We start from the raw sequence: 974,800 nt of genomic DNA, 5'->3' as shown, positions 1-974,800 counted from the left end.
AAAACACGCTTGACTTTAAAAACGGAGGAAAGGAAAGCGTTTGGCAAGGGACATTTCAGGTTTGGCCAGATCCGGGCCTTTGGAAATATATCTTGAGACATTTCACCAAACTCAGAGCGAAGCCAGCAGGGCCCGGCTCTGGCCATGACAGGTTATTTGCAGCTTGTTTCTTTCCGAAGCAATCTTCTTCTATCTGCGAGCTAAGCTCTTCTGACCCAGCCTGATTTCTGCAGCTGTTACATGCAACGCCTCGCCTTCACGATCTGACAGGCATTTGGAGACAGCTCTGGCAGGCGGCAGGAATGCGAGGGCCTCAGCTCCAGTCTGAGCCCCCAAGGACCCCGGCCGGCTCTCTGCATGTTCCAGAGGCTTCCAGAACAGTGCCAAGGAGCAGCACGCACACAGGATGCGGCAAGTCTGAGCTCTCCCGGGCGGGGCCCAGGCAGGCAGCAAAGTCCTGCCCGTTCGAAGGCAGTGCCGTGTGGGACCCTCGCTCTGACAGGCTCGGGACGGATGACGGGAGCGCAGACACAGGGTAAGAGAAGCGTCAGCTGCAGGCCAAGTGGAGAAGACGTGTGGTCGAGCACTCAACCACACCACCCACTCGTGGGGCCCCTGCATGGGAAGTTCTCTCTGTGTCCGGATCATGGACCTTTGGGCCCTTCTTACACCCTCTCTATCTTTTTTAAGTTTTGCCATCTTCCTACGCCCCCCTCCCTTTTTTTCCACCCTCTGTTAAACCTGCTTCGGGCCTGCTGCTCTCTCGTGCCTCCTGCTCTCTCGTGCCTCCCTCATCCAGGAACCTGCCCATCCAGTAGATAACCCCGCGGCTCGCAGCCACTCAAGGCCATCAGCTTCGCCACACAAGCTGGAGGTCACCTATTGGGGACAAGTTTTCCAGACCCTTCCAAGAGGTCAATTCAACAGGTAAACAAATCCCCGGAGAATGTGTCCTTTGAACCTGCCTTCCCTCCAGGCAATGTGGTTTTAAACGCTCTGTTTTCCACCCTTGATTGGGAAGGAGAGGGGAAGATTTTAGGCCATAAAAAGAGTCCAAAAATCAACATCTTAAGCCACATACTCAAGGACCCTACTCTGCCTTCAGCACCTCCTGCAGAAAATGAGGCTGGGGGGTGTTGAGACCTTTAGGGAAAGTGTTTCTTCCCCCAAGAACATTCACTCACACTTTTCCTATTATTTCTAATTTGTACACCTGTCAACACTTCGCGAGACAACAAACAAAATTCCAAGGAATAAAACAGCCATGTGCTCCCTGCTCATTTATTTCCAGATGCCCTTGTACAATCCTCTGTTCACCAAAGGGACCTTTTCCAGCTGCCCGAATCAGTCTCGGGATGGGGATTTTGAGCCCACTCCTGGGCTGGGGTAATTTGTTCTTCCACAGGCCAACATTAAAGGTTAAGACTCAGAGCAGGCTCTAACAAATTACCCTGACCCACGAAGCTTGTTTTTGTCTGATTTCCTTCCCGTCTCCCAAAGATGGCAAGTCGCAGGTACATCTGTTCTGAATATCGGCCTCTCGCCTTTGATCGTCTGCCCTGTGTCTCTCAGATGTTCAGTCAGAGCCACGGCCCGGGACCGCCACGCCTCAGACAAGGCTTCTGGCTCCTCTTGGTAAAGACCTCGCTATCACTTAATGGACTAAACAGGGAACGATTTCTAGATGATTAATTAATTAGGGTCCTACTAGGAAGGATAATAATATAATAACTTAAATAAGACTGCAAGGCCTAGCGGCCGGTTTATAAAAAGAATCCCCAGAATAGCACGATTACAAAGACATTCAAGAAAAGGGAGCTTGAAGCAGTGAACCCAGCTCTGACTCCTGCCAGGCTTAGTTCAGGGGGGATCAAACTCAGGGTCCAGCGTTCAACCTAAGAGTTGCCTGCCTCCTCTGAGCTGTTTCCTCCGTCAGATGAATGGAAGGATTGAGGTATATTTGTCAGGGCTGTTGCAGAAATCCAATGGATGAATGAAAATTGTTATGAAAATTGCCCAGGATAAAACAGGCTTAAAATACATGGAAAATATCGCTCAGGAAATTCCGGCACAATAGCTAGCTGGTACGAAGGATGGAAATACGTGGAACGAGGTCTGTCAAATATGGTCCTTTCTGCTTTATCAGCAAGCATCTTCTTTTTCATTGCCCTTTTAATCTGCATATTCACCTCTAGGCCTTGGAAAGTAAGTGGATGAAAAGTCCCAACAAGAAGCAGCTTAGTTGGGGGAGCCTGGGTAGCTCAGGGGGGGTAAGCGTCTGACTTCAGCTCAGGTCCTGATCTCGCGGTTCATGAGTTCAAGCCTCGTGTTGGGCTCTGTGCTGACAGCTCAGAGCCTGGAGCCTGCTTTGGATTCTGTCTCTCTCTCTCTCTCTTCCTCCCCTGCTAGCTCTCTCTCTCTTTCTCTCAAAAACAACTAAAGATTTTTTTTTTAATTTTTAAGAAGCATCTTAGTTGATTACAGATGAATAAATACTTGTTACTTACAGTTGAGTAAAGGTTATTCTAGCTAGTAGATTTGGTGGTTAGTATTGCATTTGTGGGCATTAGCATATTACTGAGTGGTCCAGAAACATCTCGGTGCCTCTCTGTGCCTTACCCATGCTGTCCTTTCTGCCCTCCCCCCATCCCCCACACTCTCGGCCATATCACTACTCAAGGTCTCCCACCTTGGGTCCCTTAACTGTCCTGGGGCTGGAGACCCAATCCCTCAAGGTCTTGCTAGATAACTCCTCATCTAAAGACCAGATAGTAAATATTTTCGGCTTTGCAGGCCATATAGTCTGCAAACTCTACCTTTGCAGTGTGAAAGCAGCCATAGACAATATGCCAATGAGTGTGGCTGTGTCCCAATAAAACTTTACTTACAAAAACAGTTGAGGGGCCGAATTTGGCCCAAGAATCTAAAAGTTCTTAGGTGTTTATGGATTATAATGGTTACTATGTTGGATCTAGGGGCTTACTTACTTCCTGGTTGGGGCTTTTCATACTTTAAGTCATGATCAGCGGGAGACATTTTAGACACTGGGAAAGTCCAGTATAAAAGACACCTAAGACATAGGTACCTTTTAGTGCCTTTTAGTAACAGCACATGAGTCTAAAGCCCACCACACCTTGTTGCCTATAACGCTGGCATTTTCAGATTGCAGAAAGATCTCAAGCTTGAGAGTGCATCATAATCACCCAGAGGGCTTTGTTAAAACGCAGATTACTAAGCTCCAGTCCCAGAGTTTCCAATGCAGAAGCTCTGGGGCGGAACCAAAGAATTCACGGGTCTAACAAACCTCCCAAGGCAATGCTGCGCTAGGTGTCAAAATCCTGAAGGTATACTGCCACCTAGTGGATAGTTATTAGAAGTACCCAATGCCATCTCTTCCTTTGATTTTGAAGTGTACTAAAAATTAATCTTTTGTTGTGGAGAAGAGTCAGATTCATAAAGTCAATCTGTCATTTGTATACTGGCATTCCACAGCCATATTCCAAGCTTCTTTAAAGACATAAGGTGTCACATTACTTAAAGCAACATGGCGGCAATTTTAAATCAACTTAAACCAGAAACAGATTATTTTCCACCAGGGAAAAACACTTTAAATATCTAAATAGAATAAAGCCGCCGCTGGCTCTGTTCTCTGGCCACTCTCTCATTTCCAGATGCGCACACTTTTCCTGAAGGGCACAATCCACACCCCAGCCTTCCAATCCGCTATTGATGAACCACCTCGACCCGGTGCAAGTGATACATTTCAGCAGGAGACGGGCCAAAATGAGCCTGTTTCAGACCCTGGACTTTGTGATCTTCGCACGCACAGAACAGTAGCGATGGTAAAGGGCCCTGGTAAGGGACAACTGTGTAGATATTTGCACGCCAACATACCCAAAAGGCAATGACCCGCTCCCACCCAGCCATCCGAGCAAAAGACCTGCGTCTCTAACTCCACCTGGCACAAAATAAAGGGAACTGCGGTCACCAACGGCAGATGACTTGGGATTCCAAGCTTGGCGAGCTGCTGGGGTCTTGTCAGCGTGGAGAAACATATTAGGGCTGTGCTACAAAGCATGGCGTGGCACCAGGAGTACGGAAATGACAGGGACCGGAACGGTTTTTGGTGCCAACAGTTTATATTTGATCTCCAGATGTGATGCAGCTGACAGCTAATTAGTTTGACTTAGATCTACACGGATCTCCCCTTCTCTTTCCACACATGCTGTGGGCATGCGAGTGTGAAAATGTGTCTGCCTGGGGTTGCGCTTTGATTGAGAATTCTCTGGAATGTACACACTTGGAACCCCTGAGAACGCTGGAGCCCCGCACGTGGAGCATCTGGCGAGACAGGCTTTTTCCCTCCCGCCTGGCCGGACAGCAGGTAATGCGGTGGCATTCTTTACTCGAGTGGCTGGTTGCAGCCTCACAAGCTGAAGCAAATTGCTCGGCCTCGTGTTCCTGTGAACGAGGCCACCGTTAACTGCAAGGCTCCGTGGTCAAGAGCTACTGATGTGAATTCCGTGGCTACTAATGAAAAAGCGATTGTGGTACTTGCGCGGGTGAGCTGTTCGGGAAGAATGCGAAAGGCGCCGAGCGAGACGGACGCCCCGGCTGACACAGAGGTAACACACGGACGCAGTCCCTGCCTTCTTTGGGACCAAACTCGAAGGTCGCAGCTGCCGGGGACAGCAGGGGCATCGAGTCCCTCCTCTCCTCTGGCCCCAGAGGACCAGAGCCAACGCTAATGGGGTCCTCCTGGGTGCTAGGCAGCCTTAGAAGCACCTGTAATCAACACAACAACCCAATGAGGCAAGTGCGATTAGGACCCTTATTGTGGGGACCAGGAATCTGAGACAGGAAACTGATTGCCCCGGGGTCAAACAGGAGGGAGACAAGCTGGCATTTGATCCTAGAAGTTCTTCTCCAAAGATCATGCTCTTCACCACTACCCCAGAAGACTTCGTGCATCGGGCTTGCTCGAAGTCACCCGTGGCCATCCACACCCTACTGAGTGGTCTAGGGAAAAACACGTGTGGCCTTCCCTCCCCTGTGGTAGAATTACACCTCAACCCTCACCACGATTCCATAGTGGACTGAGTGTATTTCCCTGCACTCTTTGGGCTTGGCCATGTGACTCGCTTTGACCAATGGGACGTTTCGCCGTGTGATTCAAGCAGGGGCTTGTGATGTGCTTGTGCCGTTGGCATAGTCCCTTGTCCTAATGGGCCCCAGAATGAGGTTCATGGAGCCAGCCCAAAGCCAGACAAAACTGAATCCAGCCTTAATCAGCAAGCTCCTGCCAACCCAGGGTGCCGATACAGATCATGATCGTGCCCTAGTCAACGATACACCGGGAAAGCTTTCCAGAATAAATGAAGCCTCCAGAAAAGAAACATTCTTTGACCTTGCCTCCCTCCCCCTCCCTGGACACTGGAATGGGGACATTGTGCTGGGGACCGTCTGGGGACCACAGGCAACAAGCACAAAGACAAAAGGCCAATATGCTGAGGAGGCCTAAGCAGAAAGAAGGATTAATCCTAGGTCCTTGATGAGCATATCATGCCATTGAGCAATCGCCCACCTCCACATTTTTGTGAGAAAAGCAATCTCCTCTTTGTTCAAGCCAGTATTAGTTGGGATTTCTATTATTCACAGCCAAAGCCACTCCTAAGTCTACTGATTTTCTAAAGTATGGCCAAAAAAGCTCTATCATCTAGGGTACCTGGTGGCTCAGTCAGTGGAGTATCTGATTCTTGATTTTGGCTCAGGTCATGATGCCAGGGTTGTGGGATCGAGCCCCACATCAGGCTCCATGCTAATCATGGAGCCTGCTTGAGATTCTCTCTCCCCACCCCCTGCTCCTCTCCCCCACTCATTCTCAATCTCTCTCTCTCCTTTTCTCTCATTCTAGAAAAGAAAAAAAAGGCTGTATCTTCACATCTCCCTCTTCTTTTTTCTTTAAGTTGGCTGGTCTTTCCAGAATAGTAGGAGGGGAAGCCACAAATCCTTGCTAATATCAGTCAACCAATACCTGTTTCTACTCACCCTGGAGCTATTAGTTTAGCTATCGATTTGAGAAACAAACTTTAGCTTAACTAAAATCAACCCTTGATTTTTGTTCATTGATGTGATCACATTTCCAGAACATTTCCTAGCATATAATAGGTGCTCAATATACCTTGCCTAGTGGACAGTGTGATTGATATTTCTCTCAATGGATAATCACACATGCCTCATGGGAATCTGTTTTGGCTGTTTGTCTTCTCAATGGGGACTCCTAGAAGTCGCACCCAAGTGAAGTTTGTGAAGCCTGCCTCTCAAACAGGTATGGCAGCCTTCTCATGAGATGGTTACAAACAGAAACCGTAAGAGCTTTATTGAGATATAATTCTCATACCACAAAATTCGCTTTTTACACTGCACAGTTCAGTGGTTTTTCGCGTATTCACAGGGTTGGGCAGCCATCACCACAATATAACTTTAGAACATTTTCATCACCCCAGAAGGAAACCTCATACCCATTAAGAGTCATTCTCCATCACTCCCTCCCCCATCCCACTCAGCCCTGACAACCACTAATCCACTTTCTGTCACTATGGATTTGCCTCCTCTGGACATATCATCTAAATGGAATCATACAATGTTGTGGTCTTCCGCATCTAACTTCTGTCACTCAACAAAGTGTTGTCAAGGTTCATCCATATTGTGGCATTCATGTATCCCCTATCCCTTTTTCACTGCTGAGTAATATTCTGTTATATGGATATACCACATTTTATTTATCCATTCATTGTGTCGATGAACACAATGTGTGTTCATTGCTTTGTACACAGAAAGTGTGATTTGCTCCCACTCTCTGGCTCTTACAAAGAACGCTGTTCTGAACATTTTCTTAAAGTTTTTGTGTGGCGATATGCCTTCATTTCTCCTGGGTATATACCCACCAGTGGAATTGCTGGGTCATACGGTAGCTTTTTTTTCTAACGTTTTAAGGAACTGCCAGACTGGTTCCCAACGCCACCGACGGCATCATTTCATATTCTCACCAGCAGAGTGTGAGGGGTTACAATTTCTCCCCATCCTCGCCTACGCTTGTTATTATCTGTCTCTCTGGTTAGAGCTATCCTAGTGGGTGTGAAGTGATATCTCATTATCCTTTTACTTTGCGTTTCCCTGAGGGCTAATGGTCTTAAGCATCTTTTCATGTGCTTTTTGGCTTTTTGTATATCTTCTTTAAAAAATAGAGAGAGACATAGGGGTGTCAGGGTGGCTCAGTCGGTTAAGCATCCAGCTCTTAATTTCAGCTCAGGTCATGATCTTGCGGTTCATGAGTTCGAGCCCCGCACTGAGCTCTGTGCTGGCAATGTGGAACCTGCTTGAAAATTCTCTCTTCCTCTCTCTCTGCCCCTCCCTTGCTCACACTCTCTCTAAAAATAAATAAATAAACATATATATATATGTATATACACACATATATATATGCATATATATATACACATATATATATATGCATATATATATTTATACAAAGAGAGAGAGTCATAAATTTAACCATATTTGTATAGGCTAATTTTTCTGAAAACTTTTGTGAGGCTACATTATGAAACCGAAATTCTTTTTACAAAGGATAATTAAAACCAGATTAACTCACATGCTACTGATTGCCTGTATCCATGATAAGTGAAAAGATGATTCTGTTTTCTCAGCCACTAAGGTTCCATCACTACATATGTCTGGCAGGAAAAAAAAAAAAAATAGGTCTACTTGAGCAAAAGTGCAAATACAATTAATGAAAAGTTTAAATTCTAAATGGCTTTTAGAATCCCTTTTTCGGGGCGCCTGGGTGGCTCAGTCGGTTGAGCGTCCAACTTCAGCTCAGGTCATGATCTCGCAGTTCGTGGGTTCGAGCCCCGCGTCGGGCTCTGTGCTGACTGACAGCTCAGAGCCTGGAGCCTGTTTCGGATTCTGTGTCTCCTTCTCTCTCTGTTTCTCCCCTGCTCACGCTCTGTCTCTTTCTCTCTCAAAAATAAATAAAGATTTAAAAAAATGTTAAAAAAAAAAAGAATCCCTTTTTCATCTAATTACACATAGTACGTAGAACAGCTTACTGCATACTTAAAAATTACAACTCTTCAGAGCATCTGACTGGCTCAGTCAATGGAGCATGTGACTTTTGATCTCAGGGTTGTGAGTTCAAGCCCCACACTGGGTGTAGAGATTACTTAAAAAAAAAAAAATTACAACTTTTTTATGTATCTACTAATGTTAGTTCTCTTGAGTTGCTATGTGCCAAACATTATACTAGGTTAATTCCAACTATGAATTCATTTAAACTTCACAAGAACCCTGTGAGGTATGCAGCATATATTAGTTATCTATGCTGTGTAACAAATCGTCCCAAAATTTAGCGGCTTAAAACAATAACCGTAATTCATTACCCCACATAGCTTCTGTGGGTGAAAAATTTGGGTAAGACACAGGAGGGATGGTTTGACTCTGCTACACAAATTTGGTGCCTCCATGGCAAGACTCAAAGGTGAGGACTGAAATATCAAATATCACTCAAATATCTGGCAGTTGATTCTGGCTAGTGACCGAGACCTTCATATGGCCTATTTCATGTTCTTCACAACATGGCGGCTGGATTCCATACCAAACATCTAAGGAAGAGCCAGCATCACTTTTATCACAGTTACAGAGGCCCACCCAAGTTCAAGGAAAGAAAACATGGGCCCTCCCTGCCATGGATTGCATTATGCACGGGGACGGTTAATTGTATGGTGAATTTGACTGGGCCACAGGAGGCCCAGATCAAACATTACCTCTGGGCGTGTCTGTGAGGGTGTTTCTAGATGAGATTAGCGTTTGGATCAGTGGGCTCAGTGAAGTACATTGCCCGCCCCATTGTGGGAGGCATCTTGCAATCCACTGAGGGCCTGAATAGAACCCAAAGTACAGGAAGGGAGGATTCATCCTCTTCCTCCCTGCCTGTTGAACCTGCACATTAGTCGTCTCCGCCCTTGAACTGGGATTTACACCACGGCTCCCCTAGTTCTCAGGCCTACGGACTCAGACTGAATTACACCACTGGCTGTCCTGTGTCTCCAGCTTGCAAGCAAAAGATTTATATGTAGATCACATACACGCACATATATATGTAGATTATATACACACATACATACATACATACATACATACATAAAGCGTGTATGTTGGTGCCTTTTCTCTAATACGTGTTCATGTGTTGAAGTCCTAACCTCTACACCTCGGACGGGGACCTCATTTGGAAACAGGGCGTTTACAGAGCTAATCAAGTTAAAATGAGGTCATATCCTCATAAAATGGGGAAATTTGGAGACAGAAATGTTAACCAGGAAAACACCATGTGACTAGGAAGGCAGAGATCAGGGTGATGCTTCTACATATGCCAAGAAATGCCAAAGATTTCCAGGAAGGCGCCCAAAGCTAGAGAAGAGGCCTGGAACAGATTCTCCTTCAGATCCTTCGGCAGGAGCCAACCCGGCCGGCCCTTTGATCACAGACATCCAGCCTCCAGAACAGTGAGACGCTAAGTGTTGTTTAAGCCCCTCATTGTGTCTACTTTATTACGGCAGAGGATCGCTTTCGAACTTATTCTCCCCTCATCCCCTCCCTCATAGCATTAGACGATGTTGAAGTTGGAAAGCAAGGTAAAGTTTAAGCTAGGCCCTGCACACAATCTGGAGAGATCTTGCTCTAGACACGATGTTGGCTGAGGAAAATCAGACCTAAAAGAGTAGTTGCTGTATGATGCCATTTATAGGAAGATCCAAAGCTGGAAAACTAATCTGAAGTGAGAGAGTCAGAATAATTGTTACCCTTGGGGGATGTATGATGAATGAAGGACCCCTCTATGGCTCGACATGGTTGGTGGCTGCACAACGTTTGTAAATATAAAAAGCCTCGTCTATATATATGCACTTAAGACTGTGCACTTTGCTGTATGTAAATTATACATCAGTTTTTTAAAAAGAAGTTGAAGATTGTCCTCTGGTTCTCATACTTAGGGATTTAATAAACCAATCAAATCACACACACACACACACACACACACCCCTCAATCAGAAGTAATTTTCTACAGTGACTCAAAATAAATAAATAAACTTTTTAAAAAGTTTTTTTTAATACACAACTGACTCGAAGCTATGCTCCTCAAACCTCACAAGGGGGCGCACTAAACAGCTGCTGTGATCTCAGAGGCTCTGTTTAACTGTCCCTGCTTTCCGTCGCCACCCCCTTTAGACTTTCAGGCTGTCCCTGTGCACACCGGCCTCTAAGCAACCAGAGAGGTCTAGACCAGCCCTTATTCCAGGGCCTCTGTCGTATTAAAAGAATGAGAAATGCCAAGACAGGATTTTGTAAAACTTCCGGTATAGATTACAGGTTTTACATTTAACCATTACACGTATGTGATAAATGATGTATGAAAGATTCCATACATTCCAGACTGTATTTCTGAGATTGTTGGGTATTTGACGCATCTCTCCCCGAGGGGCCACTTCCAGCTGAAGAAACACACACCTGCCCCTCCCAACCTATCACACACACATACACACACACGTGTACACACAGGTTTCAGCCAGGTGAGATGTTGCCAGTATCTCCCAGTTTCTCATGGCTCTGTCTGCTGGCAGAGCATTCCCCAAAGGGGGAGATGTGTCCCACAGGTGAGCACGGGTGACACGGGCCCTTTTCAATCCTTTTGCAACCCGGTGACCATGTCGAGGGGAAAGCCTCAGCACGGTGCTAACATGTCTTTTAGAACGCCTTTCATGTACACTCAGATTTGAACAAAGAGAGACTGAAACTTCAGATCCAGAGTCTTCGTGGGCGGCAGTGTTTCCACCTTTTGGAAACTCCAAATTCCATGTACAGGGCACACAATTCACTGATGCCCTGTTCACGCTTTTTAATGTTTGTTTTTTTTTTTTTTCTTCTGGGAGAACACAATAGGGGAGAGGCAGAGAGAGGGGGACAGAGGATCTGAAGCAGGCTCTGCGCTGACACGTCGATGGCAGTGAGCCCGATGTGGGGCTCGAACTCTTGAACCACGAGATCATGGTCTGAGCCGAAGTCAGATGCTCAACCGTCTGAGCCACGCAGGCGCCCCCTGTTCATGCTTTTTAATACCTTTTCACTCTCTACGTTGCATTTTTGACGGTTCCTGCTGCTTTGTCTTCAAGTTCACAAATCTCTTCTTCTGCGATGTCTGATCTGCGGTAAAACCTGCAGTGTATTTTTCACCTTGGACATGTACTTTTCATCTTTATTCATGTCTCTACTTAATTTTTTTTATCATGTGCGGTAGTAGTTATAATAACCGCTTTGATCTGTGTCCTAATCCAAACGTCTATATCACCTCATTCATTGAGTCCAATTTTCTTTTTAATTTTTTTTTTTAACGTTTATTTATTTTTGAGACAGAGAGAGACACAGCATGAACGGGGGAGGGGCAGAGAGAGAGGGAGACACAGAATCGGAAGCAGGCTCCAGGCTCCGAGCCATCATCCCAGAGCCCGACACAGGGCTCGAACTCGCGAACCGCGAGATCGTGACCTGAGCTGAAGTCGGACGCTTAACCGACTGAGCCACCCAGGCGCCCCCATTGAGTCCAATTTTCTAGTTTCTCTGATTAGATGCTAAACATTGTGAATTTGATATTTTTGGATACTGGGAGTTTCTATGTTTTTTATAACAAGTTATTCTTTTTTAATATTTTTTCATTTTTTATTTATTTTAGAGAGAGAGAGCACAAGCAGGAGAGAGGCAGAGGGAGAAAGAGAATCTTAAGCAGCCTCCACACTCAGCATGGAGCCCATGGGGGGCTCAATCCTGAGCCAAAATCAAGAGTCAGACACTCAACCAACTGAGCCACCCAGGCACCCCTATAACTGGTTGTTCTTGATCCTTGTTCTGAACGCATTTATTTGGAAACCATTTGATTCCTTCATGTCTTGATTTTTAAGGTTGTTTTGTAGACAAGACCCAAGCAGCATTTAGTCTACAGCTAATTATTCTCCGCTATGGACACAAAACCTCCTTAGTCTCCTACTCCCCGAATTATGAAATTTTCCGTTCCAGCTGGTGGGTAAACACTGTTCCTGGCCACACGTGAGTGCCAGTTACCATTCCCACCACTCCTTTCAGGTGGTCTTTTTTCTCCCCCATCATCAGCTCACACACATGCGGATCGTACTCAGCCTCACACTTGAGGGGGCAGAGTTCTGTGTGTGGCTCCCTCCTCTCCCGTACTCGGTACTGTGAGCTCTCGCCACTGAGGTCTCCCCAGACTTCCAGCTCAATCTCCTCAACCAAGGGAGTCTCTGGGCTCCACCGGGGTTCTCCCTTCCCACACCACAGCCTGGAAGTATCTAAAGACAGTAGGGCTGGGGTGATCATAAGGCTACCCTTATTTCCTTCGGGACCACTGGCCTTCCTTGCCTGATTCCCACTACTTTGAAAACTTGTTTCATACCCACTATCCTTTCATTTGTTTCAAGTGGCAAGGTAAATCCGTTTCTTGTCACTCCATCTGGGTTGCAAGTAGAAGTCTCCTGTTCACTCCTTCAATTGGATTTTGTTTTCTTCAGTAGGTCGTGTTCCTTCTCATTAAGTTCCTGTCTGAATATCTAATTTTTATGGTTATTCTATCGCCTCTCATCTCCATCCCTAGGTACTTAAATGTTTATATATGCATATTGACTTTTGTATATGTAATATCCATCAACAGGTGTCCGGAAATTGAACCACGCATCGGTCATCAATTTATTCAGTGGTGAGAAACAGGAAGACGAGATGTAGGCACCTAGGGCTACTCGGCAATGCCACCAGGGACTCAAGCTCTGCTCCACACTCCAGCACTTTTGTGCTCCTGCGGGTTACCTCATGGCACAAGATGGCTGCTACAACTCCAGGCCTCCTGTCTCCGTTCCAAGCAGGAAGAAAGGAGGAGGAAGCAGGGCGTGGCAATTCCCTTACCAAGAAAGCAAAAGGTTTCTCAGAATAAGTTAGATGACGTCTTATTAGCCAGAACTCTAACATTTGACCGTCAGTAGTTCCATCTGGAGAAGCTAACGGTTAGCTAGAAATTTCACCACAAATTCACCAAAAAAATCAGGGTTCTGGTCCGTAACAAAGAACAGGTAATTGATATTGGAAAGGCAACTAATAGGTCTACAAAGCTATTCTTGCATTCTTAGAATAAACTTTGCTGGCTTATAGTGAACTATGCTTTTAAATACATTTGACAATGTTTTGACTTTTTTTTTTTTTTTTTTTTTTTTTTGGCTATTGTAATATTCAGGACCAAAAACTTAAACCAGATAGTTTAAATGGAAGTAGAAACATATTCAATATATTCTCAGAGGCAGTATCAAGGCCCCGTGATCAGACCTGATTAACTGCACAAATGCTAGAAGCAGAAATGAGTACAAAAATAGAATGTGCTACATGATTTTTTTTTTTTAAGAGAGCATATGTGCGCCCCACACGCACAGGGGAGGGCAGAGACTCTTAGGCAGGCTTAGCACAGGGCCTGATGCAGGACTTGATCCCATGACCATGAGATCATAACCTGAGCCAAAATCAAAAGAGTTGAACGCTTAACCAACTGAGCCACCCAGGGATCCCAACGGCTACATACATTTTAGAAGGGAATAATCACCAGTGGTATTAAATTGTCTTTAAAAACAAATGCTGATATATTTATGAAATTTTCTCTTTCAGATTTAGAATGCCCCTCATTAGGTATTCAGCATTTTATTCAACACATAGAAAAAGCCGTACCAATCTGTCTCTCTGGACTTTTCTTAAAACTATTGTTGTGATAACAACAGTCTTTATCTTTCAGGTACTAAAATATTTACAGACAAAATTATACATCTAATATTTGCTTCAAAGTCACATGGGACTCATGGAGGAGAAAGTAGATAGAAGTGAAGAGGAAACAGGCTGGCTAGTTGAGGATTCCTGAAGAGAGACACTGGGTATACGGGATTCATTGTATTATTCTGTCTTCTATTGACTGTCGTGAATTCCCCATAAAGGAAAAATTTTTTAATGTTTATACAGTGAAAGCACAGACTTCAGCATATATATATATATATGTATATGTATATATATGTACACACGAGTATGTATATGTGTGTGTATATATATACATATATATATATATATATATATATATATATATATATATATATACACTTACTTGTTTTAAATGTTTTAGTGTTTAGTAGGGATTCTATTCCATAGGATATTTGCTTTTTATAAAAGGAACTGTATAGGTCAATATTCATAGAAGACAGTTCTGCTGCTTCCTGAACTTGGTCCTAAGCAGCTGTGGGTAGACAGAGCCCTCCAGTAGCCATGGCCACCTTCCTTCCTCCTCACTGTACTTAGCTTCAGAGTCTACAAGCTCAAAAGGTTGCCGAGTCCAGCTCTAGATTTTGTCAAATTCATAACAATATTCAAAGCAACAATGACTGCATTTACGTATGCTGCCGATCATCTGAAGCCCAAACGCTTCAAAGATTAGTCATATACGTTTAAAATACATAGAAAAATAATTAGTATTTATACAAAGTAGATTTTTACAGACCAAGTACACTACATCTTAAAATGCATCTTCTATCCAAGCACAGAAATAGGGGAATATACATGGAAGTATATGTTTAAGAAAAACATTTATTTCCAAATGCTGATGAGGAAGGCATCGTAGAATGACTGCTGGTTTCCTGATAAAACTTTGAAGAGAACTTCAATTTGCCAGCATTGTCAAGCTTTTAAAAGCAGTTCCTAACAGTTCCTGAAGGGATTAGACCGCTGTTCCTCTTTCCAAATTCTGTTTAATTTCAGCCGTATATTTCCCATAGAATCTTTCTGCTTTCTTGTTGAATTTAGCATTCCTTTCATTAATGTAGTCGATGTCTGCATCGTCATTATAAGGACGTCTCCGGCTGTATTTGTCTCGTTTTTCGATTCTGGTGGAAGAAGAAAATTTACAGGATTCAAAATTGCCTTCTTTTTTTATCCTAATAAAACACGGCCAGATAGTTATAAAGAGAATCAGTACACTTAGAATAGCCCGCTTGGGGCTTGGGGTTGGGGGCAGTTTTCGTCAACATCAGGCTGAAGCTGCTAGTTGACAGCGCAGCCCTGGGTATGAACCCTGAAATTCAATAAATACAAACACGTCTTCGGAATTCTTCTAAAAGAGCGGTGATACATTGTCAGCAATGGGACACATGAAATTCTACTTTAAAAAATAATTACAATATTTGTATTAATAATAACGACAGCTAACATGGAGCACAAATGTACCAGATACTATACATATGTACTATGTACTATTCTTTTTAATGTTTATTTTTGCGAGAAAGAGACAGAGACACAGTGTGAGTAGGGGAGAGGCAGAGAGAGAGGGAGACACAGAATTCGAAGCAGGCTCCAGGCTCTGAGCTGTCGGCACAGAGCTTGATGCGGGGCTTGAACTCACTAACTATGAGATCACGACCTGAGCCAAAGCCGTACGCTTAACCAACTGAGCCACCCAGGTGCCCCGAATTTTAATATATATATCACATATGTAACACATGTTACATATATTAACTCCTAGAATATAAATTCATTCTGCTTTGCCTAATATTCACCCATATCAGTATTAAGAAACACAAATATAACAAAGGTACATTTACCAGAACATTTGTACTTCTTCGAATAATGAACTGGTTATGAAGATAAAAGCCCTTAAAGAAGAATAATTTTCTTTGGACCTTTTCCTGCTTTGATTATTAACAACTCAATTTCAGCAACAGTTGGCATCTCCATCCCAAATCGCACGGACTCAACTCACACTTGCTGTCTGTCCCCAAAATCACTACAGATGCTGAGTCAGAACGAGCAAGCACGGTACCCGCCCTTTCAATTCTCTCTCTGCACCCTCTGTCTATTTTGTCATTAAACGTTTAAAACTTCCGGCCGCTTTACTGAGTACTCACTGCTTTTCCAGATCTGTGACCATCCTATCGACCTCCTCTGTGGAAGGCACGTGTGTTCCGTGAAGAAGACTGTTGGATGTTGGGAAAAACTCTTCTCCACTGAAAAGACAGAATAGTTTTAGAGTGACACTACACGGTTCCACATTTTCAAATTTCAAGCTGAACCACCATTCGTGGCGAGCGATAAAATGCATACATATATTTACTGTGGGATCCCAACTTTTTTTTTTTTTTTTTTTTAAAGAAAATTTAGAATTGGAAGGGACCTAAGACATCACCCACCTCCTCCAACACCTTCATTCTACTGATGAAAGAGCCAAGGGCCAGAGGTTAAAGGACTTGCTTCTCGGTTCAGGTTATTTCTCTTCCCACTAATGGGAAGGGCTCAGCAAACTATACCACCTGGTCTGGCACACATTTCACTGGGCCCCAGCCACGCCCACTTGTTCACGACTCCTCCACGGCTGCCTTCACATCACACCAGCGGGGCGGAGTGGTTGTGCCAGAGACCAGAGCGTCCACAAAGCCTAAAGTATCTGCAGAAAAAGCTCACCCAGCCGGGCATTCGGCCTCCTAAAATATCTGAGTAACTATGATAATCTGGTTGTTAAACTCAACGCCCAGCTGGAAAAATAATAAGGTGGTAAGTTTACCTGCTGTGGAGTGAGCAATAAATGTTACTGTGAAGGCCAGAAAGTATTCTGAGGCAGATGTTGATAACCAGTACTCAAACATTCACGTGTGTTTGTCTTTATGCGTCTGTGTATGTATACACAACACACACACACACACACCCACCCCTATGTCCCTTCAGAATGAAAACAGGGCTTGCATCGTTCCTGTCAACTTACTGTTTTTCTCTCAGTCTCTCATACGATTCCATGTCAGGTTTGATCTGTTTGGTCAGCCGATGATATTGACGTAACTGGGCAGCAGCATAATCTAAAGATAAAAGGAGAGTCAGAGAAATATACTTCCCTGTTTCGTCATTACGATCCAGAGAATATCAAAATTATTAGTAATATTTGCACAAGACACTAAGCAGAGCTTCTGTCCTGAAGGTGCTGATAATACAAGCTTTTATTTTACCACAAAGAATAAAAAAAAAAAATCCAGGTGATTAAAGTACAGCCTTTTTTACTTCTGCCCTCATGAGACCTATTTGTATTTTTCTCGGGTTCGAGCCTCTTGGAGAATATTCCGTGAAGGGGCGTATCCTTTCTTAAAACCAGAAACACTAAAGGTAATGCTTACCTAACAGGGCCATTCAAGAAAATAACAGCTTTACCTGAGAATCCCAGGTCAGGGTTTTTCCTCTTCTTTTTCCTCTCCCATCTTTCCGCGTCTTCCGCACTGATCTCCAGCAGCTTCACTTTCTCATAGTCTTCCCCTCTTGCGGCACATTCCTAAAAAGAAAGAAAACATTAATTCCTGCAGTCATGACAAAAGCAATTATTTGATCAATTTTAAATCAACGTGGAAAAAAGATATCAAGCAAAAAATAATGATTAATACTTGAAGCAAATCTGGGCATCTACTATGGTATGTAAGAAGTGAGTGCATCAATTTAAAATACATATTCAACGTTCCTCAGGTGTCAGACCCCCTTTTAAATGTTTTACACGCACTGAATCATTTTTTTTATTTTTATTTTTAATCTTTATTGATTTTTGAGAGAGAGAGAGAGAGAGAGCACGCGCACGCGCGCACATGAGCGGGGGGAGGGGCAGAGAGAGAGGGAGACACAGAATCCGAATCAGGCTCCAGGCTCTGAGCTGTTAGCACAGAGCCCGACGCAGGGCTCGAACTCACAGACCCCGAGATCATGACCTGAGTCAAAGTGGGACACTGAACCGATGGAGCCACCAGGCGCCCCTACTGACTCATTTAATCCGTAATTAACTCAAATAATTATTATAGTCCCCATTTTACAGTTCAGAAAACAGAGGCACAGAGAGGTTCAATAACTCCCCGAAGTGTTGCTACTAGTAAAAAGCAGAACCACCACGTGGACTCCAGCAGGCTGGCTCTTACTGTCTTCATTCAACAGAATAACTGAAGAAACAACTTATGGAGACAGCAGAGTGGATCCTAACCTTCTTCTTTTCTTCTTCCTGCAGTTCCCATTCCAGACGGGCCTTTCTGGCTTCCCAGTTAGCAGGTAACTTGAGTCTTTTATCTTCTTCAACAACTTCTTGGTGGTTCAATTTACGAGCCTCATTCTAAAACCGTGACACAAAAAGTCCGTCAGCTGAGACACAAAAATAAATCCAAACAAAATCTTGCTCACTTTGAGAAGGTCAAGTAAGTCACATTAACAAGGGGACGCCGTGTTATCCTAAAAGCAAGAGACGGCCAAAGGATTTTAAGCGAGGGAACAGCCTAATTAGGTCTGTATGTGCACAGTCAAGAAATGTGTTGGGCTGCACTGGGTTTGCTTTTCGAGAGGCCTGGAGTTTAAGGTCAGCTGTGCCTCCGTTTAGCCAGGTGACCCCTGTGCACTTAGGGTTGGATCGGACAAGGTTCAAAACGTGAAGAAGGCGTACTTAAGGAGACGTTAGATGGCAAGAAATAATATTACATCATATGAGGAGAAAGATATTCTTTCAATTCTCTTTTAATCCTGATTAACTCAAGGAAAAAGCCTCAACTTGGGGCTGAGGGCTTTAGCACCGATCTTAATATCTCTAACCTTTTGCAAGCCCCTCCTCTTTTTTAAATACTTTAACAGTTTCCATTATGGCAAAGGAAAGGTATTTTCCATTTTAATTACTGTATGAAGAGTGTGATTTAAAATGAACTTAACTGGGGTCCCTGGGTAGCTTAGTCAGTTAAGCAGCTGACTCTTAGTTTTGATCTCAAGGTTCGTAGGATCGAGCCCCGCGTGAGGCTCTGCACTGACAGTATGGAGCCTGCTTGGCGTTCCCTCTCTGCCCCTCCCCACCTCGCACATGCGTGTGCGCTCTTAAAAACAGACTTAAAAAAAAAAAAAAAAAGAACCTAACTGCACAAAGCATAATAAGCATATCATCTTAAGGACAACGTAAGCTAGATGTTTCTCAGGTCACAGGTTGGTGGCAGTTAGTCCAGGAAGCCAGGTCTCCTAATTTCCAACCACATATATTTTACAAAGTCCCTCCGAGTAAACACTTCAGTGTGTTTCATCCTTTATTAATGTTCTCTGGACAAAGAGAGGCACTGCTCGGAACTACTATCCCTCTTACATCCTCGTACCCTTGGCTCTGGCAACGCCCTCCGGTTGAAGACACCAAGAGCACACCCTGCACCCAAAGTTGTGTTCGCTGCACTGAAGGAGACGGCAATCCACGGGCGCTGTGGGTATTCCAGTGAAGGGGTGTTAAGAGGGGCTAGCTACAGGATTTAGATTTGTGTCAGGTGACTGGGGCAGGGGCATAAGGCTCAGGAGAGTGTGGTTGTGCTCTGGATTAGACACCGTCAGAAAGGCAGGGCATTCGACCACCAGGTGCCGTACGTTCTTCTACAGGATTAACGGGGGGGTGACTAACGCCGTCACTGGTCCTAACAGTCACTGGTGTGAGCAGAAGAGGGGAATGTGTGGTCATTTCTGTGGCCACCTGTCAGAGTGATGTGGGAGGTTTGTGAGACCACAGCCAAGCTGGCAGTCAGGCTCCCTAAGTTGAAATAGGCTGGAGCTGCTTTTTCCTTCCTCAGCTCCCACTGCAGCCAGTTGTTTGCTGGACTCTTAGCTCCGATATGAATCTCCTTATTTGCATTTGTTCCTCCAGCTTCTTTGTCTGGTAATACCTTACACATCTTTCCAACAGTAGTTTAGGTGTCACCTCCTATGGGAGGCACTCCCAGGGCACTCTGTTCCTCACGTTAGCATGCCCTGGCTATAAAGCTGTCTCCTCTCCTTAAGAGCAAAAGCCGTATCTGAATCATCTAGTTCCCCACCAACTAGGTGAGCCACTGACATTACAGGCTTGCAGAGATTTGCTGATGATCTTTGAAGGAACAGGCAACCAGCTCTCTTACTAACACTGGAGGAGTTTTTCTTCCGGTCCCCAGCTCTACATATCCCCTAGGTAAAACGAATTGTTTGTTACACAGCAGGGAGGCCGTTAGTTAATAGAGACTCCCAAACCCAGCCCAGATTAGTTAAATCAGAAGCGGGTGGGAGGAGGGTTGGGTGTATTTTCAAAAGTGACTTTAATCTGTTGCCAGGGTTGAGAAGCACCGGGATAGATATTTCATTCCACTCAGACGATCTGCCAAGCACGCTTTTGCAGCTTCCCGGTACCTCCACGAACGGGCACGGGGTGACCAGCCTCAGTTGCCTCCCGGGCTACTCACCCGCTTCAGGTGCAGCTCCCGGAATTTGCGAAGCCTCTGTTCGCGCTTCTGCGCGGCCAGCTCCGCTGCCGTCGCCAGGGGCTGCTCCCCCTCCTCCGCGCTGTCCACCGGCACCTGCGGCGAGAAAGACCCGCTGCGGGAGGGGTCGGCTCGGCTTTTCCCGTACTACCCTGGCCGATTCCCCGCCGGTCCCGAGCGGCCGGGCCAGGCCCTCACTCCAACCCCGACCTCGGTGTCTGCGCCTCCCTGGCCCGGCACGCAGACATCTCCTCAGCCTCTGGCCTTTGCCGTCCCCCAGAGGCTCCCCACACAAAAATCCTTGGGCAGAGCCGGCGGAACTTACCTTTTCGGCTAAAATTGCAGCCGCCATCACAAACTTTCCCTCGCCACTTCCGGCAACAACACAGAACACTTCCGTCTGCCTTTGTCCCGCCCCGCCGATACATATTAAAAACATACCATGAGCCCCGCCCCTTCCTGGCCGTCTCTGGAACTTGGGACCAATCCCTGCCCCTTTTAGCAGTAGGAAGCTTTCGATTGGGTAGGGGCTTGCGCAGCCGCAAAAGGCCGCAGAGGCAAGGGCCGGGGGGAGTGAGGCGGGAAGAAGAGGCCCGGAAGCTCTCAGAAGCGAGTGGCTGCGAAGGGTGCCTGGTAGAAGGTCGCCCTGATTGCGTGCCATTCCCTCGAATGAAACGTGTTTCCCATTCGGCGCTTAGCCTCAGTGTCACCTCCTGCGAGGCAGGCGTCCCCTGACTACCTTGGCTCACGTAGGCCCTTGGTACTGTCACGTGGCAGCATTTTAATTCTCTTGGGTAGTGTGAGATATTTTTCTCTTCTGTGCCTTCTCCTTTTCCCCCACTGTAGAATTGTATAATGTTTCTGGACATGAGAGACTCCATTTTGAGAGAAGCTCCATTTTTCTTTATAAAACAAACAGCTAATGAACTCTGGAACTGAGCAGAAAGACCCTTGGACTGGGCCAGAAACAGCAACTGTCTCATGAACAAGTCGTTCCCAAAGTCAATAGGGGTACTGGCGTCTGCCCCATAAAACTGCCAGTGTGGACTCTACGAAGACAGAGTAATTAACGCATACTAGGAGTAGTTTTGTTCATGAACAACAATAAATCAGTCCATCAAAGTGTAAACCAAAAGCCGTTCAGCCTGTTAGTACCAATTGACTTTTTTTTTCTTTTATCCAAGTCATGTGATTGTCCCCCTTCCCCTTTCTCATAAAAATCCCTTGCTTTCCCCACACAAGGGACACATTTTTCTGTGCTGCCTGAATTGCAATTCTGAGACCCCAAATAAAGGCCTTTGTACTTTTTAATTTTGCCTCATTTTCCTCGGTTAACTTCTTTTTTTTTTTTTTTGTATGTAAGGACCGGGGAGGGCAGAGAGGGAGACACAGAATCTGAAGCAGGATCCAGGTCCTGAGCTGTCAGCACAGAGTCTGAACTCAGGAACCGTGATCATGACCTGAGCTGAAGTCAGACACTTAACCCACTGAGCCACCCAGGCGCCCCTCTCAGTTAACATTTCTGGTGTCAGAATGGTGTGGGATGGAAGTAACAAACCACTCTGACTCCTGCACCACCGCCGCAGTTGGATTTCAGGAAGGGTACCCTCCTGAGCAAATTGTGCTCTGCCTTCTCCCCAACCGGCTCTGAGTTCTGGTGGCAAATCTTCTTGGTTCCCAGTCTCCCATTTTTGGTTGAGGTGTCTTTCTGATGCCAGTTTCTATCTCTTTGATTTACAGAGATACGCTCTCTTCTCTGGTGATTCATTACTCAATGGGGTGTTTGGTTTCAAAGATGGCTGCTGGAGAGCAGCCCCTGTCTGGAAGCCCAGCTGTGTTTTTGTTCAAGTCTTGTGGGTCCATTTCTTGTACGTTTCTGGCTCGTTGGCCCAATCTGACTGAAAATGACTTGTTACAATGGTCACTTTGGGCATCTTTGGAGATTCCAAAATTAATGTATTTGCAAGCACAACTGGAAAATGAAAACAAAACCAAGCATCTAGGGTGGGAAGCATTACTTAAATTGGTATTTGGAGTGTCCAAGAATTAAATAATTCTAAACTTGCTTCCTTACAATAACGCTAAACTTTCTAAAGCTAACTGTAACCGCTTCCAGAGAGGATCTAAACTAGGAAAACTTATGGAGTCTTCTGAGCTAACCCTTGTTGCTCGTCTTCAACCTTCTCCCTCCGCTTTCCACCCATATGAAATCCCAGCCTAGCTGAACTCCCATTCTATAATGACAGCCCAGGGGTTCCCCTAGATCCTCCTGTCATCCAAAACTCCTTCTAAAGTTAAACCTAATGAAGGAGGCTCTGAAACGTCATCAGTTAGTTATTCTCCTTGGACTAAGGCAGAATTACAAGCCATTTCCAACGGCTTGCCAATGCCTTTGAAGACCCTCTAGGATTTGCTAAGGAATTCAATTTAGTTATTTAGATCTGTGAACCTGGTTATTCTAACCTTTATTGACTTATCTATATGCTTGTGAATGGTGGCCATGCAAGAGAATGGATGGGAAAACTAGGCTACACATAGTATTTGGATGATTTTTCTAAGTGAAAAGGCTACAGGAAACAAAACAAAACAAAACAAAACAAACAGAAGCTTTTAAGCCAACTGAAGAATTACATAAAACTATTCCTGGGTTTTTCCAAAGACTACAGATTAGAGAAAAATTCAGCAATGTGCTCCACGGCCAGATGAACCTGATTTTGATTGTTATGATAGACAGGAAAAAACTTTTAAACAATACTCTGATATTGACAAGATTAACCATGAAATCTCCTTTTAATTTAACTCCATCATTGCTAACAGGTTAGAAGGTGAACTCAGTACTTTAGTTAAATGACAGCAACTCAGCCGGCCCCTATGGAGCCTCATGATCTGGTTAATTTGGTTGATCAGTTATCTCGCACCACAGAATGAGCAGCGAAAAAGACAGGACACACAAGTCCAAGCTTCTCAGATCATGCGTCTCCAATTACAACAATTAACAATCCCCAGAAATTCCCAAAACCTTCAGGGTCTTTCTCATGTCAAAGGTGTTTGCGATTACTGCAGAAGAACCTGGCCGTTGGAAGAGGCTTGCTGCAAAACGTCAAGACAAAGTCAGTGGCAAGAGCCTCAGAGCACTTTCCCCTCTAAGGATACTAGCAGTGGGGAAGAATGCTCATATGGCAGAACAGGGTGGCTCTGAAGACAGGAGGGGGGTCTTCCCATGACTTCACACTCACACCTTAGGGGAAATACATCTTATTATCGGGAATGAGGTGAAAGGAGCTCTTATGGTCATGAGAGCAACACCATCAGTTTTCCAGCCCACCAGCCTCTCTGTCCTGCTTCCTCGGAGTACAGAAACACTACAAATGGTGGGAGTGGCTAATACCCCAGGACAGTTTTTAAATCCTAACCTATCCCTTTTTCAGCTGGGGCCTTTACAAGGCACTCATGGATTCCTTCTGGTCCCTGAATAGGAATTCACCTGTTAGGCCACAATTTTCTTGAGACTTATCAGGCACACATTTCCTTCTCTCAAAAAGGGTAAATCCTTTTTTTAAAAAAAAAGTTTGGGGAGCCTGGGTGGCCCAGTATGTTGAGCTCCTGACTCTTGATTTCAGCTCAGGTCATGACCTCACCATTTGTGAGAAGGAGCCTTGCATCAGGGCAGAGCCTGCTTGGGATTCTCTTTCTCTCTTTCTCTCTCTCTCTCTCTCTCAAAATAAATAAATACTTTTTTAAAGTGAAATAAATAAATAAATAAATCAAAAGTGGGTGCCTGGTTGGCTTAGTCAGCGGAGCACCCAACTCTTGATCTCAGCGTCATGGGTTCAAGCCCCATGTTGGGTGTAGAGATTTCTTAAAAGTTGGGGAGAGGGGGACAGAGGGTGTTTTTGGAAATAGCAAAACAGCACACAAAAAATTCTACACAAAAGGAGCCTCCATCAATACCTTGCTTTTCTGTAATTCAAAACCTATAGCACACCCCCCCCCCCCCACCGCCCCGGACACTGTCCCTGACACCCTTTGGTCCAAGTCCTGCTGACATCAGACGCATATACACTCTGCCCCTTCCATCCGGATGATCAGATTGATCATTCCAAACCACTCCCTGACATTACACAGTCTGAAGCCTTTGAAGGGATTAAGCCTATAATTGAGGAATATATATATAGGTTTGATTATTCCATGCACGAGTCCTTATAAAATGCCAATTCTTCCCATATCAAAACCTCGTGGTGGAGGATGGAGATTTGTACAGGACCTCGGAGCACTAAATAACATTGTTCACACCACGCACTCGTGCCTCGCCCTCACACTTTACTCTCCGCTATCCCCCCAGACAGCAAATCACAGTAGTGGATTGGTGTAGTGCCCTCTTCAGTACGCCTATGCACGCAGAGAGCCAATTTTTGTTTGCCATCAGCTGGGAAGGAAAAAAAAATATACCTGGACAGTCGGATCTCGAGGTGACACTGAGAGCCCTACTTATTTTCCCCAAATCTTAAAAGCAGATGTCACTGATGTAACCTTGCCGCAAAATTCTACTTATTCTAAGATGTGCACCTCTTCTTTGCTCCCCTCCATAAAGAGTGGGTCCAATTGACAGTATCCACCTGTTAAAATAGCTAAAAAAGGACGAAGGTACCAAAAGAAAAAATTACAAGTTAAAATGCCCTAAATTCCCTCCCCAACTTGCACTCTGTCTCTCTCTCTCTCAAAAATAAAAATTTTAAATGCCCCAAGCCGGCGGATGGGGGTGGAGGTGGAGAAAAAAATAAATTAAAAAAAAAAATAGGGGCACCTGGGTGGCTCAGCCGGTTAAGCATCTGACTTCAACTCAGGTCGTGATCTCACGGTTTGTGAGTTTGAGCCCCGCATCAGGCTCTGGGCTGACAGCTTTGAGCCTGGAGTCTGCTTTGGATGCTGGGTCTCCTTCTCTCTCTGCCCCTCCCCTGCTCATTCTCTCTCTCTCTCTCTCTCTCTCTCTCTCTCTCTCTCTCAAAAAAGAATAAACATTGGGGAAAAAAATGTAAAAATAAATAAATAAAATGCCCCAAGTTAAATATTTGGGATATGTCATTAGCAGACAAGGATTTTCTCTTCAATCCTGAAATAAGAAGCATTGGCTCCTTTCCCCTTCCTCAAACCAAACGACAGTTGTGGGGATTCCTGGGACCAGCTGGATATTGCTAAAGTGGGATTCCTAATTTCTCTGCTATTGCTCAATCTTTAAATGTCTTACTTAAGGCACTCCAACCTAGAGCCCTTCCGCTGCTTTCCTCAAAAACCAACCACAGGCTTTTGAGGAGGTGAAACAGCTCACTCCATCCCTGCTCTGGGGCACCCCAATGATCAACTGTCCTTCTTCTCTTTGTTCACAAACGTGAAGGTAACACTTTAGGAATTTTGACATAGAGACACGAAGACCAACACGGGTCTATACGACAACCGCAGTAGTGTAATAGCTGGGCCAAAGAGTAAATGCCATTGTAATTTGTATAGATATTGCCAAATTGCACTCCCAGGAGTTACCCCAGTCCTACATGACCTCTCCATTTGGCCTGGGCTTCCTCAAAGAATGGTGGCTGGGTTCAAAGAAACAAGCATCTCAGGGCACTTGGCTAGCTCAGTTGGAAGGGCATGCAATTCTTGATCTCAGGATTGTGAGTTTGAGCCCCACGTTGGGTGTAGAGATCACTAAATAAATAAATAGAAACTCAGGGGGAAAAAATGGATCCCAAGAGAACCAGGTGGAATCTGTTTCACCTTTTATGACTTTGCCTCAGAAGTCACATAGTGTCATTTCCTCCATAGTCCCATATTCAAGGATAGGGACATAGATCATACCTTTCCTTGAGGCGTGTCAATGTCACATTGTAAGAATAGCACATAGAGTGGAAGATCTTCTATCATCCTGGAAATTTTCAATTGCCCACACAACTCTTTCTGTTCTTTTTACTAAATCCATGTAAATACAACTTGAACAAAGAATTCTTTAAGACTTCAAAACACTATAGGGGCACCTAGGTGGCTCAGTCAGTTGAGCATCTGACTTCAGTTCAGGTCATGATCTCACAGTTTGTGGGTTCGAGCCCCACATCAACTCTGGGCTGACAGGTCAGAGCCCAGAGCCTGCTTTGGATTCTGTGTCTCCATCTCTCTCTGCCCCTCCCCCGCTCATGCTCTGTCTCTCAAAAATAAGTAAATGTTGGGGCGCCTGGGTGGCGCAGTCGGTTGAGCATCCGACTTCAGCCAGGTCACGATCTCGCGGTCCGTGAGTTCGAGCCCCGCGTCAGGCTCTGGGCTGATGGCTCGGAGCCTGGAGCCTGTTTCCGATTCTGTGCCTCCCTCTCTCTCTGCCCCTCCCCCGTTCATGCTCTGTCTCTCTCTGTCCCAAAAATAAATTTAAAAAGTTGAAAAAAAAAAAATAAGTAAATGTTAAAAAAAAATTTTTTTTTTGAAGACTTCAAAACACAATGAAATTGTTACCATGGCCCATGAAAAGAACTGTACTGGGTATTTTGTTTGCTCCTTTACAACCACCCTCCTCCAGTGTCCACCCACCCATTTGTGGGTGTTCTGCACCCACAAATGCTGGCCCTTATGGACTACATCAATAAGCCCTCTTGTTTATTGCTCTCTTCTCATTGGGTCCTGCCAATGAGTGGCATCTACAGAAGAGAAGTCTGGGAGAAATGAGGTCAGGATACTTATTCCCTGCCTGGATTATGGTTGCATTTCTTTACTCACAGCCTCTGTCTGAAGACCCTCCCCCATCCTGTCCTTCCCTTGCCTCTTTAGGATTAGGGGTAGGAATGGCTTCCCCCTGCTTCTAGCCCTGGAATGCTTCACTTTCTTTTGCTGGTTTCTCTTAACCCAGTCTACAGCTTTGTAAACAGCCCTTTCATTAAACTCTCCTTAAGTACTTGGTTTTGGTTTCTAGGGCTCTGACATAATATTTTGCAAAACCTGTTAATTCTGATGTGATCTTACTGAAAATAATTTTGCCACTGACATTTCAAGCCTAAATAATAGAAATACTTGTAAGACTCCTCTTTCAATTCATTCATGATACAGAAAAAACAAAGGCCTACATTTGCTGCTTTAAAACTGGTTAAGAAACCTGTCTCATTTAAATTAACACCATCAAACAAGTAATTCCACACTTGTTTAATTACACGTAAGTAAACGCAACAAAGCAGAAAGTATGAAGAGCTATAAGAGGGGACACTGACCCTTCAGGGGGTGGTGGTTAGGGCTTTCCTGAAGAAAGACACTTAAGAAAATCTCAGACAGGAGGAGACACATCTAATGCCAACTGATTAAAAATCAGCAGTTCTCATCATTTGCTGCGGGTCAGGTGACTAATCACAGATACTTGATCCATATTATCTAATTTGTCCTCAAGCTGCTATGTTGACATGGGTATTGCTGTATTATTTTTCATAGATGATGAACCAAAGAATAGACTAATTTGTCAATAAATAAGAGCGATTATACAGTTCATTATTGAGTGGATGGACAGATGTACAAAGAATGCTGTTCTGCGCAGAATTTTCCGAAGAAAGTCAAAGCCTCAAATTAATCCAAGAAATCTTACCGCATCATGAAGATGCTCGAGATCCCAACTAACAACCCCCAATCAATTTGTTCCTTCTTTTCGATTCGTTACTGAGAAATCTGAACTACAAGGCTGGTCAGTTGACGGGCACAACCTGTGCTCTGGGTCGCTTTCTCATACATTTGGTGGCTTATTCCCTTTTTTCCCTCTTCCTCCTCTTTACCTCCCCAGCGCCTTTGACGCCCAGTCTCCGGTTTTACCCACGTCGACCTAGTGGCTCCACTCAAGGCGCCTGCGCACAGGCCTGGCCCAATCGGACACCACCCAGGGCTGCGGCGGGCGGGGATTGGTTCCTCATGTCCCAAAGAAGCAGAAAGGGGCGGGGTTTCTCCGGAAACCTGTGGCGCCTGGCCGCCGGAAGTGAGCAAGAGAGTCAGAAAAGTTGTTTGTTGTCGCCGGAAGTGTGGGGGATAAGGCGCTGTCGGGTGATGGCTGCGGAGGCTGAGGATAAGGTGGGTGGCAGGCTTTGTCCAGGGGTCTGGGATAGGAGCGTCTGCGGGTGGAGGTTTGGCCTAGACGTCGAGGCGATGCCAGAGAGGGAGGCGCACACACCGTGGGGCCGGCGGGGGGAATCGGCCTGGGCCGCCCCGGCTCCAGCGGGTCCTCCTCGCCGCAGGTGCCGGTGGACTGCGCGGAAGAAGGGGAGCTGCCCCCAGCTGCGGCCACGGAGCTGGCCGCCCAGAAGCGCGAACAGAGGCTGCGCAAATTCCGGGAGCTGCACCTGAAGCGGGTGAGTGGCCCCGGAGGCATCCGAGACCCGTCACCCAGGCAGGCCTGTGCGCGTTTGCGGAGGGACGGGGAGGCCGCACCGGCGCGCCTGACAGACCCGCAGGGCAGAGGGAGATCTTTCCCGGCGGACCGCAACCCCGGGAGCACACTGGAATCACTTGGAGAACTTTTAAAAAATGTTCATGCTTAGGCCTCACTTCCAGTGTCCTATTTAATCAGTTTCTCGACCCAGACATTGGTATTCTTCTTTTTAATTTTTTTTTAATGTTTATTTACTTTTGACAGAGAGAGAGACAGAGAGACAGAGCATGAGCGAGGGAGGGGCAGAGAGAGAGGGAGACAGAATCTGAAACAGGCTCCAGGCTCTGAGCGGTCAGCACAGAGCCCGACGCGGGGCTCGAACTCACAAACCATGAGATCATGACCTGAGCCGAAGTCAGATGCTCAACTGACTGAGCCACCCAGGTGCCCCTGGTATTCTTTTTAATCGACCTCTCCCTGGACCCTCCTCTCAGCCCGTGATTCTGTCAAACCCTTCTTTTTATGGAGGGGGGATGTCGCGGACCAGAAATGGAAAGGAGTTTGTTTGTTGTCACACAGCAAGTTGGCTACTCATTCATTTGTACAAAAAGTGCCCACCACCCCCACCCCACCGTCCCCCCAGCTTCTAATGTGCCATAGCCAATTAGATAGTGCGGGTACTTTGGCAAATAGGAGAAGTCTTCTGCCTGGTTATGGAGGCAGGTCCGGAACCAATAATGACTCCACGACTTGTAAATGCCATTTTAGAGGGAGGAACAAAGTGTCTCAAATACAGAGAAGGAAAAAAAAAAAACAACTAAAGACTGATGGGACAACTAAGCTGCTTGAAAGATGAGTAGGATATTATCAGACAAGGAGTTGGGAGGGAGAGGTATCGTAGGAACTAGTGGAAAGGCAGAGTCCTCATTAGGGTGGGGGGGGGGGGCCCGCAGGCAGCTGGAGACAGGGTATGTGTGAGGAACGTAGTTACCCGTATTTGTCCAGAAGGACTCCATCTGAAAACTAGTCAAACACACATACTTCATTTGAAACCCTCTGTAGGGAATAGGGTGGATGACGCGTGAAGAATAATATAATTTGAACCTCACCCTTTTGCAGTCTTTCACGAATCACTGGATCTAGGTAATCAGTAACTGCAAACATCACAAAAAGGGAGCAAATCAGAGATTGCTTGTGTCTTGATGGAAGTATAGAACACTAGTTCCATATAACAGAGTTGTTAAAAATAACCTGAATTGAATGAAACCACGAGACCTAAAATTTACAGTAAATACAGGGGTCAACGGAGTACGCGAAAGGACATCATAGGAAGGCAGCTAGCACTTTGAGAAACAGAGGACAGTCAACCTGATCAGTTTCACAGTCCCCAAAAAAGCAGGGGGCAAAAAAAGATGGAGAAGGAAAGTATAGATTAAATAAACGTTAGGAGATGTATTGACTAATCCCAATGTATGAAACTTGTCTGAATTCAAACTGTCAAAATAATGAAGCCTTGAGACCATCAGGGAAATATGAACATTACAGGATATTTGATATTAAGGTATTAATGATTTGGGGAATGTGATGATGGTATTGTTGTTAAAGAGGTATTAAAATACTTATAGGTGGGGGGGAGGGGAAAGCGTCAGAAATCAAAAAATTTGAGTCTTGGCCTAACTCTGCCACTAACTCTGAGCTAAAAACTTTCTCAGCTTCATAAACAATAGGGGAATTAGGTTGGAGTCCTCATATCACCTTCATGGTTTATACATGTGACCACCTGTCTGTTTGTCCAGTGTTTTTCTTTAAATTGCTATTTAAATTTAATATTACTATTTCAATGGTAATTTAAAATTTTTATGTCTTTTTAATCTGTAGGTTTGCTTTTCATCTCTTCTGTTTCTAGGTTTTGTTTTGTCTTTGAGTTTTGTGTTTTGTTTGTTTTGAGTTCTGGGAAGTCATTCTGTTTAATTTGGTTGGTAAAAAGATTGGGTTTTTTGTAGTTTTCCAGTCAAGATTTTGTGGTTGCATTCTGATGGTGTCTCATGCCCCACTTGTTTTTAAAAGGTGTTAAGAAAGGTGTCTTCATGGGGCACCTGGGTGGCTCAGTTGGTTAAACATCTGATTCTTGGTAAAGCTATATATACAGGAGTTTACCTCCTAATCTCCCGCTCACTAAAATTCCCCACCACGGATCCCCGCGTAAAATTCTCTAGTTACTCTCTTCCTTTCAGGATAAAATCCAAAATGTTTGCTTTGGACGCCTGCCATACTAGGAGACAGGTCATGTCTATTCAGATTTGTTTCCATACCTGGGCTGACAAATTTTGTGTCCTGGTGGTAGAATGAAGCTCGAAAGTTAAACCACCAAGAAGTTGTGGAGGAAGACAAAAGACTTAAATTGCCTGCAAATTGGGAAGCTAAAAAAGCTCGTCTCGAATGGGAGTTGCAGGAAGAAGAAAAGAAAAAAGTAAGTACAACCCGATCCTCCACAAGCTGTGGATTCCAGGGCGTGTTGTGTTTTGTCACGACAGCGTAGGGCATGGGACGTAAGCATTCTGGCTCCGGTCTCCTCAGCTGCCCCTTAGACAGCTGTGAGAATAAAATACGTGGAACAAACAAAAGCTCCAACAATAAGAAACTGTAGGGGCGCCTGGGTGGCTCAGTCGGTTGAGCGGCCGACTTCGGCTCAGGTCATGATCTCGAGGTGTGTGAGTTCGAGCCCCGCGTCGGGCTCTGTGCTGACAGCTCGGAGCCTGGAGTCTGTTTCGGATTCTGTGTCTCCCCCTCTCTCTGCCCCTCCCATGCTCATGCTCTGTCTCTCTCTGTCTCTCAATAATAAATAAACGTTAAGAAAAAAAATTTTTTTAGGAAACCGTAAAGCTCATGAGTCTCCCCTGTGTCAGTTCCTGGTTGAGCAGCCCAAGTGACCTGGTCTGATCCAGCTGCAGAGGAGGTTGGGAAATGGGCAGCCCTGAGCCCAGGAAGGAGGGGAGAAAGCATTTCAGTAGACACCTAATGTGTCCACCACAGCTGTTTTTGGTGTCGTTACAGATGTGTTACTTCTTAGAGATCGTAGCAAATTCCACAGTTTTCTTTTCAGGCTAATCGACTTACAGTCTTGATAGCAGTCATGTTTTTGCCCCTTTTTAGGAATGTGCCGCCAGAGGGGAAGACTATGAGAAAGTGAAGCTGCTGGAGATCAGTGCGGAAGATGCGGAAAGATGGGAGAGGAAGAAGAAGAGGAAAAACCCTGACCTGGGATTCTCAGGTAAAGCTGGCTTTTATTTCATTGAATGTGCCTCTTAATAACAGGGCTACTAATGCCCCATCTAAAACAGTCTGGGCTCTCATTTTAGATTATGCTGCTGCCCAGTTACGCCAGTATCATCGGCTGACCAAGCAGATCAAACCTGACATGGAGACATATGAAAGACTGAGAGAAAAACAGTAAGTCAGTGTGACTTAATAGTGTTTTTTTGGGTTTTTTTTTTTAGAAAGAGTGTGAGCAGGGCAGAGAGAGAGAAATTCTCTTAAGTAGTCTCCATGCCCAGCACGGAGCCCAACATGGGGCTCAATCCCATCACCCTGGGATCCCCACGACCCTGAGATCATGACCTGAGCCAAAATCAAGAGCTGGACGCTCAACCGACTGAGTCACCCAAGCACCCCAATAGCGTATTCTTTATATGTTACTGGAAGGGCTTGAATTTAAGAGTGCTGATTCTGGAGCTTTGCTTCCTGGCCTTGAGTTCTGGTTCCACCACTTACTAGACCTGTCATACAGTTTTTCTCCCTGTTTCCTCATCTGTATACAGGAAATAATAGTAGTGTTTATCTCCTAGGATTATTGTGAAGATGAAATGTATTCATACGGCGTACTTAATGTTTGACACATAGTACTGTGTCATCATCCTCATGATTATTATTGTTGCTATTCTGTGTCCCTTACCCGTGCACTTGTGCAGTAAGCATTGCTAAGCTACACTTTCTTTCCCTAAGACAGGAAGTGTGCTTAAGGTCAAGACTGTTTCAGTGTGGAGAGAGCACTGAGTTGGGCAGAGGACACCATGTTTTCATTCAAGCTCTTTCATTTGTATGAACTCGGCCTCCCTTTGTGTCCATTAGCCTCTGGTCCTCAGCTGGCACCTCATTTGGGTACTGGAGTATATAATTTCTTAAATATCTTCTTTTAGGTCTGATTTCTATTTGTTTGAAATCAACTCTGATCACAAAGATTTCCATTTTTGCCCACTAAACATTGTCCAGTTCTGATGGCATAGAATCTCTATGGTGTTACTTACACCCCGCTCTTTCTCAGTGGAGAGGAGTTCTACCCAACATCCAACAGTCTTCTTCACGGAACACACGTGCCTTCCACAGAAGAAATTGATAGGATGGTCATAGACTTGGAAAAGCAGTAAGTACTATAATGCAGCCTTCGGCTTTGTACTGATCTCATGCCTCGTGACAAAAATAACTTCATGGTCTTCAAGTGTAGCAATGGGGTAGAGAGTAAGGAGGACTTGAATTACTAGTTTGAAGAGTGGTCCCATTGACCATCACTTGTGTATTTGTGTTTTGAATAGGATAATTATTAGGCAGAACCAGCAGTATACTATAAACTCTGAAAGTAGTGTAATATATCACTGCCCTTGTATTTCAACATGACCCTGGGTTATTTCCCAATCTGAAGACTAGATCTGAAGTAAAGTACTATTGACTTGTAAATTCAGGAAAGCTCACTGAACCCATTTCTTTATGTAGAATTTCCTAACGATACTGCCTTCCATCTTAACTATGAGAACAAAAAAAGCAGCTTGGAATTTTGTATATTTGTTTCCATTACTGAATTTTATATTCTTAACTATTTGAGCAGGTTTTATTAATATCAAAAAAGAAAGTAATTTTGAATGTTATAAATTTTTCTTCCTCTAGAATTGAAAAACGAGACAAATATAGCCGGAGACGTCCTTATAATGATGATGCAGACATCGACTACATTAATGAAAGGAATGCTAAATTCAACAAGAAAGCAGAAAGATTCTATGGGAAATATACAGCTGAAATTAAACAGAATTTGGAAAGAGGAACAGCAGTCTAATCTCCTTCAGGAACTGTTTTGACTGTCAAATTGTAACAGTAAATCAGGGCTCTATTAGCTCTCTTTTTATAATTTGTAAAGATGTGTGCTATGACTATTCATTTTCACTCATATATATATTTATTATTATTCACTTGTTTCAGAAAAAAAGATGTCTTGTGTTTTCTGTATTCAAAGTGTGTGCTTCGTGTGTGCATCCTGCTGGGCTTTATTCCTAGTTACAAACGTGAATAGAATCATCATCGTCCTTAGATTTGTCTTGTTGGACTTGACCTACAGTTGAACTTGGGAGCTTCAGAGATAGAATGTTACATTGGTACTAACTCTTCTTGTAAGCTATGGTAGGTGGTGAAAGGGACGGGACAGTGGCTCCTGGAAATTCACCTTCAGCCCCCCTACCCAGCAGCAGTCACAATTAACAGGTGCTTGCCTATCCCATGCTCTACCCCATGGCCCACGTACATTTATGGGGCAAGCACAGAAGGTAGGAACCTGATTCTCTAATGACATTTTGTAAATACACCATTTTCAAAAAGCAAATTTCCTTGGAAGAAGGTAAATTAAAACATTTGGTCAAAGTATTAGTAAAACTTACATAATACAATCTTTTTTTAAAGCCTAGTTGAAATGTTAACCTTATTTCAACTGTTAATTAGGACATGTAGTTTCAGTAGTAATTATGGGAAATATGGGACAGAAAACCTGAACGTCTGGAGTATCCCATAAAAGTAGAGATCGTATCAGTTTACGTGACTAAAAAGACTAGGACTGGGATCAGTAAGTTGGGCACACCAGTATTTAGTGAACCAGTATTTATGAACATGAAAAGATGCTCCCATCTAGAGAGGCTTGTACAAGGCAGAGAAAAAAATCCAGCATGTACATACTATTTACACTTGCCTCTGCAGAATGCAAACAGAAACAGTAACTTTGACTTCCTTTTCAAAACAATTCAAGACAAATACTCATGCTGCCCAATCTTCTCAAAAAGGTAATAATCTGCCAGTTGTATGAGGTTCTCCAGTATTTTCAAAGAAAACATATACCATAGCACTAAGGGGAAAAGAGGAAGGAAAGATTAGTCGGGATAGGTTTTAGAGAAAGAAGTCCTAATAACCTGGATTTAAAGGAAAAATGGATTTCTCTAAAGGAGAAAAGCACTCCCAACAGCCACTGCTGCTTCAAGCAAGAGATGTGTGATTTGAGGACTACTCTGAAGGTGACTGGATGTTCAAAGTCACCCATTCTAACAGGCAATAGCAATCATAACAATTAATATACACAGTAATAAGTTCAGAGTAAGAAAAGTTCATCTTGAAGAGCTGATGGGGTAGGCACTGGAGAAGAGCTCAGGAAATTGATCTTTGGTTAGTAGATGGTAGTTAAAGGCAGACAGTGGAGGAAGTTGCCAAGAGAGCCTGTAGAGGGAGAAGCAGGCCAAGGATAAATCCTAACAACGGGCAGGGCGAAGGACAAAGGGCCAGTGTAGAAAATGGAAGAGGTCAAAATAACAAATGCGTGTAAATCCCTGAAGGAAATTTTGAGGACTTTTATAAAGAAAGCATTAAAAGTAAGCACTCTTAAAGATGACATTTTACTAAACTTAATAGAGGTTTACGGCAAACAAGGCGAAAGAACAGCATGCTACTACTGTGAGTTAACACGATTTCTCTAGTTTATGCCTTAAGAAAAAAACAAAGCGTTAACACCTGAACCTATACATAGGGCTGTGCTTTCCAAAATGGTGGTCACCCACCATATGATCATCTACTGATCCCCTGAAAAAGTGGCCAGGACAAATTCAGGTGTGCTTTAAGTCTAAAGTACATGCCGGATCCCAATACTTGGTACAAAAAAAAGCAAAAGAGCACTATTTATTGTAACATTGAAATGCTATCTTAGATACACTGGGGTAAAAAAATTACACTACTTTTTTTTTACCTTTTTTTTAATGTTTATTTTTGAGAGAGAGACAGAGTGTGAGCAGGGGAGGGGCAGAGAGAGAGGGAGACACAGAATCTGAAGCAGGCTCCGGGCTCTGAGATGTCAACACAGAACCTGATGCAGGACTCAAACCCATGAACCTGAGCTGAAGTTGGACATTTAACCAGTTGAGCCACCCAAGCCCCCCTGTTTTACTTTTTGCAATGTGGTTCTTATTTCCCCTGGATAGCACTGATTTTGTCTCTTGGTACAATTTTTCACCATCAGGACCATCTATGCTGCCCACCAGTTATACAGTGATAGGTTATCTATCACACCTGGGCAACTGCATCCCACTAATGATGGCCAGTCTGGGTTTACACACACACACACACACACACACACACACACACACACACACACACACACACATTGTAAGTTATCTTCTGTGTTACAAAGCCCAAAAACTGACACCACCATAGACCTGACCATGCCCAACAGACAAGGTCAATTTAGACAACAGTAATAGTACACCTGACAGGACAATTAGAAAAAAGAAAAAGAAAAAAGGATATAAACTATACTCTCTTCAGGGCATTAGAAATAAAGAGAAAATGAGCCAACAGACTAAGAAATCAAAGAGGAAATAGCAAAGCCATTCAAGCATGCTAACAAGGTTGAAGGAAAAGCTAATGGTTAAAGAGGAAGGATCACTGTAGAAGCAGATGTCAGAAGGTGTAGGTGCAGACCTTTCTTATATGTGAAGGGGTTTGGCTGAAGAATTATAGGACATGTCCAGTGACTTAGCTCATAAGGGCTAGTATATTTGAATACAGGTCATAATCACGGTAAGTGTTGCTACCAGTGAAATGAAGGTAAAAAATGTCATTACCACATCATTCTTTCCCAAAGTCTCCCTCGCAAAGAAATCCTTTTGAGTTCTGCAACTGGGCTAAGGATACCAACTAAATACACTAACCAGGTGATCATGTTAACATTTTCAGTTACAACTCAAATCCTAATGTTTTACTGGACTTTGCTATAACCAGGCCAGTCTACCGATATTCTCTCGAGTTTCCTTAGAATAACAAACCCACCACAAACTCTTACTCCTTTATGAACACAGGTCACCCTCCCAATAACTATGGTTAACTTAGATATAAACTGGACGTGTTCACACACACAGGAGTGCTGCTGGCTTTAAGGATGAGAATGTAACCAAGCCATCATAAATAGGAATTACACGTCTAGGAATGTATCTAGGTCACTGTTTAAATTTTTCGTAAGGTCAGGGGTGCGCCTGGGTGGCTCATATCCAACTCTGGATTTCAGCTCGTCATGAGCTCTCGGTTTGATGGATTGAGCCCTAGTCAGGCTCCACACTGACAGCACAGGGAGCCTGCCTGAGATCTGATCTCTCCCTCTACCTCCCCTGCTGAGTTATTCTCTCAAAATAAACACACTTAAAAAAATTTTAGAGCAGCTCTTTCCTATACAATGTTCTATGATAGAAGCATTCTATCTGTTCTCTCCAATAATACAGCCACTAGCCTTAACTTCAGAAGTGGTTAGTATGACTGAGAAACTAGGGGCAATCGGGTGGCTCAGTCCATTAAGCGTCCGACTTCGGGTCGGGTCATGATCTCATGGTTCATGGGTTTGAACCCCACGTCGGGCTCTGTGCAGACAGCCCAGAGCCTAGAAGCCTGCTTTGGATTCTGTGTCTCCCTCTCTCCCTCTGCCCTCCTCCATTTGTACTCTCTCTCAAAAATAAATAAGACATTAAAAAAAAAAAGAAAAGAAAAAAGAAACTAGATGAGCTGTCAGCACAGAGCCTACTTGTGGGTATTCTCTCTCTCTCTTTGCCCCTCCCCCCTTGCTCTCAAAATAAACGAATACTAAAAAACTTTATTTTTTAACTAGAAAAGCATAATAAACAAAACCTCAGATTTTAGAGCTCAATGAGGCATTTCCACTTCTCCCTCTCCTGCTGAGTTTCCTGCCCTAAAGACTGCATTTTAACTTGTCCAGCACAACACTGTGCCAAAATTCCATAAATATTAGGCCTAACTTCTCAAATTTTAATGAAGACCCATATCAACTGGTAGTATTAAGATTCAGGTTCAAATTCAGGTCTAGGGTGGAGACAGATTCAACATTTCTCACAAACACCAGGTAAGGGTCAGTGAACCCTATGCTGTCAGTCCATGGATTTGGATTTGGGATTAGCAAGGCTTTAAACAAAAGACACGTTACGCTTCTTTAAATAAACACTCATTATGTAATATATACATACAAAACAAAGTGACACAAATAATTAAAAAAACAAAAAATTTATTAACAAATATAAACAGTTCAATTACTGTTTCTCTTATAAATTTCACTTTGACATTACATTGGTATTATACAAAACATTTACAAGTATTATGTACAAAATTCCCACCTGTACGAATCCTCTGGTCCATGTGTGTTATCTCTTATCTACAAGAGAAATCTCAAATGTTAATATTTAAATATTAAGGATTTACATATTACTGTATCACTGTAATTGCAACAACCATAAATGACTCTCAGAGATGGAATAATGCTTGGAAAAAAACTTGCAACAAAGTGCATTTCAGCCAACCTTATAAATCAGTTTTCTTTTCTTAGACAGGTACCCACAGTCCATATGGACTTTTTTTCTCATTTATTTTGGGAGATCCTGTAGAGGTCTCTTCAGTAGCTTTAGCTGATTTCTGAAGCATTGGCTTTGCTACAGAATTCTGGAAGAAAACAAATTCTTAAGTCAGTTATACAAACATATACATTGTATTCAAAAGACTTGCATTTTACAAAACACACTAAATAATTTCATTAAAAATTAAAATGCAAAGCAAAGACCCCATATTCATCACTCAATTCAAACTGTAAAGCCAAGAAAACTACTGGGGAAAATCAGACGTTGATACAAAGTATATTACAAAATAATGTTAAAATAGTTCTTAGTTTTTTTAAGCTCTTAGCTGATTTTTAAAATATTCTGATTACAGGGTTTTCTGAGATTTACTTTTTAAATTGTTCAACAAGTGTAAGAGGAGTATTTGAAAAGTAAATACTGATATCAAAAACGTGAATACGGGGCGCCTGGGTGGCTCAGTCGGTTAAGCGTCCGACTTCAGCTCAGGTCACGATCTCACGGTACGTGAGTTCGAGCCCCGCGTCGGGCTCTGGGCCGATGGCTCAGAGCCTGGAGCCTGCTTCCGATTCTGTGTCTCCCTCTCTCTCTGCCCCTCCCCTGTTCATGCTCTCTCTCTGTCTCAAAAATAAATAAACGTTAAAAAAAAATTTAAAAAAAAAAAAAAAAAAAACACACAAAAAAAAAACGTGAATACTGGGGCACCTGGGTGGCTCAGTTGGTTAAGCATCCAATTCTTAATTTCAGCTCAGGTTGTGATCTCAGTGTGTGGGACTGAGCCCTGCATTGGGCTCTGCATTGACAATGCAAAGGGCCTGCTTGGGATTCTCTCTCTCCCTCTCTGCCCCTCCCTGCCTGCACATAAGCGCACACGCTCTCAAAAAAAATGTGAATATCAGATACAGAAGCAGCCATTATATCAGCCATTTGTAATGGTACAAAAAATTATGAAAAGTTCTATCGAAAATGGCTTAGTAGATCCCAAATTATTACCATGTGGACAAAAACAATGAGCCTTCCAACAAAAATAAAAGCCCATATAATTATATTCTAAATCCAATTTTTGAGGGGTCAATGCTTAGATATACTTACATTAGAGCTAAAAGCTATGCTCTTCTGCTGGCAATACTTTTCATTGAGATTTTTAGTTCCATCTTCTGTTAGCTTTTCCGACAGCTTGACATGTAAGAGAAAGTGTTATTTTTAAAAAACCATACCCTTGGTTTATGATACCACATAAAATGCAGCCCAACTGTATATAAATTTAGTTATAGAGACACACATGGAGCTGGATCTAATCATACAGTTAACAGCAGAAACGACATAGTACTCCAGCTTTCCCCATAACAAAATCAATTAATAATCAGCTTAAGATACTCTTCCCCATAAACCAGGATTATATTTCCCCTAGTGCAAATTCAAGTTAACTCTGCAAGTAAAGTCATACCAGAAAATACCTAGTTTCAAAGAACTAAGGCATTTGCCATTGGTTACCTAATCGTTTGAAAAAGCAACTCACCTAAGATCTTGTTCACTACTAAACACTTAAGCAAACCCACATCTGGGTCTGAATGATAGGTTCACCTAGAGAACATCTTTCCTGTGTTAAATGATTCTATCAAACTCCTAACTACCTTAAACCTCAAAGGCTATGAGTTTTCTACTTTGGATTTCATATCATTAACTTAAGACCACAGTGCAATTTGCCAATGCACATCCTGCACATTTCTGGAGAATTATAATAAACTTATCTGCAAGTGAAGCAGGCCTCTTCTTCTGTAATCTCTCAAAACATCTGGAATATATTGCATATATTATGAAAGGGACAGATGCCCCACCATGACAAAGTGTTTACTTTTAAAAAATTGTCTTCAGTATCTTATCAAAACAGTTACCTGTCCCAAATTCTAGCATGCATAATGGATCTACCAACAAAAACTAAACTTTCAGTCTGTGAACATAAACTTCAAATTAGTTAAACCTCTGATGCTTTTGCCCATGTATCAATTACCAACAGATTTTCTTCATCAATGTCTGGAGACCACATTCATGATTTCTATAAGACAGAAATAAAGCAGATAAACTATACTGTATGTTGAATATAGAATTTGCGGGAACACAGCGCTGCAAATGAAAGAAAGCTACAGATAAAATACTCTGCAAAAGCTGGGTAGAAAAATTTGATAGCTGCATAAAAACTGCCAAAAATACCACCTACAACTATGAAAGTAATTACTGCTGTGTCACATGAAAATAAAGTTCACTAATCTCCCATTTTCATGGGGGTAGAAACCCTCTCTAGAGCTGCTATTATGCTAACAAATTGTATTTAGGCTTTGTGAAGTAAAAAGTAAAAATGGCTCATTAGATCTTTCTAGCAGCAGCTTTCTGAAGATCTTGTTTGGCTAAGCCTAGAATACTTACCTCAGACTTTGCACCACTGTTTGGTACGGCTGTTCTGCGGTTTGTTTCTTTAGGTGCAAGGACAGTTCTGAGACTGGCCGGTAAGTCAAAGTTGACTGTTCCTAAAGCTTTTGCTGCATTGGCTTTTGCTATTTCTAACAGCTCCATGCGATCTACAAAAACAAAACAAGACATTCATTAATCTGTAGTACATTTCCCTGAAGAACTCCGAATCGCAAAATAAAGTTGTGTTTTATTTAGATGAATAGAAAGAGGTTTCAATCTTTTATTTTAGAGCATAAAATACAGCTCTGAGCACTAAAACAAAATTCTCTACCTCATTTTTTGCTGAGAAAAGCAAAAAAGTCCTAAATAATTTCAACAACTACTAAAGGCCTTTATTTCATGGTTGTTTTTGCTTTCTCTTCAACTGTGTACCCTGAACAAGTTCCTTTGTACATTTTACAGATACCACAATTGGGACAGCTAATGAGTCGATACAGATACATTGCTTAAATCCATTTTCAGACTCCTATCTATAAGTTTTTGTTTCTGTCTTTTTCTGTGATCCTATCTAACAGCAAAACAAATAATTTGTTTTAAAATACCGGGACAAAATCCGGTTTTGTTTAAAAAAAAAGTTTTGAACTCTTCTTCCTGCTCAGTAGGTAACAAAAGCTTAAAACGGATAAATTACGGAGTCACCCTTAACATTTAAAAGGCCTCACTAAGGGCCAGCCCCTGGGAAAAAGGATTTCCTCCACCCCGACCCACTGGACCCCACAGCTGACTTCTAATCTCAAGAAGCAAAGAGCGTTCACTTCAAAAGGGGGAGCCTGGGGCGGGCTAGGTGGCTCAGGTCCAGATCAGGATCTCGCTGGATCCTGAGTTCGAGCCCCGCGGCCGGCTCTGTGCTGACAGCTCGGAGCCTGGAGCCTGGAGCCTGGAGCCTGCTTCGGATTCTGTGTGTCTGTCTGTCTCTCTCTCTCGACCCCTCCACCGCTCACGCTCGGTCCCTCTCAAAAATAAACATTAAAAATTGAAAATAAAATCAAACTGGGTGCCAAATAGAGCGGTTTTAACCACTAACCTGCTAAGCTCACTCTTTCCTCCCAAAGCAACTAGGATTACAGCCACCGAAAGCAATAAAAGTACCCAAAGTCCACAGCCACCGCGGCTCTGGGCGCGAGCGGTCGCCAGCCACGTAGACGCGTGCGAAGGCCAAGTTCCCGGCAGATGACTCACCTTTCTCGCTCAGGCGAAAAGGGGTGGGGCTCCGCGACCTGGACCTGGACCTGGACCTGGACCTGGACCAGCCCCTCCGACTGCGGCGATCCTCCGGGTACAAGGTGCGGCCGAAGCCGTAGTAGCGCCGCCCCGGCGCCAGCGCGTAGGCCCGTCGGTAATACGAGCGTCCCCGCGAGCGGGACCGGCTGCGGGAGCGGGGCCGCGACGGCGAGCGGCGGGACCTCCCGGGCGCTCCGTAGCGCCTGTCCCGGTAGCGGCGGCCGCGAGAGCGCGACCGGCTGCGCGAGTAGGAGCGCGAGTAGCGCCTGTACTTCCTCTGGTGGCGCCTCCGGGACCGGGACCTGCTCCTCCGCCGGGGCCGACTCCGCGACGACGCCCGGCTCGAGACGCTGGAGCGGGACTGAGAGCTTCGGGAAGAAGATCGGCTCCTGGACGCCGAAGACAGGCGGCTGGACTGCCCCGACCGGGACGTCGAGGGGGACTCGTCCTGCTGCGAGCCGGGCCACATGGCGTTCACGTAGTGGGACGTGACGACCCAAGACTACAAGTTTCCCCGCCCGGAAACTCGGCTCCTGGAAACTGGGGGGAGGGGAGGGGGACGGAAGTGAGTCGCGCGGGCGGCAAAGCAAAAAACTCCGATTCCAGGCGGTGGCGACCCCAAAGTCTGGCTTGCCCGCCCCACCAGCGGCCCCCACTCTGCGCCCCCGCGCCCCAGGCATCTGAGACCGACCCCCGCCACCAGGAAACTTACCACCACAGGAAGTCGACGCCTCACCGAAGACGAAAGGAAAGGACCAGCGGAAGCCTTCCTTTCGAAGCTGAACACGAAAAGAGGTTTTTCCAAAGCACGCTCGAAAGCCGGACCCAAGACCTCCAACTCTGACCTCCGGACGCGAACTGAGGTGGGTGTCGGCAGACGCAACAGAAGTACCAGAAGCCTACGCGCTGAGCATGCGCAAAGACGTTGGCGCGGTGGGTGTGGCTCCCCTCTGGCCCAACCGCCGCCCTTCCTCCGCTCTTCCCGCGCCCCGCCCACTAGCGCAAAGTCTTAGACGCGCATGCGTTACCGTGGCCAGGGAGGCGGAACTGCTGCATCCGGGTACTCGGGAGCCTATGCTGCGTGGTGAGGAGGCTTATGTTCTCTTCGTTGAAAGCAGTAAGGTGAGGCATCTTCTCGCGGCGGGGCAACTGGCTCGGGCCTCATGCCGGGCCGGTGCAGGCAGGGTCAGGGTCGTTGTCTCCACCCCCTGGGAAGTTGTAGACTCGGGCTGAACCTTCCTGGACCCTTCGCGACTCCTTCCTGACCTGTGTCCAGAGGCTGGAGAGGGCGACCGCGTGGGGTTCCGCCAGCCTTCGGGACAGCGCTCTTCAGCGGACGTCGCGTCATCTCTGTCAATGCAGTATTAACTTAGAAAAGGTTGCTCGCGCCCACGTTTTCCCTACTAGAGTTTAAGAAAGATGGAGACAGACAATGGGAGACACCCACAGTTGACCTAAAATCTGAGAAGTCAGAATGACGTCCGAGAAGTCAGTTCCGAGGCTTGGTGTTGGGGATTAAACAACTGTGACATTTATTTCCAGGATTTGTAAATAGGATACATCCAAACATACTTACGGTTAATAAAGCATGACAATTGCCTTAAAATAACTTTTCATTGAATAAACTAATCACATCTGTAAATAGAGTCATTCTATGAGCTTCTTTGCAAGTCAAAAGAGTGGCAGTTTTACAAAAGTTACTTTCTTTGGAGGGAGATACAAATTCACTTTTCCCTTGTTCATCTTCACCCCACATTCCCAAACAGGCAAAGAAATGGAGGGAATAAAAACCTTATTACAGAATCTGCACCCACCCACGCGATCTGCCTTGGCACTGTCCACAGTATCATAAACATCTCCAAGGCAGCATCACGATGGAAATCATTCTTAAGGAAATGTTTAGAAACATTTTTCTAAATGGCATCACAAGTAAACTGAGAAGACACTGCCCATCTGTCAGGAACTTTTGCTGAAAGTTGTCATGAAGCTGTGTGAGTGGATGGAAAAATTAAATGAGTTTCAGATTTGACAAGTGTAAAAAGGATGTGTTCCGGGAAATAATGTGAAACCTTACATATAAGATGATGGCATCTTAAGCTTTTGGTTATTGAAAAGGACAGGGGTGTAGGAGTCTGTAAATGATTCAAAATATCAGTCAAATGTGTGCCCAAAATAAGGGGACCAGAAAAATCCTAGATGTTAACAGTAAGAATATTGGAAACAATGGAAAGCATTACCTTGCCCTTGAGCATAATGTTGGTATATTTGTATCTAGAATATGTGTAGTCTACCTGAGTTAAAGTCTGCAAAGAATGTCAGTGTTTCTTTATTTTTCTAAGCAATATAGTCTTTTCTGATCATCTATCCCCTCATTTGATTCAAAATCCAGTTTTGGTTATCAGTAAAGCATCTTGCAGAGACTTTGTAGGCTAATGCAGGCAGAAATGACATCTCTTGACAATAGCACATCTTGCCATCCAAGAATGTGACACTTTAATACATTTATTTAAAAATTTTTAGGTCCTTCACTGTGGTAGGCAGATGAACAGCCCCCAAAGATGTCCACACCCTGATTCCCAGAACTTGTGAATTGGTTACCTCACAAAAGGATTTTTGCAGATGTGATTAAAACTAAGGACCTGGTGATGACATTATCCTGAATTACATACAGGGCTGGGCGAAGTCAGCCCAATCCAATCACAGGAAAGATTCAAAGCATGAGGATGCCACACCCTTTTGCTGCATCTGAAATGTTGAGGGCTATCTGCAAGGTCCTGAGAAGCCTCTAGGAGCTAAGGTCAGCTCCTAGCTGACTGTCACCAAGGTAACAGAGGTCTCAGTCCCACAACCTCATGGAATTGAATTCTGCCAACACCTGAATGAGCAGGGTGTTGGAGATTTTCCCCTGGTCTCCAAAAGGAACATAGCCCTGCTGACATCTTGACTTTTGCCGGGTGAGACTTCTCACCTCCAGAACTGTAAGATAATAAACTTGGTTTGATCTAAGCCACTGAGCCTGTGGTTATTTGTTACTGAAACAATAGAAAACTAATACTTCCACTGAAATTTTATAGCTTTTTTCATCCACATCTTGCTCTTGTCTTGCTAGGTGTATTCTGAAATATTTTAATGGTATTGCAGATTGTGAATAGGATCCCTTTTTTACAGGTTCATTTTGTTTCATGTACATAACCCCTAACCAAATTTTTACACCCAATATGAAAGATTTTTTTTCACTTGATAGGTAAATTCAACTCATTTACACTTATTAGAGTAGCTGCAATATGACCTTATCACTTCAGTAGTGTATCTTATTTATTTTACTTTGCTTTTTTTTTTCTCACTTTTTCCCATTTTATTTTGCCAGCCTGATCAAATTTCTTCTTTTTCCTCCCTCCCACTATTCATTTAGAGGTTCTGCAATGCTCTACCATGCCATTACTGGTTTCCTGGCTACCTTTTTTTTTTTTTTTTTTTAAATCTCTACCAAACATTTAAACCTGTTTCCTCCTCCCCTCCTGTCTCCTTCCACAAATATTTATAGAATGTTTATTGTATTAGATGCTATTAGGTTAAGAAAAATTTAGTGGCTCTTTCTCCTACTAAAATTAAATTTTTTTCATTATTTGAAAAAATTTTGTTTTTAATGTGTATTTACTTTTGTGAGAGAGAGATTACCAGCTGGGAGGGGCAGAGAGAGAAGGAGACACAGAATCTGAAGCAGGCTCCAGGCTCTCAGCTGTCAGCACAGACACGACACGGGGCTTGAAGTCACAACGTGAGATCATGACCTGAGCCACAGTCGGACGCTTGACCAAGTGAGCCACCCAGGTGCCCCTTTCATTAATTTTCATGACGGCTAATTTTGTAACAAATGAGAAAATCCAAAGATACACAAAATAAAAGCTAATAATCCATTCCTTGGAGATATGGAATCCTCCAAAAGAGGTCCCCATTATTTTGCCCATAAATTAGAGGTAACCAATGTTAACAGCAAGCACCCTTGTGGATTTTTAGGAGTCTGGGCTCATTCTAAACAAATTTATTTAAAACTTGCTTCTATAACCAATAGTCTTTAAGATAAATCATATAGGTCTAATTTTTTTCTATTTATCAGCTGTATAATATTCCAGAGTCTGGAAATACCAGAAATTAATATTCTATCCCTTATCGCTTATTCACGGACAGTCATGTGGTGTCCAGTTTTTCCACCACTGAAAACTACGCCTTGGAACCAATGTTGGATTCTGAAAACAGCGGTGGTAGCAGAGCTCCTCTGAATGCTCCTACTCCATGCTTTTAAGGTCAACAGAGCTATGTTCAGGATACAGCCTGGAGCAGCTGATTGCAATGAAGACCCCAGCCCTATCCGAGGAGTCACTTCCAAGACACATGACATCGTAGCTCAGGTGTAAACTCCACTCTCTCCGACCAAGAGGATCAGAGGAGCTTTCAACCAAGGAGGCTCATCTAAAGAGTGAGCGGCAAAGAGGAAAAAGTGCAGAGTGATTGTGACACAGAAGAAGACCTATCCATTGACCTTACATCACAGACGAGTTGACATCAGACATCTCTGTTGCTAGAGCTGCTGTAGAATGGTTGCGAATAGTCACCAGTGCAGCATTCAAGGTAAGTAACATGAAGATCAATAAACTCCAGTCCGATGTGACATTCCTGTCTTCTAGTATGTCCCAAGGATCTCCTGCCATTGGTTCAGCCATCACCCATGGGGGCTCATGCCTCCACTGCCTACAATTACTGAGCCGCGCTATGGCTGAGCTGTTACTCCTACAGCTCCTCCTGATGACGTGTCTCAGGTTGGTAGCTCTGGCCTGGAAATATCACACTTATAATGCTATTTAAGAGGCACCCCTCGATATATCCAGCTTATATCTGTTTCCTGCCGTGAAGACTTACCACATGAGGATGTTATCTGTGACATCACCACGGAAGCTTCTGCCTCTGTCCCCATGGCAGCCGCCCTAGAGAGGTGTGAGGGATTCTGTACTGTCATTTGGCTTTGAAGAAGCCAGGAAAGCAAGTGAACAGCACACAGATCCAGATGTGTATCTGCCAATATCATTCCCAATAACCCACAAAGGTGCAATTACTGGTGGTGTTATTACACTATAAGGACTGATGGGTGCCTCTGCCTAGCTAAGGATGTAACATTTGTGTCCCTGCCTAATGGCCGCCTATATCACTCGTTTGAGAGTTACTCCATTCCACACAGCAATATAACTCTTCAGTGCACACCTTGCTCACCAGGGTGCTGCTACTTAATCAGACAAGCTGTCTCAGCCATTCTCCCCTGAATGTCAGAGGAACCATAATTAACCATATGTGGATTATGTTACATGACCTTCACAAGGAATTTGACTTCAATAATGGTACATCATGGGAGGCAAATTAACTAGAGAATGTCAACTGGTCCAGAATGGAAAGAGGCAAAGTACTGCACAAGGCTACCCTATCCATGCTGTAAAAGACTTCCTTTGCAAAGGTTACATATCACGCAATCTACTGTATGCCTGCTCCCCCAAGTCCTTTCACAGCCTTTACGTGACCGTGCTCGATTTTTGCAAACTTGGCTCAACAACCAATCCCAGCTACTGTCTCAGGAGACTCAGCACTTGTCTGGCCCTGTGTAAAGATGAACTATTCTGTCTTCAACCCAACAACAACTGACCTTTACTTCAAGGTACAGTGCAGTGAAGCCATGATGCTTTACCAGTGGAACAGGATCTTTTACAGTGCTTTGCCTTCCAGAGACAAAGGATGACACGTATCAAGCAGTCTGGCCAATAAAACACATGTTCTTGGGATAGTCACCCCAGCCATTGCCCCCGTTTTCAACAACCATTTCATCAAAGCACATTAATGGGTAAGTTTTTACTGGGAGACATCCATCAGGATCTTATGGTAAGGTCTCATGTGCTGGATCCGTTGTATTATGCAATTGGACCTAAAGCCGATTTCTCTGGAATATTCCATGCATCTCGTGATCAGTGCACCCACTTCAATAGTACTTTTTGGCACATTAGATTCCCTTAATTTCCTTTCCTCTGTCCACAAGCCTGGCTTGGGAAATTGACCTCATGGACAGCTTGGCTGGGTAGGATTTTAAACCAAAGTCACATGCCACTTTAAATACTGGCACTTTTACCGTTATATGATAAAATCCCACAAGTGGAATTGCTGACCCTTCAATGTATAGAATTGCTGGGTCATTATATTGTACACCTGAAACGAATATCACACTGTATGTTAATTATACTCGAACAAGCAAAAAGAATGAATTTTGGGGTTAAAGGGTCTATGTGATTTAATATATTGCCATATAATTTCCCAAGAGGTTGTCACAACAACGTAGGAGAGAAAGCCATTCTGACACCCCAGACCAAGTTCATTTTCCCCATTAGAGGTTATCCTATTTTCCTGTGCCTCGTTATTATTAGGATTTATCACAATTGTGATAATTAGTTTTCATTCATTTTGCATCATTTTCCTGCTAGAACATAAATTACATAAGGACAGGCTTGTTTTTATTGAACTCCAGCGTTCCAGACGGTGCACTGCATATAGTAGGCACTCAGTGTTTACTGAATACACAAATGAAACAGAATCTCAAGTAAGTCTTGAAGGATATGCAGAGGGAAAGAAAGGGACTATTCTGGAGAAGAACAAAGGTCTTAGCAAAATCTCGGAAATGGAAATGCCCATTTTATTATTTGGGGACAAAGTAAGTGACCTTGGCTAGAGCACAGAGTTTGTGGTGGGGAGTTTTGAGAAGATAAAACTGGAGAGTAAATAGGTAAATAGCTGTACTTAATTGGATTGGAAAGAAGAAATACTTGCAGGGTTTGAGGAATAAAAATCAAAAGGCTTTTAGTTACATATGCTCTCCTTAAACAAACACTTAAAACAGTCAGCTATACTACAAAAAGCATAATCCCACATCTTATTACGCACTACAGAATACAACGATAAAATACTGTCTCTAATGAACACATTTAGCTTCCTTTCTACAATTTCCAGAATCCTCCGTCATGACAAATTAATTTACTAGAGGAATGTTAAACTCTTTATTTTTCCTTGACATTCCGAAAAGCTCTTGATTAAAACTACATGAGGGGCGCCTGCATGGCTCAGTAGGTTAGGTGTCCAACTCTTGACGTCGACTCAGGTCTTGATCTCGGGGTCATGAGTTCGAGCCCTGCGTTGGGCTCCACGCTGGGTGTGGAGCCTACTTTAAACACACACACACACACACACACACACACACACACACACACACACACTACAGGAAACAACAGGGCATAGAGGACACTGACGATAGTAGTTTCTATGGCATAGTGGTAATGAAAACCAGTAGGCTCAATAAAAAATGCGGGAAAAGAGGCGTCAAGATAGGTTTAGATAAATTAGACAACTCTTGAAATTGAAATGCAATGTACTTACCAGAACACTCATCCTTTTAGTATATCTACAATGTTGTGCAATCATCACCACTAATTCAAGAACTTTTTTGTCACCCCCAAAAGAAATCCCCTACCCATTGGTAATTGTACCTCATCCCCCTCCTTCCCCAGTCCCCTGCAACCACTAATTTACTTTCTTTTTGTATGGATTTACCTGTTACGGACATTTCATATAAAAGGAATCACGTGACGTGGTCTTTTGTGTCTGGCTTCTTTCAGTTTAGCATGTTGTAGCATGTGTCCATACTCCATTCCCTATTATGGCTGACTAATATTCCATTGTAGGGATATACCACATTTGGTGGAAGGTTTTTATTATATTTTTTTCACATTTTCTTTATCCATTCATCAGTTGACGGACATTGGGTTGTTTCTACTTTGGGGCTATTATGAATAAAGCTGCTATGAGCATCCATGTACAAATTTTTGTATGAACATATGTCTACAGTTCTCTTGGGTAAATACCTAGGAGTGGAATTGCTGAGTCACTTGAGAATGCTATGTTTACCTTTTTGTGGGATTGTCAGACTGTTTTCTACAATGGCTGCTCCATTTTACATTCCCACCAGTATTGTATGAGGGTTCCAACTTCTCTACATCCTTACCAACACCTTATATTTTCTCTCTTTTTTAATTACAGGGGGTATGAATTTAGAGGAGTTTTACTGTAAAGAGAAAAAAAGAATTGGGGTGGTGGCTAGGGGAGGTGGTTGAATCAAGCTTTTGTTTGTTTGTTTGTTTGTTTGTTTGTTTGTTTTAAGAGGGACCATATTACAGTGTATTCGTATACTGATGGAAATAATCTAGTAGAAAGGAGAAAATGGATGATGTGGGAGAGAGACTGGACAGTTGTGGGGACCACAGCGTTGAGTAGGAGTGAGGATAGGTCTAGTGAACAAGTAGAGGATCTGGCCTTACATGGGAACACAGACAGTTTATCCAACATAAAAGGTAGTGCTGTGGTCTAAATGTTTGTGCCCTCTCCATTCATGTGTTGAAATCTACCCCCCAAAGTGATTGAATTAGGAGGTGGGGCCTTTGGGAGGCTATTAGGTCATGAGAGTAGAGCCCTCATGATTGGGATTAGTGCCCTTCTAACAGAGACCCCAGAGAGATCCCTCACCCCTCCATCAAGTGAGGACACAGTGAGAAGTCAGCAGTCTATAGCCCATAGGTCTTCACCAGAACCTGACCATATGGGCACATGATCCTGGACTTCCAGCCGTCAGAACAATGGGAAGAAAATTTTTGTTATTGTAAGCCACCCAGTCTGTATGATCTAGGACAGGTGGGAAGGCAGAGCATGACTACAGCTGGAGGTAGGATAGCTCGGTGGTGAACACTTGTGGAAATCCCCTTGAGAATATACCCCCGTAGCTGAGATTGAAGAGAGGCAGGAGATACTAGGGTCTGAAGAGAAAGGAGAAGGACCAGCAGTCATCTAGGATGACACTGACTAGACATAATAGGACAGTGAGGCATCATTCAAACCCACGTGAATTTGTGATCATGAATTTAAAATGAGACCAGTCAGTATTTTCCCCAGCATCTGATCTTCTCTTAACCATATTAGAAGTTTTCAGTATTTAAATGAATGAATAGAGTTAATACTGAGTTTATATTACATGCACAAAATACACTTTTTAATTTGCTACTTCTCTGTTAATCGGAACTGGTTCCTGCTAGATTTTATTAAAATTAACGACTTAAGATAATAGCAAAGAGTAGCACATCCTGGTTCAGTTTTTCTGTTCAAGGTAATTAGAATAAGCAAAGATTTTATTTTCGTGCTGTTATTTCTCTTGAGGGTAATGTTGCTGAATAAAAAAAAAAAATAAGAATGTGAAACTGACTAGTTTTGAATCTTTCCATCTACATATTTTTTTCAGAAAAGGAGAAGAGAAGTAAATGGTAGCTTCTTTAAGGATCTGGGATTCTCTAGAAATTCCTAGAATTCTGAATTATGCTTCATCATCCATTCATTTATTCAGTCAAAAGGCGTTTCTCAGTATTTCCTCTTTTACCAGTTACAAGAAAAATGAAACTAAATTAACTAATTTTTTTAATGTTTATTTTTGAGAGGGAAGGAAGGGTAGAGAGAGGGAGACACAGAATTCAAAGCAGGCTCCAGGCTCTGAGCTGTCAGCACAGCTGACAGGGGGTTTGAACCCATGAACCGTGAGATCATTACCTGAGGTGAAGTCGGATGCTTGACCAACTGAGCCACCCAGGCACCCCAAAAATGAAACTAAATTAAATATGATTCCTGCCGTGAAGTACATCACAGGCATCTGGATATTACACTGTTTTTAGAAAAGGCAGATACACTTTTTTTTTTTAATTTTTTTTTTTAACGTTTTATTATTTATTTTTGAGACAGAGAGAGACAGAGCATGAATGGGGGAGGGTCAGAGAGAGGGAGACACAGAATCCGAAACAGGCTCCAGGCTGTCAGCACAGAGCCCGACGCGGGGCTCGAACTCACGGACCGCGAGATCATGACCTGAGCCGAAGTCGGCCACTCAACCGACTGAGCCACCCAGGTGCCCCAGGCAGATACACTTTTATTTCAACCAATTCTTTTAGAGAACTCGGTTCTATGTAGCATCACAGAAAATTAGCACTGATAAAGAATGTCATGAAATTTATAAAGTAAAAATTTCAAAGACATCAATAAGTTTACTTCCTTTATATTTTAAATCTTTCTGGGAGGATCTCTACTTGTTTAACTGTCAACAGTGTACTCCTAAAGACTGCTTTGTCACAACCACAATCATGTGCTTCATGGAATCTTAATGAGACTATACTATTACAGTCTTAAGATTTTTATACTTTCCTTTTTGAAGAGACTTTCAAAGAATCAACAGTTTTGTGAACCTAGTAGTGTCTGTGTTTCAGACTTTCATGGAGTCCAAGGACAGAAGCCCATAATCATTTGGCCGCAGGACACACAGATGGACGGTGTGTGGCAGTGTTTAAATGCTGATGCCACAGTGCCACACTGCAAATGCATCCCACGATATTTTTCTCTTGCTCTGTCACAGTGTGTTTGCCAAACAGGACATGGAAAATGAATAGGCAGTTTTCTTGCACAATTCTTAATAAACGGTCAAAATGAACTCCATTGCTTAAGAAAAGCATAAACACAATTTAGTCCCTGAACATGCCTGTATATAGGTTGTTACTGTGGGGGAACCCTGGTATTAGTACCCAAGTATTATTTTCATTGAAAATTCTGAAAGATCAAGATTCTTTTTTCCAATAATCCTTAAAAAATAAAAATAAAAATGAACACGCTATCAAATTATCAAGGTTTCACTTTTATAACTAATAATTATAGATTAAAAAATTTGTGAATTTATTTTTCTGGGACTTTTAAATTATGAGCATTATTTGAATGAAAGAGAACCAATTTATTGATTTTTTTTTTTTTTTTTTTTTTTTTTTGTCTTCACGCCCAGTGCAGAGTCCAATGCGGGGTTGAACTCAGGACCCTGAGATCAAGACCTGAACTGAGATGCTGAGATCAAGAGTCAGATGTTCAACTGACTGAGCCACCCAGTCGCCCCTCTATTGTTTAAAACTGAAATACAGTTTTATTTTATAGATTTTTTTCCTCATATAGTACATAAAATAATGAATTTGATGCCACTCCCCAAAACATGGGGGGGGGGGGGCGGTGTACCTTCCTTATTATCCTTCACATTCTAAAGTGATTAATATCTTCACTCATGGTGATTGATTTCAGACTAGGTAGTGTAAACAACAGAAATTTATTTTCTTCCACAGCTTTGGAGGCTGGAAGTTCAAGTGCAAGGTGCTGGCAGGGCTAGTTTCTGGCGAGGCCTCTCTTTCCTAGCTTGCAGATGGTTAGCTTGTCACTGCGTGCTCACGTGGCCTTTTCTGTGAGCATGTGTGCCCCGGGTGTCTCTTCCTCTTCTTATAAGGACACCAAGTCCTATTGGATGGGGGCCCCACACATGTGACCTCATTGAACCTTAATGACTCCTTTAAAGGCCTTATCTTCAAATATTCAGGTTGGGGCTCCAACATATGAATTGGGAGAGGGGGACACAATTTAGTCCATAACGGATTTGGTAGAAAGATAATTTTAATTTGTGTATTGTCTTTGTATATAAACTTTCTCAGTATTTCTCTGCCTTTCAAATACGCTATCATAAAGACTGAGAAAATGTGATTCCTTATTTCCCACATTGCCATTCCATCCCAGTTTATTATAATAAAGGTCTATTCAGTGCTCAGTGTATTCCAGGAACTGCCCCAGATTCTGGGACATATCCATGAAAGAACCAATGCCCCTGTTCTTAGCTCATAATGTGACCAGACCTTTAGAAATTCAGAAAATTGCTACCTTCAAAGACATCTAGCAGTTCAGGAGTCCCAGATTGTGAACTTTTTAAATTAATTTTTTAATGTTTATTTGGCGGGGGGGGGGGGGGGGGTACAAAGAGAGAGGGAGACACAGAATCCAAAGCAGGCTCCAGGCTCTGAGCTGTCAGCACAGAGCGTGACATGGGGCTCGTACTTACAAACAGCAAGATCATGACCTTAGCCAAAGCTGGACGCTTACCCGACTGAGCCACCCAGGCACCCCTGAGCTACCTTATTTAACAACTCAACTTGCTTGTTTAAAAAAAAAAAGTATTTTATTCATTAATTAACTTATTCAGCCAATGTTTATTGAGTGTTAACTTTGAGCCTAAGGTATAGCAATAAACAAATTGGATAAAGTATCTGGTGTGATGAAACTTGTATTTTCATGGAAGAGACAGACAATAAGCAAATAAAGAATATAATGTCAGGTAGTGATAAGTATTTTGAAACAAAGCGAAGGTGAAAAGATGACTTGTGGGGGAGACTGCTCTGCAAGATAGGGTGTGAGGACTGCCTCTCTCAACAGGAAACATCTGAGCAGAGACTTGAAAGGAGTGAAGGAGCTCACTGTGTGTGGGGGATGAACGTTCCCAGTAGAGAGGCCAAGTGCAAAGACTCTAGGGCAGGAGCAGGGGGTATTTCAGGGTCTGCAGCCAGTGCAACTGAGCCAGGGGGTAAAGTAATTAAGTAATGGTACTGCTGAGGTGGCCAGGAGCTAGCGCATGAATGCTCTTGTAGGATTTTATTCTCCAAGACGAGAAGCCATTGAAGCATTGGAGAACAGAAGTCATAGAATCTGACTTATATTTTAAAGCCTCTCTGCCTGCTCTATGGAGAAAAGATGGGGGAGTGGAGGCCTAAGATAAAGCAGGGAGACCACTGAGTGGTTAGAGTGAGAAATGATGGTGGCTTGCACTAAAATGATAGCATGGAGGTGGTATGCGTGTGTGTGCGTGTGCGCATGCGCATTTAAGGTAATCACAGCAGGTGTTACTATAACTGGTAATTTTTTTTAACGTTTATTTATTTTTTGAGAGACAGAGCATGAGCGGGGGATGGGCAGAGAGAAAGGGAGTCACAAATTCCAAAGCAGGCTCCAGGCTCTGAAGTGTCAGCACAGAGCCTGACGCGGGGCTCGAACTCACAGACTGCGAGATCATGACCTGAGGCCAAGTTGGATGCTTAGCCAACTGAGCCACCCAGGCGCCCCCTGATTGGTATTTTTTAATCACAAAATGTTACACATAAGAAATCATCAACACCTACAATATTCATGACCGGTACTCCTCAAACCTGTCCATCAAAAACAAGGGAAGTCTGAGAAGCTGTCACAGCTACTACATATTAACCTTCTTCTTAGGGCATTTTCAACTACAGTAACTCTGTGAAGAGCACTTTAGCTTCCTCTTCTAACCCCAACAAGAGGTAGTGCTACTCAAAGTCAATCTGTTAAAGACTTAGAGACACAGAGATTGAAGAAAACTGAGCTATCGCAGTCATCCTCCCAGGGAACAGTCTCCAAGTTTTTCGTGATTCGCTTTCGGACAGGCTAAAGTTACCAGGAGAACTGGGGCTAACCCACATCTACTTCCATCTCAATTCTCATTCCATTATCCATATGGATTGAACTTTAAAACATTGTAAACTTGAACTTCAGTAAGATATTGAGAATTTTCCAGACAGCATCACTGTAGAAGTTGGCTTTGGTATCTCACGGGCATGGGTGATAACCCATAGTATAAGTTTAACTGCAAAGTTGGACACTTAAACTTTAGCAAGTTATTAGACGTTTCTGGATAGAGGTGCAGGGTTTTGTGGGTTCTGCTGTCCCGTAGGCGCTGGTGCTAACTGGCAGTATTTGGCTAAGTCTTTGTGCATGCGGTTTTCTTCGGGAGTTCTCTGTTGCCTATAAAATAATGTAACATCTAAGATTTGCTTCAAAAGAATCCAGTGAGGAGGGTTGGATACGTGTATAGATGAAACAAGATTGGCCAAGCGTTGATAGTTGTTGAAGCTACATGATGAGCAGATGAGGGTCTATTATCCTGCAATATGCACTTCTGTGTATGTCTGGAGTTTTCTGTGATCAAAAGTTTAAAAAAATATAATTATTATTTACATTATAAAAGACAAGCCTGGTGAGTAATAGGATCTAGCTAGCAATAAAGTAATGAAGGGAAGGGCAGGTGGTACAGCTGGTAGATTGTTCTTTTTTCTACACCGTCTCCTTGTGGGGCAGCATATGCGGACATAGCTCAACTACACGACACTACCCCTGGAAGCTTCAATATCACAACCTCACTTCTGGCTCTAAGGTCTTATACACATCTCCATCCCCAACTATGAGGTTTCTTCATAGGCAAGAACTGGTTTGCAGGGACTAAGGCAATAAGAAGCCTCTGACTTATTCAATCTTCTTTTATAAGGGTGGGACTTTTATGGCCTCGGGTTTTCAGGGGTACTGTGGAAGCGGTTTAGAAGGATCAATCTGAATTTTAATGGGTTTGACACTTCTGATTTTGTCCCCCACATCTGTGAAAAAGGCTCACAGAGTAGCAGGGATTTCAGAGAGATCTATAGCATCTACACTTCCATCAAATTTAATAGTCTCCTCAGGACAATCAATTTGGACTTGGAGAACACATCATGCTTCAGTGTCTGATGAGTCTGGAAACTCTATCTCTCCTGAGGAAAATTTTATGTGGCCTCCTAATACAGAAAGCAGGTCTCTACCTAGGAAATTCACAAGGGCAGTATCACATAATAGAAAGGTATGACTCAGAGAGAGGGCCAAGGGTAACAGCTATGGGTTCCAGTAAGGGAATTCTTTGAACTTGACTAGAAACTCCCACCACAAAGATATTTTTATTACTCCAAGGTGGTTCTTCATGCATAATGGTAGGGTTTAAAGGAAATAGAGTTGCTCCAGTATCTATCAACAAGGTAGAAATTTCTCCATTTAAGTTTAGGTTAATTTTCCCTGATGATTTAAGGAATTATTGAAGTAGCTTACGTACCAGGCAACTTCTCAGAGCTCTATCAGTGTTGACAGTTATCACCAGAATCTGGGAGCTGAGGGCACTCTCTTACAGGGCAACTGGATTGTTTCACAGGCGCTCTATTTAAAAGTGGGCAATTCTTTTTCCAATGTCTCTTTTGATTACAGTATTGACAGGAATCTCTGTCAACTTGAGGCAAGATCCCTTGAAGTTAGGTCAGGGTCCTCATAATTGTTGCAGCTGTAGGACCATGACTTTATTTGTTTGATAACCTTTTTTCTGTTCTATTATTCTATCAAAATATTCCACAAGAGGTTGAAGCTCTGGGAGAGGAGTGATGTCCCATTCGAAATCACGTTCCTTTAGCAGATCATTGAGGTCTGCGTGAAGCCCATTAACAAAATGGGCACACAGGCCAAAACTAGCCCCAGATTCTTTTGTGGCCAGGGTGTTGTCTAAATACTAACTCTAACTAAATTCAGAAGTCTGCCACTGGCTCATCCTTTTTCTGTTTACAGGGTTGTATACGGCCCAGTATGTTCTCATAGGAAAAACTTTGAGAACTGCTTCTTGAAGCAGTTGACTCGTTTTTTTCCTCTTTTTATTTATCTCTGGAAGCATGTTTGGTGGGATCCTCAAACTCTTAGGTAGGGACTTTCCAATATAGTTCTTGAAGCCATTTTTAAGCATCTTTTGGACTCACTATCATGCTAACGAACTAGTAAAAATCAGGTAATCTAGGATCACAGGCACCAAGAAAATGTTTCAATTCTTCTGTCTTTTTAGTTTGGTCCTTTTTAGATTCTGGGAAATCATTTACAATGGCTCAAAGTTTGGTTTGAGAACACAGTTTAACTTCTGCTGAGGCTAAAGATCCCTGGTTCATTAGGAGGTCTTATCTTAGGACGTCTGATATTTAAGGGGCTTGGAGGGAAAGGGTAAAAGATCAAAGTGGTTAGTGGGTTCAGAATAATCAGGTAAAGGAGGATGAAGAGGAGCAGAGGGATTAGCTGGAGGTTGCTCAAGTCTCTCATGTCTGAAGTTTGCCCTTAAGGTTTTCATTGGCTTGTTGTAATGATTCCTCTAGAGTTTATATTTTTAAATTTAATTCTATTCTATTCTATTCTTTTTTATTATTTAAACATTTTTTAGTGTTTATTTATTTTTGAAAGACACAGAGAGACAGAGCACGCTCAGGGGAGGGGCAGAGAGAGAGAGGTAGACACAGAATCTGAAGCAGGCTCTAGGCTCCGAGCTCTCAGCACAGAGCCCAATGTGGGGCTCAGATTCACAAACTGTGAGATCATGACCTGAGCCAAAGTCAGACAATCAACCAACTGAGCTACCCAGGCACCCCTCTATTCTTCTATTCTTTTTTAAGCTCTATGCCCAACATGGGGTTTGAGTGCACAACTCCAAGATCAAGAGTCATATGCTCTATGCACTAAGTAAGCCAGGCCCCCCTAGGGAGTCTATTTTAGAGTCATTTTGTCTTTTGGAGGCCTTCATACCAAACAAGGAATACATTCTATTGTTGTTGCAAGGTTCAGGATCATCTCTTTCAGGAGTATCCCTACTAAGTATCCCTATCCTTAAGATAGGTAGACTATCTTATTTAACTTAAAGGTCCCCCAAAGTGGCCACTGTAACTCCAAGTTATCCTATATAGAACGCACCCATTTTTCCAAAAGGGACAAGATCCTGGTTATTAAGTGAATATACATATAGGAAGTAGGAGTTTTTGAAAGAAGTAGGGAAAGAGTTTTAGACCAATTGGAACAAATCTTTGCCATAGAGTCTCTAAAATGGCTGTATCTATAGGGATCTCAAGAATTTTACTCTTGTCTAGAAACTCAAAGAATCATGGGTTTTCCCCCCTTAAGACAGAAGGGTAACCAAGAAACTGGAACAAAACATAGATATGCACAATAAAGTCAGAGAGCTGAAAACACAAAGAGAATGGAGCTCTGATCCAGGAGAGACTTACCTGGAACTCCGTGGTTGTTGAGAAAGCAGTGAGAACAATGGGCTCGGTAGGTACTGGCACCCGGTTACTTACCACCCTTGGGGCTCTTCATGGGACTAGTTCAGATCCCACTTCTGACACCAGAAACTGTCAAAAATAAAATCAAATTAAAATGTTGAGTTTATCATACATATAAGAAAAAAGTTCACAAAGTGGGAGACTTCAAACAAAAAATGGCAAGAACTTCAAAGGTATGTTATTACATGATGCTATAATATGAGACTGGGGAAGTTGTTTAACTTTGCAATGATGGGTTATTACAATGGGGGTTTCCTGACAGCAGGGGATTGGTTAAGAGTGATTATCTTACACCATTTTAAAGAACAATTTAAGTTTTGTTTATGATTATCAGAGGCATTTACAAGACATAGCCTAAATTAAAATTCACAAGCCTAGTATCCATTTTATTTCAAAAGATCAATTTAGCTACAAGGCCCTTCCTTATCTCCTCAACCAAAAGTAATTATTTGGTGGTTCTCTTTAGCAAAAGATAATTGGTACTGAGGGGGTAAAATCCCAAAGAGAATCCACTTAAAACAAGGACCAAAATTCCATAATTAATAAGGATAAAAGGACTGATTTAGGGATAGCCAATGTTGGACAAAACTAAAACAAACCAAAACAGACACACACACACACACACACATACACACACACACACACACACACCATAATAGAAAATAATTATACACAAGTATTATAACTTTAACATAAAAATATGAAAGACTTGAAAATACATATTCCATTCTTTATCTTTCAGTTACATAAATGCTATTATTTAAATAGGAATAGTTAACAGAGACAATTAATAATAGGACTAATTAAACAAATAACATATGAAAAACATATAACACTATTTTTATTGTCTCCTCCAATACAATAATTAACTTTTTAAAAACAATTTGAATATTTAAATTTTGAAGGTTATATTGATCTTTATTCTTTTTTTAAACATTTTTTTAAGTTTATTTATTTATTTAAAAAAATTTTTTTTAATGTTTATTTATTTTTGAGACAGAGAGACAGAGCATGAATGGGGGAGGGGCAGAGAGAGAGGGAGACACAGAATCGGAAGCAGGCTCCAGGCTCTGAGCCATCAGCCCAGAGCCTGACGCGGGGCTCAAACTCACGAACCGTGAGATCGTGACCTGAGCTGAAGTCGGACGCTCAACCGACTGAGCCACCCAGGCGCCCCTATTTATTTATTTTTAGAGAGAGAGAATCCCAAGCAGGCTCCACACTGTCAGTGTGGAGCCCTATACAGGGTTTGAACTCATGAACCTTCAGATCATGACCTGAGCCAAAATCAAGAGTTGGGATACTTAACTAACAAAGCCACCCAGATGCCCCTAATCTTTATTCTTAAGATGCAAAAATATGTGACTTTTTAAAAGGAGAAACTAAATACAATAGGATTAACTAGACAGACATTGCTATTCTTTTCATTTTTTAATGTTTGTTTGTTTATTTATTTTGAGAGAGAGAGAGAGAGCAAGCATGAGCAGGGAAGGGAAAGAGAGAGAGGTCAAGAGAAAGAATCCTAAGCAGGCTCCACGCTGTTAGTGCAGAGCTCAATGTGGGGCTTGATCTCACGAATAATGAGATCATGACCTGGGGTGAAATCGAGAGTCAGACGCTTAACCAACTGAGCCACCTGGGTGCACCAGACGTTGCTATTTTTATTAAAAAATAAAATGTGCAATGGCATATTTCTTTTTATCTCGTAATTCAGGATATTTTTATTCTTTCAGTTTCCTTTTCCAATAATACTTCTTAAACTGCCTGCAGCCTTTAGAACGTCCTCCTTTTCTTTTCTTTTTTTTTTTTTAAATTTTTTTTTTTCAACGTTTATTTATTTTTGGGACAGAGAGAGACAGAGCATGAACGGGGGAGGGACAGAGAGAGAGGGAGACACAGAATCGGAAACAGGCTCCAGGCTCTGAGCCATCAGCCCAGAGCCTGACGCCGGGCTCGAACTCACGGACCGTGAGATCGTGACCTGGCTGAAGTCGGACGCTTAACCGACTGCGCCACCCAGGCGCCCCCTCCTTTTCTTTTATGTAGTGGTAAAACTGAATACAATGAAATGTAAAATCATCTTGACTTGCAACTGTGCTCTTATCAAACCCACATTACACTGATTCCTGGTGTCAGTCCAATGTGATTGCATCAACTGAAACAGCTTCTCAACAAACATATTTGAGCATGGTACACTTAGGATCTTACTTACTAGCAACAGCAGGTTTTTAGGCTTGTAGGAGTTTGTTTCCAGCTCTCCCAAAATGTCCTTCCATATTTATCTATAGGCTTCTTTTGGTAGACCAGCTATTCGTCAATCAGGTTCTTTGCATCCATAAATTCATCATAGAGGTTATCCATGTCTAAAATGTCTGTCATTTTTTAAAAATGTTAACTTATTCATTTTTGAGAGAGAGAGAGAGAGAGAGCAGGGGAGGGGCAGAGAGAGAGAGAGAGAGAGAGAGAGCGAGCGCGAGCCCAATGTGGGGCTCCATCCCATGAACCGGTTTGTTTTCAAAGACCACCAAGCAGTTGTGGAGTAACAGCATATAAATTTCTGTTGTATTGTAATCCTTTTCTCCATTTTCATCTTCAGTGTGTTTCCCAACTAGAGAAGGGCATTCGTCTTTTCCCACACTTTGAAAATAGGATTTTATGGTAGGCCAACATTTTAACATCTTTTCTAAGCCTGGCAACAATGACAACCATCTTGTAGGCATATGTCTAAGGAGTCTATCTCTTTCCATTTCTACAAAGTCAGAAGTCTCATTAACTGCTCCTCTGAAACTGAAGTGTCACCAAAAACTTTCATTACGTAAGAGTCAATGTCACAAGAAAGTAAATCACATCCCTGTTTAGCAGTCTGTGTACAAGGTGTGCAGGACATTTAACAGGTAAGAGGTTTCCATTTTTTAGACTGAATGGAAGTTGCTGACATTTACATCCGTACTATCTGCTGAATATGCAAATAAGTGAGCCACGTCTAGATTGTATTTGGACAGGATTATCAATGCTCTTTTGTTTAATGTTTCCTGAGGTGTCATTAAAATCTTCACAGAAACCAAGCAGCCTATTTGAAACCCCACTTTTCAAATCAAAGGACCAAAGAGGTAGGGGGAACTCTTTTTTATTGCCATGATACAACACATCACTTGACATACTGCAGAAGGCACGATTATTGGTGAGATCTGACAGAATGGGCTCCATGCTGGAAGGGACCAATACATCCATAATCAAAAGTTCCCCTTTTGTTCGTCCACAGGACATTTTAGTTGCAACCTCTGAATCCGGAAATGTAACTTCACTCAGCTTCATAGAGCAATCAAGGAAGCAATAACGTAACACATGTTCATTTGGGGGGTATGCCCACGCTAATTCAGCGACTGCTATCTTCCATCAAGCACTGGTGTCTTTTTAGGAGAGGAAGACGCTTGTAATTGATTCAAAAGTACTGCTTGTCTCATCCCACACTTGTGGTACTCAGTCTCCGTATGTTTTTTCACACACCCCCTCCACCATACCCAACCCCAAATTCTTTTCTGCAAGTTGTGCAGTACGCTCTGTTTGGATCATTTATCCAAAGCCAGTTGCCTGTGTCCTTCCGCCTGTCATTAAAACGACAGAGACGTTTAGTCTTCTTTTTCGGTATTGGTTGGCTCCTGCTGGCATTGGTATCGTACTCTTGCATTTTCATCATCTCAACGCTTAGAAAACATGGTCACAATATTCACAAAGTTAAAAATTAAACTAGCATTAACTCCACCCAAAGCGCAATGGTTTCGTGGACTATGAAGGCGCATGATTAGAATTTAAGTTGCTCTGAGAAAATGCCACAATAGATACATTATGGTCAACCACAAATCATGGCTGCCAGTGTCAGTGGTCAACATAAGGCAGATAATCACCCTATTCATTTGTCACTAAAAATGATGTTGTCTTCCTTTTTGGGGGGAGGGAACATAATATGGGTTTTGTATCTCTTCCTATCCCCCAATCTCTGGCACTCTTTGCTGAAAACCCGGGCTTGTTACATCCAGGAAGGGTTTCTTGGAACGTGGGATTTTCAAGGACAGTCCCAAACTGGTATGGTTGGTCACCAAATATAAAGTTGATTACTCTCCCAGTTTCATGAGTGAGGGCGTGTCTAGTATTTTCAGATCTGCTATTTTGACATTAGCAAGTTATATTTAGCTAGAGTTTCTGGAAGTGTAGTCTAAGGCAAATCAAATAAAAATGGTTAACCAGATCTTTCAGGCAATAGTTTTTTGGAAAGTTTTGTTTAGGTTAATCTGGTTTGTCTTGAACTTTGCATTATTTGTTACAGCTGCTCCTAAGTTTCTTTCTTTACAGGACCAGTTCTGAGACTGGTTGGCAAGGCCATGTTGGCCATTCCCCAACATCCAGCTGCACTGGCTTTTCCTATTTCTAATAGCTCCATTGTACCTACAAAGGACAAAAACAAGCACTCATTCTACAACGTATCCAAAAAAGGCTAAGAATGACAAATTAAGCATGTGCTTTATTATAAAAGCCATATAAAGATGCTTACTTATGTTTATAAAATATTTGACAATCATGTTAACCCCAGTAAATGTAAAAAAGGGTGGAGAGAGAAAACATCGAGAAAGGAAAAGTTGATTAAAAACCCCCTATGGGGGTGCCAAGGTGGCTCAGTTGGTTAAGCTTCCGACTTCGGCCCAGGTTGTGATCTTGAGGTCTGTGAGTTCCAGCCCCACATGGGTCTTTGCACTGACAGCTCAGAGCCTGGAGCCTGCTTCAGATTCTGCCTCTCCCTCTCCCTCTGCCCCTCGCCTGCTCATGCTCTGTCTCTCTCTCTCTCAAAAATAAATAAACATTACCAAAAAAGTTTCTCTTAAGAACTGCCTGCAGTAGAATCCTCCACTCGGAGCCATTTAACAGTCACAATTAATCTTTAGTCCTAAGGGGTAAGAGCAACGTCCTTTAAAAATACGCTATGGATTGTATTGTACAGTTTTGCCTACTAATCAGCTAATGCCCCCACCCCCACCCCCCGCAAAACACAAAGCTACATTGTATGCATCAAAGGAAATCAAAGAAATTAAAGGACACAACAACCTTGGTTCCCAGCTTCCTCATACACTGTAGCCCCACATGTAAAAAAGGTGAACTTTGCGCCCCTCTTGACGACAAATGACACGCGCAACCTTTCACTTAAGCAAAACGGGGTTCTGCTCCGCGACCTCTTGCTGGATTTCTTCCTCCAACCACTGCGTTCTTTCGGGTACACCCTGGGCTATCGTATTATACCCTAAGCCATAGTACTGTTGCCCCCGAGTGATCCCGTAGTAATACAACCCTCCCGCAGGACCGGACCTGCTGCGGGAACTCTACCCGCTCAGCGAGTAAGACCACGAGTGGCGCCCGTGCTTTTTCTGGTGGCGCCTTCCGGACCTGGACCTGCTCCTCCTCTGGGGCGGCTCCGACTCCGGGAGAACCTCTGGCTAGAGCCGATGGAGCAAGACCAAGAGCTTCTTGGGAGAAGAGCAGGCGAGCCAGGCCACAAGTGGTTCTTGTAATCAAGACTTCATTGCTTCCTGCTTTTGAAAAGGGTCACTTCCCCCAAACCGGTATTAACAGCGGCTCTAGCCTAGATGACTCCCCTTCCCCCAACGGGATATTTGGCAGTCTTGAGACATTTTTGGCTGTCACAACAGCAGGAATAACCCCGGCATCCTGTGGGCAGAGGTCAGGGATGCAGATAAACACCCTACAGTACACAGGACAAGCCCCCATATACAAAATTATCAGGCCCCAAATGTCAGCAGTGGCTTGGCTGAGAAACCCGGCCTTAAAGCAAAGGGTGGGGGCGGGGAGGGGGGGTGGAGGCCAAGCCCCAGAAGAGGGTCAGCACGCGGATTTGGACCGCACAGTACACCACGCCCTCACCTGGGTAGTCCCTGCCTCCTGGGACTGACCCCGCCCCTTCTGGAGGCGGAGCTACGATGAGGGCCGGGTCAGGCACTGAGAAAATAAGACTCAAAAACCTAGAACTCGGGCATTCCTGGGTAAGCTCACTGGGTTGAGCCTCTTCTTGATTTCGTCTCAGGTCTTGATTCTTGGGTTGTGGGTTCAAGTCCCCCATCCGGCTCAGTGCTGAGCATGACACCTGCTTGGGATTCTCTCTCCCCCTCTCTCTCTCTGTTTGCCCCTTCCCCCACTCTCTCTCTAAAATAACCAAATAAAAAGAAAGAAACAAACACCCTCAACAACTTAAAGCTGGGGCGGGGGCTGCAAACCCAGAGCCACTCTTTGCCCCACGCGGACCGGCACTTTTTCCCGCCACCGCAGGCCTGAGATAACTGCAGGGCCCTCCGCAGCCCTCGAAAATTTACCACCTCACACAGGACAGATACAGGGCCCAACAGACGCCTCCCTTTTCGGAAAGCTGAAGACCAAGGGCGACTTTTCACACCTCTGCCGGGAAGGCGTACTCAGGCTAGCCCGCCCATCTTCGAAACGCCACGAGCGCCCGGAGCACCAGCCCCCTTTGGCGCGGGGCACTGGTTCCCGCCGGCCTCCGTCTGCCCTTTCCCCTCCCCCTCCGCGCCGCCCCCTCCGCGCCGCCCCCTCCGCGCCGCCCCCTCCGCGCCGCCCCCTCCGCGCCGCCCCCTCCGCGCCGCCCCCTCCGCGCCGCCCCCTCCGCGCCGCCCCCTCCGCCCCAGTCTCCGCATGCGCGACCGAGGCCCGGGGGGCGGTGCTGCTTCATCCGGGTACCCGGCGGCGGGTGGCTGTTTTGTTTTCTTGGCTGCAAACTAGGGGAAAGTGAGGCGGCCGCGCGCGGCGTGACACCTGGCTCGGGACTCACTGCACTGGCGGGGCTGGCCGTAAGTGCCGGGCGGGAGTGGGGGAGGGGGTCGCCGCCACAGGCCGGAGAGGGCTCGGGCCCGGGGCCGTCTGCCCGGCCGGTGCCGACCGAGTCATCGCCTCCACCCTCTGGGAGGCTGCGGGCTCGGGTTGTGCCTCCCTGGACCCTTCCCGGACGCTTCCTCCGTCCGGCTGCCGGACCGCGCCCCTCCCCGGGACGTCGCGGGGTCCCTGCGGCGTCTCCGTGGTCCCCTCCTTTAGGGTTGGAGAAACAGCCCCCGAAAGGAAGCGTCACCGGCGGGTTCACGCGGCAGGGGGTGGCCGAGCTAGAACGAGTTCCCACATCCTTCCAGCCCGTGTCCGCTGCGGACCGAGAATCCCGAGCCTGGGGGCGGGGTTTGTGCGGCAGTGTGACGGTAATAAACTTGAGAAAAGTGGACTCGGACGGGCTCGGGGCGGGGACATTGAGACGAACCGAAACTAACACAAACTGGATTGCTCTTCCTCCCAGGGAAAAACAAAGGTGAATGGTCAAAACTGGGCTTGTCTTAAAAACATATTAGTATTGGTTACAATCTCAGTTTTTAATATTTAATGCTTAAAAGGGATGTTACGATTGGACTCATTGCTCTTTTTTAGAATGTCATGTTTTTGGACAATCAGGATTGCTGGCTACAAGAGTAGTTGAACAGACGGGTTCAGAGTCGCTGTAGGAGTTTGGGTGTGTCTTGATAATTAGCAAGTTATACGTAATTCAGGCTTTTTCATGCTCTGAAATAGAGATAATCCGGATGGGTTTTAGGCCAGGTCTGCCTAGGTCTGCTCGCAGGAATGGTTTTATGTAATTTGTTAGGTCGGGATTCATCACAGCGGATGTTTTCGTGTCTGAATTAGTATTAACTTCAATTTTGTGCTTTCTTTTGGCTGGAAAACATCTGTTAGAATCAGAAACAGATATTAACATGAAATTGGTGTTCTTTACTGGAAGTGACACTAAAACAAAAGGTTGGAGAAGGAAAAAATAATGAAGTGAAAGGACGGGATGTGAGTAGAAGACCTGTAGGGCAGTGTTTAACTTCTTAATCTGAGTAGAAACACATGTCCTATGATAAAATGTGAAAATTTTACAAGTATTTTTGAAATAATAATTTACAAGTATTATTTGAAATAATACAAGTATTTTTTCATCTAACTGCATGCTTTACCTCAGCCAAAGTCTATCATTGTCTCTCCATTATGTTAGTGCCCCTGGATTGTAAATGTTAAAATCACAACTAACTTAGTTTGGAATTAAAATTAATCATCGTTATAAAATTTTTCAATATTTGGATACCCACCTTTGTTCCTAGTTCTTAAATATACCAAAACCATCTTTTAAATTAAAAAAATAATAAGCTAAATGAATCTAAATTTTGTTTTCCAAAGTTTTGATGTGGAAATTCATCAAAAATTAAATATTCTGAAGAAGCATATGTAGCCAAAATAAAGTCTTTCACTTTGACTCAGTTATCCCTGAACCGTTAATTATCTTCTAGGAACAGAAGTCATGTTTGAAGCAAGTAAATAGAAGTACTTTATTTAATTGATTTTTCTGTTTGTTTTTTTAAGTGACTTGAAAAAAATGTCTGGATTTCTAGAAGGCTTGAGATGCTCAGAATGCATTGACTGGGGGGAAAAGCGCAATACTATTGCTTCCATTGCTGCTGGTGTTCTAGTAAGTGTCATTGGTAATTTGGCCATTCGTTATTTTGTTTGTTTTTGTGTGTTTTGAATTCTGTAGGAGGTTTTTAAATATGTACTATTGATTTTATCTTTGACCACTAAATTTGTTTTAACAAATGTTGATGTTTTGTTTATGCGGGGGTTGAGTTATTCCATTTTAAGAGTTGACCTTATGGTTTGATATTGATTAGTAGAATGGTTGGTTTTCTTTAAATTCATGGTATATAAGACAGTAATGGTTTCTACATTTATTCATTATACGAGTAATGCCTCCTTTTTGTCAGTACATTAAGTAACCAGAAAGTGTTTAAGAAAGAAACAGGTCAAAACCAGTGGAGAGAGATGGTTGCACTTTTTCATAATCCAGAGTTAACTTTCTTCTCAATCTCATTGAAAAACAAAAACCAAACAGGAAACTCATTAAAGTGTATTGCCGAGAAGTAATCTATAGGGTAAAATTTTTATTTACATTGCAAATCCCTCAAGGCATCTGATATTTGTGTTTTATGCTCTTATGTGGTCATGTGCTCTAAATAATGGATTTTAAATAAACAAACAAAAATCTAAGTTTAGGGACTCCTGGCTGGCTCAGTCAGTGGAGCATGTGACTGTTGGTCTCAGGGTTTAAGTTCAGGCCCCACACTGGGTGTTAAGATTACTTAAATATAAATCTTGAAAAAAAGAAAATCCGAGTTCAAATATCTCCTCTTTGCCTAGTCTCTGACATTTATAATTTATGAAAAATGATTACCCTATATTTTTCCAAAGTAACAGTAAAGTATAAAACTACTGTAGAGGGGCACCTGGCTGGCTTAGTCCGTAGAGCATGGGATTCTTGATCTCGGGGTTGTGAGTTCAAGCCCCACATTGGGCATAGAGATTACTTAAAAATAAAATCTTAAAAAAAAAACAAAACAAAACTACTGTAGAAATTCTGCTCTTACAAACATCCAAAAAAAAAAAAAAACTTTACATTTTAGTTTATGAAGAAAATATCTTGAATAAAAGCATTGAGATGAGGATAAAAAAATGAGAGGTACTCGGGCTAGCCAGTAAAAATGTCATTAATAGAGTATGGAGCTGTCTGTAACCTGATAAAAATAATTTGATCAGCCTAAATTAGTTATTTTTAAAGACTTGCCAGAAGACGGCAGTTCCCAGAGCTAACTGGGTCATGACTGGGAATGGGGGTAGGGTACAGTGTTATTTTCAAAACCTTCTCAGTTACTTACCAGAATTTGGTTAATATTTTACTCTTAAGTTTGTGGTTAGCTAATATTTGTGTAGTTTTAATGTTTTTCCTTATGTATTGGCCCTTGATAATATCCAGAACCAAATTCAATTAAGATAAATGATAACTTCGTGTTTAAATTGAATTTAACCTCACACGTAAAAGCATCCATACACCGCACTATAATGCATCAAAAGGAAAAGCGAACTGCTGGCCCTTACCTATCTCATGACACCAAGAGGACAGCTCAAATGCTGCCAACAATCACTATTCCCCATACTGTTTTGAATAATTTTTTTTTGTCTTCAGTGATAACATCTTTCTGGAAGCTTATAACATCAGCAACAAGCTACTCCTTCTGTCGATTGGCACGTGAATCACTTTTTTCCTTTCTCCCGCCATGAGATTATTACAACTTATTTCCAGTTCACACAATAAGATGACAGACTTTATTACAACAATATAAAATAATGACCAAAGTGGGCTTAGAAAAGAAGTTCGTGTTACGTGGTAATTGCTGGCCGACTTAAGGGTATCAAATATTTCCTCAGGGGTTAAGCCACGTGCACATTATATGCGAGAAACTGCTGGAACATTTAAGAAAATCTTGAAATTCATCCGAAGGGGTCTCTTAGATACTTTGCTTTCTTTTTAGCTAGTAAGATAGGAAGTTACTGTAATTTCTCACTAGTGTCACATTTTTTGTGTGTGTGTGCTTTAGTTTTTTACAGGCTGGTGGATTATCATAGATGCAGCTGTCATTTACCCCACCATGGAAGAATTCAACCACTCGTACCACGCCTGTGGTGTCATAGCAACCATAGCCTTCCTCATGTAAGTGTCACTGTCCACACTACTTACGTAGATCGCCACAAAATAAAAATGTCTTGCATGTAGCCGAGTAGAGTTCATATTTTTAAATGTCATCAACGTATTGGACATGGATTAAAAGTCAACTCGCAGAGGAGGACTTACAAAGAAAAGCAACCGTTCTCTTTCCTCTTCTCCCTTCCACCTCTCCTCTTCCACTCCCACCCCCAGCTTCTCTCCTCTCTCCTCTTCCTTCTGTACTGCTGATGTTTGTGACTTTACGTTTAGGTCAGAAACCGTGTCCTTTGTCTAAGCGTTTGTTTATTCACTCAGCCAACAAATATTCTTTAAGCTTTTATGTTCCAGCCTCTGCTCTAGGTATAGGAAATACAGCAGTGAATAAAACAGGAGGAAATCCATGCACTTATGGAATTTATACTCAAATGAGCGAGGCAGAGAGTAACCAAGGAGAAATAAATTGTATATATAGCCTGTGAGATACCAGGAAGTGCTACAGAGAAGGCAGATAGATGTCAGCAAGGGTACAGAAATTTTCAGTAGAGTCAAGGAAGGCCTTATGAAGAAGGCGCGTTCATAGGAAAGACTTGAAGAAATGAAGGAGGTGATTGTGGGGCTATATGAGAGAGGATCATTCCAGTCCTATGGAATAGCAAGGACAGAGGCTCCATGGCAAGGAGACCAGGTTGGCTGGAGTAAAGGGTCAAGGTCATAAAAGCCAGAGAAAACTGAGGAGACTAAAGAGGCATGAGAACAAGATGTGTTTCATGATTCTGCTCTTTTGCTGTTAAGAGCATTATTGGGCCAACTGGGGAACTTGAATGACGTCTGAAGATGAGATGGTGGTAATGCATCATTGTTCGTATCCCAGTTTCGAGGCTTGTATTGTTCTCTGAAACTGTCTTGTTTGTAGGAAACACATACACATTTCTAGGGTGATGGAGCATCAGCTTGGCAACTTTCAAAATTTACTTGAACTGTACTTGACATCTTTTGTGTAAGTTTGAGATTATATGTGAAATTACTAATGCCAGAGAGCAAATGGAGATTGTTCATTTCAGAATGTGCCTGATAGTGGACACTGACATGGCAGGGGCGTGACTGTTTGACAGAGGGCTAGAAAGTTTATTGAGATGGCTCAGCAAGGAGAAAAACAAGAGCAAAGTACCACTAACCCAAGAACATCTGCATTTTTAAAAAACACTAAGCTTGTTTGGGGCACCTGGGTGTCTCAGTAGGTTAAGCGTCCAACTTTGGCTCAGGTCACGATCTCATGGTTGGTAGGTTCGAGCCCCCCATTGGGCTCTGTGCTGACAGCTCAAAGCCTGGAGACTGCTTCAGATTCTCCCTCTCTTTTTCTGTCCCTCACCTGCTTGTGCGCTATCTCTCTCTCTCTCTCTTTTCCTCTCTAAAAAATAAGTAAAACATTTTTAAAAATTTTTATTAAAAAAAATCCTATCCTTGTTTTAAAATGTATTTATTTTGTGTACCAGATAATGTGGTTGATAATAGAGATCACTGAACATAATTATGAGTATTTTGATCATTCTAAAACTTAGATTTGAAAGAATAATTATGACTTCATATTATTATTTAAAAAATTAGGGTTCACATAGTCAACACATTTATTGGGCACCTGCTATGTGCCAAGCCCTGTGCCAGGCACTGAGAATAAAAATGGGAAACAAGGTAGACACAGTCCTTGCCCTCATGAAGCTTACATTCTAGTGGTAGACACACACACACACACACGCACGAGTGGAGAGATATATAGGTATACACACAGATAATAGTGTGTATAAAATTTTATAACTTCTTAACTTGCTATATTGTTAACATTGTCCTGTGATGTTTAAATTTTGAACAATTACTTCTAAAGAAAGCCAGGTTATCTCGATTTAGAGTGGTTCTCTGTGAAAGTTAACGAAAGATTTCCTGTTTGGAACGTGTATCAGGGGCTAAAAAAAACCCCAACATTTTACCACTTGAATCCCTTTGATAATGTCTTCCGAGCAAAAAGCTGTTGTTTTGCTTGAAGTAGAATTATTTCTCCAAACATTGGACCTTAGTACAGAATTACCACCAAAAAAACCCCTGATTCCTAAGCCAATTTTAAGTACTTTGGGGTTGTCTAGGGACCATGCCCTCTCTGTTTTGTCAGCATGCATGTTACAGGTGGCGTTTGCACAAATGGAAAGCTAGATAGAACCAAAGCTAAAGATGGTTCCATGTTAGCAAGATCGTTTTGAGGATTTCACTCTCAAACTTTAACAAATGAGACATAATTTTGAAAATGTCGCTCTCAAATGTTAGTAAGCGTCAGAATCACCTGAAGCACTTGTGAAAACTCAAATTGCTGGGCCCCTTGCCCAGAGTTTCTGCCTCAGTAAGTCTAGGGTGGGGCTGGGGAATTTTCTCTGTAATCAGTTCCCGGGTGATGTTAATTCTGCTGGTCTGGCAGCTGTCACCACTGCTTAGACGGTATCTGCTTCAAGGGACTTGCTTACGTTTACATGAGCCCATTGCTCAAGACTCATGAGGCCTCACCTTGCATTTGAGGCACTCTAGCTTATCGGCTCTGGTGATTTGATGTCGTGGGTAGTTTCCTCTTGGAGTCAAAGACCGTGATATCTTGGCTTTATTTTATTCACACAGGATTAATGCAGTATCAAATGGACAAGTCCGAGGTGATAGTTACAGTGAAGGTTGCCTGGGTCAAACAGGTAAATAGGTGTAAACGACATCTTACCGTATACATCCTTAAAAGTGAGAATTCTACCTGGAAGGACCACTCGTCTAACCCCTTCACCTCAGAAATAGGATGGAGGCCTGTCTAGAACAGAGGCTATAGGTTTCAAGGCATAAGGTACAAGTCACATTTAATCGAAGTCGGCTGTATAGTATAGTGTGCACAGTCTTGAGTATATAACCCCATGCAATAATACGTACCATGGACGGTAAAAGACAATAGCTAATAAAAGAATCCATGTGCAAGATAGAACTTCTGGTACTTTAAGCTATACCATATAAATTATTTTCTTCTCTTTTTTGCCAGCCTTACTTGATTGGATTGGCATTTTTGAAATAGTTGAGAATCATAGTATTTGGGGTGTGTTTCAAAATACACAACATAAAATGTACCATCTTGACCATTTTTAAGTGTACAGTTCAGTAGTCGTGAACGCATTCACATCATTGTGTAACCAACGTCCAGAACTCTTTGCATCTTGCAGAACGGAGTAGAGTAATAGAATTTTGGTGCTTAGGTTCACCCACTCCCTTCCCTCCCCACTGAGACTCCTGGGCCGCACACCCAAGGGAGGCCAAATTCAGCATGTGTGTGGGTCGGCTTCCTCGAGAGTCCAGTATACGCAAAGACATGGGGGGCACATTTAGTAAGCACTTTAAATGGTAAACAAAATATTACATCCATACAAAAAGGAAACCTACAAATAAATACATTTAGGCAAAATTCAGGTGACTTTTTTTCTTTTTCTTTTTTTAATGAAACAGGAGAAGCTGCAGGAGTCAGCTCTGATCTACACTCTCAGACTCTCTGGTTCACTGTCTCTGCAGATGAGCTTAAGTAGCAGAGATACAGGAGCCCTGACCTGCCATAACCGTGAACTGTAAACGAACAGACAGATGTTAGCGGCCAGCGCTGATACTGCTAAGCCAGTGATAGCTAGAGCCAGGACTAGAATGTGGCCCTCGCATCTCTGACTAACGTTGGTTAGCTAGCACAGCTCGGGGGGCCAGGGTCCGTTGTATTTAATACCATATCTAAAACTGTCAGCTTATTATTTTCATAATTCTCTTATGTTTTGGAGATGAAATCAGAAAGTAAATACAGCATTCTATTTGCTTTGCTGTATGGAAGAGGGCAGTGTTTTTATTAAAATGTATTCGTGCCAATTAAAGTCATGTCAGTTCATCTAAGGGCTGTTTATTTTATAGCAAATCTTCATAAATATTATATAAATGTGATTTAAACCTTGTTTGTCCTCCTCTATTAACATAATTTTAATGTAGCTTTCCTAAGCACCAGTCACAGTAAGTTTGAATTTATTTTGCTGCCTGACTTACCTATTCATCTATCACTGAATATGAATTTTTTGCTCAGTATACACATGTTATTGCCTCAAAGTTCTCTTGGAGGAGTCTAAATTTTGGAGTACAATTTCTAAAAATATATGGAGAATGAGCCTGTAAATATGAAACATATTTTGTGAGATTTTTATAGGATGGTTGAGGAGTTTTTCTCAGTATTCATATTTAAGGAGATTAATTATAGGCACTTAGAATACAGACCAGCCAACAGGAAGAAGGCCAACGTCTGCACTGATGCAAGATACTCAGCACATCTTTCATTCTTATTTTAGATTTTAAATGGCAATGATACATTTTTTCTGTTTTGGTTTTTGCTTTCCTTTTGAAAAGTTGATTGAACTGACTGCTGCCACATGAGAAACAATTCTGGTAAAATGTTATTTCTTTTAAGGTGCTCGCATCTGGCTGTTCATTGGTTTCATGCTGGCCTTTGGATCTCTGATTGCATCTATGTGGATTCTCTTTGGAGGTTATGTTGCTAAAGGTAAGAGAAAATAGTTTACATTTTACTTCAGTGGATTACTGAAGTTGTGCATTAAAGTTGGTTATTTTATTTGTTTATTTTGAGAGAGAGTGAGCGTGCACGGGGGAGGGGCAGAGAGCAAGGGAGAGAGAATCTCAAGCAGGCTCTGTGTTGTCAGCTTGGAGCCGGACCCAGGGCTCAGTCTCACAGGCCATGAGATGTAAGATCATGACCTGAGTCGAAACCAAGAGTTGGACGCTTAACCGACTGAGCCACCTAGGTGCCTCAAAAGTTGGTTTTTTTATTTTTATTTTTATTTATTTATTTTTTTGTAAGTTTATTTATTCCGAGAGAGAGACAGACAGAGAGACACAGAACAAGCTGGGGAGGGGCAGAGAGAGAGAAATACAGAGGATCCAGAGCGGGCTCTGTCCTGACAACAGAGAGCCCAATGTGGGGCTCGAACTCATGAACCAGAAGATCATGACCTGGCCGAAGTTGGAGGCTTAACCGACTGAGCCACCTGGACACCCCAGGTTATTTTAGAATAAAGCTTTTTTTTTTTTTTTTTTTAATCTAGATGGGTCAGCTACTAGCATTTATGCCTGGGAACTCCCTTCACCCTATCAGTATTTTGTTCATGTGGTATGTTTTTGGTATTCCTTTCTTCTGGTTTGTTTTTTTTCCTTCGAATAGAGCCTAGAAGTAATGGGACACAGCTCCAAACCTTGCTTCTCGTTGGCTTCCAAAAACCTCAAAAGCAGAATATATATGTTCTCAAGCTATTTGGCAAGTTTTGACTTGATGAATGATACCTATGCAAAGCTCTAACATCCTATAATTAAAATTTATTGAGGTTAGCCTCCCTGGTACTATGACATCATCTCCTTCTAGATAGAAAGTAAATGAGCACTTAATGTGCAAGTATCAGGCCACTTTAAAGCAAGGCCTACAGGAAAAGGCCTGCTCTTAGATCCCTGGTTGAAATTTCACCTTGAGGGACCCCGGAAAAATATGAAAATCCCTTAATGTTCCAGGTAAAATTGACTATGCTTCTCACAGTAAAAATATGGTATTAATGATTTGCAAAAACTGGACCAGCAGAGATCTAAACTAGCCCATATTTTAACCCTTTATTTCTTTGAACAAAATGTAATTCTTGGATGAAAATCGTGGGTTTCCTGAATTTTTAGGAAGATCTTTTAAGTCTTATAGACAGGAATGATAGTCTTTTTTAAATATGTATGTTTTTTGTTGCTCATGTAAGTTATTACTCAAACCATGTTACCAAAAATGTAGAAAAGAAAAAAAACAAGTATAGCAGACTATAATAACGTACTGCTCTGAAATGTTTTGGTGTATTTCCTTTGGTCTCTTCTTTTGTGTTTTTGTGTAGTTATAACCATACTATAAATAAAGTTTCGAACACAGGTTTCTGCATTTTACATGATAACTTAAGTAGTTCTCTTGCTGCTACAAAATCTTTTATCACCATATTTTAAAAACAAAAATGTTACTTTTTTATCTGAATTCCATAATACTTGTTTATTGTAGAATACTGAAAACATAAAAGAGCTCAAAGAAGTAAATAATATTATTTGTAACTCTTCTTTCCTGGATATAGCTGTTATTAATACAGAGCCCCTTTTTGTAGGAAAGTGTTTATCTCCTAGAGTTTTTAGTGATTTTTTTTTCCTAAAGGCTTCTGGAGTCAAGTTATGCTTTGAGAATTATTATCAGGAGATGTGTAATTTTATAAGTTGCCTTTCTGTAGGATCTTTATGAGCCATTGTTACCACTAATATGGAATATTTAATGTGGCCTTGTAGTAGTGAAGGCCTATGCAAACCAGCTGTTACGGTAATCAGATTAAGTTAAAACTATTCTGAGAAAAAGTTGATAATTTATCTATTCATCACACCTTGGCTCCAGTAGTAGAAACTTAGGAGAATTTCAGCTTCAGTCTGGGATAAATTGGAACAAATGTTCCCCTGGCAGTCACTAGTGGCTACTCTGTCCCTCCAAATGTTTAGGCCAAAAACTGGGTGATTAAGGCCTGTCAAAGATGATACCTCTTGTTCTCTCTCACCCCACATCAGTCCATCAGCAAATCCTATTGATTCTGCTGTTAAAATATATCCTGAATCCCACCACTTTATTTTTATGGATTTTATTTTTAAGTAATCTCTACACCCAGTGTAAGGCTTGAACTCACCACCCTGAGAAGAAGAGTTGCACGCTCTACTGACTGAGCCGGCCAGGCGCCCCCTGAATCCCACCACTTTTTACCATCTCCATTACTGCCACCCTCATTCAATCCCTTGTAGTCTCTTGTCCGACTTCCTGAAATAGCTTCCTCTTTGGTCTCTGTTTCTCCCCTTACCCTTTTACTCTCCCATCCCCTCAGCACAGCAGCCAGAGGAATCCTCTTAAAATATGTCAGCTCATGTTACTTTTCTGCTCAGACCCTCCATTGGCTTCTCATCTCCCTCAGAATGAAAACCAGAGCCCTCACCATGACTGCAGAGCTCTATAGGATCTTCACACACACACACACACACACACACACACACACACACACACACACGTGCACGCACGCACACGCATGCCCAGTTCGCCCCTCGTACTTTTCTGATCTGTCTCCCGCTTTTCTCTCTTTTGCACACATGACCATTCCTCTCGTGCCCGTATGTTCCCACCTCCAGGTGTTTGTGCCCTCTGTTCTGCTGCTTCTGCATGGTCCCTACCCTCACATCCCCCCTGACCTTATGCCAGTGTCACCTTCTTGTGAGCTCTTCCTGGCCACCTGTATAAAATACCATCATTCAAGGGGCAGCTGGGGGCACCTGGGTGGCTCAGTTGGTTAAGTGTCTAACTCTTGATTTCGGCTCTACTCCTGATCTCACAGTTTGTGGGATCAAGCCCCACATCGGGCTCTGTGTGGACAGCAGGGAGCCTGCTTGGGATTCTCTCTCTCCCTCTCACTCTGCCCCTCCCCCACTCATGTGCTCTCTCCCTCTCAAAATAAAAAAAATAAACATTTTTTTTAAATGTCATCATTCACTACACTTCTCTTACCTTTTCGCACTTCATTTGTTTCTCCTTATTTTCTACATTGTTTAGCTTCATGAAGATGAAAAATATTTTGCCTGTTTTATTTACTGCCATATTCTCAGCACATAACGGTGCTGAACATAATATGCATTTGCTAAATATTTGTTAATTGAAGGAATCACTTACTAAACCAGTGCTAGACTCTGTCACACGTATTACATCATTTAATAAATATTCAAACCAACCATGGTTACTAGAAAATTTAATTATGTAAGGCAGGAAAACCGCTGTTCACCAGTATATCAGAAACTAAATGTTTGCAACTATTTTTACAGAAAAAGCCATCGTATATCCTGGAATTGCTGTATTTTTCCAAAATGCCTTCATCTTTTTTGGGTAAGTTTCTTTTGCATTCTTCATCCTATTTCCTTAATTCTTTTTTTATAATTGTTTCTTTTAAGTCACTTACTATATTTAGTTGCTTAAATTTACCCTGTCCAGTGCCCCTCCCCCATGCTATGTCATAACATGTAAAGAATGAGGCTGAGAAAGATATTTTAATACGTGAGTTGGTTCGTTGCCAACCTTGGGAACATACACTGGTTTTTTAAACTGCAACCATGTCCCCTTTAATGAAGAACTATGATTTGTGTAGATTTAGTTACATAACACTGACTATTTTCATTTTATTTTATTCTTTATTATTTGCCTATGTTTCTTTTCTTTAAAAAGAGTGTTTACATTCTTTTTTTTCCAATAAAAAAAATACATATCTATAATAGAATTTAGAATAAAATTTAGAATAGAATTTAGAATAGAATTTAGTGATTCATCACTTCCATATAACACCCAGTGCTCATCCTGACAGGTGCCCTCCTTAATAACCCATCACCCATTTAGCCCATCCCCCCACCCAACACCCCTCCAGCAACCCTCAGTTTGTTCTCTGTATTTAAGAGTCTCTTATGGTTTGTCTCCCTCTCTGTTCTTAACATTGTTTTTGCTTCCCTTACCTTATGTTTATCTGTTTTGTATCTTAAAGTCCTCATGTGAGTGAAGTCATGATATTTGTCTTTCTCTGACTCATTTCGCTTAGCATAAAACCCTCCAGTTCCATCCGCGTAGTTGCCAATGGCAAAATTTCATTCTTTGTGATTGCCGAGTAATACTCCATTGTATCTGTATATATACCACATCTTCTTTCTCCATTCATCAGGACAATGTTCATGTTAAATCTGTATCTCTAACAGTTGCTTTCAGTGAAAGCCTGCTTAAAACCCTTTCTCCTTACAATTTTGTTTCCGAGTGCATTTTATAGTTCTTTCTATCCTTGGTGTTACTAGAACTTATGCATGAGATTTGAGGTGTGGAGAAGTCCTAACATTCTTTATCCTTCTGATGCAATGACAAATTAAAAGATTAAAAAATCCCCTAAAAAGGGACACCTGGGTGGCTCAGTCGGTTGAGTGACTGACTTCGGCTCAGGTCATGATCTCACAGCTCGTGAGCTCGAGCCCTGTGTCGGGTTCTGTGCTGACCGCTCAGAGTCTGGAGCCTGCTTCGGATTCTGTGTCTCCCTCTCTCTCTGCCCCTAACCCACTCGCATTCTGTCTCTGTCTCTCTCAAAAATAAATAAACATTTAAAAAAATTTTTAAAAATCCCCTAAAAACCTTAATATGTTTATCAATAATCTTCTTCAATGTTCACTCTTTAGGGAAACTAAGGGTCTGCCCTTTTCCCTGCCCTTAGCCTCCCCAACCCCAGCCCCACCACAGCTTCTCTTTATCTTCTGCATCAGGGATTCTTAACCATCATACCATGAGTAGGGATCTGAAGATGGGGAACCACCAGACATTTGTATATGCAAGACACTGGTGTTTCAGCTTGTTTCTGGGAAGAGATCTGTGGCTTTCACCAGATATTCAAAGAAGTCCCTAATCCAAAAAAGGTTCAAACACTACTGTATGTTGTAGGACAGTCCATGGTCAGACTTTCCTTCTCTGCTCCTTCCTACCCACCCCCCCAAAAGGGGAAATCGAAGCCCCGTATCTACTTGAACCACTCGTGAAATGCTAATTGTTGCCATTCAGTAACATTCAGCAGTGATATTCAGACTTCTTCCTTCACCAGGAATTCTTGGAATTTTATAAAATCAGTTTGGAAATAAGACAAATGTGAACTTAGGGACGCCTGAATGGCTCAGTTCATTGAGAATCAGACTTCAGCTCAGGTCATGATCTCGCAGTTCATGATTGGAGCCCCTCTCTGCTGTCATCATAGAGCCCACTTCGGATCCTCTGTCCCCCTCTCCTTGCCCCTCCCCTGCTGGTTCTCCCTCCTTCCCCCCCCCCCTCAATAAATTAACCTTAAAAAAAAAAAAGTGTGAACTTAGGAGTGGCAAGAGGCACAACATCTTTGGGTCATTCTTATAAAACTAGTGGAGAAAACCCAAAGAATTTAAACAACAATAACAAAAAGTTAAGCCACTGATTTTATGTGGAAAATAATAATGACCAAAGTTCATTGAGCAATTATTATGCATGAGGCACCTTTCTTTTTTTTTTTTAATGTTTATTTCTGAGACAGAGACAGAGCATGAGCGGGGGAGGAAGAAAGAGAGAGAGAGACACACACAGAATCCAAAGCAGGCTCCCGGCTCTGAGCTGTCAGCACAGAGCCCGACGCAGGGCTCAAACTCCCAGACTGTGAGATCATGATCTGAGGCGAAGTCGGTCGCTCAACCGACTGAGCCACCCAGGTGCCCCATGAGGCACCTTTCTTAGTGTTTTACCTGTATGCTCTCAGCCAGTCCCCGGCACAGCTCTGGAGGACACCCCGTCATCCCCATGTTATATGTGAGAACAAGCACAGAGAAGGTAGGCTCCTTGTCTGAGATCGTCCGGCTAGAACTGAGGCTGACTCGAGTTCAGGCTCCAGCTCTACTGGGATGATGACATTTGAAATCTGGGGTGAATTCAGTTGGCGTTTTCTCCTTTTGCTGTCCGCAACGGGTTGTTTAGTGTTAGTTCTGTTTCCCTCCTCCCCCGTCCTTTTTTTAGAGTGTAACACTAGACTTCAAAAACGCAGCATGAGTAAACCTCATTCCTCAACGTATGAAATAAAATTTGAGGACGTTTGTTATTTTGTAGGGTAGTGTAGCATGCTTATGAGAAAGACAGGGTTGATAGGATTTCTTGTCATTTCAAGCTGCGGTGCTGAGGCTTGGGCATCTGTAAGGAAGGACCAAGCACCCTGAGCTCGCTACTCCCGTATGTCCCCAGGGGTAGAGGTGCCCCGAGAACTAAGTACCCCACAACTTCAGCCAAAGGAAGGTAGCGTAAGGGTGCATAAGAAAAGCTTCCTAGGGAGGGGATTTACTGAGAACCAGCCAGGGAGGGGCAAACAGCAGCCTTCTTTATCATTATTTACTCTGGCAGTGATAAAGGATGAAACAGGTTCCACGCTGAGATGCTGCTGGTGGCAGAGAAGTCACTCTGTCACAGCACGGAGGAACAGAGGATTGAGGGGGAAGATTTTCGGGAAATGTGTATCTCTTCCAATGAGAGAAGAAACACTACGTTCATACGGCAGTTTTCATATGTCACAAAACCTCGGAAACCCGTCATCGACTCGTCCCAAATTACGATAAATTCCTTTTATATGCAGCAAGTTTGGTTAGTTTCTCATTTGGTCCTGTTGTCCCTATGAAGTCTGAAAAGGAATTCGGGTTTTTGAAAATACTGTAAGCAAAGTGAAATCAAATTCAGCAAATAGGCACTGCTACTAGGATAGTTGTAGCTGATTGCCTACCATTCTGATTCGTAACAGAACAATACTCAGCAACAGCTGAGAAGTTACGGTTTCAGAAATCAGACACAGATGTCAGTACCAAAGGTGACCATCTGACAGTGTAGGAGGGACTGGCTTTTGCCCAAGAAACTCTTCAGATTACAATTTACATCTGCTGGGTAGTATTCTGAAGTGTGTCGCATTCAGGCTCTCTGGAGGGTGGAGGCCTCCCTCATCCTAACCAGAAGATAGAGACCAGATCGCTTTTTGGAGCATTTAGGAAATCCTTTATAAAGAGAAATTAACATACTTGCGAGAGTGTATAGACCGTTTCCTGGTTGCATTTTTGTTTTCATCAAAAGACGCTCGAGTGTTTATTTTTCTAAGGGTAAACTGATCATTAGGATTGTAGGCTTAACCTTAAGTATACACTGGTAACTGGGAAACAGATGAGAAAACAAAATGAAAACCTCCATATGCCACTGGCGTCTGCTTCCTTCTTCAGTTTCGCCCTCACGCTGGCCCCCCACATCCAAGGCCCAGTGAACCTGCCTCTGAATTGTCTTAAACTTGTTCCCTTGTTGTCAGTTTCTCCTGTTCGGTCACCACCATCCCGTCCTGAGCAGTTCACATCCCTGCTTGGTTCCTCCCTTGAATCCAGTTTTCCTGTGTCACTTTTCCTTCTAAAAACATGGCTCCAATCCTGTCATTTCCCTTGTTAACATTTTTCAAAACTTGGAGCTGTCTCCAGAAGAACTCCACACTAGCGGCCATCCCGCAAGATTCTGTCCACAGTTGTGTCTTGTTTATCCTGTGCGGTATTTTCTGTTTTATTGAGCCGACGGTTCAGAATCAAGAGATTTTTACGTCAAAATCTGAATTTTTGGCTTTTCTTCAAAAACTGGAAGATCTGACGATCCTGAGCCTCGCATGGCAACCATCAGCTGGAGGCGAATAGTTGTTCCTTTCAAGTAGGGGACGCAGCTCAGCATAACCCCATTTCAGAAATCGGCCGAGAGGGGGGTCAGTTGCCCCCTGGAGTAGAGCGCACAGGCTGGCGCTGCCCTCTTGACTCACTTAAGAGTCGGAAAGCCCCTGTGGGCAGTTTGCCACCCTGGTCAATTGGCTTACCAAATCCTGGCCACCTCCATTCCCTCTCTTTCTTACCCCTTAAGCTCTAATCTAGCTGTACTGGACTCTTCCTGTTCTGCACCTCGGACACCTTTATGTGTATCTACAGATCTAGACCTAGACAGGTATCTTCTTATGTGTGTAATTGCCCTCTTGCCCCTCTGAAGTTGAAACCTTGAAGAGAGCTGTAGATCGCTCCCCCCCTAAACCCTGAATTGTACGTTCTGTGTGTGCGTGTTCCTGACGCCACGGTCTCCTGGGCTTTTCCTCCTGGGCTCTTCCCGAGGCCCCGTGGGCTTTTCTTCCTCTTTGCCTTTTGATCTACTGTTTCCTCTCCTGAAACCTCTTCCTTCATCAAACTAGCTTCTGTCCCTGCAAATCTCCCATTCAGACTCCTGCTTGTCCCTCAAAGCCCATCTCAAATATTACCTACTGCCCTTGTGACTCCTTTTCTAACACATTCAGGCTGAATAAATTCTATAGGCTTCTGTGCTCCCTCAACACGTGGTATAAATACCTCCTCCCCCTTCCTCACCTCTCTCGCCATTACCACGCTGTGTCATCAAGAACGTGAACAACTTGGGGGCAGGGACCCTGCATCTTGCTCATCTTTGTAGCCCTAGCGTCTAACACATCTACACCCAAGAAAGGTTTGTGGATTGAATATGATAGTATGGTTACCTACTAAACTCTGGTTAACTTTTTAAGGGTGACCTACGTCTTCAGCCCCTGGAAGCTAAGGCAGTGGTGGAGTTGGTGGGTAACCGCACATGATCAGTGTCTATTCTGATACGTTCCATGGCTTTTTTCATACGACTCGGCAGTTCTTTGTTGCCAGTTTCCCACCATTTTCCAAATCTCACATACTCATTTTAGCCCCAAACTCAACTAGGTGTGATGTTTCTGATTTCATTTGCAGGGGACTGGTTTTTAAGTTTGGCCGCACTGAAGACTTATGGCAGTGAAAACCTCCGATTTACTTCTGCGCAGCAGCCCTGCATGGGTTTTTTACTTCTCACTCCCAGTTTTTTGTAATGCCATTTTCTAAGCTCATTTTTGAGTGTGGTCTCAGCTTCGATTTGTGTAATACTAAAATCATGAGAACTTCCTGTGTAAGCAACAAAAATCGATTGTGGTAAGCATCGGATTTACTTATAAAATGTTGAAAATATGCCACATGAGTAACTTTAATTAAGTCTTATCATGGTATAACTTGTAAAAATCAATTACGGAAGAAATTACGGATACATCTCGTATGAGCATTTGTCATATCTAAGGTCCAAAACTGTGATTCAAGTGCTCTGAAGATTTAATGTGTCTGTGTAAATGTGGCTTCTTCTGTGTCAGATGTTAAATAAGATATAAACATTTTCATGTTTTTAAATCTACACGGTGGCCAGAATTCTTTCTTGCTATGCTTTGTGTTTGGTTTCCAGAGTTTTGCCAAAAATTCTGCAAACATTTCAGCGTCAGTAGCCACTGAGGGTCTCCCAAGGGGGAGTGAACCTGTCGGAAGAGAAGCTCCTGATTTCAGCCACAAGGCTGCTCAGAAGTGTCCCTTCAGTACCACTGATGGGGGAGGCAGGGGTTGGCAGTCAGTCACTCAGCGATGACACATGGTCCTGGCGGGACGCCGACAGTTCGCATCCACCATTGAAGGAAAGAGGAAGAGGATAGAGACTTGACACTAGGCTTTACTCTGGTGACAGGATTTTATGTTGTTGGTTTGACAGTCATTTGGATTCCAAGTTTCATCGTATCTCTGTACTGAACCACCAACCTCAAGATAGACCCAGCAAGGTCAATTATAATTACAAACATTAACTACCGCGAATTCTCGTAGTCTGTTTCTCTTTGGAACCCTATTATCTGTCAGGCTCTTCCTGAATCTTGGCAAAATGGGAATCTTTTTTTAAAGATTTACTATGGGATACATCTAAAGATAACTATGGGATCCGTGCTCTTCAGAACTACAGCTCGAAATGTTTTCTTTCATAAAACTTGCTACAGTTAGTCCTTCGTGAAACACAAAATACCTCTTAGATGATTTAAATTTGTGGTACTCTTTTCCCTACCAGCCACGTGGTCTTCTAGCACATATGGTCTGGAATATTGCCTGGGCATCCACACACACTCAAAGAAATGGCCGTGTTGTTGCCATCCCACAGCCAATCATTCACGGTGGGTTTTTAGAGAACTGGAGGGCACCTTAGAGGTTGAAGGTCCACCTTCTCTTTTTACAGATGGAGGAGCCAGACGGTGGAAACTTAAATTTCTCAAGGTCGTACATAGAACTAGTTTTGAAATCTTGAGTCGGTGTACCTCCGCAATGGACCACGACCTCTTCCCCTGTGCTCGGGGAATAAGAACTACTTTGTGAAACTGCTGGACTAGAAACACAGTGTCCACATTATAGGGCTAAATATAAGTGAATTCTTAATTTTTCCCTGTTTTATATCATCTGCTCTGCCGATGTAGACAAGAGTTCACTGGGTAGCACAACACACTTCGTGGAGCATGAGAAAGAATCTTAAGAATTGTCAATAAAATTGAACCCAATACTGGGACGCCTGGGTGCTTCAGTCAGTTGAGCGTCCGACTCTTGATTTTTGACTTGGGTCATGAGCTCATAGCTCATGAGATAAAGCCCTGTGTCAGGCTCTATGCTGACAGCACAGAGCCTGCTTGCTTGGGATTCTCTTTCCCTCTCACTCTGCCCCTCCCCAGCTCACACATGTGCACATGCTCTCTTTTTCAAAATAAATAAACATTAAAAAATTCAACCAATGAAATAAAGTTAAATGTGTATGTTTAAAACAAAAAGTTGAACCAATATCTTAATTATGTGTCTGCACCCAAGAAAATATTGATAGCATCATCTTTAAGGAAACCAAACATTTAGGGGCGCCTGGGTGGCTCAGTCGGTTGGGCGTCCGACTTCAGCTCAGGTCGTGATCTCGTGGTCCACGAGTTTGAGCCCCGCGTCGGGCTCTGTGCGGACAGCTCGGAGCCTGGAGCCTGCTTCCGATTCTGTGTCTCCCTCTCTCTGGCCCTCCCCCCACTCTCACTCTCTCTCTCAAAAATAAATAAACGTTAAATTTAAAAAAAAAGGAAACCAAACATTTATTTTAAGCTATTATGAAATGACCATTTAAACAAATGTTTAATCTTTTTTTAAATATCGCATTTATCTCTGACCTTGTCTCATTGTATGTAATTAGGGAGACTTCACTGTAAAGAGTGTCTGTTGTACACACAAAAAGGGTGAATAACACTGAAAGGAGGTGGTCTCATTTTCAGACAGGACTTCTGCTTCTTGGATGCTTTTGCTTAAAATCCAACAGCCAAATGAGGAAACTGTAAAAGCAAAGCAAACAGATGAGCCCTTAGACTTTTGAAATGTGGACACATACTGAGTCTGGTCTTTGGAAACTTCTATTTGGACCAAAATGCTGTCTCATCACAAAGATCTTAGAAGGTCTTTCATAAAATCTGAATTGGAAGAGCTCTTCGATAGACCTTCATTCTCAGAGCTCTTTGCACAAGTCGTGGATACACGGTGGTCAGCTTTTTGAATGTCTCCAGTGACGGAGGACACACTACCGTACAAAGTAATTCATTCCGTTTTGCAGACAAGTTCAACTTGTTCGGCATTTACACAGCATTGCCCACTGGGCCTACTTAAATTCTTTGGAGAAGCATAGAAAAACATCGTTTTCTTTTTCTCCATGACAGTCTTTGAAGTATTTGAAGATTGTCTTTAGGTCCCCTTTGGGTGTTCTCTTCTGCAAGCTGAAAATACCAAGTTGTTTGGTTGTGCCGTGTCACGCCCACCAGACATCGCTGCGTGTTGAGTAACCTGGATCACAGAATTCTAGAACTGGAAATCCGAGGAGCTAACATTTATGGGGCGTTTTTTTTTATGGATCCGTGTGCTGTCGTTTCCCACACGGTATCTCCTTTAAATCCTACAACAATCTAGTGAGATACTGCTATCACTCTCTCCATTTCAGAGATGGGGGCACTGAAGCTCGGAGAGACCCCAGGACAAGAGGTGGTGGAACCCAGATCTGCCTCCAGAATGTGGAATTTGAGCCCATTTTACTAACGAAGAAACCGCCCCAGAAAAGGAAAGTGACTTGCCTGAAGGCACTAGCCTGCCACTGAGGGAGCTAGGACTTGAATTCAGATCCACCTTCCAGAACAATGCTCTTTTTCAGGGGCCTCTCCAGGAGAGGAGTCAGTTGGCAGGCTCCTAATCTGTTTTCCTACTTTGCTCTAAAAACCGCCTCTTCTCATTTTTGTTGAACAAGCATTTGTTGGATCCTTACTGTGTGTCTAGAACATTTATTTTAATCGGAAGCTGGGGTGATACCCGTGCGACAAGGCTAGGTTTCGAGAATTTTACAAAACAGCAGGAGGAACTCGTAACACGTTCTGAGGTATTTTCATGCTAAATCAGTGGTGGTGTTTGTATTTCTTGGCAATGAAATCATGTTAAAAATAAGCTGCAAATACTTGTTCAGAAGCCAGTGGGTGATCTTCGGCATACTTGCACTCGTTTCAGAATCCATTCTACAAGCTTAAACCTAACTTTACTCGACTCTCAAACATTATCTGTACCATTTCCCCACTGAAACTTCTGGGAGCTTCCAGCTGCCTGAAGGGTAAGTCAAGTGGCTCTAGCCTACCTTTCATCCTTCCCTTCACCAACTCTCTGCCGAGCCAGATGGCCTCATGCTTCTCCTGTTCCCCTTGCTTGCAGTGTCTTTCACTTCCTGTCACTTACCCAAATCCAACACAACTCCAAGCTCCATTTTCCCTGACCTCCCCAGACTCAGGATCCTACCCTCCTCTCCTTCTTCCAGCAGCTACTGCCAGGATCACGAACTCCGTTCTGAACAGAGCTGTGCACCTAGAAAGATCCAGTCCCTCCAAGGGCTGAAAGCCCTAGTTTCTCTGAGATGCCCTCCTCCCCCACAGTACCCAGAACAGGGGCTTGCCTGCGGCAGACTCACAACAAAGCTATTTTCTGCAGAAAGGTTAACTGTGGGATTAATTTGAATAAGTGGATGTCAGTGAGTCCTTGTGCTTTGGAAAGCACAAAATAAAATCCATGGGTTATTGAAATTAAAAGTTGAAGGAAGGAATTTACTCTCTTAGTGAAGGCACAAGCCAATGAAATCTTGTGTTATGAACTGAATTTTTGTAAATCAGCATCTGAGTTAGGATTATTGTCATCTACAGGAAGACAGGGGATTAGTATATGCAGTTTCTTGAGACCTAGAACTGTATTTTGTTTAGATTCGTCTCCCTGGCTCTCCACCCAAGAGCTCTGTCATAGATCAGGTAATACTTTAAATGGAATTAATTAGTGAATAAATGATCAATTAGTAATAGAACCATCCGAGGATGAGATGGGGGACCTCTGGGGAATAGCGAGTACCCCAACCCCCAAACCTCCAGGCATGGTCTGGGCAACCAGCAGAGGAATGTCCCTTCCAACCCCCAGGAGTCTGGTTCCCTGAAGTGCATTAGGAGATTCAATAATGTTTAAAATCCTTTTTGGATGGTTTACAAACAAACAAACAAAAAAAATCACCCCTGGATTTATCAGCTTTGGAAGTTTGAATTCTTGCCTCTTTAATGGATATTTGGCTTTTCAAATGAAAGCTGTGTTATACCGCTGAGTAAATGGCTCTACTCAGCTGTAAGAAACTAAATCAGAATAGCGGGGCGAGAAGTGACTGTCCTTCAGCAACTGCCCACAACACACACACACACACACACACACACACACACACACAAGTGCTGTGTCTTCGGAGCCAGACACCAGTTCAATTCCTCCTTTTCCATTTACTCACTAGCTCTATCATTTTGGACAAGTTACTCCTCATCTTCGAGACTGGGATCCTTACTCTTGGGCACGGTTATTGCGAGGATAAAAGTCAGATAATGTTGAAAAGCATCTAGCGCAAAATCGGACACCGGAGGCTTACGATAAACGATAAGTATTAGGCTTACACATTCCTTTGTGGTTGGTTAACCCCCCGTTTCACATTCATGTGCTGCTTTGCATTTTACAGAATGTAGTTACGGACATTATGACCTCTCGTTTGGTCTCCCAAACAACCCGGTGAGGTAGAACAAAGATTACCATCCTTATTTTACCAGTAAGAGAGGTTGAGAAACTGGCCTATGTGACACCCTGCAGAACTGGTCTCCATTCATTGTTCCATCTCGCCCACTGCCGCAGTGGCCAGTGTGAGGCGGGGTTCCTCAGATTTCCTCCATTTAGTTAGCAAATGTTGATTGCAACTCAAATAATTGAGCTGGACATTTGTCCTGTTTGTGGCATATCTGGTTAATCAGCAGAATGCTTGGCGTATAGTAGTTGCTCAATAAATACTTGCCCAATGAATGGCTGTATTAAACCAGTTTTCTGAGTAACTCTTTCACTAGATCACCCTGCTGCCGCCAGAGGGGCAGGAACCCTTGCAGGGACTGGGAGAGACCAGCTGGAGGGAAAAGCTGGTACGAGATGAGACGCTTTACAAGCACCCACGTGATGGGTGACTCTCAGAATAATTACGCTGGCGAAAAGATGCCAAAGAATGTTCCGTGTGATTCGTTTTTATAAAACTGTAGAAAATGTAAACCAATCTATTGGACAGAAGGCAGTTAGGTGTTTGCCTGGGGACGGAATGGGGTGGAACGGGGAGGGAGTAGTTTCAAAGAGGCATGAGGAAACATGGTGGTGACGGTTTTATGGGCATATAAATATGTTTAAATGTATCAAATTATATTACTTTAAATATGTGTTTGCTGTCAGTTACACCTCCATAAAGCTGTTTGAAGAGGAAGAGAAGGAAAGAGAAGCGATGAAGAAGGGAGGAAAAGGACAAGAGGCCGGTTCTCCTTTTTGCCTCTACAAATGCTAATGCCAAGGCGCATCCATAATAAGGCTGGTTCTCTGTCCCTTTCGTGATCAGTATCTTGGCATGCCAGGTGGAGAAAGGATCGGCCTGGGACTCAGGAAGCCTGGTTCCTGTCTCTGCCACTCACAATGGTATGATGTTGGGCGTTAGCCTGACCTCTGTCGGCCCCAACCTCCCATTTATAGTTTTGCAAGTTTGCCCACTCAACCTCAGCATCAAATGGAAGTTACCTAAGGTGACACATATCAGAGTTCTTAACCAACCGAGCCACCCAGGCGTCCTACACATATCAGAGTTCTTAGTGAAATGTGAGAGTGTAGGTCAAAGGGAGGATGACAGGAAATGAGCCCTGACCCTCTTCCTAGCCTAGTCATGAGAACAGATGCGACACGGAACACAGAGACCCACAGCAGCGGCTGCATTGTTTGAGCTCTGTTCTTTGGCTGAATGATCCCAGACTCCTATAGTATGTTTTCTTGTGTCCACTGGCTATAATTCATCAAGAGTTGTGTTCTAGATCAAGCTGTGCCACACACTCACTCGAGAACTTGAACAGCCATGGTTCCACTCAGTGTGTCTGTCAAATGAGGGGAAGAGATTTGTTGGCCCCTGCAGGCCTTCTGGCCCTTGCCTTGCAGGATCCTATCACCTTCATGTCAAACTACTTGCCCACTTTGATGACTCCAGATGGGAGAAGGGTGGCCAGCGGCCATTCTCACATCTCTGACCTTCGGTGACCTTGAGGCATCAGGGAAATGGTAACCTTTACCACCTCCCCAGCCCTCACCAACACATGTATACACACACGCACGCACATTTGGTTTTTATTTTGTTCTCCAAACACCGAGTCAACCTATAAACAGATATACCAGGTATCTTTTTGAGTTCATTCACTCAAAATCTATGACATTAGGTTAAAAATCTTACCTCCCAAAAAGCTTGGTCATCAAAATATTTAGATACATGAGGTCCTCTCCATATTTTGAGGTTTAAGACCAAACCTGTTAAAATTCAAAATTACATGTTAAACCTTTAGGGCACAGCATTTGTTATCTCAAAATTAATAAAAATATCCTATGCCAGGTATGGTTATCTCCACAAAAATCCCTTTTTCTTCTACAACCAGGAGACAGACAAATTGGAGTGCTGTCCTTCCTGGACCAGCTTAGTTAATTCTATAAACACCTTTTAAAGGAAACTGGCAAGTGCAATTATATCTCCAAAGGATTAAGATGACAGTGAGAGGTATGCAATAGCCACGGATCTGACATGCTTCCCAAGATGGAATAGAACATGGTGCCCCTACCTAAAAGTGGATCCATTTAGAACACAGGAACTACCATGGACAGCAACTCCAATTAGGTGGCCCTGTAGGTCCTGCGTCACCAGCTCCAATAAACTCTCCATGACCTCAGCTCAAGATTCCACTTGTTAGTGAGGAAAGTAGTTTATACCAACTTGCTTTTGTGCCTGCTCGTCTCTCCGCCCATCCCGCCCCTGCCCAGAGAGCTTGGCCCTGTGCCTTCCTCCAGCTGCACAAAGTTGGCCGAATTTCCCAGGATACATGAAGTGACTGCTCACCTTTTTTCTTTTTTTTTTAATGTTTATTTATTTTTGAGAGACAGACAGAATATGAGCGGGGGAGGGGCAGAGAGAGAGAGGGAGACACAGAACCTGAAGCAGGCTCCAGGCTGTCAGCACAGAGCCTGACACAGGGCTCAAACTCACGAACTGTGAGATCATGACCTGAGCCGAAGTCAGATGCTTAACTGTCTGAGCCACCCAGGCGCCCCTTATCTGTGTATTTTTAATGATGATCGGCCCTCATGCATTAAATATTAAGATTAACAAGAGTAGGCATGTACTTAGTCACATTTTCCTTTTGTAGGGCACACCTTTAACTGATATTGGCATGTAGGAGGCAACCAGCACCCTTCATTTAGCTAGAATTACTCAGAAACGATCTCTAACACCTACATGAACTTTCCAGATAGCTGATGAAAATCCATTCAAAATATGCTATATTTTCGTGTCTTATGAGACAACACTAAACACATTTAGGCTTTTTTTTTAATCAGAAATATTGCTAGGAACATCCATTTATGATATGCACTATATAATGCAGAGAAAGTATATAGCTGTTGGGGTTGTTGGCTTCTTCTCTCAGCAGCCCAAGCTTTACATGTTCTAGTGTCTGGCTTAAAGAATTTCTTTTCTTCTGTTAGGCTGTCTACTTTGACCTCTAACTTCTACCAGTGTGCTTTACTTCGAGAAAACTATCCCACCTCTAACCTGCCATTTCTAATCTGCCTGAATTCAGAAACCCAATAACCATGCTTGATAGGATCGTTTCTTTTTTTTATTATTAAAAAATTTTTTTACTGTTTATTTATTTTTGAGAGAGAGAGAGGGAGACACAGAATCCAAAGCAGGCTCCAGGCTCTGAGCTGTCAGCACAGAGACCAATGCGGGGCTTGAACTCATGAATGGTGAGATCATGGCCTGAGCCGAAGTTGGACGCTTAACCAACTGAGCCACCCAGGTGCCCCCATAGGATTGTTTCTTAAGTAAATGAAGACAGGCCCCAAATCAGGGGCCTCTTGACAAGTAAAATGCTTGGCTTTAGGGAGTCAGGTGCTATCTTGGCTGCTTAGTGGCTTCTTTCCCCTTCCATTGTTCACATTTTTCTTATTCACCAGCTTTCTTATGTTCAAAGCTGCATGAAAAGAGGGATGCTCATTGGTCTTGACTCCTAAAGGAACACTGTGTCTTTTCCTCCATTTTCTTTTTTGACTCCAGTGAAGCATTAAAAAAAGGCCCTCCCAGGGGTTTTACAAGACAGTGCACATCAGTGTCATTTTGTGAATACTAGTGACGATGGTGAATGGTGTCATAGTCCGGGTGAAGGTTGCCAGAAAAAGTAATCTAGGATGCTCAGTTAATTTTGAATTTAAAAAACGGGTGCCTTGTATTTTCACTCGCTAAATCTGGTAACCCTACTCAGGATTGGACTGCCACCACAGATGGAACGCAGACTTACAGAGGGAGGCATTTTTCTCATCTGTATTTAATCTCCTCGACTCTGATGAAAGTTGAGGCCAGTTGGTATATTAAAGTGATTCTAGTCAGTCTTGCTGTCTAAAATCACCCAGGCAATTCCAAAAAGTACCTTCATATTTGTTTTGGAGCATAAAAGAAACCCAATGATTAGCTACCACGGTTCTTTCATTTTACAGAAAAGCCTCCCAAGGCCCAGGCTCAGAGAGAGTAAACCGATATGCCCAAGGCCATACAACTCTTTTACGTCTGTTAATGCTATTTTCTCTCTTATTTGGCATTCATTCCCTGCTTAGGGAAACAATATATGAATGTCCAACCAATAAAGCTGTTTGCTTGTTGAATAAAGGTGAGCAGTTCTGGACAGAAAGCATCTTTTCACCTAGCATATAAACAAGACTGGCAAATTAGTAACTCCCTGAGGTTCTTCGCTATTCTGTCATATTGCAGGAGCAAAAGCATACTTCAATCCTCTGTTTAAAGATTTCTAATGGCTTCCCATCTCAGAATTATCTCGCTCCTTATTACCACTCTGTTCTCAACCCCTGCCACTCTCCCTTTCACTATATCCATATCAGCCACCCCGAGCATTCTTTGCTCCTGCCTCAGGGCCTTTGCACTTGCTATCCCTTTTCATGGAATGCTCTTCTGCCAAATAAACACGTGGGTGGTAGGTCTTGTTCCCTCTCTCTGTTCAGGTTTCTGCTTAAAGGTCAACTTATTAGATAGACCTTTCCTTCCCATGCTTTTTTTTTTTTATGTTTATTTATTTTGAGAAAGAGAGAGAGTGCGAGCAGGAGAGGGGCAGAGAGAGAAAGGGGAAAAGAGGGAATCCCCAAGCGGGCTCCACGTTTAGCACAGAGCCTGACCCAGGGCTGGATCCTACAACCATGAAATCAGGACCTGAGCAGATATCAAGAGTCAGACACTTAACCCACTGAGCCACCCAGGGGCCTCACCCTTCCTCCCCTTCTAAAAGAGTACCCCACCCTCACACTGACTCTGTGCTCCTCTACCCTGAGTCTCCAACATAGCAAATACTCTACGTCTTCGTTTATTTATTGCCACCCCCTCCACTAGAATATCAACCCCATGGGATGAGGGAACTTGTTTTGTTCACTGTTGTGTCCCTAGTGCCTAAGAATAGTGTCTGGCTCATAGTAGATGCCGAATAAATATTTGCTGAACGAAATAATACTTTGAGTATTCTCAGGGAATAAAGGTAAGCTTTTTGGCCTAAGGGTTTCCTTGGCTTTATGCACAAAATTGGGTGAAGCCACCAGCCCTGGGTTCACAAGGTTGCAGTGTCGCCACTCACCCCTACTTACAACCTCAGGAAAGTCTCTTAACTTTCTCTGGCCCTCAGAGTCCACACCTACAGCAAGCGGCCTCTGAGGGCCTTTCCCATGCTGAAATGATGTGATTCTCTTGTTGTTGTTAATCAAGGTCTGAGTGCTTTGCCTCATTTGGCCGGAGCTGAGGGGGTTCACAGAGAAGGGGATGGGTATACGCATCCAGCCATGGGGCAGGTGCACTCTGGCCCTGAGGCCTGTGCCCTGCACCATGGGGAAGCAGGGTGGTCTCATACTTACCTGTCAGAAGACCAATTAGCAGACCCATAGCCATGGCCAAGCTCAGTGCCCCAATGTCCAAGAGCAACTGGTGGTTAATCCTAGAAATGACAAAGCAGAATATAGTCACATTCAGGCATCAGACTGCAGAGATCAAAAAGGACTGTCTGCATCAGTAATGATGCTGTCAGGAAGGGCTACCAGAAGAACAAACGTCCTCTCCCCTGGCAACACATTCCCCTGTCACGTTCCCACAAAGCCACACAGACATGTAAGAAGGGAAGGGGGGAGTCTAAGATCCTCTTTGGCTTACTTCAATTCTCAGAACCCATGGGTGATGAACTTGATCAGGAGGCAGAAAGCCCAGGTTCATGTTCAAGGACTGTCACTAGCTGCATAATCCTAGGCAAGTCACTTAACCTTTCTGAGCCCCAAGTTTCCTCATAGGCAATTAAAGATGAGTTCTCTTTCCATCAGGGCAACGCGGAGCATAGCTTGGCTATAAGGCTCATCTCCCCTGTCCTCCCTCCTTCAAGACAACCCCGAGACCTCGCTTTAAACTACTAAGTGGCCTAGCAGGACATCCATATGACCTTACAACAGAGAAACATTTCTTAAACAGCACATGCAAATGTAAAGGGAACAATAAATTGAACTGTATTAAAATGGAGAACTTCTGTTCATCAAAAGACACCATTAAGAAGGCAAAAGAGGGGCGCCTGGGTGGCTTGGTCGGTTGAGCGTCCGACTTCGGCTCAGGTCATGATCTCACGGTCTGTGAGTTCGAGCCCCGCGTCGGGCTCTGTGCTGACAGCTCGGAGCCTGGAGCCTGTTTCAGATTCTGTGATTCCCTCTCTCTCTGCTCCTCCCCTGTTCATGCTCTGTCTCTCTCTGTCTCAAAAATAAATAAACGTTAAAAAAAAATTAAAAAAAAAAAAAAAAGAAAGCAAAAGATAACCTACAAAATGCGAGAAGATATTCATGACACATGTATGTGACAAAGGCTTCTATAACCAGAATTCCTACAAATCTATAAGAAAAAGACAGAACAACACAACAAAAAAAATGGGCAAAAGAACTAAAGAACTTGGAGAGACATTTCACAAAAAAAGATAATGTCCAAAAAGCATATGAAACGTGCTCTGTTTAATCAGTTATCAGGGAAATTAAAATTAAAATGATAAGTTTGAGTGGGTGGCTCAATTAAGCATCCAACTTCAGCTCAGGTCACGATCTCACGGCTCTTGAGTTCGAGCCCGACATAGGGGTTGTCTGTTGTCAGCACAGAGCCTGCTTTGGATCCTCTGTCTCCTCTCTCTGTCCCTCACCCACTAGTGCTCACACACGTGTGATCTCTCTTTCTGAAAAATAAACGTTAAGAAAATAATAAGAAAATGATAAATTTGATGCCTAGGAGCACCCAGGGGGCTCAGTCGGCTGAGCAGCTGACTTCGGCTCAGGTCATGATCTCACAGTTCATGGGTTCAGGCCCTGCGTCGGGCTCTGTGCTGACAGCTCGGAGCCTGGAGCCTGCTTCCGATTCTGTGTCTCCCTCTCTCTGCCCCTCCCCCACTCACACTCTGTCTCCTTCTCTCAAAAATAAATAAACATTAAAAAGTAATAATAATAGGGGCGCCTGGGTGGCTGTCGGTTGAGCGTCTGACTTCGGCCCAGGTCATGATCTCACACTTCATGGGTTCGAGCCCCGCGTCGGGCTCTGTGCTGACAGCTCGGAGCCTGGAGCCTGCTTCGGATCCTGTGTCTCCCTCTCTCTCTGCCCCTCCCCCGCTCACGCTCTCTGTCTCTCTCTCTCAAAAATTAACATTAAAAAAAAAAGTAATAATAATAAATGGGGTGCCTGGGTGGCTCAGTCTGTTGAGTGCCCAACTTTGGCTCATGTCATGATCTCTTCGTTCATGGGTTCAAGCCCCACATCAGGCTCTGTGCTGACAGCTCAGAGCCTGGAGCCTGCTTCGGATTCTGTGTCTCCCTTTATCTCTGCCCTTCCCCCATGTGTGCTCTGTCTCTCTCTCTCTCTCAAAAATAAATAAACATTTAAAAATTAAAAACATTTTTAAAATAATAATAAAATGAGAAAGTTTGATGCCTAGGAACACCTGGGTGGCTCAGTTGGTTAAGTGTTTGACTCTTGATCTCAGCTCAGGTCTTGATCTCAGGGTTGTGAGCTCAAGCCCTGCGTCGGGCTCCACACCATGTGTGGAGCCTACTTTAAAAGAAAAAAAGATAAGTTTGATGCCTAAATGGAGAAAATTAAAAAGAAGAAAAACATGAGGTGTTAGAGAATATATAGGGTAAGGGGAACTCTCGGGTGCCACAGGTGAAGAAACCGGCACAGACTATGGTGGAAAACTGGAAGTTTCCTCTAAAAGGGATCATGGGAATACTGTGATCCAACAATTCTGCTTCTAGGCATTTGCTCAACAGAAGTGCATTTGTATGTTCTAAAAAAAAAAAAAGAAAGTGCTAGAATGTTCATGGCGGCAACACTAGAATATTCGTAATAGATCCAAACTGGAAAGAACCCAAATGCTCATCAGTAGTGGATACATAAATTGTGCTGCGTTCATACAATAGAACACTGATTTTAACTGTGTTTCTGGGATTCAGTATTTGTCTACTTGGCACTCATTTATCACTGGGCCCAACTAACAGCCGAAATTGTTTACTCCTCTCTCTCCACCAGTCAGCTTTCACGGGAGTGCAAAATTCATATTATAACCCACCCAAGCACAAACTCTAATATATGCTTTCTCTTCCTGCCCAGCCGGAGACCTCCCCCCACTCATTACCCCACCACTACAAACCCAAAGACATAGTCTCAGTTCCAGACCCTCTCTCCCTCTCTCTCTCTCTCTCTGCTGCCCGGTCCCTGCGTGTGATAAGGTTTTGCAGTCAGAGTTGACTCACAGAGGTGTGCTAGAGCCCGCTCACAGGGTGGGTGCACGGGCCATGTTCTCAACCCTTCCTAAGTGTACCCGCTCAGTGACAGCCCCTTGATGGCTTGCAATTGGCCACAGAAGGGAGTATTTGCACCACTGCAGTCAGGGCTTCGTTTGTTAATCCTTTAGCAGCACCCCATTGGTCAACCGGCCTTTGTTTTCCTGTTCTTTGCTATAGGCCAGCGGTCTCCAACTGGTTTATGGGAGAATCACCTAGAGGGCTGGGTGGAAGACAGATTGCCGGGCTCCCATCGCCAGATCTCTTTAAATTTTGCGGGGTGAAGAGAGAGGGGGGCGGGGGAGAGAATCTGAAGCCGGCTCTGTGCTGAGCGGGGAGCCCCACGCCAGGCTGGATCCCATGACCCCAGGATCGTGACCTGAGCCGAAATCAGGAGTTGAGCACTTAAAAGCAACAGCCACCCAGGCGCCTACCTCATCACCAGATTTCTAACCATGCAGGTCTGGGGTAGGGTAGGATTTACTGCTCTAGGAGAGCCACAGAATCACAGACTTAGGAAGCTAGAAGGGCCGGTGGCTCTGAAGTCACAGATTGGCCGCCCCGGAGCAGAATTTGGCCCACACGATGTGTCTTGACGATTTTGAATCTTTTGCCGATGCTTGGGAGTGTAGGTGCATAGCTCTGGAGTTTTGGCTTCTCTTGAAAAGTCACATCTGGGGACACTGAGCCTTGGTCCCCGCGCAGTTATGGTCGCCTGGTGCTGAGGAGCAACTTCCCACTGTTTTCCAGCCTCCCCTCGCTGCTCCCATTTTTTGACCTTACCGGCCTGGCCCCAGCAGGCACCTGAGCTTTACAGAGGGGACTCAGGGGCCCAGAGAGGGGAAAGGATTTGCTGAGTTGCACAGCTGTTAAAACAGTGGCAGACACACCATCGGAGCCCCACTGAGGTGTCTCCCCACCTGGAGATGGGCTCCAGCCAAGTGACTTAGGGCAGATCACTACCCCACACGTATCATTTCTTGGAATATGATTAATACCTCACAGGGTGGTCGTGAGGATTCCATGAGATGACGCATACGATGATTTTCGCGTAGTGAGTGCCTGGCATCTAGAAAGCTGTCAATCAACAGCAGCGATTGTTATCAGTACTATTACTGCGATCACTGTATCAGTTCATCCGGAAAAACCTATCCCCGTATCATGCCCAAGTCACTTTTTCATTTTATGTGCGCCACGCCTGGAAGCTACTCACGCAAGCCCCGGGAGGTGATGGCCAGGGCTCGGGTACGTGAAACCAGTCGCCGCCATCCGTTGTCTGGAGGACATAGGATCTGAGCTGAGTCCGGAGGCCCACGTTCCTGCCTCACAGTGAGACTTTGGCCAAGCTCCTCCTCTCCCCAGGCCTCAGGGAGGGTTGTGCTTAGTGTTTTCTTACATGAAAGTATTACATCCTGGGGCGCCTGGGTGGCTCAGTCGGTCGAGCGTCCGACTTCAGCTCATGATCTCGCGGTTCATGGGTTTGAGCCCCGCGTCGGGCTCTGTGCTCACAGCTCAGAGCCTGGAGTCTGCTTTGGATTCTGTATCTACCCCTCTCTCTGCCCCACCCCCGCTCGTGCGCGTCTCTCTCTCTCTCAAAAATAATCAACATTAAAAAAATGTTTAAGAAAAAAAGTATTAAATCCTTTTAACCACAAGGCGCCTGGCCTCAAGTCGCCTCCAACAACCCTAGGAGGGAATGCGCCATCAGTGTCTGCATTCATAATCGGGCTTAGAGAGATCAGGTAGCGTGCCTGCTGCTACAAGGTCAGAACAAGTCCGACTGCACAACACTCTTCCCCGCGACCCAAACCACCAGCGGCTGTGAAACAGACTCGGCTGGCTTGGCCTGATTGACCTGCTCTGTCAGGTCATCTGCGGGAGCCTCACACCTGTCTGCCTTTGCCCCGCCCCTAAGCTGTCCTTCCTGGAAAGCAGCCGCGGCCTGGAGAGGTAGGGGCTCTGCAGGGTTTACTAATCCATCTGCCGACAAATATTTGCTAAGGCCTGCTGAGTGCCCGGCTCTGAACACGTGTGCCTCAGCGAAGGGCGCTGGCGGGGGGTGCGTTTCACCCCGAGCTGAATGGGGGCGTGAAGGGGACGAGCCGAGTGACTCACATGGCAGTCTTGGTCTGGTCGACTTGATACGTGATCAGCACGATGTGGGCGATCTCTCCGAGGAGCCCCGGCAGGCCGAAGGTGTAGTACACGCCACCGGTGTCGTGGATCCCCAGCACGTGGTTAAAATACATCTAGAACAAGCATCACATAAGCAGAGGTACGTGCAGGACTGGGACTCTCCACCCGGGGTTTTCCGCAGATCCTTGGCCTCCAGGGCCACCCAAAGGGGGTAGGCATTGGGGCTCCCCTACGGAAGCACGTCTCGGACCTGCAGGTGCCCGGGCATCACGCGGGGAGCTTGTTAGACCGCAGAGGTAGATACGGTGAGCCTGGGGCCCGAGATTCTGCATTTCTAACAAAGTTGCGGGTGATGCCAAGGCTACGGGCCCACTGACCAGCCTCTGGGAAGCAAGGGTCTAGCGCAGGCCTGATGACCCTGTGTTGTGAAAAGTCCGTCCTGCGTGTCGTAGCACGTTTAGCAGCATCCCTGGGCTCTCCCTCTAGATGCCAGGAGCATCCCCGCACAGTGTGTCAACCAAAAAATGTCCGCACATACTGTCAAGCGTCCCTGGAGGGGACGATGGTGGGTGACTGAGACCCACTGGTCTAGTCCAAACTTAACTGCCACCCCAAAGACAGCATGGCTAATGAGAAGAAAAGAATGTGACCACCCCTCCAGACTTATCCTCACCGCTCCTTCCCCTCTGCCGCTGAAGCCTTCCAGGGGGCCATGAGCCAACATACGTGGATGCAAATGCAAATTAGACAGGCCAGTTCCCTCCTGAGGATCCCCTTTGCCGTCAGAATAAAAACCCAGACTCCTCAACCTGCCCAGGGGATATACCTGAGTATCTCTCGTCTCTCAAGACTGTGGTGCCACCACACTCCCAGGTGAGCTCAATGCTTTGGTGTCTCTTCTCACCATTGAGCCTTTGAACACACTGTGCCTTCTGTCTGGAATACGTTGCCCCTCGCTTTGCCTGGCTAATATCAGTCATCTGTCAACATGTGGCTGAGACACCCTCTGCTCCAGGAGGCATTTCCTGATCCGTCCCAGGCTGGCTTAGATGGGCTTCGCAGCAGCTGCCACGTGGTTGTGTGTTCATTTGTCCATTTCCCTCACTACCCTACAGCCCGGGAAGCAGGATCAATGTGAAAACATACATGCTGAATGAATGAATGAATGAACAAACAAACGAACGAACGAAGGAGTGAATCATCTCTGAATCATTCCCCCAGTGACAGAGTCAAGGAAACAGGCACAGAGGAAGCAATGGACACCCAGCCTGATGAGAACTCGTTACGCAGTTTTTGGCTGTATGCTCCTCCTCTCAGAATCGGGCCTCAGAGCAGAAGAGCTACAAGACATTTATTCCAGTTCCAAAGGTGAAGAGCAGACTACTCACGGCTGGTCAGATCAAATTGTCGGTACATTTTCCCCTATCTTGGATTGAAACTGCCTCCCGGAATATCCACTGTTCATCCAAGTTCAGCTTCTTAAAAATCTACTCCTTTTTCTCCTCCCAAGCCTTCAAACCCATGAAGGGTTGTTGCTCCTAAATATTTCTCTTAGAAGCGTATTAGAACAAAGTGGCTATTATGGGGTATTCGGGCATTATTAGTAACTGCTGAGTATGGAAGGAAGAAAAGTCCATCTGCTTAGAAGAACTAAACAATCAGAAGTGGACATGGCCTGGATTGGCCCAGCGTCCCTCTTCTGGCTGCTGCCCTCCCCCCCTCATTCATGTGGCTCATGGGCAGCGGCCATGTATGTATGTTATGCTCCAGCCCCCTCTACACCCCAGCCCAAGATAAGCACGCTGTCCAAGCTAAACCAAGGAGTCCCTTCTCCAGAACACTTGGGTATAGGGCTGAGAGATTCTATCTGGCTGCTTTCCTGAAGAGCAAGACTACATTCCACTATGTGGGTAGAAGAAGAGGGGGAAGGAAGTCTACAGAGTGAGGTTAGAGCGGATATTCAGGAGAAGCAAAGAAAGAAGAAGAGCTGGGACTTCTTGGGCTCCTTACAACACTCCTGTCCCTGGTGTCAGCCATTCTTGGGTTCCCAGCAGCATATTCTAATATTCCCCCCCATGCCTGAGCAAACTTGAGTGCATTCTGTTAGTTGCTCCCCAGATCCTAACAAATGTACCATCCCACCTGGGTGGGTATCGCACCCAAGCTTTGAAGCCAGCCTGAGAAGGTGCCAGTGCCTGCCTAATGCAGCCCATGGCACTGCATGGCCCCACCATGCTCCCGGGGCCCTGCTGGCCTAAGGCACATCAGGGTGTTGGTTGCCCAGTTCTTACCGGCAGGCACAGGGCTCCTCCGGTGGAGATCAGTCCAGCCGTAAGGCCCAGCACCATGGCAAGCCAAGGAGAGCTGATCAGATAACACGAGGCACCCACAGCCACACCTCCGGCCAGTACCGCATTGTGGATATGATTCTGCAAAGAAACAGCTCGTGGGCGAGTGAAGCGAGGCACAGAGAGGACAACATCTCGCCCAGGGTTGCTTGGTAAGCTGGTAGCAAGCAACACCGTAATATCTTCCCTGCTTCACACCCCCTCCTCTCCATTGAGAGTCCATGACCTTCAGCAATTGTCTTAATCTTACTCCACTTCTCAGGCTCAGGGGGCAGGCAACCCGACTGGGAGGCACTGAACTTCAAAGCGCATCCCAGTCACCCTCGCGCTTGTTAGTGATGTGTCTCTGGCCACCTAAGCACTCGTGCTTCAGCTTTTCCGCCAGAAGAATGGAGTTTTAGCAGTACCTACTTAATACGGTTACGGTAAGATTAAGTGAGTTACCACATGTACAGCTCTGAGCCCAGGGCCTAGCTAGCAGGGACCGTGAGTAAAGGCTCAAGAAATATAACCCATCATTATTGCTTTTACTATTTTTATCATTATTATTGGCTATTTAGTGATTCTGCCACTCTGTACCACTGGACCTAACGTCAGTAAGCTCGCCCTTGTGGGGCGCCTGGGTGGCTCAGTTAAGCATCCGACTCTCGATTTCGGCTCAGGTCATGACCTTACGGTTCACGAGTACGAATCCCATGTTGGGCTCCACGCTGCTGGTGTGGAGCCTGCTAGGGATTCTCTCTTTCCCTCTCTGTCCCCCACGCACGCACTCTCTCTCTCTCTAAATATATAAATAAATAAAAAAAAATAAGCTAGCCCTTGTTCCTGAGTCACATTTCGGATATGTCCTTTGTTCCTCTAGAACAGGGGGCGGTTCTTGCTACTTCCCTCTGCTCCCCTCCACTCAAACCAGGTCTTGGGAGATCTGGGCCCTGGGACCAACTTCTGGCTTCTCTGACCTTCTGGCCACACTTGCCTCCCTAGATGTCCCCCCCCTTGTCTGAGCCTAGACTCCCTGTCACCATGGGGCTCCCCCAGAAGGACACTCATGCCTCTTAGTGTTTAACCTGTCATGGATGGCCACATTCTGTCCACTCCAGGCCTTGCTGTCTCTCTAGACTTTTTCCCATGTCCCCTGGCTGGTTGGGGACATACCTGATCTTCATGGGAAACCGTGTCTTTAGCTTTGTCTTTAGCTCTACCTTTTCACACGTCTCTTCCCCCCACCCCCCAAACTCACACACACAGACTCCCTGGCCACATTGGTAATAGCCAGTGATGTTTGCCATGGAGCACTTTATGAGCATGTTCTTGTAAGTCCCTCTTCACATATGAGCCAGTGTAGCTCCAAAGGTTTAAGTGGCTTAGCCAAGATCACATGGCTAAAGTAACATACTCCTTTACCTCTGATTCTATTCATTCCATTCTAGAAATTTCTTAGGGGAAGGGGAGAGACTGACTGATTCTATTCTAGCTCTTCTCTGCTGACTCTTCCTCATGGTGGCTGGCTTTAGTAACTAGCAGAAACAGGTTTCAAACTTAGGTCTGTTTGATGTCAACACTGATAGATTTAATCACTCCCTGAAGACAGCCTTTGATCATTTCACGGTCTCTACACTGTAGTTCCCATTTTGATAAGCCAGTGCCCTTCCCCGATGCTCCGATGCTCCGTGACACTGCAGATAAGACTCTGTCACCCAGTGGGGCTAGCTCTGGGACAGGAAGCATGAAGATGTCTTCAGCCTGCAAGACCCAAGTGCTCCCCAAGGGACAGCCCCCTCCTCACCATGTTGATCTTCCCTTGGGGGTGAGCCAAGGACGACACCGAGATGGCTGTCACCGCGCTGACCGCAAGAGCATAGTAGGTGTTGAACATGGCATTCTTCCTTTCGTTTGGAGAGTCCAGCAGCAGAGCAGAGTTGAAACTCGGCCAGAATATCCATAAGAAGAGGGTTCCTGGGGGCCAGAAAGGGTCACTTCCCAGAACCAGCACTCCTACTCCAAAGCCTGAGCCTGCGGGCGCTTCCTGGAGTGGGCAAGTCTCAGCCTGGTCACTTTCTAGCTATGTGACTTTGGGCAAGTCATGTCTCCTCTGAATTCTCAGGTTGATAGGGCTCAACAAACACACTTTACAGGCAAAAAACCTAAGGCCCAGAGAGTTGAGATCACCAACCCCCAGGCCTCCTGAGTGTGACCTGTGACGGCCCAATGCTTATTTTGAGAACGTAATGTGCCAATTTCATTTGGCCTCATAGCTGGCTGTTGGGTCACCTGCTGCGCAGCTCACTGCCTGATTTCCTCCCAGCCTCTCCTGGGAGTCAGGGTTCAGCATTTCCGCTGCAGCTTTGCAGGATACACCAGTATGACCGTCCTCTTCCCCTCCCTGTCCCTCTCTCCACTGCTGGCCTCCGCTTTCTCCACTAATCCACCTCCCTCCCTTAACTTGAGGACAAAAGGATTGGGCAAACTGATTTAAACTCAAGTACATGAGTCTTCCCTCTCCTCTGGATATTAATGAAGGGCGTTGCCCTAGAAGGGATTGTGAACCCATTCAACACCACTCAGGGAAATGAGTCATCATGGAGGGGCTCCGAGGACCCTGAGTGGGTTGGTAAAGGAGAGAGAGATTTTTCCCCAGAGCCATCTGGGAACCTCTGGCTCACTCCAGGGGTGAGACCCCCACCCACCCCCCCACACCCCACCCCACCCCACCTTGTCCTCACCCAGCATGCCAAACAAACTGGAGCTCTTTGCTGTCTGATCTTTCTCCATCACTCTCTCATGCAGAGGCCTCCGGAACCTCCAGGCCACCATCAGCCCAAAATAGGCTGCAAACACGTGGATGTGCATCATGTTGACGTGGTTGTCCTTCTGCAACAAAGGCAGTGAATGCCCACAGCCTCCGCCCATGGGCCCATCCCCGGGAGACGGTTCTGAGCTTCACCTTAGAGGTGTGACTTGGGAGTCATGAGACCAGCGTTTGGCGCTTAGCCAGGCCAGCAGTTCCCCTCTCAGAGGAGACCTGGGAGTAACCATGTACTTATTCCAGGGAAATTGCTGGTTGGCCTCATCAGTAGCTCTTACATGCTTTGGGCTGGGATCCACTTAGGTGAGGCAAAAAGCCACATGGACATGCGCCCCCACTGCTTCCTACTTTGGGCAGAATTGATGGAGAGGTGAGCAATATAAATTTTGCAGCATAAAGCGGCCAGACTTTATAATGCTGAACTAAAAGTCTTTAGTAAATGCTAGACATACGCTAAGTTTGCTTTATGAACATCCAAGTTAGTCATCCTGAATAACTCACTTAGTGCACCACTCGTAAGTCCTGTCAACTGTGCCTTCAAAGAAATATCCAGAACTGGCAGAGTTTTTACCACCATGCCTCACTGGCCCCACCTTGATTTAAGCCCCACCATCACCGCTACCCCAAACTATTGCAATAATCACCGTCCCCCTACTGACTCCTCTCCACATGGCAGCCAGAGCGACCCTGTGAACATCTCAGTCAGTGCATGGCCATCTCTGTTCAGAATCTTCCAACGGTTCCTGTCTCGCTCCATGTCCACGTCCACGTTCTTGCTCTGACCTATAGAACCCTCTGTGACTTGCTCACTCCCTAACCTCCCCGGCTTCACCTCCCGCTCCACTCCTGACACACTCTCACTCTTTCTCAAACCCACAGATATGCTCCCGTGTCAGTCCCACTTCACACTGGCTTTTCCAATGCCTGGAATGGCAGGTGAAAGGAGTGAGCCGCCATGGGGGTGCATTGTCCGCAGACAATTTAAAACAATAATAAAAGCAATTAAAAGCCTGTCTTTTTATTATCACCACGTGCCAACAATTCTAAACAGCGTGGGCAATAAAATACTCCTGGAAGAGGCAGGCCACTCCCACCGCCCTGCCCTTGACCTGCCCTTATACGCAGACACCCACGTGGCTTGTACACTTGCTGCCTTCATGTCTCTACTCAATTTTTTTTTTTTTTTACTCAGGGAAGCTTTCCCTGGCCACCTTGTTAACATTTTATCCCTCTTTCAACTCTTCGTATCTCCTTTCCCATTTTATTTTTTCTCTGTAATACTTAACGCTCTCTAACACGCGATACCGTTTGCCTATTTGATGGTTTATTGGCAGCCTTTCCCTCTGGAATGGAAGGTCCCCAACAGTTGCATTGCCTAAAAGACGCCCGGTACATAATAGACATGGAATACACATGTGAAACGAACGAGTGAACGGGAAGGATACCTTCACACATTTCACTTACACAAGAAAACGAAAGTCTGTGATAGTCCCTTGTAAAAACTGTGTGAGGTCCCCCAGGAATCCAGGAACCACAAGTGGGGATTGTTGGCGTGGAATACTGTACCCATTTCTCGAGTTGCCTCCACTGAAACAGCTCTGGTTGCTGCCTCTGGTTTCCTCCTGAGTCTTTCCACTCAAGAACCCAGGCTGAACTGAAGTTCCGAGGTGAAGCGGCCACCTCTCAAAATCAGTACTAAATCCCCCTGTGCACCATCGCAACTAGCGATTCAAAGCCGCAGAGAAGAGAGGAGAGGAGATGGCTTTGAATAACTGCGGCCTTTTAAAACAATCATCACGAGGACCCTGGCAAAGCAGGCACAGGTTTACAAAGAACGGCACACAACGCGCGTTGCAGCTCTGGGAATTTACCCCTTCTCTTGACTAGCCACGTGTTTACTCTGTGACCGCCTACGCTGGCTGCAGCTGATTGGCCCAGAGTAGACATGTGGCCGCGGGAGCCAATCAGATTCTATCTTACTGGACCATAGACCTGGGACTAGCTGAGAGCAAAGAGAGCTGCTTCCTGTAGGATCTGGGCCTTAGAGGCGCATGAACAAGAGCGGTAGGAGAGGTACGTGGTCTCCACCAAAGAGAAAGCTGATGTGCACAGAAGTTGGATGTACAGGGAGGAACCGAACCCAGAGATGGAGAGCGTGAACTGCCTGGGGTCTTAAAGACTCCTCAGATCCAGTTCCAGTCCTGAGACTGGCTGCCACCCCTTGCCCTTGGTGGTCCTTATGTTAAATTCCCTTCGTTTTGTGTAAAAAAGCTCCAGTGCAATTTTCTTCCTTGAAAGTAAGGGGTGGGAATTAATCCTTGTAGTAAGCAGAGAGAAGCGGCAGAAAATGGAAGTATGCCTGGGTGAATCCCTGAGCCCATAGTGATCTAAATAAATAAACAAACAAGCGAATAAATAAAAGCATGAATGGGGAAGAAGAGAAAGTTCTTTCTTACAGCAGAACAGTAACTAATGAACGTGGAAGGGAAGATGGAATCAGAAAAAACAATATGGGGCGGGGGGGGGGGGGGGGGACGCCTGGCTGGCTCAGTTGGTAGAGTATGTGATTCTTGATCTTGGGGTTATAAGTATGAGCCCCACCTTGGGGTTTAGAGATTAGAGATCTCTAAATAGAGATTATTTAAGTAATACATAATTTAAGTAAACAGATTACTTAAAAATAAAGTCTTTTAAAAAAAAGAAAAAAAATACTGGCAATCATCGTAGTACTGTTTCAGGCAAAAAAAAAAAAAAATCAACATGCTAACATCAATGTGTGAAAAACATGATAAGAAACAGGATATTATCTTCCCACAAGATGTTTATTAATTATAAAGGGGAAAACAGTAACTTTGCAGTGGAAGAGCCCGGCAGACATCATCTTAACAGGTGATCAGAGTTAACATCCTCAGCAATGGGACAAATTGACAGCATGTGTCTCTTGATTCTTTGCACTGAGTAGGACATAACATCACTTCCGTGTAATTTCTGCCAAAAATGCATATTCTTCAACTAATCATGAGGAAACACTACACAAAGCCACATTCGACAAAATAACTGGCTTAGGTGCAGTATTGGTGATATAGTGGTGAACATAGCTGCCTTCCAAAATAAATGGCTTATAACCTCGAAATATGTCCAGTTCTTGAGAGATAAAGACTGAGAAGCTGTTCCAGATCAAAGAAGTTTAAGGAGACATGAGAAATGAATGGAAAGTGTGATCATGGGCCAAAAAGAAAAAAATATAGTATTTATATATTTTAACTTTATGTATATAAACTTTTCAAACTTTATATATAATATTATATATATTTATATATATTTATATATTTATATTTATATAAACTAAACTTTATATATATTTTATATATATGTAAAACTTTATATATATATAAACTAAATATATGTATTTATATTTATATAAACTTTAAACTTTATATATATGTAAACTTTATACATATATATTTATATTTTTTAAACTTTGCTGTAACAGGATGTTATTGGGAAAATTGGTGAAATTTGAATAAGATAATATTGTGTTAATGTAAAGTTCCAAAGTTTGTTAATTGAACAACCGTTATGTAATAGAATGCCCTTATTTATTTATTTATTTATTTATTTATTTATTTTAAATTATTTATTTATTTATTTTTGAGACAGAGAGAGACAGAGCATGAACGGGGGAAGGGCAGAGAGAGAGGAAGACACAGAATCGGAAGCAGGCTCCAGGCTCCGAGCCATCAGCCCAGAGCCCGATGCGGGGCTCTGGGCTCACGGACCGCGAGATCGTGGCCCGAGCTGAAGTTGGACGCTTAACCGACTGAGCCACCCAGGCGCCCCTAGAATGCCCTTATTTATAGGAAATATACACTGAAGTAGGGGTTAAAATGAAGTCCTATAGACAGATGGGGAGAACCAAAAATTAATAAATGGTAAGAACTTCCTATCTAAATTTCCAATCTAAACTGTTCCTTCTCCCTCCCCAAATGTCTCCAGCTCCCTTGAAAAGACCTGCCAGCGGACGCTATGCTCCTTGCTGATTATCTACCTGCCTCTTGGTCGCTGAGGATTTCAGCACCTGCCTTACAGTCTTTCTCTCCATCACTCCCCCAGGTCATCATCTTGGTCCATCCAACTCCCTCTATCTTCCTTGCTCCTTTTTCTTCTAATATCTTTCTCCTGCATTACACTTCCGTCACCCACATCCCCTGTCAAACCTTAGACCTGTCATCACCAGCAACTGTACCACCTCTGGTTAAAGCCATTAGGTTGCTATGTTTAAACGTTTAGCATAGACCACACTTTGGACCCCCGTCTGGGCTTGTACATTTTTTTAATCCCAGAAAACCCACCAAATGGAGGTGGTATTCCGCACCCCCCACACCTCCTGACCCCTCCTCCCCGAAATCCCCTCCTCGCAGCGCTGTTACTCACAAGGAAGTACTTCCTTTGGATCATCCTCATGACATCAAAGGCTGTCACCTCCACCAGTGCCATCAGCACCAGCTGCACCAGGTTGGTCTTGCCTAGAACGGCACCCGCTGAAATGAGCACGGACATGGCGCTCATGGTGGCCAGCTTAATACTGGGGGCGAGAGAGAGAGAGATGACTGAAAAGAATGCTCTCATTCATGCATTCACTTATTCCCTCGTTCAACCAGCCTGGTGCTGTTTAAGAAGCTGAGGACGCAATAGGAGAACAAGAAGACAAGATTCCACCCACACGGGGACTGATGATGCCCCATCTAGGGTCTCCTTGGGCTCCTTCCCCCATCAGGGGGGCATCAATATCTGGGAAATTGATCCACACATACTCATCCCTGCTGAGGACACTCCGATTCACGGTGTAGGAATTTCTTGCAGGAATGTCATCGGGAGTTACAGGGGCTGACTGTTCCCTCAGGGCCCCCTTCTGGGGTCTGACAACTGGGGCGCTGCTCCCCCAGCTTCTCTTCTGCCTTCATCTCGCAAAGATGCTCAATAGAGGGCGCTCTTCACCTGTTGGCCTGCCTGTCATTCAAGCACCCGCCACCCTCTCCTTGGTAGTGGAGCCTGGGTTTAGACGTAGGACAAGCCTGGCTTCCAGTCCCAGCTTTTCCACTTGAGCAGCTCTTTAATCTCACTGAGCCTGTTCCTTCCTCTGTAAAATACGACCGATGATGATATTTATCTCATGGTAGTGCTGTGGGGATTAGAAGGAAAATTTGTGCATGTGTGTCTAGCACCGCGATTGGCACAAAGGACTAACTCGGGAGTAGAAGCCTGCATTGTTGGCACTATTGCTGATTCCTTCCTTGCCCTGACAAATGAGCAAGCTCAGTGTGGGGATTCAAGAGGAGAAAACAACTTGTTTTCAAGGTACTTATGATCCAGCTGAGGACATGGGGCTGACACTGTGAGTCTGTCCACTAAGACTATCCATGATATCATGTGGCTGGGGGGGTGGCTCACTGGAGGGAGAGAGCAGTGTGGACTGGGTTCATCATGGAGGGCTTCCGGGGGGAGGCGGCACTAAGCAAAACAATCCATGGTGGTTAAACCAACCCACCCTCCTCTGGGCACCTTGCTCAGAGACTCCCTCCGCTCCCTAATGCTACCACCAACCACCGTCAGTACAAAAGAACATAATTTGTCAAGCATTATGTATAACAGCCTTGCGACTACACCCCCTCGTTTAAATTTTAATCTTCTGGCGCACCTGGATGGCTCAGTCAGGTAAGCGTCCAATTTTTTATTTCAACTCAGGTCATGATCTGTGCTGGCAGTGCGGAGCCTACTTGGGATTCTCTCTCTCCCTCTCTCTGCCCCTCCCCTACTCGCTCGCTCTCAAATAAACCTTTAAAATAAATAAGTAAATAAGTTTTAATCTTCTAAGTGGCCTTCGGTAAACAATGCTAGGGTACCAGTCAGTACCTTCACATTACAGAACAGGACACTGAGACTAGAAGAGGTGACTCTTTGGGCCACAAAGCTAGTTAACAACAAAAGTTGAGGCTCAAACCCAGCTGGCCTGGATCCAAAGCCTGTGCTCTGAAGTCTGGACGCAGCCTCCTCGGCATTTGCTGCCAACATAGTGTCTTGCTTAAGGCTCAAGGACTTCAGAGGGAAGATCAGGAGAGGACCAAGGGCCTGGGAAGGAGTCTCACAGGGATCGGGAATTATTTAGAACCAGAGTTACTCAAAGTTTCACCACGACTGGCCGTGTCATGTCTTTTGGGTGAGCACTCATTTAACTGGCAAGGGCCTGATTCAAGAGGACATGTGCCAGTGGTGGGATTCCAGACCCCAGGAGCCAGTTGGCACTGGGGAGGTGTCGAGACTGGGAAGTGTAGTGTTTAGGAGTGCTGTCTCCAGTCCAGCCAGCTTAGGTTGGAATCCTGGCTGTGTGACCTTGGGCAAATCACTGAACCACTCTGTGCTTCTGTGTCCTCGCCTATAAGGTGGAGGCAAGGCCTATGAGGCTATGCTAAGGGTAAACTGAGTTGATATATTTCAAGCACAATAAGAGGGTTGGTTATCGCCACTATCTTCTGGGGAGGCCTCCTGAACCTTTCAAAATACAGCATTAAAAATATCACAACTTTCAGGGTTCTTTTTATTTTCATTTTGTTCCGGTAACCATTTACTAAGTCTTCACTACGTGAGGAAAACAAAGGACAAAGCTGAGTGGGACAGGCCCCTGCCCTGAAGGGACTGGTCATCGGTGACTCAAAGCAACTCAGTGCCAAGTCAGGCTGCACAGCGCAGGGGAGGCCGAGGGGGAAGGGGAGGGCGCTGTACCGGAGGCAAGCCTGGCCCCGTCCCCTGCACCAGCCCAGCCCCTGGAAAGGTCGGGAAGAAGCTCTCTGTTCCAATCTGGGAAGCCAGTCTGGGGGGGGGGGGGGCGGGGGGGGGCGTCACAGCTGGGAGGATCCAAGCAGTCAGAGGCGGGGCAGGGGAGTTCACTCAGGCTGCAAAGGGCCTCTTCTTGTCTTCCTGGATTGAGTCAAGAACAAGTTGGTCCCTGTGGGCGGGGGACCTTAGAAGGAGCAGCCCAGAGATGCCTGGACAGTAGGTGCAGGAGGCTGAAGGTTTGTGTGACCTTAAGCCAAGGCAGCAGCAACGCCAGACCAGGGCCACCGCTGTCAGAGCTCCTCAGGAGAGTGCCCTTTGCCTCTTCCCAGGTGTTTCTTGGGGGGATGGGGCGGGGACAGAATGAATCCCCGTGGGGATTAGCCTAAAACTTGTTAGAAGAAAAAAATGTGGAGGTTTTCATCAGGGTCAGTAGAGAACCGACCGGGCTCTGTATGTTTCATGTTCTGACCACCCTGGAGTGTGTGGGAAGGGCTGCATACGGATAAAGGCTAAAGCCATTTTCCACCGCTTAACCGTGTGACCCTTGGTAAGTGCCTTATGCTCTCGGAGCCTGGACACCAGTTAGCCCGCTGCTGGAAGGGTTAAACGAAGCCATGTTTGTGCACTGCCTGGTACAGTGTTTGGCTCACGGGGAGATGTTCAACAGCTCAGAGATGTGCTCAGAGATGCAGGGCTTCAGAGGAGAGGATGGAGTGGTCTGGAGAGCTGACAGGTCCCCCAAGATGGGATTTACCATCATCATCTGGGCAGGACAGAGATTCAGAGGTGGAGAAAACCAAAAACCAATTTTCAAGGTAAATTCTACCTAGTTTCTCCTGTCATGGGCTAACGGCTTTTTTAATTTTAAAAAATTTTTTGTCTTTTTTTTGGCGGGGGGCTCGGCCCCATGCCCAACGTGGACCTTGAACTCATGCCGCCGAGATGAAGGTTTGCATGCTCTACGGACTGCTCCTTCCTATTCAGTAATCATCGCATTCCCCATGTAACCATTATTCTGACTCCTAGCAACATGGGTCATTTTGCTACTTCTAAGAGTTTCATATAAACACAGCCAAATGGATCAACCTGAATTGAAAGGCGTGGCTATTTCTTGCTCACCAACATTTGAGGACTAGCAATACTTTTTTATTTTCAAGAGACTGTGATAGTTCTTTTTTTTTTTTTTTCTGCAATCTCTATTCATTTTTCTTCGAACCCATGCTGCTCGTGTAACTTTACAAAATCACAGTCAATAATAAAGAAAGGACTTGGGGAGGGCTGTAGATCTGAGCCCGGGGTTGTCAGAGAAAATACAGGATTCCCAGTTCAATTTGAATTTTTTTTTTAATTTTTTTTTAACGTTTATTTATTTTTGAGACAGAGAGAGACAGAGCATGAACGGGGGAGGGGCAGAGAGAGAGGGAGACACAGAATCGGAAGCAGGCTCCAGGCTCTGAGCCATCAGCCCAGAGCCCGACGCGGGGCTCGAACTCACGGACCGTGAGATCGTGACCTGAGCCGAAGTCGGACGCTCAACCGATTGAGCCACCCGGGCGCCCCCAATTTGAATTTTAGATAAAGAGTGGATAATTTGTGAGGGTATATCCCAATATCGCATGGCTTCAAGGGGACATCCCAGCTATTCTAGAACCAGCCCTCTTGGGCCCCATACCTCAAGGATCCCCAAAACGATCCAGCCACTGTCTGGTTACCTGGACAGTTTGATGACCACCTTCTTAGGGGAGAGCTGCTCCAGGAACCCATCCAGTAGGACTGCCCACTGCACCACCAGGGCCAGCAAGAAGAGGTTGAAGGCCACGCTGCTCCAGCCGTATCTCCGCAAAGACGAGTTGATGAAGCCAAAGCCAAGGGCCACCATGATGGTAACATCCTGCAGGACTGCCCAGGAGCAGATATGGAGAAGGAGAAAGGGAGGCAGACGAGATGGAAAGTTGTATGAAATTGGAATTTACAGAACTTACAGAATTAGAATGTACCTACATTCCACGTGAATTTGCGGGGTGGCAGCTGGAAGGGATCATTAAGGATCATTGGGCAAGTTGCTTTGCCTCTTTGAGCCTCAGTCTTCTCATCTGAATCATGGGGAAAATACATAGCAGGCAGGGCTGAGGCAAAGATTCGATGAGCTAATGCTGGGTAGGCACAAAGGCAGGGCCTGGCCCATAGTAAGTGCTCAGTAAATGTAGCAATTATTATTACTCAACTCGATGGAATGAACATGTGTAAAACATCTGGATCGATGCTTGGCACACAGTTGACATTCAATGAAGGTAATTACCGCTGCTGTGGAGGATCAGATTCAACCTCCTGATCATGTACGTGAGAAAATAAGGCCACATGGGGCACCTGGGTGGCTCAGTTGGTTAAGCATCTGACTTTGGCTCAGGTCATGATCTCACGGTTCATGGGTTCCAGCCCTGCATTGGGCTCTGACAGCTCATCCGCTGACAGCTCAGAGCCTGGAATCTGCTTCGGATTCTGTGTTTCCCCTTCTCTCTCTGCCGCTCCCCCAGTTGTGCTCTGTGTCTCTTTCTCTCTCTCTCAAAAATAAATAAACATTAAAAAAAATTTTTTTAAAAAGAAAGAAAATAAGGCCACAGAAGTCAGTGACTTGGCCCAGAAAAGAGGGGGCAGAAGCAGGTCCCGAAGTTCTGTTGATAAGAACCAGATTATCCTTGCAGAAAACAGCTCTCTCCCTTTGTCCCTTGCTGGGAGGGACCCAGGGTTCGGGCAGAAAGCACCAGGGCCTTCTGAGAGACCCTCACCTTTTTCCAGCCTTGGACCCTGCTCAAGGGCTGCTGTGGCAGGTGAGCGCCAGAGACTTGCCTAATGGCAGGGAGGGGTCCAGCAAAAGGAAAAGGGTGGACCCTTGTATTTACTTCCAAGCTTGAAAAATGGTTCGCAGCTTGACAAACATGGGTTCAAATCAGGGTTCTAGCAGTTTCCAGCTGTGCGGCTTAAGGTAGTTGTGTGATGTCTCTGAACTTTAGTAGCAGCCTACATGTATTAAGTGTTTCCCATACGGCAACACTCTTTTATTTACTTTATTTTTCTAAGTAATCTCTCTGCCCAACGCGGGGCTCGAACTCATGACCCTGAGATCAAGAATCCCATGCTCTCCGGACTGAGCCAGCCAGGATTTTAATCACCTCACACAGACCATCTCACTTATTTCGTACAGCCACCTTCCTAGGCGGGTGCTGTTCTTATCACCATGTCACAGATGTGAAGGCTGAGCCACAGAGGACTGAAGTAACTCACCCCAGCTGGTACAGCCAGATTTAAACCTAGATGGTCTGCCCCGAAGCCTGTGCCTTCACCCACCACACTATCTGCTCTCAGTTTTCTCACCTGCTCAATGGGAAAAACGATCACACCCTTCGTCGGGTCCCCAGAGTCTGATGCTATAACAGCCCACCATCACTCAGGACAGAGAGACTGATCAACAAACACCGACTATTTCACATGTATAAATACCCAGGGAGAGAACTTGCAAGAATTTTTCCCCCGATGAATATTATCCTCTGGTTTGGGGAGAGTTTTACTTTTCTTTTTTTCCTTTTCTTTTTCTGTGTTTAAATTTTCTACAACCAGCACTTAGCCAGTGAACAAAAGCAAACAAAACAACACGCACACACACACACACGCACCAAAGAAAGCACAGCCTTCAAGTTTAGACACTTCTGTTTGGTCCCAGTTCTGTCATTCCCCATTAGGTTAAACTGTATTAAAATTGCCAACATTTGGCCATTTTTGACCTATAAAAATGGCATTTTATTTATTTATTTTTTTTAATTTTTTTTAACGTTTATTTATTTTTGAGACAGAGAGAGACAGAGCATGAACGGGGGAGGGTCAGAGAGAGGGAGACACAGAATCTGAAACAGGCTCCAGGCTCTGAGCGGTCAGCACAGAGCCCAATGCAGGGCTCGAACTCATGGACCTCAAGATCGTGACCTGAGCCGAAGTCGGCCGCTTAACCGACTGAGCCACCCAGGAGCCCCAAAAAATGGCATTTTATATATGCTTCAACCTCATAGCTGTGTGCCCTCGGAGGTGCCGTACCTTCCTCGTCAGCTAAATAAGGGCAATTATACCCACCCCCGAGGGGACGGGAGAGCTGAAGGAAGTGATATTTTGTTCAAGTGCTTGGCACTCCGTAAGTGGTGACGATTCACCAGCACCGCCGTCATTCTCTTCACCGTCACGGTTACCAGAACCCGCCTGTTCTCCGCGGGCCTCGAGCCTTGGCCATGATGACAACGAGGAGGCATTCGTTTCCAGAACTCTCCAAAGTCTCAGAAAGCCCCTTCGAGTTACATTTAAACCCACTTTCATTGAGAAATGCGTAGACCTAGGGTCGTACGCATCAAACTTGGGTGGGTGTTAACGTGTCCCCAAACAATCTGATCACACCAGGATGTTGGAGACCCCTGGGGACCCCAAAGGGTCTGGGAACTTGGGGAGTAGGTGAGAAAGGGCATTGATTCAACTTTTTGCCCCTTCTCCCCTGACATGGGGGGAGAGAAAGGTGCAGGCAACATTTCAGTCTCCTGTTGACACCCTCTTGGGAATGGAGGTGACAGGGCACATGTTGTACAGGGCGTTCCTCTTGGGAGCGCTCAAATTCCTTCAGGACCCAAGCAGGAAACTGTATGGATGAAAGGGCCTGTGGCCAACTAGAGATCGGACACCCCGCTTTCAGCATTCAAATTCAATCTTGTCTTAAAGACTGCTGTTAAGCCCAACCCGTGTGCCATTTAGCAGCAACTCTAAATGCATAGGGTCCAGACTTACTGAAGATTCCATGAGTCGGGAGACCCTTTCATTTTCCTCCCGTTGTATAGAAGCAGACCAGAGAGAGCCTGTGACCTCCTCAAGGCCACAGAGCATGCTGGCAGCAGAACCGAACTCTGACCCCCAGGTATGGTGCTCTTTAACCGGGCTGGGCTGTTTCTTGCTCTTGTCCGCCCCCACCTCACTAAGGGACCTCAGGCAAGGTCCTTGTCCTCTTTTGGGCCTCAATTTCTCTCTCTGTAAACATGTAGATGTTGGACTTGGTACTCTCTAAGGCCCTTATAACTCTGGCATATTCTTTTTTTTTTTTAATATTTAATGTTTATTTATTTTTGAGAGACAGAGAGAGAGAGAGAGAGAGAGAGAGAGAGAGAGAGAGCATGAGTGGGGGAGGGGCAGAGCGAGAGAGGGACACAAGAACCCGAAGCAAGCTCCAGGCTCTGAGCTGTCAACACAGAGCCCGACGAGGGGCTCGAACCCACGAGCCGTGAGATCACGACCTGAGCCGAAGTCGGACGCTTAACCGACTGAGCCACCCAGGCGCCCCAACTCTGGCATATTCTGAGGAGAGGATCAATGGGTGGGGAGAGGAGGGTGACCGGGATAGGGCAGAGGCAGGGGCCCTAAGGAGGAGGAAGTCAGAGGATCTCGGGTGGGGGGGCTTTATCAGGCACAGCTACCATCCCCACCGCTGCCCGGTGTAGGAGCTCGGGGCCTTCCTCCCCAAGGCCCCACACTGTCCCTAAGGGAGGAGCTGTACTCCACCCAGCGGGATAAAGTTAGGGTGGCAGTTTCTGGGAGCTGTCGACAGAGCCCATTCACCCTAAATGAATCAGTCCATGACGTTAGAATTCAGGCCTTTCCGCTCCCTGCACTCTCCTGCTTCTTCTCCTGGTCTCCCAGGCCCCTCTCTGATTCTTCCTAGGTCTCATTATCCGGACCCCCACTTCAGGGCCAGGTCCCAGCTCAGAGCATCCCCAGTGGTGCCAGCCTCCACCTCTCAGAGCCTGCGCTGCACCCCACGTCGGCTGCTGGGCTGATAGGCTAATGGCCTCTAAGGTGTTCAGGGGTGATAAGGAGTGGATGTGCGACAGGGGCCCCCGTACTGGGCCCCAGAGGGGAATTTTACAGTCTAAGACAGGCCTCCGGAGAATTTTATGAAAGCCCCATGGCTTGCAGAAAGGGTCTAGCCTGAGAGGCCAGTGTTGAGATGAGGCACTTGTTACCAGCATTGTAACAGCAACCACGTATGTGGTGCGCCCCCCTCCCCCAGGCCCCCTTCTAAGTGCCTGACAGCTTTAACCGACAGCAACTTCGCCCAGTACGTCCTATTTGCTACCCACATTTTACATATAGGGAAAGGGAGGCACAGAGAGGTGCTGTAACTAGCCCAGGTCACACAGCTAGCAAACGGTGAGCAATCTGAATCTGGGCCATCTGGGTTTAACCACCACACATCGTGCCTCTCCGTATAGCACACATAGTATAATGGTGAAGAGTATGGACTGAGTCAGGTTGTCAGGGTCCACAGGCTGCCTCTACCTCTGTGTCCCAGCTGCCTAATCTGTAAAATGGGTGTGAAACAATGGTGCCTGCTCAGAGGATTGTCACGAACATTTTCGCCGGTTCGCGCAAATCACGTATCCTGTGCCTACCACTCATTAGCTGTGTGACTTTGGGCAAGACTCTTCCCCCCGCTCCTCTGGCCTGGCTGCCCCTGTGATCCTAGCTCTGTGTTCCCACCCGCCTTTGCTCCTTCCTCTGGCCTGCAGGCACTCCAGCACCAAGAGCTCTGAAGCCAGACCCAGCTTCTGTCCCTTAGGAGGCTCAACTTCCGCACTATTCTCCCCACTGCTGACTGGGAAGATCTCGGCAGCCCCAGACTGGGACCACCCATAGTGCCCCATGCTGATTTCTGCTCCCCAATAGCCTCTACTCCCACCCTACCTTCACCCCTACAGCATTCTGGGAATAGAAAAAGAGATTTCCCAATCAAAGGGGACAGCCAAGGCTAAGATATGGGACGTTCTAGGATTTGGGGGTACCATATTTGTATGTCAGTGGGAAAGCCCCTCATGTCTTTTAGTAGCTCTCCTCCTTTTGGGGAGTAAGGGGGGAGTTGGGTAGTATCCACAGTGCAGGGCCCAGGATGTTCCCCCAGTCTGGCAGTCCTGGAAGAGGCTCTGTGTATAGATCATTACGGTAATGGGTTCCAATGAAGGAATCATGCCTTCCAGTATAGGCCCCTCCCCCCTGGGTTGGGCCTTGTGATTTGCTTCGGCCAATGAGACATGAGTAAACACGATACGAGCAGAGGTTTGAAAAGCACCCACCCATTGGGGCTTACCCTCTTTTGCAGCAGTAACTATTCCGCTACCATGTGAAGAAGTCTGGGCTAGGGTGATGGAGCCACATCACATTCACTACCAGCCAGCATCACCCGCCAAACATGTGAATGAGGCCGTCCCACCCCAGTCAAACCTCCAGGCTGCACATGCACGAGGGAGCCTAGGAAACCGACAGAAGAACCACCCGGCTGGGCCCCACCCGTATCGCTGAACCACTTAATCACAATCGGGAACAAATTGAATGGCCATTAACAAATCAAAATGGCCATTTGAAGTCACTACGTTTGGGGGCGGTCTGTTATGCAGCAATGGATAGCTGATACACTCTGCTTCCCCTAAGCATCTCAGAGGCGCCTCAACCCCAAGCCTAGAGTGAATATATCATTGTTCATTTCAAGAACCTGCTTCTCACCTCAGGAATTGGCACGTCCATATACCCAACCACACGTCTAAAGCCATCCTGAGCTCCTTTCACTTTCACCGGGTACAGCTCATTTGATCTCCTAGCTATCTCTTGAATGTTGGGACTCTTTGCTTCTCCCTCATGGTCCCTGCCCATTTGGTCTCATCGCCGGCCGTGTGGACGGTGGTCGCCAACGTAGGGAACGCACACCTCAGAAGATGCTCCAGAAGATCCACAGGGGCTCCCGGAGGAACATATTAGCCCTTCCAGTTTTGTTTGTTTTTATAAAAGTATAAGGAACTGGGGCGCCTGGGTGGCTCAGTCGGTTAAGTGTCCGACTTCGGCTCAGGTCATGATCTCACAGTTCATGAGTTCGAGCCCCATGTCGGGCTCTGTGCTGACAGCCAGAGCCTGGAGCCTGCTTCGGACTCTGTGTCCCCCTCTCTCTCTGTCCCTCCCCCACTCATGCTTGGTCAATCTCTCTCTCTCTCTCTCTCTCTCTCTCTCTCTCTCTCAAGAATAAGTAAACATTAAAAAATGGTATTTCAAAAATAGAAGAAATTAAGTCTATTAATAATAAAAGCAAATACGTTTAATCAGTCTTTATATGGGAAAGTGCTATTGTCTTGTGATAGCAATGAAGCAGAGAGACGGTGAATAATTTGCCCAAGGTCTCACAGCTAAGGAGAGGCAGAGGCAGGGTTTGAATCTGTCTGGCTCCAACGTTTGTCAAACTTTTCACATGCATAAGAGTCACTTTGAGGGCTTGCTTGGGAAAATTCAGGTTGCTGGGCCCTACCCCGAACATTTCTGATGGATAGGTATGGACTGGGCTTGGGAATCTGCATTTCTAACAAATTCCTGAGGTGCCCGTGGCTGAGGTGGCTGCTCTGGGGACCACACTTTGAGAACCACTGATCTAGGCGCCTCTTCCTCCAAAGGCCCTGGGTGAAGTTTGCATTTCTGAGAGTATTTAAGATCCACGTTACCCCAGGAGCCTCCTCTGCCTGTTCGGGATGTCAGACAGCTTCTAGTCTCCTAGCTTTGGAAGGTGGCCTGAGGGGAGTATTGGGCCACAGGGAAGAGGGGACATCTGTTTCTCTGTATTCATCGTTGCAACGGATGGCAGGATTTTGTTTTGTTTTTGTTTTAAATTTGATTATGGATTATGGAAAAGTTTAAGCATATGCAAGAGCAAAGAGTCACTTGATGAATGTCATGTGCCCATTCCCAGTTTTGATGACTGTCACACGGGGCCAATCTTATTTTATTATCCTTTTCCACTGTTTTCTTTTTCTTTCTTTCTTTTCTTTTTTTTTTTTTTTTTTTTTTTTTTTTTTTTTTTTTTTTTTTTGGCATAAAGCAAGCCCCAGACATTGCCTCATTTCAGTATATCTCTCTAGCAGATAGGGCCTTTAAAAAAAAACCCAGCGTGCTGCTCTCAGACTTAACAAAACTAACAACAATTCCTGGGTATTGTACAGGATTCTTGCTGATTGTCTCAAAAATGTCTTTTTGGAATTGGCAGGTTTGAATAACATTGTTGTTCCCCTGGACTGGATTAGATTAAGTGAGTTGACAGATTAGGTTACCCAGTTCTAGTTCAACTAACCTTCACGGAACGGACACCTGCCTAAAACCACCGAATGAAGGCAAAACCGTAATGGCAGCCAAGTGTATGAAAAAAAAAAGGGCAAAGAGTTGTGCAAACTCTTTACTGGTCACAAAGTTAAAAAGAAGTCAGTCTAATTAGATCTGACAGGAAGTCAACCAAGAGAATTTGAAATTATCAAGAAGACTCTAGGAATGGATTTACATTCTTTCTCGGTAATGGGAACAATGGGCCTTGCCTCGAGATTGACTGGTCCTGGTACCCTCACAACCCGTAATTTGAAAATATTATGTATTTCATTTGACCTCTTTCAAATTTTCTAATTTGTGTGTGTGTATTATTATAATGTATAAAAGATATTAATGTAGCAGTACTTTGCCTGTAACATGTAAATATGGTGCATGTCGCCATAACCTGAACCCAAACTCGTCCTATTAGGTCAGCAGCATGAGGGTCAAACTCCAGACTCAATCCAGTCGGTCTACCATGTCCTACCCCCATCTTGGTGCTCCAATGTTGCAATGTTAAGCCTTCACCTGGTCCACTCCAATGAGTACACACACAATGGCTCTTGCTGTCCTCTCACTCTGGATGATGATCCATTTTCACATGGTTGGCTCCTACTGAGCCTCCAAGCCCTGGCTGGGCAGTCACTTCCTTCCAGAAGCCTTCCCTGACACTGTCCACTCCCTTGCCCAGGTTATGGGCTCTTCTCTGTGCTTCTATGGAAAGTGAGTGTCTGAGGACACTTTATGCTAGCAGCACAGCACGAGGCTGAAGAACATGGACCCTGGAGCCACTCTAGAGAGTTTAAATACTGGCTCCTATACCCAATGGTTATACGACAAGTGACTCAACCTCGTTGTAAAATGGGGCAGTGAAGCCTAATGGTTAAGTGCGTGGAAACTAAAACCAGGCTGTGTAAATTTAAATTTGCTATGCTGTCGCCCCTGAGTGACCTCTCGTCAACATCTATGTGCCTAATTTCCTTGTATGAAAAACAGAGATCATAATCATACCTACCTCATGGGGTTGTTGTGAGGGTTCAACATAAAGCATTTAAATAGTGCCTGGTACATAGTGGGAGTTCAAGAAATATAAGCTCTGATTGGCATGTGTCTAAATCCCACATTTAGGGATATGATAACAGGGTTGAATGAATGAATGCATGCATGCATTGAATTACACTGTATTGGATTGAAAAGAATTAAGGTAAACTGAAATGAATTTAAATTGTGCCTAGGCCTTGCTTGTTAGGTACAACAAGTCTAGGGCCCCTCCCTAGGCAGCCCCTGAAGTGTAGATGCTTCCCTCCCCCCACCTACCTCCCTGCCTGCCCCCTCCTGCCCCCCCCCCCCCCCATCTCTTTGTCCCACTCCTGCTGCTGAGGCCCCGGGATGCCTTACCTTTGCTTTAACTAACTAGCCAGTTCACATCTCTTAGGAAGAAGCAGGCACTCAACCAGACTCCAGGTTCAGCTTTGTCTCAGGGAGGTCACTCAAGGAGGCCCATCCATTATCATAGATAAGATATCGTCCCCCTGAGATCACTTGAAACTCATCTCAATTTTTTTTAAAAAAAGCAAAAAGCCAGGGGGCACCTGGCTGACTCAGTTAAGCGTCTGACTTCGGGTCAGGTCATGATCTCACAGTTTGTGAGTTCGAGCCCCGCATTGGGCTCGCTGCTGTCAGTGCGGAGCCCCTTAGGATCTTCTGCCCCCTCGCTCTCTGCCCCTCCCCTGCTCATGCTCTCTCTCTCAAAAATAAATACAACATTTAAAAAATAATAATAATTTTTAAAAAATTAAAAAAGCAAAAGCGACACCCCCGTCTCGTTGACAGTTGTCCTCGTCACAGTCTGTGACTATTTTTAGCTGCATGTAGAATAACGACCATTCTACACTCCTCTTCAGCCATACCTTATGGCTCTGGGTTTGCAGACAGAATGTAGACTTCCGGCCAATAAGTGAGGAGAAGGCTGGGGGTGGAGGAGGGGCAACAGACCAAAGCCCCGGAAAGGCGGGTGGCACAGAAATGAACAAGAGAGACCCCCAAACAGGAAACAAAAACTAAAAGCCGAACAGCGTGAAATTCCTTGCTGTTAAGGAGACAGGGGAGGAGGGGACAGAGAAGCAGAGACTTACGAAGACCATTTGGCAAAGGGAATTCTGTAAATACAGACTAGGAGACCCCCGGACTGCCCTGACACATCCAGGAAGGCTTCATCAAGAGGGGGTGTCCACGCTGGTCCTAAAGGAGAGCCTACGTTGTTGGCTGGGTCTTTGCACAACCCACGGAAGAAGGTGTGGGAACCTATTTACTCAACGACTTTGTGGAAAGGAACCTCTAGGCCCCCGGAGGATCACGGACCTCCTCTTCCCTTGTCCCTGCTACTTGCCTCTGTGACCACCTCCCCTCTGGACACTCACCTCGATAGGTCTCCATGAGCTTCTTCGGATCCTGTGAGGAAGTGTCATAGGAGGTGAAAAAGAAGAAGATGACAATGAGAGCCACCTCCAGCACGAGGGTCCACAGGGGCAGGAAGCACTGCATGGATGGTGGGTACTTAGAGCCCATTCTGGGTCCGGCACTTACACCAGCTCCAGGCATCAGCCGTCTGCCCTCGTCCCCCCCCAAGGGAGTCATAGGGGAGACACCCGCCAACAGCCTTATCTCAGGCTGCAAGCCTGGCTCTGCTGGCCTGTCTATGGAGTTAACACAGGAGCAGAGGGACTAGGACAGGGAGGGGGAAGAAATGCACTTATTCCAACATGAACTCATTCATTCGCTATTTATTTATTCATTCCACAAGTAGTTGCTGCGCTCCTACTCTACGGCAGGCACTGTGCTCAGTTTAGAAGACGCCATTCATGGGGCGCCTGGGTGGCTCAGTCGGTTGGGCGTCTGACTTCGGCTCAGGTCATGATCTCGCGGTCCGTGAGTTCGAGCCCCGCGTTGGGTTCTGTGCTGACAGCTCAGAGCCGGGAGCCTGCATCGGATTCTGTGTCTGCCCCTCCTCTGCTCCTGCCCCGTCTCTCACAAATAAATAAATGTTAAAAAAAAAAAAAAAAGAGGGCATTCATTCACTCAGCACCCAAACATAAGAACCCTCCTTTGCTCGTTACTTCAGTTTCCCTCACCAGACAGGTAGAGAACGGGTCAACACTCCTCTTTTATAGATGGGGAAACTAAGGCTCAGAGGGGGATTTGGATTCACAAAATTTCTCTTTAATACCTTACCACCTCAGAAAGGGCACCCAGTGAGTGCTTCACAAGGACGTATTGAACAAGAAGGAATGAATGAATGAATGAATGAATGAATGGAAGCAAAGCACAATACTAAGCCCTGAGGACAATACAGACAGGGCCCAAGGGGAACTAACTTCTCAGAGTTACACAGTTGAAATTATTTATATTTGAATCTGTATTTAAATCTACTTGTTTGTAAATCTTTTAAGGGGTAGATGGGGGAATAAAAAGGAGACTTGGGTCCAGCTCTAGTAAAAACCTGGCAGGGTCCTGCCCCAGCCCTAGGCTGTGGTTGTCTCCAGCCCTACTCACCTCCTCACAGAGCAACCCAGGATCCCGCCTGGGGCATGAGTGGTTGTAGCTCATTGGAGGCAGGCCACCAGCCTCAGCACCCCTGTCCCACAGCCTTCGACAGTCCCTTGAAATGGGATTTAGAGCGCCTGGGATCCAGTTCTGACCCTGCAGCTAATTTGGTAGGCTCACATCCCTGTGGCTAGCAGAAGGTCGGACGTATAACAAGCATAAAGAAAGAGAGGGAGGGAGGCAGGGAGGGAGGGAGGGATTGAAGTTTTCTTGCTTTCGACACTGGCCCCAGCCACTGGCCACTGAGTATAGACTGAATTTGTGAGGCCTCAGATAATAAAACTAGACTAGGAGTTGCAGGGAGGCACATTTGGGCCCAACATGAATGGATCCTGTATTGACCATTACAGCTGTCCAGTGAAACAGGCTGCTCATGAGGTAGTAAACACCCTGTCACTAGAGGAATGTAAACAGAAGCTGACGGTTATTTGGCAGTGAGGTCTCAGAAGTGACTCATATGTGATTTGCAGGGGATTTGAATCACCCAGTAGAATCTTGTCATTTTGTTTTTCGATGCATAGACTCACACCCAGAAGGCCATACCCAAGGTCGTACAGGCAGTGGAAATCAGTTCATTCTTGCTCAGTGCGGCTTATTTGTAGAAGAAAAAAATCAAAAATAAGCTGAATGTCTAATAGTAAGGGACAGGTAAATAAACTACGGGCCACACATCTTGCCAGTAAAGCCGTGGTTCTGAACATATGTGGAAACGTCGAGAAGAATTGCTTTTAAGGTGTATCAAAAGTGACACAGAGGATACACTATTTGGTAGAAAAAGGAAGTAATAATACAGTATGTAAGGTATGTTCCCATTTTTGTTAAAAAAAAAAAAACAAACCAATATATTAATGAATTCAGCCTGTAAACCACGGACACTGGTTTCTTTTGCTTTAGCTAAGCCCTCTTCTAATTCTAGAAGTCTAGGAAAGGAGGCTTCCCAGCCCCCTGCCACCTGAACAGTAGCAACAGAGAGAAGGTGCCCTGACCCCTAGAGATCAGGGACAGAAGTCTCCATTCCCTCATGATCATCCCCTGGTTCTGATTTCTGGCCTTCCTTAAGGAGGAACTCCCCCGTGTGGGGGATAAATAAGGCCCTGGCTGGCCTGGGTCCTGTACCAGCAGCTTGTAAACCAGGCAGCTGGACCCACCTGCCCAGGGGCACCAAATGTCAGCCAGATGAACACCAAAGATTTTCAGTCACTGCCAGCCCCTGTGCCTGGAGCCCCCCTGATGGTTGTTTACCGGCTGGCAGACTCAATGTGGGCAGAAGCCGGTTCCACAGCACCTGAAACCCCTGTGGGTCCTGCCCCTGCCCCAGTGAGGGACTGGCTGCTCCACGAGAGGACCAAGCTCCTTGCCAAACAGGCTTTCTTTAATGAAGGGAGGTGTCCCCCACCCTGGACCTCTCCCAGCAGATTTGTCAAAAGCACCATTTTCTTTCTGTCTGCCCCTCTAACGCTTGCAAAAGGTCCCTGTTTTCTGACTACTGTTCCAGACACTCTGTCTCCAAATCACCAAGGCAGTTCACCTGGTACAAGAAAGCACAGGGATTCGAGGGCAGCTATGTCCTAAAACAAATACAGTGGGTGGCTCAGTCGGCTAAGTGTCCGACTCTTGATTTTGGCTCAGGTCATGATCTCACGATCCTGGGTGTGGAGCCTGGTTAAGATTCTCTCTCTCCCTCGCCCTCTGCCCCTCCCCCACTTGCTCATGCAGGCACACGCACTCTCAAAAATAAGTAAATAATAAAACAAAATTTAAAAACCCCAACACAGTTCAATGTTACTTGCCAAATCTAGGCGGGTTGTAAATGGCTTTCCGTCGTAGAACTCTTTCAAACCTTTTTGGCGTACGTTAGAAATTTTCCCTAAGAAAATGTTGGGGAAAAAGCACGGTGCGCACCTGCTGCTCCTCCTGCCTGAAACCCTCTTCCTGCCAGATAACCCCTCCCGCTCTCAGCAGCTCAGATCTGAGCAACGTGAGAACAGGGACTTTTGACTATTGCAGCTCAGCACCTAGTGTCCGGTCCGTAGTAGGTGATCCATAAATATTTGTTGAATAAATAACAGCTGCCATTTCCAGAATGCCAAGCACTGCACCCAGCATTCCGCATACGTCATCTCGTTTTCTTTTCCCCTCAAGCCTCTGAGTACAGGCACCGTCTCTTATGGATGAAGGAACTGTTGCTCAGAAAAGGCTTGGGAGTGCTCAAAGTCACACAGCCAATAAATGGTAGGGTTGGGACTCAACCCACAGCCGTGTGACGCCACGGCTTATGCTGGTGACTCCTCTGCAATTCTGCTTTCCATTTAGTAACCCACTCACAGTCTCAATTTCCTTATGAGTCAAAGAAGACGAGCTGCTCTGCTTTCCTCACGGGGTGATTACAAATGTGAAGCTACGTAAGCGTGAGCGGCAACCGGGTTATTGAAATGAAGGTGGGCAAGGGAGGCCATGCCTGCGGCAATCTGATCCGAGCGACCAGCCTCCCTCTAGGTGCAATGAATCAAGGCAGAGAGACTGCAGAGTTCCCACGTAATCATGCGTTTTCTGAAAAACAGGACTCCGTGGGAAGACTCACCATGCCGTCCTCATCTGAGTGAAGCATTGTAAAGCTCAGTCACCGGCAGTGACCGAGGAAGTAGGTGGGTCCTCCGTTCCCTCTCTGGAAGTTTGTCCACGCCAAGGGTGTGATCCTGCTCTGGCCATGCCTGTTTAAAGGGTGGCTAAGTCCATCATTCATTCATTCCACAAACGTGAGCTCCGGAGTCGGCCAAGCTGGGTTCAAATCCTGGCTCTGCAAATGATCGGCTGTGCGAACTTGGGTAGGATGATGGGTATCTCTGAGTCTGTTTCCTCATCGGTAAAGCAGGGAGAATCAGTGTCAACCTCATAGGGCGGTTGTGAGGATTGAGTGAGTGTAAGTGTCATGTAAGTGACATGTAAGTGAGTGAGTGAAGTTCATGTAAGTGTCAGAAGCATAGAAAATGCTCCATAAATGTTAGTAATTATTATTATTGCATGGGGTGGGCAGATTTACCGTAGAAAACTTTGAAAATTCAGACATGCACAAAGTTTACATAAAGCACCCGCGATTTTTAATATCTCCTAAAACCAGCTCTCCTTCTTTTTGTATATTTGTCTGATTTTTTTTTCTATTCATGTGAACGTATGCCTTGTTTTTTTCCCCTACAAAAGTGGGATTATATAGCACATACTGTGTGCTAACTCGCTCTTTTCACAAAGAGTGTATCATAAGTAATTTCCAAGCCAGGAACATCTTTCTATAACACTAAATCACGGTGGCTAAGAACTCAGGCTCTGATACCAGAATTTCTGAGTTTGAATCCAGGCTCTATCACTTACTGTGTGACCTTAGGCAAAGAACTGAATTGCTCTGTGCCACAGTTTTCTCATTTGTAATATGACTCCAGTAATAATCTCTACTTCATAGGGTTGCTGCAAGGATTAGATCAGAGTGCATACGGTACCCAGTGCATATGTACATGGTAAGTGCTGTGTGTCACCATTCTCCAGGCCACACTGACTTCCATGGTAAGGATGTGTGATCATTTGTTTGGCCAGTCCCATTTGTGGGATTTTCTGGGTTATTCTAAACACCACAATGAATATCCTGCATTAACAGTGTTCTCTGGGGGACACAGATACATGTATAAGAGGTGACGATCCCGGGGCGCCTGGGTGGCTCAGTCAGTTGAGCTACTGACTTCAGCTCAAGTCATAGCTCAAGGTTTGTGGGTTCGAGCCCTGCATCGGACTTTATGCTGACGGCTCAGAGCCTGGAGCCTGCTTCTGATTCTCTGTCTCCCTCTCTCTGCCCCTCCCCTGCTTGTGCTCTCTCTCTCTCTCCCTCTCTCTCTAAGAAACGAATAAACTTCAAAAAAAAAAAAAAAAAAAAAGAGGTGGCCACCCCAACGTCTGGACTTTTCTGTGACTCCTGTGGGACAGGAAAAACATTAAAGGCAGCTGGGCCAGGCCTGCCCAGTGGACTTGAGAAGATCAATGCTGTTGAAAGAGGTGGGAATGTCATTTTCTTATTTGTGAATCAGGGTGTGATGGTTACTCTCCAGGCTATTCTGAGCTACTCTGAGCTCAGGTGAAGCTCAAGTGCAAATCCCAATCCCTTGCCCATCAAGAGTCCCAGGAGAAGAGGAGGGACAGACCTGAATTCTTGTTTGGGCCTTGGTCTTTTGAATGAGACCAAATGTGAGGTGCCTGGGCGGCTCAGTCAGTTAAGCGTCCGTCTCTCGGTTTCGGCTCAGGTCATGATCTTATGGCTTGTGAGTTCAAGCCCCACGTCTGGCTCTGTGCTGACAGTGAGAAGCCTGCTTGGGATTCCCTCTCTCTCTCTCTCTCTCTCACTCTCAATAAACAAACTTTTAATGAGAGCAAATGATTTCCCTTCCCTGTCTTACTCATCTGTAAAATGGCCACTGCTGATGTCCCCTGGTTCCTGACTGGTGGTGGAGGCATGGGGAGCTGGGGGCTCTGTGGTAGGCAGACGGCCTGCCTCATCTCTGCCCAGGTCTGTGCCCTTAGGGTCCCAAAGAGCCATTTGATGGCTCGGAGGGGAAAGGCTGGCACTTGACTAAAGCCCAAAGGGGCTTGGGCTAAGGTGGGCCAGAAAAAGAGATCGTCTGGCTGAGGCAGGAGGAGTAAAAGAGAAGAGAATGGAGAAGGACAGTCTTCTGATGGCCTGTGCTTGGGCTCTTGGCAAGAGGACCATTCCCATCATCCCTCTGCAGGTAATCGCCAGATCAACAACCCTCATCATCAATAACTATCTACAAGCACCAGAGTACGTGCCTCTAGCATCAAAGCTTGCTCTCATTCAGCTGTTCCTTGAGCTAAACTGTTCTACCAAGCCAATTGCATAACTTTATTTTCTCTGAGCCTCAGTTTTCTCATCTGTAAAATGGAGCTAACATGACCTGCCTTTAAACATAGGGCTTGAAGAGTCTCCGGAGGGGATCTTGGCACAGGACGTGCAGGAACTCAACACCAGCGAGTTGAGACTGGAACCCAGACCTCCAGATTGCTTCTTCTCAGACCATCTCCCTGAGATCTCTGTCCTTTTTCTTTCTCCCACGTAGCCCTATGCCCAACAGTAACTTCCAGGCACTCCACACGTTTGCCACAGCATGGAATGCCCTTGTCGGGATGGTAGGCTAGGCAATGAGTTTCAGAACAATGGCACGACTCTCCTAGTGCCTCTGTCATCTTTTCCCTGGATTACTCACCTATTGGTTCCACGGTGTGCCTTGGCACTCTCCTGGATAACAGGGACATAAGGAGGAGTGGAAAAGACCATGGATATGGCCCTGTTATCACCTTCCGAGTGGGTTGTTTGTCTCTGGCCCAGGTAATCTGGAACCTTGAACTCGTGGATCCTGGAACCAGGATCTCACCAAGTAACTGTCCTTCCTAATGCATTCAAGCCTCCAGTGTATTGATTTAGGCCTGCTCGTATCCACTTCCGTGAAACAATTCACCTTGGGAGCCGAGGCCTTTTTCTGCCGCTCCAAACAGAGCATTCCATTCAGACCCTTTCACAATGATGGGCAGCCGTGGTGAAAGTTTGAGCTCACAGAAGTGTGTTATCCTTGGCCACCAGTGCCGCTTTATCAACATGCTGGAGAGAGGTAAGGGATGAAAAACAAGTATACTATTAACAGTAATTGCTTGCTGCTACCTGCTGCATGCCTGGCCCTGAAAGTTCATTATCCTGTAAGCCTTCAAACATACCTGAGTGGAAACAGAGGCTCTAAGATCCTGTAACTTGCCCAAGCTAGTAAGTGGCCAAGCTGGAATTTCAATCCCACTCTGAAAAAGCAGGTACTCCTGCCATTTTTCTAAAAAAAAAAAAAAAAAAAAGCAGCTTTCTGAAGAAGCTTTCATCCTTGGTGGGTGAACAAGCCTCACCCAAGAAACCGTGAAATTAGGAGCAGCACTGCTCGAGATGCTCTGTGAGGGAGCAAAGGCAGGAAGGAGGGAAGAGGAGGTTGCAGTGGGTTGAGGCTTGCTGGCCTGGGCAGGCTTGGAAGAGGAGACTGGGTCCCTGGTGTGACGGCTCTGGATGCCATAATAAAGAGAATGAGTTTTCTTTTTCAGGCATCAGAGGATCTTTTAAAGATTTGTGCGCAGGATAAAGTAACACAGAGCAGATAAGCATGATGAATTTGATATAAATTAAAGTTCCTCCTTGGGGTGGGTGTTGATTAAGGGGGTGATTATATAGAGCAGGAAGAGGTCCACCCAACTCAGGACAAAACCAGAGGCCATCTACTTCCTGGAAGTTTTTGAAATGTGCTGAAGACCACCTCACAGTCCCACTGTTACTGTGTGGTTAAGCTGGTACAGCCCCTTGATAGGAGCTTTGGCAACCATCAAAAATACTTAGGAAGGATGCATAATAACATGGGAAAACAGAATACAAAGCTGAATTATCTAGTATGATCATTACTCTGTTCAATAATAGTAACAGTAATAGTAATAATAATATCAGCCATGGGGGGAAATAGGGCGAAAAAATTTAGAATGCTAACAGTGATCGTGTGAAGGTGATGAGATCCATGCGTATTTCTTCTCCCTCCAGCTACTTTTCGACAGCTTCCCAGTTTTCTTTAGTGACATTCTTTTTCAAAAGAATCTCTGCTGTCATTTCTCATAGTGATTTTGCCCTACCTACGTTGCAAGGGAGTAATGAGTATATGAACAAATCGACGCAAAGCACTCGGCACAAATTTTGTGCCTGGCACAACATCGGGGTTCTAGGAGGGTTGGGTGAGACGGGTCACTGGCCCGGCGTCCCAACCTCTGAGCAGCCTCTCGCCTGGCCCTCAGTCCCCGCGGCCCCGGCCCCTCGCCCGGGCAGACAAGTCCCCGACAGACATGTCGCCGACGCTCCCCCAGTCCAGCAGGCGCGGTGCCCACGGGGCCAGCCGCCCAGCCAACCCTGCGGACGTGGAGAGGGGGTCGCACCGCCTCACACACCCCCGGCAGCCCAGCGCGACGTCGCGCGCACCCACGGCCCCGCCCCCTGTGACGCGCACCCAGGGGGCGGGGCCGCAGCGGCCCCGCCCCACGCCTCCTCCGATTGGCCGCCGCGCTGTCACCACGTCGCGGGGAGCTGGCAGGGTGTGTGTGTGTGTCCGTGTGTGTGGGGTTTGCTTTGTCATTCGTACCCCTGTCGCGCGCTGACGCGGCGGGCCTGGCCGAACGCTCCAGGATCCGCAGAAAGGGCCCCTGGCGCTGACCCCGGAGGCTCCTCGAGGGGGAGGATGCTGCGACCCCCTTACATAATGACGCGACTGACTGGAGCACATGTCAGCGCAGAAACGGCACATGCCGCAAACCCAGGCCTCCCGGTTTCATACGGTGCTAGTGATAGCCCGCAATGAATATAGCACGGTATGCTCTAGCGTGGATTATAATACAATGAAACGCAATCCAACAGTCATGAAGTGTACCTTCGCAATAAGGCAGAATATAGGATGTTATATTTATAGGGCCTATTTATAAGCCTCTATTTAAATCTTTTCTGATAGGCCCAAGCACGGACTCAGACACTATAATGATTGGCGTATTCTTCTGTCCTTCAAAGAGGCGGGTTCTAGAGTCCGTTTTGCCTCAGCGGGCCCTTGGATTGGCCGGCAGAGGTGTACCGGCGCCTTCGATTGGTCCCGAGGGCCGTCCGTCGGAGCCGAGGAGGCGGGGCAGACGGCTGGCTGGTGCTGGGGCGGGCGGGCCCCGGAATTGTCATTTCTTTGTTTCCGAAGGCGGAGGAGGCTCTGAGCCCCCCCCCTCCCCGTCCCACCCCCTCCCCCCGGGTGCTGGCTCCATGTCTGTGTGACCGGCCCCAGGGGTAGAGTCCAGGCCCGACGCGGGGCGGGCCGGCGGCGGCGGCGGCGGCGGCGGCGGCGGCTGAGGTGAGAGACGGCGGCGCAGGCGGCGCGGGCACCCGGCCCCCCAGCGGGAGGATGAAGCGGCGGAACGCCGACTGCAGTAAGCTCCGCCGCCCCCTAAAGCGGAATCGGATCACCGAGGGCATCTACGGCAGGTGAGCGGCGGCGCCCCCGCCTCCGCCCGCGCGGGCCCCGCGGCCCCCAGCCGGCTCCGGAGGGGCCCGGCCCCGTTATGTAACCCCGACTAGGCCGCACGCCCGCGCCGGGGGCTCTTCGGAGGAGCGCGGCCCGGGGGGCTCCGGCCGGCCCGCAGGGGTGCGCCCCGGGGGCGCGGGGCGTGGCGAGGGCCGCCGGCCGGGCGGGGAGGGCGCGGCGGGCGCCGGTCGAGGAAGCCGCCGCGCCGCCGTTGGGAGCGCCCCGGCCCCGCAGGGGGGAGGGGCGGCGAGCCCCCTCCCCTCCTGCGCCCCCAGCCCGCGCCGCGGGGCGCCGGGCGCCGCTCCCGGGGCCGCCGGGCCTCCGCTGGTCCCCCAGTTCCGCTCTGGCCTGGGAGTCGCCGGCCTGAGCCGGGAGACGCGTGGACCATATGCACTAGGGGGAAAGGCTGACAAAGTTGGGAGCAGACGGTGGCCCCACGGTCCCCGGCAGACTGGGCAGGTGGCCACGTTGCCCCTTCTTTCGCCCTCTGCTTCTCTTACGGGATCTCAGACTTGGCACCGAGGGCTGAAGCCGATACCCCCTAATCATGCCTTGTGGCCCCGCTCCAGACTCCGAAGGAGCTGATGGTCATTTTTCCCAGCAAACATTATTTTGATCATTCCAGGCAGATAGTTTTCTTCGAACCTTTCACAGGAGATTTTCTCCAAACTCAGTATTATTTTTCTAGCGAAAAAAAGCAATGTTTCTTTAAATAGAAATTGAATTCACTGTTCTGAGAGGGGGGAAGGACGACAACAGGTTCATGGGGCAACTTAGTGACAATCACAGCTTCCTAGGCAGAACTTGTATATGACTTATTTTCTGGTTCTTCTTAGAATGGTACTGGCCTTGATAAAGCAATGATTTTAGTGGAGAAATAATTAGTTTACAAAGGAGAATGCTCAGCATGTGCATATGGGTTTAATTGAGTCTTTGTGGCATTTTACAATTTAGCTCTCCTAGCTGTGGGACTTAGAGAGAGGTAGCTGATGACACCCAGGTTGTCACCAAGCTAATGACCAAGTGTTAGCATAACTGTACAGCTTGCACATGCTGTTGTTTACATACGTGGAAGATTGCTTTTCACAAGCAGCTGAGTGATGTAAACAGGAGGGGTTTTCTTTATTTCAAGTTTAAAATCATTAAGAAGTCAAAGTATAAAGTTCTTCTGTGTATCTATCCTTACATATAGATATATCCTTATGTAATGAGCTGTAGATCATAGGAATAATTCATTCATTCAGAAAAAAAAAATATATATATATACATATATATATATATATATATATGTATATATATATATATAATATGGCAGGCCCTGTTCTAGCTACGAGAGTACAGCAGTCAGTAAAACCAGCCAAAATTCATGCAGAATCAATCAAACCTGACCATTTAAACTGAAAAAGTAAAAACCATTTTCCTACAAAGTTAATGGGTGGGGGAAATGTCTCTTCAAGTTACACACGCTATGCTTCTTGAATAAAGGATTTTTTTTTCTGCCCATTGAAAAAAGATTTGAACAACTTAATAGTGACACAAGAATAGAAAAAGCGTATTAAACAGAATTGTAGACCAAAGACAAGTGTGGCTTTGAATGGCTGCTATTTACAGTAACATATGAGGAGGTACCTTTATTTATAGAAAGAAGATTGGGGATCCCATATTGTTTACATGTCTTCTGTTGTATTTCACCGTCTCTTTATATTTGGACAAATGATGCCCAATTTAGTACCTACCTGGTAGTAACCACTCAATCAACATGAACAGTGTGAAGTGAATTCATTCTTAATGAAGATCTATTTATTTTAGTGATGATCTCTTGGAATTCGAATGTTCTTACGCTAAAGGTTGATAGTAAATACCCTATGCAAGTTATTCAGAGTTTCGCTATAAAATTTTAAAACCCCGGTAGCTCTCAAATCTGTTTACCTTTCTCTGTTTGGCATTTTTTTTAAGTTAAATGTTAATAAAAGACCTACATATATATTTACTGGTCTTTCCTTTTGGAGCATCATATATCAAATGAATGTTTTCATTCACTTACCTGTTTCTCAGTTTATAATGTGTATTGGCCCGAAGCACAAGATCATAGTTTTGGTTTTTTCCAATTCTGTTTTTTAAAAAAAGTTTAAGAAGTTCTCCTTTATTTCTAAAGCAAACAGAATGAGTGGGCTCGTTATGAATTATGGTGTTTGAGGATTTGTGAGTATCACATTTCTGTGATCATCCAATTTAACTATACTGAACTGTGTTTCCTACCATCTATTTACCCATTTTGTTTCTCAACATGTGGCCAATTTTGGTCTCATTAAACAGAGAAGTTTGGTTTTTTTCTGAGTCTCTGTGGACAGTTTTGATAACCACTATCTACTGTTTCACAGCATAACCTTTCATGAACATTATTTTCACGTTCTCAGTCTGCACAATGTTTTGAACCTGGGACGGCAAGGAGGCAGCTGTGATGAAGAGAGCCCTGGACTGCGGGCATCGGGAGACCTGGGTTTGGACTCCCCATCCCAGCTCTCCCACTTTGAGTCCCAGTTCGCTCATCTGTCAAATGAGTCTTGAGGACCAAAGGAGATCACGTTCAGTTTGTGACACTCTGTAAATTCTAGCACGCAATACAAATATTATTTACCATGTTGTTGTTATCACAGTTTAACATGTTTGGTTTATCCTGTAAGGAGGCAAGAGAGACTAGAAGATTTGGTACAGCTATAAACAGAAGTTGAGTAGTCAAAACAGAGGGTGAGTTGCTTCTTGGTCTTGCTGAAAAAAATCCTGTTGCTGAGACGCTTTTAATCATGGGCTCCAATCCAGCAACTGTGACTGAGGTGATTGTCAAATGATAGGATTATTGTCTGTATAATGGCTGTGGTAGAATTGTTTCAGGGGCAAGGTAGAAGGAAAATGGATTGTAGACCTATCAACATGATCTCCATTTATATATGTGCCCTTTGTTTGAAAATTGAAATGTATAGAAATATGTGATTCTGGTCATATTAACAATCAAGAATAGGAGAAAAGAAACAGAAATGGTGATGGATTTCTTTTATATTACTAAGGGCTAAAATCCAATGTCACTTATAAACAGCCCAAGCCAGCACAGAGCCAGAGTAGGAATTTAGTGCTGGATAAATGTCGAGCGTGTGCATTAATAAATAAATGAATATAAATGAATGTATCCTCCTTGGTTAAGGACCTGCGTTGCTCAGGGAATTGTGAAGGGTGTGGGATAAGGCATAGTTTCTTGTCTTCAGGGAGTTTACAGCAGACCATCACAATGCCCTCTTAAATTTGCCCGGTGGTGTGGGGGTTCCAGAGAACTTCACGTGAAAATACTTTTGTTGCATTACATTTTAACTTGCTATTTTGGTTGTTCACCGGATGCACTAACAGCTTAATTTTGCCCCGTGCTATTTTATGATGAAGTAGACGGTCGCCACTAAGTGAGGGAGTATTTGCTAACTCAGATGAGATAGATGTGAAAGTGCTTTGGAAATTGTGAAGAAAGGTCATTCATAAGAGAAAGTAAAATAAATGAGTCCACTTAACTGCGACATTTCAGAGGTCCTCGGGTTTTACGGCCGGGATCCTCTGCCGGCGTCTGCCTTCACACATGCACCAGACGCTCCCCACGGTAACATCTAATTACGTGCAGTGATTTCTCCAGGCCGGGTGGGGTTGGAGTGCTGTGTAGTTTTGAAAAGCCTTAAGGGGATTCTGTGTGGTTTACCCACCTGTCACTCCGCCACACTCCCCACTTCCTTCCCCCTGAGAATTACTGACTTGATAATAGGAGGGTGAGAGGAGGTGTGCTATGTAGAAGCCAGAGGCAGAAACGCTGAGGTTTAAAGTCTCTGCAGTCAAAATTGTTACTGACCCAAGTAAGCATAATAAGAATTTTAAGTAAGGCACCTGTGTTAAGCTTCGGGAAGCTATTTGAGATCTTCGTTACTGGTGGTTGAAGGAAGTGCCCCATCACTTGTGAATTTATGAATACTTCCTGTCATCGTGTGCTGGGCTCTGCGTAGCACGCTGCCTGAAGCGTGGGCAGCGCAGGACCGTAGCCCGCTCTTAGATTTGTATATCTTAATGCCTTAAAACCAGAACCGAGGACTCAGGACTTCCCTGGCAGATACAATACCTTGTCCCATCTTTATTTCAGACCAGAGTTGCCTGACCTTTGACTTTTTCAAATGATCAACGTTTGCATCCTTCTCAGCTTCCTAATTTCCTCTTTTGGATCCCAGTCCGAATAATCTGATCTCCAGAGATTTCACTTTCCTGCTTTTCCTGCCTCTTTAATTAATGATGTTTCCTAAGTCTAGTTTTAGCCTCCTCTGGGCTATGCTTATTAAAGCCACTAGAGGCTGGTATGACCCTTGGCTGCCTTGATTGTACATGTGTTCTGCAACCGAAACCCCAGATACCAATGTTGCAACCTCACAGCCTAAAAGCATTTTGGTAATCTCGGTAGGCTTTAACGGCAGCAACGCAGGACCTGACGTGAAAGTGATAAATTCGGTATGGTTTTAGAGCGGTGTTGGGGGAGGGGGTGAGGACAATGTAGAAATGGAAATGTTCTAACCTTTCCAGTGACGTGTTTACCTAATCCTTATTTTTGCAGTTTTCATGAAAGACATTTAAACAAATCTGCCATACTGGAGTTTTGTACTTCGTTTTTGCTAGTAGTGTACTACCTTTAAAAAAAAAAGGTACTTTCCTCCAAGTTTCATTTATGATTTTTCTTGCCTGAGTGCTCTTGGCAGTTTAGTTTCATTAGATGCTTTGAAAATCCCTTTAAATTCCTGCTACAAGTTGAGGCAGGGGAAGGAGGGAATGTGATCTATTTCAGATTATTCGCTTTAAAATTTTTTTTAACTTTTTTTATTTTAATTTTTGAGAGACAGAGAGCACAAGCAGGGGAGGGGCAGAGAGAGATGGAGACACAGAATCTGAAGCAGGCTTCAGGCTCTGAGCTGTCAGCACAGAGCCCAACGCCAGGCTCGAACTCATGAACGCGAGATCATGACCTCGGCCGAAGTTGGATGCTCAACCGACTGAGCCACCCAGGCGCCCCTCAGATTATTTGCTTTAAAGCTTCCTGTTTTATTAGTGATATTTTCCTTTTTCTTTGATTTCTCATGGCCTTTCTTGAACCTCACTAGATTTGGAGATTGATTTTAATGGGAGACTTAATAACCTATTATTTTCACTTTCTTGTTAGTTGTTTGCCAAATATCATGGAGCCAATCCTTGTTCTATAAGCACTTATATTTCCAGAGGCTTTTTCTCTGGCCATTTCTCCCAGATCTGCCCATTGATATTAACCCTTTGGGGTTTTGTGTGTGTGTGTGTGTGTGTGTGTGTGTGTGTGTGTGTGTGTGTTTTGTTTGTTTCGTCATTTTCTAGGCCGTGATCCGGGTGATAACTTCAGGAGATATAACAAGATATAACATACCTCATGGAGCCTGGAGAGTCAGATAGAAATTTTATAAACATGGTTAAGACCTCAAAGTGAAATACTATAATTGGCTTACTTTTCTTTCTTCCTTTCTTCCTTTCCTCTTCTCCTCTCTTCTCCTGTCCTCCCTTCCTTTATTTCTTTATTTCTGTCTCTACACCCAATGTGGGGCTCAAAATCACAACCCTGAGATCAAGAATTGCAGGCTCTACCAACTAAGCCAGCCAGGTGCCCCTGGGTTACTTTTCTTGATGAAATTTAGTATGCTCTTCAATATATTACTTTTATTTTCTAGGCTTATAGATTTGGGTGTAATTATCTTACTTGGACCATTTTCAAGAAATAGGTCCAGAAGAAAAAAGTTGTGTGCTCAATCAACAAGCTACTTAAGCATAGTGGCAAATACCAACAGTAGAAACACATCTCCTTTGCTACACATTTTTTTTCCATCATGAATTTCTTCAAGTACCCAAGGAGTGACTGTTTCCTCAAGGTCTCTCACCTTTAGGCACATGGATCCCGGTAATAGAGACTTTAAAAAAAAAACAATGCAATCAACTGTTTGAATGTATTCTTTGAGGCTTTATATCTTTACTCTGACATTTAACTGATGTCAGGTTGGCCTCTGCTCATCAGCCTTCCAAAATGCTTATCATCCAGAGACTTTGAAGCCCCTTCATAACTCTGACCTTCATTCCTTTGTTTCTTCCTGCTTCTTTTAAGGGTGATGGACTCACGTTGAGTCATGGGATTGTGACGTCAGAAATAATTTATCCCTCGTCCATGTCTTCTGTTGCCTTTTCTTTTTTAGAGGCTTTGCATTTAAGTGGATTGAAACAGTGCAGCGAGTCCACCTTAGGTGTACCTGTTAGACATCACTGATTGATTTGCGCTGCTTGAGATCTGTTTCCTTACCTAGTACGGCGGAGGTGGCTGGAAACGGTTTAGCTCTGTTTTCAAATTATATTATTACTTTTTTCATCTTCAAAACACTTCCTCTTTTTTTTTTTTTTTTTTAACGTTTATTTATTTTTGAGACAGAGAGAGACAGAGCATGAACGGGGGAGGGTCAGAGAGAGGGAGACACAGAATCCGAAACAGGCTCCAGGCTCCGAGCTGTCAGCACAGAGCCTGACGCTCGAACTCATGGTCCGCGAGATCGTGACCTGAGCCGAAGTCGGCCGCTCAACCGACTGAGCCACCCAGGCGCCCCTTCAAAACACTTCTAAAAGCCAAATAAGCTACTCAGTACTAAATTCAGTATTTTGCCTATCTTGTAGTGAGGACACTTGAGTTCTAGAGAGGCGAGTGCCACGTTCGGTCAAACAAAAACTCCTGTCTCAGATGAGAGAGATACTAAGGTTGGAGTCTTCTTTCTCAGGGGTAATAAGCATTATTTTCTTATCTTGCTCTAGGCTTGACAAGCTATATACGTCATGGTTCATTGTATTTATGATTTTTTTTTTAAAAATGAGTTGTCTTTTTATTTTTGAATTACATGTTTCCTTATTACAATGACCGTTCTAAGAGTGTGAATTTTGCTGGAAAGCAGTCTTGAGTTGTCCCATCTTTTGTGCCATAGTTATTTCTGTAAAGAACATTTGACTTAATTTTTTTTTCTGCAGAGCTTCATAGTGTGTTTACAAATTAAGTTTATAAATTCATAGTTTACGAATGAGATACTGGGGATGTATTCTTTCCTAAAGTACATCTCATTTTTTAAAAACTTCGTCCTGTTGGAAAAATTAAAGAATTATATAATTTGAATATACACATAGGAAAGGATATAAAGAAGGAAAATGATATTTACTGAATATCTAATGTGAGATGAGAAAGTCCAGTATGAGGGATAATTGTATGGGCTTTAAGTCATATGAACTTGAGTTCAAGGAATGTCCCCGACCCTAGTTATGTGATCTTGAACAAGTCATTTACTTGCTTTCTCTCTCTGTTTTCTCATCTATAAAATGAGAATAGTAAATAAGACCACCTAGTTTACAGGACTGATATAAGGGCAATTGAGATAAGTGACATAAAGAACTTAGCATAATGCCTGACACAGAGAGCTGCTCGCAAAGTTATTTGCTGTTACTATTTTTTTTTCTCTTCATTCTTTTATTTTGTTCCAGTAAGGGTATTAGCTTCAGTTTCATATGTGAGGAAACCAAGTTTGCCCCAAGTTTAGTTCCTTTGATAGAGGCCCATATCTGTCTAACCCCAAAGTCTGTTCTCTTTTTTGTTGCACAGTATGGTACTGCTTCATCACTTCTGAGTGTCATGCATGTGTAATAATTCATACGGAGCTCTCAAGTCTCTACTACGTGTAGGGCAAGTGTCATTGTCCTCATTCTCCAGGTGAAGCAACAGTTACCAGGAGCCTTTTTTAAATGAGAATCTCTGTTAAATTAAAAAAAAAAAAATCAGTATAGATATGACAACAATGCAAAATGTGATTCTGGACCAGGATATGTCGATGGCTCGATCTCTATTTATTCATCTGTTGCTTCAAAGGACATCAGTGAGATAATTACTGAAATTTGAATAAGGTCTCTAGATCAGGTAATAGTAACATATCAATGTTAATTTCCTGACTGATTAAAAAAAATAACCAATATGTATGCATGGTAACAGGGGGAGCATGATAACAGAAACTTGATAACTTATTTTATCATTTATGGAATCTAGGCGAAAGGAGGGAATTCTTTATACAATTCATGCAACTTTTCTGTAAGTCTAAAGTCATTTCAAAATGAAGAGATAAACAAATAAAAGTAGTGAGGGGGTACCTGGGTGGCTCAGCTGGTTAAGCATCCGACTCTTGATCTCAGCTTAGGTCTTGATCTCAGGGCTGTGAGTTCAAGCCCGTGTTGGGCTCTGCACTGGGCATGAAGTCTACTGAAAATAAAATAAATAAAAGTAAAACTTAATATGACAATGTATTAGCACAGTGCAACAGACCTTAGTGCTCCTGCTCTGGGATAATCACTATTACATAGTTTTTAATTATTGTTCTTTCTATATAAGCAAATGGGTATATTTCTTCCTTAACAAAAGTAGGATTCCATTTTACATAAAAGTTTCTTGGCTTTTCTCCTCACTTAATCTCTTCTCCATTTCTTATCATAGAAATGTATTTAGGGACGCCTGGGTGGCTCAGTAGGTTGAGCGTCCGACCTCGGCTCAGGTCATGATCTCACAGCCCATGAGTTCGAGCCCCGCGTCGGGCTCTGTGCTGACAGCTCGGAGCCTGGAGCCTCCTTCAGATTCTGCGTCTCCCTCTCTCTGTGCCCCTCCCCTACTCATGCTCTGTCTCTGTCTCTGTCTCTCTCTCTCTGTCAAAAATAAACATTAACAACTAAAAAAAAAAAAAAAAGAAATGTATTTATTTTTTTTAGCAACAGTACAACATTCCACATAGAACTCACTCTGTTCTCTGTGGTCTCCAAACCCCTATTCCTGTGCTCTTTCAACAGTGCCCTGCAGCCTCTAGGTTCCTGGTTCCTCAGGTTTCTTTCTTATGAAATGGTAATAACTACCCTGCCTATTTCACAGTTGTAAGGCTAAAATGAGATAATTAACATGAAAGCATTTGGAAAAATTACACGTGTGGTGTAAGTGTAAGGTGTGATTAGGTGCGTGATTACTACCGTTGAAGATACGAAGTGTCTTCAACACAAGATACTGTGGCTTGTTCTCTTTCTCCTCATGTGCCTCTGCCCCCTCCCCATCCCAAACCTCATAGAGTCCACACTGTCAGAGGTGTGTGTGTGTGTGTGTGTGTGTGTGTGTGTGTGTGTGTTTTAGATGCAAGTGTTTTTGAAACAGAATTTCTAAAACTCTAAATTCTCCAGCAGCTTTAGGTTCCAGTACCTGTCCTTGATATCTCTGTAGTCCATATAGTCCTTCGTAAAATACTATACCACACAATGCTTAAAAAATTCTTGAAAGCTTTTTTAAGTGATTTCTATCCTAGTTTTTCTTTTTAAATTGGTTGTATTTTACAGTAGATTTGTCACCGCGGTGCCTGTATATGTGTATATATTTATATGTATGAGTGTGTGTGTGCATGTGCGTGTGTGTGTGTGTGTAATTGACTCTCGAAAAGTTCTCTTTGCGGTCTGCAGGAGGACTAGAATAGAAAAGACAAGTAAGGAGCAGCTTAGGTCTTCTCAGACTGTCCCTCCTCTCTGGATTGCACACCGGGATGCAGGTGCAGAACATAGCAGTGGGTCTAGACCATTTGATCTTGATGCTTGCGCACAACTTTCTATAGTCCACCATTTCTCAGTTGTTTTTGTCTCAGGACCTCTCTCCGCTCTTGGTTTGTATGGGTTATAGCTGTCAGTATTTGCTATATTAGAAATTAAGACAGAAACTTTTTTTAAGTTTATTTATTTATTTTGCGAGAGGGACGGCGCAAGTTGGGGAGGGGCAGAGAGAGAGGAGAGGGAGAATCCCAAGCAGGCTCCGTGCTGCCAGCACAGAGCCTGATGCAGGGCTTGAACTCCTGAAACCGTGAGATCATGACCCGAGCCGAAACCAAGAGTCGGAAGCTTAACTGACTAAGCCACCCGGGCTCCCCATGAAAGAAACATTTTAAGAATTACTAGTTCATATAAAAATAGTAATAAACCCATGAGAAGGGTGGTGTGGCTCTACATTTTTGCAGATTTCTGTAATGTTAGGCTTAACAGAAGACACTTTGAGAACTCCCGCTGTAGGCAGAGCCAGTGGCAGGTAGGCCAAATGGAATGATAGTCCGGCACCCAGAGCAAGACTGATTAGTGATTAGATTCGTTTGTTCCTAGTGAAGGAGAAAACAGATTGGGAGCATGTGCATGGTAATCTTTGGAGCAGAAGCTGTGTTTGTTTTGTTGGTCGATGTTGCTTTGTTTAAATACCCTTCCCAGTCATCTGTGCACGATCTCTCCATCTACCTTCATTTTAAGTGTGTGCTTTGGTAAAGGCCTTACTGTCGATTCTGAACACTCTTGTGCATTGTAGGTCATTCATTCGACAAATATTTGTTAAGCTTCTGCAGTGTGCGGGTGCTCTGCCGGGCACTGAGGCTAAAGCAGGGAACAAAGTAGGCAGCTCTTTTGTTCTGGTGGACTTTACTTTTAAACAGTGAATGAAATAAAATACTATTTATTTATAATTGCGAGTAAACGTTCTTAGGGTCCAGGATGCTGTGTGAGCATATCACGGGGCACCAGTCTTCACTTTGGGATCACGGAGACCTTTTTTAAGGAAGTGACGCTCATGCTGTGCACTGAAGGGCGAGAAGTTATTAGAAGCGCGTCATGTGGTTACGTTGTACTTTGGTAGGGATCTTGTCTGTAACTCAGAAAGAAAGGTAAGAAAATGGACGAATTAACCTTAAACAGTGTTCCTCGTTGAGGGAAGGAGAGCTAACGGTTTGGAGAGAAGAACTGATAATCCGAGGAGATGGTTGTTTTCTTTCTGAGACATTGTGGAGTTCGGTGCTGGTACCATAAGAGCGAGAAGTTGATATGACGGGACAGTACTTCTCCAGTTTTAATGTACACACACACGGTCTAGGGACCTGGTGACCACGCACGCTTCGATGAAATGGGTCTGAGGCGGGCCCCGAAATACCGCTCTTCTGAAAACCTCGTCCTTGATGCTGATGCTGCTGGTCCCTGGACCACACTTGGAGTAGCAGGACCGAAATCATACATAATAAGATTTCAGCAGGAATATCAGCTGGACAAGACTGGAGGAATATTCTAGAGGTGATGTCGAGTAGGGAGAGGTATTTGATAACAGACAAGACAGCAGTTTGGTGTAAGAAGTATCATGCTACGTACTGAAAGCTAAAAGCAGTTCACGGTTGCTGTCTGAGAGGACGGGAAAGCTAGGAATTGAGATAGATGGCCACTAGCACAGCCAGTGAAGTGTTCTAGAGAGTCATTTCTGTGGTGAGGACCAAGTGAACTAAATGGCCATTAGTCTGCCGAGGGAAAAGGTCAGGTACTGAGGATTGATGGCCACACTATGGTAATTATGTGGGCTCCAGAAAATGATCCAAGTGACAAGCAGCTAGTGGTAGCAGAGAGCAGGTGCACTTTACTTGGAAAAAGAAAAATGTCCAATACTACTTCTCATTAATCATAAATGATTAATCCATAGGTGGAGAGTATTGCTAAATAGGTTCAGGTAAAAAATGGTTGTAAATGGCAAGGGCAGGAATAGAATGTGTGGGGGGGGGGTCGGGGGGGGGGGGACTTAGAGCTAACAACCCCTTTGAAAGAGTCACCGCCATTAAGCCTGATAATTACACACGTCACTTCTTTATTTCACTGGCATCTAGAACAGAAGCACGTAAGGCCATCAAAAGACACTATTGGTCTGCCTTTGTTTCATTATATTATTATGAAAACTATCTTTTTGTTGCAGTTATGCTTTTTATTTTTGTTCAAGACATTTTATAGTTATTCGTAAATGTATCTGGATCAGAGAAAGTAACATCAGGCTATGAACCATGTTACGAACTGTATGCATAAAAATCTTTTATATTTAATCATATTTTCTTCATGGTTTAAAAGAAATATTGTGGAATGCTATAATGGCTTAAAACCTTATTTTCTGTCCCTTTAGAACGTCATCTCTTTGGATTTGGCAAAATCTTATGACCTTCAAAACATGGAAGGAAAGGAATTAGTTAGGGTGTCTACACGGAGAGTAGTCATTTTTGATTACTCGTCTTTTGGCTTTTTTTTTTTTTTTTTTACAGGTACCTATAGAAGGATAATAAGCATAATTTACTGATAGAAAGAACTAAGTGAATACTGAATCAGGCAATTGTCTTAAACTTTCTAAAACCCCGAAGACGGAAAGGAATCAATTCAGTACTAGTCCTAAAGTAAAATCAACTTCTTTTTAAGACGAGTAAATTATTTATTTACATATATTTAAAAGTGTGGCCAAATACATAATGTAAAATTTGGCATCTTAACCATTTTTAATGTCCAGGTCAGTAACCACATGTATATTCACACGATTGTGCAACTAAACTCTAGAACTCTTCTTGTAAAACTCGTAAAATCTACTTTGTTGATTAGATCGCCTCTTGATTTTTAGAGGCAGGTGCTCCTAAAAGGGGAGCCTGACGAAAGTTGAGGGTACGGCATATGTTTGTGAAAGATCAAGTTTCCTTAGATATCTACACTTCTAAACTGTGACTGAGAACTGGGTGCCAAGGAACACGAAAAGCATGAAAGCAGTTTTTTGAAAAGATACGAAATATATGAAAAGGAACCCTTGTGAAGTCACAGACTTGGAAACGAGTAGTCACTGTTACAAAGATGATAACTTTTGCATTGCCTTAGGTTTAGATGATTAGGTCATGAAAAAGTATTCAACAGGCTGTCAGTCTTTGGATAATGGCTATCTAACTAGTGCAGTAGGATGTTGCTGGCCGGACAGGGGGCCTGCCACGCCTGGGGAGCGTTTGGGGCAGAGAGTGGTACTCACCTTCACCTGGGAGCGGCGTCAACTCCACAAGTTGACGTACTCGCCACATCTCCTTCAGCTGCAGTCTGGAGGCAGCCCCATGGGAAAAAGTGTTCACGGGAGAAGTAAAAAACATCTCCATGCATGCCATTTCTTAAATGCCTTAGAAACATGGCCGAGAGGCTATTATCATACTTCTTTAAAATCTAGAAACAATTCTAGACACAAGGAAAAAACCGTTCCGTTTGAAAGCCAAGCAGCTTGGAAAGCTGGTCTGAAACTAGATTTGTGTTCCCGCATGCCTATTCGGGACTCAGTTGTCTCTTCTAATAAAATATGTCTTGCTCTCCACTGGATCAGTGATAGATTTGTTGAGTGAGAATGGGGCCCCCATCGTCACCCGGCTAATATTGAGTCTAGGGAGATAAACTAAAAGGTGGGACTTAGAATACAAGCCTGTTTTCTGGTTTGCCTTGGGTTCCTTGATTCTATTGCGGACCTCTTGATCGAAACCTATCATCAGAGCCCTAAGAGGTTCTATCAAGAGTTAGTATTAGAGGGGCGCCTGGGTGGCTCAGTCGGTTAAGTGGCCGACTTCGGCTCAGGTCATGATCTCGCAGCCCATGAGTTCGAGCCCCACGTCAGGCTCTGTGCTGACAGGTCAGAGCCTGGAGCCTGTTTCAGATTCTGTGTCCCTCTCTCTGACCCTCCCCCGTTCATGCTCTGTCTCTCTGTCTCAAAAATAAGTAAACGTTAAAAAAAAAAAAAAAAAAGAGTTAGTATTAGAAATTGCCCCTAGTTGCAAATTATGCATCATTTTGCTCCTGTATCATTGAGGGTCATACATGTCTGTTCTTGACATCTTTTTGCCCTTGTGACTTGAGAGGGCACAGAAACAATCCTCAGTGCTGGATCCTGTTTTTGTTGCCCTCCGCCCCCAAGTTTCTAAGTTTTTTTGCAGCTTATTTTAATATATTTCAAAATGATTTATTGAAGTCTTGATTTTGGTGGTGGTGGTATATATTCAAACAGCTAATGTAATCGTATCAATATTGGAATATTTGTAGCACAAAGCAGCACGCAAGTTCTAGCCCAAGTCAAAGTGAGTGTTAGGTATTTTCAATCTATCTTACAAAAACCTTTTTTTTTTTTTTTTTAATTTTTTTAACGTTTTTATTTATTTTTGAGACAGAGAGAGACAGAGCATGAACAGGGGAGGGTCAGAGAGAGAGGGAGACACAGAATCTGAAACAGGCTCCAGGCTCTGAGCCGTCAGCACAAAGCCCGACGCGGGGCTCGAACTCACGGACCGTGAGATCATGACCTGAGCCGAAGTCGGACGCTCAACTGACCGAGCCACCCAGGCACCCCATTTTTTTTTTTTTTTTTTTTTTAATGCCTAGCCTTAGCCTGCTCCAGAATTGACTAGGTTAGGGACATAGAATTAGGCGCTTATTAAATAATAAGGGGCTTATTAATCTGAAGGCTACTCTCATCTACTATACAACTCATGAACTGGAAGAATGGACTTTGAGATTTTAATCCATTTCCTTGTTTTGAGCTACTGGAGTGGTTAAATATGTGTTCTGCCCAGTTTGTCAAAGTGTGTTTCTATTTAACATATATCCAGAGGGAAATGGAAGCACATATTTGTATCTTAGCTAGAGCAAGGCTGAGATGCTTCTGGATTTTTTCTTTAATGTACATTTTTTTAAGTTTATTTATTAATTTTGAGAGAGAGCGAGCGAGCCCAAGCAAGTGGGGGAGGGGCAGGGGAAGAGGAGAGAATCCCAAGCAGGCTCAGCACCATCGGTGCAGAGCCTGACATGGGGCTCGAACCCACGAACCATGAGATCATGACCTGAGCCCGAGTCGGACACATAACCGACTGAGCCATCCAGGCACCTCTCTTTAAAGTACATTTTACATCCTTAGCAGTGATTGGCATCTGCTCCTGAAGTTCATTTCTTTCTGTTTAGGGAAGTCATTTGAGTTTTGTTTGGTTAATGCAGGTGAATAATACATAGAGAGGCAAGAGGAGAAAAGAGGGAAGAAGACAGAACCCTTCAAGCATGTAGGGATGTACATCAAGAATTTCAAAGACTCTTCAAGCAGCTGTAGAGGGGTGGGGAAACAGCAAATTTGAAGCCTTTCAACCGTGACATTTTCTTCTAATGAAGAATAGCCTGAAAGCTGTAATTTTGAGAGTGTTGCAGTATTTTGAAGTCAAATACTTAGCACATTTTTAAATAGTGGTGAGATTAAAAAAATTTTTTTTATCTTAAATGGAATTAAGCATTTTTGGTCATCACCTTTCTTTGAGGGTTGTGGGTATCAGAGTGAACGCCAGAGCTGTTAAATATTAAATGGGTTCCAGCGACAACTCTTTTTTGTCCTTTTTCTCCATTGTTTTCATGGTATGTGAAGATATTTTTTTTGTCTCTTAAAAAAAAAGTGTGTTTTCTTTTTCTGTGCTTCCCAGATGACCTTGAATTAATTCTTTACTTTTATTACTTTGCAGTACATTTTTATACCTGAAATTCCTGGTAGTGTGGGCACTGGTCCTCCTGGCCGATTTTGTCCTGGAGTTCAGATTTGAATACCTGTGGCCATTTTGGCTTTTCATCAGGAGCGTCTATGATTCCTTCAGATACCAGGGGCTGGTATGTTTATTAATACGTGTATTTCAAGTATAAGCGATTTAATTTTCTAAGAAAATCTTCAGTAACTGATGATAAAACTGTCTAAAGTACATTTTATTAGCAGTCCTTAGGTGACTGTACTGAGCTAATAGGACCTACGGACTGAAACTGGCCTCTTAAGGCAATTTTGTCTAAACCCACAGATCAAATCGTCACATTCCCTGCCTCCTCTACCATTCTAGAGACAAGAAGAGAAGGGAAGACCTGGGGAGGGAAACAAAGTAGTGAAGGAAACAATAATTACCTCGTCCTACTCCGAAGTATTTCTGGGGCCCCAATCACTGTGTTAGTGATTGGGTTAGAGTTAGAACAGCGGTTCTCAAACTTTCTGGGGGTCTCAGGGCCCCATTACATTCTTAAATTGCTGAGGATTCCAAGCAACTTTTATTTATGTGGGTTAGATCTGTCCATATTTACTATATTAGAAATTAAAACTTTGAAAGCAAATTTAGATATTTGGTGATTCACTTGAAAATAGTAACAAGCCCATCACATGTTAACGCAAATTACATTTTTTAAATGAAAAATAACTATATTTTCCAAAACAAAAAAAGGCGAAGATTGACTACATTTTTGCAAATCTCTTTAATGTCTGGCTTAATGGAAGACAGCTGCATTTTCATATCTGTTTCTGAACTCACTCGATTGCAATATTACATATCACGTAGCTTCTAGAAAAAAACCTTAGGCCTGAGTGAATGAGCGTGTAACAGGCAGATGACATCTTGGTATTGTCATGAAAATGATACTGACTTGCGAGACCCACTGAAAGGATCCAGGAATCCCCAAACTAGGTTTGTTTTGTTTTGCTTTGTTTTTTTACGTTTATTTATTTTTAGAGAGTGTGCGCACGCGTGCACACACCCTTGAGCTGGATAGAGGCTGAGAGGGAGGGAGGGAGGGAGGGAGAGAGAGAGAGAGAGAGAGAGAGAGAGAGAAAGAGAGAAAGAAAAAATCCCAAGCTCCGTGGAGCCTGATTCGGGGCTTGATATGGGCTCTATTTCAGGAACCATGAGATCATAACCTGAGCCCTTACCAAGTGTCAGACGCTTAACTGATTGGGTCGCCGAGGCATCCTCCCCACACAGCCCCAGGCTGTGGTTTGAAAACTACAGGTTTAGAACGAGGGCAAAGACCTGGGCTTGTTCCCTTGGTTGACCTGCAGTTCTCTTGTGTTCCATGACCACACCTTAAACCTGTAACTCTTCGACTTCGAAATCCAGAGCCTAGAAGAGATGGCTTTGAGCTCATGTCCCGTTGGTAATACATAATAGTGGTGTGTCCAGAGAAAGGTTGCATTATTAAAACCCTGAACATCAGCATAATTCTTACTACTGTGGTTCATTTGTGCTCCAACAGCCTCTTCTTTAAGAATGAGGCTCTTTAGGAATGTTTGATGAGGAGAGGAGCCTTTTCTGTGTTAAAATTCTGACTCTTTTAGGTGACCCACCTGTGGAGTCCAAATGAACTCACTGTGATCCAGCCTCAGTGTGGTCTGGTCTGGTTGTTCTTCATGATTTGAGGCCATAAATAGGATTACTCTTTAATGCTCAATTGACCTCTCCTTTTTATATGGTGGGTTTTCAGTGTTTAAAATGTCCTGTTGTCACTTGCTCTATAGCATGGCAGTTTCAGAGATCTTTGTCCAACATGCTTTTAATAACCTCTGTTTAAAAAAGAAGTTCTAAGACGTGTTTTTAATTTTGTTTTGTTTTGTTTCCTTTAGGCCTTCTCAGTATTTTTTGTTTGTGTAGCATTCACGTCAAATATAATATGTCTGCTGTTCATCCCCATACAATGGCTTTTTTTTGCTGCTAGCACCTATGTGTGGGTTCAGTACGTATGGCACACAGGTAAGTCTTAATGGCTTCTTAACATGGATAGAAATCTTAGATTCAACTTTTTAAATGATTTCTTTGAATACATTACTTAGGGTTGGATTTAATGCAGACATTTTTAAGTGGCTTTTTCCTAATAGATTACATCTTTAAAGTTTATTTCATCTGTTTTTTCATTATTGAATGAAAAGTTTAAGCCTTTATGATTTGACATCTCAGTTGTAGGCATTTCAACGACCAATCCTCATTGTGAAGATATTCTTGTGTGTGTGTGTGTGTGTGTGTGTGTGTGTGTGTGTATGTTGAAGTGATTTCTCTTTAGGTAGACTCGAAGACAGCCACGTTCCACATAGGAAAAAAGTTCCCAGAGTTTCAGCTTTGAAAGGAGTGTCTGAGGTCATTGAGTTGAACCCTTGTTTGGTCTAACAATCCCCATAGCATCACTGACACTTAGTGGTTTAATCGCTGATTGAAAGCCTACAGTGACAAGGAACTCAGCTTTTGGGGCAGCTGTAATAGAAAGTTCTTCCTGATACTGACCCAGAATTTTCCTCCTGATATTTTTGACCCAGCACATCTTGACTGTTTGGGGGCTTGCTTATCTCACAGAGGACATAAAGAGGCTTTCCCCCACAAATAAAGGGAAGTGCACAGAACTTTTTCTTCAGATTCGAGGGGCCTACAGACCATCCCCTTGAGCCCAAGCATTGCGTCCCTACATGAGAGCCACACCGAATGAGTGTGGTCTCCCATCCACAGTTAACATTTCTTCAGAGATTTAACGTCTTCTCTCTCGAGTCTTCTTTTCTGTAGGCAGAACGTCTCTAGTTTCATCAGCTTTCCTTGTATGTTATCTGAACCACTTTCCCCATCCTGACCTTAGCTCTTAGCGGGTCTCTTAACCGAAACGTGCTGTTTCAGGTGTGTTCTGCCTGGAGTGGAGCCACACAGTCACCTCCGTCCTTACAGCTGTACTTCTGTCTCAAACTAAGATGAGGCCAGACATTCTCACATTCTTCCAGGCCACCGTGGCAGCCTGAGTCGGGGGCGTGGGGACGTGAGGACTGGCTCTCAGCGTGCTACGCTTTCAGCAAAGCTGCATGAAGCTTGATTCTTAGGCCCAGCTGCGGAACCTGTTAGGATTTTGATCCTGGAGGGAGTGCCAGCTCCTAAAAGCTCCCTGGAGCGTTGTTCATCCTCTTCTCAGAGGTGCCAAGGGGATGATGTTGGCCCGTGTAGAAGGCACGGGTCAGCTCTGATATTTGAAGTATCCACTGTGAGCACGGTGTTCTCCATCTTTTAGCACTCTCTCATATCTGACTTGATTTATAAGCTAACATGACAGTTCCTTAGTCTGCTTTCCTCTAATTAAAATGATTTTCTTCATACTTTAGTTTTTCCTTGTATTTCCTGGTCCCGGGTCTTGGTTCAAGTGAGTTGCCATTTACACTCGTCATTGTGTCTGGGTTGCAGTTTTTTCTTTGTCATATGAAGGTGAAGTGATCTAGATAATGTCTAGGGGAGCCTTCCAGCTCAATAATCTGTGACTTTGATGAACCGTAGTGATTTTCTAAATTACTTTAATAACGTCTTAGTAGTTGGGGAAAAAACTACCCCTGTAAACAGTTAATAGAACCTATTGGGCACGAGTTTGGTGGGGGACCACAGGGCAGCAGTGAAGCTAGGATCATAAGGGATACTGGCCTCCCTTTGGCCTGAGGCTCAGAAATGCATGTTGGAATAGCTAAGTTGTGAAGTAGGTTTTAATTTGGAATGATCAGTGCTCAAATAAACAAAAAAGCAAACTTTGTATTCTTATTGGGCCAGACAAGTACGAGTACAGTTTTTATAACACGGGATACATTTCTCTTGCCAACTTGTTAAAATTTAAAATTCTTTCTTAACTTTATTAGGAATAGTTGATGAAATTATATATTGCCACAAAAGAATGATAATATTATATCATAAACTTCTTTTCCTTGCTATTAAGAGGGAAAAAAACACCATACAAAACTGTGTGTACAATATGACTCTTTCACTTGTTCAAAAATATTTTCATGATTTTATTATTTGACAAGTATAGAAATATAGATATTTTGTCCAAAATGTTCCATTTTTTTCTGTAATGTGCATATTATATGTATGATAACTTTAGACATTAATATAAGAAATTAAATATAAATTTTTTAAAAAGCTTATTTGTTTTTGAGAGAGTGCAGTGGGGGAGGGGCAGAGAGAGGGGGGACAGAGGGTCAGAAGGGGGCTCTGTGCTGACAGCAGCAAGCCCAACCCAGGGCTCAAACTCACCAACCGTGAGATCACGACCTGAGCCGAAGTCTGACGCTCAACCAACTGAGCCACCCAGGCGTCCCAGGAATATAAATTGTTGAAAATGTATTTTGAAAAGAATTTGTGAAAATGCCCCATCTTTTATAGGTTAAATCTATAAGAATGGTTGAGGCCATTAGCTGCCTTGACAGGACTTTGAGTGTCTCTTGCCTCACACACTAGGTCTAAGGGGATTTAGGTTCTCCTTAGGAACAGACTCCGCATCATCTCGGTGATCTTGGACCCAATTTCTATAAACTCTGGGCCTTACTTTCTTCTTCAGTATAATAAGGAGCTTGGACTAAATGATCTTCTTTGTAGTTTCAAGATGCTATGATTTTTCTTTTATTTCATCCCAAGATCCTTAGTAAGAAGACCTTAGGTTACTGATTTCCCTCCCCCCACCCATTCTGTCTTCTGTCACTCACTTGTCTTATACAGTCTCAAAGGAGCTCTTTTCCATAGTTATTGGACCTCATGCCTGTGTAGTCCATCTTCATTAAAAAAATCCCATTATTAATCATGTCTTCACATAGATAGTCCCAGCTTGCAGATTTTGATTGTAAAAATCAGTGAAAATTACCCCATTATTTGTATCTTACTTACTCTACTGCAAGCTGCTTTTTCCTCCCTTGAAACTTGTTTTTAGTTACAAAAGGAATATAAGCTTATAGTCAAGAAAAACAATTTGTAGAACAGAACTTAAATGTCAGAAACATTTCGTTTAGCTTTTTTTTTTTTTTTAAGTTTATTTATTTTTGAGAGAGAGACAGAGCAAGCGAGGGAGGGGCAGAGAGAGAGGGAGACAGAATCCCAGGCAGGCTCCATACTGTCAGCACAGAGCCAGATGCAGGGCTCAAACCCACAAACCGTGAGATCATGACCCGAGCTGAAATCAAGAGTCAGAGGCTTAACCAACTGAGCCACCTAGGTGCCCCTTAAATGTCAGAAACATTTCTTTATGTTATAACTCATTCTTAAGAATTTATTTTTTACGTATCATTTCATGTTAGTACAGATCTTCATTCTTTTGAAAAGCTGTATCATATACATTATACACATTTATTATAAACAATTCTCTGTTGATAGGCATTTAAATTCTACATTTTTGCTATTGTGAATACGATAGTTTATATTCTTATATATTTATTCCGGGGAGTTTTAAAATATTTCTTTAGGGTAGATTCCCAGAATTGGAATTTCTGGGTCAAAGGTATAATATTTTAAGTTTAATTATACTAACCAAACGGCTTTCTAAGACTTGTTGCCCCAATTTATATTTTTGTCAAGTATGAGAATGAACCCTTTGGCTTACCCTCCCTGTATTATTGCTTGTCTTTAAAATTTTTGCTTATCTAGTAGAGTGAAAAATGGAATCTAATTTTTAAAACATTTGTATCTCCCTAATCAGTAGTAGTGAAGTTGAGCATCTTTTCATATGTTGTTTAGCCATCTATATTTTTCTTTTATAAGTTGCAAATTCTTTTCTTCAGTTGCCTTTTTATTGATTTGTAGGAGCTCTTTGTAAAGTAGGGCTGTGACTCTTTTCGTTTACATATTGTAAATATTTTTTGCCAGAATGTTTGTCTTTTATTTTTGTCTATGATTCCATTGCATCTTTTGTCATATAAAAGCTTTCAGTTTGGGTCAGACTTCTTTTTAATTAGTTCGAAAGTCTTTTTAAAATTTTTTTAATGTTTATTTATTTTTGAAAAAGAGAGAGAGACAAAGTGTGAGCAGGGGAGGGGCAGAGATAGAGGGAGACACAGAATCCGAAGCAGGCTCCAGGCTCTGAGCTGTCAGCACAGAGCCTGACTCAGGGCCTGAACTCAGGAACCACGAGATCATCATCTGAGCGTAAGTCGGGCGCTCAACTGACTGAGCCACCCAGACACCCCTAATTAGTTTGAAAGTTTTAATGAAAGTTACTGTAGTTAAGAGAGCAAAGTGATGGTTGCCGGAGGAAAGGAGCGTAGGGGGATGGGCAAAATGGATGAAGGGAAGTGGAAGGTACAGGGTTACAGTTTTGGAATGAATAAGTCATGGGCATAAAAGGCACAGCATAGGGAATACAGCGAATGACATCATAATAACGTTGTGTGGTGACAAATGGTAGCTACACTTGTGGTAAGCATAACATTACATCTAGAGAAATCGAATCACTATGTCGTACCCATGAAACTAATGTAACGTTGTATGTCAGCTAAACTCAAAAAAGAAAAAAGAAAAAGAAAGTTACTGTAATTGAACTCATGTCCCAAACAACCCATCTGTTATGTTAGTTTAATGTATCGCTGATGCTTGTCTCTCTACTGTTTCCCACAGAAAGGGGAGTGTGTTTGCCCACGGTGTCCCTCTGGATACTCTTTGTTTATATTGAAGCAGCGATTAGATTTAAAGATCTCAAAAATTTTCATGTAGACCTTTGTCGTCCCTTTGCTGCTCATTGGTGAGTATTATGTGTATTTTTAGTCTCTAATTCAGTTCAGTGTTTTCAGTGTAGAATGGTAAGTGCCATTATCAATTTTTTCTTAGAGATTTTACACGAACCCGAAGACAACATAATATGGCAGTAAAGAGCGTGGGCCCTCCTTTCAGGCAGATGAGTATTCGAGCCCCACTTCTTTCCCCTGATAGCATTGTCACCTTGGACATGTCACCGGCTCTAAGCCTTAGCCCTCTCACCTGTATATTGGGGACCTATCTTGTGGAGTCATGGGAAAGATGAAATGAGGGGATATATGTATTTAACTTAATTTCAAGCACATAGGTGTCCGATAAATGTTACCTATTTTTATCTTAATCAGATAGTGATTCCAAAATGTCTTGATGAAAGAGATGGCGCTCTCATGAAATTTAAATGAACTGACTTAATTTTTGCTAGTATTTATGACAAACCAAAATCAACAGGAATCAAGATATCGTTTCCAATATTTTAAAGTCTTTTCACAAGCAAGTGCATTAAATAAACTTGGTCAATAAAACTTGTCACTTTAAATTTGTAGTGAGAGCACATTTAGACTAATTATAATTTATAAGTTTGAATGTTAATGAGACTTAATATGAGTTTTGACAGTGTTTGCAGAAGCTTTGAAATGATATTAGACAGACTGATGAGTCAAATGAAAATATTTCAGCTTTTTATCCCAGAGGTTGTAAGTACAGCTGGTTTAATTTGGTGGTACAAACCAAATGTTGGCACCGATAATATCAATACTTATTTATGTATTTATTTTTTAAGTGTTTATTTATTTATTTTGAGAGGGAGAGAGTGCAGGAGGGGGAGGGGCAGAGAGAGAGGGAGAGAGAGAATCTCAAGCAGGCTCCACGCTGTCAGCACGCAGCCCAGCGCGGGGCTCGATCCCACGAACCGTGGGATCATGACCTGAGCCGAAATCAAGAGTCAGCGCTTAACTGACTGAGCCCCTCACTCAGGCGCCCCCAGGTGCCTAAGTTCTAAAAATGCACAAGGGAGTTCAGTGTTAATCAAAGACATTAGCAACTGTATCCAGCAGTCACTGGGGTAAAGTTCTTGAGTTGGTTTGAAGAATGTCAGAGTCTGGTGAGCAGCCTCTTACGGTGTAGCAGTCCCTCTGTTCCCTGGGGGTTTGCTCCACGTGCCCGCTGCCTGTCACTTCCACAGCAGACATCACATATATTTATGTGTACTAAATGCTCCACTGCCATCATCATCTAGAATGTGTTTCTTAATTTCAGTCGTAGGTGTCCTCGTGTGCTTGATGCGTGTGTGGTTTGTGTTTCACTGGCAATTACTGGCTAGGTTTTCGTCTTTCTAGCATTGGGTACCCCGTGGTGACTTTGGGCTTTGGCTTCAAAAGTTACGTAAGCTACAAAATGCGGTTAAGGAAGCAAAAGGAAGTGCAGAAAGAGAACGAATTTTACATGCAGCTTCTTCAACAAGCCCTCCCCCCGGAGCAACAGATGCTCCAGAAGCAAGAAAAAGAAGCCGAGGAAGGTAGGTCTTTACCCTAAAGCTGTGTTGGCTCAGTAGATTAGTCATTATTTTGTCTATCAGTAGATTTCTTTTTTGGCCCTGGAAAAGTTGGTAGGACTTTGGAAGATTACCAAGGATTTTCCTGTTTTCTGGTGTTCCCCTTCAGGGCCATTGCTTTGTTTGATCATGAAATACAGGGCGTGGATGCTTTCTAGCTAGAAGCTGAAGACCATGTGCTTCAAATATGTTTATTTTATTTTATTATTTTTATAGCGTATTTTCCATTTCAACCTTTTATTTGTTACAAATATTTAAAAATGTTTATTCTCAGTAGCAACATAGCATATATAACTATGTGAGTTTATAATTGAAGCAAGCCAAGAACCAAAGTATAAGCAAGATCGCGATGTGGACATAAATAGTTGTTTTTTAAGTTAAAATTCTTCTGAATAGAGCAAAAGTGGTTCGGCCCCATTCTAAATGGTTCCTATAATGCAGTGCGGCTCTTAAAGTGAGCAGTTGCTAGTAAGACCACTCTAATGAGCACGTATCTAATTCAGTAGATGAATTGACAACAATACTAGTTTTCTTTGAAGGTTGGAAGTTTGGAGTCATGTTTTTAGTTGAAATATACCAATCTCACTCTCTGCAATAGTGCAGAAGGATCTCTTCAAGTAGACTTGGACAGACTGGAATGTGTAGGCCTCATACGGAAAATTCTTTTCGAGTGCCCTACTAAATGTCATAGACTTATCACCTCATTGCTAGAGTCAAGAAAAACATAGATGCCCCATATCCTGACCTCATACCTCTCCTTTTGTTTCATTTAATCACTTTCTTTTCAGTAAAGCTATTAACAGTTTGCTTAGCCTGTTTTAAAAGATGGTCTCTTAAGAGTCTGACCTGCCTGTGTCCTCTCATCCCAGGGACAGACAAGTTTGATTTGATAAATTAAGTATGACTTAACTGTAAAATCCTCATCTTCTTTTCAAGGCCCAAACTAGAATGGCTTGGTGTTTATAAATGATAGTGATTTTCCATAAACGATAGTTTTTTAAGTTTATTTATTTATTTAGAGAGAGAGAGAGAGAGGGAGAGAATCCCAAGCAGGCTCCACGCTGTCAGCACAGAGCCCGACGTGGGGCTCAAACCCATGAACCATGAGATCATGGCCTGAGCTGAAATCAAGAGTTGGATGCTTAACCTTAACCCTAGGCACCCCATGGATTTGCTTGCGCAAGTTAGCATGATGTGGTGTGGCTATTATTGCTTCTAAATGAGTTTGTAAACTGATGGAGTAAGTTTCTAAGCATAGATAATGCAGTTTGTTGACTCTGTCTGTGCTGTGTTTTTGTACAACTAAATGTTCCGGTGTGGGTTTTTTTGTTTGTTGGTTTGTTTTTGGTATTGTAGCAGCCAAAGGATTGCCTGATATGGATTCCTCGATCCTTATACACCACAACGGAGGTATTCCAGCCAACAAAAAACTCTCCACCACTTTGCCAGAGATAGAATACCGAGAAAAAGGGAAAGAAAAGGACAAGGATGCCAAAAAACACAACCTTGGAATAAATAACAACAATATTCTACAACCTGTAGACTCGAAAATACAAGAAATTGAGTATATGGAAAACCATATCAATAGTAAAAGATTAAATAATGATCTTGTGGGAAGTACAGAAAATCTCTTGAAAGAGGACTCATGCACTGCTTCCTCAAAAAATTACAAAAATGCCAGTGGAGTTGTGAACTCCTCACCTCGCAGTCATAGCGCCACAAATGGGAGCATTCCTTCCTCATCTAGTAAAAACGAGAAGAAGCAAAAATGCACTAGCAAGAGCCCAAGTGCTCACAAGGACTTAATGGAAAACTGTATTCCTAATAACCAGCTAAGCAAGCCAGACGCACTGGTGAGGTAAGTGTGCGTGCTGTGTCCTTCGACCACTTTTCCAGGAAACCCAACTTAAGTCTGGAAAAACAGACCCTTCCATACGGGCCTGTGGGAATTGGTGACCAGATACTGTGGCTTTTAACCCGGCGGTATTTGAAGTGTTTATTTCACATGAGTTTGCTGGTCACCTAGTGCCGTTGTCCTGAAGCATTGATTCGGGCCCTTTTGAGTGTTCTGAGTAAGAGGTGACAGTGTTCTCTTTGCACATGTGACCAAATTTACCCGTAACTCGATTCTTGCAGTGGTTTTGAGAGACAGATCTGTGGTCCTGGTCTTGCTCTGTTTGCATATCCAAAGTTCTTGTGGCATAGACACAAGACGAAGAGTTTGTGTCCTGTTCGCACATGTCCCTCTGTCAGACTGGATCCAACAGGCGGGGTGGGGTGGGGTGGGTGCGGAGAAAGTTGACCTTACCACCTTGTGCTTGTTTTTGCTTGTTTTGGTTAATTCCACTTAAAACGTGGATTATGCCCCCAGATAACTCTGGGGAAATCAAGTTTGAAAGGTAATCTCTAAACATCCCACAGGTAAATACAATGTTAAACTTCAATTTTAATCACAAATGTTCCTTTTCCCATCTTTAAGTAAGATAATAACATCGTTGTATTACCTTGACTGTCTCAGCCGTAAGTCTGCTGTGTTTTATATATTTTCTAAAATACACATATGTTCTTTTTACCTCGTATCTTTTCGATTTGGAAACTGGGATCTGAACGGGACCTTTTTTTTAAGATTTTTAAAAAATGTTTATTATTTATATTTGAGAGAGAGAGACAGACAGACTGCAAGCAGAGGGGGGGCAGAGAGAGAGGGAGACACAGAATCCGAAGCAGGCTCCGGGCTCCGAGCTGTCAGCACAGAGCCTGACGCAGAGCTCGAACCCACAAACCGTGAGATCGTGACCTGAGCCGAAGCCGGTCACTCAGCTGACTGAGCCACCCAGGCACTCCTGAACTGGAGCTTTTTTCATGTGTAACTCAAGAGGACGGTTATAACTCCCTGCCTCCACTAAGTCATCTTCCATTCCTCTTCCTTTGGCTTAATTAAGAGCAGACAATTTCTTCTAGGAGGGAAGGTTTCCAGTGTTATAAATTATATAAAATAGATTATTAATTTGTCTTACTTTTCTGACTGGCAGTTAGATTAAGAGAAATATATGTGGGTTCTGCTGCTAAAGGCTCTAGAGGTTTCCTAGCCCCCAGCCACCTTTAGAAGCATACCATGCTGTTGATGATGTCAGGCCAGCATCCACATCTGTTTGTTGCAACATTCTGCCCATGATGCCCTGCAGAGAAAACACTCAGCAGAGAACCCTCTTCCAGGGGCCCATGGGAGAAAGACCAATTAGTTAACCTTCTATTTCAAATCAAATGTCCCACAAATTTATTATATGCTGTAAATGAAATATGTGCCACAAGGTTTTTAACATCCTTTCTCCTATCCACGTAAGGTTGTTTTTGTGTTTTAATGTTTGTTTATTTTTGAGAGCTAGAGAGAGCATAGGTAGGAGAGGGGCAGAGAGAGAGGGAGACACAGAATCCGAAGCAGGCTCCAGGCTCTGAGCTGTCAGCACAGAGCCCGACACGGGGCCCGAGCTCACGAACAATGAGATCATGACACAAGCTGAAGTCAGACTCTTACCGACTGAGCTGCCCAGGTGCCCCTCCTATTCACTTTAAAGAATAGCAGTCAAGTCAAAACAGTTTTCCGCTGTTGGGTATTACAGAAACAGCAGATAAGACTCAGTCTTGTGATACCATCTCACTTGGGCCCCAGCTGTAATGTTGATTGACTCTGCCACCTAATCTGCCTCTAGCAAAGAAGTTCAAGGACTCAGATGGCCAGTCTTCCTTCTGTGGGTCCGGTGCCCCCATGCCTCCTCCTGGGTGGTATGGCTCTTCCTGTGGTCACTAATGTGTACTCTGATGTGCCTTGATCTGAAGGGCCCCAGAATATTATTACCCTGTTTTAGGGAATACCTGCTGTCAAATACATAAATAGGAAATACTATATTTAAAATGTTTTATAAGCTTCTGTAGGATTATTTTCAATGTCTAATGTATTACAAAGAATAAGGACACTTTGTGAATATCAACAGGGGAGAAACCTAAATAAATTATGGTCCATCCATTTGATGGACTTTCTTTTTTTAATGTTTATTTATCTTTGAGAAAGAGAGCAGAGAGAGAGAGGGGAGAGAGAATCCCAAGCCGACTCCACACTGCCAGGGCAGAGCCTGACACGGGGCTCGAACTCATGGACCATGAGATCATGACCTGAGCTGAAACCAAGAGTCAGACTGAGTCACCCTTTCTGATGAATTTTTAATATAGACATTACAAAATCATATTTTTGAGCCATATTAAACAATATAGGGAAGTGCTCCTGACACAATATTTAATGAAGAAAGTAGAAAGCAGTTTTATGAAAAGCATCTTTTTTTCTCATATACACAAAAATGATTCGAAGGGGAAGGAACTAAAATGATAGCAATAATTATTGCCTCATGATAGTATTGGGGCTTTAGTTTTTCTTTTTACTTTCATGCATTTTCAAATTTTCCAAGACGAACAACAATAGAAGTTTATAAACAGAAGCTATCTGAGCACATTACTCAGCTTGGTTGTAGGAGGCCTTATCACATTTCCTCTCGTCCTTCTTGGCCATCTCCCATTTCCTCTTGTTTGACTTCATGTATGCTTTGGTGAATATTAGTAAGACTATAATTGACCCAAACCTGACGTGCTCGAGTTGCTGGCTAGACAGTGGGGTTGTATCTTAAGATGGAGAGGGGCTGGATTCAGGGGCCTGCAAGGCTCCTTCTGATGTAAACGTACTGGGCTGACAGCCTATATGGGAGCCCTGGGCTACAGCAGACAGGCTTCTGGTTGTGCACAAGCCAGGCTGGCTGGAGGGAGAAGACTGATCTCCCGCTTCCTGTTTAAAAAAAAAAATTTTTTTTTAAATCTTTTGGAAAACCAGTACTGTAATACAATGGTAAGTTAATTGCAAAACATTCCACAGCTCGCCTGTCTCAGCATCATGATTGAGAGCTGTTCTATTTGAGGAACCGGTACTGTGACTTGGGGGAAAAATTCATTAGGACACCCCTTTCAAAGAGAATTCTTGTAGGTCCTTGTGGCTGTGAAAAGGGTTGATGGCCACTCCTTGTTGGAAGGAGCAAGTAGTCCTTCAGGTCTTTTCTCTGTCCCTCTCAGCCCCACGCACGCTCCCCCCCTGTGCGCTGTATTCCACAGGTTGGCGAATGACTGCGCCCAGGCCAAATCTGGCCCACTGCCTGTTTTTGTAAAAAATAGTTTTATTGGAACACAGCCATGCCCGCTCATTCATTTACGTAGCGTCTGTGGCTGCTTTTGTGCCACAGTGGCAGTTGAGTAGCTGCGACAGAGAGACAGAGACCGTGTGGCCTACAAAGACAAAGATATTAACGGTCCGGCCCTTTGCAGAAAAAATATGCTGATAGATGGCTACGGTTAGAGAATGTGCGGGAAGGTGGGGACTTGGGAAGAAGTGTTGCCTGTAAGATCCTTCCCAGGAAAAGTTTGGGAACGTGCGAAAGCCAGCCCAAAGTTTCTCTTCTCATTTGAAAAATACATCTTACAAAATGACTTGACTTCTGCCAGCTTGGTTTCTGAATCCTTTACCCAGGATATTTAGAAACAGTCTTATATTGTTGGTAGCCAAAATATTTAAATTCTGACCTGAGAAAAATTCTAGATAAAAACAGAAAATACAAGAAGGAAGATCAGTTATTTGTTTTTCTAATTTTTTAAAATGTTTATTTTTGAGAGAGAGAGAGAGAGAGACAAAGCGTTGGGGGGGGGGGGGGGTTGGGGGGGAGGACAGGGAAAGACAGAGACCCAGAATCCCAAGCAAGCTCTAGGCTCTGAGCTGTTGGTACAGAGCCCGACGCAGTGCTTGAACCCACAAACCGTGAGATCATGACCTGAGCCGAAGTCAGACACTTAACCAACTGAGCCACCCAGGTGCCCCGAAGATCAGTTATTTTAACTAAGAGCTGGGTTAAAAGGAATGATGGAAATTAGAATGAGATCTGCTACATTTCTTCTAAAATCTGGTCAATTTTAAAACATTTTAAATGTGAAAAAATTACAGAAGATTTAGAGAAAAGGGAGAAATAGTCGCACCATGTGACACAAATCACTGTTAAAATTTTGTCGTATATTCTTTTCATCAACTAAACTTACCTAGTTGTGGCCATAGTGTTTGTGTAGTTTTCGTGTCCGGCTTCTTTCTCTTAAATTATATCTAAATCATTTTGCCAGTGCAGCCGAACCCTCTTTTTCCCTTGATGTGGAATATTCCATGGCAGTCTGTGAGATCACTCGGCAGCTGTTCTAAGATGGGGCAGGTCAGGGTGACAGTGGAGTGGCTCTCCTGCAGTTTCAGGGCCTGGGAGCGGGAGAGCCGGCAGCCGTGTGTGCGCTCGACACGAAGCTCCCGCTCAGATACAGCCCCAGACTGGAGGGTTCTTCTTCGCCACTCTCCCTTGTTTCCAGGTCAAGGGAGAGAATGTAAAACTCTGACTACAAAATGTAAAGTGATCGCTGTTCTGTTGAAATGCTGAAACAAAAAAAAGGCTCCTCGGTTCACTTCCAGTCTATTTTTTTTTTCTTTGGTACCCAACACAGAAGATTCATCCCTTCTATTTTTAGTGCTTGTTCTTAATAAGATATCAACTTTGTCTCTAATGTAGTCGAGCCGTATCTGGTACAAAGAGTCACGAAGGAAAAGTCTCCGGGGTTTGCCTCGCAGAGCTGCATTTAACAAAACCGAGTCGGATTTAGAATGGTGTTTATTTGTTGGAGCTGGAAGCGTTCTCAGGGGCGTCTAGACCAGCCTCCCCAACCCTGTCTTTTCGTCTGTGAAGTAGATGAGCCCTGGGAGAGTAGACGGCTAGTCTGAGTGACCAAGCTAGAGTGGCGGTGCCAGGGCCGGAACCCACGCTTCTTGACTTCTGCCTTTTTGGTTCTAACCATGCTGCTTTAAAAAGGTTTATCAGGGGCGCCTGGGTGGCTCAGTCGGTTAAGCGGCCGACTTCGGCTCAGGTCATGATCTCACGGTCTGTGAGTTCGAGCCCCGCGTCGGGCCCTGTGCTGACAGCTCAGAGCCTGGAGCCTGTTTCGGATTCTGTGTCTCCCTCTCTCTCTGACCTTCCCCCGTTCATGCTCTGTCTCTCTCTGTCTCAAAAATGAATAAACGTTAAAAAAAAATTAAAAAAAAAAGGTTTATCAACCTGCTTTATTTTTCTGCTTTATATTTTTCTTTCTGTGCTGTTATTCATTTTAAATATACACGCAAGCAAAGCTGGCTCGGTGACTGGCACCAGACCTAGATTTTAGGCTCTCGTGGCTAAAATCCGTGGAAGAAGTGCTTAGAACTTCAGAATTCATTCTTTATTAATTCATGAGTTATTCAGAATTCATTCATTTCCTTTTTTGTAGAGAGACGCTGTTCTAAGTGTTTTTCAAATTTTTGCTCTTGCCAAAGACACAAGGGTGTACTTAATCTCTGAGTGTAGAGGGGCCAGCCACTCATACCCTTGAAAGCTTACGAGGTCTCTGAGAATTCAACTCTGCTTAGGGCTAGCTTGGTTCAGACAGCCCAGAACCACCCAGCATGGAATTTGCCCTTTTGGGAGGGAGAATTCTGGAGTAGGCTTAACTGGTCACCTGGACAGCCAAGAGCCCTGAACTGGAAGACTTAAGCCCAGGGATGTAACCATTGACTTACCCTGAGGAGAGGCCACTAGCGAGTGACTTCCTGGAAGGCCTGGGATCCTGGGGTTGGGACACTGCCATGATAGTAAGTTCTGGAGAAAGTTTGAAGCCAGGGAGCCGGGGAGAGCCTTCTCTTTAGGGAAAAATGGGATCTGGGGAAAGTTATACTCTATTCAATACTCACTCTTTTATTCCTCTCTAAATTTATTTGGTTACTTTAGGCACACCAAAACGTAGTTACTTATAACTTAATTTGTTCACATAATTCTGCTTGTTAGGAGACTTGAGATCCTGGGGGTGGTGGTAGGGAGGGGAAAACTTTGTCAGGATTTTTCAGATAATCTCTAAGCAAGTGGTGACCCCGCCTCAGAGGGAAAGGAGGGAAGGGGACGGATAGAGAAGTACTTTAAAAAATTAAAAAAAAATTTTTTTTTAATGTATACTTAGTTTTAAGAGGGTGTGAGCGGCTGAAAGAGAGGACCTGAGGATCTGAAGCGGGCTCTGCACTGATAGCAGAGAGCCCAGCGTGGGGCTTGAATCCACAAACCGTGAGATCATGACCTGAGCTGAAGTCAGACGCTCAACCGATGGAGCCACCCGGGCGCCCCCTTTAAGAAACTTTAACTTGTTCACTGGGCCGCCTGGGTAGCTCTGTCGGCTAAGTGTCCGACTTCAGCTCAGATCATGATCTCACAATTTGTGGGTTCAAGCCCCGCATCCGGCTCTGTGCTGACAGTTAGGAGCCTGGAGCCTTCTTCGGCTTCTGTGTCTCCTTCTCTCTCCACCCCTTCCCTGCTTGTGCTCTCTCAAAAATAAATCTTAAAAAAAAATAAAAAAAAAATAAAAAAGAAGAAATTTTAACACGTTGGCTTACACTGAGGAGTATTTAACACTCAGCCCAAGGACTGACTTATATTACCAGATCTGGACCTTAGAGAAATATTTTTGGAACATATAGATTGATGACAACATGTTTTATTAAATAGGCTATATAATGTTCTAGTCTGTCAATGAGTGTATCGATTAGTGTTATGTTTTAGCAGGCTGTGATGTGTTTGTGACTCCTCTCTTTCTGGTTTAAGCTGGGGGGTGGGGGCAGAATGTCATTGTTCTTCATTCCACTTTCTAGCCCCTATAAGCCTTGTGTTTGTATTTATGATTTTAGGTTTCTCTTACAAAGGGGGACGAAGGTGGCCAAAGCTAAAACAGCCAGCTTTCCCCCTTGACCGGACTTGCTGGTGGCACAGATTGCCCAGATGTGACTTGTGACTGGCAGTTTACAATCTGTTGTACTTTAAAACATTTTTTTTTCTTTTTATTTCAGAGAGAGAGTGCGTGGGGCCGGGGGGTGGGGGCAGAGGGAGAGAGAAAGAGAATCCTAAGCAGGTTCCATGCTCAGTGTGGAGCCTGACGTGGGGCTTGATCCCGTGACCCTGGAATCATGACCTGAGCTGAAATCAAGAGTCAGACGCTCAACTGACAGAGCCACCCACGTGCCTCTGTACTTCTGAATTTAATCTTGTCTTCCAAATACCAGCATTTGAGATTGTTGTAGAACCTCTGACTTACATAAGCCTTCTTAGTGTGGTCTTGCTCTGTGGGGAAAAACGACAGGAGACCGGTTTACAGGACTTCCCATTTTTCATTTCCCCGCATTTTGAGATGTCTATGCACAACTAAAAATTACATATCCTTTGAAAAGAAAGGGCCATGTTTTTAGATTCTGGGGGTTCAGTGTGACCTGGTGTGAATAACTGAAAAAGAGCTAAGCGAAGAGAGACTCCAAGAAACTCGTATTTTGTCACCTCAGAGAAGCTTTTCAAAGCAACAAGGAAAGTTAGGGGCAGATGCCATGTCCCAGAAGAACAAAGAGACGCCAGTTCTTCTTACAACTGTCCGCCTTTCCCGTCCCTTGTAGGAAGCTGTCCGGGTGTTTGTCCATCTCAGGGTTAGAAGTGGGTGGGGCTGGCTCCTAGCTCCAGAGGCCAGGAAAGACAAGGAACTTGGTGGGTGGTTCCAAGTTGTAACAGAAAGTGAGGAAGCAGATTCAGTGCATGGAACCCAAGATTGTAGGCACAAAGCCATAATACAGTCCAAAGCTGACACCTGACCGTGGGGAAGAACTAAGAGCAGTGGATTCAGGAGGTAGAGCCTGTGAGCAGCCCCTTGGACAGGTGCCCCAGGGGGGGATGGCACTTGTATGGACTAATCTAGCCCTCCCCCCCAAGGCCTGAAGAGTCCTCAGTGGGGAATCACAGGGGTTTGGGTGAGACAGGTTACAGAGGGTTCTCTTGAGAGGTGGAAACCCATCTTCAAAGCAAGTAATGGAAAGCCTCCAAGATTGACTGTTAAAGGGGAGGAAGTAGCAAAACATTGCATTTATGAGGCCATTATAAAATATGGGTGGATATGGTTCTCAGATACACAGAAAATTACTTGAAATAACACATACCAGATGGTCAATTGTAGTTGATTGTAGGGGATATTTACTTTCTATTTACATTGTCTATTTCTGTGGAGTTTGAATTTTTACACGGGCTTGTTAATACCCAGAATAGAACCTAAGCTCAGTGAGGCCAGGGACCTCCTTTTCTCTTACCTGCCATGGTACACAGAGTAGATACTCAATAAATACCTGTTGAATGAGCATTCCCTTCGTGCAGAGAAAATGCTAGAAAGAGACGGGAGGAAGATGAGCCTCAGTCATCACAGTGAAGTGCAGTTCAAAGTTGAGTGGCAGTGTGGCTCAGAGAGGCTTTTGAAGTTAGAAAAGTTACATATTACATTAGACAGGCCAAGCACTGAACATTCAGTGTCCCACTGTTTGTTGCTCGTGAGTAGGTTGTTAACAAGCTTATTTCTAAAAAATAGAAATACTTTCCACTCTAAGCCCCTTTCCTTGGTATTTCCTAGGAAGTTTTGCAATTTAGTACTCTGTCAGTACTATTTTCTAAGGATATTCAGGGGGTTCAAGAATTTCTGGAAGTTACCAGGGACAAGGGGAGAAAACTCATCCAAGGGACTCCTCTCAAAAAAGCCATTTGCTCTGGCAGTGGGTCGGTTGTGCTTCAGGGCCAGGGAATCTAGGCACAAGCCACGCCTCGGCCAAGAACTTGGAGGAGATCTCAGTTTGCTGCTTATTCATCTCTCCTGGTGAGTCTTGCCCTCTCCCCTGCCAGCCCTGGCCATGCTCTTTGTCTGTGTGGTAGCTGGATAGGGAGCTCAGATCCCACGTTTCTGCTTCAAGGAAATCCCCCAGGTTAGAAAATGTGTTGACTCGAGGCACCTGGGTGGCTCAGTCGGTTAATACGCTTTTGACTCTCGATTTCAGCTCAGGTCATGATCTCACGGTTTGTGCATTTGAGCCCCGTGTTGGGCTTTGCCCTGACAGCTTGGAGCCTGCTTGGAATATTCTCTCTCTCTCTCTGTCTCTCTCTGTCTCTCCTTCTCTCTCTCTCTCTTTCCCCCACCCACAAAATAAATAAACATTAAAAAAGAAAATGTGTTGACTGTTTATATATCATCTCTGGTGCTAGAGGGAGAATGATAACATTTGTTCTCTTTTGCATCTGAATACATTTTGCTGGGTGCCAGAAACAGTTTGCGGAAGAAAATCTGGGGCTTGGGCCCTGGGACTTTACCCCGGCTGCATCCCCTACGGGTGGCCCCTGCACACCGCAGAGCTAACAAACCGTGGCTGCAAAATGACTTGCTTGCTACCCTCCCCAGGGAGTGCTGGCTACCAAAGCAGACCTTTCTGCTTCTATAGGTACACAGAGTAATTTATTTGTAACAGTATTATTTCTAGCCCAGAGGTAGAATTTAGTAAAACTGTGTGAAATTTTAGAATAAAGATGATGCAAACTGGGCAGTTAGAGGTTCCAACTAGATTAAATATGTCGAATTTAGCGGCTGCCGAATTATTTGGAAATGATTAAGTGGAAAAAATAAGTAGTAGAGGCATAGTTCTATTTAGTAAATTTGGTGTGTGTGTTTTCTGTCTCTGTGGGAAAATGTTTTTGATTCATGTTTGTGTAGCATTGCCTCTGAGCAGACATGACTTATTTCCACTTTCTGCCATGCTCATAATATTTACGGTACCTATAGGTTTTATTTGGTTGGCTCTGTTTACATTAATCCACAGTATAGTTTGAGTTGATTTTAAGCACTGCAGTTATTTAAAACTATCATATTCTGAGATATAAATGTGGTAATAGGAGCATGATAATTTTATACTTAAACAGGGCTAGTGTGTGACTTGAAAACCATGTAGCTCGGGAGAAACTAGGCATCAGTGACTTTAAGCCACCAATTTGCCTACTGCCTTCACATCCAGGGAACCAAAGAAGATAATTATGTTGTACAGATAAATAAATTACGAAATGACACCAATTATTTGCTGTAGGGAGTCCACACTGGAAATATTTTTCTGTTGAGTACTAAGAGTTTATTCTAACAAAACCGGGATTTCTAGCTAGACAATTGGAAAGTTTCCCTCCCTAGAATTCAGAAGGAACTACTATAAAACTTTGTGTTAAATTCTGAGTCAGTACCCCTGCTGGCACATAATGAATTGAGATTTCCAGCTAAGGGGATTAGTGGTGGATTCCCTGAAGGGGACATACTCCAAGGAAAAGGAACTATATTCTTTAAATGTTACTCACGCCATCATTTAGAAACTAGCTATTTGAATCCTTTGACAGCCAGTGTGGGCACACTTCAATCTTTGCAAACGTCTGAGACCTTTTTTCCAGCCAGCTGGGCCTCTCGGGGTTAGAATAAGTTTTGGTTTCTCTATTATGGGAAGAATGACAGCTCTTCTCTCTCATAAGGTGCATTTCACAACTCCCTTGGCCCAGTGTTGTTCCAGGCTTGAAAAAGAAACAGAGTAATGGACTGGAAAAGACGGTTGCCCTTCCTCTCCCCCTGGCCCTAGAGCTGGGAGCAGGACAGGGCACAGCACAGGCTGGGGTTGGCACCATTTGCATTCGCTACTGCGCCTGGCCCCTGGGAGTCAGGATGCACGTACCCTTCCTGCGGGACAGCTGATTGTCACCATGGGGGACTGCACGTTCCCTTCCTGCGGGACAGCCGATTGTTGCTGTGGGGGATTGCAGGCCTGGTGTTGCTAAATCTTCTGAGATTTTGAAGAGATGCCAAAGATAGATATCTATGTCAAATCTCCCAGTTTTGAAGTCAGGGAGGGTCAAACAAAACATGTTTATGGGCCAGATTGGCTTACCAGTTTGCAGCCTCTGCACCTGACCCTTCCTGTTATTCTTGTATTTTGTTCCCTCCCACCCCTCTGGCCCTACCAATCAAAACTTGACTCCTATAGGAAGGATTTTTCTGTTACGGAGTATCTGGTAAATCCCGTGAACTCATTTGCCATGTATGAATGGGAACTTTTTGCTTCATCCTCTCCTTCAGTTCTTGGCATTCTTGGAAAACATGCACCTGTTGACAGTGTCTCCCTCCACCCCAAAGACCATCCCCTTTACAGTCACATGCCCACAGCTGACTGTGAGGCTTTCGGAGCACTTAGAAGGAGAAGGGACAGCCGGCCTTGTGATAAGGGTGGTTTGGGTGTCTGGTGTTCCTCCAACCATATGCTACAGAGAGCTGCTTAGCCCTCCTGGGCCTAGAACTGGTGACTTCTCCCACGCCAACATGTTTCTCTCCCGTGTCCTTAGAGCATAAAATACATCAAAATTCGGGACGGGGATGATGGTTATTCAGACTTCACGGGCCAGCTGGTTTAGAATCTGGCCTCCCAGCACCATCCCTTATGACGTGTGTATACTTTGAAGCCTGATGTCAGAACGATGTCTGCTCTTGCCTTTCCAGAGGGAGCCAGACCAGGGCGATAAACTACAGTTCTAGAGTCTAGATTTAGAAAAACTATTGTTTTGATAGCCATTGATGAATGGGAAGTAGTTGATGTCGATTCAGGAAGTGAGGCATTCTCTACTCCAGAAGCTTAAATTCCCCTTTTTTGGGAGTGACCTAAAAAGTTTATAAAGTAAAAGAGTTGGACTTTCCCTAAGGCTTTCAGATTATTCTGAAACTGGCCTGTGACATGGACAAATCTAAGAGTAACAGTGAACACTGAAAAGCCATGGAAAGCAGATTAATAGCCTCCTCTTTTTTTTTGTTTAAGTTTTCATTTAAATTCCATTTAGTTAACATACATCCTAATGTTAGTTTTAGGTATACAGTATAGACTCAACACTTCCGTACAAGACCCAGTGCTCACCATGACTAGTAGACTCCTTAATCCCCATCGCCTGTTCAACCTGTCCCCTGTCCCCCTTCCTTCTTGTAACCATCAGTTTGCTCTGTTATAGTCAAGAGTCTCTTTCCTGGTTTACCTCTCTTTCCCCCGCCCTTTGCCCATTTGTTTCATTTTTTAAATTCCACGTGAGTGAAGTCACACGGTATTTGTCTTTCTCTGACTGGTTTTACTTAGCAGAATACTCTCTCGCTCCATCCATGGCGTTGCACATGGCAAGACGTCAGTCTTTTTTATGGCTGAGTGGTCTGCCACACACACACCACATCTTCTTTACCGATTCATCAATTGACGGACACGTGGACTGTTTCCATAGTGTGGCTGTTGTAGATAATGCTGCTGGAAGCATCAGGGCGCGCGTATCCCTTTGAATTAGTATTTTTGTATCCTTTGGGTAAATACCTAGTAGTACAGTTGCTGGATCGTAGGGGAGTTCTGTCCTTAACTTTGTGAGGAATCCACACTGTTTTCCAGAGCGGCTGCGCTAGTTTGAGTCCCCACCAACAGTGCAAGAGGGTTTCTCCACATCCTCGCCGCCACCTGTTTCCTGTGGTGTTGATTTTAGCCATTCTAAAAGGTGCGAGGCGATAATCTCATCGTAGCCTCCTCTTTTAAAATAAGTTTCTCCCAATCACAAAATAATAATTAAAATGTTAAAAGTAAGTTCTGGGGCCTCCTGGGTGGCTCAGTCAGATGAGTGTCCAACTTCGGCTCAGGTCATGCTCTCCACAGTTCGTGGGTTCGAGCCCCGTGTCAGGCTCTGTGCTGACAGCTCGGAGTCTGGAGCCTGCTTCGGATTCTGGGTCTCCCGCTCTCTCTGCCCCTCCCCCGCTCGCTCCCTCTCTATCTCTCTCTCAAAAATAAATAAACTTAAAATAAAAATAAGGGGGTGCCTGGGTGGCTCAGTCGGTTGAGCGTCCGACTTCAGCTCAGGTCACGATCTCACGGTTCGTGAGTTCGAGCCCCGCGTCGGGCTCTGGGCTGATGGCTCAGAGCCTGGAGCCTGCTTCCGATTCTGTGTCTCCCTCTCTCTCTGCCCCTCCCCCATTCATGCTCTGTCTCTCTCTGTCTCAAAAATAAATAAACATTAAAAAAAAATTAAAAAAAAAATAAGTTCTATATGTTGAGTATATCTAACTTTGAAGATCAAGAAAAGATAGCCACTATCTTAATATAATATCCTGTCAGTCTTTTTTCTCTTGCATGCATATATATTAGTGCATACATACTATTTTTACAAACAGAGCTCATACTATGTATAATAGTTTGTTCTGTTTAATTTTTTTTAATATTTGTTTATTCTTCAGAGAGAGAGACAAAGTGTGAGCAGGGGAGGGGCAGAGAGAGGGAGACATAGAATCCGAAGCAGGCTCCAGGCTCCGAGCTGTCAGCACAGAGCCCGATGCGGGGTTCGAACCCACGAACCGTGAGATCATGACCTGAGCCGAAGTCGGACGCTTAACCGACTGAGCCGCCCAGGTGCCCCTATGTAAAATATTTTGTAACTTGTCTTTTTCACTGACTACATCGTGAGCATTCTCCTGTGTCCTCAAATATTCTTCCTTAACGGTTTCTTACTGGCTGCATGTCAGTCAGACACATGAATATACAATTTATTTAGTCAGTCTTCCGTTGAATATTTAAGTGTTTCTGTTTTTTTTTCTTGTTCGAAGTAATGCTGCAACAAACACACTTTTACGTAAGTCTTTGTGTGGATCTCCAATTCTCCTCTGGATAAATGTCAGGGAATGAGATGAACATTTTAAAGGCTTTTGATACAAACTATCAAATCTGACCACATCCTTTAAGGACCTTATTAAAAATACTCGTTGTAGCACTCACAGCTTTATTCTTGAAGGGTTTCAAGAAGTCAGTTCCCCTATTTCCCTATAGGACCAGTTCCGTGAATGCCTCGAGGATTCCTTTTCTCTCTTTGCATTCTTGAGGACAATGAATGTGTTTACCTTTTGCATTTGACAGATTAGGGAGCAGAGACGTTAAGTACTTTGTAATAACGGTTTTACTTAGTAATCATCAGTCTGTTGCGTGTTTTGGGATATCTGTGCCTGCTAAGCAATTGTAGTAACCACCGTGAGACCCGAGGCAGCTTCAGGTCACTGTATCCAAAGCTGTGATCTATAGGACATGTGGGAGCAACTTCAAGTCAGCATCGTAGGCCTTACTGAAGATGAAGTGCATTCAGGCTTGTGTGTGCCTGTCCCGTGTTGCCCGTCCTGTCAGCGAGAATGACCTGGAAAGGGGGAAGGGAAGGAGATGGTGGAGAGGGTTCTTCTGGAGACAGAGCTTTAACGTATGAGCTCAGTGTTCCTCATAGACAGCTGTGTGGTCCTAAACAAGTCTTGTCTTGTATGACTGATGTGTAACAGGGGATCTCCTAATGGAATTAGGTCCTTAACAAGATGAAGCAGTTGGCCTTCATTTATTCTTTTCATGGTCACCTGCCTTCTTCATAAGCAAACGCCCGTTTACCCCTGTCTCCTTCAGCCACTATTAACCGAAAACTCTGACGGCCTGCTGTAGGTAGAATGTTGCCAGGGCTGACCCTGTTCTAAGCACTGTGAGGGTTAGAGACAGTGGCCTATAAGGACTGGAAGAAACTTTAGAAATACAGTTCCAGGGGTGCCTGGGTGGCTCAGTCGGTTGAGCATCCGTCTGACTTTGGCTCAGGTCATGATCTCACAGTTCGTGAGTTCAAGCCCCACATCGGGCACGCTGCTGCCAGCTCAGAGCCTGGAGCCTGCTTTGAATTCTGTGTCTCCCTCTCTCTGCCCCTCCCCTGCTTACACTGTCTCTCTCCCTCAAAAATAAATAAAGATTAAAAAAAATTAATCAATAAAAAAAAGAACTACAGTTCTGGCTTCTAATTTTATAGCACATTCAGCCCCTGGCTTCAAAGAATATATAGTCTTTGGAGAAAAAGATACATACACAGGAAAATATTAAACACCAGAACAAATTAAAAAACAGCACAGGGCAACAGCTTAGTACCCAACAAGGATCACCCACAGTAAAGGCTTTCACATATCGGGGGGAGAGAGAGGACTTTGGGCCCTGGAGATCTGCACCTTGTGCTGGAGAGCTTGTTTTGTTTTGTCTTTATTTTTTAACTGGGCCTTGAAGAGTGAGATTTGAAAATTGGAGGCCATTCCTCCCCAAGGGCTGGTATAATTAAAGGCAGAAGATGTCTGGAAAGCAGGAGTGGGTAATTTTGGCTGGTGCGATGAGGTTGTTAGAAGCACCTATGTCTCAGCCACTTGGCTGCGTGATTTGGAGACAATCTTCTGAAGCCCCTTTTCTTACAGAGCAAGCCATCTTGTAAGTTGGGGCTTTTTTTGAAGTGTGCTTGACATAATATTGAATCAGAGTCTCAGGTGTACAACGTAAGTGATTCAACAATTATATACATTATGAAATGCTCACCATGATAAGTGTATTATATTATTGACTGTATTCCCTATGCTGTACTTTTTATCCCCGTGACTTACTTATTTCATAACTGGAAGAGTGAACCTCTTCATCCCCTTCACCCATTTCACCTCTCCCTCTTCCCTTTGGCAACCACCAGTCTGTTCTCTGGATTATGAGTCCGTTTCTCTCTTTTTTGTTGTTGTTCATTTGTTTTTTTAGATCCCACATATAAGTGAAATCATATGGTAGTTGTCTTTTTCTGGCTTATTCCATTTAACGTAACTAGGTCCATCCATGTTGCCATGAATGGCAAGATCCCATCTCATTCTTTTTTATGGCTGAGTAATATTCCATTGTGTGTATATACCACATCTTTATCCATTCATCTACGGATGGACATTTAGGTTGCTTTCATGTCTTGGCTATTGTAAATAACACTGCAGGAAACATAGGGTGCATATATCTTTTCAGATTAGCATTTTCGTTTTCTTTGGGTGAATACCCAGAAGTGGAATTACTGGATTGTATGGTACTTTTTTTTTTCCTTAAAAAATTTTTTTTCAATCTTTTATTTATTTTTTTTTTTTTGAGAGAGAAAGACACAGAGCGTGAGCAGGGAAGGGGCAGAGAGAGAGGGGGACAGAATCCGAAGCAGGTTCCCGGCTCTGAGCTGTCAGCACAGAGCCCGACGCGGGGCTCGAACCCACGAACTGTGAGATCGTGACCTGAGCCGAAGTCGGACGCTTAACCAACCGAGCCACCCAGGCACCCTGATTGTATGGCACTTCTATTATTAGTTTTTTGAGGAGGCTCCATACTGCTTTCCAGAGCGGCTGCCCCAATTTACATTCCCAGCACCAGTGCTGGAGGACTCCCTTCTCCCCACATCCCTGTTGACACTTGTTATTTCTAGTTCTGTGTTGTCTTGCAGAGCCTGTAGCCTCTCTGTCCCCAGCCCTTTAGCGTTCAGAGCTAACCAACAGAGCTGAGAGAGCCTCTCACCTTCCTGATGGGCTCTTGGGGTCAAACCAGCAGCCCTGGAAGCATACACTTAGGTAGTTTTCTGGAGTGGGTATAGACTGTGACTCATAGTGGATATAGCTACTCATCCCTGGGTGAAATCCTGGCTGAGAAAAGATCTCCTCCTTTTTTTGCAGGACTTACTTCCTAGGGAAATTTACCGCCCCAAAGCCTTAAGTTTCTCTGAGCTCTCCGTTAGGTCTCATAACGCCTCTGGGTTTATAAAAACCCTGAAGTGCTTGTCGGTACCCACTGGAGACTTTTAAACCTTCAATGAAGTCATAGTACTGTGGGCGGTAATTCAAGTAATTCACAGAAGCTAAGGAGTATACACATTTAGACACAAATATCTCCCTACCTTTTCACATACTTAAACACAAAACTGCTTTCAACTAAAAGCTGACACTTGAATCCCGTACTTTGGTTTACTACCAGATGCACTTCAAGATCCTCAGAGATATTTTTCCTACTTAGCCTGCCTGACAGACTCATGTTTGAGCCCCATTCTTTTGGTCGGCTAGAAGATTACCCCTTATTAAAATGTAAATCTTTCCTCTTAATAACTACCAACCATTTATATTACAGCTTACCTTAGTTGAGTGGGACGAGAGAGAAAATGAGATAGAGTTAGGGTCTGGAGTGGGTAAGAGGGATCCCTACCCGGCAGCTGTGCTTTGAAGGCGGCCTGCCCATCGGAGTGACGTCCTGAAGGAGCGCTGCTCTGGACAACCCCCGCTGTGGCTGGGAGGGAGGTAACTGCCGGAGGTCAGAGGTGGCTTCACAGGTTACAGGTTGGGTGCCATCTTTTAAAATCATCCGTGGGACGCCTGGGTGGCTTAGTCGGTTAAGCGCCCGACCTCGGCTCAGGTCATGATCTCGCGGTCCTTGAGTTCGAGCCCCGCGTCGGGCTCTGTGCTGACCGCTCAGAGCCTGGAGCCTGTTTCAGATTCTGTTGTCTCCCTGTTTCTCTCTCCTCCCCTGCTCATGCTCTGTCTCTCTTTTCTCAAAAATAAATAAACGTTAAAAAAATTTTTTTTTTTTTTTTAATCATCGGTAAAAGTAGCCTGGAAAGGTGTCTGGACCTGATAGGTAACATTTTGAGTTGATTAGAACCCTGGCTTGGCTAATTGGGCACAAGTGGACATAGTTAGGCTCTAGACTCCAGACGCATAGACTCTAGACCTTTGCCATGCTTCAGTCTGTCTCCCACGTGGGGACCTCACTGGGCAGACCTCGCAAGGGTGGCAAGTGGGGCCACAGGAGTTGGGCAAGCAGGAAGTGCATTTATTTCCTGCCTGAGCATTTACCAAAGTTTTGTTAAGATCTGTCTGGCCCAATTTTTTTCTTTTTGGTTTTTTTTTTGGGGGGGGTGAGATTGCAGGTCTAGAGTAAAGTTCCCTTTTATATCTTAATCGTCTGTCGTATAGGGAAGAGAGTAGAATTTAGCTCTGATAAAAGGGCCTGAGTTTATGGATGCATTGTTTCTTTTTCCTCCTTTCTTTCGATCCCTATTTACAGAAATCAGTTTTAAGGGTTACATACTGTTACTTCTGCCTCATTTTCCTCCTGACCACTTGCTTCTAATTCAGGTGGCAGCTATTGACATTTTCGTAAAATCCCATGAATGCATTTGAAGATTTAGCATTAACCTCTAACCCCATTTAATCAGTACCTCTTGGACTTCACACCAATAAATTACATATCTGCATTTTACCCAAGAACTTTTGGCCTTCAGCACCAAAGGGTTAAGTATACCCTTAAGGCAAGTAGCAGGTATTTGTCTGCTAAATGTCCCTGGTGCTTTGACTAGCTTGATTCAGTTCAGTTTACTAGTTCACAGAATTCTTTTAAAACTTGTATACATTTTTCCATCGAGCGTGTCTCAAAAATTGAGATATATCTTAGAAAATAGGAACGTATAGTGCATCCATACAATGGAACATTATGCAGCAGGTAAATTGTTTATGCAAAATTCCTAATGGTGTGGGAAGGCACTTAAGATGCACATACTATGTGTGTGGTACTCTCTCACCAGCATTAAACAATATTAACATGCATGAAGAAAGAGAAAAGAGAAACACAGAACGGAAGTAAACCAAATGTGAACAGTGAATGGTTCCGTCTGGACAAAAGAACTAAGATTATTTACCTTTTTATTCTAGATTTCTGCTTTTCTATTATATGAGGTTCTTACTATTGCCTGGGTGTCACTTTTGCGATAAAAAATAAACCTAATGAGGGATTGTAAATTACCACCTACCTCAGTAAAGATTCAAAATATAGTGAACATTTAGGGGCACCTGGGTGGCTCAGTCGGTTAAGCATCTGACTTTAGCTCAGGTCATGATCTTGCAGTTCACGAGTTTGAGCCCAGCATTGGGCTCTGTGCTGACAGCATGGAACCCGCTTTTGACCCTCTGTCCCCGCCTCTTTCTGCCCCTCCCTCCCCTGCTTGTGCGCGTGTGCATGCTCTCTGTCTCTCAAAAATAAATTAACATTTAAATAAATAAATAAATAAAATATAGTGAATATTTAAAAATAAAATAAAATGTAGTGAACATTTGGGGCACCTGCCTGGCTCCGTAGGTTAAGCATCTGACTCTTGATCACAGCTCAAGTCTTGATCTCTGAGTCATGAGTTCAAGCCCTGCATTGGACTCTGCACTGGGTGTAAAGCCTACCTAAAAAAATACATACACACACACACACACACACACACACACACACACACACATATGTATATATATATATTTTTTTATATTTATATATATTTTATATATACGCATATATGTAATTGTCTCTCAGGAAAAGCATCGGTTTTTTTTTAAGTTTATTTATTTAGTTTGAGAGAGAGATTGCATGAGTGGGGGACATGCAGAGAGAGGGAGGGGGAGAGAATCCCAAGAGGTCTCTGTGCTGCCAGTGCACAGCCCAACATGGGGCTCGAACCCACGAAACCCCAAGATCATGACTTGAGCCGAAACCAAGAGTAGGTCACTTAACCGACTGAGCCACTAAGGCACCCCAAAAAAACATTAATTTAACCTTGAATGTTCACTATATATGTATAACATTCAAGGTTAGATTAACGCTTTCTCTGAGAGACAATGAAAAATTTCCCCTCGTAAGTTTTAAAAATTCCTGAGAGTTTTCCATTTAGCACTTTAAGGTATCTCGCGCATCACGCGGTGTTCGTATAGATCGGCGTTTCTTAAACTGGGAACGCTGGTGTCAGCTCACAGGTTTGCTGTAGCTGTTTGGAGAATAGTAATTCAGAATTTTACAAAATTAAGGGCAGATATGAAAATCCTGAAGCATTTTTTTTTTATTAAAAGAATTTTTTTTAATGTTTATTGATTTTTGAGACAGAGGGAGACAGAGCACGAGTGGGGGAGGGGCAGAGAGAGAGGGAGACACAGAATCTGAAGCAGGCTCCAGGCTCTGAGCCATCAGCCCAGAGCCCGACACGGGGCTCGAACTCACAGACCGCAAGATCATGACCCTGAGTCGAAGTGGGCCGCTTAACCGACTGAGCCACCCAGGAGCCCCCTGAAGCATTTTTTTTAAGTTTATTTATTTATTTTGAGAGAGCACAAGCAGAGGAGGGGCAGAAAGAGAGGGGGAGAGAGAATCCCAAGCAGGCTCTGTGCTGTCAGCAGGGAGTCCAATGTGGGGCTTGAATTCACAAACTGTAAGATCATGACCTGAGCTGAAATCCAGAGTGGAACACTTAACTGACTGAGCCACCTAGGCGCCCTGAAAATCCTGAAGCATTTTAATTTCACTTCTCTGTCTTGTAAGATTAGGTGATTTTATTTTAAAAATAAATAAACTTTATTGAAGTACAACACACATCCGCAAACATGCACGAATCCTAAGTATACAATTTATGAATTTTTCGTAACCCTCGTAACCACGCTCTTCTATTTTTATTGCATTGTCTGACAAAATTTCATAATTATACATAAGAAAATATATTGTTGTTCAGGGTTCTATGGTCTCTGGAAGTTACGCTTAAGATATCTTGCTTTTTTGTTCTCATGATTACATTAACTCTCCGAGTTTTTACATATTTCAAGGAACTCTAAATTTCCATTCAGAATATTGTCGTTATTCTAAGTTCAGGATAGAGAAATTGGCCTTCAGAGATTAAAGATGCAAAAAAGTGAAAACTGCAAAATTACTGACAGCTAGGCTCAGCAGATTTAATTTTTCTTTCATTCCCAACTGCGGCTGGTTGTGTGGAACTTGATTCCTGTGCCTCCGCATATGATACAGCTCAGGTTGCTAATCTGAAGAAGCAGATCAGCAGCCAGCGGTAAGTGTGTCAGGCCTAGAAATCCTAGACCAAGCTGGGAGGGACTTGAGAGGTCATTAGCCCAAGATAGGGAAACTGAGTCCTGGAAGGTTACGTGCCTTGCCCAGGGTTGCGGAGTTGGTACCAGAGCTGAATCTAGAATCCCGATCCTAAACCCCATTAGTAAACCACGCTAAGCCTCTATGCTCCTCTTAAAACTCACCCTTTCTACTAAAAATGCAGTCCTCAGACTTTGAAATCGACTTCTCCGGAAAGATGAATAACCTAGCATGTTTTTCAGCCAAACTTCTTAATGGGGATAACCTGACAGCATTGACCTGCTTTGGGTTGCTTCGGGTGAATGAAGGATGGTGTCGGGTTGATATAAATGCCAGTCTGTAATTGTTTAGAGCAGTTCTGGGAGGACATTCATCTGGAATAACCCTGGCAGTAGGGAAAGTATGGCGTGATGTCGACTTGTGACCCCTTCCCTGGGGAGTGAGCTGCGTCAGGAGACCCAGCAGCGTTCTGGAATACTGGGTCTCAAGTCTCTTCCGGGACACAGGACAGGGGGACAGGCTACTGTTCCTGGGCAGTGACCATCGATGGCTTACGACTTTTTTGCTTTTGAGATTTTGTTTCAGGTGACAAAAGGTAGATCGGTAAATAAACTGCTCTTTGGTTTTCTAAGGGAGGCCAGGCAACATATGTTTAGTACGTGCTGATCACTGTGGCGGGCCCTGGGGACTTAGTGCTTAACAAAACATGGCTGTAAGGACTTAGTCTGTGGGGCCAGCCGTTCTGGGGAGAGATCACCACTGCCATCCAGAAATCTCGGTTCTGTTGGAATATCAGATCAGTGAAATGCACAAGGATCTCATCGTAGCAGACTGACTTTTGCCCGCCTGTTTGTCAGAAAGGATATCCTCTCAGTCCCACTTGGCGGCCAACCTCGGCCTGACCTTCAGTGCCACCCTCCACAGTCCCATCCACCAGACCCTTTCTGCCCTTTCTCACTCTCTTCCCAGAGTCCAGGCTTTCCTCAGAGGCCAGGCTCGTTCCGTCCCCAAACATCTGTGACCGTCCTTACTTTTGAGTATGTTTTCCCCTTGTTTAGAATGCCCCTTCCCCCTCTTCTACTTCTCTGGATCCTGCCCAGCCTTCGAGGCCCAACCTGGTTCTCATCTTCTCTTGTCAGCGCTCCTGTGGCACTTGTACCCATACCACGGGGAGATGACAGAGCCACAGTTCAGCCTGCTGAAGGGGACAATGGGCTCTGGAGCCTGTATAACCGTGGGCTGGAACCTTTCCTGAATCTAGACTTCTTCATCCGTAAAAATGGGAGTCATAATCTACCCTTAGCCCACAGTTGTGTGTACTAAATGAGTTCATAGCATTAAAGCCTGTAGAACAATGCCTGCGCATAAGTTCTCCTTAAATTTTAGTTATCATTCCTTCTCGCATGTATTTAATCACGGCCTTCCTTGCGGTAAGTGTTTAATCACTTTAAGTAGCTGCTTACTGGCCCCTAGTGAAATTATAAAGCCCTCTCATGAAGAAAGAATCCTGATTTTATGCTTTCTGTTGACGCTTTTCAGTCCTACACGTGCATATAAGAGTTCCCCAAGACATAGTGCTTAAAACGAAGCTATTACTGTATTAAAGAAAACAGATGGAGCCAACGCAAGAAACTGAAGAGAGAAGATAGGCTTCAGCTCACAGATGGAGTTTGCTTATGATTCTCAGAGCATGTCATTTGTTCTTTTTTTCATTGTTGTTGAGTCTTGTGAGTCCTGCTGTCATAGTCACCGGAAGTGTGAACACCATTTAGCAAAGATGCTAGTAATTTCAGAGGTTGTCTTAGACACTCCTCTAGGCCCGTGGTGGGAGGGAATCTCAGAAGGTAAATTCTGCTCTGTCAGAATATACCAGGGCAGGTGGGTCATAAGCTGGTCGTTACTAATACATCCCCCTTGCTGCGGGGCAAAGGAAATTCACCAGGGTGTGTGGGTGTTGCAGGGGGAAGGGTTGGTGGGGGGAACCCAAGCCTTCAGGCACCCTCCCTCTGTCTTTCCTTCCTCCTTCCTTAGCAGCTCAGGAACTCACAAGCCCCTCACCTGTCCGTGTTCACAAACATTTGGAGGAAACCCACAGTTACTCTCTGGTGGTGGGAAGAGGCGGGGACCCAGGCAGAAAGAAGCACTCCATAGAAAGCCTGTCGCAGGCAGGCAGGCATCCCGGTGCTGGCAGGAGCCACCGAAGGGAGGGGTCTTCTGCCCTGTGCCCGGCGGTCTGGGACTTGAGCCAGGCTCTCCCGCAGAGGCCCGTGGGTGTCCTTTCCGGGATGAAAATGCCACATTTCTCCCTCTCCTAGGCTGGAACAAGATATTAAAAAGTTAAAGGCTGATCTGCAGGCCAGCAGACAAGTGGAACAGGAGCTCCGCAGCCAGATCAGCTCCCTCTCCAGCACCGAGCGAGGGATCCGCTCAGAGATGGGCCAGCTCCGGCAGGAGAACGAGCTGCTGCAGAACAAGTACGTGCGCCGCGCGGGCCTTCGGTCGGGAGCCAGGCGGCCGCACCGTCTGTGGCTTGGAGCACAGGATTTGTGATGCCGGAGGGACCTGGCAAGGGGGGTTTTCGATGAAATGTTTAAAGTGTTCAATTTAGTATTAGGTAGCCAACATATTATAAAATCTATAAAAACTTACTACATTGCAACCAGTTTATTAATATTAGTATTTTTTGCTCATTTAATAACTTCTTCCCTTAGTTTAAAATAGTTATTGCGCCTTTGTGATAATATAAGTAAAAGTGATGAGAAGTAGTTCCGCTACAATGTGAAAATCTTGCTCCTTTGAATGAAAGTTTCCAGGGGAATAATGCACTCTATTTACCTTCATCTCTGGAACTCAAAAATGACATTGAACTTTGATTTTATTTGAAGAGGCAAGCAAAAGCCAGCTCTTCTGTGTGCATTTGTTTATGCTTCCCGTTGATTCGTCCTGGAATTTCTTCTTGACTCAATACGAATATGTCATTTTTTTTATTTTCTTCAATCTCTGCAGTGTGTGCCTGGGGTAGTGATTACTATTCTAGGCTGTGGGCTTTCCCCATTGAAAGAGAAGTCCTTCAGCATTTTTGAACAGCATAACTCGAGTGTTACAGCTTATTATAAGCAAATAGCTTCTCCATTGCTTCTGGCTCACATGTGGGGGATGGAGAACATCTCACCTTACACTGATACACTGAGATAGACTCACCTTATATCGATAGGTAAAGCTGGGGGTGGTGGGAGGCAGGGAAGGGACTGTGGCTAAAATTTCTGTCTGAAATGAAGCACCGTGTGACTCTAGCTCCAGGATCTATTTTGGGATCCTCAGAAAACATCTCACAGCTGGAAAGGAAAGGCTGTATTCAGGCAAAGAAAAACCTCCCCTTCCCACCCTTGACCTCAGTTTCAGCGGGGCTGGATAAAGTTTCTTCAAAAGGTGCTTTGGGGCACTAGACTCAGTTCTACAGCTATCTTTCCCTCTGATGGAAACTTGTTTTATGCCTCTTTTCTGGATTACCTTCTGTAGATCACTTACCTTAACAGGCTAGGTCTTACTCTGTATCTTGCTAGGCAACCTCTCTGTTGATGTTTTGGGATTGTTAAATAATAACAACATTATGTTTTTCCTGGGATCTCTGGGAGCTGACTCTTAGGATTTGCTGTTCAAAAGAGGAGCCATGTTCCTCCAGGGTTCCGAGTGGGCATTTCTAATTACAAAACTCTATGATAATCATTTCCATATAGATTACATAATGCTGTGCAAATGAAGCAAAAAGACAAGCAGAATATCAGCCAGCTGGAGAAAAAGCTGAAAGCTGAGCAGGAAGCCCGAAGTTTTGTAGAAAAGCAGTTAATGGAGGAGAAAAAAAGGAAGAAGTTAGAAGAAGCCACTGCTGCCCGGGCCGTTGCATTTGCTGCTGCGTCGAGGTATGTCTGCGTCACCCGAGCGCTTCCTCTGAGGTGGGCCTGCCTTGCAGCAAGACAGGCATGGGGATTTGAGGCCTTGGGCAGGATTGGAATAGAGCGATCGTGCAGGGATAGGTGGCCACCGAGCACTGTTGCATGAGCTGGCCAAGCCCCGTCTGTGCAACTCGCACTGTCTTGTAACAGCTTCGTCCTTTGGTGACCTCATCGATGGAGTGGGAGGAGGGACTCACCACGGTTCCCGCACCCGGGAGCAAAGTGCTGCTTGTAAATGGGTTTCCAGTCACTTTGTGTGTGGCCAGTAACTGCTAAACGCTTGGAGAGATTCCAGTCTGGGATTTTATTCCCTTTATAGAGCTGTCGCTACTCTCTACTCTCAGGTGTGTGTGTTTCTGGAGTTTTTGTCTTAAAATAGAAGACAGGGAAAATGTTGCTTGCCCAAGTACTTTGTACTGATCGCTCCTGTCTTTGTTGGCTATCAGCAAACTGTCAAATGAACTGGAAAAGATGAAAGGAAACTTAGGTCACTATTAGATATCATTGAATTTGTGGAGTGAGGAGAACTGGGGACTACTTCTACACCATTGAAAAGGATGTAAGGATTCCAGAAACTGATATGTAATTGCCGCCTGAATTCCAGCAAGGAGAGAAGATCGTTTAGAGAACTCTTGGGCGGGGGGAGAGCGCTGGCAGCGGAGGGGAGGGGGTGCTCTGCTTCACTTTATCACTTTTTCCCTTCTGTGTTTGTTTTGACTAGTGAATTCCATCTGTGTGTAGGGGTCAGTTATGGGTTTACAGTTGCAGGGCGAGGGTAAACTATTATTTATTTCATTTTAAGTCTTGACCCTAATTTGTATCTACGTGATACATCTCTACCGTCGTTCTTCCTTAAGTTTTGCTCTTTGCCTTACGACATGTTAAAAGCCTTCTCTTGGGCTCTGTAGAAAAACTGATGGACCATCGTTTCGCATTTAAGGAAATAATAGCCAGAGAGAACTCGTTCCTCCTGTGTGAGCCCGCCACCCCCGGTAGACTCTCTAGTGCACGTAGCTGAGCTCACTTGGCCCATCAGCGTCTATAAAGACTCACAAGACACTTTACGAGCCTGCCTAGCACGTGGGGGTTTTGTTTGTTCATTTGTTTAAAGATTTGTAAGCACAGACTTCTGAAAAAAGCCCAAGTTTCTGAAGCACTGACACTGGCAGGAGATTTTTCTGAGCAGTCACCTGGTGTGGCTTGTGCTGTCCTTAATTCGTCCAGCACCTACCCTGAAAAAAAGTCCACTGAGGAGGATATGACAGTCCCTTAACCAAGTTGTTCAGTGCCTGATAACTGAGAATCAGGACCTTGGTTTCAGTCTCTTCCCTGACTCCCTTTCGCTTCCAGCCAAGCCTGTTTGTTTTGGTCTTCTCCTTAGATGGCCCTTGTCTGCCAACCCTTCCGTAGAGGCCGTCTGTATTCCCGAGTAAATCTCCAGGTGTAAGTCTCTCGCTGGACCTTCCTTTTTGGTAGGCACAGGACACCTGCTTTCTCCATCTGGCTGTTTCTGTGATGTGAAAGCTTAGTCAGCTTCAGAGTGGCCATTGCCATCACCTTTTTTAGTTTGTCCTTAATACGGCCCTGAGAAGCAGCCTGATGCTGTGGCAACTTCACGATTCAAGGGAAGTGAACTTGCCGATGCATAGACCCTCAAAAGTGAAAACTTTTTAGCTCACTGCCCCCTGCTGGAGACAGCACTTGCCCGGGGCTCTCTTACTCAGCTCCTGGGCACCGCCTCAGGTCACGTGGCCTGGTGGAAGCTGGCTGCATTAGGAAGCTGGAAAACCTCACTTCTTATCCCAGTTCTGAGAGCTACCAGCTAGGTGGTGTTGGACTAGTATTATATCTGTGTGGTCTCAGTTTTCTTATCTGGAAAATGGGACAATATGTCCTGCCCTTGCAAAGAAGGCAGAATGGGTAAAGTACCTCACTTTACGCCTGGCTTGTATTAGATACCCAATTAATGATAATTATTTTAGATCATTGTTGAAACAATCAAGGAACAGAGAATGAGCAGACTGAGCCAAAAACTAAAACCTGACCAACTCCGGAGTAGAAGAGAAATATCAGTCCTGCAGTGTAAGTAAACCATACAGTCTTTTAAATCTCTTTCTTTCCTTCTCTTTTTTTTCAAAAGGGGGGAGTGCACCGAAACCTTACGGAATCGGATCAGAGAATTAGAAGCAGAGGGCAAGAAGCTCACGATGGACATGAAGGTGAAAGAAGACCAGATCAGAGAACTAGAACTGAAAGTTCAGGTACGGGGGGCTCAGAGGACTTTCTCGTACTTGGGTTCCTCTTCTGTGTTAGCTGTGTGCTCACTGCTGCAGTGTGGAGATGGTGCCTTTTGATAAGAGGCCAAATCCCACCACCTCGGAAAATCTCTGAAGGCCAAAAAGAAGCTCTAGCCTCGTGCAGCTCGTTCAAGTCACATTTAATTAGCTGGATTCTAACACAACCAGGAATGCTGATGGTCCTTTGACATGGTTTATACCAGAATTTGACTTCCTGTAGATTCATCTCATTCTTTCAGGTTATAGGCCAGACTAGTATCTTTGGAACGTGTATGCCTCTTCTTAGCCCTAAACCTCTGTCCATTACCAGGGAATTCACCGTTCTGGATGGCTCTGCACCTTGCAGATTGCAGTTCTGAGCAGTGCATGAGAGGAAAAGCTGCCAGTGCTATGGACACGACCAGTTTTCTGACCCATGTGGACTTTAGCCAAGTATTTGGCATTGGTTCTGCAAAGGGACATTTAAAAGTAACGTTAGAGGGTGCCTGGGTGGCTCAGTCGGTTGGGTGTCCGACTTCAGCTCAGGTCATGATCTCGCGGTCTGTGGGTTCGAGCCCCGCGTCGGGCTCTGTGCTGACGGCTCGGAGCCTGGAGCCTGCTTCCCATCCTGTGTCTCCCTCTCTCTCTTCCCCTCCCCCGCTCATGCTGTCTCTCTCTCTCTCTCTCTCTCTCTCTCTCTCTCCCTCTCTTTGTGTCAAAAATGAATATACATTAAAGAAAAAAAAAAGTAATGTTAGGATCCCTGGGTGGCTCAGTCGGTTAGGCATCCGATTCTTGATTTCAGCTCAAGTTGTGATTTCACAGTTTGTGAGATCGAGCCCCACGTCGAGCTCTGCACTGACAGCGAGGAGCCTGCTCGAGATTCTCTCTCTCTCTCTCTCTCTCTCTCTCTCTGCCTCTCCCCTACTTGCACATGCACACACTCTCTCTCTCTCTCAAATAAATAAACTTAAAAAAAAAAAGGGAAGTCGCTAGAGTAGATGACACAACTTGGAGACCAAGCCCAAAGTGTGTAATAAAAGTGGCAGCACAAATGGATGGGACAGTGAGGATCAGTCAGAAAAAGGCTTTGGAACAGTTAAATGACCAGGAAAAAAAGTTAGAAGCTCATCTCCTACCACACAAAAAGAAATTCCAGATGAAGAGTTGAATTCGGGGTGAAAAGAAGCATTTTGTTTTAAACTGGGTGAAAATATACTAGAATTTATTTGATCTTGAAACCGGGAAAAATGTTCTAAACGAAAATAATGGGGAAAAAAATCACAAAACAAACAAACAAAAAAAATCAAAAAAATCCATTGAGGGGGGTACAGGTATTGCAACAAATATAAGGAATTAATACTCTTGATATGTAAGTAGCTCATAAAATTTGTTAAGTGAAGCTCAGTTGGAAAAATAGGCGAAAGATGTGAACAAATAATTCACAGAAGAAAAAGAAATGGCTGAAAAGAATATAAGAATATATCCTCATCAATCACCAAAGACCTATAGATTAAAATTAGATATCATTTCTCTCCTGTAGAAATTTGTTTCTTTTTTTTTTTTTTTTTTAATTTTTTTATGTTTATTTACTTTTGAGAGAGAGAGAGAGACAGAGCATGAGCAGGAGAGGGGTAGAGAGAGAGGGAGACACAGAATCTGAAACAGGCTCCAGGCTCCGAGCCATCAGCACAGAGCCCGACGCGGGGCTCAAACTCACGAACCGCGAGATCATGACCTGAGCCAAAGTCGGACACTTAACCGACAGAGCCACCCGGGTGCCCCTGTTTCTTTTTTTTTTTAATGGCATTATATTTGGCATACAATGTGACTTTAGTTGCAGGTGTACAACGTAGTGATTGCACACAACTCTGTACGTCATGCTGTGTTCAATGCAAGTGTCCCCATACAACACTAGGGTGTAGTTGCAGTACCTCGACTGTATTCCCTTTTCTGTACCTTTTTATCCTTGTGACTTGTTTATTCTGAACTAGAAGCCTATACCTCTCACTTCACCCCGCACCCATTTTGCCCACCTCACAATCCCCTTACCCTCTGGCAACCACCAGTTCTCTGTATCTTTGGGTCTGTTTCTGCTTTCGTTTGTTTCTTTGTTCGTTTGTTTCGTTTTTCAGATTCCTTACATCAGTGCCGTCACATGATACTTGTATCTCTCTGTCTGCCTTATTTCACTTAGCATAGTGTCTTCTAGGTCCATCCGTGTTGTCCCAAATGGCAAGATCTTGTTGTTTTTTATGGCTGAGTGATACTCTTCTCTGTGTGTGTGTGTACAAATACATATCACATTTTATTTATCCACTCAGCTCTTGATGGACCCTTGGGTTGCTTCCATGTCTTTGCTATTGTAAATAATGCTACAAAAAAACATAGGGGTGCATGTTTGGTGTTTTTGTTTTCTGCGGGTAAACACCCAGGTGTGGAATTACTGGATCATATGGCATTTCTACTTTTAATATTTTGCGGAACCTCCATACTGGCTGCACCAGTTTACATTCCCAGCGACAGTGCACGAGGGTTCCTTTTTCTCCACATCCTCACCGACATTTGTTATTTCTGGTCTTTTTGATGCTAGCCTCTCTGACAGGTATAAGGTGATTTTGTTATTTTGCATTTTTCTGATGATTAGGGACGTTGAACATCTTTTCGTAGTATGTCTTCTTTGGAAAAATGTCTACTCAGATCCTCTGCCCATTTTTAATCAGATTGGCTTTTTGTTTTTTGGTTTTGAGTTGTGGAAGTTCTTTATATATTTTGGATATTAACCCCTTACTGAATATCTCTTTTGCACATATCTTCTCCATGTAGTAGGTTGCCTTTTCATTTCGCAAAAGTATTTTGGTGTAGTCTCAATAGCTCATTTTTGCTTTTATTTTCCTTATTTTATTTCCTTATTTTATTTTCCTTATTTTATTTTCCTTATTTTGCTTTTATTTTATTGTCCCCAAGGGGACAGGCAATACCAAGCAGCCATGGAGCGTATCAGGTGCTGATGGATGCAGGGATAAAAATGAGGCAGTATCCAGTATCCAGTATCCCTTGTGAAATTAGCAAAGAATTTTTAAATGATAATATCAGCCTGGGTGAGGATAATAGAAACAGGCCTCATAATTGCTGGCAGAAGTGTAACTTTCTAGAAAAGTTCATATACTTTATTTCCCTTTTCAGAACTCCTGCCTAAGATAAACATTTTAAAATCTCATCATTGATTGATAAACAAAGATGTTCATCATAGTGGTATATAAATGAAAACAAAATCTTAACAAAGGGAGATTCATTTAATAAATTATGGTACATATACAAGAATATTATATAGCCGTTAAAAATTACATTTTCAAAAACCAGTTGATTTAAGAAACTATACAAAACTACATATGGTGTGATCTCATTTATGCTAAAAGATATACATATGCTTCTAAAAGACTAAAAATATATAAAGTTTTTTATGCTGTCAGGAGTTTGAGTAATTTTCATTTTCTCCTTTGAACTTTAATATATTTCTAATTCTCTGTAATAAGTTTGGATTTCTCTAAAATGAAAAAATTAAAATATCTGTATGTGTGTATATATTTATTTAAATATATGTATTTATTGGCGACATTACCAGTTGTTTTAAGTGGGCTTACTCTGCAGTATGTCCTATCAAAAGAATGAACATTTTTTATAACTTTTTAGTGCAAATTGAGAGTAGATTTCTGGCAAATTGATTACAGCATTACAGCAGCATTTGCAACTGGGCAAGGAAAAAGTTCTTTGTACGTTCTGAATTAGGCTTGTAAGAAAGTGTTTTATTTGGAAACAGAGTCCACTGTTACTAGAAACAGCCCAACACCATCAAATTCATCTACTAAAATAGTTTTGTATGTCATATCATCATATAAATACATTTTTCACTCCAAGTGGTAAGATTCTTAACCCATGAAACACCAGGATTCTGTATTCTAGGGGCCAGGTCAGTAATAGTGGGATTTTATTTGTGATTTCAGGCTAATTTGTAGACATCGATGCCAAAACTATCTTGTAACATCTTGCTGCTTTGATGATGTTGATAGGAGCTTCGGAAGTATAAGGAAAATGAGAAGGACACTGAGGTGTTAATGTCAGCGCTCTCGGCCATGCAAGACAAAACACAGCACCTGGAGAACAGTCTGAGCGCAGAGACGAGAATCAAGCTGGACCTGTTCTCTGCACTGGGGGACGCAAAGCGACAGCTCGAGATCGCCCAAGGTAGGAGAGCAGCGGGCCCCAGAGGAGGTGGTGTGACGAACAATGCACAGGAACACAGCACACGTCCCTTAGAGCTCAGAACCAAAGACATTCGGTTTTCTCGGTTTGTAAGTGCCCGACCTTGACATCTAGGAATTATCACATTAATTCATTCCGCGGACGTATTTTGAGGTGAGAGTATGTCAAGTGCAGGGCACACAGAGAAGGGGATGAGTTTCTGTGCCCAAGGAGTTCACGGTGTTGTTGAAGAAAGAGACAACTGCGGAGTCCCCCAAAGGTGGTGGTGTAGGAACATACCGAGGGGCAGGGACTGAGCCAGTCTGGGAGTTAGAGGGCTGTTTCTCAGGGGAGCTGATGTCTGAGTTGGGTTTTGAATGATGAGCAGGGGTTAGCTCAGTGACGAAGCAGTGTAGGAGGGCGAGGGGCAGAGAGGCATCTGAACAGAAGAAACAGCTTGAGGGAGGCCAGGGAAGCTAGGAAGGCCTGACGCGTTCCAGGCCGCCATGGTTACGAATGAGGGAGCACTGGGAGCAGCTTCTGGAGAGTAGGCCGTGCACTCCACAGCTACTTCCCGAGGCCCTACTGTGTGCTGGGCACTGCAAGACGCCCCAAGGGGACAGGCAATACCAAGCAGCCATGGAGCGTATCAGGTGCTGATGGATGCAGGGATAAAAATGAGGCAGTATCCAGGCAAGAAGTGTGAGTGTCTGTGTGGGGCCACTGGTTTGACACGGTGGTCGTGGAAAATCCTTTGAATAGGTAGCATTTGGGCAGAGGCTGAAAGTAAGAGAGTGAGGGAACCACGTAAATCTAAAATCTCCGGGGGAAAAGCACTTCAGGCCTCAGGAGCATAGGCACAGCCTGAGGGGCGGGTATGGTTGCTGGCGTCAGAGTGGCCGGGCCACATTTGTAGCCCTTGGAAAGAACTTGGGACTTTGCTCTGAGTAACACGGGAAGCTTTGGAAGGCTTCTGAACAGAGGCCTGATACAACCTGATGAAAAGAAATTTAGATTTTGTCCCAGAAACTAATTAGCCAGCATAGATTACTGAAAAAAAAAAAAAAAAAATCAAACAGCTAACTTAGTAGGAGAAGGTTATTTCAACAGGCACTTAAAGAACATTCAAAGCATGCGTACGAGAAGCTGAAGGAGAGAGAGGTACAGATAAGACACAGTGTGGTGGGGGATCTACTAGGGTGTTCAAACTTTTTGGTCTTGGGGACCCCTTGACACTCTTAAAATTCTTGAGTAACCCAAGGAGATTTTTTCCAAGTGGGTTATGTCAATCAGTATTTACCTATTAGAAACTGAAACTTGGGGCCACCTGGGTGGCTCAGTCGGTGAAGCATCCGACTTTGGCTTAGGTCATGATCTCGCAGTCTGTGAGCTCGAGCCCCATCTCGGGCCCTGTGCTGACAGCTCAGAGCCTGGAGGCTGCTTCGGACTCTGTGTCTCCCTCTTCTCTGCCCTTCCCCACTCATGCTCTGTCTCTGTCTCTCAAAAATAAATAAACGTTAAAAAAAAATTTGTTTAAAAGAAATTAAAACTTAAAACATGTATTAATTCATTTTCAAATAGCATAATAAACATATAACTTATTTGTATGAGAAAGAACTATATTTGCCCAAAACCCCAGAGAAAATTTAATGAGGAAAAATGGCATTGTTTTACCCTGAGCCAATCTCTTTAGTTTCTGGTTCAATAGAAGATAGTTCGGTTCTCATCCCTGTTTCTACCTTCAGTCTGTTGTAATTTTACTTGCATGTGGTTTCTAGAAGACTCCACTTACCCCCAGGAGGAAATGAATGTGCAGAAGGCCAACGATGTATTAGTATGATCACAAAGATGGCTGGACCCTGTGGGCCCTGTGTACAGCAGAGAGGCCTATTGCCAGTGGGTAGAGGTGGGGGACTTGAAGGGCCAGAGCAGTGATCAGGGGTGGCTTCACGAGGGAGGGGACATTGAGTGGGCTTTGAAGGATGGATTCTGGGGGCAGAGAATGGCAGGGGAAAGACATTGTTACCTGGGGGGTTCGTGCAAGCAAAGGAAAGAAACGTCCGGATGAGCGGTGGCCTCAGGCTGGAGGACTTGGGAGATGAGGGGGACCGTGCATGAAGCCAAACCAGACTGTGTCTTCCCTAGATTTTTCAGGAGGGACGGGGTGACGTGTTCTGGCCATTATTTTGGAAACGTCTTTCCAATAGCAATGTGAAAGATGGATCTGGAAGGTGAGATTGAGGAGAGGCAGGTAGACTCCCTAGGAGGCTGTGACTGTCTTTTGTCTCAGAGGCGGGGAGTGTGGGGGAGGGAGGGTGGTCCAGACAGGGAGGGAAGGAAAGTGGAGGCACCTGGGGGATGTGGGAGGCTAAAGTTGCTGGGAGCAGAGAAGAAGAACAGCACAGAATCAGGGAACGAGAAGAGAGAGTGACTTTGGTTGGAGATGCTCGGAGTTGGAGTCGTTTCCTGGACACCCAGGTGAGAGATCGTCGTCAGTCAGGGGGCATTTGGGGTCTCATCTCCAGCGAGAGGGCCCAAACCCCGGGAGCAGGGGGGAATATACAAGTTGTGAAAAGTTAATGGAGCTGTAGGAGGGGCTTGGGATGGCCCAGATGATAGAGCAAGAAGAATGGCAGGTTGGGAGTCGGGCTTATTAATCTGTGGGCTCAGGGAAAAGCAGTTAAGAAGAAGGTTCCTGGGAATTCTGTTCTAAAGCTGACCTTCTGGGGCGCCTGGCTGGCTCAGTTGGAAGAGCACGCAGCTTTTCATCTCGGGGTCATGGGTTCAAGCCCCACGTTGGGTTGTAGAGATTACTTAAACTTAAAAAAATTTTTTTGGTTCAAATAAATAAAGCGGAACTTCTGGCCACATGCCGGTTCCTGTGCCCTCCTGGCTCAGCTGGCTGCGAAAGGGGCCACCTCATTTCAGCTGCTCTGATTTGCACTGTGGGAGGACAGCCCCCTGGAGTGCGGGAGCACCTGGTCTCTGAGTGGCCAAGGGGAGTTTGGCTTCCCAGCGCAGACTGGGCTTCCGTGTCAGCCCCCGAATTCTTGCAAAGAGACAAAAAAAGCAAAGAGAACTGCCTTTTTGAAAGCTCCGGGAATGTTTGCATGTTACTGATTAAAAACATCAAACTTGCATCTGCGTGGGGAAAAAAAAAAAAGGATACAGTGGCTCACAGATGCCGTTAGGTATTTTATTCATCCGAGGCTTATTTTGTTCAAAGGGAAGGAGGATATTTGATGCGAACTTGAAGCTGAGGGGCCATGAAGGAAGTCAGAGCAGTTCCTTTCTACTGCTCTTTGCTGGGCCTTCCCACTACTTCCCCCCCTTGTCAAGCTGAGAATATTCTAATAAGGATCCAACTTTGTAATTCAAATCAAACCCCTTGTTGCTTTTCTGCTTCCTACTTTCTGTATCATTTGATTCATCCCACTTCCAAAATGACTTTCATCTCTACTACATGCTTGTTAAAGATATGTCACCGCGCCCTCTTGCATTTCAAATATATTACCACCTTCTGCAGGACTCAAACTGAGTGCAGCTCAAATGCAACCTCTTTTTTTTTTTTTTTTGAAAGCATTTAAATTTCTGAAGTTCTGAAGGGCTATTCCTGAGTCCTGAGTGTTCTTCCCGCAGTAGACCAGGGAGCTTCAAAGCGTGATGCAAATTGCGTGGGCTCTGGAACAGTGGTGCCAGGTTTAAATCCCGCTCGACCTCTTAATCACGGAATGACTTTGGGCAGGAGACATAACTTGCAGAGCCTGAGCTTTCTCGGGGGCTGGGCACTAGGGATGTGGCAGCGAACAAGGGGACAAACCCAGCTTCTGCCCTCATGGAGCAGAGGCCACTGGAGATGACGGGCACAGAGCATCACCCAAATGGGTAGTTACAGGAGGTAAAAGAATGTGGTACGTGGGAGTGCAGACTGGAGCTAGACCGCACAGAGCTGAATCCTGGCTCTGTCATTCGGCCTCTCTCTGCCTCAGTTTCCTCATCTATAAAATGGATGATGATGATGATGATGGTAATTCCCACATCCTAGAGTCATTGTGATAAGTGAGTTTGTCTATGTAAGCACTTAGAGCAGTGCCTGGCACTTGTGTGTTAGCCATTGTAATTATTATCCTTACTAGAAGAAAGGGACAAAAAGGAAAGCATGGGATGTGTTGAGAATCTAGGGATTGGGGGGGGTGCGTGCAGGGTCGGGTCCTATTTTAAGGGGAGGCTCAGGGAAAGCCTGGTGAGGAAGTGAAACCTCAGGAGTGAACACAGAGCAGGAGAAGCCCAGAAGAGGAAGCGGCCCAAGGCAGGAGTTGGTTGGGTCAAGAAGCTAAGCATAGCGGGGGGAGGGGGGATGCTGGGCGGCCGAGTCAGGTAACGTGAAAGTGTCCGGCAGGTGCAAAGTGGGCCGACAGGCCGAGCGGCACAGTGCCAAGAGGTGGGGAGGAGCACACTGTGTCACTCTAGACCCCCCCAGTGCAGCCGCTGCCGGGCTTCGTGTGCCTTCTGTAGGGGAACCCGGAGTCCCAGAGTGCGGTGATGGATTCTCGGGCCTCAGGTGTTCTGTATCCCTCGGTCTGACACTCAGATGTCCAGCCTCCCAGAAAAATATTCCCGCTCAAGAGGTGCAGCCGTGGTGCACCCTCTCGGCTGCCGTGGGTGACTGCCGCGCTCCACACGTGGCTCAACGTGTCGCTTGTCACCCCTCCATAAACAGAATCCCTTTTTAAACACCTGTAAAACCACGGCCCACAGGCCCGACTGGCCTGCCACCTGTTCTTGTATTCCCCATGGGCTGAGAATGGTTTTTGCATGTTAGAAAAAGGCGGGGGGAGCGCCTGGGTGACTCAGTTGAGCATCTGACTCTTGACTGCGGCTCAGGTCACGAGATCGAGTCCCGAGTCGGGCTCCACACTGACAGCATGGAGCCTGCTTCGGATTCTCTCTCTCCCTCTCTCTGTCCCTCCCCCACTGTGCTCCCTGTCTCTCTCTCAAAATAAATCAACTTAAAAACAAAAACAAAAACAAAGTGTGTGGCTCGCAATGCCTAAAATATTTACTGTTTGGCCCTTAACAGGAAAAGTTCCTACCCTTAGAAGCCATCAGAGCTGGAGGCGAACTCACTTGGGATTGGGCCTCCGCGAGGGATTGTGTTAGAGGGACCCTCCCTTCTCACTAACGGTGGGTCTTTGCTCTTTCAGGACAAATTCTTCAGAAAGACCAGGAAATCAAGGACCTTAAACAGAAGATAGCCGAAGTCATGGCCGTCATGCCCAGCATAACGTACAGCGCCACGACCAGCCCCCTGAGCCCCGTTTCCCCCCACTACTCTTCCAAATTTGTGGAGACCAGCCCCTCTGGACTTGATCCCAATGCCTCTGTTTACCAGCCCCTGAAGAAATGAAGGCCAGCTGTGGCTTTTGCCCAGCCATTTGGTTACCAGAAGGCATCACAAAGGAGCGTCTCTGGCAGTCAAGATAAAAAAAAAAAAAAAAAAAAAGTTTATATTGTATTTTGTGGGACTGTATATGTTGTCGTTTTTAAAAAGGGGGGAAAGATAACATCCAAGTCTGATTAGAACTGCCCATCAGTTTTTCTTGTAAATTTTTAGAAGACCTCACAGAACTTTGCAGTTTATTTTTCTCGGCCAACACATTAAAACCATTCTTGGATTTCAAGTAGCCAGTTTTGCCTTTTATGTATTCTTACAGTTTCCTCTTGAAGAAAACAGACAGACAAACAAAAGCAGGGTTTTTGCTTCCCAATCCTTTATTTTTGTTCTGTTTTGTTCTTAAATAAGCAAGCAAAACCTGCACGTTGGATTCACGTGGGATGCTAACAGAAGCGTTTCTTTTTTAGAGTGGAAGGGTTAATAACCTCACACAGCTTTGCTCTCATAGCTGCATTACCCAAGATGATTATTGACATGACAGAAAACAAAAGGTGATTACCCCTCCGAGGAGCAGACAGACCCCAGGAGTGTCCCGTAAGCCGAGGGGAGCCAGGTGATGGGACTTGGCTCTCGAGCGTCCCTGGGGTCGAGTCGGAAATGCTCCTGTCCCTCTCGGGTGTGCAGTCCTAGAAAATCGCTAGCAGTGCCTTGGGAAAAGACATTTCAAGAGGAAACTTGATGACTTTAAACTATCTTCCCCCTTCCCCGTCATCTGTCTTCTATCTGTGTCGAGCTCACTGCGGATCCTGCTGTACAGCTGGCGTGTAGCTGGGCTCTTGGACGCCACCCCGGCTGCATCCCGTGTCCTCTCAGAGAAAGCACCCGGGTGTTCTGGACTTCTCGAGGCAAGCACCTGGGGGCGGGGAGCCGGGCCGTGTGTGTGTGCCACAGACCTGCAAAGACAGCCAAGGAAACCGGGTTCGGGTTTGTTGGGTTTCATTTTTTAATCTCCTTTCATTTAACTGTGCTTTTCCTCTCTTCATCATCTTGTGTTGGATGATTTAAAAGAAACTTGACTATTCCTCAGCTCTTGTGCCAAGGAGGGTTTGTTTTTTTTTGTTTTTGTTTTTGTTATTAAGAGTTTTAAACTCAAAACTCTGCACAAAGATTTCGGTTTCAAGTGTATATTAGACACTGGTAGAAAAGTGTTTGCACTGGCCACTTTTGGAAGTGTTTAAGAATCCGGGTGGGGGCGGGGGGAGGGCCGGGGAGAGGGAGGGGCGAGGCAAAATTGTATTGGGAAACTAGGAAAATTAAGGAACCAGATTGGTTTTGCTTCCTTGCCATGGATTCTGGAAGGACACCGTTCTTCCCAAATTTCCCGTCAATTGGCGTGCACGTCATATTTAAAGCAGATTAAGGGGGACGAGCAAGTCAGCAAAATCGAAGTATTAAAAAGAATCATCCTTTTAATCACAGATCTTATTTGGGGGTAAGAAAAAATAAAAAAAACTTCTAGCTTTAGCCAGGTGTGCATGTTGCTGCCATTTTGCATTTTTGAATCATCTTGTGTAATTGTCACCTTGGAAGTGTTAACTCACAACTGTCACAGGTTTTTTTCATCCTTGTGCAAAAACATGGAAAATTGTCACTGACTTTGTGTTGAGGTTTCCCCCACTTTGCTGCCTTTTGGGACACTATTTTCGTTAAACACTTGGTCTTGGCTGCATTCTTTTTTTTTTTTTTTTTTTTTTTTTTTCCTTTCCTGTGGGGTTCAAAAGAATAAAAACATTTTCTTACAGATAAAACTAGTTTTCTGCCTTTTTAAACTTTGCAGGAGGGACCGCAAGGTAGATTGTTCTGAATGGGCCTTCGATGGTCGCCCTTGCTCTCTCCCCATCCCGGGCCCTGTCAGGGGGCAGTGCCCCCCCCCCACCCCTGTGTGGTGGGGCAGAAACAGGATTTGGGATGAATCCATCCAGGGTCTCAAGTTGGTTTTAGTTCTAGTCCAACTTAAGACGTATCCATACTCATTCTCCCTCCCACCCTCCTCCCTCCCTCCCTCCCTCCCTCCCTCCTTCCTGGTCCATCCCTGCCCACTTTCTTTCTCCCTGGCTTCCTAGTAGAACCAAGGCTGACCTGTTTTCTGGTACAACCCTCCTCTCCTGAAAAGGCAGGTCAGGGGTGGGGTTGGAAGGGAGTTGGCAAGGAAATACTGAGAGCAAATTTCCTTCCCGTTTTCCAGAATCTTTGGGGCCGCTTTGTGACCTATAGCCTGTTGGGTTTCCTATCTGCTCTAGATCCTGCGCTGACCTCCAAGGTAGCCACTTCTAAACCCTCCCTTGTTTCTAGAGGCTTTGTCTGTTTTCATCTTCTGACAAGCCAGCCTCCTCTCTTGGTCCCTGCTTTCCTCTCTTGGCCATTGTTGCAACTGATCTTGGCTCCAGTTTTGGAAAATTCTGCTCTTGGCACCTCACCCTCTGTCCCCGTTGCTGCATGGCCTTCCTGAGTCTCAGCCACTTAGGCTCTTACAGATACACCACACTTCATACCGTGAGCAGAGCTCCTCGGGGGAAGCACCTTGGCCTGGCCTTGGCCTTCGCCTTCCCGCAGGAACGTGTCTGCCCACGGCATTCTCACCGGCACGTTCTTTTACACCAAGAAAATCTCCAGTTGTTGTCTTTGTTGTTTTAGGCCCATGACAAAGGGGTTCCGCTCCTTAATACACTAAACATTCGTTACGTGCCATAAAGCCGTGTTTGCCATTCTGGATGGTTAAACATTTACAGAAGGAGCAGGGCCGAGTGTGTTTTGACTGGCCGAATAACCTCTCTTTATTGCCATCCTCCAACCTGACCAGGAAATAGCTGCCGTGTGTCCATTCTCTGTGACATTCTTTCCAGGGGATCCTATAAAGTGAGAAGGAACAGTTCCTCGGGGCTCGGGGCCTGAGGGGAGGGAATCGTCCTTCCTCCTCCCATCCCAGCTCGCCAGCCTCACCTGGCTGTACTCATGGGGCCGTGGCAAAAGCCACCTGGGAGGGCCGAACATGTCTAACAGCTGCTATCGGGCTGCTGCTTGCGAAATTCACAGCACGTTAGAGGGAGCCGAAGAGGTAAACCGGAAGGAAGCCCACCTGGGAGCCGGTCCAGTGAAGGGCATAGTAAACTGTTTTCCAGGCGGGCTGTGGCAGCTAGAAGGACCTCTGAGCCGGTAAGTGCCTGGTCTGGTTGCTCTCTTTGCTGCTGAGCTGGCCTCCTCCCAGGCTTGCTGCACCTGCCCGAGGGCACCGCTCTCTAAAGGCCCCCGTCTGCCCCAGGCCGCGCAAAGCCCGGTGGCGGCTTCGGCAAGCCCTCTAGACTGGGATCCAGTTCTGTGACCTCCCGCAACCTCTCTGGGGTGGGTGCGGTTTCCTCACCTTTAAGGAGGAGTATTGTTCCTGGTCGCCCTGCTGGCCCTGCTGGTTGGAAGGAGTTGCTATGGGAACTGCAGACTACCCAGGGCCTCCCCCTGCAAGTCCAGAACTGCAGCAAGGAGTCGTGGTGGGGCAGGGAGCTGGCAGAATTCCTGTTCCTGGGGCTAGCTGCGTCCCCCACAGCACCCTGGGAGCTCTCCCCAGCCCCCACCCCACCCCACCCAGCCGAATCTGCATTTTAACAAATCTCCAGGTGATTTGGTGGCTTCGCAGTGTTAATTGTTTAGAAGCCTAACCTGAAGACCAAAGCACTGTCTCTCTCTCCTGGTTCAGAAAAAGCCAACTCTCAGGCTTTGAAAATTCAGTTAAGAGCTTAGTAGATGCGGGGGAATGGGGGGGGGGGGTGCGCCTGGGTGGCTCAGGTCATGATCTCGCAGTTCGTGAGTTCGAGCCCCACATTGGGCTTGCTGCCGTCAGCGCCTGCTTCAGATCCTCTGTCCCTCTCTCTCTCTGTCCCTCCCCCTCTTGCGCTATCAAAAATAAACATATATAAAAGAAAAGAGCCTAGTCGATGAGCAAGCTGGAGATGACGGGCCCTGAGCTTTATACATTTTGCTTATTTTGTTTATTATTCCCCTCCCCCATCGGGATGTAAGCTCTGTGCGGGCAACGGTTTTCATCCGTTTATTTACTGCTGTGACCGAGAACAATGACTGCTACATAGTAGGTGCTCAGTAAACGCGTGTTGAATGAATAAGGCTAATCAGCGGATTAGACGTGTTAACCTGAAAAACCGCCTCTTAACAGCGTCTCTGTAACAGTACCGTGAGAATGACAGCATGCACGGAACGGTTTCTAGAAGATGGGACAATTTACCATGACATCTTACATCTGCCTGTGTCTCGTTTCTGCCGAATCCTTGTTTTCTTGTCAGATATTCTCGACAAACGCCTGCTTGACTTCGCCAGGGGCAGGGATTTCCTAAACAGCCGAGTGCGCAGAGGACGCTCACTTCTCCGTCAGGGAAACCTTGCCGCAGGGAACCTGCTGGGCCCATCCATCCGTCCAGCCACCCATCCATCCGTCACCCCAGTTGGAGCCTTAGACCGATTTCCCCCAGTTCTGGCACAGCTGCGTCTTGAGTCAGTGTGGGATTTTCATTTTGGCAGGGATCGGACTATAAAGCGTTTCCTCCAGGAAGGTTAAAAGGACTTTTGAGGGGCTTCTTCGATCTGACTAAGGAGGCCACACTTCGCTGCTGGCCTCCTTTCCTCTCGGGCTCCTTTGTCCCTGCTCTGTTCCTGTCTCAATGCTTGCTTTTCATTCCTCCGCCTTTACCTGAGGGAGCTCTTACGTTCCCTCAGCTTCTGGAATGACCCCTGCCAGTGTACCTCTGAGCTCTGTCCTAAGAATCCCGGGCCTAGTTCCACACAGTGCGTTGTGGCCTTTTAAGCCCCACTGCGGAAGCCTGGACGGGTTTGTTCACTCTGGGAGCCCCGCCTGCCCCCAGGCACCTTAGGATGGAGAGGGAGGCCACGCGGCCTGCGGCCAGGGACCTTTATGAGCTGGTTTGGCCTGGCGCCCGCCCCTGCAGCACCAACACGTCTTTAGCATTGCCCTCCCGCTTGTCCTCACAGGCCGACGCTGTTTGACACGCCCTCCGGTCCCAGGCCTGTACTTCCCTAGAACAGTGGTTCTCAAACTTCAGGGTTCATCAGAACCCCCCGAATGGCCTGTTAAAACCCAAATTGCAGGGTCCCACCCCCAGCGGTTCTGATTCCGGAGGTCCGGGGTAGGGCCTGGAACGGTGTGTTTCTGACAAGGTCCCAAGCGAGGCTGGGTCCTGGAACCCCACTCTGAGAACCACGGACTTGAGAGCAAGGGCTGGCCCTGGGGCCCCGGCCCGGCCTGACGCCATCCCCTCCAGCTGCCACCAGAGGGCACCTGGGAGTCTTTTCACCTCCCCCGGCCGCTCGGTGGGACAGCAGATCGTTTTCCCTGAAGATTTCTTTCTTACTGCAATTTTTGTTATGTATGAGGAAGAAGAAATATTGACCTAAAAGATAAGGTGGGTTCTCAGAGTCTGTCTCTGACAAGTATCAAAGGTCGGATGGATGAGCCTTTTGAAGGTATTGAATATCCCAGGTTTCGGGAAATGGAAGTATGTTCCCAGGAGAGAAGACGACTTCCTGGCCACCCCCCCTTCACACCCCAAAGGACTTTCTTGCAGAACTTTCTTGCAGAACGTCCTGAAGTCATTCCATATTCAGAACCCAAGGGGCAGTTAAGATTATAGATGATTTTCATTTTCTTCTTTCTACTTCATATTCCAAACGTTCTACAATAAACGTAATAATACTTTTATGGTAAAAAACAGTAATTGTTTTAAAAACACAGTTTAAGTGTAATTAAAAGCTAAAAAAACATCAACTCAAAAAACAAAAACAGAACCAAAAAAAAAAGCCAACAACAACCCAAGGGGGAACACAGGGTTGGGGTAAAGAGAACTCCCAGCCGGAACTTGCCTCCCACTCTGCGGCTTGTTGGTTCTGCCCAGGTAGCTACCTGAGGGGGAAACACAGCAGGCCGCATGCTCAGGAAGGCCCAGCGGGGACCGAGGGGTAGATGATGACGTGTGAGGGCTCGGTCACCTCTGTAATTCACCTGTCGCTAGAGCTCGTGGCCTGATGCCCAATCTCAGCACAGCCCTAGGTCACGTCCAGTGCTGCTGATCTCACGCACCAGCGCTTCCTGCCGGCCAAGCAGATGGGAGCAGCCCAGAGCTGTTAACACTTGGTTTATGGCCCAGAGGTTCCGAATCAGTGGCCTACAGACGCATTTTGTCTGACCTGCATAGAGTTGAGTAACTTGGAGCTAACATTTAAAAATGGCGAGGGGCACCTGGGTGGCTCAGTCGGTTAAGCGTCCGACTTCGGCTCAGGTCACGATCTCACGGTTCGTGAGTTCGAGCCCCGCGTCGGGCTCTGTGCTGACAGCTCAGAGCCTGGAGCCTGCTTCCGATTCTGTGTCTCCCTCTCTCTCTGACCCTCCCTTGTTCATGCTCTGTCTCAAAAATAAATAAACATTAAAAAAAATTATTAAAAAAAATAAAAATGGCGAGGTTTCACACTATCCAGATTTTTTTTTCTTTTCTGCGGAAATATCCATAGATCTGAAATCGCAGGGGCTGACATCCCTCTCCAGGCACAATGGAGCTTGAGGGGGGCCTCGGGTCCCCACCCTGGTTGCTCATTAGAGTCACCCGGGATGCTCTTTGCACACCCTGGTCTCCAGGGTCCCCAAAAAAACCTGATTTAATAGGCTGTGGAGGAATCTGGGGAGGAACAACGTTGTTGTCGTTGTTGTTGTTGTTGTTGTTGTTGTTGTTGTTGTTAATTCCCCAGAGATGTCTCCTATGCAGCCAAGGTTGAGAAATGAACTCGAGTATAAGAGGAAGCCTCTGTCCTGGCTGGGGCCTCAGAGGATATGTTCTGGGCATCTGGGGGCCAGGAGTTGGGGCCAGATCTTTGGGTGTTTAGCTGGCCAAGTTGAGATGTGAGGGAAGGGGGTCTGTCTTCCCGCCTTCCCTGTGCAGACTCTTGTCAGCTCCCTCCTTCCTCGTGACCCCTGGGCTTCCCTCCAAGGCCCGTGTCCTGAGTCCCCTTGCCAACCACATTTATCCCACCGATCTTTACCAATTTAAAGTGTTGGCCCTCCGGGTTCCAAAAAGAAACTCTGCTAGCATCATCTCGAATTTGTTGTTATTTTGTGTTCTTATCTGAGGTGTTTTATATCGCAAGCCTTATGAACAGACTGTGGCCAGTGTAAATCCAAGAGGGAACTGAGTGGAAAGGGAGGCGAGCACGTCCAGGAAGCTGAGAAGCCGGCTGGGAGGGACAGGGGTCAGCCAGCTTCGGGTCTGGGAGGCAGAAAACTGCTCTCGGGCCGGGGCCCTGCCCCTGGGGTGAATGAGGCTTGAGCAAGAGTCCGGAGACTGTGGTAGACTTGTATCACTGTTCCCCAATTATCCACTTCAGCCGCATGGAGAGAATTCCACCTCCACCCTCCCCGGTGTCAGAACTGGCTTGTGGAATGTGAGTGGACATCACATGGGCCCAATCTGAGCAGAGATTTTAAATGCACCTGAGTGGTTCAGGTTAGCCTCTTGCTTCCGTCTGCCAGGAGAACAGTATTTCTCATGCCTGGCTGAGAGCTGAGTGGGGTCAAAGTCAACCCTCATGCCCACGAGCCAAAGAGAAAAACAAAAAGCCACTGAGATCTGGGGGCTATTTGTTACTAGAACAAAAGCCGACCAATACAGAGGAAGAGTCCATACCTGGGTCCTAGGCCCTCCCTTTGGCTGATCCCTGGACAGAGAGGAGCCTGGGGAAGGAGGTGCTGGGCCCTCAGCTCCACGTGGGAGATAGAGCTTATGCCCCCAGCACACGTGCGCGTGCACACACACACACACACACACACGTGGTTACAGAAGAGAAACCAAGGTGCTGTGGGGCTGGAGAACAAGAAGCCCACACGTCAATCGTTCTAGTAGCCAGAGCCCAGGGCAGTGGGGTCCTGGCCTTCCCACCGCCCCAGCCCCTTGAAGATCCTCGTCTCCCATGAGCTCCATGTTTTCAGGATTTTGCCAACAAACAGAAGTGACTACACGTAGGAATCCGTTACTGGCAACGTTGTGCGTGTTCAGAATGCGGCCCATAGAAGTTCCGATCGACCGCCGTGGCCAGGGGAGCTGAAAAGCAAGAGAATTCAACGTTTTAAGTCACCCGCGCAGCCTTTCTGAAATACCAGAAACAGCTTTGGGAATGCATGTTGCAGCCTCCAGGCCTCTAGATCTGGGCCCCCAGGTGGGAACGGGCCGCCTAACATGCTCCCTCTCCTGACGGCGTGTCCTTCCAGCCACTACCCCGGGAAGCCACAGACGCGTCCAGCACCACAGCAACCGGCCCAACGGGGGCGTGGGGTGTGTTTTGGGCACAGGGCAGGCTGGCACAGCGGATGCAGACAGGCTTCTCCGGGGAGGCCCTGTGAGTAAGGCTGCTCTCTGCCCACTAAGCAGCCCTGACTGCAAATAAACCAAATCCCTTGTGAGAACAGAGGGGCTTGACGTGACCCGCCCACCCACCCCGGGATGCTTTCTGCCGGAAAGAGATGGGGCCACGTCACCTAAACTCCCTGTGCCTCACTTTCCTCATCTGCCAAATGGGGATGATGAAAACGGTCCCCAGGTCAGAGGGCCCCCAGATTCAGTGGATTTGTCCCTGCCAGACACTGGGCTGGTTAGCCCTTGACCTCACCCCTCCCTTCCCTCCGCCTCACCACCGATTCAGGAGGAAAGTACGAGAAGCGAGCGGGGGAGTTAGTTGCGAGGAGGACAGGGGCTAATGCACAAGAGCCTGCATCACCTCTCCCACTCCCCCGCCACCCCCCACCCCCCGCAGGCAATCTCACCTCCCTGGGTTTTAGAGTTTTAAATTGTTTCTTTGCTGATGACACCCACATTCATAATCTCCAGCTTAGACCTCTCTCCTCAGCTCCAGACTTGTATTTCCAGATGCCTCTTGACATCTCTGACTCAGGACGTTTAAACTGAATTCCTGATTTGACCCAAACCCGTCTTCCCCTATCCCTCCAGTTGCTCAGGCCATCCCTGGGTGAGGAAACTGGGGCGCAGCGAGGCAGGGTCACACAGACAGGAAGCAGAGAAGCATCTGGCTCCCAATTTCCCAGCCTCCCTGAGACCCCCACCTGGGTCCCCAGCTGGGACTCCTCCTTCAGCCATCGGGGCGAGGGGCTTTGTGCCCAGGTGTGCAGAGGGAGTGTGATTCAGCCCCATCAGAACATCACGCACGTGCAAGGAAGGGTCTGGAGGGCGAGGGGCCTTCCTGGGTGGACCGTCACCACAGCTCCGGGCAGGCGAGCCGACGGAGGCCCTGTCTGGGCTCCAGCTCCCAGCCGACAAGAGGACGAGCTGGGCGGCAGGAGTCAGGGAGCTCCCGGACTCGGAGGGCCCAGCGGTTAGTTCCCTAGAGCGAGGCGGGGGGTCAGTGCAAGTTCTCGGCTTCCGGAAACAGGAGTGAGCGGGCAGGTGTGGCCACCTCCAGCATCTACCTGCCTCTTTCCCCCCGGACCCTGCCTTTTGTTCAGGGGACTCGCCTCCCTGCACTCTGGCCGGAATCAACGCCTCCCCGCTTCCGGGGACGGAGCCAGTCTGCCCAGGCGTCCTTCAGGTCACCCTGACTGGTTCAGGGATGGAAACGCAACCCAGCGAGGGCCAAAGGGATTCGAAGAAACGTTGTCCATCTTCTGGGCAAGAGCCTTCCTTTCTCTCACACCCAAACTGCCCCTGGGTGCGAGGGTATGAAGTTCAAGGTGGCAGCAGCCATTTTTGGTCCGCTGTCGCGGGCCGTACGGGAGGCACTGCGGGAAGAGCCCCACGCGAGGGCTGGCCGAGCTGAAGAGGGGACACAGGGCGGTGCTTCCCTGGTGCTCACTGACCACAGGACCAGCACGTGCCAGGGATCCCAGACACACCCGGCATCTGGCTGCGGTAAACTTTTCCCGAATAAATGAATAGATGGACGAAGGATACCTCCTCTCGGCTCCCCGTCCCAAAGGAGCCTTGGTTCCCTAATACATGGGTGTAATACTCGTCTCTACCTGCTGGACTTCTCGTGGGAAGTTAGTGAATTACTACACGCCTGGCACACAGTAGACACACAGCAAATATCATTATAATTATCATCCCCATCCTCCTCATTTCCCTCTGGAGCCTCAGTTCTCTCCTCGGTGAAACGGGAATTCATGTATTCAACAGACTGCTGGCCATCACCTTGTGCCAGGGAGTCTGGTGAGGATCTGAGGCAGGGACGCAGATGGACGGGCTCTGGTCTCTGCCTGGGAGAATCAACCTTCTGGTGTGGCGGGCAGTCAAGAGTTAAAACCCAGCGGGAAGAGATCCCTCGGTATATGGAAAGTCGGCTGTACGGGTGTGGGGTGTCCTGGGGTGTAAACGGCCACCTCCCGAGTTGAGCTAATTGAGGTGAGGGAAAGGAGCTGAGCCCATGTCCTCTGATCTTTCCGGTGCGTTGGCATGAAACCATGAGGGATGGGCTCCAGTTGTCGACCCAGGTCAGACAGGAAAGGGAAGATAAATGACCAGAGAGCCCAGGGCTTAGAGTAGGTAGATACATAAAAGTTGAAGGTCGAGGAGGAAAGAACCAACTTGTATGTCAGGTGTTTTTCTCTTGAAATATTATATTGGTTTTTAAAAGTTATGTGAGGGGTTCCTAGGTGGCTCAATCAGTTAAGCGTCCCGACTTTGGCTTTGTCACGATCTCACAGTTCCTGGGTTCGAGCCCTGTGTCGGGCTCTCTCTGTTGTCAGTGGGGAGCCTGCTTTGGATCCTCTGTCCCCTCTCTCTCTGCCCGTCCCCCACTCACACGCTCTCTCTCTCTCTCTCTCTCTCAAAAATAAACAGTTTTAAATGTTAAAAATTATGTGAAATAATGGCAAATCTAATTCTTTAGACTTTTATCTTTTTTTGAAAAATGAGTGAAATTTTTATTTTAATGGCAGTTAATGTAATGAGCCGCCAAGTGACACCGCCACCTGGTGGCAGCATACTAAAGTCCCAGGTTTGTTTTATTTTGTTTGCGGTAACATAACACTGCGGGCCCGATTTTTGGATGTGACTAGAGATCTCAGAGCCATTCCCCTCTTACCCCTTCTCCCTATCCTTTCGCTGCAACCCGGCTGCCATAGTCGAAGCTCCCAAGTTCTTAGCTTTTTGCCTGAGCCATGCCTGCTCCAGTCTGAGAAGTCAACTTCCTCCTCCTCCTTCGGTGCTGACCTTCCCTAAGCCCGCCACCCTGCCCACCAGGGGGATGTGGGAATAGGGAGAGAACCTACCCCAGTGGTAACAGTGAAAGAGCACAGACGCTACGGACTCCTGTGAGTTCAAATACTGGCTATGGGTCTGTGGACCTCTCTAAGGCCCCTATGAGCCTCAGTTCCCCCACCAGAAATAGGAACTCAAGAGACTTCTTATTCTTTCTACTCCGTGGCTTTCTCTTTATCCAGAGCTGGAGTGAGTGGGGACCAAGAAATGAAGGGGAGGAGTGGGTGGAGTGGAGCAGAGAGGCAGAATGCCCCTGCGTTGCACTTACCCCTCTTGGGGACCCTTTGCAGAAATGCCCAAGGCCGCTTGCTTCCTGGGGCCACCTCCCAGGTTCCCCTTCCCGTCCAGTCCATCCACTTTCTCTTCCAGGCTCTCTCCGAGCCTGGTTGCTGACACCCTGCACCGTCTTATAATCCACTTAGCTCTGAAGGGACAGCGACCGAGCAAAGGGCCATTGGCCCTGCCTTGGGCTCTAGAGACGGCAATGCTTCATGCTTCCCCCCGTCTCAAATGGCTCAAATGCACTTGGGAGGGAAGAGTTTCAGAGCTGGGCTTCCCCAACCTTGGCAGCCACGAACGGTTCGGGAATCCAGCCTTCCAGCCCGAGGCTGCTGCCGCCTGGATCCTGTCGTGTGGCCTTGAACAAGTCACTTCCTCTCTTGAGCTACAAATTCCGTTGGTAAAAGGGAGCTCTCCAGTCTAGGTCTAGTCCGGCTCCCATGACATGGCAGCCAGGGCCGCTGAAGAGGTGGGCAGGGTTGGGGTGTCCTCTCCCCTCCCTGTCTCCCTGGGGAACGCCAGGCCCCTGCTGGGAGGGGGAGACCCTGCTTTCCCCTGGGGAAGTGAGTCCCAGGGCAGCTCCGTGATGCTCCCCACACTCGCTGTGGGCAGCAGAGCTGAGTGCTGTATTAATTATTACCAACTCCCCCTGGGAAGAAAATTCAAAGTCAGGTCACCATGGTAACCTAGACGGTGGCAATGTGACCAAATTTTTTAAGTGCTCAACGTGTTCCAGGCAAATTACCTCTCAGTGGAAGAGAAAAGAATGGGGCCTCAATCCCACACTTCAGTGGCCGGGGGAAGAAAAACGCAGGAACTCCCACGGGGCCCAAGCCTTTCTAAGGGAGAGGGCGAGGTGGGCGCAGGGCTGTTGCAAGGCCAGAGCAGAGCTGCAGATGACATCCAGGCTTCTGAACGAGGGCCCGGCCAGAGAGCCAGACGCCTTGGGGTTCAGTCCCAGCTCCGGTCCCATCGTGTCTGTAGCCCCTCGCTGGTACCTTGACCTCTCTGGGTCCAGTAAACCTTCACCCGGCAGTCTCTCTCAAAGGCCTAATGAGATGAATGAGCCAGTGGGTTGTTGACCTCACTTGGGGCTGGGGGTACAAAGGGGAGGCCCAGGGGGGTTTGCTCATCAGATCTTCGAGGCGGAGAGACTTGGATTCAAATCCCACCTCTGCCACCTAGCAGCTGTGTGACCTTGGGCCAGTGACTTCACCCTTCTGAGCTCTGGCTTCCTTACCTGTAAGAGGAGGCCGAACAATAGTCCCTCTCCCTCGGCGTGACCGTGATTAAGATAATCCATGAACGGGCGTCCGGGTGGCTCAGTCGGTTAAGCGTCCGACTCTTGATCTCGGCTCAGGTCATGATCTCACGGTTCATGAGATTGGGCCCCACGTCGGGCTCTGCACGGACGACCAGAGCGCCTGCTTGGGATTCTCTCTCTCTCTCTCTCTCCCTCTCTCTCTGTCTTTCTGAACAATAGATGAACATTAAAACAAAAAGATAATCCATGTAACGTGCTCAGCACAGCCCCCTGGACACCGTAGGTGCTGATGTCATCATTGTTGCTGCCACTTTAATAAGGGTCCCCTATGCCAGGCTCTGAGTTGAGCAAGTTTTACACAGGACCTATCATCAAATCCTCCCCCATTCCTCTCGCGAGATGGCAGTTACTACTAACCACAGTTCACAAGCGTGGAAACTAAGGTTAGCGAGGCGAGGAGGGGCTCAGACACACCTGACCCGGGTCTGTCTGCCTCCGGACATTCCCTCCGCGGCCTGAAGATGACACGAGCCATGTGTCGAGTGCCCTCACTGGATAGTGAACCAGTGGGCACCCTTGGGCACGTCCAAGTTTCATGTCACGGCCCCTGTATGGCCCCGGACTCCCATCTTCTGGGGTTTGGGATACTGGGATACTGGTGGGCTGAGGCAGTGATGGGGAATTAGAGGCAGGACCCCCCCCCCCAAAAGGCCCCCCCTTCAGGCCACCGCCCCGGGGGGTGCCGGTGGCCATCAGCATTACAATGGCTCTGCCTGTCCTTGGGCCCCTGGCTGTCCTCACACTGTGGGACGCAGATAGCCAGGAGCTGTCTCTGACCTCATCGCGCCCTAGCCACTCTGGCCTTGCATGGCCCTCACCTACCCTTTCCTGCTGGGTCAGCATCCCACCCCCCCCCACCCTTGAAGCTGCCCCCAGGCAAAACTGGCTTTCCCGGGACAGAATGAGGTCAGTCCTGTAGGGTGATGGATGGATTTAATAACAGACCATTCCTACCGCCGGCCCATTTGCCCTTCACAGTCCCGGACCCATGTAACGGCCAGAGTCAGCCCCATCTGTCAGGGGACAGGAGTCAGAGGGGGTAGAGACCATCCTCCCAGCCAGCTCAGGGCCCCCCAGGAGCCCAGAGCAGGTCAAAGTCAAAACCCTGGGATATGGGCACCCTCGTTCTAACCCTTCTCCTTGACGGTGGTACGCCCTTGAGCAAATCACTGCTCTTCTCTGAGCCTCAGTGTCTCCATCTGCAAAATGGAATGGAGAACGCCCCGCTGCTTGCCTCCTGGGGTTTCTGCAGGGACGGAGCCAGCGGCAGATGTGATCTCCATGCACTTACAGAGGTGATCCTGGTCACTGCTCATCTTGGTTGGGTTCCCCCAGAAGCCGACCCTGAGATAAGAATAGAGAAGTTCCTTTGGGCAGTGATCCTATGATAGGGAAAGAGAGGGTAAAACAGGCAGAGAGGGAAAGGTTAGGCCGTGAGATCCCTGGGTGGGGAAAAACACATATTTTGAAACAAGGCTGGGAGCCTCTGACCACAGCAGTCTCCCGGGGGCATAAGGTTCCTCTTAAGAATGTTACAGACACCGCCTGCTCCCCCTCAGGTTCCCCTCAGGAATTTGACCAAAGACCTGACTAAAAATAAGCAGTCGACCATAAAATGTATGACCCACAAGGAACGGTGTGGCCCTAGACCACCCCTCATACGATGGAAACCAGCCAATCAAAAAGGAATGACAAGGCATTTAGAGTTATCACGCCGATAAGGGTAAAACCAGAGAAGAAATGAGTGGGGGTGGAAGGGGGGGGGGGCGACCAAAACCTTATAAAACAAGGACCCTCGCCTGTAGTCGCGGGCATTCACTCCCTTCTCTGGAAAGAGAGCTCTCCTACTATTCTTGCTTTCTGATCTTATACTCTAATAAACTTTTGCCGGCTGCTCATTTTATTCGGTGCCCCCCCCCCCTTTCATTCTTTGCGGCGAGACAACGAATCCTGGGCATCGAGGTTAAAAAAGCATCCTGCAACAATCCCGGGACGCGCCGGTAGGGAAAGGGGGAAACTGAGGCAGGGAAGGAAGAATCCCAGAGTCAGGACGCGCTGGTGAACGAGCCGCAGCGGGGACAGCCGAGGCTCCGCCCCTCTGGAGACTTCCAGGAGATGGGGTAGAATGGGCCTCACGTCTGTCCCAAGAAAGAGGGGAGAATGCTGGGCTATTTCCCCACCCCCACCCCCTCAGCTCCCACCCGCCCTTGGCCGAGGTCTGCTCCCGCAGACATCAAGGTCCCAGCACTCCCCTAGCCTGCCCGTGTGGGTGAGCAGCCCCTCTGGCCAGCGAAAGCCCTCAGAGGCTGTCCTGTGCACGGGAACGATGATCCTGAGGGGACGCAGGCAGGGCTCCACATGCACGATCTCATTTCCTGTTGCCCGCGGTCAGCCTGGCAGAGGAGGCAGGGTGATGCACCCCATTCTGCGGATGAGGAACGTGAGGCTTAAAGGGCTCAGAGGGGGCAGGGTCTTTGGTCCTTGCACGGCCTCTCAGATGGGCAGGGTCCACTTGCTTGTGAGCTGTAAGCAGTAGCATGCTGATAACTGGGTAACAATAGGAGGAAAGAGCCCTGGCTTAGAGGGTTTGCCGGTTGCCATGGCGTAAATACTCCCACCATGGCCGATTTCATGCTACCGCAGTGATGGCTGTCACTGAGCACCAAGTTGGGAAACGATGCTAACCATCGGCTGCCAGGAGCCGGGATGGGCTGGATTCAGCACACCACTGGTTGGAGCCCAGGGCAGCCCTCAGTACCAATCACGCTGACTTTCTCTGCAGGGTGCAAACACATCGTCCTGTTCCGGCTCCCACCCCTTTGCTGCCCCCGTCCCTTCCCTCTGGAACGTCCCTTCCCGCCTGTCCACGTCGCCAAACCTTACTCGCCTTTTCAGAGGCTGCTCTGGTGCCGCTTCCTCCAGGCTGTAGTAGGGGAAGCACCGCCAGCTGCTACGACGAACATGACCCCGTAGCCGCAGTCATTCAACAAACACAATCTAAGTTTACCGCTGCCTGTGGTGGTGGAGTGGGGGCGGTTCTGCTCTCCCTGGAAGGAACGCAGCTTCCTTCCATCATGGATGCCTCATGTCCAAGTTCACCCCAGGACGGGGAGAGAGAGAGCGAGCGAGCACAGGTTCTCACGAGTTTTATGCATATCACTTCTACCCACTTCGATGGCCAGGTCTGCCTCTCCCGACTGCAAGGGGGCCAGGAAGGGTAGTTTCACTGAAAACTGAGGAGAAAACGAAACCGTGAAAACGAACCAAAGCCAGCTTCTGCTTCTATTTCCCCCACACCCCAACTTCCACAGTCCGACCAATTTCCTTCTCTTCTAGATTCTTCCACGACATACCATCCAGAAACGGTTTTTCTTTGGTCTTTGGCTCAGACTGCCCAGCATGGTTCCTGGGGTGGTCTTTTTTGCCTCCATAAACTCACAGAGGCTGAGCTATAGAAGGTTCCTAGAGGCTGGGTTCCCAGTGCTTTCTTTGGGTACGAATCATCTGTGAACTCAGGGTTCACAGATAATGCATATCTGGGGAAGGGCCCATCATTCAGTATCTTTAACCAGCTTAGGTAGTTCAGATGTCCAGCTAACACTGGGACTGCTGATTTAGTTAAAATGTCCCACTTAACGGATGTGAACACTGAGGCCCAGGGGTGGGGGGAGGAATTTGTCCTAAGCCATGGAGTAAGCTAAAACTGGATCTGAAAGTTGAACCCAGGGCTCCTGACTTTTAACTCTGGGCTCTGTCTATATACTATGGTGTTATCTCCCGTAGAAGATCTGATGGTAAATTCCAGCATGAGACACTGGTAGATGCTGAGTTGGTCATGGGTCATCAAGATGACCTTCATAGTCAAAAGATACTGACTTGAATGTGAGCTCTAGAAGAAGGCCGGCCTAGGTTCAAACTCTGCTTTTTGCACCTACTTGTTTTGAGATCTTGGGCAAGACTTCTTACCTCTCTGAGCCTCGGTTTCCTCATCTGGAAAATGGGGGTGATAATAGTACCTATCCCATAGGGTGGTTAGGAGGTTAAAATATAGGAAAAGTGCTCAGTGCTGTATCTGGTAAATTCTCAGTGTGTACTTATTGTTGACTCTGATTATCCGCCAAGGTGAGTGGTTGTTCTCAAGGAGCCTGCGAGGCATCTGGAAACAATCTCAAGGGTGAGCCTTATCCAGGATTGAGAGCCTCATCCGAGTAAAGCTTCATCCACTGTGCAGACAGAATTTTCATGAAAATCAGCTCCCCAAATGTACAGGCTAAGCCTCTGGAAATTCAAGCTGCACTGCTTGACCTCAATTTTTATCCAGTTTGGTGTTTAACTCAGTTTGGAAAATATACCCAAGCTATATGTGTGTGTGTAAGCAAGTCTGAGCAAGCATTGCTTCTGCGCACAGAGGCTGCTCGGGTCCCAGCCCACGGAAACGCCAGGTCAGTCGGGGAGGGCTGGGCTCTGCTGCAGAAACAGATGACCCCCACATCTCAGTGGCTACGGACAACAAAGGTTGCTCTCTCGGTCACTGTCCCCGCCCTTCGTGGCTTGGTTGGAGCTCTGCCCGTGGTAGGCACTCTGGCACATAGGCTGAAGGAGAAACTACCAACTCAATTGTTGCTGTTCCTGTAGCCAAGGAAAAGAAGGCTCTGGAAGAGAGCTCAGGCAATAAAGTGGTATGGCCCGGAAGGGACTCACATCCTCACCAAGTCTCTCTCTTCTCTTAATGTTTATTTATTTTTGAGAGAGACAGAAACAGAGCACGAGCAGGGGAGAGGCAGAGAGAGAGGGAGACACAGAATCGGAAGCAGACTCCAGGCTCCGAGCGGTCAGCACAGAGCCTGATGCGGGGCTTGAACTCATGGACCACGAGATCATGACCTGAGCCGAAGTCGGAAGCTTAACCGACTGAGCCAACCGGGTGCCATTGTCACCAAGTCTGAATGGAGATCCCACAGCACGGAGGCACATCCTGGAGCCCATCTCCTTCCTTGTCTGCATAAAGTGGCGTAGAATAGTACCTACTTCAAAGGACTGGTTCGAGGGGCTACCTGGTATAATGCTGAATAACTCTTGAAATAGCACCTGAGAGGGGCACCTGGGTGGCTCAGTCAGTTAAGCGTCCGACTTCGGCTCAGGTCGTGGTCTCATGGTTCATGAGTTCGAGCCCCGCGTCCGGCTCTGTGCTGACAGCTCGGAGCCCGGAGCCTGCTTCGGATTCTGTGTCTCCCCCTCTCTCTGCCCCTCCCCTGTGCTCTCTCTCTCTCAAAAATAAATAAACATTAAACACATTTTTTTTTAAAGGTGAAATTTGTTATATGAATTCTATCTCAATATTACAAAAAAATTAAGATCTCAGTATTATTAAAAAATTAAAAAGATAATAATGCTGATAAATAATAAACAATGGGGAAATCCCCCTCCCCCTGCAGGGTTGTTCACCTTCACCCCAAAACTGCCAGCTCCCATTATAATCCTCATCTCTGGGCTGTCGTTTCTGTGGGCTGGTGTCGCCCTGGCCGGGGCGCCCTTCAGCGTGTGACCTGTGCTCTCTTTCACTGTCAGCGACAGAACTATGCCCACGCCACGTGCGTGTAGGGGTCACCTCCTGCCCGCGGACGCGCCACCACCATAGGAGGGACACCGGGTGTACCATGGGGCACCTGGGTTTTGGGTCCAGCTCTGCCACCATCTCACTGTGTGACATCAGGCATATCCCTCCCCCCCTCACCCCCGCCCCGCCCCGGACCTGGATTTCCTCATTACTGAATGGAAGGGGCTGGATGGCTGATGGCCAAGGGCTTTTCTATCCCAGGCATCCCATAGGATCCCAGGCAGCAGGAGGGCCTGGGGAGACTGGAGAAGGGTGGTCGTCCTGTGGCAGGGGCTGGGCAACGACTGGGAGACTCTCGGGGCCTCTCTGAGGTCCTCACACCAGACAGGTGCATGAGGACAAGGAGGAGACAGCGGGCTGGCAGGATAGAGGAAAGCTGAAGTCAGACGAGGAGGGTCCCAGCCGCTTGCTACTTCCTGTTTTGCTCACAGCTTTAGTCGTGGGAAACAGTTGTCACCACAAAACTGCAACGCCAAACCCACTAGCTTCCCTTCGTGCATACCCATTCCTCCCACTGGTCTCTGTCTGGGAGCACGTCCCCCCCTCTCTCGCTCCAGGCCCACAGAACCGGGGGCCCCCGCCACTCCCACCCCAACTACGAGAGGTAGCTCTGGCTGTCATATGTTCAGGACTCCCTGGGAACAGTGTTTGAGGAGAAGGGGACACATTCATGAAATGGGGCCGGCGGGCACAGATGCCACATTAAAGGACACAGACTCACAGAGGGTGAAAAGGGTTCCATTTCTGACGTGAAAGTCTCAGTGGATGCTGTCTGTCTTTCCGACCTTTCTGACCTTTGCTAACCTCCCTTCGAATGCAAAGACCGGCCCTCAGATTGAGAACAGCCAGGGCGCTGGGATTTAAGGACACTGCTTGATTACCATTAAACTCACACGACTGCTTCGCTTCTACTTGTGGCAATCACGCAAGTCCTCCGTTTACATAGTTTCCTTTGAAAATAAATTATTTAAGTAAAGACGAGGTGATTTTTCTAGAAACCCTGAGTGGCCATCAGCACAGGCAGAAGGGAAAGTGGTTTGGAATGTCTAGGAGTCTGGGAAGCAGTCGGCGGAGGTTTTCCGCGTCTGGGAGACTGGGCTGACTTAGTCCTGGCTTTCCCCTGCTGGAAGGACCCCGGCCCGGACCTGTCAAAACTGACTCTCGGTGGCCTGAGCCCTTGACTTGCAAAACATCCAGATTCAGGCTCCCTGCCTGCAGAGCAACACCGGGGTGGGCACTGGAGGCCCTGAAGGCGGGCTCCTGGGTGGAGGCCACCCTCCCTCGGAGGCTGCCTCCTCCTGGGTGTGTGAGCTGCCTTGTCACCTGCGGCCCAGGACCCAGAACCATCATCCTCCTCTCTTCCCTACCCCCCCTTCCCCACAGCTTTTCCTACAAACCCCTCAAACCACCAATTACTTGGGCCTCCCTCTCACTCCCTACCGTTGTAGGTAAAGTTGAGGTTCCCTGGCACCCTACTTCCTGGACCGTGGTTCACCTTCCCTGTGCTTCTTCTCCCAGGTGCAGTCCCCTCCCTGTCTCCCCACTGCCCAGGGAAGCTGCCCTCGAGTCTGATGTGGTTTTCTGGCACCTTCCTTTGAAACCCTACCACCACCACCGCCACCACCCAGATCTGTGGGACCCCTGTAGAGCCGGGCCAGGCCTAGGGTGAGGATAGTGAGGTGCCCAGGGTGCAAAATTTATGCAGACGTCCATTCTCAGTGGCCACCCCGACGGGGAGTGTCTCCTTAACTATGTGTCCAAGGTACCTCACTTGCCTCACTCTAGTCCCACACCTGTTGCAGAACACAGGAGAAAGAAAACCTGCTGGTGAAAGGATGTTCCGGGGATTACTGGGGTTCTGAGTAATGTTCATAGCAGTTACCCCTTTGGGATCCTACAACAACATCTCCCAGGAGCAAGGCTGTTGCCTAAACACAGCTGCGTGGGGTGTGCACTGAACAAGGGTGTGACGCCAAGGGGTAAGTGTGGCTGAAATCCACCTGTCTCCACTCTGTGTGTCTGAGCGTGGGGCCTGCGTCACCCTGGAAAAGGGGGTACCTGGTTGTGTTTTATCCGCTGGTGATGGAGGCTTTCAGTACCTCCCACCAGAGTATGGAATGTGCTAGTGATGGCCCTGCAGACAGCATGAAGCAAAGGTGACGTGAGAGGGAAGGCACTTGCCCTGGGACACAACAGCAGGGCACCAGGACCCGAGTTTCTTGAGTCTTCACTTCATCTTCCCTTTACTTTTTACCACTCAAGTACAATATGTTAGATGACTGAGTGCTCTGCACAGGCAGAGCTGAGTCTAAAGCAGATGTCCCTTTTATGCCCTTTCTTGCCTGCCCCTCCCCCGCCTTGCCAAGGCCGAGTTAATTCCCTCCACGTCTTTTCAAGCAGCTTGGGCTCGCCTCTAATCCCACGTCTGTCCTCCCCACTGGACTGCGGATTCCTAGAGGGCAGAGACTGTGTCCCGCGGCCTCAGTCTCAGCACACGGCCTGGTAAATTCTAAGTGCGCTGGGCGTGCATCACCCACATTTCCTGGGAACCCTGGGGACGGGACCCAGGCTCGGTGCCACAAGGCCAGAGCACTTAATAAGACACAGATCATCAAGCAAAAGTAATTTAAAAATAATGCCAACTGTGACTTGTGTCCCTCTAATACCCTTACAATCCTTTTCCCTCCGTGTCCCCGTCCCTTTCTCTCTCTCTTTTCCATTTCAGGCCCTCTCCACCTATTTTCTTGCTTCTGTGATACAAAACCTGGAAACTAGGTTGTCCAAGAGCCGGAGTCACATTCCAGAGGGAGGGCAGGTGTAGCGGACCAGCCGGTTGTCCTCCAACCCTGTCCCCCTCTCCCTCACTGGCACGTGGCTGCTCTGCTAGACGTGATGTTTCCCGGCCTCCCTGGCAGGAGTGGCCACGGGACTAAGTCCCGGCCGTCGGAACGTGAATGCAAGCGAGGGAGGCCACTTTGAGGCCGAGGCCTTAAGTCACCCGGTGCCTTCTTTTTCCTCTCTGCTTGGCTGCAGCCAGCCGTGGCGACAACCCCCAAAGGGGGCGATGAAGCTTATGGGATGGAAGCGTCCCACCGCGGAAGGGTCTCTGAATGGCCAGGGCCTCCTGTATGAGAGACGGTGTCCTCGCACGGGGCCTGCTGTGCGAGAGGCCAGGACACTTCTATATTCCTTACGCTGTTCTGTGTTGGGGTGTCTTTGCCCCAGTGGAGAGCAGTGTAGGCTTACCCGTAAGTAAGAGAGCCAGGAAGGGGAGAGGCTGGCTGAGCAGTTACAACCAGAATCTTCTCCAGGAGAAAGGGCGAGCGGAGTCCGGGCCTCCCACACGACGGGCTCTGTCCCATCACACGCTTGGTGGAATGACGGAACGGCCAGGGGTGCTCCCAGCAGAAACGAATGATGACGGTTTCTTGTGTAACCAAAGGGGAAGGGGAAAGAATGGGGTCACCTGGCATCCGGGTTCAGTGCTGTCAGACCCTCAAAAGCAACAGAAACAACCTCCGTTCTATCTGCCACTGTTCTACAGGACTCTTACTTACCCTGCCGGCCTTCCCTGAGGGGAGGGCAACAGCAAGCCCCCTGCTTTCACAAGGGCCTCCCAGAGGAGAGTGGGAGGCTTGCCCAAGGTCACCCCGGCTGTTAGAGGCGGAAGGGCCATGGAAACCCCAAGAAGGGATTTGGAGCCAAAAAGGATTTGAACCTGGAAGCAGATGGGGAAACCAGCAAGGGAACCCTCCCCAGGTGGAAAGATTAACTCAAGAAGCTGTGGCCAAAGACAATGGATGGAAATGACCTAAGGAATTGCAGGAAGGAGAGAAGCCTGCGGTCCAGGCACCTGGCGGGGTTCCTCACAGCCTGCTGAGTGGCCACCATTCACACTGACGGAGGCAGGCGCTAGGGCTGGAGGAAGACGCCAAGGCTGAAACATTGAGGCCTGAAAAGGAAATGCAGGAACCACAAAGTTCTGTGAATTGTCTGAGCCAAAAGAGACAAAATGGCCTTGGGGAGGGCCTGGAGCCCAGACGGCCAGGGGGAAGGAAAACCTGATGGGCCTCCAATCTTCCCAGGTAACGTCCTTTCTTTTCAACATTCCCTGAACATTTATGGAGCACCTATAGTATACCGTGCACCTCTGTACCCTAGGGATACAGCCATGAACCAAACAGGAAAAAAAACAAACAAAACATCTTTCAGGGGCCCCACCTGCTAGTGGGGGAAGCAGACAGTAAAACACAACCACAAGAAATAAGTCAATTCTGCAGTGTCAAGATGCAGTAAGAACAAAAAACAAAAATAAAAACGAAAAACGATGGGACCAGGAGTGACGGAGATGAGACAGACTGCGTAATTTGCAGAGCCCAGCGCAGAACGAAAACGTGGGGCCCTTGTTCCAAAGGCAGAGAAAAGAGCTGTTAAAGGTACACAGGAAATTTTCCCTTCTTTCTGCAGTCTCCTCTCTCCCTCTCTCTTTCTCTGTCTCTCAACTTGTCACTGTGTTTTTATTTGCTGTTTAATGTCATTCTAAGTAAAGACAAATCTTAAATTACCAGCATGGGTTTTACCACTCATCTTTATATTGTACAATGCCAGCTTTGAAATGAAAATATCAGAGCATTTAACTCGTACGTGGAGTCACAGAAATTACACAATTTGTATTTCATGGCTTGTCCCCAAGGGTGCCCCAAGCCTGCCAGAAGAGGCCAAACAGAAAGAACTGGAGAGAGGAAGAGCTGATCTGCCCAGCTAAAGTTTAAGTGAGCTCTTCTGGGAACAGAGATACCCTTGGGGTAAAAAGTATCCTGGGTACCCGCGGGCCCTGCCACACTATGGTGGAGGCACCCACTCTCCAGAGCCTGACCGTTGCCAAGTTCCCCTTACCAAATTGTCCCTCCCCCCAGATGCAGGACTGATGGGTAGCACCCAGGTGAGGGTGGGGCCTACGGAACTCAAGCCTGGCCTCTCCTTCCCACGGGGCCACTCTTCCAACCCTTGGCAAATGGGTAACCCCCAAAGGTCTTTAAGCTTCCATTCTGGGCTGTGCTCAGGACCTGCATCAGGGTATTGCCCCACTGAGATGTGGCCTTTCTGGCCAGTCACCTACTGGACGCGCCACGATGCTGCCAGTGCAGGGTGGGGATAGCCATGCCCTGTCCCAAGATGCTGTGAGGTGTGTGCACCTGACCTCCCCTCCCCTGTCCCGGGTCTGTGATCGGGGTGCTGCCAGCCACCAAAGACAGCCATAGTCTTCGAGCAGGGCCAGAGAGGGGAGGCGGAACGGGGCCGGAGGTGCTAATGGGCAGGGGGCCAGGTGGCACATGTGAGCTGAGGCCAAGTTCCTGGCGCGTATCCCCTTGTCCCATCAGACTTCACTTACAAAACACAAATTCAAAGATAAAATTATTAAGAATTTCGAGACAGTGATAGTGGAGCATAAAATGCAAAGTGTGGGACCCATCTGAGCATAGGGTACTGAGTCGGGGTGCTGGCTGTGCTCCCAGAAGCCAGCCCTGGAGGGAGGAGAAGTTGTCATTCTGAACAAATGTTCCCAGAAGGCTTTGTTAAAAAGATGATGTCTGAGCAAAGACTTGAAGAATGAGAAGGAATGAACCACTCAGATTTCAGAGGGAAGGGTGTTACAGGCAGAGGGAACAGTATGTACGAAGGCCCTGGTTTGAGAACGTGCCTAATGTATCCAGGGGGCAGCCAAGAGGCCCATGCAGCTGGAGTGGAGGGGTTAGGGGCCAGTCGTGCAAGGCCCTGGGGGACAGTTAAGGGATTGGGGCTTTTGGTCTGAGAGAAAGGGGGAGCCAAGGAAGGGTTTTTTATAGAGGAGTGACACGATCAGATTTAGGTTTCCAAGGGGCTTCTGCTGGGTTAAGCCTAGACTGGAGGAAGCAGGGAAATAAGCCAAGCAGCTACCGCAATAACCCGGGAGAGGGATGACGGTGGCTTGGACCACCAGCCTTTAAGGATGGGTGGTCAGAACCTGGGTATTTAGTAACATTCTAACATATTTATTCAGCCCCCAGTACACCACCTATGGTCAAGGCTCAGGGGGTTAATGAAGCAGGAGACACCAGGTTCCAGCTGTTGTGGAGCTTTCCAGTGAGGTAGAAACAGACGATAAACCAAAACAGAAGGGCCTCTCTGACATGTCATTTCAGCTGAAATCTGAGCGACATAAGGAGCCACCGTGAGATCGGGGAAAATCATTCCAAGTAGAGGACACAGCATGTGCTTTAGTCAGCTCAGGCTGCCATAACAGAATATTGCAGACTGGGTGGCTTAAATGGAAATTTATTATTATTCTTCCCCAGGTTTGAAGGCTGGGAAGTCCAAGATCAAGGTGCCCGCCAATTCAGTTCCTGGTGAGTGCTCTCTTCCTGACTTGTAGACGCCCAACCTTTTTTGCTATGTCTTTGCATAGCCTTTCCACAGCACCTACAAGTGATCTCTCTCTTTCTTTCCTCTTCCTATTTTTAAAAACTGTTTAATTTTTTGAGAGAGAGAGCTAGAGCAGGGGATAGGCAGAGATGGAGGGGACGGAGAATCCAAAGTGGGTTCCACACTGGCAGCAGAGAGCCCGACGTGGGGCTTGAACCCACGAACCTGTGAGATCACGACCTGAGCCGAAATCAAGAGTCAGACACTCAACTGACTGAGCCACCCAGGTGCCCCTCTTTCCTCTTCTTATAAGGCCACCAATCCTATCAGATTAGCTCCCCACACTCTTGACTTCACTTAACCATCCTTGCCCCCTAAAAGCCCTAGGTCCACATACAACCACACTGGGGGGCTTCAATAGGCTCAACTTATGAGTTGAGGTTGGGGAGAGACAGTTCAGTCCAAAGAACCCTGAGTTGGCAAATGAGCTTGGCCAATCCGAGGCAAGGCAAAGAGAAGGCCAGTGGGCACGGGGGGAGAATGTTTCAGACACAGGTGGGCAAGGCGGGCAGCAGGCAGCTCACACAGCCTTACAAACTAGGCCAGGAAATCTGGATTCTACTCTAAGGGCTGACCATTTCTGAGCACTCCCTATGTGCCAGGCACATGCTAACGACCCTACGGGCATCATCTCATTTAACTGTCACAGTCATCCTAAGAGGTAGATGTTCTCTCTGCCAATTTCACAGTAAGGAGACCGAAGCCCGAGCAGCAGTGTTCGCAGGAAGGAGGCGCCCTGTGCTTGCCTGTCGTGGTGCTCAGCCCCGCCAGGGGAGGAGTACAGAGCAGCCCTTAGCTGAGCCCCTGGAATGGGCCCTCCAGACTGGGTGGCCTCAGAAGCAGACGTTGGATTCCATCCAACGGAGGCATATTGAGCATCTGATCCTGGTGAGGGGTTCCTCCGTGTGAATCAGCCACAGTCCGGGCGAGTTAGGACAGGGCTTCTCAAAGTGAGGTTCTCAGTCTTCTATATCCAAATGTCCTGGGGCACAGATTCCTGCCCCACCAGCAGCTAGTGGCTTGGAAAGCTCAGAGGGTGTTGCCAGGAGTTTGCATCTTAAACAGATGTCCCCACGGGAACCTCTGCTGCAGGGGGAGGGGCAGGCAGCTGGGCAAGCAGCTGGCGAAGGGGGCACAGGAGACAGGCATCAGCTGCACCTGCAGAGGGGCCCGAAGCCTTCTGCTGGTGAATGACTTCTTGAAGTAATGTTGCAGCCGGGCGTTGAAGGAGGTGGAAAGTGGGGAGGGCGGGAGAGGGCATTCCAAATGGAGGCACCTGCACAGGCAAAGACTTGGGGGCTGGGCACAACCAGAGGAAAAGGGGAGAGGGGGAGGGTAAGAGGAGGTTTCTTTCCACCAGCTTTCTTCGCTCCCCACTGGGACCAAAGGACAAAGTGACCAAGGTTAGCTTCGTCAGCCTGCAACAGCTGTGGGGACAGCTTTATTGCAGAGGCCCCTGCTGGCTGCACAGGCAGAGCCCCCTTTGCCCAGGCCCCCGGAGAGTTCTTCCTGCTGAGGGAGGAGGTGGATGGGCGGATTTCACAGAGAACAAAGGGGCTGGAGGCTTGGGGGAGGGGATGAATGAGGACCTCCGTGTGGAGCATGGTGACCCATGGCCCTTCCCTGGGTGGCCCTCAATGGGTTGGCTGGGCAGAGGGGACAGGAGGCGGCCTGCTACGGGCCCCAGAGCAGTCACACCCAGAGGGGTGCTGGAGCTAGGTGCTGGAGCTGGCGGGCTCACAAGAGCAGACTGTAAAAATATTCAGGAACTTTGTAAGCCGGTTGTTAAATTTTGGTAACTTGAAATTGGCCTTGATGGGTGTTTACACAGCATGGAAATTGGCAAAAAATCAAGGTTTTTTGTTTTTTTTTTAATTCTTCCACGGAGCTGATTAATCAGCACTTCACTGACAAGGGAGCCACAGCCACTAGCATCATGGGGCGGGCGGTAGCCAGAGACCCTTATCCAAAACACACCCTCCTGTGCAGGGCACAAGAAACAGCCAGGTACATCAGACACACTCAAGTGTCCCTGCTCTCAAGGAGCAACCGGTCTGTAGGGAGACAGCAACAACAACAAAAAAGCCACAACCTGGGATGTTCTCAACCAGGGAAATAATGCTAACAACAGCTGCTATATCTTGAGTCCCTCCCATGGGTCATGCTGCTGGGAACCTCTCCCCCATCACCTCCGCTCCTCACAGCCGATCCCACTACACAGATGGGAAAAACGAAGCTCGACAAAGTCACCTGCCCGGGATCACACGGCTGGCAAAGTCACGTCCAAAAGCCACACCGTTCTCCCTCGAGCTTGTGTGAAGTTCCTTAACCGCTGCAGCGCCCTGCCTCCACACACCATGCTGCATGCCTGGGGCAGGTGCAGGGCTGGCAGTGGGAAAGGCTTCCCAAGAGTGGTGACATTCAGTCTGGGTTTTAAAGGATGAATAAGAATTTGCCGGTTTTAGGGCACCAAGAAAGGCATTCCAGATGGGTGGAGAAGCCCAGGAGAAGGCATGGAGGAGTAAGAGGGCATGGGAAGTTTGGGGGAAGAGAGAACACGGTTGGATTACAAGGTTATATCATGGGGAAGCAGGCAAGATGGGAAGGTAGGTGGGACTTTAGTGAGAGGGGCCTTGAATGCCAGGCTAAGAGATGTGGTCTTTTATCCTAAAGGCTTGGGGGTCACGGAAGTGGAAGGTCCTGGGACCCATATCTGAGAACGATGTAAGTATTTCGGCGAGATTGCTACTATATCCATTTTTACAAGTTGCCCTGGAGCAAATGCTTCTCAAACCATCTGTGGAGAAGGACCATTTTTTAAAAAATTTCTAATCTGTCCCAGACCAATACTTTTGTAAAATACAAGGAAAAAATGAATTACTAGAAAAATAAAATGAAAAAAAAAAACCAGCCATTTGTTTTTATGATGAGATTCAAGACCTACAATTACTCTATCGGATTGTGCTACAAGTTTTCAACCCTTAGTTTCTGCATTCACTTTGATAGAAAAGAGCTGGTCCAGGCAGTCTCTGTTATAGGCACACATCTAGGACAAATAAGGGTTCTCCTCGTGAGAGTCAAGCGCTGCCAAACAAATGCTATTTTGGAGATGAGGAATCTGTCGTCCAGAGAAGGTAAAGTGGCCTGCCCAAGATCACATAGCTGGTGAGAGGCAGGGCTAGGATTTAAACCCAGGGCTGTCTGCCTTATTGAGGCTGTCTGCCTCAATCCACCTGCCAGGTGCAGCCCAGACCCTCTCAGCAGAGCCCTCCGGCCTGGCCCTGTAGCCTTGTCCCTGCTCTTAACACAAGGTCAAGAGCCCTGCAGTGGGGGGAAATGGCACCATTGTAAGAAGGGAACTTCCTTGCCCAGGGTCCCACGCCCGAGGTTGGCGGAAGCAGCCAGCCTCCAGGGCTCCTGACACAAGTCTGTCCTCAGTGTCGCCACTCCGCCTGCTTCTGTGCCTGTGCGCTGACCTCTAGGCCAGACAGTGCCAAGGAGGGCAAGGGAGGGAGGGGCACGAGGAGGAAGGGGACGCACCAATTGCTGGCAATTACACAGTGCTTTGTCATTCTTAATTAGCTCAGCGGCTCCATAGGCAAAGACCTCCCCGTGGAAGCAGAAGACAGTGGCTGGTGCTACCCAGCGGGGGCAGACTGGGTGGGTAGGGGTCCCCCAGGAGCACTTTCCCCAACGCGTTTAGGTGCTGCTGCTTCTTCAACTGCAGAGGGCCACCCACTTGCTGGGCACATGCTGAGCACCAGAAGACAGAACTTAAGTCGAGGCCTTAGATGCGTACTGGCCACCGCCTCAGTGCCAGGCACTGGGCTGCTGCTCCAGGGAACCCTGGGGTGAATGATGATTTCCAGCCCCCAGGCTTGAGACATACCCCGCTGCTGGGGGAAGCAAACAGGTTCAGCCATAAAACATGAATGACGACCGGAGTTACCATTTACTAAGCACCTGCCACATGGCAGGCACTAGGCCAAGCGTTTCCCACATATTATCCAATAGAAGCCTTACAAAGCCCTCTAAAGTGGGTATTATTCCTGCTGTACGGATGAGGAAACTGAAGCCTGTTAGCTAGGATTGCATAGATATAGATATAAATATAGATATAGATATAGATATAGATATAGATATAGATATAGATGGAGAAGTTGGTTTTAAAGTTTTTGTTTGTTTGATAGAGAGAGTGAGTGGGGGAGGGCCAGAGAGTAAGAGGGAGAGAGAGAATCTCCAAGCAAGCTTCTCAATCTTATCGTGGAGCCTGACTCGGGGCTCAAACTCACGAACCATGAGATCATGACCTGAGCTGAAACCAAGAGTCGGGTGCTCAACTGACTGAGCCACCCAGGCGCCCCTGGAGGATTTGGTTCAGAGCCCAAGTATGTAGAACTCCAAGGTCAAACAGTTGACTAGGGGAGAGAGAGAGAGTGAGAGCTTGGGCGCGCGAGAAGAGGAAGCTTGTGAGGGAAGACAAGTGTGTGGGTAGCTACGACTGGGTATTGGGGAGGAGGCCAACTAGACTTTCAGGGCAAAGGTGGGTAGGCTGGGAGAGTTGAGGAGGCAATCTGGCTGGATGTTTCTGGAAGAGGAAGCATCATGAGAAGGGTCTGAGGAGGGAAGGGTTCAGAACAAATTGGTTAGAGTTGCTGGATCAGTGGGACACAGGAGGCAGGTCAGGTGAAAAGTCAGAACCAAGTCTCAGGAGGAATGTGTGGGCTCCTGACTCATCAGTAACCCAAGTTCCCTCCGATTCCCGGGGAGAGGGCTGTCTCAGACCTGGGCCTGAGGTGGAGGGGGAAGTCCTACCTCTCCAGTCGGGAGAGGGGGTGGGGGCTCTGGGGTGAGGCTGGACGACCCGCAGCTCGGACCGGGCCAGGTCCCAAACCCAGGAGGGCTCCCTTCCCTGGGGGCCAGTCAAGAACCATGATAAGAACAGTCATTCCACCTTTACTATCCAGCGAGTCAGGAGAGTGACTCCGATTTTATTAAAATATACAATATACATAGCACTCATTATAGGCCAGGCATAATTCTAAATACGTTCCAAACTTTAACTCTTTTAATCCCTACACTAATCCATGAGGTATAATCCCCCCTTGACAGATGAGGAAACTGAAGTCCGTGGAATTTAAGTGACTTACTTAAGGTCACGAAGTAAAGAGGCAGGGGAGACAGGATCCCGGGCTCCAGTATCCATGTGTTTAACTACTGTGCTCTGCTGGTGGGGGAAAAGAAAATACACTCTGCTGTAAAGACTCCCATTTTACAGATGGAAAAACTAAGGCCAAGCCAGGTAAAGGGACTGGCTCAGGCAAGGAGGGAGGACAGATCACTGGAGGAAATCGGGGCTCCTGACATAGGCTAGGCTTCTGTCTTGGTCCCAGTGCAAATCCGAGTGATAGCTGGAGAGAAGCTGGGAGCCCTCCCTGGCACCCACTATCTCATCTGGGGTCCCAAAAGGGCCCAGGGTGGAGAAAACAGTAAGATTACAATCCTGGCACCCTTTTCCTAAAGACAAAAGCCAGTTATAACCACAGGTAGCTTCTCCCTCCCTTTTATTTATTTTCTTTCTCTCTTTTTTTTAAAGTTTATTTATTTATTTTGAGAGACAGAGAGTGACCAGGGAGGGGCAGAGGGAGATGGAGAGAAAAATCCCAAGCAGGTGCTACACCGTCAGTGAGGAGACCTACTCAGGGCTTGAACCCAGGAATCGGGAGATTGTGACCTGAGCTGAAATCAAGAGTCAGATGCTTAACCGACTGAGCCACCCAGGAGCTTCTATTTTTCTTTCTGATTGCTAAAGGCTATACGACCACTGCAAAAATTTTTACAAAGTTAGATCAGATGAGCAAAAAGAAAAGAATAAAAAAATCGCCTTAAAACCCCTCCTTGAATACCGGTATATTTTCAAGACTTCTCTGCTCCCTCTCGGTTTTTATAAGCATCCAAGCTGTAAAGCAAGAGACTTGGCTTCCGATGCTGGCTTGCTGTGTGTCCTTGGGCAAGTCCCTGCCCTTCCCTAGGCCTCAGGCTCCTTACCTGCGAAATGAGGGTTTGGACACGGTGACCTCAGAGGAGGCCCCTTGCCGCTCTGACCTTCTGTTTCTGCTTCTGTTCCTGGATTGGCAGAAGGGGCACGAGCCGGCTGCCCCTCTGCGGGGGATTCATGGCTGACAGCTCCCAGCAAGCCACCTCCGGGACGATGCGATGGCCCTGGAAACAGCCTTCGCTGCAGTCTCAGCATTCCCAGGCCCGCCTGCTCGCTAGGCCCATATGGTGCCCCCTGCCAGCTGGACACCACCAGCTGCCCTTCACCTGCCAGCCCTGGGTGACTGCTTTTCCTTCAGGCTCCAGAATGCTCTCTCTGCTGCCCCGGAACCTAGCTGGCTCAGGGTAAGAGAGCTGGGGGCCTCTGCCCTGAGGACCTATCTACCCATCGCCACAGCCCTTTGGGGAGAAGACAGCCTCATACGGTAAAAAAGATAGAGGGAGGGAGGGAAGAAGACAGGAAGGAACACTGACTGTAATCCAACTCCATTTGGACCCCTTGCTAGGCATTCAGGAATGAATCCGAAAAACGCACTGCCCTTGAAGGATCCAGAGTCTAGTGGAGGCAACAAGAGTAGAAACAGGCAGCAGAAACACTTGCAATGCTGAGAGCTCAGGCCTGTGAGATCCCAAAGGGAGAAGCCTACTAGATAGCAGTCAGGGAAGGCTTTCTGGAGGAGGCAACTTCATAGGTCAGTTCTCAAGAAAAGGTGTCTGCCTTTCCAACTCAAGTTTTTAATTCTTACCGGCAGCCCTGTGGAATAGGTGTTGTTGTCCCTTTTACAGATGATGCTCGGAAAGGTGAGTTCACAACCACCAAATGAAGAAAAGCCAGGTTCAAATCCCCATGAGCCTGGGACAGAATGAGACAGAATGGCTGAAAAAGCACTTGGTTTATACTCTGAGAGAGGAATGTCAGTGGGGCCTCACTACCCAGCTGGGGATAGCACAGCCCCATTTCCCCCTCAACACAGGAACAGGACTCCTGTCTTCTGTGCGAGGAGCAGTCCTAGAGGCTGAAGTTCACCTTGCTGAAGCATCCCCATCTAGAAGGAGCAAGGCTGTGGCATGAAGACAAGTGCTCTCTTTTGACTCCCTTCCACAAAGCGTAACGGGAAGGCATAGGATCCTAGAGAGAATCCTAAATCCTAGCCTTAGAACATCTGTGCTTGAGGAATTCTAGAATCCACACTCCCCTCAAAATGCCTCCTAGTAACCATGGCAGGGTCTGGGTCAAGGTCATGCGGCACCTGGCCCTTCCAGGTTGGAAGGATGGCTAGAAATAGGATCCCATTTCCTTTGACAGATAAAGATGAAGACATAGTGGGGGGGGGGGGGGGAAGAAATTGCCTAAGGTAACACAGCAAGTCAGTGTCAGAGCATAACACCCAGGTCGTATCACTACCTGGGGGGTGGGGTGGGACAGCCCAGATGCCCAGGTGGTGCCAGAGAGCATCCTGGGTGCTGTTGGAGGAGTAAAATCCCCAACTGGTCTTACTAAGGCAAACTTTTATAGTCCTGCGCAGTACTCAGCAAAGTTCTAATACCCCAACTCTCCTAAGCCTCGGACAAGACTCTTCTTTCCCACCCTAAGTCTACCCATCTGTAAAATGGCCCCCAACTACCTTTCAGCTGGGCTGCTTAGAAATCCTAGGAATAAGGGGATTGGAAGAGGGAAGAAAAGAGGGGGCATCTTGGGCTTTAGGCTCCCTACCTCAATGGCGCCCTTCACCGGGACAGCCTCGGGGAGGAGAGAGCAGGAGCCGGGCCAGGCGTGGCGAGGCAGGGCCGTCGGGGGCGGGCCCAGGGGCGGGGCCTAGCCGACCATCGCCCCGCCCCGTCGGACGCCTGCGCGGCCCTCGCGCCGCGGGGGGAGGAGCGCGAAGCCCGCGCGCCGCGCGGCCCCGGCGGAAAGTTTTCCCTGACGGAGTTTTGGCGGCGGCGGCCGGAGCGGCCATGGACGCGCTCAAGTCCGCGGGGCGGGCGCTGATCCGGAGCCCCAGCCTCGCCAAGCAGAGCTGGGGGGGCGGCGGCCGGCATCGGAGTGAGTGTGTGCGCGTCCGCCGGGCCGGGCGGGGGCCGGGGTTGGGGGGGGGGGGGCTCGGGCCGCGCGGACCGGCCTCCCGCGGGTGCCGGGGACAGAGGCGCTGCCCGCCCGGTGCCCTGCGGCCCTGCCGGGTCCTGCGGGGTGGGGGGGGGGGTCGCCCGGGGTCAAGTTGTGCTCCCACTCCTGTGCCCGCTCTGTGCGGCTGGGGAGGAGGGGCAGAAGCCGGGGGAGAGCGCGGAGCTCGGGATCCCCAGGTGCAAGCGGCAGTCGGAGGGGCCGCAGGTGAGGCGAAGAGACCTGCGCGACCTCCGGCACCTGACCCCCTCGCCGCCCGGGGCAGCTGAGGGGAGACCGGAGCTCAGCGTCGGTGCCTGGGGCAGGAGGAGTGGGCACCGGGGCTTAGGGGAGATGCCCGCACCCTCCGCCCCAGCCGCTGGGTGCGCGGCCGGCGGGCGGCCACGTGCCCCCTCCCCGCAGTCCAGCCCTTGAGGTCGTCTTTAGACGCCCAGAAACCGACTCAGGTGTGAGCGGGGGTTCGCAGGTACCTACTTGAGGTTGGGGGCGAGGCTCAGCCTGGGGTCTCAGGACGTAGCACACACCGAGCCGTCCAGACCCTTGCGTCCCCTCCTCTTCCCACGTCCTGGCTGATTTTGAAACCTGTTTTCTCTCACACTTTCCCTCTCGGGCCTCCGAAGTCCCGCTGCGCCCAGGCGAATGGCAGGCTCGCCGCCACCCTCTCTCGGGGGCGTCTGGGAGGCCGGGAGGCCGTCCCCCACTCCTCTCCTCGTCTCGAATTACTCTCGGGGAACCCGTCACCTGGCACCTTCCCCTGAGGCCTGAGAAACCCAGCCCGAGTCCTTCTTTTCTGTCCAGGAGAAAGAGCGTGGGTTGCCTGGGGTCACACAGGCCTTCCCGGTAGATATGGAGCCAAAGCAGGACTTCCGTACCCTCCCACCCTCCTGTCAAACACCTGGGCTTCTCCCTGCACCTAGAAACCACTGACAGTACAGTTGCACCCCACCCCGCTTCCTTTTCTTTCCAGGGCTCCGCCAGGGGAGCCCGAGTTCCCTCGAACCACGAGTGCCAGCGTGTCTGGGCCTAGAGAACCCGCCCTGCCCCTCCCTCTTGCCCCCACTCTGCGGTTCCAGTTGTGGCCACCCCCTAAACGGAGACTGGCGTTCAGAACATGGGCTGGTGACCGCTGGTAGGGGTAGGGTCAGAGACCCATTAGGGCTGGTCCGGGCCAGGCCAGGGATGCACCCTCTCCCACCCTTATTGGCCTCCCAAACAGCCCCTTTAAATATTTATGGGATTTGACTAGGACTTCTGAGAATAATGGTTTGTTTCAGCGGGGGAACCCTACAGTTTTTTTCCTGGGATGGGAGAGGGACGGGGTGCTGGGTAAGGGAAGAACACTTAGAGGCCTCTTTTATTCTGGGGAAAGGGGAGAGGTAGCCACCTTGGATGGTGGAAGAGAGTTTTTCCTGCTGCTCTGATCTTGGACAAGTCATTTTCCTTTCTGACTCTGTTTCTTCGCCTGCAAAATGGGGATGAAAATTCTAACCTGACAGGGGTGTTGAGAAAGTCACTGATAATGCTTCGTCCTGGCACCTAATTGGTGGTTTCCTTCTGTCCCACACTTGCCTTTCTTGTCATGTGGACCCTCAACAGGACTGTTGCTCTGGTGGAATAAGTTTTGGGGGCTCAGAGCCCATCTACACCTGCAGAGGAAAGGAGAGGAGAACTCCTGTCCCCTGCAGACCCCCAGAGTGCTGTTCTGAGCCTTCTGGACCCAGAATGATCTGGGTGGGATCTTCCCCTGTCCCCCGTTATTAAGTGTCAGTTTCCTTATCTGTAAATTGTCCATAACAGTAGTACCCAGCTGGGGTGTGTGTGTGTGTGTGTGTGTGTGTGTCTTAAATGAAATAGTGCTTGCCTGGAATGGCAAAAGAATTCAATAAAATAACAACAACTGCTTTTGTCACTTTATGTTTTACACAGTGTTTTTGCTTCTGTTATTTCATTCGCTCATGTCAGGTGATAGAGCAGGGATTCTTATCAGACATCCCCTGTCACCCCTGTCAGAGATAAAAAAAAAAAACAAAAAACAAAAAAACAAAAACCTGAGCCTCAGGCTCCAACACAGCTTCCTAGAGGCAGCCCTCCAAATTTCCCAGCCCAGGGGTCTTATCACTGTGCCTCCTGGGGCAGGTGCCACCCCAGGTTGTGCTGACAGTCTCTGAGAACAGTGGTGGCCACAGGGTAGAGAGGGAGGCCGTGGGGTGTGTCTGGGGTGGAGGTGCTGGGGTAGCCTGGCCTGGGGTGGTGTTCCAGACAGGCCCTGGGCCCATCCCTCAAGGCCAGAGCCCTGTGGTTGACTTTTGGGGCCAAACTGAAGCCAGTGGGGTTAAGGATAGACTTGACACCTGCTATCAGCTGTGACTTGCTCCTGCCCTTCAAGATCCTCAGCTGGGATTAGCATGATCATTGTTTATTTGTGGAGAAACTGAAGCCCAAAGAAGGGAGGCAGTTTGCTTGAGGTCCCAGCAAGCTAAAACCCCAGGCTTTTTTTTTTTTTTTTTTTTTTTTTTTTTTTGCTGTGAACCTCATGGCCCTCTGTCTCCCAACTAGTCCTGAGTTTGAAGGAGAACTCTCCTTCTCCCACACATGGCCTTTTTCCCATCTCTTCGGGAGCATTGAATATTTGATCTCAGTCCCTGGCCAGGGATTTTCCTTTCTTCCAGCTGCCTGGAAAGGTGGCTTATCCTGGCCACACAATACCCTTTTTTCCAAGAGAGATCCTCTGACCCTCAGACTTGCTTCTTCATGGGTTGTGCCAGGCTTTCAGAGAACTCCAAACGCGGCACAGTTTCCAGTAAAGCTAGTTTATGGTAGTATGTGGGGGACAGAAGATCTGTTTGTACTTACTTGTAATATTTACAATAAAAGATATTATAAATAACCCCCCTAGTCATATTACTTATTGGTCACAGACTATGTGTCATGCACTGGTAGGTACTGGGGAGTCTGGTGAATAAGCCAGTCTGTTGGCCCATCGTGCTGCCGTCTGTTGGAGGAGGCAGACAGAATGACCAGGGTGCAAACGGAAGGTATGGTCATAAGTAGTGATGGCGCTATGAAGAAAGATCGAGGAACTGCAGAAACGGGGACAGCTTCCGTAGACTGGTATGACCACTCTGCTTCTTCTAGAAAGCAGATGCCGAGAGAAGGATCTGAGTGCGAGCCATCTATCTGGGAAGAGATCTCAAGAAATACCTTTAGGAGAAGTGAGAAGAGAGTCCAAAAAGTGGATAAGTCACCAGCGTGAGTGACTGGAGTGCCATCCTGTGGAGAGCTTTGGGAGGCAGTGGAGAATGTGCTCTTCGGGAACTCCATCCGAGGGGCAGTTCCCAGCAGGGGTGGGCACAGGGTGCTGGGGCTGGAAGCCCTTCATGCCCCAGTCTGCGTGGGCATTGGCACCTCCAGGAGCCAGAGAGAGCCGTAGGCAGAGAGGTGGCATGTCAGGTGACATGTGTGGAAACGGCACCCAGGGAGGGGGTAGAGGGGGGGCCCTGACGGTGTTAGTGCAGACAGGGGTGGCCTCTCCAAGACGGTGACTTGGAGCACACATGAGAATACAGGAGGGAGGAATCTGGGAATAGCATTCCAGCCAGAGGGAACAGCAGGGGCAGGGGACATTTAACTGGAGGCTGGGGCCCTGCTTCTCACAGGTCTGGTGGCCGAGGGAGGGACGTGTGCCTTGCAGGAGTCAGGTCACCCCTGCCCACTGAAGGGCACTCTGTCCAGGCAGCCGTGCAGGACACGATGCCCGCCCCTCTGACCTCTGCGTGGCCCGGGGAGGGAGGGGCTTGGTGGGCTGCAGGAGTGGGTGCACAGCACTGTGGGAGGCCAAGACCAGCTCTGTCAATTATGAGTCATGGCCAGACTCCTCTGAGCTGCTTTACCTGTGAAGTGGGAGTCCTGCATATCCTTGCCTCTCCTGACAAAATACTGCAGGTGGCTACGTGCACATCCAAGCTCTTTGCACTTGACCCGTGGTGATGACAGTAGCTCACACTTCAGTGGCCCTCGGTGTGTACCAAGCACGATTCTAAGCCCACCTGGCATGTGAACTCATTTCATCCTCACAGCAACCCCACAGGGTGGACATGGTTCTTGTCCCAGTTTTTAAGTGAGGAAACTGAGGACCAGGGAGGCGGCGTGACTGAAGCCCACAGCCCATCTCCAGACCGCATGGTTTTAACCTTGACAGCATGCTTGTCTCTTACAGACTAAGGAGGTGCCTAGGAAGTGAGAGCTTGTGCCATTATCATTTAATAATTTTCTTTGGATAATCTTAACAACTTCTGAAATTTGCCTGGCACTTTTCACATGCTGAACCCGTTTCTGAATGATGCTCTTGAGGGACTGAACCCATTTGTCAGACAAGAAGGCTATGGCCTAGAGAAGCAACCGCATTCCAGGTCATGGCAGAACTTGAGTCCCCTTCTGAGATGTCACTCTGTGGCTTCTGAGGCCATCTCCCCACCAGGCTGGAGGAGGCTGGAGGCCAAGGCCCTTCGAGATTTCCCCATGGCCCCTGGGTTTGGCTGTAGCTCTGATGTTCCAGACACCAGCCAGGCTGGGTCTCCTGGGCAGCAAAAGGGGCACAGGGTCCCCTCGCCCAGCTCTGAATCCTGGGCAGGGGACCTTAATGAGGAAAGAGCACACGTTTGCAGCCGCAAGTAAAACTGGGCATATGGTCCATCCCCAGCCAACTCTGACAGCAGGGTCATCTGTAAAATTGCTAAGTTAAAATAGCACAGTCATTACCCACCACAGGGCCAAAAATAACCAGGACCGGAACAGGGCTGTGGACTCAGGCCTGTATTTGCCCAGGGGCCTCTGGGAGTTCTTCCTGAAGTCCCAGGCTCTTCCTAGGGAGGAGCATGTGGCCTCTAGTCTCTGGATGGTGAGCAGGCATGAATTGTGTTTGTTTTATCCAGTGCTCTTACGTGTTGGTTTCTTCAGGGAGGGTGTGGGAGACCTTATATTGAAAAGATGAATCAGGGGCGCCTGGGTGGCTCAGTCGGTTAAGCGTCCGACTTCAGCTCAGGTCACGATCTCGCAGTCCATGAGTTCGAGCCCCGCGTCGGGCTCTGGGCTGATGGCTCAGAGCCTGGAGCCTGCTTCCGATTCTGTGTCTCCCTCTCTCTCTGCCCCTCCCCCGTTCATGCTCTGTCTCTCTCTGTCTCAAAAATAAATAAAACGTTAAAAAAAAATTAAAAAAAAAAAAGAAAAGAAAAGATGAGTCATACCTAGAAGTACAGGAGCCTAGGGGGCGCCTGGGTGGCTCAGTGGGTTGAACGTCAGACTTCAGCTCAGGTCATGATCTCATGGTTCATGAGTTCGAGCCCCGCATCGGGCTCTGTGCTGACAGCTCAGAGCCTGGAGCCTGCTTCTGATTCTGTGTCTCCCTGTCTCACTGCCCCTTCCCCGCTTGTGTTCTGTCTCTCTCTCTCTCTCAAAAATAAGCATTCAAAAAAAAGACGTAGTACAGGAGCCGAAGCAAGGTTCCCTCCTTAGAGGGGAAGGAGGATCTTGCTGGGCCTGGGAGGGCAGCGTAATGGGAACGGGGACAAGGACGAAGGAGAGCAAGCAACATTAGCCAGGAGTTCACCGTTTCCAGCTGCTGAGGGAGACAGACATGACTGGAAGTCTTTCAAGAAGGCAGATGGAAGACAGCTGCTGGCTATGGGTGATGTGGCTGTAGGAGGAGGACAAGGAAGTCCACGCTCGAGAGAGGCACAGGCAACCCACTGACAGGAGGGATGAGGCCCCATCAGGAGGTATGACCATGGGCAGGCCCTCTGCTAAGCGCATTACATTTAATAATTTCATTATTATTTCACCAGAGGGTGGAAACAGCAGCCCTGTGAGCTGGGGACTGTTGTTACCCCCTTTGTATGGATGAGAGAACTGAGGCTCAGGGAAGGGAATTAATTCGTTCAAGATCACTCAATGTCAGAACTGGGATTCTAGGATTAAGGCCTTTGCCCTTAAGGAAGGCTTCCTGGATGAGGGTGGATGCAAGGGGTTTCAATCAAACGAAGGGAAAGGCATTTCTGGTAGAAGGAACTTGAGCAAAGGCGTAGGAGTGGGAAAGTAAATGTTACATCAGGAGGAAGAAGTTCTACATGGTTGGAGCTTCCGTGTGTGTGTTCTGTGTTGGGTGTGCATGTGCCTGTCTGTGCACGCAGGGATATTGTGGGAGAGGAGACTGTGGGAGAGGAGACTGTCATTCCCCAGTAGTCATTGTGAGAATTGCCTGTAGTAGATTAGGAGCTTGGGGTGGGGGTGGGGGTGCAGGGGGAGAAAGCTCTGACTTGCTGTGTGATCTTGCACAAGTCCCATCCCTCTCTGGGCCTCAGCTTCATCATCTGTCATGTGAGGAGTTCTGGCAAAGGGTCTCCATGGCTGATGAGTGGCAACCAGTCTACTGGGGCCCTCCTCATGCAGGAGGCCATAGAATAGGGGAAGGGTCAGGCCAGGGAAGGAAGAATGCAGACTATGACAAACATTTCAGAGGTCAGGGAGGACTGGGGAATATTTTGACAGCAAAAAGGTCATCTGTGACCTTGGCAAGCTTTGACCCTTTGGAATGGAAGGAGCGGAAGTGGCTTTGGAGAGGGGCCAGGAAAGGCTGAGCCTGAGGAAATGGGAGAGTAGGGACATACAAATGGGGGGAGCGAGAATGTTTGCTGTAGAGCAGGGGTGGATAGGCAGATGAACAAGGCCACCCCTGATTGATTAGTGTTGCCTGCCTGGAGCCTTGTATTGAGAAACAGTCCAAAGCCTGTAAATCAGAGGGAACAGAGCTGCAATTGATTGGCAATGTCTGCCAAGGACACTAGTGATAGGCATGGTGACATGTAGTTTGCCGTTCTTGCTTAGATGCATGTTGGGTTGAAAGTGCTGTTCTGAGTACCCACAGAGAGGAAGCCTAAGGAATTAGGAATTGTGGGAGGAAATATCTCTGGCTCTAGGAACTTCCTCCTAACCTTTTGCTAAAATGAAGGTAGTTTGCCTCATGGGAAGTTAGTATCGGCTAATGGTCAGGAGCTTGAACTTGAGAGTCAACCATTGTGACAAATTACTCGTCCTCTGAGCCTCCCTTTCCTCTGTGAAACCGGAATGAAAGAATGCCTGCTTGCAAGGCAGCTGTGAATGTTAGAAGTAATGGTAGGAGCTGCTTTGTTATTATTGTTGCCTGTGTTACTTGATAGTTCTGTTCTGCGCTGACGATGTGGTGGTTTTCTTGGTTTCTTTAAGAACAAGTCTCGGGTCTGAGTTGCTCCAGGGCCCCCGTCACCCAACGCAGGACTGGGACACCTCAGGGACTTTCTGATTCTTTTTTGGAAGATCAAATGAAATAGGCCTCATGGTTGATACAGCAGAGGATAAGGTCACTTTGGGGGCTTCTCAGCAGGGACTGGGCCTCGTGTTGGGGTGGTGGCCCAAGTGCACAGGTTGGAGGGCAGTGGGCCAGGGCCCGGAGCTGAGGGTGGCCCTGCAGGCCTGAAAGAAGACTTGGAGTTGTCCAGGTCATTTCTTTGCTCAGCAAATACGGAGTGCTAGCTGCATGCCAGGCTCTGGATGACCAGTCAGCAAGTCCCTGCTCACCTGGGTCTCAAATAGGGGGACTGGGTATACCTGTACCCTCCCTCAACACACATGGATTCTTTTTCATGAGGAAGCAGTCTCGGAAAGGGACAGTGGCCTGCTCAAATCAAACCCAGAGAGATATGGGTATACAAGGCTCCTTCTGGCTGGTGGAGAAGGAGGCAGAGCCCCTGGAGGACTAGAACTCCAGGACGGTTGTTGTAAGGAGCAGCATGGGCCCAGACAGGGTAGAGGGCCCAGTGCTTCCAGCTGGGCCCATAGCACAGGAACCCCGGAACCTGCTGTGCTTTGTAGGTGGGGCCCACTGCCCTGGCACCAGCGATGCCCAGTCCTGAGCTTTCTTCCTATGGCTCTTCCTTCAGAGCCACTGAGGGCCCCTGGAAGAGCGGGGAGGGCACAGGATTGTCCTAGCTCCTCTCCCAAAAAGTAGTCCAGAGAAGCTGGCCCTGGCCATCTCTGTGGTGGACCCTGGAAACTGATTCCTATCTGGATCCTGCCCTGTCCTAGATTGTGTGTGAGCTGAAGAGCTCACAGTTTTCTCATTTGTAAAATGGGTAAAATCATAATACCTCCTCCATTGCAGCATCAGAGATGCTGACTGACCGGATCGTGGAGTGTTCATTCGTCCTGCTGATTGGGCTTGGAAAGATTCCTAGAAACCTCCTTCCTCTTCTGTCCTCATTACTTCCCTGCTGAGTGATCTCGTGCCTCTGGGCCTGAGCTGCTAAGGAAGAACCCTGGGGATGGTTCCAACCACTCATGAAGACCACACTTGCCCTCCTGTTCCTCTGTCTGACCAGGGTCCTCTCTCACATGAGTAGGGCTATGTAGGGGCTTTTCCAGTTCTCGCTCCCAGTCTGTTCCCCTACCCAGTGAGCTGGCCTCACCCCGGCCTTTTCCAACCTTCCTGACCTCAGTTGTGGGTAGAGTTTTCAGAGGACCCCTCCCATGTGCCCTGCTCTGGACTTGAACCCGGGTTTGCTGATTCAGGCAGCCTTCATACAATGTCATTTGAGAAATCACCCCCTCCCCACCACAACCGCACCTCTCTTCCTCTCTGTGGCTATGCAGAGCGGGCTGGGGCCATGGAACCACCCAGGTTTGAGTTCTGTTCTGACTCCGGCCCTTTACTCACTGTACGTGGACTTTGTCTGATGACTTTGCCTCGCTGAGCCTCAGTTTCCTAATCTGTAAGGTGAGGATAAAATCCATCTCGCAGGATTGTATGAAAGATTCAGGAGGAAAATAGCATAGTTTGCTCTCAGCAAGTTTGTGTTAAAGAGTTTGAACTTGAAAATACAGGTTCCGATTTTGGCTCTTGTACTTGCTGGCTCAGTGGACTCGGTTGGGTGATTTCACCTCCCTGGGCCTCAGTGTCTTTGTAAGTGGGTATGATAAAAGTGTCCTACCTCATAGGTTGTCCTAAGGATTAATGAGAATATTTTACGTAAGACTTCTTGCCACAGTGCTTGGTGGGTTATTCCTTTATTATAGATAAAAAGTAATGATAGATGGACGACCCCAGTGCGCCTTGCTAGGTCTTCCTAGGAAATGCGGGCCGGGAGGACAGGGTCTGAGGCCTGTCCCCGTCCCGCCCAGAGCTGCCAGAGAACTGGACGGACACTCGGGAGACACTGCTCGAGGGGATGCTCTTCAGCCTCAAGTACCTGGGCATGACGCTGGTGGAGCAGCCCAAGGGCGAGGAGCTGTCGGCTGCTGCCGTCAAGAGGATTGTGGCCACGGTGAGCCCCGATCAGGGTGGGGGAGCCGTGAGCCAAGGGCCAGCTTCTTCCTGGGGTGCCACTCATCCCCTGCTCATTCCCCTGATTGGATGCGTCTGAGCTGTTCTTGCCCTGAGTCCCCTTGCATCTGGCCTAGGGACTCTGGTAGACAGGAGCCACTGGGCTTGTGGGGTCAGGGTCAGTGTCCTCCTCTCCCGTTGTTGTGGCCATGGCCCCTCCTAGTCTCCCCTCCCCCCAACTCGGGTCCCCTGCCTGAGGGTTAGTGACTTAGTGCAAGGAGTAGTGGGGAGGTTGCTGTCACCCAACCACTTGCCCTGTGGCCCGAGGGACAGGGTAGCCCACCAGAGACCAGATCTCCCCACTCCCTTACTCCCCCTCCTGAGTAAACGTGGCCTAGAAATGCTCTTCTTGGTGGTCTCAGACCCCTCAGCTCAGACCCTCACAGGTGCAGTGGGTAGAGTGGAGGGTCCCCAGGAGTGATCCTGCTGGGTTGAGATAGCCCACTCAGCACTCAGAGCCTGAAGTCCCTCCTAGCTGTATGTCCTTGGGCAGGTCCCTTGACCTCTCTGAGTTCATTTATTTCCTCCTCGGCGGGGAGCTCTGTTGCCTATAAGATGACTCAGGTTCCAGTGTCTGGCAGACAGTGGGTACTTAATGAACAGCAGTTGTCCCTGTGTTTAGTAGAAGAGAGCATTGTTGACTAATGTCTTCCCCGGTTTGTCTGCTGTCTCTGAGACCTCACACGGGCCTCAGGTCTGGGACTTAGACCAGCTAGGTGTAGCCCATAAGAGCAGCTCCCAAGTGAGGCAGGCAGGCTTCTCTGACCCATGTCTGCCCCAAGGCAAAGGCCAGCGGGAAGAAGCTGCAGAAAGTGACTCTCAAGGTGTCACCACGGGGGATTATCCTGACCGACAACATCACCAACCAGCTCATTGAGAACGTGTCCATTTACAGGTATGCTCAGCATTGGCCACCCTCGCTCTGTGCCTTGGGGCGGTGGGTGGGGTGCCCTTCCTGCATCCATGCACCAGCACTTCCTGTCTGGGTGAACTTGGAGCCTCAGTTTCCTTGTGTGTATGTGGGGGAGGAGCCAGATCCCACCTCCCAGTGCTGTTAGGAAGTGCTGTGTACCCAGCCCCTGGCTCACAGTGGGTGCTCGGTTAAAAGGCAGCTGCTGCTGTCATTATTGCTGGTTGCAGCAGGCAGCTGAGGCCTAGCCAGGGCCAGGACCCTCCTCCCCACTCCCCTTCCGCAAGCATGCTGCTGAGTCAGGCTTGGAGCAGAGGGCTGCGGAGTCGCTGCCCTTCTCCTTCCGCTGTGAATATAGCCGCTCGGCTCTGGACATCTGGCCAGGCATTCAGGGAGGCCTCAAGGCAGAGTCCAAGGCCAGAGTATAAATGGTATGGGGGCAGGGGGGGTGGCCATTCTCAAGGAGACAGAGCCTAGCCCTTGGAACCTCAAGCTCTTCCCACTCCCTCTCTTGGCTGATCAGTTGTAGGATTTCAGCGCTGGAAGAGACAGTCCATTTTATAGATGGAGAAGCTGAGGCCCAGGGAATTGCCCAGGGCCCCACGGTGAGGTAGTAGCTGAGCTGGGAGCATCGAGGCTGGAGCTCTGTCCGGCAGGCACCCAGCTGCCAGGCATTCCTCCATCTTGCTTTGTCTCCAAGCAGGTGGTTCCATCCGCTGGAGCATAAGCAGTGTTGGGGGCGTTGAGGGTGGGGGTGTGTTGGAGGGTGTGGCTTTAGAGTTTCTGGCTGGCGTCTTCCTCTCACCGTTCTGACTCTGCTTGCCTCCTTTAACCAGGGGAGGCCTCAGCCTCTGCCCTCAAGGAGGGAATGGAGGGGAAGAAATAGGAGATTAGAGTGTTTCCCAAGAGGGCAGAGAAGAAGGGGCCTGTCTGAGGAAACCTGGGAAGGCCTCCCAGGGGAGGTGGCAGGAAGCTTGATCCCCTGAGATAAAGAAGAGGGAGCTGCTGGCCTGGGGGTCTTAATGGTGCTGATCCCCATGTCCATGTCTCATTAAAGCTGGGGCCACACTGGGGAAAGAGTCTGCTGAGCTCCTGTCCCACCTCTGGGCTGCCAGTTCCTCTCAGATTGAGATTCTCAAGATGAGCAGCCAGCAGGGAGGCAGCAGACTGGGGGTGGGGGTGGGGGGTGGGGGGAGGGCAGGTTTTCCAAGAGGAGGGAGCTGCTCTGTGTTCCTCCTGGACCCAATGGGGCTCCTGGTCTGGCCGTCTTCACTTACCCTCGTGCTACTCCCAGCTCCTCCGCCTCTGCTCACAGCTCCGGGAGAATTTGCCAGCAGTCTCAGTCACCCTGGGAGAGAGGACCTAGAACTCCTCCGACCTCTGGGCAGGAGAGGAGGCCTGGTGCAGGGCATCAGTGGGCGGGGAAGTGTCCAGCTTCCCCTTCCCTGTCTAGTCAGCCCAAGCCCTGAAGGATTCCAGCCTCTGGAATCCTCAGGTGAATGCACATCTCAGCTCTGCCGCTAGCTTGGTGGTCTGAGACCGTAAGCTTCAGTTTTCTCATCTGAAAAGTGGGAATAATAATGGAGCCCATCTCGGGCAGCTCTGAGAATTAAATGAAGTGATATCTAGAAAGAAGGGCTTAGCTATTACCATTTTGAGGTGTGGCTCAGTGGGGGGCGGCGGGGGGAGGTGCCCTCAGTCTTTCCTTCTGCTCCTTCCTGCCTAGCGTGGGTACCCCCCCCCCCCGCCCCCCGATGCCATCAATGGCCCAGAATGCCAGGCCCAGAGGTCAAGGCCACATCTCCTGAGTTTTACCTTCAGGGAGTGGGATAGCAGGCTCTGGGGGACTCAGGGGAGATGCCCTATGGGGCATCCCGGGTGTGGTCAGGCCCCATGCCGGGATTTGGTGACACTTCCCACTTGCCTTTCAGGATCTCCTACTGCACAGCAGACAAGATGCACGACAAAGTGTTTGCGTACATCGCACAGAGCCAGCACAACGAGAATCTCGAGTGCCATGCCTTCCTCTGCACCAAGCGGAAAATGGTCAGTGCGGAGAGGCCGGGCCTAGGCAGGCTTTAGCTTTGCCTTGGCAGCCCTGCCCTTGGGGGCTCTGTGTGGTAGGGGAGGCAGGACCCAAAGATGGCATCACTTAACAGGAAGTGTGAAATCCCCGGGGACCCCAAGACGATGCTGAGAGCACTGAGTAAGGCCACAGCCCTGTCAGAGCGGGCTGCCCTAGGCGGTCAGCCTGGCCTGTGGGTGGTGACAGGCCCGCGGCCCCAGTGAGTGCCCTGGCGCCTTCCTCTCTATAACATGAGTGATTGGATTTGAGATTTGGGTGGGGGGCGGTCTGTAGTATGGTCTGGGGGTGCAGGGTCTTGTAGGAATGAGTCCTTGGGGAATGGTGATCAGAGGGTCCCGGGAATGGCAAAGGGACCTGGCTTGCTGTAGCCAGAGCGGGGAGGGAAATGGCTATTTTTCGCATCTACGATGTGTCTCTTTCAGTGGTAGGCTTTAAGGGATCTTTTTGTTTAACCCTCTGTGAGGTGGCGGCTGTTACTGTCTTTATGGTTTTTATCTTTAATGAGGAAGCAGACTCACAGAGGTCAGCTGTTGCTGAAGATGACACAACCAGCTGGGCAGAGTGAGGGTTCAAACCCATGTTCTTCCCCTCCCGGCACGACCGTGAGGAGCCACGAGCTCCCTGTCCCAGTTTCCAGGCTACTCCCTGGCCGTGTCCGGCTGAGATGGGTGGGGCCTCAGTGGTCTCTGGGCATTTGTCTTGAACTTTGGGACAAGCAGCCAGGCTGTGTCCACCTTTGGTGTTGGGGCTTTCGTTTTGGAGGCCCCTGAGGTCTGAGCATCTGCTCTGTGAGGAGGTTCCTGACATTTACTCGTTGAGTGTTGGCCTCCGTTGACCTCTGTGTACAGAGTCCAGAGCCCCAGTCCCCATGCCCAGTGGTCCTTGGAGCCAAGGAGACGGGATCCTCTCCCCTACCCCTCTCATCCAGGACTCGTCAAGGACATCACAGTCTTTGAGTGCCCCTCAGGCTTCCTGCTCTGCATCAGGGCCTGCTTGAGATATAGTATTAGTTTCCTATTGCTGTTGTGAGAAATCACAAACTTAGTGGTTTAAAACAACCTGGATAGGGGCGCCTGGGTGGCGCAGTCGGTTAAGCGTCCGACTTCAGCCAGGTCACGACCTCGCGGTCCGTGAGTTCGAGCCCCGCGTCAGGCTCTGGGCTGATGGCTCGGAGCCTGGAGCCTGTTTCCGATTCTGTGTCTCCCTCTCTCTCTGCCCCTCCCCCGTTCATGCTCTGTCTCTCTCTGTCCCAAAAATAAATAAAAAACGTTGAAAAAAAAAAAAAAAAAAAACAACCTGGATTTATTCTGCTACAGTTCTGGAGGTCAGAAGTCTTAAGTGGGTCGGCAGGGTTGTGTTCCTTTTGGAGGCTCTAGGGAGGAACACACTTCCTTGCCTTTTTTAGTCTCTAGAGGCCACCATTCCTTGGTTCCGGGCCCCTTCTCCAACCTGAGAGCCAGCGGTAAAGCCCCTTCCAGTCTCCCTCCTGCATCCATTGTCACATTGCCGTTTCTAGCTCTGGCCCTCCTGCCTCCCTCTTACAAGGCCCCTTGCGATTGGGCCCTCTAGGGAATCCAGGATAATCCCCCTCCATCTCAAAGTCCTCCACTCAGTCACACCTGTAAAGTCCCTTTTGTGGTGCCAGGTAGCACTCAGAGGTTCCAGGGATTAGACATGGACATCTTTTGGGGCTGTGATTCACAGGTCTCGTGTAGGGAGCACTATGGGACAAGACCAATTAGGGGTCTGATCCTGGCTGATGTGCTGTGTGACTGTGGATAAGACCCTGCCCTTCTGTGGGCTGCCCGCCCATCAGCAGAATGAAGAGGTCACCTCAGTGACCTCCAGGATTGTTCTGAAAGGCCCCTTTCTTTTGTGCACCTTGTTTCTTTCCTGCAGACTCAGTGTCGCCAGACACTCACCCGAGGCCTCGTGATGCCCCAGGTCCCTGAGCTACAGTGGCTTCTCCCATGACAGCCTTGTTGTCACAGTGACTCTTGGCTTTGTCTCTTATGAGGCCACACTGACTTAAAAATACAGGCTCATTACGTCTCCATTGTTTGTCTCTTCCTCTCCACTGACCAGAGCAGGCGCTGGGCTGGGGCAGCTGGCCCACGGCCACTGCTGCAGAATGTGGACCCTGGTGCGGAGGGGCTCTGAGCTGCAGAGGCTTCCTCTGGGAAGGGAAGGTCGGAGGCAAAAGAAAGCGGATGCTGGCCCAGCGGCTCAAGGGAGGCCTGCCCTCGGGCCAGAGGACTTTAGACAGGCCTGAACAAAATCACCCTGCCCCAGGCCAAGAGGCCAGTTATTGAGGAAAACAGCCTACCCGCTGCTTGGTGCTGACAACAGCGCCCTGATCCGGCAGAGGGAACGGCTCCTGCGGGCCGCCTGGGCCCAGGCTCTTCACTTTTCCCGGCACGTCGTCCTCTGTGCCAGGGGCTGACTGGCTCGATCACAGCGTACCCATCCTTCCCCAGCTGGCCTTCCCCCTTCAGGGAGCCTCGGGGAAGCCCCTCAGCCCGCCCAGCCCAGGGCAGTGTACGGGCCACCTGATGCAGACGCGGTGTTCTTGTGCCCCTCCTAAGGCCCCAGCCGAGCGCAAGCTGGCAGGAGCCTGGCCACGTTGGAAATGCTGAGATTCTCAGGGCTTAGTGGACACATCTGAGAAGGAGGCAGAGGTGAAACGAGGGCCTCAGGTTCTGCAGCCCACCTGCTGACAAGTGTCACTTGTCACTCCACAGACGGCACTGCTGCCTGGCCCGGGGCTGAGCCCTGTGGTGGGCACTGGGGCCCCAGGGGATCGGCCATGGAGACACCAACAAGATGGTTGTGGGGGAAGAGCCAGGATTCAGTAACTGGGGGGCGTGGCTCTAGGGTGGAGGTTCTTAAGTCTCACTGGAGGTCCCTAAGACTTCCCAGAGCAGGAGACATTTTGAATCGAGCTTTGAGAGCTGAGTAATGAGTGGGAGTTTGCTGGCCAAGAGAAGGGGGGTCAGGGTGGTGAAAGGCCGCGTGCACCCCAGCACAGGAAGCAGCATGTGCAAAGACAGGTGCAGAATTAAATGGTAGGATTGGTGGGTGAGGACTCCCATGTCACTGGAGCTGGGGTGTGGCAAAGCAGAGGCAGCCCGCCAGGGGGAACTTGAATTTGGATGCTGACATAGCCCTCATTGCTTTTGGCCGGCGGCCCACAGTCTCCACCTCCCCACTCTTTCTCGCCTGGCTGCCTGCATGAGTGAGAAGCTGTGGCCACCCGGGGTCGGGGGAAGGGGTTCCTTTCTGGGTCACCCACCGGTTCAGCTTAGCTCGGGCGGCATGCCACCAGGCCTCCCTCTCCCGGTGACTGCTGTTAGGCACGGCCAGGATGAGTTTCTCTACAAGGAAACGTTTCCATCTGCCCATCTGGGAGGCCTCGGCCAGCACTGCAGCCTGCCTCTGGGTTCTGAAGTGAAGGTGGGGTTAGGGCTTCAGTGGGGGACCCAGGAATACAGTGCAGGTGGACTGACAGCAAGCAAGGTGACACCCCCTGATTCTACCCCGAGCAGGCGGGGGGCAGAGCTGCTCTCCCTCACGTGGGCACTGGCATTCCTCGGGTAATCCTTTTGTGCAGGATTTATGCTTCTGGGGCAGCAGGGCCATAAGGGACATGTGGCCCGACTTGGTGGGAGTACCAAGCTAGGATCTGGGATCCTGGGGGGTCCTGAGCTAGATAGACCTGGCCCCTTGAAGGAGCTAACAGCCTGGTTACTGGGAACGAGACAGGGACATGAAACACTGGGTGTTAGAACCCAGTCGTGGTGAGAAGAACGCCACAGGCCAGAGGCATTCTGAGGAGGGCTGGGCTCACAGCCTGTGGAGTGAGGGAAGGCAGGCCTCCCGGGGGTTGGGGGGTGGGCAGGCCCTAGCAGTCCTTTCTTGTAATGCTGCCCCAGAGAGCCGGGCCCACCCCGCTCCCAGTCCCTGCCCAGCCTGGGCTTGCAGCCACCTGCACACATGTGCATCTCGGGTTATATTTGGTTTACTTACAGCTCAGGATTTCGGGGCAAAAGGGCGGGGATGTATGCAAATGAACAAGTTGATTTATGCAAAAACAGTATCAGGTTTGTGCCGGCAGATATCCTGGAGGCAAAAATCGGGGTGTTTCCATCTCCCTGCCACCTTAGGTGACCAGCCCTTTCCTGGGTGTATAGTGATTTGACTCTGGCTGCTAATCAGCCCATATTTTTAGTTCATGGGCAATTCTCAATGGTAACTGGGTCTATTAAACTTGATTCAGACGTGACAGCTTAAATTGTAAACAGCTGTGAAGAGTTTCATACTTAATTACCATATTTAGGTTTTTGCCATAAAGCGCCAGTACTTCCATCAAAAATGTAAATGACGGAGACATTCAAATGAGATTTTATACTTCGTGAAGTTTAATTGGCATGGATCAGTCAGCTTGTTTAAGGATTTTAAATTTAAAAAAAAAAAAGCGTTTTGAAGGCAGTAGCCACAGCTTCATTTCTCAATTAAACCAAGTTGTCTGGTGGATGGTGTGAGAGTGGGTCTGAGACTGGTTAGGCCTGAACTTGTGCACTTGAAAGAATCTGGTGCTTTCTTCCCTAGGCCCAGGCTGTCAGACAGAAACTAGATGCCGCTTCCGGCTACAGCTGAGCTCTGGGGCTCCCGCTCCCAGAAGCCAGACTGTGATTAACCCTGAACTGGAAGCAGAGAGAGGAAGGGGCTGAGATGAATGCGGGCTGGGGCAGGTCCTGGCCAAGCGAGGCCTCAGGAGGCCTGCCCCTTGGGCAGATGGAGTGCAGCCAGCCTGTTGCACCTCTGGAGGGCTTTGGCCTGCTCTGGGGATCAGGGGTGTTTAGACTAGATTCTTGCCCTTGGGCAGCGGCCCAGATAGGGTGACACAGGCATGTGAACTGGTGACACTTCCATATGCATGATGCCAGAGAAAGGTAGGTGGAGCTGTGGGGCACCAGTGCTGGTGACCTGAGAGAGCTGGTGACGTCTGAGTCGGGTTCGAAGGGGTGGATGGGAGTTCCTCAGGGGTGAAAGGCCAAGATGTGGCCCCCTCTTACAGGTATATGGCGCTGAATGGTTTTGGTACCCTGACACAGGTGCACATTGACATTTTGCTCCTGTCAGGCAATGTACAAGCCTCCTCCTCCCTTTTTTGGGATCCAGTTGTAAGTCCCTCCAACCCAGCATAGGGCTAACCAGAGTGTAACCTTTGCTTCTGACTGTGGCTCATTCAGGCAGTGACTGGGCCCTTTCCAGTTCTGGCTTTTCTGTTCTCTAATTTCAAGGACTCAGTTTCCGTGTGAAGTCCTCAGGTAATTAGGGAGGGCTCTTGGAGGAAGTAAGCCTCCTAGTTAATTGAATATAGGGAAGCCCAAAGGGAAGGGGAAAAGGTGGAGGTGAGCAGTCGTTGCAAAGGTTGGGAATGGAATAGAGGTGGGAGCCGTGGCTGGGCTACAGGTGCTGAACCTGGGGCCCCCAGCTGCCTGGAGTGGTTCTGGCCTCATTACACCCCAGGCTGCTTTGGTGACCTGGGCGGGGCCAGGACTCTGCTTTTGCCTGTCTGGAAGTTCAGAGCCTTGAAGGAGCGGAGCCTCAGCCTCCGGGCCTACATTTCTCACTTGCTGTTACCTGCCTGACCTGTACCCCTCCCCCACCCCGCTTCCTGTTTTTCAGGCCCAGGCTGTCACCCTCACAGTAGCCCAGGCCTTCAAAGTTGCCTTTGAGTTTTGGCAGGTGTCCAAGGAAGGTGAGCCTTGTTCAGGGACACTGTGGTGGGTGGGGGTGGAGCTGGGGAAGCTGACAGAGTAGAGAGGAGTTGGCGGGGGGGGGGGGGGGGGGGGGGGGGGGGGGGGAGGGTGGTAAAGTCCCTGGAGTCCAGGCCTGACTCTCCACTTCATCAGCTGCCTGGTTGGTGACTTCGGACAGGTCCCTTCACCTCTGTGAGTCCCTGTTCCCCCTGTGAAGAAATGGGAACAGCTGTCCCCCCCGCCCCCAGGGTGATTGTGAGGATTAAGTCTACAGAGTTTCTCTCCTCTCTGCTGGAGATCTAATGCCTGCCCCCTGAGAGTGGCCGCAGACCTCCCCTGCCCAGCGAGTGCTGGGAGTGGGGCTCCAACGCCCTGTGCCTTGGTCCCACAGAGAAGGAGAAGAGGGAGAAAGCCAGCCAAGAAGGAGGGGACGTCCTGGGTGGGGGCCTCCGTGACAACACCCCATCGTTGAAGAGCTGTGAGTCCTGGGCAGGGGGTGGGGCCAGAATCAACTGCATGTCTCTGGGTCTGCCCTTCATCCTGAGGGCCCCCCTCCCTCCTGGGCTGGGGCAAACCTTGGTTTTTTATTTGTGTTTTATTGTTAAATAAATAATACATGTTCATTATAGATAAATTAGAACATGTTGTTAGAAGGGAAGATTGCTCATTTTGGTGCATGTTCTTGCAAATATGTTCCTGTGCAGCTATATAAATGTATGTATACATCTCTCTGTATACATTTAACATCTTATTATGTGATCGCTTAAAAAAAACTTAACACCTGTTGCGAATGTAAAAGTTTCAACCTAAAATGTTAGTTGGGTAGAGGTTCTCACCGTCCAGCTGCTTCGGGAGGTGCCCAGGTGGGGCTCTGGGTGGTCTGCTTGATAGGCCTGGGAAGGCCATGCCTGAGGAGGGAGTCAAGACCACAACAGCCCAGGAGGCTCCAGGATCGGGCTGGGAGATGGGGCTTGGAAACAGGCGGTTCCTCCCACTGACACACCTGACTGGACCCCTCATAGTGGTTGCCACTGGGAACCTGCTAGACTTGGAAGAGACGGCCAAGGCCCCGCTGTCCACAGTCAGCGCTAATACCACTAACATGGATGAGGCACCGAGGCCTCAAGCCTTGAACAATAGCAGCGTTGTCTGGGTGAGTGGTCATGTGGCCTGGGGACCCCATAGGGATCTCACAGCGAGCCTCAGCCTGATCTTGGTTGAGGCCTAAGGCTGCTCCAGGACCTGGGCCCTGGCACGCATGACTTCAGTCCTCTGGGCGGGCCAGACCCAGCCCAGCAGCGCCCAGGCCCAGGGTGGGGGGCAAACAATGTCCCCTTTGAACTCGGGGCTGCCTCCCCAGCAGGCTTGGCTCCCAGCACAGCTGTCTCCTCACAATGGCCAGCCTCTTGGTCTGAGCGTCCATAGTCGGCCCACCACAGGACCAGCTAAAGGCTCCCTTGTTCTTGGTGTGGGCACAGTTTGCTCCTGACACCCGTCCCCGCCCCACCATCTAAAGGAGGAGTCTGAGGCCTGGCGGTCAGCAGTTGGCCTCTGACTCGCTCTGTGACTCCAGGCAAGCCCCTTGACCTCTCTGTGTCTCAACTTTTTCATCCCTTCAATAAAGATGATGACCCCTGCCTGCAGAGTCTCCCAGAGGAACCTGGGTTGTTTTTTTTTTTTATCAAAAGTGAAAAATTTTTTTCGTCTGAAAATAATTTTAGAACTACAAAAAAGTTGTAAAAATAGTACAAAACATTCCTGTTCACCCTTCATCCAAATTCTCCAAATGTCAGCATCTAACATCACTGCGTTACAGTGATCAAAATCATTAACATCAATCTGATACTGTTACGTAATCTACAGGCCATAGTCACATTTCTCCACGTGTCCCCCCCCCCCCCACCGCCTCCCCGTGTCCTTTTCCTCATCTAGAATCCATTGCAGAATCGTTATTTTGTCATGTCTGTTTAATTTTAAAGAATCTGGAATGTTGGCAGACTTGAAAACTCATATCCTGGTCCCTGTTGGGGGCCACCTGTAGGCACCGCGAACCTGTTCTCTGCTGCCTGGGATCCACCCTTGGCACCCACCCATCCACTCAGGGAGGCTGCAGGGAGCCCTTGCCAGTGTTTTCCCACCTAGGCTCTGGGATTCCTGCCATCATTTAATCCCTCATGAGCTTGGAATTCTGGCATGGCTCTTGGAAGTGGATGAAAGCAAGAACACCGTCTTCCCTACCCTCTTGCTCTTGGAACTTGAAAGCCATAGACCTCATCCAATCCAACCCACTCATTTTACGGAAGGAAAAGCTGAGTCCCAAAGAGGAGCTGCAACTTGCCCAAGGTGTCACTCGACTAGTGGCAGAGCTGGGAATTGTACCCACCCAATTGTGCTCTTTTTCCTGTTCCGCATCCCAGGTTTGAGTCCCTGGGTTGAGATGCACGTGGCAGTCGCCAGGTGGGGGGTCTGCCTGTGCCTCTTTCCCCAGGCACCCGCCAGACCCCTATGCTTGTGTCCAGAGTCCCTGTGGCTTATCCAGGGCTGGGACACCCTGGCTGTGAGCATGTGTTCCCCCACTGAGGGTTCATATCTCCTGCTTTGTTTTCCCCAAGGAGCTGGATGACGGCCTGGATGAAGCATTTTCAAGGTAACGTTAGCTGGGCTCCTCGTGCTGGGGAACGAGGTGTGGGCTGCTCTCCGGGGTCCTTTGCCTGTCTGAGAACATGAACTCTGATCTTCTCCAGAGCAAAAATCTCAACTCGGATACTTCCAGGGATGGGGAACTCACTATCCAGGGTTGCCCGTGTCTGCTAAAAAGCTCCTGCTATTGAATCAAAAGCTATTCCTTGTGGCTTCTCTACCACAGCCTGAGCTGAACTGAACACTCCGCAGCTCAGGCTGATTTCCTCGCCCTGCACCTGGTGTAGCCTTCAGAACCTGGCTTTTTGCAGGCTTTGTTCCCTCCAGAGGTTCTGCAGTTGTGGAAAGGGGCAGGGAGGGGGCAATGCTTAATTAAGCCCGTAGAGCGATACACAGAGGAGGGATGTCAGGCACAGCAAGGAGGTATTTTGGTCTTGCCTGAGGGTGGTGGCATTTCCCCATCTTCCCAGGGGCCCTCCCTGTAGCCATGACTACCTTCAGCTTGGGGACATGGCACTGAGAAGGCTGGGCTGAAGAGAGGCCTGGGCAGCTCAGGGTTCTGAGCACTGGGCCTGGGCAGTCAGGACCCCCTGTCTCCCTGGGGACCCTGGGCAGCCCCCTGCAGCCCTCTGCTTCCTCCCCAGCCCCTTCCTGCTGGAGCCTGGTAGATACCCCTCGGCGCAGCCCAGGGAAGAGTGGGGGGGAGGGTCAGCACGGTTGGCCCTTTCGTGGAGGCAAAGGCATTCTTTTCACTGTCCTCCCTGCTTCACTAACTTCACTAACTGACTGCAACCCCCTCATTTTAAGAAAATCTTCCGTTCGCTTTTTCCAGATTACTTAAGTATCATGTGCCCTTTATTAACAACTTCGAAAATCAGCAGAGCATTAAACAGGAAAGAACACCATCCTATAATCCCACAGCCCAGACTTTTGGGCTTAATTCACGCTAATCCTATACATGTACACTTTTTTTTTCTTTTTCTTTTTTCTTTTTTCTTTTTTTTTTTTTTTTTTGGCATTGATCAGCTCATGGTATTTGCATTTGGGGATCCCGATTTTCACCTAACGTTGACATACCAGGAGTGTTTCCCCAGGCTGTTAACAACTCCTTGTAAACACCTCATTTGTTCACTACTCCCTCATGTGCTTCTAAGGACCTGAGTCGTAATTTACTTAACTCCCCCGTGTTCTTTGGATGTTTGGGTTCTCTTCCTTTTTAAGTCTGTGTTTTGAACAGCACTGTATTGAACACAGTTCTAGCCAGTAGTCTAGTTGAACCGCCTCCGTCCCGCACATGCCCCTCACTGACCTCGCCAGCACGGCCCTTCCCTGCCCTTTCCTGGTGGAGCCGGGGGTGTGGAGCCCCTCTCTCCGTGACAGGAATGCCACTGCCCCCCAGTGTTCTGAGCCGTTAGCCCTCAAGGGTAGACTCTGGTCAGAGGCTCCACCTCTCCTGACATCCTGGGGTTTCCCTTCTGGCCCCGGTGTCCTGGCCTTCTCCCATCCCTGCCCTCTCACTCTGACCCTGGACTGGCTGCTCAGGCCCCTGCCAGCCCCTTCGGGGACCCTCGGCTCACACAGCTCTGCCTTCCAGGCTTGCCCAGTCTCGGACGAACCCTCAGGTCCTGGACACTGGATTGACAGCACAGGACATCCATTACGCCCAGTGCCTCTCACCTGTCGACTGGGACAAGCCTGACAGCAGCGGCGCCGAGCAGGATGACCTCTTCAGCTTCTGAGGTCCCGGGGCTGGCGGGACACGTGACAGACCAAAGCCTCTTGTGGCGGGGGTGGGGGGGGCAGCTCCAGGGCCCCCAACCACCCTCTTCCGGTTGGCAGCACCGTTGGCCTGCAAATCAAAGCTGCGTCCGGTCAAGCAGGGGGAAAGGAAAAGTTGGTTTGTTTTTTTTTTGCCACACTCTTATCCTAAGAACTGAAGGATGTCTTGAATATTTATTCAGCGACTCCTGGTTCACCTCAGAAGCCAGTTTTGCATCAGGCACAAGAGCAGTGTTTTAACCAGCTTTTTGCCCTGTCCTGAGAAAGCTCTGCTCTGCTGTGGGTATCAGGACGGTGACCAAAGCATTTCTTGTCCCTTCTCTTTTTCTAAGGACCCAAATTTCCCTGGAGGCGTCCCCACGCCTTACAGAAAGCTGTCATTTTTGAGCACAGGAGGGCCCTGTGGCTTCAGGGGAGCCCCAAGTCTTGTGCCGGGGCCCCAGCAGGTGTGGGCCTGAGCCCCTGGCCCCCCCGGGCTCTGAGAGACAGAGGGGCAGCCCCTGACCAAAGACAACGCGTAGCTGGCACTTTATAGCACACACGGCAGGTGTGGCCCCTGGGGGCTCCTCGATGGTGCTGTTGGCATAGAGCTTTCTGTCTGGCTGCCCGTAGGTTCCCAGGGTCTGACTGCAACAGTGGAAATCATCTCTGTGTGACTGCCCTGTCGGCGTCCCCCGCCCCGCCCCGCCCCCCGTCGATGAGCGTGTGCCCACTCTCCTGTTTCGTCTGAGCCCCGAGTCCCCATGCTCCCCGGGACAGTGCGTGGAGCCCAACACCTAGACTTGGTCAGGACTATCTGGTCGCCGTTTTACAGGCAAGGAAATGGGCCCCAAACGTGGAAGGGGTGGAGCGCACACTAGAACCAGATCCCATGCCAAAGTTGCCTTCTCACCCTCCCTTCTCCCAGCTTGCACCTCCTTTCTGGTTTTGTTGTCCTCCCAGGAACCAAAAACCCCAGCTATTTTCTGACCAAAATGTGTTTCATAACAAACCATCTGGTGCCTTTCCACACAGAACTGGCTTGAGCCTCCGTGCCCTGCTAGCTGTCTGGCTGCCGACTTCCGTGCTAATGGAAGTACTGATGCTAATTTGGAGGGTGAAACAAAACCAAACTCTGGAAGCGTCACCCTCTTCCTGACTCTCACCCCTGGGTCGGGACATGTCAGCAGCAGTCTGTCCTCAGTCTCCCTTCCTCCCCCCTCCCCCCCCCCCCCCACCACGTCACCCCTCGGGGCGCCCATCAGAGGTGCCTCCCAGGCCTGGCTTTGCTAAGCTCAAGTCGCTGATCACAGTTGGAGCAGGTTTCACCAGCCCAGGAGACACACACACCATTTCTCAGAATCTGCTTGTCCAAGCACTTGAATCAGCACAAAGACAGAAGGGCCTGGGCAAGGAGTGGGGTGGCGTTTGTAGAGTCTATCAGAATATGGGGTCATTTCTTTCCCTGCCCAGCTCTTGCACCTTGCTGCCCACCCCAGACCTCCTTGGTATTGGCCCCTGGATTTGTTACGCGGCAGCACGTGTTGGGCCTGACAAGCTGTCCCTGGCAGGAGGATCTGGGAGCCCCGAGAGGCCATGCTTGTGTGTGTGTGTGTGTGTGTGTATCTGGGAGCCCCAAGAGAGGCCATGCTTGTGTGTGTGTGTGTGTGTGTGTGAGAGAGAGAGAGAGAGAGAGAGAGAGAGACACTTGACCTTCACAGTGGTCTTTGGCTCATAAGCCTTTGGGTATGCTCCAGTGTGTCTGCAGATAAGTCTTATGCTTTACTTTGTGTTGCTGTTAAAGTTGTTCTAATGAGGAAAAGAATAAGTAATAAAGGTTCTCTTTTTGAAAGACAAAGAGTACTTGCAGGGAGCGGCCTGGGGCCCTGTGGGAGCGTGGTTGGTTTGGCAGTTCCTGGTTTTAGTGGTTATAACAGCAGTGACCACAGGCCGAGATGTGGTGGTGGGGAGTGCTCTGTGGTCCCCTGGTGGAAGCCCAGCTGGGAGCCCCTTTTCACCCAGCAGATGTGGGGTGTGGTGAGGTCGTCCCTGGATAGCTCAGAGAGGCCACACCAGTGATCCAGGGCCACAGAGACCTAGGTCAGGGCGTCCTGGTCAGGGGTCTATGAACCAACCCATCGAATGTGCATATGATCACGTGTGTGTCCACATGTGCGCTTTTCTTGGGGAGGATGACCATCGTTTCCGTCTCATTCTCACGTGGGTCCGTGACATTCATTCATTCGATGGACTCTATTGCTAAACACCAACTGGGCTTGGGGCTCCGTGCTGGGGCTGGCAGTCCAGACAGGGTCCAAACGGACTCCAGAGGTGTGGCTTTGGTGTGACTAGGGACCAGGGTGGAGGACAGTGGGAAGTGTCTAGCTCAGGCTGTGACACTGGATCAGTCACTTCTTTCCTGAGCCTCAGTTTCCCTCTTTGGGAAGAGGGTTCAACAAGCTCCATGCCCCCCACCCTCCCTGGGTTTTGTGAGACTCGGGGGGGACCATTATGTCATTGTGGCTACTGAGACGGCTCAAAGCTCATTCAGAGCAAAAGGCATTTGGACCAAATACATTTAAGCAGGCTGCACACCCAGTGTGGAGCTTGACCTGGGGCTTCAGCCCATGACCCAGAGATCAAGACTCGATGCAGGGCTTGAACTTGCAACCCTGAGGTCAAAGCCTGAGCTGACACCAAGAGTCGGAATCTGACTGAGCCACCCAGGTGCCCCTGGGCTAAGTACATTTAAGGAAGTCCAAGTAAAATTGATAGCAAAGGCACCTGCTGTTAACTGAGCTCTTACTATGTGCCTGGTGCTGTGCTAAACTTAATCTCACCTGAGCCCAGGTGCTTTTTAGCTCCTTTGCTGCAGGCACTAAGGCTGGGGAGAAAGTCAGTCATGTGCCCAGTACTTTGCAGAACCATAGGGCAGACTCAGTTTTGTCTGACCCTTGACCCCACCACATCCTGACCTCCCTGGAGCCACACCAGTAGTCCTGTTGCTCCTAGCCTCTTGTGAGCCCCACGGTGTCTGCCACAGAAAGGCCCCTCTCTTCAGGCTCCGGTGGGGGTGTCCAACATTTATCCCTTTGTCCCTTCCAAACAGTGATATTTAAAATGCCTGGAACCCAGAGGTGGTTCACAGGTCCCTGTGATGTCAGCCGGTCAGGCAGACTCACTGTGAATTCTGAGTGGATCGTAGATGACTAAGAAATTCTCTCCTTTCTTCTTCTCCCATAATCTGAAAAGACACCCAACAAGTTCATCTTTCGGTTTAAATTTGGCCAGTGCCTTTAGTCTCCGGATGTCTCAAATTATGAATCCCGAGCACCCGCCATCTGCTCTTTCATGCATAACGGATGAAGCCGGGAAGAACAGAGTCGCCTTTCAGATTTGATGTGACCTTCAGCTTCACCGGGTGGGTATTGAGGTCTCCTCTCCCAGGAGGAGATACCATCCCAGTTAAACCTCTCCAAGGACTTCTCAACAAGCCCAGATAAGGAATTGGGGTGGATTCCGTGCCCTCAGGGCTTGGGGTCGGCCTTCCCCCACTGCCACCGCATGTGTACAGATCACAGCAGTCGGCCCCTTTATCTGTTAGAGGACGTGAACCTTTCTCCAGTGTTGGATACCTGCCAGGCCCTGTTAGGTCCTCTACATCTAACGTTGGTGATACTGGTTGTAACAACCGTGCTAGGAGATGGGTGGTCGCGGTCCCATTTTCAAGATGGGACAAGTTGAGGGTCAGGGAGGATAAATGAGTTGAGCCAAGTCTCAGAGCCAGTAAGGAGCAGACCTGGATTCGCACCCCGGGGGGTGGCCCGACTGCAGTGCTTGTGTACTTACACGGCACTACCCACCCTGTGGAGTGAAGGGCAAGTCCAAGCCGAGCCGCCCGCACCCAGCAATGGGCAGCCTCTCCCAGGGGACAGATGAGAGCTGCCGGCCAGTGGGGGCGTCCACGGGCAGAGTGGCAGGGTCTGGGACAGGGGCCATCTTCCAGACGGGTCCGAACGCGTCCTGCCTGCCTGTAACCAGGCAGCTGCCCTGTGGGGCTGCTTCTCCGGACATGCCCAGTTGAACGCTTGGCAGCCGTGTCTCCTCACGTCAGCGCCAGGTAGTGCCCACCCCACCCCCCAGTGGGCATTGCCCAGCCTGTGGCGGGCAGGGAAGGGGTGGCCAGGGTGAGCTTGGGGGTCTCTGAGAGGAGGAAGGCTTCCTCTGACAGCAGACTGCACGCATTTCTGGTGGCGAAGGGCAGCCGCAGAGGAACCAGGAAGGGGAAAACAGCTCTGGAACACTGGTAGCACCTACACACATCGGCTAGTTGAAGCGGCTGCACAGTGACTGGGCTAGTAGGCATTATACGCCCATTTTAGAGACCATGAAACTGAGGCTCGCTGAGCTTATGTGGCCTGCCAGCCTCCCACACGTGGGAAGAGGCAGGCCTGGGATTCAAAGCCTGTGTGTTCTCCACCGACCTGGAATGGCCCTGCCTCCCTGTGGGTCACTTGGAACGTTTGGACGATACCTTGCTTCCTTAGGAACATTCTGAGCCAGGCGCTCGGCACACAGACGCTGGATCAGGTTGGTGCTCCCAGCCCGGACAGATGTGAGCTGTGTCACAAGTCCTGGTTGCCAAGCAACAATTCTGACTGCACCTGCTGAGCCCCCGCGTGGGGTGGGGCCACCAGGGCCCATCCTGATCTCTTCACAGTCTAGGGGTTGTGGGTCACGATGCCCCAGGGAGCTGGGCATGGGCCAGGTCTGCACCACACCAGGTGGACATTGGAAGTCAGAGCTGAGGAAGCCAGCAAGAACTTCTGGAAGAGGGGAGCGTTCCTGCTGGGTCTTGAAGGGGGGTACAAAGGTTGGAGACTGCCTTCGCTACCCTGAGCTCTGGGCGGCCAGAGCCCGTGTTTGAGACACCTGTGGGCCCAGTGTTCAGCATAGCACCTGGCACAGTGGCTGTCATTCATTGGAGTCAGCTAATCCAAAGGGGGTCAGCCAACCTGGCTTCCTAATGAGGACCCTGAAGGGGGAGGCACCCTGGATCAGCAGGCAAGACCCGCCTCTGGGGCGCCATGGTCCATTTGGCAGGGTATCTGTTCTGGAGACAAACCCATCCCAGGACAGACTTCTCCAGGCGCCCCGGACTGGGTGCTCTTAGTCTCCGCCACGCACAGCCCAGCCTGGTTTGGTAAAACGTGTGTGGTCTGCTTCGCTGCCCTGACCAGACATCTTAGTTTTCCAAATGTCTTCAAAGCGGCATTCTAGAATGTCAGTGCCAGAAGAGCCCCTAATGGTCCTCCAGCCCACCCACTCTGCTTATAGCTGGGAAACTGAGGCCCACGGAGGGACTGGACTTCCCCAAGCTGTGCGGGAAGTTAAGCAGAGCTGATATTCCAGCCATAGTTTTTTTTTTTTTTTCCTGCTCAATCCTCCACCCCAGAGGGAGGAAAGAAGTCCCTTCCCCACATTCGCTGGGAAGGACCATGTGCTCGAGGCCCGGGGGCTTCTGGGAAAGTGGAAAAGATTAGAAGAAGGGCTGGAGAAAGGGCCTGGTGAATTCCCAGGCATGGAGTGCGTGTCAACTCATCACCTCTTCGGCCCCTCCTCGAGCCCCGAGGTCTCTGCAGCTCAAGCTGCCGGCTCACAAGCCCTGAGAGAACCAAGAGCTGTGGTTATGAGCACAGCCTCTAGAGCCAGCCTGGGCCCGAATCTCAGCTTTACCACTTCTTAGCCGCGTAAACGACTTCATAGTCGGGCCTCGGTTTCCTGTCTGGGAAAGTAAGATGGTAACAGTATTGTCCAAGCCAGGGTGTTTTGAGGAATGAATGAGTTAAGGACTAGTTTGTATCATAAGGTGCCGAAAACACCGTCCACTGGCGCTGTCCCTCTGTCCTTGTGAGGGCGGCTCTGGGGGCGGAGTGAGGCAGGGGTGGGGAAGACCAACCTCACTCAGCCCAGGGGAGAGGCTCACCCCACCTTTCCCGGCGGCAAAGTGGAAGAGGAGATGAGTCGTGTCTCCCCACCTTCTACCCTGATGCCACTCGAGTGCACAGTCCGGCTTGTCCCCACCATCGAAGTGTGCCCTCTGGGAAAACTTGAGAAACTTCCTTGTCCTTTCGGGATTCAGTCAAGAAACATTATGCTAGCAGTTTCAAGTAGGAAATACATCTCTTAATAAAGAGACTCCGCTGGCAGGGCCAGGGGCATGAAGGAGGCCCCAGCTAGGGCTCGGGGAGTCGGGGAAGGTTGGGGTCAAGGGAAGTGCTGGCAGGGATCTTGGCGCCCCCTCTCCTGTGGCTCTCATGTGATCCGGTCTCACAGGCGGAAGTTGCTTGGGGTCAGCTCACAAAGGGAGGTGGGAAAGTGGTTTGTAGGCCTCTAGCCCTGAGATCCAACAGGGCACATAGAAGGGAGGTGGTGCTGGGCGCCTGGGGGGGCTCAGTCGGCCGAGCGTCCAGTTTCGGCTCAGGTCAGGATCTCACGGTTTGTGGGTTCGAGCCCCACATTGGGCTCTGGGCCGACAGGGCGGAGCCTGCTTGGGATTCTCTCTCTCCCTCTCATTCTGCCCCTCCCCTGTGCTCTCTCTCTCTCAACATAAATAAACTTACGAAAAAAATTTAGAAGGGAAGTGGTGCCGAACAGCCACCAGACCACCTGGCACGCCTCCTACCCTGCACTCCGGGGGGTGGATAGTCCGGAGAAAACCTACCTGCCACACTGACCCCCCTCAGGTGCCACACCAAGAGTCACACGGGATCGTTAATCCTTGTGACAGCCCTGTGAGAGCCAAGCCTCTGAGAGGCAAAGTGACCTGATAAATGACAGAACGAGGACCGCACCCCAGGGCTGTCTGCACGTGAGCCCGGCCTCTGCCCCTGGATGCTGGCTAGGCTCACCACTGATTGAGTACCCCCGTATGCCGGGCAGGGTTCTAGGTGGTTGGAACATGGCAGGAAATGGGAGTTGACGTTTCACTATGGGGAGGGGACACCGAGCCCCCTCCCCTGCAAATATGAATCAGTCTCTGGTGCTCAGTCCTACGAAGATGCTCGCCTCAGGGCGAGGGGATGGGCGACAGGGTGGGCAGGGGACCTTGAGCAGAGACCTACAGGAAGCAAGGAGCCAAACTTGTGGCCGTATTTGAGGACGGGGCATCGTAGCAAGTGCAAAACCCCTGAGGCGGGCAGAAATGTGGAATGTGCCAGGGACAGAAGAAGGAGCAAGATCCGTGTGGCTGGAGAGGAAAGCTGGGAAGCGAGGTCCGAGAGCAGGTCAGGTGTGTGGGGCCTCCATGGCAGGGGCCTTTGACCGGCTTCTGAGCAAGACAGTCATGAGGAAGTTCTGTGCGGGGAGAGACGAGAGTGCAGACAGGCCACACGCAAAGGTGGTGCAAGGGCCCCAGGGGTACCACGGTCATCCGAGGTCAGGCCCGTGCATACCCGAACATGAGCCTGGGAACACATGAGTCCAGCGGGGAGCGGGCGTGTGTATCCCTTTGTGCATATATGTGGGTCCCTGCTTGTCTCTAGGGGGCAGCAGTAGGGAATGTCTTTGATTTTGGCTCACTCGCTGTCCGGGCCCCCTGCTTGCCTGACATTTCCACAGAGCTCAGCTCTAGTTTTTATAGTGAATCAAAACAGATGACCCGTGGGACCCGGCAGAGCTGGCATGTGCTTCTTGGGGACTTGGGTCGAGGGTCTGCCCCCTGGGGGTCTCAGCTGAAGTAGGGAGCACTCCCAGCCACGTGCTGTAAACCCAGAGACCTCCTCCTCCCCCCGGTGACCAAGTTGGATGAGGGCTCCCTCCACCCAGTCAGGAAGACTGATGTTTGATCCCTGCCAACCTTAAGCAATAGCCAGATTCCTAAACCCGAGGGCCTTCAGGAAAAGCCACGTACGCCTTCAGTACTAACTGTGGAAAGGACACAGAGCTAGGACTCAGAAGGACCTGAGATCAGATCCCATTTCTGCCACCTCCTACCTCATAACGTTGGTCGGATGACTGCTGCGTCCCCATCTGTGGAGTGGGGACCCACCTCAGGGTGTTATTGTGGGGTCTAAGTGAGCACTCCCTGTGTGCTAAGGGCTCTTCGTGAAGCCGCTGCATTTACTCCTCACAATAACCCTCTAAAATGGCTGCTGTCCCCATTTCACAGAAGAGGAAACCGAGGCCTGGGGAGGTGCAGTTACTGACCCCATCACTCTGCTGGGAATGGGCAGAGTCTGGGTTTGGGCCAGGTAGTCCGGCTGTAAAAGCAGCAGCGTGAGACGGGAGAGGAGAAAGCAGGGTGCCTGACTCCTGGTCAGCGTTTGGTCAGTGGTGGTGGTTATTATTGAGGCCGAATCCTATTCAGGATCAAGCTCCTGACCCCAAAGGGTAGCTCGGGGCTCTCTTTTCTCATTTTAAATTTAAAGAAGGTAGTGGAAAAGCACCAGGCGCAGGGGACAGAAGTTCAAACCCGGGCTCTGAGAGTCCTTCGCTGTGTGACCTTGTGAGCCTCCACGTGTTCTCATCTTACATGAGGACACTCACACCGGCCTGCCTGTAAGGATCAAATGTGTACAAAAGGGCTTCGCTTCCTGTCATGAGTCAACTTGTGCCCTCCCAAAAAGATACATGGAAATTCCAACCCCCGGTACTTCAGAATGTGGCCTTAGTTGATGGCTGTTTGTTGGGAGAGAGAGCAAGAGAGAGAGAGAGAGAGCAAGAGAGAGAAACCAGGGGAGAGGCAGAGAGTGAGGGGGAACCGAGGATCCAAAGCAGGCTCCACGCAGAGCGCCTGACATGGGGCTCGATCTCACGAACTGTGAGATCGTGACCTGAGCCGAAGTCAGATGCTCAACCGACTGAGCCACCCAGACGCCCCAGAATGTGGCCTTATTTGGAAATAGGGTCTTTACAGCAGTCACTGAGTTTAAACAAGGTCATTTGGGTGGACCCTCATCCAATGTGACTGATACCCTTACAAAGGGGGAATTTGGACGGGACGGACACACGCAGAGGAAAGACGGAGGAGACACAGGGAGAGCGCCATGTGAAGGCTGGAGCCACGCTGCCGTGAGCCGGGGAACTCTAGGGCAGTCAGAGGCTGGCAGAGGCAAGGCGTGGTCCTTCCCCTGCAGGTGACAGACAGAGCACCGTCTTCTGGCCTCCACAACTGCGAGACGATACGTTTCTGTCGTTCTAAGCAACCCCGTTTGTGGTGCTTTGCCACAGCAGCCCCAGGAAGCTAATACACAGGCTGTGCCAGAACATCCAGAATGCCCTCCGTTTTTTCTGGGGATACAAACACCCCACCCTGCCCACGAACCCTGTGAAGAGACCCAGGCTCACAGAGGCGCCGTCGGTGGCCGCGTCACACATCAAGCGGGTGCAGTGCCAGGACTCGAACCCGGGTCTGCCTGACTCCAAAGTCCGTGTGGCTCTGCCTGGCAGCAGAGGCCGAGGCTGGAGGCCAGACGGCCGGGGGAGCCCGGAGCAGCCCAGGAACCGGGGCGCCGCTCTTCAGCTTTGCTCCGCGGCCTCTCCCCGTCCTCCTCCGCACCCCTGCCTGCCTCCGCGGTCGTTGGGTCTCACGGCCTGGGCCACAGGGCACTTGGAGGGGGAGATGGCGGTTAGTGGCTCACTGGTGTCAGAGCCAGAGCTCCTGGGTTCCAGTCCTGACTCCTGCTGCCCAGTTGTGTGACTTGAGCAAGTCACTGCCCCCTTTCTGAGCCTTGTCTTTGTGAAAAGGGACCAGGAATGGATCTCTGCCTCGCGTGCAGGGAGGTTGTGAGGTCAGGCACAGGAACGAGTTCACAGGATGCTGTAACTGGGGCCGCTGCCCAGGCGGGATATAAAGTCGTGCCTGAGGCCACAAGGGTGCTGTGTCCCACACTAGCTGATTGGTCTGGTCTCACCCGGGGTGGGAAGGCAGGTGGGTCAGATTTAGAAGATTCGGAAAGCTCTGAGATGGATTGGGATATTTCGTGGTCATAATTTATCAAGTGCTTTGTGCCTCATTTTTGTTTTCATGCAGTTTTCACAAGAGCTCTGCAGAGGAGGTGATGTTGGTCCCATTTTATAGATGCGGAAACTGAGGCTCAGAGAGATGAAGTTTGCCTCAGGTCACAGAGGCGGGAAGGGCCAGGACCAGGGTATGAGGCCGGGCCTAACTCAACACACCCGTGCTCTTTCTGCTTCACAGAAGCTCCTTCATGCCAATACCAGCCTGATGGTTGGCGGACACTGGGCTGGGACCCAGAGAAGGGAAGGAACTTGTCAGAGGCCACACTGAAGGGCCGGGGCCAGACTCAGGTCCAGGCTTTTCTTCTTCAGAGAGCAGGGCCGAAGGGCAGCTGCCCATGCACTTAGCAAACCTCGATCGGTCTAGAGCCTTCGGCTGCCCGTCCTGGTATGGAGGAGGCAATGTGGGGCCATCGGGCAGAGGCATCGAGGCTGGCCTGAGACATAGACCAGAAGAGGGCCAGAAGGTGAGGTCCAGGCAGATCTCTGCCTACAACGTTGTGCCCCAAGGTGGCTCTGTTAGGGGAGGCCTCAGCTGGGCTGGGGGTGCCAGGCCAGTGTTTCTGGCCCATGATGATGATGTCCCTGGAGCGTGGTGTCTGTCCCAGCCCCGCTGGGTCTCCTGGGGCAGTAAAGGCCCCATGCCTCTTCACTTGCACTGCCGCAAAGAGAGAGCAGGAGAGAGAATGTCTTGAATGCTGCTTTATTGCAGTAAGTTTGTCGATTCAGCTCATTACATTTCATTAGAATTATTTAATTAGAATCTTAATAAAAGAGTAAAGCAGGAAGGAGGCTGAGGAGCGGAGGTGGGGAAATCCGTGCTGAGCGTGTGAAGTAGACCCAGCTGGGGAAGTGGGGCGGCAGGAGAGGGGACTGGTCCCGCTGAGGACACCGGCCATGTGGAGAGGGGTCGGACCCATTTCCCGCCCTCACGGGAAACAGACAAGACGCCAGACAGTTACAAGGCCCAGCGCTGGGGACTCCAGTGGGGGAAGCAGAGATCACTGTGCCAGCCATAGAGGGGGTGTCTAGCCTGGCGTGGGGTTAGGAAGGCTTCCTACAACGGGTGACACCTGAATGTTGAGTTGGAGGTTGGAGTTTTACGAGGAGGGGAGGGGCTTGAAGCAGGTTTGGAGAGAAGGCAGTGACTTTGAGGCTCCTGGCGGGGTGGGGGGGGGGGCGGGCAGGGCAGAGTGGAGTTCTGGAGCCAGGACCTGGAGCTGGGTAGCTGGGCTGGTTCCCCATCCCAGTGCCACCACTGGGGACTCTGGCAAGTTATGCCACCCCTCTGAGTCTCATTTTCGTCATCTGTGGAGGGGGCAACAGTGGCACCCACCTCGTAAGGGCTGTTCTGTGATTAGATGAGCTGATAGGTGGCCAACGCTGTGTGCATTAGCTGTTAGCGTTATCCTTCTTCTCCCTCCTCCTCCTCCTTCTTTAAATGTTTATTTATTTATCTTTGAGACAGAGAAAGAGAGAGAGAGGGAGCGATGAACAGAGGGAGGGAGAGCGAGAATCCCAAGCAGGCACTGCACTGTCAGCACAGCGGGGCTGGGAGCCCATGAACGCAGAGATCATGACCTGAGCCGACATCAAGAGTCGGATGGTTAACGGACAGAGCCACCCAAGTGCCCCAGGATTATCTTTCTTATTATCCAAGTGGAGATTTCCAGGGCTGGTCAGGTACGCACGTCTGGGCGGGAACTTGTTTCTGGTAGTGAAGCCACGGGTTGTGGGTGGGCACCCTAAGACGGGGTGGCAGGTACAGGTGCCACCCATCATCTCCACTCCCTCTTTCCTCATTCCCTGAAGGCCCCATGTTGTTCAGAGACCCGCCCTCCACACAGCCCGTGCTCTTCAGGGCAGCTGACCTGACTCCAGCTCCAGAGCGGGATCTGGTGAGACTCCGCCAGTCGGGTCATGGCACTCCCCCAGGTTCCGGTGCTCAGCGAGGCTGAAAAGCTGACCTGGTTCCGTGGTCGGGGGAGCGAGATTCTCCCCCTGTCCGTCTTCAGGACACACACCAAGAAGCACGTGCCCCACTGCCACCCCTTAGGGAACCAGGCCTAGCAGGAAGCCGGTCTGTGCTGGTATCCCGCCTTTCCAACTGAAAAAAAAAAAAGGGAGAAAGGCGCCGATTTGTAGCGTTTGCTGATTTCCACGGTGTAAATATCCCCTTCAGGGCCAATTGCAAGCTGCCAACAGGATGTCCCTGAACGCACGGCCGGCCATAGAGCACCTGCAAGCCCGCATAAGCCAGCTCCAGCACCGCTGGATGAAGCTGACCCCAAGGCAGGCAGAACTGAGAGAGAAAAGCAGTGGTGCCCCGAGGGCTCTGGGAGCTGCTGGCGACTGTGCCCTGCCCAGGACCCACCCCCCCTCCCCCCCGACCCTGAGCTTCCTCTTTCCCAGAGTGTTCAGTCACCTGCAGCCAAATGCATCCCGTGTGCTGCAGGGTGCGGATCGAGAAGCAACCGGGGGACCAGCCTTGACCCGTGGGCGTTAATGCGGCAGAGGAAGAGGAGGCTGTGAACCTAGCTGCCACTGTAGTTTGGCAATGCCAAAGGTCACGTTTGCATTCAGGTTTCCTCACACTTAAACTTGCTGCAGTAAAAGATAAGAGAATTTCCTAGCTCAGCTGTAAAAAAAAAAAAAAAAAAAAAAAAGTTCCTAGGCTCCGGTCCACACCCAGAGCCAAGAATTTAGGGATGGAAGCTGTTATTCTTTTAATTGTCCAGTCTCATGGAAGCGGCCGCCCCATCTTTAAGATCTCTGTGCTGTTCATGTGTTCCATGGCAGGAGCAATTCAGGCCCTCCAAGCTATGCCTTCAATGGCACTTTTTTCCAGATGGCCACAGGCCATAATGTAATTCATTAATTTAATTTAATTAGCTGTTTCACCACGACATACCACAGCCTGCTAGATTCTCGTCCCTGGATACTAACTGGATTTTTGCTACCTTCAGCCCCAGCTAGACCAGATAATTATCTTCCCCATTTCCCTGAGGGTGTGTTGTCTGAAACCCACCCCCTCGGACCAATTTCTAAACCAGTCAAGTTTTTTTAGGTGGAAACAACAGAAACTGACGCTCACTGATTTAAGCAGAGCAGGAATTTGCTGGAAGGGCACCAGCCGGGCTCAGGAAAGGGCAGGCGGCGGAGGAGGCTGGCAGCTTAGGACGCGTCAAGGGGCCCCTGGAGATGTCTGGTTCTGATGCTGCTGCTGGGGCCCCCATCGCTGGGTGTCACGGCCTGGGCGCAGCAGCTGTCCCCCACGAATGATCTCCGCTGTCCTCTGCAGCACCGTGGTCATCCCCGAATCCAGGGCGGGCTCCTGACTGACAAGTCAGGTCACATGCCTGCTCCTGGCGGATGGGGCTAGAGGGTCAACCTCGGCATTGGGACGACAGCCGCCTCCCTATAGGGTTCACCCCATGAGGTAGTCCCCCGAACAAGCAAAGGGTTTGGATGCCGAACAGGGAAGAAAGAACCCATAAAACAGCAAATGCTCCCCTGGGCGAGGCACCGTGCTAACATTTTGCCTGCCTTACCTTTACTCTTTCTCAATTCTCTTTTGAAGGGTGTTACTTTTACCAACCTCATCTGACAGCTGGGGAGACAAGCTCTGGGTTTCTTCGGCATTAATAAACCTGGATTTTCAGGGGTGCTGTGAGGGCCAGCCTGGACCATGGATGCTAGACGGCTCAGAGCCAGGTTTCTAGAGCGGTTGTCCGAAATTTAGGCCAGCCTTGGGCTCTGGGCCTTGCACAGGTGGAAAGAGCCTATCCAGTCTGGGCACTTCCTTTTTTTTCTTTTTTTTTTTTTTTTTTTTTGATATTTATTTATTTTTGAGAGAGAGCAAGTGGGGGAGGAGCAGAGAGAGGAGGGGACAGAGGATCCAAGGCGGGCTCTGTGCTGAGGGGCTGACAGCGGTGGCCTCCTGCGGGTGGCCCAGGTCTCCCCCAGCAGACTAGGAGTTCCTGAATCTGAGATGCTCTCCCTCTTAGACCGGGGGGAACCTTCCAGTGACGTGACACCTCTTCCAACAGGTCAGGAGGTTGTGTGCGCCGGGCTGTGTCTCCCCCCTTGGATTGGGGCATCTCAGGGTGGGATGTCTCTTCCCTCAAACCAGGCAGGGCTGAGTGTTCTCAGAGGTCAGTGTCCGCTGAGCCATGCAGATTGGGACTCACGGAACTGGATGGAGCTTGAGTACCTTGAAGGGGAAGTTGAGACCCCGGGAGGGGCAGGGACCTGCTGAGTTCATCCCCCCCTGGGAGCAGCAGACTACTCATCATCTCCAGGAGGATCCCAGGACTCCTGCCTCCCAGCCAGGAGGAATTCGGGTGACAGGGTGAGGTGTGGCCTCCGGAATGAAGCTCCGGGAGCCAGGCAGGAGGAGGCAGCCCTGTGGGGCCCCGGGCTTGGCCCTAAGCTGCCAACCCCGCCCATTGGAAGTGCCTCCTGTTGTTCTGTCCTGTACGTCTGAGTCCTTGGCCGGGCTCCTGGGTGATTGCCTCATCCCACTGAGGCCAACAGATGTGCACAGCTGGAGGAGGGGCTGTGCGTGGAATCCAGCCCTGCCCGTCATGGGCCTGGGCCGCAGGAGATGGAAATCTGGGTTCTGGTCCTGGCCGCCATCTTTCCCTGGTTGTGTGGCCCCGGGCAGGGCCATGGCCTCCCTGGGCTTCAGTTTCTTTTCTGTCTAATGAAGGAGGCTCTTCGTCCGTACGTCAGATGTTGACTGAGGACCCACGATGTGTCGGCTCTGTGCTGGGCCTTGGGCTCGAGCCAGACCCAGTAGTCCCTGCCTTCAAGGAGTCTATGCTCCAGGGGGAGCTGACATTGAGCATCTGTAGTCAGTTTAATGAGCAACCTGATTACAGGGGTTAATATTAACAGCAAACAGTTCCATTTTTCTCCAGTCACTGGCCCCAACTGTTCAGTGGCAGATCCCAGGGTGTTGTGGTCACATTCAGTTATTACACGGCCATCTGTTTGAGATCCTAATCCCAGGGCAATTCAAAGCTTTCCCTTCCTTTGTTTTCAGATAACAGACTTATGGGATATGGAGTGTGTGTGTGTGTGTGTGTGTGTGAGTGTGCACGTGTGTGTGTGCAGCATGGGTGGGGGGGGGCAATGGGTTCTCCAGTACCTTAGAGGATTTGGGAGTACACAGTCTCGTTCTGGGATACTTCCCTCCCCTTCCATTTTTTTTTTTCAAATTTAAAATTAAATTTTTATTTTTAAAAATTGAGGTAAAATATATGTAACATAAAACCTATCATTTTAGCCATCGTTAAGGGGACAGCTCAGTGACATTACGTACATTCACAGTGTTGAGCAGCCATCGCCCCCGTCGATCTCCAGAACTTTTTTGATCACCCCCCCAATAAACCCACCTCCGTTTTGAAATAACAGCCGTATCGAGATACAATCCACACAGCATGCAATCCACCCGTTTAAAGCGTACACGTTAGTGGGTCCATGGTATGGTCACAGCGTTGTGCAGTCAGCATTACAAACCGTTTTCGAGCATTTTCATCGCCCCCCACAAGAAATCCCCTCTCCATCAGAAGCCCCCCACCCATCCGCCACTACGGGTTCCTCACCTTACCCAACAGCCAGTCTACATTCTGCCTACGGTTTGCCTGTTCTGGGCATTTCATAGCTATGGAATCATACGCTATGTGGCCATTTCTGCCCAGCGTGGTGCTTCCAGTGTCTGTCCGTGTTGTAGCACGTGTTGGCATTTCATTCCTCCCTCCCTGTGTTTAAGGCTTAGATGCAGGGACTGAGGGCATCAGGGCTCAAGAGGCAGGATCTCCATGTAATCTGCCATGACTGGGCTCCGCTCTGTGAACCCCTCTGCTGGCTCCCAGTGCCCTCAGTGTGGCAGGTGTCTGAATGCTGGCTCTCCGCTGGGCGTGCACGTGTGCTCTTGGGTCCTAGGGAGTCCCGGCCTCCACAGTCCCCTGATGTGGGTGTCTGGCTCCAGACCTCTCCCCAGCTGCCCCCTGCAGGGATCTGCCCCCGTGGATCCTGTCACGGGGCCCTTGTGTGGTGGGGTGCCTTCTTGGGTTGGTACCGAAGACAGCACAAGCCCGGCTCTCCTCTGTGATGCCTCAGCACATGGCAGGTGTGCAGGCTGCCCCATTTCCGGTCCTTTCCAGCCTGCCATTCCTCTCTGCTTCTCTCCTGCCCCACTCAGGTGGGCCCAGGTCAAGTCTGCCCCACCAGCAAATATTCCCAGGAGGGAGCTGCCACCCTGGCCTCCTAGCAGGGAGTTTCTTTTCTTATTTCCATAATAACGCGTGATGTTCTCGGTGCCTCGCCCACAGGCTTCTTTGGGAGGAGTCCCTGGGTGAAAAGGGGCACCCGGGCAGGGTGTCTGTCCTGTCCCCTGCCCATTCCCTCTCTGGTACTGCCTTTCCCTAGGAACCTGCAGGGGCTGGGACACGAGCAGGGTATTGGTCAGTCTCAGAGACAAAAGAGGCCAGAGAAGGGTTTTGGTGCTGTAGCAAGCCTGGGTCCTGGTCCCCACACTGCCTCACTGGGCTATGTGACCCAGGATCAGTCCCTTCCCTCTTTGATTGTCAGTCTCCTTATTTATCAAATCCTCACCCTTCTTGATTTAATTGATTCCCGGGGCGCTTGGGTGGCTCAGTCGGTTAAGCATCCGACTTCAACTCAGGTCATGATCACGAATTTGGTGAGTCCGAGCTCCGCAGCCCTGCCTCAGATTCTATGTCTCCCCCTCTCTCTCTGCCCCTCCCCTGCTCATGCTCTGTCTCTACTGAGAGCCCAGTATCCAGTCCAGGGCTCTTTATTCTACACCTGGTGATCCTCCTCCCAGGGGTCTAGGCAGGGCCTGTCCTAGGGGACTCCCGGTGGGCAGTTGGCGCAGGGGCCCAGATTTCTGTAGGCTGGTGGCACTGGGCTCTCATGAGAGTCAAGCCGTGGGGAGTGCAGCCAGAGCCCCCTCCTGCTCGCTGCAGCCACCTTTGTGCCTTCCTGGGAGCTAAGTTTGATTTCCCTGGGGCCCCATCTGATCTGTGCAGACCATTCCCTGCAGACAGCAGACCTTAGCAGTGCCACAGCATTCCCAAGGGTCTCATACCTGGATCCGTCCTTCCCACATGTGTGTGTGTGTGTGTGTGTGTGTGTGTGTGTAGCACAACACTGCTGCAGTGCAGGGAGCCTCAGCTGGGCTGACGGCAGGGTGTGTCTGTCCTCACAGAGTATTTCCTGCCTACTCCCACCCTGGGCAGGGCTCAGGCTCCAGACCTGAGGGGCTGGGAAGCCAGAGGCCTGACAGTCTTCAATCCAGTCTCAGACGCAGATTCACATCCCCGAGCCCCAGGCCCAAGGCTTAACCCTGGCTCTGTTTCCAGGCTGAGACCCAAACCTGCCCCTAGACTGAGCCTTGCCCCCACTTCCGTGCTAAGCCCTGATCATAGTCCCAGACTGAGCCCTGCTCCTGGTTCCAGACTGGGCCCCTGGCCTCATTCTAAAACTGAGCCCTGACCTTTTTTCCAGCCTGTTCTTTAACCCCAGTTCCGGGCTGAGCTCTGACCCAATTCCAGACCATTCCCTGACTCTGGTTCCAGGCTGAGTCCTTACTATAAATTAAGCTCTAAACCTGGCCCCCAACTAAATCTTGGGTCTGGCCAGAAATTCAATCATTATTCAGCCCTAATTTCAGTCCTGCCCTCTGCCCTTGGCCAAACCGTGACCGTGGCCACAGACTGATCTCAAATGTCCAAACAACAAATCAACCCTTGACCTAAAACCTAACCCAAGCGGGAGCCAGGATCCCTTCAAATGGCAGAGTCTGCTGGAGCTAGAGGGGACGTCAGTGTCTCGCTGGGCAGAGCTGCAGGGACCAGGCACAAAGGCACAGAGGAGAGAACAGAGAGAGAATGACAGCGGCCATCTCAAAGAAGAGAAGAGTGACAAGGACTGGCATCCACATTGAGAGTGGGGTACAGGAGGGCTCTGGATTCGGAATGCACAGCTCTGGTTCTAATCCAGGCTCTATCGTTTGTTGTAACCTTATTTGGGGTGAGTCCACTGGCCTCAGTGAGGTTGTTTCTTCATCTTCAAAGGGACCCAGCTGCCTTCCTCCTGGGTTATGCAGCTCCTGAGAGCACCGTTTTCCATCTTGCCCTTAGGTTTTTACATACCGCCCCCTCTGCCTGAACCACTGTGCTTTCCTTGCTCATCCCTACATCCCCAAGGCGAAATGCCTGTTCCTCCAGGAAGTCTTCCTGAAGCTCCTTGTGGTGGACATAAGATGCACCCTGCAGATCCCCCTTCAGCCCAAGACTCAGTGCCCTGGGTCTGGAGTGCTGCCCGCAGACAGCCTGCACCCTTCAGCCTGCACTCATTCCGGGCTTCCTGCATCCGGTGACTGAGCGATGACCGAAGGCAGGGAGGAGAATCCGAGAACTCCTTCCAGCCATCCCAGCCAACTCAGGACAACTCTGAAGGGCTCTTCTCACTCCAGTGCTCCCCTTGGGTCAACTGAGGTTCTTGGGCCAGTACTGGGGGTCTCCCCATTCCCCCCACCCGGTTTCCTGCCCCTCCCTTCCACAGGTGTTGATCTCAGAACCCTCCCCGATAAGTACCTACATGCTGACCTCCGGCTGAGCCTCTGCCTCCAGAGAACCCAGCCTGGGACACCCCTAGTCCAAGTCCTAAGTTACTCCCATGGTGCATGGTCATCTCCTTTGTAACACTCATAATAATTTAGGGTACTTGTTTCCTCTCTGCTTCCACTAAAGTTGCCATGCAGGGGGGGCGTGGACACAAAGCCTTAGCACCGCTGGGTGCAGGTAGAGATTTCCTGGGAGGAACAGAGAGGAAGAGAAATGGTGGAGTGTCCACAGCCCCCTGAACTCTGAACTTCCTTGGCATGGGTCCTCAACATGGTCAGTGTTCCAGCAGAGAGAGGCCAGCCGCAGCCAGGGGGGCTGGATGTGCGACCAACTCCAGGAGAAAGGACCAACCCCACGCTGTTGGGCTAAGAGGAAGGAGGGGACACGCAATTTCTCTAAGAAATAAGAAATAACATCAAAGGATGTCTGGACGTGAGCCGCACCCCAAGGACTCTGGGAGAGCCTCGAAGGTCTCGGCACCCAGGAACACTGCTATCTGCTAAAGCTGACGTTCGCTGCTCCTGGTGGGCTTGCCTGGCATCTACCGGGTCCAGCCAAGCCGGCTCTCTGCCAAGATATACGCCTCATGAGGGTAGGAGCTGAGTCTGTCTTGTTCCCTGTTCGATAAATTGTATGCATGCCATATGGATAAATAAATGAGCAGATCAATAAGTAAGGGATGGAAAAGCAATTTACAGACCTGAAAAATTATGCAAGGCAGAGGATCACGGGGGGGAAGAGTGCTTCTTCCAGGAGTTATTCCTTAGGAAGGGGGAAAAAAAAAGTCTATTAATAGACCCGATTAATAAACATTCAGCCAAGGTAAATGTTAACAGGAAGTACCTCTGCAAATGTTGGCGGTCTCCCCAGCAGGGCTCAGGGTAGGCTGGCGGGCAGGCGAAGAAGGCATCCTCCCCTTCTGTTTGCCCAGGGCGGTATCCTTCCTAGGGGAGCCTCCTCCCCGAGTCCCAGAGTGTGGGCCGCAGCCCAGGCTTGCAGCTTCCTGGAAACTTACACGGCTCCAGCTACCCCGGCCCCTTAGATGTTCCCTTGAACACGCCACGCTTGTTTGTACCTCATGGTCTTCCCCCTTGCCACTGTCCCTCTTCCCCTCACTCCCTTCAGGTTTCTGTAGAAATGTCACCTCCTCAGAGAGGAATTTCTTGACCCCAGTCGAAAATAGCAGCCACTGTCCCCATCGCTGTTCCTCTCTCTCTCTCTCTCTCTCTCTCTTTGAAACATTTTTAAAAAGTTTTTATTTATTTTGAGAGAGAGCCAGCCCGAGCCGGGGAGGGGCAGAGAGAGAGAGAGAATCAGAAGCAGGCTCTGCACAGTCAGCGTGGACCCTCTGTGGGGTTCGATCTCACAAACTGCAAGATCACGACCTGAGCTGAAAATCAAGAGTCCGCTCCTTAACCAACTGAGCCGCTAAGGTGCCCCCCTCTTTCTTTTTTAAACGTTTGCTTATTTTGAGAGAGGCAGAGACAGAGACAGAGACAGAGACAGACAGACATTGAGACTCCCAAGCAGGCAGAACCCAACACGGGGCTCGATCCCACCAACCGTGAGATCAAACCAAGAGTCAGACACTTAACCAACTGAGCCACCCAGGTGCCCCCCGGCTCTTTTATCAAAATTCCCTAATTCTGTTTTAATTTATTGCAGGGACTTATGACAACCTGAAGTTGTATACATGATTGATACGGTTTTTAAAAATAATTATTTATATTCGTCCAACTCCCCTCTCTAGAATGAGGGTTAGGGTTAGGGTTAGGGTTTTTCTGTCCCGTTCACTGCTGTATTTGCTTGAGCAGTGCCTGGCCCTTGGGTAAGCGCTCGGTAAAACAAAGGAACAAATAAGTGAGTGGTGACCCGGAGAGTCCCTGTCCTCGGCCAGCTCCCCTTCCAGTAGGCAGCGAGCCAGGCAGTTTCTCCGCTGCAGGCTAGGTGACGTGACGGTTACAGTGGGGACAGCATACAACCCTGCTGGGAGGTTTCCCGCACGAGGCCACATCTGACCAAGACCCGAGAATTCTCCAGGCGAGGGTGAGGAGGAGTGAGTTCCGGGCAGAGGGAAGTAAGGACAGGTTCAAAAGCCTGAAGGCGAGAGAACACCCGGCAAGTTGGGAGAAAGTAAAGAAATTTTGTGGGACTGGACCAGAGTGGGGAAGGGGAAGGGATACCGTAGAGACTGGGGGCTGGGGGGTGGGCCAGGCAGGGGTCCCCTCATGAAGGATCTGGAGCAAACACTAAGCCTGGAACGACATGACCAGCTCATACTTCTGCACACCGCTCACAATTTTCAGGAATTGTGCCACCTCCGGCATCTCTCGTCCCAGGGATCAATACTGTTCGCGTGATATTTTCACTTTGCTCATATACATTCACTTAAAAGGGAAGCCCTTTGTAACACCAACCTAATTTGTACCAAATATACAAAGTGACAGGAAAGTGAAACCTAAGGAAAATGAAATACCGTTCCGTTGCGTCGCCTGCCTGAGGCTCTGATTCCAAAGTCTACCTTCTCTTGTTAAAAAGGGAGATCAAAGTATCAGCAAGGTCCCGAAGACACAGTAGCAACAGGTGGGCCTTTCTCCTTGACGTGATCATCGGAAAGAGGCTGCAAAGGGAATATTTCTCTTGCTTCGTGATTCAGTGTTACTTCAAGCTGTGTCTGGATTTCTTCTGAGATTATTGTATAGCTACATAAAATAATTTTATGCACGACCACTTGTACAATTTCCACACATTGAGAAACTCACCGTAAACCTTTCAGGTGTCTTTGACTCAATGGGAGTAGAGTATGGAAGACGAAATGGGGTAAATGGCCAAGAAAACGGAACAAACCGATCAAATTTTATCCCCCAACTCTTTTTACATTAGAAAACCCACGGGGGCGCCTGGGTGGCTCAGTCGGTTGGGCGTCCGACTTCGGCTCAGGTCGTGATCTCGCGGCTCGTGAGTTCGAGCCCCGCGTCGGGCTCTGTGCTGACGGCTCGGAGCCTGGAGCCTGCTTCGGATTCTGTGTCTCCCTCTCTCTCTGCCCCAACCCACTCACATTCTGTCTCTGTCTCTCTCAAAAATAAATAAACATTAAAAAAAAAAAAAGAAAAGAAAACCCACCCACCCATCCAACTACCCGGGGGTCCACATGCCCGCGCCTATGCCCACCCGCCTTTTTGCATGTCTGCTAGCCCGCTCACAGATCCCATCTCCTCACCTGCCTTCTACCTACCTGAATATATGCACCTGTCTCATCTGCCAAATGTATGCACGCACACCCTCCACCCAAATATTCTCCTGAACATTCCCCACCCATTCCTTTGTCTACCTATCTGTCTACTATCCATCCATCCAACCATCCATCCACCCTCTACCCACCCACCCACCCACCCGCCCAACCTTCCATCTATCTATCATCCCACAAATTACATTTCACACACACTGTCTTAACTCCTGGTTCTGTTCTTCCTGAAATAGAAACTGTGGCCACACCACTTTTACTGAGTTCTGACTCAGGACTCATTACCTCTTACAAACTTCAGTTCTCCCTGAGCTGCCCCTTGGGTTGTCCCTAAATGGAATCCCTGAAAATCACCTTATTTTTGCTGTCCCTGACCTCTTCCCCTTATACACTCCTCCCCACTGTGTGTCTTATTTTCCCATAAGCTTACCAGGTGGTGTTCTGGGTTGTCAAAACTGAAAGGGACTGCAGCGACCACTGAACCCAAAACTTTCAGCTTCTAGATGGGAAGGCCAAGGTCCAGAGTGGGCAAAGTCACAGGGTAAGCCAGTCACAGTATTAGGAAATTTTTCTTTCACAAGATAAATCCTTTGTCCCCACAAACTTCACATGGATTTCCAAAATGGCAGGGCTTGAAGCGTCCTAAGACATCCTAAGAGTGGAAGGCCACTCGAGGACATGGGCTTCACAGAAGTGGGGGTTGTAAGTGGTCTCGTCTCTGAGTCCCTACATCCCTATTCAACCAGAGGACAAGACGATGTAAGATTTTGTTTTTAAAACAAAGGATTTTCCTGCTAAGAAACAAAGTTTAAATCCTTTGTTCTTATCCAATGCCCTCATTTTATGGACAAAGAAATAGGTTCAGAGAGGAGAAGGTTCTTGCCCAAAGTCATAGAGCAGGTAAGAGGCGGAACAGGTTTGCTAACCAAGGTTTCCTGGTCTTGTCTTTTTCCTTCGCTGAGTATCTGCTGACTTTAGAGAGACTTGAGTTGTGGTGGCCTGGGGAAGAGGGAATGGCCATTCTTTTACCCCAAGAATTCCCACACCTAGGGAAGGCAAGCCAGCCCATTTTCTGCTTATGGGCTGAGGACGTATTACATTTAAAAAAAAAAAAAAAAAATCAAGCGTGGTCCTCTGGACTCCTGGGCTCCCTTCACTGGTCCCTGGTAGCCAAGGGGAGGCAGGCAGGGGCACCAATGATACCCTAAGCCCTTCATTTATGATGGTTCTCTCTCCTTAACAGCTGTCTCTTTGCTCTACAAAATTCTCCCTGTTAAAGTTATGAGAACTGAACATACTTTGTTCACTGTGATTGTGGGTTTTGCCACCGAAATTGATAATCCCTCTTGGGAGAGACATGAGATGCTTTCCTCCCTCGATACACACTATGAATTGCTCTGTGCTCTCTGGGTAGCAATGTCAGGGGCCTGTGGACTCCTCTAGCTCAGCTGTATTTGAAACTCAGCCTACTGATGTTCTCTGGGAGCTGGGGCCAAGCTCCACGGCATTCGACCTTGTCCTGAGACCTCCCACCTGCGCTGCCTGTCACTCGCAGTTTTCTGGGCTTGTCAACATTTGCTGAAGCGTCATCCTTGTTTGTCTGTAGCTGGGGGCGGAGGCGGGGGGCGGGCTTTATGCCTTGCCCCTGGCCTTTTAACACAGGTTCACTGGTCTTTGCCTGACATCCTGCAGCTGTTAAGATCAGACTCTGGAGTCAGGCTGCCTGGGCTCAGGCTCCAGCTGCCCTGTTCACGGGCTGTGTATCTTTGGGCAAATTACTTAGCCTCGTTGGGCCTCAGTTTCCTCATCCATAAAACGGAGATCTGGAATAATAGGAAAGTCAGAGAAGATCTGACTGAGATCTGAAGGAAGAGGAGAAGAAGAGGAGAGGAAAGAGAATTGTGGGCAGGAGAGAAGAGCATGTACGAAGACGCTGTGGCAAGAGGAGGCAGAGCGATTACTAGGGACTGAGAGACTCAGGGTGGTAGAGATATTGTAGCTTGGCTTGCTCAGCATCGTTTGTGGTACAGCCTTCCCGTCCTAGAGAGACCAAGGAGCCGGGCTTCTGAAGCCAAGCCCCCCGATGTGATTTAGGTTCTATCACTCAGACATACCGTGGACATTAACGCTGTAAGGCAGGGGCCTGTCTCTGAATCGCAGGCAAGGAGACTTAGGAGGGATTTGTTTTTCTGCGGCAGCCGTTGCAGAGAACTCAGCGTCTAGACCCTCATTTGCGATCGTAGAAGAGCTTAGGGCACCCATTTTCTTGGGGAGGGGATCAGGGCAGAGTTCAGCCCCCGGGGTCAGCAGTGCTGGTGCCAGCCTCCTGATTCCCCAGCTGGTTGATCAGAGCAGAGGCTGCGGTGTCCATCTGGGGATCATTTCTGGAAGCTCAGCCTAGAGCCGGCCTCTCCAGCCCTCCCGACAGCGTTGTCGGCCCCTGCCCCCTGTGTTAAGCTCCTCTTGGCTTAAATGAACCGGAGCGGTTTCTCTGGTCAGAAGCTGAGACTGGCTGTGGTGGATGTGAATGTTTCTGCTTTTTACCTTCTGGAATGCTCACTTTTATTTTATTTATTATTTACTTATTTATGTATTAATTTATTAAATGTTTTTATTTTTATTTTTGAGAGAGAGAGAGACAGAGAGACAGAGTGTGAGCAGGGGAGGAGCAGAAAGAGAGGGAGACACAGAATTGGAAGCAGGCTCCAGGCTCTGAGCTGTCAGCACAGAGCTGGATGCGGGGCTCGAACTCATGAACGGTGAGATCGTGACCTGAGGCGGAGTTGGACGCTTGAACAACCGAGCCACCCGGGTGCCCCTGGAAGGCTCACTTTTGAGACACTCCAGCTGGCATGCTGGGTGAATCCCAGGCCATATGGAGAGGCCACATGTGGCCTCTGGTCCACAGTGCCAGTTGAACTCCCAGGCAACAGCCAGCATCAGTCACCAGATGTGAGCAAGCATCTCAGAGGCCCAGCCCAGTCACACCTCTAGATGATGTCAGTCCCGGAAGAACCACACGGCTGAGCCCAGCCAAGCCCAAGAATCATGAGAGATAATAAACCGTGGTGGTTTTAAGGCCCCACATCTTGGAGCGATTGGTGATGCGGCAACAGATAGGCAAATGCTGACTGATGCAGGCAAAGGGAGTAATAGGAAGTTAGGCAGAAAGGTGACATATTCGCATGTACCTTTCATGTGGATCCCCCTGCCTGCTGTGGGGAGAACAGACCGGAGAGGAGAGCCAGCCTGACCCACCTGTTGTTGGGCTGGGGGAGAGGGGTAGTAATTAAAGGGGAGCAAAGGGGGTGGCTCAGAGATGCTTAGGAGATAACATTGTAATGCTGGGTGATGGCTAGGGGACAGCTGGTCATCTGCGTGGGCTTTACCTGACCAGTTCCTGCTACCTATTCTTGGGGCCCCCTTCCTCATGCCTCGTACCCCTCCAGAGGCATAAAGGGGAAGGAACAAGGGCTTGGGTGTCAGATACATTGGGTGTTCATCCCAGATTCACTGCCTACCTTCTGTGTTACCTTGGGCAAATCAACTAACTGCTCTAGCCTTCACTTTCCCTCTTCAATCAAATGGGAGCAAGAAAAAGATAATCGTAGAATTACATTGGTTTATTGAGCAGTGCCTGGTGCACAGGAGGGGTATGCAAGAAATATTTGTTGAACGAATAATGAATGCAATGGGCTGGAACCAATGGGGTACAAGGAAGAAATGGCCTTAGTTTTCTTCTCCACCTGTAAACTTCCTTTGTCAAAGGCAGTTTGTCCTTCCTTGACTCCTGATGATAGGTAGATCCATGACTTCCTGGTTCCTTTTGGTTAAAATAACAGTTGCATTTGGGGTGCATGGGTGGCTCAGTCGGTTGAGCATCCGACTTCGGCTCACGTCATGACCTCACAGCTTGTGAGTTCGAGCCCCGCGTCAGGCTCCGTGCTGATGGCTCGGAGCCTGGAGCCTGCTTCGGATTCTGTGTCTCCCTCTCTCTCTGCCACTAACCCACTCACATCCTCTCTCTGCCTCTCTCAAAACTAAATAAACATTAAAAAAAAATTTTTTTTTTTAAATAACAGTTGCATTTGGTAACTAAAGCTCACTTCCAGTAATTAGAAAGTCCACTCTGAGTCAGTGAGATATGACATTGTGATTTCCCATCCGTCTCAAAGCTCAAGCAAACCCCTTCTTTACTGAGGACCTACTATGTGCCGGACCCTGTGCTGGGGGCAGGTAGAGTTGCCAGAAAAAATATAGGAAGCCCCATTACATTTGAATTCCACACAAATTAGTGAAGAATCTGTTAGTATATATTGCATGGGCATACTTAGGGTAGAAATTATTTGTTACGGGTGTCTGGCTGGCTCAGCTGGAGGAGTGTGTGGCTCTTGATCTCAGGGGTCATGAGTTCGAGCCCCACGTTGGGTGTAGAGATTACTCAAATAAATAAACTTTGAAAAAAGGCAAGTTATTTGTTGCTTATCTGAAATTCAAATGTCAGGGCGCCTGGGTGGCTGAGTTGGTTAAACACCAACTTCAGCTCAGGTCATGGTCTCCCGGTTCGTGGGTTCGAGCCCCGCATCGGGCTCTGTGCCGCCAGCTCAGAGCCTGGAGCCTGCTGCAGATTCTGTGTCTCCCGCTCTCTCTGCCTTTCTCCTGCTCGTGCTCTGTCTCTCTCTGTGTCTCAAAAATAAATAAACGTTAAACAAAAATTCAAAAGAAAACCCCAAATGTAACTGGCCTTCCTGTGTTTTTATTTGCTGTATCGTAGCCCCCATACGCCTTGCCGCGTCTCGTGGGAGTGGGAGCCTTCTCTGCCTCGGCCAGAGGCATTTGGCTCTAGGTGAGCAGGCAGACAGGTGGGGGAATACCTTTCCCTCTGTATTCCCCATAGCCCATTTGATCATTTGACGTGAGCATGAGCATCTACAGTACAGTTTGACCACTGCTCCTTTGTCTACCCTATCGCCCCCATTGCCTAGGTTTCCACCATTAGAGCTGCAATCCTTTGATCTTTGGGAAGCGTGTTTCTTTTCAGGCGGTTAGAAAGTGCATCTGCCTCTGGGAGGGTTGGAGCCTTATCAGCTAGTGCTTTCTGTGACCTCCGATTGGGAGTAGGAGTTTCTGAGAAAAGCATTCAGTGGTGATTTCCTGGAAGGGGTGGGGGCAGTGCTGCCAGGAGGGTGGGGAGTGACCTGATGGATGGGTGAGAGGGACCCAAATTGGGGATCCTGGGCCCAGCTACTGGCCGGCCGGGATACTTCCTGCACTGATCTGAGCGGCAGGCTGAAGAGAAAGCATCTGGAAAGGGCCTGGAGGAGGCTGCTGTCTGCCCCAGTGAAGGGGAAGCACAGAGAGAGCTGGGGCTGGGGACAGGGACAGGCTTAAGAGTATAGGTTTGGGGCAAAGTCCTTCCTCCTGGGCCTCGGAGCCCCCGCCTTAACGTGGGCAGTTGGGGCAGCCCGCTAGGCCCCCTGTCCCAGTCCTCTTTGCTCTTTATCTCTGACTCACCAGGGAAGGCTGGCCTGTCTGCTTGGTCCCGCAGAGTCTCTCTCCCAGGAGAGAATTTTCTTCATCCTCCTCCGCCACGGGCACCCAGGGCCTGGCACAGAGTGGGCTGCGCGTGCCCATGGGAGCGACAGCCTTTCCCCCCATCTGTCCTTAGGCCCTGAGCCCGGTTTTCTATCCAGAAGCAGTAACTGGTGCAGGGGAAGGCGAGCAAGAGAAGGGACCGCTCTGCTGTCTTTAGCTCCTCCTTACCTTGGCCTCTGTAGGGAACCACTGAGCCTTCTGGGGGGTTCTACAGCATAAGTAGGGCTTCTTCCAGCTTTCCCCATTGGCAGTTTAGGGCGGAGGGTTCTTGGTGCCTCTAGGTTACAACCCACCGATCTGCTTTTCCGCCTTCCAAATTTTGTTAATGTTATCTCTTCTGTGCTAATTATCCTCGTGGTTTTATGCCTTTAAAAAAAAAATCCCTTTGCCTTCATGTTAGTGGAGCATCAGGAGGGAGCAGAGGTGTGTGTGTGTGTGTGTGTGCACGCGCGCGTGTGCTCAATCTGTCTTATTTAACCAGAATTCATAGTCAGCCTAATGTAATCTTGACAACAGTACCAAGAGGCCAGTTATTACCCTGGCTTTCCCAATGAGGGAACTGAGGCTCAGCGATGACGTCCACAGAGCTAGTAAGTGGCAGGACGTGGTACCTCCCACAACCCTCTGTCTCCAACGTTCTTTTCATCTTACACAGCTCTCCCAGCAGTGCCCCGAGAAGGCCCTCCCCACCACCCACAGAAGTCGGCCTGTTCTGTGGTAAAACCCCAGTTTGCCAGAAGGACACCTTGGGGTGACCATGCCTTCCTCTGTCTGCACGTGTCCTCTGCGCCTTCTGCAGGAGCCGAGCCACTATGAGAGCACTAAGCTATTGTCAAATGCAATTAACAATCGGAAATGACCTTAATGTCCAGCGATGGCAGATTGGGTAAATAAATTACAGCATACCCATTTAAAAAATACTATCCGGCTGTCAGAATGATGAGGTAGAAGAATATTTCATTTCACGGAAAAATGCTTTTGACATATTGGTAAATTGAAAAAGCATATTTTCCAGCAACCATAGCACATGCATATAATAACAAATTAATAAAAAGGCAATTAACACCGACCTGCAACCCTTGATCCTGGCGTACAAGTTCCAAGCCAACATCCAAAGTCAAAAGGAAGTCTCCCTACCCCAGGATATGAGATCAAGTTCTGTTGCCTTAGTCCACCCATCTCCCGCCTCTGTCTCCCCTCCCTCACGATCCTGAAGCCTACGGTTCACATACCCTGGAGAAGAAAGTGCCTTGACTGTTCCCCCACCCCCACCTGGGGCTTAGTGAATCTCTACTCCTGGAATACTGTGGGTACTGAGAACATTGTAAATAGTCAAGTTTTCACTTTACCGTCAAGCTGGGCACTTGAAAACAACCCCCCCCCCCTCCTTCTCTCTTTCTTTTTTTCTTCAAGGGAGAGTACAGGCGAGTGAATTAGCTAGAGGGAGGGAAATGGAAGGGAGTCATAATGATGCAGGGAGAACAGCCCCAGTGCACACTAAATGAGGAAAAATGTACCAGAGATCTAGCCACAGCCTATCTTATGAAACACCGAACTTCCTTTTCAAAAGATCCTCTGGACTAGAATCAAGGTTTGTTTATTCAGGATGCCTTAGAATAGCATGCTTCAAAGTGAGGGTCACCAGCCATTAGAGCTGTGCTGTCCGCTCTAGGAGCCACTAGGCACAAGGGGCTTAGGGCACACTGGAAATGTGCTGTAATGTAACACACACCAGCCCATGAAGACTTGCTATATAAAAAAGAATGTAACTTACCACCTAACTTATTAATAACATAAATGATAATATTTTAGATATATTGGATTAAGTGAAATATATTGTTACGGTTAATTTCACCTTAAAACTCTTTTAAAGTTGAAAACCTTTTTTAAAGCCCTGTGGTCTCAGTGGCTCGACAGAACACATATTAATTTGTCATCTAAGTTCCATGCCAGAGCCGCCAGTGCAGATACACAGAAGGTTCTGCTCACCAGAATCTTGCAGGGACTCTGGCTGATGGTGCAGCTGCCATCTCGAGCCTTGTAAGTCACCTTGCTACGGGAAAGCTGTAGCTCTGGAGGATACGGCTCTGGCCATTAAATGCTCTGGCCTGGAAGTGACACCTCCCATTTCTGCTGACAGCTCATTGGCCAGAATTAGTCACGTGGCTCCATTCCACCCAAAGGGGGTGGGACAATCCTACCATGTGCCCCAAAGGCACAGATCGGAAACATTTGGCAAATAGAACACATAACTAACTTGGTTTCTGTCAGCTTTTTAATTTTTTTTTTTTTTTAATACAGATGATAGAATAACAGAAAAAGTAGAACGGAACAGAATAAGAAATAGAGGGAATCGCAAAGCCTTTAAATTATGGTTGAGGTTCAATAAATATTTGTGGAATGATGCAAACTCTTTCTGAAAAGGGACCGTAACCACAAGAAACATGTCTCTTGCTTTCTTACTAACAGAGTGCTTGGCAACTGGTTATCTCACATAGGGTATTATGGGTCCCGTTTATGGGTGAAGAAATTGGTTCAGAGAGGTGAGTAATCTGCTCAGGTCACCTACTCAAAATGGCAGAGCAAGGACTTGGGACAAGTAAGATAACTGGTGGGATTCTGTCTTCAAACCCCAGCCTTCCCTTTCTATCAACCGCGAATCCTAAACTTGCTATTTCCTGTTTCTTTTAATAATACAAACGTTTAACTGGGACTGGGTTTGGCAGTAACATCATAGCTATGTTGCAGCCAAGGATATTGAGGCTGAGCTAGATGAGGTGGCCTGCCCAAGTTACACAGTCATCAAGAGGCAGGACTGGGATTCGAGGAGATTCAAGGCTGTAACCACAATTCTTTTGCCACTCTGGCTTATTGACCTGGTTCTAGAAAAATACTTTGAGATCCTGCCTAGAATCTGGAGCCTCAATAACCCATGGACACTAGGAGACAAACAAACAGACAAACAAACCAACCAACAAAAACTCCCTAATATTGGCAAGTGGAACCAGATGACTACATTATGCCAGGGTTACATTTTAAGGATAATATTTCATTTCTAGCTCTATGGGGCTTGATGTAAGCTTTTGGAAATGTACTTTTATGTGATTCAAAGTTATTTATTTTACATGCTCTTTAAAAAGTGCCAGTACCATAAATAATAACTAACATTTGGTTCCTGCTATATGCCCGGCACACTGCTAAGGCATTAATGTGGATTATTTCATTGAATCCCCACAATGATAATAAGGTAAGTATAACCCTGGATTGCAGGAGTGAGGAGAACCCTGATCACTTACTATGCCTGCCTCAGCTGGTATCTGCCTCCAACTACAAGTTACTTACATGCTCTGATCCTTAGATTCCACATCTGCAACATTCTACCACTGATCTGCTGGATCTAGAGACTCCTAGAGGGGAGGGGCTTCCTGAGTCATGCTCAGCACAACAGAACTTTCATCTTCTGAAATGAAAATCCGTGTCTAATTCAATCTTCACTTGACAAACCAGAATTCTCATAGGGATCAGGGACACAGTGCTGGAAGTTGCTACAGTCCTTGGAAACATTGTTACAAAGTTTCAGTTTGGGTTGCTAGCTGGCTTCGCATCAGGAAATGAGGCATCATGATTCTTTTTGTCTTTTACAGCATGGGTTCACACTGATCAAGTGCTCACTGTGTGCCAGACTCTGTGCTCAGACATTTACAAAGATTAGCTCCTGTAGTCCTCATATCCACCATATGTGGTGGGTACTGTGATCATGTCCATTTCACAGATGAGGAAACCGGGGCTTCAAGAGGTGGGCAATCTGCCCAAGGTCTCAATGCTGGTAGGAGACTGAGTCCAGACTCAACACTGGTACTCTCTGATTCCAGGGTTCTTGTTCTCACCACTCTGCTTTCCCTTCTCCAGCATACTGAGGACTTAGGTTTGGGAGGTAAATCAAGAATAAGTTCAGCTCAGCTCCTGCTCCTTTGGAAGATGAACCCAGCATTTGCTTCTTTATAGTCACCTATCTCATTTAATTCTCACATCATCTTCCTGAGGTATGTATTACTATTGATTGCTCCCCTGCCACCCCTTTGACAGATGGAGAAAGCGAGCCTCAGAGAGATCAGATGGGCTGCCCAAGCTCAAGCGGTCAATGTGTAGCAAAGCCAGGTCTCTCTGACTTCAAAGCCTTGGCATTACAGGGTTTCTCACCCTTGACACTGTTGACATTTGTGGCTGGACAATTCTTTGTGGTAAGGGGCTGCCCTGTGCATTGTAAGATGTTTACTAGCATCCTTGACCTCTACCACTAGATGCCAGTAGCCCTCCTCCCCCAACTGTGACAGCCAAAATTATCTCCAGACTTTGCCAAATATTCCCTGGGAGCAAAATTGCTCCCAGTTGAGAATTCTTGCTCCTGGCTGACCTCTGATGCAGGGCTGGGGGACTCAGGTAAGAAGAGGTGAAAGGAAACCTCCGTGACTTTCTTTTAAGATCCATGAGGGCAGGTGTTCAGGGCTCTGTGACTCTGAAATCAGCCACCACTACACAGCGAAGTATTGACTAAGTCCCATAGCCGGCTGGAGTGAGCCCAGCTGTAGGGCCTTTTATCTCGAGACTGATGGGGTGTGCTCTCACTGGGCAGGCCCCCAGTCATCAGTGTCTCTCCTGCCCAGGGTTCAATTTATCTGGAGGCCATTAAGGAACCTGCCTGATGATTATCTCTTGGCTGCAACGTGGTTTTATCTCTAGGCTTCGATTCTAAATGGGACTAATGACCACTTGAGATTCAGATTCTGCACCACCCGCCCAGCACCTTCTTGATGAACAGAAGGGAAATCCCTCAGAGCTTGGTTCACTGCTCCCATCTCAGCAAGTGCCCCCCCGCCCCCCAACTCCGGGGCAAGTTAGAGACCTGGGAATCAGTGCCGATGTCTCCCTCTGGATCAACGTCCTATTTCAAGTATTCACTGAGTCCTATCAATTTTGGATCCGAAATGTAATTGGGACCCTGCAGTCCTGGTGACTCCCACTTCCCCAGGCTAAGGCACATAGACTATTGCAATATCCTCTGAAAGCTCCCATTTTGTTCGCTCCTGCCTTCCATTCTGTTGCCCACACTGCAGCTAGAGTAGCCTTTTTAAAATGTTAATCTGAATCCACCCACCCACCTACGCCTACACATATTCCCACTCCTGCCCTGAATCATTCAGCGACACTTCCTGTCTTTCCCCATCACTCTCTCTACTTCAGACTTTTTCTGTTCTCAAAAGAACAGACTTTTTCTGTTCCCTCCACCCCAGGGCCTTTGCACATGTCGTCCCCGCAGCCTTGTGTTCTCACTATCCCTTTTGGCTTCGGTAGCGCCATTCGGCCTTGGGGGAAGTCTTCCCTGACCACTTCTCATCCAACCTCAGTCTAGGTCTACATTATTCCACGTTCATACAGCAGCATTTCTCTCTTTTCTCTCTCCCCTCTCAGCCCACATCCGGATTTGGGGATTGCTTGTTTGTTGAAACCCTTCTTCCCTGTGAGACTATAAGCACTACGGGTGGAAACAACGTGTCTATTTTGGCTCACCATTACATCCCTAAAGCTTTGTATATTGCCTGGAACATAGTAGGCACTTTATATGCACATGTTGAATGACTGAGTGAGCTCATACAATCTTCCCAACAAGCCTGTCCTCTGCCCTGACCCCTTACAGCACCTGATCTCATGGCGTTATAAGATAGAAAGCAGTAGACTTTGCAAGACATAAAGGGCTGTGGAGCCTGACTGATTGGACCAAATCCCCCCTTCTGCCACTTGCCAGATGTGGAACATTGGGCACATTCCTTAACATCCGGGTGCTTTCGTTTCCTCTTCTGTAAAATGTCTCATGGGGTGGGTGTAAGGATCAAATAAGTGAGCTTCTATAACATGCTTTTATAAGAGCTTGGCACATAGTGAATGCCCCATTGATCTTAGTTATTATTAATATTATTAACACAAGGAGCATAGATTCTGGGAGCACATGAATCTGGTTTTCTCTTATATTTGCAAATCACTCCCTGTGTGACTCTGGACAAGTTGTGTCGTGAGCCTGAGCCTTGGTTTCTCTATCTGCTAAGCTGGGATCTCAAGGCCTACTTCAGAGAGAGTCATCAAGAGGGCCTGATAGAATGAGATATGAAGCACATAGACCAGTTCCCCGTGGCTCCCTTCCTGACGGGCTGGATTGGTCCCTGTTGCCTTTTAGACAAGAAGCTTCCTGAAGATAGGCTTCACACCTACCTTATTCACGGCTATTTTCTCCAGCCCCTCCGTCCCTGGTAATTGTAGGTGTTCAAGAAATAGTTCTTTACGGAATGACAGGAACCATGCTTTGTTCATCTTCGTGTCCAACCCGAGACTAGTGAAATGCCTAGCATCTAATTTCAATAAATGTTTGTTGTCAGAATGGATTCTTTAAAGGGCTATTTAGCTCTGTTACCAGCCCCATTTGAGTTTCTACATTAAACTGAGAAAGATACTTGTTAACCTATCCAAACTCTCTCTAGCCTTAGTCTTCTTATCTATAAAATGAGGCCAGCAATAAAATGCACCACCTAAGCGTGTTCTGAAAAGCAAGTGAAGTAATATGCATTGAGAACACAGAGAATGTTAGTTCATTATTATTCCCTTCCCCGAGGCTCAGTTTCGTCCTCTGTGGAATGGGCATCCACTCACTCATTTATCCATTGGTTACTCAACAAACACAGCACACACATGCAAGGCATTGTAATTAAGACCTAGGGCAGTTAGAGAGGTGAACAAGCCATGGCCCCTGTCGTGAGGAAGTATCTGCTGTGTGACAGCATATCAATAGCAGAGCCGAGTGACGAAATGACGCAAGAGCCATGATGTGTGTGAGGTCCACGGAGGCTGGGATGGGGACCTGCAGGGTTTCAGTGAGCTCTCTAGGGAGAGTGTAAAAGGTCACCAACTCAGTGTAACCACCAACACGACATCAATCTGAGATGGAGTGGTCCTCTCTGTGCTCTGGGTTTTGTACCCTGGATCTGTGGAATGTGCCGGTTTTGTTGCAGCCCCACTTTCTACCCTGGCCCACCAACATGTGAGAGGCGGAACCAGGTATCGCAATCCCACTGTGTATCCGGTTCAAACAGACATACCCTGCTTCCCCTGACCCCCCGCCCCCCCCCCCCTGCCTTCCCCTGGATTCTACCTCCTCAGGGGACTGAACAGTGATTCCCCTTACACTCTCAACGCTGGGCTCCTGGTTCTCCAAAGACAAGCCCGCTTCTTCCTGAGATGGGACCCAGTGAGGGGATGCTTGGGGCACTGGAAATGGGAACAGGCCAGGCCAGATGTCTGGGCTCCTGCATCTAAGTGGATCACATGTTTGTCTCTGATGTTCACAGCTGGTTCCAGGGAGCTGACTCCTGCCAGTCAAACTCATGAGGGATTGAAACATCCGAATCAGAATTTTACATTTAATCTAGGTATAACTTGTGGGATTTGGGTTGGGGGGACTATTCATCTCCAGTGACCAACATGTATGCACCTGTTACCCAGAGCAGTCTTTTACTTTCAATGGAAAGCAATTTACATGCCGAGGGTATTTAAATATCAGGGGAGGGTCTGCTGTCAGTGGCCTGCCCGAGGTAGAAGGATGTCTGAGCCTCAGTGGCCCATCCTAGCAGGCCTCAGGGAAGAAGCAAGATTTACGAGGTGAGAGCCCGCCTGGGCCGCTTCTTCCATCAGTAAAGGCCTCCCTGCAGTATTTTCTGTCTCGTCAACGCTGCATTTCATTTTAAATTGCAGCTGAAAGCAGATATTTTCCCTCTTGCCTATTACACCTCTTAATTTGTCTCTCCCTCTGCTGTTATTTGTCTCTATAAAGTGTTTTGCATGAAAGACCCACACAGCACAATGTTGCTTTGCCCTGGGTTGGGTTTAACAGGAAGGAAAGCACAGAGAGACTCAAGTCCAAGGAGGAAGGTGTGAGGGCCCTCGGGTCGAGACACACGTGTCTGGGAATATATGCCTGGCAGCGTGTACAAGTGCATGGTTTGGGGCCTGTCTGCTGTGAGTCAGTGGATATGTGTGTGCACACGTCAATATTAGTACTAATATGTATGGATGTCTACCTTTGCTCTGGTATAATCACTTGGTATTCATACCCAAATTAAATGTGTGCTTCTGTGAAAATACTCACAGGCAATCCCTGAGTGCATATGTATTTATGCGTAGGAGCACACATGTGCACATAAACACACGCAGGCATCTAGGTTCGCATGTCACATGATATGTGTGGTCTCTACGCACGACCAGGGTTCTCCTCTGCTCTCCCATCGCATGTCTCCCTCCCCCAGCTAGGGGCCCCGGCTCTTGGGGCTCTGGGAAAAGGAAGGCAGAGCAGTGGTCTGCGGGGGGCCAGTGGAACCGCTGCCTTAGGCTGGCCCCACCGCGGCCACAGCTCCCCGGCTTGGCCCCGGCCACCCCTTCCTCAGAGCCTGCCACAGCAGCACCACCAGGGCTCCTGCGGGAGCTCTGAGGACCCCTGGGCAGGCCCTCAGCTCCCTGTCAATCCTGGACTGGCACCGAGGGGCGAAAGCTGCTACCGAATAACGGCCAGAGCCCTTCAGACTGGCCGGGTCTCCGGCCCCCACCCGCAGACCAACAACAGGAGCGGCGCGGGCGGGGGCGGCAAGGGGGGGGGTCTCGGTCGCCCCCAGTCCAGCGAACGCTGGCCACTAACCAATGGGCGGCTGCAGCCCAGCGGGGATCCCTCCGAGGCAGCCAATGACCTCGCTCCGCTCTCCACCCCCGCCCGCGCCAACTCCGCGCAGCTGGACCATTGGTGCTGGTGGGATGGGGGGAGTGTGCGCGGCGCTGGCCACTTGAGGGAGGGGGCGTGGCCTGGAGTCCCTTCGCCTCTCCCCACCCGCGCTCAGGCCCCGCGCTCCCTACCCCCAGACGCGAGGCCATTGGCCTGGCTGCGGCGCCGCGGCGGAGGTGGACCGCGGGGCGCGCGCAGTGGGCGTGGCCCGAGGGCGTGGCCCGGAGGGAGGCGGGGCCGCGGGCGCTGTCTCAGTGAAAGCCCGAGCTGCGGCGGCGGCGGAGGCGTCCGGGCGGGTGTGCGCGCGTGTGGGGCGCAGGCTCGGCGGCGGCGGCGGCGGCGGCACAGCCTGCGGAGGCAGCGGCCCGTCTGGAGCGGCCGCTGCGAGGACGCCAGCTGCAGCAGGAGAGGTGCAACCGGGACTGCGCGCTCCGCGGGGCTGGCGGGGGCCGGGAACAGGTGATCCCAGCGGGTCGCCGAGCCCCAGCGAGTTGGCGGGGCGGGAGTCCGCACTCCCGGGCGCAGCTGCAGCCGCCCCGCCGCGGCTGGTCGCGGACGGCGGACTGCGCCCGGCGCCGGACCGCGCGGCTCGGGCGTCCCTCTGCTCCCGGGGGCCCAGGAAGCCCCCTGCCCTGGGGGCGCAGAAGTGCCCGCTCCCGCTGCCCGGCGTCCGCTCCGCGGCGGAGCAAAGTTGTGGACGTGTCCCGATAGCCGAGCCGGGAGCTGTCACGACCCGGCCGGGTCGGCGCGCTCTCTCAGCGGCGCTGACACGCCAGCCCCGCCACCGCCTCGCCCCCTGAGCCGGCCCCTTCTGGAAACTGCTTCTGAGGCTGAAACTTTGGGCCGAGGGGCTGCGGGCGGCGCGGCGCGGGGACGAGGCCTGCGGGCGCCCCTCCGTGCGGACAGCCTGGGCGCCGAGGACGGCATGTGACGGCCCCGGCGGCGGCCGCAGCGCGGGAAGGAGCGGGCCCCGCGGGCTCCGGCCGCTGCGAGGAGGGGCTCCGCGGCGGCCGGAGCGAAGGCTGTGGCGCGCGGCCGACCCCTGCGGGCCCGGGCCCCGAGCCGTGCCGCCCGGCGCGCCCGGGCCCCGCCGAGGCCCTTGCGCCCCCGCCTCGGCGCGGGGGGACGCGCCCCCAAACTCCTTGAACTTCAGGGGCGGCCCCCGAAGCGGCGAAACTCTCAGGGACCCCCACCCCGGGCGGCGCCCCTCGACGACCTCCCCGCGCCAAACCCCCTGCCGGCCAGTGCCTGCCCTCCGAGGGCCTCGGGGTGGGGGGGCCCGGCCGGAGCTGACCGGCCCCAGCCCCGCGCCAGGCCACGATGCTCATGAGGAAAGTCCCCGTCTTCGTCCCGGCCTCCCCGTGGGGGCTGCGGCTGCCGCAGAAGTTCCTCTTCCTTCTCTTCCTCTCGGGCCTCGTCACCCTGTGCTTCGGGGCGCTCTTCCTGCTGCCCAACTCCTCTCGCCTCAAGCGCCTCTTCCTGGCCCCCCGGACCCAGCAGCCCGGCCTGGAGGTGGTGGCCGAAGTCGCCGGCCACCCTCTGGCCCGCGAGCAGGAGTCGCCTCCCAACCCGGCCCCCGCCGTGCCAGCCCCGGGTGAGGACGACGCCAGCAGCCAAGCCAATGCCCGGCGCCGGAAAGGGTGGCTGCGGCGCACCCACCCCACCGGGACGCGCGAAATGGCCACGGCGGCCCGGAGCAGCGGCAGCGCGGCCCTCAGACCCCAGGAGCCGAGCATTCCGTTTAGCTTTGACTTCCACGCGTTCCAGAGCCGCCTCCGCCACCCGGTCCTGGGGACTAGGGCGGATGAGAGTAAGGAGCCCCAGAGCCTAGTTCGAGCCCAGCGGGAGAAAATCAAGGAGGTAAGGACTCCCCTTCTTCGGAAAAGGAAGACTCTCTGTGCTTCCATCCGTTTCCCCTGGCCCCAGTCACTTCTGGTCCCTGGACCACTCACTACTTTAGGCCCTCCTGGCACACTGCACCGTCCTCTCTCCTCCCAAACTTTCCACTTTCTCCTTAGTGGGCACTTTCCCACTGCTGGGTTCAGTTCATCATCCCCATCCCTGACAGTAGCTGAACCGCTGGACCGACTCTGCCCTACTCCCGGACTCTGGTCCTTCCGGTCAAGTCCCCAGCCCAGGTGGGCTCTGTCCCTTTGTGGAGTTGCTAGTTAGCTGCTTGCACAGGGCCAAGAGCCACCTTCTTTCTCACTGTGTGTCGGTAAGTCCTGACTTTCCCTAAACCCCTGTAGGATCTGCTACCTGGAAATCCAGGATTTGGGGGTGTATTTGGTGTCCTGAAAGTATTTTGTAATCAAGCCGGAAAGTGTTGTGGATTCTTGCTAACTATTTCTGTTGAGCTTGGGAACAGTTGTACATAATAGCATGTGATGCAGGAAGGAATGATCAATAGGGTGCTGGTAATGTTACAGAAGCTCTGAGGTGATTGGCCTAATGAAGCGGGTCTTGGACTTGTTCCCTGTAGGGATTGTGGGAGGGAGGGGTTTAGAAGGATCACTTTGAGTGTGAGTCTTGGTCTCAGCTTAAGAAACCAAAAGCAAACGGCAGCCTCGCTGTGGCCTGAAGATTGTTGCCAAGCCGCCACTGGTAACTAAATACTCAGCTGTACCACTGTTACAGCTGCCTGCCTGAGGTTTTTGCCCAGCAATGCAGAGGGGGCTGCAGTGACACCCCCAGGCCACGAGGGGGCTATGGGCAAGCAGTGGGCCAGGGTCTCCTCCCTAGAAATGAGAGGATGCTTCCCCCACACCCCCGCCTTGGCCCTCCCCATGCCATGGATGGACCCAGAAGGAAAGGACTGTTTCTGTCTGGACTTTTTGTTTGCTGCAAAGGAGTCAGCAGGTCTGATTTCCAGGGGGAGCCGGCAGCAAGGGTCAGGACCTGCCCTGCCGGGATCTGCTCAGAGCCAGTGGAGAGCTTAGCTGTCCCTTTCTCCGTGTCTGGACTGTCCTCCATCCCAGTGTCCACCTCTCCCACACTTCTTACCTCTGTTGGTACTCAGCCCTTCCAAGATAAGCCCCGTTTGGAGACTATCTTAACTAGCAGTCACAGGACATTTTATGACGTCAAGATAGAAAGCCACAAAGATGAGTCCTTGGTGTATGTGTGTGTGTGTGTGTGTGTGTGTGTGTGTGTGCGCGCGCGCGTGCGCGCGCGTGCGTGCGCGCTCTCAGTTTTCAAATTCTTGTTGAAATCTCAAACGTTAATTGAAGGCTGGAACTTGCAGGAGCTAAGGAAGGGACATCATTTCCCCCTTTTTGGTTAAGAACTGTGCCATTGACTACTTATGTGAACCACCCGCAGCTCCCTTTCTTGAAGCCAGCTCTGAGCACATTAGCCCTTTCTGCCTTTTTACACCTCCCTGGAGAGCAGTAACTCCCAGTGACATTACATATAAACTACACGCGTGCAGTTTTTCGTGGGGGTGTCCCGTGCTGCCATCAGATTTTCAGAAGCCTCCCCCAAAGAATGAAGAACTAACTGCTGTCCTCATCAGAAGAGGTGCATTTGCATCTAGATATGTGACCTATTTCTGAAAGCCTGGGGCCGGGAGCCATGGTAGGAAGGGGGTGCTGGCTAGTGGGGACTTGGTTCTGCCCCTCTACATACAGAGACAGCTTCCCTTGCCGGCAGAGGCTGCAGGCTGCAGCAGCTGGGGGGTGGTGGGAGGTGTGGAGACTCTGCTCTGCAGGTGGGTGTAAAATAACATGACGGGTGAAGGTTTGTGTTGGTTGCCAGATGTCTGGATCGTTCAGACTGGCATCTCTGAGCACCCCTGGTGGCAGCTGGAGGCCCGCTTGCATTACCTGCAGTTGGTGTTCAGTGAGCCCTCTCTTACTCTCCTGAAGACCTTAAGCTCCTCAGAACAGAGGAGGCTGAACCAGATATACTAGAATATGTTGAAGCCTGCTGTCTCTTCAGGCTTCTTGAGTTTGGACCCCCGCCCCTCCCAACAACCTGGAAAATGTGGGGCCGAGTCTTTGGGTTAGCTGTTAACACAGAGCTACCTTCCCCGGTGTCCTGCCTGATAGGGAATGCATAGGACTATGGCTGGAGGTTGTCTTTATTTCCTTCTCATTTAAATTTCTATCTGTGCCGTGCCCAGGGGTAGATCATTTTAGAAAGGTGCCTGTTTTCGTAAGAGGGACTGGTGCTTCCCTCTCTGGCTTGTTTATTTCCAGACATGGATTGATTAGACCCCAGGAGCAGAGGGGGAGCTAGTATCAGATAAAAAGGGCTCTGTTCTTATAAGACGAGGTTTTTAAAGTGAAAGTAAACGTCAAGAGAGACACAGAGAGGGTGATAAATGAGAGTGAATGAAGACTGGACACCCAGGCTCTAGATCAATGAAGTATATTTATAAACTACTGCTTTGAGAGATGAACATGGCCATGGGGTCTGTGCTGATAAGATGGGTTGAAGCCACATGTTCTGGGTGTGTACGTACATCAGGAAACAATCTGTCCATAGAACCAACTATTTTTCTTCACTCTGCAGCCATGGAACCTTGCAGGAGGCAATGTGGTGGAAAGGGGAGACCCAGAGAATGTGAATGACAGTTCAACTGTCAACATCTGACTTTGGGCAAGCTACCTGCTCTCATTCCTGGACCTTATTTTTCCTTCTGTAAAATGGAGTGAGGGAGTGTCGCATACACCCTTGCTTCCAGACGCAGTCCCTAAGTAGACTGCCAGTCTGGTCAGGGACTCCTTAGCAGTTGGGCTTCTCCCAGCTCTGTTTGCAATGTGCTAGTTAGTTCCATGAGGTGACAATGGCGTGCCGTTGTTGACGATTGTGGTGGTATTCACTGTTGCATCCCTGGCACTTAGTCAAGAATAGATAAAGCAAGCTCCATCGCTGGGCTCGATCTCACGACCTATCAGATCGTGACAGCCCAAATCAAGAGTTGGACACCCCAGCGCCCCCAGATGGGACTTTAGAGATGGGATTGAACAGTGACAACTCCTCAGCCTGGGATCATGAAGAGTAAAGGAGTTGGCGAGAAGGTAAAACAGCTTGCTAGCAGCCTTCTCTTCCAGATCTGAAGATGATATAGGAAATTATTGTCATAATCATTAATTATAGGGGAGCTTTGCCATTGGTGGATTCCTTACAGATTCGAGTTCAACAGATTTTCTCACTCATAACAAGCGCTGGGGGGATGTGTAGCTTGTCAGGGTTACATCTCAGTGAAAGGGTTCACACTCTCCTGGGTCCTGCTGCTGATGGTTGGTTGCCAATCTGGGGAACCTCAGTTGTCCCTTCCAGTTTAGGGGGCTTTTGTTAAAGGGAACTGGGAAGTCTGAGACAGTGAGAATGTAGTATTGGAATGGAGCTTCCCCTGGTCCATAGGCAGAACATGGGTTGAATTTCATCCCCATCCCCTCTGTCCAATCCCCTTATGCACCACCGAATGTGGCGGTCCTGCTAAGAATCCAGCCTGGGTTCAAGACCTAGTCATGCCATCAACTCTGACCTCAAAGAAAAACTCATGTCTATCACTGGACCTGTTTTCCTGGTAAAACAAAGGGACTGGCATTTAAGGGACCCTTGTCTTTCCCTCACTCCCGCCTGTTTACTGTTTTGTTTATGGATCTGCCCAAGCACCTAGAATAGGGTCTGACACCTAGTTGGAACTCAGTTACTTAAATGAGTGGCTACAGCAGAGATCTATAAACTAACAGTTAAAGTTGCTGGTGGCAAAAGTTGGGTCTTCTTCCTGAGGGTACCTGCAATTCTAAGAGTGTCAGCGTAGGGGCCATGGCAAGGCTGGGGACTTAGCAGCTCCGTGACCCAAGAGGCCTTTTAGAAGTTGCAGTAATTTTCCAAGTGCATGTAGTCTACCTTGAAGAGAGTGGGGAGGTGGCAGCCACGAATAAAGTCTTTTCATGCCTGGATAGCAGGCATCTGGAGGATGCCCGAGTTGCCCTGGAGTGCCTGAAACTTGGCAGGGAGGGCCCCAGCTCTTGCTTTCTATGCCTGCTGCGTTAAGCCTCCAGGATATCGCTGGTTATGATATGTGACTATGTCTGAATAAGTCATCTTGGCAAATGATCTTTGCTTGCCGTTAATGGGCTGGTTCGTTAGTCATGTGTGGTTTCCCTGTATATCTGATTTATCACCACTAGGGCCGTGGAGGGGTAGGAAAATTAAAGGGCTTTGTGTTCTTTGTAGCATGTGAATCTGAGCCTGTGAGATGTTCAGGGTAATTAATATTGGGAACACTCTTTCCTTGAAGAGCTCTGTTTAAGTTGCAGATTCATTGAAGATCTTTTCTTCTCCCTGTCCTTCAGTTTCACTCTTGTCCTGCTCTATGATACATTTCATGTAGATAGGAAGTCTGGCCCATAGTAACTGGACAGGTCCTTTGGGAGACCCTTACATCCTAAGCCCAGCCGCACCTCATCCTTCTTCCTTGGAATGGAGTACTGTGTGTAAAGCTTAGACCTTGTCCCCACCAGGTGGACAACTTCACACCCACAGGTCGGCTGGATCTCTTATTTTGCATTGCACTATCATTTGGGGGAATGAGGTGCAGACATTTCAGGAGCGGTTGTTTGTTGGGACTCACATCCTTACCTCTGTCGTTAGTGTTAGGTCTAGAAACAATGACTTTTAAAAGTCAGCTGTGTAGTTCACACTGTAGTTAGCAGAGGGGTAAGAATATAGATTCCCCTGCGGTTTTTGGAGTGACTGATTTACATCCAAGCTCAAGAAATGCCTTTTCTCTAGCTTTCCCTGAAGACTGATCCATTACTCTACCAAAAATAAATATTGTGATATATATCAGGCATACTTTGCTCAGAGGGACTTACATCTTTTCTCTTACTGAAGAAAATAAATCAGGCTCACAAATTGGAAAGGAATTCCATTCAGGGAAGCGGTTTCATAATCTCAGTGGGCAACCAGTCTTGTGGGTACCGCCTCTGGCCTTCCTGTATCCGGGGTTGAGTCTGTGTTACACAAAGGGAGGTGGTGGGAGAGCTTTAGGGAATTCTCTCCCTGCCTTGTTTTCATTGGCCAGGTCAGGAAAGCCTTAGCAAGGGAATGATGGACATGATTCAGGAGAGTAGCTGCCTCAGGTGAATTCATGGGTATTTATTACATTACTTTAAAAGAGGAACCGTGCATGGAGCAGGGACGAGTGTCTTTGATCCAAGATGATGATGATGATGATGATGATTCCAGTTCTCTACACCTGTGGTCCAGAAAGACCAGGCTCATTCAGACAGTAAGCCCTGGTTCTTGACTTCCAACTACCCCAGGGCCAGGGCCTCACAGGCAAGTGTTTGCATGATTTGGGGAAACAAAACAAGACTTTCTTAGCTCTGCATCGTCATGGCAGATGATGACAAGACATCAAATTGAAGACTCCTCAAAAGAATTCTGAGGACCCTAGGGCCTAAGTCCCTCTTCTTTACCCCCACTTGGCTCTGGAGGCTAGTGAATAGCCAAAACAGCATAGTTTTGGTTCTCTTATTTATTACACTTTTAAAAAAATATTTATTTATTTTTGAGAGAGAGAGAGAGAGAGAGCATGAGTGGGGAGGAGCAGAGAGAGAGGGAGACACGGAATCTGAAGAAGGAATCTGAAGCTCTGAGCTGTCAGCACAGAGCCCGATGCGGGGCTTGAACTTGTGAACATGAGATCATGACCTGAGCCGAAATTGGAAGCTTAACTGACTGAGCCACCCAAGCACCCCTATTTTTAATTTTTTAAAGTAGGCTCCACACAGAGTGTGGGGCTTGAACTCAGGACTCTGAGATCAAGAATAACATACTCTACCAACTGAGCCAGCCAGGTGCCCCAATTTGGGTTCTTTTATTTAAAAAGAAAATTTTTTTTACATTTATTTATTTTTGATAGGCAGAGAGAGACAGAGCACAAGTGGGGGAGGGGCAGGGAGAGAAGGAGACACAGAATCCGAAGCAGGTTCCAGCTCCGAGCTGTCAGCACAGAGTCCGATGTGGGACCCGAGCTCACAAACTGCGAGATCATGACCTGAGCCGAAGTCGAACGCTCAACCGACCGAGCCACCCAGGCACCCCCAATTTTGGTTCTTTTAAATGCAGAGTCGATGTGGCTGAGATCACTACAAGTCAGACCTCCACCGCCAAAGAGAGCAGAAACCATGGAGACCACAGCTATAGGCTTCAGGCTCAGTATGTGTGGTGGCCCAGGCGTAGGTGTTTTCTTCCCTGAAAAGGCTGTTTTCTAAGATTTGGGTTGAGAGCTCCCCAAACTTGGCAGGCAGGCAGGCAGGCAGAACAGCTCTTACTCACAAGGAGGCCTGAGTATGTCTCTTAACTCCGCCTTTTCATTAATTAAAGGCCAAGACCAGGGCAGTTGTCCATCTGTATTAGTGCAGAACCGCTAGTGGTAACTTTACAGAAGGAACTTTGGCAGACTGATTAGCGTTCTTTTTAATCGATGAGCAATAATTGTGCTTTTATCTGGCATGCTCGGGGTATCGCCTGCTCCACAGGTGAAACTTACAGGCAAACAGTGTTCACTAAATAACAACCATTTTCAGTGGTTGAATAATAGATTTCTCCCCGCTCCTCCACCTCTGTCATGACTTGGTGGTCCAGAAAATCGACTGTGCAATACAGCATGTTCTGTAGGGCCTGCTGAGTTGTATAGGTGTCTTTTGGCCTCTCAGTGCCTCTCCCTGTGTTTTTGTCCCTTTTTTTTTTTAACAACAACCCTGTGATGCAGGTACTACCTATTTATTTAAGTGTAGTTTACATGTAGCAAAATGCACAGATCTTAAATATACAGTTTGCTGAATTTTGACAAATGCAGAAAACTGCATAAAGCACCCATGAAGGTGTGGAACATTCCCATCGCCTCAGAAAGGTCCCTCTGTTCCTTCCCAGGCAATCCCCCATCACCCACCTCCCATCTCCTATTTCAGCGTGTCACAAGAGATTTGCCTGTCCTGGAACTTGAAATAAATGGAGTAATATAACATATGCCCTTTTGTGCAGGGCTTCCTTCACCAAGGATGTTTCTGAAATTCATCCCTGAACATATTCCATACTTCACTCCTTTTTATTGTTGAGATATGTTTTCTCGCATGAATATACTGCAGTTTGTTTATCCATCACCCGTTGTTGGACTTTTTGGTTGTTTCCAGTGTTTGGCTATTATGAATAAAGCTGCTGTGAATATTATATGTACAGACTTTGTATAGGCATCGTTCCATTCCTTTTGTGTCAATACTTGGGAGTAGAATTGCTGGTTCATAGAGTAGACATATGTTTAACTTTATAGGAAAACTGGAGATATTCTCCCTAAGTAGTTAAGGCCATTTTATACTTCTGTCAGCAGTGTGTGAGAATTCTGCATCTTTGTCAACACTTGCTATTGTTCACCTTTTTAAGTTTAGCCATTCTATGTGATGTGTAGTAATATTTCATTGTAGTTTTAATTCTTGATTCCTTGTTAACTATCGGTATTGAACATCTTTTCATGTGTTTACTACTTACGTATCATCCTATAAGTGTCTATTCAAATCTTATGCCCTTTTTTAAATTAAAAAATTGGACTGTTTGTCATCTTATTGGATATAGAAATACTTTATATATTCTGGATATAAGTCCTTTGTCAGATATACATACTGTAAATATTCACTCCCGGTCTATTATAAATATTAGCTCCCAAGGGTGCCTGCATGGCTCAGTCGGTTTAGCATCCGACTTCAGCTCAGGTCATGATGTCATGGCTCGTGGGTTCGAGCCCTGCATCAGGCTCTGTGCTGACAGCTCAGAGCCTGGAGTCTGCTTCAGATTCTGTGTGTGTGTGTGTGTGTCTCTCTCTGCACCTCCCCAGCTCACGCTCTCTCACTCTCAAAAATAACTAAACATACATACATACATATTAGCTCCCAGAATATTTCATTTTCTTAGTGATCAAAGAGAAGTTTTTTTTAATGTTTATTCATTATTTGACACACACACACACTTGCGTGCGCGTGCACACACACACACACACACACACACGCACAGTGCAAGTGGTGGAGGGGCAGAGAGAGAGGGAGACACAGAATCTGAGGCAGGCTCCAGGCTCCGAGCTGTCAGCACAGAGCCCGACGTGGGGCTTGAACTCACAGACCATGAGATCATGACCTGAGCCGAAGTTGGAAGCTCAACTGACTGAGCCACCCAGGTGCTCCAAAGAACAGAAGTTTTAAATTTTGATGAAGTCAGTGTATCAATATTTTCTTTTATGGTTAGTGCTTTCTGTGTCTACTTAGAAAAAAAAACAAAACAAAACCAAAAAGCCTTTCCCTTCCCCATGGTCATGAAAATAGTCTCCTTTTAATTCCAGAAGCGTGATCATTTTAGTTTTTACTTTTAGGTCTCCTGTCTACTTCTAACTAATTTTTGTATGTGTTATGAGGTAGGAGTTGAGAGTCATTATTTTACTTTTAGATGTCCAGTTGTTTACCACTTTTTGTTGAAAAGTCTCTCCTTTCCTCATTGAATTGCTTTGAATCCATGGTAGATAAATCGACCATATATACATGGTTCTGTTTCTGGACTCTTCTGTTCTACTGATTTATGTTTATGCTAATTCATACTATCTTGATGCTGTAGCTTTATAATAAGTCTTAAAAGCAGGCCCTCTATCTTTGAGCTTCCTTTTCAAAATTGCTTTGGTTATTGTAGATCCTTTGCATTTCTGCAAACATTTGAGAATGAGCTTGTCAGTTTCTGTGAAAAGTCCTGCTGGCAGTGTGATTGGGTTTGCTTTGAATCTGTGAGTCAAATTGGGGAGAACCGATATCTTAACAATATTGGGTCTTTGATCCATGAATGTGGTATCTCTCTCTGTTTATTTAGATTTTCTTTCTCTCAACGATGGTTTGTACTTTTTGATGTAGAGGACGTGAACGTCTTTTAGTACAACAGCATTTGCTACTGTAAATAGTAATCTTTAAATTTTTAATTTTAAATTTTTATTGCTAGTACACAGAAATACAATAGATTTTTGTATATTGATTTTGTGTCATGTGACCTTATTGAGTTCATTTATTAAATCTGTTCTTTGTAGATTCTTTAGGATCTGTTAGGTATACAATTATGTTGTCTATGAGTCAAGACGGTTTTACTTCTTCCTTTCCAATGTTTTATGCCTTTTATTTCTTTTTCTTCCTTCATTGCACTGGCTAGGACTTCTGGTTCAATGTGAGATAGAAGTGGTGAGAACTGACCTCTTTGCTTTGCTCTTGATCTCAAGGGAGAAGCATTCAGTCTTTTACATTAAGTATGATGTTAGGTATAGGTGTTGGTAGATGCCTTTTATCAGGTTGAAGTTACCATAACGTTCCTAGTTTGCTGAGAGTTTTTATCAGAAATGGAATTGAATTTTGTCAAATACTTTTTCTGAGTCTCTGGAGATGGTCATATTTTCTCTTTAATTCTGTTAATATGGTAAGTCATATTGATTTTATCCTTTTTAAAAAAAAATTTTTTTTGAGAGAGAGAGTGTGCAAATGGGGGAAGAGCAGGGTGGGGGGGGGGGTGGGCGGGAACAGAGGACCTAAAGTAGGCTTTGCAGGGCTCTGACAGGCAGACAGGCTGACAGCAGCTAGTCTGATGTGGGGCTCAAACTCATGAACTGAGAGATCATGACCTGAGCCGAAGTCTGATGGTCAACCAACTGAGCCACCCAGGTGCCCCCAAATCATATTGATTTTAAAAGAATGGTAAATTTGCATTTGCTTTTCAAGTATTTTGTTAAGAATTTTTGCATCTGTGTTCATGAGGCATATTGCTCTATAGTTTTCCTGTAAGGGCTTTGTCTGGTTTTTGGTACAGCATTATGTTACTTCATAAAATGAGCTGAAAAATGTTATCATATTTTCTGCACAAGTTTGTGGGACACTAATATTAGGTCTTCCTTAAATGTTTGATAGAATTTACCATTTACCACCACCAAAGCCATCCAGGCCTACAGGGGTGTGTGTGTGTGTGTGTGTGTGTGTGTGTGTGTGTGAGAGAGAGAGAGAGAGAGAGAGAGAGAGGTTTTAAATGATCATTTCAATTACTTTAACAGATATAAGGCTATTCAGAATTTGTCTCATCAGTTTTGTCAGTTTTGCTTTCAACAAATTTGTCTATTTCATCCAAATTATAGAATTTATTAGAATAAAGTTGTTCCCAAGATTCTCATTTTCCTTTTAATATTTGTAGGACCTGTAGTGGTGCTCCCTCTTTCATTTTCCATACTGGTAATTGCTTTCTTTGTTGCATTCTTTAAAAATAGTGTAGCTAGGGGGCGCCTGGGTGGCTCAGTCGGTTGAGCGTCTGACTTCAGCTCAGGTCATGATCTCGCAGTCTGTGAGTTCGAGCCCCTCATCAGGCTCTGTGCTGACAGCTCGGAGCCTGGAGCCTGCTTCGGATCTGTGTCTCCCTCTCTCTCTGCCCCTCCCCCGCTCATGTTCTGTCTCTCTCTCTCTCTCTCTCTCAAAAATAAAATAAAAACACTAAAAAAAAATTTGAAAAAATAGTGTAGCTAGTAGTTCATCAATTTTACTGATCTTTGGAACCAACTTTTGATCTTTTTAAAAACATTTTTTTAATGTTTATTTATTTTTAAGAGAGACAGAGCATGAAGGGGGTGCGCAGAGAAAGGGAGAAGCAGAACTTGAAGCAGGCTCCAGGCTCCGAGCACAGAGCCTGACATGGGGCTCAAACTCACAAACCATGAGATCATGACTTGAGCTGAAGTTGGACGCTTAACGGACTGAGCCACCCAGGCGCCCCTGATCTTTTTTTTTTTTAATGTTTATTTATTTTTGAAGGAGAGAGAGACAGAGTGTGAGCAGGTGAGGATCAGAAGAGAGGGAGACACAGAATCTGATGCAGGCTCTAGGCTGTCAGCACAGAGCCTGATGCAGGGCTCGAACTCACGAACTGTGAGATCATGACCTGAGCTGAAGTCAGACGCTTAACTGACTAAGCCACCCAGGTGCCCCAACCCCTGATCTTTTTTTAAAAATATCTATTTTTTTAAAAAAAAATTTAATACTTACATTTGCCTCTGTTTCCTTCCTTCTGCTTATTTTGGGCTTCATTCACTATCTTCTTATCACTTCTTTATCTAGTCTGACAATCTGCTTGTGTTACCCTCTTTTCAGTTTTCATTCTCATGTCATATATTTTGCTTCTACATATATAGTTCATAACACATTAGTAATTTTTTTTGCTTCAAACAGTTTTCTTGAATAAATGAATAAATTGGAGTCTTTTTATTCATCCACATACTTACCATTTATAGTGTCCTTCATTCCTTCTTGCATGTCAGTTCTGGTACCACTTTCCCATCAGCCTGAAAAACAACTCTTAATATTTCTTGTAGTATAGGTTTGCTGGTCACAAATCCTTGTAGCTTATGTTTACCTGAAAATGTCTCTATTTTGCCTTCATTTTAAAAGGCTATTTTTGATGGGTATAAAATTTTATTTTTCTTTAACGAAAGACCCATTGTCTTGTAGCTTTCATTGTTTCTGATGAAAGGTTAGAGTATATTTCCCTGTATATATTTCCCCTCTCTTGGTATGCTACTTTTGCCTTTCATTTTCAGCAATTCAACTGTGATATGCCTAGATGCGGATGTCATTGGTTATTTTCTTGGGGTTTATTAAGTTTCTTATATCTGCAGATTGGTATTTTTTCATCAAGTTTGGAAAAATTTTGGCTAATATTTCTTCAATATTTTTTTTCTGCCCCATTCCATCTCCTATTACTTTTCTTCTTCCTTCCTCCTCCTCCTCCTTTTTTAAAGTTTATTTATTTTGAGAGAGTGTGTGTGCCCAGGGGAGGGGGCGGGAGAGAGAGAGAATCCAAAGGAGGCTCCGCACTGTCAACATGGAGCCTGATGCAGGGCTTGAACCCACGAACTGTGAGCCAAAGTTGAGAATTGGAGGCTTAACTGACTGAGCCATCCAGGCACCCCCATTTAGAACTCCAGTTACATAGAAGTTAGATTGCTTGATACTTTTTTACAGATAACTGAATCTCTTCATTTTCTTTTCAGCCTTTTTGTGTTTTGATGTAGATAATTTATATTAACATATCTTCAAGTTCACTGAACTTTTCCATTGGTTGTTAAGCCCACCCAGCGATTTTTTTATTTCAAGGATTTTTAAATTTTATTTTTTTTACTTCTAGAATTTCCATCTGGACCTTTTCCATGGTTTCTGTTTCTCTGATATTTCCCATCTGTTCATTTATTATTTCCATAGTTTTCTTTAAATTCCAAGGGGTATTTACAATAGTTTTTCAAATGGTGTTTTTTGCTGTTTCCAAAATCTTTGTCATCATTGAGTCTGTACTTACTGACTGTTTTAATCTCCTGGTTATGGGTCACTTTTTTGTACATTTTCATATGTCTACTCATTTTTTAAAAGATTCTGTGCTAAACATTGTGAATCCTACCTTTTAAAGATCCTAGCTTTGGGGCGCCTGGGTGGTTCAGTCGGTTGAGCGCCTGACTTTCACTCAGGTCATGATCTCGCGGTTCATGGGTTCGGGCCCCACGTCGGGCTTTGCGCTGACAGCTCGGAGCCCGGAGCCTGCTTTGAATTGATTCTGTGTCTCCCTTTCTCTCTGTCCCTCCCCTGCTCATTCTCTCTCTCTCTCTCTCTCTCTCTCTCTCTCTCTCGCTCACAAAAATAAACATTTAAAAAAAAAAAAGATCCTAGCTTCATCTGCTTTTATGTGGTTTTTCTCCCCTCTTTCTGTTAAGCTGTCAGCTGTCACTTCTTGTAGTTGTCAGGATACCTGATCTGGCTGCTTTATTTTCTACTTTCCCAATTTTGTGATTTTCTAATCTGTACTTGGCCAAGAAACCATTCAATCTAGATTTGATAATTTAGCATCATATGTAAGTGCAAATGAACACTTTGAGTAGGTTTCTAAACGCTCCTGAATCAATGACATGAACTTTATCAAGTATGTATTTTAGTGTAATTTAGATATTTAAAGATTCTTATTTATTTTTAGAAAATGGTACTGGGTACGTGAAATATAATTTTGTACTGAACCTACATCAAAGGGCTCCTAATTTTTGGTTGATGTGATTTTAAATTATTTGTGTTTTTTTTTTTTTTTTTTTTTTTTTTTGCTCATCTGTTTTTAGATGTTAGAAGAAATATTTGTTGGTATCTGTGATGTTCCAGCAGCCTCCGTTAGTGTCACTTTCTTCCCAGGATTTTTTAACCTGTCAAATAATTTTTCTGGCCTCCTTACCTTAAGTCTATTTACTACTTTTTAAACTTTGGTTTGTAAATTCTTTCATTAAAAAAAAAAAAAAAGATGCTTATGTAGGCCAAATTGCTGAATTACTGATCAGAAGAAAGCTAAATACATGTGGCTCAGAATTTCCAAGGTGCGTTCTGTGAGATCTGATTATTTCCCCTTATTCAAGAAAGCTCAGTGTGGGGCGAAGATAGTATCTTATGGCAAAGGCTCTCTTTAACTTCATTTGTGTCCTTTGGAATGGGTGGGGTGTTGAATAAAAGGTATAAGTCACTTATTTAAGATCCTTCTCCCCCATTTTCACTCCTGGAATGAGCTTTTCAGAGATTAAGGCTAAACTTTGCCAAGTAGATGCTGATCTCCTGGGAAGACATTACAGAACCATTTTTGTTTTTTCTGTGCTTGTGTTCTTGACCTAAATCAGCAAATCTTCCTCCTTTCCAACTCTCCCAGAAGCCGTTCCCCAGGTCTACCGCTTACCTTACAGAACTCTGGAGTAGTCTTGGTTTTTAATTATAAGAATCAATGGGGAAGGAAGACTTTAGTTTCTTGCTTTCAGGACTGGCCTAGAGAGCAGCCTCTAAAGTATGACCAATGTTGTTACTTTAGGGTATAAGGAAACCCTTTACAGAGAAGCCTTAATGCTTAGACAGAAAAATAGCAGCTCAGTCTAGAGACTTCTCTAGCTGTTTCAGATATAGGTCCTTTTGGATGTATAATTATGTAAGGGGCAGAGACTTCACACGGATGTACTTTCAGAGGTAGTATTGTGGAATAGCCTTCTTATAATCATGCTAGGAGGTCCATCTGGTTATTGATCCTTGAGTAGCTAAGAATGGTACCAGAGTAGTGTCAGTCCAGATGGGGCTGAGGGAGACAATGTTAGACATTTCCTGTGATTAGACACTGAATTAGATTAAAGCATAATAAGATTCTCTGTACTCTGAGTAAAGTGCTCTTAAACTTGGCACCAGAATTCCAGATTGTCAGCCCTGGTATTTGAAGTCGTCTTGTATGTTATAAAAAGGGTTTCTGGGGGCGCCTGGGTGGCTCAGTTGGTTAAGCGGCCGACTTCGGCTCAGGTCACGATCTCACAGTTCGCGAGTTCGAGCCCCGCGTCGGGCTCTGTGCTGACGGCTCAGAGCCTGGAGCCTGTTTCAGATTCTGTGTCTTCCTCTCTCTGACCCTCCCCCGTTCATGCTCTGCCTCTCTCTGTCTCAAAAGTAAATAAATGTTAAAAAAAATTAAAAAAAAAAGGGGGGGTTTCTGACTCTCTGGCCTCTGTACCACCCACTGGCATTTAAATCCCCAGGGTGAATCTGCAGGGCATCTGATTTGGAGGGGAGTGGGGGTTGGGCTGGGACAATGCCCACCTCCTCCTGGGGAGCTGAGATAAACACTCCTTGTGTGTGTGGTATTTTTAGTAGAGCCCTAGCATCCCATTAAGAGTTTAGCTGATCCCCACAACAGCCTGTGGCATACATGGATGGCATGGACTATAATCCCACTTTATAGCTGAGAGAATGAAGACACTGAAACGGCAGTGACCACCTCCAGGCCCTGCCAGATTAAACTGTGATACACTGATGTAAACCCACTCTTCTGACGCTTTGGTTGACATTCATTCTATTACCTCATTTAAGGCTCATGGGTAGTAATTTAGAGGAAGAGCTTTCACTTTGGGATGGATTAGCGTAGAAATTGTCAGTCTTGGTAGGTATCAAAAGAACTGGTCTGTTGAATCTTCAGAACAGGGATTCTAGGGGTGCCTGGTTGGCTCAGTTGGTTAAGTGTCCAGCTTCAACTCAGGTCATGATCTCGCGGTTCATGAGCTCAAGCCCCGCGTCGGGCTCTGTGCTGACAGCTCGGAGCCTGGGGCCTGCTTCAGATTCTGTGTCTCCTTCTCCCTCTGCTCCTCCCCTGCTCACACTCTGTCTCTCTCTCCCTCTCTCTCAAGAATAAACATTAAAAAAAAAAGAACAGGGATTCTAACCTTTATTACCCCCTGGAACCCCATGGAGGATTTTCGTCAACACTGACACTTGAGTTTCTCCTCCAGAGAGTTTTGACTTAATTGGGTGCAGCCTGAGCATTGGGATTTTTAAAAACTTCCATGTGGTTCTAACGTGCAGCCATGCTTTAGAACGTACCTATGGCGGTTTTGTCTTCACGTAGGCTGTATCTCCTTCCTGGCTATATTTCCCTTTTACCCACTTATAGAAGAGTTGGGAAATTTTCTGTATTTATTCAGACTGAGACCAGGATCAGATAAGGAAAAAATGAGCTGGAGAAATGACTCGATTAAAACAGAGTTTTCTAGAGTTGAGAGCCTACGGGGCACCTGGGTGGCTCAGTCCGGTTAAGCGGCCGACTTCGGCTCAAGGTCATGATCTCGCAGTCTGTGAGTTCGAGCCCCGCGTCGGGCTCTGTGCTGACAGCTCAGAGCCTGGAGCCTGTTTCAGATTCTGTGTCTTCCTCTCTCTCTGACCCTCCCCCATTCATGCTCTGTCTCTCTCTGTCTCAAAAATAAATAAACGTTAAAAAAAAAAAAAAAAAAAAGAGTTAAGAGCCTGTACTGTTAACGTGATCAAGGGAAGCCACGAATTTATTAAAACTTTTAAGAAAACGTGTTGAAAACACGAACTGTCTCTTGAGCCTCAGTTATGCCCTGAAGGCTATATGAGCTGAAGGAAAGGCAAAGATGAGTCTCTGGCTTTCAGGGATTTTATAGTGTGTTATTATCCTGTGTCTGAGTCACTTCCCACTGCATACAGGTGCATAGAAGGAGGAAAACATTCGTTAGCTGCGTAATATTTGCCTGTCCCACCGAAATCCTTTCTGGAGGAAGCAGGTTAGGACATAAACATCTGGAATGAAAATATTTGCTTGTCCAGAAGATCTCCCAAAAGACCATCGCCCTCCTGCCTATGGCTGCTCCGCCGCTTTCCAGTTAACAGAGCAGCCTTTTCACATTGCTGTTTGGGCCTTAAAATCGAGTACCAGATGCTCAGGAGAAAAGGAGATGCTGAAGAAGTGAAAAGCTGAACCCAGCTCCCAGCGTGTACACAGCAGGCAGCCAGGTCTGCAGTTTCACACGGTCTCTGCCTTGCCAGGTGCTAACTGTGACTTAACCTGAGAATTGCTGTCCTGGGTTATCGGATCAACTCTACCCAGGCCACGTCTGGTGGAAGCTTCAGGAAGTGAGAATAGCTACAGATCAGTGTGAGTGTCGTCCCCATGGCTTAGTGACAAGTCCTCTTGAGAGCTCTGTTTCCATGCAGGAATCTTCAATCTGTCCCAACTATTTCTAGCAAATTCTTTGGCTGCTGTGGCATCTAGAACAAGTCCTATTTGTCCCAAACTTATTTCATTCCGGCTCCAAGGGGTGGACATTTAGCGTAGGAGCGTTAATGGAGACTCAGCCTTCAGAGAAGACATTTCCTTCTGTTGTTAAATCTTATATTAAACCGTGCTTACTCAGAGGCCTCTGGCTGCAGAAAGTGGTGACGAGGATGGAACTTGGCAGATGGCTGTGGCTGCGGCTTCATGGAGGCCTGTGTGGGGACACGATTGTTTGTATATTGGTTTTCATTTATGTATTGGTCTTATTTTCATCTTCCTGAGGTACCCAGATGCTATGGTGATAGATTGGTTGGAAACGACTCATTTGTCAGGGTTCCGTGGGGGACGTAGGTTTCCTTCTCTCGTGCAGTGGAGTCTAAAATGTTTAATTAGATGCTGAGGCATTTCTGCATGGGTCCATCTCTGCCAGGTCTCCTGGGTGAATGCCATTCCTGGCTTGGAGAGGGACTGGGCATTTCTGGGCCCGACCTCCCCTCCCTTCTGGATGCAATTCTCAGCCCTCCCTTTTTATTAGCTGCTGGGCTTCTCCCCCTATCGTTTTTGTTCTAGAAACTGCCTTTATGTGACTGCCGGAATTTGCAGAGCTGATCCATGTTGGAAATCTAGTTGTCAAACAGGTCCAACCCAGACTTTATGAAATAATGTAGTTGCACTGATACGCAGTGAGAAGAATATTAACTACCCGCTGCTGATCTGTTTTGTTCGGTGCAACTTTTTCGGAGAACTAACCTTGTTCTTCCTGCACACCAGGCAGTGCCTGAGATCCTGAGGGTGCAGAGATGAGGCTTCTGCCCACCACGAGTAGAACATCTGGCCAGAGTGCGATAGACGTGTATAAAATTCTAGCACCGCGGAGGTGCCCAAATAAAGGGGTGACCAAAGGACTGGGGAGTCACATCAATTTGCTATGAGCTTGGGGGAAAGGACAGCATTTCAGGCAGATGTGGAGAGAGTACTAGAGGTAGTGGGCTTGCGGGATAGCATTCTGCTCCACGTGCTGGATCTGGGCAGGGGTCCTGGGTGTGCATGTGGGAGCTGAAATGTGGAATGCCCAAGGTTTCTACTGGGGTAGATGGGGACATCGGGGAGTGGGAATAGTGAGAAATCCTGGGAGGGGAGATGAGTTGAACTCTAGGCAGGATAAAGTGACATGCTTGTGAGATCGAAGTGGACACATCCAGTGGGTGGTTGGAAATATGGGTTTGGGACTGGGGGTGATGGCGTGGTAGAAATCACAGTGTGGCGCGACGGGGGTCGAACGCTTGAGTGCAAAGCCATTCAAGGAAAGCTTCGGGAGCACTGGTGTTTAAAGAAGAAACAGATTTGGGGAGAAGGTAGAGTCAGGTGGCAGAGGGACCAAGAGAACCGCCTCCAGCCTCCTTTTCCAGCTGGTTCTGCCACACCTGGCCGCCCAGCTCCCAGACTCAGGCTTGCAGCGCTGTGTCCTCTCCTCTTCACCCCTGCCCTGCTTCGGAGGGCTGTCTGTCCTGGCCGCAGACTCCTCGGCTTGCCTTCCTTGCTGACATCAAGGATTAGAGTCTGTTTCTCCCCTTTGTTTTCTGATGCGGATCAAGACTCACCTTTGGACCTTTGCTAAGAGGAGCGAGTGTCCTGCGTGGTCTGCTTTTTGGCTTCCGATCGAGAGCCCAAGAGCTAACCTGGCAACATGTGACTCTTGTCCTGGCCTGATGCTGAGTGACCCCAGCCCGTGGCTTCTTCCTTGCCCCAGCAGAGCGTGCAGACCTGTGCCTCCACCTTCTTTCTGGAAATAGGATGGTGCGTCTCCAGCCTGGCCACGCTCTAAAGATTCGCAGGCCAGCTCCCTCATCAGTAGGAGGAGGCCACGCGTGGAGGGAGAGGGCATAGGTTAATCTTCATTGCTGTCGAGGAAAGGAGGAAGTGGTGGAGTAGTGAAGATACATTTTGTCTTTCCCCAGTGACCACAGGCAGGCAGTGGCCCCACAGATACCACCACATTCTTAGCTTGTAGCCAGAATCCTCCATCCAGTGAAGAGTTCTCTTAAAACCGAGCTGCCGGCCACCCAGCGGGGAAGGTCACTTGGCAGAGTCCCTAAGGAAACCGCCATGTACAGAACGTCTGTGGGGCATTCTCACCCTGGACACCCTTCCGGATTTCCTCGTGATGTGTGAGCTGCAGAAGCTGGCCTCTGCTTTCTGGCCCCAGCCTGCGACCGGTGTCTGGAAGAAATCCCGCACGCCCCAGTGCCAGAGCTGTCCCTGTGTTGCGGCAACGAGGCAGTCTTGGCCTCTTCTGTCTTGCCCGAATTGCTCTAAGTTTCCCTGTAGTGGTTTGAGCATCTTGAAGTCTGAATATTTAGGTCTGTTTGTCTTCCTGGGAAAACAGGTGAGCTGTGGCCAGTGCTCGTCAATTCCAGTTCATCACATCAGGACTGAAAAGCGGGCGGTGTCTTTCTCCCTTGTGTCACCGTATTTTCAACAACAGCCTGCGCTGGGTTGCTCAGCCTCCTCAAGAGAGGTGACAGAGGCTGAAATGAGCTCCTGTGCTTTCGTCCATGCTTGTCCTTACACAGGGTTTGTCGGTGCTGGTGGAGGACCTTGGAGCAGCCCCACCAGCTAAGTTGAAAAGCGTCCAACTTCCTAAGTCTCTATATCTATGCAGTGCTACTCGCCCCCACCCCCATCCCCTCCCCAGACCTCCCACCACTGGGCCTGGACCTTCTGCCCCAAGCCAGCACCCCACCCCTGCCAGTCCTGGAGCTGGCACCCCCTTCTAGTCCCAGAGCCAGCACCCCACCCCCGCCAATCCCAGAGCCAGCACCCCCTTCCAGTCCTAGAGCAAGCACCCCCACCATCTGGTCCCAGAAACAGCACCACCCTCCCCAGTCCCCTTGTGCGAGTATGCCACATTTTGTTTATCCATTCACCTGTCGATGGATGCTGGGATAGTTCTACCTTTTGGCTATTATGAATAATGCAGCCATGAACATGTGTGTGCATGGTTTTGGGTGGACATGTGTTTTCAGTTCTTTTGGGTGTCTACCTAGGAGTAGAATTACTGGGTCACATGATAATTCCTCCACAAACTTTCACCGCGGCTGTACTGTCTTACATTCTTATTAGCCATGTGAGGGGAGGCAGTGACTTTTGGAGCTCAGTGTGCCAACCCCTGTGGCATAAACCAAAAATGTTATGTGGAGTCAGCCTCAGTGCAGGGCAGCAGGGACTGGTGGCATCAGGAGTGGGCAGAGAGGAGACTCAGGGCCTGGGGAACTTGAACGGAGTTCATAAGCATACTTGGGTAGCCTAGGGTCCAATCTTCAGGGATGGCTGAGCATCTCTAGTTTGGTGGGAGTGTGACAGGAAGTGTAAGGGGCAATGACTTGGGTAGGGAGGGGCCATGTGGTCGTCTCAGGAGGGCTCATCCAGGTGATGTTTGTGGGTACGAGGTGTTAGACCCTGAGCCTGGGATGGTGGCAGAGGATGGCCTCACCCAAGGAAGCCTGGTACAGATCCAAGCCCAGCCCACCGATTAGGCTGATGGGGACGTGGGGGGAAGAAGAGTATGATGAGGGATAGGGGTACTTTACTGGGCTCCAGTATGGAGGGCCGTGTTTTACCCTGAAGCAATGCCCTTTTCCTGAGGCAGAGGCAGCTAGGTGATTACCCTCTACCTGGGGTTAGGATCTGAATCAAGCATGTGAAGTTAAAGTCAAACGTATCCTTGAAAATCTCTCATTGCCAGGACCCTTGCCCTTGGAAGCTCAAAAGCCAAAATTTAGCAGCTTCTTTTGTTTGCTATTCAGTGGTGGCTTCTCTTTTCTTGGGGGCACTGGATGCCAGCGTCTAGTTTGCTTGAGGAAAGAGTAATAGGGAAAATAAAGAGATTAGGGGAGGGGGTGGCAGATAGGTAGAATCGAATATGTGTGAGTTAAGTATATATATGATGCAATGCCCAGACCCTCTGGCTGCTGTACTGAGTGGCTTAGGACCTAGGGTAGGTGTGGGGGGGCCTTGGGAGGACCACAAGAGCCTACATCAGAGCCTCTGGGCTGTGGCTGGTGCTGCAGGACTGTTCTCTCACCGCTTGCTGGCTGTACCGGCTCCTGGAAAGACCGGGGAGTCACCATAAACCCACAGCAGCCCCGACTCAGCACAAGCAGGGTTGGGGTGGCCCCTTCACCATATCCAAGCTCTGGAAGCCCAGCCTGCATCTTGCAGAGGCCTCTTTTGGCATACGTGGGTCAAGTCAGTGCCACCTTATAAACAGTGTTGTGATTTATCAGTGTTACAGTTTGATAGCGATGCTTCTCCATTCACTGCCTCCTTGACGCATCTGGTGATTCAGGAAGCTTATTCCCAGTTAACGGACTGAGGCTCAGGAAAAGAATGGCTTTCCGAGTTCCACGATTGGGAAGGGATGGAACTAGGACACACACCTGGGACTCCTGGCTGTGGATTCAGCATTCTTTTCCTTGTGTTCCCCTTCTTGGGGGAGCTGTCTGATATCAGTGCTACTCTTTCCCAGTGTTCTCTTTGTTGGAACAGATGACAGTCTTGGGGTCACGGGGTGCCAAGAACCTGGGAAAGGATCAGGGTCACGTCCGATTCTTAACACACGTAGCTTTCTTTCTCCCCAGGCTCTGGCCAAACGTGACATAGATCTGCTTCCCTGTCTCTGCCAAGGCCACCTTGGCCCCCTGGTTGCGCCCCCATCTGTCTAAGCCCCTTTCTGGGCAGCAGCCTCCCGAAGAGACAGCCCTCAGCTCAAGTCAGCTGAGATATTTGGGTCGAGCCTCAATTCCGATGAGGCAGAGTTAGCATCTCCCTGCTGCAGCCCCAGCTTTCAGCAAATGGTAAACTCGACTTGAGGGCAACATTCAATTATGAAAATCTATTTCTCTTGCCACATTCAAAAAGTCTCCTAATGTGCCTTTGTGCACATACAAATTTAGTGACACATCACTAAATGTGTATGAGGTTGCCATGGAAATGTCTCTCTTCTAACGTGGCACTCCAAAAGCAAAGAGAAGGGAAGTTTTCTTTGTAAAGAGAAGCAGAGCAGAACTTGGCTAATTGTCATCACATGAATCCCCAAACTGTCATTCTTCCCTGACTACCTGTCTCCTGCTTCCTGTCAACAACATAACGGTGGAAGCCAAATCAGCATGCCACATTTCCTCAGGACTTCCACAGGCATTGTCCTTCACCTCTATGCCAGGCGGGTCCCAGGAAGGATGCCGGGACTCCTGATTTGAGTTGCCACCTAGCCTAGAAAGTGCACCTTCCTGGACCGTCTGGCACTTGCCACTCAGGAACACTGGAGTCCCAGAAGAGCTCTTGGCCCCAGTTTCTTTGTAGAAGTTGCAGGCTGAGTAGGTCTTCTGAGGATGCTCTGCATTTTCCACCAGAGACATGGGGCTTTGGTTGTCTCTGTGACAAATGCATGATATGACAGCATACAGAGCGTGCTGATACTAAGGCACCTTTTGAATGTCAGCAATCCCAAATATTTTCCTAGTAGTGGTGTGAATTCCTGGAGTGTGGGGAAAGACGAAGAAGGACCTCAGAGACTTATGTTTGACTGAATGCCTTCCTTCCTGTCTCTGGCTCACCTTGCCCTGTTTTCACCTCTGTCCGGTTGACTTTCTTCATTGATCTTGTCTGTGAACAAAGAAGTCCGTGTATTTCTGCAACTTCTGAGGTAATCCTTTTCTATATTGGCTAATCCTTTAGTTAGGTCATTGAGTTCATTGGCTTTCCCAGTTTTGGAGCTGGGTAGCCGTCCTTATTGGTTCTCAAGTTGAAGCTGATGGGTCTTTTTGCAACTGTAGTTCACTAGTGGCAAGTTCTGAGGTTGGGGACCTTAGCGTCTTGCCCTGCACACTGCCCTAGGAGCCTGTCTTTTCTATTCTCTGTCGTTCCGGATCTCTCTGCAAGCCCCTTTGGCCTGTGAGGCTTCGCTGTCATTTCACGGGTAAGTGATGGTTTCAGGGCTCAGAGGCCAGTTCATATGCATGTTTCTCTTCCTGGGTTATCCAGCACACATGTGGCTGTTGGGCTGGAGGATCCCAGAATGCTGGGCTCCCTGTCCCCGAGGGGACTTCTTGGTTCCTTGGGTTCTGAGAGCCTGCTCGTTGCTCTTATCCAGCTGCCCTGCATCTGTTGGAAGCATCTGGTTCCTATCTAACATCAGAGGGTGAACTCCAGAGGTTGAGTGTACTCCAGTCTTGTTGCTTTTAATGTTGAAAATCCTAGGATGCCCCACCTTGCCCGTGGCTGCGCTGGCTCCCAAGAGGACCTTCTGCCACTAACCGAGCCAAGTTGCCCAAGCGGTAGGACAGAAACAGCTTCTGATTCGAAAAGCAGAGGATATTGTGCTGTGAGCCCCCGAGTACACAGATCTGCATTCCCGACGGGATCCTACTGGGTCTCCCCTTAACCTTGGCCAGGCAGCAGGTCTTTCCTGCCACGAGACAGATTGTTCTTGCTTTTACAAACCAGGATCTCAGCATTGTTTTCTTACCCAACATTTATTTCTCCTGATGTCAAGGGATAGGTGAGGAGTCCCTTGGCTCATTGCTGACTGTGACCTTGTTGATCATATGTAAGTCTGACCAAGAGCTGAGGGGGATCCCAACCAGAAACCCTGTTGTTACCAAGCCAGTGCCCAGAGCTCACCATGCTGGGGCCTCTAAGAAACCCGTCCGCCTCTGCAGGCAACCCACTGCTCCAGGCTGCCGTGGATGCTTCTGAGTTTGTTATGAGCTTATATTGGGACCTGTGTTGGGAGCTTGTGACCTCCCCCTAGAGACACCAGTCAGACATTGCCTGCTTGGCTCTGTGACCTAACCACATCTCCCCTCCAGCAAGGGGCAGGGATTTTTAATGGTAGAAAACTCTGGGACAATATAGAACTTATCTCTGACATACAAAGTTCTGAATTCTTTTTCTGCCATTTCCGACTCTGGTGAATCTGCCGCACTTGAATGTGTAAATACCTTAGAGGAGAGCCGGCTGCCCTTTTTTGCTCTTGGCTCGTGCCAATAAATACCAGTTTAGTTCTTACAGAAGAAAACCAAAGGAGACTTGGTTGTCTCTCTAATCCACAAACCCTGTAATTCTCACCTGGAATATCTGGCTCTCCTATCTCAAATCAGTTCTAATGGCAAAGGCTAAAGGGAGGCTTTATTGCTCTTATCCAAGCTTATTTCTAAACTTATTTTTCAACTTGTTTGTCTAGTAAATGAGAACCCCTCAAAAGAGAACTGGAGGCGATTGGCGTAGGAGAAAGGGAGAAAGGCACTAATGACCACAGAAAGAGTTAGGGAGGGAAGCTTGCTTCTGGAGAGATTCCTGCCTAGTGGACACTCAGAGTGGAGTCCACCAACTAATAAGCAAACATTCTAGAAATCAATGGATGCCAAGAACCAGGGGGCCGGCTGCTGCTGAGTTTTCTAGAGTGCCAGCTGGAAATCCTCTCCTGTACTTTCTTCTGTCCCAGAGGAAAGTGCAGACTTGCCCTTGCCAGAGACTTCTACTGGGCACTGGGCCAGAAAGACAAACTGCCCAGTGGGAGAGGTGAGAGGGCTCTTGGTTCTTCTAGGCCGACCTTGAGCTTGCTTGGCTTTTCAGCTGTACTTTAAACCTCTCTCCAAGCTCACTGCCTTGCTGGGGCCGGGAGGGTTGCTGTTCATTACCCTACAAGTCGTTTGAGTTGGACAGATCCCTGTTCTGCCCTTGTCATTTGTGAGCAACCTTCCAGCAGCTGGAAAGGGCAGCCCGTGCCCAGCACTGTGGATATAACCCCTGAAGTCAGTGTCCGACCCTTCTGTGTCTGTGGGGCCGTGACGCAAGGCGAAACTCCATGACTTCAAGTAAGATGCTGTCTGCAGGGAGAGACTAATGTGCATTCCTCTGGCTCTCATCACTGAGCAGGTTGCCCAGAATTAACACGCTCACCCTTTAACCACAAGCCGATCCTTCTGGCCTGGTAGAGTGCATTCTAATTCCCATGCCGGCCGGGGCCTGGAGGTCACCTGTCAGAAAAAGAAAGATGTTCCCTACGGGGAAAATCCGTGCATTGGGGGTTATATCAGGTTTATTCCGGGCATTTCCTTAGACTGCTGGATTGTGGGATTTAGAAAAGTGATGAAGTGCCGTTCAATCTGAGGCACGCTAGCCGCACGGTCCCACGTCAGTGCTATGCGTCAGTCCTGGGGGGAGGGAGGACACTGCTGCCTGCCTGCTGTGGCCTGAGACTGGCCTGAGCAGGGATTGCTGAGGAGTTTGGGGCCCCGGAAGACCTGTCCTGCTTCGCAGCATTGCCCACCCAAGGTCAAGTGCTCGATCTTTCTGATTTGCTGCTCCAGCAGCTCTGACTCCTGAGTCCGAGTGGCCGGCCCCAAGGCCTCCGGGCACTTCCCCAGGACGTTGGGAGAGAGCAGCCGGAGCCAAGGAGCCTTTGCCCCGCGTGTCGGGGCTGGAAGGCCGTGTGGCCCCTGGCAAGAGGTTCCGGCAGCACCAGAGACTCCTGCTGCAGGACAGCTGCCTCCTTCCTGGTGGCCGTTGGGAAACAAATGGCTTCTCTAAATGACACCGGGACTCTGGCAAGTACTAGTCGCTGCCAACGAAGTCTGTTCAGCGCGGCGGAGTCGTGCTCTCCTGGGAAGTGAGACTCTGCTAATGTGTTCTCAAGTTCTGTTCCAGCTGGCTCCGGCCCTTCCCCCCCAGCACCCGCTCGGGCGCGGGGCTGACTTGCCCGTGGCACTTGGCGCGTGGCTGCTCGGCAAAGACCGAAGCTGCTGCCGGCCTCGAGCCCCGCCGTCTTTCCCCTGCCTCGGTGGGTCTTGCGATCTGGGGCCAGAGCCTCGTGAGGCGCTGTCGTGAAGCAGAGCTTGGGCGTCCTCTCATGCAGGGCAACGGGCCGCCTCAAGCAAGCCTCAAGCAAGTTATTTAGCTGCTGCCTCAGTTTCCTTTTCTATGCAATGAGCGATGGTGGAACCATCCTCGAGGTAGGGATATGCATAAAGCACTTAGCTGAGTGCCTGGCACATAGTAGGTGTTTAATCAGTATTAAGCTTCTGCTGACACCCCTGAAAATTTCCCAGCACTGCTGGCCATGGCCCAGCTCTTTAAGAGGCCTTTATAGGAAACCATCTTTTCGTGTAGTGATGTGACCACTGTATGCCCTTCCTTCTAATTAGATGTCCTATCACCCTGCCCCGGATACGGTCCTCTGGCTTCTAAGGGGGGAGCTCCACAGATGCCCTGATTTTTGTGAACTCTCTAAGACCCAACAGGTGTCAGTGGCCTGGGCTAGGGGCCATGCTGGAGAGGGTATTGGTGCTAAGCTGCTTTCTCCAGAACGAGGCTGCTGTGGCTGGCCTCAGTTTCCCTCAAGTCTGGCTCCAACAGGAAACTTGCTGAGTGGCCCAGCTCTTACCTGGGGGGTAAGGGATGAGGCATGTTTGGGAGGACAGTGTAGGGACTGCACCCTGAAACTCACTTATCTATTCCAGTGGTTCTCAGCTGGGATGATGTTGTACCATGTGTCCCCTCCCCCCCCCACCACAGGTGACATTCGGCAATGTCTGGAGATACTTTTCATTGTCACAACTGGGGATGCCTTTGCAGTAGGTAGAGGCCAGGAATACTGCTAACCATTGACAAGGCACAGGACAGCCCCCCACAATGAAAAATTATCCAGCCCAAAATGTCAATATTGCCAAGGTTGAGAAACCCTGATCTATTCCCAGCTGGATGGGGTGACAAGTCTGGGAACTCTAAGGATTGTAGGAGCAGCGTCACCCAGAGAGATCAGCCCGAGTCCTTTATCCCTTCCTGTCCCCTAGCCCAAAAACCTAGGATCTCTTATCCCTTTCTGATGTGCTGTGAAACTGTGGGCAAATGAGCCCCTCTGAGCCTCAGTGTTCATTCCTTATACTCAGGGATCCTAGAGATTGCCTTTCCAGCTGAGGACCTATCCAAGGCCTCCAGGTCTCATGCTGAGACCGTTATCCTAGGGGATCCCAGGCTGTTACATTGGTTCATGAGGCACCCTACTCCTTCCAGAGGGTAAGGCTTTGTAAAAAGAAAACAGCTCTGACTTCTATTCTGGGGGGACTGTTGAGCTGGATCTAGACCCTGTGTTAAGGAAGCTCTGTCCCGCAGGGTGGGTCGATACTTACCCCCAAGTCCTCCCAAGTCCCAGGATCTAGCTGCTGCTGAAGCAGCCTTTCCCCGTCTCAAGTAATTGCCATTTCTTTATGCGTAGCGAGCTTTTAATCTGTGTGTGGCCGCGTTGGGAAGCCTGACTTTATGGCAGATGCTGTGGAACGTAATCTGCTCACATTTAGGCTGTAAATTTTCTGTGGTTCCAAAGTGCTGCGGAGTTCACCAGAACACATGCTGTCCTCTGATAATTGAAGTGGCTTAAAACAAAGCAAGGCCTTCTTGGTTTGAAATAAACCATTTTGTGAGCTAGGCCGTTTTAAAACAAAAACAAAACTTGGAGCATGTCTCGGACTGAGGACTCCAGTTTACTTCATCCCCACAGGTCGTGGATTAAGGAATTAATTCACTCTGTGATCTTGGGCAAGTATTTTAACCTCCCTGGTCTGAGATTCCTCTATAAAATGTGGGGCCAAGGCTAGATCCTCATGTCCCCCTCCTGCTGTGGCCTCTTGCCCAGCTCCTGGGTTTGTGGAATTTAGGGAGGGGACCTTATGCTGCTCTTCCAGGGTGAAAATCACCGCTTCTGAAAGGTGTGGGCGAGCTGAAGAAATGACCCTCTCCTCCTCTCCATAATTACGCTTCTCAGATGCTCTCGAAATACCAAATGACTAGTTTAGTTACAAGGAGCTGGCTGACACTTGTAGTTTAAATCTCTTTCCTTGGCTTCAAGGGAGTGAGCGGAGTTTGACAAATACAAATGGAAGACTATTCTCTGGCTGTTTCCTCTGACCCTTGGGAACGGAAGATGATCGATGTGTGGGGCAGAGCATAGCTGGTTGAAAAGGGGGCTCTCCTTCCCACATCCCTCTTCAGCTCCTGGTTTGTCTCCTGGGGTCTATTGTTGGCCTCCTATCAGGGGCACTGACTTCCACATCTATTGGTTGAAATCTTTCCCTTTTTAAAACCCTCTGGAAAATGCCAATTTTCCCTCAGAGACTGGTGCCAGGGGTTAATAGGACAATGGAAAGAAACTCGCTCTTACCCTGGGACCCCCATTTCTCCTGTTGTGGTTTGACTTAAAGAAAAAAAATCTTGTCCTGGAGTCTGACAGTACAGAATAGCTCCCCCGGAGCTGGGGGTTGGAGAGAGAGCCCAGGGCCTGGACTGGGGGTCCTTATGAGCTGCTTCCTCCTCCGGAGGGGAGGAGGTGGTGAGGTGTGTCTCTGAAGGATTTTCTACAAAGCCGATGGAGGTCTTAGGTTGGGATTCACATGTCCTTTTTAAAAAATAAAAAAAAATAAAAAAAAATTTTTGAATGTTTATTTATTTTTTTGAGAGAGACAGAGACAGAATGCGAGTGGGCTAGGGGCAGAGAGAGGGGGAGACACAGAATCTGAAGCAGGCTCCAGGCTGTAAGCGGTCAGCACAGAGCCCGACACGGGGCTCGAACCCACAAGCTGTGAGGTCATGACCTGAGCCGAAGTCGAACACTCCACTGACTGAGCCACCCAGGCGCCCCTCGCATGTCCTTCTAAAAGATATCATTTCATCACACAGAGGTTCCTCGGTTTTATAGGGTCAGCTTCGTATTTGGAATACGTAAACCTGAGCGTTAAATTCCTTCTGGGCCTTTGCCTTCCGCAGGCAATTCCATGTATGTTTCTCTGCTGTATTCAGGCTGTGCTTATGTCCGCTTAACTGCAGTGGGTCACGTGAAGGTGCTGTTAGAAGAACAAACTGAAAGGACAAGACACTGGTTTGGTCTTGCCCACGCCGGCATCTTGCTCTTCAGGTTCATTGATCAGGAAGGAGTCAAAGAGGAGAGACGGGGAGTGGATCGGGAGGCCCACTTGGCTGGTAGCCAAGCAGAGGAACGGTCTTATGCGTGGATCTGGGTGGAAAATGGATCCCAGGGCCTTCAGCCTTCTAAGTGAGAGCCCGACGTGGTCTAGTTTCTCATTACCCAGCCGGACAGTTCTGTGTCCTGAAATCCTTTTCTAGGAGAGAAGGAACATTCAGACTGGGAATGCCACCCTCCACCTGAAGCTTCTTCCAGAGGCTGGGGAGAAGGAGGGGCAACGGTTACAAGGACAGGGGTCAGGATGGGTGGGGAGTGCTTGAAGTAGAGGAACAAAGCAATGAAGCCAAGCCCCGAGGCTTAAAGTGGTGACGCCTGCCATTGGTGGTTGGAGGTGCTTACCTTCTAGTGAATCATCCACACACACAGCCATTTACGGTCTTTATTATTCTTTAGCAAGAAACGATTTCCTACTCCTCTGTCGGTTTAAGACCAAGGGCCTTATACTCCGAGTGCTGAGAATATAGTAGCTCGTTGTGCCTCAGTTCTGTTCATGTCCCATTTGGGACATAAGGGGCTGGCCCTTTGACAAACACAGAAAAGAGATTGATGTAGCCAGAGCCGTAGAAAAACAAGAAGGCGGGACCAGGGAGCTTGGTGACCTCAGGTCAGTCCCTGTTACCCACAGGGGCTTTGGCCTCAGTGAGTGATCACCAGCTACCACTTCGATACGTCATTCTTCCTAGAACAAAAACACCTATGTAACTTGCAGGGCGAATCACCCATCCTGTGGTGTGATCAGGGAAAGGAGCTCCAGGCTGTGGATGACCACACATGGAGCCTGACCCACCACTGGACACCTGCCCACTTTGAGGGCTCACCCACTTATGGAGCATTTACAGCGAGGCCACTGTTGTGTTCTTCACTGTTTTCTGTGCCCACTTCCCTGCACCCCCCCCTCCCGCCCCCCACAACTCCCTAGCCTTGAATGGTCTAAGCAAGACACTCCCCTGCTCTCTAAGAACGCCCGGTCTCCCTCTGGGTGGCCTGGCTGGTGTTAGTTATCCAAAGCCACAACTCGGTGACCACTACTCAGTGACCTTTCCCATAGGTTATTCATTTTCACGGTGGTTCTAGGAGACAGAGAGGATCGTTCTCCTTGTGTCACAGCCGAGGAAGCTGAGGCTCAGAGATGTTAAGCAACATGCCCAGAGTTACACAGCCAGAAAGTGGCAGAGCCAGAGTGGGAATCTAGAGTGGGACCCTTGGTTATCCCTCTTGCCCTTAATCCTAGGACGCACAAACTGTAGGCTATAAGGGCTGTGTGAGTGGGGAGGGGACTGGAGGTTTCGTGGCAGTGAAGGAGGCTGGCCCAGGGGTGGGAGTGAGCCTGGCAAGGAGACAGCCTGCCGTTCCTCCAGACCTTCCTCCTAAAATTCTTTCTCTTCTCTGAGAACCCTCCCATCTACTCAGCCCATTACAGCTTCTGAAACCCCTTCTCTTCCTTTCCTTTGATCTTTGAAATTGTTCTTACAAGCAGCCGTCTTTTCTGGGTGAGGAAATGGCAGCTCACGAGGAGGGCTTGCCTGGGATGGCGTGGTGAACACAAGAGTTAGCCAGACTTTGGGTCCTGAGTTGTGCTCTCTATTTCCTATGCCAGCCCCAGCCCTGCCCTCCCTGCCCCCCCCCACCAGTGTTTCCTAAACCCCAGGTATGACTGTTGCTTGGGAAGGACTCTGGGCCGGACCCTGGGATAACCAAGCTGGCTCACCGCATCCCTGCTTTTCCTCCAGGCCCTCTGAGCCCCTCCCCAGACCCCCCCTACAGCCCCTCTCAGCCACTCATTTCCCTGGTGCATCCCCAGTCTACCTGCTCCATTAGACTGAGTCTCCACAGACCATGAAGAAGCTGAGAGAGCTTGCCCTGTTTCCATGTGTCTCCTGCAGTCTGAATCTTCCAGGCCAGGCCAACAGCATCACCAACAACGCTGGCCCTGCCTGCCTCTCCCCTGCATGCTCTGCGTAGTTTCTGAGCCCACTGCCTCAGGGAGGAAGAGCAGGAAGCCACAGCGGGGCTGAGGGTGCTCGTCCCCAGCCCCTGACAAAGGACATGAGCTGTGAAGTCACCCGCTTGCCTAGATGACCCCTGGTTTCACCACAGCCGCTATCAGCTGGAGCTCAAATGTGACTCAGGAAGTTGGGGTTGAGGACTTTCTTGTTGCCTTAGGCAGCCTTCAAAGTCCGGGCCATTTTGTTCTAGATCCCTTGTCTTCTGGGACCTTTCCCCACCCCCCCACCCCCCATCGAGTCAACAAAGCTCATGGTTCTACTTGTTCAGCACGCCAAGCTCTGTCTTCCCACCACTGCCTCAGACCTAGAATGACCTCTCCTCTGACTGACCTGCCAGGGCCTCCACTTGACCCTCGGGCCACAGTTTCCTATGATACGTGCTTCACTGCCTAAAAAGCACAGTACTGGCTCTGTCTTTTTTGAGCCCTTCAAGAGGCAGCACCCTTCCCTCCGGGGAACAGAGTAAGTGTGGGGTGGGGCTACAGCATAGTTTTTGGAAACCCTAAATCCAGGCAGATTAGCAGGCCCAAAATATAATTCAAAAGAATACCTTCTTTCTCTTTTCTCTTTAATGACAAAACTTACATGTTGTGCACACATGATCACACAGTCCTGGGTGAGTCCATTGAAGCTGGGATCCTGTGGTCCCAAGGCAGGGTTCGGTCTGCCTGTGGGATGCACCCAGTGACGTGCCACAGCGGAATTGGTGAATTTTCAGAAATTTGGGGAGCCAATTGTCAAAAACAGCCATTACTGAAAAATTAATTATGTAAATTTACGATTAAATTATATTAAAAGCAAAGGTAGCCAGTATTTAAACCTTATCACTTCCTAATTAATTTACTGCATTATTATTTATCTCTGCTCTTGAGGTTGGATGCCTCCACTGGTATCTATATATAATGCCGTTCTGCACATCTCTTCCTAACATTATGTCGGTAGCTTGAAATAGGCAGTGGTAGGAATGTTGACACCACAGAAACTAGCAAATGCTATAAATCAGGATTTGATTTATTGTTCTGATGATTATCTAGACTTAGGAAAGTGGTGGAGAAAATGTTAATAACACGGACTAGGCTTAACGCACATCATTGTAAATAGCGCAAAAAATTGAAAATAACATCTTTCCAGTTTTCAAAAACTGCCATCAAATTCAGCAAAGAATCTGCTACTGTCATAGACGAACAAATGGAATTCTGGTATGTTTTTTGTTATTTCATTTTTGCCTTACTTTTCAAGGTAAACGAAAATATCAACCAGAGCTCCCGTGGGAAGGAGACATTTGCCAGCACACCGTTGGTATAGCTTTGCCACATGTCCCGTGTATTTTGCCACCTGCCTATCTTTGACGGGCACGGCCAAGTCCCCTTTCACTCACTGGCTCATTTAGCAAATAAATATTGAGTGTGTACTATGCGCCAGCCGTGAACAAAACAGACAATAACCAAAATAAATGTCCACCCCGTAGTATGCATTTTCAAACTCTTCCCTCCTTTGAGACACAAGCCCCCCTCCTCTGTGTCCTGATCTTCCCTACGGAGGGTGAGCTCTGCGTTTTCAACCTTTGGCTGACGGGAATGAGCCTCAGCTCCAGGACAGAGTCTGAGCAGAGTCATGTGTGAATAGCTTGGAACTTGAATGAAGGCCCAGGTTTGAATATTGAAGTAGCTTTGTGGGAGAAAGCCAGTAAGAGGGAAGCGAAATCCATTTCTTGGGAGTTTGTGAAATGGGATGAATTCTCTGAGTTTGATTTTCTAGTTGTTCTCTGTGCTGTGGGCTTGAAAGAGATCTCAAATGAGACCCATGCACCTGAAAAGGCTGAAAAAAGTGTCATATAAAAAATAGCACAGGATAACCTGCAGATTCACTCATCTATTTGTTCAGCAAATACGTGTGGTACCCAGCGCCAGGTGCTTGCAGGCTCTGTGAGCTGCCAAGCCAAATGATCCGTGGTCTCTCCCCTTGAGGATGTTGAAACTTGTGGGGCAGTTTATAATCCAGCTTGCTGGCCAGTGAGCACAGAAGCCTTGCTTGTCTCTCTGTAGTCAGGCTCCCACAGGCAGCCATTCTCCTCCTTCTCTGCTCTCCCCCTACTTAGCATTGATCTCAGTTTGTAATTATTTATGTCTGTTTGATTGATATCTGTCTTTCTTACAAGAATGTCAGCTCGAGGAGGGCAGGGACCTGTGTCTGTCTTGCTCATAGGGCCCAGCGTAAGTACGCGCTCTGGGAAAAACTTGTTGAGTAAGTGGATGAGGGGAGGAACAAGCGTGGAGGAGGGAGATTGGTGTGGGTGAGGGGCCTAGAGGGCATCTGGAGGAAGAGGCTTGAGCTGGAAGGATGCAGCCTTCATTCTTTGACTCCAGGCAGGCAAAGCCAAACCCTTGCATTGGCCAAGACCTTGCCCAAACATCACCTCCACTGCATAGCCTTTCCTTACCCCTTCTCTGTGGGTGGATGTTGGTGATAGAACACAGCTAAGTGATCGTTAACGTTTCTTGAGTCACAGATCCCTATGTTTATCTGATAAAAAGTATAAACTGTCCTCTCCCAGAATAATGCTCATGGTATAAACCACCCAGTTTTGTGTACAGTTTCATGGGGTTCATAGGTTCCAATCCCATCCATAAACCCCAAATTAAGAACCTGCTTTAAAAAATAATTCCCCACATAGGTGCACATCTTGTTCCTCTGAACCAATATGGTTCAGAGATGGTTCTTGGTGTATAGACAGTATTTGATGTGGAGTATTGGGTGGGTGAATGAGTATGTTAAAAAGTGTCCTGATTTGCCATGACCCGTTTAGAGTCGAGCTAACAATTCCACTGACGTCATCAAGGGGAGAGGGGTCAGTCAGCTTGAGCAGAGAATGGTAGCACTCTTTACACCCCTGGTCCGTCATGGCCCTAGGATTATGGTTCAGCCCACACCCAGAGGCCCACCAATTCCATGAGGCCATTTTCCAAATAAAAACTTAAAACGTGGTGTCTGACACATTGTCTGATAATGGGGCAGAATATTTGAAATTGGGCTTGTCTCAAAGAATCAGAGATTTTGTGATTCTAAAGGAACAGAACCTAATCCTGAGGCTGATTGGGTTGTTCTTGGAGCTGCTTTCACTCTCAGAAAGGGGTGATTAGGGACTGGACTGCACTTCCCATAGAGTCTAAGTTAGTCCTCCGGTTCTGGGTAGAGGGGCCCAGCCTGGCAGGCTATCTATCCTCTATATTCTTCTCCATAGTCACCTGTGCCGAGTAGGTGATTGCTAGGTACCTCTAAAGACAGCCCATCTTCTACTTATTACTGTCTCCCCCCCACCTACTCACCCACCCACCCACACAAAAGGTGATGTGAATCCCTGGCTTTTAAAATATTCAACTCTGGAGGCTTAGTTTTTTTGTTTTTTGTTTTTGTTTTTGTTTTTGTTTTTTGCTTCTGTTTTGATCCCTGTTTTTCACATTAGGGCATTTGACAATGTTGATTTTCAGACACTAGAATATTTCAAAACCATGGGAAAAAAAAACTCGACAGTACTAACATTTGCTTGGAAAACAGTTGTCAAGGAAATAGATTTTGCAAAACACTTCCTCCCAGGAGAGCTCTCTCTTTCCATGTATCTCCACATTGAACATTATTTTCCCGTGCAGTGGTGGTAGGCAAGGTACCATTGGCAGGTAATTTGTCTAGCCAACATCTAATTATGAATTAAAGCCCTTGCTGGCAAGTTCTCAGGTCGGCAGCCGATGGTGGACGAAGTTCAAGTTCAGTTTATAGCGCATCTGAAACGTTCTTGGACTTACAGGAATGACGGAAGATTTCTTGGCTCTGGCTATAGACTGGGGAATAGGATTCTGTAAACTCTATTAGCAGACAATGGAAGCGCCTGATAGATGGAGCTGAAATTGCAAAACGTTGTTCGATTAAAAGAAAAGGTGAAGGCTCTTGGGGCAGGGGCTGTGACTCAAGGCACTCACATAAGGAGATACTTATCTCATGATTAGAGTGCTAGCAGCCCAGGCACCAGCCAGTGATTCTCGGAGAATCCATCACTGTTAGACATGCCAACGTATGTATGTACTGCTCAGTTGTGATCAGACCTCACAAGCAAGGCTGGCGGGTTTAATTATCACTTGTGAGAACTTAGGGAAGAAAGTGCTGGCCCGGTTAGAGTTATGGCCACCGACACTGGCAGATGGTTAATTACAGACTTCGTCCGTCCAGCGTGTAGGGTCCACGTGTAGACAGGAAGATGGTTGCTGACAAAGAGGCAGAGAGATGGCTGTGTCTCCATTATTCCCATTTGTGTTAGACTCCATTGTACTTGCAGTAATCTTTAATTATAAAAACTATTACGATGGGATTGATTGTCAATGTTATTCATTTCTGTCACGTTGCCTGGTAACGTCCCTTTGTGCCCAAGACACACATGTTTCTGTAGTTACAGGTTGAAGAAGTGAAACCTTCCTCTCTCTCGGCCACTTTGCCATCACAATATTATAAAAAGCTATTTTGAGAGACTAGCGGAGCCCAGTCCGCGGCATGAAAAATGGACCTGGTCTGACGACAGCCTGAATCTCCAACAAGACTCCATTTTAACGAGAGCCACCCTTCACGATGCAGCATTCCCCAGTAGCAAGACAGAAAAACATTTCTAAATGGCTGCGTTCTGTTCTCCTCTTCCGGATAATCTTCTGTCCCATTACAGACCAATCTCTACTGCGGGACCCATTTTGCACGTCCCTACAGACTGCGTGAGGCGTGAGAAGTTGTGAGTCTTTAGGTTTTTGACGATTTCCAACCTAAGAAATGATCACTGATGGGGAAAATAGGGCATTAGATATTGCAGGTGGTCCGTTTGCACCTCTGTTCCAAACTCAGGTTATCTCCATCACCCTGCTGGTTTTGAAAATGCCCCATTAGTGGAAGAAATGGCGGCAGAGTTATCACCAGAAGTAGTCAAAATCCTTCTCTTTAAAGGTCACAGTGGTGGAATTTTCAGATAACACTTGGCATTGCTGTATTTTTTTTAAGTGGAAAACAAGCTGCTCGGGGCCCGAGGAGAGGTCATCTGTTGGGTTTCAGATCTCTAGTGAAGGCTGTAACCCCACAAAAGTGGTTATCGCTTAAAGATAATTACATTCCACATTGTTTCTGCTAAACTCTTGAGATGGACTGATTGGCATATTTAAATCTCATCTCCCAGGCATTTGCTAATTATCATAGCCTCATTGGGGGAAAAAAAAAACCTAATCAAATAGCTGTTTAGAGATGCTCTGCATTTTAAAATTTTGCTGGGTTTATCATAAGAAGAGGGGAAATGTGCCTCTGACTTTCCTCTGGTTCTTTCCCTGACCTCAAGAGGGTTTAAACTTCTAATGGCTTAAATAGCCACAGCTAATCACTCAAGAAGCATTTTTGCATTTACATTCTCTGTCTCTTTTGAGTCGTTTCCATCCCTGACCCCCTTTCATCACCCTCGAATGTAGCTTCCTCACTTAGTGACTTCTTATCCAGGAGGGGGCCGCTGGAATCCAAATAATGAGGCTCATCCTTTTTATTCATTTTAAGCGGTACCAGCCAGGCCTGGCTGGAGTCAGATCTGAGAGCGATCGGTTACTCACATCTTTCTCAGGTGCATAAATAGAACACCAAGTCCACAGTGAAAATAAGAGGAATTTCTTCCTCTTGACCAGAAAGAGACACAAAATGAGCAGCTTCTTGGGTCAGCAGGGTGAGTAGAAGCCACCTTAAAGGCACCTAAGACTTGGTGTTACTCTATTAACAGCAGCTGGAAAAGACCCCCCACCCCACCCCCATGCCCCTGCCTGCTGAACTGATCTCATTTTAGGCAACGTTTTTTTGTTTTGTTTTGTTTTTTGTTTTTTCTAGACACTGTGCTCAGAATTGGGAAAACATGATGGTTTTTCCTTTATACAGAATACATGGCTGTCAGTGACAGAAATCTCACCAAGGCTTTTCTTTTGTAGGGAATGTCTGAAAGGGCCTGTCTTTGAGATTTATGAAAGAGCCCCAGTGAGCCACCATCACCCAGAGTTGTACCTCCAAAGCAAATCCAGGGAAGAGGAATTTTGTGAAGGTTCCATCAAATCACCTGTCACGGGCCATCAGTCTGCTTGTCTCCCCCTCCTGTGAAAGGGTCTGTTTTGCCCGCTCGGCGGGAGCTGCCACCTTCCTGCAGCAGGTTTACAGGCCCCAGCAGGAAGCCCAGATCTGGAGGCAGCTTAGGAGAGAGAGAATCCTGGTCCTCTTAGAAGCCAGAGCAGCGGAGTGGGGGCAGGTGCATCCAGTTATCTGGGATGCGTGGATTTGAGGGAGGAGGGGAGGAGAAAGCTACAAATCCAGCCAGCCTGAGGCCTGCTTGAGCTTTGATTCCATCACTCACACAATTCAAGAATCTGAAACTCAACAGATCTGAGTTCTCTCTGTCTCCTAGTCTGTCCCATTAGCTCATCAAGGTTAGCATCTTTTGGTTTTCATAGTTAATTATTCTTTGGTATTCTATTTCAGGGTTTTGAAATCAAATTGCTTGAAATCAAATCACTCCCGTGTGATTAGGTTATCTTTCATAATAGGGCTGCAATAATCCTTTCAAGAACACTGCCTTTTAGATCAGCACTGTCAAGGAAAATGTCCTGTGTCCCATGAAATTCAGTCTTGTAGGAGTGAGAAAACACCACCAGCCCCTTATTATGCATCCAGAAGTGTGCCACCCCACGTGATCCATCATCACAGACCTAGAGAAATAAAAAGAAAACCTGTGTTGAGCTGTCTGATTAATGCAAACTCAAAGAGAGCTTATGGGGTGGCAGATACTTGGCTTGGTAGGGTGACTGAGCTCCAAGACCCGAGTCATTTTATCTGGTGTTCATAAGGCTGAGTGGATCTGTTTACAGCTTTGGAATTCTCTCTCCTGGTGTGAACAGGTAACCTTATCAGTGGGTTTCGCAAGCCTTGCTAGCCAAAAAAAGAAACTATGCACTTTGGAATCTCTGCTGATGGAGACCTGGGAGGAATAAAGAGAAAAGTCAAATGCATTTCTCAGGCTGCACATGGAAAACAGGAGGAGCTTTGTTTTTCAGATACTAATTAAGGTCTCAGCTCAGTTACCATCTTGGGGGCCTTCCTCTGCCATCCCCACCCGCTTAGTCATCCTCTACCCCCTCACCTTGCTCCGTTTTTCTTCATAGTGCTTATCAGCATTCAGAATTACCCTGCCTGCTTGTTTCCCTCTCGTTGTCTGATTCCCCACACGGGTGTATGAGCCATGACAGCAGGAACTTTTGCCTGTCTTGTTTATCGCTGTAGGTACCAGAACTCAGGGTACATAGTAGGGGCTCAGTACAGACTTTCTAAATGGTTGTCAGGGGAGGGGAGGTTGAGGAAAGAACAGGAAGAGGCAAAGGTTGGAATTAGACCTGGGTTTGAATCCAAACCCTCCACTTATTGGTTTTGTACCCTTGGAGTAATTACTGAGCCTCAGTTTCCTTGTCTATAAAATGGATATAATACCTGCTTCCCAGAATAGCAATAGAGGACTAAATAAGATAAAGTATATGATAACATCTGGTGCAGGGGCTGGTACATGGAGGTGGGCAGTAAATACTGGCTCAGTATCCAAGCCTTGATTGAAACCGTTTTCCTGGACATTCACTGCCCGTGCGTGTCCAGTGGTTCTCAGGCCTCCTTCTTGAGTCCAGGACTGGGACCTCCAAGGAGAAGAGTACTGATCCTTTTTGGGCACCAAGGAGAATCACCAGAGAATGCAGAGGGCTCCACATGGTTCTACATGGATGAGTTAAAAAGGGGGCCTGACGGATTCTATACCCAAAGCTCATTCTCAAGAGATGTCATCACCCAACTAGAAGAGAAGACTCCTGTCCCCTGGGAGCTATTGTCACCCTCCTCGGCCAAAGGCCTCCCTGTGAGTCCCGAAGGCCCTGAAACAGGTCACTTAGGCTCCTTGCTGTCACTGAGGTGCCACTAGCAGTCTTTAGGTTATCAAGGACGAACTGCCAGATTTCAGATAGCATCACCTCCCTAGGAGACCCGGATTACTCTTCTCCATGCTCTAGTCAAGATCTGTGCAGTGCTCACTTTGATATTTTCCTTGTTTTCACTTAAATCTGTTTTTATTTTCCTTTAAAAAAACAAAAAAGCTCTAACATTTAGGCAAAAGAAATCGTTCTGCCTGTTTCATGTTTCCAAAGGCTCTAGCCTCTGCTGGGGCAGCTTTAAAGCAGGCCATCCATTCCTTCCAGCAGCCTGAGCCTTCGGGAACTGGGAATGTGGACGTTTCTTGTTTTCAAAGAGAAACAGACCTCAGGATGGGCCATTCGGTGCAGGCAGCAGGCAGTAGGCCGGTCCTCGTTTTGATTCTCTGCATGCCACATGCTGTCCAGAGGTGCTGGGTTGATGTTTTGTTCATTCACTCATCAGACAGTGGAGCAGCCTGGTGGGATGGAAGGGACACACAGCGTTTTGAATCAGCCAGACCCCAGCTTCAAACACCAGCCCTGCCACTCTGCATAGCTCCAAATGTTGGGAAAGGGAGCCGCTGATCTCATCTAGAAGGGTTGTTGGGTGGGAAGCAGTGTGCTGTTGTGATGAAGAGTGCAGGCTTCCAAGTTGTCTTCTTGCATCCTGGCTCTGCCACTGTTCGTTCTGTGTCCGTAAGCGACTTAGCTAACCCTCCAGGACTCGACTGTATCCTCCTGTAAAATAGGGGCAATAATAGTAGCCCACCTTGCAGGGTTGGTGTAGGATGAAATGCTTCTTTTTCTTTTTTTTTTTTTTTTAATCTTTATTTATTTTTGAGAGAGAGACAGAGTGTGAGCAGGGGAGGAACAGAGAGAGAGGGAGACACAGAATCCAAAGCAGGCTCCGGGCCCTGAGCTGTCAGCACAGGGCCCGACCCGGGGCTCGACCTCACAAACCATGAGATCGTGACCTGAGCGACGTCAGACGCTCAACCAACTGAGACACCCAGGCGCCCCTAGGATGAAATGCTTCCTGAGGGCTTAGCCCGGCACTCGGCACACAGTAAGTACTCAGCAGGTGTCTGTTATGGATATCAGAGAGAACGTGTCTAGCCATTGTTATTACTTATGTGCTATATTGACTTCCTCTGCTTGGCCAGCCTCGGTACTAGGGGTTGGGAATGTTTTGATGAATAGGTCACAGAGCTTAAAGACAGGGTAGACAGACTTGAAAGACATTATTGCCCTGCTGAAGTGTCAAGTGTTGTCATTGATGGATGGCAAGGGGCTGCAGGAGAATAGTGAATTCCAGAATGTCGGTACCCATGCTCCAGAATATCAGAATTCCTAATGCAGAAAGAAGGCTGTGGAGGAGTGGGAAGTGCATTGGGAGATTTGGTGGTTTATTGATTCAGTTTTTCATTGGGAAGTGCAAAGATCCTGCGGTAGTGTGCTATTTTCCTATATAGTACCAAACAGTGATTTGAAACAACACAAATTTATTCTCTTACAGTTGTGGAGGTCAGAAGTTCAAAATGTGTCTCACCGGGCTAAAACCAAGGTATTGGTCAGGCTGCATTTCTTTATGGAGGCTGTGGGGGAGGATCCATTCCCTTGCCTTTTCCAGCTTCTGAAGGTGCCTGCCTTCCGTAGCTCATGGCACCTCCCCCATCTTCAAAGCCAGCAAAGGCCAGTGGAGTCTTTTTCACATTTCGCCACCTGGACACTGACCCTCCTGCCTCCCTCCTTTACTTCTCAGGACCCTTGTGAGTACATTGGCCCACCTGGATAATCTAGGATGATCTCCCCCATCTCAAGGTCGGCTGATTAGCAACCTTAATTTCATCTGAAACCTTGATTCGATGTTACCCTACATACTCGCAGGTTCTGGGGATTAGGACATAGGCACCCCTGGGGGCCATTACCTGCCTCCCCCAGACAGGAAGGGGGCTGTATGCATTTGAAGTGTTGTCCAGAGGTCCCTGGCGTGGACCCCCAGAGAGTGAGAAGGGGCTTGGGGACTGCCCAGAGCAGGCCCTTCGGGAATGGAGTCTTGGGAGTCTCTTGGAGGCACTTAACAGAGAAGAATGGCATTTAACGGTTAACATTTGTAACCCTCTGGCAGTTGGAGAAAGGATGGGGGTGAAGTGGGGCAAGAGAGGAGGCGGGGAGACTGGCTGAGGTTCAGAGGCAGTGGCCTGGGAGGGGAGGAGTGACAGCCTTGCTGGAGGGTGGATGTGCCGTGTGGAGGAGACGCCACGGTTTCAGGAGGACGGCGGTCCCGTTTCCTGATGTAGGAAAGTGATGCACGTGGAACCCAAGAAGGGCAGCCACGAGTGCTGGTGCTCACCACGAATCTTCTGTGTGCCTGGCCGTGCGCTGAGGGCCTCGTGTGGTAATTCATCCACTGGCGGCACCCGCTGGAGGCCGTTACGCGGTTGCTCCATTCTGCGAGAGGCGATGGGGCCTCTACAGCCAAGAGCGTAGACTGCCTGGGTTAGAATCCTGGTTCTGCCGCTGACTTGCTGTGACACTTGGGCATGTGCCTCAGTTTCCTTATATGAGAATGGGAGTGATAATATAGTAACAAGGTTAACGTGAAGATCGAATGCATTAATATACATGTAAATCACTGGTGACTTGTGGAAACCCCTGGAGAAGCCTAACAGTATCATTATTTTTAAACAGGTGGATAATTGAGGCACAGAGAGGTTAAGTATCTTGTCTAAGGACACACAGGTGGGGAGAGCTGGGATCCAAAGCCAGGCTCTTAGCTCCTGTGCCTTGCTTCTTCCTTGGAAGTGCCTTTCAGAGCCGTGGTGAAAACTACATGCTAATACATGCAGAAGCCCTTATCATGCTTGGTACATGGTCATGTTCCGTAAACGTACGTATGTCGAAGTGCAGTTTCTTTAAAATGAGGGTGATGACACCCATCCTGCCACACTCACAGGTGACCGTCAGGCTCTGTTGAGAAAGGGAAAGCACTTTGGAAAGGGTAGGGCTACCTGCACATAGGTGCATTTGCACTAAAATCCTTCAGAGGGCCTTGTTGAACAGTTTCCCCTTGGAATTTCACTCACAGATGAGCTGAGGTCTTCCCCCGCTGTCATTTATCTTTGTTCACGCCCCATCTCCCTGTCCTTCCCCCCACACCCAGTCTGTGATAAAGTAGAGGAGTGGGGGGGACCCTTCACTTTGCAGGTGGGGAACCATTCTCGCACTGGTAGAGCTCAGATCTCCTTGTGATCTTCTCCCTCAGTTCCTTTTGTCCGGCTGCAGACTCTGTGTCAAGATCATAAAGGTATCCATAGGAAAGAGTCTCGCTCATTCTTGCTATCCCTTGTGGCCTCCCAGTTGGAGATTTTCTTGTTGGGCCTTTGGTAAATCCTTGCTGAGTCAAAGCCACTGGGCAGTCCTGGCATTGCCCTTACTCTGTGGTCCTCATGACATGTGCCACCCAGGGGGATTCCCCCTGTGTTGTCACCATCCTTAGATGTTGATTTCAGCATGTATTCAGGGAAGGCCTCTGTGTGTTGAGCACTCTGCTAGGGGCTGGGGAGCAATAGTGATCAATGGTGGGGGGAAATAGATACTAATTAATCAATCACACAATTAATATAAAATTCTGACTTTGATGATCTTCTCTAATCGGGGAATTCGACCTGATCCAGGCAGCTAGGCTTCTGTAGGACTGAGGTCTGAGAGATGAGTGGAGTTTGTCAGGCATAAAGAAGAGAGGGGAGTGGTCCAAGGAAAGGTGCTATCATGTGCAAAGGCCCTGTGTCAGGAAGAGGCGTGGTTCTCCAAGGAACTGAAAAGGAAAGCTGATATGGCTAGGGCAGGGATAGGGAAGATAAGCCGATGCTGGAGGCATGAGTGGATGGGACTCTACAGGGCTTGATGGGCAATATTGAGTTTGATCTTTATTCCTGATGGAAGTGTTTTAGTAAGTTTTGAGGGTGGGGTAGGTAGTAGTGTATTTGCATTTTGAATAATCACCCTGGCTACAGTGTGGAGAGCAGTGTAGGAGGTGGGAGAGGACTCCTGAAGGCCAGTTAGGAAGCTGCCACATGAATCCCACGGAGAGGTGGGAGCACCCCGGATCAGAGTCTTGGGGCAGAGAGAAAAGAATGGAAGGATACTTCATGGGTAAATTAGCAGGGCAGCTGTGATCCTGTGGCTGTTCTTTATTGAGCACGTGTTATGTACCAGCTACTGTGCCACACGGTTTACATATGTTATTTACTTTCAGGGTTATTATAAGGATTAAATATTCCTGTCCTTATTTTACTGATGAGGAAACTGAGACTCAGAGAGATTAAGTCACTCACTCCAGGCCACACAGCCAGTTCATGGCAGAGCCCTATAGCAGCTTCTCAAACTTCAGTGTGCATTTGGATCACCTGGGGATCTTGTTAAAATGCTGGGTTTGATTCAGCAGGTCTGGGGTGGGGCCCGGGATGCTGCATTCCTAACCTGTTCCCTGGGTATGCCCAGCTTCTGGTCCCTGGACCGCACTTGAACGGCAGGGTCTGTCTGCCGCCAGGGCTCACATTCTCAACCATGGCGCCTTAGAACAGCTATAGATGAAGTAAGATTTCTTACACTGTCAAATCTGAATCCCCACGGGCACGATGTGGGAGAGCTGTCTGGACCTCAGATAGTAGGGAGTGATAGGACATTTTCATTTCCTACATTTGCCTTTCACTCTCTCAAGCAAACCCCAAACTGAAAAAACGGTTGGAGGCAGCACTTCCCCTTTCTATTCTGCATCCCACCCCTTCACCCCTCAGCACAACCCAATCCCACCTGTATCCAGCTTCTGAACTAGACCAGGGGTTACGTGTAGCCACGGATGTCTCTTCAACAGCCACCAATCAGATGACACTGTGGGGCACTGATAGATGGGGTTAGACTGAGGAATCTCATATGGATGGTTTCTCAGTACCAAGCTGTCGGCTGTTTCCCTGGACCGTACTGAAAGGCAAGGGAAAAAAAAAAAATCAACCCAACATTCCAATCTCTTTAACTGTATGGTCATTAGATCCCAGGATCATTAGAGACCAAATCTCCCGGCTCAGCCCCTGCAGATGGGGCCAGGTGTCACTGCTGGGAGACGCCAATAAGGCTGTGAGTCATGGTGTGTGCACTTGTCTTTAATGACTGGGAAAATCCAGTTCCCTTCTTGGCAGCTTTGAGACGTTGCAACTGTGGTTCTGGGTCACTGCCAGGCCTGATGCTGTCTGTGTGCGGGTTTTCTTTAAAAAGGGGAATGTCTCACCATTTCATTGACCACTCCTTCCTCCCCAGTTGCCCCAGGGAACTTTGCAACACAACCTTTCTCTTAGTTTTCCACTCTAGTGGCAGGCTGCCAGTCATTCCGATGTCCTCCCTTCCTCGAACGCATCCTTTCTCTCTTGGTTCCATTGTTCTGGGGCTCCTGAGCCAGGCCGAGCATCTGTGTCGGGTGACATGGTGGATGCTGGTCGCTTTTCTCAGGAGAGAATTCTAGAGCTCGGAAACAGGTAGAAAGAACATCTTAAACAAAATAATAATGTCTGCATCAGACTATGAAATAGTTTTCATTTTAAGATTTCATGTCATTGCAATTCGTTCAGGTGGACAAGAACGTCTTTTGTTTGACAGAGAACTGAAGGGATGTCAGGATTCAGCTCCCATTGCTCTGCCTGTGTCTCTCTCTCATTGGAGCTGTGTTTTCTGCCTTTGCAGGACTTGGCCAAAGGAAGGCTTTGTGGTCTATTGTTAGGTGTTCTTTGGAATCTATAAATCACAGACTGCTGGGAGGGAGGGGCTTCTCGAGCTCATCCAGAGCTGCCTTCTGTCTCCAGCACGGACGTGCATGGTTGCACACGCAAACGATGACTGCCTGTTGAGTATTTCTGGAACCCAGTGGGGGCAGAGGTATGCTTTCTCTTGGCATTTAGTTCTCATGTCTCTTGATTCTTAATGTCACGTTCTCGAGTCCATCCCAAATTCCTCTTGCTGTGGCTCAGGCTGCCCCTGCCCTAGTCAGCTGCGCTACCGTCCTGGCCCACGTTCTTGGAGATCGTACCATCCCGGTGCAGTTAGGTGTGTGTCCTGTCCACGGCGAGTCACTTCCCTAGTCTGAGCCTCACGTGGTTCTTGTAAAATGTGGCTTTGGGAATAGACTGTGTCTCTGGCACTCAGATTCTGTTTGACTTTGAGATGCAGGCTCTGTGCTTCTGTCGTTTCTCTTGCTGGTTGGCCTTCTCTCTGACACCCAGCTATAAAGGTCTTCTCTTCTGTCAAGCCCGGTGCCACCCTATCCACCCTATGGCCACCCGCCTACCCAAGCACTCCCTCTAGACTTGGGAGTAGCACCATAGCGTTTCTTCCTTATGTGTTTCATCCTAACAACCTTTAGCTTGTATGTTACAAACATTCCTGGATATTCATTGTAGAAAATCCAGAAAGAATAGTTCAATAAGAAGAACAAAACTAACAACCAGTGAACTTCTCACTATCAGACGTAACCGCTGTCGGCACTTCGGTGTATTTTCTTCCTTTTTTTTCCCCCCCTTAAAATACTTACACATGGTCCAGTAAATTTCACATTATATAATTTGATGCCCTGCTTTTTCACTGAATATTCTATAATTAGCGTTTCTGTGTATCACTACGCACACTTAGAAACAATTTTTATTATCTGTTTAATACTTTATATCTCATTCTTTATCGAGCTCTTGCATGATTATATGAATACCTATCCTGTCAAGCCTCTGAACTACCCAGATCAAATGGGATGAAATGTGCAAAGAGCTACACAAATATAAATGATCGTAAGTTTTATGTCCCCAAGTGAACTACATTACTGAATTGTCACAAACTTGTCATATATTTTTCTGTCACCAGGTTTTGCACATCAATGGGCACAACAAGCCGTCTGGATTTGCTCTTTAAAAGGGAACATACATATTAATAAATTCTGATTTTTTTTCCCCCAGCAATTTCTTAGAGCCTCTGGCCTAAGGAGCTCACTCGAAGTGCAGAAAAAGGAAATGTGCACAGAGATGTTCATTAGGGCATTATTTACAATTGCCGCAAAGTAAAAGTCCCTGACACATCTGATTATATGGGAGGAGGGCTGAGTAAATGACGCTGAACTGGCTTGCTAGCCTGTTGTATAGCTGTCGAAAATGATATTTGCAAAGCCGTTGCAATAAAATGGACCTTGTTTCTGCCATCATCCCTGGAAGAAGCAAAGGTGAATGGAAAAGAGAGGAAAGAAAAGTACCCAAGTGGGAATGGTGGTTATAGTATTCAAATAGTGGGTGGTGGTTTTCTTTTGCTTTTCTTTTTTTTTTTTTTTTTTAAATTTTTTTTTTAACGTTTATTTATTTTTGAGACAGAGAGAGACCCAGCATGAACGGGGGAGGGGCAGACAGAATCGGAAGCAAGCTCCAGGCTCTGAGCCATCAGCCCAGAGCCCGACGCGGGGCTCGAACTCGCGGACCGCAAGATCGTGACCTGAGCTGAAGTCGGATGCCCAACCGACTGAGCCACCCAGGCGCCCCTTCTTTTGCTTTTCTACAATGAGCATGTACATGTTGGATACATTAAGAGATGGATGGACGGACGGACGGATGGATGGATGGATGGAAGGAAGGATAGATAGGGTTAGCAACTTTATTCTTTAAAAGTATCATAAAGAATGTGTACAGAAGAGGGAGGTAGGGGGCACAGAGCTGAGCTCAAGTGTGGGGAGCGACCTGGATGTGGAGAACGAGAATGGGGGCTGAAGCCTGGACCGAGCTGAGACTTCTGGAAAATGCTCAGAACCACAAAGGGGACTATTTATTTTTGGAATGGGAAGAACAGAGTACGGATGGGCATCTCATTTGAACATAGTAACATCATTATAAAAGGAAAAACCCAAACTGCTAGTTCCTCATTTGCTCCTACTTTTGACTAGAGCTGGCAGGACAGGCCTTGCAGAGAGTCTGGCAACGGGCGCGTTCTGTCATAGTTTATAAAAGTGGAGGTAAACGGCGGGCACCTGGGTGGCTCAGTTGGTTAACCGCCCGGTTCTTTTTTTTTTTTAAATTTTTTTAAACGTTTATTTATTTTTGAGACAGAGAGAGACAGAGCATGAATGGGGGAGGGTCAGAGAGAGAGAGGGAGACACAGAATCGGAAACGGGCTCCAGGCTCTGAGCTGTCAGCACAGAGCCCGACGCGGAGCTCAAACTCACGAACTGTGAGATCATAACCTGAGCTGAAGTTGGACGCTTAACTGACTGAGCCACCCAGGCACCTCTCTAGCCCCCCTTTTTTAAGTAGGCTCTATGCCCAATATGGGGCTCAAACTCACAACCCTGAGAATAAGCAGTGTATGCTCTACCCACTGAGCCAGTCAGGTGCCCCCCCCCAAATGTTGTTTTTTTTCTAAATAATCTCAGACTTGTAGAAAAGTTGCAAAAATATAAAAAAGATATCACATTTACCCTTCACTCAGATTCCTCAAATATTACCGTTTTCTCTTTTCTCTTGCTACACACACATAACACAGTTTTCTGAACCATTTGAGAGTAAGACGCAAGCATAATGCCCCTAACCCTTAAATACTGCATTGTGTATTTCCAAAACCTTCATGCCACTTTTGTACATAACCACAGTAAAACTGTTAAAATAGGAAATTGAGGGGTGCCTGGGTGGCTCAGTTGGCTAAGCATCTGACTCTTGATTTTGGCTCAGGTCATGATCTTATGGTTCGTGAGACTGAACCCTGTGCCGACAGCATGGGGTTCTCTCTCTGCCCCTCTACTGCTCGCACTCTCTCAAAATAAATTGAAAGGAAGGAAGGAAAAGGGGAAAAGAAAGAAAGAAGGAAAGAAAGAAAGGAAGGAAGAAATTTGACACTGATATGATACTGCCACCTGATTCTTACACCCCATTCAGATTTTGTCAGTTCTGAATGAAAGTTGTCTTTATAGAAATAGTTGTCTTTATAGAAATAATAATAATCGCTGCTCTGGGATTACATTCAAGTTCACATACAGCATTTAGGTCATGTCTCTCTGGTCTCCTTGAGTCTATAACAGTCCCTCAGTCTTTCCTTTTCTTTCATGACCTTAATGTCTTTGAAGAGTGAAGGTCATTTACGTTGTACATTGTCCCCAGATTTCGGTTTGTGTTTTGGGCGGGAATGCCACTGAAATGATGGTGGTGTATCCTCAGTGTGTCCTATCACGTGGTGTATGACATCTAATTGTCCCTACTAATAGTTTTTAAAAATATAAATAACTTGGGGCGCCTGGGTGGCTCAGTCGGTTAAGCGTCTGAATTCAGCTCAGGTCATGGCCTCACAGTTCGCGAGTTTGAGCCCTGCATCAGGCTCTGTGCTGACATCTCAGAGCCTGGAGCCTGCTTGGGATTCTGTGTCCCTCTCTGTCTCTGCCTGTCCCCCACTTGTACTCTGTCTCTCTCTCTATCTCTCAAAGATAAATAAACATTAAAAAAATTTTTAATAAAATAAAAAATATAAATATTGAGATATAATTCACATACCATAAAAATCACCTGTTTGGAAAGTATAAAATTCAGTGGTTTTTAGTAATTCACATAGCTGTACAGTCCTCATCCACCAACTATAGAACATTTTCATCACCCCAAAAAGGCATCATACCCACTAGTCATCATTCTCCATGTCTTCCTTTCCCCAGCCCCTGGTAACCACTAATCTACTTCCCGTCTGCATGGATTGGCCTGTTCTGGACATTTCATAGACATGGAAGCCTACATTCCGTGGCCTTTTGTGTCTGGCTTTCCCTTAGCACAGTGTTTTCAAGGTCCCTCCCTGCTCTGGAGTATATTAGTACTTCCTTTCTGTTTATGGCTAAGTACTACTCCATTCCATATGTATTCTACATTTTGTTGATTCATTCATCAGTCAGTGGACATTTGGGTTGTTTTCACCTTTTCGCTATTAAAAATAGCGCTGCTGTGCACATTTGTATACAAGCTTTTGTGCGGACTCGTGTTTTTTTTATTTTCCAGGGGACGTGTCAGGGGACCCCTCGGTTCAGTGATTCTCCAGGGAGGGCTCACAAGCTTCAGCACTTAGCCCTACTCCCGGCTGAGATTTTTACTGTAGTGACAGGACGCAGAGAGAAATCAGCAGAGGGAAAAAGTGCATGCAGGGAAGCCCAGAGGAAACCAGGCACCGCTTCCAAGAGTCCTGTCCCGGTGGAATCACGCAGGAGATGCTGAGTTCTTCTAGCACGGAATTGTGACAACACGCATGAGGTGTTATTTATCAGGGAAGCTCATTAGAGACTCAGTGCCTGAGGTTTTTACTGGGGTATGGTCACATAGGTACTATTTTATTTTATTTTATTTTATTTTATTTTATTTTATTTTTGATTTTTTTTAACGTTTGTTCATATTTGAGAGAGAGAGAGAGACAGAGTGCAAGTTAGGAAGAGGCAGGACGAGAGGGAGACACAGAATCCGAAGCAGGCTCCAGGCTCGGAACTGTCAGCATGGAGCCCGATGGGGGGCTTGAACCCGTGAACCGTGAGATCATGACCTGAGCCGAAGTCAGACACAACCGACTGAGCCACCCAGGTGCCCCACATAGGTACCATTTTAGCATGTACCAAAACTCTAGACTCCCTGAAGGAAAGCGGGTGTTCAGCATAAGGTCAGGAAACTACCCTCACTATTTAGGATGGTGGGAACATTCGCGAAATCCACGTTCCCACATGCCAGCCAAGGACCAACCTTGCAGGCAGGCCTTTCCAGGGATAGAAGCCTGGGGCCAGCTGTTGGCTCTTTTCTACACAGGTCCACACCTGAAAGTGCAGTTGCTGGGACTATTTAACCAAAATCCTCTCCAACACCAAACTTCTCTCCAATGTGACTACACCATTTTCATTCCCATCAGCAATGCATGAGGGTTCCAATTTCTCCCCGTTGTGGCCAACACTCGCTGTTGTCCGTCTTTTTGATTATAGCCTCCTAAGAGACAGTAATAGGTTTTTAAGTTAGTGATTTGCAAGCATTTAGAACAAAAAATGCTGATTCGGAGGAGCCAAAATGGGTTCTCTAAGAACAAATCGTGCCAGTCTAACCCCTGATTTTCCTTTAAAAAAAAAAAGCAGCAATTTATTTTTTCTGTACAAGCTATGCTAGGGGACTGTTTTGTGTTTCAGCCCTGTCCTTCAAATATCTCCATGTCCAAAAATGGAGACACGGGGCTTGTAGTGATTGGTGGGCTCCTCACTTGCTGACAGATGACACTCAAAAATGCTACATCCAGGAGAAAGGCCCCTGCTGCTGTTCCCCGACGCCGTTCTCAGCCCCCCTGTTTAATGTTTCTGTCCAAAACTCAGGGGGAGACACAGATGGCAGTCCTATCAAGTTTGCAGATTACCCAAAGCAGACAGACACATGCACATTGAATTATAAGATCTGGTTCCAGAAAGATCCTGACAGCACAGAATGGTAGGCAGAGTCCTACAAGATGAAATTATTAGGGACAAGTGGCAAGTCCCCGCCCACAGGATCTGGTCCAGATGAGAGTAGGGAGAGTCTGCACTTTGGTTTTCGGCTCATTCACAAAAGTATAGCCAGCCATAACGAATGGGCCACGAAGTCTCAGGGCATCTTGGAAAAACGTTATGACGTGTGGGTCTGCCGTTTCAGGGGACTCAGGGCTCTGCCGTGAGGGGTGCTGTTGAAGGAGCTGGGCACTCAGTTGGCCAACAGACAGCCTGAGGTGACTGGTGAGTTGACCTACCTGCCGGAAGGTCTCTGCTATGAAGGCAGTATGAACTGTCTTCCCCATGGCCCATAGGGAAAACAGATTTGGACTGATTAAGGAAGAACTTTGTGAAACTACAGTCAAATGGGCTGCCTGATAAGGTGGTGAGCACCCCGTCACTGGGGGTGTTCAAACAGACATGGCATAATCTTTTATTAAAGAACTTGCATGAGGCAAGAGGGAGACTTGATGACCTTTGAGGTCTTAGAATTGCCTAACAGGAAGCCAGGGACTATCTACCTCTCAAGCCCAATCCGAGGGTCACCCAAGGCATGTATCACCAGCTGCAGAGTGAGATTAGCCTTTCTGTGGGTCATCCTCAGCTTGTGCCCCTCACAGTCTGTGTGTCCGTCAGCACACTTGGGGATCCACTTGAGACACACACACTCGCCCTCTTCTGAGTGCCTCTGTTGTGCAGAAGCCCCGCCCCTCTGACCCATTACCTGCCTTGCCCATGATGTGTGTGGTCTGCCAGTCTGCCAACCATGTGTTAAACTCTACAGCCATTTTCTTGTTCTTACAGTCATTCAGCAAATATTTAGTGAGCCACCTATTATGTGCCAGTCCCTGGATGAGTTGCCAGGCATGTGGCAATGAATAGGGGTTTAGGGGACTTACCCCATAATCCAAGTATAAAACTTGACTGCGGGCTGCTGCAGGGCGTGACATCAGGAATGCAGGGGAAGGAGTGGGGGTGGGGGGCAGATCTGACTTAGGCCTCCTGCCCTGCAAATTGCCCTGCACACTATTTCAACTGGGATCTGAAGGAAGATAAGCAGTTGGCAGGAAGTAGAGGGTGGGGCCAGGGAGCATCCCCACAGTGGCTGTGGCCCAAACTGCAGCTGAGCACAGGACAGGACACCTGGTCGGTGCTTGCTTGCGGGGCTTGAGGAAGAGAAGTAAGGACTACCTGGCTGGGGGTCTTTTCCCGTCCCCTGCTCATCCAGTGCCCAGGTTGAGCCACTTGTGACCCGAGATGGGAGACGTCTTGTGTGTGTGTGTGTGTGTGTGTGTGTGTGTGTGTGTGTGTATGAGAGAGAGAGACTGAGAGCCACCCTGGTTGCTTCCTGAATCTAGTCCCAAGTGGCACAGGGATTATTTGTGCCTCCGTTCCCCTCCACTGATGTGGATGACTGAGAACGCGGGCCCCGTTCCAAACGTCTCCACAGTGGCAGCTCCTCTGAGAACACGTAGATACCTACGATTCTCCTAATTATTCTGGTACACCCACTTCTCTCTCTTTCTCTTAAGCAGGGGGGATTGGAGGGGAGGGTGCGGTCCTCCCCCTCCAGACCTCTGCTGCTGCTTCCCTGCTGTCATTTATGTTTTACCAGCCTCCTGCCGCTCTCCCACCCTCCCCTCCCCCCCTCACAATGGCTAAACTGAGGGGGCCTCCAGATAAGAGAGACTGAGGGAGGAGGCCAGTCTCCCTTAAGCACTCATACCCGGCAATTAGTTTCTGTTATTGCCAATTCAGGATAAGTAGAAAATAACAGAGGAATAGAACTAGGACTCAAAGCCTGTGCCAAGTGCTTGGCATGCGTTACCATGACATTTTCATGTATGTCACATGGGAAGCCACATATCAGGCCAGGCATGGGGATGGGCTTGGCCGGTGTGGGAGTCGAAAGAGCTGGATTCCAGCCCTGCTGGCTGTGCTTCCCTGATCACTTCCATCTCGGAGCCTCGGCTTGAACATCTACGAAATGGAGAGGTGCTGCTAGATTATTCTGCCATTTCACAGGGAATGCGGGACCTAGGCTTGTCACGTCTGCCCTCCTGGTCTGTGTGTTTGGGCCACATTGGCAAACACAGCGGAAGTTTTGGTCCAGATGTGTCTGGAAGGGACTGCTTCTAAGCCTTGGTACCCGGAGTGGCAGAACATAGAGGATGAAGGTAGAGACGTCCAGAGAGAGGGAGCTGAGACAGGAAGGTAGGCTGGGAGATAGGGGGAGAAAAGTAGAAGGGTGCCGGACAGCGTCTGGAGGTGAGGTTGGAAATAGAAAGAAACACATCACCAGATCTGTCGTTTTCAGGGGTGGCCCATGGACCAGCAGCATCACTCGGGAACTCAGTAGAAAGGCAAATTCTTGGCCCCACCCCCCCAGACCTGCTGAATCAGAAACTCAAGGATGGAGCTGATAGTCAGATTCAGCAAGCTTTCCAGGTGATTCTAATGCACACAGAGTTTGAGAGCTAAGGGTGACTGGAAGGAGGGTGGTGGCTGAGGCTTGGGGGACGGACCGGATGGGAATTTTAGAGGCTGAGGAGGCTTGTCAATCACGTGCAGGTCGGAAACCAGGCATTTCCAGCTACTTTCTTTCATGCAAACCTTTCAGGATTGGGGATTAAACCTTTCAGCAAAGTAGCCCTTGCTGTTCCCATTTCAAAGAGGTGTCCACTGAGGCTCCGAGACTTGCCAAAGTCAAAGCAGGGGTGAGATGAAAACCCAGGCCACTCTGGCCCTGAAGCCTGAGTTCTTTCCACCACACCAGCTGCCTCCTCACCCACCTGTCCTTCAGCTGTGCCTCTGCCGCCTACCCCTGCTCCCTCCTCTGCTCCGCTGTCACCCAGGCAGCCCACCATGCAGAGGCAAAAAGACAGCATCCTTGAGGCAAATAAGGGGGACCCTGGGGGACGGGGGAGCAGGGCTGAGGGTATATTGTTAGCCTGGCTTCCTCCAGCCTCCAGTGCTAAGTGCGGCTGGAGGACCAAGGTGGTTGCATGATGTTCCTACAGGCCAACATAGTTGCCTTAATGTAGTAAGAACTGCACAGCCTGAGTGCCAAAGTCAATAAATACTCGTTGCTGCCTACATGTACCAAGCCCTGTGCTGGGTGCTGTGGGAGAAACTGAGGCAAGCATAGTTTCTGGCTTCAAGGAGCTTATGGTTCAGAGCCAGGGAAACAAAAACTGACAGTGACTAGCTGGGGTGCTAGGGAGCCTGGGATGGCCAGGGTACGTCAACAGGTGTTGGAAAAGTTCAGAGAGACTCATGTGGTGACTTTAGGGGACAAAAGGACAAGGACTTTGGGGGACAGGCCTATGGCTTTGGGGCCGCAGGGCACCGGTTCCATTCCCAGCACTCTCATTGACTCTGGGTAACCTTGGACAAGTGACCTCATGTCTTTGCCCTGTGTCCTTATCTACGGAATGGAGTCAACAATGCCTCACTAGGGGATTGCTTTATTAGATTACACCTGGCACCACTCAGCGAGTTATTTCCTTCCTTTCAGAGGATCAGTTTAGGCCAGAGCAAAACAGAAAGGCTTCATGGAAGAGGTAGCTTTTCTCTTTGGCACTGAAGGGTGGCTAGAATCTATTTGGTGCTTTCTGTGTCTTCTCTAAGGAATCTGTGGGTAGACTCTGGACTCATGGGGTCGTCTGAGGAGAACGGCCTTTCAGGCAGCTGTGGAGAGGGGCAGAGAGAGAGAGAGAGAGAGAGACAGAATGTGAAGCAGGTTCCAGATTCCCAGCTGTCAGCGCAGAGCCCGATGTGAGGCTCGAACTCACTAACCGCAGGATCATGACCTGAGCCGAAGTCGGACGCTTAACCGACTGAGCCACTCAGGCGCCCCTGGAAGGTTATTTTTTCGATGTGGTTTCGGATCCTATTGCAGAGGGCAAAGCCAGGTGGCCGGTACAGGTTGTTGGGAACAGCCGTGCTCAGGTTCCGTTTCCTGCTTTTTCTTGTAGATGATGCAGTTCGCCTGGCAGAGCTACAAGCGTTACGCGATGGGGAAAAACGAGCTCCGGCCACTCACGAAAGACGGCTACGAGGGCAGCATGTTCGGTGAGTTGGTGTCCGGCAGACCCACCGCCCCCCCGCTGCGGACTGAGTGGGGTGCGGTTTTGACTTTTCACCCCCTGAGTTGTGTTCCTATTTCCCCAGACCTGGGGGATCCCAAGGCTGACTTCCTTCTGGGCTGTTCAGGCTTCTGAGCTTTCTAGATTTGGGGGAAGCCCACACGTTTCCGTCTCACTTTACACTCGTCTCTGTATGTACTTAGTGTGTGTTTTCGAGCAAACACACTCGGACATGTGGCCGGGGACAGTGAGGAATGGAGACCTGCTTCCAAGGAGTAGGTTTGGAGCTCTGAAGGACAGATGCGGAGGGGCTTTAAATCCGCTCCTCCAGGCGTAGCTGTAAAATGATCTCGGGTGATTTCATAGAGAAACAGAAGAGGTTTCTGATGACGTGGACGCGGGCACTGCCTCCAGGGTCCTACAGGTGCGGCTCGCACGCTGACTTGGTGGACGGACAGAACTGTAGCCCGGCAGGGAGCGGCATGGGTGCTACCTTGTGTCACCAGCTCGTGTGTGACCTGCAGCCTCACTTGCCCATGTCTCTTCCTTCTCCAGCCACGGTTCTCCTAACTCGAAAGCCTCTCTCAGCTGGAGAGACTGCAGAGTGCCTTATTGTGGGCATGACCTCACGTTCCAAATTTAACACCCTTCCAAGTCGCCAGCTCTCCTCTCTGTAGGCCTTTCACAAGAAAAGCCTCCCGGCTTGCTTCTTCCTTGAGAGACGGGAGCTGTCTGGGGCTGGAGACAAAAATTCACCTGCTATGTTCCTTACTCCTTAGAGACACAGGCTCCTGAGGTCCAGACCCAAAGAACCAAGTCAGTTGAAAAGTCCCAGGAAAACCTTTTTAATGTTTATGTATTTTGAGAGAGAGAGAGGGCAGGCGAGAGGGGCAGAGGGAGCGCGAGAGAGAGAGAATCCCAGGCATGCTCCATGCTCAGTGTGGAGCCTGACTCAGGGCTTGATCTCACGACCGCAAGATCACGACCTGAGCCGATATCAGGAGTCGGCCACTTAACCAACTGAGCCACCCAGGCTCCCCTCCCAGGAAAACCTTGAAGACAAATTTAAAGGAATGGCCCCTGTGTGTATGGTCTTATTAGAAGCATTTGTGTTGCGGGAAAAGAGACACAGGACCTGCTTTCCTCCCCGTAACCAGTCAGCATCACATCCTTTCTGGACGTTCAGATAATTCACTCAGGGTGCGCGTGCGTGTGTGTGTGTCTCGGGGGTGGGGGGGTGGAAAAGGAAGAGAGAGAGAAAGAAAGAATTTGGGTAGCTGCTTTTATTTTTCTGATTATCACAGGAATGTAGGAGAAAAGAAAAAGTATCGAAAGGTGTAAAACAGAAAACAACTCGTTCTGCCACCCGGATGCAGCCTGTGTTGATATCTTGGTTCACTTCCTTCCAGTCTTCTCTGTACTTTTTTTCGCTCTCTGTATGCAATTCCATGTCCTCTTTCTCTCTCCATCTCTCTCTGTTTTGGCTTAATGTTACATTCATAGGTATTTCCCTAACTTATTCAAATTTTTTTCATAAAGAATGGTTTTAATGGTTGCAATTAATGAACGGATGTGCCGTAGTTCATTGAACTATCCTGCTAACGTTGGACAGAAGCCGTTTCCATTTTTTTGCTATTAAAAACCATTCAGCAGTTGCCATCTTTGTGCATAAAATGTTGTCTTAGCATAGATTGCTACGGAGGACTCTTGAGTCAGAGGAGAGGAAGACAGATGTTTCCTTAACCTCAAATATGAAATGTACAGATTTCTGTTGAGGAGCCTGGTTGTCCTCCCTGCCTTAGAACAGACCTTCCCCAGCATCAGCCCGGGGGAAAGGCGGCTGGCGTGAGTCTCCTCACAGTTGTTGGAGCTTTGGCTCCTGATGTAAATCGGGGCTGGAACCACGGAGGCAGTGTGCGAATTTTCGGAGAATTGGTGGAAGTCGGGGGAGGCTGATTTCTGAAACTGCGCAGCAGGGGCATAGCTGTTGCTCAGACCATCCATGGGGACAGAGGGAGCACCATAGGGAGCACTCCAGGGAGGATCGGGCTAAGCCACCTCCCCTTGTGTAAACATTCCTCAAGGCTGCCATTTGCATCTCAACTCTTCAGCCCCTCTTCAGTCACCAGACCTGATGGGAGAGTGGGCAGCTGGAATGGTGGAAAGAAACTTGGACCTGGGTACAGGTCCTCACTCTGCCCTGTGGTGTATGGCCAGGTCCAAGTCACTTCGCCTCTCTGGGCCCCTGCTCATCCGTCCTTCACACTGGACTTCTGTGTGAGCACGTATGACCACGCAGAGGGCCAAGCGTGTATGAGTGATTTACGATTTACAGCATAACAAATGCAGTCGGCAGTTGCCCAGGTGAGGCCATGGGAGGTCCTGAGGTCCCCCGGGCATCTGTCTCCCAGAGCAGCCTTAGCAGGACCCCCGGTGCCGCATTGTCCAGTGTTTGCAACAGCCCTGGCAGTGACGCAGGGTCTTTCTTCTGCCGCCAGCAGAGAAGTGGCAGTGGGCGGCTGGCTCCTGGGAGAGGAGGGTGGGCAGGGGCCCGGGTACTGGGCAGGGAGAGCTGGTCTCAGTTTACTCTTTCACTCAACAAGTGTTTATTTACCAGCTCCTGGTTGTGTGAGCTTAGGCAAGTCAGCTCTCTACGATTCTGAGTTTTTCTGCACAGCAGAGCTAAAGAAGACCTCAGAGCCCCAGCCCAGGGCCTACCTGACACGGAGAACCTGCCAAATGGGTAGTAGCTATGACCGTGGCGACCGCATGTGTGTCTTATGAGACAGAGGCTTATGGGAATGCAGAGGAGGAAGAGGTTCTGGTTTGGACTGGATCCATGAGGGGCTTTGAAGCCAGATTGTTCCCAAAGACAGAAGGAGGTGAACTGGCCTGAATTCAGCTGCTTGTCACCCTGCCACTTCTTTTTCTGGACTCACGTGGGCCGCTGGGTGGCCTCGTTGCTGGGCTCTGGCCGCTGCCGTCTTCCGTGACTTCGCCGTAAACTGAGCCCCGCCGAGAAGGTCGGGTGGGAGCAGTGCCCACCCTGCCCCACCCAGCCGAGTCGTTTGGACACGGGCTCTTGCAGTCTCCTCTTCCTGGCCTGCAAGGCCAAGAGGGCTGCATGCGGGGAGGAGTGATGGGTTCACACTGGTGCCTGGCTCTGCAGGGAGAACATCAGATGCCGAGCGTGATGTCCTGTGCAGCCCTCCTCCGCATTTCACCACGTTGGTTCCCCTCTCAGCTGCCCGTGCACCCCTCCCTGAATCTGTTCTCACTCTGAGAGCAAGACCACTGAGCGAGGTATCTCTCAAGCCAGTGTTTGTGTCCTAAGCAATTCAGGATCAAAGTGCCTTCCTTTTTACTAACATCCGGCTCAGCAGGCCCTGTCCGAAATTGTTCCCAAGACCCCGGGGCTGTGGGTAAGGACACAGCCTGCTCCTTGCCTTGTGGCCCAGGCCACGGCAGGTATCCGCTTCTTTCCCCGTCCTCTGAGATGTCACCGGAACGTCCCTGTTAGTGTCCAGCCAGATGGTGGAAAGAGCGTGGACTTTGGATCTAAGCCTGCCTGAGCAGGGCCTCTGTGTTGCCACTTGGTAGCTGTGTGGCCTCAGACTGTGGAGTGGGGCAGAGGCCCCTGCCTCCTGGGCCTGTGGTGACAGACTGGAGACAAAGGCCTAGCCCCGAGCCAGACCCAGAGCAGGCACTCGATGGCAGTGCTCTTATCGCTGGTAACCCTCAGAGGCTCGGTGCACAGAGGCCCAGCTTCCTTACCTATGCAAAGAGCTGCTGCTAGGAGTTGGAGGACATCAAATGAGCTAGCTGAGGAGCATGGGACTCAGGGGCCACGCGGCTTGCATTTACATGCTGCTCCACACTGATTAGCTGTGTGATCGTGGGCAAGTTTAACCTTTCTGGGCCTCAGTGTCCCAGCTATAAGTTGGAACAACGGTACTAGCTACTCACAGGATTGGTTTGAGAGCTAAAGGAGCTAAGACACAGAAGCGCTCATATTCATGCCTGGCGTTCTTCAAGTCAGCTGATGTGAGGCTGATGTAAGTCCCTTAGGACAGTATGTGCCCCTCCTGTTTTGACGGGAGCATGCCCAAGACCCCTGGGCTCAGGGGGCCACCTGAGGGCTCCAGGGCTTTCCAAGCCTGCCCTGCTTTCCCAGCCCTTGAGTACCCATGGCAGAGATCATGGGTGGGCAGCCCACTGGTGGACAGCATCCCGTTCGCTCCTTCATTGAAGCAGCTGACAGAGGAATTTTTAACAGGGAAGAGGCAGGGGAAGGTTAAGGTTCAAGGCCACGGAATAAATCAGCCTCCTGCCAGGATAAGAATTTCCGGGCAGGTAGTAAGTGACACCTTGCATCGGTGCCAGCTGCCAGCCTTGAAGCACTTAACGAGCATTAATCCTCCCAAGAAGTCTGAGTGAGCCATGATAACTTCATCTTGCCTTGGCAGAAGGGAAAATCAGCACGAGCACAGAGTCTTGGGAGGGTGCCACCAGTGGGACTCTTTGAAGGCAGGTCCTACTTCTTCATCTGAGTGTGGGGGAAACCAAGCTCAGAGAGGGGAAGGGACTTTCGGGGTGACACAGCCTATTAATTGCAGGACGGAGGCTCAGACTCTCGGCATGAGTCCCAGCCCAGGGCTCTTTGCACCACCCACTCTGAGATTAGCTAAATTGACCAAGGCCGGATGCAGGTCATGGCCAGATCACCACCAGGAGCTAGGAGTTTGTGGAGCTTTAGCAGGAGGACACTGTCAGGGAGTGTATGATTTGGGGGTTCCCTGCACATGCATTCTCTTATGTCTTCCTCATAGCCCTTGGAAGGAATAAACTACCCATTTTATCCCTATTTCACAGATAAGGAAACTGAGACTAGGTGAGTTTTAGGACTTGCTTAGTCACACAGTTATCAAGCAGAGACTTCATCACAAGGCTGTCAAACTCCAAAAACCAACCCATAAACCACCGTGCTGCCCTGTCCCCCAGTGACCACTTACGGTGGCCACAGAGAAGGAAACAGGGCAGAAGAATGGTTTCGGGGCTGGTGGTGCTGTATCTTCTACTCCAGTGTCCTCATGGAAGCTGGAGAAGACATGTACTTCATGGCCAGAGTCTGCTGCAGCCCATCTCCAGGCATCAGTTTCTAGTGGACATCAGCTGAGTATTCAGGGCCTGGAAAAAAGATTCAGATTTTCCTCTGTTCTCCCAGCATAGGAAGATATTTTATCCCTGCCCAATAACCTGAAAACACATGATTGCAAAACCCTCCACTGGCCATCAGCATAATGAGCTAAGAGAGGTATGGATTTGAGAACCTCACCTGCCTGAGTTCGAATCCTGGCTCTGCCACTTACTAGTCATGTGACCATGGGCAAGTTTCTTTCTTTCTTTCTTTTTAAATGTTTATTTATTTTTGAGAGAGAAAACGAGTGAGCAGGGGAGGGGCAGAGAGAGAAGAGGACAGAGGATCTGAAGGGGGCTCTGTGCTGACAGCAGCCAGCCCAGTGTGGGGCTCGAACTCACAAACTGTGAGATCATGACCTGAGCTGAAGTCAGACACTTAACCAACTGAGCCACCCAGGTGCCCCAGGTTTCTTAGTCTCTCTGCACCTCGGTTTCTCCATCTGTACAATGAGGATAATACCTACTTCACCCACCAGCTGTGAAGATCAGATAAAGCCGATGTGTGTGAAACACCTGCCGAGTACACTCATTAACTGTAAGCTGCCTCCACTGTTATTCTATTTGTTAAAAGATAACTGTGAAAATAATTCTATTCCAAGGAAAGAAACAGTGCCTGGCACATCACAGGCAGTAGGCTCTTAATCAATATTTTGGAATGAATGAATCGCCCACCTCAGTCTCTGCCTGCCCTGTTTTCCCCTAGCCCCTCGTCCTGGGTTTGGCTGGGGAAGGGCTGGATCCTGCTGTGCTCTCTGTTCCTCGCACTCTCTCCAGCTGCCTTGACCTCCTCCTTTGTCACAAAGTGCACTTGGAATCCGCAAACTAACCCAGGAGAGCAACGGCCCTGCTTAGTCAGGAGATCTGCCTCTCGGGCGTCTTCTCCGTGGAGCATGGAGGCACTTGTGTGGCCAAAAGCAAGGCTGCCCTGCTCCCAAACGGCTCAGGATGACCGTGAGAGCCCCAAATTGGATTCCTCCTCTGCCCTGTGAATCCCCGATAGAACTGCCAACCAAATCCCCATTTCGAGGGATGATTTATGGCCTTGGGTGAGTTAAGAGGCAAAATGAACACAGCATGATTTTCAGATCACAGGCTGGGAATGTTCGGCCTTGGCAGAGAGAAAAATCATCTTTGCCTTGTAAACGGAGCAAATATGATGTTGAAGAGGGAATAAATCCAGGTCCCAAGATGTCATTTTTACAATTGCTTTCTGGCGTGTGACTCAGTAGTGCCTCCTGCAAAATGCTCACAGTCTGCCCGCCACCACACACACACACACCCCGGTCTTACTGGATCTTTTTGTGGGGGTGAGAGTTACTCTACCAGTATGGCTACCTAGGGAACTGCACACTTTGCCAGAGAGACAGTTTGTGAAAGCCACCTGCTTCTGCGGTTTTCCACAGAACTCCATGTTGTTCCCGCAGATCTCTGAGCTTGTTTCTGGGAGGCAGCCTTTTGACTTTGGAGGTATGCCTGAGTTCACGTCCTCATGAGCGTTTACCAAGCAAATGAAACTGGGCAAGTCATGGAATTCTCTGAAGCTCAGTTTACTCACCTGTGACGGCGATGGGGACAGGCCTAGGTTGTCCCAGTACCCTGCCCGGCGTGCACGCGTCCCCTTCCCAGGCCCTTTCCCTCCCCCCCTGCTATTGGGTAACAGAGCACGTTGACTTCTCTGGCTGAAAACACCCTATCTACTTTGTGGACGGTTTCTTTTTTCTGAAAAACAAAACCAAAACACCAAGGATCCCATAGTTCTTGGGAAAATCAGCGTCGGGCCATGTTGTCACTGATTTTTTAGCAGGCTGTGGTGCACATTCCTGACCCGGGCTTTGAGTTTGTTTTGAGAAAGAGCTGTCATCTTCCTTGGAAGTGGCGATGTTGCAATTGCTTGGATGGAACGGGTCAGGCGTAAGGGCAGCGAGCAAACCTTCCGGGCAGTCACATGTTTGGGGAGCCGTGGCCACTCCATCCGGACGCTGGAGGCTGTCAAAGTGCAGAGGAAATGGATTAGAAATGCTGGTCACTGGCAGATGGGCTTTTAGCACAAGGAGGGTGATGGGATGGAAATATTAACCCCGCACGTGAAGGACGGGCAGAACTGGCCGTTGCTGGTCGGATGCTACGGCCTCATGGGGGCCTCCCTGTGGCCTTGAGTGACACCTCCGTGATTTCCCGGCCACCTCCTGAAGACCAGAAAGCCCCTCGGGTCACACCGGATAATTACCAGAGCAACGCGCTCACCTCTAAATTAGCCTGCTGGGTTCTCACACTCTGATGCTGCTGACCGTTCGTGGCACGGTGCTGTGTACCCGCCTCCCGCGAAGATTTTTTTTTTTTTCCCAAGCGCTTTCTAATTAGGATGCATCTCGGCCGTTTCCTTTTTTCTTTTTGTTTAAAAGGCTTCCCACCAGCACGGAGCATAACTTATTTCTCTAAAAAATATAGTAGCAGGTTGTTGTACAAAGAAAACCCGAGGTCAGGAGCCTTGGGTCCCCGTCCCAGCCCTGGCGCCAGCTGCCATGGGAGCCGGCGGCTTCCTCTGGGCCTCGTCCGGTCTTCTGTACAAAGATGCCCATCCCCTCTGTGATTCCTGGTTGGTTACTAGGCTGATCTCTTTCTTTCTTTTTCTTTCTTTCTCCCCCCCACTCCCCAACCTCTGAGAGGCTATTTGGGCTGTGCTGGTTCTCTTGACATCTGAAATTTTAGTAGCAAGACTTGTTCCTGTCAGGGAGAAGTGAGTCAGGGTATCTATTCCCAGAGCAAGCTGTTGGATGCCTAAGATGATTCATATTGAAAGCGACATTCCCTCCTGGAGGCGGGGTGTTCCCACCCACTTTCCAAAGACCTTGCCTTCCTTGGAAACGAGGCTGAGCCCACGGCAGACAACCAGCCCCCTTTTCTCCACACCACATTGATTCGAGTTTGGCATTTGCCAAATTTCCCAACAAACTCAGGGACAAATAGGTATGTGAATTCGCAGAATCTCAGACTGCCAGTGCCAGCTGGATCCTTTGAAACCATCTGGTCTGATGTCTGGAGGATGGGGAAGGAGGCGCCCAGAGGGAGGGACAGAAACGCTCACAAAGACCTGATAGCCAGGACTTGTGCCCTGGTCTATTCACTTGGGCCTCTCTCTCTCTCTGTCTCTCTCATTTTTTTAATTAGTTTTTAAAAATTGAGATGTAACTTACAGCTTACATGCAGTAAAATGCACACATCTTAAGTGCACATCGTAAGTGCACATCCCAATGAATTTTACGTACAGGTACATCCTGTAACTACCGTGCAGATCGAGGTAGCATTTCCCTTACCCACAGGCCCCACCCAGTCAGTAGCCCCCACGGGTCACCACTATTCTGACTTCTGTCATCTTAGATTAGTGTTGTCTGTTTGCTGCTCTTTACTCATAATTACATCATAAACAGTAGTTCATTCCTTTTCAAGTTTATCCACCCATTCTACTGTTGTTAGACATTTTCGTTTCCAGTTTGTGGCAATTACAAGTAAACCCCATACCCCTCAGCAGTCTCTCCAACCCTCCCTCCCCTGCCAGCCCCAGGCAACCATTAATCTACTTTCTGTCCCTACATAGATTTGCCAGTGCTGAACATGTCATATAAAAGGGGTCATATAATATCTGGTCTCTTGTGAATGGCTTCTTTCAGTGGACCTAATTTTTTGAGGTTCATCTACCCTGTAGCATATACTTCACTTCCCTTATTGCCAAATAATATCCCGTTGTGTGAGTATACCACATTTTGTTTGTCTTTTTAGCAGTGGATGGACATTGGATTGTGCCTACTTTTTAATTCACTTGTCTATTACGAATCCTACTGCTATGAACATTCACATCCAAGTTTTTGGGTGGATGTGGGTCTTCATTTCTCTTGGGTGTTCGTGTAGGAGTGGAGTTGCTGGATCATATGGTAACTCTGTGTAAACTTCTAAGGAGCTGCCAGACTGTTTGCCACGGTGGCCGTACCATTTTACATTCCCGTTGAGGGTTACAAACACTTCTGTACGTGCTTTTTGGTGGAAACAAGCAGCCACTTATGTTGGGATCTGCCCAGGGTTCGAATCGCTGGGTCGTGCCGTGTTCGGATGTTGAACTTTAGTTGGATGCTGCCAGTTTTGCAAAGTAGATAAACTAATCAGTAGTCCCACCAGCCACGTATGCTTGTCAGTGTGCTTAATCGTGGCCTCCTACTGAACCATACTTCCCTCTTAATCAAGACGCCCCCTCCTTTGTTAAAAGCCCAAGCTTGCCAGTTATGTGCTCCCTGGAGCGTAGCTGCCCTGTATTGTGTCTTCAGCCCTGGTCTAGAAGGGTCCCTGTTCTTCCTGCCTTAACCTAGGGAGGAACTGGGGCTCTCAGGCTGGCTGCCTCAAGTGCAAACGGTCAGCAAAGTCTTCCTTCGTTACTCCCTGCCCACGCCGTCTCTCAGTGCCATGGGGTGACCTCTTTACTCCCCAGCCCATCCCAGCTGTGACACACAGGTCCAAAATGGCATGACCTGGACCTTCTTTCGTTCGGTTACCATGTGGGAAGGGGAAGGGTCTTAATAAAGAAAATGTTGATGTTGGGTCAGAAGACTTGGATTCTCCAAATCCTGCCTCTGCCAACTCACTGGGCAGGGGGCATGTTTGTTTTTGAGCCTCAGTTTTCTCTCCTGTGGAATGGGGAGGTTGACACCTTCTCACAGGATTGTCACTGGGATCCCATGAGACCATGTCTTCATCTGTGATTGTTCAGTGCCTGGAATGTGCCAGAAACTCTTCTAGACACGGGGAAGTAGCGGGAGGCAAGAGTGATAGATACCCATGTACACCTCCCAGGCTAGTGGGGAGACAAATACACGAATTTATAGTTTCAGTTAAGGTAGTATGAGTACACCAAGGGCTCTTTGATTCATTCTTGGAGGGATGGGCTTCAAAAAGCCTTCCTGGAGGAGATGGCCTCTACACTGAGACCTGAAGCATGAACAAAGAAGCATAAGAGAGGGGGTCATGGGCACAGAAGGACAAGTGCAACAGCCTGGAGGGGAGATGGAGTGAGACCATGACCCTTGAGGTCTAAAAGATGTTCAGTGTGGCTGGAACAGGTGGGGGTGTGGTAAGAGACCATACTCGAGCCACGCTGAATATAAGTGGGGTCCCACGAATGTAGCCCCCAACGTTTTCTCCCTATCCTGAACCTCAGGAACCAGGAGACCTGGCTTCTAAGCACCAATCTGCCCTGTGACCCAGACAAGGCCCATTCTCTCCGTGAGCTCATTTCTCCATCATACAGTGTGGGCGTCTGGCATATGGACTCTCCTGTTGCTTCCAGGTCCTAAAATAGTAGGTGACTCGGCTACTTTGGGGTGGTTTCACCCTGGCTGATGAAAGCCTGGTGTGGCCGGGTGGGCGGTGAGTTCAGCGGTGGGGGTGGAGGTGCGGCACGGGACGCTGGTCCCGAGTGAGGCCCCGGGACCGGCCACTTCTCTGGGCAGTGGGAGCCAGGACGTCCCTTCCCCCACCCCTGCGCGCCTCTCAGGCAGGCGGATCCATCCGTTCCCTGCTCCACTGGGCTGCCCTCCCCAGGCATGAGAACCAGGCAGGGATCAATAGGAGTTGCTGAGAACTTCTGAAGAGAGCACAGGGGGAGGACAAAGAGACCTGGAAGTGTGTTGTCAGCACAATTTAGGGCTAATACTCAAGTTTGTTTTTCTTCTCATCAAATCTGAAAAGCGGTTTGAAATCCACTGCTCTTGTTTTGTTTTGTTTTTTAATGACTGGATAAAAGCACAATTGCATTTTCTCCCCCAATAACTTTGAATTCTGGGAATAGACCGTGTGGGGACAATTGCCGTTGTCTAATCCTGCCGATGGCCAAGCAAATGATTAGGAAGGGGAGGAAGGGAGCCTCGGTGGCGGAGGCCCTCTGCCTGCTTCTTGTCCAGCCAACAGGGCTCTCAGCTCCCCAAATAACACTGTTCCTGAAACAGCAGTTGCCCAGAAATGCATCTGGATGTTGTTTTGCAACAAGTAACTGACCACACTGGGGGGACATGGAGAGTTCCAGTTATTTAAGTTTTAATTCAACTTTGTATTGAGTGCCTACCGTGTGCCAGGCTCAGAGCTAGGGATGGAGCAGGGAGGGCGCAAAGTGAACAAGATACCATGAGCTTATCGGACAGAAGCATAAAGTTCCCCATATTTCAACAAGAGAGTGCATCTGAGAGGCGTCGTATGGCAGGGGGCAGATATTTGGGTGCCAGAGTTGCTTAGCGGGTAGATTTTGACAGACATCAATGAAATCTCTGTTACAGGTGGGGGAACAGCACAGGCCAAGCCTAGGAGGTCATGCTGGGGAGAGTATTGGTGCTAATACGGAGAAGGATGTGGTTGGGGGGGGGGGGGGGTGGGAGAAGCAGCTTTGGAGGGAGGAGACCTAGTCCTGGCATCCAGCACCCAGCCAGGCACCCAAGATGCCTCTGCACAGGGCTGACTTCTTCATTAGACACAGCGCCCAGGGCTCACAGAAGTATTTTAATTTTACTTTCCTTTAAAATCCGAAGACAAAAATGAATATAATAATGGATCCAGCCTGGATTATATTCATTTTCATACAAATGCAATTGTAAAAGATCATATTTAAGATATGTTTTTAATGGCGGTAGGGGGCCCATGAAAGTTGTAACGCAGCCCCGCTTCTGTGTCTGTGTCTTCCTTGCCAGGTAAGGGTCCTAAAAGCCTGCACCCTCCCTGATTTTGTAGGAGGGATTCCTTCCTTCTCACTGTTGTCGGGAAAGCTGGTGCATAAACCACTCTAGTTCTTTGTCTCCATTAGTGCGGGGAGGGAAGGGTGTATGCCCAGGTGCCCACCTGCTTGCCCAGCTACCTTCTGGTGAGTTTCATTTACTCCCCACGGCCCCTCTTTGAAGTAGGTGTTGTTATGACGAGGAAACCGAGACTCTGAGAGAAGGAACTTGCCCAAGCCTGCAAAGAGGCAGAGCGGCAGTTCAGACCCAGGCTTGTCTACCTCCAAAGCCCGCACGTCCGTCCGGTTTCCTCTGCCTCTGGAACTGGGAACCCCCCCACTGGCCAGGACTTCCCGCATAACCTGCCTGGTGCATCCCTAGGATGGCATCAGGCCCGGATGGTGCTTCTGGGGTACCTAGATGGTGCCTTTGGTGAATGGCAAAGAAGGGTCCGTGGGTGTTCATTGATGAAAAGGAGGCTGTGACATTCTTCTTCTGCCCACACTCCTCAGTCTTTGTCCATTACACCCCTCTTTCCTAATTTAAAAGGAAAGCCAAGGGGGCACCTGGAGGGCTTAGTCAGTTGGGTATCCGACTTCGTCTCAGGTCTTGATCTCATGGTTCATGGGTTTGAGCTTCCCATCAGGCTCTGTGCGGACGGCTCAGAGCTTGGAGCCTGCTTCAGATTCTGTGTCTCCCTCTCTCTCTGCTCTTCCCCTGCTCACTTGCTCTCTCTCTCTCTAAAAAAAAAAAAAAAAGTAAAGCCAAAGATGTTACTTATCTTCCCCCAACTAAGGAGGACAAAATCCCAGACACCCCAGACACCCCATGAGGCTATTACATGACACTCCCCTTCTAAGAGGGTGTCACAAGGGTCTGGCTGGACTGGAAAAAAAATGCCTCTCCTGATATTTCTCACATCCAGCAGTGGGATCATTCTTCCCACGGCCAGCATGGCTTCATCTGAAGGGCCCTGAGCCATGCCCAGGCCAGGGGACACGTGCAAAAGCAGGTCCCTCAGCAAATGAAATGTGCCCTCTGGGCTCCCTCAGCCTCGAGGTCAGGATGCAAAGCTGGGCAGAGACCATTCCCCCAGAATAACATCCCAGAGCCTGCAGCTCAACCCATGGACTGGGGAGGAGGCAAAATCCCTGAGGCAGGGTCCTGGTGATTTGAGAAAGTTTTGCCCTGGATAGGGGCATCGGCTTTGGCTCTATTGCTGTGTGACCTTGGGCAAATGAATTAACCTCTCTGTGCCACAGTTTCCTCTCCTGGAAAAATAGTACCTATTTCATAGACTGGTTGTGAGAATTCAATTAGTTAATACACGTGAGGGTAAATAGTAGCTGCCACCACCACCACCATCATCATCGTCATCACCATTAATATTGTCACAGCTTTCCAGGGAAGCGATGATTGTCTTGTGACCTTGGACAAATATGTTTTTCCCACCCCTCCCTGGGATAGTCTCACCATCAATGGAACGAGCAACTTGGGCCAATTTATGGCTCTTAACCAGGGAAAAACACCAGAACTCCCTACCTGACTTTTGCAAACATGGATTCCCAGGTTCCGTCTCTAAGAAATGCAGGTTCAGTAGAGTCCAGCTGGCACAGGGATCCGTGTTGGTGGATCTGATGCACAGCCTGGGTTAGAAACCACGGGATCCTCTTGGGTCTACAGTCCATCATTCCTGAAGTGATTTCCACCCCCCTCCCCCACAGCCCTGTGAGTCGAGGTAATGCCTTTGGCAAAGGCGAGCCCCCTTGGGTGCTGAGTCTGCCGGTGAGCTCCCACACTATTGGATGTGACAGGCCCCCCGGTCATCAGGAAGGCTGCGGGGGCCTGAGTCACTGTGTGAGTGAGTCCAACATGTCCAGGGGCTTCCATTCAGCAGATATTTGATGAACATGGCATTTGCAAATGGCAGGCAGAACAGTTGTTTAAAGAGGGTACCTTCCATTCATGTGGGAGCTAATCCTACCCTGAGGTAACAGGATATTCTTGGCGTGGCTTTGAGCTGTTTCTGAAGTGTGGTTGAGAAAGGGCTGGGAAGGTGGGTGTGTCAGCCCCAGATTCCTGCGTAGCCAGGGAGAGGATTTTGGATGCTTTCGATTAAAAAAAAAGCCTCAGAGGAGCTTTGTTATCACAAATAGCCCATCTTCTTGGGCACTGGCGGGTCCCAAATTCCCTCCTTCCCCTGCTGGAGGTCACTGTATGGCCCAGCCCACCTGCAGCCCCCACCTGGCACACTGACCTTGCTCCTTACCCTTCAACATATCCCCGCTCCCTTCTCTGGCCAGTAGGATCCGGCCAGGAAAGTAGGAAACCTCGGCCCCTTTCTCTCTCCCACAGCTGAGGGGCAGAACAGACTCTCTATCCATCCCTCCCCTTTATCTTTCTCCCTGCGTCCAATCCCCCACGTTCCCGTTGCGAGGTAAATTGGATTTGTGTTCTTCTCTTTGAAAAACACGCCCTGCGGTAGAAAGTGCTTCCTGAAGGCAGGCATGGCTTCGGACTGACCCTCATATCCAATGTTGGCACTGGCCGCGGCGCCGATGCTGGAAATGGGTGGGCGAATAAATCAATCCGGCTCCTGTCGTGAGACCCCATCCCAGGGCGACGGGGCTGTGCAGCCCTCCGTGTGGGGAGCAGAGGCAGCAGGCCGCCGGACACGAGCTTGCTAAAGCATCTCAGTAGTTATTATAGCTTACGCGTCTAACTACGTCAATTTGGCATGTGTCTTGAGGTGCTGGGTAAGCATCTTGTCAACTTTCAGTACAGCTGACAAAGTTATGACATGAAGAATGTTTAGACTTTGCAGTTTTCCCCGACCTCCAGCTGATCCTGTGAAAGTGTCCCTCCTCCTTCCGGAGAGCTGATTTGTGCTCCACATTTCCTCCTCTCAGCGGGAAGGGTCTCTTGGCAAGGTAAAATAGAAATTTGTTGTCATTCTGATACCCTGATTTCCTGTTCCCCGAGAGGAAGTCATGTTTCACGTCTGATTTGTTGCTGACGGTCAAGGTTGGTGTCCCACGGGATGGAGCGATGGGGAAGGATGGCTGGAGACACTTTAATTTTCAAGCTACTCTTCTTAGACACTAAACCTTGAAACATGGGGTTTTCCCTCTTCTTATGGCTGCCGTTCCTTGTGTCTCTTCTCAGTTGGAGAGTGATGAAAGTTGAACAAATCCTTTTATCCATGCTGGAATTATCTGAGTGTGAAAATCCTTTTCTACCCTTAAAATTACTCTATCTATTCCCCCCCCCTTTTTTTTTTTTTTTGAGAAAATGATAAATGTGATACATGCCCATTGTAGAGAAATGGGAAATTACAAATAAGAACCAGAAAGAAAAGTTCCTGAAGTCTCACCACCCAGAGATGACTCCTAGTCTCGTGGGCATCTCCAGAGAGGTCTCCATGAAAATGAATAGATAGAAGTATTATTATTTTTTTAATGTTTATTTTTGAAAGAGAGAGAGAGAGTACAAGCAGGGGAGGAGCAGAGAGAGGAGACATAGAATCTGAAGCAGGCTCCAGGCTCTGAGTTGTCAGCACAGAGCCTGACGTGGGGCTTGAACTCATGAACCGCAAGATCATGACCTGAGCCGAAGTTGGACACTCAACTGACTGAGCCCCCCCAGGCACCCCGATATAAATATTATTTTTACATAAATAGAATCATACAATTAAATACTGGCCTGTAATCTTCACTCAGTATTTTGTGATTGCCTTTTCAAGCTGTTAAACACTAAACACCTATATTGTCCTATTTCATGGCTATGTGGAATTCTGTTGTATGGTATTCACACACATTGTATATACACACATGCATTGTGCAGAATTTTTTCTTATTCCTCTTATAGGACATTTAGGCGCTTTCTGATTTTTTGCCATTCTAAGCAATAGTAAAATGAATTTCCTAATCCAGCTCACTAATCTTCACATATTTGTCCTACTGTTTTCTTAGGATACGTGTTTAGAACTGGACTGGCTGACATGTTCAAGCATTTGCCACAAGCCGCTCTGCTGAGCACGTTCATCATACTATTTATTGAATCTCACAAATGATTCTGTACGGAAACATCTTCATTTTTACAGATGAGGACACTGAAGCCACGAGAGAGAGGTTCTATACCTTGGTCAGGATCACACGGTGGGCAGACTGCAAAGCCAGGATCGGAACCCAAGCTCCCTGACCCCAGAAGTCGCTGGTACAAAATGTTAGGTCTGCTTGGCTGCCCCCTGTGTGGTGCCCTCCCCCAGCTCTGTGAATGCCTTGCCTGAGGCCCGGCCTCTCGGATGTCCCTCACGCCCACAGTCACACAATGGGAACAGGAAAGGAAGACCTGGAGGAGGTTCACTGTGACCTAGATGTGGCTCTCAGGCCCCGGGAGGTGCCTTCTAGGGAACCATCCAGGCCCGGGCAGTTGAGGTGACTGGAGGCCCGTGTTAGGGGGGCAGGGAGTATCTCTGCACAACTCAGCAGGCTTGGCTGGCCCGCGGGCTGAGCTGAGCTCTTTGTAGAGCAGGTTTCTCGCAGGAGCTGGGCTCTGGCTGGGGGAATCCTCACAGGCCGCTCTGAGGACAGTTGGGCACATGCGAGGCAGCCCGAGCCCTCGGGAGGGAGTTCACCGGGAGAAGAAGGGTGTGAGTAAGGCAGATTCCAGGATGGGGGCCATGGAGGTTCGCTGCTTGACTGGGCAAGTCCAATGCCAGGGCCCAGAAGGTGGGGCCTGTTTTGCAGGACTCACCAGTGAGCACTAGGACAGGTTTATGGCCCTGAGGTGAGAGTGGGGTGCGCTTCTCGTGACCCTCACTCTGCCTGACTCATCCCTTTGGGGATAACCGGATTCTGGCTGCCTCGGACTTCAAAGCTTTGCCCTGGTCGTGGTATGTAGGCAGATCAAGGCAAAGCACCTCCAAGGAGCAGAGACTCAAGGATTGCTGCCCTGGCCTCCTTGCAGAGAAAGCATGTCTTGGCCCAGCAGAAGAGCCAGCTGGGGAGGGCCTGCCCTCCACTCGCCCAGCTAGCTCTTCCTGATTTATCCATAGATTGAGCTTGATGATCCAGACTCCTATTCATTCAAATAATCACATGAGTTATTTCTGCAATTTAGGTCTTCGAATAAGTGTACTTGGTTGCTGAATATGTGATCAGCCACAGATTTCTCATTCTTTAAAACCCAAGGAGCGGAAATGCCAATATAGAAAGCCATCCTACAACAGCAGAGATTTCCAAAGCACTGAAATCAGGCCGCTCTAAGCTCTGGACCCCGAGCCTCCCCTCCCACTGCCACTTGGCCCACCAGTGCTCCTTGCAGAGCCCAGATTGGGGGGCTTTCTCTGTAAAAGCCCTGGGGGGTGGATGACGATCACCGATCACTGGTTGATCTGCTCACATTCTTTTTCCTTAACCAGAGAATTGGTTTGCCTCTGAAGTAACGTGATCTGGAGGAGACAATGCAGTTGAGATCTTCAAAAGGGTGTGGGTCGACTGGGAAAAGCCCCTGCAGGCTTTGAGGTTGAAAAAGGTCAGCGTCTGTTCTCGATGCCCAGAACTTCGCTCTAACCTTGAACAGTTTCACCTCTTCCTCCTTATCGTTGTCATCAGCACGGTCGTCCCCATCAGGGCCCCTGGAGCAGGGAAGCAGTCACTGGACAGGACTCCTCATTCATTCACGCTTTCACTTGCGGATTGCCCGAGCCGTTGTTGAAGTCCTGCAGAGTTCCCACTATTGGATTAGACACGGAGATTTCAGAGAGAAAGCAGACCTGGGCCCCGACCTTCCTCTCACGGGGAAGGCAGCTGCAAACAGTTCAGATGCGGGTGTGGGGAACCGGGGGCCTGCGGGGTCTCTCCCCATTGTAGGCACTGGCGTCTGCTTCCCGCTGGCAGGTGATTGGGATAGACTGCGTCAGCAGTCTCGAACCGGCTACTGAGAGGAGGCTGTTCTGTTCGTTTCTCTGTGAGCCGCTCAGAAGCTGTAACCTGCAGTGGCCAGAGCTTGGTTGGTGGAAAAGGTGTCCCAGGAACGGGTGACAGCTACAGCGTGTACCTCAGTTGAGTTCTTCCAGTCTCCCTGGGGCCAGTAATACTAACTCGTACCCCAAAGCACAGAGGGGGTGAAATTCTCCAGCCAAAATAAGTATTTGGGGGCAGAACCCAAAAGTGTGGCCTGGGACAGTAAGACATACTAGAGCCTTCCTTCCAGGACAGACTTGCATCCTTCTAGAACAATAGTCTCATCTTATTTGACCTCAAAATTTATGTGGTTAAAAACAAGAATCGGACCAAAACCCACTGGAAGAACATAAATGGCCCTCTTTCACGGTGGCTCTTGTGAGAAGCTAGCTCACGCTCCCGAAGCTGCCCGGCCTCAGGCAGCTCTAGCCTCCCGTGCGACAGTGGCTTTCTGGAGTCAGTGCCGCAACCATGCGTTATTATGTCCTACTGATTTGTTGTCATTCACCAGACTGGGACCCCAGTAAACTCTGATTTTAGGAAGTAGGTCTCTGTCTGCTGCTGTGGAGATTCAAAACACGGGTTTGAATTTTGCTTCGCCATTTGTTATTATCGTTACACGGGCATTTTACTCGGCTTCCCTGGATTTGTTTCCTCATCTGTAAAATGGGTACAGCGCTGTCTCACCTGGTTGTGGGCACACAAAAGCTCCCACGACCCCTTATTTATGAGAGGATTTGAGGTATATAGTAGAAAGAGCACTGGATCGAGTCAGGCAGGAGGCCTATGTGAGCCTAGGCCAGGAATTCACCTCTCAGACCTCAGTTTCCTCATCTGGAAGATGGGCAGACTGTTTCCTAAGTCTGGCTAGCCTCAAAGGATTAGAGTTAGAAGGATTAAATAAACAGAATCACATGGCAGTATTTTTTACTTTTAAGTAGGCTCTGCGTCCATCGCAGGGCTTGAACTCAAAACCCTGAGATCAAGAGTTGTATGCTCCACTGACTGAGCCAGCCAGGCACCCCTAACAGTATTTTTTAAATATAAAACGTTGGACAACTGCTGACATGATCTTAGAACCTGAGACTGTGGGAGTTCAGTCTCAAGTCAGTACCAAAGGGCCACGGTCTTGGAAAGGATCTGAGAAAGTCGCAGGTGGATTTCATGTTCGGCTCCCACTGGGGCTTGGGCTCGTGCATTTTCCTGAGCCCAGGGGAGCGGGAATCCATAGATCTGCCCAGCTGAAACACAGCCAGTGTCCAACGGACTGAGTCACCCCAGGTCACTAAGCAAGGGAGGGCTGGACCAGATGGAAGATCATCTTGCCCCCACCAAATAGCACCCCTCTGGGGCTCTGCTGTAACAAAACTACCAGAGGGACTGGCTGAAAGAACAAACATTTATTTCTCACCGTTCTGGAGGCCGAGAAGTCTAAGGTGAAGGCACTAGCGGATTAGTTGCTCAATGGTTGGCTTCCCGGTTCATAACCATCTGTTTTCTGTCTGTCCTCACATGGTAGAAGGGGCGAGAGAGCTCTCTGGGGTCACTTTTATTAAGGCCCCAAGCCCGCTCATGATGGCTCTAAGACCTCACGATCTAATCACCTCCAAAAGGCCTCACCTCTTAACACCATCACATTGGGGGTTAGGATTTCAACAGATGAAACGGGGGGGGGGGGGGTTGGGGGGGGGGGGTTGGGGGCGGGGCACATTCAGTCCATTGATGTACCTTTCAATCGGGAAAATCCCTAGGCTTCCATGTTCCAGGGAGGGAACAGCCTTTCCCGCTTGAGAAACAAAAGTCAGTGTTTCTGGCAGTGCCTGGGGCTTTGATTATTCCGAGATGGTGAGGCTTGGCTGGGAAGTGCCGTTTCCTGCTCTCAAAGAGAGGGGACACTTGGGGACCTGGTGAAGCCTACAGGAGAAGTGACCAAAGACCAGGCAGGCCGGTTGAGTTTCGAAAAATCCATTTGGGCCACCCACTTATCTTGCAGTCATAACCGCGACAGCACTGGAGTGTCAATGCCAGCATCGAGTAAGGGGCTCCGTGAGGTCTGTAGAAACAGTCAGTGAGTCCTCCAGAAAGTATCAGTGCCGGATCACCTTAGTGTTCTAGAGTGTTCACCAGTATTTCTTGTTCATGCCGCCTCTAAAATCCATGCTTACTACCACAGCTCTGTAAGGCCTCTTCAGTTGTGTTCATCAATCAGGCACGGTTGCTGCCCTGCCCTCTTGGTCACAGCAAACGTCCTTTCAAGCATAAGAGCCTGGGATCTGGTGGTGGTGGGGGGGGGGGGTGGCGGTTGGGGGAGACGGTGCGCGAGAGTTCCAGTTACTCCACATCCTTACTAACGCTGAATATTTTCGGTCTTTTAAATGTCAGCCCTTCTGACAGGGATGGTAGGGGAGCGAAGAAACTCGATACTCTTTGAACCTCTTGGAATTTAAGTGTTTATTAATTCTGCGGTTTTGTTCAATCCCCACTCTAGGCTAAGCACTAGAGAGAACAGAGATGAGCAATCGTGGTCTGTGCTCCCACAGGCTTGCGGCAGACAGCTGGGGTGTGACCCCTCCCCCACCACTTCTCAACTTTACTAACCTTGGGCAAGTTCATCCCACTAAGCGTCAGTTTCCTCATCTGTAAGATGGGGTCGGTACCTCAAAGAAACGTTGTGAAGATTAACCACAGCGATGTATGTAAAAGGCCAGGCCTCCACAGGCACTCAGTAAATGTTAGTGCTGCCTGCTGGTTGACAAATGACAGGCACCAAAGGGTCCGAAAGATTTGTAAGAAGTGAACTTAATAATAACAGCGCACACTTATTGAACATTTACGGTGTGTCAAATGCTGTCCTAAGTGCCTTTTAGAGATTACTTTTAATATTTAAAATCCTACTGATTTCGGGGCTCCTGGGTGGCTCAGTCGGTTAAGCGTCCGACTTCAGCTCAGGTCACGATCTCACGGTCTGTGAGTTCGAGCCTCGTGTCGGGCTCTGTGCTGACGGCTCAGGGCCTGGAGCCTGCTTCGGATTCTGTGTCTCCCTCTCTCTCTGCCCCTCCCCTGCTCATACTCTCTGTCTCAAAAATTAATAAAAACATTTAAAAAAATAAATAAAATAAAATTCTACTGATTTCTACACTTTTTTGCAGATTGAGAAAAGAGCCTTGTGGTTTGATTTTCATGGCAGAACACATGGTTACAACGTGTGGGAACCCAGTGGCTTTTGGGGTGGATGATTCTAGAACCTCAGAGGTAGCAAGCTAGGAGCTAACGACATCTACTTTGTATGGCTGGTGATGACTTTCATGTGGCTCCTCCTGCCCTTTGTTCAGATCCTGAGGGTTAATGACTTAGATGAAATAAATGGGTACTTGAAGAAAGATCAGTGTTCGGTACAGTCGAAAGGCCCTGGGTGAGTGGTTCCCATACCTGGATTCTTGTCACTGGCAGATGTGGTTTTAGGAAAGCTTCCTCCCTTCTCTGGCCCTCAGGGTACCCACCTGTTTGGAATGTTGAACTCAGGGTATCAGTTAGCTATGGCTGTATAATGAGCCATCGCACAAAACATTTATTATTTATGTTTACTCACTTTTGTCGCATTGTGTTGGTCAAGCAAGTTAGAAGTCCAGCCTAGATACGGGGGGGGGGCAGGAAATAGACTCCCATCTCTTGATGGGAGCAGCTGTTAGGTCACGTGGCCGAAGGCATGGATCCGGGGAAGGTTGGAGAATCAGGAACGCTTTTGCAACCCACCACGCTTGGATTCCTTCCTACTCTGACACCTCTAAAGTCAAACAGCTCCTGGATCACTGTGGGAGAAAAACGTAGGATTCCTGTCACCTCAGGCCCAGGCTGGATGTGCCTTTCCTGTATTGGGGATAAATTGACCAGGCACCCAGGCACTGTTGGTGCGGAGCTCAGAGCCAAACGGACAGAATTAAAGACGTGTGTTTACTCAGCAACCCATTCTGCATGTACTGAGTACCACTTGTGAGTACTGAGTACTGAGTGCCAGCTACTCAGCTAAGCCCCAAAGAGAGAGACTAGCCCTGCTCTCAAGACACCCTCAGGCCTTTAGCATAGCAAACACATAAGGCATTATAATGTAGCGGCCCCAGGTGTTTATGGAGGCACAGAGAAGGCACCCCTGGACTTGGCTTAACACAGCACCAGAGAGCTCTCTACACTTCCGGCTTCCTTCGGCCCAGTTCTGAGGCAGATTCATAGGCCTCCTTTTAGACCACATACAAGTCAGGGAGCCTTAGGGCCCGACAGTTCCATTTAAACTCCGTGGCTCTGGACTTAGCCCCATCCAAACCCCTCCGGTCGTGGGCAGCCAGGAAATGGAAAAATAATAGAACGAGGTGTCCAGAGCCAGTGTGTGAATTTGATTAGTCTCCTCCTGTGCTCTAGGACTGTCTCTGTCTGCTATTTGCAGCCGCGAACCAAGGCTACAGGTTACTCAGTGCTTGCAAGCAACTGGGCTTCAGAGGCAGTTATATAAACCTTTGCGTTTCCTGAAGCCCCTCCTCAAATATATACCCAGCTGGCATTTCTCCTTAAATATCACTCGTTTTTTAAAATGGGAAAAAATGTTGATGGCACTGAAATAGATCGCACTTTAAAATGCAGAGTAGAAGAGAGTCCGTTCAAATTATTCTCTTAATAGAGTTCTTCAGAGGGAGGAAGTGATGGGGGAACATAATCACTTCTTTTGTCGTTGGAGCAAAATCTAAGGACTGCAATCCATTTGTCTGCAAATGTGTCTCTTCAGTACAAATTGCAGCAAGCAATCCATTCCCAGGGTAAATGGTCTTTAATTAAAGTCAGTCAGTTGTCTCGGGTGGTTGGGGGGAAAGAGGGTTGTTTGAAACCCAAACCGATATAAATCTCCTTCCCTTTAAAAATACAAAAGAATATATATTTTTTAAATTACATTTCCCCCCTGATTTGATAATTAGGGAGAAGCTTTGTTTATAAGTACAACTATTCTGGCTCTATTCATGAATAAAAATTTTGATAATAAGGCCTCAGAAAAGCTGTAGAAGAATTTTTGTATCAATCCTGGTAGAAACACATCCTCAAGCATTGATTTTTGTAGCCGAAGTGCATTATGTGTTTTGCATGAGCTTTTGAAAGCTTAGATAAATGAGGTGGCTCAGAAAGCAGATAAAAAAAATGGGAGGAAATTATACTGATCCAAAAGAAGATAAATGTCCACTAATTCCCAGATTAACATTTCAGACTCCTGTGTTTTTAGAGGGGAATTTTTGCAGTGCTGATAATGTGAGATTGGTTTACAATGTCACATACCAGGTAGAATCAACAAGACCTCGCTTGAGTTCTCAGAGTCAGCTACACTCAGAAGGAAGTAGAGTTCATGCAATGACCTGGTGGTGCCCTGGTACCAGTTTTAGATGGCAACACTATCCCCAAATGATGTATTTTAGGGGTGACCTTGACCCTGAAGGTCAACTGTGTTCGTGTGTACTCTCTGAGTTGCCAAAAAACAAAGACTCAAGCCCATTTGGTTTAAGCCCAGAGGAATTTACTAGACCATTTGATTGAAATCACTAGGACTGGACTTCAGGCACAGCTTGATCCAGGCATCAGATGAAGTCACTAAGACTTGGTTTCTCTTTCTCTCTCTCGGTCATCATCTACTTTCTCTGAGTTGCCTTCATGCTCAGACTGGCTCTTCTTTGATAATAACAATTTGGCTACAGCTACTTTAGCTTCCTGTGTGGTATAAAAGTGCCATTTTCTTAATTGTTTCAGTAAAATCCCAAGATTAGCTCTGATAAGCTTTAATTGGACCCATGGCTCTGTCTGTCCCTATTCCTTATTTCCAGAGAAATGAAAGGTATGGATTGGCTGAGTCTGGATCACGTGATCATCATTGCTTAGGGTCTGGACAATCCCACCCCAAGAAGGACATGGACTGGGAGTGAGGGAGGAGAGGCAGTACCCAGAAGGCATCTTGAAGAAGGATGTTTAGATGGGCTGTGACCTTCGAAACCTCAGACTTCTGCTGCATCAGCTTTTCGTTCTTCCCTGCAACAAACACCTGAGATCCCACAGCACATCTGGAGCTAGGTACAAGGTTTACGGTGGCGAACAGGGGGATCCAGGCCCCTGCTCGCAGAGCGCAAGCTCAATGTGTCTTGTGCATGTTAGTTAATTCGGGCTGCTGTAACAGCATACGACGGGTGGCTTAAACGGGAGAAATGTATTTTTCACAGTTCTGGAGGCTAGAAGTCCAAGATCAAGGTGCCAGCAACATGAGCTTCATTCTGACACCTCTTCTCTTGGCTTGTAGGCAGCTGCCATCACACTGTGCTCTCACATCTCACACAACTTCTTTGTGTACATGTCGGGAAGGAGAGAGAGAGACAGAAGGACCGCGTGCTTTCTGGCGTCCCTTCTTATAGGGACACTAATCCCATCAGAGGGCCCACCTTCATGGCCTGTCTAACCCTAGTTATCTCCCAAGGGCCTCATCTCCGAATGCCATCCCTTTAAGGGTTAGGGTTTCAACACATGAATTTTAGGGAGACACATTCAGTCTATAACATCATGCTTGAACTTGAATCATGGTCTTCCAGCCAACTCGATGTTTTCCCCGCACACCTGCCGTGTGCCAGCCCTGGAAACAGAAATAAGAGGGACCCCAGGGCCCTGCCCCCAAGCAGTGTAGTCACAGCCTGCCGGTGGGTGTCTGGGAGAGCCTACAGCACTGGGAGAAGAGCACTTCTCTGTTATGCCTTTGCTCATTTCATTACTTGGGATGGGATTCTACTGGAACTAAAAACCCAAAACAGCAGTGGCTTCAACAGAATAGAAGTTTCTTTCTCTCTTACAAGTCCAGGTAGTCAGTCTAGGACTGGTATGATAGCTCCATTCTCAACAGGAACCCAGGTTTGTCCATTCATCCTTAGTGGTGCCTTCTACCTTGTGATCCAAAGTGGCTGCTCCAGCCCTCGTCATCACATCCACATCCCAGCCAGCAGGAAGGGAAAACAAGGGAGACAATAATATTGCTGCCCTTCAAACACACTCTCCAGAGGCCGCACCCACCACTGCCACTTATATCCCATTGACCAAAACTTGCCTGCACCTGGCCGCAAGGGAGGCTGAAGATACACCCTTTATTCTCATGGCCATGTGCTCAGCCAAAGCTTTGGCTTCTGTTTCTCTGGAAATCAAGGGAGAGTGCATATTAGGGAGCAACTAACAGACTCGACCACACTTGTTTTTGCTGCTTGACAGGCCCCTTGCCCTTTCTTCTGTAGGTCTCTCAAATTCATTTTTATTTCACTTTATTTTATTTTATTTTTTAAGTAGGCCCCACGCTGGGCGTGGAACCCAACGTGGGACCTGAACTCACAACCCTGAGATCAAGACCTGAGCTGAGATCAAGAGTCGGACACTCAACTGTGACTGAGCCACCCAGGCGCCCCTCAAATTCATTTTTAAAAATCAAGCTTACACACCACCTCCTCCATGATGTCTCTTTGGTTTTAACCCCAATTAAATAGCTCTATCCTTTTTTTTTTTCGCTTACTAATCAATTACATTGAGGTATAATTTCATATAGTAAAATGTACCCATTTTAAGTGCACAGTTCAGTGCATTTTGACAGATGGTTTTAACTACCCCCCAAAATCAAGATACAGAACATTCTTATCTTGGAAAGTTCCCTCATGGTCCCTTGTGGTTCATATTTTCCTTAACTTCTGGCTTGGGCCATCACTAATCTGCTTCCTGTCAACCTAGATTACTTTGAACCTTCTAGAGCTTCTTCTAAAAAACCATAATATAATAATAAGTGTAGTAAAATCAGCGTGTACTCTTGTGTCTTGCTTTTTCATTTAACGTAATGTTTTTGAGGTCCATCCACATCGTTGTACGTATCAATAGTTTGCTCCTTTTTATTGCTGAGTAGTGTTCCATTGTGTGGAGGTGCCAGTTTGTTTCTTCTATTCACCACCTGTTGGACGTGTGGGTTGTTTCCACGTTGGGGTTATTATAAATAATGCTGCTTCGCCTCTTCGCATACGAGTTTTTGTGCAGATGTGTATTTTCATTTCTCTCGTGTCTATACCCAGCAGCGGGATTGTTGGGTCATATATTAAGTGCATGTTTAACTTTGTAAGAAACTGCCAAACCATCTTTTTCAAAGTAGCTGCACCATTTTCCATCCTTACCAGTTCCAATTCCAGTTCACCAACCTTTGGTGTTATCAGCCTTTTTTCGATTTCATTTTGGCTATTCTAGCAGATATGTATTGCTATCTCATTGTAGCTTTATTTGCTTGATGCACACATCTCTCTCCCTCTCCCTCTCTTTATCTCCTTGTCTCTGTCTCTCTCCCTCTCTCTCTCTCACACATACACTTCCCATTCTCTATTCCTTCTGTTACAAAATATTTTTTTAAGTTTATTTATTTTGAGAGAGAGAGAGAGAGAGAAAGCGCACAAGTTGGGGAGGGGCAGAGAGAGGGAGAGACAAAATCCCAAGAAGGCTCTGCACCATCAGTGCAGAGCCCCATGCGGGGCTGGAACTCACAGACTGTGAGATTGTGAGATCATGACCTGAACTGAGCTCAAGAGTCGGACACTTAACTGGCTGTGCCACCCAGGCGCTTCCCTTCTATCACAAAATATTAACAAAATATTGATTATCCAGTGTTTAACATCATCATGGCAGCTCTTCATGACTGATGCTGGTAGAGTATGACTTCCTCCTCTTTCCTCCCTAGCTGTTTTCCCTGCAGTTTGTAAATGTCCCACATTTGCTACTTAGTTTGTTACATTTATCACCCCTGTCTTTACTTACATTCGCCCTGCAGTGTAAATTCCTCTCCGTGTGTTCAAGTGCATTAGGCGTGGTATCGATTTCATCCTCTTGAAAAGGTCTCTCCTTGAGCCTCTGACCTGCTCCATTCTGGAGACTTGACCTCTAGACCTGCTGCACAGCTGCTCTCTCTGGGGATCTTTGCACCTTTCTTATTTTTATTTTTTAATAGTTAATGTGGACCTATGAGTTATATGCCGTAAAACTCACCCATTTTTAAGTGTGCAATTCAGTGAATTTTAGTATGTATACAGAGCTGTATAAACAGCACCACAATCTAATTTTACAGTATTTTTATCGCCTAAAAAGAAACCTTGTGCCCATTCCCACCCCCGGCCATAGACAACTACCAGTTTATCCTCAGTCTCTGAACATTTGCCTTTTTTGGACATTTCATAAAAATGGAACCATACAGTCTGTGGACTTCTGTGCCTGGCTGCCTTCACTGAGCATCATGTTTTCAAGGTTCATCCATACCGGAGCATGCATCACTTTATTTCTATTTATTGCTGAATGATATTTCATTGCAGACATACTGCACTTTATGCATCCATTCATCAGTTGATGGACATTTGAGTCGTTTCCACCATAGTTGTTTCCACTGCTATGAATAACGCTGCTGTGAACATTCATGTACAGTTTTGTGTCAACGAATGTCTTTATGTCTTTCGGGCGTGTATGCCTAGGAGTGGACCTGCTGGGTCACGTGAGACCTCTATGTTGAACTTTTTGAGAAACGACCAAATTGTTTTCTAAAGAAGCTGGGCCATTTTACATTCCCACTAGCAGCTTACAAAGGTTCCGTTTTCTCCACGTCCTGGCCAGCACCTGTTATAGTCATCCTTTTCATTATAGTCATCCCAGGTATGAAGTAATCTCATAATGGTTTTGTTTTGTTTTGTTTTGTTAACGTGTATTTATTTTTGAGAGAGAGAGACAGAGACCAAGTAGAGCAGGGGAGGGTCAGAGAGAGAGGAAGACGCAGAATGTGAAGCAGGCTCCAGGCTCCGAGCTGTAAGCACAGAGCCCGACACGGGGCTGGAATCCACGAACTGTGAGATCACGACCTGAGCCGAAGTTGGACTCTTAACCGACTAAGCCGCCCAGCCGCCCCATTGGTTTACATTCCCCTAACAACTAATGATGTCAAGCATCTTTTTTTGTGTGCTTATTGACCATTTGTATATCTTCTTTGGAGAGATGTATATTCCAATCCTTTGCCCATATTTTAATTGGGTAATTTATCTTTTTTTTTACTGTTGAGTTGTAAGAGTTCTTTCTGTATTCCAGATACTAGTCCCTTTTGGACACGTAATTAGCAAATGTTTCCTTCCATTTTGTGGGTTGTCTTTCACTTTCTTGATGGTATAGTTTTCAATAAAAGTTTTTAATTTGATGTAGTCCAATTATCTGTTTTTTCCTTTGGTTACTTGTACTTTTGAGGTGTCGTATCTAAGAAACCATTGCCTAACCCAGTGTCATGAAACTCCTATGTTTTCTTCTAAAAGTGTTTTAGTTTTAGCCCTTACATTTAGAACTGTGATCTATTTTGAGTTGCCTTTTGTGTGTGGTGTGAGATAGGAGTCCAACTTCATTCTTTTACACGTGGATGTCCAGTTGTCCCAGCACTATTTTTTGAAAAGACTATTCTTTCCCCATGGGGTGGTCTTAGCATCCTTGTTGAAAGTCAACTGACTTTGTGGAAGATTTTATTTCTGGACTGTCAGTTCTGTTGTACTGATCTCCAGGCCTGTCCTTATGCCGGTATCGCACTGTCTTGATTATTCTAGCTTTGTAGTTTTTAAAACAGGAAATGTGAGTCTTCCAACTTTGTTTTTCTTATTCAAGATTGTTCTGGCTAATGTTTGGCTATTCCTTGTATGAGCGCCTGTACTTCCATATGAGTTTCAAGATCAGCTTGTCAACTTATGCAAGACAAACCAAAACAAAACAAACAAAAAAAAACACTGGGATTTTGATAGGAGTTACATTGAATTAATTTGGGGAGCATTGCCATCTTGACATGATTAAAGTCTTCTAATTCACAAATACGGAACATCTTTCCATTTATTTAGGTCTTCTTTCATTTCTTGCAAAAATGTTTTCTAGTCTTCAGTGTACAGGTCTTGAAATTCTTTCATTAAACATATACGTAGGGGGGCGCCTGGGTGGCTCAGTCGGTTGAGCATCCGACTTTGGCTCAGGTCATGATCCCACGGTCTGTGAGTTCGAGCCCTGCGTCGGGCTCTGTGCCGACAGCTCAGAGCCTGGAGCTGTTTCGGATTCTGTGTCTCCCTCTCTCTGACCCTCCCCCATTCATGCTCTGTTTCTCTCTGTCTCAAAAAAATAAAGGTTTAAAAAAATTAAAAATATATATATACCTAGGTATTTTATTCTTTTTGGTAGAATTGTAAATGGAATTATTTTCTTAATTTCATTTTTTGGATGTTCATTGCTAGTTTATAAAAAATAGTTGATCTTTGTGTATTAATGTATCCTACAACCTTGCTGAACTGGTTTATTAACTCTAATAGTGATTTAGGATCTTTTAATTTTTAGGATTTTAAAATTCCTTAGGGATTTTTATGTGTAAGATGATGCTCCCTGTAAACAGATAGGTTTTGTGTGTGTGTGTGTGTGTGTGTGTGTGTGTGTGTGTGTGTGTTTAAGTAGGCTTCGTGCCCAGCATGGAGCCCAATATGGGGCTTGAACTCACAACCCTGAGATCAAGACCTGAGCTGAGATCAAGAGTCAGATGCTCAACTGCCTGAGCCAGCCAGGTGCCCCTGTAAACAGATAGTTTTACTCCTTCTTTTCCAGTGTGGATGCCTTTTGTTTCTCTCTCTTGCCTAACTGCCCTGTCTGGAATCTTCAGTACAGTGTTAAGCACAGCAGACATCCTTATTTGTTCCTGATCCTAAGGAACAGGATCTCCTCCTAGGGGAGGAGACTTTCAGCCTTTCACTGTTAAGTATGATGTTAGCTGTGAGTCCCTCTTGTTTTATTTATTTATTTTTTTTTAATTTTTTTTTTTCTTAACGTTTATTTATTATTGAGAGACAGAGAGAGACTAAGCATGAGCAGGGGAGGAGCAGAGAGAGAGGGAGACACAGAATCTGAAGCAGGGTCCAGGCTCTGAGCTGTCAGCACAGAGCCCAATGCGGGGCTCGAACTCAAAGACCGCGAGATCATGACCTGAGCCGAAGTCAGACGCTCAACCGACTGAGCCGCCCAGGCGCCCCGAGTCCCTCTTGTTTTAAAGCCTAACTTTTCTGAATCCCATGTCTTTCTCAGTTTACCCTATCCAGTAGTTTCCGGGAAAAGAGTACACTGGGAAGAATTGAGGGGGTAAAATATTTGAAACTTTTAAAATCAGAAAATCTCTCTATTCCCATCTCACTCTTAATTGCTAATGGGCTAAATAAAGAACTTTAAGATGACAGTCATTTTTACTCAGAATTTTGAAATTGGTTCATTGTTTCTAGCTTCTGGCATTCCTCATGAGAAGCCTGATGCCATTCTGATACCTAATCATTTCTACGTGACCTGTGTCTTTTCTCTGGAAGCTTATAGGATCTAATCTTTGTTGTCGATGTTCTGAAATTTCATGATGATGTGTCTTAGAGTGAATCTCTTTGTAGCCATTGCGCTGGGAAATCAGGGGACCTTCTCAGTATGCAAATGTATGTCCTTCAGTTCTGGGAAGTTTTCTTGAATTATTTCTTTGATTAGTTTCTTCCCTTCATTTTCTCCATTTCTGAAATTCGTACAGTTTGAATGTTAGACTTCCTGAGCCTGGTCCTCTAAATCTCTTATTCTTCTATTTTCTCTCTTCCTCCCTCCTGCTTAAAACAATATATTTTTTGGTTCTGCTCTGAGAAATTTCCTCAAGTTTATATTCCAGCTCTTCAGTTGAGGTTTTTTTTTATTTCAATTATCAAACTGTGTATTAATTCCCAAGAGTTCTGTTTTATTTTGTGAATGTTCTATTTTGAGCATCCCTTTCTTATCTCAGGGATGCAACATGTCTCTTTGAGGATATGATCCTGTGTAGTTTCCTTCCCCCTGCAGAGCCTCTGTGTCCTCTAAATTTACTTTCCCTGTTTATTTGTGTGTATGTATGTCTAATTCATGTGTTAGTTTTTCCACAAATGTTTAGGGATCCTTGATTGTGTGCTCATGTTAAATATGGGGCAGAAAACAAGATGGATGGGGCTCCAGTGTGGTGACTGGGCTTTGTTGGCTGATGCCTCACTGTCGGGTGACCTGGCAGGGGACTTGTTGTTACAGGTTTTTACTTCCTAGGACTGGTCAGATTCTATAGAGAGGGTGTTTCCATTCTTCGACCTAGAGGGCGGACTCCTGGCTCCAGCCTGAGAACCAGGTGGGTAGGAGGGCTAGGGGAGCAAGTGGGATATCCCAGAAACCTTTGCCCAGCCCTCATGCTGTCGGGATGGTGCTCTGTGCCTCTCCCAGGAATCCCACAGTCCAGAGGACCTCTGTCTTACTCCCTTCCATGATTCAAGCTCTACTTATCTGCTGGAGTGGGAAAGGGACGTGTTCTTAGCTGAGTAGGGGTAGGGAGGAGATCCAGGGGTCTTACTACCTTTAAGCTGACTTGGAACAAATCCTTTTGTTGTTCCACTTCCAGAGATGCCTGGTATTCTCACCAATTCCAGAGCCATTGGAGTCGTGGATGGAGACCTGGTGTTGGTTTGCTTTTGGCATCATGGCTTGGATTCTGCTTTCTCGGCTTTGCTAAGTCAGTGTTACACATCTGCCTCCTTGCCAGCTGCCAGAACTTTGTTGCTGTTGTCTTTTCCTCTGTGTGCTTTGTCCTTGTGGATTAGTGCCTTTTAGAAAAATTCTCACGCCGTTGCTTTCGTGGAGTTTCAGGGGAGAAATAGAGGTTAACGCATTTACCCAACCTGCTCTCTTGAACCACAATCTCTTGCACTTACAATCAGTCGTTGGGTTCCCTGAGCCTCAACATCATCAACCATATCAGTGACGTATTGCCACAGTGATGCTGCCTAACAAACGCCCACAAACCTCACTGGCCTGGAACAAAAAGTGTTTACGGAGCATGGGGGTCTTCACGGTTCAGCCTCTCCTGGCTGGGTCAGCTAAGTGACTCTGCTGATCTTGAATGGGCTCACCCTCCCGTCTGGGGGCAGCCGAGGGTGGGCCGATCTAGGAGACCCTGGGCCGGGACAACTGGGCAACTCCACTCTGCTCCACGTGTCTTCCATTGTCAGCAGGCCAGTCCAGGAATGTTCTCGTGGCAAAGGGGCAAGAGAGCAAGGGGAAACACGCAGTGCTTTGCTGTCATTGGTTAAAGTTAGCCACACGGCTGAGCCCAGAGTAAGAGGACAGAGCCAGACACCCCACTTGGAGTGGCAAAAGGCGTGGGTGCAGGGAGGGGTGAGTTGCTGGGGCCACCGATGGAGCCTCTCTACCACGGATGCCCAGGCTTGGCTCTGGAGCGGAGTATCCCTCCCCACCGTCGAGTTTTCTTCTACTAAACCAGGAACCTGGGGTCCTGCCACCCTGATCTATATTCAGTTGACAGAGTCACTCCTTTGCTTACTGCTTGGAGCTGTCCGTCTCTAAAACAATCAGCAATGATCTCTCTGATAGAGAAATGTACTCCCCAAGCACAGGCTGGGGCTGTAGATCACAGGCAACCGATTTCATCTGCTTAATTATTTGATTCAATCAGAAGTTGGCTTAATTATTTTCTTGCTTCTCACCTCTTTTTAATCCATTCTGGAAACTGATTATGTCTTTAACACCAACCCAGAGATAAGCGTTTTCAATTGGGAAATGTAATTAGCCAAGGAAAATGAACGGTGGGCACTGCCTTTTGTTAAAGCACCATTAAAACCTAAGTCTGGTCAATACCCATGTGGTGTGAAGACGAGATGCGCCACTTGTGCCTGGAGAGGGGAGGCCCACAGGTGAGGAATTAGGCCACTTGGCATCGTAGCAAAACAGGCTCATTCATTAATTCATCCATGAGGCATTTCTAGGCCAGTTCCGGGCCCGCTGCTAGAGGTGCAGGGGTAAACTGGCCATGTCCGGCGCCCCCAGAGTGTCTGGGGGGAAGGATCTACACATAATCATGATGTACAAAGTGTGGGGCACACAAAGGAAGGAGCCCCTGATTCTACCTCTGGAGCTGCACAGAGCCGGTAACATCGAGCTGGGCCTTGAGGGATGAGCTAGGGCATCCCCGGCAGAGAAGAGTAAAATGGCATTCTGGGTCGAAGGCACAGCATGTGCAAGGGTGTGGCGGTGAGACAGCTCAAGAGCAGGTGCAGAGGCAGACTAGAGCAAGGCCGCCGTGCTAGGGCCTCCGAGAGCACAGATGCGCACTGTGTCCTTGGGCCATCTCACTTTTCAGTTCCTCTCTCCCCCTGCTAAGAGTACCAGGATTCTCCTAAAGTGTGTTGGTAGAAGTTTAAGATATATGACTTTTGAGGGAGACTGAATAATCTTAAACCTGACAGATGGATTCAGGGCAATTGAGAACCACAGATGTGCATTCTAGAGCTTAAGAATCGGAGGGCAGATGTTAAAAAACTAAAAAAAAAAAAAAAAGTTGGGGGTGGGGGGGAGCGCCTGGGTGGCCCGGTCACTTTTAAGCGTCCAACTTTAGCTCGGGTCATGATCTCATGGTTCATGAGTTTGAGCCCCACGTCAGGCTCTGTGCTGACAGCTCGGAGCCTGGAGCCTGCTTCAGATTGTGCATTTCCTTCTCTCTGTCTACCCCTACCCTACCCCGCTCGTGCTCTGTCTCTATTTCAAAAAATAAACATTAAAAAATTTAAAAAAAAAAAAAAAAAAAAAAAGAGGAAGAAGAAGAATAGGAAGGCAGGGGAAGGGAAGGCATTCTGGGCAGAAGGTACAGCCTGAGCAAAGCCTTGGTGATACGGCACACTGAACTGAGTATGACTGCAGCGTGGAATGAAACGTGGGAGATGAGCCACCCAGGTGGGCAGGACCGGGTCCACGAAGGGTCCTTTAGAGAGCAATTGGAGGCCAGCTCCTTGGTCTCAGCATCTACGATGGGGGGACTGCAGACATGGGGGCCTCCCTAACGCTGCTGGGGCGATAGCTGCCGCCTCAGGCCCCCTCCTGTGAGTCTTGACTTTCTCAAAAGCTCTAAGTGCTCGTCGCTGATCAGATTCGCTTGGATCTCTGCCCAAGACTGAAGCTTGTCTGGAATGTGGTGAGGTGGAGAGGTTACCTGGCCAGGTGGCTCCTGCACCTGGAGAAAGAGAAGGAAGGCCCCCTGCCACCAGGGCCACCACACCTGCGCCTACCTGGTTCCTATTTACCTTAACCTTCAGCCATCCTTCCAGAGGAAAATTCAGCCAAGGGAGACCGTGAGCTAACGGAAGTTGCCAGGCCTCGCCTCACTCAGAGGCACACACCCACTGTCTACCGGATCCCACCCCATCGGATCCGTGCCCACTCAGGTGTTGAATGCAATGGTGACCAACACGCGGATAAAAGCAATTTTATATCCTGCTTCGTTGCTTGATAGGCTCTTGCAGCCTCTTTCCCTGCCTTCCCCAGGTGGGACCCTTCTCACTGGGGAGACAACTGGCATAGGGAGAGCACGCCCACCCCGCAGGCATGAAGGCCGTGGTTCCCGCTTACTTGCCATGTGACCTTGGACAAATTGCTTAACCTCACTGAGCCTCGGTTTTGTCATCTGGCGACGGAGATAACGTAACCACCTGTGCTGTAGAGTTCAAAGGCATGTAGGATGTCCTGAGCAGGGGACTGTGGCTGTTGTGGGGCCTGTAGGACCCAGCTCAGATTACTGCCCAGGGGACTAGCAGGGTGACCTTGGGCGCCAGCTGTTTTATCTCTGTGAGCCTCAGTTTCCTCCTCGATGACGTAGTGGTGATGGCACCCTCCGGGTGTACGGATCAAACAGGTACATTACCGTGTGTGAAAAGACTTTGGAAATGGATGCTTTTTGTCTTTGTTGTTTCTTCTCTGTCTTTCCATAGAGCCTAGTCCGGGGCGCGGATGGTTTTCACTCTGTCAGGTGATTTGAGAGCTCCTCAGAGTCCCCAGCCAAAGCCAGGGAGCAGGCAGGGGGAGAAGGTCAAGAGTCTGTACCCGCTAGCCTGAGAGCCAGGCAGCAGGTCCCCTGACTCCAGGCCCCTGTGGTTGGGGGACAGACACTCTCCACCCCCGCCCCCAGGCTACAGGGGAAGAAACCCCCTCGGCAAAAGGACATGTAATAACCAGGGTCCCGTTAAAGTCACTGACGGCCAGGTCCAGCTCATCACATCACACGCCGCTCAGGCCTTTGTCCTGTCTTCCTGTAAGTCTCGGCATCAGTCCTGGGCTGGGAGTGTGGGACTGCTCAGGAACAGGGTGCGGGGGGAGCCTCAGCCACTGATGGGGGCTCCTGAGCCCTGGCTCCCAGCCAGACTGGTTGGCGGAACACAGCCACACCAGGTTCTCGGATCTTCAAAGGCAGCAAGCGTGTGGCCTGAGCACAGAGACTGGCGGGAGGACACCAGAGCCGGAGAAGGGGGTGGGGGTGGGGGCTGTGCGGAGACATGACAGGGTTTTGATAACAGTGTCTACCTGGCATGTCTGAAAACTCAGGCGTGCATCTTCCTGGCAGGGCATGCAACTTCCTGCTAATGAGTCTTGAGAGGCTGAAGTCATCAGAAGGCTGGGCTGACTCCTTCCCAGGGGAGCTGCAGGGGATGGAAGCCAGGCGCCAGCCCCCTCCCCCAGGGGGCTCAGCTATTTGGGGGAGCATCTCTGTTGAGGGACAGAACTAAAACCTGGAGTGAGGTCAGGATCTGCGGGTGGACCCTAGCCCTTGCCCAGAGCTTCTCCAAGGCCCTGGCTGCAGTGCTCCCTCCTCGGCAGGGTCTGTGCAGAGCCCCCTCTCCTTCAGGACTTGGAGAGACGGAAGCCAATGACACCAGCAACGGATGCCACCTCTGTAGTACTTCCTGCTTGCAAAGCAGCCCTCACGTTTGCCGTCTTATTGGGCCTTCGTAACAGTCTGCATGAGAGAAACTGAGGCTCAGAGAGGCAAAATAACATGCCCAAGGTCGTTCCATTTAGTGGGTGCATTTACGTAAGGTAACGCTAGCTGCTGTAACAGGTAAACCCAGAGAGCTCAGTGGATGGGGACAGCAGACATTTATTTCTTGCTCATATAAAGTCAAACTGACGGGAGGAGGAAGGGGCTCTGTTCCTCACGATCACTTAGGCACCCGGGGTGCTGGAGGCTTTATCATCTTCAGATTGTGTCACCCAAGGTCACCTTGGCCTTGGAGCATCCCACAGGTGGATCTGGCCTCAAAGTGGTGTGTGTAACTCATGCCCACACGCCATTGGCCAGAACTTGGTCATATGGCCCCACCTAAATGCAAAGGGGGTGGGACATGAAGTTCCGGACTGGGCAGCAGTTTCCCCACAATGGCTCTGCCCCAGCCACGGGGAGTGTGTGAGATTTGCTGGGCATAGGACACAATGTTTTCCTGGAACAGAGACTGGGGACACTGGATCAGAGTTTGATGGGGGGGCGGGGGGGTCACTTAGAAGTCAACAAGTGCCCAATGTGGACTGAGACCTAGAAGAAGACACAGGATGTTCCTGACCCTGTGAGGAGCCTGGATTACACGTTGCCCCAGCCTTTTCCACGGCCTCCCTGTGGCCCCTTCAGTTAGCTTTGAATCTGCACCTCCGTGGTTCCCCACAGCCCTCCTGACAGAGTCCAAACCCTTAGCCTGGTATTCACAGACCTTCCCGGGAGGACTCCAAGTTAGCTTGTAGCACAACTCCCTTTATCCCCCCTCCCCACATATGCTCTGCTCCTCCCTGATCAGCCTCTCACCACGTGGGGCTTTTGCCCATGCTGTGCCCTCTGCCTGGAAAGTCTTTCTTCCAGTTCTTCACCTTGCAGACTTCTGCTCGTCCTTCCTGATCTAAGTCAAAAGCCATCTATGAGCCTCCCTTCAGCAGAGTTAGCTGCTTAGCCGGCTCTGAGACTGAGAGTTTACTGTATACCAGGCACTGCTTGAAAGGCTTTATAGGGATTAACTCTTTCACAGCCTTCCAAGCCTAGAAGATGGGGAGCCACGCCTCTGAGAGAGACGGGAACTTGGGTGAGGTCACTCAGCTAGCGAGCGGCAGACGAGTCCAAGCCCAGGTATGCATGCTCACAGCTGAGACCTACCACTGCCTAAACTCCTGTCTTTTATTAGCCCCTGTCACAATACATCATAATTACTCATGTACTTAATAGTTTGCCATCGAACTTGCCGTCTTTCTGAGACAGCAGCTGCAGACTTCCTGCGGGCAGAAGTCATCGCCCATCCATCCTGGAGTCTCCCTCACCGCTGTCCCCACCACCATCAGGCCAAGGTCTGGGTGGAGATTTTCTCTCAAATAAATCCCTCGCCTGCCGAGAACCAGAACCAGAAATTCCTCAAGTTATCGTCTGTCATAATCCCTTCCCTGCTTGCCTGTCAGTTTTTGAAAGTTAACCTGAAACCATTTGAAAATGATCTGAGAGGCATAGACAAGCCTTCTCTTTGCATGATTAAGTACGATGGCTTTTTAATGATTCGAGCTGTGCCTTCTGTGGTTTGACAAAAATGGATTACCATATATTTCTGAAAACCGTGCCTCTGAAATCAGATTTTTTCCATTTTCTCGGCCATCCTCACAAACCTTTGCTGAGAATGACAAATACACTGGGCTTTAATTGTTCAGCTGCACGACGGCGGCACCTCCCAAGTTCCAAGAACTGCTCTCTTCGGGGAAAGCCTTGAAAGGCTCCTGGGGTTCGATCTTTAGGAAATTGAACTGTGTGTTTTCTCTGAAGCAGGGAGAGCTGTCTTCTGGGCTTGGCATATTTGCTGCATTTGTGAATTGCTTTGGCCCTGAGATCCAAAACAGAAGCAGGTTCCCCCCCACCCCCCAGGAAGCACACTCAGGGTTGTCACACCAGGCATGTGGCGTGGGTGGGCATGGGCAAGTGGGGTAAGGGGCCTCTCCCTGGGCAGCCCAGGCACAGACCTTCCTGCTCCCCCTTTCTACCTAACTCTACCTTATCCAAGATGCCCACACCTTCAGAGGGGGTATTATCAGTCCGTTTGGACAGATACAGACTCGTGGCTCAGAGAGGTTAAGTAACTTGGTTAGGGCCACAGAGCTGGTAATATACAGAGCCAAGTCTCAAACATTTTGACCAGAAGCCTAGGCTTTTTCCACTATCACTACTGCCTCTAAAAAAACCCACAAATTAAATCAAATGAAAGGTGACTCACAGGCACCCCCTGCAGTCCTTTTACATTTAAAGAAAAAAACCTCACTCTACACCGACTAGCGCCAGTCTCTCTAGTAATATGCATTATCTGACATGATCCCCATTTCACAGATGGGGATGTTGAGGCTCACGTGGGTGAAGTAGCTAATGAGAGGTCACACAGCTAGGAATAGCCAAGGTCAGATTTGATTCTCTGCCTACCTTACTCCAAAATAGCTTCCTCTCCCCATCCTTTGTAGGAAAAATCTGTCCCCCTCACCTCAGTCAGGTGGTTAACATAGATCAGTCTGGCAACGAGAAGGCTGCATGACTTTCGGTGTGAAATGTGTGCAAGTATCTTTTCAGCTAAGGAGGGGTGTGTGTGTGTGTGTGTGTGTGTGTGTGTGTGTGTCCTGTTAGATTCTAGAAGGGGCCTAAGGACTGAAGAAAGGGAAGGTCCCTGGTCAATAGAGTGGGGTGAGTCAGTCCTCTCATCTTCACTGGATGCTGGGAGTGCAGCAGGGGGCCCATCAAGGGCTCAATGGCCATCTGGTCATGCCTGCTCTGGCCCCTGCTCAGCTCTGAAGGTGAATTCAGCACATATTTACTCAGAAAGTCCTGAGTGCCCAGCATTCTACTGGGCTCTTTGCTGACTCCACAGACGAAGATGACCAGCCTCTCTGCCTTCTGGAGCTTCGGCCTGTCAGAGAGACAGACCCACACAGAGCCTCCTGTGAGTCAGCCTGGGCCAGGTGACTAGCATGACCAGCCCGCGTCCCCCATCAGGGGATCCGAGGAGGCTTCGTGGAAGCAGGGGTGCCAGGCTGGTCTGTGTCACAGTGGGGCTCCTGCGGGGAGAGGCGCCCAGCTCTTCTCACGCAGGCAACGTCTACACCGGAGGGCCGTTGCCCCAGCCCGCAGGCAAGGGGGTGGTCTGGAGGTCGTGTGGCTGTGGGCACCTGCCTGGGACCCTCTCGGACCCTCTGAGCTAGCCAGGGTGGCAAGGAAATGCAGACAGCTGAGTTGAATCCTGATTCCACCCTTCGTCCACCTCGGGAGATTTTCATGGCCACTCGAAGTGCCAGAATCCCCATCCGTGGAATGGGGACACGAAATGTGCCCTCCTCATGGGGCTGTTGGAGGCTCGAGAGAGGCACTGCCCACAGGTGCTCAGCAGCAGGGTATCCGCCTCCACAACGGCTGGCGGCTGTTGCCCTGTCTCTGCCGAGGCCCGTGTGAGCGGCTGTGCATCCAGCCTTTTACATGCGCGGTGTGATCCCTCGCCCTCGAGACGGTTCTGCAAGGTGGAGTTATTGTTGGTGCGGTTGTACAGATGAGGAAACGGAGGCAGCTAGTGAGTGTGGCTCCCAGCTCAACCCTTCTAGCCCCTTCCCGGCAGCTCGGCCATCCCAGCACCTGGAAGGACCCTCCCCTGGGCCCAGCTCCGTACCAGGCTGTCTCCGCATTCAGTCTGCCATGTGTCTGTTTCTTGGGAGTGAATAGGGCCTCTTTGATTGCCTTTCTTTTCCCCTTTCCAAAAATCATCATCTTGTTATCAGAGGCACACATCTGCGTCTCTTGGCTCTGACCCACAGGCTGTGTTTGCCGCGATCAATGCGTAGCTCTGTGTGGCCGTGATGTATATCCAAGATGGCACTGTGACCCTGAACCTGTGGGCCAGGGAGGGCAGCGCGAGGCCCCCCTGATGGGGCTGAGGCGAGGCAGCTGGCTGACACTGCCCTGCGCTCAGGGCTAATCCTTCTTGTTCCGGGACTGGGGAACAGCTGCCCCCCAGCTTGGGGGCATCCCTAGCTGCCTCAGAGCCTGGGCCCAGGTACTCCCTGCCACTCTCCCGGTGGGCACTCGCCGACCAAGATGGATGGCTCCCTGAATTACTCCACGAGGGGTCCCCGCTGGGTCCTCTCCCAGCCACTCTCCACACCACAGCCAGAGGAGCAGCCGGAAGCCATCCATTTCTCTCCCTGAGTCCTGTAGCCTGGCCCCACCCCCTCACCCCGGCCACTGTCCTCCTCCCTCACTGTGTGTAGTGACCTCCTCTCTGCTCCACAGATATGTCAAGACTCCCCTCAACTTGGTCTGTTGTCTTTGCTGTGCATTCTGCCTGGCCCGTACCCACCCCTTCTTCTGTCCTCCTTTCCTTCAGACCTCGGCTCAAATGCCACCCCTCTCCTGGCCTCAGGCCCTGCTCTCCCCTCCTTTACGACAGGCGTTACTTTGTAACTGGATGTCGTCTGTGTGACGCCTGGTTGCCGTCAATCTTCCCCACCAGACCTGCAGCTTTTGGAGGGTGGAGATCAGGACCGTCCGCTCCCCTCTGTGTTTCCTGAGCACTCAGAAATGTGCTTTTGGGCGAATAAATCAGTCTCGAGCAAGCGACTTAATTCCTTGAAGCTTCAATCTTCATCTGTAAAAGAGGGACAATAATAGAATTGTCACAAGGTTTAAAAAAGATGTGTGTGAAACATATGGCCCAACGCCTGGCACAAAGCAAGTGCTGGGTCAGTGCTGAGTGTGGTTATTTTTACTAACCCCTGGCGAGGAAGGGGTTGGTGGTTGGCGTCGAGGAGAACTCCACACTCCACAGGCAAACCTTTGTGGGGTGCTGGCCCTTGGCAAAGATCTCGGGGTGTCATGGGATTGGTCTCTGCCCCCCCACCCCCACCCCCAGCACCTCACACCACACATCAGCCGCCTCTGGCAAGGGGCGCTTTGTCAGGGAAGCTATTCTCATCTGGGAATGAGGCTGTGGGAGGAGGGCATCCGATCCTTCAATCAGCAAGTCCCAGCGACGCCTTGACTTGGCTTCGATTAACCAGGCTGAGATTCAGCCCCGAAGACACTCACTGCCCAGGATGGACTGGAAAAAGGGACACAGGTGACACGGATTGCCATAATGACAGTTGAAAGAAGTTCTTTTGATGAAAGTGTTCAGAGGAAGAAGACCCCAGATCCAGGTGGAGTAATCAAGGATATCTTCATGGAAGCAGCAGCATTTTCTCTAGGACTTAAAGTAGACATTGGACTGGGGAGTGTGCAGAGACATTTGGGGTGAGAGGAGGGCATTCCAAGCAGAGGTAGAGCTTGAGTAAAGGGCTGGGAGCCTAGAAAGAGGGGACCACACAGTGTAGCTGCAGTATGGAAAGACTATTAAGAAATAAGGCTGGGGGCACCTGGGTGGCTCAGTCGGTTAAGCGTCTGGCTCAGGTTATGATCTCACAGTTTCGTGAGTTCAAGCCCCACATCGGGCTCTGCACTGGCATCTTGCTTGAGATTCTCTCTGTCTCTCTGCCCCTCCCCTACTTGCACTGTCTCTGTCTGTCTCAAATAAACTGAAAGAAAGAGAGAAGAAAGAAAGAGGGTACTGTATCAGTCAGTCTCTTCCAAAATAATGCTGGGGAACAATTATTCTACAACGAGTGGCAGACAAGGAGTGTTTTTTTTTTTTTTAAGGTTTATTCATTTTTTCAGAGACAGAGACAGAGCGTGAGGAGGGAGGGGCAGAGAGAGAAGGAGATACAGAAACCGAAGCAGGCTCCAGGCTCTGAGCTGTCAGCACAGAGCCTGATGCAGGGCTCAAACTCACAAACCGTGAGATCATGACCTGAGCTGAAGTTGGACGCTTGACCAACAGAGCCACTCAGGCGCCCCTAGGAAGTGTTTATTTCTTATTCATATAGTTGCAGATAGGCTATCTAGGCTGTGCTCAGCTGGGTCCAGTCTGCTCCATCTGTCTCTCACCCTTCTTGGACCAGTGGCTGTTTGAGATTTGTTCTTCTCACTGTGGAAGGTAGGAGTGCAAGAGGGCAGGCCCAACCATGCAAGCTTATTTCAAACTTCTATTCAAGTCATGTTCACTAATCCCATTGACAAGTCTCACAGCCGAGCCTAAAGTCAAGGGCACAGTTTAATTCCCCACTCACCGTGACGCCAAAGCAAATTACATGGGCAAGACCAAGGTTGATGGGCCGGGGATGTTTGCTTCTCCCATGGAGGTGAAGGGAGGGTACAGAGCAATCTTCTAACTTAACAGGTGAAAGCCAGGTAGAAGCCAGTGTGTATGGAGGGACTCAGCAGCTGCCCAGAGCTGCGGCTGGACTTTAATGTCTCTCGGGGTGAGCAGCAGAAGTCTCCGTCTTTTCCTTTCCCGCCAGTGAGCATTAAGTGTGTTGAAAATGCCGCAGTGCCTGCCCAGCTCCTATCCTGCCTTCCTGAGGGCTCATGCCTCCTCCCTGCCTGGCATGAAAGCCATGCTAGTCTTTCCTGCTGGGCCAAGGAGGTCAAGGATCTGCAAGGGATCCTAGCTTTGCCAGCCCCGAGATGGCTTCCTCTGCTGGAACTGAGCCTTACGATAGCAGGCCCACGCACTGAGCGCCTAGGTGTGGTGCGCTGGGTATATAAAATTCTCTTGGATTGAATGCCTGCTGAATGCTCTTTGTGTGCATTTCTCTGAACTGGCCACACCCTTCTAAGAAGGAGACCTTATTCCCATTTTCCTGAGGTCAAGTTAGTTGCCCAGGATCCCACAGCTGGGAAGGAACTAAGCTAGGATTCGAACAGAGCCTACAAGGGTGTATGGTCTGGAAGGTGGTACCTGGTCACAGCTCTGCCCTGAGCTACTGAGCCACTGTGTGACTTTGGAGACACCACTGTAGCATCCTGGGCTCCAATTCCTCTGTCTGCCTTTTCTTCTCTTCGAGATGTCCTGAGATAAAAGCAGCTCCAAACTCGACCCTCAGCACTGTCAGAGGGAGTTTTAAAAGACAAGTTTCCCGATCGGGCAGCACCCTCAGCTCTTACTTAAAAACAAACTAATACGACACTAACGTCTTTAAAACAAACCCTGTTTTCCAGTGAGGAGCCCTGTCCAGTAGACTAGTTCAGTGAACCATGTCTGGTCATCCGTCACACTGACCCTCATTCAGCAGTCGGCCACAGCAAACGTCTTCCGGCCTGTTACGGCAGCAAAGCGTGACGTCTGTTTGGGAAGGCTGGAGGAAGCCATTAGTTCCACCAGGGCCGTGATGTCTGCATGTCCCCATTTTGTCCCTGCGACAGTGTTTTCCTTGAATAGCTGGCCACTGCTGTGTATGGTGTGTTTTCTCCGAGGCCAAGAGCCCTTTTAAAGTGTCTGAGGATCTCCAGGAAGGCGCTGTCAGTGTTTCCACTAGCCGTGCATTCATTCAACAGCCGTCTGCTCTCGCCTTCTCTGCGCCTGGCCTGGGGATGGATGCCCGGGCCACTGGGAAGAGTCAGATCCAGCCAGTGCCCCCTGGGATTCACAGGCACGTACGATGTGGTGCGAGCAGTGCCGTGACCAAGGGGCCTGCGGCAAAGTGGGGCAGGCTTGCACAGGAGGGAGTGGGCAGGTCTGCTTGGTGGCTCAGGAATTCCTGAGAGAAGACTCCACGCTCCAGCCAAGGCCAGGACAGAGAGGAGGTGTTCACCAGGCCAACTCGGAAAAGGAAGGTATCCCGGGCATAGGGACCCATGTCAGCAGAAACCCCGTGGCCTTCGGGGAGCTCCTGATGACATCATGTGGGTAGAGCATCACGTGCCCAGAGAGCAGCAGAGAGGCTGGTGAGGCTGCCAAGGCCTGGACCACAAGCACCCAGTGCACTGTGCCCAGGGACTTTGAATGTGATTAGGGCATCGAGGGCCTAAGAAAGGCAGTGGCATCATCAGATCTGATCATCTTTTATTGATTCACTCCTAGCAAGAGCATCCTGTTGAGTGCCAGGAATAGTTCCTAAAAAATATCTTTAGTCCTTCCAGAGGCTCCAAGGAAACCTCTGCCTGGAAACACACATCCTCTGAACACAATTTTATGTGATCCAGGAAATAGCCATCATGGGAAGATTCAAGAAAAGTATTATTCCTGAAGGAAAAAGAACCCTCCCAGACCTGACAGAAATGCAGAGGTCCTAATCCCTAAAAGGATTTCATGCAGCCAGAAGACGTCACCATCCAAGATGCTGTGATTTTAAACCATGCACTTTGGGGTAGCGGGGATATCATTTCCATCATCCCCGACACCCACAAAGCAGAACGTTCCAGTCGCTACTGCTGTATAACAAATTACTCCAAAATTTGGTGGCTTAAGACAATTCTTTTATTATGCTCACAGATTCAGTGGGTCAGGAATTCATAAAGGGCACAGTGGGTACAGGTTATCTCTTTACCACTGTGTATGCGCCCTCAGCTGGAAAGGCTTGAAGGGTAACTTGACAGGTGGAGCCCACGCGTGTGGGATTGGTGCTGGCAGTTCAGAAGGGGCTGTCACTCAGAAAGCATACACATGGCCTCCCCGTGCGTTCTCTCCTTGTGGGCTCCATTGTCCTTCCTCACAGTATGGTGGCTTGTTCTAAGCACCAGCGTTCCAGGAGACGGGAAGTGGAAACTGCCAGTTTCTTAAGGTCTGGGCCTAGAAACTAGCACATCGCCCCTTCTGCTTTATTCTTTTGCTCCCGGTAGTCACAGAGGTCGACCCAGATTCAAGGGGAGGATCCTTGGGAGGAGTCCTTCTCATGGGGTGGGGTGCACTGAGGCAGCCGTGTTTGGGAAATACAACCTGCCGGACAGCCACACTGAGAAACTGAGAAAGCTTGGAAGCTGAGAGAGAAACACTTGTGTTGTTTCTTTACAGATTAAGAAAAGTCTCTGTGGATTATGTCATCAAATTAAATGCAACCATTAGAGTATGGCTCTGGGGATAGTGCAGTAATGGGCTATGCTTTGGGTGATTTTTTTTCCTTCTGAGTGTTCTTCCTGGAGCTTATGTTGCCCGGCCTGACCCATTTCTCTTTGCTAATACAACATCGCATAAAAACCTCGTGGTCATTAAGACAGCAGAGTCAGGAGAGGGGATACAAACCCTGTCTAGCAGCCCAGGGTTCCTGCCCAGGCAGCCCTGGGGGGTGGGGGAGGGAGGAGGTGACAGGAGCCGGGGGCAGTCCCTTACAGAAACTGACCCACGCACAACAAATAGCTTTGCACAGGACAATGGTGTGGACACACACAGCCACCCTGGCTGATCTGGCCACAGGCTGGTGGTGGGGTCTCCTCTGTCTCTTGGCACCCGCCCCTGGAATAGATAGCTAACCTGCCCCGGGCGTGGTCACCACAGACACCTGCATGGTGGGCTCAGTCTGTTCAACCCAACACATTTACCTTTACCTCTGGGTGCCAGACCAGAGCCAGGCACTGCAAAATGTGAATGAGCCACAGCCCCTGCAGACCCTCCCCACCCAGAGTGATGGGCCTTTTATTCTCAAATACTTAGCAGGCACCTGTGATGGGATGGAAAGTGTCCTGGGCAGTGGAGGACAGCAGTGAACAGAACAGGGCTCTCCCCTCCTATGTTCCCTTACGAGAAGATAGTAAATGGGGAAGCAGATCCACACATGACGTCTCTGGGATAAAGGTGCTGAGGAAGAATAGAGAGGCAAGGGAAAAGCGACAGAGGTGTTGTTGTTGTGGCAGTGTGATGGAAACTGCCAAGGCCTAACAGGGAGCAGGCTCGGAGGGCTGCAAGAACAACATGCGATAAGGGTGGAGTGAGAGAAATAGGGAGGGGGAGTGGGCGATGAGGCCGAGAGGAAGCCAGGGCCAGATCACAGGGCCTCAGAGTCCAATGGGAGCCATGGGAGGGTTGTGAGCAGAAGAGTAGCACAGAAGGACTGGCATTTTCAAAGGATCTTTCTGGCCGCCACGTTGAGGATAGATGGGTGGAGGTGTGGGGGTGGAGGACGCAAGGGTAGAAGCCCAGGGGCCAGTTAGAAGGCTCTTGGAATAAATCCAAGAGAGAGAAGAAGGTGGCTGGACCCAGGGGGCAGCACAGAGGAGGTGAGAAGTAGGTGGAGTCTGGAAATGGTGCAGAGAGCCACCAGGATTTGCTGCGGGATAGGGTGGAGAGAAGAGAGATGCAGAATCAAGGGCTGGGGCACTGCTCTTGGGAGGAGGGGCTTGGCGTTAACCACTGTGGTTGAGGAGTAGGTTAAAGATGAGACGCCTATGGTCTCCCGGGGGTGAGGACAAGGTCCTGGCTGGGAGTTGACATTGGGGAGTCCTCAGCATGTAGGTGGTTATTGAACTAAGGGAATGAGGGAGGGCAGAGAAGAGAAAAGGCCCAGTGATGACGGAGCCCATCCATAGTGGTCTGGCGAAGAGGAGGAACCAGCAGAGGAGACTGGGAAAGTGCAGATACAGGGTTAGAAAAAGAGTGGCGTCCCGAAGGCCACGGTCTGCTCAGAGCAAGCACGATGCCAGGGAGAATAAGTGCATCCGTCAGAGATGGACCATCCTGGCTCGCTGCCTTTCCCACTTCCACTGGGAAGCTATTTCTTGAGCCGGAGATGAGTCTTCTGCACCCCGGAGCCCTGCTCTTCCGGAAGGGCAGAGACACATAGCTTAGCAATTCTTTGTGGTGCACCGAGAGTGGGGCAGCTCTTGTGGTGGAGATGGGGGTGCACAGAATGGGGGCAGACAGTGTGGGCCTGGAGGAGCTGCTGAAGGTTTTCTCAGGGGAGGAGGGTCCAGGGAGGGCAGGACCTCACGTAGACCATGGAATGACGTTCACAGTGGCTTCCTGAGGGTGGGCTCTGGATCTCTCCAGGCGAAGGTGGGGTGGGGAGGCCGTTCCTAGCAGTCTGCGGAAGAGTCACAGAGGTAGGGACATCTAAAGAGGCCACAGGGAATGGTGGGAGGCCTGCTTGGGTTGGGGACTCTGACCTTTGGGGCCGCTTGGAGACAAGGTGCAGAGTTGGTGCAGAGAGGCAGCGGGAACCCTTGACCCCAAGGAGCTCGCAGTCAGTTAGAAGGTGAGCAGAGCCCCAAGGTTCAGCACAAGGGTGGTAGACACACGAGTGGAAGCTGTCTCCGCAGGAGGAGCCTGGCTGGATGGAATCAGGGAAGGCTGCCAGTGGGAGGTAGAGCTTGGAGAGCGTGTGGGCTTTGAGTGTGGCCAGATGCACAGAACGGCTTCCTGGCAGAGAAGAGCACGCGTGCCAAGGTATGGAGGCAGGAGTGTGCAGCACGTGTCCAGGAAGCAGCGCTTGATGGGAGAGGAGATGAGCCGGATCCTTTGGAGTCAGACCCAAAAGGTTTCGACCCCCCCCCCCCCCGCACCCCAACCTTATTGCACGGGCACTGGGAAGCCGTTGCAGCTTCCTGAGCTGAGGAGGGACACAGCTGGGTCTCGTTTTAGGAAGACAGGTCAGGCAACAATGTACAAGGTGAATTTGAGGGGAAGGGGAGGGGTCCTGGAGGTAGGAAGACCCTTTCAGAGGCAGGTGCCCACCCGGATGGGGATGTTAACGCCCCAGCAGCAGACACAGGTAGGACCGATGTGACACTTTTCCTTTAAGTTGGGCCAAAGGTTTTGTAAGCTGCAGCCTCATGCCGCACTGCCCTGTGGGGCAGGGAGGGGCTGGTAACGCAGGAGCACCACAAGGCCTCGGTGACCCCAGAAGACTGTGGAGGGGCTGCCCAGGGCCAGTTGAGGGCAAGGAGGGCCACGCTTCTGTGTGTTGGGTGAAGCTCACATGTACCTAACACTGTGCCAGCACCTTTCCATCCACTGCCCCGTTTAGCCCTCCCGGCATCCTTAGGAAGTAGGTCCTACTGTCGTCCCCATTTTGAAGATGAAGGACACAAGACTCAGAAAGGTACAGTGACTTGCCTTGGCACACAGATAGTATGTGATGGAACCAGGATTTGAACCCACATCTCCCTGACCAGGCCAGTGTTTCAGGATGAGCTACGGGACCCAGGAAATAAGAACAATGAACTAATTTGTCAAGCACTTAACTCTGTCCCAGGCATACACAGGTGTCTTTATGAGAAAGGCCAGGCACTTATATGATGCATTTATCTCAGCTCAGGAACCTGCAGTGGCTCCCCAGTATCTAGCCCAGTGGCCTTACCTCACTTTACAGAGGAGGACTTTGATATTTGGAACAGATGTGTGGCTGGCCCCAAGCTGGGGTTTGAACCCAAGGGCTGTGTTCTTTTAACACACCTCACTGCCTCCTGCCTGGCGGGTGGGGGGGGGGGGGGGGGAGGGGGAGGTGTCCTTTGTGCACAATGAGCATTCAGAGCTAGAAGTGGGAGAGTGAGCCAACCTGGAACCTGCCTCAGGGCCAAGGCCAGTGGAACTTTCAAGCTGGCTGCCTGCCTTTTTGTCCCCCTTCGGCTCTGTGCGTCTAAATCGAGTGCCTATTCTCTGAGTAGGGTTGTGTGTTTCCCCCTGGGGAGCTGCCCCAGGCCGGCTGCAGGTACAGATAGAGTTGAATTCGGGATTGGGCCTTCTCTCTGGCCCAGCCTGGCCGCTGGGTAACCTCTGGCCAGGAATGAAAGGCTTTCCAATAAGTGCCTTGCTGGCCCGCAGCCCGGCTGTGTGGTAGGTGGGGGCCCGGGTGAGAGGTCAACCAAGGAAGGATACAGGAACCTGAGAGCCGGGCAGAACTTTGCCAAAAGCTCCCTTAGTGAGCTACCTTCTCAGCTGGGGCCTCCGGAGCATTTGGGAAGGAGAGCTGGTCACGAGGAGCCCTGGCTGCCCTTCTGGCCCAGCCTAGACCCTTGGGCTACTGAGCTCAGGCTCAGCCCAGGGAAGGAAGGCCCCTGGGGTAAAAACACTGGGCAGCTCAGGGCAGGATTCAGAAATCAGACACCCTGGGTCTCGTCCCCTTGGCCTTGGGCTTCTCTTCAAGCCCTCCCTGGTCAGAGCGGCCTCCTGTCCCTTGGAGGGATAGGGCAGGGTTATCAATCAGATCCAACTGTTTTCACAAGGAATTGAGAGAAGTTGGGTTCCGCTCTGCCTTTGATCTAATCCTGGGTATGTCCCAACCCCTCTCTGGGGGCCATGAAATTTAGGGGCGGGGCAGTGGGATCTTAAAAACCCCTTCTGGCCCTTAAAAAATCCGGTGTGAGGCCCTGTGGTGTAACAGGAGGGGGCCGTAGCTTCAGAGCCAAGAGGATGGACACCAGCTGGTGCTCCGTGGCCGGGCGCGTCTCAGCATCTGTGCATCTGGGGCCCGTGGGCGTTCCCATGCCCCACTGCCTCTTCATCTGACGGTAAAGCGTCCCTGTGAACCGGGTTTGGCCATTGACAACCACAAGGGAAGTAGCCAGCATAAACCAGGAAAGATCAACTTTGTTTGGCTTGGATATTTCCTACCAATCCTTCAGTGTAGGAGGAGTTGACGTTCTAGAAATTCACTTCATCCCCAATACCAAAACCGTCTTGGGATGCCTGACTCTGGATTGGGGAGCCCTTGCTTCTGGAAGCAGATTCTAAAGCCTCCAGCTTTACCCTTCTCCCAGTTTCTCCTGATCTCCCTCTCATCCTTTTCCAGGCCTAGGAAGGTGGTGGTTTGAGTTTCAGGAGTCTCTGCCTGCAAAATCAACACAAGTGAGTAGTTAGAGAAGCGCTAATTAAGGAGATTAGAGGCTGACTCTGAATGCAGGTGTGCCCGCAAAGCCCGAGCTCGTGCTTCAGACTCAAGTGGGGCTCAGCCCTGTGCGCTCCAAAGCTCCTCCAGGGGGGAGGTGGAACCTGCGGTCCTCACTGAGCCTCTTCAAGGCGGAACTGTCAGTCCTCCTGAGCTACATGCCAGTCTCTAAAGGATTTGCTGCTACTTTAGTTTAAAGGAGGCAGCTGTCTCTTACAGGAAGCCCTCCAGATGGCCCCAGGCACATCGCTTTCTCCCTCCTTTCTTCCTTCATGGGACTCTACACTCAGGCTCTGGTTGTGCCACATGGGGAGGCCTTCCACATCACTCTCCTGCCCAGCCCGTGGTCTGGAGAGCTGCGATATTTTGCACCATTATCTCAGCCCTTACTCCCCAGGATAAGAATCTAAGGCCCAGTAGCAGGGGCCAGGCCTCAGAACTTGCGCTTTCCGGACTGACCATCCTAGAGTGGCCACAGAACCTTTGGTTTGTGCATTTGTTTGGTTTCTTTGCCCAAACATCCCCTCCCCTTTTTTTTCCCAAATGGAAGTAGGTTTCTGGTTATAAAAATAATCCATGAGCCGAAGAAGTCAAAAGGCACCTGTAATCCCAGCACTCGGGAGGTAACTGTTGAATCACATCTTGCCAGACTTAGTTCTGTGTAAGCTCATCCACATTTGGCATACAATAAAGAAATTATATTGTGTTTGGTTTTTTGGTTTTTTTTTTTTTTGCAACCTACATTTTTTAACTTAACAGATCCCATGGACATCTCCCCAATAAACACAGGCCTACCTCACCTGCATGGATGGCTCCATAGTTCTATTTTATGTTTGAGCCACAATTTATATAACTAATCCCCTATTGTTGGATTTGGAGTTTTTTCCCAACTTTTCCCCATTGTATATGGTACTGCAACAATAAATACCTTCCCAGATAAATATCTGTGAACACTTTTTTTTCTTTCCTTAGAATAAAACAAGGAATAGAATTGAAAAGTCAAAGGACTGGCATATTAAGGTTTTGTAAATGAAATGCCAGTTCACCGTCTCCCCAGTGTCACAGAAAAGTGGTGGGTGCCTGACTGGCACTGATGGTGGGCTTGCTGGCGGATATGGGTGGATTGAGGTCTGGGAAGTGGTTCGGCCTGTGAACTTGGTGTCCCAGGCGGCTGGCCCCCGGCCACTGCCCCGAGGAGGAAGCAGGCTGGGGTGGGCAGAGGGGGGACGCTTGCTCCTGGACTCCCCTTCAAAGGCTGGTGGTATTGGAGCCTCCCTGGATCGTGCCTGGGCCAGCCTTGGCCTCGGAACCTGCCTAGGCATTTAGAGGGGGCGTGGAGAATGGTAGCTTGTGCGGCTGGGGATGGAAAGGACAGGAATGAGCCTGGGTCATGCCTCCGATCTCTGTGCCTACAGGAGGCCTCAGCGGGGCAACCATCATTGACTCCCTAGACACCCTCTACCTCATGGAGCTGCAGGACGAGTTCCAGGAGGCCAAGGCTTGGGTTGAAGAGAACTTCCACCTGAACGTGGTGAGTCGGACACCCTTGGGGTGTTGGAGCCAAAAGGGGTCCGGAAGGGCAGTGGCCAGCTCCACCCGGTCACTTCTGAGACCCAGAGACTCTGGCCCCAAGCTGCACAGCAGAGCAGTCCTGGAACTGGGGCTCTGCCCTCTCTGCTGAGCCCCCTCTCCTAAGACCAGCCTCAAGGTGGCGTTGAGCTCTGGCCAACCCAGGAGTATTTACCAGCCTGTTGTCCCCTGGGAGGGAAGACAGCCAACGACCCTTCCTTCCCCTCCGTGGGAGGTGGCAGGCACCCAGGAAGTCCCTTCTAGGGTTGAATCTGTCACACAGAAGAGTAGCAACAGGAGGGGAGAAGTGGTGTATCTGCTCTGAGCCGCTCTACCCTGGAGCCCCCAGCTCACTCCATGCCGCCCTCTAGAGGTAGGTGAGAGGCTGAGGAGCCATCCAGATGATGGTAACAATGACAATGACTAGTTCACGGGCTTGTTGTGAGAGTTAACTACCATGGAGGGTTACAACAAGCATTATAACACGGTCAAGTCTGATATGGATGTGAGGGGGTGTCCTCCTCCTTCTCGTCATCATCAAGGTTATTTTGAGGCATGTTATGCCTTCTGGTAGTCTGCGTGAGAAGGTCAGAATCCTCCCATTTCCCACTGTATGGAATGGGAGAAGGTGGGAGAAGGAAGGGGTATCTTCATAGGCCCACCTTGTCCCTGTGCAGATAGTGGATAGAGAATGGGCATCAGGCAGCTGCCTATGGTGCCAGGTGCTGGCAGGTTCGGGGAGCCTGGGGACATTCAAACAGGCGGGGGCAGGTTAAGGAGGGTCCTTGGAAGAAAGCAAGATGGGGTCACATCCCCTCTCTGAGCCTTGGCTTTCTCACCTGGAAAACGGGAACCGAAACCTCGCGGAGCCCTGTAAGGCTGAAAAGAGAGAAGAGCTTTTCAGGTGCTGTGTCAGTGGAAAAGCTCTCCCAGATAAAGGGACAGTCATCGTTGTTGTCGGCAGTAAAGGACAGTGATGTGGGGAGCGCTGGGGGGGCAGGGATGGTAATAGCAGACCCCTTTAGGGAGCCACGCCAGGCACCGCGTGTGCGCCGGGCGGACGTCTCACCTGTACCACTCAGCGCCCCGTTGCCACCTGCTCGGGATGAAGAGCCTCGGGCAGAGAAAAGCTAAATATCTTGCCTGAAGTCCCAAAGCCAAGTAAGAGGCCGAGGTGGGATTTTAACCTAGATCTGGTTCTTGGCATGGTGCCCCAACACCCCTGATTCGCAATCCAGACCCAAGAAAGAAAACAATGATTGAGGCAAGTGTGGACATGCCCTGAGGGCTACAGAGCTGAGGCTGAGGATTGCTGATTACCTACAAGTACCTTTCTGGCACCCCTCCCTCTCAGCCTCGGCTTTGTCCCATTTGCCCCAAAACCTCCTGGGAGAACCTTCCCCTCCCCTGCCTTCCTGCCGCCCCAAGGAATGGCCGCCCTACCGTCCAGCTAGGCCAGGAGTTCCCTCAAGAAGGGGCGGTGGCTGGACTAGAGAATCTGCCTCCCCTCAGGCTAATCTTCAGCCCACAGCTCCCCACCAAGTTCTCCAGCTCCTTGGAGAACAGCCAGGCAGAACTTTGCTCTGATGGCCTCCGGCAAGGGCTGGGGAAGAAAGCCAAACCTGGTGTTTATTTGCAATGCTGTCAACGAGCTGTGGTAGCCTGCCAAGCAGGTGTCGATGCCTCTCAACTTTTGCTCCGAAAACCACCACCCAGCGAGGCCCCGGAGCCCAGCACAAGTATGGCCAAATCAACGGGGGGTGGGGGGCTGCGGCCAGAGTGACCTGTCTCGAGGACCTGGCTGTCCCTGGGAGCCCTGCAGGCACCTCACAAGTGTCCCCCGCCCCTGCCCTCCCCTTTCCCGCTGCCCTGCAGAGTGGAGAAGCATCCTTGTTTGAGGTGAACATCCGGTACATCGGGGGACTCCTCTCAGCCTTCTACCTGACGGGAGAAGAGGTAAGTTGGCCCTTGGAGGACCCTGGACCATTCAGGTGGGAAAAGGCTTCAGAGAACATCCAGTCCCGCTCCCTCATGTCACGAGTGAGGAAGCAGGGATTCAGGGGGATTTGCCTGGGGCTGCCCATGTCCGCCCAGCCTCCACGGTGCCACCTGCAGGCTCTCTCTCTCTCATGTTTCATCTGATGTTTCCCTTCTCTTGCCCAGGTGAGCCCCGCTGGCTCCCACAGTTGCTAGTAAATTCTCCAAGGACAATGACTAGTCTACTCACACCAGCCCTGTAGCTCCTAGCACAGCACCCAGCAGTCTGAGCTGCTGTACTGGTTTTTGCAGGTGCTAGTTTTCAGCATCGAGAAAGCTAAGACCGTTGTTTCGCCATTTCCACCCCCGGGGCCCCTCAGCCTCGTCCTGCTCCACAGCCACTCCTCCGCTCCCCCTCCCCTTCCGGGTGCCAGCCACGGGCCAGAGGTCAGCTGCAGGTCTCAAGGGGCAACAGGGAGATGGGGCAGCCACTGGGGCTGGTCTCATGTCCGAAGTGCAAGGCCTCAGCCCCAGGCAAGCTGCGTTGGCTTCCAGAGGGTGGACTGTGCCGTGTGGGGAGAAGACAGAGCCCTGAGCAGGGAGGGAGTCAGAAAACCTGGGTCTCATCCCCACACCACCCCTGCCTGTGATCTTGAGCAAGTCCTCCCCCACCCCTGGGCCTCGCTTCCTTCCCCACCATGGGGATGGACTCACAGAGCTCTTGTGAGATGGATCGGGAGGGATAGGAGTTGACCCTGAGCCGACCAGCTCCAAAGCCCATATTCTCCGTGCTACAAGAGAATTTTGAAAACCACAGAGCTCTGTAGAAATAGGAGGCTCTTCCTCCCTTCGAGAAGTCCCATGAAAGTGCAGCCCACGTATCGGGGGGTGAGGCTGGCCAAGTCCCCAGCCATGGGTCATCATCGATCAGTTGTGTTCCCTGTTACCCAGAGGGGTCACGCTGCTCAGCACAACCGCTGCTCTGGGGTTAGTTAGATGCCTTGGCCTTGGCCCTTTCCCTTCCCTGCCCTTCTTCCTGCTCTGTCCACCCTGAGACAATATCATCCCTGCCCCTGCCGCGGGGAGAGCCGCCAAAAAATCCCTGCTAACCTCCAGTGGTGGTGTCTGAGGAAGTCAGCTGCAACCAAGGGTTCAGAGGCAACAGGTACCCTCTACTTCCCGTCACCTCGGGCCTCTCCATCAAGCCTGATCTCCTCAGCAGAGATTACCACTTGTACCAATTTGTCTCCAAACCAGTGTGGTTGGGATCCCTTGGCTTTGAGCCACACGAAACCTGAATCGTATTTGAAAACCCTAGGATAGGAAAATGACATGGAACAGAAAAGGCACCCTGTTCTTCCAGGCACTTGCCCAGCCTCCCTGCCACTCATGGCTGTGGAAGGTGGCCATAGCGTATAGATAGGGACAGGGGAGGGAGCCATGCAGCTCAGGGCTCTCAGGGGTCAGTTTGAGGGGCCAGCGATTGAGGGAGGAGCTGGTGCCCCTCAGTCCTGATGCTTGACCCACCCTCCACCCTCCTCATGGGGTATCCTGATTCTGAAAACCTATCTGAGGCCTTGGCTCCCTAGTGATGTAGTCTGGCTGGGTCTGAGGACCCAGAGGAGGGGAGGTGCCCCAGGACCAGCCAAGAGGGTCCTTGGCTTCATGCAGGGTAGAAATCAAACACAAGCCAAGAGGAAGTGAGAGCAGAAGACTGAGGGCGAGTATAGGTACAGACAGAGCATCTGGGAGACTTGGGAAGGAAAAGGAGTCTTGTCTTTGCTTGGGGTCTGGGGTTTTTACTGAGGATTGTGGTCTGATGTACATGCCCTCTCAGATACCCAGGAACTGGTCAGAGCAAGGACAAGGAGCCAGGTGTCCTCCATAAGTCATTTACTCCTTGGAGTCGGGGGTCTTGGCATCGAGATGTCTAGCATCAGTGTCTGGAATATGCACAGGACAGCCTCACCCGGTCATTCTTACCTGGTCATTCCCTCGATGCTATCTGTCATGCTGGAAGACTTCAAAGAAATCGTTAACTCCTTGACCCTTGCAAAGAGGGCTACATTATTTGTACTATGAGGCATGTGTAAGGCAGGTGCAGGTCCTGGCAAGAATAGAAGCAGGAAAAGGAGCATAAAAAGCAGTCCCCCCCTTCGTGGCGTTGCCTCAGTTTCCCCATCTCACTTTAAGGATCATCAGTCTGACTCTCCAGGATGCAGACTGGACAGTGGGGTGTGGACAGGAGTTCCTGTGACTTAGAAATATTTCCCAAAGCCCAGGGAGCCCCATGTGGCTCAGAATCCCTGAATAGACAGGCTCCTGAGGTTATGGGCACAGCCCCTGTCCTCTGCTGATCCCTCTCTGTTCCCAGAGACTGTGCCACATGAGCCCAGTCTCACTGGTCCCCAAATACCCCATGAGGTGGGGGTCTTCGTCTATTTACAGATGTAGGAACTGAGACTTAGAAGGAATGTGCTCAGGTTGCAGTCCCTGAGGGCTGTGCTGGGTCAGCTCGTGACCCCGTGGCCTTTCCACCACAGGCCTGAGTTGTAGCCCCCACGCAGCCTGGCCCAGTGTCACTCCTTGTGACCAGGGCTCAGCCGCACCGGACTGGGGCCTCCCTCCTCTCTGTCCTTGGTCTCACACGTAGTGGGTGCCTGTGAAGTGGGGCTTTCCATTCTTCAAATATCCCAGGAGTATTTGTGGAATGGTGCCAGAGACCGCAGCCCCTTCCTGAGCTGAGGCCTTTCCTTGCTGCAGAGGAAACCTGGGGGAGGAGAGTCCCCTTCTGGGTAACCAGCCCCGCAAGACCCACAGGAGAATAGCAAGCCTGCTGACAGCCACTCCAGGTGATGTTTGCACGGCTCTTCAAGTTCACATGGCACATTCACTTACATACATCCTCTGGTTTGAGTTCCGGAGGAACCCTGTGGAACAGCCGGGGCACATGTACAGTTAGTTCCGTTGCACACAGTTATAGTGCTCAGAGATAGTAAGTGGCTCACCTAAGGTCACAAAGCTGCTAAGTGGGAAGATCCAAACCTGGGCTCTCACTCCCAGCCCAAACACCTTTCCACTCTACAGAATGTAATTCTTGCTGGCCTCTCTCACCTCTGTTCTGGAACCTCTGGGCCCTGCCTGTTGCTTACCATGGCTGTCTGCAGCCGTATAGCTCTGTGTTCTCTCTCTGTGTTGGAAAGGCAGCTTGGTATCAGTAGCTCCACAACCTTGGGCAAATTGCTTCTCTGAGACTCAGTTTTGTCATCCTCAAAGTGGTCAACATCTTCCCCACAAGGCGGTTGCAAGGATTAAAGGTCATGTAGAGACACTGGCACATCGATGTATTGTGCTTTATAATAAGTAATATACATTTTTGGTCTGCATCCTGCTTCTGGCAGAGCTCCTAACACCGTTGGAATTTCCTAAGTGATGAGAGCAATAAATATGTCTTTTGTTGTGTTAATTGGGTGACTTTTGGACCCCACCAAAGGATAGAGGCTGGTTGCTAGGAAAACCTTGTACTTAGAGGGTAGTTATTTTCAGTCCCACCACCTTGACTTCCGGGGACAGGAGAGGGGCTGGATGCTGAATCGGTAGCCAGTTGGCAGTGGTTTAATTGGCCCTGCCCATGTGATGAAACCTCCATAAAAACCCAAAAGGACTGGGTCACAGAGCTTCTGGTTGGCTGAGCACCAGATTTGGGGAGAGCGCCACACCTGGAGAAAGCATGGAAACTCCATGCCCTTTTGCCCATACCTTAACCCTCTGCATCACTTTCATCTGACTCTTCCTGACTTCTGTTCTTTTATAATAAACCAGTAATCCAGTGAGTAAAATGTTTCCTGAGTTCCGTGAACCACTCTAGCAAATTAATCAAGCCCACAGAGGGGTTTGTGATAACGTGCTCCTAAGAGCACTTAAGAAGAAATCTTCTAGGAGTCCTCAGGGCAGAAGACAGCCAGTCGGCTGCCTGGAGCCTCAGCCTCGGGTTCAGGTTCTGGAGGGTTCCTTTGTGCCTCAGTGCTCAGCCTCCCAGGGGTCAAGTGATGATGTCAGGAGCCTCGAAGGAGAGCCCTTTGTTGTTGCTGAACCGGTGGCTTCTGGGGCAGAGGGCTTTGGAATCTGGGTTCTAGACAAGCTCCTCGGGGATTGTGGTGTGGCTGGCCCCTGTGCCCACTTCTGGGACCCTCTGTCTGGCACTGGACACTATCCTCTTCTGTCCCCATCACTGCCAGGCCCCACATGTGACTCTTCCCTTCCCACCCCTCCTCTCCCCAGCAACAACCACACCTGCCCTCCGAGGCCTCTCTGCCGCATCCCAGCCGGATCCGGCAAACTGCCCCGCAGCCATCCCTCCACAGCTGCCTCAGCCCATATATTGTGCATATTGGGGTTGGGAACTCAAGATGACTTTGTTTTGCAACACTCAGGAGGTCCAGCTCCGGAAATGAAAGGAAACGTGTGTTGTTCCACCCGGAATAGTCACGTTTTAAAAAATAAATACTACTTACTGTGGGCTTGTTTTTATTATGAAAAAAGCACAGAAATAGAGATACGCCAAATGAAGAAAGCAAAATTCCTCCACGAGCCTACCCCCTACCCCTAGGAGACCATTGTTAATATTTTAGTGTATTTCCTTCCCAACCTTTTCTCACGCATCCGTGTGCATGTAATTTTTACTAACTTTGAATTACACTGTTTCAAAGTGTATTTTTCTTTTAATGAACTGGAACCCCTTTCTTTGCTATTAAATAATCTGCATCATGCCAGTGGCTGCACGGTATTCTATTGCCTGGACAAGCCATAATTTAACCACTTCCCTATTGTTTGATATTTAGAATATTCTCATGTTTCCCATGTTTCCCTTGAAATAAAGTTAAATCTTTACAACATCCTTCATTACTTATTTACTTAGAATAAATTCCTAAGAAGGAAACTGTGGCGTCAGAAAGTCACAGGTGCTTTTGAATTAGAACAGTTTGAAGGGGTCAGAGCCTCCCGCAGGGCCCTGAGGCCTGGGACCCGCATTCACCTTTTCCGTTCATTCCCATCTAAAAAATGGGAACCGTGGGCAGATTCAGAATGTCAAGGGGGAAAGGCCCCACCCCCCACCCCTGGTGTTACACGTGGGATGGCAGTGCTTTGCTGGGAAGCACACAGCAGCCAAATTGGGAGGAAGGGATTGAACCTGGGGCGGGGCAGGACTCCTAATCCAGTGCTCTTCACACCCTGTCCAAACGTACTTCCCCCGCACCCAGCCCTTGGCGTCCTGGTCCATTGGTGACGGCGGCCCTGGCTACTTCATCCTCCCAGCGGCCACCCGGAGCACAGCTGGAGTCACTGAGCCTTCAGAGTCCCGACGCTGCTGTGAGGACTTTACAGCCATTACCTAATCTTCATTCCTCCCAACAGCCTCTGAGGAAGGCGGTAGTGGCCTTGTGTTATGAGTGAGAAAAGGAAACCGAGGCTCGGAGAGAGGTGCCTCGACTAAGGCCACGTCACCAGGAATTCGAGGAGCCGGGTTCATAGCCAAGGCTGTCTGACTCCAGAGCCCAACACAGCGTCACCTCCCACTCCGGACCAGCAGCTCCTGGGTTCATCCGCCGGCGGGAGCAGCTTCTCGAAGTGATGGCGCCCACCCAGCCCCGTTCACGATCCCCCATGCTTCTTCCTTTACAGGTGTTCCGAATCAAGGCCATCAAGCTGGGAGAGAAACTCCTGCCCGCCTTCAACACCCCCACGGGAATCCCAAAAGGTGTTGTGAACTTCAAAAGGTAGGACATCTGCTGGTTTCCCACTTCTGGCTTTGGCTGCTTCGGTGTGGAAACTGAGGCACAGGGAGAGGACAGTACCCGCCTTGGGAATCACAGTGAGCCAGTGGCACAGTGGAGGTTAGCCTCAGCCAAGGACTCTCCAGGGCCGGTGTTTGTCTCCACACCTGGGGCTTAGGTTTCATAAGACCTGATCTTCCTGAGGTGTGGAGGGGCAGCTGTTCTGTGATCGTCCCCCAACACTGCCTTGACTCACCGCCCTATGGGTGTGCCCCATTCACCTCCCTCCCCAGCTAGGGTCAGCAGCCAATAGGCACATCACACCCTCCTGCCATGAGGAGGTGCCCCAAACTGCTAGGGAGTCGAGACTCTGAGCAGAGGGACCCCTGGTCTGCCGACTGCCACCCTTGGCCCCAGCAGGGCTGGGTCTCAGGAACCCAGTGTCAGAACCCAGAAGGGCTTCTGGGGGGCATCAAGGTCACAGAAGCTCAGACTCCAAGGATTGAAGGCCCTGGCCAAGGTCACATAAGCCAGTAACCGACTGACCATTCCAGGACACAAACCCAGGACTTCCAACTCCATTTTTGATCATTCTTATTGGAATTTCCCCCTCTTTAGAAATAATAACTTCTCATTGCAGATAATGTGGATTACACCAAAGGTGTTAGATAAGAGCAGAAAACTCCCATGTGGTTCCACTAGTCACAGAAAGCACCGGTAATGCTTCTGTTCTACTGGCTCGGTATTAAAACGTTGATTCTTGTTGGCTGCTTCCATGATTTTGCTTCCTGATCTGTTGCTTAATTCAGTGTGTGAACCTGAGACTTTCTGGGTAGTCACTAAGTCACAGAATGCCCGAGTGGAGGGGACCTTGGGTGGTCCAGTTAGAGAAGAGCAGAGCAGGGTCTGCAGCTGGGTCCAGCTCCAGAGCCCGTGGGGTGCCTACCTGCCCCCCTCCGCGCTGCTACCCTTCCCTCTCGTGGGGACGGGAGCGTGTTTATATCCACTCACTTTCCAGGTGTGGCGACTGAGACCCAAAGAGGGGAAAGGACAGGGTCAGAGTCCAGAGGACTAATGGCGAGCCAGCTTCATGATGTGGGAATCTTCACGAGCATGAGTCTGGCTCCTGGGGACCCCCGTGTGCCCCGTTGTCTTGCCTTTGCTCACTCTGTTCCTCCACCGGTTGCCCTCCTCTCCCAGCTTCCCTGGCCAGCAAAGCCTGGCTCACATGCCACCTGTGCCATTAAGCCAGGAGCGTTTCAGCCTCTCCTGGCCTCCAGGCACTTCGTTTGCTTCCTTATGGCCTCGTCGCATGCCTCTTCCTGTTCCCTGCTGGCCTGGGAGCTTCTTGAAGGCAGGATCTTGAGGCAGATATTTATCTTGAGGGCAGATATTTATATGACCCCATTATTCACACAGAGTCTCAGAGAGGAAAAGTAACTTGCCCAAAGTCTTAACAGCTAATAGGTAACTGGGGCTAAGATTCCAACCCATTTTGTTACAGACTGAAAGCTCTGCTCTGAACACCTGCCTGGCCCTCCCTCAGACAGGACCCATGCTGCCCACCCCGCGCTGCAGGAGCAGACCCCTGGGAGATGTTGTAGGAGGCACCCAGGAGCTCCCTGGGGCCGTTCGTGAGGTTCTCCGAGAACCCCGAGTCCACCTCACCAGACTTCCTGTTCCCTCTCCTGAAGTGATGTCTTTTTTTTTAACTGAAAGATTTTTTTTTTTAAGTGTATTTATTTTGAGAGAGAGAGAGAGAGCAGGGGAGGGACAGAGAGAGAGGGAAAGAGAGAGACTCCCAAGCAGGCTCTGCACCATCAGCACAGAGCCTGATGTGGGGCTCGAACTCATGAACCCTGAGATCATGACCTGAGCCAAAACCAAGAGCTGGGCAGTTAACTGACTGAGCCACCCAGGTGCCCCCCTGAAGTGACGTCTTACCTCAGGACTCTCAATCAAGCAGTGGCTCCAGCCAGCTGCCCGGGAGGGAAGGAGGGCACCTCACCGGAGGCAGGGGCTCTGGGCTCTGGTCGCATGTCGGCTTCCTCTCTGTCCCGGGGAGGTCCCACTCTTCTGGTCCGCCTGCCTGGGGCCTCACAAAAGAGAGGGGACACATGCACTGCTTTGCCACTTCACTTAACTGTCTGATCGGAAAACATTCCTGGGGTGTGACATCACATAAATCCCAGCAGAGGCCACAGAGGGGCCCTCAGGGCCAACCAAATCCCGTCCTCAGTGCCGGGGCTGATGTCTCAGAGCCAGGCCCTTGGAGCTCTGCTCAGATCCCTTTCCCACAAACACCAATCCTGGAGAAACGCAGCCAGCCGTCAGGGAGGAGACACAAACACAGTATCTTTGCCGCTCTCTCTCCCAGGGCTAGCTCCCCGGCCTCGCTGCCTGAGTCTGGGATAGGACCTTAGCTTCGCCGTCCTTCCCTCCTCTGTGCGTGGCACTGCGCGCCCCCAAGCCCTGCAACCACAGCCCTGCAGGGCTGTCTGCCTTACCCCTATCCCTCAGAGCCGGGACCGGATGCGCGACACAGATCCTGACATTTCTGATTAAGAAAATGCATTTAGTTTTAGGCTATTTGCATGCTGTCAGTGCTGTATACATATGTATGTATATGCATATTTCCTGGCAACTCCTCCCTTTCATTTTCTGGGTAAGAGAGTCTGTTGCTAAAAATGCATCCCTGTTCCACCCCGGGGGAATGTCAGGGATGACTACGGCCCCGGCCCGCGTGGCGCTGAGTTTGCGCTTTGGAGAGGGCCAGCTGGTGGGAGCTGGGGCACACGCTGCTGTCCCTGCCCCGGGCAGGGCTCGCTGTGGGCAGCTCTATGAGGAAGGGCCAGACGGGGTCCCAGCAGGAGGGGTGCGTAACTAGGCCCTGCCCGAAGTGAGCGTGACTGCTCCTCCTGCCTGGGAGGCAGAGGCAGGGACAGCTGTGACCTGTGGGCACCACTGAACCCTCTGAGTGGCAGTGGCCAGTCCAGGGACTAATCTCTCTGCCACACTCGACTTCCGCCCCCCCCCAAATCATACAGGCGGAGATACGCAACCTCGCCTGTCACCCTCTCTAGCTTCCCTACACTCACACACAAACACTTCCATTCGCACACCCCTGCCACACACACACATACACACCTTAATAAGTGCTAGTGTTTAGTGAGCATGTCACTGTGTGCTACACGCGGTGTGAACACGTGATATGCATTCTCTCTTTTCAACCTCACGGACCCCATTTCACCAGTGGAGCAAACCGAGGCTGAGAGAGGTGAGGTCACTTACCCAAGGTCACACAGCAGTAGAGTGAACTTGGAATCCGGGTCTGTCTGGCTCCAAAGTGAACAATTATACCAGACCCATGAGCGCGCACACAGACACGCACAGACACGCGGGAGTTTCTGCCATGCTGGGGAGGGGCATCGATGAGCAACCCTTCCCCCAGGGGGGAGAACACGGGCTGCACACGCACCTGCACGCTTCAGAGACCGGGACGGGGCAGAGGGCAGACCTTCCGTGAGCCCGTGGCCTCGCAGGGCTGATCCACATGCCTTCTGGTCTCTGGATGCTGCCCAGAATACATGCAGCTGGGGCACACGGTAGCTAGGATTTGGATTTGGGTTCGGATTCAACGCTACCATTTCTGTCACTTACTCTGTGACCTTGGAGAAGTGTCTCCCCCTCTCTGAGTCTGAAATAAGAACCGCAGGATCTACCTCTGAGGTTGGCTCTGAAGATAAGATAAGGTGCTAGAGCTGCCTGGCACCCATCAGGAACTCAATCGCTCAAACGAGCAATAATTTTAATAAACTACAAACACATAATTTATATGTGCATAATTGCATAATGTTAAAAATGATGCCAATTACATGCCTAATTTATAACTCACAATAACTCTCTGAGGTGTGGGTACTGTCATTTAACAGATGAGGAAACTGAGGTCTAGAGAGATCAACCGACCAGCCCGAAGTCGCTGGCCGGGTGCTGAGGGATCCGGCATTGAAGGCAGGCAGGGGAGAGGGAAGGCGACCGCCCACTGCCCGCCTCTGCCCGGCACTTGTGTGCCTGTCTGCCAGGCTGGTTCCGCTGCAGGAAGCCCACTGGGGAGGGTAATTGTTGGGAGGGAGGGGAGAGGAAGGAGAGGCTCATGTGAAGGCAAATGAGAACAAAAGACAGGGGGGGGTGACTGGAGGCTTTTTTGACCTTGAATTTCTCTGCGAGGGCAGGAAACATCCATTATTCAAGAATCCCTCTGTGGGTACCCACGGCTCCCACTAAGAAAGCTGGAAAGAGAAGTCTCACTTAGCCTGAAGGAAAAGGGACAGAAAAGGGACACTTTCCTCTTCCCTCTGGGTCGATGTGGGGTCATCTGGGTGGGAGACCATTAGGGGATGTGCAGAGCCCAGTCTGAATCCCGCCTCCACCACCTCCCGGCTCCAACCTTCCAGTAACTTACTTCCCTCTCTGAGCCTCAGTTTCCTCTTTGCATATTGGGAATAATGGTATTTTACCTTGTGGGGTTTAAATGAAGTCAAGATGCAAACAACCTGACCCAGGGCCCGGTATCTTTAGTGGTTCAATAAACAGAAGCTGTTTTATTTATTATCCGAGAGTGAGTCTCCCCTCTCTATGCAACCCATCCCTCCCGATCTGCCTCCTGCCTCCAAATCAGGGAAATACCAAGGAGGTGGAGACAGGAAAAAGGGACCAGTGGTCATCTCTTTATGGAGGCCACTGGAGTCCTCCATTTGTTTCTGGGAGTTGAGACTGATGAATTTGACTTCAGAAACTATATCCAGGCTGGATAATGGAGTTTAGAGAGGAGAGGGGCTGCCTCAGAAAAGCCCCAGCCCACCCCAGGAAAAAGAGTGTCCCTCAGATGGCAAACCATGATCTCCTAAACCCATCTTCTCCCACGCCTGCCTCCCTAGGTCCTGTCCTGGGGAGACAGAGAGACAGCCCAGTTCTTGGGGAGGCACAGCTATCCCAGCAAGGAAGTAGAGGAGCTTCCGGAGGCCAGGGCAGAGCCAGCCCCCCTCAGCCTGTACCTTGTAGCCCCTACAAATAGGGGGCACTCACTCCACGCTGCTCTGTCCCACAGGAAAGATCATCATGATACATTATGAGGAAACTGAGGCACAGGGAGAAGCAGCAGCTTGCCCAAGGCCACTCCCACCCTACACTTTTCTCCTCCCTCTTCACCCCACAAAAGACCTAGGAACAGAGACCGGGACCAATTACTCTTGCCCAGCTTGATGATACAGGAACTAAGGTGCATAAGGAGGGGATGATTTGCCCAAAGCCGCTCAGCTAACAAACTTGACCCTGGCCCCCTGGCTATAGGCGCCAGGGAGATTTAAGTGAAAGCACCTGGAAAGGCAGCAGCCTTACTTATTATCATATAATTTAAAGAGAGGCAGCCCACACGATGGTTAGGACAAGCTCTGTCGTCAGGCCAGCCTTGGGCCCCGGGTGCTGCACCTAACTGTGATCGAGAATGGGTGACATCACCATCCCAGGCCTTGTTGTCCTCATCTGTGAAAGGGGCAGATGGGAGGGTTACCTGAGACTCTGCACGGTTCCTCCTTAGCAGCACCCAGGTCCTGGAAACGGTTAGTCGACAGCCTTCTCCAGCAAGGTCACAGGGCCAGGCTAGGATCTCTCTAAGATGTTTGTGAGACATGCCTGATCAACAGCCGAGGAAACCTTTGCTCCGAGAGCCCCTGTTTCTTTTGTTCCTAACCTCGGGATCCAGCAGCTCGAGGCCTGTGGGCACGCCAGAGACACCTGCCTGATGGGCATGGGTTCCACAGAATTCCAGGCAGGAGCCATTGTGTGCCCTTGGGCAGCACTGACAGTGTGGGGAGAGAGGGGGAAAGGGCCAGGAGGGGCTCCTGCTTTTCATCTGCCCCCATTGTGACCCAGTCACAGCCATGTACTCTCCACAGGCAGCCCCACTGACTGTGAAGCGGTTGGCTTGCCTTCAGAGGACAGAACGTGTTCTGTGGGGTCTTTGTGATCGATCTCACCTGTAAATTGGGCATGACTTGGGGGCCAGGTCTCGGCCACCGAGACAGCTCTGCTGCCGTCTTTGGGCCCAGAGGCCTCACAGGGGCTGCTTGACGATGGAAACAGAGAGTCGTGCAGGCAGACGGGTCTGGCTTCAAATCACCTGCAGCAAGTCAGTTCGCTGGCCTCAGTGTCCTCATCCACAAAATGGGGCCAATGGCAATACTGACCCCCGGGGAGGAGCATCCGAGAGCAGATGGCCTGACGCTAGTGGGTGATCGATGGATCCCCCACTAAGCAATCCCTGTCACTCCCAGCATGGGAGCCAGCCTCACAGACAGTGGGGTGACAGGTGCTTCTGTCTTTTCACAGCAGCTCCAACAGGAGCTGGGGCTGGGCCATGGCAGGGAGCAGCAGCATCCTGGCGGAGTTCGGGTCCTTGCACTTGGAGTTCTTACACCTCACCGAGCTCTCTGGCAACCAGGTGTTCGCAGAAAAGGCAAGTCTTCTCCCAGCTCCTCCCTGTTCTCCATACCGGGAGCGCCACAGGAAAGTGGGTCAGCGATGAGCAGGGTGGCCGGTGGGGACCTGGAAGGCGTCCAGCCACCGCCGAGACGGCCCGTGGCTGCTCGTGGAAGCCGTGCGTGTGCCCAAAGCCAGGTGGCACGGAAGGTGAGCACAGGGAGTAATCAGGGCCCTGCCAGGGCAGGGAAGAGGTGAGGCTGCCGGAAGGTTTTCACTGGTGCCGTCGGACCCAGAGAAAGTTCGGCAACGGAAATCCAGGCACCAGCTTGCCTTGGCAGGAATTGGCCACCGGCTGCGAAAGTCCCCTTTCCAGAGACAGTTAACTTTTTCGTGTGAGATCTGCCTGCCTTTCCCTTCCAGATGCCCGCCTAGCTCGTGCTGTCAGCAGGCTGGCAAAGCGGTCTCACTCCGCAGCTGAGGCACACGTCTGTTCTCCCTCGCTGGTGCCAGGCTGGCTGAGGCCACGGGGGTGCTGAGAGCTATAGCATCCAGGCTGTCATCCAGTCTGACAGCTGTCCGCTCCTGCCCCTCCGCGAAGCCCTCCGGAAGACGCAGTTCCTCCACCTTACAGCCCGTGGCAGTCCCACCACCTGCAGGTGTCTCGCCGGGTCTGACCCCAAACCGGAGGAGGGCAAGTGTATACATACCACCCTCAGGTGGCGGTCGGGCCCCAGGGCAATTGTCCCTTCCTGAGTCCCGCCCAGGGAGATGAGGCCCCGCCTCCAAGGAGAACCCTTTGGAGGCCCCCACCCCCAAGGCCTTCCCTGCTCTGAATATCAGCCTCTTGGAGTTCTAGGAGCACGGGGAGAGCAAAGATTCACGCCCCCACCCGGTGGCTCCCAGTCTCGAGTCCACCATCCAGCCTCAGAGCATCACCCTGCACTCCTGTGAGGAAACACATCTCTGGGATTCCCCCCAGGCCCGGGAATCTGCATTTTCCACAAGCACCCATGTGTCTTTTGATGCCAGGTGTAGGAGAAGCCCTTATTCAGTGTGGGAATCCCTCTGAGCATTCTCGGGGAGCTCAAGAGCTTTTCAGCCCCTTGATCACTTCCTCTGTGTTGGGGCTCACTACCCGCCCCCCTTAAATGGCCTGTCATGTCAGACCTGCACTTCAGAAGCTTTTCCCTTGTATTGGGAGGACTCTGCCACCCTGGGACCCCACCTTGAAAGTTCATGGAGTAAGTTGAATCCCACTTCCTGATCAGTCTTATTTTCCTATCCTTTTTTCCCTACCTCCAAGCCCTGCCTCCCCCAGCCTCCGTGTTTCCTTTGCCATGGAGCCAAATTCCTCCGGGAAGGTTGTGACTGGCTTACTATGGAGAGGGACAGGGAGCTCACTCTAGTCCCTGGCTAGTCTGGACACACTAGCTACCACTGCCTGAGCACCTACTATGTGCTGGGTGCCTTATAGTATCCCTAATCACCCCTCCAAACCCTGAGGTGAGTCCCCTTGTTGTCCCCTTTTTATAGAGGAGGAAACTGAGACTCAGAGGTTAAGTCACTTGTCCTGGGTCATCCAGCTGGTAAGTGAGAAAGCCAGGATTCAAGCCCAGGACTTCCTGACTCTGAAGCCCACGTTCTTTCAAGACCAGATTAGTATAGCAGGCTTCAGGCTTTCCCCCCTCAAGTCCATCTGCTTGTCTCTCTGTCTCTCTCTACATTTACATTCTCTGGCTATTTTCATCCCCCAATCATGCCTCCCACAGAGGCGATTATTGGCAGTCAACAAATTGGTCCAAATTCTAGAAGCACCCGCACCCTCCAGGGGAGCTAATTTAGCCTGCTTCACTGCTCACCACCAGGACAGTCGAGAATAACTCAGGTACAAGCACATCCCTGTCCCCCATAATGGACTCCGCTAACATAAATGGATATGAAATCTCATGTGGTAGAGCAAAGTGCTGTCCCCTGGAAAGAAAGGTCTGACAGCTAAAAGGCTGCTGCTCTCCCCGCTCCTCGTCTTGTAGATAAATCTGTGAGCATGATATAGTACCGTCCCTGAGGGCCTTTCTGTTCTGCTGGATTCTGTGCTGGAAGGATTTCCTGTGCTGCCAGAGAGCAGACCCCAAGGGATGGATGAAGCCTTCCTGCTTCTCGCCCTTTGTAGCCCCGAAGGTGGCAAATCGCGCCTCTTCTCACTCCAGCTGGGGCAGCTTCTGCTACACGCGCTGCACGGTCCCTGCCCTGATCCGTGTTGGACACAGGGGCGACTCTGTGTGGTCAGCCAAGACGTGACTCGTGTCCCGGCTCTGCCACTTGATGAGCTGAGTGGCCACGGGCAAGTCGCCGAAACTCTGAGGCCCAGGTTTGTCATCTGTTAAACAGAGATAATACCACAAAGGTTATTCTCAGGGTTGGAGGTAATGTGTTTATAATGGGCCTGGCTCAGAAGGACTGAGAAATGTTACCAGCTGTTGCAGTGTTGTTGTGAAAACCCTGAGATGCCTCTTAGGGCAGGGGGGTGTTGAGGGGCCCAGGCCCTTCCTCTGGAATGGTTCCTGTGGTGTCAGAGAAAATAACATATTCCTAGGCTGAACCATATGAAAGAGCCAGTGTCTGACCATTTCTGACCCACGAAAAAAGGCAGTTTTACCTACTAGCAGTTACACATGAGCTGCTATCACTTATAGGAACCACCCCCCCCTTCAGAAAAGGCCCATCCCCCGGAGTGGTGCACAGTGAGGAAGGGGAGAAGTGAGGGGGGCGTGGGGGCCTAGCAGGGCCCCAGGCAGTGTGGTCCGTGCAGAGGTAGCGGCCAGGCCCCACAGTGGCCGTCTCCTGCCGTGCCCCGTCTTGCCACCTCCGGGCCGCTGCCTGCTGTTGATTACGAAGCTTTCCCTCCTCCTCCTCGGAGTGGTTTCCTCTGTGGATCCAAACAAGCTGTCTCCGTCCTCATCGGCTGAAAGTCACTGTCTCCTTCCAGAAAGTGAAGGGGCGTCTGGCGTTTGTATCTTGGCAGGTCAGGAACATCCGGAAGGTCCTCAGGAAGATTGACAAGCCCTTTGGCCTCTACCCCAACTTCCTCAGCCCAGTGAGCGGAAACTGGATGCAACGTGAGTACAGAGAGGCCACTACCCGCCCCCCGCCCCCCCCCACCCCGACGCACACGCCGCCTTCAACTGATTGCCGCCAGCATCCGGTGCAAGGCACCTGGGCCGAGTGATGAGGGACACATTCATCAGAGCCGAATGCCAGCGAGGCTTTTGCTCTGTGCTCCCAGACACGACCTGTCCTGCCAGGCACTGTGGGGAGGCTTCACTGTTGTCATTGCTCTTGTGAGGGGTGTGATGGCCGCCATGTAGTGAGGCCTGCCCTGTGCGTCCCCCACAAGCTCGCTGTCTCCAGCCTTCCATCTCTCAGGATGCTGCTGAAGCCTCCCCCGTCATCCCCCAAACTTGTGGGAGTGTTCCACGTAGACCCATCTACTCCAGAAGTGGCCCCAAGAAAGACCATACATCCTCTCCCAGCCCCTTTGATCTGGTGCCCCACCTCCAACTCTAATCTTTTTTTTTTTTTTTTTTTAATTCTTAAGTGGACTAACTATACAGCAGTACAAAGATCATGAATTCACCTCTGTATCTTACACCTACAAGAATTGGTCCTGGGATTTCCTGCTGTTCTCTACTCAGAGGCTTATTCCTCAACCAGACACGTGTGGGTCGCCCACGGAGCCTCATTTTCAACCCCCAGCTCCACCCACTGAAACGGAATGGGGTTGTGGAGGGGGGGGGATGTGCGGGCTGGAGAGTGTTGAAAAGTCTCCCAGGACCCTGGGATTGTTCCCTTGTCAAGAGGCCTTGATTCAAGATGTCAAGAGGTCATAGCACGAATTGGTGGCGGCAGGTTCCTTGGGCCCTGCTTCTAGGGGCTTCCCAGAGCACCCCGACCCTCACCTCCACCATTTCTGCTCAAAGACCCGTTTCCCTTTCCCTGCCTCCAGCTCCAGTTGTTATGACATCAGCAAGGGCTCAGGGGCAAAGTAGATATGAGTCTAATTACTGCACGGCTGTGGGGAATTCACTTTATCTCTCTGAGCCTTGGTTTCCTCTCCTACACATGGGAGGAGACCTAGAGTTATGTTCTTTGTGCACCATGGAGGGGTGTGGGAGTAACGGTCAGAAGGGGCAGGAAACAGATTTCAGTTCATCTTCCAAAGATGATATGTGCTGTTCTAAAAGATGATGAATACCCATCAGTAAAAGTATACAGTCAGGGCCCGGAGGGCTGGCCAGCCGGCGGGGACACCACGGAAAAGCTGCAGAGGCATCGTTCTTCCACCCCTGAGTCTCTGTGATTACAGGTCCAGAAGGCCCAGAAAATTTGACCCAGGAATTTTCCCTGATGATGACCTCACTCCCAAGTGGCCTCCTGCAAAAACCACTTACAGAAATGCAAAGTATTTTTAACCAAAACACACCGCCAAATCCAAAAGTGCAGGGAGAAAATGAAGGTTTGAATTACAGATTATGGCCACGGGAAGAGACAGTTCAATAACTGTTACTGCTTTTAATTGCAAGGCCCGACTGGGTAAAGAGATAAACTGCCCCCCTGCTGGCCTTAGCCGCTCCAGCAAAAGCCATAAAGAGAGGGAGAGGGGCGTGGCTTCCCAGTCCCAACAGCTACCTTGGCAAATTACAGGGAGCCCCCCACCCACCCCGCTGAGAAACATAACTTTCTTTTCAGGCTGCGCCAGGGGTCACAAGACTGAGCAAAGTCGGTCACATACGGAAAATGGTTTCATATTAATAAAATATGAATCAGGGGCGCCTGGGTGGCTCAGTCGGTTAAGCGTCCGACTTTGGCTCAGGTCATGATCTTGCAGTTCATGAGTTCGAGCCCCGCGTCAGGCTCTGTGCCGACAGCTCAGAGCCTGGAGCCTGCTTCAGATTCTGTCTCCCTCTCTCTCTGCCCCTCCCCTGCTCATGCTCCGTCTCTCAAAAATAAATAAACATGAAAAAAATTAATAGAATAAAGTATGAATCTGAGGCCTGCTAGAGAACAGAGGGAAGGCTATCAAGCCCTGCTCACCCGGGGGCCTGCCTTCCTCCTCCCATGGGCTTGGCACCTGGACTCATCTCAGGTTTTCTGTGGTTTTTGCTGAGACTTTTTGGTAATTGTGTATTTTCCCAACAGATGGGAACATTCCCAACTTGCATAAGCTAAGTGTGTTCGCATTCTTTTCCTTCCTTGAATCCTCTGGATCCAAAGCGTGTTTGCAACCACAGCAATTGCAGCTTGGAGAGAAGGAGTTAGGTCTGCGTCCGGGTCCCAGGCCCCCGCTGCTCCCGCTGGAAACTGAGCTGCAGGGTAACAGGGGAGGCCAAGACCCTCCTGCCACTGGGACTTCACAGCCAAGACAAGTTCACCAGCCTCCTGCTGGTACCAAGCACAGATGAGACCAAGCCTCACAGAGCCACTCAGAGCTCAGAGAGCTGCCCGCCCTTCAGCTTGGCCCCCGGAGTGGCTTGTCTGGTCCACTGCCTAAATCCCACACCTTCCTCGATGAGAAGGTGTGGCAAATCTAGATTCTCCCCAGTGGGTGCGTAGTGTGAGCTGCCCACTGGCCCCAGTTTGGCAGCCTCCCCCAGGTTCACGGTACTTTCCTGAGAGCCAGTGTAGGGTGGCGGCCTCCCGCTGCCAAGTGTGATGACACGATCAGGAAGCAGCAAAGCCCATCTCTCTTCAGGCTCATGCACACCAACTCATGCTCCTGTTCTGTATTTTATTGATCAAAAGATTGAGGCCCAGAGGGGAAGATGGCTTGCCCTGAGCTAATGGCAGATCTTTGCCTTCTGATTCCCACCCCTGGGCTCTCTGTGTGCCAAATGACAATTGTTCACGTTGATAGAGGCCCCTGAGAAGCTCTGCGCGTGTCCCCAAGAGGGTGTCCTGTCCCAAACTCCCATGGCACTCCTGGCGGCCTGGCTCCCGTCTCCTGCACGTACCTGCCAGAAGACGCCCTCGACCGCCTCATACACACACTGCAATCGCATGATGAAGTCCAAACTCTTTGGCTTGGCGTTCGAAGCCCTTCCCAACACAGCTCAAACCTACCTTATTTTCTTTCGTTCAGGACTTCCTGGACATCCACTGGGTGCCATACAGGCGCTGGGCGTAAAATGAGAATCATATGCGGTTCCTCCCCATAAAGAGCCCACAGCCTGGTGGGGGAGGTGGACCCATAAGCAGATACTTACACCACAGCTTTGGGGGCAGCCAGCGGCAAGGACACCCCCAGTAAGAGCAGGACCTGCTACCACTGAGTGCTTGCCACGTGAGGGCCGGATTTGCATGTGGGTTATCTCACTTCTCATGGTCACCCTGCAGGGAAGGACTGTGAGCAGGTTTATGAGGACACAGAAAAGCCTTTCTGAGGAGGGGATGCCCGAGCTGGGGTGTAGCAGGGAGGAAGTGTTAGCCGGGCAAGGGGTAGGGGGGAAGGGTGTTCCTGGCAGAGGGGTCACCACAGGTGAGAGGGAGCATGGGGAGGCAAGGGGCTAGGAGTGTCTGGGGCGGTGGAGAAAACGGTGACAGGAAGCAGGCCCAGGTGAGCCTGGCGGTGACAGTGCCCTCGGCTGTGTGCCCGTGTGCCTCTTCTGTGGGCTGTGAGCTGTGGGAGGGCCCTGAGTGGAGGCTGACCCGATTTAACTTCCGGCCTTCCTCAGCCCCCTGCTCGGCACGGACCTGCTCCAGCCATGGACACGCCATGGACATGCCGGGCCTGGCATGCCCCACGCCTCCCTTTGTGCTGCGTCCCGAGCCGTGTCCTCCATGTAGCAGTGGGGGATGGGGGGTGTGCTGCTGAGTCCCCCGTCACAGAGCAAGGTTCAGCCCACACTCACCCCTCCCGAGGCTCCCCAAGGCACAGGATTTCTCTGATCCGGTCCAGTTTTTGCTGAGCCCCTGCTGGGCCATGATTTGTTTATGGGGCCGGAAGGAGCCAGAAGGGCTGGTTCGCTGTGGGTTCGCCTCTCAGCCCACTTGCCTGGTCCCCACCTGTCTACCCTCTGACTTTTGGTCCCTCTCTCTCCACGCTGACCTTTCTGACTCCAGGCACCTTTATTTTCATCCTCTGGTTGACTGTCAGGCTGCAGAAAGTGAGGGCTCTGCCACCTTGGTGGCCTTGGAGTCACTATGTAGGCCCACTCACAGTTTTCCCATCTGGGAAAGGGGTTGACAACGCTTACCTACAGGCTTCTTGGGAGGTTGTTACAGACAATACAGTAAAGTTCCTGGCCCCCAGTAGACCCTGGAGAAATGGTAGCTTTTGACAGATTTTCTGTTTCCTTTTCTCTCCCCGCCCCCCACTTCCCCTCCCTTCTGTCTTCCTATCCCTGCTTTGTCCAGAGGAGCTGGAAATAACTTCCCCATCGCCCCTTTGCTGCCTGAATCTGTCCCCCCTATTTTCCTTCCTCCCTTTTTCTGCTTAAATGAATCTTAACAGGGAACTGAAGTTTCCTCTTTGTTTCTCTATTAAATGCCTTTCTGTTTCCCTGTTGTTAATTTTTAAAGCATGGGAGCGAAGTGATTTCCGTGTCTTGCCGCTCGGGTTAAGCGCTCACGGTTGACCCGTCTTTCTCCCGGGACAGCCCTGAGCGGAGTCACCTCCTCATTCAGCCACAGCCTCACGGTCCTGCTCTGTGGCCAACTCCAGGCTGATGCCACCCAGGGCAAAGAGGGGCTCTTCAAAACCCAATTCTTCCCTCCCCCTGCTCCTTGGAAACTCCATTTATCCTAACCTGCTCCATTTAAGCTTGGTTTTTCCAAGTGGTTCTGTACTGTGACTAAATTAAGGCTCCCGTTCCTCCTTTCCATGGCCTTTTATGAACCTGCCCGGCATTAATTACCATGTTTGTCACCGGGTAATAAAAATCTCTGAACTCCCTGCCACCAGATTATCTTTTTAAAGAAATGCAACTCATTTACAGTTAATAACCAGAGGCCCTGCCATCCTCGGTCTGCTAAAGCGACATGATTTATATACCCGGGTGAGCCTGTGCACTTGCATGCCGCATGATCGTGTTCAAGGTGGCCCCGGTTCCTCGAGTCACAGTCTGTGCCTTCCTTTCTGCCCCTGTTCTCTCAGGGCTCAGAGGCTGCTGATCAAACACTTGCTCCCCATCGGCACCCAGCACTGGGGGGGACCACAGAGGCCAGCGCATGAGACTCGCCACCCAATGAGTCCCTCGGTGAGACCTGCCTGGTGGCCTCAGCAGTTAAAAATAATGTTCCCTCGGGCGCCTGGGTGGCTCAGTCGGTTGAGCGTCCGGTCCTGACCTGAGCGTCCGGCTCAGGTCATAATCTCACGGTCCGTGAGTTCGAGCCCCGCTCCGGGCTCTGTGCCGACGGCTCAGAGCCTGGAGCCTGCTTCAGTTCTGTGTCTCCCTCTCTCTCTGCCCCTCCCCTGCTCGTGCTGTCTCTCTCTCTCTCTCTCTCAAAAATAATAAACATCAAAAAAAAATTTTTTTAATACTTTAAAAATAATGTTCCTGTCCTCTTTCCCCTCACAGACCACGTCTCGGTTGGAGGACTCGGGGACAGTTTTTATGAATATTTGATCAAATCCTGGTTGATGTCGGCCAAGACAGATGTGGAGGCTAAAGATATGTACTATGAAGCCTTAGAGGTAAGACAAGTGCCAGATTCTTCACCGGTGGTCGGTCCTTCACCACCGGTTCTGGCACAGGCCCCTAAGTGCAGGGGGCCCGCTCACTGCCACCACCCCCACCGTGGCGTGCTAGCCAGAAGAACAAGACAGTCTCCTCCCCAGCCAGTTGCTTTGCACACCCAGTTTGTGACTCTTCTCGAACACCTTGAAATTAGGGCCATGTTAGCATCCTCATGTTACAGATGCAAAACCCAGGCTCCAGGAGGGAAAGTCATTTGTCCAAGGCCTCACAGGAAGTGGCAGTCAGTCTGCTTCAGAAACCGTGGTGTGTGGGCTTCAGTCAATGTGTCAGAGCCCACAGCATAGTCAGATGGTGGCCTGGGAGCCCCCAAAAGAGGCTGCCAAAGCAAGAGCCTCAGCTCTCTTCCTGGTGGAGCAGAGATGATGTAATTAGCGTGTCCAAATGGGGAGGGGGCCTCCCTCAGTGGAGCATCCAGTTCTGCTCCTTCTCTCTATGTGGATGGAAATCAAGGCCCAGAGAGGGGAAGGCACTGCTCAAAGGCACACGGCACAGCGCTGGCCGAGCCGGAGCTAAAGCCAGATCTTCTCAGCCAGCCCCAGTGTTTCCCCCATGGCCCCTCACCACCGCTGGTCTGGCTGTAGGGTGTGAACTGAACAAGAGATGGTAGGCTGGGGTGGTGACTGCCAGGAGGGGGACACCTCAGGATGGAAGAGGGAGTTGGTTAACCTGCGCTATTAGAAAGGAGGTTATAGACTCCCGTTGGCCCATCAATAGGTGCTTCTGAGCCCAAGTAAGGAAAAGGCCCTGGGTAGACTCCAGGCCTCGGTTTCCTCATAAAGTGAGTTGAGCAAGTCAGATTTACTCTGCTGCCGTGTTGGTCTGAGGTCCTATGTCTCCTCAACTAGATTTCTTGCTCTTCTGCCCTTCTAAGTCGGCTCTCCACACAGCAGCCAGGAGAACTGGCTCCTTCACATTTGGAATAAACTAGACTCCTCACCTTTGCCCACCTGATTTAGACCTACCAGTCACCTTGAACTCCTTCCCCTTTGCTGTCAGGTGTGGTCCCCAGCCTCCTGCAGACACACCAGACTCAATCTCACCTTGGGGCTTCTGTATTTGCTGTTGTCTCTATGTGGAATATCATTCAAGTGGCTGTGGCCCATTTATTGGTCAACTCAAATACCACTAGGAATTGGCCTTTTGCCACCTCTCTCTGTCACAAACCCCAGACTTACTCTCTTCTTTGCTTTCATGGGCACTGAAAATTATCATGTGCCCATATTTGTTTACTCATTCATTGTCTTCCCCAAATAGAATGTGAGCTATCAAGGAGCCAAGATCTTGTCTAGTCATTCACTGTGTCTGCCTCACTCCTAAAACAGTGCCCGGTACATAGCAAGCACACAAAAACTGTTTTGTGAACAAATGAACATATGATTGCTGAAGGGATGGATGGATGGATGGATGGATGGATGGATGGACAGACAGACGAGTGAATGGGTGGGTCAGTGGGTGGGTGGAAGGATGGGTGGATGGATGGAGGGAGTTATGGGTGGATGTGTGGGTGGAAGGATGGATAGGTGGGTGAATGGGTAGATAGGCAGGTGGAAGGATGGATGGGTGAGTGGATATAGTGGATGAATGGGTATGAACAGTTGGACAGATGGATGAGTGATCTCTAACTACCCTCTGATTGCATGAGTCTGACCAGAAACAGTAGTGCGTAAAGGAAGTGCATTGAAACAGGCCTCCACAGCCATGGACCTTTTAATTTTTTTTTTTTTTTAACGTTTATTTATTTTTGAGACAGAGAGAGACAGAGCATGAATAGGGGAGGGTCAGAGAGAGGGAGACACAGAATTGAAACAGGCTCCGGGCTCTGAGCTGTCAGCACAGGGGCCCGATGCGGGGCTCGAACTCACGGACCGTGAGATCGTGACCTGAGCCGAAGTCGGCGCTCAACCGACTGAGCCACCCAGGCGCCTCAGCCATGGACCTTTTAAACTGTGGGCTCGGTGATGAGTTTTCCCCGCCCAGCTCCCCAGCACCAAGACCTTGGTCATGAAGCAGCTACTGGGACTGCAGTCCCATCTCAGTCTGAGTCTCAGCCCCAGATTCAGCTCCAGCTGAGCTTAGACCACAGCCAGTGTCTCCTGTCTGAGGATCTGTGTTCAGCCTGCACAGGAGATGCTGCCTGGAAAGGCCTTTCTACATTTCTGTCATTCCTTGCAGGGTAAACATGAAGTTAGTGAACAGCCTGGTTCCCTGCCCTCAGGGCACACTGTAGTTGAGGCTTCAAGGGAAGAAATGGTCATGAATTATTTAAGCAAACGGGAGCTTTATGGAAAGCACTTGATTGAACAGGAGAGAACTTGGCTTTGCTCCCTGAATTTGATATCGCTAGTGAAGAGCCTGGAGTATCTCTGACCCTGGGTAAAGACTGGGCCTCTGGCAAGTTTGGGGCTTTGAAGAATATTCTGGTAGTTCTCAACCTTGTCCACACGTTAAAAATCACCAGGGGAGCTATAAAATCCCATTGCTCAGGCTGCACCCTGGCAAGGTACATCAGAACCTCTGGGCTGAGGCCCAGGAAACAGCCTTGAAAGCTGCCTGGGGCAGGGGGCGGGGCGGGGTGGGGGGGGGGGGTGGGTTTCCAGTGTATAAGTTAGAACAATGTCCGGCACAGGCGGGTGTGGACGATTCAGACACGCAGACTGGGCACACCCCTGGAGGGTCCCAGGAGGAGAGGAGGAGCGAAAAGAAGGACAGGGAGAGTATCTGTCACTGCGGCCTCCTCCAGGCAGGTGCATTGACTGCCTTGTCTTATTTAACCCCATTTTACAGACGAGAAACTGAGGCTCAGAGAGGCCCGAGGTCACACAGCAGCCAGTGTCAAAGCCAGGGTGCAAACACTGACTCCAGATAGAGTGCTCCTGCCAACCACAAAGGAGCCTGGCTTGCCTGAAGTCCCTCTCGGGAATGTCCCTTCCAGGAGGGCCAAAGGAAGCAGAGGCTTTGCATAACCTCACAGCCATCCCAGGAATTCTTCCCAGTTTACCAATGAGAAGGAGTCTTCAGAAAAGTGAAATAAATTTGCCCAGAATCACCCAATTCTCAAATTGCAGAGCTGGGATTCCAACCCAGGCCTCTGTATCCCGCTCGGCTCTGCTCTGTCTCCTGCTATGATTGAAGCCTAACCAGTCAGTTGGCAGCCTGTGTTGTCTCGTATTTGGCTTAGGGTTTTAGAAAGCCTTGATTTTTAATCTCTGCACCTATCTGCTTGTCTCAGTAGTGTCCTCACAGAGAGACTGGTCTGTCATTTCGTCTTTACCACAATTACTTAGCCTGGCATTAACCCAGAATGGAAATAACCCACGGGAGTCAGTCTGGAAGGGGCAGTTTTTGCACTGCGGTTGAGGCTTCATGGGATCGCCCCCAGATGTCTGTGTTCTCCCCCAAGTGTCGACAGTGGGTAACTGAACCAGATTTCTACAGCCTGGGTTAGCCTGCCACCCCTCCACACCCGCGTGGACCCAGCTCTACCCAGGAGCCAGGGCCCAGCCCAGAGCAGACCCAACCCAGTAGTGAGCGGCTCCCCAGGCGCCCCCCTCAGTGCTCCTCCCCACGTGGCACAGGTGCCCTGGGCACGTCACGTCATCAGAGCCTCCCCATCTGCTATTCAGTGAGGGTCCTGCAGCCAGCCCCCCAGCCGGGACCTTGCAGGAGCAGGAAAAGAAACAAACCGATCCAAGAGCCAAGGTGTTGGAGTGCCTTCTGTATGTCAGCCCCTGGCCGGAGGTTGGTGGTGGCGGCTTCTGCTCTCACTCAGCCCTCAGAGTCCCGGGAGAGAGACAGACGTGCCACAGACACACACACACACAGATACGGACGCACAAAGTGGGGGACGGCACCACGTAGAAAGGCGACAGGGGAAGAGCGGACCAGGGCAGCCGGGGTTTGGGCCAGGGCGCCGTCTCCAGGGAAGCGCATCGTGGAGGATGCCCAGAGACAAGCCGGAGTGGCGCAGTTGGGGTGGAGCATGTTTCTTGTAAAATGCCGACCACAAATCCTAATTTGTGCCTGTATTTGATTTTGTGGGGACGTCTCTGACTAGCAGGTGAGCCCCGCCCCCAGGCAGGGCCCAGGCTGCGTGTCTTCAGGGGCTATATACCCTGCCCGAACCGCTGCTGGCCCCAAGGAGGTGCTCACGGAATACACTCGAATACTGGATGGGAGGAGAGGGTGGGAATGAAAAGAGGCTGGGGGGGGGGGGGGGGCAGGCTGGAGAGGAGCTGGAACAGCCCACGGGCACTGAGGACTCTCACTGCACCAGGAAGTATGCTGAGGGCTGCACACACATGTCACCCGGTCCTCACAACCCTATAAGGTGGTTTATGGTCATCTCCCCATTTCATACACTCGGAGATCGAGGCAGTAGGAGAGCACATAGAACCTGCCCAGTGTCACACAGCTTGGAACTGACGGAGGTCAGTCCCAGCGTGGCTGGGACCTGGGACAAGCCACTCAACCCCTTTGTCTGTAGAGGGCACTGCAGCCATGTGCCTGGCTCGTCGTGGGCATTAAATGAGAAGGTGCGTGATAAGGGCTTGTAGAGAGAAGTTCTTAACTTTCTGTGGGTCCTTTTTAAGACTCAGATAAAATATCTAGACCCTCTTCCCATGAAAATGCACGTACACAAAAGTGTCATACACAATTTGACGGGCCTTCTGGACCCCCTGGAGCCCACCTACAGGCCAGCTGGGCTTTAGGTTAAGACTCCCTAAGAGAGAATACAGTGGAGGATGGATAAGAATTTTTTTTTTTAATATTTTTTTATTTATTTTTGAAGGAGAGAGAGACCGAGTGTGAGCAGGGGAGGAGCAGAGAGAGAGGGAGACATAGAATTTGAAGCAGGCTCCAGGCTCCGAGCCATCAGCCCAGAGCCGGACGCGGGGCTCGAACTCACGAACTGGGAGATCATGACCTGAGCCGAAGTTGGACGCCTAGCCGACTGAGCCACCCAGGCGCCCCAAGAATTTTTAAAGATTTTTTAAAAGATCTTTGTGCACAGAAGATTTAAAAGTCTACATAAGAGGGGCACCTGGCTGGCTCAGTCGGTAGAACATGCAACTCTTGATCTCGGGGTCATGAGTTCAAGCCCCACGTTGGATGCAGAGATCACCTAAAAGTAATTTTTTTTTTTAAGTCTAAATGAGAGACTCACCCTAGGGAGCTGCCTCGTGTGCAAGCCCCCCGCAGGCACCAGGCTTCAGCCAGGCGAGTGGCAGAAGGTGCCACTGGCCCCATCAGAGACCACCACCAGCCAAGGTCAAGGGCCTCCTTTGCCCGGGATGGAGGGCCCAGCAGAGCTGCGTTCACTGCTGTCTGCAAAATGTTCATTTTCCGTCCTCTCCCCCTCCCTTCTCTGTCCCGCCCCCCATGCCCCTTCCCCCTGCCCAACTCCCACCTTGCTCCCAGGCAATAGAGACCCACCTGCTGAATGTCTCTCCTGGGGGGCTGACCTACATTGCCGAGTGGCGAGGGGGGATTCTGGACCACAAGATGGGGCACCTGGCCTGTTTCTCCGGGGGCATGATCGCCCTCGGCGCTGAGGATGCCAAGGAAGAAAAGAGGGCCCGCTACCGAGAGCTCGCAGCCCAGATCACCAAGACGTGCCACGAATCGTACGCCCGCTCAGGTAACCGTGCGAGGGGAAGGGCAGCAGGAGAGACTGAGGCTAGACACGAGGAAGAACTAGACAAGCCAGCGGAGCGACAGTGAGTGAAGGGAACACAGTTTCCCCTTGGAAGTTACATAGAATTTGTACGAGGGACGTGCTGTCTGTGCACTGAGATTGTACCCGAACTTCAAAGGAAAATAGGGGTGATGTATTGAGCACCTGGCCAAGGATTGTTCCACATCATGGCCAAACCTCACAACACAGATATGCTGAGGCCCAGAGAAGACTTGGCCCAGGGGCACAGAGCGGAAAGTCCTCCAGGCTCCCTGAGCCTAGAGAAGTCCTTCTCCCTGAACCCTTACCCCTGAATGTACCTCTCTTTTTCCTCCCCACCACCCCTCCATTTAGGGGATCTTACCGCCCCTGGCACCACCCTGTTTATCACCCTCTTTGTTCCCAGATCACCGGAAAGCTTGAGAGCTCCTTGACCATCCCCAACACTCCACGCAGAATTATCAAATGCTAGAATCAGAAGTCACTTTAGAGAACATGAACCCAACTCCCTGTTTTACACATGGGGAAACTGAGTCAGCCCAAAGTGGGGAAGTGACTTCACCAAAGTCACCCTGCGTGTGGGTAGCTAAGCCGGGGCTAGAACCCAGGTCTTCTGATGCCCAGCTCCTTCTTATGTGCTGCCTCTCTAGTGCCCCTCAGAAAAATCCCTCCTCCAGGGCCCTGAGAGGTGCCCACTGCTCTGAACTTAATCCCAGGCTTGGTTGGAGGAGAGGACCTAAGATTTGCCCTGAATATTCGTGGCTCAAGTGCTGCTCTGCCACTCACCAGCTGGGTGGCCTCTATTTTCCTACCTGCTCAATGGAAACAGTAACACAGGTCTCCCAGGGTGAGATAGAGGGTCCCATAGAGCACATTGCCAGCCGCCTTCAGCCACAGCACGGAGGAGTTTATTAGCCTGACATGTGTCCTTGACCCCTCCAGTTGAGTCCAGATCTCCGGGAGCTGTTTTCATGAAGCCAGTGATTTGCAGTGGGTCCTTACAACAGGTCTGCAATTTCATTCAGAGAGCCAGGACCATAAACAAACGGGAAATCTCAGGAATAATAAAAAGCTCGCTGTTTGTCTGGGACAATCAGCCCAGACCATAAAAGACACGCACTTAATAGAGCATGCTGTTCCAGCCAGCCCGCTTGTCCACGGACGACCACGGCGGTCGCTCCTGCCCTCACCCCATTAGCCGCTTGGCAGAATGACTGTTTGCTGATGGTCAAGAGCAGCTGTAGCATTTGAGCAATCGAAGGGGCCAGGGTCTGGGGGGTCCCGTTTCCGTGAAGCCTTCCATGGGAGTAGGATGTCCTGCAAAGCTCCAGTCGTCTCTTGAGGAAAAACAACCCAGGGCCTCTCAGGGTCCTGACCCAATGGGAAGAAGGAAGGGGACACCTGAGGACCAGAGCTGGGCACTCCGCTGACCCAGATGTGATGTACAGGTGTTAAAGGAAGGAGGCCTAGAGTCTCAGACCCAGGAGGAAAAGAGAGAGAGCACAGTCCAGGGAAAGGGCATCAGACAGATCGAGGGTCACATCCCAGCTCAGTCACAGCTCGCTGTGTTACCTTGGACAAATTACTTAGCCTCTCTGACCCTCAGTTTCCATGTGCCTGGGAGAGGGACAATAACATCTACCTTAGCAAAGAAAACCATGTTTTAAGGATTGAAATAATGTATGGAAAGCACCCAGCACAGCCCTTGAAATCATAGGTGGTGACTGTAGTTGTGGTTATAATTATGGTCCTCCAGAAAACAGGGACAGCACCAAATTGTCCAAAAACAAACAAGCCAAACAATGATAACAAAATGAAACTCAGAACTCATCAGGCCCTCTTTATCTAGCTGCCTCTGCCTGAGTATGTGCCTCTGGGCAGTACCCCCCCCCCGCCCCCCCCCCCCATCTCCACCTCGACATTATCCCAGCCTGTCGGCTCTGGAAGCTTCTGGGAGGTGTGAAATAGAGGTGCCCTAAGAAAGGGGTGTGTGGAGAAGCATCACTGCATATCAGCATGTTAAAGGATCTGATAAGTCCTGCAGACGGGAGACTCTTTCACTTTATCTGACCCACTGTTCCTTAAATGTATTTAAACCTGAAATCCTTTCTTGGCTGAGCTCCGGTTCACATCTTGCAGAGCTAACATCTCAAAACACACAGCTGGGGAACATCGCCCAAACCTTTGTCCCCCCCGACTGCTGGATAGTTCATTTGGACTCTCAGATTCTAAAACTGCAAAATGTTCGAGGCCTCAAGGGTCTTGCTGTGGCCAACCTAGGCCAAGAGGGAAGCTGTGCGTTTGCCAGGCTCTGCTCTGGCTGGCGGTATAGGCAGGGCCCAGCCGGTATCAGTCCATCGCCAGCCCTCCCCCTGCCACTGCTTCCAGGCCACTGAGCTCTCTCCTGGGGCAGCCAGGTCCTGAAAAGTAGGAGGTGGGAGGTCTGACCTAGACCCTCTGGTTGGTCATCCCCACAGATACCAAACTGGGGCCCGAGGCCTTCTGGTTTAACTCCGGCAGAGAGGCAGTGGCCACACAGCTGAGCGAGAGCTACTATATCCTGCGGCCTGAGGTGGTGGAGAGTTACATGTACCTGTGGCGACAGACCCACGACCCCATCTACAGGGAGTGGGGCTGGGAAGTGGTGACGGTGAGTGGGCTGGTTGGGGGGAGGGGGGACTGGGTGACAGGTGCCCTGAGAATTCAACCAGGGTCCAAAACACCCTAGCACAGGCTTTGAGAAGAGGGTCAGACCAGGCTGACATCCGGCCGAGGTTCAGAATGCAAAGGGTCAAGGTGAGGTTGCACAGCTAAGTGTCCCCAGCTGGGCAGAAGCAGGCCGAGAAACGAGCGCCCACAGCCTTTGGGGCCTGGACTCTAGGACCAGCAAACTGAAGAGGGCCAAAGGCAGGGCAGCAGCCAGAGGGGCCCAGAGCGCATGGGGTCACTGCTCTCCGACCTTGAAGCCTGAGCAGATGGCTTTAGATTTCTCCTGTCAAGCAGGAATCGGCTACCAAGCCAGCAGATCACCTCCCTGCTCTGCCCAGAGCCAGCCCAGCCCCGGGCAGCCCCTACCTTCCTCTGGGCTCTGCTCCCCACCGCCCATGTCTCCTCCACCCGCCCTCTTGTCCCCAACTACCTGGCAGGAAACCTCATGCCCTTCTCTGGGGTAGAGCCAAAGGCAGGTATGGGGAGTCCAGAAGGATGTCTCTTGATGGATGCTAAGCCTTCTCTGTGCCCCCCTCTTCCCAACTTCTCCTAGGGCCACGGCTCTGAGGCACAGGCTATCCTAGGGAGAGCCACACCCAGAGCTTAGAATTGGGCAGGGCACAAGGGCACACTCAGGTTCACTGACATGGTTCATTGGTCAGAAACCCCCTGTTTCCCTGAAGGCCCTGGTTCTTCACCAGTAAAAGTCAAGTGTTTTGTGCTCCTGAGCCCAGCCCACAGACCCCTCTGTGGGTAAAAATTGCATTTATTAAAAAAAAAAAAAAAAAAGCCGTCAGCCCATGGCCCACCCACCGGTAGAACAGGGACCACATCTGCACAGGGAGTTCCCTGGGGTGTGCCGAGTCCCGTCCCCACATCCCGGCCCTCCACTGCCTTCCTCTGTGGGTGAGTCTGTTGGACCAGCCTATCCCCCGGAGGGCCAAGAGAACATCCCCCGAGTTCAGACCCAGAGCAAAGCTCGAGCAAGCAGTCTGTTGGGACAAAGTGCTCAGCGGTGGGCCCAGGGTGTGTGTCCCTACCAGCCTGGCAGCAGGTCAGCTGAGCCCTGAACAAACCATTTGGCCTTCTGCTTCTGCAAATGCCAGCAGCCCCTAGCCAAGTGGTCAGGGGCCTGCCCATCCATGAGCTGGGCAGGCACGAGAACTGGGCAGGGGCCTCTCCTCTCCCCTCCCCCCGCCCCCAAAGCTGCCTCCCTTCTCCTCAGGCCCTGGAGAAATACTGTCGAACAGAAGCCGGTTTCTCCGGGATCCAAGACGTGTACAGTAGCATTCCCAACCACGACAACAAACAGCAGACCTTCTTTCTAGCGGAGACACTAAAGTGAGTTGGGGCCCGGCCGGTGTTCTTGCCAGAGGAAACTGGGCTTTCCTAGGGATGAAGGGCGGGGGTGGGCGAGGGATGGGGTCAGCAGTTCCTCCCTTCACCAACAGGTTCTGCCATCACAGGGGGGCCCAAGAGGGGCCGGAGGGGCGGGGAAAGGGGGCGCTGGGCTCTCCGGGTCACACCCCCAGGGTACGCCTCTGGCCAGGCCCGGGCTGGACTCCACCCCCTAAGTGTTAGCCGTGTGGTAAGTTAACTCCTTTAGTCTCCTTGGGTTACTTAGTTCTCTGAAACTACGTCCTCTTCTGTAAAATGGGGAGAATGACAGTGATGGGGGTCACTGCTGCGAACCTTCCCTGTGCAGTTTTGCTGCTGCCCCGGCCCCTCGCTTTCTTGGGGTGGAAGTCCTCGATGTTCCCCAAAGCATCCCCCTTGTGCTCAACGCTCTGAAATGGATTAGAATGGTCTGTTCTGCCACCAGAACGGCACATCAGGGAGCAGCCTAAGAGTTTGGACTGGTGCAGTCCTCAGGCCACCGTGAAACGAAAGAAGACTCTAGACCTTAAGCTGTCCTAGCAGGCTTCTCACATAGGGTCCTCATACAAGCGGGGAAGAACCTGGGTGAAGCCGGATGGGTATGAGTTAAACAGAGTGAGGGCACGGGCAAGCCAGCATTCAACCAGGTGGGACCGCCCCAAGTCTCAGTGCCCTCCTTGGCATCCACAGCTCCTTCCCTGGGACCAGCCCTCCTAGTGGATTTGGGATCTCAGACCTCCCTGCACCCTTAGCCACAGGCCTGTGGTCGCAGTGGCCTCTGAGATTTGTTCCCAGCGGGGGGGCCTGTTCCCCAAAGTGCTGACGGGCTGTGTTTTGCTTCCCTCCCGGCCCCCGGGGCACAGGTATCTCTATCTTCTGTTCTCTGAAGACGATGTGCTCTCCCTGGAAGACTGGGTGTTCAACACGGAGGCCCACCCCCTCCCCGTGAACCACTCGGACAGCCCCGGCAGGGGCGGGGGCCAACTCTGACCCCACCTCCCTGCCGCTCCCGGGGGCCCGGAGGGTCGCCTTGCCTTTTCAGGACTTGGGACTGTTCTCAAAGGGATTGGGAACGTAGGCCCCATTCTGGGCAGACCCAGGGCACAGGTGTCGGACCAGCAACTTCCTTTCCTCTGTGAGGAGACAGGACTTGGAGACGCAGCAAATGTCGCACCAGGCCCAGACTTTCCTTCCTATGGAGAATTTCTATGAAACCCACTCACTTGCCATCCCAGGGCCCAATGACTGGAGGTCTGCCTATTGTCGCCATGTATTTGGGTCACTTCCGTTCATGTGGGGAGGGTTTTTTTTTAATTTGTTTTGCTTGATTTTGCCTTTTCTCTGCAGTTGTGTTTTATCACAGATTATATGCTTTCAAAATCATGTGCTTTCACACGCAGTATCGTCTTGATGAACTAAACCTTAAAGTGTTTGCAGACACAAACCTTGACCCTGTTTTCTATATTTTAAATGCCTTTTGCCCAACATGTACTATACGTTCAACTATGTGGCATTTACCTTATAATTTGAGGAGGCGCTGCCTTTTGATTTGGGCCTAAATGTTAACGAATCACTAGTGCTATTTTCATTATTGTAATGGAAAAATCCGTAAACTTACAATAAAAGAGTTTATTGAATAAGAAATACGATTGGGTTCATTGCACATCAGTGACTCTTGGGAAGACCATTGCAGTGCTATCAGAAAAAATAACCAGCAGTTGATTTAACGTGCAATTTAGTAAAGACTTCTATTGCCTTTCCTTAACTCGGTCTTAAAAATTCAGGAAGGGTGAAGCCAATCCTTTAAATGGAATTGGATGTTTATACTTAGGTCAAAGCTTGGAAGAGGCCCAGAGAGGGCCAGCAACTTGCCTGAAGTCATACAGCCAGTAGAGACAGAGGGGTGAGCCCAGCCCCTCTTACTCACACGCCCCTCCCACCCCCAGTTACGAGTTCATCTGCTCTCGTTCAGCAGATACATGGTGAGTGCCCGTAGGGGACCAGACACTGGGCTGGACACCAGGGACACAGCCATAAGTGAAACAGTCCTAAGTTCTGTCCTCAGGGAGCGAACGGTCAAGGAGGGGGAAAGACAGACCGGGAAGTAAACTGACAGGTAAGTAACATGACTGCAAGTTGTATAAAATGCTACAAAGGAGTCATGTGGGGCCGGGGTACTAATGGCCAGGACCGATCTGCGGGCATGACTTTCAAGGCCTAGAAGATAAGGAGCAGCCAGACGGGCATCCCACGATCCCACTCTCCCCAGTGACGTCACCTGCCTCCCCCGCGGGGAGGCCTAGAACCTTGAGGCATTATGCAGAGCAAGGCGTCCAGGCAGGGGTGAAGGGAGAGCTCTCCCTCTGCTTGGCAGCTTGTCCACACAGCTGACCTCACAGGATAATTCTAAGCCCTGCCACACGCTCAGTCACTTCATTCTGGCTACTTGAGTAGCCCCAGGACGCCTGGCTGGCTCCGTCAGAAGAGCATGTGGTCTTGATCTCAGGGTCGTGAGTTCAAGCCCCATGTTGGGTGCGGAGATTAATAAACTTGAGTAGCCCCTGGGGTGTTGGAGCCCTGGGCCAAGTCACCCGCCTTTAAGTCCCCACTATGAGAGCCTGGGCAGGTCACCTCACCTCTCCGGTCCCTCTTCCGTCAAACAGGGAGGAACCTCTATCTCCCAAGGTCGCTGTGACAATGAGTGGGATCCACAGGTGCCCTGGCAAAGTGGGCAGGGCTTTTCTTTGTCCTGGGGACACAGATGCCTCCTGCATCTTCGTAAGCAGTAGTCAGAGCTCTGGGTGAACAGTCCCCATGGCAGGGACCCTGGAGTTTTGTGACTAAGTCCCTCCCTGAACCCAGGAAATCACTTCACTTTAGACAGGCATCAAGAAAGTGTGACTCTGGCGACCCGCCTGTGTCCACTTTTTTTAAAAACCAAAACAGGGGCGCCTGGGTGGCCCATTCGGTTAAGTGTCTGACTCTTGATTTCGGCTCAGGTCACGATCTCACAGTTCGTGGGATTGAGCCCTGCGTCGAGCTCTCTGCTGACAGCGCAGAGCCTGTTTGAGGTTGTCTCTCTCCCTCTCTCTCTCTCTCTCTGCCTCCCCTCTGCTGGCATGCTCGCTCTCTTCCTCTCAAAAATAAACATTTCATAAACTTGAAAAAATAAAGAAGGCAAAACAGAAAAACCCACTCCACAAGCATTGTGGAAAGGTTAGGAGTATCTTTATGCTGAGCAGAAAGAAAAGCCACATACAAACCATCCTACCCTTTGGAATGAAGACCATTATATTTTCTTCTAGATCTTTTTTCTGTGAACGTACAGAATATATTTTGCAAACATAGTATCACACTGTGTTTACTGTTTTACTATAATCTGCTTTTGCCCTTAACTATATACTGTGAAGTTCTTTCCATGTCAACAAATACACACTTACTACCGCACCTAGTTGTAGAATGTTCCATTGTGTACTCTATCGTGCTTTCTGGATCCAAGCCTCTGTGGCTGGGCATTTGGGTTTGTGACAGTTCGGGCCCTCAATTACAAATAATAGAAACCAACTCTGTCTCACTTAAGCAAACAAAACAAAGCGAACAAACAAAAAAAAAAAAAGAAAAAGAAAAAAACACGTATTGAAATGCCCTAGGGTGACTCATGGGCTTTCAAGAGAGGCAACAGTCAGACCACAAGAAGGACTAGGAAGAGGAAGTGGCCAGGGACGGGATCTAGGCTGCAAGAACCAAGGGGGTAGTCTCCCCAGCACCTCCGTCAGGCCGGGTGACTCCAAATGGGTCCGGATCCTACCGGCTCCCCTCAAGGAAGTAGGCTTCCAATTGGCCTAACCTGGGTCATGTGCTCCCCAGCCAGGTGCATCTTGAGTGACAGGCAAGCACCCCATGCGATAGGGGATGGGCTGGTCCCTGGAGAAAAAAATGAGGTTTGCTACCAAAATAACGAAGCCACCTGCTCGTGGGGCAGAAACCGCAGGACTGTTCACAGGTTTTGCTTTGATTTTTTTCAGTATTAGAAAGAGAGTTAGGAAAGCCTACTTGGCTATTCTTCTTCTTTCCTCTCCTCCGGCCCCTTAGAGCCAACTCCTGGAATGTCTCTCCCTGGCAAAGTCACTTGGCGGTTCCCCAAGGCCCCATTCCCTCCCCACCCCCCGTTGGGCCCATGTTGCTGTCCCTGTCTCCCTGCCACCTGCATTCTTGTCTTCTGCATTATGGCTGGGAGCAAGCTGTAAAAATGAGCATTTTAAAATTCATCCTCCAGGAGGGCCCTTGCAGGTGGAGAAATATCACCCGTTTGGCAACTTAACGCCATTCCGGGGATAAAAATAAGTAAGACCCAAGGTAGGCTGCGAGGAGAGAGACACTAAGGGATGAGTCATCTTCATCGAAGGAGGAGCCACAGAAGCCCAGTTCTGGAACCACTCCCGGGGGCAGACCCTCCTTTCGTGGCAAGGGTCAGCATGCTGCCGGCCTCTTTTGCAGCCTCGTCTGATGGAACCACCTTTTGCACCTGTTTTCTTCACAGATGGGCTTGATGCTGGTTCCTGCCCGGAAAGCTTCATTAGCACCTGGCTCCAGGCACCGAGGTCTGCAGAGCACCGCACTGCTGAGAAGCGGGACATTTCCTCCTCCAGATGCTTCCTTTTAGATGACTGCATCTGTTTAGACGCTTTGTGCATCCCGTTGTGTCTTTGGCGATTTGCAAAGTTCAAAAACCAAATGCACTGGAAAGAAAAGCAAAAACAGAAAATCCAATTTAAAGGCGGCAAAGCAAAAAGAGAAAATCCGATTTAAAGGCGGTATCCTTGAGACCCACAATGTGAATCTCAGCTCTGTCCCCTCTGCTTTGGGGAGGGGACCGAAGGGGAGATGGGGAAGAGCCAGCTCCTCCCTGCTACCCCACTGGGGCTCTGTCCTTGGAAATATGTTCGTTGATTATGTAGCACAGAGACGCTCAGCCCTCTGTGACTAAAGCTTAATCACATGGTAATGCTGTGGGGGGGGGGGGGGGTTGCTGCTGATGCTGGTTTTTTGTATCTAAAAATATCTGGTTGGTTCCCTATACTTGGAACAATATTTTGATCCTGCTCCTCCTGTCTCTTAAGACAGAGCTTTTTAAACTTGAATGTGCACCTGAATCACCTGGGGATCTTGTTAAAATGCAGATTCATATTCAGCGGCTCAGGCGCGGAGCCCAAGATACTGCGCTTCTAACAAGGCCCCAGGAGATGCAGTCCTGAGACCACACCGAGTAGCAAGGTCTCCCCTAATGGCCGCTCTTTTGGTTTCTGCCCTTTATCTGCATCCATGGAGTTGTCACCTCTCCAGAGTAGAGGGGCTCAGGTGTTGGGATGGCTTCGAGAGGTACCTTGGCTACAGAGGAAGCTATCACCTGCATCAGTGGCTCCCCGCCCCCTCCAGGATGGTCTGGACAACACCAGAGCCGGCTTGCTTGTGGCTTAGGACAATGCCGTCCAGTAGAACTTGCTACGATGTTGGAAATCTTCCAGATCTGTGCTGTCCAACAGGGTGGCCACAGGTGGGTATTGAGCACTTAAAATGGGCCAAGTGCAACCGAGGAGCTGAGATTTTCAATTGTATTTCATTTTATTTTATTTTTTAATGTTTATTTCTTTTTGAGAGAGAGAGAGACAGAGTGTGAGCAGGGGAGGGGCAGAGAGAGAGGGAGACAGAAGATCCAAAACAGGCCCTGTGCCGACAGCAGACAGCCCGACGAGGGGCTCGAAATCACGAACCGTGAGATCAAGACCTGAGCTGAGGTCACTTCACCGACTGAGCCACCCAGGTGCCTCCAATTTTTATTTCATTTTAACTAAAGTTAAGTAGCCATTTGTAGTACTGAGCGCCATTTTGAACAGTGCAGTCCTAGAACTTAGAAAGCCAGTCCTCTGTTCACTGACTCCCTGCCCCCCTGGACCCTCCGCCACCTGCATCATTACAAAAATAGTCTTAGCACAAAAGATATTGTTTGGGGAGTCGAGGGTTCCCTTGGACATACTTGGTTATTTTTATATTCATTCCAGCCTCTGTTTTCTACAAGAGCCTCTGTTTCTCGTTTTGTTCTGTTTTGTTCTCACCCACTGGTGTATCTGCAGATCCGTGTACATTAGATCAAGTTGAAGATACGCAAGGCAGAACGGGAGAGGGCGAGCAGAGACGGAAACAGAGGACCTGGGTTCAGCTGTACCCTGCCCTTTCCCTGGGCTGTATGACCTTGGGTAAGCCCCTTAACTCTCTGAGCCTCCGCCTGCCTCTATGGAAAGGGAGGGTGATTTCGAGGGTTAATCGAGCTCCCCAGTGTAGTAACTCAATACATAGAGTGATGATCGTTGCTGCTATTATGTGAAGGCTCTCTGTAAACTAGAAAACGCTGCTGTCAAAAATTCTCCTTTTTAAACAAAATGCTCTGAAACTTGGAGGGAACTGCATCAACCAGGCCCAGGAGACAAACCAAAATCTCAAAGCAATAAATCTGAACATTTTCCACTTTCGCATTGAGCAAGCATTTTGCCGTTAGCCCTGAAGTACGAAATGAGGAAACTGAGAGAAAGATCCAAGGGCTTCCAGGAGCCGGCCTGATGGTGGGGGTGCTCAGGCAGGGGCAGAGGGCTGAGGGAAGATGCTGGGAGCTTGCCCAGAATCTGGCAGAGGCCCTCGGCTTCGGAGGCGAGGGTGGGATCCTGTTCGCCTTTCCTCTTCAGGACACCCCTGACCAATCCTTCCTGCCACATGGGGAGGGGGGCACAGCAGGCAGAGACCCACAGAGCGGGAGCCTGAGGTGCGGGGAGGCCTGCTTGGGTCCCACAGCTGTCCCTGGCCTCTGGGCACCCCTACAGACACCCACAGTGCTCTCCCTGCCACGCCCACCCCCTGCGTCTCCCTTCCTCTCTCAAATGACCCCAAATCTAGGGTGGCCCTCGCCCTGCTCTTGCAATTTGCTCATGACAGTTTAGCTTCCAAACCTGTTGTTCCAGCACATTCATTCCCAATGCCCCCTTTGCTCTCAAAAGTGTCCCAATTTGAACAACCAATGATGTGCCTTCCCTGGTATAAGTGAAAAGAATGGTGACTGAGATCTGTCTCCCGGAAGCCTTTGGTGCTTCAGGGAATGGTAAAACCCAACCCGGAAAAGCATGCAAGTAGCCCAGAGATTCTTTCCTTTGGAAACCGATCTGGAACTGCGCATGATCTCACAGCCTCCATACGTTTCCATCCCTGTGCCTCTCGCCCGGATTGTCCTCCACCCCCCCAGGTATGCCTACTAAACTCTTCATTCCTCAAGGCTGCCCTTGAGGCCATCTCCTCCAGGAAGCCTTCCTGGACCCCTTCCTGCCCTTCCCTTGAAACAGGCTTAAAACCTCCTTGTCCTGGGCCCCCACCATACTTGGGGCAGACCAGGTTTGCATGAGCCTCTCCCCGATAGATCCCAGGGAACTTCTCCTCATCTTTGAAACCCCAACACGCTGTAGGCAGCAACAAATGTTTGTGTTGATGGTTTAGGGATTAATCACCCACCTGCCTCCCACAAGTTCCAGCTGACTGAGAATGGGGTGGGGGGTGATGATGAGTTTCATTACAAGGCCTCTGGGAGCTGTCTGGGCTGTGGGCTGACTGTAGATTCCAGAAAGTGTGTGGGAAGGGAGAACGGGGCTCTTCCCACCATGGGACAGGAAAGTCCCAGAAAGGTGGAGTATGAGCTCATAGGCCCAGTGGCCCTCTGGGCAGTGCGGTGACCCCTTCCCCTAGGTAAAGTGATGAGACTGCCGGGGTTCACCCAGTTCACCCCTCATCCCATGGAGACAGAGGGGAGTCAGGCCATTCTCCAAGTGGGGACATCCCCAGTCTAGGGGCTGAGTAGACAAAAGGCTTCTCACACACATGCGTAGGCACGTGCACATACCTCAACTTCCCTCTCCCAAGGCTTTGGATTTATTGGCCAGCCTGTAGTCTCCCTGTGGGGAGACCCCTGGACCCTCCTGCCCTGACCCGCAGGAGTCCCTCGCCCCAGTCACCAGTCCCTCGGGAGTTCTCCTGCCACCTAGGGTGGGAGGCTCTGCTCCGGCCCACAGAATGATCCAGCACTGGCCAATCAGGAGATCAGTGGTTCCCAGAGTATGGAAGCCAGGTCTGAGGCACGAGCAGCACCTGGGAGCTTGTTAGGAATGCAGGTTCTCAGGCCCCACCCCCAGACCTTCATAGGTTATGGGGTTCATGGCTGCCGCCCAGGCCACCGTTCCAGAACCCTCCAGGCTTCGTAATTCCACAAGTGACTATTAACCTTCTCTGCCGGGTGATGGGTAAGGTTCTGTAACTACAGCTGTAACACGACAGACAAGGTTTCTGCCCCCGTGGGGCTCCCAGGCCAGTGGCGGGGTAGGGCCGGGACGGATGTGTAAACACGTCACTGAAGCGGCTGCAGACGGAGATAAATGCTTGGGAGGCCACAGGCAGGGCACATATGAGAGTGACAGAGGGACACTGGAGATGGGGAGGTCAGGGATGTCCCCGGGGAACGGACCTGTGTGACAGACCATTCCAGGCAGCGGAACAGAGAACGCAAGAGCTCAGAGGTAGGAGGTAGTGACACATCTGAGGAGGGGGAAGGCCACAGGTGAACGAGGGGCACCGTCCGTGAGTCAGAGGAAGTCGCAGGGACAGGGCTCCATCCTGTAGGGCCTCCAGGGCCGGGGCAGAGGCTGATTTGAATCCGAGCAGCAAGAAGCCGGGAAGAGGTTAAAGCAGGGCCATGAGATGACCTACTTTGTATTTTGAAAGTTTCCTCTGACTTCTGAGGGGAGAGGCCTCGGGAGGCCTCGGGATTCATCTTGCCCTTACGTCTGTCTCAGTGGAAACTATTCTCGGGTTCCTGAGCAGAAGCTTCTGAAGCCGGTGCCCCCAGGAGCACGGAGAGAAGCAGGGGCCTCCCGCCAAGGGGCAGCCTCTGCTGGGCCCCGGGCCCCGGGGCCCCCGCCCCTCTGGAGCGCACAGCAGGCTTCAAGGCACTGGGGCTCCTCCTCTGACCTTTGTTCCTGCAGCCTCCACTCCCCTCCGTCCCCCACTCCTGTCCAGCTGTGCTTCTGGATATTTAAGCCGCTTCCTAAGATGGCCCTTGTCCTTTGCTAGCATGTGTGGATCCAAGGCCGTTTTCCAGCTCCGGGGGCCTTCTCTTTTCTCTTCGGAATCTGCTGGTTCTGTGACAGGTAGGATGCCTGGGAGTTCTGGGTCCCGAACATCATTTCCTGTCCACCTTCACCCCTACCCCATGGGTAATTCACACCAGGAGACGGCCTCCCACGCAGCGTCCTGCACAGGCCTGGATCTACCCGTGTCTCCTGGTTGCACGCCCCACCCTTTGCCATTGTCACCTTCCCAGCCCTCGCCATAGGGCGCTGACTCCACACATTCCCCCGGCATGAGGTTCCCCACCTACAGTCACCATGGGACCTCTACGCTTTGCCTGCCCAAGGCTCACCCGATCCCCAAGGAGGCCACCCTGACTGCTGGCACCCACTGTGGCTTTAGGGGCCCTCCCGGTGGGGCCCGAGGTTCCTGCTCCTTGGGGAAACCATCTGACCTGCGCTCTGAGGTCCTGCCTCTGCCTCTCTGTCCCCTTTCCTTTTCTTTTTTTAAAGAACTCTTTGAGCCATAGGGTAGACAGTCACATGTATAAACGTCATTAATCTTAAGCGTAAAGCTCCGGGAACGTTCACCTGTGTACACGGTCATGTAGCCTTCCCGCCATCAAGATAGAGAACATTCCAGCCCTCAGAGAGCCCCACTCCCACCCTTCCACCCCCCGCTGCTATCAATATTTGCCATCCTTAGAGCAAACTCGGCTGGTCTCTTCCACCACTGGCCGATTTCAGGCACACATAGCCTTTGAATTCCCTCTGTCTTTTTTTTTTTTTTAAATGTTTATTTGTTTTTGAGAGAGAGAGAGAGAGAGAGAGAAAGTGTGGGGGAGGGACAGAGTGAGGGAGACAGAGAATCTGAAGCAGGCTCTGTGCTGTCAGCACAGAGCCAGATGCAGGGCTCGAACCCACGAACCGGGAGATCATGACCTGAGCCAAAGTCGGATGCTTAACCAACCGAGCCACCCTGTGCCCCTGAGGAAGGGTGTTTTTATAAAACGGAACAATTCTTCTGGATTTGGCATTCACTGCTCAGCTCTCCAAAACTCCCGCCCAGGAAAACTCGGCTAGCACCGGCCCCAGCCCAGGGATACTCAACCCTGACGGTGCGTCAGAACCACCGGGCTGACAAGCCACTCTAGTGGCAGCCAGGCTAGACGACTCGGTCCCCAGGCCCATGGTGCTGAGAATAAAGCTGTCCGTGTGTACAGAGCCCTGGGGGCCTTTCTTGACCCCAGGAAATCAATCTCCCTGCTTGGACCGGACGAGAGCCTGGCCCAAGCCTAGCCAAAGGCTGTTGTGAGCCTCCCCCCGCCACCAATTAATCTATTTTCTGGCTAATTCCCGTCCTGTGCCTGTGGATCCGGCCAAAGCCACGCAGCACTCCAAGGCACGGCCGCATCTGTGGCCACACACCCAGCCGTTCAGGCCGTGCAAACCAAAGGCCTCTCTCTTCTCTCTCCTCAATGATCTCATCGAGTTCTGTGATTTTAGTGTCATCTGTAGGCTGGCGACTTGCGAGGCTTTGGTCCTATAAACTGCACTCACTGCCTCTCTGACACCTCCCCGTGGCACTCCACGTGGCGGCTCAGGGTCACGTCCACACGGCAGCCGGGGCCTCTCAGGCTTTCTCACCTCGGGAATGACACCACCATCCACCTGACACGGGCTGCGTGGCCCGCCCGGCCCAGGACCCCAACGTCTTTGGGCTGGGAGACCGAACCCGCCTCCTCACTCCCTCAGTCTATTCTCTACCCAGAATCCAGAAAGGTCTTAAAAAAGCAAAAACCCAAAAGACTCCAGCTTTATTGGGATATGATTTATATGCCATAAAATTCGCACACTTAAAGTGTACAATTTGTGTTTTTGTAAATAGGGTTGCACAACCATCACTGTAATCTAATGGCAGAAGCTTTATACTCCAGGGCGCCCGGGGGCTCAGTCGATTGAGTATCTGACTTTGGCTCAGGTCATGATCTCGGAGTTCGTGAGTTCGAGCCCTGCATCGGGCTCTGTGCTGACAGCTCAGGGTCCGGAGCCTGCTTCGGATTCTGTGTCTCCCTCTCTCTCCGCCCCTCCCCGGCTCGTGCTCTGTCTTTCTCTCTCTCTCAGAAATAAACATTAAAAAAATAAAATAAAATAAAAAAGAACATTTATGCTCCAGGGTGCTCAGGGGGCTCAGTCAGCTAAATGTCCAACTCTTGATTTCAGCTCAGGTCGTGATCTCATGGTTCATGGGATCGAGCCCCACATCGGGCTCTGTGCAGAGCCTGCTTGGGATTCTCTCTCTCCCTCTTGCTGCCCCTCTCCCGTTTGCTTGCACTCTCTCTCTCAAATACATAAGCATTAAAAAAAAACCCCAAGAAACCCCGCAAAGAACATTTCTACTCCAAAAAGAAGCCTTGTGCCCATTAGCAGACACTCACTACCCTCACTCCATTCCCAGGCACGTGCCAACCTCCCTTCTGTGTCTGTGGATTGGCCTTTCCGGACATCGCACGTAAATGGAATCCTACCGTGTGTGCAATCTTTGTGTCTGGCTTCTTTCTGTTAGCATAATGTTCTCGAGGTTTATCTGTGTTGTAGCACATATCAGTACTCCGTTCCGCTTTATTGCCCCAAAATATCCATTGATGTGGGTCTGCCACGTCTTGGGCATCCATTCATCAGTGGAAACTTGAGTTGTTTCTCCTTTCTGGCTGTTAGAAAGGTCTTCTTTTTTTTTTTTTAATTTTTTTAAACGTTTATTTATTTTTGAGAGAGACAGAGAGAGAGTGAGTGGAGGAGGGGCAGAGAGAGAGAGAGGGAGACACCGAATAGGAAGCAGGTTCCAGGCTCTGAACTGTCAGCACAGAGCCCGACGTGGGGCTCGAACTCACAAACGGCAAGATCATGACCTAAAGTCGGGTGCTTAATCGACGGGGCCACCCAGATGCCCCTAGAAAGTCTTTTTAAAGACAAATCAGGTAACTGTACAGGAATTAAAATAAAAAGCTTAATAAGACAAAGAAAAAGAAAAGGGACTCACATGTCACCCACACCCCTCCCCTGTTTAAAACCCTGCGATGGTTTCCCATCATATCTAAATGCAGCTTGTTACTTCGGCCTGCAAGGTTCTCAGACACTCGGCCCCGCTTCTGTCCCCAGCCCTTCCTGCCCTTACTCCACTGGGCCTGTTCTGCCTTCTCCAGGTTTCCTGAACACGCCGAGTTTGTTTCCCACGCAGGGGCCTCCGCGCTTGCACCCCCGCCCGGGATGCCCTTCCTTCGTGCTCCGGGAGCCGGCCTCTTTCCACTCGGGCTGCCGTGTAAATGCCACCTCCCGGGGAAGCTGCCTGACCCCTGCACGTGCCACCCTGTCTTACCCCTTCCTGGTTACCATTGTCCAAAATTATCTCCTCTGTGTGTTTATCGCCTCTCTCCTCCTGCTAGAATATTTAGCTCCAAGAGAGGAAGTACCTCATCTGTCTTCACTTCCGTGCTCCAGGAGGCTAGAACAGTTCCTGACACATAGTAGGCCCTTAGTTTGTTGAGAGGCCCACGGGGTCCAGGCAGGCAAAGCTACTGCTACGCTGGCACCAGAAGCCTCCGTTTCCTCAAGTGACAACCCCAGTTTGATCTCCTGGAGGGAGAGAGGCTCCTCCCCGGAGAGTCTGCCCCAGTGAAACGCAAGCAGAAGAGAAGTGTGTGTGTGTGTGTGTGTGTGTGTGCGTGTGTGTATGTGCGGGAGGGGGGAGCAGGGCAGGGTGTGAGGCAGTGACTCCGCTCTCCTGCCCTGCCTCCCCTGCCAATGGGGGGGATGGATGGACGGGGGGGGGGGGGGGGGGGGGGAGGCACCCTCCCTCAGTAGCCTGAAGGTGCCTCCATGGCCGAATGTGCTGCTCCTCCCATCACTGGTGTCTCTTGAGGATAAAGTCCAAGCTCGGAGCCCCAGCCTGTCTTTCCTGCCTCCTCTCCCTTCACACTCCCTCGTGTCCCCCTGATCAAACCCACTGGACTGTGTCCTCATAATGCCGTAGACAGGCCGTTGATTTTCATGCCACCAGGCCTTTCTTTTGTCTCTGCTGTTTCTGCCCCTGGAATGATCTTCCCCTGGTGCTCTGACTGGAGACCTCCTGAACTCGGGCCTGGCAGGACTTCCACTCTGTGAAGCCTCTCCTGGCCCCTCTTGATAGTCACGGTTACCATTGTCCTCTTCATACATCCCTCTCGCAGATCATTCACCTCTGAGGAAGGGGGGGTGGGGTGGTCATTGTATCCAGTGGCTTGTCTAGAAGAGCAGGGACTCGGCTTTTCTTCTCTGATGGATCCCCAATGCCCAGAACCAAGCATCGAAGACCCTCGATAAATATTTGTTGAATAGGTGTGATTTCCCTGCTAGCCTGGGAACGACTTATTTTGATGCACTTTCCTCTGCTGCTACAACCAAATACCACCCTGGCCCACTCATGGCCCAGAAACAAGGCGCCAAAAAAGCCCCTGCAGCACCGCCCCTGACCAGAACCACCCTGCCGGCCCAGACTCTCCAGGCCTTGCCTTGCCCGGGTCCTTGGTTTAGAGACAAGCCTCCTGGGAAGGGTGCCACCAGCAGGATGCCCAGTCCTGCTCCGTTGCCAAGGCCCAGAGCCTTCTTCCCAGAGCTGGGGCCCAAGATCGGTCCTTTTCCCAGAGGCTCACTGACCTAAGTCAAGTCTCCCACACCCACCCCTCACCCCAGCGCCCTCCCAACCCCAGCAGCTCATCTCCCCAGCCCTGGGCCGCAGAGACCAGTGGGATGTCTGTGTCTTTAACAAAAAGCAAGTGTAATAAATAAAAGTCATCTGGCAAAGAAAACTTCTCTCATTTATTTTCCAGGGGCCTTGGCTCATCAATCTTCCCTTCCTAACCTGCTTTGTGCTCTGTTAGTTTTGCTTCCTCATAGAGCAGAATTTGGTTTTCTAATAGCTTCTGTCGTATGCAGGGTGTCCCCAAACATTAGCGGTAATGAGCTGGAAGAGGCACATTTGAAAGCCTTCAGAAGCCAACGGCAGATGTCAGGCTCTCGGTGGGTTCCCCCGGGCTCTGGGGCCAGAGTACTGGGCAAAAGCTAAGTCCACGGCCTACAAGTCTCGGTCCCTGCGAGTCATTCATGCAAAAGACATTGGGGTGCCAGCACGTGTCAGGTCCTGTGGGGGCTCCGGGAAGATGAGCCCCGCCCTCAGGGCACTGTCATAGCTGGTTACCCACGAAGGGCGGACGTGGCGGCGGTAGAAGAAAGTCCTCGTCCCCAGTCTGCTGGGCCGTCCCCTGCAAGGCAACCGGATAGGAGATCTGGACTCAGATAGACCTGGGTGCCTGAGCTCAGCCTCCTTAATTTAAAAATGAGGCAAACAATCCTCACCTCACTGGGTTGCCTGAGAACACCTAAGCATCAAACACCCAGCACCAAGTCCCGCACAGCGGTGCTCGGTACCTGGTAGATCCCTCCAACATCTCAGACCTGACAGGTGCGTGTGCACTGGGGCTGGCAGTGATCTTCCAGGGCGGTGCTGCTGTTCTCCGCAGCCAGGGTTCTTGTCTGGAGGCTTCGGCAGTTTCTGCCCTGTCCTGGGAAAGAGACAGCCATCCTGGGGCTCCTGGAGACCTTGAAATGATGGAAGAGGGCCCCAGGGGAAAGAGGCTCCTGGAGACAGGAACCAAAAGCATTGACGGATCCAAAAGTGTTTTCTTCAAACTCCATCCGCCTCCATTCCCAGGGTCCTCCTCCAAGCATGCCAAGAGTTGTTCCCTAGAAAAATCACTCCTGTGGCCATGCAACCGTCCAGCAGAGGAGAGAGTAGCTGGCAAGTCACAGTCCGGCCTTGCCGGCGCCAAGAGGCCGCCAGCCCTACCAGCCCAGGTATTTCTTCCGCACCACAACCTGCAGGGAGGGTCTCTTCTGACTCGTCCTGACAAGTGAGCACATTCTAGCCCCAGCAGGTGAGGGTCTCAGGGCAGCAGCGCCTGTGTGTGGCCTGGAAGAAGTAGAGCCCCCTCCCCCCACCCCCCGCAAATGTGCAGCGATGGCCTTCCAGCTGGACCATGAAGGGGACGGAATACGGCCTGGACTTCGTAGTGTTTTATTCTTTTCCGTGACTGAGGACGTTTTGGAAAGCAGGTGGGATAAAGGGGTATCCTCCTCCGGCGGACAGAAGGGGACGCGAGGCCTGGCGGCCCACGAGTGCCCTCCCCGGCGACCCCCCGCCCCGCCCCGCCGCCTCCCTGGCCTCCGCCGGGCGGGACGCCGAGGCCGCTTTCTCTGCGGGAGCCCAAGCGCAGGGAGGAGGCTCGGCGACGGCGGGGCCGGGCTGGCAGGCGGGTGGCGGGGAGTCCCGGCGCCCCTCCACTGACTCGCTCGGCTCGCGAGGAAGCTGCAGAGCCGGCACCCGGCGCGGGGCCCGCGCCCGCCCCCCACGGCCCCGCCCCTCCCCTCCCCTCCCCGCCCCTCCCCGCCCCGCCGCTGCCGCCCAGCCGCCGCCGCCGACGCCGTCGCGAGTCCGCCAGCCCCGCCGCCGCCATGGGCCGGGTCCGGCCGGGCGAGCGCGGGCCTCCCGGCCCCGGCCCCGGCCCCGCCGCTCCACCGCCCGCGCCCCGCCGCGCCCGCGCCCTGGCGCTGCTCGGGGCCCTGGTCGCCGCCGCCGCCGCCGTTGCCGCCGCCCGGGCCTATGCCCGCCACGCCGAGGCCCAGGCGGCCGCGCGGCAGGTCTGGCCCGCGGGGAAGGGCGCGCGCCGGGCTCACCGAAGGCCTGGGCTCGGGGGTCCGGGGGAGGGGGGCTCGGAGGGCGGGGGGAGCCTCGGAGGAGGCGAGGGGAGGGGCTCGGAGGGCGGGGCTCGGAGCGGGCTGCGGCGGCAGGGGGGTGGTGTCCGGGGTGCAGAGGGAGGTTTGGAGTGGGCGGGGGAGGGGATGGGGAGGCACGGGTTGGGGTTGGGGCAGGGTGAAAGGTCAGGACCGGTGGGCCGGGGACGGTGGCCTGAAAGGGAGGGAAAAGGGGTGGGGAGGGTGGGGTCGGGCAGACTTGGGAAGACTGCTGCGGGGAGGCGGGAGCATCGGCCCAGTGTGCGGCAGAGCCTGGGACAGACTGGAGGGGCTGTCCAGAGAGGTGACCTGGACAGAGGGAGCGAAGCTGTGACCTGGAGAGCCTGGTGGGGACCTGGGGAGTGCCGGGACAGTGCTGGGGGACAGGAGAGGACACTGGCGAAAAAGTGTGAAATGGAGACGGGGCCAGATGGAAGACTAGGGCAACCTTGGCGGGTAGTGGATGTGCATGAAGGAGCAGAGTGAAGCAGGGACCCGGCAGGGGACTGGGGCTCTGGGGTGGTGCAGAGGTGACATCTGAATGGGTGGACTGGAAGCGTCCTCAGAACTCGGGAAGGAGGTGGTGGGAGCTGCCCCCTCTGCCGCTTTGGGACCCCAGCTGGGTATTCACGTGGTGCTCAGCGGAGCCCCTTCCTCCCAAGCAGGAGTCAGCACTGAAGTCCCTGGGGACAGAAGGCCTCTTTCTCTTTTCCTCCTTGGACACAGACCGGGATTTGTACATCAGCCCGGAGGAGTTCAAGCCCATTGCTGAGAAGCTGACAGGTACCAGGAGAGGCTGGGGACTGGGGTGGGGAGCACCGAGGCATGGCCCTCAGCTTCTTGGCCACTGTGTTTGCTCTGAGCAGGAAGGCCACCTGGAGAGGGAGATGGTGGGTCCTGACGGCCCTGGGATTCTCCCTGCCCTGACACTTTCTAGTCGGCGGTTTGGGCGAGCTCTTCTGGCACCGCCTGAGCCTGTTCTCAAGTGCAAATACCATTTAAGGTTGCCTGACCCCTTCCAGACATGACTTGAAGCGCTTCCTCTGCATTCTCTCTTTAATTTGCGCGGTGTCCCGTGAGGTAGCCGCTGTCCTAATTCTCGCGTTTATAGTTGGGGAGACTGAGGCGCAGAGCCAGGATCAGAACCGGGGCCATCTGGCTCCAGGTCCCGCACCTGTTCACAGGTTTGAGGGTTAGAGACAGTACCTGCAGAGTATCCAGTAGCTAGCTTTCAATAGGAGTTCTCACTAGTATTAACTAGTATTACTCAGTATTAAACTCTGCTTAGGTGCCGTCAGATTCCTCGCCCGTTCTAGCAATCCATTTTTATCTAATTGTAATCAGTTATTTTTTTTTTATAAAGATGAGGGCCTGAAATATTCTAATGAATTGTTAAATGCCTCTCATTGTCTTACCCTTGCCCCAACCGCTGTGTCCATTTCTCTCCCATTTCTTGAACTTGGGATCTTGTTATCCAAATTGGTGGGTGTAAGTAGGTCAGTAGATGGCAAAGGCAAGGGAGAGATGCCGGCCGCTCTCGGGCAGGTAAGCACCAAGCACGTGATGGGCTTTCCGTGTCTCAGGCTGGGTCAGGGAGGTTGGCCACTTGCCGGCCCGGTGACCACAGTCCCCGCCAGAGGAGGAGGGTCAGTTGAAAAGTGTGAATTTGCTGGAGTAGACGTGCGTCAGTGTCTCTCAGTGACGTTCAGCTCTGTCGTGAAAGCAGATGGGCAGGTAAACGGGTCAGCCTCGTGCGGATTTGCTTTGACCTTTTCTATCTGCAGACACTTCCCTGAGCATCCACACAGCCTCCTCCTTGTCCTTTTTTACGGACAGCGAGAGTGGGTTCCCTCATAATGACAAGCTCCCTGGGCTAGAGGGCACTTTTAATTTTTTTCGCATTTATTTATTTTTGAGAGACAGAGACAGCGTGAGCAGGGGAGGGGTGGAGAGAGAAGGAGACGGAATCCAAAGCAGGCTCCAGGCTCTGAGCAGGCTGTCAGCATAGAACCCGACACGGGGCTTGAACCCATGAACCAAGAGACCATGACCTAAGCTGAAGTCGGATGCTCAACTGACTGAGCCACCCAGGAGCCCCCCCCCCCCCCCCGCTTTTTTTTTTCACATAAATCTTTTTCTCCATCAGGGGAAAATAATCCCTCTCTCCATTACCTCGTAGGCCACTACAAGGGCAAAACTGAACCAAGTTTCAGGAAAACAAAAACTAAAATAATTCAAAGCCAAAAATATCAAATCTATGCAGGAAACAGAAGCAGGCTGTCTAGTTGGTACGGTTATGAGTGTGTTTAATTTTCTTTATATCTTAAAGGTTTTACGAATTGTCTGTATTGAGTCACTTGTAAGGAAATAAAACTTTTTATGAAAAAAAGCAGAAGGCCATAAGATACTGGACACTGTTATTAATAATTATCTCTGATAACAGTAAAAGAATTGAAAAAACCAGGCAGGCCTAATAAGCTTACACATTCCTATTGTTCCCTTCCTCCAAGGTTTCCTGATTGCTCTTTGGAAAGTTTTGCTGCATTGGCTTACAAATGCAGAAATAACAATGGTTCTTTAGAACAGGGGTTTGCATCAGGAGCTGCTGGGGAGTGCTGATTAAAAGGGCAGCTTCCTAGGGGCGCCTGGGTGGCTCAGTAGGTTAAGCGTCTGACTTCGGCTCAGGCCATGATCTCGTGGTTCGTGAATTCGAGCCCCGCATCGGGCTCTGTGCTGACGGCTCGGAGCCTGGAGCCTGCTTCGGATTCTGTGTCTCTGCCCCTCCCATGCTCATGCTCTGTCCCTCTCTGTCTCTGGATAATAAATAAATGTTTAAAAAATTTAAAAAAAAAGGGGGGGGCAGCTTCCTCATTCTAGCCCCTTAGGATTCTGGCTCAGTAGGTTTGAGGAGGCTACGGGGCATCTGTAGTTTAAAAAGGCATCCTGAGTGATTCTGATGATTCCTGGTTAAGAACTGCTCTGCATGCACCCAGTTGGTCTGTCAGTAGGTTCATCAGCAGATGCCAGGCATCATCTCTGTACCACGAACCTGCCCGGGGACAGCAGCCATGACAAGACCTTCCACTCACTGTCTTATTCCTTAGAGGTGTCCAGGGCCCCTCCCTCCTGTTAGTCACCCCTTCTGAAATAGGCTTCATTTCTCCCTAAACCTTCATCATGACTCTGTCCACACTTGAAGGGCTTGGACTTGGCATGCCTCGGGCAGGAAAAGATCTAAGAAATCAAGTTCAGCCACTTGCCACTGCAGCCCCTCCTTTTACGGACGGGGAAACAAGGCCACCCAGAAAACCGGGGAGAAGCAAGCGTCCTCTCTTCCAAACTGGCATTCTTGAGGATGTTGTAGCCGCAGAGCTTATGACACCAAAGACCGTGTCAAAGGTGGTTTGTTTCTCACTTTCGTTCCTTGTTCTGATCGAGTCTCTGACAAGCGTTCGTTTCCTCACGAGGCCCCCATGACAGGGACATGCAGGGCAGCACGGTCTCGATTCCCCATGTGGGAAAACCAGAGGGGCCGAGGGATTTGCCCCAGATCACCCAGGAGATGGAACCGACCTCAGCCTAGAGCCCGCGTGCTCTCTTCTCCAAGCCCCAGACAGTAGCTTCTCTTTGGTGCTAGGATCCCGGCCGCCGGGAGAGGCAGCTGCCTGCCCAGATGTTGCCTTTGGTGGGCCCAACACCAAGTTCATCTCGGACTCAGTTTGCAGAACAAGGGAGGGGGGACGAGAGTGGCCTTTCTGCAGCCAGCTTGGCCTGGTAGAGCACGGGATGGAGTCAGAAGAATTTGGTTTGAGCCCTAGCTCCGTAGCAACCCGACCCTGAAGCCTCTGGTAGGAGTAATGTAGGTCAAGTTTATTATGGGTTCACTCTGTACCAAACCTGGTGCTACCGCCACATGAATTCTCTCATCCCGTCCTCATAACAAGCCACTGGCCAGACATCATACGGCTGCTAAGGGGCAGGATTTGAACCCACCTCACCTGGTGCCTGAGCCTTTAAGGAAACTGAGTCTTTGAGATCACAATGCCCTCAGAAGAGGGTCATGGTTGATTGTGGGTTTAGAGTAAAACAAGCCTGGGTTTGAATCCTGACTCCCCCCACTACCGAGCTGTGTGACCTTTGGGAAGTGACTTCACCTCTCTGAACCTGTGCTTTCTCATGGGTGAGATAGTTGGCAATGATGGTATTCTCTGCTTCTCAGAGCTCCAGGGAAACAAAAATGTGATACTTACTCGTCGTTACTTCGGTTCGTTAACTGTTACTCCAGCTCCAAGCCTGGCTCTCTCACCCACCTGCTACTCACCTGTCTCTTCTCAGGGCTTCCCCTTCCCGAGAAGAGAGGCCCTGAAGCCTGAGAGCAGGGCCCCTCTCCGGGGACCTCACTGACCGTGTCTCATAGGCTCAGCTCCTGCTGCCAGCTATGAGGAGGAGCTGCCCCTTGACCCCAGCGAGGAGACGCTCACCATAGAAGCCCGATTCCAGCCTCTGATCCCGGAGTCCATGACCAAGAGCAAAGATGGGTTCCTGGGGGTGAGTTTGAGGCGGGGGGCAGTGGAGGCTGCTCACCGGTGGGACCACAGATACAGAATCATCTGTGCACACGTACCCTCACCTCCTGAGAATCGGTCTGTGCCCTGCTTTTCTTTCCTTCTTTCCTTTCCTTTTTCTTTTTTAAACTTATCTTTATTTTTTAGAGAGAGAGAGAGCACGCAAGTGGGGGAGAGGAGCAGAGGGAGAGAGAGAGAGAGAGAATCTTGAGCAGACTCCACACTCAGTGCAGAGCCCCATACCGGGCTCGATCTCACCACCCTGGGATCATGACCGGAGTTGAAACCAAGAGTTGGACGCTCAACCGGCTGAGCCACCCGGGCACCCCCTTTCCTTCCTTCCTTTATTAACTGCCCTCTGTGCCCCCCAGTGTGCCAGGCCCTGGGGGGTCCACAAGTGGGTGTGGTGCTGACCCTGTTGTCTAGGACACAGTCTGGTGCAGGAGGGATAAGCATGAGCCCCTAACCCAGATGGGATCTGGGCTGGCTTCCTGGAGGAAGAATCTGATAGAGACTGCAGGAGAAGGGGGCTCAGCCAGGGGAGGCAGGGGGAGAAGGGCCTGGGCAGAGGAAGCAGCGAGCGCACTGGAGAGTGGAGGCCGGCGCCTCACGAAGGCTCGTTACTTTCTGTAACTCGGTCTTTCCCGAGGCTGTGAGTTTCTCAAGGGCAAGGGCTGTGACCTGAACCTGTATGCATCCTCAGGCCCCTAGCCCCATGCCTGGCACCTGACAGCCGCTCTACTGAACTCTGTTGAACCAGACCTGAGGTTCTGTCCCTGGCAGGGGGGTCATAGGGTGGGGAGGGCACCTGACAAATGCTCTCCTGAGCAGCCCCGCCCCGACCTGAGGCCTCACGGCCAAGGTCTCAAGCCCACCATGGCACCGGGGCATCCCCACACCCTGCCGGCCTTCCCAGACCTCCCCCCACCGGCTTGCTCTGCTCCAGCCGCTCCAGATGTCGAGGCTTTGTTCCAGCTGTGAGCCTTCTCGTATGCTGTTCCCTCTGCCAGGAGAGGCTTTTCCTCTTTGCCCAGCCCACACCTACTCAGCCTTTCTCCTGAAATGCCACTTCAGCACGAACAAAGGTCTGAAGGCAGAAAGTGCCGGGCCAGTCACCTGAGGACAGGGAGCTGGTGCGGCTGGACCCAGAGCACAGGAGACACATGCAAGGGCGTCCTGGTCAGTGGGGCTAGAAAAGAAGTCACCAGACTACGGAGGGCCTTGGTTGCCTGACTTTGGCCTTCATTCTGTAGCAGCAGGTTACCACAGCAGACTTGGAAATGGGAAGGTTCCCTCATCAGATGCTCGGCAGGCCGGCAGCTGGGGAAAAATGGGAGACGAGAAGACCAGTTCTCGGGAAGGAAGAGGAGGTGGGGGTGGGGAAGCAGTGATGATCGAGAGGAAGGAAAGTGGGGGTTGGGGCTGGAGGGGTGGCTCAGGCTTCTGGCTGGTGACCAAGTGCAGGGTGGGCCCTTGGCCCCATGGGACCCAGAGCAGGGAGTGGGTCTGGTGGGGAGGGCATGAGGTCAGTCTGGACGCACTGAAGTCATGGTGCCTGGGGACATCCAGGGGAGCAGTCCAGTAAGTGGTTGGAAACACAGGTTTGACCTTCTGCAGAAGACCTGGGTGGGCAAGGTTGGCAGCGATAGTTGGTTGAAGCTGTCCGAGTAGATCAGTCCCCGGCAGAGCAGTGAGGACGGGGTGGGACTGGCAGGGTGCCTGGGCACAGCTGCTCTTATAGGAAGATGGGTCAAGAGCAGTGCCCCACAGAGCGCAGCCCCCCCTTGGTGCACAGCTCCCCCTGCAGGGGTGGCCAGCCGTGGGCAGGACCCAGCAGCAGGCAGCTCAGCCTGGCCCTGCACAGCGGGCCCTGCTTGGAGAACCTGCCTGCTCGGTCCTCTTGGGGATAGCTCTGAGAACCCCCCTCCTCCCTCCTCGTGATGAGCCTGGACCCCCACCACTGCAGAGGCGCGGAAGGGAGAGGGAGCCTGCTACTGTTGAAGACCTGGCAGCTCCCTGGTGGCCAAGTGCCACCCCCCGCCCCCCACAAGGTGCCAGGCACTTGCTGTCCTGGTGGCCACCACCTCCATGCGACTCCTGCCTGGAGCGCAGAGGGCAGGGAGGGGCTACAGAAGGTGGAAGCTGCAGGTGTTACTGGAGGATGCCCTCCAGATCCTGCCTCAGTGTTCTAGATGTGCAGACAGTCAGGCCTGCACAGTCTGACCCTCGTCCCATCCTGCACAGCAGCTCACCAGACGGAGAGGGCACCTTACCGAAGTGACAGGAGATGGCTGAGGGACCCCAGGCATGCCAGGTGCCCAGCCACCGGGGTGCTGGCCACAGGAGAAGTGGGCACTCCCTGGGGATTGCCTTCCTGCCCCTTCTCTGTGGTCACATCCTGCTCTTTGCTCCAGAGATTTCCCCCAAGGTGGTTACCACCTTTCTCCTCAGACCTCCCCCCAAACCCTCTGCCCCCTCGGCAGGACATTATCCTGGGGAGGAGACTTGAAGAGAAGAAGGGGAGGGAGAAGGCATGGCAGGCAGGGGCAGTTGGGGTCACCAGCTGGTGCAAAGGAGGGAGGCAGGACCATGTGCCAGTGAGGCCTGGGACCGGGGCCGTGTGACTGGGCTTAACCAGGGAGAGAAGAGGCAGGCAGAACCCCTGCACAGAGCACCCCCACCCCCACCCCTGTACTAGCCCCGGGTGGCCCTGCTTGCCTGGAGCCTGGGCTTGGCCTGAGCAGGCCGTGGGGGTGCCGCTTCCTGGGCTGGGGGCTCGGGGATGGTGGGGTGAGGTGAGCCTCGGCTCCAGGGAGACCTCCACCCACTCGTGGAATGGGGACCCCCACATCGTGGTTCTCAGCGCCCCAGGGCTTCTGCTTTCCGCTGCCCCAGGTCTCCCGCCTGGCCCTGTCCGGCCTCCGCAACTGGACGACTGCGGCCTTGCCGAGTGCGGTGTTTGCTGCCCGACACTTCCGGCCTTTCCTTCCTCCTCGGGGCCAAGTGGAGCTGGGGGAGCCGTGGTGGATCATCCCCAGTGAGCTGAGCGTCTTCACCGGCTATTTATCCAACAACCGCTTCTACCCACCACCGCCCAAGGGCAAAGAGGTGAGGGTTGCCTGTAGTGACCCTGGGGACCTCCGCCCAGCCCACCCCTGCCCCCGCCCCAGCCCAGCCACGGCCCCCTCTGCACCTGCTCTCCACCTGCTCCGCACCTGGACCCCCAGTGCCAGGACCACCCCGCCTTCTCTCCTGCCTCCCCCTCCTCACCCCCACCCCAGGCCCAGGCCTGCAGGTCCAGAGCGGAAACTCACCTAGGGGATTAGGACCCAACAAGCCGGCACGGGTCTCCACTGCCCTCCCCTCAGGTCATCATCCACCGGCTCCTGAGCATGTTCCACCCTCGGCCCTTCGTGAAAACCCGCTTTGCCCCTCAGGGGGCTGTCGCCTGCCTGACCGCCATCAGCGACTTCTACTACACCGTCATGTTCCGGTGTGTAGCCCTCAAGAGACCCCTCCTGGTCTCTCTGCCCAGCTGGGGACCCGGGGGAAGCACGTAAGGGCACAGCGCTGCGAGGGCAGGGCCTGCCTGGTGGCCCCCAGGGCCACCGCGTACCACCCTCTGGTCTTGGGGGAGCGGTGTTGGCTCTCTGGGCCTCGGTTTCTTCATCTGTGGCTGGGGGGGGTGGTGACTTCCTCCTAGGAACAAGGGGAAAGCGTGGTGCTTGCGTAGCATGAGGCCGGTGGCTGTGATTGTCACCCGCCCAGAGGGGAGTGTCGAAGAGCTGTGACACCGGGTCACACCCCTGCAGAAGCTGTGAAGGCTCAGAGGACAGTTGGTCACACGTGGCCTCCAGAGAAGGCGGTGTGTGAACCGGACCCTGAGGACGGGCAGTGCTTCTGGGGCCTCGGGGCTTCTCCCTCCCCAGCCCTGTTCTCCACACAAGAATCTGGCCAAGGGTTCCCCAGCTTTGGCAAAAGAGCCACAGTGTGGTGGTGGGGGGGGGTGGGGAGGGCTCAGCTCAGCAGGGGGCTGGTCCCAGCCAGGCTCCTCTCCCCCCAGGATCCATGCCGAGTTCCAGCTCAGCGAGCCACCTGACTTCCCCTTCTGGTTCTCGCCGGGCCAGTTCACTGGCCACATCATCCTCTCCAAAGATGCCACCCATGTCCGAGACTTCCGGCTCTTCGTGCCCAACCACAGGTGAGAGCCTGGGCCCCGGGCCAGCCCTGCACCCCACCACAGTTTGCCCCGCTCCCCCCCGCAAGCTCCAGGAGCTCAGGTGCAGGGGCCCCGAGGCCCCCTCAGTCTCTGCCCCTCCTTCACTCCCCAGAGCCACTTCTCTTGGGAGAGGCCTGGAGCTGACCCAGGAGGAGGCAACTTGAGGTGAGCTGAGGTGGGTCATTCCATCACCTGGCAACCATGTCCCAGTTGGCCTGGACTGCCAACTCTGTGCCTGGGACCCAGGGCAGCAGCCAACAGACCCTCCCCAAAGCTGGAGCCCAGTGCCCTCATACTGCTCACAGACCTCCAACAGACCTGTAACCACAGCTTGCTCATGTCCCCCTAGGGGAGGGCTGGCAGGTGGGCAGGGATCTGCCTGGTCAGGGTCCGGGAAGCCTTCCCAGGGGAAGAGACATCTAAGCAGAGACCTGGGGGGTTAGGAGGGTTTGGCCAGGCAGAGGGAGCAGCACGTGTAAAGGCCCGGGGGCAGGCCCTCCACCACCTGTACTTGCTACCTCAGGCCCTGGGGGGTAGAGGGCAGGGGGCTTCTGGGAGAATTCCATGCCAGCTTTCCTGTGTGCCCAACCTGCTCAGGATCAGCCTCTTGTCAAGAGCATGGGACCCAGAGGGCCTGGCTTCAAGTCTTTCCAGATTCCTCCCTGACAGCAAGAGGCTGCTTAGTAGGTCTGAGTGACCCAGGACAGGGACAAGACCTTGGCTGGGAGGCCCATAGTAAGTCTCCACCGTGGCACCAGTGGGTTGCATGGCTGTGGGCAAGGCCCCGACCCTCTCTGGGCCTCAGTTTCCTCATCTGCTAAATGAAGGGATAGCTCCAGGGCAAGAGTGATAGTTGGGATAGCGTGGGAACAGAAAGTTGTCCCCAGGAGCCAGAGTGGTTTTGTCTCCTTTCCCTCAGCTGTAGAGGCTCAGCCCAGGGCACACCTACCTCCCCACCCCCCTCCCGGCCCCCCAGAGTTGGAGGTGGGGGTCCCGGATTGGATGAAACAGGGCAGGGGCAAATGACCAGCCCCAGGATCTCCTGAGCCTGTGTCTCAGGAGCTGGCCACAGGGCTGGCTGCCCACCTCCTCGGGCACCCAGCTCCCCCGGCCCAAGGTAGTTGTCGGTGCTGGGCTGCCCTCGTGTGGCAGATCTGCCGATGGCTCGTGGTGGGGCCAGACTTCCTGTGGGAGAGGGCACGCAGGGGAGGCCAGCTCAGGGAGGCCGGGGCCAGGTTTTCGCTCCTGCCCCTCTCTGTGTCCTAGGGGAGGCACTGATAATCTTTCTACCTCAGAGTCTTGAGCAGCACTGGAGACATGACCTGGAGATGTGAAAGCCCTTTGTGAACTATAAGGGGCAGGGCCAGTGGAGTGTTGTGTGGTTGCAGTGCCTTAGGCAGAGGCAGCCCAGGGACAGAAAAGGGCCCAGCCTCGGCTGTCAAAACCCCAGTGGCCCCGAGACCACTTGGGTTCACCTTGCCGGGCCTCAGTGTCCTCATCTGTAACACAGGGAGAGTTGTGTGCTTCAAAGTCTGACATACGGTTAATGGGCCTTGGTGGTGGGGGTATTCGGCCCTGGCCACCCTCTCACCTGTCCCCAGGTCTCTGAATGTGGACATGGAGTGGCTGTATGGGGCCAGTGAGAACAGCAATATGGAGGTGGACATTGGCTATATCCCCCAGGTGAGCACACAAGCGGTCCCGACCCAGGTAAGGAGACAGGATCCAGCTGCAGGGCTAGGTGTCTCAGGCAGTCCAGGGTGAAGGACAGAGCCCCTGGCAGGCCGAGGCCAACTGTCCCCGAAGCGGGATTCTGGGAAACCACCAGACCCTGCACAGAAAACCCACCAGCTGTCTTCGGCCCCCAGGTGGCTTCACATAGTAGAAGGAGCCCCTGATGGACACTGGCTCTGTCCCGGACTCACTGCAGCCTTGACCAGGCCCTGCCCTTCCCAGAGCCTCAGTTTCTCCACCTTTGTAATGAGTGGGATATCTTTGGGGGTCTCTTAAGGATTCTTGCCCATCTCTGAGACACCCTCACTGATGTCAACCCCCACTGACCTCTGGGCCAGATGGAACTGGAGGCCGTGGGCCCGTCGGTGCCTTCTGTGATCCTGGATGAGGAGGGCAACGTGATCGACAGCCGCCCGCCCTCAGGGGAGCCCCTCCAGTTTGTCTTTGAGGAGATCAAGTGGCAGCAGGAGCTGAGCTGGGAGGAGGCTGCCCGGCGCCTAGAAGTGGCCATGTACCCCTTCAAGAAGGTGGGCAGGAGTGAGGGCGAGGGGCGGGCTCTATGCGGCCAGGGCTGGGGGAGCAGCAGGCGGGCGCTAGTCTCCAGGCTGGGTACGGGGCCTGCTGCTGAGGCCACCTCCCTGCAGGGCCTGGCCAGGGGCTTCTCTTTCCTCTCTTTGGCCATTCAGAACTTGGAGGAGGCATTCCCGTGGCTCGACAATACCCTTTCTCGCACACACACTCACACTACAAATACACACACACACACACATACACTACACAGAGCTCCTGAACAGGACCCTAGCCTCACACAGTAGCTTCTCTCTGTCTCCACTTGGCCCCAGGTCGCCTATCTGCCATTCACCGAGGCCTTCGACCAAGCCAAGGCCAAGAACAAGCTGGTGCACTCAATTCTGCTGTGGGGGGCCCTGGATGACCAGTCCTGCTGAGGTGAGGGAGACCCTGCCAGTCTGGGGGAGATATCATACCTCATGGGGTACAGGTGGCTCTGAGACCAGCAGGACTGTCCTGTTGGAACATAGCGGGGGAGGGGGCGGGGGGGACTTGGGGACTACATAGGGCAGGGGCGTGGGAGAAGGGCTTGGGAGAAGGGGTTGTGTGCCGAGCTCAGAAGAAGCTGCTGTTCGCAGTGAAAAGGGCTCAGCTCGGTCATTTTCAGCGTGGAGACCTTGGCCAAATGACTTCCCCTCCTTTTTTTTTTTTTTCCAATGAAAGGGATACTTTATTGAGGCCCCAGGGCCTTGGGGCTCTGGCAGGAGGCCGCCCTGCTGGCAAAGGAAGAGCCGTTGGAGAGGCCTTATTTGACCTTCTTCACCATCAGGTTCACGTTATGGTCTGAGACTCCCCTCCTTAAGCCTTAGCTTTCTCAACAGTGAAGGAGGGGTAACATACTCACTCCCAGAGTTGTGAAGATGGATGTAAAAGTGCCTGGGCTCTGTGAAGTGTTGCACACAAGCGAGAGAGAAAAATAGTGCCAGAGGCTGGCCAGGCGTTCACTTATTCAGAAGATTCACCCAAGGCCTACCAGACACAAAGATTCTGGGTGTCTGACAATGGGCCCAAAGATGAGTAAAACGGTGCCCCTGCCCTCATTCAGTCAATCGACAAACCTCCTGGGCACCTCCTGCGCCAAGGCGTCGGCCTGGTGCTGAGAGTCTTCTAATAAGGAAGTCAGAAGTGGTCCCTGTCCTTGGGGAGCACGGTGTGTGCAGAAGGCAGACGTTGAGTGAATAAGTTCAAGCCTGGGGTGGGGAGCATCACCCAGGGGAAGATCCAGAGTGTGACGGGGGGCTCAGGGAAGGCTTCTTAGAGATAGTGGTTTTAAGCTGAGACCTGAAGGATGAGTAGGAATTTATCAAGTGACAGGAGGAAAAAGTGTTTTAGGTAGAACAATCCGTACAAAGGCCCTGGGCCACAGAGTTTAAGTGGATTTAAGAAGCTGCCACTGTCTTCAAGTCCCTGGCTGAAGCCCCCCCTCCCCCCCCACCCCCGCCACAGATCTCCGCCCAGGATGCCAGTATATTATTGACTGCAATGGCAGCTACCCAGTATTCGGCACCTACTCTGTGGCAGGCTCTTTGAATCTGTTATCTCACCGGCGTGCACAGACCGTTCTACAGCCCACGAGGTTTATTACCCAGAGAAAAGCTAGTAGGACATGGGAGCGGGCCTCACTCTTCTCGCCGTGCTGTTCCCTGAACAGGTTCGGGGCGGACTCTCCGGGAGACTGTCCTGGAAAGTTCGCCCATCCTCGCCCTCCTTAATGAGAGCTTCATCAGCACTTGGTCCCTGGTGAGGGAGTTGGAAGACATGCAGGTGAGTGGAAGGCGGATGGGAACAGCCCCGTGGGAGGCCCTGGGAGAGTGCTGGAGACTGAGGCATCAGGAGCGCGCCCAACTGTCCCCACAGAACAACCAGGAGAACCCGTCCCACAAGAAGCTCGCAGACTTGCACCTGGAGAAGTATAGCTTCCCCGTGGAGATGATGATCTGCCTGCCCAATGGCACTGTGGTAGGCAGCCCCGAGTACCTGCACCCAGCCCAGGCCAGGCGCCGCGGGGGCGGAGGAAGCAGAAAGCAAGGGCACGGACTTACAGATCGCCTCAGGCTTCAGGGCTGGCTCCACTACTTCCTGCTGGTCTCCCAGCAGCCTGAGCCTCACTTGTCCCCATCTGTAAAGTGGGAACTGTCCTGCCCGCCCTGCCTGCCCCACCAGGTGCCGGGACCCTCCCGTGAGGAGGAGGACCTCAGTAGCACTTTGGGGATGGGGCAGCCGTGAGCACAGGCCGGCGGCAGAGTGGACAGGAAGGGCAAGCTCACCCTGGACCATGGTGGCCAGCTCTGGGATGGAAGGAGGAAGCAGGGGCCAGGCCTTGTGACAAGCAGAGAGGACCAGGGGGCCCCAGGCCGAGCCAAGCTGCAAGACCCTACCTCTTCTCAGGGACCCCTACGAGCACTCACACACTCGACACTCTCGTCAAGGTCTCAAACGGCTTTGGGAGATGGACAGTCACGAGTGCCCATTTTGCAAACATGGACACTACGGCTCAAAAAGGTGCAGAGACTTGGCGAAAGTCGCACGGTTAAGAGATGCAGCTGGTTTTGAAACCAGGCCTGCCTGTGAGCCTCAGAATCTCCTGCCCCTTATCCTTTGAGTCCTGAGGGATGGTTAGTGTGGGACTGCGGGCCATGGGAGGGTGGCCAGCTTCCCCAGGCTTTCAGGCCGGGGAGCAGTGGGGGAGCCAGAGCCGAGGCCTGCCTGGAAGAGGGCCACCGCTCAGCCCAGCAGAGCCCGGCCGTGGCAGGGCCCTGGCCTCACAGAGCTCGGCAGACAAAACTTGGCCTGGGGACCGTGCTCTCCTGCTCGCTTGTCCTTGTGTTTCTTGGCTCCTGTACTGGGCACCTGCCCTTAAGGAGCTGACTAGCCAGTGTGAGAGGCAGAGGGGGAAGCAGGCACACAGAGTGGGTCGGCATTTTGGCCCAAGGGAGTGTGGGGTTCATGGGTCACAGGAACGGGGGGAAGAAGGGCCGTGGGGGGTGGGGGCGAGGAAAAGGCGGAGAGGCGGGAGGTCCCCGCCCGGCAGGTGGGGTGTGGGAGAGGTCTGCCGGCAGAGGGCCCTGTGTGCGCAGGGGTGGGCGAGGGGAACAGCCTCTGGTTGGCGTCTGCCCTGCGTGTTTGCCATCTGCCTCGGAGCGAGGACAGTCAAGGCCTGAGCGTCCCCTTTTCCTAAGAGAGCGGGAGCAGACAGGGAGCAAGAGGGGCCCCCTCGCTCTCCTCACCCAGACCCTCTCCCAGGTCCACCACATCAATGCCAACTACTTCTTGGACATCACCTCCATGAAGCCTGAGGATATTGAGAACAACGTCTTCAGCTTCTCGTCCACCTTTGAAGACCCGTCCACGGCCACCTACATGCAGTTCCTGAAGGAAGGCCTTCGGCGCGGCCTGCCCCTCCTCCAGCCCTAGTGTGGCCTCAGACCATGAGAGGCCAGGCTGGACGGGGTCGGGGGGAGCTGAGGCGAAGGCCTCCAACACTGAAGACAGGCCCCTCGGGCTCAGAGCCAGCGGTCCTGGCACATTTCAAACTTCGGGCACCCCCACCCCGCCACTCCCAGGCTGCCTGTGCGGTCGGCGGTCAGTGAAGGGTCAGACAAGGGGGTGCCTGGGGTGACCGGACGGATGAACCTCTGACTCCAGCTGCCACCATTAGCCCTTTACCACCCACGTGGTTCCAGAAGCTGCTCAGGACACCAGAAACGGGACCTCAGGTCATCTCCCTGGACCTCACCCACTCAGGCACGAAGCCCAGGTCCTTGTGGGGTGAAGATCCGGGAGGCGTGGTGCCAGGAAGACAGGGCGCCCCTCTCTCCTTACATTCACCGCCCCCCTCCCCCGAAAGAAACGTTAAGAAGGCCCGGACTGGGGGCTGGGGAGAGGTTGCCGGGGAAGCACTCTTGTTTGTCTGGAGCCTTCTTCCTGGCTGCCCTCCTATGCCTGGTGTCCCCAGGGGAGTCAGTTTTAGCTGGAGACAGCCTTCTGGAGGCTCAGGGAAAAACCCTCCAGAAGAAGTCACTGTACCCCAGACCTCGGCTCTCCAGACCACTCAATCCAACCTAATGATAGGACCCCAACACCTGATTTGGGACTTGCTGGAAGCCAGCTGCTTGGGGAGGTTCACTGTGAAGTAGGCTTCTGCTCTTAGCAAGGGAGTCCACTGAGGAGTTTCCGAGGCCCAGGGCCAAGGCACCCCCACCTCCTACCCAGCAAGGGTCACAGTGGGACTACCGGAGCCAGCCCCCTGCCCCTCAGGCCCCGGCTCCACAGAAGTGTAGCTCAGCCAAAGAACACAGCCTCCCCCAGAGCTGTCAGGGCAGCCCAGACCCGCGTGCCCCCCCACCGAACGGCCGTTGGCCTTGCTTGGCCTCTCTTAAGGCCTTGGTCTGTGTCCCAAGCCACTGACTACAGCCAGTCTTTTTTATACCTGCAGAAAAGTGTTTTTACGTGAAGTTTCTCACAGTTTGTAGATATTTTTGATAACCCCAACACTGAGGAGAAAGAAGGGGCGGTGTCTTCCCCCAGCAGCAGCCCCATGATGGCTGGATCTGAAATCCTAGATGGGCCCAGCTTGATGTCTTTGCAGCTGCACCTATGGGAAGAAATATTCCTCTCTTCCTTTTCTTCCAAAGTCACTGTACCCCCAACCCTATCCTTGTCCTCCACTCAGGCCCATGAGGGTCCCTGGGCTTTCATTAAAGCCTTGGAGCCAAACCTCCCCAAACCCTGCCCCACAGGTGCTCGCTCTTAAGCCTGGAAGAGGAAGGCAGACACTTGCTCGGACCACTCCCGGGCCTCCCATATGCTGAGTACCCCTGCCTATCATCGAAGTATCCATACCGAGCCTTCTCTCTCGGGCACTCTGTTAACTTTACTTCTATTTTCTCATTTAATCCTCACAACCTGTGAGGAGATCTTAATCGATCCCATTTTGCAGATGAAGAAACTGAGTCTCAGGGAAGTGAAGTGACTTGCCCAAGGTCACTGAGTGGTAGAGTTGAGATTCAGCCTGTGTCTTGATTTTGGTGTTTTCGTTTTGCACTGCACCCCCACCTCTCTCCCCTGCCCATTTTCACTGAGGTGAAAAAGTTCAAACCAAAATGTCTCAGCCCCCTCTGATCTCCAGACAAAATGAGGCATGAGCCAGCAAGCTCAGCCAAGTTCTTTGTGTCCTTTCTGGGAGGCAGTGCTTCCATGCCCCTTAAAGGGAGGGAGGGCACCGAAGTCTGTCTCAGTGCTTCCCGGGGTGGGTGGTAGTAGCCAGTCCCATTAGCCACCCAGTGTCAGCAGAGACTCCACCTCCCTACCCCACCTGGCAGGCTCTTCCCCTCCATGATGGTCCAGGAGGGCCCACCCCACACTGAGCAATCCTTGTCCCTTGTAAGGCGCTGGTTGCTTGGACTTTCTGATCTTTGTCTCATGCCTTTTCCTGACCGCCCCCCCCCTCAACTGTGCCTTGAAGCTCATGGTAGGGGAGGGCCCTAGCTGCCCTCTTGTCACCCCTCTGCCACTTCTCTCCCCTGTCCACATGTCTTATAATAAAATTGGAGAGACTAGGGTGGTTCTAAGTGCCTTTCCTTTAAGTAGGATATTGGTCAGTTCTATCCTTGGTCTGACTCCTCTTGTGAGATTGGCTTGGCAGGTGGGCAAGGGAGCACGGCTAGAATGCCTTTAGGGACTCAATTTTCTGTCACCAGAGGGCTCGAGTGATTTTTTTTTTTTTTTTGAGGGAGTGAGAGCATGAAACTGAGGGGACAGGGGGAGAGTTAGGTGGGGACAGAGAGAGAGTCCCAAGCAGGCTCTACACCCAGCTCAGGGATCAATCCCGAGACTCTGGGATTATGACCTGAGCCAGAATCAAGAGTCAGATGTTCAAATGACATCCAGGCGGCCAAGTGATGTTCTTAAAGTAAGTTTGTGATAGACCTAGTTAGTAGAACTTACTACTATTTTTAGAATCTGATGTTCTGTGTTGAGATTCTAAAGTTAATTACACATTGTCTTAGAAGCAGAGCCTGAGACAGGCATTAGATAATTTTTTTGAAGGATTACACTTCAGGAAAAACCTGTATAAGGAGTCAAGAAAGGGTGCCTGGCTGGCTCAGTTGGAGGAGCATGGGACCCTTGATCTCGGGTTATGAGTCTGAGTCCCACGCTGGGTGTAGAGATTACTTTAAAAAATTAAAAAAAAAAAAGCAGCTTTAACTTTTTTTTTTTTTTTAATTAAAAGAAGGAATGACCAAGAATGGGGAAAAGAAAAATGTTAAGCAAGGATAGAATCTCCAATCCGAGCCCTAGAATGATCACAGGCAAAAGGTTCTGGAACACAAGCCACACCACAGAGTAGAACCTGCCTTTTGTACCCTGTGTTAGTTGTTGATTTGGAGGACGAAGTAACTTCGCAGGTTAGAGCCACTGTTCTCCCTCTTATAAGTGCAATTTTCCAGAGAAGGGGGCAGCCGTGTGCAGCCAACACAGCAGCTGGAGGATGGATAAGCTGGCAGGGTAGAGGAGATCTGGGTCGAGCACCAAGACATCTGCCACCCCTAGAAGAGACAACTGGGGTGAAACTGCAAGATCTGCAATTGACCAGGAGAGTGAATCAATGATTAATTTGCCATCCTGGAAAGAGGGCTGGACCTGGAAGTCAACCTTCATCATTTGAAACATGACAAGGATCGGGGTGGACAACTCTGAGGTCTCTGGCCAAGGACAGCTATATAAGTTGCAGGATCCTGTGCAAAATGAAAATGCAGGGCCCCTTGTTTAAAAATATATATAATATAAAATTATATATATATTTAAATTTTATTATATATTAATTTCAGGGGGGGAAGATAGCAGAGCATTAAAGCAAGCACGGAGTTCTGAGCAAGAGGCCCTGTGTGACTGCCCAAACCGGTCCCCGCTATGAAGCCAGCCTGTCCCTGGCAGTTGGGACCAAAGAACTGTGGCCTGGGAGCCAGGCACTGCTGTATACTGAGGTCACAGGAGGGCATGCGACCCAGGCCTGGCTGCCATGAAGACCAGGACCAGGACGGTGAGGGTTTAAGAACAAAGAGGGAGTGGGTGAGTGACGCTGGAAGGAATGTGGGTCTCTTTCCCAATGCCTCTGGGGTCTTGCCCATCAATCTACCATCTCACTGAAGCTGCCTTGTGTAGATTGTGAGATACATAACGGCTAAAATAGAAGAGGCCTCTTCCTGCCGGACAGAAGGCTGTCGAGGGTCTTGGCTGGGAAACATGAAGTGTGAAAAGGGGACCAAGGCGAGATAAGGCAAGAGCTGGGTCCGGAGGGCCTGGAGAGCGCCAGGTGGAGGATTCTCAAGGCTGCAGTAGGCTTAGGGACAGCAGGCGCCACACAATTTGGGCGTCTGAGAGGGGCACGTAGTCGGACATCCGCTGCTAGAGGTCGTCTCGGGACTACCCCGGGAGAGCACCTAGAAGGCGGACACCAGCGGCGGATGCGACCAATCAGGCCGCGGGGATGTCCAAGCATCGTCAACTTTTCCCAGGGGCTGGGCCAGCGCAGGCGTGGTCTCGGGGATGGGCGTGTCCCCTCCTTCGGCGTCCCCACCTGAGGCCGCCCGCCGCCCCGCCCCTGCCGAAGGCGCACTCGCCCCGCCCTGAGTAGGGTCCGCCTTAGGAGGGCGCGCGAGGTCGCGGCCCGGTGCGCAGCCGCAGAGGATCACTTCCGGGGGCGGATCGGCGGAAGTGAGGGCGGTTGAGGCTGCGCGGCCGGCTGTGGTAGGAGGGGCCGTAAGGTGAGTGAGTCCCGGAGCTGGAGTCTGAGGTAAGACTAGGTCCGAGTGCCGCTCGGGAGGCGGGAGCGCGGCCTCCCGGCCCGACTGTCAACGCAGCCTAGTGTCAGGCGTTGTGCGGAGCCCGCGGCTCCTGCTCCCGCGCCAGTTCTCGCGGGAGCCCATGTTGTCGGCCTAGCTTGGCTGGGTGTGGGAGGACTCAATGCCCGTCTTCGATGGCTGAGCTATTGCAGAGGCTCCTTAGGCGGCCGGGCTACTTCGGCCGCCTCGCTTCTTCTGGGACCCGAGGGCCGCCAGGGCCGGTAGCGAGAGCTTGGCCGACCTTGGCCCCATGGGGTCGGGACGTTGCGGGGGAGGGGAGGCGTGTCCCGAGCGAGCTCCCCGCAGCGGCTCCCCCAGCGCAGCCGCTTGGGGCCCACGCGGACTGTAGCTCGGCGGGGCGCCCGGTACCGGGGTGACGAGAGCAGACCCTGCTCTGGAGGAGCCCCGAGCCTCCTGCGGGAGAGCGTGTGTGGACAGGCAATGACAGCGGCCCGGAGAGGGGTCGTGGGAGCGCGGAGGGACTGAGAACCAACCAGCGTTGCCGGCGAACCGGGGGAAGTCTAGCCGAAGACCCTTGGGACGAGGAGGGGGTGAAGGCCAAGCCCGTGTTCTTGTTCGTTCCCGAACAAACGTCGAAGTGCCCACTGCGGACGAGGCAGGCACTGTGCTGTGCCTGGGGAAGGTTCTGCCCTCCGGCAGACGGCACGTTACACGGGGACCTCATTACTGTTGTGAAAGGACTCCGAAGGAAATGTGGGGTGCTGGGGGGAGGGGGGCAGTAAGGACCTGTCAGGGAAGGGGAGGCGATGCGTGATCTGAGCCCTGAAGAATGATGTGCTTGGTGAAGAAGGTGCTGGTGTTTTCAGCGGAGGGAATAGTGCTGCGAGGCGGCCAGCGTGGCTGGAGGGTTAGGGGAACGCAAGCGGTGTGGCTGTCAGGTGCGCGAGGACCCAACTGTAGGCCTTGGGGTTTTGTCTAGTGAGGTTGGGCCCGATTGTGGAGGGCCCCGCAGGCCATTCTGTGTAGATGTGATCCTGTTGGTTATAGCAAGCCGGGGGTGGGCTAAACATAGGAGGAATGTGTCCTAGAAAGATCTCTCTGGCTTGTTGTGTTAGGCCCAACTGAGTCTTTGGAAGTAAGTTTGGAGAGGAAGTGGCTGTAGTGCCTAGAGTGAGAAACAACAGGGAACCACTGTTCCGTGGAACCTGTGGCAGCACTGACATTCACCAGGGCCTGGCACAGCGGGACTTTGATAAAGGCTTGAGCTGTATGGAGTTGAGCCCATGCAGAAAGTAGCAGGATCTAGACCAGACTTGTGCTTTCTTCTGGTGTGCCCCCCGAGGGACCTTAGACAGTTCCTTTCCTCTCTTCAGCCTCCTTTCCCCGTGTGTATCAAAGTGAGTGATCGATAATTCCTCTCCCACGGGTGAAAGAGAAATCCTGCAAGGGAGGTTTCAGTCCACCCCCCGTTCAGACCCTGCCTCCCAGTGACTTCTCACCTGAGCATTCCCAGCCCTCACGACCGCCAGTTTACCTTCTGCGCTCCTCTTTACGCCCTCTCAACTTCCTGTCTTGGACCTGTGCTTTTGTTGCTGTTTTTCATCCCTTCCTACCCCCTCTGAACTCACCATGAGGTTGCGGGACCAGGAGCCTGAATTCACCTGGCCACCTGTTTACTGTACCTTCCTTAAGCAGCGATATTCAGCCTTTGCTAGAATTATGTATTCAGGTCCCATTTCTCTTCCAGATTGTGAGTTCTGTGAGAGCATGGGTGTGTCTTACTCCTTCCAAAGCCCCTACAGGGCCTGGCACAGAGTGGGTATTGTTAGTGTCTGATGAACAAGGGAATGAGTCCATCGATTGCATCTGCCCACCGTCAGGAGCAGCTGTGACCCCATCCGTCTGTGTCTTGTTTTAACAGTTCATTAAGTACTTTAAAATCCTGTTTCACTCATTGATCCTTAAGATAATCTAGGTGGCAGCTGTTCTTGTCCCCTTTACATATGGAAAAGCCAACCTTCAGAAAGGTTATATGGCCTGCCTGAGGCTAAAAGACCTGTGGATAGCTAAGCAGGATGAACATTTGGATCTTTTCCCTGTAGCTCAGTAGATTCAGATTGGCGAGAGCTGGCTGTTCATTCTCCATTTGTCTGTTTTACATCTCCCCCTTGCCAGGACCCACCAGTGCTAGGCTTGGTGGCACGTGCTGGGCTTTTACATCCCTTCTTTAAGAATGATTGCTGGGTTTGGATGGTACCTACAATTTGGCTTTGTAACTACCAAAGGAATCCCCCCCCCCCTTTTTTTTTTAATGTTTGAGAGAGGAACAGAATGAGTGAGGAAGGGGCAGAGAGAGAGAGAGGGAGACAGAATCCCAAGCAGGTCTGTCTGGCACCATCAGCACAGAGCCCAATGTGGGGCTTGAACTGTCGAACTGTGAGATCGTGACCTGAGCCGAAATCGAGTCAGATGCTTAACTGACTGAGCCACCCAGGCACCCCCCAAAAGAGGTCTATTTACATCTTTACCAGTACAGTCAAACCTTGAATTGCGATTAACTTGTTCTGCAAGTGTTCCGCAAGACGAGCAAACATTTCTAATAAATTTTAACTTGATAAATGAGTGATGTCTTGTAATATTGGTAATATGTGACACCGAACATCACAGGATCGCAACTGAGCCAATGGTTCTTGAAATTTGCTTTGATATGTAAGTGCTTTGGGTTACAAGCATGTTTCCAGAACGAAGTATGCTCGCAAACCAAGGTTTTACTGTATTGCCTCAGGAAAGCTCCCAGAGTTGGCCAAGCTCATGCAACGAGTCTGGAACAGAACCTTTAAGGGTCTGGATTTGGAGCCATTGTTGGGTGAAAGCAGTCTCTTGGGCTGTTTTTCTCAAACCCTGTGAAACATCAGAGCATACCAAGGTTTCTGACTTGATACCTTAGTATAAGGTATACTTCTACCTTGGTATAAGTCATGGCTCTGCAGGACCTGGTTTTTGTGGGACTTGTGTGCTGGCCATTGAGTACCCACTGTGGGGATTGTTTCACAGGAAGAGAAATCTGGCGTTCCTTAGGATGGCCTGATATGAAGAAGTCACGCCTCCAGCCTCCCCGAGCCCCCAGAGCTGCCCCGCAGCTGCCTTGTCCTTCAAGTGCAGGAGCCGGTTGAAATGTCGGCAATGGAAGCCAATGTGGTAAGGGGCATTCCCAGGGCAGGGCTGTGGTGGGGAAGAGTTGAGCCCTGGGCCTGCTGAAGTTCTGTAGGAAATTCTGAGACGCTCCAGTTAATTTTTCCTTTCCCCTGGAGGCGACCCTTCCACATACACCCACCTCCCGCCCTCCTACAGATAAAGCCAACTCTCGTCTTTGAGGCAGTTAAGGAGCCAGCGGTGTTTCTGCTTTTCGGTGCAGAGGAAAGGGAGGGAAGCCTCCATGATCCCTACACCCAGCTAATTCCTCACCCCCCTTCACTGATCCTCCCAGCATTGGCAGTGCCTTGTCAACAGCAATATCCCCTTAAGTGGCTGGCCAAGGTGAAGACTAGCAACTGGGGAACCTGCCCGAACTCGTATTGAGACTTGACTAACCCCCACACTGCACCGTGTCCCTGGGATTGGGGACTTCAGTCTCCCTGCTAAAGGAGAGGGGAGTAGGATGGGAGAGTAGTTAGACCCATCTCTGAGATTCCTTGTCACTCTCTGCTTTAGACCATCCCAATCTGGCAAAACAAGCCACATGGAGCTGCTCGAAGTGTAGTGAGAAGAATTGGGACCAACCTGCCCCTGAAGCCATGTCCCCGGGCATCCTTCCAGGTAAGTGTACTGGAAGGGCAGGGTAAGTAGAGGCTCAGAGACTGTGGCAGGATGGTGCTACTTCTGTGCCCCAGACTCCTTGGTGTTGCTAAGGCAGGTTGCCTTCCTGATCACTTTTTCATTTTGTCAAGAAATACTAAGTACATACAGTGGATACTGGTCACTGTGCCTTCCTGATTGCACATGAAACTGTGACCACAACTGTCAGACTTCCAATCTGGTTATAAATGAATAATCTTGCATTTTTTAAATATATATATTTTTTACCGTTTATTCATTTTTTGATAGAGACAGAGTGAGTGGGGGAGGGGCAGAGAGAGAGGGAGACAGAATCTGAAGCAAGCTCCAGGCTCTGAACTAACAGCACAGAGCCTGACACGGGGTTCAAACGCACAGACCATGAGATCATGACCTGAGCTGAAGTCGGACGCTTAACCAGCTGAACCACCCAGGTGCCCCTAATCTTTGATGCCACTGGGGCCTTCAGCACCCACTCTGCAGCAGATTCTTCCCTAGCCCATCTCTGAGATGTACCCCCCCCCACCCCCCCGCTTCTGCAGTGGAAAGCTAAGTAGCATTCTTTAGACCCAGCTACCTCCCTCCTCTAAGAACTCATGGTTAAGTACCAGCTCCTGGCTAGGTGCTTAAGATATATACATTTGGGGAACTGAGGCACAAGTACTTAAACATTCTGCCTACACAGATGTGACAAATATTTCTCTGAAAAGATATGGGTCCAGGTGGAAACAAATGAAGGAGGTGAGTTTCTGTATCAGATGCTGAGCTGTGAAATCTGTAGCTCATTTTGGAGTCAGAAGTGGTGTCAGGGATAGTATTAGAGGCAAGAATGGAGTTAGAAGTGTGTGGTATGAGTGGCTGTCCTGTGACCCAGATTGCCAGTTATCCAGAACTGCCTCAAGGGTATGGGCAGGATGTGGTCCTAGCTGCCTGAAGCATCAGAAACAAAGGGAAGCACAGCTAGGGAATGTAGGGACTCAGTGGATGTTGCCCCCACACTTGGCTCTAACCTCTTCAGTCCTTTGGCCAGATGCTGCTGGGCAGGGACAATCAAGGGCACAGGCTCCCACAGAGCAGGAGTATGGCATGAGTGGTAGGAGTAATACTAGCTAACATTTACTGAACACATACTGTGTGCCAGGCACTGTGCTAAGTACTTTATAGATGTTAATTCATTTAATTGTCAATAGTGGAGCAGCACTCTGGAAAGGAAAACAAATGGAGGCTTCCCCTAAGTGGCCCATCTTAACAGTAACTTCTGGGTCAGTGGAAGTTCTTTTCTGTGTAACCTTGGAGCATCACATCACTCCTGTGAGATCCAGGTTCCCTATCTAAAAGCTGGAACTATCAATTCCTGATCTACCTGCCAATTTGTAGCAGAAACATCTGAATTTAACTCCTGTATAGGTGGGTTTTTGAGAAATTATTCCTGGATTTGGTTGTCAATTCCTTTAAGGGAATCTTGCTGATTTATTTTTTAAATTTACCCATTACCCATACAAAATATTATGGAAAATAAAAAAGGAGAAAGGAAAATAAATTACATGTAATCATATAATAACTATTAATGTTTTGGTGTAGTTCTATTACATCCTTTCATAGGTGCATGTTCTTTCACTTTGATATATTCAAAGCATGACAGAATCCTCCTAACTTTTCATTTAACAGAGTCACTCAGCCTTGTCTGTTCCCTGGTTGTTGTTCACTGGGTTGAGGGGATATTTTAAGGAATCCTCTTATTCTTTTGGTATAATCATTTCTTGTTATTTAAATCTAACTATTCAAATTATCAAGTTTGCTTAACACAATGTTGCTATAACAGTGTAGATCCCAGTTAGCTACAGAGGTGTTATAAGGAGCTAGCCAGGAGAAACTTCCTGTTGATAACAAACAAGACTGTTGTCCTTGCACCTGTATTCTCCCAGCCAGAGAAAGCAAGATGTTCTTAGTGGCCATTTCTGTTAAAAGGCAGCTCTGGCCGGTCCCACTGAAGACTCCTTTGCTCTAACTAGGGGCAAGGAATGTTTTCTTTAAAAGACCAAATAGTAAATATTTTAATGTGTGGGCCATAACTACTGTTACAACTACTCACTTCTGCAGTTGCAGCTTAAAAGATGTCACAGACAATACATAAATGAATGGGTATGAACTTTTCCAATAAAACTTTATATGTAAAAACAGTTCCCAGGGCGCCTGGGTGGCTCAGTCAGTTAGTGTCTGACTCTTGGTTTCTGCTCAGGTCATGATCTCATGGTTTATGAGTTTAAGCCCCGCATTGGGCTCTGTGCTGGCGGTGTGGAACTTTCTTGGGGTTCTCTGCCTCCCTGTCTCTCAAAAATAAAACATTTAAAACAAAAAACCAGATCCCAGTCCTACCCTAGGCTGCCATGTTTTGCTTGGAAGATAGAACAGACTCAAAACTGGTCTCTTCACTCTCTCATGCATATTCCACACAGCAACCAGAGTAATCTTTTAAAATCTGATTCTTAACTTAAAATCCTCCAGTGGCTCTTATTCACTTTCCAGACTCTTGCAAATCACCCTCCACCCGTAGCTCTGTCCAGTTGTGCTGAGCTATTTGTAATCCCACAAACTTTCTTCTGACCTTTTACTCAGATTGTTTCCAGGAAGCCATCCTGGTACCCAGGACTGAATTAGGTGCCCCCCCCCCCATGTGTTTTGCAGTCTTTGATATTCTCCTCATGATTTCAGTTAATTGTTTTTTGATGACTTTTGCTTCCCTGTAGACCCTGCCCAACATCTCTGACCTGTGTCTGAGGGATGTACCCCCAGTCCCTACTCTGGCTGACATCGCCTGGATTGCTGCGGATGAAGAGGAGACATATGCCCGGGTCAGGTAGCTGAGGCAGTAGCTGGTCTGCTGGGGAATAGGGAGGGAGCTTCTTTCCAGATGAGGTGGCAGGCAGCAGGGAGAGTGTTCAAGAGGGGCCGAGGGCAACAGAAGCTGTGGGCTCTGAACCTGGCTGTGTTACTCTTATAGCAACGAGTGAAGGAACTTTAGAAGGGGTGCAGTGGCTGGCTGTCTCTGCTGACATACTTGTCTTTCCCTGGTCCAGGAGTGACACACGGCCCCTGAGGCATACCTGGAAGCCCAGCCCTCTGATTGTCATGCAGCGTAATGCCTCAGTGCCCAACTTGCGTGGGTCTGAGGAGAGGCTCCTGGCCTTGAAGAAGCCAGCCCTGCCAGCCCTAAGCCGCACCACAGAGCTGCAGGATGAGTTGAGCCACCTGCGCAGCCAGATTGCTAAAATAGTGGCAGCCGATGCAGGTAGGAGCCCCTGAGTCAGGGCCAGAATATAGCAGGCTGTTCCTTTTACCCTGGCTCTTGGTACAGGATAAGGGTAGGAAAATGATGGTCCATGGTTCAGGGGGACATAGGCCCAAAACTCTGGGGCTGTTCTGAGGCCTGACCAGCCTCTGGTACTCCTTGGATGGTTTCCAACGGCCATTTGGGGCTGACTGGTTTGGTTAGGAACAAAACCTTCACTTTACCTGTGACCTCAGGCAGATTCCCTCCCTTGGCCACAAAAATCAATACCCTCATCCAAGTGTCTTTAACATCACATATTCCGTGAGCCCTCCAGCAGCTTTCATTTTTAATGAGAGAGAAGCATTCCCCACCATTGAGAGAGCTATCCCCTTTAAGCACTTATCTTCCGTTTCCTTGTTCTACCAGAGACCACCTCTCCATCCCTCCATCTGTCTGTGAGGCAGAACCGCTGGAAATAGACGGGAGTCTGTCTTGACCTAGTGCATGAAACATCAACATGTCGATCTCGCCCCAGTTGCCCAGGGTTTATCCTCCTGTTCCTTCCATCCTCACTTTTCTGGTCCTTGTTGACTTAAGGTTTGGGAGCTGTGACTTCATCTGTTGGTACAACACATGAAAATCATATGGCAGTTATATAGAGGAATTCTACTTGAGTTTTTCATTTATATGTTGGCTACATTTCTGTCATCCAAGAGACAAGCTGAAGTAGTTGAGGAAAAACGAAACGTAAAAATCTTTTTGTTTTGGAAATTCTCCCTTAAGATTTGAGAAACTAGGAGGACTGTCACCATTCTGTTTTCGCTACTTCTTCCAGTCACTCAGAAGCACTAGCCCAGTTAGAGAAAGGACAGATTCTGACTTTGGTTCTGTTACTGTCGCTTTGGTCGAAATAGGGCTGTCACTCCATAGCCCACTGCAGAATGGGAGGGAGATTTTAGGTGCCTAAGCCTTTACGGGGTGGGTTCTTCCACCCTCCCAGAACACTGGAAGAACTCAGTGCTTCTGTATCTTCTTTAGATCCTGAGAGGGGAGGGTAGTGGAGGAATCCTCCACTGGCTTACACGGACTATCCCGGGCTCTCCCAGAAGGTCACGGTGTCAGCCCAGGAAATGAGTGTTGTTGGTAGGCAGTGCTTGTGGGGAGAAGATATTACTGCCGTGTTCTAGCCCAATGTCCATCCATGCCTGTTGTTTTCTCTTTCAGCTTCGGCTTCATTAACGCCAGATTTCTTATCTCCAGGAAGTTCAAATGTCTCTTCTCCCTTACCTTGTTTTGGATCCTCATTCCACTCTACAACTTCCTTTGTCATTAGTGACATCACCGAGGAGACCGAGGTAGAGGTCCCTGAGCTTCCATCAGTCCCCCTGCTTTGTTCTGCCAGCCCTGAATGTTGCAAACCAGAACACAAGGCTACCTGCAGCTCGTCTGAAGAGGATGACTGTGTTTCTCTGTCCAAGGCCAGCAGCTTTGCAGATATGATGGGGATCCTGAAGGACTTCCACCGGATGAAACAGAGCCAAGATCTGTAAGTATTTGATAAGGAGCTCTGGTGATGTATTTACTGTTTAAGTCATTTTGGCCAGTGGTCTAGTAGAAACTTACATAGTAAGTCCTCAGTAGTGGCTATAATTTACTCCATTCACAAAACTAGCTTGCTTGCTTAATAACACCCCGGGCTCTGGTTTGAGGAAAGAGCAACATTTTACATTTGGTTGGGTGATCTAACTCAATCATTGGTAGAGATTTATCTAATCCAACTTCTGTCCCCCAGAGGGGCTTCACTTTAGTTCTTGCTGGTGACAAGTGTCCCCATGCCCCACCCTTCAAAATAGGGTTGCATAATAATGATTTTAGTATCTCAAACTGGGTTTTTGATAGATGGGAGAATTCCAAAATGTCCCCTCGGGCACCTGGGTGGCTGAGTTGGTTAAGTGTCCAGTTCTCGATTTCGGCTCATGATCTCACAGTGTTGGGATAGAGCCCTATGTTGGGTTCTGTGCTGACAACACAGAGCCTGCTTGGGATTTTCGCTCTGCCCTTTCCCCACTCACGCTGTCTCTCTCAAATAAACATTAAAAAATATACAGTGGTCCCTTCTTATACAAGCCAACTGGATTAGCCATTTGAAACTTATGAACTTGGCTGCCCATCAGAATTTGTTAAAAATACACCTTTAAACTTGCTAAAGCAGAACCTCCAAGGAATGGAGCCCTAGGTATTTTAAGTGGGGGTGGAAAGGAGTTTAGGAAATACCTACCTTGAGAAATTTCACCTCGCAGAGGAAGCCCTAGAGCTCCAGCCAGAGGGACTCACTACCTTGCAGTGTTTCTCCAAGTGTAGTCTGAGCTACCTTCGTGGGATGCACCAGAGAAGCTTGTTCACATGCAGGTTCCTGAGCACTGAAACACTGAAGTTCAACATCCAGACCCCAAAGGCTGGAGTGTGCAGCTATTTGTAAATGCAGATAAAAAAGCTCTTTTGGGGGCTGGGACATGAAGTTTGTCTCCTGAGTTGGAGTTCTTGTTGAAGGGAAGGTTACTCACCTTGGTATGTCTGGCCCCCAATTACTTGTAAAGGCTGACTGACTCCCTCATTGCTTCCTGGATAGTCAATCCTTTAGGGAAGTCATTTTTAATCTCCCTTCTTGGGGCCTAGGCTGGTTGGTCATACCCACAGTTCCTAGATCTCCTGCATTCCCAAATTCAGCTCCTGCTTCCTTTAAGCTGATCTATGCCTTTTTCTTCTGGTCAATGTTTTATAGAATGACTCTCAAACTTTCTGTTACTTGCCTCTTCACCATATTAGATCCAAACTCCTTCTCCCACTTATTTAATAGAAAGAACTGAATTGATAACTAAAAATGAGAAAGTAGCCCCATCAGCAAAGATTCAGAAATGTGACAGATTGATGTTAACCCTTACACCTAGTAAAATGACTTCATAAGGACATGTGTAATTGAAAGCACCTATTTTCTAGGTATCTAGGACACTCTTTTATGATGTATCAGGTATTCAAACCTACCCCAATCTGGAGTTGATTCTGTTCCCATGGCCCCCTTATGATGTGAATACTTTACTGTGAATTCTAGAGCTCTTGTAAAAACCTCAGGGAAGGGGCATTTGGGTGGCTCAGTCAGTTAAGTGTCTGACGTCGGTTCAAGTCATGATCTCACAGTTTGTGAGTTCAACCCCGCACTGGGCTCTGCACAGTCAGCTTCAGATCCTCCGTCTCCCTCTCTTTCTGCCCCCTCTCTCTCCAATATAAAAATAAACATTAAACAAAACCTCAGTGATAACAGACGTAGGATACTTACCCGATAAAAAGTTCAAAATGGTCATAAAGATGTAAAACTGGGAAGAAGATGGGGAGAAGAATGGATGAACACAGAACTTCAACAAAAAGATAGAAAATATATGAAAAATACAAGTCATGGAGCTGATGAACACAATAACTGAACTGAATGAAAACACGAGAGGGGTTCACCAGCAGACTAGACGGAACAGAAGAAAGGGTAAGTGAACTCAAACACAAAGCAATAGAATATCTCCAATCAGAGCAGCAAGTAGGAAAAAAAAAAAAAAGGAAAAAAAAAGTGAAGATAGATTAAGGAACTTAAAGGGGCAACATCAAATGGATTAACATTCTCATTGTAGGGCTCCCAGAAGGAGAGAGACAGAAATCTTATTGAAAAAAGAATGGCTGAAAATGCCCCTTAATGTGGGAAAGGAAACAGACGTCTAGATCCAGGAGGCCTGGAGAGTTCCAAATAAGATGAACCCAAAGAGACCCTAAAAGCAGCAAGAAAAAAATAACTTGTTATGTAAAAAGGAATCCCCTCCGTAAGACTCTCAGTACATTTTCCAACACTTTGCAGCCCAGGAGGGAATGAAAGTGTATTCAAAATGCTAAAAGAAAAATTCCAAACAAGCAAAGTTATTCAGAATTAATTTCCCAGACAGTTAAAGGAGTTTATCACCACTAAATCGGCCTTAAAAGAAATGTTAAAATGACCTCTTTAGGCTGAAAAAAGCACTAATCAGAAACCGGAACACATATAAAAGAGCAAATCTCACTGGAGAGATAAATGTAATAAAAATAGTGGATTAATCACTTGTTAAGGTTAAAAACACAAAAGTAAAATAACAAAGACCTAAAAAAACAAAAGTAAAAACGTAACTGATTATAATAGTTAAGGGATATGCAAGAAAAAATGGTGAAATGTGATCTCAAAAATGGGGAGGGGGAGTAAAAATGTTGAGCTTTAGAATGCGATCAAACAAGTTGGCAACTGTTTTATCAATTTAAAATAGACTTATGGATAGGAGTTCTACTTAAGGCTCATCTTAACTACAAAACAAAAACGTATAGTAAATATACACTAGATAAAAAGGAATATAAGCATACCACTAGAGAGTTTCATCAAACCACAAAGGAAGAGAGCAAGACAAGAAAGGTACAGAGAACTACAGAAACAGCCAGAAAACAATAAAATGGCAAGTACATACTTACCAATAACTTTTTTTTTTTTAATATTTATTCTTGAGAGAGACAGTGTGTGAACAGGGGAGGGCCAGAGAGGGAGGCACAGAATCTGAAGCAGGATCCAGGCTCCAAGCTGTTAGCACAGAGCCCGATGTGGGGCTCAAACTCACAAACCACGAGATCATGATCTGAGCCGAGGTCGGATGCTTAACCAAGCCACCTAAGCACCCCAATAATTATACCCAATAATGTAAACAGACTAAATATGCCAGTCAAAAAACAGTGGCTAAATGGGGCAGCTGGCTAGCTTAGTTGGGAGAGCATGCAACTCTTGATCTTGGGGTCATGAGGTTGAGCCCCATGCTGGGTGTAGAGATTAAATGAATGAATAAAAACTTTTAATGTTTATTTATGCTTAGGAGAGAGAGAAAGAGGAGGGGAGAAGCAGAGAGAGGGAGACAGAGGATCTGAATTGGGCTCTGTGCTGTCAGCAAAGAGCCCGATGTGAGGCTCGAACACACATACCATGAGATCATGCCCTGAAGTTGGACACTTAACTCACTGAGCCACCCAGGTGCCCCAAAAAGGACTAAAATCTTGAGGGGGGAAAAAAAAAAAAGGCTATGGCTAAATGGATTAAAAACAAAACCTAAGTGCTGCCTACAAGAGACTCTTTTAGATGTAGGAACACACACAGATGGAAAGTGAAGGGATAGAAAAAGATACTCCATACAAATGGAAACCAAAAGAAAGCTGGGGCAGCTGTAACTTAGAAAAAAATCGACTTGAAAACAAAGATTGTAGTAAGAAACAAAAGGGGTTATATAATGATAAAGGGGTCAATCCAACAAGAGGATATAATATTTGTAAATATTTATGAACCCAATATAAGAACATCTATATGTATAAATAAATATTGACAGACATGAAGAGAGACAGCCATACAATAGTAGCAGGGGACTTTAATACCCAACTTGCATCAATGGATAGATCATCCAGGCAGAAAATAAGAAAACATCAGCCTTATGTGATATTAGACCAGACAGACTTTACAGATATATACAGAACATCCCATCCAAAAGCAACAGAATGTACACTCTCAAGTGTACATGGAACATTTTCCAGGATAGATCATATGGTAGGCCACAAAACAAAGAGGACTGAAATCCTACCAAGCATCTTTTCCAGCTCCAGTGATAAGAAACTAGGTATCAGTGGCAGCTCTTTCTGTCCATGGGTTCTGTCCCGTGCTTTAATAAAACCACCTTATTTGCTCAAAAATAAATAAATAAATAAATAAACTAGAAATCAGTTACACAAAGAAAACTGGAAAATTCACAGATAATGTGGCGATTAAACAACATCTATGAAACAACTTGAGAATCAAAGTAGAAACCAAAAGAGAAAAAAAAAAAATACCTTGACACAAACAGAATGGAAATATACCAAAATTTATGAGATGTAACAAAAGCAGTTCTGACAAGGAGGTTTACAGCAATAGTGCCTATCTCAAGAAGCAAAATTCCCAAATAACTTTATACCTTAAGGAACCAGGAAAAAGAATAAATGAAACCCAAAGTTAGTAGAAGGAAGGAAATAACAAAGATTAGAGCAGAAATAAATAAAAGACTAAAAAGCAATAGAAAAGATGAAAGTAAGGGGTTATCCTTTGAAAAGATAAAAAATTGACAAACCTCTAGCCAGAATCACCAAGAAAAGGACTCAAAATCAGAAATAAAAGAGATTACAACTAATACCACAGATATACAAAGGATGAGACTACTATGAAAAATTATGTGCCAACAAATGGACAACCTAGAAGAAATGAGTGAATTCCTAGAAACATACAATCTATCAAGACCAAATCATGAAGAAATAGAAAATCTGAACAGATTGATTGCTAATAAAGAGATTAAACCAGTAATCAAAAACCTCCCAATGAAAAAAATCTAAGACCAGATGACTTCACTGGGTGAATTCTACCAAACATTCAAAGAAGAATATCAATTCTCAAACTCTTCCAAAAAACAGAAGAGGAAGGAACTCTTTCAAACTCACTTTACAAGGCCAGCATTATCCTTACACCAAAACAAGGACACCGGAAGAAAATAAAATTATAGGCCAATATTCCTGAACACAGATGCAGAAATCCTCGACAAAATATTAGCTAACTGAATTCAACAATACCTTAAAAGGATCATACACCATGATCAAGTGGGATTTATTCAGGGGATTCAAGGATAGTCCAATATCTGCACATCAGTGTGATAAACCACATTAAGAAAACCAAGGATAAAAGTCCTATGTTCATTTCACAAGATGCAGAAAAAACTCTCAAGAAAATTCAACATCCAGTTGTGATAAAAACTCTCAACAAAGCAGGTATAGAAGGATCATACCTCAACATTTAAATAAAGTCCAGAAATGACAAGCCCACAGTTAACATCACACTGAACAGTAAAAGCTGAAAGCTTTTCCTCTAAGATCAGAACAAGAAAAAAATGCCCACTCACCACTTTGTCCTAGCCAGAGCAATCAGGCGAGAATAAGAAAACCTATCCAAACTGGAAAGGAAGAAGTAGAACTGTCACTATTTGCAGATAATACACAGAATACTTCAAGACTCAAAAACAAAATGGTTAGAAGAAATGAATTCAGTAATGTTGCAGGATACAAAATCAGTAAGTAAAAATCTGTTATTTCTATACATTAATAACAGACTACCTGAGAAATTTAAAAAAACAATCCCATTTACAACTGCATCAAAAAGAATAGAATACCAAGGATTAATTTTAACCAAGGAGGTGAAAACTACAAGATATCAAGGAAAGAAATTAAAGGAGACACAAATAAATAGATATTGGGAGAAATTAAAGAAGATACAAATAAATATATATTCGGAGAATTAATATTGCTAAAATATCCATACTACCCAAAGCAGTCTACAGATTAATGCAATTGCTATAAAAATTCCAATGGCATTCTGCACAGAACTAGAACAAAGAATCCTAAAATTTGATTTGGAACCCCAAAGACCCCAAATAGCCAAAGCAATCTTGAGAAAGACGAAGCTGAAGGCATCACACTCCCTGATTTCAAGCTCTATTACAAAGCTATAGTAAATAAAACAGTATGGTATTGGCATAAAAACAGAAACAGTTCAATGGAGCAGAACAGAGCCCATAAATAAACTCACACATATATGGTCACTTTACAACAAAGGATCCAGGAACATACAGTGGGGAAAAGACAGTCTCTTCCATAAATGGTGCTGGGAAAACTGGATAGCCACATACAAACAAATGAAACTCAACCACTATCTTAACACCACATGCAAAACTTAACTCAAAATGTATTAAAGACTTGAATGTAAGACCTGAAACCATAAAACTCCTAGAAGAAAACACAGGCATGTGGACGTAGGACATAGGTTATGGCAATGATCTTTTCAACTGGACACCAAGAGTAAAAGCAAAAATAAACAAATGGGGCTGTATCAAAAAAGCTTCTGCACAACAAAGGAAACCATCAGCAAAATGAAAGGGCAGACTATTGAATGTGAGAAAATATTTGCAAATCATATATCCAATAAGGGTTAATATCCAAAATATATGAAGAACTACAACTTAATAGCAAAAAACAAATAAAAAGACCAAAAACCCAGTCTGATTAAAAAATAGGCAGAGGGGATGCCTGGCTGACTCAGTCGGTGGGTTGTGACTTTGAGCCCCAGGCTGGGTGTAGAGATTACTTACTTGAATGAATGAATGAATGAATGACAGAGAACTGCAATAGACATGTTTCCAAAGACCTACAGATGACCAATAGGCACATGAATAGATGCTTAACATCACTAATCATCAGGGAAATGCAAATCAAAACCACAGTGTACCTCACACCTGTTAGAATGGCCATTATCAAAAAAATAAGTGTTGGCAAGGATGTGGAGAAAAGGAAACCCTTGTGACTGGGTAGGAATGTAAACTGGTGCATACACCATGAGAAACAGTATGGAGGTTAGTCAAAAAAATTAAATAGAACTACCATATGATCCAGCAATTCTACTTCTGGTATTATCAGAAAACAAAAACACTTAAGATGTATGCACCCCCATATTCACTGCAACATTATTTACAAAAAGCAAGATAGGGAAACAGCCTATCATCAATGGATGAGTGGATAAAGAAATTGTGGTACAAATACACAGTGCAATATTATTCAGCCATTAAGAAAGAATGAAGTCTTGCTATATCCAGCAATATGATGCCTTGAGGTCATTATGCTAAGTGAAACAAGCCAGACTGAGAAAGAAAAATACTGTATGATAGCTTATATGTGAGTCTAAATTAAAAAATAAAACAAAAAACAAGCCTATAGATACAAAGAACAGACTAGTGCCTGCCAGAGACTGCAGTGGAGATGGGAGAACTAGGTGAAAGGTGTCAAAAGGTAAAAAAAAAAAAAACAAAAAAACTTTTTAATTAAAAAAGACGATTGTGGTGTGTCTGGGCGTCTCAGTCAGTTAAGCCTCTGACTCTTGATTTCAGTTCAGGTCATGATCCCAGAGTCATGGGATCAAGCCCTGCATCAAGCTCTGTGCTGATTGTGGAGCCTGCTTAAGATTCTCTCCCCCCGCCCCCCGCCCCTCTCCCCTGCTCACATGCACATGTGCGTGCACTCTGAATAAATTTAAAAAGATTGTACCTATAGCTGACAATGTATTATATGCTTAGAAATTTGTTAAGAGCGTAGATCTCTTAAGTGTTCTTTCCAATTAAAAAAAAAAAAAAATCTAAGAGCTCCCCTGATGAACAGATAGGGTAGTAGGAAATCTTCAGCACACCTTTTCTGTAGAACTAATAAAAGAATAGCCAAGAGTCAAGAATCCCTTCCCCTGCAGAAATGCTACAAAGAAAAGACACCAAAAGGTGGGAGAAGCTTAGCGATCATAGACCAGCTCTACCAGGTTGATAGTCCTTTACTTTGCCCACATTCTATAGCCATTTCAGGAAATAGTAAAGCATTCTAGTTAAGAAACCAGCTAGCTTGGTTTTGGATTCTGGATTTGCTACATACTAGCTGAGTATCTAGTGACTGGCAAAACTGTATAATCCTGTGTGTGCTTCAGTTTCCTCATCTGAAAAAAAGGATTATAATAGCACCAACTTTGTACGATTGTTGTGAGGACTGAATGAGATAATATATTCAAAGACACAGAACACTACCTGAGACAGAGCAAGTACTTAATAAATCTAAGTTATGATTTTGTCTGTAGGAGCCGGAGTTTACTAAAGGAGGAAGACCCTGCCGTCCTAATCTCTGAGGTCCTAAGGAGGAAGTTTGCCCTGAAGGAAGAAGATATTAGCAGAAAGGGAAACTGACAGAACTCAGCTCTGCAAATTCAGTCTCATGCTCCTGGAATTCCTTCAATAGCTGCCTTCCTCACCACAGACCTTTCTGCCTCACAGTTAGAAATCTTTTTGCAAAGGTCTTGCGGAAATCTAGAGCTTGGACTGAAAGAGAAAAGTTGGATTATGCTTCCTTTGCTTCGAACCTTAGCAGAAGCTAAGGCATGTTTTGCACTGAGACACTTGTTACAGGTAAATGCATAGGTTGGAATGTCTCAGTCTAAAGGATGAGATAGAAGTTTGGCTTTTCCTGCCTCTGTGTGAAAATCAGTTCTAAGTGAATGGCTTATTACTTCACTGCATTAGACCCCATAACTGGTCTCACCGGACACTTTGTGCCCAGCTATCACTCTCAGCGGCTTCCTTGTAGCAGAGCAGGGCTGAGGGGAGGGGGGCTGTATTTGTATGTGTTGACAGGGCAAGGAAAATCTTATGCTGCTCCATCATAAATGGACACCAGTGCCCAGCAACCCCCCTCTCCTCCTTCCCAGTCCAACACCTAGATATAGAGGGTCACACCTCTGGACCAGCTGACACTTGGGCTGCTGCTGGGAAGCCTGGGCTGCTTTTTTCTTAAATATATTTTGTAATACTCTACAACCAGATCTACCCTCCCAGGCCCTGGGCCCTCACGGGTTCCACTGATTGAAAATGCTTTCTCTTCCGTGGACTTTAGTTTAAGCCTAGTAGGAAAGAGAAATGGGGAGGAGAGAAGAGTACCATCCTTCTTCCAGGCCCTTGACTGCTCCTTTGCGTTGGGCCAAGGTTTGTACCTACCACACCATGCATGACTCAGACGCCCTCGGGTCCCTTTCTCTACGGTATGTATCCTGTGTGTGTGTGGGTTGAAGCACTACCTGATATTAAATGAAGGATATGGAGAGATACTGCACCTGCTCTTTGTCTCTGGCTTGTGACCCCTTGCATCCCCCATGGGTATAGGATTCCTGTTAATTTTAAGGTATGCGAAGTTTCGTAAAAAGAAGCTTCCCCTCTTTTCTTATAAAGTCCGGCCTATAGAAAAACAAAAAAACACTTCTGTAGGGAGCCTCTTGTCCCCTTCTGTAGGGATTTTACCCAAACTCTTAAAGTAGTTCCATCTTACAGCTTGCACACTTGCCCCCTAGGGGCTGTTTAAGCCTCTTAAGGTAGCATACCTGCAACATGGGAAACTGCCACCTGGTGGATAACATCTCGGCTAGAACACAGGTGTTCAGGTGAGACCCTGTCAGTGACAGAGCATATGTTATTAAAAAGTTGCTTTTCCAGAAATAAAGCGGTAATGTTTTAATTACCATCAGAGTCAGCTTATAGAGTCATTTATTTGGATTCGTAGTTTTACAAAGGGAGTTCCCTCATACCTTGTAGAAGAGTGGTATCACATCTAGATTGTTATATAGCTCAGGCTATTTTAAGGGAGATGTTTAAACACAGTATAAGTCTTTAAAATGCTGTAAAATCCCCACAAAAATAAGTAGAAAGCAGAATGCTGGTGGTTTTTCTTAAATCTCTCTATCCTCTCTGACCCCATACATCTGGGCCCAGGAGATTTGCCTTATCACCTCAAAAAGGTGTCAGGAATAATGGTCCCATGGTTGAGTGGGTAAGCTAACAGCCGGAGATTAGAAGAACACCCATCCGTAAGAAGCGCTGTTCCAGTCAGGCATCTGAAAGGGCACAGAGGTGGCTCTGCAGGCTGAGTAGGGACTCTTCAGTGGAGGGATAAGTACCTGCCCTGCCTCCTCATTGCTCATCAGAGACTTGCACAAGTTTACCAGCCACCTCTTCCTCAGGGAAAGGCACCATCATACCGCCTCAACAAGTGGCCCCATTTGCTTTATTTACACCAAGAAAATGCTCAATTATAACGTCATCCCTTGCCTCCCTCCCACCCACACTCCCAACCCCCCCACCCCAGTATTTTCCTACAGCTCTGTCATTTCGAGGTACTTTTAGAACAAAACCGTCATAAAGACATTTAGACTTGATGCCTGATAACCTGATTACCTTCTGAGTCCTGGGTAAAGAGCAAATCAGGCTGCAGATTTAACTGAGTGGGCCTCTCCTGGCACTGAGCCCAACGGCTGCTAGAAAACTGTCCTAAGCCCCGATTCTGGCTGTTGGTTACATCTTGGAAAGGAGCTCTAGAGTTGTGGGCAATGACTCGCTGGCCCTGAGAATCCTCAGTAAAAAGCTGACTCCAAGAGTCCTTGTCATTCTTTTCACTGTCCCAAGAAAATACAGGGATAGGACAAGGGCTTTGTTTCACTGAGTGTGTGTTTTCCCCATTCCAGGAATCCCTGTATGTTTGAAGGAGGATCGGGGTCTGTCTAGTTTCTTTTGCAGACACCTTTTCTAATGGAGTCTTGTCCAAGGGCTCATGGCCCTTGCCCCGAGGTGGTTTAATGGGTCTCTCCACACCCTGATAGTTCTTTTTCTTAGATCCATGAAGCCATTCCCTTTTCCAGGAAGAGTCTTTCTCTTCCTCCTTTTGGTCCAGTGAGCGAGAACCTTCCAAGTTCTTGGTGAAGGAACAAGATGGAGAGGCTTTACTCTTTCCAGCACAGACTAAGGTGTCAGGCTGGAGCAAAGACAGCACAGTCAAAAATGGTGTTCCCATCCTGTGGTGGCCAGAATCCTGGAGGGGCTGTGGAGAAAGTCCGGCTTCCTGGGTGTCTGCAGGGGTTGAAGTGGCTAATGGGGGTGCCATGCAATCATCCCCTAAGCCCTGGATCAAATGGTCTAGCTGGGTTACATCATTCTTAGACTCTTTGTTGGTCTGACTTTCTATAGGAGATGAAACATTCCTCTGGTCACCACCAATTGTCCTTCCTAGTAAGACAGACATGAGCAAATATTACTCTGCAGGAAAACTCTGCCCTGAGCAGGATTTAGCTGTTTTTGTTTTTGTTTTTTTAATCAGTATCAGCTACTATCACTACCTAGTGCAGGGGTCTCAGACTTGTCACACACCTTTATAGCTGGTCTTCCTGCTTTTAATCTCTACTTTCTCCAAAATGATCTTTCTAAAACACAGTCCTCATATTCTGCTGCTCAAATATATGGATGCTTCCAGTGATCTACCTAACAGAGTCAAACATGCTAGCTATACTCAGATCACACAGCCTACTTTTCTGGCTGCGTTTTCATATGTGGGGTTTGTTTAACAGGGCACATCAACTTTGCTTTTGTTTTTTATTTAACATGGTTTCTGCTAAACAGTGATTTTGGCTAAATATATATTCCTCAATATCATCCTTTGAGAAGTATGTGAAACACAGTTTTCACTGGTGACAACTGCACTGGTGACAGTGCAAAGAACATTAAATGCCCCGCTCTGCAAACATTTCATGGGAAAGGGAGTAAAGACCATTAGGATGCTAAGTCAAGCAGTAGGAAGGACAATAAAAAGAAACTGCTAATGTTCAGCCTGTCCCTTTGATCAGGCATGGAATGGATCCTGTTCTGCCTTGATGAATTACATGGAATCCTCCTGCCCATTATACCAAGATCTAATTACAAACAAAGCTGAATGATTTCCTCTTTCTCCAACAGGAATCATAGGGCAGAAACCATGTTTTGTGAAAGATTTCTCAACGTTGCCTAAGAATTTAATAGATTATAGAACATGCCAGAATTTTGAAATAGGAAGCATCCTTGAAGAAAATCAGCCCTTGTTACTTAAAGCAAAAAGTTGCTTATTTTAAGTTATTGTTTGGGGCAGGAAGAGTGAATTTAAGATTTATGCAATGCAATCCTGGGAATCAAAAGAGTTAAAGCTCTCCCAGCACCCTTCATCCGGCAGACACCCTGCCCGGTAAGCCCCAGCCTGCTCTGAGGTAGCGTATCCTCTGAAAAGGGACACGTAAGCAAAGAACTACCAAAGGATGATGAGACACAAGCAACTTTATGCCAACCTTTCTAAGAAAAACACATCTTTGACTAATTTGAGAAGCTTTATACAGAAACACCTACTATTAAATAATAGACTGTTCACTGTGGCCAATCCAAGACCTAACTAATGGTAGGTCAACTCCCCTGCACACCCCAACTCCCAAAGTATACCTTTCTCCTCACTGCTCTGTCAGGAAGTACAAATATTTAATATTAGACTGAGTGAACCAGAAAGAAAATGTTTGTAAAAGCACGTATATATTGCTTTGCAGAAGGGGAGGTTTTGTTGTGTTTTATAACACAACCTCTTCTAATAAGTCACTACGCTTAACACAAAGCACTAGTGTCACCACTTCTCATAAACGTTGCAGCAGAGGAGAGTGCACGCATTCCTTTCTGCTCCCTGGGTATTCCCAGGCGGGTCACCATACCTGGCTGCAAGGTGAAGAAGGAAGCGATGCTGGTCTGCCGAATGCCTGCAGGTGGAATTCTTTGAGTAAAGGAAATCTTAGCCTTTTTTTCTCCAGGAAAAAGGGTTAGCATTTTGGTGTTTGGCTTCATTACATGTGTCTGAGAAGGGGGAGAAAAAGAACAATAAAACCTATTAATATCAAAACAGGTACCAGATGGGAGAGATTCAACAAACACCAGTGATCCTCACAGAACCCTACTGGACCCTTTGGACTCCACCCTATCCTAGTCTCTGGGTAGTTTTTTCTGTGTACATCATCATCTACCATTTCCTGCCATACTGATGGTATTTTTCTCAGCAAATCACATATTCCAACTATAGCCCAATCTTTCTGCTTCCCCACGGAAATCAGGCTGACTGAACAGGATTTGTTGAAGTGATTTCAGGGATGACACTCTCTCTTATATTTAAAGATAATGATTCTACATTAGCAGCAGTGGACACATATCTAGTGGTTTTCAAATAGCCACATATGGTTAAGAGCATGGCTCCACAGTCACACAGCTTGGGTTCAAATCAATCCCAATTCTGCCACCGCTACTTATTAACTGTGTGATGTTCTGCAAGTTGTTTAATCTAGGTCTCATTCTCGTGTGTGAAATGGGGACAGTAAAGCACCTATCCCATAGGGCTGTTATGAGGATTTGGTGAGTCAATTCACATAAAAGGCTTACACACAGTTCCTGGGATTCATATTAGTTGGTTATTACCAGAAGGAAAAGCAATGAAACAGCTAGTCTTACACACTTTCAGCCCCTTTATACTTTACAGTATGAATTAGAAGATGTACCATAGAGATTTGGGAAGTTTTGTCAACTAACTATAAATCTAACCTCATCTTTATTTAGTGTGATTTGGTTTTGTTTCCACTTGCTGGTTAAGAAATGCCTGAGAAGTAACCTGAGAACAGAGCTATACTCAATTCAGTTTGGTGTGAAAACCAAAGAAGAAATGGCATTTGCCAACATTCATGCTACAAATTGGAGATAGGTCTGAAACTTGAACCCAAATTATTAATTCTAGCCAAAGCTGACTTCATTTTTACATTTGGAAACTAAAATGTACTTTAACTGGTGAAAAAAGAAGGAACTCCTTGATATAAAACTCATACTTTGACTTGCAGTACTGGCTTGGAACTTTCCCTTCCACTATACAAAACTAGAAAACTGGATAAGATACATAAGACAACTGATTTTAGACGGTGGACAACAGGTATTGCATTGGATTGTGAGCCCTGAGAGAAGAAAAACAAATGAGGTGAGCCCTATGATGACCCTAGCTTTCTTCCTGGAATCACCTGTCGATTAATTAAATATATGGAGACTGGAATTTGGAGAAACTGAGGTGGCCACTCCTCCTAAGTTGTGAAGTCCCTCACCTTGAACTTCGGAAGAATTTTGTGACTGACCCATAAAGTATGATAGAAATAACACTACATGGTTTACAAAACTAGGTCATAAAAATGTCATGCACTTCTGTCTTGCTTTCCTGAAATGCTCACTCTTGGAACCTGGCCACCATGCTATGAGGAAGCCCAAGTAGGCACATCACTCTCTAAATGTTATGAGACACATCCTAGATATGGGAAATAGTGAGATAGAATGCAAACAAGTATTTTAGCATCTATATGCTAGGGACTGGGAATATACTGATGCACAAAAATATACAGACTGTTTCTGCCCTGGTAAAGCTTACAGCTTATGGGGGAAAAAAAGACTAATAATATACAGTTATTTAAATGACTTGCAAGAATGCCAAGTCCTGCATACACCACAGAAATACAAAGGATTGTAAGAATATTATGAAAAATTATATGCCAACAAATCAGACAACCTAGAAGAAATGGATAAATTCCTAGAAACCTATAACCTCCCAAAACTGAATCAGGAAGAAGTAGAAAATTTGAACAGATGGATTACCGCAATGAATTGAATCAGTAATCAAAAAAACTCCCAACAAACAAAAGTCCAGGACCAGATGGCTTCACAGGTGAATTCTACCAAACACTTAAAGGAGAGTTAATACCTATTCTTCTCAAATGATTCCCAAAAATTGAAGAGGAAGGAAAACTTCCAAATTCCTTCTATGAAGCCAGCATTATCCTGTTATCAAAACCAGATAAAGGCACTACTACAAAAGGAGACAACTATAGGCCAATATCTCTGATAAACACAGATGCATAAATCCTCAACAAAATATTAGCAAACCAAATCCAACAATACACTTAAAAAAAAAATCATTCACCACAATCAAGTGGGATTTATTCCTGGGATACAGGGTGGAATATCACATCAATAAGAAAAAGGATAAAAACCATATGATCATTTCGATGGGGTGCCTGGGTGGCTTAGTGGATTAAGTGTCCGATTCTTGATTTCGGCTCAGGTCACGATCTTGTGGTTCGTGAGTTTCGAGCCTGCATTGGACTCTGTGCTGATGGTGCAGTCTGCTTGGGATTCTCTCTCTCTTCCCCTCCCCTGCTCATGCTCTCTGTTTCTCTCAAAATAAACTTTAAAACAAAATGATTTCAATAGATGCAGAAAAAGCATTTGACAAAGTACCACATGTATTCATTATAAAAACTCTCAACAAGGTAGGTTTAGAGAAAACATACCTCAACATAATAAAGACCATATGAAAAACCCACAGTTAACATCATGCTCAATGGTGAAAGTTTAAACTGACAGCTTTTCCCCTAAGATCAGGAACAACACAAGTGTCCACTCTTACCACTTTTATTCAACATAGTATTGGAAGTCCTAGCTTCAAAAATCAGACAAAAAAAAAAAAAAAAAAAAAAAAAGAATAAATGGCATCCAAATTGGTAAAGAAGAAATAAAACTTTCACTATTGGCAGGTGACATGATACTATATATAGAAAACCCTAAGGATCCCACCAAAAAAACTACTACAACTGATAAATGATTTCAGTAAGGTTACAGGATACAAAATCAATGTGCAAAATCCGTTGCATTTCTACACACTAATAATGAAGCAGCAGAAAGAGAAATTAAGAAAACAATCCCATTTACAACTGCACCAAAAATAATAAAATACCTAAGAATAAACAACCAAGGAGGCAAAAGACCTGTACTCTCAAAACTATAAAACACTGATGGGGGCATGTGGGTGGCTCAGTTGGTTAAGGTTAAGCATCTGACTCTGGGTTTCAACTCAGGTCATGATCTTATGATTCGTGAGTTCAAGCCCCCTGTCAGGCTCTGTGCTGACAGTGCAGAGGCTGCTTGGGATTCTCTCTCTCTCTCCCTCTCTCTCTGCCCTTGCCCTGTTCATGCTCTCTCTAAAGAAATAAATAAATGTAAACAAAACAAAACAAAAAAAACAACACTGATGAAATAAATTAAAGATGACACAAATGAAAAAAATATTCCATGCTCATAGATTAGAGGGACAACTATTGATAAAATGTCCATACTACCCAAAGCAATCTAAATATTTAACGCAATTCCTATCAAAATACCAACAATATTTTTCCACAGAACTAAAACAATCCTAAAATTTGTACAGAACCACAAAAGACCCTGAATACCCAAAGCAATCTTGAAAAAGAAAAACAGAGCTGGAGGTATCACAGTTCCAGATTTCAAGTTATACTACAAAGCTGCAGTAATCAAAACAGCATGGTACAGGCACAAAAATAGACACACAGATCAACAGAATGAAATAGAAAGCCCGGAAATAAATCCACAATTATATAGTCAATTAATCTTCAACAAAGGAGGCAAGAACATACAATAGGAAAAAGTCTCTTTAACAAATGGTATTAGGAAAACTGGACAGCTACATGCAAAAGAATGAAAATGAGGGGTGCCTGGTGGCTCAGTCGGTTAAGTGTCTGACTTCAGCTCAGGCCATGATCTCACAGTTTGTGAGTTTGAGCCCCGCATCAGGCTTCATGCTGACAGTGCAGGGCCTGCTTGGGATATTCTCTCTCTCTCTCTCTCTCTCTCTCTCTGCCCCCCTCTCTGCCCTTCCCCTACTCATGCTCTGTCAAAATAAATAAATAAACTTAAAAAAAAAAAAAAAAAAAGAAAATGGACCACTTTATTACACCCTACACAAAAATAAACTAAAAATGGATTGGATTAAGGATCTAAATGTGAGGCCTGAAACCATAAAAATCCTAGAAGAGATCACAGGCAATAATTTCTCTATAGCAGCTGTAATATTTTTCTAGATGTCTCCTGAGGCAAGGGAAACAAAAGCAGAGCAAAAATAAACTATGGGGACGACATCCAAATAAAAAGCTTCTGCACAGCAAAGGAAACTATCAACAAAACTAAAAGACAACCTACCGAAGGGGAGAAGGTATTTGTAAATGATATATACAATAAAGGGTTAATATCCAAAGTATATAAAGTACTTATATGACTCAACACCAAAACAAAAACAAAAACAAAAACAAAAAACCCTCAAATAATCCAATTAAAAAATGGGCAGAAGACACGAACAGACATTTCTCCAAAGATATACAGATGGCCAACAGACATGAAAAGATGCTCATCATCACTCATCATCAGGGAAATGCAAATCAAAACTAATGACATATCACACCTGTCAGAATGGCTAAAATAAAAAACAAAAAACAACAGGTGCTAGCAAGGATGTGGAGAAAAAGGAACCCCTGTACACCTTGGGAGTGCAAACTGGTACAGCCACTGTGGAAAACAGAATGAAGGCTCTTTCAAAAATTAAAAATAGAACTACCATGGGGCACCTGGGTGGCTCAGTCAGTTAAGCCTCCGACTCTTAACTTCGGCTCAGGTCATGATCTCATGGGTTCCTGAGATCAAGCCCCGCGTAGGGCTCTGTAATGACAATACAGAACCTGCTTGGGATTTTCTCTCTCTCTCCCCCTCCCCTGCTCAATCTCAATCTCGATCTCGATCTCTCTCTCTCTCTCTCAAAATAAACAAACATTTTTAATACAAAAAAACCCCACAAAACTACCCGGGTGCCTAGGTGGCTCAGTCGGTTCAGTGTCTGGCATGGCTCAGGTCATGATCTTGCAGTTCTTAAGTTCAAGCCGCATCAGGCTCTCTGTTGTCAGCACAGAGCCAGCTTTGGATCCTCACTCCCCTCTTCCTCTGCCCCTCCTCCACTTGCATGCTCCCTTTCTCTCTCAAAAATAAACATTAAAAAAATTTTTTTTGTTTAAAGAATTACCATATGATCCAGTAATCTCACTACTGGGTATCTACCGAAAGAATACAAAAACACTAATTCAAAAGGATATATGTGCTCCTATGTTTATTTCAGCACTATTTACAATAGCCAAAATATGGAAGCAGGCTAAGTGTCCACTGACAGACGAATGGATAAAGAAGATGTGATATAGATATAGATATAGATATAGATATAGATATAGATATAGATATATATGGAATAGAATATTATTCAGCCATAAAAAAGAATGAAATCTTGCCATTTGCAACATGGATGGACCTAGAGTATAACACTAAGCAAAATCAGTCAGAGAAAGACATATATCATATAATTTCACTCATATGTGGAAGAAACAAAACAAATGAACAAAGGAAAAAAGGACAAACCAAAAAACAAACTCTGAACTATAGAGAACAAACAGGTGGTTACCAGAGGGGAGGCAGGTGGGATGCTGGGTGAAGGGCTGAAGAGTACACTGATCTTGATGAGCATGGAGTAATAATACATGAGATACTAAGTCACCGAAACTAATTTAACACTGTTAACTATACTGGAATTAAAGTTTTTAAAAAATACTAAGTCCTATAGAGAAGGCTTAGAGAAACTACACATTATGTTGAATACCTGAAACTAATTTAACACTGTATGTTAACTCTACTGGAATTTTTTTTTTTTTAAATACAAAGTCCTATAAAGCAGACTTATAGAAACTACACATTACCATATAACAGTAAGACCTCAATTAGCAAAACATCTTGGAATAAAGCTTTTCACCAAGTTGGCCATCTTAGCAGGAACAGAACATTCTTTCCTCAGGTCAGAGCAGTATCAGGAGTGACAATGTCCCCACAGTTATAACTCCCTTACAAGACTTATGGCTTTAAGGAACTATGTTTATCTCAGTGAAATGAGTGAGCACAGGTCATCTGGAACTGAGGGGACCCAGGTACAGTCCTTTAGTTCATTATCCTTACCTCAAAATAGATCCAACCCTTGTGTGTATATTACACAGTGTAAGAAAGAAAGCCTGTCTAAAAGGCACAGGGTTCGTACAGGACCAAACACGTTGGTAAGCCACAGCCTAGGTATTAACAATTCTTACCCTGTAAGAATGCCTCAAAGAATCTAACTTCAAGAAATGCATTCCCTCCAACCCAAAGCATCTCTAGTCCTTTGGCATCATCACATTCATGGTCCCATTGAGTTTTCTTCTTTCAGAGTGGTAGGAGTAACTGACTTCCTACAACCACAGAGGCCCTGCTATTGCTATCACAAGGATCCCCTGGGATGTATATCTACAGAGAACAATGTTTCTTTTGGCTGCAAATCACCTCAAAAGTACGGCCTTTTCTTAAAGACAACTCTATTATCAAAGCAGATCTGGGATCATATCATTCACCCTTCTAACTATTGGAAGATGTTTGTGCTTCCATGGCATTGAAGTTCAGTTTAGACCTCGTTCTATTTTTCTCTTCCAATAATTTATCTGCAAGTCTGTCTTAAAGTTCTGCTTTCAAACCAATTTAATTCCCCTTTTTTATGATTCATATGGCCTTCAGGTCTAGTATATACTTTGATCCAACTTACTTTTTTCATTATGGTCACTGGTCTTGAATTTATGTATGAAATCTCATTACCCTTATATACTGATAGCTTTGAAAAAATACGAACACACGTGTTTCTTTTTGCCCTACTTCTTCTTTTATGCTTGAGATCCCATACTCCTCTCTTCCCACTTCTCCAAGTCCCCCCTCCTCCTCAGTCTCTCACAGAAAACCTTTTCCAATCAGTCACTGTGACACCTTATCAAGTCACGCTGAAAGTGATGCTAGCTAATAAGGACACCCAAAAGAGGACTGTTTAAGGGGTCTGACCCAGAAAAGCTGCCAAGATTCCCATCATCTCCAACATAAATGAGCTTGGTTGAATGAATAATAATAAAGTATTCATTCAAAACTTGCTTCAAGCTCTCCAAACCTGTGAAACAAATAACGCATTATCCTAGTTCAGATATCATAAACTCTTGCCTAGTCCTAGACTATTACAATAGTTTCTTAACTGGTCAGGCCCTCATTCAATACCTGTTTCAATGAGTCCCCCACCCAATATCTAGACTAATCTTCTTGTAGTATAACTGTCAGCATACCATCTTGCTCAAACTCTATCAATCATTTCTCTACTACCTTGTAGCATAAAGTACCAACTCTCAGACCGCACACATCAATGATTCCAGTTTACCTTTTTCTCCATTACCAAAACCTCTGTGTATACTGTAGCATAATACTTACCTACATGCCAGTTCCTATTATGGCCTCCACCTTGCTCATTTCTGTGCCTCACACAGAAGGGCCTTTTTCACACCCACGTCTGAAATGCTACATATACTTCAGTTTAGCCCCAAGCATTCCTGATTCCAACAACCAGAGGTGATCTCTTCCCCTTACAAACTTGGCATTTATCACTTGGTATTTCAAGACTTACCTAACAAAATCCTGGTATCAAAATTTGATTCACATACTTTTTTTCTGTCCTCCACAGAACTAGCTTAATGCACAGAGTGAGCACTTAATTCAGTAAATATTTTAGGAAGAAAGTGGGTATATAGGAAGGAAACATTCTGGTTATGTTTTATATATGTAACTACTCGTTACATTTTCAACATCAACAAAGCTCTCAGAAAACATTAAGCCTTTTCCAATACTGTGATCAAAGCCAAGGTGAGCTCCTGTCACTGTAATTGGTGTCACCCATAGGTCCAGAGCACAGACTGGATGAGAAGTACACCCACGGAAAACTAAAGGTTTTCCTCCCAAAATAATCTAACAATACAAAATCTGTTACAAGAATCTTCTCTGGAACCACCCGGCACTGATTTTTCATCTAAACCTAATGACAACTTCAACAGGGGTAACAGCAAAAAGCAATTTCTTTTAAGTGTCACAACTCCTAAACTGAAGACCTGATATGTCTACATCCATTAGCATTACTAAGTCTCATAAAAAGGGTACTTCTTGCTAATGAGATTTTTCTCACTTAAAGAATGTCCCGCATGCCAGATCATTATATTATGGTGTTTTCATACACATGCCATCAATGTTGCCCTAATAAGACTATGTACTGAAGGTCTGTTTAAGCTTCCTGATTTTAACTACTTCCAGTACAGCAATGGCCAAATGTGGCCCTCTCAATAGCAGAGATGATGGTCCCATGCGAAAAGAAGAGCACTGTGTTCACTTAAATTGGAAAGCAGGTGCCTTAAATAAAATGCAATGGAGTAGAAACCCCCACTCTGGAACAAATCTTCAAGTCCCCCTGGAAGGTGTCAACTTTGTGAAAAGAATTACTGTGTATGTGTGTGTGTGTACACACACACAATATATACAGTTGACCCTTGAACAATGTGAGGGTTAAGGTCACCGACCCTCCCACACAGTTGAAAATCCACACACAACTTTTGACTCCCCCAAAAACTTAACTACTAATAGCCTACTGTTGACCAAAAGCCTTGTTGATAACATAGTCAACCAACACATTACATTATATGTATGTACATACATTATATGTATTCTTACAATAAAGTAAGCTAGAGAAAAGAAAATATTAAGAAAATCATAAGGAACAGAAAATACATTTACAGGACTGTACTGTATTTATCCAAAAAAAATCTGCAAATAGACCCGCGCAGTTCAAACTGTGTTGTTCAAGGCTCAACTGTACATACAACCAGCCCATGTTATATCTATTCTCCCAATTTCCAAACACTATTTCAAGACTTTTTTTTTTTTTTTTTTTACTTTTTTCTCTACAATCATCTACTTACTCCGGTCCCAATTTCTGGCTCCTAAATGTAAACAGAACTAATGGGAAAATGCAAAGGTCCTTTAAAAAAGGAGAGATGCCAAGGGCTGCAGATAACTGGACAAAACCCACAGTTCAAAAACATTTAAGAGACTTCCCAACTCCTACCAAGCCCACATTTAGGTCCTTCTTTTTTTTTTTCTTTGTAGTGTTTATTTATTGTTGAGAGAGAGCTAACTGAAGTAGGGGTAGGGGTATGTGGGCAGAGAAAGAGGCAGAGAGAATCCCAAGCAGATTCTGAGTTGTCAGTGCAGAGCCCAAAGAGGGGCTTAAACCCACAAACTGTGAGATGACGACCCAAGCTGGAACCAAGAGGCAGACACTCAACCGAGCCACCCAGGCATCCCATGGGTCCTTCTTGAGCATAACCATGTTTTAAATATATCCATAGAAAGCAATTATCCGCCAAAAATAACAATTTAAACTTATACTATTCTGAATTAGGCCCTTGTCATCTCTTGCCTAAATTTCTGCACTATTCTCCAAATTCCTCTAACCTTTCAGTGTACCACTTACTTTCATGTAAGTACAACTGGGCTAATCTTGGAGACTATTATGTCAAATGCCTTCCATGAATTTCCCACCACATGGTACCATTTACCCTCCTAATCTCACCTTCAACTCCTCTACATTTTTAATAGCTTTTTAACAACTATATAACAGATATATAATCTTTTTAACAGAGATATAATCCACATACCATAAAACTCACCTACTTAAGTGTACAGTTAAGTGTTTTTTAATAGAGTTGTATAAACATCACCACTATCTAATTTTAGAACATTTTTCATTGTACCCATTAGCAGTCATTCCCCATTCCCACCCCACCCTAGCCCCAGGAAACACTGACTTACTTTTTTGTATCTAGAGATTTGTCTATTCCGGACCTTTCATACATCATACAACAGCTGGTCTTTTGTGACTGGCTTCTTTCACTGAGTGTGTTTTGGAGGTTCATCCAGCTTGTAGCAGGTGTATGAACTTTAGTCCCTTTTTATTGCCAAATAATATTCCATTGTTTGGACATACCCTTTTATCTATCCATTCATCATTGTCAGGCAACTGGGCTGTTTTTATTCTTTAGCTATTACAAGCAATGTTGCTACAAACATTCAAACATTCACTCATTGGTGTATGAGTTTTTTGTGAAAATATCTTTTCATATCTCGGGTATACACATAAAGGCAGAAGTGCCAGGTCATACGTTGAACGTATAGGTAACTACGTTGAACGTTTTGAGAACTGCCGAACCGTCCTGCAAACTGCCTCTACTGTTTTATACGTGCACCAGCAATGTATGGGGGTTCCAGTTTCTCCAAGTTGCTAACAACTTGGTATTCTCTTTTTGATTATAGCCATTCTAGTGGGTGCCAAGTGGTATCTCCTTGTGGTTTTGATTTGCATTTCCCTAGTGACTAATGATATCAACTGTCTTTCCAAGTGTATATCTGAATAGACCTATAACAAGTAAAGAGATTAAATTAGTAACTTAAAAACTTCCTGCAAAGAAAAGTCCACTGTGTGCCACCTGAATTGGCTGAGAATTGTCAAAACCGGCAAGTTTAGGCTCCTCTTTGTTTAAGAGGCTTCCTTGGGGCGCCTGGGTGGCGCAGTCGGTTAAGCGTCCGACTTCAGCCAGGTCACGATCTCGCGGTCTGTGAGTTCGAGCCCCGCGTCAGGCTCTGGGCTGATGGCTCGGAGCCTGGAGCCTGTTTCCGATTCTGTGTCTCCCTCTCTCTCTGCCCCTCCCCCGTTCATGCTCTGTCTCTCTCTGTCCCAAAAATAAATAAAAAACGTTGAAAAAAAATTTTTTTTTAAAAAAAAAGAGGCTTCCTTTAGCTCCTGTCTCTCCTCTGACACTTTGCTATAACCAGCAAGAAGAAACGAGGTAACACCTTCGGTACTGCCTAGAAATCTCCTTAGCTGCATCACATCACCCAGTTCCTTAGGTACGTTCTCCACCTTCCACCTCACTACAGCCAACAGTAGTTGTAATAAACCTCCTGTCACTACGTAACAAGGATCCCCTTTCCTCTAATTTCCAGTAACATTATTTCACTTTCCTTTAAACCCTCACCCACCGCTTCCTCAAAGACCATCCTAGTTCTAAAAGCAGTTTTTAAAAGCTCTTCAAGCTTTCACTAGCACTCCCTTCAAAGTCCTTCCAGCTGCCACCCACTGCCGCATTCCAAAGCCACTCCCCCATTTTCGGTTTTTGTTAGGCGGCACTCCACTGCCAGAACCAAAATCTGTATTAGCTTTCTACTGCTGCATTAACACACTGCCACAACACTTAGCAGCTTAAAACAACATTTATTATCTCACAACTTCTGTGCATCAGGAATTCGAGAGCAGCCTATCTGGGTGGTTCTGGCTCACAATCTCATTAGGTTGCATTTAAGATATCAACCAGGACAGCAATATACACTTTCAAGGTGGCTCACTCACACAACTGTTGGCAAACACAGTAAAGTTCCTCTATAAAGCTGCCTGCATATCCGCACAACATGACAGCTGACTTGCCCTAAAGAGACAATGAGGCTGAAGCTGCAATGCTATTTATGACCTAGCCTCAGAATTCTAACATTAACACGTCCATCACATTCTAGTCATCAGAGTCACTAAGCACAGCCCACATGTGGGGGGTTGCTTAATCTCCACCTTTTAAAGGAAGGCGTATCAAAGAATTTGTGGACATATTTTTAAACCACCACTCCTTCACCCACAATAAAAAATAATCTCGTCTTTCTCTAAATGCTTAGAATTTCCTTACACCTCTAAGGCACTTACAGCCCGTCTGACAGTTATGTGTGTACCTAACATATCCCATGCTGCCAGGATTGGAACCATCTTATCCACCTTTTTATCATCTGAGGACACCTTACACATGATGAAAAAACACACTGGACCAAGAGTCAGAAGACCTGGAATCGAGCCTTAGAGCTGCACTTACTCCGATGTGATCTTGAGCAAATTTCTAGCCTAACTTCAATTTCTTCGTCTGCCAAATGGAGATCATCTCACCTCCCTCACAAAGCTTACTGAGAAAGTTAGGTCAAACAATACATGTAAAGAAGTTTTACAAAACATAAGCCATTACATAAAGATCACATTGATAAACATTTATTAAGTTACATTTACAGACCCTTATCAGTATTATAGTACTGACCCTAATATAGTGTTGCTACAATGGATTTCAGTATTATTATTATTAAGCCTGTTCAGTTTCAGTGAAATACTTTTCTCCTCTATTTTTTCTTTTTTTTTTTTTTTTTTTTTTTGGTTAAACACTTTGACATTTTACTAGAGGGCTCCAGGCCATCTTTGCTCTAAAAAGCTCAACGTCCTCCCACTTATCTTCTCATCAGAGTGAGAAAAATAGAATCGGCAACTATAACTGTATCTAAAAGGTTTTATCTAAAAGCTCAGACGGCTTAGTTCATTCACTCAATCAGTTTTTACTGAGTACCTACTACGTGCCACTGTTTGAAGGACTGTCCAATGCAACTTTCATTCTAGTAGAGGAAAATAATAAATGAACAAGTAAATATGTAGTATTGTAGTATATCTGATGGTAAAAGGGCTACAGAGAAAAATAAAACAAGACTAAGGTGTTAGGGAGTATGGGGAGTAGAGGCTAAGTGAAAGGCATTTTTATGGTGGTTAAGAAGTGGACTCAATATTAAGTTGACATCCAAACCAATGAAAGAGCAGAGCCATGTGGCACTTTAATCCCTATGTATTTGAAGTGAGGTGTATAAAAGTCCCTGCAGAGATACGCTTGGTTGGAACGCCAGTATGACTAGAGCAGAGTGAGGCAGAGAAAAGGAGATGAGGTCTAACATGTGAGAGGGAGCCTGCTTGGGATTCTCTCTCTCTCTCTCTCTCTCTCTCTGCCCCTCTCCTCCACCCATCCTGTCTCTCTCTTTCTCTCTCTCGAATAGATAAAATAAAACATAAAACATAAAAAATATTTAAAATGTGTGAGAGGACATACAAGGCCAAATCGTCCCTTGCAAGCCTCAGAGATTCCGGGTTTTACCAAAGATAGGAAACCACTAGATGGTTAAAATTAACAGTGAGCAAAGGGTCACTCTCATTCTGACTCAGGCAGCAGTGGTAGAAAGAGTAGGAAATTATGAGATTATAAACACAGTTGAAGGCAGAATCCAGAGGATTTGCTGATGGACTGAGTGTTAGTAAAGCCGCACAGTGGCATTCAGTGTTCTGCCAAGGCTGGCCAAGAAACAAACCACTGATGCCTCAGCCAAGATTTCTGACAGCTTCACATTTCCGTCTCCTTAGTTAGGCCCACTTCTCCTTCTCTGCTGCATGTATTTCAAGGGTAAGAAACCTTCTGCATTATAGATGAAGAAATAGAAATTATTTTTGAGTTGTAATGACATTTTTTTTTTTTTACATTTATTTATTTTTGAGAGACAGAGCATGAGCTGGGGAGGGGCAGAGAGACAGGGAGACACAGAATCCGAAGCAGGCTCCAGGCCCTGAGCTGTCAGCACAGAGCCGGACGCGGGGCTCAAACTCACAAACTGTGAGATCATGACCTGAGCCGAGGTCAGACGCTTAACCAACTGAACCACCCAGGTGCCCCAATATAATGACATTTTGAATATAGTACACCTAAGAGACAGCAAATACACAAAACACATACTGAATCTTCTTACTTCTTTATTGTGTAGAAAAATCGCTTAGAAATATTCCTCAATATTTTAATATAGAGGTAGCAAAGTTAAAATACAAAATCTAAAAACCATGTAAACAAGATGGCCTTTTCAAAAACTCATACTAAAACTCATGTCTCACATGGAAAGTTCTCCTATCATGTATTTAATGAAAGATGAACAGCAGAAAAATGTTTGATATCATCTCATTTGTGGGGAAAATAGATATATTTATTTATATACATAGAAAATGTCTTAAAGGATACCAAATTGTTAAAAGTAGCTACCACCAATGAAGCTTTTTACTCTTTCGTTTTGTGTATTTTTGTTTTTTTACTGAATACAATTCTATACCTATTTTTTTTTACAAACATATATTACTCTCAAATTAAAAAAAAAAAAAAAACTGGGGCGCCTGGGTGGGTCAGTCGGTTAAGCGTCCGACTTCAGCTCAGGTCATGATTTCGCTGTCTGTGAGTTCGAGCCCCGCGTTGGGCTCTGTGCTGACAGCTCAGAGCCTGGAGCCCGTTTCAGAGTCTGTGTCTCCCTCTCTCTCTGACCCTCCCCCGTTCATGCTCTGTCTCTCCCTGTCTCAAAAATAAAAATAAAACATTAAAAAAAAAAAAAAAACTGAAATGAAAACAAATACAGTAGCCTCCATACCAAGGCCTAGGGAATGAGGCTGAGCCTGCCATGCCTGCGGAACCAGGAGAGAAGCAAACTCACTCCAAACTCATCGGTATCTATCTTCCAGCCAGACTACAAACCACCCCAGTAGTCTCCCCAAAATAACAGACAGTTATGTTTAGAGATCAAGTGGGAAGGGGCATGTTTTCTAAAACACTTGGCCACTAGCAACTGCCTTAATGCCTGACATTAAAACTCAAACAAATGTGTGCCTATTTGATAGCTGCTTTAGGAAAAGGCAGGTTTCTACATCCTGTGAAAGGGAATCTTTAGTACTTTGCTCTGGGCTGGAAGTCTTAAAAAGTTAGAGGAAAAGGAACTAGTCAGAGAACCAAAGTTTTCAACAAAATTTAATAGAAAATTTTAGGGACGCCTGGGTGGCTCCTTTGGTTGAGTGTCTGACTCTTGATTTCGGCTCAGGTCATGATCTCACAGCCATGAGATGGAGCCCTGTGTTGGGCTCCTGCGCTGGGCTGGGCATGGAGCCTACTTAAGATTCTCTCTCTCCCTCCCTCTACCCCTCCCCTGCTCACACGTGTGCTCTCTAAAAAACAAAGAAAACTTTTAACACACATTTCTCTCCACACACATGCACCAAGAGAAGGCCATGGGAGCACATGGGGAGAAGGCAGCTCACTGTCTGTGAGCCAAGAAGAAAGTCCTTACCAGAACTCGACCAAGCCGGCACCCTGATCTTGGGCTTCCAGCTTCCAGAATTGTGAGAGAATGAATTCTGTTGTTTAAGCCACTCAGTCAACAGTAGTTCGTTATGGCAGCCTGAGTAGACTAAGGCACACTACTGCATGCAATGGATACTATTCCATATCATGGAATACTAGTCTTTAAAAAGAATAAAGCAGCTCTTTGTGAATGCATATGAAATGATACATAAGATGCAACAAGTGAGAAAAAGCAAGTTGCAGAACAATGTAGAATATGCTATTTATAAGAAGGAATAGATATTGTATTTGCTTGTACATATACAGAATATCTCTGGAAGGATACACAAGAAAGTTGTGGCCTCTGAGATGGGTCAAGGATGGTTAAAAGTATTAGGTAGATATTTCACTGCATATCCCATACATTTTAAATCATTACCAGACAAATTGTATTACCTACCCCAAATATGTTTTTTTAAGATTTATTTTTTAGAAAGAAAGAGAGAGAGAGTGTGGGCACATGCAAGTGAAGGAGGGGCAAAAGAGAGGGAGAGAGATGATCCGAAGCAGGCTCTGTGCTGACAGAGAGCCCGATGCAGGGCTCGAACTCACAAGTGGTGAGATCATGACCTGAGCCAAAGTCAGACTCTTAACCAACTGAGCCACCTAGGCACCACTACTGCCCACCCCCCCCACCCCCGGAAAAACATTTTCAAGTAAAAAAAAAAAAAAATTTTTTTAAGGAACAGGTGGTTTGTTATTTCTCAAAAAAGGACTTTAATGGAGGCACCTGGGTGGCTCAGTCGGTTAAGTATCCAACTTCAGGTCAGGTCATGATCTCACGGTTCATGAGTTCAAGCCCCACACTGAGCTCTGTGCTGACAGCTCAGAGCCAGGAGCCTGCTTCGGATTCCGTGTCTCCCTCTCTCTGTCCCTCCCCCACTCACACTCTGTTTCTCTCTCTCAAAAATTAATAAACATTAAAAAAATTATTTTTAATGACTTTAGGGGTGCCTGGGTGGCTCAGTCAGTTAAGCATCCAACTCTTGACTTCCACTAAGGTCATGATCTCACGTTAGTGAGATGGAGCCTCACATAAGGCTCTGAGCTAACACTATGGAGCTTGCTTGGTATTTTCTCTCTCCCTTTCTCTCTGCCCCTCCCCAGCTCACACTCTCTCTCTAAATAAATAAAGAAAGAAATGGTTTTTAAAAATGATTTTAGAGGCACCTGGGTGGCTCCGTCGGTTAAGCATCTGATTTCAGCTCAGGTTGTGATCTCTCGGTTTGTGGATTTGAGTCCTGTGTCGGGCTCTGTGCTGACAGCTCAGGAGCCTGGAGCCTGCTTTGGATTCTGCGTCTCCCTCTGTCTCTGCCCCTTCCCCACCTGTTCGCATTCTGTCTCTCAAATATAAATAAATAAACATTAACATAAATAAGAATAAAAAATGACTTGAGTTGTAAGACACTTTTTAACAGTCATCAATTACTTTGTTCAGGAGATTGTAGCCACTGTAGGGGAGCAAAATTTGCCACCCCAAAATGTGTCCCTTTGGCATATGTATTAGTTTAGGCTGATTATTTAAAAAAAATTTTTTATGTTTTGTTTTGTTTGTTTTTGAGAGAGAGACAGCGTGTGAGGTGGGGAGGGGCAGAGAGAGGGAGACACAGAATCCAAAGCAGGCTCCAGGCTCTGAGCTGTCAGCACAGAGCCCAAGGCAGGGCTCGAACCCGTGAACCGTGAGATCATGACCTGAGCCGAAGTCAGATGCTCAACCAATTAAGCCACCCAGGTGGCCCTAGACTGATTACTTTTTTGTTGTTGTTGTTTATTTATTTTTGTGAGAGATAGAGCATGAGTGGCGGAGGGTCAGAGACAGGGGGAGATACAGAATCAGAAGCAGGTTCTAGGCTCCAAGCTGTAAGCACAGGTCCTAACACAGGGCTTCGACCCACAAACTGTGAGATCATGACCTGACGGAAGTCGGACATCCAAACGAATGAGCTGCCCAGGCACCCCTACAGGTGCATTTCTATACACTAATAAGGAGCTATCAGAAAGAGAAATTAAGACAACAGTTGCATCAATTTACAGTTGCATCAAAAAGAAAAAAATACCTAGGAATAAATGTAACCAAAGAGATTAAAAGACCTGTATTCTGAAGACTGTAGGACATGGATAAAAGAAATTGAAAATGATAAAAATAAGTGGAAAAATTGTGTTCAGGGACTGGAAGAATTAATATTGTTAAAATATCCATACTACCCCAAACAATCTACAAATCCAATACAATCCATCAAAATACGATTTGTCACAAAACTAGAACAAATAATTCTAAAATTTGTATGGAACCCCAAACAGACAAAGCAATCTTGAAAAAGAAGATCAAAGCTATAAATATCATGCTTCCTGATTTCAAACTATACTACAAAGCTATAGTAAAACAGTACGGTACTGACACAAAGACACATACATAGGTCAATGGACTAGACAGCCCATAAATAAACCCGCAGGTATATGGTCCATTAACCTACTACAAAGGAGGCAAGAATATACAATGGGGAAAAGACAGTCTCTTCAATAAATGGTGCTGGGGAAACTGGACAGCCACATGCAAAAGAATGAAACTGGACCGCTATCTTAACACCATATATAAAAATAAATTCAAAATGGATTAAGACCTTAATGTTAAGACCTGAAACCAGAAGACTGCTAGAATGAAAGGCAATAAGCTCTTTGACGCCCATATTAGCAGCAGTTCTTTGGACCTGAATCCTCAGGCAAGGACAACAAAAGCTAAAATAAACACAGGGGATTACGCTGAACTAAAATGCTTTTGCAGAGGAAACCATCAACAAAACAAAAAGGCGACCCACGAATGGGAGAAGATATTTACAAATCACACATTCAGTAAGAGGTTAACATCCAAAATAAAGAACTGACACCACTTAGTATATATATAAAAAAAAAAAAAAAAAAAAAAAAAGATTAAAAAGTGGGCAGAGGATTTGAAAAGATATTTTTCCAAAGAAGACATACAGATGGCCAAGAGACACTCCTGAAAAGGTGCTCGACTTCACTAACCATCAGGGAAATGTAAATCAAAGCCCCAGTGAGACATTACTTCACCCCTGTTAGAATGGCTAGTATCAAAAAGATAGAAAATAACAAGTGTTGGAGAGGATGTGGAGAAAAGGGAACCCTCATACACTGCCGCTGGGAACACAGACTGGGGCAGCTACTATGGAAAACAATATGGAGGTTCTTCAAAAAATTAAAAATAAGGCACCTGGGTGGCTTAGTCAGTTAAGCAACCTCCGCTCAGCTCAAGATCTCACAGTTTGTGGGTTGGAGCCCCATGGAATCCTCTGTCCCCCCCTCTCTCTGCCCCTTCACTGCTTGCACTCACATTCTCTTAAAAATAAACATTAAAAAAAAAAAAAGCAAAAAAAAAAAAAATTGAAACTAGAATTACCATATGCTCCAATAATTCCACTTCTGGGTATTTACCTGAAGAAAATGAAAACACCAGTTGGAAGAGATACATGCACCCCTATATTCATTGCAGTATTATTTACAACAGCCAAGATATGGATGCAACCCAAGTATCCATCGATAAACAAACATAAAGAAGATGTGATAATACCTACAATGAAATATTACTCAGCCATCAAGAATGAAACCCTGGGGCGCCTGGGTGGCTCAGTCAGCTGAGCATATGACTCTTGATTTCGGCTTAGGTCATGATCTCACAGTCCTGACTTGGGTTTGTGACTTTGAGCCCCACATCTGGCTCTGCGCTGACAGCACAGAGCCTGCTTGAGATTCTCTACCTTCTCCGTTGGCCCCTCCCCCGTTTGCGGGCACTCTCTCAAAATAAATAAAGCTTTTAAAAAAAGAAAAAAAAATGAAATCCTGACATACAGCATGGATGGACCTAAAGGGTATTACACTAAGTGAAATAAGCTAGACAGAAAAAGACAAATAGGTCTGACTCCACTCATATGTGGAATCTAAATAACAAAAGAACAAACAAAACCGAAACAGCTACACAGGTATAAGAAACAAACTGTTCGTTACCAGAGCGGGGAGGCGCTGGGAGCCGGCGAAACAGGTGAAGGGGATTGAAACAGGTGAAGGGGATTAAGTCACAAACTTCCGATTATAAAATAAGTCATGGGAGGTCAAGTACAGCGAAGGGACTATAGTCAATAACACTGTAGTAACTTTGTAGTTACAATAATATCGTAGTAACTGTATGGTGACCACAGCAACTAGACTTATCGTGGGGGTCACTTCTTAATGTGTAAATATTGAATCACTATGATGTACACCTGAAACTACCAGGATATTGAATGTCAAGCATACTTCTACCCAAAAAACAAACAAAAAAACAACACTCCTCGGAGCACATTTTCTGTCCACCCTCCCCCCACACCTGGAAGCCTCGCAGTCCCAGTCTCTTCCTGACCCATCCACAGCCTGCCTGCCTTCCCCCCCGCCCCATTCCTCTCCACTCTTCCCAAACCCCATTTTTCACCCTTCTTTAGGCTCCAGTCCCTCTCGCCTCTGAATTCCCAAAGCCGTTCCTTTCTTGGTCCCCGACTTTACCTCCATCACCTCCCCTCTCACGCCTCCAGGTCCCTAACCCCTCCCCCAACACCCTCCCGCGCGCCCACGACCCACCTGCACTTTCCGCCTCTTCAGGGCTGCCGCGTCCAGCCACACGCCGCAGGCCTCCTCCTCCGGGCCTCTCCGCCTCATGGCCGCCGCGGACACCCAGCCCACAGGACGCGTGGCTCTCGCCGCCGGTCCCGCGGCCTCAGGGAAGGGCTATAACGACCGCCGCCGGCGTTCGGATCTCGCGCCAACGCTGGGGGGCCGAGCCAGGACGTGGCCGCCGGCGCAGGCACCGCCCCGACGCGCGCCCCGCCCTGCCCCCAAGCCCCGCCCCTTTCCTTAACGCCCGCCGGAGGCTTTAACCGTGGGTTCGCTCTTTGCCCTTTACCGAGGCCTTCACGTCACTTGTGACGGGTCTTCTGACTCGAGAGTCGCTTTCCCGCGACTGTGCTGTGTCAACGCGTTCGCGACACTGCATAAGGAATATATGCTTATATGCTTTTTGCTGTGTTGGTTGCACTTTTTAAAAAATGTTTAAATGTTCACTTGTGACAGACAGTGAGCGGGCGGGGGAGGGGCAGAGAGAGGGGAGACACACACAGAATGTGAAGCGGGCTCCAGGCTCTGAGCTATCCGCATAGAGCTTGATGGGGGGTCCGAACCCACCAACTGTGAGATCATGACCTGAGCCCGAGTCCCACCGCGCTTAACGCACTGAGCCACCCAGGCGCCCCTAGTTGCACTTTCTTGCTGTAAATGTAACTTCCCCGGGGCTCTGGGTTTTGAGTCCCAGTAACCAAACACTCGAGTTTATGAATTACTCTTGAAAGTGAAAAAAAGATCTAAGCGTAACTATGAGACCACATGGGAGAGGATTTAGAAAATGGGAAGAAAAATGAAAGCTACAAGTTTGCAGTCCCAGGCCCATCAGCTCCCAGTCCTGCCTTCACAGCTCATGTGTGACCTTGGATTTTAAAGAGGATCAAGTGAGGTAACATTTGTGAAACTACTTTGCAAATTCTGAAAGCCCCTCAGAAATGCAGAAGTGCTGGCACCCCACTCTTCCATTCCATCCCTAATCACGTGTCCCATAGATGTTCTTTATATATGTATATATATAAATTATATACATATATACATATTATATGTATATAATTATATATAAATATATATATAAATCATATACAAAAAATTATATAAATTTATATATATTATATATAAATTATATATATAAATTATATACATATAAAAAATATATAACCATATAATAAATATATAAATATATAAATTATATGCATATAATATATATAATATATACATATTATATGTATATAATTATGTGTATAAATTATATATATATACATATTATATATTATATTATGTATACATATATATGTATATATATAATATATAATAGGATATAATATATATAATAGGATATCCTATTATATATCCACTATGTGTGTGTGTGTGTGTGTGTGTGTGTGTGTGTGTACATATCGGGAGAATGATATTTCTTATTCATTTGGGCTTTTTTAAATTATCTGTACTTCCTAATTTGCCTTCACTGTACATATAAAATCCTCCTTGATGGAAGGAAAGACCAAAAAATGAAGTCCTTGTCAAATTATAAAGTGGGATTATGTTCCTTTATCTTCTCAAACATATTTAGTAATAAAACTGCGCTCCCTTCCTTGCCAAAAAGAAAAAGTTCATACATATAGTGTATAGGGCCCCCAACCCCATCCCCAGGCAAAGATAAAACAGGAACTGCCTTCCTCCTCCCTGTTCTGATCCCTGGGGGCCCCAGCTTCCCCTGGAAAGCCCCCTCGACACAGTGAGCAGGTCCATGGGGGTTCCTGGGAGAGGAGACAAAAAGCCAAGAGACTGGTGTTACCACAGTTACTTTACTGCATCAGAGTTCAGACCACCCCTAAGTCCAGCCCCACTGAACTCCTCCTTCCGTACAAAGGAAGGCCTTTGTATAGGTTTTTCCTCTACCAGGAATGCACTTCTCCATTCACCCTTTCCAACCCAAGACCTTGAGGGTCACAGGCAGCACTTATTCCCCTCCTCAGTGCTTCCCCTGACAGGTCATTCTGATGTGAAAGCTTTTATCATCCTGCATTGATCCACAGGCCAGCTGGTGACCTGCCTCTGAGCAGAGGCCCAGGAAACACTGAAAGCATAACTGAACCATGATCAAGGAAACCAGGAGACAGGCTGGGAACAGGATATGCAGGACATCAAGGCCGGAACTAGAAAGGCTGGGGGCTCACTGGGTGGGGAGATGACTGAAGAGGTATGGGGCACTGATGGGATCCATTTCCACTTGACACCATCTTCTATCTTTGGGGACTTCCTGGAACTCTAAAGCTCCAGGCTGGAGGTCAAGGAATGGTAAGAGTAGGCTATACACATTAGGAGCCTCCCCCTTTCCTATCCACCAATGACATCTGGGTAGAGGGGGTTTGCTGAGCCCTCTTCTGCCTCTCAGATCAGAGCAGACTCTGGCCTGAATTCCACTGTCACGTCCTCTCAGATCATCTGGAAGCTCCAAACCAAGGTCCTGGGCCCAGCTGACCCCCAATCCTCATCCCTAGTGAGAGGCAATGGGGGAGGCAGGCCAAGGCGGCCCACATGTTTCTCTCTTTTCCTCTCCCAGGGCAGGCCCAAGCGGTGAACCCCAGCAGCTCGCGGCCAATCCCCAAATCCAAGGACTGGCCATCACCACCCCTGGCAGCTGAGGCATACGCAGAAAGTCACCGAACGCCAGACACAAACAACGTTACCAGGCCTTGTTCCCATCTGGAGCCAAGCCCGGACCCCTGGGCCCCCCCTACACCTCCCTCCCTCCCAGCTGCCCCGCCCCCCGCCCCTGCCATTCACTGGGCCTTCCGGTTGAGTCTGTGCCGTACCAGCTGGCTCAGGAGGAACGCGGTCAGGACGCTGCTGGCCACGGTGAGCAGAAAGAGGCCAGAGAAGTTGTGGGGCCAGCGGGTATGCAGAGGCTCATAGATGGGCCGCCGGGCCTCGTAGTCCAGTGCCACGGCCTCCAGCTGGGCCAGCGTGCACAGCACCAGGAAGACATGGAAGAGCTGGTGGCCCTGCCCAAAGACGTGGCAGCTGCCAGGAAACCAGCGCTCAGGCATGAAGGTGGAGAAGAAAGCGGCGGCCAGCAGGAAGAAGACCACCTGGCACTTGTGGTAGAGAAGAGCCGGGTCGTCTGAGGTAGGGTCGGGGGACACCAGGATGCGATGCACCACGGGGCTGATGTCCAGCACGTAGGCCAGCGCTGAGGGCACCTCCTGGCAAGTGCGGCCCAGCAGGCCAGGCTTCTGGATGTACTTGTTGTAGCAGGAGCCAATGCAAGAAAGCCAGGCGAGAAAGGCGGCCGCGGGCAGGAAGACGGCCTGCACCCGGGCGTGCCAGGCAGGCTCGATGGCGTAGTAGAAGTGTGCCAGGGCGCTGCCGAACTGGTACACGGCCACGCCCACGTAGTCCAGGAAGAAGAAACTGTAGTGCCAGAACTCGGACTTGGCCTGCAGGAGGTGAGCCAAGGCGCTGAAGGAGAGGTAGGTGAAGGACGCGAGAAGGAGGATGAAGAGGGGCAGCGCGTGCGGGTCTCCCCAGATGCCCACAGTCCCCACGAAGACGGCCAGCCGCAGCAGCAGCACGACGGCTGCCAGCAGGTGGGTCCACACGTTCACGGCCTCGTTGTGCTGCTGGAACAGCGTGCAGAAGTAGAAGTGCCAGGTCTGATGCAGCGGCCGGTAGCCCACGTAGACGTATGGCTTCCAGAAGAGCGGTGGCACTTCGGCGCGGTCCACTGTGAACACGGGCCCCGGCCGCCTGGACGGCCGAGGCTCCTGGTGGGCCTGCCGCAAACTGGGCAGGAGGTGGCTGAGCTTCTGGGCCACCATCGTGGCCATGACCGTGGGCCAGGCAGGGAGCTGGGAGAGAGGCCAGAGCAAAGTCAGGGGACTGGTGTCCTCGACCCTTGATGGCACCACCAGCAGCAGCTGGGAGGCTCGGAAGCCCAGTCCTTAGTCTGTCCTTCCTGCCCCCTTGTCCCCACACTGAGTTTCAGAAGAGAGGAGTCGTCCTAAGGGAGAGCTAGCTCAGCGAGGACCCCGTGACTGTACTCCCCGATGTATCCCATGTGCCTCGAACAGCGCCTGGCATGTAGTAGATGTTCAGTAAACTTCCGAGGAATAATTAAGGAGGCTCACAACCTCAGCCATTTCCATCCCAGTCCAGGTTCCACACAGCAGCCCCTGCTGTTTCCTCCTGTGTTCAAGCCGCCATCTGTGTTCATCTGGTGGTGACAATGACCTTGCTGACAGACCCGCTGCCTCTACCTTTAGCCCCTTCTGAGTGACCAGGGTCTCCCACTCACCCTCCATCACCCTACATGATCTGGCCCCTGCTACCTTTTTCCAGCCTTATCGCTCAACCGCAGTGCCCTTCACATCCAGCCATAGCCTCACCACACCCCTGGGCCTGCTGTTTCCCACATGTCCTCAGGTTGACACAAGCTGTTCCCTCTGCCTGAGACATTTTCCTCATCTTGCCTACATGGCAAACTCCTAATTATCCCTCAAAACCCGTTTCTTCTGTAATACTTTCCCCGGCCCCCCGAACCTCTGATGATGACCTCTCTACTTGAGTGCCTACCATAAGATACCCATCCTTTCACTAGTATAACGTTCCCCATGGGCATTAAACTTGCTGACGTGAGCTCACTAAGGGTAGGCAGTTTGTGTCATTATTTTGTGAACCGCTGGTGCTTAGCAGGCGGCTGGCACTCAGTACTTGTTAAATCAAAGAACATAACAGCATCCCGGTAACATTTCATACCCTTTAAGTCTCCAACTCAAAAAGCCACTTTTGTTCCTGAAAGTCCCTGGTAACAACTGGTCTATAAAACAGCCCTTCCCCTCAGCCACAACTCCCCTCAGAAGATCCCTCCTCCAGCCTTTCCACTCCCACCCATGCTTGTTAATTCCAAAGAAGTCAAATCTAACCCCTCAGCCTGCGTTCGAGACCCTGCTCCTACCCTCATTTCCCACCTAACCCAAACAGCACACCCTGTGCCAACTTCCTTTCCCTCACTGAAATGCTTTTGGGCCAGTTCAAACTGCCACCTCCAGGGGACCTCCTTACTGCCCCCCTCCCACTTCCCCTGTATAGGTTATACAACATAGCATATAAAACATATTCATTCATTCATCCATTTGTGCATTTAGCGAACACTGAGCCCCCTCCTCTGCCTCCGATCCTGTGCTCGGTCCAGGGGAGGGCAGAGAGGAAAAAGATTTAATCCCTACCCCTGGGAACTTCACAGTATGGTGGAGTTACCGAGATGAAAACAAATCATAGCAAATGCTTATACAGTACTTGCTATGTGCAAGACACTGTCTCAAGCACTTTATGTACAATTGACTCATTTATGCTTCTTAACCCCCTGTGAGTAGGTGCTTTCATTATTCCCATTTTTCAGATAAGGAACTGAGGCATGGAGAAGTTAAGGACCCTGCACCCCCCCCCCCCCCCACCTAGGTAGGATCTGAACTCAGCTTGCAATCTTAACCACTGAACTGCCCTTTGCAAGACACGGTGGGAAGTGCTATTCATCATTCCCTAATTATATACCCTATATACAGTTTGGCCCGGAACCAGTTGCTTAACTCAGGCTTATCAGTATTCACTATGGCATTCATTAAATCAAAATATCTATTGAAAAACTAGCACCTGCCAGACGACTCCCACCCCTCGAATTCTCTCTAACAAGTTTATTAGGCTCAGCATCCTGGTTTTCTGTCCATCTTTCTTTTCTTTTCTTTTCTTTCTTTCTTTCTTTCTTTCTTTCTTTCTTTCTGTCTTTCTTTCCTTTTTCACTTACTTATTTTGAGAGAGAGAGAGCAGGGGAGGAGCAAGAGAGAGAGGGAGAGAGAGAATCCCAAGCAGGCTCCAGCCTGATATGAGGCTCGGTCCCACGACCGTGAGACCACAACCCGAGCCAAAATCAAGAGTTGGACGCTCAACTGACTAAGCCACCCAGGCGCCCTGTCCATCTTTCATCAGATATTTATTGCAACTACCTGTGCACCAGTCACTGTTACAGGCAAGGAGATCCAGGGCAGGATAAAGCACTCACGTTTCTGCCACCAGCAGCACCATGATCACCCCCAAAAGCCCCCTGATAATTTATACACAGTCCAAGTAAATGCAGGGAGCTTGCCATGCAAAGGCAGCAAGACAAGCCCGCAGCCCATCAAGCCTCCTCACCCTAGCCTGAAGCTACCCCCGCATTACACTTCTCAAGTCAGCTCTGGTCTCTGGCCTCTCCTGGTCCAATGAGGAGGCAGGAGTTAAATTAGTTACTACAATACTGCACAAAGGGAGTACAGGACGCCTCCACTTCCTATTCCCCAGACAGCCTTGCCAGCCACTTCCGTCCAGACCACGAGAACCCCCTGGCCTGCTGTGCTAGTGGCGGAACCAGCAGTGGAGGTCCTCTCCTCCCCAAGAGCCTGGGCTTCAGCCTTCACCCCTGTCTACAACTTTGGCTTCCCAACTCGGAACCTTGGGGAGCCAGAAAAGGCCTCTGAAAGCATCTCATGCAGCACCCTTGTTTTACACTGAGGAAACAAGAGCCCAGAGACAGAAGGGCCTTCCCCAGCGTTGCCCAATCCAGCAAGGTTTCCATTCCACCCCAAGGGAGAAGACCAGGGAATGATAATGTGCGATGGTGGCCTAGTTCCTGGGTCCCTGTGATCCATTAAATACAGTCCAAGGCTCCATATCCCACCCTTAGAACTTCCCAAGGCATAACAGCCTATTAACGTCTCTGAGAAGTCCTACAGCAAAGAAGCCAGCTTCCCTCTGTTGAACCTACATGTGTCAAGCCTACCTGACCAAGGATTCTTTTCCTAGTAATAATTATATTACAAAGCCAGCTGAACTGGGGGCACCTGGGTGGCTCAGGGCATGATCTCACAGCTTGTGAGTTCGAGCCCCGCATTGGGCTCTGTGCTGACAACTCAGCCTGGAGCCTGCTTCAGATTCTGTGTCTCCCTCTCTCTCTCTCTGCCCCTCCCCTGCTCACATTCTCTCTCTCTCTCAAAAATAAATAAACATTTGAAAAAAACAAAACAAAACAAAACTAGCTGAAATGTAGTAAGTGTTTACTATGTGCTCAGTCTTTATAACCTTGTTACAATTAATTCTCATAACTAGCCTTTTGAGGTAGGTATTATTACGCCCATTTTGCTGCTGAAGACAGTGGAATTCAGAGAGGTTAGAAGCTCCTTCCCCAAGGGAGGAACATGCACAGAGAAACAGAGAGAGAGAGACAGAGACAGAGAAGCCAGAATTTGGACCCGGCTCTCTGACTGCCAAGTACAGGCACTCTTAGCCACTCTGCTGCTGCCCTGCCTCCTGTCACACCAATCTCCATCATACTTTGGAAAAGAATGGTCTAAAGCAGGTAGCCAAGGCCTTTCCCATAAATTATTTCCTTAGTTTTCCAGCAACTGACACACATCTAGAGACCTCAGCCTCCCCACATTACCAAGCCACCCACTGGCTCTACACCAACGAAGCCCTATCTCACAGCTCCCTCCTCAGGTGGCAATTGGTCACTCAGGGCCCTCCTCCTCCACCAGACACAGTGGGCCCTAAGCACAGACCCCAGAGGCTACATCCTGGGATAAAGAGATCCTGTTCCCTACTTCCTTTAGACTTCACCCAGCAGCCTCATTCCATCTGAACAGGTCTGTTTTCAGAATTCGTTCCCATCTCCTGACTCCAGGGGAAAGGAGCAGGTGCAGGGGTCCAGTAAGAGCTGGAAGGATGAGGGGAGGGATCCAGAGGCCACCCTCAGAGAATCCTGAGTCATCTGCCCACCAGGCTGCCAGGACCTGCCTGCTTCAGGGCCCCCCTTCCTGGCCCCCCTCCAAAGCTAGGTTACCTAGGGAATTTTCTCGAGCCTGGGGGCCGAGGGATTCTGCTGTGGGACTGGGCAAATTCTCCAGATGCCAGGCACCTGTGGTACTTCCACAGGTGAGGGTCACTAAGGGCGGGGCTTCCAGGGACTGGAGGTTGTCTTGTGTGATGTCACCAGAGGGTGGGGCTAAAGACAACCTCCACCTCTCCCTTCCCCCACCCAACACCATTCCCACATTGGTCAAATCCAGGCTAACCACTGCCCTCCTAGCCAGGCCACGGCTGCACAAGGAAGCTCAGCATTAGCCTCCACAGGAAACATCTGGGGAAACGCAGTGGCTGGCTACCAAGTTGTGACTTACCCAAGATCACACGGCAAGGCAGGCAAAGCTGGGCTGAGACCGGGTGACCAGGGCCTGGTTGATGGGTGTCAGGAAAACTTGACTGGCTTCTGTCCCCCTACTCCCCAGGAATCATAATGGAAAGAAGTTAGGACTAAAGGAGAAAGCAGACACTATGAAGGCTCATGAAGGAGATGGACTTCAGATTCAGACAAACCAGGTTTGACGCCTGCTTCTGTAACATGCTAGCTGTGTGATCTAAGACAAGCGACTCACCTTCTCTGATCCTTAGTCCCTCATGGGAATTACAGTATCATCTACGGCACAGACTGCTTATAAGGATTAACTTTATTCAGACAAATTTTCAGCACAGTTTAGCAACTTGATAAATGATGGCTACTATTACTAATTATTATTAATAGTAGTCGTATTTGAAATACCCCAGCCTGAAAGATTCGCTTGATGTCCTCTAAAAACCTGTCCTCTTTTGGCCATCAAGAGCTGGTTCCACTGGACTTGGGGGCTTCAGTTAACCTTGTCCCTTGAAATATTTACTTTTCTATGAGGATGCATGTAAGGACCAGGGAAATTTGGCTGGAGTTGGAACTTCTGGAAACACTGACCTTAGTTAATGATTAAATTCTCTCCAGCATAGACCATTGAGAGTAACCCCTGTGGATTCACAGAGCCCTGAAGATTTGCACTTGGGCACAGACGCAAGAGAGGTGGCTGGGAAATGAAACTGCCAGGGAGAGGGTTGCCACTCTGGCTGCCCCATCCCCCAGTGGGAGGGTGAAGGGGGTAGACCATGCTAGCAGGTGATCCAGAAGGCATGAAGTCTGGCCAGAGCGTGTCCTGCAGGTTTGGGAAGCTTCCAGGTTGGCCAAGCCCCAGAACAGAGATCTCCAGGGCTCATGTGGGAGCTCCTGTCAATCTGAGGAGCTCTGTCCTCCTCTGCCCTCCCACCTCCCATTCTCCTTTTCCTAAACACAAGGTCCATCTCCTCACCTAGCTTCTCAACCAAGTCTTGCCTGGTCTCTACCTGACACACACGGTCAAAAAGTCCCGTAAGTACCTGTGAGCAAAACAGAAGACCGGGTTGTCGGGATGGGGTAGTAAATGGGCTTTGAAGTGGGAGAGCCCCGGGTTATACCCATCCCGTAGATTTTAGTGCACATGGCAGGCAAAATGCGACAGGGCTGGGGCACATGTTGAATGAAGCAGACAGGCTCACCCACACAAACGAAATGCCTACGGGCCTAGGAAAATCCAGCCCCAAGAGAAGCCACCGAGGTGGTGACCACGCAGAATTGGAGAGAGCTGACGTCCCAAGGGAGGGTATGTACCACTCCCGGCAGACTACTTCAAGTGAAGCCATGTTCCCATTTTTATGTGAGGATGGGATTTCAAGTCTGAAACTTAACAGCTCTGTGACTTTGGTAAGTCCCTTAACCTGTCTGAGCCTATTTCCTCATTGATAATCAAAGGATAATAATAGCTACCCCTTGGGCTCTTGTGAAAGCAAAACAAAGTTACTGATGCAAGATGTTAGTTCTGGCACAGCATGGCGCCGCTGTTTTTGCTGTTTGTTGGATTCTAGTCCCGGCTCAGCCGCTTAATCCCTGTGTGACCTTGGACAACAAGTCCATTCCCCTTTTGGCCCTGTTTCTCCAGATGTCAAAGGAGAGAGTGAATTTATCAGTAACGTCAAAGGTCCCTTCAGGCCCTGAGACATTCCAATATTTGTTTTAGGCCCACTATGTGCCAGGTGCTAGAGTGTCAGCAGTGAACAAAGCAATTAAAACACTTCCCTTATACAACTAATAGCCCAGCTAATCAACAGCTAAGGGTAAGAACTAAGGGTATTAATACCCTGCCTTCTTGGAGCTTAATAGCCTAACGAAAAAAAAACCCACCTAATATGAGTATTTGGTTATAATTAACTTTGTCTCTTGCCTCCATCTTGGCACGTAAAATATTCATTGTTGCTTCTCTGGGCCTTCGTTGTTCAGCACACTCCCTCAAGACAACTTTATCTCGCCATAGAAGACAAAGTCTAACCTCGCAAAAAATAATAGTAAGGCAGGCCTGGCTGGCTCAGTAGATAGAACACAAACTCTTGATCTCAGGATCATGAGTTCAAGCTGCACATTGGGTGTGGAGCCCACTGAAAAATGCATACATACTTACATACACACATAAGATAGTAAGGCCAGATCTGCGTTAACACAGGAGTTGTTAGAGGGATCTCTAATGTTCCTTGAGGGATCCTGACAAGGACAATACCACATACAAGCCCAAAATATCAATAAGGTGAGGCACTAACATCAGTAATTTACAGCGGCTTGCTGTTTACAAGGAACTTTCACCCGCATTTCGCTTCTGCCTCAAAGCAACTCTGAGCCTCCGTGTAAGCTGGCATCACAGCCCAGGAGGCAGGATGGCAGAGGGCACATCATCTGACTCCGAAACCAGTGCTCTTGCCCTTTATCCTTTGTGGTCAACCTCCAGTCACTCAGGGGGTGGCCATACATTACACAAGCAAAGTTTTCATCCCCGGCTGGCCTCCTGATCTCCTCCCAGCAACTGGGTGACCTCCTTCAATGCAAACCAATTCCCAGACTCGGCAGAATGTGTTTAAACAAAAAGTCCTTCTATTTCTTCCAAAACCAAACGGACATCATTTTTGCTTTTTGTAACCGCACTTTGGGCCTCCATTTGTGATCGGGATAGAATAAATAACTCAGAGGAATTCTTCTGTGGAACTCGGACTCACAAATGCTCTGGGGACAAGGTAGAACTCTAAGAGGAAGGCAGGCCCAGAGAGGTTGGGTGAGCTGGCTACAGTCGCCCAGCACAAGGGATGGAAAAAGGACCCAACTTTCATCACTGGCCAGCAAGGGCCCCTCTGGTTAGGGAAACTGAGGCTGGAGAGGGACAGCCTTTCACCACGAGCCTCAGAGGTGGCACAAGACTCTGGTTGTGAGGCTGAGATCCTCTTCCATAGGAGCTAAACAGAAGGTCTTGGGCCATCCATCCGGGTGCAGCCAGGCTCCGGGAATCCGTCAAACCCTCAAACTCACCAGCGGTGGCCTGACCAGGGCCCCCTACTCAGGCCAGGCCGGAATGGGCTGCCCCAGGGAAACCTCTGGGGGGGGGGGGTCCTCCAAGCCTGCAGGCTTGAAGCAAGTGCTATGGGTGGTGTGGGGCTCCCTCCCCTTTCCTCATTGGGTGGGGAAACCTCCATGTTTTCCTGACACCAAGGCAGGCTTCTCCATCCCAACCGGCCCAGGCGTCCCCAAAGGGGGACCCCCTCACATCACCCAGTTCTAGGTACTCATGCACCTTCTGCTCCTGGGGTCTCCCTGGATCCGCCTCCCCCCCAGCCCCGCCGCAGGCGGAGCAGCGAGCCGCCGGCCTCTCCTCCTCCCGGCCACCGTGGCCACCACGGCCGGCCCAGGCCGGCCCTCCGCCCTGCCCACTCCCTCAGAGGTGCCCCCTTCCAGCTGGTCCCCAGCATCCTCCCACTCTTGCCCGGGGGTGCTCCGACTCCAGCCTCTCTCCCCGCCCGCGTGCGCGCCGCTCCCCGGGAGCACGCCCTGCGCCCCGCCGCCGGCTCCCGGTACCTGCGGCGGAGCGGAGCGGAGCGGCGAGGCTGGTCGGCTCGGACCATGGCCCTCGGCGTCCCGGCGCCCCGCCGACTGATAAAGGGGCGGCGGGTGGGCCGGCCCGGAGGCGGGCGGGGGGCGGGGCGCGGGGCGGTGCTTCCCTACCCGCCGCGCCCACGTGTTGCGCCCAGCGGCAGGGGGGGGCTCCGCACCCCCGCGACCGTGCAGTCCTGGGAGTTCCTCTGGCGATCGTGGGGCAGAAAGACGCGGAGACGGAGGCCCGGACAGCAGAAGTGGTTGCCCAAGTCCCCGGCTGGGCGGTGGCGCTGCGGAGCCCGCTGAGCGGGTCCCACTTCCGCGGTCTTGAACCACCAGCTCCCGAGCCCGGGTAGCTGACTTGCGGGCGCCGGGCAAGTCGGAGCAGGAGCGCGGATAATTCCAGCGAAAGCCCGCCGCCCAGCCCCGAAGCCAGCAGGAGCCGCACACGCCACCGCTCACTGGGCTGTTTCTGGTCGAGATGGGCCTGGCCCACGTCTTCGTGTCTCTGCCTGGGGAGCTCCACCCCGCCTCTGCACCCCTGTCTCATTTAAGTTCCCACCTTAGCTCTCTCCGTGGGCGGTTTCCCCTGGTCGGCCAGCCCAAGGCCTGGTGTTAAAACACCCACTTTCTACTCCCTAGTGTAATATCTCCCCCCAGAAGTGGGAGCACCCACAGGGTGAGGGATCCCTGCGTACACGAGGCCCTCAGCGTATCGTCCCTCCCCCGCACTAGACCAGCAGAGTGGGAGACACCCCCACCGCGTCTGGGGTGCACACAGCCTGAGGGATACAGAGCAGAAAGGGGACAGTCTAAAAGGGGACACTGCTCTGCCCTCAGGGAGTTTTGAGTCCATTCAGAGAGACTGTGCAGGGGGCTGGGCGAGGGGACAGGATCCACATCCTAGTGCTACCCTTAACTCACCATGTGACCTTGGGCAAGTCTCCTTGTTCTCAGCCTCCAGTTTACTACTTATAAAATGGAAACAGGAATACCTGACAGGTTGTTAGGAGAATTAATAAAACAACGGGTATGAAGGTTCATTGTCAACCGCAGTGAATACTAGACGAATGTATATTTCCTTATTATATTATAACAAAACGTATATAATCATAATGTAACAGGAGGCAACAGGTCTTTACTTCAACAGATTTAGACAAACCCAAACCCTATGATTTAGTGAAATCCCTATTACTCATGTGGAGAGACAAAATAGCATAAAAGATCCCATCATTTAGAACAGGTAGGGAATAGGAAACAGACAAGTAAGGACATTATGGAAATTATATGCTAAGGTTCATTTATTTATTTTGAGGGGGGAGGAGCAGAGAGAGAGAGAGAGAGAGAGAACCCAGGCAGGATCCACACTGTCAGCGCAGAGCCCCATGCGAGGCTCAAATTCACGGAACCGTGAGATTATGTCCTCAGCCTAAGTCAGACACTTAAACGACTAAGCCACCCAGGCACCCTGGAAATCATGTTCTATATGATGGAATATATTCTATCATAGTGAATAAAAACTGAAAACTTGGAAGGTAACTTAGACTCAGCTTCCAGTTTGGAAACACCTGCTCTGTACTCAACATGTTTTTAAAGCTACAGTTTATTAAGCTCTTGCCCTGAGCTGAGAGCCGTGTGCTAAACAGTTGCCATAACTACCTCCTTTGGTCCAGACAACCCTATTAACACATTTGACAAACTGGGAAACTGAAGATCAGAAAGGGTACATGGGACTGTTATATTATCTCATTTAGTCCCATGCATTCCTACAAAATTGAGTGAGATGACCCCCCATTCTATGGATAGAAAAACCGAGGCCCAGAGGACAGAAATGATGTATTCCAGGTCACATAGCTCCCGATATACTTAGGTTCTGAGAAATGGATCTGGAGATGTGCTTGGGGAGAAAAGTCACTTGCCTGTGATACTTGGCTATGGATATTTGAGAGCTGAATGCTAAAAATAATTTTAAAAAGGAACAGCGATCAGTTACGGAGCACTTGCCGTGTGCCAGGCCCAATGCAAAGCCCCCCTTACATGCACTATAAGCCCATGAGGATGTAGTTTCATTATCTCATTCTGTGGATGAGGAAACTGGTTCCAGAGATGCTACTTGCCCAAGGCCACCCAGTTGGCTAGAGGCAGGCCTGGATCCCAGCCTAGCTCTTATCTGGTACACAGTGCTGGCAACAAGATGTGACGCTGTGGGGCCAGGACAATTCCTCCCCTACCCTGCTGTCCCCGCCCCCCCCATTCCTTTTCCAGACCAGGCAGGGTGAGAGCAGCTCCAGGGCAGCCAAGGGCACCTCCCTTCGCTGCCCTCCCCCAGTCCAGCTGCCTGGGTGAGGCCCAATGCCTTCCTTGCTCCCAGACCCCAAAGCCCTGTAATCCTTTGCATCCACACTCTAGGACAGGGTGGGTGGAGAACCTATCCAGTAACCTATGCATCATCCAGCTGCCTTCCCAGGCATCAGGTCGGGTCATTAGAGGACCAGGGTGTCCAGGGGATCAGATTCCTGGGTAGGCCTAAAGAGTCAAAGGGCCTCAGAAGTCAGGCGCTGAGCCAGGAGACCACCGGGAAGGGCTTCAGCGCATCCAAAGTAAGAGAAAGGATGTGTGGCCTGAACTGTCCTGAACACATTCTTATCTTTTCCCCCAAACAAGGGCATCTGCTCATTGGGGGCAGCAAAGCAGTGACACACAGGAGTGTATCCTGCCTGGGTTCACACCTTAGCTCTGCCCCTCCCCCCAGGCAAGTTATGTAACCTCTCTGGGTATCTAGTTCATTCATTCTCAAACAGGTCAATACCCTCCATATAGGGTTGGTATGAGGAGTAAATGAAATAATCCATGAAAAGTACTCACACTGACTGGCAGAGACTGCTTGCTCAACAAATGCCAACTATTACTCTATTTCAGTTCTTTATTCCCTCCCTTTGCCAATGAGGAAAAGGAAAGGCTTGTTATAAGCGCCCCCTCCCCAATGTTTAGGTGGTTTGTTACACAGCATGGTTGAAATAATTCCTGACTCATACACATAGCGAGGCCAGGATTCAAACCCAGAGGGTCTGACCCAAGACCACAGTTTCAACTGTGCATGGTGCAGTGGGGGCACAGCGCCGGGGGGTACTGATTGCCTACAGAAATTCTCTGCCTAAAGTCCACTTGGAGAGAGTCTTACAGGATGAGGAAGAGTTCACCAAGTCATGAGGAGGGAAAGGACTTTCTAGACAGGGGGAACAGCATATGCAAAGGTGCAGAGGTATGAATGGCAGGGTGAGTTTCAGAAATGAGCCATCATGTGCTGGGGATGGGGCACAGAGGACCGGCAGGCAACAGATGGCATTCGAAAGGCAGGGAGGGGCTGGAAAGAAGAGAGCCTTGCCAAGGTGGAGGGCTTTATCCTGAAGGCAGTGTGGAGACTGGAGTCCAAGATTAGAGAGAGGGTTTTCTTTGGGTGGGATGGGGTGAGGGGGTTTCAAGGACACCAGAGAGGTCAGGGGTGTCCCCTGGGACTCCATGGCCGGGTGTCTGACTCTTGCCCACGAGCCCCAAAGGGGACGGGCTGCCAGGAGAAGCAGAGCGGAGGCCAGTGGTAGAGGGAACTAACTGCATTTCCACGGAAGCAGGACACAGGTATGTGCTGCCCCCAGGCCTGAACTGCGCCACAGGAGAGAGGTGGCCTTAGATCCAGCCCCAGAGTCTCCCGTAGGGGCCATGAGGTCTCAGCAGAAACTGGCTGGAGGTGTCCCGGGGTGTCCTGCAATTGTGAGAGCCATCGTAAACAGCCAGCCCTCCTCAAGGGATCCGCAGATGAGCCCCCATGGTGACTGTCCCCAGCAAGGCAAACACAAGAGTGGCCCGGGCCACACCGTCACGGCTCACCACAGATTTCAGCTTCGGCAAGAGTGGGCAGTCCCATGCCCGCTGACTTCAGCCCCACTCCAGCGGGCATGCCTCTACTCTCCAGCCTCTTGGCTCTCCTGGAAGCCTTAGCTCAGCCTGCCGGTTTAGGTGCAGACTAGAAATGCAGGCTGTTAACACCCCGAGAGCAGCACTCATGGAAGCTGTTGGAGAAAGCTCCAGCCTCCTGCTCAGAAGAAGACAACTCTGGGAGGCATTCTGTCTGCGCCAGGCTTTCTGGAGCCCGGGATCCAGACCGACCGAAAGCAGCAACCTAGAAGATACCCCCCACCCTCCTTTGTGCTTTGCCTGCTTCCTCCTCTCTGTCTCCCTACTCCCTCCCTTTCTGTTTTCTGGGGTCACCTCCCAAACAAACTACTTGTGTCTAAGTCTCTGTCTCAGGCTCTGCTTTGGGGGAAGACGAGACCAGGGCTTCCAGGACCACCCTTTCCCCCCACCAAATAAAAGCTTGAAACACCTGCCGAGTCTGGAGAGCTCAGGACAAATACAGGGTAAGGCAGCACTTTCCTGAACCTGTAATCTCACTGCCCCTTCCACGTGCCCTCCCGGGCAGCCCTGAACAGGTCAGAACCTCAGCGAGCAGCCGGGGCGAAAATGAGGGCTCAAAGGGCAGAAATACAGAAGCTAACCATGCACTTCTCTCCTACTCCAGACTCCAGGTTGCCAACACATTCCTACCTCCTGACCTTTCCACTTGATACTCCCTCTGCCTGGAACTCACTTTGCCCCAGATAGGACCGGCATGAGTTCTGGGGCCCTCTACAAAATGAAAATGCAAGTCTTTGTTCAAAAATTAAGAATGTCAATATAGTAAGAACAGAACGTGAAACCAAGCATAGGGACCCTCCTGACCACGAAGTCCTGTGCGACTGCGTGGGTCACATGGCCCGGAAGCTGGTCCTGGCTCCAAACAGCTGAACTTCTGTCTGCTGCCCCACTGCCTTCAGGTGTCTGTTGAAATGTCACCTTATCTGATGGAGCACCTGGTTGGCTCAGTCGGTAGAGCATGTGACTCTTGATCTCAGGAGCCCCACATTGGGTGTAGAGACTACTTAAAAAATAAAATCTTTTAAAAATATAAATAAATAAATAGGGAGGCCTGGGTGGCTCAGTTGGTTGAGCGTCCAGCTTCACTCGGGTCATGATCTCACTGCTCATGAGTTCAAGCCCCTCATCCGGCTCTGTGTTGATGGTGCAAAGCCTGCTTGGGATTCTCTCTCCTTCTCTCTCTGCCCCTCCTCCACTCGCTCGCTCACTCTCAAAATAAAAAAAATTAAACATTAATATTTAGAACCTGCTGTTCCTCCTCACATGCATTTTGTTTTTAATGTTTACTTATTTACTTTGAGAGAGACAGAGAGCGGGGGAGGGGCAGAGAGAGAGAGAGAATCTTAAGCAGACTGTGTGCTGACAGCACAGAACCCAATTCAGGGCTTGATCGATCATGAGATCAAGACCTGAGCCAAAATGAAGAATCACAGGCTTACCGACTGAGCCCCCCGGGCACCCCTCCTCACGTGCATTTTGAACTTAACAGATCACTTAACCAAAAGTAAGTTCGATCACCAGTGGTCATTATGGGAGACTTTCAATCTCCCCAAACTTACGTTTCTCGAAACTGGATTGGACAGTCACGGCTCTAAAATTGTCAAAACGGGTGCCTCGGTGGCTCAGTTGGCTACTTGGGATTCTCTCCCTCTCTCTCTGTCCTCCCCCACTCACTCTCTCTCTCTCTCAAAATAAATAGATATTTTAAAAAATTAAAATTAAAATTGTCAAAACAGCATGGGATGCCTATTTTGATAGGTATTTTGAAGCTTCCAAACATTATCAGCGGTCTAAAATTGCCTCTCTGCAAAATACAATTTCTAGACTGAGGCAAAGAAAGAATAAAAAGGCTCCTCTTCTCTCCCGTCTTCTCTGCCTCAGGACATGCTTGGGGTCCCGCCCCACTGCTGGTGCCACATCCCCCTATTCCCTGTGCACCAGCCCCCTCTCCTCTGCACTGACCCTCCCCCCATCCTTTCACTGAACTTCCCTCTCCCCCCCCCCCCCAACCTCTCCCTGCGTCCTTCCCTCCTGAACCTATTAAAACCGGCCCCGTTTAAAGTTAGGGCTTCTGAGGTTCCAAATAACCCCCTAGTTTTTTTTATGTTCCCCAGACAAAGGCCAGATTGCAAGCCATAGTTAAAAGAGTTTCCTAAAGTGACAGAGGATATCCACAGCTTTGCTGAAGAATTAACAGGTATTCAAACTCACCAACCTGGTTTCTTTTTTTTTTTTTAAGATTTTATTTTTTAAGTAATCTCTACATCCAACATGGGGCTTGAATTCACAACCTGGAGATCATGAGTCGCATGCTCTACTGACTGAGCCAGCCAGGCGCTCACCAGCCTGGTTTCTAATCAGATTTATATCCATATGCTTTTCAGTGAGGACCAGGCCAAACATTGGATAAAATGAGCCTGATGCCAGAAAACTCCCCGGAAATGTCCGTGAAATATTTACAGTGGCTTTTCCTCAGCCCACTGATCAGAACAAAGTTCACAAAATTCGGGCTTGCACACAAAAACCTTATGACCCTGTTTGCAACTGCTACCGCTGACTCCAAATGGTCTTTAAAGAAAATCCTGATCTTCCTTTAGATGTTGGATCTGCCTGAGGAGAATTTCACTCCGTGTTTATTAGTGGGTTAAACCAGGACATTTCTCTTTTAGTTAAAAGGACCAGGAGGGAACAGGAAACTATGTCCACTCCAGATTTAAGCTGGCAAACCAGCTCACTTATACCCTAGATGAGTCACCTAAAAGAAAGACCACTAAAATTTGGGGCACCTGGATGGCTCAGTCAGTTGAGCGTCCAACTTCGGCTCAGGTCGTGATCTCCTGGTCTGTGAATTCAAGCCCCATGTTGGGCTCTGTGCTGACAGCTCAGAGCCTGGAGCCTGCTTCAGATTCTGTGTCTCTCTCTCTCTCTCTCTCTCCCCCCCCCCCCCCACTCTCACTCTCTCCTTCTCTCAAAAATAAATAAACATTAAAAGCAAGACCACTAAAATTGTTAATTTTCAACTCCAGCAAATCAAGTCCCCTCAACAAAACCAAACTCCCCCCCCCCTCCCCCATTTCTGCTATTATTGCAAAGGGTCAGGACCCTGGAGAAACGATTCTTACAACGCAAGCGCTCCAGGCTCCTTCGGCCCCCTAGCCACCTTTCCTGTGTCGTCCTAATTGGTAGGTGCTCTTCCCAGTCCCTCCTCTTTATCAGCTCGGAGAAACCACTCTCCAGATTGGGAGTGAATCTCTCTGTGTCCTCAGACCTACGCGCTCTCGGTGCTCACCCCCCTGCTATAAGGCATCTGCCTTGGAGTGCTAATACAGCCCAAGTAGAGGGTCTCTAATAAACCTCTGAACCTATTCCCTTTTGTTTAGGCCCTTTGAGAGATACGCACCCTTTTCTCCTTAGTTCTCCTTAGTTCCTCCTCCCCTGTCCATTTATTGGGCTGAGGAAAATAGAAGAGGAGGCTAGAAGGGGAAACCCTGAGACAAACGTCTTAAACACCATACCTCACAACCTGGTTGAAAAACTTTTTTTAAGGTAAACTCTACCCCCAACATGGGACTCAAACTCACAGCTCCAAGATTAAGAGTTGTATACTCCACCGACTAAGCCAGCCAGGTGGCCCTTGCTGAAAGAAATCTTAAAAGGTATAAATATGTGGAGAGACAGTCTACGTTCATGGACTGAAAGACTCAATATTGTTATGACAGCAATTCTCTCCAAATTGACATATATATTCAATCCGTATCAAGCTCCCAGCAGACATTTTTTGTAGAAATCGACAAGCTGTTCCTAATATGTATATGACAATGCAAAGGACCCAAATTAGTCAAAACAATTCTGAAAAAGGAGAACAAAGTAGAGGACTTCCTGATTTCAAAATAGACTATCAAGCTACTCAAGTAAAACACTACGTTGCTGGCATATGAATAGACCTAGATCAATGGAACAGAACGAGAGTCCAGAAATAAACCCTTACATTTACGATAAGCTAACTAAAAAAAAGATAAGTCAGCCTGGGAGAAAAGATTTGCAAACATCATGTATCTACTAGATATATCTACTAGAATATATACAGAACTCAAACTCAGTAAAAAGATAAATAATTCAATTAAAAAATGGGGCAAAGGATCTGAACTGACATTTCACCCAAGAGGATGCCCAAGGGCCATCAAGCACAGGCCAAGGTGCTCAGGATCCTTGGTCATTGTAGGAATGTGAAACAAAACCACACCTAGGAAGCTACCCACAAGAACTGAAAACATGCATCCACACAGAGAGTTCTACATGAATGTTCGTAGAAGCGTTATTCATCATAAGCCCCCAACAATGGGAACGACCCTAACATATACCAATGATAAACAGACAAATATACAATGTGGCATGCCCGTACAATAGAATATTCTTTGGCCATAAAAAAAAAAAAAAAAAAAAAAAAAGAAGTAAGATGCATGCTAAAAATGGACGAACCTCGCAAACATTACGCTCTGTGAAAGCAGCCAGGTGCAAAAACCATAATGCGTGATTCTATTTCCACAAGATGTCCAGAAGAGGGGAATCTCTAAGGCAGAAGGTAGGTTAGCAGTTGCCAGGGGTGGGGGTGGGAACAGACACGAGAGATCTCCTTCAGATGATGGAATGTTCTCAAATTAGACTGTGGTGATGGTTACATTACTCTGTAAACTTCCCAAAAATCTGGAATTGTACACATACGAGAGGTAAAGCTTATAGTATGTTAGAATATGTCTCAAAAAAGCTGTTCAGAATGACATTGCCATCAACATCTTTAAACTAAAGATTTAAATTTTTATATTTTCTCATTGTGCGGAGGAGATCATTTTTCGGACGTGCTGCCTGATTTCAGACCCATTGCCTGACTGGCCCCCTATGGCCCACCTGAGCTAATTGCTTGGGATACATTTAATTTTCCCACTTGGAACGAGAGACCTCAAATCCTTTTTCACACGGACTGGCAAAGTCTGTAAGGGCCCTCGGAAAAGGGAGGCATTTCACAGCTGGAAGAAATAGAGGCCCAGAGAAAGAAAGGGTCAAGGCCACACGGGCATTCGGCAGGGGCCCCATCAGGGCCTGGCACAGACTGGGTTCACCAGACAAACCCCAGGGGAAGCAGTCATTGAATGAGCTAGACTTAGTGTGGCACAGGCAACCCCTCAATTCTTTTTTTTTTTTTTTTTTTTGTAATGTTTATCTATTTTAAGAGAGAGAGAATCCCAAGCAGGCTATGTGCTATCAGTACAGAACCCTACTCAGGGCTCGATCTCACAAACCGTGAGATCACAACCTGAGGTGAAATTAAGAGTTGGATATTTAACTAACTGAACCACCCAGGTGCCCCAGCCCCTCGCTTCTTTCTTGTCAGAGCCCCGTTAGCTTCTCTGGAGACATCTGTGCCTGCTTGTGGCTTCTCTGTCCTGGGGGTACATAGTACAGACACGAGCTCATTTTCCAAGTATTAAAAAGTCTGGTCCTGTTTACTATCGTTTTTCTGTTCTACTCAGTCTCAAGCTTCTCCTCCCTGATAGCTCAGAGGAAGAGACATAGTTGAAAATTTCATCGCTGGTGTGGTTGTAATCAGGCATTGGTGCCTCTGGGCATGGGAGGTACCCAAATGCTGATTCTGTTCCCACAGGGCCCTTTGGCGGGCTCCCAAGGGAACGCCCCACCAGGGACCTCCCCCAGCATTCCCAGGCAGAGGGTGGTACTCCCTAGTGGATCTCTCCTGACCAACCCCCTCGGTTTCTGCACCCCCCATTCCCTGCTCTGCTGTAGTTGTCCTGTCTTGGAGGAAACCCCTTGGGTAAGACCCTTTTCGGGAGGCTCACACCTTCCTTTCCACCATGGAAACAGTCATCATTTAGCCATTAATCAAGGCTAAAACAGTGGTTTCCAAACGCTGCTACAAATGAAATCACCCAGGATGTTTAAAATATACCAATGCCTGTATCCCACCCCCCAGGCACCCTGATCTAACTGGTATGGAGAGCAGCCTGCGCATTGCAGCAGGGGTCCTGGCAGGGATGGGGTGCGTGGAGGAGAGGTAGGCAGCTCTGGGGGTCTGATAGGAGTGGCAGTGACATGGCCCCAGGGAGCCTGAGCTCCCAGCGGGCTGGCCCAAAGTGGCACTTGGGAAAAGATTAGTTGGAGACTGGTGGGAGGGAAGGACAGGAGGGCAAGAATGGAAGAGAAGGGGCACCCAGGTGGCTCAGTCAATTAAGCATCTGGCTTTAGCTCAGGTCATGATCTTGCAGTTCGTGAGTTCAACCCCCCCGTCCAGCTCTGTGCTGGAACCTGCTTCAGATTGTGTCTCCCTCTCCCTCTCTCTCTCTCTCTCTCTCTCTCTCTCTCTGTGCCCTTCCCCCACTCATGCTCTGTTTCTCTCTCTCAAAAATGAACAAACATTAAAAAAAAAAATTACAAAAAAAAAAAAAAAAGAATGGAAGAGAAGAAGAGAAGCAAAAACCCAGGAGGTGCAGTGAGTTCAAGTGCATGCTCTGTCACTTTCCGTGTGACTGGGGACAAATTGCTTCCCCTCTCTGGGCCTCAATTTCTCCATCTGGAAAAGGAAGGGATTGAACTTCATGACATCTGAAGATCCTTCTGGCTCCAGGGATGCACCTGACCAGGCCCCAGCAAGCTGGAGCTCCTGCTGTGCAGTAAGCACGGATGGCCTTCCTGATCTACAGATCTGGAAACAGATCTGTGAACACACAGCACACCACACTCTGGACACGGGACCGGCACAGACGTTCACAAGCAACCCTGGGCCCTCCCCAGACTCCCTGGCCGCTGCATCACGCTGCCAGCCACAGTTTGTGGAAATTTCCTCTCATCCTCTCTTAGCGCAGCAGGGGAACGTGGCTGTCCTTCCAGCTTCCGGTAAAAATTTCCAACGGGGGGGGGGGGGGGGCACAGCTGGTGGGAGACGCAGCGCCTCAGAGCTGGGGAGAGACAGAGATCATGACAATGGGAGGGGGGCGGTTCCTAGTTACAGGCCACACAGGGTTCATGGTGGGGGGGGGGGGGTGCTGGGCATCCTCCTTCAGCAAGCATTTGCAGAGACCTCACCTACTGTGCCCTGGCCCCTATTCCAGATGCCTGGGACACAGGACAGGGTAGTCTCTGGCCTTCTGGAGCATGTCTCCTAATGGGGAGAAGAGAATATACATGAATACTGTGAATGAAACGAAGCAGGGTAAGGAAACGCGGAGCGGCGCTAGCGGCAGGGAGGCAGCTAGTTTAGACCGGTCGATCAGAGAAGTGGGTAAGGCGACATTGTGTGATTTTTGCAGAGAACAGCAAGCACAATGACCCTGAGGCAGGGCCTCGGCCAGGGGTGGGCGTGTTGAGGATGGCGGGGAGGGCGGGGGTGTGTGGAAGTCATGAGATCAAGAGTTTCCTGTGGGGGCCTTCCCATGGCGAGGACTTTGGGTTTTATGCTTAGCGCTATGGGGAGTCCGCAGGGTGGGGGTGGGCGGTTCTGAGCCGGAGAGGGACGAGACCTGACTTACATTTTATGAGCTTGTTTCTGTGTTTGTTTTATTTACTTACTTTACAATCCAGGGCTGATATTTCTCTATCAGGGTCAGGCTGGCATAAATGCGTACCTCTGGCCAGAACAGTTACACTTGGGAACGACCTCGTAAAATAAACACTGTGCAGTTATATCATTCAGAGGCATTTGCAAAGGATGGTGGGTGGGTCTGATTCACCCTCCTGCTGCTCTAGCTGGCCTACAATCTGCGGGAAGGTGGAAAGAGCAGACTGCAAGGAAGCCGGCTTGCAGGGGATTTTACATTTTAGGGCCAGAGGCATAGCCCTCTTTGATGGCTATGGTTTCTTCCTGAATTCTTTTGGTACCCTGGCAATGCCTCATGGGCATACAGGTCTTTTGGGACGTTAACATCACACTTCGAGACTGAACGAAGAGTGATTCCATGAAATGCCACAGGACTCTGTTAAAGAAGACCATAGGCCCCAAATGGTGTCACTAATGTTAAGGCCTTGTTTCAGTCAACCAAGACTTAACACCTAACCCAAGAACAGTTTCAATGCCCCAGGAATATACCCTTTAACCAGTCCAACTGGAATTTCCTGATCAATACTAGGAGGTAATCCCTTAATAGACCCCTACCATCCCCTTTAGGAGGGCAACCTTGTCTAAAACAATGCATTTTTTGCTAACAAATTCCTGTTTCCCCCTCTCCCCGCCCCAATCTTTAAAAACCTTTCATTTTGCAAAAAAAAAAAAAAAAAAATTAATTTAATTTAATTTAAAAAAAGGGGGGGGGGCGCTTGGGTGGCTCAGTGGGTTAAGTGTCCGACTTCGGCTCAGGTCATGATCTTGCCGTTTGTGAGTTTAAGCCCTGCGTCAGGCTCTGTGCTGACAGCTCAGAGCCTGGAGGCTGCTTGGGATTCTGTGTCTCCCTCTCTGTCTGCCCTTTCCCCACCTATGCACTGTCCCTCTCTCACTCAAAAATAAATAAACATAAACAAAAATTTTTTTAATTAAAAAAAAAATCCTCCATTTTGCACAGCTCCTGGGAGCTCCCCTCTACCTGCTAGATGAGTTGTTGCCATATTAATGAATTATTTAATAATGCCAATTTACTTGGTTAAATTTTGTTTTTTAACAGATTTGGTGGCAAGAGTGGGATCCAAAGCGAACCCTTTTGGGTTCACTGTGTTTCTCACCATTTCCTAGGGCCCTTGGTAAGCTCCTCTTGGTTTGAGCACTACCCTTTTTGTGTTGAGCTCCCAATCTAACGGACCTTCCAGGCCAGGGTTAACAGGTCAGTCTAGATTGACAGGAGAATCTAACAGAGCACCAGTCATTAGCCCTTGGTTCAGTCTGTAGTTCTCCACTTGTGTGGAATCCCTTTCCCCCATTCCAGTCCACAGTCCCTGTTTACTGGAGTCTGCTGGCTTAGTATATTCTGGAAATTGCTGGTGGCATACGCAGGCCTTCTACTGGCCAATCTGCAGGAACTTCTAAACCCCAGACCGAGGCTCTGTCCTCAGATTCCACACTGGGAACTGCAGATAGCAGCTATAGTCCTCCATTCACTTGGATCAGCCCAACAGTCTCCATTCTCTGATGTCTGCTGGTTCAATCCTTTCCCATCCCCAGTTCTTTGGCTACTGGCGGTGTCCACGGTTCCATTTCCTGGGCTACTGTTGGTTTCTGTCAGTGTGCACATGAAGTAAAAGCTTAGCTAAAAGAAAAAGATAAATAAATAAGATGGGATCTTTGAAATCCAAAGGGTTAAACATAGCACCTTCCAGCACACCTGTTTATTTTATATCTAAGAACTATGGGGTTTCCTGGGTGGCTCACTCAGTTAAGTGACTGACTCTTGATTTTGGCTCAGCTCATGATCTCTTTGTCAGATGGAGCCCTACGTCAGGCTCTGTGCAGCACAGAGCCTGTTTGGGATTCTCTCTCTCCCTCTCTCTCTCTGCCTTTCTCTTTCTCTCAAAACAAATAAGTCAAACATTAAAAAACAAACAAACAGGGGCGCCTGGGTGGCGCAGTCGGTTAAGCGTCCGACTTCAGCCAGGTCACGATCTCACGGTCCGTGAGTTCGAGCCCCGCGTCAGGCTCTGGGCTGATGGCTCAGAGCCTGGAGCCTGTTTCCGATTCTGTGTCTCCCTCTCTCTCTGACCCTCCCCCGTTCATGCTCTGCCTCTCTCTGTCCCAAAAATAAATAAAAAAAGTTGAAAAAAAAAATTTAAAAAAACAAACAAACAAACAAACAAACAAACAAAACCTATGGTCCCAAAAGCTATAAATATCTTGGAATAAAAAAAAAAAGGCAAAATCTTACTAAGCTTGTTTTGTGTCCTGAAGAACTTGGCTTGGTAACCATCAGGTGGAGGACCCGAAAATAAGGCCAGACAGATATGTGAGTTGTCCCTCTTTGGTGGCGAGATATGGAGATATGGGTTAAACTCCATTTTTGGCTAAGGTTCAACCAAACTGCTATCAGCCCTCAGGGCAATGACAACCTAGAATTACAATGGCCTTTATGAGGAATGTTCCAGGTAAATAAGATCATTAAGAAGTACACTTAAAAGCAAGGTTTGGGAGAGCCTGGGTGGCTCAGTAGGTTCAGCATCTGACTCTTGATTTTACCTCAAGTCATGATCCCAGGGTCGTGGGATCGAGCCCCATGTCAGGCTCCGGAGCCTGCTTAAGATTCTCTCTCTCTCTCTCTCTCTCTCTCTCTCTCCCTCTGCCCCTCTCTCCTGCTCACATGCTCTCTCTCTCTAAAGTAAAAAATAAATAAGTTTAAATTAAAAAAAAAAAAAGACAACAACAAAGACCAAGAATAGCAAAAAGTTCAACTCCATTGAAAGTTTATGCAAAAAACTGATAAAAAATCAAAAGACACAAGAGGAACGTAATATGTAAGACTGAAGGCATTCTTACTGCTTACCTCCACACTCCTTTCTTTGAACATTCATTCTAGTTATCCTTTGTCTGAACTGCCTTTACACAAAAGTCTGCTAGGTTAATGGCTTAACAGACACTTCCTTATCTCCCTTCAAAGAAGAGCCCTTGGTGAGCCCCTCCTGGAGGTGATGAGACTAAGGGATTTTCTGGTAAACTGCTATTCCTTTAAGCAACCAAGGGAAAGCTTAAATTAAAAAAAAAAAAAAAAATCTGGGGCATCTGGGTGGCTCAGTCAGATAAGTGTCTGACTCTTGATTTCAGCTCAGGTCTTGATCTCACAGTTCATGAGTTCAAGCCCTGCATTGGACTCTGCACTGACAGCACAGAGCCTGCTTGGGATTCTCTCTCCTTCTCTCTCTGCCCCTCTCCAGCTTGCATTCTCTCTGTCTCTGCCTCTCTCTCTGAAAATAAATAAATAAACATTAAAAAAAAAAAATTCCAACATTCGTCAGTTCTTTAACATCTAGGCTACAATCCAATCCTTTGAGGGATCGAAAGCAACTGTCTTTATCTTACAAATCTTTATAAAACTAGAAACACAGCTCTAGAAGCAATTCAGAACTCACTTAGTCCTTTAGGCAACCCTAGACCTCCTCTATTTGTCTCAAAAGGCTTGTAAAGTATTAGCCTTAGGAAACCAAAGCCCCTTTTGGAGGAACTTGCATTCTTTCCCTCTGTCTTTGAGATGCAAATGTTAAAAGTATAAACCTCAGGGATATAATTCTTCTCAGAAGGAAGACTTAATGGGGAAAAGTCATTTGCAATTTAGACAAACGAAAAATCATGTGTCTTCTCCACAAATATTAGTAGAAAAAACTTTAGCCATCTGAGCAGGTAACTTTAACTCATCCCATCTCAATGAAAATCGATTTGGATCCAACTGTTCTTTTATCAACTTGTGAGTTTTGTATTATACTTATCGCCTGGCTAAAAATGTTCAAGCAATAATTATAGGCCCTCTGTTTATATGTTTATGTGTGCCTATTAGAGATGCGTGGCATTTAAAAAGAACTCTATATACATTTTAACGATCAGAAAAAATCAACTAAAGGGGCGCATGGGTGGCTCAGTTGGCTAAGCGTCCAACTCTTGATTTTGGCTCAGGTCATGATCTCATGATTCGTGGGATCAAGCCCCGCATCAGGCTCCATGGTGACAGCACAGAGACAGCCTGCTTGGGATTCTCTCTCTCCTTCTGTCTCTGCCCCTTCCCTGCTCATGCTCACACTCTCTCTCAAAATAAATAAATAAACCTAAAACAACAACAACAACAACAACAAAACAATCAACTATGCCGTCATACCTCCAATTACTAGGGTCTGAAAAAGCCAGTCAATAAAAATAAACTTAAAGTCTATACTGAACTGTCACAAGTAGAATGTTTATCTTATTTTATTCACTAAAGTTTTTGAGGGCTCCAAACTATGTGGTATGTGGCCAGTGGCACGCGTGTACAAGACCTCAAGTCCAAGTGTGGGACAAGTGTAGCCAAAGCATAAAGCGAAGCTAATTATGTTTAGTTGACTTGGGGCTCGCACCCAATGTCACTTGTCCCATGAGCACTGTGCCATCAGCAAGTGAGACCATGGTGACGTCAGCAGAATGAGAGGGTAACGACTGTAGAACCACAAGGTTACAGCGGAAATGGAAGCATTAAAAGACTCCATGATTTGCCCCTAGGTCACCGACACGTTAGTCACAGAGCACAGACTGTCCGGAATTTCATGGCCACAAAGCACTTGCATAAATATTGGAACGAACAACCATTCAGTTTTTAGTTGTTTTTTTTTTTAAACATTTATTTATTTTTGAGACAGAGAGAGACAGAGCATGAACGGGGGAGGGTCAGAGAGAGAGGGAGACACAGAATCGGAAGCAGGCTCCAGGCTCCGAGCCGTCAGCACAGAGCCCGACGCGGGGCTCGAGCTCATGGACCGTGAGATCGTGACCTGAGCCGAAGTCGGCCGCTCAACCGACTGAGCCACCCAGGCGCCCCAGTTTTTAGTTTATTGATCACAAACCACAAATAAAGCAAGTGTTAAAACCATTTAAATGATGGATGCCCTAAATATGAGGATTTATCCCACCTAAATGGCAACTGAACTCTACTAAATTGCTTTGACGTATAAGTAACAATAGCAAACGTGTGAGCATTTCCTATATGGGAGGCACTGCATGTGACATATGGGGTGCCTGGGTGGCTTAGTCAGTGAAGCATCTGACTTCAGCTCAGGTCATGATCTCGCGGTTCATGGGTTTGAACCCCACATCAGACTCTGTGCTAACAGCTCAGAGCCTGGAGACTGCTTCAGATTCTGTGTCTCCCTCTTTCTGTGCCCCTCCTCTGCTAGTGCTCCGTCTCTGTCTCTGTCTCTCTCAAAAATAAATAAACATGAAAAAAAATTTTTTTTTTTAATTTTTTTTAACGTTTATTTATTTTTGAGACAGAGAGAGACAGAGCATGAACAGGGGAGGGGCAGAGAGAGAGGGAGACACAGAATCTGAAACAGGCTCCAGGCTCTGAGCCGTCAGCACAGAGCCCGACGCGGGGCTCGAACTCACGGACCGTGAGATCATGACCTGAGCCGAAGTCAGAGGCTTAACCGACCAAGCCACCCAGGCGCCCCAAACATGAAAAAATTTTTAAAAAATGGGAATGCAAGCTGGTGCAGCCACTCTGGAAAACAGTATGGAGGTTCCTCAAAAAACTGAGAAGAGAACTACCCTACGACCCAGCAATTGCACCACTAGGCATTTATCCACGGGATACGGGTGTGCTGTTTCGAAGGGACACATGCACCCCCATGTTTATAGCAGCTCTATCCACAATAGCCAAAGTATGGAAAGAGCCCAAATGTCCATCAACGGATGAACGGATAAAGAAGATGTGGGATATATGTACAATGGAGTATTACTCGGCAGTCAAAAAGTTGCTATTTGCAACTACGTGGATGGAACTGGAGGGTCTTATGCTAAGTGAAATTATTCAGAGAAAGACAAAAATCCTATGACTTCACTCATATGAGGACTTTAAGAGACAAAACAGATGAACGCAAGGGAAGGGAAACAAAAATAATATAAAAACGGCGGGGGGCAAACCATAAGAGACTCTTAGATATGGAGAACAAACTGAGGGTTACTGGAGGGGTGGTGGGAGGGGGGATGGGCTAAACGGGGAAGGGGCACTAAGGAATCTACTCCTGAAATCATTGTGGCACTATAGGCGAACTAACTTGGATGTAAATTTTAAAAAATAAAAAATAAAATTAAAAAAAATTTTTTTTAAGTCGTGTGACATGTATTAACTCATTTAATCCCCACAACAACCCCAGGAATAGCTGTCATGATCACCCTCCCAGGGAGGAAACCGAAGAACGGAGAGGTCACCCGGGAAGCACTGTGCCAGGACTCAGATCTACATGTCTGGTGTCTGAGGTTGTGCCCTAACTACTGGCTTAAACAAGTCCACTTTAACAAAATGGATATTAAGCATATATATCAAAACTTAAAAGTGGGGGCGCCTGGGTGGCTCAGTCGGTTAAGCGACTGACTCTTGATTTCTGTTCGGGTCATGATCTCACAGTTCGTGAGATCGAGCCCCACGTCAGGCTCTGTGATGTCAGCGCAGAGCCTGCTTAGGATTCTTTTTCTCTCAGCACTCTCCCTCTCTGGCCCTCCCTGCTTCTGCACTCTCTCTCTTCTCTCTCTGTCATAATCAAAATAAAACTTTAAAAACAACAATAAAAAAACAACAGTAAATACACATTGTGTTGATTGCTAAGCCACACAGCCATAATTTACTGCTGTTTTTCTATATTCCCCTTCACTTCCTTATGATCTTTAACCAGTATTTTAAAAAACCAGCACAAAACCACATTCGCCCCTTCTAGAACATGTTTTTGTTTTGTCAGTAAGCGTATTCAGCAAGCATTACGTGAGCCAATTATGTATTATGTCTAAAGAAATTTTGCTTGCTCTTTTCTCATTGGGTCCATTTCATGTGCATTGAGTTCTGCATTAAGGGGAGAGATTACAGTTCCCGTATGATATCCCACTTGAGGAAGTTTTTTAAAACAGTTTATTACACTAAGGGGGCACCTGGCTGGCTCAGCCGGTCAAGCTGACTCTTAATCTCAATGCTGTGAATTCCAGACCCATGTCGGGCGTGGAACCTGCTTAAAATTAAAAAACAAAGTTACACTAAGAATTCATTATCAAACTGAACTATATTTTCACTCATTATAACATTAAGGTATAAATCCAGGAAACTAAAGAATAAAAAATTATTTTAAAAAGCTAATGTGGAGGGGGCGCATGAGTGGCTCAGTCGGGTAAACGTCCAACTCTTGAACTCATCTCTGGGCTTGGTCTCGGGGTTGTGAGTTCAAGCCCCGCGTAGGGTTCTGCACTGTGTGTGAAGCCTTCTTAAAAAAGAAAAAAAAAAAAAAAGCTAATGTGGAGAAGTTAAGGGGAAAATCAGTATGTATTAACCTATAGCACTGGATGATAGAAACATCTTGACTATTCAATTGAGCAGTAAAAGCATCTGTTACCTAATTTTTCAAAAATTAACTCTTACCACTTATTTTTACATATGCCAAAGAGCATTTTCCTCCAACAGGTAGATTCTCCAGCTCTTGGCACCGACACTTAACGTCAATAAATCTGAACATATCAATAAGCTCTTCATTCTTTCATTGTTCTACCACAGGCATAAAGGCGCAGGAAAGGACTTGCGTGTTCTGAGAGAAAAGTACGCAATGCCTTACGGTTTTAAATACTAAGTAATTGGTCCTCACAAGCAGATAACATCAACTAAAACTTTTTTGTTGCCACTTTTCCTTTTCTTTTCCAAGAGACTAATCATGGTATTAATATGAAAGATTTTATTATTTAAAACAAAATTTTTTTAACGTTTATTTATTTTTGAGACAGAGAGAGACAGAGCATGAACGGGGGAGGGTCAGAGAGAGAGGGAGACACAGAATCTGAAACAGGCTCCAGGCTCTGAGCTGTCAGCACAGAGCCCGACGCGGGGCTCGAACTCACGGACCGCGAGATCGTGACCTGAGCCGAAGTCGGCCGCTTAACCGACTGCACCACCCAGGCGCCCCAAAGATTTTATTATTTTTAAGAAATCTCTACCCCCAACGTGGGGCTCAAACTCACAACCCTGAGATCCAGAGTCACATGTTCTACCGACTGAGCCAGCCAGGCGCCCCACTGTATTAATATTATACGACAAAAGCATCTAGACTCCCTAATTTAAAAGGTTAAATGTCAGATATACAAATAATGGTATTTTCTCCAATAAATCACAATTTTTACAATTTCTGCTATTTTGGAACAAATGTTAAAATTCCCACAATTTAAGTATCATTATCAGCTCAGGTCACGATCTCGCGGTCCCTGAGTTCGAGCCCCGCGTCGGGCTCTGGGCTGATGGCTCAGAGCCTGGAGCCTGCTTCTGATTCTGTGTCTCCCTCTCTCTCTGCCCGTCCCCCGTTCATGCTCTGTCTCTCTCTGTCTCAAAAATAAATAAAAAAACGTTAAAAAAAAAAATTAAAAAGCTGTCTCAAAGGCATTTTTTTTTTTTTTTTTTTGGACAAATGTCCCAGAAGTCAAATTCTAAATGAAGTCACTTTTACCTCTAGCTAACTTGGGGGATTTTTCAGGGAACCCCTAAAACATCTAAAACAAAGAGTTTAAACTAGTCAGATTTATTCTGGCACGTTGAATTAACCGGAAGCACTGTCCAGTAAATGAGGATAACCCTTTTTTGGTTGTACCGCGTGGGTCAATGTTATTCATATACGTGTTTTAGAAATTGCGGGGCGCCTGGGTGGCTCAGTCGGTTAGGCGTCCGACTTCGGCTCAGGTCACGATCTCCCGGTATGTGGGTTTGAGCCCCGCGTTGGGCTCTGTGCTGACTGCTCAGAGCCTGGAGCCTGTTTCAGATTCTGTGTCTCCCTCTCTCTCTGCCCCTCCCCCGTTCATGCTCTGTCTCTCTCTGTCTCAAAAATAAATAAATGTTAAAAAAAATTTTTTTTTAAAAGAAATTGCATGCAATTCCTCAAGTTCCATATGCCCTGGTATAATGCTATCAGTCATAATTCTAGCTATTATCTTAAAATATGTGTCACAGAAATAACCAAATTTCATTATCAATTAGATTGTAACAAACTCTAATTAGACTTTTAACTATGCCATTTTTAAGTCTTTTGACATTTACAGACAGTTATTGTTTTACTCGGATGTTTTTGCAAAAGCTTCCTGCAAATGTGTTTCATCCTCAGAGAAATTCATGGAAAGGAATCGGACAAATACCCTGGAATACAGATTTCTGAGAACTTTCAGATCATAAAACTAACCTAAATAAGAATTTCCAAAGCCAGTGGAAAAATGGAGTCAAACAGAGTGAGAATTAATAACATGGAACCAAATGAACTGAGGAAGATGATCATTTTTATGACTTTTGTTTAAAATATCACTGGTTTTGGGGCACCTGGGTGGCTCAGTCGATTGAGCATCCGACATCAGTTCAGGTCATGATCTCACAGTTTGTGAGTTTGAGCAGAGCCTGCTTGGGATTCTCTCTCTCTCTCTCTCTCTCTCTCTCTCTGCCTTTCCCCACCTCTCTCTTTCTCTCTCTCTCTCTAAAACTAAATAAACTTAAAAGACATTTTTAAAAATATCACTGGTTTTCTGGGGCACCTGGGTGGCTCAGTCAGTTGAGCAACCAACTTCAGCTCAGGTCATGATCTCGTGGTTTGTGAGTTGAAGCCCCACATCGGGCTCACAGACACTGTCAGCACAGAGCCTGCTTCAGATCCTCTGTCCCTTTCTCTGTGTCCCTCCCCCGCTTGTGCTCTCTCAGAAATAAATAAAACAGGGGCGCCTGGGTGGCTCGGTCGGTTAAGCGTCCGACTTCAGCTCGGGTCATGATCTCACGGTCCGTGAGTTCAAGCCCCGCGTCGGGCTCTGTGCTGACAGCTCAGAGCCCGGAGCCTGTTTCAGATTCTGTGTCTCCCTCTCTCTCTGCCCCTCCCCTGTTCATGCTCTGTCTCTCTCTGTCTCAAAAATAAATAAACGTTTAAAAAAAAAAAAATTAAAAAAAAAAAAAAGAAAGAAGTAAAACATTATTTAATAATAAATAAAATATATCACTGGTTTTCTAATGTTTTACTTTTCCAAATTAGGGGAAATCCTTGTCTCTTTTACGCTATCAATAGTTTGATAAGGTATACCTTTGTGAACAAAGAGACGTTCACTTTTCTTCCCTACCTGATCCTTCCAGAATTCAAAAACTCTTGAGTATTCTTCTGATGGCAAAATAATTAGTTATTTACATAAGTTCAATGAGAGTCTATTCTCCTTGTAACAGGAGACAATTAGAAACATGGATTATGTTACCAAAGCTTTGACCGGAATATTCTATTTGGAAGAGATGTGCCTAGATTCAGGTATGACCAGTTTTAAGGAACTAAGGCTGATTTTACAAGGCCAATAAAACCGCCTAAGAAAAAAAATTAACCTGGTAACTTGCTTACAATTTTCCAGCAAAGCAGTTTTAAGAAGAGGCACCGGGGTGGCTCAGTAGGTCAAGCGTCCTACTTTGGCTCAGGCCATGAACTCACATTTTGTGAATTCGAGCCCCACATCAGTCTCCCTGTCAGCACAGAGCCTGCTTCAGATCCTCTGTCCCCCTCTCTCTCTGCCCCTCCCCTGCTCATGCTCTCTCTCTCAAAAATAAATAAACATTTAAAAAGAAAAAAAGTTTTAAAAGGATCTTACGTACAAGACGCCTGCAGGCTCAGTCCACAGAGCACGTGATTCTTGATCCCTGGGTCATGAATTTGAGCCCCACGTTGGAGGCAGAGATTACTTTTTAAAAAGAAGAGAGACCTTATATGGCCAAGCATTATTCCTGCAACAGACATATCAATAATCAGGCGATGTTTAATGCAAGTTAGTTTTACTATTAAAAATATAGGGTAATTGTAGGGGCACCTGGCTAAGTTGGTTGAGCGTCCGACTTTGGCTCAAGCTATGATCTTGTGGTTCGTGAGTTCGAGCCCCACATTGGACCTGCTGCTGTCAGCCTGTCAGCACAGAACCCACTGTGGGGCCTCTGTCCCCCTCTCTCTGCCCTCCCTCACTTGTGCTCTCCCAAAAATAAATAAACATTTTAAAATAAAATAAAATAAAATAAAATAAAATAAAATAAAATAAAATAAAATAAAATAAAATAATATAGGGGCACCTGGGTGGCTCAGTCAGTTGGGCGTCTGACTTCAGCTTAGGTCATGATCTCACAGCTTGTGGGTTCGACCCCACGAGACCTCATACATTAAACATGCAACCTTTTCTCCATTCCTTTCTTTCCTTTATTCTGACCCTGGCCTGGAAGGACGCGACAAAGGGGGCAAACTTTGCCCTTCAGATTGTGGACTTGTCATCAAATGTTCCTTTGTGAACTCAAAGTCATAACCATATCACAGATTACGATCTGGAAAAAAAAAAGTCACCATCCGGGATTATTGCACCAAAAGAGAAACGAAAGATTCAAGAATCACAGAGTACTCCTGAGAATGGTGCTAATAATGTCTTAAATTTTGATCACATCTTTCAGTTAAGCTGAGAGTTTGATCAAAAGGGAGGAACTATTTAAAAAAAAAAAAAAAAGGCTCAGAACGGTGTCACTTATGTTAGGGCCCCGCGTCAGTAAACCATGACTTAATGCCTGACCTAACAACGGCTTCGATCTCCCAGAAATGTAACCCTTAACCAACCCAAGTGGAATTTCCTGGTCAAAGGGAGGAGGTAACCCCTAGTGTTCCCTACCATTCCCCTTAGGAGGGTGACCTTGCCTAAGACAATACATTCTTTGCTAGTAAATTCCTTTTTTTCTGCCCCTCCCTGCTTTTAAAAACCACTTTGCACAGCTTCTTGGTGTTCTCCTCTACCTGCTAGACGGGATGCTGATTCATAAATTGTTTAATACAGCCAATTAGATTTTTAAATGGACTCGGTTAAAAAAAATTTTTTTTTTAAACAACTCCGAGCCCAGGAAGGAGGGCTGGAGGAGACGCTCTGGAGACGTGGACCTCTTGCTGCCCAGGGTGACGCCTGACCATCAGAAGCTCACAGTCCTACTCCAGGGAGGGGAAGGAGGAGGACATAGCATCTCCTGTTCCAGATCCCCACAGATGTGGCGCAGCTCTCCTCCCTGCCACACGCCAGCTCCCTCTCAGCGGTGGCAGTGAAACTGTAACCTCGGCCCACGGAGATCCTGGATCTGTCATTGTTTCTCCATCCCATCGACCCCACCCCCATCCAAGCCACCCTCCTCTCTCTCTCCCACACTCCTGCTCCCTGCAATCCACTCTTCTCATGGTGGCCGAAGGATCCTTTGCAAACATAATCCAATCCCATCCCTCCCTGCTTAAAGCCCCAGCAGCTTTTCATCACTTGTAAAATGGATTGCCACCCCTCGTTCTGGCCCACAGGCCTGCATGGCTGGGCCCCGACCACCCTCCTTGCACCGGACCCCCTTCTTCACTTATCCGGCCACATGGGCCTCGCTTATGCTCCTTCCTCACATCTGCTGGTTCCTGCCTTTGGGCCTTTGCACGCCATTCTACCTGCCAGGAACACACGGCCCCCCACCCACCTTATCTGCAGTGACCCTCAACCCCTGCCACAGTCACTGTCTATTATATCAACCCTTTTCATTTCCCTCATAGCACATATATATATATATATATAATTTTTTTTTTTTTTTTTTTTTAAATTGTGTCTCCTATACCAGAATCGAAGCTCATGAGGACAAGGACCTTGTCTGCCTTGTGCAACGCTGTGTCCCCAGGGCCTAGTACTGTTACCGGCATGTAGGAGGAATGCTTGTATCTGTTCAGTAAATAAATGAATGAATGAATGGTGAGGCTCGCTTTGGGTACTGTCTTAGGGACACCCAAAGAGAAAGGAGAGGAAGGAGGTCGGGACTAGAAGACACGGTATCTTGAGATAGGAGTCAGAAACTGGAACCAACCAGCGATCATCTTCCCACCAACAGCCAAACCCTCCTCCCTGACTGCCCAAGTGATCCTGCCAGCAGAAGCGTTTCTGAGATGGGAGTCAGAGTCCGCTTGGGGAAAACAGGAGGGAGAAGTGAGCGTGGGCACGTGCCATGTTGAACCCACACAGAATACAGGCTGGGATGGGACCTGACCATCTGGGGAATGGTGTTGGGTGCGCCACCTGCTGGCTGTGCCACTGACCAGCTATGGGTCAGTGATGAAACTTTTCTTTCCTTCTTTCTTTTCTTTTTTTTTTTTAAGTGTTTATTTATTTCCTTTTGAAAGAGGAAAAAGGAGACACAGAATCTGAAGCAGGCTCCAGGCTCCTAGCTGTCAGCACAGAGCCTGATGCGGGGCCTGAACCCATGACCTGAGCTGAGGTTGTACACCCAACCAACTGAGCCACCCAAGCACTCCTGTGACGAAAGTTTTCTGAACCTCAGTTTCTTGTCTGGAAAATAGGATAAGAATAGCATTTACTTCACAAGGACGCTTTAAGGATTCGGTAAGATGAAACATGTGAAATGCCTAAAAGCTACGGTGCGCAGAAAATGGTTAAGTGCTCAGGAAACCTTCACCAGAAAAGAGAAAGAAAAGAGAGACAGGAAGGAGTGACAGAGAGGCAACACAAAAACAGGTAGCTAGCGGGGCGCCTGGGTGGCTCAGTCGGTTGAGCATCTGACTCGATCTTGACTCAGGCCATGATCTCATGGTTTATGGGTTCGAGACCTGCATCGGGCTCTGTGCTGATAGCATGGAGCCTGCTTGGGATTCTGTCTCCCTCTCTTCCCCTCCCCTGCTTGCTCTCTCTCTCTCTCTCAAAATAAATAAAAATAAACTTTAAGCAGGGCGCCTGGGTGGCTCGGTTGGTTGAGCATCCAACTTCAGCTCAGGTCATGATCTCATGGTTTGTGAGTTTGAGCCCAGCGTTGGGATCTGTGCTGACAGCTCAGAGCCTGGAGCTGCTTCAGAGTCTGTGTCTCCCTCTCTTTCTGCCCCACCCCTGCTCGCAGTCTGTCTCTCTCTCAAAAATAAACATTAAATTTTTTTTAAATAATAAAAAAAGTAAACTTTAAGAAAAAAAAAAAAAAAAAAAAGCAGGTGGCTGGTAACCCCGTGGCAGCCCAGTCTGACAGGGTCTAACATGCTGGGAGTTTGTACCTGAAAAGGCACAGAGATGTAAAGCATCCCAAACTTTAGTACTCTCTCCCCAAAATGGGCTTTTGAGTTCTTCTGGTTCAACTCCCTCATTCTACAAAGGTTCTGAGTTCCAGAAAGGACAAACATTTCTCCAAGATGTCCAAAGAGTTGGCAGAAGAGTCAAGAACTCAGAGAAGGCCAGTTGCAGTAGATTAGGAGCTCCCTGTTCGCAGTCTGGAGAGGGTCTGTCTTCCTCTGTCCGCCCAGCTGCAGTGAGGGGACATGGAAGACAGAGAAGGCCCTACAGTTTGCAGAGTGGGCTTGGAGGGACAGGGAGAGGCAGGGGACTCAGACAGCTCATCACCCAAGCACCAGGCTCTGTGCTTCATTAAACTTGTCCCCAGGCTCAATACTCATCCAGCCCGTGACGGATTATCCCTATTTCACTGATGAGTGTGGGATGCCCAAAGTCCCTGGGGAGTCAATAGAGCTGGAACTTCAACCGCATTCCGTGTGACTCCGGGAACCCCTGCCCTGCTTCTACCTGGGAATGGAAAAGGTTTGCATTTGGGACCACCGCTGACTGATCGTCAACTGGGGCAAGTCTTTTCTTTCTGGCCTCACGCTCTTTCTCGGAACAAGGAGGGCAGACACAGAGGTCGCTGAGGGCTTTTCCAGCTGGAGCTGACTTTATTGGGATTCTCAGCAAATGCACCTCCCCCAGCTGAGTCAGGAGGAAATCCTGCCTTCCCAGAAAGCCTTGCAGCCTCTCATCCACCTTTCCTGCCACAGGCGCTCAGAAGCTGCCCTGTCCCGGGGACAGCCCAGGTCCTGCCCCAGCCCCAGGCAGCATGGAAGCTTCTTCTTTCTCCTCCCTTCCAGGGTGGTGCCCATGGCTCCACTCCCCTTGTCCAGGGAGCCTGGACCTCAGCCCCTGCCACTCCCCAGGGGGGAAATCTCCCAACCTGTCGGGTTGGGAAAATGAAGCCAAACATTGTATCAAGTTGTGCAATCAGGTGCCCAAACCTTCAAGGCTTTGGGAAACCCACAGGTCAGTGTTTCTCAAATGAAATTAAAAAAAAAAAAAAAAAAATTTTTTATCTGCAGAAAACTCACACTTTTGTAACAGTAAAGAAAGATACTAGACAGTGGCAATGGTTACATAACATTGTGAATGCCCCTGAATTGTACACTTAAAAATGGTTACAATGGCACATTTTATGTTATGTAGATTTTACAATTTTTTTAGATACAGTAAAAAAAGATGCAAAATACCAGCCTCAACTTTAATAGTCTTCGACTGACGTTGTAAAATTGTCATAAAAGTTTCGAAATGCTTACTTTCAATGTCTGTATTATCTCATTGCAGCCCAGTAGCAGCCTGTGGCCTGGCAGTGGTCCGAGGGCCACTCCTTGATAGCGCTGATTGAGGCCGTAGAGAAGGGTGGCCTGTGGCGGGAGGGAACAAGCCTCCCACATCCCTGCTTCCTCAAGCAAGCACTTCTGGATACCAAGCCACCTAACCCCGAGCAGCCTTAGGCCAAGCATGCTGGTCTGACTTATGGCTGGAGCCCTCCTTATACCTTAGTCGGTCTCCCAGGGCCTTCTGGTTGTACACTGTTATTAAGATCTCCCTATCAGTGGCCCCTGATACACACAGGCAGCTGTGGGTTGGGGTGGGGAACGGGGTGAGGGAAGTACAGAGTAGAAGAGTGTCTTCTTTCCTTTTAACCCCTAGACCAAACGTGGCCCAAGCCTCACCTCTTACAGGAAGTCATCCTGGGCCTACAGCTGCACTGAGGAGCCCCCATCTGCATAGCGCAGGTCTCCCTGGATTTGCATTGAATGGTTGACATGGTAAATTCAGAAGAGGTGCCGCTCCTCTGTGGGTTGGGAGGGCGGTGGTGTAACGTGGCCTGGTGTGAAGGTCTGGCCAGATTTCAGGCCCCGGCTGAGTGCCCCCAGGCAGGGTACAGTCTGCACAAGTGAGCAGTGGCCTCGATGGCTGTAGCTCTGGGCCCATCTCTGCCAGACTTTGGGGGACTGGAGAGTGGGAACTGTTTTAGGGATGGTACACCTTGAGTACGGTGGTCTCTGTCTTGCTGAGGAACAGAAAACATTGTGGGTTCTAAAAAAAAAAAAAATCTAGGGGCGCCTGGATGGCTAAGTCGGTTAAGCATCCGACTTTGGCTCAGGTCATGATCTCACGGTTCGTGAGTTCGAGCCCCACGTCGGGCTCTGTGTTGACAGCTCCGAGCCTGGAGCCTGCTCCGGATTCTGTGTCTCCCTCTCTCTCTGCCCTTCCCAGCTCGTGCTCTGTCTCTCAAAAATAAACATTAAAAAAACAATTAAAAAAAAAATCTAGACACCTAGACTCCAATTTTAGAAATTCTACCTCCGAAGGGTCCCAGAGTCTATTTTGAAAATTTGTCATGTGACTCTGCTGCCCAGCTGGTGTCTGGCCCCTAAGAGGTGCCAGCAAGCATTTGGAGACTGTGCTAAGGGAAGTGCAGCATGTCTGTGGGACAGTTAGGGACCTGTGGCTTCAGGGGACAGAGCCAGGGGACATCAGAGGGAGGGGAGTCACTTTTTATTGTATTTCCTTTTGTACCGATTGGACCTTTGACCTACAAAAAAAAAAGTTTGGCTGACAGATGGAGTTGCTGTCATCTGTGTCAGGGACAGCAAAGGCAGGCCTACAGCAGGGCCCTGGGTCCGGTCAAGGACAGAAGTGGGCGGGCCAGAGGACCGATTGCTGTAGTGCGCACATCCCACCTCAAGGTGGCAGCAGCTGCCCAGAGCCTGCCGACTGTGTCTGGGCGGGACTGTGAGCCCAGGGTTGCCAGATCTTCCAGGTTTTTCAAGATAAGCCTGAAATCAAATTTTCTAGTGGAATTAATTGTCAACTCATTCAAAAATTTAAGCAGCACATGCTGAACACAACCTGCCTGCAGACCGATGATTCTGACTGCAGGCCACGGGTTTGTGCCTTTGGATCTGAAAGGATGCCATTAAGTGTAGGGCACCTCCGAGGCCGATCTGCAAACCAGGGCAGAGCCATCTTGTGCTTCTAGAAAATCGGAATGACTTCCCATGGGGTCCACACAAGAAGAGGACAAAGCAAGTGCCCCGAGGTGGACCATAAGAGTCACTGGTCCACTCATCATGATTTAATTCAGCACAGATTTATTAACCTCCTACTGTATGCCAGTCTCAGAGCCAGAGATCCAGCGGTGAATGTGACAGGCACAGTTCCTGCTCTCTGCGACCCTTCATTCTAGCTGGGGAGACATACTCGAAACAAATAATTGCCTAATAATTCATTTGTGATATGTAAGGTGCTGCAGTAGAGCTGGGGGTTAAAAGTTAGGGTTTGATTCCTGACCCCACACCCTTAGGTATGTCACTTTGGCAAATCACCTGATCTGAGTCTCAGTTGCCTCATTTCTTGCCTGTAAAGTGGGTAAGATAATGTCATTGGGTTGTTCTGGGGACTCATTGAGATCAGGCAAATAATAAGCTGCTGCACACAAGAGGGGGGCCTAGGTGTGGCAGGGAATCCCCCCCTCCCCCCCCCCCAGTGATGTTGGGGCTTCCTGCCAGCAAGGGCAGTGGGAGGCCTCCTGTACATACAGAGGCTCAGTCCCCCGGTAACCGCCATTCTGCTAAGGTGGTGGCCATGGGCATCTGGCTATTCTGCCTCTGTTTCTTACCCTCTCTGTCCACTTCACAGTAGGATCTGGTGCCCAAGGACAGGGAAGGTACTGCTCTTGACCATACCGGGAGAAAACTGGGCCTTTCCAGCTATGGGCGACAGCCCCCTCCACCGAGGCTGCTGCATTTTGAGCTCCTCAGACCCTTAACTAAGCTTTAAAAATCTGGGGGCATGTATAAACCAAGGCAGAAAATCTTCCCCATGCCCCTTCAGTGCAGAATACCAGCTTCGGCGGGCCGAGGTCTCAGTCACAGGGCCCTTTGGACCTTCTGAATGACCCGGCCCAAGAGGCAGGAGGCAAATGGCAAGGGACTGAAGTGTCAGCAGTGTTTCTGGGGCCTTGAACTTCAGCTCAGTGGGGAGAAACCTCAGTGGTCAAAACATGGTTCGAACTTCCTGGGCACCTAATCCAAACTTCCGCCCAAAGGGAAAGCTCCTTTTTCTTTCTTTCTTTTCTTTCTTTCCCTTTCTTTTTTCTTTTCTTTCTTTCTTTCTTTCTTTCTTTCTTTCTTTCTTTCTTTCTTTTTCTTTCTTTCTTTTCTTTCTTTCCTTCCTTCTTCCTTCCTTCCTTCCTTCCTTCCTTTTCTTTCTTTCTTTCAGTTTATTTTGAAAGGGAGAGAGAGAGCATGAGAGCAGGAGCACGTGGGGGAGGTGCAGAGACAAAGGGGCAGAGGATCTGAAGCAGGCAGGCTCTGCACTGTCAGCACACAGCCTGATACAGGGCTTTAATTCATGAACCAGGAGATCATGACCTGAACCAAAGTCGGCTGCTTAACCAACTGAGCCACACAGGCGCCCCTGGGGAAAGCTCCTTTTTTTTCCTTTAACATTTATTTATTATCAAGAGACAGAGAGAGAGAGAGAGAGCGTGAGCAGGGGAGGGGCAGAGAGAGAGAGGGAGACACAGAATCCAAAGCAGGTTCCAGGCCCTGAGCTGTCAGCACAGAGCAGGACGCGGGGCTTAAACTCACAAATGGCGAGATCATGACCTGAGCCGAGGTCAGACACTTAACCGACTGAGCCACCCAGGCGCCCCTCAAATATCTCTTTTCCACCAAGGCCTGCCCATCCCATGTCTAAGCACAAAGGTCCCAGGAGGAAGAGACAAGCTTCAGTTTCCACTCAAGCTAAAAGGAATGGAGTGTGCTCCTTGATGACAGCCCCCAGGCTGAGGTCACACCGCCTGGCCTGGAGTGCTGTCAGGGGAGGCGGCCCCACTGGGGGATGGGCACTGGAAGACAGGATAGAGGCTGGGGAAGTGCTCAGGCACTCCCCACTCACAGGCACCCACTGCTCCTTCCCTCCAAGTTGTAGGCCTAGAATTTGAATGAAAAAAGATTTCACTAGCCTAGCTCAGGCTTCTCATTTTAATTTGATTTTTATTTTTTTAATTTATTTTTATTTTGTATTTATTTTAGGAGAAAACTGAGGCCCAGGGCTAAGTGCCTCTCCGAAGGTCAGAGGTGAACCAGAAAGCCAGGATTTTTTGAGGTCATGGTAAGAAGCATCAGGCCTTCAGTTCCTTGTGATGCATCACTGTCACGAGGTGGGAACTCAGGACCACTGTGGTATTAAGTCAGAGCCACCATGGGGTTGGTGGGAACTAACTGGGGTATCCTCCCTCAGCCCATCTGGACTCTTTTCAGGCTATTTCCTAAGCTCTGCTCCCTTCCCTACGGGTCTTATATGAACACGAAGTTCACTGCCATCTGTAGGACGCCGAGTGTCCACACAAATTTCTATCTTCACACGGTCTTTATGTCCCAGTTACGCAAAACCGGCATCTAAAAGATCCCTCCACGCACCAGGTCACCCGTGCCAACCTCTAACTGCTCCGTGCCAGAGGCTGAGGATGAACGACGCTGAGTCCCTGCACAAGCCTTACTTTGTCCTATCGTCTGAACTATCGTTCTACTAAACTCCACTTGATCTTGTTCCTGTGTTGCCCCGCGTGGCCATAACCCTTTAAATTCAGCTTTTTCCCCCAGAACAACTGATCATCTTGGTCTAAGTAAATCTGGAAGCCAATTCAAGGCATCACAAACGCTCATAATCCTTCCCAATTTGAGTATAAACTTGGCCCACTCACTGGCCTCCGGTTGATAAAGCCAGAGCCGAGGAAGCACGTGCGAGGCAACCAGCAGACCCTCCTGCAGTCTGGCCACCGGCACTGTCTCACCTCTCACTACAGATGCGTGGCTTCCAAGGGCTTTTATACAGATGTCGAAGCAAATAATCCTAGGCAATTAAGGCCATTTCCCGAATAGCACCAAGGAAAGCTGCCAAAGGCTTTCCCTGAATTGACAAGCAAATCTCTGACAATGGTGAATATAACCTCTGGATACAAGATGAAGTAGATTGCGAACCTTAACCACCCAGATCAAACGCTACTCTAGAAAGTAAGGCTCCCTTTAACCTCTTCCCAGAAGGTTGCTACATGGGCACAGAGGATTAGACGAATATTCCCACTTTGGAGTCATGGCTTCTTTGGCAGTAAAGCACTGGAGGGCACATCCCCACCCCACTGGTAACATAAAGCAAATACACTGTCAAATACCTCGAACTAGGATCTCCAGATTTCCTCTGAAGCCTTCTCTAGAAAGCCCACGAAGCCCATGCCTTAATCTGCCTTTTTAACAGGGACATGGGAACAAAAATAAGCTTGTTTGTGAATAAACATCTGAAAGACCATCGGGACAGCTGATCTGGGCGGGGCATCAAAACACAGTGAGGATTGTGGAAGAAGACAAAGCAGGACCACTCTGGGGCAGAGAACTTTCTGTGATGTGTGCACTGGGTGTTTCTGGAGGCCAGAGGCCCCGTCTGGAACAAACAGCAACCAGGAGGGCCTCTAACACGTCACGGTTTATTACCTGTAGAGAAAGAAGTCACTGCCACCAACAGCACTGTGCAGTTTTATTAACCATTCAAGTACAGTAGCATCTGGGAAGATCGGGACAGAATTGGGATTTAAAAGTGAACAGATATTCAGCATCTAACAGTTTGAAAGAAGCCACTACATACTCTTTTCACAAACAGGTTTTCACAGAGCCAATACAGTACTAGCCATTAACCCAGCACACCAGGTGTGCTGAAGTAGAAAAGATGCAACGAGAAAAATAGCTACATTAGAAAGACTTCAACACTTTAGAAAAAGAGTAAAACACTTTCAGTTTCTCCCCTTTAGCCCCTAAAACAACATCATACAGTCTGGGTCTACCTATACAGTCCTACATCAGCTTCTAGAATATTTGTCAGGAGGGCAAAAATAAAATGACACTGGCCAGTACAGTCTTTGGATATTTGGGAAGGGGAAGGGGAGAAAGTCAGTTCTCAGAACAAATTAGTCGGCTTCAGTTTCATCAGCAGGGTCTTTGGACTCTTTGTTCTTCCGTACTTCTTCAATGTGCTTGTCCTGTGAAGAAATGGCATTCGTCATCAGTCTAATTCGAAAGCCTGCCAAGGCGCTCACCCCGAGAGTCCCAACGGCAGCATCAGGGCGCGTATTATAGATCAGTGGGAATCACATCGCATACTTAGAATTCTAAACATGATCTTCCAACTTCCTTGGGTCACTCGGGGAACCTAATGACTGAGCCTCCTACGACTCTTCCACAGAATGTACAACTATTCTGGAAATTATTGCATAGTCTGTCTTATTTCATTTTCATATATTTTTTTAAAGATTTTATATTTTAAGTCATCTCTCCATTCAATGTGGAGCCTGAACCACGACCCCGAGAGCAAGAAAAATCGCACGCTCCACTGACTGAGCCAGCCGGGAGCTCTGCTCCACCTTATTCTAAAATAAGATACCTGTCATTTAATGTGTCAGGGCCTGAAACTGGTGACAAAGACACCAACCACCTAGATCGAGGCCATTAGTTCAGGCACCTCATTGGGGCAGACTTCAAGCTCTTGACCCTCTCAAAGCCAGGCTGGGACACCAACCTTCTCCCGCAAGCGCTCCAGTTTGGCAGCCATCTGTGCCTCTCGGTTCTCTTTGTTGGCTTCCATTTTGTGGGTCAGCTTTTCTTCCGCCATTTTACTGAAGTTGTTGTTCTCCTCGATCGCTTTCTGAAGCACTTCTTTCTCATGCTCCCGCTTCTCAGCAAGCTGCTTCAAGACCTCGGCTTCGTGGGACTGAAAAATGTGTTAAGAGGCTAGACTCTCGGACGTTTATTTAGCATTAGGTACAATGACAAAAGAAATGATTAATCGGGAGGACTGAAGAGAGACAGAAAATGAAGTCTCCTTAAATAACACCTAAGTCAAGGGCCTGAATTATCTGTCTCAAAATATGGCGAAAACCATACTGTTTTTCTGGTATTTGTATTTACTTTGGAAAACTGCCCAGGCTGGTTCAGAGTCTTGCACTACTGTTCTTTAAGGGAATCCCTGTAAGATTTACTGCTTAATGGTAGCAAGAGGACTTGAGCGATGTGCACGCGACAAAGGAGCTGTACTGTAAAGAATCTGGCTCTTGAACTTGAAAGTCCACCCGAAGAAAATTAGCTTATTATGAAAAAATGCAACCATATCGATAAAAAGAAAATCTATGAATGATAGGGAATTTAAGATTAAGAGCCCAGATTACTAGAGAGAGTTCTGTTTCGAGGAAAAACTTATCAGCTTTTCTCTTTAGAAGCTGCATTCACTTCCAGACCACTGGAGCTCTGTTACCAGTGTGCCTCCTTCAACAGACTCGGAATGGCTTGTTACCAAATAGATTCTGATGTGCTTGGAAGTATCACTGACTTGCGCAAAAACTGAAGAGCACCTGCCACTGGTTCTCTTCTGCAAAACCCCAGTCAGGGGAAATGTCGCTACATTTAGGCAGTTACTGCAGAAAAGCACAAGCTAGTGACGACAGGGCTGGGGTCGACTCCTTAATTTTTTTTGTCCAGCTACTGGCCGCATCTCCTCCACAAACTCAAAAACTCCATGAACCTCCATATGAACTCTATCTGCACAGAGAAACAGGTAGAGGACCCAGCCTTGCACACACTGTCACTCTTCCTGGAGAAATGAATCACGCGCAGGGTTGACCGTGGGTCAGTGCACATATACATGACATGTAGCACTGAAATGTCCATGGTGCATCTTACAGCAGCTTAAACAGGGGCCTGTGTATGTGTGTATGTGGTTAGATGTGTTAGACTTCAAATTGCATTAACTGTGTTGGTCAGGGGCAGGTTACCGCTTCACCTTCTTGTGCCTACTTTCCCTAATTTTATTAAAAAAAAATTTTTTTTTTCATTAAATAAACTCTACACCCAACACGGGGCTTGACCTCACCACCCCAAGATCAAGAGCCACATGCCGTACTGACTGAGCCAGCCAGGCGCCCCTCCCTAATTTTAAAATTAAACCCACTCACCTCAATCAGGGTTGTTGGAAGGGAATGAAATGGGAATTTATATATAAAGTTCTTCATGAAAAGAATAATATTGGATGGAAGGAAATGCACCAAAACGTTAACAATGGTTATTTCTGGGAAGTAGGATAATGAATATTTTTAATTTTCTATGCATAAACTTTTGTGATTCTCAATTTTTCTATAACAAGCATTTCCATACTTGTTGATTCTTCGGATTTGTTTTTGAAAATGGATACTTTACAGAATTGCTTAGGTAAGAGAAAAACTGCCCTAATATCATCATGCCAGGAGCAACACAATCACATTACCAGCAATCTAAAATGTTTTTATTGTACAGTTCTCAAAAAGCAAAACAAAACAAAAAAACCCACAGACACAACACACACAAACCACACCGAACTAATTCCCTCCCCCAAAAAAGGGAAAGAAAAAGAAATCATGCACCAACAAATCTATTTTTCAAAGAGAAAGCATGAGAGAAGCAGGAACTTTGGTTTCAGACAAACAGAGGCTTGAATTCTGGCTACGATACTCACTAGCTACAGGACATGGGAAAATGACAACACTCCCAAGACCATTTTCTCCTTTCAGTATCTCAGACATCTACCCTTTAGGGTCATTGTATTAAAGAAAAATAGAAGTAAAGGACTTGGTACATAATAGGAGTTCGGTAAGTGATGCCTGGCCTTTTCTTCTTCCTGGCATATGTAATTTACACAGTGTGTAATTACACAGATGTGTAATAATCACATCTAGCTACAACTGTTTTTCTCCTGTTATGGAAATAAAACTGATTTGCCACATTACATAAATAAATACCCTGTTCTCTGTGAATTGTGATGTTTACCTTGCGTCTTTCTTCTGCCGCTTCTAATTTCTTCTGAATTTCCTCCAGGGAAAGATCCTTCTTCTTTGGAGGGGAAAGGGGGAATTCTGGGACGGATTCTTTTGATCGAGGGCTGAGAATCAGCTCAAAAGCCTGGCCTGAGGCACGCTTCTCCAGTTCTTTCACCTGGATATCTGGATTTGATCATATTTATAACGTATTCAGAAAAATGGGGTTTTCCTATTCTAATAAACTATCCTGTAATTTTCTAAAAACTAAATCAATTTAATGAAAAGATTTAGGGCTGATGAAGCTTCCGTTTGCAGGCAAGAAATTACGTAAATACCACCTCTCAGAAAACCAAAGCTCAGTATTTTTGGATTAATAAATACCATTCTGAGATATCAGTGCTTGACAATCACTTTCATAATAAAAGAAAGACTTGTGCAAAACTCCACAATTTTGCTCTAGACCAAGCCAAATCATCAAATGGTGAAACAATTACAAGCTCTCAGTATATTCAAGTGATATTTTTTCTTCTTTATTCTCCGATTTATAAAATGGGTTTTTATTTATAAGACCAAAACACAACTGCCAAATTAATGGCTTGAGGCCTGAATCCATCTCCTATTATAAAATCCTAAACCCATCAGTATTCAGCTTTTCCAAATAGATTACCTACCAGAAGAAGCCATGGTGAACAGAAGACAAGAGACTGGCAGTGTATTCTACACAATCCACTGGCAAGGAAAACCCTGAAAACGATTTTTAAAAGCATGCAATCAATTTCTTTGCATTTCTAGGTCATTGATCCAAAGGGACCTCAAATAACATCCACATAAATCAGTGTCAGAAAAATCACTACTGTGGAATTGAATAAGACATCATTAACTAGAAAATCATAAAAATCTAGAAAATACTGAAACATTGGTAAATTTGAACTAAATAGAACATTGGTTTCAGAAAATCAAGTCAACTGAGCTTGCCTGTTCAAAAAACATCCCCGCGATTTTAAAATTTAGACAAGGTTAAGTCACAATATATATTTTTCTCCTATAAACTCTAAAATACCCCCCCCCCCCACGCCCCCCGGAATCAGCGAGAAGATATTCCAGATTCAACTCAACAGTGAGACCGGAGCCATCTTAATACTGCCTACAACTCATTGTGCAAATGAAATACCCACCCCTGCTTTGTCTGTGTCTGCCATGGTGGAAAACAAAACGCCCAAGCTAATATTAACCAATAATGTTGAACTCCTATTGTTCTTGGGGCCTAAGCTCCTTATCCAACAGCGGGCAAAATTAATCAGTTTTATGAACCTCTAGGCTTTAGGTTGTAGTATTTGCTGCCTTATGAAAAATTCTACATTCCCCCCCCCCCTTGATTTTTTTAAGGTCATTATCCTTGTAGACCCCAGCCTGGTAAGAAGACATAAGATTACAGATCCCAACAGCTGGAAATTAAAATCCGAGGCAACGAAACGGTCTAACCCCGGCAGAGCATGAGACGCAGCACCGGACCCAGGATGGGCGTGGCCCCGGTCAAAGCGAGGAAAAGCGGGTGGCCGCCCCCGGCCAATCAGAGCACGCCCTGCGCTCCGGCCCCTGGCCCCGCCCCCTTCCTCCCCGCGCCTTTTCGAATCTCCCCGAACTCACAACACCCCGGAGCCCGCGCGCGTGGGAAGGGGAGGGATGGGCGGGGCTAACGGTCCTATCTGGGTAACTCCGCCCTTCCCGGGCTAGCCCCGCGCTGACGAACCCCCCCCCCCAACTCCCGCCAAAAACATCTCGAGGCCACCCCCACCCCTGCAGCAGCTCGGCGGGTGGGGCAGGCCCGGGGAACTGGCCGTGGGATAGCCCCGCCATCGGCCCGCCACCTCCTCCCTTCACTCCCTCCCAACCTGCCTCCAGCCTAGTTGTCTGTGCCCCTCGCCGCGAGAACAGGATTGCTCTCGTGGGGTGTCAGCCTCTCCGGCTCGGCCCTAGTCACTGGGCGAGGGCGACAGCGGGGAGGGGATGAGGCCCTAGTCGCCGGCAGTCTGGCCCTAAAACCGCTGCTCCCTAGAGCCGCCCCGCCCCTTCAAACAATGGGGACCCCAGTGGGGCCGCGACTGCAGAAGGAAGGAAGGAGGCAAACGAAGGCCCACGCCCCCTATTGTCTCCACGACTGCACCCCGGGCTAACACCAAAGACTTGCCCAGCTGGCCGCGCCCCCTCCCCACGATAGCCGCGCCCCCAGGGAGCGGGGACAAAGCCGAGACTCCGCCCGAGCCACACACAAAGCGGAGCGACCCCCGCCCGCCAGCCCCTCTTGGGGCCCGCGGCCACGCCCGCCGCCCTCCAGCAGGGGGCCGCTGCCATGGCCCGGCCCCTCCCGCCGGCCGCGTCCCTCTCGCTGGCCCCTAGCCTCCCGCCGCCTCCTCCAAGAGCCCCGCACCCACCTGCTCGGTCCGAGCCGCCTGGCCACACTCTGAGCACCAACAGACCCGGGCGCGCACAAAAGCGCCAAACAGCGGCACGTGACCTCCCGACCGGGCTTTCTATTGGCTGAGAGCCGCGGCACGTGCCGACCCCTCCCCCCCAGCCCAGTGGCCCCGCCCCCCGGGACCCCCAAGCACCTCGGGAAGTGTAGTTCAGGCTGGCCGGGTAGGCGGACAATGCGAGGGGTTGGCCGCGTTTGGGGGTCTCCCCGGTGTGTGCAGGGGGACGGGGCGGTTGTCTGGCCTTGGAAGAGGGTTATACGATGGCCCCTAGCCTGGGTCTGAACCAGCCCTCCAATCTCTAGGAAAAGGGCGGGGCCGGGCGGGGCGGGGTCCCTCTGTACCTCTCAGAGGGTGGCCGACTGGACTCCGCCTCTGTTGAGCCACGTGCCCCGCATCGCCCCAAGGGCAACGCTCGGACAGCGAAGGGCCTCTCCGGTGCTACACCCCCTGCTGCCACCTAAGACGCCCAAGCCCTTGTTACAGGACAATGCCACTCTCTGCCCTTGTAAGGCCCTCTGCAACCCAGCGCCCTACCTCGAAACCCGCATGTAACCTGCATTGTGACATCATCATAATCCCTTACCCACTCAGTTAACAGGTCCTGGGCGTGGCCCTTCCTCACCGTGTGCCTTCTCCCTACCAAGCTCGGGTCCTGGAGCTGGTGACCAGAGAACAGTGGGGGAAAGGCGTGAGGCTCTGGAATTTGATCTCCTTTGCTTAAATGCAGACTCCATCTGTTCAGCCTAGCCTTTTGCCTGATGATAGGGAAGGAAGAGCAAAAGCAGTTCTAGACTACACAGACTGCAGTTAAGTGTTGCTTTTGTTCTTGGAGCACGTGCTCCCCAGTGCAGTGCTGGGCCCTTTTAAAGAATCAAAACAAAAGGGGGAGCCACAAGGTCACGGTTCCTCCTGGCCTGGTTAGATGAGAAGTACAGCAGAGCTACAAAGGAAATTGACCGGAGCTATCTTAGAATGACTGGCCTCCCTCCTCCCACAAAAAGGCCAGAAGGAAAATAAAATGAACGTGGTTTCCAGATCCCTCCTCCCGTTCCCCAGACCAAGGCTGTGTCTTTGGGATTCGGCTGGTGGTCATAACACCAACGTGTCTGCTTTGCGATCCTCATTGGGCAGAAGGACACCTTCATTTCATGAATCCATGGGTTCAGTTTTCCCATACCAAGAAACGAAAATGACTAACTGCTGAAACAACAGCCCTAATTTTGAAAGACTCTCCATGTCCAGCTAGTCCCTAGGGATGTACCAGAGATAAATACAATAGGTGCCTGAGACAAGGAAAACTAGATCATACAGGCAGCAGACACCCCACACAAAGCAAACAATTAGCAATTCGCTGTTGGCTGAAATATGCTTGTTGTGGCATTTTCTCCAACAATCGCCCTTGTGTGGGGTCAGCCTCTCCCCCGCCCCCAATCTAAGTGGTTTTCCCTTAGCATGTGAGCAGGAACAGGAATAATTCAGATTCTAAGCCCTGAAAGGCTTCTCCCTCTCAGACCAAACTTAGCCACAAAACGGCCAGGTGTTTCCATCTGTCAGTTTTCTGAGTGAAACCTCAAAAATCGTTAGAAAGGCTGGAGAGGGGTGGGGATAAGACGGCACTGAAAAGTGACAGATTGGCAGGCAACACAAATAAGCACAGAACCCAAGGCCAAGAGGTCTATTATCCCCCGGAACCAGCCTTTCATGAAGTCTTTGTACTTGAACTGGAGGTTTGCAGAGGAAGGTCCCACCCATTTGATGCATTTTTTCTTTTAATATAAGAAACTGCCATGCAAAAATCTTACGCTTCTGACTATTAATGTTGTGACAGGAAAAAAAAATCTTTCAAAACACAGATTATTTTAAAGCACTTATACTGCTTCCCCCCACCTTTGCTTTCTCCCTAGAGCAGATGTCTATTTCCATGGAAACCACAGCTAGGAACGAAGATGTTAGAACTCATGTAGATTTTTTAATCTTTTGTAACGATGCTACTCAGCTTGTGGGTTTGTTGTTAGATGCCTAGCCCTGCCACCATCTCTGTGGCAAGGATTTCCTGAGCTCCTCACTACAGCTTGAGGACTGAGGGGGCGGGGGTACGGTTGTCCTTTTAATGATCCTGTGAATAAAAAGGTGTTTGTGTGGTGAGATGATCCCTGTTTCTTAGGTGGGGCTGCTTTTCTGAGATCCAGACCACAGCTGTTAATTGTCAACTCCTATGGGTGTGCAAACGTGAGCCCTGAAATAGGAAGGACTTTCAAGCCTAAGGAGAGAAAACAGCTTTGCCCCTTCACTTTGGAGGGGGGCAGAAGCTCCTTTCTTGCAAGCTTGCTAAAACTAACTTCAAAAGCCACTCCCTCCTGAAGCGGTAGCAAGGAGTTAATGTTCGCATCTTGGAGCTGTCTGTCTTTGCCCATGAGAATTATTTTTGCCTCTGCTCAGATGGTTCGGTCGGATTGCTGGGGAGCTAGCTGGCTGTGACTATGGATTAGCAGAAAGTGAAGTTGAGATATGGCAGCCATCCAGCTTATTTGATCTGCGTAGACAGCTAAAGGAGAGCACTTCAGGCTTCAAAGTCTAGATGGGATGTCTACACGGATCAAACGAGCCGGGCCGTTGTCAGATCTCCTCTGTTCTTACACAGCACCGCAGCCTTTGTTCATTGTTGGTTCTGAGGCTACAGAGGTGGCCTCTCACTCGGGCGCCGCCGGGTTCCAGCGCTGCTTACAGGGCCTGTCCTTGGCAAAAGGGCATTGTGGGAGAGGTTTTCTCCTTGTCCCCAGCTTCTCTGTTCCTTTTGTCCCCTTATCCTTAGGCACTGTGCTCTAACCCTCCCTCCCCTGTTCAAGCCCTGCCTGTGAATCTGCCATTTGACATGCCTGTCTCCCTCATTAGACTATCAAGTCCAAGAGGGCAGGGTTGTGCCTTTGTCTTGTCATCCCTTGTGCACAGAACTGGGCCTGGCCCAGGATGCTGGGATCTGGATGCTCACTGTTGGCTTTAGGCAAGAACAGCCTCCGTCATCTTCAGCTTCCTCTTCCATAATGCTAGACACCTGTACCATATAGGAGTGGTGAGGACTGAATGAAATAAAGTACGTGAAGGCATGTAGCATGATGCCTGGCACATGTTAAGTGTTAATGCTAGAGAAATTTCTTGATTACTATAGGTTATGGAATGAGTGAATGAATGGATGAATGAATGAATTCCCACCCTTTGGCGGGAATCAGTTACTGGGTTAACTCTTCCTATGTGGTGTTTTAAAAAATTCAATTAATTTCACATTTTGGACAACCCATACATGTGGTTTAGAAATTCGGGCGCCTGGGTGTCTCAGTCGGTTAAGCGTCCGACTTCGGCCCAGGTCATGATCTCACATCCGTGAGTTCGAGCCCTGCGTTGGGCTCTGTGCTGACAGTGCAGAGCCTGGAGCCTGTTTCAGATTCTGTGTCTCCCTCTCTCTCTCTGACCCTCCCACATTCATGCTCTGTCTCTCTCTGTCTCAAAAATAAATAAACATTAAAAAAAAAATAAAAGTAAAAAAGTCCTCCTCCCTTCCCTGTCCCCATCTGCCAAATTCACCAACCCTCCCCAACCATAACCACTGTTGTCAGTTTCCCATGTATCCTAGAGTCTCTTCAACAAGTTTGTACATGTGTATTCTTATTCCCCCCTTATAATACAAATGGTAGTCAACCGCAATTGTTCCACACTTAGCGTTTTTTCACTTGACCATACATACACGTCAGGGATGTTTTCCCTGTTCGTACATCAGGCGCATTTCCTTGATCTGGGATCCACTGTATGAATGTTCCATAATCTAGGTAACCTGTGCCCTATCCATGGCTTTTAGGTTATTCCCAATTATTTGCTGTTTCAACCACTGCTGTAATGAATACCTTGGATACATGGCATTTTCCACATAGGTGAGTATATCAGGAAGACATATTCCTAGAGTGGTATCGCAAGGGCAAAGGGCAAACGCCTTTGTAATTTGGATGTGCCGAATTGCCTTCCACGGGAGTCATGCTAGTTCAACACTCACCATTTGGTGTTTTAATTCATTGTCTCCGTTCATTCAAAAATGGTTTGAAAGGCTTTGTCCCTAGAAATTTCAGGCATCAGGGAAAAGGAGGGGGAGGACTAGAAATCCCAAGAAAGACGTGACTGTCAATTCTGTCTATATTAATAACTCCTATAAATACTTGACAAGCAGCAGCTGATCTCAGAACAGCTCTGGTGCGTGCGTGGTAGTACTCCTCCCAGTCAGTCTTGTGGTAGAAATGTCTGCAGGTGTCACTGTGAGACTGGAAGCTTTTTGAAGACAGTCTTTTCCTTGGTGGTATCCCACTCCCCTCCCACGATGCTTGACACAATGCCTGGCATGTAACTTACTTAATTAATTCAAAAATGTATTTTTTCCCGCTCATTTTTGTATCTCTGAAATTGGTTATGCCTCATGGTCAGTAAATAGCATGTCATAATTACTGATAGCATATTTTCTTAGTGGGACATAAAATAATGGTGTCTTAAAATCAATGGCATTTTTAAAAATAGGCTCCGTACCCAATGTGGGGCTCAAACTCACAACCCCGAGATCAAGAGTCACGTGATCCACCAACTGAGCCAGCCAGGCGCCCCATCGGTGGCATTTTTGAGTCCATGAAATATGGTAAAGTGTACCCATGTTAAATGTGTGGGTGGAATGACCAAGGTATCACTGCCCCTGCCTGTCTTCTCACTCTGTGTTCTAACCCTTATGGTTTTCCAGTTAGTTAGTGGCTTTGCTAGCCTCTTACCCTCCACGTTTCAAACTTCAGTCAGACTCAACTCTTCCCTTTTTCTCACCCAAGCCTCATTATGGAATCTTCCTGTTTTCTAGTTGAATGGAACCTTTAAAATGATAATAGCTACAAGAAGAACAAAGCTGCAGCACTCACACTGCCTCATTTCATTAACTTACTACAAAGTTACAGGAATCAAAACAGTGTGGTATTGGCATAGAGACAGACATATAGAGTAATGAAATAGAATAGAGAGTCTAGAAATAAACCCTTGCATATATGGTCAAATGACTTTTGACAAGGATGCCAAGACTCATTCAATGGGGAAAGGACAGTCTTTGCAACAAATGGTGCTGGGAAAACTGGATAGCCACATGCAAAAGAATGAAGTTGGACTCCTACCTCACGCCATATACAAAAATCAACTCAAAATGGACCTCAATATAAGATCTCAATATAAGACCCGAAACTATAAAACTCTTAGAAGAAAACACAGGGAAAAAGCTTCGTGACATGGATTTGGCAATGATTTCTTAGGTGTAACACCAAAGGGACAACAACAAAGGAAAAATATTGGACTTCACGAAAATTTAAAATTTTGTGCATCAAAAGAATATCAACAGAGTAAAAAGGCAACCCACAGAACTGGAGGAAATAATTGCAAATTATATATCTCATAAGGCATTCATATCCAGTACAAGAGAGAGCTCCTAGAACTCAACAATGAAGAAACAACCTAATCCAAATATGGGCAAAGGCCTTAAATAGACATTTCTCCAAAGAAGACATACAAATGGCCAATAAGCACATGAAAAGATATTCAGTGTTACCAATCATTAGGGGAATGCAAATCAAAACCACAAGGAGATACCACCTCATGTCCATTAAACAAAACCAAAACAAAAAAAAAAAACCCAGAAAATAACAAGTGTCAGAGAGGATGTGGAAAAACTGGAACCCTTGAACACTATTGGTGGGAATGGCAGATGGTATGGCCAAAACAGTATGGATGTTCCTCAAAAAACTAAAAATAGAATTTCCATATGATCCAGCAATTCCCCTGCTTGGTATATACCCAAAGTAATTGAAAGCGGGGTTTTGAAGGGATATCTGTATACCCATGTTCACAGCAGTATGATTCATAATAGCTAAAACATGAAAGCAAAACTTGAATGTTCATTTACGGATACACAGATAAGCAAAATGTGGTCTCTCCATACAATGGAATATTATTCGGTCTTAAAAAAGAAAAGGAAATTCTGGCACACACTACAACATGCTTGAGCCTTGAGGCTATTAAGCTAAGTGAAATAAACCAGTCACAAAAAGACCAATACTGTACGAGTCCACCTACATGAGAAGCTTAGAGTAGTCAAAATCATAGAGACATAGAAAGTAGGACGATGGTCCCTGGGGCTTCTAGAGAAGAGGGACTAGGGGGTTAGTGTTTAGTGGGGACAGAGTTTCAGTTTTACAAGATGAAAAGAGTTATGGAGATGGATGAGATAGTGGCTGCACATTCTGGATGTATTTAATATAACTGAATTGAAAACTTAAGAGTGGTTAAAATGGTAAATTTTTACCATCTTTTTAAATGTTACGTGTATTTTCTTACAATAAAAATAATTGGAAAAATGGTGATAGCTTACATATTTCTAGAATGCTTACCATGAGTCAGACACTGGTCTAAACACTCCCCATGTGATAACTCACTTAACCCTTATATCAATCTTATGAAATAGTATTAGCCTAACTATAAAGCTGAGGAAGCAAGGGCGACTAACTGTCCCAGTTTGCCCAGCACTGAGGGTTTTTTTCTGGGATACAGGACTTACTAGTGCTAAAGGTAGAAAAGTCCCAAGCAAACCTGGATGAGTTGGTCATCCTAAAGGAAACTGAGGCACAGAGAGACCATATCTTCCTTAGACCTGTCAAACAGGGTCCTTGTCCTAGGCCTTGTATGTTCAAGGGCCGCACTCTGACCCTCCAGCTGTGCCCCTTCCCACAGGCAAGCAGTCCCCTGGGGCCAAGGATATGAGCCCCTCTGGAGCCTGGGCAACCCTTCTAAATCACACTCTGAGTATCTAGGACTCTAGAATTCCCTTTCCAAATGGCCTTAGGCCACTTTCAGCCCCTCCACCAGCCCCTTCCCTGGTTCATCCTCCCAAGTGCAAACTTCCCTGCCTGAGTGCAGGCAGGACTGGCTACTGTATGGAAGGGGTATGGACAGAACCTGGGCATGAGGGCCAGGAAGAGGAGCTGGGAAAAGGAAGCCAAGGGGGCTGGCTCTGTTACACTCTGACCTGGAACTCCAAGGAATCCAAGAATTCTCAACTCAAACCCTGGCATTCTAGATTATTATGGAGGTATATTTATCAGGGTAAAAGGGTAAAACATACATTAAAAAAGAATTAGTGATAACTCTTAAATACTTACACCTAAGGTATGTGGCCTTCTCTTTTATACTCCTGCCTTGGGTCTGGCCTGCAGAGATTAAATCACGTGTCCACCTAGGCTACCCAGAAGTGCCGAGTCTGTGCAGCCTGGTTCCAAGTCTATGCTTTGAGCTATCACTCTAAACTGTTTTAGCTGGCTAACTCCAGTACTTGACCGACTGAGGAGAAAGGGCCCCAGGACATTAGACGTTGGCCCAAGGTGACACAGCTAATTCATGTCACCACAGGAATTTGAATCTGGTGTTTTCAGTGATGCTGCAGGTAACTGTTCAGTTACTACTTGTGTGAGCTTGGGCGGATGACTTCTCCCTTTTTAGGCCCGTGTCTCATCATCTGTGAAATCGGGAGAATGCCCCAACTTCATAGGGTTGTTCTCAGGAACCACCGCCTGAAATGCTAAATGTAAATAAAGTTCCTAGCCTTGTGTCGGATGTGTAACAAACCCTCAGTAAGTGACGGCTGCAGTTTTAACCATCAAGTACGGCTCCGATCATGCCACTTTTCTGCTTGAAATTATTCGATGAATTAAACTTGGGGGAACATTTGGGCGCCTGGGTGGCTCAGTTGGTTAAGCTTCCAACTTTGGCTCAGGTCATGATCTCACGGCTCGTGGGTTCAGGCCCCATGTCGGGCTCTGTGCTGACAGCTCAGAGCCTGGACCCTGCTTTGGACTCTCTGTCTCCCTGTCTCTCTGCCCCTCCCCCACTCATGCTCTGTCTCTCTGTCTCTCCAAAACGAATAAATGTTAAAAAACAAAAGCAAAAAACTTTGGGGCACCTCAGAGAAGAAACATAAAAATTCCTGAAATCTAAAAAAAGAATTTTTTTTAAGACTCCCTTAGATTTATAGTCCGAGGGTTATCCTTGGCATGGCATTTGAGACCCTCCATGAGGTTACTGCAGTCTAACTCAAGATCAACTAAACTCTGAGACTCTTTGGTTCTTGATGAAGATCTGTCATCTGAAAAAAGGATAGTTAGAGGGTAGCACAATTAAGAAGCATGGAAGGACTTAGCTAATGACAGAATGGACCTCGTAAGAATGAAGGAGATTCTTGCTATGAGAAGTATCCAGATGAAGATTTGTCAGACAGCTGCTGGGAATGCAAGAAGGATTCTTGCCTAAGGAAGCAGGTGGACTCCCCTCATGCTTTAAGAATCTTCTTTAATGAGATGGGGAAAAGCTGCTGGTGATATTGTGCTAATGGAGTAAACAAAGGCTACCCGACCACGTGTACGATATGAACTCAAGCGGGAGCAAAATGCGCCAAAATTTTTGTTTGGAGGGTAAAATAACAACTGAGTTTAGTTTTCTTCTTTGTACTATTCTGGAATTTCCAAACTTCTTCAAGTGAACATATACTATTATCTTTTAAAAACAGAGAAGAATTTTGTCCTCCTTACTGATCTGATGTACTCCCATGTCTCTGAAACCTCTACCCTCCCACTCTCCCCCCTCCAAATCTCCGCTTTACTGGACTATTCTCAGCTCCATGAAAAGTTATACATCTAATATGTTCCAGTGTTTTGCTGACACTAATCCTCAGCCTTGAATCCCTTGGCTTCTGTCCCTATTGAAATTCTCTCCACCTTCAAGGTCTTGATTAATCTCTCTGACTCCTACATACTATGCCTGGTATTGAGTCTATCCATATACATCTTTGTCCTCCTCACTAGAGAACGCGTTCCTTGAGGGCAGGATTATATATGATTTTTTCTTGGTATCCCTATAGTGCCATGTATAGACACTCAGCAAATATTGAAACTTTGGGCTGAAGTCTTCTTGACCACTAAATAACTCTTAAGGGGGTGCCTGAGTGGCTCGGTCGGTTGAGCGTCCAACTCTTGATTTCAGCTCAGGTCATGACTCCAGGGTTGTGGGATCAACCCCCAGGTAGGGCTCTGTGCTGTCTGTGGAGCCTGCTTAGGATTCTCTCTCTCTCTCTCTCTCTCTCTCTCTCTCTCTCTCTCTCCCTCTCTCTCACCCCCCTGCTCAACTCACTCCCTTTCTCTCTCTCTTTCACAAAAATAAAAATAAATAATTTTTAAAAAATTTAAAAATGTTTAAAAAAAACAAAACAACATTTAGGGCTGATTATCAGACGTATAACTGAGAGTATATCCTGAGGTCTAGAGTCTTGCGATTCAAAAAGTACATTAAAAATATTTTTTTACTTGTTTTTAAGTTTTTACTTTTTTAATTAATTTTTTTAATGTTTATTTATTTTTGAGAGAGAGAGAGAGAGAGAGCAGGGGAAGGTTGGAGAGAGAGGGAGACAGAATCTGCAGCAGGCTCCAGGCTCTGAGCTGTCAGCAAAGAGCTGGACGCAGGGCTCGAACTCACAAACCATGAGATCATGGCCTGAGCCAAAGTGGGATGCTTAACTGACTGAGTCACCCAGGTGCCCTGATTAAGTTTTTACTTTTTTTTTTTTTTTTAAGTTTATTTTGAGAGAGAGAGAGAGAGAGAGAAAGAATGCACATGCAAATGCAGGGAAGGTGCAGACAGAAAGAGGAAGAGAGAATCCCACACAAGCTCTGTGCTGACAGCTCACATCTCAAGAACCATGAGATCATGACCTGAGCTGAATTCAAGAGTCAGATGCTTAACCGACTGAGCCACCTGGGTGCCCCTAAGCTTTACTTTTGAAATCATTTCAGATTTCCAGAGAGTTGCAAAGAACAAATACACCGAGTTCCCATACACCTTTCAGCCAGCTTGCTCTAACATTGACATCTTACATAATCACAGAACATTTATCCAGACTAAAACATTAACACCGGTACAATACTACCAATTGCGTGGCTAGCTTTAATTGGATTCTCCATTTTCCCATCGGGGTCCTTTTTGTGTTCCAGGATCCAATTCAGGACACCAGTTTGTATGCACAGCATGTCCCCTCAGCCAGTGACATGTCTTTTAATGTGAAGCCTGGGGGGGGGTGGGTATTGCTTTCTATTGTTTCTTCTAACCAACCTTTTCCCAAACAATCAAAAGATGAGCAAGAAAGATGATGTGGGGATGGTGAGCACACTGGCTCTCTGTTGGGCTTTTTGGGGCTTCGGACAAGTAAAGGGACTGTTCCTCCCACATGGGGCCAGGAGGATGGCTTTCATTTCATAAGATCTAGTCTTTTTCTTTTTTCTTAAATTAAAAAAAATTTTTTTTAACGTTTATTCATTTTTGAGAGAGCACGAGCAGAGGAGGGGCTGAGAGAGAGGGAGGCACAGAACTCAAAGCAGGCTCCAGGCTCTGAGCTGTCAGCACAAGAGCCTGACGTCGGGCTCAAACTCACGAGCTGTGAGATCATGACCTGAGCCGAAGTTGGAAGCCTAACCGACTGAGCCACCCAGATCTAGTGTTTTTCTTGAATGGGCATTGGTAGACCTAAAGACAGAGGGGAGTTACTAGTTACTTTTAATTCATTAAATTTCTGGACCATTCCATAGCCCATTTCTCCATGGCCTGCCATGGGAACATGTTCCCGGTTACTTACAAAACTTCCAAGCAGTTGGCATTTATCAGCAGTCTTAGCAATTCAGTGAGAACAGAGGTTACAGCTGTCACAGGAAGTTGAAATCAAGCCTGCTGCAATCACACCCATTGAAAGGCGGGTGAAAGTGAAGACCGAGTAGAATTCCAGCCCGGGAGGTGGGGGTGGCTGAGGTGTCAGGAGGAGGGTGGGATGCTGCGCAAGAGAAAATACACAAGGGGAAGACAAGCTGATGCCTTACTGGAGCTCGGCTTGATTTATAGACCTTCACGGGCTTATTGCTAAGCTCTTGCATCGATTAGTAAGTATCAGCACTGCCGGGCTTTGGCCGACCCCACAGCAGCCTCCTCCTCCTTGGTCTTCCTCCTGCCCCTGCCTCAAATCCACTCCCCGCATGGGCACCTGCCAACTCAGGTCCCCGGAGAGTGCAGCCTCCAGCTAATCAGGATGGGTGGGGTCTACTACTTCCCTGGGACCTGCCTTACCGAAGAGCCACAAGCTGGGTGGAGGCTTAAATGGCAGTCTCACAGTTCTGGGACTTAGAAGTCTGGAATCAAGGTGATGTCAGGGTTGGCTCCTTCTGAGGGCTATGGGAGAGAATCTGCCTCTAGAGGAAACAGGGCAACGAAATGCCCAGATGAGAGAGTAAGTCCCGTAGGGCAGTGAACTGCCAGTGTTCCTCCCTGGCTCCAGCCTTCGGGTGAGAGTGGATCCCATGCCTGGGAATGGGCGGGGCAGGAGCACCAGAGCCCCTGAAAACCCTTCAGGGTGGGACCAGGACTTTAGGGATGCTGACCCAGAATCACAAGATCGCAGGGTCTCTGACCTGAGGGATTTGAGGGGTCACACAGTCACTCTTCAACCCCTTCCCTGAATTTTTACAACTAAAACAAACCCCCAAAATTATTCCCATTCCCCATCACCTGGAATTGACCATTGTTTACATTTTGACATATTTGTTTTCAGTGTTTTCTTTATGACTACATCGTTTTAAATTCCTTAGCCAATATATGGATGCACTGTCATTTTTTTTTTAAAGGAAAAATTAGAATGTTACAAGGAAAGCTAAAGTTCCCTTTCACCTCCCCTGGCTATCCCAGCTCCTTGCCCCTCTCCCCCAAGAAAGCCACTCTTTTGAGCTGGGAGTGTATCTTTTTATTTTTATTTTTTTAATGCATTATATATGTTTGAATATACCACAATTGTGTTTGATATGTTGCAAAATGGTATTATGTTGTATGCATTATTCTGCAACTTTCTGCCTTATTATCTTAGAGCTCTGCCCATGTCCCTGCATATATAGATCCAATGTGTTCCTTCCAACTGCAATCTAGTGACTGATTATGAAAATAGACTGTTTTATTTATACTTTCCTTACTGATGGTCATTGAATGGTTTTCAGTGCTTTGTTATTAGATACGATCCTGCAATGGACAGCTTGCCCGAACACACCCCGTGGAAGTATTTCTCTAGCGTAGAAACCAAGAAATAGAATTGTTAGAGCACAGGGTACAAACCCGCTTCCCCACAGCCTCACCAATACTTGACATGGTCTAACTTTATGTTTATAGACGAGAAGACAGGCCTGGGGCTGTATTGCTTTCTTCTGGTCACAGTGCAGGTTACGGTTCAGGGCCAAGACCCGACCCCACACTCCCCCTGATTCCACGGAGTTCAATCTTTTCACCACACAGTATCGTCACTGTCACTTCTCCCCGGAAAATCAAGGAGAGGCTGGTGTAAGGAGGCGGGTGGGGAGGGAATGGCTAAAATTCTCCAGCATGGCGACTATGCTGTGAGTGGAAATGACTCCAAATCCTCCCAGAAAATGGCTTCACTGTGCGGCACGGATCTGCTCTCCCACGCGGGGAAGTTTCTACCTGCAGCTCCGCACGACAGTGATTGGCTCTTCCAGCCCAGACAAGGGTGGGGACAGAAATGGCGTCTCTAGCAGCTGATTTTTCAGTGCAGCAGCCCTGCTCAGGGAGGAGGGGCGGGGGAGGGGGAGGCCAAGCCTCCCGGGACTTGGGCAGGTGCGGAGCCCATGAAGGCAACCCCACATCCCAGGCTCACCCAGCAGACCGCGGCACGCGGCACCCAGCACGAGCCCCAGCGACCCCTCCCTGCCACTTGCAGCACCTTGAGGGTGGGCTGGCACTGGCCGGGCCCTGCAGGCAGCGCCTGACTGGCTGGAATGGAGCGAGCGCGCTGCAGAGAACGGCACTGACAAGTCCCAAGGACCTCCCAAGCCATCGAGCACGCAGCCGCGCCCACCGGGGCAGCTCTGAGACGCTGGACCCCCGGAGGCATAGGCAGCCACCGCCTGCCGTTAGCTCGGAGTAAGAAATGCAAGGCTGGGTCAGCACTTCTCACTTCCCGGGCTCCGATCCGGCTGCAGCAGGGACCCCCGTGGAGGATGCACGGACCTCCGAGGTGCACAAGGGCAATCTGGGTGAGGTCCCAGATCCCAGCCCCTCTGAAGAGCTAGTGCTCCCAGAGCTAGTGCTAGTGTGAGGTGTTCCTCCCCAGGGGCCTGTGGCCAGATTTCCCTTTTTCCTCTTCAAGGCAGGAAAGACCAGAGGAAGAATTTGCGGGAAAGAACAAAGCTGGCACCGCCCAGCCTCCTTTGCAGAGCCTGGAAGGCTCCCTCCTCTCACAGTTGGCATTACTTGGAAGATTGGTGTTTTTTCCTTAGCAAACTTTTCTTCTTGGCTACCACGTTGTGAGCCCTTGTCAGATGCCAAGCACTGTGCTGAGTGCATTATCCCATTTCCTCCTCCAGATGACTCTAAGACCTTAGTCTTGGAGATGATAAGCAACTTCCCCAGGTCACACATATAGAGTGGGATTAGGAAATTCTCCCAGATTCTGTGTTTTAAAATTTGTTTTGATTATACGAGTTTTTTTCCCCCCAAGCAAATTAGAATGTTTTTCATAATAGTCAATTCATAATTGCATGATGCTTTATGGTTTCCTAAAAACTACTACATAAACCCATCTACTTTAAACAAGTTTTAAAAATGAACTATCTGCTCACTCTTGCTAGTCTTTCACAGATCCTTTTGGCAAAAGTGACAATGGAGCACAGACACTGCAAACATCAGCATGCTATTTTTACTCAGTGGGAGGAGGGCGTGGAGGGCTGATGTATGGCTGGCAAGAGAGCAAATAGGTAACACGTTTCTGGAAAGTAGTTTGGCCATTTGGATCAAGAGTTTGAAGAACTGTCCTTGCCCTTTAATGAGGAAATAGGCATCTTCTAAGGAGACAGCACCAGCTGGCGATGTATGTCAAATGCACATTTCCAGGGACCCAGTAATTCCACTCAAAGGAATCTATTCTATTGATGGATGTGCTAGCACGTGGTGAAAATGGTGTGTATATGTAAGGACATTCATTACGGCACAGCTCCCATAGCAAAAGCTGGGAACTAACCTAAAACCATTTCAATAGAATTAATTGTGGCACATCCATTTAAAGAAATTCTATGCAATATTTTCAGAAAATGATGCAGTTCTCCTTTTTATATATGGAACAATCGTCAATATTAAATGAAGAGAGAAAAGTATAAAAGTATAGCTCTGATATGCTATTTCTAAATGAAAAAGGAATATATATGTATGTATACATGTGTGTATACACGTGTATGTATAATACATGTCTGTGTATATGCATATGCATATATATATATATATTTTTTTTTTTTTTTTTTTTTTTTTTTTTTTTTCCTAAGAAAGATACACAAAAAACCAGGCAATTTACCTTCGGGGGAACACCACAGCTGGGGGGACCAAGTAGAATAAAGACTTTTTTTTTCATTGTCTAACTTTTAGTACCTTTGGACCTTTGTTCCATGTATGAATATTAGCAATTCAAAATTCCACTTAAAAATAGATTCACTAACATCCTTCCTCTGGACCCAGTAATTTTCCTTTTGGGAATCTAGCTTAAGGAAATCATTGCATTTCAAAGATTTGTACAAAAAGATATTCACTGAAGTGTTACGGTGAAAAATATGTAGGCAACTGAAAAGCCCAACAATAGAGGAAGAGCTAAGAAAATTACAGTATGTACATGTAATGTCCATCATGAAATCATAAAAAAAGGATGCTGACAAAAATATGTTACCGACACAGGAGAATGTTTGTAACATTAGGTAAAAAAAATGCCGGATAGAAAATTATCTCTGCAGTATGATCTGATCTGGTCACTGTAACAATAGTAGGACACAGAAACTGATTGGAAGCAAACATGCCAAAAAGCAGGCAATTGTGGCAAATGAGCAGAGGGACTGTGAGTGATGTTTTCTCTCTAGATGGCTTTCTATACTTTTCCACTTTTTTTGCAATGAGCATTCTTGGATAATTAAAAAAAAAAACCTTAAAAATAAATCCCCACAGTATTTAGAAAAATTAAAGATATACTAACACATTAACCTAACAATTCTACCTCTAGAAATGAACCCTACATCAATAGGTGCACAAATGCACAAAGCATAATATTAATAACAAAAGATTATAAACAACGCAAGTGTCTATCAGAGGAGACCACTTCATAAGCACAGAACATCCATAATGGAGAATATGAAACGTGGAAAAATCTACAGGGTAACATGTTATTGTAGCAGGAAAGGCAACTTGCAGAAGGATATGGATGTTATGATTGCATTTTTTTGAAAGGAAGAAAAGCTGAAACTCTGTGTTTGTGCTGTTGGTACATACATGCATGAAGGATGCTAAAGTTTACCAAAAGTTGTCTTTGGGGAAGGGAATATGCTTTGGACTCTATGTTTATCTGGGGCATTTGTGTCTTTTATAAACATGTGTTCCTGTAAATCACTTGTGTAATTAAAACATAATATAGGGGGGAAGCAATACACATAGAGAAAGCTCTAAAAAATACACAATAAAATCACCAGCAGTTTTCAGCAGGAGTGACGTATCGGCGCTTGAAGCGATGGGTGATCTTCTCAATTGACTTTATATACTTTATGTACTGATTTTTTCTTTACACCCACACGTGAGCTACCTTCATAATTAAAATAGCAACACTGAAAGCCCTGTCTGATCGGCAGTAGCCCGTGGATTTCTCCAGCTCCGCTGTCCCTGTTCTAGGGCTCTGCTCTCTTAGGTAACCACCCTGGTCACGTGCACCGCCCAGGCACTCAAAGCCCCAGACAATACCCTGCTCATTTCTCCTCTTACCTAAGAGGAGGAAACGGAGACGCAGAGACACAACCTTCTGGCAGCTTTGCTGGGAAAGTGGACTCAGGCGACCTGGATCCCAGGCCCCTTCTCTCCCACCTCCAATTTCCAGAGATAACCCATAGGAAGGGAGAGCCGAGGACTGTTTCCACCAGGGCAGGGAGGACAGGGCTTGGAGCCATAAATTAATGATATCAGTGTAGCATCAAATGAGGGAACAATAAACCCCATCATTTGCCGAGTTCCCTCTAGGCTCGGCTTCAAACTCCTTTCCCAGACAATGGCTGGTCCCATCCCCAGACAGCCTCTGCCAGGTTTTCCAGAAAGACTGTGACAGAGCATGGGGCCAAATTGGCCTCTGGTGGCCAACACTCTGGGTTTCACCTCTAATGACTTATCCCCTCCAAGGAGGGAGGCTTGGAAACCCTCCGGAGCCCAGGAGCTCAGCACTGGAAGATCTGTTTGCTCCAAAAGCTGAGCAGGAGACAAATGGTGCAGCGGGAGGGCACTGGCCTAGAAGCCAGAAAAGCGGCATCTCAGGAGCCAGCACCGCCTTGTCTCCTTTTACGACCGTGGCAACTCACCAGATCCTGTGAGTCTGGGCGCTTCAGGGGCAGACAGGAGCCTCTGTATCTGGGGAAGAAAGGGCGGTGTCGAGCCCCCTCCCCCTCCATGGCTGTCTCAGAATCCTAGATGCTGGTGAGGCTGCTGTTCCCTTTCCCAGCGCAGCTGCTGCCTGTCTGTCTCCATGGCAACCAGGCCAAAAGACTAATTTGCCAGGGTCCAGGCTCTGGAGCTTCCCTTGGAGCAGGGTTTTAACTTGTCTTTCTGCAAGCCAATCTTTTGCCCCTCCCAGGATCCTCTCATGGCTGCATCCCCTAGCCATCGCATGGGAAGGACACTGGGCCAGCCAGAAAAACGACTCCACGTGTCCTTTATAAAACCTGTCCCACTTAGAGGAAAGACACACAGCCTCCTGCCCGATGGCCTTATAATCACTGGTGATTCGTGTTTCAGAGACCCCCGTCCCGCTCCCTCGCTGCTCTGGGCTGCTAGTACAGGTCTGTAAGAACAGAGGGCTTAGGGAACAGGTTCGCTGGTAATGAGGTCCCCAATCTTATTCCTTTTCATTCCCTCAGGCTCCTTGCCACTCTCTGCTAGCCTATGGCTGGTCCAGAAGTTCTGCTGTGACCTGTCTGGTTCTCACAAGACTGAAATCTTTTTTTTTTTTTTTTTTTTCTTTTTGAAGCAAAATATCTTGATGACCACCTCTCTCAGAAGTTCACGGAGGGCTTGGCAGGTACTCAGCTTTCCAGAACTCTCCCTTGGATATAGTAAAATTTGCCTAACTATGTTGGCTTCCCCCAGGGCCATTTAAAATCAAACAGCTATCTTTTTCCATTTGTGCTCTGCTCTGCTGGCCTGCCTGTGAGCTTCCTAGAGGACAGGGATTATACAGCGGTCTCTTCCCAGGATATGGCATATTGCCTTGTATGCAGCAGATGGGTTGACGAACACTTCAATAGCACGGAAGCACCTTTATATACCAACCAAAAAAAATCTGACTCGAGTCAGAAGACCTGGTTCTGGGCCTAACCCTGCAGCTAACTTGCTGTGCAACTCTGAGCAAGTCTATTGCCTTTTCTGGGCCCCACTCTCTCCATCTGTGAAGTAAGTTGGACTGTGATCTCTAAAGCTTCCCCCTCAGCTCCAACACCTTCTGTTCAAGGGAGAAATCCACACGGGTCTTCATAGGGGAAAACGGGTCAAGAGCAGGATAAATTAAAGAAAAAAAAAATCATGAAATGGTAACTTTGGACCCTAATGTCCCAACTGGAAAGGACTCCGTGAAGAAATAACACAGTCTGTGCAGATTAAATGCCATCCACGAGATGAATTCTGGAGAGCTAAGTTACCTGCCCTATTCACAGCCCGATCTGAGGAAGGTGTCCTGTGGAGTTCTCTCTGTACAAGGTGATAGTGGATGGTGACCAGATGGCCTGGTATATGCTGAGCCCAATGGAAACCAACTCCCGCCATGGTGGCTTGGCTGAAAGCCCTGCGTAAGGAGGCGAGTCATGCCCAGCAGCAGACCAGCACAACCAGCCTCCTTCTCCTAGGAACCGCCGACACTAGGTGCTCATGGGACCCTACAGCTCGGGCTGTAACCTGAACGGCACTGCACTGACTTGGAAGCCAGGGATCCTGGGCATGTCCAGTAGCCGAGACAGTAGAAAACAGCAACCAAAAACCTCTCCTCCTCCAGTGGAACCTGGCAACAAAATTCCGTCACTGAATTTCATTTACATGGGCTTCTTGTAACCCGGAAAGGCAACCTAATACACACTGACACAACCAGCTGAACATGCCACAGAGGGAACCCCAAGGCGACTCCTAGGCCCCACTGCAACAGTGAGAAATAGCTACCACACTTCCTCAAACAGCCCCTGCTCCAACCGTGCTAAACTACTCACATACTCTTCTCGCACATCATCCCGTTATTTCTGCTCGCTGCCCCTCCCCCTCCGCACCCCCCCCCCCCCATCACCTTCCTACTCCTCTGCCTTCTGTGGGGCCTCCTCTGGTTCCAAATGTTACTCACCACACCCCTTTCTGGATTCCACAGCACTTTAGGACCCCTCACTGGGAGGTCTCCTCGACTGTGGACTTCAGTTTAAAGTCCTCATGTCTAGAGGCGCCTGGGTGGTTCAGTCGGTTGAGCGTCTGACTTCTGCTCAGGTCGTGATCTCAAGCTTGTGAGTTCAAGCCACGCGTCGGGCTCTGTGCTGACCGCTCCGAGCCTGGAACCTGCTTCAGATTCTGTGTCTCCCTCTCTCTCTGCCCCTCCCCTGCTCATGCTCATGCTCTGTCTCTCTCTCTCTCTCTCTCTCTGTCTCAAAAATAAACATACATTAAAAAAATAAAAGTTAAAAAAATAAAATAAGGTCCTCACGTCTATGCCATAATTCTTTGTTTACATCTGTCTCTTCTCCCTTTGAATTCCTCAAAGCCTGGAGATTTCCTTGGGTCCTCAGTACCTATCGCAGTATCTGGCACAGGAGAAGTAGTCTATAAACATTTTTTCTAGCACTGAGTGAATGCATGAAAAGTAACAATGAGAAAGAAGACCTCATTTTTTGTATGAAGATGTTCAGAATCATGCCTGGCATTTGTTACCGTGCTTTTAATACTCTCAAAGCATTTCTTTCTTTTTTTTTTTTCCAAAAAAATTTTTAAAGTTTATTTATTTATTTTGAGAGAGACAGAGACATGAGAGCAGGGGAGGAGCAGAGAGAGAAGGAGAGAGAGAGAGAGAGAGAGAGAGAGAGAGAGAGAATCTCAAGTAGGCTCCCAGCTGCCACTGCAGAGCCAGACATGGGGCTTGAACTCCCGAAACCATGAGATCATGACCTGAGAGGAGACCAAGAGTCAGATGTTTAACCGACTGAGCCACCCAGGCCCCCTCGAAGCATTTCTAAGGTCACTTGTTACTTGGAGTCTCATCATACCCAAGAAGTGGACAGGGAGAGGGCTATGGCTCCCCACAGTAGAGAAGGACCCCAAGACTCTGAAGAGTGCAGTGACCTGCTCAAGGTCACAAGAGAGATGGCTCAGAGCTGGAGAAGAGCTGACCTCCTGACTCTGATCTGAAGCTGGGGTTCATCTACCCACACCATTGGCTTCCTGATGTCCCTGTGACCTCCCACGTGGGAGGGGGTATCGGGAAAAGGAAGAGAGCTTTACGGCCGTGGATCTTCAGCCCTCTGGGGGACCCTCTCCTTCTTAGAAGAAGACCAAATCCATGGCCCCCGGGAAGCAGGCATCTAGAACCATGGAAGCACTGGGCTCACAGCCAGCAGAGTTGGGTTCCAGATTTGGGATTTCCACTTTTTAGCTGTTTAATCTTGGGTAAGTCATTTACTTTTTCTTTTTTCTTTTTTTTAAATGTTTTAATTCATTTTTGAGGGACAGAGAGCAAGCAGGGGAGGGGCAGAGAGAGAGGGAGATACAGAATCCAAAGCAGGCTCTAGGCTCTGAGCTGACAGCACAGAGCCCAACGTGGGGCTTAAACCCACACACCATGAGATCATGACCTGAACCGAACTCGGACACTCAACCGACTGAGCCACCCAGGCGCCCCTCGTTTGACAGGTGCTAGCTTCACAGGGCTATTGTAGAATCTGTGGGTTTCCAGAACTGAAGAGAATTTATACTCTGTTGAGGTATCATACCCATGTGAGGGGGAAAGACAAAAATAACATGGCAAAGAAGGGTGGACAAGGCCTCAAGTCTGAACCCATGCAAGGACATTCCCTCAGATGGAGTTCTATGTATGGGTGGAGGTCGCTGGCACAGCGACAGGGCAAACTGCCTTCTGTCATATCGTTCCCACCTCTCCTGCCATGTCCTTCAGTCAATTGATGGAAGGACAGAGTAGAGGGTTCCACTTTAACCTAAACCTGCAAAAAGGCATTTTCCTAAATTCCTTGACCTCAAACAAATGACCTGCTTATTTTGAGATCACTTTATTTAGTTATTTTTAAGTAATCGCCATACCCACCACAGGGCTGGAACTCACAACCCCGAGATCGAGAGTCACCCCGAGATTGAGAGTCACATTCTCCGTGGACGAAGCCAGCCAGGCACCCTGGTGATCTGCTTACTAGATTCACTGGGTTCTAGCCAGCAGCCTCTTTCCAAAGCACGCTTTGGCCATTTTGTTACTTGTTTTCCCCTCTAAAAAGGTGGGTGGGGAGCCCATACCAGTTCTGGCTCTGCCGGGCTTCATCGGAGCAGGAGCTGGTATGCACGGGGCCTTAGGGACAGTTACTTTTATTAAGTCCCTAGAAAAGCCACACTCACCTCTTCAGTTATTCATCACCAGATATTGTAAAGACTTGCAGAGGAGACAAAGAAGTCACTGGCTACCGTGACTGATTTTACACCCTCTGCCTGGAAATGGCCAGTTGCTACTTGCTATTGTTATTACTTTTTTTCCATTTCCATTAGTAAGGTTATGGGTTCAGTTTCTGCTCTCACACAATTAATGTCACCTGCAGACACGGGGGAGCTCTAGTCACCGCTGCAGACAGCGCCACTCCCATCGTGCTGTGCGGTAAACATTAGCCCGCCTGTTCTATCCACAGGACAATCAACTCCCCAAAGACGAAATATCTGCCGTATTCACGTAAGTATTTCCGGTGACCGGCACAGGGTCCGCACACTGTGGGCATTTGGTGATTACGGCTACCATTTGTCACACGCTGTGCTGGGCACTTTTTAATGTATCATCTCACGTGATCCTTACAACATCTCCAGGGAGAAATATTATCATTCCCATTTACAGATGGGGAAACTGAGGCTCAGAAAGGTGAAGTAACTTGTCCAGGGTAACACAGCCCGTAAATAGCAGACTCAGGATTGAAGAGAGGCGGACTAGCTTCAGAGGCTGTTGTCTTGCCATTTTGTCATAGGCTCGTCACCATCCACCTCCGCTGCTGGAAAAACCCTTTTTTTCAGAGGGCCGTTTCTGCAGCTAAGGCAGAGGCTGGCTCTGATTCTCTATCTTGTATTCCTGACTCTCTGGGGTCCCAGGTACTCTCAGTCTCCCCAGCAACAGAAAGGGACACTTACTCTTTTTCTTGATGTCTGCAGTGGTGGGGGCAAGGGTTTCTCACAAGTGCACGGGGGCTAACTGAAAAGGAAAAAATCATGATTAAAATAATGAGGCAGTCGAGGGACACTTCAGGCTCATCTGTCCTCAGGGGAGCCTCACATCCTAATCTGGTCCAAGCCACTCACCTCCCTCCCCGGCGGGGCTGATTTGATGGTCTATAAGATGATGGTAATAATGCTAAAGGGAAAGGAGGTATGCGGGAGGAGTTAAGACTCAGATGGGGCGAGATTAGAGATAAAAAAGCACGAGTTTCAGGCTGAATTTAGAGCATGACATCATTTCTTTTCGGAGTCAAAAATCTCTTTTAAATTATGTTTATGAAATTGCGTTTTGGAGTTCCATAATTTCCTCATATTGCTCATCTTCTCCCTCCTATATAACAGGAGTCAGAAAAAGGGAGACAGAAGTCCTGAGGGTGCCGAGTCTCAAGCCTTCACAGGACAGACTTGGAGACTCAAAGGCTCACAAAGCCTCCGCCCCCACCAAGGAACGAAGGACGGTGAAAACAGGAGGGGACAGCTTGGAAGGTGGCTTTGGCTAGCTCCAGGTGCAGGAGAATTTGCAGTGGGAGACAAACAGGTCATGGGGACAGAAGCTCGCTGTGAGCTGGGGGGGTGGTGGTGGGGGGTCCCTCACCTGTGTGTTTCCCCGGGGCCCACGCCTGGACTGCTGAAGCAGACACTGTCATCTGAGGGCTTGTGGGCTCGGAAAGATAAAAGTGGTATTTAGCAGAAGAGAGAAAAATGTATTCAACTCCCAGCCCAGTTATGATTTAGATGCAGCCGTGGGCAGAATAGCAATGAGCTCCTTATTTTAAACAAGTGGTAGAGAGATGAAAATAGATCTAGGGTGTCGAACCATTGGAGGTTTTTGCAATCCGGGAAAGGATCGCAGACCACACCCTTGTCAGGCAGGGAAGAGAGAGGGTCTTCCTTGAGAACAAAAAGCCTCTCTTTTCAGAGAGGGGTGTTCACATTATTGTTGTGGCGGGATTTGCGTCTAAATCATCACTAGAGAAGGTTCAGACCTCATCTTGGTGCTGGGCTCAGGGAGGGAGGAGTCTCCAGCCCCTGCCTTGGGACTCTGGACCCAAGTAAGACCCTCCAAAACTAAAGGAACCCCTGACTGGGTGGGCCCTCAGGGTCATGTAGCAAAAGCTATGACCGTGGTTCCACTCTCACAGCATTCTCACGGAGCAGGCATAAGTATCTGCATGCTATATATGAAGAAACTAAAGCCCAAGCTAAGGTCTAGACCAAGGTCACACATTTAGAAGTATAGAGTCATTATTTGAACTCAGGCCCGTCTGACCCCTAAACCCATATTTTGCCTACTACACCACAGAGGCCTTTGCTTGATTGTCACTTCTCAGTGAGGCCTTCCCTGAGTACCCCAAGTAAACATGCAGTGCCTTGTCCCTGGCACTCTCTAGGCCCTGCCCCTATTTTATTTCTCTTCTCAGCCCTTAAAAGCATCTGACCTGGGGTGCCTGGGTGGCTCAGTCGGTTGAGCGTCTGACTCTTGATTTCGGCTCAGGTCATGATCTCATGGTTTGTAACACGGAGCCCCACGTGGGGCTCTGTGCTGATGGCATGGAGCCTGCTTGGGATTCTCCCTCTCCCTCTCTCTCTCTCTCTGCCCTTCCCCCACTCTCTCTGTCTTTAAAAAAAGGCGAAAAAAGCAAACAAACCCAAAAAACATCTGACTTACTATATCTTCAGTTGTTTATTTGTTTTAGTCCGTGCTCTTCCCCTGAAAACTAGGCTTGGTGAAAGCCAAGATTTTTATCTATATCCGTAGTGCCTAGAACAGTATCTGAATTAATGAATATTCAGTGTATAAGTGAATGTTGAAAAGCCTCTTGCCTGACTTTCTACTGGAAAGCTAGCATCGAAATGCATACTGCTTTTGATAAAAAGCAACCCGATGATCCTTTAGAAAACCTAAGGGTTCTAGACTCTGATGGAGTAAAAGGGAGAGTACACGGACAGCGGGGCTGCCGTTTGGAAGGAAGGGGAGCGGAAGACGGCATTCAAGGTGGCAAGGGGGGTGAGATGTAGATGTGAGGTGCTAGCTCACAAGTTAATCCGAGTGCACACAGGGATCAGTGAATAAGAAAATAAGACAGGTAACTAGAGATGCTGACACAGACAGTGGTGCTCAGTCTCCAGAAGAATCAACAAAGCTGTTCCACAGCGTCGTCTGGCATGGATCGTGGGTGTGCTTGTTGCCAATAACTTTTTCTTCATTTAGGAAGATAAAAAAGGTGGGGGTGGGGGTGGGGGGTGGATAAGACTTCCCTGTAGGACAGATAGCAACTGTACCAGAGAAAAGATACACAAAGTCACTTGAAAACAGAGGTTCTTTAGCATGCCCAGACTGATAACTTGAGACAAATTTTTGGACTCAGCGGAGATAACATGAGGTTATGTAAAACCCTGAGTACAAGGCCTAGAACATGGGGGCCATGTGATGCTCACTATTAAGCTGATATCCTTTTCTGAAAATCTGATAAATGCAACGAACTCTCTCTCCAGAAAAATGCACATTTGACCATACACTCAAAATTTTGCATGCAATTTCACTGGGGATAGGAGCCTTCCAGAGCCTTCCAGAGCCTTCCAGAGCCTTCCAGAGGCTTCCAGGTCTACTGAACAAGGGGTTATGAACAAGTGCCTTAATGAGACAGAAGGGCTCTGGGGTCAACAAGATTTGGCTGTAACTCGCTAGAATAGAATCATACGCCTAAAGAAACAATGTGCTAATTGGAACAGGGGTTAATCAACCTTAGGAGCACAGTAGGCAAATATAGGCTGTCCCCATTCAAGCACTGCTAAGGGAGGGGTGCCCCTGGCCCAAGAACCCATTTGTCTGTCGCTGGTAGCAATGGTTCAGCCCTATTTCTGAGGTGTGTGTAGTAAGCCTTGGCTTGATATCTTTAACATTTGAATCATATCACCTAACTCCCCTGGCTCTGCTGGTGGAGGGTCTACGGGCAGCAAAAGCCCTGGCCAAATGACAGGGAGTCTGGTCCCCTCCGCTCACACTTTTCATTGTAAATAGTGAACTAGCATTCTGGGTTTATAGAACAGTCTGTGAGTATGGCTAACCCCTCCTCCTCTGCGGACATGCAGATAGGTCTTCTATGTCCTGGGACTGAGAGTTCGTATCTTCGACCAAGTTTTCAAATTTGGTAATTTCTCTCATAGGAATCTACCCACAGGAAATAATTAGAAGTTGAGATGTATATATGCACACAAAGAAGATATCCACTACAGTGGATTCCTAAAAGCTTCTTCTTTTCTTTTTTCTTTTCTCTTTTCTTTTCTTCTCTTTTTTCTTTACTTTTCTTAAAGTAATCTCTACATCCAGCATGGGGTTTGAACTTACAACCCCGAGATCCAGAGTCACACGCTCTACTGATTGAGCCAGCCGGGCGCCCCTAAAACCTTTTCTCTTGAATTAATTTTTAGATTAGCAGACAGTTATAAGAAATAATATTGAGAGAGTCTCTATTCCCTTCACCTAGTTTTCCCCAACGGTAACTGTCTCCGTCTGTTCAGGCCGCTATAACAAAAACACCATAGATGGGGTCGTTTAAAAAACATTTATTCCTCCCAGTTCTAAGGCTGGGAAGTCCAAGCTGAAGGCGCTGGCAGGTTACAGGTGTGGTGGGGGCCCTTTCCCTGGTTCAGAGGTGGTTGTCTTGACGCTGTATCCTCGACATGGCAGAGACATGGCAGAACGGGTGAAGGAACTCTGGTATCTCTAACCCCATTCACAAGGGCTCCACCCTCCTGATCTAATCACCTCACAAAGGTCCCACCTTCTAACACCATCACACTGGAGATTAAGTTTCAGTATACGAATTTTGAGGGGACACGTTCGATCTATGGCAGTAAAAAAGCTCATATAATCATGGATCAAGATGCTGGCATTCATGCAATCCTCACCTTATTCAGATTTCACTATTTTACATGCACTCATTTGGGTGTGTGTATTTCGTTCTATGTAACTTTGTCACATGTAGATTGTGGAGCCACTCCCATAGCCAAGACAAAACAGTTCTGTCACAAGGAATAATGTTAATTTTTACAGTAACAAAAAGTAAAAGCAAGTTCAACACCCAACATCAGGAGACTGCTCACATAACCTGTGGTATAGTCATAGGATAAAATATTATTCAGTCATTTAAAATGGTGAATACAGGGGCGCCTGGGTGGCTCAGTCGGTTGGGCGTCCGACTTCGGCTCAGGTCACGATCTCGCGGTATGTGAGTTCGAGCCCCGTGTCGGGCTCTGTGCTGACAGCTCAGAGCCTGGAGCCTGTTTCAGATTCTGTGTCTCCCTCTCTCTCTGACCCTCCCCCATTCATGCTCTGTCTCTCTCTGTCTCAAAAATAAAGAAATGTTAAAAAAAAAAAAATTTTTTTTTTTTAAATGGTGAATACAAGGGGTACTTGGGTGGCTCAGTTAGTTAAGCATCTGATTCTTTTTTTCTTTTTTTAATGTTTATTTTTAAGAGAGAGAGAGAGAGAGAGAGAGAGCGGGGTAGGGGCAGAAAGAGAGGGAGACACAGCATAGGAAGCAAGGTCCAGGCTCTGAGCTGTCAGCAACAGAACCCAATGTGGGCTCGAACCCACAGACTGTGAGGTCATGACCTGCACTGAAGTCTGACACCCAACCCACTGAGCTATCCAGGAGCCCCAAGCATCTGATTCTTGATCTCAGGGTTGTGAGCTCAAGCCATGGGTTAGGCTCAAAATAAATAAATAAATAAAATGGTAAGTATTATAAAATGTTTACAAAGATTTTTTCATATGGGAAAATGCTTATGAGATACAGAGTTGTACATATGATATATATATTTAAATTTTTTTTTGTTTATTTATTAATTTTTTTTTGAGAGAGTGAGACAGAGCGTGAATGGGGGAGGGGCAGAGAGAGAGGCAGACACAAAATCTGAAACAGGCTTCAAGCTCCAAGCTGTCAGCACAGAGCCCAACATGGGGTTCGAACCCATGAGCCGTGAGATCATGACCTGAGCAGAAGTTGGATGCCCAACTGATTGGGCCACCCAGGCACCCCTGATATGTATACTTTAAGGAATATGCTAGAAATTTCTAAATATCATTTACCTTTAGATGGTAGTATAGGTTGTACTCTTCTTCTGTTTTACTTTTCTGTATTTGTCAAAAATTTCTACAATAAGCATCTACTATGGACTAAATGTTTGTGTCCCCCTACAATTCATATGTTGAAGCCCTAACTTGGAATGGCATGGTATTGAGAAGTGGTGCCTCTGGGAGGTAATTAGGTTTAGATGGGGTCCTGAGTGTGAGGCCCTCATGATGGGATTAGTGGCTCTAGGAAAGAAGACAGAGAGAGAGACGGCTCCCTTTCTGTCATGTGAGGACACAGGGAGAAGGCAGATGTCTGCAGGCCAGGAAGAGGGCCCTCACCAGGAACCAAATCAGCTGGCACCTTCATTTTGGACTTCCGAACCTCTGGCACTGTGAGAAGTCAATGTGTCTTGTTTAAGCCCCCCAGTGTATGATATTTTGTTATGGCAGCCCAAACTAAGACAGCATCTCTTACTTAAAGAATGGGGGTGCTGGGGTATGTGTGTAGGAAAATACAAGAGGGTAAAAAAGGAAGAGAAACTAAATTAAAACCAAAAATTTCAATTCAAGGTTGAGACCCTACTGCGAGGAGGGACTGCTCTCTGGGGAGGCAGTGGCTCTATCCAGGGCTCCAAGGGCAGCAGGGGCCGTGGCCTATGGCTTTCCCAGGCACTGGCAGCAGTATAGAGGAGGTCTACAGGCCTTGTAGCTCCCGAGTTTTGAACAGAGTGCAACAAGGAGGTGAAGGCATCCTCTGGGTCAGCCTTATTTATGGAAGACAAGGAGGCTGGAGAGACAGAGGACCAGGGGCAGAGGGCAGGAGCAGCCCGCTAGCTCACTCTTGCCTGTTCCACACTTGCCTTCCTGATCTGAACCCAGGAGGAAGAGGGAGGGGGTGCGGGGAGCCAAACATAGGATGGGTGGAACATCTGCTCAGGCAGTAACCCGCAGGACAAATGAGGGCAGAGCTTGGGGCTGGACTCTGCCCTGCTGAGGTCTGGCCCCTCTCTGCAAGGAGACTGTGCACTATCTGATAAGAGTATTGGCCTGGGAATCAGCTATCTGAGTCTCATTCTAACCGGGCCTCAAAGCAGGGCAGCTTGGCAAAGCCACTTTGATATGAGGGACATTTTGAAATGACAGAACAGTCAAAATAAAAATTATCATTAAAAATTACCAAGTAGGGCACTCGTGATGGGCACTGGGTATCGTATGTAAGTGATGAATCACCAAACTCTAGTTGTGAAACTAATATTACTCTGTATGTTAACTAACTGGGATTTAAATAAAAACTTGAAACAAACAGGGGCACCTGGGTGGCTCAGTCAGTTAAGGGTCCGACACTTGATTTCAGCTCAGGTCATGATCTCACGGTTGGTGAGATTGAAGAGAACTGTGCTGATAGCTCGGAGCCTGCTTGGGATTCTATCTTGCCTTCTCTCTCTGCCCCTCCCTTGCTCATGCTTTCTCTCTTTCTCAAAATAAATAAATAAACTTAAGGAAAAAAGCTTGAAACAAATAAAAATTACCAAGTAGCTTCTGAAAGGCATATCCAATCCTTACTTTCTCTCACACCCTCACCTACCCCTGACTCTCATGCCCTCCCTGACCTTGACTCCATTCCTGATTTCTATCATGTCTCTGACCCCCTCTCCACTGCAGTGAGAGCTGGCATTAAGTGGGGTGCAGAGTGGAAGGGAGGATGTCTGCTTTGCATGTACCACTCGATAGTAAGAAAAAAAAAAAAAAAAAGAAAATGAAAGGGGCTCCTGGGTGGCTCAGTCAGTTGAGCAATTGACTTTTGGTTTCGGTTCAGGTCATGATCTCACGGTTCATGGGTTTGAGCCCCATGTCAGGTTCCATGCTAACAGCATGGAGCCTGCTTGGGATTCCCTGTCTCCCTCTCTCTCTGCTCGCCCCCCCTCAAATGTAAATAAATAAACATTTTTAAAAAATTATAAATTTAATGATGTGGTTTTTAGGGTAGATGTCCTCATATGATAGTGCTGTGCCAATGCCTTCCAGGGATGAATGGCTGCTTTCAAATCTGCTAAAGGTACTGGAAGTGCTTTCCCAACAAAACGAGAGATCTCAGGGAGGGTTCTTAAGTGAAAAAGCCAGAGGTCCCAGAAGGGAAAAGAAGAGGCAACTCCATCTGGCAATGAATGCCCTAGAATCCTTATGAGAACATGGGTGGTCTACCTGCCGGGAATTGTGCCCTTTGTGGGGCTGCCTGCCTTTCTGCCGTCCCACATGATTCTGGAAAACAGTCACAATGTCAGGCCTGCACTAGGCATAAGAAGTGGGCCATGGGTCAGTCCTGGCCAATTTCAGTACCTATCTCCTGTCCACAGTGACTGGTCTAAGACCTGGCTAAGATACAGAATCCAAGCAGAGTCAATCCCTTCCTTGGAGTCTAATAATACGGTCCCTGGGAGAGAACACTCCAGGATCTTCCTCTGGGACTGTGGACAAACATGGATAAAGATTGTAGATAAAGATGATGGGAGTCAGGGGGCTGTCGGCAGCCATCTTGACACCATGCAGATAGCCAGCAACCCCACTTCGAACTCTGTAAGCCAGTAAATTGTTTTTGCTTAAGCTGGATCGTGCCTGTTTTCTGGCCGTTGCAACTAACAGACCAGTTAACACATTGTTCCACTCCTTATTTTAGAAGGCCGGGGATTCCAAGATTGCCTAAAGGGAGGCTTGCTTCTGATAGGCCCTGCCCACTTATCAGAGCCCACAGTCAGACCTCCCACACAGGAAAGAGATCCTCTGTGAAAAAAAACCTCCCATACTTCAGAGGAACCTACACCATCCATCTATCTGTACTAATCAACCGAGTCCTTTATTCATAATTGCCTTTCAGTCAAAAAGAGATACATACCCAGGCACATAGTGGTGAAGCATCTGACCTCCGAGGATAAAAGCTGGCCTCCAGAGTTCCCAGAGATAAGGGATCAAGACGTAGATTGGCATCAGATCTCTTACCAACAGTACTGCATCCTGGAAGACAAAAGAGTGGGGTCTTCAAAGTTCTAAGGGAAAAAGTGAATTTGTATGTAGAATTGTCTCCCCAGCCAAATGAACATACATCTGAGGTCCCCCAAGGACCCCAAGTTTCCCTTTCAAAGAACTTTCAAAGAAGCATGCATACTCACACAAAACGAAAAAGGAATCCCAGAAAGGAATGGCCCTGAATGGGACACAGGAAACCGAGGAATGAACCCAAAAGACCTCTGAAGGCAGTATTTTATAAACTGCATGAACAAGAGTCTCAAAATTAGGGAACCCGGGTGGTGGACCTACAGGTGTTTTTCTGTACTATGATTTCAGCTTTTCCCTCTATTTGAAATTTTTCATAATAAAAAGTTGGGGTAGAAATAGAAGGACAAGGATCAGGAAGAAAAAAAAAATAACAGCACATGTCTTTTATGTCAACAAGAAAAAAAAGGGCAGTTTAATGCCAGGATACATTAAAACAGGTTATTCAATGTTTTGTTAACCACATAGATGTTTCCTGATTTACTAGGTTCTACCTTCTAGGTATTTAAACCCGTGCTCATTAATAAACACGGGGTTTTTAACACTTTTCTTTAATGTTTATTATTATTATTATTATTATTGAGAGCGAGAGAGACAGAGCATGAGTGGGGGAGGGGCAGGGAAAGAGGAAGACACAGAATCCCAAGCAGGCTCCAGGCTCTGAGATGTCAGCACAGAGTCCAACAGAGGGTAGAACCTACGAACCATGAGATCATGACCTGAGCCCAAGTCGGACACTTATATTGAGCCAGCCAGACGCTGCAAGAAACACAGGATTTTTAGGTTGCACGATGTGAGAGCACTTAATACCACAGAATTGTACACTTAAGAGTGATTAAAAGAGTAAATTTCATGTTATGTATATGTTACCACAATAAATTTTTTTTTAATGAAATGTGATTTCAAAAACTTCAGTACTTTCATTATTTTTTAAAACTCTAGGGGCGCCTGGGTGGCTCAGTCGGTTAAGCGGCCAACTTCGGCTCAGGTCATGATCTCGCAGTTCGTGAGTTCGAGCCCCGCGTTGGGCTCTGTGCGGACAGCTCAGGGCCTGGAGCCTGCTTCCGAGTCTGTGCCTCCCTCTCTCTCTGACCCTCCCCCGTTCATGCTCTGTCTCTCTCTGTCTCAAAAAAAAATAAACGTTAAAAAAAAAAAATTAAAAAAAAAACAAACTCTAGTTGGAGCTCAGGGTACCTTGGTGGCTCAGTCAGTTAAGCATCTGACTCTTTTTTTTTAAATTTTTTTTTAACATTTATTTATTTTTGAGAGACAGAGGCAGAGCATGAGCAGGGGAGGGAGGGAGAGAGAGAGAGACAGACAGACAGAATCCAAAGCAGGCTCCAGGCTCTGAGCTGTTTGTTAGCCCAGAGCCCGACGTGGGGCTCGAACCCACGAACTGCGAGACCATGACCTGAGCTGAAGTCGGACGCTCAACCGACTGAGCCACCCAGGCACCCCAAGCATCTGACTCTTGATCTCCGCTCAGGTCATGATCTCACGGTTGTGAGATTGAGCCCTGAGATGGGCTCTGTGCTGATAGTCTGGGGCCTTTGTGGGATTCTCTCTCTCTCTCCCTCTCTCTCTGTCAAAATAAATAAATAAACTTAAAAAAAAAAACAAACACCAAAACTCTAGTTGGAGCTTTTTAGGAAACAATACATTTTGTTATGAAGAAACATGTATGTGCGGCAAGAAATAATTTTGTGTGTGTTCCCTTATACACGTGAGCAAGGGTTTCTTCAGGTTTGCCTGGGAATAGACTTGCTGATTGTAGGTGCATCTCTGACTCTGTACAGTATTTTTTTTAATGTTTATTTATTTTTGAGAGAGAGAGCGTGAGCAGGGGAGGGCCAGAGAGAGAGGGAGACAGATCCCAAGCAGGCTCCCCGCGGTCAGCACAGAGCCCTTTTTTTCAGACTTGTGCATTTTGGGTGTGAAATCTGAATTTCATTTTTATAGAGCAGGGGTGAGCAGTATGTGATTTGTCAGCCTGGTTTAACATTCAGGACAGTACCCAACACGTGGTCCAGCAGTGACACAAGCAGGTGTGATGTTGGTTGAATTGAATTGCTGGGGACGCTCGTCCTTCGTGAAGTCCTTTGTGTGAAGGGGGACCAGTGTGTGCAACGAGCACTTAACAACCCTGCAGAATCGATCCCAGGCGCTGACAGCTGACTGGGCAGAGGAGATGTTGGAGCAGCCTGAGTGCGGCTTGCAGGGTGGGTTTTGTAGAGGAGGAAAGTCACCAGCAACACGGGAACGGAGGGAAGGAACGGAACTTGATGAAGAGGGGAGAGGGTTTTTAAGAGACTGTGGCGTGTCCCAAAGCTCAAAAGCAGGAGAGAATTCTTCAGCACTGAGGGAAGAAGATGGGTGTGTTTGGCAGGAAAGAACTTAAACTAGAGAATAATCAGAAAATACAGGACGGTGAGTTAAATTACTAAATTGATTCATGCCTCAGTAGCTTCAGTCATAAAGACAGGATACTGATGGTACCCATCTCATAAAATTGTTGTGAACATCACATGAGATCATATCTCTAAGGCACTTGGCATAATGCCTGCAACAAGTAAATTTAATGTTAGTTCTTGTTAACTAAGTCGTCCAAGATCACACAGCTCAACTCGCGAATGGGTGTCTAGGATTTGAATAGTTTCTCTGATTCCAAAGCCCAGACTCTTAACTGCACTGTGCTCTACTACCTACCATTTATTGCACACAGTGCTCCATACTCTACATTAGTTATCTCATTCACTCCTTATCACATCCCTGAGCTGGGTATTGCCATTTTACAGAAGAGGAAATTGGCCATCATTTAACTCTCTTGCCCAAGTTCACCCAGTTGGGTTTCACGCCCAGGCCTGCCTGGCTCCAAAGCCCTCTCCCCAACATCACGCTGGAAGTGTCCTGGCTTGGGTCCCAGTCCCAGATCTGCTACTGATCAACCTGTGTCACTGAGCCTGTTTCCTCATTTTGTACATACCAGGGGGTAAGTTAGAGAATGGTCTCTCTGGTCCCTCCACCTGTTCTGGAAAGGTGGATGTGATGAAATCAGACAGTGCTCCAGGTAGGAGGGAGGGGTATGAGTCAGACAGGATCCCCATCCCCATCTGAATGCACACCATCAACCAACAGAGATCCAGAGGCGCCAAGAGATGAGTCCTGGTCTCCAAAGCATTAGTCATCGTCTGCTCCCATGCCTCAGGGGACCAGCAGGGATGCTGATCCAATTATAGTGGATTGATGAGGGGCCTCTAGGATGATGAAAGGGTGGGAGAGGAGATGTCAGAGGGCACACTGGGAGAGCCGAATCACCCAGCCTGGAGAAGAGAAGGCAAGAAGGGCCTGTCTTCAAGTCTCCAGGGACTATGCGGTCTGGGTGGCAGGGGAGAAAGAACACAAGGGTAAGTCTCAGGGTGTCTGGGACTGGCCCTGTTCCTGGCTCTGACGCTAACAAGCAGGAAGACCTTTGTATGACAAGTTACTTCATCTTTCCAATCTTCAACTTCTACATCTAAAATATTAGGGACCTTGCTGTGATCTATCGAAAGTCAGCCCTCGACACAAGAATTTGTGAAAGAAAGAAAGAAAGAAAGAAAGAAAGAAAGAAAGAAAGAAAGAATAAAAACAATATCAGGGAAAGAACTTTAAAGAGAAACCCCACCAATTTAAACAAAGAAATGTAAACTATTATAGCTAAAAACAACTAAAAATGGCTCAAAACCCTGGCAATGGGGGGCACCTGCTAAGCAGACCCAAACAAAAGGGTGCCGGTTGATGCAACAGAATATTAAAATGTCATTTGAGGGGTGCCTGGGTGGCTCAGTTAAGCGTCCGACTTCGGCTCAGGTAATGATCTCACAGTTCACGAGTTCGAGCCCTGCGTTGGGTTCTGTGCTGACAGCTCAGAACCTGGAGCCAGCTTCCAGTTCTGTGTCTCCCTCTCTCTGCTCCTCCCCCAATCATGCTCTGTCTCTGTCTCTGTCTCTCAAAAATAAATAAAAACATAACAAAAAAATTTTAACGTCATTTATAGAGGCACCAGGATGGCTCAGTTGGTTGAGCATCTGACTCTTGACTTCGGCTCAGGTCATTATCCCCCAGTTCATGGGTTCGAGTCCTGCATTGGGCCCTGTGCTGAGTGTGCAGCCTGCTTGGGATTCTCTCTTGTTCTCTCCGTGCCCCCACCCCCACTCAAAATAAATAAATAAACTTTTAAATTTTTTTTTTTTCAACGTTTATTTATTTTTGGGACAGAGAGAGACAGAGCATGAACGGGGGAGGGACAGAGAGAGAGGGAGACACAGAATCGGAAACAGGCTCCAGGCTCTGAGCCATCAGCCCAGAGCCTGACGCGGGGCTCGAACTCACGGACCGTGAGATCGTGACCTGGCTGAAGTCGGACGCTTAACCGACTGCGCCACCCAGGCGCCCCAATAAATAAACTTTTAAAAATGTCACTTGGAATGCTGGATAATAATAAACATTTATTGAGCACTATGTGCCAGGCACTGAGGAGAGGTCTTGGCATGCGTGATCTCATTTGCTATCCTCGAGCATCTTCTGAGGTAGATATGATTGCATTTTTCAGATGAGTTAGCTGAAGCCCTGAGAGGTCCCATCACCCGACAAGTTAATAAGTGATGACATCAGGACTCAAATTCAGAGGTCCAGCTGACTCAGAAGGCCATGCTCCTAATTAATACTCTCCTGTTGGATGGGAGGACCATGCAGAAATAGAGAAATGCACATACGAAAGTGTGAAGCGGTGGGGGGAGAAGCCTCTCCAGAGTGATTATGTTAATGTAAGAATGTTGGCATCAACATTCGGTTTGGAAATTTATAAATAGGCAATTTAGGTTGATGGGAACTTACTTGGGGCTGCTAAAGTTTAGATGTTTCTGTTTAATTTTGGATAGTTAGAGAGGATAAGGGCCTAACTCCTTCCCTTGACATAGAAGGCCTTGATTTCTTCAGTAAGCTCCCCTTTATCTCCATTTCTCACCTATTTTCTTTAAACCAGTTACAATGTCCTGAATATGCCAAGCCTTGCTATTTATATTTCTGTGCCTTTGCATGTTACTTCTTGTGCTTAGAAGGCCTTCTCCCTTGCCCATCTGGAAGATTCCATTCATCTCCAATACTGTGGTGGTTGGCCTCCAAGATGACCCCCAGTAATCCCCACCTCCTGGTGTTTACACCCTTGTAAGGTCCCTTCCCACACCGAATAGGCCTGGCCTGTATCATGTGATACTGTGGATACAATGGAGTAGGACTTCTAAGGATGGGACATAAGAGACATTGTGGCTGCCATCTTACTCTCTCTTGGGTCACTTACTTTGGGAGAAGCCAGCTGCCATGTCTTGAACAGCAGCCCCATGGAGAGCTCCATGAGGTGAGGCCTCCTGCCAACAGCCATGTGAGTGAGCCGGCTTGTAAGTGGATTCTCCAGTCTTAGTCAAGCCTTCAGATGGCTGTAATCCCAGCTGATATCTTGACTGCAACCTCACGAGAGAGCTTAAGCCAGAACCACCCAGCTAAGCAATTCCAGAATTCCTGAGCCGTCAAGTGTGAGATAACGTTTGCGGTGCAAAGCTGCTAAATTTGGGGTTATAATGCAGCAATAGATAACTAATACAAATACCAAGCTCAAGTAAATGATACTCTGCGAGGGTTTTGTAGCTCTTCTCCGCTGCTGAGGTTGAACTAATCACCGTGTGCTGCTCTGAGCCTTAGATCTCCCCTATTATAGCACTCGTGACACAGGGCCTAACTGCTGACTTGACGTTCTTACCCTCTAGATTCAGTCCCATGAGGACAGAGACAACCATGTACAGCCGTGTAAGTGACTGTAGCGTGAATGAACACATGTGAGAAAGGCTATCTGAGTTGATTCTCATAGACCTTTCAGCCCGGGCTTCTTCCCCACACAAAAAATCCAAGGTATGACTTCTGGAAATCATGGATGTCATGGTGAGTGGGTCCTGAGGATTTTCTTTCTTCTCTTCTTTTCTTTCTTTCTTTCTTTCTTTCTCTCTCTTTCTTTCTCTTCAAAACTTAGTTTATTGCCAGTTTAAATGTTTAATTTATTTTTTTTTATTTAGAGAGAGAAAGCATCAGTAGGGAAGGGGCAGAGAGAGAGGGAGAGAGAATCCCAAGCAGGCTCCATGAGCTGTGAGTGGAACAGCAGTCCTGCTGCGGGGCTCGATCCCACAAACCATAAGACCGTGACCTGAGCCAAAACCAAAAGTCAGATGCTCAACCGACTGAGCCACGCAAGTGCCCCGGAAGATTTTCTTAATAATCCAATAAAACTCTGGCATGTATGGAGGCATCTAAAGCACTAGATTAGAATTCAGATCTGGATATTAATTCAAATCTTCCAGCTACTTGCTGAACTTCCCTGAGCTTTGGTTTCCTCATGCACCAAAAGATTTAAAGGTTCTTCCAGTTCTAAAATTTAATGATTCTGTATTTTCAGCTAGTAATTACTCTTGTTCCAGAACAAAGTGAAAGATAGGCTAATAGTGTTAAGCCATAACAGGGGTTCTCAAACTAGGCTGCATATCAGGAATACCCCTGGAGCTTATCACAGTTAGCGCGCGCGCGCGCGCGCGCACACACACACACACACACACACACACACACACACACACACCTGGAGCCCACCCTATACCTGCTGATCAGCTTCTCTGGGTCTCTGGAGACATGGCCAGGGCATCTGTATTTTTATGCAGTTCTAAAGTGATTCTGATGTACATCTAGAGCTGACACTCACTGATCTACAGTATGTAAGTTAGAGATTAGAAATTTTCTTTCTGCCAATTGGTTGGCTTCATGGTTTATAGAGTAAGGAACTAATGGGTTTGTTCTCTGAACTGTTAACTTTATATGAGGTGGAGAGATGATGGATGGACTGTTGGAACCGGCCCATCTCTACTGCTAGAAAAGGTGTACCATCAGGACTCAGTTGGACCTTCCCCCAAAATCAGTCTTTGTATGACCCAACTGTTCAGGGCATTTACTGGAGATCAAATCATGGCTTATTTTAACCTATATAGGGTAGTACAGAACTGCTTTCTCTTTGTGAGGTAGGGATGAACAGAAACTGAGAGCACTGACTTTGGAAGCCAACAGTTTAGGTTCCGATCCTGACCCCAGGACTTACTTACCTGCTGGGCGACTGTGGCCGAGCTAGTACACCTTCCTGAACCTCCTTTTCCTGATCTGTTGTATGGGGATAACACGTAATACCTTACAGGGATGGTGTTAGGATTAAACGATACAATGTATGTAAAACACTTAGCACAGAATCTGGCACAAAATACGTGCTCATTATATAGCAGCACACTGGCAAAAAACAAAATATGGCACTTTTGTTATTAATAGCAGCATATATTTGTCCAGTGCCTTGTAAATTACAAAGCACCCTCTGTCTTATATTGAACCCCTCCCCCCACCGCCCCGCATCTTGAGGTGGGCAAGGCAGACATTAATGACCCCATTTTATAGCAAAATAAAGGCTCGGGAGGGTTCACTGGCTCCAGATCAAATGGTAAGAAAGTGTCAGTGCCTGGATTCAGACCTGGATGTGACACCATGAAAATGAAGAATTATGCACGCACTCTTGGCAGGCTGTGCATCTAGGGACCATCTGGCTTAGCAGGCTGAGGAGGGCTGTGTTTCTGAGCAGCTTCTTTTTTTAGGTGAAAGCAAGATGGGAAAAATAAGCTGGCAAACTTTCCCTCATTTTCAGTATCGGTATGATTTGTGCTCAGTGTTGCCCTCCTTCTAACTCTCAAACGCTACGTGTCCAAGTATCTCCATATCTCCTTTCGCTCCAGCTGCCCTCGGCCGCAGTGTCACTGGGTCTGCCCCGGGCCCCACACCTGGGATCTGGGAAAACCCCAAGAAAAGGAAGCAGGGGCAGCCGGAGGCATCGGAGGGCTGGGCGAACACCAGCTGTTCCCAAGTCTGCCTGGGAAACAAGCAGCCTGCTGATCAGGGGGACAAGAGGGGAGGGGACGGTGATCCCTGCTCCCCATGTCAGTCAACAGGAGGATGCTTGTCCTGCGCAACAGATGGGTCCTACTCCTGGAATAACGTCATTAACTGCAATACTAAATACGGCACGGATGTGTTTCTCTTGGGGAGCAGGAGGCCAAGAGATCAAACGTTAGGTGAGTCGAAGCAGGAAGGCTTTCACAGAAGAGCAGGAGCTCAAATGGGGCCTAAAAGATTAGCAGTACTTGGATGTACAGGGAGGAGACTGGGAAGAAAACATCGTGAGAAAGGGCATGCGTGTTCGTCTGGGGAATGGGTGGGCACGTACTTGAGGGGGACTGTGGGAAAAGTGCGTGGTAAGAAGCAGAGGACAGGAGGGGCAGGGCAGGACCAGGCGCGATGAGGGGGTGAGATGTCATGCCACAGGAAAATCCACTCCGTGACGGAGCCAGGAAACAGCACAACTGCACGGGCCTCAGGGATCAGCCAAGTCAACGACCCACCACCCCGCATCCCAATTCACAGGCAGGGAAACTGAAGTCACAAGAGGAAAGGCGCTGAGCAAGAGAGACGGTGACAAGAGAGACGGTGACAAGAGAGACGGTGACTGAGAGCCGAGACAAAAACCCTGGGCTCCAAACAAGCAGTTTGGTCCTCTTCCCATCAGACCCCCTTGCCAGGTTGGCGTTTTGAAACAAAAGTAGTGTTGTCGGCGGATCTGGCAACAGGACGCAGGGGGAAAGGGACTGGAGTCCAGGAGACTGTAAAAATGAGTCCAGGGGTGAGCGGCCGGGAGACTAGCCTCAAAGGTCCTGGCAACCGGCCGGTGGGAGGACACAAGAGAACCTGGGGGGAAATCAGGGCAGGCAGTGAGCGGGGAGAGCTGGAGGAGTGTCTCCCGAGGAGGTCACGGGGCGCTTTAACCCCCCCACGCCCGCCTCCAACACGGCAGACGATAATTCCCGCAACTAGCCTCTGCCACAAACTCCCCACCCCCAGGTCCTCCTCCCTCCGACTAACCTCTACGCAGACCTCTGACTCGCCCACCTTTGGGTTACGGCCGGCGCATAGACCTGTGTGCTCGGATGATCAGGTGTGAAACTCAAACCCACACCAGAAGCTAGGGGCGGAGACTCTCCCTGGTGGTGAAGAGGGGCTAGAACTGCAGTGTGGGCTTTGAGCTTTGATGTGCGGAGCAGGGAAATCAGGGCAAAGAGAACGGAACTGTCTCTTCATCCAGTGGATCCATCCCACATGGTGGAGGCAGCTGGGTGGCAGGGAGCAGGCTTCTTGCGAGGGAGGGGCCTGGGGAACCGGACAGGCTGGCGTAAGAACTTAGACCAGGACCACTGGGGTCCACTCAGCGAAGGGCAAATGATACCTGACCTCACAGACACATGAGGAGGAGCAAGGAAAACAATGCCAGTCATAGGTCATGTTCACTAAGCCCTCGCATAGATACCGGGCTAAGCGCTTTACGTGCATGAACTTCATTTAATTATCACCACAACTCCAAGAGGTAAATACTAGTAGCATTCTCATTTTGCAAACATGCACACATAGAAGGAAAACAAAGTTCACCGAATAAACAGCATGAGGTCACAGGGCAACTGGGGTTGGGGGTGTCTGATTTCAAAGACCATCTTCTTAACACCTGAACTGCTTTCCTCATAAATCAAACTAACTGAGCACCCGACCCACCCACAGTCCTCGGTGAAGGGCATTTCTCTCCCCCAACCCATTTCTCAATAAATAATGCTGAGGATGTCATGGAATCTAAATACATGTCATATCGAAATTGCTGGAGTTTGACTTTTTTTTTTTTTGAGTTTGGGTTTTTTTCCCCAAGATTTTTAAAATTTTATTTATTTATTTATTTATTTATTTATTTATTCATTTATTTATTTATCAGAGAGAGAGAGAGAGGGAGACAGAGAATCCCAAGCAGTCTCCACACGGTCAGCACAGAACACAATTGGGGCTCAAACCCACGAACTGTGAGATCATGACCTGAGCCAAAATCAAGAGCCAGACACTTAACTGACTGAGGCACCCAGGCATCCCAAGATTTTATTTTTAAGTAATCTCTACACCCAGCATGGGGCTTGAACTCAAAACCCCAAGATCAAGAGTCCTATGCCCCACCGACTGAGCCAGCCAGGTGCCCCGTGGAGTTTCATTATTTTTGATTCAATTTCTCATGAAATTGCATTCTTCATACCCTGACAGTTTAAAAAGACAGAAGCAGGTGCAAAATTGAGTATGTGTATCTGGCAGTATGGCTCAGTGATTAGGAGCTTGGCTTTTGACGCCCAAATCCCAGCTTTGCCAAGTTCTTGCTGTGATTGCTGATCGAGTCACTTCTCTAAGGCTCTTGTTTCCTCATACATGAAATGAGGCCAATAGCCCCTCACCTCAGGGGGTTACTGTGAGAAGTGAGAGATGACGCATGTAAAGCCCTGAACATAGTCTTAGATTCACAGGAAGGGCCCGTTAACCCAGGCTGTGATGATGAACCTCATCACTGCTACTTGGCTACGCGGCAATGGGCAGGGACACTTGGTATCTGTGTGTGGTTGTGACGGGACAGAAAGTAAGCTTCTTAAGGAGGATGGGTCCTGAGTACAGAGTATGGCTTCTTCTGTCCCTCCCTCTGTCAGTTTGCAGGCCCAGGGGTAAGTGGTGTCCCAGAAGAAAAGGGGAGCAGATGTAGTCCCACACAAGGCCAACACTGGAGTTGGAGTTCATCGACTGACATTTCAAGAGCCTAGTAGTCCTCTTGAGGATGAGCAAGTAGACAGCACGTCAGGACGTATACTAGAAATGTACCTGGGGGCTGTGCTGCGGGCACAGCAAGAGCCCGACCAGCCTCAGCCTGACAAGACCAGGAAGCGGGAGGGATGAGGACTCTCATTCCAGTCTGTGCTTACTACCCTTCCCTCCTTCTGATGCGCCATGCCCTGCACAGAGACTTCACAAAACACCACTAGGAGGCTTCCATGGGTGTAGTTGAATAATGGGATGGGAAACAAGACACAAGAGAAATCTGAGACATCTTTGCTTTTGGAAAGGATTCGCTAGCATGTAATTTACCAGCAAGTGCCAAATAATATGCCGGATCATCTTTCTTCTCTAAAGGCCATTTATCTGGTGTCTTTTGAATAGTTTTTTTTTTTCAACGTTTTTTATTTATTTTTGGGACAGAGAGAGACAGAGCATGAACGGGGGAAGGGCAGAGAGAGAGGGAGACACAGAATCGGAAACAGGCTCCAGGCTCCGAGCCATCAGCCCAGAGCCTGACGCGGGGCTCGAACTCACGGACCGCGAGATCGTGACCTGGCTGAAGTCGGACGCTTAACCGACTGCGCCACCCAGGCGCCCCTATCTGGTGTCTTTTGATACCCTGGGAGCTAACAAAAAACCAGGACAAAAGACCAAAGGCCTTGTGATATCCCTTCTGGGCAGTCAAAGGAAGGATTATAAAGTCCAAGGGCTAAAGGCAGTGCGTTTTGACTGCAGAAGTCTCTAAAGCCCTCTGGGACTACCTAGTTTTACTTTAGACAGTTGTAAATAATGTGGCTGACCACAAGTCACAAATCTCAAGTGAAGAGGGGTTGGCGCAAGAAAGGCAACGAAGAGTGATGGCTGGCAGTCTGACTGCAAGGGAGACAAACACAAACTCTGAAAAGCAACCAAAAGAACGAGGAGGACAGCTGCTGGGGACCACACAGGATAGGTGCAAACAGCTATCCACATCTTTACAGATAAGGGTGTGCCACTGCTCACACATTAGACCTGGTCACAGATAGGTCGGCTCTCTGGGTGTGGTATGGGATGTTAGGTATGGGCGGATTACTAGTTTTGGCTAATGAAACGTGAATGGAAATAGTGAGTGGCACTTCTGGGCAGAAGCTTCAAGAGCTAATGGGTGCCCATGGCAACCAGCAAAGGACGCTTTCAGACAGTGGCAGCTCCACTGTCCCCACTGTACCCAAACCAGGATACAGAATTCTAGAGCCCAGCACTGAAATGATATTCTCCTTATGCTCTGTCTCACTGGAATTCATAGATCCTCTGTGTCTTATGAGGGTAAAAAAGACACAAGGCAGAGTTTCTAGCCAACCAACAGAGAACAAGAACATGGGCAAGAAATAAACTTTTGTTGCTGTTTGGGGTTGCTTGTTACTACCATATAATCTGGTTTATCTTAATAGAAACATCCTAAAAAGTTAAATGAGATCGGTTCACATTAACAAGTAACTGCATTATCTTTTTGGTAGATTGATAATTCAAAATAGTCAGTATTAGGGATGCCTGGCTGCCTCAGTCAGTAGAGCACACAACTCTTGATCTTGGGGTTGTGAGTTCAAGCCCCGTGTTGGATGTAGAGATTACTTAAAAAAAAAAAAAAAAGTCAATATTATATTCTGTAGCTTACAGGATAATTTTCAATTATATAAAAATTCACCTACTCCAACGTTGCTGGATAAATGAGTCATTACCAGAACATGAACTGAGTGGAGGAAATAGATCCAATTTCTGAGAACCTTCTCTACAAAATATATCTGCATTCTTTATTTGCCTAAGGTAGCAGTTGGGTCTCATGTGCTCATGCTGCCAGAACTGGCCCCTCAGCATCTGCAGAACCAGCCCCAGGCTCAAGAACCAGTAGATACTGGTTCTGCGAGTGCGGAGGGGCTCTGGTCCCCATGCGGGGGTTGGAAGGCTCTATTAAATATCTGCATGCATTCTCCTAGAAGGAAGTCCATAATGTGTGGTTGAGTAAAAAAGCAAGCCAAAACTTCTTATATATAGTCTTTTAAATCATTTAAATTACAAAACTGACCTTATACTGGGCCAAAAAGCAAGTTTCCACAAATCCTGAAGGATGAACACCATATGGGTTATTTTCTCTGACCACAAAGCAATTAAGCCAGAAAACAACAGCTAGAAGATAACTACAAAAATCTCACATATTCGGAAAGTAGGAATCATACTTTTATTTATTTACTTTTAAATGTTTATTTACTCTTGAGAAAGAGATTGAGGGAGAGCAGGGGAGAGGGGCAAAGGGAGAGAGAGAACCCCAAGCAGGCTCCATGCTGTCAGCGCAGAGCCCTACATGGGGCTCAAACTCAAGAACCGTGACATCATGACCTGAGCGGAAATTAAGAGTCGGACGCTTAATCAACTGAGCCACCCAGTGCCCCAGAAACATACTTTTAAATAAGCCTTGGGTCGCTCATCTTTACACTTAATCCTCTTAACAATTCATGATGCAGATCCCCATTTTAGAAATTCAGGAACTAAGAATGGAAAGAGAACATAATTTGCTCAAATTTACTCAGTGGTGGTAGAGTCAGGACTCAAAACCAGGATACAGAATTCTAGAGCCCAGCACTTAAATGATAGTCTCCTTATGCTCTGTCTCACTGGAATTCATAGATCCTCCCAAGGTCCACAGCCTCAGGGGAGCTGACGCTTCACATCTTAGAGAGAAGAGCTGTCACAAGATGGAAGACATGGTCCCAGCTTGCTTTGGTGGCACTGACCTTGGACCTACTGTGTAGATGCATTTCCCCTTTGCTCCTGCCTCATCTGGGGTCCCCTACTACCTGGGCTGAGGTATGAAGTCTAGAGTAGTGGAGAGGAGGGTTTCAGGTTGATGTTCCCAGACAACTTTGAATTCGATCCCCAGGAAGATTTCCTTTCCTTTTAAAGTTTTTTTCCACATGGGCATAAGTGGTAAGTGAACAAAGAAAGACAGAAGGAAAAGTTACTTCCAGATGGCTCACCATCTTGCTCTAATGCAGATTAAATAAAGAAAATATTCCAACATATCATTAGGCAAACATGAGTATTAATATCATTCATATTATAAATGGAACAGAATGGAAATTCAGTCTATATCTTGACTTACATTTGAGGCTAGGGCCTCAGAGCCAGAAAACAGACTATAGCACCCTGATTCCAGGCAAGTTGGAGGCTCATGGTATCTGACGTAAGGGGCAAGACCAAAGAGTCCCTAGACCTCTCCAGGGGTGGTTGCCTGAATTCTAACCAACAAACTACCTCCCTCTTGTGGCAAGGGCCTGTTCAAAAGGCCACTTAATGGTGTTAATCTATCTTTTCCATCTCAACCAACTTGTGTTGATTCTTGTCAAGATACATTTTTAGCAAAAGTCCATGACATCCAGAAACTTCTGCGATACCAGTGTGGACTCTGCTTCCCTCCCTATGCTGTGAGGACAATGCTTCTGTCCTCCTCCGTGGGCTCACAAGTCTGAGTCCTGATGTTTCATGCAACAAGAAGGCTTGAAAATAAACAGAAAACAGTGGTCTCTATCCTAGGAAGTTACCTAAAGTGATCAGAACTTACCAAGTGGCCCTGGAGAGGGAGAAGGCGGAGAGGTGGGAGGAGACAGTGCGAGGCTGGGCTAGAGGTCCTGAAGGTGGAAATTTCACTCCATCCTTCGGCTTCCTTCCTTCCACTGCAGAAGCCACACTGGCCCGAGGTGAGGGAGTAGGCCACTGGGTTAATAGAGCTTGGGGCTGGAAGCACCCCCCCCCCCCCCCCACCAACTCTACCCCACTGCTTGTTCCCCACACCATCAGGGTTCAGTTCCCAGAAAGTCAGTTTGCCAATCAGTAAGTGATCCACACCCCAGCATGAGTTTGAGATCAACAAGTCCAAGATCAAAGTACCCAGTTATCTAATCAGCAGTGTGATTTCATCCTCTTAATCTGCGAAGAAGGGTCACCATCAGCCACTTCTCGATAGGAGGCTACGGGTGTCCCTGGGCAGGCCCCGCATGGGAACTCAGCTCAGTGACCTTTCACAAATGGCCAGCTGTGCCTACAGGCTGGACAGATGGTGTGGGGCCCCTGGGATGAGCGACGGTCCAATGCCTTCAATGAGGCTGTTCCACTGGTCATAGTCCTCTTTCAGGTCTGAATGGGGAAAAAAACAGGACGGTCAAGTCAATCTTTGCCAGTTTAGATCAAAGAGTAGCTACCATGGATTTAGCGGGTCAGCCTTGAGAGGAGCACCGGGGATACCAAAAGGACTGATTACAGTGGCTGTGATGGTGACCGCAGTATAACTGTGCTTCGTTCAATGCTTTTATACACGTGCTTCATAAACGACTTGCTTAACCCATAACAACTCAGTAATGATAATAATTAGTAACAGAAGGCAGCATTTACTGAAGGATAATTCATTCTACAGACTGTGCCAAACATGCACTGTTTCTTTTTCACAATATCCCTATGAGTTAAGTACTATGTTAGCCCTATTTTACAGTTGAGGAAACTGAGGCTCACAGAAGCTACCCGATTCACCCAAGGTCCTTACAGCTGATAAGTGGTAGAGGCAGGATTCACGCCTGGGTCAGAAAGGGTGAGAAAACGGAAAGCCTATTTCCGAGCTCAGGAAAGCTGCTGAACAGGAAGAAGTCTTCTGCATGCTAGCCCGTGGGTGCAAATTCAGGGCCACCTCGATGCAGGGCAGGAGAGAACAGGACGGCAATATCGTGAGGCAGCACAACTGGATATGATTCACGAGAGGGCCCCGGGATCGTGGGCAGATGGGTCTAAGTTTTTTTTTTTTTTTAACGTTTATTCATTTCTGAGAGACACAGCACGAGTGGGGGAGGAGCACAGAGAGAGGGAGACACAGAAACTGAAGCAGGCTCCTCGCTCTGAGCTGTCAGCACAGAGCCCGATGCAGGGCTTGAACTCACTGACCATGAGATCATGACCTGAGCCGAAGTCACACGCTCAACCGACTGAGCCACCCAGGCGCCCCGGCAGATGGGTCTAAATACACAGCAGCAACAGTCACAAAGGATCCAAGGCCTCAGGCTGAGGGAGTGGGGCACAGCCGAACAGGCACTCACTGTGCTTTTGTTCAAAACAAACAAAAGCTGGGGCAGAAGGCAGGGACCACTCTCCTTCATCTTTGGATCCCCAGCACCCTGCCAAGGACCTGGCATGGACCAGGTCCTCAACAAGTAAGTGTTACAGATTTGTTAACTCAAAAAACATCGAGCACACCCATGATGTGCCAATCTGTTCTTGGTGCTAAAAATACATCCACACACAAATAGAAATCCTTATCCTCACAGAGCTCGTAATCTAGTAGGTATAACAATAAACACAAGAAATTACATAGGATGGGAAGCGGTGATAAATACTATGGGAAACAAAATAGAGCGAGATAAGAGAAGCAGTGGTGGTGGCTGGGGGATGGGGCAAGGGGAGGCAGGGAAGGGACAATGTTTTAAAAAGGGTGGTCAGCGGCACCTGGCTGGCTTGGATGGAAGAATGTGACTTTTGACCTCAGGGTTGTGAGTTCTAGCCCTACGCTGGGTGTAGAGATTACTTAAATAAATAAACTTAAAAATTTTTAAATTAAATTAAAAATAAAAAGGGTGGTCAAGGTGGGCCTCACTGAGGTGAGATTTGCACAGAGACTTAAAGGAGGTGGGAAGAAGCCACGAGACTATACGGGAACAGTGTTCCATTCCAGGCAGAGGGAATGGCAGTGCACAGGCCCTGAAGTGGGTGAGTGCCTGGAGTGCGGGAGGCTTTTGCAGCAGCACGGAAGGAGGCCTGAGGAAGAGCAGCAGAGGGGGTCAGGAGGGACCAGAGGGCCACATCACATGGGCCCAGCAGGATGCTGGATGTTGGCTTTTGACCCTCAGAGAAATGGGGAGCCATTGGAGGATTCTGAACAGGGGTGTGAAAGATCTGACTTACTTTCTATCAGGATCACTCTGGCTGTTCGATTAAGACCGTGTGGGGAGAAAGGGTGGCAGTAGGGAGGCCACTCAGGAAACTCTCACAGTGATTTCAGTGAGAGACGACTTGGACAGGATGGCGGTCGTGGGGGTGAGGACCAGTGACGAGATTCCATATGTAATTTGAAGGCAGAGCCAAGGGGATTCTTGAAAGATTGGAAAGGGGGATGTGAGAGCAGAGACAAGAGTGAGGACTACAGCTTGAGTAACTCAAAGGGCAAGACCGCAGCCGAAATCAGGTTTGGCTGGCGAGAGAGTAGAAACGTTGAGTGGTGGGTTTAGACAAATGGCGACATTCATGGAAGAGATTAAACGGGCGACAGAAAGGTGGGACTTGCCAGCATGAAGATGGCGCTTAAAGCCGCAAGACTGGATGACATCAGGGGACACAGGTAGAGAAGAAGTCCAAGCCCTGAGCCCTGGAAGCAGCAAAGTAGACTGAAGAGGAACAGACATCGAGGCAGGGGAAAAACCCACCGTGGGGTGTCCTGGCAGCAAACTCCAGGGTTCACAGAGGTGGGCGTCCCCGACTCTGTCAGGAGGTGCTGAGCATGCCAGGGGACGAGGAATGGAGTTCACCACCGGATGGAAGGCTGTGAGGGTCACTGGCCACACTGACAAAAGCAGTTTTCATGGGGAACTGGGATGCAAAAGCCTGACTGGAATGGGTTCAAGAGAGAATGCGAGGGGCGCCTGGGTGGCTCAGTCGGTTGAGCAGCCGACTTCGGCTCAGGTCATGATCTCACGGTTCGTGGGTTTGAGCCCCACGTCGGGCTCTGTGCTGACAGCTCGGGGCCTGCAGCCTGCTTTGGATTCTGTGTCTCCCCCTCTCCCTGCCCCTCCCCCATTCTCTCTCTCTCTCTCAAAATAAATAAACAAAAAATGTTTTAAACTAAATAAATACATAAGAAAGAGAGAATGCGAATACAAGAACTAGAGAAAGCGAAGACGGACATTCTTCTTTGAGGAGTTTTGCTGTTAGGAGGAACAGGGAAAAGGGGTGAAGACAGGGGAGAAAGTGGGGTCAAAAGAGAGATCTTTAATTTTTTTTTTTTTTTAGTTTTTCTTTTTTTCTTTTTTTTTTTTTAATTTTTTTTAATGTTTATTCATTTTTGAGACAGAGAGAGACAGAGCATGAATGGGGGAAGGTCAGAGAGAGATGGAGACACAGAATCTGAAACAGGCTCCAGGCTCTGAGCTGTCAGCACAGAGTCCGACACGGGGCTCGAACTCACGGACCGTGAGATCATGACCTGACTGAAGTCGGCTGCTTAACCAACTGAGCCACCCAGGCGCCCCTTTTTTTTAGTTTTTAAAGAGAAAGAGAGCACAAGTGGGGCAGAGGGAGAGAGAGGGTAGAAGAGAGAGAGAGAAAATCTTAAGCAGGCTCCATGCTCAGGGCAAAGCCTGACTCAGGGCTCGATCCCACGACCTTGGGATCATGACCTGAGGTGACATCAAGACTCGCAGCTCAACCGACTGAGCCACCCAGGCACCTCCCAGAGAGGTATCTTTAAAGAGAAATTTCAGGGTGAAATGAAGCAAGAGAGGGAAAAACTGATGATGGAAGATAAAGAGGAAAAAACTGCCGGCATATGGAAAAGGAGGGAATCTGGTACGTGAGTGGAGGGGTGGCCTTAGACAACTGACTGGGAATCTCTAGGAACCGGCCGCAGAGCTGAGCATAGGCATGAAGGTGGGTAGACGAGGTGCTGGGATTTCGAGGAAGTCCTGACTACTTCCATTTTCTCAGTGAGGTGGGAGGCGAAGTTAATCAGCTGAGAGACAGGGTAGGGGAGGGTGTCAGAGGTTCGCAAAGGAGAAGATGTGAAATAGTCTTCTGGGAGAGCGGTAGAGAGGAGCACTAGGTGGAGACAGAAGCTACCTGTAGTTCACTGGAAAGGAGCACCAATCTTCCTAAAAGTTTATTTATTATTATTTTTAAAATTTTCTTTAATGTTTATTTTTGAGAAACAGAGCGAGCATGAGCAGGGGAGGGGCAGAGACAGAGGGAGACACAGAACCCGAAGCAGGCTCCAGGCTCCAAGCTATCAGCACAGAGCCTGACGTGGGGCTCGAACTCACAAACCATGAGATCATGACCTGAGCCGAAGTCGGACGCTTAACCGACTGAGCCGCCCAGGCGCCCCAAGTTTATTTATTTATCTTGCGAGAGAGAAAGAGAGACAGACAGAGAGAGAGAGAGAGAGAGAGAGAGAGAGAGAGAGAGAGAGAATCCCAAGTAGGCTCCACACTGTCAGCGTGAGATCATGACCCAAGTCGAAATTGGGAGTCAGACCTTCAAATGACTGAGCCACCCAGGTGCCCCAGAAGCACCAATCTTTTTAACAAAGAGAAAGAATATCCCCGGATCAGTGGCATATGCCCTCCCAGAGGTATTTTGTAGGAGCCAGAAGAGGGTCAGCTCACTGCAACTCAGCTTAGTTTCCCGTGTGCCAATGTATTGTGTGGCCACCAAAATGCTTTTCTCCCGCTGCAAAGCTAATTGTTCCAAGTGAGAGCCTTTGTGTTTTCGGACCCTGTGTCATCTCTTCTCGTCTGCTTATGCCAGAGCTTCAGACAGGCCCATCGCCCGTCCTCCATGATGCAGCCAGCTCGCACACACAAGTCTGATCATGACAGTCCCCGGCCATGGGAATAAAATCCACTCTCATTTCAGCAAGTACATGGCTTCTCCTCTGGCTTCTGCCCACTTCTCTGCCTGTATGTTCCACCAACTCACTATCCCGAGTGCCAGATACTTTTTTTTTTTTTTTTAATGTTTATTTTTGAGAGAGAGAGAGACAGAGTGTGAGCGGGGGAGGGGCAGAGAAAGAGGGAGACACAGAATCCGAAGCAGGCTCCAGGCTCCGAGCTGTCAGCACAGAGGCTGACGTGGGGATTGAACTCACAAGCCGTGAGATCATGACCCGAGTCGAAGTCGGACACTCAACCGACTGAGCCACCCAGGTGCCCCCGAGAGCCAGATACTCTAAACACAGTTTCTCAAAACTGACCATACAAGCGTCTGCGCCTTCTGTTTAGAAGATCCTTGCCCCTTTCTTGCCTGGAGAATTGTACTCATCGGTTAAGATTAAAGACAAGCAGGGGTGCTTGGGTGGCTCTGTCAGTTAAGCCTCTGACTCCGACTCAGGTCATGATCTTGTGGTTTGTGACTTTGAGCCCCGTATCAGGCTCTGTGCTGATAGCTCGGACCCTGCAGCCTGCTTCAGATTCCGTGTCTCCCTCTCTCTCTGCCCTTCCCCCACTCGTGCTCTGTGTGTGTGTGTCTCTCTCTCAAAAACAAGTAAGAACATTTTTAAAAATTAAAAAAAAAAAAGATTCAAGACAAGCATCACTTTGTCTAGGGAGGCTCCTTCCTCGGCTGTCTGTTCCCTTCCATCAGCCAGGCGCCTGCCCTCTGTGTCTCCTCAAGACTGAGCGCATATATCGTGGGCATCAGTCACTGGCAGAACAGTGCATCAACTAAGTACATGGGCTTGGGAATCAGACAAGTTGGGCTGCATTCTGGCCTTGCCACTCAATAACCAGATAACCTTGGACAAATTACTTAAATTTTCTAAGCTTCCTATCTTCATCTATAAAATGGAGTTAATAATAAAAGTACCTGCCGGAGAGGGTCATCTTCAGGATTATACCTCATACTGAATCTATAGTATTCAGTGGAAAGCCTGGCATAATGCAAATCCTGAGTAATCTCCCTTCAGTGTAGGGCTTGCCTCCCTTCCGTCTCCTCTTCTGGTGGTCTCCGTAATAAGTACCTTAGCTCAACAGACATTGGTATTAAAGGCGGAAATACCAATCACGCCATGGTAGGCTCCCCTGTCATATTTAGCTCTTACCTAATGACATGGTGCCAGTAGGAAATGGGGAAAGTGGACTGAGGACCATGTAGTCAGTCTCCATGAAAGACTAGAGTCATGGATTCATTCTTCTCCTAGGAGGTGACAGGTGGTGCTCCAAGGTCTCTATTAACCCTGGAAGTCTCTAAACCCAGGCAGGCATAATGGCTCACACAATGAGCAAGAGAAAATGAACAGGCATAAATTTCGAAATGCAAACGGAGGTTCAAAAAGTCAATAAACTCGTAACAGAACAGATGTGTCTTAAAAGCAAACTCAATCCAAGCCGAATTTGTTAGGCAACGGTTGGAACTGTGAATGGGCTCAGGCCACGCAACTAGAAGTCTAGTGTCCAGAGCACAGAGGTGACGGTGCTGCTGTACCGCAACCGGCTGCTCAAGTCGGGGCACCACCCAGGTGTGGTGACAAACAGTGCATCCGAAGGGGATAATAATGGCCACACGGGGAGCTGCACGGGGAACAGGCGCAGGTACCGGGGACATTCAGCTTACTGACCAGGAAACTCAGAGAGGACACCATAGGGGACTTAAAGTATCTGAAGACCTGCCATGTGCAAGGGGTCGGGGGCCCCTCTGGGTAGCCCTTGAGGGGATGATCAGGGCAAGTGGGAGGAGTCACAAAGTAGGACATTTTGGTCTTAGGCTGGGGTGAGGCGGAACCTTGGAAACCCAGGCCAGCCTGGCTCCCTTCTGAAGGGCACTGTGCTAGCACAACAGTTGGTGGATCAGAGAAGGACATCTGATCCAGAGCTCTGGGCCTAAGCTGGACAGTGGCCTACGATGCGTTGCTAGGTAAAGATGAGCTGGTAGAATCAAGCTGTCTCTCTTGGGAATCCGGTCTGGGAAACTCGAGGAAACATGGCAGCGAGCAGCGGGAGCCAAAGATGGGAGGGGGCCGCAAGGAACAAAGACCGAGCCATGAGTGGTTCGAGCTGACTGGAGCTATGAGGGACCAGCAACTGAACAAGCAGAGGCTATTGGCAAGAGAAAAACTAGAGTAGAGTATAAGCAAAACACAGACCGGAGCCAAGAGAAAGAGAGATGTCATGAGAGGAAATGAGGCTAAGCCCATGAGAGAGATGAGAGAGAGAGAGAGGCCAGTCCTACTTGGGTTCCTGTAACTTTTTGCTTCCCACCTGGCTGGGTGTACTTTCATCAATAAACTCCCCTTTTCTTCTTGAGGTAACTGAGTCAGTATCTAGTCCTTGTAACCAAAACAAGCCTAACTAGGGTATCAGTCTTAAAATGGAGAGGCAGAGAGGGCTGACCCTCAGAGAAGCACACTCTCCACGTGGCAGGGAAGGGGCCATCTCCTCTGGGTGGGAGGATGGACCGATGACTTCTACAGGCCTTGCCATTTAGCTGGTCTGTGATGTATGACACTGGTCACAGGCCTTCCGTGCTTTGTTTCGTTTAAAGCACTTCCACGAATTTAGCCCATTTATCATTATAACCTCCACAATCCACATGAGGTGAGTGATAATGAGTTAGGACCCAAGTAATGGAGTAGAGAGAGGTGAATGTTCGATTTACAGTGAGGAAACCAAGGCTCAGGAGTTCAATGATGAAGCCAAGTTCATTCAGGTAGTAAGAGACAGAGTCAGGGTCTCCGAACTTTCAGCTAAGTGTTCTTTCTGTAATTCTACGTAACTCTCTCCTTCGCTCAGGTTTTCCTTGTGCCATAAATCGTCCTGATGTGGGATATGTCGGTATAGACCACTGTGCAGGGAAATCTAAGGGACCCCATGGCTTCCCCATAAACCCCAGTTCTCTCCTTACCAAGGTGCTTCTGCAGGAAGGCCAACATGGCCCTCACCATAATCTCTTGACCTTCATAGGGGTCCAAGCTCCCACGGGTTTGAGTGGAGAAGAATTTACCAATCCAGTTACCAGCCACAAAGGCAAAGTCAGTTTGACTCCGATGAACAGAACCACTAGAGGAAAAGAGGAACAAGTAACCGGGATGGGTCTGGAGGTTAAGGCATACTAGTATTTGTTAAGCATTCACCATGTGTGAGCTTTTTTATGTGCATTATCTCAATTTTCACATGAGTCTCGTAAGGGAAGCATTTCCCCTTTGACGGAATCCGAGGAAAGGAACTGCCTGAGGTCACACGGCTAGCAAGGGACAGGGTTAGGATTTGAACACAGGGGTGCCTGGCTTCAAAGCTGCCTCGGCCCCTAGAACACAACGTCTGACGGTGCAGGGAAGGGTGGAGTTAGCTGGAGCGGGCAGGCGCAGGGGTAAGGAAGCAAGGTCTGCCACACCGGCCATTCCTATGTCATGACAAACCACCACACCATGGCTTTCACGTGACTCCTGAACATTCACAAAACATGGCAGCTCCTCTTTCTTCAGAAATGTACCACAAAGTAAACAGGAAAAGGAATCCCCTGTCTTCATTTAAGTAATCAGACAAGTGAGGACAAATGCTTATAAAAGAGGGTTTCTGGATTAGAATTTAAGTTCTTTGATATCAAATACATTTAATTCGAAGGTGAAAAGTTCTCGGTAGGTTCATTTTGGGCTATTGCTCCCAACTCAATTTCCTAATCAATTCAATGAGGGAAGAAAACCTAAATGCCAAACTTTGGTTGATATCATGCAGAAAAACTGACTTAAAAAAAAAAAAAATGTGTTACTTAAGGCACACGAAAAAGTGTAACGAATAAACATAATGGATACCCAGCGCTCGGTTTAAGAAGTGATACACTGCCAACAGTTAAATCATCCCCTTCCCGACTGCTCTCACCTCCCTTCCCACCATTACCCTCAATCTGACTGGCTTGGGGAAACTGTCACGCTGTCATGAGATCAACAGCCAAAGGGAGGGCTGGCCCTCGGGGAGACAGCCCCGCCAAGATGAGCAAGGGTGGCAGACTCCTAGCATGAGCGCTTCGGACTTAGCGTTTCAACTACCTGAGCGATTGCAAAGGCCCGTGACACGTAGTTACTTGTCGTCTTGCTAAGACGGAACGTGGGATCCTTGACGCCTGCGCTATTAGGCTCTGTGAGGCTCGAGTGCGGGGCGGAAGCAAGTCAGAGATCTGTCAGTGAGCCTTCAGCCCTGCACCTGAACTGTGTGCCACTTACGAGCTACGGTACGTATCTCAAAGTCACTCAGAAAATTTTCTTTCTGTGAAAAATGGCTCCTGAAAGAAAACCATCTGATAGTGCCAGCAATGGAAGTGAAGAGTGTGGTTTCTCTTGGGCAGAATATAGATGGTTTGTGGAAGGTATCTGAATTTAGGTATTCAAGGTCTCCTGAGGCCTATCTCCTGAACGTCGAAGGGCTAGTACATTTACAGTCTTCAAAAGACTCGGTAAAATTCCCAAATGAGGTTCGAGATCTCTGGAGTCCACCCCGACCCACACTTTTCCTCTCCGGGGGAAAGAGGTGCTTTCTGTTCCAGAAAGCAACAGGTAAATCCTGTCATCGAGTCATATAAACTAGTAAAGGAATTGCTGTAGATAGAGCTAAGTGGAAAGGGACAGATAGGAAATCCTAAAGGAATGAATAAGGCTTTGCACTTCAGGAAGTACTCAGGTGCTGTATTAATGGGTAGAACTTATGGATAATGTAGAAGAAACTAAGAGAGCCACAGCTAGGTAGCAAATGGCGAGGACACTGGGGATCATGACCCTGGGGCTTACTCACAGGACAGTTATGATCCTGGATTGCTCGTGCTGAGCACATATCTTCTTCATCAAGTTGATACTCTCCACTGTCTGGAATTTCTCAGCATTGATAAAGAACACAGGGCCTCGGGCCTTGGGGTAAAAGTCATGTTCCAGAGGAAACATCCAAGCATCCAGAGCCACAGCACACCTGTCATGGAACCAGACATTTGGAATAGCCATGCAGAAACCCAGGCAAGAGTAGTTAGGGTAGAGGGGGAAGGGGCAGGGTTCTTCCCTTCAGGGGGACAAAAGCTCAGAAAGCCAGGAAGGGGGTACCAGGGCCCAGACACTTCAGTTAGGATCTTGGGTAGAGATCAGTTTTACCTGTCACCAAAGACTCTTCTACATTTTAAACTCACTGAGAGCAAGGGTCAGACCTTCTCCTGGATCTACTCAGGTTGCTGACCTGGGTTACTCAGAAGGTACTTCATTCATTCAACATTCACCGAGTACCTACTATGTGCTTAGCTCTGTGCTGTGGATACAGAGATAAATGACACAGTTCTTGCTCTCATGGAGCTCCCAGTCTAGAAAGGGAGACAGAACAGACAAGGTAACGAAATGCAGCTTAGTGCCCTGACGGCACAAGGAGCTATGTGAGCCCACAGCATGCATGGCATGGGAGGTCAGGAAAAGGTTCCTCGATGCCACAACTCAAAGACATGGCCAGTGTGGCAAGCAGTAATCTGTCACCTGGGGCAAAACTAAGGCCCCAAGATTAGCACCCCACCCCCAAAGTTCCTCCGGTCTTCTCCATATCAATGAAGGACATTCATCTCCCACTCAGATGATGTATACAAAAATGAAAAACCTGACTCCTCTTTCCTTCACCTCATACATCACCAAGTCCTGAAAATTCTAAAATATATCCTGACTCAATTCACATCTCTCCATCCTGCCACCTCTGTCCTAATGCAAACCCATCACCTCTGACCTTGACTCTGAAATAGCTTTCCTCTAACTAGCCTCCTGGTTTTCAGTCTTGTCCTGCTACAGTCCATTCTTCACACAGTAGCCAGAGGGATCTTTACAAGTGTAAATAAGAGTTTTCTCGGGGCGGGGTTGAGGGGGGTGGTGCTGGCTCAGCAGGAAGAGCATGTGACTCTTGATCTTGGGGTCATGAGTTTGAGCCCCATGTGGAGTGTAGCAATTAGTTTAATACATAAATAAATAATAAAATAAAATAATAAGTAAATAAATAAATAAAGATTTTTTTTCTGCTTAAAATCCTTCAACGGTTTCCCATCATACCTGGAATAAAATCGAACTCCCTCACTGTGGCCAAAAGGCCCTGTGATCTAGCCCCTGTTTATCTCTCTGATCACATCTTGAGCCACTTCCCCCTCACTCACTGTGCCTCTCCCACACTGACACAGCAAGCTTCTTTCTACCTCAGGGCCTTTGCATTAGCTGTTCCCTCTTCCTAGAATGATCCCCTAGACCTTTATATGGTTAGTTTCTTTGTTAAGTCTTGGTTTATGTCACTTTCTCCAAAAAACCTCCAATTACTCTGGCATATCGGCCTCTTATTTGCTTCACTACACTTGGGGACTGGGGACTTGACTGTTTATTAGTCCATCTCCTCCCACAATAACATAATTCCATGAAATCTTAGACCCACTGAACCCTTAGCCCCCAAAACAGTGCCTAGTATATAACTCTTGTGTGACAAACACACGCTGAATGAATGGTGTGTGCTCACAGAAGCATTGCTGGGAAACTCACCGAAACTGGGTCTCCTTGGCCAAAGCCAGTATCGCCGTGGCCCCACCAAATGAATGTCCCATCACAGCCACGCGGCTCATGTTGATGCTGCCCTGAGGAAAGCAGAGAACTGAGCCAAATCAGAAACGAGGGGTTGCTTTTCCGGGAATTCTTCAGAGGCAAGAGGCAAAGAGTGAGAGTGATGTGGGAGCACAGTACAGTGGGTGAGCTCCCACCCGCACGTTAAGAACCTCTTTCTCACCGGAGAGCGGCCAGTCAGGCATTCCCCAGGCTGAACAGCTTTCTGTAGTCAGGAATTCTGAAAACTATGTTTTCCACCTTTGTTTTTGTAATCATACTGCCTGTAACACCTGGACCAGAGGAGACATTCAAATATATACCAACAGGGGCGCCTGGGTGGCTCAGTCAGTTAAGCATCCAACCTCAGCTCAGGTCATGATCTCGTGGTTTGTGAGTTCAGGTCCCGCATCAGGCTCTGTGCTGACAGCTCAGAGCCTGGAGCCTGCTTCGGATTCTGTGTCTCCCTCTCTCTCTGCCCCTTCCCTGCTCACGCTCTGTCTCTCACTCTCTCTCAAAAATAAATAAACATTAAAAAAATATATATATGTTATATATATACACACATGCATAAATGAATGGACATAAATGATGTGATTCCACGCTGACCCATCAGTGTAAGAGCATGTTAAGAACAAGAACTGTCTCTGGCCTCTAGACCCCTGCCTTACAGCCAGTCCAACAGGCTGACACGTGCACCAAGCCGAGGACAGAACAGAAAGCTCCTGCCACCTGTCATTTTCCTCTGAAGTGAGGCGTGCTCATCCAGAAACAGACTCAGGTTCTCCTTCCTCTGGGCATCTGTCCTGACGTTTCTCTAGCAGTGAGTCTGGTTGCTCGAACATGCTCCGCAAGTTATCTATTTCTGGTTGTCCACAGAACCCTGCAGGGCTTGGTTATATAAAAAGCCACTGCAGCTGCCTGCTAAGGGGCTCGGAAAATCTCTCTAGCCTTTGCTGTCCAGCCTCTGCCCGGCTCCCATGCTCTCCCCTGCTCTCCCCAATTCCTAACCCAAGGCTCTGTATCCAAATTCTCCCCCCTTGCTCAGTACCTTCCGACCAACAACTTGGCTGGTGGCCACTTTAGCTTTTTTATTTTTTATTTATTTTTAATTTTTTTAACGTTTATTTATTTTTGAGACAGAGAGAGACACAGCATGAACGGGGGAGGGGCAGAGAGAGAGGGAGACACAGAATCGGAAGCAGGCTCCAGGCTCTGGGCCATCAGCCCAGAGCCCGATGCGGGGCTCGAACTCATGGACCACGAGATCGTGACCTGAGCCAAGTCGGACGCTCAACCGACTGAGCCACCCAGGCGCCCCCACTTTAGCTTTTTTAAATAGGTTAATATATTTATAAATCCCTAAAATCAGGAGTATATAGCAAAGTCACCTGTGTACCACGTTCCCTTTTCCCACAGCTGCCCAACACCTATCCCTACACGGGTAAGTTTCTTCAGTGTCTTTGCAGAGCTTACTTACATGCATACAGGTAAATGTGACTCTATACTACCCCCCCCCCCTTTTTATACAAGCGGCATTGTGTCTTACCTTTGTACATAATAATATTAGTACATAAAGACCTTCCTTATCCTTTTTACAGCTACAATGAGTTTCACCATGGCATAGACAGTTGGCTGATCACCAAATCTGTCTTCTTCCTGGACAGACAGCTAGACTCTATTGCCCAGCAGTTGGATGTGGCCTTGGGACCGAGTTCTAGCCGACGGAATGAGCACGAAAGCGGTATCTCCACTTCCAAGCTTGGCCCATAAAAAGTGTTTCATACAAACCTCTACACCCTTTCCAATTCCAACTCCACACAGTGGAGTTGGGTTTCACAAGTGGAAGAGGGTAGAGCTATGAGCTGAAAGGAGCCTGGATCCCTGAGTTAGCTTGTGCATAGGAGCACCCATTTTCGACTTTACGTGGGAGAGAATTAAATTTCCATTGTGTTAAGCTGCTGAGATTTGGGACTTACAAGTTACAGCAATTAACATTCCCAAAACTAATACATCCATTGTTCCATAATCTATTAAACCACTTCCCTTACTGGAGAACACTTAGGATACTATCAAGCTTTCGCTATTACAAACAACAGTGGAATGATTAACCTTGTACGTACATCATGTTGCACGGATACAAGTATCTATAGAATAAATTCCAAGAAGTGGACGCTGGTGGGTCAAATAATATGTGCATTTGTGCTTTTGATAAGTATCGCCAAACTGCCCTGCATGGGGCAATCTGTAACCTCTACTTCCCCACAGTTTTGCCAACAAGAGTGAGTAATCAATTTTCAGATTGTAATCTGATAGACGAAAACGTTCTTAGCTTTTCTTATTCTGTATTTCTCCAAAATACAACAATCGAACTAAACTCCAGCCTGCCTAATGTTGGTCTTAGGCTCACAGGCGTGCAGCCCTTCACTTCAGTGCCCAGGACCCTGCTTGTCTAGTGGGGGTTGATGACATACATCAAACAGTTGGTAAAGCGCTTCAGATCTCTGCCTTGCCAACTGGGCATCCAGGCAGATACTCTGCCCTGGAAGACGCTACTAGAGCCTTTACGAGGTATTTTCTTTTTCATTTATTTTTATTATACAGAGAGCCAGAGTGGTGGGGGGAGAGGGGTGGGGGAGGGGAGAGAGAGAAAGAGAGAGAGAGAGAGAGAGAAAGAGAGAGAGAGAGAGAGAGAGAGACTCTCATGCAGGGCTCTATGCTCAGTGCAGAGTCCGAGGTGGGGCTCAATCCCATGACCTTGGGATCACGACCTGAGCTGAAATCGAGTCGAATGTTCAACTGACTGAGCCACCCAGGTGCCCCTAAAAGGTACTTTGTAGTAAGGTTTTGGGGCACACAGCACAGGCTTTGGGATCCAAAAGCCCCAGTTTGAAGCCTGAGCCTACCACTTACTTAGCTGTGTCACCCTGGGTAGATACTTAGTCTCTTTGATCCTTGGTTTCTTTCTATGTAAAGAGATAATACTTCCCGCATAAGTTTGTGCGAAGGGCTCTCATCACGGTAAGTACTCTTAAGGCAGTAATTGTTATTTTTTATATATATATACATACACCATTCTCACTTATGCAATAGAATATTACACAGCTATTAAAAATCATGCCCTAGAAAATATTCACTGGCATAAGACAACATTCAGACTATTTTGCTAAGTGAAAAAAAAAAAAGGCCTTACAAAAGCTTGTATTAAATGATAACATTATTGCTTTTAAAAATGTATACGTATACGTTATGCATTTTAAAAGAACTAGAAAGCCTGGGGCACCTGGGTGGCTCAGTGAGTTGAGTGTCCGACTCTTGATTTCAGCTCAGGTCATGATCCTAGGGTTGTGAGATGGAGACTGTGCTGAGCACCAGCCTGCTTAAGATTCTATCTCTGCCCCTCCCCCTGCTTGTAGGCTCCCTCTCTCTCAAAATAAATAAGTAAATAAATAGATAAATAAAAGAACTGGAAGGACAAACATCAAAATGTAAAAAAACTATTTTTTTCTTCATGCTTTTGTGTGATTTCTTGGTGGTCTAAATAGAGCCTGAGCTATTTTTGAAATCAGGTGGGAAAGATAGGGGGGTTGGGAATGTATCTTCATAGGCAGCAGATTCCATAGCCAAGACAGTTTCTATCCTCCTGGGAGGATTTCCGAGATCCCCTTGAGGGAAGGAATTAGCCTGCTGTGGACGCAGGTTGTTTGTGGCTCGACAGCCCTTCCTCTGGGGACCGAAACATCTCTTCCTTATCCGTGTGGCCCTGTAGGGCTGCCAGTCCTGGTGCTCAGGTTCCCCTGACCCAGAAGTGGGGGTAGAACCGAGGCAGGCCAATCTATCTGCCCCACTTAACAACTGTCCTTCTGGTACAGTGATAGATCTAGAAGGGACAAGTAACCCAAGCAGGGCCACGGCCTTCCCAGAATAGTGGAGGCAACAGAATCTCTCTTCCTGTTAAATCTGGAGCTGAATTGAAAAAGCGCTTGGGGTGGGGCGCCTGGGTGGCTCAGTAGGTTAAGCATCTGATTTCGGCTCAGGTCATGATCTCGTGGTTCGTGAGTTTGAGCCCCGTGTCAGACTTTCTACTGTCAGCGCAGAGCCTGCTTCAGATCCTCTGTCGTCCTCCCTCTCTGCCCCTTCCTTGCTTGTGCTTTCTCTCTCTCAAAATAAATAAGCAAACTTAAAAAAAAACACAGGTTCAGGCTGCCAGCAACATCTTTCTTGTCTAATTGGGGGGGGGGGGGGTGTGCAGTGAGAATGGAGCTCACACACACAGGAGTGGAACTGAGCCAGGAGAAGGTAGAGAGAGTGCCAGGGCTTTGATGACAATGTCTGAGACCCTGGATCTAGCTACACTGGCCTGAAGCCTGTCTGCCTTGGATCTTCCCACTTACTTGAGTCAATAAATTCTCTTTCGGTTTAAGCTAATGAGTTAGGTTTCTGTTATTTGTCACCAAAAAAGTCCTGATGAATATGTGTGCTCAGGGTCATACCAATGGCTGCCATACCTTCAAAGTCATCAGATCCAACCCGCCAGGCAAGATGTTGAGGACAATCTGCCCGGCAGTGACCTCCTGCAGGATCTTCAACACCCGTGCACACTCGCTTACCCTCTGATGCACCTGCAACACAGACAGTCCTGGTGGGAGCTGGAACGCCGCACAATCATCCAGCAGGGATCTCACTCTCCGACAGAGCCAAGGAAGAATGCAGGGATAGCTTGCCCACCCACATCTCAGCAAGCACTGTGGGTTCCACATCCCGAGAAAGGCTCAGCAACCTCCTAGCAGCTCACATAAGCACCACCTAACAGTTCACTGCAGTCAGCACTGCCATACAGACTCTCTACCCACCTCCCCACGGGGGTGTCAAGAGGACCGAATAAGACAACACATATGAAAGCACCTTGAACACAAAAGGAGCAAGAGTGTTTTTGAATCAACCTAGTGCTGGATTCTACGTGCCTATCAACAACATACATCTATTGCTTTTGTCTGTCTAGCACTTATCTGCTCCTACTTTGCCCACTAACCCTGGCCTTTGAGGACTGTGCTCCCCTCAAGTCTATCAATGTACTTCTGATGGGAATTTCCCATTTGGGTATCTCTCCCCAGTCTAGGAGCCTCCCCCCAGGGTTTTTCATTTTCAACCTGCAGCTTGAGGCAGGTATGACGACTGGGAGACAACCCCCAAAGAGCCTAATTCTCTCAGAGGGGGAGCTGAAACATACGCAAGCTCAGACTGTCACGAGCTATGGTTCTAACCTCACAAGGTAAGCGAGTTTGCAGACGAGACCAACCAGCAGAGCAGAGATGAGAAAGAAAGAAAGGTCTTGACCGTATTTGTCTGGCTCCCATGGTCCTGCCCCACTTACAACTGCCTGGATAAGCCAATCAAGTCTCCATTTGGCCTAACGAGATTAAATGGACTTTCTGTCACCTGCAATTGTAAAAGTCTTGATTAATACCCCATTTCTCTGATGTGGCAAGCTCAGACCCACTATGGCTGAGATTTCAGGACAGAAGGTTAGTGAAAAGTCTTCTTAGTGACTACAGTAGGAGGAAGACAGGTAAACTCTCCCTTCCCCAACTGGCACAAGCTTACCTGGCAGTTTCGGACATGGAATTCCTTCTCCCCTTCTTCAATCTGACGGTGAGGGATCCATTCCTCCCCCAGCGACTCATTAGTGAGCTGGTTCTCCTCTGGGGCCTGCTTGCAGAAACAGGTGGTCGCGGCTGACCCGTCCCTGAAATACACATGCCACCAGAGACACCAAGAAGACACTCTTCAGCTTATTTCTCCCCTTTACCAAATCCTCCATTTCCGCCAAGATACCCTGGATCATCCTTTGGCCAGGAGGGAAAAAGATCTGGGGGCATACACAGGAGAGGAGAAAAACCCTGAAATTGAAGACTGATAGGTTTGAACCCCAATTTAGCAGTGTCACCTTCAGCAAGTGAACCTCTGAACCGTGGCTTCCTCACCTTTAAAATGAGTATAAGGGCGCCTGGGGGGCTCAGTCGGCTAAGTGACCGACTTCAGCTCAGGTCATGATCTCCCAGTTGGTGGGCTCACGCCCCGCATCGGGCTCGGTGCTGACAGCCCGGAGCCTGAAGCCTGCTTTGGATTCTGTGTCTTCCTCTCTCTCTGCCCCTCCCCCGTGCATGCGCGCGCGCGCACTCTCTCTCTCTCTCTCTCTCTCTCTCTCTCTCTCCCTCCCTCTCAAAAATAAATGAAACAATAAAACATTAAAAAAAATTTTTTTTTAATGAGTATAATACCTGCTTTGCGTGGTTGTTGTGAAGACTAAAAATACCATCTCAATATGGGTCCAGCCTATATCCTAGCCCACGGGAGGCATCCAATCTATTATACTTCGTTATGACTGCCGTCCCCTCACCTGTGTTCTGGAACAGCCACCACAAAGCCGTGGGAGGCCAGCTCCATGCAGAAGGCTGAATACAGTGTCCTAGAGACGCAGGAAGGAAGAAAGAGAGAAGTGGTCAAAAGAATTGCCCACCTGCAGCCCCCAATCCAACCATACTTGGGTAGTGACCATCTCAAAAGATTGAATGGAGGAAGCTTCCTTTGGAATAGCCCTCCTCAAGGTACTTTCTCCGGCCAGCATACCACTTGTCTCCCCAAGGTTCCAAGAAGCATGTGGAAATCCATCCATGATGTTTTCAACCCCATATGAACCTTGACTTATCTCCTCCAGCACCCCCCAATACAGTTTGGCTACTTCGACAATTGCATTTTTATTGTCTATATGTTGTATGTCTCCCAAATTCGTTGGTCAGATCCTCAAAGACAGACACGCTGGCTATTTCTGTAATATGCAAATCTGCCCCTGTCAGTTAGCATGTGATTTTTTTGGTCTGTCCTCCAACTTCCCAGAAAAAAAGCAATATGGCAGACACTGTTCACTGCCTACTCTAAACACTTATTTTTCCCTCCGCCTTAGTAACAGAATCTGATTTTCAGCTCAAGATAGTTATGCCATCAATTATGACATTTCTCAGCCTCCCCTGCAGCCAGGTTTAACTGTGTGATTAAGTTCCAGCCCAGCAATGGAAATATAATAGTACCCTCATAATTAATTAAAATTCTCTAGTAGATATATATTTTAATGTGTACTTACTTATTTTTGAGAGACAGAGAGAGAGGCAGAGAGAGAGAAAGAGAAGCCCAAGTAGGCTCCGTACTGATAGCACAGAGCCCGATGCAGGGCTCAAACTCATGAACTGTGAGATCATGACCTGAGCTGAAATCAACAGACTGATTTCAGCTCAACTGACTGAACCACCCAGTCACCTTGATATATGTTTTAAACTCAACAACAACAAAAAAAACAAAAAACAACCCAGGTGGAATTAATTTTAATAATGTTATATTTAACTCAATAGAGCCAAGACATTATCATTTTGACATATAATCAAAATGTCTGAATTAGGGACACCTGGCTGGCTCAGTTGGTAGAGCATCCTACTCTTGATCTTGGGGTCATGAGTTTGAACCTTTGAGCCCCACGCTGGGTGTAGAGATTACTTTAATTTTTTTTTTTTTTTTTAAGATTTATTCATTTTTCAGAGACAGACAGAGTGCGAGTCAGGGAGGGGCAGAGAGAGAGGGAGACACAGAATCCCAAGCAGGCTCCAGGCTGCTCAGAGCCTGACATGGGGCTCAAACCCACACACCGCGAGATCATGACCTGACCCAAAGTCAAACGCTTAACAGACTGAGCCACCCAGGCTCCCGGGATTACTTTAAATAAAAAGAATGTCTGAATTAATGAAATATTCTATTAAGTTCTTTTTTTTTTTTTTTCCATATGAAGTCTTTGAAATCCAGTGTATACCTTACACTTCACATCTCAGTTTAGACCAGCCATATTTGTAATGTTCAATAGCCACATGCAGCTAAAAGCTACTATAATGGACAGAGTAGATCTAGTCAATGGGACTAGAACTTTCTAGTCTCATTGTTGTACAGTGTTGTACAGAACTTTCAGGCAAGTTCTCCCTTCCTATTGCTTGGACTGTGGGTGTCACGGTAGGAGCAAAAGCAGCCACCTGAGGTCATCAGATAGCCTTAGAAATGGAAGCCACACACGGCAGAGCAAGATGATAAAAGAAGTCTGGCTCTCTGCTTAACTGTGGAAGTACCATATCATCTCTGTCTACCTCTAGCTTTCTTTTATCTGAGCAAGAAAAAAAAAAACTTCATATTGCTTAGGTCACTGTTATTTGGAGTTCTTCTGTTAATACAACTTGTTTGGATCCTAACTGATTCAGAAAGGTCAGGAAGGACAGACATTAAATTGATTCTCACCTTCTCTCACTTCTCCAAGGGAGGCAGTGCATTGGACGTAAGAGCCAGAGAGATTTCTGATCCTTTCCCAGTTCAAACTGTGTAACCTTGGGCAAGTCTGCCTTTCAGAGCCTGCCTGGTCATCTGTAAAATATGCATCCCGCCTCCCCACTGACCCCCCACCTACCTCACAGGACTGTGTGAAAACCAAAGGAACAGTGGCACATCATTATGTATTTGTGTGTTTATTTATTTAGAGAGCACGTGTGAGCATGTGAGGGAGGAGGGGCAGGGAGGTGAGAGACAGAAACAGAGACACAGAGACAGAGAGAGAGAGAGAGAGAGAGAGGGAGAGAGAATATATCTCAAGCAGGCTCCACGCTCAGCACAGAGCCCAATGTGAGGCTCCATTTCATGACTGTGAGATCACGACCTGAGCTAAAATGGAGTCGGATGCTTAACCACCTGAGCCACACTGGCACCCCAATAAACAGGTAACATTTAAATACACATACTCCTCCCTGTGATGGGAAGCCATAGGTCTGGAAGGATTTCCAATCCCCAATGTAACCACACAGGCAACAAGAGGAAACCATGTCCCTTTCCCTCCCTGCCTTTTTTCTAGGAATTTTTTTAATGTTTATTTATTTTTGAGAGAGAGAGAGACGGAACGTGAGTGGGGGAGGGGCAGAGAGAGAGGGAGACACAGAATCTGAAGCAGGGTCCAGGCTCCGAGTGGTCAGCACAGAGCCCGATGTGGGGCCCGAACTCACGAACCATGAGGTCATGACCTGAGCCGAAGTCAGACACTTAACTGACTGAGCCACCCAGGCGACCCTTTTCTAGGAATTTCATTCTGGTTATTGATGAGTATTTATAATTGGCTCACCCAGGTCAACTGAGGGGTGAAGTCTCAATACACATTCTTAGACCAAAAAGACCACTCTCCAAAGTCATGTGCTCACCTGCTGTCTGTATAAAATACCTGTGAGCTTATGAGGATGTTTCTTACTTTTTTCCCTGCTAGACTACAGTCTTTCTGAAGGCAAGGACTCTATCTTATTCACTACTGAATACTCAACCCCAGCACAAGCCCCGGCATATGGCAGGTACCGAATTTACTGAATAAGAAAGCAACATTGAGGGCACCTGGGTGGCTCCGTCGGTTAAACGTCCGACTTCAGCTCAGGTCATGATCTCGCAGCCCATGAGTTCGAGCCCCGCGTTGGGCTCTGTGCTGACAGCTCAGAGCCTGGAGCCTGCTTCGGATTCTGTGTCTCTCTCTCTTTCTGCCTCTCCCCCACTCATGCTCTGTCTCTCTCTGTCTCTCAAAAATAAATAAAAATGTTTTTAAAAAGTTTAAAAAAAAAAAGCAACATTGAAACCCATCTATTTGCCTTTTGAGCCGCATCTCCACATTTACTCTCCACTTCCTGCCATGGGCTAGCTGTGTGAGTCCACGTTTAGGCTCCCCTAGTGGATGCAATTCCTTGATGTTTATCTCCATAGGACTCACCTTCTCATGCCAAGGGGCTGGCACAGAACAGATGCTCAACAGATATTTGCTAAATGAATGAGAACCTAGCAAAACATAGCCCTTGTATTCACTTAGTGAATATTTGTTGGGAAACTACTACTTTCCAGGTATTGGCCTAGGCGCTGGAAGAGATAGAAGACAGACATGGTCTCTGCCTTCAGGGAAATTACAATCTAGTAGAAAAGACAGACCTTAAAGAATAATCACACGTGGGCACCTGGGTGGCTCAGTCGGTTAAGTGTCCGACTTCAGCTCAGGTCACTATCTCACACTTTGTGAGTTTGAGCCTCACGTCAGGCTCTGTGCTAACAGCTCAGAGCCTGGAGCCTGCTTTGGATTCTGTGTTTCTATCTCTCTGCCCCTCCCCTGCTCACACTCTGTCTCTCTCTCTCTCCCAAAAATAAATTAAAAAAAAATTTTTTTTAATTTTTAATTAAAAAAAAAAAATCACGCATAGTTAATTCATTATAATTATGATAAGTACTGAGAAGTACTAGATATTGTCTTATGAAAGTACATTACTGAAAAAATTAAACTAATATAATGCAGGGGTTAGAATGGGTGTCCCTAAAAGTGACATCCAAACTAGACATTGAGGTTAATTTGGAATTAGCCAGGCAAAGATGAAGGGGTTGGGGGGCCAGAGGAGGAAGAGAGAAGCAGAACAGCAAATACTTCAGGCAACGGAAACAGCCAAAAAGCACGGCACAGATAAAGGCTCTGAGGCAGAAAACAACATAGTGCTTTTACAGAAGTGAAAGGTCAGTTTGTCTCAAGAGCCGGAGTGAGGCAAGTAGTTAGAACTGAGGCTGGAAACTTTGTCTGGGACCTGCATCCACGTAAGGCCATGACAAGAACTGAATTAAGTTCAAAGGACTATTAAAAAGTCTAAATACAGAAGCGACAGTCGTTCATTTATATAACAACATTCACTGAGCACCCACCATCAGCCAGGCACTGCTCTAGGTGCTGAAATGACTCGGTCCTATCTGCTTTTTAAAACAGATCTCCCTGGCTACCGTGTCGACAATGGTTTAGGGAATGGAGAGGCAAAAATAGATGCCTTTGAGATGTGTAACCTTCTAGGACATAAGCCAGACTTGTATGTTGATAATGAACCTATAGACAGAATCTTCACAAACTTACACAGGAACACAGACTATAGTTATTAAGCTATGTAACACAGCAAGATGTAGAAATCAGGGTTCCTAGGAAGAATTCTGAATGGATACTGACTTATAAAACTCAGGCAGAGCCTACCCAAGTCTGGTAGGAGAGATCTTACCATTCACCATCCCATGGTTCCTCGACATAGGGAAACAGAGAGCTGTGTGTGTGGACACTTCCAGGTGCCAGTCTAACTGAATCCTCACAAACCACGCTGTGGGAGCAGCATCCCCATCCGACAGATGATGAAATCTGGGCTCGGAGAGTTCTACCACTGTCCCAGGCTCCCACGGGGTGGGGGGTAGGGGGGCGGCGGCGGTGTGGCTGAGATTCACAGGTGAGGCTCTGAGCTCCAGGCGTGCAGGGAGTGAGCCCGTCTTACTGTTATATCAGTGCCATGGCAGAGCTGTCCCTCCATATACAGTGAAGAAATTACTCTGTAAGGCTTAAGCTCCTTTCTAATACTTCCGTGCTGTTACATAGAAAGAGGACTAAAAGTGTTTATTTATAAATGTTTCTGTTTAAATAAATATGAACAGAAAATAAGTTGTTTGTTTCATTATAAATGCTGAACACGAGAAGCCTGCTGAAAGACTCCACCAGGTGGAAGGGGCTTGGGAAAGGCCTTTAAGGGAAGGTGGAAGGAGGCAGATGGGAGATAAGACAGCTGGCAGGCGGAAATGTCTGTTCCTCTGCCCTTTGAGAAGAAGTTCAGACTCAGCTGCTGTCACTGGTTGAGGAATATGACAAGTTCTGGGGGACAGAAGCTCTTACCTGAAGGCTCCCATGCCATGGGAGAAGATGATCAAGGGGTATCCAGAATCCTTTGTCTTAAAGGGGCCATTCCAGCTAACAGGCAGGCGACAAGATCCTGGCAGAGACATGGGCTATAGAATCTCTGGCTGCCCCAGATCTGTATTCCCAAGGGCAGCCTGGGCACAGGCATGCGTGGGGACACATGCCCCTCCTCACTGGAGAACCACCTTTTGCCCCTGAGCAGTCCAGGGCAAACAGTCACCTTTTCTTTCCCCTTTTCTTCCCTAGCAAGCACAAATATAATAGAAAATGGGAAGATAAATGCAACAAGTACTGAACGACCCCTGAGGTGCCAAGGCGGTGGGTAGACTTCTTAATGGTGGGGCCTTTGGGGGAAGTAGATGACTCAGTGTGACTTTCCCCAGAGAGAGGAGAGCTAAGGAAGAACTGTAAACGCGAAAGTCTGGATTCAAATCCACGACAATCTAACTCTATAACCAAAGCTCTTATGTATATAATCCTCTCCCAATTCTCCACACTGCAATGGCTGACGCACGCCCCGTGACAAAAGGGCTGGAAAATGCAAACTAATGGTACTGTGTGCGCCTAGGGAACTCTCCTAGAAACATAACCAAGAAGCTGGGAAAGCATCTGGGCGGGGCGGGGAGGCCAGCCCTTACCCACAGCCAGGTTGAACAGCAAACCCCCCCAGCGCTTATTAAACCGCAGGTAATCGGCCAGGCCAGTGCAATACTCATAGCGGGGGATCCACAGGGGCTGCTCCGTGGTCTCCTCTGACTCCTGGCAGGGATAGAACAGTCGAAAGAAGCTCCCCTGTAGGAAAGAAGAGAGCAACTGCTCAGAGCAAGAAGCCTGACTCTGCTAGACTTCCCATCAGACACACTCAGAGGGTATCTGAGGTGCCAGCGGGGCAGGGCACCAAAATGGGGAACTTAAGCTCTAATTCATATACCTGAATTTCACACCCAGAAAATCCAGAAAGGAGCAAATTTATTTTTAGCGTACATGTAAGGCTTATGTGATTTCAAATAGCTGACTATACTGTGAATTACATCTGGGAGCACCAAAATATTTTCAGTGCTTGGATCAGAAAGATTTCAATTCTGGCCCTGAGCCCAGGCCTGGAGGAGCCCCAGGAGTGAGATTAGCCCTCGTGCTGGATGGGGTGGGGGTGGGGGTGGGGGGGCATCACCCAGGGCAGTTCTCTGGAAGCGGCAGCACCCTCATTTTACACAGGAGTAGGTGAGGGCTTAACAGGAAGTATGTGCCTCTCAAGAGAGAGGGGAAGTCTAAGGGCCAGCAGAGAAGCACCTAGGGACTGTTGGAGGGAAAGTCTGGAACCAAAGCAGGAGGGAAAAATGGATGAAGGCAGGAGAGGAGAGAGAGGAGCATGTCTTCCAACCCAGGTCAGGGAGTCAAAGGCCAACAGCACATGGCCCACGGCTCCTCCTCCCATACCTTCAGATTAGCAGGAGACTGAAGACGTTCCCAGCATCAGGCATCTGCTCTAAAGATAAGGCCGCAAGCCCGAGAGCTGCCCTTGGAGCCAGAGCCCGCACCCCCTTTCCTCCTAGCTGGCAAAAGAACCCATCTCTGGCTACCGAGAGGTTTCTAACTGGAGAGACGAAGAAAAAGGTCAGGGAAGACAGACTTGGGGGCTCTATCACCAAATCCAGATCAGCTCTCTGTTTCATCGGGATGGCTATTAAGTCATGGTGCAGGAAAAAGCAGCAGGGGTGTGTGCGGACAGAGCCGGAGATGCTTACCTGGAGACTCTGACCTTCCATCACATCCCCGCAGCCTACGAGGTGGGGTCCTGTGACAGGGGGAAAGCCCACGGACTGGTTGACCCCCATTTCATCACCAGCTGAGACGAACAACGACCTGGGCAGCGCTGAACTTGATGGCTGAGGGTGGAACATAGAAGAGCCTCTTGCTGGTTTCCTCTTAGCTTCCTGTTGATTCTATGTGTCATCTGCCACCCGTGTCCACTGCTCCTTATCACCCCATCTCCTTGTCAGGGACTCGTTCAGTCTTCCACACCAACCACTGTGCTACCCTGACTTTGCCAAGGTTTAAGGGCTGCTTTGTTGTTGGGGGCAGGGTGAAGAGATGGTTGGGGAAAGGAAAGAGAGCTTCCATGCTTCTCAAAACCCACTGCCAAGTGCTCACTCAGCACCTACTATGTGCCCAGCACAGCAGTAACTTCTGCGTAGAATGTAACCCAGGCTGTGTCCTCATGAGGCTAGGAATAACGACGACTAAGATGTATTATTGGCTCTGTGTCAGCACTGAACTAAGCTCTTTACATACAGTACGTCACTTCATTCTCTCCACAAATCTCTGAGGAAGGTCCTATGAAGACCCCGTTTACAGATAAGGAAACTAAGGCACAGGGAGGTTGAATAGCTTTCCCAAGTTATACTGCTTCCAGGCAGCAAACCCACGTCTGTCTAATGCAGACCCGAGCTCTTAACCCCTACTGATCCTGCTTGTGCGGAGACTCGGTTGCAGGTTTGCAAAAGCACGGACCTCCACTACTGACTATGAAGGAGGCACTTAGGCTGGGCCTTGAGGTATGAGCAAGATCTGGAGACAGGGGAGAGGAAGGAAAGCACTTCTACACAGAGCAAGAAAGGGCAGCGATAGGGGAAGAGTGTGATGTGGCAGGAGATCAAACAGGAGCCTTGAACGTGGCAGGTGTGCGTGCTTCGGACTAGCCCACATTCCAGGAGCTTGGCTGCTCCCTAAACAGGAGCTAATGCCATGGCTTCTGTCCCTCTGCAACCTCATCATCACCAGCAACATCGTCATCATTACACCTACGGAATGCCAGGAATGACACCAAGTGCTTTGCTATATTACTAATTGAAAAATTGAGATGAGGAAACTGATGAGTTTGCCAGTTACATAGATTACCCAAGAACATACAGCTAACAGAGCCAGAATTTGATCATGAGCAGTGTGGCTCTAACAGTGGAGAATATGGCCAAGCTTCTCAACATGCATTCTATCTTGCCTTCCTGTGTGACTTGGGCGGGGCTGCCCGATCAGCCCTTGGTGTCCCCTGGTCGGTATCTGGATGAAAAGTGGGCACATGACATAGTTGGTCCATTCAGAGCAAAGCTCAGGACTTTTGATCCCTGAGGACGGAAAAGTTCTTTCTTGTTTTGAATGAGAGTGATGTGCAGATACAAAGCCTTGGAATGTGGGAGCTGCTTTGCTACTTCAAGGACGAAGCTACCCAAGGAGGATGGATAGCAGAGTTGAGCAAATCGGAGAAACGCGAGTCCTATTTGTGAAGACATTAACACTCTCTTTATCTTTATCTTAAAATGCGGGGCAGCTCAGTCAGTCAAACGTCCGACTCCTGATTTCGGCTTAGGTCGTGATCTCGCGGTTCGTGAGGTGCGTGACACGGAGCCTGGTGCGGGGCTCTGCACTCACACGTGGAGCCTGCTTGGGATTCTCTCTCTCCTTCTCTCTCTGCCTCCATCCACCCCCTGCTCACATGAGCTTTCATGTGCACATGTGCGCATGCTCTCTCTCTCAAAATAAATAAATCAACTTAAAAAAAAAAAAAAAAAAAGAATCTCACCCTTTGAGGAAGACACGGCCGCAGCTACAGCAGAGCTTTGGAGGCCCTGCTCCTGCTCCTGACTCACCAAGTTGCTCAGGAAGCCGCACTGCAGCCATGGCTTTTAAAGACCCCGGGAAGACACCCGTGGAACCAGAGGTGGCGATTCACCAAATGAGAATGACTCTAACCAGCCGCAACATAAAATCTTTGGAGAAGGTATGTGCTGACTTGATCAGAGGCGCAAAGGAAAAGAATCTCAAAGTGAAAGGACCAGTTTGGATGTCTACCAAGACTCTGAGAATCACTACAACAAAAACTCCTTGTGGTGAAGGTTCTAAGACTTGGGATCATTTTCAGATGAGGATACACAAACGACTCACTGATTTGCACAGTCCTTCTGAGACTGTTAAGCGGATTACTTCCATCAGTATTGAGCCAGGAGTTGAGGCTGAAGTCACCATTTCAGACGCTTAAATCAACCTCTTTAATAAATTATCAGTTGCTAAAAAAAAAAACCTCTAGACTATACATGAAAGGCCTGACCCACTCACTCCTAGATTTTCTAGTTACATGAGTCAGTAAATCCCCTTTTTGTTTAAACTGACTTTAGATTTCTAATGCCTGAACCAAAAGCATCTAAACCGATACACTAAGTCCCAGCCCCAGATTTTTGGTCATTACACTATTCTGTTTTCTTTAAGACACTCTGGGATGGATCAGAAAGTTCAAGTCCTGGGGCACCTGGGTGGCTCAGTCGGTTGGGCAGCTGACTTTGGCTCAGGTCATGATCTCACGTTCCGTGAGGTCGAGCCCCGCATCGGGCTCTGTGCTGACAGCTCAGAGCCTGGAGCCTGCTTTGGATTCTGTGTAACCCCCCTCTCTCTGCCCCTTCCCCACTCGTGCTCTGTTTTGCTCTGTCTCTCAAAAATAAGTAAATGTTAAAAAGAAAATTATAAAAAAAAAAAAGAAAGTTCAAGTCCAAGCATGTCTAGGCAAGAAGAGACCTTAGAGACCATTCCCATCAATCCTCCCCCACCCTCCCCAGTATATACACGTGCTGCTGATGAAGAAATCAAGGTCCTAAGAGGTTAAGTGAACTGTTGAACATCACAAGTGTATCTATTACTACACACAGATCTCCTGGTTGCCAACTTCCAACTGTCTGGTCCAGTGGAAAACTCAATAACCGATAATCCTAACGTCATTCTATTTACCTTTGGAATATAATAAGTGATTTTCTTTCTACTACTCTGTAGTAGTAGAACCCAGTTCTTTTTATTTACTTATTTTTAAATGTTTATTTTTTTTTTAACGTTTATTTATTTTTGAGACAGAGAGAGACAGAGCATGAATGGGGGAGGGTCAGAGAGAGGGAGACACAGAATCCGAAACAGGCTCCAGGCTCAGAGCTGTCAGCACAGAGCCCGATGCAGGGCTCGAACTCACGGACCAAGAGATCATGACCTGAGCTGAAGTCGGCCGCTTAACCGACTGAACCACCCAGGCGCCCCCAAATGTTTACTTTTGAGAGAGAGAGTGAGGGACAGAGAGAGAGGGACAGAGACAGAGAATCTAAAGCAGGCTCTGTGCTATTTGCAGAGAACTTAACATGAGGCTGAACTCCCAAACCGCGAGCTCATGACCTAAACCAAAATCAGAGTTGGACACTCAACGGACTGAGCCACCCAGGCACCGCAGAATCCAATTCTTTTTAAAAAGAAACTGAGCTCCTGATGTAGTCAGTGCACCAGTTAGCCAGAGTGAAACTGAGCATGTGCATGAGCATGTCTCATAGCCTGAGCTTTTCCCCTGGTCGTTGCGGGTGTAACCAATGGCAGGCCTCTGCAGGGAAACAGGGCACATGTCACCCACATGACAATGAAGCAGCTCCAAGTTCTAACTGCCATCAAAGAAGGTCAGATAAGAAGATCAGATAGACGTAGGAGTTCTGAGAAGAAAACACACTCTGGTAGCTTGCCCGTGGAGGGCGGGAGAAGGTGGTAAAAGTTAATTTTCAAGGAGAAGAAAGTGCATGAGCTAAGACACAGAGGTAAGAAAGCACACGTGAGAAACAGCTAGTCATTAGTGACGGATGCGAGGTGACAAAAGAAACGTGTGACAGATATGGAGGGTAGCAGTCTCTCAAGAGCTAGGCTAAAGAGTTGGAATCTACTCTGGAAATGAGGGTGTGGAAATCACCAATATTAAGTCTGAAAGAGCCAAGTTTGAGCCCAGCTCCTTTGCTGCCTAGCTTTCTTACCTCGGGTGGAGCATCCGATCTCACTAAGCCTGATTCCCCATCAGTACAATGGGATGCTATCCATCCTCATAGGGTTGCTAGGGAGGTCAAATGAAATAATGTATTTAAAGCGCCCAGTATAGTATCTGGCTCTTATGAAGTATCCAGGAAATATGTGTTGATTGAGTGAAATGTAGAAACAATGGGATTTGGCAACGGAGTGGATTTGTGGAGGCAAGGGAGAGACAAGAGCCAAAGATGAGTCAGGTTTCAGGACTGGGTGACCAGAATGATACTAGCTTCTTACGGGAAAAGATGTTGGTCTTTCTGCATATAGAGAACAGTGCTTGGGATTGGAAATCAGGATAAGTGGAGTTAGACTGCTAAACAGATGGGGGAGTAGAACTCACTGGTAGTCCTGGAAAGTTTCTGGGGGGGGGGGTCATTAAATTTGGAAATAAATACAAATGAAAGCTAATTGGCCAGAGTGAGGCATACCCAAAAATGAATCTGCATTCCCTGGGCTCACATTAACTGATGTTCAAGGAAGGCGGGGGGAGGGGGGGATGGGAAAATCCAATTTTGCCTATAAGACACCCACACAAAGTATCCAGAGTCATTTCCAATATATGCCATATAATTTTCCAAGGAAATGAGTCCAGGTGTCTCTAATTTGCTTTGCTTAGCTCATCCAAACAATTCAAGGCGGAACCTGTCTAGAAGCCTCTCTACCCATGCAAACCTATTCCACCCATCAAGGCCCAGAGAAATCCCCGGTTCTCTGTGCTTTCCCAAGTCCTTCCACCTTCCCTCCTCTCAAATCTAAGCACTGTCCACATCCTTCACCTCATAACCAATCACGGGCTGCTTTAGAACAGCTCTTGGATTACTGCCTATTCTAGCAGTTTTCGATCAGTGACTTGCCTATGAACAGTTCAAGTAGAACCTAGTTCAGAGGTTCCTGAACCTATCATCACAATCACCTGGGAAACGTTCAAAAATATAGATTTTAAGGTCCTCATTCCCGGAGGTCAGTTTTTAAAAGCTGCCCATGTTTCTCATCAGCAAGGTGTGAGAACCTCTGGTCCAGAGGGAACACAGGACTTTTTATTCAGAGATGTACGCATGCAACAAATATTTACTGAGTGTATACAGTGTTCCAGCCCACCGCTGTATATTAATGAAATGATAATGACTAAGATTTCACTTAGTTGAATCCCCATGGCCACCTAGAAGCATGTTCTTGCTGGTTACAAGGCTTAATGTAGCGCCTTGCATATAACTACTTGCAAGAATTAATTTATCCAATGAATCTGATTTAGTTTTTTACACACTTAGGCCTCATTTCTTTGGATATACTAGAGATAGAGGCTGTGTTTTATACTTCTTTGTAGGCCAAACCATCTATCATCAGGCTTCCTCTATGTAGTAAGGACCCAATAAATGCCTCTTTATTTGGCTTTGATTTAAACTCCCTCAATTCTTTAATCTGTCTTTTCTACCTAAAAACAAGGCTATATGGTATAGTGTAAAAAAGGCTTTGGCGACCGTCTGAATTCCAATTCTTAATTGGCTGTGATCTTGAGCCAGTTCCTTAAGTTCTAAGCCTCTGATAATTTATCCCATAGGATAGAAATAATAGTACTCGTGAAGTTGTTGATGAGAATTAAATGAAATAATGTATATTATAATGTATATAAAGCACCTGAAACGTAGAAGGCACTAGAACCAGAGATGGTAGCTCTGAGCCTAAGTTCTTTTTAAGTAAAATGAAGTCACTTCTAGTTAAATTAAAATAAGAAAGCTGATAATTGCCTATGGCTTGGTACGTTTCAAGTACGCATAAAAATCTTAAAAATGAATGAATAATGCCATGTCTCTCTTTCGCCATACCCAGCCGAGGTCTCTTTCAGAAATTTTTTCTGGATTAAGCCCTTTGGCAAAATGGATTCTTCCCTCCCAGCTTTTCTGGATCAGAAACACCCAAGCCCAAACCACAGTGTACTAAAAAGGCCCACAAGAGCCCAGAAGGAATGGACAGTGCCTACAATGCAGCTGTCCATCTCCTGCTGGGGCCCTGTTTCCAGTGAGTAGAAATCAACCACCCTTTTGCCAGCTGTGTGGACTTTTCATCACTGGCTATTTCAGGACAGAGTCCACGATAAACACTTCTCTGGGGCTTCCTTTCAGACAAAGCTCTATGGAGACTTAAAGCTCCTTAAAGACCTTTGGGCGCTGGAGGAAGTGAGGAAACATCCTGCTCTTAGAGAATGGAGACACCGAGTGCTCCAGAGGCAGGCTTGAGCAACAAGGGGGCAGAGATAGAAAAGGAGCCAAGATAAGAGGGGTCCAGAGCATTAACAATTATAATAAAAATAACCTCTCTCGCTTGTGGAGGTTTACAGTTTAAATTTCTTTTTTTTAACGTTTTATTATTTATTTTTGAGACAGAGAGAGACAGAGCATGAATGGGGGAGGGGCAGAGAGAGAGGGAGACACAGAATCGGAAGCAGGCTCCAGGCTCTGAGCCATCAGCCCAGAGCCCGACGCGGGGCTCGAACTCACAGACTGTCAGATCGTGACCTGAGCCGAAGTCGGACGCTTAACCGACTGAGCCACCCAGGCGCCCCGGCTTTACAGTTTAAAAAGCCCTTTCACACACATTAGCTTATTGACTTCACAACACAGCCTCACCCTAAGACCGACAGAGCGATTACCATCTTCACTGTGTCAATCAAGAGCGGAGCCCCAGAGAGATTGCTTGATGTGCCCAAGGTCACACAGCGAGTGAGCTGCCGAGGTGGACCAGACCCCGGGTCGGGGGGAGTCCAGGGCTCTTCCACTAGGAAGAAGGAATGGCGACCCTCCTTCCACTACCATGCAAAACCGGAAAGTGAGGGTAAGAGAGAAAGCACACAGGAGGTGTGGAGCATAAAGAAGCCCAGGTTTCAGGGAGGTCACATTGTATGCTCAGAGAGGGGTCGTGGGGGGGGTGGGTCCTAGCACCAGAGCTCAGGGTGGGACTCCAGGGCCGTTGGGAGTGAAGGAACAAGATGACAGTGGGAGGGTGAAGGGTGCGGGTGGATACTGGAGGTGTCTGAACAGGAAACAGAAAAGGATGAGGGATTAATGCGGACTTCCTCGGATTGGGACGAGCAGCCCCCAAAACCGGCTGGAGGATGGAAAAGTTGGCTCACATCTCAGTTCAGAACAAGAGCTTTCTCCAATCCAACTTACCCAGTCAAGTTGACCCCTCAGAAGTAGCCCAGAAGGTCAACTGACGGGAACTAAAAACTACTCTGGGGCTCGTAGCCCTTTGGTAGTTGTAGTTTCCAGAACTCACCACTGGCGCTTTAAAGCGTTCCCCGCTTCTCGTCCGGAACTACAACTCCCGAAGTGCACCGCGCGAGATTGTGCATTACGACTCTAGAACTACAATCCCCAGAGTTCTATGCAGCCCCCGCCTCGTTGGATGAAACCTCCCAAGGTCCGGGATGCGGTCCGATTCCTCCCTCTGGTGGTCTGAGGCGTCGCCACCACGATTACAAGACCCGCGCGGAGGGTTACTGCTTGTAGTCCCGGTTAGTAACCCTCCGCCTCACCATTCCTCAAATAATTCCCGGGCGTGCCTAGAAATTGCAATGGCTTCCGTTTTATTCTCAAGGAAGGAGGTGGGAGGAGAGGGGTCGGAGCTTTTTTTGGTTCTTTCCCCCCTCCCCCCAATTCTGTTTCCCCTGAGAGTATGAGACTGCTCATTCAAATTAAGTGCACATTGGCGCCAAATCCATAACCTGTTGACAATTGTGATTTTTCCATTGTCCTCCAGAAACTCACTGACATGGAACAGGGGCGAACCTGAGTGATCACGGATACTCCCCACCCTCAGCCCAGCCCTTCCATCCGTCATCGCTTTGCTGCTCTTGTGCTGGTTCTTAGGGACACACTGGTGAATAAGATACTGTCCCTAGCCTCCAGTGAAATCACAGTCTAGTGGAAGAGTCTGACAAATCAATTACAACACCGCGATATGGGCTCTGATGGCGGACACAATGGGGGGTGTGGGAACCCGGAAAGGGGCACCTGCCCAGGCTTGGAGGAAATGGGATGGTGTCAGCAAGGCTTTTTAGAGATCTATGTTAAAATTAAGAACTGAGGGAACAGCACTTAGCCAGGAGCACAGGGATTGTGAAGAATGTTTTACACTCAGTAACACAAGAGTGTGAGGGTTGCCACATCCTTGAGTCTTGTAAACTTCTGTAAGAAATTTGGATCATTCAAGCAACTTTAAAAACTTTCAGCGGCTTCAGACTACTTACTGAACCAGGTCCCAGCTTCTTAGCTTTGATGCAGGCAGGCAGGGTCTCAAGACCTCAAGAGGGTCCCGCAGGACTAGCCAAGAGGATCCTTGGCTCCATGCAGGATGGAAATCAACCTCCAGCCAGCAGGAGGTAAAAGCAGTTGACTGAAGATATAGGAAGAACAGATACAGACAGAGCATCTGGGAGACTTGGAAAGGAAAGGAGCACGAGTCTTGTCTTTGCTTGGGGCCTGGGGGATTTATCGACAATTGTGGTGTGATGCCCGTGTCCTCTCAGACCTGTAAGAAGTGGTCAGAAAAAGGACGGGGTCCAGATGTCCATCATAAGTCACTCAGTCCTTAGAGCCAGGGGTCTTGGTGTCGAGATGCCTAGTGCCAGTGGTCTGAAATATGCACATGATGGCTTTTCCAGTAGTGCCTTAGGTATTATCTTTTGTGCTAGAAAGAAGGCTCCAAAGATATCATTATCTCTTTGTCCCTACAAGGAGGACATACAATAAGGCATGTGCAGGGCATGGGTACCGGTCCTAGCAAGAATAGAATCCCAAAAGAGGCAAAATTAAAAAACAGCTTTTTGTCTCAAGGGGTCCCTTCGGTTTCCCTGTCTCAGCTTGGCATTGGAGATCCTCCCCGACCTGGCTCCCCACCACTTCCCCAGAAGTGTTGCCCATGCTTCTCTGGCAGGGCTCTCCTCTCTTCTGCTCTGCCTCCCACTATGTGCTATGTGCACCCCCTCACCATTCTGCAGGTGTCCCAGGCTTGTACCTCCACACTCCAAGTCGTGCTCTTCCCTCCACTGGGTGCTGCCCTGTCTGGTGGCTTGTCTAATCCTGTTCTTTTAACGGTCCGCTAGGTTCTCCTCCCCACGAAGCTTCCCTGATTCCTCCAGCCCCAAAGGACCTCTGCCCATTCTCAGTTGCTGGGACATTCGTGTGCACCTCTCATTTGGGGGGCTTACCTCGCACTGCCTGGTGCCATCTCCTAGGTGGGAGGTCTTAACGCTCCAAGAAATTGTGAGCTCTCTGAGGTCAGGTGCTGAGTCCTACAGGCGACCCTCCCCGCTCCCCACCCCCCCCCCCCCACCGGCTCCCATCTCAGATACCCTCTAGTCACCAGGGTCCAGAGTCCCTGTTCAATTCTTCTATTCAGAGGCTCACCTCTGCTCCTGACACCCTGTCGCCACCACCATCCTTCCAGAAGCCAAGATAAACTCATCAGGAAAGAGTAGTGGTAGTCTCGCACCGTGGTAATTAAGCCCTGGATTTAATTAAAGCTGTGGTTGGTGGCACTGACAGCAGAGTAATGAAAGCTTAGTGTAGATCCGAGAATGCTCTCTTTGGCATTAATCAGTGCTCTTCAGCTGGCCCAGCACAGCCATGACTAACCAGAGTCCCTAATCATGAGAGGGGCAGCTCACACCTCCTATGTCTCCTACTCCCAGACGAGGCCACGGAGGGTGTATTTGCTGGGCAACTGACTTTTAAACTTCCCAGGGACAGGGACGTCACAGCCTCCTTTACCTCTTTGGTCACTGTTAGGAAGATCTGTCTTGGGCCCAAACTCCTGTTGCAAAATAAAATACTTGAGTTCCATTGCATTTCCTTCCAATCTAGTCTTTTCGGGGGTAAACAACCCAAATGCTTTAAGTTTTTAGCAAGCATTTGACTTTCTAGGCTTTTATCCTAGATCCTGTCCTCCAACGGCTCACGTTTTCCTTCCAGCTGGCCACCATCCCACTCTAGCCTTCTCCTTGTTGCTAAGTTACTAAACTGATATTTAGGTGACTAGTTTGGATTTCCTGCCCCCCTCCCCCGCTGAAGTTGTTGGACAACACTTTTTAAAATCAAACTATAATATGTATACAATAAAGTGTGTAAAGCGCACTAATACTAAGGGTCCAGCTTAATTTTTTTTTTTTAAATTGGCGTAACCCTCACTTAGTTTGAAATGTGGAACATTTCCAATACCCTGAATGGTTGCCTCATGTCCCTTCCCAGTTTATAACCACTTATCCCCCAAAGGGAACCACTATTTTTCTTTCTATCTTCATCAACTAGTTTGGGGTGAGCAACATTTTGTAACTTTTGACAATGATTTTTTTTTTTCAGTTTGTTTATATATTTTGAGAGAGAGAGGCAGAGAGAGAGAGGGAAAGAGTGAATCCCAAGCAGGCTCCCTGCTGTCAGTGCACAGCCCAATGCGGGGCTTGAACCCGCAAACTGTGAGAAATGACCTGAGCTGAAATCGAGTCGGATGCTTAACCGACTGAGCCACCCACCCAGGCACCCCGACAGTGATATTTTATGCTCAATGATCCATCATTGGATGATACCTGTGTTAATGCCATTGTGGTCAAAGACCACCAGAAACACACCTGTAATTGAGTAAATTGGATACTCCTTGCAATGAGAGAGAGAATACATGAAAAGGAGCTGTGGGCCATCTCAGAAAGAGGGGTATCAGGAAAGACTTAGAATCGGGACTTCTGTTAGATGATTTCAAGGAGGCTTGCAGGAAGGAGGGCTTTGCTCTGGATTGGATGCTGTCCGAAAGTAGGGGTAATCCTATGACCAGGGATCTTAATTTTATCTAGAAGGAGGGGAAGAGTTCAGTAAGGTAAAAGCTGTCATTAGTAAGAAGCAATAGTCCCTTTTATTAGCCAGAATAGGGGGATGGTTGGTGTTTTTTGTGGCTTGGACAATGTCCATATTTTGTTCAGACATGAGTATGGAGTGGTCCCGTTTGTATCTTAGTCCATCATGGACACAGAGTGGCCTTGTCTGATATTGACATTCTATGAAATTGTTTCTGTTCAGCTTAGGTACACCCAGGCTCAAGGGTGAGTCCCAGGCCAGCTCCTGGAGGTCAGGGTCTGCTTTGCTCTTTCTTATATACCAACGTATGTCGATGTCTGCTCTGGGCTGGGTAAATAGAAATTACTTGCCTTTGTGTCCTTGGGGACCTCGTGGCTGGTCAGGAAAACGGACAAGAGAACAAATATACACCGTTGGAAGGCACAGGGTCTGGGCCCTGGAGATAGGCTACAAACTTTAAATCTCAGATCTACCACTTACTAACTGAGATCTTTGGCAAAGACTGTTTTTAGGCCTCAGTTTCCTCATCTATAACAGGGACAACAATAGCATCTACATTATAGAATTGATGCCAGGATCAAACGAGCTAATCCACAGATCACTGGTTACTTAAGTAGCTTGGATCTGATAGGGGGCAGGGGTGGATGCAGGTTTTGTGGGGCTTGAAGCTTAGAGAATTCGAGGAGACCCTCTTTGAAAAGAATTTTAAATATCTTACTTTTTCAAAATTTGGGTTTTTTTTTTTAATGTTTATTTATTTTTGAGAGAAAGAGAAAGACAGAACACGAACGGGAGCGGGGCAGAGAGAGACGGAGACACAGAATCCGAAGCAGGCTCCAGGTTCTGAGCTGTCAGCACAGAGCCTGACGTGGGGATCGAACTTACAAACCATGGGATCATGACCTGAGCCAAAGTCAGACACTCAACCGACTAAGCCACCCAGGCACCCCACTTTTTCAAAATTTATAAAACATGTGACCATATGAACACATTGTAGATACCCTCCTAGGGCCTTGGACAGGACTCCGAAGCTTAAACCTTGTTAGCTTCTCTATAACTCTGACCTTGGGAAGAGGCAAGATTACACAATATCTTCAATCTTTTCAGATCACTGCTTTCAAACCAGCTCTCCCCAAATACCCTTGTCCTGGCTGAAACCCGCTCGAGAACTCTTAGCTCTTTCTTGTGTCAGAGCCTGGAAGTTCATAGGCTCGTGTTGGAGGCATGGACTCGGGTCCTGCTCTGAATGTAGCTGTGCCTACTATTTTCAGCCCTGGGCCCCAGCTGGAGTCCGGATGAATCCAGCTAGGTCTTTAATGTCCTGTTAACAGACAGAGTACATACTTAATAAAGAATTGTAACTGTCCTTCTCTATTATTGTTAATATAATAATTCTTCTAGTCAAAAAAATATATTGAGTAGAGTCTAGTATGTCGCAGGCACTGTGCTCAACCCCGGAGATCAAGCGGTGAATCGAGAAATCAATATCCTACCCACATGGTGCTTTCATTCTGGTGGAGAGAGACAGATAACACACATATAACCAAGATAATCACATGCTATGTTAAGTGCTCTACAGGAAACAGACAGGATGCTTTGACGGAGATCAACAGGAAGGATTCTATGAACAGCTGGCATTTGTGCTGAGCTCAACCATACCCACCATTTCTTGATTGTCTGCTATGTGTCAGACACGTCGTTAGGAACTTTCCAATACTTTATGTCATTTAATCCCCCTGGGAAGTATATCATAGTCTTTCTTTTTTTTTTTTTTAAATTTACATCCAAATTACTTAGCATATAGCGCAACAATGATTTTAGGAAGAGATTCCTTAGTGCCCCTTCCCCATTGAGCCCATCCCCCCTCCCACAGCCCCTCCAGTAACCCTCAGTTTGTTCGCCATATTTATGAGTCTCTTCTGTTTTGTCCCCCTCCCCCCCGTTTTTATATTCTTTTTGTTTCCCTTCCCTTATGTTCATCTGTTCTGCCTCTTAAAGCCCTCATATGAGCAAAGTCCTATGATTTGTGTCTTTCTCTGACTAATTTCACTTAGCATAATACCCTCCAGTTCCATCCACGTAGTTGCAAATGGCAAGATTTCATTCTTTTTGACTGCCGAGTAATACTCCATTGTGTATATATCCCACATCTTCTTTATCCATCCATCCGTCGATGGACATTTGGGCTCTTTCCATACTTTGGCTATTGTTGATAGTGCGGCTATAAACACGGGGGTGCATGTGTCCCTTTGAAAGAGCACACCTGTATCCCGTGGATAAATGCCTAGTAGTGCAATTGCTGGGTCGTAGGGTAGTTCTCTTTTCAGTTTTTTGAGGAACCTCCATACTATCATAGTCTTTCTATTTTTCAGACAAGAAAACAGAAACTCAAAGAGGTAATAGCAGTGTTAATATCTGCCTCATCTCCCCTCATCCTTCTCTGAGCTCCCTTGCCAGTGTGGTACTTTCCAGCACACTGAGGGCCCCTCCACCCAAGGGCCTGCTCCTGCCTGCTTCCTTCCGGAGGGCTTTCTTAGGCATCTGTGAGCCACGAAGGGGAAGGGAGTGGCGAGTTCTGCCCCCGAGGGCGAGCTTCAGCCATCAAGGAAGTTGGTACCTCCATCGTGAGTTAAGGTGATTTTGAGGTGCATTTCACACTCTTTCAGAGAGTCCCGGGGGACACTGAACCCAGTGGCTCATGGCAGCAAACCTCCCATGAACGTGCCCCGCCCGGATTCACCTCCTCCACGCCTTTACTTCTGCTGCTTGAAATCACCTCTGAAAGAGACTATAAGCACCTAACTCTCAGGGTCTAATTTTGGGGGGACTCAGGCTAAGACAGAGCCTAAATGATTTTCCCAAGGCCACCCGACCAAGTGGCAGAACTGCAATGGGAATCCAGGTTCGCATGGACCACACTCCACAGTCCTAACCACTGTGCCCTATGACAATAAGCCTGAGGAGAGAGCCCAAGCCCCTCTGGCACCACCCCAGGCCCTTCCCACTCTGACCTCTCCTGCCTCACTCACGGCCTCCTCATTCTCAGCACCTCACTCCCGACCACATCACTCCCAGCCTCCTCACTCCCGGCCTCCTCACTGCCGGCCACCTCACTCTCGGCCACCTCACTCTCGGCAACCTCAATCCCGGCCACCTCACTCCCGGCCACCTCACTCCCGGCCACATCACTGCCGGCCACCTCACTGCCGGCCACTTCACTCTCGACCACCTCACTCTCGAACACCTCAATCCCGGCCACCTCACGCCTGGCCACCTCACTCACGGCCACCTCACTCTCGGCCACCTCACTCCCGGCCACATCACTCCCGGCCTCCTCACTCCCGGCCTCTCACTCCCGGCCACCTCACTCACGGCCACCTCACTCTCGGCCTCCTCACTCTCGGCCACATCACTCATGGCCACCTCACTCCCGGCCACCTCATTGCCGGCCACATCAATCATGGCCACCTCACTCTCGGCCACCTCATTCTCAGACACCTCACTCCCGTCCACCTCACTCACGGCCACCTTATTCTCGGACACCTCACACCCGGCCACCTCGCTCCCTGCCTCCGCATACTTGGTCACCTCAGTCTCAGTCACCTCACTCCCGGCCACCTCACTCCCGGCCTCCTCATTCCCAGCCACCTCACTCCAGGTCACTTCACTCCCGGCCACCTCACTCCCGGTTACCTCACTCCCGGCCTCCTCACTCCCGGCCACCTCACTCTCGGCCACCTCACCCTCGGCCACCTCAATCCCGGCCACCTGACTCACGGCCACCTCACTCCCGGCCACCTCACTCCCGGCCACCTCACTCACGGCCACCTCACTCTCGGCCACCTCACTCCCGGCCTCCTCACTCACGGCCACCTCACTCCCGACCACCTCACTCTCGGCCACCTCAGTCTCGGCCACCTCACTCCCGGCCATATCACTCACGGCTACCTAACTCACGGCCACCTCACTCTCGGCCTCCTCACTCCCAGCCACCTCACTGTTGCCACCTCACTCACGGCTACCTCACTCCCGACCTCCTCACTCCTGGCCTCCTCATTTCCGGCCTCCTCACTCCCAGCCAACTGACTCCAGGTCACTTCACTCCCGGCCACCTCACTCCCGGCCACCTCACTCTCGGCCTCCTCACTCCTGCCCTCCTCACTCTCGGCCTCCTCACTGACGGCCACCTCACTCCCGGCCTCCTCACTCGCGGCCACCTCACTCCCGGCCACCTCACTCTCGGCCTCCTCACTCCCGGCCTCCTCACTCACGGCCACCTCACTCCCGGCCACCTCACTCTCGGCCACCTCACTCCCGGCCTCCTCACTCACGGCCACCTCACTCCCGGCCTCCTCACTCCCGTCCACCTCACTCCTGTGCACATCACTCCTGGCCTCCTCACTCACGGCCTCCTCACTCCCGGCCACCTCACTCCCGTCCACCTCACTCACGGCCACCTTATTCTCGGACACCTCACACCCGGCCACCTCGCTCCCTGCCTCCGCATACTTGGTCACCTCAGTCTCAGTCACCTCACTCCCGGCCACCTCACTCCCGGCCTCCTCATTCCCAGCCACCTCACTCCAGGTCACTTCACTCCCGGCCACCTCACTCCCGGTTACCTCACTCCTGGCCTCCTCACTCCCGGCCACCTCACTCTCGGCCACCTCACCCTCGGCCACCTCAATCCCGGCCACCGGACTCACGGCCACCTCACTCCTGGCCACCTCACTCCCGGCCCCCTCACTCACGGCCACCTCACTCTCGGCCACCTCACTCCCGACCACCTCACTCTCGGCCACCTCAGTCTCGGCCACCTCACTCCCGGCCATATCACTCACGGCTACCTAACTCACGGCCACCTCACTCTCGGCCTCCTCACTCCCAGCCACCTCACTGTTGCCACCTCACTCACGGCTACCTCACTCCCGACCTCCTCACTCCTGGCCTCCTCATTTCCGGCCTCCTCACTCCCAGCCAACTGACTCCAGGTCACTTCACTCCCGGCCACCTCACTCCCGGCCACCTCACTCTCGGCCTCCTCACTCCCGGCCACATCACTCCTGCCCTCCTCACTCTCGGCCTCCTCACTGACGGCCACCTCACTCCCGGCCTCCTCACTCGCGGCCACCTCACTCCCGGCCACCTCACCCTCGGCCTCCTCACTCCCGGCCTCCTCACTCACGGCCACCTCACTCCCGGCCACCTCACTCTCGGCCACCACACTCCCGGCCTCCTCACTCACGGCCACCTCACTCCCGGCCTCCTCACTCCCGGTCACCTCACTCCCGGCCTCCTCACTCCCGGCCACCTCACTCCCGGCCACCTCACTCCAGGTCACTTCAATCCCGGCCACCTCACTCCCTGCCACCTCACTCTCGGCCTCCTCACTCTCGGCCTCCTCACTCCCGGCCACATAACTCCTGCCCTCCTCACTCTCGGCCTCCTCACTCCCGGCCACCTCACTCCCGGCCACCTCACTCTCGGCCTCCTCACTCCTGGCCACAACACTCCTGCCCTCCTCACTCCCGGCCACCTCACTCATGGCCACCTCACTCTCGACCACCTCACTCCCGGCCTCCTCACTCCCCGCCACCTCACTCCTGTGCACATCACTCCTGGCCTCCTCACTCACGGCCTCCTCACTCCCGGCCACCTCACTCCCGGCCACCTCACTCTCGGCCTCCTCACTCCCGGCCACATCACTCCTGCCCTCCTCACTCTCGGCCTCCTCACTGACGGCCACCTCACTCCCGGCCACCTCACTCCCGGCCACCTCACTCCCGGCCACCTCACCCCCGGCCACCTCAATCCCGGCCACCTCACTCATGGCCACCTCACTCTTGGCCACCTCACTCCCGGCCTCCTCACTCCCCGCCACCTCACTCCTGTGCACATCACTCCTGGCCTCCTCACTCCCCGCCTCCTCACTCTTGGCCACCTCACTCACGGCCACCTCACTCTTGGCCTCCTCACTCTTGGCCACATCACTCATGGCCACCTCATTTTCCGTCACCTCACTCCCGGCCACCTCACTCACGGCCACCTCACTCTCGGCCTCCTCACTCTCGGTCACCTCACTCTTGACCACCTCACTCCCAGCCACCTCATTCTCGTTCACCTCATTCTCGGTCACCTCGCTCCCAGCCTCCTCGCTCCCAGCCTCCTCACTCCCGGCCACCTTACTCCCGGCCACCTCACTCTCGGCCTCCTCACTCCTGGCCACCTCACTCTCGGCCTCCTCACTCCCGGCCACCTCACTCCCGGCCACCTCACTCTCGGCCTCCTCACTCCCGGCCACCTCACTCCCGGCCACCTCACTCTCGGCCTCCTCACTCCTGGCCACCTCACTCTCGGCCTCCTCACTCCCGGCCACCTCACTCCCGGCCTCCTCACTCTCGGCCACCTCACTCCCGGCCACCTCACTCCCGGCCTCCTCAACCTCAGCCACCTCACTCCCGGCCACCTCACTCACGGCCACCTCACTCTCGGCCTCCTCACTCTCGGCCACATCACTCATGGCCACCTCACTCCCGGCCTCCTCACTCACGGCCACCTCACTCCCAGCCACCTCACTCCTGGCCTCCTTCACTCCCGGCCACCTCCCTCCCGGCCACCTCATTCTCGGCCACCTCACTCCCGGTTACCTCACTCCTGGCCTCCTTCACTCCCGGCCACCTCACTCACGGCCACCTCATTCTCGGCCACCTCACTCCCGGTTACCTCACTCCTGGCCTCCTTCACTCCCGGCCACCTCACTCTCGGCCACCTCACTCCCGGCCACCTCACTCCCGGCCTCCTTCACTCCCGGCCACCTCACTCTCGGCCACTTCAGCGCGGCCACCTCACTCCCGGCCACCTCATTCTCGGCCACCTCACTCCCGGCCACCTCACTCCCGGCCACCTCACTCACGGCCACCTCACTCCTGGCCACCTCACTCCCGGCCTGCTTCACTCCCGGCCACCTCACTCTCGGCCACCTCACTCCCGGCCACCTCACTCACAGCCACCTCATTCTCGGGCACCTCACTCCCGGCCACCTCACTCCCGGCCTCCTCACTCTCGGCCACCTCACTCCCGGCCACCTCACTCCTGGCCACCTCAACCTCGGCCACCTCACTCCCGGCCACCTCACTCACGGCCACCTCACTCTCGGCCTCCTCACTCTGGGCCACATCACTCATGGCCACCTCACTCCCGGCCTCCTCACTCACGGCCACCTCACTCCCAGCCACCTCACTCCCGGCCTCCTTCACTCCCGGCCACCTCACTCCCGGCCACCTCACTCCCGGCCACCTCACTCCCGGCCACCTAACTCCCGGCCACCTCACTCACAGCCACCTCATTCTCGGGCACCTCACTCCCGGCCACCTCACTCCCGGCCTCCTCACTCTCGGCCACCTCACTCCCGGCCACCTCACTCCTGGCCACCTCAACCTCGGCCACCTCACTCCCGGCCACCTCACTCACGGCCACCTCACTCTCGGCCTCCTCACTCTCGGCCACATCACTCATGGCCACCTCACACCCGGCCTCCTCACTCACGGCCACCTCACTCCCAGCCACCTCACTCCCGGCCTCCTTCACTCCCGGCCACCTCACTCCCGGCCACCTCACTCCCGGCCACCTAACTCCCGGCCACCTCACTCTCGGCCACCTCAGTCTCGGCCTCCTCATTCCCGGCCACGTCACTCCCGGCCTCCTCACTCCCGGCCACCTCACTCCTGGGCACATCACTCCTGGCCTCCTCACTCCCGGCCTCCTCACTCTCGGCCACCTCACTCTTGGCCTCCTCACTCTTGGCCACATCACTCACAGCCACCTCACTCTCGGCCACCTCACTCTCGGCCACCTCACTCTCGGCCACCTCACTCCTGGCCTCCTCACCCCCGGCCACCTCACTCCCGGGCACATCACTCACGGCCACCTCACTCCTGGTCACTTCACTCCCAGCCACCTCACTACCGGCCACCTCACTCCCGGCCTCCTCACTCCCGTCCACCTCACTCCTGGCCACCTCACTCTCGGCCAACTCACTCCCAGCCACCGCACTCCCAGCCACGTCAATCACGGCCACCTCACTCCCGGCCACCTCACTCCCGGCCTCTTCACTCCCGGCCACCTCACTCTCGGCCACCTCAATCCCGGCCACCTCACTCCCGGCCACCTCACTCTCGGCCACCTCAATCCCGGCCACCTCATTCACGGCCACCTCACTCTCGGCCACCGCACTCCCGGCCACCTCACTCCTGGCCACGTCAATCACGGCCACCTCACTCTCGGCCTCCTCACTCCCGGCCTCCTCACTCACGGCCTCCTCACTCCCGGCCACCTCACTCCCGGCCTCCGCACTCCTGGCCACATCACTCCTGGCCTCCGCACTCTCGGCCTCCTCACTGACGGCCACACACTCCCGGCCTCCTCACTCTCGGCCACATCGCTCCCGGCCACCTCACTCTCGGCCTCCTCACTCACGGCCACCTCAATCCCGACCACCTCACTCTCGGCCACCTCAGTCTCGGCCACCTCACTCCCGGCCATATCACTCACGGCTACCTAACTCACGGCCACCTCACTCTCGGCCACCTCAATCCCGGCCATATCACTCACGGCTACCTAACTCACGGCCACCTCACTCTCGGCCACCTCACTCCCGGCCTCCTCACTCACGGCCACCTCACTCCTGACCACCTCACTCTCGGCCACCTCAGTCTCGGCCACCTCACTCCCGGCCATATCACTCACGGCTACCTAACTCACGGCCACCTCACTCTCGGCCTCCTCACTCCCAGCCACCTCACTGTTGCCACCTCACTCACGGCTACCTCACTCCCGACCTCCTCACTCCTGGCCTCCTCATTTCCGGCCTCCTCACTCCCAGCCAACTGACTCCAGGTCACTTCACTCCCGGCCACCTCACTCCCGGCCACCTCACTCTCGGCCTCCTCACTCCCGGCCACATCACTCCTGCCCTCCTCACTCTCGGCCTCCTCACTGACGGCCACCTCACTCCCGGCCTCCTCACTCCCGGCCACCTCACTCCCGGCCACCTCACTCTCGGCCTCCTCACTCCCGGCCTCCTCACTCACGGCCACCTCACTCCCGGCCACCTCACTCTCGGCCACCTCACTCCCGGCCTCCTCACTCAAGGCCACCTCACTCCCGGCCTCCTCACTCCCGGTCACCTCACTCCTGGCCTCCTCACTCCCGGCCACCTCACTCCCGGCCACCTCACTCCAGGTCACTTCACTCCCGGCCACCTCACTCCCGGCCACCTCACTCTCGGCCTCCTCACTCTCGGCCTCCTCACTCCCGGCCACATCACTCCTGCCCTCCTCACTCTCGGCCTCCTCACTCCCGGCCACCTCACTCCCGGCCACCTCACTCTCGGCCTCCTCACTCCTGGCCACATCACTCCTGCCCTCCTCACTCCCAGCCACCTCACTCATGGCCACCTCACTCTCGGCCACCTCACTCCCGGCCTCCTCACTCCCCGCCACCTCACTCCTGTGCACATCACTCCTGGCCTCCTCACTCACGGCCTCCTCACTCCCGGCCACCTCACTCCCGGCCACCTCACTCCCGGCCACCTCATTCTCGGCCTCCTCACTCCCGGCCACATCACTCCTGCCCTCCTCACTCTCGGCCTCCTCACTGACGGCCACCTCACTCCCGGCCACCTCACTCCCGGCCACCTCACTCCCGGCCACCTCACCCCCGGCCACCTCAATCCCGGCCACCTCACTCATGGCCACCTCACTCTCGGCCACCTCACTCCCGGCCTCCTCACTCCCCGCCACCTCACTCCTGTGCACATCACTCCTGGCCCCCTCACTCCCCGCCTCCTCACTCTTGGCCACCTCACTCACGGCCACCTCACTCTTGGCCTCCTCACTCTTGGCCACATCACTCATGGCCACCTCATTTTCCGTCACCTCACTCCCGGCCACCTCACTCACGGCCACCTCACTCTCGGCCTCCTCACTCTCGGTCACCTCACTCTCGACCACCTAACTCCCAGCCACCTCATTCTCGTTCACCTCATTCTCGGTCACCTCGCTCCCAGCCTCCTCGCTCCCAGCCTCCTCACTCCCGGCCACCTCACTCCCGGCCACCTCACTCTCGGCCTCCTCACTCCTGGCCACCTCACTCTCGGCCTCCTCACTCCCGGCCACCTCACTCATGGCCACCTCACTCTCGGCCACCTCACTCCCGGCCTCCTCACTCCCGGCCACCTCACTCCCGGCCACCTCACTCTCGGCCTCCTCACTCCCGGCCTCCTCACTCACGGCCACCTCACTCCCAGCCACCTCACTCTCGGCCACCTCACTCCCGGCCTCCTCACTCACGGCCACCTCACTCCCGGCCTCCTCACTCCCGGTCACCTCACTCCTGGCCTCCTCACTCCCGGCCACCTCACTCCCGGCCACCTCACTCCAGGTCACTTCACTCCCGGCCACCTCACTCCCGGCCACCTCACTCTCGGCCTCCTCACTCTCGGCCTCCTCACTCCCGGCCACATCACTCCTGCCCTCCTCACTCTCGGCCTCCTCACTCCCGGCCACCTCACTCTCGGCCACCTCAATCCCAGCCACCTCACTCCCGGCCACCTCACTCTCGGCCACCTCAATCCCGGCCACCTCATTCTCGGCCACCTCACTCTCGGCCACCGTACTCCCGGCCACCTCACTCCCGGCCACCTCGCTCCATGGCCACCTAACTCACAGCCACCTGATTCTCGGCCACCTCACTCCCGGCCTCCTCACTCCCGGCCACCTCACTCTCGGCCACCTCACTCCCGGCCACCTCACTCTCGGCCACCTCACTCACGGCCACCTCACTCCCGGCCACGTCACTCCCGGCCACCTCACTCACGGCCACCTCACTCACCGCCACCTCACTCACGGCCACCTCACTCTCGGCCACCTCACTCCCGGCCATCTTACTCCCGTCCACCTCACTCCTGGCCACCTCACTCTCGGCCAACTCACTCCCAGCCACCGCACTCCCGGCCACGTCAATCACGGCCACCTCACTCCCGGCCACCTCACTCCCGGCCTCCTCACTCCCGGCCACCTCCCTCTCGGCCACCTCAATCCCGGCCACCTCATTCACGGCCACCTCTCTCCCGGCCACGTCAATCACGGCCACCTCACTCTGGGCCACCTCAATCCCGGCCACCTCACTCCCGGCCACCTCACTCTCGGCCTCCTTCACTCCCGGCCACCTCACTCACGGCCACCTCATTCTCGGCCACCTCACTCCCGGTTACCTCACTCCTGGCCTCCTTCACTCCCGGCCACCTCACTCTCGGACACCTCACTCCCGGCCACCTCACTCCCGGCCTCCTTCACTCCCGGCCACCTCACTCTCGGCCACTTCACTCGCGGCCACCTCACTCCCGGCCACCTCATTCTCGGCCACCTCACTCCCGGCCACCTCACTCCCGGCCACCTCACTCACGGCCACCTCACTCCTGGCCACCTCACTCCCGGCCTGCTTCACTCCCGGCCACCTCACTCTCGGCCACCTCACTCCCGGCCACCTCACTCACAGCCACCTCATTCTCGGGCACCTCACTCCCGGCCACCTCACTCCCGGCCTCCTCACTCTCGGCCACCTCACTCCCGGCCACCTCACTCCCGGCCACCTCAACCTCGGCCACCTCACTCCCGGCCACCTCACTCACGGCCACCTCACTCTCGGCCTCCTCACTCTCGGCCACATCACTCATGGCCACCTCACTCCCGGCCTCCTCACTCACGGCCACCTCACTCCCAGCCACCTCACTCCTGGCCTCCTTCACTCCCGGCCACCTCACTCCCGGCCACCTCATTCTCGGCCACCTCACTCCCGGTTACCTCACTCCTGGCCTCCTTCACTCCCGGCCACCTCACTCACGGCCACCTCATTCTCGGCCACCTCACTCCCGGTTACCTCACTCCTGGCCTCCTTCACTCCCGGCCACCTCACTCTCGGCCACCTCACTCCCGGCCACCTCACTCCCGGCCTCCTTCACTCCCGGCCACCTCACTCTCGGCCACTTCACTTGCGGCCACCTCACTCCCGGCCACCTCATTCTCGGCCACCTCACTCCCGGCCACCTCACTCCCGGCCACCTCACTCACGGCCACCTCACTCCTGGCCACCTCACTCCCGGCCTGCTTCACTCCTGGCCACCTCACTCTCGGCCACCTCACTCCCGGCCACCTCACTCACAGCCACCTCATTCTCGGGCACCTCACTCCCGGCCACCTCACTCCCGGCCTCCTCACTCTCGGCCACCTCACTCCCGGCCACCTCACTCCTGGCCACCTCAACCTCGGCCACCTCACTCCCGGCCACCTCATTCACGGCCACCTCACTCTCGGCCTCCTCACTCTCGGCCTCCTCACTCATGGCCACCTCACTCCCGGCCACCTCACTCCCGGCCTCCTCACTCACGGCCACCTCACTCCCGGCCTCCTTCATTCCCGGCCACCTCACTCCCGGCCACCTCACTCCCGGCCACCTAACTCCCGGCCACCTCACTCTCGGCCACCTCAGTCTCGGCCTCCTCATTCCCGGCCACGTCACTCCCGGCCTCCTCACTCCCGGCCACCTCACTCCTGGGCACATCACTCCTGGCCTCCTCACTCCCGGCCTCCTCACTCTCGGCCACCTCACTCTTGGCCTCCTCACTCTTGGCCACATCACTCACAGCCACCTCACTCTCGGCCACCTCACTCTCGGCCACCTCACTCCTGGCCTCCTCACCCCTGGCCTCCTCACCCCCGGCCACCTCACTCCCGGGCACATCACTCCTGGCCACCTCACTCCTGGTCACTTCACTCCCAGCCACCTCACTACCGGCCACCTCACTCCCGGCCTCCTCACTCCCGTCCACCTCACTCCTGGCCACCTCACTCTCGGCCAACTCACTCCCAGCCACCGCACTCCCAGCCACGTCAATCACGGCCACCTCACTCCCGGCCACCTCACTCCCGGCCTCTTCACTCCCGGCCACCTCACTATCGGCCACCTCAATCCCGGCCACCTCACTCCCGGCCACCTTACTCTCGGCCACCTCAATCCCGGCCACCTCATTCACGGCCACCTCACTCTCGGCCACCGCACTCCCGGCCACCTCACTCCCGGCCACGTCAATCACGGCCACCTCACTCTCGGCCTCCTCACTCCCGGCCTCCTCACTCACGGCCTCCTCACTCCCGGCCACCTCACTCCCGGCCTCCGCACTCCTGGCCACATCACTCCTGGCCTCCGCACTCTCGGCCTCCTCACTGACGGCCACACACTCCAGGCCTCCTCACTCTCGGCCACATCGCTCACGGCCACCTCACTCTCGGCCACCTCACTCCCGGCCTCCTCACTCACGGCCACCTCAATCCCGACCACCTCACTCTCGGCCACCTCAGTCTCGGCCACCTCACTCCCGGCCATATCACTCACGGCTACCTAACTCACGGCTACCTCACTCTCGGCCACCTCAATCCCGGCCATATCACTCACGGCTACCTAACTCACGGCCACCTCACTCTCGGCCACCTCACTCCTGGCCTCCTCACTCACGGCCACCTCACTCCCGACCACCTCACTCTCGGCCACCTCAGTCTCGGCCACCTCACTCCCGGCCATATCCCTCACGGCTACCTAACTCACGGCCACCTCACTCTCGGCCTCCTCACTCACGGCCACCTTACTCTCGACCACCTCACTCCCAGCCACCTCATTCTCGTTCACCTCATTCTCGGTCACCTCGCTCCCAGCCTCCTCGCTCCCAGCCTCCTCACTCCCGGCCACCTCACTCCCGGCCACCTCACTCTCGGCCTCCTCACTCCCGGCCACCTCACTCTCGGCCTCCTCACTCCCGGCCACCTCACTCATGGCCACCTCACTCTCGGCCACCTCACTCCCGGCCTCCTCACTCCCGGCCACCTCACTCCCGGCCACCTCACTCTCGGCCTCCTCACTCCCGGCCTCCTCACTCACGGCCACCTCACTCCCAGCCACCTCACTCTCGGCCACCTCAATCCCGGCCATATCACTCACGGCTACCTAACTCACGGCCACCTCACTCTCGGCCTCCTCACTCACGGCCACCTTACTCTCGACCACCTCACTCCCAGCCACCTCATTCTCGTTCACCTCATTCTCGGTCACCTTGCTCCCGGCCACCTCACTCCCGGCCACCTCACTCCCGGCCACCTCACTCTCGGCCTCCTCACTCACGGCCACCTTACTCTCGACCACCTCACTCCCAGCCACCTCATTCTCGTTCACCTCATTCTCGGTCACCTCGCTCCCAGCCTCCTCGCTCCCAGCCTCCTCACTCCCGGCCACCTCACTCTCGGCCTCCTCACTCCTGGCCACCTCACTCTCGGCCTCCTCACTCCCGGCCACCTCACTCATGGCCACCTCACTCTCGGCCACCTCACTCCCGGCCTCCTCACTCCCGGCCACCTCACTCCCGGCCACCTCACTCTCGGCCTCCTCACTCCCGGCCTCCTCACTCACGGCCACCTCACTCCCAGCCACCTCACTCTCGGCCACCTCACTCCCGGCCTCCTCACTCACGGCCACCTCACTCCCGGCCTCCTCACTCCCGGTCACCTCACTCCTGGCCTCCTCACTCCCGGCCACCTCACTCCCGGCCACCTCACTCCAGGTCACTTCACTCCCGGCCACCTCACTCCCGGCCACCTCACTCTCGGCCTCCTCACTCTCAGCCTCCTCACTCCCGGCCACATCACTCCTGCCCTCCTCACTCTCGGCCTCCTCCCTCCCGGCCACCTCACTCTCGGCCACCTCAATCCCAGCCACCTCACTCCCGGCCACCTCACTCTCGGCCACCTCAATCCCGGCCACCTCATTCACGGCCACCTCACTCTCGGCCACCGCACTCCCGGCCACCTCACTCCCGGCCACCTCGCTCCATGGCCACCTAACTCACAGCCACCTCATTCTCGGCCACCTCACTCCCGGTTACCTCACTCCTGGCCTCCTTCACTCCCGGCCACCTCACTCTCGGCCACCTCACTCCCGGCCACCTCACTCCCGGCCTCCTTCACTCCCGGCCACCTCACTCTCGGCCACTTCACTCGCGGCCACCTCACTCCCGGCCACCTCATTCTCGGCCACCTCACTCCCGGCCACCTCACTCCCGGCCACCTCACTCACGGCCACCTCACTCCTGGCCACCTCACTCCCGGCCTGCTTCACTCCCGGCCACCTCACTCCCGGCCACCTCACTCACGGCCACCTCACTCCTGGCCACCTCACTCCCGGCCTGCTTCACTCCCGGCCACCTCACTCTCGGCCACCTCACTCCCGGCCACCTCACTCACAGCCACCTTATTCTCGGGCACCTCACTCCCGGCCACATCACTCCCGGCCTCCTCACTCCCGGCCTCCTCACTCTCGGCCACCTCACTCCCGGCCACCTCACTCCCGGCCACCTCACTCTCGGCCACCTCACTCCCGGCCACCTCACTCCCGGCCTCCTTCACTCCCGGCCACCTCACTCCCGGCCACCTCACTCCCGGCCACCTCATTCCCGGCCTCCTCATTCCCGGCCACCTCACTCCCGGCCACCTCACTCCCGGCCACCTCACTCCTGGCCACCTCACTCTCGGCCTCCTCACTCTCGGTCACCTCACTCTCGACCACCTCACTCCCGGCCACCTCATTCTCGTTCACCTCATTCTCGGTCACCTTGCTCCCAGCCTCCTCACTCCCAGCATCCTCACTCCCGGCCATCACTCCAGGACACTTCACTCCCGGCCACCTCACTCCCGGCCTCCTCACTCCCGGCCACATCACTCTCGACCACCTCACTCCCGGCCACCTCACTCCCGGCCACCTCACTCCCGGCCACCTCACTCACGGCCACCTCACTCTCGGCCACCTCACTCACGGCCACCTCACTCACGGCCACCACACTCCCGGCCACCTCACTCACGGCCACCTCACTCACGGCCACCTCACTCTCGGCCACCTCACTCACGGCCACCTCACTCACGGCCACCTCACTCACGGCCACGTCACTCCCGGCCACGTCACTCCCGGCCTCCTCACTCCCGGCCTCCTTCACTCCCGGCCACCTCACTCCCGGCCACCTCACTCCCGGCCACCTCACTCCCGGCCTCCTCATTCCCGGCCACCTCACTCCCGGCCACCTCACTCCCGGCCACCTCAATCACGGCCACCTCACTCCCGGCCACCTTGCTCTCAACCACCTCACTCCCGGGACCTCACTCCTGGCCACCTCACTCCCGGCCTCCTCACTCCCGGCCACCTCACTCCCGGCTACCTCACTCCCGGCCACCTCAATCACGGCCACCTCACTCCCGGCCACCTCACTCTCGGCCACCTCACTCCCGGCCACCTCACTCCCGGCCACCTCACTCATGGCCACCTCACTCCCGGCCACCTCACTCCCGGCCACCTCACTCCCGGCCACCTCGCTCCCGGCCACCTCACTCCCGGCCACCTCGCTCTCGACCACCTCACTCCCGGGACCTCACTCCCGGTCACCTCACTCCCGGCCACCTCGCTCCCAGCCTCCGCATTCTTGGTCACCTCATTCTCGGTCAACTCACTCCCGGCCACCTCACTCCCGGCCATCTCACTCCCGGGACCTCACTCCCAGCCACCTCACTCTCGGCCACCTCACCTCCGACCACCTCACTCCCGGCCACCTCACTCTCGACCACCTCACTCCCGGCCACCTCACTCCCGGCCACCTCGCTCTCAACCACCTCACTCCTGGGACCTCACTCCTGGCCACCTCACTCCCGGCCTCCTCACTCACGGCCACCTCACTCCCGGCCACCTCACTCTCGGCCACCTCACTCCCGGCCTCCTCACTCACGGCCACCTCACTCTCGACCACCTCACTCCCGGGACCTCACTCCCGGGACCTCACTCCCGGCCACGTCACTCCTGGCCTCCTCACTCCCGGCCACCTCACTCCTGGCCACCTCACTCTCGGCCACCTCACTCTCGGCCACCTCACTCTCCGCCACCTCACTCCCGGCCACGTCACTCCTCGCCTCCTCACTCCCGGCCACCTCACTCCTGGCCACCTCACTCTCGCCTATCTCACTCTCGGCCATCTCACTCCTGGCCACCTCACTCTCGGCCATCTCACTCTCGGCCATCTCACTCTCGGCCTCCTCACTGATGGGACCACACTCCCGGCCTCTTCACTCCCGGCCACCTCACTCCAGGTCACCTCACTCCCGGCTACCTCACTCCCGGCCACCTCACTCCTGGCCACCTCACTCTCGGCCATCTCACTCTCGGCCATCTCACTCTCAGCCTCCTCACTGATGGGACCTCACTCCCGGCCTCCTCACTCCCGGCCACCTCACTCCAGGTCACCTCACTCTCGGCCATCTCACTCTCGGCCATCTCACTCCTGGCCACCTCACTCTCGGCCATCTCACTCTCGGCCATCTCACTCTCGGCCTCCTCACTGACGGGACCTCACTCCCGGCCTCCTCACTCCCGGCCACCTCACTCCAGGTCACCTCACTCCCGGCCTCCTCACTCCCTGCCACCTCACTCCTGGCCACCTCACTCCCGGCCACCTCACTCCTGGCCTCCTCACTCTCGACCACCTCACTCCCGGCCACCTCGCTCTCGACCACCTCACTCCCGGGACCTCACTCCCGGCCACCTCGCTCCCAGCCTCCGCATTCTTGGTCACCTCATTCTCGGCCACCTCACTCCCAGCCACCTCACTCCCGGCCTCCTTCACTCCCGGCCACCTCACTCCCGGCCACCTCACTCTCGGCCACCTCACTCACGGCCACCTCACTCCCGGCCACCTCACTCACGGCCACCTCACTCACGGCCACATCACTCTCGGCCACCTCACTCCCGGCCACCTCACTCCCGGCCACCTCACTCTCGGCCACCTCACTCCCGGCCACCTCACTCCCGGCCACCTCACTCTCGGCCACCTCACTCCTGGCCTCCTCACTCCCGGCCACCTCACTCCTGGCCACCTCACTCTCGGCTATCTCACTCTCGGCCATCTCACTCCTGGCCACCTCACTCTCTGCCATCTCACTCTCGGCTATCTCACTCTCGGCCTCCTCACTGACGGGACCTCACTCCCGGCCTCCTCACTCCCGGCCACCTCACTCCAGGTCACCTCACTCCCGGCTACCTCACTCCCGGCCACCTCACTCCTGGCCACCTCACTCTCGGCCATCTCACTCTCGGCCATCTCACTCTCGGCCTCCTCACTGACGGGACCTCACTCCCGGCCTCCTCACTCCCGGCCACCTCACTCCAGGTCACCTCACTCTCGGCCAGCTCACTCTCGGCCATCTCACTCCTGGCCACCTCACTCTCGGCCATCTCACTCTCGGCCTCCTCACTGACGGGACCTCACTCCCGGCCTCCTCTCTCCCGGCCACCTCACTCCAGGTCACCTCACTCCCGGCTACCTCACTCCCGGCCACCTCACTCCCGGCCACCTCACTCTCGGCCATCTCACTCTCGGCCATCTCACTCCCGGCCTCCTCACTCCCGGCCACCTCACTCCCGGCCTCCTCACTCCCTGCCACCTCACTCCCGGCCACCTCACTCTCGGCCATCTCACTCCCGGCCACCTCACTCCCGGCCACCTCACTCCCGGCCACCTCACTCCCGGCCTCCTCACTCTCGACCACCTCACTCCCGGCCACCTCGCTCTCGACCACCTCACTCCCGGGACCTCACTCCCGGCCACCTCGCTCCCAGCCTCCGCATTCTTGGTCACCTCATTCTCGGCCACCTCACTCCCGGCCACCTCACTCCTGGCCTCCTTCACTCCCGGCCACCTCACTCCCGGCCACCTCACTCTCGGCCACCTCACTCACGGCCACCTCACTCCCGGCCACCTCACTCACGGCCACCTCACTCACGGCCACCTCACTCCCGGCCTCCTCACTCCCGGCCTCCTCATTCCCGGCCTCCTCACTCTCGGCCACCTCACTCCCGGCCACCTCACTCCCGGCCACCTCACTCCCGGCCTCCTTCACTCCCGGCCACATCACTCCCGGCCTCCTCACTCCCGGCCTCCTCACTCCCGGCCACCTCACTCCCGGCCACCTCACTCCCGGCCACCTCACTCTCGGCCACCTCACTCCCGGCCACCTCACTCCCGGCCACCTCACTCTCGGCCACCTCACTCCCGGCCACCTCACTCTCGGCCTCCTCACTCTCGGCCTCCTCACTCCCGGCCACATCACTCCTGCCCTCCTCACTCTCGGCCTCCTCACTCCCGGCCACCTCACTCTCGGCCACCTCACTCCCGGCCACCTCACTCTCGGCCTCCTCACTCTCGGCCTCCTCACTCCCGGCCACATCACTCCTGCCCTCCTCACTCTCGGCCTCCTCACTCCCGGCCTCCTCACTCCCGGCCTCCTCACTCTCGGCCACCTCACTCCCGGCCACCTCACTCCCGGCCACCTCACTCCTGGCCTCCTTCACTCCCGGCCACATCACTCCCGGCCACATCACTCCCGGCCTCCTCACTCTCGGCCACCTCACTCCCGGCCACCTCACTCCCGGCCACCTCACTCTCGGCCACCTCACTCCCGGCCACCTCACTCCCGGCCTCCTTCACTCCCGGCCACCTCACTCCCGGCCACCTCACTCCCGGCCACCTCATTCCCGGCCTCCTCATTCCCGGCCTCCTCACTCCCGGCCACCTCACTCCCGGCCACCTCACTCCCGGCCACCTCACTCCCGGCCACCTCACTCTCGGCCTCCTCACTCTCGGTCACCTCACTCCCGGCCACCTCACTCCCGGCCACCTCATTCTCGTTCACCTCATTCTCGGTCACCTCGCTCCCAGCCTCCTCGCTCCCAGCCTCCTCACTCCCGGCCATCACTCCAGGTCACTTCACTCCCGGCCACCTCACTCCCGGCCTCCTTCACTCCCGGCCACATCACTCCCGGCCTCCTCACTCCCGGCCTCCTCACTCTCGGCCACCTCACTCCCGGCCACCTCACTCCCGGCCACCTCACTCCCGGCCTCCTTCACTCCCGGTCACATCACTCCCGGCCTCCTCACTCCCGGCCTCCTCACTCTCGGCCACCTCACTCCCGGCCACCTCACTCTCGGCCACCTCACTCCCGGCCACCTCACTCCCGGCCACCTCACTCCCGGCCACCTCACTCCCGACCACCTCGCTCCCGGCCACCTCACTCCCGGCCACCTCGCTCCCGACCACCTCGCTCCCAGCCACCTCGCTCCCGGCCACCTCGCTCTCGACCACCTCACTCCCGGGACCTCACTCCCGGTCTACTCACTCCCGGCCACCTCGCTCCCAGCCTCCGCATTCTTGGTCACCTCATTCTCGGTCAACTCACTCCCGGCCACCTCACTCCCGGCCACCTCACTCCCGGGACCTCACTCCCAGCCACCTCACTCTCGGCCACCTCACCTCCGACCACCTCACTCCCGGCCACCTCACTCTCGACCACCTCACTCCCGGCCACCTCACTCCCGGCCACCTCGCTCTCAACCACCTCACTCCTGGGACCTCACTCCTGGCCACCTCACTCCCGGCCTCCTCACTCACGGCCACCTCACTCCCGGCCACCTCACTCTCGGCCACCTCACTCCCGGCCTCCTCACTCACGGCCACCTCACTCTCGACCACCTCACTCCCGGGACCTCACTCCCGGGCCCTCACTCCCGGCCACGTCACTCCTGGCCTCCTCACTACCGGCCACCTCACTCCTGGCCACCTCACTCTCGGCCACCTCACTCTCGGCCACCTCACTCTCCGCCACCTCACTCCCGGCCACGTCACTCCTGGCCTCCTCACTCCCGGCCACCTCACTCCTGGCCACCTCACTCTCGGCTATCTCACTCTCGGCCATCTCACTCCTGGCCACCTCACTCTCGGCCATCTCACTCTCGGCCATCTCACTCTCGGCCTCCTCACTGACGGGACCTCACTCCCGGCCTCCTCACTCCCGGCCACCTCACTCCAGGTCACCTCACTCCCGGCTACCTCACTCCCGGCCACCTCACTCCTGGCCACCTCACTCTCGGCCATCTCACTCTCGGCCATCTCACTCTCGGCCTCCTCACTGACGGGACCTCACTCCCGGCCTCCTCACTCCCGGCCACCTCACTCCAGGTCACCTCACTCTCGGCCATCTCACTCTCGGCCATCTCACTCCTGGCCACCTCACTCTCGGCCATCTCACTCTCAGCCATCTCACTCTCGGCCTCCTCACTGACGGGACCTCACTCCCGGCCTCCTCACTCCCGGCCACCTCACTCCAGGTCACCTCACTCCCGGCTACCTCACTCCCCGCCACCTCACTCCTCGCCACCTCACTCTCGGCCATCTCACTCTCGGCTATCTCACTCCCGGCCTCCTCACTCCCGGCCACCTCACTCCCGGCCTCCTCACTCCCTGCCACCTCACTCCCGGCCACCTCCCTCTCGGCCATCTCACTCCCGGCCATCTCACTCCCGGCCACCTCACTCCAGGTCACTTCACTCCCGGCCACCTCACTCCCGGCCACCTCACTCCCGGCCTCCTCACTCTCGACCACCTCACCCCCGGCCACCTCGCTCTCGACCACCTCACTCCCGGGACCTCACTCCCGGCCACCTCGCTCCCAGCCTCCGCATTCTTGGTCACCTCATTCTCGGCCACCTCACTCCCGGCCACCTCACTCCCGGCCTCCTTCACTCCCGGCCACCTCACTCCCAGCCACCTCACTCCCGACCACCTCGCTCCCAGCCTCCTCATTCTTGGCCACCTCCCTCCCGGCCACCTCATTCCCGACCACCTCACTCCCGGCCACCTCACTCCCGGCCTCCTCACTCTCGACCACCTCACTCCCGGCCACCTCGCTCTCGACCACCTCACTCCCGGGACCTCACTCCCGGCCACCTCGCTCCCAGCCTCCTCATTCTTGGTCACCTCATTCTCGGTCAACTCACTCCTGGCCACCTCACTCCTGACCACATCACTCCCGGCCACCTCACTCCCGACCACCTCGCTCCCAGCCTCCTCATTCTTGGCCACCTCCCTCCCGGCCACCTCATTCCCGACCACCTCGCTCCCAGCCTCCTCATTCTTGGCCACCTCCCTCCCAGCCACCTCACTCTCGGTCACCTCACTCCTGGCCACCTCACTCCAGGCCACCTCACTCCCGGCCACCTCACTCCTGACCTCCTCACTCTCGGTCACCTCACTCCCGGTCACCTCAATGTCAGCCACCTCACTCCCGGCGACCTCACTCCTAGCCACCTTATTCTTGGCCACTTCACTCCCGGTCACCTCACTTCCGGCAGCCTCACTCACGGCCACCTCATTCTTTTTTTTTTTTTTTTTTTTTTAACGTTTATTTATTTTTGAGACAGAGAGACAGAGCATGAACGGGGGAGGGTCAGAGAGGGAGACACAGAATCCGAAACAGGCTCCAGGCTCCGAGCTGTCAGCACAGAGCCCAATGCGGGGCTCGAACCAACGGACCGCGAGATCATGACCTGAGCCGAAGTCGGCCACTCAACCGACTGAGCCACCCAGACGTCCCAACGGCCATCTCATTCTCAGCCACCTTATTCCTAGCCACCTGTTGCTCCAGGCACAGCCAACTGCTTGGGGACATAGCATTCTCCAATCCTGCCAAGCCCTGTCACCCTCCAGGCCTTTGCAAGTCCTGTGTCCTCTGCTGAAGCACACGTTGAACCCACTGTGGTCCATCCCTGGGCCCTCCACCTGATGAACTCCAGCAGTGACAGGCCAGCACTGATAAGAATCTCGCTAGTGTTGGGGCACTGGGTGACTCAGCCGGTGAAGCTTCCAACTTCAGCTCAGGTCGTGATCTTGCGGTCTGGGAGTTCGAGCCCTGCATCGGGCTCTGTGCTGGCAGCTTAGAGCCTGGAGCCTGCTTGGAATTCTGTGCCTCCCTCTCTCTGCCCCTCCCCTGCTTATGCTCTCGCTCTCTCTCTGTCTCTCTCTCTGTCTCTCTCAAAAGTAAATAAACATTTTTAAAAAATTTTTAAAAATCACGTTTGTGTCAAGGGCTCGGCATACAGTCTCTCATTCCATTGATACCAAAACTCTGTCAGACCTAACTCTACAGCTAAGGAGACGTCCCCCAAGGCAGTCACCAGAATACTGGGCTGAGAGGCACAGGGACAATAGAGCCCAGAGGAAGGAGGCCAGGCTGAGGGCGCTTCCTGCAAAGGAAGGGGCGGGGCCTCCGGCCCACCTCACCTGGGAGGGGAAAACTGGTGAAGGGCATTACCCTTTCTACTTCCTGGCTCCTTCTCTGCCTTCAGGAGTGTACTTGGCCTTGGCAATGGCCTACTTCCCAGAATTTCTCATCAAAAATGGTTCTCGGAGGCTAAGCCAGTTCAGGGATGCCCAGAGGCCAAGAAGGTCCTGAATTCCCACTTTCAATCTTTTCCTCCTGGCCCCCAGCCTTGTTATCATCAAGCCCATCAAATGTCTGGTAAAGGCTCGCCAGCCTGCAGAACGTGAGCTGGCCTGGTGGGTACCAAGTTCTCGGCAGGTTTGGGGAAATGGGGTTGGGGAGGGGTGGAACCCTTACCAGCAATGCCTTGTCAGTCCTTACTTAAAATCCTTTTAGGATGGCTTTTGGCCTCCTCAACTGAGCTCACGGTCCTCACCAGAAGCCCTTCATGATCTGAGTCAACGTCCTTCAGCCAGTCAGATTCACTCTTCCTTCTGCAAAGTGACGGCCTGGTCCCCAGACGTGCGTGTGCTCAGCCACCTGCGTGTATTTCCGCTGTTGCCATTTGTGTCCGCCGCACCATTCCTCGCTGCTTCCCGTCCCGTCTTCCAAACCCGGCAGAGATGTCACTTCCTCTGGGGAATCCTGGCTGAGTCCCCCTGTGCTCTGGGGTGCTCCCCTAACACACGCCGACATCCGTGTGACAGGTCTGCCTCCCCACACGGCCAGGGGCTCCTCGAGGACAAGGATATGTCACATTCACCTCCGCGGGCCTAGCACAGTGCCTGGCACAGTGGGTGTTGGTTAAGGGAATGAGCAAATGCGTAAGGGACACCCAGAGCAGGGGTTAGAAACATGAGTGCCTTTGGGGGTCCAAGCAACTCAAGCGAATTGGTGTCAGATGCTAGGGAGCGGGAAGGACGGTGGCAAAGGAATTTGAATTCAATGAGAGAAAACAGGTGAGTGAAATTCAGCCTCTGTTCACAACAACCACCACCACAACAACAGCAATAGCTAATTACGAACTTAATCTGCACCAGGAAAGAGGGTGCAGTGGTTCAGAGTGTGGACTCTAGAAATGGGCTGCCAGGTTTGGGGCCCAGCCCTCCTGTTAGCTGTGAGACTTGGGTCATGCCACTTGACCTCTCTCTGAGCCTCGCTCACCTCGTTCGCAAAACGGAAACAATAATGACACCTACCTTACGGGGTTATTGTGAGGATCCAAAGAGCGAAGACGTGGAAAGTACATGGGGTGGTGCCTGGAACACAGAAAACACCCAGGAAGTGCTACTATTACTATTCTGTGATGGCCAGTGTTCAGAAGAAGGCCTCTCCATGAAGGCGACATGTACACAGAGCCCTGGATGCTGGAACCCTTGCTGAGCTCTGGGAGAAGAATGTTCTAGGCAGAGGGAAGAGCCAGGGGAAAGATCCTAAGGTAGAAGTGGCTTTGCTGGGTCTGAGGAGTCGAGAGAAGGCAGTGAGCTGGAGTGCAGTGAGTCAGAGAGGGGGGCCGGAGACCGGGTCCTGCACAGGAGGCAGGGATTAGGTCACGTAGGGCCTTCGAGGCCATGGAAGGAAGCCTGGATTTTATTCTGTGTCACGCGAGCCACTGGGGGAGTTTGTTTTGAAACAGAGGCTTTAGGGGTGCCTGGGTGGCTCAATTGGTTAAGCATCCGACTTCAGCTCAGGTCATGGTCTCATGTGCTCGTGAGTTCAAGCCCCTCGTCCGGCTCTGTGCTGGCAGCTCAGAGCCTGGAGCCTGTTTCAGATTCTGTGTCTCCCTCTCTCTCTGCCCTTCCCCTTGCTCGTGCTCTGTCTCTCTCTGTCTCTCTGTCTCAAAAATAAATAAACATTAAAAAATTTTTTTTTTAATAAAAAAGAGGTTTTATTATTTAGGTATGGCAAGGCCAACAGATCAGGAGACACCTAGGACTGAAGACACGGTTTGTTTTACTCACAGGTCCTAAGAGGAGAGGGACCACGTTGCTACAAGGGGTCAGGAAGCAGAGGGAGCAAGGGAAGAAAACTGGGCAGGAGCCTTTACTGTGGTTTCTGTGGGAGGAATGGATAAGGGAGGGGAAGGTGGTTTAGGATTGGCTAGTATGAATAATGCCCGCAGGCTCTGAGACATAGGGGCCATCTCCCGGTTGTGGTTGTCGAGTACCTGGCCCTGGGGTGAATAGGGCAGGGGGATAGTGGCCCTGAGTGTGAGAGCCCTTGAGGAGGTGTCTGGGAGTATGGGCTCTGGATCTGTTGGCTTGCATTTGAAAGACAAGCTTGAGGGGCACCTGGGTGGCTCAGCTGGTTGAGTGTCAGACTTTGGCTCAGGTCATGATCTCTCGCTTGGAGAGTTAATCCCTGCATCAGGCTCTGTGCTGATAGCTCAGAGCTTGGAGCCTGCTTTGGATTCTGTGTCTCCCTCGTCCTCTGCCCCCCCCTCCCAACTCATGTTCTTTCTCTCTCTCTCTCTCTCTCAAAAATAAAAAAAAACATTAGAAAATTTTTTTGAAAGGTAAGCTCGAGAGTGAGTTGTTTTTATCTCCAGGAATGGGCTAACCTTGGGAGGGGCAGCAAGGCCCCAATGTCAAAGCATCAAAATACAGAAAATAAGAAGACATGGTTAGTATAGCCAAGGAGGGATGGGGTTTACACTTTAACAAGGTTCTCTGGCTGATGTGAGGAAATAGTATTTTATTTTTTTTAATTTTTTTTTTAAACGTTTATTTATTTTTTGAGACAGGGAGAGACAGCATGAACGGGGGAGGGGCAGAGAGAGATGGAGACACAGAATCAGAAGCAGACTCCAGGCTCCGAGCCATCAGCCCAGAGCCCAACGCGGGGCTCGAACTCACGGACCGTGAGATCGTGACCTGAGCTGAAGTCGGACGCTTAACCGACTGAGCCACCCAGGCGCCCCGAGGAAATAGTATTTTAGTGAGACAAGAGGAAAGAGAGGCCAGAGCCCAATGCAATGATACACACACACACACACACACACACACACACACGAAATTATGGTGGGCCTGGACTAGGTAGGAGCAGGAGGTGGGAGCCAGGCTACTGTCAGGGTTTGTCAGGGACCTGATGGACATCTGATGAGGATGCTGTTTGGATTACAAGAGGCAACCTTCAAGGGGCCCATCCTGTCCTTCTTTCCAGGATACACGCCTGCGTTTCCTCCCCCAGTTATGGTCTGTACTATCTCACTCTTCTGATGTTAATGAAGAGACTCTAGGAAATGGTACTTCCAGATTAGAGATTGAAATGTCCAACACAGTGCCTGCCACATAGTTGGTACTCAACAAATAGACAGTTTTTTCTTCCATCAGGGAGAGTATAAAGCCCAGCAGTCGGACAGATCATGGTTTGGTCCTGTCTCTACAATCTACTAGCTGGGTGACCCTAGACAAGTGATTTCATCTCTCTGCATCTCCTTTCCCTATTCTGGAAGCAGAGATTCGAGCACCTAACTCTTCTGGGGGTTGCAGGGACTCAATGAGGCGATATAAGGGGCCCAGCCCTTGCATGCGCTCCCATCAATTACAGCAATAATCATCATGTCATAAGGAATGTCAGTGCGGGCCAGGCTTCGGAGGTGGGGCCAAGACTCCCAGAGAAATGGGACTGAGCCCCCTTCATTTCCTTCTTGAAGCCTACCTCCGGGCCTAATTCCTGCCCCTAGCTCCTAGTCCTCTGCTGGGCACCTCCTCAAAGAGCCAATAGAAAGCTGTGTTTACTCTGCCAAGCTGAATCCCTGGGGAGCGAGGAGAGGAGAAATAAATCTTCCTGCCTTGGCTTTGAAAAGCAGCCTGTTAATTACCTAGGGTTCCAGGCAGCCTGACTGCTTTGTAAACACTTGCCAAGCTGGCCTGTCGATTAACCCCTTGGCACCCAGGACTGAGGTGGAGGAGTCTGGGTGTGGGTAGCTCTGGGTGTGGGTCGAGGGAATGAGGCAGCTGGGCATGGCTTTGGAGCCTTCAGAGAGGGAATAATTCAAGTGAACCACTCAGGACAGTGGAGGGGCGCCTGGGTGGCTCAGTCCGTTAAGCCTCCAACTTTGGCTTAGGTCACGATCTTGCAATCTTGCAGTTCGTGAGTTCGAGCCCCGTGTTGGGCTCTGTGTTGACAGCTCAGAGCCTGGAGCCTGCTTTGGATTCTGTGTCTCCCTCTCTCTTTCTCAGCCCCTCCCCTGCTCACACTCTGTCTTCTCTCAAAAATAAACATCAAAAAAAATTTTTTTTAATAAATAAATAAATAAAAACACTCAGGAGGATGCAGTGGAATGACTATGACCAGGGTTTGATATTTCCTTCTCTAGGCCTGTCCAGTCCTGGCCTGCCATCCCCCAGCTCCTACCCCAAGACCCCTGTCTCAGGAATACAAGCCCCAAAGGAGTGGCCAGGGCTGAAAACTCGGCCTGAAGTTTCAGGCAGGGACAGTGTCCTGTTTGTGAGAGGCTGGCCCAGAATGCCTGCTCACCTCAATCCCCTGTGGCTTTCTCCAGCTAACAGACACCCACCCGAGGGAAGCAGAGACCCACCTCCCAGGAGGCAGAGGACCCAGACCCTGGGCTGTGTCCACGTGTGGCTGGTTAGAAGGTAGCCTTGGCTGATGAATCATTCTGTGAAGCAGGGGTTCAAATCTAGGCTGTTACTCACCAGTTGTGCAGCCTTGGGGCCATCACTTCACCTCTCTGACCTTCACTAACCTCACCTGTTCAATGGGGAGAACAGACGCCCATCCTGGCAGTTTCACTATGAGGCTCAAATGAATTCATGGATCCAAAGAGCTCGGGTAGGGTCTGGCACATGGCAAGCAAATGTACCAGCCCCTCCCTTGAAGTTCCTTGAATTCCTCCCTTGAATTTTACAGAAGAGTAAAATGAAGTTCACTGAGCTACCAAATTAAAGTCTTCCAAGTGCTAAAAAACAAAACGATCATACCAATGCATAGCGAGTGTGTGTCAAAGTTGTATTTCACTTATTCGTAAGGAAACTATAGGATGAGAGAGCTGGTTCCAGCGACTTACTGAGGATCGGAGATGAAGCACAGAGAATGCTGGAAAAAGATTGCTAGTCAGATTCTAAACTGGCAAATACCCTGCAGGGCATGACTTATAACCTTTGGAATGATCTCTATTGGTCAGAAATCATTTGTTTCGCTATTTGTATTGTATTCGTATCTTACCTGTTTTCTACAACTTAGTGTCTTTGCTATCATGCTTATAAAATGTCTGGGTCCAGGGGCACCTGGGTGGCTCAGTCGGTTAAGCGGCCGACTTCGGCTCAGGTCATGATCTCGCGGTCCGTGAGTTCAAGCCCCGCGTCGGGCTCTGTGCTGACAGCTCAGAGCCTGGAGCCTGTTTCAGATTCTGTGTCTCCCTCTCTCTGACCCTCCCCTGCTCATGCTCTGTCTCTCCCTGTCTCAAAAATAAATAAAACGTTAAAAAAATTAAAAAAAAATAAAATAAAATGTCTGGGTCCAGAGACATGACCTTTGGGGGCTTCTAGGATGATGTCCCAGGGGAACGATGATGGTTCATGCAGTCTCCTCATTGCCTCAGCTCCAGGTTTTGTATATGTTTCCTTACAAAGTCAAGTGTTCACCGGATGGGAATTCCAAACTGCCAGAATTACTTCTGAATAAGAATTCCAGATCTTTTTGCTCTAAACAGCTAGTCCTATTCCTATGTTAGGCTGTTAGGTAAGAAACTGAGGTCCGGGGGCGCCTGGGTGGCTCAGTCATTTAAGCATCCGACTTTAGCTCAGGTCATGGTCTCGCAGTTTGTGAGTTCAAGCCCCATGACGGGCTCTGTGCTGACAGCTTGGAACCTGGAGCCTGCTTCAGATTCTGTGTCTCCCTCTCTCTCTCTGCCCCTCCCCCACACGCACTCTCTCTCTCTGTCTGAAAGATAAACAAACACTAAAAAAGATTATACAAAAAATAAATAAAAAAGAAAAAAGAACAAGAAGAAATTGAGGTCCAGGGTGTGGACTTGTCCAAGGTCACACAGCTATACCTGGGGGAGTGGCAGAGGCCAGCTCTCACTGACTCCCATCCCCAGGTCCCCTGGGCAGCTTCCCTGGCCCTGCCCCAGGTCTGGGTTCCAGGTCTGAGTTCTCCACGATAGGCAGGAATTGACTGTATGCTGGTGGGGCCTGAGGGGGAAACCCACTTTAGCTGGAGCTGGATGGGTATCATAGAGTCCTGAGGGGATTCACCATGGTTTGGGGGTTATCTGTGCTCAAGCAAGTGAGAGCTGGGACCCTAGAGCCTCTCGTGGCATCCATCCCCCAACACTTGTGAATTTTGCAGTGAGACACCCAGAAAGCTCAAGGCTGGAGGAAAAAACAGCAACAGACAAGAAGCAGCAGATGGGTTGCCATGGTGATCACCTCCTGGAGCTCCAAGTCTCTTTCTTTCTGAACAGAGATGGGGGCGCAGGGGAAGAACATGGGCACAGGAGAGAAAGCCCAAGTCCTGGCCCTGATCCACCCCGGAGGGACAGCTTGGTGTGTGCCCACTCACCTCCCCCTGGGTTGGAGGAGGACGGAGGAGACCATTTGTCAGCTGCCTGCTTTGTGCCAGGCATGGTGTGTGGAAGGTTGTCCATTCATGATCTCATTTAATCCCCTTCCCAGGAAGCCTTTGAGGAGTGTGCTATTATCAGCATTTTATAGAGAGGGAAACAGCAGCACAGGGAGGTGAAGCAACTTACACAGGAACGCACAGCTTGTTAAGAGCACCTGAGCCAATGCTCCAGACCCCTTCCTCTTGGAAGACTAGATACATCCCATCTAGAAATTTCAGGTCCATTCCAGAGAAGGAAAGACGGGAGGGAGGCAGAAGCAGGGGGCAAAGAGGGAATGCTCCAGATCGAACAAGGTGGTGCTAGTCCCCACTTTCTGCCTGGGCACTTAGCCAGTATGTTACCTGGCACCTCGGGCAGGAAGCAAGCCCACGCTCAGGCAGCCCCCAGGCAGCGTGACACCACCATATAGCTACAAAGCAAACACAGCAGTGCTCCAGCTCCGGGATGCCATCCAGAGCTCGCTTCGACTCCAATCCACATCAAGGTCTGCTTCAACCCTGCAGAAAACAAGACTTCTGCCTTCTCCCAGAAGCCTCCCCACGCTGAACCAGAGCACAGGCCTTCTCCCTCTCCTCCTCCTCACTGCTGTCCCTTCCCTCCTGCCCTGTCTCACCCCCCATCTCCCCAAAGTGTCGGCCACTGTGCCATTGACCAGAGCCCAGCTATGGGACAGGAACTCCTGGTGGCTTCGATGAGCTCTGAAGAGCTTGGTGGAGGCCCCAGAGCTTTTGGAAGAGCCCAGCAGTATATTTTTAGCATGAGCCCAGCTCAGTCCTGCCTGCCAGGATGCCCTGCCTTCTCTTCCTCCATCCAAGCTGCAGGGCAACCATGTGAATCGCAGGCCAGACGAGCCCAGGGCCCAGCCAGCCTGCGAGCCTCCCTCGTAGGGCCGAAGGTAGGGGTCAGCTTGCGTGTGTTTGCAAGTGTGGACACAGGCAGAAGCCAGCCAGGGTGCCTGGGCGGGGGGAGCAGGAGCAGTCGTCCCCTACTGAGCCCTGCACCAGCCGGCCCTGACCTCCTAGCCCTGCCAGCTTTGTCCGCCCATCCATTCATTCACTCATTCAACAAGTATTTGTTGGACATTTATTACCTTAGTGCTGGGATGAGGAGCATGAGTGAGGCTAAAGCCTCAGAACTGAACTCCTGACCTTTTCCCCCAGATTGGCTCCCCACTCAGTCTTCCCCATCCCCGTTGATGGCAGCTCCATCCTGCTCATGGCTCAGGCCATATCTCACATCCAGTCCATCACCAAATCTGTCATTTTGCCCTAGCTCGAAATATGCCCAGAATCCAACTACTTCTCACCCCTGCCACCCTGGTTCCTAGCCACCATCAGGGCTCCCCTGCGTGGCTCACCTGGGCCACCAGGGCTCCCCGCTCCCATCTCTGTCCCAACGCCAGCTTCTTCCCTGAAGTCTGAGAGGTGTCACAGAGACAAGTCAGACCATGCCTCTCACGTCGCATGTACACACCCCACCCCCACCCCAGAACCCGAGCCCTGGCTTCTCCCCTGCTGCTGGAGTGACCTGACCTCGCACACGCTCTCCACTCACTCCCTCGCAGATGCCAGCTTTTCAGCCAGCCTTCCCTGTTGGTCCCATGTAACTCTGCAGCCCCTCCCTTTCTCCATATTTGTTGCCAAATAACAGGAGATATTTCTTTTCGTTCATTGCCAATCTCCCCACCCTGGAATGTGAACTCCATGAGGGCAAGATTCCGTCTGCTTTGTTCCCTGCTTCTAGATCCTGCCTGGCCCGCAGCGAGGGCTCCTTAAGTAGCTGTGGAATGAGTGAATGAATGAACCATAAAAAAACCAAAAGTGGTCCCTGCCTCCACTCTTGCCATTTCCTGTCTGCTCCCATAGGGGTAGCCACCGTGGTTTTTCTAAAAAAACATATTTCGTCTGTCAAGTCTTAGGGTAGGAGTCACTGCCTGAGATGACTTCTCTGGCCCCAGCATTTGGCAGCTCCTCTGTGCACTCCCTCAGTCCCCCCTCCCCTCGTTCTGTAATTGCCTGCATCCTGGTATTTCTCAGGGAAGGTGCAGTTCTGCAAGAATGGGGGTGTACCTGTCTCACTCAGGAGACAGGTACAATGGCTAAAGGAATGGACTGACTGGATCCAAAGCCTGGCTAAGATGTGGGAATTTAGGCACGTTACCTAACTGCCCGGGCCTCTGCATTCCCATCTGTAAAATGGGGACAATAGCAGTACCTTCCTCAGAGTCCCCCTAGGAGAGGAGTAAATGAGCTAACACACTTGCACTGAGTTGTGCGAGGCACAAAGTAAGCATAATATGAATGTTAGCCGTTATTGTTCTTTGCCTGGCACAAAACCTGGCCCATGTTTAGTACTCATTAAGTATTTGTTCGATGAATGAATGAATGAATGAATGAGTACAGGGATAGAAGGATGAAAAGCGGCATGAGAACCTAGAGTAATCAGACCAAGCCCCAGGAAAGTCAGGAGGTTTCCTGCAGGAGGGGAGCCTTTGGCTGATTCCTGTAGGATGAGATGGAGTTAGCTGAGTAAGGTGAATGGCAGGGGCAGCAGCCAGCAAGAGCAAAGGCCTCTCTCCTGTGGCAAAGCCTGATGCGTGCAGGGAAAGTCAGTCCATCCTTAGGGACAGACACTGTGGGCAAAGAGGCCAGGTTTCCCCTGTGCTGGCCATTTTGGGGAGATTCTTGGGTGAATGAACCGTGTTCTTCCCTCAGACCGGCTGCGCATGGTGGCTCTCTGGTCAGATCGGTGGCCCTCTCAGATCAAAGGAAGGCCAGCAAGGAAAGGAGGCTGCCACTTGCGGAAGGACCCCATGGGATAGGCCTGGATTTAACCTGCCAACCATCTCATGGTTAAGATCCTTACTTTCATCTAGAGATAAGGGGACAGAGGCCCCGCCTCATCCAGCTGTTAAGAGGTAGAGGCAGAGTTCACTCCAAGTTGGCCAGTTCCCCTGTGGCCTCCCTCCCAGAGGGTCAGCCTGGGGTTCCTGGCAGCCAGGGGTTCCTGGCAGCCAGGGTCTGTGTCTCCCTCTTCGCCTCGGTGATTCTTCAGTGGGTGACATCACCCATTCCTGATTCCCCTTTCAGAGCACAGACGAAGAAACTGAGCAAGGGAACCCCTCAATGGCTGTGGACTAACAGACAGTCAAGTTCAACCTCAGGTAAAACTTACCATATGGACTGGAAGATGAGCACCAAGACCTCTCCTACAGAGCTCTAGACAAAGGCAGACCTGGGCACCTGTGAGAGGTGCCAGGAGTGGGCCCCAAAAGGCTGCAGCTAGATGAGATTGAGAGGTGGTGCTGAAGGAGGAGGGACCGATCCTGGGAATCCTTGAGAGCATCTTACCCAACAACACCCACCCCTCCCATCCTCCCCCTGCCTCCCCCCACCCCTTCCTGCTTCACTTTTCTCATCTGTTGACTTTCTCATCAGCTGATTTATAGACTCCCTGCAAACATACCCCCAGCTGGGGTGGCCAGGGGGAAGCTCTAAGGAGTAGTCAGGAGTTCAGGGTTCAAATCCCTGCTCTGCCACCTCTTAGTTTAGGAAGACACCACTCTCCTCTCTGAGCTTCACTTTTCTTCACCTGTAAAGAATGACAACCTCTTCGACCTCTTCCTTGGAGGGGGGATGTGTGCATTCAGAGACTCAGGCTGTGACAGCCTGAGGCAAACTGTGAGGTGTGGGTCCTGCTGCTGAGGATTATTGGCCATTGAGGAAACCGGTTTGGAAGGGGTTAAAGCGAGACCCTGCCTCCCAGGCAGGAGCGAATCCAGGCTGGCAGGGGAGGAGCCAGGCTGGGAAAGAGATCTAGTCGGGGCCAGATGCAACCCTGAGAGGGACCGGGAAAAGACACTGGCAGGGCTGCGGCGGGGGGACCATGGAACAGGGGCGTGGGGCAGGGTCCCTGGCCTCTGCACCAAGATAGCTCCAAGCCAGAGGGTGCAGGACCGGCTGCTAGGGGTGGGGGAGGAGGAGTCGAGCTCCCTGAGTTGGGGGGGACAGCGGCAGGGTGGGAGAAGACTAGGACCCAGAGCACTCCCGGCCCCCCAGGCGGAGGGCACTGCTTGGGTCGGCCTTGACCTCAGTTGACCCTGATAGCCCACATGGGGCGCAGGGTCTAATTTTAGCTCCAGCCACTAGGCCCACAGCCCAGAAGTGCCCGCCAGTGGGCACAGGGGCGGCCAGGGCTACTCAGGGGCCACTTGGGCAAGGGGAGGATTGGGGAGGCCAGCCTTGCATGCTGGCCAAGCCACCTCCTGTGAGAGCCCCCACGGGTCCCCCATGGCCTGGCAGACTGCCCGCCTCTCCTTTGAGGCCAAGGTCAGGGGGTGCAGCCAGGAGGACAGAAGGACACGGCCTTGCAGTGCGGTCAGGGTTGCATCAGCTGAGCAGTGCCCAGGGGCAGGGGCCCTGCTGAGAGGGCAAAGGCTGCCTTGGCTGTCCGAAGGCCAATGAAGCAGATTCCTGACTGTAGGAAGGCAAGGCCAGAAAGCCGGGTCCTACCTGGGCTCCTTGTGCCTGGCTGGTGACCTGCTGTTTGACCTCACACAGGCAGCCTGCTCTCCACGGGCCTCAGTCTTCCCATCTACAACAATGAAGACGCTGAACTAGAAGGCTGATTCCAGCTCCACCCACAAGCCCCTGCTCCTGATTTCCCCCAGCCCTGGCTGCGGGTGGCCACATGCAGTCGTGGAGAGGCAAGTCCCTCTGGCTGGCACTCTCAGCCTCTTGGCTCCTCGTCCTCCTGAGAGTCTTCCCCCTTCTCCGCCTGGCAGTGCCTGCCAGACCTTGGGCAAGTGCCCCCCAAGGCTGGCCCCGCTGGCTGGATACAGAGCTCCTGCCGAGTTTCTCCCAGCCTGGGGAACTCCCAGAAGATGCCCCTCAACCTCCTCAAGCACCCCGTGGTGGCGGCTGCGACTGGGGGGCTTGCTTTGACGCCTCGAAGTGCAGGACTGGTGGTCTCAAGGTATTCGTGCACCCGGTGGCTGGACCCATCTCCGCCTCTCACCGCAAGATCCTGGCTTCCATTGAGAGCTCCCGCTACCACACGGCCAGCCCTGAGGAGGCCTGCCTCCTCCTCTTCCTCAGCCTGGAAGTCCCAGCTGGAGAGTGCAGCCCAGTGCCCCAGCAATGGAATGGGGGAAGGAACCATCTGGTCCTCGATCTCCACCCAGCCCCCTGCCCCCAGACCTTCCAGCTGGGACGGGCGATGGTGGCCAAGGCCAGCCCCACAGTGGACACCTTCCGGCCTGGCTTTGACGTGGCCCTTCCGCTTCTCCCTGAAGCCCACCCATTGCGAGGTGGGGCACCTGGCCAGCTGCGACAGCACAGCCCCCACCCCGGGGTGCCCCTGCTAGCCCTGGCAGAGGAGAGGGGCGGGTGGCGCACAGCAGGCACTGACCCCTCTACCTGTCCCTGGGATGGGCGCTGTGAGCAGGACCGTGGACCCGAGCAGTAAGTGGACCTTTACCCTTGGGGGCTGGGTGGGAAGGGTCTGCAGTGGGAATGAGCTCAGAGGGCAGGGTGGAGGGCAGGATTGAGATGGGATGGGAGAACCGGACTGGCCTCAGCTGCAACAGGAGGGGATCAGGTTAGACAGAGAGAAAACACCACCAAGAGGGTGCTTTGCCGTAGGGGGTGTCCGAAGTGGATTCTGGAGTCTCCCTTGGGGGAATCTTTAAAAACAAAAACATGACTCACTCCTACTTACTCTTTTTCTCTTACTCCGGTTCCTCCTTCCCTAATATTTTAACATACACATCTATAGCGGTCACTCTGTCCCAAGTTATAAATAATAGTTACAATAAAATAATACTAACTGCTGTCATTTGTTTGTGTACCAGACGCTAAGCTCAGAGAGGTTAAGTAACTTGTCTGAGGCCATCCAGACAACAAGAGCACAGCCAGTGTTTACATCCAGAGTCGCTTATTTCCAAAGCCTGAAGCATTAGAATTCGGAGTTTTAACCAAGAGTTTATGATCAACCCATCAAATGCCTCAGAGCCGTGGAGATTAAGAGCTGGTCACAGATGGAAGTTGTTCCTGTGTCTAACTTGGGGGATTAACCTCTTTTTAATTTATTTTTGGGACAGAGAGAGACAGAGCATGAACGGGGGAGGGGCAGAGAGAGAGGGAGACACAGAATCGGAAACAGGCTCCAGGCTCCGAGCCATCAGCCCAGAGCCTGACGCGGGGCTCGAACTCACGGACCGTGAGATCGTGACCTGGCTGAAGTCGGACGCTTAACCGACTGCGCCACCCAGGCGCCCCAAGATTAACCTCTTAAGGAAACAGCTTTGGGTTACAACAAATATGAATGGGGTCATACCTCCAGAAGAACTTGCCACCTGGAGACGTATAAGGGGCATGGTGGCCTATGGGACGTGGAGAGTTGTTCAGAAACTGCTCTCTCCCTGGGCTAGTTGGGGTGACCCGCTTCAGGTGATGGGGCAGTTAACCCCTAAGCACCCTACCCCTCCTGCACCCCCAGGAGCCCAGTGGTGTCCAAAAGGCTGGTTGAGCAGGCAGGAACCAGAGCCCTCTGGAGGTTGTCCAGGGCCCCTGGGGCAGAGGGTTCCTTCTGCATCTCTGGGGCAGACCCGATTTGGAACCTGTCAGTCTGGTGTCCTTCTGTCGCTCCCTCCCTCAGGTATCTCCCTGTTCTCTGCTAGAACAACATGGGCTATTTTCAGCTCTACCTCCCTCCTAGGAATTCTTCACGTGGCCAAGCTCCATTTTCGCCTCGTCGTCTCAGGGGGTCTCATGGGAATGCAATCACTCTCCCTCCTGAAGGCACATGGCCTCCAGGGAGCCCCACAGCCACCAGTAGGAATGGAATTGCCCTTCTGCCTGGACCCATCCCTAGCAGGCATCCCCAGCAGTGACCTGAAAAGTTGGGGATCCCCCCCCCCCCCGCTCCAGGCACCTCAAACTCAGAGCTCAGACAGAGCTTACCTTCCATGAACAAGTTTCTCTTGCTCGCCAGGGCCCTGCCTCACTTTCTGATTAGGCACTTAGCTATTCTTGATTAGAGGAAGTTCTAGCTGACTTTAGTTACTTCTGTATGCAGTTGCTGACTGGTGAATCTGAAAGCTGTTTCAGTCTGAACTGCGTTGAGAAACCGACAGTAAAGGAGCTACATTCAGTAGGTGAACTGTTGACTCGCTGAATGTTTACCGATTGATCCAAAATTGGCCAGAACTGGTCAAGGCTTCCTAATCAGTGGGGGCCACCCTCTAAGTAGCATTGTTGATGAGCGTGTTCCCAAGGTGTGATGGCTGGCAGCCTCTGACTGCCCTCTGAACTTCCAGAAGTTCTCTCTTTGGCCTCAGCCCACCTGCAGGGGACGGGACTTATAATCCCCGGAGTAGCTGGAGCCTCAGTTTCCCTGAGGTGCCGCGCAGCTGCCTGAACCAGCCAGACAGTATAGGGACGGAATGAGAGAGGGAGGCCACCAGCCACGGGGCAGCCCTCGGAGGGTGGCCTGAATAAACAAGTACTGGCCAGAGAAAGAGGCAATTCATAGTCTCTGCCACCATCCCACGGCCACTGTCCCACATTCACTGGGCGGGGGAGGGGCGGAAGCCAACACGTGGGGAGAGCCTGCTCTGGGCCAGGTGCTGCGCCAGCCACTTTGCACAAGTCGTGCCCACTCAAGTACCCTTCAAGGGAGGTATTATTATTCCCATTTCAGGGAAAAGGAAACTGAGGCTCCGAGAAGGGGGAGGGAGCCAGCCGAGGCTCTTTGGTGATTCACCACGGCCTCCCTCAGGTTTCTGATGGGAGGGCTACAGCGTCAGCGGCAGCGGTGGAGTCTGGGGTTAAACCGTGCACTTCTGGCCACAAAGCCCACATTTTTCCACCGTCGCTGAACAGTCTTCTGTTCCTTTGGAATAAGCCTCCACCCATTTAAATTGTTACTTATTTATTCTTATGAATAGGGAATTCATTCACATGGTACCAAATTCCAAAGGCACAAAAGGGTATACAGCAAAACTCCCTCCCACCCCTGTCTCTGGCCACCCAGTTTTCCTTCCTGGAGCCAAACACCATTTCTAATTTCTCAGGTACTCTGTGTGTGCACAAAAAACACGTATATGTGCTCTCCCCCATTTGGTTTTTTTTTTTCTTTAACATAAACTCAATTCATGTTTTCAAGTCCTCTGGCCTTTCTCCTTTGGATATCGGAGGCGCAGTGCCTAGGGCCCATGACACTTTTAGGGACCCGTGAAAACATTTTCATTTCTTTGAAAATCAGAAGAAAAAAAATGCACTTTTAAATAGAAGAAAATGTTTTGGGGTGCATGGGTGGCTCAGTCAGTTGAGCGTCTGACTCTTGATTTCAACTCAGGTGGCTCAGTCGGTTAAGCGTCCAACTTCAGCTCAGGTCGTGATCTCCCAGGTTGTGAGTTCGAGCCCCACGATGGGCTCTGTGCTGCCAGCTCAGAGCCTGGAACCTGCTTTGGATTCTAGGTCTCCCTCTCTCTCTGCCCCTCCCCTACTTGCACTGTGTCTCTCTATCTCTTTCAAAAATAAATAAGCATTTAAAAAATTTAAAAAAAAAACAACTCACATCATGATCCCAGGGTCATGGGATCAAGCCCTGTGTCAGGCTCTGTGCTGAGCGTGGTGCCTGCTTAAGATTCTCTCTCTCTGCTCATCTCCCCTGCTCATGCTCCCTCCCTCTCTAAAAGAAAAAAGAAAAAAAATAATTTAAACAGAATAAAATGTTTTAATACATAATATTAATATTTCTTTTTTTAATTGTTTTTGAGAGAGAGAGAGCGTGTGGGTGGGCATGCACGCACCAACAAGCAGGGGAGGGGCAGAGGGGGAGAGAGAGAATCTTAATTAAGCAGGTTCCACGCCCAGCGGAGAACACACTGCAGGGTTCAATCTCATGATTGTGAGATCATGACTTCAGCCGAAACCAAGAGTCAGACGCTTAGGGGTGCCTGGGTGACTCAGTAGATTGAGCATCTGACTTCGGCTCAGGTCATGACCTCACAGTTCATGACTTTGAGCCCCCCATCAGGCTCTGTGGGGACAGCTCAGAGCCTGGAGCCTGCTTCGGATTCTGTGTCTCCCTCTCTCTCTGCCCCTCCCCCACTCGTGCTCTGTTGCTCTCTCTTTCCCTCAAAAATAAACGCAAAATTTTTTTTTAAAAAAGGAGTCAGACGTTTAACTGACTGAGCCACCCAGGTGCCACTTCTCTTTTTAAGATTTATTTTTAAATAATCTCTACACCTGACATGGGCTTGAACATACAACCCCAATATCAAGAGTTACATGTTCCACCAACTGAAACAGCCAGGTACTCTGGTATTTTCATTTTTATACCAACAATGATCAAATGTCATTTATATAGAGAGAGATACAGATATAGATCATGACCTGAGCTGAAGTCAGATGTTTAACTGACTGAGCCACCTCCCCCCCCTTTTTTTTTTAATAGCAGAGGGGCCCCAAAGGCCAAAGTGCCTAGGACACATGGAGGTCACAACGTGGCCCTGGCTATAGCCAGGTCTCAACAGAGCCCAGTGGAGCCATGGGGCCGTGGTGGAGCCACACTGACTCCATCTTGGGCACTGAGACCCTGAGTCTGGGGCAAGTACCTTATATGGTCACAGGACCCTAAGACTTCACTGGCAGTTACCATGAAGCCCCCTCCGTAACACACTCACACACACATTCAGGTGCTGATCCAGATCTGCTTGTTTACCTCTACCAATGGGGATCTCACCATCTCTCAAGGCCACCCACTCACTACTCTGCCAGATCCATTACTAGAACTTGTGCTGAAAATGACCTTTTGGACATTTGGTCCATGGTCCTGCATCTATCCTTTATTGCACACTGAACGTTCATTCGTTTAGCACCCATTACCTGTCCATTCTCTGCCAGGTGCTCTGCTAGGCCCTGGGGATGCTAAGGTGAGGAAGGCACGGCCCCTGTCCTTAAGTTGTTCGGTCTTATGGGAGAGACAGATAAGTCACTGGTTATGACACACATTGTTAAGCAGAGAGATGCTGTGCCGGCTACCTTGGTGTCTCCTCTACTTCAGAGCTATGTGACCTCTCTAGGCCTCGGTTTCCTCATCTGCAAACAGGGCACTAACAGCATGTACTTCCCATCTCTGAGGGAGTTGCCGTGAGAAGGAAGTGAGTTAATATGTGTAAAGCATGTAGTGCCTGAACAAAGTACATGCTCGGTAAAAGCTGGCATGGCTCATTACCACTGTGGTGCACACAGAAGCCGTGGGGGCAGAGAGGAGGGAGCCATCTCTGGAAAGATCAAGGAGGGCTTCCCAGAGGAGGCGAAGTTTGAGCTTAGACATTTAAGATCCAGTAGGAAGAATTCCTTGGGCTATAAGGCAGAGAGGGGTGTCCCAGGCACTCCCTCAGGAGAAGGATATACAGAGACACAGAGGAGAGGACAGTGGAGGTTTGTGAGGACTGAGGGTACAGTTTATTCAGAAAGCTCTTTGTCTCTGGGTTCTCTGAAGCCGTAAACTTATGGGTTTTAAGCCTCCAAGGGCTTTACTGGGGAGGGGAGGAGGGCTGTGGCTGGCTGGTGCTGTGGCACCAATGAGGTGGAGAATGTCCTGTTGTTTAACGTGTGGCTTCTCCCAGAAGAAGCCTGGTGGCCACCTGAGCAGTGGAGACAGAAGGCAGGAGGCAGAAACCCTGGGAGACCCCCTAAGCAGCAGCAGTGGGGTAGTTCAGATAACCCAGGGGCAGGAGTTAGCATATTTGATTCTAGTTCCAGCTCTGCTCCAACCCTTTCTGAGACCCTCAGCTAGTCCTTGGGTCTCTCTGAGATTCAGTCCCCCCGTCTGTTCAGTGGGGGTTAGTCCAGAAGCTAAGCGCTCCAAGGACTGCTTCTTGAAGGTTCAGACTCAGACCAGATAGGCTGTAGCTGAGGAGGGTCTGGGACCCTCGGGGCCATATTCATCAGTCCCATTCTGAGCAGGCGTGTGAGCCCAGGAGTCCTGCCCCTCCAGGCCCTCCCTGCACCTCCCAGTAGTAGGTCACGGGCACTGCTTCCCTGGGTGGGCAGTTGCAGGGAGGTGGCTCCTGCCCATCCCCCCACAAATACACACAGCCTGAGTGTGGCCCAGGGGGTGGGGGGAGAAGGTGGGAGGAACAGAGGAGGCCTGTCCTCTGGGCAAGGGGGCCTCTGGGCAGCAGCTTCCTGTGCGGTTCCAGGCTGGGGGCCCAGCCCACCTCCTGACAGAGGAGCCTTTCATGGGCCTGGGCTCTCGGGCTAGGGGGAAGGCTGGGCAAGGGGGCCAATCAGGTGAGGGCTGCCCCAGAATCTGCGTGTGGCAGAGCAGTGGGCTGGCAAACGTGTGCCTGCCCAAGTCAGACCAGGCCTTGGAAACAGCTGGTCCCACTACCTCCCGTTTTGCAAATGAGGAAGCCGAGATCCAGAGAAGAGAAGGGGAGAGGTGTAAGACCTCCAAGGGTAGAGGCAGAACTAGAACCCAGGGCTCCTGCCTCCTAGCCCAACCACGAATGAGGGGCAAGTGTGAAGCTTGGTGTGTGTTAATGTTCGGTGTGTGGCTGTGTGTGTGCATGAGGGTTAATGTATGAAGCACGGATGATGGGCTTGCATGTTCTGAATTTGGGAGTGTTCGTGTGGGGGGTTGGGGAACCATCCAGGGAGCCAGGTGGGGTGAGGGGCCGCTGTCTCAGACCTCATATGTGTGGGACCCCTTCCTGTACCTCCTTAGGACCCACCCTGGGGGAACGCTACCCAATGCCACCTTCTGCCTCATCCCCGGCCACCGTCCTGATGCCTTGCACTTCCTTCAAGCCCTGCAGGTACAACTCCAACTTAGGCATCCCCTGTCCCTGTCCCCCACACTCCGGAGCTGGCAGGGTACTTCTGGACTCAGGCCAACGGGAAGGGGCAGGGAGCAGCCCATTCCTTTACTCTGGGACTCAGGCGTGCCTACAGCCACACTCACCACACCCTCTGTAGAATAACCCACTTTTCTCTCTTCTTTGCCCCTTGCCCCCAACCAAATCAGCTGCTAATTTGGAACCAAGGGAGGGGGAATGTGTTAGGATATAGGACTGGGCTCCCCAGTGACTCCTGTTTCCCCCAGGCTGGCTGCATCCCTGTGCTTCTCAGCCCTCGGTGGGAGCTGCCCTTCTCCGAGGTCATCGACTGGACCAAGGCGGCCATTGTAGCTGATGAGAGGCTTCCATTTCAGGTAGCTCAGGGCCCTGCCTACAGGATGGGGACTGGCCCCCAGACTGATCTCAGTCCTCATTCCTATCCTCTTATGTGCATATTGATGATTTTGCCCCAAACCCCAAGCCTCTGGGGCTCCCAGAGGATCAGAACTCCTGAGGGTACTAAGAGCAAGTTGTGAGCCTTTTCCAGCCTCAGTTCCCCCATCTGTACAATGGGATAGGTTAGATCAGATGATCTCCATGGGCCCAGCTCCACTGGTCCATGACTGGACTAACTTAAAGGAAAGCCACAGAAAATCCCAAATCTGACTGCCTCCATGGAGGCTGGGGTGGGGAAAACAAAATGCACAGTGACTTTTCCAGCTGATGAAACTAACCTGCCTGGCTCTGGAAAACGTATGCATAAGCCTTGAATCCCCTGAGAAGTGAGAGCGGTATGGCAGTTAATAATAATAGCTACCAGTCGCTTAGTCTCTACTATCTGCTAAGCACTTACTGTGTATTATCTCATTTAATCCTCACAATTTACCCTATGAGGCAGGTACTATTACCATCCCCTCTTTACAGATGAGGACAAAGACTCAGAGAGGTTAAGTAGTTTGTCTGCAGTCACACAGTTACTAAGTGGCATTTAGGCCCAGCTCTGTGTGACCCTTGAACTCTTGACTGCTAAGTCACCTGGGACTTGGCCAAGGGTAGCTGCAGCTAACCCACCTGAAAAACCGTGGGGAGAAGGCTTCTGGTTCCCAGACCTCCAACCTGGATTGTCCCCACCCCAGAGTCAGTCAAAGACAAGGCCCCGTGACTTCTCCTTTTCTCTCTCCGTGCTTCAGGTCCTCGCTGCCCTCCAGGAGATGCCCCTCACGCGGGTCCTTGCCCTGCGTCAGCAGACCCAGTTTCTATGGGATGCCTACTTCTCCTCAGTGGAGAAGGTCATGCATACCACTCTGGAGGTGAGGGGCACTTACATGCTGGGGGCCATGGTGCTTGGCTCCTGCCTCTCCCCTGCTCCTTCTCGCACCCCTCTCTCTGGACACTTCTTCTGCCCCAGTATTTGGACGTCCCCCCTGAAGATGCCTCAGGATGAATCTGAGACTTGACTCTGAGCTCTTGGACAAGTGCCTTCTCCAGTCTTGGCCTCAGTTTCCCCATCTGTAGAAGGACAGCTCTGGTCAATAGATTTCAAAGCACGTGCCACCTTGCCAGGCCAGGTGACGGGCAGTGGCTGCCTGGGGTGCTGGGTTAAAAGGGATTCTGGGTCCACAAAGAATGTCACAACTTGCTAGCGATGTCTGCCGTGAGTGAGGAAAGAAAGGGAGGGAGCAAGCACATCGTCATCCGCCAACTCCGGACACCATCACTGAGTGTCCCTACTCTGGATTTCTGCGCCTGAACCCCTTGGTGACGCAGCTGCTGCCCTCCCTGGAGCCTGGAGGGGGAGGGGCGGGGCTCCTCCAGGGCCCCGGCCGCACTTCCCCAGACCCCGCCCATGGCCACGCTGGCCACTGCCTCTGCACAGCCCTCTCATTTCACAGATTATTCAGGACCGGATCTTTGGAGCATCTGCTCACGCCTCGCTACTGTGGAACAGCCCCCCGGGTGCACTCCTGGCCTTGCCCACTTTTTCCACAAGCCCCTCGGACTTCCCCTTCTACCACCTACAACGGGGTACGCCCTGGGGGTGGGACAATGGGGTACGTCCTGGGGGTGGGACAACTTGAAGTCCCTTCACCAACTCTTTCCCAGTCTGTCCCAGCCTCAACCATACAGTCCCGCCAAGCCCTTCCCTGATTCTCCAACAGCTCTCCTGGCTCCCAGAGTCCCCAGCTCAGGTCACTCTTTAGGCGGTCCCGTCCCCTCCTACCCTAACAACCGTGTCTCATTCCCTCAGGCTCGCGCCCTGTGGGCAGGTTCAGCGCCCTGATCTGGGTGGGGGCCCCAGGTCAGCCCCCTCTGAAGCTCATCCAGGCGGTGGCAGGCTCCCAGAACTGTGCCCAGGTCTGTCCCCTTGCCCGCTGGGGTCTTGGGATCCAGGGTGGGGGGCCGGGACAAGGTCAGGGCCCTTGAAGACCATCTAGACCCCAAGCATAACCACACATTTTGCGGGGAGGCACATCCCTGCCCTCCTATTTAAGTCCCAAGTTTCTTGTTCCTTTCCTCCCTCCTTCCCTCATGGAAATTGACAAAATCATCTAAAAAGCAGGTGCCCCTTGGGGAGGCTGGAGAAGTAAACATACATTCATGTGTTAACCCATCAGTCATTCTCTGAGTGTCCGGCCATGGGCTTGATGCTGGGGATGCAGAGAAAAAGCAGGAAAGGATTCTGCCCTGGATTCAGATTCAGTCAGCATTCCCTTCCCTGGCACACACTGTCAAATCTCACTTCCAGAGAAGCCACGTAGACTTGGATTCACAGGGGAGGGAAGCACTTAACTCAGCCAGCAACAGACAGAGGAGATCCACAGATGCGACATTTGAGCTGGGCTGAGAACGATAAAGGAGCAGAAGAGAATGAAAGCCTTTTGAGAGAAGATGGGGATGGGACATGGGGTCAGGGCCCAGGCTAGGGGCTACCACAACTGACTCTCCTTTTTTAAATGTTTATTTCATTTTGAGAAAGAGATAGAGCATGCGCAGGGGAGGGGCAGAGAGAAAGGGAGACACAGAATCTGAAGCAGGCTCCGGGCTCTGAGCTGTCAGCACAGAGCCCGACGTGGGGCTCAAACTCATGACCTGCGAGATCACGACCTGAGCCGAAGCCAGACGCTTAACCGACAGCCATCCAGGTGCCCCGACAACTGACTCTCTTCAGTTCTAGTGCTATAGGTAACTGCCTTCGCGTCACTGGAATTTCTGCCTTCCAGAACCCCAGAGGCAAAAACAGGGCAGCACTGAAAGACCTTGGCTCCAACTAAACTCTTGCCCAAACTCACAAACACAGCTGCTCTCCCTTCAGGAACACCCCCCTTTCCTCCTAGATCTTGGTTCTCTGGAGCAGTGAGAAACCACCCCCATCCAGGTGGCCTGAGACAGCAGTGCCCTTGACAGTCATGGATGGGCAGAGGAAGGTGAGGAGAGGAGCAGAGGGGGGGCACAGGAAGGAGGGATTCTGCCCCTGCATGCTGGGAACTGGGGAGGGCACACACAGAGGACTCTCTTTGGGCCTGAGCCAAATCTGGACTTCAAGTTAGGCCTGAAGCTGGTGAGGAAGTCCTCCCTTACTCCTCACTTAAGTATCTCTCCAGGCAGACTTTGTTCTCGTGCTGTGGCAGAGCTTCCTGGAGCTGATGGTCTGACGTGGGTTTCAGCGGCAGAACTAATAGAAATGATTCTCTTCCATCCCTGGCCCTTCTGAATTGTGCTTCCAGAGAACGGGGGTTTTATGTGATGAAAGGAGGCAGAGGGAGTAATGTCGGCCGTCTTGGATGAGCTAGAGGAGAAACCTGGGACCTTAAGGAAATGGGGAGAGATGGCAGCAAATTGGGCCAGAGGAGGGTGGCTTCTAAGAACCCCAGATGCTGTGAGCCACCTGTGTGCTATGTGCTTCTGGGCGAGGCCCTTCATCTCTCCGGACCCGTTTCTTTCAAATGAAGGATGTCTGACTACCCCTCCCAGGGTTGGGGTAAACATGCAATGTGACAAGAGAGGAATCTTGAGGTGTTGAAACCGGAAGGGCCCCTAGATACCAACTGCCCCATTTTACCAAAGGAGAGGTTGAAGTGCAGAGACGTCGAGTGAGTTCCAGGTCCCAAGTCCAGGAAGCCTTGCTGTTTGCACTGCCCTTCCTTCTACAGCACCGTCCGCAGGGGCTCCTGCTTAGCAGATACGCAGACAGTCACCGTGGGAGCCTGGGGACGGTTCCCACGGCTGAGGTGGCCTCACCTCCCTCCCACTGCAGGTCAGTGACCGCTTCTTCCCGCACAGAGCCATCAGCACGGATGCCATCCTCAGTCTCGATGCGCACAGCAGTGTTACCACAAGTGAGGTGAGGGCTGGGCCCAAGAGGAGCCCAGTGCGTAGCGGGGACAGAGCCTGAGGGCCCCGGAAGCCCCTCAGATTCCTGGAAGGGGGAGGAGCAGAGGACCAGAGCAGAGGTAAACCCTCCCACTTTTGACACGATCCCAGGGAGCCAATCACCCTCGTGCTCCACAGACTCTTGAAAACAATTTTCGCCTCCCAACTGAAAAAGCATTGTTTCTCCCAGTTGGGACACCCCACCCCCACCCCCAAGCACTCCTGGAGAATTTTATGCTCGCATCTCCTCTCCCCTGAGTCCCCCCAGCTAGGCCGGCCTTGCCTCCATATCTCTGGATGTTCCCAGCCAGTCGGAAAGTCCCTCCTCAGACCTCACTTAACTATCTCCCCAGGTGGACTTTGCTTTTCTGGTATGGCAGAGCTTCCCCGAGCGGATGGTGGGCTTTCTGACGTGGAACCACTTCTGGGATGAGGCCCAGGGTGGCTGGGGCTACACTGCTGAGAGGGCCAACGAGTTCTCCATGGTTCTCACGTCAGCTGCCTTCTACCACAGGTAAAGATGGAGGCCCTGGCCCTGGGAGCAGAGGGCCAGAGACCCCCCTCTCTGAACCACAAGCAGGGTGGTGTGGGAGTGAACACAGCAATCACTATGTGACCCTGGAGTTCCAGGGTCAAGGCCCAGATCTGCCACATCCCAGTTGTGTGATGGGCAAGTCTCCTCACCTCTTGTAAGGCTCAGTTTTGTTATCCGGAAAATGTCTTCTCCTCACAGGGCTGATGTGAAAATCAGGTAAGAAAGCCCTATGAAGGCCTTGGCACACAGATGGTCAACAAATGGTAGCTAGTGTTGTTTTAAGTAGAGCTAAGTAGAGGGTATAGACAGTGTTTGGGTTTGGTGATGGTGGCGACAAGAGAAGGATCCTGAAGCTTTATAAATGTGTGTGTGATGGGTTGGGGACTGTCCCAGACCTTCGAGAAGTTGACCGAAGCACCTGTCTTTGGGGCAGGGACTGAATTCTAGAAGGCCCCTTTAGAGGGGTTCCTTAGACATGTTTAAACCAAGTATGTGTAACCTGGAACCTCTAGTAGATTCTGCAGGGAATTCTCAGCAGAGTGAAGAATACCCCTAAGGTCTGCAGGGTGGGCCTAGGTTGTCCTGTAGGAGGACTGTGTGAAGCAAGGCTCACCCAGAGCAACATCAGCCTGGTTAATCCACAGCCTTCCCAAAGCTGGTCTTTGGAGCTGCCATATTTAATGGCCTTGGAACCAGCTGATCCCCCACCTCATTCTGGCTGAGTTCAGACTTCAGAGCCCAGAGGTGGGGGCCCTAAGGAGCTGTAAGGGAGAAGGCAAGGAGTACACCATCTGCTGAGCACAGATGTCAGAACCACAGAGCACAGAACAGTAGAGAGAGGTTTGTATTTCTGGTGTGAGCTCTCTGAGATGGCCAGGGCTCAGAGAGGGGGGCAGAGGGTTCTAAAGAGCCTTGGGGATTGAAGTCAAAGGGAGAGTGACGTCAGGAGGGAGGAGAATGGAGCCCGGTGGGGAGGGGTGGTGTGTGAATTTGGCTGCAGCCTCTGCCTGTCATTCCCCTTTGCCCAGGTATTACCACACCCTCTTCACCCACTCCCTGCCCAAGGCTCTGAGAACCCTGGCCGATGAAACACCCACCTGTGTGGACATCCTGATGAACTTCCTGGTAGCAGCAGTCACCAAGCTGCCCCCTATCAAGGTGCCCTATGGGAAGCAGCATTTTGAGGCCACACCTCCACTGGTGAGGAACAAGGGGGACAGGTTGGCACTGGGAGGGCACTGGCTGGGGAAGGGATTCCCTCTCACTGTCTAACCCAAATCCTCTTTGCTTCAGGGTTCGGGGGCGTTGGGGGGGGGTGGTTCGGAAGGACAGAGGAGACCTCCAACGCGTTTCTCCTCCCCTTTAGTTGCCTGGGGGTCCGGAGCCACAGCCGACAGCCCGAGACTGCATCAACCAGATGGCTGCGGGTTTCGGCTACATGCCCCTGGTTTCCTCTCGCCTGCGTCTGGACCCAGTGCTTTTCAAGGACCCGGTGTCCGTGCTGCGCAAGAAGTATCGCAGCCTGGAGAAGCCCTAGGAGCGGTCAGAGGAGCCCCCAGCCCTGCTCCCACCGGGCGCCGCACCTGCTCGGGGCGGGGGAGGCGGTGCATCAGCTCCCTCCCTTGGAACAACAGGAGACCCAATCAAGGCAGCCAGTTAGCTAACACGTCAGATCTCTCTTGGCCAATCACAGCCCTAGCGTCCCAAGGCGCGGGGCCCCGCCCCACCCTCCAGCCCGGCTGCGAGTGGCAGGTCCCAGGTGCAAGGCGCTTGCCCTGCTGCGGCGCCTCTGCCATCGCTGACTCCTTGCCTGGAATGCCTTTCTCGGCTTCTGCGGAACTGACTTCTACTTGTCTTTCAGATCTTCGCGTTCTCCATGGATTTGACTGACCCCCATCCCTGACCCGGATCCTCTGAGCTTTCACAGCCGGGTGTTTCCCACACTGTTCGCGCGGCTTTGCAAGGTACACGGTCAGGCCCCAGGACTAGCCTGGGAGCCCCGGCCATGTCCTCTTCTCTCTGGCTTGGCAAGTGTTACACCAATATTTGACGAACAGATAAAAGAGACATCAACTGCGTGCCCGGCCCTGTGCCGTAGTCGGGAGTATGGACAGTGTGTTGAGTGAGACCAAACTCCGTCTCCCCCCCCCCCCGCCCCTCCACCCGGCCCACGGGGTTCCCAGTCCGGCAGGAAGGCAGCTACCCGCAGATGCCTGTGTTGCCAGGCACGATCTTCGCACCCCAGCAGTGGAGCAAAGAGGAGCTGAGAAGCTAGTTTCGGGGCTTTCTTCCCGACCTGGCGGAGCATGGGGCCGGGGAGAAAGGGGCTGAGAACGCAGGAGGTCCGTCCCAACCGAGCCCGGGGGTGGTGGGGGGCAGTGGTACCCTCAGCTCAGGCCTGGCCGTGGCTCTGCACTACCAGCCATGACCACTAGAGGTCAGCGCCACACCGCGCTCCCTCTGGGAAAGGGCCCGGAGTTTTATCGCCCCTTGGGTCAGGGGACGTTGAGAGTTGGTGCAGTGCAGCCCAGGATCTGAAAACTGGGGAGGGGGGGGGGGTTGAATTTGAAAAAAGAGACCCATTCCTTTGGCCCACACACTCAGGACTGAGAAGGAGCCATTTCTAGGTGGGCTGGGTGGGAGATGGGATTGTCCCGAGCACCCTGGCCGTGACAGTGGAGTGGGGGAAGGGGCCCTGGTTTCTCCAGGGTTCATCCACCTGGAACTGGACTTATCACTTCCGAAATAAAGCGCGTGTCCTTGCCCCCTCATGCTCGGGCTATAAATACCCCTCCAGCAGCTGCGCGGGGGAGGGGGACTCAGGGCTCGCCTGGGACTGGGGCGACTGTAGAGAGGTGGGGGTGGCGGGTCCAGCCCAGGTCCAGGGTGTCAGGTGTTTTCCTGCTCTGATGGCCTCACAGCTTTGGAAACTCTCGTGATCAGCTCACCCTGGCCAGCGAGAACATGCTGTCCAAGGCTTCCCACCCCCATTCTCCAGTTTGACCTCTGGCCCTTGGATGATTCAGGTCCTCCCTGGAACCAGTCACAGCTGGGGTGCAGAGAGGGCTCTCCCTTGGGAGGCATGGGGCTGCCAGAGTATTGGGGGGGGGGGATGGGAGTTGAGGAGGGAAGGCATTCTGGCCCAGGATCAAGAACAGTTGAAGGTGGGTGAGGGAGCACACAGCTGTGGCCCAGGCAGCCTTCCCAGGGCAGGGAGGGCTCTGAGTGCCAGGCCCAGCCAAGGGAAAGAGGCATCTTTCCCCTCCCCACTCACAGCTACAGCACCCAGACACTGAACTGGCTTGGCACAGCCTTACCCACGGAGGGCACTGCCAGGCCCAAGGGCTCACACTGTACCAACATGCAGCCCAGAACAGGCTTTCAGCTCCTGCTGTAAAGGGAGGCCGGGGTGACTGAGGTAGAAACCCCAGACCTGCTTTACACTGGCCATGGGCCTTTAGGCAAGTGACTCCACCTCTCTAGCTTTGGTTTCCCTTCCCATCTGTACAAGTGTAATACCACAAATACCCTCTCTTGAGAGGGCTGTAAGGATTTGACACCCAGTAGAGGTCAAGATCCAGGTTCCTGGGGCCTGCAGTGGCTGCAGGGGAGAGGGGGTTTGCTTCCCCAGAGATTGGAGTAGAATAGAACACAGCCATCCGCAGTACCCCCCACCCCCGACACACACTTCTGAGCCACATGACTTCCCACGGATTTTGAGGGGCTGAAGAACCTACTGACCTAGATCACAGGTAAGCCCGGATGGCCATACTTGAAAGGCACAAAGAGGTTATTTCACAGAGGGGAAGAAAGAAGTTCACGGGGGAAGGCGGGTGACCGACCCCTCCTCTTCCAGTCCTGAATCCGGGCAGAGTCAAGATCAAGTCAGTGCTGCCCCTGGGCAGCCCACCTGGCTCCCCGGCGAGTCAGCCTCATGCTGCACCTTTCCAGCCTGATGATCAAAGTAACCGCTCTTCCAGGAACACCACGGGCTTAAAAGGCTTTGGCTCCAGTCCTGGCAACAACCCTGTGATGTAGGTTCATTCGTAGTCTCTTATTCTCGGATGAGACCCAAGGGCACTGGCTTGTAAAACCCAGGGCCACCATATGACTGGGTGTTCTGCCTTCCCTGGGAGACTGGGCACAGGTCTCCCCTCTTCGTCTCGGAAACACAAGCTGCCCCTGACTTGGGAGTCTGCATACACCTCAGGAAGCCACCATCTTCCCATCTGTTGTCGCCCATGCTCAAGTTCTGAGCAGGGTAGGCTGGGCCAGCTTCAGAGCTGGCCCAGGGGCTGTGGAGCTGTTAGGGCAGGACCCAAGCTGAAGCCCCTGCTGTCCCCCCCCCCCCCACCAGTGGCAAAGGCATCATTGTGTTGGCACACGTGCCCGAGCTGGAGGAATAAGGAAAGAAGAAAGCAGCCAGGCCCCTACCTGGTCAGAAGCCTCCTCCCTCCAGGAAAGAGACACATTTGGCTCACAGCTGAAGTGACGAAGGCACAGACAGGCCTCAGGTTCCCCCCCGGTTTCCCCTTCTCAGGGGGGACATGTGTAAGCGTGCGGGGTGCTCTCAACTCCCAACCCCCAAGGTCTCCTTAAACCATATCGTTATAGGCAGAGGGACAGACTGTCCCGGGGCTTCTGCGTAGATCCATAAGGCAAAGGCCAGACAGACTGAAGGGGGGAATAAGACAGTGGGCAAGGGGACATTGAGGCCAGTCTCCCCTCTGTCACTCCTTGCTGTGCCTCACCACCTTTCCTGAGGCTGGTGGTAGGAAAGCTTTAGCTGAGGATTAGGCCCAGACCCAGCCCTGCCAGGCACCAATCCAGAAGCTGGAAGGGCTGGGTCATAGTAGCTTTACACTTGCCGTCTTCATCCTTAAACTGGCTATAGTCAGATGGGGGAGGCAGGAAACAGTTCCTCCACGCTGAACACAGAGCAGAGGTCAGGAGAGGGACCTGCTTTATAACACAGCCAGGATAGGCAGCGTTCTGGCTGGGCCTGGGGGACACTCCGCCCCACCACCTGCAGGTCCTGGCCATGGCTCCGTTGGCACCTGGCCAGGCAGTCAGTCCGAGGGGCCTTGGCACGCCTGACAGTCCTTCATGTCCTCAGAGTAGTCTTCAATCTGGATGGTCATAGTGTGGAAGTGGAACTTGCCCTGCAGGCAGGTGCTGGCTGCCTTCAGCACGACCTGGGCGTCTGCATTCTGAGCTGGGGGCCAAGAGGACACCCCAGGGGAGGGACCAGAGAACATTTACTCACTCTTGGGCCCTTAGGAGCAATCGGGAGGCTATCACATTCCCTACCCCCAGCAGCACAGGATACAGGCATCAAGAAACCCCCAGAGGCCACTCCTGCATCAGGCAACCTCCCGGTCCCCATACCTGGCGCAATCCTGCAAGAGCAGGGAAAGCACTGGCTTTATTTAAGGCTAAGAGTCCTTTCTCTGCCACCTGTTAGCTGTAAAAGCCCGGACAAGTGACTTGACCACCCACCCCAGCCCCAGCCCCAGCCTCCTCATCTATAAATGGGGTTGTGATGATCAAATGAAATCATGTCTATAAAGTACTCAGCATGGGGCCAGGTTCAATGCACACCAGCAAACATCTGAGGTCGTTGGCTGCTTCGGGGATGGCCCCAGACCTCTGGCAGCCTCTCGCTCACCCTGCCCTGGGTATCCTGACCACTCACCGATGGCGATGTGGACAGACAGCACGGGCTGGGACACGGTCAGTGCCCAAATATGCAGGCTGTGCAAGGCTTCCACCCCTTCCACGGACAGCAGCAGATCCCGTACAGCTGTGAAGTCCACACCCTTGGGGGTCCCTGAGGGTGGCAGGGACAGGGGCTGAAGGAAACTGCTCCCCCACCCCCACCCCCAGTGCTGTTTTCTGCTGTTCACGTGTTGTCTCCTCAGAGACAACCGCTTTGGCCAGCAGATCTGGTGTTGCCCCGCCTCCCAAATGATCTCCAGCATATCATCCTTTTGTATTTTCTCTTCACACTTGATTCTGTCTGCAATTATCTTGTTCGTTTCCTGCCTGTGCCCCCTCTAAAATGGAAACTCCATGAGAGCAGGACAGTCGGTTTTATTTACCACCATGTCCTCAGTGCCTAGAACAGTGCCTGGCCCATAACAGGTGCCCAGTGAAAACTTTTTTTTGGAATGGAAGGAAGAAAGACAGAAGGCAAACTGGGGACCCCTACACCCACATGAGGCATCAGCATTATCACTCGTATCTGGGTCAGTCACATTCTTGGAGAAAATGCTCTGACCCGTAGCCAGATAACTCGTGCTGACTCCAAACCAGCATCCAACTTCAGACTGACCCTGGCCACACTGAGCCCCATGACCCAAGACCCTGGGGCACAAGAAAGCTGGTGAATGTGGAAACTCGGGGCAGACCATCGGTCAGCGCTAAGGAAGCCCTTAGAGCCCGGCCATCCGCTCCCGAGGCAGAGGCCTCAGAAAGGAAGGCACTAAGCTGGAGTGGATTTGGTAGGCTTGTCCAACACCCACCACTTTTTTTTCTCAGCCTCAGTCAGTGTGCCTCCTCTGCAATGGAAGCAGAATCCTCGCCCCTTTCTCTGCCGCGGGGAAGGTCAATGACTGAGGAGGGGCCTGAGGGAAGGCTGTGGAGCACCAAGTGCTACTTAGAAGTTACCTGATTAGGCACGGAGGACACATCCCAGCAGGGAGGGGACACCGTGGGGCTAGAGGGAAGGAAAGCACGGTCTGGTCCCAGGGACGTTTCTAGGAACAGCCACACCTGAGGGCTCAGCTCGATGCCAAGACTGGCCTGGGGCCCCAGGAGGTGTTCCAGCCTGTGCCAGGCTCCAGACCCTGGCTCCCTGCCAATGTGCTGGGACTCCCCTGCCCTCTCCCCCCAAACCTGTTAGAGCTGGAGAGCCAAGAACAAAAGGGGAGCCCCACGCCCAGGTTACCTTCCATCAGCACCAGGATCACATCTCTCAGGATGGTCAAGGTCGTCCCCAAGACCAGGATGGAGAAGAGGAAGGTGCAGATGGGGTCTACATACTTGTACTCTGGCTGCAGAAAAAGGGGAAGGCGGAGCTTGGGCTCATCACTCAACACCTCAGCCTCCCTCTCCCTTCCCACCCAGTGCTGAGTCAGGGAGAGGAGTGCTCTCTGCGTGGTGGGCACAAGCCTCACCCTGGCTCTGCCTCCCAGTTCTCCACCTTTTATCCTGTGTCCAGAAGAAGGGACAGGACAGATCACAGCTCAGGATAAGGCACGGTCCCTTCCCATACTTCCTTACCCAAGGGACTGAGATGTGGACGGAACTAAAAGGAATCTTGATGCCAATGGCCCAACATCTCATTGTATAGATGGACAAATTGAAGATCAGTTAGAGCAAAGGACTACATCACCCGGCTAGCAAAGAGTGGAGCCAGGCTTCAACCCCAATGCCTGGCTCTTTCCACTACATCACTCGGCCTCTATGTGATGGACAATGCCCAGGCATTGGCAGCACGCAGGCCTGGGTTTGAATCTGGCTCCACAATTTCCCAGCTGTGTGACACCATCCAAGTCACTGAGCCTTTCCGAGCTGCCGAAAACACCACCACCCGCTCTTCGGGATTGTTGTGAAGATCACTGACGCTTGGAAGGCATTTGGGTGAATGTTCCTTCCCTCTCCCCACACAGCTGGGAGGGAGCTAGAACCTGGAAAGGGCCACGTGTAGACAGGAGCCCCCGGATAACTTACACTCCCCTGCCCACCCCAACCCCCCGGCCCACCTCCCTCTGTCCCCAGCTCTGACCTTGAAGTATAAAATATAGGCTGCCACCAAGATGCCTAAGCTCTGCAGAAAATCTCCAACCACATGGATAAAGGCAGCTCGGACACTGGGGTTCTCCTGTTGCTGGCTGGTGTCGTGGCTGTGCCCGTGGCCAGACTGGTGAAGAGTCAGCCCCATTCTACAGAAGCAGAGACAAAGCCGAGGGGCTCGCTGACCTAGCAGGTAGAGGCCACCCATAGGGCTGGCCTTCCTGTGGGACAAAAATCCTCACCCCCAGACTGCTTGCTCCTTTTGCCTTGTGAGGAGCCCAACCCACTTGCCTTGGTCCAGAGCACCAACAGGAGAATGGGCTCAGCTCCAGTGCCAGGCTGGATCTGGGCACAAAGATGCCAAATCTTGGAGCAGGAGGACACCATGGAGGTCATCTAGTTCCCCCCACCCATGTCACAGATGGGGAAGTTGAGGCCCAGAGAGGGAAGTGGCTTGCCCAAGACCACTGAGCAACGGAGAGAAAGCCCAAACAAGACCCCCGTGCTCCACACACCCTGCTTCTCACCGAGACCAACTTCAGGCACACCAGCTTCGAAAAAGGACTTGGACCCCTAAGGGCCCTTAGGAAAATGTGCTCCTATAAGAACTAGACTCACCTTCCCCATTTCAGACATGAAGGTTCCCAGTTTATTCACTCACACATATGGGGGGAGGGGTTAGTGGTGGAGTTGATGCAGCCCCAGACTCAGAGCCCTCAGTGGCCTCAGCCTTGGCCTAAGGCAGGACTAAGGTGTCCCAGCTGCCAGAGCTCAGACCACCTGAGAAGTTCTGGTCCTGTGGCCCATCCGTGGCCTCCTTCCACTGAGAGCAGGCATGCAGATGTGTGCGTGAAAAGCACGAGGACGGGGGACTCATAGGGAACCGAGGTCACACTCACATGATATTCACAGCCACAGCACAGCCCGATGTGATCAGCATGGTGCCCCCCTCGACCTCATAGTCCCCAGAGATCAGTCGCTCCACTGCCAGGAACACCAGCACTCCAGTCACGACCCAGATGGATAGTACAGACAGCAGGGCTCCCAGGATCTCTGAGAAAGAACCCAAACCCCACCACCAATCTTAGCATGGGGCCCTAAGACTGAGGAGGCCTCCCCATCCCTCCATGATCCACCAGCCCCCTCCCTACAAAGTCAGGGCCTGGGTCCACCGGGACTCCGCTAAAGGTATGGCTGGCATGGTTGTACCTTACCTCACCACTCATACATCAGAGGATGCCAGAGCTAGAAGGACCTTAAGAAGTCATCTGGGTCAACCCCTTTTGTTTTACATGTAAAGAAACTGACTTACTACAATAGGTACCCATTGCTCAGCTGACAAACTGAGGCTTCTGAGGAGAGACTAGGCCATCTCCCACCAAGAGGAGAATGACAGTGCAGCCCAGAGATGGACTAAAGGGGGTTTAAAGCCTCTGTCTTCCAGAAGGCTTTGAGGACCTCTCCCTCCCCCGAGAGTTGACCCATGGAATTATGTGCAGCGTTAAGGCCATGGTCATTTGTTCTTGAAGTGTGACCATTTCATTTCTTAGGAAGGTGAGCTCTCCTTCCCTGCAGACTAGAAGTTCCAAGAGGACAGGGAACCAGGGCTCCCCCATTGGACCGGGAGCTACCAAAGGATAGAAGCCGAGACTGACATCCCCAACCCGTCACCTTCTTGGCCTCGCGCAGGGACCCACCCTACTGCAGCCACCAAAGAACCCACGTCTTGACCGGCTTCCTCTTGCAACCCCGACCAGGGTCCTCACCAGCTCGCTGCCAGCCGAAGTTCATGGTCTTGGTGGCCGGTCGGGAGGACATCCAGAGAGAAAAGAGGCTGACGAGCATGCTGGCAAAGTCAGTGAGCAAGTGGGCTGCGTCGGTCATGACTGCCAAGCTATGTGCTAGATACCCACCTGCAAGGGCAGGACCAGGGACATGGGGGGGTCCTTATCAGCTCCCCCATGAAGTCACCTTCCCAGACTGTGTGTGCAGCAGGGAAACCATGGACTCTGGAAAAAGACCGTGGATTTGGGACCTCTCCACCCGTTAGCTGTTGAACCATAGGCAAGGGACTTACTTTCTCTGAGCTTCAACTTCTATCTGTGAAATGGGACGGACACGATCTACTTAGAGGGTGACTGTGAAAATCAAGTTCAAATATGCCCTGGAAAGCATAGTAGGCACTCGGTAAATGCTCTTTCCTTCTAGGCATTCAGGCCATCCCTTACACACAAGTTGTGCATGATCTTGGGCAAATTACTCAACCCTAATGTGCCTCAGTTTCATCATCTGTAAAATAAGAATATTAACACCCACGTGACAGTACAAAGTTGCGAGGACTGGATGAGATAACGTGTATATAAAAGACTCAGCATTATGAACATTCAATAAGTGGGGCTATTCGGTTTGGTTTTTTGTTGTTGTTGTTTTTTGTTTTTTTTTAATTAAGTAGGCCCCACAGCCAACATGAGGCTTGAACTTGAGACCCTGAGACTCCAGCCAGGGCTACCCTGGGGCCCTCCAGCTGCTGCTCTGGCTGCTCCAGCCCATCTGTGCCTTTGCATGTTCTACCAACTGAGCCAGCCAGCGCCCTGGGGCTATTAGTATTAATATTACTAGGAACATCCAGGAGAAAAGCTTTTTGGATCATCCAGACTATCCATGCTCCCAATCTCATTTAATTAGCACAAAAGTCCTTACCAATGACTTCCCCAATCATGAACACCAGGCAGATGGCAGAGGCCACATAAAGCTGTCGCCGGGCCTGCTCCTTCTTGGAGTCAAAGTGACTGTCAGGACCCTTCTGGGCATGACAGTAATGGTTGCTCTCAGCGGCTAGCTCAATAGCCTGCAGGTCCAGGCCAGGTGCGGGCAGAGGGATCCAGCCGGCCCCCTCCTGCCACAGAGATCCAGTGTAAGACCTGGCCAAGGAAGAAAAGAGAGGGGACACTCAGCTCTGAGATGGGGGCAAGGAGGGCTGACTCCAGTCCTTGGCGTTCCCGTGTGTCCAATTAAAAGAATAGTTATGGACACTCCAAGCTCGACAGTCTCTGAGGAGTAACCAGAAACTCGTGTTTGGAGTGGGGTGCTGGGGAAATGACCAGTCCAGGAGTCTTGGGGTCTTGGTCCACGGTGTTCCCTCCTCCCCCACCTCTCTCAGCGCCTGGAGGCGGCAAAGACCTTGGGAACTGGCCAAGGGGCGGGGCCGGTGCAATCAAGCACGGAGAAGGAAGGCAGTTCAGGCTCTGGAGAAGGGCAGACCCTCCTCTTGCGCACTTGGGGACACAGGGCCTCCCAGGGCGGGGCTGCCCGGGGGCAAAGTGTCGGGCCAGGGGCGGGGCTCCAGGCTTGCCACCGCACACTAACGGGCGAGGGCTCAGGATCTGTGCTCAGCCGTGAGGGAGGGATGATCTCGTGCCCACGCTCGGTTTTCCCTTCCCTCGCTTCCCCCAACCTCCCGTCCCTTCTGTGTGGTCCCGTTTCAAGCCTCCCGCAAAACCATCCACTGGAAACTGCAAACCGGGAGATGCGTCCGATGCCGCTCAAATCCCCGCTCCTCCCCAAGCTCTCGCCTTACCGGGCTCCGGGCCTGGCGTCCATCAGATGCTGCCTCTCCGTGGGCTCCATGCGGCCCCGCGCGCCCTGCGCTGGGTCCGGGAAGCCGCGCGCGGCCTCGGGGCCCAGGGTGCCCTGGAAGTTGCGCGCGGGACGCTGCGCAGCGCGCACCCACCTGCCGGGAGGGCCCCGCGCGCCGCTCCCGGGGCCCCTGCGCCCGCGCCTCTCGGCCGCCCGCTGCTTGGCGCGGCAGCTCCCGCCCGGGCCGCCCTGGGGCCGTCCGGCTGCAGCTCCGGCCGCTCCAGCCCGTCCGCGCCCGCCGCTGCGCCCCGCGCCCGCCCGCTTTATCCGGCCCCAGCCACCCCGTGTGAAGCGGCCCGCGGCGCGTCGTGTGCAAAAGCCCGCGGGGAAGGGGGAGGGGTGACCGGCTGCAAAGAGTGCCCCGGCGCTGCCCCAGAGCACCCCGTCCCCGGCGCCCCTGGGGCCCGAGGAGCCGACAGGGCCTGACTCAGGACTGGGCGACGGCTGCGCGCACTCTTCCCCGCGCGCAGCTGGCCGCATCCCGCCGAGAAGTTCTCGGACCTCGGTTCGTGGAAATCTGCTTTGGGTCCCCTGAGAGCCAGAACGTGGCTCCTGAGGCTTGGTGTGTCTTCCGCTCGGACTGGAGACTCCTGCGGTCGGCTGCGTTCTTCCGCTCAGACTAGGGGTCTCCTGGGGGCCGGATATGCCTGCCCTGGGGCTGGGACAGGAGCCCTTCTTAGGACTGGCTGTGACTGACTGATCGGCCCATCCTAGCCAACGAAGCAGCGCCAGTTCCTGCCCTCCCGCGCACCCTGATTAGAATCTGCAGTGGCTTTATCCCCACCCCTACGTAGAGCACTGTGGCCCTTCAGCAGCGGTCACCGTGTGCGCCGAGTGGACACCACCACCATCCTCCCTTCCCTGCCCTGCAACAGTTCACAGGAGCGCCAGGAAGGTGCCCCAGGAAAGGTGCCGTGCTAATGTCCCGCCTGAGAAGCCGGCCTGTTGGCTTGGTGCCTCGCCCACTTTAAGCTTGGTCCTCTCACAGCGGTTCCTGGGAGGTAGGGACCTTATGGCCTGGCCTTATGGCTGGACTCTGATAGGGGCCCATTATATAGAAAGAACTTTGGACTGGTGACCTCCCTGGCCAGTCACTCCATCATCCCCAGTGCCTTCAGTCTAGAGGACCATAGCTTGGCTATGTCCCTTCTCAGAGACAAGAGTCTAGGGTGCAAACCTCCTGCCCATACCACTGGGAACAAAGAGGGGTTCCTTCAGTCTCTCCTCGACAAGAGTAATATTATTTGGGGGCTAAGTGAAGGGAGTGAGGGTGGCAGGACCATGCCTGCCTAGATCAGGTCCCCGCTGAGTGCCTTTCTACCTTCTCTGGACTCTGAGTGAGAAAAACCTTTACCTTAACTTCCTAGCTTTCCTGGTATAGTCCAAGAACCAGCAGGCCCAGCATTACCTGGAAAAGGTGTTAAAATGCAGGTTCAAATCAACTCAATCTGAATCTTATAACTTATTTGTTGGCAAAATGTTTACGCTTAAAAAGCACATTTTTAGGGGCACCTGGGTGGCGCAGTTGGTTAAATGTCAACTTCGGCTCAGGTCATGATCTCGTGGTTGGTGGGTTTGAGCCCCATGTGAGGTTCTGTGCTGATAGCTCAGAGCCTGGAGCCTGCTTTGGATTCTGTGTCTCCCTCTCTCTGACCCTCCCCTGCTCATGATCGCTCTCTCTCTCTCTCAAAAGGAAATAAATAAACTTTAAAAAAAATTTAAAAACACACATTTTTAAACATCCCTCTTGTTCCCTTCAGTGCAGAGCACATTGTAAATTTTCAATAAATGCAGATTTACAAGTTGGACCCAGATGAATATATTCATTTTATTTAAAAAAAATATGCCATATTTCTTTTATTTTTTCTTTTTTCCATTTTGTTTTTGAGAGAGTGTACACAGGGCAGAGGGAGGGGGGAAAGAGAGAGAGAGAGAGAGAGAGAGAGAGAGAGAGAATCTTAAGCAGGCTCCGTGTTCAGTGCTCAGAGCAAAGCCCAACTCAAGGCTTGATCCCAGGATTCTGGGATCATGACCTGAGCCGAAATCAAGAGTCGGAAGCCCAACCAACTGAGCTATCCAGGCTTCCCTGCCAGATTTCCTTTCAATTAAAACTTTCCAAGGGGCACCTGAGTGGCTCAGTTGGTTAAGGATCTGACTTCCGCTCAGGTCACGATCTCACAGTTCATAGGTTCGAGCCTCATGTTGGGCTCTGTGCTGATAGCTCAGAGCCTGGAGCCTGCTTCGGATTCTGTGTCTCATTCTTTCTCTGCCCCTCCCCCACTTGTGCTCTGTCTCTCAAAAATAAATAAATGTAAAAAAAATTTTTTTTAATTAAAACTTCCCAAGATGCATTTTAATTGATTTGCAGAAGTTTGACCAGTCAAGACTTTGATATACTGCAGAAGCACTAGGCCCATTTGTATTATATACCTGGCTCCAGAAATCGCCAAGAAGGCCTATGTGAATGACATAGCAGTTCTCATACCTCAACCTGAGGAATGTTGTTTCAAAAATGTAGACTCCAGGGGTGCCTGGGTGGCTCAGTCGGTTAAGCAGCCGACTTTGGCTCAGGTCATGATCTCGCAGTTCGTGAGTTCGAGCCCCGCATCGGGCTCTGTGCCGACAGCTCAGAGCCTGGAGCCTGTTTCAGATTCTGTGTCTCCCTCTCTCTGACCCTCCCCCGTTCATGCTCTGTCTCTCTCTGTCTCAAAAATAAACGTTAAAAAAAATTTTTTTTTTTAATTAAAAATAAATAAATAAATAAATAAATAAATAAATGTAGACTCCAGGGGTGCCTGGGTGGCTCAGTCAGTTAAATGTCTAACTTGGTCCCAGCTTAGGTCTCGATCTCAGGGTCATGAGTTCAAGCCCCACGTTGGGCTCCACCCTAGGCGTGGAGCCTAGTTAATTTAAAAAAATGATATATACACGGGGCACCTGGGTGGCTCAGTCGGTTAAGCGCCTGACTTCGGCTCAGGTCATGATCTCACAGTTAGTGGGTTCAAGCCCCTCATCAGGGTCTGTGCTGACAACTCAAAGCCTGGAGCCTGCTTGGGATTCTGTGTCTCCCTCTCTCTCTCTGCCCCTCCCCCACCTGCACTGTCTCTCCCTCTCTCTCAAAAATAAATAAACATTAAAAAAAATTTTTTTTAAATTATATATATATATATATATACATATATATATATATATATATAGGGCTCCATGTTGGACTCTGTGTTAATGGCACAGACCTTGGTTGAAGTTCTCTCTCTCCCTCTCTCTCTGCCCCTCCCAGTGCTCATGCTCACTCAAGCCCACTCGAGTATGCTTGCACACTCTCTCTCTCTGTCTCAAAATAAACAAATAAACTTAACATATATATATATATATATATATATATATATATATATATATATGTTCCCACATTCCACAGCAAGTCTGACTGTAGGTCTGGGGAGGAATCTGAGAATCTATATGTTTAAAACCTCAGTGTTCGATGCTGTTGTGAAATTATTGTTCATTTTTTATGGTGTAGTCATTTGATTTTTTAAAGAACCTTTATCTAAACTATTGAAGGATAAAATGATACCATATCTGGGATTTGCCCCAAATAACACCAGTGTAGGGAGTGGGTAATGACAGAGAAGAAACAAATGTCAATAACTGTCGAAACTGACCGATAGGTAGGTGATACTATTCCCTCTACTTTTCCATGTTTGAAATTTTCCAGAATTAGAGGTTTAGGGAAAAATAAACCTCTTCTGGTGGTTCTAATGCAGCAGCCTATGGAACCGTGTTGAAGATTCATTGGAATAACCCCTCAGAAGACTGTTTCCTCTCTTACAGCCTGATCTTAAAGGAATCTTTTGATCAAGAACCCTTTTTACCACCCTTAAGTGTTCTGGTTTGGAAGGATAAGCAGAGCACTTTGTGTGGCAAGGTAGAGATCTCATTTGCAATCAAGAGATACCTCCCTAGAATTTAAACTTTAACTGACTACTAGCCTTGACTGCCTTTCCTCCTCTCTCTGATAAATGATGAGATAGTGGACTGATATGCCTGTTTCTCACGTTATCAGTAACCTGGAGAAGAAACCTGGGGGCAGAATATGGACAGGTTGTAATACTGATTCTTGTGATTTCAAAATGATGAAAACCTCTCTCTTTCTGGTTTCACATTCCTTTGGTCTTTTATAGGAAGACACTTTAGGACTATAAAGAAAAGCAAGTGTGTGACTATCAAAAAGACAGGAGAGGGGCGCCTGGGTGGCGCAGTCGGTTGAGCGTCCGACTTCAGCCAGGTCACGATCTCGCGGTCCGTGAGTTCGAGCCCCGCGTCGGGCTCTGGGCTGATGGCTCGGAGCCTGGAGCCTGTTTCCGATTCTGTGTCTCCCTCTCTCTCTGCCCCTCCCCCGTTCATGCTCTGTCTCTCTCTGTCGCAAAAATAAATAAAAAACGTTGAAAAAAAAAATAAAATAAAAAAAGACAGGAGAGAGGCACCTGGATGACTCAGTCGATTGAGCAACTGACTTCAGCTCAGGTCATGATCTCGCCATTCCTGAGTTCGAGCCCCGTGTATGGCTGTGTGCTGGCACCTTGGAGCCTGGAGCCTGTTTTGGAATCTGTGTCTCCTCTCTCTCTCTGCTTCTCCTCCACTTGCGCTATGTTTCTCTCTCTCTCTCTTTCTCTCTCTCTGTCTCAAAAATAAATAAAGATAAAAAAAAAAAAAAAAAAAAGACAAGATCATGGCTACCTCCAAGGAGGGGGACACATGAGGGCTTCTATGGGCTGGCAGTGTTCTTTTTCTTGACTTGAACAGTAACCACACAAGATTTCGTTATGGGATAGTTTATTAAACTCTACAGCTTGTTTTGTTCAGTTGTGCATAATGTGTTACACTGTGTGTCTAGAGGCTGCCTTTAGGCAAACAGGTTTGAGTGACGGAATGTAGAAAGGGGCATGGCAACCACCTGGCTGAATACAGACAGGTCCATCAGGTGACCCACCTCAAATATCCATAGGCCCTAACCTGACCAATGAGCTACTTACAACTAGGCCCGGCTATCAAAAAAGGGGAAGATTCCATATGTCACCATACCTCCTCACTTTTCCCCTTTAAAAACAGCCCCCACCCACTGCCTCCTTAAAGACAGCCTGTCCTCTGCTGTCCTAGCCACCACTTCCTTGCAGGTGTATTCAATAAACTCCTATGACCTTTGTTCTGCCTCAGGTGAATTCTTGTCACCTTGTGGGCCACTGACATCCACCCAATCAGTAACCCCACATTTGGGGACCCTCATCTGATCAGGAAAGACACCCCCATTTAGACACCACATTTGGTGGCTCGTACGGGGAGATTTTGTAGCGCCCTCGCACACATTTGGGGGAACACTGCACAAGGAGACTTTGCCAGTCTGAAACTCTCCCCGGATTCTCCAGGAATTTGTCGGGACTTTCCCTTGGTGGATCAACTCTAGCACTCCTTGGGGAACTGATGGACCTGGGCAGGGGTTACTGCTTGGTGAGGATCCGAAGCTGGGAGACAGAACCGGCTGGACTGCCCTTGTCTGAAAATGTGAGGGATTTCCCCCTCAGCTCTTTGGAGGGACCCTTCCCTCCCTTTCCTTTCTCTTTTCAGCCGTTGTAGCCTAACCCCAGTACCTCCCAGACAACCGAAGCCCTCTGGTTAGGGTGGCTTCCAGGTGTGTTCTGAAGGTGTGAGAGTGAACAGATCAGACTGCTCATGTTGGTAAAGGCTAAGGACCCCTTTCCAATGCCTTCTCACTTTGTCCCCAAGGCCTGTTCCCAAAGTCAGGTGCAACTGGCTGCTCACTCAGAGCGAGTCCACACACCTTATGGACTCAGGTGGGACCTTTCCCGACACTGGCTGACTCTCAGCCACCTCACTTCTCTCGGCCTGTGCCCCTTTTCCTGTGTTCCCACAGATCCAGCATCATCTTGATCTGAAGGCAAACATGCTCCTAGTCCAAGTGGTGAGTCCTCCCCCTCCTTTTTTCCACTCAGTCTGGACAAAACCGTGTCTGGCTCTACTTGTTACCAGGGGACACCCCAAAAGGAAGCGCCATGCTGTTTGCTTCAACCCCTTTCCATGGTGGGACACCACCAGAAAGGTCAGTCCTCCTGTTATAGGTCCAGTCTGTTTCCAGGTCAGCAGGATGCCCTGAATGAAATTGAGACCACGCATGGGAGCTCCATTCCCTCCAGCAGGTCACTCCTTTGAGAATTGGCAGCCAGTCTTTCCCACTATGCAACCTCCTCTCTTTCTTTGGACTCACCCTTGGGCTGTGTTCTGAAAAGCTGGAACAAATTTGACAAACTCCCAGATCAAGAGGTATAGCCCTCTGACAGAACTGTTTCTTCTGATACTATTCCCCAGCTTGACCTCCTTTGCTGGAGCTCCAAATGGTCGGGAGTTCCATTTGGGTCTTGCTCGGTTTCATGGCCCTAAATCGGGACCTTGACCTAAGAGCCTCTTGCAGAATATGTTTGGCTGCTAACCAGTCACCTCTTGAGATACTGGCTACTGACTCTCACTGTTCCTCCTTCCCGTAGACCCAGGTTATTCTGGCTGTATGTGGGGGCTTTTCCCTCATTCGTTTCCTGGGTTAACAGCTATGATCATTAGAGCCAACTGTGGTTAGTCTACTTAGGGAAGAGGACCCTAAGGAATATTCCCAAGCAGCTGCCGAAACTCCTTTTGTTTCAGGGAAGCTCCCTGTCCTCTCTGGCCTGAGAGGAACTGCCTATTCCTTCTTGTTGGTGAAAAAACATGGCGTCTGTTCATCTATCTGACCTTATCTGCTCATCTGGCAAGCTTTAGAATGGGGAACCCTCTTTCTCTCCCCTCTGGCAGCACTTTCACCTCTTCTTCCCTCTCCTCCTCCTGTTCCTGCACCACCGTGGGTGCAGCCTGAACAACTGGTTCGTATACCATTTTTGGTGCTTATGGTGCCTTTGGCTCTTCCTTCAACCCTTGCTGTCAAGGAGCAAAGAGCACCCCCTTGGACTTACACCCCTCACTTCAGATTTCCCCACCAGTGCCCCAGGTAAAAACTGGCAATGGAGAACAAACTGCTTAACTTTTAAGTGGACCAAAGTGGAACACAATTCAACATTTAAACTAATTGAAACTTATTCTACCAAGGTTTGCTGAAGATCAAATAAGCTCATGTTAACTCTGTTGCAGTTTGTCAGCAAAACGATGGCTTGTCTCTTTCAAAGTTTTCATGGGGAATTGTTAAAATCGTTTTTGGTAACCTGAAACTTTAAAGTTTTGCTTGGATGATAGATTGGATTGAATTCATTGGACATCTAGGTCTTTTCCTAATAGAATGGAGTGCTAAAGCATTGATTACTGAAAGTAAGCTTGTGTTTTTCACTTCTTATTGCAGAGGAACTAAGGATATTTGAGCGTGTTGAAAAACATGCTTTGTGCTGAATTGATTCATAAATTTTCCACCTAAACAATTCTGGTGTAACAATTCACCATTGGTCACTACTTAGTTTTCACTGGAGACTAAGGTTCTTTTTTTTTTTTTTAATATGAAATTTGTTGTCAAATTGGTTTCCATAAGACTAAGGTTCTCTTAGTTCAAAATTCTGCTAAATGTATTTAAGGCTGATGGAAATAAGGGGGGAAAAAACTATGTCGGAAAGTAAGAAATGTGTAAGAAAGATGTAGGGAACGGGAATATATTTTTGTTGAAAGAAAAGAAAGTAATTTTGTCATAAAATGAGACTGGTTGTTTGGAGAGAAATGGCTTGGGACAAAACCTGAATGCAAAAGAAAGTTGCACAGGGTTTGTGAAGGGAAATCTTTGGAACGGAATTTTACGTGTGGTCAGGATGGACTAAGATAAAAATGAGTGAATTTTAAAGGGGCACCTGGGTGGCTCAATCAGTTTAGTGTTCGACTCCTGATTTGAGCTCAGGTCATGATCTCACTGTTCCTGGGATCACGTCCTGCATCAGGCTCTGTGCTGACAGCCTGGAGCCTGCTTGGGATTCTCTCTCTCCTTCTCTCTCTGCCCCTACCTTGCTCACACACTCTCTCAAAATAAATAAATAAACATTAAAAAAAATAAAGTACACTGGTATAAGACTGAAATTCTGCTTTCGCTCTGTTAAAAAGACAGTTTTCAGGGTGCCCGGGTGGCTCAGTCATTTAAGCACCTGACTCTTGATTTCAGCTCAAATCACTATCTCATGGTTCATGAGTCTGAGCCCCACGTCAGGCTCCACGCTGGCGGTGCGGAGACTGCTTGGGATTTTCTCCCTCTACCCCTCCCCTGCTCTCTTTCTCTCTCTCAAAAATATATAAATAAACTCAAAAACATAAAAAGACAAAGTTTTCTTGGATTGTTATCTGCTCTTGATAAGAAAATGTGAACAAAGTTGTTTTTTCTTTTCTTTGCCCAGAAAAACCAGTTTCTATGTTTTATGTTTCTATGTCTTTATCAGGTCTTTGATGATCTGTAATTCTATTTAGGCATGGGGTTTAAAACTTTCTAAGGTTTTTAACAACCCAGAGATTCAATGTGTCACAGAAATAACTGAATTTCCTTGTCAATTCCATCATAATAAACTCTTGTATCAGATTGTTAACAATGTCCATTTTGGAGTTCCTTGTATTTATAGTTATTGTTCTGATGCTCTTGAGAACCATGTTTCATCTTCAAGGAGATTCATAAGGATGTTGACAAATATAGGTATTTGGTATCTTTAAGTTCATAAAATTTAAATGGTTAAGAACTTCCAGAACTACCTAAAAAGCTTCATTCAAACTGAACAAAAATTAGTAGCATGGAACTAAATGATCTGAGGAAAATGATTATGGTTTTTGTGACTCTTGCTTAAAATATTGCTGGCTCTCTAATGTTTTCTCTTCCAGATTAAGGAAACTTTCTCATAAGATATCTATGACTCACAGAAATGTGATAAAGTATTCATTTGTGAAACAATTGAAGCCTTTAATTTTTCTGTCTCTACCTGAGCCCTCTGAAATTCAAAAAGTCTCAGTAAGTATTCTTTCATTTATGACAAGCATAGTTATTTACATAAGTTCAATAAGAATCTTTTCTCCTTATAACAGGACACCATTGGAAACATTGGTTATTTTACAAAGGCTTTGACTAGACTTTCATATTTGAGAGAGACATACATAGTTCAGATATGACCAGACAGCTTTAAGGAACTAAGATTGACTTTATTGAAACATGAATCCAATAAAGCCCCTTGGAACTAGGTTCTTTTTTTTTTTTTAATGTTTATTTATTTTTGAGAGAGAGAGAGAGAGAGTGGGTAGGGTAAGAGAGAGAGGGAGACACAGAATACAAAGAGGCTCCAGGCTCCGAGCTGTCAGCACAGAGCCTGATGCAGGGCTCCAACTCACGAGCCATGAGATCATGACCTGAGCCGAAGTCAGCCGCTTAACTGAGCCACCCAGGTGCCCCTGGAGGCTTAATAAAGCCCTTTGGAAATGTTGGCCTGATACCTTGCTTACAGATTTCCCAGGAGCCTTTAGCAGGTGAGTAAAGAATGTCACTTCTGGCAGGTGCAGGAAGTTTGGGATATTTGGGGGACCTAGAGAAGAGGAATTCACCCAAATCTACAGGTATTGCAGGCACGTCTGATGGCAAGTATTTGGCTTGGCTTCTGGCCTAGAAAGGCTACTAAGAGTTCAATTGAGATTCCTTATGAAAAGTTCCAGCAAAGCAAATTTTGAAAGATCTTTATGATCAGTCACTATTCTTGTTGAGTTTATGTAAATAATTAGGCCAAGTCTGTTAAAATTGGACTTGTTTTTTGGACAAACTAGTCTTGATTTGGCTATCTCAAGAAATAAGGGTGATTTTATTTTTTTATTTTTTTCAAGTTTACTTTGAGAGAGAGAGAGTGCAAGTGGAGGAGGGACAGAGGGACAGGAGGAGAGGCAGAGAGAGAATCCTTGCTGTCCAGCACAGAGCCCGATGCAGGGCTCAGTATCATGAACTCTGAGATCATGACCTGAGCCAAAACCAAGAGTTGGAAGCTTAACTGACCGAGCTGCCCAGGCACCCAAGGGTGATTTTAGAAAGAAAAATTACGTTTCAATAACACACCTTTATGGATGCTAAATTCTAGTTCTGATTGTCTTTGAACTTTTGTGTTTGTTGTTTGCCTAAGCTAGACAGCTTGAGGTAAACTTCAGAGAGAAATTGCCACAATAGCTCATGATTAGACAGTCTTCGTGCTTGGTATTCTGTGGGGATTACAACAAGACCCCATGGGCATATGATTTTTTTTTTAAGTTTATTTATTTTGAGAGAGAGAGTGTGTGCACATGAGCACAAGCAGGAGAGGGGGAGGGGAGAGAGAATCCCAACAGGCTCCACGCTGCCAGCTTGGAGCCTGACATAGGGCTCAATCTTGTGACTCTGGGATCATGACCTGAGCTGAAATCAAAAGTCCGACACCTAACCAGCTGAGCCACTGGGGTGCCCTGACACATGATTATTTGAACAGCTGGAAAATGGAATGGCTTCCCCGACAACTGTGTAACTCACATAGCACCTTGACCGATGCTGTGTGGCTGGGATGACAAAATCCCTCCTTAAAAGCCAGAGCATACCCACGGCATGGGGTTAACTATGGACTTATGAAGATAATGGATGGCCCCACTTTCTTTACGATTGGATTGGATGATGCACTTGGGGAAGCCCATACCCCCAGATGAGCCTTCCCCCACTTGCCAGTGATTCCTCGTAATTAGGATATTGTTAAGGCTAGACCTCAAACAAAGAGCTCTTCTTGATGGTTTTATCCCTTAGCCATATTTGAACCGGGAACTACCTCTATTGATAGAAAATTGCAAATAGAACTTTAGCCAAGCATACAATGGCCATCTTTAACCAAGCCCAACTCACAGTTATCCACAAATTCAAAAGGTAGCCCTCCAAAACCGATGATCCTTGATATCCTAACTGCAGCTCAAGGAGGAACCTATGCTTTATTAAAACACAGTGTTATGTATGTACTCCAGATTACCGCAAAAGTATGACAGGGTTACTAACCGACATAAATACTCACATTGGCGCTTTAAACGATCTCTCTCTCTCTCTCTCTCCTTTAATGATTGGTTCAACTCCTGGGCTGGAGGAAGATTTTTGTCAACTATCAAAGGGCTCTTCATTGGGCTTCTTTTTCTTTTTGTTATTCTAATTACACAGTATGTTATATCCCTAGGGCAAACTGTCCCCACCATTAATGACCATCAAAACCATTACAACCCAAAACCTGATCCCTCTTTCTCACATAACATACATCCAAAATTTACATCCAGGGATTGAGTGTATCGTGACTCTTTGCAGGACAAAAAGCTACTCGCACCTGTCAGGACTGGACCCTGTTGAGTCCTCCTAAACACTCCAACAGTGGAAAAACTTCACGGCTTCTCCGCGTGGATCCATCTTTCTAGAATCGAGGCTGCTCTAGCCCCAGATGAGGAACCCTTGGCTAAGTACAGCTCTAAGCTGGTTGGAGATCTACACCTGTTATTCAAACCAGACTCGGGTGATACACACCCAGAGGCCTAGAAGCCCATGAATCCAGCCTATCGCCTCATTCAATCTCTCTCATTCAATCATTCTATATTGTCCTTAGAAAAACTCCCTAAATACTTTCCTCCCAAAACTCTCACATGATTTCTCCTTCCCAATTCCAAGACTTCATTCTCAACCGTTTCTTTCAGGGTGTCCTTTCCAAATCTACTTGATCAGAAATCATAACTTACCTGGAGTTTCCCCCCAGCCTTGATGTCCTGCTCTCACAATACAATCCTCATCCCCTTTGGGGGCTAATTTTTGTCTTTCTTATCATAACCTTTTGGTTTCCACCTTCGGGGCCATGCATCCTAAGGATGGTTTTCCTGGAAAGAAATCTGTTCATGGCTATCCTAACTCCTTCCCTTCTTAGGGCCCCTGGCCTCAATATTCCTACTCCAATTACTGGTCCCCCTCTCTTTAATCTCTTTATTAAATTTGTCTCTTCTAGAATCCAACAATTCCATATACAAATAATGCCTCGGAGCACCTGGGTGGCTTAGTCGGTTGAGCGTCCGCTCTCGATTTTAGCTCAGGTCATGATACCAGGGTTGTGGGATAGAGCTCCGTGCTGACTGTGGGGTCTGCTTGGGATTCTCTCTCTTTTCTCTGCCCCTCTCCTGCCCACTCATGCACTCGTTCGCTCTCAGATAAAATATTTTAAGTAATAATAATAAAAATAAAAATAAAATACTTTCTGTAAAGTGAGCTCCCCAGGACACTAGTTCTGGAGGATGTCACATGAATGAATAAGTTGGAAAATGCTGTGTTAGGTATTTAATTTACAAAAAAAAAAAAAAAAAAAAAAAAAAAACGAAAGAAAAAATGAAGAGGCAGTATTTCAAACACCATGAATCAGATGGACCAATCATCGTCTAGAGTTATAGTTTCCTTTATGACAGGACTGCTCAGAGCCTTTACTTTGCTGCTGTGTTCTGAATGTCGTAAAAATGGGACATCCTCGACAGCGTTCCTCAGATTTATAAGTTTGCAGGGCTTCAGACCCAATTAATGTGTCTCCTCAGATCCGCTCAGCTTCACCTCTCTCCTAGCCCTTGGGCCCCTCCGGCGGCGGGGGTGGGGGTGGCTACTTTGGCCTTGGTCATTACCTCATCCCCTAGCACTGGTGGCTGGCTGCCTTGGCCTTCCCCGGATGAAGTCTGGTGGGCTCCAGCAGAGCCACTGTTGTGCCCACTGCAGTGGGACCAGCACCCGTGTCCAACCCGACTGGACCACTGGGGCTCTGCTTACTCCACCACCTGTAGGCCCAGGGGTACCCGGCCTCCCCCGAAGCTGCCCCAAGGGGTCAAGTGGTGAAACCTGGAAGTTCAAGGGAATTAACCCTCTGGCAGGCCACTTCGATTCTGAGACAAGAGACAAAATTCCCTCGTTCTTCCCTCTGATGAACTGCTTTGAGCCGTATTGTGTTATGACCTGCTAGAAACATCTCACGTGACTGAGCAAGGGGCGGGGGTGGGTGGGGGGTCCTCTTGGTGGAGCTGTGGCCAGCTCAGCTATGTGACACTCTGTATTTGCTTCCCTCCTTTCCTGCCTCATTTCTACTGGTTCTCATTCTGGCTGCCCTGGGATCGCTCCTAGACTAAAGCATTTTTTTCTAATGTGTGTTTATTTATTTTTGAGAGAGAGAGAGCAAGCGGGAGAGGGGCAGAGAGGGAGAAGGAGAGAACCCTAAGCAGACTCCGCGTCATCAGCAGAGACTGATGCGGGCCTCGAACTCGCAAACCATGAGATCATGACCTAAGCCGAAATCAAGAGTCAGACGCTTAACCGAATGAGTCACCCGGGCACCCCTAGACTAAAGCATCGAAGCTTTCTTTGCTTCAGTCTCTGAAGAACCAGAGGACAAAGCATTGAACCTGTTTCTCCGAGGGGATTTTCCACGAAGCTCCCGTTGGGAGATGCTAATTTAGAGAATTCCTTCTTTGTCGGGTTGGATATCTAGCCTGGCCCTTACTGTCTGCCTCCTGCTGCACGTTTTCCATCCGTTCGTTTGTCCAGCCTCTCCGCGCTCCCCTCTCGGGAGCAACGAGGCGAATGAAACCCCAGCTCTTACGGTAATAACAGAAAGAGAGTGCTGTGCGTTTATTGAAACGACATATAACACAAACTCAGTTGCCGTCCCCTGTGTCAGGGACAGGCATCGACACCTGTACAGTACAGTATCCCTTTCTAGGCCTGCGAGTGCCACCCAGCCCTCCCTCGGAGGAAAGGAAGAGGGCAGCTGTGTCAGCCCGGCTCCCCTCCCCTCTTCCTAACAACAGCCAGGCCCGCGATGACCCGGCATTATCATACAAAAGTTCCTTTACAAAAAGCACCAATTGGCATACATATACAAGTATATACAAAAATCACATTTAAAAAATGTACAAAATACTCCATTTTGCACCAACGTGGAAAAGTGTCCCGTGTGGTTGTTTCAAGCACGTTTCCAATTCTGGTTCAGTGGCTGCTGGTGGGGGTCCTACCGCCAGTCCCTGCTCTCTGAGCAGAGAGAAGATACACCTTCCCATTGCCCCTCCGGGGGCCCCGACCCCTCCCACCCTGGGCCTGTCACCAAGGCAGCTGGGCCCATCCCCACCCTCCCCAGTCTCTCTGCATCTAGAAGGTCTCTCCCTCATCCAGCTCCTTACTGGTGTCCTGAAAGAAAAAGACCGGGAAACACAAGGTGAGACAGGGCACAGGGGGATCCGGGGCTTCCCAAGGCGCGGTGACAAAATGATCAGACTCCAATTCCGGCCTGGCCTCTCCTTTTTAAACCCAAACAGAACTTAGTTGTCAAAACACCGTGGATAGCCCATCCAATGCAAAACTCCAGAGTAGTATCCCATATTTTTCAACTGGATTGGAATTTAGTTCCAATAGTAAATTGGCTTGAAAAATAATTTTAGCACACATGTGCTAATTAGCAAACATGTCCCTTCTAGGTGCCAGACATTGTGTTAGGTGATCATCTAATTTACTCTCCACCGTAACCTTTTGAGGTCAGTAGTATTTTGTCCCCATGTACAGATGAGTAGCCCAAGACTCAGAACGTTGGGAACAGGTCAGGATTATACTGCCAGTATGGGGCGCCCGGGTGGCTCAGTCGGTTGAGCGGCTGACTTGGGCTCAGGTCATGATCTCGCAGTTCCCAAGCTCAAGCCCCGTGTCATGCTCTGTGCTGACACCTCGGATTCTGTGTCTTCCCCTCTCTCTGCCCCTCCCCTGCTCACGCTCAGTCTCACTCGCTCTCTCTCTCTCTCTCTCTCAGAAAGAAATATTTAAAAAAATTTTTTAAAATTTCAGCATTCTGCTGGTCAAACAAAACACCTCAGTGCCAAGCCTGGTGTCTGTTACACTGTATTGCTCTCCACTCAGGAAGGTCATTTAGATATAAAATGGGAGCTTTTTATTATGATTAGGTTTTTTTCTTTCCTCTCTCTAAGGTTAAAGGGAACAGGACTTTGCCTTCACAAAGGCGTCAAACACGTATTGGCATCATCGCCCTATATTGGCATCATTCCCAGGGTCCCGCGTGGCGTTTTACACACCATCAGGACTTCATGTTGTTGAATGAATGAATGAATGAATGAAGGCAGATGGATGTCTTACCTTCTTCCTTTCCCTCTGTGGACTCTTCCTCTTCCTGATCTTCTTCATCAATGAACTCTTCCTCTTCCTCATCTGTACGTGACAAAGAACAATCGTATTAGGATGAGGCCGGTTCCTCAGAGAAGCCGCTCGAAGGGGCACCAGGCAGGAGACCGCACTTCTCCAAGCCCCTCCCCATGCCCCCCCTCCCCCATTAGGGCCACGTGGCCATGCAGCGACATCAGTGGCCCCTGAGGTGAGGAGCCCGCCAAGCCTAAGCTGCAGAGAGCCCTGCTTCCTTCCTCCTTCCCCCGGCCTCCTCCTCCTCACTTCCCACAGCCCTCCAAGGGAGAGGGTTCAAGACGCTCCTTTGCTCCGGTAGCAACAGCGGCTCCTATCACTTGACCTACCAGTGACCAGAGGGGACTTTGGGAAAGCACACCTTGTGCTTGGGCACATCTCTCAGTTAGACAGGTACGTATCACCTGGAGAGAATGGACAAAAAACTCGAATTCTCAGGGATCAGAGTCCTTGTCTTGAAGGAATTTGCTCAGCCTTTGAAATCTGCTTGCCTAGCACTCCCTGTCCGGGTTTCCTCATTCCACAGCCTACAGAGGGGTGGCTGTGTTGGTGGGGGACACTCCTGGGGCCATCCGCTCCAAAGCTCTCTGGAGCGAGCCCCAGACAGGCGGTGACTGAGCCGCAAAACCTGTGTCCTCACCTTCCCATTGCAGGACATTGCCTCCAAGCTCCACTAATAGGGGACGTTTCTGTTCTCTACCCCCCTCGCCCGAGCCACTTCCTCGATGCTTTGGGGCCCTGAGGGGATCACCGGAGAGCCAGAGCAGTTGTCCAGAGTGTGTAGGGAGAGGTTTGAAAGAGTTCATGCCTCCAACAGGTCAGCCCAATTTCCAGCTGCGTAGCTGGGGGTCTGTGCATAACCCAGGGGTTTCTGTTGGTTTTACTGTTTAATTATCACAATGTAACTACTCTTAGCAGCCTGTGCTGGGCGCATATTATGTGCCAAGTGCCATGTCAAGCCTAGATGCATTGTCTCAGAGAATCCTCACCAGGGTCTTGGGAGCCAGATGGCCCTTGATGGAGTCCACAGGGCTACTTACTAGCCTTGTGGACTCCAGCAAATTACCGACCCTCCCTTGGCTTTATTTCCTTAACCACAAATGGAGATGACAACAGAAACTACCTCATGAAGTTCAATGACAGAATTTAGGTCACAGGCTTAGTGCCTGGGACATAGAAAGTGCTCGATAAATGCACTCCCCCATTTATATACCCTCAGTATGAAAGACCTGAGCCTCGGGGCGATCGTGGAAGGCAGCGTGGGTCCCACAGTGTCGTGCTGTTCACACAGTGCGATCCACTCGTGACTGTCTTAGCTTAAGGAGGGTAAGAGTGGAGCAGATGATCCACGGTCATGGACATGCCCAAGTCCTTTGGCATCTCAGCTTCGGGATGCATTTGGTCCTTACCCGTGAACGTGGTATTTTGGGGTTCTGAGCACAGATTCAACACCAGATTCTACAAGCTTGTGGGAGAGGTGCCAGCTCTGTCTTTCTCAGTTGGTCAGCGGAGCATCACCTCTCAAATCAATACGACATTCAGCAAAATTGGATCCACTCTCTTTCTCTGTTGCTAAATAGCTACCTTGCAGCTGTGTGACCTTGAGCAAATTATTAAATCTTTGCTTTTTATCCGGTTTCCTCATTTTCCCTTATTATTTCTCCCTTATTATTGTTACGATGATGCTGCTACAATTATTATGGATACTCTATGACAGAGTAATTACAAACAGAAATGAGGATATAATACAGGTAAATTAAGGTGTGTGAGTATCAGAGATGTAGCATTAAGAAGCTGAAGCGAAGACCAGCTTTAGGCAATCACTAGGACCTGTCTAGTATCTGACAAGCTGCTCTGTGTTAATATCTTATTTGTTGCAACAGCACCATGATGTGGTCACTATTAGTAGGTCCGTGGCTTTTTTTTTTTTTTTTTTAAGTAGGCTCCATGCCCAACATGGGGCTTAAAGTCACAACCTTGAGATCAAGAGTCCCATGCTCCTCCAATTGAACCACCCAGGTGCCCCTCATAGGCCCATGTTCAACCTCATTTTGAAGTTAGAAAATGCAGCTCAGGGGCACCTGGCTGACTCAATGAGAGGAGCATGCAACTCTTGATGTCGGGGTCATGAGTTTGAGCCCCACGTTAGGTGTAGAGATTACTTAAAATAATAAAAATTTAAAAAGAAAGAAAGAAAGAAAGAAAGAAAGAAAAACTAAGAAAAGAAAAAAGAAACTAAGAAAGATAATGCAGCTCAGAGAGGTGGGGGGGTGCTCACCAAAGGTCACACAGATAACAAGTGGTAGAACCAGGATTTGAGGGGCACCTGGGTGGCTCAGTCGGTTAAGCATCCGACTTCGGCTCAGGTCATGATCTCACGGTCCGTGAGTTCGAGCCCCACGTCAGGCTCTGTGCTGGCAGCTCAGAGCCTGGAGCCTGCTTCAGATTCTGTGTCTCCCTCTCTCTCTGCCCCTCCCCCGTTCATGCTCTGTCTCTCTCTGTCTCAAAAATAAATAAACATTAAAAAAAATTAAAAAAAAAAAAAAAAAAGAACCAGGATTTGAACTTAATCTGCCAGACTGCAGTTGCCATGCTCTTTCTACTGCCCCATGCCTCCGTGCAGTGGATCCAGACATAATTTATCGAGCACCAATTATGTACCAGGCACTGTGCTAGGCTCTGGGCTCATCCAGAAGTTGGCTATATGAGTTTGAGAGTTTGCTAGCGTATCTGCCTGCACACGGGGCTCAGTAGAAGGGAAGCAAGTTTCCAGGGGTCCAGCGGGAAAGTACATGCATGGCACAGCCACCTCCTTTACCTGTCCCAAAGTCGATGGCCCTCAGGGTGTCTGCTATGTGCTCTAAGTCCAAGGTAAAGTAGTCCATGTTTTCAAAGCCCTGTTCTGTCTTCCCCAGCTGGCAACCCTTGGAAGCTTCCACAATGCTGTGAGGGAGGAAGAGAGAAACGGGGCGGGGGCACAGGGTAAGATTTCTGGGCCTCAGTGAAAGAAGAGGGTGTCTCAGCTCCAACCCGCACCTGTGCACATACTTGTGCCCACACCCAGGCCTTGCACCTAAAGGCTCCCCCTGGAGGGTGGAGTGTTTCCTCTCCAGTCACAAGCAGAATGGGTGGTCCGAGAAGACAGGGGATGCAAAGACCAGGAAGGCTAGCCCGAGGTAGACCCTCCCAGTAGACCTAATGCAAAGGGGGAGACCCACTGGACGGAAGTGAGAGGCCCTGGTGGGAGCTAGGAGCTGGGCGGGAGTTAGGATCAGAGCTCTAGAGAGACACTGACCTTTTGATGAGTTGCTTAGCACTCTGTGGGAGGAAAGAGAGAGAGCAAAGGTTAGGACTGCAGAAGAAGTAGCCCCAAGAAGTCAGCAAAACCAGTCACGGTGCCACAGATGGGCACTTGGTGCCAGTCCCTAGCCCCCTTGTGACCTGCTCCCTGCCCCGAGTTGAACGGAGCTTGTACCTTTTCCCTCGGTTCATGGTCCGCACAGGTGTTGGTCATCACCCTAGGACCCATCCACTGTCGTGGCAGGAAGCTTGGATTTTAGGGGTATCATTCGAAACACTCTTAAACCCCCAAACCTCCAAGATGAGAATCATACCCTAGTCACCTTTTTATACCCAATGTCTTGTTTTCTACAGAAAAATTTCCTGTATTTCCTAAGCACATACTGTGGACCGGGCTTTGTGCCTTATAAGCTGATCCTTTTCTGTCTCCCCCAACAAGCTGTTCTTAGGGCAGGGCTGTGTCTCAGTCCTCTCTGCGGCTGGCCTACAGTTGGTGCTCAACAAATGGCCTCCACATGAATACCACATTTTGTAGCTTACAAAGCCATTTCACAAATACCCTCCTATTTGATCCTTATAAAAATCAGCTAAGAGGAAGGAAGGTAGGAATTGTTGCAGGCCCGTTTTACAGACGAGGACACTGAGGCTTAGAGCTTTAAGTGGTTTGCCCCGGGGCACGTGGGTGACCAGTGATGGAGCGTGGCTCACACCTTAGACAGAACTGGTGGGTTGAAGCGACTTGCCCACACCCTCCTAGTCCTGCTCACCAAGAGAAAGATGGCCCCACCAGGCTCGTCCAGGGACTGGATGGCTGTCTCCACCAGCTTAGTGGATTTGTCCAGTTGCTCCCGGTACTGCTGGATGAGGGCCTCGATGAAGCTGAGCTTCTCCTCCTGCTCCCGCGTGATCCGCTGCAGTAACTCGCTCTTCTTCTCGTCCAAGATGGCGTACAGCACGTCAAACTTCTGGCTCAGCTCTTCCTTCACCTGGTGACTGTTGTCCTGGGGACAGAAACCTCAGAGTCACATCCTGTGGGGTCCTCCTCTCTATCCCCAGCACTTCCCTCCTGGGACGGGTGCGCTAGGAATAACAGGTCCGTGGCTGGAAGACAGAAGACAAGCTGAAGGCCTAGCCGAGGCGTCATAGCTACTTAGCGCACCAGTGACGTTTGGAGGCTGGTGTCACGGAGAAAGCTAGCCCCTTCCTCAAAAATAGACTCCAGGGTCAAGTGGGATGATGGATTCTGGGCTTCCTGTGTGCTCCCAAGCCACTCTCCTCCCACCCCCCCTCCCCCCATTTTACAACCAAGACTGGATTTGGGAAGCTCTACATCTGCAGGGGCAAACAGTTCTTCCTCTAGTGGCCTCCTCATTGAGGCTCCCTGCTCTCCGACATAGATGTTATTACATCTTAGTTTCCTTACCTGTAAAATGGGTATAATCATAGTATCTCATAAGAATGGGGGCTCTAGCATCCTCTATCAGACTGGGAGCACCTCGTGAGTAGTAACGATGTCTCCCTCCTTCCTTTGAGGCCATCCTTCACACGGCTCTTCCTCCCCTAGGAGTATGATGATCCATCCCCCCCCCCCCCTTCTCATCCCCAGGCCCCACGTCAAGTGGAGTGGAAAGTCACGGATGCTTTTACAGGGATAGAAAATGTCCTTCTGCCTCTACAGTGTCGCTACTCACTGTGTTGTGGTCCATGGACCAGCAACTGGGGCACAAAGAAATGCAGAATCTTGTGCCTCCTTCCAGACCTACTGAATCAGAACTTGAACTTTAATAGGATTCCAGGGTGGATTTGAATGCACTTTCAAGTCTGAGAAGCTTTAGTCTACAGCATGTCAAAGACAAGGCTCTGAAACCTACAAGTGCTGAATAAATACTGAGAATTATTGTTGGGATGCTCCTGAAGTCAGGAACCAGGTCTGTCTTGTTCACCACCCCGTCCCCAGTGCCTTTGGCAGGGCCTGACACAATGTTCCAGGAGCATTTGGTAAATGAGTGGATGAATGGATTAGTCGGTCCCTCCTCCACCATCCCTGCCTCCAGGCCCCAACCATTAGCCACAACCCACAGGGGAGCCTTCACCCCAGAGACCAGGCTGCACCAGGAGGCTTCAGACCCCCAGAGTCTGAAGTTCTTCTTCCCCTCACCTTGGTTACTCGACAGGAGTCCTCCAGCTGAGTGATGATGGTCTGTACTCGGTCGTTCCCCGCCACCAGCATGGAGATACAGTTACTCAGCTCCGTCTAGATGGGGGGAGGGGATGGGGGATCAGGGGAGGAGAGACAAAAATAGTCTCAGGGCCTGTCTTCTTGGGGGTGGCACCCTCACTCCCCTCTCTGCTAGAAAGAGCCTCTTGCTGAGGTGCAGCTCAGGGCCAGAGCAGAGAGCATCGGAGAAACACCGCATCCCTTATTTTGCAGATGAGGCCCAGAAAGGGGAAATGAGGAAAAAGCACAGCAACATTCTGGCAGAGGAAGGGCTTGTTTCTAGGAAAGAAGGGATGCAGGAAAGAAACGGAGTTGGAGAGTTCTAGAAGGGAGAGATCAAGAGAAGGGTGGGAGGCAGGGAAGAAGTGTCCGGAAAGAGGGGCCACAGCTTACTGCATGGACAGGATGATAGGGCTCCCACGGGCCTGGAGGCCAAGGGAGAGGGCTCCCAGCCACCCCCTGCTTAGGAGAGGTCACCAGCACAGGAAGAGGTATCTGGGCCCAAAGCACACCGGGATGTAAAGGTCGTGGCCTGAGAGGACCCTGGTGGCCTGGCCCAGGGGTCCGGTCTCTCCCCTGTGGCCACACCCAGATGCTCTCAAGTGGCTCTAAGTATAACCCATGAGCTCAGCCACCTCTCCCAGGAAGGCAGGAGCTGCTGTCCCTGTGGCCTGGGAAGTCCCTCCAGAGGGACTATTCCTGAAAGGCCGGCTCAGCAGATCTACAGGGATCACATCCACATCCTGAATCATCTGGCCATGCCTGGCAGACCCAGGCTGAGGGTAGAAGTGGCACCAGCCAGTACCTTTTGTCCCTGGAAGACGCTCTGCAGCGGGGCCACCTCACAGGCCTTGTGAGCCCCAAACACCTTGCACATGGAGCACGTGGGCATCTCGCACGTGAGACAGTAGATGTTGATTTTCTCATCTTCGTGCTCCTTGCACATGGGGTGGTTGCCCTTCTGTAGGGGCCGACTGCAGCGGAGAAGAGTCGCAAGTCACACGGTGAGCGTTCCGAGTCCCTGCCTCCTCCCCAGCTCCAGGGGGCCACCCCCAGATCTATGGCCTGAGCTCTCACTCATTGGCTGTTCCCAACCCTTTTCATTTTCTGGGGACCCAGAACCAGGAAAGCCGGGGACACCAAGTCTGTCCTCAGATCCTTGGCCCCAAACTCTGGGTGATGGAATTGCCATAGGACCCTGCCAGTGCAGGACATGGGAAACGTTGTAGAATCCCAGAGTCAGAACCGGGGACATTTTTGAGAAGAGGAAACTGAACCCCAGAAAGGTGCATTGACTTGCCCAAGGTCACCCATCAAGTCAGGGCAGGGGAGGCAAGAGTGCATTAATCTACTTATAGTCCCCGTAGCTCTTGGTTACTACAGGCCTGACCTGAACAAAGCAATTTATACTCACGGCCTCACTGAATTCTATATTTAATCCACCAGACTGTAACCTCCACCACAGCAGGGAAACCCGTCTATTCTCTTCACCCCGGAATTTGCAGGGTACGGTACGTGTCTTGGAGGAGGTGGTAATTCAACAGGTGGAGAGAATCTATCAGTAAGTATGCCGTGAGGGTGTCATCAGGCTCAGAGGAGGAAGAAATGTGCGCGCCCCAAGTCACCCAATCAGAAAAAGGGCAGCCCAGGGATGACCAACAGCCCAGCCTGAGCCTTGGCTTACGATCCAGAAAGTCTCTCCAGCGTCTAGTTTTCTCCTTCCCAAACACACATTCTTTCTCCCTTGGTCGTTTTCTTTACTTAGGGACTCTGGCATCTTATTTGTGCTTCTCTTGGGGTATCGGTTACTTCCTACCTGAGGTTCAGTTTTTTTGGGGTCCAGCTCCTATTTCCCCAGCTAGACTACACTCATTTAGAGCCAACACCGTGTCTACACCACCTCTGCTTTCCCAGCCCCTACCACAGCAAGCATCTCATAAATGTCAAATGGCAACTGTCCCCCGTCCCTGCCAGTGCCTCACCCCTGAACAGCTTTGGACAACTGATCACACCCCCAGACATTATTGTCTCCGCTGGTTCTTAAATCAACCCCTCTCCAGACTTGTCTTTTTCCGTCTTTTAACCCAGCGCCCTCCCCACCCAACGCCGGCAGGGGTCACTCTCTACCCACCCACCCAGGGAATCGAGCTCTGGAATGGCTGTGGCGGCAGAGGTGAGGGAAGACCCTGAGGGTCTGGTGCCTGTGCCCACTGCCATCCCAGAAGCCCATTCTTCCAACCCCAGGCATCAGCATCTGGGTTCAAATCCAGACTGTTCCTCCATTCACTCATTTTGTGACCTTGGGCAAGTGATTTCACCTCTCTGAGGCTTGGTCTTATCCCAGAGCCACTGGGATCATGGCAGTTGTCTGCAATGAGCGTATAGAGCCTGGCGCAGAGCAGAACCCCCCAAAAAGGGCGGCTATCATTGCCATTCAACGATGTGGAAAGGTCTTGAAGGGTTCAAACATAACATGCTCTTCATAGGTCGACACTGGGGGGCGGGGAGGCTACTGTTTAGATGCAATATTGATTTCGTTATCATGATAATGATCAGTAATGTATATGCACTTTTGCAGTGCTGAACTCCAGCAACACGAGAGGCAACAGCAGTCAGGAGTGTTCACCATGGAGTCAGACAGGCTCTCTCTCCGCTTCACACTTGCTGAGGAGCCTTAGACAAACCTCTGACCCTCTCTGAGCTTCCATTTCCTCATTGGAAAATGCGGCTAAGAATGCCGTATGGATTACTGTGAGAATTAAATAGGGATCGTGCATGGAAGATGCTTAGTACTGTGCCTGGACACGGGAGGTGCTCAATAAATATTTGATATTTTTAACATTTCCCATCAAAGCCCTATTTGACAGCCACAGTAACAAACCTCACTGTCCCCTTCTGCAGACAGGGGAAATGAAGGCTCAAAGACTCACCGGAGATTCCCACAGTAGATTAGTGACAGAGTCAGACTAGCAGACAGTTCCCCTGGGCAGGGCTTTTTCTCACTGACATTGGTCTGTCACCTCTCCTTAGGCAGGACACTGCCAGCAGGCAGGCACCTGGTGACGGTTTAGGACCAAAGGATGCGAGGGCAGCAGCCTGGGAGTCTTGTCAGGTGTCTGGATTTGTAAAGATCTCCCTGGTGGCCGTCTCTCTCTGTCTCTCTGTCTCTGTCTCCCTGTCTCTGTCTCTCTCTGCCTGAGACAGAGCGCTGTTTTACAAACAGGGAGACCTGGGGCCAGATCTGCAGGGCCCGTTCCCAGCCCATTCCACTCCCCAGCTGGGAAAAAGCTTAGGTAATTGACTTCGCCTCTTTGAGCCTCAGCTTCCTCATCCGTGGAATGGGGATGATAAAAATCATGCCTGATCCACGGGATTATTGTGCAGCAGCAGGAGAAAGCATCCCCGGGGCCTGGGATGGTAGCTGTTGCCTTCGCTATGGAGAAACTGGCCGCGTTCTCTCTGGGCCCTTTTCTCTGCCTGTCACAGCCACTAGCTGGCCCCAGGGTCTTCCTCTCCCTCTCACAACTCGGCCTTCCCCTGGTTCCTGTCTCAGTCTCTCCCAGGAGGGCAGCCTGGTGTCTGGGCCCCTTCCCATTCACTGAGTGACACCGAGAGCCAGTGTTGGAGATGGGAATGAGCCACTGTTCTGCCTGAGGAAGCCAGACATGGCTCTCTGGACTGACCAGTGTGTCTCTTCCAGCCAGGGCACTGGATCCCGGGCCGATGGGAAGGAGCCTGGGAGAGCTGGGCACTGGCCATCTGGGGAGGCAAGACGGGCCCCCGGCAGCAAAGCACACTGACCTGGAACACTCCTGCTTGTAGATATCAATGATGTTCTCCACCAGCAGATTCCTCTGCAGGCCATACACTCCATGACGATCCATGATCACCTCGTGGCGGCAGGAGGGGCAGCGGAAACGGCCCCCAGACATGGACACAGACCCGACCCGATTGGTCCAGAAGGGATTTGCGGCCTGCGGGCGGCAAGGGCAGAGGTGAGGCCTGGGACAATCTCCCATCGTCCTTCTTCCTGCTTCCCTCAACCATTCTGGTCAAACCATTCGACCTGGAGCTCCCCATCCTGAGATGAGAGCCAGCCCACTTACACGGGGAACACTCGAGAAGGAACATAGCAGTCAGCGAGTTTGGGAGTCAGCAGACCTAGGTTCAAGCCACGGCTATCCTCTGAATGACTTTGGGCAAGCAACCTTCTCACTCTTAAGCTTCCATTTACCCATTCATGCAGTGGGCATTATCTCTACAGCCAACTGTGTAGGCCTCTACTTGAAAGATAGAAGAGTAAGAGAACATTTTGTAAAGGGCTGCTTCCCAGCCAGGACGCCCCTCCCATTCCTTTGTTAAGAAGATGGATCCCTTCCAGCCCCTTATTACCGGCAACAGACTTGAAAGGGAAGGTGCCTCTATTGCCCAGTGCCTCCTGGCCACCCTCCTCCTAAAGCTCTGGGCCCCCTGCCACCAGGGAGCTGGCTCCAGCCTCAGGGGTCTGGTTTCTCTCTCCTGCCTCTCCCACTTATCGCTTGAGGCATTTGACTCCTGATTGGAGAGTCAACTGCGGGCTCAGGGCAGTGGTGGGGGCTGCGGGCAGGGTGGGGAGGGGAAACACGCGTCATGGAGAAGGAATGGGGCAGCCAGAGCCGCCTCCGAGCCCCCCCACCCCCACCCCCAGCCCAGAGGCCTCTGCAGGGGCTTCGCTCTAGACGGGAGAAAACCAGCCCTGGTTTAGAAGTCCTAGACTAAGAGAGAACGGCTTTCACCACAGGAACACTGAGCGGCCACCTGGGGCCCCAGGACGGGGCTGTGCCCAAGCACTGACCTGGAAGATGTCATTGGCACACTTCCGGCAGAGGTTGTGCTGACACGGCAAGATGACCACCGGCTTGGTAAACATCTCCAGGCAGATGGGACAGATCAGCTGCTTCTCCAGGTTCTCCATGGGGTTCCCATCCTGGATCAGGCTTGACTTATAATCCATATTGTCAGGAGGTTTGGGGGTTCACCTGGCTGCCTCCGTCACCTGCCTCACTCTAAGTAGACCTGGGGTCTTGCCTTTGTCACAAAGTACCCAGCCAGAGCCTCTTTGCCTTCTTCTCCTGGCGCCCGAATTCTGTCTTGGTCTGCGGCCCCTCTGATATTTATAGCTGGGTCCTGGTCACATGAGCCCCAGGAGGGGACCAGCTGAACATTCCGATGCCAAGTGGCTGGCTGGGGCTTGAGTTTCCTCCAGGCCTGAAAGACCGGCCCTCTCAAATCACATGTAGGGATGAGCAATCACTGTTCTCCTGGGAGGAGGGTCGTAAACAAGAACAGCCTGTTCACGGGCAGGCGTGGGGGGAGGAGTGGGTACCAGAATTTCCTGCAGAAACTAGTCTTCCTCCCATACCAGCCTGGTAAGCCAGCTATGGGACCCAAGGAGTGGGCTACTGGGATTTGCAGGGTTAATAGCCGGTGATCCCTCACTGCCCTAAATCCCCTCCTCTAGAGTACTGACCAGCTCCCAAGTACTCAAGAAGAGGAGTCTGGGCAGTCCCTCTCTCTGACCCCATCCCTGAGCACAGCATGTTGCTAGAGACCTTCAGACCCCACGCCAGCTAGCCCATCCCTCCTGCGCCCACTGACCACTCAGTTCACTTAAATGATGAAAGGGCTTCCTTGAGACACAGTGCAGAACCCTTGTTTTATAGATTTGGACACTGAGGTCTAGGGAAAGAAAGGGCCTTATTCAAAGTCACTTCGAAAGTCAGTGGCAAAGCCACGAATCCTTTTCATTCATCAGACATTTTTCTGAGTACCAACTATACAGCAGACACCAGGGTGACAGATGGGTGAGTAATGCTTTTCCTGCCCTGAGAAGCTCACAGCCTAGGGAGGGACACAAGCAGAAATAGCCATCACGTGGGGCCACAAAACCCTACCTGGACACGTAGAGGTTATCCAGATGCTCCCCTCTCCTCTCTGCACAAATTTAAATTTTTCTCTATGTTTTTCTGGACATCTTCCGTGGTGGCAGATGGAAGTCATTAGAGCAGTTCCAATGACTATTTTTAAGGGAGAATCTCATGCAAAGGGATATGGGGCCAGCCAGTGTCAGGGGCCGGGACGAGAGCGGGAGCAGTGACGGCAGGCCTCAGGATAAGCCTAAAAGGCTGTAGAACATACAGCAGTGTCCAGGGTCTCATGAAAAAAGGGCGGTAGGAGGGTAGGTTGGATCACCTCAGCCTGGAGAAGAGCCTTGGAACCTTGAGACAAGGCCCAGTGAGTGGTGAGGGCAGAGGAGCCAACCAACTTTGGGAAGGGAAGAAAATGGGAGTGAGAAGAAGAGGAGTAACCAGTCACAGAAGAAGGAGAGGCCCGGAGGACAGGAGGACGAGATTTGTTGGAGATCTCTGCTGTGATGCTCCAAAAGCACCTCAAACTCATTATACCCCCCAAGCAGAGCACCTAGCTTTTTTTTTTTTTTTTTAAGAATCTTTTTTTAAGTAATCTCTACAGCCAACGTGAGGCTCAAACTCCCAACTCCGAGATCAAGAGTCACGCTTTCCACCTACTGAGCCAGCCAGGCACCCCATGAGGCCGGAGAATTTTAAGGAGAGGGTGGTCCCCTCCCCAAAATATGAACGGCTAGCTTTTGCTGAGCACTTGCCAAGTGCCAGGCACTGTGTCAAGCACTTCGCATGCGTTGTTTCATTTCAGCACCCCAACAGCCAACGACGTAAGAACTGTTCTATTCCCATTCCGCAGATAAGGAAACTCCAGGACAAACAATAAAATAACTGACATGAAGTAACGCAGATTGGGAGAAAGGGCTCTAGGATATGAATCCACATGTGCTTGACTCTACTGAACTGCAGGTCAACACTGCCAAGTCAGCTATTGGTTGGAAGAAGGGGGAGGGTTGAAAAGAGGCCATCTCTCCTTCCTTGCTCACACAGCCTTGTTCAGACATCAGCACTGTTCTCCAGGGAGGTGGACTTCTCCAAGGCCCCAGGAGACGAAGCCTTAAACCTGTCAACATAATCCCATTCTCCTTTGCCTAAGTGACACAGTTATGGCCTCGGAGACCCAAGAACTCACGGAAGTGGGCTAAAGATGAAGGATCCTCCCCTCCCCCCCCCAGATGAAAAGTGAAATTCCAAAGGAAAGCTTCATTCTTGCCTTGAATGGGGCTGTAAGAGGGTAAGGCAGCTATTCTGCAACCAAGATGGTGGGCAAATCTCAGGAAGACATCCACTCCCTGAAAACAGCAAAAAGGTACTATAGATAGCGCCCTGGCCATTGATGACATCACTGTGCTACCAGTTTACCTGCCCCTGGAGCTGCCCCCCACCCCTGACTATTTAGGATGTGAGATAACAAAGGGCATCATCGTGTAATTACTCTTGTTACTTGCAGCAGAGATCACTCTATATACATTCAAGACTCCATCTCGATGTGCCAATGATCCTCAGATCTCTAATTCCAGTTCAGATCTCTCTCTCCCTTAAGCTGAAGATTTGTTGGAGATCTCTGCTGTGATGTTCCAATAGCACCTCAAACTCATCAGACACCCAAGCAGAGCACCTAGCTCCTCCTTATGTTTTCCTAGTCTCATGTCTCTGGGAACACCACCACCGTTCACCTATTTGTGCAGACCAGAAAGCTGAGAGCTATCCTTGGGCTCCCCTGCCCCCCACTGCACACCTCGTCAATCTCTGCATCAAGCATGGTCGATCTTTGCACCCCACTTGTTATCTTACCATTATATGCTTGTGAGTATGATTCTCCCTCTGGACCTTGAAGACTTTGAGGATAAAGACTGTCTCTGTGGATTCTGTACCCCCAGTGACACAGTAGGTACTCAACAAATATTTCTTAAATGGGTGGACTAGTGAATGAATGAGTTAAATTTTTTTCTAATGTTTATCTATTTTTGAGAGAGAGAGAAAGAGACAGAGTGTGAGTTAGGAAGTGGCAGAGAGAGAGGGAGACACAGAGTCTGAAGCAGGCTCCAGGCTCCAAGCTGTCAGCCCAGAGCTGGATTCGGGGCTCAAACTCACCAACCATGAGATCGTGAGCTGAGCTGAAGTCAGATACTTAACCAACTGAGCCACCCACTGAATGAGTGAGTTAAGTAAGGGAACAACAGGATCGCTGTTAGACTTGGGAAAGATTAAGGTATTTGAGCATTTTTTGTTTGTTTTCGACGGACACATTGGAAAGAAAGTACTGGAAGATTGGGAGGAGGGTGACTGAGCAAATGCTACAGGCTTGGAAGAGAAGTACACTCTTTGTCTTCAGTTGGGAGGATAGGAAAGAGGAGAGGATGAAACTGAGAATCCGGTACTGGGAAGTGGAGAGAAAGGTGCTCATATTGATGACCTCAGTCAAGAGGGAGTTGAGATCCATTTCCGAGGGGGAAGCAGGGGGAAGGGTAGCACGAGTGGGTGGCCCAGCCAGTGCGAAGCACAAGAGGAAGTCCCCCAGAGAGGGATAGAAGGGCTGTGCAAGGGCAGAAGAGCCTCGCTGGTGTTTCATAACCCGGCTCTGCTATTTGCGAGGAGCCATTCACATGGTTCTGTTGACTTTCCCCAGCCACAGTTGGCAGTCCAGGTGCAAAAACCACGCAAACGGACAGTGGGATCGACTCCAGCCTGGGCCTTGGCCAGGCCAGCACTGCTGAAAGTCAAGGGGTGAGGAAGGGGAATTCCCACGTGGGCCATGCTGGGCATCAAAACACATCTTGCCATTTAATCCTCACAACAGATCTGCAAGGGAGGTATTATGATCCTCGTTCTCCCAGGAGGAAACAAGATTCAGAGAATTAATTGGCTTGGCCAAAGTCACACAGCCACAAGTGGCACAGCAGAGCTGGGTTCACATCCAAGGTAGCCTGACTCCTAAACCTGTGCTCCTCACACCAAAGCATTTATTGAGTGCTTACTGCATGCCAGGCATGCCAAGCCCTTCCCATCCACGCTCCCTTGTTCAGTCCTCAAAATAACTCAGTGAGGCACTGATCATGATTTTCCCAAAAGCAGCTGAGCAAAGAGACTCAGAGAGGTTAAGTCACTTGGCAAAGTACCCCAGCTAGTGAGTGGCAGAGCCAGGATCAGAACCAGGAAGTTATAAACCAGTACCATTACCAGTTACTGGAACATACTAGAAAGCTATGGCCTGACAGATGAAAAGACAAACACAGAATACCAGTGGTGCATCTGAGCCCAGAGCTTTTGACGACTACATTTTCCTGCTTCCCTCCCTTCATGTCTCCTTGCTTATTTATTTTTACCTTTTACATTTGATTGATGATTGATTGATTGGTTTTTTTCACACCCAACATGAAGCCCAACATGGGGCCTGAACTCACAACCCAGAGATCAAGACCTGAGCTGCGATGAAGAGTTGGACACCCAACCAACTAAGCCACCCAGGTGCCTCTGTTTATGCTTTTATTTTTTATTTTTACTGTTTATTAATGAAATTTTTAAACACACAGAAGTAGAGAGAATAGTATAATGAACTCATACAACCAAACTCAGTTTCAACTGTTACCAACAGTTCCCCAATCTTACTTCATCTAATACCCCACACACTTCTTTTGTCTGAAATATTTTAAAGCAGACCTTAGACATCAAGCAATTTTATCCATAAGTACTTCAGTAAGCATTTCTAACCGCTAAGGATTTTCTTGGTACATAATCACAATGCCATCATCACATCTAACAAAAATAACAAGAATTTCTTAATATTATCTAGTTTCCAAACCATCTTCCGACGATGCTGATTGTCTCAAACGTCTTTTTACAGTTAGTTTTACAAATGAGATCCAAATAAGGTCTTCCACATGATAATTCACTGTTTTCATCTCATCAATGGCTTTTAATCTATAGCAAGTGCCTTCTCTGCCATTCTTCTGTGCCATTGATTTGTCAGAGAATGATTGAGGGTATTATGATCCTCATTTTGACATATCAGAAACTGAAGTTCAGAGAAGTTAAGTAACTTGCTGAACATCACCCAGCTAAGAGACAGACTTCATCTGGGACTGCCCCCAAAGTCTGTTACTAGTGGGAGGAGCTTAGTACCCAAGGGGGTCCCAGCTGGGTGGGGGTTAGGCAAAGCAGCAGGGGCAATGGTCTGGACCTGACAATAAAAAGAGGTGATGGGAAGTAATAATAATTATTACACTATTTTTTAAATTTTATTTTTAATTTTTTTAAATTTACATCCAACTTAGTTAGCATACAGTGCAACAGTGATCTCAGGAGCAGATTCCTTAATGCCCTTTCCCCATTTAGCCCATCCCCCCTCCCACAACCCCTCCAGTAACCGTCAGTTTGTTCTCCATATTTATGAGTCTCTTCTGTTTGGCCCCCCTCCCTGTTTTTATATTATTTTTGTTTTCCTTCCCTTATGTTCATCTGTTTTGTCTCTTAAAGTCCTCAGATGAGTGAAGTCATATGGTTTTTGTCTTTCTCTAACTGACTAATTTCACTTAGCATAATACCCTCCAGTTCCATCCACGTAGTTGCAAATGGCAAGATTTCATTCTTTTTGATTGCCGAGTAATACCCCATTGTATATATATACCACATCTTCTTTATCTATTCATCCATCGATGGACATTTGGGCTCTTTCCATACTTTGGCTATTGTTGATAGTGCTGCTATAAACATGGGGGTGCATGTGTCCCTTCAAAACAGCGCACCTGTATCCCATGGATAAATGCCTAGTAGTGCAATTGCTGGGTCATAGGGTAGTTCTCTTTTCAGTTTTTTGAGGAACCTCCATACTGTTTTCCAGAGTGGCTGCACCAGCTTGCATTCCCAATTATTACACTATTTTTGATTGATATACTGCTTGCAAGAGTCTGGGCATCTGCTAAAAGCTTCATGGTACTATTTCATTCAGTCCTCACAACAACCATGAGTAGGTCATACTTATCCCCATTTTACAGATGAGGAAACTGAGGCACAGATTGATTATGGAGTTTCCCTAAGTCCCACAGTTAGTGTAGGCAGAGCTGAAAGGACGATTTAACCCCAAAGTCTGTGCTATTTTTGACTATCACTAGAGAGGGAACTTTCTGGAAACCTGAGATTTTGAGACCTCTTGGTTGGAGGAGAAAACTGCCAGAGACCAGCAATGTGATTGATGCCCAGCCAGCCACACCCACCTTCAGTTTCTTGTTTGCCAAATGGAGCAACCATTAAGAAATGATCCCCGAGGGTCCCCATGTCCTCAGTGGCCTGGTTCTCAGAGGAAGACTTCCAGGGGTGGGTGACTGGTTGACACAGGCCTGGGGGTGGCGATGCTGGAGAGGAAGCAATCCTCCGTTTCCCCTTTCATTTCTGCATAGCTTGGGCTTGCTTAAACGTTTCCTTGGTACACCATGGATCCCTTCCATGCATGTACTGTTCTTGCCCTGGCCCCTATGACTGTCCCAGAGGGTGGATCTGCCCTGCCTCTTCCTCTGGATTTCCCCTGGAGCCTCTGTGGTGCCTGAACATCCTCAGAAGTCGGGGGGGGGGGGGGGAGTGGGGGACGAAGACTGTTTTTCTTACAGCTTGAGCTCTCTGTCACATGCTTCAGTGTCATCCTCAACAAAGAGTCATCCCAAATCACAGGATCAAACCAATAGGTCCTTTATCCAGAAGCTAAAGACCAAACAGTTGGCAGAGGCAGATCAGTGGGATCTGGGGTTGTGATGCAACGACCCAGGTGCCAGGGTAAAGCCCACGTGCCATGGAAGAAGAGCAGAGTGTTTTCAGGATCTCACCACTCAGGGCCGGGAGCCCCACAGGCCTCTTCCTGTTGTTTCCAGGTCCAGACAGCCATTGTGGGCAGCTATAAGGGCTCTGGGGAGTGGGTGGCCTTTAGAGAAATAGACTGCCCTAGGGATATGGATACCAATAGGGTCTGGAGGGGGCTCTGCATTGATGATCCCAAAATAAAATACTGAAAGGGCTTTATAAACTGTAAGATGCAGTGGCCCCTTATTAGAAGGCAGAGCAACAACAAAGGGGCTGCCCAGGCACCAGTGGATCTGGGTTCTGGTTCAGGCTCTTCTATATCAGCTCCGATACCTACGGTGGGTTATACGACCTCTGTGTCTCAGTTTGCTCACATTGAAAATGAGAGTTGGGTTGAGTAACGATAGCTCTGGGTCTTTCAACCCCAAGAGTCTAGGATTTGGGGTGACTGTCTGCCCCCAGCACTCTAGGCCTTGCTGAAAATTGATGGCACAGAGATAGGAGTCCATATGCCCAGCATATGGCACATACTTGGCACGTGACAGACGCTTGAAAAACACCGTGGCTAAGATTTTCACAGTCAAGGGAATAACACCGGCTGGCATTTACTGAACAGTTACTATGAATAACCCCATGGTCTGTGTATTCTTTATGGCTACACAACAGGTTTTCCCAAAACTTAGCAGCTTAAAACAATAGTAAACATTGATTATCTCATATAGTTTTCTGTGGGTCAGGAATTCAGGAGCAGCTAAGCAGAGTGGTTCCAGCTCAGTGCCTCTAAGGAGGTTGCAGTAAAGATGTTGGCTGGGGCTGCAGTGCAGCTTATATCTTAAGACTTGACTGGAGCTGGAGGATCCACTTCCAAGATGGCCGACCCACATGGTCGGCAAGTTGGTGGGCAGCCTCAGTTCCTTAGCACGTGTACCTCTCCACAGGGTTGCTTGAGTATCCTCGGAGCATGGTGGCTGATTTCCCCCAGATGGAGTGATCCAACAGAGCGAAGGTTCTCTAATGACCTAGCCTCGGACACGACACAATATTATTTCCACTATACTCTATTGGTCACACAGACCAACCATGATACAGTGTGGGAGGGGACCACAGATGGGCATGAATACCAGGAAGCAAGAAACTTTGACAGCTATCTTGAACAGCTATCACGGTCTGTTCTAAGTGTTTTATAGCTATTAATTTCTTTATTAATTCATGAGGTTGACACTGCTATCATCCCCATTTTATAGATAAGGAAATTGGGTCCCACAGAGATTAGGTAACTTGCCTAAGGTTACACCTCTAGGAAATGGCTTGGGGCATTGTTTGTGTCTCTCCAAAATCATATGTCAAAGTACTAAACACCAGTGTGATCATATTTGGTGATGGGGCCTTTGGAAGGTAAGGACTAGTGGCCTTAGAGACACAAAAGAGCCTGTTCTCGCTCTCTCTCTCTCTTCTCACACACATGCACTGAGGGAAGGCCATGTGAACATACAGCAAGATGGCAGCCATCTACAAGCCAAGAGAAGAGGCCTCAGAATGGAGCCCACCTTGCCTGTGCCTTCGTCTAGGATTCCCAGCCTCCAGAGCCGTGAGAAATAAATTTCTGGTGTTTAAGCCACCCAGCCTGTGGTATTTTGTTATGGCAGCCTGAGCAGGAGAAGACAGGACTTGAACTCAGAGAGGCGGGCTGCTTACCCTTGCTCTCAAACTTGCCCTCCCTCTATGGCCCAGTTAACACTGGCCCTGGGCTGTGCAGAGAGACTCCCCTGACAGTGGGGTCCAGATGGCATTTGGAAGGCTTGCAGCAAACTCAAGGTTCCCGGGGGCTCAGTGCTGACCCGAATGTTCAGGTACTTGTACTCCAGAGAGACGGTCTTGGGGGCCACCTGCCCACCCCACCTGGCCTGCTGCTCTCCCCCCACCAGCTTGAACCTGGGGTTTGCCACACACACCCTCAGGGCGATCCAGATCATAAACAGTAAGCAGGAGGAAAACAAACTATATTTAAACTGGCAGTTGCTCCATAAACAAAGCTAAAAGACAAGTGACCATTGGGAACAGTAGAAACACACGTAAAGACCAAGTGTCAATACCCATAATACGTTAAAGTTTTAAAAATAAGCAAATGATACAAAAAGGCAATGCACAAGAGAATAAATGACAATGCCCCCTCGCCCAAAACAAAAACAAGCAAGAGGCTTCTCCTCACTAATTTTCAAAATCTCATTAAAACCACAATAAAATCTAATTTTCCCCCTACCAGACTGGCAAAACTATTAAAAATTAATAATATACAACTTTGGTGAAAGTGTAGGGCAATAGACACTGCCACTACCCTTGACCTTGGGGCGGGGGTACGATTTTACAAAATCAAACTGTAAAGTATTTATACATGTGACTCAGCAGTTCTATTCTGAGGCATCTATCTTATCAAAATCCTAGAAAGATAATGACAGAAAGATATATTTAGCCAACTAGAGACAGTTAAATAGATAATCAGATCCATAGATCCATTTAAATACAAGGATGTTTTTTGCAGTGTTGCTTGTAGTGGCAAAACTTTGGAAACGACTCCAATGTCCATCAGTGGAACGAACAAATAAATTGTTGTGTGGTCACACAGTGAATGCTATACAGCAGTGAGAATGAACAAATATTGCCACGGGCAAAAACATAGATGAATCTCCAAGAATGTTGAACAAAAGAGTACGTACATGATTCTGTCTTTATAAAGTTCAAAAAAGCCCTAACTAATCTAAGCTGTTAGAAATCAAGAGAGTGCTGCCCTTGGTGCAGGGGCCGGAAGGGGTCACAAGCCAGACTCTGGAGCACTACTGGTCATGATCTGGTTCTTGATCTCAGTTTGAGCTATTCAGGTACACTCCCTTTGTGAGGGTGCTTTGAACTGTATCCTTGTGAATTGTGCACTTTTCTGAATGTATGTTATACTTCAAGGAAAAGTTTACTTAAAAATAAAACAAAGCATACCCCAATAAGAATTCCGACTGCCCATGCATAAAGTACATATATACATAAGTATTTCTCTAATTTTAAAAAATGACCTTGAGCTTTCTATATTGAATACCAGTATCAAAAGATGTCGGCAATATATTGTTAGCCACAAGCAGAAAGACAGACGTCGTTTGTATGTAATCTGATTCTTTTCTGTCAAGATTATATCTATGTTTATGTAAAGAAGCGTAGAAATCAGAAATGTTGTACAGGCATAGAAAATGGCTGGAAAGAAATCCCACTTTTTAAAAAGTCACCGTTCCTATGGATTAAGTCTCAAAGAGCTGGGGCTTCTTGCTGAGGTCCAGCAGGAAATCTGAGCTGCAACTGAGGAAGCTGGGCCGTCACCTCTGTCAGAGCTGGGCCCTGGCCAACAGGCCAGAGGGGACTTAGGAGTAGGGTTTCTGGAAGCACTGTGAGAGGTGAGCAGCCTAGGACCCCTGGAACACCCAGGTCAAGGCCTTAGGGAGTGCATTTAGAGGTCATGGGCCCTAGTGGTAGTGGGGGAGGGGAAGAAAGAAGGGGACCTGATTTAATCATCACTGCCCTATGAAGCATGTGTGATGATCATTTCTAGATCAGGACGCCAAGGTTAAGTACCTTGCCTAAGGTCATACAGGTCATAAGTGGAAGAGCCAGGCCTTGAACCCAAATCTGTCTGAACCTTGAGTTGGGTGCCCTGCACTGGGCTGGGGAGGGAGGGGCCCAAGACAGCAGAGAGGAGCGGGTTGCCTTCAGACTCAGACTCAGAAAGCCAGCCCACCGGTTTTTTGCAGGGGCCACCTATTAGGGGTTATAAATGCAGGTTCTGCCTAGTGCCTGCAGCCAAGCCACCCAACTGGGGTCAGCACTCAACCACTAAATATGGCCCCAGGGGCTGCTCTGTTAACTCAGCACTGAGACCTCCAGCTCTGGCTGCCAGCAGCCTGGAGCCCGGCACGGATCCCAAGAGTGAGAGCATGGTCTGTCCTCTGTGCCTCTGAGCACAGCCACCCCCTAACCTCCCAACGCCCCTTCTACTCCCTCATTCCTCTGCCCCTACTCTTGGGAAGGAACAAAGGGTGGGGCAGAGGTGACTGGAAGAGTCTGGGTCCTGGATTCAAGTCCCTGAAGTTTGAGTCCAGTGTGACCTGCTTAATTGTCCTAAGTGGCTTAGAACAAGCCAAATTACTGATTGTTGAGGCTGGGGGCCAGGGTCCGCAATCAGTGGTTGGGAGCCTACGACATACCAGTTTTATTCAGTCCTTACGACTATGAGAGGTAGGTATTAGTGCTCCATTTTACAGATAAAGAAACAGAGGCTCAGAGGGGAAGTAATTGGCCCAAGGTCACCCACAGCTTTGGCTCTGGAACCAAGGAAGACCTAGATTTTTGAGGCTCGCCCCACTGATTGGCGGTCTTGGGCAAGTTACTTGACCTCTCTGAGCCTCAGTTGCCTCATCTATAAAGGTGATACTAAATTAATATCCAACCTGTAACATTATTCTGAGGCTTTTTCAAAGTAATGTTAAAACTCTTAGCATGGGGGCGCCTGGGTGGCTCGGTCGGTTAAGCGGCCGACTTCGGCTCAGGTCATGATCTCACGGTCCGTGGGTTCGAGCCCCGCGTCGGGCTCTGTGCTGACAGCTCAGAGCCTGGAGCCTGTTTCAGATTCTGTGTCTCCCTCTCTCTGTGACCCTCCCCCATTCATGCTCTGTCTCTCTCTGTCTCAAAAAATAAATAAATAAACGTTAAAAAAAATTAAAAAAACAAAAAACAAAAAAACTCTTAGCATGGTATCAGGTACAGAGAAGGTCCTTAGTTAACATTATTATGACAAATTCAATTATCTGACCAATGTGAGGCCTCATTCCCAAGAGCAGTGGGGCTAGGGAACATTTTTAACCTTTCCAGAGCAATCCAAGATGTCTTCCCGAGAGAAGTAACATTTCCGTCCCATTTTACCCTGAGACCGTGAGTTCACTGGGTGTGGGTGTGGTTGTGGGAGGGCTGGGTGTGGGGGTATTTGGGAGAAGGTGGAACAGCTGATGTTGCCTCAGTCTGATGTATGGGGGTCAGGTCAGGTCTAAACACGGGCAGGCCACCAGACCTCGTTCTCGGAGAATGTCCCAACAGCCCGCTTGGGCACCTTGGATGATAAACAAGTTGTCACCCTCCGAGCCCCAAGTGAACCTGATAAATCCTGGCAGAGCTGAGGGAAGAGTAGAGGCCCATCTATAAATACTCCATGACTCAGGCTCAGCGTCCTGTTGAAAGAGCTGCTTGTGTTTATGGCTCTGTTGCCGTGGGGAGGTCCTCCAGCACTAGGGATGAAGGTCTAGGCCACCCTGAGGTCTTAGACCACCGATTTTGCTCTGCTGGGGCAGTTGTGGGTCTGCAGCTTAGTGTCCGGTCCATTATGGGATTCAGGAACTCTCTCATCTCTGGGCCTTCTGCACTCAAGAAATGAAACAGGTTGGTTCTCCCTGCTTTAGCCGGATGGGCTATGAGGCAGGATTGCCTGGTGGTTGGGCACACAGGTTTTTATGGTGCCAGAAAAATGTGGGCTCAAGTCCCAATTTCATCCCTGAACTTTGTGACTTTAGACCAGTCACTTTACTTTTCTGAATCTGTTTCCTGAGCTATAAAATGGGGACAGCAATGGAAATACCTTCACAGGTCTGTCATGAGGACAAGAAAAGAGTGTATGTAAGGCACTTAGCACGGTAACCAGCACATAGTAAACCTTCAGTTAATAGTAGGTATTGTACTTACAAATTAAGCTATCTGTTTAAAATTCTTGGAAAAGGGGATACTTGGGGATTTGATTCCCCCAAAGAGGTATTTAGGGAGTTGGTGGTTACCCCGACCTTTACCATCTCTCTGCTTCCCAAATATGAAGAGTCAAGGTATGAAGAAAACAAGATTGGTAGGGAAAGGGCAAGGCACTGTCATTTATCAAATACCTACTGTGTGCCAGCTGCTGTCACTTACATCATCATCTCATTTGACTCCCTAGCTACCATATAACTAACTCCCTGTAAACCAAGCCCCAGTGAAATATACTGAATGGCAGAGCTGAGATTTGAACCCATGTCTGCATGCCTCCAAAGTGCTTGTTGTGTGTGTGGCCCCCTGCATGAGACTGCCTGGCTGCTTCCCTGGTCTAGGAAGGTGGCCAAAGCAGGGATAGAAGTGAGGGAATGAGGAAGGAACAATCAAGGAGCTTAGCAACAGTCTGGGAGAGTGTGGAGAACTAGAAGGACAACTGGAGATAGAAAGCTGGTTGGGGAAGATGTGTAACTTTGAGGTGACTGCTTTGTGGGGTCAACCAGTAGACAAAATGAAACTGAACCTAGAAGAAAGATCAGACTGGGATGGAGACAAGAGTCCTTTGCTCGAGACTGTCTGAAATGACTTCTGAACTTACAACTCCTCCAGACCCTCTCGTGTCTGGCTTTGAATGTCCTCTCTGTAGCACCCACCTCAGGGCCTTTGCATGTGCTGGGTGCCCTGCCTGGAATAGTCTTCCCCTTCTCAACTAAGATGTTACCTCTCCAAAGAGGCCTTCCTTAGCACTCTATTTAAATAGGTCCCCATTGCATTGTTCCTGGACCCAGCACCTACTTTGTCCAACTATTTTTCAAAATCTATAATTGTTTTACTCAATTTCCTTGTCAATTGTCTGTCCCCACCCCCACCCAATAAAGTACCTGTTCCATGAGTACCAGGATTGGATGGGCTTGTTCACTGCCGTATCCACAGCTCCCAATATACAGTAGGAGCCTAGCAAATACTTAGGGAATGAATGAATGACCCAGCCCTGCCTATCTCCTCATATCCCCCTTTTTCTGATTCTCTGCTCCTTTGAAACTGGTTTCCCCATCACGCTCTCCTCATTCTCTTCTCCTATGTGCCCCTACTTGGAATGCCCTTTTACCTCTGCCCCTTCAAACATTGCCAAAGGCTCAGCTCCTCCTGGACCTCCTCTGGGAAGCCCACTTACCCCTGGATCAATCGCCCTTGTGAAGTGAACAACCTGTACAACTGTGCATGATGGCCCTACTCCAAACACCACTGCTTTTATGTGACCTTGAGCAAAGTCACTTCAGCTCTCTAGCCATTTCCCGCCATTAATTCTATCCTTGGGATTTTATCTAAGGGAAATAATTCAAAAGCAGAGAAAAGCCAAAAATGCCCAAAGATGTACTCTGAAGCATTATTTAAAATAGAAGAAAAAAATGTAGGGGTGCCTGGGTGGCTCAGTCGGTTGAGCATCCGACTCTTGATATCAGCTCGGGTCGTGGTTGGGCCCCACGTTGGGCTCCACACTGAGCACGGGGTTTGCTTGAGATTCTCTCTCCCTCTCTCTCTCCTCCTCCCCTGCTCTCTCTCTCAAAACAAATAAATAAATTAACTTAAAAAAAATAAAAGAAAATAGAAGAAAAATTTTCAACAACAAAAATGTTGAATGTTAACCACAATAAAAGCTACTGTTTGTTGGGGCGCCTGGGTGGCTCAGTCGGTTAGGTGGCCGACTTCGGCTCAGGTCACGATCTCGCGGTCCGCGAGTTCGAGCCCCGCATCGGGCTCTGGGCTGATGGCTCAGAGCCTGGAGCCTGCTTCCGATTCTGTGTCTCCCTCTCTCTCTGCCCCTCCCCCATTCATGCTCTGTCTCTCTCTGTCTCAAAAATAAATAAAACGTTAAAAAAAAAAAAAAAGCTACTGTTTGTTTACTGAGTGTTTGAACAGGCCAGGCAGCACGTGGGGGCATGAAGAGCTGTTGTTAAGAGCACGGGTCCCAGAGCTTCAGCTCTCTTGTGATCTTGAGCCAGTGACTTACCTCTTTGACCCTCAGTTTCCCAATCTGTAAAATGGGGATGATGACGGCTCCTACCTCATTGGCTTTTTGCTGTTGTTAGGCAAACTTTCTATCAACTACAATCCAAATACAGAAAGGTATACAAATAAATGTGCAACTCAGTGGATTTTCACAGACACACACAAATATGGTCCTGTAATCTGGGCAGTTTTGAGGATCACATGAGACAACACCTGGGGAGTACTTAGGGTGCCAGTGATGAACGGCTAATGTCACTCGTGCTGTATTTCATGCGCATTGTGCTAAGCACTTGCCACGTATTATTTTTATTAAATCCTCACGGTAACTACCTTGTAGTGGCTACAAGGCAGGCACTGATATTACCCTCATTACAAATAAGGAAACCTAGATTCGGAGAAGCTAAATATACTGGCCAACGTCACAAAGTTAATAAATGACAAAGGGGAGAGAGGAATCCAAAACCCTCCTCCCCAACCACTTGATTCCCCGAAATAAACTAACAAGTCGACTAGTCAGTAAAAAAAAAAAAAAAAAAAAAAAAAAAAAATGGGTAGTCAATGACCAACTCAGAAAACTGTGGTCTTCTGAATTCTTGAGTCAATTAAATATTTATTGATAGGCTATGTGCCAGGCACTGTTGTAATCATTGGAGACACAGAGCAAGTGAGATCGAAAAGTCCCCTGGCCTCACAGAGCTTACATTCTCTGTTAGGAGAAGACAGACACGAAAATAAATAAAGATAATTTCTGAGAGTAATAAATACTATCAAGAGAAGAAAACAGGACAGTGGGATGGAGTGCGACTTACAGTCAGGGGCGCTGCTTCAAATAAGATATAAGTCCTGGTGGCTCAGTCGGTTAAGCATCCGACTTCAGCTCAGGTCATGATCTTGCAGTCCGTGGGTTCAAGCCCCGCATCGGGCTCTGTGCTGACCGCTCAGAGCCTGGAGCCTGCTTTGGATTCTGTGTCTCCCTCTCTGCCCCTCCCCTGCTCATGCTCCGTCTCTCTCTCTCTCTCTCTCAAAAATAAATATAAAAAAAATTAAAAAATATATTAAGCAGCCATTCTCAAATATCATTTTGCAAACTAAAACCTGGGAAAAGGTAACATAAAAAAGAAGAAACCACGATGAGCACTATGACAGTTTTTGTGCACACCTCGTCCCAGCCTTTGCTAGATGGACGGACAAAACTGTCAGAAAAGTGAAAAAGATTTATTGAGGTGGCATGACGATGAGGCCTTTTTAATTTCTTTTTTCCTTTATGAAAAATACCTGCTACTGTCACCTGACGGTCTACCTAATTCGTTTAAAGTTAAGAAAAAAGAAGCAGCATTCCAGGAGTCTCACACAGACCAAAGAAGACAGTTCTCTGGTTACTGGGAAGGCTAAGCACATGAGAGGGATATATCATCTTAGCAAACATGCTGTGCGATCTCAAGCAAGTAACGCTCCCTCTCTGGGCCACAATACTGAACATGCAGACGGCCTGGTACATCTGACAAAAGTGGGGTCCCTCATAGATGAAGGAAGGCACTGGCAAAACCAAGCTACATGCTATTCATGTAACACATACTTATAAGAATACTTTTTTTTTCAGTCGCAAGAATAAAAAAACAGAATCAGTAATAAAAATCAATCCAGAGAATGAGAAAACAAGCCATGGATGGGAGGAAATATTTGCAAAAGACATGTTTGATAAAGAACTGTGACCCAACGTCTGCAAAGAACGCTTAAAAGTCAACAATAAGAAAATGAACAACTCAATTAAAACACGGACAGAAGATCTGAAGAGCTCACCAAAGAAGATATACGGATGGCAAATAAGCATATGGAAAGATGTTCAACATCATATGTCATTAGGGAATTGAAAATTAAAACAAAAATGAGATACCATGACACGTCCATTAGAATCACCCAAATTCAAAACACTGACATCACCAAATGCTGGCAAGGATGTGGAGAAACAGGAACTCTCATTCATTCTGGGGGGAGGTAAAATGGCACAGCCACTTTGGAACCCAGTTTGGCAATTTCTTATAAAACTCAACATACTCTTACCAGAAGATATAGGAATCCGGTTCCTCAGTATGTGCCCAAATGAGTTGAAAACTTATGCCCACACAAAAACCTGCATGTAAATATTTATAGAGGCTTTACTCATAATTGCCAAAACTTGAAAGCAACCAAATGTCCTCCAGCAAGTGAATGGATAAATAAACTATGGTACAACCATACAGTGGAATATTATTCAGCACAAAGAGAGAGAGAGAGAGAGAGAGCAAGCTATCAAGCCACTCATAAAGACATGGAAGAAATTGAAAGGCATATTATATTACTAAGTGAAAGAAACCAATCTATAAAGGCTATATATTATGTGATTCCAACCTTATGACATCCTGAAGAAGGCAATATGGAGACAGGAAAAAGTTCAGTGGTTTCCAGGGGGTTGGGGAAAGGGAGAGATGAATAAGTGAAGCATATGGAATTTTTAGGGTAGTAAAAATATTCTGTATAATACTATAATGGTAGATACATGTCATATACATTTATAGAAACTCTTACATGCTAAGAGTGAACTGTAATGTGAGCTAAGGACGTTGGGTAATAATGACATGTCAAAGTGGGTTCATTGATTGTAAAAATGTGCCACACTGGTGCATCATGTTGATGGTGGCGGATATTGATGGGGGAGACAGGGGATATATGGGGACTGTCTGCACCTTCTGCTCAATTTTGCTGTGAATGTAAAACTGCTCTAAAAAATAGGTTATTGGGGTGCCTGGGTGGCTCAGTCAGTTAAGCATCTGACTTCGGCTCAGGTCATGATCTCACGGTTCATGAGTTCCAGCCCTGCGTCTTCAGGTTCTGTGCTGACAGCTCGGAGCCTGGAGCCTGCTTCAGATGCTGTGTCTCCCTCCCTCTCTATAATCCTCCCCCGTTCACATTCTGTCTCTCTCTCTCTCTCTCTCACTTGAAATTAAATAATAAACATTGAAAAATTTTTAATAGATAAATAATTTTTTTTAAATAGGTTATTAGGGGTGCCTGGGTGGCTCAGTCATTTAAGCATCTGGCTCTCGATTTCGGCTCAGGTCATGATCTCACCGTTAGTGGGACCAAGCCCCGCATCGGGCTCTGCTGACAGCGTGGCACCTGTTCAGGATTCTCTCTCCCTCTCTCTGCCTCTACCCTGCTCACGCTCTCTCTCTCTCTCTGTCTCTCTCTCTCTCTCTGTCTCTCTCTCTCAAAATAAATAAACATTAAAAAATTAAAAATAGGTTATTCATTTTTCAAAAATCAGTATAAGAGGGGCGCCTGGGTGGCTCAGTCAGTTGAGCGTCCGACTTCGGCTCAGGTCATGATCTCACGGTTCATGAGTTCGAGTCCCGCGTCGGGCTCTGGGCTGACGGCTCAGAGCCTGGAGCCTGCTTCCGATTCTGTGTCTCCCTCTCTCTGTGCCCCGTCCCCGCTCATACTCTGTCTCTCTCTCCCTCAAGAATAAATAAAACATTAAAAAAAATTTTTTTTTTTAAATCAGTATAAGAAAACAAAGAAACATTCATGGATATAATTGTTAGCTCCGGTGGGGGACTGGGAAATTCCCGGAAGATCTTTGCTCCTTGAGGTCTGCCGCCGCTCATGCAGGAAGGAACAAGAAGTCATGTATAAGATGAAGAAACTGGGCTCCCAACAGCCTCTCTTCTCTTCACCGCACACTTACTGCGCACTGAGCCCCGTGCTCCACGTGAATCATTCCATTTGTTCTTTCCACAGCCGAGTGAAAATGCTTCTATGGTGCGAAAGGGTTGAAAATGATTATTCCCAGGGAACGGGAGGAAACTGAGGCTGGGGCGCGTCCATCTGCCCCGTCACCCAGCTGTGTATGGGAGGCTGTGCTCTAAGTCAGGAGGAGAGATTGGGAGCTCCGGGGGCTCTCTCCGCCCTCACGTTCCACACTGCCATGAGCTGGTTTGTCTTTTCCGGAGGCCCAAGTGGGGGGCCCTGCTCCCTCGGGACATTGGATTCCTGGAAGGACAGTGCTGTGCCCTTAGGGGACTGAGAGTCTGACTGCCTGCAGCTCAGCTTCAGGCAGGAATTTCACACCTTCCCAGACCCTAGACCACAGGTGGAGGGTGTCTGGGGGACAGGCCAAGTCGGCCTGCGAGGCTGGGAAGGGTTGTTCCCGCAGAGAAAGGGCTCCTTCTCCAGTCCTCAGCCACCTGTTCCCCAGATCTGCCCTCTCCACCTCTGTACCTCCTCTTTGGAACGCGACATCTACGGACTGGTGGGGCTGGCTGGGTATTAATAGCTGGAGTCTGACGTTGGTGCCGATTAGAAAGGCATCCTGGCAGCCAAGACCTCTGAATGCCTTTCAGCCCATCTCTCCAAGCCTCCCATGACCCTGAAGAGGATGAGGGTGGCAGGATGATGATGATGATGATGATGATGATGATGATGATGATGATAATGACGTACCAGTTACCCTGCTTTGAGGGCCACCGTGCCAAATGCATCACCCACACTGTTGCGTTCAATCCCTACCTATACTTTTAGTACTTCCAATTAATATACGGAGAAATTGAGGCTGGTGAGAGGTCAAGTAAGTTGCCCCAGGCCTCACAGCAGGGAGCAGCCGGGCAGGGACTCAAAACTGTCTGCCAACAGCAGCAAGCGCTCCTGAGGGTGACGGAGCCAAAGACGTGTGTCCTGCTCGAGTCCCGGTAAACACGGTGGCCAGTCCCCTTAACCTCCAGGAGCAGAGCTGACGCATAGGTAGCCCAGTCCCCTTAACCTCCAGGAGCAGAGCTGACGCGTAGGTGGCCCAGTCCCCTTAACCTCCAGGAGCAGAGCTAACGCGTACCGGGGATGGGAGGGGATGAGCTTCCAGGCAGGACAGGGCCTGTTCGTCCGAGGGGCAGGGCCAGAGCCAGCCTGGGAGAGGAGGTGGTCTCCCCGGGGGCTTCCGGTGTGGGGAGTCGGGTGACAGGGAAACCAGGCCTGTGATTACCCCTCTGCTCACCTCTTCTCTTGCGGTTCTGGTTCTCCATCCCTCACACCTCTCTTCACTCCTTTGAGGTGTTTGACTATTTGGGAGAGACAGTCAATCACAGGGACAGGAAAGCAAAGAGGCCCATTTGTCCCTGGGCTCCTAGTCACAAAGGCCTCAAATCTAGGCGTCTGGCATTAGCTTTCGAGGGGCGGCGTGGCACAGTGGTTGCTTAACCACTTACCGCCAGACTGCTAGGCCTCCCTTCCGGGTCTGCCATTTAGGGCTGCGGAGCTTCGGTAAGGTTCTTGAACTGCTCTGTGCCTCTGTTTCCCTGTCTGTAAAACAGGGAGAAACGCCCACGTCCATAGGGTTGTTGTGAAAAGCAACCAAGTTAATAAAAGTAAAGGGTACATTTCTGCAAGCTTAAAAAGCCTGGCACAGAATAAGCGCTCAATCAGCGTTACACTCCATCATTGGCTATTTCCAAGCGATGTTCCGTGCAGAATAACAGAAGGGAAAGGAGACGTTCATCAAGGAAACTTTAAAAACTCCTCTCCCATACTGCACCATTCAACACAACCACTGACGTCACTTTACTCCATTTCCTTCCGATTATTCTCCTGTCCATCATTTTTACAACTCGACAGTTACAGCATACTGAAAAGCCGTGCAGCCTTGGGACTTGTTTTTCATTTAACGTGTTATCCCAAACGTTTTCTATAATCGTCCAATAGGACTGAACTGAGGGCCTGGTCCGTGCTGAGCGTGGCTCTGGGCTCTGGGCACACAGCCACCAGCGGGAACGGACAAAGCCATCCCCTCTAGGAGCTTACATTCTAGCGGGCATTGCCTTCAGAACTCATTCTTTTCCATCGAGGTCTCATCACACAAACAGAGAACACAAACAGGAAGTGCAGAGTTCAAGGAATTTTTACATATATACTCATCCACGTCACCATCACCCAGGTTAAGATCCAGAACATTTCCATCACCCCAGAAGACTCCTTCACCTTCCCCATCAATAACCACCCCGCTTCCACAAAGATTAGTCTCACCTGTTTAAGAAGAGGACCTACTCTTTTGGGACTGCCTACTTTCTAATGGCTGCAGAATATCCCATCCTATCGATATATTGTTGGACACATATTTTGCTTTCAGTTTCTCACTGTTATCAATAATGCTACAGGGACTGTCGCATTTTCGATTACCTCCTTAGCCTAGACTCTCAGAAATGGGATTGATTTTTGAAAGGGTACTTAGTAAACATTGACAGGTTGCTTCCCTAGAATGTTGTAGGGTCCCACCAGCAGTGGGAGGAGCAAGCTACGACCACACAGCATAACCAGAGTGCAGCTCAGGCACCTGCCTTCTTGGCTAGAATCGCCTAGAATTTTAAGAATTCCCGGCATATAATACAGTGCGACAGAGGTCTGACGGGCATGAGAAAGGCTCACTAGGCAGGATCTCTCTTGGTCCTGAGTTTGGGGCTGAGCTTTACCACATCAGAACCATGACTTCTCGAAGCACACTGAAAGGGAATTCACCTTTCACCGATGGATTAACAAAAACCAAGCGGCAGAGGCAGACTCAATCACTAAAGCAGATCTCAATCTAGGAATTTACCAAGATACATTGAACAGTCAGGGAAACAAGAATGTGCATACCGGCGTGCCCTCTCTCTGTTAGAAGGCCGCAGGGAAAGCCAGCTTATGAGAAAGTTTCTCGGTGGCTCAGTCTGTGTTCCCCAGAAGGTAGGGCTGGTGAGAAGGAAGCTCTGACATGTGAGGAGAGGACATCTTATCTTCAGCTCAGCAGACTCCCTCAGATCTGGGTCCTTAAGGAAAACTGAGGTCAGTCCCACACTCTTCGACAATTCCTCCTTCTCATGTCAAATTTCCAAACCCCAGATCCTGTACAATCTCCCACCTGCCCTTCAGTCTAATTGTCCCCTCTTTCCTGGTCACAGCCTCATCTACGCCACCACCCATCGCCTCTGGCCTAGACCTTTGCAGCCAACTTCCCTCCGTTCCTCCCGCCACCCTTGGTCCAACCTCCACCTGGCAGCTAAGTGATCTTTTAAACTGGAAATCTGATCATGTTTAAAATCTCTACTTAAACCCCGTCGGTGATGGAAGGATGAATGGGTAAGCAAAATGTGGTGTGTACATACAATGGAAGATTATTCAGCCTTAACACGAAGAAATGCTGACGCTGGATGCATGAATTGAAGGCATCATGCTAAGTGAAAGAAGGCAGACACAAAAGGACAAATACTCTTAAATATCATACAGTGCTTTTATGAGTTACCTGGAATAGGCAAGTTCATAGGGACAGAAAGTAGGATGCCAGTTGCCACAGGCTGAGAAGGAGAGGGGATGGGGAGTTAGTGCTTAACGGGGACAGAGTTTCAGTTTCGGAAGACGAAGGAGTTCTGGAGATGGATGGTGATGGCTGTGCCACACTGTGAATGTACCTAACACTGAACTGTACCCTTAAAAATGATCAACTCTGGGGCACCTGGCTGGCTCATTCAGTGGAGCATTGACTCTTGATCTCAGGGTCGTCAGTTCAAGCCCCATGCTGGATGTGGAGACTTACTTAAGGTTAAAAAAAAAAAAAAAAAGTCAACTTTATGTTATATATATTTTACCACAATTTTAAAAAACAACTTCGATGACTCACTTTTATCTCAAGATCCATGACAGGGTCTACCGGACCCTGCAGGATCTGGCTCCTGCCTCATGTTGGACGTTTAAGGCTGATCAGCACACCTCTGCCCCCTTCAACTGGGGTTGGGCCCTATTAAGGAACAGGAACAGGAACCCACAAACGTATGGCCAACTAATCTCTGACAAAGCAGGAAAGAATATCAGTGGAATAAAGACAGTCTCTTCAGCAAGTGGTGCTGGGAAAACTGGACAGCGACATGCAGAAGAAAGAACCTGGACCACTTTCTTACACCAGACACAAAAACAAGCTCAAAATAGATGAAAGACCTAAACGTAAGACAGGAAGCCATCAAAATCCCAGAGGAGAAAGCAGACAAAAACCTCTTTGACCTCAGCCACAGCAACGTCTTACTCCACACGTCTCCAGAGGCAAGGGAAACAAAAGCAAAAATGAACTATTGGGACTTCATCAAAATAAAAAGCTTCTGCACAGTGAAGGAAGCAATCAACAAAACCAAAAGGCAACCAATGGAATGGGAGAAGATATTTGCAAATGACGTATCAGATAAAGGGTTAGTATCCAAAATCTATAAAGAACTTAGCAAACTCAACACCCCCAAAAACAAATAATCCAGTGAAGAAATCGACAAAAGACATGAATAGACACTTCTCCAAAGACATCCAGATGGCCAACCGACACATGAAAAAATGTTCAACCTCACTCATCATCAGGGAAACATAAATCAAAGCCACAATGAGATACCACCTCACACCTGTCAGAACAGCTAACATTAACAATTCAGGCAACAGCGGATGTTGGCGAGGAGGGAGAGGAAGAGGATCTCCTTTGCATTGTTGGTGGGAATGCAAACTGGTGCAGCCACTTTGGAAAACAGTATGGAGGTTCCTCAAAAAATTAAAAATAGAACTACCCTACAACCCAGCAATTGCACTACTAGGCATTTATCCAAGGGAGACAGTTGTGCTGTTTCGAAGGGGCACATGCACCCCCATATTTGTAGCAGCACTATCAACAATAGCCAAAGTATGGAAAGAGCCCAAACGTCCATTGATGGATGAATGGATAAAGAAGATGTGGTATATATATACAATGGAGTATTATTCGGCAACCAAAAAGAATGAAATCTTGCCATTTGCAACTACGTGGATGGAACTGGAGGGTATCAGGCTAAGCGAAATTAGTCAGTCAGAGAAAGACAAATATCATATGACTTCACTCATATGAGAAATTTAAGATACAAAACAGATGAACATAAGGAAAGGAAAGCAAAAGTAATATAAAAACAGAAGAGGACAAAACACAAAAGACTCTTTTTAAAAATTTTTTAAATGTTTAATTTTTGAGAGAGACAGAGTGTGAGCAGGGGAGGAGCAGAAAGAAAGGGAAACAGAGAATCTGAAGCAGGCTCCAGGTTCTGAGCTGTCAGCACAGAGCCCAACGAGAGGCTTGAACTCACCAACCATGAGATCATAACTTGAGCTGAAGTCAGATGCTTAACCGACTGAGCCACCCAGATGCCCCCTTGAATCTCAATTTAAAATTTTTTTTTTTAACATTTATTTATTTTTGAGACAGAGAGAGACAGAGCATGAACGGGGGAGGGGCAGAGAGAGAGGGAGACACAGAATTGGAAGCAGGCTCCAGGCTCTGAGCTGTCAGCCCAGAGCCCGACGCGGGGCTCGAACCCACGGACTGTGAGATCGTGACCTGAGCTGAAGTCGGACGCTCAACCGACTGAGCCACCCAGGCGCCCCAAAAATCTCAATTTAAATGTCACTTCTTGTTTAAAGCTTTCCCTGACCTTGTATCCCTTTCATGTAAGAACAATTTCGGGTCTCTCCTCTGGGCTCATGTAACCCCCTGTGGCACTAAATGACATTGTACTGTCTTCGGTTGTTTAGGTATCTGTCACCCTGGCTAGGCTATGAGGGCAGGGACCTTGTCTTCTTGTCCACTGCCTTTTCACCAGCATCTAGCATAATTTCTTGCACATAGTAGTTGCTCACTAAATAGCTGTTGACTTAATGGATGAATAAAGTGCCCACCATGTCCCAGGCACAGATTAACTCTTTGGGAGGAGTTTGTGAAGTGATATTTGCTAACTGCCCCCACCAGTAAATAAGCCCTATTCTCCAGGACACAGAGCTTGATCAAGGAAGGCCCACAATCCTTAGTGAGCCAATCAGATCCAAAGACTCAATCTCAGGACTGTTGCTGAGGAATGGAGGGGCTGACTTTCTCTTTCCTGCAGGGGCAAACTCCTGAGGCTGAACCCCTGGGACTGCTGCCTACCACCTGGGCCCATCAGAGAAGCCGGCCTTAAGCTGTAGTCGGCAAAGTGGGAGGCAGAATACAGAAAGCTGAGTCTTTGGTGATAAGTGAGCTGCTGGATCAAACCTTTCCTGAAGCTGGTATTCCCATCTCAGTTCCTCTCAGGCACACCTGCCAACTATTCCTTTTAAGTCAGTTTGATTGGGTTTCTGCCCTTGTAACACACAACTTCCAGAAAGGTCGGGGGCAGCCAAAGCTCCAACATCTTAGTATCTGCTGAGGAGCTGAATGGATCCTCAGCTTGAGATGCTCTTGGGACCTTGTCTTGTGGCCCTCCTCAACCATATTGGCTGTCAGAGGGGGACACCGCCTAGCAGCAGCTCTTGGCACCAAGGACAGGGGATGGGGAGGTTGGTCCTAACTACTAGCTGCTCAGCTGTTCTCAGTCCTCACTGAGGAGACAACTAGGACCCATCCAAAGACAAAACAGCTGAAGTTGTGCCTGGCCCACGACCTTCTTGGTACCCTAGATCACTTGTTTGGGGGCTAGATCAGAAATAAGCATTTCAATCTGCTTGGTGGAGGTATAGAACTAAAGAATCAGAGTGTCAGAGCTGGAAAGATCTGTTGAGATGAGCTGGTCCCCTCCTTATGTATAATGAAGAAACTGAGGCACGGAACAGGGAGACTTGTTCAAGGTCACAAAGCATGTTAGTGTCAGAGCTGGCACTCTCCTTAAAGGAGTTTTTCCATCAGCCTCCCCCTGCAGAGATGTGGCCGGGAAGGAGAGGGGAGAGAACACGGATGGGGATTCTCCCTGCTATGGCGAGATAGGAGCTGTTCCCCAAACAGTCACTAGTAGGTCTGGTTGGTCGTCCTTAATAATTTAGTAGTGTGTTGATAACACCTTGTGACTAGCCTAGGGTGAGATGAGTTCAGAGGGTACCATGTCTCTGATAAAGCATCAGTCATGCCTCCAGAATTTCTGCAGAGGAGGAATTTAGGGCCAGCAGCCTGGTGGGAAAGGAGACTGAGACTTGCCCTGAAGCTGCATTTGCATAGTTGGTCTACTGCTGTTACTTCGATTTCCACACTATTGACATTTTAAGCAGGATCATTCTTTGCAGTGGGTGACTCTCTTGTGCATTGTAGCAGCATCCTCAGTCTCTACCTACTGGATGTCAGCAGCACCTACCCTCCCAGTGTGATAACCAAAATGTCTCCAGACACTCTGCCAAATGGCCCTGAAAGGCAACCTGACCCATTTGAGATCCATTGTATGATCTTAATTGTATGTTTAACTGGCTGAGAGGGCATGAGGAGATTCTTCTAAAAGAAGACAGGAGATAAAAATAAGAGCCACCCTCTCCTATAAGGAAAAAAAAAAAGTTATCAGAGGGCTGGTCAGCTCTAGGCAGAACTGTGAACTTTGACCTTACCATGCAAGCTTCCTTTCTTAACCATTTTCTTCTCTTTCATGGCTCCCATGCCTACGTAGGAAAAAAAAAAAAAAAAAAAAAAAAAAAAAACTATCCATGAAAAAATTAATATTTCTATCCATGCTAAAAGTGAGACAAGCAGGATACTATAGTTAAAATAGTTGAACTTCAAAACACAATTGTTATACTCTTAAGATGTGAGCGTTCCACTGTATGCAAACTATATCTCAAAAAATTAATTAAAAAACACATGGGCATTGTGGGAAAAGTAAAGTCTGGAAACACAGCAATTTATAGGACTTGGACCTGGAGTCTTGGGTCCACCAATGACTTCTTAGGAACTTAAGTTACTGTGTTCCTCTGAGTCTCCCTTTTCTCAGCTTAGAAATGGTGTACTAATACTACTCATTTCCCAGGGTTCTTGTGAGATTTTACAACGTGGCTCTAGACCCGTCTGGGAATTCAGACCTGCCTTAAAGGCTGGGGCACCAGCTGTACTAATAGAATCTGCCACAAGGGGGCAGGATTGCTACATCCAAGTTCCCACCTGTCTAAAACCGTCGTTTAATTTTTTGAGCATAGTTGTCTAACTTGTTATAATGGAAAAATTCATATACCAAAGTAGGATCGTGGACCCCATGTACCCAGCACCAGGTTTCAACAACTATCAACATTTTACCAATCTTCCTCCCTCTTTTTGTTTGCTATACTGCTTGTGGGGTTGTAAAGCATAGCCCAGACCTCATTACACTTTATCCGTAACACATCCATGTGCTATTCTAATTGAAAAAGGCTTTTATTTTCACAGGCACTATGCCATTATTGCACCTAATGAAAAAGGACAATAATTCCTTAATTTAATCTATCAGTCCATGTTCAAATTTCCCTGATTGTACCAAACATGTCTTTTGACAGTGGCTCGCTTGAATCAGGATCCAAATGAGGTTATTGCATTTGGCAAGTGTCTTGATTTTTATGCTTTAACGTTCTGTCTTCCTTTTGAAATTTCACACCATGAATTTGTTGCAAAAACCGGGTCACTTGTGTAGTAGAATGTCCCACATTTTGAGTTTGGCTGATTATGGCTGATTTGTCTACCTCCCTTATTTCTGGTAAACCGGTAATTAGATCTTGGCTTGATTAGACTTAGCTTCTTTTTTGCTTTTTAAGGCAACAATATTTCTTGGAGAGCGCTGAATCCCCCTCCTGGTGATGTTAAGTTTGATCACTGGGTTCAGGCACTGTCAGCCTAAGTTTTCCATTACAAAATTCCCCAACACCTTTTATCCAAGTGTTTTAGCATCATTTCATGATCCTCACCCAGACTCATTACTTCACTAAGGTTTGCAAAATCATGATTTTCTAATCCTATCGTTTCTTTTGCATTTATTAGTTGGAATTCTTCTACCAAAAAAATAACTTTTGCCTATCTGCCTACCTACAATATAACCGATCGAGGAATGACCAGAAAAAAAAATGTTTGATTATTTCCCTTTATCAATGTTCACAGTAATTAGTTGACTCCCTATAAAACTCCATGGGTAACAAACATGCTGTTTTCCTTAAGTATCATTATTATTAACTAATGGGTTTTTATATATTTTATGTGTTATAATCTACTGAAGTCATCATTGTTCTTTTAATGCCGAAATTGTTCCATCTTTGGCCAGTGGGACCCCTTCGTATCGGTTCCTCAGTCATCCTAACGTGACCCCAATAGTCTTTGATGGCTTCCTGGCTTCCAGGCATGAGATGATCCAGATCTGGAACCAGCCATTTATCTAAGGAGCCTTGATTCTCTTTGCTTACTTTTTAATTTTTTTGAAACTGGAAAATGGTATGTGGAGATCAAATCTGCACATTAGGGGTGTTTGTTACTACTGGGTTCATGATTGTTTCTAGGCCTTTTCAGCAGAGAGCTAGAAAACACATTTTTTAAGAGGACAATATGTACTTTGTTCATTCTGCTATCTAACTCAGATCTAAAATTATCCTAGGCTTGTTTAATATTTTTAACTGTTTCTCATATGTTGAAATTCTTGATGCCTAATGACGTTAACATGCTTATTTGCTTTATCTTTAAATATCTATCATAGTTTCAAAACAGCAGTGTCAATATTACTACTAACAACGAGACTAGTAAGTGCAATTTAATATTTGCATGCATTTCTAGTTGTCCTTCGACTATATCCCATTAGGGAAGTACAGTCAAAATACGTATAAAGCCACTTGAAATGATTTTCTCCGTGTAGTTTTGCCACCAATCTGACATGTAACGGCTCATTTGCTCCCATTTGTTTTTTATTTTTGTGGAGTGTTTTATTCTCTTTACTTAACTTTGTTTTATAAATATGCAAAACATTTACAAGTTTCCAAAAACAGTCACTGTATCATAAAGTACATTCACAGAAGTCTCATTTCCGTCCCTGCCCTCTCCATCTCACAAAGGAAACCATTTTTAGAAGACTGGGGTTTATTCTTCCATTGTCTAACTTGTAAATATAAGCAATTAATGTATATTTATATCACTCCATTCCTTATACAGAAGGTAGCATCTAAACACTATTATGCATTTTATTTCACTAACAATATGTATCGACATCACTCCAGGTTAGTATGTTTATTGGTATATGTAAGAAGTCTTTCATATATCTTTTTATAGCTGCCTAGCACTTTATCCTGTGCATGTACTGTAATTTATTCAGCCAGTTCTTTATTGACATGTGAGCAGTTTCCAGTGTTTTGCTATAAAAAATGCCATAATGAATAATAGCCTTGTGCATACAGCTTTTTGTATTTTTGCCAATGTATCACTAGGATTGATTCTAAGAAGTTTAGGATTTGGCTTAGGATTGCTGGGTGAAATAATAAATATATACATAGAATGGCTATGTGTTGCCAGATTTTCTTAACGAGTTACATCGTTTTGTCTCCTCACAAGCAATGTAGTACTATCCTCAGGTGTGTTTTGGTCCCAGATCAGATAGAGGAGGCTTCAGAGATGAATCATAGATAGATAAGATTCCTGTCCCCAGGAACTCGGTCTAGTGAAAGTCCTATGGGCAAACAAATAATGTTGTAACTTAATAATCCAGGCAGATCTATCCTGAAGCTAATGAAGCTTAAGCTTGAGTCCCCTATAGAGACACTTTCCAAGGTCTCAGCAATGTGTTCATGGAGCCATTCTGTAATGTTTTTCCTAAAGAGATACCCCAAATTATTTAAGCTTCAGCCTCCGTAACACGTTGATTTCACCTCACTGCCTATCTTTGGGGGTTCTGGGGATGGATGGATTTCAAGTCTCAGTTCTACAGTCAGCGTCAGATGAGGGATTCCTGTATTTACTGACACAACAAAAGGAAAAAGGCTCTTCTGACCAGAAGAGATACCCCTCTCCTGATTCTGATCAGTTACCCACACAGGTAATAAGGCCTTCCATAGTTTCCCTCTACTTTCAAGGGCAGAAACAGCCTTGGCTAGCGTCATTATTCCCAGCAGACAGCTAAAGAATGGTAGATGGTACTTAAAACAAAAGTCTGAACCGATTATAGAGCCGGGTATTGTCGGGTTTGGGGCAGGGTTGGGGGGGGGTTGGGGAGGCAGTTACACCAGGAGAGCGGGTATTCAAAGCAGGCACACACACCCCACAAAAACACACCATTTGGTCAAATAAGGCAGAGGTCTGTTTCCTCACCTGTAAAAACAGGATTAGTAAGCCTGCCCTTGTGAGGTTTGGTCAGGATTACTAAGCTAATTTAAAGACCTAACCCAGTCCCAGACTCTCGGGAGAAGGTCCATAAATAGAGGACAGAAAATAAAATGGGTAAGTGGTTGATCCTTGAGATTGGTGACAGGGATGCTTTGCACATCGTGCCAATGCACCACTGGGAGGAGGAACAGCCACTTTATTGACAAATAGTAGATGCAGAATAAATTGGCAAAGAAGGAACGGACGTTTCTGGCGGACGCTTACTGATCTGTGTAACTAACTGAATAATGGATTGGTCCGAGCCTCTGAGTCGCTGACAGTCCCGGGCTGGCTGTCAGGCGACTGAGGGCCGGGATCTGACGGACCGCTGTCAGTCTGGCCGCGAGAGTACAGCCGTCTTCGCGGTCCATCCCGGCCCCGGCTGCCTCGGACCGCCGCCCGTCGCCGCTCGCGGGTTGGATCCGGACTCCACGCGGGGGCAGCCGCCGGGCAGGGCGCCAGGGGCCGGCACCGCCTCCCCTTCCTCTCGGCGCCGGGCAGGGCGCCCCCGACTCCCGGCGGCCGGGGCCCGGGAACAATGAGGCGCCGGGTTCTTTAAGGGAGATACCACCGCGCCGGCGGGGCAGGGGACGGCGTCCTCCCAGATGATCGCACCCAGTCCCGCGCCGCCGCCGCCTGGGCAACTGCACCGTCCGCAAACATGGCTCAGTGACTCTGACAAAAGGTGCAGCCTCCCTCCCGGCGGGGCGGACGCCAGGCCTCCCAGCTTGGGCCGCGCCTCCCCGCGGGCCCGCCGAAGAGCTCCGCGTCCCGCAGGCACCCCAGGCCCGAGCCGAAGAAGATGCACCAGGCGTTCCGCCCCAGCGACCCCCGCACACCTGCCCGCAGCTCGGTAGGTGGGAAGGGGGGGCGGGGAGGGAGCGGGGAGGCCGCGCCGGGCGCGCGCACTCCCAGGCCCGGACCTGCTGCCGCAGACCATCCCAGGGGCCGCGGGCCGTGCGCGCCCGCTGCGGCTTTACGGATACCGAGTCCCGGCGTGCAGCGGCCTCCGCGTTCCCGGACCCGGCCACCCCTGCGGGGAGGGGCACTAGTGGTGCGTTCCGGGGCGCGCACACCTTCGGCGACTCCCGGCTCCTGAAAGCCTCGGGAGAGGGAGGAGGACGGCGGAGCGCGGGGCGCGCGCCCAATAAGGATGGCGCTCGGCGTCCCGGCTCGCGCTACGGAAAGCCGGAGGGGGGCGGGGCCGCACGGCGTAAGGGGGTGTGTCCGCGCGCACCACGGGGGCGCGCGCCGGTCTCTGACTGGAGGCCGCCGCGGCTGAGGCGCGAGCTGCCCGATAATGGCGGCCTGCAGAGCCCGTGAGAGGGAGAAGCGGCGGCGGCTACCCTGAGGTAAATCTGGCCCTTCAGGCCTGGCAGAGAGGCCCTGCTGCAGAGCCGAGAGCCCTGCATGCGCCTCCCTCCCCGGGAGGCCTGTCACAGACCTGTCAGCGGAGTCCTCCTAGGGAAGGCCTCCGGCCCGCACTCCTCAGGCCACCGGCCCCGGCTGCGGCCTCCCTTTCTGCCCCTGGCCTCCTGCCCAGGCTCTGGGCCTCAGCCGCCAGCCCCAGGAGTCAGGGCAGCTGCAGGACTGGCTCCTCGGGGTGAAGGGCCTCGGGAGGATCCCCTCAGGGTTTGGTCAGGACGCCGCCGAGGAGGGGGAGGGCCTGATACTCGGCCAATGAGCGGGGCGCTGAGCCGCCGCGTCGGGCAACACCTCTGCCCAGGGCTGGCCCTTCCCGGGCCCGGCAGGTGTGGGGCCGGGCCGGCCGGCGGCCCGGCGCTGGGCTAGCAGGGCCGGCCGGCCGCTCAGGTTCGCATCCAGGGATTTCATACACGCCCTCCCTCCCGCTTATTGGGGTGCCCTTTCGTGTGGGGGTACGGGCCAGCCTGGCAGGCCACGAGCCACTTTGACACAGATAGTAATGGGCGATCCACGGAGAGCGGGAAGGAAAGGCTGCTGTGGACCCGGGGCACGGATTCCGTGGCAGGAAATCAGACACTAGGAAATGCAATAGGAATTTGAACGGGGGGGCGGGGGGGGGGGGTTCCAGTTAGAGGAAGTGGGACGAAGAAGTAATCTCAGAAGCTTTCATTTTCTTTATTAAATCTTTCCTATGGACTCAGAGTAGCTGGACCCAGTTTTTCAGGGTCAAGAGTCAGTAGCTTCTTGTACCCCCCCAAACTGTACGCTATGAAGATTGCACGCTCTCTTGCGCATCGTGGCCATCTGCAAATGAGATTTGTTCCCGAAGCTCATGAGAATCTCAACATTTTTTGGAGAATGAGGTGGCATGCTTTCGACTCTCTTGATACAACTCACGAGCATTTCTGGGTAGGGCCTTTGCTTCTGCCTTTAAATGATTTTTCAAGTTGAAAGATCTCTGCCAGAGAGCCCCTTCATATGGAGGAGAAGGTTTTGGTGGCAAAAATGGTCTAGATCTAAATAGCCGTTGTCAAACTCAACAACAGAAAGGTAACCATATTCTAAGTAGCTTGTTTTATTTTATTTTGTTAAGTTTATTTATTTTGAGAGAGCGCCAGCGTGGGTGGGAAAGGGGCGGAGGGAGGGAGGGAGGGAGAGAGAGAGAGAGAGAGAGAGAGAGGGAGAGAGAGAGAGAGAGAGAGAAAGAGAAAGAAAGAGAAAGAGAATCTTTAGTAGACTGCATGTTCAGCGCAGAGCCAGATGCAGGGCTCAATCCCAGGATTCTGGGATCATGACCTGAGCCAAAGTCAAGAATCTGTTGCTCAACCTATTCAGCCACCCAGGCGCTTGCTTTATTTTTAAAAGACCATTTTTCTCCACAAACTTTCTTTTCATTTATTTTGCAAGAAAGGAGGAAATAACATATAATTAAATTAAGGACACATACAGTTTGACAGTTTACTAAAAGAAAAAAAAAAAAAAAAAGAACAACTACACATTTTCAGTTCTATATGTAACGTGGTTCACTTTCAGTCCTTAAGCCCAAGCCAGGTGTTTGTATTTCTAACTGTGGGGGTTTTTTGTTTTTGTTTTGACATTTTTATGAACTTGTGTGTGTGTGTCAGCTTTAAGGAGAAGCTGGAGTTTTATCATTTTTACTTACTGATCAAGAAAAAACAAATTTTTTGGTTTGTTTGTAACAGTAATTTTTAAAGCAGTTATAACGTAGTGGTTACAGTTATGAGGGTCAGAGCCAGATGACCTGGTTTCAAATCCCAGGTCCACCAGTTGGTAGCTGTTTGACCTTAGACATGTTGCTTAAACTGTCTGTGCTTTAGTTTTCTCATCTATAAAATGACCATAATAGTGTCTGCTTCAAAATATTGTTGTGAGGATTAAATGAATTTAATATTATAAAGTGCTTGGAACAGTTCCTGATACATGGTAAGTACTACCTAAGTGTTAGCTGATTTATTATTATTATTATTATTATTATTATTAAAATATTTAGATTTGCCTAAGTTATAACAGTTACCCTTCAAGCAGTACAAACAGTGAAACAGATAACTAAATCATACATAAGAAGGTATATAAGCCAGTAAGTATACTTAATTTCAACAGAGCAAACTTTGTTGATTTTTCCAGAAACTTTGACCTTGAAGATGGTGAGTAGCCAGCCAAAGTACGATCTAATACGGGAGGTAGGCCGAGGCAGTTACGGTGTTGTGTATGAAGCAGTCATCAGAAAGACCTCTGCACGGGTGGCAGTGAAGAAGATTCGATGCCATGCACCTGAAAATGTTGAACTAGCCCTGCGTGAGTTCTGGGCCCTAAGCAGTATCAAGAGCCAACATCCAAATGTGATTCACTTGGAGGAATGCATCTTACAAAAAGATGGGATGGTGCAAAAAATGTCCCATGGCTCTAATTCTTCCCTTTATTTACAGGTATGTGTGGTTGAATGGGAAATAGAAGTGACTTGAACATAGCATTGGTCAGCAAAAAGAGAAATAAAAGCGTCAGATAAACTTGTACTTTTAAATGCAGGTGTTTATATAGTTAGGAGTAGATAGGGGTCTGCCAAGAACTGAGTAGATGTTTGCTTTAAAACAAGGTTTTATTTAAACCTATGATGCAAATACCTAAAAATAACATAAGCCACCTGTTATGCCATGATACTTGCCAATCTGCATGGGAATGGGGCAATGTAGGAACTAGAGAAGTGATTGAGATCAGAGTCTAATAAATTCATTTATTTGAAATCACTCTTTTGGGGAACTGAAGACAGAAGAAAATGAAAACTCCACAATCAATAGCAGTACCCATATAGGTAATTGGGCATTTCTTTATAAATCAGTAGTTTGAACAAAAGTCTCTGCTGTTTTAGAGGGTTACGTGGTTTCTTAACCATGCAACTCCAGTTAATGTTCATGAGGTGTGTGGCATAGCACTTGAATGTTATTAATAGTGCTAATAGCTAACGTTTGGGTTCCTACTCAGTTCTGTGCTCTGTGCTAAGTGCTTTAAAGGCAGTTGCTCAGAACAGTCTTGTGAAGGTGGTATTATTATTATCATCATTACAAATGAAGAAACTGAGGCTTAGAATAAATAATGAATTTATTAAAGTCGCCTATCTAGCAAGTGACAGAATTGGAAGCTGAATATAGGAGACTATCTGACTGCTAAAACTTGTGTTCCCTTAACTTCCAAATTACTCTTGCCTCCAAATTACTTTTTTTGTAGACCTGGAGAAAGCATTAACATAGGAAAACAGAAAAGATTTGCTAGATTTTTTTAGGTTGGCTTCTGACATAGATCAAAATCTCTAGGAGGCCTATACTTGCTGCATAGAAAAGGTATTTAAAACATAGGTAGTTAAAGGCCAGACGAAAATTTCTTAAGTCCAGTCATTCTTGGAAAAAGAAATAACTTTCCATGAGTATGTCTAAATTCAGAATTTACCATCAGGGTACAGAAGTATGATTTTAAAATAACAAAAGCTTTTGGACTAGGAACAACAAGGAAGACAAACACATTAATCTGTGTAATTAGAAACCTGCAGGTTTCATCATATGGTAAACAAATATCAATCTTGAGAACCTAATTTATATCGTAGTTTAGCATGCTCTGCCATGAAACCTCTTAAGGCAGTGACTATAAAGCACAACTATTTAGCCTCTATTTGATTTATTATTTACATTTCTAAAAGTGCTTATTATGTCAGTTGCACTGATAGGAAATATTAGAAACAGTCTCACCACATTCCCTCTTAAAAGTGAATAGGACCGGGGCGCCTGGGTGGCTCAGTCGGTTGAGCGTCCGACTTCGGCTCAGGTCATGATCTCGCGGTCCGCAAGTTCGAGCCCCGCGTCGGGCTCTGGGCTGATGGCTCAGAGCCTGGAGCCTGCTTCCAATTCTGTGTTCCCCTCTCTCTCTGCCCCTCCCCTGTTCATGCTGTGTCTCTCTCTGTCTCAAAAATAAATAAATGTTAAAAATAAAAAAATAAAAAGTGAATAGGACCTTGCTGAACTTTGCGTTGAATTTTGGAGACCAAGGTATATAATCTCTCTTGGACTACAGATACAAAGACATTTAAATAAACGACTTATTGCTGATGGTATCCTTGATCCAGATCTAGCAACCTTCATAGTAACTAGGCATTAGGTGGTCTTTCAAGGCTTTAAGATGTAAAGTACTTCCAGACTTGATTCAGTGATTTTTTTTTTTTTTTTTAATCTAAAGCACCTTTTTATTTGTACTCTCTTACATCTTTCAAAGCTTGGTAGACCTGTGTTCGACTTGTAGCACTTTTGCTAGCTGTATGACCTTGGCTAAATAGCTCATGTCTTCCTAGCATCTGTATCTTCAGACGTAAAATAGAAATAATAATTTTTACCTTCCATGGGAGTTGTCAAAATTAGAGATGATGCAGGTATAATATTTGGCACATAGGAAGTACTCAATAGTAGGTCATTGTTAAAATTGTCTTTTCTATGGATTTATTTAGTTCACCAGACATTGATCAACACATTTAGCAAATACCTTCTCTCAATTTACGTCTGATAAAAACAATTAAATCTATAATGTGACCACAGAGTCCCTATCCCTGGCTTTCTCCATTCTTTACACGAATTTTTGTTTTTCTCTGTGTTTTTCTAAGTATTTTCCTTGTTCTAAATGATTAAACCAGTTCCTAATAGCCAAAAACCTTACCTAGAAGAAAATGTAAAACAAATAATTAACAGAGGATGTAGTCTCAACGTAGGAACTTAGTGGCCAGTCTGTATAATTTATAATAAGTGTCGTGAATGAGAGGTACAGGATGATATAGGAGCATATGATAGAGAACCTGACATAATTCTGGGGCTCAGGAATTATGAACTTTCAACTGAGGGATACCTGGGTGGCTCAGTTGGTTAAGCCTCTGACTTCAGCTCAGGTCTTATCTCATGGTTTGTGTGTTTGAGTCACACGTCAGGCTTTACACTGACAGTGTGGAGCCTGCTTGGGATTCTCTCTCTCTCCTTCTCTCTCTGCCCCTCCCCCACTGTCTCTCAAATATATATACATACATACACACACACAGGAACTGTTTCAACTGAAACAGTGGAAACATGAAAGATAAAGAGGAGTTAGCCAGGTGAGTGAGTGAGAAAACTTCACAGCCAGAAAGAACTGTACGTACAAATATCTTAAAGCAAAAAGTACAAAACATTCTAAGAAGTGAAAGAAGATAATAAGGCTATACTATACTGGGAGAGTTGTTTTAGATGAGACTGGAAATATCAGCAAGGTTAGAGGATCCCATAGCCCATGTTAAAGAGCTTAGATTGTATCCTAAGAGATCAGGGAAGCTATTGAAGGACTTGAGCCAAGAGAATCTATGGCTGATGACATCCTCTACACGTGGAAATAAGCAGATTGGGCACTGTACTTCTATAGCTCTCAACCAGTGACCCTCAAACTATAGCCCTCAGCTAGTTTTTATATGGCCCAGATGCTAAAAATAGTTTTTACTTTTTTTTTTAAAGTTTGTTTATTCATTTTGAGAGAGAGAAAGAATGTGAGCGGGGGAGGTGCAGAGAGCTAGGGAGACAGAATCCCAAGCAGGCTCCGCTCTGCCAGCGCAGAGCCTCACGTGGGTCTCAGTCCCACGAACTGTGAGATCATGATCTGAGCTGAAATCCAGTCAGGCACTTAATGTACTACGGAGCTACCAGGCACACCTAATTTTTAGCGTTTTTTTTTTTTTTTTAATGTTTATTTATTTTTGAAAGAGTGTGGGGAGGAGGGGCAGAGTGAGAGGGGGACAAAGAAGCTCCTCGCTGTCAGCAGAGAGCCCAGAGAGCCTGGTGCAAGGCTTGAACTCACAAACCATGAGATCATGACCTGAGCCAAAGTCAGACACTTAACTGACTGAGCCACCCAGGTGCCCCCAGTTTTTACATTTTTAAAGAGTTTTTAAGAAAAAGAAAAGAAATGAAAAGGAATATGAAACAGAGACCTTATGTGGCTTATCAAGCCTAAAATATTTACTTATCTGGCCTTATTCTAAACCATTCTTTGAATGCTAGGACTCTGCATTGCTCAAAGCTATTTAGGAAGTTTGATTTTGAGAGTAAAGACAGAAGAGAGGAAATGAAGGAGTGATGACGCTGGTCTTTAATCTCAGCATATTTAGTAATAGTGCACTTGGTAAATAATTGTGTGATCTGTACCTTTCTAGACCGTTCTGGCTCACTGGCAAATACATACAACAAAGAAAATGCATGCCAAAGACATCTGCACACAGTTGCAATTACAGCTGTTTGCCATTGGGGGAGATGGCATGAAAAGGTGCTCTTTGCTTCTGCCCTCCAAAATGACAAGAGGACGTACTAGTGGACTTAAACGTAAAATTAGCAGTTCATTCATTCTTTTAAATTTTTTTTTTAATATTTACTTATTTTTGAGAGAGAGACCGAATGCAAGTGGGTTAGGGGCAGACAGAGAGGGAGACAGAATCTGAAGCAGGCTCCAGGCTCTGAGCTGTCAGCACAGAGCCCAACGAGGGGCTCGAACTCACAGGCCATGAGATCATGACCTGAGCCAAAGTCGGAGGCTCAACCGACTGAGCCACCCAGGTGCCCCACCAGTTCATTCATTCTTTAACAACTCTTCATCTTCCCTACTGAGCTTCTATTCAGTGGGTTTGAAAAGGACACTATGGGACAAATGCTTTCAAAGCACTGTATCTATATTTTAGAATGACAATTCATATTCAGTGAAGTAATTAATATTCTTGAATTTAAGGTAATAGAGTTATAGTTAGATAATCATAACAAATGAAATAGCAATTTGTTCTAGGTTTTCAGCTTGTATAAAAGAAATCTACAAACTCAGATTTGAATTTTTATTTCAAAATGTAAATGTTTTTTTATAAATTGGTTTTAGAAGCCTCCAGTGATTGCCAATGTATTTGCGTTCTGCCTGTAAAAGTTTATGAAGCAATGATGTCAGTCTTTATTTTTATCAGTGACTACAGGAAGGCTTTATTTCTGTAACAACTAGTGTTCCTTGATCATTTTTCTCTTAATATCACAGATTATTTGATAGTGTATGTCCAGTGAACAAGAAAGTTATTTCAGGCCATTTAATTGAATAGAAATTCCTAATGGATGTTTATATCCCAGCTGGCAGTCTCCCAGATCTGGCTGCTGAAACTTAGACTTTTTTTTTTTTTAATGTTTATTTCTGAGACAGAGCATGAGTGGGGGAGGGGCAGAGAGAGAGGGAGACACAGAATCCGATGCAGGCTCCAGGTTCTGAGCTGTCAGCACAGAGCCAGACGCGGGGCTCAAACTCATGAACCATGAGATCATGGCCAGAGCCAAAGTCGGTTGTTCAACCAACTGAGCCACCCAGGCGCCCCAAAAACTTTGACTTTTTCATGAAGCTATTAGCTAGGTGGGTAGAGTTCAGCTCCATTAACACACACACAAAATGTATAGCCAGTTGGACGCTTTTCAAAATAAAGCTATTGATTGAGTGATTGATTGTAAGTTCTATACCCAATGTGGGGCTTGAACTCGTGACCCTGAGATAAGGAGTCCTATGTTCTACCAACTAAGCCAGCTAGGCACCCCTAAAGCTATTTAATTTTTTAAAAAAATTTTTTTAATGTTTATTTTTTTGAGAGAGAGCATGAGCAGGGAAGGGGCAGAGAGAGAGGGAGACACAGAATCTGGAAGCACGCTCCAGGCTCTGAGCTGTCAGAACAGGGTCTGATGCGGAGCTCCAGCTCACCCACCATGCGATCATGACCTGAGCCCAAGTCAGATGCTTACCCGACTGAGCCACCCAGAGACCCCACGCCATTTTATTTTTAAATAAATTTTTATGTCTTGACTTAGAGATTTGGTGGTATTCATTAGGAGCAAAATGACAGTTTGAAGTACTGAAGTTTAAAATAAAATGCACATATAAAAGCACTGACCAAATAAAACATTCATGGAATTTCCACTTAAAATTGGTAGTCTCACTTAACCAGTCACTTATTTTCTATAGCGGAATTTTAATTTTTTTAATGTTTTTTATTTATTTTTGAGAGAGAGCGTGAGCGGGGAGAACAGAGGGAGAGGGGACACAGAATCCAAAGCAGGCTCCAGGCTCTGAGTTGTCAGCAAAGAGCCCGACGCAGGGCCCGAACCCACAAACTGTGAGATCATGACCTGAGTTGAAGTTGGACCCTTAACAGACTGAGCCATCCAGGTGCCCCTATAGCTGAATTTTATAAACTGTGCAGATGATTGTAATCCATTTATTTTTTCCCTCTTATAGCTTGTAGAGACTTCATTAAAAGGAGAAATTGCCTTTGATCCCAGAAGCGCCTATTACTTGTGGTTTGTGATGGATTTTTGCGACGGCGGAGATATGAATGAGTATCTGTTGTCCAGGAAACCCAATCGTAAAACTAACACCAGCTTTATGCTTCAGCTGAGCAGTGCTCTGGCTTTCTTGCATAAAAACCAGATCATCCACCGAGATCTTAAGCCTGATAACATCCTGATTTCTCAAAGCAGGTTGGATACCAGTGACTTGGAACCCACACTGAAAGTGGCCGATTTTGGTCTCAGTAAAGTTTGTTCAGCCTCTGGGCAGAACCCAGAAGAACCTGTCAGTGTAAACAAGTGTTTCCTTTCCACAGCGTGTGGAACAGATTTCTACATGGCACCTGAAGTGTGGGAGGGACATTACACAGCAAAAGCTGACATCTTTGCTTTGGGGATTATCATCTGGGCAATGCTGGAAAGGATCACATTCATAGACACAGAGACAAAGAAGGAACTCTTAGGGAGTTATGTAAAACAAGGAACTGAGATTGTGCCCGTTGGAGAGGCGCTTCTGGAAAATCCCAAAATGGAACTTCTCATTCCTGTGAAGAAAAAGTCTATGAATGGGCGAATGAAACAACTGATTAAGGAAATGCTGGCTGCAAACCCTCAGGATCGTCCAGATGCTTTTGAACTAGAACTCAGATTAGTACAAATTGCATTTAAAGATAGCAGCTGGGAAACGTGACACATACATTGTTTGCAAATATCTCGGATGGTATGCTGCTTATGTTTTCACAGTGATGCAACAACATAATGTGGCTGAAAAAGAATACAAAAAGCTAAACTCCACCTTCTAAGGGTTTAGATTTTATTGTGGGGTGTTTTTTTTCATTTTTCTTAAGTCCAAGCTGGCCATTTTGTTAGTATGTTTTAAGTGTGTATTACCAATGTGGGTGTACATTTTTTAAAATGATCATTGGAAGTTTGGCAGGAAAATTCTCTAAGAGCCAAGAGGAGAAGAAAGTCCAGTTTTCTGGAAATAAGTCTCTAAGTATTTTAGACATTCCTTGTCAGTATTAGGAATTTCCATGGAAGAAGAGGTTTGCATGCTGGTAATGCAACCTTTGAAGCTTTGTAAAGGAAACATATATGTATATATTTATGTATATGTAAGTATGTGAATGTGTGCATTTTGCATTCCATATGAAGAAAATGCCACTTCTGTTTAAATTATTTGATGTAGGTTTGGGTTTTTGAGATTTGCTGGTGAAATCAGTGATAAAAATAAAAGAACCTTCCCTCATCTTCCTACCCTGTCCTTCCCTCTAATGAAATCATACCACATTTTTTATTTTTGTAATATTATACAGCTTTTTTTTAAGGCATCATTTTGGAGGGTCTAAAATTATCTAACTAAACATAAAATTAAGTGATCCAAAGCTGCTGAAGTATGTTTGAGCTCTCCAGTGCCCTATAGCTGCAGGAGTTGAATTAGCCATGCAATCATGTGGTAGCAGGTTGGCAAGGACCTTGATTCAATCACCTTCTAAAGTAACTAAGCATTCAATTAACCAATTAAACCACTGCACTGGAACATGTCTGCACTTGAGCATCTGCAATCTGATATAAATCTGAACACAGGATTCCTCTGTTTCTGAAAACTTTGCTATATATGAACTGCCCTACTTGATATATTAATTTTTGATTTCAAGACTTTGTCTAAGCCTCAGCATAAAGTTGAAGAAATCAAAAGAAATCTACCCTCACATCGCCTGCCCTGATATGGTCTCTTGTGTAATCACTGGAATTCCTTTCGTTTTAGCACTAATGCTATTTTCTCTTGTCTAATTTGACACAGTAATGATAGTGATATGGTTGTGTTAAATGTTGATCACCTTTTTCTAAAGTGGGAGATGATACCTATACAGTGTGACAAATGGATAAAATATTGTGGCATCAATTATATCTTTCAAGTAGAAACATTATTGATTTTATACAATCACACTTGGTATGGTCTATGTAAAAAACCAATAGACTGTTACTCTTCTTGAAGTTAGTTTGATTTTTAACCCTGTATGGTTGTCTCCAGTTTGTTTTCCTATATACATGCAGAGAATTAAAGTCTAAGGAAAGTTTTCCTAAAACAGAATATTAGCCTTTAAGGTTAGATAGACTTTAAGACCATTGTATCTAGGTTAGTCTTTATAAAGCACTAGAATCTTTGGTCAAAGTAAAAAAAAAAAAAAAAAAAAAAAAAAAAAAGTATTAGAATACTGAAATTGTTAATAGTTTCATAGTCTCCTCGCTTTTTTTTTTCTTGAGTTTTTTTTTTTTTAATTGAAGCATAGTTGGCACCCAATGTGTCTCCTCAGTTTTTTTGAACTTCTACAACTTTTGGAATTTTGCTAACATAATTTTTCCTTATTTAAAGTGTATTTGGGGACTAGAGAAGGTGAAAAAGCACAAAAAATTAGAGTATGTAAAATTTCTGAACTATGTGTTACTTGATCTGGAAGTTTGAAATTTGGACTGAAAGGCTTTATTGAACTAAAGCCTTTTATTATTTTTTTTAATAAACCTTTTAAAATAAAAAAATCATATACTTTTAACATCACTTTCAAGCCAATAAATACAAGAAACTTTTTGGAAATTAGAGGTGGAAATACACTGGAACCTCATGACCATTGACCCTCTGGATCACCAAATTACTATAACACAGATCTGGCCAAGGGGATTGAGTTATTGGAAGTGAAAAGTATTCTAGTGTCACATCAGTAAGGTGGCACTTCAGCAGAGATTCATGATGATTCAGGTGATAGCATGCCGGTGCTTCATTTGCTCTTCAAATATCTATGTGCTTAGAGTCATGGTTCCCTAAGTACATAGTTTTGGTCTTGCTTCATTTAAAATAGCTAACAATTACTTATTTTGAAAGATTTCACCTGTGAAGTGGAAATCTTTCCTTCATTGGCAGCAAAGGTATGAGGTGATCAGGAGGTTTCTTCTGGAATTTTCTCAGTCCTTGTATTCTAAAATAGCCTATGATACCAAGCAAAATGATAGTAAATTCTTTGTCTCTATTTGTTCTTTTGGTCAGGAGGTATTTATTAAGTACCTACTGTGAGCTCAGCACTAAAGGTCAGTTGATAAAATGACAGTTTAAAAATGGTATATAACCCTACAAGCCTTTTCCAGCCAGGAGTAAGAAATAAAAGGTTAGCGATACTTGGAAATTCCTGGATATTTGCTAGAGGAAAAACGAAAGCAAGAATTTGTGCACAGTGCCTTGCCCATAATAGGTACTCAATAAACAATTATTATTCCTCAGAGTCTCTTGCCATGGTTTATAGTGTTTTATGAAATTTGTCTTAATTGAAAAAAGACCAAATATTTCAAATAAGCTCATAGGCAGCTGTGGCCAGTTAAAATATGGGGTTGTACAGTTAGTTCCTAGAATGTTATTTTGCACTAGATGTCACTTAGAAAGATGGGGTTCCTGTAGATTTTTGGTGCTAAGGGATACTTTGTCATTATGATGAAGTAAGTGTTAAGTGTCAGATAAATAGCACACTGAATAGTTCTTTCTGCTGGTCTGTTTTTTCCTCTTTGTTGTTGTTGTTGTTTTTAATTGTAAAATGTTTATCAATCAAACTATTGTAGCAGCTACAAAATAATTCACCAGCATGACAAAATGGTCAAAAAATAAGTCATCAGCACTTCAAAAATGAAAGCAACTTTTGAAATTTTCTTTTAAAATTGTCAAATATATTTTATGAAGAATTTATAAAAGGGGGAAATGATTGTAATTTATTGTTCATGACTGTTTTTTTTTAAATAAAGTGAGTTTCAACAACAAAAAAAAAAAACCCTGAAATTCTATATTGCTGATTTGGTGGCTCTGTATAGTTCTGTAGTGCTTTACTTCATGAACATAAAATAGAGGGTATAAAATTTGAAACAATGTCATTTTCAGCCTTATCTATTAAGTGAAACTTTCTGTAATAGAAGCTATTACTGAGGAAAAGATGATTGGATTATAGGAATTTCAGCATTTCAAGTTCTCTAAAATTTTAATGCTTACTATCTTGCTGTATTTGTCAGAAGAACTTATATTGCCTGAAATAAATGGTTTTTTTTCCATTAATCTTTCTATCTCCTTAAGCTGAGGATGCATCCCAGACTCAGAATGAAGTACAGTAAATGTACGAAGAGGAAGTCATTTTTCAATCCATAACTTGAAACCATGGTTTCCTTTCTATAAAGTCATCTGGCCCGCTTTTTTTCTTTTATAGGTTTTATTGTGTATGTCTTCTCCAGAATAAACAGAGTACTGAGGATACAGTGCACTTAGTGGCCCAATAGACCAGCAGAGGGAAAAACTGGAGGCAGAAAACATTAACGCTACCTGTGATCCAGCGGCAAGTAGGAACTTAGGCATCAGGAATTGTGGCTGCTTCTGACTCTGCCACCTTCTCCTGGCATAACCTTTGTACACAGGCAAATTTTGCTTTCTGTTTTGAGACTAATTTTTTAATTAAATCTTAAGCTATAAATATTTGTATTTACTAGCTCGTTTGTAATCCCTTGCAGTTTACAAAGAGCCTTCACATGGCTTTTAACATATCTTTGCAGTGGGTTTTACTTAAAATAGGGGCTGGTTTCTTGATGAAGAAATTAATAGTAGCACACCAGTTAGTGAGGTGATGGTAAGGGTTTTAATGCCTAATCTCAGACTCCAGCTGGAGTTTTCTCTAATAACAAAGCTTTATCTTTCTCACTGAAAATGACCCCTGGTTGTTTTGGTCTTTAAATTTAAATGTTGCTCTCTTAGCCAACCAATCATAGATGTCCTCTAAAATGCAGTGTAATGATAGACAGTTGGTTTGTGGTTAGATAACAACTTGAGAAAACCTACCACACCTCTTGAGGGCACAGTGCTGTCTTGCGTCTTTTAAAGGCAGTACTTTCTCTTTTGTAATGATTTCTCATTGGTTAGAAGAGAATTGTAAAAAAAAAAAAAAAAAGATATCTTTGACTTCACTCTTTCGTTTCCTGTTCAGCCCTGGTATTTCAAGCTTAACTTGTTCTGAGCAGAATTAGGTAACTTGGCATTACTAAAGGCATCATGGCCTAGAGGCTGAAGCACAGGTTCACTGTAGCAGATCTCCTACCGAACACTCGCTTTTGCAAATACCTACATGATATGTGGCACTGGGCAAGTCACTTCATTCTGAGCCTTAGTTCCCTTATCTGTAAAACTGACATGATGTATTTACATTTCAGAATTTTTGTATGGGTCAGAGATAATACACATCAAGTGCCTGGCATAGTATCTGGTACATTAACTTCTCAAATCGTCGCCATTATTGTTAACTGGGGTTCTGATTTTGACAATATGTTGAATGAATGAATGGGTTCCCAATAAGCCGGTCTTCAGCTGTGGCTTTGATTCTTCTCCCCTTTGGGATAACGTGATGAAGGCATTACTTTCCTCAGGAAAATGTCTGCCTGTAATTTCAGGGGAAACTTTGGGGATGATGGGTACGTTCATGGGTTTCATACATAGAATCCACCAAACTATATACTTAAATTTATGCACTTTATTTTACATCAATTATACTTCAATAAAGCCATTTAAATTTTTAAAACGCTGATGCCTAGGATCCATTTCATATTAATAAAATGAGAATTTCAGTGAGTAGGGCATGCACGTTAATATTTTTTAAGTATTAGTAATTCTAATGTGAAAACAGGTTAAAATAGTGCAATTGAAACAATACTGCTCAGACTGTGGGATAGGCAGAATAAATCCTAGTGTTTTTTAGATTCGCTTACCTCCTCTAACAACCAACAGCACAGACCCGTTTCAGCACCCCATCCCAAACTCAAGTCCCTATCCTCACTCTCAGACTGTCTACCTCCTAGTAGAACAGCAGCTGTGTTTCTGAGAAACAGAAGAGGTGATGCATTAAATCACTATCAGGTACGTTACTCGAGGGTGGGTATTCTTAAGCAGGAATCCAACAAAGGAATCCAGGATTGTCAGTGGACCCACTAGAATTGTAAGCAAAATTTTATGTGAATAAGCATTGTTTCATAAGAACAGTTCCTAACATAGCAAATTCTTCTTTTTATGTTTGTGTAGTTTTGAGAGAGAAGAGGGGAGAGAGAGAGCCAGAGAGGGGCAGAGAGAGACAGGGGGAGAGAGAAATCCCAAGCAGGCTCCACGCTGTCAGCACAGAGCCCAACTCGGGGCTCGAACTCATGAACCATGAGATCATGACCTGAGCCGAAATCAAGAGTTGGACACTTAACTGACTTGAGCCACCCAGGGCGCCCCTTAACAAAGGGGCACATAAGGAACTATTGCATGAGAACTTTGGGTGCAGGGAAAATGGAGTGGATGTTGAAAGGAAAAGAATGGACACCGAAGAGATTGGAAAGCTAAGTCACAGATGAGCCCAGGGCAGGCTGGAGTTGACTGGTTGACAACCATTCTTGGCTAGGTCTACATGTCAGAACACTACTCTGTCTGCAGAGGCTCTGGTCCTTCTCCAGCTGGCTAACTAATGGGCCTGCTCCAGAGACCTGTCTTGGGCCGTGCCTTTTCCAGTCTAGCAGGCAGGACTTCCGGAAGCTGGTGCAATCTGGTGGACCCTCAGCCCCTCTGCTGTCATCACGTCAAAAGCAGTGGTTCTCCTAGTCTTTCCCAAAAGAACGTCAGTGCCCGTGGGCTACAATGGGCTGTGGAGAAGAAAATGTTCTTTGGAGATAAATTACATGTTCACCTGGGCCCACCTTTCAGCCTAAGCCCAGTCCTTAGAGAAGAAACTTCCTGACTTCAGGATTTCTTTTAGACACATAGGACAAAAAGAATCAACTGGATGGTATCATTGGCCTTCAGAGTAATTCATTACCGTCAGTACTAACTTGGGATAATTTCTACGAGCCCTTCCAGTTCTAAAATGTAATGATTCAATTCAACATGGAAAAGTACTTATGAAAAGGGTTGTGAGGTTTACAGAGGAAGGTCACGCACATCCCTGCCCTCCATTGAGAAAATAAAACATACAGTGTATCACTATAAACTTCCTCGAAGACACCAAGAGATAGGAAGCATCATATTTCTTCATCCTCCTCAAACAGCCAAGATTAGAGGGAACTTCTCCAGAATTATCCCTAAGACTTGGAGAAAGGCCTCTGATCCTCACGCTGTCCACTAAGATGCTTATGGACCAAATCCCCACAGCCCAGCCCTATTTAAACACCGGAGCCGGAGTCACATTCCATCCAGTCAGAAATCTTGCTCCCATGGGTCAGTCGGAGCTCAATTCTCACAGAATCAGCCACCGGTCCATCCCCTCGGTCTCAGGAGCTAGTTACTACCTTTGCTGAGGTGGGTAGGGTTGCTCATTGCTCTGTCTTTCAACACTTTGAGCCATTTCGTTGCCCTTGAGACTTGAAACGCAAAGCACTTGTCTCTCCACTGGGACAAACGAAGCCCTAGACCTCAGTAGAGAGGGCGCTATCGCCCTCTTAAAATGGCAGCAGGAAAACTGCCGTTCCAGAAAATTAGCCCTACTATGTGCCAGGCACTGTGTTAGGTACTTTTTTTTGTTTAAGCTTATTTATTTATCCTGAGAGAGACAGAGGGAGAGAGCGTGAAGTGGGGGAGGGGCACAGAGAGAGGGAGGCAGAGAATCCCAAGCAGACTCCAAGCTGTCAGCTCAGAGCCTGCCCCGGGGTCTGGAGCCCACCAACTGCGAGATTATGACCTGAGCCAAAATCAAGAGTCGGGCGTCCAACCAACGGAGCCACCCAGGCAACCCCGTTAGGTACTTTTTAAAACTATTTTATTTATGTACATTAACTAACTGGAATTTAAATAAAAACTTGAAATTACAAAAAAAAAAAAAAAAAAAAACCAAAGTGACAATATTTGGTTTAAAAAACTAGGGGCGCCTGAGTGGCTCAGTTAGTTGGGCACCCAACTCTTGATTTTGGCTCAGGTCAGGATCTCTCAGTCTGTGGGATCGAGCCCCACGTCAGGCTCTCGCTGACAGCGCGGAGCCTGCTTGGGATTGTCTCTCCCTCTGTCTCTGCCCCTTCCCCTGCTTGTGTTCTCCATGTCTCTCTCGCTCTCAAAATAAATAATCAAATAACATTTTTAAAAATAAATAAAAAATTTAAAAGTGATAATAAAACTATTTTATTCACAAGAATCCTCTCCCAGTTTACAGACGAGCTATAGGGAACTAATAACAACCCACTACATAGGGGAGATTAGCAGTAACAGCTAAAACACACCCTGCAGTTTAAAAAAATGTTTTTTGAAGTTTATTCACTTTTGAGAGAGAGAGAGAGACAGAGTGCAAGTGGGGGAGGGGGCAGAGAGAAAGAGAGACACAGAATCGGAAGCAGGCTCTAGGCTCTGAGCTGTCAGCACAGGGCCCAACGTGGGGCTTGAACTCATGAACCATGAGATCATGATCCAAGCTGAAGTCAGACACTCAACTGACCGAGCCACCCAGACGCCCCAACACCTGCATTTTATGTGCCAGGCCCTACTTCACTTGTTCTACCTGCATTGACTCATAGAATCCCCCAACCCTGCAAAGTGCCTACTGTTCTTTGACAGTTTACAGGTAAAGAAACAGAAGCCCAGAGAGGGTGGGTAACCTGACGGAGGTCTACAGCTCTCTCAGGATCTGAGCCTAGGCTCTGAGGGCCCACGACGGTGGTCACTGCTTCTTCACTGCGCTGCGGCAAGTCACAAACTAAAGAGATCATGAAGATGCCCAGAAGGACTATTTCGGGGCACGTATGTCAGGGAAAAGAGAGTGGGTGAATACAATGTGATCAGATTATGAAAGGTCCTCAAAGACAAGCAGAGGAATACAAATTTGTGATCAGAGCTAAAAAAAAACAAAACAAAACTATTGTGTCTTTTTGTTCTAGCATTTGCTCTCATGCACAGGCTCAGAGCGCCTGGGTAGCTCAGTCGGTTAAGCATCAGACTTTGGCCCAGGTCACGATCTCAGGGCTTGAGAGTTTGAGCCCCTTGTAGGGCTCTGTGCCGACAGCTCGGAGCCTGGAGCCTGCTTCGGATTCTGTGTCTCCCTCTCTCTGCTCCTCCCCCACTCATGCTCTGCCTTTCTCTGTCTCTCAAAAATAAATAAACGTTTAAAGAATTTTTTTTTAATTCATAATTGTCAGGGCGCCTGGGTGGCTCAGTTGGTTAAGCATCTGACTTGATTTCAGCTCAGGTTATGATCTCACGGTCATGGGATCAAGTCCTGTGTTGGGCTCTGCACTGGGCATGGAGCTTGCTTAAGGTTCTCTCTTTCTCTGCCCCTCCTGCACACAAGCACTCTCTCTCTCTCTCTCTCTCTCTAAAAAAAAAAAAAAAAAAAAAATTCACAATCTGCAAGCCAACCCCTTTCTGAAATCCGAAGTCAAATCACATTACTTATGTAATCCTAAAATCCTTAAACAAAGAATTTAAAGTGGTGTGGGTGGGTAGTACCAGCACATTATTGACAGAAATAAATGCATATTGTCAATGTCAACACAGGCTTCAAATAATTCCTACAAACTTCTAGGGAAATGCAAGCTGCTCACAGTGAAAAATAACCAAACACACAAGGTAACAAGGCACCACGAGGGAGAACACATAGAACTGAGAGATCATCAGACACACAACATAAAATAACCTTGATATATTCAATTAATTAAGTAAATTAAGTAAATTAATTTAAATTTAAATTAAGTAATTAAGTAAATTACAAGCCAGCTTGTATACTATCCTCGGCACATAGCAAATGCTTAACAGATGTCAATTATAGTAGCACCAGAAACTCACTATGTGACTTTACAAAGTGTAGCCGCTTCACCTCTGTGAACCTCAGTTACCTCTTCCAAAAAGTGGCCATATACAGGAGCCCCTGGGTGGCTCAGTCGCGTAAGCATACAGCTCTTGAGTTCAGCTCAGCTTAGGTCATGATCTCACGTGCAGTTGAGCCCTGCCTTGGTTCTGGGCTGACAGCATAGACCCAGCTTGGGATTCTCTCTCTCCTTCTCTCTCTGTCCCTCCCCCGCTCACTCGCTCTCTCAAACCAAATAAACATTTTTTAAGTGACCATATAATAAATTATGTTTCCAAGTTGCTTTGCAAGCCAAATGAGATAATGTATGTGAAGATATTTCATAAACTACAGGAAAAAAAAAAATAGAAATGAAGGAATTACCGCTCTTACCGGTTAACTGGCATTACAAAACACCAAGCGTCCAGGTAAACAACTATCAGAGTGGTCACCAGGGGCAACAGCAGCGCTAAGGAGGTCCAGGATGTGCAGAGAGATGCCTGGCAGCCGTGTGGACCCTGGGGCGATTGGAGGTTGGAAAAGAGAGTCCCAAGGTGAAGGCGAATCAGAAAGGCTCCTTGAAGGGTGAAGCCTGCCCTCTGGTGGATGAGCCTGGGATACTTTGCTCAAAGGCAAGGTGCCCTGTGCGTGTCCCTGGGAAACCTCTCCCCAGTCTGAGCCTCTACATCTCCTTGACTCAACCGACCTGCTTCCTGTAAACATTGGAGGGTAGAGTGGGATAATTTGGAAACAAAATTATCACTGTGGCCTGTGTCTCACGGTGCCAAGCTCACCTAATCTCAGAGCATTGTTGGGGGCAGTCTCTAAGAAGTGACCAACCGCAGGGGCACCTGGGTGGCTCAGTCAGTCAGGCGTCTGACTTCGGCTCAGGTCATGATCTCACCGTCTGTGGGTTCCGGCCCTGCGTCGGGCTCTGTGCGGACAGCTCAGAGCCTGGAGTCTGCTTCAGATTCTGTGACTCCCTCTCTCTCTGCCCCTCTCCTGCTCACACTCTTTCTGTCTCTCGGGAAATAAATAAACATTAAAAAACAATTTTTTTTTTTAAGTGACTAACCACAGATGTCATGGAAGGGACTTGGCCTAGGCTCCTGACAAGCCATCTCTTTCAGATCACTAGGGCTGGCAAGGATGGCCACTCTACCTGTGGCTGAAACCTCAGGAGGCCGAGGGGGAACCGACCACTCAGGGTCTAGGCCCTTTATGGAGAAAATATTTACTCCCAGTCTCCCTGGAAGGCACTTAAAAAATTATCAAGGCTCTGGAACTAGTGGGTGCTTAATTATTTCAGAGTAGAGCTAAATTTCAAATAGAGTAGAAAGAGGTGTTGGGGGAGCTGCTCAGAAGCCCCCCCCTCTTCAGGTGGTCTCTGGAGGGGGCTGGAGACAGCAAATTGTTCCTGGAGGCTGGGTGTGTTCCAAGAATAACACATTGCTGAGTTCTCTGAAAGCAGACCTCGAGACAGAGCTCAGGCAGAAGATGTTTATTCGGCAACAACCCCTATGAAAGAAGGGGCAGGAACCAGGCTCAGGCAGGGGAAGAAGTTGAACTGCGATGCAGGCTGGCGAGACCTCGCTCTGAGGTCCTGGCACAGAGCTCTGGCGTGAGCATCGCCAGTCGGTGTCCTGCATCGGGCTGGAATGGCCAGACGTTCACACCCCATCTCTTCCGGTCACCACACACAGGTTGCCCTGGGAAGGGTATGACCTTGTGTGAGGGGGCTCTCAGCAGGCGAAGCCCACCCTAAAGGAGGCGACAGCTTCAGGCCGACTGCACCTGCCACAGATGGGCAGCAAGCCCTCTCTTGAAAGTTACTGTCGGGGTGCCTGGGTGGCCCAGTGGGTTAAAGCTTTGACTCTTGGTTTCGGCTCAGGTCGGCATCTCACGGTTTCATGAGTTCGAGCCCTGCATCGGGCTCCGTGCTGACGGTGCAGAGCCTGCTTCAGATTCTCTCTCTCTCACCCTGTCTCTCTGCCCTCCCCCGCTCACGCTGTCTCTGTCTCTCTCAAAATAAACTTAAAATACAAAAAGAAAGAACGCTGGGGTCTACCACAGACCATCGTGGAGCCGCTTGAATCCACTTCCCCATAAACATTCGAAAGGCAGCTCCTTCGGGAGTCCGCTGGCCAGGGAGTCCCAGGAGGAGAAACTCGGAAGAGGAATTTTCGTGGGACGAACTAGATCCCCCACTGCTGCAGATGGTCTCAGGGCCACAATGGAGACTCCTGATGTCCCTCCTCTTCTGTCCATTCTAGATCCGCCCGCACTAAACCCCCCCCCCAGCTGCCACTTCTGCTGGCCTCAGTGGCTCACCTGGTGGCATGATCCAGACCCTCATCCTCAAGGAGCCTGAACCCCTGGTCGCCAGGGCCTTCTCAGGCCAGGGTTGCATTACCTGGTCATTTACAGTCACAACTGGGCCAGGGACCACCAAGAAGCACCCAGGTAGGTCACCTGGAATCGACTGTCCCAATTATGGAACAGCAGCTTTATTCCTATTTATAAACAGGGTCAAACACCTCTGCCATGACAGTGACCCCTTTTCTTTTTTTCTTTTTTTAAATTTTTTTTTCAACGTTTTTTATTTATTTTTGGGACAGAGAGAGACAGAGCATGAACGGGGGAGGGGCAGAGAGAGAGGGAGACACAGAATCGGAAACAGGCTCCAGGCTCCGAGCCATCAGCCCAGAGCCTGACGCGGGGCTCGAACTCACGGACCGCGAGATCGTGACCCGGCTGAAGTCGGACGCTTAACCGACTGCGCCACCCAGGCGCCCCGAGTGACCCCTTTTCTTAACCATTGGTTCCTAGATACAAGAAGCTCAGAACACCCAGGAGGCAGACGGAGCTTATAATTCAATGCAAATCCTTTTGGCAAAAGGATTGCAAATCCTTTTGAGAACGAGGACCTCTCACCCAGCAGAGCCCAGAGTGGCAGGGCTGGGACGTAAAAGGTCTTCACTGGGTTATTAGAATAATAGCAAATGGGATCGCTCCTGCTTTCACCCCTTGGTTCCTGTTTTCTTCCTATGGGGACACAGTGTCACGTAAAAGTCTTTGAGTTGGTCAATGCTTTGGAATAAAATTGCCCATCAGTGTCACTGATGTGCCACTTGGGGCCAAAAGGCCAGATCTTGATACCCTCACCTTCCTCAATCGCAAGTTGGGGGGCCACCCTAGGAAGGGCTTGTCCTTGAGTAAAGGGGCTCTCAGCAGCAGAGGCAGACCCTGAAGGAGGTGACAAGCAGCGACGGTTAGCTGACCGCACCGCCCACAGGTGGGGACAGTAAGCCATTCCTTGAGGGCACATTATGAGGAAAGGACCCAGATTATCCACACACACCCACTGTTTGCTTTTTCCTTAGACTTGCTCTCCTCAGGGCCCCAGACAACCAAAATAGTTATAAGAATCACATCTAGACAGCTCACCTAGAGGAGGACAGAGACCATTTCTCCCTGGGTCTCCTTGAGAGCGGGAAAACTTCCCTAGGCTCCTGCAGCAGACTTTCCCTCGAGTCTCACTGGCCAGAAGGGGAAATTGTATGGTTTTAGAAGGCCTTCTGGGACCTGAATTTTGCATCACTCGGTCCCAAGACCTACCCTCTCAAGGGACATTCTCGAGCCCCCTCCACAGTCTCTCCAGGGTTTCTTCAAAATCCATCCACGAAACAAGTATCTTGAGCACCCACTGAGTGCAAGGCCTGATTCGAGGTACTCAGGATATATCAGTGAATAAAACAAAGGTCCCTTCCCTCACTGAACTTACACTCTAAGTGGGGGAAATATTTATGAACGTAAATAAGTAAATTATTTAGTATGTTAGAATGTGCTAAGTTAAAAAAAAAATAAGTAGATGCAAAGAAAAAGAGCAGAATAAAATGTGTTGCAAATACTTCAGAAAGATGCTGGAGAATTATTAAATAAAATGGTCAGGGGAGATCTCACTGGGTTGAGAGCTGAACAAAGGCTTAAAACAAGGTGAAGGAGTCAGCAAAGCAGAGATCTAAAGAGAACACATTCCAGGTAGTGGCTCAAAGCCCTAAGGTAGACAAGGTCGTGTGGTCAAAGTATCTGGGGCAGAGTGGCTGAGAGGGAGGACAGCCAGAGATAAGGTGGGCTTATGTAAACCCTTGTGAGCCTTTGAGGACGTTGGCTTTCACTCGGGGAGGAGTCCTTTTCAGGAACTTGAGCAGAGAAGCTATAAGGTAATTAACTTCCACTTGCAAAGGACTCATCTAGCTGCTGAGTGGGATGAGGTTAGACGGGAGCCTTACAGGCCACTGCAGCGATCCAGGCAAGAGAGGACAACCGTTTGGACCGGGGTGGTAGGAGTGCAGTGGGACAGAGGTGACATAAATCCAGATGTGTTCTGAAGATAGAGCCAACGGATGTTGCTGATGGATTAAATGTGGAATGTGATGGAAAGACATGTGTCCAAGAGGGCTCCAAGGTTTTGGCCTGAGCAATCGGAAGGATGCTGAAATGGATCTGGGGTGATAAGAGATAGATCAGGAGTTTAGTTTTAGACATGTTCAATCCTGGGTTCCCAGATGTTAGCGTCAATTCAAAGTCAATGTCTAGTAATTCCTGCAAGGTCTGAGTTTTCCCTTCCCCCTTCCTCGGAGAAAGACACACACTATACACTATGGCAGTGCTACAGGGTCCTCCCTTAAGGGACCTGGCCTCCTGTTCAATCAGGACATCAGCTCTGTGAACTGGCTTGGATCTGGACATAGGACACAAGGCTGAGATGCTCCATGGTGACAATTCACCTTTGGCTTCTGGCCATAAGACTTGGAGGTGTTTCTGTTATATAAGTCAGTGGTATCAATTGAATAAGCTGCTCGTCTATTTCACTGCTAGGACACTCTGATCAAAGATCCCGGCAAGTCAAAACATGCTGGTGATCACTTTATCCTGCAGCGAAAGCATCCACCTTGAGTCTGGCAATTCAGCCCTGCCACTTGGCCTCTCCTCCTCCAGGACCCCATCACCCCTAATGAAATCAGGGGAACCCATCTCAGTGATTCCTCTCCCAATATACCCCAACGGCAGAGCACATCCACCATGAAATTTTCCAAGGATCCTGGTGTTCTCACTTATGCTTATCTCAACACGGAGGTGAAGAACTACCCTCTGAGCCCTCTGGGTGGGGGGAGGGGGTAGGGGGATGTACTCAGTGGGATTAGGGAACATATGCAATTTCACATGATAAATCTTCTGCAACATTCCTATCTTCTTAGACATGAGACACATTCACCAGAGATATGCCGACATCTCAACCTCCCTAAATACACCTCATGTTGAATACCAGTTTCAGTCAACTGAACAAGCAATATTAGAGCTACTTTCAGCTGCAAGAGATAACACGTTACATCTAGAATCTCTAGGAAGGTACTTCATATCGATAAAATCAGTCTGAGCCACTGTTATAGTCTTTCCTTCTTTCTTTTTTTAATGTTTATTTTTGAAAGACAGCATGAGCAGGGGAGGGGCAGAGAGAGAGTGGACAGAGGATCCAAAGCAGGCTCCATGCTGACAGCAAAGAGCCCGAATGCGGGGCTTGAACCCACGAACTGTGAGATCATGACCAGAGCCAAAGTCGGACGCTTAACTGACTGAGCCACCCAGGCGCCCCTAGTCTTTCCATCTTGACTCCCCACCAGATCTATTAAATTAGGTTCTCCAAGGACAGAGGTCTGGCATCTGTCTTGTTAGCAAGCTCCCCAGGTAAATTTTATGTAGCCGACTGGAATCCACCAAGGAATAGCACTAGGGAGCCACTGGTATAATCCACGTTCCTCCTTTTAATAGATCTGAATCTGACGCTCAAGAGAGAGCGACTTGCTCCAGACCAAGAGTGAGTTCATGTCAAAGTCAGGACCAGAACTTTGGTCTCCTGACTCCTTCATGAGAACTTCTGTTCTCTTGAGTCTGCTTCACAACAAACCTGGAAGCATTTGTTCAACATTCCTGAGAAATTAGTGCGGAGATGGGTTAGAATGGTAAGCAAATGAAGGCTTCTCATGTTCAATGCTGCAGGCACTCTGATGATGACCCTGGTTTTGGAGAGAATGATGTTTCCTTCCGGTTTATTTTGGACGTAGGTGACTGAAAAATCAACCCAGCAGGGTTAAGCCAAAGGGAAAGGTATTGGCTTCCCCAACTGTGAAGACCACGTAGAGGTTTGCTTCAGACATGATTAGATACAAAGGCCCCACTCATCAAGGTCCATTTTCACTGTCTCTGACTCTCAATACTGCTTCCTCTCTGCTGACGCAGTCTTCGGGCAGGCTGGACTCTCTGGGCTCTGTCTTCCCAGGTTCTTGCACAGCAAAGAGGAGAGAGATTTGTCTCAACGGCCTCGGCAAAATTCCCCTTGGCTGTAATTGAGTTACATGCCCATCTTTAAATGAAGAACTGGGGCCAGAGAAATGTGATAGGCTTTTTGACCCAAGCCTAGGTCAAGCACCCCACCCTGAGTCAAGTTTCTCCATTCTGAGAGCACAGGTGGCCAAGGTCAGGGTAGGGTGAGGGTAATTGCTGAGTGGCCAAAACCACAGAGGTTCATGGTGCTGGAAACGATGGAGAAGCCGGCAATGACTGTGAAGAAGGTGACGATTATAAACCCGTGACAATATTAAGGTGTTAGTTACGATGCTGTGATGATATTCGGGATGATGGTTGTAATACTCACTTTTTTGGGTATCTGCCCAGCTCTCAACCTCCACCTTTTCCAGGAATTACCCTCCTCACCTACAGAAGGGTAGGTTCCCACCATTGGGTGTGTTCAGTGTGACACAACACCTTCCTGGCCACAGCTCTGTGCCACCCTTAGAACTGACTAGAGGGATCCCTGCTCTTCAAAGGGGTCCCGATATCAAAATCACCTTGGGGCACCTGGGTGGCTCAGTGGGTTAAGCATCTGACTTCAGCTCAGGTCATGATCTCATAGTTCGTGGGTTGGAGTCCCCCATCAGGCTCTGTGCTGACAGCGCAGAGCCTGCTAGGGATTCTCTCTCTCTCTCTCTCTCTCTCTCTCTCTCTCTCTGCCCCTCCCCTGCATGCTCACTCTCGAAAATAAATAAACATTCTTAAAAATAAATGCAATAGTTCATCTCTAAATTTAAGTGTTGCTTTAAGATTTTTATGTTGGGGGCACCTGGGTTCAAGCCCCACATTGGATGTAGAGATTGCTTAAAATAAATAAATAAAGCTGAAAAAATAAAAAATAAATAAATAAATGCTTGAGGGGCGCCTGGGTGGCTCAGTGGGTTAAGTGTCTGACTTTGGCTCAGGTCATGATTTCACAGTTCCTGAGTTCGAGCCCTGCGTTGTGCTCTGTGCTGACAGCTCAGAGCCTAGAGCCTGCTTTGGATTCTGTGTCTCCCTCTCTCTGTCTCCGTCCCTCCCCCGCTCATGCTCTCCCTCTCTTTCTCTCTCTCTCTCTCTCATGCACAGTCTCTCTCTCTCTCTCTCTCTCTCTCTCTCTGCCCCTCACCTCCCCCCTCACCCTCTGTCTCTCTCAAAAAGAAATAAACATTAAAAATGTTTTTAAATAAATAAACATTAAAAACACTAAAATTTTTATGTTCAATTCTATTTCCTACTATGTCAACAGATCAAACTTTCACCAAATAGAAATGTTAAAAAAAAACTAACAAGAAAACAACTGCAGAGAGGCTAGCAGGGCATTACTGCCAGTAAAACGCGAGTGATATGAAACTTTTTTTTTTAAGCAATCTCTACACCCAACCTGGGTCTAGAACTCATGACCCTGAGATTAAGAGTCACATGCTCTAATGACTGAACCAGCCAGGCACCCCTGAAGCTTTTCACTATAGTAACATATTTAGTAACTTTGCTTAAATCAAGACAAGAAAAATAGATTTTACGGAATAAAGCTAGAACAGTTTGTGAATTACTCACATGTTTATTTTCTTACTCATCCAGTATTGTTGGCCCTTGACCAAAATACCCATACGTGTGCAATAATAATTAAATTCAGTCATGTTTGATATTTTCATGGCTTTCTCTGTGTTAAAAAGAAACACCAAAACATATTTTTCAACTTGTCATTATGAATGCATATTTGTCAATGTTTGCAGGAGGATGCATTTCTTGCCGCCGCGTTCCACGCGAACCCTGCCCCCGACTGCTCTCCCATGTGTGTGTTCCCTACTCGGCTAAGCGGAGACTGGATGGTTTGGGTTCCTTGCACTGGATCAAGAGGCGCCCTCGCTGAGGCCAGCGGAGGAAAGTGAGGGTGACCAGAGAAAGGCGTGGGGGCGGAGGAGGTGCCAGCAGGTGGGGAAGCGCTGCCACCCGGGGCTGCCCTCGTGCCCGCCCGTGCGTGCGTCCGGAAGACTCCGGGCTCCACCTCGAGGGAGAGCAGATCTGCCCAAGAGCCCGGGCCGCGGGTGCTGCCCTGTGGGTGCGAGTCCGCTCTGCAGGCCCGGCTCTGCCGCCTCCAAGCCGTGTGACCCTGGCCGAGTCACTTCTCCGCCTCTGCCTGCTCCCTCCCCGCACCCCCTAGGGTTTGATAAGAAGCAGGTGTCGCAAGGAGCGGAGCGCCTCGCGCACAGCGGACAGTAAATGGCGTTGGTTTCCTTATTCTAACCCTGGGCTGGAAGCGCTGTGCGAGCGGACAGCCTCTCTCTTACTCACTGTGTTCACTGGCAACGCGGAGGCGCTCCACCAACAGCGTGCCATGACACCTTCCTCTCCGCGACCCCGCTGCCCTTCCCTCCCCCGGTGGGTGCGGGGCAACGGCTCTGCCCAGAGGCCGCACCCCTCGGAGGCAGGGCGGGAGCCAGGCTATTGTTGTGGCTGAGATTCTTTCCTAAACGGAAGGTCCCGAATTACAGGATAGCTGCTCTGATCTCCGTGGGGGCGCACATGGCGCAGGGGGCCCCTCCTGTGGTGCTGGGGCCTCGCCGGCGCTGTGGGCCCCTCCTGCTGGCAGCTCCTGACCCCTCCCGGAGCCCTCTCCGCCGAGCCGCCTTTTCTCAGGACCCCCCACCACCTCACGCATCTCCTCCCTTCTCGGCACCCCCATCTTGTCTCTCAGCCCTCCTGAGCCTCTCCCTCCCTCTGTCCCTCTCTCCCTCTCCTCCCCTCCCCTCTCCACACCCCCTGCAGTCCCCTCCCTGACACCCTGGCTCCTGCTGTTTTGGGGCCTGTAGCTTTCACCATCCCTCCCCCAACACCCCCCTCCTCCAGACCCCACCAGACATCCCACCCCTGCCAGAAATCCCTTCCAGGCCCAGATACCCCCTCTTTGAAAAACGTACCCCCCTCTTCTCTGGCAGAACACACGTCCTCCCCTCTCCCCTGCTTTGTTCATCTCCGTCACAGAAAGAAGCACTGCTCTGGCTGAAGTTGTGATCAGTCTGTCATGCCCCTGCCCCCCAATCCACCCCTAAGCAGGCTGAGCTCCCTGAGGGCAGAAACCGGTCTGACCCTGCTGCTGACCCCACAGCGCAGAGCAGAGTTCAGAATGATTTGTTGACAGCAGCTGAGACTGTGGGGTTAGAAACCATTTAGGCTGGAGGTGTCATTGCAGGGCAGGGGCTAAGAGGCAGATCCATCTAACATTCATGAGCACCTTGAGGCACCAGGGGCTTTCTCAGCTGCCACTTCTTTGTGCCACTCAAGACCTGGGTCTTCTCATTCCGATTTTACACAGAAGGAAACTCAGAGAGGTTGAGTTCTTGCTCCAGGCCACACAGCCAGTGAGCGGTTACACCAGGGTTAGAATCAAAGGCAGGGCTGAGGTGTGTGTGGCTGTGGTGGGGGGCCTGTAGCTGGCTGCTAAGGGAGGTGACAGTGTGGGTCGGGGGTCTGAGGCTGGATCTGTAGGCCTCCCAGAGCCTTCTCATTATTCCCGACACTGACCAGAGCTGCTCCCCCAGCCTCCCCCCCCCCTTCTCCAGAAGGAGCCAGTTCTGACTCAGCCCATTTCCAACTGATCATCAAGGTGATCCGGGAATGAGCTTGGAAATAGGAAGGAAATATCTCTCAGATTTGGCCTCCCACAGGCCCAGGGTCCTGCCTCTAGCACCGGAAGGAGCCACTTTAAGGATGTCCCTAGGGATCCATTATCAGAAAGACAGATGATCCGTTCATGGCAAGTGTGACCCAGAGACGGGGCGGGGGCAGGCAGCTGGAGCTCCACCTCATGATCTCCCCACTCCTCACTCTCTCGCTGACTTGCAGGGCTCTCTTACCCAGAAGGCCAATCCAGTTTGACCTCCCCTCCATGAGCCTGCTCCGCCAGCACAGTAGAGGGTCTGTTTCCACTGGCATCCTGGGACACGGTATTGTCACCCCTCAGACTGTGCGCTGGTGAGAGCAAGGCTACTTGACCATCCCCCACCTCGGACTCCAGAGCTGTGTCTCCCCCCTCTGACTGGGCGCTCCGAGGGCTGGGGCTGCCTCCCCCATCTGATGGAGTGCTCCTACAAGCAGAGTCCCTTCTAGTCACCCTCATCAGACCAGGGGCTGCCCCAGGGCAGCCCCTGCGTTCCACTCTGAATCCCTCATTCTGCAGTCCAGCATCTGTCCTAGAAAAGAGCTGAGAAGCCCACTCCCCACCCCACCCCACCCCACCTGCCCTTCCCAACCCGGATGCTCCTTTAAGACCAAAGGGATGGGGGTTGTCAGACACAACAGCCCCATCCTCCCCCTCCTTCACGGGCCAGGTTTCCTGCCATTGACAGCATCCCAGCTGGGCCCTGCCCAGCCTCCACGCTTAACCCCTTCGCGACCAGATCTCAGCGCTATGGGCCAAGACTCCAACCTGCATCTATAAAATTAGGAGAATGAAAGTACCCATTTCACTGGGTTGTTTGGAGAATTAAACGTATTAGTCATGGCGTGAAGCACACACAGAACAGTGTCCAGCATATATTAATCTCCCAGTAAAAGTTCTTTGCCTTGTGTGAGCTTGGATCTGTCATTTCACATCTCTGAGTCTCGTATTATTCTCAACTGTCAAATGGGGAAACTAAAACCTACTACTCCCCAAAGATTGTCCGAGGGATGAACTGTGATCATGTAGATGAAAGCACTTCTCAAAGAGCCGTAATAATACAATATGGAACTATCATGGACCAAAAAAAAAAAAACCCAAAAAACAAAAAACTTCCTTTAACTAGGTGATAAAAATCTCTTACCAGCAAATGGGCCTCTGATTTTTTCAGTCTCATTACCTTACTTTACAGACAGAGGGTACAGTGGAGAGTGGTTTTGGAGTTGGGTTTTGGCAAGATCCTGTTTCTTCATCCATCAAGTGGGATGGTCACCTCTGCTGGGGGGTGGGGGGGCACCCCCTAGGGTTTTTAGGATAGACAAAGGAGATCCAAGAGCACAGGTGTGAATGTGCTTTGCAGACATTGAAAGTTCTACAAGAGAGGGAAAGGGATTTGTGGAAAGTGGTCAGTTGAAGGGGGGCAGGGGCCCCTTGGCAGGGACATTGACTTTTTTGCTCTGGGTGCTGCAGTTTACTGGGGAGAAGGAAAGAGGTCTCCTGGCACCAAGCACTGCGGAGACAGGGCTCCCCCTTGAGACATGAGATGTCAGCTCTAGAAGTCCCTGGTGGGGCAAGGGAGAAAGGAGACCAAAGGACCCAGGCTTGGCCCCAGAATCCTTCTTTCACCACCTCTTCCCAGCCAATCTCATTGGCCATAAGAGGACCATGGGCAGAGGCACCTCCAATGGGCTCCAAGGTGGCTGTCTTCCCAAGACTTGCTGGGACAGGCTCACCCCGCACATCTGCGGCACCCATGCCCCCACCCTTAGGCTGCAGATTCCTGGCCTCACCCCTAGGGAGAGCAGGCCTGACACCATCCACACACCCCAATCAGGACAGGCCTAAACCTGCTACAGAGGAAACAGCACAGTCAGTTAGGACCCTGCTCTGCCTTCCCATTTAACCAAGAGGTTCTGCAAATGCCTAACAGAAGGGACTGGCCCCACATGAATAGAATGTCCCTACCCCAGGCCTCTGGAGGAAGCTAGGGAATCAGGAGACCTTATCTAGGGTCCTGGCAGTGTCCCAAGCTCACTGTGCCTCCATACAAATCACTTAACCTGTCAGGGCCTGTGTGGCCAGCTGTAAAATAAAGGAGCTGGACCTGGTCCAAGGGTCCTCTCCAGCACTGAGACTGTGACCAGGAAGGAGTTAACTGGAGACCAGGCTCCTGGTCAGGAAGGCAAGGGTTAATCTGGAGGGGGTGGGGGGGTGGAGGCTCTCTCGCCTTTTCCTGTGGAGAGTGAGGTTTGGCTGCTACCAAAGTTACTTCCAGTCCTTGCTGTCCCTCCTGGCCTCCTGTGGTCCTTCCCAGGGACCCCTGCATTCAGCCTCCATACTCAGAGGTGAGTGCATCCTGAGCCCAGGCTGGGGTGGGCAGGCACTCAGGGACCCTAGAGCTGGGAGGCTGACACGAAGCCAGCGAACAAACCCCCCAGCCCATGCCCAGAGCTGAAGCCACGAGCAAAGTTCAGACCACTAACCACAGGACTGGGAGAAGGTGGGCAAACGGACGGAGGGCACCCTAATGTCTGCCAGGCTTCTAGGGTGGAACATCTGTGGTCGAGCATCAGGGCCAACCCAGGAGGCAGGGAAGAGACAGCGGATGGCAGATTATTTTGGTCCCTGTGTTTAAGGACTTTTTATAGCCTTGCTCCTCTGGGCTGGGAAGAGGAGAAGGGGATGGGAGGATAACCATGAGGTCAGACAAGCACAGTGCCCTCCTGGGACCTTGGAATCTGACCCATTGCCTGGTGTTATTTCTTGAGAGCTGGGAGGGAGGACACTTCCAGGCTCTCCTTGCTGCTTGAGTTCCCAGCCACCAACTACCTATGGACGACTTACTAAACACTAGATAGGTGTGTGTGTGTGTGTGTGTGTGTGTGTGTGTGTGTGTGTGAGAGAGAGAGAGAGAGACAGAGAGACAGAGAGACAGAGAGAGACAGAGACAGAGCCAGTAAAGCTGAACTGGCTATGCTGGGCTGGGGGGTTTGGCAGGGTCTCTGTGCCAAGGCCTCTGGGGGTGGGGACCCTCCCTCTATCCCTGGCAAGTTCTGTTCTTTTGTTGCCTCTAGACTGGAGGTCAGGTCCCCTCAGCCCCCAGAACTTATGTCTCCCTTTCAACTGAATGGAGGATTCAGGGAGCAGGGGTGGCGTGGGGTTTGCTGAGCCACGTGGGTGGCCCCCTCTGTTACTGCCAGCGGAACTGTCAGCTCTTGATTTACAACCGCTCCAGGTCCTCTTCCCCAGTGGCCGAGGGGAGGTGGCGGACAAGGGTCACAGGGTCTCAGGATGAGAAGAGGGCAGGGACCCCGAGGGCAGATTTCCGGGAATGCTGGCCGGTTGTGGGGAAGAATTTGCGGAGGGAACTTTTGAGTGAGGCAAAGGGCCCACATCTCTTGGAAACTGCTTGGTTTTATGGCAGCAGGAATAGAAGCAAAACACAAGAGGGAAGTTCTGATAGGCAAGGAGAGGCGCCAGCTGGACTAGTTCTGCAGTGCGAGGTTAGAGACCCGTCTCCTAACTCTCAGTAAGACCTGATTAAGCCCCTTGCTCTCTATCAGTTTCCTTCTCCGTGAAATGGAAACGCAGAGGTGATGTTTACAGTTGGGCATTGGGGAATTTCCTTGGCAGAGGTACAGAGGTGGCAGGTAGCTGGCTGATCTGACCTCGTGACCAGCTCTCTGTCCTTCCCCATGGCCCTGCTGGGACTGGGCAGGGCAATTGACTGCAATTACTGGAGGTTCCTACCCTGTAGTTATATCCCTGACCCCCAGTGCTTCAGGGAGGGAAGGGTGGGCCCCGCCAGAGCCAGCCTGCGGCTGGGGAGCCTTCTTGTCTAGGATTCAAAGTTGCTGGGTTGGGAAGAGGTATTTTTTCCGGTTGAGGCCACTTGCGGGAACTGAGCTGGGACCAGCCCCACTTCCTTTTCCAAGTGTCCTGCTTGCTGATGCTTGCTTGGCATGGCTCCGTGGCCAGATTAGGGCACCCTCAAAGGGGCATTAAAAAAAATTTTTTTTAATGTTTTTATTTATTATTTTTGAGACAGAGAGACAGAGCATGAGCAGGGGAGGGGCAGAGAGAGAGGGAGACACAGAATCCAAAGCAGGCTCCAGGCTCTGAGCTGTTAGCACAGAGCCTGACGCGGGCCCGAACTCACGGACTGTGAGATCACGACCCGAGCCGAAGTCGGACGCTTAACCGACTGAGCCACCCAGGTGCCCCAAAGGGGCATTTTTTTCTGGGCAGCCAGGGAGCCCCTGCTCAACCTCTTTGAGGGATAGGAGAGCAGGGGAAGAGGTGGCCTGAGCTTCTGCCCCCTGGACACGGCACTGGTTGATTTGGATGGGGGAGGGGTGGCTGGCTGATCCTATTCCCAGGAATGCCTACAGGAGAGGTGCAGGGCCATCTACTCTTTCCCACTGACCATTCCTCCTTCCCTGTAGGTACCAGGGAGTCCCGACCAATTGCTCTTGGCTCCTCAACTGGCTTCCTCCCTCCAGTGGCTTATGGGGTACTATCCTGCCCAGCTCTGCTAAGATGATCCTGGCCTCTCCCTCCACCCCGTCCAGGGGACGGACCCCCAGCGCCGTGGAGAGGTTGGAGGCCGACAAAGCCAAGTATGTCAAGACACACCAAGTGATAGCACGACGTCAGGAGCCAGCCCTGCGTGGGGGTCCCGGACCGCTCTCCCCGCACCCCTACAATGAGTTGGGACCCCCTGGATCGCCCAGGACGCCCAGGCCCGCCCGCCGGAGCAGCGGCAGGCGGCTGCCAAGGCCTGACTCCCTCATCTTCTACCGCCAGAAGCGGGACTGCAAGGCTTCGGTGAACAAAGAGAACGCCAAGGGCCAGGGGCTGGTGCGGCGCCTCTTCCTGGGGGCCCCCCGCGACGCCACCTCGAGCAGTCCCGGCCCAACCGAGCGACCAGCGGCTCCTGGGGTTTGGGCCGCTCCCCAAGATGCCCCGGAAGCGTCAGGAAAGCGGGCGCTGTGCCCCACATGCTCACTGCCCTTGTCGGAGAAGGAGCGCTTCTTCAACTACTGCGGCCTGGAGCGCGCGCTGGTGGAGGTGCTGGGCGCTGAGCGCTTCTCTCCGCAGAGCTGGGGCGCCGACGCCAGCCCCCAGCCCGGGGCGCCGCCGCCGCCCGGCTCCGGGGACACCAGCGACTGGACGTCCAGCGACACGGATCGCCCGGACGGTGCTGGCGGCGGCGGGGGCGGCGGCGGCGGCGGCTCGGAGGCCGCGGGCTCGGCGCGGGACGGGCGCCCCCCGGTGTCCGTGGTGGAGCGCAACGCGCGCGTCATCCAGTGGCTGTACGGCTGCCAGCGCGCCCGCGACCCGCCGCGCGAGTCCGAGGTGTGATTGCGGCCGCTCGGGAGCGGGCTTCCGGGAAGTCCGGGGTCCGGGCAGGGTTAAGGGATGGGCGCGGGGCTGGACCCGGGCACCGGAAGGGACGCCCTGCCTCTGACGCGCCGGGTGCCGTGGGGCGAGACCTTCCCTCTGGATCTGGGCTTCCCCTTGTGAACCTTGGGAGGCTGGGACAAAATGATTCCCAAAGGCCCTTCCCAGCGCAGACGGCGGAGGGGGAGGGGGCAGCGATGTGGCCCCTGTGGAGGCCGGGTCTGGGGAGAGAGGTCTGGGGTGGGAGATCAGAGAATCTGCTGAATAAAGCCACAATGTTATTTAAAGGAGTCGTGATGTTGGATTAGAGAGTCCATATTGAGGAAAGAGGCGGGGCGGATTGCGTGGTTAGGTGCGTCGGTTTGGAGTGTGGGTTCCAGGCTCACTGCGTGACCCTAGGCAAACACTTAACCTCTCCGAATCACAGTTGCACCCCTCGGTGATCAAAGTAGTTTTGAAAGGGTCCTAAAGCTCATGGCCAAGTGACTGGCGTATAGGAAATGTTCAGTAAACGACAGCCGCTAAGACCGCTACTGAATTGGTAGTAACTCTATTATGATCATCTTCCCCACTGATCCTGACCTGAGGTCGGTCCAAACTAAAGCTGGGAGCCTGGAATAGCGCGTTTGGGGAGTTCTGGCGAGGGGTCTGCCCCAAAAACCTGGGATCCCCCGGCCCGGAAAGGCCGCCCGCATTCCTGGAGATTTGCTGCCCCCTTTTGGTTACTAGCTGTGAATGGGCTGAGATGTGAAGAATCCAGAATTGAGAACAGTAAAGGAAGGGACTCTTCAAATGAGGATTTTGCCAACCAGGAGCCTCACATCCTGCCACTGTCTTCCTTTTCGTCAGAGACACACAGGGTCCCCTGTTTGCCTCACACACGTCCACACGTCCAAGTCTTTGTTTACGGTCATCCTCCCTTTGCCTGAGTTACCTTCCCCTTTTTTTCCACTCATCCTTCTAAGATTACATATATTCATTCTCCCTCAGAAATTCCTGAATTTCCCAATCGGCCTCATCTCCTCCGAGCTCCCAAGTACAGCCTTATTTTTATGCCTCAACTTGTCACTTTGTGTGGGACCCGCTGGTAGTTTGAGTTCTTTCCTTTGTCTCTGACCTTCCTTCCCCGAGTACAGGGACTGTGCGCATAACAGGGCCACAGGCAACGTTTGTCGAATGAAAAGAGGCCGAACAGGGCGACGGGCCCTGTCCTCTGGGGCTCCTCAGCTTCCTGGAAAGTTGTAGTCTAAATCGGACACAACCTTTCCTGACACCAGGACTGTCTGGTCATTTTCTCCCTGTACGTTTGTGGGGGGAGAGGGCGAGGACGCTTCGAGGTGGACCCCGCCTTGAGGTTGCCCACCCAGAAGCAGTCATCCCTGAGGTCCGGACAAAAGCACGCGGTCACACGGGGTGTCGGGTCAGGGTCAGGGCTTTTATGGGCGGGGGGGGGGGGGGGGGGGGGGGCGAGGGGAAGAGCGGGCGGCTTGTTGCACCGGCCGGCTAGTCACCCTTGGGCGCAGCCTTCACCCTCATCTCGGCCAGTTTGTGGGTGAGGAAGCCCCACTTGAAGCCGGCCACGGTGTCGGCCTCCCCAGGCTCCGGGCGCTCGGCGGCCTCCTCCGCGGCCTCGTCCCCGGCTTCGGGGTCCGGCTCCCGGGTGGGTTCGGCGCCGCGCAGTATTGACGCCGCGGCCGCCTGCTGCTGCTGCCACCTGCTGGCGAACGTATCCCAGAATCCGGGCCCTCGCGGCTCCGCCTCCGCCGCCGCGGCCACCGCCTGCGAGGGGGACTTCGCCGCCAGCGGGCTGCGGGAGAGGGACGGGTCACGAGCCGGCCGAGAGGCGGGAGGAGAGGACGAAGAGGGGAGACGGGGTGCAGACGCTAAGAGTGGGGCCGGGGAAGCCAGGGTGAGGTCAGATGACGGGGGGGGGGGGGGGGGGGGGCGTGCCGGGAGACTGGACGCAGGTCAGGACCTGGAGGCCAGGGGAGGGTTCAGAGGCACTGGGAAAGGAGGCCGGAGTGGGACAGGGTCAGGGGATTAGGGGAGGGGTCTGAGAAGAGGGGGCCGAGACCAAGATCCCTGGGGAGAGAGTAGGGGTCGGGGGTTTAGGGAAGGAACTCGGGGAGAGGGGCAAGGCCAGAGAAGGGAAGCCTGAGGCGCCGGGTCGGAAAGCTGCGGGAGGGGACCGGAGAGAGTGGCGGGGCCCAGCGGTGCTAGCGGGAGGAGTGAGACCCCCGCGCAGGTTCCCATCCGGGGGAAGGGGCGAGGTCAGACTCTTCGAGAAAGGGTCTTCGAAGCCGGGGTTGCAGCGCTGGGGAAAGAGGCAGGGCGGGGGCGGGGGCAGGGGCAATGTTCTGGGGTGGAGGGAAAGGGGGACTAGGAAAATGAGGGAACCCTGGAGAGAAGGACAGGTGAAGAGACCCAGAGGAATGAGAAACGCCTAGATCAGAGGCTTAGCGGGGAGGAGGACTGGGGAGGTGGCATGGAGGGGAAGGGCAGTCAAGGAACGGTGATGAGGCTTGAGGTGGGAGCCTCAGGTCTAAGGAAGGGTCCTTGGAGCTCTGGGAGGGACAAGAGATGAGCGCCAGGGGACAGAAAGGAAACCCCGGAGCTAGAGAGATGGGTGGGTCAGGGGGACTGGAGGGGAGAAAGGAATAAGGGAATGTCAGAGGAAGGAGGCAGGACTGGGCTGAAGGAAAGGGCAGGGAGGCAGTGTGTGCCAAAATAGAGCTAGGAGAAAGGAGCTGGCCCGGGTACCATCCCCTAATCCCCAGCAAGACAGCGGTCCCTAGACTAGCCTGCCTCAGGTCTTCAGGAGCCTGGCTGCAAATATAGACCTCAGGCCTCATCCTGCACCTGCTGAATCAGAATCTTTGAAGGAGGGTCTGGCAGAAATTGCCTAGGAGGATGAGGGTATTGGGAACCACTGATCTGGACCACCCTCAGTTCCAAGCGCCTAAAGTTTCTGTCTTCTGTTCCCTGATTGTACGGAGATGACCCCCCCCCATGTGGATGGGGAAAAAGAGCCTAAAATACCTCCTAGCACCTCAATCCCAACAGCCCTTAAAGTCCTCCTGAGATCTAACCTAATCTCCAGATATGATGATTTGGCCTCTTTCCTGCTGAGAGAAACTGAAACAGCCCGTGGCTGCCTCTCCCCCTCCCGCCTTGGTCAGAAAGACAAATAGACCAGAAGGAAAGGACGTGGGAGAAGGGAGACCCCAGGCCCCTCCCAGCCCCCACCAACACACACGTACTGGTCGGCACAGGGCTCCGGTGGCAGCAGCTTGTCCTCATCTTCTTTGTTAAACAGAGACGACATTGTCAGCCAACCTTTCACCCCGACCCCCTGAACCTAGGAAGAAGGGGCTGGGAGTCAGGGAAGGGTCATAGCACCACCTCCCAGGATTCCACAGCAGCCTCCTCCAGACTCCCCAGGGCTGGGGTAAAGAAGGAAGAACTCACCCGGCGGGCCAACTGGGACATGGGATGGAAAGCCTCTTCGGTAGGTTCTGCCGGCTCAGAGTCCACTAACGCTGGGTTCCCTCTCTGGGACACAAGACCCCTCCCAGCATGAGAGAGGTCCCAGAGGAATGGGACTTCCCTCCCCCACTGCTAGCCTGGTACGCACACCCCGGCACCCCAACCCCCCACAACTAAACACCCATCTGGTCCCCTCACACCCTCCATAAGTACATACAAGTGTACCTCTACCCAAAGTCACCAGTCACATACCTTACCTGTATAGGAAACCCCTGCAGACACCCTCGAGCCCACATACCTGCCCACCCATGGACGTATCCACACACACCCAAAAATGTGTGGACAACGGCATGCGTGCTGATGTAGACACACACCTGTACATGAGCATGCCTCCACAGGGCTATGCCTCTTCGCCTGTACATAGCTGTACGTGCTGTGAGGCACCTATACAAGGACACGTACACTGTTATACCATTCACACCTGTGAACTTACAGAAATGCAGGCAGTGGCACAGAGGCCCATCTACAGCACACTAAACCTCTCCACCCATCCACAGACACAAAGGTGGAGATGCGCACACACACACACACACACACACACACACACACACCCTATAGAACTAGTTCCTGCCCCTGCCACATCTGTTTGCACGAACTGCTACTTATTACAGCCTCTAGATGTAAGACCGTTCCCAGTTTCAGAGCCTTTTTGATTTTTTTTTAAATGTCAGAATAAACATGCTCCAAGTCTGGCTCTGATCTGATGCTGCAACAGTGACCCTCTAAGGGCAAGCACGACTTCTAGGACCATAGGCCTCACTTCCTCTCCAGGCAAGCCATCCCAATTCTGCTTAGCTCTGCCCATTAGGAAGTTGTGTCAAGCTGCATGTGCCCCATGTGGCTACTGCCCCCTGGTCTCTTCCATGTGGCAGCCCTTGGCTGCCATCTTTGGAGATGGAGTCCATCGTGGGGGACAATGACCATTTTTCCCGTGGCCCCCCAATCTTCTTCCTCAGCTTCCTGAAATATCCTGGCTTTCGGCACCAGGCCATTTGTCATCCTTGAAGGTGCCAATTGTTTCTGCACAAATGTGCCTCTCCTCACAGAGCCTGTCCCTTGCTCTTCATTGTATCTCACTCCTGCTCTCTCCGCCCATGACCCACCCAGCAAACATGGATGGTACCCACCTCCTCTGCCAGGTCTTCCTCAGATTCCCCACTGAGGGTCTGTAACACTTTGGACTTGTAGGTTTTCCAGAAGGTCTGGTTCATGGCTGCAGGGAAAACAGGCCTGGCACCCAAGCTCAGGAAGGCAGTGACTCAGTGGGCACCCAGCGGGTCTGGCTCCAGGAACTTGGTGAGGCCAAGAGCCTGTCCCAGGGATCAGGTGACTTCATTAAAGATGCACCAGCCTCCCCAGCTGGCACACTGTCAGGCAGGTGAACTGATCCAGAGGAGTCTGGGGTGGAGACAGGACAGAGCTGACTTCTGTGGCCTCAGCCCCTCATCTTGACCCATATTGGCCAAGAATAATGGAGACATCTCTCTGCACGGAGGCCCGCTTCCTGGCCCTACGGGTACTTGAATTTGATCTCTTGGAATGGCTCCAAAAAAAATCTGCTTGCATTCACAAAGTCCATTTATAAAGTCCTTGGGCCCAAGACCCACACTGGTGCCCCTGTGACTGTAGCCATACCAGTTGTGCCTTCAGCAGGGCCTGCCCTATGTCCCCACTCAACTGTGAACTGGAGTGGGGAGGTCTCAAAGCCCCTGGTTGACACCCTGGGCTTACATTTCTCTGCTTTGTCTGGGCTGGAAACCGATTCCTCTCCCCGGGGATGCACGTGCATGTCTCCCTGTTTCCTGGCAACAGGTTCCAAAGAGCTGGAGCCCCTGAATTATTGCTGAGCTCCTCTGGTCAGCCAGGAAGGCACCAGGCTCCAATGAACGGAGGAAGGCTCTCTGGCCTTCTCCCCACTCTGAGCACAAAATACCTAGGCTGTATCTCTGCCTTTGCCGCCAGCCCACACCAGGGAGTCCAGGGCTCAGAGAAAGGGGGCAAAGATAAGAGGTGCTTCTGCCAGCCCTTCCACTTCTTGTGAGAGTTGCTGACCCCGTGCAGTCTGAGGAGATGCCTGAGCAGAACACTCCTTGCTCACGGATTTGACTGGGGGTGCACGAAGGACGGAGACCCAAGGGAATAACTGGGGAACGGTGAGAAGTGGTGAGCGCTTTGTCAGGAACTGGAGGTATCTCAGGAGTCCCTGTGGGGGCCAGATCCCAAACTTACTCACTCGCACTCATTAATTCATTTATTCACATCACAGACATTTTTCAGTGCCTCCCAGAGATGCTCAAGGCATATTCCCTCCCCCCGCTGACCGTGGAGTCTACGATCTGGGAACAAGCATGAGGTGATAGTGCCAAGGGATGGAGTAGAGACAAGTCCGGCCAGAAGGGACCGGAGGTCAGGGGGCGGAATCCCCCGGGGGCCCGCACCACCCAGCCGCTCCCGGGCCAAAGCCTCGCCCTGAGCGGAAGCCGCAGTTTTGGGCCCCGCCCGGCGCTCCGTCTCTGACGTCGACCGCCGCCTGGGGGCGCTCAAGGAGCAGCCTGCGCGAGTGACGTCATCTGAGGCAGTCTGGAAGAACCTGCTCCTCCCCCGGGCGTCCTTGACGTCATCCAGCAATCCGGAAGCGCCCGCACGTGTGCCCCTGACCCGGATCCCGGTTCTGGGCCCCCTGGCCCCGCAGTCACTGGCCATGGGTCGCTCCCGTCGGACGGGTGCTCACCGAGCCCACTCCCTGGCCCGCCAGATGAAGGCGAAGCGGCGGCAGCCGGACCTGGACGAAATTCACCGCGAGCTGCGGCCCCAGGTTCCCGCACGGTCTCGTCCAGACCTGGGCTCCGAGCCCGACCCCGACCTGCCAGGGGGCGGCCTGCATCGCTGTCTGGCCTGCGCGTGAGTCCCGGCCGGGCCTGGCCTGGGGAGGAGAAGGGTACGCGGGACGGGACGGGGGCGTGAGGTCCGGGTCCCAGGACGCGCGGGGTCTGCTGACCTCCCATCACTTCAGGCTCAGAGCCCCGCGTCAGGGAGATAGGCATACCTGAGATGCATCACCTCACTCTCCTCCTTACCCACCTCCCATCCCTACAGGAGGTACTTCGTCGATTCCACCACCCTGAAGACCCACTTCCGATCCAAAGACCACAAGAAGAGGTATGAAGGAGTAAGGAGAGGACTGGTGGACGGGTGCTGGGCAGACAGGGCTTGCATCTGGTCAGCTCCCAACTCTCTCTCTTCTTTCAACCAGGCTAAGGCAGCTGAGCGTGGAGCCCTACAGTCAGGAGGAGGCCGAAAGGGCAGCGGGTATGGGCTCTTATGTGCCCCCCCAGCGGCTGGCTGTGCCCACAGAAGTATCCACTGAGGCCCCCGAGATGGACACATCTCCCTGACATGGCCTGAGGATGTAGGGCAGGGGAACTGCCCATGGACAGTGGTGCAAGGGCTAGGCTGGCAAAGACTGTGCCAACCTATTTTGGCCCTGGGTTTGGGGAGTGGATGGCCTCTTCTGGGTGCCCTCACTCCCAATAAAGGAACTGGATGAAGAGGACTTGTCTCTGACTCTCTAACCTCCAGGCCACTCCTCCAAACTCCCGCCCTGTAGGGGTTTCTCTGTTACTCTTGTTTACAGGGCCGAGGGTGTCCATTCCCCACTTGGTCCGGCTTTGGAACCTACAGCCTTGCTTTCCCTCAGGGGTCCTGGCATCTGAGCTGGAGCCCCAAGATGGAGCCCAGGTCAGTGAAGGGGAGAGGGAAGATCAGGGACTGACCCTCAGAAAAGAAGTGGGCTCCCGAGATTGCAGCCCCCACTGAGTCACCTCCCCCAGGACCCGGGCGTGAGGCTGCCTACTTTATCATCAGGCCTGTGGCGGCCGCCGCTGCCCCACCATCTTCCAGACAGCATAGCAGGAGCCACCCAGTCCAAGGACAGCCAGCAGTGTAGCCACTACCCCGGCCAGTGGACTCCGGGGCTCTGCTTTGAGCTCCCCAGCTATCTGCATCTGGAGGTACACAGAGGGTCCATCTGAGGGGTCAGTTGAGACTTCTGGGAAGGTGGGGGGTGGGAAGGAGCTGAGAGGGTACAGCTGGGTGAAGGAGATATGGATGCCATTGCTGCCCCAGGGAGATTCCACCCCAATCCCTCTCGCTTCACTGCCCATCTGGGCCCTGGCCGCTCAGGCGGCAGGAAACGTGACAGCCTGGATGCTGGGGGTGTTAGCCCAGCTATGGTAGGGGAAAGAGGGGGTCCGTGGCTGAAGCCGTAGGTTAGAGGTACTTACCTGTAGCACCCGGAAGTAGCCAGGGGTCAGGCGTCGAAATCTCATGGTGGGTGCCACTAGTCTTCCTTGGCGGCCTGTGGGGTGGAAGCAGGAATGAGGATTAGTGGTGTTCATAATACCAAGGAGTGGAAATCAGGGCATAGAGGTGTCTGACCTCTCATATCCATGGGAGCCATACCTCAGAGGATGCTCACCAGCGTCTGCCCTCCCAGGTCTGGCAGGGGGCGGGGCAGCTGAACCTTTAAATCTGGTCCCTTCCCCCCCCTGCCCATCCTGCCAGCTTCAGGAGCAGCTGTCAAGAGAGATCAGCATCAGGCCTGAGCAGCACCTCCCCCACTCACCAGGGAAGCCAGGCTGGGTAGGGCAGGAAAGGCCTTGCCTGGCAGCGCTCAGGAGTCTTAGACCTGGACCAGGTACTGGGAGGGTCTCCCCAGCCCGGGTCCTGGCTCTATCCCTACTCCTCAGATGGTCGGATATCACCAGTCAGCCCTCAGCAAAGGAGGGGCAGGGTGCCTTATTAGCCCTCCCCGGTCCCCCTGAACATTGGTGAGCCTTTTCACTTGGTTTCTGTTACATCAACGCCCATTACCTTGGGAGGGGGAGGGCACATATCACTTCTTTCTGCAAGATGAAGTTTCCGCAGAGACTTTCCTATTCTTGGCTTGGGGACAATAGTAAAAGGAGATTAGCATATACTGATTAAGAGAGCTGTCCGTGGCATGCTAAAAAACAGCTGACTGTGCCAGGCAGTATTATAAGCACTTAACATGTATGAATTCATTTGGTATTGGTTATCTTATAATATGAACAACAACAACAACATGTCTTCAGAATAGTATACAGAGTACCTGCATATGCAGAAAATGGAAACTTTACAGTGGTCCCCACTTGGGCCTAGAATAGAGGTATAATGACCTACTGCTAACCTTTGAATATTTTACAACAAAGATGCAGAAGGAACTTTTATAAACTCAGAAAACTACCTTTAACATAGAAGCTACCATTTACTCTGCCCTTAACTGCCTAGCCCTGCCAGGTGCTAGGGGCAGAAAATAAAGGCAAGGTTATGTGGGGCGCCTGGCTGCCTTGGTCGGAAGAGCATGCGACTCTTGATCTTGGGGTTGTGAGCTCAAGTCCCACGTCGGGTGTAGAGATGACCTCTTAAATAAATAAACATTTTTTAAAAATAAAGGCAATGTTGTGGACGTCAGGCCCCCAATCCTTTTAGGGGTGCATGTGAGTGGTGAGTTCCTGTCTATTTCTGCCCTACAGGACTGTGTGTTCAGGCTGGCTCAGGGTAGATATTTGATGAAATCAGGGTGGTGGAGACAGGTGTGTGTTTACTGGGCTTCCCCAGAGCGCCGCAGGGAGGCTGTTGAAGGAAGAGGGCAAAACGGAGGAGTGATGAAAGGACACGTGCAGCTCAGGGTATGAGGATGCATGAATGGGGCCAAGGACGAAGCCAGAGAGGGGAGGGCTGTGTTGCACAGTGGAGCCTGCTGGTTCACCAGCGAGGGAGCCAAGCCTGCAGGTACCTGCGGGGACCCTGAAAGATGCAGATAACAATCTGCATTCTTGTTTGATGCTGCATGTAATGGTAGGAGGGAGCCAGGGGAGTGGGCCAAGTTCCAGAGAACTCAATTTCTATGTGAAATTATTAAATGATGGCAACTAACACACACCTATTATATGGGCCATCCGTAGGCCAAGTGCAGAATTTGGATTTGGGGGCAAGATCATGTCAGGCTTTGAAGGCTGGGTGCTGGGGCACTGGTAGGGATTCCAAAGTGACACAGTCAGAGGGGCAGGCCCTGGGAAGCCTTCCCAGGCCCCTCTCCATAGAACTAAAGCAATAATCATAGCTCAGAGCCATCCCATTTGACAGATTTCAACATACTTCAAGGAAATCTTCACAGCACTAAGGTCTAAGTGTCTCTGTTTTAGACAGGAAGGAACAGTTCAGAGAGGTGTTGAAATTGGGCGCAGTCACACAGCAAATGGAAGTGATTCTGTCTGATTCCAAAGTCCTGGGAGTCTCCTGGCCTGGGATGGTGGTGGTGGTGGTGGTGATAGCTACAAATCGTATGTCACAGATTGTTGTTCTAAGAGAAAAGCTCTTAACTGGGATTCAGAATACAGAGGGCCGATAAACTTGGATGGGAAAAAAAGTGATATATTTTCACTAAACTGTAACCAAAATTTACCACTTCCTTCTATATGGATTGAAGTATTAGCAGTATCTGTGGCTTTGTCACCAATTGAAATCACAGATTTAAAAAAAAAAATTTTTTTTTTAATATTTATTTATTTTTTTTAATGTTTATTTTTGAGAGAGGGAGGGGCAGAGAGAGAGGGAGACACAGAATCCAAAGCAGGCTCCAGGCCCTGAGCTGTCAGCACAGAGCCCGACGTGGGGCTTGAACTCATGAACCGTGAGGTCATGACCTGAGCCAAAGTCAGCCGCTCAACTGACTGAGCCACCCAGGCGCCTCTAAATCACAGATTTTTTCATTCAAATTGTAGTTATTGCAAGTGTCTCAACATTATATATGCTCATAACTGTTTCAGAATCGTGATAGTTATTAGCCCACCATTAAATCACACTCCTTCAGACACTCCTGCGACATAGCTGCCATTGATTGGGCACCTCTGAGCCCAGTAGAAGGTCAGTGACCAAATGGTAAATCCACTTGTTCTCACACCAGTAACCCAGGCTTCTCCATTATTCTTCTGATTCCTTATATTTAGTGGTTAACTGATAAATACATGTGAAAAGGTGAGTCAAAGACCACCCCACAGTTTAGCTGATATCATTAGAAAAGGAAAATTTAGAAAAGGAAAATTTCCTTAAAAAAGGAAAAGATAGGGCCTGGGTGGCTCAATCAGTTGAGTGTCCAGCTTCGACTCAGGACATGAATTCATGGTTTGTGAGTTAGAGCCCCACAGCAGGCTTGCTGCTGTCAGCAGAGAGCTTGTTTTGGATCCTTTGTCCCCCCTCTCTCTCTGCCCCTCCCTCCCTCTCTCTCTCAAAAATAAAAATAAGCATGAAAGAAAAGGAAAATTTAACTTTAACTTCCAGTCTTGTTATTTTCATGCTAATAAACCCATTACTATATCATAAATGTTGGGGGGGGGGCGGTTAAGATTTTATTTTTTCAAGTAATTTCTACACCCAACAAGGGGCTCAAACTCACAACCTGGAGATCAAGAGTTGCATGTTTTACCGACTGAGCCAGCCAGGCGCCCCAATCATAAATTTGTGTCTTTAAGTATATTTTGGTTATAATTCTCTTCCTTGTAATCTCCAGCATTTTTTAATGCTTCCAAAAGCACTATTCTGAGAAAGGGTCCATAGCCAAAAAGCGTCTGTGTGCAGAAACGGGGCGGGGGGGGGGGGGTGCTAAAAATCCCTGTTCGAGAAGTTTTAGAGCTATTAACGCAGGTACTCTGCACCGCAACCCATTTAACAGAGAAACTGACATATGGTAGGTAGGGGCACATAGCTAACTAGCCGCACAGCTGGCATTTGCAGCCAGAGCTCTGGCTCTCGAACTTCTGTACTTTGCTGCTGAGCTCACTGCTCACCTTTATGCAGTTTTGTGTTTGTTTTGTTTTGTTTTGTTCCTGCGGAACCTAAAGGACAATCCAGCTTGGGGCGGGATCCCAGGCGCGCTCTAAAGTCGCCTGAGTCACCAGTGACACCGCCTCCGGGTCCAGCGGCCCCGCTGCCTAAGGACGCCTGAAGGGCGGGGCAGGAGGCGGACAGGCCGGGGGGGCCAATGGCTGTCGCCGCGCCTCACCTGGCCGTCCACGTGGGCCCAGGTAAGCTGGTGGCTCCGCCCAGAGCCCCGCCCCGGCCCCCGCCTCTCCCCAGGCCGGACTCCGGGAGCGGAAATTCCTGCGCGGGCGGGACCGGGCGGGAGCGGATCCCAGCGGGCCGGTCTCGGCCATGGAGCCAGTGGCGACCTGGACCCCCGCGAAGGTGGCAGCTTGGCTGAGAGGTGGGTGGGGCCTGGGCAGAGTTGGGCCTGAGGGGTCCGGGGACGGGGAGAGGAAAGGGGAAAAGGACATTCCAGGTCTGTCGGTTAGTCAACAATTTATAGAGTGTCTGCCTTTTACCCACCCGGGACTGTGCTAGGCAGGATAGGCGAGATGACCCCGGGGGTTCCGAGAACTCAGAAGGGGGTCACTCATCGCCCCAGCATCGCAAGGGGCTGCCAAGGTGGCCGTGGGGAGGCGGTGGTTGTGTAATGAAAACAGGGGGGTGGCCCACGCCCACTCAATCTCCTTCATCTCCCCTCCGCCCCAGGGCTCAGTGGGCTGTTATTAAACCCATTTTCCAGAAGCGGAAACTGACGCACTGAGCCAGGAAGTGACTTTCTCGGGCTTTGGAATATGGCCGGTCCTCCTGTCCTTTCCCTTCTCACCTTGAGGCTCCCAGTGAGAGAAGCAGAAGCCCCAGTCACACCGAAGGGGTTGGCACAACCCCAGCCTGGGGGCCTCAGGGGAGGAGATGCTGGCCAGAGGCAGTGAGCCCCGGTGGGTGGGAAACGGGCCAGGAGTGCAGCTGGGAGAGGGGAGGGGAGTCCCCCTCCTGATGGGAGCAGAGTGCGCTGCTGGCAGGCTGCTAGCAGGCTCCGGGCCACCAGCCCCTGAAAAGCGGGATTCGGGGCTGGAGTCAGACTCCCAGGCTGGGTTCCAGGCCGCGCCCCTCCACTCACCAGCTCTGTGACCAGAGGTCTCAGTTTCTCTATCCACATGATGAGAAAGTCAACAATGATCTCATGAAGTAGACAAAACGAGACATTCATGGCAGGTGCCTCGTATGTGTGGCTCAATGTAGGAGCCTTTTGGGAGGAAGGCAGCACAACAGGGTCACTGTACATGGCAGAAGAGCTGCTCATGGAATAACAGGTCCATGAACTCTTAGTCCAGTGTTCTTAATGTCAAACAAGGGGATGAAGGAGAGCTGTCAGTGACACTCACATTCCCCAATGATGGAGCCTGACTTGGAATGGAAGGAATTCCTTCAAAGAGTGAGCAAGCTACTTAATCTCTATTTTTATCAATTTTCCCACCTATAAAATGGGGATAACAATAATCTTTAACTCCTATGTTCAGTGAGAACCGATTGTGTTAATATGTGTAAAGCCCTTAACATTTCGCTCAGCACATAATAAGCCTTCAATAGACATTTTCCCTATTTTAGGCCTGCGTTGTGCCAGACATGGGCTGGAGTTAGAGATGAACAGTTAGTTATGGCCCAGAGCCTGAGGGGGTGACCAAGTGGGAGAGGTCGATGCTCAAGTGCAGGTGATGCTCAAGTGCAGGTGTTAGCGGAGGCACGGGGCAGAGGGAGCAGGAGAGCCCTCCGACTTACCCTGGGAAGTCATGGAAGGCTTCCTGGAGGCAGTTGAATTAAAAAGGGGAGTGAGGGAGCTAGAACAGTCTGGGCAGAAGAAATAAGACATGCCAGGACCCTGAGGCAGAAAAGCATCTCAGGAGTTACACTACAGGGACTTAGTGCCCGGATCATACAGGACCTTGCAGACCAGGCTAAAGAGTCTGGTGATAATACTGTGGTGGCTGTTACTGTCTACCATGAACCTGGGAATAGGCCAAGTGTTTGACATATCTCAGTCATGTCACTTAATACCCACAGGATTAGAAGGTAGGTGCTTTTATTATTGCCATTTCACAGGTGAGGAAACTGAGGCATAGAGCAGTTAAGTTCCTTGCTCACGTACTAGCCCTCAGGTCTCCCTGACTCCAAGGTCTTGTGCTCTTATCACCATCCCCACGGTTCTCAGACTTGAGTAAAGCACCTAGAGATTTGGTTAAAATGCAAAATGCTGGGCCTACTCGGAGTTCTGGTTCAGGGGGTGGGGCTGAGAATTTGTGGGGGTTTTTTAAGTTCATTTATTTGTTTTTGAGAGAAACAGGGACACTGCGGGTGGAGGAGGGGCAGAGAGAGAGGGGAAAGGGGATCCCAAGCAGGCTCCGTGCTGCCAGCGCCGAGCCCCATGCGGGGCTTGAATTCACAAAACGCAAGATCCTGACCTGAGCCAAAACCGAAAGTCGGACGCTTAACCCACTGAGCCACCCAGGCGCCCCGAGAATTTGTGTATTTCTAACAAGTTCTCCAGTGAGGCTGTCACTGCAGGTGCTCTGGAGACCCTTTGAGAGCCATTATCCTCTACTCTTCTACTCAACTCAGTAGCTGAGGGCAACTCAGAGTTTCCCTCTGTGAAATGGGTCCCCAGATTGATGCTAGGAACAGATAGGAGGGAAAGGGGCTTTGTGGGGGTGAAAAAGTGGCCCGAAAGGCCCTGGCACTCCCGGCTCCCTCCATGCTGGCCCCTGTTCTCCCTCCAGGCCTCCATGACTCCCTGCAGGACTATTGCTTTGAGGACTGGGAGCTGCCTGGCAAGTACCTGCTCCAGCTCTGTCCCCAAAGCCTTGAGGCTCTGACCGTATGGCCTCTGGGCCACCAGGAGCTCATCCTGGAGGGGGTGGAACAGCTCCGGGCCTTGGTGAGTGAATGGTGGCCACACTGGCTGCAGCTTCCATCCACCTGGGGGGTTGCTGATGGGGGGCTGGCCACTGTCAGGAGATAACCTGCCTTTACTCTGGCGCAGAGCTCTGGGCGACAGACAGAGAATCTGCAGAGCCTGACGGAGGGATTGCTGGAGGTGACCCAGGCCTTCCAGAGCTTAGTCGGAGGCCACCTGGAAGGCCGTGCTGAGCCCCCTGCTGATGTCCTTAGCGCGGCTGTGGAACTGGTGCATGAGGCCCGTGCCCTCCTCTTCTGGCTCAACAGGTACCTCGGGCTCCTCCCAGGACCCTGGTTGGGCTGACTGGTGAAGGGACCCTTCTCATCCCTGGCGTCCTCCGGGGCGTGGGAGAGAAGAACAGAGCTTGGCTCTTGTTCAGATACTGTGGAGCAGGGCAAAGAGGTTATTTGGTCAGTGCAGGGGCACCGGGATGCCTGGGTTCCCACTCATTCATAGCACTGCATAGAGAGCTTCTCCACTCTTCAGTGCTGCTGCTTGTCCCACAGGTCCCAGTTCAAATGTCACCTCCTCTGGGAAGCCTTCCCTGTTGGGTGTTCTTAGAGCTCCAGACACCTCACAGCCGCTGAAGTTATATCATTATTGCTGTAATCATGTTCCTAGAACAGGGCTTGGGACATATCAGGCACTTGACAAATAAGTCTGGTGCTAAGCTCTTTAGATTTATCCATCATCTTCTTTGCCCCCATCAAAACCGTCAGAGTAAGCGTTATCTATCCCCAAATGAGTCGTTGGCTCTGAGCGGTTCCATGACTTGACCGGTCAGCACAGCCTCCTAACCACTGCTCCATACTTCCCCTGTCAGGTACCTCTTCTCTCACTTAAACGACTTCTCGGCCTGCCAGAAGATTGGGGAGTTGTGCGCGGAGCTGGGCCAGGCCTTGCAGGAGGTAGAAGAACCAGGGGCCAGGCTTGGCCCAGTTTGTAGGGACCAAGTCAGGCTAGAGCTTTTTATAACCTGTGAATCAGCACAGGATGGGCTGTGGGGGTTGGGAAGAGGCAGAGGCAGGAAGAAGAGAGGCCTGGCCGCTGGGTAGGGGGCAGTGGGGGCCTGGGGTCTCCTAGCTGGCAGGGGCAGCTCAGAAAGTTTGACTCTCAGGAGAGGGTGGGGTGGGGGAGGGCATGTGTGGTGACTTCTGGGGCCTGGCATCAGGGGACGAGACCTTGGAGCCAAAGCTCTGAGGCCCCGTAGTTCTGGGAGGAGACCAGCATGCAGGACGCAGGGAGGGACTTTGGGGAAGCCCACCCTGTCCTCTGAGAAGGCAGTGCCCCTGACTCAGAGAAAACTGTCCTCTCTGCTTCCAGAACAGTCCGGCAGCTGAGAAGGAGAGCAAAGTCCTGAGCATTGTGAGTGTGGGGTTGAGTGGGGAGTAGGGGTGGTGGTGGGATGGGGGCTCAGGCTAGACATCCTGCTCCCCCTCCCCCAGTGCAGCCACGTGGTAGAGATCTGCCATGCCATCCTGAGCTGCAGCCCCCAGGAGCTTCTAGAGCAGACGGCTGTGCTGGAGCGTGTGCAGCTGGACGATCCTTTGGTGAGCGCTGACCCCTTGGTGGCCTTGTCCGGGCCCTCGGATTTGGCTATAGCATCCCACAGAACCCTGTACTGTTACGGCTGGAAGGCCTTTTCTGTACAGCTGTTAAAAAAGGCCCAGAGAACTTTCCCGGGGACACACTGTCATTCAGCACTCTCTCCAGTCTTGAGGGGCTTTAGCTGGTATGGTCTCAGGTGACACATTCCAGCCCTGGACACAGACCTGGCAGGTTAGGGGACTGGGGAAAGGACATGGGCTTTTCTGCCTTAATCTTTGACTAGTTAGGAAAACAGGAGCCTCCAGCCCTGCCCTGTCCCTGCCCCGTCCCTGCCCCGTCCCTGCCCCATCCCTGCTTGTCCCTTCAGGAGGGCTGCTGGGAATCTCCTACTTCGTTAGTCAGGGGACCAGCTTCCCTCTGGCCCTTACTGGACGAGGAGGCAGGGGCCCAGAGAGGAGTGGCAGGCCCTAGGTCTCACAGCGAGGTGGGCAGTGCCAACCTGGGGCCAGCTCTCTCCCCCATTCCCCCGACCCAAGAATCCCAGTTCCCTCATACTCTCAGTGACTGCAGCCTCTGCTTTGGCAGGGTCTGGAAATCCACACCACCAGTAACTGCCTGCACTTCGTGTCCCGCGTGGGCACTCAGGTGAGAATCCCACGCTCTTCTCAGCTGCCGTCTTACCCTCCGGCTGAGCCGGCTTCAGGCCCATGGAAAGCACACCCTATGAGCCCCACCCCCCATACCAGGTCCCTGCGGACTCCCGGCTGCAGATCCTGCCTGGAGACGAGATTGTCCAGGTCAACGAGCAGGTGGTGGTGAGTGAGGAAGAGAGGGACACGGCGGGAGGTGAAGGGGCTACTGAGTAGAGCCCAGGGCTGGTGGGTGGGGAGGGTACCTTGGGGAGACCAGGGCTGTGGGAGCTGCCTCCCGTGAAGTGAGCCAGCTCCCACAGGTCAGAGTGGCCTTGGCAGAGGCAAGGTATAGGGGCTGATGGAGGCCTCCTGGAGGAGGAGTGGCAGGAGGCCAAGGGCGAGGGCTGTTGGCTTACTCCAGAGCTTCCTGGCCAGCTCCATCATCCCAGAGTCCCTGTCCTTCCCCCTGCCCTGTCCCCCAGGTGGGCTGGCCCCATAAGAACGTGGTGAGGGAGCTGCTTCGAGAGCCAGCCGGGGTCAGCTTAGTGCTGAAGAAGGTCCCAGTACCAAAGACCCCCCCACAGGTAACTGTCCCTCAGCCCTGCCCACAGACTGCTTTCAGACCCCCATCGTCATCAGCTCTGTCACCATTTCTGGTTGTTCCCCAGACCCCTCCTCGGGCCCTGGGCTCCCCACAGCTGACGATCTCCTCGCTGGCTCTCACCCCACAGTCTCCCAGGTAATGGCTCTGCTGCGGGTGCAAGGGGAGGAGGGGGAGCCACGGGCTCACTCCTTTCATCTCCCCTTGTTCTCCCCAGGGCCCCACCCGAAGACGTCTTTGCCTTCGACCTGACTTCAAACCCAAGTCCTGGACCCAGCGCTGCCTGGACAGGTAGTTTCAAACTCCCACCAGGTGGTAGATGACCCAGGCAAGGCATGTGGGATGCCTGGCTCTGATCCCCAGACTCTAACACCCTCAACCTACTGCCCAGCCTGGGGCTAGGCTCACGGGCCCTCCTCTCTCTCCTTCCTCCCTGACAGACTCTACCTCCCTTGACCCTGAATCCCTACCCATTTTCCCTGCACCCCCAGCCACACTCCCAGCAGGGGTAGCAATGACTCGGGAACCCCAGGAGCACCCTGACAAGGTAAGGTGAGGGCTCAGCGAGGAGGGGTATGTGGCTCTGGCCCCAGATCCTTCTCTAACCCCTTATGGTCTTTTCAGAGTCCTGTCCCTCGTCAGAAGAAGTCAAAAGGTAAAAGATGTACCTGACTGGGTGGAGGTCCCCTGATATGAGCTCTTAGAAGTGTTTACAGTGCTTGGCAAGACCACCCCTCACATTTCACACACAGCTTCTCTTGAACAGCTGTTTCTGGGGTCAGACAGACCTGTGCTCCCAGCCTGGCCCTCTCACCTGCTCTGTGACTTTGGGCCAATGGCTTATCCTCTGATTTTTCATCTCCTCGTCTCCAAAATGGGAAGGGTCGGGGGCGCCTGGGTGGCTCAGTCGGTTGAGTGGCCGACTTCGGCTCAGGTCACGATCTCGTGGTTTGTGAGTTCGAGCCCCGCATCGGGCTCACTGCTGTCGGCGCACAGCCCGCCTCAGATCCTCTGTCCCTTCTCTCTCTGCCCCTCCCCCACTTGCACTCTCTCAAAAATAAATAAATACATAAATAAATAAAACGGGAAGAGCCAGCCCTACCTCAGGGAGACACCTGTAACATTTCAGGCGTAGAGTCTGGGTTCAGCCGTATCACCGGGGAACGCTGGTGGGGGAGTGGGGAGCAGGTTTGGGGGTCCAGGATGCCTTGCCGGTCCCTGATCCCCCAGGCCGTGCTGTGCTGCAGGTGTGGCAACGCGGCTGAGTCGCCGGCGGGTGTCATGCCGGGAGCTGGGCCAGCCAGACTGTGACGGCTGGCTCCTGCTGCGCAAGGTGGCTGGTGGCTTCATGGGTCCGCGCTGGCGCCGCTGCTGGTTCGTGCTCAAGAGACACACGCTCTACTGGTACCGCCAGCCCCAGGTGAGCACCACCCCCCACCCCAACACAGGTCAGCACGTGAGTCAGAGCCGTGGTTCTTGTCCTTATTCCACCATCCACTCCATCTGTGGTCACAGGCAGGCCGCAGACCCCCCCCCCCCCGCCCCCCGAGCCCTATCTGTAAAACGAGGATGCTTTTTGGAGAGAAATGAGTGAATGTGTGTGGAAAAGCAGTCTGGGAAAGGTATCGCGGGCAGTGCAGAAAGAATCACGTTTATTCTGCCCACCTCTCCTTCCTCTTCTGTTACTCTGTCTGTCCTAGTGATGGGCCATTTGTTCAACTGTTTATTCATTCAACAAACATTCAGGTGCCTACCGTGTACCCAGCTCTTAGCCGGGTACTAGGGACGCAGGGAAGACTTGGGCAGTTCCTGCTCCTCTAGGCTGGCGGGGGGAGGATGTACACACACTCAAGGACAGTTCAGGGGACACAGGCCATGATGAAGGAAAAGCCCAGGGATGGGGAGCAGCCCAGCAGAGGTAGACAGTCCAGCCTGAAGAGTGGAGAAGGCCCCCTGAGAAATCAACGCCTGGGGGTTAGTTGGATGGAAAGGAGAAAAAACCAGGAACGGAGAGCAGCGTTTGCAAAGCTCAGGGGTATGAAGCAGCTTTGTGTGTGTCTAACGACAGAACAAATGTATAAGCAGTCTTTTCTCTCTGGCTGTTTGCCTGGATATCTTTGGTTCCCCTTTGCTGTCTCAAAGGTGCCCCTTGGTCATAACCCTGCCCCCACCCCAGATTCCTGCCCTGAGCTCTAGGCAAGGGGAGATTTGTGGTTGGAGAGCCCAGAACACACCCTCTCCCCTCCCCCGCTCCAAGAACCTGACTAGGCCTCCAGGGTGTTGGGCCTTCAAGCTGACACTCACGCTATGATTCCCCCCCAGGATGAGAAGGCTGAGGGCCTCATCAATGTTTCCAACTACAGTCTGGAAAGTGGACAGGATCAGAAGAAAAAGTAGTTAAGTCCTGGACTGTGATAAGCTGGGGGGATCGGGCAAGAAAGGGAGAGCAGGGAAGCGGGGGCAGCAGGTAGCTGGGATTCCCAGTCCAGTTCTGGATGGGCACAGCCAGGCTGACCCAGGCCCTGTGCTCCCTGGCAGTGTGTTCCAGCTCACCCATGACGTGTACAAACCCTTCATTTTTGCTGCTGATACCCTGGAGGATCTGAGCATGTGAGTGCCACCCCCCTGACCTCCCAGCTTCCACATGAGTGCTTGGGTGCTTGGAAACCTGGATTCAAATCCCAGCTCTCAGATAGTAGCTAGTCAAGGCATTCACTTCTCTGAGCCTCAGTTCCATCATCTATAAAATGGGTTAATAAAAGTTCCTGCGTGGCCGGACTGGGTGACTGCGTGGCTCAGTTGGTTAAGTGTCTGCCTTTTGATCTCAGCTCAGGTCTTGATCTCAGGATCGCGAGTTCAAGCCCCGTGTTGGGCTCCACACTGGGCATGGAGCCTGCGTGAAATGAAATGAAATGAAATGAAATGAAATGAAATGAAATGAAATAAAATGAAATAAAATAAAAGGGTTCCTACCTCTCAGAAGTGCTCTGGAGATTAAATCAGAAGACGATATAGGTGAAAAGCCCAGACATATAGTAAATGGCAGCTCCCTGAGACCCGTTTGCCCCTCCACAGGTGGGTCCGCCATCTCATCACCTGCATTTCCAAGTACCAGTCTCCAGGCCGGGCCTCCCTGCCCCGAGAGGAAGGTGGGTGTCTCACCAGGTCTCAGCTGAGCCTCTGTCTTTCCTGGAATGGGGGCTGGGAACTCTAATGCTCTAGCCCACTCCCTGGCCTCCCGAAACCCTGTGATGCTGAGTGGGCTCCCCAACTGCTCCTGTCCTCCCCCCCAGACTGCTACAGTGAGACAGAAGCAGAAGATCCTGACGATGAGGCTGGGTCCCGCTCGGGCTCGGTGAGTAGGAGACTGGTAGGGGGCAAATGGCAGACCATGGGGGTCGGAATGCCACCCTTCTCTCCTTCTACCCTGCCCACAGCCCAGCCAAGCCCGAGCTTGGAGTCCACTCCATGGAGACACATTACCTGCAGCCACTCCCATGCAGGGTGGCCCACGGACTTCCTTTGGCCCACCAACAGGTGCTGTGCTGGGGCTGGGAGCTGGGATGGATGGTGGGGGTGGGGGGTGGGGGTGGGGGCTGGGATGGGCACATCCTCATCTGCTCCCCCCCCTCCCACAGACAACAGTGAAGGGGCACTGGAAGGAATGGTGTGGGGGCTGAGGCAGGGTGGCGTGTCCCTCCTGGGCCAGCCACAGCCTCTCACTCATGAACAATGGCGGAGCTCTTTTATGCGGCGCAACCGAGACCCCCAGCTCAATGAACGAGTGCACCGCGTGCGCGCGCTACAGAGCACACTCAAGGTCAGCTGGAGGGCACTGGGCGTGGTGAAGGACTGGGCTCTGGGCTTTCGGCTCTGGTTCCTGGCCTTGAGCTCTGGGCTCAGCTGTGGGCTGGGCCAAGTTCTAGGTTCCCAGAGCCAGACTCTCAATTTAAGGATCGATCAGTGCTAGACCGGGCCAGGTGCTGGGTTCTAAGCACCGGACTCCAGAGTTAGCTCTGGGCTTGGGCTCTGCCCTTCTCCCTGGGTGATCATGACCCCTTAGCCCCCACCCTCTTCACAGGCAAAGCTGCAGGAGCTGCAGGCCTTGGAGGAAGTGCTAGGCGACCCTGAGCTGACTGGAGAGAAGTTCCGGCGGTGGAAGGAGCGGAACCAGGAGCTCTACTCAGAGAGCCTGGGAGCCTGGGGCTTGGTGCAGGCTGAAAGCCACTCCCAAGTCCTGATCTCTGACTCCAGAGAACAGTCTTCCCACCCCCTGCCCTCTGAACCGGAGGAACAGTCCCATCTCTGCCCCCTGACCCCAGAGAGCAACCGCGGACCTCCTGACCTCTGACCCTGGCTAGTACCCTGGCTCCTGACCCGTGGCCTTGAGGACCACCTCAGCCTGCAGCCTCTGACATGCCCAGGACAGAGCATCCCCGGGTTCTATTCAAAGTTGAAGGTAGCGCTAGTCCATGTATCACCCCAAGGTGCCCCCCTTTGCCTCAGCGTCCACCATTTCTGTTCCTCTGTCCCTCAGAGTGGGCTAAGGTGAAGTGAGCTCTGTGCCATCCTCTCTTGCCAATTAAGGAGAAGCGGGGCTCAGGAATTCTCTCTCCCCCTCCGACCTACAGGGGCGTAAGACTGTGCACTTCTCCCTCCCCCAAGCCAGCCTGTGTAGGTGTTCATTTCACACAAGAGACACTTTCAACAGAATAAAATCAGTTTATCTAAAATGAATCCACATGTGCCTTTGACTTCCATATTAGAACCAGGAATCTGTCCCCAGAGGGGACAGGGCTGGAAAGATGTCAGAAGGGCACGAATGCTCTTGGTAACTAGTCTGCCATGCGTTCACACTGGCCTGGGCCCTATTCCCGGAGCTCCATGCCTGCCAGGATGATGGGCTGCTGATCCGTGTTAGTGAGGGCTTCCACTCATGCCCATCTCTCCCCCAGCCCTTTGGAGACCAGAGGGTGCTCTCCTGCCCCATCCCCGGGGGCTCAAAGAGAAACAGAAACCAGCCTTTTACTCTAGATAGAGAAACCCATCTTGCATGGAAGGGCAGGGTGGGCGGGCCTGGAGACTGGGGCGGTGGATGGTTTAGCCCACGGGGAGGAGCACAGGTTGAGGTTTGCTGGGAGGAGGGCCTCTGGGCCAAACACTGCTCTTCTCTCCTCCAAGTCTCACCTCTAGCTCCTGGACCCAGAGCAGGGACATGCCCCTGTGTCTCTCCATCCAGGCTGCACAAGAGACCTGACCTGTTCCCATCAGCCTCTGACCACTGCAGCCCCTTAGTGTCCCTGGCTTCCTCCCTGGGGACCAAGGGGAGTCAGCGGGAGGAGCTTCTCTTACAGTCAGAATTCCTTGGTGGAATGCAGACAGCTGGAGGTCACAGAGTCCTCTATGATCTCACCACGAGGGGGAGCAAGGCCACTTGGAATGAAGTTTCTTTGGTAAGTGGGAGGAGACGAGCAGCTATGATGGAAAACCGAAGGACTTGGTGGCAGCAGTGGACCGACATCAATATCAAACCTTTGAACGTCATGGTAGGTGGCCCCTGCCTCGGCCCACCCAAGCTGGGCATACCAGCGTAGGGTGGGGCACAGGACACCGCACTGGGTCCCCAGGGGCAGTGGCCGCACTGATGGGCCTTCTCCTCACCCTCACAGAGGGCCACTCACGAGCCCTACACCCGGACAGAGGAGCAAGTACTGATCAACCGCAGAGACATCACTAGCGCGAGGGTAAGGAGGAGGCCTGGGCTGCAGCCGGCAGCGACCCCCACCCCACAGTCACCCTTCTGCAGCTGTGCCCAGGGGGCAACAGGCCATCAGAATAAGTCTGCCCCCTTCTATTTTCTAAACAACCCCCCTGAGGACCCTCCCCAACAGTGATCCCTGTGTTGGCCCCCTCATGGCATGTTAGTAACCGCCAGGCAGTGCTCCCTACGGGAACCCTTATATGATGACAGTCACCAGCAGAGACCCCAGAAGTCTCCCTTCCAATGATCCCCACAAAGATCCCCCAGCAGTCACCCGCTTTTAGTGGCCGTATAGGTAGTGACCCCTACACTGATGCCCCCATTTCATGACCCCTCTCAGGCAACTTCTCCCCTTAGAGTGGCCCCCCCACCCAGGACCCCATTCACTGAGAACAAACGTCCAGGCAGAGGCCTCCCACCGTGACACCTGCCTGAAGGAAGGTCCCCCGCCCTCTCCCAGGATACCTGGGACATGCAGGAGTTCATCACTCGCATGTACATCAAGCAGCTGCTTCGTCACCCAGCCTTCCAGCTGCTGCTGGCCTTGCTGCTGGTGGTCAACGCCATCACCATTGCTCTGCGCACCAACTCCTTCCTTGGCCAGGTGGGACTCCAGCCTGACCTCTGCCCCCACTGATCTAATGGGGCAAGGGCTGGGTGAGGCACTTTTCTCTCGGGGCCCCAGACTCCTCATGTGTTCATGGTGATTGGATTGAATGTTCTTCAAGGGCCTGTCAGCTCTGACGTTCCAGGGAACTAGAGATCAAGGAAGACCTCATGGTGGAGGGGGCCCAGATTTGAGGAAGGCATTGGATTTGTAAAGAGGAAGGGCAGGAGAAAAATGGTGTGAGCAGAGGCAGACAAATGGGTGCCTGGTTGGGAAGGGTATCCCATTATGTGTGTGTGTGTGTGTGTGTGTGTGTGTGTGTGTACACACACACATATATGTACATACACACACACATTTTTAAGTTTATTTATTTTTGAGAGAGAGAGAAAACACAAGTGAGGGAGAGGCATAGAGGGCAAGGGAGAGAGAGAGAGAATCCCAAGCAGGCTCTGCACTGACAGCCCAATGTGGGACTCGAATCCATGAACCGTGAGATCATGACCTGAGCCCAAGTTGGAGGCTTAACCGACTGAGCCACCCAGGCACACCAAGGGTATCCCATTTTAACAAATAGTCACAAAGTGAGGATCACTCTGTGCTGGGGTTCCGGGCATGATCATAGCAGACCCAATCCTGTCTCAGACTCGTGCACGTCATTACAAATGCCTGAGTGTCAGAGTACATGGGAGCTCAGAGTAAGCATCCCGGTAGGGTCAGGGAAGCCTTCCTGGAGAAAAGGATGCTTCCGCTGAGAACGAAGAGTGAGTAGGAGTTGGCCAGGCAAAGAGCGGTGGGAAAGAGTGTTTAGGGTGGACAAAACAGCTTGTGAGCGAGTTCTGTGTGTCGGTCTGGAAGTCCAGTATGACTTTGGTCTTATCCATGTTTTAATTTCTTTACAAGGCGTATACTACATACGTGAATTATGCTATTTGAAGTCAGTGTTTTAAAAATGTCCAACGTGGTGGCTGATGATTTCAGAGAGATGGTCAACAGCTAGATGGTGCGGGGTTTTTAAGTTATCTTAAGGAGGATGGCCTCTATCCTATGTCGTTGGAAAGTCAGGGAAGGGTTTAAAGCGCGAAAGTGACATAACCAGACGTGTGTTTCAGAAAACGTACACTGGCTGCTACAGTGTGGACCACGGGAGGGAGGGTGCCAAGAATGGGACAAGATGGTCTGGCAAGACCGTGTTGTGGTGTTTAGTGAAAGATGGTGGGTCTTGGACCAGGGCCATGGCCGTTGGTAAAAGAGGTCACGTGCATTTGAAATTCTCTAGGAGTTGAATCCATGGGCCTCCCGACTGCTTTTCTTTATAGCAAACACTTCATAAGCACTTCCTATGTGTGCCACCTTTTTTAACATACATCATCATCTCACACGTGTAGGGAAGGAGAGAGCAAGAAGTTACACTTCTGGCTTGAGTAACTGTGTGGGGACGGTGCTGTTTGTTGGGACGTGGGGACATAGGACAATGAGTAGGTTTGGGGAGAATGCCGAGGTCACTTTGAATTGAGTAGCATTTGAGGCGCCCATGCAATATCCACATAGAGATGTCTAGTGAGAGGTTAGAGCTCAACTCTGAGATCCTGCTGAGAGCTCGGGGGGTGGAGACTCCAACGTGAGGGCTGCCAGCGTCTGGGTGGATGGTTGCCAGAAGCTAAAGGAGTACACGAGGTCACCTGGGAAGAGCATATCCAGTGAGAAGGGAAGAACGCCAGGACAGAGCTCTGAGGAGAGTCTCCAACTGAACGACAGAGAATGGAGGAGGTGCATGAAAGGAGACTGAGGAGGAGTGACCAGTAGAGTGGGGAGGACCCAGGAGAGTGTGCTGTCTGGTCTGGGGCCAGAAATGGCAAGAGAGGAGGCCAGGGAAGGATCATGGAGCATCCCCTGGATTTAGTTCCTGTGGCCTTGACAGGAGCTGCCTCCCATGCGGTGGAGGCAGACACCCAACAGCCAAGATTGTAGCACGAGTAGAACTACAAGGCAGCTTCAACCCCTCAACGGATCGTGAAATCAGTTCAGACTGCAGATACCAGCATTCTGATACAGAATGAAGTAGAATGAAAAAGAATGAAATAGAAATTGTACGTGTGTGCACGCGAGAGAGAGTGAGGGAGGGGGAAAGAGGGAGGATGTGAAATACAAAATTCACCTCTTACTATAGGTCCCAGTCAAAAAATGCTAGCTAAAACCTCTGGTGTAGGATATGTGTCCATGAAAGTCATGGCCTGTGAATACCAGACTGGTTTTGAACCTTGTCCCTATGCCATTAGGAGCCATAGCAGGCTTGTGGGTGGAGGAAGCAACTCTGATTTAGCCATGGATGCTCATGACTTGGAGAAGGCGGATGGAGTATTTAGGAAGCTCTTGCAGCAAATAGTGCAGAGAGTTTATTGCCTCCGGGAGTCAGCGGGGTGGAGCTGAGGGGACAGAAAGCTCTTCCTTGTTATAGACCGACATCCCTGGCCCATGACACCCTTAGGGAATTTGGAACAGGCAGGGAGCCCAAAACCTTAATCTCCCATCCGGGTTTAAGAAACTCTGCCCAGCCTCTCATTGGCCGGTGGATATGGGTGATGGCAAGGTTGTGGGTACCAGGAGGCCTCTGCGTGTGGTAGTGAACCTTGAGGCACTGAGTCTGTTGGCCATGGAAGTGGAGAAAGAGAGGAGTCCAAGGGACTTTGGTAACTGCCAGGGTGGAGTTGGAGGCTGGGAGCTGTTAACAGGGTCACAAACTATAGTAGGGTTACAGCTTCATGGGAGATTGGGGGAAAGTGAGTTGGATTTTTTTTTTTAATGTTTATTTATTTATGTTGAGAGAGACTGAGAGAGAGCTGGAGTGGGGCAGGGAGAGTGGGAGAGAGAGATTCCCAAGCAGGCTCCATGCTGTCAGTGCCAAGCCCAATGTGGGGTTCAGTCCCACGAACTGGGAGGTCATGACCTGAGCCGAAATCAAGAGTTGGATGCTTAACTGACTGAGCCACCCAGGCGCCCCAGTGAGTTGGATTTTAAACAGAATTCAAGGTCATGGTCATCCATCCATGAGTCCATCCACCCAGGGAACTGGACCCGTGAGTAGGCCGGCAGTGGGGGGCAGGGGGCATATGCAGGAAGTCGGTCAGGCCTTGTCTGGGAGATTTGGGAGACAAAGCAGCAGGAGTCGCTGGGACAACCAGAGAAGGAAGGATGAGGCTTGGTGCCCTCTGTCTCAGCGGCCAGGGCCTTTCCTTCCAATCCTGGAGCCTGTTCTGCCTCTCAGCCACCTCCCTTTCTCAAGTACCCCTGCTCCAGAGGTTAGGAGCAAAGGTTTATAGTCAGACAACAGTCTTTTTTTTTTTCTTAATTTTTTTTTAATGTTTACTTATGTTTGAGAGAGAGAGTGAGACAGAGTGTGAGTGGGGGAGGGCCAGAGAGAGGGAGACACAGAATCGGAAGCAGGCTCCAGGCTCTGAGCTGTCCGCACAGAGCCTGACGCGGGGCTCGAACTCACGGACCACGAGATCATGACCTGAGCTAAAGTCGGACGCCCAGCCAACTGAGCCACCCAGGCGCCCCTATAGTCAGGCAACAGTCTTTATTGCTAACTCTGTGGCCTCAGGCACCTCTCTGATTCCTCATCTGTGAGACGGGAATAAAGCCCACTTTGGAGGACGATGGTGATGCTGACATGAATGACACATGTGGGGCCTTAGCACGGTGCCTGGCATGTACATGGACAATGTGTACTAAAGGCAGCTGCAAAGTTGCTGATGAAGAGCAGCAGGAGTACGGGCCTGCCCTTCCCCCGACAGATGCCGCCCTGCCCAGCCTTGCCCAGGCTCTGTGCCACTGACCTCTCTGCCCCTCTCTTTTTCTCTGTCTTTCATATAGAAACACTATGAGTTGTTCTCTACCATAGATGACATTGTGCTGACCATCCTTATCTGTGAGGTCCTCCTCGGCTGGTTAAATGGCTTCTGGATTTTCTGGAAGGTGAGATCCTGGGTCCTTTCTGCCATCGCCCCAACTCCTTAGGGACTGCACCCCACCCCTGGGCTTCTTCTGGTCCTACGAGCCGAGGGTCTGTGTGTGTGTGTGTGTGTGTGTGTGTGCGCGCGCGCGTTGTGTGGAGAGAGAGACCAACCACTTCTGAGATGTCTGTGATGCAGCAGAAAGTAATTTGTACTGGGGCACCTGGGTGGCTCAGTCAGTTAAGTGTCTGACTCTTGATTTTGGCTCAGGTCATGATCTCATGGTTCGTGAGTTTGAGCCCCAGGTCGAACCCCTCATTGGGCTTTAAGCTGACCACATGGAGCCTGCTTGGGATTCTCTCTCTACCCCTCTCTCTTTGCCCCTCCTTTGTGAGCACTTGTGCAAACCCCTATGGTCAAGTCATTTCTGAAGTCCAGGGATTTATTTTGCCTTTGGCCATGTTTGAGAAGAGGCTTTAAGAAAACCTTTTGGGGCGCCTGGCTGGCTCACTCAGTGGAGCATGCAACCCTTGATCTCAGGGTTGTGAGTTCAAGCCCATGTTGGGTATAGAGACTACTTAAAATAAAATCTTTTTTTTTCAAGCATATAAAACAGTTTTTTTAATGTTTATTTCTGAGAGAGACAGAGACAGAGCATGAGTAGGGGAGGGGCAGAGAGAGAGGGCGACACAAAATCCAAAGCAGGCTCCTGCAATCAGCACAGAGCCCAACATGGGGCTCGAGTCATGAACCACGAGATCATGACCTGAGCCAGAGTCAGCTGCTTAACCAACTGAGCCACCCAGGCACCCCTAAAATAAAATATTAAGAAAACAACAACAACAAGACTATCAAGTCTTTATACCTTTCAAAAAAAGGAAGTATCATTTAAATACAGTTACCAGGAGGCGCCTGGGTGACTGTCATTTGAGCGGCCGACTTTGGCTCAGGTCATGATCTCACGGTTTCTGGGTTTGAGCCCCGAGTCAGGCTCTGTGCTGCCAGCTCAGAGCCTGGAGCCTGCTTTGGATTCTGTGTCTCCCTCTCTCTCTGCACCTCCCCCGCTCACAGTCTGTCTCTCTCTCTTTCTCTCTCTCTCTCAAAATAAATAAACATTAAAAAAAATTTTTTTAATACCATTACCAGGACAACCAGTTAGAATTCTAAGCTTTCCAGGGGTCAGAGGTTCACAGAACACGGTGTAGTTGAACCCAGAACAACATTGCTGAAGTCTGGGCGTCTTAAAGACTGCTTTGTGCAAATAACATTTGCAAGGATGTTCATTAACAGAAAATCGAAGGGATGGTGCACACCCTTAGTGTTTCCTCACTCGAGGGGAGGGGAGTAGGTACGGTGCTTTGTGTGAACATTTCAATGGTCCACTTTATCAGAATTAGCCCTGGAGGCAGGCAGACATCTGTTCCATAAGAGAAAACATTTCTTCCTTTGTATCTTCTTGAGATTTTTTTTTTCAGCAGCAGTAGGGGGTCTGCACTTTCTTAGCAATGCTTCTTTAATTTTTTTAATTTTTATTTAAGTAAGCTCCACGCCCAGTGTGGGGCTTGAACTCAACAAAGGACCCTGAGATCGCAAGTCACACCCTCTATGGGCTGAGCAACCAGGCACCCCAGGGGGCCTGCACTTTCAAGGTTAACCCCCAGGCTTTCATTAGGACAAGGGAACTGAAGCAAGCCTGAGAATCTTGTGCTCCTCCCAGTCACTCTGCTTGTCCCTTAAACCCATGGTTCTCAACCTCAGCACTATAGACCTTTTGGCCTGGATGATCCTTTGTTGTGGGGGCTGTCCTGTGCACTGGAGGGTGTTCTGAAGCATTCCTGGCCTCTCCCCACTAGATGCCACTTAGCATCTTCCTAGTTGTGACAACCAAGAATGTCCCCAGACATTGCCAAATGTCCCTTGGAGGGCAAAATCATCCCTGGCTGAGAATTCATGTCCTAAACCCTAACCTTCATCAGGGACCAGGGTGAAAACCAGGGTTTGTTAGAGATTGTTTCTGCCTCCTTCTCCCTCACCCCCCTGGCTGTTGTGGAGGGGGGAGACTGGGGGAGGGAAAGAGGAAATGCAGGAAAGTGGAAAGCCTGTAAATTAATATCTCAAAATATGACCCCACCATGTAGGAATCCCCAAAGTTTTGTCCCCAGCTCTTCCTTTTCTTCTACTCTTGTGGATTCCTTTTTCCTCCTTACCCCCACAGCCTATTAATCAGTTTCACCGCCTAACGATTTCTCAAATGTCTTGCCACTTCTGCCTCTTTGCTACCCCTCTCTAGCTCTTGCCTGGTCTTCTCCCACTAGGATGTTGCTTTAGCCTCCAGGATACCCCTCCCCCCCCCCCAACCCCCCCCCCCCCCCCCCCCCCCATCAAAGTAATCTCCCCAAGGCACAGGCCAAAGTATCCTTAAAATCCTGCCCTGGCTCCCTGTTGTTTATAGATCAGGTCGAAAGGCTTTATAGTGTTTAAGGCCTTCCACGATGTGGCCCTTGCTTATTTCTGCAGCCTCATCTTTCCCTGCCTTGCCCTTGAAGTTCCGGCTACCAGACTGCTTGCAGCTGCACTCCCCAGCGCATACCCACACGCACCCGCACACGCACGCATCCGCACACGCACGCATCCGCACACGCACCCTCACGCATCCGCACACACCGCTGCTTCTCGCCTCCATGCCTTTGTCCAAGCTGACCTCTCGTCTATGAAAGCTCCCTGCCACTTTATTCATTTGCTCTACTCCTGCTTACAGCTTCAGACTCGTTCAGAGATCTTCTCTTCCAGGAAGTCCTCCCGCCTCTCCCAGTGTCTCCCTGACAATCTCTCTCACATGGAGTTTCAATTTACTGTCAATCTGTCTTCCTGGAAATTGTGTGCCCTGCAGGGCAGAAATCTCCTTGTATCCTCAGGATCCGGTGCAGGGTCTGGCGTATACTAGGAGCTTAATACTGGCTGGTTAGAGCGCCGGATCTGTGGCCAGGCTGACTTGCGTCTCCTGATGTACGTGTAGGCACAGGCACGCCGAATGTGGGATTCCAGGAGGGCTTGTGTTCACTGTTCTACCTGATACGTTTAAGAACTTTTTTTTCCCATTAGAAAAAGTTTTCTTGGGGCGCCTGGGTGGCTCAGTCGGTTGGGCGGCCGACTTCGGCTCAGGTCATGATCTCGCGGTCTGTGATTTCGAGCCCCGCGTCGGGCTCTGTGCTGACAGCTCAGAGCCTGGAACCTGTTTCAGATTCTGTGTCTCCCTCTCTCTGACCCTCCCCTGTTCATGCTCTGTCTCTCCCTGTCTCAAAAATAAATAAAACGTTAAAAAAAAAAAGTTTTCTTTTTGAATATTTAATGCAGATATAGATTGGTCGAAAACTATATTGAAAGGTACACAGAGAATTCTTCCTTCCACTCCCTCCCTTCATCTCTTCCCCTCCACCCCAGGTAATCTTTTTAGATTTATAGCCTATCAGTGTGTATTTTGCGATCATAAGCTAATATGTGTATACTTTAGTTTTCCTTTGCCTTTGTCCCCCATCCCTCCTCTCCCTCCCTTCCTTTGTCTTTGCCTCCCTCCTCCCTTCCCTCGCACTTTGCTTTTGTCACTTAATGGATCCTGGCAACCTTTCTGTATCAGTACATGGAGATATTTCCCATTTGTCTTTTTTGCTACACAGCGCTCCATTGAATAAATGCTCCGTGGTTTATTCAATTGGTGTCTCATTGCTGGACACTTTAGTTGTTTTCAACCTTACACAGGTGTCATTTTGTACTTGAACCAGAGTTTCCGTGGGTCAGATTTGAGTAGTGGGATCACTGGCTGAAACATAAATGTATCCACTGTTTGTTAGATAAATTCCCCCTTTCGTGGCTGTGCTTGAACTTTTCATACATGAGGCTCCTTCCTCAGTCCCCACCCCTATGTAACTTTGTGCCTTACTGGACAGAGGGCTTGTAAAAATTTCCTGTCTCTCTCTCTCTCCCTGTCTCTGTCTCTCTCTCTCGTACAGTGAGGGCTAGTGTACTTCTGAACTGGCTACTGAAGTAGTGTTCTTGAATGTTTTTATTAGTATTTACTTTTATTGTATTATTAATTATAGTGTGAGCCACACAAAGCCTGGAGCATCCGAACGCTCTCCTGTCACCTAACCGTAGGGCAAGGCCATTTTCAGCAGTGCGCTAGCCCAGGTGGCTGCTCAGCTTAGGAACTAGCTGTGTATACGTGAGAGTCTCCACTGTGTGTCTCTGAGACTGCACTTGGCCGTGGACACACGTACGAGACAGGGAGTGCCTGTGTGTTTTGTGGCACGTTTGGGGAATGCAGATAAGTAACAGCAGTGGGTGGCAGATAACTGGCCCTGCTCTGAGAGGAACACTGAGCCTCCCAACCTTGGGGCAGTGGGAGGGCAGGCCCAGGATGTCCCCACAGGCTGGGCCTGATAGACCCCACTGGGGCTGGCCCCCCCAACCCCCCCCAGGACGGCTGGAACATCCTCAACTTCCTGATCATCTTTATCTTGCTCCTGGGGTTCTTCATTAATGAACTCAGTTCCATTTCCATCACCTATACCCTCAGGTGAGCTGGGAACTCGGGAGAAGAAGGGGAACTGTCTGGACCCCGGGAAGGAGATGAGGTGGGGATCAGTTCTGCCTGTCTGGGCAGGTCAGGGGGCGGGGGGAGGAGGGGCCTGGGAGGGGCCAGGGGGCACCCCTGAGAGGCTGTGCCACAGGGCGCTTCGTCTGGTGCACGTGTGCATGGCGGTGGAGCCTCTGGCCCGGATCATCCGTGTCATCCTGCAGTCGGTGCCTGACATGGCCAATATCATGACCCTCATCCTCTTCTTCATGCTGGTCAGTGCCCTCCCTTGCCCTCAATCCTCCCCTTCCCTGAGCAGGGCCCCTGGGTCACTGGGGATACAGGGGTGTCTGGAAGAAGAGGAGAGGCCTATGGGCCTGAATCCCTGTCATTCCCTTGGCGGTGTTCATTTGCATGGCATGTGCATGTCCTGTCCCCAAGGTCCCTGGGTGAAGTCCAGGCATCTTCTCTGGTTTCTCTGGCAGGTGTTCTCCGTGTTCGGGGTCACTCTCTTTGGTGCGTTTGTGCCCATGCATTTCCAGAACATGCAGGTTGCCCTGTACACCCTTTTCATCTGCATCACCCAAGATGGCTGGGTGGACATCTACAGGGACTTTCAGTGAGTGTCTGTGGGGCTTCCGGGCCCCCAACCCAGTGGGGCGAGGCAGTGGGAGTGGGTGGTCCAGAGCTTGGGATGAGGGTGTGCCCAGCAGGAGGGGGGTGCCTGGAACTTCAAACTGGGGGAAGGGAGACCCCTGAGACTGGGGCCTCTGGGTTTGTGGCCTGCTTGAAGCCTTGTTCCCCTTGAAATTCCACCTGTTCAAAGTCCTACTGCAGGCCTGTTCATCATTTCTCCTGTCATGCTAAACAAGTGGGTAGGTCTTGAGCAAGAGAGCAGCTCTGTGGTTTCAGGACAGCCTCCCAGCCCACATCTGAGCCCACCAAGCTGCCTGGATTCCTGGGAACTCAGAGCCTCATTTCATTCTTTCTTACACCTGCTGCCCAAGGCCATTTGGGGCCATAGATGGCCACCAGGTTCTGTTCTTTTCCATTACCCTATTTGTTTCCAGTGCACTCTAGGAAGTGGGTCCTCCTGACTGATTTCTTTTTATCTCTTGTGAGACTAGAAGCACAGCTGGGAAAGGGTTTCTGTGGGCACCACCCACTATGATGTAGGTAGTGGGAAAATCATAGAGTGTAAATAAAGGTATACTGGAGGCTGGGCTTTTGAGTCTTTGCTCCATCACACTAGCCATGCAACCTTGGACAAATTCCTTCATCTCTCTTCTGAGCCTCAGCTTCCTCACCTGCTGATTGGGGATTATTGTAATTAACTGTGTCTGAATTGCTGTAAGGATCAACAGAGAAAATCTATTTAAATCTCTTAGCATAGAGCCTGGCACAGAGTATCTCTATATGCGCGCGCGTGCGTGTGTGCGTGTGTGTGTGTGTGTGTGTGTGTGTATGGAAAGAGAGAAAGAAAGACCTATTCTTTAGGAAAATATCTTATAGGAGATTCATAACAAGGTATTAATAGTAGATGGGTTTTTTTCCTATATATCTTCCTTCTAATTCTCCTATTATGAGCTTGAGTTATTTTTTAAAATAAGAAAATCGTGAATAAAGAGTGTAGCCAGTAGATTAAACTTGATAATGCCGATGGACACATCCCCACCTTAGAGGGCTGGCTTGAGGCCCTGTGTGCTCAACAAAGAGCAGCTGCTATGACAGTCAGGAACAGGCATTCGATCAGCACAACAGCAGTGAGGTAGCAGAAGACCCAGTGGGCCTTGAGGTAGTGTCCCCGTTTCCTAGATGGGGAAATCGAGGCTCAAAGGGCCCCTGTCTGCCATCTCCAGGATGGAGACAAGAGAGTACGCAATGGAGATTGGGGGTGCTGTCTACTTCGCCGTCTTCATCACCATCGGTGCCTTCATTGGCATCAACCTGTTGGTCGTTGTGGTGACCACCAATCTGGAGCAAATGATGAAGGCAGGCGAGCACGGACAACTGCATCAGACAACCTTCCGTGAGGTGAGTGGGATGGGAGGGCAGAAGGGAGGAGGGCGCAGAATGTACTGACTTGACTGTGTATATGTGCACATATGTGTGTGTATGTGTGTATGTGAGTGCACATGCACATGCTTCCACACTCGAGGGCCTGGGGAAAGTCAAGCCTGAGACCTGGGGGCAGCATGCCCTACCTTGAGTGACATCTGAGGGGTATGGATTTCCTAGGTTTTTAAAGTTTTTTCATTTTGAGAGAGAGAGCATGCGCGTGCACAACGGGAGAGGGGCAGAGAGAGAGAGAGAGAGCGAGCTAGAGAGAGAGGATCCCAAGCAGGCTCCACACTGCCAGCACAGAGCTCAATGTGGGACCTGAACCCATGAACCATGAGATCATGACCAGAGCTGACACTTAACTAACTGAGCCACTCAGGCGCCCCCTAGATGCCTTATGTCTATGGCAACTCAAAACTGAGTGGCTGGGTGACCTTTGGGCAGATAACCAATTTAAGCCTCAATTTCTTCTGCAAAATGGGAATAATAATAGTTCTTTTCTCATAGGACTATCATGAGAATTATGGAGATAAATGAACAGTAGTTGGCACACACATACAACTCATTAAATGTTAGCTGCAGTGCTACTCATTCAGGGGTAGAACCTCCAAAAGGTCGGTGAGGGTGGAGGGTGGAGTACTTCCACAATGTTGACGGCTGTGGGCTATGACTTCAGAGTAGCCAGGGCTTTAGAAGTTGGCCGGGTAGGATTTATCAGGAGGGAAACTGGGTGCTAAATTTTGAAAAGGGGCTAAGAATTTTCAAAGAGGTAGGGAAAGGGCTTATGCATCTGAAGCCTCCCACCAACAGCGTAGGGAGGCTAAGATCTGTTGGAGCTCAATGAGGGGCATTAGAACCCTGGTATCCTGGGAGACTCATCCTCCCCGAAGCCAAGCAGGAAGGGACTGGGGGAGGGGTGTCGGCTGAGCTCTGTCCCTTCCCCGTTTCCCTCCTCCCAGACAGGCAAGGAGGAGGAGGATGGAAGTAACTACCTGCCACTGGTGCACTGTGCGGTCGCCCGTTTGGAGATGTCTGGCCTCCCCCAGGAGCCACTTACGGGGGGCAACCTGTCTAACCTCTCGGAAAACACCTGTGACAACTTTTACCTGGTGCTCGAGGCAATACAGGAGAACTTGATGCAGTACAAGGAGATCCGAGATGAGCTTAACATGTAGGCCGGGTATTGGGGGTACCCCGAGTCCCATAAGTCTGGGCTGAGCGCAGACCTCGGGGCCATCACCATTCTATAACACGGGCCCTGGGGCCCTACTTGACCAGGGTCTGTGGGTGCAGGAGCTAGAATCCCCAGACCTCCCTGTTCTTCCATCCCACGTGAGCACACAACTTTGGCTGGATCTCCATAGGAGTGAGGGGGGAGGGCAAAGCGGGGTGGATGCCAGGGAAGAGATGTGGGGTCTGCCCCCCTTTTTCTCCTTCCCCTCCAAACTCCCTCAGCCCTCGGAAAGTACTCACCCCTCTGCCCCCAGGATAGTAGAGGAGGTGCGCTCCATCCGCTTCAACCAGGAGCAGGAGGAGGAGCTGATGCACAAGCATGTGTCCCTGAGCCTGTCGGTGGCGAGTGGGTCCTCCCTGGACATCCACGACATGACTTGCCAGCAAGACTTGATCACTGCGCTCATCAACAGGGATAAGGTGCATGCAGCTTCCCTCTCCTACCCAATAAGTGCTCGTCCAGCCACCCCACCCAGCTCAGCCTCTGCCCCATTAGTCAAACTTTCTGTCGATTTCAAGACAGGTCTACCTTCTAGACTTCTGTGCACGGACTGCACTCCCTCAGCCACAGCTGATCGGTTAGGTTCCACCCTTTCCTCCTCAGAGAGCCTCTGCCGGCTCCCTTCAGGCTCCTCCCATGGAGCCACTTATGTTTCTAATGCCTTCAAACCTACCCCTTCCTAGGGTGGCTTGAGCCAGCTCAGTTTCTGCTTAGTGGCAGATACCTAGGCCCACTGGGGGCAGAGGGCCCCTGGGTTCTCTCCAGGGTGCATAAGAATGGCCTCCTCTTGGGGCACCTGGGTGGCTCAGTCAGTTGAGGGTCTGACTCTTGATTTGGGCTCAGGTCATGATCCCAGGGCTATGGGATTGAGCCCTGTGTTGTGCTCTGGGATAAGCATAGAGCCTGCTTAAGATTCTCTCTCTCCCTCTGCCCCACTACCCCTGCTTGTGCTCCCTTTCTCTCTCTCTTAAAAAAAAAAAAAAAAAATATATATATATATATATTTATATATAATATTTATATATTTATATATTTATTTATATATAATATTTATATATTTATTTATATATATATATATATATATTTTTTTTTTTTTTTTTTTTTTTACACACACACACACACACACACACACACAGCCTCCTCCTGAGGGAGGAAGCTTTTAGGGAGAAAAAGGCACACACCCACATAACTTAATTTCCTTTCTCCACTTCCCAAACCACCTGACTGGGCTAGAATGGCCTGGAGCCTTGTGAATGTCCACAGCCTGGGCTCCCAAGCTCAGAGTGGATACTAAGGCAGCTAGAGTCAGACATATGAAGGACTTCCCTGGGAGGCCTGGCAGGGTAGCTGCCAGGAGGGGAGGGGAGCAAGGCAGTGTTTGCCATGTGAAGGTGAGGGATCGACAAGAAAACCCCTTGGTTTGCAGGTTCAGGAATCCAACACAAACCTGCTCCTTAATAAACACAAGGCCAGCCGCTGAGAGGCAGGACGGGAGCCAAGGGACCTGCGCACACACACCCAGCTGCTGCATCTTCCTGCACCTCTAGTGTGACTTGGCACAGCCTGGTCTGAGCCCATCCTCTCCCTTACACCTCGGCAGATGCCTGGGGCTGAGAAGGGGGTGGCATGTCCAGGGCTTGTACCTGTGAGCCCCAGGTTCAGAGGAATTCAGATGGACAAGGATGCTGGATGAGAGAGGGAGCCCCATAGCAAGGATGAGCACCTAGCGGGGGTGCTGGCTAAGGCAGCCAGGGTTTGTCCTAAGGATGGGCATCCCTGGTCCTCTGCATTAGGCCAGAGCTAGATGGGGCCTAAGTGGGCTTAAGCACCAAGAGGAGAAAGGTGAGGCCAGTGGGGCCAGGCATCTGTGTATTGACAATAAAATTTTGCGTTGGGATCAATATGTCTGAATCGTGGCTCTACAAACCCCTTGGGGCAATTCTTGCCAAAAGCCTATTTGTCTGGTGGGAGAGTTACTGACAGCCCTCTAGAGCTTCTAATCTAATGGGAGAGAGAATCTGCACCCTGAAAATTTGTGACTTAATGGTAGGGATATAATCTCTGCCCTTACTGTTCTAATTTTTTTTTGGTTGGGGGGGTGGCAGTGGGTGGGAATTTGGTCCTCATGGTTAGGAGCCTGGTCTGATGGAGACAGCCCTACCCTCCCTCTCTGAAGGTAGAGAAGACTGGTCCTTATTCTGGGGAGCCCTAGTCTGTTGAGGTCACCATTGATCAAGTCGTGCAAATACAAGCAGTTTTATCCTGGGGCAATGGAGAGTGACTGGCAAAGCATGGGTCCTGGTAGGCTTTTCGGAGGAGAGGGGCACTGGAACTTGCTGGAAGATAGCAGGAGGAGTCTGTGGGTCCAGTGAATGAGGTCTAGTGGGGAACCTAGGACCTGTGAGGTCTTGGGACCTTCACACTAAAGACCATTGACAGCCACAGCAAATTCCTGAGCTGGGTAATGCAGAGAGTCTGAGAGAGCTGTGGAAGTCATGGGCAATAGGAAGAACTGCCTTGGAGGACTGGATTCTCATCCTTGGGTAAGTCACTGTGCCTTATTTTTCCCACCTGTGCAGTGGGGCGAGGGTGAGATTGCTCTCCAGCTCTAAAATCAAATGGCCAACTTTTAGCTCAAGAGTTGGGAGACCAGTAAGATCATCCACGTCCCTGAGACTCAGATTCCCTTGGGTTGGGTTGGGGAGGAGCCTGGAAGGCCGAGAGTTCTGTCCAGCTGTTCAACAAAGGCTAACAGTTAGGGGCCTTAGGGATATTCACCAGTTGGAATGGGAGTCCCCAGAGGCCCACTGATTGCAACTAATGAGAAAATCCACCCTCCATCCCCCTCTGGTCTGCATTGGTTCCAGGCCCGTAAAGCCCCCCCCGCCCCCCCCGGGGCCAGCTGGGAAGGAGTCTGGACAGCTGGGGGTGGGGTGGTAACTCAGCAGGCAGATGAGAGATGGCACCAGTGCCAGCAGTGCCTCACTGTCTTGGAGCTGCTGTCTGTTCCCCTGTTCAAGCTGAGACTCCTTATCCGTGCTTTCCAGGACCATCAACATGGGCAGAGCCATGGGCATCCAGTGGCTTTTACTGCTAACTGCTATTTACTGGGGATGGAGCCTTCAGTCTTCCTGGTGAGTACCCCCATATACCCTTTATCCTCTTCTGGGGGGCTCTCATAGCCCCTCTTCTGGCTGGCCAGAGAAGGGAAGAAGGTGACAAGAGAAGAAGAGACAGAAGGTAGTGTACCCAGGAAAATCTTGCAATGTGAGCACAGCCATCACTAGCCCCAATCCTAAATTGTCTGAAAGGCTTGAGGCACCAATGAGTTTGGAGGCAGGAGCATGACAGGATAACCTTCAAGGGACTTCTGGCTTTGCCCCTCTATCCTCTTCCAGGATGTTGTCTTTGTCTACTCCATCTTGTCTATCATCCCAGCTGTGTCTCCCTTGCTGTCTATCCTTCCCATCTGGGCCTGGCCAAGAGCTTGGGGTTCCAGCAAACTAGTTCCCTCCAAGATGGCCCAGAACTGGGGACCCAAGATCTTGGACCCCTGCTGCCATCCCCTGCCCTCCCCCAACAAAGAACAACTGCCACCTCCAATGCCTCACCGAGCCTGAAGAAGGAGTACAGCCCTGGACACTGAGCTCCTAGGACAGTATGAAGGTAGATATTGGGAAAGGGCAGGACATTGCACATCTCACCACTCCCACAAGTCCATAGCTTTTGCAAGGGGAAGTATCCTTGGCAAAGCACTCAGGAAGTAGATACCAATCTTGGCGAGAGGAGAAGGGGACAGTCATTACCAACAACAGGTTCTATTCATTGAGCACCTACTATATGCTAAGAACCATGCTAAGTGCTTTACAGGTGTTATCTCATTTAACCCCCATGACCATCAGTGACCATTATCATCCCTGTTGTAGAGTTGAGGATACTGAGACTCATGGACGTGAAGTGATCTGTCCCCTATCACAGAGCTGGGATTCTATGCCAGGTCTGACTTCAGAGGCCAGTCTACATTCCACTGCTTCTCAAAAAAAATGCTGTGGTCAGGGAACCTCAGTATCATGAAATTATCAGCTCTTACTAAGTATCACACTTCCAAACAAGATCCCAACAGGGTTTGTGTAGAACTTGATAAGGAGATTCTAACATATATGGAAGAACCAAAGGCAAACAAAGGCCAAGATAATTTTGAAGAGCAAGATGGGAGACTCACTCTACCAGATCCTGAGATTTACATGAAAGTAACATGGTGCCGGTACAGTGATAGACAAGAAGACCAATAGGATGAAAGAGCATGGAAGTTTGTCTGGATACATAATGACAGCGTGACAAATCACTGGGGAAAGGATGGACTTTTCCATAAGGCAGCAGGAACAACTGGTTAACCAGATGCGGGAAAAACAAAATCAGATCCGATGGAAACATCTCTCCCTGCAAATAAAACCTTGAGACGCCTGTGGCAAGACATCTCTTCATTACAGCCAGGATTTATGTTGCAAACCCACAGATCACTAGAGTTTAAAGGACTTCTCTGTTCCTCACCGTTTTGAGGGGACATGGAAGTACCAAGAGGTTTGGGTCTTCCTCAAGATGACACAGCAAGTCAGTAACAGAGCCAGGTCTAGAGCCTTGGTCTACTCTTTCATGCATTCTGGCCAGCTCTCCTGCCCTACTGTGACCCCTCAGCTCTGCACAGAGCTAGAATAAAGTGGAGTGTGGAAGGAGCAGGTGCTGTGTGGGGGCAGAATTGAACACAAGGGTCAGTGCCTCTTCAGACCTAGATTGTGGGATGGACGAGCCTGCTACCTGTGCTGAGTCAACTTCTAGTTTTCTGAGTTAGTCCTTTGGCTACTGTGCCAAGGATGCAATGACAGAGCATCAGGTCAAGGACCTATTTCTGCCCTTCGCCCAGGGGAAAGAGGAAGATTTCCAAGGGATCCAGCTCAGGATAGCTGATTTGGGCCTTTCTCTCTAGAGAGAGTGGTTTGGCTCAACCATGAGAAGGAAGCTGTGTTTTTGCAAGTTGGTACAGTGTGTTAGGGGAGACACCGGGCTCCCGAATCTGATGGACCTTGTTTCAAATGCAGTGTCACCACTTCCTGGCTGTGTGACCTTGCACAAACCTCTTCACTTGTCTGAGCCTCAGTTTCTTCATCTGATAAATAGAAATAATAACCCTTGGGGCGCCTAGGTGGCTCAGCTGGTTAAGCATCCAACTCCTGATTTTGGCTTAGGTCATGATCTCATAGTTTGTGAGTTCAAGCCCCACATCAGGCTCTGCGCTAACAGTGCCCAGCCTGCTTGGGATTCTCTGTCTCCCTCTCTCTGACCATCCCCCACCTGCTCTCTCTCTCTCTCTCTCTCTCTCTCTCTCTCTCAAAGTGAATAGACATTAAAAAAATTTTTTTTAAGAAATAATAATCCTTACCTCAGGTTCTTTGTCAGGATTCACCATACCAATGCTCGTGCATTGAAGCAGGGCCTTACTTGGACAAGGTGAAATTGAATGATGTCAAAACTATCCTGGACTCCTGGACTGCTATTGCACTAAATAAAGCACTTGGTTTGCAGTTAGGGTTCACATTATACCAAAATATTGTTGGGGTGCCTGGTTGGCTCAGTTGGTTAAGCATCTGACTCTTGATCTCAGGGTCATGAGTTCAAGCCCTGTGTTGGGCTCTGCACTGGATGTTGGAGCCTTCTTAAAAAATAACATATATCTTTCAATATTAGAACCATATTCAATGCAGTAGGAAACTCACACCAAAAAAGGCAGCCAGATACCAAAGACAAAATGCAATGGCAGATTTCTGCCTTTTGCTATCTCTAGAGGAGTCACTGAGGGGCACCTGGGTGGCTCAGTCGGTTGAGAGTCTGACTTTGGCTCAGGTCATGATCTCATGGTTGTGAGTTTGAGCCCTGCGTCAAGCTCTATGTGTACAGCTCAGAGCCTGGAGCCTGCTCCCGATTCTATGTCCTCCTCTCTCTCTGCCCCTCTCCCGCTCATGCTCTGTCTCTGTCTCTCAAAAAGGAATGTTAAAAAAAAAAAAAAAAAATTAGAGTGGTTATTGAGCAGAAGACATAGTTGCCAGCACTAGTTAAATTCGTGAGTTAAGATGGGGTGCCTGGGTGCTCAGTCAGTTAAGCATCTGACTTTGGCTAAGGTCATGATTTCACGGTTCGTGAGTTTGAGCCCTGCGTCGGGCTCTATGTTGTCAACTCAGAGCCTGGAGCCTGCTTTGGATTCTGTGTCTCCCTCTTCTCTCTGCCCCTCCCCCACTTGCTCTCTCTCTCTCTCAAAAATAAAAATAAAACATTTAAAAAATAAGATGAATTAAGATCATGCATCAGTTACTATGTGTTAGCACAGAGCTGGCACATAAATGAATGTGAGGCAGTAATAATGTAGTTGGTGCTGATATTATTTTTATTGAATCTTCTTTTTTAAAATTTTTTTTTATGTTATATCTGAGAGAGACAGAGAGATCAGGGGAGGTGCGGAGAGACGGAGACAGAATCTGAAACAGGCTCTAGGCTCTGAGCTGTTAGCACAGAGCCTGACATGGGGCTTGAACTCACGAGCAGTGACATCATGACCTGAGCCAAAGTCAGACGCTTAACCGACTAAGCCACCTAGGTGCCCCTTTATTGAATCTTCTAATAAAGATACTTGGTTAAGAGGCACCTGGGTGGCTCAGTCGGTTAAGCATCCGACTTTGGCTCAGGTCAGATCTCATGATTCATAAGTTTGAGCCCCACATCGGGCTGTGTGCTGACAGCTTGGAGCCTGGAGCCTGCTTCAGATTCTGTCTCCCTCTCCTCCCCTGCTCATGCTCTCTCTTTCTCTCTCTCTCAAAAATAAACATTAACAATTTTTTTTAAAAAAGATACTTGGTTAAGTGAGAACATTTGAAAAGAACTCTGGATTGGTGGAGAGAATAGGTGCATTGGATTCTTTTTGTTTGTTTCTTCGTTTACAGGCATTATTACAACCCAGGGGGTTGAATCAAATACAGCAGACTCCACAAAAGTCTCTCTGCCTAAGGGACCTACAGTATCCTCATTGACAACCTCAGCTCTATCCAGCAATGGGAGAGACAACAGACAAGTACCCAGCTGAAGGGGGAGTAGCTGATGACAGCTACTATGCCTACTCGGGTGAGTCTGAACAACTCGTGTCTGTACAGCAAAGAAGAGGTGGGGGCAGAGTGGACATCAGAACTCTGTGAAGTCCCAGACAAATGAGTGTCCAAAGGCCATGGGAGGGCCAGTGAGATTTGGTCAGACATTGGCCTCTAAAGAGTCCACTGGGGTAGAGGTGATTTCTAGTAAGAGGCTAGGTAGCTGAGCACATGAGGTTGTTGTAGTAAGTTCAGGCTGCTGTAACAAAATACCAGACCCGGTGGCTTACAAACAACAGAATTTTACTTCTCACAGTTCTGGAGGCTCACAGTCCAAGGTCAAGGCACGGGCAGATTAAGTATCTGATAAGAGCCCACTTCCTGGTTCATAGACAGCTATCTTCTCTATAGTGCAAGGGGCAAGGGAGTTCTGTGAGGTCTCTTTTCTGGGTTGGGCGGGGAGGGTAGAGAGAAAGGGAGGGAGAGAGAAAATATTTTCTTTAATATTTTTTATTTATTTTATTTTGAGAGAGGGAGAGAGAGAGAGAGAGAGAGAGAGAGAGAGAGAGGGAGAGAGAGAGAGAAGGAGAATCCCAAACAGGCTTTCTGATGTCAGGGTGGAGCCTGATGTGGGGCTCGATTTCACAAATCATGAGATCATGACCTGCATGTAAATCAAGAGTCAGCTGCTTAACTGACTGAGCCACCCAGGTGTCCCCTGGGGTCTCTTTTATAGGGGCACTAATCCCATCCATAAAGGCTCCATGTGCATGATATAATCACCCCCAAAGCCTCCCCTCCTAATACCGTTGTATTAGGTGTTAGGATTTAACATATGGATTGCTGGGGGGGGGGGGGGGAAGCATAAAAATTCACTCCGTATCAGAGATAGAATGGATAATTCATCAGCTCCCAGGACCCCAATACTGTCCAGAGAATGAATCTTCCCAGAGGAAGGAACTGATGATCCATGAAAGACAAAGGCTGTAGCCCCCAGAAGAAGCCAGGAGGGGCTAGATAGTTGTTGGGACAAGACCAGTGTGACAGATACTACAGAGAGGCTGAGTTCACAGGGCCTCCCTCACGTGGCACAACTAACTCCCAGACTCACCCTCTGGCAGGGCAGAAGCTGGGTCCTAGGAATCAAAAAGATGATGGTATCCCCCAAATCTATGTCCCCCATAGTCAAAATAATTCTAACTCCCAAACCTTTCAATTTTATAAAATTCTTATTTTCCTAAAATGACTACTCTGCTTTTTAAAATCTCAAACTCAGGGGCACCTGGGTGGCTTAGTCGGTTAAAGGTCCAACTTTGACTCAGGTCATGATCTCATGGCTCGTGAGTTCAAGCCCGGCGTCAGGCTCTGTGCTGACAGCTGGGAGCCTGGAGCCTGCTTGGTATTCTGTGTTTCCTTCTCTCTGCCCCTCCCCACTCATTCTCTCTCTCTCTCTCTCTCTCTCTCTCTCTCTCTCTCTCTTTCAAAAATAAATTAACATTAAAAAATTCCAAATATCAAATTCCTTCAAAAAATACTTCTTTAGCATTCCTCTTCTGGTCTCTGGATAATATAGCCTTGGGATGAAGTTTCCATTACATTCACAGCTAGGCAGCGTTTAACTTACAGGCCAGTATTTCTCAGACTGTGTTTTGTGGGACACCAGTGCTTTGGGATTTCAATAGACATTACACAAAAAAAGGGTGGTGTTCTGTTGTTAAATATATTGGAGGAAATAGTGGATTAAACAAAATGGTTTCTTGACTCGGGACTTTTTAGAGCCTTTAATATTGCACCATCTACCATGACTCCCTTAAAAATCAGATTTTGAGGGCCGCCTGGGTGGTGGCTCAGTCGGTTGAGCGCCGACTTCGGCTCAGGTCACGATCTCGCGGTCTGTGAGTTCGAGCCCCGCATCGGGCCCCTGTGCTGACAGCTCGGAGCCCGGAGCCTGTTTCAGATTCTGTGTCTCCCTCTCTCTGACCCTCCCCCATTCATGCTCTGTCTCTCTCTGTCTCAAAAATAAATAAACGTTAAAAAAAAAAAAAATTAAACAAAAAGATCAGATTTTGAAAGCAGATTATAGTATGCATTTCCCAAGATTATCTGTCCCCAGAATCCTCATTCTGAGGAACATTTATGCAGCACCTTGGAATACACCTGGCTACAGAGGAGAGGAATTCAGATGAGAGTAGAGCAGTGCTGGGCAGGCAGAAGTGACTGGGGTGACAAGTCCAACCCAGGGGGTTTTAGCCAAGCCCCGAGTAGGTGCTGGCTCATTAGAAGGTTGTCCCGTGTCAACAAATTGTCTTGGTGAGACCAGGATAGTGTGCTTACTTGTGAAATACTGTGTGTATCCCTCCACAGAAGTTATGAAGCATATTATTGTGTTTTCATGCACTAAGGATGAGACAGCTTTTCTTTTTGTGTTAATTTTTTTCCAGGTTACTAAGAACATAAAGTCTGCAAGATAGACTGTCTGGGTTTGAACTGTGCCTCATTTTCTTCTGCCAGGGTTAAGAGCACATTTACTGCATAGCATTCATGTTTGAGGGTTAGCTGTTATCAATATTATTATTTGGCATTCTGTATCACAATATACTATTGATTGCAATAGCAGAAAGTTATGTGGCTGACTTAACCCCCACCTTGCCCCGTCTCACACATGATCTCTCAGTTTGTGAGTTCAAGCCCCACGTCGGGCTCTGTGCTGACAGCTCGGAGCCTGGAGCCTGCTTCCGATTCTGTGTCTACCCCTCCCCTGCTCACGCTCTGTGTCTCTCCATCTCTCAATAATAAATAAATGTTAAAAAAAAAAAAAAAAAAGCAAAGGGGGTAAAGTCTTTAAATTCAAAATAATAAAACAAGTCCAGAAATATTTTACACTGATATTTCCATTACATTTTGCTTTTTAATGACTTTTAAACAGGTCATCTCAAATTCAGTAGAAAGTGTGGAAAGAGCAGGTACAGAAAGGAGGGAAGGGTTGAGTATCAGCTTCTCATTCATCACCCAAAAAAAGGTATCAGGACACAGTGTGTTGCAAGTGGCAGAAAACCTATTCCCAATTGGCTTGAGCAAAATAAATAATAAATAAAATTGAAACCATGAAATAAAACAGAATTTGTTGGCTCATGAGACTAAAAAGTCCTGAAGAGGGCTTGAAAACACCCCAGCCTCCTGCTCCTGGCTCCCAAAGGCACTCCCTCCCCTCCCTCAGGGTTGTCTCTTCATTTTTTTTTTTTAAGATTTTTTTTTCAGGAAGGCACCTGGGAGGCTCAGTCAGTTGAGTATCTGACTCTTGAATTCAGCTCAGGTGATGATCCCAGGGTCATGGGATCAAGCCCTATGTCGTCTCTGTGCTGAGCACAGAGCCTGCTTGAGATTCTCTCTCTCTCTCTCTCTCTCTCTCTCTCTCTCTCTCTCTCTCTCTCTCCCCCTCCCTCCCTCTGCCCCTTCCCCAGCTCTGTTTCTCTCTAAAATAAGAAAAAATTTAAAGTTTTTTTTTTAAGGTTATTTGTTTTGAGAGAGAGTGAGAGAGCAGGCTCACAAGCAGGGGAGGGGCAGAGAAAGAGGGAGAGAGATATACCCCAGGCAGGTTCCGCCCTGTCAGTGTGGAGCCTGACCTGTGGCTTGATCTCAGGAACTGTGAGATCACGACCTAAGCTGAAATCAACTGTCAGACGCTTAACCAACTGAGCCACCCAGGCACCCCAAAAAGATTTCATTTTTAAGTAATCTCTACACTCAACATGGGGCTCGAACTCACAACTCCGAGATCAAGTCACATGTTCCACCGACTGAGCCAGCCAAGCACCCCAGTGTTGTCTCTTCAGATTCGACCTTTGTAAGACAGGAGCCTTGATTCAAGCAGTGTAAGCCCTTCAAAATCCCCAAGGCCCAGGCTACCTGTTGGAATGTGAGGGAAATCAAAGAACAAAACAAATTAGCGTCTCTAAAAATAATCTTTCAAGGCAAGTGACAGAAACCAACTGTTTGGTTGGGCTGCTCAGGGAAGACGGGAGAATTTATTATAAGGTGTCTCCTGGAGGCCACGGATAGGCTCCAAGCAGGTTCTCCAGGGTCTAGGACTTGGGACTGTCAAAGTGGCAGGAACCAGGGAGTTGCCTCTCGTCTCATTCTGCACCTACACCTACTTTGTTCCTTTCTCCACACACTGGCTCCCCTGCCTCTTAGCACGCATGACCGAGAACTGCTGTCTCAGAATCTCAAGCTTTATATCACCTTCTTTTAGGCTCAGTTCCTGGGAAAGAGACTGTGAGTGGATCAGTTGAGGCCAGGGATCAGGGTCTCCCAGGGCCATCATGGTATAAGGGTCTCACCTCCCGTGAGGGGAGTCTTTGTTTAAGGGAGTCATTGTGGGTTAGGCTAATACACCCACAATGTCTCTTCTACCCAGATTAGAACTAGTACCCTTTCCTATGGCATCATCCCAGAAGCCCTTGCACTGGCTCTTGTCCTCCTGCAGAACTGTCCCTAGTGTTGGTGGCCCTGCACTGCCAGCCACAGACAATTGAGGTGGTTCTGAGCAGCTGCTTCCTGAAGACTTACCGCCGGATCCTTAGGGAACGCACCTTCTCAGGATGTCCCAGTGTCAGCAAGATAGAGGAGGATCACCGTGTGCAGGTCTTCGTGCTGGAGAAGAAGGAGGGTACTTGTGGACTCTGCCTCTCTGTAAGCAAGCTGGGACGGGCTACCTGTTAAGAATGGGGGAGTGTCTAGGGGAGGAGTGGGGTACAGGGAGGACTGAGAAATGGGTGATTGGGCACCAGTTGTGACTTTATATCCATCTGACTGAGGAATAATTCTCTGGAATAGAGTCAAGTCTTAGCTATCAGACCAGTCTTTTTTGGGGAAAAGACCATGTTGTCCCCATCAGACTGGGAATGTCCTTATAAATGACGTCATGTTTGATGGATTGAGATATTGGTTTCCAAACTTGACAGCCACAAAAACCCTTTAAAACAAGAGCAACTGCAATCACAACCAATATTTATTGGTTTCTTGCCATGTGCTGTGGGTCAAAATCTTTTTTTATGCCCTATCCTTAAAGCTTCACGATAATCCTGTGAAGTTCCCATTTTACGGATGAACAATCTAAGGCTCCGAGAAGTAGAGGGATTTTTTCCAAGTCACACAATTAGTTACTAACAGGGCTGGTTTGTGCTCCTAACTGCTCACTGATGCTGTCACCTCCTTTCTTTGGAAGAGATCTTACATAAAAGCCAAATATAAAAACAGGAGAGCTCTGATTGAATAGGGGAGGAGGAAGGGTGACTTCTGCTAAACCAGCTCCCCAGTGTGTAGACAGGCTTCCTGTCCCTTCAAGGGAGGTTCTGGGGCTCCTGGAATCAGTTTGAAAACCAGAGTTTGTCCTAAAGGGATCATTTAGTTCTTCTCAGTGTCTACCATTATGTCTAGTTCTGCCACCCAGAGAGTCATGGGGTGTCTTGCTTAAGGTCATGGACAGAATTGGCAGTTTCAGTGTACAATAACTTAAGTCCACTGCTCTGCCCCCAGAACTTTCTATCGGTGTTCTTTTTAATAAACTGCCTTGTTCATAGCAACAAAAAACATCATTTTGATTTTCTTAGAGAAAACAATAAAATACCAAAAAGATATCCAAATCTTGGGATAGGGACCAGGAGTTGGCAATTTTAACCACGGACTCCAGTGATTCCTTACCTGTTTTCCAAGAGAAAATGCACACTGAAATTTAAGAGCCACTGGCACAGAGGTTAAGAACATGGGCTCTGGGATCAGAGAGATGTTACATTCTGGCTCTGTTACTTGCTTTGGGCTAGTCTTTTAACTTTCTAATCCTCGGTTTGCTCTTCTGTAAAATAGGAACTAATAACTAATAACCCTCCTCAGAGAGTTGTGGTCAGGTCCCAGTGCCTGACGTACAGCTCATGCTCAGTAAACTTGGCCCATTACTTTTAGTTCAATAAACAACTTGCAGCCAATGAAGATGGGAGGTGTCTCCCCTGGAGATTTGAAGGTAATGGCCGCCTCCCTGTTTCTTCCTAGACCAACCTTTATTCTCTGGAGATGCCTCTTCTGCAGGTTCACCCTGCCTTCATCAATACTGCCTCCACAATGCTCAGCTTCAGTCCAACCCAGAGATCTTCCCGTGAGTTCTTTTCTGTCAACTGCCTCTTGGGCTGGGCTCTGCAAAGCTTCCTGAGTTCTCATTGCTACCTCTAATCCAGGCAAAAGGAGTCAATACTCTGAAGATGTTGGCCCCCTATGCCCAACCACCAATCATAGGCACCTCTTAGATTGAAACTCAAAGCATTTGTGGAAGAAAGAAAATGCTCCAATGGTGAGCACTGGGTGTGGTATGCAAGCGATGAACCATGGGAATCTACCCCAAAAACCAAGAGCACACTTTACACACTGTATATTAGCCAATTTGACAATAAATTATATTTTAATTAATTAAATGAAAGTACGTAATATAACAATATAAAGTCTAGGTTGAAATATATGAGATCACAAAACAAAAAAAAGAAAGAAAATGCTCCCATGAAGTAATGCATTATGGGTCCTTTATGTAAATTACCATGAGGTAGGTTGGCTTGGATGGCTTCAATGGTCCTAGGTGGCCCCTTATTTTTCAGAAAGTCCAGGAGGAACGTTAGCAGATTTGCTCCTCCTGTCCCCTTATTTACTATGGCTACCAATGTTCAGTGACCTTGGGTGCAAGGCAGAAGGTGAGTGACTGTCCCTCCCTCTGCAGTTTCATGGTGAGAGTCTCACTCTGGTCACTCTCCAGATATGCCACCATCCCTGTTCTGTGCACTGGGGATGTCATCATCATCCTGGGCATCTTCATGGACCCTCAGCTCTCATCTGTACTTGAGAACAGACCATTTCCTCTTGGCAAACGTCTCTATATGGTTTTCGGAGTCATAAGCATTGATCCAGACAGATTTGCCCTGGTGGCCAATGAGGCCTTTGCCGGATGATGATCTCCAGGACTGGTACTATTAAGTCCATCTACCACTTTGTGAAGGAGAGGTGTCTGTCAGGCCACAGTAACTTCCTACCAATGCCACACTAGCTCTTGGTCTATGGCTTGTGCTGAGTGTGTTTGTTCCCATGAGCACAGATCCTGTCTCTTTCGTCTATATCCTGGGTACATAAACACTGGGAGAAAGTAAAGTACTGGGTGAATGTTTGTTGAATGAATGCAAGTATTGTCATTCCCATTTTGCAGATGAGTAAACTAGGGCACAAGGAGATTAAAGCCTGTCCAAGATTACAGCCAATAACATTCATTCCTTTTACTTTTTCTTCAAATATTAAGGGCCTACAATGATAAATGTAAAAAACCAAAACCCAAACTGACATTTCAAAGTGCTACACACTATGCAATATACCTGACATGCATTACATTTAATAGCTAATACTGACACAGCATTTACCCCATGCCAGGCATGTTCAAATTACTTCACGTATATTAATTCCTTTAAGCCTCACAACACACTGTATAAGATAGTTGCATTTTTTTTTTTTTTTTTTTAACGTTTATTTATTTTTGAGACAGAGAGAGACAGAGCATGAATGGGGGAGGGTCAGAGAGAGAGGGAGACACAGAATCAGAAACAGGCTCCAGGCTCTGAGCGGTCAGCACGGAGCCCGATGCGGGGCTCGAACTCACGGACCGTGAGATCATGACCTGAGCCGAAGTCAGCCGCTCAACCGACTGAGCCACCCAGGCGCCCCAAGATAGTTGCATTTTTATTCCCATTTTATAGATGGAGAAACTGAGGCTCAGTTCACACAACTGGTAGACCTTTCTCGGTGCTGGGAAGGCCAGGTCCTTTACCTTTAACAGCTTGTGGTCAGAAGAACAAGCTGAGTCTCCTGACTTCTAGGTTGTATTTCATTAATATTAACAGATCTTCACAGAGCACAGTGAATCATTCATTAACTCACTGATTCCTGAAAATAGACCTAGGAAGTATTATTTCCCCCTGCTTTACAGATGAGGGGATTAGAGTGGGTTCAGAGAGTTGAAATTACCTGACCAAGGGCACACCGTTGGTCTATTCACACTTTAGAGTCCGGGTTCTGAAATACCACCAAATCTGTCCTAGCATGTAATTCTTCCTTTGTCAGGAGGAAATAGAACCTAGTGATTAAAGGTATGGGTGGGCACAGCAGCCAGGCTGCTCCCTGAAGAAACTTGAGCAACCTAATTAACCTTTCTGAACCTCAGTTTCCTTATCTCCTTAAAAAGGAAAGGGTCTGTCAAGGTGGTACCTAGAATGGACTTATTGATGGTGAGCTTGAGCCCCAGAATAAAGACCATGGAGTAAAAAGACTAAATGAGCTTTGAGGAGTACAAGAGACAGAGATCAGACAGGTGACTCCCTAATGCCCAAAGGAGGTAGCATCTGTGTGGACAGGTAACTCAGTGGGTAAGTAATTTGCTGTCCCTTAGGCTTTTGCATTGGCTGGTTTCTCTTCCTACAAACCCTCAACTGAGATACCCATAGGGAAAACTGTCATCTCCTTCAAGTCTTTGATAAAATGTTACCATTTCAAGGAAGCCTATTGGCCCATGCTATTTAAAATTGCAACTACTCTCCCCTCATCCATTCTAGATCAGTTTCTTTCTTCTGTGTATCACCTCCTAATTATATGTTATATTACATGAGATAATTTGCTTTTTAAAAAATTAAATTATTTACTGTCTGTCTTCCCTTAACCACAAGAGAATAGGAGGTTTTGGTCTGTTTTGTTCACTCATGTTCCCTAATTCTCCCAAGGAACTAGGACCTAGAACAGAACCTGTATATAGTAAGAATTTCCTTCCACCATGGAGTCTATAGCACAGGCCGATCCAAATATTACTAGTTATAGTGAAGCATTTACATTTAGGTTATTGTCACCTCAAAAAAGTCACCATGACAATAGCATGGACAGTTCAGACCATTGGCTCCTAATCCCTTAGCTCAGAATTTTCTATGTCTATCAGAGTTTGCCACTAATCCCTACATTGCCATCAATAACTGAAGTTTCTTTTTTCAACTTGGAACAATTATTGCTAAATAAGTGATCACTGATAAACTATGCCCAGTCAAGCAAAAAATTATTGAAAGGAGAGAGCCTTAGAAAAACAAAACTAAGACAACGAAAACTAAAAGATCATCTTTCCATGAATTACCCCTAACACACCATCAAAATAATGATGAAGAGAAGGGAAGGAGAAGAAATAAAAACATAGTAGGAATGAAAAGATGGAAAGAAAGAAAGAAAGAAAGAAAGAAAGAAAGAAGGAAGGAAAAGAAAGGGAAGAAAGAAATGGAGGGAAGAAAGGAGTCGGAGGAGAGAAAGGGGAAGAGGCAAAAGTATATAAAGTATATAGGATTGATGTGAAGATGAAATCAAATAATGCACGTAAAGTTCTCAGTACGACACGCAGCGTTCACAAACAGCACAAGCGAAAAGGGGGAAATCAGTATTTGTCCGTCCACACCGCTGGCCCAAGCCAGGACTCCTAACAGTCAATGACTGCAGCCTCTTTCCACAGCTGCCCAGTCAGCAACCGGCTGCTAGGAGGCCTGCGGGTCAACGGGGCCTCTCTGCAGGTGACGCGGGCCTTCAACCTGTTCCACTTCGTGACCAGCGACACGTTCTACTTACGCAGCCGAGTGACCCTGTGAGACAAGCGGGAGGGACACCCCTGCCAGCCGGTGAGCTGGCAGCCCTGGGGGATCCTGGCAGTTTCCTTAGCCTACGCCTGGCGCCGGTGGAGGCGGCCCACTGGAGCCAGACACGTAGCAATACCAATGCTGCCATCCTGGGGGCGGGACTAAGGCGGGGCCTGGAGGATGGCGGTGTTGGGGATTGGCCTATCCTGCCGGGGGCAGGAACCGGAGGCGGGGCTTGTGTTGCAAGGGACCAGTGGTTGACCTAAGGGGCGGGATTTGGGGGAACACACCTGGCTCCCCGGAGTCTCGCGCAAATGCCCGCCCTTGCTGGGGCGGGGAGGGACCTCGCTACCCTCAGGCTTGCATGTCCCCCGCCGACCTGTAGGCAGAAGAGTTCGCCTGGGAGAAATCGAGCCTGGGAGATTCCGATGCAAGGGCGCCTGAAGACCGGCGCTGGCTGGGTGGTGTTCGGAGCCCATCCGGATTAGCGGTAACTGGGTCATTTCGGGGCCTCTCTGACTCCTCTTGCAAAGCATCCCACTGACCTGCTCTGAGACCCCTCCTACCTTCATGTCCTCACATTCCTCTCTTAATCCAGGTCCATATCCTCCCCAAACCTATATCCTCTTCAGCTTCTCCTCTGCTCAGGAAGGGTCCCCTCTCCTCACGGATCATGTTCTCATTCAGTTTCTACTCCTCTCCTCCCACTCCCACCTTTCCCGCCACACCAGCTCATTCTTCTTGTAGTCTGTTTGTCCTTTGTGCCAGCCTACTTTTGTGTATCTTCCTTGCTGGTCTGGAACAGTCTCTCCTTTCATAACAGTCCTCCAAAACTCCGACCCTCATGGAAAAGCCTATCTTAGTAAGTCCGTTCTTATTAGAGGCAGAAGACTCATCATCACACCATTGTGAGGCCCTGCTTCAACAAAGGGTCAGCCCTCTTGCCCAATCTTGATGCAACCATGGGAATCCTGTCAGAATGTTTCCTGGAGTTCAATCTTTTTTTCTATGTGGTTTGAGTTCAATGCCTCCAGCAGCACGTGTTTGGCAGATTGGTACACAGAGATTGGTATGAAATTCTGGCGGGTGCACCAGGGTCTGGGGGGGTGCACACTGGGTTCTGACTGGTGCTGGTCTTGGATCCTATCTCTGCTCATCTCTGTGTGACTTGGGAAAAGTCAGTTACCCAGTTAGAGTCTCAGATTCCTCAGCAGTACACAGCAGAGTTGTCATTGGGGGTTGTTGGTACTTACAGTTAGAGCTTTACACTTTGTCAGAACCTGAGACTAGACAGAAATGACTTAGAGTAGGGGGTTAGGGTCAGGCAGGTAATAAGTGAGAGGAGATGAGTGGGGTCCACATTGAACTAGAGTACGTTTCATCCCTGTACTCCATCTCTCACCCCCATGGGAGGGACTGTCGGGACAGTGGGAAACCTTTGTTGAAAGAATGCATGAGTGGGTTACTAAATAATTCCCCAAAGTGGAATATCTAAGCCTAAATCCACTGAACCCTGTTGGTAATCATTTGTTTCTTTCCTGCAGAAGCCTGGATGGCTGTCTTTATTCTGATGGTGATAGGCTTGATGCTGTGATAAAATCCTGCCGAGATATCTTCCCCAACTCTAGCCCTTGGCTTCTAGTTTTGTTGCCTGAAGTAAGGGTGGGGTAGAGGAAGATTTAGGGAGAGATGAGTAGTCTGTCCTCTAGTTAGGGAGACAAGATGAAACCCCAGTGTGTCCCAACTACTATCTGGTAAGGAATGTGGCTGCTGAGCCTCAAGCTGTGCTTCCTCATCCCACCATCCCTTCCCATCTCTGGAACTCTTCCAAGGACAGGATTGGGCTGCTCAATACAGTAGGGGACTGGGCAGGGAGTATAGCCAATAAACAACAAGGAATTTTCCTACTTTGACTCCTTTTCTGTGTAATCTGACTACTTCAGCACTTCATGAGTGTGTGTAGTTGTGAGAAGTCACTTTATTCTCTATAGGCATCAGTGTTTGTGCTACTATCATGTATCCATTCAAAAATGGGTTGGAACCTACTATGCCCCAGTTCCTGTGATAAGCCTACACAAGACACAGTTGTTAACCTTACAGAAAGGACAGCTGAGTGCAGGAAGTAGGTGGTGTGGACCAGGAGACAGGACAGGCTTAACAGGTTGGCAGAGTGGCACTTTTACAAAACCACAAGAAGGCCCTTTTGCCTCTTTTTTGTTTGTTTTGCTTTTGAAATACTTTTGATTGATATCTATGACCATTTTGGAAATTAATTTCTTGGGAAAGTATTTTGCTACAAACAATAAAAGTTAAATTTAACAGTCTTGGGGCTTCTTGGGTGGCTCAGTCGATTGAGCATCCAACTCTTGATTTCGGCTCAGGTCATATCTCATGGTTCATGAGATTGAGCCCTGCATTGGGCTCTGCGTGCTTGGGATTCTCTTTTCCCTTCTGTCCCTCTCCCCTAATTGTGCTCCCTAAAAAAAATTGTGCTCCCTAAAAAAAAAAAAAAAAAAAGATGTTAAAAAAAGTTAAATTTAACAGTCTTAACATTTCATTTGCAAGAACTTTTCTTCTCATTTAATGCTTTAATAGCTCCTAAAAATTAAATCAGATGATCAGTCCATATTACCATTTTTAAAATTTTAATTAAAAAAAAAAATTTGAGAGAGGGTGTGTGTGCGAGCGAGGGAGAAGGGCAGAGAGAGAATCTTAAGCAGGCTGCATGCTCAGCATGGAGACCTATGTGCGGCTTGATCCCATGACCCTGGGGTCATTACCTAAGCCGAAATCAAGAGTCGGACACTCAACCAACTAAGCCACCCAGGAACCCCTATATTATTTTAAGCACACCAAAGTTACACATTTTTTTTTAATTTTTAATGTTTATTTTTGACAGAGAAAGAGAGAGAGAGACAAGAGTGTGTGAGGGGAGGGGCAGAGAGAGGGAGACACAGAATCTGAAGAGGCTCCAGGCTCTGAGCTATCAGCACAGAACCAACATGGGGCTCAGACTCACCAACTATGAGAACATGACCTGAGCCAAAGTCAGCCCCTTAACTGACTGAGCTACCCAGGCACCCAAAAAGTCACACATTTATTAAATTAGCATGCAAGTAATTACATTTCATTGGGATTTCATATTCACTTTATAGGCCTGGAGTAGAGTATTTAAATAGACCTTTTGGTGAAGGCATTAACTTTTGCCCTTATTTAAAATATATCCTGAAGGTGGGGTGCCTGGGTGGCTTAGTCCATTGAGTGTCTGACTTGATTTTGGCTCAGGTCATGCTCTATTGGTTCAATTCATGGGTTCGAGCCCCACATCGGGCTCTGTGTTGGCAGTGCAGAGCCTGCTTGGGATTCTCTCTCTCTTCCTCTCTCTGCCCCTCTCCTGCCCTCTCAAAATAAATAAACATTTTATATATATATATATATATATATATATATATATATATATATATCCTGAAGGAAAAAGGCAAAATATTACTGATTGGACTATGCTTAAATATCTCAAAAAAAATAGAATGAAACAAAATTAAGTAAAGAAGCTACTGAGCTTAAACTATATTTAGTTGACCAATGAAAGAAGCCTCTGTGCTGTGTAACAATAGATGCTTATAAAATAAGCCACTAGACAACACTAATGCATGTGAAAGCAGTATCTCTAATGATAGGATTATAACTAAGATGCAGTTAGTTTATTTTCTTATTTTCTTTGATTAAGCTGGGGTGGGATATATCTGGCCAACTCTTTTTTCACTCAGGTTATAATTCCAAATTTTATTAAATTTGCAGCAAGTCTTTTTTTTTTTAACGTGTTTATTTTGAGAGAGAGAGAGAGAGAGAACAGGTGGGTGAGGGGCAGAGACAGAGGGAAAGAGAGAATCCCAAGCAGGCCCCATACTGCCAGCACAGGGCCCCACATGGAGCCTGAACCCACAAACCATGAGATCATGATCCAAGCCGAAATTAAGAGTCAGATGCTCAACTGACTGAGCCACCCAGGAACCCCAGGTCTTTTAAAAATAATAAAGTAACTGAAGATTTAAGACTATCTCATATCTAAAAACTGATTGTGAATATTCTCTGAAATTAACATCTGATCTTTGTTAAGACATGAAGACTCATTCACATTTGAAAATTAGTAATATGATAATGGAGTTACTTTTAAAATACAGATATCCAGGGTACCTGGCCAGCTTAGTCAAGGTGGAGCATTTGACTCTTGATCTCCAGGTTGTGAGTTTGAGCCCCCACATTGGGTGTAGAGATTCCTTAAAAATAAAATCTTTATTTTTTAAGTTTATTTTTTTTATTTGAGAGAGAGAGCAAGTGAGGGAGGGGCAGACTGGGAAACAGGAGAGAGAGAATTCAAGCAGGCTCCATACGGTCAGCACAGATCCTGACCCTGGGCCTGAACCCACCAACCATGAGATCATGACCCAAGCTAAAATCAAGAGTCAGATGCTTACCCAGCTAAGCCACCCAGGCACCCCTAAAAATAAAACAAAACAAAACAAAACAAAAAAAAAAAAGGACAGATACCCGTTGGAGAAAACTGCATAAATGCACTATGCGCCATTTGTAAATTTAAATCTCAGCACTTCCACTATGTTTCCAGTTAGCTTTGTCTTCCATTCTCTGTATCAGCTCTTCAAATACTCTCCGTTCTTCTCAGTCCTCTATATGCCCCTGTTCCCTCCCTCTTCACAGATGTTTTCCACAAAACAAACAGAAGCAATCAAGTAGAGGTTTCCACCACCCATTAGTCTACCTCCTACCCACCAGTCTACAAATTTATTCATTTAGACACCTATCGTTACTATTTAAGAAAGGTTTCTGGTCCTAATTTAGAGAATATCCCCTAAATGCATCTATCACATCATACCCAGATTCATTATCCATTAAATCTGCTATTTTATGCCTTCTATATTGTTACCTTAAAATGTTATGAGACCAGGGTGGGGATAGAACTTTGGAGCACATCCCCAGAGTCCTAACTCTAGACTGAATTTGATCCAGTAATTAATTCTCTTTAAGTCTGGTTCTTCAAAGTTAAGAAATCCCAACTTTTTAATGCCTCTCCCTCCCAGGTCAGGTTTCCAGAAACCCGGAATTTGTCACTATCCTTTGGCTGATGGCTTTGTTCCTCCTTTTAACAATTCCCCGGTCTGATTCTTAAGTATACATTAACGCAAATGAACTTAGTTCTTTTCCTGGGGACGGAGTTTGGGTAGGGAGGCAAGATCGATCTGTTAGTTACTCTTCAACCTGAGTCCTGGTCACAGTCTCGACCACTGGCGACCCTAAACCCAGCCCACGCCCTGCCCCAGCCACAGATGAGCCCTAACCCTGACGAGGCAGTGACCCAGGCCACACCCTCACTCCGGACCACCACCTGACCCTTTGCTTTATTTCAGGTGGGACCACTTATAGGTAGTGGGGAATGGGAGAAGGGTGGGCCCGGTTGGGGGCAGGGGTTCGTGGAAGATTTTCCCTGGCATCCAGCTTCCTGATCCGCCCAAGCCCAGCAAAGCACTTCAGACCTGAGTCTGGAGGGCTCCGCCCACAGGCGAGACCTGGCTAGGGGCAGGGCAGAAGGTCCCGAAGGGCGGTGAGGTCATGCGCAGAAAGATCCGTCCGCTCCCGGCGCCGAGCGCAGCGTGCAGGGGCGGGACACCGGCGCGGCCCGACTCCTGATTGGCCCCAGGCGGGCAGAAGGGGGCGGGGGCGGGGCGGCGCGCGCTCTGAGGCGCGCGGCCTGGCGGGTGTGTAACGGCCGTTAGGCGAGCCGAGGGAGGGAACTGCTGCCTGCGGCTGACGTGGTGGCCGCAGTCGGCGTCCCAGGGTGAGGGATTTCGCCGCCCGCTTTCGGCCCCACGTAAGTCCTCCTCCCCTCGGGAGCCCTTGACGGGCTGACAGACCCCGCCCTACCTTGGGGAGCCCCGGAGGAGCCCCAGAAACACTCCTGACCTGCCTTCTTCGGGGGCCGCAGGAGAGCGAGGCGCATGCGCAGAGCCGCTAAGCCGTCCTCTATGGGTCTCTCACCCGCTGGGCTTCCTAAAATAATACCCCGCACACGCCCCCTCGCGACTCGCTCGCGTCCCCGCCCTCTTCGCCTGGCTTTCTCCATCCTTCACTCCACAGCAGTTGCTTTACCTTTGTAAAGGGTGGGCCCCGTGCCAGTCGCCGGCGGGACGGCGGGAAGCACGTTGGTTGCCTGCACGCGGCACGCAGTCCCGGGAGAAGAGGCGACATTGCTCGGGTGACGACTCGTTCGTTAGCACTCAGTGGTGTGGGCTGGTCAAGTACGCAGAGCGCTAAGCACCAGGCGCCAGTGTAGTTCGGGAGGGCAGGGAGCCCTCCATGAGGAAGCGAAGTCGGGGCTGAGGCTTAAAGGGTGAGTAGAGAGTTATGGTTGGGGGACAGACAGCACTCGTGAAGGCGCCAGGCTAGAGTTTCTGAGCCGACTTTGCTCCCCGCGGGATATTTGACGTCGTCCGGAGACATTTGCAGCTCTACAGCTCGGGGATTGCTCCTGGCATCTAGAAGTCAAGGATGCCGCTAAACATCCACCTTACACAGGACAGCCCTCCCCCCCCCCCCCCCCCCCCCCCCCACTTATCTGACCGAAAATGTCAGGAGCATCCCGATTTCCGAACCCTGCTCGACGAGGAGGAGCTGGTGCTTTGGATGAACCACAAGTTTAGTGGGTTACAGCATGTTTGTTCAATAGAAGGTATCCAGCACTTCATGATAAAACAGGAGGATCAGAGCCCTGTTTGTCTTTTACGCCAGTATATTTCCAGCATATGGCACAGAGCCAGGCGGATGGTAGGCACTCAGTGAATTTTGGTTGATGAATTGAATACTGTGTGCTGGGTCAGGAGAGCCGATAATAACAGGATGATTAAGATAACCATGCCTCGTTACTTATCCAAAGTCCTTTTCTCAGGACTTTGTAAAGATAACTTCTTGGCAAGGATTTGGCTTCTCTTTCTTTAGGTATGGTTTAATGAATGATCATGGTCATGACAGTGTGATGGTGTGAGATTTTTTTTTTTTTTTAATGTATGTTTGTTTATTTTGAAAGACCGCAGGCACAAGGGAGAGAGAATCCCAAGTAGGCTCTGCACTAACAGCACAGAGCCTGATGCAGGGCTTGATCCCACGAACCGCGAGCCCATGATCTGAGCCGAAATCAAGAGTTGGAGGCTCAACTGACTGAGCCACCCAGGCACCCTGATGGTGTGAGATTCTTACTGTGCTTGTGTCAGCTGTGTATCCTTTCAAATCCATTCCTGTCTTGATGTGGTTCTCAGCAGCTGCCAAGTGTGACATTCCACACTAAGATTATAATTCTTCAGGGAGAGAAATATAACAGTCAAAACCTAACTCTTGGGTAGCACCTTGGAAAAGAGAGCCTGTGTGGTGACCAGGGGCAAAGTGAAGAAATTGTATGAGCTGTCCCTGCTCCCAACTTCTTTGGGGCTTGCAGCTCTGGCTGGGTCTGAAGCAGAAACCCCCAACTTGTGGTGCCTTGGTAACTTCCTTTATTTCTTTTTGTCACACACAGAAAAATGCTAACTAGACTCCTTTAGCATTAGAGCACAGTCCTGGCTTTGAAGCCTCTTGTGGCTGTATGACCTTCACCTCTGTAAGCCTTCATTTTTTCATCCATGAAATGAGGGTAATACTAGTAATTGCCTCATAGGTTTGATGTGAGCATTGATAAGACATGATACTTATAGAGTGTTTAGCACAGTGCTAGGTGGGTAGAAGGTACTGAATACATATTAAATTTGTTGGATGAATAAATAGTTTAAAGGGCTTTGAAGATAGAAACCATCAATGTTGAGTGCTTTTTTTTTTTTTGTCTGCTTCCATTCACTCCTACCTTTCTTGGCTGTGTAATTGGTTATTTACATTACTTCTTGTATATTCATTTCTCTCACTTTTATTTCAGGAAATCTTTATCTCCTTCAAATGATCCTAAAAACTTCCACCAATAGCTCATCTACTTCTGAACTTAGTAGGAAAAAGTTAAGAATGATCTCTTCCATACTGTTTTGCTTCTTTTGGGAGTTCTTTTTTTTAATTATAATTCACATACAATAAAATTCAATTTTACATGTGTACAATTCAGTGGTTTTAGTACATTCACAAGGTTGTGCGGCCATCACCACTATCGAATCTCAGGAGATTTTGATCACCCTGGAAAGAACCCCCATATCCATTAGCAGTCACTCCCTATTGCCCCTCCTCTTAGTCCTTGGCAACCACTAATCTATCTATGTGGATTTGCCAGTTCTGGACATTTCATATAAGTGGAATTTATCCATTCATCAGTTGATAGACATTTGAAGTTTTTTTCTTTTTGGCTGTTATAAATAATGCTGCTCTGAACATTCATATACAAGATTTTGTGTGAGCATGTTTTTTTTTTTTTTCTCCTGAACATATACTTAGTAGTGGAATTGCTGAGTTATAGAGTAACTTTTTTTAAAAAAATATTTTATTAAATAAAAATTTTAAATGTTTTTATTTATTTTGAGAGAGACAGAAACAGAGCATGAGCAGGGGAGGGTCAGAGAGAGGGAGACACAGAATCTGAAGCAGGCTCCAAGCTCTGAGCTGTCAGCAGAGCCAACCTTGGGGCTCAAACTCGTGAACCATGATATCATGACCTGAGCCGAATTTGACACCTAACTGACTGAGCCACCCAAGTGCCCCTAGAGTAACTCTTTAATTGAGAGTTCTTTTGTCATCCTATCTTCAACTCTTCTGAATTTGCAAAGGTCTCAGAATCCAATGAGCCTACTACCATTTTTGTTATACTTTAAAGAAATGAGTGAAGAAAAGGATTTTGATAGTGACCATTTGATATCACTACTAGGCAGATAATCTAATCCTTCTGTGTCACCATTAACACACTGAATGATAATAGCTGTATATGTTGAAGCTTTTACTGAACAATCTCTTACCCACTTTGTCAAGACCTGGGATTTCAGGGGATGGTACCATTAATGTAGATGCAGTGAATAAGTGAGGGTTTGGGTTGTTGTTACTAAGAGAAAACTATAGAGGTCAGTAAAGCATATTAGAGAAATTGTACCCATATAGCCTTTGTTTTCCCTTCAGAGTTGAATTTCACCTCTTAAGAATTGTGATCTACTGACTGATTTTGTTCCAAACTCTTTGGGAGCTCTTATAAATTCAGTTTCTAAATTCATACTTTATCTTCCAGGGGCCACAATGTACCTCTTTTTTATTGACATAAACTGACAAGTAATAATAATAAAAATGTAATTAAGCACTTAATATGCGTCAGGCACTGTTGTGAGTTAATTCTAAATGAATTAGCATGCATTAGGTTTTGTCTTTATCCTCATTTTTATATGAAGGAAGTGAAGCACATAGATATTAAGAAATTTGCCCAAGGTTACACAGCTAATTGAGAAGTCAGACTTCACATTCAGGCTGTCTGATCACACGTGCATACTCTGAATCACTTCCCTGTACTGCCATGCCTCTTAAATACTATTCAAAAATAAGATATTTCCTACTTTTAGTTACAGTTAATTAAAGCTTTTGTTTACACAGATAGTAATCAGACTTATGCTGAATTCTCACAGCCTAACATTAGAATAAATGTAAGTGTTTTAAGAAGTGGGGAAATGGGAAGAAAACCTCATGTTCCCAGCTGAGAATTGGAGTTATGCTTATGACCAAGAATTCTGTTTGTGAATCATATGACTAACTTTCATTACTGGAGAAATAGGAGAACTTAAGTTAATTATAACTGAAGGTATAATACTCCACTGGTGGTTTGGTTGTTTAGTTCTTTCTCCACTCCACTCCCCCATCCTATTTTCATGGCTAAGAAAATCCATGGCAAAGTTTGTTAATTAAAAGTAATATTAGGGGTGCCTGGGTGGCTCAGTCGGTTGAGCATTTGGCTCTTGACTTCGGCTCAGGTCATGATCTGACAGTTTGTGAGTTTGAGCCCCACATTGGGCTTTGCGCTGACAGTGCAGAGCCTGCTTGGGATTCTCTCTCTCTCCCTCTGTCTCTGCCCCTCCCTCCACTCATGTGTTCTGTTTCTCTCTCTCAAATAAACTTAAAAAAATAAATAAAAGTAATATTTTGGGTGTGCCTGGGTGACTTTTGGTTTCAGCTCAGGTCATGATCTCATAGTGAGTTCAGGCCTCACCTCTGGCTCTGTGCTGGTGATGCAGAGCCTGCTTGGGATTCTTTCTGTCTCTCCCTTTCTCTGTGCCCCTCCCCTGCTCATGCTCTCTCTCTCAAAATAAACATTTAAAAAATATATCATTTTTAATTTTTGCAGCAATTGAGGGGTTCTAGGATCATATAGGATCAGTATTGGGAATCTCTATTTGGTTCTAGGTTTTCTCTCCCTTAACTTAGGAAGAGAAGTAGGAAGGAGTATTAGGAGTTGCTTTGCCTTAAAAAATATCTTTAGGAGTAAAACAAGTGGAGGACTAAGGACTATTCTGTGTGGTTTTGGCAGTTTGGGTTGAATGGGAGTGAGTTATAGGGAATTAAAAGTAATGGAGAGATCTGACTGGTTATTCCTTCATTCTGCAGTTGGCTCAAATAACTATTGATGGCCATGCAGGAGAAATACCCAAGTGAGAGGATCTCTCATGTGGCTTCGCCAGGTGAGTAGTCAAAGTTTTCCGGGTTAAATTCTGACTTTTGCTCTGTTGTTCCGTAACAAGTTCCTTTAAAGGAAATATTCAGCAAACAAGCATTCACTGAAATGCTTGAAAAGAACAAAAATAACAGGAGGCTATATTCAATAGAAAAACAGTCCTCTCCAAGAGAACAACTGTTTATCTCAGGTCCTACATGGCTTCCAACAAGCCCACGTGATTGTTTGGGAGGGGAGGACACATGAAGGAACAGAATGACTTTGGAACATAGTTTCATTTGAAATCAGAAAAACACAGCATAAATTACTGTGTTCTATGTTGTCTTTGTAGTCCTGTGGGTGTGTCAGTCATCTGCTAGCCCACAAAGATTGGAATTCTTCTTGGATGCCTACAGTCTCAGTTATGTTGTCACTAGAGACTCAGGAATTTATCTTTAGAGTGGATTGACAAGATTTTGAAAGCTCAGCAGATATACTAAGTGGATATATTAAGTATATTAAACATATATAAATATATGTATACACAATAAACGTATTAAGTAGATACAGTATATTCAAGTAGGAAGTAGCATAGAAAAATAACTTTTTGAATCTGGGGTATTTATGAAGAAAAGGGTACATTTTATTCAGCTAAGGATATGCTTTATTTTTTTTTTTTTAATCTTCATTTATTTTTGAGAGAGAGAGAGACAGAGGGTGAGCAGGGGAGGGACAGAGAGAGAGAGGAAGACACAGAATCCGAAGCAGGCTCCGAGCTGTCAGCACAGTACCCGACGTGGGGCTGGAACTCATGAAATGCAGGATCATGACCCAAGCCAAAGTCAGGCACTTAACTGACTGAGCCACCCAGGTGCCCCAGAATATGCTTTATTTAACTTTAAAATCCCACAGTGCCTTACAGCAGACATTTGTTAGATATTTGTTGTATTCTCCTAGGCATGCTGCCTTGCAGAAATTAAGCATTTTAAAAAGCATTTGTTGAATCAATTCAAGATTCATTCAGCAAATATTTATTGATCATCTGCTATATGCCACACATTGTTTCAGGGCTGGATTGTACAATTTCTTATGACAATTATGTGTATAACACACAAGTTTTTGGGATGTAGCAATTTCTAACAAAACTCACTGCTCTTCTGATGGCTTTTGTCTTTAGTAATCTCTCATTCGATTAATGATGGTCTTAATATTTTGATGAAGATGCTGGTGATAGGACATGTGACATAACACACAAAAAATTTTGCTTTCAAATTTGAATTTGGAAATAAGCATAAGCCTCTTTACCTATATCAAAATAAAATCTTATTTTAACAAATATCTCTTCCGAATTGATGTGTGGAGTGAGCAGATAGAAAAGTGGTACCCATAAAGAATGGAAGGTTAGTAGTAGAAACAAGAAGTGATTTCCAGTAAGAGGCCAGGAAGATGGTAATAGAGGCTCTTAATCAGTTTTCCTTATTTCAAAGGGTCTGGCAAATTGTAAGCTAACTAGGGAGAGAACGCCATATAGACTCATCAAGAAGTCAGATTACTTTCTTTCTAGTACTTAGTACAGATAGTAACACCAGCTAATCTTAGGCTGATCAGAAGCTCTGATTGTTGGGTATATCTTCTATGAAAGATTATTACTGATTACTGCATGTATATAAATTCTTTCAAATCAGGCAGTCCACTGTGACCCAAAGAATAAAAAGGTGTCCTTGGAGAAAGTTAGGGTGCCTTCAGTAGAAAGCAGAAGTGTAGCAAAATTAGAAGAAAGTGGGTGAAAAAGATGGGAGAAGCACTAAAACTGGAACAAGAGAGAGGGTGGTTTGTGTTGAGATATCATTTGCTTCCCACTAAATCAAAGAGTCTGTAGAACTTTATTTTCTGATTTCAACTCAAACTCTGACACTTTAAATGGATAAGTAGACACCATTTCCTCTTTGTTTACACTGATCATCAGATACAGTTTAGAAAATTAGTGGTTTTTTAACAATAAATACTAGCAAATTATTTATTGAATATTTTCTACTTACTGGCCTTTAAATAGCAAGCTAACAGAATTAAAAATATCTCATCAGTCTTGCTTTGTCTTACCCACTCGGAAATTTTAGTGGTTTCTTTGCATTACACTCAAAGTCTTAAACTCTTCAGATTGACTTTCAAGACTTACCTTGATCTGGATTCACCCTGCCCACAGGGTATCCTTGTTCAGTCAAGCAATGATTTTCAACAACAGACTGGACTACCTATTAACCTAGGGAACATTTGGAAGCATATGGGGTATTTTTAGGTTTCACAGTGATGGTGGGATGGGGTTAGGGCTGCTACTGGCTTTTAATAGTGACCAGGGATGCTAAGCCATCCTGCCACATATAGACTACACATTGAAGAATTGTCATGCGCAGAATGCCAAAAGAAACCCTGTAAGGGGAAAGAATGTGGATATTGGAATCTAAACAACCTGGGTTCAAATCTCAGCTCTATCCATTGTAAAATAGGGGTGATGATACTGTTCAGTAAGGAAGATGAGATCATGTTGATAAAGTGTTATGGCTTCTAGGTTTCAAAACATGGTAGTAGCTACTATTAAATAGTATTGTTTTCCATCCCAGTACTCCTGGGTTCTTGGTAAGTCTTATTTCTGTCTGTGAACATTCTCAACTCTCATGCTATTTCCATTTAAAATTAACTAACTCAGGGGCACCTGGGTGGCTCAGTTGGTTAAGCGTCTGACTCTTGATTTAGGCTCAGGTCATGATCTCAGGGTCGTGACATTGAGCCCAGCACTGGGCTTCATGCTCAGCATGGAGATTCTCTCTCCCTCTCTCTCTGCTCCTCCCTTACTTGTACTCTCTCTCAAAAATAAAAAAATAAAATTAACTAACTCAGAGTAACTGAAATAGGTACAGGAGAGAGAAGGGTAGGGTGCTATTTTTTCATAGGTTTAAGTGATTTATTTAAACAGTCTTGTGGGGGTTATATCAGCTGGTTCACACTAAAGGTGGGAAATGACACTTGTTTCAGGTTCCGGTGTAATTCAAAAGGGCAGTTCCCTGGGGACTGAATGGCAGACCCCAGTTATCTCAGAGGCTTTTCGGAGTCGCTTCAGCCGCTGTTCAAGTGTAGCTGACAGTGGGGACACAGCCATTGGCACATCATGCTCAGACATTGCAGAGGGTAAGTGTGAATTAATGTTTTGATTACCAATATGTGTTGTCATTTTCACATTGTGTTCCAGGTATATTGTCATTTCCAGAGTATTCATAACTCAGTCCCTTCAGCCAGGGAGTTTGCTTGATTTTTCTTACTCCCATGTTTCTTACAACTGGTCCTTTCCTCTCAATTTTTACTGTTTGTCCTATCTTAAACAACTTTCTAGTAGGTTTCTTGGCTTCAAGTGTTTCCCTCTACTGCCAGACTAATTTTAAAAGCCTGATTTCATAGTTTTCCTTTCCTGTAAATTCTCAACTGCTTCTATTACTTGGAGGATAAAGTTCAGGAGCCTTGCTGAGTTCTGTGATCTGGCCTTATTCCACCCATTCAGACATATTTCTTAACTGTCACCGAGTATGGTGTTTTATTATGTTATGAAAAAGCACAGAACTTTTGTTGTTGTTATTTTTGGCTATCTGAACTCTTTCCTTTTTTTTTTTTTTTTTTTTTTAAGATTTTATTTTTTACGTTATCTTCACACCCAGCATGGGCCTTGACCTCACAACACCAACTGAGATCAAGAGTTGCACACTCTACCTACTGAGCCAGCCACATGTCCCTGAGCGCTTTCCTTCTTTAATCTGGGCCCATTCGTGCTGTTTCCACCTCCTCTTGCCCTTCCCAGCTATGCTGATCTTATATTTCAAAATCTAGTAAAGTGTATGATAAGACTTTTCTCATCCCTTCCACCCATTACTGATCTCCCTCTCTGCAATCTTGTATCTTTATTGTGCCTGCCATTTTGGGGGCACATAAATTAAGTAATAACTGCTAGACAGTACTTTACAAGAGTTTTTTCTTTTTAGTTTGTTTGTTTGTTTGTTTATTTAATCTGTATACCCTGTGTAGGGCTCAGACTCAAAACCCCTAGCTCAAGAGTCACATGCTCTAGCAACTGAGCCAGCCAGGTGCCCCGAGAGTATTTTATTTTTGCATTTAGATAGTGAGTTCTTAGAGGGCAGAGACCTCATAATTAATAATAACTAAAAACTATTTATTAAATACTTTGTGATGGATACTATACTAAATTTTTTCTACATTTTTCATTAATGTCTTTAAGAACTCTATGAAATATTTTATTATTTCCATTTTACGGATGAGAAAGCTGAATTTCAAAGTGTTTAGATGACTTGATTAAAGTCACAAAACTAGTCACTAGTATTTTATCAGATGTCACAGCCACTAGGATGGCTATAATCAAAAACATAATAACAAGTGTTGGTGAGAATCTAAAGACATTGGAACCTCTATACAGTACTGGTGGGAATGTAAAATGTTATAGCTGCTTTGGAAAGCAGTTTGGCAGATCTTCAAAAAGGTAAACATGGAGTCACCCTATGACTCAACAGTTCTACTCCACCTACCCAAAAGAAATGAAAACACATTTCCACACATAATCTTGTTATAGGAATGTTCATAGCATTATACATAGTAGCCAAAAAATGGAAACAACCCCAAATGTTTATTAACTGATGAATGGATGAGTAGAATGTAGTATATCCATATAATAGTACATTTTTCTGCAATAAAAAGAAATTAAGTACTAATACATGCTACAAAATGGATGAACTTTTAAAACATTTATGCTAAATAAAGCCAGACACAAAAGGCCACATATTGTATGATTCCATTTATGTGAAATGTCTAGAATAGGCCAATCTATAGAGACAGAAAATAATTTAGTGATTGCCCAAGGCTAGGGAAGTTAGGGGAAATGGAATGTGACTGCTAAAGGATAAGACGTTTCTTTTTGTGGTGATAAAATGTTCAATAATTGATTTTTGTGATGGTTATACACCACTGAATATAGTAAAAACCATTGACTTGTACACTTCAAGTGGATGAATTAAATGGATGTGAGTTATATTTCTGTTTTTTAAATTTTTAAAGTTTATTTTGAGAAAGAGAGCGTGTGTGCCTATACGAGCAGGACAGAGAGAGAGGGAGAGAATCCCAAACAGACTGCACTCTGTCAGCATGGAATCCGATGCGGGCTCGATCCCAGGAACCATGAGATCATGACCTGAGCCAAAATCAAGAGTCGGACACTTAACTGATTTAGCCATCCACGCGCCCCTGGGTTTTGTCTACATGTGCAGTCATGAAACCTTTTTTCATTTTGACTAAATAATCTTTTAAAAATCAAACAGTGGTCTAGATACTCTGCCTACTGAATTGACTGACTGTATTTAATTCAGTCACATCGTTACACAGATTGTATGCTTTTTATTCCTTTGGGGGAAAAATATACATATTTCCTCTTGTGCATTCTTTAAAAAAAATTTTTTTTAATGTTTTAATTTATTTTTGAGACAGAGAGAGACAGAGAGAGAGAGAGCGTGAGCTGGGGAGGGGCAGAGAGAGAGCAAGACAGAATCCGAAGCGGGCTCCAGGCTCTGAGCTGTCAGCACAGAGCCCGACACGGGGCTCGAACTCACGAACCGCGAGATCATGGCCTGAGCCGAAGTCAGACCCTTAACTGACTGAGCCACCCAGGCACCCCAAAATTATAGTAGCCTTGATGTAGTGACCAAAGCCATTGGTCTAGAAGTTTGTTTGTTTTTTGTTTTTTTTTTAAAGGATCCAAGGTGTCTTCTCTGCCAAAACAGTTTTGTACAATGGTCTTTATCTTAATTCTTGTTCATTTTGTTTATGAATCTAGCTTGGTTTTGTTTGGAGCCCAGTTGACAAGAACCCTTTTGACTGGTATAAAATATAGTTCATTGTTGCATCTTTTTTTTTTTTTTTTTTAATTGTTGCATCTTTTTTTTTTTTTTTTTTTTTTTTTTTTTTTAATTTTTTTTTTCAACGTTTTTTTATTTATTTGTGGGACAGAGAGAGACAGAGCATGAACGGGGGAGGGACAGAGAGAGAGGGAGACACAGAATCGGAAACAGGCTCCAGGCTCTGAGCCATCAGCCCAGAGCCTGACGCGGGGCTCGAGCTCACGGACCGTGAGATCGTGACCTGGCTGAAGTCGGACGCTTAACCGACTGCGCCACCCAGGCGCCCCAATTGTTGCATCTTTAAACTAAACAGGCTTGGTTTTGTTTCCACCCCTCATTAAGATGTTTTACCTTTAAGATTCTCAAAGGACTGGTAGAGATATATACTTGAGAACTCAGAGGCTTTCAGCTCTTTGCTAAAGACTGAAATTGTCTCTGGCTTAGTTCAGACTACATTACTTCATAAACCAGTATGAGATATAGACAGAAATGATCAAGATTTGGCAATAGCTGAGGCATCTGGGTGGCTCAGTCCATTAAGTGTCTGACTCTTGATCTCACCTCAGATCTTGATCTCTGGGTGGTGAGTTTAAGCCCCACATTGGGCTCTGCACTGGGCATGAAGCCTACTTTAAAAAAAAAAAAAAAAAAAAAAAAAAAGATTTAGTTATAGGGAAATCTACCCCTTACCAAGAAAGCAGAGTTGTTAGAATTGGGGGAGAGAGGGTGGAGCAGGGCAGTGGGTATTGTTGAGAGGAGAGATTTAGAAATATGAATACCCTTAAAGTGGCCAAAACCCAATGATTCCGAGAACTGTAGACTTTTCTCTCCAAAAAATCACATATCCTATACTTTAAATTTTGAAAGCCTTTGAAAATTGTAGAAGGTAAGTGGCCCTTTTGAAAATAAGTGTTGCTGTTTGTTTCAAAATACAAACCAGACTTGAGGTATAACTTGACATTTAATACCAGTTTATCAGAATCACAGCAGATTCCTTACTATAAGTAGATAAACCTAATAGATAAGTGACAAATGATGAAGATTTTACTTTATTCTTTTTATTTTTTTATTTTTTAAAAGTTTGTGTGTTTGTGTGCGTGTGTAAGAGAGAGAGAGAGCGCATATAAGTTGGGGAGGGGCAGAGAGGTTGAGAGAGAGAATCCCAAGCAGGCTCCACATCATCGGTGCAGAACCCAGCATGGGGCTTGATCTCACCATTGTAAGATCATGATCTGAGACGAACTCAAGAGTCAAACACTTAACCAACTGAGTGCCCCAAGATTTTCCTTTGTTCTTTTGTCTGTAGATGAAACACATTCCTAGAAAATTAGGAAAACCATATTCTCCTGGGTCATTTGGTACCTTTTTTCTCGGCTTTGGTTTTGGCATTACTACTTTGGGAGTTGTGGGCTCTAAACTGAATTTGGTGAGTCTTAAGAGTGAGTGGTGCTGTAGATGAAGAATGGAAGGAGGTGGCACAAAGTTCAGTGTAATAGCAGCCCCTCATATGCTGCAACCTCACTGTCTTTTGTTCCATAATTATACTTTGAGAGCAGAGACCCTTGGTGAGAGTGGATGTTATGATGTTGTTAACAGAGGATTTCAAGTTGGGAGCTTACTATCCTTGGAAGTTTTCATCACCACCAATCTACCTTATCCTTGTTGACTATTCCTATGTTTATGTTATGGGACATCAAAAACTGTATCCTTTGCCTCTGAAATGTTCTTCTGTCTTGGTCCTGAGAGGCAGACACATTTATCAGAAATAACTGTTGTTGTTTTGATTTGGTTTTTGTTTTGTTTTAGTATGGCTTTTTATATCCCCAAGATCATCTGAGTATAGGAGATTAGATACTTTGGCTTATCCCATACATGATAAGGGATAATTTGGCATGTCCATGTTTTTAAAGAGCTGCTTACAAACGCGTATCAGAAGATGGTAGCCAATCTATAGTAAGGTTATAGTATCTGTCCTCATTAGTTGAGTGTGTTCTGTGTTGGTTGATGGAAAGGAAAAAGAGAAATGAATTAAATTGGTAGTCCATTCTTCTCCATGGTAGATGTGCTTGGTTTGGAAATGAGTACTGGACATAGTTGAAAAAGGAAGACATTTCTATTCCTTGTCCCCTTACTCAGTTTTTTCCTGGTGAAAGTAACAGGTATGTTCCTTAATATTACTGTCTTGTTGTTTGCTTGCAGTCCACTTCCTTGGCACATTAGTTCTGTGACCCTGTAGTCTTTTTCAGAGTAGTACTTGAAAGTTGGAAATAATGTAGAAATGTGAACCTTTTGCAGTGGAGCTAATCAGAGACTTGTCTCCCAAGACCAATCAAGAGCTAAAGGAAACATAAATCGAATCTAAAGGAAAAGTGAAAAGTCACAGTTAGATATAAACAAGGGGGAAGTGAAAGGCAAAATATAAAATAGAGGATTTCAGTGTGTACCCACTTGAGAGTGCTTACTGTGCTGGAGTGAAACCTGAGAGTTACTAAGAATAACTTCACATATCCAGGCAGTCAGGTCTGGTGCGTGGGAGAGAGAATAGAATCCTGATTCAGATGCTGTACTCCCTGTCCTGGATACAGAGCAGCACTATCCACTGTACCTTTTTCTTTGGATAGTTTAGATTCATTGCTTACCTTTGCTGGGAAGCTTTCGGAGGCCACAGAGGATTCTGGCAGCCCTCCCTTGGAAAGAATATTTTTATTGGATCGGATTATAGCTTGAGAGTTCCCCAACTCCCAGAAGAGTAAGACCTAATCCATTTCCCTTAAGTAAGTGATTTTTTTTTTTTTAAGTTCAGTTTTAAGCTTTGTTTGTTGACTGGCAAGATTTTTTATTCATATACAAAGGACAGAGTGTAAGTTAAAAGTAAAGCTAATGTTGCCTTTGGTTGGTTTACCTTGTGAATGGCATTTGAGATCCTAGAATACATACTTCTAAGTTAGGCTGCCTTGTCTTTCTGCCTGATACTTGTGATAATAGTGTCCACTCTGCCTGGTCTCAGGACAGAGAATGTCTGGTGTGGCAGCCATACTCAAAAAAGTATGCTCCTTCAGTTTTGACTTACGGAAAACTATTCTCTTTGCAGATTTTTGTAGCTCAAGTAGCAGCCCTCCTTTCCAGCCCATCAAAAGCCACATAACCATTCCAACAGCCCATGTGATACCTTCTACTTTGGGGACCTCTCCTGCCAAGCCAAATTCTATACCTTCTGGACCCTCTTCCTCCAAACTCCCTTTATCAGGGCTGGCTGAAGGTGTGGGGATGACAAGAAATGGAGACCTTGGTGCAATGAAACGTTCTCCAGGCCTATCTAGAGATTTCATGTATCTCTGTGGTGCTACCGGAGAAAATGGAATTGAGCAGTCCTGGTTTCCAGCAGTGGGCCATGAAAGAGAAGAAGAGGTGAGGAAGTTTGATATTCCCAGTATGGAGTCTACCCTTAATCAGTCGGCAGTGATGGAGACATTTTATTCAGATCCCCACTACCAAGTCCACTTCCACAACCCAAGAGCCGACACAAACAAGGAGTTATACAAAGTGTTGCCTGAGACCAAGAAGGCACCGGGCAGTGGGGTGGTATGTGAGCGGAATGGACCTCACCCTAACAGCAGTGGAGTACTCCCTTTGGGACTCCAGCCTGCTCCTGGCTTCTCCAAGCCTATACCTTCTCAGGTATGGCAGCCGAACCCTGACCCTTGGCATCCCCGTGAGCGATCTTGTGAGCTCAGCACGTGTCGACAGCAGCTGGAGTTGATCCGTTTACAGATGGAGCAAATGCAGGTAGAGACCCCTTTCCTTGGATTTCACAGGTTCTGTGCAGATCTTAGAACTATATAGGTTTTGTCCTATAAATTTCGATTCTAAAGAAAACATTTGTAAGAAAAAGAGAAGATATTTGTAGATAGGAAGTGAAGGCTTGTGAATGCCATGTTGGTGGTCTAATTAAACACCAGATAGGTCCTCCAGAGTAGAGGGTTACAGCAGAAGACCCCAAAAAGTATAACATTAACAATGATCATGTACTACATTCTGTGTACCAGTCACTAGGGCAGGGCCTTTCACATACAGAATCTTATTTAAATCTTGTAGCACTTTGATGAGGTAAATGTAAAAATTTTACCAAGTTCTTAGAATAAGTAATCTGTCCAGAGTCACAAAGCTGGTGACAGAGCTAGGGTTTAAAACCCATCTCTAAACTCCTGCTTTCCTTCTATTATACCAATTTTGTGTTTAAAAAGATAAAAAAAAGGCCTTGTACTGCTTAAGAGTGGAAAGGAAAGGAAAGAAGCAGGATACATTCTCCTTTCCTGGTTGGTGAGGACATCTTAGCCCCTGGTTTGCCTCTCTTGCCAGATAATGAAAGATAAGTGACCTTTTCTTAGAACCTAGAGCCGTTCTAAGCAGGGAGTGTCCAGTTGGCAGAAGTCTCCCTGGCAGGTTCTTTCCAGTCATGCATCAGAGCTAAAATTATTTCATAAACACTGGGCCTTCTCAGGCTGAGCCAAAGTGAACCTTGACTAGAGACCCAGCTGGGTACTCCTCAGGTGTTTTCAGGTGCTTGTGGGTCAAGGTCAAGCCTCTCTGGGCCTGCTTGTCTTCCAGCTTCAGAATGGAACCGTCTGCCACCATCCCGCTGCTTTTGCTCCTCCACTGCCCACATTAGAACCAGCACAATGGATCAGCATCTTGAACAGTAATGAACACCTTCTGAAGGAAAAGGAGCTCCTCATTGACAAGTAAGAGGGCAAGGGGTGCCCTAAGATCAGCCTCTGCTCTCCCAGCCCCCATTGATGGCACCTAATGAGGTCTTCCCAAGGATAGCACATCCCCCTCTGTTTGGGTCTACACCTTGCCTCTTGGTAGAGCTAGGTTGATAAGCACCGAGTCCTTTATCTGACTAATGTGATAGGCCAATTGTGTGTCCTCTGCAGGGGCTCTGGAAATGCCTGTAGGGGGCAGCCAGTTCTTTGCAGCTGATCTTTCCTTATTTCCCAAGTCAGTTTTCTTATTTTCTCTTCTTCCTTCAGTAGAACAATACTGCCCAGAATGCAAGGCCTTTGTTTTATATACTATGAATCGTACTCAACTAAGGAAGGTGGGGGCTCATGTTGCAAGTAGGTTAGTGTCAGGACCCTGGACCTCATTCTGCTGGCTTTTGCAGGCAAAGGAAGCACATTTCTCAGCTGGAGCAGAAAGTACGAGAGAGTGAACTACAAGTCCACAGTGCCCTTTTGGGCCGCCCTGCCCCCTTCGGGGATGTCTGCTTGCTGAGGCTGCAGGTAAGCATTGGCAGCCAGAATGGTATTCTGATTGTCATAACTCAGTATCTTCCCTTTGCTTCTTACTGTTAGGTATCCAGGAAATAGAAAAGGGATCAAGTGATGTAAAATGTCCTTGCCCTCAAAGCAAGGACAAAGCAAAGCCCTCAAAGAGTAGACATCCTAATTATAAAGCATCCCCTGTTCTGCCTTTGTGGGGGCAGAAAAGACTTAAGGGTAAAATCAGGTATGCCTTGGTGTCAGGACATACTTGGGAGAAGAGGAAGGCAGAGCAAGGTACATAGTAAGGTTCTAGAGTTGGGTGATGTTCTAAGTCTTAATCTCCCAGCCTTTAGCCAAATGGAGGGGGAGGCAGAGGTAACGGGATTTACAGCCATTCTCATTTTTATTCTTCCATGTCTAGAAGCAGCTAAAGGAAGCCATGTTTTCACTAATGGCAATGGCTCCTAAAAAAAAAATCTTGCTTTGTTGACCAAGCTTCTTCTGCAATATGAGCTTTTGAGTGATGGGTATTAGAGTATAGTACTGGCTTTGCCACCTAGTGGACCTATTAAGATTGTGTTCTATGTTATGGCATCAGAATGTTAGAGTGAGAAGGGCCCTTATATAAAATCTAGTTCAGTCCTCTAATTTGCTGATGAAAATATTGAGGCTCAAGAAGGAGGAAGAATTTTTGCCTAAGGTCATGTAGAAAATAGAGGAGGACCAGGCCTTGAGCACAGGTCTTCTGAGATCTTATCCTGTGTTCCTTCCATTTTACTACTAGCACCTCAGGCGTTGCTTTAAGGCAGTGATTCTGAAATTTGAGTGTGCATCAGAATCACCTGGAGGGCTTGTTAAGACACAGATTATTGGGCCCTATCCCCAGAGTTTCTGATTTGGTGGGCTGGGAGTTGGGCTCAAGAATTTGTATCTCTGACAAATTCCCAGGTGATGCTGAAGATGTTAGTCCTAGAACCACACTGTGAGAAGCACTACTTAAAGAAATTCTTAGAGAAAGATGATATTTGACCACAAAGAATACTGAGGATAAGTAAAGTACGTGGGGCTGTAAGGGTAAGGAATGGTCACATATCAAGAATCTTTATGCAGGAATTGCAGCGAGAGAACACTTTCTTACGTGCACAGTTTGCACAGAAGACAGAAGCCCTAAGCAAAGAAAAGATGGAGCTTGAAAAGAAACTCTCTGCTTCAGAAGTTGAAATCCAGCTCATCAGAGAATCACTCAAAGTGGCATTGCAGAAGCACTCAGAGGAGGGGAAGAAACAGGAAGAAAGGGTGAGCTAAGGAGCTGGTAGCTCTCTAATTCACAAAGGAGTTGGCAGTCAGCCCTCTCCTGTCAAACCCTAAGCTGTTTCTGGCCCCCATTCTTGGAACTAGGAGGAGCCAACTGGGTGAGATCTTACACTGACTTTTCATGCAGGACTGGTCTACTGGAAATGGCACCTCTCCTTTTTGCTTATCTCCACAAAAGTACCACAAAGTCCCTCACTACCCCAGGTCGTGATAGGCCCCCAGCTGGCTTGGGTAGAAAACCAGCCTGGGCAGTCATACCAGATGGTACTGTTGCAAGTGTTTAAACACCTGTAGTAAATTTATATCATTCAGCCTGGTTTTTCCTTATTCTGCCTAAAAAGTAGAGAAGAATTCCATGTGTGCAGCCAGTTTGGGAATTTTTACATTTGTGCTAGTGCTCTTAGAATTGCCTTAGAGTGGGGCGCCTGGGTGCCTGGCTCAGTTCGTTAAGCATCCAGCTCTTGATTTCAGCTCAGGTCATGATCTCATGGTTCATGAGATCAAGCCCTGTGTTGTTGGACTCTGTGCTGACAGCACAGAGCCTACTTGGGATTCATTCTCCCTCCCCCTCCCCCTCCCCCCTCCCCCTCCCCCCTCCCCCCTCCCCCTCCCCCCTCCCCCTCCCCCCTCCCCCTCCCCCCTCCCCCTCCCCCTTCCCTCCCCCCTCCCCCCTCCCCCCTCTCCCCTCCCCCTCTCCCCTCTCTCCCCTCCCCCTCCCCTCCCCCTCCCCCTACCCCTCCCCTCCCCCTCCCCCTCCCTCTCCTTGCCCCTCCCCTGCTTGTGTTCTCTCTGTGTCTCAAAATAAATAAACATTAAAAAACAAAACAAAGAATTGCCTTAGGCCAAGATTGGTCATCATAGAAGGAGCCAATTTAAAATCTTTGCTTCTGTTCACAGTTTGCTCTAATGCAGATGTTCTTGGGGGACCAGTTTAATAATTTAGTTTAGTTCTGGACCAGTTTAGTTCTGGACCACTTGCATCAAAATCAACCAGATCAGTGCTTCTTAAACTTTAATGCGCCTAAGAATCACTGGGTGATCTTGTTGAAAATACAGATCCAGGGGCGCCTGGGTGGCTCAGTTGGTTGAGCATCTGACTTCGGCTCAGGTCATGATCTCCCAGTCTGTGGGTTCGAGCCTCACATCGGGCTCTGTGCTGACAGCTTGCTCAGAGCCTGGAGCCTGCTTCTGATTCTGTGTCTCCCTCTCTCTCTGTCCCTCCCCCGCTCATGCTCTCTCTCTGTCTCTGTCAAAAATAAATAAACATTAAAATTTAAAAATAAAATAAATAAAATACAGATCCAGATTTAGTAATTCTGGGGTGGGGTGTGCCTGGGATCTTGCATTTTTAACAAGTTCCCAGGTGATGTTGGTGTCACTGGTATAGCAAGGACTTAGAGGCTTGTTAAAAAAAACTTTTAATCAAAATACGTGTATCCAAGTTAAAATAATAAAATACTAATATGTTTATAATAAATATTAGTAGCTCTGTGCCCAGCTCCACTCCACAAAGATTTCTACCCTTAACTCTTCTTTTTTCTATATTTCTGAGTATATTCCTGAGATTTTTGCTCGTTTTGTCTCATGGATGCAATATCTTCTCTCTCTGATAATACTGATTATAATTTTGGCATGTCTACATCTGCTTATAGTATTGTTTCTTGTTTTTTTCAGAACCTTTTGTTTTGTTTTGGTGTCTTTCATGTCAGAGGCTTAGTGATCCTTGAATGAATGGGCACTTATGTTTAAGAATGAAGTATTTAAAAACTGGATAGAAGCTCTAGCTTCGTGATAGTTGGCTGGTGGAGTTCACTATAGGATGATCAGACTTGGACTACCTTCTCTCTCGAGGACCCTCAAATATTAGTATCTGAATATCTTACCTCACTCTCTCCAGAAAAGAATCTTCAGCCTCCTGCCTAGTTTTGAGGCTAGGGACAGGAATGCTTTTGGCTTTTAGGATCTCAATACTGAGAAGGAGATTAGGCTTAGAGTCCCACAGTTCTCTATATAGATTTTTATTTATACTTCCTTGCAACCCAGTGCTACACGCTCTGCTGTGACTGATATCCTTGAGTCTGGAATCTCTCTGATTTCTCTGGAGAATAAATCTGCAGTCTCCTATTGGGGAAACTTAGGGTGAAAATGGTATCCAGCTAACCTGTATATAGACTTCCAATGAGTGCCCTATTTTTCAGATCTATGGCTGATACCTGCCTCAGATGTACCTGGTGCTTTGAGTTGAGAAGTACTGGGAGGGTGTGAAGGGCACATTGTTCTCCAAATTGTCTGTAATGCCCACTGTGGTTATAACTCTTTGAGTAATTTATCCCCTGTCCACTTTCATCTTCTGTAAACACGTTGAAATCTCTCATATACTTTTATCTCTTCCTCTATTAGCTTTTTAAAATTAGTACTCTAATTTCCTTCCTGTCATTTGAGAGATGTTTTAGAAGAAGAGATAAAGGTCTTTGGGTAATCCACCATTTTTTTAAATTCAGAGTTGGTTATCAGCATTTTCAGTAAGTTTCCCAGCTGAGTCTGATGCATATTAAAATGTGAGACTCACTGGTTTAGAGCTTGAAAGGGTAGAGATTATACCTGGGATAAAGCCTTTGGCTGATTTTCAGGGATCCACTCTTAGTACTTTCTTACCTTTGGATTAAATTAGGTCTGTGTCTCCTTTTGACATCAGTAGATATGCCTTACTTTTTCTCTGCTTTCTCTAGCATCCTTTTTTCATAAGCCAAAGAAAAAACCATAATAGTGGAGAAAAAGTGTACATTCAGCAAATCTTGGTTGAGTGCCCACTTTGTGCCAAGCACTGAGCTCTGGCTTTTATGTGTGGGGGCTATAATAATAAGCAAAATGGACACAGCTCCTCCTCTCAAGAGGTTTACAGTCTCATTAGCCCTTCCAGGTGATTGCTTAGCTTTAAATCACATGTTCTGTTCAGGGAAGAAAGCATTACCTATTTCACTGGAACAGACCAGACCACTATGAATAACAAAGATGCTCCTATTGTTTGGGAAATCCTAAGAGTATAGAAGTTTTTTCCCAGAACCCCAGGACAAAAACCAGATGGATTCTTTATTACAGGCATACCTTGTTTTATTGTGCTTCACTTTATCGTGTGTCTCAAATACTGCATTTTTTACAAATTGAAGATTTGTGGCAACCCTGCCTTGATAAAAATCTTTTGGTGCCATTTTTCCAACAGCATTTGCTTATTTCATGTCTCTGTGTTATATTTTGGTAATTCTTGCAGTATTTCAAACTTTCTCATTATGATTATGTTTGTTTTAGTGACCTGTGATCTGTGATTAAGACTTGCTGAAAGCTCAGATGATGATCAGCATATTTTAGCAATAAAGTATATTTTAATTAAGACATGTACATTGTTTTTTAGACACAATGCTATTGCACACCTCATAGACTACAGTATAGTGTAAACATAACTTTTGTGTGAACTAGGAAACCAAAAAATTCATTTGACGTGTTTTATTGTGATACTCACTTTATTGCAGTGGTCTGGAACCAAACCTGCAGTGTCACCCAGGTATGCCTGTATGTAGAAGTGCTACCAGTTTTTAAAAACTCCCCAAGGAGCCCTTCTTCCCTACCCTTGATTGGAAAGTTCAGGTGTGTTAACTCTGCAGTTTATGCCCTAATTTCAAATGGCAAAATTTGAACAGCTCCCTGTCTTCATTGTAGTAGAACGACATTTACAGCTAGCTCTAAGGGCAGAGACAATGGTCATTTCAGAAAAAAAGGTGATGTTCAGAGTCCTAGAGGAGTCAGTGGAGACAGATTCTTGACTTCTTTCCTTAGGTCAAGGGTCGTGATAAACATATCAATAATTTGAAAAAGAAATGTCAGAAGGAATCAGAGCAGAACCGGGAGAAGCAGCAGCGTATTGAGACCTTGGAGCGTTACCTGGCTGACCTGCCCACCCTGGAAGATCATCAGAAGCAGAGCCAGCAGGTAGCAGCAATGTCTGGGCATACCTGGGGCTAGCAAGGAGTGGCCAAGCGGGGGACTTCCTCAGCCTCTGCTGTATGCAGTTACCCTGTGGCTTCCTAAAGGAAAAACCCAAAGGAGTCAAGTCCAGACTCACATCTGTCCAATTTGCAATTGGACTGCACATTTTTTTGAGATACGCAGTATTCCTTGGCTTATTGACCGTAAGTATGGGATCCTGTCTCTCAGCTTAAGGATTCTGAATTGAAGAGTACAGAGCTGCAGGAGAGAGTAACCGAGCTGGAGAGTTTGCTGGAGGAAACCCAGGCAGCCTGCAGAGAGAAGGAGGGTCAACTGGAAAGCCTGAGACAGAGAGGAGCAGAATTCTCCAGTAGACATAGGTAAATAAATACCCTTGTGTAGTTGAGGAAAGGAGTGGAGAGTTAGGTCTATCCTACTTACTACCTGTGTGACTTAGAGCAAACCACTTTACTTTTCTGAGCTTCGTTTCTTTGGAATATGAATAATAGGATAGCTGCTTATGGGCAAGGAATAGGTCTTTGAGATGGAGAGTGGAGGGTGTAGTAGTGCAGTGGGGGTTTGTCATTGTATCCTTTAGAAGGTCCAACCCAGTGCCTGGCATAATAATAACAATAATAATAATAATAATAATAATAATGGATAGTAATCCTTGAGTATGTATGTGTTGAGCGAAGGGAACCACTTTATATACTGGGAAATTAGTTAACTGTATATTTGCAAAAGCAGATCCTGATGTTAAGGGTGGAGGGTGGGGGGTGATCTACATTTTGAACCTTGTAAGCTAAAGGCTACTAGGAACATCTGTTTCTCTTCAGCCCTAGGGATTGTTCTCGATTGCCACAACAGGTTCTAAGAACAAAACAAGATGCCATAATGTACTCTCAGGGTATTTTGAGAGCCTCTTCCATATCAATTGCAGTTTCTGAAAATGTGATGGCTGTGTTTCGACAGCCTCTTGGACCAAATCCAGTTTCTAATGGGATGGATTGGATTTCTCATCCCAAATTCAACCATAGTGACCCTGTTGTTTGTCTCAGCAGATGAGCCATAATGAAAGTGATTGTGGGGATCCATTGGAGGAGACCTTCGGTTGGAGTCAGAAGAGAGGTTGGGGTCAAAGTTGACCCTGCCCCAGACTATGTGTGCCAAGAAAAAAAGATTTTGTTTTCCAAAATTTCTACAGTATACATGTATGACTTTTATAATCTAAATACATGTGATGAGTGTTTATTTTTAAATATCAAAACAAATATAAAAGAGCATTGGGCAGGTAGAGAATTGGTGGAAGAGTGGATAGATGCTGGCCTCTAGGGAAGAGAACTAACATAAGCTAGGCAACTTGTGTGTGGTACACCCTATGTTACAACAGACCTAACACGTTATCCCCAGATATGGCTTGGAAGGGCCTGAGTGTCTTACCCCAAACGTACAATAAATAATAGAATCAGGAGTCAAAGCCACATCTGCCTGACTTCAAAATTCTTAAAGAGGCCACTGTCTTTCAGCCTGCAAGATAAGCAGTGTGTGGAGGAGGCCAGTGGAGAAGGTCCAGCCCAACAGGGAGAAGGTCCAAAAGTGGAAATGGAGTCCTGGCAGAAAGAATGTGATTCCCTCCGAAAGGTGACTGAGTGTGTCCAGGCTGTAATAGAGGGCAGGCTGAGAAGGAAGAGAAGATTGTGTACTGGGAAGGAACCATGAATTTCTGGCCCTGGGCCACCTAAGATGCATTACCCAGAACTTTCCTCTCTTTTCTGAGAAGTCATCCCTGCATAATAAGTTTGCATTTTAGATATTTATTCTTACAACAGGCAAGCAGAATTAGGAGAGGATATGCTTTTGAACATCCAAGCTAGATGCTCCAAAATGGTACACTGATGCTTGGTGCACTTCATTCATGGCTTAGGCCCCACACAGAACCTCTTGCATTGGGCAGAGTTCTAACTGGCAAAGTGGCCCTAATTTAGCAGAGAAGAAAGAGTCCAAACCTATTAGTGAGACTGATAGGTAGGTTAAAAAAAAAAAGACCCAGAGGGGCATCTGGGTGGCTCAGTTGTTTAAGTGTCCGACTCTTGATCTCAGTTCAGGTCATGATCTTTCAGCTCATCAGATTGAGCCCCGCTTGCGCTCTGTGCTGACAGCACAGAGCCTGCTTGGGATTCTCTCTCTCTCCCCCCGCTCTCTGCCCCTCCCCTACTTGCTCTCTCAAAATAAATAAATAAACCCCAGAAATGGTTCAGAGAATACCTGAGGTCTCAAAGGACAGGAAATGGCCTATTCATGGTCTCTCCTTGAACAGCCTTGTGACCAAAGCTATAAATAATAGCATTCATCACAGCTCTGGATAGGCCAGACTTCATTAAACTGAATTTTTGGTCCTGTCCTCTACTAAAGAACCAAAATGTACACTGGTTATATATAAAGTTTATTCTACTGGCCCACAGTTATCAGAGTGAATTCCCCACTTCATCCCAGTAGTGGTCATAGTCCACATTACATTCCTGTTTAAACCTCTTTGTGAGTAGAGTACAGAAGTGTGAAGCTAGCTAGCTAGGATAGGGAATCTGGGTTTTTTTCTGTAAGTAGAGCTAAATTGCCTTCACCCTGGTTTCACTATTGATTGGCTATAGCCACAGTGGCACTAATAGACCATAGAGCCTGATGTAGCCTCTTGCCCTCTGACCTTACCATCAGCCTGTGCTTATAGCCTTCCTTGATAACTTTGCCTTTCAGATTGTGGAGAAGCAACAACAGAAGATGAATCAGCTGCGTTCACAAGTACAGGTGAGCTGGTGTCCTTATGACACGGTGAGCAGGACTTGATGGAATCTCTAGAATTCGGCCAACTCTATATTCTGTGTCATACAATTTGCTCAGTGTTAGGAGTATAGCAAGAATGAGACCCAATCAGTGCTTTTAACCTACAATCTTGTGGGGAAGAGGTTTTAGCATAGTATTATGAGAACAATGTCCTTGCTGCTTTGGGGGAGCATAGAAGAGTCAGTGAGAGCAGGGCAGGTTAAGGAAGGGTTTCTGGAGATCATGAGCCTGGAACAAGGAGGAAAAGTTAGCTAGGCAAAGAAGAGCTGAATACTTTGGTTTTAGAATTCCAGATAGAAGGACTAGCACACAGAGCGCTTCGGTGGCTCGTTCGGTTAAGAGTCTAACTCAATTTTGGCTCAGGTCATGATCTCACAGTTCATGGGCTCAATCCCTACATCGGGCTCCATATTGACAGTGTGAATAGAATGTAATTTGGGTGTGAGGTAGTCAGATTTGCAACTCAGGCTTGAGTGTGGAAAGATTGGCACTTGGAGAGAAACAAGGCTGGAGGCTGGTGGATTATTGCAGAAATCCTGGTGAGAGATGATGAAGGAACCTGGCAGCATAGCAAGGAGAAGAAGCTGTGAGGGACAGATTCAAGTGAATTTTAGGAAGTGGAATTAAGAGGAATCAGTGACTGACAAGATGTAGGGGGTTAGAGAATAAGGAAAAACTAAAGACAACTCCTGGTTTCTATTTTGGGCCAGAGTAGGGAGGTGTCCTTAATTGGGTTCTCCAAAAAACCTTAGGTAAAGCAGGTGCACTCAGGTTCTCTTTGGACTCCAAAAGAGGTTTTCTCATCAAAACTGTGAAATCCACTCACTCTGAGAGCAGCTCAAAGCTGCAGTCCTGCCTTTGCCATCATGTAGGTTGGGCTGTGTCTGTCTAGTTCCCCTATTTCAAGTCCTATAAGAAGATAGTCAAGCCTAGTGAGTGTTTATATCCATTTAAAATCCCAGGTTCCTAGTAGAGCTTTTAATGTGTCTCAAATACATACCCTGAAACCCTCAGCTCTCAAAAAGGTTGAAAAAGCCCAACTTTTTAAAAATATATATATATGTTTTAAATATTTTATTTATATTTAAGAGAGAGTACGCGAGTGGGAGAGGGACAGAGAGATGGAGAGATAATCTGAAGCAGGTGCCAAGCTCTGAGTTGTCAGCACAAAGCCCAATGCAGGGTTCAAACTCATGAGCTGCAAGATCATGACCTGAGCCAAAGTAAGAAGCTCAACCAACTGAGCCATCCAGACGCCCCAAAAAAGCCCCACCTTTTACATTTACCCACGATGAAACTTCTCAGGCAAATTAAAATATCAGATGAATTTGCTGGAATCAAGCAGATTCAAAACTGTCACCTTGGGTATTTCATGGTGATGAGACGTTCTCCTTTGGCAGTTTTTTATTAATACAAAATGGGAAAATTCAGAAAATTTTTAAATACTTTATTCAAATAAGTTTCAAAATTGGGGGAGGGGAGTTGGAATGAATAGAATGAGAGGCAAAAAATAACAAACATAAATACCTCCCTCTCCCTGACCCTGACCATCCCTACACACACACACTCTCTCTCTCTCTCTCTCTCTCCCTCTCCCTCTCCCTCTCCCTCTCCCTCTCCCTCTCCCTCTCCCCCTCTCCCTCCTAACTAGATTAGGTGACTGTGGGAGCACTCCTACCCCTTATCTCTGTCAGAAGCATTTAATACACAGTATTCTCAAGGGCTTTGGCTGTGGGCTCCTCAAAGACTGGTATTGTTTGGTATTCTTTTCAGTATCCTCAGTGCCTGTCACAGTGTTCAATAAGTACTGAACTCAACTGAATAGACATTTCTTGCCCTCAAGAAAGTTATGGGGGGGGGGGGGGGAACCATGTGCACTGCCAACAAGTGTACTCGAGCCACGATGGAAGTATGAGTAGCAGGGCGAGAGTAGGATTAATAGAATCTGATTTGCGGATTAAGGAAGGCTCAGGTGGGCCTTGAAGGTTTCCTGGGTTATAGAGCAGAAGAGTAGCCTAGACAAAGGGGAAGGAGAGTGAGCAAGTTTGAAGCTGGAGCCTTTGGGAATGAAGGCTGTGCAGTCATTTGATGTGGCTGGAGTAGAGGCTGTGTGGAAGGTGAAAAGAGATGTGGCTAGAAAAGTAGGTAAGGGCCAGACTAGTCTGGAATGCCCTGCTGAGGAGCTGACCTCTAATTGGTCAGCAACTATAGGAGGGTTTCAAAGGGAAGTAGCAGATCAGGGCTTTTCTAAGATAATCTCTAAGCCGTGTATGGGCGGGGTGGGGCTTTACTATATAGTCCAGGCCAGAGGTGACATGGTCTAAACCAGATTTGTTACTCCTCATGTGCAATCCTACCACTCCTTGCCCTGGGATTCAGAGCCTAGAGCAGGAGGTGGCTCAGGAAGAAGGAGCAAGCCAGGCCCTGAAAGAGGAGGCCCAGCGGAGGGAGACAGCCCTGCAGCAGCTTCGCACAGCTGTGAAAGAGGTGAGCAGCAGCATCTGGGCCTCGTGGTACTGCCTCCGCAAGCCTGATTTCTCAGTGTACCTTCCCCATCCCTACTCCCACAAGAGCCCTCATGTTTGAGAGGTCCCTGCTGAACAACTGTTTTTGGCAGAAGAATAGAAAGGGACGCCACATCATCCTTTCTGTTAAAGGTCGTAATCCCATCTTAGGCCATATTTACCCAGGAATGTGTTTTGGATGCAAGAAGTCAGTCTCTCTCCCTTTGTTTTCCTTTAGCCACAGGTTTGTGGCGTTGGGGAGGAAGGGTTCAAGAAGACTGAGAGCTCGGTGGTCCTCATGGAGTATACAGAGCTGTCAGCAAGGGGTGACCAAGTTCACTGACCTAGGAAGGAGTCTCTCAGAGCTGGGATTGTCACATGGCCAGTGTACGTGAAAGGCTGGGACTGGAAGAAGAACTCTATTCAGTGTTTTTAAAACAGAATAGAGGGAGGGAGGGGAAAATGGGTTAAGCTGTTCAGGGAGAGAGAGAGAAGGAGACACAGGCATACATGAATAGCTGGTCTTTGTAGAAAAGCCTGATTCTACTGAGGTGAAGGTGTAAAAATGCAAGCAGGGCACATTCCAGTGCTGTGTCCTCCAGGTTCCTAGCTCCCTCAGGCCCCCACCCAGTGGCCACTAGCTGTATTGTTGTCTTTCTTGCCCCCTTTATTCCTCTGACACACTCTGATCAGGCTGGCTGGTGGCCACTTTTGTCAGGGTGGCAGGGAGAGATTGAAACCAGTGTCTCCTCAGATTTCACAGTTCACGTTAAGCCTCCTCTAATAGCCTGGTTAACAGAGTTGGCTGAGGGACTGCCTTCAGATAGAGTTCCGAGGGGCGGGAGTATCTTCTCTGGTTCCTGAACAGAAACCTGGAGGCTGATGACTCAGAGTCTGCTGGGGAGACTCCAGTACTGGAACCCTATGGGCCTGACCTACCTGCAGGAGAACTTAGGCCCAGTTTTGGGAATAGGGGGAGTGCTAAGCCTGTTGGTAGTGGTGGGGAGGGGGCAATATCCCCTGTGACTCGTGTATTCACGTACATGTATAAATAGTCTGCCCTTCCCTGGGCTTTGGGTTAATGTGTTTGCCCATCTGTCTGCTCAGCTTTCAGTTCAGAACCAGGACCTGATCGAGAAGAATCTGACACTCCAGGAACACCTGCGTCAAGCCCAACCAGGGTCTCCATCTTCACCAGATACAGCCCAGCTGGCATTTGAACTGCACCAGGAGTTGGCCACTTGCCTTCAAGATCTGCAGGCTGTCTGTAGCATTGTGACCCAGAGGGCCCAGGGCCATGACCCCAATCTCTCCCTGCTCCTGGGCATTCACTGTGAGTCCTCAGGCCAGTCTGGGACACAGGAGAGAGTGGCTTTCATTCTTCTGTCACCCCCATCCAGTTTTCCCATCCTTTGGGTGATCAAGGCTCTGTAGACCTGGTCACTGCCCCTGGGAGTTTATGTGTTTTGCAAAGTAGATACTCAGTAAATCTGTTTTGGAAGCAGTCATCCTTAATGGGTACTTGAATGCGGGACAAACAGAAAATGGCCCTTAGCAAGTTTTCAGCCCACTATCCCCATCTACTTTTTTAAAAACATGTGTTTTAAGACCATGGGTCTCAAAGTACTGCATATCCATACCACCCCCTCCATTGAAAGCATCTCCTAACTGACTCACTAACATTCTCTTGAAATGCTCTTCTCCCCAGCTGCACAGCACCCAGGGATTCAACTAGATTTGCAGAAGCCAGATGTGATCAGGAGGAAACTAGAAGAGGTTCAACAGCTGCGCCGTGACATCGAGGACTTAAGGACCACCATGTCAGACAGATATGCCCAGGATATGGGAGAAAACTGTGTCACTCAGTGAGGAATGCTGGGGGTGGCATAGACTCCGTTTCCCCAGGGAAGATCTGGTCTGCTGAGAGCCCAGTCTTGCAGGTCCTGCCCTGACAATCTCTTGCCTCCTATTTGCTGCTATTCCCAGAGAGAAGGGATGGAGGGGGGTAAGAACCTGCATCTGGGGCCAAGGGCTGATTAAGGAACTGTGCCTGCCCTGCCCCACACTGGCTTTGCCTTGTTGGATTGCATTTGTCCTGTCATACTGATTTACCCTTTGAGGGTGAGTTACTAATTAACTTTTGCAGGTTAACTGATAAGTCCTCACAGACTGTTCCCAGCCCCAGGCTGACGTCAAAGGTAAACAGGCTGCTCACTTCCCTTTTCCATCCTCTGGATGGATCCACGTTCATTCCCACTCCATACTTTGGTCCTGCTGATGTCCACTGGAAAGGCTGAGTACCAGTCACAGTGGCCATGTGAGAATTCTCAGACCAGTCGGCTAGCCTGCCTGGGATCTAAGTTGGCTTTCGGGGTATTCTTTGGCCTGGTCCCACTGCTGCTTCCTCAGGACTCTTGTTCTCACAGATGCCTCAGGGTGATCTGTTTATTAGCAAAGCACCCACTAGAATTGGCCTAGGGATTGTATCCAGGTCTCCTTAATCTGAGCTGTCATGCCATTTTACAGGATACCCCATTCTCCAGCTGCTCTGTCCCATGGGGCCCTGGCCATGTGGTTAGCACAGCTCCCTTCTCCTTTGTTCTCAGGCCATCCAGGTAGCCCCCTTGTAAACTCTTCTCTATGGTTCTGGGTTTGGGCAGGATTTTCCCTCATATTGCCACAGGGCAACTGTCAAGCTACTCACCTCCTCCTCCTGGGGCTGAGGCCAGAGCCCAGTCCTGATTTGTGCCTCTCTTTTGTTTAGGGGCAGGGTCTTTTCCCTTTATTGCTCTGGGGCCCCTTTGAAAGTTCAGAGTACCCGGTATAGCTTGGCTCTAAGTTCTAGCTTTCCGTATTTGGTGGGTTTTGTTTCTCTGGGGCCTTTGGGGACCCTGTGCTTTCTATTTTCTCTTGCCTCCTCATGTATGGAGCATCTCAGAACACAATTGTTTGTATCCGGTTGTTGGGCTGGCCCCAGGCCTCCTCTAGATCTGGAGCCAGGCCAAGCCAAGGCTTTGTAAGGGTATGGAGGAGCACTGAGCAGTTCAGAGCCAGCCACTGAGTTTGTTGCTAAGCTTTGAGCTGTCAGAGAAGCATCCTGGACCTCATTCTTGGGTCTGAATGAGACTCGTTAAGTGTTTTTACAATTTTGTGTCTTATTTATGGAGTGATGTATCCCTTCCATTCAGAGCAGCCCCACCCAGCCATCCCCTCAGCCTCTGGGCTCCTTCCTGCCTCCTAAAAGCAGAGCTGCCTGGTTGGTCTCCACCCTGTGTTGGGAGCCCAGCCACCATGCTCACGGGTATTTTTCCTCAAAGTTTATAAGCAGTTATTTATATGAATCCTTGTTATGTCAACTGGTTTGTATTGCCTATTTTGATTACAAAATAAAATATTTAACAAACTCCTCAGTTTTCTATCCCCATTATCACCATCCCTTACTCCACCCCTCATTTTGCCTTATTGGAGCCAAGGCCCGGGTGTTTAGCCAAGTTCCCCAGACAGCAGCAAGGAGGGACCTTTGGCAGGTCCAGCCTCTCGTCTGTTTCTACCACTTCCGCTCCTCTGGTGTTCTCTATGGGGACAAATAAGATCTCTTCTGACACTACTTTCTATTGGGTGAAGCTGCCCTGAGTCATTGAGCAAGTCTGTCTTTGGAAAGAGTTTCAGTAAGTCTCTGAGAGGAAGTCTGCTTCTAGGTTGCTGTGAGGAAGTGGCTTCCCTGGAGCCAGGCAGGGCCCTGTTTGCCTCACGGAGCTAAGGTGGTCTTTCTGGGCTGCTATTTGAGCCCGGGGGTGGGGTGGGGGGCCTGTGAGGGCAGTCCTGGCCAACCCCAGACAGACAGCTGAGCCCGATTTGGGCTGATGAGTCTCTCCACCCCCTGGATTTTTTCTGGGAGCAGGAGCAGCTTTAGAATGCCATCTGGGGTTGGAGTTGAGCTAGGGCCACCCTGAGACCAGCTGCGGATCTTGAACAAGGGCGGGCCGGGCTCCCCGGAGTCCCGACCAACTGCTGCCTCCACCCGTTCTAGAGCTAGCAAACTCTTACCTTGGCCTCCATCTGGTGCCTTGAGGGTGTGGCCCTGTCTCCGGCCACCACCCTTCCTTGTCTAGACTTGCCTGAGTAGAGAGGAACTTGTGGGGAAATCTCCCAGCAGGGGCTGTCCCTGCTTTGGTGTGCCATGGGGTTAGCCATGTGTGAGTGTCACCCCGGGACTGTGGGAAGGGGTCCCTTGGAGCAAGATTCCCCAGCCAAGGAACTATAGGTTTCAAAACAGCCCAAGCCTTCAAAGCTCCAGCTGCACCGTGCTATCGTGGCGCTGAGGGTGGGTAGCTGGGTGCAGCAAACCCGGGCGACGCTGAAAAGGCCTTTGCCAAGCCGTCACCCAGGCCCTCCCTGGCCTTTCCGGCCACCAGCCCCCTCCCCCCACCTCACGCCGAACCCCAGATCAGGGAAGGCGCGGGAGGGGACGGCCTCGCGCAGCACTGGGGTCCTCGGCTCGCCCCGTCACTGAGGGGGAGGGGAGGGGGCAGCGGCGCGCGGGGCGGGGTCGCGCAGGCTCCGCCCCGGCCGCACGCCTGCCCGCGCCGCCCATTGGTCCTGAGAGCGGTGACTCGCGGGCAGAGCAGGAAGGAAACCGCTCCCGAGCGCGGCGGCGTCGTCTCCAGGCCGTGCGGCTGCCGCTACAGCCAGCCATCCGTCCGCTTGTCGGCTTGCCAGTCCACCCGCAGCATGAGCGGCCTGCGCGTCTACAGCACGTCGGTCACCGGCTCCCGCGAAGTGAGTGCACGCCCCGGGTGAAAGCTCGGGCGGCGGAGTCCGGGCGCTACGGCCCGGCGCCCGTGACCCGCCCCCAGGGCGGAGCGGGGGGCGAGAAGGTGCGGGGCTCGGCCTCCTGGGTCGAGTCCCAACTCGGGCCCCGAGTCTGTGCCTTGAACCCCTCCGTTGGGCATCCTGGATCCTTAGCAGCCCCAGGACGAGCTGCCCGCGCCCATCCCATCTCTCGGACACGCACTCTCTGCAACCCCCCTGCGACCCCAATCACGTCCTGATCGTGCTGTTCCTCTCCCCCACTTTGTGTGTACCTAGGCAGGGGTGGCCCCTTAACCTGCCTCCACCAAGGCCTGCCCTGCCTTCCCCTCGCTGAGTTCCAGGTTCTCTCCACTGAACTTTATCCCACTTCCCTTCGTTCTGACTCCCCTCCGCATGGTGGTCCCTCTTTTCATCCTGCCCCGCTGCAAACCTGACTCATCCTCCTAACTCCCTAGTGGCCAGAACCCTCGCCCAGGGTGTGGAGGGACACAAAAACTACTGGCCACAGTCCCTGTCATTCTGCCCAGGTTTCCCCCGTAAATCCTCCAGCCTGCTCACTAACCCCTGCCCGCCCTCTACCCCCAGATCAAGTCCCAGCAGAGCGAGGTGACCCGCATCCTGGATGGGAAGCGCATCCAGTACCAGCTAGTGGACATCTCCCAGGACAACGCCCTGCGGGATGAGATGCGAGCCTTGGCGGGCAACCCCAAGGCCACCCCACCCCAGATTGTCAACGGGGACCAGTACTGTGGGGTATGAACCCCGGGGGTTGGGAGTGGGGAAGTGTAGGACTTCTGACTCAGAAGTCAGTCAGACCTGGGACAAAACACCAGCACTCAGGTTGACCATCTCTCCCCTCCCCTCACCTAGGACTATGAGCTTTTCGTGGAGGCTGTGGAACAAAACACACTGCAGGAGTTCCTGAAACTGGCCTGAGCCCACCGGACTCCATCACCACGTCCCCCCGCAGCCACCGCCGGCCATGAAGGACCTTGTGACCAACTCCCTGTCATTCCTAGCCTTCCGACCTTGGAATCTCTCCCCGCAACCCAAGCCCCCCTCCTCCCCCTCTCTAATTTAGCCCCCTCTTCTCCCATTCAAAGGCAACATTCCTTACCCACTAGTCTCAGAAATTGTCTTAAGCAACAGCCCAAGTGCTGGCTGTTGTCAGCCAGGCCCTGAGGCTGCCACCCTGCCTGGCACTGGCTGATGGGCACCTTTGTGGGTTCCATTAGCCAGGGCTCTGCCAAAGGCCCCGCATTCCTTGTCCCTTAGAGACAATTAAATGTCCCATTCCACTGACACCGTGTCTGTTTGATATGGCCTGAGTCCTTGGTCTGAGCAAGGCTGGTAGATGGGATTGTCTGAGGCTCTGGTCCCACGGGCAGGTCGGTCGGGCCGTCTCCTGTGTGGCACCTCTGTGTATGATTGCGCACGTATGTGGGTGTATGTCTGGCATATGCATAACTGTGTGGACCAGCGTTTCTCTAAACAGTGTGGGTGGGTCACTTCCTGATTCACATGCATGTGATAGTGTCCTGACACGCCCGGCTTGGTGAGTGTAGCACATCTGTATGCCTGTCGGTAATGTGACCGCACCATGTGGCTGCCTGCCTGGGTTCCAGCATCCTTGCTAAGTATGGGCGTGTCATGGAAGTGGGTTCATGGCCGCAGTTCTGCCAGTTTGGGCACAGTGGCTTTGTGCAGAATGTTGGGGAAGTGGCCACATGTGCGTGTGGTTCTCTGTGTGCACAGGGACCTGCTCGCGGCACGCTTGCACATGAGGCCCTTCTGCACCAGCTGAGGCTGAGCTGGAGCCTGCCTTCCCTCCACTGGATCTGCTTAGCCCTTCTGGGGAGAAAGGAACCTAGAGGACAAAGACCCAGCAGCTAGGCCCGCCAGCTGGAGCTCGAGTTACCGAGGGGCGGGTCTGCACCGCCCCTCCCCCCCCCCCCCTCCCCGGGCCTTCCCTGGCGCCCAGCTGGGCTGCCCCGCCAAGAGAGCCTTGTGTGTGCGGAGCAGCCAGTGTGGGAGCGGGCGCTTTATTTGGATCAGGGGCCAGGGCCTGGGGCAGGCGGTGGGGCCCGGCTAGCCCGAAGCAGCAGCGCTGCATTGGGCACCAAGCCTGCGGCCTGCAGCGTGACCGTGTCGTCGTGGTAGACCGTGGGTGGGAATGTACTGATGATCTCGAAGGTCGTGGCGTCCACGGCTCTGGGGACCGGGCAGAACTGATCAGGCCGTGTCCTGGGACCAGAGACCCCCCCCCTCCCCGTAGCTGCCGGCCCCACACCATGCCCACCTGGCCTGTGCAAGCAGGGTGCGCACATCGCCAACAGTGTCCTCGGGCCGCATCATCAGCAGGAAGGCCTGCTCGCCGTTCTCAGACTTGATGCGCAGCATGGAGAGCAGGGGCGCCTGTGACTCGGGGGACTCCTGGCTCCTGTGGACCTAGAGGCCATCAGTGCCCCCTGGTGGCCCAACCCCAAGGTCCTCACCTCTTCACCAAGCCCTCACCTCTCACGCTCAGCAGCCAAGGCTGGTGTCTCCACCACAATCTCCTGGATCCGGGCAGGCAATGGGCAGCAGTTCTGGAAGGCATCGATGAAAGAGGACAGAGCCCTGGGCTCTGCTAGAGTCACACCCTTCCCCCCAATCCTTAGAGGGGACTTCTTCCTTACCAGGGATGGATGAGACCAGTGAGCCAAAAGGGGAGGGGTGTTCTGTGTAAACTGGGGCCCAAGCAGAAGAAATGGAAGGGAAGCTTTGGAAGGCAGCCCCATCATTCCCCTAAGAAGCCTTGAAGTCCCTCAGCGTAGTGGGGGAGACAGAACCCCACACAATGACCAGCTTCCCAGGGGAAGCTTCCCAGGGGAAACCACCCCTGAGCAGTGACTAAGGATGAGGAGTCCATAGAAGTGGAATGGGCACAGGGATGTTCCAGACAACATGGGCAGAGATCCCCTGGTCAGGGAAGGCTTCTCTGGAGGTGATATATTTGGGAAAGTGTCAGCAGTTCATGTGGCTAAAGCTGAGAATCAGGTTGGACTGGAAAAAGAAAAGGTTAGAGGTGGGAAGAAGACCAACAAGGAGTGGTGGGCCTTGAGTGCCAGATAAGAGCTTGGCCTTACCCGAGAACCACTGAAGGGTCTCAACAGGGAAGGCCCAGATCCAACTTACGTTTTTACAGAAGCACAAGGACTGCTGGGGGAGGACAGTTGGCAAGGCAGGAGGGGAGGTGGCAGGCCAGTGAGAGGCCACTGCAGGTATCTGAGAGGGCTACTCTGGAGCCTCGACTAGCATGGCGGGCAGAGGGAACAGAGAGAAGACGTGGATTCTGGCAATGTGCGGTGAAGGAGGCAGCGTGGGGGAAACTGAGGTTTGGTACCTTTCACGGGTGGAGACGGGGGAGGAGCCGCGGGATGGGGAGTGAGGAAGGAGGAGGATGTTTCTGAGGGCCAGAAAGGGGTATCCAGGACTGAACTGGATAGTCTGGTCTGGACCTCGAGGGGGTGGCCTGGGCCCTGGGCTCACCCCTGGCCTAGACTCCGGCTCTCCCCTTCTTACAGCCATACTGCCACGGAGACAGCCCATCTCTGGATGCAGCCCTCCCTGTTTTCAGGAGTCAGTGGAACTGCCTCGAGAGCCTCATTTCTCCCTCCAGGCCCCCTTCAGCAGCCCTCGAGCCTGAGTCTCCAGACAAGCCACTGCTCTGGTAGGTTGGGCCAGGGAGCCCAAGATGGCTGGGGGAGCTAGGGCTGGCCTCACCTGCAGGGTGTCCCGGATGGGGCCCCGGATGTCAATCACCTCGCCTTGCCGGATCACAAACTTGGGGAGCCTGTTCAGAAACTTCTCAGCAGTCATCCTGGAGCCTGCAGGGAGTGCGTTGGGAGCCTGGGCCTGGGGAGGGACTGGGAGTGACGGGTGATGGTGGAGGAGGCCACCTGGAGCCTGTCCCACACAGCGGCCCTGCCGCCTGGCTCGGCCTCAGGGCCAAGCTCACCTGGGGGCTCCATCCTGTCCATGGGCTTGTGAATCCTCTGCCAGCCCACCACGCGGCCCTCACCTGGGAACAGTTCCAGCCTATTCTCCGGGTAGACCTGATTGCGCAGATCACTCACCTGGCAAGAAGGAAGGGTGAAAGCGGTGGGCCTCGACCTTCAGCCCTGGGCTCCACCCCCACCCTTGCTCGCCCAGAGCACGCCCCCCCCCCCCACCCCAGGAACAGGCTCGAGGAACGGTCTGGTGCAATCCCCATTTTACGGATGAAGAAACTAAGGCCCCAAGAGAGCTGCAGTTCATGCTGCTCTCACCTACCTGGGCTCAGCTCCTCCTGCAAGCACCCCTCGCCATGCCGGCTAGAGCCACTGTACTGCCATCCTCCCCAGACAGCCCCTCTCAGGAGCCAGCCAGGAAGCAAGGGACCAGGGTGTTAGGAGAGGGCAGAGCCCGCCTTGGTAGGCACTACCTCCAACACCTCCAGTCGTGACTCACACGGTTTTCCAAGCCCGGGTGGTGGTGGTGGCACACACGGCCTCGTGCACCCTTGCTGTGGCATGACGCACCGCCTTCCGGCTGCGGCTCAGGAGTTCCCCCCACTGCACCCCTCATCTCACCCCCGCCGGCAGGGGGATGGCTCATGCCGTGTCCTTCAGGCCCACGTTTGTCCCCACGGCACTGCCTTCTGTACCCATCAGATGGCTTCCGGAGCCCCGGGGGCTAGTCAGGCCACTTTTGCATGGAGTCTCAGGGACCCCAGGCTGTCAGGGTGTCCTGGGCGCTGGGGAGGGGCACTGGCCCTACAAGGCCGAAGGCTGTGCCTCCAGGGTGCCAGCAGGGGGCACTGCCTGCCGCTTAGCCACAGGCCGGTGCCCTTGCTAACCGGGCAACTGCAGCCCCTGCAGCCTCCCTGCCCTTCTTGGCCGGGCTTCAGGCTCACCCTCCTCCCCAGAGGTCATCAGAGACTGGGTCCCCTTAGGTGGGGCAGTGGCTTCCCACCTCAGACCGGGTGATGCCTGAGGAAGCTGTTTGTCCCCACCCCCTCCCAAATCCCCACACAGGGTGGTTTGAGGAGCAGCCCATCACCTTAAAGGGGACCCCGTCAGGGTACAGTCGCTGGAGCTCTGAGGGGAAGAAGCCGTCCAGAATGTCTCGGAGGCAGCGCTGCGGCAGGGATCGGAAGAGTGAGGCCCGACTGGACCCGTGCGGCACCTACCGCTCTGCTTCCTGTCCAGACGGCGGGCCCCGGGCCCCGGGCTTACCCAGTGGGTCACACTCTGCACATATTCAGGGCCCCAGGACTTGGTGGGGGGAGGGGTTGTTTCTGCAAGTTGCACGTGGGCTTGGGTACCTATGGGGGGTGGGCTGGGCCCCCCATCACCAACTAATGGTGAGCAAGGGGAGGGGGCAAGGGCACCAGAGTGGCCTGTCTCCCCTCCCCACCCCTCCTACCTGTGTGGAGGGGTCATGGAAGGGCCGGAAGGGCTCATCGAACATCATGAGGCCATTCCGATAGAGCTTCAGTGGGATGGGCTCAAGGACATGGAGCCGTGCTCCCCCGGGCATTGGTGTCACCTGGGTGTCACCCTCTACCACCAGCTCACTGAGATCCTTCAGGCTGGCCAGGAGCCTGTCAAAGTCCACCTCGGGGGGCGCCAATGAGTCCCCTGGCAAAGAGGATAAACACCCATGAGCCTCTCTTCATGGCAGCTGTGTGCCCAGCAGCCCTGGTTTCCATGGCCCCTTGCATGCTAAGCAGTGGCCTTCGCACCCCCTTAGGTGGCCACCTGGGGAGGAAGAAGGACAACTACCACTAGATAATAGCTGTCTTTTATTGAACACTCGCCGTATGCTAGAGGCTTAATGCCTATAATGCCACTGTCTCTTCATACGAACCCTATGCTGTAGGGGCTACAATCACCCCCATTCTTCAGATGAGGAAACCGCAGGTCAGGGGTTAATGGCTGCCTAGGGATGCACGGAGTAAGTGGCAGGAGCAGGATCTGATCCCAGCTCTGCCCGTGTCAGGCACGGGGTCAGCCACTGAAAAGCGCAGTGCAGAGCTCCCAGCTCTGGATGAAGTCCGTCTGGGTTCAAATCCCAGCTCTGCGGCTTCCACCTGTGTGACCTTGGTCAAGTCATTCAATGCTCTGCACGACAGCATTCTCTCCTAGAAGGGTAGGATAGTGTCTGCCTCCCAGGATGGCTACCGGGGTGCAGGAAGATGGCCAAGTGAGGGCCAGCTCGGAGCAAGCACTCTGTCCAGCTGGTTACTGTTACCAACCCCACCTTGCACAAACGGACCTCAGGCCGATCCAGAGGCTATGACGCAGCAGTCATTGATCTCCATTTTACACATGAGGAAACAGGCCCACAGAGATAAAAAATGACTTGCCCCAGGTCACTTGGCAAATTAGAGGAGGAACTGACTCTAGAGTCTGCTTTTCCCACCCATCTGCACCATCCGGATGGGGAGCCTGGGGGTAGGGACACGTGGCTACTGGGGGGGGGGGGTGTCAGGACAGCTGCTGGACAGAACAGGTAGGGGACACACAACTATTTCACACATCCCTTTGAGAAGCTGAAAGACGCTTTGGCCTCTTCTTCTGAAAAATGTGTTGTGCACACAGGGGTGCATACGCTTCAGGGGGTGGTGGGGACAGCCACAACAGATGCCAGAGTGGAAAGGCTGGAGGGCAGGTGGGATGCTGGAGGGGGACAGGCCAGGGGCCTGTTCTCAGTCCTTAGTCCTTGACTAAGGGCCTTAGTCCCTAGTCGATCTGGCTCCCAGTCTACTAGGGGTGTGACCCTACAAAACCTCAGTGACTTTCAGGGCCTTCTTGGACGCTATTTTCACCAGGACAGCCAGGCTGCGACAGGATGTGGGTCGGGACTCTGGGGACCGAATTCCTTTCCTCAGAGTGGTGCAATGGCTCTATAGGTGTGGTGGCTGTGCGGAGGAAGTACAGATGTGGGTGGCTCTGTTTCCTGTTGCCTCTGTGGCTGCTGAAATGGTAGGCCCCAGCTGGACTTCCCCCTCCCCTACATCTCCTAGGTTGCAGGGGCTGCACCGGCCCCCCACCTCCTCCTGGGGTCCCCTAGGGTTCCTGAGATTCCCAAGAAAAACTCACTGGACATTCTGGGCATTCCTGGCATGACTCAGAACAATATCAAGCCACTATTTTCCTTTAACAACAAACTACATTCAGAACACATTGGTAAGCCCAAAAATAACGCAAAAGCTCGTCTCATCGAACTCCTGTCCCCACCCCTGTACTCTTACAGGTGGAGACAGTGAGGCCCAGAAAAGTCAGATGACTTGGCCCACGGAGATCACATCAAGCGGACCCAGGACCACTCGGATACGCTGGGGCCAAGGCTTTTTCAGAGAGCTGATGGGCACGGGATGGTCGGCAGTGGAAAGGGCTGGTGGAAGCCCAGGGGAGGATGCCAAGAAGCAACTAGAGGGAAAAGAGTTTGCCGAGGAAAATAGTGCTGGAGGCTCTCGGCCAGTGGGGCTAAGGCATGGAGAAGTGAAAGCCGGGCGGGCTGGGCACGTATGGGGTGCAGCAGCCCAGGGGGAGACAAGGGGCCCAGGAGATAGAACCACAGCACCAGGCGGACCTGGGCTGAGAGAATAAGGCAGGAATCCTGGCATGGCCACCACGCGGCCAGCCGGGAGTACGCAACAAGAAGCCCGGCCTCTTGCCAGGTCACATGGGGTGAGGCAGGTCAGAGGTCTAATGAGGCATTTCCTCTCTCTCTCTTCCTTGGGATGGGACAGAATAGGAACCTCTATCCCGCTGCCCGCAAGATCCAGCAGGAGGAATGGACTGTAAGGACGACTCGGTGTTTACTTCGTGCCAAGCACCTAGAGGCAGCTGTTACCACTCCCGTTTTACAGGTGAGGAAACTAAACCTTGGAAAGCGACCTGCTCCCGCTCCTGCAGCTTTCAGGGCCCAGGTGACTCTAAGGTTCTGTTCTCGGTGCTTCATGCAGGCTGCCTCTGCTCCCTGGGATCCCTTTCTCAGGAGGGGTGTGGTTCAGGGAGAGACCATCTCTGAGGCCTCAGACAACTTTGGGAGCCCGTGATTCTATTAAAAAGAGGAGTTAGGCATGGAGACCAAGATCAAGCTCCTTGGCTCAACTCCTGAGACCCTCGAAGCCCGGGTACCCCAGCCTCCCCTCGACCTGTTCCCCCATCACTCTCTGGAGCCAAGGATTACTGCTTCCAAGCTGTGTGATCCCTGAGCAAGTGGGCCTAGCTCTTTGGGTCTTGGCTTCCTCTTCTATAAAATGATAATAAAAGTCCTCACTTCACAGGTGGCTCTGAGGCTCACAGGAAGTACCTGGCAGATGGTAGCTGTTGTCACTAACACCACACCCTCTTGCTCATCACTGGCTCAGTGTGCTCACTCACCATGCCCTCTGAGACGCCTTGCCAGGAGCCCCTCCCCTGGAGACTAAGCCTCCTGAGTCCCTGGAGCCTGCGGGCCTTGGCACAGGCTGTTGTCCTTTTCCATTCGCTGGTCTTGCCAGCCACAATGGGCACTCCTTGAATGCAGGCTAGAGCATCCAGCCCTAGTGGGTGCTCAGGAAGCACATTCTGGATCCATCCCTCCATCCCGCCAACAGGTCCGGAGCGTCCAAGCTCTGCAAGGCCCTGAGAATCATGGGTATCCTCATACCCAGAGTCCTTCCCTCCTCAAGATCATACTTGAATGAAGGAGACGGGGTGACAGCAGGGACAATGGCACGTGGTAAGTGCCACCGTGGAGGCTGCGGAGCCCAGAGGAGGGCCAGACCCTGCCACTCTCAGCAGGTGAGTGGTGGGCCTGCCCTGGGCTGGCTCATCACCCCTGCAGGAAGGACACACCTGCTGCTGTGAATACCAACGTGGTGCCCCGGGGCCCCAGCAGGCCTTTCCCCACCACCTCCCCCAAAGGCTGAACCAGAAATAGACCCGCTATCTCCGCACACCTGCAAGCCTGGCCCTGCTCTGGGGACCTGCATTCACTCTGCTCCTCAGGGGAACCAGTGGAAAGAAAACAGGGCCTCAGAGTCTGATCACTGCCAGGGGAGACCACAACCAATTCTCTGGCCCCCACGGTTGAGCATCATACCGCCTGTCCCCACCTCATCCGTGCTCTGCACGGTCCTGGCGTGCCTGACTGTCTAGGCCTGGGCACCCAGGCACCCCCACCAATATGTGCGTGGGCCCAAGCCCTTGCCCACAGGCCAAGCACCGTGCTGGGCACTCTGGGGCCTGACAGGGGCCGAGCAGCCATGGCTCGTGGTCACCGATCAGCCACCATGCGGCAGCCTGCAAGAACCCCCACGTGCATTGTGGCATTCGGTGCTCTCAGGGGCCCGGGCGTCACACACCATCTCCTCGCTCCACAGATGAGGACACGGACTCTGAGAGGTGAAGCAGTTTGCCCACACAGGTCCCCCACTCCTCAGCTGGAGCCTTTAACCCTGTCACCCCAATGCAGAGCCCCTTCCCACATGCTGGGCGCAGTGCAGGTGGCACAGTCTTGGCCGCAGGCACTCGAGCAGGTACTCCATGAGGTTGGGTTTGAGCTAAGCTTCCAAAGAGGGGATAAAAGGGGACCAGGCACTTCGGGGGGACACAGCACAGGCCTGACGGGGGGCCTGAGGGTGGGGAGGAGCCTAGCCTGCCTAGGGTCTAATCCAGGCCAGTTCCAGGGACTCAAGGGAGGCTCAGGGATGAGTGAAGACTTGAAACGGCACAGCTTCCGGGCAGGGGAGGGAAGAGGCTCCACCCAGGTGCAGGAGACTGGGGCTTGGGAGGAAGGGTGCTAGGGGACAGGCAGAGGCCGCAGGGGGAACGGGGATGTAGGGGGATGGCAGGAAGTTGGTGGTGAAGGGTGGGAGAGTGAGCAGCTTCACAGGGGACAGGGAAGGGGGAGGAGGAGCTCAGAGAAGACTGGGATGAGGGAGAGCAGGGAGCTCAGAGGGGACAAGGGGGAGTGAGGAGCTCTCAGCCCTGAGGCTCAACACCTGGCCATGGGTTGTGACCAGAGTAGGACTGTCCCTTTCATGTCTCCGCATACCCCCAAAGCACCTGGCATCCTATTTAACGCTCAATTTACCCGTGGGGAGGGTGGGAAGGGGTGAATGATCCAGCCTGAGGCCAAGTCCTTGCAAGGTTTCCCCTGTGCTGGGTCCCCTTAAAGAGCAGTGGACTGCCCTCCCCAAGGCAGGAGTCCTGCCTCTAGACTGGTTGGCCCAATACAGATGCCCTGGGCCACCCTCAACCAGTCTGCTGGGGGGCCTGGGGGGAGTGGTATCCAACAGAGGGAGAGCCAGAGAAATGAGCCAGGGTATGGGGCCAGCAAAGGGCCGGTTTTGTGTACCCGGGGGCAGAAGCAGCCTGGCACCTGGGGACAAAGCAGGGGGAGGAGAAGGAATGGACCAGGAGGAAAAGCGGCTGGAGATGAAAAGCATCTCGTTCATCTGGCAGAAGAGCTCAGTTGAGGCCCCTCCATGTTGAAGAATCAGGAAGCCAAAGGAAGGGGTGCTTGGGTGGCTCAGTCGGTTGAGTGTGTCTGACTCTTGATTTCAGCTACCATGATCTCAGTCGTGAGATCGAGCCCCATGTCGGGCTCTGGTCTGACAGTGTGGAGCCTGCTTGGGATTCTCTCTCTCTCTCTCTCTCTCTCTCTCTCTCTCTGCCCTTTCCCCATTCTGTCTCTCTCTCTCTCTCTCTCTCTCTCAAAATAAATAAATAACCATTTTAAAAATAAATAAAAAGAAAGCCAAAGGAAGAGGACACACAGATAGAGTTTTGGCAGAGGGTTTTCACAAGTTGCTTTGGCTGTGAGGCACTCAGCTTCAGAGCCAGCCTCTTGTGGGCATAAACAAACAACACAGAGCAGAGTGAAGTCAGCTCTGTTTCTGGCGGGAGAGGGTGGGAATCCACAGGGCCAGGTCCGGAAACCAGCTGGCTGGTCTGACCCCCAAAGGAGCAGCAAGGCCCCCACTGCCAGGAGGAAGCCTGCCCTCCAACCAGCAGGGACATGCGGGGGGCCCAGGGCATAGTGCTGGCAGGCCTCTGGCCCTGGACCCCAGAAAGGCCCTTACAGCATCTGGCAGTCACCTTCCAGGGCTCGGCCTCTCACCGCAGGACGGGGTGTCCCAGGGCCATCCCCAATTCCTCCTGTCAGCTCCCTAACGCACAATCACCAAGGGCACAGATTCCACCCCCTAAATCTCTGCCCTGCCCTTCCTCACCCTGCCCGCCAGGATCACCCTTCCACAGGACATCATCTCATCGTCTGCCTGGATGACTGTACCTACCTCCTAAATAAGCTCTCAGCCTTAAGTCTTGCCCTCTTCACTCAACAGTCAGAGACTTAAGTGCCTCCATTTTCCCATCTATAAAATGGAACAAGCCCTGGCCCACGTCAAAGCTATTCATGAAAATGCTGTGCAAGCTCCACTTCCGATGGGAAGTGACGTGTTTAGTAGAACAAAGCAGTGAGGGAGCTGTGCCCTAAGATGTAGGGGGTCTGGCCAGGGCGCAGGCCTGAAGGGGAGGCAGGACTCCCATGTTTTGAGTCTCATTCTTCACTCAGCAACAAGCCTGTCTTGAAATCAAGACAGTATTGTCATCTTCCAAACACTCCCCTCGGGGGCTATGCTCATCAGTGCTTCCACGAGGCTGCCCCTGCCATCGGACTGTGCAGAACAATTAAACCCCTACTTGTTGGGCTGATGATATGCAAGGTCAGTGCTAGGTGCTCTGCGTCTAACCCACTGACTCCTTCCCACTCTGCGGGGAAGGGTACACCATCATTTATTGATGGGGGACTGGAGGCTCAGAGAACAGAAGTCACGTGCCCAAGCCACACCTGGAACGGGTGATGGAATGAAGAGAAGGGCCCCGGGCTGACTGACTCCGGAGCCTGGAGAAGTGTACCTTCTGGGCAATCACCTCCATGCTTTGAAGAGAATGGACCCGGGCTTTCTATGGCCCCAAATCTATGGGGTGCAGCCCTCTAGATATTGGCAGTCAAGTTAAAAATAAAGACTGGTGGAATCTCACGGAAACAGGTCCCTTTCAACGGTCTGGCTAGAAGTGAAGCTAATAAAGGAGGTCCAAAGAGGGGACTGAGCCCTGGGACTGAGGGGCAGCTTCCAAAGCAGAGAAATCGTTTTTGAAAATCTTTTGGATGGACGCCATTTTGTAAACTACGGAGTGCAGCCTGAGACAAAGCCTGGGGTCTTGTTACATCTTGTATCTCAGGGTCCCTGGAGCCTTCGAAAGATGAGCCAGGAGGGAGTTGGAGGCAAGACCAGAGGAAGAAAGTGGTGGCGGGTTAGGTGGTCAGTGATGGAGGCTGAGGCCTTTCCTCCCAGTTCCTGTGTCAGGAGCACGGATGGCATGGTCTCTGGACAGCTACTGGCCCAAAGGAAGGTGTTGTTGGAGAATTCCCTTTGTAGGAGGGGCCAGGGACAGACCCCCTACTCTACCTGGCTTCCAGAACTTCTTGGCTGTCATCCAGTCTGTGTTGCCATCCTCCGAGTCTGAGTTGTCTTCTGAGTCCTCCTGGTCCTCGGGCTCGCCCACCCACTGCAGCCCGTAATCACTGAGGAACCGCTGTGCAGAGAGAAGGGAAAGGTCCCAGGGGGCACAGTCAGTTCAGCCCCTCGGGCAACAGGCAGCATCCGCCCAGGCCCCAGCCTCAGGCCTCGGCTCCCAGAGTCAACTGGGCAGAAGAGATGGGCCCCAGGGTCTTGGAAGCTTTCTGGCTGTGACCTTAGGAAGCCACTTCACCTCCTAGAGCCCTGGGCTCTTTCTTGTAAAGCGGAGATGACAACACCTGACCCATAAGCTTGTGAGGACTCAGGACGGTAATTCAGGCCGAGTGCTTAAAGCAGGGTCTGGCATGGAGGGCCGCACGGAAGGTGGCCCTGATGGCAGCGGGGCACCCCACGCATCTGGCCCGAGCGGAGGAGCGGCAGGGACACGGGCTGCACAGGACCGAGGATGCGGTGAGCCACACGCAGCCGCTCGAGGGCCGGGCCTCACGTCCCCTCCGCCACAGGAAAACTTCTGACTTGTCTACACTTCCTGTCACTGCTTCCTCAGCTCCTTCTCTCCTGAACCCACTCTACCCAGCCCCTTTCTCCACAACTGACTGGAACCGCGCGGCTGCGGCCACCAACAGCCTGCCTGGCGCCAAACCCAGCGGCCCTCTTCTGTCTTCATCTCTTGCAACACACATCACTCCTTCTCGGTTTCACATTCCCAGCTGTCTTCGCTTAGACATCTTGCCTCACTCAACACGAACTCATCCCCAACGGTCACGACTCCGGGTCCCCCCCACTGCCTCCTAAAGCTCTGCGCCTCCGGGGCTCAGTCAGTGGCAGCCCCTCCACCCGGGCCTCAGCCACGACCCCGCAAGCGCCACCTGCAAAGCAGACTCGAACCCCTCCTCTCTGCTCCAGCTCCTCAGGTTAGTCCTGAGGAGGGAAATACGGGGCAGGGCCCCACATGGGATATGTGGGAGGGAGACCCAGACGGGCGGGCTCCCAGCCAGGTCCTGAGGGGCAGGCGCCTCTCTTACCTCCATCTCCCCCACCTGCCGCTGCAGCTGCAAGCACGTGGTCTCCAGCTGCTTCTGCCGCTGCAGGGTGACCTTGCCTTCAGGGAAAGATCAGGAAGGGTTCTGCCGCCCCGGCAAGGAGGCTGCCAGACCACCTCTGGCCTCGCCCGGCGTTCTGCCCTCAGGGTCATCTGGAGAGGCTGCCCCTTGAGAACTCGAGGGGTCCCCTGAAAACTCTCCCCCTGACCTTGAGGCGGGGATGCCTGGACTGACTCTCAGGAGACCGCCAGCCACCCCTCTCACCACCACCCCGCCCCCGGGGGCTCCTGAGGGCACCATGTTGCCTGACATGGCATGCCCTATGCTCGGGGCTGGGCTATGTCTGCATTCGGGGGACCTGGTCCCACATAGGAGGGCACTGCCCTGAGTGCGTCATTGCCTCTCTCTGGGCTCGGCTGTCCAGGCCTCACCATAGGACTCAGCTTGATACTCTTGGAGCCCTGATGTCCAGGAGCCACTGGCCCAAGGGAGGGGCCCCAGGAAGGCTGACCACCCACCGGGAGCGCCCCTTACCCTGGTGCTCCCGGAGGGTCTGCAACAATTCCTCCAGAGCCCGTATCTTCCGATCCTACAGCAACAAGACAAGGGGGCGCAGGCAGGCCTGGGGGTTCCCAGAGCACAAAAGAACCCATCTTCCAGATGGGAAGATCCAAACTTTTTGCCTCTGTGGGGCACCGGGGAGTTGAAAGACCCTGCCCCTGCCATCCTTTGGCACAGCCGCTGCTCCTATGCCTCAGATATCCTTGTGGTTCCACTAAAATGGGGATAGGCGTGGAGTGTGCCCAAGTGGCCCAGCGCTCAGCAGTCACTGCTGCCACGTGGTCCAAGGCTAGTGGCCTTACTCAGCTGTAGAGAAGACCCTTAGCTTCTCTGCTCAGCTCCCGGGGACCCAGATCAGCCCCAGGCCATACCCGGCCTTGAACTGTGGAAGAGATGGGTTCTAGAACCCACCCACCCTGGCCTACTGTGGCAGTGAACTCACTGGCCTCCCCAGCCTGGGCCCCTCCACCCCTCAGACCGGACCCTGGCCCTACCCCCACCGCTGGGGGTCCCACCTTGGACAGCAGCTCATCAGTCTGAGCCTTCACTTGCTGTTCCAGGTCCCGCAACTTCCTCGACAGGGTGGCCACCAGCTCCGAGTCATGGAATACAGGGACTACCAAACAGACAAAGTCCTAGAGCTGAGGCTGAAGTGTGGGGGTCCAGTGGAGGGGGGACGGGGGTCCGCAGAAGCAGAAATAAGGGTGATACTAACAGCTGCCACTTAGATAATAGGGACTGTCCTAAATACTTCACACATATCAGCTCATGCTGTCCTCACAATGTGCCCCTGAGGAAATGAACTGCTTTAGGAAACTGAGGCAGAGGTGCAGTGAGGTGTCCAAGGAGTATGAGTGAGTGCTGTACCATACAGGTCACATGACCAGTGAAGCATTTTCAGAAAGTCACCCTCAATCAAATGAAGCGCCTATACCTTGCCACCCCCACCCCCACCCCCCCTGTTTACAGGAACACAGCGGAGAGAGGAGCAAGTCCGCACCAACGACAAACAAGTACACAGACCCGCATGGCCTGGCTCCTCACAGGGTCCGTGTCACTTTTTCAAAAGGCAAGGACTCTGTTCCACAGAGGTGGAACAGTCAAATGCAGTGCACGGCCCTGACCAGAACCTAGATCAGGAAAAACAATAGCTATGAGCTACTTCGGAACTCGGGAGATCTGAGCGCAGAAGCGGTGCTCCACAGCAGTCCTGAGTCCTCCGCATTCTTGGGTGCGGTCCTGGTCCTGGGGTCACGTGAGTCCTTATTTGTAGGAGATGCATGCTGAAGTTTTTAGAGGTGAAATGTCATGATATCTGAAATTGATTTCTAAGCGGTCCCTCAAAAAAAGACATTTACATTCGTACATATGTGTATATGGACAGAGAGCAAGCAAATTAGTGGCCAAATATCACCAACTGTGGCATTTAGATAACAGACATTTATATGGGTGTGCACTGTACCATTATTTTAATTGCTTTGTAGGCTGCAAGTTCTTCAAAATTAGAAATTTGGGGAAAGAAAACAAGATGGCACAAAAACAGACACTCAGATCAATGGAACAGAATAGAAAACCCAGAAATGGACCCACACATGTATGGCCAACTAATCTTTGACAAAGCAGGAAAGAATATCCTTGCTGAAGACAGTCTCTTCAGCAAGTGGTGCTGGGAAAACTGGACAGCGACATGCAGAAGAATGAATCTGGACCATTTTCTCACACCATACACAAAAATAAACTCAAAATGGATGAAAGACCTCAATGTAAGACAGGAAGCCATCAAAATCCTCGAGGAGAAAGCAGGCAAAAAACTTTTTGACCTCGGCCGCAGCAACTTCTTACCCCACACATCTCCGGAGGCAAGGGAAACAAAAGCAAAAGTGAACTACTGGGACCTCATCAAAATAAAAAGCTTCTGCAACAGCAAAGGAAACAGTCAGCAAAACTAAAAGGCAACCGACAGAATGGGAGAAGATATTTACATACAACAACATATCAGATAAAGGTTAGTATTCTATAAAGAACTTATCAAACTCAACATCCAAAAAACAAATAATCCAGTGAAGAAATGGGCAAAAGACACGAATAGACATTTCTCCAAAGAAGACATCCAGATGGCCAACCGACACATGAAAAAATGTTCAACATCACTCATCATCAGGGGAATACAAATCAAAACCACAATGAGATACCACCTCACACCTGTCAGAATGGCTAACACGAACAACTCAGGCAACAACAGATGTTGGCAAGGATGCGGAGAGAGAGGATCTCTTTTGCATTGTTGGTGGAAATGCAAACTGGTGCAGCCATTCTGAAAAATAGTATGGAGGTTCCTTAAAAAATTAAAAATAGAACTACCTACAACCCAGCAATTGCACTACTAGGTATTTATCCAAGGGAGACGGGTGTGCTGTTTCGAAGGGACACATGTACCCCAAAGTTTATAGCAGCACTATCAACAATAGCCAAAGTATGGAAAGAGCCCAAATGTCCATCGATGGATGAATGGATAAAGAAGATGTGGTGTGTATATATATACAATGGAGTATTACTCGGCAATCAAAGAGAATGAAATCTTGCCATTCGCAACTACGTGGATGGAACTGGAGGGTATTATGCTAAGCGAAATTAGTCAGAGAAAGACAAATATATGACTTCAAGCCTATGAGGACTTTAAGACACAGAACAGATGAATACAAGGGAAGGGAAGCAAAACTAATATAAAAACAGGGAGGGGGACAAAACAGAAGAGACTCTTAAATATGGAGAACAAACAGAAGGTTACTAGAGGGGTCCTGGGAGGCGGTACAGGCTAAATGGGGAAGGGGCATTAAGGAATCTACTCCTGAAATCATTGTTGCACTATATGCTAACTAACTTGGAGGTCAATTAAAGAAAGAAAGAAAGAAAGAAAGAAAGAAAGAAAGAAAGAAAGAAGAAAGAAAGAAAAAAGAAAGAAAGAAAGAAAGAAAGAAAGAAAGAAAGAAAGAAAGAAAAGAAGGAAAACAAGAGAGACACACGGGAAGGAAAGGGTCCTCTCCTTCCCCTGCGTGCTGCCCTGTGTGTGAAGCAGGAACTGCATTTGTCACCATCCAGCCACATGGGCTAACATGTCAAGGATGGCTCAGTGGAAAGACGGAGAAACCTGTTCAAGGATGTCTTCGAGTCAATGGATTAACAGCCCTGGAGCTGCTTCCTGGACTTCTTGGTGGGCAGGACAAGTCCTCTTCAATGTTCAGAAGAGTTTTCTCTGACTTGTAGTCAAGGCTTTGTAACGGATATATAGACCTCTGGGCCCGGTCAACACAGACAGCACTGATGAGCTCCCAAGGCGGAGCGGGGAGAGAGAGGAGAACCCAGGGGAGGAGCGTCGCACTGAAAAGCTGGGAGGAAAAGAAGAAGCTAGCAAAGAAAGGAAAGAGCCTGGGAGGCAGAGAGAAATCTGGGAGAGCAGTGTCATGGCAGCTAAGAGCCCAGGGCGATCCGAGGAGGGCACGGTGCCCGGTGGCCGATGTGGAATGCTGCTGTGCACAGAAGCGAGACAGGCAGGCAAGTCCTTGACTGTGACCTTGGTGGGGACAAACGCCAGCTGAGAGTGGGGTGGGGAGCAAGTGCCAGGGGAGAGGCAGAGAGCGCGCAGGATGGCTCCTCAAGGAGCCCTGGTTGTTGCGTTTACTAATGAAAGTGTCCCCGGCTGGGATGCAGGAGATCCCGACTTTGTGTCTGAATGGTTGTGGGGCCAGGTGCTTCTGGTCTCCTTTTCCACCTCAGTTCCCTGTCCTATAACAACGAGGGGTGTTTGGTGCAGGACTGCCTCCCACCTCACAGAGGAAGTGGAGGCAGAGAGACAGGAGGTTGCTCATCCAAGATATCACAGCTAGTAGAACATTCTGACCTCACGCCCAGCTCCTCCAGGCCCACAGCAAACTCCGACCCTGCCCGCCCATGCCTCCCCTGTGCCCAGGCCCATTCCACTCTCCCTCCTCCAGGATGCTTCCCTGTGAGCCCCATCTGGGCACCTCTGGGGTCAGTGTCACCACAGCCCTTGGGAGACAGTGCAGGCCAGGTAAGGAGGGCAGCCTGGGAACCGTGGGCTCACCCAGAACAGGCAAGAGTAGGTCCATGAGTCTCTGGGCCTCGCCCCTTCTCTGAGGCCCTCTCCTGCTGCTGGGGACCCAGACCTGTTTAGGCCTCTGTTCTCACCTTGCCTACTCACAGGAGCACCTATACCTCCATAGCAGGAAGGGACAGAGATCCTTTCTTCTGAGCCACGTCCGTCATTCAGCATATCTACCTCGTCTTCTGCAGACAGAGATGCCCAGGTCACCGTTCTGGGGCTGAGCCCCGGAGGAAACTGCGGCCTTGGGCTCTGGCCAGGATGAAGCAGCCTGTACTCTGCACCCACAAGTATATGCGGATAGAACACGTGGGACATCAGGGAGCAAGGATCCAACGAGAACAGGCTTCTTCTTGCAGTTCTCCCAGCCTGACTCTGGAGGGGACCCGAGTGGCCAATGCCAGCAGCACAGTGGAGGCAAGAATGGGGTTGGGATGCAAAGGTCTGAGCCTGCAGCGAGGATGGGTCAGCAAAGCAAGGATGGGGCTTCAGGGAGAAAAGGCTGTAATGGGCTAGAGGAGGCTGTCAGGAGGAGGACGGGGCTCAAATCCCACCAGCCAACCCCACAGCGAGTGGAGGGCTTCAAATGTTAGCAATGACACCTCTGCTAAGGGTGTGGGGCCTTCTGATCAGAGAGCTGCCAGGACGCCCTGTCCTCGGGGGCTGGGGGAGCCACAGGGAGCAGTGCAGCAACCGCTCTCCTTCTCTCCGTCTGCACGACCCCAGGGAGACCCAGCAGGTGGGAGGTGAGGGGGACACACAGGGCAGACCCCACACTTACCATCTCCGTAGATTTTTATCCCTCGCCTCCTGGGAACCCCGGGCAGGAAGGAGAAGGAAGACAGACAAGTTACGAATGTCATCAGGGGAGTGGCTCTGGGCACCAGATCCCCAGCCGAGCCTAAAGGAGAGGGAGGCTGGGCCTCTGCCTCCCAGGGCCGTCCCCTCGCCGAATCCCATCCCTGGCACTGGGACAAGCCAAGGGACAGGCTTTGAGGTGTCCCCTCCTCCCAACGGAGACAGGTGGGGAAGGGCTGAGGGGCAGAGGCTTGGGTGGAAGACAAGAGATCCCAGGCCCAGGAGCCCAGCCCCAGCTCTGTTCTGAAATGGCTTTGGGACCCCAGGCCTGTCGCTTAACCGCTCTGGATCTCCTTGGCCTTCAAATGACTCAAAGCGGTATTCAGAAGAGAAAGGAGAGAGGTAAAGAAAATGCTTCGAAGGGATGAAAGTGCTGGACAGATGTAAAGAACTCCCTTTGCCGAGAGACCCCCACCCCCCCACCCCCCCCCCATGGCCGGGCCGGAGAAGTGGTACCATCAATGCTTGCGGACTAACATGGGGGCTGCGCCTCTCCCACCCGGCCCATACCTACCACAGGGCCCAGCCCAGTGTTTGCTCAGACGTGATGAAGGAGTTAAAAATTTTTGAGAAAGATAAAGGGGTCAGGGAAAGCTATGTAACTCCTCCTTGTTTTCCCTGAGACACTAGGAGCCATTCTCCTAGTCCACTGGGGGATGGGTGCGGGGGCGGGGGGGGGGGGTAGTGGCAAGAGGAGGCAGGGGCATGAACACAAAGACACCCCCCCTGAGGCTGGCTCCTTACCCTGGATTCACAGGCTCTGACTCCAGGGGGACTCTTCGGGTCTTGCCAAGGGAGGCCAAAGGCGAGCTCATAGTTCTGCTTCTAGATTTTAGCTGTCAGGAACTCCCTGAGAAGAAAGAAGGAAGTCAGTCCTTGGGGACAGAGGGGACCCAGGGCTTCGGGACCAGGGAAACGTCTCTTCCTGGCCCCTTGTCTCAGGAGGGAGCCTTGTCCAGGGAGCAGCACCCCTCACTTCTTCCCACTCCCCTGAAGAGGTTTCTGGAGGCAGCTTTGCCTCAGGCCCCCTGTGCTGGATGTCTGCCCGATCCTCTGGATATCCTGCTCTCTGCTCTGATCCTGGAGGCCCCGGGCCTGGCTGGGAAAGGGCGATGGGGGAGGGGTGGGGTACAGAGAGGGGCTGGAAGCCTGGGACTCTCCCAACTTAGAGCCAGGGCATAAGACTACCCAGAAGGCCGGAGTTTTTGTCTATCCATCAAGGAGCTCGTTGACACAAAGCCCAAATGTCCCCTCCCCTCCCACAAGAACCCAGGTATCACTCTGATTCTCAGAGCCACAGAGGGGCAACCCAAGGGCAGAATGCGGCCAAGGCACTCTTTGTGGAAGGGAGGTCAAGGGCCCAGGCTCTGCACAGGCTCTGCCATCCACCAGAATAACCCGTGCCTTGGCTCCCTTGGTATAAAGTGGGGTTGGTGGTAGTACCAGCCAGGCAGGGTTATCAAGGGGATTCAGGGAAAACTTACATAAGGCACGGAGCCCAGTGCCACACTGAAAGGAAACACTTAAAAATGTGAACTGTGGGGGCGCCTGGCAGGCTCAGTTGGTGGAGCCTGCAACTCTTGATCTCGGGATTGTGAGTTGAAGCCCGACGTTGGGTGTAAAGATTACTTAAAAATAAAAAAAACTTTAAAATTTTTTAAAGAACATTTATTTATTTTTGGGAGACAGAGAGACAGAGCGCAAGTAGGGGAGGGGCAGAGAGAGAGGGAGGCACAGAATCGGAAGCAGGCCCCAGGCTCTGAGCTGTCAGCACAGAGCCTGATGGGCTCGAACCCACAAAGCACAGGATCATGACCTGGGCCGAAGTCGGACACTCAACCAACCGAGCCACCCAGGCGCCCCTAAAAAAAAAATCTTTAAACAAATAAATAAATAGTTTGTTACTAGACACCGGGGGCACTCACGCATGCTCATTTCCCTTCCTCCCTCTTTCCCTTCCTTCCCTCTTCCTTCTGGAAAGATGAATGCACATCAGGGATGGAATTAAAGACCACTACTCTATTCAATGAATTAAGTATATTATGTGGCTAATATCTAGAAATCCTAGAACCAAAGGACCTCTATCAGGGCTTGAATCAAGTCTTTTTAGGACAAATCCAAGGCAGTTCCACTTTGAAAGTGTGTGGCACTGGCTTCCACTGGTACCCCTGAAGCCTCCCAGCAAGGGGACTGGTACCAGCTGGAGACAGCCTTCTGGAGTTTGGGACTCATGCCCCCATCATCCAGCCTTCCAAATATGCCCCTAGCCTGCCCCAGTCTCTGCCGGCTCATCCAGGCATCCTCATGGTTTTTGTGGCCAAGTGTGATGGCCCTCGTGGTCCCCTGTGCAGCGTCCAGCCAGAGGGCTCTTCTTAAACACAAAGTTGCCTTGCCGCTTCCCTGCTAAAAGCTCCCAATGGCTCCTTCTCACCAGAGGAAAGAAATTCAAAATTCCATAACACAGGTGATCGGGTCCCCGCCCGGGTCTCCTGACCTCACTCCCCCATCTCTCCTCTGCTCCCCCACCCCCACACTTGAGCCAGCCCAGCCCCCAATGCACCAGGCCTTTACATACATAGCTCCCCTGGCCTGGAACCCCTTCCTGGAATGTGGTCCCCACTCCTAAGTGCACCCTTCCCTTGGTTGGGCTCTTTTTTTTTTTTTTTTTAATTGTTTTTGTCTGTTTTGTTATAGTCTAAGTTTTTATTTTAAAATTACAGATTCACAGGAAACTAGGAAAATAGTACAGAGGGGATTTGTGTGTCCTTCACCCAGTGGCTCCCAGCAGTGACATTTTACATTACTCTACGTGTGTACCCTACCCTGTTCTGCTATTTCACCCAGGTAACCACTAATGCAGTCAAGATAACTACTCCATCACCACAAAGATTCCATTTCCATAACGATCTCCCTCATGTCAGCCCCTTGCTAGTCACACCCACACTCCTCCCTCTACCATCCCCAACCCCTGGCAACCACTACTGTTTTCTTACTTCAAGAATGTTCCATAAATGGAATCATACAGTACTGACCTTAAAAAAAAAAAAAAAAAAAGAGCTTTATTGAGATCTAATTCACATACTTAACCCTTTCAAAGTGTATAATTCAGTGGTTTGTAGTATATTCTTAGATTTGTGAAACCATCACCACAATCAATTTTTAGAACGTTTTTATCGTGCTAACAGGCGATGTTCCTTTTGTGGCTAACACTGCCCTCCACGAACTTTCATCAAACCCGATCATTCTCCCTTCTCCAAATTTTCATCACCATAACGACCCTTCAAAAGAAACTGGTTAAGGGGCGCCTGGGTGGCGCAGTCGGTTAAGCGTCCGACTTCAGCCAGGTCACGATCTCGCGGTCCGTGAGTTCGAGCCCCGCGTCAGGCTCTGGGCTGATGGCTCGGAGCCTGGAGCCTGTTTCCGATTCTGTGTCTCCCTCTCTCTCTGCCCCTCCCCCGTTCATGCTCTGTCTCTCTCTGTCCCAAAAATAAATAAAAAACGTTGAAAAAAAAAAAATTAAAAAAAAGAAACTGGTTAAAAAAAAAAAAAAGACAGAAATTAACAAGTGTCAGTGAGGAGGTGGGGAAATTGGAACCTTAGCTGGAATGTAAAATGGTACAGTGGCTGTGTAAAATGGTCTGGCAGCTCCTTAAAATGCTAAACAGTTACCTACCTGGCTCAGCAATTCTGCTCCTAGGGGTGTACCCAAGAGAAATGAAAACTTACGTCCACACAAAAACTTGTATACATGTTCATAGCAGCATTATTCATAATATCCAAAAAATGGGAACAACCCAAATGTTCATCAACCAACGAATGGATAAAGAAATCTGGTACATCCTTACTAGGGAGTATTCTCGGCAATAAAAAGAAATGAATCCCATGTTGCCACATGAATGAACCTTGAAAACATTATGCTAAAGGAAAGATGTCAATCACAAAATACCACGTTATGACCCCACTGATATAAAATGTTCAGAATGGACAATCTGGAGACAGAAAGTAGATTAGTTGACTAGGGCTGGGGGCAGCAGGTGGGGGTGGGGGTGCGGGGGTTAATGGGAGTAATTGCTAAAGGGTACAGAGTTTCTTTTTAGACTGATGAAAATGTTCTAAATTGTGGTGATGGTTGCCCAACTCTCATGAATATCCTAAAAACTACTGAAATTTACATTTCAAAGGCGTGAAATACATAGCATGGGAATTATATCTCAACAAAGCTATCACAGAAAAAAAGGGATCTGGTCCCCAAACCAAACCCAACATCTTCCCTCAAAATAAGCTCCTCCCACTTCTCCCTTCTTAATGGGGCCACATCATCCAACCACTAAATTTTCCTCTCCTTCCTTCTCTCTTAATCCCATCAATTACCATATCTTGTGGGTTAAACTGCAGTGTCTCTCACAGAGCTCCTCCTTTCCATGCCTACTTTGGTCATCCTAGTGGGGCTCTCACTGCCCTTCCTTGGGGCTATCACAACGGAGGCCACCTGACTTCCCTGCTTCCTGTCTCACTCCAGGCCAATCCAACACACTGTCTCCAGATTAATTTTTCCATGGGTTATAAGGGACCCCTGAGGGTGACGGCTGCCTCTCCCTATAGTCTGGGGACCCCTCAGCGCAGGACTCCGTCTCCTCCTCCCTCAGACCGCGGGTGGGCCGGAGGATAAAGCCACGTCTACTCCCCTCACGAGGGGGCTTCCAGGGGCTGTGACCCCCGCCTCAGGCTGGAGGCTCCTAAAGGTTGGACTGTCTCCCCTGCAGACAGGGGCTTTGAGAGGAAAGCTGTGTCCCATGCCCCTACATCTTTGGGACCCAAGTCAGGGTTGTGCTTGACTGGTAACGTCCTTCGTCACACGTACTCAGCCTATTGGCACCCCCCACCCCAGGCCCCAGTGCTCTCCAGCGCCGACAGGACCCGGCCGCCTGCACGCCTTCAAGTCCTCTGTCTCCAGCTGGAAGCGCTCACGACGCGACTTCTGTCACGACCTAACCCTTCCCTGGGAGCTGCGTCGCCTCCTCCCGCCTCCTCGGGAAGCCACGGTCGGCGGGGACTCGAAGCCGCTCCCGTGACGCGGGAGGCTGCTAGGCAACCCGGCCGCGGGGCTCGCGGGTCCTCGGGCTCTCGGAGCGAGGACCCCAGCCTGCGTGGGAGACTCCGGAGCCGCAAAGGTTTGAGCAAAGACTCACCACGCAGGGCCACCGAGCCTTCCCGCGGCGCCGCCATCTTGTTGTCACGCGGTTTCCCAGGCGACCGGGACCCGTGCGCTTCTCATTGGCTAATTCGAGAGTACCGCCGCCTGTGCTCGGATTCTATTGGCCCACGAGTCTAAACTCTTCGCGGAATGCTGCAAATCCCAGAATCCACCACTGTGAGGGGACTCGGGAGTCTGGAGAAATGGAGGGTTTCTTTATTCCCTCCCCCCGCGAAAGTGGGGAGACTCACGAAGCCGCCGAAACCTGACTTTGTGTAATCGGACAATGCAACCGTTTTTGCTGAGTTGATTTTTGGGGGATATTATCCCGCTGAGTCTGTTTCCCCATGTGATCAGTACAGTACATCGCGGGGGCTTTTTTGAGCATGAATTGAAATGATGCAAGTACTTAATAAATGTTTCCTGAATCTGAATTTCTCTGCTCACTTCTTAACCAGATGGCGCCTTACAGGGATGCTCAAATCCTAGTTCCTTTGTGTAGAAGTTCAGGTGAGACTCCCTTTGCCTTTGGATAAGACATTGACTTTGAGTGAGACAATTCTCCCCAGCTTCATCTTAAAAAGTAAGATGTTAGGTTAGATCAACTAGAGAACATGGACTCTAGCCTCAGGAGTCCAGGTGTCTGACTTGTGTGTCCTTGGGCAAGTTATGCACCTTAGTTTCTTCATCTGTAAAATGGGGATAATACCCCCCCCCCCCAGGGTTGCCCTGAGGAGTAAAGGAAATAATGTATTCACAGTACCTATCACAACACCCATTCAAAGTAAGTTTTCAAAAACATTTCCTGCTTTTAACTATCTTTATCATTGCCTCTCAACCTTTCAGCTGCTGTGGTCTAAAAACCTATGACTCGTACTCTCAGGCACCCACTTCCTTATGCCTGGACTCAACCACCAAAACTGTCTCTCTGCATATTTCAGACTGCACTTTGTAATATTTTTCATTTGACTACTGAATTCAGGGGAGGGGCAGCAACTTGAGGGGTTCCTTACCCACCCATTGGAGTGAGAGGCAACTACGAATTAATGTGTGTCTTCCAAGTGCCAGATGCCAACATTATGAGGTTTACTGATGAGAAAACAGGCTCGGGAAAGGAAAGTGATTTGCTCGGGACTATGCAGGTGATCGGTAAAAGTAGATTCGAACCCAGAACTGTCTGCCTCCAAAATCTGTGCTCTTTCTAGAAGCTCCCACTTTGGTAAAACAGGCAGGCAAAGATAAGCCAAGGTGCTGGTGGTCCAGGCCCACTGCCAAGGTAGGGATTCAGGTGGAAGGTGTGACTGGAAGTCGGAGGTGGGAGAGCTCTCTTGCCATTGAGCTGCTCCCAGAAATTTCTCTGAGGCTTGAGGTGTAGGAGTTGAGAAACTTTGACGTCATCCTGGGCCAAGTGTTTTGGGGGGGTTGGAGCCATGGTCAGGGGATTAGCAACTTTATACTGTCACCTCGCTTACATTCATTCTGCTCTTGAAGGTAAGCAAGGACCAAAGCATGGGGAAGTCAGGGGGAAGGGGTTCTGGCCTCATGAGCCTGCTGTGGTCTGTCTACTGCCTCCCACCTCAACAAGACTGGGGAGCATGAACTGGCATTTACCCTGGCATCAGGATTTACCACATAACTCCCTCCTACCCAGAGCCTGAAGCCCAGCCTGAGATCCTGGAACAGCAGACACTCAGCAAATATCTTTTTCCTTGTGAGAGAGGTGGGAGCCCTCTGCCCCAGTAGGCCAGTTTATTAGTTTTTTTTTTTCTTTTTTTTAACGTTTATTTATTTTTGAGACAGAGAGAGACAGAGCATGAATGGGGGAGGGGCAGAGAGAGAGAGGGAGACACAGAATCAGAAGCAGGCTCCAGGCTCTGAGCCATCAGCCCAGAGCCCGACGCGGGGCTCGAACTCGCGGACCGCGAGATCGTGACCTGAGCTGAAGTCGGACGTTTAACCGACTGAGCCACCCAGGCGCCCCTATTAGTCTTTTAAAAAACATTTATTGCAACAAGTAAGAGCCTTATTATAAAACAAGGATACATTTCACATAGAAACTTGCAAATAATTATAGCCATCATTTATCGAGGATATATTATGGGCCAGCATAACTTATCAAGTCTATAAAGCTGAGCTCTGTCACTTGCTAGCTGGCTGTTCCTGCTCAAGCTACTTCACTGAACCTCAGTTTCCATATCTGTAAAATAGAGATACTAACAGAACCCACCTCATAGGATTCTTGTGCAAATGAAATCTCATACCATTGTCACATTCCTGATTTTAAAAAGGTGTTTTCTAGAAACAAAGTTAGGAAAACAAAACAAGAGAGTCTAAGCTCACCTCATAGTTATTTTTTGGACTTAGAATTCACTATCCCTCACCTTGGATGGTTCTGGAAATCTTTCCGAGGTCTCCAGGCTCATATAAGACTTAGGTGCGGGAGGATATTGGAGGCCATTCTGTCTGGCTTCCAAGGATTCCCTCTGGACCTCTGGGGTGGGGGCCACTCGGCCTCTTCTTCATTCCGTCCCGGGGTGAGTGTTCACTATTTGACAACAGTGGACAGATCCTGGACTGACAGGAGGGAGGCCCAGAACAAGGTTGTCTCTGGGCCTATTTTCCCACCTGTAAGATGAGGAAGTAGACCCCAGACTTGGCGTTAGATGGTCGTGGAAGTCTCTCTCCTTGAGAATGGACAGAGTCCTCTTTGCTTTTAGATCATTTCCTGAAAGACCCTTATCAATTATGACTCCTTTGGGGTTAAAGAGTTTATTGGGTCCTAGCAGCTGAGGAGGGAAAAGTAAATAATAAAGGAGAGAGAAGTCCTCCAAGTCCATACGTTCCTTCCGAATAAAACCCTGGCCATCTCTCCCACCTTCCCCTCTCCCCCACCCATATCAAAGCTGCGTTGAGTCAAGCACCCACCATCTCTAGTTTAGCCTGGCGTTTGAAGGGCCTTCAGATTATGAGTTCTGCCCTCCACGCTTCTCAGTGTTCCAGAAACTATCATGCTCTGTCCTGTGTTCAATGAGAACACATACTTTTGCCTTTTTCCCCTGGGAAAACCCACCTTGATCTTTCAAGAACTAGCTCCAGTGTCCCCTCCTCCATGAATACCCCCATTCCTCCCAACCAGAATCACACTATGCATTCTAACAGTCCTGCTGCTGTTACAGCATTTACTGTTCAGTTTTGTGATTATTACGGTATTTGTCTCCCTCTATGAAGTCCTCAACTGAAGGGACCCTCACTCATTCATCTTGCCTGCCACACGGTAGGTGTCAATAAATTGCCTGAAATGGATGGATAGGCAGATGGGTGGATGGATGGGCGGGTTGAGGAAGATTTACCTTAGAGTGCTCTGTGGTGTTATTGGATCACACCCCTCTCTCAGTGGGGATGAAGGATGCAGGACAGACCATATTGTAATATGTGCTGCAACCCCCTCCCTCTTCCTCCCAAGGCTCAGACCCCAGTGATGTGTAGTTAAGAGCTCCTCCCACTTCCCTCCGGACCCCCCCCCCCAGGGCCTCAAGACCCCTGCTCCCTCCCTTTCCTGGCTTTCTCCCAGGGGTCTCCACTCTCAGTTCTTTTTTCTTTCTTTGTAGCCAGGGTTAGAGGCCCCTAAGGCCCACTCAGGTTTTTCTAAGGCTTGCAACATGAGGCTTAAAACCACAGAAGGGAAGTGAAAGGGGTTTTCTTTTACTACCTGCCATGCAAATACGGCACAAAATAGACTAAGGAAGGGCAAGTGGGTGAGGCTATGGCTGGGCTTGAGCCAACCACTAAGTCCTCTAGGAGGGAGAGGGGCGGGAAATCAAGACTTCAACAGTAACTTCTGGGGAAGCCCCAGAGGTTACATACATGGCTGTGGTATTCAAGTTCAAATGGGGTTGGCTCCACCATTTGCCACGTTGTACAGGTCACTTAATATCTAAGTCTCAGTTTCTTCATCAGAAAATGGGGATATTTATAAAACCTATTGTAGAGCCCCACTGAAAGAATAAAGTAAGAGAATGCATAAAGAATAGAGCACCAGTGCACCTGGGTGGCTCAGTCGGTTAAGTGCCAGACTTCAGCTCAGGTCATGATCTCGTGGTTCGTGGGTTCAAGCCCCACTTCAGGCTCTGTGCTGACAGCTCAGAGCCTGGAGCCTGCTTCGAATTCTGTATCTACCCCTTTCTGCGCCCCTCCCCCACTCAAGCTCGTGTGCTCTCTCTCTCTCTCTCAAAAATAAATAAACATTACAAATAAAAATTAAAAAAAAATAGAATAGAGCACAATCTAAGCAGTTTTGTGATTTATCTCATTCTCCACCCCATGCTGGAACTTCATGGCCATCCCCACCCGGAATCCCTTCTGCTACAGTTTTAGTCACCTGCTTGTCCCTCAACTAGCCCTCCTCCCATCCATCCTAGATTGATACTTTGAAAATTAATAAAGGGAAGCCTCATTAAAATGGGCCGGGAGGCCAGAAGGGGGAGCTCTCATGCCATCTCACTCAAGGCCAATTCCAGGAAGAATTGTCAATTATGGACCCCAACAGAAGAATTGTCAATATGAAAGAACCATGAATTATAGGCCTCAACAGGAAGAGATGTACATTGCATCTCCTACAAGAAGTCAACTAGCAACTAAGCCAATGAGAAACTGTCATCACCTTGATCTCATGCTTTTCTCTATTGGACTTTGGTTCAAAACAACTCTACCCAACTTCCTCCTTCTTCATAAAATAACATTTCTCTCCTTTGCTTGTTGGACTAGCCTATGGTATTTGCTGTAGGTTGCTTGTCCTAAAATGTAATTCTCTAGTATCCCCAATAAACCCATTTTTGCTAGTAGAATAACTGATAGTTTTATTTCACGGTTGACATTACTTGGTGTCAGAAGTGGGATCCAGAGATGACCCTATCCCCTCCCCACCCCACCGCCCCAACAACTCTGAGGCTGGTGAGCAAACAGGTGCTAGTACCTACCAGGACCATTGAGCTCACTGCTTTCTCACTGATACTGGAGCTTGCAGGTAACTCTCTGTTGGATTTCAAGCTCCACTCATTATTGTGTTTTAAGCTCTCTAGGCTTTATTCAGGATCTGTTTTAAGGATTTGTCCTTTCTTAGAGTACTTGTTTGGCTTTTGGTTTGACTGCTTTTTGAAACTATTCCCATTGGAACTAGACTGTTTAGGATATATATTTTTTCCCCTCTAGAAAAGCCTGTATCAAATGAGATCCCAGGAATCAAAATGCTTTGAGAATGTGTCCCTCCTTTCTGGCACACCAGCTGGTTTTATGCTTAAAAATTTCAGTCCCTTTTCATGTGCATTTCAAACTAAATGGATCACTTAACCAAAAGTAATTTAGAACATGAATGCTCATTATGGGGAATTTTCGATATCTTCAAACTTACTTTTCTCAAAATTGAATTGAACAACCGTGGATCTAAAATTGTCAAAACTGAATGGGATGCCTCTTTTGATGTTTTAAAGCTTCCAAGTGTTATGAGGAATCTAAAATTGCCTCTCTGCAAAATACAATTTCTAGACCGAGGCAAAAAATTAAAGACAAAGGACTTATGAGGCCTCTCTTTTCCCTCTCCCATTTTCTTTGTTTCCAGACACATGACCCCTTTAAAGTCAAGTCATCTGAGGATTTAAAAAATAATAATAAAAAGAAAGTCTTCTGAGGATTCAATAACCCCCAAAAGTCTTCTGTTCCCTGGATGAAGGCTTAATTGTGAGCCATAGTTAAAGAGTTTCCTATGAAACTGACCTAAGACCCTCACAGGATTGTTGAAGAATTACTAGCTATTCAAATTCACCAGACCAGTTTCTCAGATTTGTTGGTGAGGACCAGTCCAAACCTTGGATAAAGCTTGCCTGATGGGAACATCATGAACAGGATTTTTTTTTTTTAATTTTTTTTTAACCTTTATTTATTTATTTATTTTTAAAAAAATTTTTTTTAACGTTTATTTATTTTTGAGACAGAGAGAGACACAGCATGAATGGGGGAGGGGCAGAGAGAGAGGGAGACACAGAATCCGAAGCAGGCTCCAGGCTCTGAGCTGTCAGCACAGAGCCCAACGCGGGGCTCGAACTCACCGTCCGTGAGATCATGACCTGAGCCGAAGTCAGACGCTTAACCGACCAAGCCACCCAGGAGCCCCAACCTTTATTTATTTTTGAGACAGAGAGAGACAGAGCATGAACGGGGGAGGGTCAGAGAGAGAGGGAGACACAGAATCCGAAACAGGCTCCGGGCTCTGAGCCATCAGCACAGAGCCCGATGTGGGGCTTGAACTCACGAACCGTGAGATCATGACCTGAGCCGAAGTCGGATGCTTAACCGACTGAGCCACCCAGGCGCCCCCATGAACAGGATTTTAAAACCAAGCCCCTAACTCATGGCAAAATGCTGGAACACTTGCCAAAAAGTTCAACCGAGCAATTGCAATAGTTTTTCCTAAACCTGTCATGGGAACAAAATTCAGGCTTGCCCACAAAAATCTGATGAACCTGTTCATGACTGTTATAATTAACTTCAGATTGTTTCCAAAGAAAATTCTGGTCTTCCTTGAGATGTTAGATTCTCTTGGGGAGACCTTCAAATTTATTAATGGGCTAAGCCAGGATCTTTCTCTTTTAGTTAAAAGGACCAGGATGGAATGGGAAACTATGTCTACTCCAGATTTAACTGAGTTGGCAAACCACCTCACTTGTACCCTAGATGAGTCACCTAAAAGAAAGACCATTAAGGGGCACCTGGGTGGCTCAGTTGGTTAAGCATCCAACTTCAGCTCAGGTCATGATCTCACAGCTCATGAGTTCGAGCCCCACACAATTGTGCCTCCACCCTCAGGGCCAGTTGAACATGGCACTAATAAACCTCAACTGGCAAAGATTGTAGAAACCCTCCAAATACCTTGGCCTGACACATTGCCATTGTTCCTTCTAAATCTCAGATCCGCCCCCTGGATAGTCACAGGACATCCAATGCACTTGGCCCCTGCCTCCTTTGACCCACATTTAATAGAAGGAGATATACCTCAATATTGCAAAGGCCTAATTGCTTCCGTTAAAAGTAACCACACTTCAGTAGGGGGCGTTTGGGTGGCCCAGTCGGTTAAGGATCCGACTTTGGCTCAGGTCATGATCTCACAGTTCGTGAGCCCAGCATCAGGCCCTCTGGTGTCAGCATGGAGCCCACTTTGGATCCTCTGTCCCCCTCTCTTTCTGCACCTTCCCCACTCACTCTCTCAAAAGTAAATAGACATTTAAAACACACACACACACACACACACACACACACTGAGGGACGCCTGGGTGGCTCAGTTAAGTGTCTGGCTTTGGCTCAGGTCATGACCTCACGGTTTGTGAGTTCAAGCCCCGCATCGGGCTCTGTGCTGACAGCTCAGAGCCTGGAGCCTGCTTTGGATTCTGTGTCTCCCCCTCTCTCTGCCCCTCCGATGCGCATGCTCTGTCTCTCTCTCTCAATAATAAATAAACGTTAAAAAAAATTAAAACAAAAAACACATTTGAAGTTGTGCTGTTTTGCAAAAAGTTCACCAACTGGAGCTTTATGTTCATACCTGCACTGTATCTTTGCAAATGCACTCAGTTAATTCTCTCAATGGGCTCTTGCAGGGTATTCACTGTTCTGCTTTTGTGGCCAAGTTAAGCAGGCATTTCCAGGAGGCGTACGGGACTCGGGGTTTTGCCTCCACAGGGAGAACTTTTCTTCCCTAAGTTGGAATACGTGCCAATATTTTCAGTTGGCTACTTTCAGAGCAAGGGTCCTCCTGGTTTGGAACCACCATAAGATTTGGAATTGTAGTGTTACCTTTTTTTTTTTTTAAGTTTATTTCTTTTGAGAGAGAGAGAGAGAGAGTGAGAGAGAGAGTGTGTGTGTGTGTGTGTGTGTGTGTGTGTGTGCATGAGTGGGGGAGGGGCAGAGGGAGAGAGAGAGAGAGAGGATCCCAAACAGGCTCTGTCAGCACGGAGCTCAATGTGGGGCTCGAACTCATGAACCGTGAGATCATGACCTGAGCTGAAATCAAGAGTTGGATGCTTAACTGACTAAGCCACCCAGGCACCCCTGTCGTGTTACTTTTGTTTCTATACTTGTTGCCTGTCAAACCTTTGTAAAATAATGTACCCAATAAAGAGATGATCTCCAATACTACATCCTTGATAACTATGGACTCTAGCTGGGAAGTGCCTGAGAATTCTCCTGATTCCCCTCCTTCTCACTCAAATGTGAGTTTCCAGCCTGTACAATTGCCCTCGGATTGGGACATGACACCCAGGAAAGGCACTTCCTGGCACTGAGGGACAAAAGGCCACTGAATTAGGAAAACCTGACTCTTGGTCAGAGATGCTTTTCAAGAAAGTTCTTGATCAGAAGAAGGAAATGTGGAAATAAAAGGAAACCTCAGTAAAATGGAGTCAAAGAGGCTAGAAGGGGGAGCTCTCCTGCCATACCACTCAACCTCAATGACAGAAAGAACTGTCAGTTTACAGACCCCAACAGGAAAAGCTGTACACGGCAAACTCCTAAAAGAAACTGACTACCCAGCAACTTAGCCAATGAGAAATCATCATGACTCTGGACTTGCAGGCACTTTTGTTCAAAACAACCCCTCCCAACTTCCTCCTCCTTCTGTTTTAAATAAAGTTTCTCTCTTTTGCTTATCTATCTTCTGGTTTTTGGTGTCACTTGCTTATCCCAAATTGCAATTCTCTGCTGTTCCTGAATAAACCCATTTTTGTTGATCAAAGAAATGTTTTAAGGTCGACAGTACAAACAACCGATCTGCTATTTTCTGTATCCAAATTACAAAATTCTAGGTCTTAAATCCGCTCCCCTCCCCTGCTCCGGTCTTAATTATATTGCATTTAATCCCTGGCAGCTCTTGTGTTAAAAGTCAGAGAGGGACAGTTTCTGGCCCAGGGTCTCAGGGTTGATAGGCGATTAAGCCAAGATTCCGTGCCCACTCTGCATGACTCCAGGCCCAGAGCCCTGCTTACTGTCTCCGCAGCTGCTGCATTGTTTTGCCCACCTCCGTCCCCAGACTGGCCTCGGTCCCCATCCAGAACCCACCATCTACAGGGGACCTTAAGAATCTAGGGCCTGGTGTACTCAATCCTGAATTCTGTAAAAAGGAAGCAGCACCCCCACCCCTGGGCCCTCCTTCTTCCCTCTTCTACCCCGCCCCCCCCCCACCCCGCCTCCTGGTTCAAAAGCAGCCAAGCCAAGCAGCCTGCAGACAACCCTGCCTTCATCTCTAAAAGCTGCTACCAAGAGAGCCACCAAGATTCCCCCAAGATGAAGGGCTTCCTCTTCCTCCTACTCACCATCAGTCTCCTGGTTATGATTCAGGTAAGAACAGACTCTGGGAGCCCCTGGCACCACCGCCCAGGATTCTCCAGACCTGCCTGGCATGGGAGGGAGGAAATACAGGCTTCCCGGCACTGAGCCTTCTCGCATGGGAACACAGGCTCCAGCAGGGGAACCGAGGACTCAGGGGCCTGGTCCCAGCATTCCAGCCCTTCTGGCTGGGGTCAGACTGCTTGAGGTCTGTCTCTGGGCAGAATCCTGGACCTGAGGCTGGGGAGCATTCACAGGGCACCAGGCACACTGAGGCACGCAAGGGGGTGTTGTGGGATAAGGACTGAAGCATCTCTGAGTGAGGAAGGCGTCAATCCGCGGGGAGCTGGGGAAGTGGCCCTGTTGGGAAGGGGCCAAGACATGTTCAGGTGGAGCCAGATCTGGTCGTGGAGATAGCAGGGATCCCCCCAGGGAGAGAAGCCAGTGTGTTTGGGAATGCAAAGAAGAAGGAAATCTCCTGCTCCAGAAACAGCGCAGACTCAGACTCAGCTGCTACTCCAGGAGGCAGCTTTCACAGTATCCCATGTGCCCTGAGGGCACTAGTCCCGGTAGGAGACCAGAGCCATCAAGTTCTTGATCAAGAACAGCTTGATCAAGCATCAAGAACAGCTTGATCACCACCAAAAACAGCTTAATCTCCATCAAGAGCAGCTTTAGTTGCAGCCTGATCAAGCACTGAGAACAGTTTGATCAACCATCTGGTGCTTTCCTCCAGCAAGAGGTCACACATTCCCCACCTCCGCACCCACCCACCCGTTGCCAGGTACCTTCTCCCCGCCTGGCCGTGTGACACAGGACCTCAAGACTATATGATGGGCTCATTCAGAAGAGGAGGAAACAGGCTCAGAGTCTCAGACCCTAGCCCAGCTAGTCAGGTCAGGGGCCGAGACCACAGGTTCCCATCCCCCATGCCCTGGAGAAGGTGGTGGCTTAGCAGAGGTGAAAGGAAGGTCCCGTGGTAAGGGGAGGAGGAACCCCCTTTCACCTTGGCTGTGTCATGGCAGGAAGCAACCAACTGTCCTTGCAGGGCCTTGCGGCAGAAGTCGTGGTCATGAGGGACAGAGAATTGAGAACTATGGTATCAGGGTAGGGGAACTAGGTCTCTAGATAACATGAGCTTTGCAAGTGCCCCGAGCTCGTCCTACTTCTTCTTTTGCAGATACAGACCAGAGTCCTGGGAAACACCACCACCGCCGCCACCACCACCAAGAAACCCAAGAGTGCGACCCCGCCCCTCAGCAGCCTGAGCGGCGGCAGTGTCCTTCTCTTCCTGGCCAACATCCTCGTCCAGTTCTTCTACCTCAGCTGAGGTGACATGCCTCAGCCCTAGCCCCGTGCCCCCTGAGACCATCGCTCGGCTGCCACCATCTCTAGCAAGAGAAGCTCCTCCCACCCAGCCCCTGGGAGGGGTTGGTGCCAGAGATGACCAGGTTGTGGGAATTGACAGGTAGTGCCTTGGAGGCATGACCAACACCAGGAGGTACTGATGTGCAGGGGGCAAGTACCACTCAGCTGGAGGTCAATAAAGTTGTCCTGTACTTGGAGTGGGGTCCCGTGTGTGGTCACTGGACGTCACTGGGCCCCAAGAGCCAGGTTGGCGATAGCGCCAAGGACCTTCCCACGCAGGGGAAGGAGGAGAGGTAGCACCAGAGGGCGCTGACCCCAGCGTTCCTGCCTCGAAGTCCCAGTGCCTTGGCCTCTCCCCTTAGGATCCCTGTGCAGGGACATGGCCCAGAGCCTGCCACCCTCACCAACCTCTTTAATTGCACCTGCTTCACCCATCCCTGGGTGTTTGGGCACGATGGTCCCAGAGGAAGCCCCGACCCCATCCCTGGACGTCCCCAGCTGCAAGGGCTCAGCCCCACAGTCACCCTCCTGTCCTCACCGGATACTGGATGTTGGTCCAGCAGGGGTGCTGAGAAGGATGAAGAGGAGGCCGTCCACTTCCTCCCCGCCGACCCCAGGCTGGGAAGGCAGGAAGGACGCACGACTGCTCCAACCACTTCTACCCTCCTGGGTCTGCGGTGGTGGTACTGGGAGCTATGAGGAGGGAAGGGAGACCCAGAGAAGCCCCCAAGGGCCTTGACCGTCTCTGCCTCTTCCTAGAAGACCTTGGCCAAGGGACGGAGAAGTGCTGGCTCAACTGGGTGATGGAGGGGGCTGTTCTTCTAGGTCCTGCCTTCTCTGGGCTGGGTTAAGAACTCAGACCCCCTGTCCTAGCTTCTTTGACTGAGAGGCCAGGTGTCTAGGCCTTGAGACCGGAGCTGGGGGAAATTAAAAAGAGTGCTGGTGGGCAAGGCGAATGCTGTGTCTCCCACTCTTTTCCCCTGCCTGGCCCACTGTGACCCCATCACACTGTCTGCCTCCCTAGAACACTCTCCCTGTACCACCCCCTAGCCTGGCTGACTCCTTCCCATTCTCCACACCTCAGGAAGGAGCATCCCTTCCTCCGAGCGGCCTGCCCTGTGCCCCTAAGTGATTCAGGTTCCTCCCCAGTGCATCCTTCTACTTCCGTTCTTATCACTCAGTGTATCACCCTACCTGTCAAAATCTGCCACTGGACTGTGAGTTCTCTGAGGGCAGGTACCAAGGGGCTTGGCTCGTGTTTGTGCCCCACAGCTCAGCGCCAGACTGGACTCAGAGCAGGCTCTCGGAACCCATCAATTGAGGGGGGGACAGACAGCTTTAAAGACCACACTCACAGTTAGTCTGGGCCCAGGGCTCCCTCTGGTGGCAGAGGGAGGCCTTACACCTGAGCCCTAGAACCTGAGCTGGGAGAAAAGTAGGGCGAGTACAGGGCAAAGAAGGCAGGTGAACAATTCCGCACCCCAGCCCCAAATATCGAGGTGCACAAAGATGAGGATACCTGGGAGCATATGAGAAAATAGCTTATGTTACAACAACGACAAAAAAACCTATAAAAACATTTCATCCCAGGGAAAGCCTCCAGGGCTGGGAGGTGGGGGTGGTCAGAGCACATGGACTGTCCAGATCTGGGACGCCCGGTCCTTGGCCACCTCCCACAGCACTGCGTGGTCCCGGTCATAGCCCCGGCCGCCTGTGGGAAGGGGTAAGAGATGGGGAAGGTGGTCAGAGATTGCTGAGGACTCCACTGCCCGCAGCCGCCTCAGGTGCCTGCTCCCGCACACGAGCCCCCTTACCCTTCACATCCAGGATCCGGCCTTCGAACATGTCGCTGCAGATGTGGCCCGATTCGCTGATGCTCCACGTCTGGCGGGGCAGGCGGCTCTCGGCCCACAGTACCACCTTGGAGCCCGTGCTGGGGGGCCCGATCACCTGCAGGCTCATGGTAGGGGCCACCTGAGGCCCCAGCAGGTGATCAGGCACTGTTCCTTCCCACTGGGTCTCCTCCAGCCCGACACCCTTGACACACCCAGCTTTGAATCCTGGCTCTCGTGGACTGTGACCCTGGGCCGATCTCTTAATTCTTCTGAGTTTTGTTTTCCTTGGGGATGGGAATCCCTGAGTGCTGGCTGTTGTGAGGGTTCGGTGTGAAAGACCATCAAAGGTCTGGAAAAATAGTAGCTCGTCCAGGAAGACTTTCACGGCTGACTCCCCAAGCACAGGATTTAACATCGGACAAGCTCTCACACACTAATTGACTGTGTGACTTTCGGCTTGTTACTTAACTTCTCTGTGCTCTAGTTTCCTCACCTATGAAATGGAGAGTAAGTAAAAGACGAAACCCCTTCGATGGCCTGCAAAGGTGCACACCGCCGTAACCTTCCCTCCCTCGCCTCGCTCCAGCCAGTGGGGGGACCTTCTAGTCCTGCTGCCAAGCATTTTCCCACCCGAGAGCCTTTCCACTTTTGCTCCCTCTGCCTGGAACACTCTTCCTTCGCACATCGACACAGATGGCTCCCTCAAATGCCACCCTCTGGGGGAGAGTCGGCTTTGTCACAGCTACCGGTACTCCCTAGTCTCTAGTTACTTTTTTCTCCTGCGCTTCGCATCACCTAAGGCACAGAGATGTTTGACTCATTTAAATTGTCTCTGTCTCTCCCCCCCCTACGATGTACGCTTCGGGAGGGCAGGAGTCATTTCCGTCTTCTCACTGCTGTATTCCCGGCCCCTAAAACAGGGCCTAGCACATGTAGGTGCTCGGGAGATGTTTGTGGAGTGAATCTATCATCATTATTATTATTGTTTAATGTTTATTTATTCTTGAGAGAGAGAGAGAGAGAGAGAGAGAGAGAGAGCGCACAAGTGGGGGAGGGGCAGAGAGAGAGGGAGACACAGAATCTGAAGCAGGCTCCAGGCTCTGAGCTGTCAGCACAGAGCCCGATGCGGGGCTCGAACTCACGAGCCGTGAGATCGTGACTTGAGGCGAAGTCGGAGGCTTAACCGACTGAGCTACCCAGGCACCTCATGAATCTGTCATTACTAATAGGACCCAAGTTCTCCCCAGGATATCAGAGCTGGCAGGTCCCTTAGAAGGGTCTGGTTCAACGCTCTCGTTTTACAGATGGGGAACCGAGGCCCAGAGAAGAGCCCGAACTGCCCAGGGAATCGGTGCCTGCATCCTCTACCTGCCCAGGGTCCTGTTATCTGTGTGTATCTCTCTGTCTCTCTGGCCCAAGGGCAGGTCCTGCTTCTGACGGGCAGGCTGGCATTTCCCCTGGAAATGGGCCTTCGACTGCCTGAGGCTCTGGGGTCCCTGTCCCCGGCCCTCAACTCGTACCTGGTTCTTGAGCAGCCCGTCCTCGTAGTACCAGATGAAGCTGCCTCCCTCTTGGGGCTCGGAGACCACCACACGGCCCGCCTTCATGTCCTCCACATGGTCCGGCATGGCCAGGAATCCCCTCAGTGCAGTATTCCAGAGGCGGAAATAAGCCCGGCGCTGGTGAGCAGGGGAGGTTGAGTGAGGGACCCCTGGGCAGGGATGCTCCCACCTGGGCCCCCGACACCCTCAACTCTGGACCCGCCAGGATCCCAAGCTCCCAAGCCCTCCTCCATGCCCTGAACCCTTCCTGGGCCCTGCTTCTAAGCCACCCTTTCTTTCACACCCACGCACCGGGGGGCACATCCGTGGTGCACACCCACGGCCACACGGCTCCGCGTCCACAAACACCCACAGCCATGTGCAGAGGGACGCAGTGGCAGCAACACCCAAGGTCCACACGGTTGCACAGAAGTTTGTGGCAGATACAAACACACGGATACACAGCCGTGCAAACACGCTTCCTAACTGATGTACAGGCCCCTCCCCCGGCCTACCCTACACCCCATGTTTGCTAAAAGGATGGATGTATGCAGGAATACAGACACACACACACACACACACACACACACACACACACCATGGCCATGCCTCCACCTCAATGCACATGCACATAAATGAGAAACAGGTCCAGACGTGCTCACAGACGGAGAAACTCAGGAGTGGATAGTGTCTCCCAGAGTGAGGCCTGCTTATTATTGCTGGTTGGTACGTGAGATGATTTTTCACCCTAAGTGGATGAACTTATTGCTAAAAATTCAATGGGACTGTGTTTATTATCATGTCAATTAAAGAAAAATCATACATACACATCAAACCCATGATTTTATGGTTATCAGCCCTTAGGATAAGGACGAAGTATAAAAAACAAGTGAGTTGGTTTAGAGAAAAGTGTTAAGTAGATAATGGTTCAAGAGGAATGACGACGTGGCAAAACTGTGACAAAAATGCACAAAGGCTGAGTTTGGGAAATATGGGAAACCCACAACCCGACACGCTACCCACCTGCTTGATGGGGTAGAGGGAACCCACCCTCTGCGTCCCGCTGTAAGTCAGCCAGTTGGTGATCTCACAGCTGCCCACCAGCCACTGGCGTCCCCGGAAGTCACTGTGCTCACACAGCACCCAGCTGGGTCCAGCAGGTGCCAGAGATGCAGAGAGGAAGACAGACAGACACACAGACAGAGGAGGAGGCACAGATGAGAGAACATTCTCCGTCTCCTTTTCTCTCATGCTGAGACTTCTCTACCTGGTGTTAGGGTCCCGAGGGAGGAGAGGGAGGCTGGGAAGTGGCAGTTTGCAGAGCAGAGGAGGGTCCTGGAGAACCTGGGCTGGGGTCCAAGACCCTCCTTAGCCTGAACCTTTCCCTCCCTCCTGGAGGGGGGTGGGGAGTGGAGGGGAGGTGGGAAGGGGCAAGAGGCCAGAGACCCAGCCCTCGCTCCCTAGCAGCCCCCGCCCTTATGCCCCCCCAACACACTCACACGCCCCCCCTGATCCGCACGGACAGCACGTGGTTGTTGAAGCCCTCGGCTTGCAGGCTGCGGACCTCCCTGTCCAGCTCGATCTCCTTCCCTTCAAAACACTCCAGTCCATACAGAAAAATGGAGGGCTCTGAAAAGTGCTGGGGCCAGGGGTATGGAGAAGGGGTGAGGCTGAGAGAGCCTCGGCGCCAGACTCAGCCCCCAATTCCAGATACTCCAATTCCCAGATTAGTATTTCAGGCCCTCTTCCCTCCTGAGGTCTGCCTCACAGGGTCCTGGGCTCCTGGACACCCCCAGTCCCCCAGATTCTCAGATGCAGCATATACCAGACTGGGCCCCCTACTGTCCCCTCAAACCTCCCCCTAGTGCCAGTCCATGGTACTTCTAAGAACAGTAATAATAACAATAATATGGGTAATTATAGCAGTTCTCACGTATTCGGGGCTTACCGCACACCAGATTCTGTGCTAAGTGTTTTACCTGACCTCGTTATAACTTCTCAACAACCTTATAAGGTAGGTGCTCTTATTATCCCTGCTTAACAGAGGGGAAACTGAGTCTGGAGAAGATTAAACCACTTGCTCAAATCCCTCGAGCTGGGCTTCAGAATCCGGTCTGTCTGCATTGAGAGCCCAGCACATAGTTGTAAAGCTCGGACTCAGCAGCTGGGCTGCCTCTGGGAGAACCTGGCTCTGCTTGTTACCAGCTGTGTGACCTGGGGCAAGTCGCATGACTTCTCTGTGCCTCAGTTTCACATGTGGAAAAGGGAGCGGATGGTAGTAACAAACCTCTTCGGGCTTTGGTGAGGACTAAACATCTTAGTGCATGGAAGCCTTTGAAACACTGCCCAGAGCCTGGTAGGGGCTCAGTGGTCAGCTGTCTGCTGTGCTCTAACAGCGGGCCCACCCGGTCCTATAGACTCTGACTCCTTAACACGGCCTGTGTCACTTCCCTCCGTCTCCTCCCTGGTGCATGACATCATCGTTTATTCTGGCTTACTGTAGCAGCAACCCCACTGCCTTGTCCCACCCTTCTGTCCTCCACCGCGCAGCAGAGACGGCTCTCTGTTCCACTCCTTCCTGCACAGAAGCCCCACCTCAGCAGTCTGGCTGCCGTCCCCTGCCCACCCCAGAGGCGCTAGTCCCTACTGTCCCCATACCACCTCTACATCTGGACACACCACTCTGCATTGTAATCGTTATGTCAGTGTGGTCATGGGTTCCTTGACATCAGGGCTGTATCTGGTTTGTGTCAGTGTCCCCAAGACCTGTCACAGTGGGTGCTCAATAAATCTCTAGTAAGTGTAACTGACTTTGAAGCCATGGGGTCAGGGGAAGCTGGGGTCATTCTGAGGAAGACTGGATTCAAGCCCCAGCAGCCGAGCCGACAGTGAGGACAGACTCGGCGCCCACACTCCCCCAGCAGCATCCCCTGCCTCAGTGGTTGCCCGGAACTGGACAAGGGTACTCACCAGGGGTACCTTCTGGAGAGAGCCCAGGACTCCGGAGGCTAGGCAGCCCATGGCCGTGAGAGTGGGAAACTCGCCCTCGGAGAGAATGTGCTGGTCACCTTCAAAGTTCTTCTCATCAAACAGGATCCAGCTAGGGAAGGGGAAGAGTAGGAGGGCATAAGTAGGTATTTGAGCCTGCCCTGTCCTGTGCTTGGCCTGCCCAGACCCTCTGAGATGCAGCAGAGTGGATGCAGACTTGATTGTGACCACCCCCCCGCCCCCCCTCGTCTATGGGAGGTCAAGGATGAACAGGCCCTGAGCAGCAGAGACTGAGGTCAAGACTTAAGAACTGACTGGATGAAATCCTACTGCCCCTATGGAGGGAAATTTGGCAACACCGAGCAGAACTCTATTCACAATTACTCGCAATCCCATTTCATGGAATCTCAAAACCTCCTTCAAAAACATGAAATGGCACACGCACAAGGCTTTTCATACGGCACTGTCTGCAAGGACAAAGAGTGGAAGCAGCCTGAGTGTCCATCAGTGGGGGATTGTTGAATCAACTAAGAGTGTTGAGTATAATAATACAGCAGTAAAAAGGAATGAGAAAGAGCTCTTAAGGGGATGTAAAGTGATCTCCAAACTGTTAGGGAAAAAAGGTGCAGAACAGCGTTTATAGTATGCTTCCCTTAAAAAAAAAAAATTGAGATAAAATTCGCATACCATAAAATTCACTCTGTATGATTCAGTGGTCCTCAGTATACTCACCAGGTTGTAGTATGCTTCTTTTTGTGTAAGAAAATGAGGGAGAAGGGCAACAAATATATTTGGTTTCTATAGTTAGATGCAAATTTATGTAAGAGAGTATATTTGCTTATATTTTCATAAAAAAAACCAATAGATGAATTAACTAAACACTAAAAATAAAAATAAAAAGATTACAGGGGCGCCTGGGTGGCTCAGTCGGTTAAGCGGCCGACTTCGGCTCGGGTCATGATCTCGCGGTCCGTGAGTTCGAGCCCCGCGTCGGGCTCTGTGCTGACAGCTCAGAGCCTGGAGCCTGTTTCAGATTCTGTGTCTCCCTCTCTCTGACCCTCCCCCGTTCATGCTCTGTCTCTCTCTGTCTCAAAAATAAATAAAAAAAAGTTAAAAAAAATTTTTTTTTTAAATAAATAAATAAAAAGATTACCTATGGGGAAGGACGGGGGGAAAGATCGCAGGGATAGAGATAGATCTTATTGACTGACTTGGCTTTGGAACTGTTCTGGACTGAATGTCTCTCCAAAATTCACATGTTGAAGCCCTAACCTCAAAAACGATGGCCTTTGGAAGGTTCACATGAGGTCAGGAGGGTGGCGCCCCATGATGGGAACAGTGTCCCTATAAGAGGAGGAAGTGCTGTCTCCACTAGGTGAGGACACAGGAAGAAGGCAGCTATCTACCAGCCAGGAAGCAAGCCCTCACAGGAGAGCCAAATGAACCTGCACCTTGACTTTGAACTTCCCAGCCTCCAGAACTGTGATAAAACAAATTCCTGTTGTTCAAACACACCCCCACCCCCAGTCTATGATATTTTGTTAGCCCAAGCTAAGACAGGGATATTGTAAATGCTTTGTGTAATGCAAAAACAATTAGGGGTGCCCGGGTGGCTCAGTCGGTTGAGCTTCTGACTCTTGGTTTCAGCTCAGGTGATGATCCCAGGGTCATGGGATCAAGCCCCATGTCGGCTCCACGCTGAGCATGGAGCCTGCTTAAAATACTCTCTCTCTCTCTCTCTCTCTCTCTCTCTCTCTCTCTCCCTGTGCCCCTCTCCCCCACTTGTGCATGCTCTCTCTCTAAAAATAAATAAATAAAAATGAAAAGTATTCTTAAAAATTTAAATAAATTAAATAAAACAAATGAATCTAACTGTATATCAGGTTGGTGGCATAACCACACACACAAAAGTATTATTTCAAATGTCTTAAAAATGATATTTTGAACTGTTCATACCAAAAGGGATTTTAGTGAATGTCCCGAGGACAAAAAGAACCACGGAGAAGCCTCAAACAGCATTCACTGCTTTATGCTGTTAGTAGTAATTTAGTATTATAGTTTTGAAACACCCAGCTTCCATCTAAATACCATTGGAATCAGAGTCCCTTGGTACATAACTGATTCCAAGTTTAGGGGAAAAATGTACAAAGTGATCCTAGAGCATCTTATTGTACCAGAAAAACAAGGAAATCACAAAAAACTATTGGAGTCATCTCAGAAGCAGGCAATTTGAAGGGGCTCCCATTTGCCAAAGATAGAATGATTAGAGCACATAAATGCACTAAGACATTTCAATTGCATATAAATCCATGCATTCGTAACAACACTTAAAAAACAATACTTCATTACTCAGCTCTCGAGGTTGCTAAGGCACCAGTTCAGAAATTATCCTGAAAATTGATCAAGAGAATTGATCCTTGGAAAAGGAGCAAACTGCCTTTTTTGTATAAACTATTTCAGGTAAGCAAATAGTTGAAAAGGAAAGTTCTCTTTTATGGAAGTATTCCAGATAACATCTATAGAAGGAATACCCAAAATCTTAAAACCATCATTTTGTAACCTCTAAAGAAATAGTGAGTCTAGGCAAATATCACCAGTGGATGCTAAAACCATTAGGTGAGAGATAAATTGCAGATCTTATAATGTAGGCATCTTGATATCATTAAAGGTGGGACAGCCAGACCTGTGCATGAGGTAATGTAGTAAGAAGGACAGGGTACCACCTACATAGATTTCTTGCCAAGAAAACATCCTGAATCTCATCAAGCCTTCAGATCTACCAGTTTACAGGAAATATGGGGCACAACGGAAAAAAAAAGACACCACAAGGAAGCAATGAGCCAAATACAGAAGATGGGAAACTTACAGGGCAAATTACTGGGTTTCTTTAAACAAACAAATGGTATAAAACAAAGGGAAGGAAGGGGAACTACTATAAATTAAAGACCAATTGACCAAAAGCAATGTGTGGACCTTGTTTGGATTCTGAGAAAAACAAACCAATTTCACAAAGGCATTTTTTGAGACAATGGGAGAAATTTGAACATAGACTGGGTACTAGGTAATATTAACAAGTTATTTATTTTAGAAGATGTGATAATAAACTGTGGCTATGCGGGTTGGGAGGGTTTCTTTCTTATTAGAGATATATATTGAAGTATTTACCTGTGAAACTTTATGTTTGGTTGGGGATTTTTTTTTTTTTTTTGGTCTATTTATTTGTTTTGAGAGAGAGAGAGAGCACAAGCAAGGAAAGGGCAGAGAGAGGGAGAGGATCCCAAGCAGGCTCGGAGCTGACAGCCCAGTGCCCAGAGCCCGATGAGGGGCTCGAACACACAAACTGTGAGATCATGACCTGACCTGAAACCAAGAGTTGGATGGTTAACCAACTGAGCCACCCAGGCGCCCCAAGGGTTGGGGATTTTAAATCCTCCACGAAAAAGAAAAGAAAAGAAGAGAAGAGAAAAGACAAGACAAGACAAGACAAGGCAGAGAGATACATGAAACTAGATTGGGGTTCTTTATATTATACCATCAAGTTTTAGGTTTTCCATTAAAACTTTATTTTACTTTGTGTTAAGATTGAATGCTTCGGGACAAAATAGCTAATCTCAAGGAAGCCCAAGGAAAGAAATCATTTGAAAGACCTTCCTGCAGCCCAGATCTCCAAGCTGAGTTAAGCACTTCTGGGCAGGTGCGCCCCACTTCCCACCTCCCCCCACGTCCTCACCTGCCGCCGTGGACACGGCAGGACTGGGGCTGGAAGGAGGCAGGCAGAGAGGTCTGGTCATCTTCGAAGGAGATGTGGTCGCCCAGGAAGTTGGGGCCGGAGAAAAACTGAATCTGGAGGTAGAGACAGAAAGAGATGAGAATGGAGGGCGATGCAGTGGGAGAGAATGGGGAAAAGGAGACAGACCCCCACAGGCTCCTTACCTTTGAGACAAAGTGCAGATTGTGCTCCCCGACCTGCAGGGAGGGCCCAAAGTTTCGAGACTCAAGGAGAGTGCCAGACTCTAGCCTCAGTTTCCCTACCCTTTCCACGGCACTCCCGCTTCTCAGGCAGGCATTAGCTCCGCCCCTTCCCAGAGGCCCCGCCCCACGCGCGCCGAGCCGGCTTCTTCCAGTCCCGCCCCCACCGCGGGGGCACCTCCCAGGCACTAAGCCCCTCCCCCACGGCCCCGCCCCACCGCCGGCACGCACCTGCAGGACTGGCTGCAGCGAGGCGAGGGCGCTGTTGCCCGCTCCCCAGTCATCGCAGTTGCGGTACACGCCCTTCTCCAGGATGTACTGCTCCCCGGAGAAGCCCACCTTCTCATAGGCCACCCACCTGCAGGAAGGACGGGGCGCGGGTCAGCAGGGCGAAGCCGGCTTCTCCGCTGGAGCCGCTCCAGACCCGCCTAGCTCCCGGAGCCAGGGTCACTCACACGCCGCTGAGCACGTGGATGGCCTGCGTGTGGGGGCCGTGTCGCGCCAGCTCCACGTCCGGCAATGCCTCGCTCACCTCCACGCCGTGCCCTTCGAAGTCCATGGCCTCAAACAGCACCACGGCCGGGTTCCCGAAGTCCTGGGCCCCAGGGATAGTCAGGTTTCTCCTGCCCACCCACGGAAACCCCAAGGAGTGCCCAGGGCCCGCGGACGCAGCCCACCAGGGGACTTTGGAATGAGGCGATCAGTGAGTGTGGCCCGGGGAAAGGCAGCAGGCCGGAGAGAAGCTAGACCTCAGGGAACACTTCCAGCTGCTCTGGAGAACAGGGAAAGAGAGCACAAACTCTTCGCTCAACAGATTGTACTGGGGGGAGTCCGCCTGTACCCACAGGCAGAGGGATGGCCCAGTTGCTCCTGCTTACCGTCCGGATGACCCTCAGGGAGGTCAGCACCTCGTCATAGCCTCCCCAGTGTGACCAATCAGGATATTCCCCTTCCTCCAGCAGATACTGGTGGCCCCGGAAGCCTGCTTTCTGGTAGCCCACCCAGCTGGGGAAAGGCAGAGGCAGACAGACAGGGTCAGGGAAGGACCTCGGGTGGGTAAGACAGCTGCCCCCACCCCTAGGCAGCCCGGGGCATTCCCCATCTCTGAGGGTAGAGGCCAGAAGGGAGGATGAAGTAGAAGGAAAGGTTCTGAGTCCTCACCAGCCCCCAAGAACTCGCAGGGACCCCACGGAGGCCAGATGGGGGCTCTGGCTGTCCTCTGGCTGCTGAAGGTTGTAGATGTCTCTGCTTACTTCCCAGCTCTGGCCCTGAAAGCCTGTGGCCTCATAAACCACAACCTGGCAGAAAGGGTGGTGGGAGGGTTGTGGGGAGGCATCTGGACCCAAATACACTCAGCCAGCCCAGATGGCTCTGCCCAGCGTCAGCCCAGAGCTAAGTCCTCCTACTCTCACTGAGCTCCATTCCCTTAGGTAACTCCTGCCTCTTCTCTGACCTCTGACCTGGTCCTTACACATCAGAAGCCATTTCCCAGTGAGCTCATAGGATTCCACCCTTCCAGACCCAGCTTCTCAGCTTCTGTTTCCCAGCACTCTCCTCTCCCGTCTTCCACTTCAGCCTATGAGAGCCATACAAATACACACAACCCACCCAAAGGTCCTCCTTGACCCTGCAGCCCAGACTCTTACCTTGGGCTCCCCTGGCTTCTCCACATTTGGGCAGCCCTGCAGAGGAGACAGAGCTGAGACACCAGCCCAGAGATAGAGGAAGACAGATGGGGCTGGTGACTCAGGAATTACTTGATCCTGAGACCCCCCTAAAAACGGCCAACCCCGTGACTTCCCTCTGCCCCATTCCTTGGGTTAATTCCCCCTGTCCTCAGCCCCCGTTCCCAGAAGCAGCTCCCAGGTCCTGCTTCTTCCCCCAGGCTCCAGGACAAGGTAACTTGGGACCACCTGCCCCTTACCAATCTCATGGGCTTTAAGGAGCCCACACTGGGGTCTGATGTACCCCAGGCCTCCGAGGTGGGGTATTCTCCAGGCTCCAGGATGTAGGGAGTGTCTTCAAAGAAGGGTTTAGGGTACAGCAGCCACCTGGTGGGGGGGAGGCAGAGAGGCGGCTGTATCCCAGATACCCAGGGACACAGACTGGTGGATGGGGGGAAGGCTTAGAGGGAAGAAGTTTTAGGAGAAGAAGCCCCCCAGCAAGGGGATGCTTGGGGATATTTCAGGCCTCCATAATCTTTTTTTTTTTTTTTTTTAAATGTTTATTTATTTTTGAAAGACAGAGACAGAGACAGAGACAGAGCACGGTGGGGGGGGGGGGGGGGGGGAGGGGCAGAGACAGACAGAAACACAGAATCTGAAGCAGGCTCCAGGCTCCAAGCTGTCAGCACAGAGCCCGAAGCAGGGCTCAAACTCATGGACCAAGAGATCATGGCCTGAGCCGAAGTCAGACGCTTAACCGACTGAGCCACCCAGGCACCCCAGGCCCCCATAATCTCTTGCAGTAACCACTCCATCAGTCCCCCTTCCTCTGGCCTGGCACTCTCTAATTTCATGCAGCAGCTGGAGAGTTCTCTCCTGCACACATACCCACTTAGGGACCCCAAGTAGTTCCCCGTTAGCCCACAATACAGCCCAGATGCACAGAGGCCCTTTGATCTGTCTCCCTGCCTTCTTCCTGGGCCTCATATCTCCCCACTTGCTGCCTTCTTGGGCCAGCCTGAACTTTCGAACTTTCGAGGCTTAGATCTCTCACCTCTGGGCCTTTGCGGGTGTTGTTCCCTCTGCTAGATATACTCTTCCCCATTCAATTAACAAATATTTAGGGGCATCAACCCTGTGCCGGCCTCTGCTTCAGGCATCAGGGATACAGCAGTGAACAAAATATACAAAAGCCCTTCGTGCCCTGCTCTCACTATGCTGAGATTCTTCTGGGGCCAATTCACCCCAGCTGAGGTGCTTCCTCCTCCAAGAAGGCTTCTCTGACTTCAGGTGCTCTTCTCTGGTTTGGTGCCTTTCTATGCTCCCCCATCCCAGAACTCTGCCACTGTCTTCTTACTCGACTGTTGCCTCCAGTAGACTAAGCACTTCTCGAGGGCAAGAGCTGTGTCCTATCACCTCTCTGTCCCCAGCACAATGAATGCCAAATGAAGGGATTCCAGAATAGCCCAGACTCACAGTCCTGCAGAGACAGTGGCAGATGCCACCCGCAGGGGCCTCTCCAGGCCCTGGGGGTCCTCCAAGGCATCCGTTAGCTTCACTTGCTCCCCCTTGAGGCTCTCTTCAGAGTACAAGATGATCTCTGGGGTAATGTAGTCCTGCAGAAGGAGAGAGGTGGAAAAGGAAGAGTAAAACAGAACCCCTCAGAGACTACCTCCCCACCAGTATCTGCTTCCCCAAGTCTGTCCAGCCCAGGCCCCAGGGAACTTCTGGGAAGCCTCTGTGGCCATCCCCGCAGAAGCCAGGAGGGTGACTGGGGTGTTCTCTGCAAGGTCGGCCACACAAGCCTGAGACCAAAGCCCTTTCTTTGGCGCTGGGCCTTTGGTACCGGTTACCAAAGTTCCCAGCAAGAGCCTGCCCATTGCCATGCCCCGGATAGCCTGATTTCCAGCCCGGTTGAGAGACAAACTGGATGGACAGCCACTTCCTGAGGCCTAACTTTGACTCTTCCTCTGTATACAATTCCCGCCCTTGTCCAGACTGGCTTCTACCCACATCTTATCCTAGGCAGCAGCGGATCCTATCTGCATTCTGGGTGTTTCTTCCCCACTAGGATCGTTTTCATTCCCTCACTCCTCATCAAATGCTTAGGAAGCATCTACTGAGGGCAGGGGACGATGCTAAGGGCGTGCCCTACCCCATCCCACTTGGCCCTCCCAACGGGAATTATGACTCCATTCACAGGCTAGGAAAGTGAGGCTCAGTGAAGTTGAGCGGCCTGCCCGAGGGCACAAAGCCTGTGCGTAGCAGGGCAAAGAACAGAGCAATGTAGTTTTTGTTCTCTGTTGCAACCAGCACCTCCCACGTGCCTGGAACACACTAGGCGCCCAATCAATGCTGAACGAATGACATGAAACTAGGTCCACCTGACTTCAAAGCCCTTGTTTTTTTTCTCCCGTACCTCGTTACCTCCTACATGAAGATGAATTTATTGTGAGAAGCTCACAATAAATTGTCCACAAACACTTGGGTGTTTCTGGAGAGGCTTTCAAAACTATTCCCCCTTCACATAGCTGGGCCACTGCCCTAGTTAAGACTCGTCGGCTCTCGTCCTCTCTTACCAGGAGGATTGCAACAGCTCTGTCTTAGGGTTATTTGTACTTTCATTAAAAAAAAAAAAAAAAAAAAATCTGATCGGCCTTGCTTTCAGAGCTATTGCTTTCTCTTCTGTGTCTCCCTGGTGGTCAAGGTGGTGTTACCCAGCTTAATTTTGGTAGTTTGTAAATTTGGGTTATGAAAACGGTATTGTTTTTTTCCCCACTTTACGGATATGGAACTAGAATATTGACTATGCCTTTTCAAACCACACACCTCTCCCTCAAAATTCAGAGGGGCCCCTCACCTGGAAATCACAGCCCTGCCTCATGTTCCCAGCTCCGGGATTTCTCCTCCCGGCAGCCAGAGGGATGTTTATAAATCCCTAATCTGCTTATATGGCTTTCCTGCTTCAAACCCAACCCTCATACGCTCATGTGCATGAGTCCTGCAGGGCAGAGGGCAGAGGGCAGGTCTCCTCCTCCAACCCACTGCCTGGCACGGTGCCTGGCACACAGCAAACTACTAAGCAGCATCAGTGAGCAAATGACTGAACAGACGTCTGTGGCACCCTAAGTCTGCATGTGGGCCTGAAATCCTGGGCCCTGGGTGGTGGGCCAGCACCCACAGACCCTTCCCCCCCACTTCTGTTGCTCTAACCGAACCCTTCTCCAACGCCAGCTCAGACTTCCCCAGGCTGCTTTCCAAAGCTGGGGCTTGGCCTCTGCCTGCCCCTCCCCAAGCCAGGCTGCGCACCCCAAAACCTCTTTCTTCCCCAGGTGGCTTGGAGGTCAAGAAGCTAGAGGCGACTACCTATAGACAACTCCAGGCACCTGCGGCTGTCCCCTTCCTCAGGAGCTGGGGCCTGGGGAAGGCAGGGCAACATCTGACCCCCGCTCCCAGCCACTCACCCGGACAACCCGCCTCAGGGAGCCAATGCCTTGCTTGCTCCATGCTGGCGACAGGGCTCCTAGTTCCAAATCTCCTTCCGGCAGGACCAGCTTCCGGCCCCGGAACTCTGGTTCTTCGTATAGCACCCAACTGTGGGCACAGAGACCCAGGGTCAGTGGTGGGGAGAGGACGTACCCACAAGGCAGGGTGGCTGAAAGGGGTTTCTGCCAGGTTGGCCTGGGCACATCTCACTGCCCCGGCATCCTCCAAGTCCACAAGCAGCCCCCCAGCCCCACCCTGGCAGTCTGCACTCACCAGCCTCGAACCACCCTCACGGAGGCCATGCTGGCCCAGCCGGAGGTGTCGGCAACGTCTTGCCAGACCTCCTTGCTGCTGCCTTGGCAGCCAGCCTCTGAGAAGAGGATCATCTGGAGAAGACACAGAGGAAATCCTCAGGCCCTGTCCCTAGGTCCTTGCTTCCGGCTGCCCCCCCACCCCACGTGCCCACCCTACCTTTCCAGGCCTGGTGTTCCGCTTGCCCTGGGTCTTCAATGCTGGGCTCTGGCATGGAGGTGATAAAAAGTCTTACGGAGTTGCCTCCTTACCGCCTCCCCACAACCTGCCATTCCGAGGATCCCACATATTCCCTGTTGGCCTCCACTCCCAAGGAGCTGGCCTGCAGAGGATGTCACCAACCTCCAGGGACCTTGTCACCCCATCCCAGCGGTGGGTGCCTCTTGCTCCCCTTCCCCAGCTTCCAAGAGATCAGGGCCACTAAGCCCTTTGGACTTCACAGTGCAAACCTTCTGCTGTGTGAACAGGGCAACTGAGGCCCAGAAAGATGTGGCTTGTGTAAGGTCACACTGAACTAGACATCAGACCCAATCCTCTGGCTTCTCGAGACTCTGTTCCCAGCACCATGGTCCTCATACCATCCAGACCCTGCCCCAGGAGAGGCCAGGCACCCTCCCTTGCTCACCCAAGGCCTCACTCACCCACTCCTCCAGGGGCTGGGCACATGCAGGTTTCTCTGGCAGTGGCCTTTCACTGCAGAGCAGAGGCAGCTGTCCTGGCACCTTCCTGAGCCCTGGTGCCACGTGGGGTGGCAGAGCAGACAGTTTTGTGCCCAGTGGTTCCAAGGTGGGGGCCTCCTGGGTGCCAGGCACCCGACCACCAAAGAGAAGGCTGCCTCCAAGACGGGAAATGGGCCTGCTCCCCGCCTGCCACTCGGGCCCCAGCTCTGGGTGGGGGCCCTTGGCATCTGCTACGTGCTTCTTCATCATCTCCAGAGGAGAACTAGAGGCCTGGGGGGACCTGGCAGGGCGAGAGGCCCAGGAGGAGCTGGGCCTGGAGCTCTCCTGCCTACGCTGGAGCTTCTCATCATCGCTTAAGTAAGGATTCTCTGGTTCTTCCTCCTCTTCTTCCTCCTCCTCCTCTTTCTCTTCTCGTGTGGGCACCTCTTGGGGGCCGGGTCCCAGCATGCATGGTCCAGGCTGGTCCTCCTCGATGGCGGGCAACGTGGCGTACATGGCCAGGTAGGAAGAGCGGGGGGCTCGTGGCAGCCGGTGAGTACGGAGAATCTCCGGGGGCTCCATGCTCCGCAGAGTATCCAGAAAAATCTCCAGGTCAGCAGCCAGGGCCACCTCCTCCTCCTTGGCTGTCTCTGGGAGCGTCTTGCCCTCAATGGCGTCAGGGACAAGCTGCGACTCTAGACTGGCCTCTGCCCCCATCCGTACTGGGGCAGGAAGGCCTCCCGGGCTGGGGGACAACTTGCCCACGGAGGAGGGGGCAGGGAGAACAGCAGTGTCCTGGACAATCACTTTCTGGGTGGAAAACGGAGCAGCAGAAGCACCAGGACCCTGGATAGCCTCCTTTTGGGTGGGAGATGAGATGGGGCTCACTGCAGAGCCGCCAACAACCTCACCCTGCTGGGGGGATAGGAGAGTAGAAGCAGTCAGGCCTCGAACAGCCTCATCCTTGATGAGAGGAGCAAGGCCGCCTTCTATACTCTGGACAGCCTCTTTTTGGGAGCTAGGGCTGCCTTCTGGGGCCTGGACAGCCTTGGCTGGCTTGGGGGATGAGGTGTCAGGAGCACTGCGACCCTGCACAACCTCTTTCTGGGCGGGGGGTGGGTCAGCCAGAACACCAGGGCCCTGTGCTCTCTCTTTCTGGGTAAAGGAGAAAATAGTGACGTCTTCAGAGTCCTGAACAAACTTATTCCTTGGGGGGGACGAAGCAGAAAGCCCTCCTGAGCTGGGGACAGCCTTCCTCCTTGTGGAAGGTGGAGCAAGAGGCTGTCCAGGGACTGTAACAACAACCTCGGTCTTCACCGCGGGCGGGATGGTGACAGCAGAGGGATCTGTGAGTCCTTCCCTCTTTACAGAGGGCAGCGCCTGGGGTCCCCTGGGCTTGCCACTGAGCTGGGTCCTGGGGTGAGCAGGCACCACAGGCTGCTCTGGAGGATGGACTGGGCCCAGGGAGGGGGGATGGGCCTGGTGTCTGGGAGAGGAAGGTAATGGTGCCCGGTCCTGAGAAGTCTGGAGAGGGAGCTGGGTGGAGCGGGGGGCTCCCTGCACCCTTGGGACCTCAGAGGCTCTGGCCTCTGGGGCTCTGCTCTGGTCTGGGTCTGGGTGAGCTGCAGGGACGTCCAGGTTCTGAGGTGGGTGTACATCCTCTGGGACGCGTGCAGGGGCCAGAGCAGATCTGTCCTTTGGCTCTGCCATCCCCGTGTCAGGCAGCTGCCCCAAGGCTGCCCCCACCGTGCTGCCCAGACCCGGACTCCTTGGCACCACAGCCGTGGGCCTGGGAAGCCGGCTGGCAGGTAGGCTACGCTCGCCAGGCACAAGGCTACTAATCAGCTCCCGGGCTTGACTGCGGCTAGGTGAGCCCTCAGCTTGCGGGCTCACCACCACCGCCCGTGCGGCGCGAGCAACATTGCGGCCCCGTGGCAGGGCCTCGCCCGAGAGCACTGGCCCCACAGTCACAGAGCTGTTCACCCGTCGCTCCACATGCCCTCCCACCACCACGGTGGTCTGCACAGTGCGTGTCACCCGCCGTTCCTCGAGGCTCCGGGGGCTCCCACTGATGAGACTTACACCCGGGTGGGGGCTTGGCTCGCGGGGCCCAGGCAGGGGCACCAAAATCTCAGTCCTGGCCACGGCTCCCCGGCTTGCTGGCTCAGTCCTGGGCTCCTGGGGACTGCCATCGCCCTGGCCTACGGCCTCCTTCAGCCTTCCCACTGGCCTTTTCTCCTTGGGGGCTAGTATGTACTTCTTGGAAAAGATGGGCCCATGGCTCTGGAAGCTCCTGGAGTCAGCCTCATCCCGGGGTCCCTGGCAATTTTTCGTTGTTTCTTCCCGTGCTGCAAAACCATTGACTTCCTCTCGGCCGTGGCTGTACTCAAGCGTCTCCTCCGGGGGGGCTTCTAGCCGGGCCCCCGACACCAGGGACACCTTGTGAAAACGGTGTCTCATCTCTTCCTGGGCAGGGGGCCGCCGCCACATCAGCGTGGCACTCACCACTGGAGCCTCAGCCTGAGCTGGGGGCCCACCTGCCTCCTCCATGTTGGGCCCCAGCAACCTGTCCTGAGGCGTCCTTGGCTCACTGTAGTCCAGCTGCCTGCAGATGGTGCCAGGAAGAAGAGAGACAGAGTCAGGGGGTGGTGAGAGTGATTCTCGGCAGGACAGAGGCACCACCCCTGCCAAGCCCGGGCTCAGTAACCCCAGGCAAGTCATTTGACTTTTTGGGTCTTTGTTTCTTCATCTGTAAAATGGGCGTGATACTCCCAGCTCTCCCACTATCTCCCCACTTTCAGATGGTCCCCAATGTCAGGGGTTCTTCAAGGGGTGAACTTGAGGCCTGAGCCTAAAGGAGAGAGAAGGGAGACAGCAAAAAAGCATATGGGGCAGACTCACTGGTCTATGGAAGGGGCTGTGACTCTGCCCAAGGAGCCCTGGGTCTAGTCCTCCAAGGAGCCAAAAACTAGAAAACCAGGCAACTGTTTTGATCCTGTTCCTGACCATTATAAGGGAAGGGAAGGAAAGGTGGGCTGTGACCTCAGGCAAAGCTGAGCTTCCCCTGACCCTATTGCTTACTAGCTGGGTGATCTTGGGCCGGCCGCTTCTCCCCTTTGAGCTTCAGGGTCCCCAGCCACAAAACTGGAACGGTAAGGATATGTTTCATAGTTATTGTCCGGCTCCAGAAGAGAAAAAGAATGAAAAGTCGCTTAAAAATGAAACCGCTGGGGCACCTGGGTGGCTCAGTCAGCTGAGCGTCTGACTTCAGCTCAGGTCACGATCTCGTGGCTTGTGAGTTCTAGCCCTGCATCGGGCTCTGCACTGACAGTGCGGAGCCTGCTTTGGATCCTCTGTCTTCCTCTCTCTCTCTGCCCCTCCCCAGCTCACACTCTCTCTTTCTCTCTCAAAAATAAGTAAACATTAAAAAATAAAAAGGAAACCACTGGCGCACAGATTTCCCACGGTCGCCTCGGAGAACCGTGACCAAATGTTAGCAGGCGTGCACACGTGTGTACCGGCAAGAGCATGTTGGTGACAGCTGTCCGAGCCTAAGTGCACATCTGAGTGCATCTGTGGGCCTGAACGAAGCCCAGCAGGACACAGCACTTTGGATTTGAATGTATTTTCCCTCAATTTTCTCCTCTGGGATTATTTGTGCAGATGAAGAAACTGAGGGTCAGAGAAGAGGAGCAGCGGGCCCAGGGTGACGGAGATGCTGAGTCGCCAGGCTGCGGTTAGAAATCACGTCTGAGGGGCGCCTGGGTGGCTCAGTCGGTTGAGCGGCCGACTTCGGCTCAGGTCATGATTTCGCGGTCCGTGAGTTCGAGCCCCGCGTCGGGCTCTGTGGTGACAGCTCAGAGCCTGGAGCCTGCTTCGGATTCTGTCTCCCTCTCTCTCTGCTATCTCCTCCCATCTCCTCTCCTGCTCTGTCTCTCTCTGTCTCAAAAATAAATAAACATTAAAAGAATAGTAATAGTGATAATAACAGCCATGTGTTGAGGGCTTACTCTGGGCCAGGCTTGCTAGCTGCTTTATGTTCATTGTCCTACTGAATCTTCAAAAGAATCTCACGCATTCGATGCCTCAAAGAATAACTTATAAACAAACATTCCCATTTTGCAGAAGAGGACAAAAAAAGGCTCGGGGAGGTTAAGAAACTCGCCCAGACTCTGCGCTGTCAGCGCAGAACCCGCTTGAGATTCTCCCTCTCTCTCTGCCCCTCCCCTGCTTGCACTCTCTCTGTCTTTCTCAAAAAGAAAAAAGAAAAGAAAAGAAACTTGCCCAGAACCACACAGCGGTAGAGGCAAGACTGAACCCCAACTCTATATGCTTAGCCACCAAACCAAACTCCTTAATGTAATTATCTGGTGAACGGAGACCCTGGTTTGGAGGTTTACTTTTTTTTTGTTTTATTAAATTTTTTAAACATTTATTCATTTTTGAGAGAGAGAGAGAGAGACAGAGAGAGAGACAGAGAGATAGCATGAATGGGAAAGGGGCAGAGAGAGAGGGAGACACAGAATCCGAAGCAGGCTCCAGGTCCTGAGCTGTCAGCACAGAGCCCGTGGGCTCGAATTCACGGACCGCGAGATCATGACCTGAGCCGAAGAAGTTCAACGCTCAACGCTCAACCGACTGAGCCACCCAGGCGCCCCTGGAGGTTTACTTTTAAAGGGAACCACAGTAGTCCTGGAGGGACCACCCAGCCCCCACCCCAACTTCCAAGCTGCACTGACCAAGACAGGCTTATTGTCAGATCTCAAGGACCCAAGAGGTCAGGCCTTTCATCCTTAGCCTCAGGGCCAGCCTGTCTTTAAGGCCACTCCTCCTATCCATGAGGCAGCCCCTGGGGGCCATTATAAGAGAAGCTAAGGCCAGAAATGCACCTATGCCCCCAACTTCCCTCCCCCATTTCTATCTTCTTCCCTCCTGAGAGCCTGGTGGAACCCAGAACTTTGATCCTGCTCTGTGGCCCTCACAGTGACTCAGGTTTTATGAGGAGCAGAGATGAAAGGGGTTGAGGCCCAGGGAAGCCTGCTTGACTCCAGAACCATGGAAGCTACGAGTGGCCCTGGAACAGCCTTGTGAATGGGAAAGGTAGGGGGCTGACATGAATCCCCAATCCTTTCCTCAGACCAGAATTCCTGAGAGCAGGACACAACCAGACGCCTGAGGCCCTAGATCACAGCCCTTGGCTGAGGCCCTGGCCTCCTCCTGTCCTCACTAAGGGGTCCCTTTTCTTCCATCAGAACCCTGTCTGCTTGCTGGGACTCCTGACAAGGAGCTCACCTTTTCGCTGAGCCCCGCACTGAGTCTCCTCTTAATTTCTGAGAAAATAGTAAGTATGATTTCAGTGAGATTCCCTACCCCCGAGGGCATTGATAGTAAGTGGCAGAGCCTGGGTTTTAAGTCATTGATCGATTGATTGATTCATTCATTCATTCATTCATCCAATGCTAACAGTTTTAGGTGATGTGCTAGGCCCTGCTTTGGTGTACCCAAAAGAGGTATCCTAGGAGTCCAGGGATCAAAGAACTCCATTTAAAAACAGGAACCACATTTGGAAGGCCCCATTGGTTTTGGCAAAGCAACAGAAGAAGAGCTTCAAAGGAAGCCACTGGTCATCAGATCAGACACTGTAAATGACCTGCCAGCAAGTAGGATTCCACGCCTTTCTCAAGCCAGCCCAGCCCGTGAGCAACACCCCTGCCAGTCACTCATTCCATAAACATGTGCTCATCGCCTTCTGCCTGCACATTTCTAGGATACAGAGGTCACCATTTGACAGTTGACCTGTCCCATCCCTGGACAGTCATGACTGCTAAAATGTTCTTCAAACTCTGCTGGAAATCTGCCTGCCCATAGCTGCCCCCTTTCATCCTTGCTGTGAAGACACCCCCCGATGACCCAGGATGCCCTTTCTAGGCTAGCAGAAGTCCTCATTCCCACAGCCATCTCTTTTTCAGGGGCCCAGACCAACATGGACCTGTTGGCACGGTGACTGTGACCTCCAAGCGAGGTGTGTGGGGCAGGAAAAGGGAGAGGCTGAGGAGGGGGTGGGGGGAGTGTGGGAAAGAGCCTCATCTAACCCAACAAGTCCTGGATTCTCCCCGCTTACCTGTGAGTCACCCCCAAACTAGGCCAAACCAGTCCACAGGCCCACAGGCCCACAAACACACGCTGCGTCACACAGGCACACACTGACACACAGTCACTAGCACGGACCCACCGAGTCACACAGGCACAAAGACAGACCGGGACGCTTACACGGACCCACACGGTCAGACACAGAGTCAGAGTTACAGACACTCAGAGACACAGCGGACATGCAGGTCACACACGCACGGAAACACACAGACACAATGACACACGTGCCTGTTCACAAGACACACAGGCCACTCACAGCCGTCCCCCTCCTCCTCCTCGTGAAATTTGCCTGCACTTGAACACAGACACACACATGGACGCACACGTATCTTACACATTCCCACTTACAGCCCCAACTGTGTCGCGCCTCCCCCCTGCCCCAATATCTGCCAATCCTGGCCCAGATATGCTTCCCCAGAAAGGGGACATAGAAGGAGGCTATCCCTGGAGGTCTGCTTCCTGCTTCTGCACCTGAGCCTTAGCCTCTGGTCAGAGTCTGTCATTAGCTACCTAGTCCCCAAATAGCCAGGAAGTGGCAGATAGAGCCCAGGTCCCCTCAGCTGAACCTACTGCTTCTTCCTTCTCCTCTCCGAGGCCTGCCTCCGCTGCCTACCTTCCCTCTCTCTGCAGCCCTTCTCTCCCAGCTGGGGCACTGGAGCAGGTCTCTGAGCAAGCCTGGGTCCACCTCTCCCTCTTCCTTGCCACAGGACGAGGTACCCCAACTCCTGCCCAGGGGCCTGGGCATTCCTGCTGCTGCCAAATCCACCTCCGCGAGGTCCCTGTAAACCCTCTACGGCAACCTCATTCGACCCTCTGCTGTCTGCACAGGACCAGCGAAGCCTCCGGGAGAGGCAGGATAAAGCAGTGGTTAGAGCACAGGCATCCGGGTTCAAATTCTGACCCCTTTGCTTTCTAGTTGACTTTGGGCAAGTGATGTAACCTCTCTGAGCCTTAGTGTCCCTATTGTAATGGGGGCGGTGAGCAACTTTAGTCCTACTTCATGGGGCTATTTGAGGACTGAAACGAATTATGCTTAGAAAACAAGCCACAAATAATAGCCACCACCATCATCACTAGGAACTTTTCAGAGCCCGGTTTGAGGCCTGGCGGCCCTAGAGATGTCACCCCCTCCTCAGTGAGTTTTAGGGGACCCACCCTTCTAGCTCTGGGCCTACCAGGCAGATTTAGGAGAGTCATTTCAATACAAATAAAAACCAAGGCTTGGGAGCCTTGCGCTGTTCCTGTGGTAGCCACCCCAGAGCCAGGTAGGGTAATTATGCTGCGACCGAGGCGTTAGTAACAAGCATCCCTGCTATTTGGACAGCCCGACTCCTGGAGTTCAAAGCATGTCCTGTGTCCACCTCCTCCTTCCTCACTACCTCCTTCCAGCTACCAAATCTACTCAACAACTCAAGACCCAGAGAGGTTAAGCAGCTTGCCCCCGGACACCCAGCGCTTAGGCTGGGTGCCCATTCGCGGGCTCGGTCTGAGGTCTCCTAAACAGCACCAGGGAGTGAGTGGTGGGTGTTGCTGAGGAGGTGACCCTCCCCCATCCCTTCTATGACAGGCTATCCCCCTCCGCAGGTGGACAGAGGAGGAGAGCGGCAGTCCTTCCTGGAGGCAGCCTGTGGGTGAGGGGAGGGAGAGGAGGGCAGAGCTGGGGTCGGGAGGAGATGGTGGAGTCAGCTCATGCTCAGGGTACTGAATGAATGAGCCTTGAATTGGAAAAGCCCAGAGATCAGAGACCCGAGAGCGGGGCAGCCAGGCCGGTTTCCCCTCCTGTTGTCGCCCCGTGTGGGGACTGACCTGTACTCACCGTCTGTGTGGGGATCTAGGTGTCCAGTGGGCCCGGAGCTCCTGCTGCTGGGCTGTGATCTGATGCGGTGGGGCTCTTGGCCGGGGTTCCTGGGGCAGGTCTGTCAGGCACCCCGTGATGGGGCGGGGCCCCTGGGGAGGCTCCCGCCAGCCCCTGGATTCCTCAGGGCCGCAGGGGTGGAGAGCTGGTTGGGCCGGTTTAGGCTCCTCATGCTCCTCCCCAGGTGCCTGCCCATGGCCCTGTAGGGTGATAGTGATGTGGTAGCGGGTCCTCCTGGCAGAGGGACTCCGGTGCAGGGTCTGGGCTGGATGTGGCAGCGTCGGCCCTGCTGGCACAGGCTCGCCCTTTGCCCCCTGGGCCGTGGGGAAGGATGCTGGGTGGGGCAACAGGTCTTCCAGGCTGCCGTGTGGCTCAGGCCTCAGAGGAACGTCTGGAGCAGTGTAGGGGGGTTGCAGGCAAGCGCAGCCTGAGGTTCCTTGTTCCAAACACCCAGGAGCAGCAGCGGGCACGAGGGCCAAGTCTCGAGCAGTCTCTGCTGCCAGCGCCAGGCTCTCCGGTCCCACGGAGGCACAGTTGGCCAGGTCAGAAGCACTGCCCACAGCTGGCCTCTGTAGGCGCCCCAGGGGTTGAGTGGGTCCCCCTGAGCTGTGTCGTCTCTTCCAAAGCCAGGAACCACAGCTCCCTGCCCGAAGGTCCCATTCTGAGCAGCTCTGGGATTGGGCCTGGGGGAAAGCAGAGACAGGGGTCCGGCAACAGCACTTTCTCCTGTCCCCCCAAGCGCCTCTGAACACCCTTGACTGCCCTCCTTGGCACAGGAGAAGCTGAGCAGGGGTGCCGTAAGGCCCGTGAGAACTAGACAAAAGGGCAGAGCTCTGGGAAGGCCCACGGCATTTAACTCACCCCCTCCCATTCTACATATGAGGAAAGTGAGGCCCAGAGAGGACACTGACTTGACTAAAGTCACTCAGTGAGCACCCAACTCTCAGGCCGACTGCTGCCCTCCCAGGCATCCACAGGCCTCTGGCCCTGTGGCACCAGCTGCTCTGGGGATTAGGGGCTTCATGGGCATGCGTGCTACAAGTGCCTGTGGCCTCTGCCTGCTTCGGGCTTCCAGACAGCTCGCAGCCCCCTCCCCAGTACCCTCACAGCCTGAGATTTCCAAACACACTGGGCGCAGAGGTGCACCTGGGCCGTGGGGAAGCCAGGGAAGGTGGTTCCCCCGAAAGTGGGGCAAACCTAACCTCCATCTGCTGTCTTCCTCTGGGGCCCAGCTGGGCCGTGGGAATGAGAAGACGGGGCCAGGGATCCCAGATCCATATGGACACTGCTCCCCAAACCACCAATTTTCAGGGACAGGCTTGTGTCCTTGGCAACAGAGGAGCCACGTCTGGGGTCAAAATTCCTCCTAGCAGCGGCCCTTGATCCCAAATATCTCAATTTACTCATCTATGAAATAGATTCAGTCTCTCTTTCCTCAGGGGCTAAATACCTCAAGAGGGTACAGTGGTTAATGTAGGGGCCTGCAGCGAGGCAACCCGGGCTCAGATCCCAGCTCTGGTACTTCCTGGCACACTCTCAGTGTCCCCGTGTGTAAAATGGGTGTGATAATAACAGTACCTGCTTCCTGGGAGTGCTGTGAAGACTGTAGGAGATAAGCCGTGCAGGGTAACCAGCACATAATGAGTACTCAATTAAATGCTAGTTATTACTAATGGCATTCAGGACCACAGACACATGGCTGCTTGAGCCACCTCCAGAGAAGGCTATTTGCTTCTCTAAAGGAAGGACACCCCGTCACTGTTCAAGCCATGGCTCGGGTCCCCACTGAAGATGGGGATACTGTGGCCAGAGGGTTAAACCACTGGCCCAGCTTTACCCGTGGGGAGCCATGCCAGGAAGGCTGGGGCCAAAGATGAGACAAGGTCAAGCTAGAGGAGGGAGGGTGGAGGAGGGGGTCCTGGGAATAGGCACTGGCCCTCAGCGCCTCCCCCAAGGGCCTGAGCATTACTAAGCTTATGCTTCCAGAACACCTAGTGCCTCATGCTGGATGTTTTACATGTTTACTTTCTTTCTCACAACACCTCTGAGCTGCATTATTGTCCCCATTTTGCAGATAGGGAAACTGAAGTTCAGAGGTGGGGGAGGGGGGGCATCTACTCAGGGTCACACAGTGAATCAGTGGCAGAGGGAGGATGAGAGAACTCCGGGTTCTCAGGGCCTGCCCAGCTCCTCCCCAAGCTTCTGGCCCTCCTCCTCTCCCACCCCTTCGGATTCTTTCTTACCTTGAGGCTGACACTGTTGGTGCTGCCCAGGCCCTGGGCCAGGTCAGGGCAGCTCTGGCCACCCCAGGGCCTAGGAAGGAAGCAAAGGGAAGGGAGTGAAGTAGCTTCCTCCTCTCCCACCCCTAGACTGGACCTTCGGGTCCTTCCCCACTTCTCTCAGGGCACACAGGCAGGCTGAGCTCCTGAAACCTTGTGAGTGGGGCAAGGTCTATGCAGCAGCCTCCTCTCTGCTCCCTCCCCCAGCTGGGTACTCCCAAAGAGAGAGAAAGAGACAAGGATAAGCTTGAGGCAAAAATGAGGACTAGGTCTGTAGCAGGGTCAGAATATAGAAGCAGGACAGCACCTCAATAATTCAAAAGCTTGCCATTTGTGGAGGCCCTCCCCATGCCATGCCGGGCTTAGCCTTAGGTACGGTGCTCATATGATCTTCTTCGAGCCTCACAATAATCCTAGAAGGTGGATATTGTGTCCATAGTTTTTCAGTAAGGAAACTGAAGTCCAGAAAGGTGAAGTGACTTGCCTGGAGTCACACAGCTAGTGACCCTTGGAGTTAAGACACTAGGACCGTCCCACTCCAAAAGCTGGTTAGACATCACAGCACTAATGGGGGCAAGATGGGGAAGTGCCTTGACTGCCTCCTCCATGCACCTTGCGCCCAACTCCAGGCAATCAGCAGGGATCAGAGGCCTGTGCCTTGGTGCCGGAGTCCTATTCCCATGTCTGGTGAGAACCAACTCCAAGTGCATGCATGGGATGTATCATCACGCTGGCCCACGAGCATGTGCAGTCCCTCCCCTGTCCTCCCAACCCCTGACTCACCTGCATGCCAACCCTGCCTCCTCTCAAGTGGGGAAAGGGAGGGGCAGTGCCACCTGGGCCTATAGGGCAGGTTCCTGCCATACAGGGTAATGGGAGAGGGTGTGTCTTCCAAGTGGGGGCGGGCAGGGCAGTGTCAGGGCGTGGGTACTCCCCCCCCCCCCCCCCGGGGCATCCAGGCTTCCAGGCTTTCAGGGTGGCTAGGCCCTCCCCTCCCCTCTCTCTTTGGTGTGGAAGAACAGTACAACCCCTCCTCTCACTCTGCCCCCATCACGCTCCCACCCCTCCCAGAGGGGCCAAAGACAGCTCTGTCATGATAAGATCAGAACAAATTGCTGCATAACTCCGTAGATACACAATACCCCGTGCCTGAGAGCACATTCCTAGCTCTTTTCCGATTCCACTCTGAGCTGCTGGGATCCTCTTCACTGTCCTCCCTCCCAGCCATTCAGCTTTGCCGTCCAGAGCCTTTTCCCTTTCACTTAGACATTAGCCACCAGTGAATGGGCTCCGAGAGGAAGCAATTTGTTCAAGGTGACAAGCCCAGTGGCGCCTAGGGTTAGGATGAGGCTCTGGCCCCCTGGCTTTGCAGTCCTGAAATCTCTCTAGCACATCCAGGGCTGTCAGGATGCAGGCTCTGGAGTCAGGCCGCTTAAGCCTGTAACCAGGCTCGGCCACTTCCCAGCTGTGTGACTGGGCAGGTGACTTCACCTCTCTGAACCTCCATTTCTATATCTGAATCACATGAAATACCTGCCTCGTAAGAGCTGCTGTGAGGATTAAACGAGATAATCCAGGTAGGGCATGAAAGGCAAATAAAGTTTATTGTTGTTCCAGTCTGGGACGACAGGGGAAATCCTTTCTGTGGCACATAAGGGCAAATGCAGTGCAGTTGGGAGGCAATTCAGGTACCTGTCCTGCTCATGACAAAGGGAACGAAGACCAGAGGTAAACTGGCCTGTGATGTGAGAATCAAAGTCCACAGGGGCGGGGGGGGGGGGGGGGGGGGGGGGGGGCTACCGCATTTGCCTTTAAACTGTTTCAGGAGAGGAAATCACTGTCTGCAGGCCGCCTATCGCGTTTACGGAATTGCAAAAGTTGTTTGAAAGTTTTAAAAGAGCACAGATACTTTTATAAAGATCGTTTTCACATTCACGTATCCAAAATCTTAGTACACTGACACGTATATTTTTATGCTCCGAGACACTCATACATGCTTATTTGAACATCCACTACGCGCTCACTCACACACGCGCGCACACACACACACGCACACACACATCCCTAGGGCCCAGGGGAGCCCCTGCGGCCCTCCTCCATCCCCCTCACCTATCCCGAGCTCTGGCCTCCTCCGGGGTCCTCTTCCCCCTGCGCTTCCTCCCGAGCCCTAGCCCTGCCAAGCGGCGGGCCAGGCGTGCCCCCAGACCCCCGTGCCGCTCGGCCATGGCAAGGGCAAAGCCCCGGGCTTCGGGACACCAGACCGCTGCGGAGCCACGGGGGCCACCCGGATCCGCTTATTTGCAGGGAAACGCCTTCTCCGGCCCGCCCCCCGGAGCAAACAGCGGCCCCGCCCGCACTCGGGGCGGGCGGGGGACTGACCCAGATGCTACCCTTGGTGCAGGGCACGGGGTGCGCTTCGCAGGGGCCGCCCCCAACCCGGGCCGCTCCGCCAGAGCCTCGCCCACCCCCGCCCAGGCCATGCTCTCAGTCAGGTCCGCGCTACTTCTTCAGGCATGGGGAGGCGCCAGGGGTACACCGGGTGCTGGCAGCCCCCATGCTGGCCTTGCACGAGGTGGGCGGGGAAAGAGGGACCTAGGTCCTGCGGGGGTCAAGAGGCAGGGAGAAACGAGAGGTCTCTCCCCGCCCCCGAGAAGGAGGGGCTAGAACGCAGGGGCGGGATCAAGACCGGTGTGGGCTTGGTCTTGCGGAGTGGGTGGGGCCTAGCCCGAGTGGTTGGCATCTGGCGCAGAGCCAAAGAGGTGACGAGGTGGGCTTAAACTCGGACCTTGATTACTGCGGGGAAGGCCAAAGCCCACCCCGCCATTGCCCTGACAAGAGGGGCTCCCCATAAGAGTTTTCTCTTGCGCTCCTGGGGAGCCTACAACACAGGGTGAATCTTGCCCAGTCCCTGGTGGGGAAGCCGCTCTCAAACCCACAGGGGTGCGAATGGAGGCCCCCTGCTGGAAGTTGGCCAGTTATTACTGGGGTTTTTTTAGTTTATTTAATTTATTTTCTTGATTTATATCCAAGTTAGTTAGCATATAGATCAACAATGATTTCAGGAGTAGATTCCTTAATGCCCCTCACCCATTTAGCCCATCCCCCCTCCCACAACCCCTCCAGTAGCCTTCTGTTTGTTCTCCATATTTAAGAGTCTCTTAAGTTTTGTCCCCCTCCCTGTTTCTATATTATTTTTGCTTCCCTTCCCTTATGCTCATCTGTTTTGTATCTTAAAGTCCTCATATGAGTGAAGTCATATGATATTTGTCTTTCTCTGACGAATTTCGCTTAGCCTAATACCCTCCAGTTCCATCCACGTAGTTGCAAATGGCAAGATTTCATTCTTTCTCATCGCTGAGTAATACTACATTGTATATATAAACCACATCTTCTTCATCCATTCATCAGCCAATGGACATCTGGGCTCTTTCCACACTTTGGCTATTGTCGATTATGCTGCTATAAACATGGGGGTGCCCGTGCCCCTTCAAAACAGCACACCTGTATCCCTTGGATAAATACCTAGTAGTGCAACTGCTGGGTCCTAAAGAAGTTCTATTTTTAATTTTTTGAGGAACCTCCATATTGTTTTCCAGAGTGGCTGCACCAGTTTGCATTCCCATAGTACTGTTTAATAACAGCTATTGGTATTTTCTTATAGTTTATTTATTTTGAGAGAGAGAGAGAGAGCACCCTCACATGAGGGGGGGGGGCACAGGGGGAGAGGGGGAGAGAATCCCAAGCAGGCTCTGTACTGGATCTCACAAATCGTGAGATCATGACCTGAGTCCAAATCAAGAGTCGGTGAATTCTTAGCCACTGAGTCACCCAGGCACCCCAATAATAGCTACTGTGTACTGTGATTAATAATCTTGCTTCTCAGGCAGTGCCCTTTCCCCACCTGTTGCTAACTCCCAAGTGGGGGGCAGAAGACCTTGCACATCTGAGGGCATCCTCTGGGACCGCAGAGAGAAAGGTCATCAGGAGGGTCCTAGCTCCTCAGGCTCTCTTTGCCAGTTCTTCCCTCCTTATACTCCTTGTAGAGCCTCTACCTCTCCCCTGAGCTCGCACCTCCTTAGCCCTTTGCCCTCTTTGGTGGCTGGTCCTGGCACCCAGGGGGATATCTTGCTTCTGGGTCATGAGTAGACATCGCCATCCTTGTGTTCTTGTCCCTCCACCCCACAGGGGGCTCAGCTCCTAGCAGGTGCAGAGGGAGGAGCTCACCCCGCCCCCTGACCGTGGCAGGGAATACCAGCTAAGGAGGCACAGTGGCTTCTTACGAACTGTGAGACAAGAAGGTGGTGGGAAGCAGCAGACGTGCATCTGGACAGGTGCTGGAACATCTGTTCAGGAAAAAGAGCAATGTGCCCCGTGCGTGGCAGCGTAGTCTGCACCGTGCAGAGTCCTGGAAGGCCGAACTACCCACTGGCAAGCTGAGATTGGAGGGCCTCGTCCCAGACCAGGAGCAGGAGATGGCTGCCTGCCCCACCCCAGGGGAGAGCATCACAGAATCTCTGTGGCTGTGTCCCCTGACCTGGTGGATTGCGAAGTCTGACCAATACACAGTGGCTTCCCCCGCCACTGTTGAAGCTCAGGAGGCCTCGACTTGCCGCAGAGAAAAATCCTTTAATCGCTCTGCCCTGCCCCCTCCCCACGACAGTCCCGGCACCAGGGCTCAGGCTGGCTGCCCTTACTTGCCCCAGATGCCGAGGACCTCTTGACCTTTTCCGAATCCCAGCCCAGCTGCCTCTCTGATGACACCCCCACAAGACCTAGTGCTTCCCGGTGCCATCGGGCAAAGCAGGCAAGAGACGCCAGGGGCAGGTGGGTGTGAGCTAGGCCGCAGGGCCGGCGGGCATGCAGCCGCTGGTGCAGCTTCAGGTGAACGTGCCGGGTGAAGCGACTTGGGCAGACACTGCACCCGAAGGGCCGGGCCCCTGAATGCATCCGCAGATGGGTCTTGAGGTTGCTGGAGCTGCTGAAGCGCTTGTGGCACATCTGGTGGGAAGGGGCGCTGGTGTCAGCTCTGCCCACCTGGCTGGCTCAGGAGCTCTGCTCCCCTCCCCCCCCCCCCCCCCCCCCCCCCGTAATGCAGGCCCGGAAGCTTTCCCCTGATGATTTCTCCCTGGGACCCACAGCGTCTGGCCCATTGGAGCCAGGCAGACCTGGGTTAGCATCCTGGTTCTTACTCCCTGTGTGACCTCGCATAGGTGACTTCTCCTGTCTGAGCCTTGGTTTCCTTATTGGTAACATGTTACTGTAAACACCTAACCTCACAGGGATGATGGACTGAGCGAGATAATCACATAGGACCCTCGTGCGTGGGTCTACAGCTTTAGCGGGCGTAATTAACATTTACTGGGAGCTGCGGCATGCCAGGAGTTGGTCTCCCATCGTCTTCCCCAGGACCCTGGAGAAGCATGACTAAGTACCAGTATAGCTCCTATATTTCAGCGAGAGAGCGAGGCTCAGAGGAGGCGAGCCACTAGCCCAAGATCACACAACCAGCTGGAGGTAGAGCTGGAATTTGAACCCAAGTAGCCCAGACTTAGAACCTCTATATTTCTTTCACGACTGCCTCTGTAAAACGGGGGAAGCATTCCTGCTGTTCTGACTTCCCAAGGGCTGTGGTGAGTGTCAGAGAGAGGGAGCTAACACCAAGCTGGTGTTACCCACAGTGCGTACTTTCACACGCTGGGCCTTTTACTTCTGCAGCAGCCCTGGGAAGTAGGTAATAGGTATTCACTCCCCAGCACCCCCAACTTCGTTCTTCTCCTCCCATAGGCCTTCATCTCTATTCCTCACGCCAGGCCCAGGGAGTGAGCTCCCGTATCACATTCTGGCCCTTCCAGGCTGACTCGGGTCATTTTCACCTCCCTCCACCTCCCTCCCCACCTCCACCCTTGCCTCCAGTCCTGTCTCCACCTGCTCCGGGAGACTGGGGAATAGAGGCTACAGGTGCCATCCCTCCGGGGCCCTGGAACTACTCACCAGCCCCCAGGAGTACAGGGGAGGGGAAGTAGGGTCTCACCAGGCACTTGTGGGGCCGCTCCCCGGTATGCACCAACTGGTGCTTCTGCAGGTGGGCGAGCTGAGTGAAGCGCTTCTGGCACAGGGCACACTGGAAGGGGCGCTCCCCGCTGTGCACGCGCAGATGGACCTGAGCCAGGTGTGGGACAAATGCTGCCAACTGCCCAGACCCCTCCGGCAGGGTCTGGGATCCTGTCCCAATCTCTCCCCACATCCCCACGGGACCCCTATTTAGCCCTGAGGCTTCTCAATCCCCTTGCTTCTCTATCACTGCCCCCAGGGCCCCTCTTGCCTTTCCCCAGGATACCCTCACTCTTTCTGCTGCCCTGCAGGAGGGGACATGACAGTGGTCAGAAGGCTAGGTAAGGCGGTGCGACTCAAAGTGTGGTCCACAGACCAGCAGCATCAGCACCATCTGGGAGCCTGTTAAAGATGCACGTTCTCATTAACTAACAAACAAACAAACAAACAAACAAATAAATAAATAATGAGGTGCCCGGGTGGCTCATTTGGTTAAGCCTCCGACTCTTGATCTTGGCTCAGGTCATGATCTCCCGGTTCGTGAGATCGAGCCCCGTGTCAGGCTCTGTGCTGACAGTGTGGTTCCTGCTTGGGATTCTCTCTCTGGCTCTCTCTCTGCCCCTTCCCCACTCGTGCTCTCTCTCCCTTGTGTTCTCTCTCTCACAAAATAAATTTTTTATTTAAAGTTTTTTTTTTTTTAACGTTTATTTATTTTTGAGACAGAGAGAGATAGAGCATGAACGGGGGAGGTTTCAGAGAGAGAGGGAGGCACAGAATCTGAAACAGGCTCCAGGCTCTGAGCTGTCAGCACAGAGCCCGACGCGGGGCTTGAACTCACATACCGCGAGATCGTGACCTGAGCCGAAGTCGGACGCTTAACCGACTGAGCCACCCAGGCGCCCCGATAAATTTTTTAAAAAATGCAGATTTTCAGGCCCTGCCCCAGGCCAGCTGACTGAAGATCCCTGGGGCTGGGACCTAGGAATCTGCATGTTTCCTAGCTCCCCGGTGGTTTGAGGCTCATTAAAGTTTAAGCACCCATGCCCTGGGGACCCGGAAGCGTCCCTCCTCAACAACCATAACTTTTCCTCAACTTCAGTGCTGCCAACATGTGCATAGATCCCCATCTCTGCTGATACACAGAGGTGTGCCCATGGGGTCCCCTCCGGGCGATGTGGATGATGGCCCCAACGGCACTGTGCTGCTTCATGGGGTCCCACGTGAAAAAAGCTGGTTGTCAGGTGGGTGGCCTGGGCTCACTAAAATGTATGCCCCCACCAGACCTTCAAACAAATAAACAAGAAGAGGCTTAACTGGGGATCCAGAAAGGGCTTTGCACTAGATGTTGAGAGGCTAATATCAAGGCCTAACTTCACCATTAAATCGAAGTAACTTTGGGCAAAACTTTCCCTCAGTGTCCCCATGTTTGAGTGCAGTGGACGCTCTCACAGACTATCTCTTAGAGTGGAGAGGACTTTTGGCGGCCATTTTGTCATCTCCTCTCCACAAACATGACACCGAGAGGCCAAAGGAAGCATCCCAGGTCACAGCCTAGAGGCTGCCCAGGAGTTGCTGTGGCTTTAAGGCCCTTGATTCTGGAAGCAGGATAGCACGGGGTCATTGAAGGATGCCGAGGGGAGCAGCGGAGCCCAAGACGCCGATACCTTGAGGTTGGAGAGCTGCCCGAAGTTCTTGCCACATACATTGCACTCGTACAGGATCTTGCCATTCTCTTTCCTCAGTGGGTAAGGCAGCACTGCGGTGCCTGTCCGGGAGCCCAGTGGGGTCCGCCTCGCTGGAGCCGCCCTGCCAGCACTCTTTTGCCCTGAGGAGTAGGTCCTGGCAGCTCCAGGGCCTGGATTCCAGGCCTGGAAAGGCTGGATCTGGCCAGAGGCTTGGGAGGCCCCTGGGTAAGGATACAGGGTCTCCCTCTGGGCCGTGGGGGGCCCAGGCTCATTGACACTCATCAGCAAGCTGGGCATAGCCATGATGGGGTGGGAGGGATCTGGGGGCTGCATGAAGAGGCGGGGGCATCGGACAGAAGGTAGGGCCCCATAGGTAAGCAGGTAAGGAGGAGGCAGGAGAAGTGGATATGCAGGACAGAAGGGGTGAAGGCAGAATGGGAGCACTTTGGAGATGGGAGTGGGCAGCAGGCAGGACAGACAGGAGCAGAAAGCTAAGGGGCTGGGGCTCCTACTGTTCTGCCAGGGGGGTGGGCAAGAGCTGCTGTGGGGACAGAAGGATGGGCAGCGGGCCCCCTCTCCAGCTCTTTCCCATTGGCTTCCCCTCTGGTCCCTGTTTGCAGAGTGCTTGGCCGTGAGTTTCTCGCCATCAGTGGAGCCTGCATGCAGCCCTGGTGGCTGGAGCGCTGAGCGGGAAAAGGAAGACAGTGGTCAGGGCCCCACTACCTGGGGGAAAGCTCTGCTCCCCATCTAACCTGCCCTGCTCAGGCTGGGAAATCGCCATAGCCTTGCAAGCCTGTTGGGTGACTTGGGCAGGCATTTCCCCTCTCTGGGCCTTCCTGGTCTGCACTTGGACTTGCCAACAAAAGGACCTAGTATGTCTGTGGTGGTCAACCATTTTAGGGAGAGAAGATGATCAGGAAGCCTACTAGAGGGGCGCTTGGGTGGCTCAGTCGGTTAAGCTTCTGACTTTGGCTGGGGTCATGATCTCAGTTCATGCGTTTGAGCTCCGTGTCGGGCTCTGTGCTGACAGCTCAGAGCCTGGAGCCTGCTTGGGATTTTGTGTCTCCCTCTCTCTCTGTCCCCCCCCCCCCCCACTTCTGTCTCTGTCTCTCAAAAATGAATAAACATTAAAAACAAAAAAGAACCTTATTAGACATCCAAGTGGAGAAGCCAAGTAGGTAGTTGGATGAACTGGTTTGGAATTTGTTTGGTTGTTTATTTATCTGTTTGGTTTGGAGTTTATAGAAGAGAGGTCCAAGCTGAAGACATAAATCTGGGTGCCAGGGACCCCAAGCAGACCGCATTAGGACGACCCTTGATCTGCTGTGTCCAAAACGGTAGCCACTTGACTCATGTGATGACGTTTCAACTACTTAAAATAAGTACAATAAGAATTCGGTTCTTCATTCACACGAGCCACGTTTAAAAGGCTCAGTAGGTACGGTCGTAAACAGCACAAGTACGGATCATTTCCTTTCTTGCAGGAAAGAAGTAGCTGTCAAACAGCACTACTACCCTCCGTAAAGTGAACAGGAGAGGCGGGAAAGAAGAGAAGAGGTGAGACTAAAGGGTGGGGGGAGGGGAGAGAAGAAGGCTTTGGACTGAGTTATGGAGCATGGGGATATTTAGGAGGTAGGCAGAGAAGAGCGAGGAAGGGAGACTGAGGCACAACAGCCAGGGAGGTGGGAGACATATAAGGTGAAATACTGAAAAGAAAAAAGGTCACAAAGTAGATGTCTGCTTGGATCCTCATTTATTCGCTCAGCCAACTTCGCTGACCTGTCGTTTCACTCTGTGCTCTGTGCTGGGGAAATAAGGGACCGGGCAGCACAGTCTGCCCTCCAGGAGGTTACAGTTGTGTGATGAAATGGTGCGTTACGGTGCAGCAAATCTAGAACATAGGTATAGTGACATCCTACTCCCATGGAAGAAGAAACTGGCCTCGGTGATGTGCCCAAGGTCACAGAGCCGGGAAGGGCAGAACCAGGACTCTATCCTCAGCTCTCTGGCTCCCGGTCAGTGCTCCTATCTCATAATGAAGACCCCTTTAGCTCAAACATTCTAGGCACAGGGCGCCATGCTCAGTCCCAGGACTCGGACTACCCCTACTCCAGGTCCCATGCTCATGCCTGAGAAAGCCACTGTCCATCCACCTCCTCTGGCTCAGGTCTCACCCTGAAAGCCCCGCCCCGCCCCAGGCCAAGACTCCAGGCCAAAATATGGAAGTAAAGCGTGCCTGAGTCTCCGTCCTCACCAGTGACACTGGGTCCCCTCCCTTTCCTGTCCTGAAATCTAAGAGTCCTCTCCCACCCGCTGCCTCCTTCACGGTGCAGCCCTCTGCCCTGGCTTACTTGTGCTCAAGGTGTCGCTTCTGAGACCTTGTGGGGCCATGCCCAGCGATGCCGGCTGCAGGGCACACAGGTATAGGTCCAGGCCCTGGGGACAGGTCAGCAAGGCAGACTTGGCTGGCGCCAGCGGCAAGGGGCACAGCCAGCTGGCACAAGATGAGCCATGGGCATCCACAGTGTCAGGAAGTGGCCTGCGAGCTGAGGAGACCTGGCAGACAGGGGGCAAGGGACTTGGGCGTGGGAGACAGGGACACCTGTGTTCCTAGGATGGTCCCAGCTCCAGTTTGGTTTCCAAAAGAGGAGAAGCTAAGACCCACCCTGTATCATGTCTGTCACTCAAACGGCTTCCCCATCCCTCATTTGAAGATTTCCCCAAAGACTTTCGTACCCACCCCAGTACTGCCCTCCTCCTATCCTCTACAACCCCTCACTTAGCCCTGGTCTCTCTCCCTTCCTTCCTTCCTGACCCCTTTGGCCCCACTGTGTCTCAGACCATCTACTGTGCTTTGAATGGAGCCTAGATGAACTTGGAGAAAATCCTCATCGAAGACTGTAAACCCCACAAGATGGCCCTGAGCTTCCCTCCCGCTAAGGCCCAGGTCGTGGTCATACAGCCAAGCCTCCTGCAGGCGCTATGCTATCCCTTCTCACGCCCCACAGGAAAGGTCTGGCCCCTGGGGCATGGGAGAGGGTCTCTGGCACCCCCAGGGCACATCTCCATGATGTACCAGGCGGGGTAGGAGTGCTCAGGACCAGGGGCCAGTGGGAACCTGGTCCCTTCAGATTTCCCCCTCCCCCCCACTTCATCCTAATATCCTCTCCCTTTGTAAGCAGGCTGCCCTCAAAGATTGGGCTGGGATCCCTCCTTACCTGGTTGCCTTGGCAGAGCTGGAAGTCCAGGCTGGAGGACAGGGAGCTCCCTGTACTCCCCGGAGGCTGAGTCTTGTGGCAACAACCCAATTCTGGAGCAGACTCCCCCTTCATGCCCCTACTACCTGATGGGAAGACAGGTCAGTCACAGGTGAGCGGTGAAGGACCTCCACACAGGAGCCTGGCTTCTAGAGCTGGCCGTTCCACTACACCACCGTGTGACTTTGAGTCACTGCCCCTCCTGGCCTCAGTTTCCCTATCTGCAAAACACGAGGGTTGGACAGGCTGATGTCTAAGGACTCAGTACTGACATTTAGAAGCCAATGATGCTTTCTTGGTAGGTGCAGGAAGAAGATCGAATGGAGACAATCAGAGGTGAGGAGCTGAGCTGGCCTTATGCTCATCCCTGGGGAAGAGGACAGAGAGGAAGATCCTCATGGAAGGTACTTCTGAGTGAACTCAGAGATCATCGACGCGGCTTTTCTGGGCAGCAGAGGAAGCCCTAGGGTCCTGCTGCCCAGACTACCCAGGCTCAGCTCCCTCACCAGGGACAGTCTGAGAAAGCAGGCCAAGAGTCCCCTGGGTCCCCTGACTGGCCTGACAGGAAGATTCTCTGATTGCTCAGCTGTCCGCTTCTCTGCCTTCTTTTCACCGAAGGCCACACAGCACAGGGACCACCTCAGCTCAGCAAGTGTCTCAAGGCTCATTCCCCTTCTCCTCAGTGGCCACGCTTCCCTCCTCCTCCAGTGCTCCTCGGACGCGGACCCTAGCACGTTCACTCGAGTGTCTCGGCCTGCCAAAGCACGGTCTCCTTTTTCCCTTCCCCACTCCTCCCGACCCTGCCCAGCAGAGGCTTTTCACCTGCCTGCGTGAGCCTCTTCACCTGGTTCTGCAGAAGTTCCCTCTGAGGGATGCAGGGAGGTGGGCAGGCGGGCAGCTGCTGCCTGTGGTTGAGGCCCCAGTGAGTGTGACAGGAAGGTGCTTCCTTTGAAGTTGCCACAAGTAGGAAGAAGGGGGCAGGCGGGGGGTGGAGGGGCTGTGAGAGACCTGATGAGAGGGACCCACCCACCAGCCTTTACCTACCTGTGGCAACTCTATGGGACAATGTGCTGATTTGGGACCACTACAAACTGGGGTTCTGGAATATCAGTGTGTGAAGCTGGGGCGAGTGGGGTGGGGCTATGTGAGGCCAAGAGGGACACAGCAAGGCTCAACGGCTGAAGCTGGGGTCCTTCTGGAGACAGGGGCCTGGCCAAGATGGAACCGGGCAGTGATGATGACAGGGAGGACAGGGATGGTGGTGAAGGGACAGGGACAGTTATAGACATAGACCAGAGCAGGCAACACGGAAGGATATGGAGTGGAGCAGAGAAGAGAAGGAATCTGATCTCACGGAGCAGAGGCCCCGGAGGCAGCAAATACACCCTCCTCTTTCTCGTCCCATCTCTGATCTGCTTCTCCTGAGAAATCCTTTCTCTCATCCCGATACTGAGCTGAGGCCCCAACAGGGGTAAGAGGTGATTCAGTGGCATAGCAAAATGCATGTAAGGAATGGCTAGATATCAAAAGAGAAGCTCCATTGGTTAGGAAGCAGTTTTTTAGGCCAAGCAGTTTCATTATTTCTGAGAGCAAGAAAAGGCACACATTTCTAGAGACTCAAATTCTGCCCAGTCGGTGGATCCGTATCACACAATGTCTGGCCCCGTGTGACACAGGCCCAACCGGTCGTCAGACTCCACCCAGCCATTCCATCGAGGTGGCCTGGAGCACACAGGGACATCTTGGACACTCCACCACGAGCAGGGGCATATTACCGGTGTTTCTCTGCCAGCCCAGCCCCTGGCTGGTGACCACCTCCCCCATGGCCTCCATCACTTCCCATCAGAATTATTTGCCCACATAATGACCCCTATGTGCCTGTGAGTGTCTCAGGGACAGGAACCACTGTCTACTCATTTTTACTTCCAGTGCAGACATTTGTTGGGTTTCTTGGATGCTCAGAATGTGGAACTTTCCCCCCACATGCATCTGGGGGGAGGCAGAATGCACCTCCCACTATAAAAGCCAAGATGGCCACACACTTAATTCCGACCTCCCCGAACCCAGCACGTGATACAGGCACATGACATGGACTGGGCCAACTGGATGCCCCCATCCAGACTGGATCAGAAACCAGGGGCCCGAAAGAGGCAGGTAAGTACAGACTCCACTCTGCACATCATGCCACGTCGGCTTCCAGGGCAGCAGAGGAAAGAAAGGGGTTCAGAGGGCGTTGCAGAACCCTCTCTGAGCTGGGTCCTGGGGGAGGGGGTCTCAGCTTCTCCTGATCCAGCCCATTCTCCAAGTCTGGCTCTACAGCATTTCCAGACATTCTGTGAGCTTCCCCATATCTTTTAAAAGAATTGCTTTTCTTCAACCCTCCTGAAATGGTTTCTGGAGCTTAACCCGAGAATCTCCATAACATATGCCCAGAACAAAAGATAAAGCAACAGCGTTCAGGCTGGAATACTGAGCCTTCAGGATCTGAGTAGTCAGCTACCTGTACAAAGAGCCTCCCGCCTTTCTCAGCTGCCCTCTCACTATCCTTCAGATTGGTGAAGGAGCTCCTCCCTGGTGCCGCTCGTGGCCTTGATCCACCCAAAATGCATGCCCCAAAAGCTGGAGCCCTCCCAGCCTCCAAGGCCACAAGCCTGCCTTCCCGTGCAGCCTTGTTGGAATCACAGGGGAGCCAGGGCCCGGCTAGGCACCCACAGAAAACCCCAGTCTCATCTCCGAGGAGGAGTCACCTGCACATTTGGCTTCTATCTTCCACCTGCTAACTCCACCCACCCCGGCATCACACCCTTGCTCCCAACTCTCAGAAAAGTCTGTAAACCTCTTGATTAGAAACAAAAAGGGAAGTAGACTTGGAGATTTCTGACTGTCCGGTCCCTGAAAGGCCTGGCTAGGAATGTCCTGGGAGGTGGGCTGAGGACATAGGGCCTCGAGTTCACACCCAAAGCAGCCTCCACCTGCCAACCCCTTCCTTGTTCTCATCTCCTGGGCCCTGCCAGGTCTTCTGTCCTGTCAGTCTCCAAGTCCACCGTGATGTCATTAGCCTAACTGTGATGTCACCATGTTTCACATCCCTGTGGGGTAGCTCAGGCATAGAACTACAGCCTCTTAGCCAGGGAACCTGTGCAGATACCTGGACCCAGATGAGAGACCCAGGCCAAGGCAAGTCCTCAGTGACCACAGGAGGGCTTGGGAAGTGCTTGTGGATGGGAGAGAGGATTCGGAGCCTTCAGGGATAAGCGGGGGACACCAGAGAGGCCTTTGACAAGAGCTGGAGGGCTGGGCAAGGGTCCTCAGGCTCCTGGTTCATGGACGCTTACTTTCTTCTTCGTTCTGTTAATTACAAAATAAAACATACTAGTGGTAAACATTTCAAACAGCAGAGAACAAAAAGACAAAAAAAAAAAAAAAAAAAAAAATGGAAGCTCCCCTCCTTCACAATTTCCTAGGGACCAATGTGAATTTTTTGGTGTTTGGCCCCTGACATTTACATATGAACCTACAAACGAGTAAGTGAACTTTTTAACTTTGTTTTTATACAACCTAGTTTATAAGATACATATACTTTTCTGTAGCTCTTTCCATCCAACAATCTGCTGTGACCATCATTGCATGCAGAACAAACACATCTGCCTCCTGCTTTTTCCTGATTGCATAGTGTCCCACAGCAGGGATAGACAAACTGTCATTCCTGTATTGTGGACTCCTCAATTCTTCCCTCTTCCACACAAGGCTGGAAAAGACCTCCGTATGGAAGCAGTATGCAGAGTGATTAAGAACACTAGCTGGGGGGCGCCTGGGTGGCTCAGTCGGTTGAGCATCCAACTTCAGCTCAGGTCATGATCTCACGGTCTGTGAGTTCGAGCCCCGCGTCAGGCTCTGTGCCGACAGCTCAGAGCCTGGAGCCTGTTCAGATTCTGTGTCTCCCTCTCTCTCTGATCCTCCCTCGTTCATGCTGTGTCTCTCTCTGTCTCAAAAAACTAAATTAACATTAAAAAAAAATTAAAAAAAAAAAAAGAACACTAGCTGGGACTTAATCCCAGCTCTGTGACCGTACGGTAAGTCACTTAACCTCTCTGTGCCTCTTTCCGTATCTGTCAAATGAGGATAATAATAGTACTTGCTTCACAATGTTCTTTTGAAAATTCCTCCAGTTGATTTACCTAAAGCTCTTAGGCCAGTGCCTGGCCCAAAGCAAGCACTTGACAAATGTGGATTAATGTTAACATTGTGCATCAATCTTTGCCTAGTTAGGCAAGCAAGGTAGGCAGCTTCCGAATAGTGTTAAAATTGTGATGAATGTTCCTGGCTCACTTTGGAGAGACCAGAATTTGAGCAGCACCCTTGGAAAGATTAACTACATTCTGTTTTATTGCTTTATTCATCCGCCCCTAGTCGGAGACCATCGTGCTCACCCAATACTGTCCTGTCCCCGCGCCAGTCCACGCTCCACAATAATTAGAGTTTTCGGCATTTGGGCGCTCACCATGTGCCAGGAACCCTGCAGAGCACTTTGACATGTTTTGTTTAACTCAGTCAGCACAGTGACCCTCCGAGATGGGTACTATTATTCCTGTTTTACAGGCAGGAAAACTGAAACTCAGAGAAAGAAAGTGACTGGCTTCAGATCACAAGACCCAAGTTGGGACTGCAATGTCCCAGGGAGGAAGGGGGAGCCCAAGAAAGAATTTTTGGAGGGGCACTTTGAAGAGGTAAAAAGAGCCACAAACGTGGAACAGTAACAGTAGAGTCTGGATTCCCTTCAGGACTATGAGAACTCTGTCTCAGGCACTGGACTACTTGCTGGGAATACAGCCTGTGGGAATACGATCTAGACCTTGGAAATTCACAGTTCAGTTATCAGAAGGCTTGCTGGTTGCTGCTGAAATAGAAAGCGGGATACACTTCTCAGGGCTTACTATGATTAGAATAGGCACCCTCTACTTTGGGAAGCAAAGCACAGCCAGGGGTGTCGAGCTGACTTGTTCAGTAAGAGGGAGAAACAATGGGCCCACAGGCAAAAGCCCTACTTCCTCTTTGAAAACCTCAAAAACTTCTCCAGTCCATCACCATGGCCACCTCCAAACGTTTGGCCAGCCGGCTGAACTCCTGGCTGGCCCAGCGCATGGGTCCTGGAGCTCTGTTGCATGGGTAGTTTGAAGGACACCAGGTAGGCAATCCAGGTCAGGAGGAGATCTGGGACCATCACTGGTTCAGAAGTGAAGCAGCTGTGTGCGATGTCACTCCGAGGACAGAGTTAAGGGTGGGGAGCTCCATGCTCTCACCTCCCTCTGCTCTGTGGTTGACACCTTCCTCCTTCTGCCTGACACCCACTTATCTCATCTCCCTGGACAGTCTGTCAGATGCAATGAGTTCGTTTTGGCTTCACACCCCAGGGCGGGGAGATCCTGAGATAGGACGCACCAGCTTTCACATCTGCAGAAGGGGCCTCAAATTCTTGCATCTTCTCCTGCATCTACCCATGACCTCCCGGTCCTGAGGACAACATTAAGAGATGTCTTCAAACGACATCTGAGTCATTCCACCCATCCTCTCATCTCTCCCTTTCCAAGTGGATAGGTGACACACTGGATTCAAATCCAGTAGGACCGATACACTCTTAACTGCTATGCAACGCTACAGAGCATGCATGTGGATGTCCTTGGCACCCCAAGAATGACTAATGTCTTTATCCAACTCTCGATCTCGTTTTTGTGAGTTTGAGCCCAACATTGGGCATAAAGATTACAAAAAAAACTATGTGTAATAAAAGACAAGTGTTGGCAACGATATAGAGAAATCAGATGCTCTGCCAACTGAGCCAGCCAGGTGCCCTTTATTATCTATTTTTAAAACTTACAACCATCTGGGGTGCCTGGATGGCTCAGTCGGTTGGGCATCTGGCTGTTGATTTTGGCTCTGGTCATGATCTCATGGTTTGTAGGATCGAACCCGTGTCAGGCTCTGCACTGGTGGTGCAAACCCTACTCGGGACTCTCTCTCTCTCTCTCTCTCTCTCTCCCTCTCTCTGCCCCTTTCCCACTCACGTTCTCCCTCTCTCTCTTAAAATCAATAAATAAACATTTTTTAAAAATTACAACCATCCTAGTGCTGCTATGAACATGTGTATACAGGTGCTTGTTTGAATACCTGTTTTCAGTTCTTCTGGGTATATGCCTAGGCATAGAATTTCTGCGTCATATGGTAATTCTTTATTCAACTCTTTGAGGAACCACCAAACTGTTTTCCACAGCAGCCGCACCATTTTGCAGTCCCACCAACAATGTATGAGCGTTCCAATTTCACTACAACTTTGCCAACATTTATTTTACTTTAAAAAAAATGTAAAACCACACTTTCCTTTCTTGATGGAATCCTTTGAAGCACAAAAGTTTTTAATTTTAGGGGCACCTGGGTAGCTCAGTCAGCTAAGCGTCCGACTCTTGCTTTCGGCTCAGGTCATGATCTCACAGCTTGTGAGATCAAACCCTGTGTTGGGCTCTGCACTGTTAGCGCGGAGCCTGCTTCAGATTCTCTCTCTCCCTCTCTCTCTGCCTGTCCCCCACTCGCACAGTGTCTCAAAATAAATAAATAAACTTAAAAAAAATAAATTATTGTGTTTAAAGTGTGAAAAGACAACCCACAGAACAGGAAAACATATTTTCAAATCATATACCTAATAAGGAATTTGTATCCAGAATATATAAACAACCTTTACAATTCAATAAGAAAGGAAAAATAGCCCAACTAAAAATGGGCAAAAGTGTTCATTCAGACATTTCTCCAAGGAAGATGTATAAATGGCCAGTAAGCACGTAGAGAAATGTTCAACATCGTATGTCATTAGGGCAAAGCAAATCAAAGCCACAATGAATCACTGTTTCACTCCCATTAAAATGATTGTAATTTTAAATGTACATTTAAATTTTAAATGTAATTTTAAATTAAATTTTAAATGTATAATGTATAAATGTATAATGTATATATATACATTATATATATATATATTATATTTTTTATATATTATACATAAAATAAGGCACACCCAGCTGGCTACATCCGTAGAGCACTCAACTCTTGATCTCAGGATCATGAGTTCGAGCCTCACACTGGGTATAGAGATTATATGCATGTATAATAAAAGACAAGTGTTGGCTCAAAGTGGAGAAATCAGAATCCTTACACATTGCTGGTGGTGGGAATGCAAAACGGTGCAGCCACTGTGGAAAATAGTTTGGTGTCATTCAAAAAGTTAAACAGAGAGTTCCCATATGACCCAGCAGTTCTACTTAGACATATATACCCAAGAGAATTGAAAACATATGTGCATACAAAAACTTGCACACAAAGTTCATAGCAGCATTAGTTTTTTAGTTTTTGGTTTTTTGTTTGGCTTTTTTCTTTTGAGAGAGAGAGTGCCCAACGTGAGGCTCAATCTCCACCCCTCCCCACAGCATTTGTTATAAAGCTAAGAAGTGAAAACAACCCAAGTGGCCATCAATTGATGAACGGATATGGTGCCTCGGTGGTTCAGTTGGTTAAACCTCCCACTCTTGATTTCAGCTCAGATCATGATCTCACGATCTGTGAGATTGAGCCTCATGTGGGGCTCTGCACTGGGCATGGAGCCTACTTAAGATTCTATCTCTCTCCCCCTCTGTCCCTCCCTGCTCTCGAGAGCTCATGCACTCTCTCTTTAAAAAAAAAAAAATTGATGAACGGATAAACAAAATGTTGTATACTCATACAATGGAAGATTCTTCATCCATGAAAAGAAATAAAGTACTTACACATGCTACAATATGAACACTGAAACATTATGTTAAGTGAAAGAAAGAGGTCAGTCACAAAGGTGACATATGATTCCACTTATGTAAAATGTCCAGAACAGGCAAGTCTATGGAAAGACTGAAAGTAGATTAGTGATTGCTTAGAGCAGGCAGTTTTGGGAGCAAATGAGGAAGGTCTACTTTTACTGATGATGTTCTAAAATAAATCATGGTTGTTGCACAACTCTCTCTAAAAACCACTGAATTATACACTTTTTTTTTTTTTTAACGTCTATTTATTTTTGAGACAGAGAGAGACAAAGCATGAACGGGGGAGGGTCAGAGAGAGGGAGACACAGAATTGGAAACAGTCTCCAGGCTCTGAGCCGTCAGCCCAGAGCCCAACGCGGGGCTCGAACTCACGGACCGCGAGATCATGACCTGGGCCGAAGTCGGCCGCTTAACCGACTGAGCCAATCAGGCGCCCCTGAATTATACACTTTTTAAAGTCTATTTAGAGAGAGAGAGAGAGAACACACTCACATGAGTGGGGGAGGGGCAGAGAGAGAGGGAGGGAGAATCTCAAGCAAGCCCCACACTGTCATCACAGAACCTGAAGCAGGGCTCGATCCCACAAACTGCGAGACCATGACCTGAGCTGAAACTAAGAGTCAGATGCTCAACCGACTGAGCCACCCAGGTACCCCTGAATTGTAGACTTTAAATGGATGAATTGCATAATATATGTTTTATATCTTAAAACTGTTAGGAGGGGCGCCTGGGTGGCTCAGTCGGTAAAGCGGCCAACTTCGGCTCAGGTCGTGATCTCGCGGTCCGTGAGTTCGAGCCCCGCGTCGGGCTCTGTGCTGACAGCTCAGAGCCTGGAGTCTGTTTCAGATGCTGTGTCTCCCTCTCTCTGACCCTCCTCCGTTCATGTTCTGTCTCTCTCTGTCTCAAAAATAAATAAACATTAAAAAAATTTTTTTTTAAAAAACTGTTAAGAAAAAGAGAGAAAAATGAGGGTATTCTTGTTTTCCTGACACCGGGATGCCTTCTTGGAGTTTCCCATAAACGCCTCCTGCTGGGATGGCAGCTCCAAGAAATGAGTCCTCAGTGAAGCCTCTATTAAAACCTACATGTCAGCATCCCCACACCATCATCGTAAGGGTATGTGGGCAAGAGCAGACCCTGGGCAGAATAATTCAATGCACAGACTCTGCCCCGGCAGAAATGGTGGCGCGGCATCTATAGCCCTTGCTTCCTCCTGGCGTGCCTTCCTGTACTGCGCAGGTGGACACAGGTGGAATGTGGAAAAAAAAAAAAAGAACTACATTTTCCAGACTCCCTTGCAGCTAGGACTCTGGGTGTGAATACGGTTCCACTAATTTAGATACATATGGATAAAATTTGGAGGGTGAAAATGAAGAGGTCAAAGACACTAAGTCAGCCATTTTTGCAAGAGTGTCCTCACAGGATCCTTTCTGGCCCAGGATCAAGGTTTGAAGCATCTTTTTTTTTTTTTTTTTCCTGGTATGGATCCCAATCAGTTTATGTTGAATGAATAAATGAGGGGCAGACAAGGAGGAGGATGGGTTCTAGGCAAAGGCTTGGAGGCAGGAGACGGTTTGGCTCCTCTGGGTTCCTGTATCCCTTACTCTTCTTTCAAGGGACACAATAACCCCTTCTAGGGCTTGACCCCTTACAAATGCTTTTATGCCCCTTGTAGCCTGTTAATCTCCCAACAGCCCAGTGAGGTGAACAAGGCACTATTATACCTGCCAATGGGGAAACTGGTCTTTGGAGAGGGAAAGTGATTTTCCCATGGTTCCATGGCAAACTTGGTGGCCTTGCTGAGAGAACTTAGGTGTCCCAGCTCTCAGGTTTGGCTCTAACTTGCCTCCCTGCTGCAGGGAGAGAACCCAGAATCTTCCTCATTGGGCTGTAGAAACCATGAGGTTGAGAAGCCATACAAAATAATGGTGATAATAATAATGAAGAGGAGAAGAATTGGAACTTTTCTCTTGTTATGATAGATTTCTTTTAGTGAGTGAAGGGCTAGACATCTATTCCCTCATTCATTCATCACCACAACCCTATGGAGTGGCTATTCTTCCTCCAATTCTACAGTTAAGAAACTGAGCTCAGAAAGGCTCATTAACTTGTCTGGGATCACACAGCCAATAAGTAGCAGAAATGAATCACAAACCAGGTCTGTTAAGATTTTTACCATCTTTGCTCATGTACAAAGATCTAGGGAGGTAGGATCACTGAGATGCAGTGTCCATGCTTAGGACTAGGAGAACCTCCGAGCTCTGGGCAGGAGGCACTTGCAAGGCCAGACAGATTCCTCTGGGCACCAGAGGCAAGAGTCTTGGAGGAAAGCCTATGGTCCCGACTCCTGCTGCCATAGCTGTGTCACAACAAACGGTTACAGATGCCAGGTAGGTGCCTAGCGCAGCCGAGATGCAAATGTAACCCAAACACCCAGGCTCTACCAGGCTTGAGAGTAAATGAGGCCATGTTAAAAGAAATGACTTAAATTTCATTCCAACCCAACCTTGAAGCCGCCCTCGGTCACTTCTCCTTGAGGGGGTTCAATATTTTGGTGAATAGCCCAAGGCCCCAGAGTCAACCAGACTACATTCAAATCCCACCTTTGCCACTCTAGCTTGCACCTTGAGCAAGTTCTGTTACATGCCTTAGCCTCAGTTTCCTTAAGTACAAAATAGGACTAGTAACAGATCCAAGTCTTGGTGTTATGAGGGTTGTAGCAGGCCGTGCATGGAAAGTCCTAACCCAGCACCTTGCCCAGAGAAGAAGCTGGATGAATGGGAGCTGTTAGGAGGATTATTTCTGGGAAGTTTTGGGGATGGTCTTGTGGGCTCCCAGGCATGCCACCTGAGGAATGCCACCATCTATGTCCATGGGAAGCCGAGGACACTGTCTCCTGAGGCTCCCCAAGCACTGAACCACCAAGTCATACTTACCATACCAAAGCCATGTTCTGCTTTCAGTAATGGGAAGGATATCCCCCACATACCTGGGTCCCGCTCTGTCAGCAAAGGGTAGGGGAGCTGACACCGGCACTGCTTGCTGTCTGACACATCAGAGTCCCTCATGGTAGCAGCTCCTTCAACTCTGACAAGAGGGCTTGCTGGCCTATCGGACCCAGTGGCTGTGGCTCAGTGTCTTGGCCATCTCATTATCCTGGGGGCAGGCCTTGTACACAGTGACTTCCTGGATCCATTCCAGCCCACAATGTCTGAACCTCAGTAGACTCCGCACCTTCTGGCCACTAAATCTCCTGGTCTGGGTAGAAAAGAACACCATAAGGGGTAATGATGAAGAGCTTCAAGAGATAGAGAAAAGTTTTGAGGGAACATAGAGCAGGGAGCTTTACTTCTGCCCATCCGTGGCTGAGAAGGCCATCTCACTGTGCCACTAATGACTCAATGCTTCAGTGCCTTCCCAGACCCCCTGGTTCTGTCTGTGAGCTAGTCTGATGGAGCCCCTGGCCAGCTCACTACTAAGTATACATGACCTCATTTCATCCTGCCGAAGAGGTATCATCTCTATTCCACAGACAAGCAAATAAGGCTCAGAGATTTTAAATGATTGGCCCAAAGGTACATACCAAACAAGGATTTGAACCCAGGCCTAACGTCAGAGCCTATACTCTAAGAATCAGTGTCTTTTTAAGAACTAAATGAGGGGTGCTGAGGTGCCTCAGTCAGTTAAGTGTCCAACCCTTGATCTCAACTCAGGTCTTGATCTCAAGGTCGTGAGTTCAAGCCCAGCATTGGGCTCATGCTGGGCATGAAGCCTACTCAAAGAAATAATAAAATAAATTTTAGGGCGCCTGGGTGGCTCAGTAGTTAAGTATCTGACTTCAGCTCAGATCATGACCTCACATTCCAGAGTTCAAGTCCCACATCAGGTGAGCATGAGCCCTGCTTCGGGAAAAAAAAAAAAAAAAAAAAAAAAACAAGACCCCCACTTTTTGTGAGCCCCGCTTCTCTCTCTCTTTCCCTCTCTCTCTCTCTACCCCTTGTTCACTTGTGCCCTCTCTCTCTCTCTCTCAAAAATAAATAAATAAATAAATAAGTAAATAAATAAATAAATAATCTAAATGAACAACTTGTGAAAACACTTTGGAAAGCATAGGAGAAAAATTTAAAGACACCATTTATAGTAAAAATCTTTTGAGTTAACTCAAAAATGTTTTCGACATCTTGATCAAAACCCCCAAGGGTTATCACCTCTAGATCTGGTCATTCTTAACACATCAAAGGAAACCAATGAGGTCAACACAAGGTGGCTGACAAAACGGAGGGTCCTCTTTTCTGCACGGGATGGGCAGGCACCAATCCTGGAAGACTGCAGATGATGGCAGGGCCAGGCTCTGCTCTGCCCTCGGCCAGAAGAAGCTGTCTAACGCCCATTGTCCTGAGCAGCATCAGGAACTGAGACGGTACATATGTTCCAGGTGGGTTTGGGCTAGCCCTTCACAAACTCATTTCCCACAGAACACTCATAAAGTAAGAATGTATTAGAATACTGCCAGGAGGTCATGACCTCCAGATTAAAGAAGATATCCCAGCCTCTCACAAAGCAACAGAGGCGTCACAAATTAACTGCTACAAGAAATGATCAAAAATCGATTCCTATTTAGAGTAGACAACAAGCATTGAGTATCCCAGCCACTGACACCGTAAGAAAAGTTGCAGGACACAGTGAAATTATGAAATATCTTTCTCTTTTAATGTTTATTTTGGAAAGAGAGAGAGTCCGAGAGCAGGGGAGGAGCAAAGAGAGAGGGAGACACAGAATCCGAAGCAGGGTCCAGGCCCTGAGCCTGTCGTGGGGCTCGAACTCACGAAGTGGTGAGCTCATGACCCGAGCCAAAGTCAGATGCCCAACCGACTAAGCCACCCAGGCGCCCTGAATTATGAAATATCTTAAATGCGATTCAGTGTGTGGTTGGTGGATGCATTAAATACAAAAGTGGGGAAATATCTGTTGGACTGAAACAATGCATTTCCTCCTTGGGGAATAGCTTGTGGAGCTTGTAGGAAGGTGTTAGTTCAGGCCCCTCTGGAAGCAGATGTCAAGAGACGGTTAGATGTGGGATAGATTTATTGGGGAAAACACTAGTGAGGGAAAATGGGCAAGGAACCAGATGAAGCTGGGAGACCTGGCAGAAGACTGGGCATGGAGGACAGAGGAAGGAATGAAGGTTGGGCAGGAAAAGTCTTAGACCGTGGTACAATTCTAAGAAAGTTTCAGCAGAGCCAAGGGGGAGTTTTCAATTCAAAATTGCCCATCAGAGGACTCCCTCATCTCCCAAGATGGCCCTGCCTTTCAGTCCCTGCCTGCCTAGTCACTGCCTGGGGGCAAGCCATGGGAAACATGGCTTCGGAGAGAATGTGGTGAGGGATTTATGCCATTAACAGTTCGGGCATGCACAATGTTTGGGCATAACGTACCATTTATTAAAGGCAATGATTATGTCACAGCAAGGCCAATCATAGAAATGTGTTTAGCTTTTATGAGGCATATATTTTTCCAATAAATTTTAACAGAAAAAACATCACTAGCCTTGATTGTGCTTTCAAATACTCCATGAAGGGGCACCTGGGTGGTTCAGTCGCTTGAGCATCCAACTTTGGCTCAAGTTATGATCTCACGGTTCAAGTGCCGTGTCGGGCTCTCTGCTGTCAGCACGGAGCCCACTTTGGATCCTCTGCCCTTCTCTCTCTGCCTCTCCCCTGCTCATGCTCGCTCTTGAAAACAAATAAACATTTTTTTAAAAAAATAGAGAACTACATGAAGTCTCAAAACACATTTTGGAACGTTCTGAATTCCATGGGTTCCTAGCCAAGGGACAATTGGGATTGTGGACAGAAGGTACAGGACAGAGCGGGAAATCTGGGTTCTAGCATAATATTGTCGCTGGCTTGTTCCGGGAGCTTCTTCAAGTCATTAGTCTCTACACCTTAAAATGGGTTCAAACAAGAGAAGCTCATACCTGCCTCTGGGGACCTGCTGTTCAGTGCCCCTTAGAGACAAACTCCCAGGCAGAGGACTTCATGGCAATGTAACTGCTTTTGTGGCACCAGGGCCTACTGGTTCTGCACTTCCCACCTTGGGCGTGCCAAGCAGGGACCTAGCCACCCCACCATCCTCTGCCTGTGGACTTTCTGAGCAGACTGACTCCACTTCTGAGCTTCTGGTTCCCCCCTGTCAGCTGTCAGAGCACTTGTGGGTGCTAGAAGGTGACGTGGCTTTGGAAAGGGGGCTGTGGTAGACAGGGGTAAGGTGTCACCTTCCAAAACAACCCTTGGCTACTTTGAAGCAGACTCGGCGCCACCCCATTTCCAGGAAACCCCCAGAGGCTGAGTGAAGGAGGGCGTTTTTTGTTGCTATTGTTGTTGTTGTTGTTGTTGTTGTTTTATTTTTAAAAATTTATTTCTTTTAGGTGGAGATGGGGATCAAAATTTATTTTTTCTTCATACATTATACCAATTGACCCAGAATGATTCTTCAAAAAGCCCATCCTTTTCCCATGCGTCATTTTTTTCTGTCACAAATTAGGGAAGCAATCTCACAAACCAGGTGATCATGACCTGAGCGGAAACCAAGAGTCAGATCCCTAACCAACTGAGCTACCCAGGCGCCCCTCCCCAGTCATCTTTTGTTGTAATGATTATTCTTTGGAGACTCAAGAAGGATCCATGGGTACAAAAAATTCCTAAATCTTAGCATGTTTAAACCGTGTTCCAAGGAGGAGGTTTTTAAGAAATGTAGCCTGGTTCAAGATCACAAGGCCTTCTGGACAGGTGGGGGACAAGCCGAGGGTCTGAAGGCCCAATCAGATTTGGAGGGGGATCTGGGAGCAGAATGAGGAGGAGGGGGGCAAGGTTAGTGGTGAGAAGGTCAGGGTGTAAGATCCCCAGGAGCAGAGTCTGTGTCTCCCCCATCTAACTAGGGGTTCCTAGGTAGTCATGTCCTAGTCTCCCCTTGAGATGTATCTTGCATTAAGTCAGGAGTTTCATGTGGAGCCTCCGAAACGCAGCCTTGTCCACTCATCTCCCCAAGTCTCGTGCAAAGCTTCTTCCCATCTCCCAGAAGTCTGCCTCCATCAGTGCCCTCCACCCTGTCCTGTGCTACAGGTCCAGCCTTGCCACGCTCCTTCTGGCTGCCACCTGTAGCTTTCTCTGGACTTTACTACCCATCTTAGGCCTTCTTCCTCGAACACTTAGCCTAGTTCAGTTCTGCTTGTTCGGCCAGAAGCCTTCCTGCCTCTGAAAGGGGCAGAGGCCTCCAGCCAACCAGTGACTCCTGGCAATAGCTCTAACTCTGTGCATATACAAACAGTCCACAAAACAGACCACATGCAGTAAACACGAACAGTGGTCCCCACTGCCTGCTGCATACCAGGCACGATGCTCACACTACAGCTCATTCCTTCAAGCTCCTTGTGTGCACTGGCCCTTGCTCGGTTTGCTAGGTGCCAGAGGCACCACAGTCAAAAGCATACAATGATCCTTGCCTTCTTAAAAAAATTTTTTAATCTTTATTTATTTTTGAGAGAGAGAGAGAGAGACAGAGAGACAGAGTGAGAGCAGAGGAGGAACAGAGAGAGAGGGAGACACAGAATCTGAAGCAGGCTCTAGGCTCTGAGCCATCAGCACAGAGCCCGATGCGGGGCTCAAACCCACGAACCGTGAGATCATGACCTGAGCCGAAGTCGGACACTCAACCGACTGAGCCACCCAGGTGCCCCTGATCTTTGCCTTCTTAGAGTTGACATCCTCACCACAACTCTGGGGGCTAGGCATTATTGTTTCTGTTTCATATTACCTAAGATCACAAAACCACTAAGCAAGATTGATGTTCACGCTCAGCTCTTTTCTAAGGTCAAGGCTCTTTAAGAAATTCGGGATGTTGGGTTCTACAAACACAATGCCCTAGACAAATAGGAGTACAGCTCCCGCTTATCATTCTCAGTTTGTAAAACACTTGGCTCCTTGAAAAGGAGCTGATCTGAGTGCTGGGCTGGGAAAGAGCAGGTCAGCCTGGAACGAATGAAAGTGCCAGAAAGCAAGGGAGTGCTCCAAGAAAGATGAGGACCCAGGACCCAGGAAACAGTGTGAAGGGGTTCCCGCTGGCCCAACCGAGGACAATTTAAACATCAAAATAAATGATAGAATGGACTATAGCCCGTTGAAAAGTGGGAATCCATGAGTCCATTCTGATATCAATGAATGAGTCAACAAATGGCGAAGGCAAACCTCTTCTAATAAATGCAGAGATAATGTAATTAGAAAATCACCATTTGATAGCCATCACAGTAAAAACTGATTTAGCATCCAACCAACGGATGCTGAAACTACGGGGTGAAAGGTTGGAGAAACAGGATATTTATGTCATCTCAGCATATGTCCCTAAAAAATCCCTGTAGGGAAAATATAGTCACTTTGCAGTGGGGAAACCTGACACTTCAGAAACCAACCAATTCAACCTCAACACATAATGGTTCAAACAAATATCATTTCCTTCCTGACATCATGTACTGAGAGAGGAGTATCTTTTCTGTGATGTGTCTGCCCAGAATGCAAAATTTGAATCTAATCATCGAGAGACAGTAGACAAACCCATATTGAAGGATACTTAACAAAATAACTGGCCTATTATTTTTTTAAATGTCAGGTCATGGGGCCCCTGCGTGGCTCTGTCAGTTGAGCGTCAGACTGGATTTCGGCTCAGGTCATGATCTCAAGGTTCATGGGTCTGAGTCCCATGTCTGGTTCTGTGCTGACGGTGCCGAGAGTGGAGCCTGCTTGGGATTCTTTCCCTCTCCCTCTCTGCCCCTCTCTCACTCATGCACTCTCTCTCTCTCTCTCTCTAAAATAAAGAAAATGTGGAGAAACAGTAAAAGGCTTTTCCAGATTAATGAGATAGGGATGTGAGAATTTAATGGAATGAGTAATCCTGGATTGATTCTAGACAAGAAAAGACATTATTAGAACTTTGGTAGAACAGGGGCGCCTGGGTGGCTCAGTCGGTTGAGCGTCCGACTTCAGCTCAGGTCATGATCTCGCGGTCCGTGAGTTCGAGCCCCGCGTCAGGCTCTGTGCTGACTGCTCAGAGCCTGGAGCCTGTTTCAGATTCTGTGTCTCCCTCTCTCTCTGACCCTCCCCCGTTCATGCTCTGTCTCTCTCTGTCTCAAAAATAAATAAACGTTAAAAAAAATTAAAAAAAAAAGAACTTTGGTAGAACAATTGCAAAAACTCAAGTAAGGTCAAGTAGATTGTATTATATCATGCTGACTTTGATAATTGTATTATGATTATGTTTGAGAATATCTTCGCATTTTTAAGAAACACAGTCTGATGTATTTAGGGATAAAGGGATAAGGTTAGCAATTCACTCTGAAATAGTTAAGTGTGATAGAGGAAGTAGGAGAGGAGAGAATAATAATAAATGAGGTAGATTTCTAACATTTGGATAATCTGGGTAAGGGGATACAGGAATTCATTTATTCTTCTTGCAACTTTTCTATAGGCCTGAGATGATCTCAAATTAGAAAGTTATAACGTCTGGCCATCAATTATCTCATCGGCAATTCATGTACAACTTGAAAAAGACAGTCCCATGACATCCTTATTTTGCAAATGTGGGTACAGGGTTTAGAGAACTGAGAGTACTTGCTCGGGCTGTTAAATTAATGGGTGAAGCAGGATTTGAACCCAGATGGGGCGCTGGGGTGACTCAGTTGGCATCTGACTCTTGATCTCACCTCAGGTCATGATCTCAAGTTTGTGAGATTAAGCCCCGAGTCGGGCTCTTCACTGACAGCACAGAACCAGCTTGGGATTCTCTCTCTCCTCTCTCTCTGCCTCTCTCCTGCTTGCATGCTCTCTCTCTCTCTCTCTCTCTCTCTCTCTCTCTCTCTCAAAATAAATAAGTAAACTAAAATTAAAAAAAAGGATTTGAACCCAGATCTCCAAGCCTCAGATCCAGGGATCTTCCGTGTGGGTCTGAAGGGTCAGTATCATCCAGTGTCTAATGGGGATGCATCCCTTGCTCAGAGTCTCTATCTGTCCTAAGAAATCACACCATTCAAAATATTCTCACCTCCCTCCCCCTACCCCATCTCAAAATACCTAAGCATCTCCAGTGGAATGGGCCCTATTTGTCCGCAGCACCGCTGGGGAACTGGGTCTACAGAGATGCCCCTGACGCAAGCCTAACACACACCAGTGAAACAGACATCAAAGCCAACAAGGCCCCTTAGAGCTGCTGGGTGGGTCAACAACACGATGCAGGAATGAACTAATGAATGAGTGGATGGCAGCACTCCCACAGACTCTCATTGTAGCCTAAAGACCTTGGATAGTTCGAGATGTCTCCTCTTCAGGAGGGGCTGGGCAGCAGCAGTCTGGCGCTCTGTACCCCTCAACATGCTTCTCCCCAGGAGCCAAGGGGCGGCTCTATCCCCTTAGCATTCTCCTTACCCATGAGCTGTCTGCCCAGGGAGTGTGGACCACAGAGCAAAGGGAGAGGGAGGGGCCAGGGGCCAGTTAAGATCTGGCGCCAGAAGATGGGGCTCTGGAGTCCCACTCAGGCAGATCCAGGGGTACTGGACCTGGAGCTTTTATAATTTAGGAGGCCTTCTTTAACCAAAGGAAAACTAGATTATAAATATAAAATGTATACCCCTAGAGAATGTTTATTTAGAATGAGAAAAGAAGGCATGATAAATCACATCTTTCGAAAGCTGGAAAATACCACAAATCTCATTAAACATATTTGTATTAATTAACTGCCTGGCACACCTCTATACTACTTTTCAACAGAGTAACTGTTGGTATGCCCCCCTTTCAAATTCCCAGCTGTGACTAAAATATCTCATTTGGGCACGTTTCATGAAAATATGTGAGCACATGACTTCACTGCCCCACAGCCGCGGGAGGGGCCCCGAGCTTAAACCTACTTCTAAATCTACTAAATCTACTGAAACTAAATCTACTTCTGTGGCACTCCTGGACAAAAAAAATTTTGAGCTTAGGAAGGGGATAACGGGAATTCTCCCTTCCAAGCTTGGTCGCTCTAGAAAGGCCCTAGCGACCTGCTGACTTTCGCTCCTCCCTTTCTCAAAAAAAAAAAAAAAAAAAAAAAAAAAAAGCAATTATCAAGAGAACTGAGCCTAGGAAAGCCCAGGGCTCCAGCTGTGCATGTTCCACAATACAAAGGGTTAAAGCTCTGACCAAAGCTGAATGCAGCCACCATGAAGGCCTCTTTCCTTCCCTCTGAAGGGGTCCTGATCTTTCCTGCTTCAGGGTCTTTGCACATTGTTCTCTACCCCCAACACACCCATCTAAACCTCTTTTCCACATCGTCACCTGGCCAAGATTTAGGAATCTGCTAAGTCTCAGTTTAAAAGTCAGTTTTGCAGGAAGTCTGTCCTGATCCCCTTTCCCTTAAATTAAATCTCTGTAATTATTTATTCACTGTAATTCTATCCTGCTAGCACCGCAAAGAATGGGTCTTTGTCTGTCTGGTTCGTACTTGCATTTTTGCAGTCCAGTGGCGATGTGTCCGGTGCACAGTGCCTGGCACACAGGGGGCTCAATACTTTTGAATGAATGAAGGAGCAAAGAACTTGGTTCTGTTGGGTGAATAAAGAGGAAATATGGAGACAGAGCGCCCCCTGCTGGACACCAGAGCACGAGGGACGGAGGACTTCCTCTTAGTTGGGAAGAATGATGAGGTGGTAAATTTCTCGCCGCAGTAGTCCTGGGGATCCCAACCTCATTTATGACTCCTACCAATTTATGCCTTCTCACTTCTATAATTTCCGCCCCAACTCTCCTTCCAACCTTTAGAGAACAGTCTAAGCCTTGCACCCATCCTCCCCCACACTGCAGAACACCTCACCCTCCTCCCAGCTCCATAGTGGATCTCTGATCCTCCCCACAATTAATATCCACCCCCCCCCCCCACTCCGGACCTTTAGCTTTGAATAAGAATAGGTCCAGATTCTTCCATCGATCCTCTTTCCTCCTCCTTAATCAATCAATCAGAAGTGATTGGCTGGAGAATTGGGCTGGATGTGGGGAAGAAATGGTGGGCAAGGATCATGGAAAGTTGGGGGGGGGCGCTGAGGCTGGAGTGGGTGAGTGTGTTTCTGAAACAGGATCCTGTTAATGTTAGAGACAGGAAAGCGGATTCGTTCTTGGGGAGAAGACGGGGATGAGAAAATACCTGGTACGAGATATTTAGAAAATGGTGAATAAAGAATTCCTGTCTACTGCTTTGGCTGAAAAAGCGTAAAACATCTCCAGATTATACAGCACAATCTGGGGGGTGGGGGGGCAACCACAGGAGATTCAGCTAAGAGAGATGTAGGGTTTCTGTGAGGGAGGGATAGAGCTCAACAAACAGGATGGAGGCCCAACCAAGAGATTGGGTTCGGGGAGGAGGGTCAGAGCTCAGTGCTAGGGATATGTTGGCAGGGCGGGGGGGGGGGGGGGGGGGTTGGACAGAGAGAGCAGGAGTTAATCTTGGGGGAAAGGGTGGGGGTCAAGAAGAGATAGAAGTAACTCCCTGGTGGGGAGGAGAACTGGCCATACCTATGTCTCCCTGTGATGTTTCCCATTCCTGGCCCCTCCCCCAGCAGTGCCCTGAGTGGGGCTAGGGAAGAGTGACAGTTACTTAATGACCCTGAGTCCTGCTAGCTCTTCTGAACAGCCTGTGGTCACTGGAGGGCTAAAGGGGGCTGAAGCCAATGTCCCAGGTTATTGATCTCTGGCCCCAAAGGTCAGCATCAGGGGCAGAGGGAGTGGTGTTGCCACAGTGGGGCCTCGAGGGACCCCACAACGTGGGACTGTGCTGCACAGCCTGGTTTTCACGTCTGTATCCTTGGCTCCCCATGACCTGCTCCTCCCCGCAACACATACATTCCCCCTCCATCCTGTCTGGTCTGAAACTTCTGCTTGTGAGACATCTCAGAATAAATTCTTGGTGTCTGGACTTTTGAGCAGCTAGAGAGCATAAAAGCAGGGACTTGGGTAGAATTATTTGCTACTACTCTCACCCTGAAGACAATGCCCTGTGAGTCCATGAACTCACTGATGAGCTCTGAGAAAGCACCAGTCTGGTGGTCAGGAAGGACAGCGCAATTTACTGTGTGGTCTTAGGCAAGCCTCTTAACCTCTATGGTTTTCTTTTTCTTTCTTCTTCTTCTTCTTCTTCTTCTTCTTCTTCTTCTTCTTCTTCTTCTTCTTCATGATTTTCTTATATACAAAATGAAGGGGTTGAATCAGATGAGCTCTGAACTTTCTTCCAGATAAACAATCTAAGATTCTAAGGAATTAAGTGGGGACAGGGGCTAACAGCAAGGGTTAAGGGTAAGAATTAGGTTTGGTTCAGAAGATGGTAAAAAGAATTCTTGGACTTAGAAATAAAACCTGGATTCTACTTGTGGCCATTATTATTCATGCAACCCTGAGCAAGTCACTCATTTGTTCATTCAACAAACAGTCGTTTTAATTCATTTTTTTATGTTTGTTTTTGAGAGGTAGAGGCAGAGCATGAGTGGGGAGGAGCAAAGAGAGAGAGAGAGAGAGAGAGAGAGAGAGACAGAGACAGAATCTGAAGCGGGCTCCAGGCTCCGAGCTGTCAGCACAGAACCCGATGGGGGACTCCAGAAGATCATGACCTGAACTGAAGTCAGTTGCTTAACTGATGGGGCCACCCAGGCACCCCCCCCCCCCCAATTCAATGAACATTTAATTTAACAAACTATTACTCTTTTCCAAGCTTTGTGTTGTGTGCTGGGCACACAATGAACAAGACAGACATAGTCTCTGACTTCATGATGTTACATTCTAGCAGCGAACGGGAAAGACAAATAACCAAATATAATAAAGTGGGGGAAATACTCTGTTGTTGAAATATAGGGTACTATAAGAACAAGTGAGGAGGTGGTAGGGGGGTGAGTAGGTGGAGGCAAAGAAATCCCTGAAGGAAGTGACACCTATGTTGGAGCCTAAAGAATGAGTAAGGGAAAAGTGAAGTAAGGGAAATGGTGGTTTGGACAGAGGGGTAAGCATTGAAAAACACCAGGAAGAAAGGGAGAGCAAGGGTATGGAGGCCCTGGAAAGCTAACTGATAGGAGCGAGGAGTATGTTTGGATGTAAGTCTGGTATTGAGGGTAGAGACCAGCCTCACCTGCAAAACTGAGATAACTACATGACTATCTTGCCCCCTTCCTTTTGTAGCAACCCTGTTCTCCAGGGTCTAGTAAGACAAGGCATGGGAGAACACTTTGCCGTTGCGTAAGCATTGTATGAAGTGATGCACAGAAAGTGGGAAAAGATTGTGGATCAGTGAAGAACACGCTGGGTAAATCTGGCATTAGCTTCCAGAGGAACAGTGGGAAACCAACCAAAATTCAGGCGTTGAACCTCTAACAAATTTGCCCAAGGTCACACAACTGGGAAAGGGTGATCCTGTGGTTTGAACAGAAAGCTTGACTGTAGAGTCTGCAGAAGAGGATGGGGACTTGTCCTAAAGGCAAGTGGTTAAAGGCTATAAAGATCAGCTTCAATTCAATGGAAGAAAGAACTTTCTAACAGTCCAAACTATCAGGGGATGGGCAAGGTTTCCAGAAGCTGTAAGATCCATGTTGCTGGAGGTTTGCAATTTGAGTCTAGAAATCTGGGGTCTGGGAGGGCAATGGCTGATCTGCAAGGTCCCTTTTGGCTTGAGAATCTTGGAATCAAGGACCTATTCTCTGTGCTCCATACTCTCTCCTTTAATAGAACAGCAGTGGGGGCATCAGAACCTCAAAGGGTGGCTTGCATTCAGGAGAGTCCAGAGTGGGGGAAAGGATAGCTTCTTCTTTTTCTTTCTTTTTTTTTTTTCTTTTTTAAAAGATTTTAAGTAATCTCTATACCTATTGTGGGGTTTCAACTTATGACTCCAATATCAAGAGTTGTATGCTCCACCAACTGAGCCAGCCAGGTGCCTTCTGTCACCTTTCCTCCACCATGCTCAAACCACAGGGGCCCAGTGGTGGTTTGGACAGAGGGTAGGGACTGTCCCTTGTCATCTGGAAGCCTTGATTCTGGATTGGTGTCTATGAAGTATGGTGCAGATTCAGACGTCATCAGAGGTTGTGGCATCAGGCAGACCTGGGTGGGTACTTGCTGTTAGAGTTACCCTGGACAAATTGTTCAATTTCTGAATCTCTGTTTCCTCATCTTGAAAATGGAGATGATAATTCCCACATCATGGAGTTGTTGAGGGATTATATGAGCTAATGTAGGATCTTGACAGAGTGTCTGGCACATGGTAAACGTTCATACATATTAGCTATTATTTTTTGTTGTTACTTGCTGGGAGAATTTGAGGACGTTATTCAAATAGTTTGAGCTCCAGTCTCCTCTTCTGTTAAATGGGGAGATGACACCTTCCTCACAGGGTGGCTGGAGGGGGCTATGCCCAGAACTTAGCAGAAGTTAACAAATGTTATTTTCTTCCTTACTCCAAAGGAAGGAAAGTCAAAGACACTTAGACACCTTTTGCCCTATTCTCATTCTGTAATTATCACAAATGCAGGAAGAGACCTTAGAGATCATAAATCTACTCTCTTATTTGATATATGAGGAAATAGGCCCAGAGGAGATTTGCTCAAGGCCGGTCAGTGAATTAGTGATAGAACCTGGAACTCTCTTACCATACCATTCCATCTCTCTTACTGACAAAATCTTGAATGAATGTGTGATTGAAGATCGAATGGAAGGAGGGCAGGTCTCTCTGTCTGTCTTCACAGGGACATAGAGGACTTGCAGTGTGGTAACCAAGCTTTGTAATTGTTCCCCAAACAAGCTGTTCACCAATCGTCCTGGCTTTCATTTTTGCTGTGCCTTTCCTCTGGAACACACTGCCCTCCTTGGCTTTCAAATCCTTAGACAAGGTCCAATGCAGTGGCACCTTCCCTGTGAAGCTTTCCATAACATATCACATGAGTTAGCTTTCATTGTGTCCATCGTGCATCATACATGCTTCTACTACACATCCCAGCTACAATCTGATGGGACATAAATCTTTGATATCTGTCCTTTCTAATAGTTTTCTCCCCACTAAACAACCAGGGAAACCAACTTTCAGAAATGAATCCTGAATTTGAACAGTCTTTCCTTGATGGAAAGGGTGATACTAGGAAACCTGGGTTTCTAGTTCTTGTTATTAACTAGTTAAGGGACCTTGAGCAAGTCACTTAGATTTTAGGTCTTGTTTCCACATTTACGAAATAGATGGGAGGAAGACAAAGTCTGAATATACTAATCTCTAAGTCTCCTCCAATGTACGTTACTGAATCTGAACTTGGATTCCAGAGTCAACGTACCTACCAGGGTTTGAATCCTGACTCTATCACTTACTCCATGAGCTTTACCAGGTCACTTAAAGTAACACTTCAGTGCTCAGCTTCACCTTAAAACTTTTTAAAAATTATTTCTTTATTTTGAGAGAGCGAGAGAGAGAAAGAGAGTGAGCAGGGAGGGCCAGAGAGGAAGGGAGAGACAATCTCAAACAGGCTCCGCACTGTCAACATAGAGCCTGACATGGGGCTCGAACTCATGAACTGTGAGATCATGTCCTGAGCTGAAATCAAGAATTGGACACTTAATTGACTGAGCCACCCAGGAGCCCCTCAGCTTCATCTTTAAATGGGAACAATAACCATGCTTATTTTTATAAATTTGCTGTGAGGATTAAATGAGATAATTTGTGTAAAGCATTCAGCACAATGTCTAGCACATGGTGAACCTTCAAAAAGCATTAACTATAGTAATTTTTATTCCACTGACAACGCTGGGTTCAAAACCTCAGAATCTAGAAAAGACATCTCCAACTTCAGTGACCTCAGAGTAAGCCAAGTGTCTTTCTTCATTTTGCTAGGGGTCAGCATAGCAGAGTGGTAAAAGGTATGGCTTTGTAATCATCAAAAAGCAAGGGTAAAGAAAACAACACACTTAGACTTGTAAGGTCCAAAATATTTCCCTCCCATGCACCCTTCCTTAGGCAGTTACTTGAGGATGTGCTCCTTAAGCGTGAACCAAGGAAGAGATTGACATGGTCTTCCAGGAATCAGTGGGTCTAGCCACCGTAGTGAAGGTGACAAGGTGACAACTATGAAGCATGCTCAGAGAACAACCAGGAAGGAAGGCCTCAGGAAAGAGGCTCTGGGAAAAACAAGGGCTAAGTGGAAAAGATAATGTGATGGATCCCTTGAAAATAATTGAAGATATTTCAATGGCAAATATTGTAGGAAAGACAGAAAGGTAGGGGTGCCCGGATGGCTCAGGAAGAAGAACATTTGACTTTTGATCTCGGGGTCATGAGTTCAAGCCCTATGCTGGGTGTAGAGGTTACTTAAATAAATAAAACTTAAATGAGAGAGAGAAAGAAAGAAAGAAAGAAAGAAAGAAAGAAAGAGGAAGAAAGAAGGAAAGAAAGAGAGAGAGTGAGGAAAAATAAAACATGATAAAGAAAAGAAATTTTGTCCTACTTAGTATACAACTTGGCAATAAGGTGAACATTTCCATAATCATAACAGTATAAACATTGGTTATCAATTTGGTTGAAAATGGTGATTTAACTGTACTAGGAAGGAAAAGGGGGAGGTAGGTCCTGTAAGAGAGATAAGTCCTCATCCACTGTAACAGGAAATCAATAGATGATATCTAAAATTGATAAATCAAGGAACAGAGGTACATGCATATAATTTAGAGATATGGAAATATCCTACAGGAAAAAATGACCCAAAGAGTCGTTGCCTCACGGGAGCAGAGGGGGTAGGGTAGTCAGAGGACTATTGTTTTTCATTATAATTCTTTCAATACTAATTGATTTTTTAAACCACATGCATTAATTACTTTAACTGTTAAAAAAAAAGTGAAGAAGAAAAATATTGGATTGAGCTAGATTTGGGTTGCACCCTTTGTGATTTGTGAGTCAGGGCAAATCACTTTACTCACTAAGTCTCAGTTTCCCCTCGAGTAAAATGGGGGTCAGATTAGTATGGTTGGGGACAGAAAGAGACAATACACACAAACACTGGGTACACACCTGGCATAATCAGCTCTCAATAAGCAGTAACTACCGAGTCAGGGAAGGGTAGGTTAAAGGTCGAGGCTGAAGTGGTATTGGGGAAATGACAGCATTTGGTTAGACACCCTGCCTCCATGGTACATGACAATCATTGGACACACACAAATGGACACCAGGTGAATGACAGTTTCATGAGTTGTGACCCATGGGCCAGGCTAGAGTCACAGCGAAGATCACTGAAAAGATCAGCAGTCGCGAAGTAAATTACGGGCATGGCAAGTTCCATGCAACAGGACATCGGGTGAGGTACAGTCACTGGACAGTGGGCTATAGTGGGCTCATCATTTCCTCTTCTTGCTTGTACCTTGTGGGGGATGTGTCAGAAGGAAAAGATTTAGAGGCTGTCAGGGTGAGGGTCAGAGGTCAGCTGGGGTCAGGAAGTCTATTTCACTGAGGTCACTCTGGTCTCCTTTCAATGTAATGAAGCCATTATTGGTGAAAGCAAGTGCCTGGCGTCCTGCTCTGTGAAGCAAGGCCCGCATGCAGAGCAGGACTGAAAGAAGGAAAGGGACTCCCTTGGCTCATCCTCCTTCTGCCAATTCAACAGGCCTAAGAGGTGAGAGGTACACAATCCCACTTGATGTAGGAAGCCCTAGTCCCTAGAGCGGGATGAACATGACAGCATGGGTGAAAACAGATTGCTTCTCAGCGTAGTTAGGAACGGGGTCTCTCTCCCAGTCTCTGTCTCTGTTTCTCTGTCTCTGTCTGTCTGTCTCTCTTGCACACACACACCCCCCCCCCACCCCCCCCCCACACACACTAGAATGTCAGAACTGGAAGAAACATTTGTCTAACAATGAATCCAATTCCCTCATTTTACCCTTAAAGGGTAAAACTGGGTTCCTTTCCTGAGATAACAGAGCAAATTAACAAGCTTGAACTATATATACTATACGTTTTACTTAATTACTTCTTTATTATCTGTCCCTCTCCTCTAGAATGTAAGCTCTACAAGGGTAGGAATTTAATCTGTTTTGTTCACTGACATATCATCAGTGCTTCAAACAGTGCCACCTGACACATAATAGATGCTCAATAAATATTTGTTAGGTGACTGAGTGAATGAACAGATGAATGGATGGAAACCCTGCACACATCGATATGATTGCCTCCCTGATGAATCACAGAGTGCATCACCATACTAGAGGCTTTGAAAAGTCCTGCATAGGAAATCTAGCTAATATACAATCTTCCAAATATTTCACTATAGAAACTTTAAAAAAAATTTTTTTTTACATTTATTTATTTATTTTTGAGAGACAGAGAGAGACAGAGCACAAGTGGGGGATGGGCAGAGAGAGGAGACACAGAATCCGAAGCAGGCTCCAGGCTCCGAGCTGTCAGCACAGAGCTGGACACGGGGCTCGAACCCACAAACCACGAGATCATGACCTGGGCCGAAGTCAGACGCTCAACTGACTGAGCCACCCAGGTGCCCCTAGAAACTTTTCAGTTTAGTAAGATATATTAATCATTCCATGGAACTAGTATACTGAAGGACACATTATGGGAAATACTTTTCTCAAATGCACACTACCATTCATGTTAGATGGTAAGGGCTTTAACTCCAACCATCCTGGCGGTGTCTGGCTCTCTCAGTTGACAGAGCATGAGACTTTTGATCTCAGGGTTGTAACTTCGAGCCCCACTTTGGGTATAGAGATTACTTAAAAATAAAATCTTAAACACACACACACACACACACACACACACAACCATCCTGGACCTTACCAGAGAATTCTCAAAACACCTCCGAAGTGGGAGTTGGATGTAGATGATTGCCCCGCTCTGGTCAGCTCTTTGATTTATAAAGCCAAGGAGTTTGGGGGAGGGTGATAACTACAAATGACAGATGAGCTGTGGCTCAGGGACAAGCTTGGGTCCTATTTACTAATCATATTGAATATATAGTTTGTTTCACAGCCTTTTTGCTTGTACATATCTTGTTCCTTATTGGTAAAATGGGGACAGTACCAGTCACAACTTTCTAGGACTGTGGAAAGAATGTGAGTTTTGGAGTCACGTATGTGAGTTAAATCTGCTTCTGCCATGTATTAGCTGAGCTACATTAGGCAGGTTATATTGATTCATTGAGCTTCAGTTTCCTCTCCTACAAAGTGGGAATATTAATACCTATTACTCAGAGTTATTGACAGACTTTAGTGAGATAAGAAATGTGCCTTATTCTTTTTAAAAAATATTTTTGGGGGGCGCCTGGGTGGCGCAGTCGGTTAAGCGTCCGACTTCAGCCAGGTCACGATCTCGCGGTCCGTGAGTTCGAGCCCCGCGTCAGGCTCTGGGCTGATGGCTCGGAGCCTGGAGCCTGTTTCCGATTCTGTGTCTCCCTCTCTCTCTGCCCCTCCCCCGTTCATGCTCTGTCTCTCTCTGTCCCAAAAATAAATAAAAAACGTTGAAAAAAAAAATTAAAAAAAAAATAAATAAAAAATAAAAAATATTTTTGGCTTTCCAAGTTTTTATTTTAATTCCAGTTAGTTAACATACACTGTTATATGAGTTTCAGATGTACAATATAGTAAAGAAATGTGCCTGTATTCTTGACAAATAATAGCTCTTGTTATGATAAGGTGTCAGGATATAAGTTCCACAAAGGCAGCATTTTTGTTTGTATTGTTTACTGATGTATTTCCAACACTTAGAACAATGCCTGCCACATGGGAGTGCTCAATAAATATTTTTAAAATGTTGAATGGGTTATTACTAAGACCTATTTCGGCTCTTCCGTTTATGAAGATATGTACCTACACAAGAGGAACTTGGTAAAATATTTTAAAGAGATATTCAAACAACAACAACAACAGATGTTCTTTGTGTTAATACTAGACCTTTGTCTAAAGACCCCTTTTTCTTCCCACCTAGATATTATTATTCCCAGAAATACACAAAAAATTGTAATACTTAGCTATATCAGGCCTTGTCTCCCTAAACAGACTGTAACTTTTGAGAAGGCAGGGAATCTTTCTTTCTTTCTTTCTTTCTTCCTTTCTTCCTTTCTCTCTCTCTTTTTTTTTAAGTAAATTCTACCCCCAGCGTGGGGCTCCAACTCATGAACCCAACATCAAGAGCCACATGCTCTACTGACTGAGTCAGCCAAGGCATGCACCTGGACATGTTTCTTCTTTACTTTTTGGGGGTACATTTTCAGTCATCATACTACCTAGTGCATAATACTTACCTGGTCCTTCCACCAAACTTGTGAGCTAACACATTGACTGGTTCACAGTAGGAAACTAACAAGTTTTCACTGAGACAAGGACCCAGGAGAAGGTTTGGTCAGGAGTCCCCACCTCCCACATAGAATCAACCCACTGGGGATGAAGAGTCAGTTATATTGGGAGCCATATGCCCTTTCCTAAAGCAGCCTCTGTCTCTACATATGCAACTTTATGAGGTCCTGAAACCCTCCTGGGTTTGTATTGTTTAGACCTGAGAGAGGCAGTCAGGAGAATAAATATTAAGACTATTATAATAACATTTCTATTATTTCAGTTAAAGGTTATTCTGGAGACTCTTCTTGGGTGCCTTCTATGGGCCAGGCACTGTGCTAGGTACTGGTAAGGATGTGGGAAAAGATGCAGAAAGAAACAATACATGAATGGCCCTAGTCCTAAGAAGCAAATGATCCAGCAGGTTCTGGTTCATAGAGACAATCATATTCACAATAGCTATAATAATAGTTATAGTTTACATTATTAAAAACTATTACAGGCACTATTTCAAAGGTTTTAAGTGTGTGATCTAACTTTGTTCATAATAAAACTCTGTGAGTTAAATATTCTCATTATCCCCATTGGACAGAGGAGGAAACTGAGGCATAGAGAGGTTAAAGAACTTGCCCCCCTCCAAAAAAAGAATTTGTCCCAGATCACTGTGTAAGTAGACCCAATATTCAAACATGGGCAAGCTGGCTCCAACACCTATGCTCCCATTTTCCCATTAATTAGGAAAATAATTTGAAAACAAAGATTAGTCTCTCTTCTACTCTGGTTTCCTTTGTGGTTTTTGTTTTTGTTGTTGTTATTGGTGGTGGTGGTGGTGGTTGGTTGGTTTGGGTTGTTGTTGTTTTGCTTTGTTTTGTTTTGTTTCTTCTACTCTGGTTTGTTTATTTATTTATTTATTTATTTATTTATTTATTTATAAAGTTTATTTATTTATTTTGAGGAGGGGGAGAGGCACAGGGAAAAGGTACCAAGCAGACTCTGCCATCAATGCAGAGCCCTACATGAAGATCGATCCCACCAGCTGTGAGATCATTACTTGAGCCGAAATTAAGAGTTAGAAGCTCAACTGACTGAGCCACCCAGGCGCCCCCACGTTTTTTAAGGTTATATTTTTATTTGTATTTTTTTGATATATTTTAAAATATTTGTTTATTTTTGTGAAGGGGGAGAGAGAGAGAGAACAAGTGAGGGAGGGGCAGAGAGGGGGACAGAAGATCTGAAGCAGGCTGTGTGTTGACAGCAGAGAGCCTGATGTGGGGCTTGAACTCATGAACTGTGAGATCATGAACTGAGCTGAAATCGGACGGTGAATTAACTTATCCACTCGGGGGCCCCTAAGATTTTCTTTTTAAGTAATCTCTACACTCAATGTAGGGTTGGAACCCACAACCCCAAGATCAAGAGTCATATGTTCTATCAACTGAGCTAGCCAGGTGCCCCTACCCTGTTTCCTTTGAATCAGAAAATATTATGTCCTCTTTCCTCACCCTTTGTGGCCAAATGAATACTTACATACAATTTTCTGAAGGGGAGCTTGAGATACTTGCACTGCTCTCACAGAATCATGTACTGCTGAATATTCCCTCTTTTTTTTTTCTGGCATTCAAGAGAATCCCTTCACTTGTCTCAAGTGTGTCAGGATCACTGACGGTTTGAGAAGAGAGGTTTTCTGGGAAGGACTTGGAGGTGGGAAATCAATAAGGCATTCTCAAAGCTGGGAGCGGGGAGCCAGGAGAGCGTGGCTTTATTCAGCACCGTGGACAGGGCTCCTGGAGTTCTCAGGACCCTGGACAGAGAGGCTGGTCACGCCTGCGGAGGGAACAA

General features: G+C 49.2%; 30 protein-coding genes, 10 long non-coding RNA genes and 1 pseudogene across 81 annotated transcripts; 20 read left to right on the top strand and 21 right to left on the bottom strand.

The window, feature by feature from the left end:
* Positions 1 to 14,594: 14,594 nt before the first annotated feature.
* On the bottom strand, positions 14,595 to 20,830 carry LOC132673665 (pre-mRNA-splicing factor SYF2-like). Of its 2 annotated transcripts, XM_060626425.2 has the most exons (7): positions 20,719 to 20,830; positions 20,376 to 20,489; positions 18,137 to 18,262; positions 17,329 to 17,446; positions 16,892 to 16,982; positions 16,041 to 16,139; positions 14,595 to 15,023 (listed from the first exon to the last, which is right to left on the bottom strand). In XM_060626425.2, exons 1-7 carry the CDS (start codon positions 20,743 to 20,745, stop codon positions 14,858 to 14,860), a joined length of 741 nt encoding a protein of 246 aa, XP_060482408.2. In that variant the 5' UTR covers positions 20,746 to 20,830; the 3' UTR covers positions 14,595 to 14,857. The 2 variants fall into 2 exon arrangements, with proteins under 2 accessions (XP_060482408.2, XP_078308314.1); XM_078452188.1 differs by lacking the exon at positions 18,137 to 18,262.
* Positions 20,831 to 28,347: 7,517 nt separating this feature from the next.
* On the top strand, positions 28,348 to 34,041 carry LOC132672519 (pre-mRNA-splicing factor SYF2). Of its 2 annotated transcripts, XM_060624646.3 has the most exons (7): positions 28,348 to 28,469; positions 28,634 to 28,747; positions 31,112 to 31,237; positions 31,921 to 32,038; positions 32,127 to 32,217; positions 33,089 to 33,187; positions 33,706 to 34,041. In XM_060624646.3, exons 1-7 carry the CDS (start codon positions 28,446 to 28,448, stop codon positions 33,869 to 33,871), a joined length of 738 nt encoding a protein of 245 aa, XP_060480629.1. In that variant the 5' UTR covers positions 28,348 to 28,445; the 3' UTR covers positions 33,872 to 34,041. The 2 variants fall into 2 exon arrangements, with proteins under 2 accessions (XP_060480629.1, XP_060480630.1); XM_060624647.3 differs by lacking the exon at positions 31,112 to 31,237.
* Positions 34,042 to 38,111: 4,070 nt separating this feature from the next.
* Positions 38,112 to 43,026, bottom strand: RSRP1 (arginine and serine rich protein 1). Its single transcript, XM_060624648.3, has 5 exons — positions 42,874 to 43,026; positions 42,120 to 42,701; positions 40,896 to 41,047; positions 39,564 to 39,647; positions 38,112 to 38,559 (listed from the first exon to the last, which is right to left on the bottom strand). The coding sequence occupies exons 2-5, from the start codon at positions 42,628 to 42,630 to the stop codon at positions 38,443 to 38,445; spliced, it is 864 nt and encodes a 287-aa protein (XP_060480631.3). The 5' UTR covers positions 42,631 to 42,701; positions 42,874 to 43,026; the 3' UTR covers positions 38,112 to 38,442.
* A 3,545-nt stretch (positions 43,027 to 46,571) lies between these two features.
* LOC145715684 (uncharacterized) lies at positions 46,572 to 54,121 on the top strand. Its single transcript, XR_014138122.1, has 2 exons — positions 46,572 to 48,045; positions 53,104 to 54,121. It is a non-coding gene; the product is annotated as an uncharacterized LOC145715684 (long non-coding RNA).
* Positions 54,122 to 54,229: 108 nt separating this feature from the next.
* LOC144617287 (uncharacterized) lies at positions 54,230 to 65,657 on the bottom strand. The gene is made up of 3 exons (XR_013557678.2): positions 65,535 to 65,657; positions 59,024 to 59,149; positions 54,230 to 55,943 (listed from the first exon to the last, which is right to left on the bottom strand). It is a non-coding gene; the product is annotated as an uncharacterized LOC144617287 (long non-coding RNA).
* Positions 65,658 to 65,806: 149 nt separating this feature from the next.
* On the top strand, positions 65,807 to 83,643 carry TMEM50A (transmembrane protein 50A). Its single transcript, XM_078452187.2, has 7 exons — positions 65,807 to 65,946; positions 67,535 to 67,640; positions 69,601 to 69,713; positions 72,363 to 72,430; positions 74,209 to 74,301; positions 77,670 to 77,730; positions 83,175 to 83,643. Exons 2-7 carry the CDS (start codon positions 67,548 to 67,550, stop codon positions 83,218 to 83,220), a joined length of 474 nt encoding a protein of 157 aa, XP_078308313.1. The 5' UTR covers positions 65,807 to 65,946; positions 67,535 to 67,547; the 3' UTR covers positions 83,221 to 83,643.
* Positions 83,644 to 85,477: 1,834 nt separating this feature from the next.
* LOC132673703 (RH-like protein) lies at positions 85,478 to 122,768 on the bottom strand. 3 transcript variants are annotated; one of them, XM_078452183.2, is made up of 10 exons: positions 122,513 to 122,758; positions 112,616 to 112,802; positions 108,504 to 108,654; positions 103,987 to 104,134; positions 103,050 to 103,219; positions 101,207 to 101,344; positions 98,895 to 99,028; positions 93,843 to 93,922; positions 90,121 to 90,194; positions 85,478 to 85,612 (listed from the first exon to the last, which is right to left on the bottom strand). In XM_078452183.2, the coding sequence occupies exons 1-10, from the start codon at positions 122,727 to 122,729 to the stop codon at positions 85,586 to 85,588; spliced, it is 1,326 nt and encodes a 441-aa protein (XP_078308309.1). In that variant the 5' UTR covers positions 122,730 to 122,758; the 3' UTR covers positions 85,478 to 85,585. The 3 variants fall into 3 exon arrangements, with proteins under 3 accessions (XP_078308309.1, XP_078308308.1, XP_078308310.1); XM_078452182.1 differs by lacking the exons at positions 85,478 to 85,612; positions 90,121 to 90,194 and having other exon boundaries at positions 93,687 to 93,922; positions 122,513 to 122,766; XM_078452184.2 differs by lacking the exons at positions 85,478 to 85,612; positions 90,121 to 90,194; positions 93,843 to 93,922; positions 98,895 to 99,028 and adding an exon at positions 99,617 to 100,024 and having other exon boundaries at positions 122,513 to 122,768.
* Positions 122,769 to 131,478: 8,710 nt separating this feature from the next.
* Positions 131,479 to 428,129, top strand: MAN1C1 (mannosidase alpha class 1C member 1). Of its 4 annotated transcripts, XM_078452181.2 has the most exons (13): positions 131,479 to 131,644; positions 286,699 to 288,210; positions 342,525 to 342,621; positions 393,588 to 393,703; positions 395,617 to 395,697; positions 401,401 to 401,495; positions 407,880 to 408,006; positions 410,995 to 411,088; positions 416,546 to 416,661; positions 422,144 to 422,363; positions 424,877 to 425,049; positions 426,334 to 426,449; positions 427,349 to 428,129. In XM_078452181.2, exons 2-13 carry the CDS (start codon positions 287,671 to 287,673, stop codon positions 427,473 to 427,475), a joined length of 1,902 nt encoding a protein of 633 aa, XP_078308307.1. In that variant the 5' UTR covers positions 131,479 to 131,644; positions 286,699 to 287,670; the 3' UTR covers positions 427,476 to 428,129. The 4 variants fall into 4 exon arrangements, with proteins under 4 accessions (XP_078308307.1, XP_060477569.1, XP_060477567.1 ...); XM_060621586.3 differs by lacking the exon at positions 131,479 to 131,644 and having other exon boundaries at positions 286,605 to 288,210; positions 407,883 to 408,006; XM_060621584.3 differs by lacking the exon at positions 131,479 to 131,644 and having other exon boundaries at positions 286,606 to 288,210.
* MACO1 (macoilin 1) lies at positions 131,577 to 194,543 on the top strand. The gene is made up of 11 exons (XM_078452180.2): positions 131,577 to 131,775; positions 147,280 to 147,421; positions 149,187 to 149,313; positions 153,952 to 154,075; positions 155,424 to 155,602; positions 156,995 to 157,496; positions 180,707 to 180,865; positions 182,129 to 182,311; positions 184,485 to 184,605; positions 188,691 to 188,865; positions 194,067 to 194,543. Exons 1-11 carry the CDS (start codon positions 131,696 to 131,698, stop codon positions 194,267 to 194,269), a joined length of 1,995 nt encoding a protein of 664 aa, XP_078308306.1. The 5' UTR covers positions 131,577 to 131,695; the 3' UTR covers positions 194,270 to 194,543.
* Positions 199,823 to 227,117, bottom strand: LOC132672130 (uncharacterized). Its single transcript, XR_013557675.2, has 8 exons — positions 227,044 to 227,117; positions 226,076 to 226,182; positions 225,321 to 225,494; positions 224,423 to 224,499; positions 216,057 to 216,237; positions 208,485 to 208,575; positions 207,110 to 207,327; positions 199,823 to 202,422 (listed from the first exon to the last, which is right to left on the bottom strand). It is a non-coding gene; the product is annotated as an uncharacterized LOC132672130 (long non-coding RNA).
* Positions 227,193 to 251,879, top strand: LDLRAP1 (low density lipoprotein receptor adaptor protein 1). Of its 3 annotated transcripts, none has more exons than XM_060623860.3 (9): positions 227,193 to 227,373; positions 236,659 to 236,801; positions 237,643 to 237,755; positions 239,702 to 239,816; positions 245,548 to 245,620; positions 246,013 to 246,099; positions 246,644 to 246,774; positions 248,237 to 248,268; positions 249,856 to 251,879. In XM_060623860.3, exons 1-9 carry the CDS (start codon positions 227,286 to 227,288, stop codon positions 249,998 to 250,000), a joined length of 927 nt encoding a protein of 308 aa, XP_060479843.1. In that variant the 5' UTR covers positions 227,193 to 227,285; the 3' UTR covers positions 250,001 to 251,879. The 3 variants fall into 3 exon arrangements, with proteins under 3 accessions (XP_060479843.1, XP_060479842.1, XP_060479844.1); XM_060623859.3 differs by having other exon boundaries at positions 227,195 to 227,373; positions 248,234 to 248,268; XM_060623861.3 differs by lacking the exon at positions 227,193 to 227,373 and adding an exon at positions 233,757 to 234,618 and having other exon boundaries at positions 248,234 to 248,268.
* LOC145715683 (uncharacterized) lies at positions 261,097 to 262,579 on the bottom strand. Of its 2 annotated transcripts, none has more exons than XR_014138120.1 (3): positions 262,465 to 262,579; positions 261,911 to 262,146; positions 261,097 to 261,620 (listed from the first exon to the last, which is right to left on the bottom strand). It is a non-coding gene; the product is annotated as an uncharacterized LOC145715683 (long non-coding RNA). The 2 variants fall into 2 exon arrangements; XR_014138121.1 differs by having other exon boundaries at positions 261,097 to 261,496.
* Positions 428,130 to 440,472: 12,343 nt separating the features above from the next.
* LOC132671344 (uncharacterized) lies at positions 440,473 to 442,015 on the bottom strand. Its single transcript, XR_009607057.3, has 2 exons — positions 441,032 to 442,015; positions 440,473 to 440,937 (listed from the first exon to the last, which is right to left on the bottom strand). It is a non-coding gene; the product is annotated as an uncharacterized LOC132671344 (long non-coding RNA).
* Positions 442,016 to 442,127: 112 nt separating this feature from the next.
* Positions 442,128 to 459,111, top strand: SELENON (selenoprotein N). Its single transcript, XM_060622038.3, has 12 exons — positions 442,128 to 442,372; positions 443,131 to 443,248; positions 446,883 to 447,013; positions 449,926 to 450,138; positions 450,399 to 450,523; positions 451,094 to 451,231; positions 452,851 to 452,932; positions 453,322 to 453,510; positions 453,826 to 453,931; positions 455,205 to 455,317; positions 455,411 to 455,512; positions 456,797 to 459,111. Exons 1-12 carry the CDS (start codon positions 442,187 to 442,189, stop codon positions 456,965 to 456,967), a joined length of 1,674 nt encoding a protein of 557 aa, XP_060478021.1. The 5' UTR covers positions 442,128 to 442,186; the 3' UTR covers positions 456,968 to 459,111.
* Positions 459,112 to 461,221: 2,110 nt separating this feature from the next.
* Positions 461,222 to 505,337, top strand: MTFR1L (mitochondrial fission regulator 1 like). Of its 4 annotated transcripts, none has more exons than XM_060622042.2 (7): positions 461,222 to 461,319; positions 464,413 to 464,556; positions 465,070 to 465,174; positions 467,940 to 468,049; positions 468,270 to 468,481; positions 469,688 to 470,009; positions 478,242 to 479,257. In XM_060622042.2, exons 2-7 carry the CDS (start codon positions 464,533 to 464,535, stop codon positions 478,345 to 478,347), a joined length of 879 nt encoding a protein of 292 aa, XP_060478025.1. In that variant the 5' UTR covers positions 461,222 to 461,319; positions 464,413 to 464,532; the 3' UTR covers positions 478,348 to 479,257. The 4 variants fall into 4 exon arrangements, with proteins under 4 accessions (XP_060478025.1, XP_060478026.1, XP_060478024.1 ...); XM_060622043.3 differs by lacking the exon at positions 478,242 to 479,257 and adding an exon at positions 505,099 to 505,337 and having other exon boundaries at positions 461,243 to 461,348; XM_060622041.2 differs by having other exon boundaries at positions 461,244 to 461,348.
* Positions 468,797 to 471,602, bottom strand: LOC132671345 (uncharacterized). The gene is made up of 2 exons (XR_013557674.2): positions 470,742 to 471,602; positions 468,797 to 470,007 (listed from the first exon to the last, which is right to left on the bottom strand). It is a non-coding gene; the product is annotated as an uncharacterized LOC132671345 (long non-coding RNA).
* Positions 479,328 to 502,732, bottom strand: AUNIP (aurora kinase A and ninein interacting protein). 3 transcript variants are annotated; one of them, XM_060622039.3, is made up of 4 exons: positions 502,500 to 502,732; positions 482,700 to 482,838; positions 480,382 to 481,206; positions 479,328 to 479,599 (listed from the first exon to the last, which is right to left on the bottom strand). In XM_060622039.3, the coding sequence occupies exons 1-4, from the start codon at positions 502,575 to 502,577 to the stop codon at positions 479,460 to 479,462; spliced, it is 1,182 nt and encodes a 393-aa protein (XP_060478022.1). In that variant the 5' UTR covers positions 502,578 to 502,732; the 3' UTR covers positions 479,328 to 479,459. The 3 variants fall into 3 exon arrangements, with proteins under 3 accessions (XP_060478022.1, XP_078308301.1, XP_078308300.1); XM_078452175.2 differs by lacking the exon at positions 502,500 to 502,732 and adding an exon at positions 499,044 to 499,188; XM_078452174.2 differs by lacking the exon at positions 502,500 to 502,732 and adding an exon at positions 492,640 to 492,738.
* Positions 505,318 to 514,441, bottom strand: PAQR7 (progestin and adipoQ receptor family member 7). 4 transcript variants are annotated; one of them, XM_078452177.2, is made up of 3 exons: positions 511,733 to 514,318; positions 510,746 to 510,842; positions 505,318 to 506,386 (listed from the first exon to the last, which is right to left on the bottom strand). In XM_078452177.2, exon 3 carries the CDS (start codon positions 506,363 to 506,365, stop codon positions 505,319 to 505,321), a length of 1,047 nt encoding a protein of 348 aa, XP_078308303.2. In that variant the 5' UTR covers positions 506,366 to 506,386; positions 510,746 to 510,842; positions 511,733 to 514,318; the 3' UTR covers position 505,318. The 4 variants fall into 4 exon arrangements, with proteins under 4 accessions (XP_078308303.2, XP_078308304.2, XP_078308302.2 ...); XM_078452178.2 differs by lacking the exons at positions 510,746 to 510,842; positions 511,733 to 514,318 and adding an exon at positions 514,351 to 514,441; XM_078452176.2 differs by lacking the exons at positions 510,746 to 510,842; positions 511,733 to 514,318 and adding an exon at positions 510,409 to 510,573 and having other exon boundaries at positions 505,318 to 506,751.
* On the top strand, positions 510,674 to 511,378 carry LOC144617285 (uncharacterized). The gene is made up of 2 exons (XR_013557673.1): positions 510,674 to 510,763; positions 510,854 to 511,378. It is a non-coding gene; the product is annotated as an uncharacterized LOC144617285 (long non-coding RNA).
* A 32,215-nt stretch (positions 514,442 to 546,656) lies between the features above and the next one.
* On the bottom strand, positions 546,657 to 552,813 carry STMN1 (stathmin 1). Of its 4 annotated transcripts, none has more exons than XM_078452173.1 (5): positions 552,790 to 552,813; positions 550,646 to 550,718; positions 549,985 to 550,157; positions 547,709 to 547,900; positions 546,657 to 547,172 (listed from the first exon to the last, which is right to left on the bottom strand). In XM_078452173.1, the coding sequence occupies exons 2-5, from the start codon at positions 550,656 to 550,658 to the stop codon at positions 547,101 to 547,103; spliced, it is 450 nt and encodes a 149-aa protein (XP_078308299.1). In that variant the 5' UTR covers positions 550,659 to 550,718; positions 552,790 to 552,813; the 3' UTR covers positions 546,657 to 547,100. The 4 variants fall into 4 exon arrangements, with proteins under 4 accessions (XP_078308299.1, XP_060478415.1, XP_060478416.1 ...); XM_060622432.2 differs by lacking the exon at positions 552,790 to 552,813 and adding an exon at positions 552,407 to 552,517; XM_060622433.1 differs by lacking the exon at positions 552,790 to 552,813 and adding an exon at positions 551,408 to 551,431.
* Positions 552,814 to 595,035: 42,222 nt separating this feature from the next.
* On the bottom strand, positions 595,036 to 629,301 carry PAFAH2 (platelet activating factor acetylhydrolase 2). 2 transcript variants are annotated; one of them, XM_060622424.3, is made up of 11 exons: positions 629,227 to 629,301; positions 621,937 to 622,077; positions 620,830 to 620,983; positions 620,168 to 620,264; positions 614,780 to 614,848; positions 613,984 to 614,125; positions 612,888 to 613,001; positions 608,323 to 608,414; positions 606,575 to 606,745; positions 604,695 to 604,849; positions 595,036 to 597,182 (listed from the first exon to the last, which is right to left on the bottom strand). In XM_060622424.3, the coding sequence occupies exons 2-11, from the start codon at positions 622,024 to 622,026 to the stop codon at positions 597,088 to 597,090; spliced, it is 1,179 nt and encodes a 392-aa protein (XP_060478407.1). In that variant the 5' UTR covers positions 622,027 to 622,077; positions 629,227 to 629,301; the 3' UTR covers positions 595,036 to 597,087. The 2 variants fall into 2 exon arrangements, with proteins under 2 accessions (XP_060478407.1, XP_060478408.1); XM_060622425.3 differs by lacking the exon at positions 604,695 to 604,849.
* On the top strand, positions 623,833 to 624,224 carry LOC132671535 (small ribosomal subunit protein uS10 pseudogene; annotated as a pseudogene).
* A 55-nt stretch (positions 629,302 to 629,356) lies between the features above and the next one.
* LOC132671536 (uncharacterized) lies at positions 629,357 to 630,283 on the top strand. Its single transcript, XR_009607136.3, has 2 exons — positions 629,357 to 629,570; positions 629,816 to 630,283. It is a non-coding gene; the product is annotated as an uncharacterized LOC132671536 (long non-coding RNA).
* Positions 630,284 to 630,409: 126 nt separating this feature from the next.
* Positions 630,410 to 650,232, top strand: LOC145715643 (uncharacterized). Its single transcript, XM_081796306.1, has 9 exons — positions 630,410 to 630,437; positions 635,866 to 636,110; positions 639,141 to 639,185; positions 639,390 to 639,461; positions 643,396 to 643,434; positions 644,682 to 644,729; positions 645,829 to 645,847; positions 648,248 to 649,116; positions 650,221 to 650,232. Exons 1-9 carry the CDS (start codon positions 630,410 to 630,412, stop codon positions 650,230 to 650,232), a joined length of 1,377 nt encoding a protein of 458 aa, XP_081652432.1.
* A 16,301-nt stretch (positions 650,233 to 666,533) lies between these two features.
* On the top strand, positions 666,534 to 681,563 carry EXTL1 (exostosin like glycosyltransferase 1). 2 transcript variants are annotated; one of them, XM_060622418.3, is made up of 12 exons: positions 666,534 to 668,187; positions 674,468 to 674,558; positions 674,846 to 674,953; positions 675,770 to 675,889; positions 676,472 to 676,604; positions 676,828 to 676,934; positions 677,915 to 678,004; positions 678,835 to 678,921; positions 679,304 to 679,464; positions 680,514 to 680,685; positions 680,852 to 681,027; positions 681,347 to 681,563. In XM_060622418.3, exons 1-11 carry the CDS (start codon positions 667,415 to 667,417, stop codon positions 681,020 to 681,022), a joined length of 2,013 nt encoding a protein of 670 aa, XP_060478401.1. In that variant the 5' UTR covers positions 666,534 to 667,414; the 3' UTR covers positions 681,023 to 681,027; positions 681,347 to 681,563. The 2 variants fall into 2 exon arrangements, with proteins under 2 accessions (XP_060478401.1, XP_060478402.1); XM_060622419.3 differs by lacking the exons at positions 677,915 to 678,004; positions 681,347 to 681,563 and having other exon boundaries at positions 680,852 to 681,340.
* A 2,868-nt stretch (positions 681,564 to 684,431) lies between these two features.
* Positions 684,432 to 692,593, bottom strand: SLC30A2 (solute carrier family 30 member 2). 5 transcript variants are annotated; one of them, XM_060622428.3, is made up of 9 exons: positions 690,860 to 692,591; positions 689,983 to 690,203; positions 689,049 to 689,195; positions 688,182 to 688,335; positions 687,275 to 687,431; positions 686,435 to 686,540; positions 686,155 to 686,203; positions 685,181 to 685,315; positions 684,432 to 684,700 (listed from the first exon to the last, which is right to left on the bottom strand). In XM_060622428.3, the coding sequence occupies exons 1-9, from the start codon at positions 691,396 to 691,398 to the stop codon at positions 684,610 to 684,612; spliced, it is 1,599 nt and encodes a 532-aa protein (XP_060478411.2). In that variant the 5' UTR covers positions 691,399 to 692,591; the 3' UTR covers positions 684,432 to 684,609. The 5 variants fall into 5 exon arrangements, with proteins under 5 accessions (XP_060478411.2, XP_060478412.2, XP_060478409.2 ...); XM_060622430.3 differs by having other exon boundaries at positions 684,564 to 684,695; positions 690,860 to 692,593; XM_060622429.3 differs by lacking the exon at positions 686,155 to 686,203 and having other exon boundaries at positions 684,432 to 684,695.
* An 11,985-nt stretch (positions 692,594 to 704,578) lies between these two features.
* TRIM63 (tripartite motif containing 63) lies at positions 704,579 to 716,837 on the bottom strand. The gene is made up of 9 exons (XM_060623928.2): positions 716,524 to 716,837; positions 715,491 to 715,663; positions 712,495 to 712,663; positions 711,630 to 711,725; positions 710,239 to 710,472; positions 709,467 to 709,489; positions 708,990 to 709,114; positions 706,112 to 706,183; positions 704,579 to 705,157 (listed from the first exon to the last, which is right to left on the bottom strand). The coding sequence occupies exons 1-9, from the start codon at positions 716,680 to 716,682 to the stop codon at positions 705,147 to 705,149; spliced, it is 1,062 nt and encodes a 353-aa protein (XP_060479911.1). The 5' UTR covers positions 716,683 to 716,837; the 3' UTR covers positions 704,579 to 705,146.
* Positions 716,838 to 722,062: 5,225 nt separating this feature from the next.
* LOC132672175 (uncharacterized) lies at positions 722,063 to 748,209 on the bottom strand. The gene is made up of 3 exons (XR_013557672.2): positions 747,859 to 748,209; positions 742,667 to 742,717; positions 722,063 to 724,458 (listed from the first exon to the last, which is right to left on the bottom strand). It is a non-coding gene; the product is annotated as an uncharacterized LOC132672175 (long non-coding RNA).
* Positions 747,155 to 760,298, top strand: PDIK1L (PDLIM1 interacting kinase 1 like). Of its 4 annotated transcripts, none has more exons than XM_060623930.3 (3): positions 747,155 to 747,267; positions 749,985 to 750,286; positions 756,159 to 760,298. In XM_060623930.3, the coding sequence occupies exons 2-3, from the start codon at positions 750,002 to 750,004 to the stop codon at positions 756,897 to 756,899; spliced, it is 1,026 nt and encodes a 341-aa protein (XP_060479913.1). In that variant the 5' UTR covers positions 747,155 to 747,267; positions 749,985 to 750,001; the 3' UTR covers positions 756,900 to 760,298. The 4 variants fall into 4 exon arrangements, with proteins under 4 accessions (XP_060479913.1, XP_060479912.1, XP_060479914.1 ...); XM_060623929.3 differs by lacking the exon at positions 747,155 to 747,267 and adding an exon at positions 747,623 to 747,766; XM_060623931.3 differs by lacking the exon at positions 747,155 to 747,267 and adding an exon at positions 748,213 to 748,748.
* An 11,208-nt stretch (positions 760,299 to 771,506) lies between these two features.
* LOC144617284 (uncharacterized) lies at positions 771,507 to 775,227 on the bottom strand. Its single transcript, XR_013557671.2, has 3 exons — positions 774,703 to 775,227; positions 773,965 to 774,070; positions 771,507 to 772,360 (listed from the first exon to the last, which is right to left on the bottom strand). It is a non-coding gene; the product is annotated as an uncharacterized LOC144617284 (long non-coding RNA).
* A 2,348-nt stretch (positions 775,228 to 777,575) lies between these two features.
* FAM110D (family with sequence similarity 110 member D) lies at positions 777,576 to 781,992 on the top strand. Of its 3 annotated transcripts, none has more exons than XM_060622113.3 (2): positions 777,576 to 778,413; positions 780,514 to 781,992. In XM_060622113.3, the coding sequence occupies exon 2, from the start codon at positions 780,608 to 780,610 to the stop codon at positions 781,430 to 781,432; it is 825 nt and encodes a 274-aa protein (XP_060478096.3). In that variant the 5' UTR covers positions 777,576 to 778,413; positions 780,514 to 780,607; the 3' UTR covers positions 781,433 to 781,992. The 3 variants fall into 3 exon arrangements, with proteins under 3 accessions (XP_060478096.3, XP_060478095.3, XP_060478097.3); XM_060622112.3 differs by lacking the exon at positions 777,576 to 778,413 and adding an exon at positions 778,426 to 778,568; XM_060622114.3 differs by lacking the exon at positions 777,576 to 778,413 and adding an exon at positions 779,778 to 779,937.
* A 958-nt stretch (positions 781,993 to 782,950) lies between these two features.
* On the bottom strand, positions 782,951 to 787,175 carry CC1H1orf232 (chromosome C1 C1orf232 homolog). The gene is made up of 4 exons (XM_078452171.2): positions 786,145 to 787,175; positions 784,940 to 785,023; positions 784,732 to 784,829; positions 782,951 to 783,278 (listed from the first exon to the last, which is right to left on the bottom strand). The coding sequence occupies exons 1-4, from the start codon at positions 786,226 to 786,228 to the stop codon at positions 782,975 to 782,977; spliced, it is 570 nt and encodes a 189-aa protein (XP_078308297.1). The 5' UTR covers positions 786,229 to 787,175; the 3' UTR covers positions 782,951 to 782,974.
* Positions 787,176 to 787,595: 420 nt separating this feature from the next.
* ZNF593 (zinc finger protein 593) lies at positions 787,596 to 788,567 on the top strand. Its single transcript, XM_060624632.3, has 3 exons — positions 787,596 to 787,918; positions 788,114 to 788,176; positions 788,271 to 788,567. The coding sequence occupies exons 1-3, from the start codon at positions 787,719 to 787,721 to the stop codon at positions 788,410 to 788,412; spliced, it is 405 nt and encodes a 134-aa protein (XP_060480615.1). The 5' UTR covers positions 787,596 to 787,718; the 3' UTR covers positions 788,413 to 788,567.
* ZNF593OS (ZNF593 opposite strand) lies at positions 787,851 to 790,437 on the bottom strand. The gene is made up of 4 exons (XM_060624635.3): positions 789,479 to 790,437; positions 789,301 to 789,374; positions 788,871 to 789,021; positions 787,851 to 787,940 (listed from the first exon to the last, which is right to left on the bottom strand). The coding sequence occupies exons 2-3, from the start codon at positions 789,343 to 789,345 to the stop codon at positions 788,878 to 788,880; spliced, it is 189 nt and encodes a 62-aa protein (XP_060480618.1). The 5' UTR covers positions 789,346 to 789,374; positions 789,479 to 790,437; the 3' UTR covers positions 787,851 to 787,940; positions 788,871 to 788,877.
* Positions 790,438 to 793,169: 2,732 nt separating this feature from the next.
* On the top strand, positions 793,170 to 803,372 carry CNKSR1 (connector enhancer of kinase suppressor of Ras 1). The gene is made up of 21 exons (XM_078452170.2): positions 793,170 to 793,301; positions 795,676 to 795,833; positions 795,939 to 796,120; positions 796,678 to 796,762; positions 797,178 to 797,219; positions 797,300 to 797,404; positions 797,988 to 798,047; positions 798,149 to 798,217; positions 798,517 to 798,618; positions 798,703 to 798,773; positions 798,853 to 798,926; positions 799,076 to 799,182; positions 799,260 to 799,290; positions 799,883 to 800,055; positions 800,958 to 801,031; positions 801,174 to 801,245; positions 801,711 to 801,784; positions 801,929 to 801,990; positions 802,073 to 802,172; positions 802,274 to 802,455; positions 802,717 to 803,372. The coding sequence occupies exons 1-21, from the start codon at positions 793,250 to 793,252 to the stop codon at positions 802,984 to 802,986; spliced, it is 2,145 nt and encodes a 714-aa protein (XP_078308296.2). The 5' UTR covers positions 793,170 to 793,249; the 3' UTR covers positions 802,987 to 803,372.
* A 464-nt stretch (positions 803,373 to 803,836) lies between these two features.
* On the top strand, positions 803,837 to 818,883 carry CATSPER4 (cation channel sperm associated 4). Its single transcript, XM_060626398.3, has 11 exons — positions 803,837 to 804,181; positions 804,305 to 804,379; positions 804,857 to 805,000; positions 808,880 to 808,981; positions 813,435 to 813,532; positions 813,687 to 813,807; positions 814,018 to 814,151; positions 815,392 to 815,566; positions 816,553 to 816,764; positions 817,081 to 817,246; positions 818,254 to 818,883. The coding sequence occupies exons 1-11, from the start codon at positions 804,008 to 804,010 to the stop codon at positions 818,305 to 818,307; spliced, it is 1,455 nt and encodes a 484-aa protein (XP_060482381.3). The 5' UTR covers positions 803,837 to 804,007; the 3' UTR covers positions 818,308 to 818,883.
* A 15,096-nt stretch (positions 818,884 to 833,979) lies between these two features.
* On the top strand, positions 833,980 to 869,550 carry CEP85 (centrosomal protein 85). 5 transcript variants are annotated; one of them, XM_060623229.3, is made up of 14 exons: positions 833,980 to 834,130; positions 844,252 to 844,325; positions 847,328 to 847,480; positions 853,334 to 854,028; positions 854,851 to 854,984; positions 855,410 to 855,527; positions 856,620 to 856,805; positions 860,655 to 860,807; positions 861,033 to 861,184; positions 862,331 to 862,445; positions 863,556 to 863,606; positions 866,022 to 866,129; positions 867,254 to 867,479; positions 867,855 to 869,550. In XM_060623229.3, the coding sequence occupies exons 2-14, from the start codon at positions 844,271 to 844,273 to the stop codon at positions 868,013 to 868,015; spliced, it is 2,307 nt and encodes a 768-aa protein (XP_060479212.1). In that variant the 5' UTR covers positions 833,980 to 834,130; positions 844,252 to 844,270; the 3' UTR covers positions 868,016 to 869,550. The 5 variants fall into 5 exon arrangements, with proteins under 5 accessions (XP_060479212.1, XP_060479211.1, XP_078308295.1 ...); XM_060623228.3 differs by lacking the exon at positions 833,980 to 834,130 and adding an exon at positions 839,392 to 839,524; XM_078452169.2 differs by lacking the exon at positions 833,980 to 834,130 and adding an exon at positions 839,768 to 840,043.
* A 1,224-nt stretch (positions 869,551 to 870,774) lies between these two features.
* SH3BGRL3 (SH3 domain binding glutamate rich protein like 3) lies at positions 870,775 to 872,260 on the top strand. Its single transcript, XM_060623241.2, has 3 exons — positions 870,775 to 870,925; positions 871,544 to 871,711; positions 871,829 to 872,260. Exons 1-3 carry the CDS (start codon positions 870,878 to 870,880, stop codon positions 871,892 to 871,894), a joined length of 282 nt encoding a protein of 93 aa, XP_060479224.1. The 5' UTR covers positions 870,775 to 870,877; the 3' UTR covers positions 871,895 to 872,260.
* A 721-nt stretch (positions 872,261 to 872,981) lies between these two features.
* On the bottom strand, positions 872,982 to 895,499 carry UBXN11 (UBX domain protein 11). Of its 6 annotated transcripts, none has more exons than XM_060623234.3 (15): positions 895,298 to 895,499; positions 890,853 to 890,958; positions 890,032 to 890,060; positions 889,337 to 889,435; positions 885,646 to 885,746; positions 885,104 to 885,158; positions 884,552 to 884,628; positions 883,455 to 883,581; positions 876,407 to 876,621; positions 876,041 to 876,118; positions 874,959 to 875,055; positions 874,724 to 874,866; positions 873,473 to 873,546; positions 873,258 to 873,398; positions 872,982 to 873,169 (listed from the first exon to the last, which is right to left on the bottom strand). In XM_060623234.3, exons 2-15 carry the CDS (start codon positions 890,921 to 890,923, stop codon positions 873,010 to 873,012), a joined length of 1,467 nt encoding a protein of 488 aa, XP_060479217.2. In that variant the 5' UTR covers positions 890,924 to 890,958; positions 895,298 to 895,499; the 3' UTR covers positions 872,982 to 873,009. The 6 variants fall into 6 exon arrangements, with proteins under 6 accessions (XP_060479217.2, XP_060479216.2, XP_060479219.2 ...); XM_060623233.3 differs by having other exon boundaries at positions 874,959 to 875,076; positions 895,298 to 895,498; XM_060623236.3 differs by having other exon boundaries at positions 875,022 to 875,076; positions 895,298 to 895,498.
* A 12,134-nt stretch (positions 895,500 to 907,633) lies between these two features.
* CRYBG2 (crystallin beta-gamma domain containing 2) lies at positions 907,634 to 935,164 on the bottom strand. Its single transcript, XM_078452168.2, has 22 exons — positions 934,884 to 935,164; positions 932,739 to 932,808; positions 930,457 to 931,178; positions 922,473 to 925,095; positions 921,991 to 922,038; positions 921,793 to 921,905; positions 921,498 to 921,627; positions 919,510 to 919,649; positions 918,294 to 918,420; positions 918,016 to 918,051; positions 917,531 to 917,667; positions 917,248 to 917,374; positions 916,825 to 916,964; positions 916,601 to 916,727; positions 916,334 to 916,366; positions 916,131 to 916,243; positions 912,383 to 912,512; positions 910,912 to 911,051; positions 910,436 to 910,559; positions 909,392 to 909,550; positions 907,851 to 908,010; positions 907,634 to 907,747 (listed from the first exon to the last, which is right to left on the bottom strand). Exons 1-22 carry the CDS (start codon positions 934,997 to 934,999, stop codon positions 907,659 to 907,661), a joined length of 5,604 nt encoding a protein of 1,867 aa, XP_078308294.2. The 5' UTR covers positions 935,000 to 935,164; the 3' UTR covers positions 907,634 to 907,658.
* A 1,285-nt stretch (positions 935,165 to 936,449) lies between these two features.
* On the bottom strand, positions 936,450 to 946,817 carry ZNF683 (zinc finger protein 683). Its single transcript, XM_078452167.2, is given in 7 exon segments — positions 936,450 to 937,475; positions 937,477 to 937,772; positions 938,806 to 938,934; positions 940,490 to 941,193; positions 942,862 to 943,066; positions 943,729 to 943,849; positions 944,590 to 946,817. Coding segments are annotated over 6 exon segments (1,731 nt in total). The 5' UTR covers positions 943,843 to 943,849; positions 944,590 to 946,817; the 3' UTR covers positions 936,450 to 937,192.
* Between the last annotated feature and the right edge of the window lie 27,983 nt (positions 946,818 to 974,800).

Source organism: Panthera onca, chromosome C1, assembly GCF_046562875.1.
Source record: "Panthera onca isolate mPanOnc1 chromosome C1, mPanOnc1 haplotype 2, whole genome shotgun sequence".
Classification (NCBI taxonomy): domain Eukaryota; kingdom Metazoa; phylum Chordata; class Mammalia; order Carnivora; family Felidae; genus Panthera; species Panthera onca.
The sequence above is the reverse complement of the archived record's forward strand: the minus strand, read 5'-3'. Positions and strand labels throughout refer to the sequence as shown.

Bases quoted from the DNA above. Each gene is read 5' to 3' on its own strand.
- ZNF593OS (XM_060624635.3), bottom strand. From the start codon at position 789,345: ATGAGATTTCGACGCCTGACCCCTGGCTACTTCCGGGTGCTACAG. The intron at 789,022-789,300 runs GTAAGTACCTCT...GTGTACCTCCAG, and splicing joins GCTACTTCCGGGTGCTACAG to ATGCAGATAGCTGGGGAGCT.
- CC1H1orf232 (XM_078452171.2), bottom strand. From the start codon at position 786,228: ATGAACCAGACCTTCTGGAAAACCTACAAGTCCAAAGTGTTACAGACC. The intron at 785,024-786,144 runs GTGGGTACCATC...CTTGTGTCCCAG, and splicing joins AGGAAGACCTGGCAGAGGAG to AGAGGGAACCCAGCGTTAGT. The intron at 784,830-784,939 runs GTGAGTTCTTCC...CCTTCTTCCTAG, and splicing joins TGTCCCAGTTGGCCCGCCGG to GTTCAGGGGGTCGGGGTGAA.
- LOC132672519 (XM_060624646.3), top strand. From the start codon at position 28,446: ATGGCTGCGGAGGCTGAGGATAAG. The intron at 32,218-33,088 runs GTAAGTCAGTGT...GCTCTTTCTCAG, and splicing joins GAAAGACTGAGAGAAAAACA to TGGAGAGGAGTTCTACCCAA. The intron at 33,188-33,705 runs GTAAGTACTATA...TTCTTCCTCTAG, and splicing joins GTCATAGACTTGGAAAAGCA to AATTGAAAAACGAGACAAAT.
- LDLRAP1 (XM_060623859.3), top strand. From the start codon at position 227,286: ATGGACGCGCTCAAGTCCGCGGGGCGGGCGCTGATCCGGAGCCCCAGC. The intron at 236,802-237,642 runs GTGAGCCCCGAT...GTCTGCCCCAAG, and splicing joins TCAAGAGGATTGTGGCCACG to GCAAAGGCCAGCGGGAAGAA. The intron at 245,621-246,012 runs GTGAGCCTTGTT...TTGGTCCCACAG, and splicing joins TTGGCAGGTGTCCAAGGAAG to AGAAGGAGAAGAGGGAGAAA.
- MACO1 (XM_078452180.2), top strand. From the start codon at position 131,696: ATGAAGCGGCGGAACGCCGACTGCAGTAAGCTCCGCCGCCCCCTAAAG. The intron at 182,312-184,484 runs GTATGTCTGCGT...TTTTTTCAAAAG, and splicing joins GCATTTGCTGCTGCGTCGAG to GGGGGAGTGCACCGAAACCT. The intron at 188,866-194,066 runs GTAGGAGAGCAG...TTGCTCTTTCAG, and splicing joins ACAGCTCGAGATCGCCCAAG to GACAAATTCTTCAGAAAGAC.
- EXTL1 (XM_060622418.3), top strand. From the start codon at position 667,415: ATGCAGTCGTGGAGAGGCAAGTCCCTCTGGCTGGCACTCTCAGCCTCT. The intron at 676,605-676,827 runs GTACGCCCTGGG...TCATTCCCTCAG, and splicing joins CTTCTACCACCTACAACGGG to GCTCGCGCCCTGTGGGCAGG. The intron at 679,465-680,513 runs GTAAAGATGGAG...CCCTTTGCCCAG, and splicing joins TCAGCTGCCTTCTACCACAG to GTATTACCACACCCTCTTCA.
- SLC30A2 (XM_060622426.3), bottom strand. From the start codon at position 691,398: ATGCGGCCAGCTGCGCGCGGGGAAGAGTGCGCGCAGCCGTCGCCCAGT. The intron at 687,432-688,181 runs GTGAGTGTGACC...CTGCTTCTGTAG, and splicing joins GCTGTGGCTGTGAATATCAT to AATGGGGCTGACTCTTCACC. The intron at 686,541-687,274 runs GTCAGAGCTGGG...CTTTTTCTGCAG, and splicing joins CCTATATTTTATACTTCAAG to CCAGAGTACAAGTATGTAGA.
- MAN1C1 (XM_078452181.2), top strand. From the start codon at position 287,671: ATGCTCATGAGGAAAGTCCCCGTCTTCGTCCCGGCCTCCCCGTGGGGG. The intron at 288,211-342,524 runs GTAAGGACTCCC...TTTTTCTTGTAG, and splicing joins AGCGGGAGAAAATCAAGGAG to ATGATGCAGTTCGCCTGGCA. The intron at 395,698-401,400 runs GTAAGTTGGCCC...CTTCCTTTACAG, and splicing joins TCTACCTGACGGGAGAAGAG to GTGTTCCGAATCAAGGCCAT.
- TRIM63 (XM_060623928.2), bottom strand. From the start codon at position 716,682: ATGGATTATAAGTCAAGCCTGATCCAGGATGGGAACCCCATGGAGAAC. The intron at 712,664-715,490 runs GTCAGTGTGCTT...TCTCCGCTGCAG, and splicing joins TACAAGCAGGAGTGTTCCAG to TCGGCCCCTACAGAAGGGCA. The intron at 709,115-709,466 runs GTCAGTGTCTCT...CCTCCCTCACAG, and splicing joins GCTAAGCAACTCATCAAAAG to CATTGTGGAAGCTTCCAAGG.
- FAM110D (XM_060622112.3), top strand. From the start codon at position 778,510: ATGCCCAGAGCTGAAGCCACGAGCAAAGTTCAGACCACTAACCACAGG. The intron at 778,569-780,513 runs GTGGGCAAACGG...CCTTCCCTGTAG, and splicing joins AACCACAGGACTGGGAGAAG to GTACCAGGGAGTCCCGACCA.
- STMN1 (XM_078452173.1), bottom strand. The intron at 547,901-549,984 runs GTAAACATCACA...CACATTTTTCAG, and splicing joins CGGCAGAAGAAAGACGCAAG to TCCCACGAAGCCGAGGTCTT. The intron at 547,173-547,708 runs GTTGGTGTCCCA...ATTTCTTCACAG, and splicing joins TGGAGCGCTTGCGGGAGAAG to GACAAGCACATTGAAGAAGT.
- CNKSR1 (XM_078452170.2), top strand. From the start codon at position 793,250: ATGGAGCCAGTGGCGACCTGGACCCCCGCGAAGGTGGCAGCTTGGCTG. The intron at 796,121-796,677 runs GTACCTCGGGCT...TTCCCCTGTCAG, and splicing joins CTCCTCTTCTGGCTCAACAG to GTACCTCTTCTCTCACTTAA. The intron at 802,173-802,273 runs GTGCTGTGCTGG...CCCCTCCCACAG, and splicing joins TTCCTTTGGCCCACCAACAG to ACAACAGTGAAGGGGCACTG.
- ZNF593 (XM_060624632.3), top strand. From the start codon at position 787,719: ATGGGTCGCTCCCGTCGGACGGGTGCTCACCGAGCCCACTCCCTGGCC. The intron at 787,919-788,113 runs GTGAGTCCCGGC...CCATCCCTACAG, and splicing joins CATCGCTGTCTGGCCTGCGC to GAGGTACTTCGTCGATTCCA. The intron at 788,177-788,270 runs GTATGAAGGAGT...TCTTTCAACCAG, and splicing joins TCCAAAGACCACAAGAAGAG to GCTAAGGCAGCTGAGCGTGG.
- AUNIP (XM_060622039.3), bottom strand. From the start codon at position 502,577: ATGAGGCGGAGAGGCCCGGAGGAGGAGGCCTGCGGCGTGTGGCTGGAC. The intron at 482,839-502,499 runs GTGGGTCGTGGG...CCCCCTTCTCAG, and splicing joins TGAAGAGGCGGAAAGTGCAG to ACACATGTAATGAAGCCAAA. The intron at 479,600-480,381 runs GTAATCAGGTTA...TGTCACTGACAG, and splicing joins CTTTACCCAGGACTCAGAAG to GGTCTCACCTGAACACCTGT.
- CRYBG2 (XM_078452168.2), bottom strand. From the start codon at position 934,999: ATGGCCGAGCGGCACGGGGGTCTGGGGGCACGCCTGGCCCGCCGCTTG. The intron at 916,728-916,824 runs GTGAGTGACCCT...TCCTTCCTGCAG, and splicing joins ATCCACGTGCTCAGCGGCGT to GTGGGTGGCCTATGAGAAGG. The intron at 907,748-907,850 runs GTAAGGGGGCTC...CCCTTCCCACAG, and splicing joins CCGGATCCTGGATGTGAAGG to GCGGCCGGGGCTATGACCGG.
- CATSPER4 (XM_060626398.3), top strand. From the start codon at position 804,008: ATGCAGACAGCTGGAGGTCACAGAGTCCTCTATGATCTCACCACGAGG. The intron at 804,380-804,856 runs GTAAGGAGGAGG...GCCCTCTCCCAG, and splicing joins GAGACATCACTAGCGCGAGG to GATACCTGGGACATGCAGGA. The intron at 808,982-813,434 runs GTGAGATCCTGG...AACCCCCCCCAG, and splicing joins GCTTCTGGATTTTCTGGAAG to GACGGCTGGAACATCCTCAA.
- TMEM50A (XM_078452187.2), top strand. From the start codon at position 67,548: ATGTCTGGATTTCTAGAAGGCTTGAGATGCTCAGAATGCATTGACTGG. The intron at 72,431-74,208 runs GTAAATAGGTGT...ATTTCTTTTAAG, and splicing joins AGGTTGCCTGGGTCAAACAG to GTGCTCGCATCTGGCTGTTC. The intron at 74,302-77,669 runs GTAAGAGAAAAT...CTATTTTTACAG, and splicing joins TGGAGGTTATGTTGCTAAAG to AAAAAGCCATCGTATATCCT.
- LOC132673703 (XM_078452182.1), bottom strand. From the start codon at position 122,729: ATGACTCCCTTGGGGGGGGACGAGGGCAGACGGCTGATGCCTGGAGCT. The intron at 112,803-122,512 runs GTGAGTGTCCAG...GCTCCTGGGCAG, and splicing joins GCTCATGGAGACCTATCGAG to TCCTGCAGGATGTTACCATC. The intron at 104,135-108,503 runs GTGAGTAACAGC...CCTTTGTTGCAG, and splicing joins TCCAAAGGAAGTACTTCCTT to AAGGACAACCACGTCAACAT.
- PAQR7 (XM_078452178.2), bottom strand. From the start codon at position 506,365: ATGGCCACGATGGTGGCCCAGAAGCTCAGCCACCTCCTGCCCAGTTTG.
- CEP85 (XM_060623229.3), top strand. From the start codon at position 844,271: ATGGCCATGCAGGAGAAATACCCAAGTGAGAGGATCTCTCATGTGGCT. The intron at 844,326-847,327 runs GTGAGTAGTCAA...CACTTGTTTCAG, and splicing joins CTCTCATGTGGCTTCGCCAG to GTTCCGGTGTAATTCAAAAG. The intron at 860,808-861,032 runs GTAGCAGCAATG...CCTGTCTCTCAG, and splicing joins ATCAGAAGCAGAGCCAGCAG to CTTAAGGATTCTGAATTGAA.
- UBXN11 (XM_060623233.3), bottom strand. From the start codon at position 890,923: ATGAGCTCGCCTTTGGCCTCCCTTGGCAAGACCCGAAGAGTCCCCCTG. The intron at 875,077-876,040 runs GTGATGGGCTGC...CCTTCTTGCCAG, and splicing joins CTGACGGGGTCCCCTTTAAG to GTGAGTGATCTGCGCAATCA. The intron at 874,867-874,958 runs GTGAGCTTGGCC...CGTCACTCCCAG, and splicing joins GGACAGGATGGAGCCCCCAG to TCCCTCCCCAGGCCCAGGCT.
- PDIK1L (XM_060623930.3), top strand. From the start codon at position 750,002: ATGGTGAGTAGCCAGCCAAAGTACGATCTAATACGGGAGGTAGGCCGA. The intron at 750,287-756,158 runs GTATGTGTGGTT...TCCCTCTTATAG, and splicing joins ATTCTTCCCTTTATTTACAG to CTTGTAGAGACTTCATTAAA.
- LOC132673665 (XM_060626425.2), bottom strand. From the start codon at position 20,745: ATGGCGGCTGCAATTTTAGCCGAAAAG. The intron at 20,490-20,718 runs GTAAGTTCCGCC...TTCTCGCCGCAG, and splicing joins CTGCAATTTTAGCCGAAAAG to GTGCCGGTGGACAGCGCGGA. The intron at 16,983-17,328 runs GTAAAGCTGTTA...TTTTATCTTTAG, and splicing joins CCCTGACCTGGGATTCTCAG to ATTATGCTGCTGCCCAGTTA.
- LOC145715643 (XM_081796306.1), top strand. From the start codon at position 630,410: ATGGAAATCAACCTCCAGCCAGCAGGAG. The intron at 639,186-639,389 runs TCCTCACTCCCG...GCCACCTCACTC, and splicing joins CGGCCACCTCACTCTCGGCC to TCGGCCTCCTCACTCTCGGC. The intron at 639,462-643,395 runs CTCCCAGCCACC...TCGGCCTCCTCA, and splicing joins CCTCACTCACGGCCACCTCA to CTCTCGGCCTCCTCACTCCC.
- PAFAH2 (XM_060622424.3), bottom strand. From the start codon at position 622,026: ATGGGGGTCAACCAGTCCGTGGGCTTTCCCCCTGTCACAGGACCCCAC. The intron at 613,002-613,983 runs GTAAGCTTGTGC...TCTGTGTTGCAG, and splicing joins TCCATGTCCGAAACTGCCAG to GTGCATCAGAGGGTAAGCGA. The intron at 608,415-612,887 runs GTATGGCAGCCA...TGCTTTCCTCAG, and splicing joins TGGATCTGATGACTTTGAAG to GGCAGCATCAACATGAGCCG.
- SH3BGRL3 (XM_060623241.2), top strand. From the start codon at position 870,878: ATGAGCGGCCTGCGCGTCTACAGCACGTCGGTCACCGGCTCCCGCGAA. The intron at 870,926-871,543 runs GTGAGTGCACGC...CTCTACCCCCAG, and splicing joins CGGTCACCGGCTCCCGCGAA to ATCAAGTCCCAGCAGAGCGA. The intron at 871,712-871,828 runs GTATGAACCCCG...CCCCTCACCTAG, and splicing joins ACGGGGACCAGTACTGTGGG to GACTATGAGCTTTTCGTGGA.
- RSRP1 (XM_060624648.3), bottom strand. From the start codon at position 42,630: ATGTGGCCCGGCTCGCAGCAGGACGAGTCCCCCTCGACGTCCCGGTCG. The intron at 41,048-42,119 runs GTGAGTCATCTG...TTGTTTTTGTAG, and splicing joins TTTTCGCCTGAGCGAGAAAG to ATCGCATGGAGCTGTTAGAA. The intron at 39,648-40,895 runs GTAAGTATTCTA...TTACATGTCAAG, and splicing joins ACAGTGGTGCAAAGTCTGAG to CTGTCGGAAAAGCTAACAGA.
- MTFR1L (XM_060622042.2), top strand. From the start codon at position 464,533: ATGTCGGCAATGGAAGCCAATGTG. The intron at 464,557-465,069 runs GTAAGGGGCATT...TCTCTGCTTTAG, and splicing joins CGGCAATGGAAGCCAATGTG to ACCATCCCAATCTGGCAAAA. The intron at 470,010-478,241 runs GTAAGTATTTGA...TTTTGTCTGTAG, and splicing joins ATGAAACAGAGCCAAGATCT to GAGCCGGAGTTTACTAAAGG.